General features: G+C 48.5%; 13 protein-coding genes, 2 non-coding genes and 4 pseudogenes across 61 annotated transcripts; 9 read left to right on the plus strand and 10 right to left on the minus strand.

Moving 5' to 3' along the window:
• Positions 1-11,190: 11,190 nt before the first annotated feature.
• On the minus strand, positions 11,191-18,485 carry LOC101032372 (cleavage and polyadenylation specificity factor subunit 5-like; annotated as a pseudogene).
• A 12,431-nt stretch (positions 18,486-30,916) lies between these two features.
• LOC101032045 (small ribosomal subunit protein uS5 pseudogene) lies at positions 30,917-31,632 on the minus strand (annotated as a pseudogene).
• Positions 31,633-52,245: 20,613 nt separating this feature from the next.
• PAFAH1B2 (platelet activating factor acetylhydrolase 1b catalytic subunit 2) lies at positions 52,246-80,232 on the plus strand. 2 transcript variants are annotated; one of them, XM_010334511.3, is made up of 7 exons: positions 52,246-52,385; positions 52,948-53,069; positions 60,127-60,214; positions 68,846-68,935; positions 70,382-70,498; positions 73,029-73,151; positions 76,629-80,232. In XM_010334511.3, exons 2-7 carry the CDS (start codon positions 53,038-53,040, stop codon positions 76,905-76,907), a joined length of 729 nt encoding a protein of 242 aa, XP_010332813.2. In that variant the 5' UTR covers positions 52,246-52,385; positions 52,948-53,037; the 3' UTR covers positions 76,908-80,232. The 2 variants fall into 2 exon arrangements, with proteins under 2 accessions (XP_010332813.2, XP_003923711.1); XM_003923662.4 differs by lacking the exon at positions 52,948-53,069 and having other exon boundaries at positions 52,247-52,385.
• A 7,352-nt stretch (positions 80,233-87,584) lies between these two features.
• On the plus strand, positions 87,585-106,273 carry SIDT2 (SID1 transmembrane family member 2). 2 transcript variants are annotated; one of them, XM_010334510.3, is made up of 27 exons: positions 87,585-88,300; positions 90,594-90,715; positions 91,275-91,439; positions 91,527-91,572; positions 91,984-92,085; positions 92,188-92,271; positions 93,315-93,414; positions 93,610-93,675; positions 95,157-95,250; positions 95,609-95,661; positions 96,007-96,018; positions 96,393-96,464; positions 96,640-96,711; positions 97,711-97,829; positions 98,166-98,239; positions 98,331-98,397; positions 98,947-99,020; positions 99,160-99,283; positions 99,619-99,736; positions 100,581-100,717; positions 100,954-101,062; positions 101,267-101,343; positions 101,525-101,571; positions 101,861-101,966; positions 102,561-102,671; positions 104,621-104,734; positions 104,825-106,273. In XM_010334510.3, exons 1-27 carry the CDS (start codon positions 88,118-88,120, stop codon positions 104,885-104,887), a joined length of 2,511 nt encoding a protein of 836 aa, XP_010332812.2. In that variant the 5' UTR covers positions 87,585-88,117; the 3' UTR covers positions 104,888-106,273. The 2 variants fall into 2 exon arrangements, with proteins under 2 accessions (XP_010332812.2, XP_003923708.2); XM_003923659.4 differs by lacking the exon at positions 96,007-96,018.
• A 2,018-nt stretch (positions 106,274-108,291) lies between these two features.
• TAGLN (transgelin) lies at positions 108,292-113,760 on the plus strand. 2 transcript variants are annotated; one of them, XM_074400663.1, is made up of 5 exons: positions 108,292-108,822; positions 111,964-112,155; positions 112,262-112,439; positions 112,738-112,840; positions 113,178-113,760. In XM_074400663.1, exons 2-5 carry the CDS (start codon positions 111,976-111,978, stop codon positions 113,320-113,322), a joined length of 606 nt encoding a protein of 201 aa, XP_074256764.1. In that variant the 5' UTR covers positions 108,292-108,822; positions 111,964-111,975; the 3' UTR covers positions 113,323-113,760. The 2 variants fall into 2 exon arrangements, with proteins under 2 accessions (XP_074256764.1, XP_039326524.1); XM_039470590.2 differs by having other exon boundaries at positions 108,367-108,429.
• Positions 113,761-114,027: 267 nt separating this feature from the next.
• PCSK7 (proprotein convertase subtilisin/kexin type 7) lies at positions 114,028-139,298 on the minus strand. Of its 5 annotated transcripts, XM_074400660.1 has the most exons (18): positions 139,186-139,296; positions 137,872-137,945; positions 137,498-137,617; positions 136,528-137,007; positions 135,690-135,824; positions 134,957-135,122; positions 133,754-133,844; positions 132,344-132,416; positions 131,754-131,892; positions 130,876-130,976; positions 126,687-126,854; positions 126,157-126,264; positions 125,569-125,671; positions 117,878-118,034; positions 116,934-117,028; positions 116,012-116,105; positions 115,628-115,745; positions 114,028-115,324 (listed from the first exon to the last, which is right to left on the minus strand). In XM_074400660.1, exons 4-18 carry the CDS (start codon positions 136,993-136,995, stop codon positions 114,965-114,967), a joined length of 2,376 nt encoding a protein of 791 aa, XP_074256761.1. In that variant the 5' UTR covers positions 136,996-137,007; positions 137,498-137,617; positions 137,872-137,945; positions 139,186-139,296; the 3' UTR covers positions 114,028-114,964. The 5 variants fall into 5 exon arrangements, with proteins under 5 accessions (XP_074256761.1, XP_074256759.1, XP_003923709.1 ...); XM_074400658.1 differs by lacking the exon at positions 137,872-137,945; XM_003923660.4 differs by lacking the exon at positions 137,872-137,945 and having other exon boundaries at positions 132,344-132,398; positions 139,186-139,294.
• Positions 139,299-139,791: 493 nt separating this feature from the next.
• Positions 139,792-196,136, plus strand: RNF214 (ring finger protein 214). 4 transcript variants are annotated; one of them, XM_039470588.2, is made up of 15 exons: positions 139,792-139,889; positions 141,402-141,514; positions 146,288-146,801; positions 147,490-147,549; positions 154,806-154,946; positions 156,838-156,977; positions 190,656-190,752; positions 190,920-191,008; positions 192,006-192,096; positions 192,295-192,393; positions 192,586-192,962; positions 193,096-193,228; positions 193,398-193,502; positions 193,766-193,861; positions 195,745-196,136. In XM_039470588.2, exons 2-15 carry the CDS (start codon positions 141,408-141,410, stop codon positions 195,808-195,810), a joined length of 2,115 nt encoding a protein of 704 aa, XP_039326522.2. In that variant the 5' UTR covers positions 139,792-139,889; positions 141,402-141,407; the 3' UTR covers positions 195,811-196,136. The 4 variants fall into 4 exon arrangements, with proteins under 4 accessions (XP_039326522.2, XP_074256757.1, XP_074256756.1 ...); XM_074400656.1 differs by having other exon boundaries at positions 139,796-139,889; positions 146,288-146,333; XM_074400655.1 differs by having other exon boundaries at positions 139,855-139,938.
• Positions 163,837-163,944, minus strand: LOC120364756 (U6 spliceosomal RNA). The gene has a single exon (XR_005579903.1). It is a non-coding gene; the product is annotated as a U6 spliceosomal RNA (small nuclear RNA).
• On the plus strand, positions 169,781-169,938 carry LOC120364829 (small Cajal body-specific RNA 11). Its single transcript, XR_005579968.1, has one exon.
• Positions 196,137-200,375: 4,239 nt separating the features above from the next.
• On the minus strand, positions 200,376-228,940 carry BACE1 (beta-secretase 1). The gene is made up of 9 exons (XM_003923653.4): positions 228,165-228,940; positions 208,164-208,252; positions 206,462-206,678; positions 204,603-204,740; positions 203,786-203,920; positions 202,518-202,619; positions 201,723-201,872; positions 201,306-201,477; positions 200,376-200,625 (listed from the first exon to the last, which is right to left on the minus strand). The coding sequence occupies exons 1-9, from the start codon at positions 228,423-228,425 to the stop codon at positions 200,384-200,386; spliced, it is 1,506 nt and encodes a 501-aa protein (XP_003923702.1). The 5' UTR covers positions 228,426-228,940; the 3' UTR covers positions 200,376-200,383.
• Positions 228,941-228,998: 58 nt separating this feature from the next.
• Positions 228,999-318,484, plus strand: CEP164 (centrosomal protein 164). 18 transcript variants are annotated; one of them, XM_074400639.1, is made up of 33 exons: positions 228,999-229,144; positions 241,972-242,127; positions 251,750-251,852; positions 255,013-255,124; positions 262,870-263,074; positions 273,094-273,252; positions 273,665-273,799; positions 274,702-274,779; positions 281,803-282,186; positions 284,137-284,217; positions 286,086-286,169; positions 291,267-291,364; positions 292,376-292,543; positions 293,438-293,584; positions 297,824-298,033; positions 301,278-301,409; positions 301,499-301,715; positions 302,728-302,805; positions 303,002-303,133; positions 303,508-303,630; positions 304,820-304,963; positions 305,381-305,464; positions 305,581-305,649; positions 306,000-306,175; positions 306,515-306,641; positions 307,010-307,071; positions 307,549-307,771; positions 312,859-312,966; positions 313,821-313,938; positions 314,541-314,888; positions 315,743-315,809; positions 316,659-316,781; positions 316,908-318,484. In XM_074400639.1, exons 3-33 carry the CDS (start codon positions 251,771-251,773, stop codon positions 317,002-317,004), a joined length of 4,371 nt encoding a protein of 1,456 aa, XP_074256740.1. In that variant the 5' UTR covers positions 228,999-229,144; positions 241,972-242,127; positions 251,750-251,770; the 3' UTR covers positions 317,005-318,484. The 18 variants fall into 18 exon arrangements, with proteins under 18 accessions (XP_074256740.1, XP_074256742.1, XP_074256741.1 ...); XM_074400641.1 differs by lacking the exon at positions 241,972-242,127; XM_074400640.1 differs by lacking the exon at positions 228,999-229,144 and having other exon boundaries at positions 241,438-242,131.
• Positions 318,485-333,077: 14,593 nt separating this feature from the next.
• DSCAML1 (DS cell adhesion molecule like 1) lies at positions 333,078-696,065 on the minus strand. Its single transcript, XM_039470605.2, has 33 exons — positions 695,877-696,065; positions 679,109-679,426; positions 675,683-675,829; positions 440,342-440,488; positions 432,373-432,651; positions 428,794-429,069; positions 425,984-426,280; positions 424,048-424,320; positions 412,957-413,235; positions 412,344-412,463; positions 411,259-411,435; positions 389,284-389,483; positions 388,602-388,698; positions 387,862-387,990; positions 378,924-379,091; positions 377,150-377,220; positions 371,841-372,081; positions 368,361-368,507; positions 365,696-365,851; positions 355,418-355,557; positions 348,818-348,971; positions 344,998-345,115; positions 344,450-344,613; positions 344,078-344,176; positions 343,127-343,315; positions 342,373-342,660; positions 340,872-341,027; positions 338,663-338,693; positions 338,359-338,477; positions 337,560-337,712; positions 336,763-336,957; positions 335,981-336,292; positions 333,078-334,113 (listed from the first exon to the last, which is right to left on the minus strand). The coding sequence occupies exons 1-33, from the start codon at positions 695,920-695,922 to the stop codon at positions 333,638-333,640; spliced, it is 6,162 nt and encodes a 2,053-aa protein (XP_039326539.2). The 5' UTR covers positions 695,923-696,065; the 3' UTR covers positions 333,078-333,637.
• Positions 632,354-632,728, plus strand: LOC120364615 (mitochondrial import receptor subunit TOM6 homolog pseudogene; annotated as a pseudogene).
• An 18,797-nt stretch (positions 696,066-714,862) lies between the features above and the next one.
• On the minus strand, positions 714,863-726,789 carry FXYD2 (FXYD domain containing ion transport regulator 2). Of its 13 annotated transcripts, XM_039470607.2 has the most exons (8): positions 722,930-726,716; positions 719,848-720,009; positions 719,375-719,433; positions 717,896-717,934; positions 717,624-717,698; positions 715,569-715,605; positions 715,372-715,402; positions 714,863-715,213 (listed from the first exon to the last, which is right to left on the minus strand). In XM_039470607.2, the coding sequence occupies exons 2-7, from the start codon at positions 719,976-719,978 to the stop codon at positions 715,378-715,380; spliced, it is 366 nt and encodes a 121-aa protein (XP_039326541.1). In that variant the 5' UTR covers positions 719,979-720,009; positions 722,930-726,716; the 3' UTR covers positions 714,863-715,213; positions 715,372-715,377. The 13 variants fall into 13 exon arrangements, with proteins under 13 accessions (XP_039326541.1, XP_010332798.1, XP_010332804.1 ...); XM_074400664.1 differs by lacking the exons at positions 714,863-715,213; positions 715,372-715,402; positions 715,569-715,605 and having other exon boundaries at positions 716,880-717,698; positions 722,930-723,580; positions 725,796-725,855; positions 726,419-726,789; XM_010334496.3 differs by lacking the exons at positions 719,375-719,433; positions 719,848-720,009 and having other exon boundaries at positions 722,930-726,710.
• A 4,964-nt stretch (positions 726,790-731,753) lies between these two features.
• On the minus strand, positions 731,754-771,622 carry FXYD6 (FXYD domain containing ion transport regulator 6). Of its 8 annotated transcripts, none has more exons than XM_074400667.1 (8): positions 771,490-771,622; positions 737,451-737,513; positions 736,731-736,769; positions 736,532-736,606; positions 735,906-735,942; positions 735,068-735,117; positions 734,527-734,576; positions 731,754-733,033 (listed from the first exon to the last, which is right to left on the minus strand). In XM_074400667.1, the coding sequence occupies exons 2-7, from the start codon at positions 737,506-737,508 to the stop codon at positions 734,548-734,550; spliced, it is 288 nt and encodes a 95-aa protein (XP_074256768.1). In that variant the 5' UTR covers positions 737,509-737,513; positions 771,490-771,622; the 3' UTR covers positions 731,754-733,033; positions 734,527-734,547. The 8 variants fall into 8 exon arrangements, with proteins under 8 accessions (XP_074256768.1, XP_074256771.1, XP_010332794.1 ...); XM_074400670.1 differs by lacking the exon at positions 771,490-771,622 and adding an exon at positions 770,772-771,219 and having other exon boundaries at positions 734,527-734,570; XM_010334492.3 differs by lacking the exon at positions 771,490-771,622 and adding an exon at positions 770,772-771,214 and having other exon boundaries at positions 736,731-736,766.
• A 23,992-nt stretch (positions 771,623-795,614) lies between these two features.
• TMPRSS13 (transmembrane serine protease 13) lies at positions 795,615-824,770 on the minus strand. Its single transcript, XM_039471523.2, has 13 exons — positions 824,544-824,770; positions 813,696-814,035; positions 812,455-812,559; positions 809,746-809,868; positions 809,213-809,342; positions 807,206-807,298; positions 806,225-806,268; positions 805,324-805,486; positions 804,139-804,311; positions 800,874-800,972; positions 799,249-799,391; positions 798,945-799,097; positions 795,615-797,284 (listed from the first exon to the last, which is right to left on the minus strand). Exons 1-13 carry the CDS (start codon positions 824,562-824,564, stop codon positions 797,258-797,260), a joined length of 1,614 nt encoding a protein of 537 aa, XP_039327457.1. The 5' UTR covers positions 824,565-824,770; the 3' UTR covers positions 795,615-797,257.
• Positions 824,771-875,331: 50,561 nt separating this feature from the next.
• On the plus strand, positions 875,332-875,475 carry LOC120364869 (U1 spliceosomal RNA; annotated as a pseudogene).
• A 4,945-nt stretch (positions 875,476-880,420) lies between these two features.
• IL10RA (interleukin 10 receptor subunit alpha) lies at positions 880,421-896,212 on the plus strand. The gene is made up of 7 exons (XM_003923645.4): positions 880,421-880,556; positions 882,348-882,468; positions 883,436-883,620; positions 887,157-887,326; positions 887,914-888,064; positions 889,536-889,654; positions 893,444-896,212. Exons 1-7 carry the CDS (start codon positions 880,490-880,492, stop codon positions 894,368-894,370), a joined length of 1,740 nt encoding a protein of 579 aa, XP_003923694.1. The 5' UTR covers positions 880,421-880,489; the 3' UTR covers positions 894,371-896,212.
• Positions 896,213-901,913: 5,701 nt separating this feature from the next.
• Positions 901,914-956,277, minus strand: SMIM35 (small integral membrane protein 35). Its single transcript, XM_074401918.1, has 9 exons — positions 956,029-956,277; positions 955,729-955,829; positions 954,208-954,334; positions 937,847-937,856; positions 930,685-930,740; positions 908,809-909,079; positions 907,820-907,853; positions 906,783-906,915; positions 901,914-902,201 (listed from the first exon to the last, which is right to left on the minus strand). Exons 1-8 carry the CDS (start codon positions 956,275-956,277, stop codon positions 906,816-906,818), a joined length of 948 nt encoding a protein of 315 aa, XP_074258019.1. The 3' UTR covers positions 901,914-902,201; positions 906,783-906,815.
• Between the last annotated feature and the right edge of the window lie 10,584 nt (positions 956,278-966,861).

Consider the following 966,861-nt stretch of genomic DNA (forward strand, 5'->3'; position numbering starts at 1 on the left):
CAGGAATAGCTACACTTTTTAAGCAACTGTAACCAAGTTGGTAACAACGCAAGGGAATTGTTCAGTAAAATTCCTTCCTCTTATAAAATCCAGCTCATCCTGTACAATCAACCTAATTGTCACCGAATATAGGAGAATGGGGAAAGGATTTGCGTGTTCAAGGGCGGAGAAGCCAGTCCAAACAGGCATTCCAGTCATTGGGTGGGTGACAGCCAGAGAAGGTACGTCATTTTCCTTCCTACCACCCCCGTCTCTGAACAATTCTGTAGGGATGTCTGTCAGAGTGCCTACATACGATTTCTGTTGCTTGTATAAGCCTGATGAAGCAGTGGTGCACATTGTCCAATGTCCAATGAACCATGTCGTGTTTAAAGAATTGTCAGTTAAGCAAAATAAATAAGTGAATAATAAAAATTCCATCCTTCCTAGTGACTCTCCAAAAGCATTAAGGGTCATCAAGTTAATAACTCCAGCAATTTCATATCCCTTTTTCTTCCCTTCTCTATTACCTGGCATCCTTCATAGTTCCCAGACTTCCTCCTCGTCTCTCTCCTTCCCTTTTTTTTTTTTTTACTTTTATTTTTTTAAAAGACGGGGTTTCACCATGTTGGTCAGGCTGGTCTTGCACTCCCAACCTCAGGTGATCCACCCGCCTTGGCCTCCAAAGTGCTTGGATTACAGGGGTGAGCCACCACACCCGGCGCTCCCCTTCCCTTTATTAAAGAGATTAACTTAGCTGCTTTAGGTGAGACTAGGAGGTAGGAAATCAGACTGTCAACAAAATAGTCTTTGGCAGGTTGGGTGGAAAGAAGAGAAGACTGTGAATATTCCAGTGTTAAAATGTATTCCTCGGACTTGTCCTGATTCATCCATATCTATGTCTCTCTCAGTGGTAGAACTGTATTGTCATGTCACTACATGCATAGTATTAAAAACTGACACCCGGGGCACTGTAAATGTGTGAGAAGGAGAACTTAGGTTTACTCTCTGACCAAAGAACATTTTCTGGTGCTTCGATTCCCTATCCAACCATGAGTAACAGCTGGGACTTAAGATGGGCCAGAGGGTTCATCCCACAATGGTCCTGGATCAATTCCCTGGTAGCTGTTCCAAATTGCCAACACAATTAACACTAATTGGCTCCCTTATTAGCAAAGAAGGATAAGAATGAAGTGGGCCTTGGCTTCTTGCATTGAGCTCATTCCATCCCAGATAAATGATGGGGTGGGTGTGACCTGCCTCTCCTATCACTTCATGGCCCTCACCTGCCTCTAGCAGGGACTATAACTTTGGTGCACAGCTCCAGGTTTTTTTGGTTTTTGCTCTGTTGCCCAGGCTGGAGTACAGTGACACAACCTAGGCTCACCACAACATCCACCTCCCAGGTTCAAGCAATTCTCCTGCTTCAGCCTCCAGAGTAGCTGGGACCACAGGAGCCAGCCACCCCGCCTAGCTAATTTTTGTATTTTTATAGAGACAGGGTTTCACTATGTTGGCATGGCTGGTTTTGAACTCCTGACCTCGTGATCTGCCCGCCTCAACCTCCCAAAGTGCTGGGATTACAGGTGTGAGCCACCACGCCCATTTACGGCTGCAGTTTTACCATCTCCCCGGGTGTCTCAACAGAAACCACAGCTGGCTGGTAAACCAAAGAAAAAAAAATACTTCACTGTGGAAGCTGCAGGAGCGTCACTGAAACCATTTCTCACTGGTGACTGTATGCTCACAGAGTGTCCTCCACTAATGGAGATAACTCGAACATCCAATATCACAACTTTTCCTTCTCTCTCTCGAGTTTCAAGAAGAAAAACAAAGCTGGGGAGGCCCTAGAAAATGGAGCATTGTTCTAATTTTCAAAGACAAGAAGCAGATGACTCGTCTCTCCAAAAGGACCAGAACATATGCTGTGTGCTGCGTCTTGTGTCACTTATGCTCCTTTCCTGTATAGATTGAAGTCAGCCGGGCCTGGTGGGGCATGCCTGTAGTCCCAGCTACTCAGGAGGCTGAGGTGGGAAGATCGCTTGAGCCCAGGAGTTCTGGGCTGTAATGCGCTATACTGACCGGGTGTCCGCACTAAGTTCGGCATCAATATGGTGACCTCCCAGGAGCGGGCGACCACCAGGCTGCCTAAGGAGGGGTGAACCGGCCCAGGTCAGAAACAGAGCAGGTCAAAACTCCTGTGCTGATCAGTAGTGGGATCGCGCCTGTGAATAGCCACTGCACTCCAGCCTGGGCAATATAGCGAGACCCTGTCTCTTATAAAAATTAAAATTAAAATAAAAAAATAGATCGAGGTCACTAGATGGTGTTTCTGATTGAGACTTCAGTAGACTTGCTGGAGATCTCCTTGAAGAGTAGCCTTCTTTAGCATGAAGAATACAGAATATTAGAGAAGGAAGTTATCAAAGGAGATCATCAGGCAAAAAGGAAAATAGTTTAGGTGTTTACGTTTAATAAGGATTTATTGAGTACCAAGAACTGAGTTCGGTTCTGAGAGAAACTCAGTAAATAGCAATAACAATTTGCCAGGCATTATGCTAAACAGTATACCTAAGTGAACTCTATCCTCACAACAACCTAATAAGATGGTTTGTAGTATATCCCTATTTTCCAGATAAGGAAAATGAGGCACGTAGGGTTTAAGGGAATTAGCCAAAGTCATAGAGCTAGTAAGTGATAGAACTGGGATTAAAACCTAGGATCTTCCCCATTGTATTATAATCCCTGCCAAGGTAGGAGCCAGTAGAAAAAGTGATCTCTCCATTATGTCCAGGGTGACTGGGGTCAATTCAGACCCAAGGAAGAAGAGTATTTTGAGAGGTCTTGAAAACAGGACAGAGCAGGCAGCAGAACCATAGGAATAAAGATAGACTGAATGAAGTACCTGTGATAGCTTCTCTTATCAACAGCACTAAGAAGAGAATCACGGCTTATTGTGTAGAAGTATTGCTGGCCCGTAATAATAATACAGGCCTGGCCAGGCATGGTGGCTCATGCCTGTAATCCCAGTACTTTGAGAGGCCAAGGCGGGCAGATACCGAGGTCAGGAGTTTAAGACCAGCCTGGCCAACATGTGAAACCCCGTCTCTACTTAAAATACAAAAATTAGCTGGGCATGGTGGTGTGTTCCTGTAATCCCAGGAATTGCTTGAACCAGGACCTGGGAGGCGGAGGTTGCAGTGAGCCAAGACTGTGTCACTGCACTCCAGTCTGGGCTACAGAGTGAGACCCCATCTCAAAATAAAAAGATACAGGTGTGGCCAGGCACCATGGCTCCTACCTGTAATCCCAGCACTTTGGGAAGATGAGGTGGGTGGATCACTTGAGGCCAGGAGTTAGGGACCAGGCTGGCCAACATGGCAGAACCCCATCTCTACTAAAAATATTTTTAAATTAGCCAGATTTGGTGGTACATGCCTGTAATCCCAGCTACTTGGGAGGCTGAGGCGCAAGAATTGCTTGAACCCAAGAGTCAAAGGTTGCAATGAGCCAAGATGGCACCACTGCCCTCCAGCCTGGGCAACACAGAGAAAACTCCAATCAAAAAAAAAAAAAAAAAAAAAAACAAGGCCAAGCACGATGGCTCATGCCTATAATCCCAGCACTTTGGGATCACCTGAGGTCAGGGGTTCGAAACCATCCTGGCCAACATGGCAAAACCCCATCTCAATTAAACACACACACACACACACAGACAGGCCTGTAAGCATTGTGTTCCTCTCCTGAAGCGGACTCAGAGGAGTAGCTGGGAGATGGAATTCTCAGAACCCCTGTACTGGAAGACAAAGACAGAGAGATATAGCCTTCACCCAGCTCCTAATCAGCCATCATGACCAACTCACTCTTTTGTGAAAAAGCAGAAGATAGATTCAAAGAGGAAAACGAGACGTTTTCCTATGTAATGTCATTGTGTCTTGTTTCCAGAATTTGAAAAGGGCAGACCGAGTTATTCTTGATGATAATGATAGGAACTTGGAAACTTTTAGAAGTGATACAGAACGTCTGAGGACATAAGGTCTGACCTGAAACTGATACAAACAGTAAGATGTCACACATAACTCTTCAATGATTTTTTAAAAACATTTAGCCTGCCTGCGGGGCAGTTTACCAGCAACCTGAAAGAAAATTGCAGCCTCACAATGTTGTTCCATAGACTCTCAGAGCCATGAGGACTTGAAATAAGCCAGGCTTTGCACTTTATATTGGTCCAACTCATTACTACTCTGGAAAAAAAAAAAAAAAAAGGGCTTTTTTTTTTTTTTTTCTAGACAGGATCTTGCTCTATCGCCCAGACTGGAGTGCAATGAAACAATCTCAGCTTACTGCAACCTCTGCCTCCTGGAATCAAGCAATTCTCTTGCCTTGACCTCCTGAATAGCTGGGATTACAGGCGTGCGCTACCACAACCAGCTAATTTTTGTATCTTTAGTAGAGACGGGGTTTCTCCATGTTCTTCTGGCTGGTCTCGAACTCCTGACCTCGTGATCCACCCGCCTCAGCCTCCGAAAGTGCTGGGATTACAAGCATGAGCCACCACACCTGGCAAAAAAAAAAGCTGAATTTATACACGCATTGTTGATACAGATGCATTATTCAGAAATTCTGTATGCCAAAAGACAACATCATTGTAAATTTACATGCCACGAATTCCCCAAATGAGGAAATCACTAGCTGATTATAAATTTTGCCATCACATAGGAATCAAGGCACTGTTGGACACACATTAAACACTCCAAATGCCCTGATTCTCTGGGTGAGCTGAATGCACACCTTCTCTCTGTTAAGATTGTGTTCTGGCTGGGCGCAGTGGCTCGCACCTAGCACTTTGGGAAGCTGAAGGGTGTGGATCATTTGAGGTCAGGAGTTCAAGACCAGCCTGGCTAACATGGTGAGACCCCGCCTCTATAAAAATACAAAAATTTGCTGGGTGTGGTGGCAGGTGCCTGTAGTCCCAGCTACTCGAGAGGCTGAGGCAGGCAGGAGAATGGCTCGAACCTGGGAGGCAGAGGTTGCAATGAGCTGAGATCGCACCACTACACTTCAGCCTGGGTGACTGAGTGAGACTCTATCTCAAAAAAGTATAATTTTTGAAAAGACTGTTTTCCACATCACCACCTCAGCTTTGTGGCTTTTGCTTTCTTCCTCCTCTATCCCAGACCCACCTGGTCACATCTCAGTTTCCCCTGGGCATCCGAAACAGGTCTGAGCAGTCAAGGATAACTACTTAGTCTCCTGCTAGAAAATATCTTGGGGGCCAGGAGTGGTGGCTCATGCCTGTAATCCCAGCACTTTGGAAGGCTGAGGTGGATGAATCACGAAGTCAGGAGTTCAAGACCAGCCTGGCCAGCTGGTGAAACCCCATCTCTACTAAAATACAAAAAAATTAGCCAAGTGTGGTGGTGGGCACCTGTAATCCCAGCCACTCAGGAGGCTGAGGCAGAGAATTGCTTGAACCCAGGAGGCAGAGGTTACAGTGAGCTGAGATTGTGCCACTGCACTCCAGCCTGGGGGAGAGTGAGACTCCATCTCAAAAAGAAAAGAAAAGAAAAGAAAAAGAAAAAAGAAAAGAAAGAAACAAAATATCTTGGGGAGGGGGTGTAAGGGAAGCTAACTAAGCTTTCAGCCAATGACTTTCTGTTCAGTCTGTCCACATTTTCTAATGTAGCCATTCAAGCTGAGATACAAAACATAAAAATTGCCCTTATTATTTTGCATATGTTCTAGGATATGGTTGAAACATTTTTAGATTATTGTTAATTACCCTTTGAATAATCCAAAACATCTTCGGGCTGGAGTGCAGTGGTGCTATCACAGCTCACTGCAGCCTCAACTTCTTGGGCTCAAGTGATCCTCCTGCCTCAGCCTCCTGAGTAGCTGGGAGTACATGTATACACCACCATACCTGGCTAATCTTTTAATTTCTTAGTGTAGACAAGGTCTTGCCATGTTGCCCAGGCCAGTCTCAAACTGCTGTCCTCAAACAATCCTCCTGCCTCAGCTTCCCAAAGTATTGGGATTACAGTTGTGAGCCACTGAACTGGCTAAGTATAATTTTTTTTTTTTTTTTGAGACAGAGTTTCGCTCTTGTTACCCAGGCTGGAGTGCAATGGCGTGATCTCGGCTCTCCGCAATCTCCGCCTCCTGGGTTCAGGCAATTCTTCTGCCTCATCCTCCTGAGCAGCTGGGATTACAGGCACGTGCCACCATGTCCAGCTAATTTTTTGTATTTTTAGTAGAGACGGGGTTTCACCATGTTGACCAGGATGGTCTCGATCTCTCCACCTCGTGATCCACCCGCCTCGGCCTCCCAAAGTGCTGGGATTACAAGCTTGAGCCACCGCACCTGGCCAGGACAGCATTTTTAATAAAAGTGTGCTTCTTAAGGTGGAGGATCCCTCATTACCCTGTGATCAACTCTCTATACTATTAATTTTTGTCTTATAATTTACTTCTTTCTCCTAAGTAAAAAGTATGATACTCAACAAATATTAAGATATTGGCATATTTAGATCCTTTTCTTTCTCTTGAAATCAAAGTGTACCTAAGATTCTAGAAAGTCACCATGTTTCACAGAAAATAAAGGCATACTTCAAAGGTCTACCTGGGTGAAAATTTTCCTTATTTCCCTGGCTCAATGCTTACAAAACTTTATTTTTCTTCTTTCCCTTCATCTTCACATCTCTTCTGACTGAAGAGCATCTCTTCTGAAGCACCTGCTTAGGAACTGCCTCTCAGCTTTCAAAGCTCAACTTCACACATCCTCTAGTGCAGGTGTCCCCAAACTTTTTACACAGGGGGCCAGTTCACTGTCCCTTAGACCGTTGGAGGGCCCCCACATACTGTGCTCCTCTCACTGACCACCAATGAAAGAGGTGCCCCTTCCTGAAGTGCGGCGGGGGACTGGATAAATGGCCTCAGGGGGCCACATGCGGCCCGCGGGCCTTAGTATGGGGACGCCTGCTCTAGTGTTTTAAGTGACAGGACAGATGCTCTGCTTTTAAAGAAGCTTCCTTGCACTAAGGGTGGGTTTGGGGCATGGCTCACTCCTGTAATCCCAACACTTTGTGAGACCGAGGTAAAAGGATTCCATGAGCCCAGGAGTTCAAGACCAGCCTGGGCAACATAGTGAGACCCCCATCTCTACAAAAAAATTTAAAAATTAGCCAGACATGGTGGTGCATGCCTGTGACCCAGCAACTTGGGAGGCTAAAGTGGGAGACTCACTTGACTCCAGGAGGTCAAAGCTGCTGTGAGCCATGATGGCACCACTGCACTCCAGCCTGGGCAACAGAGTGAAACCCTATCTCAAAAAAAAAAAAAAAAAAAAAAAAAAGTGAGTTTTGCTTAGGTTTTCTGCCAGCCTTTTCTGCTGTTGGCTAAGAATAATGTATACTGTTGGGATTGGTTTCTGTAGGAAGATGACCTACCTTTTGCTTCATTTCTGCCACAAGTTTTCTCAAACTAGAAAATCTAATCTGCTTCTTGATGCCAAACGGAATCGTAACCCTTGGCTGCAGAGACACCTTCTGGTTGAAGTCCTAAACTACATGATGCTCAACTAATACTCCCTTTTCTGTTCTGCTAAGGCTTTGTAGTCCTTTCTATTTCAGTCGAGCCAATTGTCACCAAAGCTGGATTGGAAACCAGAGTACCCTTACAGTTCATACCAACTTTAGTAACAGCTTTGAGTTCCCTAAGATTTTTTCTGATAACTTCCAAGCACCAGGTATTATGGTTACATTGTTTGGTAGAACCTAAACTCTCAGAGCAGGATATTCAAACTTTATTTGCAACCTAGCCTCAACTACTTTTTCAGCTTCTCACGTTTCATTTACTTTCCCACCCACCTTTCCCCACCCAGGACTACTGCAGGTTGTGTGTTTATGCCTTAACTTTTGTTATGTTTCATACTTACTCCTTAACTTCACTCCGCTTTTCCTTGTGTTTGGAATACCTTGGAAGCTCACCCATCTGTTACTTAAAATTCTGCTACTCCTGGATGGGCACCGTGGCTCGTGCCTATAATCCCAGCACTTTATCGCTTCTCGGCCTTTTTGCTAAGATCAAGTGTAATCCCAGCACTTTGGAAGGCTGAGGCAGGTGGATCACAAGGTCAGGAGATCAAGACCATCCTGGCTAAGACGTCAAACCCCGTCTCTAAAAATACAAAAAATTAGCTGAGTGTGGTGGTGCATGCCTATAATCCCAGCTACTCAGGAGGCTGAGGCAGGAGAATTGCCTGAACCCAGGAGGCAGAGGTTGCAGTAAGCCAAGATCAAGCCACTGCACTCCAGCCTGGATGACAGAGTGAGACGTCATCTCAAAAACATAAAATAAATTCCACTATTCCCTTAAGGTACAGCTAAACTCAAGATTTTTAATATCTGTAAAAATGTTTCTGGGGCTCCCAAACATTTTGCAATTCAGAACACAGGCTTTGGGACCAGGCACAGTGGCTGACACCTGTAATCCTAACACTTCGGGAAGCCAAGGCAGGAGAACTGCCTCAGGTCAGGAGTTCCAGACCAGCCTGGGAAATATGGTGAAACCCCGTATATACTAAAATGCAAACACACACACACACACACACACACACACACACACACACACACATACACACAAACTTAGCCAGGTGTGGTGTCACACCCCTGTAATCCCAGCTACCTGGGAGGCAGAGGTTGCAGTGAACCAAGATCGGGCCACTGCACTCCAGCCTGGATGACAGGGCAAGATTGGTCTAAAAAAAAAAAAAAAAAATGCTGGGCATAGTGGCTCACGCCTGTAATCCCAGCACTTTGGGAAGCCAAGGCAGGCAGATCATGAAGTCAGGAGTTTGAGGTCAGCCTGGCCAACATGATGAAACCCCATCTCTACTAAAAATACAAATATTAGCTAAGCATGGTGCCTATAATCCCACTTACTCAGGAGGCTGAGGCAGGAGAATCCCTTGAAACCGGAAGGCTGCGCTCCAGCTGTGCAAAAAAACCGCCACTGCACTCCAGCTGTGCAAAAGAGTGAAACTCTGTCTCAAAAAAAAAAAAAAAGAACACAGGCTTTGGAGAGGAAGTCCCTGCATTCAAATTCTGGCTCCACAACTTATTAGCTGTGTGACCTTGAGAACATTAGTTAACCACTCCAGGCCTCGGTTCTTCAACTGCAAAGTAGAGATGATAATAAAACTTGTGGGGCACAGTGGCTCATGCCTGTAATCCCAGCACTTAGGGAGGCAGAGGTGGCTGGATCAGTTGAAGTCAGTATTCCAAAACCAGCTTGGTCGACATGGTTGAAACCCTGTATCTACTAAAAATATAAAAATCAGCTGGATGTGATGACAGGCAGCTATAATCCCAGCTACTCAGGAGGCTGAGGCAGGAGAATCTCTTGAATCTGGGAGGCAGAGGTTGCAGTGAGCCAAGATTGTGCCATTGCACTCCAGCCTGGATAACAGAGCAAGACTCCATCTCAAAAATGATAATAATAATTAAACCTATATCTTAAGAATGTTGAAAGGATTAAATAAATTACCATATATGAAGTATTTATAATAGCACTTGGTACAAAATTGGTTCTCTGTAAAGTGACTGCTGAAATTATTATAATTATTAATCTACTGTAGCATTTTTAAGTTGAACTTACATTTCATGTATGGCTGTCAGTCTAACTAGACTGCAATCTCCAAAAAGTCAGAAACCATACGTGTTTAGTTCACAACTCTATATCCAGCATGTAACATTGTGCCTGAAAAAAAATTATGTAAATGTAAATATATTCTGGAGACAAATACAAAACATTACTGAAAAACCTAAAAGAAGACATATGTACATCAATGAACCTAATATTGAAAAAAACCTGCCTCAAAAAAAAAAAAAAGACAAACAGAAATGACCCTTAAGCTGCATAAGAGCTAAAAATAATATCCCCAGCTGGGCAAGGTGGCTCACACCTGTAATCCCAGCACATTGCGAGGCTTAGGCAGGTGGATCACCTGAGGTCAGGAGTTTGAGACCAGCCTGACCAATATGGTGAACCCCCATCTCTACTAAAAATACAAAAATTAGCTGGGCATGGTGGCATGAGCCTGTAATCCTAGCTACTCGGGAGGCTGAGACAGAATAGCTTGAACCAGGGAGGCGGAGGTTGCAGTGAGCCACGATAGTGCCACTGCACTCCAGCCTGGGTAACAGAGGGAGATTCCATCTCAAAATAATAATTTCCCCAAAAAGGTAGTTGAATCTCTTTCTGTCCCCAAGACAGGTAGGAAGATTTATTTATTTTTTCTCTACCATTATTTATTAGATTCTTTCTAACAGGTATCAGGTAAAATAAAGCCTTTTGTTCCTTTTCCTTTTTTTTTTTTTTTTTTTTGAGACAGCGTTTTGCTCTTGTTGCCCAGTCTGGCTCACTGCAACCTCTGCCTCCCGAGTTCAAGCGATTCTTCTGCCTCAGGCTCCTGAGTAGCTGGGATTACAGGCATATGCCACCAAGCCCAGCTAATTTTTGTATTTTAGGAATGTCAGGGTTTCTTCATGTTGGTCAGGCTAGTCTCAAACTCCTGACCTCAGGTGATTCATCCACCTCAGCCTCCCAAAGTGCTGGGATTACAGGTATGAGCCACTGTGCCCAGCCAATAAAGCCTTTTAAAAACTGCCTGCCTGCTCTTGCCAGTTCTATTCAATTTGGTCCTAGAGGCTCTAGATATGGCAATTAGACAAGAAAAATAGATAAAGTTGGCTGGGTGCAGTGGCTCTTGCCTGTAAACTCAGCACTTCGGGAGGACAAGGCAGGTGGATCGCTGGAGCCCAGGAGTTCAAGACCAGCCTGGGCAACATGGCAAAGCCCCATCTCCACCAAAAATACAAAAAAAAAAAATAGCCAGGCGTGGTGGCATATGCCTGTCATCCCAGCTACTCAGAAGGCGGAGGCAGGAGAATCACATGCGCGTGCGCACATGTGCGTGTGTGTGTGTGTGTGTGTGTATAGAGCAGAGTCTCACTTTGTTGCCCAGGCTGGTCTAGAACTCTCGAGCTCAAGCAGTTCTCCTGCCCCAGCCTCCCAAAGTACCGAGATTACAGGGGTGAGTCACCATGCCCAGTCTAACCCAAAAATCTTTTCTATCACATACATTCTTCTACACTGTGTATAGCTGTGCTCACAGAAATGGCTTCTTTTACTTCTCCAGTACACAGGAATTCAGTTGTATATAAATTTGAAACTGCTCAACAGCTGAGGGAGACTGGAAATGATAGGTCCATACCTAGTCCATTGTTACACAATTCAAACAATGGTGCAGCTATGACCTTGTAATTTTTAGAAATTGCAAACAAGGCTTTTTCTTGAAGTTGAGCCAGAAACAACTTCTTATGTTCCTTAGTCTTAGTAATATGTGCAGAAATATATGGATGCTGAGGAGCTTTAAAGTTTGTTCTCTACCAGTTACCAATGCAGTTGTCAGTGACTCAGTCTTGCATCTTGCAGAACTCCATCTTGATGACCCAGTATCCCAGTCATTAAGCATTTAGTCCTTCAACTTCATCTTCTCCTGGGTTAAGTTCGCCATCAGGTAATTTTTTCTTTTTTTTTTTTTCTTGAGACAGAGTCACCCAGGCTGTAGTGCAGTGGTTCAATCTCTGCTCACTGCAACCCCCCTCTGCCTCCCAGTTTCAAGCGATTCTCTGCCTCGGCCTCCCAAGTAGCTGGGATTACAGACACATGCCGCCATGCCTGGCTAATTTTGTATTTTTTTTTTTAAAGGCGGGGTTTCACCATGTTGGTCAGGCTGGTCTTGAACTCTCGACCTCAGGTGATCTGCCCGCCTTGGCCTCCAAAGTGTTTGGATTACAGGCGTGAGCCACCACACCTGGCCGGCTAATTTTGTATTTTTACTAGAGATTGGCTTTCCCCATGTTGACCATGCTGGTCTTGAACTCTTGACCTCAAGGTATCCACCTGCCTTGGCCTCCCAAAGTGCTGGGATTACAGGCATAAACCATGGCACCTGGCCTACCACCAGGACCTTCACCAATCTAGCTTTCACCTGCCTCCTGACCTTCACCAACTTGAGGAAAGTTGCTCCCAGCTGTCGCAGTAATACATAGAGTAGCCAGGCTGGTACTCATGAACAATCAGAATCTCCTACATTTCTCCATATTTCACGTTTATCCAATTCTTCCCTCATTTGCTGAAATCTGAACAGGGCTGTCTTTCTCATATAGGGGCTCTTTCATGCCAAAAGTATAATTGATAGCCAGGAGCAGTGGCTCACACCTATAATCCCAGCACTTTGGGAGGCTGAGGTGGGAAGGTCACCTGAGGTCAGGAGTTCAAGACCAGCCTGGTCAACATGGCAAAACCCCATCCCTACTAAAATACAAAAATTAGCTGGGTGTGGTGGCACACATCTATAATCCCAGCTACCTGGGATGCTGAAGCAGGAGAATTGCTTGAACCCAGGAGGCAGAGGTTGCAGTGAGCCAAGATTGTGCCACTGTATTCCAGCATGGGCAACAGAGCAAGACTCCTTAAAAAAAAAAAAAAAAAAAAAAAGCCTGGGCTCAGTGGCTCACGCCTATAATTCCAGCACTCTGGGAGGCTGAGGCAGGCGGATCACAAGGTCAAGAGATCGAGACCATTCGGGTCAACGCAGTGAAACCCAGTATCCACTAAAAATACAAAAAATTAGCTGGGCATGGTGATGCTCGCCTGTAGTCCCAGCTACTGGGGAGGCTGAGGCAGGAGAATTGCTTGAACCCAGGAGGCAGAGGTTGCAGTAAGCCGAGATCACGCCACTGTACTCCAGCCTGGCATCAAAGCAAGACTGTCTTAAAAAAAAAAAAAAAGGATAATTGATAATAGGATACAGGTTGATGGTGTGCTCCAGGGTGAGGGGCTTGGTCTGCTGGATGTACTTGTTCTTGAACTAATTGGGCTCCTCCTCTGTGGCCAGCTAGTCTTCCAGTGATTAGGCAGTAGGTACCACAGACATGCTGATGAGCAGAAAAGGGAAGCCAGGGGAGACTTTTTTCACGCAGGCAACAGTTTTCTGCAACACCCTCAGCTGCAACCATTGCCCATGCTTAATCTGTGTGATCTGATATGTGGAAAAACCCTAAGGAATACATTAAAAAAACACTTGAACTAATAAGTGAGTTCAGCAAAGTTGTAAGCTATAAGATCAATATACAAAAATTAACTATATTTTTACATACAAGTAGTGAAAATTTCTATATGCAATCAATGAAAATTCTGAGAATAAAAGAAAATAAGTCTATGTATTTTCTCAAGAAAAAATTATTTTAAAAAATAAATCTATGTATAATAACATCAAAAAATAAAATATGTAGATATACATTTAACAAAAGAAATATAAAACTTGTACACTGGGCTGGGCACAGTGGCTCACACCTGTTATCCCAGCACTCTGGAAAGCCTAGGTCAGGAGTTTGAGACCAGCCTGGCCAACGTGGCGAAACCCTGTCTCTACTAAAAATACGAAAAAATTACCCAGGCGTGGTGACTCATGCCAGTAATCACAGCTGAAGTTGGAGAATCGCTTGAACCCAGGAGGTGGAGGTTGCAGTAAACTGAGATTGCATCATTGCACTCCAGCCTGGACAACAAGAGCAAGATTCGGTCTCCAAAAAAAAAAAAAAAAAAAAACTCGTACACTGAAGAGAACAAAACATTGTTAAATAAATTAAAGAAGATCTAAATAAATGGAAAAACATCCTGTATTCATGGATTAAAAGACATAATATTAATATGGCAATACTACTCAAATTCATCTACAAATGCAATGCAATCCCTAGCTAGCAAAATTCTAATTGGCTTTTTTTGCAGAAATTCACCAGTTGATCCTAAAATTCATATGAAAACATAAAGGACCCACACTAGCTCAAACAACCTTTTTTTTTTTTTTTTTTTTTTTTTTTGAGACGGAGTTTCGCTCTTGTTACCCAGGCTGGAGTGCAATGGCGCGATCTCGGCTCACCGCAACCTCCGCCTCCTGGGTTCAGGCAATTCTCCTGCCTCAGCCTCCTGAGTAGCTGGGATTATAGGCACGCGCCACCATGCCCAGCTAATTTTTTGTATTTTTAGTAGAGACGGGGTTTCACCATGTTGACCAGGTTGGTCTCGATCTCTCGACCTTGTGATCCACCCGCCTCGGCCTCCCAAAGTGCTGGGATTACAGGCTTGAGCCACCGCACCCGGCCTCAAACAACCTTTAAAAAAGAAACAAAACAAAAAATAATAATTAGGCTGGGCACGGTGGCTCATGCCTGTACTCTCAGCACTTTGGGAGGCCGAGGTATGTGGATCACCTGAAGTCAGGAGTTGAGACCAGCCTGGCCAACCAGTGAAACCCCATCTCCACTAAACAAAAAATTAGCCAAGCATGGTGGCAGACGCCTATAATCCCAGCTACTCAGGAGGCTGATGCAGGAGAATCGCTTGAACACAGGAGGTGGAGGTTGCAGTGAGCCGAGCTCACACCACTACACTCCAGCCTGGGCAATAAGAGCAAAACTCCGTCTCGAAAAAAAAAATTTAAAAAGATTTAAGAAAAGAAGAACATAGGTCAGGTGTAGTGGCTTACTCCTATAATCCTAGTGCTGTGGGAAGCCAAGGCAGGAGGATTCCTTGAGGCCAGGAGTTTAAGACCAACCTGGACAGCAAAGTTGAATTCTATCTCTAATAAAAAAAATTTTTTTTAATCAGCTAGGCATGGTGGTACACACTTGTGATCCCAGCTACTCAGAAAGCTGAGGTGGGAGGATCGGGTGAGCCCAGGAGATCAAGGCTACAGTGAGCCATGACACTCCAAATTGAGTGATAGAGTGAGACCCTGTCTCTCAGAAGTAGAAATAAACCAGGTGCAGTGGTTTACACCTGTAATTCCAATACTTTGGGAGGCCAAGGCAGGCAGATCACTTAAAGTCAGGAGTTTGAGACCAGCCTGGCCAACATGGCAAAACCCTATCTCTACTAAAAACACATAAAACAATTAACCAGGCATGGTAGCACGTGCCTATAATCCCAGCTACTCGGGAGGCTGAAGCAGGAGGATCCCTTGAACCTGGGAGGCACCACTGCACTCCACCCTGGGTGGCAAAGGGAGACTCCATCTCAAAACTAGAATAAAAATAAAATAAGAATGAGGATGGAGAACTCATACTTCCCAATTTTAAAACTTACTATAATATTGCAGTAATTAAGAGAGTACAGTACTGGAAAAAATAATATAGATCAATGGAATAGAAGTAAGAGTCCAGACATAAAACCTTTTTATGGCCAACTAATTTTTGACAAGGATTCTAAGACAATTCAATGGGAAAAGAATCGTGTTTTCAACAAATGGTGCTGGGACAATGGCATAGCCACGTGCAAAATAAACAAAAAAATCCTGGACTTCCATTCCACACCATAGACAAAAATGAACTTAAAATGGATTTTAGACCTAAATATATGAACTAAATCTATAAAACTTTTAGAAGAAAATGTAAAAGTAAGTCTTTTTTTTTTTTTTTTTTTTTTGAGATGGAGTCGCTCGGTTGCCCAGGCTGGAGTGCAGTGGCACAATCTCGGCTCACTGCAACCTCTGCCTCCTGGGTTCAAATGATTCTCATGCCTCAGCCACCTGAGTAGCTGGAATTACAGGCGTGCATCAGCACGCTTGGCTAATTTTTGTGTTTTTAGTAGAGGTGGGATTTCACCATGTTGGTCAGGCTGGTCTTGAACTCCAGACCTCAAGTGATCTGCCCACCTCAGCCTCCCAAAGTGCTGGAATTACAGGCATGAGCCACAGTGCCCGGCCTGAGCAATGATTTTTTAGCTATGACATAAAAAGCACAATGGACAAAATAAATAATAGATAAATTGGACTACATCAAAATTAAAATATAAATAACAATTAGAATAATATTGGTAGTAACTTATTAAAATTTTGTGCTGCAAATGGTAACATTAAGAAAGTGAGAAAACAACGTACAGAATGGGAGCAAGTATTTGCAAAACATATAAATCACTCTATCAAAGAATTTACAACGTAATAATAAAAAGACAAATAATAAAAGACTTAAAAGTGAGCAGCCAAGCATGGAGGCTCATGCCTGTAATCCCAGCACTTTGGAGGCCCAAGTGGGAAGATCACTTGAGCTTAGGAGTTCAATATCAGCCTGGGCAACATAGGGAGACCATATCTCTACAAAAAATTTTAAAGACTAGCCAGGTGTGGTGACACATGCCTGGAGTCCTAGTTACTCAAGAGGCTGAGGCAGGAGGATTGCTTGAGACCAGGAGGTTGAGAGTGTAGTGAGCCATGGTCATGCCACTGCACTCCAGCCTGGGTGACAGAGCAAGACCTATCCCAGGAAAAAAAAAAAAAAAAAGATAGACAAATAGAAAATTAGGGCATGAAAAGACAGTCAACACCATTAATCATTAGGGAAATCAAAACCACTGTGAGATAACACTTCATACCCATTAGGATGGCTAAAATAAAAAGGACAATGACAAGTGTTGGTGACAATGTGAAGAAATTGGGACTCTCATACATTGCTGGTGGGAATGCAAAATGGTGCAGCCACTTTAGAAAAACACCTGGACAGCCGGGCGCGGTGGCTCAAGCCTGTAATCCCAGCACTTTGGGAGGCCGAGGCGGGTGGATCACAAGGTCAAGAGATCAAGACCATCCTGGTCAACATGGAGAAACCCCGTCTCCACTAAAAATACAAAAAATTAGCTGGGCATGGTGGCGCATGCCTGTAATCCCAGCTACTCAGGAGGCTGAGGCAGGAGAATTGCCTGAACCCAGGAGGCGGAGGTTGCGGTGAGCCGAGATCGCGCCATTGCACTCCAGCCTGGGTAACAAGAGCGAAACTCCGTCTCAAAAAAAAAAAAAAAAAGAAAAACACCTGGACAGTTCTTCAAAAAGTTAAACATGGAACTGCCATATGGCACAGCAATTCCACTCCTAGGTATATGCCCAAGAGAACCAAAAACATATGTTCACATAAAAATTTGCACACGAATATTCCTAGCAGTATTATTCATAATAGCCAAAAAGCAGAAACAACTCTATGTGCATCAACTGATGAATATATAATAAAATGTGGTATATTCATACACTAGACTATTATATAGCAATATAGAGAAATGAAGCTGGATATGGTGGCTCAAGCCTGTAAACCCAGCATTTTGGGAGGCCAAGGCAGGCGGATCACGAGGTTAAGAGATTGAGACCATCATGGCCAACATGGTGAAACCCCATCTTTACTAAAAATACAAAAATTAGCTAGGTGCCAGGCGCAGTGGCTCAAGCCTGTAATCCCAGCACTTTGGGAGGCCGAGGCGAGTGGATCACGAGGTCAAGAGATCGAGACCATCCTGGTCAACATGGTGAAACCCCATCTCTACTAAAAATACAAAAAATTAGCTGGGCATGGTGGCGCGTGCCTGTAATCCCAGCTACTCAGGAGGCTGAGGCAGGAGAATTGCTTGAACCCAGGAGGCGGAGGTTGCGGTGAGCCGAGATCGCGCCATTGCACTCCAGCCTGGGTAACAAGAGTGAAACTCCGTCTCAAAAAAAAAAAAAAAAAATTAGCTAGGTGTAGTGCCAGGCTCCTGTAGTCCCAGCTACTAGGGACGCTGAGGCAGGAGAATTGCTTGAACCCAGGAGGCGGAGGCTGTAGTGAGCCAAGACTGCCCCACTGTACTCCAGCCTGGGAGACAGAGTAAGACTCCATGTCAAAAAAGAGAAGAAAGAAAGGAAAGAAGGAAGGAAGGAAGGAAGGAAAAGAAAACAAAGAAGGGAGAGAAAGAGAGAAGGAGGGAAGGAGGGAAGGCAGGCAGGCAGGCAGGTGTGCGCAGTGACTCATGCCTGTAATCCCAGCACTTTGGTGGGAGTTTGAGACCAGTCTGGGTGATGAAACCCTGTCTTTACTAACATACAAAAAATTATCTGGGCGTGGTGGCATGTACCTGTAGTCCTAGCTACTTGGGAGGCTGAGGCAGGTAAATCACTTGAACCTGGGAGGCAGAGGTTGCAGTGAGCCAAAGTTGTGCCACTGTACTCCAGCCTGGGTGACCGAGCAAGACTCCATCTCCAAAAAAAAATAATAAATAAAAATAAATAAAGAAATGAATACCAATGCTGGGGGCTGGGTGCAGTGGCTCCCAGCACTTTGGGAGGTCAAGCCGGCTGGATCACTTGAGGTCAGGAGTTGGAGACCAGCCTGGCCAACATGGTGAAACCTTGTCTCTACTAAAAACACAAAAATTAGCCAGGTGTGGTGGTGCGTCCCTGTCATGCCAGCTACTCAGGAGGCTGAAGCAGGAGAATCGCCTGAACCCTGGCAGCAGAGGATGCAGTGAGCTGACATCGTGCTACTGCACTCCAGCTTGGGCAACAGAGTGAGACTGTGTCTCAAAAAAGAAAACAGCAACAACAACAGCAACAACAACAACAACAAAATGAATACCGATGCCATAACGTGGCGGAACCTTAAAAATGTTACCTTAAGTGAATGAAACCAGAAGAAAAAGTCATATTTTGTATGATTTTATTTATAAGACATGTCCAGAATAGACAAATCGATAAAAACAGAAGGTAGAATAGGGTTTGTCTAGGGCTGGAAGGATTGAAGGGGAGGGGGAGGATGGGGAATGATGACTAGTGGAGATCGCGTTTCATTTAGGGTGACGAAATGCTGGAAATTTAGGTCATGGTGATGATTACACAAGTATGGGAATATATTAAAACCATTACATTGTATACTTAAGTGGCTGAATTTTATGGTATGTGAATTCTATCTCAATAAAGGTATTAACATTTTTTACTTAAAAAATTCATCAGGAAGAAATTCTCTCCTTTAGGCCGGGCACCATGGCTCACGCCTATAATCCTAGCACTTTGGGAAACCCTGTCTCTACTAAAAATAAAAAATAAAAGATAAAAAGGACCCGGGTGTGGTGGCATGTGCCTGTAGTCCCAGCTACTCAGGAGACAGGTAGGAGAATCATTTGAACCCGGGAGGCAGAGGTTGCAGTGATCTGAGACAGCACCACTGCACTCCAACCTGGTGACAGAGCAAGATTCCATCTCAAGAAAAAGAAAAAGAAAAAAAGACTTTTCCTCCCTTACCTATGGAGACCCAGCTAAAGGGAGTTCAATAAAGCAGGAGCAAAAAGCCAGGCACAGTGGCGCACCTATAGTCCCAACTACTCGAAATGCTGAGGCAGGCAGATCGCTTGAAGCCACAGTGCACTACAATAGCATCTGTGAATAGTCACCACACTCCAGCCTAGGCAACATAAATGTATACATATAATCAAGCGTTTCATCCTAGCATCAAGAGACGCCAATAAGGAGAATTAAAATCTGCACGACTTTTTGACATGTAGAATCAGTTTCATTTAAAGAGCACAGAATACAGAGATGAAGGAGTGTATTAGAAACAATCTGAGGAAAGAGCCTTTCCCAGGAGAAGGGAAATTCCTTCCCATTTAGCAATTTTACTAAGCAAGAACACTGAAAGATACATGTCCACTCCATATCCAATACTTTATTTTATTTTTATTTTTTGATACAGAGTCTCACTCTGTCATCCAGACTGAAGCGCAGTGGTGTGATCTCAGCTCCCGGCACCATCCAACTCCTGGGTTCAAGTGATTCTCCTGCCTCAGCCTCCTGAGTAACTGGGACCACAGGACCGCACCAGCACGCCCAGCTAATTTTTTTGTATTTTTAGTAGAGATAGGGTTTTACCATGTTGACCAGGGTGGTCTTGAGCTCCTGACCTCAGGTGATCCATCCCCACCCCACACCAGCCTCCCAAAGTGCTCGGATTATGGGCATGAACCACCATGCCCAGTCCATATTCAGTACTTTAAGCAGCCCATACAGCTGATCCCACTTATTCCTGAGAAAACCTGCAGTCCTAGCCTGGAATCCCTGAAGAATCCCCAGTGGTTATAAACAGCTCAGCTGGTTCAGTGGCAGTAGCCATGTCTGCTTACTTCTTGTCTATCCCTTGTTGATAGACCTCAAGGGTTGTCTACTGCAGTCTCGTTTTGGAGGTGGTCTCATGGGCTGAGTTATTTTCAGCAACTGAGTGTTTACTTTGTACTCCGTTGACTTGGTGGGGGAGAGTTGAATATGTACACAGCTAAAGCTGCTGTTTCACAGTGTCAGAGATACAGCTACAAGATCACCTGTTCAGAGTATTTGACAGACCTAAGAGGAGGTGATTAATTATATCTTCTCCAGATGGGGTTTGAGTACGAGTTGGGGAAGAACCTAGAATGACACGCTTTTCCTTCCTTCCCACCACTGATGGAGGCAAGCTAAAATAATAATGGCAAATGGTTAGCAGTGTTCCCATAGAAGACAGACAGTACAGCATGGCTGTGCACAGTGCACCAAAAATAGTGGAATAAAGGAGAGACCTAAAATGAAACAAAACAGACTGCTTGACTTCAAGTTACATAGACCAACAAGCCATAACCTCCTACGCTGTGTAAATGAACTAAATTCACTGAAATAAACTCCGTCTTTGAGAAGTTCATCTTCAAAAACAACCACCAACACACAAAAAAAAAAAAAAAGAAAAGAAAACACCTTACAAAGACAATATTGTTCTGCAGCTGATTCTGTAGCAAAAATTCCCTTTCCCAGGGAGCTTTGGTGTATTTTAGGGTGCCTAGCTTTGTATCTGAGAATATGAAATACGCAATTAGGACTTAGGAAGACAGACAGACTGAATACGTGAATTGGTGACTGATAAGGAGGGATGCTAGGTAGCTAAGAGACTGAAAGCAAGAGAGGAGGAACCCAGGATGTCAACTGAAAACAACAAAATCATGGCTGGGCATGGTGGCTCATGCCTGTAATCTCAGCACTTTGGGAGGCCAAGGCAGGCAGATCACCTGAGGTCAGGAGTTTAAGACCAGCCTGGTCAATATGACGAAACCCTGGCTCTACCAAAAATACAAAAATTAGCTGGGTGTGGTGGTAGGCGCCTGTAATCCCAGCTACTCGGGAGGCTGAGGCAGGAGAATCGCGTGAACCCAGGAGGCACAGGTTGCAGTGAACTGAGATCACGCCACTGCACTCCAGCCTGGGCAGCAGAGTAAGACTCCATCCTAAAGATAAATAAATAAAAATGAATTGTTCTCAGTCCTCTTTCACATTTCCTGCTGAGATCTGGGAGATGAGGAGAGAAGAGAGGGAAGGTTGCAGCTAGCTTTAGAGTGTAAGTATTATAGCTGGTTCCTGAAGCTGACAGAGGTAGAGTAATAGAAAGAGACCTGAACACTGAGCGAGTTAATGGTGATTCGAGGCTCCACTAAATAGTTTGGTGACCTTGGACAGCTTGGATGATCTCATCTGCAAGATGAAGATATTAATAACCTAACTAATAAAGTTGTTGTAAAAACTAAATGAGACAATACTTACAAAAGTACTTTTTAAATTATAAAGAGTTAACTTAGGTTTGCTTTGCTTCACTGTAGGATAGCTCTGGAGCTACGCTAATGTTACAGATATAAAAGAAGCGGAAAAGGCCGGGTGCAGTGGCTCAAGCCTGTAATACCAGCACTTTGGGAGGCCGAGGCGGGTGGATCACGAGGTCAAGAGATCGAGACCGTCCTGGTCAACATGGTGAAACCCCGTCTCTACTAAAAATACAAAAAATTAGCTGGGCATGGTGGCGTGTGCCTGTAATCCCAGCTACTCAGGAGGCTGAGGCAGGAGAATTGCCTGAACCCAGGAGGCGGAGGTTGCGGTGAGCCGAGATCGCGCCATTGCACTCCAGCCTGGGTAACAAGAGTGAAACTCCGTCTCAAAAAATAAATAAATAAATAAATAAATAAATAAATAAATAAATAAATAAAAGAAGCGGAAAACATGACCTGTGATCTCAAGTGTCTTATGATCCTATAGGATAAATAAAGCTTACAAACATGGAAAACCTTTAGCATAGCACATGGTTGCCGAGGGTTGAATCAGAGCTCTCATCTTGTCCATTGAAGATGACTCAGGTATGGCTGGGTGTGTCTGGCTAACTGGTAGAATGGGTCTAAGGAGGTTGATTGGTAGGAAGGTTGGGCTCTTTGAGAGTCTTAACCAATGTCTTGGTCATCAGAATGAAGTGTGGTCACTGCTACTCAAACGCAACTCTATTTTAACCCCTTAGCTGAAGATCCTGGGCTCAGAGAAAAGACAAGTCTCATGTAGACATTGAAAGAGCTATTTCTTGGGCCAGGCGCAGTGGCTCATGCCTGTAATCCCAGCACTTTGGAAGGCCAAGGTGGGTGGATCTCTTGAGATCAGGAGTTCAAGACCAGCCTGGCCAACATGGTGAAATCTCATCTCTACTAAAAATACAAAAATCAGCTGGGCATGGTGGCATGCACCTGTGGTTCCAACTACTTGGGAGGCTGAGGCACGAGAATCACTTGAACCTGGGAGGTGGAGGTTGTAGTGAGCTGAGATCATGCCATTGCATTGCACTCCAGCCTGGGCAACAGAGTGAGACCCTGTCTCAAAAACAAACAAACAAAAAAACAGAAAGAAAGAGTTGTTTCTCTATTTCTGTAACACACTAGGGCTCAAATAACATGTTTTGGGACCTCTCGCTGAGTGTATATCCAAAAGAGCAAGGGAAATTATTCTGTGCTACAGCCCAGGTACTCCTTTAATATCCAGAAGGCTCTCAATGGAGCAGTGGAGAAGACTCAGTGCCCACGAGAGGGAATAGAGTCATGGCAGTGCCAGCCTACAGAGGTGTCAGTATCCAGCAAGGACCACAGCACAATTAACTGAATACAGCAGTGTGCATTGTCCCCATAAGAGCTGTGACAATCCCTAGCAGAAACTGCCACGCCAGCTAGTATGGTGGGAGGCGGTGTTAAGAGAACAGCTCAGAGCACCCGCAGCTCTTGACAGAGCACTGTGGATATTTTTGGACTGAAGGATGTTAGATATCCTATGGAGTTGCTAGAAACATCAAGAAAGGATGCTCCTATTAGAAGACGGACCCTAAGAAGCCAGCAAAGCCCAGGTGTCGTGGCTCACACCTATCATCCCAGCACTTCGGGAGGCCAAGGCAGGCAGATTACGAGTTCAGGAGTTTGAGACCAGCCTGACCAACATGGAGACATCTGTCTCTACTAAAAATATAAAATTAGCCAGGCATGTTGGCGAGCACCTGTAATCCCAGCTACTCAGGAGGCTGAGGCAGGAGAATCACTTGAACCCAGGAGGCAGAGGTAGCAGTGAGCCAAGACTGCACCACTGCACTCCAGTCTGGTGACAGAGCAAGACTCCCCCTGTCTCAAAATAAATAAGTAAGTAAATAAATAAATAAATAAAATGAAACAAAAATTAAAAGCCAGCAAAAATCCATGTAATAAACAGTTATTTCAGATAACAAAAATGTCAGTAGACAAATCACTGACATCACGGAGGAAGTAGTGACTGGATTATGAAGTTAATTTTTTGTTGCTTTCTGTGATGATTAATTTCATGTGTCACCTTGATTGGGCTAAGGGATGTCCAGATAGCTGGTAAAATATGATTTCTGGGTGTGTCTGTGAGAGTGTTTACAGATAGGATTAGCAATTGAATCAGTAAACCAAGCAAAGAGAATCCATCTTCACCAACGTGGGCAGGCATCATCCAACTGGTCTAGGGTGCAAATAGAACTAAAAAGGCAGAGGAAAGGCAAATTTGCTCTGCTTGAGCAAGAACATTCATCTTCTGCCCTCAGACATCAACGCTCCTGGTTCTCAGACCTTCAGGCTTAGACTGGAGCCACATCATCAACTTTCCTAGGCCTCCAGCTTGCAGATAGCAGATGGTTGACTTCTCAACCTTTATAATTTTATGAACCAATGCCTCACAATACATTTCTTTCTATGTATCTACATATATCCTATCGGTTCTGTTTTTCTGGAGAACCCTAATACATTTGCCATGTATGTCTAAATGTTGGAAGGTACTTCTTATTCCACAGATCTCAGAGAACATTCAACTATCAATTCTGTAATACCCAGAAGCACCAACAGAGCTTGAAAAGAGTCTTTTTAACACCACCGTGCCAGGCTACGAGCTGGACAGCAATTCCTGGCAAGTAGTTCTTGCAATTTGCCTATACCCAGAGCAGATGCTGCTTCTGCTTTTTCCAAAGAAAGCTTTCTCTGTATTCTGCCTTGCCCCAGAGACACACTGGAGACAGAGAACCTCTAACTCTTCCCCTGGTGAATAGGCTGTTCAGAGTCTCGAATGCCACACAGGAAAAGTCAGAAACAGGTGGTAGCTGGGGATGCAATAGAACTAGTTTATTCATAGCCTTTTCACACTGAAGATTACCTGTAAAGATGGTTTCCAGAGTTGCTTAGGGAATCTGAAGCAGTAAATCTCAGGTGGTCTGGTGGTTGCCATTGGCAACACTCTATCTTCCCTGAAAGCAAGGGACAGGTGTGCTTTTTGCATTTTTAATATATTGGGGATGAAGATGGGGGGAAGGGAGAAAGAATAATTGTTCCTTATTCTGAATTCATTTTAAAGATGTCTACTCAACGAACTGGGAGCTGAATCTCCCTGAATACTTCCTAAGGTGGCAAGCACTTCACTCTCCTGTTTTAAGACAGAGAGACATCACTAGCAATCTAGCTAAGTGACAAATAAATCAAGTAAAATTTAATGAAGACAAAAGTTTCTAGGTCTATAAGCTTGCTCTGTGCATGTAAACAAAGTATATTGGTATAAATCAGTTCTTAGACTTTAGTGTCCATAATCAGCATCTGGAGACATTGCCCCAGTCATTCTAATTTGGTAAGCCTGAGTTGAGGCATAGGCAATAGTAACCTTATTTACTCTTCTTTCCATTACTGTCAAGAGTCTGCAAGCGACTTACTGAACCTCACCTTCAGAGCCTACATCGGCCTGGCTGAAATGATTGAAAGAAAGCTTGGAAATTCACAAAAAGAAGGAGACTAAAGATGTGACTGTCCCCTTGAATGCCAGTTCTTTCACTGATAAGCTCCTTTCCTATTCCCAAGGTGTCATTCCCACCCACCACTTCTAAGATTGGGGGAAGTTTTGACTATAACTAGAGCAAGATAAAGTAGCAGCTATTGGCCAGGCGTGGTGGCTCACACCTGTAATCCTAGCACTTTGGGAGGCCAAGGCAGATAGATTACCTGAGGTCAGGAGTTCAAGACCAGCCTGGCCAACATGGCGAAACCCCACCTCTAATAAAAATACAAAAATTAGCCAGGCATGGCAGAGGGCACCTGTAATCCCAGATGCTTGGGAGACTGAGGCAAAAGAATCACTTGAACCTGGGAGGTGGAGGTTGCAGTGAGCCGAGATCATGCCAATGCACTCCAGGCTGGGCAACAAGAGCAAAACTCCATCTAAAAAAAAAAGCAGCTATTGGCAGTATTTTATCAGTGCATTCTACCTGTTGCTATGGTTTAGCTACACTCTGGGCTAGAGACTCTAGAAATAGTGAAGAGGGCAAAATCAGAGTCCCACCGGGGTTTCAAGTACCAACCCTCCTCTACACCTACAAAAGTGAATGACAGGCTTCTGGTGGCTATAGATACTGTCTTGATGCCCTTCAAATCATAAGGGCTTTGATCTAATTATAAGGCCTATTCCTTTTTTTTTTTTTTTTTTTTTTTGAGACGGAAGTCTCACTCTGTCACCCAGGCTAAAGCGCAGTGGCATGATCTCAACTCACTGCAACCTCTGCCTCCCGGGTGCAAATGATTCTTCTGCCTCAGCCTCCCGAGTAGTTGGGATTACAGGCACATGCCACCATGACCAGCTAATTTTTGTATTTTTAGTAGAGACAGGGTTTCACCACATTGACCAGGCTGATCTCAAACTCCTGACCTCGTGATCTGCCCACCTTGGCCTCTCAATGTGCTGGGATTACAGGTGTGAGCCACTGTGTCTAGTAGCCAATTCTTTTTTTTCATTGGGACACAATAATTGTACATATTGTGGGGTACATATGATATTTTGATACATGCATACAACATGTAATAATCAAATCAGGTTAATTCGAGTATCCATCACCACAAGTATTTATCATTTCTTTTTTTTTCTAGACGGAGTTTCACTCTTGTTACCCAGGCTGGAGTGCAATGGCACAATCTCGGCTCACCGCAACCTCCGCCTCCTGGGTTCAAGCAATTCTCCTGCCTCAGCCTCCTGAGTAGCTGGGATTACAGGCACGTGCCACCATGCCCAGCTAATGTTTTGTATTTTTAGTAGAGACGGGGTTTCACCATGTTGACCAGGATGGTCTCGATCTCTTGACCTCGTGATCCACCCGCCTCAGCCTCCCAAAGTGCTGGGATTACAGGCTTGAGCCACCACGCCCGGCGCTTGAGCCACCGCGTCCGGCTATCATTTCTTTGTGTTGGAAACATTCTAAATCTTCTAAATATTTCAAAATATGCACTAAGTTGTTTACTATAGTCACGGTACAAGGGCTACAACTTATTCTAACTGTATTTTTCTGTATTTTTGTATCCATTAACCAACATCTCTTTTTTTTCTTTATTCTTTTTATTATTATATTTCAGAGACAGAGTCCTGCTCTTTCACGCAAACTAGAGTGTGGTGGCAAGATTATAACTCACTGTAACCTTGAACTTCTGGGCTCAAGCAATTCTCCTGCTTCAGCCTCTTGATTAGCTGGGACTACAAGCTTACACCACCATGCCCGGCTAATTTTTGTTTGGTTGGTTTTTTTTAGAGATGGAGTCTTTCTATGTTGCCCAGGCTGGTGTCGAACTCCTGGCCTCAAGTGATCCTCCCACCAGAACCTTCCAAAGCACTGGGTTTACAGGCATGAGCTACCAAGCCCAGTAACAAACCTCTCTTCACTCCCCCTTACTCCCTACCCTTCTCAGCTTCTGATAACCGTGGAGGGAGCTCCATGAGATCAACTTATAAGGCCAGTTCCAACAACATTCTCTATTAGTTCCGGTTGCTGATGGAGCGCTTCATCTGTTTGTCCAAAATATCCTCAGAACCTCATTCTTCCCCGGACACTCTTCCCCCATTCTCTACCTTTTTACACTTTTTATCAGGAAATATTTATTTTTTCATTTATTTATTGAGACAAAGCCTTGCTCTGTTGCTCAGGCTGGAGTGCAGTGGCACGATCTCAGCTCACTGCAACCTCTGCCTCCTGGGTTCATGCTATTCTTCTGCCTCAGCCTCCCAAATGGCTGGGACTACAGGCATGCACCACCACGCCTGGCTAATTTTTGTATTTTTAGTAGAGACGGGGTTTCACCATTTGGCCAGGCTGGTCTTGAACTCTTTTTTTCTTTTTATTTATTTATTGTCTTGGTACCATTCCTTAGACAAAGGTTTGAATTCTTGACTTCATGATCCGCCTACCTCAGCCTCCCAAAGTGTTGAGATTACAGATGTGAGCCACTGTGCCCAGCTGAGAAATTTCTAACACAGAAATGTAAAGAGAACAGTACAATGATCCCCTATTTACCTATTACCCAGTTCAGTTATCAATTTTCTGCCACTATATAAGACAAGTCATTTCCATGAAGGCAGACACTGTTTGGTATCCCCAGAACCAAGTAAAATGCCTGGCTCATAGGCAATTAATAAATCGTTGCTGAATTAATCTGCTATGAGGATGACACTGGGCTACTGTGCTAAACATTGCAGGAGATTCCAAGATAAATTAGACCCAGCTCCTGTCTTCAGGGACCTTATAATAGAAAGAAGCTGATGAAGTCTACCTGACAATGGGCAAGAAACATTTGCCACACTCAAGGCCATGTTGACTGCTCTTACACAGAAAGTCTCCAGGTGTCCATTTACTGGGGCACCAACCAGAACTCTAACTTGGCAGATAGGTTACACTTCCTGCCAGAAGGGAAAGACTCTTACTCTCCTTATCACCACAAGACAAGTGCTGGAAGACAGTGGGCTCAGATAAGAGACAAGAACAGGAAGCTGAGGGTCAGACAAACGCAAAGACAGCCCATTCCTGGAAAAGTAGTCATTTCATAAGAAGTGCCGATGTGAGGGCCGGGTGTGGTGGCTTATGCCTGTAATCCCAGCACTTTGGGAGGCCAAAGCAGGCAGATCATTTGAGATCAGGAGTTTGAGACCAGCCTGACCAACATGGTGAAACCCCATCTCTACTAAAAATCCAAAAAATTAGCCAGGCATGGCGGCGCATGCCCGTAGTCCCAGCTACTCAGGAGGCTGAGGCAGGAGAATCGCTTGAACTCAGGAGGCGGAGATTACAGTGAGCCAAGATCTCGCCACTACACTCCAGCCTGGGCAACAGAGTGAGACTCCTTCACAAAAAAAAAAAAAAAAAAAAAAAAAAAAAAAGCTGGGCGTGGTGGCATGTGTCTGTACTCCCAGCTACTCCAGAGGCTGAGGAAAGAAAATCGCTTGAATCTGGGAGGCGGAGGTTGCAGTAAGCCAAGATTACACCATTGAACTCCAGCCTGAGCAATAAGAGTAAAACTCTGTCTCCGGAAAAAAAAAAAAAAAAAAAAAGAAGTGCCAGTGTGAGCAAATCTCTTCCAAAAGAAGACAGCTAGGCAGGGCATGATGGCTCAAGCCTGTAATCCCAGCACTTTGGAAGGCTGAGATGAGTAGACCACTTAAGATCAGGAGTTCAAGACCAGCCTGGCCAACACAGTGAAATGCCATCTCTACCAAAAATACAAAAATTAGGCCAGGCATGGTGGCATGGCACACACCTGTAATTCCAGCTATTCGGGAGACCAAGCCAGGAGAATTGCTTGAGCCCTGGAAGTGGAGGTTGCAGTGAGCTAAGATTGCACCAATGCACTCCAGCCTGAGTGACAGAGCAAGATTCCGTCTAAAAATAAAAATAAAAAAAAAAAAGATGGCTAGCAATTTAGTACTTAAAGAGAATGGTGAGCAATTGCAAATGAGATTAAGATGTGTCCACAAATAAAAAGGGTCTTAATGCCAGAAGTCAGATCATAACCTAGAATGGATGGGACAGGAATAGCAAGATCACAGAGGAAGCAAAGCTATGGAACCTAGAAGAGACAGAGAGAGGAGACCAGAAGTGTTTAGGCCACATCTGACTAAGAATTTTTAGAAAACCCCAGTAAGAAAAGAATTACAAGGCTGGGCATGGTGGCTCACGCGTGTAATCCCAACTCTTTAGGAGGCTGAGGTGGGAAGATTACTTGAGCCCAGGAATTCAAGATCAGTGTGGACAGCATAGAGAGACTCTCTTCTCTACAAAAGATTTTAAAAACTAGCTGGTCATGGTGGCACATGCCTTTTGTCTTGGCTACTCTGGAGGCGAAGGCAGGAGGATCACTTGAGACCAGAGGCTCAAGGTTATAACAAGCTGTGATTGCCGGGTGCGGTGGCTCACGCCTGTAATCCCAGCACTTTGGGAGGCCGAGGCGGGTGGATCACGAGGTCAAGAGATTCAGACCATCCTAGTCAACATGGTGAAACCCTGTCTCTACTAAAAATACAAAACATTAGCTGGGCATGGTGGCACGTGCCTGTAATCCCAGCTACTCGGGAGGCTGAGGCAGGAGAATTGCCTGAACCCAGGAGGCGGAGGTTGCGGTGAGCCAAGATCGCGCCATTGCACTCCAGCCTGGGTAACAAGAGCGAAACTCCGTCTCAAAAATAAAATAAAATAAAATAAAATAAGCTGTGATTTGTGATTGTATGATGGTACTGCAGCCTGGGAGATAGAGTGAGACCTTGTCTCTAAAACATAAAAGAAAAGAATTATAAATTACCATGAGAACCCCACCGTAAACCAGCTTTTAGCATGTTGAAAACAATTTTATTCAGGCTAACACTATGGTAAATTGTATGCTTTTCATACCAGGATATGTGTTTATTTCCAATAAATCTTTATCAAACGTGCCTTTAACAAGGCTTATTTCTGTCAGGGTGTGCCCCACAGAAGTACTGACATGACTACATGCAGATACAATGTAAGATGCCCACAGAAGATCCAGGAAAAGCATTATGGAAGCTCACAGGAAAGAGCACATTTTCTTTCAGCTGGCAGAATCAGGGAAGCTTCGTGGAACTGGACATTTCAAATGGGCCTTGAAAGATGTGCAAGATATGGACAGGTATGGGAGATTAGGACAGGACTTTTCTTTTCCTTTCTTTTCTTTTTTTGATACAGTCTCACTCTTTCACCCAGGCTGAAGTGCAGTGGTTATTATCTTGGCTCACTGCAACCTCTGCCTCCAGGGTCCAAGTCATTCCTATGCCTTGGCCTCCTGAGTAGCTGGGACTATAGGCGTGCACCACCACGCCCATAGTGGTGCTAATTTTTGTATTTTTAATAGGGACGGTGTTTTACTGTGTTGGCTAGGCTGGTCATGAACTCCTAGCCTCAAATGATCCACCAGCCTCAGCCTCTCAAAGTGCTGGGATTACAGCTGTGAGCTGCCACTTCTCCGCTGACATTTCTTTTCTTTTCTTTTCTTTTCTTTTCTTTTTTTTTTTTGAGACGGAGTTTCACTCTTTTTGCCCAGGCTAGAGTGCAATGGTGCCATCTTGGCTCACTGCAACCTCCATCTCCTGGGTTCAAGCGATTCTCCTGCCTCAGCCTCCCAAGCAGCTGGGATTACAGGTGTCCACCACCACGCCCAGTTAATTTTTTGTATTTTTAGTAGAGACAGGGTTTCACCATGTTGGCCAGGCTGGCCTCAAACTCCTGACCTCAGATGATCTGCCCGCCTCCACTTCCCAAAGTGCTGGGATTACAAGCATGAGCTACCACACCCTGCCTGACATTTCTTAATCATAGCCATTTTTGATTTGTCATGTGTGTGTTTGGGTTTTTTCTTTTTCAGGGTTAATTCACTTTATTTCTCTTGTATAAAACCCCTATGTTGTAGCCACAGCTGGAGCCTGGGTCCTCTGCACGGAGACTCTGGTGTGGGTCTTGAGGAGGTGGTCAGTGAACTCCTGATAGGGAGACTTGGTGAATACAGTCTCCTACCAGAGGTCAGGGTCAGATAGCTATAGGTCTTAGAGATGGCATCAAAGGTGGACTTCGGGAAGTTACCCAGGGTGGCAGTGCAGCCCCTGGCTGAGGTGTAGCAGTCATCAATATCAGCCAACATGAGCAGCTTCTTCGGCACAGGTTCCGAGACAGTGGGCGCGAAGATGAGGCACACCAGCGCAGAGCCAAAGCGGCCTGTCACCTTGCAAGGGAAGGTGTGGGGGTTGCCGCTCTTGTTCCCCCAGTAGCCTCTGCGCACGGGGACAATGGAGAGCTTGGCCAGGATGATGGCTCCACAAATGGCAGTGGCCACTTGCTTGGAGCACTTAACACCCAGACCAATATGGCCATTGTAGTCCCCAATGGCAACAAATGCCTTGAACCTGGTGCGCTGGCCGGTACGGGTCTGCTTCTGCACTGGCATAATCTTCAAAACCTTGTCCTTGAGAGAGGCCCCCAGGAAAAAGTCAATGGTCTCAGATTCCTTGATGGGCAGGGAGAAGAGATAGATATCCAGGGACTTGATCTTCATGTCCCTGACCAGGTGGCCCAGCTTGGTGACAAGCATCCACTCCTTATCCTTGGCCTTGCCTCCACGAGCTCCTGGCCTCTGCCCTGGCCCTGGCCCTGGCCCTGTTCACTTGAACCCAGGAGGCAGAGGTTGCAGTGAGCAGAGATCATCCCATTGCACTCCAACCTGGGCAAAAAGAGTGAAACTCCATCTCAAAAACTGCCAGGTGCAGTGGCTCATGCCTGTAATCCCAGCACTTTGGGAGGCCAAGGTGGGAGGCCAGGAGTTTAAGATGAGCTTGGGCAACATAATGAGACCTCATCTCTCAAGAGAAATAAATAATATCTAGCTTTTCAAAGCATACCAGAAGATGCAAGAAACTGACTTCCAGAATTAGGTTGGATTATGCATGCAAGGTTATCTCCTGAAATTCAACTTTCTAGCCTTTTAGGAATTCCTGTTGCTGATTCCTATTCTTATCTGTTATTCTAGTGTCTGCTCCCCTTACCTTCTCTAATCATCTTCTTGACACCTAAGCATTTTAAATTTTTTAGAGATGGGGTCTTGGTTGCCTGGGCTGGTCTCAAACTCCTGGGCTCAAGCAATCCTCCTGCCTCAGCCTCCCATGTAGACTATAGACACGTGCCACCATGCCTAGGTTGACACCTAAAAATTAATCTTGACTTTACTCACCCATTGAACATTTACGAAGAAATATTTGTTGTGCCAGGCATTCCCCTGGCACTGAGGCTATAAGGAGAAATAAGACAAGGCACTTGCCACAGAATAATTCACATTTAGTCAGGGAGACTTGTAATTAGTTCAAAGAGAGAAGTGTACATTATGATAGAAACACCAGTGGACTCTTGGAATTCAGAATTCAGGATTTTATCTTGAGAAAGACCTGAAAAGCCATAATATATGGATTTTTATGTTTAATGAGGTGAAAAATTGAATGAAACTACCTTCAAGGTTGTTGTACAATGAAAGCAAAGCACTTAACCAGTAAGAAAGACCCAGATACCTACATAGGCTGTATATTTTGTTTTTTGTTTTTGTTTTGATACAGAGACTTGCTCTGTCACCCAGGTTGGAGTGCAATGGTGTGATCTCGGCTCATGGCAACCTCCGCCTCCTGGGTTCAATAGATTCTCCTGTCTCAGCCTCCCAAGTAGCTGGGATTACAGGTGCATGCTACCACACAGCTAATTTTTTTGCATTTTTAGTAGAGATGGGGTTTCACCAAGTTGGCCAGGCTGGTCTGAAACTCCCGACCTCAAGTGATCCACCTGCCTTGGCCTCCCAAATGGCTGGGATTACAGGCATGAGCCACCATGCCCAGCCACAGAGTGTATATTTTGGCCTGGCACAGAATTCTTTACTCTTCCTTAAGCACTCTTTTGCACTCATTATAGATCTGAAGTGATGACTTAAAATACTTAGGTACATTTCATTGGAAAATTACGTGGTATAGTAGGGTTCTCAAAAACGAGGAGTTCTCAAAGACCTCAAGAAAATTTTCTTGGCTGAACATGGTAGCTCGTGCCTGTAATCCCAGCGTGTTGGGAGGCCAAGGCAGGTGGATCATCTGAGGTCAGGAGTTAAGAGTCCAGCTTGGCCAACATAGAAAAACTCTGTCTCTTCTAAAAATACAAAAATCAGTCAGCCGCAGTGGCAGGGCTTGTAATCCCAGCTACTCAGGAAGCTGATGCAAGAGAATCACTGGAACCTGGAAGGCAGAGGTTGCAATGAGCCAAGATGGTGCCATTGCACTCCAGCCTGGGCCATAGAGCAAGACTCTATCTCAAAAAAAGAAAAAAAAAAAAAAGAAAGAAAGAAAATTTTCTTGTGAATGTGAGGGATATATTATGTAGGTACTTATCAAATACGTAGACCTTTAAGCTATGAAATATTGCTGATGGTGTAAAAGCACATCAATTAAAAAAATAAATAAATATTGCTGAAAGAAATTAAAGATGTAAAATAACACAATAAACAATATTGATGAATTGGAAGACCCAGTGTTGTTCAGCTGCCAGTTCTCCGTCAACTGATTTATAGATTCAATACAATCGCAATCAAAATTTCAAAAGGTCTTTTTGTAGAAACTGACAAGTTTGTTCGGTGTGTGGAAATGCAAAGGACCTAGAATAGTCAAAACAATTTTGGTAAAGAAGATAGTTGGGCCGGGCGCGGTGGCTCAGCCTGTAATCCCAGCACTTTGGGAGGCCGAGGTGGGTGGATCACAAGGTCAAGAGATCGAGACCATCCTGGTCAACATGGTGAAACCCCGTCTCTACTAAAAAATACAAAAAAAATTAGCTGGGCGTGGTGGCGCGTGCCTATAATCCCAGCTACTCAGGAGGCTGAGGCAGGAGAATTGCCTGAACCCAGGAGGCGGAGGTTGCGGTGAGCCGAGATCGCGCCATTGCACTCCAGCCTGGGTAACAAGAGCGAAACTCCGTCTCAAAAAAAAAAAAAAAAAAAAAAGATAGTTGGAGGACTTAGACAATCTGATTTTAAGACTTTATATATAGTTGTAGTAATGAAGACAGTCTGGTATTAATGTAAAGATAGATAGAGATCAACACCACAGAATATAGAGTTCAAAACAAATCAACAAATATATGGTCAACTGTGTTTCAACAAAAGGGACAAAAGAATTCACTGGAGAAGAGAGAAGTCTGTTCAACAAAAGAGCTGGAACAATTAGTCATCCATATGCTAATAAATTAACTTTGTCTTTTACTTTACACCACACACAAAAGTTAGCTTTAAATGGATTATGAACTGAAATGTAAACGCTAAAGTTATAAAACTTCTAGAATAAAACATAGGAGAAATTCTTTGTAACAAATAGTAGGCAAAGATTTCTTACTATACAAAAAGCAAAAGCATAAATTTTAAAAAAGATAAATTGTACTTTATCAAAATTAAAAACTGGTCTTCAAAAGATACTGTTAAGAAAATTAAAAACTCAAGCCACTAATTGTGAGAAAAATGTTTGAAATACATATTTGACAAGGATTTTTTTTTTTTTTTTTTTTTTTTTTGAGACAGAGTTTTGCTCTTGTTACCCAGGCTGGAACGCAATGACATTATCTTGGCTCACTGCAACCTCCACCTCGCAGGTTCAAGCAATTCTCCTGCTTCAGCCTTCTGAGTAGCTGCAATTACAGGCATGCGCCACCGTGCCTGGCTAATTTTGTATTTTTAGTAGAGGCGGGGTTTCTCCAAATTGGTCAGGGTAGTCGAGAACCCCAGACCTCAGGTGATTCACCTGCCTCAGCCTCCCAAAGTGCTGAGATAACAGGCACGAGCCACCGAGCCCAGACAGGAATTCTTATTAGAATATAAAAATCGTGCTCGCTTCAGCAGCACATATTCTAAAATTAGAATATAAAAGCTTTTGTAACTTAGTAATAAGACAAACAACAATTTTTTTTTTAATGGACAACAAAATTGAACAGGCACTTCACAATAAAAGATATACAGGTCGATCCTTCCAGTAAGAGACAGTTTATGATGAAAAAAAAATTTTTTTTTTAAGATATACAGGACGGAAGTTGTGGCTCAAGCCTGTAAGTTCAACATTTTGGGTGGCCAAGGCAGGAGGATTGCTTGAGCCCAGGCATTCAAAATCAGCCTGGGCAACATAGTGAAACCTTCTCTCTACAAAACACTTTTGCTTTTTTTTTTTTTTTTTTTTTTTTTGAGACGGAGTTTCGCTCTTGTTACCCAGGCTGGAGTGCAATGGCACGATCTCGGCTCACCGAAACCTCCGCCTCCTGGGTTCAGGTAATTCTCCTGCCTCAGCCTCCTGAGTAGCTTGGATTACAGGCACGCGCCACCATGCCCAGCTAATGTTTTGTATTTTTAGTAGAGACGGGGTTTCACCATGTTGGCCAGGACGGTCTCGATCTCTTGACCTCGTGATCCACCCACCTCCTCCTCCGAAAGTGCTGGGATTACAGGCTTGAGCCACCGCGCCCGGCCTGAAAAGATGCTTAATGTTATTAAGCATCAGAGAAATGCAAAGTAAAACCACAATGAGATATCACTGTATACCCACTACAATGGCTACAATTGTAAAAGATGAACAATGCTATTGCTGTATGTTGGCGAGGATGCAGAGCACCTGGAATGGTCATATACTGCTGGTGGGGTGTAAAATGATAAATCACTTTGGAAAACAGTTGGACAATTTTTTACAATGTTAAATACTTGCCATATGACTTAGCAATTTATTGCCTAGGTATTTATCCAACAGAAATGAAAATACATATCTACACAAAGACTGCTGTAGGAACTTTCATCTTTAGTTTATTCATAATAGCCCAAATTAAACACAAAAGTCCATTGACAGTTGAATAGATAAACAAATTGTGAAATATCCACACAATGGAATACTACTCAGCAATAAAAAGAAATGAACCCCTGATACACATAACAACATGAATAATTATCAAAAATACCATGCTGGCCAGGTGCGGTGGCTCATGCCTGTAATTCCAGCACTTCCGGAGGCAGAGGTAGGTGGATAACTTGAGGTTAAGAGTTCAAGACCAGACTGGCCAACCTGGTGACACCCTGACTCTAATAAAAATACAGAAATTAGCCAGGCATGGTGGTGGGCACCTGTAATCCCAGCTACTCGGAGGCTAAGGCAGAACTGCTTGAACCTGGGAGACTGAGGTTGCAGTGAGCCAATATAGTGCCACTGCCCTCCAACCTGGGTGACAGATCAAAACTCCACTGCAAAAAAAAAAAAAAGCAAAAAACAAAAAATCATGCTGAGCAAAAGAAGCCAGAAACAAAAGAGTACCTACTAAATCATTCCATTTAGATGAATTGTGCAAAAGGCAAAAACTCAAATTGCAGAAAGCAGATCAATATTTTGTCACATCAAATGAATCAGGAGCCAACTTGAATAAGGTTCCACTAACCAAAGATGGCTCAGTCTGGCTTTCAATAAGCTTATTAATGGTAATGGATTAAAACACATTTAAGGCCAGGCAAGGTAGCTCACGCCTGCAATCCTAGCACTTTGGGAGGCCAAGACTGGCAGATCACCTGAGGTCAGGAGTTCAAGATCAGCTTGACCAACATGGAGAAACCCCGTCTCAACTAAAAACATAAAATTAGCCAGGTGTGATGGTGCATGCCTGTAATCCCAGCTACTCAGAGGATGAGGCAGGAGAATCACTTGAACCTAGAAGGCAGAGGTTGCAGTGAGCAGAGATTGCGACATTGCACTCCAGCTTGGGCAACAAGAGCAAAACTCTGTCTCAAAAACACAAAAAACAAAAAACACACATTTGATATGTCTCAATCCATGAATTCATAATGAAAACAAACATATACCCACATATACATTGTTTAATAATAAGAATATGACAAATTGCCGGGCGCGGTGGCTCAAGCCTGTAATCCCAGCACTTTGGGAGGCCGAGGCAGGTGGATCACGAGGTCGAGAGTTCGAGACCATCCTGGTCGACATGGTGAAACCCTGTCTCTACTAAAAATACAAAAAATCAGCTGGGCATGGTGGCATGTGCCTGTAATCCCAGCTACTCAGGAGGCTGAGGCAGGAGAATTGCCTGAACCCAGGAGGTGGAGGTTGCGGTGAGCCGAGATCGCGCCATTGCACTCCAGCCTGGGTAACAAGAGCGAAACTCCGTCTCAAAAAAAAAAAAAAAAAAAAAGAATATGACAAATTAACAATTGTTAGTTGTGAAAACAAGAGTTGCTGTAACATGTTTGTTTGTTTTTTTACTGTATTTCTAGCAGTGTGTCAGCCTGACCCCAAAGTTCTTTAAATTGAAAAGCGAAGTATTGATTACATGAATAAATGGTTACTTAGTGAAAGGAATTGAGGCAAATGAAAATTTACAAAGGCTGATTTGTAAGGAAGGATATGAGTGATATTGTTTCTGTTGAAAAATTTTTAGCGGTAGGGTCTCACTGCATTGCCCAGGCTGGAGTGCAATGGCAAGTGCCTATTCACGGATCCCACCATGGTACATTACAGCCTCAAACTCCTGGGTTCAAGCCATCCTCCTGCATTAGCCTCCTGAACAACTAGCACTAACTTACAGGCATGCACCACCCTGCCCAGGGAAACTTTTTTTTTTTTTTTTTTTTTTGAGACAGAGTTGCTCTGTAGCCCAGGCTGGAGTGCAGTGGTGCGGTCTTGGCTTACCATGACCTCCTCCCAAGTTCAAAAGATTTTCCTGCCTCAGCCTCCTGAGTAGCTGGGATTATAGGAGACTGCCACAAAGCCCAGCTAATTTTTGTGTTTTTAGTTAGAGACAGGGTTTCACCATGTTGGCCAGATGGGTCGAGAACACCTGACCTTAGGTGATCCGCCTGCCTCGGCTTCCCAAAGTGTTAGGATTACAGGTGTGAGTCACCGCACCCAGCCAGGGAAACATTTTTTAATGTTGTTTTAACAGTAAACAAAACTTTGAAATTATTTTTCTGGAAATCACCTGACTTTATGTTCTACCCACAGAAATTCTCTGAATTTACACTGTGTCCATTCTTGGCTTACATAGGTTTTATTTTCTTTCTTTTTTTTTTTCATATCTGACATGCTAGTTCCCCTGAAATCTTCCAGTTTAATTACAGTGCCAAGTAGTCTAATTTCCAGGCCCCATGGTTGCTATTTCAACACTTCTCATTCTCAAAGTCCCAAGTTTACATTGGATCATGTTTACTCTAGCCCATTTGAGCCCTCCAATCAGTCCACAGACATTTTGTCAGGGTTTTTATATTTTCTCCCTTTAAGTTGGTGCTATGGGTTGAATATTTGTGCCCTCCAAAAACTCATGTTAAAACTTAATCCCGGGGACAGGCACAGTGTCTCTCCTCTGTAATTCCAGCACTTTGGAAGGCAGAGGTGGGAGTTTAGCTTGAGCACAGGAGCTCAGAGTTATGGCTCATTCAGTTTTTCATATTTTGGCAAAATCTCAGCCTGGGCAATATAGTGAGTTCTCCTATCTCTCTCTCTCCTCTCTCTTTTTTTTATACGGAGTCTCACTGTGTCGCCCAGACTGGTATGCAGTGGCATGATCTCGGCTCACTGCAATCTCCGCCTCTGGGTTCAAGCAATTCTCCTGCCTCAGCCTCCTGAATAGCTGGGACTACAGGTGTGCACCACCACAGCTGGCTAATTTTTTATATTTTTAGTAGAGGTGGGGTTTCACCATATTGGCCAGGCATGTCTTGAACTCCTGACCTTGTGATCCACCTGCCTCAGCTTCCCAAAGTGCTGGGATTACAGGCATAAGCTACTGTGCCCGGCCCTTGTCTCTTTTTTTTTTAAATTAAAAAGAGGAAAAAAAGCATAAGAAACTTAATCCTCGGTCAGGCGCGGTAGCTTACACCTGTAATCCCAGCACTTTGGGAGCCCAAGGTGGGCAGATCCCCTGAGGTCGGGAGTTCAAGACCAGCCTGACCAACATGGAGAAACCCCATCTCTACTAAAAATACAAAAAAAAAAAAAAAAAAAAAATTAGTCAAGCATGGTGACACATGCCTACAATTCCAGCTACTTGGGAGGCTGAGGCAGTAGAATCACTTGAACCCAGGAGGCAGAGGTTGCAGTGAGCCGAGATCGTGCCATTGCACTCCAGCCTGGGCAACAAGAGTGAAACTCTGTCTCCAAAAAAAAAAAAAGAAAGAAAGAAAGAAAAGAAACTTAATCCTCCAACATGTCAGTATTGAGAGGTGGGGTCTTTTAAGAGGTGGTTGGACCATTAAGGGTCTGTCCTCAAAGATTGAATAATCCATGTATGAATTAGTGGGTTAATAGATTCATGGGTTTTCAAAGTGGTGGAATTGGTGGCTTTATAAGAAATGAAACAGCACATTAGCACACCCAGCCCCCTGTCATATCCTTCACTGCCTGGGGATGCTGAAGCGTCCCCATCAGCAAGAAGGCCCTCACCAGATACGTCTTCTTGTCGACTTTGAACTTCTCAGCCTCCATAACTCGAAGAAAAAAATTTTTTTTCTTTATAAATTATCCAGTTTCAACACAAGAACAGAAAAATCAAACACCACATGTTCTCACTCATAGGCGGGTATTGAACAATGAGAACACATGGACACAGGGAGGGGAGCATCACACACTGGGGTCTGTTGGGGGAGACTAGGGGAGGGACAGCGGTGGGTGGGGAGTTGGGTAGGGATAACATGGGGAGAAATGCCACATATAGGTGATGGGAATGGAGGCAGCAAACCTCATTGACATGTGTGCACGTATGCAACAATCCTGCATGTCTGCACGCTTACCCCAGAACCTAAAGTACAATAAAATATATAAAAATAAATAAATTAATTAATTAAATTATCCAGTTTCAGGCTGGGCGTGGTGGCTTATGCCTATAATCCCAGCACTTTGGGAGGCCAAGGCGGGTGGATCACTTGAGGTCAGGCATTCAAGACCAACCTGGCCAACATAGTAAAACCCTATCTCTACTAAAAGTTAGCTGGGCGTGATGGTGGGCTCATGTAATCCCAAGTACTTGGGAGGCTAAGGCAGGAGAATCACTTGAACCCAGTAGGCAGAGGTTGCGGTGAGCCGAGATCGTGTCACTGCACTTCAGCCTGGGCAACAAGAGTGAAACTCCATCTCAAAAACAAAATAATAAAATCATAAATTATCCAGTTTCGTGTATTCTGTTATAAGCAACAATAAACAGACTAGGACACTGGCATTACTACAGTTTGGATATTTGTCCTCTCCAAATCTCATGTTGAAATTTGATCCTCAATGTTGGAGGTAGAGTCCAGTGGGAAGTGCTTGGGTGGTGGTGGCTAGGGGCCAGGTCTCTACCGAACGGCTCAGTGTCCTCTCCATGGTAATGAGCGAGTTCTCGAGGAGACTTGGTTGTTTAAAAGAGGCTGGCACATCTTCCTCTCTCTTGCTCCTTGTCTTGCCATGTAACACGCCTATTCTCCCTTCGCCTTCTGCCATGAATGGAAGCTCCATAAAACCCTCTCTATCGGCTGGGCATAGTGGCTCATGCCGGTAATCCCAGGACTTTGGGAGGCCGAGGCGGGCGGATCACCTGAGGTCAACAGTTCGAGACCAGTCTGGCCGAAATGGCGAAACCTTGTCTCTACTAAAAATACAAAAAAATTAGCCGGGCACTGTGGCGTGTGCCTGTAATCCCAGCTACTAGAGAGGCTGAGGCAGGAGAATCGCTTGAACCCAAAAGGTAGAGGTTGCAGTGAGCCAAAATGTCGCCACTGCACTTCAGCTTGGGCGACAGAACAAGACTCTGTCTCAAAATATGTATACTGCACTCCAGCCTGGGAGACAGAGTGAGACTCCGTCTCAGGAAAAAGAAAAAGAAAAACAAAAACCTTCTCCAGAAACAGATACTGGCGTCATGCTTTTTGTAAAGCCTGCAGAACTGAGAGCCAAATAAACCTTTTGTTTTGTTTTTTGTTTTGTTTTGTTTTGTTTTGTTTTGTTTTTGAGGCGGAGTCTCGCTCTATCAATAAGGCTGGAGTACAGTAGTGTGATCTCAGCTCACTACAACCTCCCAGGTTTAAGCAATTCCCCACCTCAGCCTCCCGAGTAGCTGGGATTACAGGTGCATATCACCATGCCCAGCGAATTTTTTGTATTTTTAGTAGAGACAAGGTTTCATCATCTTGGCCAGGCTGGTCTTGAATTCCTGACCTTGTTATCCATCCACCTCGGACTTCCAAACTGCTGGGATTACAGGCATGAGCCACTGCGCCTGGACCCCTTTCGTTTTCTGGTTTTTTTTTTTTTTTTTTTTTTTTTTTTGAGACAGAATCTTGCTCTGTTGTCCAGGCTGGAATGCAGTTGCGCGATCTTAGCTCACTGCAACCTCCACCCACCAGGTTCAAGCGATTCTCCTGCTTCAGCCTGCCCAGTAGTTGGGAATACAGGTGTGCACCACCATGGCAGCTAATTTTTGTATTTTTGGTAGAGATGGGTTTCACTGTGTTGGCCAGACTGGTCTTGAGCTTCTGACCTCAAGTGATCCACATGCCTTGGTCTCCGAAAGTGCTGGGATTACCACCTGCATTTGTTTTTTAGATGGAGTCTAGCTCTGTCACCAAGGCTATAGTGTAATGGTGTGATCTTGGCTCACTGCAACCTCCACCTCCCGGGGTCAAGCGATTCTCCTGCCTTAGTCTCCCTAGTAGCTGGGATTACAGGTGCCTGCCACCATGCTCAGATAAATTTTGTATTTGTAGTTGAGACGGGCTTTCACTGTGTTGGCCAGGCTGGTCTTAAAATCCTGACCTCGTGATCTACCAGCTTCAGCCTCCCAAAGTGCTGGGATTACAAATGTGAGCCATCGCACCCTGCCATTTTTTTTTTTTTTTTTTTTTTTTTTGGACAGAGTGTCACTTTTGTAGCCCAGATTGGAGTGCAATGGCACCATCTTGGCTCACTACAATCTCTGCCTCCCAGGTTCAAGTGATTCTCTTGCCTCAGCCTCCCAAGTAGCTGGGATAACAGGCGCCTGCCACTATGCCCAGCTAATTTTTGTATTTTTAGTAGAGACGGAGTTTCACCATGTTTGCCAGGCTGGTCCTGAACTTCTGACCTCAGGTAATCTGCCTGCCTCGGCCTCCCAAAGCGCTGGGATTATAGGAGTGAGCCACTGTGCCTGGCCTGCATTTTTTTTTTTTTTTTTTTTTTTGAGACAGGGTCTCACTCTGTCGTCAGGCTGGAGTACAGTGGTACCATCTCAGCTCACTGCAACCTCCACCTCCCAGGTTCAAGTGATTCTTCTGTCTCAGCCTCCCCAGTAGTAGGGACTACAGGTGCACACCATCATGCACAGCTAATTTTTGTTATTTTTGGTTGAGACAGGGTTTCATCATGTTGGCCAGGAATGGTCTCGATCTCTTCACCTCGTGATTCACCCTCCTTGGCCTCCCAAAGAGCTGAGATTATAGGTGTGAGCCACTGCACCCGGCCAGCCTGCATACTTTTTAAAATAAATTATTTAGAAAGCTGAAACAGACAAACTCAACAGACAAAAAAATTCAATAGCATTGAGATTTTGCCAAAATATGAAAAACCACATAAGCCATAAAGATATTTAAATATTTGCAGCAGCTAGTTTAGTTCTAGTATTTCCTAGAGTTACAGCACAGCTCAACTGGTGCTTCTTGCCCACTGCCCAGAAAAGCCAATAGAATAAGAACAGCAGGGGGGCCGGTCAGGGAGGCTCAAGCCTGTAATCCCAGCACTTTGGGAGGCTGAGGCGGGTGGATCACGAGGTCAAGAGATCGAGACCATCCTGGTCAACATGGTGAAACCCCGTCTCTACTAAAAATACAAAACATTAGCTGGGCATGGTGGCGCGTGCCTGTAATCCCAGCTACTCAGGAGGCTGAGGCAGGAGAATTGCTTGAACCCAGGAGGCGGAGGTTGCGGTGAGCCGAGATCGCGCCATTGCACTCCCTCCAGCCTGGGTAACAAGAGCGAAACTCCGTCTCAAAAAAAAAAAAAAAAAAAAAAAAAGAATAAGAACAGTAGGAGTGTTGCAGCAGAGAAAGAGTTTAATTATTGCAAACCAGGCAGCCAAGCTAGAGGATGAGGGATAATTCTCAAATCTGCCTCCCTGAGAATTCAAAGCCTAGAGATTTTCAAAGATAGTTTGGCAAGTAGGGGCTCGGGAATGGAGAATGTTGACTAATTGGTTAGGGGATGAAATCATAGGTGTCAAAACTGTTTTCTATCACTGAGCCAGTTCCTGGGTGGGGGTCACAGGAGCTGTTGACTCCGTTTTTCGGTATGGTTTAGGGTGACACCAGCTGATCCATCAGAATGTAAGATCTGAAAGATACCTCAAACATCAGTCTTAGGTTTTGCAATAATGATGTTACCTACAGGAGAAACTGAGAGGTTACTAATTTTGTGACCTGCAGCTACATGACTCCTGGACCATAATTCTAACCTTGATAGTTTTACAAAGGCAGTCTCGATCCCTGTACAAAGAAGGGGTTAGTTTAGGGAAGAAATTATCATCTTTGTTTTATTTATTTATTTATTTATTTATTTTTGAGACAGAGTCTCACTCTGTTGTCCAGGCTGTAGTGCAGTGGTACAATCTCGGCTCATTGTAACCTCTACCTCCTGGGTTCAAGAGATTCTCCTGCCTCAGCCTCCTGAGTAGCTGGGATTACAGGAGTGCACCACCATAAACGGCTAAGCTTTTTGTTTGTTTGTTTGTTTGTTTGTTTTTGAGATGGAGTCCCACTCTGTTGCTCAGGCTGGAGTGCAGTGGTGTAATCTCAGCTCACTACAACCTCCACCTCCCAGGTTCAAACCATTCTCCTGCCTCAGCCCCCAAGTAGCTAGGATTACAAGCGTGCACCACCGCAAACAGCTAATTTTTGTATTTTTAGTAGAGATGGGGTTTCACCATATTGGACAGTCGGGTTTGGAGCTCCTGACATCAGGTGATCTGCCTGCCTCGGCCTCCCAAAGTGCTGGGATTACAGGCATAAGCCACCGTGCCTGGTCTCATCTTTGTTTTAAAGTTAAACTGTAAACTAAATACCTCCCATAGTTAGCTTGCCGTATGCCCAGGAATGAGCAAAGACAGCTTATGAAGTTAGCAGAAAGATGGAGTTAGTTATGTCGGGTTTCTCTCGCTGTCATAACTGCCTTTTTTGCAAAGGCAGCTCCACTAGAGGCACGGCTCCCTTGTTTATGTATCTTAATTTAGAAGTTGCAAACAAGAAAGTATAAAGTTAGGCCACGGGTTTCACACAGGCACAAATTCAAACCTTGTTCATTCATCCTTCATTCAGCAGTATTTAATGAATATTGACTATGGATCAGGAACCATAGCAAAGACTGAGAATAACAAGGTCGCTGCTCCCTCAGAGCTTATACTGCAGTGTAGGAGCCGAAAGAAAAACTTCTCCTTTGCCTTCTGAAGCTTCCCTGAAAAATCAACTCACAAAAGGCAGATTAACTGGAGGAAAAAAATTAATAATGTTTACATAGAAAGAATCACAGAATGATTACCCATCCCCTAAGAGGGTTCAGAAGCTTATATACCATCTTTTTTTCTTTTTAAAAAAATTTTTTTAGAAGTTTATATACTCTCTTGAAGTTACAGTAAGAATTGGGGCTCAGAGCACTGCCAAAAACAGTTTGTAATAGTAAATCAGGTTATGGAGGCAAGACAGGTCATGCAAGGGAGAGAACACTTCTAGCTAGCAAAGGTGGTCTTGCATGTAGATGAAACCTTACAGGTACCATCCGTCAGAGAGACTAGATGGTAAATGTTCATTTCAGACCTTTAAAGGTGCCAGACTCTCTGTTAATGTTTCCTAGATCTGGACAAGAGAAGGCCTGGCTGCATCAGTGCAGATTCTCTACAGATTTCCCCACAAAAGGCAGCTTTGCAGGGCCACATCTGTTTGCTGGCTCTCTGACAGTCAACTTGAAATATGTCAAATAAATATATTTTGGGGTAAAACGTTTTTATTTCTTTCAATAGGAGGAAGAAAGTGTTTAAAGTAGTTGTCAGGTCTCCATATGCAAGCCTGGAGCCTGAAACTCTGAAGTCCTGCTTGCCTCAGCAACATCCCCAACCCCAAAAATACTACCCAAACCTATAAAATCAATTCCTATCCCACTGGCCTTTGCTAATGCCCTTTTTAGCCTTAATCCACCTGCACCCAGGTGAATAAACAGCCATGCTGCCCACACAAAGCCTGTTTGAAAAGTCTCTTCATTCAAAGTGCACAGTTTCCGAAGCCAGGCGCGGTGGCTCAAGCCTGTAATCCCAGCACTTTGGGAGGCCGAGGCGGGTGGATCACGAGGTCGAGAGATCAAGACCATCCTGGTCAACATGGTGAAACCCCGTCTCTACTAAAAATACAAAAAATTAGCTGGGCATGGTGGCGCGTGCCTGTAATCCCAGCTACTCAGGAGGCTGAGGCAGGAGAATTGCCTGAGCCCAGGAGGCGGAGGTTGCGGTGAGCCGAGATCGCGCCATTGCACTCCAGCCTGGGTAACAAGAGCGAAACTCCGTCTCAAAAAAAAAACAAAAACAAAAACAAAAAAAAACAAAGTGCACAGTTTCCAACATTTGGTGCCAGAAACCAGGACAGGGGAACTCTTTCAGGAGACCAAACCCCCGTCCCTGTTCTTGTGCTCCCTCCATGAAGAGATCTACCTACCGACCTGGGGTCATCAGACCAGCCCACAGACGCACACCACCAGCTATTTTGTTAAGCAGTCTCTCTTTTTTGCTTCCCATCCTTTTGTCTTTTCCTTTCCACTTCCTTCCCCTTTCAGATTTTGTCCCTTTTTCCACCACGAAGACAAGGAAAATCAGGTAGACTAAGTTCTTCCGTGAGGTTCATGTCCGGAAAATCCTACGTACGTCATGGATCGAGGGACCCAGTTTCCCCAGGGGTTTGACTATTATGGAGACATTCACCCTAGTCGCTCTCCCACCAGGCTCATAGCTGATATTGGTGGCAGGTCAACGCAGAGGACGCTGTCTTTGACCACTCAAAAATGACGAAGTTCAACCCAGGCTCAACTAAGGACGCCTTTTGAGTGGCTGGATTGCATGCCTATTCTTGTCTCTGCTGACTTTCTAGAACCATGGGCAATCGTCCGTCCTCTATCCCTCCCTTCTCTCTGCTGGCCTGTGTTCTAAAAAACCTCAAGCCTCCTCAACTATCTCCTGACCTAAAACCCAAAAGTCTCATCTTCTGTAACACTGCATGGACACAATACAAGTTAAACAACGGCTCCAAAAGGGCCAAAAAAATGGCACTTTCAACCTCTCTATTTTACAAAATTTAGACAATTTTTGTTGCAACATGGGCAAATGATCTGAAATTCCCTATGTCCAGGCATTTTTTTTTACACACCAATCCCTCCGTAATCTCTACTCCTTCTATTCCCTTCCGTCTGCCCCTCCTTCCTCTGCAGGTAAGACAGAATCTTCCTTGTCCATCAGCCCTTCCAACCGTTCTCCTCCCTACCTGTCCGAACCAGGCCCTGATCCAGAACCTAACCCCACTCCCCAGAGCCTTTCTCCTCTTCCTCTGGCCACAACCCACCTCCTTATGCCCCTCCTGTCACCTCTCCACCTCATACTTGGCCCAGCTTACAGTTTAGTCCCATGGCTACCTCCTCTGCCCTCCCCAACAATTCCCCCTTCATGAGGTGGCTGGAGCCAAAGGCATAGTTACAGTGCACACTCCTTTCCCTTTATCCAGCCTTTCCAAATAGGCCACTAGTAAGGCTCCTTTTCATCAAATCCTCCAATAGTTAACCCAGTCCTATAATCTCACCTGGAGTAACTTAAATGTCATCCTTATTTCTACTCTCACCCCTAAAAAAGGCTTCATATACATTTTATCACCCAATCAACCCCAACATTACAAAAATTAAAATCTGGCCCTCAAACCCCGCAATAGGAATTAAGCAACCTCACCTTCAAGGAGTTCAATAATAGGGAAAAATCTGCCCAGCGGCAGTGCATCTCAGAACTACAGAGGCTTGCCTCTTCCGTAAGACAAACCCCAGCCACACCATCGGCTCACAGACACTTTGGAGCGCCCAGACTGTTGCTCGTCCAGCCGCCCCTCCTGGACCTTGCTTCATGTGTTGGAAGCCTGGCCACGGGGTCAAGAAATGCCCACAGCCCGGGATTTCCCCTAAGCACTGCCCCGTCTGTGCAGAGGGCCCACAGAAAGTCAACTGTCCGACTCACGTCGCTGCTCCCAGAGCTCCTGAGGCTCCAATTCTCAGCTTGGCAGGTAAAGACTAACGCTGCCCTAGCATCTCGGAAGCTCCCTGGACCATCATGGACACCAAACTTCGGGTAACTCTTACGGCGAAGGGTAAGTCCATCCCCTTCTTAATCAACACAGAGCCCACCCACTCCACACTGCCTTCTTTTCAAGGACCTGTCTCCTTGGCCTCTATAAACTGTTGTGGGAATTGACAGCAAGGTCTCCAGGCCTCTCACAACTCCCCAAGTCTGGTGTCAATTAGGCCAGCACTCCTTTCCACGTTCTTTCCTAATCATCTCCACTTGTCCAGTTCCCATTAGGCCAAAATATTCTAGCAAAATTGTCTGCCTCCTTAACTATTCCTGGGCTACAGCCACACCTCATTGCAGCCCTCCTCCCCAAACCCATTCCTCCCTCAGTAGCACCCCTTATGTTCCCCAACCTTAACCCTAGAGTGTGGAACACCGCCTTCCCATCTGTTGCTGCAAATCGCTCATCCCTCATCATCCCCTTAAAACCTAACCACCCTTACCCTGACCAGCCCCAGTACCCCATCCCACAACAGGCTTTAAAAGTAAAGCCTGTTGCCGGGCACAGTGGCTCATGCCTGTAATCCCAGCACTTTGGGAGGCCGAGGCGGGTGGATCACGAGGTCAAGAGATCGAGACCATCCTGGTCAACATGATGAAACCCCGTCTCTACTAAAAATACAAAAAATTAGCTGGGCATGGTGGCACGTGCCTGTAATCCCAGCTACTCAGGAGGCTGAGGCAGGAAAATTGTCTGAACCCAGGAGGCGGAGGTTGCAGTGAGCCAAAATCGCGACATTGCACTCCAGCCTGGGTAACAAGAGCGAAACTCCGTCTCAAAAAAAAAAAAAAAAAAGTAAAGCCCGTTATCACCTGTCTATTGCAACATGGCCTTTTAATTCACCCTCCTGCTTCTTCATCATCTATACTCAAAGGGATATCGTGTATCCCCTTCCAAAGCCCAAATTTCTTCCCCATCTGTTATACTCTTTCACCAGTATACACGTGCTCTCCCTGCCAACTGTATCTAGTTAATTTCCCAAACCCCAACCCCATCTACCAAACAACAGCTTGTCTCCTTCCAGGGTGTGGTTGCTACTTTCACTTCTACCAGGTTTTGCTATTCTAACTAAGCCATGGTCTAAACTCACTAACAAAAACGTATCCAACCCTATTAATCCTAAATCCTTTCCTCACTCCTCCTTTCACTCCTTAAAAAACAGCTCTAAAAACTGCTACCTCCGTAGCTCTCCCCAACCTGTCTCAACACTTTTTCATTATATACAGCTAAAATCCAGGGCTGTGCACTCGGGATTCTCACACAGGAGCCAGGCCTATGGCCTGTAGCCTTTTTATCCAGACAACTTAACCTAACAGTCCTGGACTGGCCCTCATGACAACACACAGCAGCAGCTGCCATCCTAGTATTCCTAAAATCCTTCAAAATCACAGGCTATGCCCCATTTACCCTCTACTATAGCTCTCACCACCTCCAAAGCTTTCTCTTTACACCTCACACACTTACTTTCAGCCCCTCGCCTTCTCCACCTTTATGCAGTCATCCCTACTACTTAAACCACACCTCAAAAAGTCTGTTCTATCATTTTCTGTCTAACTGTCCTCAAATTCACTGTTCTCATTTACTTTTACATGCCCTGCTTTTGTTTAAGTTGCCGGTTTACACGTTTCCTCCAGGCAATTACAGCTAATATTTCACTCTTAATGTGGCTCCCGTTCTCTGCTCAAACCCAATCTTGTTAATAAAAGTAACTGGTTGCTTTCATATACCACACACTTCCTCATACACCATGAAAACAAAAGCTCTCCCTCCACACGGCTAATCTTCTCTTATACTATCTTTCTCCTTTTCTTATTTAAACCCTGTGTTTTTCCAGTTAATCTCTCAATTCCCACAAAATCGTATATAAGCAATAACCAATCACTCAATATGACAAATGCTCCTTCTAACAACCGCCCAATATTACTCCTTTCCCCAAAATCTCCCAGCAGCATACCTTCTATCCCATTTTTAGGTTTCCACCCCGGCCCCAATCCCACTCGAAGAAGCCTGGAGAAACTTCACCTCTACCCCCTAAAACCTGTTATCACCCCCTCTTCTCTAATTCTTTCTCTCTATATAAAAAGACACATATGTCAGGTCTCCATATGCAAGCCTGGAGCCTGAAAGTCTGAAGTCCTGCTTGCCTCGGCTGATGTCTCCCACCCGCTGCCTGCATTCACCCTTGTCCCTGATTGCCCAGTGGAGCTTCCCCGGACAAACCCCTCACCCAACTCGGCCATCTTAACTGTTCTTGTGATAATGTAAATATCTCTCACCCAACCCTGCCATTGTAACTGAACTTGTGGTCATGTATACTCCTTGCCCCAACCCCCCACCACTGTAACTGAACTTACTCTGCAACATCCCCATCCCCCCAAAAACTACCCAAACCTATAAAACCGACTCCTATCCCACTGCCCTCTGCTAATGCCCTTTTCGGCCTTAGCCCACCTTTTTAACAGCCATGTTGCTCACACAAAGCCTGTTTGGAAGGTCTCTTCATTCAAAGTGTGTATTTTTCAACAGTAGTAATTTTACTGGAGTGAATGGGATGTTAAAATTGCTGAATTGCAGGATTCTGTGGATTTATCCACGGAGAATAATTAATTCAAGCCGATTTTCTTCTGTTATCAATATATTTCCGGGCTGCCTCTCTCTGTTTCTTTTTTTTGAGACGGAGTTTCGCTCTCCTTACCCAGGCTGGAGTGCAATGGCGCGATCTCAGCTCACCGCAACCTCCGCCTCCTGGGCTCAGGCAATTCTCCTGCCTCAGCCTCCTAAGTAGCTGGGATTACAGGCACGAACCACCATGCCCAGCTAGTTTTTTGTATTTTTTTAGTAGAGACGGGGTTTCACTCTGTTGACCAGGATGGTCTTGATCTCTCGACCTCGTGATCCACCCGCCTCGGCCTCCCAAAGTGCTGGGATTACAGGCTGAGCCACCGCGCCCAGCCTCTCTGTTTCTTTTTTGCCTTACACTATCCACCTAGATATGAGCTGCCTTTTTTTTTTTTTTTTGGGAGGGAGTTTCACTCTTGCTGCCCAGGCTGGAGTGCAACCGCGTAATCTCGGTTTACCACAACCTCTGCCTCGCAGGTTCAAGTAATTCTCCTGCCTCAGCCCCCTGAGTAGCTGGGATTATAGGCGTGTGCCACTATGCCCAGCTAATTTTGTATTTTTAGTAGGGACAGGATTTCACCATGTTGGTCAGGCTGGTCTCGAACTCCCAACCTCAGGTGATCCGCTGCCTCAGCCTCCCAAAGGGCTGGGATTACAGGCTGAGCTACTGCACTCGGCCAATCTTGAATTATGTATACCTAAAGCAATACACACTTAGTACCACTTGACAGCACAGGTTAGTTGAAAAATTATTTGACATCTCTTGACATTTTAGGGTCCCAGGATTTCACGGCATTTTTATTTTTTACTTTTTTATTTTTTGAGACAGAGTCTTATTGTGTCGCCAGGCGCCAGGCTGGAGTGCAGTGGTGCGATCTCGCTCACTGCAACCTCTGCCTCCCGGTTTCAAGCAACTCTCCTGCCTCAGCCTCCCCAGTAGCTGGGACTACAGGCGCACACCACCACACCCAGCTAATTTTTGTATATATATATATATATTTTTTTTTTTTTTTTTTTTTTTTTTTTTTTTTGAGATGGAGTCTTGCTCTGTGGCCAGGCTGGAGCACAGTGGCGCAATCTCGGCTCACTGCAACCTCCGCCTAGGTTCAAGTGATTCTTCCATCTCAGCCTCCCAAGTAGCTGGGACTACAGGCGCGTACCAAATGCCTGGCTAATTTTTGTATTTTTAGTAGAGATGGGGTTTCACCATGTTGGCCAGGATGGTCTCGATCTCTTGACCTCTTCATCTACTAGCCTCGGCCTCCCAAAGTCCTGGAATTACAGGCGTGAGCCACCGCGCCTGGTCTAATTTTTGTATTTCTTAGTAGAGACGGGCGTTTCACCATGTTGGCCAGGACGGTCCGGATCTCTTGACCTCGTGATCCTCCCGCTTCGGCCTCCCAAAGTGCTGGGATTACAGGCGTGAGCCACTGCGCCCGGCCTTCAAGGCATTCTGAACAGGTTTTGTCAGCAAAATCAACACCCCTGATCAGTTTAAGAGACCTGGAAGGCTCTGCCTATTCACCAGCATAGAACTGAGATCCTTCAAGGGCCAGCTCAGGGCACTGCTCCACCAATCATTGCCTTAGTATAAGGCCGAGCACAGCTCTTGTCTCCCCTCTCTACTTTTATAGATCCTGCATTTATTTAGCACATAATCTTTTCAATTTTGATTTGTACATGTATGTCTTCCCCTAAACTGGATGGATCTTTTAAGGAAAAGCTTGGGGTTTGTCATTCCCCTATGTATCACCTTAAGAGGCGGTCACCCAAAATCTCTACATTCATCATAGAAACAGAAATTCCACTAATAAATGTCAGGCTTAACCTTGGTCCGCTATTTCCCTCCCACTTCCAGCAGTCTGGTTTATTCCATGGGTGGAGGAGAAAGAGGCTGGCTGTGGGTGAAGGGAATGGCGTCAGTATGAGTTCACGCCACATTGCCCCAAATGCCAGCTCCACACTGCGGTGGCACGAACGCAGGATTGAGCGACGCAGCTGGAGTAAAGGGAGATGCCCACGTCGCTCAGACTCCACGTAAGAGGTGGGTAAGCGCAAGAACAAAGCAGAGGACCCGGCGGGGCGTGGCAGGACACCTGGGCGCACGCCTCCAGCGCCCTGGAGCGCGAGGGCGGGGAGAGAGGAACCACGCTGAGGCGCGGCGGGATGGGGCGGGACTTCCGGAATTCATGTGCCGGAGTGGCAGGGGAACCGGAAGTGGAGGCGCTGCTGCTGGTGCTGGGGCCGGAGGAGGGACGCGCCGGAGCGGGGCCGCCGGGATCGAGCGAGCGACAGACGTGCCACCCGCCGACGCCTCAGCTGCTTGGGGCCCGCACGGACCCTCTACTTCAGTGAGTGCATCCAGGGTCGCGGAGAACCGGTGGCTTAGAGGCGGGGGTCGGAAGGGGCTGCGAGGTGTTATTGTGAGAGGCCCGCGACCTCCCCTCCCCCACCCTTGCTGCCCCTCCCCCTCGTGCCACCCCAACCTCTCGGGGGGCCTCGCGCGCGCCTTCTCTGCTGGCCCGGCGTCTGCCTCCTTGCCGCCCGCGCAGCTCGTCTTTGCCCTGAGAGCCCTTTCCCGGCATCCCACCCCGAAAGCTGTCGACTCTCAGCCGCCGGCCGGCGCCTCTACCGCCTTTCCCGGGAGGGTAGCGCGGCGTGTGCCCCGCCCTGCCCAGCCCACCCGCGGTAGGCCTCGCGCACCCCAGCTCGTCCTGGGCGCCGCAGCTCCCGCCCGAGTCTCAGCTGCTGCCTTTTCCCTCCGTCCCGGTGGTCGAACTTCTCACCCTTCTCTCCCCTCGCTTCTGGTCGGAGGCCAAAGCCAGTTACTCCGTTGTGTTTTTACGATCACTTTTCCCTCCTCTTTTTGTTGGAAAATTTCAACTCTTTAGAAACTTCTCCGTTGCCTCTTAGGTTGTGTTTATTCAAAAGGTGCATAGACCGCCTCTTGCAAGGGAGTATTTCTTGGAAGGCTCTCCAGCCCGCATCTCATCTTAGACATGAATGTGCTCGGAGCGGCTGGTGACCTGCCCAAGGTCAGCCAGCTGGATAAACCTGTCAGCGGAGAGGTTTGGGGGGATGTTTTTTCCCTGGCTCACCGTGCGTTTGCCAGATCCGTGCCTGCTGGTCTACAGGTTTGCTTGACCCGTTGCATGGTGACTCATGCTTCTGCTTTTCATAGCTCGCAGGCCAGCGTTGCTTTTGAGAATTTATACACTAACTTCACGGAACACTAACACTCGGAGCTTTCGCCTCTTTGTAGAGCTTACCCGTAGAGAAAGGAAAGACCACCCGGATTCGTTCTAGGACCTCATTTTGTGCAGCTTGAAATGACGGGGAGGGTTTGGGCGAGGTGCAGAGAAAGTGGAAAGTGGGTAAGATTGTCTTTGCCTTGTCTGGGCACATTGTTCTGACATAAAGGTTGCCTCCTTGTGGGGAGGAGTAGGAAATCACTGTGCATTAGTTTGTTGACTTGGGCATTTGATCATAAATTATGGAGGTGCTGGACTGGAGAACCCACCCCCTTGCCCACGGAGGCAGGGTATTGAGGATGAGGGCCACCTTCCTCTTCAGAATTACCACACCCCATTCCCTCTGACACAAAGTGGAGAGTATTAGGTCTGAGTGGAAAGACTCTGAATCTAAAACCTCTAACTCAGCTTGAGAATTTATAATGGGTTGGAACTGGTTTCTCATTAGATACACTGCACTATGCTGGTATAAACACCTGGAAATTCTAGTGCTGTATTGTCATAGTAAGTAGAGAATATAGAAAAGGCAGGAAAATCGTGCAAGTCAGTTATTCATCATCTTCCCAGAGAACTCACTTTAATGGACAGCAAAGCTTCCCCTGGAGTACAGTTTGTTGTAGCAAATTAACAAAACTTGTTCTTCAGAGTTTTCATTTGCATTCTACTTGGTTTTTCTTTTTCTTTTCTTTCTTTTTTTTTTTTCTTTTGAGACGGAGTCTCACTCTGTCGCCCAGGCTTGAGTACAGTTGGACTGTCTCTACTCATTACAACCTCTGCTTCTCGGGTTCAAGCTTACAGGCATGTGCCACCACACCCAGCTAATTTTTGTACTTTTTAGTAGAGGTGGGGTTTCACCATATTGGCCAGGCAGGTCTTGAACTCCTGACCTCAAGTTATCTACCCGCCTAGGCCTCCCAAAGTGCTGGGATTACAGGTGTGAGCCACCGCACCTGGCCTCTGCTTGGTTTTTCTTACTGAGCTTGCTGTTGCCTCTTTTTGTGATCTTAAAGTTAATGACTTGACACATGAGATTATTATGAATCAGAAAGGTAAGACAGGAGTGGAATCCCTCCCTGTTGGTACTTTAAAAAAATAAAAGGCCGGGCGCGGTGGCTCAAGCCTGTAATCCCAGCACTTTGGGAGGCCGAGGCGGGTGGATCACGAGGTCGAGAGATCGAAACCATCCTGGTCAACATGGTGAAACCCCGTCTCTACTAAAAACACAAAAAAATTAGCTGGGCATGGTGGCACGTGCCTGTAATCCCAGCTACTCAGGAGGCTGAGGCAGGAGAATTGCCTGAACCCAGGAGGCGGAGGTTGCGGTGAGCCGAGATCGCGCCATTGCACTCCAGCCTGGGTAACAAGAGCGAAACTCCGTCTCAAAAAAAAAAAAGTTATTCGTGGCAGCTTCATGATTCTGAAGATGACTTTGTTACGTACAATATTACCCTGTACTTGAGGCAGGAAACCCAGAGTCACTCAGACGTTTGTGTCCTACCACAGGGTAGCTCTTAGTTCATTCTTACTTTATTTTTATGTGGCTGTAAGAACAGCTAATTCTTCATTTTGTTTATTGTATTATTTAATATTTATTTATTTTTGAGACGGAGTTTTGCTGTTGTTACCCAGGCTAGGGTGCAATGGCACGGTCTCGGCTCACCGCAACCTCTGCCTCCTGGGTTCAGGCAATTCTCCTGCCTCAGCCTCCTGAGTAGCTGGGATTACAGGCACGTGCCACCATGCCCAGCTAATTTTTTGTATTTTTAGTAGATACGGGGTTTCACCATGTTGACCAGGATGGTCTCGATCTCTTGACCTCATGATCCGCCCACCTTGGCCTCCCAAAGTGCTGGGATTACAGTGAGCCACCGCGCCCGGACTATTTTTTATTTTTTTGAGAGAGAGTCTCACTCTGTGGCCAGGCTGTAGTACAGTGGCATGATCTCGGCTTACTGCATACTCCGCCTCCCGGGTTCAAGCAATTCTCCTGCCTCAGCCTCCCGAGTCGTTCGGACTACAGGCTCGTGCCACCATGCCCAGCTAATTTTTGCATACTAGAAGGGGGGTTTTGCCATGTTGGCCAGGATGGTCTTGATCTCTTGACCTGTTCATCCGCCAGCCTTAGCCTCCCAGAGTGCTGGGATTACAGGCGTGAGCCAAATTCTTCATTTTAATTGGAAAGAATACAACAGTTGGAGCCTGAGCAACATGGCGAGACCTTGTCTCTATAAAACTTAAAAATTAGCCATGTGTGGTAGGGTGCACCTGTAGTCCCAGCTACTCTGGAAGGAAGAGATGGGAAGATCACTTGAGCCCAGGAGATCAGTGCTGCAGTGAGCTGTGTTCATGCCACTGTACTCCAGCTAATGACTGACTGAAACCCTGTTGGGGGCGGGGACAGGACAACAAAACACAGCTGGCTGGGTGCGATGACTCATGCCTGTAATTCCAGCACTTTGGGAGGCCAAGGCCGCAGGATCACTTGAGCCTAGGAGTTCGAGATCAGCCTGAGCAATATGGTGAGATCTCCATCTACAAAAAAAAAAGTCAGGCAGCTATTCAGGAGGATGGCTTGAGTGTGGGAGGTGGAAACTGCAGTGAGCATGATTTCTCCACTGTGCTCCAGCCTGGGCAACACAGTGAGGTCTATCTCAAAAAAAAAAAAAACCCAGTTTATTTTTTATTTTTGAGACGTGGTCTCGCTCTGTCGCTGAGGCTGGAGTGTAGTGGCACACCACACCCCCCAGCTAATTGTGTTTTTTTTTTTTTTTTTGAGACAGAGTTTCGCTCTTGTTACCCAGGCTGGAGTGCAATGGCGCGATCTCGGCTCACCGCAACCTCCGCCTCCTGGGCTCAGGCAATTCTCCTGCCTCAGCCTCCTGAGTAGCTGGGATTACAAGCACGCGCCACCATGTCCAGCTAATTTTTTGTATTTTTAGTAGAGACGGGGTTTCACCATGTTGACCAGGTTGGTCTCGATCTCTCGACCTAGTGATCCACCCGCCTCGGCCTCCCAAAGTGCTGGGATTACAGGCTTGAGCCACCGCACCCGGCTGCTAATTGTGTTTTTTGTAGACAGAGTTTCACCATTCACCATGCTACTCAGGCTGGTCTCAAACTTCCCGGCTCAGCAGTCCACCTGCTTTGGTTTCCCAAAGTGCTGGGATAACAGGCATGAGCCACTGTGCCCAGCCACAGCAGTTTAATTTCCAAAATATTTGAATTCTCTATTTGCATACTCTTCTAAGTTGTGCATTTCCAGCCTTGTTCTTAAAGATGAGATTGTATGAGTTTGTGGCTCAGTTTTTCTTTTCCTGGTGTTTAAAAATGTTACCAAGTCATGGGCATCAGTAAAAACTGAAAGCTACTTTGTAGTATAAGATTTTGATTGGCAAAATAATACAAAATCGGAGTCAGAAGGCACAAAGAAACAAAGTTTTGCTGAGATACTTTGCCATCGTAGGGGAAGAAGGATCACTTTATTCATAGCTAAAGAAGAAGAAAGATGGGCCAGGCAGGGTGGCTCACGCCTGTAATCCCAGCACTTTGAGAGGCCGAGGCAGGTGAATGATGAGGTCAGGAGATCGAGACCATCCTGGCTAACACAGTGAAACCCCATCTCTACTAAAAATATAAAAATTAGCTGGGCATGGTGTCATGTGCCTGTAGTCCCAGCTACTCGGGAGGCTGAGGAAGGAAGATCGCTTGTACCTGGGAGGTGGAGGTTGCAGTGAGCTGAAATCATGCCACTGCACTCCAGCCTGGGCAACAGAGTGAGACTCCGGGTGAGAGGTGGAGACTGCCCTCACCAACATGGAGAAACCCCATCTCTACTAAAAATACAAAATTAGCCAGGTGTGGTGGCGCATGCCTGTATCCCAGCTACTGGGAAGACTGAGGCAGGAGAATCGCTTGAACCCAGGAGGCGGAGGTTGTAGCGAGCTGAGATTGTACCGTTGCACTCCAGCCTGGGCAACAAGAGCAAAACTCGGTCTCAAAAAGAAAAAAAAAAACAATTAGGAATATTTTGTGACCTTCCATTTCTACCTGCTTTGTAGCTTCAGATAAGTGAAATTTGGTTCTTTGGTTTCTCTATCTATATGCCTCTGTATGCGTTTTTTATTTTCCCATGAAGAAATTTAGGCTTGAGTTGGAAGTGTTTTGCTTGGGTTGTCAGAATGACATTAAATTTGGATAGTAGTGGTGGAAAGTATAAATGAAACGACTTAGTAAATTAGAATTTATCTTCTTTTTTTCTTTGAGTTGGAGTCTCACTCTGTCACTCAGGGTGGAGTGCAGTGGTGTGATCTCTGCTCACTACAACCTCCACTTCCAGAATTCAAGCAATTCTCATGCCTCAGCCTCCTAAATAGCTGGGATTACAGGTATGTGCCACCTTGCCCGGCTAATTTAGTGGAGACAAGGTTTCACCATGTTGGCCAGGCTAGTCTCAAACTCATGATCTCAGTGATCCTCCCTCCTTGGCCTCCCAAAATGTGGGTTTATAGGCATGAGCCACCACGCACAGCGTATCATTGTTTCATATGGTCTTTTCTTTTTTTTCTTCACAGTCTCACTCTGTTGCCCAGGCTGGAGTGCAGTGGCACGACCTTGGCTCACTGCAACCTCCACCTCCCAGGTTCAAGCGATTGTCATTTCTCAGCCTCCTAGGTAGCTGAGATTACAGGCACGTGCCACCACAGCCAGCTAAGTTTTGTGTGTTTAGTAGAGATGGGGTTTCACCGTGTTGGCCAGGCTGGTCTTGGATTCCTGACCTCAGGTGAGCCACCGTGCCTGGCCCAAGTGATCCTCCTGACTCAGCTTCCTGAGTAGCTGAGACTATAGACACCACCATGCCAGGCTAATTTCTTCAATTTTTTGTAGAGATGGGGTCTCGTTATGTTGTCCAGGATAGTCTCAAACTCCTGGACTCAAGTGATCTTCCTGCCTTGGCCTCCCAAAGTGCTGAGATTAGAGGCATGAGCCACCATACCTGACTGAAGTGTTAGAACTTTTAAAAGAACTTAATAAAAAAAAAGTTTCCTTATCTATAAAAGGAAAAAATAGGCTTCACTATAATTTAACATTCACATGAATAGTAATTCACATGTTTATATATAAATGTGTACGTAATGGGGTGTATTTCAAAAAGACTCTAGGCTGGGCAGGATTCTAGGCTGAGCTCAAGAGTTCGAGACCAGCCTGGGCAACATGGCGAAACTTCGTCTGCACAAAAGAAAAATATAAAAATTAGCTGGACATTGCGGTGCATGCCTGGCTTCAGGCGGGGACTCCACCTCAAAAAAAAAACAAAAACAAAAACCAAACCCTGTCTCAAAACACTTTTATTAACTAACGTGTAAGTTTTAACTTGAATAGCCAGATTTAAGCCTAGAATTGAAGCTAGACAGATAAAGTTCTGTAGAAAGTATAGAATGTTGTATTGGTTTAAAAACAAAAGCAAACCTCCCACATTGTTTAAATTAATGTTGTTTTGTTGCTGTTGTTTGAGATGAAGTCTTGCTCCGTTGCCCATGCTGGAGTGCAGTGGCACAATCTTGGCTCATTGCAACTACCACCTCCCAGGTTCAAGCAATTCTCACTTACGGGTGTGCTCCACCACACCTGGCTAATTTTTGTATTTTTTGTAAAGATGGGTTTCACCATGTTGGCCAGGCTGGTCTTGAACTCCTGACCTCAAGCGATCCACCTGCCTTGGCCTTCCCAAGGTGCTGGGATTGGATTACAGGCATAAGCCACTGCACCTGGCCGATAATTTTTTTGATATCATGGTGATATTCTAGTATCATTTAGAACTGAGCTAATTTGTTTGCATAATTTGTATTATCATTATTTGCTTCTGTAATTTACTTTTCATAAGTGAAGAAGGTATGCTTTCATGTTTCAGACTTGATACTTTGTGAGTCTAAAAAACTACCTTGTATGTTTTGGGTACTCAGTTAATATGTATATTGAATGAATATAACTTAGTCTTTCTGAGAAAGCTTAGCTGTATGTGAGGATGGCAAGGGAAAGAAAAAGATTGCTTAAATAGAAGATGACCTCCTTTTCTATAAGCCACAAAACCCCAATTTTTTTCTTTTTCATAGGCCTTTGCATTTGGAACCTAATGTTTCTAGTATGTATTCTCCAGAATTTGTCGAAAGTAGTCTAGTTTGTCATTCTATTCCAATTTTGCTGAATTTTACTTGTTAGATGACATATTTGGACTCATCACTAAAATTTTCTTAGTGGAAACCTATCAAAAATAAAAATACCTAGTAAACATTTGTAATTTGCCAAGGTCTATGACTGCTTTTGTCATAATCTGTGCTACAGTCATCCATGTGAGGTTTAGTAACCAGTGGATTGTAATCATTGCCATAGTAATTCTTTTTTTTTTTTTTTTTTTTTTTTAAGTTTTTTGCCGGAGTAATTCTTAAGTGTGTAACTCCTAACAGCTGAAAAGCCTCCGATGTATGAAAAGCCTCCGATGTAGATTTTATTGTACTGTGTCTAACTCTTTGTGTCACTTAGAACTTACGGTAACATATAATCATGAAAAACTAATATAAAGTATAGACTTGGAGGAGATTTTTTAAATGTAATGCACTGCAACTAAGTCATACTCAAAGCTGTGTGGCAGTTTACTGATGTTATATAGAGAACTTAAGCTGGCATGTTCTGGAATTCGTCTCTACAGAAAGTAAACCCCAGTTGTTTGGTTTCTGGGCAAAAGCACAGTAAAACTTAAATTTAAAGCCTGATGTGTATAATAATATTTAAGTGGTAACAAACGTTCCTGTTAATAAATGAAACATGACATGACATTTTTTCTCAGGTGTAGAATGAGCCAAGGAGACTCAAACCCAGCAGCTATTCCTCATGCAGCAGAAGATATTCAAGGAGATGACCGATGGATGTCTCAGGTAAAAGGAAGTGCATGTGTATCATTCACATGAGTTGAGTCTCTCCAGTTTTTTGTCTGTTTTGTTTTGGTTTTTGAAACAGAGTCTCAGTGTGTTGCCTAGGCTGGCCTCAAACTGCAGAGCTCAGGTGATCCCCACATCAGCCTCCTATGTAGCTGAGACAAGTGACACATAAGTATGCCTGGCTTCTTCAATTTTTTTGAGGTTTTTTTGACCAAAGGGGCCGTTTAAAAAACAAACAAACAAACTTTAATCCTGTGACAGGTTGTACAACGGGGGATTTTAATAGTCAACAATAATTTGTTACTGTAAGTAAAAATGTAATGTTACAAATGTCCTGCCTGGTCACCAATCTGATGTTGGAACTAGGAAATATTTAAAGATTTTTTATTTTGTGGTAATTTCAAAACAACACAAACGTTACAAAATTTAGAAAGAAGTCTCCATCTTCTTTCTAAATTTCTAACAGTTTCTAGACTCCCCAGTTGTTAACATTTTACCACATCTGCCTGATTATTATTATTGTTTGTTTGTTTTTTGAGACAGCGTCTCGCTCTTGTCTCCCAGGCTGGAGTGCAGTGACATGATCTCAGCTTACTGCAACCTCCACCTCCTGGGTTTAGGCAATTCCCCTGCCTCAGCCTCCCAAGTAGCTGGGATTACAGGAACTCGCCAATGCGCCCAGCTAATTTTTGTATTTTTGGTAGATAAAGAGTTTCAACCATTTTGGTCAGGCTGGTCTCAAACTCCTGACCTTACAACCCACTTGCCTCGGCCTCCCAAAGTGCTGGTATTACAGGCGGGAACCACTAAGCCCGGTCCACATCTGCCTACTTATTGTGTCTGTATCTATTTTGTTTGTTTGTTTGTTTGGTTGGTTTTTTGAAACAGTCTCACTCTTGCCCAGGCTGGAGTGCAGTGGTGCAATCTTGGCTCACTGCAACTTTCATCCCCCTGCCACTTGGTTCAAGCTATTCTCGTGTCTCAGCCTCCCAAGCAGCCGGGATTCACCACGCCCAGCCAATTTTTGTATTTTTAGTAGCGACGGGGTTTCGCCGTGGTGGTCAGGGTGGTTTCAAACTTCTGACCTCAAGTGATCTGCCTCTCTTGGCTTCCCAAAGTACTGGGATTACAGGCATGAGCCCTCACACACCCCACTGTGTCTGTATCTATTTGTATATACTAACATAGTGTTTTTGTTTCTGAAGCATTTCCACTCATTTCCCTTTACTTCTGAATCTTTCAACATGTTTTCTTAAGAACAAGGACTTTTCTTGAATAACTATAGGATAGTTATTAAAATCAGGAAATGTAATGTTGATATAATGCTATTAATCTAGGGACCATATTTAGATTTCTCCTGTTGTCCCAATAATTTTTTTTTTAAAGATAGGGCAGTATGCAGTGCCTCATGCCTGTAATTACAGCACTTTGGGAGGCCAAGGCATGTTGGGAAGCCAAGGCAGGGAGGATCACTTGAGCTAAGGATATCAAGGCTGCAATGAACTGTGATTGTGCAACTGCACTACAGCCTGGGAGACGGACTGAGACCTTATCTCAAAAAAAAAAAAAAAAAAAAGTGTACCACAGTTGATTTGCCCATTTTCTTTTTGATGGGCATGTAGATCATTTATGCCTTTATGAAAAGTAGTAACTAGACCAGGAGTCGTGACTCACACCTGTAATCCCAGCACTTTGGGAAGCTGAGGCAGGTGAATCGTTTGAGCCCAGAAGTTCAAGACAAGCCTGAGAATCCTAGTGAGATCTCCTCTCTACTTCTATTTTTATTTTAAAAGGGGAGGGGTGGGGAGTAGTAACTAAATTAGATACCTTCATTATTCTTGTCTTAAGCTAATAGGCTTTAATGAGCACTGGCTGGAGAAAAATCAATCAAATGTAAGAAAAAACATAACGAAAATATCTTAAAAATATTTTGGAGACAGAATCTCGCTCTGTCAACCATGCTGAGTGCAGTGGTACCATTACGGCTTACTGCAGCTTTGGCTTCCCAGGCTTAAGTGATCCTTCCACCTCATCCTCTCAGGTAGCTAGAACCACAGGTACACGCCACCATGCCAAGCTAATTTTTTTTTTATTTTTTGTGGAGTCAGGGTCTCACTATATATTGTCCAGGCTGATGATCTTGAACTCGTGGCCCCAAGTGATCCTCCTGCCTCAGCCTCCCAAAGTGTTGGGATTACAGGCATAAGCCACCATGCCTGACTTTAAAAAATCTTTTAGGGGCCGGGCGCGGTGGCTCAAGCCTGTAATCCCAGCACTTTGGGAGGCCGAGGCGGGTGGATCACGAGGTCAAGAGATCGAGACCATTCTGGTCAACATGGTGAAACCCCGTCTCTACTAAAAATACAAAAAGTTAGCTGGGCATGGTGGTGCATGCCTGTAATCCCAGCTACTCAGGAGGCTGAGACAAGAGAATTACCTGAACCCAGGAGGCGGAGGTTGTGGTGAGCCGAGATCGCGCCATTGCACTCCAGCCTGGGTAACAAGAGCGAAACTCCATCTCAAAAAAAAAAAAAAATCTTTTAAGCATTGCATACTGAAATATTTATACTTGAAATGATATATCCTAAGTTTACTTCGAAATAATCTGGTGATGGAGTGGGGGGTATGACTGAAATAATACAGGCCATACATTAAGTGATTGCTATAGCTGGTTATGGATTCATGGGGTTTTGTTCTCTCTGAATGGAGGTATCATTCTCTCTGTTTTTGTGTACATTTGATATTTTCCATAATAAAAAGGAGTTTTTTGTTTTGTTTTGTTTTTGAGATGGAGTCTTAACTGTGTCACTCAGGCTGGAGTGCAGAGGCATGATCTTGGCTCACTGCAACCTCCACCTCCTGAATAACTGGGATTACAGGCACCCGCTTCGATGCCCAGCTAATTTTTCTATTTTTTTTTTTTAGTAGAGATGGGGTTTTGCCATGTTGGTCAAGCTGATCTTGAACTCCTGACCTCAGGTGATCCACCCACCTCGACCTCCCAAAGTGCTGGGATTAGAGGTGTCAGCCACCTTGTGCCCCGCCTAAAAGTTTTTTTTAAGGGTAATGTTGAAAGACTTGGCAAATATAATAGAAATCATATCATAACATATCAACCAGAAAAATAAGGCTCAGCAGCAGACTAAGGAAAATATACACAGTATATATTATAGATGAAACATAGATGTCTTTTGTTATCAATAAAAATACCCTAAAGGAACTAATAGGTATTTCAATAGACATGACAGAAAGTGTTTAACTTTGTTTCTAAGAAGTGCAAATTAGAAAAACATTAGAAGGAGAAAGAGGGGCCGGGCGCGGTGGCTCACGCCTGTAATCCCAGCACTTTGGGAGGCTGAGGTGGGTGGATCACGAGGTCAAGAGATCGAGACCATCCTGGTCAACATGGTGAAACCCCGTATCTACTAAAAATACAAAAAATTAGCTGGGCATGGTGGCGCGTGCCTGTAATCCCAGCTACTCAGGAGGCTGAGGCAGGAGAATTGCCTGAACCCAGGAGGTGGAGGTTGCAGTGAGCCGAGATCACGCCATTGCACTCCAGCCTGGCTAACAAGAGCGAAACTCCGTCTCAAAAAAAAAAAAAAGGAAGGAGAAAGAGAGATGTTAATATCTAATTCAGGTGCAAGTACAGTAAAACCAGTTCTAACATATTGCTGGAGTCCTTATAGATTGGTATATAGCCCTTTTGTTAAGAATTTGGGGCCCCGCGAGGTGGCTCACTCCTGTAATCCCAGCACTTTGGGAGGCCGAGGCAGGTGGATCACCCAAGGTCAGGAGTTTGAGACTAGCCTGGGCAACATGGTAAAACCCTGTCTCTACTAATAAAAAAATTAGCCAAGTGTGGTGGCACTTGCCTGTAATCCCAGCTACTTGGGAGGCTGAGGTAGGAGAATTGCTTGAACCTGGGAGTGGAGGCTAGAGGTCCAGCCTGGGTGACAGAAAGAGACATTCTGTCTCCAAAAAAAAAAAAAAGGAGTTTGGAAATATGTCCAAAAATCCATAAAAATTTCCTTTGACCTAAGAGTTTCCAACATAGGAAAAAGAAAATAGGTAAATATCCCTTTATCATACTAGATTCACAAAAAGTAGGAGGCCACTGGCAAGTCTGTCCACAGAAAGAAGAGCGTTACCCAGGAGGCTGAGGCATGAGGATTACTTAAGTCCAGGAGTTCAAGACCAGCCTGGGCAACACAGACCCTCATTCCCCTTACCTCTCAAAAAAGCAAATAAAAATGTGTCGTTGAGTACATTCAGTAGAGTATTACAGGTGCAGTGGCTCATACCTGTAGTCCCAGCACTTTGGGAGGCTGAGGCCAGTGGATTGTTTGAGGCCAGAAGTGCAGCCTAGGAAACACAAGACCTTGACTCTACAAAAGATACAGAGAAAAGAAAAATTGCTGGGCATGGTGATGTGTACCTGTAGTCCCAACTACTGGGGAGGCTGAAGCAGGAGAATCACTGGAGTTTGGGAATTTGAGGCTGTAGTAAGCTATGATCATACACAGCACTCCACTGTGGGTAACAGGGTGAGACCTTGTCTCAGAAAAAGAATATATGATCATTAAAAGTTAACTACTAAAAACTATGTTGGTACATAGAAGAAAGTTTCCTGGGCCAGGCGTGGTGGCTCACGCCTGTAATCTCAGCACTTTGGGAGGCCGAGGCAGGCAGATCACAAGCTCAAGAGATGGAGACCATCCTGGCCAACACGGTGAAATCCCAACTCTAAATATATATATATAAAATGTTTCTAGTATGATGTTTAAAGTGCACCTATAATGGCTGCATTTATCAGGTACCTAGTGCATGCCAGACGATAGCTGGGAAACTTTAACAGCTTTAAAATGGAGTTGCCAGCAGATGTTAAAACCAGGACTCAAATTATATACTTGCTTAAGATCACTGGACTAGAAAGTAGGTAAGTTAGAATTTGAATGTTGGTTTTTCTGGCCCCAGACATACTGAGCCAGAAAGAGGTGTACATAATGCTTAAACTGTGTAAAAGGGGTAACAGAGAACATGAAAAAGGATGAGAAAATACTCAAGTATGGTCATAGTTACTAGGTTAAGGTGGTAGAGTTATAGATGTGTTGTTTTGGTCCTTTCTATTTTTCCAAATTTATTACAACTATTATACTTCAGGATAAAAGTACAAGAACCTTTACCATAGCAGTCTTAAGCTCCATGACTATAAACCCGCGCTATTTTATTGGTGTCGAAAAGTAGTTGAGGCCAGGTGTGGTGACTCAGGCCTGTAATGTCAGCACTTTGGGAGGCAGAGGTGAGTGGATCGCTTGAGTTCAGACCAGCCTGGGCAACATTGCAATACCCATCTCTACAAAAAAATGCCAAAAAATAATTAGCCGGATGTGGTGAAATGCACCTGAGGCTGAGGCACAGAGGATCACCTAAGGCCTCTCCAGCCTGAGCCTGGGAGGTTGAGGCAGCAATTGAGCTGTCACTCACAGCTGCCACTGTACTCCAGCCTGAGTGACAGAGTGAAACCCTGTCTCAAAATCTCAAAAAAAAAGGTAGTGTGTACTATAGTACCTGCAATAGGGAGTTGATGTGATAGGAAAAAACACCTGTTCACTAAACTTTTGATTCTTGGTCATCATTCTTGCTTGAGCTCAGGAGTTCGAGACCAGCCTGGGAAACATGGTAAAACCCCCGTCTCTGTAAAATATAGAAACAATTGTATCATTGTATCTCCTCAGTTTAAAAATATTTACTGAAATAGTAATTTTTCAAAGGTGTTTGCACAAAATATGGAATCAAGGAAAAAGCTTTCCTTAATCTTGTCACCCTAAAAGAGGAAGTATTTTCTTTTTCTTTTTACATATATGTATGTATGTTTAATTAGAGATGGTGTTTTGCCATGTTGCCCAGGCTGGTCTTAAACTCCTGAGCTCATGTGATCTTCTCACTTTGGCCTCCCAAAGGCCTGGGATTATGTGCCTGAGCCACCACACCTGGCCAGAGGTGTTTTCATAATCTGTAAAATTACTTCCAGAAGTGTTTTTGTCACTGTACACTTTACTTGTGACCGAATATCTGAGTTTTACCACAGCCTCATCTGCATTGGTATTGTCAACAGAAATACTTAAATACTAACTCTTAATTCCTAAGGGAAACAAAGTTGAATGTAGAGTTTGTGAAAAAGAGACAGCATTGGAAAGCTAGGCATGATAGTGGACACCTGTAGTAGTCCTTGCCAATTGGGAGGCTAAGGCAGGAGGGTCACTTGAGTCTAGGAATTCAGTCCAGTCTGGGCAACATAGCAAGTCTCCATCTGTAGGGGGGGAAAAAGACAGTAGGCCTCTTCCTGGACCTTGATTGCAGACCTAGAGCATTGTGTAAATTTGTTTCAGGGATGAATATAAAAGTTTAAACTGGCTGGGCGTGGTAGCTCACACCTGATTACCCAGAACTTCGGCAGGCCGAGGCAGGTGGATCACCTGAGGTCATGAGTTCGAGACCAGCCTGACCAACATGGTGAAACCCCATCTCTACTAAAAATACAAAAATTATCTGGGGATGGTAGCAGGTAGCTGTAATGCCAGTTACTCGGGAGGCTGAGGCACAAGAATTGCTTGAACCTAGGAAGTGGAGGTTGCAGTGAGCTGAGATTGAGCCACTGCACTCCAACTTGAGTGACAGAGTGAGACTCCGTCTTCAAAAAGTAAAATAAAATAAAAATAAAAATTTAAACTGTGTCCTTTAGCATTGATGGGTTAAATGTATTTTGTTTTTTCTTTTTCTCTCTCCTTTCCTTTCCCTTTCCCCTTCCCCTTTCCCCTTTTTCCACTTTCCCCTTTGCCCCCTTTTTCCCTTTTCGCCCCTTTCCCCTCCCTCGGGTCTCAAGATGTTGTTCAGGCTGGTCTCAGATGCTTGGGCTCAAGCTATCCTCCCACCTTGGCCTCCTACAGTGTTAAGATTATGGGCCTGAGCCACCACACCTGGCCAAAATCCATTTTAAAAAGTGTCTCATTCCTTGAGAACAAGAAGAGGCATTCTGGGAGGAGATTACTGTTTATAAACTTGCATTTGACTGAAAAGGATGGAGTCCTAGTTTGCCAGTGTCTCACGTTTGGAAGTTACCAGATATTTTCAAAGTCTGCATGCAAATAAAATACATGTATCCTAATTGGATCATAGTTGAAAAAAATGATACAATACTTTATCCAAGTCTTGGAGCCATCTGAAAAATTGAATATGGACTGAATATTAGATGTTATGGGATTATTGTTTCTTTTCCTAGTTGTGATAATAGTTTGTGGTTTTCTTTTACTTTTTGTTGTTGTTGTTTGTGGTTTTATAAGAAGATGTCCTTACTCTTAGGAGATGCATGCTGATTAAGGGTGAAGAATCATGATTTTTGCATTTTACTTCACAAACAGTTCAGCAAACATGCACGCATACATAGAGATAAAGCAAATGGGAAAATACTATTAGTTGAACATAAAAGGCAGATGTATATATGTTCATTGTACTATGTCAACTTTTCTCTGTATCTGTAATTTTCTTAATAAAAGTTTGAGGAAAGATAAACTTTAAACAGCATGTTAAATGTATTTTTCTATTCTTGTTTCAGTATTCTAGGTTTCTTGGAAGTACTAAAATGATCAGTATGGTAAGGGTGAGAAGAAAGTTCAAACAGTTCATTTATAGAATGAGAGGAATAAGCTTTAAGGTTAGACGAATAAAATGTTTAACAACAGTAACTGGCTGGACAGCTGTTGTTTATAGGCCAAGAAGTCTCACAGGAAAATAAATAAGTTTCTGTTTTCATTTAAAAAAAAAAATTATTTTGGCTGGGTATGTGGCTTACACCTGTAGTCCCACCACTTTGGAAGACTGAGGTGGGCAGATTGCTTCAGCTTAGGAGTTCAAGACCAGCCTGGGCAACATGGTAAAACTCTGTCTCTAAAAAAAAAAAAAAAAATACAAAAAAATTAGCCAGGTGTGGTGGCATGAGCCTGTAGTCCCAGCTACTCAGGAGGCTGAGATGGGAGAAGGGCTTGAGCCCCAGAAGCAGAGGTTGCAGTGAGCCAAGATCGCACCACTGTACTCCAGCCTGAGTGACAGAGCCAGACCCTATCTCAGAAAAAAAAATTTTTTTTTTTTTGTTTGTTTGTTTTTTTTGAGACGGAGTTTCACTCTTGTTGCCCAGGCTGGAGTGCAATGGCGCGATCTCGGCTCACCGCAACCTCTGCCTCCTGGGTTCAGGCAATTCTCCTGCCTCAGCCTCCTGAGTAGCTGGGATTACAGGCACACGCCACCATGCCCAGCTAATTTTTAGTATTTTTAGTAGAGATGGGGTTTCACCATGTTGACCAGGATGGTCTCGATCTCTTGACCTCGTGATCCACCCGCCTCGGCCTCCCAAAGTGCTGGAATTACAGGCTTGAGCCACCGCGCCCGGCCTAAAAAAAAAATGGTTTTTGTAGAGATGGGATCTTGGTATATTACCTAGGCTGATCTCAAAACTCCTGACCTCAAGTGATCCTCCTGCCTTGGCCTCCCAAAATGCTGAGGTTAGAAGCATGGGCCACCACAGCCAGCCAGAAGTGCCAGTTACTAATTTTTCTTTCTTCTTCAAACCAGCACAACAGATTTGTTTTGGACTGTAAAGACAAAGAGCCTGATGTACTGTTTGTGGGAGACTCCATGGTGCAGTTGATGCAGCAATATGAGGTAAAGGTGAAAGGGGTGAAGGTGGTTTTTGGCTACTCACGTATATGCATTCATTACTAACAGACTTTCATTCTGAGCTGAACTTACAAACTTATTTGTGACTCCTAGAGAAGCTGTAATTGAGGGTATAAGAGAAATCCAAGCTACCTAATCTGATTTTCTTTTCTTTTAATTTGGATATGTTCTGATATGAAGCATTGTTTATAATGAAACTTCCTCTTTTACTCTAGTTTCTGAGAAGCTTATTTGGTCTAGTCAGATTTTCAGTTATTATTGTTTGTATCTTACTATTTCCTATTTGTATTTTCTGATATATATTTATCCTAGTTATTCTTATTTATATTTTGCCATTTTCTTATTTTATGTATTTTTGTAGTAATCTATTCCCAGTCTTTTAGGGTTAGGCATTCTTCCATAGGAAATTTATTATTTTATTTTATTTATTTTGAGACAGAGTCCCACTTTGTCGCCGAGGCTGGAATGATTGGCGTAATCTCAGCCCACTGCAACCTCTACCTCCCAGGCTCAAGAGATGCTCATACCTCAGCCTCCCAAGTAGTTGGGATTATATGCATGTGCCACTATGCCTGACTAATTTTTGTATTTTTAGTAGACATGGGGTTTCACCGTGTTGGCCAGGCTAGTCTCAAAGTCTTGGCCTCAAATGATCCACACCCCTCAGCCTCCCAAAGTGCTGGGATTACAGGCATGGGCCACTATGCCCAGCGCCAAGGGAAATTTAAAAGAAAAGATAACCTTATTTCTTTTTAGCTCTAGGACTCTAAATTTCTTCATCTCTTGTTTTTACTTCACCTTGTTTCTTTAGTTGAATAAGTGGAAAGGAGAGTTTGTTGAGTTGGCAGCTTAATTATAAATGTTGGTACCTCGCCGGGTGCTGTGGCTCACGCCTGTAATCCCAGCTCTTTGGGAGGCCAAGGCAGGTAGATCACCTGAGGTTAGGAGTTCGAGACCAGTCTGGCCAACATGGTGAAACCCCACCTCTACTAAAAACATAAAAAAAATTAGGCGTGGTGGCACATGCCTGTGTAGGGAGACTGAGGCAGGAGAATCACTGGAACCTGGGGAGGTGGAGGCTGCAGTGAGCTTAGATCACGCCACTGCATTTCAGTCTGGGCCACAGAGGGTGACTCCATCTCTAAATAAATGAATAAATGAATGAACGAATGAATGTTGGTACGTTTTAGGGGGTATCAGATTGAGTTGTGACTCATTTTTTGAGCTGAGACATAAGGCTACATTAAGAACTGAATTACACAGTGGCATCTTCAAAGCCTGTAGACAGTGAGTGTCACACTACTGCAGTATTACCTTTGAATACAGAAAATGGAAATTATTTCTAATGCCTTGCAACACTGAAAGATTAAACTTTCCACTAGTTTTAGCTAAACTAAATCAAGTTTTGTTTTGTTGTTTTTTTTTTTTAAGATATGGCGAGAGCTTTTTTCCCCACTTCATGCACTGAATTTTGGAATTGGGGGAGATACAACAAGACATGTTTTGTGGAGACTAAAGAATGGAGAACTGGAGAATATTAAGCCTAAGGTGAAGTGAAACTTATTAAAGAATCTCATCAATCTTAAGTCTTTTTCAGATAATTAAATTGTCTGAAACTGGTAGTTAAAAAAAAATTGCTTCTTTAAAGCCCTGTTTCACTATTTGTTTAATGCCTCTTTAAGTACAGTCATTGCTTAAGAATGTATCAAAATATATAATTAAGAAACTAGTGAATTGTCTGCCTATTGGGTTGTATTTGTAATTCTTACAATTATCTTCTTCAGTTGAAGGAAGAGATTTGATGCTAATGAGGTATGCTATTCTATGGAATGCATAGACCTTGGACAGTGTGAGGGGAAAACTGCTCAGAGGTGGGCCGTGGAAGCAGAGCCATGATAAACTTCAGGAAGTAATTTTGGATCTGTTTAAGCATATAAACAAATTGGCAATCAAGGCCTTCGAGTTCTTCTGAAGAAAATTAGAAGCAGATGTGAACAAATGAACACCTCTACCCAATACCTTATCACAACATAAATACTCTGAATTGGCACACTGTGTATAATTGTTTCAACTCCCAAAAAAGAACAAAAGCTGAGCCCTCACAAAACATGCTTTCATTGAAAGTTGTTTGTTTAAGACAGGTTCTCTCTGTTGCCCAAGCTAGAATACAGTGGCATGATTATAGCTAACTGTAACCGCAGACTCCTGGAGTCAGATGACCGTATGGCCTCAGCCCCTCGAATAGCTAGGACTGCAAGCATGTGACACCATGCTCAGCTAATTTTTAAATTTCTTTTTGTAGAGAGGATCTTGGTCTTGCCATGTTGCCCAGGCTGGTCTCAAACTCCTGGCCTCAGACAGTCCTCCCGCCCTAGCTTCCTAAAATACTGGGATTATAGGCTTGAGCTACTATGCCAGACTCTGATTTTTTTTTTTTTCTTTAAAGAGAAAAACTTGTTGGAAGGGTGTGGTGGCTTAGGCCTGTAATCCTAGCACTTTGGGACGCTGAGGCAGGCAGATCACTTGAGGCCAGGAGTTCAAGACCACCCTGGCCAAAATGGTGAAACCCTGTCTCTAGTAAAAAAAAAATAATAATAATAATACAAAAGTTAGCCAGGCATGGTGGCACACACCTGTAATCCCAACTACTCAGGAAGCTGAGGCAGGAGAATCACTTGAGCCCAGGAGATGGAGGTTGCAGTGAGCCAGGATCAACAAAGCAAGACTCTTGGTTCAAAAATAAATAAAGAGAAAAACTTGTTAAAATTGCATCCAGCCTCCACCTCTGTGACTCTTTTCCTTGAGTGTACCTGTGTATTTATACCATGACAGGGTCTTGCCACGTCATCCAGGCTGGAGTGCATTGGCAGAACCATGGCTCACTGTAGCCTTGGACTCCTGGGCTGAAACAGTCCTCCCATCTCAGTGTCCCAAAGCATTGAGATTATAGATGTGAGCCACTGTGCCAGGCCAGGTTTAATTTTTATGCAATTAAATTTATTAATCTTTTTTGTATAATGTTTTGGATTTTGAGAAATTGGCTTCCCTGCTGCATGATGATATAATTCTCTTGTGTCCTCCTAGTATAATTTTGCTACTTAAGTGTTATTGCACTTGGAATTTAACCTGGTATATGATATGAGGGGTAAATCAGTCCATTAAGATGTCTGTCCTGGCTGAGTATGGTGGCTCACACTTGGCCTCCCAAAGTGCTGAGATTACAAGGAGAGAAGGTGGCTTGAGCCCAGGAGTTTAAGACCAGCCTGGGCAATGTAGCATGCATGACACTGTCTCTCTTAAGAGAAAATTTAGCCGGGCGCGGTGGCTCAAGCCTGTAATCCCAGCACTTTGGGAGGCTGAGGCGGGTGGATCACGAGGTCGAGAGATCGAGACCATCCTGGTCAACATGGTGAAACCCCGTCTCTACTAAAGATACAAAAAATTAGCTGGGCATGGTGGCACGTGCCTGTAATCCGAGCTACTCAGGAGGCTGAGGCAGGAGAATTGCCTGAGCCCAGGAGGCGGAGGTTGCGGTGAGCCGAGATCACGCCATTGCACTCCAGCCTGGGTAACAAGACCGAAACTCCGTCTCAAAAAAAAAAAAAAAGAGAAAATTTAGTAAGATAGCTGCCCAGTTGAAGTTAGCCAACAACATTTGAAAAGTTTCTTTCCTTTCTTGCTTTTCGAAATAAGATGATTGGCCAGGTGTGGTGGCTCACACCTGTAATCCCAGCACTTTGGAAGGCCGAGGCGGATGGAACACCTGAGGTCAGGAGTTCAAAACCAGCCTGGGCAACCTGGTGAAACCCTGGTCTCTTCTAAAAATACAGGAATTAGCTGGGCGTAGCGGTGCATGCCTGTAGTCCCAGCTACTCGGTAGGCTAAGGCAGGAGAATCGCCTGAACCCAGGAGGTGAAGGTTGCAGTGAGCTGAGATCGTGCCACTCTACTCCAGCCTGGGTGATAGATTGAGACCCCATCCCAGAAAGAAAAAATAAGATTTTCATCTGAATGTTGGACATTCCTTTATTCCTGGGTATTTATCTCCTTTCCCCCTTTTTTTCTTTGTTCAATTACAGGTCATTGTTGTCTGGGTAGGAACAAACAACCACGAAAATACGGCAGAAGAGGTAGCTGGTGGGATTGAGGCCATCGTAAAACTTATCAACACAAGGCAGCCACAGGCCAAAATCATTGTATTGGTATGTAGTCTTTGGTGGGTAGAAAGTTTGATATCTTTAGGTCAGCTGAGGAATCTTTTTAGAAATGTGATTGCTCATGAATATACAGAATCTTGAGGTGGAAGCAGTTTATCGTAACTTCTATTGACCTTTTCTCTAATGTATCTTATTATCTTACTGGTTTTGTCATTCCCCATACCAGCTGTGGGGCCATCTTCTATCCATGCATCCTTGTTTAGAAGTATAGAAACCATTTGGTGCCTCAGTAACCCTTTTTTATTTCCTCCATAATTTTTGCACAATTGCACATGAAATTTGTTTTAATCCTGAGTCTTTTTATTAGACCTATAGTTGGATTACGTTAGAGGTGTCCGGTTCTGCTGCTAATATGTTAAAGGTGGTATATTAGAATAGGCATTCTAATCTTCTCTAAAACATTAAAAGTTTCATTAGCAAGAAAATTGATAATTTATAGTTGTACCCTGAACAGAAAGGTGCTGCCCTTTTGTAGAATTAAAGCATTAAATCTTCATGGTCTCAAAGGTGAATAGCTGTCTGTTTCAGTATAAAAGTCTAGCTGTAGATATTCTTAGTTCAATTTGAAGCATGTTTTTAGTAAAATCTGATACAAATTTAGTTCTTTAGTGAGATAGTATTAAGAAGATAGTCATTTATTCAGAAAACCTGAGAATCACCATGTACAAGGCACTATCCTAGTTCTCGAGCATACAAAAATGAGTAAGGCATAGTTCTTCTCTCAAGGAGCTCACAGTTTAGTGTATGGAGACTACAACATAGAGGATTATACTGTTTGGAGTAAGGTGAAAACGTGTTTAACACAAGTGGACATCTGCATTTAAAGAGTTGATTGGTTTCCAGACAAATAGGGAAAAGAAGGTATTACAGAAAAATAAAACGAGCAAAGGCTTGTACATGTATGTGTTTGGTGAGCAGAGGAGGCAGCATAAAGTTTGAGCCTGGGATGGTTAGGAGAAAGAGTCCACACAGGTCATGTAGGAATTTGTATGCTGTTGGGGTGTTTGGATTTTTTACACAGTTGCTGGGGAGCCAGACCTTTTTTATTACATGGCATTTCATTTACTTGTTGAGGTACTTGTTTATACCTGCCTTATTCTAGAAAGGATTGTGTTGTTAAGAGTCCACCTGTAGCAGCCGGGCGCAGTGGCTCAAGCCTGTAATCCCAGCACTTTGGGAGGCCGAGGCGGGTGGATCACGAGGTCGAGAGATTGAGACCATCCTGGTCAACATGGTGAAACCCCGTCTCTACTAAAAATACAAAAAATTAGCTGGGCATGGTGGCACATGCCTGTAATCCCAGCTACTCAGGAGGCTGAGGCAGGAGAATTGCCTGAACCCAGGAGGCGGAGGTTGCGGTGAGCCGAGATCGCGCCATTGCACTCCAGCCTGGGTAACAAGAGCGAAACTCCGTCTCAAAAAAAAAAAAAAAAAAGAGAGTCCACCTGTGAAGTACAGTAACTAGTACGTAGTAGTTGCTTAGGAAATACTTGTTGTATGAATGTTGCTGAGTAAGTCCTCCATATTCTTTGTTTTTAAATTGGATATACAGGCCAGATGCAGTGGCTCATGCCTATAATCCCAGCACTTTGGGAGGCTGAGGCGGGCGGATCACCTGAGGTTGGGAGTTCGAGGCCAGCCTGACCAACATGGAGAAACCCCATCTCTCCTAAAAATACAAAATGAGCTGGGCATGGTGGCACATGCCTGTAATCCCAGGCATGGGATTACTTGGGAAGCTGAGTCAGGAGAATCGCTTGAACTCAGGAGGCAGAGGTTGCAGTGAGCCGAGATTGCGCCATTGCACTCTAGCTTAGGCAACAAAAGTGAGACTCCATCACACACAAAAAAAATTGGATATACAGAAATGTTAATTATGGTGTTATCTATAATACTAAAACATTGGAAATAACCTAAATAGTAGTATCAAGAAAATGATTACATAAGGCATTGAATATGATAGCAGCAATCACATTACAATTACGAGGGCTATGTGAAAACAGACTTTATAGTGTATTTAAGTGAAAAGTTGGAATATTAATGTGTATGTTATATTTAGAGTTGCTTAGCTGGGCATGGTATCTCATGCCTAATCCTAGTATATATGCAATTGGAAAAGAGTTACAAGGAGACAAAATAAAACAGTTATTCCAGGGTTATTCCAGGGTGGAAGGATCAGTAGTATTTAACGTATTTAGTAGTATTTTAACTTAGAAGTTAAAAATGAATTTAAGACACATCTCTCTGTTTTAGGGCACAGATATTATATGGCTCTGATTAATCAAGACAGCATTCATTCCACCTGTCTTTCTCATGGTATATTATGGTTTAGGTTCCATGTGGCATTAATAGATGGCATGTATCTATGAGCTAGATTATTCTGACAGCCAAATAGAGAATGGATTGATGGCAGACAACATTGGATATGTGAATATAGAGAATCTTGAGGTGGAAGCAGTTTATCATACTTCTGTGGACCTCTTCTCTAATGTATCTTAGTATCTTACTGGTTTTGTCCTTCCCCATATCATCTTCTTTTTTTTGTTTGTTTGTTTGTTTTTTGAGACGGAGTTTCGCTCTTGTTACCCAGGCTGGAGTGCAATGGCGCGATCTCGGCTCACTGCAACCTCCGCCTCCTGGATTCAGACAATTCTCCTGCCTCAGCCTCCTGATTAGCTGGGATTATAGGCACGCGCCACCATGCCCAACTAATTTTTTGTATTTTTAGTAGATATGGGGTTTCACCATGTTGACCAGGTTGGTCTTGATCTCTTGACCTCTTGATCCACCTGCCTCGGCCCCCCAAAGTGCTGAGATTACAGGCTTGAGCCACCGTGCCCGGCCTCCCCATACCATCTTCTATCCACACATCCTTGTTTAGAAGTATTGAAGACCAATCAGGAGATTTCATATTGATTAGGATGATTGGAGATAAGTTCCTGAGCTATAGCAGTGTATACAGTCGGGATGGAGAAAAGAAAATGACATTTAGAATGCAACAGTTGAGTAATTTAATGATAAATAGATGAGATATATGGGATGAGAGACTTGCAGATGTTGGAATGACCAGTTGATAAAGAGGAAGAGCATAGTTCAGTGAATTGCTTTTGGATATGTTCAGTTGGCAGTGCCTCAGGAACGTTTCAATTTGGTTCTGTAGCTGAAAGTTCATTATGTAATTCTGAAGCTCTAGGAAGAGATCTGGCTAAAATATTTAGAGCGGTGGGCCAAAGGACAGGTACCTGAAGCATACCAACAATTAAGGGACAGGAGTAAGGGAACCCATGAAGAAACTAAAAAGAAATGGTCAGCTTTCATTCAAACCAGTATTTTCCAGTGTCTCACAAATCAAAAGTGTAGAAAGTACCAAATGGAGATGTTCCAGGAATATCTGAAGTTACAAATAATAAGTAAAGAAAAATAAGTGAATCTTCTAATTTAATGTTTTCTGCTCTGCACCAGGGTTTGTTACCTCGAGGTGAGAAACCCAATCCTTTGAGGCAAAAGAACGCCAAAGTGAACCAACTCCTTAAGGTTTCACTGCCGAAGCTTGCCAACGTGCAGCTCCTGGATGCCGACGGGGGTTTTGTGCACTCGGACGGTGCCATCTCCTGCCACGACATGTTTGATTTTCTGCATCTGACAGGAGGGGGCTACGCAAAGATCTGCAAACCCCTGCATGAACTGATCATGCAGTTGTTGGAGGAAACACCTGAGGAGAAACACACCACCATTGCTTGACTGGCTCCCATCAGTGTTAATAGCATCTCAGCCTCCTCAGATCAGTTCTGTCACTGGCACTACAGAATCCTTCTCTTTCTTAAGGCACTTTGCATTGTAGAATGTTCCTGGATGTTCATATCTAGTGTTTGAAGGGGAGGAGGGATTTAAACTGGTCCTGTATATAGAAGGTTTGTTTGACAAAGGAGAAAAATTAGCCAAGGAAGATTGTTGTTTAAATTCATTTGAAACCAGAAGGGGACTTTTTAGTTGTACGTGTAACACATTGAGTTATCACTGTTTTCCTAGGACAACATCAAGCTTAAATACTGAACAATATGAAGATTCTTTTCTTGGCCTTTATTTCTGTGGATTATGTCTTCTATAATAATCATCAGAATCATACCTACTTGGCTTTAAAAACATGTTTTTTCCAATTTTTTGAGGTTCATAATTTAGCCTTTTGTTTTTATGTTGCTTAGATTCATATGTATACTGAATATTTTCTTAACATGTAGCATCAGGTTGAAGATGCTAGTCATTCAAATATGGAAGATGCTAAAGTTGGAAGTGAATTTGTTCTGCTTTATTAATCTTTTCCATGCTTAGCAGTGAAAAACAGGTTTTGCCCCAGTAGGGGGACTCTTTGGAGGGTGTTATTTTTATGCTGCTGAATACCATGTCTATAATAGACCCGTGCATGCAGCCTTTCCTCTCTCTTCTCCCTCATCCCCCCCTTTTTTTTCTTTTTTTCTTTCTTGGTTCTTGTTGACATTACAAACTTTTAACACGTTTTTGACCTAGGAGCCCTATTGCTGGAAGTATAGTCTCCAGCCAGTTACTCTCATGATAGTACTGCTATAAAACTCATTCTTGTGTGGTGTTCTGTGATATAGAGTCTGTGTATTGCTGTTCATATTCAGAGTTCTGGGTTTTCCCTTAAAACCTGTTAACAGTTTTTTGGAGGGTGGGGGAATCAGAACTCTGTTTCCCATTCCATAGCACCTGACATTATTTCAAGTTTTATAATATCTTAAGATGTAGATTCATTTTTTTTTACTGGCTTAGTTGTTTTTTGTTTTGTTTTTTTGAGATGGAGTTTCACTGTTGTTGCCCAGGCTGGAGTGTGATGGCATGATCTCAGTGCACTGCAGCCTCCACCTCCTGGGTTCAAATGATTCTCCTGCCTTAGCCTCCCGCGTAGCTGGGATTACAGGCGCATGCCACCACACCCGGCTAATTTTTGTGTTTTTTAGTAGAGACGGTTTCACCATGTTGGTCAGGCTGCTTTCAAACTCCTGACCTCAGGTGATCCACTGGCCTCGGTCTCCCCAAGTGTTGGGATTATGGGCATGAGCTGCGCCTAGCCTTATTGGCTTAGTTTTTAAATTATCATCCAAAAATTTGGGGCCTTTTTCCATGGGGAAACAAGTGAAGCTGCTCTTCAGCATAGACACTACCTTTATCCCATTGTTTTAGTAAAAAAAGAACTAGGTTTGTTTCACTTTTAAGGTGTCTCATTAACGTACTTTATCTGCGAATTTGTTTCAAGGCGCTCTTTATGATCTTAATGTTTGCTTGAGCTGTAAGAACTGCCATTTAAAAAATAATGGGATAATGGTTTAATCAGTATACCTATGGAATATGTACAAACTGGATCTACAGATATTTTGAACTGGACCAGGTGGGTATTGAAGTAACCCATCAAAATACGCTTTGCAGTGATTCTGCTTAATGTTCAAATTCAGTGACATACTTAAAAGGCAAATTTCAGTGCTTTTGTGTGTTGGAAGAGGGCTTACTGATTTGCGCTAAGACCCATTTCTGATTGAGGGATAGAACTTGGGCTCATTTTTTTCTCGTGGAAGTCTCTTTCTAGAAAGTTTTTTGGCTTTGTTCTTTTTTTAAGAAACTACACTTTTCTGAATGTGTCATGTCTTCATTAACAGAAAATCCACATGGTGTTTACTAAACTTGTTTACGATATTAAAAAATTCCTTTTTAGTAGCCCAGGTTGAGTTTTTCACAAGAGATTTTTTCTTAGCTGAGGTTTAGTTGTATAGGAAGAAGAATTAAGCCAGATATTTGTGTGTGGAAAGACAGTTTTCTATCCAGGTCTTTTTCTGTTTGTCAGACGGTGGGAGTACAGTCCAAATAAATCCATTAGGTTACTCCTGCAGCATGCGCTTTTAGCTTCTCTCTTGACTGAAGATCAAATATCCCTTCACGAGCTGGTCTTCAGCTCCTCTGCTCATGTGTATAAACCTCAGATGTTACTATATTTTATATCTACCAGAGCTATTCAAGCAATAGTATTTGAACCACTAGCCTTTTAAATAAGATTCTGCCCCATTAGTGATGTGCAGATATTGAGTTCACTTTCATTTTTTTGCCAGATTTCTTTGCACTACTTTAGGCAAAAATAATCTATTTTTCTTTGATTGACATCCCAATTTGCTTCAGTGACAGAACTTAGTGCTTAGTCTTTGTACTTTTAAAAAATCTATTAATTTAATGCACTGTCCAAGTGAAATGTCCTAGTTGTTACTGTGATTAAGGGGCCAACTTTCCAGGCAGCTAGCAGAGATACTATTCTCTTCCTCTCCCAGCAAATTTTTATTCCTTTGCCCACGCATTCCTGCTACGATGGCAGCCAGTGATGGAACTCTAAAGATGTCTGTGGTCGTATCTCAGATGTGGCAGCTTGAAGATGTACTTACTGCCAAGGTTGATCTGGGGCAGGTTGTCTGCCAGCCCATGTATTTTCAATTGCCGTAGACCGTGTTCTGGCTACCACCCTGGGTCTACTTGGACTGTCAAGGGTATCTGCCTAAACCAGAATCTTTTTTCAGAAACCTTAACCCAACAAAACAAATCTTGAGTAGCTCATGCCCGGCTTTTAGGAATTTTGTCGTCTTTGTTTTAAAAAAAAAAAAAATTCCAATTTAACTTACTTTTTTTTTTTTTTTTTAATTTAACCTAGTCACTGTTTACAGTTGTATGCTAAAGCCTGAAATATTGTCTGTGCTGTGGTGTATGAGCATTGCCAACTTTATATTTATTGCAGTGAAGAAGAACTAAAAATATATGAAAATGAGGAGCATGTCCAAGCTCCTAAATCCGTGTGGGTGCATGTGGGAGAAGTGAGTTGGGGCCTCTTGAAAGGAGGCTTTTTGGAGAGGGACCCCCAGGCTTCTTGGTGTTCCTGCTTGGGGATCCCTGCTGCTAGCTGACAGGACCTCCCCAATGGAAGTTTGTGATTTTGCTTTGGCAAAGTTTCATTGACTAGTATAACTCATTCTGTTTTAGTGTATATTTCAATATAAATGTAAACATTTTGCTCAAAGTTGCTGATGTCTTTCCGTCTCCTTTATCTTAGTTTGGATTCTAATGGGAAAAAAAAAAAAAGACGATTTTTTTTTCCCTGCCTTATCATAAGGAAATTGGATACTTAGATCATCCTGCTTCTTTAGTGGAACTGAATGTACCAGGCTGACTCATTACTAATCTTCTCGGGCATGTAGGATGTTAGGGTGGGATGAGTAGGCTTAAGGACCCTTCAGAAAGCACAACTGCCATCCTTGAAGTCTACTCTTTTCCATTAGATTGGAATAGTTTTGCAGATTCGTCTGGATGTAGGCTGTGGACCACCTCATCTGAACTGGGTGAATGTCATCAGTCTTAGTATAGTACAATGGTACTTGCTGGGCGTGGCGGCTCATGCCTGTAATCCCAGCTACTCAGAGGTTACAGTGAGACCAGATTGCACCATTGCACTCCAGCCTGGGTGACAGAGTGAGACTCTGTCTTAGGGAAAAAAAAAAAAACTGTTAACTACAGCGTACAGGACGTGAACCTTGAGCACGGACTCATTTATCACCCTCACCTCCCCAGGGTAAAACAGCGACCTCCAAATACTCTTATTTAGAGCTCTAAGACTAGAACAAGGGTCAGTTAACTGGTCCATCAGGACCTTTCCTGATGACTAACACCAGCAACCACCAGGCCAGCAATAATTACAGTGAATTGGTATACCAGTATAATGTCCCTTGGCAGCTAAAATATCTGATCTTTTTATCATTCACTTTATCACTCTTCATCTCAGTGGTACACTATTGGATTAAAATGATTTGCTTCTCTAGGAGGAAAAATTTGGAGATAAATTGAGATACTTTGTTTTTCTAGTTGCCCTTTCCTCCTCCCTTATCACACCAAGTTCCTCTCCACCCACACCCCTAGAGGCCTTTGTCAGCTGCTTGCAGGTCACACAGCAGTAGTGAAAGCAGCCTGGATCTTGAAGCTTTGCTTTATTACTGTATCTGAATTACTCCATGTGAACCTCTTAAATGGCCCAGAACAAGTGGAAGAGGTAGTGATGTGGAAGAAAGAAAAAGCTCCTCACTAGCATCTATACTTGGGGGGGGTTGAAACTGGACAAACCAACATGAGAATCCATCCCCTACTTCATTTTCCTGCCATGGTAGAGATGAAATCTTAACCCAACATGTTTTTATAAGCAAAGATTTTCAGTGTTTTGCTAAACACATAAGCTTTGCCTGGATGCTATGCCTTTTGCCTGTTTGCTGGCTCATTCTAGCTTAATTCATATATACATGATAATTCATATATATAAATTTTACACCCTGGTCAAGCTTTGGCAGCACGCTTGTAGTGGATTCATAACGTATCAGTGTACTGCAGCTTGCTTGTTGTCAACCACTGACTTAAAAGATCAAGTCCAAGCTATGAAATGTAACATCTAACTCTCTGACCTGGCCTCTCTCTTATTCATAACCTCCCTGCCTTTACTTTGAACATTTATGCCAAGAGCACTGAACTTACCTATATGTCTTTGCCTATAGTTATGATACCCTGTCTGGAATATGCTCCTGCCCCTTTGCTCATCTAGCTCCTCATTCATTCTCTCTCTCTCTCTCTCTCTCTCTCTCTCTCTCTCTCTCTCTCTCCTCTCTGTCTCTCTCTCTCCTCTCTGTCTCTCTCCTCTCTCTCTCTTAGAGTCTTGCTCTGCTGCCCAAGCTGGAGTGCAGTGGTGCAATCCCGGCATACTGCAACCCCCGCTTCCTGGGTTCGTGCCTCAGCCTACTGAGTAGCTGGAATTATAGGCATGCACCACCACGCCTGGCTAATTTTTACATTTTTAGTAAAGACAGGGTTTCACTTTGTTGACCAGGTTGATCTCGAACTCCTGGCCTCAGGCAATCTGCCTGCCTTGGCTTCCCAAAGTTGTGGGATTACAGGCATGAGCCACCATGGGCCCAGCCGCCTGTCTTCTGATTTCTAAGCCGGAGACCCAAGCTTTCTTGAAATAAGAGAGCTGCCTCTTTTTTATCGCTGATCTTTGGAGGCAGAGATTTGAGATGTTCAATTATTTATCTGCTTGTTTTCTGCAACCTGATGACCAACGTTGTTTCCTGGAAAGCTCTGATGTTGGTTTCATCACATGGCCAGAGGGAACCAAATGCAGGGCCTGAGTGTATTGCAGATATTGCCCAGTGTGAATGGTGAAAGCCCAGTTTTAGGAAATGGGAAGTGACTATCTCTAGGAGATAGATGCTGCCCACTTGGTCAGAGCTTCTCTCCTATGTCTCCGTTCCTGTTCTTCAGACAATAGGATGGTGCATGCAGGGAAGCCTAGGTCCACTGTGAGTATTTAGGGCAGTAGAGACCAAGTCCAGACAAGGCTTTCAAAAGGCTCGGAAAGCTTAAGTAGTTTGCCTGAAGCACACAACGCAGGGATTTAACAGTTGAACTTTTTGACATCAACGTCTAGTTTTTCCATAACACCATGAAGCCATGTGGCAGGTTTGAGACCTTCCCCAGTATGGTAGATTAGATCCTGTGTCTTTAACTGATTCCCAATCTGACATGCATCCAGTCTTTTGCAGTCCTTGTAGGAAGAGAGAGAGAGACACACACAAGGGCAGTCCTGGGAAATAACGGAGCTTGTATGATGGAAAGAGGTGCTAAACTTTTGCTGCTGGAGTTGCTTATGTCTGGGACAATTTTTTTTTTTTTTTTTTTTTTGATATGGAGTCTTGCTCTGTCGCCCAGGTTGGAGTGCAGTAGCATAATCTCGGCTCACTTCAACCTCCGCCTCCTGGGCTCAAGCGATTCTCCTGTCTCAGCCTCCCGAGTAGCTGGGACTACAGGCACGCACCACCATACCTGGCTAATTTTTTGTATTTTTAGTAGATAAGGGTTTTCACTGTGTTAGCCAGGATGGTCTCCATCTCCTGCCCTTGTGATCTGCCTGCCTTGGCCTCCCAAAGTGCTGGGATTACAAGCATGAGCCACCGAACCCTGCTTTCGACAATTCTTTTTAAGCACCAAATAGAAAAACAGTCCTTTTTATAATCATAATGAAAACGGAAAGTTTCAGGTCCATTTCCTTCAGAGGGGTTGGTTTTGAATCCTTTTTTTCTGTGTTAAAGTTATACCATTACTTGATTCTAAAATCTGTTTTGATTCTGTCATCTGCCCAAAAGCATGGCTACTCCCTGCTTCCCAGGTTCCTGAATAACTTGATTGGATTCAGCTAATCCATTTACTGTGATTCTTACAGAATCCTGCTCTGAGTGCAGTCTTCAGGTCATTGTTTTGCCGGTTTGTTTGTTTGTTTGTTTTTGAGATGGAGCCTTGCTCTCTCGCTCAGGCTGGGGTGTAGTGGTACAATCTCGGCCCACCATAACCTCTGCCTTCCGGGTTCAAGTGATTCTCCTGCCTCAGCCTCCTGAGTAGCTGGGATTACAGGCATGTGCCACTATGCCTGACTAATCTTGTACTTTTAGTAGAGATGGGGCTTCTCCATGTTGGTCAGGCTGGTCCCAAACTCCTGACTTCAGGTGATCCGCCTACCTCGGCCTCCCAAAGTGCTAGGATTACAGGCATGAGCCACGGCACCCAGCCATCTTCGGGGCCTTTTAACAATACCCCTGAGCCAGCTGAAGCTTTTTTCCTGTCCTCTCACCCCAAACTTATAAATCCCCTGTGACTTAAAATAGAGCTGGACTCATGTCCAGCAACCTCCTCAGCTGTGTGTTGAATGGTCCCATTTCATTGGTCCATTCAGCACTCAGGCTCAGGAAGGGTGCTGAGCCTTCTGGCCCACTGTGAAATAGAAGTCATCTGAGCCTTATGACCCCACCCTGACTGCTTGAGGGCCAGGGTTAGGATTGAGCTCTTTGTGTATATTACAGCAGGGAATGTAGTAGCTGGACCTGTGCACAAGGCCAAGATCACATCCCTGAGGCCTCGACATCTCCCCTGCGCACTCACAAGCCTGACTTTGGGACCCACCATTGCCCTTTTTTGCTGACTTCTTGGCTGCAGCCAACAAAGAGGCATTCTCTCCCAGTGGACAGACCTCAGAAAGGATCTATTCATAAGTGGGTTGTGCTGTTCCCTCCCTGGCAGGGTGGGGCAGAGGAACTGAGGAAAGTTCTGCAGACCTAAGAACAGCAAGAAAATCTGCAGTTGCTACCCTCCCACTCTGTAGACCCAGAGTGCTGACAATCGAAAAGTTAAGTATTGAGACCTTGCAAAAGGGAAGGATCCCCTAAGAGTTTGCTTGGATAGATTTCTCTCCAGATATTGCCAGGGGAAATGGAGCAAACAGAAATAGTGATAGTCCACAGTTGCTTGGTTCCAGAGCAGTGGTTCTCAAACTCCATTGTGCATAGCCAGCTTCTGGAGTGCCCTGTTAAATTGCAGATTTCTGGGCTCCACCTCCCAAGATGAATTAAGTGTGAAGTATGACTCTGGATGTACATTTAAAATAGGCCTAGGGTCACGTCTTGCCTCAAAGTTAAGAGGCCAACTTGGAGTGATGGTGCCCACCTGTAGTCCCAGCTACTAGGGAGGCTGAGGCAGATCACTTGAAGCTAAGAGTTCAAGACCAGCCTGGACAATATATCAGGAGTGTTTCTTAGTGTTTCAGATTATTTACTGGCAAGATGAGCAGGATTACCATGAAATAAAATGAAGTCTAGATAGACTGTGGAAATCCTACACTGATTCTCCAAACTTGGCAGCTGACTGCATGGAGGGCTCATGATGAAGAAACCTCTTTTGTCATCCTGAGGATTCTCTGATCCATGTTCACCTAGATGTACTGGAAACAGTACTGGACCAAGGTGCAAACTTGAGTGTAGTGAGCTACTAATGGTCTGAAGTTTTTCTAAGCATTACTTTCCCCATCTTTATAATGAAGGGTTAGCCAAGGAAACCCTTGTTATCTTCCAGCTGACTTTCCAGGGTTCACCAATTGCTGCAGCCTGCTTCTAGTCTTCATCCTCAAGTATGCTATACTTGGACAGGGGCCAAAACTAATTCCCTCACTCACCATTTGCCCAGCATAACTACAACAGTACCTGGCACATAGTGAATGCCTATTAGATATTTACTGAATGTCTCTGAAAAAAAAAAAAAAAAAAAAAAAAATGCCGGGTGTGGTGGCTCATGCTTGTTAATTTCAGGACTTTGGGTGGCCAAGGCAGGCAGATCACGAAGTCAAAGAGATCAAGACCATCCTGGCCAACATGGTTAAATCCCGTTTCTACTAAAAATATACAAATTAGCTGGGCATGGTGGCATGCGCCTGTAGTCCCAGCTACTCAGGAGGCTGAGGCAGCAGAATTGCTTGAACCTGGGAGGCAGAGGTTGCAGGGAGCTGAGATCGTGCCACTGCACTCCTGCCTGGCACTGGCAACAGAGTGAGATTCCGTCTCAAAAAAAAAAAAGTCTAATTTGTCTTATAAATGCAATATATGCGGCCAGGCACAGTGGCTCATGCCTATAATACCAGCACTTTGGGAGGCCGAGGTGGGTGTATCACCCGAGATCAGGAGTTCAAGACCAGCCTGGCCAATATGGTGAAAAAAAAAAAAGTAATATATGCACATTGTAGAACACTTGTAAATTTTTAAAATATAAATAATAAAATTTAAGAACCACCCAAAATCCATTAGTTTTTATTTTTTGATACTATTCTATATTTTTAGAATTAGAGGAAAATAATACACAATGTGTGTTATTTTTTAAATTGCAATTGAAAGACAACTATTGCTAAATTTTATTTTATTTTTAAAATTTGCCTTGCTTCCTGAAGACACTGCTAAATTTTTAGTATGTTTTTTCTGCTTTTTTTTTTTTTTTTAATTGTACTATAAGTTCTGGGGTACATGTGCAGATCTTGCAGGATTATTGCATAGGTGCACACATGTCATAGGTTTGCTCTCTCCAGCCTCCCGTCACCTACATTGGGAGAAATGCCTCCCATCAGGCATTTCTACCAATGTTATCCCCCCAACCTCCCCACCCCTTGATGTCCCTCCTCTAGCCCTCCACCCCCCACAGACCCCAGTGTGTGATGTTCCCCTCCCTGTGACCATGTGTTCTCATTGTTCAACACCCACCATGAGTGAGAACATGGGGTGTTTGGTTTCCTGTTTTATGCATGTCTATATGTATTCGAAATATATAGTTTTATTTATTTATTTTTGAGACGGAGTCTCACTCTGTTGCAGCCCAGGCAGGAGTGCAGTGGCCTGATCTCAGCTCACTGCAACCTCCGCCTCCCAGATTTAAGCGATTCTCTTGCCTCAGCCTCCCCAGTAGCTGGGATTACAGGCACACGCCACCACGCCCCTTTAATTTTGTATTTTTGGTAGAGATGGGGTTCACCATGTTGGCAGCAGCTGGTCTTGAACTCCTGATCTCAAGTGATCTATCCGCCTTGACCTCCCAAAGTATTGGGATTACAGATGTGAGCCACCGTACCCAGCTCTGTATACCCTGTACTGTCTATTTAGTGTCACATCCTGAATTCTCTACTTACATGTCCTTTGAAGTCTTAGCATTATTTTTGATGTCTTCATGAAAGTGCATTTAACAATCCCTCATTATGGACATCCAAGTCGTTGCCTTTTTGCTTTATATTATAAATATCACAGTGATAAGCGTAGCTGCCCACATATTTTTATCTGTGCTTCCTATTTCCTTAGGATAGAGTCCAGAAGTGGAATTACTGAATCAAAGGGCATAAAGCTCTTTAAGTTTCTTGAAACAGTGCCAAAATATTTTGTACAAAAGTTTTCACCAATTTACACTGAAGTTCAGTATCTTTCGATGAGCTTTGTAACTGCCTCTGAGAGAAGAGGGGAAACAGCCCCGCAATTTTGAAAAGCTTGGAAGGCTGTGCCTGCAGCTTTGTGGCCCCTCCAGAGGGAGGTGGGAGAGGCATGGGGAGTTCCTCCTGCAGTGTTGCCTCCGTTTCCCCTCCGCCAGCAGGGCCACCGTCCTGTTTCCTAATCCTTTGACTTTTTCATTTTTTAAGATCCCCAGAGAAAAAATGGTCCGGCGATGGACGATGTTAGTTGTAAAGGTGGTGGGGGGGGGGTGAAATCCTTATGTTTGAGCAAAGGGAAGAGATGTTCAACAAAAACCCAACACTTGGAGATCCTTAACAGAATCCTTATTCCAACATGAGTTTCAGAGATGGTCAGAATAACGGGAGAGAGTTGGGTAGGATCTGAAGGAGGCATTGCAGGCTTTCCCCTCCAGCTACAAAGCTGCAGCCCCTTTAAGGGCAAATACGGGACCTGGTCCTTTAAATCTGTGTCAGTTTCCCCTGACGTCAGCGGGCGGGCCAGCAGCCCTGCTGTTTACCACCCCGCGGCGCAGCTCACTTTCCAGTGTTCTGTGCGTCTGGGCCCGCGCGTCCGCCCGCCCTTAAAGGGCCCGTACCCCGGAAAATTCGCCTCGCCGCAAGGCGTCGGGTCGCTACCACTTATCACACCCCTCACCCTGCGATTCGCTTCCCTCTGCCGCCAGCCCCAGCCGCCTGCTCTTCCTCCCTCCCCTTTCTCGGCGTCTCCCAGCTCCCGGCAACCAGCCGTCCTCGTTCTCACGGCCCTGGCCTGAAGCTCCAGGGTCTCAGGTCGTACTCTGCCCCTCGCGAGCTGGGACCCCTGCCCGGAGACCGCATCCCCTCCCTCCCCACCTCCCGGCCGCCCCCTTTCCTGCGGGGACCCTGGGAGCCTCTCCGCGGCTCTTGGGAGGGGACATTTTCTAATCTCAGGCCGGGGTTAAAGTTCTGGTCCTGGTGAGATGCTGGAAGCTGCGGCCGCAGCCGCAACCCGTCCCGGAGGTGTCCTGTCGCCTGTCGCCACCGCCGCCGCCGCCACCGCTGCCACTGCCGTCCTGCCGGGGCCATGTTCGCTCTGGGCTTGCCCTTCTTGGTGCTCTTGGTGGCCTCGGTCGAGAGCCATCTGGGGGTTCTGGGGCCCAAGAACGTCTCGCAGAAAGACGCCGAATTTGAGCGCATCTACGTGGATGAGGTCAACAGCGAGCTGGTCAACATCTACACCTTCAACCACACTGTGACCCGCAACCGGGTGAGGGCTGGGGCCTGGGGTCCGGGGGCGAGTGGGGGAGCCGACGAGGGCTAGGCGATTTTGCCACTCTGCTACCCTTTTGGGAGGCCCCACGAACGAGCCGCCCTGCCGGGTTCCCAGTTCCCAGAACCACACTGGAGCCTCTTGACCAGTACGCCTTCCTTTGCCACCAGTGTGTTTCTCTGAAGCTCCAACGGGGCAGTTTTTGAAGTTGGTTCGTTCCAAACTTCTCTTCCACTCCCATTCTTCCAACCACAGTTGTGGCTTGAGCACACCTGGCTTCTCTCTACCCTAAACCCCAGAATCTGACAGCTCTGTGGGGTCTGGGTGGGAAAGAAGCAGGCTTAATACTGGACTTGCCCAGAAAACCTCAGGGGAATGAGACTGGCCCAGAGCTGAAAGCCTCTGTCCTGGCAAGCTGCTGCTCAGACTCCCCAGGGAGATGAAGGCAGGGCTTCCCAGCCCTCTTCCTGCCGGTGAGAGCCAGCTGGCCTTTTAAGTTGAGGGTGACAGAGCTTTATAAGGCCAACTGCAAGTTGGGTGCGAAGAGAAGGGGAATTTGTCCACTGTGAAGAATCCACTTCACCCTGACTTCTCTTTGGTTTCTTCCTGAGCTGCGAGTGCCTGAGTTGAAATAGACACAGCTAGTGTGGGAAGCCTAGACCCCAGGTAGAACTGAGATTGGGAGAATTTTTGCAACCTGGCTGTGTGGTCTCATGCCTGGGTCTCTTGCTCCCGCTCCATGACTGCCGTTTACTGGGAAGCAATGCAGTTGAGAATGGGACATGTGATTTTTTTTCGGAACAGGGAATGGTTTGGTTGATATGGCAGGCCAGGATCTGCCCCTAGTGCCTGCTTCTCTGAAGTTTGATTTCCTTCCGCTTGGAGTCCTCTCTTCCTTTCTTCCTATATCTGAAGGCACTGGAGAGCTGTGGTTTTTACCTTTTGGGAAATGCTGCCCTAGGGCTTGGGTTTCAGAAGCCCAATAACAGGCATTCCAGGATCGATTGAGTTTTATTTTTTCCTTTAAGCTCCTCTTGTTCTATATATGTTCCTTCCTAGCTCCAGGGGTGTCAGTTTATCTTTTTATTTTATTTTTTATTTTTTTGTTTTTTGTTTTGTTTTGTTTTGTTTTTTTGAGACGGAGTTTCGCCCTTGTTGCCCAGGTTGGAGTGCAATGGCGCGATCTCGGCTCACCGCAACCTCCGCCTCCTGGGTTCAGGCAATTCTCCTGCCTCAGCCTCCTGAGTAGCTGGGATTACAGGCACACACCACCATGCCCAGCTAATTTTTTGTATTTTTAGTAGAGACGGGGTTTCACCATGTTGACCAGGATGGTCTCGATCTCTTGACCTCGTGATTCACCCGCCTCGGCCTCCCAAAGTGCTGGGATTACAGGCTTGAGCCACCACGCCCGGCTATTTTTTATTTTTTTGAGACTTAGTCTCACTCTCTTACCCAGGCTGGAGTGCAGTGGCCTGATCTCAACTCACGGCAAGCTCTGCCTCCCAGGTTCAAGCGATTCTTGTGCCTTGTCTCCCAAGTAGTTGGGATTACAGGCGCCTGCCACCACACCCGGGTAATTTTTGTATTTTTAGTAGAGATGGGGGTTCACCATGTTGACCAGGCTGGTCTCAAACCCCTGACCTCAGGTGATCTGCCTGTCTTGGCCGCCCAGAATGCTGGGATTACAAGGGTGAGCCATTGCACCCAACTGAGTGTCATTTTATAGAGGGAGAAGTTGAGGCTCAGAGAAGTAAAGCGACTTCTCCACAGCCCTGTCCCTTGGTGGGAGCTAGGGGTACAACATGGCCTTCAATACCTTCCCCTTCTCATCCCTTCTGGGCTCTGGCCCCCGGTTAGTTGTTAAATTAGAGCTTCCTGCTGGCTTCCTGGCTTACAAGGAAGAAGGTTGGGGAGCACTTCTTGCTCACCTGTGTCTTCATGTGGGCAGGCCTGTGCATCCTATGCACATGAACAGGAATGGGGTATCCTGGAGACTTCCAAGGCCTCCACTGTGTTTCCTGGCAGGGGGTGAGACCCTGTGGTTGCTTGGGTCCTGCTGCCCTGCACATGTCTACCGGCAAGGAGCCGTGCTCAGCACGGGTCCCTCCTTGAGTCCGGGGCTTGTAATGCCAGAGAACAGGACAGAGATGACTCCCTGGCCCGACCAAGATGGAGAAAGACCAAAGTGGCAGGCATGAGGGAGGGCAGGGCTCACAGTCTCTGGAGCTCTGGAGCCACGTGTCCCTGGTGGCAGAGGCTTGAGAGGCGTTTCCATGTCGTTCTGCAGACAGAGGGCGTGCGTGTGTCCGTGAACGTCCTGAACAAGCAGAAGGGGGCGCCTTTGCTGTTTGTGGTCCGCCAGAAGGAGGCTGTGGTGTCCTTCCAGGTGCCCCTAATCCTGCGAGGGATGTGAGTAGGATCTGGGTGTCAGGGAAGCGGGGCGGCCTAGGCTTAGGCCAGTCCTTGCCTGGAGCCTCAACCAGGAGCCACTCATTTCTCCTCCCCTTTCCCTGGGCTGGGAGGCTGGTCAGCAGCACCAGGGCCAAGTCTGCCAGCTGGGAGCTTGTGCACCTCGCAGGGAGGTGGCATCCACTGTGAAGAATCCACTTCACCCTGACTTCTCTTTGGTTTTTTCCCCAGCTGTGAGTCCTGAGTTGAAATAGACACAGCTAGTGTGGGAAGTCTAGACCCCAGGCAGAGCTGAGATTGGGAGAATTCTTGTAACCTGGCTGTGTGGTCTCATGCCCGGGTCTCTCGCTGTCTCTTTATGACTGCCGTTTCTTGGGAAGCAATGGAGTTGAGAATGGGGCATCTGATTTTTTTCAGAACGGGGAGTGGTTTGGTTGCTATGGCAGGCCAGGATCTGCCCCCAGTGCCTGGGTGGGGGGAATGCTGGGGCCTTGCGCCTCTGGAGGGGCAGGCCCGCTGGGACAGTGCTAACGTCCTGTCTTTCTGCTTCGGGCCACAGGTTTCAGCGCAAGTACCTCTACCAAAAAGTGGAACGAACCCTGTGCCAGCCCCCCACCAAGAATGAGTCTGAGATTCAGTTCTTCTACGTGGATGTGTCCACTCTATCACTGGTCAACACCACGTACCAGCTCCGGGTCAGCCGCATGGACGATTTTGTGCTCAGGTCTGTGGGGTAGAGCATGGGGACCATGAGGGCTGTTCTTCCCCAGGCTCTGGGAGTGACTGTGGGGGGCTCTTCTCTGCCCTGTAGGACCGGGGAGCAGTTCAGCTTCAACACCACAGCAGCTCAGCCCCAGGTAACATCTCCCTGTTGACTGCTCGAGAGGAGAAATGGGGGAAGCTTGACTATGAGAATCGGAGTGGTCAGCAGTCTTTGCTTGGACTTTTGAATTGGCTTGATTCTCCATGGAGGGCTCTCTGGAAACAGGGGCTCTGGCCCTGACATGGTGGAGGACAGACAGCATGGGACAGTGCAGAGACAGGGGATCTGGTTGCCTGTCAGGCATTCCCGAGTCCCCTGCTGAGGTTGAAGGGAATGGTATACAGAGAAGGGGGCTGCCACGATCAAAGGCCTGTCTCCCCAGAGAGTCTTCACTGCCCACTCCTCAGAGGATTCTGGGTCCTTGCTTATAGGGGACTACCCTTCTAGAGGGGCCAAGAGAGCATCCTCATGAGATGGGGCTCTCCCCTCCTTCCTGCACCCTCAGTACTTCAAGTATGAGTTCCCCGAAGGTGTGGACTCGGTGATTGTCAAGGTAACCTCCAACAAGGCCTTCCCCTGCTCGGTCATCTCTATCCAGGATGTGCTGGTGAGTTGCCTGCCCTTTTGCTCTTCCCCAGCAGGCAGCAGGGCTGCTAAAGAGAGGGGCCGGCCAGGTTCCCATCCATCTGCCTCTCCCGCCCCTCTGCAGTGCCCTGTCTATGACCTGGACAACAACGTAGCCTTCATCGGCATGTACCAGACGATGACCAAGAAGGCAGCCATCACTGTGCAGGTAGGAAATGCACGTGGCCACGTGGGAGGTGTGGCTGGGTGATGAGCCCTGTAACTTTCCAAATTCGAGCTCTTTTTCCTCTGCCCATTCCTAACTTACACAAGACTGAGTCTTTGGCCTTTCAGTTCCTGTGACTTTGAGTCCTCTGATTTATGAGAGTTGAACCATAATGCCAGTTGCTTTTGGGGATGGGAAAGAGTACAGTACCCACTTCTGGCTATCATGCCTACTTCATTCATTGTAACAATAAGAGGGCTGGGTGTGGTGGCTCATGCCTATAATCCTGGCACACTGGGAGGCTGAGGCAGGCAGATCACCTGAGGTCAGGACTTCAAAGCCAGCCAACATGGTGAAACCCCATCTCTACTAAAAAGACAAAAATTAGCTGAGCATGGCGGCACACGCCTGTAATCTTAGCTACTCGGGAGGCTGAGGCAGAAGAATCACTTGAACCTGGGAGGCAGAGGTTGCAGTGAGTGGAGATCACAACATTGCACTCCAGCCTGGGCAAAAAGAATGAAACTCTGTCTCAAAGAGAAAAAAAAAAAAAAAAAAAATCTTTGTGAGGATTGAGTAAAATGATGCCTATAAAGACTTTTAGCATGGTTGGGTGTGGTGGCTCACGCCTATAATCCCAGCACTTTGGGAGGCCAAGGCGGGTGGATCACGAGGTTAAGAGATCAAGACCATCCTGGTCAACATGGTGAAACCCCGTCTCTACTAAAAATACAAAAATTAGCTGGGCATGGTGGCGCGAGCCTGTAATCCAGCTACTTGGGACTCGTATCTGCTGAGGCAGCAGAATTGCTTGAACCCAGAAGGCGGAGGTTGCGGTGAACTGAGATTGCGTCATTGCACTCCAGCCTGGGTAACGAGAACGAAACTCCATGTCAAAAAAAAAAAAAAAGAGTTTTAGCATAATGTCTGGCACCAGAATAAGTATTCAGAAAAGAATGATGATGATGATGATGATGATGATGATGATGATGATGGTGGTGGTGATGGTGATGTGGATGATGACGATGACAAATATCATCCTGCAGCGCAAAGACTTTCCCAGCAACAGCTTTTATGTGGTGGTGGTGGTGAAGACCGAAGACCAAGCCTGTGGGGGCTCCTTGCCTTTCTACCCCTTTGTGGAAGGTACATTTTGTGCCCTGGGCCTGGCTAGGGATGAGGTGGGCTTGGTTGCTTTCTGGGAGCAAGAAGAGCCTGGGTGGCTGATTGGTAGACCTCACAGGACATGGGCTTTTGCCTCCAGTCTCTCTAAAGCCTGGTCCCACTGACTCTAGCCAAGCTCCAAGCAGCCATTTTGCCACTTTCACATTTTACTTCCAGATGAACCGGTTGATCAAGGGCACCGCCAGAAAACCCTGTCAGTGCTCGTATCTCAAGCAGTCACGTGTGAGTGTGGGTGGCTGAGTGGGGATGGACAAGCCTCTCTGGCTACTCCTTTCAGACCTGGGATGCAGGGTTTGCCCCGAAGCGGGTGAGGAGGATGCAGAAGTGCTGGCGGGTAGGAAGGGAGAGTGTTCTCTGCAGGCTTCTAGATGGGAAGGGCAGGGAGGTGAGTTCCAGTGTACTGTGGAACAAAGAGTTCATGATTAAAGGTGAAAGAACTGAGGTCCAGTTCACTCTACCACTTACCAGCAGTGTAACCTGCCTGAGTCTCAGTTTCCCTATCTCTGTAACAGAGGGAATAAAATTTGTCCAATTAATCTCACTAAGTTATGAGGGCTAGCACAAAATTAGCAGGAAAGTACCAGTACCGGGCCCCTACTCAGTGTTCAATAAATATTTACTATATGATTAAATAGAGCCCTACAGGACTGTGATGGGAGAGGAAAGAAGGTGCCTTTCTCTTTTTTTTTTTTTTTTTTTTTTTTTTTTTTTTTTCTGAAATGGAGTCTTACTCTGTCGCCCAGGCTGGAGTATAGTGGCAAGATCTTGACTTACTGCAACCTCTACTTCCTGGATTCAAGTGATTCTCCCGAGTAGCTGGGATTACAGGCACCCTCCACCACGCCCAGATAATTTTTGTATTTTTAGTAAAGATGGGATTTCACCATGTTGGCCAGGCTGGTCTCAAACTCTTGACCTCAGATGATCTGCCTGCCTCAGCCTCCCAAAGTGCTGGGATTACAGGTGTGAGCCACTGTGCCTGGCCAGAGGGTGCCTCACTTATATAAATTACTTATTCAGCAAATATTTATTGAGCACCTCCTATATGCCAGGTGGTGTGCTAGGGCGACAGTCCTTGGAGGGGTGGGGTCCTGTCTAGAGGGACAGGAGGCAGTTAAGAGCTGTGGTGAGCAAAGGACAGGTCACTGTGGAAATGTAGGACAGAGAAGGCTTCCTAAAAGACAGTCCCTGAGCTGTGGTTGGAGAGTGAAGTCAAGGTGGAGTTTTTGAGAGGCCAGGCATGGTGGCTCATGCCTCTAATCCCAGCACTTTGGAAGGCTGAGGCAGGGGAATTGTTTGAAGCCAGGAACTCAAGACCAGCCTGAGCAACCTAGCAAGATCCCACCTCTAAAAAAAAAAATTTAAAAATGAGCCAGGCGTGGTGGCACACATCTGTAGTCCCAGCTACTCAGGAGGCTGAGGTGGGAGGATGGAGCCCAAGAGTTCGAGGCTGCAGTGAGCTATAATCATGCCACTGCACTCCAGCATGGGTAACAGAGAGCAACATGAGCAAAACTAGGAGTATGTCAGAGTTTTGCATATTCGAGGAACTGCCAGTTGTTCATACTGACTGGGGAGAGCCTTCGATTCGAGGGGAGAGGGGTGAGAGGTTGGGCTAGGCAGAGGACGCAAGGGCCTTTGGGTGCCATGATGGGAGGTCGTGGAAGATTTTGACTCGTCACCTTCCTGTTTTCTCCTGGAAGCTGAGGCTTACGTCAGTGGGATGCTCTTTTGCCTGGGCATATTTCTCTCCTTTTACCTGCTGACCGTCCTCCTGGCCTGCTGGGAGAACTGGAGGTAAAGTAGAACTGCTGGGCCCGCCCGTGGTCTGGGTGGGCTGGGCAGGTGCGTGGGGGAGATCGCCTGGCAGGATCTGAGCCAGCCTAGGGTAATCTGCACCATCCGCAGCAGATGATGGTGGGCTGTGAGTCTGTGGCCCGTACGTCTCTCTAGAAACCATCCCCTCCCCTCAACCTTCTTCCCAAGCAGGGAGACCCTGTATTGCTCCCCAGCCTGTGAGGAACCCTGGGATCAAGGGTGGAGGACAGGGTCATAGGGATGAGAATGGGGTGGAGAGGTAGAAGGAAAGCCAGCCCTGCACAGAGGGATCTTTGTCCTGTCCCATCTGGGTGGCCTGTGGGTTCTGTCCCTGCAGGCAGAAGAAGAAGACCCTGCTGGTGGCCATTGACCGAGCCTGCCCAGAAAGCGGTACCTCCAGGGGGCCTGGGTGGGTGGGCACAGTGTGCTTTGTGTTTTGGGGGCAGTGGTAGAGGGCTCCCTAAGGTTTGGAGGAGGAAGGGGTGGGGGCTTCTGGATGTTCAGACTGGGGTAACACTCCACAGATGGGAGTGAGGCTGGAATATGATGTCCATGCAGCCCTAACAGGCCCGTCTCAGGCTGAGGCTGTCGCTTGGTTTATTCCACGTCTAGCGGTGCTGCCTGTCGGCCTTGGGCAGTGCGGCCCACAGTCTCTGGGATTATTAACCTTTCCTTCTCTCTCTCTTCCACCCTTCCCTCTCTTTCTTTCCTTCTGCGTGGGACCTTCTCTCTTAGCTTCTCTCCTTGGTAAGCTCTAGGCGCCGTGGGCAGAGGAGCTGGAGTCCAGAGCGGGGGAGGGAGGTGGAACACAGGGCTGTCTGGAGGGCAGGTGGGCGGGCCAGATGTTGTCCTTGCTGCTGGGACCTTAGAGGTGCCGGTTCTTGAGCGTCCTGTCTCTTGACGGGAGACAAAGGGTGGCGCTGTTTCCATGGGAGAGGCAGGCAGGGGACTGAGGTGGGTGGTAGGGGGTGGTAGTGGGGCGTGTTTGCCTGGAGAGGGGCTGCTTCTTGGCTGCTGGCATGGCCTCCCTGTGGCTGTCTTCTCTGGATCGTCCTTCGTTCTCCCTGGCTCTAGGCCTCCCTCTTCGTCCAGTGCTAACGGACTTTGACTTCTCTTTGCAGGTCACCCCCGAGTCCTGGCGGATTCTTTTCCTGGCAGCTCCCCTTATGAGGGTTACAACTATGGCTCCTTTGGTATGTGTCAGCCAGGGCCCGGCTTGCTGGGGTACAACCTGGTGTCCTTAGGCCACCACCTCCGAGGCAGTAAAGTGGGAGCCACCTCCTCCAGCCCCCACACCTTCTGCAGATGCTCAGAGCCCCTTTCCCTGCGGCCTCTCCTTCCTGCCTCACCACTGCTCATTCCTTGCAGAGAATGGTTCTGGATCCACCGATGGTCTCATTGACAGCACTGGCACCGGGGACCTCTCTTATGGTTACCAGGGTGAGTGGGCCAGGCTGGGAGGGGCTGTGTGGTGCAGGCTGGCGTTGGCTAGGTAAAACGTCATGGTGGGCGGTTGCCTCTTCTGCCAGGTGCTGGAACCCGGGAAGAGCCTGCTGTTTTCCTAAGCCCTCTCTTCCCTCATCCCCTCCTCCTTGGCCCCAGTTCCCTGGTAACTTTCCCTTTCCTTTAAAGGACACGACCAGTTCAAGCGGCGCCTCCCCTCTGGCCAGATGCGGCAGCTGTACATTGCCATGGGTAGATGTGGAGAGGGCTGCTTTGCCAATCAGTGCCTGCTGGCTCTGGTTGACTGCCAGCTCTGGGGCAGAAAGATTCTATATGCATGGCTTCCCCATGTAATTCCAGTAATTGCCTGCTCTTGTGTCTTCTGAGATAGCAGCAGGGCACAGGCTCCTTTGGCCTGGGGGGCTGGTGCCTCAGCTCCCCCGAGACCGGACGTTCTAGTTTACCGTCTGCCTTGACAGTGCCCTCACTCCCTGGCCTGCCAGGGGAGGGCTCACAGGCATGGGGGTCACATTCTGGCCTCTGGATAAAGGAGAGATGCCCTTTCTGCACCCCAGGCCCACTGGGTCTTTAACTCAGTGGCAGCCAAGGCAGTGTCTTCTCAGAACTCACAGGACCAGGCACCGCTGATCAACATGACTTGCAGAGTTCAATCCTGCTGCTTGGGTCTGGGGCCTGGGGTCTGCTCAGTGTCCTGGCCTGGGAAGCCCTAGCCTGTGAGGGGTGCCAGGAGCAGAGCACAGCTAGAGTGGCCCCTGTTTGCTGGCCTCTTCTAGAGTCTACCTTCCTTCTCCAGGACTTAGAAGTACCTGAGGTCTCCTCCTAGCTTCTGAGCCCACCTCCACCCCAACTCTGAGCCCCAACCCTCAATTTGCCTCTTCCCTAATGCCTAATAATTTTTATAATTGCCTCAGATGGGTGAGGGCCACTATGGGTTTTGTGGCCACCAGTGCAACCCCTCCGTCCCCCTCTTCCCAGGCCGTTCCTTTGAACCTGTGGGTACTCGGCCACGGGTGGACTCCATGAGCTCTGTGGAGGAGGATGACTATGACACACTGACAGACATCGACTCAGACAAGAACGTCATTCGCACCAAGGTCTGACCCGTGGGTCTGGCCCGGTCAGGCATTTCCCGAGGAAGGGACGTTCTGTGTTCCAGCCCCAGCATGTTCCCACTGATGTGGCATTTAGGGAAGCAGAAGGAAGGGGCTCAGTGGGCAGGGCAGATGCCAGGGAAACTTAACCTCCAATCCCTTCCGGCCTGATTGTCCAAACCCTCCTGGTCTAAGCGGCTGCAGCAGTGGGATGGCCTTGAACCCTGCCCACCTGAATTCAGCCCTGTCTGAGGGAGGCCCCTCTTGTCCACCTCTAATCTGGGGGAGGGGACTTCTCCTGAGCAGCAGTAAGTGGGGCTGATTGCAGCTTCTCCCCAGCAATACCTCTATGTGGCTGACCTGGCACGGAAGGACAAGCGTGTTCTGCGGAAGAAGTACCAGATCTACTTCTGGTGAGCGGGCCGAGCGGCTGGGGCTCTGCTCTTGGTGGGTGCGTGGCAGCCTGGGTGCTGCCCGCCTCACTGCTGCCCTCCTGCTCCGCAGGAACATCGCAACCATTGCCGTCTTCTATGCCCTTCCCGTGGTTCAGCTGGTGATCACCTACCAGACGGTGAGAGGGCAGGGCAGGCTCACCTTTGCCACAGCCTGGGACACTGCCCCAAAGTGCAGAGCCTCCCAGCCTGGGGCTCTGGTCTTAGGTCACAGGACCTGGGTTCAGATCCCAGCTCTGCCTTCCCAGCTAAGTGACTCGCCGCAAATCAGTTAACCGTCCCCACCCCAGTGTCAGTTTCTTCATCTGCAAAATGGGAGTGGCCCATGCTAAAGATAGTCCCTCCCTGGGTAGTTGTGGGGATTAGGAAACAAAAGCCCTGGTACTTTCTAAGTGTCAGTTTCCCTTCCCTTTTCTCTGTCCCGTGGGGTGAGAACTTCCATCACCGTCATGCCTCAGGGTTTTCAGCCACACCTAATGAGGGGGGATGGTGACTGTGCTACTTGGCATCCGTGTTCTCAGAAGGAGCACACGCCTGGGGTGCTGTGTGTTCACACCTGCTAGCTATGGTGGTGCTTGCCCTTTTTAGCCAAAGGGGCCCGGGTGGCGGGGCATGGGCTGAGTTGGGTGTGACAATAGGCCTGCTCCCTGCCTCGGCTCCTGCTACAGGTGGTGAATGTTACAGGGAATCAGGACATCTGCTACTACAACTTCCTCTGCGCCCACCCACTGGGCAACCTCAGGTGGGGGTCATGCGGGGAGGTCCCTTCTCCAGGCCAAGGGTGAACCGGGGCAGGAGCTGGGCTTTGCAACACCTGCCTGGGCTGGGGAAGAGGCCTGGATGTGAGGCCCAAGCAGTCTGCCTTGTGCCGCCCCTTCTAGCGCCTTCAACAACATCCTCAGCAACCTGGGGTACATCCTGCTGGGGCTGCTCTTCCTGCTCATCATCCTGCAGCGGGAGATCAACCACAACCGGGCCCTGCTGCGCAACGACCTCTATGCCCTGGTGAGGGAGCACCTGCCAGCCTGTGACCTCAGCTCCGCTCTGGCGCAGGCCCCAGGCCTTGGCTCCAGGACGCCCTATGGGGCAGGCTTGGCCCTGCCCTCCCCAGCCCTCCCCTCCCCACCCCTGTCTGGCCCACCCTATCCAGTCCAGCCCACCCCTTCCTGGCTGGCCCTTCCTTGCCTAGCCTGCCTAGGCCAGCCCACCCCTGCACACACACATTTGACACTCACCCCACCCCTTTTCCTCTTCCACTCCTCACAGGGTCCCTCTTTTGGGTCCCTTGTTCCTTCCTAGCTCACTTCCTCCCTCCCCTCCCTTCTCTGTCTCCCCAACAGGAATGTGGGATCCCCAAACACTTTGGGCTGTTCTACGCCATGGGGACAGCCCTGATGATGGAGGGGCTGCTCAGTGCTTGCTATCACGTGTGTCCTAACTATACCAATTTCCAGTTTGGTGAGTGGGGCCTTCTTCTTTTCTGGCTCAACCTGCAGCAGGGACCTGCCTGAGTGCTTTACCATCCCCAAGTCACCCATAGAGATCCCCAAGATAGCCCTGTAGGAAACTCCAAGGCTGGCGTGCCTGAGTATGCACATATTCTAGCCTATGGGAAGTGGGCACCTAGATGCTGCTTCATTCGTCTGTCAAGCTCTTCTCGTGTAAAGGCGTGTACAGCACTGAAGAAGACGGGATAATTAAGAAAGGGTCCCTGTGCCGGGCACGGGGCTCATGCCTGTAATCTCAGCACTTTGGGAGGCCGAGGCGGGGGGATCACCTGAGGTCAGTAGTTTAAGACCAGCCTGGCCAACATGGTGAAACCCCATCTGTACTAAAAATGCAAAAATTCGCTTGGTGTGGTGGTGCACGTCTGTAATCCCGGGTACTCGGGAAGCTGAGGCAAGAGAATTGGTTGAGCCCAGGAGGCAGAGGTTGCAGTGAGCCGAGATCACGCCTCTGCACTCCAGCCTAGGTGACAGAGTGAGACTCCATCTCAAAAAAAAAAAAAAAAAAAAAAGAAGGGGTCCCTGATTTCAGGGTACTCACAGACTAAGACACTCAGACCAAGTTGTCCCTGTCTTCAAGAGATATCAGATTCTGGGTGATGGCCAGTGGGGTGGCAGTGTGGTGTGGCAGGGACAACTACAGAGCTGGAATTCAAATGCCACCCTGCGACCGACTCGTTCCGTGACCATGGCAAGGCACCAGGGCCCTCTCTTCCTCTGGGATTGTTGGGGCCAGGAGTTCTCTGCTGGGGCTTGGTGGCCATTTCTGCAGCTCCCTTCCGTGCTCCCCACCCTAGACACATCATTCATGTACATGATCGCTGGACTCTGCATGCTGAAGCTCTACCAGAAGCGGCACCCGGACATCAACGCCAGTGCCTACAGTGCCTACGCCTGTCTGGCCATCGTCATCTTCTTCTCCGTGTTGGGCGTGGTGAGGGTCTGACCTGCTCTGCTCAGCCTGTAGGATAGGAAAGGTGCACGTGTGTTCACACACATGGTGGCTACCCTCCGCCACCTCCTGCAGGAGAGATTCCTGCTCCTCCCCTGAGATGCCTTCCTGGGCCCCCTCTCAGAATCCCAGCCTGGCTGAGCAGCTAGCCCCAGGGTGTGCTGTGCGAGCCACTTCCCTTTGCGCCCTCACTGCTGCCCTGGGTGGCCTCCCAACAGGTCTTTGGCAAAGGGAACACGGCGTTCTGGATCATCTTCTCCATCATCCACATCATCGCCACCCTGCTCCTCAGCACGCAGCTCTATTACATGGGCCGCTGGAAACTGGGTGAGGGCATGCTCCGGGCAGGGCCTGGGGCGCCTCGGGAACTTGGACACATGGAGACCGTCAGGTTCTGTCTTCTTGGGAGCCCTGGAGGAGTCACTGGGTGGGGAATTAGATCAGACCTGGGCTCCTCAGCTGCCACTGCCCAGGAGTCCAGCAAAGGAGGGTGCCCCGAGCCTTGTCACTGCCACTCCCTTCTCTCTGCAGACTCGGGGATCTTCCGTCGCATCCTCCACGTGCTCTACACAGACTGCATCCGGCAGTGCAGTGGGCCGCTCTACGTGGTACCTGCCTGGCTCCCCTGCCCGATTCTCCTCACCTTTCTTCCTTCTGACGAGAGAGGGGAGCTCGGCTGAGGACAGGGGTGGTGGCAGGGCTGGTGGGGGTGGGAACCAGCTGGCTGGGCCTTCTTCCACCTCCCTCCCTGCCCCTGCCCTTAGTCCCTGTGTCCCTGCTTCTCTCCAGGACCGCATGGTGCTGCTGGTCATGGGCAACGTCATCAACTGGTCACTGTGAGTCTGGTTGGAGGTGGTGACCTGGCTGGGTGAAGAGCTGGGGACTTGGCCAGCCTCTGGCGGCCTCAGGGGCTGAGGACAACTTCCAAATGTTGGGCATAAGACATGGGGGCTAAGAAGACAGGTCTCGGCCTCTCTTCTCTCTCTTGGCATCTGGGCATCTAGAATCTTCTGTGGGCCTCTGAATGCAGCCCAACATCTTAATAAAATAGGGCAGGGCAGGGCAGGAAGAGCACTTCCTTGCCCTTGGCCTTCCAGCTTCACTGCCCTTATTCCTTCTTGCCAGGGCTGCCTACGGGCTCATCATGCGCCCCAATGATTTCGCCTCCTACTTGTTGGCCATTGGCATCTGCAACCTGCTCCTTTACTTCGCCTTCTACATCATCATGAAGGTGGGCGGGGCTAGCTGGGCCCCCTCTGTCAGCTGCTCTGCTTTCTGGGGAGGGCGGTGGGCCTGGCAGCAGAGAGGGGCAGTGAGAAGTTTTCTGTCCCGTCTTTGCTGGTTGCAGAGGGGAGAGGCTAAAGCCTCTTGCATGGGTCCCTGGGAGCCAACTCCAGCCCAAAGGCCACTTACTTGAGCCCCTTCCAGGGGCCCTTGAAATGGGTGGTATTTCAGGCTGCAGTTGTAAGGGCCCCTATCCATTGGCGTGGATGGATATCCGTGCAGAAGGGGCTCAGGGGAGGTAGGGTGTGAGCCTCTCAGGATCAGGTGCTTCCCCAGGAACCATCCTGCCATACAGTCTGATTGGAGCCCCCCTGAGTGCCTCCCGGCCAGTGCACCGTCCCAACACAGGATTTTGGATGCATGGAGGCACAGCGGGCGGGGTCAGGTTAAGCTCTGTGGTTGTGTGGAATGGTATGAATCCAAGGAGCAGTCCCAAAGGCCCAGGAGGCCATGAGGAAAGGAAATCTGGGAAAGGCCGCTGGGACAGTGGGGTGGGCTGGGGTGAGCCCTCACACTGCTGCCCCTGCCTGGCCCCTCGCAGCTCCGGAGCGGGGAGAGGATCAAGCTCATCCCTCTGCTCTGCATCGTCTGCACCTCCGTGGTCTGGGGCTTCGCACTCTTCTTCTTCTTCCAGGGACTCAGCACCTGGCAGGTGAGCGCTCCCTCACGGGCTCCTCGTGAACCGACAAGTGGCCAGTCCTCTTTTTAAACATTGTTTTAAAGTGGGGCTGGGCATGGTGGTTAGTACCTGTAATCCCAGCACTTTGGGAACCTGAGGCAGGAGGATCGCTTGAGGCACTCAAGACTAGTCTGGGCAATATAGCAAGAAGCCATCTCTACAAAAAAAAAAAAAAAATACAAAACTTAGCCCGGCGTGGTGGCATGCACCAGTAGTCCTAGCTACCCCGGAAGCTGAGGCCGGGAGATAGCCTGTGCGGGAGTTCCAGGCTGCTCTGAGCCGAGGTCTCACCACTGTACTCTAGCCTGGACGACAGACCCTGTCTAAAAAAAAATTTTTAACAAACATCATTTGGGAACACCTACCATAGGCCAGCACTTTCTTTTTTTTATTTTTTTATTTTATTTTTGTGAGACGGAGTTTCGCTCTTGTTACCCAGGCTGGAGTGTAATGGTGCGATCTCGGCTCACCGCAACCTCCGCCTCCTGGGTTCAGGCAATTCTCCTGCCTCAGCCTCCTGAGTAGCTGGGATTACAGGCACACGCCACCATGCCCAGCTAATGTTCTGTATTTTTAGTAGAGACGGGGTTTCACCATGCTGACCAGGATGGTCTCGATCTCTTGACCTCGTGATCCACTCGCCTCGGCCTCCCAAAGTGCTGGGATTACAGGCGTGAGCCACCACGCCCAGCCAGCCAGCACTTTGATAGCTGCTTTCCCAGTTAATCCTCCTAGGATTCCAGCCTGGAGACAGCTCCATTTTACTTGTAAGCCAGCCGAGGCTCAGAGAGGCCAAGTGACTTTCCCAGGGCACATAGCCAGGGAGTGGCGCAGTTGACGCTTGAAGCCTGAGAGGCTAGGCTCTCTTCTCTGCCTCATAGGGCACCTACCACGTGTCAGGCTATAATTCAGGGAAACTAAGTCTGACAGGGTCTCTGAGAGACAAGCTAGCTGAAGAGGGCCAGGACTGTTAGTGCTGTTTACAGTGTGATGCAGGAAAGGAAGGGCACAGGGGCACAGGCAGGCCGAGGCAGGAGGAGAGGACAGAGGTCCCTCTGAGTTAGGAGTCCAGGAAAGCTTCCTGGGCTATAAAAGCCTTGGGTGATGGGGAAGAGCCCCAGGGCCCAGACTTGCTCTGACCTTAGTAATGATACAGGGGCAGATTTGGAGGTCAGTGAATGCACTCATTTGGGAGCCAGCTGACTGTGAGCTCCCTGAGGGCAGGGCAGGTCTTGGTTATGTGTGTGGCCTCAGCTTGTAGACGGAGCCTGGACGAGTTTATGGGATAGAGCTTATGGGTAGAGCAGGGAGGACTTTGAGTGCTACAAGTTATGGCTACTGTCCCAGAGCAGGGTTGTGACCTGACAGTGCTTTGGAAAAGCAATGAGCCTGCAGACTAGAGCAGGGGCGGAGTCCAAGGCCGGGAAGGGAGTGAGAAGGCCTTCAAGGCTGTCGCAACCCTGTGCTTTTAGGTCAAGGGAAGAGAATCAGAAGGAAGGAGGGTAAGAGTGAGGGAAAAGGGAAGAGAAGCCAGCGAACTCAGGGAGAAGTTTGTAACCAAAGGCCATTTATTGAGGGGAGTTACGCTTTTTTTTTTTTTTTTTTTTTTTTTTTTGTCTTTTTGTTTTTTTCCTTTTTTCCTTTTTGTGGGGTCTTGCTCTATTGCCCAGGCAGGTCTCAAACTCCTGGGCTCAAGCTATCCTCCTGCCTATGCCTCCCTAAGAGCTGGGATCACAGGCGTGAGCCACAGCGCCCGGTGGCCAAAGGCCATTTCTTAGATCAGGAGAGGGTGGGGACAAGGAGGAGGGACAGGGCTGGAGACAAGGGCTGGAGAGAGGGTGCCCAGGAGCAAGATGGCATATGGGTCTGGCCTGGCCCTGCCAGAGCAGGGTCATGGCAGTTTTTTCTTGTTGCTCCCCAAGAAAACCCCTGCGGAGTCGCGGGAGCACAACCGGGACTGCATCCTCCTCGACTTCTTCGACGACCACGACATCTGGCACTTCCTCTCCTCCATCGCCATGTTTGGATCCTTCCTGGTAGGCGGGTCTCCCAGCCAGGCCGGGCGGGTGGTGTGGAGGTGGCAGCTGCCTCCTCCTCTGCAGCTGATCTGGCGTTCACCCCCTCAGGTGTTGCTGACGCTGGATGATGACCTGGACACCGTGCGGCGGGACAAGATCTACGTCTTCTAGCAGGAGCTGGGCCCTTCGCTTCACCTCAAGGGGCCCTGAGCTCCTGTGTGGCACAGACTGGGCACTCTGTTGTGCTGTGAGAATGAGTCCCAGCACTGCTGCCCAGCACTGGATGGCAGCAGGATAGCCAGGTCTTGCCTAGGCTTGGCCTGCGACCATCATGGGGTAGCACGGAGCCTTGCAGCTGCTTTCTGCCAAGGAGGAGGCCTGCTCCCCCGGAACCTGAGACATTGGCCAAATTGCTGCTTTCTTCTCAGTGTTGGGGCCTTCCACGGGCCCCCGTCTTTTGTCTCTCCATTTGTCCCTCTGCAAGAAGAAGGATGGAAGGGACACCCTGCCCATTTCATGCCTTGCATTTTGCCCGTCCTCCTCCCCACAACGCCCCAGCCTGGGACCTAAGGCCCCTTTTTCCTCCCAGACTCCTGTTGCAGGGCCTAGTCTGGGGCCTGAATCTCTGTCCTGTATCAGGGCCCCAGTTCTCTTAGGGGCTGTCCCTGGCTGCCATCACTGCCCATTCCAGTCAGCCAGGATGGATGGGGTATGAGATTTTGGGTGTTGGCCAGCTGGTGCCAGACTTTTGGTGCTAAGGCCTGCAAAGGGGCCCGGGGCAGTGAGTACCCTCTTTTCTCTGACCTGTGCTCAGGCTGGCTCTTCAGTAATGCGGTCGGCCCAATTTGAGAACCGCCTTCTGATCCAAGAGGCTGAATTCAGAGGTCACCTCTTTGTCCCATCAGCCCCAGACGGATGCCAGCACCAGGACTGGAGGGAGAAGCAACTCACCCCTTCCCTTTCTTCTTTCCAGGCCCTTAGTTCTGCCAAGCCCCAGCTGGGGGCCTTTCAGTGCCATTGACACTGCCCAAGAATGTCCAGGGGCAAAGGGGGGATGACACAGAGTTCAGCCCATCCTGCCTCCTCCACAGCCGTGGGCGCCCCAGTGCCTACCTTAGAAAGGGGCTTCGGGAAGGGATGTGCTGTTTTCCTCTGCGTGCCCAGTCCTAGCCTTGCTCTAGGACCCAGGGCTGACTTCCGAGTTTCCGTCCAGTCTTCAGCCAAGTTCTGTGTTAGTCATGCACACACATACCTATGAAACCTTGGAGTTTACACTGAGTCGCCCCAGCTCTGGCCACCCTGGCCACCCTGGTCCTTGGAAGCCCTTGGTCCCAGCTGGTCCATTCCAGATGCCAAGGATGGGGGGAGCTCAGGTGGGGCCTCCGCCTTGGGGATGGGAACATGTTTTACTCTCCCAAACTTGTTTTTATAGCTCTGCTTGGGCTGGGTGAGGAGTGGGCCTGGATCTTTTCTCAGAACTCCGTTTTATGTCTCCATGCTGTGGTTGTATTTCTGTTTTCTATGAATGAGTTTGCATTCAATAAACAACCAGACTCAGTTCTTGGGTCCCTTGTTTGCACTCCCTCTGGGTGGAGTTGTTGGGGATGAGGGGAGAGGCGGGGCCCTCCATTTCCCCTGTCTGCAAACCCTGGCCCCACTGGGAATTGCAGATCATTGATTCTCCCACTTTTCCCGTCCCTCCAGCCACAGCACTCATTCAGTAACATTTACCAGGGGCACTGTGCTGGGCAGAGGCCGGTTACTGGAAAAGTCTTTCCCATGCCATCCCACCGTAGACATGGATCCTTAACTGCCCAGCAACAGCAGTCTCTGCCCACCTGGCCCCACCCACCAGACCGAGGCTCGATTCACCTCTGACCTGAGCGCCCCCCCAGCTCACCAGGCCACAATCCCAGGCAGTGCTTCCTGATGGGGCATTTATAATTGGCTGAGCATGCGGGCTGAGGCAGGAGGGTGAGGGAAGGTGGGCAGGCTCCAAAAAGAGGGAGTTTTGAAATTCCCTGAAAGATTCATTTAGGCTTCAGTTGGCTAAGGAGGACATGATGTGGGGGGGCCAAGGAATCTGGTGAATTCAGGACACAACCAGAGGTCTGCAGGGTCAGGGATGGAGTGGGCTTTCTTCTTGCTGGGCCCAGCTCCTCTTCCTACTCTTTCCCGAAGGTGCCACTGGGAGGTGCTATGGCTGTGCCTCTCCCGGGCTTTGGAGCGGCTGGCCACAGTGGGCAGAACTGCGGAGGCGGGCTCCTCCTCTGCCAGGCCTGGCAGCTGCCTCCTACAGCCTTGCTTGGCTTGGGGTGGTGTGGGGGTGTGGTATAGTGTGTGTGTAGTAGAGAGTGTTAGGTCCTCTTTACCAGGCTACCAGGTGCCCTTGCATGGGAGTGCCACAGCAGGCCGCCCAGGGACCCCACTGGTAGTCTCATCATTTTTTTTTTGGAGATGAGTCTTGCTCTGTCGTCCAGGCTGGAGAGAAGTGGTGTGATCTCGGCTTACTGCAACCTCTACTTCCCAGGTTCAAGCAATTCTCCTGCCTCAGCCTCCTGAGTAGCTTGGATTACAGGCATTCCCCACCACACCTGACTAGTCTCACCTTTTTAAACCCCCTATCTCTCCCCAAGATCTCTGAGGCCAGGTACAAGCAAGATGTGAATGGGTTGTCTCCATAGGGTGACAGAGGCTGGTCTGTTTTCCAGGGAGGTAGGGACTGTTCCTAAAGGGAGGAAGGGATGATAACCAACCTCCTGAGCTTCCTACCTCGTGTTAGCGCCTGGGGCTCTGCCAAGCCTGAGAGACCCTCTTACTGACACTGCCCACTAGATGGGGGCTGGGGTTGGCCTCCACTTCTGCCAAACCCCCAGCCCCCAACTAAAGCATGTAACTCAAGACCTACCTGAACTCAAAGCTCTCCTCAACCCGAGCAGGCTGGTACAATTGAAAGGGTGGGTCTGACCACCTCTCCAGCACCCACGGGTGTCAGCAGAGGTACACAGGACCTGCCACTCACCATTCACCATGTGGCCTTGGGGAAGCCGCTCTTGGAGCCTGTTTCCTCATCTGTAAAATGGGGATGTAATTACACCCTCACAGTGTAGTTGTGAGTATTCAATGAGAGCACTGCAAAGGCCTGGTGTGGAGTAGGTCCTCAGGAAAGGTTGGATCCCATGTCCCATCACAGCTAAAAGCCCCAGGAGAGGGTGTCTGGTTTGTCCTCACACACCCCTGGGATCCCCGGCTCCCTAGCCCCTTGCCCCGTTCTCCAGCCAGACTCTGTTGAACTCCCCCTCCTCTCAAACTCGGGGGCAGGAAGCAGTGAAGTAGGAGCAGCCTTAAGTCCGGGCAGGGTCCTGTCCATAAAAGGCTTTTCCCGGGCCGGCTCCCCGCCGGCAGCGCGCCCCGCCCCCGGCCCGCTCCATCTCCAAAGCACGCAGAGAATGTCTCGGCAGCCCCGGCAGACTGCTCCAACTTGGTGTCTTTCCCCAAATATGGAGCCTGTGTGGAGTCACTGGGGGAGCCGGGGGTGGGGAGCGGAGCTGGCTTCCTCCAGCAGGGAGGGGGCCAAGGGGCGAGCCAGCGGCGGAGGCTGACATCACCACGGCGGCAGCCCTTTAAACCCCTCACCCAGCCAGCGCCCCGTCCTATCTGTCCAAGCCCAGGCACAGGTCTTCATTCCTTCCTGCGAGCCCCGAGGAAGCCCTGTGAGTGCATTGGCTGGGGGCTTGGAGGGAAGTCGGGCTGGAGCTGGACAGGAGCAGTGGGTGCATTTCAGGCAGGCTCTCCTGAGGTCGCAGGCGCCAGCTCCCTGGCTGCGGAAACTCACCCGCTCAGTTGGCATGGAGGCCCAAGCTCCAGGCAGGGTGGGCTGGATTGCTAGCGTCCCGGATCTCTCTCAGACCGGGCAGCCCGGGCTCATTGAAATGCCCAGGATGACTAGGCTGGGGCAGAGGAGTTGATGGTGGTAGCCACCGGGGTCAGAGGGAGGCTCCCCATCTCAGCCAGCTGCATCCACAGGGTGTGCGCAAGGCTGCAGGCGCCGGGTGGTTAGGCCAGGGCTCTGCTGTCTGCCGCCCTCTAGGAGGACCTCCAAAGAGGTGAGGAGCGAATGCACCTGAGGTGCGAATGCACCTGTGTTGGAGCGCGGTGTCCCACTGGCGGGTTCCTAACGCCTGAGCAACAGGGATAGCCCTGCGACAACGCGAAGGGCCACAGAACTCTCGTATCCCACATTTCGGGGCGGCCTGTCCTGCCGACACACAGCCCCTTCCACTGTCTGAGAGCGGGAGTCCCCTCCACTGTAGCAGATGGGTGGGGACGGGTACTGCCAAGGACGAGCTTTGGAGTGATGGGCGGGGCAGGCCTGGGGCCCTTGGTTTTTCCCAAAGGGTGGTTCGCCTTCGAGTTTACTATTCCAAAGGTAGCAGTGAGGATGGCATGCGTTTATGTAGTCAGGCCACTCCTGTTTGTTCATGGGGTAGAGAGGAGCCACCCTCCTTTCCTCTCAGGGGTTAGGATGTGCTCACTCCTATTTGGGAAGTGAGAAGGGGTAGAGCAGCCCTGCAGGGACCCCTGGTTCCGCTCGTGTTTCTAGGCTTCAGCTGGTAGGGGGTGCCACCTGCCTGTTTGCCCCTGGACTTTGTTCTTTCTCCACTGCCCACCTTCACCCACTGGGCAGCTGGGGAGGGGCCCTGGCAGGAACCACAGGACAGGAGGATCCAAGCCCATCCATGCTGTCCTGGGAGTGTCTTGAGATGCCCCTGCGTGGGCCGCCCCAGAGTGATCCTCCTCTCTCCCTCCCTAAAAGCTCGAAGGCGGAACTGGGGAGGCTTCATCAGAGGACTCTAAGGGATTTCTGGGGACTGTCCACTTTTAGACTCTGACCCAGGAGGAAGAAGGGGAAGGATGGTAGTACCGGCCCGGAGTGGGGGTGGTGTGTGCTCCATCCTCCCTCTGCCTGAAATCCAAATCCTGCTTCTAGATCTGGGGGCTGCAGCGTTACGTACCTGTTACCCTCAGCCTCACCGCTTTGACCTGTTCTGTCTGTTCTGTCCCTCCTGAGACTGGAAGCTGGGGGTAGGGGACACATTCTCCTTCCATCCTGTTCCTCAGGAGCCCAGCAAGGGTGCAGGCGGGGAAGGCAGGCATGAGGGCCGGTGGAGTGGTGGTAGAAGCAGGGCCTGAGACAGAAGGTGGGTGCCTGTCTGGGATGGTGGTGCGAAGGCTGAGACAGAGGCTGGGGAGGATGGAGGCCAGGATACAGGGCTACCGAAATCACCTGGTCCCAGATGACTTGGGGGTTTGGACCACAGTTCTTTGTGCAGGAGTCCTTGGGCGGTTGGGGAGCGGGGGGTGGGACACACAGGGTGATGGGAGGGATTGGCTGTTCGTAGCTGAACAGCAGAATAGAGCACTTTGCCGTTGGGGTCTCCGGCATCACTGGCAGGGAGAGGGATGGCTGGGCCAGGAGCCCACCTCATCCCCAGTGCTCGAGAACTGGGTTGTCAGAGGTGGTCCCGCCCCCACTTTACACATAAGGAAACAGATGCCGGGAGGAGAGAGATGCCCAAAGGCGGGGATTTCAATGAGTCCACGTGAACGTTGTTGTGCGCTCAGGGAATGATTGTGAGAAGGGGTGGAGGCTGGAGCAGGCAGCAGAGAACTGACATTTTGAGGTCAGTTTTTCACTCCTTGGTTAAGGGCAGGCTCTCTCCCTGGTCATTACCAGGAGCCCGGCTCTGGGCAGCAAAGAACTGACATTTCAAGGAGCTCTGCTAAGGGCAGGGGCAGTATGTGGGGGAGTTCACAGACACCATCCCATTTTCACAGCCCTCTGAGGTTGATAACATAACCCCCACTTCCCAGACAGGGACTCGAGCACAGAAAGGCTGTCAACCCTGGGAAGGGAAGGGCAGGGCATCAGGCTAGGCACCTGGCCTGGGACCGGTGGGGTGTGATGGTGTTGGCTCTGCTTCCCACAGGGTGGGATGCCCATGGGGAGGGGAGGGGTCTCACCAGTGAGGAAGCCAGGGGCGCATGCTCCTGCCTCGGTCCTCAGACCTGTGCGTCTCTCCTAACCTCTGACCTCTCTGAGGCCCAGGGATGGTTCAGCTTTCTTTGATACTTCTTTGGGAAGTTTCTTCAGACCAACACTGGAGAGAAGGCACAGCACCCTAGGGTGACATCAGTGGCCAGGTCAGGTTCCTGTTCCCAGCCACCCCCCTCCGCCCAGGGACCTACCTGCCTGGCCTGCTCCTGCTGCCATCCCTCTTCATGAGTGGGACTCCTGAGCAGTGCCAGGCCCAGGCCCTTGGGGTAGTAGTTACTGGATGGGGCTGGGCTTCTCATTCCCTGGCAGGCCCTCTTGGCTCTGGAACATCCCTGGGGGACTCTGACTTCTTGGTTGCTCAGGCTCCTCCAGTTTCGAGAGCCTAAGGGCATGAGGGGGAAGTCGATGGGTAGACCAGGTGTCTCATCTGGTGCCTCTGAGGATATGCAGCTTCTTTGCCAAGAGCTCTTGGGCTTTGGTGGCTTCCTAGCCCTTGCCTGGAGTGGCAAGTTTTATTCTCTTCAGCTGCAGACCAGAAGCTGAGCTGACCTGGCAAAGAGCTGGAGTTCTGAAGTTCCAACTTCCAGGCCAGGGCCAGCTTCCGGGTGAGAGTGGGAAGTAATGGTTCCTTGAGGCGGAGGCAGTAAACCCCCACACCCGAAGCTGGACAAACGCACTGGCTGGCTGTGGGGGGAATGTGGCTTCTGGAAGATCTCTCCAGTAGCTCTGTGACTGGTCTTGGCAAAGAATGTTCTAGAACAAGGGTTGTCAAACTACAGCTCATGGGCCAAATCTAGCCTGCTGTCTGCTTTTGTAAATAAAGTTTTATTGGAACAGAGCCATGTTCATTTGTAACATATTGTCTATGGCTGCTTTCACATTGCAACAGCAGAGACCATATGGCCTACAAAGCCTACAATATGTTCTGTCTTGTCCTTTACAAAAACAGTTTACTGACCCCTGCTCTAGACCTCCAAAGATCCAGTATCCTGTTTCCTGGTGTTCAAGTTCAGAGAGGTGTCTGGACTAGGGGCTGAGCTTGGCCTGGATGGGCAGTGCTGTGGCAAGTGTCCAGGATGGCTGGGTACCCTGCACAGAGCTAGAAGGCTGCTTGGCACAGGTGAAAGCAGAGCTGCTCCCTGATCCTCTGCCCCTTTGCCCCTCCCTCCTCCACCCTGGCCTGCTTTAGCTCTCCCCAGACATGGCCAACAAGGGTCCTTCCTATGGCATGAGCCGCGAAGTGCAGTCCAAAATCGAGAAGAAATACGATGAGGAGCTGGAGGAGCGGCTGGTGGAGTGGATTATAGTGCAGTGTGGTCCTGATGTGGGCCGCCCAGACCGTGGGCGCCTGGGCTTCCAGGTCTGGCTGAAGAATGGTGTGGTGAGTGGCACCCTGGGATGGGGGGCTGGGGTATATCACCCTGTTAAGTCCCAGGCCAAGCCCTGGGCTGAGCGCTAAGCTGCATCCTATGCCCTATGCCTGGCAGATTCTGAGCAAGCTGGTGAATAGCCTGTACCCTGACGGCTCCAAGCCAGTGAAGGTGCCTGAGAACCCGCCTTCCATGGTCTTCAAGCAGATGGAACAGGTGGCCCAGTTCCTGAAGGCAGCTGAGGACTATGGGGTCACCAAGACTGACATGTTCCAGACTGTTGACCTCTTTGAAGGTAGACAGGAGGAAGGGGCTGGGGGAGGAGGAGGACAGGGGGACAGTGTGCTGGGCAGGGAGAGGGAACGACCAGAACGTGCCACAGCCAGGGGAGTGCCTGCCGGTGTACAGCCGGGATGGGATATGCTGAGAATAACATGCCTCGCTCACAAGGCCCACTGAGAGGCCTCCCTTGATTTGGGACAACTCTTGCCTCTGGTTTGGCCATTTTTCTGTGAGAGACGGAGGCCGGCCCTGGCTTGGAACCTTGTTTACACACTCCTGATGTTCGTCTCCTCTCCCCTTTCTTCTCACAGGCAAAGACATGGCAGCAGTGCAGAGGACCCTGATGGCTTTGGGCAGCTTGGCAGTGACCAAGAATGATGGGCACTACCGTGGAGATCCCAACTGGTTTATGAAGTATGTGGCCCACAGAGAGCTTGGGTCTCTCTCTGCATGGGGTGAAAGGCGGCTCATGCTCTGGGTTTTTGGGAAGGATTAGGGGAAGCAGAGAGCCAGGAAGGGATGAAGTGAGGGTCTGCGGTCGGGGAATAACAGGGCCTTAATACTCCTTGACCCCTCCCTTCCTTTCCACCCTCCTGTGCTCAGTCTCCCTAGCCTGAGGCAAGCTAGATTAGGGGGAAAAAAGTGAAACAGGAAGGCAATGAGATTGGGCTAGGACGTAACAGAGGGATCAGAAAATGGGTGGAAAACACACAGTTCTAGCAAGTCTTTATCCTGGTTCCTCCTCTTCTAGGAAAGCACAGGAGCATAAGAGAGAATTCACAGAGAGCCAGCTGCAGGAGGGAAAGCATGTCATTGGCCTTCAGATGGGCAGCAACAGAGGGGCCTCCCAGGCCGGCATGACAGGCTACGGACGACCTCGGCAGATCATCAGTTAGATCGGAGAGGGCCAGCCCTGAGCCCTGCCCTCCGCCAGCTCCTCGGCTGCAGCCATCCCGCTTAGCCTGCCTCACCCACACCCGTGTGGTACCTTCAGCCCTGGCCAAGCTTTGAGGCTCTGTCACTGAGCAATGGTAACTGCACATGGGCAGCTACTGCCCCTTCCCCCAGCTCAACTTCTTGTCCCAAAGCATCACTGCCCTGGCCCCTCCCTCCCAGCTGCCCCCACCACCCCTACTGTCTTGCCCCTGAGTAAAGCAGGGGAGAAGCGGTCTGGGGGTAGCCTGGATGTGGGTCGAGTCCACTGTCCTTGGCAGCAAAAGCCCATTGAAGAAGAACCAGCCCAGCCTCCCCCATCTTTTCCTGGAATATTTTTGGGGTTGGAACTCAAAAAGGAAAAAAGAAAAAATACATCAACCTTTTCTCAGGCCTGGCTAGCAGAGTTTGATTTTCCCTGGTCACTTGTGTTATGGTTCCAGATCTGAGCAGGGGACAGGCAGGCATCTCGGGCTTATGTGTGCTCCTGGCTGCTGTCCTCTGAAGGACCCTTCACTTGCCAAGATTCCAGGAGGGTCAGATTCTTTCAGAGGAAACAGGTTGTGGAACAGGAGAGTGTATCTTGGGGACCGAAGTGAAGAGGAGCCACTCAGCAGCTTGCAGTGGCTTTGGGGAGACAGAGGAAAGAGAGCTCACGAGTGGCAGAGTTGTTTGGAAGGTTTTTATTTTGGAAAAGCTGTGCAGAAAAAAATTCAAGAAAATGTTGCTGTGAAAAGAGAAAAACAAATCTTAAGCATTAAAAAAAAATTCCAATCAACCAACTAGCTCAGAAGAGGGGAGAAGGCCAAGATTGAGAGAAGAGTCACAGCCTGTCAGGCAGATAGCTGGCCTCTGGAGGGAAGGCCATTTCCCTGAGCACTTGCAGAGGAAGACAGGGTGGTGGCAGGACCGGAGTGGCAGTGGCTCCCAAGGCTGTCTTCTCCGACACGCACGTCTGCCACCTGCTCTGCAGTCCTGCCGCGGGATTCCCTAGTGAAGCAGCTCAGGCCCGGGGGAGCTGTGTGTATCCCAGCTGTGCCAGCAGCATCGGACCAGTCATGGTGGGGGGGAGGGGTGGTGGTGAAAGAGCCAGGGGTTCATTCAAGGTTGGCTTCTGATCAGGCATCTTGGGAATGGATAATGGAGGCGGCCACTTTCAGAACAGGCATGTCCAGGGGCTCTTCCCAGCCTCTACCCCAAAGTCTTCCTCCCAAGTGACCCCGGTCATGTTTCCATGGAGATGTGCTCCTGGCTATGGCAGGCACCTTCTCAACTCGTGTGGGTGGGGGGGCCCCCATGCATGGGGGACCTAGACAACAGGCTTGCCCAAGAGAGCTGAAGATGGAGGCCTACCCAAAGGGGGCGCCAATCCTCCCCAAGACCTTCTCCACAAAAGCTCCTGTTTGGCTGCAGGAAGACCCTGTGGCTCTCAACCAGACTTCTCTGGTACCAATCCTCTGCCATTTGTATCTTAAGAAGGCCCTCCCGCTCTGAGTGGAGTCACAGGATGCTGTTTAGGCCTCAGATTCCAGATGTAAGCATCAGGTCTCTCCGGAGCTCCCTAATTTTGGGAAAGAGCCTGTCCCACACCGTCAGGGCCTGAGGTCAGCAGATCTGCTCCTCCTTCCCGTGCAATAGGTCTAGGTGCTGATGAGGGCAGTCCAAGGCGCTCTTGTTCTGGGACAGGCTCCAGTCCCCTTGCTCCAGCAGGTCTGGGGCAAGGAGGTCAGAAGTGGTGGGAGGGCCCCTGCTCTCTGTTTCTACTTCGTCTGAATCCTTGCTGCTGCAAAGTGGCACTGATTCTAGCTCTGTCCCTTCCTCCTTGGCTTTCCGGCTTCGATGGGGCCAGTGGCAGGGTCCACTCCTACAAGCTTGGTTGGAAGCCACATTCCTCTGGCTCAAGTATACTTCCAGCATGTAGTAAACGGTCCAGAAGACAGTGAAACAGCCTACCAGCACCAGGGTCTGGGCCGAGGCAAGCACCTACATGAGGCACTGTTTCCCGAGGCCTACAGCCTTTCTCAGCCCAGGACAATGAGCTCAGAAAGTCTTTTTCCTTCTAGGGACTGTCCTTTTCACCCCCTCCCCTGACAAGGCCTATCCTGTAAGAGTTAGGCTAGCAGGGTAGCAGCAATGCTATGAAACCACTGCTGGAACCCAGGTCTTCCTGGTCCTTCAGCCCCAGGCCACCCTGAGAAGCACACTATGAACTCCATCCCCACACAGGACAGTCCTGTCTACCTGCAGCTTGAGTCTTGGCCCTAGTACCTTGAGGGTGTTGGGGGTGATGGTGTAACCATCTTCCTCAGGAATTTTCAGCCCAGGTGGGCAGGGCAGGACAAAGTCATCGCGCAGGTATTTTCCACTCATGGCACTTTCTAACAGCCTGCGGAGAAGAAAAGGAGTGAGGATGCCCCACTGACTGTGGTTCCTATACCATTTGCCCTCACCCATCTTCCCACCTTACAGCTGAAGACAGGGAAGCCCCACAGCAAAAAGGCGAGGCCCAGACTGTGAGTTCCCAGCCCGTGGCTCCGTCTACCGGCTGGAGGCTGGAGCTGGGAAGCACAGCTGGGGTTCGGAGGGAGATGGGCTCCCTAGGCGGCCCTTCCCGTGAGTGGCCTTCCCGCTGACACATGCAGCTATACCCACCTTTGTCTGTCCCTGATGTCTACTGGACTCCACACAGAGCCATATAGGGTCAGCTGCCATTGCCGGAGGATGCCGACCTGGAATGACTCATCCCCTAGGGCAGCAAGGGGCAGCTCGTGAGCCACGCCCCTCTGTCAGCCATGCCAAACAGCAGAGGCCCTGCCCTCCCCGCCACCCAAAGGGGCTCAGGCCACATGGTCTGCTCTAGGAGCTGCCTCACTGTGTCCCACTGACCCCGGGTTCTGCAGAAGGGCCTCACTGGGTACCCTTAGGGATGGAAAGGGTTGAAAGGCTGTATTCCAAAGCAGAATCTTGCTTTTCTCTCCCATATTTTGGGGGTTCAGCTGGGATTCTGCTTGGAAAAAAAAAGTATTTCTACCAAATTAAAGAAAGCTTTTAAAAGCACTGGTCTACTGAATACTGAACTTGACTGGAGGTTGGGAGGGTTGAGTTCAATTTCTAGTCTATATGCTGATACTAAAGATATTAAAAATTCAAGGATATCGTGGCCTTCATTGATGTGATGACCTTCCATAAATCACCTCAAATCTCTGGGCCAGTTTAAAAGGAAAAAAAAAACGGTGAAAATGAGTCCTGCCCTTACCTGCCTACCAGGGCTGGCCGAAGGATGGTTATATGTGAAAGGACTTGAAATGTGGTTTCAACAAGGAATTTTTGTTGCTATCCTGAGGAAAAATGGATTGGTCACTCCTCCAAGGAATACGAGAGGTCGTATAAACAAACAGTTTCAGGTAGCAATGCCCATTTTATGGATGGGGCACACTTCTTGGCATCAACCCTCTTGGTCCAATGGCAACACTATATATGGTACATGGGAAACTTTCTGTGGGGACTCTGAGATGCAGAGGGACCAGATTACAAGCAGGAAAGGCAGGGCGTGGCACAAGGGCAGGAGGCTCACCGACATCCCTGACAACAAGCCTGTAGGTCCCCCGGGCTCTCTCCCCCCAGCATCGCACAGTGGAGAAGGTCCAGTCATTGAAGCCGTTAGGATCCCTGGGGAAAGAAGACAGCAGAAACAGGTGGAAGGCGTGGGTCAGGGAGCTGACCTTTCCCCAGCAGCACTTTCTTACTGTAGTAGCCATGGAGACAACTAGGAAGGGTGTCACAAGAGGTTCTCAGGTGCCCCTTGCCCCTGGGGTCTCATGGAAGGAGGAACTTGTGTCAACATGGTGTGGTGGAAAAAGCAAGTATGGGGCGCACAGGCTTGGAGTCCCACGGATCTAGATTTATTCTTATTCTCTTGGGCACTTACTGGCTCCATGACTTGTTTCCTCATTTTTTTTTTTTTTTTTTTTGGAGACAGAGGCTCTGTTACCCAAGCTGGAATGCAGTGGCATGATCACAATTCACTGCAGACTTGACTTCCTGGTCTCAAGTGATCCTACCACTTCAGTCTCCTGAGTAGCTGGGACTACAGGCACGTATCACCATACTCAGCTAAGCTTTACTTTTTTTTTTTTTTTTTTTTTTTTATAAAGACAGGGTCTCACTTTGTTGCTTATGCTGGTCTTGAACTCCTGGCTTCAAATGATTCTCCTGCCTTGGCCTCTTAAAGTGCTGGAATTATAGGTGTGAGCCCCCATGCCCAGCCAGTTTCCTCATTTGTAAAAGTAAGTTACAAAGCCTAATCTATGGGGTTCTTCTAAGGATTAGAGAACATGTATGTGAAGTGCAGGGCCTCACACTGGAAGAAGGCATGTGACGAAAGGCTTCCAGCTGCCGGAGAGAGCCAGTGCCACAGTAGTTTAGGACAGGGCCAGGATCCACTTCTCCCGTTTCTTTTCCTTGGAAAGGCCCTGGCTGAAGCTCTAGAGAGCTCAGGCGTCGGGCAGGTGTACGTACGAGTCCATGCTGCGGGGGGTGCCGATGAGGGACATCATGCCACTGGGGCAGAACAGCTTCAGTTCCAAGCTGCCTCGCCGTGGGTGAGTGATGGAGACTGTCACTGCCACGTGCTCCAGGGTCTTCAGTCCCGACATCTCCAGGTCCGTCCTGCTGACTGTGGAAAGTCAGGCTGGGCAGCTGGGAAAGCAGCCCACAAACACGCCCTCACTTCACCCCCACGTACACAAAGACACACGCTCACTGAAGCCACAAACAAACATCTACGGCAACCCTAACTGGGACCTCTCCTAAACTAGTAAATGGAATGGAGTTGCTGCTTTCAAATTCACAATCTAGCTTAGAGTCTAATTGGGAAGACAACACATACCCAAGATACAATATAAGAACCCAGTAGAGCAACTTTAATCATTTATTCATCCAAAAAATTATTTACTGGATACCTCCCACATTTCAGGCATTGTACTAGATGCTGGGAATATAAAGATAAGATGGGCAGGGTCCCTGTCTTCTACCTGCAAGTGGAAAATGATATGGTATGAGAAATACACATAATTGATAAGGGAAGAGAAATAAGTCAGACGGGTTTAGGCACACAGCAGTGAGACACAGTGAAGGAAATGAATACAGATCGGCAGAGAGGGTTAGTAGAGGGCATTCTAGGCAGTGGAAACGGCATGAACAAAGATGAGTGAAAATGCACAGATCTCACTCAAAATAATACACAATTAATTTTTTTAAAATGCTGGTGGATAAACTTCAAGGAAATTATGTGAGTGAAAAAAACAATCTTGCCGGGCGCGGTGGCTCAAGCCTGTAATCCCAGCACTTTGGGAGGCTGAGGTGGGTGAATCACGAGGTCGAGAGATCGAGACCATCCTGGTCAACATGGTGAAACCCCGTCTCTACTAAAAATACAAAACATTAGCTGGGCATGGTGGCGCGTGCCTGTAATCCCAGCTACTCAGGAGGCTGAGGCAGGAGAATTGCCTGAACCCAGGAGGCGGAAGTTGCGGTGAGCCGAGATCGTGCCATTGCACTCCAGCCTGGGTAACAAGAGTGAAACTCCGTCTCAAAAAAAAACAAAAAAAACAAAAAAAAACCCACCAATTTCAAAAGAAGCATATAGCCAGGCGTGGTGGCGTGCAGCTGTGGTCCCAGCATCCTGGGAGGGTGGGTAGGAGGATGCTTGAGGCTGGGAGGTGGAGGTTGCAGTGAGCCATGCTCATGCCACTGCACTGCAGCCTGGGTGACAGAACAAGACTTTTGTCTCAAAGAAAAAAAAAGAAAAGAAAAGAAAAAGGAAGCGTAGCACACAATTCCATTTATCCGATGTTTGTTGAAATAACACACTTGTAGAGATAGATTATAGATAAATGGGCGCCAGGGGCCAGGGCCAGGGAAGGGGATGGGTGTGGCCAGAATGAGGTAAGACAAAGGAGTCTTGTGATAATGGAACAGTTCCAGATTTTGGTTGTGGTGGTAGTTATGCAAGGCTACATGTGATAAAATTGCATAGACACACACACACACACACACACACACACACACACACACACATTGAAAGCATGTATATCTGGTGAACTCTGAATAAGTTCTATGGATTGTACCAACATCAATTTCATCAATTGGTTTTGATATTATACTATAATTGTGTGAAACATTAAGATTGGGAGAAGGGTGCATAGGACTTCTCTTGTACATTTCTTTGCAAACTCCTGTAAAATCTACAATTACTAAAACAAACAAACAAACAAAAACCACTGAAGTGGAAGAGTCACTGGGGACTATTAAGAAATAGGTTGCCGGGCCAGGTGGCTCACGCCTGTAATCCCAGCACTTTGGGAGGCCGAGGAGGGCGGATCATGAGGTCAGGAGTTCGAGACCAGCCTGGCCAATATGGTGAAAACCCTGTCTCTACTAAAAATACAAAAATCACGGCCGGGCGCGGTGGCTCAAGCCTGTAATCCCAGCACTTTGGGAGGCCGAGGCGGGTGGATCACGAGGTCAAGAGATCGAGACCATCCTGGTCAACATGGTGAAACCCCGTCTCTACTAAAAATACAAAAATTAGCTGGGCATGGTGGCGCGTGCCTGTAATCCCAGCTACTCAGGAGGCTGAGGCAGGAGAATTGCCTGAACCCAGGAGGCGGAGGTTGCGGTGAGCCGAGATCGCGCCATTGCACTCCAGCCTGGGTAACAAGAGCGAAACTCCGTCTCAAAAAAAAAAAAAAAAAAAAATCAGCTGCATATCGTAGTGCACGCCTGTAGCCCCAGCTATTTGGGAGGCTAAGGCAGAAGACTCACTTGAACCCAGGAGGCAGAGGTTGTAGTGAGCCGAGATTGGGCCACGGACTCCAGCCTGGGGGACAGAGTGAGACTGTGTTTCAAAAAACAAAACAAAACAAAACAGAAATTAGGTTGCATTGAGAACAATTCTTTTTAAAGCACACTTTGTTCCATTAATTTATTCCAGGCCAGGCATGGTGGCTTACTCCTATGATCCCAGCACTTTGGTAGGCTGAGGCAGGAGGACTGCTTCAGCCTGGGAGACCTTGCCTCTACAAAAAATAAAAAAATTAGCTGGGTATAGTAGTGAACACCTGTGGTCCCAGCTACAGGTGCTTATAAGTTGGCACTAGAGTGCTTATAACAAAACACAATTCCCTATCCCATTCCTTACCACTTTTGCTATCTATTCCCCAGAAGCAAACATAAGTGTGTATGGATATTTCATGGCTTATCCATTTGAGACATTACATATTGACTTTTTATTATGGCAGATGAGAACTGAACAAATCATGCCCATGTCCATGCCTTCTCCCCAGTTATCTTCCCCACGATATTCACAAAATAATCACAGTTTTTGTTTTTGTTTTTTTAGACAGAGCCTTGCTTTGTCGCCAGGCTGGAGTGCAGTGGCACGATCTCAGCTCACTGCAACCTCAGCCTCCTGAGTTCAAGAGATTCTCCTGCCTCAGCCTCCCAAGTAACTGAGATTTCCGGCATGTACCACCACATCCAACTAACTTTTGTATTTTCAGTGGAGACAATGTTTTACCATGTTGGCCAGGCTAGTCTCGAACTCCTGACCTCACCTCAAGTGAGGCTGGCCTGCCTCAGTCACCCAAAGTGATGGGATTACAGACATGACCCACTGTGCCTGGCCTACATCACAATTTTTAGTTAGATCAATATTTAGTTTACCTTACAATGACCTTATAAATATTAGATTTAACTTAGCCAAGTGTGTACAACGATCATGTTTAGTTTCCTGAACAATGAGTTGTTTTTCCTTCTGGAGTTAATAATTGCCCTGTTTTTTGGTTTACCTAAATTCATGTCCCTATCACTAATTCTTTCCAAACTTCACAAAAGAACCATATAACTTCTCTGAATACTACTTTTTAAATGAAAAAATAGGTCAGGGGCTCCCTCAATGCCATCTGCCCCTGGAGATTCTCTCTGGAGCCTCTGCCCTATCCCTACCCGCTGCATTGCTGTTGGGCTAGGACCCTTCGTTACCCTTCTCCCAGGCTTTCATTTCCTCTTCCTCTTCTCCCCTCCCTTCTTCTCTCCCTTTCTTCCCTTGCTTTCTTTCCTTTTCTTCTCTTGGTTTAGCCTTCACTGTAGAGGAGTACATCTTCTAGTAGTTTTCAGACAAGTAGAGCATGCACAAGAGCCTCTGTCTGAAAATATCCTTAGTCTACCTTCCCATGTGATTATTAGTTAGGTGGGGTATAGTTTTATTGATTGAAGATAATTTTCCTCAGAATTCTGGAGGCATTCAGAGGATTTTTTTTCCTAATGGCAAGTGATGCCTATTATCTTCAAAAGCTAGTTGGAAGCTGAATTGTAGGAGAAGCCTTTCACCTGGCAGGGTTCCCTAAAGTTAAGTGGACTAGGATCTGGCCGTTTCACTGGAGGAGCCCCACATATCACTGTCTCTAAATCTTTTCATGAGGAGCCATTCCATTTCTCCAGAGAGGACTCCTCTCATCTGGCTGCCTGTGCCTCGAGAGGTAAGTCACTGGCTTGGGCGGAAGGGTCTTCTAGGCAGAGTCTTTGCCTCCCACTTTGTGCTACACCGGGGGCCCCTGGCTCTGGAGAAAAAACTTGCTAACTCTTGCTTGGATAAGGGAAGGCCAGGCCATCACTAGCCCTGGGGAGAGGCCAGGGATATAGAGGGATGGACAACTCCTGAGTTTCAAGTTTGGGTCCTAGGGAATAGTGATGGCACTGACGTAAATGGGAAAATCTTAGAAAGCAAGCCAGCTTTTGAGAGGTGATAGTGAGATAGAAAATTCTGTACATGTTGAGTGTAATGTACTGGTGGAATATCAACAGCACACAATGGCTTAGGAATAGAAAGATGATGGAAAATATTTAAGGCATAGTGGAGAAGAGTATTGACGTGGCAGAGAAGGGCCTTACAGGAGAGAAATGACATGTTACGGAACAGAACAGAATCCAAAAATGAAAAGAATCCCAAAAGCAGTGCCTGTCTGCATTCGCGGTGTACACAGTGGGATGCTACATCCATTTACTTCTTGGTGTGGATGGGGACTTGGGTGGCAGTGTGAATGACTACATTAGAGCTCATGCTACCAGAATTAAATGAACTAATACTTAGAACAGTGCTTGGCACATACAAAGTATCTTATTATTTGGCCTTTGGTAGATTGGGATGTTTTTCAATAGTCACTCGCTGTCCCAGAAGATGCCAGGACTCTATTTGCCCATAATCTTATGGAAGCTATGCTCTACTCTCAATCCTTTCCACTGGTAGAGGATCAGAATAAGAGATTTAGGTCAAAGATTCATTTGTAGAGAGGTGGTAGCTAAGGTCATAAACATAGCTGCATGGTTGAGGAAGAAGATGTGGAGTGAGGAAAATGTCAGGAAACAAGCCTTAGAAGACACTCACAGTTCAGGAGTATGAAGCAAGTACCTCAGGCAGGGAGGGCAGAGGAGGACTATGGAGCAACGGAGGTCACAGAAGCTAGAGGAGGACAGAGGTTGCAACGAATGCCCCATTAATAGGGTCAGAGCAACAAGAAGGTTAAAAAGGATGAACTCTGAACCAGCCCCTGAATCGGTAAGGAAAGGGGCACTGTGAGTAAGAAAGCAAGTCTTCAGTGGCAGAGGGAGCCTGTGACAAAGGTGAGAAATTGCTTCAGTTCATTCATTTGCAAAGTTTCCTGGGTGGAGGTGGCAGGGACTTGCATTTGGAGGCAGAAAGGAAGAATCAGCAGAGAGGGAAATGTTGGGTTAGAGGGAAGACCTGGAGAGGGGAAGGAACAGGGCTCACTGCATAGGCAAAGGCTTAGCCAGTGTCCTCAAGACTGTAAACAACAAAGGAGAGGTGCAAGTGGGTGATCAGGAACCTTCTAACCACAGACTCTCTCGTGGAAAATACACTCCTCCAGAGCCTCACTCTCCCTCCTAACCTCAGGCAGAGATTTCAGACCAGCGTCAGATCTAAAAAACCCCTTTTTTTAAGATTCCCTCTCCCTCATAACCTCCTATCAGTGGGAAGAAATAAAAATCTGTCTTGCTCTATTTTTTTTTTTTTGAGACAGAATCTTGCTCTGTCACCCAGGCTGGAGTGCAGTGGTGCGATCGTGGCTCACTGCAGCCTCAACCTCCTGGGTTCAAGTGATTCTCCCTGCCTCAGCCTCCCAAGTAGCTGGGATTACAGGGACCCACCACCATGCCCAGCTAATTTTTGTATTTTTAGTAGAGATGGGGTTTCGCCCTGTTAGCCAGGCTGGTCTCAAACTCCTGACCTCACGTAATCCACCCGCCTTGGCCTCCCAAAGTGCTGGGATTACAGGCGTGAGCCACCGTGCCTGGCCCAATTTTGTATTCTTAGTAGAGACGGGGTTTCATCATGCTGGTCAGACTGATCTTGAACTCCTGACCTCAGGTGATCTACCCACCTCAGTCTCCCAAATTATTGAGATTACAGGCATGAGCGATAGCACCCAGCTCAACTCTCATTTTAACTGGACTGACTTCCTTCAATCTCCAAGCAAGCCCCCAAGCTTATCCCTTCTGTTTTGTCTGCTCAGAGGAAAATGTTGGGAGAGAACAACTTCACTGGCTCTGAAAAGCCAACAAAGCAGAACTTTGCAAAAAGTAGTGAATAACTCTGCAAGTCAAAATTACTCAGGGAAAAAAAAAAAAATCCCCCAAGGAGCCGGGGGTAGGAAAAACTCTGGTAAAACTTTTGCTTGGTGCCCTTCCAACAGGTAAAGGGCTCCATTAGCCAACTTTCCTGAATCTTTCCCTCCCTTCTCTCAATCCTGCTTTCTCCACTAGACCACCTCCACTCTTCTCCACCCAGACAATTTATCTTTCTCTCTCTTACTTTTCAGTGACAAGCAAGCAGTTGCCAGATGCCTCAATGCCTAGGGTAGACATTCTCCAGCAATGTGCCCTGGTCAGCAGGAAGCAGAAGATGACGGAGCTGGGGAGAACACTATTTTCTTTTAAGTCAATGCCCTCATGTGACAGACGCAACAGGAAATAGCCCTGGATGGAAGGTAAAGTTGAAGGCACACTATCTCTAAGACATGCAAGTGCAAAGCCAGGGGGTTCCAAATGAACTGCATTCCTGGAAACGTTTCTAAACTTCTCTGACTTGGCTAATGCTTTATGCCCTTTCCAAGATAACATTCCTTTTACGGGAAATGCAATGACTGGCCCAGGCGTTTCATTCCACATTGAGGGAAATTTGGGCAAATGCTGGACGTGGTTAGGAGAGAGACAACTCAACTCTTCTCAGTGAAACCTCCACCCGAGGGAAGCTGCCCACCATCCTCCCTTCTAAGCAACCTTCTCTTGCCATTCCTTCTCCTGCCATCGCTCTGGATTGATCACTTTCTAGGAGGACAAAAAAAATGAACACAGTTCTGGTTTGGGCACTAAGCATTTGCAAAAAGTAGTGAATAACTCTGCATGTCAAAATGACTCAAGGAAAAAGAATCCCCCAAGGAGCTGAGGGTAGGAAAAACGCTGTAAATGTGTAGGGCATCCTCTAGCATAAGCATCCTGATTCAGCTGTACTCTCCTCTGGGAAGGGTGTTCACCTCTGTGCTCAGCATAAAACCAGGTCGCTGGCTTGGAGGACACACCCTCTTCAGACAATCCTGGTTCATGCTGGGCACCATGGAGGTGGGAGAAGAGAACGGGTCACTGAAGCCCAGGAGACTTCTACAAATCCTCTGTCCACTCTAGCAGACAGCATCTGACTCTTATTAGATATACCTGAGGCTCAAAAGAAGAAATGTCTAACTCCTTTACTTTATCCAGACACCAAAGGGCTGACCAGAGTTCTCTGGCAAGATCTTAGCTTGGAAGTCATCAGAGCTTCTCTGAGCTCTCGCCTGCTCCCACCTCACCTCCTCAAGCCCCAGTCCCACGCCTCCCACCCGCCTTCCTCCTCAGTTGCTCTCTGCTCCTCTTCACTCCTAGGAACCCAGGAGAAAGGTCTTGTTTAAGCAGCCGGGGCAGCCAACTCAGAAGCAGTAACATGTCCTAAAATGGTCAAAGAAAACTCCACAGGTTTGGCTGGAGCTCAGCTCCGAACGGGGGTAGAATCTGGCAGGGAGGATGAGTTTAACTTCCCTGTCACCCCGCCCCAAACCTCAGGACTAAGATTAACCCCCTTTGTGCTGATTACTTACCATTCCACAGGACCTCCAGGGAACGGGGGGACTGTGGAATTGCCTTGTTCTCTTTTAACACAGGACTGACGTAGGATGCTAAGTAAGGGACAGATGTCCAGATCTATGATATGAAAGGAGGGGACGAAAAATCAACAAACAAGAGTGATCACACCCACATTCTCACACACACCCTTGTCAATATGATCTTGAAGGGTTAGCTGACTTTATTTTTCCACTCCTTATCACCTTCTTTCAGCCCTAGGCTCCTGCTTGCTTGCTGGAATGTTCCTTACAGCCCCCGGTTGAGGAACCAGAAGAAACGGCTGTGTCCAGGGTGGAGGAGGGGAACCAGAGCATCCTGAGTCACACACATACTCAGGTCTCATTTACTCTATTAGTAGTTTGGAAACTTCAGTGACAGCATTGAGCCTGCTTTCTCATTTGTAAAATGGATATAAGCTGGGATGAAGGTTGAAGTGGTTAAATAAATGAACTGAATGAACATTTACGAGGCACCTATGATATCCCCAGACAACATTTTAGGCATTCAGCCCCGTCCCTGGGTCACTCCACACAGGGTACCCTGCCCTGCTAACACCTGTTCACCTTGGCTGCATTCACAAGCCTCCAAGCGTTGAGCAGTCCGAAACCGTGCTGGTGGCTATGGCTGAAGCCTGCCTCGTTGGTGACCCACTCTGCACGGTGATCCTCGTACTGAAAGGACAGAGGTCCTGGTTAGTCTCTTGCATTGCCAGTGTAGTCTCAACGACCTAACTCTGGTTTCCCTGCTTGCTCTGCTGGCTGATCCAGTCCATGCTCTCCTACTGTGGCTACTGGGAATGGATCCCCCAAGGGAAGCTGGGACAAAAGGTCAAAGCCCATGATGTCACCACCCCAGTGGCTTGCTTCTTGAGAGGGAGTCACGAGGCACAGCCAGAGCTATCTATCCTTTGCAGATTAAATGAGTTTAGGTCTGTGGTCTTTATAGAGTCCCCACACCTACTCTTTACATATGCAACTCTGAAAGGGACTCTGAAAGAGACTTGGTATCTAACATTTGGGACACTGAGACTTTAAAGCCACCTGATACCCGAACTCTGGAGCAGGCTGGGCCAGGGCACTTGCTGGTATCTCACCTGGATGGCTGTGAAGACAATGATATGCTGGACATCACGCCACGTGAGGCAGGGCCGCACCTGCAGCATTAAGGCTATCATGCCAGCTGCCAGAGGTGCTGCAGCTGAGGTCCCTGTGTGGCCCTCAGTGCAGCCAGTGCCCTTCTGAAGGTCCCAGTCAGTTGTCACCTGGAAGTGGAATGGGAGAAGGAAGTGGTTTAGAAACGACTTCAGCCGGGCGCGGTGGCAAAGCCTGTAATCCCAGCACTTTGGGAGGCTGAGGCGGGTGGATCATGAGGTCAGGAGATCGAGACCATCCTGGTCAACACGGTGAAACCCCGTCTCTACTAAAAATACAAAACATTAGCTGGACATGGTGGCGCGTGCCTCTAATCCCAGCTACTCAGGAGGCTGAGGCAGGAGAATTGCCTGAACCCAGGAGGCGGAAGTTGCGGTGAGCCGAGATCGCACCATTGCACTCCAGCCTGGGTAACCAGAGCGAAACTCCGTCTCAAAAAAAAAAAAAAAAAAAAAAAAGAAACGACTTCAAGCTGGGAACAGTGGTGAGCACCTATAGTCCCAGCCACTTGGGAGGCTCAGGGAGGAGGATTGCTTAAGCACAGGAGTTCAAGGTTACAGTGAGCTATGACTGTGTCACTGCACTCCAGCCTAAGTGACAGAGAACCCATCTTTAAAAAATAAAAAATAGCTCACACCTATAATTCCAGCACTTTGGGAGGCTGAGGCGGGCAGTCATGAGGTCAGGAGATCGAGACCATCCTGGCCAGCATTGTGAAACCCCGTCTCTATTAAAAATACAAAAATTAGCTGGGCATGGTTGTGCATGCCTGTAATCCCAGCTACTTAGGAGGCTGAGGCAGGAGAATCACTTGAACCAGAGAGTGGGAGGTTACAATGAGCTGAGATCGAGCCACTGTACTCCAGCCTGGAGACAGAGTGAGACTCTGTCTCAAATAATAATAATATTTTTTAAAAGAAACGAGACTGAGTTCAAAGTTGTTACGGGGGAAAGGCACAGGGATGGTCGTCAGAACAAGTCTCTCAGGTGGATCCTTCCTTTAGAGCTGAATCTTTGATCAGAGAGGGACCCACTAGCAGGGCAAGGCAAAGGAAATCCTAATCCTCCTGGCCTCCTAGCAGAATGTCTGGAGAACAGAGACAAGAATAAAAGTACTTCTGAGGGCTATGGCTGTTGGGAAAAGGAGTTAGAGATGGGAAAGGGCTCCCATCCAGTGCAGATAAGGGTTTCCCAACTTTTTTTCTTTTTTCTTGAGATAGGGTCTCCCTTTGTCACCCAGGCTAGAGTGCAGTGGTAAGATCATAGCTCACTGCAGCCTCGAACTCCTGGGTTCCAGTGTTCCTCCTGCTTCAGTTTCCCATGTAGCTGGGACTATGGGTGTGTACCGCTGCACCCCACTAATATTTTTATTTTTCATAGAGACAGCATCTTGCTATGTTGCCAGGCTATTCTTGAACTCTTGTCCTCAAGCGATCTTCCTGCCTTGGCCTCCCAAAGTACTGGGATGACAGGCATGAGCCACCATGGGGGGGCCTACTGATTTTTACTCCTAATATTCTTGCTACCATCCCTAAATTCTCTACCCCAACCCCCAACTCCAAACTCTTCAATCCTCACAGCCAAGCTAGACAGAGGAAGTGGCCACAGGAGCTACTGGGCCCAGTTGGAGCTGGGACAACAGTGATGGCACCATTCAAGGAAATCCAATTTGGCAGCTCCGTGACAGGGGCTGGAATGATGTCGGGGCAAACACAGGGAGTGTGTTCCCAGCAAGAGAGGACTGTGTCCTTGCCTACCCTCGAGCCCTGCATGGACTCAGTGTCTGTAAGGCCTGCCTGCCCAGCTCTACAGCTCTTAACAGGACAAGCTTCCTCACTGCTCTGGGCTGGGTGCCCTGAACCCCCTTCTCGCCATGTGGCTCTGAGGTTGGGGGTCAGAACGGGGCAGGGGGAGGCAATGTCTGCCTGGCATCAAGCTCTTTTTGGGCTCTTGTCAACCTTGGAGCCTGAGGGTTTAGCTGAGGAGGGCGCTGCCTAAATCTGCTCCACTCTATGGCACTTGGATCGTTGGCCCACGGTATCAATGCTAAGACCAGAAAATTTCTTTCTTCCAAACTTCTCATCTGGGTCAGATACCAGGCTGCCAACTTCTGCCAAGAGCTGCCCTTTCTCCACTGTACTCACTGCTTCCCTCCCAGCTGTTATAGCAGCTGCCAGGAGATGTAATTTTCACCCAGACATGGTGCAGTCCCAGAAAAAAAGGCAAAAACACTCTCCAAGTGGTAGACTCAATGAAGAGTGGGAAGCCTGGTTTACGCAAGGGAGAGGATTGATTTTTTTCCTGTTAAGGAAACAGCCTCGCAGTGCTAGTCTGAAGTGCAGCTGTGAAGCCCATGAACTTGCCTGTAGTGGCAGGAGCTGCAGGCAGACATTGAAAAGTCCAGAGAAGCTTCATTTCCCCAGGGAGCCAAATGGTGGGAAGCGTATGCCCCCAGCCTCTGCCCTCAGAAAGACAGCTCCACCCAGCTGCCCTGGTCATTGACTAGAAACTGGCAACAGGAAGTTTCCATGGCAAAGACATTCCAAAGATGGGAACTCTGCTAAACACACTCTCTTTTCATTTCTGGGCAAATTACAGTTCATATGGAAGAAGGTGGTGAGGGGGAGAAGATGAGGTGAGTTAAGAAGAGAAATTATGTTGTAGAACCTTCTTAGGTCCCTAGCCTGGGCAAGGTGAGCTGGGGTCCCTAGAGTTCTGCTAGAGGGTAAAATGTAGTATGCTCCTGTTCTTCCTAACCTAGCCTGGCCTGCAGTGGGTGCCCTCTGTGCACAAAGCCCAGCCTCTCTTGCCTGTCTACTTTATCCACTCCCTTTTCTCCTCTCTGGGTCTGGGGGAAGGGGGTAGTAGGGGTCAACTGGCACAGAGCCTTGGAACATTGTGTTGACCAGAAGTCATTTATTGGCATAACAAAATTTCAGTTTTGGAAAATAAATTTGACCCAGCAGGAAGACAAAGCAGCCTAATTCCCAACGGCCCCAGAGAGAGCTCTCGACTCAGCCACTGTAGAAATCTGACACCACTTGGCTCCAGCCCAGCTCCAGCCTAGAGCCTCCCATGCCCACATTACATGGCTATGGGCAACAGGGACAGGCAGGGAGCTCTAGGATGATGGTCTGGAGGCCTGGCTTAAATCTACTGGGATGGCACTAAGCCCAGCTGGGTGTAGGCAATTGCCTCAAATTCTTTAAATGGGTTCTACAGGTTAGAGAAGCTCTGCAGCCCTGCTCCACTCTCATTTGCTATGGCTCCAATTATAGCTCCAGAGAAAGAGCTCTCTCTGGTGTTGACATGACACATTCCCTAACTCCTCTTCCCACCCATGCCATAAAAACCACCACCAGACTAGCTTTACTCCTGAGGATGCACATGACCAGAACCCACAGTATCTACCTAAGACCTGAAGGGCAATGGAATGATGAGGTTTTGTAAGGCCACAGAAATTAGCAAAAGTCCAAATTTTACCAAAGGAAGACATTTCAAAGAAGTTGTCTGTGCATTTCCTTGAGTGTGAGAAAGTTGTTTAATACATGTGATACTTAGTTGCTTTCTTTCTTTTTTTTTTTTTTTTGAGGAGTCTTGTTCTGTAGCTCAGGCTGGAGCGCAGTGGCACAATCTTGGCTCACTGTAACCTCTGCCTCCCAGTTTCAAACAATTCTCCTGCCTCAGCCTCCCGAGTAGCTGGGATAACAGGTGCCCGCCACCACACCAGGCTAACTTTTGTATTTTTAGTAGAGATGGGATTTCACCATGTTGACTAGGCTGGTCTTGAACTCCTGACTTCAAGTGATCTATCTGCCTTGGCCTTCCAAAGTGCTGGGATTACGGGACTGAGCCACTGTGTCTGGCCCCATGTGACACTTAGTTTCTATAACAATATATATATTTGTCCTAAGTTCAAATTTCTAAGATAAAAGTATTCCCAAGATTCATTCAGAGTCCCTGGGTCTGCTCCTCCGAGGGTGGCATGGCTTAAGAGATCCAGCTCTGTGGGGGAAGAGGAGCCTGAGTGTTGGGACAGGGAAGCAGGGAATGGTGAGAAGTGCTGTGATGCCCAAGACGTGGAGTCTTGTGGGAAAGAGGCAGGGCATGGAGGGCCCAGGAAGCACTCACAATGCTCCGAAGCATCTTGTCCCCACCACTGAAGGTGACTGCCAGCATGGAGGCACATTCTTCTGCATAGAAAGGCATGTGTCCCTCCTCATCCACAGCTCCTGGGGACAGAGGAGGGAAATGAGAGCTGAGAGGAAGAGGGGGTCCTGTGGCAGGGGCTTGCTAATGTCAGTTATCTTGCAGTTATCATCCTGTGGGGCTGTCCTGAGTTTGAAACATGATCTGAGTGGCCCAAGTGGATTGTCTTCTGAACAGGCACTCTCAAGTGGCAGAAGGCATTCTGTGCTCCAATACCATTCTTTCAATAGGCTCCGGGGTACAACGGGCAGCCTTCTACCTTCATACCCACTTATTCATTCACAAGCTCACTTTTTTCAACATTCACTTCCTATCTACTGTGGGTCACACACTGTGCAGGCATCAGGGTCATATGGAAAAGGCCACACACAGTCCTGCCCTCAAGGAGCCTATAGTCAGATAAGTAAATAGATGAAGTTGGGGTGGCAAGTGCTAAGTGGGAGCACAGGCAAAGGGCACTTAATTTAGGACAGTGGAGAGTCAGGGGAGGCTTCTAACAGGTGGCAGCTGGCCCACAGAAAGAGGCCAGAGCAGAAGCCTAACCAGCTGTGGTGGGGTGGAGGCAGCTGGGTGATCCCCGGATGACGGTCTGAAGGTGTTCCCAGGGTATGTTGACATCTAAGGAAGTCCCAAGGTCCTTTGCAAGCAGGGGCTAGTCCTATCTGAGCCCAAAGAGATGACTGTGCTCACACATTTAGACACACAGAAGCTGGGACAAGACCCGCGACGCCCTCACCATTCGGTGACATACACACACATATACACAAAAATGTGCGAGCGTGGAACCGTCCGGTGACTACCTATGGTGACTGTGTAGATAGAGTTGGCGTAGCCATCGTAGTTGCAGTTGTCGTTGTGTTGGCCCCCATTGCCACTGGCTACCACAAAGATACTCCCAAAACCCTGGCGTCCAGCAATCACCCCATGTTGCAAGGCAGCCTGAGGAGCCAAAACATCAGGGTATCAGTTGAGGAACCCATAGACAGACCTCTGCCTACCACATCAGTCACCCTCTCCATCCCTTCTAAAAACAGAAGGAAAAAAGTTCAAAGGTTACTGGGCAGGGGGGAAAGACTGGAAGATGGACCCAGGATGTGGGGGAGCTGTGAGTTGAACGATGACAGATGGATGCACTGCTTATTGGACAGGGTGGGGCCAGGCAGGGGAGCTGAGGACAAGATGAAAGGGAAACGATCTCAAAGCACGGTTCCATTTCCCTCTCTAGGAACCAATGTCCCCCATGCTTCCTGCCCCGACGTTAGGTGTACTCTTCCTGAAAGGAGACTGCACATGGGGGTGGAGTGGGAAGACAGGTCAACTTGCAGCAGTTCCTCCAGGACTGAATGAAGAGGGCGCCCCGTCTCCTAGAGTCCTTGTGCAGGCCGGTTACCTTTCCAAGCTGATGGGGGCCATCCACTGTCTTCCCATCATCATCTGGTCCCCAGCTGTTGAGAAATAAATACCTAGAGGGAACAGCCAAGCCAGGCTGTGGCTACCCACCCAAGGCCTCCCAGTCTTAGCTGGCTACCCTTGGACCTGTAGCTCTTAACTCTTCCCAAGGGTTCCACTTAAAGGCTCCAATGATTAAAAGGCACAGGGTTCAAAGGTCCATCCCCTCTCCAAAGTAGAAAACAGAAGTGTTCTAAGGCTCTTCTTTTCCTTGTCAATGTTCCCATAGCCCATAGTGGCAGAGAGGGACAGGGGTCACTCATCTCCTGACCTAGGGATCAGAGACTTGTAGGCTTTTTTTTTTTTTTTTTTTTTTTTTTTTTTGAGACAGTCTCACTCTGTCACTTAGGCTAGAGTGCAGTGGCATGATCTAGGCTCACTGCAACCTCCGCCTCCCGGGTTCAAGTGATTCTCCTGCCTCAACCTCCCAAGTAGCTTGGATTACATGTGCCTGCCACCATGCCCAGCTAATTTTTGTATTTTTAGTAGAGGTGGGGTTTCACCATGTTGGTTAGGCTGGTCTTGAACTCCTGACCTCAAGCAATCCACCAGCCTCAGCCTCCTAAAGGGCTGGGATTACAGGTGTGAGCCATAGCACCTGGCCCGACTCATAGGCTTGAAGGCAGAGCACACAGGAACTTCAGTGGAAGTTCTTGGTTTTCAGGCTGAGGAGTTCTCTATTCTGTCTCTATCAGGAAGTGTACCTGGTGATGTCATAGATTTAAGGGAGGTATGTTGGGGAACAGGTGCCATCAATGCCATGGGGGCTCCCAACCCCATTTCCTTCTTGTCCAGCCCAGCACAGCCATGCCCTGAAGCTGCAGTACATTAAAGTAGGGTGGAGGATTGGTGTTGGGCATTCAGCTGGCCTGTGGTTGGAGAGGAAAGCCCACTTTCTTGAAGAGGCCTTAGAGCAGGCGTCCCCAAACTTTTTACACAGGGGGCCAGTTCACTGTCCCTCAGACTGTCGGAGGGCCGCCACATACTGTGCTCCTCTCACTGACCACCAATGAAAGAGGTGCCCCTTCCTGAAGTGCGGCAGGGGGCCGGATAAATGGCCTCAGGGGACTGCATGCGGCCCACGGGCTGTAGTTTGGAAACGCCTGCCTTAGAGCTTAGAAAACAAATAAATGTGCACAGAACAGAGCTTCTCATGTGGGAACCTGATTATAGGGGTGACAGGGCTTAAGGTTGAGAACCCAGTGACTCGGGATCTAGAGAAATGAAGGCAATGGACTCATTAGCTGAATCCAATGAAGAGACCCCTGCTCTGGCCTGCCTGAGTCAGCCCCCTTGGTTGGGCTTTTGTTGGCAGATTTGTCCCAGATGCTCCAACCTCTTACCCTCTCACCTGCAGCTGTAGATGTCATTGATCTGATAGTGCTTGTTGAACGCCACTGCCTCCATGCTGTCTGTGAGAGGTCCATCCAGTACCCGGATACCTAGGCAATGAAGGCCAGAGCAGCTCCTCACTAACGCTGGTCTCCTAGCCAGGGAACTGGGAGGTGGGGAGCCATATGTGGGAGACTTATTCTCTACATGCTCTTTGTACATTTTGCTTTTTTTTTGAGACAGAGTCTCATTCTATCACCTAGGCTGGAGTGCGATAGAGTGATCTTGGCTCACTGCAACCTCGGCCTCCCAGGTTCAAGCAATTCTCCTGTCTTAGCCTCCCAAGTAGCTGGGATTGCGGGTGCCCACCACCATGCCTGGCTAATTTTTGTATTTTTAGTAGGGACTGGGTTTCGCCATGTTGACCAGGCTGGTCTCAAACTCCTGACTTCAGGTGATCTGCCCGCCTTGGCCTCCCAAAGTGCTGGGATTACAGGTGTGAGCCACCCTGCCCGGCCCATTTTGCATTTTTATATGTATTACTTGTCCCCTCAGCAAAAATATATACATATATACAGAGACAGAGTCTTGCTCTGTCGCCCAGGCTGCAGTGCACTTTCAGACAAGGGACTTGGAGAGGTTACCCGCTACCCTCTGTAGTCTCATTTACAGAAGGTTACTGCCCTCTGCTGGAGTGTAAGAGGAATACAGTTAGTCTATTCAGTCTGTAGATTCCTAAGCACTTATTAGGAGTTAAGGTGAGGGCTTCACCCTTCATTCTCTATACCGTCTCCCCTGATGGACAGAGGTTGAGTGTGAAGGAATCACAGAACCACCTCCAGGGAGGAATAGGGCTGCTCAGCTTTCCCAAAAAGATGGAGAGCAGTCCATGACCATCAGTGGGACTCGGAGCTGGAGAGCTGGGACACGCAAGAGTTGCCCCCATAGACCTATCATCGAATCACTGAGGAAGAACTGACAAAAAGGCACTTTGTAAATTATGGAAATACAAATAGAAAAACACGTTTGAAACACCACTGCACCGAAAAATCCGTAAGCTGATTTGTCCTACAGACACCTATTATAAGCTTACCCTTGCTCTAGGCTACGTGTGTCAGCTGGGCTATGGGATAAAGGCGTTTCAGAGTAGGGAGGGGTGCAGGAAATGAAGACTGCAGTCCCAGGAGCAGCCTACCAACGCTAGGTTGGAAGCACAAGTTACCTGCGATGCGGCTCCCGTAGGCCACGCCCACCGCACAGAAGCTGTTGTTGGGCACAGCCGCGATCTCTCCTGCACATCGCGTGCCATGGTGGTTGCCATTCTCCACATCCGGGTGAGGCATGGGGTCAGGGTCATTAGAGTTGAGGTCATAGCTACCCTCAGGGCTCTGAAATATTTGGGGAGTGACATGTGATCATTCACTGGTTGGGAGGTCAGGTCCTGGGGTTCAGGGAGAGAAAGGAAATGGGGGTTTGGGACTCGAAGACAGGGCAATAAACCTTTCCATCTGCAACCGACACTGGCTAAAAGATATGAGCGAAGGACTCTGGGGCAAAACTGAGAAGTGCCACAGCTCCCAGCAAACTTCCCTTGCCTATTATGCGACTGTGCCTACTGCTTCACAGCTTGGGAAACCTGGAATAAAAGGCAGGTAGGGCTCAGCAGGGGCCACGCTTTAGACAGAGGAAGGCACTCAGATTTCCGTCAAGAAGGAAGCTGCCTACAGGGGCCATTCCTTACTCCTTAGAAAGGGACTAGAACAGGAAGCAGGACTGCTCTCCCTTGCCTTGACTGCCAGTCGGGAATGCTGGTGGGGAAAAGGAGGATGAACCCCATCCCACCTCCCAGGCTCTTTTGTTGGCCCAAACAGCTCTAGAAAAGGGGACAAGGCTAAGGCAACATCAAGAAGGAGGTAAGATGTGGGGGTTTGGGGAGTCGCTCTAGGGCCACTCACATAGTTAGGTGCAATGTCCTGGATGGTGTGTTCCACTCCGTCATCCACTACCACCACCGTCACCCCTCGCCCAGTCACATTGCGCTCCCACACACCTGTCACATTGATGTCCCTGCCTGGGATCCGTCGGTTATTCTGTAAGAGAGACAGGGTGGGGATCCAGTGACACACAGCCCAGCCCAGAGGGAGATGAAGTTGTAGCTGGCAGCTCCTTTTCACCCTTGGCCTCCACCAAAGAGCCAGACAGAGGTTGCAGACCTATAGTCAGGTGGGAACAGAGCCAAGGAGGGGCAGGTGAGAGCTCTGCCACAGCCTCGGAGTCCAGGAAAGCTCACCATCAGTCATGGGTGATTCCAGGTAAAATGGTGGCTAGGGTTCAGGGTTGGATGATACACTTCTTATGCCAATGTTAGTATCATGTCACTTATGTCACAGTGTTTACCACGTGTCGGGCACTGTTCTAAGTGCTGCACATGTACACGTTTACTTACCCTAACCATAACTCTATGAGGTAGGCACTATTACCATCTCCACTTTATAGATGGGGAAGCTGAGGCACAGAGCTTATGCAGCTTGCCCAAATGCACATACTAGAAAGTGGTGGAGCTGAACCATGAGCCCAGGCAGTCAGGGTGCACCATCTGTGCCCTGAGCACTGCAGAACACTGGCCTCTAGAAGACAGTAGAGGGGAGGGAGAGCCAAGAGAAGCACTACAGAAATGGGAAATGGTCCCTCAGGCAAAGGACGGAGGCGACTGAAGAGTGCTACAGTCAACAGCCCACTAAAGAACAGGCCGGAACCCACCCACCTGAAACTGAACTGCAGGGCTGGACTCACCAGGTGCCACTGCTGCGGGTACTTGGGGTCATTGAAGTGGACGCTGCGCTTGGCCCGCCTTAGCAGCCTCTGCTCTGAGTGCCAGCGCACAGCTTCGTGTCCAGCCAACACAGCCTCCACCTGCTGCCGGATGGCCTCCATCTCCAGGGCCGGCCTGTGCCCAGCAGGCTGGACAAAGAGGTAGTGCCCCTGAAGCTCTCCGATGCGTCCAGCATTCACCAGCCCTGCAGTCCGAGCCAAGGCATCCGCCTGCTGCTCCAGAGTCTCTTCCTCCCCCTCACCTTCCAGGCTTTCCAGGTGCACAGCCCAGCTTGGCCCCCCTGAACCATGGCCATCAGGCCCACCTGTCCCTGCCAGGCCCATGACCCAGGGAACCAGTAACAAGAGCCCGGCTAATTCCAGCCAGAGGCAGGTGGGCAGGCCCAGGGGGGCATCCAAGTGTGGCACTTTCTGCCTCCCCTTCGGCATCAGAGCAGTGGACTGCAGACAAAGAAAAAGGATGTGGAAGAGATTGAAGAGCTGGTAACTACAGGAATCTTGAGAGGGAGATGCTGAGCCATCCATGCATTCCCCCTGGAAGTCCCCAAGCCGTGTCTTTTAAATTATTCAACATTTGATCCCTCTGTTTGTTCACGCTGATCCCTGACCAACTGGGATAAGCCCCCAAGTAGAGTGTGGGCCAGCACTAACACCAGCAGACGGCCTCCCGCAGCAAGACAGCCAATCCTCACCACCCCAGCTCATCTAGCAGGAGGTCCAGTTGCTCATAGGCACTGCACCTGTCCCCTGTTGCCACCCATGGGACTCAAAGCACACATCACTCCCACAGACTACTGGCTGCATTGTGACTGCTTTAGGAGAGACAGCCCCTTTATCCTCGCCTTTAGAGGGGACATAAATCTTTCCCTAGCTGACTCCTCAGTCCAGCTGTCCTCAAGGCTAACACCCCATAACAGGGCCCCGTGCCCACCTGGACTCTACATGAGGTTGAGCTCCTGGTCTGGCTAACCACGTCACACTCATGTTGTGCAAATGGAGAAAAGGCATCACTCTCTCTGTGAGCAGTGTTGACTCAGCAAAGGCTACAGACCTGTGGAACCCAAGAACAAAGAAATAATGTCCCACCAATCCCAGTGCAATGAGCAGAAGTTAGATAAACTCCAGGACCAGGGACCAAAGAAACTTGATTACTCGTCATTTCCAAAGATCTAAAATAGGTCATAGACTGGCACAGAACTGGTACGGTGAGGCCAAATGAGTATAACACCCAGAAACCCTACTTCCTGTGCTATCATGCCACCCTCTTTTCCTGTTTTTCCCTTGAGGCCTTAGCGAAAAACTTACCAAAATGCCTCCTGATAAAGTAGGTAATAACGTCCTAGAAGTCCAGGTGGTAGCTAACTTCCTGATTTGTATATCTGAGAAAGATACCAGGGAAAGTAAGAGGAGGCAGGAGGCGGAGGTGAAACGGGAAGAAAGGCAGAAAGCGCAAACAAAACAGGACAGGCACCAAGGGCAAACGGGCAACCAGGAGAGAAGGAATGACGAGAGAACCTCACTAAGCAGCTACCCCTGTACCAAGCTCAGGAGGAGGCTTCAAGGTGAGGACTTGGGCTCCCTACTGGGACTCCCATTGCCTAGGTGTGGCAGAGCCAGGGAATTGGTCTTAGGAGCCCTCAAAGAAAAGAAGAACCAAGTTAGAAACTCAGGGACAGACAAATGGGGTGGCAGGACGTGTGTGCACCTATGGTGGCCAGGCTCCTTTAAAAGCCTTTGCTCTCCACTGAGTTACCCTGGGACAGGGCTTAATACTCAGACACAAACCCAAGCGGCTCTACCTCAACGCATTCCAGGAAAATGGGAATTTTACTGAAAGACTTCCTGGAAAGCGAGAGGAGAACTTATGCCACCTCTCATTTCCCTCTAAAAAAATCTTCATTCCACATTTCTTCCTCTCTTTTCCTTTTAGGTTTCCAGGTATATTTCCTCTCAATCCCTCCCTGCCCCCAGGAGCCTCAATTCTCCCAAGATATTTAAGTGTCTTTCCCCAGTCTGCACAGTCTACTAAGTAAACAAACACAAAAGGCCCTTGTTAGCCAGACAGTGACCCCTCTAGGCTAGCTCCTTGAGACTCCGTAGATTCCCACCACAGATTTCCGGAAGAAAGAGAAGCATGACCCCCTCCTTTCTCCCAGTGGCAGAGCAGCATTTTTATCCCCCAAGCTTCTGGGAAAGGAACCTTAAATGCCTTCTGAAGGCAGATGTCAACCTCTCCCAATGGCTAGGCCTCTCTTTACAGCTCTTAGTTGACACGGAAGAAGAGGAAGAAGAGAATGAGCAGCCCGGAGTCTAAGATCCCGCTCCCAAGCGACTGCCCTCGCTGCTCTGCACCCCTCTCCCAGAAGCCAGCGTGGGTACCGGGTCAATTTCCGGATTCTCCCTCCATCGACTTCGATCGCTCCGTGCGATGTGCCCCCTCCTCATTAGCACCCACACTACACTGGAATCCTGGACCCTGGGGCCCTATCTCCCTGGGGTCCCCCACGCCAGGACCTCAGGCACCCTCTGAGCAGCTCCCTCATCCTCAGACGCCGGCTCCCCCAACTTCTGGGCCCCCCCGACTCCCCAGGTCCAGCCCACACCTAGTTCCTAACTCACCTGCCCGGCCGCAGCTGCCGCCGCCTCCCTGCGGAAACTCGCGGCTTCCCGGGAGCCGGAGGAGCAGTGACAGCAGCATCACTTCCGCCCGCGGCGCAGCCAATCAGCGCGACGCCTGCGGCCCGGCGACCTCGCGGGCCCCAGCAACCGGCTCCCGGGGTCCGGCTCCCGCAGGCGGCCTCCGCGGGCAGGGCCCGTGCGGGCGCGGGGGCTGAACCCGCGGGCCCCGCCTCCCCGAGTCCTCGGGGCATCTTCCACACGGTCCCTCTTCAGAGGGTTCTTCTCCTTCATGGCGTCCTCTTTAAAGGGCATCTCGGTTCCGACCTTTAAAACCCCTCGTTGCTCTTCTCCCGTTGACCGCCATGGCCCCGACTGTCCCTGTAATCTTCCCAGAGGGGCTTCTGCCCCGCCAGGCCTCCTTCTTTCTCGGAGTCGGCTTTCCCTTCTTCCCTGCGCCCCGGGAGAGTCCACCTGTATGTATCTCAGGGGTCTCCCGCAGCATCCCAGTGCCCCGGCGGCGACAGCTCTGGCCGCCAGAGGGCGCCGTCGGGGGCGGTGCGGCGCCACCGCGGCCTCTCCTCTCGCGGCCGGAGCCTCGCCCCCTCCGCTCGTGCCGCCGGAAGTGGGAGGTGCCGTGCGCGGGCCGGCGCTCGACCCCTCCCCCCGTGGCTCGGCCGCCCCCTCCCCCCGCTCCGCCCGCTCAGGTGCGTCCCGTCCCTCCCCCACTTTTCTCTCGGGGGCGCGGCGCGGGAGGTGTGTGCGGGGCGGGCGTGGGAGGGGGCTGCGGGGCGAGGGCCGGGGGCGGGGGTCGAGTGGGGGGCGTGGAGGGTGCTGTGAGAACCGAGGCGGGGGGTCCCGGCCTAGAAGTGGGATGGGGGGCTGCCAGCGGGGTGGGGGCCCGAGGGGAAGGGGTGGAGGGGGGTCTTTTCCGAGCCAGCGGCCAGCCTAGCAGTCCCCTGTGGAGGGTGGCGGAGGCCACCCAGCGCCGCTTCCCCCCATTGTCCCCTTCCCGTCTGTCCCCTGTTTTCGTCCGAGGACCCGTGGCTCCGGCGCCGCCGCCTCGCTGGTGGTCGCCCGGGTTGCGGAGTTCTTGGCACACTCAACCCTCCAGCCGGCTGTTTCTCCCCGAGCCACGGGCTCTCTAGCCCCGGAGTTGCATGCGTGACCCTTGTCCTGGGGTTTCGTTCACCGGGTGCCGAGAACCCCGGGCCCTGGGCTCTGTTGGAGACGGCATGTTTGCACCTGAGGGAGAAGTAATGGCGATTTGGGGCCCATTTTCTCCCAGGAGCTTTGTATAATGAGGGAAACTGAGGCACAGAGGTTCTGCGGTCTGTGACTGAGGTGTTGACACAGCCCTTTCTCCGTATCTACCCCGTGCCCTCTTCAGTGTTCCTGGGGGAATACCTGTGATGCTGTTAAAATAAAAGCAAGAATGCAAACTAACCTTATATTCACCCCCACCTCCCAAGTATTTTGATTTTCTTTTCTCCTCATAAGGTCTTAAGTTTGCCCTGCAGCATAAAAGATGACCTTTGATTTTTAAAAAAGGCATCCATTCCAGTTCCCTTACTTGTGTTGCCATGTTTTTCAGCTTGTCATTTTCATGCTAGAGAACCCAGGTTTCTTTTTTGCACCGCTAGTCACTCTGGAGAGTCTGTACTTTGCTCAGTTAGTGGGTATTAGGCCTTTCCCATCTGCGGGACAGGAAAGATGCACCCTGGATTGCCCAGTATGGCATTACTTGTTCACTTACTGGCAAGCACCTCCAAAAACTTCACTTAAATTAATGGAGAATGCTTTGAATATAACAACCATAAAGTGATTTTAAAACATGAGGTCTGATTGATACTAGGCCAAAAGGTACATCTTTTATTATAAATGATAGCAGACAAGGTAGGCATGGGACCACTTGGAAGATCCTCACAAACTATAATCTGTTGATTTAAATGACTACATTTCTGCCAAAAGTGAAAATAAGATCTTTGCATAGACTCCTAGATAATTACGTACATACAGTGACTCCTGAGGATTATGCCCACTGGGACCTTGCATGCAATGTCTCTTTTCAATACTCTTAAGTATTTTCTCCTGGAGCCCGGGTTTTTGTGTTTCTTTACTGGAACAACTCAGTTGTGTGGACATTCTGAGGGGGGAGAGATAACATTTGTTTTAAACTTTGGAAACTTGTAGCCTGTAATTTGTTTCTGAATGTACAGAGCATAATGGCAGCGTCTGAGGTCGCTGGTGTTGTGGCCAATGCCCCCAGTCCTCCGGAATCTTCTAGTTTATGTGCTTCCAAGTCAGACGAAGGCCTCCCAGATGGTCTAAGGTAATGTGTGGACTCCTGACTGGGAAGATTCATTTGGGTAAAGGGTTTTTGAGATGGTCTTGTGTAGCTGGTCTTTCTTTTTGGCTCTGATGGCACTGCACTAGCTTTTTTTTTTTTTTTTTCTTGCCCTGTCCCCCTACACTAACTTTTTAAAGGTAGAGGACTATCTGATTTATCTTTGTATTTCTGGTATCCAGCACAGCAGCCAATACTTAGCAGTCATGCTAAATGTTTAGGGAATAAGTAGATTAGAATATATGGGGTCAAACTTGTTAAAAAATGCCAAAAATTTTCAACCACTTCCTACATGGACTGTATGTTTGTTTAACCATATATTTATATGTTACATATGAGAAATGAGAAATGTTATATAGGCGTGGATAGCTAAGTATATATACACATGGAAACACAGTTACCCAAAGTTGCATTTTACAGTAGCTAATATAATTACATTGCTGTGTACAATGTTGAACTAAATGAGCTATAGTCATCCCACAGTATATGTTAGCGATTGGTTCCAGGACCCCGACTGAGGATAATACCAAAATCTGTAGTTACCCAAGTCCCTTACGTAAAATGGTGTGGTATTTTATCTGGGACAGGCACACACCCACCTCTCTCAAAACAATTAAAAAGATAAAAAAATTAAAAACATGTAAAATTTGCATATAACCTACACATGTCCTCCTATATACTTTAAATAATCTCTAGGTTATTTACAACAACTAATAAAATGTCAATGCTATATAAATGGTTGTATTGTTTAGGGAATAATAACAAGGAAGGATGTTCGTACGTGTTCATTACAGATGTAACCATCCAGTTTTTTTCCGAATATATTTTTTTAATGGTTTCAAATGTATTTCACTTTTAAATGATTTATTTTTATATTTTAAAAATGGACACAATAATTGTACATGTTCATGGTAGTGGATAGGGATGTATATGTAATGTATAGTGATCAGATCAGGGTAATTAGCATATCCATCATCTCAAACATGTATTCTTTTGAATATTTTCAGTCCGTGGTTGGTGGAATCCATGTATGTGGAACCCACGTTCTACATAAAGAGGCCAACTGTGTATTTTCCTTCAGCTCTTTTTTTTTTTTTTTTTTTTTTTTTTTTTTTTTTTTTTTTTGAGACGGAGTTTCGCTCTTGTTACCCAGGCTGGAGTGCAATGGCGCGATCTCGGCTCACCGCAACCTCCGCCTCCTGGGTTCAGGCAATTCTCCTGCCTCGGCCTCCTGAGTAGCTGGGATTATAGGCACGTGCCACCATGCCCAGCTAATTTTTTGTATTTTTAGTAGAGACGGGGTTTCACCATGTTGACCAGGTTGGTCTCGATCTCTCGACCTTGTGATCCACCCGCCTCGGCCTCCCAAAGTGCTGGGATTACAGGCTTGAGCCACCGCGCCCGGCCCTTCAGCTCTTTTTTGTTTGAGTTGGAATCTTGCTCTGTCCCCCAGGCTGGAGTGCAGTGGTGCAATCTCAGCTCACTGCAACCTCTGCCTCCCGGGGTCAAGTGACACTCCTACCTCAGCCTCCTGACTAGCTGGGATTTTGGCGCCCGCCACCATGCTTGGCTAATTTTTTTTTTTTTTTTTTTTTTTTTTGGTATATATTTCCTTTTTTAAAAGTTTAAGTTCTGGGATACATGTGCAGAATGTGCAGGTTTGTTACATAGGTATACACATGCCACGGTGGTTTGCTGCACCCATCAACCCATCATCTACATTAGGTATTTCTCCTAATGCTATATCCCTCCCCTAACACCCCACCCCCAACAGACCCCAATATATGATAGTCCCCTCCCTGTGTCCATGTGTTCTCATTGTTCACCTCCCACTTATGAGTGAGAACATGCGGTATTTGGTTTTCTTTTCCTGTGTTAGTTTGCTGAGAATGATGGTTTACAGCTTCATCCATGTCCCTGCAAAGGACATGAACTCATCCTTTTTTAGGGCTGCAGCCTGGCTAATTTTTATATTTTTAGTAGAGACAGGGTGTCACCATGTTGACCAGGCTGGTCTCAAACTCCTGACCTCAAGTGATCTGCCCGCCTTGGCCTCCCAAAGTGCTGTGATTACAGGGGTGAGCCACTGCACCTGGCTCCCTCAGCTCTTTTCTAGAGTACCTGGGACATCTAATACTTAACTACAGCTAACACTTAACTACATCTCTCTATGTGTTAACACATTTAATCTTCACAACAGTCCCAGGAGGTAGGTGATAATATTATTCCCATTTATAGGTGAGGAAACTGAGACACAGAGAGGTTAGTAATTTGCCCAAGGTTTCCAAGCTATGTTGGAGTCAGAGTTTGGATAAAATCAGCTACATGCACTAGTAATAATAATGGCAGCTAAGGTTTATTGAATGTTTACTATGTGCCAGGCACTGTACTGAGTACTTTATGTACATTCTCTTACATAATCGTCACAGCAGTTTTACAAATGAAGTAACTTGCCCAGAGTCAAACAGCTTGTAAATGGGGTTGGGGGGGAGGTGGGTGTCAGGATTCAAACTCAGATACTGTATATCCCTGAATTTTTAATTAAGCACCCCCTCACAGTTAACTCCCAGCAAGAAGGAATCAGCTTTGAGTGTTTATGGTGGTTCAAGTGTTTGTATTATTGAGTCAGAGTCTCCCTCTATCACCCAGGCTGAAGTGCAGTGGTGCCATCATGGCTTACTACAGCCTCCACCACCTGGGCGTAAGCAGTCCCCTCACTTCAGCCTCCCAAGTAACTGGAGCTATAGGCACCGGCCACTACTCTCAGCTAATTTTTAAATTTTTTGTAGAGACGGGGTCTTGCTGTGTTTCCCAGGCTAGTCTTGAACTCCTGACCTCAAATGATCCTCCTGCCTTCACCTCCCAAAGTGTTGGGATTACAGGCATGAGCCATTGCTGCTGGCCGAGGTATTCTTTCAGTTGTTTTATTTTGAACAAGTACTATTGAGGAAAGAAAGATGCCTCAACCTGAATCCTTAGTCAGTGCTGGTGGGTATGCTTAAGAGTGTCAGTTATAGAATTAGTTTAAAAAAAGAGGGTGGGGTCAAAGAAATTAAACATAGACTTAATTCCTGTGTTTAATTCCTGGGTGAAAGATGTACAACGTGAATGCTGGATGTCACTGTAAATATGTTTTAAAGACCTCTTTAAAAAGCAATACCTCGACTGGGTGCGGTGGTTCATGCCTGTAATCCCAGCACTTTGGGAGGCTGAAGCGAGTGGATCACCTGAGGTCAGGAGTTCAAGACCAGCCTGGCTAACATGGTAAAACCCCATCTCTACTAAAAATACAAAAATTAGCCAGACTTGGTGGTGGGTGCCTATAATCCCAGCTACTTGGGAGGTTGAGACAGGAGAATGACTTGAGCCTGGGAGGCAGAGGTTGCAGTGAGCCGAGATTGTGCCGCTGCACTCCAGCCTGGGCGACTAAGCAGGAGACTGTCTGGAAAAAAAAAAAAAAGCAATACTACTCTTCACCCTGGGTGACAAAGTGAAACCCTGTCTCAATAAAATAAATAAATAAAGCAGTACCTTGAAAGGCTGTGACAAATGACAGAACATCCTAATGTTAAGCATATGCATACTTACTGTCTGGGATAAAATATCTATTGACAGCTTCAATTTTGGATTCAAAATTGTCTGTACTTGAAACAACTTAAAGTGTTTCAAGACAGCTCTACTCTGGAAAACTGTTGAAGAAAAAAAGTGGTTCTGGTCAAAGATCTGTATAATGAGTTTGAATGAAAATTATTGTTGTGAAAGGTGAGAGGAATAAAAACAATATTTCTAAGTTCATATTTTATTATAATAATATGTATAACTAAATTAGTACATGTAGGCTGGCTGTGGTGGCTCACACCTGTAATCCTAGCACTTTGGGAGGATCACCTGAGGTCAGGAGTTTGAGACCAGTCTGGCCAACATAGTGAAACCCCGTCTCTACTGAAAATACAAAACTTAGCCAGGCATGGTAGTGCACGCCTCTAATCCCAGCTACTTGGGAGGCTGAGGAAGGAGAATGGCTTAAACCCAGGAAGTGGAGGTTGCGGTGAGCCGAGATCGCGCCACTGCACTCCCGCCAGCGCAATGGGAGTAAGACTCCATCTCAAAAAAAAAAAAAAAAATTAGTGCATGTAACTAAATTAAATATTCTAACTAGCATTAGGTAGTTTCATCTGTATCCCCAAAAGTTAATCAAATTGACTCTCAAAAATTATTTGGATCTTCAGAGTCATTTATGTTTGGCGATTTACTGTAGACTGTCTTTAGAACCCAGGTTTTTGGCTGGCTGTGGTGGCTCACGCCTGTAATTCCAACACTTTGGGAGGCTGAGGTGGGCGGATGGATCCCTTGAACCCAGGAGTTCGAGACCAGCATGGGCAACATGGCAAAATCCTGCAAAAAATACAAAAAATTATCTGGGTGTGGTGGCATGTGCCTGTAGTCCTAGCTACTTGGGAGGCTCAGGTGGGAAGATCCCATGAGCTGAGGAGGTTGAGACTGCAGTGAGTCTTGATTGCGCCACTGTGCTCCAGCTTGGATGACAGAGTGAGATCTTCTCTAAAAAAAAAAAAAAATACAAAACTAGGTCTTAACCACTAAGTTATACTACCTGCACATGGCATGGACATCACTGGGTTTAAAGTAAGTTCTTCATTATGATAATGGGGAGTGTTTATATAGTCTAGTTTTGTTCTTCTAGTAGTTACATTGAAAGTATTACACTATACTTTTCTTATTATCTTATCTGTTTGCTAGCACCAGAGACTCTGCACAGAAGCAGAAGAACTCGCCTCTATCAAGTGTAAGTAGCCAAACGGTAACCAAGGAGAATAACAGAAATGTCCACTTGGAGCACTCGGAGCCGAATCCTGGTTCATCAGCAGGTGACACTTCTGCAGCGCACCAGGCGGTTTTAGGAGAAAACTTGGTAGCCACAGCCCTTTGTCTTTCTGGCAGTGGGTCTCAGTCTGATTTGAAGGACGTGGCCAGCATAGCAGGAGAGGAAGGAGGGGATACAAGCCTCCGGGAGAGCCTCCATCCAGTTGCTCGGTCTCTTAAGGCAGGGTGCCATACAAAGCAGCTTGCCTCCGGGAATTGCTCTGAAGAGAAATCCCCACAAGCCTCCATCCTAAAGGAAGGCAGCAGGGACACGGGCTTGGATTTCCGACCTGTAATGCCTCCAGCAAATGGGGTTGAAGGAGTCCGAGTGGATCAGGACGATGATCAAGATAGCTCTTCCCTGAAGCTTTCTCAGAACATTGCTGTACAGGTCATGTGTCGAGTTTCTGCTACTAAAATGGAATTGGCGGGGAAGGGTTCAGGGTAGGAGGTAGTTCTTCATATTTGGTGGCGAATTTGCTGTCTTTTTTTTTTTTTTTTTTTTTTTTTTTGCTAGCAACCATCATACTGCTTTCTTACAGTGCCATGCAATGACTTCATTCTGATCTTCAGTAAATAAGAAAGTCAGTAGCCCCTGTCTAATCTTACGGCAAGTAGGAATTTTATGGCCTCCGTATAGTCTCTTTCACTGAGTAACAGATGAATGCAGGATAATAGCATTCATATTTATCACCTTTGTCCTTGCAGGAAGAATCCTTGTTAATTCTCTGAGTCACATTTTAAGAAGTACAGTGTATCCTGCCGTCTAGTGATAGGTGGCTTTGTTGGAGGAGAAAGCATGGGCACAACAGACTGTAGAGGGCAGACTTCTCATCTCAGACTTGAGGCTTTCTCTCAATCGTTGGGTCTTGTTCAGGTTCTTTTGTGGAACCAATGATTAATGCAGTATAGATGTTGGTGTCCCTTTGCCAGAACTACATTGCTTAGCTTGCTTGGGAGCTGGTAAGGGAAAACAGCAAAAAGTTAGTTACCTCTGGCAGAATTCTAGGAGTTAGTGGTTCTGCCTGTTTTAAAGTATCTCTGAACAGTTCTAAATAAAACTGTTTTTTCCTTTATAGACTGATTTTAAGACGGCCGATTCAGAGGTAAACACAGATCAAGATATTGAAAAGAATTTGGTAAGTATTTAAACTGTCATTGTTGTTACATGAAACCATTCGGAGGATCTAGAGGCAATATCACCTCAGTTAGAAAAGGTGCAGGAGTCCCCTTCATAAAATTCCTGACAGATTATCAGTTAACTTTTCCCTGGTAACTTGCAGACATGGGAAGCTTACTACCTCACAAAGCAACCAGTTACATTTAAAAAAAAAAAAAAAAGGTAGCTCTGGCCAGGTGCGGTTTCTCACACCTTGTAATCCCCAGCACTTTGGGAGGCCAAGGCAGGTGGATCACAAGGTCAGGAGTTCGAGACGACCTTGACCAACATGGTGAAAAACCCCGTCTCTACTAAAAAAGTTACAGAAATTAGCTAGGTGTGATGGTACATGCCTATAGTGTTAGCTACTCAAGAGGCTGAGGTGGGAGGATCACCTGAGCTCAGGAGGAGGAGGCTGTGTGAGCTGTGATTGTGTGATTGTACTGTAGCCTGGGTGACAGTGAGACTGTCTGAAACAAAAATTAAAGAAAAGGCCAGGCATGTTGGGATTACAATCCCAACACTTAGGGAGGCCAAGGCTGGTGGATCACCTGAGGTCAGGAGTTCCAGACCAGCCTGACCAACATGGTGAATACCTGTTTCTACTAAAAATACAAAAATTTAGGCCAGGCGCGGTGTCTCACACCTGTAATCCTAGCACTTTGGGAGGTGGAGGCAGGCGCATTGCCTAAGCTCAGAGTTTGAGACCAGCCTTGGCAACATGGCGAAACTCTGTCTCTACTAAAAATCCAAAAAAATAGCCTGGCGTGATGGTGCTTGCCCGTAATCCCAACTACTCAAGAGGCTGAGGCACGAGAATAGCTTGAACCTGGGAGGCAGAGATTGCAGTGAGCCAAGATTGTACCACTGCACTCCAGCCTGCGTGATAGAGCTAGACTCTGTCTCAAAAAACAAACAAATGAACAACAACAAAAAAATTAGCTAAGGGTGGTGGTGCATGCCTATAATCACAGATACTTGGGAGGCTGAGGCAGGAGAATTGCTTGAACCCGGGAGGCCGAGGTAGCAGTGAGCTGAGATTGAGCCACTGCACTCTAGCCTGGGCAAGAGAATGAGACTTCATGTCAAAAAAAAAAAAAAAGTTCTGACTGGGCACAGTAGCTCACGTCTGTAATCCCAGTACTTTGGGAGGCCGAGGTGGGTAGATCTCTTGAGGTCAAGAGATCGAGACCATCCTGGCCAACGTGGTGAAACCTCGTCTCTACTAAAAATACAAAAATTAGCTTCTCATGGTGGTGCACACTGATAGTCTCAGCTACTCAGGAGACTGAGGCAGGAGAATCACTTGAACCCTGGAGATGGAGGTTGCAGTGAGCTGAGTTCGTGCCACTGCGCTCCAGCCTAGCAACAGAGCAAGACTCAGTCTCAAAAAAAGTTCTGATTATAGCTTTCTCTTGAGCTTTATGGAATAAATCCAGTTCCTTTTTTCCTTGTTAGCCTTGTGTATATTTAAAGTTTTTTTATGCCTCTTCCCCTTATTCTCTTATTCCCCAAGTTCAAACCTTTCCAGGTGAAACATCCCCAGATGTTTTTAATATTCTTTTTGATACTATTTTCCATTTCTGTATTATCATTCTGGTTACTTTCACCTAGACATGTTCCATTTTATCAATAATTTGTTTTAAAAAGCGATCTTGAGAACCATATGTAATAGTATAGAGGTAGTATAATTACTTTACAATACAGTGGGTCTCTTGGTATCTCTCATTCTAGGCAGTATTTCTTAAGCTTATATTGACTTATTTTGGCAACTCTGTCATACTGTTAAGCTTTTAGTCAAACTCCATCCAGTCTTTTTTCCATGTATTATTTGTCTTTCTAATTTTATCCCCAGATAGTTGGTTTTTGAAGCATGAGTAGAGAGCATCACACCTATCTTTGTTAAAATGTTCCCTTTGATCCATCCCAGGCTTTTTGTGGCTAAAACTTCCACCTTTAAATATATCGATATCTAAATGTACATTTTTTAAAGGGAAAGTAATGCTGGGAAAGGCACCTTAGGAAGAGGTCTTTAGGGTAAGATAGGTTAATTTGCCGGGCGCGGTGGCTCAAGCCTGTAATCCCAGCACTTTGGGAGGCCGAGGCGGGTGGATCACAAGGTCGAGAGATCGAGACCAACCTGGTCAACATGGTGAAACCCCGTCTCTACTAAAAATACAAAAAATTAGCTGGGCATGGTGGCGCGTGCCTGTAATCCCAGCTACTCAGGAGGCTGAGGCAGGAGAATTGCCTAAACCCAGGAGGCGGAGGTTGCGGTGAGCCGAGATCGCGCCATTGCACTCCAGCCTGGCTAACAAGAGCGAAACTCCGTCTCAAAAAAAAAAAAAAAAAAAAAGATACGTTAATTTATGAAGAGGGTATTAAAAAGAGAAAGTGCTTGTAGCAGCCAGATAGAGTGGATATTTGCTACAGATTGAAGAAATTGAAGGGCAGACGGAAAAAAGTTATTGGTGGATATTAACCAGATGAAGCCAATAAAAATTTTAAAATAGAGAGTAGCAACTTGGGACTTAATTGTAACAGTCAAGTTACAATTAGCAGGAATGAAAGGAAACCCAGCCAGTTACTGAGCCAAAAGAGGCCCAAGGTTGTGTTTTGTTTGGCTCTATTTATGAGTGGTAGTGAGGTCCATATGCTTTTAAAAAGGAAGTGAAGCCGGGTGCGGTGGCTCACGCCTGTAATCCCAACACTTTAGGAGACCAAGGCAGGCATATCACCTGAGGTCAGGAGTTCAAGACCAGCCTGGCCAACATGGTGAAACCCCCTTTCTACTAAAAAAACAAAAATTAGCCGGACATAGTGGCTGTTACCTGTAATCCCAGCTACTCTGGAAGCTGCTCCAGAGAATTGCTTGAACCTGGGAGGCAGAGGTTGCAGTGAGCCCAGGCTGGGTGACAGAACGAGACTCTGTCTCCAGAAACAAAACAGAACAAAAAGGCAGTGAAACTAAGCAGGTTGTTAAGCTTGGTGGCAGTACAAGAAACCTGACTCCTGTTTTCTACCCTTTTCATATATTTATGACCATTGCCCACTACCTACGTTTGAAATTGTTACTCCTAGTCCTAGGAACCAGCTAGCCACTGTTGAAGCAAAGTAACAGTGTATAAACCCTTCGGTTCATTAAGATAGACAAATTGGTTCAAGCATACCTTTAAGTTATCTCCTTGTGTGTTGTAATAGTATGTACCTTATGACTTTTTTCCATGATACTAGTTTTTCCCCTGATCCTGTGTCCTAAACATGCATCATAGGTGGGGTGCAGTGGCTTATGCCTGTAATCCCAGCACTTTGAGAGGCTGAGGTGGGTGGATTGCTTGAGTCTAGGAGTTCAAGACCAGCCTGGGCAACATAGTTTGACCTCATCTCTCTAATAATAATAATAATAATAATTTTGAAAAATATATTTTAGAAAAGGAAGTAAAAGGAAAGAGCTGCGGTTAAAAAAAAAAAAAAAAAAGGCAATGTGTGGTGGCTCATCCCTGTAATCCTAGCACTTCGGGAGTCCGAGTTGGGTGGATCACTTAAGGTCAAGAGTTTGAGACTAGCCTGGGCAACATGGTAAAACCCTGTCTCTACTAAAAATACAAAAAAAATTAGCTGGACATGATGTCGTGTGCCTGTAATCTCAGCTACTTGGGAGGCTGAGGTGGGAGAATCAGTTGAACCCAGGTGGCAGAGATTGCAGTGAGCCAAGATCGCTTGAACCCAGGAGGCAGAGATCGCAGTGAGCTGAGATCACACCACTGCACTCCAGCCTGGGAGACATAGCGAAACTCTGTCTCAAAAAAAAAAAAAAAAAAAAAAGAGTTGGGTGCAGTGGTTGACACCTGTAATCGCAGCACTATGGGAGGATTTTTTTTTTTTTTTTTTTTTTTTCAGTTCTTAGTTCTCAAGTTTATTATGAAAAACACTGCAGTGCTCTTGTGCAGTCACATCGTCTTACAGGAAGGGGAAAAAACAGTTCTGTTCAAAACAACTCACCAGGTTCTGACAACAACAAAGAACAACATAGGGCTGAGATTTGAGTAAGGAATAAACTGAGTGCAGACAAATCATATAATTAAATTAAATGGTATCCCTGAAAATAAAAAAAAAAACAACAATTTCAAAACTCACAAGTAGAGGGGAGGCCTTGGTACTTATTTTTAAAAATGTTCATTAAGCTCCAATGATTGTTTGCTGCTATCCTTATCTACAGTCATGCTAAGTAAAGCTATATCTAAATGGAAGTTAAATTGTATTCACGAGGTGTTAATGTTTACATCTTATCTGCAGTCTCTCAGAGAAAGCAAAAGTAACTACAAATAGCGCTATGCCAGAAACTGGTTTCTTGACCAACAATGTCGCTTCAGCATGCAATGAACTGGTTCATTCTAAAGTGGTCACGGCTGTTGATGACAAGAGGCTTTGTATATTTATATGGCACATCTTTTGGTCCGTGTGAAAACAAGTTTTTTGAATGTTAACTATTTTCTGACACTTTGGAGTTACTGTTGCTCTTCCCATTTCCATCCAGCACTATGGGTGGATTGCTTGAGGCCAGGAGTTTGAGACAGGCTTGGCCAACATGGCAAAACCCCTTGTTTACTAAAAATACAAAAATTAACTGAGCGTGTTGGTGCATGCCTTTAATCCCAGCTACTTGGGAGGCTGAGGCACAAGAACTGCTTGAACCCGGGAGACAGAGGTTGCAGTAAGCCGAGATTGTGCCCCCGCATTCTAGCCTGGGCAACAGAGTGAGACTATGTCTCAAAAAAAGAATAATCTGCTGGTTTCAACTTTTCTTTGGTTAAGATCCTCTTTCAGAATCTTTTGGAAACTGAATTCTCGTCTCAAAAGAATATAACATACACTAGTTGCAGAGAGTTCAAAGATTCCCTGAGGTTCACCTGTAGAATCCAGGTTCAGAATTGCTAGAAAGGCATGATGCTGAGGAGTCAGCTATTTGGGACGGCTTAGTCACATTTCAGTACATGAACTAAAGATTAGCTTATGCCAAAGCCAAAGTTCTATCTTGAGAGCCTTTTTTTTATTTTTTATTTTATTTTATTTATTTATTTTGAGACTGAGTCTTGCTCTGTCACCCAGGTTGGAGTGCAATGGTGTGCACTTCACTCACTGCAACCTCTGCCTCCCAGGTTCAAGCCATTCTCCTGCCTCAGCCTCCCAGCTAATTTTTGTATTTTTTCTTTTTTTTTTTTTTGAGACGGAGTTTCGCTCTTGTTACCCAGGCTGGAGTGCAATGGTGCAATCTCGGCTCACCACAACCTCCGCCTCCTGGGTTCAGGCAATTCTCCTGCCTCAGCCTCCCAAGTAGCTGGGATTACAGGCATGCGCCACCATGCCCAGCTATTTTTTGTATTTTTAGTAGAGACAGGGTTTCACCATGTTGACCAGGATGGTCTCGATCTCTTGACCTCGTGATCCACCTGCCTCGGCCTCCCAAAGTGCTGTGATTACAGGCTTGAGCCACCGCGCCCGGCCTAATTTTTGTATTTTTAGTAGAGATGGGAATTTCACCACGTTGGCCAGGCTGGTCTTGAACTCCTGACCTCAAGTGATCTGCCCGCCTTGGCTTCTCAAAGTGGTGGGATTACAGGCATCAGCCACCTCGCCCAGCCTTGAGAGCCTTTTATAAAAATTATTATAATATGATGTTTCCCCCATTCATTTCTAAAAATTTTTTAAATGGTTATTATTTAATGAAAAAATTCAGTTTACACCTCTCAGTTTAAATATTACACAGGCTACTTCATACCAAATGTGTTTTTTTTTTTTTTTTTTTTGAGACGGAGTTTCGCTCTTGTTGCCCAGGCTGGAGTGCAATGGCGCGATCTCGGCTCACCGCAACCTCCGCCTCCTGGGTTCAGGCAATTCTCCTGCCTCAGCCTCCTGAGTAGCTGGGATTACAGGCACACGCCACCATGCCCAGCTAATGTTCTGTATTTTTAGTAGAGACGGTGTTTCACCATGTTGACCAGGATGGTCTCGATCTCTTGACCTCTTGATCCACCCGCCTCGGCCTCCCAAAGTGCTGGGATTACAGGCTTGAGCCACCGTGCCCGGCCCCCAAATGTGTTTTAAGTCCACCCTCTTCAAATTTAATGGTCCCTTTGAAAAGTAACCATTGATTTTCTTGATTTACTGACATGGGGGTGGAAGAACTAAACTGTTTTCAGAAGCACTTCTATTTATTTATTTATTATTGTTATTTTTTGATAGAGGCCAGGTATTGTTGTGTTGCCCAGGCTGGTTATGAGCTTCTGGCCTCAAGCAGTCTTTGCACTTTGGCCCCTCAAAGTGCTGGGATTATAAGCAGGAGCCACTGTGCCTAGGCTAGAAGCTTTGCTTCTAATCCCTACTTTATATGAAAGCGTGCTGAATTGTTCAGTCTGAATACCAGGTTTTCAGACCTCTTGAGTAGATCCATCAGTTTTCAGTGTTATTATTAAGCAGTAAGGAATCATGTTCATGGATGCTTTTTTGAGACAGTCTTGCTTTGTTGCCTAGGCTGAAGTGCAGTGGCATGATCTCAGCTTACTGTAACCTCTGCCTCCCAGGCTCAAGTGATCATCCCACCTCAGCCTCCCAAGTAGCTGGGACTAGAGTTGAGTGCTGGCTGGCATACTCAGCTAAGTTTTAATTTTTTTTTTTTTTTGAGATGGAGTTTCGCTCTTGTTACCCAGGCTGGAGTGCAATGGCGCGATCTCGCCTCATCACAACCTCCGCCTTCTGAGTTCAGGCAATTCTCCTGCCTCAGCCTCCTGAGTAGCTGGGATTACAGGCACACGCCACCATGCCCAGCTAATTTTTTTTGTATTTTAGTGGAGACGGGGTTTCACCACGTTGACCAGGATGGTCTCGATCTCTTGACCTTGTGATCCACCCACCTCAGCCTCCCAAAGTGCTGGGAAGTTTTAAATTTTTTTAGAGGCAAGGTTTTGCCATGTTGCCCAAGCCTGTCTCTAATTTCTGAATGCAAGCAATCTGCCCACCTCAGCCTCCCAAAGTGCTTCGATTATAGGTGTTAACCACCATGCCCAGCCAATTTCATCATATTTTAATGAATTTAAATGAATATAGCCACATATGGCTAGTGGCTTCAATATTGGATAGTGTAATCATAGAGCTCTATACAATACCTTGGACAGGCACTAGTGAATGTTTCTTGTGATTAAATTAGGAAATAAACTTTTCTGGTCTTGTTCATAATAGGATAAAATGATGACAGAGAGAACCCTGTTGAAAGAGCGTTACCAGGAGGTCCTGGACAAACAGAGGCAAGTGGAGAATCAACTCCAAGTGCAGTTAAAGCAGCTTCAGCAAAGGAGAGAAGAAGAAATGAAGAATCACCAGGTATTCTGTTTATATTGTAATTGTCAATGAGTTAAGCAACAGTCCCTGATCAAATTTTAATTTTTTTTAAACTTTTTATTTATTTTTGAGACAGAGTCTCACTCTGTCACTCAGGCTGGAGTGTAGTAGCCCCGTCTTGGCTCACTGCAGCCTCTGCCTCCTGGTCTCAAGCGATCCTCCCACCTCAGCCTCCCAAGTGGCTGGAAACACAGGTGTGTGCCACTATGCTTGGCTCATTTTTTGTATTTTTGGTAGAGATGGGGTTTACCATGTGCCCAGGCTGGTCTTGAACTCCAGACTCAAAAAGTTCAACCGCTTTGGCCTCCCAAAGGAGGCCTTTTTATTTCAGTTAACTCGAAAATAAAGTTTGAGCTATCCATGCCAGGCTCAAACTTTGATTTTATTTTTGAGTTAATTGAAATAAAAAGGCAAGGTCGAGTATGGTGGCTCACATCTGTAATCCCAGCACTTTTAGAGGTCGAGGCAGGTGGATCACTTGAGTCTAGTAGTTCAAACCAGCCTGGGTGACATAGCAAAACCCTATCTCTACCAAAAATACAAAAAATGAGCTGGGCATGGTGGTGCACACAAGAAACATTCACTAGTGCCTGTCCAAGGCATTGTGGTCCCAGCTACATGGGAGGCTGAAGTGGGAGGATTGCTTAAGCCCAGGAGGCAGAGGTTGCAGTGAGCTGATATTGTGCCTCTGCACTCCAGCCTGAGTAACAGAATGATACCCTGTCTCAAAAAAAAAAGGTGTTAATACTCATAGACTTTCAGTAGAGAATGTCTGGATTAATTAGATACATCTGTGTTATATTATACAGCTATTTTTGAATTAGATCCATATTTATTGACTTAATACAATTCATGTCAAGTAAAAGAAATCAGGATATAAAATAATGTATGTAAAATGACTTCATTAAAAAAAAAAAGCAAAGAAATGCATACGTAAGTACACGTGCGTGTGAGCATAGAGAAAGATGTGAAAGTGTAATATAAAGCAGTTAACATATTGATTACTCTTATGGGTGGAAGTGGTATGAAGTGGGGGTGGGGGTGATTCTTCATCATCTTTGTATTGTTTTACTTTTTTTTGAAACTGGGTTTGTTCTGTTGCCCAGGCTGGAATACAGTGGGTATAATCAAGTCTCACTGTATCCTTGACCTTCTGGTGTTGAGCTATCCTTCCACCTCAGCTTCTCGAGTATCTGGACCACAGGCATGTGTCACCACGCCTGGCTAATTTTTTTATATTTTGTAGAGACAAGGTCTTTGTATGTTGCCTAGATTGGTCTCTAACTCCTGGACACAGTGATCTTCCTGCCTTGGGTTCCCAAAGTGCAAGGATTATAGGCATGAGCCACTGCTCCTGGCCTGGTTGACTCCTAATTGAAAAAATAAAAAAGACATATGTGTTTGTGTGTGTGTGTGTGTGTGTGTATTTGTTGTTAAATAATGAAACAAATAAAACCTATATATAATAAAGTAGACTCTTCACAAAACGAAACAAGACAATGTTTGTTGTTTGTACAGACTCCCACCTGGTACAAGAACTTTTTTCTCAGCATTCTTGACAGGTGTTCATGTTCATTCAGCCTTTATTTGAACACCAGTAATGGAGAGCTTACTGCTTCACAAGGCAGTGTATTCTGTTTTTGAACAATTGTGATTCCTAGAAATTATTTTTCCTGTTGAGTTGCAATCTGCATTACTGTAACCTTCTCCTTTAGGTCTGAATACTGGCTTTTGGAGCTACTCATCAACCATATTCTTTGAATTCACTAAAGTCAATATGTGAATTTGTGATAGTTGAAAATAACCTTCACATCAAAAGAGCTAACTTATTTTCTTTTTTATTTGTGTGTGACTGTAATTGTGTGGAACTCAGGAGATACTAAAGGCTATTCAGGATGTGACAATAAAACGAGAAGAAACAAAGAAGAAGATAGAGAAAGAAAAGAAGGAGTTTTTACAGAAGGAGCAGGATCTGAAAGCTGAAATTGAGAAGCTTTGTGAGAAGGGCAGAAGGTAACTGATGTTAAGAATAAAAACCTTGTGTGTATGTATATATGCACGAGGGGCCAGACCCATTTGTATTTGTAGTTTCTCTGCTTTCAATTTAATTTTTATTTGAAAAACAAGTGTAGAAGTAAAAACTCTCCAATGACTTTAGCTTTTTCAGTATCAAACATTAGACTTAATAGCAAAAAGTTCAGAGATTTATCAATACTTTGAAATAATAGCAGTTAATTGTTGAGTCCAAGTATGGTCAAGATTTTGATACAAGCTGGATGTAGTGGCTCACACCTATAATCCCAGGGCTTTGGGATGCCAAAGTGGGCGGATTGCTTGAGGCCAGGAGTTTGAGACCAGCCTGAGCAACATAGCAAGACCTCCTCTCTACAAAAAAATGAAAAAAAAAAAAAAAAATGAGGGCATGGTGGCATGTGGCTGTAGTCCTAGCTACTTGGGAGGCTTAGGTGGAAGGATTGCTTGAACCCAGGAGTTCCAGACTATATATAGTGAGCTACGATTACACTACTGCATTCTAGCTTGGGTGACAGAGCAAGACCTTGTCTCTTAAAAAAAAATTTTTTTTTGTTATGTATCTGACCCTGATTTCACTTTATAACCTGATATTTACAAGTTCAGACCATGGGCCAGGCCTGGTGGCTCACATCTGTCATCCCAGCACTTTGGGAGGCTGAAGAAGGCAAATCACAAGGTCAGGAGATCGAGACCATCCTGGCCAACATGGTGAAACCCTGTCTCCACTAAAATACAAAAAATTAGCCGGGCATGATGGCGCATGCCTGTAGTCCTAGCTACTCAGGAAGCTCAGGCAGGGGAGTTGCTTGAACCTGGGAGGTGGGAGTTGCAGTGAGCCAAGATCGCACCACTGCACTCCAGGCTGGTGACAGAGCAAGACTCTGTCTCAAAAAAAAAAAAACAGGTTTAGACCATGAGCATATTTTGAATGATTACACTCATGTTATTCAGCATCCAAAGTAAATTTCAAACAGTAATGTTGTCAGCTATTTGTGAAAGAATTCTGTAATACTAAGTTAGTGGATTTGTGTCCTTTTCTGGGTACTGCAGAAAAAGCAAAGTGTGCATAGAAGTTGGTCAAATTCTCTCAATTTTCTAAGTTTCTTGAAATGAGCTGTTCGGAAATTGGAATAGCTATGAATACTCTGGTTTTATTTAAATTCTACCAAAATGCATTTTATTTTATAAAAAAAATCTTGGCTTTTGCTATGGATTTGGTATCCTTCAAAAAAAAATCTTGGCTTTTGCTAATGCGTCAGACTGCTGAGTTAGCAAGCTCATAGCTGAATCATTTTCTGAGTCTCCAAGATGATAACTGTGAAGCTCAACATGAGGAAGAGTGTTTGAGAGAAAGCTTGTAGACCAATCAGTTGTTCTGTTGAGAACCTATGATACTGAATAATTAGAAGGTGGGTCAGTTGTCTATAATGATCATTTTCCAGCAATTATGAAGAGTGTACCTGGAGTAGAACACTATTCCAGCCACTGTTAGTGATCGAAGCAGTTGCTTCCACCCCATGACATGACCTCTGCCTTTGTCTTAACAATCTACATGGGGAAGATGAGCATAGAAATGTACATGTAGCAACTTAGCAGCAGGTAAAGTGTAGAAACTGGGAAGATGAGTCTGTAATGCTATTCTAAGCCCTGTAGAAAATTTCCTTTTGATGTGTGCTCTTTATTTATTTATTTATTCATTTATTTTGAGACAGAGTTGCGCTCTGTCACCCAGGCTGGAGTGCAGTGGTGCAAATCTCAGCTCACTTCACTCTCTGCCTCCTGGGTTCAAGTGATTCTTTCGCCTCAGCCACCTGAGTAGCTGGGATTACAGGTAAGTGCCATTATGCCTAGCTAATTTTTAAAATTTTTTATAGAGATGAGGATTTCACTCTGTTGAACAGACTGGTCTTAAACTTCTGGCTTCGAGCAGTCCACCTGCCTCAGCCTCTTAAAGTGCTGGGATTACAGATGTGAGCTACTGTGCCCAGCCTTTTTTTTTTTTTATTTTAATTTTTTTACCTACAACAAACTCACTTTTACTCTTTACATTCTTTTTTTTTTTTTGAGACGGAGTTTTGCTCTTGTTGCCCAGGCTAGAGTGCAGTGGACACTGTTGGCTTACCACAACCTCCACCTTCTGGGTTCAAGTGATTCTCCTGCGACAGCCTCCTGAGTAGCTGGGATTACAGGCATGCGCCACCACACCCTGCTAATTTTGTATTTTTAGTAGAGATGGGGTTTCTCCATGTTGGTCTGGCTGGTCTCGAACTTTTGGACCTCAGGTGATCCGCCCGCCTCGGCCTCCCAAAGTGCTGAGATTATAGGCGTGAGCTGCCATGCCCTAGGCTACTCTTTACATTCTTAATCTTTTCCATCTGATTGAATTGCTGCAGATGTTTATTTATACTAATAATTTTGGTGTTTGTATTCTTGAAGATGCATTTTCTTCGTTAAATTTATATGTCACAGAGTCAGAATAATGTTTTTTGCCATTCTTTCTGTTAAATATGGGGTTCGTTTTTCCGGAAGCAGGGGGGATGTCTTCTGTAGGTATCTTTGTTCTAGCAGTGGTGTAGGTTTTGCTTAGCATTCCGTCATTCATAGGAACCAGGATGCAGATTTTGTTCATTATATTGGTCACCTTGGCCTGCCATAACAGAATACCACTAACTAGGTGGCTTAAACAACAGAATATTTTACAGTTCTAGAGGCTGGAAGTTCAACATAAAGGTGCTGGCAGGTTTGGTTTCTGGTGAGACCTCTTTTCCTGGCTTGCTGACAGCTGCCTTCTGGTCTTACGTGGCTTTTGCGCTATGCGTGCACATTCCTGGTGTCTCTTCCTCTTCTTATAGGAACACCAATTCTATTGGATTAGGTTCTCATTTTATGAATTCATTTAACCATAATTGCCTCCTTCAGGGCCCTGTTTCCAAATGCAATTACATTGGGGTTAGGGCTTCAACATACGAGTTTTAAGGTACACAATTTAGTCCATAACAATTGTATTTCCTGTTTGTAATGCTTTCTTTCATTTATTCAGCCAGCATTTATTGAGTATCTATTATGAGCCAGACAGTAGGGCCTGGAGAGTAAAAAGTCTTCAAAGAGATTACTGTTTATTAGGGGAGACAGGTAGATAAACAGATGATTGCAAAATGGTGTAATGATACTGTGATAATGGTAGTATGAAAGCATCTGAATGAGGTATGTAACCCAAACTGGGTAGGGGGAGTCATAGTGGGCTTCCCGGGAGATATAATTCTGGAATTGAGTCCTGAAAAACAAGGGGCAAAAGATAACCACCAAAATGATCCTTGGTTTGATCCTGAATTAAACAAACTGTAATTATAGGACATTTTGGAATAATTGGGAAAATTTCAGTAGGGACTACATGATAGGTAATATTGTGTCAGTGTTATATATTTTGGGTGTACAAACCCATGTTGTTGAAAAAAGTTTTTTTAAGAAGTTAAAAAAGTGTTTTGGGTGTGATTATGATGTTTCATTATGTAGAAGGATGTTCCTGTTTATAAGAGATACTTGCTGAAGTTTTAGGAGTTAACCTGTCATGATGTACATGTGGCAAAAAAAAGTATCAACTGGTCTAGATGACAGGTAGATATTCATTTTATTATTTTCTTAACTTTTTGTTGGTTTGAAATTTTCAAAGAAAAAGTAACAGGGGTCAGGGTAGGAACAGGGAAGAATTAGCCAGGCAACAAATGAAGGAAAAGACATTGCTCAGAGATGAGAGAGAAAAGCAACCAAGATACGAAGTGGAGAAGTGAGGCCAGATCAGAAAAGGCTCTTATACTGTGTTACGGAGTTTGGGTTCTTCTATGATAGAGGTAGTGAAGGATTTTAAGGGAGGAGAGAATCAAATGACACAGTTTTTATTTTATTTTATTTTTTTAGATAGACTCTCACTCTGTTGCCCAGGCAGGAGTGCAGTGGCACGATCTTAACTCAGTACAATCTCCATCTCCTGGGTTTAAGTGATTCTCCTGTCTCAGCCTCCCAAGTAGCTGGGACTACAGGCCTGTGCACCATGCCTGGCTAATTTTTGCATTTTTAATAGAGATGGGAGTTTCACCATGTTGGCCAGGCTGGTCTTGAACTCCTGACCCATGATCCGCTGGCCTTAACCTCCCACAGTACTGGGATTGTAGGCATGAGCTACCATGCCTGGCTTACAATTTGCATTTTAAGTAGATCACTTGGGCACTTGGAAAATGGATTGGATTAGTGTATTTGACCATTTAGGAGATTTACCTTGTCAGAGCCTAGATTAGAATAATTATGGCTGAAACTAAAGCAGTGCCAGTGGGAATGAAGAGAAATGAGCATTATTTGTAAGACATTAGGGGCAGTACTAATCAATGTGGGTAGACAGAGTTGAGTTAGGGATAACTCCCATATTTCTGGCTTGGAAAGTTAGAGAAATAATGGGGTTCTTTGATAAGATGTCTTATCTGCCTTAAATGTTTTAACTTAAATTTTGCCTTCTTTGCAAAATCACCTTTGCCATTTCTTTATGAACTGAATCTGAAATTTTAAAAAAATATTTTATTCTTTTGTGTTCTCCTATACCACTTAATTTAGTGCCATATATCTGGTAATTATTTATTGGATCACTGGGTTGGAAATTAAGGGAATTTCACATTATATAAAGATGAATTTACTTAATAAAAATCTGCTAAGTGCTTTGTATTATTTGAAAGTTGTCACTATGTATTTCAATTTCATTATAATTTTTTTTATTTTTAGAAACAGGATCTCACTCTGTTTGTCAGGCTGGAGTGTAGTGGTACAATCCCAGCTCACTAAAGCCTGGAACTTCTGAACTCAAGCCATCCTCCTGCGTCAAGTCCCAAGTAGCTGGGACTACAGGTGTGCACCACCATGCCCATCTCTAAGGTTTTTTTTTTATTTTTGTAAAGACTGGATCTCAGTTTGTTGGCCAGGCTGATTTCAAACTCCTGGCCTTGACCTCCCAAAGTGTTAGGATTACAGGTGTGAGACACTGTTCCTGGTCTAATTATAATTTTTTGTTTGTTTGTTTTTTGAGGCAGAGTCTCGCTCTGTTGCCAGGCCAAAGTGCAGTGGCATGATTTTGGCTCATTTCAACCTCTGCCTCCCAGGTTTAAGCAGTTTTCCTACTTCAGCCAAGACAAACTGAATAGGCCAAAATTTAAAAGATCAAATATTTAGTTTAGTCATGTATTTGATTTTCTTTTCTCCTGGACACCTGGCTGTTTTGTCCTGCAAGTTGTCTTGCTTTTGCAGGGACAGTTTGTAGTTCCCAGCTTTTATCCTTCAGGTTATTGCTGGCATTAGAAAGGTAGTTTCCCTGTTTCTGCTCTTCCAGTGCAGAACCTCTTTTAAGCTCCCTACCTTTAACAGTAACTTATTGTGGCCAGGCATACTGGTTTACCTCTGTAATCCCAGCACTTTGAGAGGCTAAGGCAGGAGGATTGCTTGAGCTCAGCTTGAGACTAGCTTGGGCAACATAATGAGACCTTATCTCTACTAAAAAAATTTTAAAAACAACAACAATAACAAAACAACAGTGACTCATTGAGAATGGCAGTAAGTAGGGCTTGTGGTGACCTTGTGTTTTAAAAGACATAATTGATATATTTTCATAGATGTAGCTTGGGACAAGGAGCATAAAAGCTACAATATCAAGCAATATTTTAATTTTTTTAAAAAAATTCTCTGAACTTGCCTGATCAATTCATAGGATAGAATGACAGGTGAGTAGCAGATCAAAGGAGTTACTGTTCATTGGAAGCATTACTCTGGATGTAATATAAAAGTCTATCCTGGCTGGGTGCAGTGGCACTCTGGGAGGCCGACATGGGCAGACCACGTGAGGTAAGGAGTTGGAGACCAGCTTGGCCAACATGGCGAAAGCCCATCTGTACTAAAAATACAAAAATTAGCCAGGCATGATGGTGGCGGCCACCTGTAGTCCAACTACTCAGGAGGCTGAGACACGACAATCGCTGAAACCCAGGAGGTGGAGGTCGCAGTGAGCTTAGGATCCCACCTCTGAACTCCAGGTTGGGTGACAAAAAAAAAAAAAAAAAAAAAAGAGTCCATGCTAAATTAAAATTGAGGCCAGGCAAGGTGGCTCACACTAATCCTAGCATTTTTGGAAGGCTGACGCAAAGATCACTTGAGGTTAGGAGTTCAGGACCAGGCTAGGCAATATAGTGAGACCTCCTCTCTGCTAAAAGTAGAGAAAATTTGCTGGGCATGGTGGTCTTCTTATTGTGTTTTTTGTTTGTTTGTTTTTGAGATGGAATTTTACTCTGTCACCCAAGATGGAGTGCAATGGCACAATCTTGGCTTACTGCAACTTCTGCTTCCTGGGTTGGAGCAATTCTTACCTCAGCCTCTTGAGTAGCTGGGATTACAGATGTGTACCACCACGCCCAGCAAATTTTTGTATTTTTAGTAGAGATGGGGTTTTGCCATGTTGCCCAGGCTGGTCTCGAACTCCTGACCTCAAGTGATCTGCCCGCCTCAGCCTCCCGGCGCTGGGATTATAGGCCTGAGCCACCACACCCGGCTTTATTGTTGAATAGTATTCCTCTTACTGATGTATTGGAGTTTGTTTATTCATTCTCCTGTTGATGATCATGTAGTAGTTTCTAGATTTTGACTATTATGAACAGTTTTATAAGAAACTGCCAGATGTGCTTCCAAATTGGGTATACCATTTTACACTCTATCAGCCATATGTGAGAGTTCTGATTGCTTCACATCCTTGCTTTCAAGGGCTTGCATAGTGGTATTTCATTGTATGTGTGTGGTTTTTTTTCCTCTTTTTTAAAATATGGAACGGTTCACAAATTTGCATGTCATCCGTGTGTAGGTGCCATGCTAATCTTCTCTGTATCGTTCCAATTTTTAGTATATGTGCTGCTGAAGTGAGCACGTGTGTTTTTCATTTTCTAGAGATTTCAGATGGTTTGAATCATTGTGGTTTTAATATCCCTAATAACTAATGATGGTGTCTCTTTTTCTATTTGCTTATTGGCCATTTGTGTATTTTATTTTGGGAAGTGTCTAAATTTTTTATCCCTTTTTTCGGGGGTTGAATTTTTGACTTTTTATTACTGTGTAGTAGAAGTTCTTTTTACATTTTGAATTTGTCAGTTATATGTTACGTAAAAATTTTCTCCTGCCCTCTTACGTGACTGTTCACTTTTTTTGTTTTTTTGAGACGGAGTTTCGCTCTTGTTATCCAGGCTGGAGTGCAATGGTGCGATCTTGGCTCACCGCAACCTCCGCCTCCTGGGTTCAGGCAATTCTCCTGCCTCAGCCTCCTGAGTAGCTGGGATTACAGGCACGCGCCACCACGCCCAGCTAATTTTTTGTATTTTTAGTAGAGACAGGGTTTCACCATGTTGACCAGGATGGTCTCAATCTCTTGACCTCGTGATCCACCCGTCTCGGCCTCCCAAAGTGCTGGGATTACAGGCTTGAGCCACTGCGCCTGGCCTGACTGTTCACTTTTTAATTGCATTTTTGATGAAATAATGTCTATTTCATTAAACGTTTCCTTTATAGTTAATTGCTTCCTGGGTCCTCTCTAAGTTACCTTTGCCCACCCTGAAACAGCAAAGATTTTTTTTGTATATTTTGTTATGATGGAAGCTTTATCATTTTGCCATTTATATATATATATATATATATATATATATATATTTTTTTTTTTTTGAGACAGGGTTTCGCTCTTGTTACCCAGGCTGGAGTGCAATGGCGCAGTCTCAGCTCACCGCAACCTCCGCCTCCTGGGCTCAGGCAATTCTCCTGCCTCAGCCTCCTAAGTAGCTGGGATTACAGGCATGCGCCACCACGCCCAGCTAGTTTTTTGTATTTTTAGTAGAGACGGGGTTTCACCATGTTGACCAAGATGGTCTCGATCTCTCGACCTCGTGATCCACCCGCCTCGGCCTCCCAAAGTGCTGGGATTACAGGCTTGAGCCACTGCGCCCGGCCTGACTGTTCACTTTTTAATTGCATTTTTGATGAAATAATGTCTATTTCATTAAACGTTTCCTTTATAGTTAATTGCTTCCTGTGTCCTCTCTAAGTTACCTTTGCCCACCCTGAAACAGCAAAGATTTTTTTTGTATATTTTGTTATGATGGAAGCTTTATCATTTTGCCATTTATATTAATGTCTGATTCATCTCAAATTCCTTGATTTTTTTTCTTCTTCCCATGGGAGGCACAACATTGGAATGTATGTTTGTGTTTTTTTACAGACAGGGTCTTGCTCTGATGCCCAGGTTGGAGCGCAGTGGCTATTCATAGGTGTGGTCATAGCTCACTGTGGCCTCAAACTCCTGGCCTCAAGCAGTTGTCCCGTCTCAGCCTCCCAAGTAGCTGGGACTACAGGCGTGTACCACTATACCCTTCAGATTAATTCTTATGCATGGTGAGAAGTAAAGGTTGAGGTTCATTTTTTTCTGCATGGCTATCTAGTTGTTCCAGTACCATTTATTGAAAAGACTTTCCTTCCCTTATTTGAATGCTTGGCACTTTTGCCAAAAACCAAATGGCAGTATGAGTCACTTGTATGAATAGTAGGTCTATTTCTGCATACCATTTTATTGTGTTGATATACTTGTCTATATACTAAATTATACTGTCTGCTGGGCATGGTGGCTCATGCTTGTAAATCCCAGCATTCTGGGAGGCCAAGATGGGAGGATCACTTGAAACCAGGAGTTTGAGACCAACCTGGGCAACACAGTGAGACCTTGTCTCTATTTCTTTATTAAATTTTTTTGGTAAAATAATTTATATAAATAAATTCATGTTGTCATGATTATTATATCTTTATCATAAGTCATGAAATCAGATAATGCAAGGTCTTCATTTTTTCAAGACATTCTAGGTCCTTTGCATATTTTAGGTTCTCAGCATTTTCATGTATTTTTTATTTTTCTGAGACAGGGTCTCAAGGCTGGAGTGCAGTGGCATGATCACGGCTCACTGCAGCCTTGACCTGGGCTCAAGCAATTCTCTCATCTCAGCCTCCACAGTAGCTGGGAATACAGATGCTCACTACCACACCTGGCTAATTTTTTGTATGTTTTGTAGAGACAAGGTTTCGCCATATTGTCCAGGCTGGTCTCCAACTCCTAGACTCAAGCAGTCGGCCCACCTTAACCTCCCAAAATACTGGGATTATAGGCATGAGCCCTGAACCTGGCCTCATGTGTATTTAGAATCAGTTTACCAGTTTCTACAAAAAAAGATAAAACTGGTAGGAACATACATCAACTTGGGAAAAATTGACATCTTAACAATATTAAGTCTTCTAATTAATATATATGACACATTTTTATTTAGGTCTTTATCTCTGCAACATTTTATTGTTTTCAGTGTACAGATTTTGCACATTTTTCTTTAAACTTATTCCTAAATATTTTGTTCTTTGATGCTATTGTAAATGAAATTAAGAATTTTTTAGAAGTGTCAATTGCTGCTAAGTTCAACTTACTTTTGTTTTTGACCTTACACCTGCTGTTTTGTTAAATTTCTGTGTCAGTGTATTAGTTGTTTTGTAGATTCCTTAAGATTTTCTTTTTTTTCTTTTTTTTTTTTTTGAGACGGAGTTTCGCTCTTGTTACCCAGGCTGGAGTGCAATGGCACGATCTCGGCTCACCGCAACCTCCGCCTCCTGGGTTCAAGCAATTCTCCTGCCTCAGCCTCCTGAGTAGCTGGGATTACAGGCAAGCGCCACCATGCCCAGCTAATTTTTTGTATTTATAGTAGAGACGGGGTTTCACCATGTTGACCAGGATGGTCTCGATCTCTCGACCTCGTGATCCACCCGCCTCGGCCTCCCAAAGTGTTGGGATTACAGGCTTGAGCCACTGCGCCCGGCCCTTAAGATTTTCTACATAAACAATCATGGTATCTCTGAGTACACACAATTTTATTTCTTCCTTTCAAACCCTTAAGCCTTTTATTTCTTATAAATATTATTGCACTGGCTAGTACCTCCAGTACACTATTAAATAGAAGTGTTAACGTGAATATCATTGCCTTGTTCCTGCTCTTAGAGGATAAGTTTTTAATATTTTAACAATAAGTTTGATGCTGGCTATAGGTTTTTTGTGTATGCCTTTTTTTTCTTTCTTTTTTTTTTTTTTGTTGCGACAGAGTCTTGCTCTGTAGCCCAGGCTGGAGTGCAATGGCACGATCTCGGCTCACTGCAACGTCTGCCTTCCAGGTTCAAGTGATTCTCCTGTCTCAGCCTCCTGAGTAGCTGGGATTACAGGCACGCACCACCACACCCAGCTAACTTCGGTATTTTTAGTAGAGACAGGGTTTCACCATGTTGGTCAGGCTAGTCTCGAAATCCTGACCTCATGATCCGCCCGCCTCAACCTCCCAAAGTCCTGGGATTACAGGCGTGAGCCACCGTGCCTGGCCTTTCGTATGTGTGTTTTTTTTTTTTTTTTTTTTTGAGACGTAGTTTCACTTGTTACCCAGGCTGGAGTGCAATGGCGCGATCTTGGCTTACCGCAACCTCCGCCTCCTGGGTTCAGGCAACTCTGCTGCCTCAGCCTCCTGAGTAGCTGGGACTACAGGCACGCGCCACCATGCCCAGCTAATTTTTGAATTTTTAGTAGAGACGGGATTTCACCATGTTGACCAGGATGGTCTCGATCTCTTGACCTCATGATCCACCCACCTTGGCCTCCCAAAGTGCTGGGATTACAGGCATGAGCCACCACGCTCGGCCTCGTATGTGTTTTATCAAATAGAAGTTATGTTCTATTTCTGATTCTCTGAGAGTTATTAAAATGAATGGGTACTTCATTTGGTCAAATGCTTTTTCTGCATCTTTAAAAATTATTGGCTGGGTGATGCCTGTAATCCTAGCACTTTGGTAGGCCAAGGCAGGTGGATCACCTGATGTCAGGAGTTCAGAACCAGTATGGCCAACATGGTGAAATCCTGTCTCTACCAAAAATACAAAAATTAGCTGGACATGGTGGTGAGTACCTGTAAACCCAGCTAGTCGGGAGGCTGAGGCAGAAGAATCACTTGAACCTGGGAGGCTGAGGTTGCGGTGAGCTGAGATCACTCCACTGCACTGTAGCCTGGGTGACAGAGCAAGACTCTTGTCTAAATATATATATGAAATGGTTTTTCTCCTTTGTTCTGTTAATACAGTGTATTACATTGATTTATTTAATCACGTTTTGTGTGTGTATGAACAGAGTCTCCCTCTGTCGCCCAGGCTGGAGTGCAGTGGTACAATCTCGGCTCACTGCAACCTCTGCCTCCCAGGTTCAAGCAATTCTGCTGCCTCAGCCTCCCGAATAGCTGGGATTACTGGCGCTCACCACTATGCCCAGCCAATTTTTGTATTTTTAGTAGAGACAGAGTTTTGCCATGTTCGACAGGCTTTTCTCAAGCTCCTGACCTCAAGCTATCTGCCTGCGTCAGCCTCCCAAAGAAAGTGCTGGGGTTACAGGTGTGAGCCACTGCAACTGGCCCATTGATTTATTTTCAAATGTTCAACCAACCTTTCATTTGTGAGATAAACCAAACATGGACAACACATACTGTTTTTATATATTGCCAAATTCAATTTGCTAATGTTTTGTTAAGGACTTTTTGTTTGTTTTGCTTGTTTTTTGAGTGGAGCCTTGCTCTGTTGCCCAGGCTGGAATGTAATGATAATGATCCTAGCTCGTTGGAGCCTCAAACTTGTGGCCTCAAGTGATCCTCTTACCTCAGCCTCCTAAGCAACCAGGACTGTAAGCACGTGCCACCATGACTGACTAATTTAAAAAAAAAAAATTTGTGGATACAGGATCTTACTGTATTGTCTAGGTTGATCTTGAAATCCTGGCTACAAGTGATCTTCCTGCCTCAGCCTCCCTAAGTGCTGAGATTCCAAGCATGAGCCACCGTGCCCGGCCCTTTGTCTGTGTTTATTGAGGAACATTGTTGTGTGTTTTTTTGATTTTTAAAATTTAGTTATATCAGGTAACTTAGGCCAGAGGGATGTTAAAATCTCTGTGACTATAGCTCTTTTCTTTTTTGTTTTCAAGACAGGGTGTTGCTCTGCCACCGAGGCTGGAATATAGTGGCACAATTGTGGCTCTCTGCAGCCTCAACCTGGGTTCACACAATTCTCCTACCTCAGCCTCTTGAGAAGCTAGGACTACAGTTGTGCACTACCACACCTGGCTAATTTTTGTATTTTTTGTAGAGATGGAGTTTCACCATGTGGCCCAGGCTGGTCTCGAACTCCTGGGTTCAAGCAGTCTGCTTGCCTCAGCCTTCCAAAGTGCTTGGATTACAGTCGTGAGCCACTACGCCCAGCCACTTTTTTTTTTTTCTTTTAGTTCAGTCAATTTTTGTTTCTTATATTTTGATATTGTATTGTTAGATACACATACATTTATGATTGTTATTGTAGGGGAGGAAAAAATGGTTTCTTTTCACCCTTCTAAGTAATTTCTTTGGCTGGGTCATTAATTAAATTGACATGAGACAGATTAACAGGTGAAAAGAACGTTTTAATTGTGTGTCCATGCATGTATACATAGGGGTCCCACAAAAATATGAGGTTAAAGGGCCAGATGATTGACACTTATGTAGTAGCTTGAGCTACAGAAAGGAAGAGAGCCTTGGGATTTCTAGGGAGTGGTAGAAACAAACTAGGGGCGAGTGAGGGGAAGAAACATACAGTGAATAAAAATTGCCTTGCTATGTAGGTAAAAGTATCTGTGGTTGTCCTGGCCTCTGCTTTTTCTACTCCCCTCTGTTTTTTCAGCCCCTCCGGTGCTCAGTTCTAATAAGGTAGTATGGCAGGACACACAGCAGTCTCCTTCAGTTTAGGAGGGCTGTCTTTAGAATAGAGCTGTCTTTTAAAGGCACGAGAGTACAATTTTTAAAATGTTTTTCAGGTGAGAAGTGGTCTTGGTACAGCTCTCTTCTTGGGAGACTTACTTTTGTTGATGAAAATTCTTTTAGAGATGGCACATTTTCTTTCTTTTTTTCTTTGAGATGGAGTCTTGCTCTGTCGCCCAGGCTGGAGTGCAGTAGCACAATCTCAGCTCACTGCAACCTCTGCCCCCAAGTAGCTGGGATTATAGGTGCCTGCCACTACGCCTGGCTAATTTTTGTATTTTTTTAGTAGAGACTCAGTTTCACCTTGTTGGTCAGGTTGGTCTCGAACTCCTGACCTCAGGTTATCCACCCACTTCGGCCTCCCAAAGTACTGGGATTACAGGCATGAGCCACCTCACCCGGCGTTGAGATGGCAGATTTTCTTTATAGAGGGGAAAATTTTCAGAGCTACTCCTATGTCTACAGTTTCTCAAAGTATTTATCTTGAAATAATTAATATGTCAAAGGGGTGTATTTTGGAATGTCATATTCTGGTCTCCTAAAGTTGTATTTTGAATATACCTATTATGTACCCACAAAAATTAAAATTAAAAAAAAAATTGTTTTGTGTTTTGGGGTGGAGTGCCTTGAGCCTCAACATTAAACATTATATATTACTGATAAATGGACTATTTTGTCATTATGAAATGTCCTTCTTTATCTTAGTCATACTCTCTATATTACAGTTTACTTCATGTGATATTGCTATAGACATTGAAGTTGCCTTATACTTGGTTTTTACATGGTATATGTTTTTCAGTCCTTTCCCTTTCAGCCTATGTTTCTATATGTTTTGTACACAGCCTATAGTTGGGTCCTCTTCAGTGGCTTATGCCTGTAATCCCAGCTCTTTGGGAGGCCAAGGCAGGCAGATCACCTGGGGTCAAGAGTTCAAGACCAGGCCAGGCATGGTGGCTCACGCTTGTAATCCAAGCACTTTGGAGGCCAAGGCGGGCAGATCATCTGAGGTCAGGAGTTCAAGACCAGCCTGACCAACATGGTGAAACCTCATCTTTAAAAAAAAAAGAAAAAAGAAAAGAGTTCAAGACCAGTCTGGCCAACATGGTGAAACCTTGTCTCTACTAAAAATAAAATTTAAAAAAACTAGCTAGATGTAGTGACACACGCCTGTAGTCCCAGCTACTTGGGGAGGCTGAGGCAGGAGAAACACTTAAACCCAGGAGGCTGAGGTTGCAGTGAGCCGATACTGCACTACTGCACTCCAGCTTGGGCGACAGAAGGAGACTCTATTTAAAAAAAAAAAAAAAATTGGGCCTTCTTAATCTAGTCTGATAAACTGCCTTTTAATTAGAGCCTTTAGTCCGTTTACATTTAATGTAATTCTTGATTTGATTGGATTTAAGTGTATATGTTTACTACGTAAATTGAAAATTAATTGAGCCAGGCACAGTGGCTCACACCTGTAATCCCAGCACTTTGCGAGGCTGAGGCAGACGGATCACTTGAGTTCAGGAGTTTGTGATCAGCCTGGCCAACGTGGCAAAAACCTGTCTCTACTAAAAATACAAAAATTAGCCAGGTGTGGTGGTGGGTGCCAGTAATTCCAGCTACTTGGGAGGCTGAGGCAGGAGAATCGCTTGAACCTGGGAGGCAGAGGTTGCAGAGAGCTGATATTTTGTCATTGCACTCCAGCCTGGGGAACAAGAGCGAAACTCCATCTCAAAAAGAAAAAAAAAGAAAAGAATTAATTGGTTGTTCTTTAGAATTCCATTTTAGTTTGGTCATCATCTTCTTTCCCCATCTGCTTCTCTAATTTACTGGCAACGTACATCATAAAAAAAGACTACGTGCCAGCTGATTCAGAAAGACTTATAATTTTCTTGGATAATGTAGAATTTTTTTAGAGTTGTAATTGTAGAAAGTTAGAATTATCTCTTAGTTTTTTTTTTTTTTTTGAGACGGAGTTTCACTCTTATTTCCCAGGGTGGAGTACAATGGCATGATCTTGGCTCACTGCAACCTCAGCCTCCTGGGTTCAAGAGAATCTCCTGTCTCAGCCTCCTCAGTAGCTGTGATTCCAGGCACCCACCACTATGCCTGACTAATTGTTGGTATTTTCAGTAGAGATGGGTTTTCACCATGTTGGCCAGGCTGGTCTTGAACTCCTGACCTCAGGTGATCCACCTGCTTTGGCCTCCCAAAGTGCTGGGATTACAGGCATGAGCCACCGTGCCCAACCACCTCTTGGTATTTTTTTAAAAAATTAACTTCTTTGAGATGTAATTTGTATACAAAAGCATAAGTCTATATTTTGATGAGTTTTGACACATTAATCATGCATGTAAGCACACAATCAAGGACACATAGCTATTGCTCTACAATACTCCCTGTATTCATTTTTCAGTCACTGTTCTCTCATTCTGCCATTCCTAAGTAAACACTGAGCTGTGTCTATCACTATAGATTACACTTATCTTTTCTAAAGATTTTGGCTTCTAACTTTTCTAAAGATTTCTGGCTTCTTTTACTCAGTATATTTTTGAGATTCATCCATGAGGTGGTAGTTATCAATAGTTTATTCTTTTTTCCATTGTATTAATATTCCACAGTTCATTTACCCAGTTAAAGGTATAATATAATTATCACTACTGTTGTTTCTGATTAAGTCAGTGACAATTCATATTCTTGTTCCCTCTGTGTATTGTGTCATTTTTTTCTGTAGTTTATTTCAAGGTTTTCTACTTATCTTCGGTTTTCAGCAGTTTGACTTTGATTTACTCACTTGCTGTTTTCTTTGCGTTTTTCCTGTTTGGAGTTTTCTGAGTTTCTTGACCTGTGAAGTTACATCTTTCACCAAACTTGTGAAATTTTATTTGTTTTTTTAAAAATTTGAAATAAGGTCTCACTCTGTCACCCAGGCTGGAGTGCAGTGGCGCAATCTTGACTCACTGCAACCTCAGCCTTCCAGGCTTAAACGATCTTCCCACTTCAGCTTCCCAAGTAGCTGGGACCACAGGCATGCGCCACCATGTCTGGCTAATTTTTGTATTTTTTGCAGATACGAGGGTTCGACACATTGCCTAGGCTGGTCTCAAATTCCTGGGCTCAAGTGATTTGCCAATGTTGGCCTTCCAAAGTGCTGGGATTACAGGTGTGAGCCACCACACCTGGCCAAATTAGTGAAATTCTCTGACATAACTTTCAGATATTTTTTCTGCCTTATTCCCTCTTTTCCTTCTGGGACTCCACTCTCACATGAGTTAGACCTTTTGATATTGTCTGACAGCTCACTGAGGCTCTCTTCATTTCTCACTATTTCTCATATTAAGTAATTTCTTTTCTTTTCTTTGGTTTTTTTTTTTTAGAGACAGAGTCTTGTTTCTTTGCCCAACCTGGAGTGCAATAGCACTATCTTGGTTCGCTGCAAGTCTGCCTCCTGGGTTCAAGCAGTTCTCCTGCCTCAGCCTCCCAAGTAGCAGGGATTACAGGCATATGCCAACATGCCCAGCTAATTTTTGTATTTTTAGTAAAGACGGTTTCACCATGTTGGCCAGGCTGGTTTTGAACTCCTGACCTCAAGTGATCCACCCACCTCAGCCTCCCAAAGTGCTGGGATTATAGGCGTGAGCCACTGCCCCTGGCCATATTGGATAATTTCTATTGATGTATCTATTTAAGTTCACTTGCTGTTCTATATCATTTCCATTCTGCTATTAAGCCCATGCAGTGAATTTCATATTTTCAGTACTGTCATTTCAATTCTGTTTCTCTGCTATAATCCCAGCACTTTGGGAGGCTGAGGCAGGAGGGTCCCTTGAGCCAGGAATTCGAAACCAGCCTAGGCAACATAGTGAGACCCTGTCTCTACAAAAGGAAAAAGAAAATAATTAGGTGGGTGTCATGGCGCACACCTGTACTTCCACCTACCAGAAGGCTGAGGTGGGAGAATTACTTGAGTCCAGGAGTCTGAAGCTTCAGTGAGCTGTCATTGTGCCATTGCACTCCAGCCTGGGCAACAGAGCAAGACCCCACTCAAAACAAGAAAACAAAAAAACAAATAATAAACGAAGAAATAGAAATAATTAACATTTTCTAATGGTCAGATCCTCTCCAGTTTATTATTTGTCTGTTTGTTGTTTACTCTTTAGTGCTCCAGGTAGATATGTTTTTACTGTTTTATTTTTTGAGACAGAGTCTTGCTCTGTCTCCCAGGCTGGAGTACAGTATCATGATCTCGGCTCACTGCAGCCTCCACCTCCCAGGTTAAAGTGATTCTCCCACCTCAGCCTCCCGAGAAGCTGGACCTCAAGTGTGCAATCACACCTGGCTAACTTTTGTGTTTTTAGTAGAGACAGGGTTTCACCATGTTGGCCAGGCTGGTCTCAAACTCTTGATCTCAAGTGATATGTCCACCTTGGCCTCCCAAAGTGCTGATATTCCAGGCATGTGCCACTGTACCTGGCCCCTTTTCACTTTTGTTTAGAATTTAGATTTTATTTTATTTTTGAGTTTGGATCTCACTCTGTTGCCCAGTGTGGCATGCTATGGCTCAATCTCGGCTCACTGCAGCCTCCACCTCCCAGGCTCAAATGATCCTCCCACCACGTTCTCCCAACTCGCTGGGACTACAGGTATGCACCACCACACCTGACTAATTTTTGTATTTTTTGTAGAGACAAGGTTTCACCATGTTGCCCAAACTGGTCACCATCTTTTGGGCTCAAGCCATCTGCCTGCTCTTACCTCCCAAAGTGCTGGGATTACAGATATGTGCCACTGTGCCTGGGCAGAATTTAGATTTTTTTTAATCTGCAGGATGGTTGGTCTATTAGAAGTAACTTTGTGTTTATTAGAAGGAGATCTCTGGCTGCTTACATTAGATGGGCCAAAGAACAGATAAACTGGTGTCAGGGAGACTATTAGAGTACCAGTGAGATGAAGTGAGAGCCTTATTCACGTAGCAAAGGAACAGAAAGGAAAGGCTTTCTGAGGTAGGATTGATGAGATTTGTTAACTGCTTAGAGGTAGAAGCTGTGAGAGAAGTGGAATAATGGCAGTGAGACGTCTGGCATGACAGAATTGGTGAATACAGGAGGTGAAGCAGTTTAGGGCAGTGGCCTTGGGAGCAGAGATTATAAATTTGATTTTTTTTTTTTTTTTTTTTTTTTTTTTGAGACGGAGTTTCGCTCTTGTTACCCAGGCTGGAGTGCAATGGCGCGATCTCGGCTCACCACAACCTCCGCCTCCTGGGTTCAGGCAATTCTCCTGCCTCAGCCTCCTGAGTAGCTGGGATTACAGGCACGTGCCACCATGCCCAGCTAATTTTTTGTATTTTTAGTAGAGACGGGGTTTCACCATGTTGACCAGGATGGTCTCGATCTCTCGACCTCGTGATCCACCCGCCTCGGCCTCCCAAAGTGCTGGGATTACAGGCTTGAGCCACCGCGCCCGGCTTATAAATTTGATTTTTAACTCAGCTTTATGAAGGTATGCTTTATATATAATAAAATTCAAATAATAAGTTTGGACAAATGTATACAGTCATGTAAGCACTACTACAATCATGGTATAAAGTACTTCGATCACCCCAAAAAGTTCCTTTATGACTCTTTGGAGCCAGTCACCTCCTCTACCCTGAACCACTGGCAACCACTGATCTGTTTTCTCTATATATAGTTTTGCCTTTCCTAGAACTTCATGTAAATAGAATCATACAGCATCTGTTGTGTCTCTTTCCTGTGTAGGATAATGCTTTTGTGATTCATCCATTCATCTATGTTCTTAGGTATCTGTATTTTATTCTGCTTTATTGCTGAGTAGTATTACATTATAAGACTGTATCAAATTTCTTTATATATTCACTAGTTGATATTGGGTTGTTTCTATTTTTTAAAAGGTTTGTATATATATTTTTTACTGTACTTTTAAGTTCTGGGGCACGTGCAGAACGTGCAGATTTGTTACATAGGTATACATGTGCCATGGTGGTGCATCCATCTGCATCCGTCACCGCATCATCTACATTAGGTTATTTCTCCTAATGCTATCCCTCCCCTGGTTCCCCAGCCCCCTACGGGCCCCAGTGTGTGATGTTCCCCTCCCTGTGTCCATGTGTTCTCATTGTTCAACTTCCATTTATGAGTGTTTCTATTTTTTGTCTATTACTAATAAAGCTGTTCTGAGTATTCGAGTACAAGTCCTTATATTGAAATGTTTTCTCTTAGGTAAAAGGCTTTGAGTGGGATTTTTGGCCGTATGTTTGCTTAACTTTATAAGAAACTGCAAGCTGTTTTCCAAAGTTGCTTTACTATTTTACATTTCTGCCAGCAACATATAAGCTTTTCAGTTACTCCATATCCTCACCAACACTAGGTTTTATCAGTCTTTAAGCTGTTCTAATAAGTGTATAGTAGTATTTCATTGTAGTTTTAATTTGCATTTCCCTAATGACTATTAATGTTGACCATTTTTCATGCCCTTATTTGTTTTTGTCTTTCTTTTTTGGTGAAGCATCTATTCAAATATTTTGCGCATTTTAAAAAGCATGCTGTCTTCTTATCGAGTTGTAAGAATTATTTTTTATTTCTTGAATTCCTGGGGTCAAGCAGTCCTTCTGCCTCAGCCTCCAAAGTAGCTGAGACCACAGATGTGTGCCACCATGCCCAGCTAATTTTTTTTGGAGAGATGTGGTCTTTTCATGTTGCCCATGCAGATATGAAACTCCTGGCCTCAAGTGATCCTCCCACCTCAACCTCCCAAAGTGCTGTGTTTACATGCATGCACCACTGTGTTTGGCCTTTTTTTTTTTTTTGGCAGAGCCTTGCTCTGTTGCCCAGGCTGATCTCAAACTCCTGGGCTCAGACAGTCCTCTCATATCAGCCTGCAGAGTATTGAATTGTAGGTATTCTTTATTTATTCTCTTTATAAGTTATTTTGTCAGGTATATGTTTCACCAGTATTTTTTTCTGGTTTGTGGCTTGCTCTTGCATTTTTGTAACAGCATCTTTTGAAGCACAAAAGGTAGCATGTTGACAAAATCTAGCTTGACAGTTTTTGTTGTGGTTCATGTATTTTGTGGCCTAAGAAATCTTCGCCTAACGCAAGATCACCTTCTTCTAGGTTGGTAGTTTTAACCTTTACATTTAGACCTATGATCTCTTTTGAGTTAATTTTTCAGTCTGGTACCAAGTAAGGGTCAGGGTTCATTTTCTTGGCCAGGTGCAATGGCTCATACCTGTAATCCCAGCACTTTGGGAGGCCAAGGTAGGGTAGATTGCTTGACCTAAGGAGTTTGAGATCAGCCTGGGCAACATAGTGAAACCCCCATCTCTACAAAAAAAATACAAAAAAAACCCAAAAAACGGGAATGGTGGTTCATGCCTGTGGTCTCAGCTACTTGGGAGGCTGAGGTGGGAGGATTGCTTGTGACTAGGAAGTGGAGGTTGCACTGAGCTGAAATTGCACTACTGCATTCCAGCCGGGGCAACAGAGCAAGATCCTATCTCAAAAAAAAAAAAAAAAAAAAAAGGCTTATTTTCTTGGTTATAGACAGATGTACACATGTTCCAGCACCGTTTGTTGAAATGAGTATCCTTTCCCTAGTGAGTTACCTTGGCAGCTTTATAGAACACAAAATGACCACTGTTGGAGAAATACTCTTTTTTTTTTTTTTTTTTTTTTTTTTGAGACGGAGTTTCACTCTTGTTACCCAGGCTGGAGTGCAGTGGCGCAATCTCGGCTCACCGCAACCTCCGCCTCCTGGGTTCAGGCAATTTTCCTGCCTCAGCCTCCTGAGTAGCTGGGATTATAGGCACGCGCCACCATGCCCAGCTAATTTTTTTTTGTATTTTTAGTAGAGACGGGGTTTCACCATGTTGACCAGGTTGGTTTCAATCTCTCGACCTTGTGATCCACCTGCCTCGGCCTCCCAAAGTGCTGGGATTACAGGCTTGAGCCACTGCGCCCGGCCTCGATCTCTTGACCTCGTGATCCACCCGCCTCCGCCTCCCACAGTGCTGGGATTACAGGCTTGAGCCACCGCGCCCCGCCGAAATACTCTTTAAAAAACGGAAAATATTCTCTCATCCCAGAAAACTTCTCACTAAGGTAGTAGAGAAAGACAACAGTTTTATTATTGAATAAGCATTAAATCAGATGTGATGCATATCACACATCCACTGAGATACTGTAAAAACTGACGGAATGTCACCCCCTTATGTAGCCAAGCTGATGTAATGTAGCCCTTTACAATACATACTGGGTTTTTTAACTTTCTTCTTTTTTTTTAATTTAAAATATTATATTAAAAAATAGAAAACTTTTTTTTTTTTTTTTTTTTTAAAGATAGGGTTTCACCATGTTGGTCAGGCTGCTCTTGAACTCCTGACCTCAGGTGATCCGCCCGCCTCGGCCTCCAAAGTGCTTGGATTACAGATGTGAGCCACCATGCCCGGCCACATAACTGGTTTTTTTTTTTTTTTTTTTGAAATGGAGTCTTGTCTAGACATGATGGCTCACATCTGTATTCCCAGCCCTTTGGGAGGCCAAGGTTGGCAGATCACCTGAGGTCTGGAGTTCAAAACCAGCCTGACTAACGTGGAGAAACCCTGTCTCTACTAAAAATACAAAATTAGCTGGGTGTGGTGGTACGTGCCTATAATCCCAGCTACTCGGGAGGCTGAGTCACTTGAACCTGGGAGGTGGAGGTTGCAGTGAGCTGAGGTCGAGCCATTGCACTCTAGCCTGGGCAACAAGAGCGAAACAACATTTCAAAAGAAAAAGGAAATGGATTCGTACTCTGTTGCCCAGGCTGGAGTGCCAGTGGCTCGATCTTGGCTTACTGCAACGTCTGTCCCCCCTACCCTCCGGGTTCAAGTGATTCTCCTGCCTCAGCCTCCCTAGTAGTTGGGATTACAAGCGCCTGCCACCATACCTGGCTAATTTTGGTACAATGCATACTTTTAAGATAAACAATTGTTAGTCCTCAAGTAAGAGGACTTAACAGCACCGTTTGTCAAACACAGTTTGTCCTGTTTTATTATGGTAATTGGGGAAACCATCTGTATTGGCTTTGTCTGGAAGAGAAACAAGCTGTTTTTAGTCATATCATTATGATACAAGGTACTTCCATAAATTGGAGTAAGGTGCTTTTGAAAGTTAGAGTCTTACCTTCCTGCTGGGAACTGGGAGATAGGGAAGCTGTCTCCTTTGATGTTTGCATTTCAAAAAGGTGGCTCCCAGGTCCTTGAAACATTCCTCATTTGTGTGTCTATTTTTAGCCTTTAGAAAGATTTTCTTATGTTTGAAAAGGACAGTGAAAGAAAATTTGAAAGACAAGATTGGGAGATGGACGGGGTGGGGGGCGTCTTTTATCTGTTTCTTTACTGTCTATTCCATTACATTGATCTGTTTGTCTTTCCTTGTAACTGCATAGTAAATGTTGAAATCAGTGTGTCTTTCAACTTTGGTGTTTTTTCCAAAATTGTTTTTAATATTCTAGATACTTTTTATTTTCGTGTAAATTTTAGAGTCAAGTTACCAGCTTTCACAAAAAGCTTGCTTGGAATTTGAGTTTATGTTGAATCTGTAGATCAATTTGGGAATAATTGACATCTTAATATTGAGTCTTCTGGTTCATGAACATGGAAGAGTGCTCTTTTTCTTCTTTAGTTTCTCTTGGCAATTATTTATAAGTTTGAAAGGCTATAGGGTTGAGGAGGGAAAGCGTTCTTTTTGCCCTCTAAAGGTTCACTAAAGATTAACTGACAAAAGGCATATTAATAGGATAAAAAAGCATATAAAGTTTATTTCATGTACATAACAAGCACAGGGGAATTGCAGAGGAATGATAATCCTATAAAGTCCAGATGCTTAAATACCTACCCTTCTTTCTTTATTTAGTTTTTAAATTTTATTTATTTATTTATTTATTTATTTATTTATTTATTTTTGAGACAGGGTTTCACCACGTTGGTCAGGCTGATCTTGAACTCCCAACCTCAGGTGATCCGCCCGCCTTCACCTCCAAAGTGCTTGGATTACAGGCGTGAACCACCATGCCCAGCCTAATACCTACCCTTCTTTAAAAGGGAAGGGGAGATGAAGGTTGTCAGAGTAAATTATTTTCAGGATAATAATAATCATTCAGTGAAAGAATGAGCCCAGCCGGGCGCGGTGGCTCAAGCCTGTAATCCCAGCACTTTGGGAGGCCGAGGCGGGTGGATCACGAGGTCGAGGGATCGAGACCATCCTGGTCAACATGGTGAAACCCCGTCTCTACTAAAAATACAAAAAAATCAGCTGGGCATGGTGGCTCGTGCCTGTAATCCCAGCTACTCAGGAGGCTGAGGCAGGAGAATTGCCTGAGCCCAGGAGGCGGAGGTTGCGGTGAGCCGAGATCACGCCATTGCACTCCAGCCTGGGTAACAAGAGCAAAACTCCATCTCAAAAAAAAAAAAAAAAAAAAATAGAATGAGCCCAAACGCTCGGTGCAGTCACTCATGCCTATAATCCCAGCAGTTGGGAGTTTGGGGGAGGAGGATTGCTTGAGGCCAGCTTCCCAGAAGTTGCTGCTCTTAGTTAGATCAGTGAAGCTCCAAGAAGCCTTTTTTCTGTATTTGTTGAATCTCAAATGTCTTCACCATAAAAATAATCCTTATACCTTTTTTACAGAGTTACACAGGATTGATATAAGGATTATTTTTATGGTGAAGACATTTGAGATTCAACAAATAACTTTTGATTTGGTAACATGGTGGATTGATAATTTGGCAAAGTATCATGTCAGAGTTACACAGATCTTCCAAGTGTAGAAGTAGTTTATTATACACTATTTAAAGAATCGCATTTGTTTGTATCATGATTGAGCTCATCAGAATAGTCTAAGTAGTGAGAAGCCCTCAAGCTCACAGTGACAGGCACAGACTTTCCAAAATTCTAATTTTCCCTTGAGAGTTTGAATTTTGTTGTTGGCAATAAGCACTGTCAGTTGTTTTCTTTGAAGTAACAGAATTGCTTTATTCAAGAACACATATGACAAATAGTCAAGTTCCAGTAACCTTAGTTTGTCTTTTGGTTATTCTGTTAATTAAAAATGATGTTCCATGAAAATAGACTTGTTCAGTTCACAGTTCAGACAATTTCACAAGTGCTTTTCCTCAAGTACTTTGGCATGTAGGATTTTATCACGTGGAACATTAAAAAGATATGTGGCTGGGCGCAATGGCTCACGCCTGTAATCCCAGCACTTTGGGAGGCTGAGGTGGGTGGATCATGAGGTCAGGAGTTCAAGACCAGCCTGGCCAAGATGGTGAAACTTCATCTCTACTAAAAATACAAAAATTAGCCAGGCGTGGTGGCAGTGGTACATATGGTCCCAGCTACTCGGGAGGCTGAGGCAGAGAATTGCTTAAACCCGGAGAAGGAGGAGGTTGCGGTAAGCCAAGGTCACACCACTGCACTCCAGTCTGGGCGACAGAGTGAGACTCCATCTCCAAAAAAAAATAAGAAAAATGTTTGGAGACTTCCTGTGTGCTAGGCATTACGCAGGTTGAATATTCCTTATCAGAATGCTTAGGATCAAAAGCATTTTGGATTTCTGATTTTTTTCAGAGTTCATAATATAGGCATTATACCTACTAGTTCAGCATTTCTAATCTGAAATGCTCCAGTGAGCGTTTTTTTTTTTATTTTTGAGCATCATGTTGGTACTTAAACAATTTCAGATTTTGGGTCGGGTGTGGTGGCCCACATCTGTAATCCCAGCACTTTGGGAGGCTGAGACAGGCGGATCACGAGGTTGGGAGTTTGAGACCAGCCTGACCAACATAGTGAAATCCCATCTCTACTAAAAATACAAAAATTAGCTGGGCGTGGTGGCACATGCCTGTAATCCCAGCTACTCAGGAGGCTAAGGCAGGAGAATCACTTGAACCTGGGAGGTAGAGGTTGCAGTGAGCCAAGATCAAGCCACTGCACTCCAGCCTGGGTGACAGAGTGAGACTCCATCTCGGGAAAAAAAAAAAAAAAATTCAGATTTTGGAGCACTTTAGATTTTTAATTGTCAGCTTAGGGATACACAATTTATATTAATTTTTTTTTAAACTTCAATAGGTTTAGGGGTACAACTGGTTTTTGGTTACATGAATGAATTGTATAATGGTGAAGTCTGGGTTTTAGGGTCCCTGTCACCCAAATAGTGTACATTGTACCATATAGATAATTTTTCAACCCTTACCCCGCCTTCACTCTTCCTCCTCCTGGGTCTCCAGTGTCCATTATATCACTTCGTATGTCTCTGTGTACTCATAGCTTAGTTCCCACTTAAAAATGAGAATATGCATTCCTGAGTTACTTCACTTATGATAAACACCTCCAATTCCATCCAAGTTGCTTCAAAAGACATAATTTTGTTCTTTTTATGGCTGAATGGTATTTCATGGTATATGTGCATACTACATTTTCTTTATCCACTCTGGTTGGTGGGCCCTTAGGTTGATTCCATATCTCTCCAATTGCTTTCTTGTTTGTTTTTAGAAACACGGTCTTGCTCCCTCACCAAGTGGAGTGCAGTGGTATGATCGTAGCTCACTGCAGCCTTCAGCTCCTGGCCTCAAGTGATCCTCCTAACTCAGTTGCTTGAGTAGCTAGATCTATAGGTGCACTGCACCATCCCTGGCTAATCTTTAAATTTTTTGTATAGACAAGGTCTCACTATGTTCCTCAGGCTGGTCTCAAACTCCTGAGTTCAAGTGATCCTCCCACTTTGGCCTCTCAAAGCATTAGGATTACAGGCAGAAGCCACCATGCCTGGCCTTCTTTGCAGTTGTGAATTGTGCTTTGACACACATACAAGTACAGGTATCTTTTTGATATAATGACTTCTTCTCCTTTGGTGGATACTTAGTTCTTTGAGAAATCTCTATACTGTTTTCCCTAGAGGTTATACTAATTTACATTCCCAACAACAATATATAAGCATGATATTCTCACTGCGTCCCCTCCAATATCTGTTGTTCTTGTGTTACTTTTTAATAATAGCCATTCTGACTGTGGTAAGATGGTATTTCATTGTGGTTTTAATTTGCGTTTCCATGATGGTTAGTGATGTTTCACATTATTTCGTGTGTCTCAACCCTTGGTATATCTTCTTTTTAAAAATGTCTATTCATGTCATTTACCCACTTTTTTTTTTTTGAGACAGAGCCTCGCTCTGTCACGCAGACTGGGGTGCAGTGGCACAATTTCAGCTCACTGGACCTTTGCCTCCCTGGTTCAAGTGATTCTTCTGCCTCAGCCTCCCAAGTACCTGTGATTACAGATGTGTGCCACCATGCCCGGCTAATTTTATATATATATATATTTTTTAGTAGAGTCAGGGTTTCACCATGTTGGTCAGGCTGGTCTCGAACTCCTGGCCTCAAGTGATCCACCTGCTTCAGCCTCCCAAAATGCTGGGATTATAAATGTGAGCCACCACGCCTGGGCCAATTTGCCTACTTTTTAATGGAATGATTTGCTTTTCTCTTGCTGACTTATTTGAATACTTTGTAGATTCTGCATATTCTTTGTCAAATGCGTAGTTTGCAAATATTCTCTTTCACTCTGTAGGTTATGTACTTACTCTGTTGATTATTTCTTTTCAGGCCAGAAGCTTTTTAGTTTAATTAAGAGCCATGTACTTTTTTGTGTGTGGTTGTTGCATTTGCTTTTGGGATGTTAGTCATGAATTCTTTGCCTAGTCCAATGTTCAAAAGAGTTTTTTCCTAGGTTTTCTTATAGAATTTTTTTTTTCTTTCTCCCCCAACCCCCAACCAGAATTTTTATGCTTTAGGTCTTACATTTAAGTCTTAATCCATCTTGAGTTAATTTTTGTATATGATGAGAAAGATAGGGATCCAGTTTCATTCTTCTGCTTGAGGCCATCCAATTTTCCTGGCACAATTTATTGACTACTTTCCTTTTCCCAGTGTATGTTTTTGTCTGCTTTGTTTTTGTTTTTTTTGTTTTTTGTTTTTTGTTTTTTGAGATGGAGTTTCGCTTTTGTTACCCAGGCTGGAGTGCAATGGCGCGATCTCGGCTTACAGCAACCTCCGCCTCCTGGGTTCAGGCAATTCTCCTGCCTCAGCCTCCTGAGTAGCTGGGATTACAGGCACGCACCACCATGCCCAGCTAATTTTTTGTATTTTTAGTAGAGACGGGGTTTCACCATGTTGACCAGGATGGTCTCGATCTCTTGACCTCGTGATCCACCCGCCTTGGCCTCCCAAAGTGCTGGGATTACAGGCTTGAGCCACCACGCCCGGCCTGTCTGCTTTGTTGAAGATCAGTTGGTTATAGGTATTTGGCTTTATTTCAGGGTTCTCTATTCTGTCCCATTGGTCAGTATGTCTGTTTTTATACCAGTTTCATGCTGTTTTGGTTACTATAGCCTTGTAGTATAATTTGAAGTTGGATAATGCGAATACCTCTAGATTTGTTCTTTTTTTTTGAGATAGGGTCTCACTGTGTCACCCAGGCTGGACTGCAGTGGTACCATCTCGGCTCACTGCAACCTCTGCTTCCTGGGCTCAAGTGATTCTCCAGCCCCAGCCTCCCAAGCATCTGGGACTACAGGCTTGAGCCACCAATGTCTGGCTAATATTTTTCTGTTTTTGTAGAGGTGGGTTTTCGCCATGTTGCCCAGCCTGCTCTCAGACTCCTGGGCTTAAAGCAGTCCTCCCACCTTGGCCTCCCAAAGTGCTGGGATTATAGGTATGAGCCACTGCACCCGGCCAAGATTTGTTCTTTTTGCCTAATCCTGAATATGTATGCACATAACACTAGAGCTTCTGAATTCATAATATAAATACTACTAGACTTAAGAAAAGAGATAAACAGCAGTACAATAATAGTGGGGCACTTCAGCAGTCCACTGATAGTGCTAAACAGATCATCGATATAAAAAGCCAGCAAAGAAACTGGTCCTAAACTGAACTCTAACAGACATTTATATAACCTTCTACCTCAAAACTGTAGAATATACATTCTTGTCATCAGTACATGGATCACATTTTTTTTGTTTGTTTTGAGACGGAGTCTTCCTCTGTCGCTAAACTGAACTCTAACAGACATTTATATAACATTCTACCTCAAAACTGTAGAATATACATTCTTGTCATCAGTACATGGATCACGTTTTTTTGTTTGTTTGTTTTGAGATGGAGTCTTCCTCTGTCACCCAGCTGGAATGCAGTGGTGCGATCTGGGCTCATTGCAAACTCCGCTGCCTGGGTTCAAGCAATTCCCTTGCCTTAGCCTCCAGAGTACCTGGGACTATACGTGCATGCCACCACACCCAGCTAATTTTTTGTATTTTTAGAAGAGACAGGTTTTCATAATATTGGCCAGGATGTTCCCGATCTCCTGACCTTGTGATCCACCCGCCTTGGCCTCTCAAAATGCTGGGATTACAGGTGTGAGCCACCGTGCCCAGCATTTTTTTTTTTTTTTTTTTTTTTTTGAGACAGAGTTTTACTCTACCGCCCAGGCCAGAGTGTAATGGCATGATCTCGGCTCACTGCAACTGCCGCTTCCTGGGTTCAAGCAATTCTTCTGCCTTAGCTTCCCAAGTAGCTGTACCACAAGCATGTGCTATGATGTCTGGCTAGTTTTTGTATTTCTTTTTGGAGAGACGGGTTTTTGCCATGTTGGCCAGGCTGGTCTCGAACTCCTGACCTCAAGTAATCCACCCACCTCAGCCTCCAGAAGTGCTGGGATTATAGGTATGAGCCACTGCACCTGGCCTAGTGGCACGTTTTTTAAATAGGCCATATGATAGACTATGAAACAAGTCTTAATATATTTTTTAAGTTGAAATAATAGTAAGTATTTTCTCAGACCACAGCAGAATAAAACTAAAAATCAATTCGAAGAGGAACTCTCAAACCTATAAAAATTAGAAATTAACCCACTCCTGAATGATCTTTGAGTTAATGATGAAATCAGATAGAAAGTAAAAGATTTTTTGAAGTGAGTGATAACAATGAGAGAAGTTATCAAAATCTCAGATACAGCAAAAGCAATACTAAGAGGGACGTTTAGAGTGCCAAATGCCTGCATCACAAAGATCACAAATTGACAACCTAATATCATACCTCAAGGAATTAGATAAACAGGAAGAAACCAAACCCAAAGCTAGCAGAAGAAAAATAACAGAGAACAGAACTAAACACAGTTGAAACCAAAAAAATACAAAGGATCAATAAAATTAAAAGTTGTTTCTTTGAAGCAATAAACAAAAATGATAGACCACTAGCTGGATTAGTTGCAAGAGGATTCAAATAAACTTGAAACCCTGTCTCTAAAAAATAAGAAAATAACTTCTTAACCATTTTTGCTGTTGTTGCAAGTAGTTCTTTTTGTAAGGTCCCAGTCAAAAATGAAAGTGGAGATACCATAACTGATACCACAGAAATACAAAAGATCATCTGAGACTACTATGAACACTTAAATGTACACAAACTAGAAAACTTAGATGAAATGGATAACTTCCTGGAATCCCCAAGCTTGAACCAGGGAGAAATAGACCAATAGTAAGTAGTTTGATTGAATCAGTAATTTAATTGATTAAATCTTGAACAGACCAATAGCAAGTAATTTGATTGAATCAGTAATTTTTAAAATCTCCCAACCAAAAAGACCCATGTCCAGGTGGATTCACAGCCAAATTCAACCAGACATTCAAAAAACTGATACCAATCCTACTGAAACTATTCCAAAAGATCAGGAAGGAAGGAATCCTCTCTAACTCATTATACAAAATCAGTCTCACCCTGATACCGAAGCCAGGAAGGGACACAACAAAAAAAGAAAACTACAGACCAGTACCCCTGAAGAACATCAATGCAAATATCCTCAACAGAATACTAGCAAAACCAAATTGAACGGCATATCAAAAAGATAATTCACCACAATCAAGTGGGTTTCATCCTAGTAACGCAAAGATGGCTCAACATACACAAGTCAATAAATGTGATTCACCATGTAAACTAAATTAAAGACAAAAACCATATAATCATTTCAATAGATGCAGAAAAAGCATTTGATGAAATCCTGCATCCCTGTATGGTAAAAACCCTCAATAAACTAGGCGTAGAAGGAACATACCTCAAAATAATAAAAACCACGTATGACAAATCCACAGCCACCATCACACTCAAGAGAGAAAAGGTGAAAGCATTACCCCTCCAAACTGGAACAAGGCTGGGCACAGTGGCTCATGCCAATAATGCCAGAGCTTTGGGAGATCAATTCAGGAAGATTACTTGAGGCCAGGAGTTCCAGACCAGCCTGGGCAATGTAGTGAGACTCTATCTTTACAAAAAAAAATTAAAAATTTGCTGGGCATGATGATCCGTGCTTATAGTCCTAGTTACTCAGGAGGTTGAAGTGGGAGTTCCAGAGTTCAAGGTTATAGTGAGTTATGATCATGCCAATGCACTCCAGCCTGGACAATACAGTGAAACTCTCTAAAAAAAAGAAAATGAAAAAATAATTTCTTAACCATTTTCGCTATTGCTGCGAGTAGTTCCTTTTGTTAGATCCCAGTGAGGTAAATGTGGGCAAAAATATTTTCCTTTGGGCCTTTTGCCCACAGGAATATGTGAATATATGGAATGTCTCCATTGACATAAGAGGATTTTTCTAAGTTTATATTTGTAGTTGACAGTGTATTTAATGAAAGTTAGAGATGTTCAGTGAGTATTCATAATCTTCAAGGATAACACCAGTCACAGAAGGCAACTGTCCTGTTTTCTTACAATTATCCCATTGTCAGAGTGAATAGCAAGCTAGATGGATTGATTCTGTAATGTATTTTACATATTTTTATGGTAAGAGCATTCTGACTCTTCATGTATTTTGGAATGGAGGGAATATGTGTTGTAGCAGAAAACACAGCTACCTATAAAATCTTTGTCTAAAGAATTATTACGCTGGGTGTGATGGCTCACACTTGTAATTCTAGCACTTTGGGAGGCTGAAGCCAGTGGATCACTGAGGTCAGGAGTTTGAGACCAGCCTGGCCAACATGGCAAAACCCTGTCTCTACTAAACATAAAAAATAATTAGCCAGGTGTGCTGGTACGCACCTGTAGTCCTAGCTACTTCAGAGGCTGAGGCAGGAGAATTACTTGAACTTGGGAGGTGGAGGTTTCAGTGAGCCAGGATCCTGCCACTGCACTCCAGCTTGGGTGACAGTCTCAAAATAAAAACCAAAATTACTAGAGAATGTGTTCTCTGCTAGGAAGTTAATTGGGAGAAGACAATACCTGGAAATTAAGGCAGAAAATGCCCACCTCATTTCTATTAGATCACTAGACCTTGTCAATAGAGAGCCGGCAATATCAGAGTTTGAATGAATAAGTGTGAACACACAGACACATATACCCCTTCCCTCCCTATACATGAAATAGAGAATGAGGGATGTGTGGAGGATTGGGTCAAAAGCAAGAATATGTGAGAGGAAAGGGCCTCATATGCATCTGTTAAGCAAATTGCTCCCTTTCATATATGTAAGGTTACTACAGAAACAGAAGGGAAATGAAAGTTTCTCTCACTGAAGAAAAGTGGAGGCCAGGCACGGTGGCTCATGCCTGTAATCCCAGCACTTTGGGAGGACGAGGTGGGTGGATCATCTCAGGTTAGGAGTTCGAGACCACCCTGGCCAACATGGCAAAACCCCATCTCCACTAAAAATCCAAAAAAAAAAATTTAGCTGGGCATGGTGGCGGGCGCCTGTAATCCAGCTACTCGGGATGCTGAGGCAGGAGAATCGTTTGAACTCTAGAGGTGGAGACTGCAGTGAGCCCAAATCGCACCACTGCACTTCACCCTGGGTGACAGAGACTCCATCTCAAAAACAAAAACAAAAACAAAACAGAAAAATGGGAACCTTTTTCTTAAGATTTAGCTCTTGGCTGGGTGCAGTGGCTCACAAGCACTTTGGGAGGCTGAGGAGGGCAGATCATGAGGTCAGGAGATTGAGACCACCTGGCTAATATGGTAAAACCCTGTCTCTACTAAAAATACAAAAAATTAGCTGGACATGGTAACACATACCTGTAGTCCCAGCTACTCAGCAGGCTGAAGCAGGAGAATCTCTTGCAGTGAGCCTAGATCATGCCACTGCACTCCAGCGTGGGCAACAGAGCAAGACTCTGTCTCCAAAGAAAAAAAAAGATGTAAGTCTTCCCAAGCTTTTCTTCTTATTTTTACCTTTTTAAAATGTAGGAGAGATAATTTCAGTATTTTCATCGTATTCTGTCCACTGATCTTGGTAATCTGAGCTTCTAGCTATAAAACTTACCACAATCGAATATAATATAAGGAAATTCCTTTAATGGCTGTATTGCTTAATGATCTCTTCGGTTCTGAATAGGGTGATCACCCATCCCAGTTTTAGCACTGAAAGTCATCCATCCTGGGAAATCCCTCAGTACTGGGCAAACCAGGACAGTTGGTCACTCTAATGCTGAGTTGGGGGAAAGTATGTAAGAGTGAGGTAACCAAGGAAAATGAGAAGTCCTGAGGTATGAAGAGAACATTGTTTCCTTTTGGAGCTTAGTTACTATAGCTAGGAAAATTTGAAAATTAATAAGCTTGTATCAGTGTACTTAGTAGCAAATTAGTGAATCGCTCTATTAAGGATGAATATTAAGTAGGCCTCTGGCCAGGCCAAGTAGCCTGTCATCCCAGCACCATGGGAGGCTGAGGTGGGAGGATGGCTTGAGCCCAGGAGTTCGAGAACAGCCTGTAGAACAAAGTGAGACCCCTGTCTCTACAAAAAATAAACATTAGCCAGGCATGGGTGGTGGCATGCATCTGTAGTCCCAGCTACTTGGGAGGCTAAGGCAAGAAGATTGCTTGACCACGTGGGGTTGAGGCTGCAGTGAATCAAAGTCATAGCACTGTACTTTGGTCTGGGCAACTGAGTGAGACCTTGTCTATAAAAAAAAAAAAGTGGACCCCTGTATTTGGTCCCACATTTTTCAGGACCCATACTAAAAGACATGTTGGGAAATAAGACTGCAGAATGCCATAATGATTTTGAATTCTCTTGAGCATAGAAGCATGTTCTGCCTTCAATAGAAGGCTTTTGTTCTAAGATGCACTCTTTTTCCTGCTCTGAGTAACCTTATTTTAGCAAGTGGAGATATAAACATTTTTACTTTTTATTTTTGAGATGGAGTCTCACTTTGTAGCCCAAGCAGGAGTGCAGTGGCGCGATCTCGGCTCACAGCGACCTCCGACTCCCAGATTCAAGTGATTCTCTTGCCTTACCCTCTGAGTAGCTGGGATTTCAGGCGTGCACTACCATGCCCAGCTAACTTGTATATTTTTTGTAGAGATGGGGTTTCACTATGTTGGCCAGGCTAGTCTCAAACTCCTGATTATGCTGGGATTACATAATATGTCATGCTGGGATTACAGGCATGAGGTACCATGCCTGGCCACAACATTTTTACTTTCAAATACAGCGCCTTTATGCAATGGCAGACCACTTTAAACATTATTTGTCTGTATCTATATTTGATACTTTAACTCTCTTTTGATTAGCAAAAAATAAGAAGAAAGAAAAAGAAATACCGTTAATACTTAGAGTAAGACTTCCTGTAACATACTTGGCTGACCAATTTTGGGTTTTACTTTTGCTTTGGTGTCTCTCAACAAGCTTATCTTTCTTTCTTAGTCTTTTTCTTGGTTTCTTATCTTACAGAGAGGTGTGGGAAATGGAACTGGATAGACTCAAGAATCAGGATGGTGAAATAAATAGGAACATTATGGAAGAGACTGAACGTGCCTGGAAGGCAGAGGTGAGAAGAGCAGCTGATATCTTGAAAGCCTTAATTTCAGGCTTCCAAATGGTACCTACTTTTGGCATCTTAGTAGGAGAGCCAGTAAGCATTTGTTTTCACGGTTTCATTTGTAGCTTTGTGTATGTAAAATTAATAAAGTATTTATATGTGTGTGGCTTCCTTAGATCTTATCACTAGAAAGCCGGAAAGAGTTATTGGTACTGAAACTAGAAGAAGCAGAAAAAGAGGCAGAATTGCACCTTACTTACCTCAAGTAGGTACCTTTCCATTCTACAGCTTTAATTGTCTTTTAATAGTTTGTTTGTTTAGGTTTTTGAATTCCTAGGCCAGCAAGTCTGGCACTTATTCTGTCTTCATAGGAATTGTAAGGCTATCTCTGACTGCAATAGCAATTGCACAGTGATTTCTCTTCCCATATTAGGAACTTCTGTACTCTAACTCTTCCCTTCTGCAGTTTTATAGTTTCGTATTTTTTAATGCTTTAACACTCTCTGTTAAAGCCAGATGTAGTAGTATGCTCCTGTGATCTCAGCACTTTGGGAGGTCGAGGCAGGAGGATCACTTGTCTGCCCAGGAAGTCAAGGCCACAGTGAGCTTTGACTGCATTACTGCACCCCAGCCTAGGCGACAGTGAGACCCTGTCTCTAAAAAATAAAAAATGGCTAGAATCTGTTTCGTTTCCTATGTAGTCATTTCTTTTTCTTTCTGCCTTGGAACTTGGAGGACCCCTGTGGCATTTTCAGGCAGACAAGAATCCTCTCACTGTGCTTGGTTCTCTTTCTCAGAAACGTGGCTTAAAAGATACTGGAGTTAAAGTGAGGCAAAGGAATTAGAATCTTGGGCTTCTCCTACACCTGCTCCCACCTCTTTTCTCAAAGTCAATTAACCAGCTACCATTTTGCTATCTCAGAGAATTAGGAATTGGGCTTTTTTTTTTTGAGACTGGGTCTCCCTCTGTTGTGCAGTGGTGCCATCTTGGGTCACTGTAACCTCTGCCTCCTGGGCACAAGCTATCCTCCTGCCTCAGCCTCCCAAGTAGCTGGGACTATAGGTGAGAGCCACCACATCTGGCTAATTTTGCACTTTTTTTTAGAGATGGGGTTTTGCCACGTTGCCTAGGGTGGTCTTGAACTCCTGAGCTCAAGTGATCCCCTGCCTTGGTGTCTCAAAGTGCTGGGATTACAGGTGTGAGTCACTGTGTCCAGCAGGGCTTTCTTTAAGTCTGTAAATTCCTGTTGGTTTGTTGAAAGGTCAACTCCCCCAACACTGGAGACAGTTCGTTCCAAGCAGGAGTGGGAGACGAGACTGAATGGAGTTCGGATAATGAAAAAAAATGTTCGTGTAAGTGTATTTATGTGTGATCATTCAGTCAGTGTTAGTCTTTGCTTAACACTTCTTGCAATCCGGAGGTAGCCTTTTTTATCGCTATTTAGGGCCTATCCTACTATTCCTTTTGTTTTCCTAATAGTGGGTGGTGCTGTCTTTCTAGAGAGCCTCAGTCAGTTCAGCAGTAAAAATAATCCTTTTTTTTTTTTTTAGGACCAATTTAATAGTCATATCCAGTTAGTGAGGAATGGAGCCAAGCTGAGCAGCCTTCCTCAAATCCCTACTCCCACTTTGCCTCCACCCCCATCAGAGGTAAGAGAGCTGGCTTTGGGGGGAAGTTCGCCTTTCTGTGTTGGTAGTAGAAGCAGTCTTGTACTTGTTCTTTTTCTGAAGATATTATGACCATCCCTATTCAGCAAGAGTTGCTCATTGATTTCTTCTCCAGTTTCCTAAACTTTCTTTTTCTTCCTTTCTCTCTTGTCATCTACCTCTTCTTCTTTGCAGACAGACTTCATGCTTCAGGTGTTTCAACCCAGTCCCTCTCTGGCTCCTCGGATGCCCTTCTCCATTGGGCAGGTCACAATGCCTATGGTTATGCCCAGTGCAGATCCCCGCTCCTTGTCTTTCCCAATCCTGAACCCTGCCCTTTCCCAGCCCAGCCAGCCTTCCTCACCCCTTCCTGGCTCCCATGGCAGAAACAGCCCTGGCTTGGGTTCCCTTGTCAGCCCCCATGGTCCACACATGCCCCCGGCTGCCTCCATCCCGCCTCCCCCAGGCTTGGGTGGTGTTAAGGCTTCTGCTGAAACTCCCCGGCCACAACCAGTAGACAAACTGGAGAAGATCCTGGAGAAGCTGTTGACTCGGTTCCCACAGTGCAATAAGTAAGTATCTTCAAGGACTAATTCAAATGCCTTTATCAGAGAAATGCTTATGAGTTAAAATAGGGGATGTTACATGGGTGTTCCCCATGGGTATAATGTAGGCTTTCTCTCCCTCAACATTTTTCTTTCTCAGGGCCCAGATGACCAACATTCTTCAGCAGATCAAGACAGCACGTACCACCATGGCAGGCCTGACCATGGAGGAACTTATCCAGTTGGTTGCTGCACGTCTGGCAGAACATGAGCGGCTGGCAGCAAGCACTCAGGTGAGGAAAGCTACTCAGGAGAGAACTTAGGCCTACTGAGGGGTGGGAAGGAGGCAGATTTCAGAAAAACATGGGGCAGGAAGAAGCATTCCAGCCAGTGGTAGTTAGTCTGCTTTTTTCCTTTGCTGGACTAGGAAATAAGTGATTTTTGTGATATGCTCTGTTACAGCCACTTGGTCGCATCCGGGCCTTGTTCCCTGCTCCACTGGCCCAAATCAGTACCCCAATGTTCTTGCCTTCTGCCCAAGTTTCATATCCTGGAAGGTCTTCACATGTAAGATTCTTTTTCTTTGAACAGTGTGGTATGGAGAAGCTGGAGGTGAGGAAGTAGTGGGTTTACAGGTGGAGTGCAGGAAGAAACCATCAGTTGGGTTATTTGCAGCCCTACTGGGAAAATGCAAGTATTTTAGGCAAGAATCTGTATTTGGATTTTTATTTCTTTTGATAGAAATCATTTTGCTGCATGGAATTATGGTCATAAACGGCAAGGAGACCCAAGTTTCCTTACATTTTGACTATGTCTCCTCTGTTCTACAGGCTCCAGCCACCTGTAAGCTGTGTCTAATGTGCCAGAAACTCGTCCAGCCCAGTGAGCTGCATCCAATGGCGTGTACCCATGTATTGCACAAGGAGGTAGGTGTTACAGACCTTCCTCATTTTCTACTCTTTTTATTCTGACACGTAAAATAATTTTTCTTTCGCATTTTCTACTCTTTTTTTTTCCTGATAGCTAAAATAACTTTTACTGTGTTGGTGCTCATCATTAATATCTCTTTTTTTTTTTTTTTTTTTTTTTTTCTTTTTGAGATGGAGTCTCACTCTGTCACCAGGCTAGAATACAGTGGAGCAATCTTGGCTCACTGCAACCGCCACCTCCTGGGTTCAAGCAATTCTCCTGTCTCAGCCTCCCAAGTAGCTGGGACTACAGGTGACCACCACCACACTGGCTAATTTTTATATTTTTAGTAGAGACAGGGCTATCACCATATTGGCCAGGGTGGTCTGAAACTCCTGACCTTGTGATCTACCCGCCTTGACCTCTCAAAGTGCTGGAATTACAGGCATGAGCCACCAAGCCCAGCATTTCTTTTTCTTTTTTGAGACAGGGTTTCATTCTGTTGCTCAGACTGGAATGCAGCGGCACGAGTATAGCTCGCTGCAGCCTCAATCTCCTAGGCTCAAGATGTTTCCGTCTCAAGTAGCTGAGACTACAGGCGCATGCCATCATGCCCAGCTAATTTTTTTGTTTCTCTTTTTTAGCAGAGATGAGGTCTTGCTCTGTTGCCCAGGCTGGTCTCAAACTCCTAGGCTCAAGTGGTCCTCCTGCCTCAGCCTCCCAGAGTGCTGGGATTACGTGCGTGAGCCAACGCACCTGGTCTTTAATATCTAATCATAAAGTTTTCAGTAAACGGTGGCTTAAATATTAGCAGAATTTAGAATACTGTAGTTAGGATCTCTCAGCTTATTTTTACCCCATTCCCTTCGGGGGACTGGATAAGCAATTCATACTGAGCACTAAGTCCCTTGCTTGGAAAATTGACAGTGAGTGATAATCCCACATATCTAACTGTTGTTCCAAATGTAGCATCAAAAGACTTTGCCTAGATAAGAGGAATGGAATGGAGGACCTGAGTATGAGATTAGTAACTCCATTAACAAAATAGCTTGGAAGGCTTGCCTGTTAGAGATTATCTTCACAGACCAACAAGTCATTCCTGTTCTTTTATGTTGCCAGGGAAGAGTTAAGTCTCTTAGTAGCAGGGATGATTCCTTCTTAACCATTTTGTTTCATTCATTTTGCTTTTCCACGAGGTAGAAACTGAATTTACATCTACATCCTTGGTAAGAAAAATTTCTGAATAAGATTTGAGGGTGGCGAGTATTAGAACAAGAATGCTCATCTCAGGTAAAATGGATCCTAAGGGGGAGCAAGCCACACTAGACACTCAACAGAAAGCAGCACCATGAACACTTTCATCAGCTCATTGTTAATGTTCCTCGTAAAAAGGACAGGTTCACTTGCTCTGAGGATTCTTTTAGGGTAAGAGCCATTGAAATAGCCCTTCTTGGGGCCAAGCGCAGTGGTTCACACCTGTAATCCCAGCACTTTGGGAGGCCGAAGCAGGCAGATCACTTGAGGCCAGGAGTTTGAGACCAGCCTGGCCAACAAGGTGAAACCCCATTTTTACTAAAAATGTAAAAATTAGCTGGGCATAGTGGCGAATACCTGTAATCCCAGCTACTTCGGAGGCTGAGGCAGGAGAATTGCTTGAACCCAGGAAGCAGAGGTTCCAGTGAGCTGAGATTGCACCACTGCACCCCAGCCTGGGCAATAGAGTGAGACTATCCCCTCCCCCCCCAAAAAAAAGAGCCCTCTTGTACCTCACAGTAAGAACTTTTCTAACTTAGGCCTCACAGTAAGATCTTTTCTAACTTAGGCCTAACTTATTGGCACTCTATCCTTCTTCCCTTTGTCTTTCCAGATAAACCTGAGGTATGTCTTTCTTTCTTTCCAGTGTATCAAATTCTGGGCCCAGACCAACACAAATGACACTTGTCCCTTTTGTCCAACTCTTAAATGACGGACCTGACTGGGGAGGAAGAAGAGGAGAAACTGATGTGAACAGGAAGTGCGGGTTCAAGATTTCTAAAACTCTATATTTATATAGTGACATATACTCATGCCATGTACATTTTTATTATATAGGTAATGTGTGTATAGAAAGTCTGTATTCCAATGTTCGTAAATGAAAGTATGTATATTATGCAGAAACAGTCTGTTCCCCCGCATCTTGCAATTCCTTTGGGGGATGCAGATTGTAGGGAAGATGATGCTTAGTTTGGCCTTGAAATTATGATATCCCTGCCCAGAGCTGTTTTCAAATACAATATACAAACCACCTAGGAAGCTGCTGTTGCTCTAAGGCCATCCTGCTTTGGTTTGGCTCAGCCTCTAGTCCATTTTCTTAAGGCTCATGTATGCAGATTTGAAGCCTGGTGCTCACCCACTGTCCAACCAGATGCCTTGCTTACCGAAAGCCTACAGAAGCCTCAGTATTGTTTTAGCCACTCTACTCCAAATGGATAAAATGAGACTCCGATTGGGGGAAAAAAGTAACCCTGGTAGTTTGACTTCTTACCGAATATTTTACTGTGTTAACACTCATTATTTATACAGACATTGGTTTACAGAATATTCTGTTTTACATCACCAAAATTCACAGTCCGAGAATAACAACATAACTAGGTTCCAGTCCCTTCATGCACCCCAGAAGCTTCTGTCCACCGTATTTTCTGGATAGAAATTAGCATGACCCACAGGTTTTTCCTGGGCCAAGCTTTCTTTTGCTGCCCCTGGCTTGGCTTCTAATCAAGCTCTGACAGGCCAACATTGTGGAGTCCTAACCCTTTCCCATTCACTTCTGGTCTCCTTGTCTAGCTAACTCCCTCCCCCCGAAGGTTAAGGCAGTTGGTTCACAACCAAGTTGTTTGGTGACCTTGGGTGAGCTCCAGACAGGCACTGGGGTGAGGAGATGTCTGTGCAGAATTACTTATGGAATGATCTTGGGATGCTGGATTTTAATTTTTGAAGCAAGAAAGTTATGGGGGACATATTTCCTCTCCTGGGAAAAATGGAGACCAAAGTGATATTAAGAAAGTAGTTTGGATTTCAAGTATATAAATCACTTGCTCTGTGGGAAGCTATCAGGAACTAGATAATTTTCCACCTCTGCTTATTGTACTTCTTAATTTTAGGTTTTATACCTGGGAAATCTGTGACTCTATTAGAGCTTTGAATCTTTTCCTGTCCTTTTAGCTTTACTCCTACAGGGAATGGCTTCAGCTCCCTTCTCTTTTAGAATTAAACAAGTAAAAACTAAGAGTTTTTTTATTTTATTTTATTTTTTTTTAATAACTGGCTCCAGGGAAAGGACATTATTATATTACCAACAGCCGAATTTTTTTTTTTCCATTCTGGGACCTACTAGCAATACATGTCGGGGTAGCAAAGACTTTTCCTTTCAGACCCAACTAAATGACCTCTCTGCTTTTGATACTCTTTTCCTTCTTGGTCTTTCATCCTTATCTGTCCACTCACAGATGGATTCTTTCTCAGTTCTCTTGCTTCACTTGCCCAGGTTTATTGACTAGCATCAGTTTAAGGAGCTGGACTTCCTGGGACCTCGTTGGCATCTTGTAGGGTGATTGGAGTGGCCCGAGTACTCAGCTCTTCAGAGGTCAGGTGACCCACTTTCTTTGGTTAATGAAATGTTACTGTCTCCAGGTTAGTAGCTGTCATGAACAGGAAAGATGGCAAAATGGAAGACCAGTTCCATTGTTCTTTTCGTTTAGGGGATTCATTTTTTATCCTGTAATCTTTTTTTTTTTTTTTTTTTTTAAAGATGGGGGTTTCTCCATGTTGGTCAGGCTGGTCTTGAACTCCTGACCTCAGGTGATCCACCCACTTCAGCTTCCCAAAGTGCTGGGATTACAGGCGTGAGCCACCACACCCAGCCTTTTATCTTGTAATCTTAAGATTTCCTCTCCCCTCAACTTTACAGCAGCCTTGGGCCACCTGCCGTATTTTTCAGTATCCCCTGAAAATTTAGAAATTAGAAATGTGTAAAGCATATTGTTTATTTTCCAAAAACCTTTGAAGCCAAAGGAGTAAAAAGAGACAAAAGGAAGGGGTGAGGAGGGGGCTTAACTGCTTCCCAGTAAAAACCCTGGAAAGCCCACTCTAGCAGGAGGATAAGTGTTTTGGAGAGTTGTGCATGGGAGCGAGGGCCTCAGTGTTACTCTTTTTCTTGTTCAAGATCAGTCAGAAAACAACACAAGTGTTGGCCACCCCTGCTCTCTCTTCTCCCTCTGTCTACTGGCCTGCAGTAATAAAAGCCATGCAGACCAATGGGAAAGGCCACAAATGCAGTGAGTGGAGAATGGGACAGTCATTTTTCAGGAGTAGAGTTTAAAAATAGAGGTGTATAATACATATTTTAATAAGCAAGAAGCTGTTGGTAAGACTTTTTTTTTTTTACATTTAGAGTTTCTAGTTTTGGGGTAGGAAGGAAGTAACTGTAAAAAGAAAACAAAGTGCAAGTTTTCTTTAAAAAAATAATAGGCTGATGGGACTTGCAATTGAAGGGGTTGAGTTTTATGCCCTGCAAAGGGCTGGGAAAAAGCCGGTTTTTCCCAGCATAGGTAGAAATTACTAAGCAGAATGTGGCATTTCACTTCATGGTAACAGTTCTGGAAGTTTATTTACACAGTAAGTTCCAAGCTAGAAGCAGACAGTCTCCAGTCTTCCTGTCAGGTTCTGTAGTTACGGGGTGTTCCCAGTCAGCCAAAGCAGCACCAAGTGCAGTGGGAATGAAGAGAACCCAGATAAAAAACTGACTCAGTATTCTTGTTTTATTGGTTTATGGCTTGCGGGCAGCTGGCTGAGGCCAGGAACTCCAGAGGCCCTCGTTGTATTTCCCTCTCCCTTATCAGGTAATTCCACACTTGGCAGGTCCCATACCTGGAAGCAGTGTGTTGACCAGATAGGAGTAGGATGCAGTGGGTATACCAGGAAAACCCAGCTCTTCCCACTAACACTTGATACTGTAGTTTACTATGCTAGAACTGATAAGGAGGTAATGAACTTGGTCCCCACTACCTAGCCCAAGAACCAGCCTGGGTACCCACGTACCGTTAGAAGTGGGGAGGGGAGAGCAGGATAGGGGAAAAAGAAGGCCTTCATCAAGGAGCTCTTGTGGCGAAGGACATAAGGAAGCCCTGAGGCTGCCATCCTTTCTCCAGGCAGCCTTGATACTGAAGGCAATGATGTTAGAGCCAGAAAGCACTGTACTTCTCATACTCCTGGTATGATACTAGTGCCACCGTGTGATGCTTTAGTCAAATAAATGGAAGGGCCGTTAGAGAGGGTAGGAAGGCAGTGAAACCACTCTGTATTATGTAAAGATCTTGCCACTTCTTACAGCATAATAGGAAAAAATCCAGGCAGGAATTATAGGGCAACAGCTGTTGAATAAATCTTCAACATTATGCTTTTAAGGATTAGGTAGAAGAGGTCTCCTACCTATTCCTTTTAGCACCTCATCTGCAAAGCTCTAGAGGAAGATTTGGGGGAAAGAGTGAACCTGTGACCAGGAAGACAGAGCCCAGCCCTGCTATATTCCAGTTGCTCTCCCCTAGGGCACCTGGAGCTTAGGGGGTTAGGATTTTTCAGTGCTACCTATCATATGTAGAATAAAGGGTTCAGGTCGAGACAAGTGAATTGAATATGGTAGAAATTCATGTGTTAAGTGCAACTTCTTAGTGGGCACTTCATTTAAGAGAGCTAAAAAAGAGCTCTTTCGCTAGAGAAGCCCTTCCCATCTCACTTTTGGTCAGGCTGCAACCACAGAAAATAAAACATTGAAAACAACACCCATCTTATGAGATGGGATGCTATCTATCTTGGAGATGAGGTCTAAAACTGGGACTGGTGAGTGGTTATGTTTCTGCCTTCCCTAGTTTTGATCCCACTATTCCCTGTCTTTGTGCTCCCTCTCCTTCTCCTTTTTCCAACCACCCCCATTTGTATAAATACTCAATCTAGTTTTTCTTTAATTCAAGAGGCAGTCTTTGCACCAATGTTAGGCTTGTTTATATAGTCCCTGTCTCTAAAGCAAACAGCAAACTGTGCATCCTGTCCTACTGACTTTGGCCAGCAGGGAAACAAGATTGGTCTCTTCTCTGCCAGGGTACCACAGGGACACCTGCCAGGGTAGCCTGGGTGTGATGCCAGTACTCCTGAAACTAAGAAAAGAAGAATATTTTGGGTTGGAGAATTTAAAGGAATGGTGGACAAAGGTTCAGGGCTGAAGTTTCAAGCAGCAGAATTTCCCAACTTAAATTTGAGGTGACCAAGAGTATTCCCGCCACCAGAGAGTGCTTCTTCCTTCTCTTTTCTGTTTCCTACAGGTACAGTCCCTGGAACCCACCTTGCCAGCCTTTCCTTCTTCTCCATCAAGGCAGAGGCATTTGGTGGGTGGGGAGGGTCCTGAGGTGCTCTGGCCACAGGTGCCATCTGTGTCTCCTACTTGTGACCAAAGTGAACCACGGAGGTGTGGTCCAGGGGAATCTCTTATCTTCTGCCCATAGGCCTCTTCACTTCAGCAGGGAGATGTCATCAGCAAAGTCATCATGCTGCTGGCGCAGGCAGCGGAGGCAGCGCCACTGACACACCATGAGGCAGAGTGGCAGCATGAAGAGGGCGCAGATGGCAGCCATGACATAGGCTATGGTCATGAGGGTTGACTCATCTGTCTGTGGAATGTTGTAGCCACAGTCTTCCATGTCTGGGGTGACAAAAGGGCCTTCCACCGCTGCCGTCCTGAACTCATCGTGCACTGGGGAGAGGGCAAATGTGAATGGACAGCTCTCATGGTCATAGACTAGTTTGGGTTATATAACAAAAAGAACTTCCTGATAGACCCTGAAATTAGCCCCTGCAGAATCTATTCAATATCCTTCCTAGGAGATATTTAGGAGCAGGCCGGGAAGCCAGCACCAGGTAGAAGCCTGTCTTCCCTCCCAAGTCACTGAGACCAGCAGCCCTTACTTGTATACCCAGCTGGTAGGAGTGATAACTAAAAGTCAGTAGTTCTGAGTTGATCAAAAGCCAGTCCCTTGACCAAAAGCCACACCTAGTAAACTTACTTTCTGCTGCTGAAATCCAACTGCAAAATCCTGCCACCTTTCTGAAGCAGCATTCAACCTTGCCGTGTGGCAGCTGACAGGGTCACTGTAGGCTCAGCCTGCTACCCTTGCATCAAGAGCTTCCCAAGGTACCAGGCAGCTCTTGATGCTCGGTTTCCAGCAGAGGTTACCAATCCAGGCATTGGTCATTACGGCAGGCAGTATAAAAAAGGACAAGCATTGACACTAGCTTTTGCAGAATTGTTGACTTGGGTTTAAGGCAACTGTTAACTACCCTCCCCTAAACTGACAGGGACTCATGTATACTAACTGTTGGCTGACAAGGAAAATACAGAGACTGATCCCAAACCCTCAACCCTGGCACTCTCACCATGGCAAGCGCTGACAGCAAAGCCAATTCGTTTTCGGGCCCGATCAAAGACAACATAGAAGCCCTCCATGATAACAGCTCCCATAACAGTGCCAGTGGATGACTGTGAGATGGCAAACTTGTAACAGTCGTCTTGGGATGTAGCCACATCTTCCACTGGCCGTAGGTATTGCTAGGGGTAAGCAATCACAGGTTGAGTGTCTTCCTCACTCTCCTTCACCCCATCTCTGCCTTCTAGGCATCTGTGCCCTTCCCTTTGCCATCCCTGAGCTCTGACGCATTGGGTTTTCTAAGACCCCTTTACCAGTGGACACTATTCATCTGCCTTCCAAGTTCTGGCAAGCCATACCTGCTCACTGTCTCCCAGTATGTACTTCGCCCCTTCCTGAGATCCCACTGACTCAGGCTGGGACTTACCTGTGGAAGGATGGTGATGCGGAAGGACTGATTGGTAACCTCACCCATTAGGTAGAGTGAGATGACTGGGAAAATGTTCCAAGGGGTGGTGCCTGCTTGCCAACACACCAGCTGCTCTCCTAGCCAGAAACCATCGGGGAATTTCTCCGTCTGTGTTGGCAAGAAGGGGATAACAATGAAGAAAAGCCTCTATCATCTTGCCCCTCCCATGTTCAGATACATTAACTGGGCCCTTCATTTGCTTTTCCAGTGAAATATTCAAAGTGGAGAGGGGTCAACCAAAGGATTAGAGGAAGAGAGTGGGAGTGTGATGTCAGACTTTTGTACCAGGGTCATGTGATAAGCAAAGTGACACCCATAAAAGGGTTTTGTTTTTTTTTTTAAAACAGTCTCATTCTGTTGCCCAGGCTGGAGTACAGTGTCCTAAACTCAGCTCACTGCACCCTCCACCTCCAGTGTTCAAGTGATTCTCCTGTCTCCGCAACCACCAACCCAGTAGCCAGGATTACAGGTGTGCACCACCACGCTTGGTCAATTTTTGTACTTTTAGTGGGGACAGGGTTCCACCATGTTAGGCTGGTCTTGGAACTCCTGACCTCGTGATCCATCCGCCTCAATCTCCCAAAGTGCTGGGATTACAGGTGTGAAGCACTGCACCCCACCAAGGGAAGAGTAAGAGCTCTGACTAGAAGGGTCTAAGTGCAGACATCTTGGCTCTTGCTGAAGAACGTGACTCTCGCTGTCTTCTCTCAGACACTGTACCATTTCTTTTACCCCCATCCTTAGTCCACTCACTGAGGAGGCTGCCTTGATGGATTTGACTGCAGCTTCAAACACTTTCTTGGGCAAACGAAGGTTGGTGGTGCCACTGTCCACTATGCTCTTGTCATAGTTGTACTAAGAGGGAGAAGAGAGAGAGTCAAAAGGTTTTTGATGATGGGCTCTGGGCAGTAGGGGGTTACTGCTGGGACCCTGGCTGGGCTGGCATCTTGGCTTTGGCACCTCCTAAGTCTACCTCCTTAGACAAGTTAACCTCTGTGCCTCAGTTTCTTCATCTCTAAAGTGAGGATAAAAATAGTGCCTACCTCAGATGGTTATTGTAAGGGTTAAATAAATCAACAATTGAAAGCACTTAGAACTGTGCCCAACAGATGGAAGGCACACGGTTTTTTTTTTGTTTTGTTTTGTTTGTTTTTTTTTTTTTTTTTGAGACATAGCTCTGTCACCCAGGCTGGAGTGCAGTGGTGCAGTCTTAGCTCACTGCAGCCTCTGCCTCCTGGGTTCAAACCATTGTCCTGCCTCAGTCTCCCAAGTAGCTGGGACTACAGATGCCTGCCACCACATATGGTTAATTTTTTTGTATTTTCAGTAGAGATGGGGTTTCACCATGTTGGCCAGGCTAGTCTCAAACTCCTGACCTCAAATGATCTGCCCGACTCAGCCTCCTAAAGTGCTGGGATTATTACAGGCATGAGCCACCTCACCTGACCGCCTTTAACTTTTCTTAGTACATTTGTATCTCCTCTAATTTAACATACATAAGCATCTAGGGAAGGAAGACATAAATGGTTTAGTTACCTTTTATTGAGTACTGCCAAGCACAGAGATAAACACTATACATTATCTCTGATATTCTGGGAAAGTTATTTTTACCTGTTTTGCAGATAAGGAAACTGAAACACAGTAACTGGCCTAAGGGTACATAGGTAGTAGACGTCAGAGCCAGATTCAGATCTAGTTCTCCCTGACTCCAAAGACAGGCTCTTCATTCTATCACCGTGACTTGCAAAAGACTTGCCCAAGGCTACGAAGCAAAGCAGTGACTAAAGTCCAGACGTCAGAACTAGTTCCATGGTTTTTTTTTCCACTACCAGTCCATAGGCCCCAAAACTTAGGTCCTGCTTTGTGACCATTAAGCCCCTGACTATTCTGGGCTCAACTTCGAACGCTTTTGGCAGGTCCTGTTACCTCTGCCTCATCCTCCCAACATCGTAACTAGAGTCTTCCTTCACACTGTATTACCTACCCGCTCACGTTGCCTGGGTCCCCCTTGGTTGTATTACCTCCTTGCAGTCCATTTTCAGATCCTGTCCATTGATCTCCACCCGCACAATGATCACCTCATAATACCACTCCCGCCGGATGGGTGTATACCAGAGACTGCCTGTGTACAGTGAGTGGTCGATACCTCCAATGATCTAGGGAAAAAAAGAGGCAGGTGCCCGTGTCCTGGCACAGAAGGAGAGTGAGTCCCTCAAGGACCAAGCAGTAAGATCAGTGATTTCTTGGGGTGGCAAGGTCTTCTACAGGTTACCCTTTTCATCTTCCTGCTTCTAATCAAATCATGCCCAAAGTGATTTCTAGTTTGTTAAATGTGTTCAGGAAAAAAGACTTTCCAGGATTTTTAATTATTTGTTTCAGAATCATACAGCCCTTTATATAAAGTTAATTTAAATCTAAACTGCCACAATAAATGTTGAATGAATGGTTATTTGTTTCTATTACGAGTTATATTTTCTCTGCTTATTGGAGAACAATTTACCATGTTCTAATTAATTAATAAATAGACAAACTCCTTATATCTCTGCCTTCTGACTGTCAAAATGAATAATTTTCATTCAACAGGTCTTATTTTCATTTCCTTTGAAATTTTCCTAATTGCCTTCCTTTCCAAGTTTACCATAGATGCCTTGATTCCTTTCTGGAATAATGCAAAGAAGAAAAGAATAGAAAAATAAAGTGAGGGTAAGGAATATAAAGAGGTTCCTCTTGATTCTAAGTACTGGAGGCAAAACTGTGGTGTAGCTTTCAGGGAGGGGGGCAGATGACACCCATCTGTCTCCCAGTGCCAGGACTTCCCCTCTCTGAGAACCTACTCACCATGCTCCCTCCAACCGAGGCCAGCACTTCAGACTGGTTGAGGGGGAAGCCAGCACCACAGAGCTGCAGGGAGAAGAGGTTGGGAACGTGGGTCTGCTTTACCAGGGAGTCGAAGAAAGGCTCCAGGGTGTCGTCAGGCTTTGGCAGAAAGAGACAAGGAGTGAGTTATATGGCCCTAAAGGACAGAGGCCAGCTGTCTAAACTGGAAGGCAAATTTGAAAGCTTGGGGGATGCTCTGTGGGAAAGACCATCTTAACGCACTGAGATTTGACAGAGGGAGGATTAGCAAGAGCCTTGGCAATGCAAACAGGACAGTATTAACAGGTTCACAGATTTATAGATCTTTTTTTTTTTTTTTTTTTTTTTGAGACGGAGTTTCGCTCTTGTTACCCAGGCTGGAGTGCAATGGCGCGATCTCGGCTCACCGCAACCTCCGCCTCCTGGGCTCAGGCAATTCTCCTGCCTCAGCCTCCTGAGTAGCTGGGATTACAGGCACGCGCCACCACGCCCAGTGTTTTGTATTTTTAGTAGAGACGGGGTTTCACCATGTTGACCAGGATGGTCTCGATCTCTCGACCTCGTGATCCACTCGCCTCGGCCTCCCAAAGTGCTGGGATTACAGGCTTGAGCCACCGCGCCCGGCATATAGATCTTTTTTTTTTACTTTTTTAAGACAGACTATCACTCTTGTTGCCCAGGCTGGAGTGCAATGGCGTGATCTTGACTCACTGCAACCTCCACCTCCCAGGTGCAGGTGATTCTCATGCCTCAGGCTCCCGAATAGCTGGGATTACAGATATGTGCTAACACGCCTGGCTAATTTTTGTGTTTTTAGTAGAGATGGGATTTCACCATGTTGGTCAGGCTGGTTTTGAACTCCTGACCTCAGGTGATCCTCCTGCCTTGGCCTCCCATAGCACTGGGATTACAGACGTGAACTACCACACACAGCCAGATTCATATATCTTTCATCCCCATATCCCTAACCTGCTTTAGATTTATGGGGGCCTTTATTAAAGATCTTAGAGTGGCCAGGTGCAGTGGCTCACGCCTGTAATCCCAGCACTTTGGGAGATGGAGGTGGGCGGATCACCTGAGGTCAGGAGTTCAAGACCAGCCTGGCTAACATGGTAAAACCCCATTTCTACTAAAAATACAAAAAAATTAGCGAGGCCTTGTGGTGGGCGCCTGTAATCCCAGCTACTTGGGAGGCTGAGGCAGGAGAGTCGCTTGAACCTGGGAGGCACAGGTTCTGCAGTGACCCAAGATCATGCCATTGCACTCCAGCTTGGGCAACAAGAGGGAAACTCCACCTCAAAAAAAAAAAAAAAAAAAAAGCCGGGCATGGTGGCTCAAGCCTGTAATCCCAGCACTTTGGGAGGCCGAGGCGGGTGGATCAAGAGGTCGAGAGATCGAGACCATCCTGGTCAACATAGTGAAACCCCATCTCTACTGAAAATACAAAACATCAGCTGGGCATGGTGGCGTGTGCCTGTAATCCCAGCTACTCAGGAGGCTGAGGCAGGAGAATTGCCTGAACCCAGGAGGCGGAGGTTGCGGTGAGCCGAGATCGCGCCATTGCACTCCAGCCTGGGTAACGAGAGCGAAACTCCGTCTCAAAAAAAAAAAATCTGAGAGTACATAGAAACTGCAGCTTATTCTTGTACCTATCACAGCTTCTCTCACTCTAGTTCTGCCCTCTATAGGGCTAAAATTTAGACTCCCATCCTATACCCCTGTTAAATAATCCTTTAAATTGATTGTTTCCCTCCTTTGGCTAATTCCTCTTCTCTGAATTCCTTCTCTGTGTAGTGTGCAGTGTGCAGACAGTGTGTAGGGCCAAGCCCTGTTCCTCTCACCCTGGCAATTTCAGCATAGGCTAGCCCTAGGATGCCTTCCCAGTTGGAGCCGTTGATGAAGAACTTGTCTGATTCAGTGATGGCAGCAATGTTGGCACGCACAGTGACGTTGGGGCCATGGGGGATGCTTACCAGGTCAGTGCCCAGCTCCCCTTCCCACTTGCCCTGGGTGTAGGGCACATACACACCCTTCCGGAGGTCCCGGTATGTGCTGGACCTGTGGAAAGAAGGCAGAGATCTGTGGATGCCTAACCACAACTGGTACAGGGTCTAAGTTAAACCTACTCCCAAATGCCACCTTATTTAATCTCAGGGGAATCCTAGAGTCTGCTTTCAGACTGCTCAGCAAAACATCCCTAGACTCATCGCCCATAACAGAGTTACAAAGTGGCCTTGTAAATAGATGAAGGGAACTATTGCTGAGGCTCACTCTGCTGTCCCCATAGCTCATATTCCTAGATCTTGAGCTCAGGCTCTGTGAAGGACAATCCTGGGCTTTGTGCATTGTGCCTGCTGCTGCTGCTATAGGGACAGCTAGCGGGCATCTCTTCTGCCCTCTGGTTCTGTCAAGCTCCCAGAGAAAAGGAACCATTGACTCTCTTCCTGCCTTGGGACCTAGTGGTACCATCTGAGTGGTAGAGAAAGTGCCAGGCAGGGTGAATGTGAAACCTCTACAGCAAGTTCTAGAGAAGGGGTTTGCACAAGCATCTCAGCAGAGCAGGTTGGTATTACACACTACTTCTGAAAGGTGCTCAACATGTGGCAGCCCCACCTGTGTTTAATGACACCGCTAACTGGGGCTCCTGTGTGTGGTGGGGGCAGTGATGGAACTGGGATGAGGACCGGGGATGCATGCCCTTTCATCGATCCTACCTGCACCCTCCTCCCTGACTGCTTCTTTTAGATAGGGACATTAAAGGAGGAAACAGGGCAGGTGGGTTTTGCCAGCTGCCTAGAAGCCCAAGGATAGGATTTAAGCCTCTACTCAGGTTTGCACACACAGCGATGTCTCAGACATTTGCTGTCCTTTCATGCCTTCCTCTTCCTGCTTTTATGCTAAGGAGGGTTCTAGATCATCCCTCACTGCCTCTTACCTTAAAGCCCACTTCAACCCCCCTTTCACCAGTAAGTGGAATCCAACTGGTGGCACTCTGGGTGGTGCACGGAGGACATCCTTAGCTTTCAGTTCCCTGATACTGGTCTAGGCAGAGGGGTTTATGGAGGATCCTTTCCTTCATGTCCTTGGACTATGCAAAGCCACCTGGAGTGGCCCCTAGGTAAGAACACAGCAAGGGGAGCTATCACTGAGGCCTGTTCAGCTGGTGTTGTCAGAGAACTGAGACAGAGCAGATGTAGGTTCTTCGTCTCCCCATTTAGGCAGAGAAAATGAGCCCCCTAAGATTGTTCTGTGAGCTCTGGGGCTGCTCTCCCTCCTTTCCCTCCCACAGGAGGCTGCCCTATCTCAGTACTGGAGCACTTCCTGGCTGCCTCTCAATTCCCCTCTTCCCATTGTGTAGCTTCTCCAACCACTCCCTTCACCCTGTCCCTCCTGGTCAGTCTTTTTTTTTTTTTTTTTTTTTTGCCCTTCCCCTTTCCCTTGCCTAGTAAGAAAAAAGGATCTGAAGATCAAGTCTTTCTCTCTGTACCCCTCCCTGACCCTTCTTGGCCTTGGAACCTCCCCGGGGTTCTTCCCAGGACTCACAGCTGCCTTTGGTAGTAGCGATGCAGGAAGGGGTGGGGGGCAGCGCCAACTGCAAAGTTACTGCTGCCTGTGTCCACCAGGATGTTGAGCTGTCAGAGAAAGGGGAGAGAAAAGATGGTATAGACAGGAGACTTCAGGCATACCACCTTTATTATCCTTCAGCCCCCAGCCGCAGCCTGCTCTTTGGAATGTCCAGGGTGAAGCTCCATGATGCAGGACTGATCCAGGCTGGCACCCGTTACCACCATGACCACAGACAAGACCTGGGGTCCTGTGGTGCTGCAGGGGCCAAAGGAACACTTCCCCCTGCACCCTCCGAAGGTTTGCTGAAAAATCAACTGAAAAAAGGCAGATTAGTAGAACTAACATGCATGGGAGTCATACAAAATATAAGACTCAAAGAAATAGCCATATGCTTGATGATTTTATACCATCTTGAGGTTACAGAAAGAATGGGGGCTTGGGCCAGGTATGGTGGCTCACACCTGTAATCCCAGCACTTTGGGAGACTGAGGCAGGTGGATCACTTGAGGTCAGGAGATTGAGACCATCCTGGCCAACATGGTGAAACCTCATCTTTACTAAAAATACAAAAATTAGCCAGGCGTGGTTGCATGCACCTGTAATCCCAGCTACTCGGGAGGCTGAGGCAGGAGAATTGCTTGAACCAGGAAGTTGTAGGTTGCAGCGAGCTGAGATCTCGCCATTGCACTTCAGCCTGGTGACAGAGCAAGATTCCGTCTCAAAAAAAAAAAAAGAAAAAAAAGAAAAGAAAGAAAAGAAATGCTGTATCTGCTTCAGTCTATGGAGTCATAACATTTTGCATATCATCTCAGAGCCAAGTTGTGTGTTCTCTGTTCCCATGTCTCTCTACCGTCACATCGCCCCTGCTCACTGTGAACCTGACTGATTCTGTCTTCAGATCCCCACTGCTCCTTTTCTGTTCTCCCAGGAAGCAGTCTGGCTTATCCCCTCCAGCTCAGAGAAGACCTATTCTAGGAACTGCGCTGGTGAGGGGAGCTGTGAGGACCAAGATGGCACATCAGTGTCCATATGTGTGGTTCTGTCCCTGTCACCAGAATGTGGTTTGCCTTCTGCCTCAGAGGTGACACAGACCTAGAAGTCCTACCGTCCAAAATAGTGGGGAGTCAGGAGCCCCAGAAAATGTCCTGGTGAAAACCTATCTTGTCAGGGCCCTGGATTTGGCTAAGTGAAGACAGACAGGTGTCTTCTTGGTGTTCCCTGCTGTCCAGCTCTTTCTAGCATCACTTCTTTTTTTTTGAGATGGAGTTTTGCTCCTGTCACCCAGGCTGGAGTGCAATGGCACAATCTTGGTTCACTGCAACCTCCGCCTCCCGGGTTCAAGTGATTCTCCTGCCTCAGCCTCCTAAGTAGCTGGACTACAGGTACCCACCATCACACTTAGCTAATTTTTGTGTTTTTAATAGAGATGGAGTTTCACCAGGTCAGGCTGGTCTTGAACCCCTGACCTCAGGTGATCCACCTGCCTTGGCCTCCCAAAGTGCTGGGATTACAGATGTGAGCCACTGTGCCTGGCCTCTAGCATCACTTCTACTTGGCCCCTTCCTCCTCCTTTGATGGCCTGATCCTACCCTCAGTCAGACCAGAGCCATTTTTTAATGTCTACTATATCCTCACAGGTAAAAAAAAAAAAAGGCCCTGTCCTCAGAAATATGGTAATTTGTAAACTGCATCTCCTCTTTTGCACACTTTCCATCGCCTCAGCTTCTCCCCAACCCCGGGGGCCTTCATTTCTTCATTTCTTCTCTCCTCAGTCCAGTAAAATCAACTGACCTTGGCCGGGCGTGGTGGCTCACGCCTGTAATCCTAGCACTTTGGGAGACTGAGGTGGGTGGATCACGAGGTCAAGAGATTGAGACCATCCTGGCCAACACGATGAAACCCCATCTCTACTAAAAATACAAAAATTAGCTGGGTGTGGTGGCGCGTGCCTGTAGTTCCAGCTACTCGGGAGGCTGAGGCAGGAGAATTGCTTGAACCGGGGAGGCGGAGGTTGCAGTGAGCTGAGATTGTGCCACTGCACTCCAGCCTAGCGAGAGAGCGAGACTCCATCTCAAAAAAAAAAAAAAAAAAAAAAAATCAACCAACCTCAGTTATGGTGCAGGCTCTGACCTTGTCATCTTGCGCAGGTCACTGTGCTTCTCCGGCCTTCAGTTTTGTCCTCTCTGCCAGATCCTTCCGGCTCCTTCCTGCTCTCAGTGGTGCCTCTGTGGCTATGCTGGCTACGCCCTCCCCCAGTGCCTGATTAGACTTCCTGGCCTCCTCGCATCCCCAAAGACTCCTCTGACAGTCTTCCAGCCCTCAGACCCTGTCTCCTCCCTCCTTCCCAGTCCCCTACTCCTGGCCTGGTTTCCATTCCCCTCCCTGCCCCTCTTCCCCTACCTCTACCCACGGTCTCTCTCCCAGTCTCTGGGCAACCACCAGCTCCAGATGCTGTGCTTTCAGAGAAAATCAATAGAGCCGGGAGCCTCAGCAGTTCAGATAAAATCAACCAGGTTAATGATTAAAAAGGCTTTTCACCCACCCTCTCCCCAGGAACCCTCTTCTCCATTCCCAGGACCCAGCTCCCAGTATGGGGACTGGCCACATATTACAGGGCTCCCTGCTGTCACTGGACCCCAAAGAAAGAGGACCTCCTCCACCACACAGTCCCTGTGGTCTGTGCAAGGGAGGGACCACCCGGCTAGTTCTAGGAAAATATGGCTACTGCTTTACACTAGAGTGGTGCTTTGACCTGGGGGCTCCTGCTGTCCCTGGCTTTCCCTACCTCCCCACTCCTCCCTGCAGGATGAGGTGGGGCAGGAGGGAGCTCTCTGCAGGGTTCTCCTGCCCCAGCCTGGAGGCCCTGGGCACTCTTGCTGTCCTTCCAGCCCCAGGCTTTCCCTCTTCCACCTCAAAGGGGCCCAGGCCTAGCCCAGGAAGTATTGACACCCTCCACTCCCATCCCTCTCACCCACCCCAGTACCAGGATTTCAGGTCCCACTGCTCTCTGCCTCCCCTCTCCACCTTCCACGAAAAAAGAAAACCAGAATAAACGTTGGGCTTCTCTCCTGAGCAAATGTCGGGCTGTCTGCCCTCTGTGGTGTGCTCCTACCCCTGAGAAATAATTTCTGGTCCTGTCTTTCAGCGCCTCTAATCCAAGCCCTTGCCAGTTGTGGGAGCCTTTCCTCATTCCTGCTCCGTTCCAAGGCTGGGGGTGCTCTTACGGGGCAGGGGCCTGAGGCCCTGCTCACTCGTTATGAAACAGGGTAGTTCAGGGCTGCCGGAGCAGAGGCAGCCATGGAGGGGCTGCAGCCGCTGAGCCCAGCAGCCGGCTCTCCTCTCGAGTCACAGGGGCCAGGGCATGGGGCTGCCCTCATCTCCCACAACCAACCATACCAACCTGCCAGCGGCTGTCCCTCCCAGGCTCTGCACGAGCTGCCACCTGGGCTAGGGAGCCAACTCCCTCCTCCCGTCTCAGGCACCCATCTCTTCATTAGCCCTACTCCTTCACATAGATAGAGCCACACCACCCTGCCCCATCTCCACCAAATTTGAATTCTTCCTGTTGACATTTACAGACGCTCCTCTCTTCATTTAAAAAAACAAAAACAAAAAACTTCCTTAATCTCACATCCGCCTCCAGCTCCCTCCTCTCCCTTCACAACCAAAGCTCTCAGCCAGGCTGTCTCCATTTCTTCACCTCCCACGTATTCCTCAACCCATTCTAAAATTCGGTTTCACCTCCATTCCTTCACTATAAAACAGCCCTTACTACAGTTACTGGTGATTTCATGTCACCAAACACTGAAGGTATTTTTCAAGTCAGCCTTCATCTTACTTGACTTCTCAGGTCTGATCTCTGTCTCCTTGGCAGGCTCCTTTCTCAAGGCTTGGCCTTTGGCCTTCTTCCTAACAATCCTCTCCTGCTAAGCCATCTCACCTAGATCCTGTTGACTCCTAAGCTCCTAACTCTAGCTCTTTCCTCTCCTTTGAGCTCCCGATGCATACGTCCAAGTACCTCAAAGATACCTCAAGGGCTGGGCGCAGGGGCTGACACCTGTAATCCCAGCACTTTGGGGGCCAAGGCAAGAGGATCACTTGAAGTCAGGAGTTCAAGACCAACCTCAGCAACATAACAAGACCCCCTCTACCCCCATGTCTACAAAAAATTTTTAAAAATTAGCCAGGCATGGTGGCAGGCACCAGTGTCCCCAGGTTCTCGGGAGGCTGAGGTGGAAGGATCGCTTGAGCCTGGGAGTTTGAGGTTGGAGTGAAGCATGATTGTGCCACTGCCTTCCAGCCTGGGTGATAGAACAAGACCAACTAAACAAACAACAAACAAACAAACAAACAAAACGGTCAAATTCAGGAATTCAGGAAGTCCAAAGCTGACCCAATGCAGTCCTGCCCATCTGGTGGCCACCTTCCAGTGCTCCTTATACTAGTGGATGGCATCATCACCCATCTGTTCTGTAGGTCAGCAGTATCGGGCATATCCTAACACCTTCCTCTTCTTCACCTCTCTGTCCAGTGCATCCACAAGTCCTGTCCAATTAAGCTCTTTACAAATCTCCTGAATGTATTCATTCCTTATTTCCTTTGCTGCCCCTAGGCCAAGCTATCATCAGCTCACCCTGGAATACCGCAATAGTTTCCCAGCTGCTTTTGGCACATACACTCTTGACCTGTCCAACCTGACCTGTTTTCTGCATTGCAGCCAGAGTGATCTTTTCAAAGTGCAAATCTGCCTGATGCCCTCCTATGTAAACAGTTTTCCTTTGCTATTAAAAATGCAAAGCTGGCCAGGTGTGGTAGCTCACACCTGTAACCCCAGCACTTTGGGAGTCCAAGGCAGGCAGATCACTTGTGGTGAGGAGTTCGAGACCAGCCTGGGCAACATGATGAAACCCCACTTCTACTAAAAATACAAAAATTACTCGGGCATGGTGGCAGGCACTGTAATCCCAGCAACTCAGGAGGCTGAGGCAGGAGAATCATTTGAACCTGAAAGGTGGAGGTTGCAGTGAGCCGAGACGGCACCATTGCACTCCAGCCTGGGTGACAGAGTGAGACTCCGTCTCAAAAACAAACAAACAAACAAACAACAAAACAAAACCAAAACCAACCAAACAAAAAAACAGTAAAGCTTTAACATTTCCTACATGGTCCTTCGTGGTCCAGCCCTGCCTACATATCCAGTCCCTGTTCCATACTGTCCCAGGCCCTCGGCTGCCAGCCACACTGACCTCATCTCAGTTCCCCATACCAGCCATGGTCCCTCTGGCAAAGGCTTGTTGCATCGGCCTCACTCTGCCTGGACCATCCTCCTCTCCACTTGCAGGTTTATCTACTTTATTCCCTATGCATCCTGTCATCAGAGCTCAGGGGCTTCCTTAGGGAGACAGATCAGGTTATATTATCTTATTTAAATGCTTCCAGGCCAGGTGCAGTGGCTCATGCCTGTAATCCCAGCATTTTTGGAGGCCAAAGTGGGCAGATCATTTGAGGTCAAGAGTTCAAGACCAGCTGGCCAACATGGTGAAACCCTGTCTCTACTAAAAACACACAAAAATGGTCCGGGTGTGGCAGCACACCCCTGTAATCCCAGCTACTCGGGAGGCTGACACACGAGAATCGCTTCAATCTGTAAGGCGAAGGCTGCAGTGAGCTGAGATTGCACCACTGCAACAGAGTGAGACCCTGTCTCAAAATCAAATAGAATTAAATAAATGCTTCCATAGAACTTGTCAGTCTGTAATTACACACTGAATCTCACCTCTCCTCATACCGAATTAAAGAAAAATTACTAAAGTGTTATTAGTATTCTACTAAGGTATCACAGTGCCTGGCAATAATATTTCTTGAATGAAATATTATTGCTTCACTGACTCCCAAACCATGGGTGTTTTAGGTTAGAGGTGTGGTTCTAGCTCAGACCTGCCTTCCTCTCACCTGGCCCCGGCATGACACCTGCCTGCATTTAGGCAGCCTGTGATCCTGGAGTCATCATCTTTGTTCCCTGGGGTCATGGAGACCCAGGAGTCAGATGCCCAGGGAGCTTCAGACTGGGGTCAGAACTAGGTCAATGTCAGTCATTTAACAAACAAACGTGCCCCTGAGGGCCTCAGAGGGCAGGCAGCTTCTTGAGAAGTGCTAACAAGCCCCACAGGGAAAGGCACACCTGCCCAGGTTTCACTCCACGTTCCCCTGCAGTTCTCAGCAGTAGATCTTGGGCAGTGAGGCAGGTATGGCACTGGCAAGTTTAGGTAAGCTATTTATTCCCCAAATCCCACCTGTCTTGGCCTCAGCTCTCAGCAGCAGACAGTGATAGCACAGATTCTTCTGGATGAAAAACGCCTTAGCGGGGGCATTGGTTCAGTGGCCAGAGAGATGGGGACTCTTTCCAATTCAGAACCATCTCTCATTATTAAGAATTCACACCCTTTCTTGGTACTACTCCAAGGTCATAGCACTTTTACAAAAGCCTCTGGAGTGGGGGCTTTAGCTCCAATTCTTCCTATTCAATAGGAAGTCTATTTTCTTCTGCGTAGGTATCACAGTTAAAGAGGGAAGACATGGGTGTGCTAATACCTATCCTTTGTAATTAAAGCAGAATAAAAAACATAAACTTTAATAAACTATATTGTGTTTCATGGCTGGGCGCGGTGGCTCACACCTGTAATCCCAGCACTTCGGGAGGTAGAGGTGGGCGGCTCATGAGGTCAGGACTTCCAGACCAGCCTGGCCAACATGGTGAAGCCCCGTCTCTGCTAAAAATACAAAAATTAGCCAGGCGTGGTGGTGGGTGCCTGTAATCCCAGCTACTTGGGAGGCTGAGACAGGAGAATCGCTTGAACCTGGTAGGCAGAGGTTGCAGTGAGCCGAGAGCACGCCATTGTATTCCAGTCTGGGTGACAGAGCGATACTTCTTCTAAAAAAAAATAATAAAAAGAGGGAAGATACTTAAATTCTTGCAAAACAAGTTTCAGCTGAAGTTGAGATTTAGAAGCCTTCCATTTTACAGAGGAGGAAATTGAGACCTAGAGTGAGTAAGCAACTTCACCCATCTTACACAAGCCACAAAGCTAGGACAAGAATCCAATGGTTCTGACCAAGCCTCAAGTGTGATCTTTCATCTCCTTGACCTTCCCGTCTTACATTTGGAGAATTATGTGGCAGATTGTTATACTATGTCAGAGGGGATCCCACCCCCCACCCATGTCCTCTTGGGATCCCCTTTGACAGTGACTCTGGGCTTAGCCATGTGACTTACTGTGGCCAATGGGCTATCAGCAAATAATGCAAGGAGAGGCTTGATAAGCTCTTGTGCATTGGGGATTGCCCTCTTGGAAGCTTCTGTGTGAAGTAGCTCAGTCTTGCCTCCTTCAGAATGAAAGACTTCACAGAGCCAGAGGCCCAACAGGCGTGGATTAGTCCAGCCCCGCAGCTGACTACTAGCTGAATGCAGCCACATGGGTGAGCCCAGGTGGGATTTGTAGAAAAATCACAAGCCAACACACAGAATCCTGAAAAATAAAAATGACTCTTGTTTGAGCCACTAAAATTTGGAGTAGTCTGTTACCCAGCGTTAGATAACTGACACCAACTATCTGAATTAAATCCTGGGATCCTTGACCTTGAGGGCACCAACCATAGGTCAACCCTGTGAACATCTCTTGCCAGTTCCCTTTCTTCACCATGCTTCTTGTTAAGTTTCCCAAAAGCACGATGATTTCTCACTTGTGCATCTTTGCAGATGCTTGTCTGCAACGTTCTTTCCCTGTTCTAATGTTCACATCACACTTTAAACGTCCTTTCTCTCAAAGATCTTGTCCTGATGCCCAGATGAGATTAGGTTCTTCCTCTTGCAGATCTGCAGTAGCACCTGTGCTTCTTTGTCTGCCACTCACACTTTTAATCATTTATTTAATGTCTACCTATCCCACAGACTATGAGCTCCACAGGGGCAGGGAGCGTTTGTATGCTTATTACTTGTCACCCAGCCCTGGGTTGATACTCCATAATGATTTTTTTAAATTGACAGCAACTGCCTCATTCCCTGCAGTTAATTCCCATGACCCTGCAGACTCCTGCTATTCTTTTTTTTCCTTTTGAGACAGGGTCTAGCTCTGTCACCCAGGCTGGAGTGCAGTGGCGCGATCGTGGCTCACTGCAACCTCCGCCTCCTGGGTTCAAGCAATTCTCCCACCTCAGCCTCCTGAGTAGTTGGGGCCACAGGCGCCTGCCACCACTCCTGTCTAATTTTTGCATTTTCAGTAGACGGGGTTTCACCACGTTGGCCAGGCTGGTCTCGAACTCCTAACCTCAGGTGATGCACCTGCCTCGGCCTCCCAAGGTGCTCGGATTACAGGCATGAGCCACCACTGCTATTAATTCTCAGCCCCAGAGTACTTGCAGGGATGATTTTCAACCAGTTACTGTGTATGACCACTGGGCATAGCGACACCCACCATACCCATGTACCTTGACTGAATATCCACCCGGGGTCCTGTGATTCTTAGAGCAGCTATAGTGACACCAGAGCTCCTTGGTCCCAGAACCTTCTGAGTCAGCTTCATCTGCTTTTCCTAAGTGATTTCCAGACCTGAGCTTACCCAAGGCTGAGAAAAGGGGGCAAGGAAGGACAAGAGAAGCCTTAAGTCAGCAGCTGGGAGGGGCTTATGTTCAACAGAGTGCACAGCTCCTGCTTCAGAGTCCAGCGATTGGATCCTGTCCAGGTTCCTCCCACCTTGAACAAATCAGCGAACCCTGTGCAAATAGACTCCCTTTCCCAGATATTTCCTCTGTCTTCCACTTGGCTCTCCTGGCTGTAGCTGGCCACTGGTACCTGGGAGCAAGCAGGCTACCTGGCGCCACTTATCCCACCTCTGGCTGGTTTTTCAAGGAGTCCCAATGTGGCTGGGTCACTCTAAACCTTATCTAGTGTACCTTTCCCCCTTTGGATGGGATACTCCATTTCTCTGGAGCCTCTAACCCAGCTCAACTAATATTTATCAGTGCCTCCTACTCAAATAAAATGATGGATGTCGACAATCAAAAAATTTATGATAATAATTTTACAATTTTTTTTTTTTCTAAAGCAGCAGAACTGGGTGTGGTGGCGCAGGCCTGTAATCCCAGCACTTCGGGAGGCTGAGGCGGGTGGATCACAAGGTCAGGAGTTCAAGACCAGCCTGGTCAACATGGTGAAATCCTGTCTCTATTAAAAAAATAATAATAATAAAGCAGCAGAACCTTTTCCCTCTTTTCCAATCATACGCAGGATCCTAGTGTACAAAAGAGAAAAAGGCAGAGATGTTCTGTTTGAAGGAGAGGTCTGACTTCCTCTGTTTCCCTCGCCTGCCCGTGCTGGCTCTCGAAGCATCTCTTCAGCACCTCTAGCCTCTGCGGAACCCACCTGGAAAACCCATGCTCCACAAGGTAACGCGGCAGCTATTCACCACCTGCTTTTCGGCTCACCGCAACCTCTGCCTCCTGGGTTCAGGCAATTCTCCTGCCTCAGCCTCCCGAGTAGCTGGGATTACAGGCACGTGCCACCATGCCCAGCTATACCACCTGCTTTTCATTATCAGATGGTAAGTCCTTCCTGTTATCTAACCTTGTCCCACCCACATGTTACAGTGGCTTAAATCTTCTCTTGCTCTGTCCTCAGTTGAAAATGAAGTTGACCTCTGGCATCTCCCCCCATGGCACCTGCATCGTCCTGCTCAGCACATGGGCTTGTTTGTTCAAGCCACTGGGAGATGCAGCTCACTCCTTGTGCTACCTATCAAAACCTCCACAGGCCTTGGAAAAGAATAAGTAGTGGGGCTGGGCACAGTGGCTCACACCTGTAATCCCAGCATTTTGGGACGTTGAGGTGGGTAGATCACTTGAGGTCAGATGTTCAAGATCACCCTGGCCAACATGGTGAAACCCTGTCTCAAACAAAACAAAACAAAACAAAAATTAGCCGGGCATGGTGGCACGTGCCTGTAGTCCTAGCTACTTGGCAGGCCAAGGCAGGAGAATTGCTTGAACCCAGGAGACGGAGGTTGCAGGGAGCCAAGTTTGTACCACTGCACTCCAGCCTGGGCAACAGAGTAAGACTCTGTCTCAAGGTTAAAAAAAAAAAAAAAAAAAAAGGCACAATGGCTCATACCTATAATTCCAGCACTTTGGGAGGCCGAGGTAGGCAGTTCATGAGGTCAGGAGTTCGAGACCAGCCTGGCCAACATGGTGAAACACTGTCTCTACTAAAAATACAAAGATCGGCTGGGTGTGGTGGTACGCACCTATAGTCGCAGCTACTTTGGAGGCTAAAGCAGGAGAATGGCTTGGACCTGGGAGGCGGAGATTGCAGTGAGCTGAGATTGCACTGCTGCACTCCAGCCTGGTGCTCCAGGTGACAGAGCGAGAGTCCGTCTCAAAAAAAAGCCAAAAAGAATAATCCACTGACCTTGAAAGACCAAGCAAGATGACATCCAGCCTACAGTGGGGTTACTGTGGGCAGCAGAGTGGGTAGCCCCAGGGTGACAGCAGCTTGGGAGATATGGTGACAGAGGATAGGTTGGCAAGGGAGGAGACAGAGCGTGGCCAGCTTGCTCTGTGAGGACGAGGACCTAGGAGTCCCAGCTCCCCCATGTCAGAACCCCCCAGTACTGCTGACTCCCCCTTCTCCCCAGCACAGCACAGCTCTCCTATTTTGGCTATAGTACCCGAGGCTGCAGTACTGAGGAGGTACTCAGGTGCTGTCACATCCTGCCAGAAGAATCTCAGGGCAGCTCCAGAACTCGGAAAATGTTCTGGCTCCTTCCCAGAACAATCCCCTGCCCAGGCACCTGAAAGAAATGGCTCCTGGGAGAGAGAGAAATTAGTCACCAGGTATGGGGGATTCCCTGGGAGGTGTTTCTCTTCCTGGATTTTCTTTTTTTGAGATGGAGTTTTCACCCTGTCACCCAGCCTAGAGTGCAGTGGCATGATCTCGGCTCACGGCAACCTCCGCCTCCTGGGTTCAAGCCATTCTCCTGCCTCAGCCTGCCGATGAGCTGGGATTACAGGCACGTGCCACCATGCCTGGTTAATTTTTGTATTTTTAGTAGAGATGGGTATTTACCACGTTGGCCAGGCTGGTCTCAAACTCCTGACCTCAGGTGATCCGCCTGCTTCAGCCTCCTAAAGCGCTGGGATTATGGTCATGAGCCACCATGCCCAGCCTCTTCCTGGACTTTCAACTGGAATTTTCTGCTTAGCCCTTTATTGGAGATGTCCAAGAAGGGTTCCTGATCTACCACCTTAGTGAGAGGGCACAGTCTTTCTCAGCGCCCCCTTACTCCAGCTAAACTCTTCTTTACTGGTCTGGGGAGTAGAGGAGAAGAGGTGTGGAATGACAGGATGAGGGCTCCAGCAAGGGCTTGTGAGCAACCCGAGGCCCAACTCAGAAAAAACCAGTTGTGATTGCAGAGACTGGGTAGGCAACTTACGGAGCTGGGGTCTTGCTGGCTTTGTCTAATTTGGAGGGTGGTTCTTTGAGCTGGATGGTTTTCAGCCTTCTTATTACAAAAGATCTTTTTTAGCTAGGCACAGTGGTTCACGCCTGTAATCTCAGCAACATGGGAGCCTGAGGCAGGTGGATCACGAGGACAGGAGATTGAGACCATACTGCCCAACATGGTGAAACCCCATCTCTACTAAAATACAAAAAATTAGCCAGACGTGGTGGTGCACGCCTATAATTTCAACTACTCGAGAGGCTGAGGCAGGGGAATTGCTTGTACCTGAGAGGCGGAGATTGCAGTGAGCCGAGATGGTGCCACTGTACTCCAGCATAATGACAGGGCAAGACTCTGTCTCAAAAAACACACACATACACACACACAAACCCCAACTTTAAATACATGCATATATATATATATATATATATATATATATACATATATATGTCCCAGAAGTCCACTGTATAAAAACAATAAAAACAGACTGGGCGCCAGGCGCGGTGGCTCAAGCCTGTAATCCCAGCACTTTGGGAGGCCGAGGCGGGTGGATCACGAGGTCGAGAGTTCGAGACCATCCTGGTCGACATGGTGAAACCCCGTCTCTACTAAAAATACAAAAAATCAGCTGGGCATGGTGGCGTGTGCCTGTAATCCCAGCTACTCAGGAGGCTGAAGCAGGAGAATTGCCTGAACCCAGGAGGCGGAGGTTGCGGTGAGCCGAGATCGCGCCATTGCACTCCAGCCTGCAGCCTGGGTAACGAGAGCGAAACTCCGCCTAAAAACAAACAAACAAACAAAAAAAAAAACAACAAAAAAAAAACAGACTGGGTGCAGAGGCTCACACCTGTAACTCCAGCACTTTGGGAGGCCAAGGTGGGTGGATCACCTGAGGTCAGGAGTTCGAGACCAGCCTGACCAACATGGTGAAACCCCATCTCAAAAAAAAAACCAAAAACAAACAAACAAACAAAAAACGAATAAATAAAAACAAAGTTATCTGGGGAGCTCAGAAGATTGGGGCGGGTGGGTGGGGACGGCTTGGTGACAGGAAGGGTGGGGGTCTAGAGTGCTGACTACTTATCTGTCTCCCAGTCTTCTCCCTCAGGAAAGAGGTCCCTTTACAGAACTCTGCCAAATACAGTTCAGAAACCATTATGGGGGAAGGAGAGGAAAAAAGAAAAACCACCTGGCCCTTCTTGGTTTCTGAGGCCCTGAATCCTCAGTTTCTACTGCTCTGATCATTTTCTCTTGCTTCATTGTTTACACCTAATATTCCTTCCCTAATCATTTTTCTCCTTTCCCTCTCTGTTCCCGCAAAGAACAGGTCTATTTGCTAACTTGACTTTAACAACCTCTCTGTGGGTGACTCCCAACTCTGCCTGTCCAGTTCTAACGTCTCTCCAGATTCCCACTGTCAGCTGGTGGCTGAATACATCCACGTGGATGACGCACTAGCATCTCAAAGACAACCAACAGGTCCCAGATCGTAGAACACAGTGAGGAAGGGACCCAGTATTTGGACCGAGAATCCAAAGACCTAGAATTGAACCTCGACTCTGTTCTTACTAATAGAATCACTTTGGGCAAGACACTTAGTCTCTCTGGCCCTCAGTTTCCTCATCCCCAAAATGGGTATGCTAATACCAATCCCTTGTAATTAAAGCAGAATAAAAAACATGAACTTTAATAAACTATACTGTCCTTCATGGCTGGGCGCAGTGGCTTACACCTGTAATCCCAGCACTTTGGGAGGCTGAGGCAGGCGGATCACTTGAGGTCAGGAGTTTGAAACCAGCCTGGCCAACATGGTGAAACCCCCATCTCTACTAAAAATGCAAAAAAATTAGCTGGGCATGGTGGCAGGCTCCTACAATCCCAGCTACTTCGGAAACTGAGGCAGGAGAATCACTTGAACCCAGGAGGCGGAGGTTGTAGTGAGCTGCGATTGTGCCATTGTCCTCCAGCCTGGGCGACAGAGTGAGACTCCATCTCAAAACAAACAAAAACTATATTGTGTTTCTAAAGCTTGCCCCTGTTACTTTGTTCCCTGTCAGAGAGGTTAAATGAGGTCAGAGAGGTTAAATAAAGCCATCATCTCCTCTTCCCTCTCTCTCACCCCATACATCTCATCAAGCGCAGAGAATAACTGCTCGAACAATATATGAATGTCGATTCTGCCTTCCTACTCTCACTGCCACCACCTTGTCAGGCCCCCGTATCCTGAGATCCTTGTTTCCATGTCTAGAGTCATGACACTAGACTCTCCAAGTCATCCTGCACAAGGAAGCTGTTTTCCTAGAACTGAAGTTAGACGATACTATCCCTCTTCTCATATACCTATGAGGATTCCTTACTGCTTGCAGAGTAAAACCCAAAGTCCTGTCAGCCCCACAGCATCCCCACCATGCCTCCTGGCTCCTCACCACAGTTCACGCTGCTCTTCATGAAGCGGTACTCCCCACTACTCTCCATATTGCAAAGCTTTCTCATCTTTTGAGGCCTTATTCAAATACCTTCTTTTCCAGCAAGTCATCCCTAATCCCCATCAGAAGTAGCCGCTTCTCTCTGTGCACTTCCAAGACCTACTGTACTATTTGTACCCAATGCATTTGGTCTTGTGTGATATTTAGGTGTTGTATCTGTGTCTCACATCAGATTGTGAGCTGTCCTAGGGCTAGGACTATGGCATTATTTTTCTCTTTTACACATAGTAGGTGCTCAGTAAATATTTGTTAAACTGAATTGACATCACAAATTTCACTCCTAACAGTTACCTTATTTTTCTGCATTTGGTCAGTGATGCTCATAATCTCAAAATGAGATGACATCCTTTTACTTCTTTATTTTGAGACGGGGTCTTATTCTGTCACCCAGGCTGGGGTGCAGTGGTACGATCTTGGATCACTGCAACCTCTGCCTCTCAGGCTTAAGCAATTCTCCTGCCTCAGCCTCCTGAGCAGCTGGGTTTACAGGCATGCGCCACCACGCCTGGCTAATTTTTGTATTTTCAGTAGAGATAGGGTTTCACCATGTTGGCCAGGCTGGTCTCAAATTCTGACCTCAGGCGATCTGCCCTCCTCGACCTCACGTGAGTGCTGGGATTATAGGCATGAGCCTCCGTGCCCGGCCCCTTGGTTTAGAAAAATAAAAATACTTTCTCCAAGAGCTATAGTTCTGCATTTACGACTGCCCATCAACAGTTCTCTTTAGATGCTTGCAGCTGATGTCTTCATTCACTCGATGTTTCTTAGGTGTTTGTTCTGAGCTTGGCATTGTTATAGGTTATTATAATACAAAGACTGCAAAATAAGTAAATAAAATTTAAAAGACATCGTCCTTAGGAGCTTGAAGTTTTGTTGGTTTGTCTGAGACAGAGCCTCACTCTGGAGTGCAGTGGCGTGATCGCAGCTGACTGCAACCTCCGCCTCCTGGGTTCAAGCAATTCTCCTGTCTCTGCCTCCCAAGTAGCTGGGATTACAGGTGCCCACCACCACACTGGGCTAATTTTGGTATTTTTAGTAAAGATGGGGTTTCACCATACTGATCAGGCTGGTCTTGAACTCCTGGTCTCAGGTGATTTACCCACCTTGACCTCCCAAAGTGCTGGGATTACAGGAATGAGTCACTGTGCCTGAGCTTGAAGTTTTATGAGGGAAACAAACAGAAAAACAGTTGTAATACATTCCAGGTATAGTAAGGGAGGTATCCGCAGGTGTAATGGGAGAATGGAATAAGGATGCCTATGATCAACTCTTCTTCTCCAAGACAAATGGCACAGTAGGAAGAACAAGGACAAAATAGGTCTTAACTTACTAGCCTTCTACCTAGCCAGTGTGTTAACCTTTCAGCCCATGTCTTCTGCTAGACACTGTGAGTGATAAAGATCTTTTTTTTTTTTTTCTTTTCTAGAGACAGGGTATCTGTCACCCTCTGACAGGCTGGAGACTGCAGTAGCGCAGTCACAGCTCACTGAAGTAGAGGCCTTTCATATAATGCAGGAATTGCTATAAGGACAAGCTAATGGGAGGCTAAGGTGGAAGTGTCACTTGAGTCCAGAAGTTGGAGACCAGCCTGGGCAACATAGCGAGACTCCGCCCCTACAAACAATTTGAAAAAAATCAGCTGGGTCTGTGGCATGCGCCCGTACTCCCAGTTACTCGGGAGGCTGAGGCGGGAAGAGCACTTGGGCCCAGGAGCTATGATGACGCTCCTGCACTGCAGCCTAGGCAACAGAGACCCTGTAATTAATAAACAAACAAACAAATAAATTTGTATACCAGGGCCGGGCGCGGTGGCTCAAGCCTGTAATCCCAGCACTTTGGGAGGCCGAGGCGGGTGGATCATGAGGTCAAGAGATCGAGACCATCCTGGTCAACATGGTGAAACCCCGTCTCTACTAAAAATACAAAAAAAAATTAGCTGGGCGTGGTGGCGCGTGCCTGTAATCCCAGCTACTCGGGAGGCTGAGGCAGGAGAATTGCCTGAACCCAGGAGGCGGAGGTTGCGGTGAGCCGAGATCGCGCCATTGCACTCCAGCCTGGGTAACAAGAGCAAAACTCCGTCTCAAAAAAAAAAATAATTTGTATACCAGTACTATAAGCCATCCCTTCCTGCCGCTTTTCCTATTCCCATAGTCTTGTTATCCTCTAGTTCACCCCAGATGAGAATCTCAAAACTATCCTTGATGTCTTCTTCCTTTCCCTTCACACCAGTGTCACCAAATACTGCCCGCCTGCCTTGGCATGTTCTCTGCATCCTGCCCTTCCTTTCTCTTTCCATCCTGTCATAGCCTCATGCCCTCCTTGCCATAGAGGGCCTCACACCTAGACTGTTGTGACAGTCCCTGCTGCCTGTGTCTTTCAGTCTCATTCTTTTTTTTTTTTTTTTTTTTGAGATGGAGTTTCGCTCTTGTTACCCAGCCTGGAGTGCAATGGCGCGGTTTCGGCTCACCGCAACCTCCGCCTCCTGGGTTCAGGCAATTCTCCTGCCTCAGCCTCCTGAGTAGCTGGGATTACAGGCATGCACCACCATGCCCAGCTCATTTTTTGTATTTTTAGTAGAGACGGGGTTTCACCATGTTGACCAGGAAGGTCTCGATCTCTTGACCTCGTGATCCATGCGCCTCGGCCTCCCAAAGTGCTGGGATTACAGGCTTGAGCCACCACGCCCAGCCCAAGTCCCATTCTTTTTAAGATTCAGATATCTCTTCCTAAAGATCGCTGAATTTATGTCATTCCCCTGCCCCAATAAATTCAAATTTTCCCTTATATATCTTTTTTATTTTTATTTTTGAGACAAGAGTTTCACTCTTGTTGCCCAGGCTGGAGTACAGTGGCGTGTTCTCAGCTCACTGCAACCTCTGCCTCCTAGGTTCAAGCGATTCTCCTGCCTCAGCCTCCTGAGTAGCTGGGATGACAGGCACGAGCCACCATGCCCGGCTAATTATGTATTTTTAGTAGAGACGGGGTTTTTCCACATTGGTCAGACTGGTGTGGAACGCCCGACCTCAGGTGATCCGGCTGCCTCGGCCTCCCAAAGTGCTGAGAATACAGGCGTCAGCCACTGCGCCCAGCCTTATATCCGAACACCAAAGTCCAAACCTAATAGTCTCACACTTAAGCTTTTTGGCAATTTGGCTCTATTTTATTTACCCGCACTTATCTGGTCTCAGCATAAACCTGTAATATTAACAGGACTGGCTCTCTCTTGTCTCCTAAGCAACCATGCCGAAGCCCCGACATCCATAACTCGTCCTCTCATTCACTGTGGCCTCTCCCAGTTTGAGGGGGTAGGGTGAGAAGGAGCAGACATGGACATACGAGTAAGGTGCAATTACAGTGCAATGGGATGGTACGGTGCCATCTGCCCCCTGGGAATAGCCTCTGACTCCTGTCCATCCTTCAAGACCACGCTCAGTGCACATGTCCCTGGTGAAGCTTTCCTGGATGAGTTTATCACCTTCTGAACACCTGTGGCACTCACTCTTTGCACTCCTATAAATAAGTGCTTCTCAAATTTGAGGCACAAACTACGGGGCCCCACTGTCAGAGATACTGACTCTAGAGGTCCAGGATGGGGCCAGGGAATTTACATTTTTAGCAGGCTCCAGTGAGGGTTTGCAGACCTCACTTTGCGTATCTCTGCACGGATGACCTTGTACTTCTTTCACTTCCACTCTAACTCTATGTGGGCAGAAAACGTGTTTTCGTGGCTCTTTGTGGATCAGCTCCCAAACACCAGCAATTAATTGCCTAGCACAGAGAACGTGCTCCCCAAATTTTACTTTTACTTGCTCAGTATACAATGCCATCCAAGTTTTCATTTGGCACTTATGACAGCCGTGGCAGGTAGGGAGAAAGGGCATCCTTCTTACAGACAGATGGGGACAGAGTCCAAGCCACCAGAGGGCAGAGATTGGCTGATGCAGGCTTAGTTAGAAACTGGAGTGCAAGCCACCCAGTTGCTTTAGTTGTGGGCTCCTTGGCACTAGCTTCTAGGCTGGTGCGGAACTTTAAAGCCCACTTTCCTCTTCTAGAAAGGTGCAAGGAAGGAACTGACATTTATTGAACAATTATTCTCTGCTAAGACTAGACTGCAGGATGCATGCATTCTTTCAGGAGATTGGGGAAGTACAGTAATGGATACCTCAGTTTTAAACATGTAAAACGTGGAGGCTGAGGACATCCAAGTGTTTGTGTCTCATTGCATAGCATGGAAGAGGCAGAACAGGCCAGACAAGGAGAAAGTGACTTCATATTTGTTGGAGGTCAGTTTTGTATGCAGGTGTGTTGTTCTGGGTGAAAGCAGAACAACTGAGAGAGAACAATTAAGCCTCACAATTTAGTCCTCACAATTACCTTGCAAAGGAGATCTCATTTCACTCATTTTAAAGGCGTGGCAGTAGCTTCAGAGAGGTTATGCAATTTGCCCAAGGCTACACAGCTGAGAAGAGGAAAAGCTGTGGTGGGTAGAGCTGCGATTCCTGGACTGTCTGATCTCAAAGTTCACGCAGGTTCTGCAGCCCCGTCCTGCGTCATGCCATGGGGTCTGTGCACAGTTTGCACAGCACATCAGTAGCAGAAACAGAAGTGGGTCCCAGGTCTCCACACATCCCCTGCTCCCTGACAGTACCTTCTAGCATTCTGTTTACTCAGGGCCTAGATTTGGGCTCTGTCCTGCCTCTCTGCTTCCCATTGGAGGCTACTTCTGGGGGAAGTTACGGTGCACAGGAAAGGGGAGAAAGCAGGGGAGACCAGGCCTTCGGCTAGCTGAGAGTAGGGATGGGGAGCATGCACCTAGGAAGGATGGCTTCTGCAAGGTAATTGGGAGGTGGGGGTTTGTGTTTCTCCCAGATCCAGTTGTCTGAGAAGTTCAGGGAAGTGTGGCTGTCCCCTGCACCCACCCCAAACACACTCCCACCTTCACAGACCCTCCCAAGGACAGGCTTCCCAGACACAGATCCGGGGGTGGCTCACAGAGATGGGCAGGATCAGATTCAAGGTGACACGCACCAGCAGACACAGAACCATAGGGCCGCCGGGGCCTGGATTCCCCAACAGAGGCGGCAGATGCACATAGAGGTTAGCCACAGCAGCCCACGTGGAGGGCTGCTCACCCACAGAGGTGCAGAGGGCACCACCTTCACCAGCCACCTTGAAGGTACCTTGGAGATTGTCAGGAAGGATGGGGAGGGCAGGCAGTGCTTTCTGTCACTGCCATGCCTCCCCTCTCCCCTGCCATGGAAGGAGTCCCACCATGGAAGGAGTCCCACTCTTCGAAGGGAGCTCTGGCTCCTTTCCTACCATTCGCGCTTTCCCCAGGCTCAGTTCAGTTCCCCTCTAGCCTGGGGAGGTGTGGGCTGGGGGAGGGGCTGCAGTATAGATCGCCATAGGGGGAAGGGGAGGAGGGGACAGCGGGAGCCTGTTCAGGTCTTCCGGGCTGAGTGCAGTCACGGGGGCCTCAGCAACCTCACTTTGGGGGTCCCTGTGTCAGCCCAGACGGTGGGAGCAAGGGGCTGATCCAACTGCTGCCAGGATTCCTTGGTCCCAGAGGTGCTGGGAACAATGGTGGGAACATCAGAGGAGGGGACGAGGTTGGGTGGCCAACCTCCAGAGTGGTGGGATTTGGGACACTCAGTCCGGGCCGCCACTGTCAGAGGGGGCTGACACCTGTTATAGTGCCCCTGTGGCGGACCCTTCACCCAGGTCAGCCTCCCAGCTGATGTGTCTCTCTTGCCCCAAATCCTTCCTGAGGGCATATGTGTCAGATGAGGAGCAAGGGGAACTAGGCAGCCAGTGAGGGGAGAAGGGGAGGGAAACGGGAGCTTGGGAACACTTCTGCCAACAACCACGTGACCCCCGGGAAATGGTTGGGGAGGGGTCCTTCCTGCTGTCCCTACCAGCCCTTTTGAGCAGGGGCCAGCCTGCGGCATCCCCATCCTGCATGAGCAGGGGGAGGGCTAGGGCTGGCCTGACCACCTTACCGTCTGCGGGGGGCTGCCCACGGTCATCTCCACGTAGTAGCCCTGCCCCGACTTGCCCCTCAGGTTGTCCACCATCTCCACAAAGCTGCCCCTCCGGCCGGGCTCCTCGGGCTCCTCGTCGGTCTCCCGGGGCAGCCGCAGCCCCAGGGGGGCGCCCCCCAGGCCACTGCGCAGGGGCAGCCGGATGCCGTGCTGGGTGCCGTGGGCAGGCAGCATTCCCGCGCCCATCCACAGCAGGAGCCAGGGCAGGGCTTGGGCCATGGTGGGCCCCGGCTTTCGGGCCCTCTGGGCTCGCACTGGTCCACGTTCGTCCCTGGCGCCTGCCCCCAAGTCTGGGTGGTGCTGCTGGTGGTGGTGGCTTCTCAGGAGAGGGAGCTTGGGGGCATCAGGACGCCAGAGCCTGCAGGGCCCTGGGCCAGCCCCCGGGGCCGGGAGGTGGAGAGCGGGCAGGGGAGATCCGCAGAGCACGGGAGAAGGGGAGAGGCTGGGATCCGGAGCCCACTACGTCGGCACGGCGGCCGCCAGCCTCGGCAGCGGGCACGGGCTCCCGGCGGGGCTGGGAGGGGCGGGCATGGCGGGCCGGCGGCGGCTTCCCGGGTCCCCCCGGCGGGCGGCGGCGCGGGCAGGGGCAGGGACTCCGGGCTCCTGCGGCTGCGTTGGCTGCTCAGGCCACCATAATCCAGCTCACGGCTCGCAGCTCCCGGGCGGGCTGGGGAGGCGGAAAGACTTGTGGCGGCGGCTGTCAAAGCCAAAGGGTTTTCGCTTTTCCCTGGGATCGCTGGGAAGTGTAGTCTTCCCATGGCAGGCAGTCCGGCTTCCGGGGCTCTAGAGGGGTCTGGGATGCCCTCTGCCGAGGTGGAGTCCGCCCTGCAGGGCCCTGGCGGGAAGGGCCAGATGGATGGAGGGGAGCACACCTCTCTTCTGTCAGTCTTTCTTTCAGCATGGAAGGAGCACCCACTTTATGCCAGGCACACTTGCAGGTACTGGGGCTGCAGAGAGAAACGCACATGCACCAAAGGTGGTTGTACAAGGGACAGTTAAGTGATTCCTGCCACGGTGGGTTTTCATATTAAACGACGTGGCATTAAGGAGTAGGGATTTGGGGGGAGATCTAGGGGATCTGGGAAGACTCAGTGGGAGAAGGTGGTATTTAATTTGAGTGTTTAAAAATGGGTAGGATTTTCAAGAGCAGAGACTGAGGGAGCAAGATTAAAAGGGATGGAAGAGTTTTTCCAGGCTGCAAACCACCGGAGCAGGGTCCAAAAGGGGAAAGTGCAGTTGTCTTATTTTCTCGTGAGCCTCCGATCTGCTCGCAGGTAAGAAACAGCCTCAAAGGGTTGAGGCTCTACTTGCCTTGAATTCTTATGACCCGTCTGATTTTCTGCATCATCAGCCAGACTGAGGAGAAACAGCTGTTGACAGCTTTAAAGTGTTAACACTCCAAGAAGTATCTGTATATTAACTGGTAAGAGCTTAAAGCCTTCAAAAGCGTTAGAGTTCTAATAGCTTAAAGGGGAAAAGCCGGTATGGTTTTAGCAATATAGTGTTTATCAAATGTGGAAAGCCATTGATAAAATTCAGTAGTTACTCTGATTTATTATTATTTTTTGAGACGGAGTTTCATTCTTGTCACCCAGGCTGGAGTGCAATAGGGTGATCTTGGCTCGCCACAACCTCTGCCTCCTGGGTTCAAGTGATTCTCCTGCCTCAGGTTCCTGAGTAGCTGGGATTACAGGCATGTGCCACCACACCCAGCTGATTTTGTATTTTTAATAGAGGCAGAGTTTCTCCATGTTGGTCAGGCTGGTCTCGAACTCCTGAACTCAGGTGATTGGCCCGCCTCATCCTCCCAAAGTGCTGGAATTACAAGTGTGAGCCACTGCACCGGGCAGACAATCTGATTAAAAAATGAAGGGAAGGCCAGGTTTGGTGGCTCATGCCTGTAATCCCAGCACTTTGGGAGGCCAAGGTGGGCGGATCACGAGGTCAGGAGATGGAGACCATCCTGACTAACATGGTGAAACCCCATCTCTACTAAAATACAAAAAAATTAGCTGGGCAAGGTGGCAGGCACCTGTAGTCCCAGCTACTGAGGAGGCCCAGGCAGGGGTAGTCCCAGCTACTCAGGAGGCTGAGGCAGAGGAATTGCTTGAATCCGGGAGGGAGAGGTTGCAATGAGCCAAGATCGTGCCACTGCACTCCAGCCTGGTGACAGAGCAAGACCCTGTCTCAAAAAAAAAAAAAGGGAAAATTTCTTTTCTCTTTTGAAAGGGAGTCTTGCTTTGTCAACCAGGCTGGAGTGCAGTGGCATGGTCTCGAATCTGCAACCTCTGCCTCCCGGGTTCAAGCAATTCTCATGCCTCAGGCTCTGAGTAGCTGGGACTACCGGTGCATGCTACCACACCTGACTAATTTTTCTATTTTTAGTAGAGATGGGGTTTCACCATGTTGGCCAGGCTGGCTTGAACTCCTGGCCTCAAGGGATCTGCCCACTTGGCCTTCCAAAGTGCTGGGATTATAGGCATGAGCCATTGCACCCAGCTAGGAAACTTTTTAAACAAGGTAACAACAAACAAAAAAATTATACAAAATGTAGTAGTAATGTGCTAAGTTACTCCCATTAAAGGCAGGCTTTGGAAAGGAAAGATCATTATCTCTACTCTTATCCCACGCAGTTCAGAACAGTCTGACTGACTCAAAAGACAAGAAAATGGAAAAAGTGTTAGACGTGTTGGAAAGCAAAGGAATCAGTAGTTGCAGATTGTATGACATGGATAGAAATCCTAACCAATGAAGTAATTAGACACAAGTTAAAAATATAAAAATCAAAATAGAGAAATGTATGAGAATTGTATATATGATAGAGATGGCATTCGTATCAGAGGAAAATGGATGCATTATTCAGAAACTGTTGTTGGGACGTCTGGCAACCCATTTGGAAGGAAAGAAAACCAAATGTCTGTTTCATTCATCTGAAAATAAACTCCAGATAGATTAAAGAATTTAACATTAAAATAAAACTACAGGAAAAATAGAATATTTTTATCATCTTATATTGAAGACTATCTCCCTAATGAAACCCAGAAGGTAAAGAAACCCAAAAACTGGATGGGTTTGATAACTTAAATATTTAAAACTTCTGTAGAATCAGAAGTATTCCAATACTGCCAGTGTTCTAATTCTGGTTCAGCTAGTAAGCGGGAGACCCCACCCTGGTTACTTAACCTTTTTGAGTCTTTTTTTTCTTTTTTTTTTTTTTGAGACAGAGTCTCATTTTATTGCCCAGGCTTGAGTGAGTGCAGTGGCTTAATCTCAGCTCACTGCAACTTCCTCCTCCTGGGTTCAAGCGATTCTTGTGCTTCAACCTCCTGAGTAGTTGGGATTACAAGAGCCCACCACCATGCCTGGCTAATATTTTTTTTAGACAAAGTCTCCCTCTGTCACCCAGGCTGGAGTGCAGTGGTGTGATCTCGGCTCACTGAAACCTCCACCTCCTGGTCTCAAGCGATTCTCCTACCTCAGCCTCCCCAGTAGCTGGGACTACAGATATGTGCCACCACACCTGGCTATTTTTTTTGTTTGTTTGTTTGTTTGTTTTTTGTTTTTTGTTTTTCTTTTTTTGAGACGGAGTTTCGCTCTTTCCAGGCTGGAGTGCAATGGCGCGGTCTCGGCTCACCGCAACCTCCGCCTCCTGGGTTCAGGCAATTCTCCTGCCTCAGCCTCCTGAATAGCTGGGATTACAGGCACGCGCCACCACGCCCAGCTAGTTTTTTGTGTTTTTAGTAGAGACGGGGTTTCACCATGTTGACCAGGATGGTCTCGATCTCTCGACCTTGTGATCCACCCGCCTCGGCCTCCCAAATTGCTGGGATTACAGGCTTGAGCCATCGTGCCCGGCCTTTTTTTTTCTTTTGAGACGGAGTTTCGCTCTTGTTACCCAGGCTGGAGTGCAATGGCGCGATCTCGGCTCACTGCAACCTCCGCCTCCTGGGTTCAGGCAATTCTCCTGCCTCAGCCTCCTGAGTAGCTGGGATTACAGGCATGCGCCACAATGCCCAGCTAATTTTTTGTATTTTTTTTTTTTTTTTTTTTTTTGGTAGAGACGGGGTTTCACCATGTTAACCAGGATGGTCTCGATCTCTTGACCTCTTGATCCACCCGCCTCAGCCTCCCAAAGTGCTGGGATTACAGGTGTGAGCCACCGCACCCGGCCCATTTTTTAAAATTTTTATTAGAGATGGGGTTTCTCCATGTTGGCCAGGCTGCTCTCGAACTCCTGACCTCAAATGATCCGCCTGCCTTGGCCTCTCAAAGTGCTGGGATTACAGGCATAAGCCACTTTGCCTGGCCCCTAATGGAGATAATGATATTAATAGTTCAAACCTTATAAGGTAAGAATTTGATGAGGCAATCCTCGTGAAGCTTTTAGAATGGTGTCCAGCATGTTGTAAGTGCTCAGTAAAGGTCAGCTATTAGTATTATTACTGTTGCAATTGCTGAGAAAGGTGACATTTGCAGAGTTAAAAGATTAGCCACAGATTAAGAAACAATATTTGCCACACAACAGAGAGACAAAGGGCTACTGTTATAATGTTCAAAGAGCTTCTACAAATCAATATAAATTCCAAACAATCTGATAGAAAAATGAACAAAGGGTAAGGGGAAAGAGTGAGGAAAAACAAAAACAACAACAAAAACCAAACAAAAAAGAAGAGAAAAAGAAAACTGAACAAAGAATGTGAACAGGGAATTCACAGAAGAAATTCAAATGGATGATAAACATGAAAAAAAGCATATGAAGAAAGCTTAACTTCATTAACAGTTGAAGGAACCAAAGTAAAACAGTAGATTCTTTGTTCCTTTCTCTTTCTTTTGTTCTCTCTTAGATTTGTAACATTTGGTATTGATGAAGGTATGTTTGGACTGCAAATTATTCCATTTTTCCAGAGTAATTTGCAATGCCTATTAATATGTAAAAAATGCAAACTCTTTGGGCAATGTCACTTTTAGGACCCTATCCAACAAAAACAACAATGCTTCAGCAGTGTGTACTATAGCAAAACCTCGGGTTCAAAACAAAGCTGGGTGTAGTGGGCTCATGCATGCAATCCAAGCTACTTGGGAAGCTGAGGTGTGACGATCGCTTGTGGCTAGGAGTTCAAGACCAGCCTGGAGACAGAGCAAGATCCCATCTCTTTAAACAAAACCAAAAAAAAAAAAATCATCAGGCCGGGTGTGGTGGCTCACTCCTGTAATCCCAGCACTTTGAGAGGCTGAGGTGGGTGGATCATTGAGGCCAGGAGTTCAAGACCAGTCTGACCAACATGGTGAAACCCTGTTTCTGCTGAAAATAGAAAAAAAAAAAAAAAAGGCCAAGAGCAGTGGCTCATGCTTGTAATCCCAGCACTTTGGGAGGCCGTGGAGGCAGAACATGTGAGGTCAGAAGTTTGAGACCAGCCTGGCCAACATGGTGAAACCCTGTCTCTACTAAAAATACAAAAAAATTAGCCAGGCACGGTGGCAGGCACCCATAATCCCAGCTATTCAGGAGGCTGAGGCAGGAGAATCTCTTAAATCCAGGAGGCACAGGTTGCAGTGAGCCGAGATTGTGTCACTGCACTCCAGCTTGGGCAACAAAGTGAGACTCTGTCTCAAAAAAAAAAAAAACCAAAAAAGAAACAACAACAACAACAACAAAAATTAGCTTGGTGTGGTGGCACATGCCTGTAATCTCAGCTACTTGGGAGGCTGAGGCAGGAGAATCACTTGAACCTGGGAGATGGAGGTTGCAGTGAGCCAAGATCATACCACTGCCCTCCAGCCTGGGCAATAGAGTAAGACTCTGTTTCCAAAAAAAAAAAAAAAAAAAATTCAATAGGGAAGAAGACATCTGTTCAATGAAATCCTAATTAACTATTAAAAACAGTGGCACAGCTTTTTATGAACTGGCCTTGGAAGATGTTTATGACATGTTAAAGAAAGCACATGTGGCCAGGCATGGTGGCTCCTGCCTGTAATCCCAGCACTTTGGGAGGCCAAGGCGGGTGGATCACAAGGTCAGGACTTCAAGACCAGCCTGGACAATATGGTGAAACCTTGTCTCTACTAAAAACACAAAAATTAGCTGGTGCATGCCTGTAGTCCCAGCTGCTTGGGAGGCTGAGGCAGGAGAATCACTTGAACTCCAGAGGCGGAAGTTGCAGTGAGCCAAGATCATGTCACTGCACTCCAGCCTGGGCGACAGAGCAAGACTCTGTCTCAAAAAAAAAAAAAAAAAAAAAAGGAAGAAAGTATGTTAGAACAATAACATTATGATCTCATTTCTGTAAAAATTAAGAAGAATGTGCTTGTGCATACAGTATATGTATATTATATATAAAAATGTATATGTATATAAATTTACATTGGTATAAGCAACAAAAAATCTGGAAGATAGCACCCACAATGTCAACAGTGGTTTCCTTTGAAGTGTAGGGTTTAATTTCTTCCTTAGTTTATTCATTCATTCAGCAAATGTACATTGAGTGCCTACTACATGCTAAGCACTATTTTAGGTACTGGGGATACAATGGTATGTGAAATCCCTGTCCTCATGGAGCTTATACTCTAATGCAGGAAGACAGACAGTAAAGAAATAAAATCATAGTATCTCAGATAGTAATATATGCCATAGGGAAAAATAAAGCAGAGAAAGGAGACGGGAGGGCAATTTACAGTTTCTTTTTTTTTTTCTTTTTTTCTCCCCCTCCTCGCAGTTTCAAATAAAGTGGATTGAAAGTGCAGAGGGAACATTTTATAACTTTATATCCTTAAAATTTGGTAAGATTATGAAATGTTTTTCTTTCTTATCATGTGAGTCGTTTTCTGTATAGCCCAAATAAGCAGTATAAAAAGAGAATAAAAAGTTATTTTTTCCGAGAATTAAAACACTTCTTATTTATTTATTTATTTATTTTTTTTTTTTTTTTTTTTTGAGACGGAGTTTCGCTCTTGTTACCCAGGCTGGAGTGCAATGGCGCGATCTCGGCTCACCGCAACCTCCGCCTCCTGGGTTCAGGCAATTCTCCTGCCTCAGCCTCCTGAGTAGCTGGGATTACAGGCACGTGCCGCCAGGCCCAGCTAATTTTTTGTATTTTTAGTAGAGACGGGGTTTCACCATGTTGACCAGGATGGTCTCGATCTCTCGACCTCGTGATCCACCCACCTCGGCCTCCCAAAGTGCTGGGATTACAGGCTTGAGCCACCACTCCCGGCCTACTTCTTCTTTATTTATTTAGAGATGGGATCTTGCTCTGGCACCCAGGCTGGAGTGCAGTGGCATGATCATGGCTCACTACGGCCTTGACCTCCTGCACTCAAGTGATCCTCCCACTTCAGCCTCCATAGATGAGCCTACAGTCACATGCCAACATGCCTGGTTAACTTTTTGAGTATTTTTTAGAGGTTGGGTCTCACTATATTGCCCAGGCTGGTCTTGAACTCCAGGCCTCAAAGGATCTTCCTGCCACAGACTTTCAAAGTGTTAAGAATACAGATGTGAGCCACTGCTCTTGGCTATTACTGTTTTTTAACTGACATATTGTAATTGTACATGTTCATGAAGTATAATTTGATATTTTGATACATATATATGTTGCATAATGATCAAATCAGGATATTTAGCATGACTACTACTTTATGCACTTATAATTTCTTTGTGGTATGACATTCGAAAACCTCTTTTCTAGTTATTTTGAAATATACCATATCAGTGTTACTGTTAACCATTGTCACCCTACTGTGCAATAGAATACCAGAATTTATACCTCTTTTTTCTTTTTCTTATTTACTTATATTTATTTATTTGTTGTTTGTTTGTTTTTATAGAAACAGGGTTTCACCATGTTGGCCAGGCTGGTCTAGATCTCCTGATCTCAGGTGATCCGCCCTCCTTGGCCTCCCAAAGTGTTGGGATTACAGGTGTGAGCCATTGTGCCCAGCCTTTTTCTTGTTTTTTGAGATAGAGTTCCACTCTTGTTGCCCAGGCTGGAGTGCAATGGTGTGATCTCGGCTCACTGCAACCTCTTCCTCCCTGGTTCAAGCAATGATCCTGCCTCAGCTTCCCAAGTAGCTGGGATTACAGGAGTGTGCCACCATGCCTGGCTAAATGTGTGTGTGTGTGTGTGTGTGTGTCTGTGTGTGTGTGTGTGTTTGTGTGTCTGTATACCTCCTGGTTCAAGCAATTCTCTGCCTCAGTTTCCCAAGAACTGGGACTACAGGCACATGATGCCATGCCTGGCTAATTATTTGTATTTTAGTAGAGACAGGGGTTTCACCCTGTTGCCCAGGCTGGTCTTGAACTCCTGATCTCAGACAATCTGCCCACTTCACCTTCTAAAGTGCTAGGATTACAGGTGTGAACCATGGTGCCTGGCCTAATTTTGTGTTTTTAGTAGAGACAGGGTTTCTCCATGTTGGCCAGGCTGGTCTTGAACTCCTGACCTCAAGTGATCCGCCCACCTTGTCCTCCCAAAGTGCTGGGATTGCAGGCATGAGCCACTGTGCCTGGTCTATTCCTCCTAATAGTAACTTTATACTCATTGACCAACGTTTTCCCCACGCTCCCCTCTCTTTTCCTCCTCAGTCTGGTAGCCACTGTTCTACTCTCTGCTTCTGTGAGATTGACTTTTTTTTTTTTTTTAATTCTACATGACTGAGATCATGCAGTCTTTGTCTTTCTGTGCCTAGCTTATTTCACTTAACATCATGTCCTCCAGGTTCATTCATGGTTGTTGCAAAAGGCAGGATTTCATTATTTTTTATGGCTAAATAGTATGTCATTGTATGTATGTATGTATATATATATATATATATATATCACATTTTATTTATCCTTTCATCTGTCGTTGGACACCTGGGTTCACTGCATATCTTGAGTAGTGTAAATAATGCTGCAATTAACATGGGAGTGCTGAGATCTTTTTAACATACTAATGTCATTTCCTTTGGATATACATCGAGAATTGGGATTGCTGGATAGTGCGGTAGTTCTAATTTTAATTTTTTGAGGAGCCACCATACAGTTTCCATAGTGACTGTACTAATTTACAATCCCACCAACATGGTAAGTATATCCTCTTCTCCACATCCTCACCAACCCTTGTTTTCCTTTGTTTTATTGTAGCCATTTTAACCGGAATGGTGGTATCTCATTGTGGTTTTGGTTTGCATTTCCCTCACGGTTAGTGATGTTGAACATTTTTTCCATGTACTGGCCATTTGTATATCTTCTTTTGAGAAATGTCTTTTAAGGCAGTTTGCCCGTTTTAAAATCCAGTTATTTGGGGTTTTGTTTGTTTGTTTGTTTTTTGGCTGTTAAGTTATAAGAAAAAGTTCTAGGCTGGATACAGTGGCTCACACCTGTAATCCCAGCACTTTAGGAGATCGAGGTGGGCAGATCACAAGGTCAGGAGATCAAGACTAGCCCTGCCAATATGGTGAAACCCTGTCTCTACTAAAAATACAAAAATTAGCTGGGCGTGGTGGCGCATGCCTGTAATCCCAGCTATGCAGGAGGCTGAGGCAGGAGACTTGCTTGAACCCAGGAAGTGGAGATTACAGTGAGCGGAGACCGCACCATTTCACTCCAACCTGGGCGACAGAGCAAGACTCTGCCTCAAAAAAAAAGAAAAAGAGGCCGGGCGCGGTGGCTCAAGCCTGTAATCCCAGCACTTTGGGAGGCCGAGGCGGGTGGATCACGAGGTCAAGAGATCGAGACCATCCTGGTCAACATAGTGAAACCCCGTCTCTACTAAAAATACAAAAAATTAGCTGGGCATGGTGGCGCGTGCCTGTAATCCCAGCTACTCAGGAGGCCGAGACAGGAGAATTGCCTGAGCCCAGGAGGCGGAGGTTGCGGTGAGCCGAGATCGCGCCATTGCACTCCAGCCTGGGTAACAAGAGCGAAACTCCGTCTCAAAAAAAAAAAAAAAAAAAAGAAAAAAAAGAAAAAGAAAAAAGAAAAAGTTCTAATAGTGGAGTTTCTGACCTAGGAGTAGGGAAAAAATTTGTCATCAATTCTTTCCTGTCTTTGAAATATGACCCCTAAATGTTCATTCTTACTGTAGAAGATAAACTATAATGAATGATGTCCTATCTCTCTTCCTCATTAATTGAGTATATTATTGGTATCTCAGTGTGTCAGGCTGGGTGTGGTGGCTCACGCTTGTAATCTCAGCACTTTGGGAGGCCAAGGCCGGCAGATCACCTGAGATCAGGAGTTCAAGAGCAGTCTGGCCAACATGGCGACACCCCATTTCTACTAAAAATTACAAAACTTAGCCAGGCATGGTGGTGCATGCCTGTAGTCCCAGCTTCTTGGGAGGCTGAGGCAGGAGAATCACTTGAACCTGGGAGGCAGAGGTTATAGTGAGCGGAGATTGCACCACTGCACTCCATCCTGGGTGACAGAGAAACTCCCTCACAAAAAAAAAAAAAAAAAAAAAAAATGTGTCATTTTTGTTATTTTCCCCCCATAGATTACTTTCTTAATTATGTTTGCCTTGGGGCATTTTATAAATTGGCTTGCATTTCTAAGTACAAACCTATGGGGAAACCTGATAAAATGCAAATTGTTGATCTGAGTGAAGGTAATCCTGTTAATCCCATAGTATCTCTTATTTTATTAGCTCTTCCCGAGAGAGAGAAAGGAACCCATGCTAAGGCACAGGAGTTAAGCATTTGGATGGCAATTAAAATCAACAGGGCTGGGCACAGTGGCTCATGCCTGTAATCCCAGCACTTTGGAAGGCTGAGGCTGGTGGATTGCCTGAGGTTAGGAATTCAAGACCAGCCTGGCCAACATGGTAAAACCCTGTCTCTAATAAAAATACAAAAATTAGCCTGGCATGGTGGCGACAGAGTAAGACTGCGTCTCAAAAAAAAAAAATAGAAATAAAATAAAATAAAATAAACCAGATTGATTGCAAAGATTGCAAATTCTTAGATATAGGACCAAGTCTACAGATGTTTTTTTGAATCCCTGTTTTGTACAGGCTTGTAGTAGATGAGCTGGTGAGCCTTAGAGTTCCTTTCCAGTCTGGTCGCCTTGGCCCCTCAGTGAGACTTTTATTTATTTTTCAATTATTTATTTATTTATTTATTTTTGAGACAGAGTCTTACTCTGTCACCCAGGCTGGAGTGCAGTGGTGTGATCTTGGCTTTCTGCAACCCCTGCCTCCTGGGTTCAAATGATTCTCCTGCCTCAGCCTCCTGAGTAGCTGAGATTACAGGTGCCTGCCACCACACCCAGCTAATTTGTGGATCTAAATTGTGTAGTAGAGACAGGGTTTCACTATGTTGGCCAGGCTGGTCTCAAACTCCTGACCTCAGGCGATCTGCCTGCCTCAGCCTCCCAAAGTGCTGGGATTACAGGTGTGAACCACATGCTTGGCTTAGACTTTTAAAGAAGGTGGAGAGGAAGGGGGATCAATGATTTGTCATCTGCAGTAAGAATAAAGGAAGTATAGGTATGACTGCTGCAGAAAAACTTAAACATGAGGAACATCAATCTAAATAACAGAGAGGGAAACTCCAACAGAGAATGATATTTATTCAGAAGTAGCATTGCAATGAGAATAGACATGCCATAGAGGCTGGGCAAGTAGGAATTTTTAAAGGCAAAATGAATATGATTACATAAACAGTTTTGAAACAATAATCCTTGACTACAAGTCTCAATAACAGAGGCAGCATCAGTCCAAGGCTGGACAGGCAATTGCTGCACAGATGGTCTTGCAGAGGGTTTTTTTTTTTTTTTTCTGAGACGGAGTTTCACTCTTGTTACCCAGGCTGGAGTGCAATGGCGCGATCTCGGCTCACCGCAACCTCCGCCTCCTGAGTTCAGGCAATTCTCCTGCCTCAGCCTCCTGAGCAGCTGGGATTACAGGCACGCACCACCATGCCCAACTAATTTTTTTGTATTTTTAGTAGAGACGGGGTTTCACCATGTTGACCAGGATGGTCTTGATCTCTTGACCTCATGATCCACCCGCCTCGGTCTCCCAAAGTGCTGGGATTACAGGCTTGAGCCACCGCGCCCGGCCTTTTGTGTGTGTGTGTGTGTGTGTGTGTGTGTGTGTGTGTGTAAGTTCATGATAGCCTTTGTGCAAGGCTGTGGTTTTTGCATTCTTTTGTGATAGTTCCTGGCTTTTTTTTTTTTTTTTTTTTGAGACAGGGTCTCACTCTGTTGCCCAGGCCAGAGTGCAGTGGCTCGTTTTCTGCTCACTGCAGCCTTAACTTCCCAGGCTCAAGTGATCCTCCCACCCCAGCCTCCTGAGTAGCTAGGATCACAGGCACGTGCCACCACGCCTGGCTAACATATCTATATATCTATATATCTATATATATATACACACACACACACGTATATACATACATATATATATGTATATATATATATATATATATATATATATATATATATATACTTTTTTTTTTTAAAAATAGAGACAGGGTCTTGTCATGTTGCCCAGGTTGGTCTTGAATTCTTGGGCTTAAGTGATCCTCCCACCTCAGCCTCCCAAAGTGCTAGAATTACAGGTATGAGCCACCAGGCCCGGTCGATGGTTCTTGTTATCAGGCATTCGTGCCTGAGAACTCTCTCTTTATGGCCTTCCCTGGCTCTATTTGTCAGGGTTTTAACACAAATGACTCCTGATTTTGACAGCTTTCACAAGGAATATGCTCTGCATATTCTGTATATTCCAATAATCAGAGTTTTTCATTCTGGAATCAGCCTCTGAGTGGCGCTGGGACTAGTCTGAGTCGGATACATATCTAGAACCTGTCAGAAGCAGCTTTAGGAGCTCGGTCTCACCATTTTCCTCTTCAACTAGCAGCGTCTGTATTTGTCTGTTTTTCAGTTTTCCCACTGATGTTATGGCCAGAACTGTCTTTGCCCCTCTTAACTTCTCTTGGAGGTTGGCGACATACGAGAGAAAGGAAGATCTGCCCTTGTTCAAGCAAAACCAAAACTCTTTGAAATTATATTAGTAGCAACGTTTCTGCCAGACAGGATGTGTGGAGGAGATACATACTGTGTCACTTTGTTTTTCTTCTTCAACAGACTCTTTAAAATAGTTATGACAGGCCGGGCGCGGTGGCTCACGCCTGTAATCCCAGCACTTTGGGAGGCCGAGGCGGGTGGATCAAGAAGTCAAGAGATCGAGACTATCCTGGTCAACATGGTGAAACCCCGTCTCTACTAAAAATACAAAAAATTAGCTGGGCATGGTGGCACGTGCCTGTAATCCCAGCTACTCAGGAGGCTGAGGCAGAATTGCCTGAACCCAGGAGGCGGAGGTGAGCTGAGATTGCGCCATTGCACTCCAGCCTGGGTAACGAGAGCGAAACTCCGTCTCAAAAAAAAAAAAAATAGTTATGACAGACATTACTATCCCCATCATGCAGGCATATTCAAACTGAACCCTGGACTTTGGTGAAAAGATGGATAACAGAAAATAGGTCTAACTCCTGGTCAGGTGCTCATTGGTTTAATCGAAGCACAGGAGAGCCATTTTTTTGCGGGGAGAGATGGGGCGTAGGGGCGTCTTCATTACCTTACATTCACATTTCTTTTGTTATTAAAGGGCCAATGAGTTGATTATTGATGACCACTGTATTATTCACCCGATGATCATACTCCTAACAAATCATCAATAAACTGCCTTAGATAATTCACGTTACTATAAATACTCTGCATAGTCCTTTTCTGTCCTGGCAGAAATCCTCACGTCTAAATTCGGGGTTCTCTTTTAACCTCATGCAGATTTCCGTTACCTATCCTAAACTACACTCCCATCGTGCAACGGAAAACTGGCAGAGCTCAACGCGTGCACCGACGGAAGCTTGAGCCAATCCAGTGTCAGAGCTCTCACCCGGCGACCTATTGGCTCCGGCTGGAGGCGGGACTCTCAGTTGCTAGGCCGGTACCTTTTCCGGAAGTGTTTGTTGGGCGCTGCAGGGCAACACCCTGGCGTCCCTGGAAGCGGGGAGGGTGGGTTTTGGGTGGCGTTGGGGGAGCTGCGCCTAGCCCGGAGCCTCGCCTGCAGCCTTCCGGGGTGGGGGATAGGTGAGGACCTCCTGAAGGGAGAGGGGCGGCGGGGAAGGGAGCGTGGCGGGGGAGCTGCGGCACGCTCGCGAGCCAGCGAGCGGGTAGCGCCCCAGTGTGGGCGGGGACTGAGGGAAGACGTGAAAACGGCCGACTGGGCGAGGGTGCCTCAGTTTGAAATCTCGGCGGCTCCTGAGCGGGCGGTCGGGCCGGGCTGGGGTCCGGCGGGTGAGTGAGCACCGGGTCGGGACGCGGGAGAGGGGCTCTGGGCACCTGGCGCTGGTTTGCTGTTCTGTTCCTCGTAGGCGAGTGAGGCCAGGCCTTCCGAAGCTTGCTGGCATACTTCTGTGGCAGGCTCCCCAGGGTCCAGATCCGGGGCTAGCCCAACCTTATGCCATCTTTTGGGAAAGTTGGAAAGCTTGTTTTTTCCTTTGCTTGCATTGATTTAACAATCTCCCTCTACCTCTGGCACCGCTCTCCTCACTGGGCTTCCGCGACTCCCTGTCGGTCGGTTCTCCTAACTCAGTCCTTTGCAGGAGAAAGCCCTCCTCCATCTCTTGCGTTATCAGCTTTTCAGCACTGACTCCCCAAACTACTCATCAGCCAGACCGCTTTCCTGAACTCAGACCTGCTTACTGTCATCGTTAGCCTTCCTTGGTCCCTCGGATCTGTGCCTCCTCTTGTATTATCTCAGTGGAAGGCTTCACTCACTCAGCCAAGTCTGCCCCTGGAATTTATTCATCTAATACAGACAGCAGATATTTGTCGGAAATGTCCTGTCTTCTAGGCAGTGTGGTAGGTGGGGCTGCCTATAGGACGAGGCCTAGAAATGAACAGATCATCATAGTGTTCTGGCTTTAGTGCTCTGATTTCCCTCCTCTCTCCTGAAGTTCAAGTCCTGTATTCTGCCTCTTAATTCCCCCAGAATCTGGCCCTTCCTTTCCATCCTCACAGCCACTGACCTAGTTCATAGTTTCTTGCTTGTGCTTTCAGGATAACTTCCTAAGTGGTCTCTCCGCCTCAATCCTTGTCCTCCTGTAATTAGTTCTTATGCAGCTATCAGAATAATTTATTTATTTTAGAGACAGGGTCTTGCTATGTTGCCCAGGCTGGAGTGCAGTTGCTATTCACGGGTTTGACCCTAGCACACTGCAAACTCAAACTCTTGCTCTCAAGCCATTCTCCCACCCCAGTCTCCTGAGTAGCTGGGACTACAGGCATACACCACCATGCCTGGTTAGAATCATCTGTCTGACCTACAGATCTGATCATGCCAGTCTCCTTTGTGAAATTCTGTGATGGCCCGTCATCATTTACAGGATAGAGCCTCAGTTCTTCCATGCCCTTTATAATATGCTCTTGCCTTTCCTTTTTCTTTTTCAAAGATAGGGTTTCAATATGATGGCCAGGCTGGTCTTGAACTCCTGACCTCAGGTGATCCACCACCTCGGCCTCCCAAAGTGTTAGGATTACAGGCGTGAGCCACCGTGCCCAGCTTGCCTTTCATTCTAGAGCTCTCTCTTGCCACTCTTCCCACTGTACTTTGCACTCTAGTCATGTCAGAGTGATTAAGAGTTTAGGATTTGGAGTCAGACATGGATACCTACATATTCTACCATTTATTAGCTGTTAAACCTTTTGCAAGTTTTTTTTTTTTTTTTTGGGACGGAGTTTCACTCTTGTTGCCCAGGCTGGAGTGCCATGGTGCGATCTTGGCTCACTGCAACCTCTGCCTCTCCGTTTCAAACGATTCTCCTGCTTCAGCCTCCTGAGTACCTGGGATTACAGGCATGTGCCGCCACACTTGGTTAATTTTTGTATTATTAGTAGAGCGATACTCCATCTAAAAAAAAAAAAGTCATTAATGTCTGAATGGCCTTACTTATATTCCCTGGTGCTGGATATGTCCTTTGGAGAAATGTAGAATAAGCCCTTTAAATATGTGAATAGCAATAATAATAATGTAATGTCTAACACTTATTGAGATCTTAGTATATTTTAAGCGCTTTACATGTGTTGAATCATGTAAGCCTTACAACACATTGCGATGGGCAGTGTTATTACTCTCATTTTATAGATGAGAAAACTGAGGCTGCCCATCTAGTAAGAGGCAGAGCTGGGATTCAAAGCCAAGAATGTTCTAAAACGTTTGCTCATTACCACTTCGTAATCAATTCTCACATCTTCCACCTTCTCCCCAGTTCCTTCTCCAGTCATTCTTTTCTGTGGTCAACCTTCTTTATAATTGTTGGAGCAGGGTGGAAGACATAAATATGCAGGGAACCCTTATTATGCCTATGAGTGTATATTCTCTGTTAGTGTGCAGATGTGCAAAACTCTAGCTTTGCTGACAAAGTACAGAGCAAGGTAGCCACAATACTGAGGGACCGGGAAACAATGATGTGTGTTGAATGGAAGGGAACTGGGCATACTTAGCTTACCTTAGCTGGAGAATCCTGGGGTGCCCCCCAGTTGAGCAGAAGGCAGAACCTGAGCTATCAGGGAACATTTCTTAGCAACGGATTCTTGGCTTACTATTAGAAAGACCTTCTAATAGTTAAGAATTATCTAACTATGGAATTGGCAATAGAATCAGTAATACTAGCTAAATGTATGTAACATTTTCTGTATACAGGGATTGTGCTAGGCACTTTATAAGTGTTGTTTCATTTTACCCTCAGACTTTTGACATAGATTATCATGGTTGAATTATACACATGAGGTTATTGAGGCTGAGAGAGGTGAAGCACCTTGCCTAAGGTCATACAGCTGGTAAGTGAGAGAGCTGGGATTTGAATCCAGGTCTTCTGTCCCCAAAGCCTGTGCTTTGACCGCTATGCTGTCTGTCACTTAAAGCACATAGAGGAAAATTTTAGCATGGGAAGGAAGGTGGACCAAAACTACTGAGGGCCTTCCCAGCTCCTGAGATTGCTTGTTTTTTTTGTTTTTTTTTTTTTTCTCAGATAGGGTCTCACTCTGTTGCCCAGGCTGGAGTATGGTGGTGTGATCATAGCTCACTGTAGCTTTGAACTCCTAGACTCAGGTGATCCTCCCGCCTAAGCCTCCCAACTTTATACTCTTTATGTAACTCTGTTTTCTTTTCCATTTGGTCAGATAACTCCTGTCTCAGCCCTCTGAGTGGCTGGGACCACAGGTGCACACCACCATGCCTATTTTTGTGTATGTGGAGATAGGGTCTCACTATATTGCCCAGGTTGGTCTTGATCTTCTAGGCTCAAGTGATCTTAGGCCTCTGTCCCCTTAATAGTTGGGATTACAGTTATGAGCTACCACACCCGGCCTGTTCCTTGGTTTTATGTTTGCAGTTTACAGCAGTAACAGCTCCAACATCTTACATAGGCTTATTTTAGGCTTTGTTGGAAAATTCCAGAGGAGGAGGGATGGCCCTCAGAAGTTTGTGGTTTAACAGGAGAGGTAGAACACATTTTCATGAAAAAAGTGATATTGAGAGAAATCTGCCTGTGAATATTTGAGAATTAGGAGCTTAGTGCTAAGGTAGTTCTGGGTTGACTGGAGAGGATGAGGTTGGCTGGGAAGGCTTCCTGGAGGAAATGTGTGAGCCACTGCTTTTTTGTCTGATTCAGAGACTGGTAAGAGATGCAAGAGTGCAGTTGGATGACCCCTCCCAACTCTGTGGCTCACAGAAGGTCTCAGGCTAGGCAGCAAGTAGATCTCACTGGGTTTCATCTGATCTGTTGGTAACTGCTATGTAGCAAACAATGTTTAGGGTTCTGAGGTCATGTTTAGGGGGCCATGATTGACTAGTGATGTCCCTCACAATTTTAGGCCTAGAGGAAAATATTAGGACATGTTCCATTTATTTGGCATGGCAGATCTAAGGGCTGTATTCTTATTTATTTATTTTAGAGACAGGGTCTCAGTCTGCCACCCAGGCTGAAGTGCAGTGGTGTTATCAAAGCCCACTGTAGCCTTGAACTCCTAGGCTCAAGGGATCCTCCCATCGGAGCCCCTGCAAGTAACTGGGACTACGGGTGTGTGTTTTAAATTTTTTGGGTAAACAGGGTCTCACTGTGTTCACCAAGCTAGTCCCAAACTCCTGGCTTTAAGTGGTCCTCCTGCCTCAGCCTCCCAAAGCCCTGTTATTACAGGTCTGAGTCATGGTGCCTAGACCAAGGACTGCATTCTTAGACTTATCCTCTCTGTTACCACTCCAACTCAGGTTACCATTACCTGTCACCTAACCTAGGTTGTGTTTTTTTACCTTGTCTCTCTCACAGACCTGATTTTCTTCTTTCCAATCTGGTCTTCGCTTTAGGGTACTCCTAGTAGCTTCTGGAGTAATTTTTCAAAATATGTATCTGGAAAAACCATTTCCTGGCTTTCACTTCTCTTTTTTTGAGACAGGGTCTTTTTCTGTCACTGAGTCTGGAGTACAGTGGTACAATCAAGGCCCACTGTAGCCTTGACCACCTGAACTCAAGCGATCCTCCAACCTCAATCTTCCATGTAGCTGGGACTGCAGTTATACACTACCACCCCTAGCTAATTTTTTTTTTTTTTTTTTTTTTTTTTTTTTTTTTGAGACGGAGTTTCGCTCTTGTTACCCAGGCTGGAGTGCAATGGTGCGATCTCGGCTCACCGCAACCTCCGCCTCCTGGGTTCAGGCAATTCTCCTGCCTCAGCCTCCTGAGTAGCTGGTATTACAGGCACGCACCACCATGCCCAGCTATTTTTTTTGTATTTTTAGTAGAGACGGGGTTTCACCATGTTGACCAAGATGGTCTCGATCTCTTGACCTTGTGATCCACCCGCCTCGGCCTCCCAAAGTGCTGGGATTACAGGCTTGAGCCACCGTGCCCGGCCACCCCTAGCTAATTTAAAAAATTTTTTTGTGCAGGGTGAGACAGGGTCTTACTATGTTGCTCAGGGTGATCTTGAACTCCTGGACTCAAGTGATCCTCCCACCTTGGCCTCCCAAAGTGCTGAGATTACTGGCGTGAGCCACTGTGCCCAGCCCTAGTTCTCTTATGATAAAGGCCAACTCTGCATGGCCTGGCTCCCACTGGCCTCCCCAGGATCATCTCCAACTGTCCTTCTTCTTGCCTAGTGTTGCCTTCTGCTGAAGGACTTTTGCGTATGTCTGTAAGAACACGCTTTCCTTTGCTCTTTGTCTAGTGAATACCTACTCATTTTTCAGTTCTCAGTGTAGGCATCATCTAAATCAGGCTTATTTTCTTCAGAGCACTTCCCTTGGTTCTAATTATACATTTCTCTGTGACCGATTGGTTTGTCTTCCTCCCTTCCCAGACTGTAGCTCAACAGTAGCAGCAGCTGAATCTGTTTTTAATCACGATTGCATCTCTAGCACCTAGAAATAAATGCGTGTGGTAGGTGTCCAATAAATATTCCTCGAATGAGTAGATGATCTTTAGTAGCCATCCTGCTACTACGTACAGACAAATAGATATGACTTCTCTTCCCACGTTCCATTTTTCTGCAACTCCTTGCTGTTTTAGACCTGTCCTTCCCAAAAATTTTTCCAGAGCCAGGTAAGGCAAGGAAAGAAGGTAGAGTACAACCCACCTATATTTTAATTCTTTTATGGAAGAACATTTATTTAAATTTGATGATCCATGAATTCAGATTTTCCAGAGTTTTCCTGATGTTTTAATAGTTAAATATATCACATGGCATGGTGGCTCGTGCCTGTAATTCTAGCATTTTGGGAGGCCAAGGCCAGCAGATCACCTGAGGTCAGGAGTTCGAGACCAGCCTAGCCAACGTGGTGAAATCCCATTTCTACTAAAAATCCAAAAATTAGCCAGACATGGTGGTGAGTGCCGGTAATCCCAACAACTAGGAAGGCTGAGGCAGGAGAATAGCTTGAACCCAGGAAACAGGTTGCAGTGAGCCTCTCTCTGCACTCCAGCCTGGGTGACAGAGTGACACTCTTTAAAAAAAAAAAAAAAGGTAAATATAGATGATTTTATATATAGCAAATTAGTCTTTTTGCCATGCAGACAGAGACTATCTGTCCTGTGCTTTCTAGAGATGGGATGTATGGGATAACATTTCTCAAATGCAGAATTTCTGAGGTAGTTAAGATAGTCCCTTGTATAGAGCACATGCTTGAGACGTGCCTGTTCACTCTAATGTTCAGGCCATTGTCAGGCCCTACCTGCCCGTGGATCCTTTCCTTTTCTCTTCTCCTTCTCTCCTAAGAGGATTAAAGATTCAGGTGACTCTATAAGCCACCAGGCAGTGGGCCCCATCTCCCGCCCTGGTTCTTGGTCCTTTCCTGCTCAGCTTTTTAGAGTCAACAGTGATCAGGCCTCCGTTGTCTCTGGCTGTGCGTGGAGCTCAGTTGGCCATCATGTCTGCAGGACGTTGCCGGTTCTTCTGAGGGTTGGGAGCACATTCTCACTTCAGCTTTTGTACTGCCAAAAGAAGGCCTTTTCCTTCGGTGTTTTCTTCCTGCTAGGAGGTGGCATGGTGGGAATGAGAGGGGCAGAAGCTGGCTCCCTTTTTGTTCAGTGCACTGACAAGGGGAACCCTGTCTTGTGAGTCCTAAGGCAGGACTCCTCTGTTGCCCACCTCTCAGCTGTCACGGTACAGAGAGGGGTCCCCAGTAAACAGTCCCTGATGGATCCTTTGTTGCTTGTCAGGAGTCTCTAGGAACCTTGGAATAGATGCACAGTCTCCAGATCCAGCCATTTCCTGAACACTCTTTCCAGGCCAGATCATGACCTTTTTAATGGCTGGGTCTTTCTACGTGAAGAGGGCTGTTTCATCCTTGCGGCCCCAGGAGGAACAGTGGCAGCTTCTGAGGAAGTGGGGACTGGAGAGGTCAGGACTTGTGGCTCCAGACTCCTGTTGGTGACATCTAGTGTGGCCAACTCCTCTGTAGGTTGGGGAGGTGCTCTGAGCAGGGCTGTGCGCAGCAGCAGTTTTCCAGGTGGCCTACCTCATCAGGTTGCAGCGTGGGAGCCTCCATGGGGAGAGTTGGTGGGAACTGGGGTCTTGAGGCAGGGGTGGGAAGAGCGGAGTAATTCTAGAAGTGCACCAGCTTGTCAGTGAAGAATTTGGCACTGCCCCGTCCCTGGAGCTAGAAACCTTGGATTCTAGCTGGACTCCTGTCTTAGCTTGGGCTGCCATAACACAATACCTTAGACTCGGGGGCTCAAACAACAGACATTTCTTTTCTTATAGTTCTGGAAGCTAGAAGGCCCAGTTCAAGGTCCGTTCCTGGTTCCTGCCTTGAAGACAGCTGCCTTCTTGCTGTGTCCTCAGATGGTAGAGAGAGAGCTCTAAGCTGGCCGTGGTGGCTCACGCTTGTAATCCCAGCACTTTGGGAGGCCGAGCTGGGTGAATCACAAGGTCAGGAGTTCGAGACCAGCCTGGCCAATATGGTGAAACCCTGTCTCTATTAAAAATACAAAAATTAGCCAGGCGCAATGGCTCACGCCTGTAATCCCAGCACTTTGGGAGGCTGAGGAGGGTGGATCATGAGGTCAAGAGATTGAGACCATCCTGGTCAACATGGTGAAACCCCGTCTCTACTAAAAATACAAAACATTAGCTGGGCATGGTGGCACGTGCCTGTAATCCCAGCTACTCAGGAGGCTGAGGCAGGAGAATTGCCTGAACCCAGGAGGCGGAGGTTGCGGTGAGCCGAGATCGCGCCATTGCACTCCAGCCTGGGTAACAAGAGCGAAACTCCGTCTCAAAAAAAAAAATACAAAAATTGGCTGGGCATGGTGGTACATGCCTGTAGTCCCAGCTACTCAGGAGGCTGAGGCAGGACAATTGCTTGAACCCAGGAGGTGAAGGTTGCAGTGAGCCAAGATTGCGCCAGTGCACTTCAGCCTGGGTGACAGAGTGAGACGCCGTCTTAAAAAAAAAAAAGAGCAAGAACTCTTAAGCCGCCAGGCAGTGGGCCCCATCTGCCGCCCTGGTTCCTGGTCCTTTCTCTCCATCTCCTTTTAATCCTATCAGGCCATTTAGCCTTAATGACCTCGTTTAACCTTAATTACCTCCTAAAGATCCGGTCACATTGTAGATCAGGGCTTCAATATGTGATTTTTTTCCACTTTGAGAGGCTGACACAGGAGGATAGCTTGCACACAGGAGTTTAAGACCAGCCTGGGCAACATAATGAGATACCATCTCTGTAGAAAAAAAAAAAAGTAAAGTATTTGCATACGTAAATTTTGGAGGGACATAGCTCCTTTCCACTCTTTCCCCCATATCCAGGTCCTGTTAAGCTTAACGTCACTGGGTCCATTCTGTCTGTGCATCTCCATTTCCTTGCTTCTTCCCTAGTTAAAGCCCTCATCATCTTTCCCCTGGGTGGCAGCCTTCTCAGGTGGTTTTCTTGACGCCAGTCTGATTTCCCTAATCCAACCGTGCCAGTCCTGCCAAAGTTCTTGTCCTAAAAAGAGGCCACCCTGTGATAGTTTGTTTCACCAGAGCCCTCAGTGACTCCCCTCTGCTGTAGGACAGGGTGGAGGCTCTTTAGCACAGTCTGCAAGGCTCTCTCTGATCAGCCCGTCACACATGGTGGTATCTGCACTCTGGAACACCTGTCTGCACATGATGCTCCCTTTGTCTAGAATGCCTTGTCAGCCTTCCTTCGTTTCTTTGGGGAAATTTTTTGCTCTTTTTCTTTTTTTTTTTTTTTTGAGACGGAGTTTTCCTCTTGTTACCCAGGCTGGAGTGCAATGGTGCGATCTCGGCCCAGCGCAGCCTCCGCCTCCTGGGTTCAGGCAATTCTCCTGCCTCAGCCTCCTGAGTAGCTGGGATTACAGGCACGTGCCACCATGCCCAGCCAATTTTTTGTATTTTTAGTAAAGACGGGGTTTCACTATGTTGACCAGGATGGTCTCGATCTCTTGACCTCGTGATCCATCAGCCTTGGCCTCCCAAAGTGCTGGGATTACAGGCGTGAGCCACTGCGCCTGGCTTTTTTTTTTTAATTCTTTTTCTTAGTACTCCCAGAACAGGAAGTTTTTTTTTTCCTTCTGCCTTCCACTACTCTTGAGGTTGTTCCCTCTGCTGGATTGTAAGCTTCCTAAAGGCATTTTGGATTTGAATCAGGACATCCAGATAGGGATACGTGTTGAGACGGGGGTATGCCACGGAGGTGTGCTGGTATATGGGGGGTCTGGGTGCTGCTGGTTATTACGGTGTCCCTAGGATTTTCTACTTGGTGGTTCTGTATTGTAATTGCTTCTTCTAATCTGGGGGAGATATAAAGTCAAACTCTTGACAGAGCCAGGCTTGAAGGTCTTTTGTGGTTCACCAGTGTTCATCAAGCCTTTAGGAGAACATGTGCAAAGGCTGTGAGCCTTGAGTTGTTGGTTTCACCCTTGACTATACCTGGTGCCTGGAAAGGCTCTGGCCGAATTGGTGTGCAGGGTCTGGTTTGACCCAGATGCTCCATGACCCAGTGCCAACTTTTCCCTGATAAGCTTGGTCACTAACTTCTCTTTTGGTGGGGGTCTCTGGGATCTAGGTGTTCGAGCCCAGATGAGTCATGGGTGGACAACCCCTCTTCATAGGAGATCAGCTGGTTCTGGAGGAAGATTATGATGAGACCTACATTCCTAGTGAGCAAGGTAACAGGTTTGGGAAGAGACCTGTGGTGTATTGTGTTTGTTTTTTGAGGACAGGGATTATGTTTGATTTATTTTTGTTCTTTCAGTGCAAAGTATGGAACATGTACAGAGTTGTTTAGTATATTTGGGTTAGATCAGATGTGGGCCTACCTTGGCCTCTTGCCTGTTTTTTTATTTATTTTTTGAGTTGGAGTCTTGCTCTGTCACTTGACCTCTTGATCCGCCCACCTTGGCCTCCCAAAGTGCTGGGATTCAGGCATGAGTCACTGCACCTGGCTTTTTTTTTTTTATGATTTTTTAAAAAATAGTTTCACTCTATTGTCCAGGCTGGAATGCAGTGGCATGATCTCGGCTCACTGCAGCCTCTGGGTTCAAGTGATACATCTGTCTCAGACTTCTGAGTAGCTGGGACTACAGGTGCACGCAACCATGTCCAGCTAAGTTTTGTATTTTTAGCAGCAACAGGGTTTCACCATATTGGTCAGGCTGGTCTTGAACTCCTGACCTTAGGTTATCTGCCTGCCTCAGCCTCTCAAAGTGCTGGGATTACAGGCATAGGCCACTTGCCCAGCCATGACTGATCTATTTCTTAAATTTGTATACATTTGGTTGCTGTTGTAAATGGAGTAAAGGCTTTTCTGAGGATGTCTGTAAAAACTGTCTTCTGCTCAGTCCAGGTGTGGGCATTCTAACCTCAAGCCACTGTTTTCCCTTCCTGGGCTATCTCAGTAGCTTCCTCATTATCCTTACTGCTTATAAAGCGGATCATGTCAGTGCTGTGCTTTTAGTCCCCCCACCCCCAATATCCTCAACACCTTTGATAGGATTGTAGGGCTCTGTGACCTGGCTCTCTCTACCAGTCACACTGGCCTGTTTTTTTTTGTTTTTTTTTTTTGAGGCCAGTTTTCACTCTCAGACTGGAGTCTGGAGTGCAGTGGCATGAACTTGGCTCACTGAAGCCTTGACCTCCTGGGCTCAAATGATTCTCCCACTTCAGCCTCCCAAGTAGCTGGGACCACAGGTGCATCAGGCCTGGCTAATTTTTGTAGTTTGTTTGTAGAGATGGGGTCTTCCCATGTTGCCCAGGGTGGTCTTGAACTCCTGGGCTCAAGCAGTCCACCTCAGTCTCCCAAGATGCTGGGATTACAGGTGTACAACCCTATGCCTGGCTGCACTGACTTTCTGAGAGTCGCTAGAGCTGCTGGTTGTCACAGATCTTTTGCACCTGGTCTTCTTCTGCCTGAATGCTCTTTCTTCAGTGCTCTGCATGGCTGGCTCCTTTAGCTTTCACAGGTTTCAGTTAACTGTCAACATTGTTGAGAGGCATTCCTTGACCATCCTTTCTAAAGGAGTGCACTTCTACCCTGACGTTCTCTAGCTCATACCTCATTTACTTCCCTCATTGCATTTATCAGAAGCTTTAATTTTTTTGTATATTTATCTGTTTACTTCATTGCTGGCTGTCTCTTCTACTAGAATGTAAGCTCCATAATGGCAGTGACTAGTTTTTTTCTTATGGCTCATAGTGACTGGTACATAGGAGGCACTCAAAAATATTTGTGAAAAATGAATAAATTAGTCTCTGACCAATCAAGTTCCAACCAGTCCTTTGATAAAATATTTTTTATTTCCTAGTTCCCAGTTATGTCAGCCTTCAAATTCTACGCTGCAGTGGTGATGCCCTTCTGGCCTAGGCTATTACCAGCTTAAGCATTGATGTCATTTGAGTATTTAATAATTTCTGGGGGTTCTAGTGACATGTTCCAATGGTTATCTTTTTTTTTTTTTCCTGTACATGGGATAACTTTTTTTTTTTTTTGGACAGGCTTTCATTCTTGTCGCCCAGGCTGGAGTGCGGTGGCGGAATCTCAGCTCACAGCAATGACTACTTCCTGGGCTCAAGCGATTCTCCTGCCTCAGCCTCCCTAGTAGCTGAGACTATAGGCACATGCCACCATGTGTTGCTAATTTTTTTATTTTTTATAAAGACAAGGTTTCTCCATGTTGCCCAAGCTGATCTTAAAATCCAGAGCTCAAGTAATCTCTGCCCGCCTCGGCCTCCCAAGGTGCTGGGATTACAGGCATGAACCACCACTCCTGGCTTGAGATAGCTCTTAAGTCAGTACATATATCTCCCCTGTTCCTTTAGTTCTGTGGCAAAAGAGCTTTTCTAAATGCTTGATTTCCAGAGTATAGCAAAAGTTATTTTTTGTTTGTTTGAGATGAAGTCTTGTTTTGTCCCCGAGGCTGGAGTGCAGCCTTGACCTCCCCAGGCTCAGGTGATCCTCCCACCTCAGCTTCCTGGGTAGCTGCGCTACATGCGCCCACCACCATGCCCAGCTAATTTTTGTATTTTTTATAGAGACAGGGTCTCATCATGTTGCCCAGGCTGATCTTGATCTGGACTCAGGCGATCCTCCCACCTTGGCCTCCCAAAGTGGTGGGGTTACAGTCATGCCACCATACCCAGCCAGAACAAAAGTATTACAGTCCATATATACAGCAAAATTGAAAAAGAGGCAACTCCCTTCATGGAAGAGAGGGTTCAGTGAGTCAGCGTTCAGCCTGCTTGAGTATCATTCACTTTCTCAGCTCAGATAGCTCGCTGCCCCTAGGCAGAATCAATCACTGCCTTCTCTCTGCTCTTACAGCATACAGGACATGTCTTCTTCCTCACAGCACATGTCACCTGGATTGTACTTTTATTTGTGTGTTGGTAATGTCTTCAAGGAGCTTAGTCACTTATAGTTTTTCAGTACATGCTTGTTGATTGAGTGATGAGTGCTTTTGCAAATCTTGGGAGAGCTTACTACCTTCTGGTAAGGCTGTACTCATCCTGGATGGTTCTGGCTATGGCTTTTGGGGTTCTTCCCTCTGAGGCCCCTGCTGCAATGAAGTCTTGGTTTTATATTATTTTGTTTTTTGCCTTTTTAATGCTTGGCTTCAGGTTATGTCATTGCAGTGTGGAGATAGCATGCTTGGATTCAAGTGTACCATTTATACATTGTAAGGAAACAATTATGTATGTTTATTGTTGATAATTTAGAAAAATAAGATTTCCTCATTGATGGAAAGAAAAGGCAAAGTAGAAAAAAGTTTGTGATTTTTTTTTTTCTTCTATTAATCTCTTTTACTTTTCCACCTCTGCCTCTTCTTGCAGAAATTCTTGAATTTGCCCGGGAGATTGGTATTGATCCCATCAAGGAACCAGAACTGATGTGGCTGGCACGGGAGGGCATTGTGGCCCCACTGCCTGTGGAGTGGAAACCATGGTAAATCAGCAGGGGATGCAGCCCACTGACTTGGCCTAGCAGAGGCAGAGGGAAGCTAACATTGGGGATCAGTTTGAACTGGCCCGCTTTTCCAAGCCTGTCCTCCACAGTCAGGGACAGCACTGTTCCATTCCTCTGCTAGGCTGCCTGCTGTTTCAGGCCTGAGTGTAGGCTGACTAGATGGTGCCTAGGATGGGATTTGGCGCTTATATATCCAAGGCCACAGGAGCTACTGCTCTGGGTCCGGTCCTCTAGCACCAGCGTCTGTTGAGGATGTGCTGAGGGACTGTTGTTACACCTTGCAGACTGATATTGGAAGTGACAGTTGTACCTCCTTAGCATGTCTAAGATGGATGCTGGTCTTGCCATGTGTGATGGCTCTCATGCTTATAATCCCAGCACTTTGGGAGGCCGAGGCAGGTGGATTGCTTGAGGTCAGGAGTTCGAGACCAACCTGGCCAACATGATGAAACCCTGTCTCTACTAAAATTATAAAAAATTAGTGGAGTGTGGTGGTGGGCGCTTGTAGTCTTAACTACTCAGGAGGCTGAGGCAGAATTGCTTGAACCTGGGAGTGGAGGTTGCAGTGAGCCACAACTGTGCCACTGTACTCCAGCCTGGTGACAGAGTGAGATTCCGCCTCAAAAAAACCCCAAAATAAATAAATAAAACTACTACATAAAAAATTAAAAATAAAGTGGATGCTGGTGTTAAAGAGGTTTGTAGTGAGGCCATACATACCGGCAAAGGGTTTCTGTGTCCCTTGGGAACACCTGGCTCTGCCATATCTGAATTCATGTAACATATTCATTAATAGGTTCACATTCATGGATTCATTCATATTTTTAGTTTTGGCTAGAGCTCTTTGGGATGGAAGGAGCAGTGATTCACTAAGTGGGTCTCAGGGAAACAGGTTTGTGGAGAGGAAAGACAGAGTGGCCAAGACTGGGGAGCTAGAAGGAGCCATGGTCACTGCTGCTGTCTCCCTCCTCCTGACGACTGCAGTGATCCCTGCTCATGGTGACACAGCTCTGTGTTCTCCGTGTCTACTCTGCCCTCCTGTCTTGCATTTCGTTTTCCTAATCACATGCATAGAGCTCTCTCCAGCCTGTTTCCCTAAAGTGAGTGCCATAAATTTACTTGCTACCTTAGATTGGGATTTCCCTCTGCTTATCCCAAACTTGTCCTCGGGTATCCTAGGGGTCCCCTCTTCTGCTGGTTTTGTGCAATTTTGTAGACAAGGCGTAATCATCCTGTTCTTGCTCATAGCAGTCACTGTGTTGGCCATAGCTCAAAGTGATTACAGTTGTCACCTTACTCTTCTCAGCTGAAGAATCACAGTCCTTCTATCTTTTCCTCATGTGGCAGGCTCCTTGTTGTCTTGATTTTTTTTTTTTGAGTTGGAATTTTGCTTTCGTTGCCCAGGCTGGAGTGCAGTGGCGTGATCTCAGCTCACTGCACCTTTCACCTTCTGGGTTCAAGCGATTCTCCTGCCTCAGCCTCCCGAGTAGCTGGAATTACAGGTGTGTGCTGCCATTCCTGGCTAATTTTGTATTTTTAGTAGAGATGGGATTTCACCCTGTTGGTCAGGCTGGTCTCAAACTCCTGACCTCAGGTGATCTAACTGCGTTAGCCTCCGAAAGTGGTGAGATTACAGGCCTGGCCTGTTCTCTTGATCTTTTTAACCACCTTTCCTTTAACTTACTCCAGTTTTATGACACCTCTATTGAAGTAAATTCATCAGCACTTTACAACGTGTTCCAGGTGCTGAAGTCTCCTGGTCATGTTTGTAGGCTAAGTTTATAGGAGTGGATTCTGTTTCCAGTACTTACGTTGATGGATGGAAAGAAACTGTTGTTGGTTATGGGCCAGCTGCATGCCAGCTTTTATGCCAGCTGCCTTTATATACCTGCCAGTGGTGGGTACCACTCTTTTGTCCTGTAAGGAGAGTGAGTTATTTTTCAGTTTTTAAAATAAGTTGGCGAGGCATGGTGGCCCACACCTGTAATCCCAGAACTTTGAGAGGCTGAGTTTGGAGGATTGCTTGAGCTCAGGAGTTTGAGACCACCCTTGGGTAATATGGCGAAACCCTGTCTGTTCAGAAAATTCAAAAGTTAGCCGGGCGCGGTGGCTCAAGCCTGTAATCCCAGCACTTTGGGAGGCCGAGGCGGGTGGATCACCAGGTCAAGAGATCAAGACCGTCCTGGTCAATATGGTGAAACCCCGTCTCTACTAAAAATACAAAAAAAAGTAGCTGGGCATGGTGGCACATGCCTGTAATCTGAGCTACTCAGGAGGCTGAGGCAGGAGAATTGCCTGAACCCAGGAGGCGGAGGTTGCGGTGAGCCGAGATCGCGCCATTGCACTCCAGCCTGGGTAACAAGAGCGAAACTCCGTCTCAAAAAAAAAAAAAAAAAAAAAAAAAAAAAGTTGGTTGGCAGTGGTGACATGCATCTTTAGTCCCAGCTACTTGGGAAACTGAGGAGGATTGCTTTAGCCTGAATGGTCTGGAGGCTGCAGTGAGCCGGGATTGCATCACGCACTTCAGCCTGTTTTGAAACAGCGAGAACCTGTCTCAGAAACAAACAAAATGAATCATTAAAATGTATATATACATATCATCTTTTACCCTTCTTCTTTTCCTAAGGGTAATTACTATTAATTGGTAAATTCTCTCTGGACTCTTAATACACATGCATGTATTCCCTCCCCACAATGGTTTGGTTTCTAAACCTAAGTGCTTTATTATACACACCATTCTTTTATGTCTATTTGTGTGGGTCTACACACGAATTCTTGCGTCAGCTGCATACTTTCCCATGTAGAGAGGTACCACAATTTTCAAAAATCTTGAATTACTTGACTGTTCTTATATTGAAGGACATTTCGATATTTTTCTAATTGGCTATGAAGTGAAGGCTGTTTCTGGATTGTCTCCTCTATTCCATTCATCTGTTTGTCTGTCTTCACACCAATACCATTCTGTCTTGATTACTGTAGTTTTATAACAAATCTTGAAATCATTTAAGGCAAATCCTCCAACTTCTGTTGCCCAGGCTGGAATGCAGTGGTGTGATCTCGGCTCACTGAAACATCTGCCTCCTGGGTTCAAGCGGTTCTCCTGCCTCAGCCTTCTGAATAGCTGGGATTACAGGTGCCTGCCACTATGCCCGGCTAATTTTTTTATTTTTTAGTAGAGACGGGGTTTCACTGTGTTGGTCAGGCTGGTCTAGAACTCCTGACCTCAAGTGATCCACCTGCCTTGGCCTTCAAAGTGCTGGGATTATAGGCGTGAGCCACTGTGCCTGGCCAAAGACAGTGTTTTTATTCCATTTTCAATATTTAAGTTTTAAAAATGATTTTCTTGTATTATTATATTGGCTAGTCATTCTCTATCATACTTCTAAGAAAATAAATGACAGAAGGCATCTGTTTCTTTTCTTTTTTCTTTTCTTTCTTCCTCTTTTTTTTGGAGACAGAATCTTGCTCTCTTGCCTGGGCTGGAGTACACTGATGCTATCATGATTCACTGCATCCTCTACCTCCCAGGCTCAAGCAATCTTCCCACTTCAGCTTCTCGAGTAGCTAGGCCTACAGGTGTGTGTCACCACACCTGGCTAATTTTTCTTTTTCTTTCTTTTTTTTTTTTTTTGTGGAGATGGAGTTATGCCATGCTGCCCAGGGTGGTCTTGAACTACTAGGCTCAAGCAATTTGCTTGCTTTGGCCTCCCAGGGCATTGGGGTTATAGGCAGCCACAGCACCCAGCCTAGAAATATTATCAATTAAAAAATTGTCAATAAAAAAATAGTCAATCCAGGGGCAAGATATAACAATGGGTCATTTTAAATTGCATTTCCTAAGTTGTTTGTAGAGTTGAATTGGCCATCTGTTGATCTTTCGTGATTTGCCTGTTTATGTCCCTTGCCTTTTTGTCTAGTAGATTGCTTATCTTTTTATTTTTGTTAAGGTGCAGAACTCTGATTATTCTGGGTGTTCTGCATAATAATCGTGGTATCTTAGCACTATTATTTCCACTATTTTCTCCCAGTCACATGTCTTTTAATTTAGTTTATGCTTTCTTTTGTCATACTGAAGTCAATAGATTTGTATGTGATTTTTTTCTTAATTGTGGTAAAATATACGTAACATGAAATTTGCCATTTTAACCATTTTTGAGAGAACAGTTCTGCAGCATTAAGTACATTGACAGTGTTGCATAGCTATCACTACCATCCATCTCCAGAATTTTTTCATCCCCAAACTGAAACTCTATAGCCATTAAATGTTAATTCCCTATTTTTCCCTCTCCTTAATCTCTGGCCGTCACCACCCAGCTTTCTGGCTTTATGAATTTGCCTATTCTAGATACTTCATATAAGTGGAATTATTCAATATTTGTCTTTTTGTGTCTGAGTTCCTTTACTTAGCATAATATCCTCAAGGTGCATCTATGTTGTAGCATGCAAGAGAATTCATTCTTAAGGCTGAATAAAATAATATTCTGTTGCATGTATATACAACATTCTATTTATCTGTTTCTCAGTTTTTTTTTTTTTTCTTTTTTTTTTTTTTAGAGCCAGTCTCACTCTGTCACCCAGGCTTGAGTGCAGTGGTGCTATCTTGGCTCACTGCAACCTCTGCTTCCTGGGTTCAAGTGATTCTCCTGCCTCCACCTCCCGAGTAGCTGGGATGACAGGCACGCACCACCATGCCTGGGGTAATTTTTGTATTTTTAGTAGAGACGGTTTCACCATGTTGGTCTCGAACTCCTGATCTCAAGTGATCTATCTGCCTTGGCCACCCAAAGGGTTGGGATTACAGGCGTGAGCCACTGTGCCTGGCCCTGTTTATCAATTTATCTGTCAATGGACATTTGGTTTTCTTTTCATCTTTTGTGAATAATGCTGCTGTGATCATTGGAGTACAAATATCTGTTTGAATCCCTGCTTTCAGTTCTTTTGGGTATATGCCCAGAAATGGAATTGCTGGGTTACATGGTAATTCTATTTTAAATTAAATTAATTTTTTTTAGAGATGGGATATTGCTGTATCACCCAGGCTGGAGTACAGTGGTGTAATCATAGTTCACTGCAGCCTCAAACAGCTGGGTTCAAGGGATCCTCCTGCCTTAGCCTCCTAAGTGGCTAGGACTACAGGTGTGCACCACAGTGCCCAGCAATTTTTTTTTTTTTTTGAGATGAAGTCTCGGTCTATAGTCCAGGCCAGGCTGGATTGCAGTGGCATGATCTTAGCTCACTGCAACCTCTGCCTCCTGGGTTAAAGCGATTATCCTGTCTCAGCCTCCCCAGTAGCTGGGATTACAGGTGTGCCATTATGTCTAGCTAATTTTTTTGTATTTTCGTAGAGGCGGAGTTTCACCATGTTGGCCAGGCTGGTCTTGAACTCCTGACCTCAAGTGATCCGCCTGCTTCGGCCTCCCAAAGTGCTGGGATTACAGGCGTAAGCCACTATGCCTGGCCTACCCAGCTATTTTAAAATTGTTTAATTTATTGTGAAATCTATTTTATATTTAAGTTAAATTCTATTTCATATTAAATTTGATTTAATTTTTTTGAGGAACCCCCATGCTATTTACTGAAGCACCGTTTTACATTCCTACCAGCAGTATACAATTGTTCTCTATCATCCAGTTTGTAGTGCAATGGCACAATCTCGGCTTACTGCAACTTTCACTTCCTGGGTTCAAGCGATTCTCCTGCCTCAACCTCCCAAGTAGCTAGGTGAACGACACCATGCCCAGCTAATTTTTGTGTTTTTTAGTAGAGACAGGATTTCACCATGTTGATCAGGCTGGTCTCGAACTCCTGACCTCAGGTGATCCACCTACCTTGACCTCCTAGAGTACTGGGATTATAGGCGTGAGCCACTGCACCCGGCCTTTTATTTTTATTTTTATTTTTTGAGACAGGGTCTGGCTCTGTCACTCAGACTGAAGTTCGGTGGTGTGATCATAGCCCACTGGAGCCTTGAACTCCTGGGCTCAAGTGATTCTCCCACCTCAAGTCTTCTGGGTAGCTGGGACTACAGATGTGTGTCACTGTGCCTGGCTAATTAAAAAAAAATTTTTTTTTTGTGGAGACAAGGTCTCACTATGTTATCCAGGCTTTTATTTTTGGGGTTTTTGATAATAGCCATGCTTATGGTGTGAAGTGGCATTTCATTATGGTTTGCTTTTTTAGATGGAGTCTTGCTGTTGCTCTGTTGCCCAGGCTGGAGTGCAATGACATGATCTCTGCTCACTGCAACCTCCGCCTTCCAGGTTCAAGCGATTCTCCTGCCTCAGCCTCCCAAGTAGCTGGGGTTACAGGCATGCACCACCATGCCTGGCTGTTTTGTAATTTTAGTAGAGATGGGGTTTCACCATATTGGTGAGATTGGTCTTGAACTCCTGACCTTGTGATCCTCTTGCTTTGGCCTTCCAAAGTGCTGGTAGTACTGGCATGAGCCACTGTGCTCGACTCGTTATCGTTTTGATTTGCACTTTCCTAATGTTTACTGATGTTGGACATTTTTTCATGTGCTTATTGGTCATTTGAATATCTTCTATCACTGTCCTTATTTACCTGATTTTTTTTAAATTTCTGCTCATTTTCTCATCTATTTTTCATTTCTTTGTTTGAATTGAGATTTATTTTGTCAAATTTCATAAGGAGCTTTATGAGAATTGGATTGGATTTATATATTAATTTTAGGATTATTGGCATCTTTACCAACTTGAGTCTTTGTATTCTGGAATACCAAATGCCTCTCCAGTGGTTTTTTCTTTTTTTTTTTCCTGACTTTTCAGTAAAACTCTAAAGATTTTGCACATTTTAGGTTTATGCGTGAGTATAAAATACTTTGCATTATTGTTGTGAGTGGACTTCTTTTTTCCAGTTAGCTGTCCTAATACATTGTTGTTGATGGTGGATGAGATGAATGGTTTATTTTGGACTTACCCATGTTGAAACACTTCTTGAAATATACCTCCTACATTATTTTATTTTACCATCGGTCCACACTAGCTTGGATGATTACTTCTTATGAGTTTAGAGTCTTCTGTAAAACCAGAGCTCTCACAATGCATTGTTCTTCCTCAGACTGTTTATTAAAATATTAAGATGGCCAGGCATGGTGGCTCATGCCTGTAATCCCAGCACTTTGGGAGGCCAAGGCAGGCAGATCATGAGGGCAGGAGATCGAGACCATCCTAGCTAACAAAGTGAAATGCTGTCTCTACTAAAAATACAAAAAATTAGCTGGGCATGGTGGCATGCACCTGTAATCTCAGCTACTTGGGAGGCTGAGGCAGGAGAATCACTTGAACCTAGGAGGTGGAGAGAGACTCCATCTCTTAAAAAAAAAAAATTAAAATTTATCCTAGCACTTATGTTCAGTGTATCATAGTGTTTATAGTTCTCCATCTAAATAAAACCAAGTTCCTTCCTACACTAGTCCAGCATGCATTCTTAAAAACTCCAGTGATTATAAATTACCATTTAGAGAAGTCCTGAGGTATGCCAATCCTTTCTTCCTGTACCTAAGCTAACTCCTTCTTAGCCAAATGGTACCCTTTGATTTTGTGTTAATCCTTTCTTTCCCTCTGCTCTTAACCCCGCTCATTCTATCTTTTCTCTCCTTTTTCCACCCCCTTCTCTTCCTCCTCTTTCACCTCATCTCCCTTTTTCTTTTTCTTCTATTGTACCTGAGCAGCGACTAACTTTTGAACTCTGCCCATCCCTAGCCAGCACACCACAGGTGACATTTATTATTTCAACTTCGCCAATGGGCAGTCTATGTGGGACCATCCATGTGACGAACACTATCGGAACTTGGTGATCCAAGAGCGGGCAAAGCTGTCAACTTCTGGGGTCATTAAGAAGAAAGAGAAGAAAAAGAAAAAGGAAAAGAAAGACAAGAAGGACAAAGAGACCCCTAAAAGTTCCCTGGTGAGTCAGTGGATGCCTCCTCCCAGAGAGGCCAGGGCTGAAATCTGGAGGGATGTTGGGAACCGCTAGTTGTCTGCAGCTGGGAGGTTGAAGACAACAGTCAGAATATAGTAAATTCTTGATAGTACATTATCTAAACTTTGCCTGTCTTCTGGTAGATTTTCCTTTCAGCTTCTGGAAATTGTTGCCATCTCTACACATTTCCTTTTTTCCCCATCTAATAGGATTGATGAGAGAGAGTGCTCTGCTGAGAGTGGATTTTTGCAGTAGTAGTAGAAGTGATGGCATCTGCTGCTCTGGAGAGTGTGGACTGAAAGCAGTTGGCAGAGGCCAGTGAGCTGAGTGAAGTGTCCTTTCTTTTTATTCAGAGTCAGGTCTCCCTAGTGTGCGTTCTTTATTTATCTTAAAGTGGTGCAAATTCCTAGATGTCAGATGAGCCAAATTGAGTTGTCAAAATACCAGTGCCTTCAAGATTCGAAAGAAAAGCCTTGGACGTTATCTCCTCATCTAGATTGCCTTTGTTGCCAGTGTCCTCAGCGAGTGGTGGATAACTGAAGTTTAATTGCAATGTGATTTCCTTGTTTTTTTTTGGAGACGGAGTCTCGTTCTGTCACCCAGGCTGGAGTGCAGTGGTGCGATCTCGGCTCACTGTAACCTCTGCCTTTCAGGCTCCAGTGATTCTCATGTCTCAGCCTCCTGAGTAGTTGGGATTACAGGTGTCCGCTACACTGCCTGGCTAATTTTTATATTTTTAGTTGCGATAGGGTTTCACCATGTTGACCAGGCTGATCTGGAACTCCTGACCTCAGGTGATCCACCCGCCTCTTTGGCCTCCCGAAGTGCTGGGATTACAGGCATGAGCCGCCAGGCTCGGCCTGATTTTCTTGGTTATAAGTAGCTTTTGTATTTGAGTTCAAAGTGTTCATATTAATTATCATTTTATTTGTCCCTTCAGTATATCTGAACCTAGGAGGTTGGAGTTATTGCCCACGTGATTCAGGTGGAGCAACTAAGACCTGGAGCCATGCCAAAGTGAGGCCCAGGCTCTCCCAGAATGCTGTGGTCGTCCTTTTACCCAGGCCTGGGGCAGGTGGGGCATGCTGAAGAGAGGGAGGGACACAGGAACTTAGTTCAGTCAGTGAGGAGCACTAGGAACATCGTTTCAGCTCTCTTCGGTGGTCTGATTGTTTGCTCTTTAGTTTATAGTTTTTGTTTCCCTCCAGAGCTTCCTCTTGTCCAAGCGCCACAGACGCTTCTGTCTTCCTTCCCCTCCCTGACATATTACTTATGGTTCTGAGAAATATGGTAACAAGCCCATTCCTCCAGATGGAGAAAATAGGGTACGTAATTTCCAGCTAGGCCAGGTTTTTTAATACCGTGTTTGAACAGCAAAAGGTGGCTATGGAGCTTTTCACGGACCCAGAATTATTTGAAATGGAAGTTAGGCATCTGGGCAGACTCTGGCTTGATGAAAGGTGGGAAGAGGAATGAAGTGAGGGTTCTGGGGTGGAGAGTTGGGTGAAGGAATGAGATGTAGGTGTGTGATTGGGTTCTTAGAGCCTTCTGTTAAAGAGTTCCTTCTATGGTTTCAGAAGGGAAACCATAGCCCTGGGCTGTCAGTGTAGTTCTTAGGGCTCAGGACAGGTGCCTCAAATTTGATTTTGTCCAGGGGACAGTTCTGAGCCAGGTGGGCAGCCTGGACGCAGGTGGTTTGGACTCCCTGGAGGTGTGCACTGACACACAGCCAGGTGGGGTTCAGTGTGCATGTTTGTAGAGGGGTGGTTGATGTTTTAGAATTTTTCCTAGCCCAGAGAGTTGGTGACCATGTGGAAGTCTTTCATGCAATACCAACTTGTTGCTTTGGTAGACAGCACTGGAGTGAGTTTTCAAGTCTCAGGTCATTTGTTATGCTTCTCTTCTCTCCCTGTTAAAAAAAAAATTTCTGGAGTCCTTGATAAGGTTGGTGGAATTTTTTATTTTTTTATTTATTTTTTATTTTTATTTTTTTTTAAGACAGAGTCTTGCTCTGTTGCCCAGGCTGGAGTACAGTGGCATGATCTTGGCTCACTGTAACCTCCACCCCCTGGGTTCAAGCAATCCTCATGCCTCAGCTTCCTGAGGAGCAGGACTACAGGCACACTCCACCACACCTGGCTAATTTTTTTGTATTTTTAGTAGAGAGGGGTTTCACCATGTTGACCAGGCTGGTCTTGAACTTCTGACCTCAAGTAATCCGCCTGCCTCAGCCTCCTAAAGTGCTGGGATTACAGGTGTGAGCCACCACACATGCCCCAAGGTTGGTGCATTTTATAAAACTAACCAATCACAGAATCTGAGAGCTGGATAGTACCTTAGGGATAATCTGGTTGTTGCTTTTCAGACTTTAGTTTGTCCTCTATAGAGGTCTAGCTTATAAAAAAAGAAATGGAGCTGCTTTGGTTGAACTTGGCAGTGTGGGTCTTTGTGACGCCTCTTCTCTGTCATGTGTACACTACTGTGGACCCCAAGGTACTGAACTTCCCAGGTTCCAGGGAGCAAGGTTTGCAAACCATTGATCTAGTTCAGCCTCCTCTTTGTAGATACGGAAACTAGATCCTAGAAAACAACTTATTTTCAGCCCAAGGGAGTTTTTATGTTTTCCTCCCTCTTCAGTTTATATTTTACTTTAAATAGAGGCTGGGTTTCTGCTAAGGGCTTGCCAAGGGCGGAGGTGGCAAGTGTAAATCAGAAGTGCTTTGTCTTCGTTTTCTCTGCATGTTTATATACCCATCTAGGAAACACAGCCTGAGGAGGGACTTCTGCCTCCTTCCTCCTTTCTCTGCAGCCCATCCCCTCTGTCAGCACCTGGGCTTACTGATCTGGACCTAGATCAAGATACTCAGACTAGAAGCGAGGGGTCCTGTAACAAAGGAAAGAGCCCGGGCATGGTGGGCGACACCCCCTGGCCTCTCATGGGTGCCTGTCCCAGAAGGCTGCAGTCACTCTCCAAAGGCCAAGCTTCCCGAACCCACCAGGTCTTTGCCGACGTGGAGAAAATCTTAGGCAGGGCCCCAGCCCAGTGCAGGAGAGAATTAGGTGATCAGCAGGGTCTGGAGAAACTCCAGAAGTCGACAGAGAAAATCTACCTGGGGTTTTCAGACCCCGAAACTGAAGAGCTGGAAATGAGGAGCAGAGAGCAGAAACTGGACACTCCAGCCTCTCAGAACACTGGGCCTCTCCAGAATGGGCAGGATGTGGTAGAAAGCAGGAGCCAAGCCCCTGTCCACTCAGAGCTTTCTGAAGCCATCAAGGGCCTGCCACTGCAAGGGGAGCAGCACAGCCACAGCTTAGCCAAACTGAGCTCCACTGGCCCTGGAGGCGACAAGGGCCAAAGCCCCATTCCCATGTCATCCCCTGAGGAGGAGCCCTCCCAGTCATCTGGTTCTTCTGAACACATGTTGCCTGCCAGGAAGAGCAAGTTGTTGTTAGATAGCAGCCCTGCTGAAGACCTGAGCTGGCAGGGAGTTTCTGGGGAAGGTGGGAACATAGGCAGTGGGAGGAGGAGAAGAGAACCTCCTGGACTGTGGCTGGGACAGGTCTCCAAGCTTGTGAAAAAGGACATCCCAGGAAGCTGCAAGGAAACAGAGCCCGGTGACCCTGAGGCTCTAGGGGTCTTAGCTGAAGATCTACCTCAGGGGCTCTTGCTAATACCACCTGAGACCCTGGCATCAGAACCAGCTCAGAATGCCTTTTCAGGGAGGGCCCCTGGGGAGCCTCCTGCTGGTGAGAAGAGACAGCCCCCAGGGTCTGCAGAGCTCCCTTGTAAAGATCAGAAGCCTAGCGTGTCTGGGCCTGACTTGGAGAATAGCAACAGCAGCAGCAGTAGCAACCTGGTCTCACACCTGGGCTCTCCCATCCTGGATGAGGTGAACAACTTCCCTTGGGACCGGCAGAGCTCACGGGGATCTGAGGAGGGTATGGGTCAGTCAGACTCGGGACTCAGAGATCAACACTTCAGCCCCTTCTTAGTTCCTCACATGTCCCACATTCAGAGCTCTGTCGAGGAGCAGTCAGAAAGTGAAGACTATTCTGAGGACCAGAGGTTCTATCAGCATATCCTGCAGATGGTCAAGCTCTCCAGGCGGCTGGAGGGCCTGGGGCTGCCTGAGAGCATGCAGGACATGCCGTACAGACACAGCGCCAGCACAGTCTGTTGCATGGCAGCTGAGTCTTCTAGGATTCCTAGTGAGGGTGAGCACGAGGGCATCAGAGCCATGGAGAGGTTTCTGTCACGGGGGCCAGAGCTGCTGGAACATCCTCAGGAGGTGGCCCTTGCCCCTGCTGGGCAGGAGGCCTCTCAGCAAGCCCATTTCCAGCCAAGCAGCAGCCCCCTCAAGCAGGGGCTAGTCCAGCAGAGCTCCAGCGGAGGGCTTGCTACAGAGCCAGGCAAGATGCAGCGTCTCAACCAGGTAGGCTTCTCAGTGAGCATGGCCTAAAGGCCTAAACTTGGCAGGGAGGGAGCAGGTGGAGTTGATGTCTTACTACAGCCAGCAGGCCTGCATTCCTGTTTCCACCCTACCTTGATAAGTGTTAGTCCTTTAAGTACCCAAATGGCCATTTAATGGGATGACACATATTTCAAGTTTCTTCTACCCCATCACCTGCAAGATAAGGCCGAGGGTATCTGTGATTTCCCTTCTCTGGCTTTTAACTGTAATTCATGGGTGGTTCACGTGCTTTGAACATGATCGGTTTTGAGGGTCAGCAGGATGTCATTAATCCTGGTATTCGTGTGAGATATAGACACCTTCCTGGGATTTGGGAAGCTTTTCCTATCAGCTGATTCTAGAGAGAAGTCCTTCCAAATAGGTAGCCTACCCCAAAGCTCTGAACTTTATCCCTTCTTGAAATCACACAGAACTAGAGAGTTAATTTTATTTTTTATTTTAATTTTATTTTTTAGATAGGGCCTTGTTCAGTCTCCCAGGCTGAAGAATAGTGGATCTTGGCTCACTGCATCCTGTACCTCCATTGCTTGAATCCCAAGTTCAAGTGATTTTCGTGTCTCAGCCTCTCGAGTAACTGGGATTACAGGTGCTTGCCACCATGCCCAGCTAATTTTTTTGTGCTTTTAGTAGAAATGGGGTTTCGCTGCATTGGCCAGGCTGGTCTTGAACTCCTGGCCTCAAGTGATCCACCTGTCTTGGCCTCCCCAAGTGCTGGGATTATAGATATGAGCCACTGTACCTGATTAGAGAGTTAATATTCTTTTTTTTTTTTTTTTTTTTTTTTGAGACTATCTTGCTCTGTTGCCCAGGCTGGAGTGCAGTGGCACTATCTTGGCTCATTGCAACCTCCACCTTCCGGCTTCAGGTGATTCTTGTGACTCAGCCTGCTGAGTAGCTGGGACTACAGGTGTGTGTCAGCACACCTGGCTAACTTTTGTCTTTTTGGTAGAGATGGAGTTTGCCATGTTGGCCAGGCTGGTCTCAAACTCCTGGCCTCAAGTGATCTGCCTATTTCAGTCTCCCAAAATGTTGGGATTACAGGTGTGAGCTGCTGTGCCTGGCCTGAGAGCTAACTTTTTTTTTTTTTTTTTTTTGAGATGGAGTCTTGCTCTTTCACCAGGCTGGAAGTGCAGTGGTGTGATCTCTGCTCACTGCAAGCTCCACCTCCCGGGTGTTCTAGCGATTCCCTTGACTCAGCCTCCCGAGTGGCTGGGACTACAGGCGAGCACCACTGTGACTGGCTAATTTTTTTTGTGTTTTAGTAGAGATGGGGTTTCACCATGTTAGCCAGGATGGTCTTGATGTCTTAACCTTGTGATCTGCCCACCTCAGCTTCCCAAAGTGCTGGGATTACAGGCGTGAGCCACTGCACCCAAGTGAGAGCTAATATTCTTTTGAGAGATGGAGGCCAGAAACTCTCTCTGTCATCCAGTGAGCTGCTTCTGCTCTTTGCCTCCTAGGGTCCCCAGAAAACCACATGGATAACCTGTGTCAGGGTTGTGCAGACCATATTTGTGACTTCACTCTTGGCTTCCACTTCCTCTCCTACTGGGATTTATCAAATGGCTGGCCTTGCCCTATCATTCTACCTTTGGCCCTTTAAAGAGTCACCATATTCTTCATTCAGAAGTCAAGTTAGATCAGAGACCATGGGGATCAGTCTGAATTTCTCCAGCTATTCTTTTGCTGTTGCCCAGCTGTGGCTTTACCCAGTTGTTCCCAGTTGTTCCCTCTGCTTCCTAATTGCTGGCTTGCACTGGTTCTCTGTTAGCTTTAATAAGTACTGTAGAACTATAAATATCAGATAAGCTGCAGATTATCCTGAAAGTTTTAATTAGCCCAATGGCAGTAAGTGTATCGGCTCTGAAGGACAACTGCACGCATAGCCCCATACTCAGAGTTAATGGCCATCTATAGAAGATGATCAGCGAGGAGCCAGGAATGTATAATTTCCCTGCTAACCACTGATTTGGTAAAGGCCTGGGAGAACAAAGCCCTCAGCATGCTTGTCTCCCTCCCTCAAGCCCCCAGCATGTTAGCAAATTAGCCGTGTTAGGAGTCTGTAATTTTCCATAAATACAGTGTGGGGAGAATTTTGCTTGCTGATACATGGGCTGGCTGGAAGGGCTGAAATCAGGAGGAGCATGCCTGCTTTGTTCAGTTTACCTTGAAGAAGCTTTCCTGGGCCTTTTTCCCCTGACTTTTTTTCTTTTCTTTTTTTTTCCTTTTTTTTTAAATAAGAGACCAGAGTTTTGCTCTGTTATCCATGCTGGAGTCAGTGGTGTGATAGTAGCTCCCTGCAGCCTTGAGCTCCTGGGCTCAAGCCATCCTCCCGAATTGCTGGAATTATAGGTGTCTACAATTATACCCAGCTAGTTAAAAATTTTTTTTTTTTTTGTAGACATGGGGTTTCACTATGTTGCCCAGGCCATTCTTGAATTCCTGGCCTAAAGTGATCCTTTTGCCTCGGCTTCCCAGAGTACTGGGGTTATAGGTGTGAGCCACCATGTCCTAGGCTCTTTATTCTGCCACAACCAGAGCTGGTATAAAATACTGTCTTAGTGATAGCCTTCGGTTCCAATCCCATCTCTACCTCTCACTGTCTCTGTGACTTTGGGCAGGGTGTTTTTTTTTTTTTTTTTTTTGAGACAGGGTCTTACTCTATAACCCAGGCTGGAGTGCAGTGGCATGATCTCACCTCACTGCAACCTCCGTCTCCTGGGTTCAAGTGATTCTCCTGCCTCAGTCTCCTCAGTAGTTGGGATTACAGGCACTCATCACCATGTCTGGCTCATTTTTGTATTTTTTTCTTTAGAGACAGGGTTTTACCATATTGACCAGGCTGGTCTTGAACTCCTGACCTTAGGTAATCTGCCTGCCTCAGCCTCGCAAAGTGTTGGGATTGCAGGGGTGGGCTACCATGCCCACCCTGGGCAGGGTTCTTGACTTCCTCCGTTTGCTCATATGGGGACTAGATAATGGCAGAGCCATTCTCAGGGGCTGTGAGAATAAAATGAGACATCGCATGGAAAGTGTTTAACCAGTGCACTGCTGGCCAGGTTATGGTTATTATCAGTTCCTTTTCTCCTTAACAAAGATATTCTACAACAGGCGAGATGATTGTGGACCTGCAGAAGCTCAGGAGTGGTTCTCACCTTGCTTTCCTGGTGAGCATCTGATGCAGAAATGGGCCCTGCTGGGAACCCACCAGCTGGTCTGGCCCCTAGACTGAGGCTATAGGCAAGAAGATGGATCTAGTCAATCTCAGCATGACCGTCTCTGGGTTTCCTTTTCTCTCTTCAGTCCTTGTGGGATTAGGGAGGATTGGAATTTTCATGTCATCTGAGACATTTTAAGTTTGAGAAATGAATTTTGAAGAGCTCTTTGTAAATTATCACCAGATTGCTTCTGATAAGCCTAGATTATAGTAATGTGAATCCCTGTGACGATAGCAATTTTATAATGTTGGTGCAGCCTTGGGTCACTCATAAAGGCCCCTAACACTTATCTCCTTGAGCTTCTCGGCACACCTAGTCAGGTGGCAAGGCACATATCATCTCCATCTTGCAGATGAATAAACTGAGAATCGGAGAGTCTGTGAGTAGCTGGAAGTCTCACAAATTCTGATTCGCAGCCTGATTTCTTTCCTCAGCCCTTGCTTGCAGGAAGGAGAACAGAGAAAAGAAGGGACCTGGTCAGTCCCACTACTGCCCTTTGGCAAGGCTCCTTTCAGCCACCTTATCAGTGGAGAGGGAAGAGAGTCCTTCTTTTGTTGCTCATGTGTAACTTTTTGTAGTTAGTGTTGACTTTTTTTTTTTTTTCCAGACAGGGTTGCTTTTAGTTTATAGAGACAGGGTCTTCTTGCTCTGTCTCCCAGGCTGGAGTGCAGTGGTTATTATCTCCCAGTGGTTATATTGCACTGTAACCTTGAAGTCCTGGGCTTAACTGAGCTTGCTGCCTTAGTCTCCCAAGTAGCTAGGACCACAGGCATGTGTTGCCACATCCAGCTAATTTTTTAATTTTTTATAGAGACAGGGTCTCACTGTGTTGCCTAGGCTGGCCTGAGATAGGATCTTGCTCTGTTACCCAGACTGGAGTGCAGTGGTGCCATCATAGCTCACTGTAGCCTTCAGCTCCTGGGATCAAGCAATCCTTCCTCCTCGGCCTCCTAAGTAGCTGGGACTACAAGTGCTAGCTATCACATCTGGCTAGTCTTTAAAATATTTTTGTAGAAATGGGGTCTTGCTGTGTTGCCCAGGCTGATCTTGAACCCCTGGCCTTAAGTGATCTTCCCACATTGGCTTCCCAAAGTGCTGGGATTACAGATGTGAGCCACTATGCCTTGACCTTAGATTTAAACAGAGCAAATCGTACAGGCATGCCCATAGTTTTTTAAAAAAAAAAAAAGTCAAATAGTACTAAAAGGCATATACGAAAGTATAGCACTTCACTATACAGAGCCCTCCTCCAAGGCGGTGACTCTGTTGTGTTTACTTCCATCTTTGTAAAGAATACACTTAGACCACTTTTTCTTGATTCATAAATTTTAAACTACATCTTTAATTGAGACTTCTCTTTCTGGTAGATGCAGATTTGTCTCTGCTTTCCACTCCTGCATCCTTCCTATATGGGTTTTATTTTTATTTTTAGAAAATAAAAATCTTTCTCTGTCACCCAGGCTGGAGTGCAGTGGCATGATCTCAGCTCACTGCAACCTCCGCCTCCTGATTCAAGTGATTCTCTTGCCTCAGCCTCCCGAGTAGCTGGGATTACAGGTGTGTGCCACCATGCCTGGCTAATTTATATATATATATATTTTGAGACTGAGTCTTGCTCTGTCCCCTAGGCTGAAGTGCAGTGGTGCAATCTTGGCTTACTACAGCCTCCGCCTCCTGAGTTCAAGCGATTCTCCTGCCTCAGCATCCTGAGTAGCTGGAACTACAGGCGTGTACTACCATGCTCGGCTAATTTTTTGTATTTTTTAGTAGAGAATGGGTAGCACCGTGTTGGGCAGGATGGTTTCGATCTCCTGACCTCGTGATCTGCCCACTTTGGCCTCCCAAAGTGCTGGAATTACAGGTGTAAGCCACTGTGCCCAGCCCTAATTTTTGTATTTTTTGGTAGAAATGGAATTTCACTATATTGGCCAGGCTGGTCTTGAATTCCTGACCTCGTGATCTGCTTGCCTTGGCCTCCCAAAGTGCTGGGATTACAGGTGTGAGCCACCACGCCCAGCCTCCTATTTGGCTTCTGAAAGGAGAGCAGAACCCCATGCTGCATCTGCCAGATGTAAAAGAACTGTTTACTGTGAGACAGCATGAGAGTTATGAGAATCAGGAAACCAGGCTGTGATTTCTCACATAGTTGGCACAATGGTAATTTCTGGATGTTGTGTTTCATTAGCAGCCTCTGAGCGGAGGTGGTTTAAATTTGAGTGTGCAGGATTTAGGTGTTTTATTTTTATGTCTGTCTCTAACACACTCAGAGTCACACGGTTTCTTGGGTTGTAACAAGATGTTTTCTGTTGCCCAGGCCCTGGGTTCCTCGTTAGCCCCAGTTCATGTTCCTCTTGGGGGACTGGCTCCGTTGCGAGGCCTTGTGGATACCCCACCCTCTGCTCTTCGTGGATCTCAAAGCGTGAGCCTGGGGAGCTCAGTGGAGTCTGGACGTCAGCTTGGAGAACTTGTGCTGGTCAGTACTTTCTCTTGTGTTCAGTGTATTTAGTTCCTATGAGTGCCCCCCGATGTGCCATACTAGGAACCATGGCCTAGGGGTGAGAAATAGAGGGAATTGGTGGAGTCCTCAGGGTTCATAATCTAGTTGGGAAAATGTAATTCACACCGGTATGAATGCAGACTCTGGGCTGTGGAGGATAGACCCATGCTGTAGGGACATCAGTGCTGATTTCCCAGTCTATGCAGCCAAGGCAGTAGGAGTGGCCCAAGGGAGTCATTGGTGTGAACTGGAGTTGCCAGGTCAGCTTCATGGATGTGTTGGGGCTTGATCTAGGAGACACGGACATAGAGAATGGGAAGGAGCATTCTAAAAGTCATTCCAAAGGTCTTCCAAGTGAGTCCTTTGACTGTCCGTCTCTATTTTGAAGCCTTCACAGGGTCTCAAGACCTCTGCTTCTGCAAAGGGTCTCTTGGGCTCCATAAGTGAAGACAAGAATGCTCTTAGCCTCTTGGCTTTAGGAGAAGAAACCAATGAGGAGGATGAGGAGGAAAGTGACAACCAGGTAATGATGAAGTCCTCTCCCTGGCCTGGAAACCCTCCATGCAATATTTTTTCCTTTTGAAATTTTTTTTACTGTGATTAAAAAAATATGTAGCATAAAATTTACCCTTTTAACCTTGTGAAAGGTAAAATTCAGTGGTATTAATTCACAATGTTGTGCACCCATCACCACTATCCATTTCTTTTCTTTTTTTTTTTTTTTGGCATTCCCCCTCTTCCCACTATTCATTTCTAGAACTTGTTCATCATCCCAAATAACAGTTCTGTACCTATTGAGCAATAACTTCCTATTCCCTTTCCCTCCAGCCCCTGGAAACCTAATCTGCTTTCTGTGTCTATGAATTTACCTATTCTAGGTACCTCCTGTAAGTGGAATTATACACTATTTGTCTTATTGTATCTGGCTTATTTCACTTAGCATAATGTTTCAAGGGTCATCTATGTATCTAATACAAGCATGTATTAGAACTTTGGTCCTTTTTAAGGCTGAATAATATTCCATGGTATGGATATGCTACATTTTGTTTATTTACTCATCTGTTGATGAATATATGAGTTGTTTCCACCTTCGGCAGTCTCTGTGCTACTTTTTAAAAAAGCAAGAATGGTTTTTTTGGCCCACAGCTTCATTTCTCAAGCAGTCTATTATCCTTCTAGATCTGATCCAGAAAGTACAGCCAGCAGAGAGCACCTTGGCTACTTGCTTGGTGCACAGCATAGTTTGTGCTGGATGGAAAACCATTTAGTGAGGCAGCCTCGGTGGTGGTCCTGCTCTCAGTCGTCTGAAGCCCTGCCTGGGCCCACCTGCAGCTTAGCAGTGCCCTATTTTTCCCTCTGCAAACCTCTCACCCTGGGTTGACCAGTTTCCTTATACTTACCACATGTCATCATTTTTGTTTCTAGAGTGTCCACAGCTCAAGTGAGCCTCTTAAGAACCTACACCTGGACATTGGGGCACTGGGGGGTGACTTTGAATATGAGGTAAGAGCTCTAATCCCTACAGGCAAATGTGTCAGCCTGGCATATCCCTTCTTTTTTTTTTTTTTTTTTTTTTTTTTAATTAAGGCCCCCTACTATGTGGGATGGATATTTGGAAAAATAACCATTTTGTCCCAGTCCTGTCCAGATGGGATATCCGGAGTTTGGGGGAAGGACAAGAATAAATGCATAGATTCCTGTCCCTTCTAGACCCTGCCTCTAAACAAACGAACGTCAACACTCATTATATTATCGTAATACCTAAAACCTTGAACTCCTGGGTTCAAGTGGTCCTCTGCCTCAGCCTCCTGAGTAGTTAGGACTTACAGGCATGTGCCCCCATGCCTGGCTACTTTTTAAATTTTTGCAAATACAAGGTCTCTCTATTGACCAGACTGGTCTCAAACTTCGGCCTCAAGCAGTCCTTCCATCTTGATCTTTCAAAATGCTGGAATTACAGGTGTGAGCCATTGTGCCCAGCAATGTGTTTTATACTTAGAAAGGAGCTTTGTCTACCATGTATCCTTTGTTTAGTGTCCAATTTGTTAATTTAAATATAACATTTCTCTAAATATTCCCAAAGTATTTATACAACTAATTAATCATGAACTCACCAATTAGATTTCTCCAAACACTTAAATATTGGTTGCAGGCTCAATAAGTTAAACTTTTTACAAGTCTAATATACCAAGTTCTTTTAAATACTTTGAATACTTTAACATCAAACAAGTCACTGACACTTTATTAGAATGATCACAGAACTGGCCAGTAAAACAGAATTGCTTATATCCTGGATTTAAATTTGTTTTCTCATTATCTCTTATTATTTCTGACTTGTTTCTTAGAAATCACCTTGCCTTAAGAGCCAGGATTAATGTCTCGGGCCACCTGAGGTTTCCGATGCTGGCCAAAAGCTCCTGATTTGGTTCTTGAGACCTGAGTTGTGGGTGACCCAAGTCTAGCCCTTGGACAGGGATTTTTTTTTTTTTTTTTCTTTTTTTGAGACTGGATCTCATCCTGTTGCACAGGCTGGAGTGCATGTCAGCCTCCCAAGTAGTTGTGACCACAGGTGCCTGCCACCACACCAGCTATTATTTGTATTTTTTGTAGAGACAGGGTTTTGCTGTGTTGTCCTTGCTAGTCTCGAACTCCTGGGCTTAAGTGATCCATCTGCCTTGGCCTCCCAAAGGATTACAGGGATTACAGGTGTGAGCCACTGTGCCCAGCCTAGCATTCTTTTTGTAGTTAGACTTTACCTGTTATCTCAGAAACCGTTCAGCATTTTGGCTGTGCGCAGTCAGATATGTTTTGATTATGACTTCACTATTTCTTGTCAAATGTGACCTTTTTTCCTAAGTGTCCTATCTTTATTATCAAGCTAATATATGTCTGCTTTGAAACTGTTCCTTCTGAGTGGGGCCTGGTCTGGAAGGATTAAGTCTAAAGCCTTCAGACTATTTGGTTCCCTGAAATGACAATTTTCTTTTCTTCACCACCAGTAAGACCTATATTGATGGAATCAAAGGAGATGCTCAGGCTTTATGCCTAGAAGGTTGACCATGTATAGGACTAGGGGTGTCAGGAGGACTTACTTGCTTGATAATCTCTATGAGAATGAGCATATTGAGGCTGGAGATTCTGCCCTATTCATTTCTGTATGCCCAGGCAGCAGCTATCCCACTCCCTCTGAAACATAGGAAGCACTGGGTGTGTTTCGTTCAACAGTCCAGAGAATGAATTTGTGAATAAGTGAATGAGCCATGCCGGCACAGAGAGAGTGTCTGGGCAGGTTGTGTCGTATTTTTTCTTCTCTTGGCTTTCCCAGGTTTTGGGTAGAGTGGGTACTTGGTCCCTGCTGTCAGCTGGTGGATTGAAGAACCTGATATGGGTTGATCATGATTTACTTTGACCTTGGGCAAGTTAACATTTAACTTCATAATGGATTGTAAATGTCAACAAAAAAGGCTTTTTCTTCTTTGAAAGGTGGATTTCTAGAAGCTTTTCTTCTGATGACTGTGTGCTTCTTTGCGGGGGGTGGGGACTTTTGAACACTTTTATACCCTCTTTAATATAAATAGGCACCCCAGTGTGATGAGGGGAAATGTCTAGAGTGGGTGGTGTTAAGTACACCTCCTACCCCTGTCTCTAGCATCCCCGCAGATTTAGTTCTTTTTGTCACATGGAGTGTTGGATTCTATGTTCTAACTTAAGGCAGGAATCAGGCTTTTCTTGTTGGGAGTATTAGTGGTAGGGGTGAATGGGGGGTTTCAGGAAAGTCAATGCTGCCTCTGCTTGGGCCCTACTCTTTGAAAATGGCTTTTGTCCCAGTTTACAGTCTTTGGATTCTCTGAACTACCCACTTTTCCCCACTCCTGAGTGTCCCAGACAGCCTAGGATGAAAGTGGACTTCTGAGGTTAGTTCTACCCTGTCTCACTGGGAAGTCACTTTGCTCATGATTCCATGAGAGGGCAGTAGGATGGCAAGAATGCATCTGTTGTCTCCTTCCTCTCCTGCTTTCCAACTTAAGCCGACTTTGAGTCTGTTACAGACTGAAGAGAGAGAGGCTTATGGAACTGACACTGAACAGGGTGAGCAAAACCCAGCAGGCTGTAGGGTAGGTGAGCAGACTTTATGTGGCCATGTGGTGCTGGTGAAAAGCCCATCAGTGGATCAAAGGAGCGGGAGGGAGGTTGGGCTTAGAAATCACAGGATGATGTCAGTGCGATTAGAAAGTGCTAACAACACTGGGGAGCTGTGCAAAGAAGTGAGACCAACTGGGCAGGAATGAAGTCTGAAAAATAAATTGGACTCATGATCAGCTTGGTGGGGGTCTCTGCACAACAGGGTCAGTGCACAGACATGGGTTCAGCTCCTCCTTCATGCCCTGTCCCCCGTGCTTGTGGATTACAGGGGTCCTTGTCTTGTGGTCTGGGCAGAAGGAGGGGAACCTCATGGCTTTTGGGGGGCATGCTACATATTCATGAGATGATTCTTACAAGCTCTCTCCTGCTCTCTCCTCATGCAGATGGTAAAGTCTTTTTTGAAAAAGCAGCAGAAATATGCCTTGCGATTCTCAAGGACCTGGGGCTGTGGAAGGAGGAGACAGAAGGAGTGTGTGCAGGGATGAGCTGAGGGCAAAGCTCTGCTGAGACTGAGGCCCCACCTCTGCCTTCACTTCCCACAGAGCCCAGGGCAGGAGACGCACTTGGGTGCCCAGAGTGTGTATCCTGCTTGGAGCTTCAGGCCTTGGGCCCGGAGACAAGGGTCAGGGGCTAGGTGAAAGGAGATACTCATGGAGTTGGATGGCTTCTCCAGACACTCAGCTCTTGTGCATTCATTTGTGGGTAATCTACAACACATGCTTTGCCTCCCTTTGCCTTCCCCACCCTCGAGGTGCTGTCCTGTGGTTGTAGTTAGTCAACATGGTGCAGAGAATGCAAAGTCATTTATTTTAATATTACCCATGTTTTACTGTTTTAGGTAAGGCAGACTAGAATGAGCCCCATCATATGAAAATTTTCTTTTGAAGAATTTAAGCATAAGAGTTGGGCCTAAGATTATTACAATTTGGCTATGTCCTCTCATGTGTAAAAATGGGAATCTCTCTCTTTTTAATTTTTATTTTAAGTTCCGGATGTACATGCAGGTTTGTTATCTAGGTGAACTTGTGTCTTGGGGGTTTGTTATACAGATTATTTCATCACCCAGGCATTAAGCCCAGTACCCATTAGTTATTTTTCCTGTTCTTCTCAAGGATGGGGAATCTCTACCTGTATCTTGTATTCTCTGAACTTTTGATAGGTTGCTTGTTTTTCCATCATCTTGAATAGTTAATTAATAGCTAACATTTGCTTAGCTATTTTTCGTTTAATAAGTACTATAATAAATATAGTCTAATCCCTATGTAACCTTATAAAATAAATATCACGTCTCCTTTTTGCAGGCTGGGAAGGGAAACCTCAACTCCTAGCTTTGCATGACCCACTTATTCATGTTTAACAATTCGTTCAACAAACCTTTACTAAGCATTTATTATGTGCCGGAAACTAGGTATGGAGGACAATGAGGAGCTAATTTGGTGACAAAAACAGATAAGGAAATCAGCAAATACAATAGCTATTAAGACAGATGATAGGAAGGCTTATCTCAGGTCAGCTGACCCAGGGATTAAGGAAGGCATCCTGTAAGAGGTGATGCGGTGAGGACCAGTGGGAGTGTGTCGGGGTATTGTGTGTGTATGTGTGCTTTAGGAATTGCATGGCAAAGTAGTGAACTAGTGTGATGTTTATCCACAGGTGGGGGGAGAGAGTGTCTGAGGGTTTGGCTGGAGGTGAGCCATGAGAGGCAGGCAGGAGCTGGGCCTTAAGGGCTGTGGGCCAAGTAGGAGTATACACTTTATCCTGAAGGCCATAGGGACTGTTTATCTGATACCTCCTTTGTCCTCACATCTAAGGTGTACTGGTAGGCAGTCTTCTTAGGACCAGGTTGCACTTGCAACTTCAAGCTGTGGGGAGCCTTTCCTTAATCTTGGGATGAGCCTGGCCAGGGAGGGTTGGCCCTGCTTGCTGAGTAAGGGGGTGTGGTTGTCCTGACACCCTTAGCCCAACCCAGGCAACTCTCACCTCATTCTTGGAGTCCTCAGAAACCCACAGACATTTGGTGGTATAGAGACAAAAAAGGCCATTAGGCTCAGCCTGAAGCTGCTTCACTTGAAGAGAAGTTTTTCTTCCTTCTCTAAGCCCAGTGTTCCTGGCAGCTTTATTCCATGCTGGAGGTTAGGGATGCTGGGAGGGGCAGCACTGGTGGCTACCTGCATGCATGCTGCCAAGACATGAGCTTCCTTCATGCCTTCTTTACTTCCCTTTCTGCTCTTCTTTCAGGGACAGGCTTGGGCCTGGTGACAGTATCACCACTGTGTCTAGTGGCCTCTTTGCTTTGGGCAGTCAAGGCTCATAACCAAAACCTTTGGGAACATTTCACTTTTCTCAATATTAGCTCAGTTCGTCAAGGGCAGGATCTATGTCTTGGCCGTATTTGGATTCCCAAGGCAGTGTTTGGCACATAGAATGTGCTCAGTGAATGAATGTGTAAGTCTCATTACATAACATAAGTTAACATTCATGGGACATTGGCAGTGTGCCATTCACAATTCTGAGTTCCTTAACTCAGTTGATGAGTGCTAACTCACTTAGTCTTCCCAACAACACTCCCTATGAGGTAGGCACTACTACATCCCAGTATTTTATTGAAAGAAACTGAGGCACATTCATAGACATAAGTAATTTGCTTAAGGTCACACATCTGTTAAGCGTGGAACCGAAATTTGAGCCCGGGCAGCCTCTGTCTCCAAAGCTGAGCTCTGAGTGACTCTGCTTTACTGACCTGCTTAATCATCCATAGGAAGCCTGGGTTAGCTTCTCAGTAGACTGTCAGGCTTGCAGGCAGAGGGTAATTTCTGTGGGCACAGCAGACACCGTAACAAAGCATCAATAAATGCCATGCTTAGGGCTTGTTGTTGGACCTCTCCACTCTCTAGTCATCATGGTCCTTGAGTCTTCAGAACAGGGAATCAGGAAGCCTTAAAAATTTCTCATCAGAAGTTATTCAGTCTGGCAGCCCAAGTATCAGCATAGATGCTTTCTGAGAGGAAGGCTTCTCAGCCCAAGCCCAGTAGAGATCACTGGCTGTATTTCCAAGGGAGGGTTTTCTTTTTCTCTTTTGACTGACTCTAAGGAATTTAGTGGAAGCAGCCTTAGGTTTTTACTGGTCTTTAAAGTGAGGTTTGTGTGTAAGAAGCAGGGCGTGGCCACTGTAGGGATGCACTGCTCAGATCTCCTTTCCAGAGACCCTGCCAAGGGGAGGTTAGTAGAGATTGACAGCCTCCAGTCACCCTTTCTATCCTCCTTGCTTCATGGAAGGCTGTGTTTTCTACTGGTGATGGGGAACAACAGGGGTCTGAAAGCAGAGCCATTTCTGCAGATATGGGACGCCTGATTGGTGACTCTGCTGGGCTGGCCAAGACTTTCTCAGAGCTGGAGAAAGTCTGGAGGCTCTGCCTACTTCCTTTATCCTTTATAGACATCTGCCGTAAATCTCTCACGCATCTAACCCTACCTTGTCATCTGCTTCTCAGAGGACCCAAGTCAGCAGTGCTTGGTGAGGCTGCTATCTCTGAGGCTGATCTGTGTGTACCTGGGAGGCTTTAGGGACGAAGAGCACTGTCCTGTTAGTTTTTCCCCTGCTGTCTATTAAACATGAAAAATAGAAATTTGAGAATTTGCTGCCTTTCTCTCATGTGATGATCCATCATCATCTTAAATAAATATTGGCTTTTGAGTTGCAGTCTTATGATGTGGCTAATAGGGCTGGAGCGAGACAGATTTATTACTTGAGGAGATGATAGGTGGTGACAGAGTTGTATCATCCGGTGCAGTGACTTCCAGGCCCTCCAGTGGATGGGGATCAGTGTGGGTCCAAATCACTATATAAATTCCAATTCTGTAGATCTAGGTTGGAGTCAGGAATCTGTGTTTTAAAGAGCAGAGTGGGCTGGGCATGGTGGCTTACGCCTGTAATCCCAGCATTTTTGGAGGCTGAGGCACGTGAATTGCTTGAGGCCAGGAGTTTGAGGCCAGCCTGGCAAAACCAAGCATGGCAAAACCCTGTCTCTACTAAAAATACAAAAAATAGCCAGGTGTGGTGGTACACACCTATAGTCCTAGCTGCTCAGGAGGCGGAGGCACGAGAATCACTTGACCCTGGAGGCAGAGGTTGCAGTGAACTGAGATTGTGCCACTGCACTCCAGCCTGGGCAACAGAGTGAGACTCTGTCTCAAAAAAATAAATAAATAAATAAAAATAAAAAAAAAATAAATTTAAAAACTGGGCGTTGGACAATTACTGGGTAAGAACTCAAGCTCAGGCCTGTGGGAATCACGGAATAGCATTTCCGTCTGGTACCGCGTCTCAACTCCTTTTGCACGTTCCTTATGTCTTCCTTTCTAACATGGTCTGTTGTTTCCTAGGAGTCTCTGAGAACAAGCCAGCCAGAGAAGAGAGATGTTTCTCTGGATTCAGATGCTGCTGGTCCCCCTACTCCCTGCAAGCCCTCCAGCCCAGGTGCAGATAGCAGTCTGAGCAGTGCTGATGGCAAAGGGCGACAGGGAAGTGGGGCAAGACCTGGAATTCCAGAAAAAGAGGAAAATGAGAAGAGTGAACCTGAGGCTTCCAGGAATCTGGTGACCCCTAAGGTGGACCCTACAGGTGATGAGCCTGCCAAAGCCTCTGAAAAGGAGGCACCAGAGGAGACAGTAGATGCAGGAGAGGAGGGTTGCAGGAGGGAAGAGGCAGCCAAGGAGCCAAAGAAGACAGCTTCTGCTCTGGAAGAGGGCAGTTCAGACGCCAGCCAAGTAAGTCACCGTGTCCCATAGGCAGGGGCCGGCTGTGGCCCTCTGCTGCTCTGTTCAGCCTTGGGCAGGGTCCTATCCCCACATCTTTATTACTGAGTCAGGAGCTTCATTTGCAGTCCCTTCACTGGGCTGTCAGCATCAGCCAGAGCCCTTAATTGTGACAAATATGCCGAGACCCAGCAGGCAGTAAAATCCTGAATAAAGCTGCAAACCTGCTGGCACTCCAAATTGAGAGCAGAAATTTGCTTTTCCATTGGCACCCTCCTGGAATGTTCATTTTCTTTTCTCCTACTTCCTTCCTCTCGTGCTTCTTACCTCCCTCTTGTACATATTTTTTTCTGTTTTATTTTTGAGACAGGGTCTCACTCTGTAGCCCAGGCTTGGAGTGCAGTGGTGTGATCTTGGCTCACTGCAGCCTTGACCTCCAGGACTCAAACAGTCCTCCTGCTTCATCATAGTTCAGGGTGCTTTTTGGCAGAGCATTACCTCAGCCTCTCGGGTTGCTGAGACCACAGACGTGTCACCACGCTCGGCTAATTTTTGTATTTTTTGTAGAGACAGGGTTTTGCCATGTTGCCCAGGCTGATCTCTAACTCCTGAGCTCAAGTGATCTGGCCACCTCATCATAGTTTGGGTGTCTTTTCTGTTTTTTTTTTTTTGAGACAGAGTGTCGGTCCTTTACCCCAGCTTGGTACAGTGGTGCAGTCTTGGCTCACTGCAACCTCTGCCTCCCAGGTTCAAGCGATTCTTGTGCTTACCCTCCCGAGTAGCTGGGACCACAGGCATGCACCACCACACCTGGCTAATTTGTTTATTTTTGGTAGAGATGGGGTTTTGTCATGTTGCCCAGGTTGATCTTGAACTCCTGAGCTCACCTTCTATCCGTCTGCCTCAGCCTCCCAAACTGCTGGGATTACAGGCATGAGCCACTGATCCTGGCTCCCCTTGGACTTCTTGACAAGTACAAGAAGTTTGGGGCAGTCATGGATGCAGCAGTTGGAGTTCCTATAGAGAGAGAACGTTGTATGTTGTAGTGAGGTCGGGGGGCGGTGGTGGTCGGGGGGCGATAGGTACATTTGGGAGTGTTCTACCCCAGCACAGGTAGATTAGGTGACAAGAAGACTCTTCTCGTCCATTTTTGTGGCTCTTCCTGAACTATCCCAAGACATGGGAGTGGTTGTTTTGGCAAGACCAGGCCAATGACCAAAATGGACAGAAGCAAGTCTGAATGGGGAGATCCTTTGGCATTTTAGACTTTTCAACCCTTAGTCCTGTTCCTCCTCCAGGTAGATAGTGAGGGAATTCATTTAAAGAGCTTTTATTGACTGGGCATGGTGGCTCATGCCTGTAATCCCAGCACTTTGGGAGGCCCAGGTAGGTGGATGACTTGAGGTCAGGCGTTTGAGACCACTGGCCAACATGGTGAAACCCCGTCTCTACTAAAAATATAAAAATTAGCTGGGCATGGTGATGCGTACCTATAATCCCAGCTACTTGGGAGGCTGAGGCAGGAGAACCACTTGAACCTAGGAGGTGGAGGCTGCAGTGAGCTGAGATGACGCCACTGCACCCCACCCTGAGGGACAAAGTGAGACTGTCTTGGGAAAAAAAAAGCTTTAATCTATTTTCTGGGAAACATGCTCTCCTTCTGATTTTTAGGATAGCATCAGACTTTCATACTGCCACCTTTCTAACTATCTCCACTACTCTTGGCTCTTCTTACTTGTGTAAATCCTTCTGATCTGATTCAGAGTGTGGTTGTCTCTAGGCTGTGCGCATGTCCAGAGAGAATGGCAGGATCCACAGGCCTCCTTTAGGTTTTCCAGAAGAGTGGATTTCAGTTTGGCCTGAGCCCTATATTGTCACCACGGCCTGAACAGAATGCCCTGGGTAGAGACGAGGACCCTTTATGCTCTGCTGAGGGATTTCTCTGTGTGTCTCTCTCTCCAGGAATTGGAAATTAGTGAACATATGAAGGAACCACAGCTCTCAGAATCCATAGCTTCCGACCCCGAGTCCTTCTGTGGGCTGGTGAGTTTTGAGATGAGGCAGTAGAGTGGTGGTGAAGAGCATGGATTTGTGTCTCCAGGGTTAAGTAATTTGCCTCGGATCACAAAGCTTGTAAGGGGACAATTTTGAACTCATGCTCGAGTCTTATCTAGCTCCAGTTTCTCAACACATTAACTAAGGGTAATACTACCTATTTTATAGGTTTGTTGTGAGAAGAAAGTGAGGCAGAGAATGTAAAATGTTAGCATAGAAACATTAATAATAATGTTATATATAAAATAACATAACATGTTAACTGTTTTTACTATTACTATTCTGTGAATTGCTTGTGTGATCATGTGAGTCACCTCTAGCAGGAGCATTATATGAGCCTAGGAGGTTAGAGACTGGTGTGTTTGTGTTTATGGGATCACTGAGCTGTGGCGAGGACCAGTCCTCAACTTCTGGCCAGGAGGGATGCTGCGGCTTCATTTCTAAAATTAAGGCTTTGTCTTGGAATGCCAGCATCCGTGGTTTCTTTGTCCCAGACCTTCTACCCAGCCTGCTGTGTCCTGCTTTCATTTGCCAGGTCTGTACTTCAGGGGAATAGTTCAGGGTGCTTTTTGGCAGAGCATTACCTCTAGAAGCCATCCTCCATCTGTTTGGAGGAGGCAGATTAAAGGGAAGGGATTAGTGGGAGAGGGTCAGGGATGAACAGTAATGATATGAGGGGGTGCAGAGGAATTAGGAGGCTGTGTGTGCTTGTGCCTCACTGAGCCATGGGCTTAGGAAACAGATGGCAGCTGCATTCAGTGAAGTAGAACTCCAACTGAAAGGAAAATGTCACCAAAAAAAGAAGAAAAACCCACAAGCTAGAAAGGGAAGGCAAAAAGTCGTTGGCAAAAACTGTCCATGAAGAATCGCCATGTCACAGATCTCTTGGAAGCAAGGGGGCTGGCTCTTCTAAAGCAGTCACCCATGTGGAGAAATGTGCCCATCAGCATTTTTCTTCTCTATGGAAGTGGATGGAGGAGGCTGTGGACAGCGGGACCAGACTTTGTCTGAGCGTCCCACTATTAATCAGGGCTGATGTGACAGAACTGTCCCTATTAGCATGCCGTTGGGTAGCAGTCCTTCACTTAGCCCAGCCGGGATCTTAGGCTTAGAGAGGGTGGGACTGTGGGTCTGTGGCAGCCAAAGGACAGCAACAAACTGGCACCAGTGTGGGCACTTGCTGCCTGTCCCAGAGAAGCCAGTGCAGGAAGCACCACTAATTAACCCTCATTGTCTAGATGGGCACCTATATGGAATGGGGGATGGAATGAGCTGGAAAGAGCCAAACTGCTCACGGGTTTTCTGGGGATGTTGGCCTCTCTTCTCATGCCTGGTTGGGCACCACAGATGGGGAGAGATGCTGGAGAGCGACATCCTTCGCAGCATGTGTCATGGAAAGAGCTTGGGCTTTGGAGTCAGTACAGGGCCCCATCTGACCCTCAGGCCCCTGCTTTTCAGCTGTGTGACCTTGGGCGAGTTACATGTGCTCTCCAACCTGCTTATCTGTGAGATGAGGGTAAGAATTTTAGTCTCACAGGGTTATTTTTTCCCCATAGTTTTTATTACGAAAAATTTCAAACATATGGAACAATAAAAAAATTGTACAGTGAATATCCACATATACACCACGTATAGGCCACAATTAACATTTTACCATACTTGCTTTATCACGTATCTTTCTGTCTAGTCATGGTGTTATTTTGAAGATGAAATTAGTAGATGTTGAAATGTTTGGCACAGAGCTGGGCACAGAGTAGACATCTTTCTGGAAAGTGGAGTTAGGAGTAGTGAAGAGGCCTGGTGGGTGTTGACCGTGACAGAGGCAGCGTTGACCTTTGCATCTCCACTGTCTCCAGGACTTTGGTTTTCGCACCCGGATCTTGGAGCACTTGCTGGATGTTGATGTGCTTTCCCCCGTCCTGGATGGAGCCCTTTGGCAGGTGAGTCTCTCTGGGTGGCGGGCTGAGTTGGGGCCTCATTTCCCCTCACAACCACTTTTTTGGATAACCCAGAGCCAGGCCCTGCCCACCACAGGGTGTATTTCTGGAAGTTCTCTCCCTTCTAATTCATTAAGGCATGGCTCTGCTGCCTTTCATGGGGCTTCTGACCATTCCTGCATTGTTGCTATAAATTAAAGCCCTTTTCCCCCATTTATTTTTCCATTTATCCACTCATTCAGCAGCTGAGAGGGAATGTCTGCTCATGTCCAAAACACTGTGTAGACTGTAGATTTCAAGACACTTCCCAACCTGGCCCATCCATCCTCTTTACGTGCCCAGCCCACCTGCCACTCACCAGCTGGGTCTGCCGCTCACCATCGCTGGGTCACATCTCCACCTCCACCATCCCTCTGCCTGCCACTCTACTTTCCCATTTTTCCCCGGCAAGCTCTTTGTTGGTCCTGGAGGTTCACCTCTGACACCACCTCCTCAGGTGGGATCCATTGTTCCTCTCTTTGCTCCGCTTAGTCCCTCTTGTTTTGTTTGATGGTTGTCTGTCTCCCCTGCCAGATGTAAGGTCTGTGTGTGCGTGGATGACAGCTGACCCAACCCACGTCGGGTACAAAGATGACTCAAACATAGATCCTGTCCTCAAGGAGCTTCAAGCCAAGACCTTTTTTGTTTGTTTGTTTTTCCTTTGTGGATTGGTTAGAAGAGCAGTTCTTGCACATGGTCTCTGCAAGTTGCAAGGTTAAGGGAACATTTGGTTTGGGCAAAATGGAAATTATTGGGTGAAACAAACAAGATGTTTCATATGAACCCAGCCTGGGAGACTTTAGTGAAATGTGTGCTAGAGACAGGATAGAGTTTTCAGACCAACTGCATTTGAGCCCCACATGTTCCTCTCAGGTCTGGCTGATAAAACCTTTCTGGGCCACTGTCCAGCTACCTGGTCCCTGCTGGACCTTGGTTATCCTATTTGCAGTGCTAAAGAGATGTGAGGGCACAGACAAGGGAAGATGGGATTAGTCAGGAAAGGTTTGGAGCAGGTGAATTGTGAGGCGCCTTTGGCAGTAGGTGAGCGGGAAAGTTATTGAGTCAGTGGGGTCGGGGTGAATTCCATTGCTTGGAGTCTAACACCTGGCCAGTATCAGAATTACTTGGGAGCTTGAAAAAAAGATTTCTGGGTTTACTTAAGACCTGATGTGGACAGCAGCCTCTTTTCGTGCCATGCCACTTGCTGTAACGCAGTAGCAGGACCTGACTTGGTTTTGGTTCTCATGAGGTTGAGCCTCCTGAGGTGGCCATCCCTGGCAGAGGAAGCCCTAAGCCAGCAGTCCCCAACCTTTTTGGCATCAGTGACCAGTTTCCTGGAAGACAGTTTTTCCACAGATGGGGACAGGGGTTGGGGCATTAGATTCTCACAAGGAGCACGCAATCTAGATCCCTCACATGCACAGATCACAATAGGATGCGTGCTCCTGTCAGAACTCAATGCCACTGCTGATCTGACAGGAGGTGTAGCTCAGGTGATAATGCTTGCTTACCCACTGTTCACCCCCTGCTCTGCAGCCCAGGGGTTGGGGACCCTCATCCCTTAAACTATATCTTGTGACCTGCCTGTCATGATGTGGGTAACTGGGTGCTCAGCATAGCTGACCAAGTAGCCGAGACTTTGCAGGGCTCAGCCTCCAGGTGTCTGCCATCTCTGGAGATGGAGGGCTCGAGTAGGAAGGTGGAGCTGGAGGAAAGAGCAGCAGCGCCTTCATGGGACAGAACTGTAGCTGCCATCCTCTGTCCTTCCTGTGTGCTCTTGCCCAATTTGCCATGTTCTCCATGTCTCTCTCAAGGGCAGGAGAGAGGGCTTAGAACTGAGCTATACTAGTTTTTGTTCATTTTAAATATTTTTAATGCAGCTGTATTGAGATATAATTGATATACAATAAACTGCACATTTATTTGATAAGTTTTACCATATTATGTACCTTCTCAACTATCACCACAAAAAAAGATCATAATGAATTAGACATAATACATTTCATAATGAATTAGAAAAGTGATTATAAAATTATTTCAAATAATACAGAAGGTCCAAGTTCTCTACTTCCTCTAACCTTACTCACACAGGCAGGGACTATGGACAGCTTCCATTCACGTTTTTCATGTGCCTTTTCAGAATTTTTTCTCTGTACATATAAGCATGTATCTATTTTCTACTTGCTTATCATTTTTCTTCCCATAAAAATTGGGATTGTGCTACCTAAACTGCTGGGTGATGTGCTCTTTAAATTTGGGAATAGGCTCTTGACTTATTTCTGAGTTATTTTATATAGATCTACCATGTTTATTTTGTTGCCTGCACCGTCTTCTGCTGTATGAATACACCATTGTTTATTTAACTAAGGACTGAATCCTTAATGAAAAAAAAGACCCTAGAGCTCAGTTAAGGAGAGGGAAATGATATCTTAGGCCAGAGGCTTAGGATGTGCGATTGTTTCCCCTTTCTTCCCCCCATCCCCAGACAAAGTCTTGCTCTGTTGCCCAGGCTAGGGTGCAGTGGCGTGATCTCTGCTCATTGCAGCCTCCACCTCCTGAGTTCAAATGAGTCTCCTGCCTCAGCCTCCCAAGTATTTGGGATTACACGTATGCACCACCATGCCTGGCTATATTCTTATTAGAGATGGAGTTTCACCATGTTAGAACTGTTGACCTTGTGATCCAGCTGCCTCAGCCTCCCAAAGTGCTGAGATGATAGGCGTGAGCCACTGTGTCCAGCTCGATTGTCTCTGCTTTCTGAAGAATGCTGACCTTGGCTGCTTTCCTCTTCTGGTCCCTTTGCTTCTTTTTCTGGAGCAAAAAGTTCAAGGGAGGCAACCCTCTCTACCAGGAGGATTGTCTGTCTGGGTATTTCCCCAGAGGATCCCCTTTTCTCTGTCAGTGGGGCTAGTTCAATTTCTCACAGAAATGTAAGTGAAACAAGAAGGGAGAGGCCAGAAAGCCATGGTCTGTAGCCAGCCCTCCTATCTGCTGCCTTTTTCTTTATGGTGTGTGGCGGATAGCCCTGGAGTTCTTTCTGACTCAGGGTGCAGTCCCTCTATTTTTATTACTATCACCCCACTTTATTACTCATCTTATATTTCAGTTTGTTAAATGGAGTTGGCCTGTGTGATTTTCTTTCTTGACAGGTGAGAGAGGGAGATATTTGATGAGCATGGTGTGGTCTGTAGGGGAAGACAAGTTGTGAGTTGCACGACGGAAGGGGAGAGAGGTGGGGTTGGAAAGGCTGCATGCCCTGCCATTGTCTGCAGGCTCTGCCCAGGCTGATGCGATGAGGAGTGGCAGCCCTGGCAGGGAGCCCTTCTGCTGCAGGCACTGGGAGGTACTCACAGGCAGCATTTCTATTTTTAATGTAATTTGGGGGAGCTGGGTTTTAGTTCAGGCCCTGCCCTTCCTTACCCATCCAGATGGCAGGGTTGGCCACAGCTGCTGGGGCTTAGGCTGCCAATGGAGAGGTGTGGGGGCTGTGGGCACAGGGCTGGGGACCCCACTGGGGAAGACGGAGTGAGCTGTCTCCCGCCCCACCTCTCCTGTTCACCCTGTGTCCCAGAACAGACGGGGCTCCTGTTGGCATGACAGAAGAAGTGCAGGTCCTAGGATGGGGACTGGCACCGGCAGAGTCTTTTGTTTTTTACCTTAGGCTGGGGGAGAGGGAGAGGAATGTGAGAAGAGGAACTAACATTGATGGCATGGCATTTGGGTCGGGAGTTGGGCCTTACGCATATGAGCTGATTTAATCCTCACCAGAAGCCCTGTGAGTTGCAGTTTACTATCCCATTTTATACAGTGGAGGAGACAGACTTCCCAGGCAGGAAGAGCTAGAACAAAGTGTTGACCCCAGGCTGACTACACTACTATATCTCTGTGGAAAATATTTGAAATGATCAATAATATTTCTCCCCTCCAGGCTGGGTGACAGAGTGAGACCCTGTCTCAAAAAAGGAAAAAAAAAAAAAAGAATAGTTCTCCCTGCTTCCTTTTTTACCCCACCAACTTGCTAAATTTCACTAATCACCCAAGCTTTAAAATGAGATTTTTGTTCTGTTTTTTTTTTTTTTTTTTTTTTTTTTTTTTTGAGACGGAGTCTCCCTCTGGCACCCAAGCTGGAGTGCAGTAGTGCGATCTCCACTCACTGCAACCTCTGCCTCTCGGGTTCAAGTGATTCTTCTACCTTGGCCTCCTGAATAGCTGGGATTACAGGCATGTGCCATCATGCCTGGCTAATTTTTGTATTTTTAGTAGAGATGGAGTTCACCATGTTGGTCAGGCTGGTCTCGAACTCCTGAGCTTGTGATCCACCCTCCTCAGCTTCCCAAAGTGCTGGGATTACAGGCGTGAGCCACCATGCCTGGCCTTGTTTTGTTTTTGATGGGTAATATAATTGTTGATGGGAAGGGGGCATCATTGTCTGCTGATGGGGCCTGGGTGCTTGGGGGGGGTGCCCTGAATGTAGTGAAGGAGCACTGTCTTCCTTCCTACAAGTGCCAGGTGGTGCCCTTTTTGTCTCGGGTACAGCTCTGTCTCTCATTCTACCAGGACTCTATCTCTCCAGCACTTACCCTTTCTCATGTGCTTGCCTGTGGCCCCCGATTCTGCCCTTTTCATTTTAGCACCTCTGTAATTCACTGACACTGCTGATTTGGGCCTCTGTGGATTTGGGGTACTCACGGATTTCTCTGCTTTCTCTGTGAAGCTCGCAGTGCAGGCTACCAGTAGCAGGAGACAGGATTTTCTTTTTCTTGTGTGTTGTCCTTCGGCCTGTGGCTCCTGACTCTGTGTGTAGTGACTGTGGTCTTTTGCCTCATCCTCCCCAGGCCTCAAGAGTTGACTCAGGGAGCAGCTGTGAGCCTGGGGGCTTAGCCAAAGCTTGGGAAGCTTCACTGTGCAGTAGACCAGCCTTCTGTTCTATGTCCCACATGGCCCCATCCTCTAGAGAGTAGCTTCTCAGTGCTTTATCCCAAGCTTGAGAGCCAGCAGGAGGATGGAGTGACCCAGATGCAGTCCCTACAACACAAACTTTTTATTGCTTCTCTCCTACAGGCCCAGCAACCACTGGGAATAGAAAACAAAGATGATAGCCAGTCTAGCCAAGATGAGCTGCAGAGCAAGCAGTCCAAAGGCTTGGAGAGGTACCACAGGTGGGAGGATATCCCCACAGACATGAGATATGGTGTGCCTTCAGGGTGGTGTGGACTTGGGCAGAATTCTTGGCTTTGGTGGCTGGCCTGGCTCAGTGTACACTTGCTTGACGGCAGGTGGTGAGCTGGCTGGATGGCCTTGCAAGGTTTCTGCGTGCGCATGCATGTGTATATGTTTGTGCATGTGTGTGTACCTGCAATGTGTATATGTGTGTGTATATGTTTGTATACATGAGTGGACCCTCTGATTCTGCACCAAGATGGGAATGTGAAGTGCCACTGGGTGCATTTGGCAGGACTCTGGGCACCATTGTGGGGCCAGGGCTAATTAAGCTGTGTGTGGTCCAGGGCTGGTTATGGGCCAGGGCTGAAGAAACTTTCTGGAAGTCTGGAGGAGTCACATTGGAGGGTTGGTGCTGCAACTCAGAGCTCTGAGCCAGGGCCCTGCCACATCAGAAATGGCTGCAGCTATTTGTGTGTGTACAACTGTGTGTGATATGACAGGGGCTCTCAGCTTCTCAGGCCTGAGCCTCGTGATAAGGGGGGCCACCCTGGAAGGGGAAGGATAATGGTCATTTCACTTTTGGACCTGCAAAAACTGTCCATGAGAGCTTCATGCATTTTCTGGTCTGATCTCTTGAGTCTGGCTTCTCTTTTTCTCCCCACTCAGTTCTTCTACCCCTCCCTGGCCCCAGTGATGGTGAGCTTTGGGGATGGGTACACTTGTGAGTATGTCCAGCTTTTACTGCTGAACCAAGCAGAGGTAGCACAGGGACCCCTGGGAAGCCTGACTCCAGTCTAGGCAAAAGGAGGGCTCAGGAGGGACTCTCTTATTCCTGCATGTCTGGTTGCCTGGCCCCACTGCAGCTCTCCACGGATGGATGTGGGGGTGGGGCTGGGACATAACCTAGGAAGAGGGATTGACCTAGGTCCACACACTGCACTCCCCAGTTCTATTCCCGCTCTTCATATGGTGGCTCCTAACTCTGCTGCTCTGACTGGCCTGACCAGGTTATCTCCTCCACTTCTGCATGAGGAGCGGGCCCAGAGTCCCCCTCTCAGCCTGGCCACCCAAGAAGAGTCCCCCCAGGGCCCCAAGGGGCAGCCCGAGTGGAAGGAGGCAGAGGAGCCTGGGGAGGACTCTGTAGCCAGCCTCAGCCCGCCACTCTCCCTCCAGAGGTAAGGATGAGGGGAAGCGCCCCCGGTGGCTGCTCTGCATGTAGCGGGTTTATGTGCTAGTTGTGAGAGAGATGGGGGTGGGGTTGGCTTGGGGAGCGAGCTTGGGTGGGTTTGTATCCTCAGCAGCAGCAGTGGAGGGTCTGCTTAGTGTCCCGTGGGAGCTGGATATGAGGAAATGTGCCTCTTCCTACACAATGTGCCTCAATCTACAGCTGAAATTAGAGTATGTGGTCTGATTAGAGGAACTTAGAGACTCTTGAATAAGGAGATATCTCTTTTGTCCCAGCTGCCTCCCTGCCAGGGGCTGAGCAGAAACTGTTGTTACTCTGGCTGCTCCACTGCTGCCAGGGAAGCCCTTTCTCTAGTCCCCTCCCTGCCAGCGCCCCTGTTTCTAGTCATTCAGCAACCCCAGCTGGAGCCCTGTTAATGTGCTTGGCCCAGGGAGAGGGAAGTCCAGATCACTCTGAATCCAGCTGAGAGAACCTTTGAATCCTAGCTTAGTTCAGAGCCTGGTGGACATTTACTAGTTCTTTGTTCCCCTAGCAAGAGAAGGATGCTGGTCTTAGAATTCATTGGGTTAGAATGAGTCACTAGGGAACCTGAGCAACATCGATGTGCAATCAACAGCATCCACTGAACACCTGCTGTGTACAGAGCTCCTGGGGTACCCATAACCTTCCTGCTTCCATTGTGAGGCAGGAATCTCTGGTCTTTGATGCAGATAATTCAGGGAGAGGAAGGGAGGGGAGAGGGAGGTTTAATACCCAAGGCCGGGAAACTACTGGGGCTGTCTCTCTTATCTCTGTCATAGCTTTTTGACCACAAATGGCATGCATCTTAAGCCTCTTGGTTTCTTACTGGCTTTAACACAGTTGTTTTCTTACTGACATCAAGGGAGCAAGCTCCAAGCCCACCTGCTGCCCACGAGAAGGGCAAGGAGCAACACTCCCAGGCTGAGGAACTGGCCCCTGGACAGGAAGAGGCAGAGGAGCCTGAGGAGAAGGTGGTGGTCGGCCCCACCCTGCCAGTCTCTCCAGAGGTGTAAGGGCCAGTTCTATGTGTCTGTCCCTGTCCTCCACTGTATGTGGGCTGCTTCCATGCCTATTCACTCTTGGGTGGTAGAAATCGGGGCACTGGCTCTGGCCAGGGGTTAGAGTGTAGGGGAGATTGAGCACATTCTTGGTGCTGTGTGTGTGGCCTTAAGAGCCCCACACAGGTGTGACTGATCCTTACGTGGGGTTAGCTTCTGCCTCTGGGGCTCTTGGTCAGGACTTGGGATACAAAGACGGATGGTTGGTACCTCCTAGCTCATTTGCTGAACTTGCTAAATCATGTTTCCTGTCTACCAAGTGCTGTTTTTCTCTTTACAAATGTTGTTAAGGTATGTATATACACCTCAGTACACAGACCTGAAGTGTACAATTCAGTGGAGATTTGCATCTGTGCACACTGTATAACAGCCACTCAGACATGGAATGTCTCCAGCCCTTGAAGACGTTTCCTCATGCCCCTCTCAACCCACCCATCCCAGGTCTTTCTTCACTGTTCTGGCCTCTGAGTTCCAAGTTTTGACCAAAGAGTCATTTTTCCAGTTCTCCACTTCACATAAATGGAATTATACAGTATACAGGATTGATCTTTGGTGCTTGTACTCAAAGCTCAACGTGTTTTTGCGATTCACCTATATTGTTGCACCAAGTGCTTCTAAAATTTAGAAATCATTTAGGTTTTTTCCTTCCATTCTCACCTTTCCCCTTCCTACCCATTTTTTTAGATGAGGAAACTGAGGCTCAGAAGTGAAGGAATTTGTCTAAGGCCACATTGCTAGTCAGCAGCAGAATTAGAACTAGATTCTAAGCAGGGCATGGTGGCTCATATCTGTAATCCCAGCACTTTGGGAGGCCAAGGCAGGTGGATCACCTGAGGTCAGGAGTTCGAGACCAGCCTGGCCAACATGGCAAAACCCTGTCTCTACTACTAATAAAAAAATTAGCTTGGGTATGGTGGCAGGCACCTATAATCCTGGCTACTTGGGAGGCAGAGGCAGGAGAATCACTTGAACCTGGGAGGCGGAGATTGCGGTGAGCTTAGATTGTGCCACTGCACTCCAACCTCGGTAATGAGCAAAACTCTGTCTCAAAAAACAAACAAACAAACAAACAAACAAACAAACAAAAACAAAACTAGATTCTAGTCACTAGAGCCCTAGACTTCTGACTTTAGTCTGCAGCCACTGTTCCTTTTCTCTGCATGGAGAAAGATAAGGGTCAGGACTTAAACACGTTCTCTTCTGTGAACTGAGCAGGTCTAAAGGATTGGGACTGACTAAAAGCAGAGACAGGTTCATGCACACATTACTCACAGGAAGTTCATGCACACTTGACTCACTGAGAGCTGATGAGCTCAGGATCTCGTGTTGTCACCATAACATTGCAGGAGTGGTGTAGGGAAGGGGTGGTCACGTTTTTCAGATGCTGATATATCCTGCAATGAAAACTGTGACCTGGAGGAATTATACGGCTTTCCTATCTCCTTGGTGGCTGTGGTCAGCCAGTTCAGGATGCTTTCTTTGAGGACAGGAGGTGGGTGTAGTTCAGAGAGAGGAAGATTGGACAGAGGTCAGCGGGGTGTCTCCCCAGGACCTTCAGAGGCAGTAGGGCTCAGTTGGGGCCTCGGCTTCCCTGTCTCCTCCCTGGCTGCCTTGGCTAATTCATTCCCTTCCCTTGTGTTTCTCCTGCTATCCCAGTGAGGCTGCCTCTGCTAGGGTCTCGGAGATGCTTGACCACGGAGGCTCAGTTTACACCATCCCCTTAGGAAATGCCTTCTGTTCTTTCCTGAGTCTCTTCAAGCACCATCACGTCCTTGTTATTAATCTTTACGGCTACATTGGGAATGGATGGGTTATCTAGGTTTTGTGGGAGTGGTTCTGTGTCTCCCAGCTTGCAAACGTTTAGTCAAGCTGGATCTGAAGGAATAGGAGAAGAGGGCAGGCTAGAGGGAGCAGGTAGGGCCAGGAAGCAGCACGTGTCACTCACTGAATGCTTTCTGGCCAAGGCCAGGACTAGGAAACAGGAAGATCCTCCCCTTGTCATGCCAGCATCCTTCCTGAGGGTTTGCAGAGAAGAGGATAAAAGAATCAGAACACCAAGTTGAGTATGAGAGGAGACATTCTTTTGTGGTAGTACCATGAAAACCATTTCACAGTGTTCCTGGGTGCTGTTTCCCAGCCCTCCGCTCTCTCACTTCCCCCTCTCTCCCTGGCTTCCCTTCTTGTTTCTCTCAGGTAAATTTGAGCTACTTGGTGGCCAGCCTGGAATGATTATGTTCCTGCAGAGCCTCCCCTTTGTCACTCACTGTAGGAAACTAGGTCCCACTGATTCTGATACATGAGGAGTTGGCCTAGAAGTCGGAGCTGTTTTTTCCCTTGGAGTCCTCAACTTCCCAGTCACGTCACAGGTCTTTCAGGCACTGTTTACTGCCTTGGACCTAAGCTAGGAGTTTGAACGACTAGATCTTTAAAACTGGGTGAGGGAGAAGAGGTCCACTGACAGACAGCCCAGCTTGCCTCTGTGCAAGCTCACTGGTGCGCATAGCCTGGGTACACGCCCCACGCGGTCTGATGCTCCATCTTTCTACAGCATCTGTCCCTAGGGCTCCACATAGCTGTGCAGCCTGCAGGAGAGAGACATTAAAAGGTACCATCTAAGGGAAAAAAGATGTTTTCAGCTAAGGTTGGAAATGAGTTGGAGGGTTGATGAGGCGGAGAGCTGTTGGGGAAGGCTCTTTCTGAGGGCAGGATTCTCAGAGGAGGTGGCAGCCACATCTCTTACATCTGCCACAGTTGGGCTATGTCAGGGGACTGAGAGGAAGCCAGGCTTTGGAAGGAGGGAGGAGATGGAGTTGGGAGCACAAAAGAATTGCAGGCATAGCTCAAGATTGTTTCTGGTCTGAGTTACGATTTTAGGAAAGGGGAAAGGAAAGGTCTTTATGGTAATTTAGAGATGACAGTAGCCTGTCCTGTCTTCCTTCTCTCTCTAGTCTCAAGGTGCTGCAGTGGGATTCGTAAGTCCTTGTTTTCCTCTGCTGTTCTAATCTGATCCTTCCTGCTGCTTTCCATCTTCAGTGGGGCTCGAGCTGGAGGGGGCAGGGGTTCTGAGTCCCCAGCAGGGAGGCTCCCCTGTGTGACTCTTGCTCAGCCCTCTTTGTTTTGGGTTATGCCCACACTTTTTGCTTAGGTTGACTGAGCCACTGTGCTGGGCCTGCATCAGCCTGAGTGCTGTGCGAGGAGGGTGTTTGGCGAGACCAATTTCCAACATGAGATTGAGGGACCTGGAAGTGCAGACACATTCTGGCCTTTAGGAAAGTCACTCTAGGAGGCATAATGTTTTATCCTGCCCATGCTTTCACTGCTCAGAATATTGTCGGATTCCTCTTTGAGCATTTCCTTCAAGAACCAGAAAACAAGCAAAATAACTGTCCTTATTACTTCATACACATCTTTTTAATGGATACCATTATTCCTGATTTCACCACCTCCTGTGCATCCAGGTTAGCTCTGAATTTCTTTTACTCATTTCTAAACATTTAATTAACTTGAAGCAGGTGGAAACATGCCCCCATGGGGAGACGGGGAACATGGCACTCATGTGTACGCTTGCTACATTTTTTTGGCTTAGGGAAGCATCTCCTTCTGGCCCCCTTGGTGGTATGATAGGGGAGTTTCCTATTCCTGGGCCTTCCTGGACTGTTGTAGTTCTCAGAGCTAGGAGACCTACTGCTGCTTCTCTTGTGGGCCCATATACATTGGCCACTACTCAGTTTGGGAGGCAGAAAGCAGTCTCTGGGGACCGTTCCCAAATTGCTGGCATGAGCCTTAAGCAGCAGGCAGAGCTCTAGTGGGGAGGTGGTAATGGGGCTGTGAGCCATACTGGAAGGAATCCATTAGGGACAGAGCTTTACTCTCTCCCTGCTGCTGCCAGATGTTGAGCTGAAACTTCATATTTTTGATCTTGGGCCACAACCTCCTAAGTCTGCTGAGAGCCTGCTGTGGGCCACCCTTCTCCCTAGGCTCTTAGAGCCTTAAATAGCCACAGTGGGGCTTGTCTTATGGAACAAGTGTTCACAGTATCTCTTGCCTGCCCTTGGGTGACCTGACTGACTCCTGATTGTGGGCCCTCCATTATTATTCCATATGTGATGTTTTATGTCCTTTCAAACCTTGACGCCAGAGGTGGGTGGATGTTAACACTGTGACGATGTACCATTCTCCTCTCATGATAGGCGATCCACAGAGCCTGTGGCACCCCCAGAGCAGCTCTCAGAGGCTGCACTAAAGGCTATGGAAAAGGCAATGGCCCAAGTACTCGAGCAAGACCAGAGGCACCTGCTGGAATTGAAGCAAGAGAAGATGGAGCAACTGCAGGAGAAGCTATGCCAAGAAGAGGAAGAGGAGATCCTCCGGCTTCACCAGCAGAAAGAGAAATCTCTCAGGTCCTGCCCTTCCGCTTAGGCACACTCCCTGGGGCCTTCAGGGATATAGGAGCTAGGGATACCCTCTCAGTCTGGGGACCACTGGGGTGCCCATTGTTCTACCAAGACCAACTAAAGTTGGGAAATTTTACCCAACAATTTTTGCTCATATCTCACTGGTTACACCTAGATGCAGAGAACACTGGGAAATATAGTCCTTTAGCTGACCTCTTTACCCAGTGGAATAAAAACAGGGTTCTGTTTGTAAGGAAGAAAGGGAGAATGGCTGTTAAGCTGTTAATGAGCCATCTGTCACAGTCCCAGGATGAGAAAGGCACTACAAAAAGGTGTTAACATATTTCATTTTCTTGGCAATTTAACTAAAGGCTAAGTCTTGTCCTCTTGTACAGAACATCCAAAAGTGGTGGAAAATTGTTATTTTTAGATGATACCTAGCAAAGTACATATAAAATGTTTATGCTTAATTTAGAGAAAATGAAACAGAAAACCAAAATACAAGTACTGGGAGGGTCGGAGCAATCTCTCATGAGCCCAGCACAGGAACCACTGACCCAGGGTCTGTCCTCGTATCACTTCCTTGTGGGTCTTCCACCAGGGAGCATCCCAAAGAACAGACACCTCTGCCGCCTTAGCCTCCTCCTCTTCCAGCCAACTGAGAATTGGGGCAGGGGACCACCCAAGCAGGATGTGACTTACCTTAAGGTGCAGCGCCTTGGAGGAAATCCTGGCGGTGTGTTCCCATCATCCCACCAGTCTCCTCCCCTCTTCCTGGTTTCCCTGAGCTTGGCTGACTGTGCTTTCCATCCCTCTCCTAAGACCCCTGACTCCAGAGGCCCTCTTAGGTTGTAGGGAAGACTGGCATGCCAAAAGTGTCTTGATTCACAGCCTGGAACACAGTAGTTGCTGAACAAATGGTAGCAATTGCTTTTATTTTCAGTCGAAATCAATGCGTACTCAGGCAGTCTTAACTAAGTGATTTCTCTGTGGACAGTGCCTTGCCTGGCTTTCTTCAAAATAGTTTATCACCAGAACCTGTTTCTGTTTATGCCAAGCCTTTCTGAGGAATGGGCTCTCTTTCCCTCTGCCGGGAACTTCCATGTGGTAGAAATTTCTAGAATCCACAGCTGATCTTGTAACAAATATTTCTGGAATGAGAAGGCAGGCAGGCTGGCCCTTAGTTTCTTTCACTGTAAAATGAAGGGATTGGACTTAAAACCTCTAAAGTCCGTGCCAGCTCTAACATTGTGTTGCTGTGTATAAAATTTAGTCATAGGGCAAAGAGAAAGGGTTTCTGGGGAATCTAGAAGGAAGGATTTTTACTTAATTCAAATTTCCTCTCTTAATGGAAGAAAGTCATGGTGTTGGTATCTTGAAATAGGAAAGAATTTTAAATCTTTTTTTGGCTTTAGAATTTGGTGCAGAAGCTTTTCAAAGGATTTGTTTTCCAAATCATGATTTCCTGGGCTATAATTCTCTGAGTTAACAGCATACATCCCCTGGTCATGTGGGGCTGTGAGAGGAGTTACCTGAAAAGGATGTGGTTTATGTCAAGAGGGGGATGTCTGCTTAGGTTGAAGTGGCCACTGTTGTTGGTCTGTGAATAAGATAACCTTTCGTAGATATCACGGCTTGCTTATAGTTTGGGGCTGGGTGATGCTGTTCAGATTCAGTTAATTTTTTAAGCACCTACTTTATGTCACCTACTGTGTGTGGTACCTGGGATAGAACAGATTTTAAGAGAAGATTCTTTCTCTTGAGAAATCCAGACTTGCAAGGAAAACAGAGATACAGAAGATGAATCATGATGCCATGTGATGCACGGTGCAGAGTAGCATGGGATAAGAAAGGTCCACATGTAAACTGGGCTGGGCTCAGTGGCTCATGCCTGTAGTTCCAGCTACTCGGGAGGCTGAGGCAGGGGAATCACTTGAACCCAGGAGGCGGAGGTTGTAGTGAGCCGAGATTGTGCCACTACACTTCAGCCTGGTGACAGAATCAGACTCTGTCTCAAAAAAAAAGAAAAGAAAAACAGGACCACATGTAAATGATGAGAACAGAGTTGATGAGCTTGGAGGGAGTTGGAAAGACTTCCCAGAGAGGGAGCTGGGAGTTGAGCAATGAATATTGGTTTGCCAGATAGAAAAGGGAATTCTTGGCAGAGGAACTAGCAAGAACAAAGGCGAAGAGGCAAGGAAGAGTGTGGTAGAATGGAGGGATGTGATTCAGCTGATGTGCCCAGAACAGAGTCTTGTCAGAGTAAAAGAACGTGGAATCAAGTTGGCATCTATAGCTATCCTTGAGTGAGTGCCATGCGGAGGTGAAGGTGTTGACAGAGGGGAGCCTTTGGAAGAAGTGCCGTACTGAAACACAGACGCCCTGTAGTTTGATCCTTTTTTTTTTCTTTTTTGGAGACATAGTGTTGCTCTGTTGCCCAGGTTGGAGTGCGATGCAGTGGTGTGATCTTTGCTCACTGCAACCTCTGCCTCCCAGGTTCCAGCAATTCTCCTGTCTCAGCCTCCCAAGTAGCTGGGACTACAGCTGTGTGCCACCGCATCTGGCTAATTTTTGTATTTTTGGTAGAGATGGGGTTTTGCCGTTATGGCCAGGCTGGTCTCAAACTCCTGACCTCAGGTGATCCGCTTGCCTCAGCCTCCTAAAGTTCTGGGATTACAGGCATGAGCCACTGCACCCAGCTAGTAGATTGCTTCTTGAAGCAAAGGGGAGTTCATGATCTCCTTGTGATCCTGGAGGTATTATGAGAGACAGCCATGGATCCAGAGGCTGAGGTAAGACTCATCTTTAAGATTTAGGAAGCTTTGACTGGGTGCAGTGGCTCATGACTCTAATCTCAGTGTTTTGGGAGGCCTCGGCCGAAGGATCATTTGAGCTCAGGAGTTCGAGATCAGCCTGGGCAACACAGCAAGACTCCATCTCAACAATTAGCTGGGTTTGGTGCTGCATGCTTTGGTGGGTCCTAACAACATGGGAGGCTGAGGTGAGAGGCTTGCTTAAGCCCAGGAGTTTAAGGCTGCAGTAAGCCGTGATCCCACCACTGCATTCCAGCCTGGACAACAGAGCAGGAACCTGTCTTCAAAAAGGAAAAAAAAAAAAAAAAAAAAAAAAAAGATATAGGAAATTTCTTAGGCAGGCAGCAGGGCTATTGGAGGTTAAGAGCCAGAGATTATGAATAGAAGAAAGACCTTTGTGGTTTCTCTGACAACCTAGCCTTTCCTTTCCATCTCAGTTCCTTGAAGGAGCAGCTGCAGAAAGCCACTGAGGAGGAGGAGGCCCGGATGAGAGAGAAGGAAAGCCAGAGGCTATTCCGGCTCCGAGCCCAGGTCCAGTCCAGTGCACAAGCAGATGAGGACCGCATCAGGTAAGTGTGCGCTTACCTGTGAGCTGCCCAGTCCCACGGAGGGGACCCAGGATGCCCAGGCCCATCCCTATTCCACTCTTTCCACCCAGGGCTGAGCCAGAGGCTTCCCTGCAGAAGCTGAGAGAAGAGTTGGAGTCTCAACAGCAGGCTGAGAGGGCCAGCTTGGAAGAGAAAAACAGGCAAATGCTGGAGCGGCTCAAGGAAGAGATGGAGGCTTTGGAGAAGAGTGAGCAGGCTGCTCTGAACACTGTAAAGGAGAAGGCTCTGCAGCAGCTGAGGGAGCAGCTGGAAGGAGAGAGGAAAGAAGTGAGCCAGTCAAGTGGGGACCTCACCCTCTGACATGTGTCTGGGCTGCCTGAAGAGGGACCAAGTGCACAGGGAGGAAGGGCAAGCCTCGGGTGGGCGTGCAAGTTGGGGAGCCGGGCAGAGAGTAGGTCTCTCATAGACAGGCATGGGAAATGACGAGCTGGGCCCATTACTCCATATAGACTGAATCAGCTCAGGGGAGGAGCTTGCCCTGCTCTCCGTGGCAGGGCAAAGGATGCAGCAGGTGTCCTGAGGCCCCTCCAGGGTCAGGCTGGATGGCAGTGGTGGCTCGAGGTTGTCAAGCAGGGAGCCATCAGAGACTTGAGGGGGAGTGTCGTGTGGATTTGAGGAAGTTCACCACTGAAAGAGCCTCAGACAGACCAGAGGTTTTGAGACAAGAGCACTCTCTCCCTCCCTGTCTCTGAGGGGCAGTTGCAAGGGCCTCACTCCCCACTTCCCTCTCCTTTCTCAGGATCAGAGGCTGGCAACATAGCAGGGATTTTCTCTTTGTCCGTACTCCCTCTACTCCAGTCACATGGAGCCTCTGAAAGTTTTAGCACAGTCTTTCTGAGCGCTTGCAGTACAATGGAGTTCCCCACTCTTGCTGTAGTTTTTCCCATGTCTAATAGCTGAAGCTTTGCACCTCACCAAAAAGAAAGTTCTACATGGCCTGACTTAGTGACAGCATCTAACTTGGCTCCCTGGCTTTGATATTATTTAGCAGCATGAGTGCCATCTGTGGATCTGTGGCCTAGTCCAGAGGCAGAGGGTGGGAGCAGAGAGCCGAGACTTACTAAAATGCCCCTCTCCTCTGGCCTTCATGTTCCGTTCATTTGCCAGTTGTAGACTTCAGGGGCTGAGTTGTTTCGGAGGAGCAAAGATGTGCTCTGCTTCCTTGTGCTTCCCCTTGGCCCTGATCTTGAGGGGTTGGGGGTCAGTAGTCTTCCTGGCTCTGCCTCTTGTCATGGTCAGTACCTGGCCAGCTTCCCTCAGTCCCTTTGCTCCTCTCCAGGCAGTGGCAAGGTTGGAGAAGGAGCACAGTGCTGAGCTGGAGCGGCTCTGCTCCTCGTTGGAGGCCAAGCACCGGGAGGTGAGATGCAGCATCCTGGGCCCCCTTTGTGGCTGGTTAGCAGAACTCAGCCCCATCCCTAGCCACTAGGCAGTGAGCCTCTCTCTCCCTCTAGCCCCTGGGGATGGATGCCAGATCCTCAGCATGCATCCCAGCACAGCAGCTGTACAGTCTCTCTGAGGGTCACACTCCCCTATGTGTGCTGGGGCCTCTTTAGGTGGTCTGCAGCCTCCAGAAGAAGATAGAGGAAGCTCAACAGAAAGAGGAGACCCAGCTGCAGAAGTGCCTTGCGCAGGCGGAGCACAGAGTTCACCAGAAGGCTTATCACATGATTGAGTATGAGCAAGAGGTGAGTGCTGCTCTTTGTCTTCCACATTTGTGTGCACCTGTTGTGGACTCTCTTACGGTCTACTGAGCCGTCCTAGCCTCAGTGGCCTCTAGTTTGCTTTGGGTGGCTCAGCTGGGGTTAGCACTTCTGGTTCCATTTTTATGCTTTGGTTCCCTTGAAGCCAGGTACTCCTCTAGTCTGATGCCCCTATATAATGTGGGGAGGGGGTGTTGGGGGTATGGCTGTGTGCTGACCATGGTGTCATGGCTGTGTGATGTCCATGTGTTATGTATGTTGGGAGAGTTTGGGGAAATGTGTGTATGACCTTCAGCACCAGCCTTGAGTGCTGGTTCACCTCGGTTCTGCATGCTACATCCCTGCCGTCTCCCCTGCAGCTCAGCAGTCTTCTGCGAGAGAAGCGCCAAGAAGTGGAGGGGGAGCACGAGAGGAGGCTGGACAAGATGAAGGAGGAGCACCGCCAAGTGATGGCCAAGGCCAGAGAGCGGTATGAAGCTGAGGTAGCTTGGCCACATCCCCTGTGCGCCTGCACACACGTATGCACGCATACACATGCATGCACACGCACACACACCTTGGGGTCCTTCCCACCTGGCTGTGGGGGAGAGGAAGGGGATGAACTATGGTCAGGGATTGTGGGAGCTTTTCTTCCCTGGTACCCTGTCACAATGAGGTTTTCTGCCTTTTTTATTAAAGCATGAGAAAAACCTCTAGCTAATGAGGGGCAATTCCTCTTTTATCAGGCAGGCTGCTCTTTCTACTGATACTAAAAAGAACCCCCATACACGGAGCTTGTACCGTGTGCCAGGAACTGTTCTGAGCTCTTTATCTGTTTCAACTCATTTAGTCCTCACACCATCCTTAGGAAGGATCTATCATTATCTCCCTTTTAAAGATGAGGACACTGAGACTTGGAGAGTTTAAGTAGCTTCCCAAGATCACAACCAGCTAATAAGTAGAAGAGCTAGGATTCAAGCCCAGGCCATTCGACTCCAAAGCCTTCAGTTTCCTCCCTGCAACATCACATCACCAGGGTTCCTCAGCGTCTCAGGATACCAAGAAATAGACTGGCAAGAGCCAAATCATACTGAAATTCTCCCCATTTTAAGCCTTTGGCCTTAAGGTAGGAAAGTTCGGCGACTTGAGTGGACCCAAGCTGTCCTGGCTTGCTCACATTGGGGGTGAACAGTAGGTGGGTAGAGGGTGGCTAACTGTAGCCCACAGCTGGGCCCTTGAAGGGCATGAACGCTACTGCTCCAGTAACTGGAAGCAATATCCCAGACTCTTTCTAGGATCTTTCCCAGGGCAGAAATAGCTGTCTTGTGATGAAATTTACCACATCCCTTTCCCAACCAGTTATGACCTTGCTGAAGTTATATTGATAATTTATCAGTGACCTCTCGTTCCTTAAGAAGGAAAAGTTGTATATAGTGGAGCCATAGGAGAGCCAGAGAGGGATTCCGTCGTGGTGTCTGGCCAGCCTCTACTTCAGCTGTAGAGGGCTGCAGGCTTCCTGGGGCCAGGGCCGGAGATGTGCTTGTAGCCCTCCTCTTCTCCAAGAGCTGGCTTTAGGGAGCTGATGGTGTCCCTGATCTTACTGATTCAAGGCTGCAGGGCTGGGGGAGCTGTGATTTTTGTGGTGGAAGGGGCTGCTGCAGTTTCCCACCGGTGGGCCCACCCTCCTTGCAGGAGAGAAAGCAGCGGGCTGAGCTCCTGGGGCACCTAACAGGAGAGCTGGAGCGCCTGCAGAGGGCCCATGAGCGAGAATTGGAGACCGTGAGGCAGGAGCAACACAAGCGTCTTGAGGACTTGCGGCGCCGGCACAGGGAGCAGGTGAGGGGCTTGGGGCAGGGCGAGCCCACTGTGACCCCTCCATGCACAGCAGGAGGGTGCTGGGAGCAGGCGCCGTCGCCCTAGTAGGATGGAGTCTGACGGCTTCTGGAGTGGGAGTCTCTCACTGGCCATCCTCAAGCTGGGGCATCCTTGCTCCTTTGTTCTCTGGTCCAGGGAACATGGAACTAGAGGTGAGCCCCTGTAAGGCATTGTGGTTGGCACCTTCGTGTCTCCTTGCCCCAGCAGGAAATAAACAAGGTGTGATGCCTTCCTGAGAGGCTGCAGGGGCACACAGGGAGGAAGCCTGAGCCCAGAGTCGAGGTTGCGGTGTGGCATGGTGGATTCTGGAAACCCCTCTTGCTCCTCAGCTAATGCCTTACGCTCTTTCTATGCTTATGTCTTTCTCTTTCTGGGCAGGAAAGGAAGCTCCAAGATTTAGAGATGGAACTTGAAACCAGAGCTAAAGATGTCAAGGCCAGATTGGCTCAGCTGGATGTCCAGGTGAGGGCTCCGCAGGGTCCTTGACCTGAGGCATAGCTCTTCTAGCAGAGGACAGGCCCTGCCCCTCAGACCTGGAATCTATAGTCAGACAGAAAATTCTGTCTCTTTCCTGTAAGGAGGAGACCGCCCGGAGGGAGAAGCAGCAGCTGCTTGATGTACAGAGGCAGGTTGCTCTCAAGAGTGAGGTTTGTCTTTCTCTTTTGTCTTCCCTCTTGTTTTTCCTCCATTCCCTGTCTTTATTCTCCCTGTTCCTCACACTTTGTTCATCTGATCTGTCCAAACTCTGTTGAGCACTGGTTCCAAACTCTGTTGGCCAGTATTCCACAAATAGTGCCACTCTGTGGATCCCACTTGAGAACCTCAGGGGAGTGGGCTGCGGTGGGACAGGAGCCTGCAGAACTCCTGACCTCAGAGGTAGTGACTTCAGTGACTCTGAGTTCATCCCCAGCCCATCCCTTTCTGTCTTCCCTACCCTCTAGTGCTGCCTGCTCCCTGTGCTGTCTCTGGGTGCCTCTATCTTTCCTTCTGTCCCTAGGAAGCCACAGCCACCCATCAGCACCTGGAGGAGGCACAGAAGGAGCACACCCACCTGTTGCAGTCAAACCAGCAGCTCCGGAAAATTCTTGATGAGCTGCAGGCCCACAAGTTGGAGCTGGAGTCCCAAGTAGATCTGCTGCAGGCCGAGCGCCAGCAACTGCAGAAACACATCAGGTGGCGTGGGCACCCTGTGCTTAGCCCTGCTGGCTGCCTCCTGCCCACCCTCTGACCTCTGCTGCTTGTGTCATGGCCCAGTTAATAGGGAGAGGTAGAGTCCCAGCTTGGGAGCTAGGCAGAAGAGCCTGTGGCTACTTTTTGTTAAGAGAGTTGGGATTAAGATGCTGTGAAAAGCAGGGGATCCCTGGTGCTATTGTTTGTGCCTCAGCCCTTCCTTAGGGACTTTGACAGATGGGAGTGAGGGGATGGCGATGGTTCTGGCTCACTTCATCAGAACCCATCTTCACCACCACCCCCCACGGCCCCGCTGCCTCTCACTCCCCTTTCCCTCCACAGCAGCCTGGAGGCTGAAACTCAGAAGAAGCAGCACCTGTTGAGAGAGGTGACAGTTGAGGAAAGTAACGCTGCCCCGCAGTTTGAGCCAGATCTCCACATTGAGGACCTGAGGAAGTCCCTTGGGACAGTGAGCTGGGAGCTGGGGGCTGGGGGCTGGGGCACCAGGAGTGGGTGGGGCATTGAGAGGGGCTAGGCATCAGGGGAGTACTTCCAGAGGGGATGGGTCATCAAGAGGAGTGGAGCCCCAGGAGGGGAGGAGTATAAGGTGGGCCAAGGCATCAGGAGGGGCTGGCTCTGCTCTCTTTGGGTCTGTTCTTATCATCCCCAGCTTCCAGTCATGTCTACCAGTAAGATGATATCTATAAGTAAACAGTGCCTGGCAGCTGGAGAGCCATTTTCTTATCTAGGCCACTGGGAGGGGCTTCGGGGTCTCTCAAGCTTGCAGGGTGTCTGCTTTTGCTATACTCAGTGAACTTTTTTACCATGTGTCCCTAGAACCAGGCCAAAGAGGTGTCGTCTTCTCTCTCCCAGAGCAAGGAGGACTTATACTTAGACAGGTGAGTTCCCATAGCCTGTCTTATTTCAGGTTAGGGTACCATGAAGGGGTAAGTGAGTACCTGCATCCTAGAGCTGGGGTGAGCTGAAGTGAGGAGACAGAGATCACCAGTGGGGCTTGGTTCATGGGGAAGGCTATGGAGGATTAAGGAATCTTCTCTGGAAAGCCAAGAAACTGCCTACTGTGATCTTTGACATGGCATTCTCCTGTAGTGGAGAAGCAGATTGCTGGAAGTGTCTGGTCATCTATCTGGAGGCCCTAGGCACAGCCCCTCTCAGAGTCAGGGTGGGAGCACTGTGAGTCCCAGGCATTGCACACTGTGGGTATTGAACAGTGGCATCCGGGCACACACACTGTCCAGCCCCAGCCCAGCAGCTCCGGTTTGTGCTTAGGGTGGGCATCTGCTGGGGAAGTGGCTATGTGACCCAGAGCCGAGTTCTTAGAGGCTTCTGTTTTCCTTCTTTAACTCCTGTCCCAGCCTGTCCTCCCACAATGTCTGGCACTACCTCTCTGCTGAGGGGGTAGCCCTCCGTAGTGCCAAGGAATTCCTGGTGCAACAGACACGCTCCATGCGGAGGCGGCAGACAGCTCTGAAAGCTGCCCAGCAGCATTGGCGCCGTGAGCTGGCCAATGTGCAGGAGGTGGCCAAAGACCCACCAGACATCAAGGCCTTGGAAGATATGCACAAGAACCTGGAGAAGGTCAGGAGCTTCGGGAAGAGCCTACCAGCCCTGTGTGGGAGCGGGTGGGGGAGTCAGCAAAACATTCCTGTGTTTCTCATCCCTTCAGTTTCTCATTCTCAGGACTCCATGAGAGTGACCACCTTGGTCCTGGGTCACTTATGTTTACATGGTAATGCATAGCGTGCAAACACCTTTTCTAGTAGTAAATCATTTGAACCTCGCGATAACTATATTAGTCTTGTTTTCACGCTGCTGATAAAGACATGCCTGAGACTGGGAAGAAAAAGAGGTTTAATTGGACTTACAGTTTCTCATGTCTGGGGAGGCCTCAGAATCATGGCAGGAGGCGAAAGGCACTTCTTACATGGTGGTGGCATGAGAAAGAAGCAAATGCAGAAACCCGTGATAAACCTATCAGAATTTGGTGAGACTTATTCACTATCATGAGAACAGTATGAGGGAAATGGCCCCCATAATTCAGATTATCTCCCACCAGGTCCCTCCTAGAACATGTGGGAATTATGGGATTACAAGATGAAATTTGAATAGAGACACAGAGCCAAACCATATCATCCCACCCCTGGCCCCTCCAAATCTCACATCCTCACATTTCAAAACCAATCATGCCTTCCCAACAGTCCCCCAAAGTTTTAACTCATTTCAGCATTAGCCCATAAGTCCACAGTCCAAAGTCTGTGTCTTTTAATTGGGGCATTTAGCTTGTTTACATTTAAGATTAATATTGCTATGAGTGAATTTGATCCTGTCATTATGATGCTAGCTGGTTATTTTGCCCATTAGTTGGTACAGTTTCTTCATAGTGTCAATGGTCTTTATAATTTGGTATGTTTTTGCAGTGGCTGGTACCGGTTTTTCCTTTCCATGTTTAGTACTTCCTTCAGGAGCTCTTGTAAGATAGGCCTGGTGGTGACAAACTCTCTCAGCATTTGTTTGTAGAGAATTTTATTTCTCCTTCGCTTGTGAAGTGTAGTTTGGCTGGATATGAAATTCTGGGTTGAAAATTCTTTTCTTTAAGAATGTCAAATATTGGCTCTCACCTCTTCTGGCTTGTAGGGTTTTCTGCAGAGAGATGTACTGTTAGTCTGATGGGCTTCCCTATTTGGGTAACCTGACCTTTCTTCTGGCTGCCCTTAACATTTTTTTCCTTCCTTTCGACCTTGGTGAATCTGACGATTATGTGTCTTGGGGTTGCTCTTCTTGAGGAGTATCTGGGTGGCATTCTCTGTATGTTCTGAATTTGAATGTTGGCCTGTCTTGCTAGGTTGGGGAAGTTCTCCTGGATAATATCCTGAAGAGTGTTTTTCAACTTGGTTCCATTCTTCCCATCACTTTCAGGTACACCAATCAAACATAGGTTTGGTCTTTTCACGTAGTCCCCTATTTCTTGGAGGCTTTGTTTATTCTCTTTCATTCTTTTTTCTCTCATCTTGTCTTCACACTTTATTTCATTAAGTTGATCTTCATTTCTAATACGCTTTCTTCTGTTTGATTGATTTGGCTGTTGATCCTTGTATATGCATCATGAAGTCTCGTGCTGTGTTTTTCAGCTCCATCAGGTCATTTATATTCTTCTTCAAACTGGTTATTCTAGTTAGCAATTCCTCTAGCCTTTTCTCAAGGTTCTTAGCTTCCTTGCATTGGGTTAGAACATGCCCCTGTAGCTCGGAGGAGTTTGTTATTACCCACCTTCTGAAGCCAACTTCTGTCAGTTCATCAAACTCATTCTCAGCTCAGTTTTGTTCCCTTGTGGGTAAGGAGTTGTGATCCTTTGGAGGAGAAGAGGCATTCTAGTTTTTGGAATTTTCGCCTTTTTGTGCTAGTTTTTCCTCATCTTTGTGGTTTTTGATATTGGTGACCTTCAGGTGGGGTTTCTGTGTGGATGTCCTTTTTGTTGATGATGTTGGTCCTATTCCTTTCTGTTTGTTAGTTTTCATCCTAACAGGTCGCTCTGCTGCAGGTCTGTTGGAGTTTGCTGGAGGTCCACTCCAGACCCTGTTTGCCTGGGTATCAGCAGCAGAGGCTGCAGAATAGCAAAGATTACTGCTTATTCCTTCCTCTGGAAGCTTCACCCCAGAGGGGCACCTGCCAGAGGCCAGCCGGAGCTTTCCTATTTGAGGTGTCTTGTTGACCCCTGCTGAGAGGTGTCTCCAGTCAAGAGGCACGGGGTTCAGGGACCCACTTGAGGAAGCAGTCTGCTCCTTAGCAGAGCTCAAGTGTTGTGCTGGGAGATCCTGAGCTCTCTTCAGAATCGGCCGGCAGGAACATTTACGTCTGCTGAAGCTGTGCCCACAGCCGCCCCTTCCCCCAGGTGCTCTGTCCCAGGGAGATGGGAGTTTTATCTATAAGCCCCTGACTGGGGCTGCTGCCTTTCTTTCAGAGATGCCCTGCCCAGAGAGGAGGAATCTAGAGAGGCAGTCTGGCTACAGTGGCCTTGTGGCACTGCAGTAGGCTCTGCCCAGTTTGAACTTTGAGGGCAGCTTTGTTTACACTACGAGGGGAAAACTGCCTATTCAAGCCTCAGTAATGACAGATGCTCCTCCTCCTACCAAGCTCCAGTGTCCCAGGTCAATTTCAGACTGCTCTGCTGGTAGTGAGAATTTCAAGCCAGTAGATCTTAACTTGCTGGGCTCCATGGGGGTGGGATCTGCTGAGCAAGACCACTTGACTTCCTGACTTTAGCCCCCTTTCCAGGGGGGTGAATGGTTCTGTCTTTTTGGCATTCCAGGTGCCACTGGGGAGTGAAAAAAAACTCCTGCTGTTAGTTCGGTGTCTGCCCAAGTGGCTGCTCAGTTTTGTGCTTAAAACCCAGGGCCCTGGTGGCATAGGCATCCGAGGGAATCTTCTGGTCTGTGGGTTGCGAAGACTGTGGGAAAAGCATGGTGTTTGGGCCAGAATGCACTTCCCCTCATGGCATGGTCCCTCATGGCTTCCCTTGGCTAGGGGAGGGAATTCCCTGACCCCTTGTGCTTCCCAGGTGAAGCAACACCCCACCCTGCTTCAGCTCACCCTCCATGGACTGCACCCACTGTCTACCAGTCCCAGTGAGATGAGCTGGGTACCTTAGTTGGAAATGCAGAAATCACCTGCTTTCTGCATTGATCTCGCTGGGAGCTGCAGACCAGAGCTGTTTCTATTTGGCCATCTTGCCAGCCACTCCAGGGTTTTTCTTTTCTACTGCATCATCAGGCTAAACATTTTCTGAACTTTTATACTCTTTCTCTTTTAAAACAGAATGCTTTTAACTGCATCGAAGTCACCTTTTGAGTACTTTGCTGCTTAGAAGTTTCTTCTGCCAGGTACCCTAAATCATCTCAAGCAAGTTGAAAGATCCACAGATCTCTAGGGCAGTGGCAAAATGCTGCCAGTCTGTTTGCTAAAATATAACAAGAGTCACTTTTGCTCTAGTTCCCAACAAGGTCCTCATCTCCATCTCAGACCATCTCCACCTGGACCTTATTGTTCATATCACTGTCAGCATTTTTGTCAAAGCCATGCAACAAGTCTCTTGGAGGTTCCAAACTTTCCCACATTTTCCTGTCTTCCTCTGAACCCACCAAACTGTTCCAGCCTCTACCTGTTACCCAGTTCCAAAGTTGCTTCCACATTTTTGGGTATCTTTCAGTAACACCCCACTCCTGGTACCAGTTTACTGTATTAGTCCCTTTTTATGCTGTGGATAAAGGCATGCCTGACAATGGGAAGAAAAAGAGGTTTAATTTGACTTACAGTTCCACTGGGGAACTGATTCTGGGGAAGCCTCAGAATTATGGCAGGAGGCAAAAGACACTTCTTACATGCTGGTAGCAAGTAAAAATGAGGAAGAAGCAAAGTGGAAACCCCTGATAAACCCATCAGATCTTGTGAGACTTATTAACTATATGAGAACAGTATGGGGGAAATGGTCCCCATGATTCAATTTATCTCCCACTAGGTCCCTCCCACAACACATGGGAATTATGGGAGTACAAGTCAAGATGAGATTTGGGTGGGGACACAGAGCCAAACCATTCAATAACTGTTTATAATGTACAAGGCAGTAGTAATAGTCCCATTTTCCTGGTGAAGAGTATGACTTAGGTTTAGTGCTTTGAAATCCAGTGCTTTGCCTTTCCCTCCTGTCACACTAAAGACTTCATTCATGCATGGAAGTCTTTTGAACACACTTGGCCAAAGGCTTTGAGTTACTTACCTGCCCCTGCTTCTCTGATAGCCTAATTTGCAGTGAGAAGGCAGATACTTCATTATTATTATTAGTTGGGATTAGAGATCTTTGACCAGTTGAGGGTCCTGGCAGAGTGAGCTCTCTTGGATCACCTGGGCCCTTAGAAATCTGATGGTGTTCAGAACTGGTAAGGGGCTTAGGCCCCGATGTCCCCCATGCCTCGCTTGGGGTCAGGAGAGAGCAAGGGGCTGGAACAGATGAGGGGCAGCTTCCCAGGGTTGTATACATGCTGCCCCAGGCTCTGTCATTGCTCTGCTTAACTCCTGTCCACCATGGTGGTGGTGATGACGAGAGTAATGATAATTGGAGCAGTGATAATAATAACCATTTGTGGCTGATGGGGTGGCTCACACCGGTAATCCCAGTGCTTTGGGAGGCTGAGGCTGGAGGATCACTTGAGTTTGAGGCCAGCCTTGCCAGCATAGCAAGACTCTGTCTCTACAAAAAAAAGGAAAATAATAATAATAACTAGCTAGGTGTGGTGGCACACACCTGTAGGGTCCCAGCTACTGGGAGGCTGAGGTGGGAGGATTGCTTGAGCCCAGGCAGTTGAGGCTGCATTGAGCTGTGATCACGCCACTGCACTCTAGCCTGGGTGACAGTGAGACTTCATCTGTAAAAACAATAATCATAATAATAACCATTTAGTTAACAGTAACCATTAGAGAGTTTTTAAGGTGTGGGCATGGTGCTAAGCATGTAACATACTGTCTCTCATGTAATTCTCATGACTGTGAAAAGTCACAGTTCTCTTTTCCAGACTATAGTAATTTGTTCAAGATCACCCAGTCAGCAAATGGCAGGGTTGGAACTCCAGTGTCTGTGTGGATAGTCATGTCTCCTGTTTTCTCCTTGGCTGCAGGAGACCAGGCGCCTGGATGAGATGAAGTCGGCCATGCGGAAAGGCCACAACCTACTGAAGAAGAAAGAGGAGAAGCTGAATCAACTGGAGTCTTCTCTTTGGGAAGAGGTGCAGCCCCATTGCCACATAGCCCAGTGTGACCCTGGGCTTCCTCTTCTGTTCTTGGGATTGGGTTGGGTTCTTTGGTCCTACATCGGGGGAGTTGGGCTTCTAGGGCCCAGGGTTGGGCAGTAGGTTTGTCTGCTGACTGATGAAAGTGGCAGTGGCTTCAGTTCTGAGTTTATTGAAGACATCTGTGGGTTTGGATACCTGTGCTAAACGGTCCTGAGTATATCTGGAACCTCTTGCTAAAGGTGCCTGAGAAGAGGGCCTAGCCCTTACCCTGTCCTGGTCACTAAGGAGAGGTATGACTAGGGTGTCAGGAATGGACACACATGAGAGGTTTTCCTACCTGCCCTGGGACCTTGTGCACTTTCTCCTGGATGTCTGAGGCTTAGATGTAGCAAGGGGAGGCTTAGCTGGAGTCACACTGCAGGGAGAGCTTACTGGGAAGGGAGGTGGGGGTCTGTATGGTCCTGATGGCACTGTTGCCTATGTCTCAGGCATTTGGGACATATGCTTAGCCTTGTCTCTCTCCTACCCTGCTGTGAGGCAGCCTGTGTGATTTGCCTCCCCCAGGGTGCCTGGTGGAACTCTGGGCCCCAGAAGAGTCTACTCACCAAGTCCTCAGTCCCCACACATCACAAGGGTAACAGCCTATATGCCCTCTTGAATTCATAGCAAAAATGTTGCTAGGAGAACAAGTGGAGATGGCTATGTTTCACAGGTTTGCATAAGAAAAGCAGCTTAGAGAGAGAACATACAGAGGAACCTAGCTCAGTGTCCTAGCCACTTCTAGGAAGGAAAGAGGAAGGGTAGAAAGCACGTGGTAGGGGTTGGTCATAACTGCTGCCTCTACCCAGCAGGCCTCAGATGAGGGCAGTCTGGGAGGAGCCCCCACCAAGAAGACGGTAACCTTCAACCTCAGTGACATGGACAGCCTGAGCAGTGAAAGTTCCGAATCTTGTTCCCTGCCTCACAGTGAGTGGTGGTCACAGCAGAGGAGTGAGTCAGGGAGACATGCAGTGAGGACCATGGTATCCATGGAATGGGAGGAACTTTGCGAAATGGAAGAAAGAGCCTCCTTCCCTCAGCCCTGCAGAGACAGGCCTCTGTGAGCTGGTGTCCGGACTAGATGCTCAGTCAGTGCTGGGAAGGAGCCAGGACATCTAGGTTTGCCAGCACATGGGGCTGAAAGGTCTGGAAAGCCTTCTGAATGCTGCAGAGTACTCTGCAGTGTGGCCCCTGGCCCTGCCCAGGGCCTCCTGGGGAGGGTGTTCTCCCTCAGCTGCTCTGGCCTGCATGTGACAGAAGGGCCCTCTCCCCATCCTTCTCTCTGGGGTCCTGGGCCCCTCACCCAGGGCCTTGCCCTGGAAACCTGTTTCTCATGGCCAGCTTCTCGCCTGCACTATCTGAAACGCAGAAGCCGTGCCATTCCCTGACCCACTCATAAGCCTGAGGGGCTGTTGTCTGGAGAAGCAGGGAGGGGTGGCCAGTAGGGTGCTGCCCTGCCAGCTATGTCTGGAGATAGTCCAGGGTCCTGAGCTTGAGTCCTTTGCCACCATCCACCTCTTTTCTTTCAGTCACCTCAACTCCGAGTCACACCTTCCGCAATATCTATGGGTTGAGCCACTCCCTCCGGCAGATCAGCAGCCAGTTGAGCAGCGTCATTAGCATCCTGGACAGCCTCAACTCTCAGTCGCCGCCACTGCTCCTCAACTCCAAGCCAGCCCACCTCCCTCCCCGGGCCTCCAAGAGCACCCCCACCCCCACCTGCTACAGCTCCCTGGCCAGGTTCTCAGCCTCAACATCCGCTATGCCCATGTCCACCCAATGGGCCTGGGATTCAGGGCAGGGTCCCAGGATCCCCTCCTCTGTGGCTCAAACAGTGGATGACTTCCTGTTGGAGAAGTGGCGCAAGTATTTTCCATGTAAGCCCCACTCTGGGCGGAGCCTTCCCACGTGCTGCCTCCTCCCCTTCCTTCTTTTCTTCTACCCTCTTCCTTCTGCTCCTTTTTTCCTCTTCCTCTTTTGCATCCCTTTGCCCCACCTCTCCGCCTCCAACATTGCTGTAGTCCATTGCTCCATTGACTCCACCTGTGGGTCCCTGGGGAAGGAGACATTTCGGGTGGCCCTGCAGCCAGAAGTTCTATAGGTCAGGATGGTTTAGGTGGAGCCTGGCTGACTGGGGGCCTTTATTATGGATTCTGGAGTTCAGCAGAACCTAAAGGATCATGTTGTCATTATCTTAATAGCTACCATCTTGTACAATACATCATGGGCCAAGCAGTTTACATGTATTTTTTCATTTAGTTCTTGTAATAATTCTCTGAGGTAGTAATTACTTATCCCGATTTTACAGATGGGAAACTGAGTTTCAGAGAGGTTAAGTAGTATGTTCCAGAGTACCCAGTAAGTGAGTAACAACCTCAGTTGTGACTCCATGTCTTTATGACTCCAGGATTCTGCTTGGAACCTCTTGGCTGTGTGGCCAATTCTTGCTTCTGAGCCAGGTGGCGTCCGCTGGTCTCAGCCCTGCTGAGGATTGTGAAAAGCCATAAAACACAGGCATTTGAGGGAAAACAAAGTATCTTCTTTCTGCCCTAACCCAAATTAAAAAGTAGATTAAGTTTTAAAAATGAGTAGGACCATTCCTTTGTCTCATCTTTCTCTGGCCTCCAGCCACCGAACCCTTTCCTTTGTTTATTCTGGGGAGGCAAGAGGTGCTGGTGAGCAGGGTGGTGGCCGCAGCCCATTTCTGAGCCCTGTCCCCACGCTCTTCCAGCTGGCATCCCGCTGCTCAGCAACAGCCCTGGCCCGCTGGAGAACAGGCTGGGTTACGTGTCTGCCAGGTGAGCCTCCCTGAGAGTGGTTGGGGTGGAACCTCAGTTGAGCTGCTCACTGCGCTTCCCTGGGCCAGTGGACCTCTTAAGGGGAGCAGACCTCCTGATGTTACCTCAAGAAATCAGGGCTCTAGTTCACAGAGCTGTCTCCACTTGCCTGGGTCTGAGGCACCCTTTGCAGCCAAGGTCCCAGTGGGGAAGGGCTGGCCTTACCCAGCCAACTCCCTGTGGGGAGGAGACAGCCCCTGGTCGGACCCTGCCCCCATCCTTGCCTCTAGCCCCACCAGCCCTGGAGGTCTGGTCTTTGGCTTTGCCCTTGAGCTCTTGTTTGCTTCCTGTGGCTCCCTTCTTCCCCAAGTCCTGCTGAGCAACATCTGGACTGAGAGGGACACCCTGTGGAGGAGACAGACGGGCAGTTATTTAAACTGATTATTAATTTTCCATTCATTTTATTCCTTGCCAAATGTATCCCCCTCCTTAGGCCCCTAACTGTGAAGTACCCCCCCGACCATTCCTTTGGCCAGCTTGAGAGCTGACACCGGCCAAGGATTGAGTTGACAGAGGGGAGTGCTTTGTTGAAGAGATTGGCGGGAGCAGGCAGATGTGGGGTCCCAGAGCCTTGTATCTGTAGCACCCAGCAAGGGGGCAGAGGGCATCCACCGCCTTTCCTTTTGGGAACTGTTCTGGAGGGGCAGCTGTTTTGAAGCTTTGAATTGCTAGAGACCTTGGAAAAAACTGCCCTGGTAGCTGAGAGGAAGAGGGAGGAGGCTGTAGATGTGATGGCCTCTGCGCAGCCTCTGGCACTTCCATCCCCCATGCCTCCTGTCTCCCCGCCCATGCTGTCTTCTTCCTTCCCAGTGAGCAGCTCCGGCTCCTACAGCACTCCCATTCCCAAGTCCCTGAGGTGGGCAGCACCACCTTTCAGGGCATAATTGAGGCCAACCGGAGGTGGCTGGACCATGTCAAGAATGACCCCAAATTGTATCCTTTTACCTGGTTCCCTGTGCTTGTGCCCTGAGGGGCTGAGGATGCTCCTGTTCAGCCTTTGACCCTTTATGGCCCCTGGCCATGCCCAGTGACTGCAGTTTTCCTTCACCATGTGGCCAGACATCTCTTCTCTTCAGCGCCCAAGCCAACAACTACTTTGAGCCTCCTGCAGCTGGGCCTGGATGAACACAACAGAGTGAAGGTGTTCCGATGCTGAGGCCCTGAGCAGGAGCTTGGGGCAGCCTGGCCTCTCCTCCACCCAGACCAAGTGCCTGAGGAGCTGCCTGTGTTCTTCCATCTGAGAAAGCACTCTCCTGCCCCCTTTGCTACTTGCCCCACTCGGGACTTACAGGCGCCACCAGGGACCAGGGGGTTGAGTGGAACAGTAAAACCACACACTCTATGACCACATAACCTATCTTGGGCTGAAATGTATGGACTCGTACGAGCTCCTGTATTGACATGGGAATCTGATGGTGTGTGGTGGCTGTGGGGCATTAGGGCCGGGAGCCCTTTGGGAGGAAGGGAGGTGTTAGAAGAGCTGCCTTCGAGGCTCAGGGAGTCCCTTTGGAGCTGGTTGGTTCCTTGGCCCTGCAGTGTACTGCTCGTGACTCCCAGGAAGGTTGTGTGTACGGTTCTTAGTTCATCAGGACAAAACCGCCCAGCATGTGTGTACCCTGGGACCCGGTTTCTCTGGGCCCACATCTATCTATAATACCTCAGCCTCAGAGCAGACCCTTTCTTTTTTTCTTTCGTTTCTTTCTTAATTTTTAAATGCCTCCTTTCTTGATCATTCCATCTCTCTTCTTGACTCTCTCAGGATTGGGCTCTGCTGTCTAGAGCCCTGCTGGAGGGTGCTGGGGGCTGTCCCTCTGCAGGCACTATGCTTTCCTCAGGGCCTATCTTCAGGAGCACCCCTCCTGCTCCCCGGAGCCATCCCTGCTCGAGTCTCGGGTCTCAAACACAGCTTCTCCAGGAGGCCACAAAAGACCGGGATGGCTTCTGGTCCTCATGACGGTTTTTATCTCCCTAGGATACGCTGAATATATTCATGGGTATTGTTTCCATCGTCTTTTCTACCTGTGCCACCCCTGCCCTGATTCCATGGCTGCCTCTTCTCAGGCAAGCAGGCAGGCGAGGGGCTAGGTCGGTGCCTGGCCCTGGCAGTGAGGGGTTTTGTGCGGTTGGAGATGGTGCTGTTGGAGCAGAGCGTCCTGCAGCCCCGCTTCCCGTCAGTGGGCTCTTGGGTGGGGGATTTGCAGGGGATGTTCTCTGACGTTTGTCCCATTGTTTAAATAAAATGCACCTATTTCTGTTTTTTTTTTTTTAAAGCTGTGGGGTAGCCTTTGCCCCTCTAACAGACAGAAACTAACTCCCGCTGTCCTCCAACTTGTTTCTTGGTCATGGAATACGAAACTAAGATCCAGCTTGCTGTTTATCTCCTCAGATGCTTTTTAGGCATCGGCCCACCACACAGAAAACTTCCTTTCATCATGTGGCTCATTCTGTGTGCTTTGGGAATAGCTCATGTGATGCAGCCAACTCTAGTGATAATGCTGGTTTTTTTCTGCATCAGTTAAATCTCTGCAGGTCCATTTTCTAAAAGGCAGTCATGTAAATATGTCTCCTCCTCTTTGGAGGCCTTTGTCTCCTTCCTGAAAAGGGAGGAAGGAAAAATGAATATTCATGGAACACTGCCCTATGTAGTACCTGATTTAATCATCACAACAACGTAGATATTGATGTAGATGTTTTCTGCTCCGTTTTTATGGTTGAAGAAACCAAAGCTCAGAGACCTTTACATGCCTGGGGTCCCCAGTAATGTAGCTGAGCTCCCTACATGTGCAGTGCCCCCACACTCCATCCCTGCACCCCCAGAGCACTATCTTCCCCTCTACCAGTCCTTGGGAAATGCTGAATTTGCCGTCTCTCCCTTTGCCCCCTTCACTGTTCTCCCACCTACCAGCTGGAGACCCATTGTGCCATTTCCCAAAGGCTAATTGGTGTTTTCTCCCCTGCTGACAAATGCAAGATGAGTACCCCAAAGTCCCTAAGCTGGCCAAGTTAGCAGGGTTTTTCCTGCTTCAGTGGTGTGAGCAGCCTAAATAGAGTCGGATTTGTAGTGACAGAATTGGTAGGAGAGCAAACCAAGATGGCCGCATCACATGGATTTGTGTAAGAAAACCAACCTGAGGACAGAACATGCAAGACACCCCAGTTCTGTGCCCTAGCCACTTTCTGGGGGGAAGGAGAAGGCAAGCTAACATTGGTTGAGTGCTTGCGTTGTGCCAGGTGCTTTTCATATGTTATTGTTTGTCAACTTAACCTTATGACGTCAGTGTTCTTATTTCTTCCATGAGGCAACAGGGTCAGAGAGGTGAAATCACTATAGCCTGAGGTCATACAGCTCATGACCCAGTATTTGAACCCAGATCTCTGAAAGTTGAGATCTGTTTACCAGGCTCTGCTGTGCGAGCATCTCCTATCCTCCTCCTGGCATGCAGAACAGTCCTGGCCAACTTGGTCTGAAGACCTGGGTTGCAGGAAGGGGTTGGTTTCTAGCTGGGGAAAACCTTCTTGAGTTAGGGTTTACAAAGGGACTTTTGAAAAAGATGCCAAAATTGTCCCATACCTCCTCCCATGGATTTTAGAATCTAGCTGGGGAAGACTAGAATCATAGATGTTTGGAGCTGAAAGGGGCCGTTTAGTCCGTTTAGACTGCAGTGACAGAATACCATCAACCAGGTAGCTCTTAAACAATTTCTCACAATTCTAGAGGCTGAAAATCCAAGATCAAGGTGTTGACAAATTTGGTGTCTGGTGAGGGGTTTCTAGTTCATAGAGGGCATCTTCTGCATCCTCACCTAGTAGAAGTGTAGGATTCTTGGCTTCTTCAGCCCCTTCTAAGGCCACTAATCCCAGTCATGAGGGCTATACCTTCACATCCCAATCACCTCCCCAAAGGCGCCACCTCCTCATGTCATCACATTGGGGATTGGGTTTCATCATAGGGATTGGGGTCCATAGCGGGGCTTTTTGGATTACTCATTCAGTCCACTCGGGTTTTGCAGTAGAGGAAACCACCTAGAGAGGGTACATGAGGTGCCCCAAGTTGCAGTCACAGTGGCAGAGATGGGAATAGAACCAGTGTCCTACCTTCCTGGCCTGGGGCTTCAGAAAAGAGTTTTTTTTTGTTCTTTGTTTTTTTTGTTTTTTTTTAAAGGATATTCTTAGTAGACTGTGTGTTCACATGACTCAATATTCAAATGGTGCAAAAGTCACTCCATCCATGAGTTATCTTGTGCTCTCCCTTGAAGGTAAGAAATACTACCAGTTCTTTCTGGAGATTTTATGCAAATAAAAAGGCGGGACACTTAGGATTTCTTTCCCTTTACTGGTGGAGTATGGGTCACTCCTGATGTAGGATCAGATGATGGTCCAAAGCTCTCTCGTGAGTGGTTGATTGATTTTTTCTTAAGGGAACGATGCTGGGAATGATGATAGTCTCCCCCCACTGACCCCTCCCACCTTCTTGACCCTCTAATGAATGCCCACACGAAATAGCAGTATGAGGTGTGGGGAAATAATCTTGGCCTTAGTCCTGGGTTTACTTTTCACTCTGCCACCTACAAGCTGTCACCTGAACAAGGCTTTTCCCATCCTGTGTCTTCGCTGGTGACAAACTCTAAGCCTGAACCCACACTCTGGGAACGAAGCAGGGTAGCGGCCTCTGCTTCAGCAACTCTAAGGGTCTGGCTTGGGAGGGGAGTTGGCCTCATCCAGAGGGCTGCTACAGGGCCAAGACAGGGCTCAGGTGGTGAGGGGTGCTGAGAGGGGACTGCTGAATTCCACCACCAGCTTTTTGCGGTGAGGTGGGGAAGTGATGGGTAAAAAATGCAGTCCCTGCTGTCTTGATGAGTTAGAAAGTCCCCTTCTTTCCCCTTTCCTCTTGCATCTCCTGCCTGCTTCCCCGCCTGCCCTTCCATGGCGCATGCCCTCTCTAGCAGGTATGTCATACAGCACACCGAGAGAAGGGGGGTGTCACACTCTTCCAGGATGGACTATCAGCCAAAGAAAGGCTTTAAAGAAAATTTGTTTGTTTGTTTATTTATGACAGAGTCCTGCTCTGCCGCCCAGGCAGGAGTGCAGTGGCTTGCTCACTGCAACCTCTGCCTGCCGGGTTCAGCGATTCTCCTGCCTCAGCCTCCCGAGTAGCTGGGATTATAGGTGTGTGCCACTACGGCCAACTAATTTTTTTGTATTTTTGGTAGAGATGGAGTTTCATCATGTTGGCCAGGCTGGCTTGAAATCCTGACCTTGTGATCCGCCCACCTCGGCCTCCCAAAGTGCTGGAATCACAGGTGTGAGCCACTGCGCGCAGCCTCTAGTTCTTTTTAGATTGAAAACAATTCTTGCACTCTTATTTTCCCCTTCCAAGAAGCTGTTGGTTCACATGGGCCAGCACATGCATTATCAAATACCTAGTTTGTTTCTAGTAAGTGAATTCATTGAAATGGGACCCTTAATTTATTTGAGACATAGCACAGCCACTCTCAAAGGAGAGAGGTGCTGGTGCCCTGCTGTGATAAGCACTCCTCACATCACAGTAGGGTTGAGGAGATGGCAGACATTTGTAAATATGAGTCTTTGTAATTTAGAATCTACCAACATTTTCTGTCAGGTGAGAGGAGAGGAAATGGCCACACACACACACCCCCACCCACCCACCCCATAGTGTGCTTAGCTCCATTGTGGGTCAGAAAGTCCATGTCTTAACATCTAGTAGAACCCCCGCTCATATTACACTGTCCCCATCAAACTTACCATCCTGATTGTTGTCAATGCTTTTAGAAGATGTAGTGGCATTTCTTCTAGAGATGGTGGAGGAGTCTCCTTGCCCAGCAGCTCTCAAAGTCCTGGTCCTCCTTCCCTATGAGGCCCTACAAGGGCTCACTCTTGGAGAGTTCAGTAGTTCCTTCTCTCCCTTTCCAGAGTCTGAGGCTAGTGTGACTGTTGAGAGGCTCCCAGCCATGCTCTCTGACTCTCAGGCTTGGGTTGGGATCCCAGCGCGCCTTGAAATCAAGCAGAGGGTGATGGGTTGCAGAGTATCTGTGGAGGTGCTGGTGCCTGAGAGCATAACAATAGAACAGGCTCCTGCACATAACCTTTGGGGTGGACCAGTGGCCCCACTTTGGAGGTGAGGGTTAGGACAATATGGCCCTACAGGAAGGATCGCCACCCATCTTCCTTAGTTGGGTCAGGTCAACTGGTTAGTGTCCTCTCCCTTTTGATTTTTCTTGAAAGAACCATATCACTTTCTTTCTTTCTTTCTTTCTTTTTTTTTTTTTTTTTTTTTTTGATGGAGTTTCGCTCATGTTACCCAGGCTGGAGTGCAATGGCGCGATCTCGGCTCACCGCAACCTCCGCCTCCTGGGTTCAGGCAATTCTCCTGCCTCAGCCTCCTGAGTAGCTGGGATTACAGGCACACGCCACCATGCCCAGCTAATGTTTTGTATTTTTAGTAGAGACGGGGTTTCACCATGTTGACCAGGACGGTCTCGATCTCTTGACCTCGTGATCCACCCGCCTTGGCCTCCCTAGAGTGCTGGGATTACAGGCTTGAGCCACCGCGCCCGGCCCCATATCACTTTCATCTATATCTCAATTGTTTCCCCCAGGCCCTGAACGCTGATCAGATAGGGGGACTGGATCTGGATAATTGGGATGATTGATCTGAAGCTGGGAGAGAGCTGCTGTTTAAGTCAGCTCAGCCATAGCCCTCCCCCTGGAAGCCTTACTGTCTCTCCAGCAGCCTTCTCACTATTCAGGGAGGGCTTTTTGGTCTGTGATGGAATGGTTTGTGGATGGGCAGCACAGCCTGGGAGGGGGCTGCCCCCATTTCCAGGAAGCACAGATCCTCTCCCTGCTCTGGCAGGATGGGGCGCAGGTAGTGCTCTAGTTTTAAATATTCTAGGTTGGGAGAGGTCAGTCTGCTTCATGGCTTTTGCTCTGTGGGTAGAGCAGAGGGTATTGGAGACATTTCTGATTGCTCCTGCTGAAGAGAGATACCTGTTCTTGGGAGGTCAGAAGCAGAGGGACAGTTTGGTGAGCCTCACTCTCGGGGTTAAAAGCAGGGAGACTAAGAATCAAACAAGGATTTCCACATTATCCTTTATAAGGAGGTTGTGAAGGTGAAAGACGTTCTTAGAGCAGTGTTCGACACATAGTGAGGCCTCAGTAGATGTGAGCTGTTGTCATTGCCCTGGCAGGGAAGCCGGGAACCATGATGGAGATTCTGCAACCTGTATGACTTCACATGAGTAACAGCGAAAGTCTTGGACACAGGACATGACAGATGGCAAGGAAAATGCTGGCCGGGGCATTGTTTCTCTTCATGGCCAGTTGTGTGTGACAGGGAGAGAGGGAAGTGGAAAGTTTAGGCCCTGGGGCTGGCAGGCAGGAGGCAGAGGAGAGCCTGGCAGGCTGGAGACGGTGTCCTCGGTTGGAGCACAAAATGGTCTCCTGGGGTTCCCCACGAAGAGCCAACGCCTACCCAATGGGCCTTGGAGACTGAGAACATAGGCTCCACTGCTCTCTCTCCTAGTGACCCATCCCCCTGTAGGGCCACTGCTGGCGCAGCTTAGGCACCTAGGCCTGGAAAGTGGCAAAGGTCAGGAGTGGAGCTGGGGCTCTTGTGGATTACCTGTTATGTTAGGCTGGCTTCAAGACTTTATATCATGCCTCCAAAAGACCTGGGCTCAAGTTCTGAGTCCAGGCACTAGTGGAGTATCTTTGGGAAATGATCCTCTCCCTAGGCCTCAGTTTCCTTATTTGTATAATGGAGCAGAAAATACCACACACTGAGGGGGTGAATGAAATAACCTAGGACAAGTACTGTGGGTGAAGCACCTTGTGAACTCCAGAGCATTGTGGAAATGCAAGTATTTATTGAACCTCTGCTTGAATGCCTCCAAGGACAAGGTGTTCATCACCCCCTGAGGCAGCCAGTCCTGCTGTTGTGCAGCGCTGAGCTGGATGCTGGGAGTCTTCTCTTATAGTTCTGCTCTGGACGCACACGGAAAAAAATGTTCCTCTACTTGTTCCACGTGATAGAATGAAATAGAGTCACAGATCCCGCTCCTACCTGCTGCTTGTCCCCCTTATGAACACACACAAGCATGTGCACACGCAGGACTTAAAGTGTAGTGCTTGCACATTCACATTCTCACAGGCCTCTTACTACTAAAGTAGCTTCTGTTTACTTACTGCCAGCCAGGGCTAAGTGCTTTACCTACCTACAGATCTCACTGATCCTCACAGCAATTCTATAAGGTAGACAATGATCTCCTTACAAGACAAAAAAAAAAAAAAAAAAAAAATGGTGAGAGAGCCTTGGAAGGTTAAGCTAGTAGGCCACAGAATGAGAATGCGTACCAATGGTCTGTAGCATGGTTGCACAGGTAGGCACTTGTGTGGACAGTGCACACCTTTGTGAGTGTACGCCCTCCCTCCTGGCACAAGGATTGGAAGGCGAGGTTGGGGGCTGAGAAGGAGGTTCGGGGCAACCTCTTTCTTCATGTGAGGAGGGAAGGTCTTCCCAGGGAAGGTCTCTGCCCTGCCCTTTCTCCTCTTCCTACCTGCTCTCTCCTGCTTCAGAGGCTGGCAGAATCTGACTAAAGGCAAAACAGCGTTGGTGCCTTCAAATAATAGCTGTTGTCTCTTCCTCATCCCCATTTCCTCTTGGAGGAAGTTGGCAGGCTCTGGGGCCACAGCAGCATCTACTCTGCTGTAGCCACAAAGAGAGGATGGTAAGGGCAGTGCCTGAGTGCTCCCCTCCTCAGAAACCTCCTCCTGGGGGCAGTCAGACAGATCTGTGGCTCTGCCATTGACCACCTCTGTGCTCTGGAGAAGCGACTCCAGCAGCTCAGCCTCAGTGTCTTTATCCGAGAATGAGCTTATTCCGTGCGCCCAGTGACTGGGAAGTGCCAAGCACACAGTGGGCCTCCCTGAGCAATAGGTATTCCTGCACCCAAGGCCCACGATGAATTCCCTTCCACTCTCTGGCATTGTGGACCCTACTCTTTGCTTAAGCTTTGCCCAGGACACCCTGAAGCCCTACAAAGGCCCTACCTCCTGCAAGGAATCCCTGCCTGGCTCGAGGGCAATCTGACCCAGGCAGATCAGGCAAATCCTGGCTTCCCTGGGATCTGACCTTCTTCTGGTCTGATGGTTTGTATCTTGTCTAATTCCCATTTCATAGTTAAAAGCTCTTTATTTTTATTTTTTTCTCACCCATGTAGAAAGTTTGTTTTATTGTACTGTAAGTTCTGGGGTACATGTGCAGATCTTGCAGGACTGTTGCATAGGTGCATACATGCCATGGTTGTTTGCTGTCTCCATCCCCCGCCACCACATCACCTACATCAGGCATTTCTCCCAGTGTTGTGTTAAAAGCTCTTCAACTTCATCATTTCCTTTCAGTCTTATCAACCTGGCAGCGAGGGAATTATTCTCCTATTTCATAGAAGAGGAAATTGAGGCCCATGAGGGTGAAGTCGCTTTCACAGAGCTGGCAAGGGAGCAGTGGGACTGACTCCACAGCCCCTGTGTTTCCATCACAGTGCCCGCCACACAGTAGGAGTTCTACACGTGCCGCCTTCCAGGTGCTGCCTGGCTTTCTGGAAGGGATCCCAAGTGGTTTGGTGAGCAGTAGCTTTGGAATTCAAGCCCTAGCTGATGCCTCTTGCTGGCTGAGTGGCCTTGTACAAGTCACCTGACTTCTTTGACTTCTTTCTTAGGCAATAAAATGGAGATCATGACTCTTCAGGGCAAAAATTACAAACAAATTAATTTCCCGTCCGTAGCTCCTTCCCACGAATCACCAAAGAGGAGGCCTGTCTTGCCTGCAGTTTCTTCCACCTCTGCTTCCCCTGTGCTCAACTGTTCCTGTTCCTAATGCAAAAGAGGGGAAACAAATGCTAGAGAACATTCCCCAGAGGACAGGAGGGTGGAGCTGGGCAGAGCTGGAGAAGAGCAGGCAGTATTGGGGGGATGCGGGAGGCACAGGCCCCGTAGGGTGTTAGTGCATGTCACTTTCATCTGCTCATTTGGACCCCTTCAGGGTTACAAAAACAAAGCAGATAACTTGAGTTATTTAAAACATTCCTTTTGGTGGCTGGATTGAGGTTCTTTGACTGGCGCTGTGGCGCTGAGACAGAACCACCTGGGTTTTGTGCTCCTAAGAGTTACTCTTTCTTTCTGTCTGTCTCTTTTTTTTTTTTTTTTTTTTGAGACAGAGTTTCACTCTTGTTGCCCAGGCTGGAGTGCAATGGCACAATCTAAGCTCACTGCAATGTCCGCCTCCTGGGTTCAAGCAATTCTCCTGCCTCAGCCTCCTCAGTAGGTGAGATTACAGGCATGAGCCACTATGCCCAGCTAATTTTGAATTTTTGTAGAGATGGGGTTTCTCCATGTTGGTCAGGCTGGTCTCAAACTCCCGACCTTAGGTGATCCGCCCACCTTGGCCTCCCAAAGTGCTCGGATTACAGGTGTGAGCCACCACGCCTGGCTGGGAGTTACTCTTTCTTACTGGGTAGTGATAAAGGTAGGAGATATCCGTGCTAAGTGGTTAGCAGGGTGCTTGACACAGGTGGACTCTCAGCGACCGGCAGCATTGTTCCTCTTGTGTCCTGTTTGTATTGTATTGTACAGGATTGTATCCTGTTGTGTTTTCTTGTACCTTGGGGTAATTGTGCAGAGAGAACCAGTGTTTCAGGAGATCTTGGCCTTCACTGGTCTACTTGCTCGTTTCTCCCACCGTTCACCCTTTTTTCACTTATCTGTCACATATGTTGTGCTCCTATGAAGTCATGCACTGTCCCTTCTCTGGGAGGGACAGTGGAACCCTTTTCTACCCTTGGGGAGCCTGTCTGCTGAGGACAATGTTCAAACACCCTCCATGGAGGGCTGCTGCATTGGGAAGGGATGAGACTTGTTTCGCGAGGCCACCAGCAGTGGCAGTACCGAGCCCTGTGAGTAGAAGTTGGAGGGGCCCCCCAGGCTTAATGTGAGGGAGATTCTGCTGGTAGAGCTGTCCACAGGTGATATGTGCTGGCTGGGGAAGTGGTGGGTTCTTCAGCAGGTGGTGAACACGGGAAGGCTAGACCGCCCTTGCTGATTGCAGAAGGAATTCACAATTTGGGTGGAAGTGTGGAGTAGGTGGCTTTGAAGGTCTCTCTGAGTCCTGAGATTGTGGGATTTTTAGAGACACTAAAACCAAGCATGGGCTGGGCGTGGTGGCTCACACCTGTAATTCCAGCACTTTGGGAGGCCGAGGCGGGCGGATCACAAGGTCAGGAGATCGAGACCAGCCTGGCTAACATGGTGAAACTCCATCTCTACTAAAAATACAAAAAATTAGCCAGCCATGGTGGAACATACCTGTAGTCCCAGCCACTCGGGAGACTGAGGCGGAGAATCGCTTGAACCCGGGAGGCAGAGGTTGCAGTGAGCCAAGATCATGCCACTGCACTCCAGCCTGGGTGACAGTGAGACTCTGTCTAAAACAAAACAAAAAAACAAGCATGGATCACCTCCAGGGTAATCCTTCTAGCTGGCATCTGTTCCTCCTTTGGCCTAGAATGTTGTTGTCATTGCCCAGAAGAGGACATGGATTCTGGGAGGAAGGACAGAGCCCCGACTCAGGGTTAGTGCTCAGCCTGATTCTCCCACAGATGCCCTCCTCTCTGAGCTCAGCAGAGGCTCCCTTTGCCTTTGCCTGCGTAGGAATCCAATATGTAGGGGAAGAGGAGGTGACATGGTACATGGGGTGGGTGGGTGGGTGGCTGGGAAGATGCCCTGGACCTGAGCTATCAGAGGAGAATTTCTATGGGGAGCCAAGTTCGCCGTCATCTGCATAAATTAAGATGATGTCAGATGTTATAAAAATAAACTCCAAAATATCAGTGCTTCATACAGGTTTATTTCTTGCTCACATAAAGTCCAGTTGGCATTGGAGAGGATAGAGGGGCCTCTGCTCTATCCTCTGCTCTATCTTATACATAGATGTATAAGGCAGGCTGATAGAGGATCTGTCATCTTCAATTAATGGCTTCCAAGTTCACCTTGGGCGTTGACTTCCAGTTGGAGAGAGCAGATGGTGGCCAGGGAAGTTTTTATGAGCTGGGCCTGAAAGTAGCATGTATCACTTACACCACATTCCACTGGTTAGAGCTCAGTCTCATGGCCTTCTCTGGGAATCAGGGGCCTGGAACTGTAGTTACAGGATGGGCAGTGACTTCCCAGCAGCAACCGTGCACTGTGGAGGGAATAATGAAGCTTTGGCAGATAGCTAAGCATCCCTGCTGCTCCCTGATGCAGGCTTCCCTCCTCCCGCCTCTGTCAGGTTGCACACACTCCAGGGAGTGAGCCTTTGAGTGCAGAAAGAGACCCAGAAGACCTTTGCATCTCCAGTGCCCGGCTCAGTGTCAGATCATTGGAAGTGCTTCGGGGTATCTGGTGAATGAACAAATGCTTGGGTGTCATTTCGCGTGTTAAAAATACAGATGCAGCCAGGCATGGTGGCTTATGCTTGTAATCCCAGCAGTTTGGGCGGCTGAGGCAGGCAGATCGCAAGGTTAGGAGTTTGAGAACAGCCTGGCCAACATAGTGAAACCCCGTCTCTACCAAAAATACAAAAAAATTAGCTGGGCCTAGTGACGCATGCCTATAATCCTAGCTACTTGGGAGGCTGAGGCAGGAGAATCGCAGAACTTGGGAGGCAGAGGTTGCCGTGAGCTGAGATCAGGCCACTGCACTCCAACCTGGGCAGCAAAGCAAGACTCCATCTAGAAACAAAACAAAACAAAACAAAACAAAACAAAACAAAACAAAACAAATGCATGGTGAAAAACAATTTGTTGGTTCCTCAAAACGTTAAGACATAGAATAAGCATGTGATTCAGCAATTTCAGTCCTGGGTACAGTGCCAAAAGAATTGAAAAGAGGAGCTCAAACATCCTTGTACACCCGTGTTCACAGCAGCATTATTCACAACAGCTGAAAGGTAGAAGCATCCCAGGTGTCTACCAGGAGATGAATGGAGAAGCAAAATGTGGTAAATAATGAAATATCCTCAAGCAGGAATGGAATTCTGACACATGCTACAACATGGATGGAACTTGGACATGATGCTAAGTGAAATAAGCCCGAACCTAAAGGACACATACTGTATTATTCCACTTATCTGAGCTACCCAGCATGGGCAGATTTATAGAGACAGACAGTAGAACGGTGGTTGCCAGGTGCAGAGAAAGGAAAATGGGGAGTTACTGATTGATGGGTACAAAATTTCTTTTTGGAATGATGAGAAAGTTCTGGAAATGGATAGTGGTGATTGCACAACAAGGTAAATGTACTTAATGCTGCTGAATTGTATATTTCAAAATGGTTACAGTGGCGAATTTTGTATTATGTATCTTTAACCACCATAAAAATGTTGGTCAGGTGCAATGGCTCATGCCTGTAATCCCAGCACTTTGGGAGGCTGAGACGGTGATTGCTTGAGCTCAGGAGTTCAAGACCAACCTGGGCAACATGGAGAAACCCCATCTCTACTAAAAATATAAAAACTAGCCAGGTGTGGTGGCAAGCGCCGATAGTTCCAGTTGCTCCAGAGGCTGAAGTGGGAGGATCACCTGAGTCAGGGAGGTTGAGGCTGCAGTGAGCTGTGATACCATCACTGCACTCTAACCTGGGCTATAGGGTAAGACCCTGTCTCAAACAAAAACAAAAACAAAAACAAAATTGCCTAGGCCACATACCAGCAAATTCCTATTCTGTCAGGAAAGGCGAGAGCTGGGCTTCTGTATTGTTGAACGAGCTCCTCAGGTGAATCTGATGTGCACCTAGGTTTAAGACCCGCTAGTCTAGCTCTGGTTGTTGGAATGGGGGAACAAGGGGTGATCTCTCTGAAGGTCTTCTTGAGGAGGGCTTCTTAAACTTTAATTGTGCATATGAGTCCCCTGAGGATTTTGCTGAAGTACAGAGTCTGATTCAGCGGTCTGATTCCCAGGGTGAGGCCTGATATTTTGCATTTGTAACAAGCTCCTAGGTGATGGTGATGCTGGTGCCACTGGCCTGTGAACCACACGTGGAGTATTAAGGCTCTTGAGGGCAGGTGGTTGTCTTGTCCATGGTAGATAAAGTGGAGGTCTGGAAAGGAGCAAGTGAATGTGTAAGATGACGGCTCCAGATTTAGAGTTCAATGAGGATGATCTGGGGATAAATGAGAAGGAGCAGGAGTTCCACTGATTTGTGAATTAGCTTCTGGGTATGGATCAAACAGGCAGGCTTGTGGTTTAGCTGAAAAACGTATCAAGGGCCTGGCATGGTGTTTCACCCCTGTAATCCCAGTGCTTTGGGAAGCTGAGGCGGGAGGATTGCTTGAGTCCAGGAGTTTGAGACCAGCCTGGCTGGGCAACATAGTGAAATCCTATCGCTACAAAAAAAAAAAAAAAAAAAAAAAAAAAAGGTACAAAAATTGGCTGACTATGGTGGCATGTGCCTGTAGTCCCTGCTACTTGAGGGGCTGAGGCAGAAGGATCATGTGAGCCAGGGATATCGAGGCTGCAGTGAGCCATCGTCACACCACTGCCCCCCAGCCTGGGTGACAGAGTGTGATGCTGTCTCAAAAACAAACAAACAAACAAAACCCAAATCCCCCCAAATTTGCAAAACTTATTGAAGTTAGAGATTATTAGCAAATAGAATCGTGTGGATTTTGCTCAAGTCTGTCCGAATTTCTAGACTTTGTGCTTTATAATAAAGGGCCTAGTCCAGTGGAATAAAAGCTAAACTGGCCCATGTCTTACTTTTCTGTTGCTTTTCCAAATCCTTCTCATCTGACATAGTCCAGCTCAGGTCCCAGGCCTCCCATGGCTCCCCAGAGCTGAATTCCACTTTCTCTACCACTGCCCTCACCAGGGTAAAGTACTGCATAGCACTTGAGCCATCCTGCATGGCATATTGGATCACCTGCCTGAACTTTTTTTTTTTTTTTTTTTTTTTTTGAGACAGAGTTTTGCTCTGCCTCTCAGGTTCAAGTGATTCTTCTGCCTCAGCCTCCCAAGTAGCTGGGATTACAGGCACGCGCCACCACGCCTGGCTAATTTTGTATTTTTAGTAGAGATGGGGTTTCACCATGTTGGTCAGGTTGGTCTTGAACTCCCGACCTCAGGTGATCCACCCTCCTTGGCCTTCCAAAGTGCTGGGATTGCAGGCATGAGCCACCGGGCGGGCCCTGATGTGTTTACTGATAGCTTCACATCAACTGTTTTTCTGCCAGTACGTCCAGCTTGCTCCCTAGACCTGGCGGACTCTTTCCTTGGCAACATCCTCAGGGAAGAACGGAAACTGTCTTTGAACAGTGGAACAGCAGGTAATATGGCTCAGTAGTTAAGGAATTGGACACTCATGAGTTAAAATCTCATTCCCATCTCTTCTTGTTCCTCTAACCTCAGATAGTTACAGAACTGAAAACCCCAGCCTTCTCACCTGTCAAGTGGAGATCGTGATACCTTTCTCTCAAATCTGCAATGGGGTTACAAGAGCCAATCAATGCGAGGCATGTGTTTTGCTCAGCACCTGGCGCTTGGTATTGGGATCCATAATGTGTTTTCACGACAGCGTTCCCCTTCGCAGCCCTTGGGCTGGCTCCATCTTCTGCGCTCGTAGCTTCTGAGGATTTGTTCATTCCTTCCTGCAGGCTGGAGCTGGCTCTGATTCGTGTTTGTGTGCCCAGCGACTGGTGTGCAGGGAAGGTGGGGTTGGGAGGCATTCTATGCAGACCGTTCAGGTTTGATCGTCGTGCTTGCAGTTCTGGAGGTGAACTGCAGATGGCGTGCGCATCCTTGGGAGGCGTCCCGTCCTCCCAGAGATGGAACGAAGCTGAGCTGTCACCAGGTGTCTGGAATGCAGAGTTCTGGTTTTCACTGATGCTGTTAGCTGCTTTTCCAGGCTGGGTCCTGGGTGTGGGGGCTGAGATAAGCATTTCTTCGTAAGCCTAGGAATACCAAGGCGTACAGAATCTCTGCCCCTCCCCTCTCACAGTGCCGACCTGGGAATCTAGTTATTCACAGGAGGGACTCCTCTGCACCCCCCTACCCACTCCACTCTAGGTGCTCAGAGAGTGTTTGTGGGATGAGTTGCTATTCGGAAGATGCTTCTATGAAAGGTCATGCATCCCAGGTGGGGCCTGACTGGGCCCAGGCTGATAGGTGCTGCCCACATGCACAAGCTCCTTGCTCTGTCTCCAGCCCTTCCCAGTTCCTCCTCTCAGCTGCTGGGGAGCAGTGGGTCCCAGACTCACCTTCCTTCCAGATTCCTGGTCCACACTCAGCCTCAATTGCAGTGCTCAACTCAGGAGCCTCTGCACACTGCTTAGTGTACTTCCTTTTCACCCCAGGGCCAGTCACCTGCTTCTGCCTCTCCAAACCTTCGAGTCCCTGGAGGTCCATCTCACCTGCCACCTGCTGTGATGCCCTCTGGACCCTCTCATCAGAAGCCGGGCCTCTGCACACCCATGGCATTTTACCTGCTCCTCCGTGGGGACGCCTTTTCTTCTGCTTGGCAATCAGCTAGTTGCTGACTCTTTGGAAGCCTGGTGAGGCACCTGGTGTGCTGACCTGGTTCTCTTTGGCTGAGCTCCATTCCCTCTCCTCCGTGAGCTTCTCTTGCCCCTCTGACCTCTGACGACTTCTCTCCTCCCTTTGCCCTCACCTGGCCCTAACAGTCCAGAATGTTAGGCCCTGGCCTGGTACCCCAGCTATAATTTCTTCTTCCCCGCTCCCAATACATAGGCACTTTGCCCACAACTGTTGGCTAGTGGTTTTGGATAGTCCTGGCCCCCTGGCCACTCTGCACTCTCTTGGAAGATAGAAGCTAGTAGGTAGCCCCACTGCTGTCCCAGGCTCTCCCCAGCGCTTGGCGAGCCAAGGCTGCCCCACTCCATCTGTTAAAAGTTTCCCTCTGTTTACAGGGAAGGACACTGTGGCTCAGAGGGGTTTAGGAGTTTGTACGAAGCCACCACACTGGTTCCCCTTGAGGGCCCAGTACAGCCCTGAGAACAGAAGAGGAGACACCTCAGCTAATTGCAAGCCTTTAAAAATCTTAAAGCCCTGAGCCAAAGCTCAGGCTGCTCACAAAGTCTCTCTATGAGCAACAGACAGCCTGGGACAGGGGTCTCTCCTATCTCCCCGCTGGCCCTCGCCAGATGGGAAAAAAGCCACCACATAGAAACATAACCTTTATTGCACACGGCGCTGGGTCTTTTTTCATAGAAAAAGGTATTAACACATAAGCATCTGCAAATTGAAGCAACTCCTGGTTTTCTTGGAACAGTAAAATCGCATGCAGTGTCTCTGAGCTGGGATTTTGGCCTTTGTCAAAACCACCTAGTTTGAGGGGGAGGGTGAGGAGGAGGGGAAAAAAAATTGCTGAGTCTTTGTGCCTCTGTCTCAAAATAGGGTGAGAGAAATATATAGATATATAGCTTGTCGACGTGTTCCTATCTGTCTATATATGTATATATATCTCCACACATATTTTGTGGGGTGGGGGATTTGACTTGTACTGTCAAATTCTTTGTGCCCTGGCTTCATGGAGAAGAAGAAGAAAATAGTTTTATTTGTACAAAAGAGTTCTATGTACAGGCGTTCATGATTGGGGGTTTGTGTTTTGTCGTTGGTTGCTTTTTGTCTGTCAGTTGAATATAAATAATGCAGAAAAACAGCCGAGCTGGTGTGTGGGGCTGCGGCGCGAGGTCCAGGCGTGGGCTGCTCTTCCTGCCGGCCCTACACCAGGGTGTAGGATTTGGAGTAGGCCCCGGCCCCCTGCTTCTGAGACCTCCCTACCCCCGACGTGCTCATCTCGAGAAGCGAGTCTCTGGAGCCCCCCATTTTGGTGTGTGGGCCCCCGCCTCGTGGAGGCTCGGTGCTGGGGGCTGGAGGGGCGGCGCTGGGGGCGGTGGGGGGCTCGGCAGGGGTGGGGCCGGGGGCTGGGGGGGCTGTGCCGGCTGGGGGGGCTGGCATGGCCAGAGTCCTCTGAGGTAAGGTGGCTGTGGAGGCGGCAGCGGGGGCCCCTGGGTGTGGTAGGCCCAAGGGCTTGCTGGCAGGGTCCAGGGTCAGGTGGCGAGCCTGGGTGTGGTAGGTTCGGCCCAGGTTCCGGATGGAGGCCTCTCGGGGTGGGACCACAGGGCAGGGCTCACGTCCATCTGCCTTTCGAAAGAAGGCCTCCGACTTGGCATACAGCGGCAGGTTACAGTAGTCACCTGGAATCACAGAGGCAGAGGATGTGAGAGGCAGAGGCCTCTGGAAGCAGCCCATTCAGCCCCCCATCCCATCGCCTGCCCCAAGTCTTCTCTCTGATGTGGCATGGGGCCGCGCCACTGGAGGGGCAATAAAGAGGAGAGGAAAGGTCGGGTACTCCACGTTTTTGAGCCTTCATTTCCGTATCTGTGTAATGGGGATGACCTTATTCCCCACTGGATTATCGTGAGGCACAAATGAGATGCAGTAGGTAAAGTGCTTCGCTACAGTGGCTGGTGCAGGTAATAGTTGCCTAATACATGCAGCTTGCTGTTCAGCGTCCCTACAGGCTGCTCAGCTTCTGCTAATGGAGAGCTCACTGCTAAGCACAAGGACATCCTAACAGCTCGGGCTGGTGGAAAGCTTTTCTTTACCCTGAGGAGGAAATGGATATCATTCCCTGTTGCCTCCTCGCCATGGAGCCTGGTTCTGTCCTCTGAGTCTCACAGCGAAAGGCCTCCCCCTCTTTTTCATGGCAGCCTTCCAGATGTTCGAAGTCAGCTACATGTCCTCCTCTCTCCTTCCCTTGGTCCCCTCTTCTCCAGGTAGAAAGTTCCCAATTTCTTTCCTTCTTTTTTTTTGATTTGGAGTCTCTCTCACCCAGGCTGGAGTGCGGTGGCATAATCTCATCTCACTGCAATCTCCACCTCCCGGGTTCAAGTGATTCCCCTGCCTCAGCCTCCTGAGTAGCTGGAATTATAGGCATGCGCCACCATGCCCGGCTAATTTCTGTATTTTTAAGTAGAGACGGGATTTTGCCATGTTGACCAGGCTGGTCTCAAACCCCTGACCTCAGGTGATCTGCCAGCCTTGGCTTCTCAAAGCGCCGAGATTATAGGAGTGAGCCACTGTGCCCAGCTGAGTTCCTAATTTCTTAAACTGCCTCTGTGTGACATGCTTCTAAGACCTCCGCCTCCTGACCCCCGTGCTCTGTGGGGACCCCACCTGCAAATGAGCCTCTTTCCCTGGGGAGCTTGCCCAGGCACTTTCCTTAGATTTTCTTATTGAATCTGGATGACAGCCCCCAGTACTTTACAAGTGAGGAAACTAAGGTTCAGAGAGATTAAATCATTTGTCTAAATTTGCACAGGTAGAAGGGATGGGGGTGTCATTCAGGGCCACAGTCTCCAAAGACTCTTCTCTCAATGACCCAGAAAATCTGCCCCCTGCCTCAGTTGGCATGGCCAGTGCTAAGCAGACCAGACCGCATGGTTTGACAGTTTGGGCTTTGCATGCTGTGACCTCAGCATCTGCTGATGGGCTCCCCCTGGTGATCTTAGCCCTGCCCTGCCAGCCTCTAAGGACATATCCTCTGGCCAGGCCGCTGGGGTCAGGTAATTCCCAGCTAGGCCAGGTCACTGCCTACCAAGAGGTATGACTGTGGTGGGCAGAGCTGCCAGGACTGTTTGTTTGGGTCCAGATTAAATTCAAACAGCATTGAGACCAGAGGACAACTGACCCTGAAGGGATCTGTTTACGTCCTAGCACAGTTTCAGATTAGGGAGATGATCACTACTTAATAATGAACCCTATGACAAGCTGGCCGTGTATATAATTTCTAATGCCCATTATGACAACGCAAAGTTGGTACTATCATTGGCATCTTACAAATGAGAAGCTTAAGGCCACAGACATATGAAGAGTTTGAACCAGGATGTGGGCCCGGATCTGCCTGCTCCCAAGTCCTTGCTGTTGGTACCACCCTGCACTGCCAAGGAGCCAAGCTGGGCTGGCAGGATCCCAGTGCTGTAGGACTAGATCTAGCCAGGGCTCATGGGGTTGGGGGCTGGGGGCGGGGGGCATAGCCTGGGAGGTGGTCTGAGCACTCACTCTTGTTGGCCCGGTGAGGGATGGGCACAGCCACGTTTTTGCCCCGGTCAGCATCCTGGGGCTTGGGTGGTGAGGCGGTGAAGCGGCAGATGCCAGGCTCTGAGGGTGTGCTCATGGATGTCATGCTGTCGGCGTTCTCATTGGTGCCTGTGGTCATCTGGTCGGAGGAACTGTCAGAGATGAAGCACTCGGTGATCTCGAACTTGGCGTGCTGCAGCTGCTCCTCCAGCTTGGCATGCTCGTAGGCCCGGGCCAGCTCCTCATAGGTGGAAGAGGCACTCTCCGTGGACACCATGCTGTTCCTTCCTTTGTCTGGGGAGTTAAGAACGAAGGAGTGGGTTATGGGGAGAAGGGTGTAAGTGAGACTGACTGAGCACTTTCCCTGCTGTAACCCCATCAGCCATCTGGAATTCTGGCCATGGAGGGGACCAGGCTGAGAAGATCCTGTGAAGGTGGCAGTGGTGGCAGAAGTAGGATCTTTGGCTCATGAAGGGCAGAACTTTGATTCTTGAAAATAAGCAACCATCTCCTGGAATATTCAGCCCTTTCTCCAACGAGCATCATGTATCCATTTTCGCTGACAATTTTTGGGAAAGCAAAAATTAACTCCTTGACCAAGTAGAGTCAGTGAGGTCAAGTGTTTTTGTTCCAGCCACACAGTGGGTCACTGACCAGCTAGACATGAAACTGACTTGTGCCTTGGGTCCCCTGAGCTGATGGGTAGAAGTTGGGAAGAATAGAAGGTGAAGGTGTTCAGGATGCCAGCAGGACCCTAGGCACACCTGTGTCCTGGGACAGGCTGGCGCTGTAGCTGTCACTCTCAGTGACAGTGACACCATGCTGGGAGCCCACAGTGCGCCAGTCGGAGGTGAGGGTGCGGGCGGGTGTGGAGGCCTGGCACTTGGTCAGGGTCCACTGGCTTGAGTACCGATTCCGGGTACTGTGTGCTGACTTCACATTCTTCCTGGACACTGGATCTGCACAGAGAGAAGCAAGAAATTGCACCCTCCAAACAAAGGCACCCAGGCTTAGGCAACTGGCACTTACCAGAAAGGGCAGTGGGGTGGAAGGGAAGAGGCAGATGTAGCCACAGAAGCTCCCTTGGGAATGCTGCCTTTCCTAACCACATCACTGTCCCCAGAGAAGAGCAGACGAGTCAAGTGTGGGGGCGGTAGAGGACATTCTCCTCGCCCACCCTGGCTTTTCCTTCCCCTGCAGGAGAATGTGATGTCCTCTCCTGTTGCCTCCTGACTGCCCCTTCATTCCCCACAGTCCTTGATGCGTTCTATCCTGTCCAGATACACAGTGCTAGAGATAGAAAAGCCCTTGGAATACTCAATACTCTCAAAATTTCTAGGGAAGGAAACAGGCCCAGAGAGATAAAGCGAGTGATATGCCCAAGATCACAAGTTAGCAAATCTGCAATCAAGGCTTCCAGACGCTAATTCCAGTGCTTTCCGCTTTTCCATTCTATCCCATGATGCTTCCTCCTCCCTCTTAGAAAACACCACCTCTGTGTCTTGCTATGCCCAGACCACCCTGGGTGAGAAGAGGGCTGATTCCTGGGGATAATGCATACTGGTTCCTGGCCGGATGTCAGACATGTCGATGAGGGGTCCTGTGCTCTGGATGAGGGCTGGGTGGTGCAAGGAGACGCCGGTACAGAAGCTCTGTGGGTTGACAGCTTGGCTGAACTCAGCATCTGTCACAGGAATGGTGGCCTTGTCATCTCCTGGGGAAAGAAGGACGATTACCAGGAGTCCTTTACAATTTTTTTTTAAAGCTCTGTTGGACGTGACTGCATTTCTCTTTGTATTTATCCGATGGGTTTTTTGTTTGTTTGTGGATTTGTTTGTTAGTTTTCTTGAGACAGGGTCTCGCTCTGTTGCCCAGGCTTAATTGTGATCTTGCTCACTGCAGCCTCAATTTCCTGGGCTCAAGCTATCCTCCTACGGCAACCTCCTGAATAGCTGGGACTACAGGTGTGCATCACCATGCCTGGCTAATTTTTTTTTTTTTTTTTTTTTTTTTTTTTAGAAATGGGGTCTCACTATGTTGCCCAGGCAGGTCTTGAACTTCTGGCCTCAAGTGGTCCTCCCTCTTTGGCCTCCCAAAGTGCTGGGATAACAGACATAACCCCTCATACCCAGGCTTTATCCAACATTGAGTCACAGAAAGGCCAGCAATTCCCTCCGTTGAACAGAGGAGGAAACTTAGCCCTTGAACGAAGCCACAGTGAGTTCTAAGGTTGTTGTGGTTGATGGGACTCCTGCCAGAACCCTGGGCACTGCTATGAGGGCTGGTGTTTGACTTCCGTGGGTTGTAGCCTGGGGAAGCACACCCAGCAGGACAGGGAGCTCATGGCACCTGTCACTCACCCAGCTGCTTGATGCCCTCTTTGTCCTCAATGAGCAGCTGGACCCTGGGGATGTCAATGTGTAGTCGTGGGCCCTGGGGTGGCCCTTTCACAGGGGTGTCAAAGCTTCGATTGTTCTTGCTGTGGGGAGAAAGACTGGAGGTGGGTGGCTCAGCAGCCATTAGGGGTTGGGGGAGGGGCCTTTGCAGGACAGTGGGATCTTAGAAGCCCGTCTCCTATTCTGGGAACTCAGAGGGAGGCTTCTCAGTCCTTTGCAGGGGAGAAGGGAGAAGGGAGGAGAAAGGAAGCAGCTTGGTGATACCCACCTTATCAACATTTCTGCCAAACTCTTTGCATCTGCAAAACAGTAGAGGAAGAGGAGGGCTGGGTGAGAATGAAGTTTGAACAGGAGGATAATGGGAGAGGCATGGGAAACAAAGTGGAGAATTCCTTAAAATGGGGCCAGGGCTGGTCTCCTAAGAAGCAGAAGGAGAAACGTAAAGACCTAGAAAACAGCCCAAAACATGATGCAGTTTCACTGCTCCCAATTCAGGATTTGGCTCAAGTCTGTTTTCTTTTCCTCAGATTTTATGTAATAGGGAGATTCTTCCCAAAGCACAGGGGGCATAGCAAGTGCCCCATCTGCTTCATGAATTGGCTCTACTTAAACACGACACCATAACAGGCTGGAAATGGACATCAGTGGAGGGTCTCTCCTCAGCTATATCTTGGGGAGAGGTGAGAGTGGAGGATGGAGTAGAGGTGGTCAATGGGAAGCCCCAGATGATTAAACTCTCACATCAACCAAGAGGCTTCACTTTCTCCTCTGGGGCATCTGTCCCAAAAAAGTCCATGGATAGATTTTGGGGCCCCTGCTTTGTCTCAGAGGAGCCTTGAATAGGATCAGAACTCTCAGGTTAGGAATTTGGAAGACAGAAAAGAATTAAAGAGCCTAGTTAATCCGTTAGACACCTGATACCTGAGAATGAGCTGTCAGAATGAATCCCAAGATCGGTGGATGAATGAATCTCAGGATGGATGCTGTATGCATGCATCCAGCCATCCAACTGTCTAGCTATCCATTCATCCATCCATTGATCATCCATCCATCCATCCATCCATCCATCCATTCATTGATCTAGCCATCCATCCATCTAACCATGTACCATCCATTATCCATTCACCCATTCAACCAACCATTAATTCATCATCCACCTATTCAACCATCCATCTGTCCATCCATCCACCCATTGATTCAATCAGTAAACCATTCAACCATCCACCCATGCATTCAACATCAATTCAATCATTCTTATATTTATATATTAAACCTTCCATCCAACCACTCCTTTAGCCATTCACCCAATCATTCCACAATTCCAACTATTTTTCCATCCAGCCACCTATCCATCTTGTCATCCATCAGTCTATCAAAGTATTCATCCATCCAAGCTCCATTCAATCATCTACCCATCTATTCAACTCTTCATATAATCATCCATTATGTAGCATTCAACAATTCATCCATTTATCCATCCATCCACCCATCTGTTCATTCAACCTTTTATTCAACCATCCTTACACCCAGCCATCTATTCAGCCATCCAACCATCCTTCCATCTATACATCCTTCCATCCAACCATTTATTCAGTGATCCATTCAACCATCCAACCATGTAACTACTTACCCATCCGGTCATTCAACCATCCACCCAATCCATCCATCCATCCATCCATCCATCCATCCATCCAATCATCAACCATCCATGGAACCATCTATTCATCCATTTACCCAATTCCTGAATATGAAGGGAGCATTAGTTATTCTCTCTTCTGTGCTACTATTGTCTCCTGGCTTCTCACATTAGATGATAAATTCTGTAAGAGTATGACTTGGCCCTTCTTTATTGATGTCTGTAGTCTGACAGTATCTATGAGGAAGCCAACTCAATAAAAATTTTCCAAATAAATGAATGTACATTTATGAAGCAACTAGTAGGCTCCAGACACTTTATGAGGCTGTGGGAAAATTCAGGCAAATCAGACCCATTCACAGTAGACTGTGGCATCAGGTAATGGAAAAAGGGGATAATATTCAAAATATTTAACACCTGACATGGAACTGAGCATGTTCTTAGAGACTACCTGCAGGCCTATTCTTTAGTGGATGGGTCCTAGGAAAGTTGCAGGGATCCTGTGAGAGGGGATGGAGCACCCAGTGTGATAGGAGCAACATCTGTTTACCAGCCAACATGGAAATGTTCAAGTATTTAACAACCAACATGACTTTACCAGTGTACCTCTAAACATTAGTCCCGATTGGGGCGGGCACAAAGTCTTGGGGGCATAGAGGAGGAAGTGGTGAATGAAACATTCTGAACTAAGGAGGTTTCAGAAAGTTTGAGTGGCTGCTCCTCCTTCAAGGGGACACAGGCACTCTCCATTATCCAGATGGTGCTGTGAGCCAATGAAGTGGAGCCAGTGTGGCCAAGAGCCAACACCCACTCCTGGAAGGCCCATAGGAAGCTCCCCCACCTCGGAGTCGCTTCAGCCGCTTCTCCTTCCTCTTCTTTCGTACGATGAAGAGCAATGCCACCCCCAGTGTGGCCAGGATGACGGGGCAGCCGATGGTGAACAGCTTCTTGACGTCATCCCCTTCACCTTGAGCAGACTTGATGGGTGGAATGGTGCCTGAACGAGGGCAAATAGAGTTAGATGTCCCTTATGTACCAGGTGCTGTGCAGACCATCTCATGGGTTGGGTAGACCTCTGACCCTCTCTTATTGCCCTTGGGCTGACTTCTACCTCCTGGCACAGAGCTCTGGCCTTCCCTCTGCTCCCCAAATTCTGGTCCTATCAGGACAGCCATGAACAGTTGTGTGGTTTTTTTTATTGCGTTATATTAATGACTTCCTGGTACTGCTGTAGAATTAGCCTGAAGTCTCCTGGAGTTAGTCTCTTGCCTGTTGGAGTTCAGTGCTCATTCCTAGAGAGTGGATCGATGGGCTTAAATTCTCATATCCAGCTGGGGTCGGGGGAAACAAAGGATGAAGCACGGCAGAGAGAAGTCAGGGCTGTGGACTCTGGGTTCTCTTCCCCAGATGTGGACAAAAACCACTACAAACCCTACGTTCTCTCCCTGCCCATCCCTCCCGTGGGCCATATCTGCTAACCTGGGACTCCTGCAGGGAAGCATGACAAGCTGTCCTGCTGACATAACCCTCTGCCAAGCCCTGACCCTTGCCTATTTCAGAGCTTTGCTTAAATGTCACTTCCTTCATGAAGCCTTCCTTGTTTGAGTCCATCCCCTTCTGATACTGTTTTTATTCTGTTTCCTTAACACATAGGTAGACTTGTGACCCTGAGCTTCTATGAATTCAGCCTTCCATGTTCCTTCAGTGGATGTGTGTGTGTATGTGTATGTGTGCATGTGTATGTGTATATGTATCCCTATGTGGCACACGCCACCTGCTGGCCAAGGCAGTGAGGAACTGCTTAGTAGGCCTTTTCTATGGATCCTGGAGGCTCCATGTTCAAGATGGCGCAGCTGAAAGATGGTGGCCACTCAACCTTCGCAGGACTCCAAGAGAGCAAGAAACAAATCAGTACTGGGTTAAGCCACCAGGTTTTGGTATTTGTGACTGCAGCATACGTTGTCCCCTTCTGGCTAATATTCCATATCAGCAGTAAGTTCTTAGAGGGCAGGACCTCAACCACACTGGTACCTCCCTCTTTACCTCCCTGAAACAATACACAGTGACTGAGGACTGCAGCTTCAGACTCTCCATCTTTGGTGTTGCTGACCTATGTGTCTGTCCATCTGTAGTGGCCACTGGTGCATTTGCCCACTTACCTGGCTGCAACCAGCCTGCTGTTCCCTCTGCCAGCTCCTTCACCTGCGGCCTGCATTTCCCCCGCCTGCATTCCTGCCTATTTTTCTATTAGTCTGTCGCTTGATGTGTCTGCCACTCTGCCCACTTCCTTGGCACCACCCTGCTTCAGCCTCTGTACCATCCCTCCCATCCTTGTGACTCACTGCCATCGTAGTCCAGGGTGGCGAACTGGGCCGTCTCGTTGCCGCAGCCAGCACTGTTGCAAGCTCTCATGCGCAGCTCGTACCACGTGGCCTCTCGCAGTTCGGTCAGAAACACCTCCCCGGAGCTGTTGGCGCGGAGGCCCTGCCAGGCCCAGGTCCCCTTGGGCCGGTACTCCAGCACGATGGCTGTGATAGGACAGCCCCCGTTGTTCCAGCCCTGCAGGTTAAGCCGAGCATGCGTGGAGTTGATGTGGGTGAAGAGGTGTTGGTCTCTGCTGAAGGAGGGCTCTGGCGGGCCGGAGGGAGAGAGAAAGGTTAGAGAGACTGGCGGGGAGGCAGGACTGGGCTGGGCTGGAAAAGGTTTCTCTGGGGAGCTGGGATGGCAGGAGAATACATGTTTGTCACAGATGGGGTGGGGAAGCCCCAGGGAGCAGAGGAGGAAGAGGAGGGGTGGGAGGAGAGGGAAGTAAGGGCAGGGCCTAGAGAGAGGCCACAGCAGAGGAGGAAGGGAGACGGGAAGAGGCAGAGGCGTGCCACCCTCGGTCACCTGGTGAGGAAGTGGGACTAGTTTTTCCTAATGGGATCCATCAGGACACTGTGGTGGTGGGAAGGAGGCCGAGGCTCCTCCCTTCGGTCTCCCTGCATCCCTGGGCTCCTCCTTCCTCACCCAGCCACCTCCCACCCCATACCTGGCCCCTCTATCCACCCTCCCCGGGCCCATCGCTCCTTCCCTGCCCTGGCGGCTGAGCCTCACCCCGCCCGTGGGTCTTGGCCTCGATGATCTCGCTGATGCGCCCAGAGCCCACGCTGTTCTTGGCTGCCAGCTTCACCTTGTACCACGTGCCACACTTGAGGCTGTCCAGCTTGAAGGAGCGCTCACTGGAGCTGATGAACAGGTCTTTCCACTCCTCGCTGTTGTCCACCGAGTACTGCAGCACGAAGCCTGCAGAGGGTAGGCCTGGTTCAGGTGGGGGCAGGGCAGGGCAGCAGAAGCCCAGCCTCCAGGCAGGGGGAAGAGTGAGGTGTTTGCTCATTGGAAGGGGCATATGCTCCTCAGATGCAAAATTGGAAGGACCGGCCCAGTCAACTCTCAATCTTAAACCAATCAATCAACAAAATGCTATAAGGGCTTTGGGTCCAGTCGCCGAGTGGGTTTAACTGCTGTCACTTTGGCTCTAGTGTTAGGGGTTAGTGGCCCAGGTGGAGAGGGATGAAAACCAGAGTTGTGAGGCTCACAGGGGGTCCCGTCTGGACCCTCACTACTCCACACGTGGTCCCCTGAGCAGCAGCCCAGCAGCACTTGGAGTACGTTAGAAAGGCAGGTCCTCAGCCCAGCCCAGAGCGCTGAGTCAGAACTGCGTGGTTACAAGGCCCCTCGGTGACACAGACGCACACTCACGCTTGGGAAGCACTGATCTAGTCCATTTGTCTACTTGGACAGATTGGGAGACCAGAATCAGAGAGGGAAACAGGCTACTCCAGGGTCACACAGTCACGAGTGGCAATGGGGGGCGGGCGTACTAAATCCCAGATGCCGGGGCCACCGTAGCTCCCTCGGCCCTTGAGTCACTTCTTGTGGGTCACTCGGCCCCCATATCATTTCTGCCATTTGGAGACAAATGGCATAAGTGGGTGAAGCCCCTTCCCCACCCTGGGCCCAGAATTCCTTCCCCTGTCTCCCCGCCTCATCCAGACCCCTCCTCACCTCGGATGGAGCTGCCCCCATTGTCACCTGGAATCCAGGTCAGGGTGATGGACGAAGCTGAGGTTTTGGAGACAGTGAGGCGGGGCTGGTCCGGGGGAACTGTGAGGGGAAAGCCACCACTCCTCAGCACAAGGGCGGACCCCGATGATGGCATATGGGGCCCCCCCATGGCGGGAGGGTGCTGGCTCTCCCACATCCTCACTGTCACTCCCCAGCTGTCCTGCCTCCCCTTCCACGTGCACCTCTGTTCCACCAAAGGTCTCTCTCTCTCGGTTTATCTTCTTCCATTTGACAACCCTCTCACATGATGGAATTCCTACCCTTTCTCCATCCCTGTCCCCACCTGGGACCGCCTGCATCACAGAGCCTCACCTTGCACCAGAAGGTTGACAATGATGGTGTCGAAGCCCCCGGTGTTAGTGGCCGTGCAGGTGTAGTAGCCGGAGTCCTCAGCCTTCACTGCGCGCAGTAGCAGCGTGCCGTTGGTGTGGATGAGCCGGTGTCCATCCATGGACACTGGGATGGCCGAGTCTTCACTGCCAGGGTGAGCATGGGGCAGGTGGGTCATGGCAAGCACCCCCTTGTCCTGAGGCCCTCCCCCCATGTGTGACAAAGGCAGCTGGGCATGGAAGGCGGCTCGCCAGGGGATGCTGGGTTCTTGGGGCTTGGCTCAGCACTCCCTGGGGGTATCAGGTAACCCGGCCTCTTTAACCACCCAGGGAAGGGAGGTCCTTCGCTTCCAAGAGGGGAGCTGGGAGGCCAGGCCTGCTTGAGAGAGCAGTAGTAGTATATCCTGCCAGGTCTCCACAGGACCCGGAGGCAATGGGTCAGCAGGAAGGAGGCCCCAGACTCCACCTCACGGCTCTTCTACTACATTCCTGTCTGGGGCCACCCCCTCCCTCCAAGGTCCCGACACACACCTGTCCTTGGTCCACTTCACAGCGGGAGCTGGATCTCCCACCGAATTGCAAGGCAGCCGAACATCTTTCATCCAAGGTGTTGTCACGGTGCCCCCAAAAGAGATGATCTTTGCTGGGGCTACAGGGAGGAGAGAGTGAGGGCCATGCCTCTTCCAGCCCTGCGCAATGTCCCGGCCCCCTTCCTCAGGGCCCCCTGGATTTACAGTTCAATTCTCCCTCCCCAATCTAACCTCCACCTTGGGCTTTCGGTGAGGGATGGGTGTCAGGGGTTATTACCGTGGGGACGCTGACTCAAGAAACACTGATGAAATATCAGCTAGGGTCAGGTATTGCATGAGGCTCTGAGGTTTCAAAAGGTGACTATGATTTCTTCCCTGTCCTCAAGTGGATCACCATTCAAGAGGGAGACAGATGTTTAAGGATCAATTATAACAGGGGCAAAATGCTATGGGAGGTGCAGGCACGAAGAAGCTTAGCGGCGCGAGGCAGGGGGAGTGCATGCTGCTCCATAGGTGGGCGGTAAAGGCGATGGCCGGAAAAGCATCTGGAATTGGAGGCTCTGACTTGAAGGCTAAGAAAGACTTTATAAGCGGGGAAAGAAACGCATGTCAGGAAGAGGGACCAGCATTGAGCAGGAACATGGAGATCTGAAATTCATGACAGGTGTGAGGGTTTGCAGGTACTATTGGGGTAACCAAAGCTTGAGTCCAGGGGGACAGGCAGGAATAAAATCTTGGGGGCTTTTTTGGCAGGGCCAGGAGGTTGAACTTCCTCTTTGGAAGCCTCTGCCAGAGGCTTATAAGAAGTGGTGTTGGCTGGGCGCGGTGGCTCACGCCTGTAATCCCAGCACTTTGGGTGGCCGAGGTGGGTGGATCATGAGGTCAGGAGTTCAACACCAGCCTGGTCAACATGGTGAAACACTGTCTCTATTAAAAATACAAAAATGATCTGGGCATGACGGTAGGTGCCTGTAATCCCAGCTACTTGGGAGGATGAGGTGGGAGAATCGCTGGAACCCAAGATATTAGCGGGGGGACACTGAATCAAGAAGCACTGATGAAATATCAGCTAGGGTCAGGTATTGCATGAGGCTCTGAGGATTCAAAAAGTGACTATGAGCCAAAATCATGCCACTGCACTCCAGGCTGTGTGAGAGTGAGATTCTGTCTAAAAAAAAAAAAAAAAAGGTGTCCTCATCAATTTCAGATGCATCCTGGCTACTTGCAGAGGATAGTTTGGTGGAAGGGGTCCTGGAGGACACAGACTGTGACGGGATGGTGGCCAGAATGCAGGCTGGAGGTGATGTGTGGTCGTGGGCAGGTGAGGGGCTCAGGACAAGAGCTGACAAAACTTGGGGTCTGTCTGGTTTGCAGGAGGAGGGGGGAAGGGGAGGATGGCTCCCAGGATTCTGGCTGGGCCACTGAGGTGAGTGATGGCACCCTCATGGGGACAGGGCACATGGAGGAGGGGCAGGCTTGGCAGGAAGGGCTGCATGGCTTCATCTCATGCTGAGTCCACATGCAGCCACAGCTGTGGCTAGACCACAGGTGGTGCGTGTTCTGGAGCACCAGAGAGCAGTCCGGGCCAAAGACACAGGTCTGGGAGTCAGCAGGCATGATGAGGCCACAGGAGGGAATGCAGACTGACAGGGTGGTGACCAACTCCAGGGTCAACAGGCACAGGCACAGAGGAGAGGACAGAGTGTCCCAAGGGTGGCAGTGGAGGACCGGGTCAGCAGCATCACAGAAGGCACAGGCCACAGGTGCCCAGGGTATGCTGGGCGGGCAGATGCATCTGGTGCCTGAGAGATCGCCAGGCTCAGATTTAAAGGAACCAAGTGCCCAAGTGCCTTGAAGGGTAGGGCAGGCCCATGGAGCCAGGGCCCTTCTTGGGTGGAGGGAGGGTGGGTGAGGGAGCATCGAAGAGGTTTGGGTGCAGGGCGTGGGGGCTGGCTCCTGTGCTGATAGTGCCGGGTGCCCAGGGGCTCGAAGACGAGGGGAGTTCTGGGGGCTGCTTGGGGCAGTGGGGGCACTAGACAGGCCTGGGAGAGGGGCCCACATGAAGACAGCCTCCATGGGGGGCAGTGAGAAGCCTGGGGTCTTTGCAGAGGGTTCAAGGTTCTCCAGAGATCAGTTTCCAGACCTGGTTTTGCCACAGGCTGGGTTTGGCTCTCTGTGTGTCTCGGTGTGTGTGTGTGTGTGTGTGTGTGTGTGTGCATATGTGTGTGTATGTGTGTTTGTGTGTATGTACATATGCACGAGTGTGTTAGTATGTGTATATGTGTATGCATATGCATGTGTTTGTGCGTCTGTACATGTGTGTGTTCATGTGTGCATATATGTACATGTGTGCATGTGTATGCATGTATTCATGTATACGTGTGTGTATGTGCATAAGTGTGCAAGTGCAGGTCTGTGTGCATGTGTGTGCATATGCATGTGAGTGTGCATGTGTGTGTGAGAGTGTGCGTGTGTGTGTGTGTGTGTGTGTGTGTATGGGGGAAGGGGGCAGCAGTACATGTCTTCCCACCTTGCAGGGCAGCTGTGGGAGACACTGTGTGAATGTGTTCTATGAAGCCCACAGCTCTCTAGGACTGTGTTATGTCTAATGCCCCCAGGAGAAGAGGCCGGCCTTCTTCGAAGATGCCCAGCCCTCACTCTCCTGCCTCTGGGCCAGTGCCAGCTGTCCTGGAAGGGTGATAGGCTCTAGGCCCCTTCTTTTCCTGAAGGAAAAGAGGTTGGCGGTACCAGGAAGAAGGGGGTGGTAGGAGGCTCTGAGCCCTGTGGAAAGAGCCCTGACTTGGAGCTCAAGAGCTGGCTCACTCCTTCCCGGCTGTCTGCAGGCCATGCCGCTCCTGCCTCAGGTTGCTCAGCTGTGAGGGACAAGCCCTGCTGGCAGGGCAGGTGGAAGCCCCCGGCTCACCGTAGGCCTTCGGTCAGATGCTGGCTGGCTCAGCCCACGGCAGGGTAGGGCTGGGGCTCTTGTGTCTGGGCCAAGGGGAGCTTGAGTCACCCTGTAGGGTGGCTGGGTTGTGCAGGCACCACCCTCTCTCATCTGGATTGTGGTGGGTGAGAGAGTGGGGGAGCAAGGTGGGGCCCAGGGAGGCCCAGCAGCAAGTAGCGGGCCTGCGGTTAGTTGTGGCCAGTTCCTGCGCCCCAGGGACGGGGCAGACGCTCAGCCTCACAGCCCTCCCTGTGCGGCTGCTGAAGCTTGCCCTTGGGATGAGGCCTTAGAAGTGTCATTCCTCTGAAAAGTGGCGGTGCAACCCCCATGCCACACTCATGTCCTGGTCAGAGATTCACTGGGTCTGATTCCAGCCCACAGCCTCCTTCACAGCACGCGCTCTGTAAAGGTCTGCGGATGGAAGGAATCTGCCATCGCTGGAACCACCTGTGCCCCGTATCTAGTTCAGCACTGGGGCCTCCCCTTTGAGGCTCAGCTGCTCTGTGGAAGGAGCACGCCCTGCCATAGTCCCTTCTGGAGGAGCTGAGCACTGGGACAAAGTCCGGGCTTTGCACTGGGGATGGAGGCAACTCCCCTTTTTTAAGTTAGGAGTAGGATTTGGAGTGGGGGCACCAAGCGCACCCTGTCCCCCCGCCCCAAGCAGGAGCTGGCTGTAGCCTGTTGTGAAGCTTTGCTGGAGTCAGGGGGCAGCAGAGGCCCAGTCTTGGTGAATGCAGGAGGCAGGCGCGTGGCCAGCTCCTCACGCTGGGTCACAGACAGAGCGGAGCTAGCAGAGCCCCTGTCTGCGGAGAACCAGGATTCCAGAAGGGAGCTTTTGGAAGCGTTTGCCCTTTCGCCCCAGCCTCAGGCTTCTCACCCTTGCCAGCAGGCTCGATGGTCACCTTCTCGCTGCTGTTGCCCCGGCCGGCGGAGGTGACGGCGGCCACCCACAGCAGATACTGCTGACCGCGGTTTAGGTGGGCGATCCGGTAGAAGAGCTGCTCTGGACTAGTCTCGTATTCACTGGGAGCCTGCAGGGCAGAGGTGAAAGGCGCTGAGAAGTAGAACCGGGGCCCTCCAGCCTCCATGTCTTCCTCAGTGCCCAGGGCTCGGAGGAGAGGATGGTGGGGTCAGGTGGGAGGGAGGATTCTGTCCTATTTGGCTTTGCCAAGTTTTGGAGATGCAGCAGACAGAGTGTGCCCTGGGCTTGGCCCCTAGGAGCTGATGGGCCGGCCTTGTGGTGTGGCTGGGTCAGCCTCAGTTTACCTCTTTAACTGATCCAGACTCTGGCAACTGTGGCTCAGGCCAGGGGATGTGAGTACTTTAGGTGAGAGATGGGGTAGTCGGGAGAAGGGAGAATGGGGGACAGGGGTCCCAGGAAGGCCCCGAGGAAAGAGTCTTCAGAAAGAAGCCAACTGACTACCTCTGCCTGATGAGGGCCGGGGACAGGCTCCTGCAGCCTGCTCTGGCTCCCAGTCACCTCCTAGCCCTGCCGTCTAATTACCACTCCTGCATTTTGCAGGCAGCACGCCTGCCGGCCTGGGGAGGAGGGGGCTGCAGAAGGAACTGTGAAAGCTTTGCTGGGCAGCACTTTATTAATGATTATTAGTGGTAGAGATCGGCACATATATTTGTAGGTTATATAAATCTATAAATTTTTTTTTTTTTAAAAAATGACAGTTTTGACAAGTTGCCAACAAAACAATATCGGATCCCAGTGGTTTTACCAGTTGCTTTGATGAAAAGATTATGTTGCCTTGGAAACCAGAGGCTCAGATATTGAAATGAATTTGAGAAGGAGCTTTTGATAAGCGCTAGTTTGCAGACCTCCTGTCAGCCTCTTCCCTGGCACAGGCGGGATGGGACTGACTTTCATTTTATTTTATTTTCTGGTCAGCCGCGGGGAAGGGAGAGGAGGACAGCACCAGGGCCCCTTTGAAATCAGAGCGGAAGTCCAGGGAGGGGGGAGCAGCCCCAGAACAGATTGGGGGGCCTGAGGCCAGAAGGAGCTAATAATTAGTTATCTCTGCAGTCACGGGACCTTGCACACACGCTCACAGGCGCACACACATGTAGATGCGTGCACACACGTGCTGAGGAGCAAACCTCCAGGCAGGTGTGGGGCACAGAGGGACATTCTTCATGCCCCACGGGAGGGCTGAGAGGCCCAATGACTTATAACAGGAGGAGACATCCTTTTGGCCCCAGACCATCCATCTGTAGGGAAATGTTAGGGGAAAAGGCACAGGCATCTCTGCAACACACACAGAGCTCCCTGGCATACTCTTGCCTCCCTGGTGGGGGTCTGGCCTTGAATCCAGGAGGTCCGGGGGTGGGCATGTACAGAGCTATGCTTGAGGTGGTTGGGAAGCCCTTTCAGGCCACAGCACTCTAGACTGGTGTGCATATCTGTAGTTGATATGTGCGTGATGCGTGGGGTAGTGTAGTGGCTTCAGCACCCGCCTGCCCTTCTTCCTGGGTGTACAACCCGTAAGGTTGCCCAGAGTTTCTGGACACTCAGTTTTCTCTCCTGAAAACTAGGGAAGCCATACAGCTCTGCCCAACCTGTGTGTGACTGAGGCGCAAGGAAGCAGGGACGTGCACGTCCTTTGTAAACTAGGACATGTTCTTCTCCGGGCTCATTTTTGGTGAAGTACAGGAATGTGTGTGTTTGTATGTATGTGCTCATGTGCACCAGTGTATACCTGAGTGTGTATTTGTGCCTACACAGACAGGGCAAGAAAGTTTGGCTTCTCCTTATAGGTATTAGCATCCAACCCAGATCCTGGGTGCTTTCCTTTTAATCTGGACACCCCATGTGTCTCCTGAAATTGTGTTCGAAAGCACACAGCCATATCCCCAAATAAAGTTTCAGTGGGTTAAAGGTTTTTGAAAAAAAGGCAACCTATGAAAAAAGAAACCATGTAGGTAAATATTTACCCATTTTTCTAATCCTAAAAATAATGGCAAAATCATAAATGGAAATGATTGATAAGTTCAGCTTCTGTAAAAAGAAATATTGTACATCAAAAAACAGAATCAAAGGCCAGGTGTGGTGGCTCACACCTGTAATCCCAACACTGTGAGAGGCCAAGGCAGGCGGATCACCTGAGATCAGGAGTTCAAGAGCAGCCTGACTAACATGGTGAAATCCTGTCTCTACTAAAATGCAAAATTAGCCAGGTGTGGTGGCTCATGCCTGTCATCCCAGCTACTTGGGAGGCTGAGGCAGGAGAATCGCTTGAACCTGTGAGGTGGAGTTTGCAGTGATCTGAGATCGTGCCACTGCACTCCAGCCTGGGCAATAAGAGTGAAACTGTCTCAAAAAACAAAACAAAACAAAACAAAAACTGAAAACAAAACAAAAAATCAAAATCCAGAATCAAGAGGCAAGCAATGAATTGACAGATACTTGCAACTTACATGACAGAAAATGGCTATTATCCTTAATACGTAAAGAACACTTATAAATCAATAAGAAAAACATGAGAAACCCAAATAGAAAACTGGATGAAGGACGTAAATTGACAATTACCCAAAGAAAAAAAATGTAGCGAATAAACATAAAACCTTTAAAATAAGGCACATGTATAAAAAAATCCATCTAACAAAAATAAAGCAGAACAAAACAGAAAACAAATGTGGGATCAGCACAGGTGCAGAGGACAATGCTGCTGGGCATTCCCCATGCTGGTGGAAGCATACATGGGTGCAAACACTCTGAAGGGCAGTTTGTAAATCTGTATGCAGAACTTTAAGAATATTTACACTCTTTGTGACCTAGGAATTTCTATAATTTATCCTAAGAAACTATTAAAATAAGTACATAAAGACTTCTGTGAAGGATGTTCATTGAAGCATAATTTATAATGGGGAAAATTTGAAAGACACGTTAAATATAGAATACTGGGAGACTGGTTAAATAGATTCTGTATCAGCAGCAATTCAAGATTGTATTTTAGACCAGGTGTGGGGGCTCATGCCTATAGTCCCAGCACTTTGGGAGGCTGAGGCAGGTGGATTACTGGAAGTCAGGAGTTCGAGACCAGCCTGGCCAACAGGGTGCAACCCTGTCTCTACAAAAATACAAAAATTAGCTGGGCGTGGTGATGCGTGCCTGTAATCTCAGCTGCTTGGGGGGCTGTGGCAGGAAAATCACTTGAACCTGGGAGGTGGAGGTTACAGTGAGCTGAGATGGTGCCACTGCACTCCAGCCTGGGTGACAGAGTAGGGCTCTGTCACACACACCTGAAAAAATGTTTTAGAAGAATATCTGATGGTGTGGGAAAGCACCAACAGGTATTACATGAAGAAAGCAGATTACATAACATTATGTATAATATTATTTTAATTTAGTTTAATAAAATCCCTCAAAACCTGTACTATATGCACAGGTCAAAGATTGAAAGATTTATATACCAAAACATCACCAGTCTTTATCTGTAGGAAGTAAGAGTACAAGTAATTTTTACTTTCCTCTTTATTCTTTTATATATTTTATAGATTTTCTATGATAAAATTGCATTATTTTTATAATCAGTGAAAATGTATTACATTTCACTGATTAGTAATATTTCTGTCAGGGTTCAATGCAGTCCCCAGGGTGTAACTGACCTGTAGCCAAGGCCATACACACTCTTTCCCGAGGCTTCCACATGTACTGGGTCATCCGCTCTCACTAGCATGTGTGAGCACACACAGTCTCAGGCACCTCCCTGTAACTCCAGGGTCATGCCACGGTTTTGCACTGTCACTGATACACGAGGGTGCCCTCACCCCTAGCACCCTCTCCTGGAGCTGTCTTTCATAAATGAGTTTGTACTGAAATTGTTTGGAATTTGGGATATATTTGTGCAAACTGATAATGTCACACACAGTGGTTAGGTCCCCAGGTGCCCAGATCCCTCACTAAGTTCAGTTCCCCCCCAACTTTTGACCCCAGTCCCCCTACAGGAATGAAGTTCTCATCACAGCAGCAGACCTTGTGTGATACTGTCTGATGGGAAATCGCAAGATATGAAGAGGGTGGAGGGAGGCTCCCAATGTCTCCAGCAGCAGGAGGAGGGGATGGGGACCAGGGGCTCTGTTCTGGAGCCCAGGAGAAGATCCCTGAAGCCTGAGTTAGTGAGGAGGCGAGGCTCCCAGACACCAAGCCCTTGGAAAAACTTCATTATCAGAGGAGAAAATAAATGCTAAAGTCCAAGCTACAGAATGACTACCCTCTTCCATCAATTAAGGAAAGGAAGCTTGCCCAATATCAGAGGCTACAGCATTGCCAGGCCGCTACTGATTCATTCATCAAACAGGTATTCCCAGACCTGGACGGTCCAGGCACAGTGCTCAGCCACTGGGGACCCAAAGATGAAAAGATGCTGCCCCTGTCCTCCTGGGGGCCTCAGAGGCCACAGGGAGGGAGACAGATAGGTGAACAGTGAACTGCCTTCAAATGCATTCAGTGTCTGACGGGAGTGAGGAGCATGCCATGGGAGGAATCCATAGGGCAAGGGTGCGGAGGTGGGAAGACGTGCAGTGGTGCCCAGAATCGTGACTAGCTCAGTGTCCTGAGAACCTAGAATGTGTGCGTGTGTGTGCTAGGGGCAGAGCCGGGGGGAGAGGAGAAAACAGAGCAGAACACATGGCTGAAAGCTTGCCTGAAATACACCAAGTGTCTGTGCTGATGTGGAGTCACTGGCACTCTTATCCCCCATGAGTGGGGGTGTGATTGGCGTGAGCACCCAACAATGGCGGGCTGTTCTCAGCGAACACATGCAGACCCTGTGACCTAGTGATTCCTTTCCTAGGTGCACACCTGACAGAGATCCACGCCCATGAGCACCCAGAGACACATACAGGAATGTTCACAGTAGCACCATTGGAAGAATTCCAAACTGAAAACTGCCCCAAAGCCTTCCTTCCATCAATAGATACTAGTGGCTAGCACAATGGTTTAATAATTGTTAACATATGCACTCAAAAACTATACAGAAGAATGAATGAGCTATAACCACACACGACAATGTGAATGAAATTCAGAATAATGTTGGGTAGAAGCTGGACAAGTGGTATGACTCCATTTGTACAAAGTGCAAAAAGCAGCAGCACTGATCTATGCTATTGAAGTCAGGATGATTGTTACGCAGGAGGAGGGGCAGGTGGGGGCTGGAAGGGGGCTTAGGGGTTCAGGGTGTTGTAATGTCCTGTTCTGTGCTCTGGGTGCTGCTGCTTGGACGGGTTGTGAAAATTCGCGGAGGTGTAAGGTGATGACGTGTGTGCACTTTGCTGCATGTGAGGTAGTGGCCGTGAGGATGGAGAGGAGGGGCCGCAATCACTGGGCTTCCCCTTTGGTACTAGAACTCTGGCCTCACTGGCGGGGAGCTGGGCCAGCTACCACTCAGAGGGTAATTCAGAAAGACCACAAGAAAGCGGAGAGTATAGGAGGAGATGATGACACCATTACTGAGCAATTTCAGGGCAGCTTTCCTGGCAGCCAAAAGCTCATGTGCAGATGCTCAGGCTGATGCCCAGTTGTTCATGGAGGGAGGAGCGGGCCTCCTACTCCTGCTTCTGCTCCTTGCTCCCCCAGCCCTGAGCACATCTTCCTGACAGTACTCCTGGCCCTCTAGTGTGCTCCCCTCTGCCACCCACCTCCACTAGACTGGAAGCCCCTTGAGGGCAGGTATCTGCTCCTGCTCTCATACCTAGAACAGGCACACTCTAGTCACTCAGCAGAACTTCGTGGTTGACTGGCTGGAGATGATGAAAGAGGCAGGGGGAAGGATGCCTATGATGGGATGTGGTGCCTATCCCACTGCTCCCATCTCCATCCTCCCTTCCCTGTCTGTGGGGCCCCTCTGAGCTTCAGTGGAGGGGCCGTGCTAGCCTCCTGCCTTATGTCTGGCCTGGGGGCTGCCCCCCGGCTCCCAGGGTCAGGGCAGATGTTGCAGTCTCTCAGTCCTCTCCTCTTGCCTGAGACCAAGGCCCTGCTCCAGAGATGCCTGTGTCTTCTCTTAGCTTTCCCCCGTCTTTCCTCTCCCTCAGCTTGCTCCTTGTAGAGGCACTCATGCAGGCAGAGCTCCGACAGCGCCTCCAAGCCCAGACCCACTGTGTGGAAATGCGATTCACTCCCAGAGGCCACAGACCAGCCTGGGGACCTGCTCTGAGCCTCCTCTGCGAGCCGGAGCAGGAGAGCTGAGGTTGGCCTCCCTGCACCCTGCCTGCTTGGGGATGACCCACCTGACTCAAAGGACCCTCCAGTGCTTGCGACACTCTTATGGCCTCTGGAACAGAGGACTGACCCAAGATGGACACTGAGGAAGGCTTCGGCCAGTTTGGGTGACCAGTCCCTATTCCTATCTATGAATCCAGGCAGAAGCTCAGATACAGGCAGCCTCAGGGTTTGGCCTGGAAGCCAGCTGATCTACAAGGTCCCTTTTCCTTTCTTCCATCCCCTTCATCATTTGGCCCTGAACTCACTTACCGGCTGACCAGACCCGGGGCTGGAGCAGAAGATGGTGTACTTGCGGATCACCCCGTTGGGCTTGGTAGGGGGGAGCCAAGACACAACCACACTGCTAGCTGATGAAGGGACAGCTTTGATGCCGGCAGGGGGACCTGGAACTGAGCGGGGAGAAGGCCTCGTTAGTTGAGAGAAAGCAGGAGCACAGCCTTTGGGAAAAATGCAGTTGGGAGAGGGTGGCGGGTCAATCTGGGAGAGCTTCCTGGAGGTGGCACCCTTGAGCTGTGGTTTAGAGGGGGAGGGTCCGTCCTGCATGGTAAACAGGTGGGAGGAGAAAATGATCATTTTGGAATTGCAATAAAGTCTCTGAAATGGAGGTCCTTGGAGAGCCAGCTTCATAACTTTCGCCAGAACAAGGACGTAGCATAGGCAAAAGAGAAACAGAACCCATGAGGAATTCATCTTGATTCCTCTGACCTTAACCCCTGACCCCCATCCCCTTACTAACTATAAGCCTGTATTTAGGGGGAAACACCACTGCACCTGGCACTTTCCCTTTCTTGGCCTATGAGTTTCTTGAAGCTGGGACCACAACTTGTTTACTGGTATGATCCTGGGGCACAGGCCTTGGAGTGCTGGCTGGGTACTTTCTGGAAGAAAATCTACCTTAGAGGTGACTAGGAAATCCATCCTAGGTGGATTCTAACTTTTTTTTTTGAGACAGAGTCTCGCTCTGTCACCCAGGCTGGAGTGCAGTGGCACGATCTTGGCTCACTGCAACCTCTGCCTCCTTTTGCCTCCTGGGGTTCAAGCGATTCTCGTGCTTCAGCCTCCCAAGTAGCTGGGACTACAGGCACTGGCCACCACTCCCAGCTGATTAATTTCTTCATTTTTTTTATTTTTAGTAGAGATGGGGTTTCACTATGTTGGCCAGGCTGGTCTCGAACTCCTGACCTGAAGTGATCTGCCCACCTCGGCCTCCCAAAGTGCTTGGATTACAGGTGTGAGCCGTGGCGCCCAGCCAAATTCTAACTCTTACGGACTATAAACTCCCCTTGCCCTCCTCTCAGGGCCTGTCTCACCTAGCTGGGACCCCAGGGCTCTGCCTGGGAGACTGGAAGCTTCCTGTTCTCAGCTCATATGCCCTATCCTCATCTCTCCATTATATGATTGTGTACTTGTTTTCCCTTCTAGAAACTTTTATGATCTTTTGAGGACAGTGATAGCATCCTATTCAACTTATTTTACCTCTCTGAGCCTCCATTTCCCTATCTATACAATGGAGATAAGAGCTGCATTAAAAGATTGTAGTGAGAATTAGTGCTAAAGTACTGGCCAGGTGGCTTACACCTGTAATCCCAGCACTTTGGGAGGCCTAGGCAGGCGGATCCCCTGAAGTCAGGAGTTCAAGACTAGCCTGGAGAAACACTGTCTCTACAAAAAATACAAAAATTATCTGGGCATGGTGGCGTGTGTATGTAATCTCAGCTACTAGGGAGGCTGAGGCAGGAGAATTGCTTTAACGTGGGAGGCGGAGATTGTAGTAAGCTGAGATCACGCCACTGCACTCCAGCCTGGACAACAGAGCAAGACTCTGTCTTAAAATAAAATAAAATAAAATAAAATAAAATAAAATAAAATAAAGCACTTAGCACAGTGCCTATCACATAAGACACTCAATAAATTATAACAAAATTTTTGCATTGTGTTTCTCAACTCTCAGCTGATGGCACCTCCCTCAGTGTTTTCTTTCCTAGCAAGTAGTGAATCATTTGGGGCTGAATAAAAGAACTAGTTACAGCATCATCATCTTTCTGGGGGCCCAAGTCCAGAACCTGGAGTTAGCCTTGACTCCACCTGTCCTCCCTGCTACACAGCCCTGTGTGTCACTTCTGCTGGATATCTCTGCAGCTGTGGGGTAAAGGGGTCTACGGATGGCCACTGGGGTAAGTGTGCTAAGTGGAGTGTTCAAATGTCTATCCTTGCACATTTTTTCCCCTAAGAAGTGTGTTAAACTCTTCCACTGTGGTTGTGAATTTGTCTATTTCTCCTTGCAGTTCATCAGGTTTTGTTTTCATATATTTTGAGGTTATACTATTGGCTACATTCAAATTTAGAATTATTTTATTTGCCTAGTAAATTGAGTCTTTTTTTTTTTTTTTTTTTTGAGACGGAGTTTCGCTCTTGTTACCCAGGCTGGAGTGCAATGGCGCGATCTCGGCTCACCGCAACCTCCGCCTCCTGGGTTCAGGCGATTCTCCTGCCTCAGCCTCCTGAGTAGCTGGGATTACAGGCACGCGCCACCATGCCCAGCTGATTTTTTGTATTTTTTAGTAGAGGCGGGGTTTCACCATGTTGACCAGGATGGTCTCGATCTCTCGACCTCGTGATCCACCCGCCTCGGCCTCCCAAAGTGCTGGGATTACAGGCTTGAGCCACCGCGCCCGGCCCAATTGAGTCTTTTATCATAACAAAGTATCCTTCCTTATCTCTAATGATTCCTTTTGCCTTAAAGTATACTATGTCTGACACTAATCTTCCAGTTTTCTGTTAGACAGTTTGCATGGTATGTCTTTTATTTTTTCCATTCACTCATGTTGGACCTTTCTATACCCTTATGTTTTAGACATCTCCTGTAAACAGCATATATTTGGGTTTTATTTTTCACTTACTATTCTGACAGTCTTTAAGGATTTAGTTAATTTATCTTTAATGAAATTGTTATTATATTTGGATTTAAATATATCTCTTGTAGTGGGGAGATCCCATAAGCACTGAGGCTGGAGCAAAAGGCCTCAGCCTATTTCCACATAAATAATGAAGAAGAAAGTAACTAGAAATATAACTAGTAGTTATCAGTTATTCATATGTGATCTTAGTTATCCATAGGTGATCTTAATTTTTTTACTAATGCCTCTCAGGTTGGAAGTGTGAACCTGGGGTGACATTGTGAAATGAATGACAATAACGCAAGATGCTCTAAGCCCTCTGCAACGCTCGCATAAGGGTTGCTGTAGGGAGCCTCGGCTGTGTGGCAATGCCAGCGCTGGGGAAGTGCCCGCTGTTTAGCCAGCTAGGGAAGGAGGCATCCAAAATGGCTGAGACATCTCCTTCCTGGGGAAGTTAGGAGAAAACTCCGCTTCTCCAAGCTCTTGTGGTAAGGCCTGACGGCTGTCAGGAGGCCCGCAGACATCCAGGGGCTTAACTGTCTCTATGCGACGCTGTGCTTCAGCGGTCACATTCCATGTCTACTCTCATGCTCTGCTTCTGCACCTGCTTCCTTTTCTCTTAGAAAAGATAATCAGTAATAGTAACATAAATCTTAATGTTTTCGTTCCTTCTTGGTAAGTATGGAAAAGGTGCTGATGCATTATGCTCCTTACCTCACTTTGGGTGCCGGAAATTCCTGAGCCCCTACCTGAATGACACTTGATATACTTGACCCTATCACTGCCACGTCCTACCTACCCTGCCCCCAGATTTGCAACTCAATAAAAGTGAGAGCATCCCGACATTTGACATTGGGGCCACTGCTGGTCTTCGTGATTTGGGTGGCAGTGGACCGCTGGGCCCAAATTCTCTTTTGTCTATCTCTGTGTCTTGTGTCTTTTATTTTTACAATTTCTATTCTCTGCACCAGCAGAGAGGGGCTCACAGAACCCTGTAGGGCTGGACCCTACATCATCTTACTAAATACTTTCTATTTGTCTTATCTATCCTATCCCCATTTCTCTTTTTCTTTCTTTTTGTGGCTTCTTTTTAATTAAGTATTAAAGAACATTCTATTTTCCTCCCTCTCGTAGCTTGACTATTATGCAATCCTTCACTGCTTTTGGTGGTTACTCAATAAATTACAACATGAATTTTTTTTTTTTTTTTGAGATGGAGTTTTGCTCTTGTTGCCCATGCTGGAGTGCAATGGCCTGGTCTTGGCTCACTGCAACCTCCAACTCCTGGGTTCAAGTGATTTTCCTGTCTCAGCCTCCTAAGTAGCTGGGATTACAGATGCCTGCCACCAGCCTGGCTAATTTTTTTGTATTTTTAATAGAGACGAGGTTTCACCATGTTGGTCAGGCTGGTCTCAAACTCCTGACCTCAGGCATTCCTCCCAATTCAGCCTCCCAAAATGCTGGATTTAGCATAAGCCACCACACCCAGCTTACAGCATGAATTTTCAGCTTACCAAAGTTTAATATCAATGGGCACTTTTCTTTTCAGACAATGCAATGACATTAGAACTTCCATTTGCCCTGTCCCAACCTATATGCCATTGTTGTGTGTTTTATTTCATTTTATTTTTATTTTTTTGAGATGGACTCTCACTCTGTCACCCAGACTGGAGTGCAGTGGCATCATGATCTTGGCTCACTCACTGCAACCTCTGCTTCCCCGGTTCCAGTGATTCTCCTGCCTCAGCCTCCTGAGTAACTGGGACTATGGGCTATGGGCTATGGGCACTTGCCACAATGCCAGGTTAATTTTTGTATTTTTAGTAGAGATTGGGTTTCACCATGTTGGCCAGGCTGGTCTTGAATTCTTGACCTCAGGTGATCCACCTGCCTTGACCTCCCAAAGTGCTGGGATTTCAGGCATGAACCACCATGCCTGACCCCATTGTTGTTTATTTTAATTCTGTATATACATCATCATCATCATTACTATTTTATGCAGTCAATATTAATTTAGATTTATCCATATAGTCACCACTTAATTGCTCTGCCTTTACTTGCTGCGTCACTGAGCTTCCTCCTAGGATCATTTTCCTTCTGGTTAAAGAATATCCTCTGATATTCTCTAAGGCAGGCATGTTGATGATAAATTCTCTCAGTTTTTATTTGTCTGGAAATGTCTTAATTTCATCTTAATCATGAAGAATAGTTTTGCTAGGTATAATATCATAGGTTGGTAACTGTTTCCCTTACATATTTTACATATATGCAAATATATCATTATCTTTTTTTCTGATTTCCATTGTCTCTGACAAGTTAGCCACAATCTTATTGCTTCTTCTTTGGAGGTAATCGGTCTTTTTTACTCTGGTTGCTTTTAAGATGACTCTCTTTTCTTTATCAGCTTTAATGTGATGTGCTTAGGTGCAGATTTCTTTCTTTTCTTTCTTTCTTTCTTTCTTTCTTTCTTTCTTTCTCTTTCTTTCTTTCTTTCTTTCTTTTTTTGAGGCAGAGTCTCATTCTGTTGCCCAGGCTGGAGTGCAGTGGTGCAATCTCAGCTCACTGCAACCTCTGCCTCCTGGGTTCAAGCAATTCTCTGCCTCAGCCCCCTGAGTAGCTGGGATTACAGACGCCTGCCACCATGCCTGGCTAACTTTTTGTATTTTTAGCAGAGATGGGGTTTCACCGTCTTGGCCAGGCTGGTCTTGAACTCCTGACCTCATGATCCACCTGCCTTGGCCTCCCAAAGAGCAGATTTCTTTAATGTGTGACAACAGAGTTTGTAAAGCTTCTTGAATTTGTGGCTTAATATAGTTCATTAGTGTGAAACATTTTCAGACATTTTATCTTTCGCCTCATTCTCTTTCTCCTGTTTTTGGGATTTCTTCTCACTGCATCCTCTATGTCCTTGATACTCAGAATGCAGTCTGTGGATCATTACCAGCATCACCTGCGAGCATGTTAGAAATGCAAAATCTCAGGTTCCACCTGAGACCTGCTAAAGCAGGATCTGAATTTTAACATGATTCCAAAATGATCTGTATACACACTGAAGTTTAATGTTTCTTGCCTGCTCCTTTAATTTTCTACCCATTTGTCTTTCTGTGCTTCATCTGGATATTTTCTTCTGCCTATATTCCAACTGACAAGTTATATCTTCAACTGCGTTTAATGTGTTATTAAATCCATCAACTGAGTTCAAATTTCATGTATTAGGGTTTTTTTTTCTTCCTAGATTTTCCATTTGATAGTTTCCAATTCTCTGAAGTTTTCAGTTTTGTCAAGCATAATTATCTTAAAGTCCATGTTTTATAAAACCCAAGTTTGAAAACTTTGTGGGTCTGTTTCTCTTTTTTTCCCCTGAGGGCTTTTGGTCAAGTTGTCCCATTTTTTTTTTATTGTATGCCAGACACAACATTTGCAAAATAGTTTGTAGAAATAATTTGTGGCATCTGCTGATGTTATCTTCCTAAAGACAGGATTCATGTTTGTTTCTGATAGGCACCTGCAATCTGGGCACTAGCAATTTGGGGTCACTTCAATTCAATTTCCAGTATGGAGATGATTTGAAGGTGAGCTGTCTGCTTTTGGTTCACTTTTGCCCTTAGAGCGGCATCCTTTATGGTCTCAACTCTAAGTCAGGTGGATTCACCAAACAGACCCCCACAACCCGGCAAGCCCTGACCTGACCTCCAGTTCATGTCTTTCTAGTGCTGGCCCAGTGATTCTTCACTCTCTTGCTAGCTTTCTGATGCCTTCAACAGGTGTTCTAAAAAGGAGTTTGTCCATATTTCCTAGCTGTCCTCAGCAAGAAGAATGGGTATAAGTTACCCAATCCACCCTTGCTGGAGGTGGAACTCCTCTGATATGTTTTTCTCAACTCGTCACTGCCCTTCATCCTCAGTGCTGTAGCCCTCATCTCTGCCCACACAGGTTCTAGCTGGTCTCTCTGACACTAGTCCTGGGATTAGTGTCACCTTTTGCCTGTGATCAACAAGAATTACCTTCCTAAAACATGGGTCTAGTCATGCCTCTTCCTCAGTTAAAGGTCTTTAAAGTGGTCTAAAATTCAAGTCAATTTCGCACCTGGAGGTCATATTGCCAGGTTTGATATTCACAGGGGAGGCTGAGGAGTCATAACTAGAGCTCGTGAACTGGGTCCAGCTAAACCAGCCTGAAACCATGCTCAGACTAAGGGGTCTGGACTCAGCAAATAACCCTGAATTTATGTTTGCATTTTGTTCTTCTAAATTTCTTTTGCTTTTTTCTAAATTTCCTGATAATTTTTTTTTCTTTGAAAAAATGCAGAATCCTGAGGGTGGGGTCACAGTGTCTTCACATGAAGGTATTTGCCTAATACTCCACAGTGGGGCTGGAATTGGATCACAGACCTGTCTGCTTTCCCAGGCCAACTGAGCAGCAATTGTAATAACTTCTACCTATGACTGGGAGAGCCTGGTGGAGCTGGGGTGGCTGCCACCCCACGTTATTACAACTACTACTCAGTTAGCATCGGACTGAATAGTAATTCTAATAACCGATTCTATGAGTAATTATGTAATTACTGAGTAGTAACTGGAATAACAAATTACTAATTGTAATAACGAATATGCTATATGACTCTCCCATTCATAGGTAGAAGTTATTACAATTACTACTCAGTTGGTATGGGACTGAATAGTAATTGTAACAGCAGGTAGTTGACTGCTGCCCTCTGCCATTCCCTCCTAGACCTTGCAGAGAGAACCTCACTTTTGCTTAAGTACCTGTATTCCTCCACACTTCAGAGACAGCTGTTTCTACAGCCTACACTAGAGGGTATGTCATGTTTGGGGTAAATAGACCATGATAATTCCGTTTCCTGTTTGGTGACTGGCTTAGCAAGAGGCATGTGGCCCCACTCTGACAAATAGGAAATGATAATAAGTCTGTTGAGGGGGTTTCTGGGAAAGTTACTTCGACCCCCTAGAGAGGCATGCCCACTCCCTCTTCTCAGTCTGAACTCTGTCTTGCCTGGTGTGATGCCTAGGGCTGCAGCCATCTTGAAATCACAGTGGGGCAGCTGATATTCAGAGGGTGGCAGAGCAGAAGGCTGGGAACCACTGACTTAACCAACCTTGGAGCTGTCCTACTCAGGACTTCTTGCTACGTGTGATAATTAATATGCTTATTGCTGAAATCTGTTTTCACTGACTTTCACAACAAAAAGCTTCCTAACAGACACAAGTAGTTTGATGGAAAGCATAAAGTATATGGAGACAAGAAAGGCCGGATTTGCCTCCTGTTAGCTGAGTGGCATTTGGAAAGTAGCTTTCACTGTGGAGGCCTCAGTTTTCTTGCCTGTAACATGGGAATAATGCCTACCTCACAGGGTTCTTGGGTGGGTTAAGTCATGTTATGACTGCCATTCTGGATAAGATCTCATCTGACACTGGGTTCTTTGTGGCCTGGGCTTCTCCTTGGAGACCCTGATGCCCTTACCTGAAGCAGTCATTTATATATATGTATTATATATATATATATATATATATATATATATTTTTTTTTTTTTTTTTTTTTTTGAGATAGAGTCTTGCCCTGTCGCACAGTGGCATGACATCGTCTCATTGCAACCTCCGCCTCCCAGGTTCAAGTGATTCTTGTGTCTCAGCCTCCTGAGTAGCTGGGGTTACAGGCACCTTCCACCACGCCTGGCTAATTTTTGTATTTTCAGTAGAGATGGGGTTTTCCCATGTTGGCCAGGCTGGTCTTGAACTTCTGACCTCAGGTAATCCACCCACCTCGACCTCCCAAAGTTATAGGCGTGAGCTGGGGTTAGAGGCATGAGCTGCCGCGCTTGGCCTGAAGCAGTCATTTCATTGCCAGCACCTTGGTAACCATAAAGCAACTGCTATTTGCTAGTACCTGACATTTTAGATGTTGTACCAGTCATTGATGAGGTATCACTCTCCCCACGTTGTCATGAGGAAACTGGGTTTCAGGAGGGTTAAGTGACTTTCCCATGAAAACCAGCTTGGGGCATGCACTTCCGCTGTATTTACCAGCGCCCTTTCCATGCTGCGGTGCCGCCCCCCAAAGGGAAGGGGCAGGGCTTCTTTGGGGCTGGGCTCCTGCTGCGTATAACCGTGCGTGGCTCTGGGGCAGAGGGCTGAAGGCTCCTTGCAGGTGAGGGTGTGCTTCTAGACCTCTGGGTTCCTCATAGGGCCTTGCCTTGATCAGTTTACAGGTGGAGGCACTTATGGCTCAGGCCGTGCATCAGAATAGAGGCAAGAAGCAGCGTGGGACCCCAGGGGCTCATTTCTGGAGGCCAAAAGGTGCCTAAGTGTGGCCCTGAGGCCTTGAATGGGACCAGTCTCTAGATGCCATCTCAGCTCAGTCTCCACACGAGAGCAGGTGGCTCTGCCCGGAGCTGTCCCAGGAGGCCTTGATGGGAGGATTAATGACAGGAGAAGTAGGGCAGGCAGGTTGGTAAATATTGAATTTCTCAGAGCTTAAGGGGAGAGGGGGCCTACTGGAGGGGAGAGGGAGGGAGAGCCAGGAGATTAAGATGAGCTGGGAGCTGGTCCAGTCACTGGGCACTGGGCAACACAGCGGCTTGTCCACCACCACTACCAGCTCGAGTCGCTCCTTTTCAACGTGTCAAACCCTTCCAGCGTCTTTGAGCAAATTGTTTAGGTAGGACCTAGACTCTGGGTCTCCATATCCCTTGAAAAAACTGAGGGCGGGTGGGGAGGAAGCCATCATGGCAAGGGTGTGTATGGCTTCTGTGCCTGCTGCGTGCCAGTTGCTTGTCACACCTCTTCTTGTAATGGGGCACCTGGCCTGGAGTGCTCACCTATTAGATAACTAAGTGATGGAGCTGGGACCCGGAGGGGAAGAAAGTGGTGGGGCTGCGGGCAGGAGTCCAGAGCTGTGTGCCGTTCACACATGCACCTCCTGGACGTGGCGTTCCATAGGAATGGTGGCCCCTGGGGTCCTGCAGCTCCAGGCCTGGGTGAAAGCCTGGTCCCTCTGACCTGTTTCCTCCTGGGCTAACTTCACCCCAGCCTCCCCTTTCCCCTGACCTTACTGTGTCACTCTGTCCTTGAGTCTGGCTCCCTGCCTCTGGCTTTCCTCTAGTCCTGCCCCATGAGGGAGGGCTTTGAGATCACTCAGCTCCAAATGGAGACATACCCTCATCCCTGCCTTGACGGTCCAGGGCCGGGACCATGCTGTGGCCTCTGTGGGTGACTGTGAAGTCCTAACCCAGGATGTGCTGAGCAGGGCTCCTCCTCCCCCATCCCCCACATCTGTATCCAGAGGAAAGCAGGCTGAACCTCGCAGGGGAGCCATTGCCACAGAAAGAATGCTATGGGGCGGGAGGAGAGGGTTCCTCCGGCCTCTGACTCAATGCTGCAGAGAGCAGATATGTGTAGGGCGGTGCGCAGGGAGGTGTGGGGAGGGTCACAGTAGCTTCCCCGCTCATGCATGAATCCCAGAGCATTTCCCCAGAGTCCTCAAGGCCACCCTCCAGTGACTCGAAGGGCAGGAGAAAGGACAGTACCCTGCTCTCACCCTGCCTCCTGGGGTGGGGTTGGGGTGAGCAGTGGGCGGCAGGGCCAGCCCGTCCCGAGGAGAGGGCTGGACTCACCGTCCTCCTTGGTCTGGATGTAGAGCACGCTGCTGCGCACGCCGTCCCCCGCCTGGGTGTAGGCCAGCACCTGGACGCTGTAGTTGGTGAACTTCTCCATGCCCCGCAGCTCCACCCGCTCCCGCGTGGTGGTGATGTTCTGCATCTCGCCCCACTCTGCAGGAGACCAGCAAACTCCGAGGGCCTGGCTCTGCCAGGCTATGGCCCCTGCCGCCACCCCTGCTGCAAATTCTGCTCACACCTACGGCACCGGCTCAGCCCTCCACTCCATGGTGGCGAGGACTGGAGGGTCTTTCACCTCGAGGTACCCAGGAGCAGATGCGGGCCACTGCCCCCAGGCCACGTCTTTCTATGGGGCCCAGTGAGGGTGAGCCACAGATGCTGGCCTGGCCCCGGCCTCAGTTGACCTTGCACCAGCTTCACCTTGCTACACTCTGTAAAACGCCTCTCTCTCCATCTCTCCAAACAACGTTTCTCCCTCCTGCCACCCGACTCCCTTCCCACGGGAGAGCCTGGTATGGCTCGGACCTGGCTGGAGGAAGTCCTGTCCAGGAGGGGCAGCTCAGCAGCCACTCTTCCTGCTGCCCGGCCACCTTGGGCTGCCAGACCGCCCTGGAAACTTATCGACCCAGGGATGACGTGTGACAGGCTGAGGCTGCCTCTCCTGCCTCTGACCGCTCCTGGGCCAGCACCCTGGACTCTCAGTTGGGGTAAGGGACTGAGTGACCTGTCTGCCTTCTCCTCACCATTGGAGACACCCAGCCATTCCCTGCACAGAAAGCCGGGGTGAGGCTGGTGGAGCCGACACCCTCAGCCAGGAAGGGTGGGGAGACTCCTCAGACTCAGGGAGGATGCACCATCCCGGCCCTGCACAGACCTTCTCATAGACTAAAGAGGAGCTTAGGGAGAGGGTCCCTGGGGGCCAGAGGTATAGAAGGAGGAAAAGGGACAGACTCTGGAGCCTTCTGCTAGGACTGCTGGGCTTTCAGAAAGACAGGTCCAGCAACGGGCTGGAGACCAGCCTTGTAGAGATGAGTGCCTGGAGACCCCTTCCCAGCACCTCCCTGATGGTCCAGGACAGGCAAAAGGCCACGGCGGAGGGCCTGGCCAGGGAAGGCAGCAGCTGCTGGGATCCAGAGGGTGAGAAGGCCGTGCCCAGCATGAGGAGACTCCAGGTGAGTGCAGGAGGATCCCCAGGGGCTGCAGCAATAAGGCCTTCTTCTCCTGGAGTCAGAAACCAGGCGGGCCTGTCCGTGACTGGAGCCAGAGAAAGACTCAGCAAGAGGGCAGCGTGGCCAAGAGTTCAGCTGGTCTTTGGGGATTACCGAGGCCAATACATTCTTTAGGGGCTGAGCTGGGGAAGCCCGCGGGCTTGGAAAGGAGGAAGTGAGTTCTGGAAAACAGGGAACCACCTTTTACTTGGCTCCACACAGATAGATGTAGTGAGGCCACGTTGTGAGCAGTGGGGCCGGCACCGCACAGCGAAAGAACTAGGGAGGCCTTCAGGAGCCTCTGCTTTCTGTGGGAGAGAGTGGGGGTGGGGGTGGGGGTGGGGAGAGACGCTTCCTGCTGGCAGGTCTGGGCAGAGCAGAATCGGGATGGGAGAGGGGACACTGAGTGCTGGACAAAGGACTGTGAGCTGGGTTCCAAGGTCCCCCGGGAAAGAAGAGAGGGCCCAGGGGGCTGGGAGGCAGGAAGTGCAGGAGCCGGGTGGGAGGCAAACTCATTTTAGTCCTCTGTGACCTACTGAGGTGACTAAGGCCTTCGGTGGAATATTTGCATAGTCTGGGAAGCTGCTCCTCTGGCCTGTGTGAGCTGTAAGTCTCCAGGTCACGTGAAGGTTCGTGTAACCAGTGGGCAGGAGCTTGGCGTGCCTCCGGGATGCTACTCAAATGTGTTGCACATTCCAGGGCGAGGAAGCCATTCTAAAGTTTGGGCCGTCTTACTGGTTTTTCTCCATTTGCCATTCCTACCCCCAGCTCCACTGTGCACACCTCTCTGCCCTTCTCTGGGTCCCGGGCGGCTTGTCTGCACGGAAAACACACCTTGCCGCCTGCCTGGCTCCAGCTGGGTTTGGCCAAGGGAGGTTGTCCCTGGGTTCCGGTAGCCCTGCTTCCTCCCTTCCCTCTTGGCCTTAGGTGCTGATGGCTTCCTGCTGGTGCTGGTCCCAGGTGCTCACCCTCCCTCCTCAGTCCCTTCATTAAACTCTTCGATCGCCCCATTTGAGCGTACTGACCGCTCCCCGCAGGACACTGACTCACACAGCCATAAAGGCCTCATATCAACACATTAAATTAGGAAAGCCAGTATGCCCCTATCATGCCCCCAATACTTCCCCAAACACACACTGTTGTCTGGGAGTAGCTGGGTGTCTGTCTCCTTTCCTCACCAGAGATGCCACCCTGTGTACCACCACCCCCTTGCCCCTGGCTCTGACCCCAGGTGAATACGGAGGTGTGCCAGTGAATCCTGAGCCTCTTCCTCACTGTCCCCTGACCCCATGGCCATTATTGCCCCTTGTGGCCTCCCCATGTGGAGAAGAGGGGGCTGCCCTTCCTCTTGCCATGCCGTGGGAGGATGCTCAGCTCTAACTACGCCCGGAGGCAGACCCCACTGACTCTGCGCTTCTCCCATGAGGCCCAGCCATCAGTCCCAGCAGACTCACCCCCATCAACGTAGAGGGACCAGAAGATGACCCGATAGCCTTTGAGGACGCCATTGAGGGTGCTGCGTGGGGGCTCAGACCAAGAGATGACGGCCACATCAGAAGTGATGGACAGGGCCCGGACGTTCTCGGGGGGCTGGCTGGGCACTGCAGGGGTTGGGGGAGAACCAAGGGTCCAGTCAGTCTTGGGTGTGAATGGCAGCATGGCATATGTGTCCCAGGCCAGGCCCAGCAGTCCAACCAGAGGAGCGTCCAGTTAGACAAGTGGAGGGACCTCCTGCCTCAAGGATCCTGGGGGTTGGGGCAGGGAGGCTGGGAAGTGAACCAAGTCTCCTTGCCTGGAGATTGAGGCAGACAGAGATCTTTACAGACTGGTTCCTTGCTCTCTGAGTAGCACATTCCTGCTTCTGGCTAAATCTGGGGGAAGAAGGTGATGAACTCTAAGCATGAGTCCCTGGAAATTCCTCAGTGGGCTACCACAGCCCAGGGGGATCCTGCTTTGATGAATGTGACGGACCTGGAAGGCCGCCAAGCCAGCCCGTCATGTCATCTAATGGCTGCCAGCCCCTCTGTGTCATCTGACTGGGGGTCTGGGCCAAGGCCTGGTTCTCGGGACTCTTGTGTCCTTGTGCCAAGCTAAAGGGAAGGCAAAGAAGGAAAGAGGGCCTCAGCTAACCCTGGTGCAGGAGAGAAGCTTCCACTGGGACCTCTGGGGTCTCTGGGACCATTAAAACTTCGCCCTTGCCCTTGTACTCCAAAAGGCCTGGAGTGATGGGAAAACACTCTCTGGGACCAGCTTAGGTGCGCCACCCTCTCCCTCTGAGTTGAAGCTGAGGCCCACCCTCCTGGGTGTGCTGCAGTGCAGCCTGCCCCTTCTGAGATGACAGGTCATAGGAATCCCACACCTCGGGATCCATCTCAGCTCAGGGGAACTCTGGTGGCACTTCCTGCTGGCATCCGAGGGCCAGGGACAAAGCACAAGACGGAGTCTGCTTCGCTCCGGCTGGGAGAAAGGAGGCGCAGGCTGGCTGGAAGGTAATTAGATCCTGTTGCCCCACAAGAGGCAACTCTAATTTTTATGAGCATTTAAATGATAATACATCATCCTAACGATCCTCTTTGAGAATGATTATTGTTTCATATTACTTAGGTGTAAAAATATAAGCACCATGTAATTAGGGACCCAGTGTAATAAACTAATACAGATCGCCCGTTCGAACAAAATGAAGGTAATATAATTATGGAAAAGACACTATTGCTAAAGCAGGGGCCCTTGAATACCCCAGGAGGAGTGCTAATATTGCCAGGAAACGATCAGGATCTGACAGGCTAACGAGGGCCTTAATTAAGTATGAAAAACTGCTGAGCAAATGCTGCTGGAAACTTTCTTCTCCCCTCTCCTCCTTTGTTTTGAAAATGACTCCATGGCCCATGCTGATCTCTCCCTGTTGGAAATTCCAGGGGCCCCCCACGAGGCAAGGGAGGTGGTGTTTTGACAGAGGCCAGAGGTGGGCCTGGCTTGCCTCTGCCCTGGCGTGGCCCAGGGGATGCATGGTAGCTTAGTGTGAGGAGGGGCAGGCTGGCCTCCGCTCGGCTGAGCTGGGGCAGCTGTTCCCGGACACGCCTTCCTAACGCCTCCTGCGCCTGCATCCCTTGTTCCTGTATCCAGTCTTGCTTCCAAGGCAAAGGGAGGCACAAGGTGAAGCTGGAAGGGTATGGGATTTAGGGATTTTGATCCAGACCTGTTATTTTCTGGATAGATGGTTCTGGATGGGTTAACCTTCCTGAGCCTTGGTTTCCCTTCCTGGATAATGGTGCAACTCTTGGTGCTATGATTCCCAAAGGTGCTCCTTGAACAAGCAGCATGACCTGGGAACTTATTAGAAATAAAACCTCCTTTATTTATTTATGTATTTATTTAAGAGATGGGGTCTTGCTGTCTTGCCCAGGCTGGACTCGTGGCCTAGAAATGAACATTCTTGGCCCGCATCTCAGAACTGCTGAAGCAGAAGCGAGGCGTTGGAGCCCAGCAACCTGTGCTTCCCAGACCTCCGGGAGGTTCTGCTTTGTGCTCAGGGCTGAGAACCACGTGTTGGGGACGCTGTTCGAATGGACGTTCCCGGCACTAAGAGGAGACAAGCTGATCTTCCTCAATGCAGCCAGGCCCGAGGCCAGCATCTCAGGGTGGGAGGTGTGGAGAGGGGGAGCGGGGTCCGCGGGCTGAGGGCTTGGTTGCGGCGCCGCTCTCGTCTGCCCCGTACCTCTCTCCTTCTTTCGGTTCTCCCCGTTTCTCAGGTGCTTGGTGCTCTGGGGCTACTGAAGTTGGCCCCATCTCAAAGCCTAGCTTCCGCCTCACAGTCGTGAAATGAGAATCTCTGGGGTTGGAGCCTGGCATCAGTATTTTGAAAGTTCCCCAGACAATGCCAGCTGGTAGCCAACATTAGGAACCATTGGAAGGAGTGAATCTACTCTCAGGTGTTTCTGGTCGAATGTGTCCCTGTTCCCAGGGTGCTGCATTTTCAGAGAGGACGAGGGGGGGGGGGACATTGCTTGCTCTGAAGGAATGGCTCTGGAATGGTGAAATGCTTGGTCTCCTGATGGGAGCGGGGCACTGGCATTCTGCTCTCTGAACCATTGGGAGGGGGTGGGCAGGCTCAGACTCGGGGGCCTTTAGTCTCAGACCCTAGTTTTGGGTTGGGGCATCAAGAAGAAAGCTTGGGAGAATGCTCTGCTGCTTCTTTTTTCTGCTCTTTAGGGGTCAGAGGTCATCCTGGCCCTTTCTCTGAGAGCAGCAGGGGCCACGTCCTTTCTCTGAACCTCGTGCAGGCTCAGGTACCAGCTGGCATCTTTTCTGTGCTTGGAGAGCTGGCATGTTCCTGCTCCCTCCTAACCCTCTCCTCCTGGGGAGACGGGCCCTTTCATATACTAATCAGAGTGTGGGGGTTCTCTCCAGTCATGGACGAATGAAGACTTAAAAAACTGGGCTCTAAAGCCTCTGCCGCATGCATGTTAGGATTTCTTAACTCCTCAACCTCATCTCAGCTCTTAAAACAGAGGGTGGCCAGGTTCCAGACTAGAACACAAAGTCAATTTGGTTCCTGCCCTCTTCCCAAGAAGTTGTAAAGGAGGAGAAACAGGATCCAGGGGAGAGAAAAGAGAGAGGGGTTCGGGTGCCAGGAAGAAGGAGGAAGGCAGAGGGAGAAGTGTGGATGGGGAGACAGGTGGACTGACACGTGCTCAGACGGGCCAACAGAGCATCGGCCAGAAGGATGAAGCCTGGGCTGCTGCACGGACCATGCGCCCCTCGAGGAGCCAATGGACACGAGGAGATGGTGGGGATGCAGGGAGCCTGTGTGGACCACAGGACCAAGATGGAGCCCAGGAGAAAGCGGAGGGACCCACAAGCCCTCTCTGGCAACCCTGGCTCTGCCCTTGGGATCTGTGGGATCTGTGCCCACTCCCCTCTGCTGGGGCCCTCACCATCCTCCAGAGTGGTGGCATTGATCTCGCTGGATGAGGGCCCCGTGCCAGCCCGATTGAAGGCCTGGACCACCACACCATACTGGGCGAACTTCTTGAGGTTGTCCAAGGTGTAGACCTCGCTGTCCCCCGTGGCCTTCATCTCCACGATGCTGTACTGCCCGTTGCTGCCGGGGCTGTTCTCTCTGTAGCCGATCTGGTAGCCCCGGATGACACCATTCTGCAGCTCCTTCCTGGGTGCCTGTGAGCATGGGGAAGGGGCAGGGACAAAGACACAGCGACACTCTGAGATGATGCTTAAAACCAAAGTCAGATCATGTCACGCCTCTGCCCCCAGCCCTTAGAAGACTCCCGTCTCATTCAGAGGGAAAGTCAAAGTCCAAATTGCTACACGGCCCTGTGTGACCTGACCTCCCATTACTTCTCGGATCCTCTCCTGTGCCCTCCAGCACTTTGGGCTCTTTAGACACATCCTCATCTCAGGGGAAACGCTCCTTTGAAAGTGCACACCCTCCCTTCCACTGCGTCCTTGCAGAAATGCCTCTTCTGAATGCAGCCGTCCTTAGCTCCTTATGTAAGACTGCTCCCTGCCTCTCTCCGGCACTCGTAAGTTTTCTTACCGGTTTATTTTCCTCCACAGCACTTAGCATCATCTGACAGTCTATAAATTTCACTTATGCATTTGCCTGTCTGCCTGCATTAGAATGGAAGCACCTTGAGGACGAGGAGGAAGGAGCCTGCTTTGTTACTGTCGCACTGTCCGTGTCTAGAATGGTGCCTGGCACACAATGGGCCCTCAATACATATTGTACAAATGAATGAATGAATAGGGATATCATTTGGCCTGGGTTCAGGGACCTGGGAAAAATGGAACAGCAGACAAACAATAATCAGATGGAGAGGGGGGTGAGCAATTAGTTTGAATAAAGAGAAAGAGCCCCAAGATACCACTTCACATCCATTAGGATGGCTTTTACGACAACAATGGCAAGTATGTGGTAGTGAGGATGGAGCAATGGGAACCTTGTGCATTGTTGGCGGGAACGGAAAGAGGTGTAGCTACTGTGGAAAAGAGTTTGGCAGTTCCTCAAAAGGCTAAGCATCGAATTACCACACCATCCAGCAATTCCATTCCTAGGGTTTATGCCCAAAATAATTGCAAACAGGGATTCACAGAGATACTTGTACACCCATGTTCATAGCAGCATTATTCAGAATAGCCAGAAGGTGGAAGAACTCAAGTGTCCACCCGGAGGTGAGTGGAGAAGCAGAATGCGATATAGAAATATAAGGGAATAGTATGCAGCCGTGAAAGGGAGAAATCTCTGACATCCGTCACAACATGGATGAACCTCGATTGAGAATTAGGCCAGACACAAAAAGACAAAAACTATTGTCTGAGTCCACTTAGGAGGTACCTAGAATAGTCAAAATCAGAGAGAAGAAAATAGAGGGGCCGGACGTGGTGGCTTATACCTGCAATCCCAGCAGTTTGTCAGGCTGAGGTGGGTGGATCACTTGAGGTCAGGAGTTTGAGACCAGCCTGGCCAACATGGAGAAACCTTGTCTCTACCAAAAATACAAAAAATTAGCTGGGTATGGTGGTACACGCCTTTAGTTCCAACTACTCAGGAGGCTCAGGCAGGAGAATTGCTTGAACTTGGGAGGCGGAGTTTGCAGTGAGCCAAAATAGACAGAGCGAGACTCTGTCTCAAAAAAAAAAAAAATGTGTTGGGGAATAGAGCTTTCACGGGGAGTTCATGTTCCACAGGTACAGAATTTCAGTGTGAGAGGATGAAAAGGTTCTGGAGGTGGCTAGTGGTGATGGCGGCACCTCGCTGTGAATGTGCTTACTGCTGTTGAGCTGCACACTAGAACACGGTTAAAATGGTAAATTTTAAGTTATATGTATTTCATTAAAACTAAAAAAAAAAAAAAAAAGAAAGAAACTTTGGGAGGCTGAGGCAGACAGATCACGAGGTCAGAAGATTGAGACCATCCTGGCTAACAGGCTGAAACCCTATCTCTACTAAAAATACAAAAAATTAGCCAGGCGTGGTGGCAGGTGCCTGTAATCCCAGCTATTCAGGAGGCCGAGGCAGGAGAATTGCTTGAACCAGGGAGGTTGCAGTGAGCCGAGATCATGCCACTGCACTCCAGCCTGGGCAACAGAACAAGACTTTGTCTCAAAAACAAACAAACAAACAAACAAACAAACAAACAAACAAAAAACCTAAAGAAAAAAAGATCCCTGACTTTCACCTGGATGGGTGTGGCCCTTCTGGGAATGCTAAAGACTGCACTGCCCCAGACACGGATGGCCAGGGACTAGGGAGTGGAAAGGGCTGAGGCCCGAATGAGCCCTGGATGGAGGCACAGAGATGGCAAGGACTTGGAAGTTAAAAGGGGCTGGTGGGAATGAAGACTGACCCCAGTCAGCCAGGCGAGTGGAGAAACTCCACTGGCATCAGTCTGGGGCTGGAAAACCCTCTCACCCCAGGTTCAAACCCTGATACACACGCAGCTAGATGCGCGCACGTGCGCGCGCGCACACACACATGCACACAGGCATCCCAATATATCCATTCACACCCAGAACCAAGAACACGTATCCAGACCCATCAAAGCAAACATCTTAATCCACACCCCACTCCCGACCAGATACATTTAGATCCGCAAATAGAAACTGGCTCCTTTAATGACCAGGCCTGCCCATCTATAAATTGAGACAGAACACCTACCCCAGTGCATTTCAAAACAGCTTGAATCAGGGTTTTAAAGACAATGAAGTTAATTTAAAAGCCCACCTTTTATTGTATTAAAAAATAGTGAGATCAAAAACAATTAAGTTGGTAAAACAGCCCTACTGCTTTTTTTAGTTAATGAATGTTTTAAATGAACTGCATTTTGAAGCTCACTGTTAACTCAATAAAATGAAGTTTTTAATTTAACATAATTGTTCTGAACTCACTAAATAGGGGTGTGTGTGTGTGTGTGTGTGTGTGTGTGCGCGTTTAATTGATGTGACTTTTTGTTGCTGCTTGAATGTTGCTCTCTGCACTTGGGTGGTCCTGCTTGCTGGTCTGTAAGTGGACACATTTTAATATTTGGGTCTTGTATTTACACATGTATGTCTTTGCACACACACACACGCACACACACACACACACACACCCCTTATTATAGATATAAATGTGTCTTCAAGAGCCTGAGACCTTCTTCTTCACACTGACACCTATTCTCACGTTTCATGTACGTATATCTATACTGACACACACTGAATATCATTGTACTATGCCACAGATGCCTACATGCCCAGAGCTATGTATACTATGATATACATTTGGCACAAAATCAAATCTACTTCCAACCACGTCAACATACACTGACAGGCCTCAGACAGGCACGCAGGCATGCCCCAATCCATCTATCCAAATAGATTCACATATTTATACAAACCTTCATAGATCCGTCCTCTCTCTTTTCTCCTCTCCTCCTCTGTCTCCCTCTCTTTCTCCTCTTCTGTCCCCCTCCCTAAACAGCCACACTCAAGATTTAAATCAATCTTAACAATATTTCTCTGAAGCATTAAGAAATCGATAGGACTGATTGCAAATTTATGTCATAAAGCAGGGGCAATCCATCTCGCGGGAAGAGTCTTAAAATGAAGTGACTTATCTTCAAGTGAATCTTTATTTTTCATTAATCTGTTTCTCAATGTTAAAAAAAAAAGTCCCCTGAGAAGTCAGCCCAAAATTTATTGACCAGCTGGTTCATTCTGAAGTTCTAACTTTCTAATCAATTTTATTTTTCATTATGAGACTTTGGAGAAATAAATCTGATTCTAAATTTTTATTGACCTCTGGGTCAGAGCTTTGTAGCCCGATGTCTCAGTATTTTACATATTTATTCATCCCCGCCCCCACCTCCTGGCTAGGATACAGGTCCATAGCGAGGATGCAGCCGAGAGTTTGGGATTGGATGTTGGGCCTCACCCCAATTTCTGAGGCAAGCCCTGGAACCCAGATCTGAATCAGGAGAGGAAGGTTGGCTCCAGGTATCCACTAGGCAGGCGGCCCCCAGGAAGAATCAAACTGCCCAGCCCCACCTCACTTTCCTCTCGGTCATGCCTCTGGGAGGAAGCAGCCAGGCTGCCGCTATGTGTGTGAGTGTGCGTGCACATGGTCTTACGAAAAATATCACTAGGGCCTTCTGAATCTCTCTCTTTCTCAAGTCTACCTTTTTAAAGAGCCCAGAAGAGGGACCCAAGCATATGGGCTTTTCCTATCAGGAGGAGAGTCAGACAGTCACCTAGGACAATTGGTCCCTGATGGAGATGGGCAGCCCCCAAGCCCCACTGTTGAGGTGGGAAAGCTCCAGGAAGAACACAGACTGCCCTGAGAATGCTCTCTGATTTAGAGCCCTGTGCAGTGGCTGTGGAGGGAAGACTGGCTGGGGCTGCAGGCTCTGTGTTGAAGTCTGAGCCCCGTCTCTGCTAGGCAAGCCACCTCACTTCTCGTCTCCACAGCCTCCTCTGGTGGAAGGGGATAAAAGTGACTTCTCTGGCTGCTTCCCAGGAAAGAGGAGAGGATCGGGTAAGTTGGTAAAGAGAAAGCACTCGGAGACCGGAGGATGCAGTGAGACAGGAAACCCCAGGACTGCCGGTCCTTCGGTACCCAAGGAGGGATTTGGTGGTAGGGCCAGAGCTGACCAGGGACGCATTTCTGGGTCCTGCTCAAGGTCCTTCTGTTCTGTTTCTCTGCCCAGCTGTGGAATCTCCCCAAAGATTTTTCTTAAGTAACAGATGCTTCAGTCACCCCCTATAGTTTACAGGTCTTTGTCCTTAGAAATGGCTGTTGCACATACTCGTCTTTTTTCTCCACAGTTCCTCCACCCTCAGAGGTAGGGAGGGCAGTTATTTTCATCTGATGTTAGAGAGGAGGAATTTGGTACAAAATCGAATCTACTTCCAACCTTATTACAACACGTGGGGTTTGGAGGATGGGCCAGCACGGTGGAGGAACCATTTTCCCCCCTTGGCACTGCAAGTTTTCATCTCAGCCCAGGCAGAACCTCCATCAGAGAACCAGGGAGGAGAGGCAAGCGGGGATTACTGGGCGGGCGTGTGGGGGACATGCCATTTGCCTCCTTCTCTGTCCACTCCTCAAATCTTGCTAGGTTTAGTGATAAAACAGGCATGGGCATCATATAAGACCAGAGACTAGCAAGCCTGCTGGGAGCGTCTGTCCTGGATTGAGGAGAGAGGAGGTAAGGACGCATTCCGGGGGAGATGCCTTAGACACACCTACCTTCCAGGTCACCTGGATGCTCTGTGAGGTCACTGGCTGCAAGGTAACATCCATGGGTGGCCCATCAGGAGCTGAGCAGCGTATCGGGAGAAGAGACATTGCAAGTCAAGACTTGGAAGAGGAAGGAGTTCTATGTTCCCACTCCCATCCTCCCGAGCTGGAGGGCTTCTAGGCAGAAGACAAAGCTCAGATACAAAGAGCAGAGAAATTTTGTTTGAGTTCCCCTGAAAGTATTATAGGTTTTCAATTTCCTCTTTATTCTACATAATTTGCTGAAAATGTAGCAAACAATGATACTAAGATACTACTGTACATCCAGTAGGATGGCAAAAGTTTTTAAAAGTTGAAGAGTATGGAGTATCTACTTCATACAAGAATGTCTAACGGCAGGAGCTCTTATCCTCTGATTATGGGAGAGAAAATTGGTATGATACTTTAGAAAACATCCCGGTATTTTTTTGTGAAAGATAGAAGTATTTGCCTGTTTGATGACTCTGTAATTCTACAACTGCTTCTAGCCCCTAGAGAAGCTCATGAACTCATACACTAGCATAGAAGAATGCTTATAGAAGTATTTTTGTAATAGCTCCAAGCTACAAACAACCTAAATGCCCATCTACAGTAGAATGGACAAACCCACGGTGGTATAGTCATATAATGGAATACTATACAGCACAGAAAAAGCATAAACTATATAGCTATGCTAATGACATGAATGACACTTGCAAAAGTAATATGGATGAAAACAAGCAAGACACAGAAGAATATATGAAGTATGATGTTATGAATGCATTCTGCTGGAAAACAGGCAAAACTAAACTATACAGTTTATTGCACATACACATGGTGGTGGCAGCACAAAAAAGAAAAGCATGAAAATTAGTATCACGAAAGTCAGGATACTGATTACTTCAAGGTGACGGGTGGTGTTATGAGCAGAAAGGGCTACATGGGGACCTCTGGCATGCTGGCTAATTGATAATGGATGCTGGTTATATTCATTGTTTACCTTATGCTTGCTTATAAAACTGCATATAAATATCATGCGTATTTTTCTGCATTTTTTTTTGAGACAGAATCTTGCTCTGTTGCCAGGCTGGAGTGCAGTGGTGCAGTCTCAGCTCACTGCAACCTCTGCCTCCCAGGATCAAGCCATTCTCCTGCATCAGCCTCCCGAGCTGCTGGGACTACAGGCATGCAGCAGCTCGGGAGGCTGACGCAGGCATGGGCCTGGCGAATTTTTGTATTTTTAGTAGAGACAGGGGTTCGTCATGTTGGCCAGGCTGGTTTTGCACTCCTGACCTCAGATGATCCATCCGCTTTAGCCTCCCAAATTGCTGGGATTACAGACATAAGCCTCTGTTCCCGGCCTTTTCTGCATTATTTTATGTTACATGATAACAAAAGAAAATAGCAAGAGAAATCTTGTTTAAACTTTCAAGAAAATTCCATGACGAGGGTCATAGAAAATGATCCAACCCCAGTACCCCATCTTTTGCAGATAGATCTTTCCAGATGCTGGGGAGAAGGGAGTGGGGCAGAACCACAGAGAGCTCCCCCAAACCCAGTATCTGGAGCCCCACCTGGAAAAGGGTCAAACGGAAGAGCCTTCAAAGATCCAGAGGTGGACACAAATGTCTGTTAGAATGCTTTTCCCCACCCCACCCCCTCTAACTGCAAGCTCATTGCCAATGAACAGGATTGATGTAGGCCCCTGGTGTCCCTGACCCCTGAGACCAGGGGCGGGGCAGGGGAGGCTGGGTGAGGAGCTCACCGGCCTCCTCAGTGCTGACGGTGAGCTCCTTGCTCGGTTCACTGCGGCCAATCTTGTTGAAGGAGTACATGCGGATGCTGTACACGGATGCCGGGTGCAAGTCCACGATGTTGGCCTGGTTGATGGTGGGGGAGATGTTACGTGTGGACTGCTTAAAGTCCCAGGAATCTGGAGAGAAGACACCTACGTCAAAGCACAGCCAGACAAACTCCAGGACCCTGTCCCCGCCTGAAGCACCAGCAAAGCCCAGTCTTAAGTTGGATGCTCCAAGGGGTCCAGCTCACACAGACTGCAGAGAGAGAGCACAGGCTTGAACAACTTCATGGAGGTGAAAAGGGTCTGTCCCATGCAGCTCCAGCTTGGGAGCAGCCTGACTCTTCTCTGCCACTGGCCAGCATATGAGCTCAAACTTCAGGCAGAGGTCAGATGAGATGTTCCCCAAGGTCCCTGCCAAGATCACCATCTGCTTACTCTCCCTGAGGGTCTGACCGGCCAGTGTCCTTCTTCCTGGGTCTCTCCTCACTTCAGTGAACTGGTCTAATGATGGGACACCCCATCTACCCAGTAGACACCAGGCAAAGCGGTAGGCTAAGTCTCCTCTCCCTTTTCCTTCTCTTGTGTGTGCTTCTGTATTTCTTTTTCTTCTGCACTTGTGAGGTAATGAACTTGAGTGTTTTTTTCTTTTTTTGAGATGGAGTCTTGCTCTTTCACCAGGCTGGAGTGCCGTGACATGATCTTGGCTCACTGCAACTCATCTCCCGGGTTCAAGTGATTCCCCTGCCTCAGCCTCCTGAGTAGCTTGGGCTACAGGTGCACACCACCATGCCTGGCTAAATTTTTTGTATTTTAGTAGAGACAGGGTTTCACCGTGACCAGGATGGTCTCGATCTCTTGACCTCATGATCTGTCCGCCTTGGCCTCCCAAAGTGCTGGGATGGTAGGTGTGAGCCACCGCGTCCGGCCAAACTTGAGTGTTATATGTCAGGGTTGAGGGGGACAGACCAAGTACCAGAGTCCCCAGCCCAAACCCTACCCTCTTTCCTTCACCAGCAGGGGGACAGTTTCTGAGTCATTAGGGTTAGAGATCACCAAAGAGATGGTCATGTCCACAATTTATCCAGAGAGACTGGCAGTCCATCTCAGGGCTGGCTGATGTTTAGCAAAATTGTGGGAGGTGGCAAATACCAGATTAATGCCATTCAGGTGTCACTAAACAGTGCCTATGCCCATACTGTGACTAGGAGCACCCTGCATCTCCAGAGGAATCCAGTCATCTGTTCAACATATTTTTGCCACGCGCCTACTAGGGGACTCCAGAGGAAATGGGAAGGGGTTGCAATTAACAATGCCTGAGCCTATAATTCCAGAACTTTGGGACGCCAAGGTGGGTGGATCACCTGAGGTCTGGAGTTCAAGACCAGCTGGCCAACATGGTGAAAACCGTCTCTACTAAAAATACAAAAATTAGCCAGGCATGGTGGCATGTCTGTAGTCCCAGCTACTCAGGAGGCTGAGGCAGGAGAATCGCTTGAACCCGGGAGGCGGAGGTTACAGTAAGCTTAGATTGCACCACTGCACTGCAATCGGGGCTAGAGAGTAGAACTCCATCTCCAAAAAAAAAAAAAAAAAAAAAAAAAAAGCCTTAGCTAGAACCTTCCACAACCCGGATTCTTAACCAAATAACTGTTTTGGCACCTTACTTTGAAAAGAAAAAAAGACAAAGCACAAGGAAACAAACGGATAGCAGGGCTGAAAAACGTTCCCAGGGCAAGTCTGGATGCCACTGTGCCAGGTAATTTTCTATGCCTTTAAATCCACAGTACAGTATCATGAAAAAGTCTCCGCAGAAAAGATTAACTTATGTTCACCATAGTTTAAATCCTAAATCAGGAAAGGAGGCTAGCACATTCTAGAAAGATTAAAAAAATTTTTTTGGTTAAAGCTAATGCTTGATAGGCTAGGCACAGTGGCTCATGCCTGTAATCCCAGCACTTTGGGAGGCCGAGGTGGGTGGATCATTTGAGGTCAGGAGTTTGAGACCACCTGGGCCAATATGGTGAACGCTGTCTACTAAAAATACAAAAATTAGCCAGGCATGGTGGTGGGTGCCTGTAGTCACAGCTACTCGGGAGGCTGAGACAGGAGAATTGCTTGAATCCCGGAGGCGGAGGTTGCAGTGAGCCAAGATCGTGCCACTGCACTCTAGCCTGGGCAACAGAGCGAGACTCAGTCTCAAAAATGAAAAAACAAACAAACAGCAACCCCCCCCCCAACCCTAATGCCTGATAAATCAGGAGAACTGGTTCACCAGAAGGCACTGTCCCAGGCCCCCCATTTCTGGTTAGTTGAGATCTTGACGTTTGCAAAACACTGCTTATAGCTGCTCACACAGCATCTGTGAAGGGCACTGGCCCAGCTTCCCATCTGTAGTTTTGCATTTACTTCTTTGGTCTCATGAGCCAAAGGAACAAAATGGCAGGCTGCTGGTGCTCAAAAACACATTATTTTCTCCTTGTATTTTAAAACACCCTAACCATGGGAGGATCACTTTGTGGCTGGCAGGGGAAGCTGGAATTGCAAATACACAGGCTCCTACCTGCTGTGGGCACTGATTTGTGGGTTTGGGACAGAACAGGCTAGCAACGTGGAGGCAGATGCTCCCTTCTCTCTGTGACATCCTAGGAGCTGGCGCCAGCTCCTAAGTCACATCTGATGTGCCCATGTTTATAGGAAAGGGAGAGGGAGCGCAAGTCAGTGCATTCGTTTTTGATGAGTGCAGGCAGAGGGAGGAGACTTGGTCGGTGTGTCTGGAGAAGAGGCGCTAATATTTACCAAGCACCTGTGGTGTGCCAGGTGCAGCACTGGGCAATTTAAGCTCTCACCATTTACTCCTCACATCTTCCTGCGACATCAGCGCTGCATCTCTATAGCAGAGGTGACCTTCACGGCACCAAACCCAATTTCCCACCTGGCTTCTTGGGTGTGTCCAACACTTGGCCCTCTCTTCCTTCGTCAGGAAACACTCTCCCCTTGGCTCCCTAATTAAACACTCTCTGGCCTTCTGCTTATCTCTTGGGTCAGTTTCTCTCCATCTCTGTGCAGGTGATTCCTCCTCTACTCTGCCAGGAATGGCTCCGGTTCTTCAAGGCTCCACCGAGGCTTCCTTCTCTCTCGCCATGCACTTTCCCCAACCACGCATTCTATTTTCATTGATGCACTGATACCTCCCAGATTAATATCCAGCCTGGGCCTCTCCTTCCAACTCCAGACCGTATAGCCAACTTTTTAGTTGATGGCTCATCTTGGATATTTCACAGATACCTCAAGCTCAACCTGTCCAAGACAGAACTCTCAACCACACACCCTATTTACCCAGCAACTTCCTGACTTCCATCTTGATGGCACCACCACGATCAATTTCTTCACTCTTCCTTCTCTCCCCTCCCTATCAAGTGTGATAGCTTTTATGTTCTGTGTCATTCTTGAATCCCCCCACTTCCCTCCCTCTGCATCCCTACCTCAGGCCCCGCCACTGTCATCCCTACTTAAACCAGGGACATGCCCTCTTCCCCAGCCCTCTGCATGCTCAGCATGCCCTGCTGCTTTCAGCGGTTCTCCACACTGCAGTCATCCTCCACTCTACAAATACAGTCGAGCCCCTCTTACAGGTGAGCATTCCGTCTTGGCCCTGAGAGTGGTCTTCTCAAAACACAAATCTGATACTGCCATTCCCTTGCATAAGATTCTTCAATAGTTCTTCCTCTCTCTCAGGATAAAGGTAAAATTTCACAACCTGACCTAGACTCCGCAACAAGAATTGCTTGAACCCAGGAGGTGGAGGTTGCAGTAAGCCAAGTTTGCGCAGCAACGTGTTTTTGAGGACCAACAGCCTGCCCTTTTGTTCCTTTGGCTCCTGCTCCCCTCCCCAGCCTTATCTTTCTCCATTCTTTTCCTCTGAAATCTGCCAGCATTTAGAGGGCCCCCCCACTGCCTCAGTCCACAGTATTCTCTCCCAAGGGTTCACTGTTCAGTGGTAACTGCCCAAGCAGATGCCAAACTCCCTGAACTCAGGACCCCTGTCTGAAACTCTGGTCCTCTCCCCAATTTCACATGTGTTGGGCACTTACAATGTGCTATTGATTTTAAAGCAGAGCTACTGTTTTTCCCCTTTACTTGGGACTTGGAGTTCCTCTGCACTCTGTGGCCACAATGTCCTCTCCGCCAATCCCTTTCCTGCCTCACTCAGCTGTAAGTCACAGGAAGGTTGGGCTGGGGAGTGTCCCAGAGAACAACTCCTTTTCTCCCGCTTTTGCCGCCAGTGGTTTGCAGGTGGATTTGACCTTGTGTTCCCAAATCATCTTTGGTGTTAGCACAAAATAGCTCTCTCTCCACAACCTTTCCAGGCTAATGGATCAGAGTCAATCTGGAAGCCTCTAGCTGATTTTCTAAACTTGATCACTGCCATCCCCTGCCCCTGAATAGCTGAGATCAGGGGCCCTATTTTCTTCCTTTTCCTTTTCAGTTCTCAGAGTACTGAGCTGGCTTTCGTGAATATTGTCTCTTTTAATATTCCTTTTCATGTGAGCCTGGCTTACCCAGATTAACATATTTCATTAAGGGCTCTCTCTCTCTCTTTCTTCATCAAAGGGTTTATGATGCAAAATATTCTTCTTAAAAATAAGGAAGTGGCTGGGGAGATGTCAGTGCCTTCTGCTCTGTGGGCTGCTTGCTGAGAGGGGACTGGGAATCTCTGCTTTTTCAGGAGATGCATTCACCATAGAGGGGACGCAGCTTGGAGAAAAGCCACATCTGGAGCGTTTAGCTGCCTGGGCTCAGGAAGCAAATCCATTCTGCATCTCTAATTTTCTCCTTGGATTACGCCTTTGAGACCCCCATGGCAATCTCTTCCCGGCATGGAGGAGAGGCTCCCTTCGTCACAACAACAGCACACGATATCCCAACACCAGTCCCTCTGACAGCCACACTCCAGTTCCCACAGAACACCATGCCACACCAGGCCAGCTCACCCCATGGCGGCCAGCACAGCTCCTGCACCAGTTTGCACTATGAGGCTGGTGTAGGGGAGGGCCATCCTCAAAGAACCCACCTGTGCTCGGTGCTTGGTGAACACGGGCGAAATGTGGTGTCTGCATTTTTAAATCTGCACAGTGCCATCTGATAGATTTGTGTGGACGGTGCTATTTATCATTCGGCATTCACGTATTATTTCTCTGCTGCCTGGGGCCAGGAGAAGTCAGCATGAGTGGGATGGCTTAGAAAGGGCAGACTCGGTAATTTCCCTTGGAAAATTAGCATGATGAGCAACATGGCAGAAATCCTGGCAAAGGCATGGTTGGGGCAAAGAATGTCAGAAACCCATGGTAAGGACCCAGGATGGGTGTGGCCTGGGGCAGGGGGAAGGGGAGAGGGGACACAGAGACTCAGGACGGGAATCTGTGGGAGGGTACCATGTGCCAGGCTGGGTGCTAGGTACCTCCATGTACGTCATCACACTCCCCTAATCCTCACGGCCTCCCTGGGAATGAAATGTTCCTGCCTCCATCTTATAGATAAGGAGATGCCCAAAGACGTTAAGTAGTCGCTAAAGATCACACAGCTCTGACACTTGGTCAGCCCAAGACCTCGGCTTTGCCAGTGGTTCTCGTTCCACTATCGCACAGGTGCGGGAAGCTGCCCTTAGACACACCACATACGCTTGTGCACACCCCCTCCTTCGAGTCATCCTCTGTTCCCTTGGATACCTTTTTCCGTTCTCACATAATACAGTTTGTGGCGTATTACACTTGATTGGGTAGTTCTTTGTAATGGTTCTGAAAGAGTGTGTGTCTGTGTATGTGTGTGTGCGTGTATGTGTATGTTCTCACTCCAACTGCATTGTAAGCTCCAAGGGCACCATTCTGTCTGCTATTTCTTTTTCTTTTTCTACCACATGGCTGGTGCATGATTCTGCAAAAAAAATATTGGCACTCAGTACATGTGGTTGACTGACAGACACATATATCTCAGCCTGCAAGTCCCATAAGACTATAAATTGCTGCACAAGGTATTTGAGTTAGAAGAGGCAGAGAAATTCACATTTATTAAAAGTTTACTCTAGCCTCATGCTGTAATAGATGCTTTCTCTCTAATCCTCTAAACAGTCCCATGAGGTAGGCATCACCGCTCCCACGTCACTGATGGGGAAGCTGTGCGGTGCCCAGGGTCTCTGTCTGCCTCCAGTGATAGCACACTGCAGTTCTCATGGCAGACCAGTTCCTAAATGCCAGGATGTGACAGATGCTCGGCTGGGTGGGCTCTGCTGGAGCCATCCCACCCGAAGGAATGGAAAGAACCGGCTGTCTTCTCAGTGCTCTGGGTCCCGTGACTTATTTTGTTAAGGGTGCAAAGCCCTTGTGGTAGGCAGTCTGAGGTTGAGCTTTCATCATCCCTCCCTCCACCCTCCCTACCCTCCCTGGCGTGCCCAGCTGGGGTGGTTGACTGAAGTTCCTCATCTTGCGGGGAGCCAGAAGGGGAAGACGTGGATGTGGTCTAAGAAGAGCTTCTTCCCTGCCACCTTGCCTTCTGCCTTGCTCTCCAGATGTGTGATGTTCTCCACGTCGCTCCTGCTGAGTGGTGCCCCAGGAGGGGCTCCCACACATTAGAGAGTGGTCAGTGGAGGGGCAGTGGGCATCAGAGCAGCATGGGGGAAGGAGGAGGGCGGAGGGGAGCGAGTGACAGCCCAGGCATCCACCTCCCACCCCAGATGTGCGCTGGCAGGGGGGTGGTGTGTGCAATGTCATGTTGGGATGTCACCCTCCGGAGCCAGCCCTTCCTGTTTACTCTTGGATGGCCTGTGTCCAACCTCAGGGAGCCCTGAGATGTGACATGGACATGGTCAGCCCTTCTGTCCCCTCTTCCCCTCTGTCCCCTTTGCCTCACCACATTTCCCCAGCTGCAGGGCTGCAACAGCCTCCTTGCTTTTCTCCTGGATACCAATTTCTTCTACTCACATTCATTCTTCTAAGGCACCGTGTTGCTCAAGTCTCCCCCTGGGAGCTCAGACGTTGTTAGTGGCTCTCAGTGACCTTCCCCAGCAAAATGAAAGCTCAGCCCAGAGGCCTCCCTTCCAACCTGGCCCCAAAGCACCTTTGTAGACTTACTGCCCATGAATTGCATCTCTGAGCCCCTGTGCTTGATCATAGGCTGCTCCCTGGAGTGCACTGCACCCTCCCTTCGTCTCTGTCCTTCGCTCTCTCAAGATCTTGGCCTGTTGCCTTTCTGTACCCAAGATCCAGCTCAATGCGGCACCTACAGGGGGCCAGAAAGATGCCTTCTCAGATAACCCCTGTTGGCTGAAGGCCCTCCTTGGATCTGTGACCCTCCTGCACTCAGGTTGAACTCCTGGGTGGCTGACTGCAACTAGACCAGAAGCTTCTGAGAATAGGATTTGTCTCTGTCGACATGTGTATCAAAGATGACTGACCCAGAGCCCTGGACAGAGTGATTTCTCAAGAGGGGGACACAGCCTGGAGATTCGCTTTCACATGTCTCACTTCAACTCACTCGCCAACACTTGCTGAGCATCTACTGTGTGGCTGGGTCCTGTGCCAGGTGCTGGAAATGCAAAGGGAATAGGAATTGGCCAATCAAGAGGAGAGGACAGCTGGCTGGCCAATGGCCACTGCCGTGCTAAGTGGGAATGGAAGAGTCTGGAAGGCTTTAGGAGAAAATGAAACCTCCCATCTAAGCAAAGATCCATAAGAGGAGTTGAGCTCGTGGGGGAAGGAGACTGAGGAAGATTGAATAATCCAGACTCTACTCTTTTCTATGCTTTATTTGTAATTAACTTAATTTGTAATTATTTTGAGGAGTGAATACAGGCTTATGCTATTGAATTCAGAAAGAACAAAAGAGACGTCTGTTTTCTTCTGACCTCGGCTGTGAAGCCACCCAGGTGCCCTCTATTCCCCTCCAAGGCCCCCTTCTTGCCATTCCTGCCACCCAACCATGGGACCCACGGCAGTCTCCCCAGATGCCAGGTACCCATGGTGCCCCACGGTGCCTCATAGTGGTGGGGCGGCCCCACAGCAGCCAGCTCGAGTCAGAGGAGGGCTCCAGGAAGGGATTTTTAAATTTATTTTTATTTTTTCAAGATGGAGTCTCACTCTGCCACCAGGCTGGAGTGCAGTAGTGCAATCTTGGCTCACTGCAACTTCGGCCTCCCAGGTTCAACAAATTCTCCTGCCTTAGCCTCCTGAGTAGCTGGGATTACAGGCATCCACCACCATGCCTGGCTAATTTTTGTATTTTTAGTAGAGACAGAGTTTCACCATGTTGACCAGGCTGGTCTTGAACTCCTGACCTCAGGTGATCTGCCTGCCTTGGCCTCTCAAAGTGTTGGGATTACAAATGTGAGCCACCACACCCAGGCGGGAGGGGTTTTTAGAGGAAACTGAGGACCAAGTTTTTCCAGGGCCTCCTATTCCTCAATGACCCACTCGTAGGGACCATTCTTAGGACCAGCTCTCTGATCTCCAGTCATCCTCCTCATCCCAGACCAAGACCATCCAAATGACCTGGCCAAACCCGTGATGCCTCTGATGCCAGAGGCAGCCCACAGCCCTGGGTTTACATGAAGCCTTTACATGGCTTCAAATCGGACCACCCTTGGTGATCCTGGCCCAGGGACAGTTCTGGAAAGGAGCTGACATCACTAACCATCAACTAGGGGCCTCCATCTTCCACCTGGACTCCTGGCTCAGCCAGTGTCCCTCCCTTCAGAAGCCACAGCTGCTTATGCACTGGTGGGTGTTCATGTGTCTGCCTTGGTTGGGCAGCCCTTGACCTAGGGGCTGTCCCTCCAGAGGGGCACAGGCAGGACATATGGCACAAGGGGCCATGGCAGGCCAAGCCGTCGCCCTCCTGGCCCAGCGCCTACCTGATTTGTTCTTGTATTCAATGTCGAAGCCCGTGATGATGCTGTTCCCGTCAAATCGCTGGGTCCAGCGCAGGTTCATGCTCCGGGCCTTCACCTCCCGGATCTCCAGCTCTGGGGGGTCCGGAGGCTCTGGGGTGCAGCAGGGGAGGAGAAGGGAGGGGAGGGAAGTGAGGAGGGCAGCAGGGAGCTTGGCCTCCTGCTTAGCCTTGGGGATTGGCGTCATCTGGGTCTAGCCAAGGACTCTGACACCCTGGGGTTTGAGCAGTGTGGGGGCTGGGGGAGGCCAGCAGCCGGGCTGGGAGGCTGAGGAGGCCTGGCTTGCTCTACTGTCTTGCTGCCATCTTGTTCTTTGTCTGGGAGAGGGCTGGCTTTTCTGCAGGGATTCTTGTGAGCTGACGGCACCTTCCCCCTTCCAACGCTCCCAGCTCTTGACTTTCCCTTCCCACACCTCCTGCAGGGGTCTGGACCCAGGAACCTGAACTCCTCCACCCCTCCCCAGAACTGGCGGTGGAATCTCTGGCCACTGCAGCCATCGCAAACTTTTGCTTTCTACGTTCCTGGAAAGGTCCTATCTCCCTACTCTGGGCAGGAGGGCAGGTGGTGGGAGGCTTTTCCCCAGAAGGCTGCTTCCTGTCTTCCTCCACCATGGCGTAGGCTGTGGCCCCTGCTCTTTGAGGTGGAGTTAGTGCACCCCTGGGCCCTGGGAGGTGGGATGGGAAGGGAGAGGCAGGTGACTGTACCTTGCACAGTAAGTTGAATCAAGCCCCGGTCCTCCCCATACGAGTTGATGGCATGGCAGCTGAAGAACACAGAGTCCCCACGGTCGGCTGGCTTGAGCTAGAGACCACCAGCAGGAGAAGGAGAGGGAGGAGACATGGAGAGTCTTTTAGAGCTGGTCAGCCGAAGGGGCCACCCCAGGGCTATTAGCAAGGCCCTCTTGTTCTGGGAGGGGGACCCACAGGGGCTTTGTCAAGGCTTTCTCTTCCCAGGGACTTCTGAAGATGAAGTATGGAGGGCTTCATGGGGAAGGGGGAGCTGGGGGACACGGGAGGGAAGTGGGGAGGGAGGGAGGGGCTGAGGAGTCCTAGCGGAGTGAGAGAAGCTGTGGGGGTCCCAGGGGAGTAAGAGGGGCTGAGAGATCCCAAAAGGGAGAACGGAGCCTCCGGGGTTCCAGAAAAGAAGGCAGGACTGAGGAAACCACATTTAACTGCTGTGGGATTGTCAGAAAGGAGTTACAGTGAAGTTCTGAGACAGAGAGTCCTGGATGGAGAGGGGAATAGATGGGAAAGGGGAGGTACATTTTTGGGGTGTGGGGAGGGGGTTCCAGACTCCCCATTTGCCTCCTGGATGTAGATGTAATAGTTGCAGGCTCCCCACTCTCTGAGAGTCGGGGTCCCCCAGGACTGGGGTGGGGGCGCTCACCTTCAGCGTGGAGATGACCTCGTCGCCATTGTCTTTGGTGGCAATGGCGTACCTCATGACGCGGTCAGGGTCGATGACCGTGTCCCCCTTCTCCCAGCGGATGATGATGGGCCTCTCACCCCGTGCGGTGCAGTTCAGCTCTTTCGCATGGCCCTTGATGGCGATGGTGGTGTTGGGGTGGGAAGTGATCATGGCCGGGACTGCAGGGTGGAGGCGGAGGAGGCCCAATGAGGGTCGAGAGGCCAGCCTGGAGGAGGCACGCCTGCCCTACATAGAAGCCCCCGCCCAGCCACCCCTTCCTGAGGAGAGGCTCCAATAAAGGAGTACAGGGAACCCCACTGGCCTGTCCCTTCTCCCCTGCCCCATCCATGACTGGGGCAGCCTCCCTCTTCACCAGGGGTTCCCACATTTCTCCTCCGGGGAGGCAGTGGACTGGATTCAGAATGCCTTTACATGTATGCCATACGTAGAACTACAAAGGAAACCAGTTATATTGAAATATGGTTGCGTAAATATTAAAAACATGAACAAGCAAACCTTTGATATTGTATATCACATATCAGTATGTGTTCTTTACTACTCTTTATAAAATAGAATCCAGTGGTAGCTTGTGTAATTGCTGTCTTATATCACTATGATCCTGTAATAGTGCTGCATGTAAAGTGATATTTTGAGATATCTGCAATCACTGTGATGTGATGGGAGCATATCTGAGGATTTCTGCTGGCCACAGTCACAGGGGCTGCTATTGCTGTGCTTTGCTGCTTATGTTAAAATGGAAGGAAATACTGAATTTCAGTTAGCTGTTAGTGAAAAAATGTGATTTTCCCTCTACCCACATTCATGGATCCCCCGAATCAGATCTATAGAGCTTCTGGAGGCCTGTGGACCCCATGTTAAGAACCCTTCTTAAAAGCACCAAGGCTCTGCTTTTTCTCTATAGCTAAGGCTTGTTTATCTCCCTCCTGTTCTTTCAAACGAGATACAAAGGAATACCCTGGGCACCACTACCGCAATTAAGACCCACAGTGGTGTTAATGGGACTGGACTAAAAAAATCACCACCAAACAACCAGGGCCCAGGCTGGTCATCAGAAGCCCCGTCCCTACTGTCCAGACAAGAAGGCTGTCAGTCACCGGCCCCTCCTCTGGGCTTGAGCACCTTCTGCAGCAGGAGCAGGAGGGGAAGGACAGGGAAAGATGGTCTCAGCTGCAGCAAAACCCTGTCCCTCTTTCTCTTCCAGCCAACTCAATGAAACACATGGGGTACTTATGCCACCATGAGACCTTGTGCCAGGCTAGGGGCGTACCATGACAATGAGACAGGGTCCTTGCCTCCATAGGGAGGGGGAGAAATACTTGCATGGGCCACATGAACTGGAGGAAAATCTGATGAGTGTTTCACTGAAGGGTTAGGAGACATTAACTTTGACTGAGGGGCATTGGGGAAGGCACAGTCCAGCCATTCAGCAAGGATTTATTGAGACCTACTATGTGCCAGGTCTTGTCCTGGGTTCTGGAGCTGACAGTGAACAGGATAGACATGGCCTGATCTCGTTTGAAACTCCGATGATCTCAGGGAGTTTCACTCTAGTGGTGAGAACAGACAAGACTAGCAATTTCGTGAAGAGTGGTGAGTCCTACGCTGGGGGAAATGCATAGTTCCTGACCCGGCAGGACGTAAATGGGGAGAACAGAGTGAAGGGTGCCCAGGCAGGGGAATCTGCTTGAGCCGAGGCTCCAAGGCAGATACAGCAGGGCAGGTCCCAGGAAAGTGAGTGATTTGGTGCTGCTGGAGACTATCCTCACCCTTTTCTTCTCTGGGAAAGTTTACCTTCCATTGGCTCTTGTCTTAGGTGGGCTGCCCAGGAGCCATCTTGGAGTATATAAATGGGGAGGGGCTGTCCTTGGGTGTAAGAATCAGAAACCCCTCACCCTGACCCCATTCAGAAGAAGACCTCTTGTCACAGCAGAGACCAGCTCACCCTATTCTGGTCACTGGCCTGCTTTGGGCAATTGTGCAAAAAAGGGCTTTGTCTTCTCTCTCCTCAAAACCCAGTCCTCTGCCCACCCCCTCTCCTCGTCCCCCCACCCTCTGCTCCATTTTGACAGCTGGCCCTTTCTCCTCCTTCCTTCCAGGTATTCTCAGGGTTTCTTTCTTCCCCCATTTTTAAAGGCCTGCTCAAAGTTCTTCCCAGCAAACTCTCCAGGGACATCTGACTTTTGTGGACAAATAAGCCTTTGAAGAAATGAGGGGAGCCACAGAGCTGCACAGTGCCATCTGACACCAGTCCGTGGGCAAGGAGATGTCTGGGACAGGTGTGGGGGGATGAAGGGAGGTTTCTGGCTCCCTGAAGTCACACCACACAGCAAGCCACCTCCTCTGCTGCCTTGTCATGCAGGACTTGATGCTGACGACAGCCCTGGCCCCCAGGCCCCTGCACCAGCCTCTCAGCACAATCCCCAGCCCCAGCTCATCAAATAATGAAGCAGATAAATTTTATAATGCATGGCATTACGCTAGGATATACAATAAAATGCGAAAGACAAATAACGAGGTGCAAGTTATAATGAAGAAAAAGCCTGCAGTCAGAGACATCCGAGTATGAATTATTGACTAAGGTTTTACACTCTCAAGGATGTGCGGAGGAATATTTTTCCATCAAAGATTTGCATAATTCACTCGTATAAACCTGGGTGGAATATAGAGTAAGATTTTACATCAACAAGTCGGGCCTTGCATTGCAGATGCCTCCATTTTTTATTGGCGGATTGAGATGCTCGGGTGTGGGGGAGGCTCATAAGGGGACTGTGGCCTGTGACCCCGTGGGTCAGGCCCTGAGGCCTCCTTCCTGGGGAGGAATCCTGTTCCTGAGAGGTTGCTGCTGAAGCCACAGAGGTGCAGGGGAACAGTGTGTGTGTGTGTGTGTGTGTGTGTGTGTGTGTGTGTGTGTGTAAGTGGGGCTGGGAGGGTCTTTCTTTGGTAGGAAGACGTCACAGCTCCGCAGCACATCTCTGTTCTGTTCCCCAGGCAGGCCTGCACTAGCCCGCCCAGGGCTTGGGTGTGAATTACAAAGGCACCCTCACCATGCCTCTGACTGGATGCTACCTGGTGCCAGGAGCCACAGCTAAGCCAGTGGGAGCAGGGACCACGTTTCAGACCCCATCCACCCCTGAGGCTATGCACCTTTGAGCAGTGCACGACCTGTGTGTCCATACATGCCATTCTCACTTCAGGGAACTTGTCTTTCTAGTCAGGTTTGTTCAGCGCTGTGGGCAGCCAGGGACAGCAGGGTCCCCAGGGATCCTTGGCCCCTCAGCCCTTCTGGGGCCTGAGACAGAGTCCCTTCACCCTCCTACCAGCTTAGGATGGCACAGCCTAATGCTCTCCTCACAGTCCCCTAGTTCAGGGCCAGTTCAGGGGAGCCCGTTTACGGGAGGAAGAGAGAAGCTTGAGGGGCTTGGGGACCAGCCCAGCCCGGGATCTGCTTCTGTGGCTGTGAGCTATGTGGCCTTCCATCCCTTAAAGCCAACTTCTTTGAGCCCCACAGAGCATTGTGAGGACAAAGTGAACCCACATAAAGTGAACTCACATAGGTAAACTGCCTGCCACACAGCAGCTGCTGAGAAACCTGGGTTCTATTTCTATCCTTAAGGGCTTCCATCAAGGCAGGAGCTCTTTTTTATAGAAACATGTAACTTGCAACATAGACGAATGTCTTTCAGTTTATGTGGCAGCAGAAGGGTCTTTTGGGTAGGGGAAAAAAGCCTAGGTCTGTGGCCTGAAGGTAGACTGTGGTACTGAAAGCAAATGTCAGAGAATGTGGTACCCAGGCAATAGATGACCCGGCCAGAGTCAACCTCCATTGAAGTGCTCAAAGTGGCTCTTTTTGGCCTGGCCAATGGTTCCTTGTGCCATAGGCTATACCCACTGCAGCCGGCTCTGGCCGGTTGTAGTTTGATAGCCAGAACCCCACTGGGCTGGTATAATGAGACCTTGAATTCAAGACACCTGGGTAATAGGTAATAAGGACTAGTTTACACAGACAAGTGGCAAGAAAAAGGCTGTGTGGCTTGATAGGCATTACCAGACTCCACAGAAAAGACCCGAAGAGAAAACTAGGTCAGAAGTCATTTCCTTTTCCATCCGTGCCAGTGCAGGTGAATGCAATCAGCCAGTTAGCAAAACTGGGTTTGCTGAACAATGAAGTTACGTCCAAAATGGCGGATGTGCAAATGGCGGACGTGAAAGGCGCGTGCCTCATGCGAGAAGGAAAACAGAACCCTGGTGTGGTAAGATGGGCGTATATCCTTTCATGGGAGTACTACCAGCTTCCTTCCAGGCCTTGCCCCTAAAAGTGAATCTGGGAAGTAGAAGGCTGTATAAGACCCATGTCTATTACTCCTACAAGTTCAGAAAATACATGTGTACAAGTTACTGGCTTCAGGTGTCACTTGCGAGGCGATTCCACAGAATCCTAGCATTCTAGCATTGCAGAGCCCAGATGAAGCCCTGCTCTGCTGAATGTGTAGCAGCTGCCGGCCACATGGGGCCAATGGGCACTTGAAATACAGCCAGCCCAAATTGGGGTGTGTGATAAGTGTAAAACATACACTGGATTTCAAAAATGTAGAAAGAAAAAAACGAATGTAAAATATCTATGTATTTTTTGAGGTGGAATCTCACTCTTGTTGCCTAGGTTGGAGTGCAGTGGTGCAATCTCAGCTCACTGCAACCTCCACCTCCTGAGTTCAAGTGATTCTCCTGCCTCAGCCTCCCAAGCAGCTGGGATTACAAGTGTGCGCCACCACGCCCGGTCAATTTTTGTATTTTTAGTAGAGATGGGGTTTCACCATGTTGGTCAGACTGGTCTGGAACTCCTGACCTCAGGTGATCTACCAGCTTCGGCCTTCCAAAGTGCTGGGATTACAGGCGTGAGCCACTGGGCCTGGTCGTCATTAAGTTTTATATTGACCACATGTTACTATTTTAGATGTATGGAGTTAAATAGAACATACTATTACAATTAATGTCACCTCTTTCTTTAAAAAAATTTTTTTTTGGAACATGTGACAGAGAGGATTTTAAATTACATATTATTTGGCTCACGTTATGGTTCTACTAAATGGCACTGGTATAGATCAGCTACACAGACCCTTCCTTTGGCAAATGAAGAAACTGAGGCTGTGCAAGGAAGCAATTTGCCCAAGGTCACATTGCTGGTAAGCAGAAGAGCATCTTAAAAGAGGATGGATTGCAGGGGGCAGTACTGAATACACAGCGATGCTGGGAAAGGTGGGCGGCCAGGCATCACTGGGAAAGCCATTTCTCAGCTCTCTAGGACTCATAATTACAAGCTCGGGGTACCTGTTCCTAACATTACCCATGAAATATCAGGTCTTGTTCTGGGGACCCTATTTGACAAAGGACAATGACAGTCTGGATTGCGACCAGGAAGATGGGCCGACTTCAAAGCATGCTGAGAACTGGGAATTGGTAACCCAGGGGGCAAGGGAGAGACACTGCAAAGGAGGAAGGGAAGGCCTCCTACTTGGCCTAAGAAGGAATGTTCTAGTATTTTCTGCTGTTTGGGGAAAGGGCTACAATGGGAGGCAGCGAGTTCCCTGCCCTGGAAGCAGACAACCTATGGCCTCACAGAGAGGCATCAAGTAAGGCCTGGATCTGGGCCCCTTGTCTTTGGGCCCTTGGGGGTGCCTGGGTCTCAGGTGAGGGTAAGATGATCTGGGAATGTGGCTCATGGTCTGGCGAAGTGATTTTCTATGAATCAGAGTACTCGTTGTCCTTGCAGATAGGAGTGTTCAGCCTGCCCTCTTCTCCCTGCCCTACAGTCCTTCTGCCAACTAACCAGAATAGAGAACTCTGCCACTGTGCCCCTCCATCAGGCCCTGCACCCAGCTTCCAAGGACCACGGTGTCCTCCTGTGTCCATAAATAGGAGCTTCAGCTCTCCTAGCTCTGTACTGCTGGGCTTAACAAGGCAGCCCCCTAATAGTGGCAAGTTTAGGGTACAGGTGCCTGCCCCATCAATCCTTTGCCTCCTTCCACCTCCCCCTTACTTCTTGCTCTGGACTATAAGGTCTCTCTGCTCCACTGAGTTGCAGTAATAAACAATATTGAACCCTCTCTATATGGAGACCAGTTGTACCCCATCGGGCTTTCTGGGTGAATGAAGGCAGCCACCATGAAATTCCCTAGGGAGATGGTCATATGCAATCACCAGGAGTACAAATCCTGACCCACAGGCTCACACACACAGACACACACACACACCACACACACAGGGGTAGTGTCAGAAACACACCTCAACACACAGTCACCCTCACAGCCCATGCTCTGACGCCCTTACCATAAACCCACTCACGGCATGACACACATATAACCTGATGCGATGATCTGTTGCATGCCAATGCCCTAATGTGCGTGTTTAACACACATCCATCCACATTGCTGCAGTTCATAAGTGCACGTACTTTCTCCACTCGCACACTTTATAGTTCCCTTTTATTGGGTGCTTACAATGTCCTGACAGGATTCTAAGAACTTTCCATGAATAAACTCATCTGAGGTAGGCACTGCTATTATGTCAGGCTCCAAAGCCTGTGTCTTGATGTATTTCTTGACGAAGCTCCGTGGCCACCCATGTGCCCGAGTTCCCCTGACAAAGCAGGTCCTGGGCGGGATGCTTTTGCCTTTTGGCCTATTGTTCAGTGGCTCCTCTCAACAGCAACCACCAAAGCAAGTCTTATCACCTCCACTTTTCTTTTTTTTTTTTTAGATGAAGTCTTGCTCTGTCACCCAGGCTGGAGTGAAGTGGCACCATCTCAGCTCATTGCAACCTCTGCTTCCCAGGTTCAAGTGATTCTTCTGCCTCAGCCTCCCAAGTAGCTGAGACTACAGGTGCGTGCCACCACACCTGGCTAATTATTGTATTTTTAGTAGAGATGGGGTGTCACCATATTGGCCAGGCTGGTCTTGAACTCTGGACTTCGTGATCCACCTGCCTCAGACTCCCAAAGTGCTGGGATTACAGGTGTGAGCCACTGTACCTGGCCATCATCTCCACTTTTCAAATGAGGAAACTGGTCTTCTGGAAAGTGATTCTTCCACTTCTACGGGGGCTGGCCACCTCTACTCATCTGTTTGTCTGCCACCCTTGCACACAGTCTCTGGCTTTGAGAAATGGAATTTGGCTGTTACCAAAAACCTGTGGCCTCTGTGGCGGGGCAGCTGCAGCAGGTCCTCCTGGGGCAGGCAGCAGGGACCGCAGCTTCAGGGGTGCAGGCAGGAGAGCCAGGGGTGGCGACTGGACCATATGTGCAGGGCTGGGTCCTGGGTGACAAATGCTAATGACAGCCACAAAGGCACCTCACTGTTCCGTAAGGCACAGAGGCTCTAATGAAATACAACTTCTCTGCTTTCCTGCAATCTAATTGAATTAACAGCCAGGGAAATCTGATTTCTCTTTACAAACAGGGGTGCAGGGGAGAATTTCTGGGGACTGGGAGAAGGGATGGGCTAGGGTTAGGCACAGGGCTGTGGGTGAGCTCCTTCTATACACAGCTCCCTCCCATACAGCAGCTTTAGGTGGGGTAGGGCCTTCTCTTTTGGACCCTGGGGGGAGTGAAGAACCTGGTGTGAAAGCTGGCCCATCTCATTCAAGCCCCAGTTGCAGTCCCAGCGCCAGCTACAAGTGCCGGGCACTGTGATGGCCAAATTGGGGCCAACTCCTGTGGAGCCCACAGAGGCTTCCTGGGGACTTCCAGGGCCCTTCCCTGACACCCACATTGCACGCAGTCCTCTCCTGTGGGGCGTCCCCTGCGTGGTACGTGTCCTGCTGCGGTGTCCCCGCCTCCTGGTGGCTGACTGTGAGACTCCAGGGCAGAAGCATCTCTATTCCAGGACTTGGCTTATATTTGTGGAAAGGAAAGCTTTACCAGGTGCCTTTGCCATCCTCCTCCAGTGCCCCATGGCAGCCTGCCCCGGTCCACCCTTAGGCTCACTCAGGGGAGCACCAAGCCTTGCTGGGTCACAGGGGCTCCGGAAGCTGCCTTACAATAAACACGTGGAAACTCCAGACTTCCTTCTGCTGGTTCCGATGGGGCCTTATTGGCAGGCACCATGGAGAGGAGAAAGACACCAGAGCCGCAGAGGAATCGCCCCTTCCCCTTGCTCCAGGGCCCTTTCAGGGCAGCAAGCCGAAGGGGGGAGGAAATCAATTTCAGAAACAAGACAGTTGTCAGAATCCGATGTAACTGGTTCCCGTCTGTGAAATTACTCGCAGGCCAGCTCCTGTCACCCCTGAGGTCCTGCTCGGACCAGCTGCTATTTACATTTTAATTTGATGTGAGAGGCTGATAGATTTTTAAAACACCACGAGACAGCTCTGCTGCCTTGCTCACTCCCGGCATGCACACACTTTCTGACCAACCTCCAGGCTTGGAGGTGGAGTTCTAGGGTCCCCAGACCCTGCTACGGGGATTGCAAACTCTTCTCCTCCTTGGTCCCTACTTAGCTCCCCAGATTCCCCTTTTCACTGGGGTCCCACTTAATAAGCTGGGGCGGACCCGCTCCTTGCAGTTTACAAAGCAGTGGTGCATCCTTTGCCTCCAGCTTCATTCTTACTAAGGAGGCGGCCTGGATCTTTTACCCCTTATAGAACCAGTGAGGAAATGGAAGCTCAGAGAGGTTCAGTGATTTGTGTAAGGTCACACAGCTGGTGAGTGGCAGGAAAAAGACTGAGCCCCAAGTCCTCTGACCACTGGCTGGCACCTTTCTTTTGGTTCATTTAGCCTTCTCCTGTCTAGGTTTTTCTTCCCTGCATGGAGAGATTCTGGGGAGAGTGAAGGTGAGTGGGGGGTTCTGAAAGAGGGTGAACACTGAAGGAGGGCTGGGCTGGCAGGGCCAGGAGGCCAGTCCAGGGCAGGCTGGGGCTAGAGGCAGGAGCTGGGGAGAATGGTGAGTCGGGCCTCCCCTATCTGTGTCTCCTGGCCTCTTTTCCTCTGGTGATTGGAGCTCAGCTGGTGTTTCTGACAAGTCCTCGAGTCACCAGGGAGTGAAGCTTCATTTATGAATACCCAAAGGAGAGGTGCAAACAGTGTGTGCGGGAAGGAGGATGTGGAAGGACAGGATGAGAATGCCGTGGGCTGTTGGGAGAGGCTGATAAAAGGCAGCAGAGGCATGGAATGTTGCTCTCCAAAAGGAATCCTGGGCACACCTTCACCCCATTCATGGGCATAACGATGATAATCATAATCACAGTGTGTTTTATTGAGAGCTTACTATGTGCCAGGTACTGTTCTGAGTTCTGTTACATGCATTAACTCATGGAATCCTCACACAACCCCATTTTTATTTCCACTTTACAGAGGGGGAAACTGAGGCTGAGATAAGTAAGTTGCCTCAGGTCACACAGCTAGTAAGTTCCAGAGTCAGGACCCAGCCCAGGTCATTTGTGGTCTCATCCACGATGTGAATAAGAACGTGAATGTTGGCTGGGTGCGGTGGCTCATGCCTGTACTCCCAGCACTGTAGGAGGCCGAGGCAGGTGGATCACTTGAGCTGAGGGGTTCAAGACCAGCCGTGGCCAACATGGTGAAACCCTGTCTCTACTGAAAATACAAAAATTAGCCAGGCATGGTGGTGTGTGCCTGTAATCCCAGCTACTCGGGAGGCTGCAGTGGGGGGATGGCATCACTGCACTTCAGCTGGGGCAACAGAGTGAGACTCTGCCTCAGACAGACAAACAAACAAAAAAACCCCAAAACAACAAAAACAAAAAAAACCCATGAATGTCAGAGAAGGCCAGTAGACACTGAAGTAGAATTAGGGGCCCAAGAATGGGGGTGTCAAGCCAAGCTTCTCTGAAGAGAAATGCATGTGAATTTGGGGGAAAGAAGATTGGTCTGGGTACCAGGCAACCAAGGGGTTAGGCTAGTCTGCGCTTCCAAGGGGGTGGTCTGGGGGAGGGTCTCGAGGAGGTCCTCGGGCCTGGCTATACCTGAGAGTCACCTTGAAAGCTTTAAAAAATATTGTTATGCAGATTCCACCCCGCGCCCCCGTCTCTGGCTTAATTGTTCCATAGTGGGCCTGAGCACCTGCATTTCCCACCCTTATCCCGAGGTAATTCTCACGTGGTATGGAGAACCCCAGGGCTGGATGAGCCCTCCTCCTCCTCCTATGACAGCAGCTGCCTCTGGCAGGACAACCTGAGTCAATAGGATTGGAAGAAGGTCAGCAAACTTTGGGTGTTCTTCATCGTCCCTCAGGAAGGGACTTGAGTTTTTTGGGAAGTGCTTCTCAAAGTGTAATTGAAATCTCTCTGGGACTCTCATAGAGCTTGTCGCTAAAAAGGATGCTTTGGGGACAATAAAATGCCTTCTCGGATGTCCTCTCCTTTGCCTTCTGGGAGAGGTTTTTCCAAGGGACAGCAGGTGCCCTGAAACCTCTCGAGGGCTCTGTGAACCCACCTTGTCAGGGAGCAGGGAGCTCTCATCTCTGAAAGGATTACATGCACCCCCGAGAGGTAAGGGGGGGCCCCTCCTTTTCCGCAACCCACCCCACTCCCCTTCTCCTTGCAAAGCCTTGTGTCACTGCTCCTTGTTAACAAGCTCCTGACAAGAGCTACAGCGCTGTTTGGCGGTGTGAGATAAGCCGCCACAAAGGGGCATTGTTGGCGCGCGGGGTGGTCCGAGGGGCGGGTGGGAGCAGCGCTTCACTCCACCTCCATGGCAGCGGCATCTCCAGGCCTCCCCTGGGAAAGGCTGGGGTGGAGCGGGGAGGGGGTGCCTTCTGGTGCCTGCTTTGTTTTTCCCTTCTCAAAGAGCCAGGGCCCTGGCTTTGTTAATTTGATTGCACCCACTTCGGCTTCTTGTCTCCCCTGATTAGCCAAGCTCCACCTGAAGTATGAGATTAATTCAGATTGCATGGAAGCAATCAGCCTCAGTGCCGAGAGCCAGTGGGGAGGTGCCGGGGGAGCTGGGGCCCGTGGGACCCTGGCTGTCCACTGCTCCAGCACACAGGAAGCAGAACTGGCAGGAACGGTGTGTGTGCAAGGGATGGGGGCTAGGGTCACAGAGAATGGTTGGGAACATGAACTGCAGAGCTGTTTCTGCTGCGCTAGGGGCCCAGTTGAGACCCTCAAACTCACCAGGCCTTACTTTATCCAGCTTTAAAATGGGGCCAGTCATCTCTTCTCTTGGCTGCTTGCTAAGGAGTAGAAGCACAAGAGGGGGTGTTCCCAGATGAAGACGGGGACCTAGTTGTCCCCCTGCCTCTGGTCCTCTATTTTTTATTTATTTTTTTTGAGATAGGGTTTCACTTTGTCACCAAGGCTGGTGTGCAGTGGCATGATGATGGCTCACTGCAGCCTTAATCTCCCAGGCTCAAGCAATCCTCGGCCTGCCTCAGCCTGCCTCAGCCTCCCCCATAGCTGGGACTCTAGGTGTGTCCCACCATGCCCGGTTTTTGTATATATATATATATATATATATGTATTTTTTTTTTGTAGAGATAGGGTTTCGCCAGGTTGGCCAGGCTAGTCTTGAACTTTTGGGCTCAAGCAATTTGCTGGCCTCAGTGTAGTGGGCTTACAGGTGTGAGTCACTGTGCCTGGCCTGGTCCTCTACTTTCCTGAGAATGTTGGAAAAATGATAGTAATAATAACTGCTAACATTTATTGAAAGCTTATTATGTGCACGCACCATGGCTAATACTCTACATGAATTATTTCCTTAACCCTCCCTTCTCCGAACAGCCCTAAGATGTGGGTAGCATTTTTTGTTTCCATTTTAGACATGAGAGAAATGACTCTGAACATCAGAATCCTTTCAGAAACAGAAGGAGATACCATCTTTCTTGGATCTCTTGGAAGGTACTCCTGGGTCATTGCTATGAATACCCTAGAGCTGTAAAGGGCCTGAAGTAAGTATTTTAGGCTTTGTGGGCCATAGTTCTCTGTTGCAAGGACTCAGCTCTGCTGTTGTACCCAGAGGCAGCCACAGACAACACAACATGAAGAATGGGTGTGGCTGGCTTCCAGTTACATAGGCCACTGGCCAGATCTGAGACCCAGTTCACTGGCTCCTGCTCTGAGATTCTGTGCGCAGGAGATGTTGGGCTTTTAGACTTGATCTAGAGGCATTTTTTTTGGCTAGGAGACTATTTTGCATTCAGACGGCAGTTGTAGGATGCAGGGAAGGAGAGCATGTCAGTTTCCAGATGCTGGAAAGCATGGAGTTATCAATAACAGATCATTGGCTGGGCATGGGATTGCTGTGGGTTGAATTGTGTCCCCAAAAGATATGTTAAAGTCCTCACCCCCGGTACCTGTGAATGGGAGCTTACTTGGAAATAGATCTTTGCAGATGCAACCAAGATGTGAGTTAAGATGAGGGCACACTGGAGTAAGGTGAGCCCTTAATCCAATATGACTGGTGTCCTCATAAAAAAAGAAGAGACCCACACAGAGGGAAGACGCTGCGAAGCCACAGGAAGAGAAGGCCATGTGGTGACGGAGGCAGAGATGGGAGTGATGTGTCTACAGTGCAAGGAACATCAAGGACGGCTGGGAACCTCCAGAAGAGCAAAGAAGCCTCCTTGCCTGTCAAGAGCACATGAGCCTGCTGACACCTTGATGCCAGCCTCCCAGCCTCCCAGAACCGTGAGAGAAAAGTTCCTGTTGTTTCAGGCTATGCAGTTGGTGACAGCAGCCACTGGAAACTCATACAGGGATCCAGTGCATGATGAGAGGTTCTCAGTGCAGAGTGCCCAGGGATGGGAGCCAAGCCTCTGCCCCATGGAGCTGGGCCAGGGCGGGGGGGGGGGGGTGCTTCCTAGGTGCCAGGTTGTATGGGCTTTGCATTGCCTGCTCTATGGGGAGTGTATCCCCTGTTATGCTCCCAGCCCCAGAGGCCCCAGCTGGCGGTAGGCAGGCAGGTGCAGGAGTGTGCAACGATCATGCCCACCTTGCCCCTGATATCCTCCCAGCACCTGGCTCAAGTTCTTTGCTGTGTAATGGAGGAACAGTGCCAGGGCTGGATGTGAACAAACACAGACAGGAGAAGATGTTCCTTAGAATTGAATTCTGCCATATCTCGAGTCTCTGTGGACTTGAGAGGCCCAGAGGGCTAGGCAGGGAGGGGCGGGCAGGGGCTCAGGCTTCTAGATGAAGCTGCACTCAGCCCCGTCTCATTGCTTTCTGGCTCAGGACAGGACACCTGCCAGTCACACAAGTCATGAGTCACTTTAGCGGGGTGGGAGCCTTAGGCTCATCTGGTCTAGCACACAGCTCTAGGGAGGATCCTGGCAGAGTGTCAGCCAGCGTCAGGCTGCTCAGGGCACCTCCTGTCACCTTCACTTTGGCACGGTCACAGTGAATATGCCACCCCTCCATTCCCATCTACTCCATTTCTATTGGTGGGGCCCATCATCCTCGTCTCTCAGCCTGGAGCCCTAGCCTCTCCCAGCTCCTCTGTCCCATTCATCAAGGCCTGGTATTTGTTCCTTCAGAATGATTCTTAGAGTTGCATTTTCTCTCCATTCCATGCTGAAGATCTGAATACCATTCCTGTCATCTAGTGCATCCTGTCCAGACTTCAGAATGATACTGCTCATTCCTCTAGTTTCCCCTAGCCACTCTGGTCAGGCGTGTGCCTCACTGCCTGCCTGGGCTTCCTGCCCCAGGGTCTTTGCTCATGCTCCTCCTTCTACTTGGATGCCTCCTGTCTTCCTTTGCCCTTCCAAACCCCACCTATTCTTCCAGGCTCAACTCAGCCCATCCCTCCAGGAAGCTGCACCTGACCACGTCTGTCCACCTCAGGTTTTTCCTTCTCTAACCTCACATCACACTTCTAGTGCCAAACGTTTTAGCACATGATCTTGCCTTGTTTCCTGAAGGTCAGTTCCAGCTTCCTAACCAGTCTATATGTTCCTGGAGGGCAGGGAGGGTGCTTCAATCTTGTCTTTTTCTCTGTCAGTCTTTGTCACCATGCTGAATCCCCGGGGGTGACTTCGGAAGCACCTGCTGATCCAACAATTTATTCTGGCCCCACCATTCAAAGGGGCTTTGACTGTAATTGGGGGAGCGATTCTGGGCTCCCCACTTAGGGCAGAGTCTGGAGGTCCTGCTCAGCTCTGTGCCTGCCCGCATTTTCTTATCTATTAAATGGAGCCACCCCATGATAACCTCGACTCTCTTTCATCTCGGAGTGTTTGCTGGTACCTCCACCTTGACTGACACATAGGATGCACACAATTTGTGATTCCTCTGGTCTGCCGTTTATGATACCTTGGAGCTCAGATCCATCTGGAAACTCTTCAGTGCTATGGTCATAGGGACTGCAGGGATCAGAGTGACGTGGTGGTGATGTGCTTTTTGCCACCACTGGCTAAGGCCTCTAAAGAAGGAGGCAAGAGCCCAGATGAGACCCTTAGGGACAAGCACTTTTAAATTGGAATCGGGCCGGGCGTGGTGGCTCACTCCTGTAATCCCAGCACTTTGGGAGGCCGAGGCAGGCGGATCACAATGTCAGGAGATCAAGACCAGCCTGGCCAACATGGTGAAACCCTGTCTCTATTAAAAATACAAAAATTAGCCAGGCATGGTGGCGGGTACCTGTAATCCTAGCTACCCAGGAGGCTGAAGCAGGAGAATCACTTGAACCTGGGAGGAGGAGTTTGCAGTGAGTGGAAATCATGCCATAGCACTCTAGCCTGGATGACAGAGTGAGACTCTGTCTCAAAAATCAATCAATCCATCAATTGGAACTGGAAGTTTATTCCTCCTACCCCGTTAATAAAACCTCCCTGCTTCTCAGGGGACCAGGGCAAGGATGGAGATTGTTCCACATGGAGACTGCTCTTTTCTACCTTGAAATTTGTACAAACATCTGCTTTGGGGCTAGGTTTGGGGTGTGATGTGATTGCTCCAGTGACACTGTTGGCATTGGGAGGTCAGTAAGATCTCCTACATTTCATTGGTTCAGGCTTCTCTTCATCTTTCCTGTAACTCCCCAAAGCACAAAAGGCTACAACTTCCGAATGCCAGGGCCTGGAAGTGATGACATATGCCCTGAGTCTCCACTGGCACTACTGAATGCAACCCACTTGCTGAGCTCTATTCATGCATTGGTGGGTGAGGGAAAGGGAGAGGAAGGTGGTGACCCCTCTGAACAGGGAGCAAACTGAGTCCCTGGGGGAAGAAGTGATGGGCCCCAATTTACCCAGGGCATAGTGAGGAACACTGGGACATGAACCAGGGTCAGGACTTTTCTATCCCCTAAATGAACCACTTGCTTTGGCCTCCCTGGGCTCTGCAGAGGGTGGGGAGAGCCTCCAGCTGGCTCAGAGCTGCAGACCTCCTGGCAAGGACTCCCTGTTCCTTTGAGAGGAGGGGCTGTGGTGGGAGCCTGGCCTGGTGAGAGGACTTGTCCAGCCTCTCTCCTCGCCTCTGTTTGATGAAGCAGGAATCAAAGTGTTGCTGCTTATTCTGCGAAGTCTCAGAATCAATGAGGCCAAAGAGCCAGTGGATGATCATCGCCATGGAAGTCATCGCAATGGCTCATTCTCTCTTCCCTCCCTCTTTCCCTCCCTCCCTCCAGCTGCTGTGAATGGAGATGGGGGCAGGCACTGGGCCCCAGGTCTCCAGAGGAGAGTCCCTGGCTTGGCATGGGCCAGGGTGGGGCCCTTTCTGCCGCCTGGAGGCTGAGCAGGTGAGGCCAACTATGATCATTACCTGGCTAGGGAGAGCAGGTGATGGCTCCCAAATCCCACAGCCATGGTGGGGCCAAGCCCCAGGACCAGGCTAGCTTAACTCAGTACCTAGGCCTCAGCCCTTGAGTGCTGCTCCGCCTCCTCCCCCTGCTGCTTGCAGATCCAGCAGAGTCTATCCCAGGCGTCCCCAGACTTTTTACACAGGGGGCCAGTTCACTGTCCCTCAGACCGTTGGAGGGCCGCCACCTACTGTGCTCCTCTCACTGACCACCAATGAAAGAGGTGCCCCCTCCTCAAGTGCAGCAGGGGGCCAGATAAATGGCCTCAGGAGGCTGCATGTGGCCCGCAGGCTATAGTCTGGGGACGCCTGGTCTATCCCATCCTCCCCTCGCCCAATCGGGGGGCTCATAAGGGCAGAGGGGGTGGCCTGTGAGCCCAGATGGGATTGGACCAGACCAGTGGGCTGGAGATCAGTCAGCGGGTCAGTCCCCAGGGCAGACTGCAGAGTGGGCAGAGGCCTGTGCTAAGCTGGGTGCCAGGAGTGAGAGTTCCCACCCCAGGAGGGGAAGACCAGGCCCAATGCCCAAGGAGCTTCAGTCTGTGACGAGACAGGACCCGCCACCAGGGGACACACAGGAATATCTTGGGCTGGTCGTTTGCCCTCTCTGGGGCCTCAGTTTGTCATCTGTGCTGAAAGGGGCCTTGTGAGTGTAGTGTGTGCACATCCAATCCGTGTGCCAGGCTCCATTTATGCCCTACCAACAGCTGTCCCTCACTTCTAGGGGTCAGGGTGGTGGGAGGCCCATCCGAGGGAGGACAGTCTGTGGAGGAGGCCTCAGGAGGTCGTGGAAGCAGGCGGGTGGCATGCGGGCAGGGAATTCCCTAGGTACCTGGACTGTGGTCTAGAAAGGGTTTTGTGGGCTCTGAGCAGCCATTTTTTTGGGCTCTAGACTCCTTGCCCTGTGGAAGGGGGGCCCCAGTCCCCCAGGTCTAAGGGAGGTGCTCTGACAAGAAGGAGTTTCCTTTGGGCAAATTTGAAAAGAGGACGATCTTGGATCGCCAGACGCACTTTTCCCAAGTTTTGCATCCTGACCTCAGTCCCAGTGGCCAACCACGGCAGGCGATCCCGTCCACGGAGGCTCGAGGGCTTCTGTTGCTAAGCCCACCCCTTCATTTCTCCAGTTCCCACGAGTCTGGCCCAAGCTCCCCACTCCTGATGTTGTGGCTGCACAGCTGGGTGTGTGCTCGCTGAGGGCACTTGGACCTCACTTTAATTGGTCTGACATTTTGCTAAACAAATAAATCAAAACTCAAACCAAACAAAGAGCCCTTATGGGTTTAATTGGCCATGGGCTTTGTTGGGACCCAATCACTGGTGCCTTCACAGAGTGGAGGAGAGTCTGGGAGGTGTAACAAGACCTGTCTAATAAGGTCTCGTGCTGGACAAGGGGATGGCCGAGCCCTGGGGGGGCACTGCCATGCGATGCCTGTGCTTTGACTGCCTCAAAGCACAGCCAGCCTCCCTCAGCCTGGGACTAGGCAGCTTGACTTTGTGCCTGCCTCTGGTTGAAGAACTCTCTTTGAAGATGCTTTATTTTTTTCCCCACATATCAGCTGAAGGGGATTACCTCCTCCTCCTTTTGGTCATTATCTCTCTCTCTCTCTTTAAATACATTTTAAAAGGGAAACAAAAGGCAGCTCTGTGGATGTGGCATTTTCTTTTGTTAATTACATTTATTTTCAACCAAGTTCTAGGAGGTGGCCTGGCACCTTGAAAAGATTACCCATGCTGCTAGAGTCACAGCTAGTCTGCGCTGGAAGGAAACGGGGGTCATCTAGTGACTAGATCTTAGTTCAGGCCTCTCACTGTATGGATGAGGAAACAGGCCCAGAGAAAAGGAAGGGACAACTCAAGGATGTAGAGCCCATGGGTCTGAGCCAGGACTAGCACCCAGCCTTTTCCCTCTGTCTGTGTTCCTTCTACCAAACCATCAGTCCATATACGCAAGTTCTGGCCTCAGCTGGGACTATACTTAACCCAGTGGCCTTCATCTAATCTCTAACGTCTTCTGAGAAGGAGCTATTGCCTACCAACCTCACAAGCAAGGTATGGGAACAGCTTTGTTAACTGTAAAGTGCTGTATATGCAGGCGGCAATGCTGGACTGTATACTCAGGCACTCGAGAGTTCAACGCGTGCTAAGACTCAGGGAGGAGTGGGGAACACTTGGGCCTGTTGGTTGCCATCAAAGATGTCCAAGGACTTGGAAAACCACTTGCCTGCTCTAATAAACCCTTAGCTTCCTGGGATCCTGAAAAGTGTAATATATAGCAGTTTTCTAAGAACTAGCTCGGGAATTCCGATCCCCAACCAGACCCTCAGACTCCTGGAACTCTGGTTTGGAGCTGAGTATCAAGAGTCAACTCTATGTAGAAAGAAAACTTTCAGCTTCCAAAGGCCATAGCATCTCACATTTCATTCTCCCCATCACCCTCTGCCAGACACCCTGAGTTCCCTCCTCACCACAGGACATTCATAGGCTTTTCTGCCTCCACACTGTGCTGATTCTACATCTCCGAAAGGGCATGACCTCATTCCTACTGGTCCTTGTCCAAATCTTTCTCAGCCTTCAAGCCCTAGTTAGAGACTATTGCTTTTGTGAAGCTTTTCTTGACACCTGTTTCTTCACCTCCACAGTTAAAATTGATGACTCTATCGCAGATTCTTTCTGTATCACCTTGTTCATAGCTTTTTAGGGCATTTATAATTTTGTATACTATAGTTGTTTTGGGTATCCGTCTATTTCATCTTCAAGATTCCGAATTCCCTGAGAATGGTAGCTCTTACTCATTACCGGGTTTCTAGCACCTAAAACTAATGACTGCTAATTATTGAATGCGTATTTTGCGCCAAAAACTGTATTAATTGCCGTGCATGGTCTCATTTAGACCTTACCAATGCACAAAGGCCTACACAGTAATTCCAAACTTACAGGGGAGGACATTGGGGCTTACAGAGATTATTGTCCTGGACTTCACTGTCCAGTGGCCGAGCTGGGCTTTGAACCCAGGAATGTCTGGTTCTAAAGTCCATGCTTTTAATCACCACATTTTATTGATCTATTTAGTGAGTGCTCAGGGAGCACCATTAAGTGAGTGCTGGGTTATCACTGGAAGCTGCAGGGATTAGCGGTATAGACACTCCCCGGTAGAAGCCAACCACAAACGCCCAGTCTGACACTTAGAGTCTTTCTCTTCTGTTATATTCCCTTTGATAGATTTATTTTCTTTCTTCTGCTCTGGCAAAGTGGGGATTAAGGTCAGTTTGCTCCCTGAGAGCTCATAAAAGTGTGAGGTCTAGAAAGGTAAAGTTATTTTGGGTCAAAACATTCCCGAGTGTGTCAGGGGCATTGAGGCAAACCTTGAAATTGGCTTTGCAAATGGTAGATGTTTGTGTGGCTGGCTCTGTAAGTGGGCCATGGTGTGGGCTTTTGAGATGGACTGAGGGATGATGAGGAATGGTTTTCCCTGGTGAGGCCATGGGTGACCAGGTCCTGAAGGCCCCACCTACCTGTGCCCTTTAAACGGAAATCAGAATGGGGGACTGGAAGAACTGCTGTCAAGTTGAGGAAAAGTGAAAGGGAAAGAAAAGGGCAGGCAAGGGTACAGGGCAGTAGCTGGGGCAGGTTACCTGGAACAGGTACCTGTCTGGCAGCGGCAGAAGGCAGAACAAATGTTCCCAAGAAGGCCAGGCACACCACGGGCTACCCAGTGCCCACTTCCACCCCCCCAACTGTGTTGCATTGTCGCAGGAGTGTCCTCTGGCAGCCAGATACAGTGCAGAATCACGCAGGCTGCTACATGAAGACAGTCAGCCCTCCAACCGCAGACGGAGGCCCTGCTCCTGCCAGCCTCCACCGCCGCTGCCCTCCAATGTCCCTGGCCCCGCCTCTTCCCCTCCTGCTGAGTTCTGGGTGGCGTGAGGGCCTCTAGGATGGCTGGGGCAGGTCGCTGGGGAGAGTGGGGCCAGAATGGGCGTTTGTGACAGGAAGAGGGCCAGGAACGGAGGGTGTGTGAGATCGGGTGTGTGTGTGGCAAGGCTGGAGAGCAGCCCATCTGAAGGCCACTCGGGAGCCGTGAGTGGGTGTTGGGGGGTGCCGCGGGTGATCGGAGGTCCCCTGAGCAGGATGATGTGACCCTGAAGTGTGGAGAGACAGCAGCTGTAAGAAAGGTGTGTCACCAGCCCTACCAGGTGAGAAGCGATGAAACATGCCAAGGCCCGCAGTTGAGGACCAGGGAGAGGAAAGGAAGGAGGAATCCAGGTCCAGGTTCTGCCTGGAGTGACTGGCATGGTAAGAAACTCCTGCCGTTCCCTCGGGAAGATAGGGCTTCAGAGGGAAACCCCAGTGTGTGTGTGGTGCGTGAGGTTTTGTGCAGCATGTGTCCAGGAGGTTTTGTGCAGTATGTGTCTTGGATTTAGCAAATATGCTCTTTCTGAACCCCTCAGAGCTCTTTGCAGCTGCTGCTGGGTTGCAAAGTGAGGGTGGCATAGAAAAAGTGCAGGCCCGCCAGGTGAAGCGGTTTGCTCCGTGGCCCAGGGCATCGGCAACAGCCTGAGGCATGCGGGGTCTCTGAGCACAGCCCAGCTCCTGACCGCTGTGTCTTGCGGCACCTGTGACCCTGCATCTCCATGGAGCTATCACCTGCCACAGAGCCAGCAGCTCAGTGGAATTCCCCAACTTAAAGGAAAAGGCAAACAGCAACAACAGCAAAAAAAGCACGGGCGAGTTTGGGAGATGAGGAGGGTTGCGGAGGTGCCTGCTCTTCCCCCGCCTTGCGCAGCCAGAATTAGCCAAGCTCTCCCAGGCTGAGGGATGTAGATTGATTGCCTGGTTTTATTAAGGACAAAGTGCTTTTTGATAGTGTGAGGGAAGCTGCTCCCCAGGGCGGGGATTCCGGCTCGGAGCTCCCTGAGCATCGATCGCTGGGGCTTCCCTGTCTTGTGCTGAGCTGAATGCGGGCTTTGGCAAGTGATGAAGAAGCTATGATTCTTAAAGGCGGGAACTCTGAGGGGAGGCTGGGCTCTGCCGCCAGCAGGCTTTCCCGCCTGCACCTGGGAGGGACTGCCACTACAAATAGCAAGGCAGGCCAGGCCGTAAAATCTTTGCCGGCCACTCACCATCCCGGTTGCTTCACCTACACCATCTGACTGGCTCTTGACACGAAATGTACCAGGTAAGGCCTTATTACGACACGCGCCACCCCGCCACCCCGCCCATAGTGTAGATCAGGAAACTGAAGTAGCACGAGGCCAAGTATGCTCATCAAGGTCCCGTCATTAAGTCCTGGCCCCCAGATTCACACTTGGCCAGGTCAGATGCTAACACTCAGGCCCTTACAGCCATGTCTTGACACAGGACTAGATGGATGTGGCCCTTCTGGTGCGATTCCCAGGGACCCATTATACAGACCCCTGCAGTGTAAAGGGAGAGGCCCAGACAGTAGGGATGTTTATATGGGAATTAAGAAAATCCTGGGATAGCAAATAAGCAATGTGCTTCTAAGGCTGTTGAGGCCGGGTCCGGGTGGGGGGATTTCGAAGCCCTGGGTGCAGCACCCAGTCGTAATGAGTGGCATTGCTCCGTGGGCTTTTCTGAAGCATCTTCCTCTTTCCATGATCAGTTCTGGCCTGACTCACTACAATTTCGTGAGATTGGTGGGCTGGGAAGGGAGCCCTTGCACAGAGAGGGGAAGTGACCTTGACTCGCCCAAGGCCACTCAGCTCACTAGGCTGATCTGTAATTGGAGGCCAGGTTTTCTGACTGTAGGCCCTTCTTCTACATTTCACATATGGTATTTTCCTTTCTAAGCTGCAAACGGGTTGTACACGAGCAGGTGTATAGGAAGTGGCAAAAATACATTGTTTGAGAGGATTATTCAGATTGCATCGCCACCCTACAGACCAAAGTAAATGAGATGCCACATGACGTTGCAGCAGAGCAAATGATGAGCTCATCGTGGCCAGGGTGGGGTGAGTTGGGCCCTTTCAGGGCGAGGCCCCTGTTTTGGATGACAGTGCTTTGGAACGCCGCGGCCGAGGGTCCCAAGCCCACCTCTGACTAGGAAGCCTTCCTGCCTCCCCTTCATAGATGAAACCATGGAAACCAAGCAGGTAGGCAGGGAGAGTGCAGAGCTGGGCTTGGCTGTGATGAGAGGGTGCTGGGGGGCCGTGCGGGGGCAGGACTCACTCTTGACTGTGAGGAACATGGACTTGCTGATGTCGGTGCCTACGCCGTTGCTGGCCTGGCAGAGGTAGTAGCCGATGTCCTCTTCCAGGACGTGGCGGATCAGCAGCGAGCTGTTGGGCAGGATCTGGATACGGCCAGTGAGGGGCACAGGGTGGTACTGCTGGGGGTTCCCGCTCCCTGGAAGAAGGCAGCTGTTAGGAGGGCTGAGCTGGCACTGGGCATAAGCTGAGCGTGCTCCAGGAATGGCCCTGACGCCTTGTTCTTGCCGATCTAGGGCCATTTTGTAGCAGAGCTGCACCATCCCCAAAGTGCTGAGGCCACGCAGCTCCTGGTGGGCAACAGGAAAGACCACCCCCAAGCTCCAGAGGCCTGGCCTTGCCCCAGCTCTGAGGCAGGGAGAAGGGGTTGGGAGCCTCAGCTCAATGCCCACTTTGACACTGGCATGGAGCTTCTTTGGGGTGAATTCCTTGGAGAGGAAGAAAGAGCTGTCTTTGGGCCAGTTGGTTGCAGGTAGAGAGAAGACTGAGCCATTCAGTGGCCGTTTCCTGGCCTTAGGCAACCAGGCTGGGGAGAGAGGCTGGCATCCTCTAAGGGGGGCTTGTGGGCACCCCCGCCCCTCCATTCCCCAGTGTCGGTCACAAACACAGTCTAGGATTGGGCCTTGATCAGAAAACAAAGGCATCCTTGGGATGAAATTGGGCTCCAAGAAGGATCCTAACCCTGGAAAAGGTTGACAGGTGAGAAGCACGGGGCTTCAAGGCTCTGGGACCCCAGGGCAGGGTGGGGCAGGGAAAGCAGGTATACACTGAGTTCTGGGGCTGGAGGTGGGAGGGGAGCGATTGTGTCTGGGAGGACAAGAGGAAATACGGAGTCAGCATGATGGCTGTTCCCAGTCCACAGACCCCCAGGGGTGGCTGAGGATGACTTCAGGTCAGGTGCAGCCTGGGGTCCACTGAGGTGCAGATCCGAGGACTCCCACCTAGGGGTAGGAGTTGCATGCAGGGAACAGGTTCAAATTCCACCAGAGCATCCTCCCTTTCCCGTCCCTGCCCTTCTTGGAGATTCCGGCTGGGCCAGGGGCTTACCCTTGGCGTGCTTCCACATGACCTTGGGCGGGGGGTAGCCGTCCACTGAGCAGTTGAGCACACCAGCTTTGCCGTAGATGCCATCTTGGTTGTTGGGTTGCACCACAAATCGAGGGGGCACTGCGGAAAGATTGAAGGGAGGGAAACAGACCATTTCAGTCTCTGCTGGGTCTCCTAGGGCAACAGAGCACCTTCCATTTGAGGGTAGCCCTTTCTGGGCCATGACAAAGTTGGAAGCAGGCAAATTCTGAAACCCAAGATGCTGAGAGCTTTTGTCGAGTACTGGGTTGGGCGTTGGGAGTTCTGAGTTCCAACCCTGCCCTTGCCACTGACTAACTGAGCAAGTGTCTCTCTGCTCAGGGTTTTGGTTTCCTGCCCTGGAAAATAAGAGGTTTGGGCTCCAGCAAGGTCCTTCAGAATCATCTTTGAAAGCCCCAAATATGCTCGCACAAGAGACGAGAGATCATTTTTTTTCCCCAAGATCCTCTTGAAGGGCCCTACTGGCGCCAACCTTCCACGAGCCTGTGATTTGAACTGGAAACCTAGAGAGACTGTAGTGGCAACAGGCAGAGCCGGCTCCTCCCTCCCCCGAGGCTGGCCTGTCCCTGCTCACCGCGCACGATGAGCTGGCGCTCCCTGCTCACGGTGGCTGCCGCGTTGCTGGCGATGCACGTGTAGTTGCCGTTGTGCTTGAGGGAGACGCTGGAGATCTGCAGGGAACTCATGAATTCCTTGCTCTCGATGGTCACGCCCGAGCCTGAGATGATCACCTGTCCGTCCTTTCTCCAGGTGATGCGGATGGGCATGTCCCCCGAGGACACCACACAGGGAATGTAGAGCAGCTGGCCGATGGAGGCGGGTGGGAACTCGAAGGGCTGGATCAGAGGGGGCACTGGGAAGGCAAGGGGTGCTGCCGTCAGACCCTCGCCTGGCCAGCACCACCTCACCTGCCTTACCTGGGGCTCTGGGTTGGGCCTTGGACAGAGCTCCCCTGGGGCACTAGGGCCTTATTCTCCTATACACTCAGGGTCACCTAATAGTGCCTGGCTCCTGTCCCTCTTCCCACCCAGGTCAGGACCTACTGTCTCTGTTCAGGGCCTCGGCTGGCCTGCATTAACTCTGACCTTCCTATGTGTCTTGGAATTTGATTCATGCCTACTGACCTCTGCTCACCTTTCCCTCCGGCTTCCCTGCTGCTCCTTGGCACCCCTATACCCACATTCTCATCCCAGTGATGCATCCCACAGCTCTCTGAGGGCCTGGGATAGAGGTGGGGTGCCCGGTGGCAACAGAGGAAGGGTGGTGCTGGGACTGTCCCCCACGCATGTCCTACGGCTGCCCATCTGAAACCAGAGTGCTCCAGTCTGGGTCCTCCCACAGTGCCCTCAGCCACTTCGCCCCACTCCATTATCATCGAGCATAGGACAGGCGTGTGGAAGCTCACATCACTGTTCAGCTGCTTTATACACACGATCTCACCGGATCCTCCTTCCAATAAAGTCCCCATTTTACAGATGAGAAAACTCAGGTTTAGAGCAGAGAAGAAACAGCCCTAGGTTGCCCTGCTCATAAGATATGACCATGGGATTTGAAACCTGGTCTGTTCTCCAAGTCCAAGTCTTGTTAACATGTGGCTCGGTTGCTCCTCCCAGAAAGCCCCAAATATGCCCAGACAAGAGACAAGAGATCACTTTTTTTTTTTTTTTAAAGACAGGGTCTTGCTCTGTCAGCCAGGTTGGAGTACAGTGGCCTGAACACGGCCGACTGTAGCCTCAACCTTCTGAGATTCAGCGATCCTCCTGTCTCAGCCTCCCAAGTAGCTGGGACTGCAGGTGCACACCACTGTGCCTGGCTAATTAAACAAAAATTTTAAAATAAGAGACAGGTCTCATTATGCTTGCCAGGCTTGTCTCAAACTCCCGGTCTCAAGTGATCCTCCCACCTCGACATCCCAAAGTGCTGGGTTTACAGGCAGGAGCCACCACACCTGGTCCAGAGATCTTTTTGTCTTGTAGGTGACCTCCCTTGGGTGGCAGGAAAGAGCAGAGAGGAAGCCCTATCCTCTGCAGGACAGCATCCGGGCAAAGCACCATCCACCTAGCCTTCTCCCCTGCTAGAAATGCAGCCTGCAGCCCCCTACCAACACTGCCTACAACTCAGCCCCTAGGGGGCCTGTCTGGAGCCTGAGTTGCTGTGAGATGGATCCTCCTTTCTCGGCTCTGGCTAGAGCATCAGCCATTATCTTTATGATAACTCAATTAGGCTGCAGCGACTTCCCCAGCAAGTGGGGGAGAAGAGAGTGAAGGAGATAGACAATTAGCTTGCCAAGGATGAGCACCAACAGATGAGCTCTCCTTCCTGCAGTTGAATAATTAAATTACAAGGCTGTGCACAGTCCTCTGGCCTTCTCCCAGGCACCAGCCCCACCCCTCCCTGGAAGCCTGCTACTCTCTACCCTGGGCCCATCCAGAGTGGCCACAGTGGAGGATGGGCTCTGGGGGGAAGGACATCAGATGCATGGCTCTCAGCCCTCAGGGCACCCCTGCACTTTCAGGGCTCAGAAGGGAGCTGCCTGCAGGGAGCAGCCAGGTATGGACATAGGAAAACTCAGGCAGCCCTTTGCATCCTGGGAGAGTTCTTCATCAGGAGCTCTAGGTCCAGAGGAAGTGATATTTAGGAGGGATGTGGCCTCTATGACCTTCAGTAGGGCCCTCAGCTGTTCTTTCCAATGTCATCTTCCACCCCCTGCTCGCTCCGCTCCAGCCTGGGCTTCTCCAGCATGCGGTGAACGCCTCAGCCCCATGCCTCAGTCTGCCTGGGCGGGCACCGCTGGGCGTGTGTCCTTCTCATCCCCCACCACATGGGCTCCTCACCCACCAGTTGGCTTTGATCCACCTTATTCCAGACCCACCTGGAACCTCAATCCCAGCCAGCTTTTCTGGGGTTCTGGTCATGGCCCAGACCACCTCATCCCAGTCTCTGAGTGCCTCTTTTTCCGGGGTGGGACGCTGCCCTCAGTATTCTGAGTGGTTTCTTGGGCCTTGGACATCTTGACATCTTCAGATAGATTTCTCGGGAGCCCTGACTCTAGCAATGGCCCAGTGCCCATTCCTGAGACCTCCTGTTGGGGCTTTGCTGACCCCCTCCTAGTGTGTGTATGTGTGTGTGTGTGTGTGTGTGTGTGTGTGTGTGTGTGTGTGTGTGTAGGACTGATCTAGGCCTCCCAGCCCCCTTGGGCTTTCTGATGGATTGTAGCGGACACCCAGAGGTGGTGCCCAGCTTGTTTACTTAGGCCTAGAAGAACCAATGCTGGCCAAGTCCTCCTGCCCACAAAGACCTCCTGGGAAACTGCCCCATATCCTTTCAAATCTTGCTCAAATGCCACCTCTTCCGTGAAGCCCACCTTCCTTCCACACAGCCCTGTAGCCTTCGGTCCACACCTGGATTAGGGCAGGTATTGCATGGTCGTCGGGGTAACTGCATTACCCCCTCCCTGGGGGTCTTGTATACTAGGGCTTATTCATGTGGCAAACTGTAGGTACCTAATGAATGCTTGCTGGGTGAGGAAATGAATGAATGTATGTCTGAATATCATTTCCTTGGGTGACCTCAGAAGTTCACCTGCGAGGTGGGTAGGGGGTACAGCAAGCAAAGGATGGGGGCTCAGCCAGAATGAGAGGAGGCTCTGTGCTGTTCCTTGAGATGCTTTGGGATTCTGGAGGCTTGGTCCCTTGGTCCTTCCTAGGGGCCAGGTCCTTGCTGTCAAAGCACCAAACCAGCTTCTGTGATTTGAGAGCCCTGTGGATGCTTGAACACGAGTGAGGGGACAGTGGAGGCAAGGATGAGGGGCTGGAGAACAGGATGGGTGGGCAAAGCAAGGAGGTTGAAGGTTCTGCAGAGCAGGGAGAAAGCTAAGGTAGGGGAGGGCCAAGCCCAGACACAGAGGGCCAGAATATCACATTTCCATCGAGGACAGAGCCAGTGGATAGGGACAGTGAAATCAGGCGAGAACGTTCAGGCAAGGGGAAGACTGTCTCTCTCAGTAAGGAGGAATTTAGATAATGGAGCAAGTTACTAAGGCAGGTTAATTCATTAATTAACTAATTCATCTAAGATTTATGAAATACTGCTCTGTGAAGGCGTTATGCTCCGTGTGGGCTGGAGAAAGTAGAAACATGCTTCAGCTACAGACAGAGCCTCGGGGAGCTTCTCACTGACTAGGGAAGGCAAGATGCTTCCCCAAAGATGACTGGACAAGGACAGCCTGGATATGCAGACACTGAGCTCGAGCAGAAGGCAATGTCATCCAGCGGGGATGGATGGAGGAGGTGGAATTTGAACTGAGAGTTAAAGGACACACATGCTTTCAAACAATATATGGGGTGAGGGAGAGGGCAAAGGCTGAGCCAAGGGGTAGAGGCCAACTAGGAGCTGTCGTTCCTTCTGGTCTTCTGAATAACATCGACAGCTCTGAGAGGCCGCTGAAGAAGAAAGTAGCCAGCATCCATCCTGGGGAGTTAGATGTGCAGCTGGGCTGGCCCTGTGCTCCCAGAGGGCGGTTGGGAGGCAGATGACCAGATGACCTCCCAGAGGCCCAAGGCAGGCTCCTCACTCCCCTCTACTCCTGCTTCTGGGGCATGGGCAGGCAGATGCATGGCTGGTGCTCCAGGCTAGCCTCTCACATCCCGTCAGTACACGCACTGGGCAGCCTGGGGGAAGAAACCCAGGGATCCTGGCTCTTCCACCAGCCTATTCAGTCCTAGGAGTACTGTGAGTGGGGTCTCCAAAGCAGAGTGTGGGGATTCCTCCATATGTGTACATGGCCAGTGTCCAAATGGGAATGCCTTCTGACCGTGAGTCAGCGGCACCCTTTCCAGTGCTCAAGGATAGTAGCTGGATGTGTGTGTGGCCATTCCCTCCTCCGGGAAAGCTGTTCTCCTGGAGCAGGGTCTGACCACCTGCACCCCGGTGATGACCTGGGCCCTCTTTACTGTGGAGTCCAGCCTATAGACCTGCCCCCGAGTCCCAGCATGTCCCTAGCAGGCAGCTGGATGCAGGGGGCATGAATGCTTCACAACCTGGGGATTTCTCTCCAGAAGCCCTGCTCTGGCCACAGTCATCTTTAGCAAGGTGCTGCAATGGCAAAGAAGCAGAGGCTCGAGTGGCTGAGAAGACACAGTGGTCGAGGCAGGCCGTTCACTGTCCTGTCATCGTAAAGCTTTTATGGCCACTTGTTTGGGAGTGGCACACGGAGGAAGGCGTGCTGACCACCAGCCCAGCTCATAAACATTTTACGGTGTCTCTCATCATCTCTCTTTGAGATGGAGCCTTTTATTTACTGCACCTGCTAGCAGAGTGTGTGCCATGGGAAGTCGGAGCTTCTCTGCCCTTGCAGCATGGAGACGGGGCACTAGCCATGTCTGGGCCCCATAACACCCAGTTCCAGACTCTGCTACCCATTCAAGTGACTGCGGGCAAGGCACCTCCTTGTTACCGTCCAGTCTCTGTGCCTGAAACTCAGTTTTCTCAGACGCAAAATGGAGCAGTTGGACCAACTAATCTCTAAAGCCAGATAGTGATTTTCTAGTTAAAACAAGTCCCATATTTTAGGAATAATGACAACTGACTTAAGTTTTTTTACACGACCCTCTCTTCTCAGGAAGCCCTTCCCAGATCGCCTTATTTGAAATTGCAAACTCCCCTCTCCTTGGCACTCTCAGCACCTCTCCTTTGTGCAGGAGACATCTCTCGGGTATTTGCCACAGGTTTCCTTTCCTGACTAAAATGTAAACTCCCTGATGGCAGGGATTTTTGTCTATTTTGAGCATAGCTGTATTCATAGAACTTAACACGGTGACTGGAATCTAGTGGCGGCACAGTAGATGTCACCGAATGAATGACATCCGCAGTCATTATCCTCGTCACGAGCCCTGTCTGTCCCACGGGTGATTGCTTGCTCTTCTGTCTCTGGCTCCCTTGGCTGAGGAAATGAAGTTGTTGGGAGCGGCTTCCTTGGGGTTCCTCCCCCAAATGCAAGGAGGCCGTCTCCTCCTAGGGAGCCTGTTGTCCCCCCTTCCTGTGGATTCCAGTGAGATTCCTTCCAAACCTTCACCTTCACCAGTAGCAGGCACTTGGCCAGGTGGCTGACTCTCCCTTAAGCTTATGATCATAGAAACCCCCAACCCACTCACTAGGGTGGGAGAGGGTTTCTGGCAGATGCTCTCAGGCATAACGCAGAGGCTGGGTGGAGCAGTGCGGAAGCTCAGCATTGAGCGGCTAGGGAAAAATGAGGGAGGGAGGGAGGGAGCATGGGCATTTGGGAGAGAGGGTGTTTGTGAGTGTGTGTGGGTATGTCCCTCTTCCACTTGCCCTCCACGGGAGCTTGACACCACCTGCCTGTCCTGGTCCTGCTGAGTTGGGCAGAAAGCACCTCCTGCCCTCATTTTGGCTCCAGAAGCCCTCGGAGACTCAGATGCAGGAATGGAGATGTTTCTTCACAGAGCCAACATACAGGGACCCCAGTTGCAGCCCTGCCTTCCTAGTTAATTAAACATTCAGTCTGCATGCCCAGAGATGCTTTTATGTTACATTATTTTTCAGCTCCAGGGGGCCCTAAAGCCACCAAATCTAGGTTTGATCTGTGTGCACTCCTCTTAGCATCCTGCCAAGGATCTCTCCGATGACCAGAGACAGACACCACCTCCCCCGCAGCCTGGCTCTCCACTGCCAGCCAGGTTACATAGGCCAAGGCACACACAGCCTCAAAGCATCCCCCAGCCTCTCTCCTCTCTGCTCCTCCCACCTTGCTGGGCCACAGCAGGCTCTCTTGGGCAATATTTCATATGGTCCCACCTGCAGCCAGCCACCTTTTGTGGCTCAGGACCGTTGCCTTATGGGAGGGCACCGGTGGACAAAACGCTCGTGTATGTGTAACTGCTGGCGTGCATGTATATGTGTGTGTGCTCAGGTGTGAACGGGTGAATGTGTTAATTTGCTGCATGTGCATGCAATAGGTACCAGGGTGCATCTGCACAAGTGCTCGCACACAGGTCTCTGCACACGCGTGTTGCGTATGTGCTGCTGTTCTCAGCTTAGTGTTTGAAAAATTCATTAGAAGACAAGCAGTCCTGGAAGGAATGGAGTCAGCAGTTGTTTTTCCAGCTCACAGCACAGCGTGGTTCAGCCCCACCCTGCCCACTGACCCTTGCCCCCACAGAGGGCTGGGATGGGAGACTTCCAGTTTTATCTCAGGCTTCCAGGGCTCCGTTCCCCCGTCCCTGCCCCCTCACTTGCTCTTTTCTACTTTCAAGTTCTGCTCTGAACCTTGGGTGGGATGCACTTCCTAGTCGGGCAGCAGCAGTGGGGCTTGAAGAGCTGCCCCCAGACCCACCCCCTTTTCCCCCTGCAAGTCAGGGCCCCTGCCATGCCCACGGGCAGCTCCTCCACCCCCCCTCCTCGGGTAGTTCTTGGAACAGCGCATCCGCTAATCAAGCAGCGTGATCATAATCAGCTCTGATGGCTCTTCTGCAAAAGTGCATTCTAATGAGGTGGGAGAGGGAGTCGGGGAAAGGATGGGGACGAGGGGGGCTGAGCTTTTGGAGTGGTGGGGGCAGGGGGTCCCAGAGCCCCTCACACCAATGCTGCTTCTTGGTCTAGAGAGAAAACAGGTGACTACATCCGTCTCCGGGCTGGATTTCTGGGATTTTTTGACCCGGAGGATGGGGAAGGGGGAACTTGTGCATGCAAGCCTGCGTACACACACACACACGTACACGCACATGCACAACCCGTACACACAATACACACAATGCACGCACACACACACACAATGTGCAGGCACACACACATGTGCAGGCACATATGCACACACACATGTGCAGACACATGCACACACACACATGCACATGCACACACACAACCCCCTCACACAATACACACACACGCACACACACATGCATGTACAGGCATGCACACATGCACACTCACACACATGCAGACACACACATGCAGACACACACATGCACAGGCACACATGTACACACATACACATATGCCTGCTTTATGCACAGCTTATGCTGGGTGCTGGAGGTTCACGCGTGGCCAAGGCATGGGCTCTGTCCTCTAGGATCACACACGCACACACACACGCACACACACACACACACACACACACCCCTTCCCTCCGCTTCCCTTCCTCTCTCTGGGCTGCAGAGACACTGTCGCTCAGCACCATCACAACAGGCCCAGCGAGTCGCTGAGACGGAATGCATCAGATTCAATTCATTAGGACTGATCGCTCCCTGAATGGGGCTGAATAATTGATGAGCAGAAGCAGCTTTCAGGATGCTCCGAGTCCTCTGAGGCCCACGGCAGCCCTGTTATTATTTTATTTTTAAGCCAACAAACCCGACCAAATGCTCACCAGTGAGGGCGGGTGAAGGGAGTGGAGCAAAGGTTAGACGTTTTAATATGTGATGTTTACACTGTAAACTCTTGGTCCACTGCTTGTAAGGGAAATGGATCTAGGCTGCCTGGCCGGTGATGTTGTGTGAAGGAGGCAGGCTGCACTGTATCCACAGTCACCAAGCTGATTTGTTACAGATGACAGGGGCGGGGACGTGTCCTGGGGGTTGTGAGGTCCCTGGCGGCACGGCAAGGCCCCTGGGCTGGGCAGAGACAGTGGCCAGGATGCCCTTCCACATGGCTTGGTTACAACAGCAGGGAAATGGGGGTTTGTCTGTGAGGGTTTCCTCTCTCCTCCCAGGCCTCAGATGGCCACAATGAGGTTTCCTAGTAACTCCTCAAAACAGACTATAAGAATCCACTTATAAGAATCCACTATAAGAATCCGCTGGAGGTGGTGGCTCACACCTGTATTTCCAGCACTTTGGGAGGCCAAGGTGGGTGGATTACCTGAGGTCAGGAGTTCGAAAACAGCTTTACCAATATGGTGAAACCCCGTCTCTACTAAAAATGCAAAAATTATCTGCACCTGTAATCCCAGCTACTCAGGAGGCTGAGGCAGGAGAATCGCTTGAACCCGGGAGGCAGAGGTTGCAGTGAGCTGAGATTGCGCCACTGCACTCCAACCTGGGTGACAGAGTGAGACGCCATCTCAAAAACAAAAAAAAGGGAGTCCATTATTTTGGGTTCACAGTAAGGTTTCCTAGTAAGTGACTCCAACCTAGCCTAATGTCTCAGTTTCAGTTCAAAGCACACACTGTCTGGCACTGTGACGGGTGTTGGGCACAAAGGAGGCGTGTGACTCAGCTTCCGTGTGCTGATGGCAGGAGCGCGGGGAGAAGTCCTGACCCAGTCTTCCACTGCCACTGTTCAGTCCTTCCAGCTGGCCGCTAGGCCCTTCCATTGGATGCCCAGTGTTATCACATGCTTCAGGGTTCCCCCACAAATGCTTCGCTTCCTATATGTCCCCCTTGCTGCTGGCAGTGCGTGTGTTCCATGTTGCTTCCAGTCTTGAGGCAAAGCAGCAGCCAGGGGGTTCCCAGGGCCGTCCCTCTGTGCCAGGGCCCCTTCCCGGGCGTGGACTCCTCTTCTCTTTTTCTTCCTTCCATGGGCCTGTAGCTAGCTTTCCTCCCCTGGTCAATGCTATTCCTCCCTCTCTTCCCTTGGGGATACGGAAGGGGTGCTACCTAGCTTTCCCTCCCCTCTGCCCTGGTGCAACACAGATGCCCAGGAGAGGGGAGCCCCCGGGTGACAGGAGCCCTCAGAGTTCTCAAGGACTCTTGTCTCTTCCACTCCCTCCCCGGGCCATTCTTGGTAGGAGCCCAGGTTCTGGAGTTATGCAGACCTGGGACAGATTCTGACGGTAGGTGGCAATTTATTCAACTTTTTTTCTTTTTTTTTTTGAGACAGAGTCTCACTCTGTCACCAGGCTGTAGTGTAGTTGTGCAATTTTGGCTCACTGCAAACTCTGCCTCCCGGGTTCAAGCGATTCTCCTGCCTCAGCCTCCGGAGCAGCTGGGATTACATGCGTGGGCCACCGTGCCCAGCTATTTTTTGTATTTTTAGTAGAGACGAGGTTTCACCATGTTGTCCAGGATGGTCTTGATCTCTTGACCTCATGATCTGCCTGCTTTGGCCTCCCAAAGGGCTGGGATTATAGGCATGAGCCACGGTGCCCAGCCTACTTAACTTTTCTATGCCTCAACTTTCTGCTCTGAAAACTGGAGAGGAAATGGTACCTGCCTTAGGTGAGCGGGCAGTTGTGGGGTGGAAGATGGCAGTGCACGTGGAGCATGGAGCACCGTGAGGGGTGCTAGTGGGCCCGCCCCAGTGACAGCAGCAGATCATTGTAACCATCACAGCCTGCTGCGAGAGCCCAGGATGGTGGCTGGAGACCCCCAGACCTCCCTTCCTCCCAGGTGGAGACCTAAGCTGAGGTCTTCATGCTTCTGGAGCCTCTGGCTGCAGAGGACAACCCATCCGTTTATCCTCCCCAGGCCTGAGTCCACCCTGGCTCTTCATGAAGAGACATAGCTCTTCTGCCATCACAGCCGTGGCTGACTCAGGACCCCACCCCTTCGGCCTGGTTTTTACTGGCCTCTCCTTAGTCACGCCTGGGGGATCCACCTCCCCAGCCTGGCCCTAGGGCAACCAGGCCACCCTCCTCTCATACATCATCCAGACAGTCTCCTGGCCTGTCAGTCCCAAAGACAGGCCTGAAACACTGGGGGCTTCGAACACTTGCACAGCCCCAGAACCAAGGAGACATCGTCATTGACTCACACCCTCACGTGTTTGCTCATTTATATTCACTCATTCATTTGATCCAGATCCGGGCATGAAATACAGACCTCACTCAGGTGCATGCGAAGGGCCCAGGAAGGAGGAGGCATTTTTTTTTTTTTTTTTTTTTTTTGAGATGGAGTTTTCGCTTTTGTTGCCCTGACTGGAGTACAATGGCCTAATCTTGGCTTACTGCAACATCTGCCTCCTGGGTTCAAGCAATTCTGCCTCAGCCTCCCGAGTAGCTGGGATTATAGGCATGCGCCACCACACCCAGATAATTTTGTATTTTTAGTAGAGACTGGGTTTCTCCATGTTGATCAGGCTGATATCCAACTCCCAACCTCAGGTGATCCACCCATCTTGGCCTCCCAAGGTGCTGGGGTTACAGGCGTGAGTCACCGTGCCGGGCCAGGGAGGAGGCCTTTAAGCACCACGCAGCACTTTCCAGGCCTCGAGCAGTACTAGCAGGTGGAAGGGCGCTCCCAGTCCTGTAGATGCAGCCTGGCTGGGCACTGTGTGTCCCACAGGAAGTCAGGACTCCCAGGATGCTCCCTCCAGCCTGGCCTCCTGTTGCTGGTCTCTTGTGTGGCCCCGCTGAGTTCCTGGGCGCTCCATCCTGATGGCAGAGGCCCCACGCAGCCCATCTCTGACCTGGCCTCTCTCCCAGAGGCGGCCTACCTCCTCTGTCTGCAACTGACCCCTCCTGCACCTGCAGTGCATGCTGTCTTGTCCTGTAGCTTGAGGAGGAAGCCGGATGTAGAGGAACTCAAGGCCTGTGTTCACCCACAGTCTTCTGCCCTGCTCCCTTTTTTCTGAATGCCAACCTGGGGCCTCTCTTGCTCAGCCTTCCGCTCACTCAGGATTGCCTACTGCTGCCTGACCCCCAGCTGGGGAAGGGCCCGTGCATCCTGGGTGGCCAGGCGGACAGGGGCCCTGGCTGGGGAGGGAGGCCTACCTTTGACAGCCACGTGGACGCTCTGGCTGATGGAGAGCTGGGGCTGGATGAGGACGCTGCACAGGTACTCCCCCTCGTCCATGCCCTTCTGCACGTCGGTCAGCTTGAGGGTCCCGTTCTCAAACACCACCTGGCGGTGGTTGTCCGGCAGCAGCAGGGCGTCCTTGTACCACTTGATGGAGTAGTAGGGATAGCCGATGACCCTGCAGTTGATAAGGGTGTCCCGCCCGGCGACTGCTGTGATGTTCCTCATGGCCCGGATGCTGGGGGGGCCTGCGCAGGGGTCAGGAGAGAGGAGGAGGAGAGGAGGGGCACGTGCTGCCGTCAGCCAGGGACAGCCGGGCACCACCCTGCGGTCCTCTTCTCAGACGTTTGGCCCCTGAGACTTTCAGGGGGTGGATGTTGGGTGGGGGCACGGGGATACCTTTTTACAAAGCTACAGATGGGCTGGAATTAGGGGGTGACCAGGACTCACTCCTACTGGCTTCAAAGAATTGCCAACAGATGCAGTATATACATGCCTGGGGCAGAAGCCATTCCCCTTGTGGGACCGGGATAGGACCAGACTGCCCCACCAAGAAGTGACTGGGATTTGGGAGGGCAAGTACTCATTTATGGGGAGATTAAGATTTTGGAATTAACGTGGAAAGATGGAGATTTTGTTGTTTCTATTCTCCTTGCTTATTTTGATCTTGTCCCCAAAAGGATTTTACGTTGACTACTTAAAGACGACAGGAAGGCCTTCGCCAGCTGAGCTGATGACTTTCCTTCAGTAAGTAAATGTGTGTTGTGAGAGCTGTGAAAGGGGCTCTGATAGTGCTGGCTGGGGAGAGAGAGTGTCTTGGGCTGGGCCTGCTGGGGAGATGGCAATCTGGGGGTTGGAAAGGGGGGCTCGGAAGCTACCAAGCAAGACAGTACTCCACGGGGTACAAGGTACTCTCCGGGCCTCAGGTCCCCATCCAGAACCTGAGGGGCCCAACTGGGAAATCTTGCAGAGCCCTGTGTCTCTGTCCCCCTTGCAATTCAGAGGAGAGAGCAGGAGGGTGGCCAAATGGGAAACGCACACTTCTGCGGGGGGTCCAAGACCTGGCACAGGCAAATTTAGCAAAAACTCCACCTTTACTCCCTTTCCTGCCCCCATGGTAGCCAGGAGTGCCCCTGGATCAGTGCCCCTTCCCTTCCTGCTGTCTCCCAGCTCCGCTGTCCTTGGGTCAGGGGTCAGATGAAGACCAGTCAGACCCCATGGGGCTACAAAGAGCTTCAGAGGAGATTGTGTTCGAACAACAGTGGTTTGGAGAGCTAAGATGTGGGAATGCTGCCCTTTAGGCCTCTCTTCTCCGCTCTTGGAGGCTGCCTGCCTTGGGACACCCCCACCCCACCTCAGCCTCTCACTCTTGATGGTGTGAGCCTTGCGGGAGAAGATGCTGCCCTGGCTCCTGGCTGCTTACATCTCCTGGAGCATTTTGGGGGCTGGCTCAGTGGGAAGACACAGGGAGCACAGCTTGGGTGAGCATCCATGTGAAAGGCCAAGCCTGGCCCCCAGCCCCTTCCCTGTGTTGGCCTTACAAGGCCCTGGTGGGGCTGGCAGATACCAGCAGGTGCTTAGCATACTTGGGCCTCAGAGAGATTTGATGGGGGGGAAATGGGCTAGAGGGTAGGAGGAAGGCTGGACTGGTTGGATTTCTGGAGAGGAGGAAGGGGCGGGGGGATGGGGAGGTGAAGGAGGGTGAACTGTACCAGACGCACACACTCGCACAAAAATGGATGATGGCACTTGAGGAGGGCGGGGAAAGGGGGTGAGAGAGGGGAGAGAGACCTCTACTAAAATCAAAATGACAATTAATAATAAGCACTAATCAGCACAAGAATAATGGTAACCACAGAGATGGCAAAGGAACTCAAAAACCTATTCTGATATTTAAATGTAGACAGGCACCTCTTACGTTTATTCGCGCCTGATATTCAGCACTGCCCACCGAGTTCCGCGCCGTGCACCGGTACACGCCCCCATCACGGATCTGGGGGCCTGTGACGTTCATGTGGCTGATGGTGGTGCCATCCGACATGGTGTACTGGTTGGTACGGTGGCTGCCATCCCGAACGATGTGCTCGTCATCCAGGGCCCAGGTGACTGTGGGGGGCGGGGCACCCTTGGCTGCACACATCAGTGAGAACTGCTCCCCGGGGTTGACGACCTTCTCACTGAAGGACGAGACGATGCGGGGCGTGCCATCTGCAGGGAGCGAGGACCCCCCCGCTTCAGGGTCAGCAAGCCATGGAGAGACCGTCCCCCCAGCCACCCCACCTCAGCAGGGGCAGAGGCAAAAAGCAATCGCAATAAGAAAAAGAACTTTCATGTACATCAGTTCCTCTGCTATCCACAGCCCCAAGAGGTGCCAGTTACTGCTGGACATGGATTCAGGCTGTAGGGTTTGCATCCTCCCTCAATCACTTATTAGCTCTGGGTCTTCGGGTAAGTTGCTTAATCTCTCTGTCTTGTTATCTCTTATGGATGGAAGATGGGGATAACAGTGATCGTGATTATACCCACCTCATGGATATTCTGAGGATGAAACAAATTAATGCATTTCAGAGGTTTCGCAGAGCGCTTTGTAAGTTCTTAATAAATGTTAGCTCCTCTCAACTCTTCCTCTGTTAATAAAGACACAACGTGGTGGCATGTGCCTGTAGTTCCAGCTACTCAGGAGGCTGAGGCGGGAGAATCACTTGAACCCTGGAGGCGGAGGCTGCAGTGAGCTGAGATCGTGCCACTGCACTCTAGCCTGGGTGACAGAGTGAGACTCCTTCTCAAATAAATAAATAAATAAACATAAAAACCAAAGACACCAGCTCAGAAGTTAACTGCCTAGAACTACATATGGAACCGCCTGGGCCTGTGGAGTCTGATTCCAGTTTCCTCTGCATGGGACCTCAGGAGAGGGTGGTGGTGCCGCAGCCCCCTTAGCACAAGGCCTTGAGTCTGAGGCTGAAATTGCAGAGGCAGTGGCAGTGAGGAGTGTTGGTCGGGGCTTAAGTCTTGGCTAACAGAATAACCTTGGACAAGACAATTAACCTCTGTGCCCTGGCTTCCTCACGTGGAACGCGGGAATGTAATTATTAACCCTGGCCATCCTTCCGCGCAGGATTGTTAGAAAGGATTAAAATAGGCATTAAGTCCTTTAAAAGTGGGCCGGGCACAGTTGCTCATGCCTGTGATCTCAGCACTCTGGGAGGCTGCGATGGGAGGATCGCTTGAGCCAAGGAGTTTGAGACCAGTCTGGGCAATGCAGAGAGACCATATCTCTATAAAAAATGTAAAAAAAATAGCCAGGTGTGGTGGCATGTGCCTGTAGTCCTGGCTACTCAGGAGGCTGAGGCAGGAGGACTGCTTGAGCCCAGGAGTTTGAGGCTGCAGTGAGCTATGATTGCATCACTGCACTCCAGCCTGGGCAACAGAGCAATGAGACACTGTCTCTAAGAAACAGAAACAAGAAGCAAAAAGAAAGACAAATGTTTGTCTGGTTGGGGTGAAGAATGAGGGCTTAGGTGCCTGGGTACCTCACACCTCCAAGGAGTGTGGACCCACAGGCTGTGATGGGGAGACCTGGGGATGATCCCGTCCCTGTGGTGTTTTCTTGGGTTTGGCTGGCATCTTTGTCACAATAGATCCTTGGAAGGAACAGAATAGCATTGGGTTTGTTCTGGCAGCAATGAAGGAGCTGGGGGAACATTCAACTTGTTGGTGAGGGCGGGGTTTCTGCCAGCCCCCACTGCACCTCTGTACAAATGAGGAAGCGGTGCCTCCTCTGTGTGAATGCAGCCCAGTGTCAGGGCTCATGGCTTGGCAAATGAGGTGCAGGCTGGATTTCAGTCCTCACCTACCCTCTTGGCTGGGCAATGTGTGCAGCGAACACCCTGAACAACCATACTCAGAGGTGCTGGGTAAGAAACACTGAGTGGTGGCAGCTTTAAAGGAGGAGAGAGAAACAAACATGTAAAACCCAGGATGCTGGTGAGACACAGCCTGTCTTGAAGAGGTCTCAGGCAGGAGGAGGAAATGCAAGTCCAGAGGTTACTGGCCTCTGAAGACTCCTGTAATACTGAAGTTCTAGAAATGTCCGAGGGCAGAGACAGTATGGTATGATGGTTAAGAGACCTGAGCTCAAATCTCCGCTCTGTCCTTTCAGCAGAGCTATGTGGCCTTGGGAAAGTGACCAAAGCCACAGTTTCCTCAATGGCAAAATGGGTAACATCATTAAAAAAATAAAAGGTCTCGGCCCAGGCAAGAGGATTGCTTCACCCCAGTTCAAGACCAGCCTGAGCAACATAGTGAGACTGTCTCTAAAAAAAAAAAAAAAAAAAAAAAAATAGCCAGGTGAACAGAATAATCTTGGATATTAGCATGCTGCAGGATGCTCCCTGCCTGTAGTCCTAGCTACTTGGGAGGCTGAGGTGGGAGGATTGCTTGAGCCATGGATGTTGAGGCTGCAGTGAGCTGTGATCACATCACTGTACTCCCACCTGAGAGACCTGAGAGTGGGACCCTGTCTCAAAAAAGAAAAGAAAATTTAAATATAAAAGAAAGGCCTCCACACAGGGCCCTTGGGATGAGATGGTGTACTGGCCTGGTGTGTAGTGAGCGCTGGTTCAATGCCTCCTGGTACTGTTCCCACCTCAGCAGGAGGGAGGGCATGAGCTTGGCAGCCCTGAACCTGCCCCCCACCTTGTCCTGGCTCCCCAGCTCACCCTCGAGTGCAATGATGGCGAAGTCCTGGGCGGTCTGGGCCTTGCGGGTGGCAAAGCACTGGTAGGCCCCGGAATGGCTCTTCTGGGCCGAGGTGATGAGCAGTGTCTCGTTGCTGAGCCCGCGGATGGAGATGGCCTCGTCGGGCAGCACCAGCTCTGTGTTGCGATACCAGCGGATGGTGAACTCCGGGGAGCCCGTCAGGGCACAGGAGAGGATGACGGTGCTGCCGATGCCGGTCTTCAGCTTCTTTGGTGTCAGGGTCACATGAAGGGGATCTGGGTCGGGGAGACATGAGGGGAAATGGGAGCGAGGAAAGAAGAGAAAAAGGGCTTACTGTGGGTGGAGTGCGGCTGGGGGTAGTCAGGAGTCACAAAAGGCCGGGGTCCTGCCTCCAGACCCCTTGCGTGGACGGCGACTGCGGAATTCCTCACGCTAGGCCCTAGTTTACTCTTTGTTAAATGGCGGGCTCAGGCTGAGGGATCTCTCAGTACTTGTTGTTCTGATGGTCTGTGCTCCCCTGAAGTGTGTCCCTGGGCCTGGTGAGAATGTGACGCTCCCTCTGGCTCTTGAGGAGGATGGAGACTTGACTGGCTTATTATCCTCCTCACCACCCACCCCACAGACTCGGGAGGCACCCTTGGCCCAGCAGGCTGTCTCCCGAACCCACAGAGATAACCCATTGCTACATGCTGCTGGTCTGGTTTCCTCTCGATGGATCTGTGGAGCCCCTGCTCGGCACCGCCCCCCACCGCCCCACTGCAGGCCTAGAGCTCCCGACCTGGACCCATGCGGCACACCTCCCTGCCTTCCCCCAGCTGACCCCCATCTGCTCAGAACTTCCATGACTCCAAACAATTCAGCATGGCTTCTGAGGCCCTCAAGGCCCCAGGGACCTGACTCTAGGGGTCTAAAGGAGTTCCGTTGTCACCAAAGCCATACAATCTTCAGAACACCAGCAAGCTGCCTGTGATTTCTGCATACCCTGTGCTGCTTCTGGGCCCAGGGCCTCACCTAGAGCATTCTTTGCCTAATTCTTACTCATCCTTCACATGGTGTCACCTCTTCTAGGAAGCCTTCCTGGACACCACTCCCCTTTCCAGGTTGGGCTAAGGATCCTTTCTTGAGCCTCCCTGTGTATAACTCACACCACAATGAGCATTTTGTCTCTTCATCACCTCTTCTGTGTCTGTCTCTTTTTCCCTCTGGCCTGTGGGCCGCTTGAGAACAGGTTGGGATCTCTCAGCTTCATCGGCCTACCAAGACCTGAGTCATTATTGATGGTCTAACTGGCTTAGCAAGCCATTTACAAGCTCCAAAATGACCTCTCCTTGATCTCTATGGGTTAGGTGTTCTGTATGAGGGCTGAGGCTCCCTATATAGCTTGGTATCCTAAGTGAGAAAGCCTGCAGGAGAGGGAAAGATTGCAAGCCTGTGTGGGCCAGATGCAGCCAAATCAGACATGACTGCATGCGTGGTCCTCCCTGCTCATTTCCCAGAGCCTTCCCCCGATGTCCAGGAGCTGTCAGTGCACACTGAGGCAGGTGGCCTCCTGCTCATCCCAGGCACCAGGTGGAGCTCCCGGTGCTCTGCCAGCCGCTGTCTCCTCACTGCCTCTGCGTGGGCTTGGTGCAGGTTGCGTGGGGGGCTTCATGGAGGAGTTGAGGGGTATGGAAAGCATTGCATTTCTCTCCATGAAGCTGGCAGAGAGAGGCTGTAGAGAGGCTGGAAGATGCAGAAAAGTCATGTCGATTCCCCTTGAATCTTGGTGGTCCAAACAAGCCTGCTGTGTGGAGGGGTGGGACTGGGCATCAGAGAAGATGCATTCAGGGTCAGTGTGGGCGTGTTCACCTCTGGAGGTGGTGACTCGCTGTACATGTGCGAGTGTGCTCGGATATGGGCATGTTGCTGTGAAGGGATTGTGTAGCTGTGCGGGCACCATATACGCGTGCATGTGTGCATGGGGAGGTGAGCGGGTGTATTTTCAACATGTGTGCCTGTGGTTGTGTGTCTCTGCTTGCCTGCATGTACTGGTGCAGGAGCTGTGAACACTGCATTTACCTACAGAAAAGCTTGCTAATTTTCCAAGGATTTCAGGGTGTGTTGCCCTTCTGACCTATTTTGAGAGAGAGAGAGACACTGTGTGTGTGTGTGTGTGTGTGTGTGTGTGTGTGTGTGTGTGTGTGTGTAGAACAGGAGGGTGGGAAGGAGGTGAAGGTAATACTGGAATAAACTTTTTCGGATAGTACTTAGGGCAAGAAGGGGGTACCAGTCCTGATCCTCTGTCTGCTCTGCTGTCCAGGGCTTGTTTGTTCGAGAGGAACCCCCAGGCCCCTGAAGTGGGGCTTGCAGCATCTTCACCTACGCGTTTGTACTGTGCACTGCCGTCCCAGAGCATTTCTTGGGGCTCTTTCTGTTCTTCTACCTTGACAGTGAGTTTGTGTTGTGAGGGCGCTCTTCCGGGCACTGCAGATAAACACTCTCCAACTCTCAAAACTCTCTTCACGGTTGGGAAGGAGACTCAGCCCTTAACTGGGCTGAGGGAGTCAGACACTAGGCCCAGGAGTGGGCTGCGCTGTGGTTCTCTGGTCAGCCTGCTGTCCCGTGCTCACAGTGGGTGGGAGATGGGAGGAGAGCTTCTTTGGTCAACTCCCTTGGTCAAAGGAGTGCACCTTTCTCAGGATGGGGGGTGGCATCACCTCCGGATAGTCTCTTTCCACTGTTCATGTTAAATGACCCTCAAGATGCTGTCAGGAATGACAGCTTCATTCCTTTCCCATGAGGCACGGCATTTCCTCCAGGATCTCCAGATCCCAGCCCCACTACAGCCTAGAGAGGAGGGAACTCAGAGAGTCAGATGCTTGGTGCCGGAGCTAGAAGGAACCCTTTCATTTCACAGATGGAGACCCTGAGGCTGGGTCACACAGTGTGGGCAGAGGTGGGGTCGTGGGTCGGGGGGAAAGGGTGAGCTGGGTCTCATGAATCCTCATCCGGAGTGCTTTCTGGGGCATTTGTCCATCTGCTTCTACCCTCTCTGCCTGCCTGGGGGACCCCTCAGCAACAGAGGTCTGCTAAGGCCGCCTGCTCTCCACACCAGCTCCTTGGACCCCTAGAAGGAGCAGGAGGAGGAATAGGAAGGGACCAGGGTGACATCCAGCTGGAAGGTCCTGGCAGAGATGACTTGCTTGTTTACGGCCAGTGTCTGCCTTCCTACAAGCCCAGAAGCCCTGCCCTCATGGCTAGCACGTCACTATCATTCTCCTCATCCCACTGGAGCCTCATGACCTCTGGGAGGTAGGAAGGCTGGGACCATGTTTCCATTTTACATAGAAGGGCACTGAGCTGATGATCGTGATTATGTGATTTGCCCAAGTCCAGTTACTATCTGCCAGAACCAAAAGGCAGGCTTCTTGATTTCAAGCCAAGGGCTTTTCCAGGACACCAGACTGCCCTCCCCAGCCAGCTTGGGTTATTCCCAGGACCTGTCAGAGACAGGTGCAGCTGTCACCCACACTCCTTCCCCAACCCCTGTGGTGCTCTCATAGGTTACTGGGGCTGCAGAAGGGGCTTCCCTGACTCACCAATGACTGTGAGGGTGCCTGTGACCTCTGCCGAGCCGAAGGTGTTGGTGACCTCACAAATGTAGGTGCCGCTGTCCTCGGTCCGCAAGTCGCTGATGGTCAGCCCCGTGATGCGCTTGGTCCAGCGGCTGTCAGCTGGGAGGGGCCGGCCATCCTTAAGCCAGCGGATGGAGGGGATAGGGTAGCCCGAGGCTGTGCAGGGCAGCTCCACAGTGTGGCCGGCCCACACTTCCTGGGAGTGGAAGCCGTCCAGGATGGTAGGGATCGACTCAGCAGGGTCTGGAAGGCAGAAAGGGTCGGCAGCCCTGGCCAGCCCCGGGTGGGATGCATCGGGGCTGGGGGAGGGAAGGCAAACACCCAGACAGGAGCCTGCTGCCCATTGGCACCCATAGCGAGCAGTTTCCAGGGCGGCTCCAGAGGGACATTTCAGGGAGGGTGCATTTTGTCTTCTGTGCTCAGACCAGACTGAACCCCAGGCAACCTCGACTGAGATTCCCAGCAGGGGCTTGGAAGAGGAGAGAATATGATGGAGTTCAGGGCTAGAGTGACAGACAAAGAGACAGATGGAAGAAGGCGGAAGAGAGCGAGTGGTGCAGGGAGGGAGAGGGCGTGTGTGAGAACTCCTTCCCCATGCAGAGCCCCTGGATTCTTTTTCCTTTTTTCAGGACGGAGTCTTGATGACCCAGGCTGGAGGGCTGTGGTGTGATCTCACTGCAACCTCTACCTCCCAGGTTCAAGTGATTTCTCCTGCCTCAGCCTCCCAAGTAGCTGGCCTACAGGCATACACCACCACACCCAGCTAATTTTTGTACTTTTAGTAGAGACAGGGTTTCACCATGTTGGCCAGGCTAGTCTCAAACTCCTGACTTTAGGTGATCTACCTGCCTTGGCTTCCCAAAGTGCTAGGATTACAGACATGAGCCGTGCCCAGCTGTGTCCCTGGATTCTGGCCCAGGCTCTAAAGTAGTACATGTCATGATGTCTCAAGTTTGCAATTTATGGTATCTCTCTGGGCCTACTGGGAAATGGGAGGACGATCTATCTATTCCTGCTCTATCTTCTGCCTGAACTCTGGACAGACTCGGAAATGACCAGTGCATTTCCACCAGAGCCTAGAAGGATCCAGAAGCCCCACTGGTCACCCTCGATGATCCTCTATTTTGCATTCTGAAACCAAGAGAGACCAGCAACTGTGAGACCTGCGGCCTGAAGCCACAGAAAACCATGGCCCCTGCAGGCAGAATTCTGTGTGCAATGCCTAGGCCATTTCTGAGTGGTGTCCCATGTGCCCTCTAGGGCTAGTTCCCACCCTCCAAGGCCTCCCTAGGTTTTCTGCCCATGGGGGACCTCCTCCTGCTTTAAACCTCACCAGGATTCCCCTCACCTACATAGCACACCTCCACTGCTTATCCTGAATGCTGAGGCCGTCTATGATCTGGCCCAATGAGTCTGGGCCTGGCTTGCTTACACTGGCCCCCGTCTCCATGGAACCCTCCAATGGTGTGCTGGGTCACTGGGTCACCTGGATGCCCAGCCAGCCTGTCCTTCTTGGCAGCCCCAACTCATCTCTCAAAAACCAGCTTAAATGTCACCTCTTCTGGATGCCTCCCCCAGGCCACCATCAATGACCCCCACATATTTTTCTTAGAACTCCCCTTTATTTTAAAAGAAATGTTTTATTAATAGGTCAGGCATGGTAGCTCATGCCTATAATCCCAGTACTTTGGGAGGCTGAGGTGGGAGGATCACTTGAGCCCAGGAGTTGGAGACCAGCCTGAGCAACATAGTGAGATCCCAGCTCTATCAAAAAGCAAGCAAACAAACAAACAAGACTAGCCAGGTGTGGTGGCGCAAGCCTGTGGTCCCAGCTACTCAGGAGGCTGAAGCAGGTGGATCAACTGAGCCGGAGATGTGAGGCTGCAGTGAGCTGTGACGCCATGATTGTGCTACTGTACTCCACCCTGGGCAACAGAGCAAGATCTTGTCTCAAAAATAGTGGTAATAATAGCAGTAGTAATAATAAAAGCTTTAATTTTTTTTTTAAGATGGAGTTTTGCTCTTGTTGCCCAGGCTGGAGTGCAATGGCATGATCTCAGCTCACTGCAACCGCTGCCTCCTGGGATCAAGCAATTCTCCTGCCTCAGCCTCCAGAGTAGCTGGGACTACAGGCGCATGCCACCACGCCCAGCTAATTTTTGTATTTTTAGTAGAGACGGTGTTTCACCACGGTGACCAGGATGGTCTTGATCTCCTGACCTTGTGATCTGCCCGCCTCAACCTCCCAAAGTCCTAGGATTACAGGCGTGAGCCACCACACCCAGCTAAAAGTGTTTTAACAGATAAAATAGATAATATATGCACTTGGCAAAACTTCAGAAAGTATAGAAGAGTTTGTCATGATGGGAGTCTCCCTATCCCCTGACCCTCCTGCCCTCTGCCACCCCACCTGCCTCTCCAGAGGCAGCCCCCATTAGTACTGCCCCTTCTGCCCCTTCCAAGGCCAGAAGACCCTGAACTCCTCAAGGCAGTGTTAAACTACTGCTGTTATCTTCCCAGGCTGCTGAACCATAAACGTCTAGGGAGGATGAATGGGACACACAGGCATGGGCAGGCCAGTGGTCTGATTTTTCTGGATGGAAATCCACATTGCAGAACTATATAGACTTGTGGAATTATAGAGCTGGCTTAGGGAGCTTGAGGCATGAAGAGATGAGGATGCTGAGACCAGAGATATACAGGGACCAGCCAGATCAGAAGCCAGGACCCCCCACCCTTGTTTGGTAAATGGCATCTGAGATGGAATAATCTAAAATCCTAAATTTTGCTTAGGAGTAGATGGTGGTCCCTTCACTAATGGGAGCTTTCCTCTGCCCTCAGCAATTGCCCCAGAGAGGGGCTAGGGTGAGAATTGTCCTCTCTAGGGGGAAGAATCTCTGCTCTCTTCCCACCTACTAGTGCTCAGGGGCTGCCTGTGGGCTAGACAAAGAGTCCGGGCTGGGAATCAGGGTCTCCAGGGGCAAGTTCTGCCTGGGTCACTGGGAATCCCTGCGACTCTGTGACCTTGGGCAAGTTTTGTGATCTCTTAGAGCCTGGGTTTCCCCACCTGCACGGTAGAGGTAGAGGTGATAACATTCTCCAGACCTCACAAGGCCGTTGCAGGCAACCAATGGTATAGGTGTGCAGAAGCGCTTTAGACGCTCAATCCAGTTGCAGACGCGTGGGACAATTACTATCTAGAGCCCGTGCGCCCTGCCTGCCAGATTCTGCGGCCTCTTCTCCCACCCCCATCCTGGTGGGAATGGCTGGGATAAACAAACCCGGTGCCAGGGAAGAATTACTCAGTGTGACACTTAATTGATGCAAAATACACAAATTCCGTGGCACACCGCAGAATTTACAAGCAGAGGGGCCATCAGGGCGGTGGAGGAAAGGGCGGGGGGGGGGGGAGGGAATTAATCACCGAGGCTCAGGCGTGAAATTAAATTCTGAGGGAAAGAAACCTCTTTCATTACTCCAGAGCAGAAGTAAAATGCTGTGGCGTGTACACGGCGACAGCCCCGGGGGGACCGGGCGCTGCTGGCACTGAAGCAGGGCTGGGGGAGACAGATGGTCCGGCCTGAGAAACTGCTGGGGGTGCACTGGAGCTGGGCTGGCTGGCTGGGGGTCTGAGCTGCCCTGGGGAGGCAGCTGAACAGCACTGCTGTGGTGTTTAGGTGGTTAGGGCCCCGCCAGGAGCATGGCTTCAGCACCTGGCTCTGTCCTTCCTGAGCTGGGGGATCAGATCCCAGTCCCTCACAGACTCTCTGGCCACTGGTTTCCTCTTTTATAACTGCAGATGACAGTGCTCATCCCACTGAGTTGCTGTGGGGACGAAGTGAGTTAATACACCTGAAAGCACTTGGTAAGCTCTAAAAAAGCACTTAGAGGTATAGAATGATTATGATTAGGTTGTACTTTGTGGAGGCGCAGACTGTTCTTGCAACTGCCTCGGCAACTTGGAAAATACAGAAAAATGAAAGTTGTGCTCCTTCCCTATCCTGGAGCCTTGGGATTATAGTAGGAATAACAATGTAGCAACAACAGAACGACAGTCACTGACAATAACAGTAGCAGCTACCGCCTGTCCAGTGCTTCCGCCTGTCAGGCACAAGCTACGCTTTTTATAGGTGTGCTTTATTATTTATTTATATATTTATGTGAGACAGAGTCTCACTTTGTCACCCGGGCTGGAGTGCAGTGGGGCGATCTTGGCTCCCTGCAACCTCTGCCACCTGGGTTCAAGTGATTCTTCGCCTCCGCCTCCCAAGTAGCTGAGATTACAGGTGTGTGCCGTCATGCCCGGCTAATGTTTGTATTTTTAGCGAAGACGGGGTTTTGCCATGCTGGCAAGGCTGGTCTTGAACTCCTAGCCTCAAGTGATCCATCTGCTTCGGCTTCCCAAAGTGCTGGAATTGCAGGCTGGAATCACCACGCCTGGCCTTTCTTTTTTTTTTGGGATGGAGTTTCGCTCTTGTTACCCAGGCTGGAGTGCAATGGCGCGATCTCGGCTCACCGCAACCTCCGCCTCCTGGGTTCAGGCAATTCTCCTGCCTCAGCCTCCTGAGTAGCTGGGATTACAGGCACACGCCACCATGCCCAGCTAATTTTTTGTATTTTTAGTAGAGACGGGGTTTCACCATGTTGACCAGGATGGTCTCGATCTCTAGACCTCGTGATCCACCCGCCTCGGCCTCCCAAAGTGCTGGGATTACAGGCTTGAGCCACCGCGCCCGGCAACGCGTGGCCTTTCTTAACAGGAGATATTCTATTTCATTCTCACCACAACCCAGTGGGATTATGTCTTGTTACTCCCATTTTCCAGATGAGGAAGCTGAGATTTGGAACATTGTTTTATGCCAGGCTGCAAAACTAGTGAGTGTTGAGGCAGAGATGGAAACTTTGGCCTCATAACTTTGGCCTTCATAACTGCCGTCTTAATAACACACCTCGTTATCTCTCCTCACCCCCAGCAACTTTAGCACTGAGTGCTGAAGAGACCACACATGTGCTTTCTGTTCTCATGAACTGACCATTCTCACCTGCAACAAGCCCCAGGCGCTCTCGGGGCCCTGGCCTCTAGAGACTGAAACATCTCAGCTGATACTCGTGCCCTGCCTCTCTCGGGGCACTGATCCCCACCCTCAGTTCTGAGGAGTGGATTGGAAGTGCATTGGGGAGGGGTGGGTGAGCCCGAGGCGGGCTCTGGGCTCCCCAGTGCCACCGCCCCCCCCCAGCCCCGCATTGCTTGCTCTAGTATCAGTTGCATTTTTGCCGAGACAAGCAGCTTGCAGATCGCCTTGTTACATCCCATCACATCAGGGTCCACGTCACTGCACAGGCCCCCTCCCCATAGGCCCCCTCTCTCCCTTCCTTTGTCTCTGTGCATGTCTCTCCATTCTGCTTTTCCCCTGCCCTATGCCATCACTCTCTGTGCTGGGGCCTCCCTCTTCTGTCTGGGTACCATCCCATCTTCATGCCCACTTTTCTATTTGGGCTTTATCTGTGAGTCTCCTCCCCCTCGCCCCTTCTCCTGAAAGCTGGTGGTGAAAGAGGAGGGGCAGAAGGGCTGGCATGGCCTCCAGTTCAATGTCTCTTTTTGAGGGACTCCTGCCTAGTGCTTCCAAAGCTCTTAGAGGTCCAACCAGGAGACTAGAGGATGAAGGGGCCAGATATTCATGGAGGGGAAGGGCGCAGGCCTGCAGGAGGGGGATTTCTGTGCCTTTCCTACAGCACAGAAAAAACATGCAAATGAGATGCAAAACACCATGCAAACAAGTCCCTGTAATTTTGAGGCAAGCCCTTTGGAAACTGGGCTTTGGATTTCAAAGTCAAGCCACAAAGATGGGCAGCATGGAGCAGCCCTGTCCCCTACCCATATGACAGCACAGTTTCCCTTGGCACTGATTAATGCCACAAATATTTACTTGGCACCTACTCTGTGTTAGGCACAGGGCCAGGTGTTGAAGACACAGGGGTGAATCAGCAGCCTGGTTGTTGCCCTCCTAGCTCCTGATCTCCTGGCCTTGCCCCACGTGTGATAGACAAGTGGGAGGGGTCCTGGAGAGAGTCATCTGTGGGTCAGAGCAGAGCTCATCACCAACCACCAAACTCAGGCCACAGCTCTGAGCGCCAGAGGCAGACAGAGTCAGAGCAGCCACCTAGTCTGGTTCCTTTTCTAGAGGCCTGGAGAGGCTGCGTGACTTCATGAGTCTAATCCCAAAAGCCAGGTGTTCTGACCTAGTGTTCATCCCCATTCCAGAAACTCCAGTCTCAAGACAGAGATTTTCAACTCACAACCCACAAACTGTTAGGAGGTTGTGAAATCCATTTGGAGAGTTGTGGCCAGCATTTATAGAAATCAGGAAAAGATAGAATAGAGTAGAAAATTTCAGGCTGGGCACGGTGGCTCATGACTGTAATTCCAGCACTTTGGGAGGCCGAGGTGAGTAGATCACGAGGTCAGGAGTTCGAGACTAGCCTGACCAACATGGTGAAACCCCTGTCTCTACTAAAAATACAAAATTAGCCTGGCGTGGTGGCACATGCCTGTAATCCCAGCTACTCGGGAGGCTGAGACAGGAGAATCATCTGAACCCAGGAGGCAGAGGTTACAGTGAGCCAAGATTGCACCATTGCACTTCAGCCTGGGTGACAGAGCAAGACTCCATCTTAAAAAATAAAAAAAAAAAAAAACCAAACAGAAAGAAAGAACATTTCATAGCACCTTGCCATAAGCGTGGTAGAAAATGCCAGTGCGCATTGTGCAGGCTCCGATAAGAACATCGGTCTTGGCATTACGGTTGAAGATTTTGGAAACCACTGTTCAGAAAGCCTTCCTTGAGGATCTCCTCTCTGTGCCTGTAGCGTGGACGTGGGCATTCAACTGATCCATTCTATGGGGTCCTGTAGCTGGAAGGACCCCGAGGCCAGGGGCCTAGAGTTTGAATTCTGGCTGTGCCTCCCACTGGTTAAACAGCTCTGGCAAGTCACTGGGCTCCCCTAAGATTTGGGGAGCCTGTAAAAATAGGGGGAACCGCACACACCTCACAGGGCTATGACAGTATCTGACAGAAAGCAAATGAGAGCATCCCAGATACACAGGGGGATTCAATAAATACGGGCTTCTGTCCCTCCCGAGAAGCTATAATCACCCCCAGAACAGGAATCCTTCATTCCACTTAGAAATATTTTGTTTATAAATTATGTTCTGCTTGTTTTCAAACATTGCAAGGTGGCCTACCACAAAAGATACATGTGTACTCATTGATAAGATAGAGTCCTCAGGCCGGGCGTGGTGGCTCACGCCTGTAATCCGAGCACCTTGAGAGGCTGAGGTGGGTGGATCACCTGAAGTTAGGAGTTTGAGATCAACCTGGCCAACATGGTGAAACCCTGTCTCTACTAAAAAACATAAAAATCAGGAATGGTGGCACATGCCTGTAATCCCAGCTACTCAGAATGCTGAGGCAGGAGAATCACTTGAACCCGGGAGGCAGAGGTTGCACTGCGCTAAGATCATGCCATTGCACTCCAGCTTGGGCAACAAGAGAGAAACTCCATCTCAAAAAAAAAAAAAAAAAAAAAAAAATTCAAAAACGCTTAGAAGCAAGGAAATGCAAACCGTCCCGCCCCCACAAATCGTCGCTAATAGTTACTATGAGTATCAGATTTTATCTATGAGCTTCCTATCAGGGAAGGCAAAAAAGGAAAAAGAGGGTGGGTCTCATAGTCCTCATTATTTGAAAATGAAAACATAGCAAAGAGGTCTTCCTCGGTGGTTTCGGTACCTGTTTTCTTTAATCTCTTTCTCTGATTTCCCTGAGTACACAGGGAGCTCCTTCATCTGTGGTGGGACATGTTCCAGTTCCAGGGATGGCCTGCTGTCCTCCCTCCCCAGCCGGCCCCATTCTGCCCAGGCCCTCTCCCCTACCTGTCACGGAGAGGCGTGCCCCATTGCTCTGCCGGGTCTCCCCACTGTACTTGTGCTTGGTGATGCAACGATAGGTAGAGAGGGCGTCCTCCTTCTGTACGTCAGATATGTACAGCCCGCCATGGTAGGTAATAAAAAACCTGTTTTCTGGAGACACAATAAGGACATAGTTCATTACTCTACTGTCTGGTGCAGCCTCAGAGGCAGGGTAGCGTCTCTGATAAATAAGGATTTTCACACACAAACAAGATGACAAACAGAAATTACAGTAATTGTTCCTTTCAGTACAGATGCTCCAGAGTTTAACAGAAAGAAGTTGGGCTTTAGAGTCAGACTGAGATCGGTGTCCTGATCCAGCTTTTCTACTTATGAGCTGTGTGACCTTGGGAAAGTTACTTAACCACTCTGAGCCTTATCTGTATAACAGCTGACTAAATAGCTCTGGCAAGTCTCTGGGCTTCCAGGGAAGCCAGTACAAATAACAGTGTGTATATACAGATTTATAAAATGGGGCCAGGTGCAGTGGATCGCATCTGTAATCCCAATGCTTTGGGAGGCTGAGGCAGGAGGACCACTTGAGTCCAGGAGTTTAAGACTAGCCTGGGCAATATAGTGAGACACTGTCTCTACAAAAAAAAATTAAACAAGTAGCTGGCATTGGTAGCACACGCCTGTAGTCCCAGATACTCAGGAGGCCAAGGCAGGATTGCTTGAGCCCAAAAGGTCAAGGCTTCAGTGAGCCGTGATCACGCCACCGTATTTCAGCGTGGGTGACAGAGTGAGACTCTTGTCTCTAAAAAAAGTAAAAACAAAAAGAAGTTATTCTTTGTGGCTGGTGCAGAATAAGCAGTCACTAAGTGAATATTAGTTCTCATCTTTCCTACCTCTTTGAAAGAGTTTGCAAAGCTCATTCATATTCCTTGCTCTTTGGCTTTTACCACTGTTTGAGGAGCTAACTTCATTTTGCAAAGAAGGCAACTGAGGCTTGTAGTAAAGTGACTGGCCCAGGTAACACGCCAGGAAGTGGGCTGGAACTTCTGACTCCCAGTCCTTCCTCTGCATGGAGCTAAACATAAGCCTCAATCCTCTTCTCTCAATTTAAATCATTTAATCACTCAACAATTATTGAAGCAAAGCTATACCAGCATGGGGACAAGGAGGGGCAGAGACACAAGATACACAATAATCATTCAAACAGTTCTCGAACACCCATTGTGTGCAAGGCAGAGAAGGGGACAGGCACTATGCTCTCTGCCTCCTGCCACTGCTATAACCATCTCCTCCCCGATTGTCGGGACCTGGCAGGGGAGCAGGAGGCACAGGCGGCAGTGTGCCCACTTTGCAGACTGTGACACAAGACCCCCTCCCATCCCAGAGGGCAAGGGAATTTCCTTGTCTAAGGTCCTGAGGCTCACCTTGACCTTGAGCCGATAAAGGCTGATTTAAAGGAGAAAACTGGACTTGAGGGTTGGGGAAGGGTTTGCACTGGACTGCCTAAGCTCGTGGCTGTGTCTTCCCACTGAGGCCAGACTGAGATGGAGAAGCAAACTCTGGGGTCCTCTGCCTCTGCTTTGGGGGTTTCCCAGGCAGACCTGGAGGGTCCGGGCTGCCATTTCCATTGAGAAAGGGCCTTGGGATCAGGACAGTGATAGTGATTTCAGAGCCGCAGGGGAGAGGGTCATGCTGAGCCCATGGGAACGATCTGATAGCACCACGTGTCAGGCCGGCAGATGGAAACATTTTGGGCAGCCCCATGCCCTTCTAACCCTATGATTTAGAGGTCTGCTTCCTTGTACCTGGGGGCTGACCTCCCTCTGCCAAGACGAGAGCTCTGCTCCTGTGAAGAATATTCTGTGGTATTCCACCCACCCCCTCCACCATCCCAAGCACAAGTCCAAGATTCTCAGCACCCAGGGGTGGAGACCTCACCGAAGGACACCTCTGACACTGGAGGCTGTAGAACTGCAGGGCTGAAAAGCTGAGTGTGTGACGCTATCGTTCACCAACATTCTCCAGCCTTCATCTGAATATCTCTGGGGCTGGGGAGCTCCCTCCCTCCCTTTGCAGCCCATTGCAAAGATGATTTTTGGAGCAGTCTTCCTTGGTGACCACTGATCTCCTTGGCACTCCCTCCCTGGGTCCTGCTTTGACTCACTGGTACCCCGCAGAACTAGCCGAAACCCATGTTCCTGATATACTCCCTCGCATGCTGGAAGGCAGCTGTGATGCCCTTTGAATTTTCTTTAGGCTTAACAGGCTTAGGATTTTATTTTCATTTTATTTATTTTTGAGACAGGGTACTACTCTGTTACCCAGCCTGAGTGCAGTGGTGTGATCACAGCTCGTCGCAGCTTGACATCCTGGGCTCAAGCGATCCTCCCACCTCAGCCTCCCTAGTAACTGGGACCCCAGGCAGGCACACCATGCCTGGCTAATAAAAATTTTTTTTTTGTAGAGATGAGGTCTCACTATGTTGCCCAGGTTGGTCTCAAACTCCTGGATGCAAGGGATCCTTCTGCCTCGGCTCTCCAAAGTGCTGGGATAATGGGGATTTTATGTTTTAATAATTATTTGTTTAATATAGTTTCAAATAACTTCATCAGTCTGGTCTCGCTTCTGAGTGAACTTTGGTTTATCTACAATTCCAATTACCCCTCTTTCCTCCCTTCCTCCCTCTCACACATCTCTGTGTAGGACTGGACCTGCCACATGCCAGACACTGTGCCCTACTTTGTGGGCTCCTAAGATCAGACTTAGCCCATCAGGGTAGAGCAGAACAAGACTACCAATGCCCAGCGCCAGGCTGCATCCCCTTGTCACGGAGATGGGGTGGGAGGAGGGAGGCACTCCCATTATACTACTCTCCTTGCCGTCAACTAAAGACCCTGGCCCTGTCTCTGTCCGCCTCGGCTACGCCACTTTTCCTCTCTCTGTCCTTGGTCAGTGGTTATATGGGCCAGAGCCTGGGACTTCCCACTGATCCTTGTTGAGCTACGTCTTGTTGGGGATCCTGCCAGATGAGCACTCGGCCATCTGGCAGCCTGCCCATCTTCTGGAACCTGGAGTTTGTGGACACCCTGCTCTGCCCCGCTCCAGCACACAGACCACAGACGCGCAGACCCCTCGACTAGGCAGACCCCCGCTCAGGGCAGTGGCTGAGGATGAGAAGGAAGGTGGAGGGCGTCAAGCTCTGCCGGTGGCTGTCAGAGAGGAAGCGGGTAAGCGCAGAGAAAGCCGACTCCCCAATGGACTCTGCATGTGCCATTTTGTCTCCATGTTGTGACATCCCAAAGTCAAATGCGGAAGCTCTCCTGTAATTTATTATGTAACTGGGACTGGAATGAGAACTACTGGAGGGTGTTGCTGCCAATCAGAAGTACCAGTGTCGGGAGGTGGTGGTGGCGGTGCTGGTGGTGGTGGTGGTGGGGTGAGGAAAAACAGGAAAGACACAGAAATCATCGTTCACAGATGACAGGTGCTCCAGCCCTGGACAGCTAGGACCCTGTGATCTTGTATCTCCCACCACTTCAAGACAAACAGAGCACTTGGCCCTACGAGGATTTTAAAGCAGGGGTGGGGGGTGGAGGGTGGGGGGCTGATGCTGCCTTGATGGTGGTGGGGAGCTGGGGTTTCTATAGCAACAAGCAGCTGCTGCATCTGATGTTTCACATCCTTCATTGTCCTCATTTTCCCCTCTCCCCCTCCTTCTTGTGCATATTTAATTGCAGTAACATTTTCAGACACAGTGTTTTGCTCCTCTTGAAACAAAGGCAGGCTGCAGCCAGGGGGATGCACAGCTCGAGAGGGGAAGGAGAAATCAGGGGTGTGATGTTGGTCCCCTCGGGGGGGCCTTGTGCAACAGCAGTTCTGTATGTTAGATGAGCAGCGGATGGTGGGCCCTGCTGGGGAAGGAAGGAGCAAGAGGCCTGTGGAGTGAGCCTCGTTCGGTGTGGAGAGCGGAGGGAGACTCAGCCCGCTGTTGGGGGTTGCAGACAGGCTGGGGCTGGACAACATGGCTGGCCTCCCGAGATGGCAGCCCATGCTCTGTGCCCAGATGTGACCAGCCACCCCTGGGAAGGGAGTGGAGTAGCTGGCCCACATCCTTGGCTTCCCGGCTTTGAGGCAGGCTGGGTCCCACTGGAGAAGGAGAAAATGGCAGCCAGTACCTCCGGGTCCAGCACAATTCCTGAAGCCACTTGGAAGTGGGGGAGGTGGGACCATTTTGGGTTGACACCATAATTTGGGCTTGCTAAGGGCATTTAGTGGTTAGGGGCCAAGGGAGCTTGAGTAACAAAGAACTGTTCCACCCCAAATGCTGACAGTGTCCCTGTGGGTTTAGGCTGGAGGGTGCCATTCTTTCAGGCTCTAAGACCAAGACACAGAGCTATGCTTAAATGCTGATGGTGCCCTTGACATTGCTTGATCGACATATTTCAAAGGCTGTGGTGTCATCTGTCTATATGCTCATGTGTAGGGGAGTGGTTGGTTTCTGCTTTTCTTCTTTTTCTTATCACCACAAAGACCCTGACCTATTTTGACATTCCCTTTGCTCTGTGATCTGGAGCAGGACTCTATTTTTTTTAAAGCTAAATATTTATTGGGTGGCAATTACAAGTTAGGCCAGTGGCTTTATGTACATTATCTCATTTAATCCCCACAACCTTTTGAAATGGAAACTATTACTATTATCAACTGAAGCAGAGAGAAGTTATGTAATCCATCCAAGGTCACAGCTAGAAGGTGGTAGAGCCTGGATCATTGGTCTACTTCCTATGCTCTTCCAAGCTCTATGCTGGACTGAGTCTCCTGGAATGACGGCACCACTCATAGGGACATATGGTCAGCCAGCCTCTGCCTGGTCGCTTCTGTCAGTGAGGTCCTCACCGCCTCCCGGAGGAGCACTCACCCACCTAGCTCAGTTTGGCTGTCCGTCGCGTCTCTCTGGAGTGTCTCCAGGTCCCAGGTCCTGGTCTGGGCACCATGGAGAAATACTGAACTTGGTCTCTCCCTTCTGAAATTCCACAGTTAGAAGACAATGTCCTTCCATCATGGAAAGCGTGGCCGTCAGTGCTGGGGCACTGGGGAAGGCTGTGGAAGGTCTCGTGGAAGCTACTAGCGAGAGGAGGTATACAAAGAGGGGTCGGGCGGCCAGGGGACGGGGGGCAAGCCCAGGGCGGGGATGTCGGAGGCCAGGTTGGAGTCCAGGCTCTGTCACTCATGTTGGGGTGTATACTGGTTTAAACGGTGTCCCCCCCACCGAATTAATGCCCCCTAGGATCTGTGAATGTGACCTGACTGGAAATACGGTCTTTGCAAATGTAATCAAGTTTAAGATGGGGTCCCTCCTCGGTTAGATTGAGCCCTGAGTTCAAATATGAGTAGTGTTCTTTTAAGAAGAGGGTGATCTGGACACAGACACGCACCCATGGAGAGTGCCATGCAGAGGTGGAAGCAGAGGCAGGAGGACGCAGGGATTGCCAGCAGCCACCAGAAGCTAGGAGAGGCCAGGAAGGACCCTCCCTGTAGAGAGACACTGTAGAGAGACACTGGCCCTGCCGGCACCTCTGTCTTGGACTTCCAGTCTCCAGAATTGAGACAGTCAGTCTCTGTTGTTTAAAGCCACCCAGTTTGCAGTGATCTGTCATGGCAGCTCTAGGCAGCTCACCCAGGGTGCCTTTAGGGAGGTCCAGTCTTCTCTCAGATCCTCAGTTTCCCATCCATAAAAAGAGGGGAAGTTGGATTCGGTGAGCATTTTCAACCATGTTTGTACATTAGAATCACCTAAGGAGCTTTTCAAATGAAACTCTGAATCTCCGAGGGGTGGTAGTCTGGGAATGGATATCTTTAATGAGTTGGTAGGGAGTGTCTAATGTGCAGGGCAGAGAACCCCTGGATGCGATCAACTTGCAAAGACCCTTCACATGCATTGACAATTTGATGTTTCCATGATCTCACTATACCACTGCAAGTCCTGTTTCTTCAGGAAAATGGAGAAAAGAAATAGAACTGATGTCACAGGGTTGTTGGGAGAATTAAGTTAAATACTGCATATAAAAGTCCCTGGTACATGGGTGGCTGGTTCAATGTCATCTCAGGAAGATGAAGGGCTGGAGTAGCTGAGGGTGGGGCTGCCCCTGTCCTCAGCTCCTCCTGAGGTCAGGCCTCCTTCAGGTAGACTCCCTCCTTCCTCCTCGGGAGCTGGGTTGGAGAGTAGAGAGCTTGGAGATGAAGAAGCCCCTCCTTGGCAATTCTGAGGCCCTGCACACAGGTGCTAAGTGAGCTGACAGCATCTTTTCTGTCTTTTTCTAAAAGGTCAGAGAGCTGAGCTTTGGAGACTCCCCAGAGCTGCAGGAGCCACGGAGAGATAATTGATAGAAACCTCTGGGCTTCTGGCAGCCCTAGTGGGATGGACAGAGAGAAGCCACCCTCCGCAAAGGTGGGGCCTTGGCTGCTCTGCTCTCAGGGAGGGGTGGGGGTGAGTGTGGTGGGAGAGGGTGACAGACTGGGGAGCAGGGGAAAGCTGAGGGTTTAGGGGAGCATATGAACTGGACAGATCCCACTGCAGCCTCTAGAGCAGGCATCCCCAAACTTTTTACACAGGGGGCCAGTTCACTGTCCCTCAGACTGTTGGAGGGCCGCCACATGCTGTGCTCCTCTCACTGACCACCAATGAAAGAGGTGCCCCTTCCTGAAGTGCGGCGGGGGGCCGGATAAACAGCCTCAGGGGGCCGCATGCGGCCCGCGCCGTAGTTTGGGGACCCCTGCTCTAGAGCAAAGGAAGGGAAAGGACTGAATGAGGCAGGGGCCGGCAGCCTCCTGACTGGCCACCGTGCGCCCACCCCTGCCCCCAGCATGCAGCCAGAGCAATGCTTTCAACCCAAGCCAGATCATGCGGCTCGTCTGCTCAAAATCCTCCATTGCATTCCCATTTCAATCTGGTCATGAAACAGGCACTCAATACATGTTTCCGGAGTGAATGCGTGAATGAAACTTGCCAAAACTCCACGGTAGTTTTGTGCCCATTTTATTCACAAGGAAACTGCAACTCAGAAAAGTCTGATCCCAGCTGGAAATTTATCTTCTTCAGGAAGCCTTCCCAGATTAAACCCACTCCCATTTCTGCATGTTTCTGTACCTGGCAAACCTCTTGTCACTGCTAATCACTATTTCTACTACATCCAATTAGACCTTTAAGACTAAAGGTCTAGGCCAGGCATGGTGGCTCACCCCTGTAATCCCAGAACTTTGAGAGGCTGAGGTGGATGGATCACCAGCAGTCAGGAGTTTGAGACCAGCATGGCCAATGTGGTGAAACCTCGTTTCTACGAAAAATGCAAAAATTAGCTGGGTGTAGTGGTGGGCACCTGTAATCCTAGCTACTCAGGAGGCTGAGGCAGGAGAATTGCTTGAACCCAGGAGGCAGAGGTTGCAGTGAGCCGAGATTGCACCACTATACTCCAGCCTGGGCAACAGAGTGAGACTCCATCTCAAAAAAAAAAAAAAAAAAAAAAAAAAAAAAAGAGAATAAAGAATAAAGATCTAATTAACAGTGGCAAGGTTCACCAGATGCTCACAAAAATGAGCATTTAAAAGTCAAGATTGAATAGTATGATGGTTCCCCCCCAAAATAAAAAACAGAATTACTATAGGATCCAGGGATTCCACTTGTGGGTATATATGCCAAAGAATTGAAAGCAGGGTGAGAGATATTTGTAAATCCATGTTCCTAGCAGTGTCATTCACAATAGCCAGAAAAGTGGAATCGACCAAAGTGTCCATCAACAGACAAAGGGACACACAAAATGTGACATATACATACAATGGAATATTATTCAGCCTTGAAAAGAACAGAAATTTGGGCACATGCTTCAACATGGATGGCTCTTGAGAATATTATCCTAAGTGAAATAAGCCAACTGCAGAAAGGCAAATACGGCATGATTCTACTTTACTTACAGAAATTACTGGAGTTGTCAAGCTCATAGAGACAGAAAGTAGAAAGGTGGTCGCTAGGGGCTAAAGGAAGGGAAAAGGGGAGTTCTTTAATGTAGGCGTTCCCAACCCTGGGGCTGTGGACTGGTACCTGTCTGTGGCCTGTTAGTATCTGGGCCCCAGAGCAGGAGGTGAGCGGCAGGTGAGCGAGCCTGACCACCTGAGCCCCACCTTCTGCTAGATTAGCAGCAGCATTAGATTCTCACAGGAGTGCGGACCCGACTGTGAACTGCGCATGCAAGGGATCTAGGTCGTGTACTCCTTATGGGAATCTAATACCTGACGATCTAAAATGGAACACCCCCCAACCCCCGTCCTGTGGAAAAATTGTCTTCCATGAAACCGGGTGGGGACTGCTGGTTTAATGGGAATGGAGCTTCAGTTTTGCAGAAGGAAACTGACCTTAAACGTGACTGAACTTAACCCTTAAAAATGATTAAGACGATAAATTTTATGTTATGTATATTTCACCACAATTAACTTTGAAAACAGTTTAAGTCAAGGCTATAAAAAGTTGGAATGAGTGTCTTTGTTAGGTAGTGAGTCTTCTGTCACCGAGGGTATTTAAAGTGATGCTGAAGAAACCCTTGGCTGAGATATTGCATAGGGGATTTCAGTCTTGAGTAGAATAAATTAACTGGACCATCCTTAAGATCCTTTCTCTACCAGTGCTTTAGAAGTTCACAGCTTAAAGAATGTCAGAGCCGCAATGACCCTTGGGGATCATCTACTGCGGGGATTTAAAAATGCCTGTGTCTGCATGTGCATGTGCGCACTCCACCCCAACACCTTTGCTGTCACGATTACTTCTAGGCCTGAAATCCTCTTTCTTTGACTTACTTCTGGCCTCATTCAGGTCTCTGCTTAGCAGACAGCTCCTTTGAGAAGTCTTGTCTGACCACTCTATAGAAATTAGACTGTGTCCCTCATGCCTGCCCAACTCCTTACTCTGTCGTATTTGTCCTCGGAGCACATGGTGTTTCTGTTTGAGAGCAAGAAGTGATTTTGGTTCACCCTGTATGCCGGCTCCAGAACACATCTTGCACACACCAGATGCTCAGTGGACAAACACGTGTTAAATGAATGAATCCTGGCAGTGGAGGAAACATCTCCACATGAGGTGAGACAGCTGAACCTCCAACCTGGACGCTGTCCCCAAGCTGCCCTGTGCCCTGGGGGTGGTCTCTCTCCCTCCAGTCACTGCTGCTACATTGCAATAGTTTGGGCCACTATTTTCCCTTTGGGTCAGTTTGATCCTTTCTCTGTTTCCCCAGCTTGGGACATAAAGCAAGACGGATGGTTTGGAGCTAAGAAAAGAGTAAAGCACAGACAAGACCACAGCCCAGGTTATCTGGATTCTAAGCCATGATGGGCTCTTCTTAGTGAGGTCCCTGCAGGGCCTCCCAGCTGAGCCCATGTGGGCAGTGGGACCTCATACTTCCCACGGCAGGGCCTGGGGGAAGGTGGAAAGCAGACACTTCCTCAGTGGCATCCCAGCTTCTGTGTCCCTCCCTGACTAAAGACGTATGTACCTCTTAGTTAGGTGAGTAGATCGGAAATGGTACCCCCACTTGGAAGAGAGACTACTAGTGACACAGGACTGCTGGTTTCAGGATGGAACCGTGTTCAAGTCCAGGACCCAACATTCAGGGCAGAGGTATGTGATGTAGAAGACGTAATGAGGCTGGGCGCTGTGGCTCATTCCTGTAATCCCAGCACTTTGGGAGGTCAAGTAGGGTGGATCACTTGAGGTCAGGAGTTCGAAACCAGCCGGGGGAACATGGTGAAACCCTGTCTCTACTAAAATACAAAATTTAGTGGGGCATGGTAGCAGGTGCCTGTAATCTTGGCTACTTAGGAGGCTGAGGCAGGAGAATCACTTGGAGCTGGGAGGTGGAGGTTGTAGTGAGCCGAGATCAAACCATAGCACTTTAGCTGGGGGACAGAATTAGACTCCCTCTCAAACAAAAAACAAAAAATAAAAAACAAAGAAAGAAAGAAAGAAAAGTGAAGGCGAGGTAGTGCTGTTTTCTGAGGAAAGAGAAGCCCTGGAGTCAAGCTGCGTTGGGTGGCTGCATCTCTGCCTGCCTTAAGGCGAGCTCAATCTCTTGGATGTAAAAGGTTTCCACAGCTAGAGCCCTTGTGGAAGAAGCCCTGTGTCCAGGGACCAGCAGCTGTAAACTTCGCCTCCCCAGCTCTTTTAAGTACCCCTCTCCAAGCACTGTACCTTGGGTTTGATTTAGGAGATGAAATATCTTAAATTGTGTCATAAACTCTGCAAGAAAAACACCCTGAGGTGCACGAATCAGTGAGCATCCATGTACTGAAATGCCTACCAAGTACCAGGCACTGTGCTGGGCACATCTTCCCTCTCTTGAGCATTGGCACACACCCAGGAAAGCCATCCCTCTCTTGCTTTACAGATGAGAAAATTATGGCTGGGGCTAAGAGACTTGTTCAGGACACACATCTAGTGAGTAGAAGAGCCTGGGCTCACAGCTGGGGTTCCTGAACACAAATTTGGAGCTGTTTTCCCAACCCTGCTGCCAGGAAAGTGTGTGCTGCCTGCTGGGTGTGCTTTGGCTAACGCTTCCCCATGAGGTGGACTTCTCTCTCCTTTCTGGGCATAGGTCGGTCCCCTGGCCTCTTGCTTCTTCTGGTGGAGGCTTCCCTCTCACTAGCCAGGGCCAGAGTAGGTGGGTGGGCAAATGGCAAGATGAGACCAGTTTTGGAAGACATTACTGTTACTGAATGAAAGGGTGGATGAGTGATCTAACAGGTAGTGCTGAGTGAAGGAAGAAGTTAGGGGGACTCAGAAGCTGAGGCTTAGGGAGCCAAGAAACCCTGCCATGACCAGGTGCCATGTGTTAGTGGTGAGTGTGATCTTGGGCAGGTGGCTGAATGTGCCTGCAAGGGGGCACGGTGCATGCGCTGACATGTTGTGTACCTGCACCAGCGTGTGTACCTGTGCTGGCGTGTGTACCTGTGCTGGCGTGTGTACCTGTGCTGATGTGTGTACCTGCGCTGGCGTGTGTACCTGTGCTGATGTGTGTACCTGCGCTGGCGTGTGTACCTGTGCTGATGTGTGTACCTGCGCTGGCGTGTGTACCTGTGCTGATGTGTGTACCTGCGCTGGCGTGTGTACCTGCGCTGGCATGTGTACCTGTGCTGATGTGTGTACCTGCGCTGGTGTGTGTACCCGCGCTGGCGTGCGTACCTGCGCTGATGTGTGTACCTGTGCTGATGTGTGTACCTGTGCTGGTGTGTGTACCTGCACTGGCGTGTGTACCTGTGCTGATGTGTGTACCTGTGCTGGCATGTGTACCTGTGCTGGTGTGTGTACCCGTGCTGGTGTGTGTACCCGTGCTGGCGTGTGTACCTGTGCTGGCATATATACCTGTTGGGTACACTTGCACAGGCTGATGGGGCATCACGGGGACAAGGAAGGGGCTGGCAGCTTAGGGAGGCATAGATCTCAATGGGTGCTATACAGAGCTCTGTATTTGGAGGTTTGAGACCTGCCACCTGCCAGCTGTGTGGCTTCAGGAACACTCCTTAACCTTTCTGGGCATATTTGGGCACCTCCAAATTGGGGATTCTAAACCCCAGTTTTCTCTTCTAGTGGAGTTCTGTGAACAGTATTTATGAAAGGATGTTGTGATGTATATGCACTGTAGGCTTATAGGACAGATTTTTTTTTTTTTAAAAAAGATTGTAATGCTAAATATGTAACAGCCCAAGGAGGAATGTCTATGATGCATATACAGAGCATAGGTATTCACGTGGGGTGGGAGCTGCTTTTCCACTACTGGAGCCAGATGCCTTCCTGAAGCGCAGGAAACCCAGAAGCTGAGGAAGGAGTTTCCTGCTCTGCCCACCCACTCTCCTCTGCGAGAAATGTTCCGGTAGGCAATGGGAGATACTGAGTAAGAGGGAGGAGGGAAGGAATGGGCTGAGGCCTTGCAGTGAGACCAGGCTTTGGCTAGCGCCAGAAAAAGTCGTTGTCTCTCTTGGAAGAAAAAAGCTACTTAGTCTGTCACAGCTAAAATCTGTTTCCTGGGGCAGCTTCAGGATGCCAGGGCCTCCAAGTACCTCAATTGGCCCCCAGGGGCCTCCTAATTCCAAAAGAGAAATCGCAATCAATACAGGTTACCAGTTGCTGCTCCATGCAATACAGATTTATCAAAACACTGTCGTCAGCCAGCAGTGTGGAGCTTGCAGATAGTTCATAGGACTAATGAGATAACCTGCCCTGCAATCAGCGCTGTCCTTTCCTCCCAAGCTATTAGTGCTGTGGGGCAGGGCAGCTGGGGGTGATCGATACTTCCTGGCTGGAAGGAATTAGCTCCTGTCTGGGGACCCTGGCACCAGGGCAGCCTGCAGGGAGCAAGTCGAGGTAGACTGTAGGGCAGCTTCCACCTGCTGATGGTGAGCATCCTGGGAGTTCCTGCCAGCTTGGGTTTGAAAAGACCAAGGGAAGCCAGGCCCATCCTTCTTCCTCTCCTTTCCATGGACTCTGAACTCCTAGGATGATAAACCCTCACCCCAGTACCCCAGAGGGAAATTTGTAGCGGAGTGAAGAGCACACGGGATGCGAGTCAGGATCTGGGATACAAGTCCCAGCTCAGGCCAGGCTGGCTCTAGGTTTTACCTTCTCCTTGTTTTGGACGAATCATGTCCCCCCAACATTTTATGTTGAAGTCTTAACTCCTAACGTGACTGTATCTGGAGATAGAACCTTTAAAGAGGTGGTTAAGGCGAGATGAAGTCACGAGGGTGGGGCCCTGACTCATGCCCTCGTAAGAAGAGAGAGAGAGACACCGGGATGTGCACGCACAGGAGAAAGGCCACGTGAGGACCCGGCGAGGAGGCGGCCGTCTGCAAGCCAGGGAGAGAAGCCTCACCAGAAACCACACCTGATGTGACCTGGATCTTAGACGTCCAGCCTCCAGAACTGTAAGAAATAAATTTGTTTAGGCTACCTAGTCTGTGGTATTGTGTTATGGAAGCCAGAGCAGACAAATACACTCCTCATCTGGACAGGCTCTTCCCTAGGACACTTCTAGCACCAGCATTCTAAAACCAGGTCCTGCTCTGCAAAGACATGAAGATAGGGAGGGGAGAAGGGCAGAAGGGAGCCAGTTCTGAAGGCCCCCAGGCTTCAGGCTGTACTGGACAGGCTGGGTTCAGAGAATGTGATGGGAAAGACCGAGCCTGAGACCCTGGGGGGCATCAGAGGCCAGGAGCTGAGGGGAGGCAGGGAGGAAGCTGAAGGCATCATCCAGGGATGACGTGGGCAGGGAACTGGCCCTGGGAATGGATCATTAACACAGGCTGGACCTCAACTGCACCCTCAATCAAAGACTCAGATCTCATTCCCCATGGAGGGAACTGAGGCACAGCAGCACACAGCACGTTTGGGTCAGAGTGCAGATGGCAAGAGCAGCCTCCTGTCTCCTGGCCCATTGCTATTTCCTCACGCAGCTGAAGTCAGGCAGGGTAGACATGCCTGGGTCAGGAGAAGAGTGGATGGATGGGAGGTGGGACCTCAGCTATGCGAACTCGTACAAGGCACACAGAGCCAGAAGCTTTGGCATTGACCGTCAGTGCTGAAGTGGCTAGAGGAGGGCTTCAGAACTGAAGAGTCTCATGTACAGTGACTGGGCTTATCTACCTGTTTATTGGCATGGGAGGCCCTGGGGACTTGGCTAGACACCATGGTATCATATTCATCTTCTAACTACAATGCCAGGCTGAGCTGGGGCTCTGCGGGCCAGGCTCCCGATGGGTGACGCAAAGTGTATATCATGTGTACCCAAGAGCCCAGGGGGAGGGCTAATTCCCTTGCTCCTCCACTGCCACCTCTGTAGGTGGCAAGAAGACATGGGGTTCTGGAGCCATGCCATAAAACTCTGTCCTCATGGGGTTGACTCGGACTCCGTTTCTCCTGCAAGGTCATTACCTGGACCCTCGGGGGTTGCGTTGTCCTCAGTTAAATCCAGCCCTTGGGTCAGGCTTAGCTCTAGAACTTGATTGATCTTGAACTAAGTGCATTAAGGCAGCCTCCCCACACCCCCACCCAACCATGGACTTGTAAGAAGGCTTGAGAGTTGGCTGGAATCAGTACCATGGGTGAGAGATGTCACCTATGGGAATCCCTTCTCTAGAAACGCTTATGCAAAGGCAGGCATGGTGGAGTTGAGAGCACTGGGTTGAGATGAGAAATCTGGCTTCTAATTTGCTGTGCGACCTTTGACAAGTTTCAGTAACCCTCTGGGCCTCAGTTTCTGTGAATGATAAATGGGGGGATTGAACCACTGGATCTTGAAGGTGCTTTCCAAGCCTCACTTCCTTTGTGACTCTACGGTTTCCCTCCAGTTGGGCAAGGGTGGGGGTCTCCTCCCCTTTTAACCCTATCTCCATTGCAAGTCTAAGGTGGTGCTGAGCACAGGAGCCTGTATTGACTCAAACTCCCTGGGCCAGCCAGAGCAGTCTTCCACGTGGATGTGACGTAACAGCCAAACCCTGCCCCTACCTGCGCTGTTCGACCTGCCCTGCAAATTTCAGATTGATTCTTGGTTTCATTCATTATCCTAATGACGCTGAGATGTCACCACCCCCAAGACCCCCTTTTCTGCACTGTAAAGGGGATCAGTCAGGTCCCATCATCCTTATCTCTGCCTTTGGGCTCTAGAGGAGATGGCATTACTGGAGAGATGGGTGCTGGAAACACTCAGGAAGACGCAGGAAGTTGATAGCATGGCAGAGCAGACAGAACCCAGCTCTGCCGTCAGAAGGCTTGGGTTGGACTTGGGTTGTCCCATCTAGCTGGATGATGCTGGGTGAGCCACTGAATCTCTCCGAACCTGTTTCCTGTGATCATTAAGAGTCAATGAATGCACCCAACGCAGTGCCTGGTACATAACAGGTGATCAGTAAGTGTTGAACAACTGAATGAATAAATGAATGCACAGCTCTCCTAAGTGGGGGACTCAGAACTTGATCTGGGTCTCAGTCTCCAAGTCCAGGGCTCTGCCAGCCATTCCCACCAACTCCTAACTGCCCACAGACTGGTCTTTTAAGTAAGTGGGAAGGGTGTGGAGTTACCAGAAAGGACCCTACTCAGCTCCCGTGAGTGACCACTTGGGGCAGCTGAGATCTAGAAGAGCCCCTTCCTGCCTCTGTGCAGCACTCAGGAGTCCTAGGGGTGCAGAACGTGGGGACCAGCAGACAAACCTTCCGGTTGAGGGGGTGCAGAGACATGGTGGCTAGTTCTCTCTCTCCCCTAATCCTTTCCTCTAAATACAGCTCTATCTTTCTCTAGCCAGGATTAGCACACATCTCTCATTCTCATATTGCAACAAGATTTTATTTCTAATTATGCTGTAATAAAACTGGAGCGCTCCCAGGCTTCCTTTCAAATGACTTGTACACACACTGCAGATTGGGCCCTCCTCAGCCCCATTGTAATAGCATTTCCCTGACATTCATTAGACATGCATGAGAGGGACGCTTTAAGAATAGAATTGCATTTAAATGGATTTGCTGAGAGAGGAAGATGAAAAAAAGAGAAGCGAGGACGGGGGAGAGGGAGAGGGAGAGAGGTTTGTTGAACAAACTATGAAAACAAGATGCCATAATAACAGGGTTCTGAAATAAGCCTCTTTATTCCCGGCCCTCGTCCGCTGCACATGGCAGAGCCCAGCCGGGGGCGACAGCCTCCAACCCTCCCCAGAGCCCCCACCCCCACTTTTATGTTTCCCACTGGGGGGGCTTTGTAGCTCTCGCTCCATGTGTCAGATGCTCACGGTGTAATAGAAATCACTGTTATTACAATTCGGGAAAGCTGCCTCATTGCAACAGAACCCCAATAGCCGCGTGGTGGCAGGGAAGGGGACCCTGGTGTGCTTGGGCCTTGGGGAGCAGGATGACAGCTGCCCGCCCTTTGCTCGCCTCTAAGGCGTGGTCCCACCCTTCTGCTCCTGCACTGAAGGACCATCCTATACCCGCCCACCACCGTTAACCACTGAGCATTTGGGATTGTTCTTTTACCCTGGGTGGCTCTGCAGCTAGGAGGTGACAGGAAGAGTAGGGATGCTTTCTGACCCCAGGGTCTGGTCCTCATGGACCCCTGCTGCCTGCTCGACCTTCCCTCCGCCAACTCCGCATGTGCTACCAAGGCCACTCGGCTGCCGTTTAGCAAGGGCCTACTTTGTGTCTGTAAGACTTGTGGTCTCATCTGATTCACTCTCACTACAGCCACACAGACTCCCTTGAAATCGAGATCTGATCGTGCTGAAAACATCTCCTCTGCTTCCTAGTTTTCTTAGATAAAGACCAAAATCCTTAACAGGGCAGCCCAAGCCCACCATCACACCCCTGACCTCCAGCCAGGCCGGTCGTCCTCCCGCAAGCCTTGCTGCTGCTCACGACACTCTCCCACCCCTTCCCAGGGTTTGTCCTGACCCACCCCTCAGAGTCAGCTCAGATCCCCTTCTTGGAGGAGACCCTCCCATCGGTCTTTCTGCCTCACATTGCAGCTTCATTGCCTCTACTGGGACAAAGTGTGGACTGAGTCACTCAAGGCCCTAGAGAGTAAGCCCTTGAGGGCAGGTGTGGGTCCCAGCCGCTGCTGTCACCCCAGCCCTGCCTCAGTGGCAAAGGCTCGATACCGTGGAATGGACTCCAGGCTCTAAGCCAGCCCTCTTCCCACCATCTACTTTAATTCTTGCAACAGCCTTCTTGGGCCAAGGGTTTTCTTCTTCCCCTCTAATAGACAAGGAAGCTGAGGATCAGAGAGGTCAAAGCAATGTGCCCCAAATCCCAAAGCTGGGCTGTCCAAATCCAGAGCCACACTTTTGCTAAGTATTTCCCGGTACACTGCATGGCCATGGGCAGTCCCGCCAGCTCCTTCTCATAGAGGTGCACCCTTCCCTGCACCCCAGCAAGGCCCCTCTTAGACCCTCTCTGAAAGTCCAGCTAACCAGTGCCTCCTCTCCCTTTCCAGACAGTTCACGGCTCCCACTGTTGGGCCACAATCTGGGACCCAGAAGGGCCTCAGGTTCCACATTTGGATGGGGTCATCCTCGTCTTCCCAGGCAGCATGCAGTCTTCTTAAAGAGTGATACATCAGTTTCACTCCTCTGAATCCACCCCACCCTCCAAACACCTGGGCCAAGGCTGGGAATTCCCGAGTACATCGTCAGTTCTGGTTGGATCACGTTACAGATGGAGCATTAGACGTGGAGCTGGAAGACTGGGGCAGCGTCACCACTGTGAGACCTGGATGCAAGTCCCAGAGAAGAAACCCTCTGACCCTCAGTCTCCAAATCTATAAAGTGGTCCTGATCACATTCCCTTAGAGAGTTACCGGGAGGAGTGGCTGGGCTGCTGCGGAACTGTGCTTCACATGGGCTCATTTCTGTGTCTGCTTCATTTCATGCCTTTGGTAACAATGGGGTGCTTATGAGAAAACTGGTTTTGCTGGTTCTCAGAAGGGGATGTGGCTAAAAGGGACATGGAGCTGTGACCTCTTGCAGCCATCTGGCATCTGCCGCTGTGCTCCTTGTGTGGCTGCAAGGTCACTGGGTGGCAGTGGGGACCGTCCCTCTGTCCTTTGTACGTGTGCTTCCCCATCACCACCTTCCCACCCCAGGGGCCCACCTGCCTCAGGTCTCCACTGACCTTTTCCTGCAGACAGAAGCCCCACAATGAGTGGCTTCAGCCTCCAAAGACTAGGAGCAGCAGGTGGGCTCATTCTCCTGCCTCTCAATCCTTAGCACAGTCCCAGCCTGGCACCTGGCAAAGGCTTGGTGCATGTCGGTCGCTGCTCTGGGATCAGTTTCAGTTACAATGCCTTTGAGATGGTGCTCAAAAAATATTCCTTGAATGAATGGATGGATGATTGAATGAGTGCATGAATCTTGGCTACTCTGCCTCAGTGGCAAGTACGTGGCTCTGAAGTCAGATAGACTTTGGTTCTATCAGTGTGACCTTGCACAGGTTACTTAGCGTCTCTAACTCAGTTTCCTCATCTATAAAATTGTGCTAATAACAGTACCAATCACACAGAGTCATACTGGACACATGAATGAAAGCACAAGTTCCGGCATCTGTGCAGGGATTGTTTGATAAACCGTCACTCTCAAGGTTATGACTTACAGCTTCCCAGGAAGGGAGAATCCATCCAGCGTCTGCCTCAATACACTCCGGAGCTTGGAGTGACTGCTGTGCCAGTGATTCTAGATCATGCTTGACTCCCATTTTCCGCTTCTTAGAACTGTTAAAAATCCTCTGCTCCTGCTCAAATAGCAGAGGCAATTCAGCTATTCAGAACCTCTGCTTTTTAAACTTATAGGCTAATCGGCATGACTGTCTGTACATCTGCCATGCCAGCCAGGGAGCTTATCAGCAAAGGTAGAAATGTTCCGAGTCCCGTCAACATTTGTGTCTTATCAGGTCTCAAAGTGAGTCTGTGAAGACATGAACATATGAGTGTTCTGCTCCAACTGTCCTGATCCACACACCAACCTCTCCACACCGGGACATCTCAGCACCTCTTCCCCTGGCCCCTGCCAGCCCTCAGCCATTTCTTGCTCCCCTAGATCACAGTGGTGTCTGTACCTCTTCTCCAGCTTTCATCATATACTGACCTTTTACTGTTAATTTGTAAAATCCACTGATGGCTTGTCATTCGTGGTACGATGGACAGGAAGAAGAGAAGGGTGGGTGAGGGAACATACCTCTTAACTGTCAATTTCCACTATGTTCCAGGAATAGTGCTAGATGCTATACATGCATTGCCTCAATTTTATTCTGAGAGGTAGGCAGTATAATCCCCATTTTATAGACAGGGGAACTGGGCTCATGGAGATTCAGAAGCTTGCCTAAGGTCACAGAATTAGAGAACAATACATTTGGGATTTGAATTCAGATTGTGTGGCTCCATATTCCTTCAGGACAGAGGTCTCACATCGCCCTGCCAGTATCTGGCCTGGAAGCCCTGTGTCTGTTTATTGACATCAGCTGCTACCTATGGCCAGCTTTCAGGGTGTTACAAACATTACCTGAGAAATGCAGGTCATAGTTTCACCCTGGGCTATGCATACAGTAAAGGTATAATAGGTGATTTCTGCTGTGCTTTTTGCGCACTTATCTTCTGAGCAGGGAGACGGGCCCCACTAGCTCCCTGGGCATGCACTGCCTCTCAACCTTGGCATTGCCCAGCATGGCACCAGCTTCCCAGCCTCCCCAGCACACTTGGAATTTGAGCTCATTCACCAGACAGGTACCATTTCCCACCTCTCATTCGCTGACACTCTTTGCACAATCGATCACAAAACTGTTTCCAAATTAACTTAGATTTAGCTCCAGCCACACCTCCTCTGACTCTGGCAATTTCCTCTCTACCTCTGTTAGTTCCTCCAGGCACTGGCCTGCCTGTATCTCTATCTCTTCCTGAAAATGCCCGGCTGACCCCGAGTCAGGGTTTCTATTTGCCCTTGGCCCCAGACTATGTGGCACGTGGCCTTTCTCAGGATGCCTCTTTTCTCTGTCCTCAGCCATAGGCTTGGGGCAGGGGACAGGCAATTCTCTTTTTTTCCTGCCCCTCTTCTCAGGATTCGCCCTCTACATTGCATTTTTCTCTAATTAACATTTTGGGTTGAAGGGCCATAAAGGTTCCTCTGCATCAATCCCTAAAAAATGTGTACGGAAAAAGATATTTGGAAGGACAAAGCTCAGAGAGAATTGGTGCAAAGAGTTTGGGGATATACCTCAGGGTTGAAAAAGCATTTCTGGGTAAATTCCAAGAGTGGGACTGGCGGGTAAATTCCCCAGTCCCACTAAACTCCAGCCAGGCACCTGCTGTGTCAGGTCCTGAACTCTGGGCATTACCACAATCCTGCCAGATGCGTATTGTCATCCCCAAACTACAGAAGAGAAAGTTGAGGCTCAGAGAGGTTGGATAAATCATTAGGTTGTCTATGTCACAGACCTAAGAGGAGAACCCAGGTCCAGAACTCAGCCCTCTCCCCCACTGTGCCAGGCTCTCCCTGCCTGCACCCTGCCTAGAGTCTTCTGAGGGACACATTGAGGGACAGGGCAGAAAGGGAAGGGAAGAACTGGATTAGGGGCATGCATGTGTCATCCCTCTGCCACCTGAGCGCCAGGTTTAGACCTGCCTCCTTGGGCTATAAGATAGGAGTAGTTGCTGCCCCCAGAACTGGGAGATGGGGCAGTTGGGGAAAGGGGGGATGGAGGGGACAGCGGCTGACTTTGGAGGGAGAGAGCCTCTGAGGACCTCATGTAATTTACCCACAGGGCCTCGGTGGCCTGGCAGCTGTGGGGGGACATCTCAGCATATCAGCAGTCACACCACGAAAGAGCGAGGAGAAATTAATATCACCGAGGTGGTCCAGAGCTTCTGATACCAGCAGAAAATTACAGGACACGAGATGAGGAGTATTACAGAATGAGTGGGAGGGGACAAGAGACCTCCGTGGCTAATCCTGTTAACGAGACAATGTCTTATCAGACTCATTATGCTTTTGAAAGGAGGGAGCATGGAGGGGGAAGAGAAGGCGGGGGGAGAATGTGATGGGGTGTGGGCAGCCATGGGGAAGGGAGAGAGGCGAGGAGCTGCGGTAACAGAGTCTGCAGGTCCATTGGGGTGGGCATGCACCTGGAGGGTAAAGGTGTCTGACTTGTAGGGTAAAAACCCTCCTTGGGAGCCATGTCCCTACTGGGCTGTGGGGAATGTCCCCCAGTGGAGCAGCCCTCCCGCCTTGACAATTGTCTCAACAGGTGCCTGGGAGAAAAGCAGGTGCCTTGCCTCTCCTGCTTTGACCTAATCTTCATCTTGTCCCATCTCCTATGGAGCAAATAGGACCATCCGCAATCTACACAGACACTGAAAAGCCAAAACACCCATTTTTCTGCAAAGTACTTTCCCGTCCAGGCCCTCATTTGATACCCACAATCCACCCTCCTCTCCCTTGCCCCCAAAATGAGCAGGAAGGGGATCTCACGGCCTGGGAAGTTAGAGGGCCCGTTCTGGCACTCAGCTGAGCCTCCTTGGGCAAACCACTTAACCTCTCTGGGCAATCATGTCCTCACCTTGAAAACAGAGATTAAGGAAATCCTACCCCATCTACTTCACAGGGTCCTTGTGGGGATGAAAAAGGATGATATATGCAAAAGGGTCTCTGCCTCTGCTCATGCTGGGCCCCCGGCATGGCCCTTCTTCCTTCTGAGCTGCTTCCTTTTTTTGGCCAGACAGCTTCTTCCATGGCCTTTGCACTTAGGTGGGGCATTGCCCTGGATGGGTTACCCCATGTCTGGGCTCCCCTAGCAACCCATGGCCACCTCTCTTGTACTATTTATCACTCTCAGGCCAGAGAGCAATGGTGCGATCTTAGTTCACTGCAACTTCCGCCTCCCGGTTCAAGTGATTCTCCTGCCTCAGCTTCCCTAGTAGCTGGGATTCCAGGTGTCCACCACCACAGCGTAATCTGTGAAAGACGGATACGAAGGAAAGTGATCGCTGTCATTATTTTGAGGTTGAGACAACAGGTTCAGCTAGGTTAAGTGTCTCGCAGGAGGCAACAAGGCTGGGAGCGGTGGGCCAGGGCTTGCCCCTTTAGTGTCAAATCCAGGGTCATTTCTGCTCCACGAAGTCACTCCACTGGCCTGCCCCTGACTGGCCATTCACCAGGGAATTCAACAGGCACAGATCTGAGTGTCTGCTTACTGCAGGCTCATGATGTGCTCAGTACTGTCCCAGGCTGGCCCGGGGAAGTGCATGGTGGGGAAGACACAGCTTGCTGTCTATACGATATCTCTTTTCCCTTTCTTACAGGTTTGTTTGCGTTGGTGGCCTGTTCTGGGTAATGAGATCAAATTTCTTGAGGACTGGGGGATAGGGAAGGGCTTTCAAGAAAGCATTTCTTCTTCAAACAGAAAGGACAGACATTCACAATGGATCAAAGACCTGAATGCAAGAGCCTAAAACGATAAAACTCAGAAGAACACATAAGGGAAAACCTTCATTACACTGAATTTGGCAACAATTTCTTCGATATGACACCAAAAGCACAGCTAACATAAAAAAACTAGATAAATTGGACGTCATCAAAATGTCAAACTTCTATGCATCAGAGTGAAAAGGCAACCCATGGAATGGGAGAAAATATTTGCCAGTCATATCTCTGACAAGGGGTTAATATCCAGAATATACAAAGAATGCTTACAACTCAACAACCAAACCAAACAACCCAGTTAAAAACGGGCAAAAGACTTGAATAGACTTTCCCCCAAAGGAGATGTACAGATGGCTAATAAGCATAGGAAAAGATGCTTAACGCTAGGGAAATGAAAATCAAAACCACATTGAGATATACCTTACTCCCATGAGGATAGCTGTTATTAGAAAACAAACCCAAACCCAAACTCAGAAAATAACAAGTGTTGGCAAGGACATGGCAAAATTGAAATCCTCGTGCACTGCTGGTGGGAATAGAAAACGGCGCAGCAGCTATGAAAAACGGTGGACAGGTCCTCAAAAAAATGAAACCTAGAATTACCATGTGACCCAGCAATTTGGGTATATATCTAGAAGTGTCTGGGTATATGCCCAAAAGAACTGAAGCAGGGACGGGAAGAGATATTCATACACCCATGCTCGTAGCAGCATTACTCACAATAGCCAAAAGGTGGAAGCAACTCCGGTGTCCACTGACAAATGAATAGCTAACTAGAACATGGCATGTACATGCAATGGAATATTATTCAGCTTTCAAAAGGAAGGAAATTCTGACGTATGTTATAACATGGATGAACCTTGAGGACATTATCTTTAGTAAAATAAGGCAGACACGAAGGCACAAATACGGTATGATGCCACTTATGTGAGGCCTCCCAAAGTGCTAGGATTACAGGCGTGAGCCACTGTGCTGGCATGGGCCACTGTGCCGGTGTGGCACTAACATTTTCAACATTATCCTGCCTCCTGTTTTCCTGCTGAGGCTCAGAAGTGCAGCTGTCTTGCAATCATGAGGATGGCGGAGCAGAAAACGAACAGGAGCCTGATCTCCTGAGCAACTGGGTCAGCCCTGAAGTGCCAGCTCCCAGACTCCTCATTAGAAGAAAAACAAGTCTCTAATTTGACCACACCGTTGCGGAAGATTTTCGTTACATGCAGCCAAGCGCAGTTCTAATGGAGACAGCATCTAAACTCATCAGCTCTGACTGCTTCCATGCCCCTGCCTCTTGTGTACCATCTTCTGAGGTGATGACACCTTGCCATGCTCTGTGCTTCTGCTCGTGACCCCTCTTCCTTCTGAGATGCTTCCTGTTCTTGCTTTTTTTTTTTTTTTTTTTGTCTAGACAGCTTCTTCCACAGCCTTTGCACTCGGGTGGGGCATTGCCCTGGATGGGTTTGTTATCCCATGTCTGGGCTCCCCTAGCAACCCATGGCCACTTTTCTCATACTATTTACCACTTTTCTTAAGACTAGCTATTTCATGCCAGCTTTCTTCTAGACAGAAGCTCCTTGAAGGTCAAGATCGTGTTCAGACCTGGACCCCTGGTGCCTGCGTATCAGGCACATGGCAGTGTGCAGTGATGATGGGTTGATCAGAACTCTTCTGACCTCCAGGGGCTCAGGATCTGATGAGGTGGATACAGACCCAGAAACAAACTCCCTGACAGGAGCAGCTCAAGGTGTGCAGGGGGCCCAGAGGATCGAGTGACCGCTGTCTCTGGGAGAGTCAGGGAAGACGTCACAGAGGAGGTCGCAGTTGAGCTGGGTCCTGAAGGACACGTGTGTGTCTTCTCTCCCAGTTTGGGGGGGAGGTGAGGTATTGGAAGTGAAGGCCACACCGCATGTAAAGGTGTTAAGCCAGAACAGGGCATGGAGCCTCTGGGAAGCAGTTGTGCCTAGGGTGGGGAGGGCAGGGGCTTGGTGGGTGATGAATTAGACACCATGGGGCCAGAGTGTGAAGAGTTGAGTGACCTGAGAGGAGCCTACCTTTTAGCCTGTGCATAGGTCATGGCTGAGGTCTTGCAGCAGAGGGAGAGAGGGTCATGCTGGGCCCTACAGACATGGCAGCTTACCTATGGTAATCAGCTCTGATTCATGGAAAGGCCTCTCTTGCAGAGTGTGGACGGGGCTCTGAATGGAGTGAGGTTGGCAGCAGGAAGCCGGGAGAGCCTATTGCAGGGGGTCCTGGAGGAGGGGGAGGAGGAGGAGGAAGAGTAGTTGGGGGAGGAGGAGGGTGCAGCAGACTCTGCAGCTACACTGTCTGGGGCCAAGGCCTGGCTCTGCCGCTCAAGATGTCAGTTTCCAGTTCCTCTGTGCCCCAGTTTCCACAGTTGTAAAAGGAGGTTAATCCCAGCACAATCTCAGAGGCGCGTTATGAGAATTACAGGAGACGGAGCCTTATGCGGTGATCAGCATGGGGCCTGGCACACAGAAGGAGCTCAGTGACCCGGCGGGAAGATGGAGAGAGGGGACACCCTCAGTTCTGGCTGAAGCTGAGGGGTCAGTTGGGGGCTACAGGAGGTCCAGCAGGTGGAGACTGTGGGCTGCATGATGCAGGCTTTGAATGCCGGGGCAAGGGGCTCCAGCTCACCTGATGGGCCACAGAGGGCCACGGAAGGTTTCCCAAGAAGAGAAGGGCTTTAGGAGGATGAACTGGGTGATGTTTATATATCTATAGAGAGAAAGAAACTGGAGACCCTTTTCTTTCTCGATTCACGGGTGTCAGTCTAAATCTTGTCCAGTTTCTCTTACCCTGCTAGGGGGCCCGAGGGAAGCAAGCAGAGGGGTGGTGGGAAAAGGTGGAGACAAAGACGCATCCCATGGACCTACCCGATGTGAGATCTTGCCTGACCCCGGGGCCCTGGAGGTGGGGACTTGGTCTGATGGCACAGCTGTGCCCCATCACGGTCCCGTCAATGCTGACGGATGGGTGTAACCACGCCCTTGGCCTCCCAGTGAGGTCAAGGGCCCAGAGAAGTCACCTTGTCCAGTGGGACTTCATGTGCACGAGGGAAGGGCTGGTGGCCTTACGTAGCCATCCATCTAAATTCTGGAGGCTTCACCGCCGACATGCCTACGTCTTCTTAGCTGCAGTTCGAATCTCTTTTGGTTGGATTAAATTGGTCTGATGGGGCAGAGGATGCTAGTAAAGAGGTGACATGTTAGCATCTCAAGGGAGCAATGCCCTTTCCTGGAGACGGACGCAGGGAAGGGGCAGTGCACACAGAACCAGGCAGGACGGACGCCGGACTAGACCTTGGGTGGGGAATCTTTCCAATATCCATGAGAGTTTCTTCTGAGCACTTCGTGGTGATGCTGAAGGAATTTAAGATGCCCCTAGTTGGCCTATGAGAGTCAGGTGTCATGAGTGGTAGGGGACTCATTAGCAGATGGGGACTTGCGGGAAGAAGGTGCAGAGCAGTGTGGCCAGGGAGGCTCTGACTTAGAGACAGAAGGTGACCTCCCAGGATTAGGCTGAAAGCGCTTAATGCCGGTCTGTGCCGCTTCCCTGGAAGAGACATGGGCCTCCAAAGCCCTAGAGTACAGGAGAGAGGGCTCTGCCTTGCTCTCCACCTCCTTCTGTACCTTTGAAGAGCGTGGTGCTTTTCCAGCCCCCCTCCTGACCACCGTCCCTGGAGGGGGTTGGGTACAGTGGGAGCTGGAGAGAAAGTGAGCTGCAGCTTCCCAGGAGCCCCTGCCCGCCTCACTCAAGCCCCTCTTCCTGCCTTTCATCTGAGCAGAAAACAAGGGAGAGGCCCCAGGCGTCAGCAAAGCATTTCACCGTGTACAATTTGCATTTTCTGTCTCCATCTTGAGCAGCTCTGGCTTTGGGTAGCTGGAAGAAAGAGCAGCTCTTCCAGCCGCGAAGGTGCTTAGTCCAGTGTGGGCTGCAAAGTGGTGCTTGGCTGTGGTGCCGGGGGTGGGGTGATCAGGAGGGAAGCAGTGAGAAGGAACAAAGCATAGGGAGGGGGAACGGGGTGGGGAGAAAGCGGGGTGATGTGTTAGGGGTGGAGATCTATCTAGGGTGGAGATCTAGGGCCACAGTTCTCAGCAAGGGGTGATTTTCACCCCCCAGGAGACACGTGGCAATGTCTGGAGGAATTTTTGGTTGTCATGACTGGGCGTGAGGAGGGAGCAGTTGCTTCTGGCGTCTTGTGGGTAAAGGCCAGAGACACCACTAAACATCCTACAAGTCTGGGATAGCGACCACAGCAGAGAATGATCAGGTCCAAAATGGCAATGGTGCCAGGACTGGGAACCCTGGTGGTGGGACCAGAGGAGAGGGACAAGAAGCAGAAAAGAGGGGGATGGGCGGTGAGGTTTGGCCAGTGTCTCCCAGGCACAGGGCAGTGCCAGGTGCCATAGAGGTACAAATGAAGCAGTGGGCATCTAGCTGTAGGCAAGCTGAGAAGCTGCTACCAGCACCTATGGGCACCACAGATCAGTGAACTTTCACAAAACACGGGCAAATGAGGTGGAGTAGGGGCCCCTCTTAAGGGCTGCTAGGGCCCCCACTCCAACATGGAAGTAAAGGTAAATCTTGAGTTCCTTCTAGGGAAATTCCAAGCACCTTCCTAGCCATGAGAAGTAAATGAGCAACCAGAGAAGCAAAAAGATAATCAAACAATAATCACTCAAGGAAGTTGGATCCAGGAGATGTTCGGTTACCTATAGAAACCAAAGATAATGGCTGGGCATGGTGGCTCATGCTTGTAATTCCAGCACTTTCGGAGCTGAGGAGGGCGGATTGCTTGAGCTCAGGAGCTCAACACCAGCCTGGGCAACATGGCAAAACCTCATCTCTATGAAGAAAGAAAGAAAGAAAGAAAAAAAGAGAGAGAGAGGAAGGAAGCAGAGATAACATCTTAATATAAGTTCCTGAGTCGGTTTTCAGAAACCCAGACCCACACCAGATGGAAAATCTGACCTCCATCATGTATAGCTCAGATAAGGGGGACACTGAGGACTGAACTCTGACCAGTCTTCCTGAGTCCCTTCCTGAGGGGACTGGGGAGAGTCACATCCTCAGGCCAAACCTTCACATTCCTTTCACTGACCAGGAGTTTTTAGACAAAGCCTCACTTTCATAACCAATTGCAAATTTAAAAATCTCTAAATCTACCTGTGACCTCGAAGTCCCACCCTTCAATATATCTCACCTTTTTGGGCCAAACCAATGCATAACCTTGCTCCATGTATGGATTTCTGATTTCGCCGGTAACGTCTGTGTTCCTGAATGTACCCTCCCTTTAAAAGCCCTTGCTTGTAAGTCATCGGGGAGTTTGTTCGATTTTTGCTTGGTGCCCTGCAACCCGTGCCTTTTTTCCCCCTCTCGCTGCAAATCTCAGCATCAGTGTTTGGCTTTGCTGAGCTGCGCAGGCAGACTCAAGTCGGTAGCATGAGGAGGAGCTCTTCAGACCACAGGTGTCCCTGGGCTGAAGAAGGGGCGGAGAGCTCCCATTGGATAAGGAGGGGAGAAGGTCCATAGACAGACGCTCGCCCAGGGCATGGAAGTCACAGTGGGGCTTGCCGCTCAGGTGTCGGGGTGTCAGGCTGGCTGGGGTGAGAGGGAAGGTGGGATACAGGAAGGAAAGGCCTAGAGTTGGAAAGAGGGGCAAAGGGCTAGGTAGGAAGACGCCGGAGGGAAAAGGCCTGCCCCAAGCCCAGAGAGGCTCCACCCGCCTCCACCCAGATCTCCTTGGGTGAGTTTCCCAGGTGAATATAGACAGACCTGGCAGCTGGGAGGGGTGGGGTCAGGATGAGGGTGAGGTGGGGCACTGAGGTGGGCTTCTCCCTTGGAAGAAAGAGGGGCCACTCTGACCAGGGACACAGTGAGGAATTTGAGAGCTGAAAGGACTGCATTTTATCCGTGATGGTGACGATGGGAATAATGATATCCTCAATCCAGACACCGTTTGTTGAATGCCTACTTTGTGCAGGTACAATGATAAGCTTTTGAATACAGTATCTCATTTAATCAGCACAGCAACTTCAGAAGGTGTACAACTAAGCCCAGAGGGGTGAACTGGTGTCCCAAACTGTCCAGAAACAGCCCTGTAACCACTGAAGTCCCCTTCTTTACTGCCATACCTTCATTGTACCTTACACTGGTGCTTTCAAACCCACCTTCTCATTTGATTTTGCATATTGCCCCATTCAAGTAGACTGGGCAAGAGTTCATAATCCTATTTTACATGTGAGAAACTGAGGACAGACAGTTCATTCATAGGAAAGCCAGAACCAGAACTCAGCCTTTCAATCCTAGCCAAGGCTCTCTCTGGAACCTTCTTAGGACCTGGGGCAGGCAAATTTCATGGCTTTGTTTCTGCCCCTGCCTCTTGCTGGGGTGGCAGGAATCTAGCTCCTGTGCAACTTTCCTGAGTCTCTGAGGGAGGCCCCTGGGGCTCAGAGTGTCGGAGAAAATTGGCATCACATCCTGCCTGGCTAGCTGTGTTTTAGGGGCAATGGCTTTCATCCCAAGCCCCACACACCCCTTCTCCCTCACTGCCCATTCCTTCCAACAGCTTTACTTCTTACTGTAAGATTGATCATCACTGTATTATATAATTCATGAGGCAGTAACAGGAAATGTCTAACCAAGTTTAACTCCCTACCCCAGCGGGGCCTGGACCAAGAGCTGTGCTGAGGATGGGGCTCCAGGGCTGCGGGATGGGTTCAGGGATAGAGATGGAGGGCGGTTGCTGGGGTCCCTGGCCACACTATTGGCTGGTGAGCCAGAGAGCTCAGGCTGCAGGGGCAGACCCCTCCCCAGGCTTCTGGGGACACAGGTTCATTCATGTCTGTGCCCCTGTGTCAGACTGGAGTACCTGGTGAGGAAGGCGGGCTCTGCCCTCTTCTCAGCAGGGCAGTGGGAGGAGGATCTGTGCCTGCTCCTCCTGCATCTTCACATCCCTCCCTAATGGGAGCTCAGGCTGTAGCCCAGGGCAGTGAGCACTGGATAATGAGTCTGGAGACCTGGATTCTAACCAGTTCCACAGAGTGATGTGGGACAAGCTGCTTCCTCTGAGTTTTGGTCTTTTTGTGCAAAATGAGAAGTTGTGCCAGATGACTCTTCAGATCTCCCTCTGAATTCTGCCACTCCTGCCCTTAAAACCCGGCGGCAGCTCTGTGTGCTGTGGGGTTGAAATCCACACTTGCCACAGTTCTGTAGGGCTGCTCCAGTCACATCTCCAAGCATCCTCCTGTCCCTGGCCTTGCTCCAGCCACCCAGACCCTCTTACTGTAGTGCTCCCTTATTCTCTCCTCTCCTCTGGGCCTTTGCACGTGCGGTTCCCGCTGCCTGTGATGGTCTGGGTGTGTTTCCCACCCTACCTGGCCCCTTGGTTAATGACATATCTTCATGTTCTAGCTCAGCTTTGCTTCCGCTGAAAAGCCCTTGGAGGCCGCTCAGGAAGGGCAGGATGCCCCTTGTACTTGCCCCAGAACGCCCTGGGCTTACTGCACAACACGGCACTGCAATAGCCACTTATGTGTGTATCTCCTCATTAAGGCACATGCTCCCGGAACACAACGTCAGCTCTGCTTTGACCCCAGCTGTTTCCTGGCACCTTCCACAGTGCCTGGCACCAATAGTCACAATAGATGTGGCATGAATAAATGATTGCATACAGAGATTCTATGGGCATAGAAGTCCAGGAGGAACATGCTGCAGGAGTGGGGACAGTGGGAAGTAGGGGGAGGGAGGAGATGTAACCTCAGCCTCTGATGCAGAGACAGTGTTGAGAGGGAACGGGGCATCACAGACCCCTGAGGACAGGAGTCTTTCAGCCTGCAGCCTTGGTTCAGAGGGGTAGGCTTTCTGGGGCTTTGGGTCTGACCCAGCACTGAGGGCCAACTGCCAGGGACATGGAAGTGGCCCTCTAAGATGCTGTCCTGCCATATGGAGCCTGAGGAACTCAAGCTCCCATTACTGATGCACTGTGTGTCCCAAGGGAGCCCCCCAAGCCTCTCATATGCCTGCCTCCCAGGATGAGCTGTTCCCACATATACCACGACACCTCTCCTCCCCTGGGACTGCACTCCAGGGCTCCTCACCAGGGTGTGTGTGCCAGCCCCGTGCAAATGCCATGTCTTCTGTGTGCCTTCCCAGATCCCTTTGGAATCATTTCTTGCTCCCAGCTCCCACAGCATGTGACACGTGACTTGCATCAGATGTGTTTAACCCCATTTTGTGAGTTGCACCAAAATGACATGTTGGTTTCCTTGGCTGGAGGGCAAGTTTTCTGAGGCCCAAGGTTAAAGAAGCATGAGTTAGTGGAAACTGGTGGGATCTAATCAGTTTTCAGCCAGTAGTTAACAGAATAGGCACCTTGTGAATGAATGAATGAATGAACAAATGAATGACTGAATGAAGGTGCTTAACTTTTCTGAATCTCAGTTCCTTCTTTCTTTCTTTTTTTTGAGATAGACTCCGTCACCCAGGCTAGAGTGCAGTGGTGGCATCTTGGTTCACTGCAACCTCTACCTCCTGGGTTCAAGTTATTCTCCTACCTCAGCTTCCCAAGTAGCTGGGATTACAGGTTTGCACCACCATGCTCGGCTATCAGTTCCTGCTTTCTAAAGTGGAGGCAATCAAATCTATTTTGTATGGATGTTGGAAGACTAGCTGACACTGTATGGAACGATCTGATGCAGAAAATCCAAGATTATTATTACTATGAGGCATCGATGTGCCCCACTCTGGCCTCCCGTCCTAGTCCACTGCTTGCTGACGTATAGTGAACACCAAGACCAGTCACTGAAGCACCAAGGCCATTTCCTGGTGGTGCCTCACTCACCCAACAGCTGGTCCTGGACTGGAGGCTGCTGGTAGCTGACTTTGGGGCAGGTTGTCTTTTTAGTTAATGTGTTTATTTTTTGCATATAGGAAGAAAGTGGGGATATTCAGAAAAGGGGCGGATAAAAGAAAGAGAGAGGGGAAAACAGCCCAAAGAACTGCCCAGAAACAGATGAAATGGTAACATAGCAGCACCCACGGTGCTGGGACAGCTCAGCTTGGCCTCCAGTTCCCCAGCTCTCCAGGCTTGTTTAAATATGGAACCTGAGCAGAGGCTAGGAAGAAATGGGATGGAAAAGTCAGGGGCCAGCTGCATTTTAAAAACAGCTGGCAAAAGCCCCTCTGCTCACGGACGTTCTCCTCCCATGGCAAGGGGAATCACACCTCACCCTTGTTCCCCATGTGGTATGTCCATCATGTGTTTGCTGAGTTTGTGCTTAGTTTGCGGTGCAAGTTTGACCCTTGCATTCACCCTTTTGTGTTTGGAAAATGTAAACGTAGTCGGTGTTGTCAGTGGTGGGGAGACGAGGAGAACTACTGCAATGGATCCCAAAGTGGAGATGACTGGGAAAAGGGACCCATGTTATACTGCTTCTGTAGGGGACAAGGCGTGTGACAGTGACGACCATGCTGAGGGCAGATTTGCACAACATGTGATGTGTGAAAAGGGCTGGGCTAGGCCTGTGCACCCTGGCAATGGAAGGAAGACATGAGAAGTGATGGATGAATGGAAGACGCATTCTGTGGGCTTCTTTGCATCTGTGGTAGGTGCCATTCTAACTAGGAGATCAGAGCCTGAGCAAGGGGAGGTGGTGCAAGTGCCAATGGCGTAGCGGCCCAGAAGTTCCCAGGACCCACTAGTGGGATTCACCGAGGCAGAAGGTTACCTGCCACATAGTGTCGCATGTCGCCAAGCAGTTCTATTTTGGGGAAAGATGCCTGTTTAACACCGTATCTGCAAGAGGGAAAAGTGTAAGCTTGTTAGAAAGCTTCCGAGGACTGACTCACACTCCTGTTTCATAGAGACATACCTGGGGATGGTGACTTAAAACCTCTGCTAGTCTCTTTGGACTGATGAGGAGTGTCTGGGCCCGCTCATTGCCTTCCCAAATGGAGCCCACTTCTCTACTTTGTGCAGAGACACTGTTCTTTGAACACTTTGGGAAGGCAGTCACTAACCTTTGTTACTGTTTTTATTCACCAGAGAACACACAGCTCTTAAGAGGCTGAAGGGACATTTCTCTGCTCTAGAACAATCAGCCTCAGTAAATAGGCTTTGCAGGCCCTGACCATTCTCCTGCTGTAGCTGCTCTAGCCTTTCTGCTGCCCCTGAACATGCAAAGCACTCTCCTGCCTCAGGCCTCTGCTCTGGCTGGTCCCTCTGCTGGAAAGCTCTGCTTGGGTCCCCGCTGCTCACTCCTTGCCTCCTTCAAGGCTCTGCTCAAACCTTACTTTTTGTTGTTGTTTGACATGGAGTCTTGCTCTGTCACCCAGGCTTGAGTGCAGTGGTGCAATCCCAGCTCACTGCAAACTCCACCTCCTGGGTTCAAGTGACTCTCCTGCCTCAGCCTCCCGAGTAGCTGGGATTAGAGGCGTCTGCCACCATGCCTGGCTACTTTTTGTATTTTTAGTAGAGAAGGGGTTTCACCATGTTGGTCAGGCTGGTCTTGAACTCCTGACTTCAGGTGATATGCCCACCTTGGCCTCCCAAAGTGCTGGGATTACAGGTGTGAGCCACTGTGCCTGGCCAAACCTTACTTTCAGTGATGCCCTGACCACCTGTTCAGTGCTGCATCCCGCCCCTCCCAGCCCCTCTCACCTGCCTTTTTCTGCTCTGCTTTCTTATTAGCATTTCCTCTGTTTAACAATCAATGTATACTAAAGTACATCATTTTCAGGGTACATGTGATGATTTAATACAGTCATAAAATTTGTAAAGATCAGATCAGTGAATTTGGGATGTTCATTACCTTGAATATTTGTCTTTATGGCAGAAACAGTTGAATTTTTCTCTTCTAGCTGAAATATACAATAGATGACTGTATACTCTAGTCACCTTACTGATCTATTTCTAGCACTATGTCTTCTTCTCTCAAACTGTGTATTTCTCCCCATGCCCCTTAGCATTTCTGACTGTGGCGTTGATACACAAACACAGTATCTAATTTACTTGTTTATTATGGTTGACCGTCTGTCTCTTCCTGCTGGATCATAAGCCCCATGAGGACAAAAGGGGGTCTTTGTTATTCCACGGCTCTATCCTAAGCTCCTGGATGAGTGTCTGCCATGCAGAAGGGGCTCCGTGTGGGTGGCAGGAAATGGCTTCATCGTGCTCCCCTCCCCTGTGCTTAGGTCTACTGTCTTACAGTTTGGTGGTTTTTCTTCCCGCTCTCCCTCAGCACTCAGCTGGCTATGGGCTGTTTTTGTCTCTGGCCCAGGCTACCGTCTGGGTATGACAGATGCATGGTCAGACCCACTCAGAGCTTGGCGGCGGAAGACTGAGTCGGGGTGTGACCAGATCAGGTACAGTGCAGACCCCATCCTCTGCGCGCCAAAGCTCAAAGCCGCACAGCAGGCTCATTCTGAGATGGGCAGACATCTCTTGGAGAACTATTTCCCCCTCTCCTCCTCTGTCACCTTCATGACAAAGTGGGGGCTGAGGACTGGTGGCCTGAGCCAGGTTCTCAGAGCTCATGCTAATCACAGATAACATTTGTAAGCACTGGCCATGGGTTGGGTGCTTCATGTGCATGATGTCATTTTATCCTCCGGCAATCCTCCTAGGTAATTTTTATCATCATCACCATCATGATCTCTGTTTAGTAGATGAGGGGACTGAGACCTATCGAGTGACTTGTACAAATTTAGAGAGCTGGTCCAGTGATAGAAGTCAGGATACCCTCCACCCCCACAAGTAAATATAGAGACAAAACAAAAGCTCAGGTCTGTTGATTTCAAATCCTTTCTTTTCTTTTCTTTTCCTTCCTTCCTTCCTTCCTTCCTTCCTTCCTTCCTTCCTTTCTTTCTTTCTTTCTTTCTTTCTTTCTTTCTTTCTTTCTTTCTTTCTTTCTTTCTTTCTTTCTTTCTTCTTTCTTTCTTTTTCTTTTTCTTTCTCTCACTCTTTCTTTTTCTTTCTCTTTCTCTTTTTCTTTCTCTTTCTTTCTGTCTCTTTCTTTCTTTATTTCTTTCTTTTTCTCTCTCTCCTTCTTCTTTTTTTTGGACAAGGTCTTGCTCTGTTACCAGGCTGGAGTGCAGTGGTGCAATCATGGCTTGCTGCAACCTCTGCCTCCTGGGCTCAATCGATCCTCTCAACTCAGCCTCGTGAGTAGCTGGGACCACAGGTGTCAACCACCATGACCAGCTAATTTTTGTGTGTGTGTTTTTTTTTTTTCGTATAGACAGGATTTCACCTTGTTTTTGTAGAGATGGGATTTTTGTATTTTGCAGAGATGGGATTTTTGTATTTTGTAGAGACAGGACTTTTGTATTTTGTGAAGAGACGGGATTTTGTCTTGTTGCCCAGGTCTCAAACTTTTGATCCTCCCACTTTGGCCTCCCAAAGTGCTGGGGTTATAGGCATGAGCCACTGTGCCAAGCCCTGCCTACCTCCTTTCTATTAGACCAAGCCACTGCCCTCACTCCGTACTACCTTGGCTAAGGTGGTGACACATGAACTGAGATAATGCTACTGGCCACCTTTCCTCTTCCTGTAGGCTGACTGACATTAGGTTTCCCATCCCCTCCACAGCCAGGTGGGCTTTGCAGCTCAGTTTGACCAATGGATGCAGCTGAAATGATGCACTCACTCCAGACCTGTCTCTTAAGGTCTCCTGCATGTTCCTCCACACTTATTCTCTTCTCCCTTTGCTGGCCACACACAGGGACTCCACTGGAAGCCTCTGAGACCCCAGGAGGAAGAAGGAAGTGTGAAGAACAGAGCGGTTCCTGACTCTCTGGCATGGGATGTGAGTGAGAAATAAACTTGTATAAGATTAAGCCATTGAGATATTGGATCACCTACCCTTGTCTAATACAGCCTTGAAGGAGGAGGGCATGTTTGCCAGGCAAAGAAGGCAGGGGAGGCTTTCTGGGAAGCAGGAACATGTCGAGCATGTGGGAATGTGGGAATGTGGGAATGTGTTGGGGGACATTCAGTCTGGCTCAGCTTTCTAGAGGGGTTGGGGGAAGTGAGCTGGAATGGCGGGGTTGGCTGGAGCATCTCAAATGTTATCCTGGAGATGATGGGGAGTCTGGGGGGGTATCTCATGCCAAGGAGAGATGCTTTAGATTTGAGTGTTAGGACTGTTCTAGAGCATTTGTCAATATCTTTCCAAGGAATTGCAGTTCTGAGACTTGCGCATGGAACATGTGGTCTGCTTCTCCTTAGACATTCACAATGCATATTAACACATCAGTCCCCCTCTATCTCTTTACTGGTTTGCTTTCTTCACCGCACTCACCATTTGAAGTTCTCTTATTTACTTGCAAATTTATTTTCTCCCTCCCTCTGCATTGAAATATAAGTGCCATGAGAGCATAAAACTCGTCTGTCTTATTCACCACTTATTCTGAACAGCTAGATGAGTACTTGGCACCTAGTAGGTGCTCAATACATTTTTGGTGACTGAACAATTTAAGGTCCTGAGAAGTCCTGCAGCAAAGGACTACCAATCCCTTTACAGTATCTCTTGTGTGTGTATGCAAGACCTATTACTATTTCCCTTGACTACCACACCTGGTACATGCTGCCCTGGTGGCCAGTGGCAGATGGCATGGGCCTCTGCTAACTGAGTGTCTACCACTCAGGGGCCACTGAGGGTCATGCCCCTTCACAGAGGTGGGAGTGAAAGTTTCAGCTAAGACACTAAGCAGCCACTAGCCATGGTGGCTGGAACCTGGTGCTGAGACTGAAGCTTTGTTCCTTGGAGGAGCTCAAAGAGGAATCAGGATCCAGCTCCCCACCAGCCTGGCCCCACGCCAGCTGCAAGGCCAGCTTCCCACACATGGCAACTGAGGGTAGATGCTAAGCCTTAAGGATTAGTCTCAGCCTCTTGCAGAACCTGTGACTATGTCAAATGATCCTTAGCTGGGCACCAGGAGCCTCAGACAAATGAGATAATAAAAACCAAACCTCATTATGGAGACTAGCAGAGCCATGGTGGGAAGACATCGGGAGACGAGAGCTCCAGAGGGATTACGGCTGTGCCCAGGGCCTTCTGCCTCTAAACAAATGATTGTGGGGGCTTGAGAACTATACCTGGCCTGGGAGCAGAGGATTTGAGAGCAGCAAAGGGCTTTGGAGATCATCCTTATCATTGCAGTTATTGCTACAATTTACTGAGTGGCTGTCACTCATACCTGTCCTAGAGGTGGGTGTTACCGTGTACATTTCACAGAGGAGGACACTGAAGTTCAGAGAGAGGAACAATGTTCCCAAAATTGTGGACTGGGTGAGCGAGTGAGGGGCCACACTGGGAGGAGGAGCCCACTCTCTGGACTCTGTCCAGCACTCGTTCATCTGGCCTCTCTGGCCTCCTGGAGCACTAGCCTTCATCACACTGTTCTGCTGAAATTCTGGGTATTCCCAGGGGAAGACCTGCCCTGGAGCCCAGGTGAGTTCTGTGCTGTCCTGCTGGGACCAGCTATTTAAGAGGAAGGTGAATGAGGAAGAGTGGATGCAGATAGAGGCCCTGGGTCTGGGTCCTCAGCCCATCCTCCCCCCGCCTACAGGTCTGCTCCTGTCAGAAGGGTTTGAACCAGAGCAACTCCATCTTGAATAGGGGCTGGGTAAAATGAGGCTGACACCTATGGGGCTGCATTCCCAGATGGTTGAGGCATTCTAAGTCACAGGATAAGCTAGGTCAGCACAAGATACAGGTCATAAAGACCTTGCTGATAAAACAGGTTGCAGTAAAGGAGCCGGCCAAACTCACCAAAACCAACATGGCAATGAGAATGATCTCTGTTCATCCTCACTGCTACACTCCCACCAGTGCCATGATAATTTCCAATGCCATGGCAACATCAGGAAGGTACTCTATATGTTTAGAAAGGGGAGGCATGAATAATCCACCCCTTGTTTAGCATATTATCGAGAAATAGCCATAAAAATGGGCAACCAGCCGCCCTCAGGGCTACTCTGTCTATGGAGTCGCCATTCTTTCATTCCTTTACTTTCCTAGCAAACTTGCTGTCACTTTATGGACTCGCCCTGAATTATTTCTTTCTTTTTTTTTTTTTTTTGAGGCGGAGTTTCGCTCTTGTTACCCAGGCTGGAGTGCAATGGCGCGATCTCGGCTCACCGCAACCTCCGCCTCCTGGGTTCAGGCAATTCTCCTGCCTCAGCCTCCTGAGTAGCTGGGATTACAGGCACGAGCCACCATGCCCAGCTAAATTTTTTTTAGTATTTTTAGTAGAGACGGGGTTTCACCATGTTGACCAGGATGGTCTCGATCTCTCGACCTCGTGATCCACCCGCCTCGGCCTCCCAAAGTGCTGGGATTACAGGCTTGAGCCCCCACACCCGGCGTGCCCTGAATTATTTCTTGTGCAAGATCCAAGAACCCTCTCTTGGGGTCTGGATCAGGACCTTTTTCTGGTAACACTCTTGGCTTCCTCTTCTAAAGAGTAAACATTTCTCACAGGGCAGAAGCCCTTTATAATTTTCACAAGGGCTCGCTCAGCTGTGGCCTCTTTGGGTTTCCAGCCTAGGCCTGGGAGGTGAGGAAATGTCACTCAGCTGGCTGGTGAGGAGGCCTGGAGCAAGTCAGGGTTCCTGGTGTCGGACCTGACATTTCATCGCCGTGATAATGAACATGGATTACTCACTGTGAAACCGGCCTGTGGCATTAGCCTCCCCTGCCGATCTCATTCTTCTGCCAGAGGGACTCCTTGCGCTACCCACTTTAGTCAAGCAGTGTATTCTCTGGTCACACCAGCTCTGTTTCTAAGCTAGAACCCAACATGGGCACTAAGTACTTAATAAGTACTTGCAGGTGAATTACTAGGAAGGCCAACATCTGGAGGGATGTGTCGTGTAAAGACCTGGTTCCCACAAACCAGTTGAGTGAAGGCAAATGAGTCCCCACCCTTCATTAGATAAGTGACGGTTGATCAGGTTCTCCTCTGCCTGTTCAAGTGCAGATAGATGATGAAATCTGCTTCTCTCAGGCTCTGGCCACCCTCCCGCCCTGGAGACCTCAGAGGGCCAGAGAGCCCTGCTCTCTCAAAGTGTGGGGTCCATCAGGTATAGCCCGGGGCAGAGGGAGAGGAGAAGTGACCTGTAGACTGATCCCCATCAGCCTGAGTATTCATAATGGTCGTAATGGTGATAACAGCACCTTCACAGCTGCTATCTTAGCCCTTCTTCGTAATGGCCCTGTGTGAGAGCTGTTGTTTTACTTTCCCCTTCTCCAAATGGGGAAAGTGGAGCTCAAGTTCACACTGCTTCTGCATGGCACCAGCCAGCACTCCAAGCTCATGCATGTCCTGTTACGCAATCAAAAGGTGATCTGAACTCTCCAAACCCAATCTGCTACTGCTGCAGATCATGCCCAGAGTCTGCTGGCCACACGACTTCTGCAAGCTTGGACCCAGCTTTCTAGAGCCTAGAGGGGCTTGCATTTACGGTATTGATGCCTAGACATGGGTGCTTATCAATTAGATTCCAGTCTGGAGGAATCTTTCAATCCCCCCTCTCAGGTGGGCTACTGGGGCTGGCTGGGCAGGGCTGCCTGTGACAGCCCCTGAAGCTGCAGGATGCAGAGGAGCCCATGTCCCCTCCCATTTAGAGGCTTCCACTGGATCATTCAGCCCCAGGCCTAGCCAGAGGTAATTCTGGTGCTCCTCCCTACCCTCTGCTCCAGCCACAGCCAGGCGATCCCCTGAGCAGGGATCCCTGAGTCACAACATCCAGAGGTGGGCAGGATCCTGCCGTGAGGACAGCTCTCTGGCGAAGCCAGCAGCATCCTCTGCCCTGTAGCCTCCTGCTGCGCATCACTGCAGGGCCCTGTTGCAAAGCAAAGATGCTTCAGCCACCCGTGGAGCAGTAAGTCCCAAATGTTAAGTACTCCCTTATGCTTCCAGAAGACAGACAAAGGGTGGCATTCCAAGGAGAGTGTTGAAGGATGCAGGCACCCTGCCCTGGTGAAGGAGAACCTTGCTCCCTCCTGCTCTGCTCCACCACATCCTTCAGGGCCCTCGGCATAGCTGGAGGAGAATGCCCAGCGTCTGCCAGCTGCTGCCGCCTCCGTCTGCTGCTGTGGGTCCTGCACACTCCACAGGATTTTCAAGAGGCCAAGGCTGGTCTCTGCTTCCTCCTGAGCTCCCTCCAGTGCTACCGTTCCACAGCTCTCTGGAGCTGGGAGGAGGAAGTGCTGGGTCCCTCATTCTAGGAGCTGGATGGGAGGGAAGGGGGGCTCCGGGTGTCCACCCACCCTTCCAGCTTGACTCCTGGGCCACTCCGGCAGCTGCGCTTTCCAGTTCTTGGTCTCACTTTCTCCCCTGGGAGATCTGAATCTCCAGAAGAACAAATGGGTGCCCTATTTATGGGCAAAACCTACCCATTTAGAGGCAGGGGAAGAAGCAGCGGACTCCTGAATCACCGGGTGGTTCTCGAGAGGTCTGCTACTGAGGGTATCTTCCCTGCTCTGGAAAGAGGCTCTAGTCTCTACTACTGTGGGGAGATTAGATGAGGGTTTCTTGGGGTGGGCTCCGAAGTAAGCACCTGCTGGTATTATTGGGGAGCTGAGCCGTCATGGTCTGGACTGCCTCCGAGGCCCCATTCTTTCTGCAAATCACCTACTCTCTGCTGTTGGGCCTCTGCCAGAGAGTCATGGGTTGGCCTGTCCTCTAGACCCAGAGGCCCTTTAGCACTCACCAGAGGACATGAACTTGGTGACCCTGCACTGTCTCTGTGTCACCTCCCCTTATCATCTCCCCTCTGAGAGCAGCTGCAGGTGTGTGGGCCCCTGAGCCTGGAGCTCCCTACCTCTCAATCAATGAGGACTGGCCTCTGGGCATAGCTCCTCCCCTGCTGTGGGCCTGCTACGGAACCTCCCTGGGCTCCAGCACCAGCCAGACTTCATAGAAAGCAGTATGTGCAAAGAGCAGTACTTAGAGGGAAAAAGTCCACTGCATGGCCCAGGAAGGAAGGGGAGGCCTGGCCACATGCTACAATCCCAGGGGTGAGAGGACACGGTTACTAGAACAGAAGTCCTGCCAGGTATGGTGCTTCTTGCCTGTAATCCTAGCAATTTGGGAGGCCAAGGTGGGTGGATCAGCTGAGGTCAGGAGTTCGAGACCAGCCTGGCCAACATGGTGAAACCTGTCTCTGCTAAAAACACAAAAATTAACTGGGCATGGTTGTAGGCAACTGTAATCCCAGCTACTCGGGAGTCTGAGGCAGGAGAATTGCTTGAACCCAGGAGGTGGAGGTTGCAGTTAACCAATATCGTACCATTGCACTCCAACTGGGGCAACAAGAGTGAAACTCTGTCTCAAAAATTAAAAAAAGAACAGAAGTCCTGTGTCCTGAGAGCAAGATGTGCTGGGACCACATCTGGAGGACTGGGCTCTGTTGGGAGAAACCAGAGCAAAGCACCCAGGATGACACACGGTTTGAGATTCACCGCAGGCACTAGAAGAAATGGTGTGAGGTAGGGAATTGCTTAGAAGAGGAAAGGCTTGCAGGGGACCTGATAAGTTCCAACTGGTGGTTCTCAGGCTTTGATGCATATTAGGGTTACTTTTCAAAGTTAGAGACCCAAGATCCACCCTTGAGACTTCTGATTAGGTAAGCTGGGGTAAGGTCCTGTTTTGATAAGGCTTCTTCTGGTGATCTGCTGTATGGCTGGGGTTGAGACCCCCCACATGAGAAGGGCTCAAAGTTTGACCTCCAACTACGACGTTGTAAGTTAGGGTCTTTCAAACAGGCAGAGCTTTGTTCTCCACACATAGTAGTTACGAGCACTAAAAAAAGCACAAAAGCTTGGGGATGGTGGCACACACCTGTGGTCCCAGCTGCTCTGGAGGCTGAGATGGGAGGATTGCTCAAGTCCAGGAGTTGGAGGCTGCAGTGAGCCGTGATTATGCCACTGCACTCCAGTTTGGCTGACATAGGAAGATCCTGTCTACACACACAAAAATAAAAATAAAAAAAGGAAAGAAAAAGAGCAAGTGAGCAAGCAAAGGCTTGTGCCCACACCGCTGGCATGACACCTCTGTCTGCACTACAGAATAGAGAAGGTGCAGAGGGTCCTGGGTGCTTGTTGTCTGGGCTCAGAATAGGATGCCGGAGCCTGAGTGCCCAGCCCTTCCACGTACACAAAGGGCACTTTTTCTACCCGTGAGGCTTCTGCCCTAGGTCAACAGAGCCTGGGTTCTGAAGAATCCTACCAGTTCCCTGTGATGGGTGTGTGCTGAGGCTGCTGTACCCTCACCTGGACCTTCCAGGACCAACTGACCCCCTTACAACCAGGGTCTGTGAAAAAGTTGCCTTGAGAGGGGTGATAGGGTTTGGGGTCTCAGTCTTGGTTTCACTGACTCCATGTGCATGGATGAGGGGTTCCTGTCCAGCATGGAGGAAGATCAACTCCCCTTCCCAGAGGTTAGGGGTGAGGGTTGAGGCGGCTGCCACAGGGCATGAGGACCCACTTGGCTCATGCTCTTGGGTCCGGTCTTGCTCCTCCCCATTCCCTGGGGCACGAGGCCACTTTCCCAACAGTGGACTCTCCCAACATTTGCTTGATTGCTTTCTGCTCCCAGTCCCCTTCACTTTACCAACATGTTAATTGCCTTCTAGCTTTCAGTATGAATTTCAGTCCATAGAAATGAATAAAAGAATGAAGATATTGAGCTTGTTAAGGGACCTCTAGCACCGTGCCTGGCACACAATACCAGCTCAAGAAATGGACATGTCTCCGGCCCCGCCACCCCTTCCTGAATGCCTCGTACAGCAGTCAAGGCTGAGTGTTCCCACTTCCCACAAACTCTTTCCTATCTCTACCTAAAACCCTTTTAGCTTTTGCCTCCTGAGCATGCTTTGCTGCTGGAGCAACGTGGCCCAGCTGTGCCCTGAGAGTCAGGGAACGATCAGCTACAGAGTCAACATTTTCATAAATGAAAGTGGATAATCCAAATGCAGATAATTGAGAACCAGGCTGGAGTCACAGACCTGGTGGCCTTTGAAGGCTTATTACCATTGATTTGCATATTCTACGCATCTTATGAGAGGCATCACCCTTTTCACATGGCTTGGGCTTACTTTGAAATTTGAATTCTTGACTGAGAATTTAATTTCTTCTTCTACATGGCAAATCATACCCACCCCCAATGCCCCAACCAGAATGGCAATTAAATGTAATGGACAGAGCCCCACATTAGGTAACAGGAGCATGTGGTCTAAGTCTCAGGTACCCCGGTACTGGTGTCACCTCCCGAGGTCACTGAATCTCTCTGGTCTCTGGCCCAGGGGCTGGACAAGAGATTAGTGGTTCTCAGATCCCTGTCCATGGCATGGTTGTACCGGAATCACATGGGACATATTTTAGAAAGTACAGATGCCCTGGCCCTGCCCTCAGAGTGTCCAATTCAACAGGACCTGGGCACCTATATTTTTAACAAGCTCCACGGTGGTTTTAATGCATGGCCACATTTAGGAGCTATGTAGCAAGATTTTCTTTCTCTCTCTCTCTTTTTTTTTTTTTTTTTTTTTGAGACAGAGCCTTGCTCTGTTGCCCAGGCTGAAGTGCAGTGGTGAAATCTCGGCTCACTGCAACCTCCGCCGGGCTCAACCAATTCTCCTGCCTCAGCCTTTTGAGTAGCAGGGATTACAGGCATGTGCCACTATGCCTGGCTAATTTTTATATTTTTAATAGAGAAGGGATTTCACCATGTTGGTCAGGCTGGTCATGAACTACTGACCTCAAGTGATCCGCCTGCCTGATTACAGACGTGAGCTACCTTGCCTGGCCCCAAGTAAGATTTTCTTATCCTATCTGGCCCACCAGAGGCATTCCCCCAGTTGACCCCTCTTGCCTATTAAAAATCTGACCTTCTCTTGGCTTCCATGATACCAGTCTATCCCAATCCCCCTTCTCCCTCACTGCCATACCTTCTCAATCTCATTTCCTGCTTCCTTCCACATCTAAATGTTGATGTGGGCTGAGTGCAGGGGCTCGTACCTATAATTTCAGCACTTTGGGAGTCCAAGGCAGGAGAATCACTTGAGGCCAGGAATTTAAGATCAGCCTGGCCAACAGAGCAAGACCCCATCTCTATAAAAAATTTTAAAAATGTGCCAGGCTCAGTGGTGTGTCCCTGTAGTCCTAGCTACTCGGGAGGCTGAGGTGGGAGGATAGCCTGAGTCCAGGAGTTCAAGGCTACAGTAAGTTATGATGGCACCACTGTGCTCCTGCCTAGGCAACAGAACAATATCTGGCCTCAAAAATCAGTAAAAATTATAAATATAAAATAAACACTGGTATGTCCCAAGGTCTTAAGCTCTCTCTGCCATCTGGACGCTCTCCCTTGGGTTTTGCATCTACTCCTAAGTCCATGAGTCCCTCCAATATGCCAATGGCTTCCCAGGTCTGAATCTGTAGCCCTGATCTTTCTCCAGAACTGCCTACTCTTTGCCTCTTCCTGGATGTCTAATAGTCATTGCAAAGTGATCATCTTCAGCACAGAAAACTTAGCCTTACCTCAGCCCCCCAGCCTGTTGCTCCCCAATCTTCCCATTCTCCACGAAATGCATCCCAACCCATCCAGATACTTAATCCAATAATATAGCAGTTATCCTTGATTCCTCTGTTTTCCTTTCTGCCGTCACCCAATTATCAGCAAATCTTGTTGGCTCTATCTCCAAATACATCACAGACTCATCTAATTCCTCTCTAAGTACATTGCCATGGCCGGGCCAACATCTGCCTCCTCCGCCACCCAGGCTCTGTAGCCCCATGTGCTGTCTGCTTCCACTCTGTCCTCTTGTAATCCATTCTCCACTTGACAACTCAAGTGGTCCTTTGAAAAGCGTGTCATCCCCTCCATAGCTTGCCATAACACTTACAAGCAAATTCAAACTCTTCACTGTGACCTAGAGCCTTCTACGATCTGGCCCTGCTCACTTCTTCGACCCCCTCTCTATGGCTCGCCTGCCCTTGTTGATGCCACTCTGCCTACTCCAGCTCTCTGCCCACTCCTTGGGCACAACCAGATTATTTTCACTTTGAGCCTTTGCTTGGGCTGTTCCTTCTGCTCAGAAGCTCTTCCCCAATCTGCCCATAGCTGGCTCCTTCCTGCAATTTAGGTCTCAGCTAAATATCACCTCTGCACACAGGCCTTCCCTGACCACCTGATGTGAAGTAGATATTGAGCACTCTCTTTTCATTTCTTCTGTTTTCATTCTCTGCACAGCGTGTGCCACTGTTTGATGTTTCCTAGTTCATGACGATGTTTTTCTGGCTTGTCTGTTGACTGTCTCACTCCTCTAGAATATAAAATCTATGAGGTCAGTGACTTCATTTGTTTTGTTTGCCACTGTATTCCTAGTGCTTAGAACACTGCTTGGCACATTGTAGATACTCAATAAATATTTATTAAATAAATAAGTAAATGTAAGTTCCCTTCGAGTTCTAGAGGTACGTGATATATTTAGAATCTTTAATAATTAATTTTGTTATCCCATGTAAAGATTTTGTGGAGTCCAGAGTATGATTTAGAATGCAGAATAATTGGGAAGAGTTTCAGTTTTTTGTAGCTAGTTAGCTGTCTAGCTGTTTCCGTCATCAGAGCTTTGCTTCCCGGAGACATGGCAAATTCCACGAAGACTGGGATTATGCCTTACTCATCTTCAAGTGGCTCGCAGCTCAAGGTTATACTGAGCTCCATAAGTGTTTGTATAGCAAATGAATAGATGGTCCTCTTGTGGAACAAGGACAGAAACTGAGGCAGAGAGTCGGGAGGAAATGTACTCAGGAGATTGTGTTGTTCGTGGCTATGTGTTGGGTTCTGTGACTCATACTTCCTGGGCTAGCTGCTTCCAAAGATCCTTTCATTCCTTCTTCGTACATGGTGAGAACAAGGCAAAGTTACCAGCCGATTTCTCACCTAGGTGCTGGCTTCAGGGACTCAGTGCAAGCTTTAGCTCTAATGGGCAATCTGGTAGAGCGAGGTTTGGAAGAGGTTTAATCTGGACTGTGAGTTGGCTGTGTGACCTCAGGTAGGTACATAATCTCTCTGTGCCTCCCTTTCTGTATTGGTAAAAACCAGGGAATCATAGCACATAGGTACTCTCAGGAATTTCGTGACATTTGAATGAAAATGCATGAAAGACTCTTTGTGGTGCCTTGCACATGGTAATTGCTAAATAAATGTTGGTCATTTAAATGATCATTAGTAGTCCTGGCCTTGAGCTGGAATCTGAGGTACTTCAGTGTTCCCTTCTTGGGATTTCCTTCTCTCTCGCTCTCTTCTTTGAAGCCATGGGCAAATCACCTGAAGCCTTCTTCTTCCCTGCTTTTTTTGCAACCAAGATAATGATAGCTCTACTTCCTTCTAGCGCTGCTGTGTGGATTAATTAGTGTTAATTAATGGGCTTTGAAAATGAAAAGCACCTAGGTAAGGGCTGATCATGATTATTAATGGGAACCTTGAACGTGGAGAAGGTGCTGAACAAGGTCCTAAAATTACACAGATTAAAGAACAATGGGGGCAGGTGAGAAAGTGGCTATTAAGCGCTGAGGCTGGGACCCAGGTCTGCCAGCCTGCCAAGGTGTTCAAGCCAGAACAAAACCTCACGGTAATGCTTATGCAAAGATGACTTGGTGAGCCACGGCGGTAGAATGTTTTCAACAAATGTCACAGGCTGGAAGGGACCGCTGCAGGTCACTGAGCCAAAGCCTCCTCCTTTGAGGAGGACCGTGGCCCTTTTTGCTCCTTTGAAGCATGTGCCGTGCCTGTGCACTTTGAGGCAGGAAGGGGCTCCCCACAATAATGATAATAATATAAGTTACCATGGATCACCTGCTCACTATCAAAGTGTAATTATCTAGTAAACACCATGCGATAAGGCTTTTACATGAATGCGCGATGTCTTTTTTTTATGGAGGGGTCAGATTTATTGAGGTAGAATTTGCATATAGTAAATCTCACCCATTTTAGCGTACAATTCTGAAAGTTCGGACATACCACCACCACAATCAACCCACAGAACAGTTCCATCCCCGGCCAAACCCCTTCGTGTCCCTGCTGTTGGCCCCGCTCCCCAGCCCCAGCTCCTGGCAAGCACTGATCTGTTTTCTTTGCCTTCAGTTTTGCCTTTTCTGGAACACCGTATATATCAAATGATACAGTGAGTAGCCCTTCAAGACTGGCTTCTTTCACTTAGTATAGTGCATCTGAGCATTAAGCATTGTGATGAATGCAGGTAAGATCAATGGGTTAATTTTACATGCGTATGTTATCTCTTTTCATTCTCAAGACACCTCTGAGTCAGGGACTATTATTATCCCTGTTTTATAGATGAAGCAACTGAGGTTTAGAAATGTCAACTTGATTAAGGTCACACGGCTAGTAAGTCATGCAGCCAGGATTTAAGCTCAGAATTTCTGACCCAAAACCCATGCATACCCTTCTAGAAACCAACATCAGCAAATTTAGTTAATTTTTCACACTGAGTCTACCTGCATTTTCAGAAATCCTTCTTGTCCCTGATCTCAACCTATCTCCTCAAAATTCACTTCTCTTGTATTTAAAGACTCATGTGGGGTCCCTAGGCACCGGTTCCCACAAGGAGCGCACTACAGTTCTCACAGGGTCAGAGATCCCCTGATCACGGGATGTGGGTTCTCTGAATGTAAGGGACATCCGAGTAGGCAGGAATGAGTTCAGGAGAGAAGAAGGGTATCTGGGACTTGTGAAAAAGAAATGTTAAGTTTCATTTATTGTGAGAATCAGCCTGGTTTCTTCTGGACTCGGCGTCTGATTTTATTTCGGCTGCTGCTTTGTGGATGTTGGGCTCTGTATCCATCTACAAGTCCATTGAGACCTGGGGTGTGATATGGTTTGAACCCACAAAACTGTTCTCTATTCCTTTGGAGAAATGCTGAGCTGTGGCTGGGGAAGGCAGCCTTAGATACCAACTCAGCAATTAGCACGCCGAAAAGGCACTTTCCCCTTACTGGATCTCCAAGGACTTTGGCTGGTAGAGAGAAGGAGAAGTGGGTTTCTCCAGCCCACATGGCCCTCTTCTTCCCCTCACGGTATCAATAATTATTAAAATGTGCATAAAAGTGCATTGACCTAGTTGGAGGTTTCATGAATATAAATAAATGAAATGCTCATGCCCAAGGATGCCTGGGTAAGCGTGGGGGAGAAAGACAGAGAGTTACTCATGCTTGGGCGGACAGTGAGGGGGACCCTCAGGCCTGCCAAGTGCAAACCAGAGAGTGCCAGGCTGTAAGGGAGAGGGAAATCCCCGCAGGGCCCTGCCAGGAAGCTGGGCCCCTCCAGCTCCGGGGAAGGCTGGGCCTGAGTGCTCCTACTGTGTGTCCTGGCCCATGGGCTGTGGTGTCTGTGCAGGGGTATTGACCCCTCAGTTCTCAACTGTGCCCTGAAGTAAATAAAGTTGTAGGCAAAGAAGCCTGAGGGGGAGAAATATAGAATGATTTCAGTATTGATTTCCAAGAGAGAAAAAGGACGAAAGAGTGCTAACAGCGCTTCATGCTTTCAAAGTGTTTCCATATCATGATCCCATTTTATTCTCACACATGGTGTAGGAGACACGGATGTCATTATCGTTATTGTTGTTGTTAGCACCAGCATTCCCATTTCAGAGATGAGAACATTGAGGCCCAGAGAGGACAAGAGAGTTATGCAATGTCAGCCAGTAACCAGGTAGCTGTCAGTTCAAGAAATCTTGGCCTTTCCCCTCTGTATGCTGCTGTGCGGGGCCTGGGCAGGCCTGGGACCCTCTTCCCTCAAGTCTTTTTCCCCACCCACTGGCAATGCAACTTCCCTCACCAGTCACCCGCACTGAAGTCCCCTTGCCTCTGGTGTTTCCCCTTCCAAGTCCTCCTGCACACCCCTCTGCCAGGCAGGTCTTAAACACGGCTTCTACCCTTCCTCTCAAGATCCTTCCTCAGCTCCCCTTCACCTGTAGGACCCTAGCCAATGTCTAAATCTGACAGTTTAGCCTTCGTGGTCTGACCTCATCTCGCCCCACGAGAATCCCCTGCCCGTCCAAATCTGAACGCCTGCCAGCCTTCCAGGCTCAGCTGCAGCCCCACCTCCTTGAGGATGCCTTCCCTGATTAGCCCGGCCCACGTGGCTCTCTCTCCTCCAGTCCCTGCCACAAGCACCATTACCCTCCGTTCTGCATTGCTAGCCACCCCGCTCCCTGTGCAGGTCTGCCCTCTCCCCATTAACCCCGGAGCCCTTGGGGAGCGGGAGCATCTGTCATGCAGGGCCAGATTAGGCCTGGACAGAGCCCGACTCCATCCCTGCCTGGCCTGTGACCTGGGTCATTGTCTTGCCCTCTCTGCATCTTCATCCACAAAATAGGAGGTGGTTGAATCTACAAATCTCAGAAGTCCTTTCCAAGTCCCAGATTCCCTGCTCTCATGGACCCCATCACACCCTGGTGTAGAAGACTGATTCACTTGAAAGTTGTTCTTCTCCAGAAATTTGCATTTTAACAGGCACAATGCTTTCAGCCAAAGAAAAGAAGCTCTGACAGTTGGAGTTGTGGGGGCAGGCTTCCTGGAACCCCAGTAGACACCCTGCAGGGGGTCATCTCCTCATGGCCAAAGGCCAAGTCTGCTTTGTGGAGATTTTCCTACTCCCCACCCCCTCCTCTCCCACCCCTCTGTGCAACATTAAGGGATCCTCCTGGAACTAAGAAAATAGAAACAGATTTAAATTCTTTTCCGCTTCTGTCCTCCTGCATCCAGATAACTGACTCATGCTTGCCTCATCTCCCCGTGTCTAACTTTGGGCTGTAGCCCCAAGGGGCAGGGACGATGTCTTTGTTCTAGCTGAGTTTTCATTTTCATGCCAGATCCTCAGACACTGGGATTCTTGGTCTGATTCACCATCTGCCTCCGCCCAGCCCCACCACCGGGTTAGAGTCCTTCCTATCAGCTTCTCAGGAGCCAGTGTCTACCCAGGAGGGGATGTTTAGGAGGAAAAAAACAGTCCCAAGGGAAAACTCAAAGCCGGCTTGTTTGTCTACATTCAGGCCTGTATCAAGGAGCTCCATGGGACCAGGTTTGCCCATATCCAGAGTCCTCCAAGGATGCCTGGCATCAACACTTGCTCAGCACAAAACTGGACCATGACTGCCTTGACTTTTGAGTCCTCAGAGCAAAGTTCTCAGCACCTGGGTAGCTGCTGGCAGCTTTGCCTATTATTCTGTGTTCCAAGTCAGGAAAGTAATCAGACACGTGCATCACCGTAAGTGTACGACCACTTTGGTTAGTTTTATTTTTTTAAGCTGCTGAGTTGAAGTGGACACTTGGTTTTTATTTTTATTTTTTCTTCCCTGAGAAGGATTCTTGCTCTGTCACCCAGGCTGGAGTGCGGTGGCGTGATCTTGGCTCACTGCAGCTTCCACCTTCCGGGTTCAAGTGATTCTCCTGCCTCAGCCTCTCAAGTAGCTGAGATTACAGGCATGTGCCACCATGCCCAGCTAATCGTTTTTGCATTTTTAGTAGAGATGGGGTTTTGCCATGTTGGCCGGACTGGTCTTGAACTCTTGACCTCGTGATCTGCCCACTTTGGTCTCCCAAGGGGCTGGGATTACAGGTGTGAGCCACCGCGCCCAGCCCTCTGGGTTGGTTTTGAAGGGCTCTGAACGGTGCTTGCTACGTTTGAACAGAGATGATGTGGCATATTCAACTGCAATATAGTGGCATAGAGCATGGGCTCTGGGCAAGTGACTCAGTTTCCTCTTCTATAAAATGGCTTAACAGAAGTACTCACCTAATTCACAGAGTTGTTGGGAAGGTTATTAAGATCATACAAGGAAAGTGCGCAGAATGGTGCTTGGCACGGGACAAGTGTTCAATACATATTAGCGCTTATGATTTTGACATGGCTTGAAGCGATCGAAAATATTCCCAGTTAGTAATAGATAGCCTCAGTCTTTGCTGCAGTCTGATTTTGATGATCTCTGTCCAGATTTTCTTTGTAAATATTCTCTCGCAGGATTATTCAGGACCTCCTCTCTTCACAGTCATTCGATCCTTCCATGTGATTCACCTCATTTTGATGCTCAGCAAAATGGTATTAGGAATTTATATTTTCTGCCCCCCAAAGTGAACTTCAAATCAAATGGAAAGGATTTTGGGGAGGTTATTTTTTTTTTTCTTGAGACAGAGTCTTGCTCTGTTGTCAGGCTGGAGTGCAGTGGCATGATCTTGGCTCACTGCAACCTCCACCTCCTGGGTTCAAGTCTCAGCCTCCCAAGTAGCTGGGATTACAGGCATGCCCTACCATGCTCAGCTAACTTTTGTATTTTTCTTAGATACGGGGTTTCACCATGTTGGCCAGGATGGTCTTGATCTCTTGACCTTCCACCCACCTCAGCCTCCCAAAGTGCAGGGATTATAGGCGTGAGCCACAACACCTGGCCTAGCTGCTATTTTAAATGAGCAGTTTCAGTTCCTACAAATATATCTGTAAGCATGCATAAATAAGAATAGCACTGGTATTTAAGGGATGCCATCAGGGTGATGGGGTGTGACCCAGTTGCTTGCTAATGGATCCCCTGTTGATCCTCACTCATTGCAATGCAGGAGGCAGCTGGCTCAGGAGGGTGGGAGAACTGGCGGCTCTGGGAGCGCAGAGAGGAGGAGTCGCCAGGGCCGGGGACCCACTCACTCCTGGAGGCTCCGTTGAAATGTCATGGAGACCTTCTTGGCCATTTTCCTGTCAGAACGAATCACACCTTTTCATGCTCTCACAGTATTTTTGTTGATACCATATGCCTTGCACTGACTGTCCTGCCGAGGACCCTGAGGGCAGCATGGTTTCTGCTTTGCCTGGGATCTGCAGCATCCAGCACCATGCCAGGTGCAGGGGGCACTCCATAAATGCTTGCTGCTAAAGGCATGAAGGCCCTTGATGGGACCTGCCACTTCCAGGACCCTAGAATGAGGGAATCTGAGGATACCCAGGACCAACCCTTCCTTTTGCAGATCCAGAAAATAGGCCAGCGAGCAGAAGTGACTTCCCAAGATCACCAGTTGGGGGCGGAGCTGCGACTAGAATGCAAGTCTCTTGACTCTGGTTCCAGGGTTGTATTCTCTGTATCTGCTTTCCATCTTAACCCCCTCCTCTAGCTTCGAGCAACAGGACATGGCTTGCACTCTGTGGGAACGTAGAAGGGGAGGCTGGGGACACTGCCTCCGAGGTGCGGGAAACTGCTGATTCTTCCACATCTTGCAGTGTGACACCCACAAGGAAGCCATCCTGGTGTGGGAGGATCCAGTTTCCCACTGGAAAGACCAATCTGCTTCTTAACTTCATGCTCCTACGTTTAGGACAGCCTGTCCTTTGACACCAAGAAGCTGCCTAAGGTCACAGAGCTGAGACCTTGTTCTCTCTGTTCTCAGTTCTCCAGTTATCCAGTTCCTCCTGTTCGACTGGGCTGGCAGGATCAGGTCTATACAGGAAGCAGGAAGCAGCAGACAGCAGGAGGATGACAGCGGGCCCAGCAGTGAGGGGCTGGGGAAGTGCAAGGCAGGCTTGGAGAGTTGATGCCTGCTTCCACGATGGGTTTATAAGGGCAGGCTTCAGGACTCAGCCCTTCCATGAACTAGTCAATACACAGATTCCTTAAGCTCTGGGGACATTGCCTGAGGCAGATCCCTGGGGGAAGAACCATTTCTCCAACCAAGGTTGACGTGTCTCAGGGTTTTAGTGATTGCTGAGTCCAGCATGCTAGCTTTCAAAGACCAAGCCTAGATCTGGCTTTCTCGGCACAGCGCTGAGGCCAAGTTGGTCTTTCTGGCGTGGAGCGGTGCTCAGAGGGTGAGGCTCCTCAGGATGCCCCTCCATCACCTCCCACAGTCCCATCTGATCCTGCCCTCGAGGACAGACATACAGACATGCCAGCCTTTCTGTGGACAAGTTTTTTGGGCAGGTGGCCACATCCTGCAGCCCCCCCAGGGAGAAGGCTCTCTACTTTTGCCAAGGATTACTCCTATTGCTGCTGCCCTCACAGTGCTCAGGTCAGGCTTGTCACCCTCACCCTCACTCTTCCTGGTAACTCAAATAGCTGATACACGGGCAACGAACAGGGTGTTATGACTATGAGCTCATTCGATTCTTTCCAAAACCCCCCAGGATGTGGATACTATTATTATTTCTATATTGTAGTAGAAGACACAGAAGGTGGGAAAAGGTGAGTGACCTGTGCAAGGTCAACCAGTTAGAAGGTGGCAGCCCAGGGCTCCCATGCTGCAGTCTGCCCTGCTCCTACGCTCCCCATCACGCTGTCCCCGACCCCCTGAGCCCATGGTGGGTGTGGGACAACAGTGCTCCCTGTCATCGTGGTCCAGGCTGTGAGAGCAGGTAACATTCCCCACTCCCCTATCTCCTGCAGGGAGCCCAAGACTCCAGATGCAGACACTGCCCAGAAGAGATGAGTCGGAGATGTTGTCCATGACTCCTCTGCTGCCTGGAGTTCCCGCTGCCCCGCAGAGTTATCACTGAGATGATAGATAAGCTAAGGAGCAGGGGATGGGCTCAGCACGGTTACCCTCTACGAGTGGAACACAAAAGGGAGGGAAAATGTGACTTACAAATGTTTACAAATCCCTTGGTTTTCAGGATCCAAGCTGTTCTCTGCTCTCCACGCCTCCTCTTTGTCCGTCATCCCCACCCTGATGGAACATCAGCTGCAGAGTGAGCCCCCTCCCGGGGCTGTGGGGAGAGCTGTGTTCTGAGATTTCCTGTGGTTCTGAGTGAATTGCAGCCCCTCTCTGCTCAGCACTGGAGGATCTCCAGGACTAACATCTAGGGATTTGGTGACACCATCATTTTAAACCTCAGCATAACCCACTATCACTGGTGAAAAACAGTACATGGTATTTCTTTGGCAAAGCCTGATGTGGCATTTCCATGTGCCAGGTGCCGTTCTAAGCATGTTAGTGATATCAGTTCATGGAATCCTCTGACAATTCCCTGGGTTAGGTTCCACTGTCACCCCCATTTTAGAGTCAGGGAGGCACTGAGGTCATATAGCTAATATGGGGCAGAGCCCAAAGGACACCCAGGCGTCTGGCACCAGGGTCCATTTATTTAATCACCCCAGCTTGGGGGTGGGGGGGCTGCGTCTCTGCCAGTTGTGGGTGCCGTGACTCCTCCATCACTCAGTAGTGCTGCAGCCTTGCCTTTCGTTCTGGGATCGAGGAGTTCCCCCCCTCCCCCACTCCTTGAGCACCCAGTGCCCATTCCAATCACTTTTGGTTTTCCATCTGGCCTTAGGTAGCCTGTGCACCCTGTAGGGGCAAATTAATCAGGGATAACACGGGTAGTGCTCCCAAACAAAGCCGTGTTGACAAAGTCCCCCTCCCCTGCAGGCCCCTGTGCTGGTGCTTGGAGGGGTGTGAAGCATTTTGTAGGTTATCATGCAAACACATATGCATTCTGGATGCAAGGGAGCCCAGCCTGAGCCTTCACGGCCCATAGCCTTGCCGGACCACCACCACGCTTCCTGCTGCTGAGGAGAGCTCTTGAGTGCGTTGTCATCAGGGACTGTGAAGTGCTAAATATGTGAGATGCTTGTACCCAAACAAGCAAGAGGGATTCAATGGGGCCAGTGGAGCAGACTGAGTTCCCAAAACTGACGTTGATAACTAGGATGGAAGGCTGAGGCGTGGCCAGGGGCGGGTGTGGGGTTCTGGTTCCTGTCCCCCTTCCTTGAGGTCGCCCCCTCCTTGCCTTCTTGTCCTTTTCTCTTCCCTTCTTCCCCTTTCCCTCTCCCTCTGACAAGAAGGAGCATTAGTCTGATTTCAGCTCCTGAGACCAGGGGACCCCGCTGCCATCTGCAGAGGGGAAAACGAGCCTCATCGACCCAAATACAATAAGGACGTGCAGGGGAAGAGGCTGCTTACAAAGAAAAGCAAGATGTGGGTTTCGGAGGCTGTTGGCAGAAAAAAGTTGAGGTCAAAAGGCATAGAGGTCCCCATGTTAGCTTACTCCAAGCCTCAGATGGGACTGGTGGCCTCTTCCTCCACCATGATCAAATGCAAGCCTGAGAGGGGGCCTGTAAATAGAGAGAAGCGGATGACAGATGTCACTGCATATTAAAATGCAAGCGACCGGAGCGGGCTCCTGCAGGCTCTGCAGTGCACCTTGGAGATGACTGCTAGACCCAGTTGGATTCGATGCACGGGCAGCCCGTCCTCCTGTCACCCAGCTATTTATTTATTCAAAACAAACACACGCTCAAACTCTCTTTTTATCCTAGGTGAACAAAGCAAACACACTCTGCAGGCGGAACACCCCCCCTCCACTCACCTCCCCCAACTCAATGTGTTTTCATTAATATAAATTGTTTGCAGTAGGCAAATTAATTCTAGAAATGGTTCTTAGACACGGCAAATCATTCTTGTAAAGGAAATGATGCAAGAGAGCTCTTTGCGTCTTCGTATGCACCGGGGATCTTAGGTAAATATAATAATGTTGATAATGATAATCGATGCTTATTACAATGGCCAGGCTTAATAACCTGCAGCATTGAGAACTAACCAGAGCAACTATATCCAGGTTGTGAGTTGCAAAGAGCCCCTGGCATGGGGCAAAGAATTCGAGGTCCTGAAAGCTTTCAAATGGGGAAGTTCTTAGTGTATCTTAAAACTAGTCACTCTTGAGGGTTTCTCAGTTTCAAAACACTTTCTTGCTCCTTTGGGTTTGACGTCAATGAGGTAAGGTCGGCAAGGTAGACAGGCATAGCCCCATGGTACAGAAGAAAATGTGAGGCCCTAAGAGGTTAAGTGATTACCTAGCTGGGAATTAACAGGGCTTGGGTTGAAATTCAGATGACCTTGTTTCAAATATTCTGTTCCCGCCATCACATCAGAGCTCCTAAACTTCAGGGTTTGGGGGTCTTGCTAGGTTTTTTTTTTTTTTTTTTGTCTTATCCAAATGCTATCTGCATTGCTATTTATTTAATGTTTTTCAAAATCTACCTTACATCACCAAAATTTTTTGGCTGCCCTCACCTGCAGCGATGCTGTCTGTGAACTCACGGGCTTGATATGCTAGTTCAATTTTTTTTAAATGGAGATTTAATGCATTATGCTATTTGATTTCTTAAAAGATGGTCTCGCTCTGTTGCCCATGTTGGAATGCAGTGGTGCGACCATGACTCACTTCAGCTTTGACTTCCTGGGCTCAAATCATCCTCCCACCTCAGCATCCTGAGTAGGTAGGACTACAGATATGTGCCACTATGCCTGGCTTAAAAACATAATTAAAAACAACAACAAAAAAAAACTTGTGCCACCTAGAATTGCCTGGCATACGATGAGGGATGCATACCACATTTTAGGACACACTGGTCTGCACCAGAAAGCAGCAGCAAGACACCTCTAAGTTATTTTTTGTCATTTCTGGCTGCTACCCCTAGTGCCTGCCAGAACTGCCTGTTCCTCCCACACTGACCTTCCAGGGGTCTGTAATACATTCCTGCTCAGAGACAGGTCCCTGCTCTCTGCTAGAGATGGAGCGCAAGACTAAGGCCAGAATAGTACCTGAGCTCTGGGCAGGGTCTGGGGACCAGGACTCAAGAACTGTGGCAGGACGGACCACCGGTCACGCTTTGTTGGGACCTTGCAGTGGGGTGTGTCCCAGGGTGATGTCTAGGAAGGGGTCATCAGCCGCAGAGACCGTCAGATACAGACTGAGAATGGGATGGTGACAAGGAAGTATTGTCAGCTTTTTAAGCAGTGACGATAATCACGCAGTTATATGGGAAAATGGACACATTTCTCCTGAAGATTCAAACTGAGTTTATGTAGGAGTGAAATCACCAGAGGCCTAGGATCACTTTAAACACTTCAGCCCAAAATAGGGGGAGTGATGAAGCCATCGTGGACACATCTTGATGGCTGAGTGATGGGTATATGAGGTTTGTTGTTCTACACAATTTGAAATAATTTGTAATAATTATTTTGAAAGTGGAAAGCAATGATCCCAGTTCGGCTAGTGTAGAAAAGGGGGTATTTAAAACTTTTAACGAATCATTTATTTATTTATTTTCATACAGAGAGCAGCACAGTTAAGGGTATTAAGACCTATAGGAGGTGGTGGGGTGAGGGGGGTGATATGAGGTCTCTGGGGAGAGGAGCAGGTTCCAACACCCCCATAACCCAGTGGGCACCCTGGCACCCTCAAAGTTTGCCTTCTGCTCCTTGGTCTGGCTGGGTTTCTCACTTAGCCCCCGCATTCCATCCAGAGCGCCTGCGTCTGTAATGAGGAGTGATGTATAATTGATGAAAGCACAATGTGATACAGTCACAGAAATCTCGTCTGCTAGGAGACATCTGTTCAGCACATAGAATCCACTCAGCTACTGTCACAATGCATTTACTGTATTGTATCAGAGCTGCAGGAATCTCCAAGTGCCAGGCGAGCCACGATCTGTAATATTCTCCATCTGGGGACGAGGAGAAGTAGGAACCAGTGCTTCTGCCTCAGAGATTTATGCACCTGGGCGGCATTCTCTGCACCTCCCTCACTTTGCATTCCCTCAGAGTCCTCTTCATAAATTATCCCGGTGCTCTGATGTGGTTTTAACGGGCTGCAGTGCCAGCATCTACATCCCTCCTTCCCATGCTTCTGTCACAGATGCCCCGGGGTCCCTATGTACTACCCCTTCTGGAATGAGGGAGGAGCCCTTGTCAGGGAGGCAGCTCCAGGGATCCCCTCTTTGCTTGGGTCTCTCTGCCCCGGGTCCATCCTGGCCCCTCATCGGGTAGGCCCAGACTCTGCAGGCACGTGGGCTTCTGTGCTTGGTGCCAAGTGGGTTTCCTGCAAGTTCTAAACAAAGGGAGGCAGGGCTGGGAAAAGGGGGCATCTTGAAAGGACCACAGGCCCTGGCAGGTACACCCTGGGCCAGGCTGGGTGACAGGCCCCTGATCTGAGTTGGTCACCTCTATGAGGAGGAGGGTGAAGAGCAGGGGGATCTGGGGCTAGGGTGGAAAGCCATGCTCATCAGGTAGGGCAGGGGCCCTAGGACACTTGTCACTGGGGCCCCAGTGGTCAGAGTCTGGGTTCTCCACAGCTCTGGGCTCCTGGTTTTGTCATCTTAGGCCTCCCTGCTCAGTCCTAGTCCATGATCCCTCCAGTCCGTAACTCACAGTGCCCCTCCTGGAGGCTAGCTCGGCAAGGACTGCCTAGGAGCTTGGATGGAGCCACTGCAGTGTCCCCAGTCTGCTTCACATTGCACTCACACTGTCTTCACTCGGCATCTTAAGCATTCTCCATATATGTGTCCGTGTGTGTGTGTGTGTGTGTGTGTGTGTGTGTGCATGTGCGTGCATGCACGTGTGCATATCCAGGCTCTTCCACTTGCCTGAAAGCCCCCTGAGGGCTGGCTCTGTTTCTTTTCTTTCTTTAGGGTCTCCCGTAGGGTCTTGCTCAGGGCTACAAAGACCCCACAACCTCTGATAGCTAACTGTGAAGACCTCTCACTCTGGAAGCAGAGGCATCGCTGGGCTCACTGACAGTCCATAGTCATAGTATTGGGCTAATAGTTACACAGCCTTCATTACATGCTGGGCAATGTTCTATGTGCTTTGCACATATTCAATAACATAATCCCTTAAATAACCCATGTGGTAGGTACTATCATTGGTCTCATTTTTCAGATGGGGGACCCTGAGGCATACAGAGGTGATTCCATGCTGCAAGGTCACCCAGCCCATAAATGGTGGGTGCAGACTTGGCACCCAGGCAGTCTGCTTCCAGATACCAGGCTCTGGGCTGCTGCACCGAACGCTGCTCCAGTGGGGCTCAGGAGGAAGGGCTCTGACCTCAGGCAGCATGGGGTGTGAATTCCGACACCACTGCCATGTGTAAGTCACCTTCCCCAGGCTCAGTGTCCTCTTCCACAAATGGGGCTCATGAAACTCACCCCAGAGGGCAGCTGTGAAGATTAAGCAAAAGACATCCCAAGCGTCTGGCACAGTTCCTGGCACTTACGGGGCACTAAACAAAATGCTGTCCCTGTTCCTCACTACTGAAGAAAGGGGACAGTCAGGGGCACAGGCTCAGCACCTCCATCCCCGGAGTCCACGTGTCCTGCCCTCAGCAGTGCCCACACAGAGCAATGCATCAGGGTCACACACTCCAGGCTCAGTGCAGAAGAAAATGGAATGCCTTCTGCCCTGCAGCACAATCTCTGCTTTCTCCCCTACTCCTGCCTGTCCTGACCTCTTGCACATCTTCTCCAAAAGGCAGATTTCCCAAAGCAACCACAGAGCTGCCTCTGCATGTGCCTCAATGGGGTCTGGGGGCCTGGGTCAGGCGGTACCTCAGGGTTGCTGTGCGGCCTCCTTCATTAGAGCCTGACAAATGAAATGTGAGCACCCAGGCTGCTCCCATGCTACCTGGAAAGAAGATGACAGGCTGCCTGTCTGCCACTGGGGCCTGCATACAGCGTTCTACAAACCCTAGGTCCAGAAGCTTGGACAGCACTGCAATTTCATTTATTCGGAAAGACTGGGCTGGGCAGGGCTTGCGGCCCTTGCAGAAGGCAAGGAACAGAGCCGCCTGTTTCTGCCTGGCACAGGGATGTGGGGTTCCCCCTTTCTGTGAACCATAATACTGAACTCGCTGCATTTCCAAGTGGTCTTTCTCATGAAGAAAGGCCATGGAGTGGGGTCTTACCTGGCGTGGTCATCTAGGGAAGTGAACACTAGCCTTTCTGAATCTTGCTAAAGGACAGAGAAAGGAATGAGGGGCGCTCAAGATAAACCTCAAGGAATTCCAAGGGAGGTGCATGGATGTTGGGTCCTTTGTTCAGGCTCCACGTCAGAGAGAGTCTATCCTGGAAAAAAATCTCCTGTTTCTCAATGGGGGTGCTTTGACATTTTGGGCACGCACATACCTGTGGGTCTATCCCAGGCGAAGAAGGACATTTAGTATCCCTAGTTTTTGTGAACTAAATGCCAGTAGATCCCTCAGTTACTCTGACACCCAAATATTTCCCCCACTTGCATTTTCAAACACCCTTGAGAAAATGACAGGGAAGCTTGTCAGATCTGCTGATGCTCTCAGCAATGCACACACAACTGTTTGAGTCTCCCTAAAACTCCAGGAACAGTCAGGTTTGCCCTCAGGGTGTCAGCTTCTGTGAATTTGGAGATGGTGTCCTGGCTTTGACATCTGTGGTCTGGGTGTCCCCAGAGGGCTGGGTTAGACTGCCTCCACCTGACACCCCGCAGCTCCCCGACAGCCCCCGCTCCTCCTCTGGCTTTGGCTATCTGGTCCTCTCTCCGTGGCCGAGCTCCTCAGGCCCCTCCCTGGTGTGGGGCAGCCTCATTCCCCTACTGTGACTCTGGTCTTCAGTCCTATGTGGTTGGAGCCTAAGGAAGACAGGAGGCCAGGGAGGGATGAAGGAGGTGTCCCTCCTCCTTACCCTGCCCTGCCCCATGGAGACTTTATTATTCACTTCTCCTGTCATCCTTTGCCCTTTGACAGTTTCTGTGGGGGAATTTTAATTCTTCATTGTTGCCTCTGTCAAGAAGGACTCCTTAATAAATAGTTCACCATTGCCATTCCCTCCAACTGTTCCGTTTTGCATTTCTGTGGTGGGTTGGTGGGTTTCCTCCTTCCTGATATAATGATTACTCTGTCTTTCTCCTACACACACACACACACACACACACACAAACACACACTCTTTGATATTTCCTTAAGACGCGTCTCTGAGGAGATGAGGGTGAGGGAAGGCTACAGAGTCACTTTAATGAGGAAGGCTTTCTTCGTTGTGGATGGGGAGGGTTGGGAAGTGAGTCATTAGAATAGTGATCAAGGAAGTCAGTGGAGCCACTGTCTCTGGATGGCTTCAAAAAGATGTCTAATTTTTCCTGATTAAAATATAATACCAATTTGTTGTAAGAAATTTGGAAAATGTAGAAAAGCCAAAATAAGACAACAAAAATTACTGCAACCCCACCAGCAAGAGATAGAAAATATTTTGTTGCATTGCCTTTTAGTCTTTTTTTTTTGGAAGGGTGGTGGAGATCAGGTTGCATATGAAGTTTCACATGCGTTTCTCATTTTATACTGCAATAAGGGCTTTTATTTTGCATCCTCGAGTCATCTTCAAAAGCATGATTTAAGAACTACATAGCATTCTCCTCTATGGATAGGCTGTGACAGATCTGGCAGGGATTACAGAACACAAAGGTGGTAGGGCTGGCCTTGCCCAATTACCATTGAAATCTCTCGAGGCAGAAGATGAGCACCTCTCTCTCCCTGGTGATGCATTTCAGAACCTTAGGTCACAGTCAGGAAGAGTTTATCAATGTTGGTCCCCATCTCTATCTCCACCCTTGTATGGGTCACCCTGAGATGGATTTTTGTGAGATCCATGCATGGTTAAAAAAAAAAAAAAGTGGGCTGGGTGCGGTGGCTCACACCTGTAATCCCAGCACTTTGGGAGGCTGAGGCGGGCGGATCACAAGGTCAGGAGTTCAATACCAGACCGGGCAACATGGTGAAACCCCGTCTCTACTAAAAAATACAAAAATTAGCTGGGCACGGTGGCTCATGCCTGTAATCCCAGCTATTTGGGAGGCTGAGGTAGGAGAATTGCTTGAACTGGGACCCTGGAGAGGTGGTTACAGTGAGCCGAGATCACGCCACTGCACTCCAACCTGGGCTACAGAGTGAGACTCTGTCTCAAAAAAATGAAACAAGCGATCTTTCAAGTTCTCATTCCTTTGCAACCAACCTAAGACCATCTCCCTTCAACAAACCCCCCAGAGTAGAGAGAAAGAAGGAGGCAGGTGTGGAAATATGCAAATAGAAGTGGTGAAGGAACAAAATGTCATGTTGTAAGCTCCAAGACAAAATTGTGTGGGAGCAGGAAACATATTAATAAATTCTTTTTTGTTCTCTATTGTCCATGATAAATGGCCACACTCAGCATCAATAACTGCAAACATCCCTGGGAAAGAGATACACGGGCAAGCCCATCACTCCTGCAGAAAGCAGCGAGTTGAATTCAATTTTGGGTTTGAAGGCAAATTTCGTAGCCCTAAACAAAATTATCTGAGAAAGCTGCCACAACCACACATGTAATAAAAGTAAGACCATTGCGGCTAAACTGGGGGAATGACTCCCCAGAGTCATAAAAGATCACAAGGCACTGGATGGTGAAGAATTGCTACTCTGAGGTCCAGACCTTTTGAAACTACAAGACTCTGCTCTTACTGGGATTTCTACAAGGTAACACAACCTCTCTGGGAGTTCAGGGCATTTTCTGATCAGCCAGAGCATACCATGTTTCTCAGGAAAAAAATTCCCAGCAGGACATGCCAAAGGGGTAGACACATATGTATCCAGTTGGTGAGTCCATTTCTAATGGAAATCACATAAGTCCCTGTTTGGGTGAAGTTCAATCAGAGAGGACATTTTGGAAACAGATGCAAGATGATGCATAATCAGCATGTCTCTTAGCTACTGCTCATGAAACCTGTATTACTATGTTCACAGAAAGCAATGAAAGCATGTATTCTATGGGAAAAGAAGATGAGGTATGGGAGGTGGAAGACAGAGATATAGGGGAAAAGTAGTGAAAAGGAGCAATGCAAATGTTTTGTTCAAAAATCTAATCCTTGTGAACAAACATCAGTCAAAGCTGATGCATAAAAAGGAAACTTCTTTTAATTGTTTTCAATACAGAGGCAAACCTGGACACCCAGGCTGTTACTATAAAGGTTTCATAGAAAAAAGAGGAGGAAACCTAGTAGCTAGCTTTGGGATCAACTAGTTTGGCATTTACAAGGTTTCCATGTTTGTGAATTTGTCCCGGTAGTGGGCTTTCTTTTCCCTTGGCATAGAACAGTTACTGTGATGAGCAGTCCCATAAAGCACGATATAAATTTTTATTATTATTGGACGGTGCTGTGGCTGGCACAGCACTGTTCTGCATGAAGGTTTTCCGACATATGATAATTACATTCTGTAGGTTTGCAAATAATGACATAACCCAGTCACCTTACTGTGGGTATGATTTATTACAAATAACAAAATGTTATTATATGGAAATTAGTTTCCACACAACAGCTGACTAGAGGGGAGCACTCGAGAGCCATTTTAATCACTAAGACAGAAACTGGTGGCATTTCAGGACCGGGGACAGCACCAGAATGGTCTCAGTCACCTTACTTGCCAGAAACACCTCTGCAAGAAGCAAACTGGAGGGCAGCTGCGTGGGAGCAGGGCCATCAGCAGCTAAGACTCAACCTGAGTTAGAGACCAAGGTTCTTGCCAGATTGCAAGAACAACTTAGAAATTCTTTTTTTTTTCTTCCCTAGATGAAGTTTCACTCTGTTACCCAGGCTGGAGTGCAGTGGCACCATCTTGGCTCACTGCAACCTCCACCCCACCCCCACAGCCGGTTCAAGCAATTCTTCTACCTCAGCCTCCTGAGTAGCTGGGACTACGGGTGTGCACCACCACACCTAGCTAATTTTTTTGTGTTTTTAGTAGGGATGGGGTTTCATCATGTTGGACGGGCTGGTCTCCAACTCCTGACCTCAAGTAAGCCTCTGCCTTGGACTCCCAAAGTGCTGGAATTACAGGCGTGAACTACTGCACACAGCTTAATTCTGATTTTTCATTTGGGTGCTACCTTCTCCTGACTTGGAAAGAGAATTAATTTTTTTTTTGCCCCTTAATTCTCCTTCTCTAACTTGGAAAGAAAATTGTCAATGTCACAATAATCCAACACTCAAGTCCTTCTTTACACCTTTGGGAGTATTGTCTTTACTTAAAGAAAAAATGCAACCAAAGACATATTGAGCCTAGGCATACAGAGCATATATACATAAAAGAACCAAATATTTATTGGTCATTTAATTGTTTAACATTTTCCTCCAACATGTGGATGTTCATAGCTTATAAAAGAAAGCAGAATATGAAACCTTCAAACATTCTCTTTAGCTCTCCCCCTGCCCTTCTCCCCCATTGCCTCGTAATAAGAGATCTGGAATGCCAGCCTAAAAGATCTCCCTATCCTGGTCATTTCCTGAAATTTTCCAAGGGGATTACTTTTTGGCATAATGAATTTGTACAAGATAAAAATAAAAAAGATAGTAGTTTTCATAGAACCTTGACGTTTTTGTCCTATTTTATGAAGTAGAACTTATTATCCCACTTAACTAAAGAGCAGAATTAGTTTATTAACTTGCCCAAGATTGAAGGGCAAAGGAAGCTTTAGAACTCAGATTTTTCTGACGTCCCCATCTAAGCTATGCCCGGCTGTACCATAGACATCTAGGGTGACTTAGGAGATTGCAGCAGTGGAAGCTGGGTTGAAAGAGGTCTGGGCTCTATTACGGACCCCCACGCCCTACTGGGAATCTTCATCTTTGCCTTCATTCAGAGCCTGATCCAATTGATCTCTTATTCCCCAAACATAAAGTCCAAACATGTATTTGTTCTTGTCTATATAATTTCAGGGTTTGGGGTGGGTGAAGGAAGGGGTTGAAGGAGGGATAAAAGGGAGTAGGTAGGTATTCTGTGTGGCAAGGAGGGGCAGTGGCAACTTTCATCCTTTCCTGGGCACAAAGCAAGTTTGTCATGATCTCAACATCAGGGCTGAATGGCTTTGGTTTAAACTGATTAGGAGTTCTGGGAATTTTATAGAAGCATTCCAACTATTCCACTTTGGAGAAGGATTTTTGGTGGTATCTTTTGGTGGGGGGTTGGTACCTAAAGTTTTGAAAGGATAAATGCACTAAGAATTTAAACACTGGCACAGCAATCACTCAGTGGCATTTAATAACACTAATGCAGTGGAATTACAGAATTATCACAGTGATACGGATCTCAACACCAGTTTCCTTTCAGTGATTAGATAATTCCTGATCAATTAACAATGAAACATTCTGTGGCAGCTTGGGGTAAATTTCAGGGCAGTAGCTGCAAAACCAGAAACCTTTTTTTAGTACCTCACAGGTGACTGTCACCTCTTGTTCCTCGATTTCCTAGGATGACTCTCAGGAGGGCACGTTGGATCCAGTCCTGTGTTTTGGCTGCTGCCAGGGCAATGTGCAGCTACCTCCTCTTCACTAGCTAGCCCTCTTGGCCCCTGGATAGCCACATTTAGTTCTAGTCCATATACCTTCTTATTCACTGGGAAACTTGTGACTGGAAGAGGATTTCCAAATGGTTTTCCTAATCAAAGTTTTCAGTGGCTCCTTATTACCCAGTCTCATAGCACTATGGAATGGACACTTCAAAATCTTCTAATGATGGACACTTCTTTGGAGTATGAATGCCTTTCTCCAAACGAAATCTCATAAATCCAGAGTTGTAAATGGGTGAAAAGGTGATGGTTGGGATGGGTTCAGAGCCCTCTCTGCTCAGCAGCACCGTTGCCCCTCTCTACACCTGGTGAACATATTCACTGAGTTCTTCTTCAGCTTTCTCTTCCTCCACACAAGACATCTGCCACCACCCTGTGCTTTCTCTGTTAACATGGACTCCACTCCAGAATTCAACTCAGTAAAGGGCTGCAGGACCCTGGTTCTGTTTAGACCAGAGGATGTCCAGCTGGGTCAGAAGATGGGCATACAATCACAGAGATGTATAAACACCACATCAATTGTGATGTGTGTTTACTCACTCAGAGACAGGCACTAAAGCCCAGTTTAGCATCCAGGACTCATCCGGCAGGGGGGTGCTGCCCTGACTCCAAGAGTGCACTGGGTAAGTGGTGCATTACCCAAGGGAGGTGGAAGAGCACAATGGAAGGTCTATGGCCAGGCTCTGCATTTGAATCTGGGCTCTGCCAAAAAGTGTAATCTGGAGCAAGTTCCTTAATACCTCTGTGCTTCCCTTTCCTTTTGTGCAAACACGGGGCATAATAACCACGGAGCCTACACGGTAGAGCTACGGCCAGAAGGGAATGAGTTTTCATACGTGTCATGTAAACACATGTAAAAAAGCATCTGAAATGAAGGAAGCCTTCCATAGGCGTGGGCTCTCTCTACTCCTGACCACCCTCACATCTTCCTTGCCAGGTCTCCATGCCCAGCTCTGCCTGGGTTGCCAGCAGGAGTTCCTGGGGGCAGACTGGGGCAGCGCTTCCTGCAGCGCACAGGGAGGATCCTCATTGCCTTGCTCTCTGCAACCCCTCCTTTCTCTGCCCGGGCCTGGCTGGCCAAGCGGTAGCATCTTGCAGGCACGTGACTGCCTCTCGCGGCTGAGCTGCGATGCATAAAGGGATTTACGGTTGTAGAGCCGAATCTCACTCTGGATCACGTCGGGGAGCAAATCCCCATTCTCGCCACAGCTGTGCACTAGCAAGCCCAGCCCGCAGAGGGGAAATGCCAGCTTCCCCTCTCCCTTGGGCTCAAGTGCCCAGGGGCCATTTGAGTCCATCCCTTCGCCGACGACGCCACAGGATCCCCTTTGCTCCCTGCTCCATTTCCTCCCCCCAAGGGGAGGGAGGAGGAGGTGGTCTGAGCCACCACATCAGGCGGTGACAATTAGGCCCATTCAGAATGGAGTCATTTGCATGCAAGTCCTCACTCAGCAGAGACAACTCAACCTGTCATTATCTCTTGGCATTGCTGGTAGCCGTGCCACGTGGCTGTGGAGATGGCAGCTTCCTTTCTCTGGGTGTTTCCAGGCAGGAAGAAGGTGATTGACGAAGGGCCCAGAACCTTTCTTCCTGCCCTGGCAGGCCACTGGAGGAGGCCAGGAGGCCAGAGCTGGAAGAGGAGGAGGGGTAGGGAGGAAGTGAAGGGATTCCACATACCCAACTGTGCTTGGGCACTGGGAAGGGTCTCGGGAGTGCCCTGCAGGAAGATGGGTGGGAGGGCAAGAATCATCAGAGGGTAGTTCCCACCTCCTCAGCGGGATTTATCGAGAGAGATTATCCCTTGAAAGGTATTAAAAGCCACCATTTTGCAGTACACCCACAGAGCAGCCTCTGTGGCAGCTGCTCCCTCAAAGGCCCTCCAGCTGTTCCCAGCCCCCATCCGCACCAACTTCTGCTCCTCTGTCCCCACCCCCACCTCCAGCTCCAAATAAACCACAGTAAGCTACAAATGCTACCGTGCCTTTTTGGGCTGGTTCAGCATTTCTGTCCTCAGAAAGAGAGAGACAAAGAAAAAGACCCAGAGGCAACTCCTCCACCCTGGATCATGAACCCTTTGGGGGCCTATCACAAAACCAGGGTTCAAAGACTGCTGGGGTGTGTTGAAGAGGGGACAGAAACTCTTTAGCAGAGAGACAGACATTCACCTTCTGAGACCGAGAGGACCCAGTTAAGATGTCCAGGATCAGGACCAGCCTACATTTAGTGAGAACAGGTGGTCCTAATTGTGGAAGCTCCAGAAGCACTACATCCAAAACAGTGTTCTGTATCTCCAGGATCTTAAATTCCACTATCCATGTTTCATTCCTTTCACTTAAACTATAGATTCTGGTTTAAGTGCAAATGCCCCTGAGAGAGGCAACACTATAGAATGTGGTCAGTTATTTATCCCTTAATAAAAATATGTTCTGCAGCCTTTCTGAGAATAAGCACTGATTGTAAAGGAAGGGAATGAGAGATGTGAGTATGTCACACCCTTGATGGGAACTGGTTTCTCCAGCAGGAGGAAAAATGTAGGGTGAGAAATCTGCATTTGGGATCCTGACCTTTCTCATATTTTCCCTAGGGCTGGTTTTGATTCACCGGTTTCTAGGATGGAGCCACCTGGAGACCCCAGGGGTCTAGGTCAACCCAGCTGAGTGTCATCTATCCTGGGCTTAGGTCCACCAGGACAGCAAAGCCCTGTGTCCAATCCCCAAATAGGGGCTGGAAGAATTACCTTTTAGTCTCGCTCCATTCCCTACTACTGCAATGAGGCCATGAACCCGCAAAGCCCAAGCTAATTTCTCTTGGCAATGCATGTCTCCTGACTCTCTCTCTGTTCCCACCTCACAATCAGCAGCCTCAGCTGGGCACGGCCCAGAGGTGCTGCCTTCTCGAGACCTCTAAAAACAGGAAGTTCAATTTATCAAGTAGGTTTGAGTACCTGCTTTGTGCTCCCAGATATGGGAGTTGTCTGACTTGGTGCCAGCCAAGAACACGCCCTCTGCTCCACAGCAGGCCCTGGGCACACATGGTCTGGAGTGGCCGGTTGTCTTGGCACAAGTGTGTGTCTCTGCCCTCCAAATTCATGTGACTCCTGGCAGGGTGGAGGTCCTTCTCTTTATTTATTTATGTGAGACTGGGTCTCACTGTGTCACCCAGGCTGGAGTGCAGTGGCACAATCTTGGCTCACTGCAACCTCCACTTCCTGGGTTCAAGAGATCCTTTCACCTCAGCTTCCCAAGTAGCTGGGACCACAGGAGCACAAGACCACGCTCAGCTAATTTTTGTATTTTTGGTAGAGATGAGGTTTCATCATGTTGCCCAGGCTGGTCTTGAACTCCTGAGCTCATGCGATCTGCCTGTCTCAACCAAAGTGCTGGGATTACAGGTATGAGCCACCGCATTTGGCCCAAGGGTCCCTCTCTTTCGACTCTGCAACCCCCAGCACAAGGTGAGGTATACAGCAGGTGCCCTATAAGTAGTGTTGATTGGTTGCCAGCTCCTCCCATTGAATAACTCATAGTCTAGTTTGGGATGAGAATTTATACACAGGTAACAATCAGAGGCCAGGTGGGGTGGATCATGCTTGTAAGCCCAGCACTTTGGGAGGCTGAGGCAGGTGGACCATTTGAACTCAGGAGTTCAAGACCAGCCTAGGCAACATGGCAAAACCCCATCTCTACAAAAAAAAAAAAATACAACCAGGTATGGTGGCATGTACCTCTAGTCCCAGCCACTTGGGAGGCTGAGGTGGGAGGATCACTTGAGCCTGGAAGGCAGAGGTTGCAGTGAGCCATGACTGCAGCACTGCACTCCAGCCCAAGTGACCCTCTCTCACAAAGCAAACAACAGCTAGACCCTGTCTCACAACTAGACCCTGTCTCACAAAGCAAACAACAACAGCAACAAAACCAAAAACCACTTGGAGCCCAGTGCAAGGTCCCACATAAGGAGCTGACACAGAGTCTACCAAATCAGAGTCTACCAATCTGGTTATGTTGGGAAATTAGAATCTACTGGTCTCAAAATTCTGTGTACTGCAATCTTCATTCTAAAACAGGTGCTGCACTTGGTACCAATTTTGCCCATCTATGGCCTTGCCATCTTGAATCAAATGGCAGTGTGCACAGCTTCCAAGATAAAAAAAGTCCCATGTGTAAATCACATGGTGGTTAAGAGCTCTGGGTCAGGCTTATTTGGATCTTTGCTCCATCACCTGCTGTGTGATTGTGGGCAAGTTAACCTCTCTAGGCCTCGGCTTCTTCATCCGTAAAATGGCGATAGTGAACTACTTATATCAAAGTTTGCTATGAAGACTAAAGGAGACAGTGGATATATTACTTGATATTATTATTTCCTAAAGCATAAGGCTAACGTCATAAAGGTAATATAGCAAAATTCATTCTGAAGGAAGATGTTTAAATTCAAAAAGGGGAGACAAATTCCTCCTCTCTTCCAGCAAGGCAATAGTGGAATCATTCTGGCTAAGGAAGACTACTCTAAGAGTTACTAAGAAATGCCAAAATTGACTGGGCACCGTAGCTCACGCCTGTGATCCCAGCACTTTGGGAGGCCAAGGTGGGCAGATTACGAGGTTAAGAGATCGAGACCATCCTGGCCAACATGGTGAAACCCCATTTCTACTAAAAATACAAAAAAAAATTTAACTAGGCATGGTAGTGGATGCCCACAGTCCCAGCTACTCGGGAGGCTGAGGCAGGAGAATCGCTTGAACCCAGGAGACGGAGGTTGCAGTGAGCCAAGATCATGCCATTGCACTCCAGCCTGGTGACAGAGTGAGGCTCTGTCTTAAAAAAAAAAAAGAAAGAAAGAAAGAAAAAGAAATGCCCAAATTTGTATGAGGGTCAAATACTATCACTACCACCAGCAGCTTGAACTTACTGAGCAGCTACCAAGTTCCAGGAACTGGGCCCGTTATCTTATTTGTAATTACTAAAAAAATGACACTTCAGGGAAGGTATTATTGGCTCCATTTAATCAATGAGGGAGCTCAGCTGGACAGATGACTTGGCCAGGGCCCTCTGGCTAGGTGCTGGCAGAGCTGGTATTCAAACCTCAGCCTGTCTGACTCAAAGTGGTCTTTCTCCCAAGCAGACTGCCTCTTGCACCCAGATATTCTGGATCCTGGATTCTTACCAATAACGTGGGCATCTCATTCATCTTCATGAGTCCTGACATACCTGCACAGCGTCTGACCCATGGCAGGTGTTCTCTATATGCTCACTGAATTGAACATTTGGTGGCATCCATCAATTTCATGGATCAGGGTATGGAGAGGTGTCATTTATGAGAAGTGGTGCAACATGGCTGCCACATCCAGACCTTTGTTACCAAGGGAGGGGTTGAGCATGTTTCTGAGATGATTGCTATGAATTTGACCTCTTACTGCTTTTGGCTGCCGCACAGAGAGCTCCCTCCTTCCCAGTACCTGCTCCTCCCTCCCTCTCCACCGAGGCCTGTGTTAAATTGCAACAAACAAGAGAGGCCCCACCTTGGTGGGCCCTGCTCATAAATAATGAACTGGCACCAGGTTCCACTCTTTTGAAGGAATTCTCTCTCGGCCGGCAGAGCTGTGTGGCAAGGCGGCCAGCTCGTCATTGCAGTTGTTTATTTATTTATGCTCGGATGGGGCGGGCTAAGCCCGTTTGTTCACAGACATCTTTACCTTCATTGAATCCTGCTCTCTGCCTGCCTTTCCTACTAGTTCTAGCTTCTCTGTGAGGGCTCCAGTGGCAGATGAGATGGGAAGCCAAGTGGCTTGATTGTCCCAGAGTCCGGGATGGGGGAGCCGGAGACTAGAAAAGGAAAAACATCTCTCTGATGCCAGTCTGTCTGTCCTTGCCTCCTTGGCAACGGGGCCTGTCTGGGATCCAGGGCTCCCTGCCATGAGGATGTGAGGCAGGTGCTCTGGGGACGGCCACTGCCTGGCCTACGGCACACAGGCTGTCTGTCGGCTATGGGTTTGGGGAGGAACCTGACCAGAGGGGCTTTTCTTGATGGGGCCCATGGCAGTCAAAGAAGAACATAGCTCTTTTTTCTACTCTGCCTCTCCCTCCTCCCTGGTCTGGTTCTGTCTCCCAGGCTGGAGTGCAGTGGCGCAGTCATAGCTCACTGCAGCCTCGAACTCCTGGGTTCAAGCAATCTTCCCTCCTCGGCCTCTGGAGTAGCTGGGACTACAGAGGCACACCACCATGTCCGGCTCCTCCGGGTTTTAGATCAGTACCACTTTTCTCCTTGATTCTCCCCACTACCCCCACCCCACAGCGGGGCTGGTCTGACAAACATTTCCCAGAGTCATTGATGAGGCTGGAAAGATGGGGTTGACCGTGCCCACACCTCCTGAGCTCGACTCCAGCCTCCCCATCCTAGAATCAATCCTGGATCTCCAAGCTCTGGGAGCTGCCTTCTGCCACAAGCACAGAGCCCTCGCCGCACACAGTCACACACAAACCCAACAGAGCCCAGAATGCAAAGACAGGCAGAATGGAGAGCATTTAAATGGAGGCCTTCAGCCAACTTTCATTTACTCTGCCACCTGGCTTCTTTTAGTCCTGGGCTCCTCCTAGAGTCTGTTGTTGTTGGACTAGATTTCTTTATTTAGGTCAGGAGAGCCTGTGATGGGAGGAAGAGGTGTCTGAGGAGGGGGTGGATGAACCAGTAACAGGGACGTTTGGGGCAAATGGAAGAGGTGAGAACATGGGGAAAGGGATTCCGTCTTAAGTTTACGCTGTCTGGGTGAACACCTCCTGACCCAGGGGAGTTGTAGATAACTTGCTGGAGCCAGGTGATCTGGACTTGAAACCTGGCTTGGGAACTTTCCAGCCATGCTGTGTGGGCGGGCAGAGTCGCTAAATCTCCCTGAGCCTCAATTTCCTTATCTATCAATGGAGGCCAACCGTATTCTCCAGTCCTGGTTAGAGATCAGGTGTACATCACCTCGTCCAGGGCCTGGAAGTGCTGAGAACACAGCAACAGTGTCGTTACTGTCCTCTCCTCTCTCTAGCCTCAGGTTTACATTCTGTATAATGACAGCAAAGTTAAACCCCACTTCTTTTCCTTTCACCCACTGATCATAGTTATACACTTAATTATTTTTTATTTATGTATTTATTTTTTTTGAGACAAGAGTTTTGCTCTTTCACCGAGGCTGCTGGAGTGCAATGGGGCGATCTTGGCTCACTGCAACCTCTGCCTGCTGGTTTCAAGCTATTTTCCTGCCTCAGTCTCCACACTAGATGGGACTACAGGCATGCACCACCATGCCCAGCTAATTTTTGTATTTTTAGTAGAGACGGGGTTTTATCATGTTGGCCAGGCTGGTCCTGAACTCCTGACCTCAGGTGATCCGCCCACCTTGGCCTTCCAAAGTGCTAGGATTACAGGTGTGAGCCACTGCACCCGGCCTGTAGTTATAACCTTAAATAAATGCACTCAGTTTTTCATACAATGCCACTATTTGAGATAGTTATAAAACTCTCCAGAATATTCTCTCTTCTCTTAGATATATCTTCTATTTAGATATATCTATTTTTCAAGAAGGCATTCTTCGTCTGACCTGGGTTCCATCCATCCTTCCACCCCCGCACCCAGACTCGCTCTGGTTCCACAGATGATCAGTAAGTCAGAGTCCCCCTTTTCCTCTTGGACAGGAGATTTTAGGCATGCCAATGACCTCTACTTCACCACAAAGCTTGCAGAAGTTGGCTCATCCCTGCAGCCCGAGGAGGCCAATTTGGATTCTGTTTCTGATGTTTGTTTTCTTCAAAATCGCTAATTAGGAATTTCAGCTCTTCTTCATTCAGGAAGGGCTTTGTGTGGACGGTGCCTGTTCAGTAGGCCACGGAAGGAGGCTGACATTTGTGTAGGAAACTAGACAAGGGGAAGAGTGTTGACTGGTTGAGTCGGCCGGTACTTAGCCAGGCAGAGTGCTAAGCAGTGAGAATGAGGAACTGACAAAAATCACATCCCTGCCCTCGGGAGACTCACCATCTACTGGGACCAGACAGTGTTCTGGGCACTAGCAAAATGCTCAGCTGAGAGGGTCTCCTTCATAAAGGGGCACAGCAGCCTGACAAGGGCAGCAGGGCAGGGGACTGACTCTCTTCTGGGACCTGCATGGGGCTGTCCTCGACCCCAGCAGTTGTAAGTCCCTGTTGCCTTGACTCCTGATACCAACACGGCCTCCAGATACCAACAGGGCTCTGTGGCTGAGTCTATCCACCTTGGAGACTGGGCTGGACATGCTTCACAGAAGCGGGAGGAGAGAGGCAAATGGGGTAGCAGTCTACCGACCTAGAGCGGGAGGTCAGGCCTGCCAGTCTCAGAGAACAGGACTACGTGTAGGTATAGTGCTCTGGTCTGGGTTTCTGCCGCTGACACCCCTAACAGATGCTGCCCACCAGGGAGCCACCATCCACAGCAGAGACTGCCATGCACTGTGGTATCGGCCAGGGGCCCAGCAGAGAACAGAATTCAACTCAGATGGTTCAGAAGTAGAGGCTTTGGTGAAGGCACTAGCTACAGAGCTGCAGGCAGGATGTCGAGGAACCCACAGACCAGTAGCCAGTCGCAGGCGGATCCACAGCTCCCCAGTGAAGGCTGAGGCAGGGGTCTAGGCAGCAGGTGGAAGGGCCTGGTTCCCAGAGAGCAGCCCCCACACCTTATCTGTGCTGAAACTTTGAGTCACACCAGATCGTAGCTCTACAGATGGTGAGGGCAGGATCCCACAACAGGAGGGCATCATAGGAACCAGAGGGGCCTGTTCCCAATGCCATGGAGATGGATAAGTTTCCCTGCATTCAGCAGCCATCTTGGGTGGGAAGAATCAAGAGTCCTTGTCAGTGGGAAAAAAGAGTCTTAATAAAGAACATGAAACCCACAAGAGCATGTATGCATGAAATCCCACTACAGCGTTTAAACTGGAAGACAGTTTAAACTGTCTCTATGTGATGAGCTTGAGACATGCTCTCTCCACCTGCACCAGAGGAAATGTGGGCTGAAAGACGTTTCATCTACATTGCAGTGGGTAAATTCTGACCCATGACATGTGTCTTGAGACCCACTGTGTAAGGATACTGAGCCAAGCACTGTGGAGACAGCCGGATGGTGGCGCCGAGTGGGGATATCTAGGGGGATATAGAGACGAACAAATGTAAAGTGTGGTAGCGATACAATTGCCGAATATAACAATTACACAATGGAGAGACAGAGCCAGTATTTAATGATCTGATACGGTGAACACAGCCTTGCAAAAGATGTAACTTTTATTGGATTTTTTTTCTGATCATAAAAATGAAGCACACTTATTGAAAAATGGAAACATACTGAAAATTATAAAAGAAAGAATTGAAATCCACAATCCAACTCTTTCTATTAACATTTTGGTGTATTTTCTTAATACCATTTTCTTTTTATGTGTGTATATATAAACACACACATATTTCAATATGGTTGAGACTATCTTGTACATGGTTATATTTCCTGCTTACTTCCTTAACATTATATGAGAACATTTTAACATCTTTGAGCATTCTTCATAAACCAGCACATAGAATGTCCATGAGATAGTCCACTGCGTGGATGTCCTACAATGTATTTAAATAACTCCCCATTGTTGGGTATTTTGACTATGTCTTATTTTTTCACTAGCATAAGGCTTTATTTGTATTTCTGATTATTTCTTTAGGACACATTCATAGAAATAAAATGATCAGGTCTACAGGAAACAATATTCTTAAGGCTCTTTGTTGACACACATCACCGTAAATTGGTGCCACTTTTCACTATCACCAGCAGCGTACTGAAGTGTCCTTCTCACCTTTGCCAACATTGAGTATTATGCATTTTAAAATATGTGCCAAATTGGCTGGGCACAGTGGCTCACACCTGCAATCCTAGCACCTGGGAAGCTGAGGTGGTCAGATCACTTGAGGTCAGGAGTGGTGGTGGGTGCCTGTAATCCCAGTTACTCGGGAGGCTGAGGCAGGACAATTGCTTGAACCCAGGAGGCAGAGGTTGTAGTAAGTCAAGACCGTGGCACTGCACTCTAGCCTGGGCAACAGAGCCAGACCCTGTCTCAAAAAAAAAAAAAAAAAAAAAAAGCCAAATTGAAAGAGCAAAAATAGCAGCCTGCCTTAATTTGCATTTTTGATTACTGGAGATGTTGATTTTCTTTTCCTTTTCTTTTCTTTTTTTTTTTTTTTTTCTTTTTGAGACAGGGTCTCACTTTGTTGCCCAGGCTGGAGTACAGAGGTGTGATCACAACTCACTGCAGCCTTTATCTCCTGGGCTCATGCAATTCTCCGGTCTCAGCCTTCGAAGCAGTTGGGACCACAGGCATGCACCACCAGACCTCGCTAATTAAAAAAAAAAAAAAACATTGTAGAGACCAGGTCTCCCTGTGTTGCCCAGGCTGGTCTTGAACTCCTGAGCTCAAGCAATCCTCCTACCCCGACCTCCCAAAGTGCTGAGATTACAGGCATGAGTCACCATCCCCAACCATGCTGATTTTTTTCCTCCATGTTCTTATCAACACTTTTTATTTATTCTGCGAATTCTCTTGTCATGTTCCTGCCCATTTTTGTTTTGGGGTTGTTAGTGTTTTCTTAATGATCTAGAAGATTACTATATTTTAAGGATTTTTATTTTTATCCATTGCCATATTTGTTTCAAATGATTTTTTTTCCCCTTGGTTTGTAGTTTGCCTTTTAGCTTTAGACGCAGTATTTATTTTATAGCATAAAGTGGTGAATGGAATGTGGATCAGTCTGACAGACTGGCTTTGCACTCTGGCCTCCTCCCATGGCCATCACGGTCAAAGCTGAGAGAGTCTGCAGAACTGGTCTTGCCTCTGTGCTTATCGGAACTTACATTGCTGTTTGACAAGGACTGATGAGGCCATCCCAGCAATCAATCATTCTTTAACTGACAACCTTTCCATCCCCATCTGTCCTCAGACAACCCCAAAAAAAGCAACCTGCCCCCTCGAGGAGGCACCAATACTCTCTGCATCTGGGCTTTCAAGCTGTTCCCAACCAAAGCCTTGTTGGGGCGAGAAATTGTGACTGCTTCCAATGGATTGTTTATGCACATTCTTAATGCCAACAAGACACTCCTGACTGCTCTGCTCTTTTCCTGTTGAGTCAATGGGGAATTCCGGAGACCAGTTCCTCCCACCCCTATTTACTGCTACAACTGCATTTTTCTGGTCACATATTCTTCAACAACTACGCCCACTGCCCCATTGCAACTCCACACTGCACTCACACCTCCAGTCCTACAAACAGGTAGAGGGGTGCTGCAGACTCTTACCTGGTCTTCTGACAAAAGAGTTGCTAAGTCCATCAGAGACACTGATGAGGATGGCTCTTTACAACTGGAATCTAGTGAGTCTCTAGGAGCAACCTCCCCTCACCCCCAAATGTAGCAAGGGCTCCTGGAGGCTGTGAGGACAGACGGTGGGGACGAAGAGATAATGGAGGTGTGGGCTCTTCAGCACGGACCTCCCAGAGCCAGACACCCTGCACTCTTGTCCCTTCTTCCCTGCTTGTCTTTTTCTACTTAAAATATCTTGGAGGGTATTTGTTATTGGTACACACAAAGCCACCCCATCCTTTATAATGGTTGTCCTCTATTCAATTACACACAGTCATATTCATTTATTTAACCAGTCCTCTATGCCTGAGCATTTAAGTTGCTTCTGGGTTTTAGCCGTTTCAAGTAACACTGCCCAAACCCCCAAACCAAACCGAAACACCCTCCCCCACCGCTAAAATGTGTACGTAGGCTTCTTTACATTGTAGGAAGAGGCCCCTTCCACCCTGTAGGGTAAATTCCTAGAAGTAGCATTGCTGAGTCAAAGGGTATGTACATTCCCAGCATTTCTATATCCTGCCAATTTTCCCTCTGCTAAGCATGGACCTGTTTACACCCCCACCAGCAGCACGGGAGGGTGCTTCTTCCCACGCTGTGGCCGGCACAATTAGAAAAGACAGAACTCCCTGCATGGCCAAAAAAAACAAAGCTCTGTGTGTTCTGGCCCAGCCTCCCTCACGTCAGCCTCCTCAGGGAGCTCATTCTCCCCGCGCTCCTTCCTTGCTGGGCCCGGGCTTTGCGTGGGCCATTCCCTTACCCAGGATGTTCTCCAACTTCTCTCCTGCTTATCCTGCTGATCCCAGCCCATGCGCAGCTACTTTGGGGAAGGGAAGCCATGCCTGAACTCCCAGGCCACTCTCAGTCCCTTGGCCAAGGGTGAGTATGATTCTTGCCATGGAGTATCTTGCCAGTGGCTTGTGGGGTCATCTGATAAATATCTGTCTCTCCACTGGACTCTTAGCTCCATGATGCTCAGAGTCATGAGACCCATGACTGTTTCTGGATCACTACGGTCTTCCCATGAGCAGTGTCTGGCCTACAGAAGGCACTCAACATTTTTACTGAATGACTGAACAAAAGTAAAACCAGCTCTGAACTTCTTGCCCTGTGCTCACTGTCTGGGTGAAAGCTATCAGTGCCCTTCTAGTACCGTAGCAGGAAACCCAACTCTCTCTTTAACTGCTTTCTCTTCTCTCTGCACATCCGGTGGTTGTCAAATCACTTTACACCACAGGAAAAATTTCTCTGCCCTCTCTGGGCCTTCAAGTCATTTCCTTACCTTCAGTACCTTCTCCCTCCCTAAGTTGCCTGATGATGTCTCCCTTTAAGATACATTGTATCTTTTCTAAGAAACTATCTAGCTCTCCAAGTCCAATTTAACCTTGTTTACTGTTCCATACTCTCTATCTCCAGAGAACCCTTTCCTTGGCTGAATATTGAGGTGTCTATGGATTTTTCTGTGCTGCCATCCCCCCAACATACACAGACACACACAGACACACACACACACACACAAGCACACACAGACACACACACACACACACACACACACACACAGAGAGAGAGAGAGAGAGAGAGAGAGAGAGAGGATGTAAGGTGTTGGAGACTGGAGAGCAGGGAGCCGACCTTGTTCATCTCTGTATGCCCCCTAGCCCTGAGAACAGTGCTCTGTATACAGCAAGTGTTCAGTAAACTCTGAATAAGATCAAACCAGAAGACGCTCAAGTTCAAAGAGCCACTTGGCTTCTTAGACTTTCAGAGAGGCTTTCCAGAAAGAGCTCCACTGGGCAAGCAAAGCAGAGAGAACCTCTTTCCTCCTCACTGCCTCTCTGTAGCCGGCCAACTTTCAGACTGCATTATCCCCGTCCCAGAACCCAGGCAATATCATCAGACAAGGCAGATGTTTCCCATCAGACTGGAAGGTTTCCATTTTCATTTTCCACATCAGCATCATGCTATCAATCTACTCCCCAGCCTGCTTCCTTCTCTGTCTGCCTCCTCCTCCCCCCGCCCCTAACACACCACTAGTCCCTGCTGTGGATCAATTCGTGTGTTGCAGATACAAAGGTAGTTTTGCTTGACAAATGAAGCTGCTCTTCCAGGAGGCGATAAAGAGATCAATACTGGTTATATGGAAGTGCTCAGGAGCAAGCGGGCCGGTGACATCCCTGCATCTCACTGCCAGTGCCACTCTGAGTACCCCTCCCTAGCCCTCTAGCCCTGCCCCCTTCTTTCCACACCCTTGCACCTGCAGAAGCCTGGTGTGCCCGGGGCCAAGCCAGCGTATCTCTCCTGGTGGGATGGTCATCATCAAGGGGTACGTATCCTTTGGCTGCAGAGCACCCTGCCCTGGACTCTGTGGCTTGGTGGCCCGGATGGTGGGTGAGGAGCCTATGAAGAGATAGTGCTCATGGAAGTCACCTGGGTGGCTTAAGGGAGGCAGAGAGCAGGCCAGGGTTTGAGTTCCAGTTCTGCCACTCACTGGCTTTGTGACCTTAGGCAAGTCACTTTTCATCTCTGATCGAGCCACTGATTCTGCACCTGAAAGCCACGGAGGTCAGACTGGATAACCTAGGATCCGTGTACCTCTGAAATTGTCTTCCAATTTTGTGTATATGTATATTTCTTTCCTGGGTAGAGGGTCCATGCTCCTCCCACTCCAATCTCTTAATATCAGATTCTTAAAGGGATCCTTGACTTCCTCATGGTCAACTCAGACCTAGCATTCTGTGACTCTAAACAGGAGATAAATGTTCTTGCAGGGCTGCTGATGTTGCTGGGGACAAACAGCAGGCACCCCAGAAAAACACACAAGGGTGCTTTTGGAGTGATAGTAAAGAGATGGTAGGAGGCAGGTTGGATAAATCTGGGAAGACTCCCTGGAGGAGGTGAATTCTGATAAGAAAGGAAATGCAGCAGCTTAAAGGGGCAAGGTGAAGGGGACCTTGAGGAATAGTAGGGTGCACTCTCCTCTTCCCCATGCTCAAAAACAGTACACTTTGTAAGAGGAGACCCCTAATTAGCTGAGGCTGCTCACAGTCCTCTACCAAGAACAAGAAATCAAAAAGTCAACACCAGCTCATTAAATACTCGGGGCTGGCTAGCTATTAAAAGAATTTCCATTTCAGAACAGGATGCCTACCAGGGAATGCCAGACCTAAATATAAGCCAGCCCCCTCCCTGCCAGGAGACTTTACCGCGTTAGGCAGGCGGGAGGGAGGATTTTGAGGAGATGTGTCATTACTTTTAACATCCAAATATAACTGGCCCCAGGGGGTCAGAGGCTGAGGCTGCTCTTCCCAGCTACCTCCTGCCAGAGCCAGGGGAGAGTATGCAGGGTTGGGGCTGTGGGAGCAGATGCTTGCTGAGCTCAGAGGTCTTGGCTGCAAGCAGCCTCCCAGCCAGCCTTCCCCTTCCCTAAATGTGGGATCTGGAGGGAGGGCCACCGAAGTCTAGCGGCTGTATCCTGATCTGGCTGCTGGGGGGTGGTGGGGGGCAGGGGTGTAGGGAAGTTTAGGGGCTCTCTGGGTGAAGGAAGAGCTACTTTTAAATATTTATAGTTACTTTTCCTTTCCTGGAAAGGTGGAAGGAAAGAGGCTACAGGGAAGAAAAGCCGCTAAGCTGCCCTGGAGAGAGAGATATATGCACCCCGCTTCTCTTTCTCCCTGCATTTCTTTCCTTCAGAGCAGGGTCTTAATTTATGGTTCCTCATTCACGCCTGCCTTCCCCATCGACTAAGCTCCTTGAGAACATGGGCTTTGCATCTGCGCACATTTCTATTCCCAGTGTCCACCAGCCCAGTGCTCTTGGGAGTGAATCAGTAGATGAAATGATGATGGTGCAACAGCCCTCATGTAGGTAGAGTGCCATACACCACTGGTTCTTAACTTGGCTGCCCAGTGGAGCCCCCTGACTGCCAGGATCCTGATTTCATTGTACGGGGGTGCACTGTGGCCATCTGGATTTTTAAAAGCTCCCAGGCGATGATTGTAACAGAAAGCCACATTATCTAATCAAAAAGCTTTGAGTTGTCCCTGTTCTCTTTTCTCTTCCTCCACCTTCTCCTTTTCCTCCTCCTTGAATCCCTTGTTGTTGATTCTTTAAGACATCCTTAGGAGGATGATATGGCAGGGGCCATTATCTCCCGTGGTCCCCCGTGGGACTTACGAAACCAAGGCTCAAAGTAGTTAAACGACTTGCTCAAGGTCATGCAGCCCATCAGCAGTTGAGTTGGGATGGTCCAGTCTTCACAGTGCCCAACCCAGTATAGCCTCCCTGCTTCAGTGGGAAGTCTGGGGTAGGGTCTTGACATTTAGGGAAGCTGACCTGCAGCAATGTAGCTCATTTCTTGAATAGAGAGAGGAGAAGTCATGGTCACTATGCAAGACCCAGCATCTGCCCCCCTCACAGTGTGGCCAGCCCTGCTCCTGCGGGTAGCCCCATCCGAGGCTGAGTTAGGCTGGAGGTAAGCCCAGGGCAGGGCAGGGGCCTCGGATGCCAACAGACAAACAGAGGGCACAGTTTGCCATCAGATAATTATGCACAGAAAAAATCCAGTAAAGAATCTAGCAGTGGAATTGTCTATCTCAGGCTGCCTCTGGACCACATGTCCTTCTAAAAGTAGTAGACTTGGAACTGAAGAGTTGTTGATCCTGAGAGGGCCACTTGAGTCCCTGGTGGTTCAGTGTTCCCATCTAGAGAATGAAGATAATAGTGTCCTACTCACTGTCTGCCGGTGAAATGAGCAAATGAAGGTGATAATGTTGAAAATAAAAGAAAACACTCCTTGTGTGCCCTCCTATCTGGGGAAGAGTGAAGAGCAGTTAGCCTGAGCTGTCTTTTTTTGCACTCCTGAGCCTCTATCACATCTTGAGGTCCTGGATGCTGGGCCTGCCAGGGGAGCTAGCTTCTGGCTGCGGATCCAACTTGTGACCCTCCTGCATGAACTTCTGACCAGAACCAGTTTGTTTTCTTGAAGCTGGGGAAGATTTCATGGAAGCAGACATGACTATAGTGAGCAAGCGGGGGAAGGGAGTCCCAGAGACCTGAGCCTGTCGGTCTTCAGGGGCAGTTTTAGGGAGAGGTGCCGGCAGATCGCTCACACCTCAGGTGTTGCTGGTCGCCAGCAGTTCCTCATTCTCACTGAAACAACATGGCCGGTTGTAGCAGGTTGTAGAAGGAAGTGTGTCTGGACAGTGGACCTAATTAAGCCCAAAGCAGGGGCTTTGGGTGGGCAAAAAAGAGCATCACCCTTACCCTGGGAAGGAAACCCTTCCCAACAGCTACTTGCTAGCCTGGCCCAGTCACGTGTGGGGAAGTGCATTTCCCACACGTGACTGGGCCAGGCTAGCAAGTAGCTGTTGGCTAGGGTTCCCATCAATGACCCTTGGGCCATTGGAGAGTGTTCACTTGGTGAGTGTCACTTCCATGACCAAGGATGGGAGTTGCACAGGGAGTTCCAGCAGAACAGGCCCATGAGGCTTCTTGCTGAAAAGCTTTTGCTTGCTTAGATGGAGCTGGGATCAGCAGTCAGCTCACAATCACCATTGTTTTTCTAATGTAGGCAGCCCCGAGATTGTCCCACTGCTGGGCTTTGTGGCTGTAGCCACTCGGGGTTTCAAACACAGTCATCCTATAATTGACAGAGTCACAAAGAAGGAAAAGATCTTGGGGTCATTGTCAGTCCAGCTTGCCATTTGATGCCTGAGTCTTCTTTGCAAGCAGGATTCCAGGGTCAACCAGTGATGCCTCCAGTGATGGGGTTTTCACTGTCTCCTAAGGTTTCCGCTCAAATGTACTACCTATTGTTTTATTGGATTGGGCTGTGGGCCACCTATGGGAGAGTCAGCACTGGAGAAAATGATCCCACTGCTGGAGCCAGCACAGGGGATTAGGAGGGTGGCCACAGTTTGTGGTTCAAGAATTATAGTAATCCCTGGTCTAATCCCTGACAAACTGTCCTCAGCCTCTCCGTGGGAAGACTGCGCTGCTGCTGATGTATACAGGTCGTTCCTTTCCATTGTTGTATAATGTTTCGTCACATGAATATAGCACGATGTGTTCTTCTACTGCTGGTGGACACTTGAGTTTGTTCCAGTTTTGAATGAATGAATCTCCCATGAATGAATCTCACGAACATAAGGTTGAGCAAAAGAAGCCAGACTCCCAAAAAAGTATACTTTGCATAATTAGATTTGATGCTTTTCTTGGCTGGGGAGGAGGGAGTTAGTGACTAGAAGGGGAACACAAGGGGACTCCTGGGGTGCTGGTGATGTTCTAGTTCTTGAGCCAAGTGACAATTATACAGACATGTTTACTTTATGAAAAGCCAATAAGCTGTATATGATCTGTGTCCTTTGACATGTATATTAAAACATTTGTTAAACATTAAAAATGTTTATTTAAGAAATTGTGGCCCAACTATGATTGACTTTAAAATAGTAATACTATAATGACTTGTGTTTTGGAACTTTATAATTTCTTACTGACGTGCAGTAGACAGGAGGAAACGTCAGGGGAAATACTGACGTTTTCAGGGAGTTACAGTCAAAAGTCTTGCAATAATAAAGATATCATTCACCGAAATTTGTTGACTATCACTACACATCATTTACTGTTCCCAATGTTTCCTGTGTGTCAATTTATTGAATCCTCACAACACCAGAGGTTAGTATTCTGATTTTTTTCAGAGAAGAAAATGGAGGCCCAGAGAGGTTAAGCAGGCACCGAAAAGTCACACAGCTGGTAAGGGGTGGGGGAGCTGAAGTTTCAGACTGTCCTAAGGAACTGGGGACATCTTCTGAGCTCCTGGGATGCCTCAATTAAAGGCACCTCTGGGCTCATTCTGAGGGAAGCTGGGTCAAGCTGGGAAGCCCTCCAGGCTCAGCCACTGGCCCAGGAGTTTCTGGCCAACTGAGAGAAAACCCGCCCCCGCCTCAGTGTGGATGTTGTGGTATTTTTAAAAAGAAGTAAATAAGTCTCCTCATTTGCATGATATTTCACGCTGACTCGGCCTCTCAAACTGTTATTCCATCTACACATGGCACTGTGGGATGCCTGCGATATTTTATAAAGTTAATAACTTTCTCTTAATTGGATGAGTTTATAGAATAGTCTGCGCAATTAACAATAATTACGCCAAAGACACTTTGATTCCAAGGATGCTCCACAAACATTGGCGTATTAAGCCATTTAGGAAAAAAAACAACAACCCACAACACACTGCCACAAGATAACACACAGGTACACACCACACACACACACACACACACACACACACACACACACACACACACTCGCTGCAGAACTCCCTGAAGCTCCGTGACCCAGAACGGGTCCTTGTTTCCAGGCCACAGGATGGTGGAGCTAGAAAAGAAATGCCTCATGTCACATTTCACTGCACTCCTGTGCCTCCCCTCCCCACACCCACCCCCCAGGTAGGAGGAGGGGTCTGCCGGACCAGGTCCTGCCATTACTTGTTGAAGGACACACTGTCTGTCTGTGCCCAGGTAACCATGCAGGACAATACCGCCTGAGCACTTGGCAAAGACTCCTAATAAACTAGATCTATAATAATGTCTCTCTCTCTCTCAACTGTGCTCCCTTTGATCTCAACAATACCTATTTCAGGATGACTTCTCATTCAAAAAAGGACAATTGCCTAGGGACATAGAATTCAGAGTTACTTGAATGAAAATTTTAAGCTATTCAATACAGCTCCTTTCATAAAGTTATAGACACGCAGGGTTGGAAAGGGCCTAACGTCATTCAGTGGTTGAGTGGCTTCTCCAACATTCTGCCAGATGCTTGTTCAGTCTTTGCTGGAACACCTCCATTGGTGGGGAGCTCGCTACCATCTAAAGGCATCCGTTCCATTTTAAGATAGCGTTCATTATGAGAAAAGTCTTCCATATAATAGAGCTTAAATTTATCTCCCTGGAACTTCCACCTGCTGGTTCTACCCTTTGGAGATTAAGTGAATTCCTTCTTTCATATGACAGCTCTTCAGTTTTCAACACCTGTCTATGACTCATAATCTCCTCAGCCACCCCAAGCCTTCTCTTCTGCAGGCTGACAATGCCCACTTCCTACAACCTTTTCTACCATTCCAAGCCAGCTTCAGAAACCCACCCATCTGAATAGCACTGCAAACAAATTCTAGCCCTACCACAAAATGTCCCTAAAGTATCCATGTGACTTTCATCATCTCTTTATAGTGCCTTTAGATTTGGTTTAAAAAAAATCAGTCTTTGCAGGAAAATAGATGCTTCTATTTGAGCTGGGAAAACAAGGAGCAGGGAGAGAGGGAGGCTTTTCAGTGGGCCAAGGAGAGCACAGGGTTGAGGAATGGGATCTCTTGCTACGGAGGCTGTGTTAAGTGCCCCAAGACCAGTACTTGCGGGCCTGTCACTCAACGCCCCTTAGGATAGCCTTAAGTGCCACTACCACTCACTGGGGGTGCCCTCAGGAGACAGGGCCCTTCCAGACAGGGCTGCTGAATACTGCGGAAGCTGAACTCTTTTGTCTGCACGATCCCAGGATTAAGGCTTCCTCAGAGAGCCCAGCACCAGCCCAGCTCTGTGAGCCAATTTCTGACCTGGCTTCTTTGCCTTTCTCTCGTTCACTCCCCAGCTCCACTTCTGCCTTTATGGTTCTAGCTCAGGGCGCCTGTGCCCAGCCCATCTGTTCAGTCCCATATGCTTCCCGCAAGGACTGCCAAGTCGGCCCAGTGCTCAGTGACTCTACTCCAGCCCCTGGTGGCTGGTCTCAGGCTTTCTCTGTCCAACCTGGTCGCTAGGAAACAGCCTTGCTGCTGCATAAGGCCAGGCCTCTATGCGGTCATGGTGTGGCAGAGGTGTGGCTATTGACCTGGCACACCTGATGGGCACCCAAGACCAATCTTCCTTGGGGACTGCCCCTGGCCTCAGGAGGCTTGCCCTCAGGGTCCACATCCCTGGAAAGGTGCTGGTGAACAAGAGCCTCCCAGGCTAGAGGGTCTACGCTTGGTAACTCTATAGAACACAGAGTGAAGAGATATTTCAGAAAAATTAAGATTTGGAGGAAAATGGAAAATATGTTTAATCTCTTCTTTGCAAATCTGTAGTTCCTTTTCAGCTAGAGAACTTAAAAGTGAATTATGGATAACATATTTTGATTCAAAATGTTCGTGTTGGTACACTTAAAGGGGTATAAATGAAGATTTGAAAAAAAAAATGGTTACATTTTGGGAAAGTAAGGTTTTTCTCGTTTTATCTCATCTTTTCTTGTTGGTGGAGTAGTAGATTATAGATGCATCTTTCTACGCTTTCACACACTTAGGGCAGGTCACAGGGCACCTTAGTTATTGCCCCTTTCCACAGCAAATTCTTGTGGCAGGTCACTAAGAGGTACGAAGCAGGGGAAATCGTGGACTTGGGAGCAAAATACCTCAGTTCCAATTCTGACTCTTCTGTGTATTAGCTTTGTGACCCTGGGCAGCTTTATTGAGCCTAAGTGGGGAAATAATTTCAATCCCATAAATTGGTGAGAAAATTAGCTACAACAGATTTGGGGAAACATCTTAGCACACTGCTTGGGACACTGGAGACGCTAAGTCATGTCCTGAGTAAACGCCGCCCGGTAGATTACAGCCCGGTGACTTTGAGGTCCCACATGCGAACGATCCCTGAACAGTGCCACCTTTTCCAGAATGGCAGATAAAGCCCTGGCTGACGCTCTTAAAGTAGACGAGGAAGCAGCTCCAGCCGGCCACGATCCAGCTTCCCCGCACAAAACAGAACCAGGTCTGAATTTCATCAGCCACCAACAGTGGAGAGCTAACAAATGACTCTCTTTACCTCACTAGTACCTGCACACCAGCTCTCTCTCCCTCTCCCTTCTCCCTCTCCTCTCTTTCTCTCTCCTCCACCCCTCCCCTAAGATTAGATTGGATTCCAGTTTTATAAGGCCATTCTGACACCTACAGCCAGCCAACTGCTCCGCTTAATAGGAAAGACACTGTGACTGAAATTAACTCCAGAGGGGAGATTTCCAAGCCATTGCTCACACAGGCTTGTCTGTTTGCCACCTGTTTGGACTGGGGCCCCGTACTTTGCCGCACCTTCTCCCGTGGCCTTCCTCTCCTCCCACATATCACAGAGAAAACATCCTTGCTCCTGCAAACCCATTTTAGGCCTGAACAGGCAGCATGGGATGCCAACTCCACAGAGACAAGTGCAGATCAAACACACAGGATGAAGAGTCTGTGTGGAATGCTAGAAAGAGTGGACTCGGGAGTCACATGGATGAATTCCAATTCCATTTCCATCACTTATTAGCTGTGTGACCTTGGGCAAGTTACTAAACCTCTCTGGGTCTCAGTTTCCACAGGGGCAAAATGGGTACAATAATAACTACTGTGTAGAAGAATTGTGAGAATTAAGGAAGGAAATGCAGTAAAAGTGTTTCATGTAGTGCCAGATATACAAAGTAGGTACTTAATACACAATAGTCCAGTTAAAGTCCCAACTTCAGCTTTGAGCAGAGATACGAGAATCTCCTGGGTCACAAGAATGTCTTCATTTCAGATAAATGGTTTACTGTCTATGAACATGGCATTTGGGATGATTAAGCTGAAGATGGGAAATACCTGTGCTCCATTCAAAGCCCAGCTCCAACGGTCTAATGTTTCTCCATGTAGAAATCTTTGATAAAAGAAGGCTTCTACCACTTAGCAGCTGCATGCTCATGCATGTTATTGAACATCTTTTAAAAAGTTTTGTTGTTCTTTTTATTGGCTGTCCTTTAGCAGTTATGAACATATTTAAGACCATACAGAAAACTCAATTCTAAGTAAACATGATAGGCGGACCCTTAATTTATACACTGCTAGGAATAAATTTATTTGCTGACGTCTGAAACGCTAGAGTCAAGTGATTTTCAGGTGACTCAGTGGTGACACCCACCTGTGAAGTGTGGTGTGCCAGATCAGCTCTATGAGACATGCAACACCTTAACCCAGGCGTCCCCAAACTACGGCCCGCGGGCCACATGCGGTCCTCTGAGGCCATTTATCCGGCCCCCTGCCGCACTTCAGGAAGGGGCACCTCTTTCATTGGTGGTCAGTGAGAGGAGCACAGTATGTGGCGGCCCTCCAACGGTCTAAGGGACAGTGAACTGGCCCCCTGTGTAAAAAATTTCGGGACGCCTGCGTTAACCAAAGGGGAAGGCAGGGAGGATGAGTGGTGTTTTGAGAATGAAGTCAGGGGATTCTGAGTCTCAGGAAAAGAAAAAGCAGGTCCATTTTCTTTAAAAAATGTTAAAGTATTTGCATCTTGTTATTCAACTGGACTCTAACATTCCAAGAATATGGCTATATATCTTTTTTTTGGTGGTGGTGGTGGTGGGGGAAGAACTTAGCTATGGAATTAGAAGCTGGGTTCTGCCACAAATTGGCTGTGTCATTTTTTGCAAGTTTTACAACATCGCAAAACCTTATGACCTCATCTATATGCAAGAGACAATATTTACCTCACAGGATTATTTTAATGGTGAAACGAGATAAAGTGTGGAAGTATCTGCCATGTATTAGCTAGGCGTTGCAAGTAAGGTATGTAGCCTCCTTGGGCCTCAGTTTTCTGATTGAAAAGTGGGATCGTCAAGAGGTTACCAGAGGATCAATGAAAGGATATGTTTCATAAAATGTTTTCTACAATTAAAACATTATTTTAATATCTACTTGTTATGATAGCAAGCACACTACAAGGCCTGAAACCTAGACGACCCTCAGTCCGTGTTTGCTGAATGAACAAATGGAAGGAGAGATCATTTGCCTAGACCAGGCTTGGATGTTTGCCAAAATGAGGACCCCTTTAAAGGGAGAAGAGGACTGATGATATTAACACCAGATTATTTTTTTCCAGCAGATCCATATTTAGCTTTTTCCATTCCAAAGGGCCAGTGGCCTGGAAGCTCTGCAGACGCAAATGAGGCAGCTCTGTTCTGTACCCCTGCTTCACCATGGAGACACACACCCTCTGTGGTGTGAGATGATGAAGCTGAGACGCCGCCATCTGTAAGATGTAAATTTTTATTTGTCTTCCAGGAGCAGGGGCAGGTTGTACCAAGTTGCCCTCCCTTGCTTCCCCCTGTGATTGATGGCATGGAGTTAGGAGGGAGCTGGCTGGCAATGGTGGTGAGCTTGTAAAGCTAACAGCCATATGCGTATCCTGCACATGGGCCTCTGAAAGCACCGGTGTCCCCAGTGAGCCTGACTGCTCTCCACGGGCTCACATGGACGATCCTTTACACGTGCATTCTGGGGCTCCCACTCCACTGCAAAGTCCTGGAGGAAGGAGGGCGTTGTTCCTGAGTTATGTCTGGTTTCTCCTGGTATATTCAGTTCTGAAGGACCAGAGCCCTGATCCACTAGGGATGACGGGAGCAAAGACTCAGGCTCTTTAGCAAAACTGTGAAGCAGGTCAAGTTCAAGTTCATCTCTACTACCTACATTTTGGCGCTCCTCATTCTCCCCCAACCTCAAGGCACCCAGCATGCAGACATTTCCGATGCTGCACCTCTACAGGATCCTATGGGTAACAGATTCAATAAGTACTACAGATTATATATAAATAATTGTGTATACTAGTCCATTCTGTGTATTAAATGCTGCAAAGGTGTACTCTTCTACTGGGCAGGCTAGGGTAGCCATTATGAGTGCTGACCTTACACTAGGCAGGTCTGAGCTCAAATCCTGCTTCTACTGCTTACTGGCTGTGCAGCCTCAGGCAGGTTTTTAAATATCTCAAAGTCCTATGCCTACCCCTCCTCTCTTCTATGAGACATAAGAACCCTGGTTCTCATCAGCTGGCATCAACTGAAACCTCCTGCCATGTTTAAGTGCATCTGTGTCTAACATGTTAAACTCTTTTTTGTTGTTATTGTTTTGTTTTTGAGACAGAGTCTTGCTCTGTTACCCGGGCTGGAGTGCAGTGGTGTGATCTCAGCTCACTGCAACCTCCGCCTCTCAGGTTCAAGTGATTCTCCTGCCTCAGCCTCCCGAGTAGCTGGGATTACAGGCGTGCACCAAGATGCCTGGCAAATTTTTGTATTTTTAGTAGAGATGGGGTTTTGCCATGTTGGCCAGGTGGGTCTCAAACTCCTGACCTCAAGTGATTCATCCATCTTAGCCTCCCAAAATGCTGGGTTTACAGGTGTGAGCCACTGCTCCCAGCCTCACATGCTAAACTCTTGCTGCAGAGGGCCCCTGAGCTTGGGATCTAAGATTATACAGTCTTAGCTCTATCACTCACCAGTTGTGGAAACTTGGGAAAGTGAACTAAAGTGAGAGCCAGTTTCCTAGTCTCTAAAGCTCTAAAGTGGGGATAATATGAATACCTACACCTCATTCTATGGTTGTAAAGATTAAATTAATCAATGCCTCTGAAAGACTTAGCTTAGGCCCTGCTATATGGCAAATGTTAGGTAAATTTTGGTTATTATTGTTAACCTAATCTCTCAACAGACAAGGTAGCCTAAGATTACACACTTGGGCCTTGAACTCAGGTCTTCTAACACTGAGACCAGTTAGATACTTCCATCACAGAATGCTGACTCATCTGAATCATATGTGCTAAGACACTGTTGGAGGGTAACTAAAAACATAGTTACAATTTCACAGACGCTGTCAAGGCCTTTCGGCAAAGAGAATAATGTTGGGCACCCAGGTACCATAAAGGACAGGTGGGAGGGAGAGCTCTCTGTGCGGGGGGAGCAGTGGAAAAATGGAACAGGTTACCTTCTCTAAATGATTAACTTTCTCTTTACCATTTGTTGGTTTCAAATGAAAGTAAGTCTAGCCAACTTGCAAAGCCACCCACCAGCTTCAACTTGATTGAAATCAGCTGAATTGGAATGACAGCATCACAGGCGTTCAGAGATGGGGGGAAGGATGGGGAGTAAAGCCAGGAGGGGCTGCCTCAGCGAGGCCTGCAATGGCAGGTGTTTATTCTTTAGGCCCCTAAGAAGGACTGGAGCTATTCCTGACCTTGTGGTTCTTAATAGAGCAGTGAATGGAAAGGCAATATGAATCTGCAAATAGAAGGGGGCTCAGGAGTTCAAAACCTGTCTGTAAATAAGCATTGAGGGGGAGAGGTTGGAAAGTCAGTGCATTGCAAGTTTACAGCATCAGGTGCCTTTGGATTAGGCCCTTTTTTGTTTTGTGTTTTAGCCTTTTTTTTATGGCTTAAGTATGGATGAGATAGTCTTTTATCACGATAGGCCCTCGCATGCACACTGGTGGCCCCAGATAAGAGCCTGGAAGTCATTGCCTGGCCCTTTAACTAGTTCACTCCTCAGCCTGGCCCCAGGAGCCCTCTTCTCCCTCCTAGATGTTACTCTCCTTCAAAAGCTCCATCCTCACCCCCGTGGAGAGACTGGGTAAGTCCCGGGGTCAAATGCAATCCCCAGCTGGAATCGTAGCTTCAGGAGCCAGCCTGTCGGGAAGAGAAGCCATCTAGCAAAGATTTCTCTGGCAGGGGCACAGATTAATTTGTGGCTTGGCAGAAGAGAGACAGAATGAGAGTTGGGGAGGCAGGGTTGGCTTTTGGGTCTCGGTTGGTGATGTCTGAATGTGTGTGCACTTTGAAATCACCCAAGGAGCTTCAAAACCCACCCATACCTGGCCTCACCCAACATATGTAATTTAATTGGTCTGGAGTGTGTCCCGGGCTTTGCATGGTTTAAAAGACTCCCAGGTGATTCTAATGTGTGGTCAGGTCTGGGAATCACTGGTCTGGGACTCCTACAGTGAAGGAGTTCTGCTGCACCCCTTGTTGCCACTTCTCCCACCCCAGACACATGTATTCTCTGTGGGGGCCTCACAGCTTGCTGGGGTGAGGAGTCCAGTTGAGCACAACCGCTGAGTAAAGGGATTTCAGGCCGGGGGGGGGGGGGAGGTACCCTCTGGCTTTCAAAACACCTGTCCCAGCTACTTCCTAACACCTGCAGCTCCTTCACTGGGACAAAGCTCTTTATTCCACAGTGAGAGAGATAAGGCTTAAAACAGCAATGCCCTTGGGAGGAGAAAAGAGTGACTCACATTCATACTAAGCTATAAATGACTGATGAGCAGGGGGAGAGAACACTGAGCCATGTTGACAGCCTGACGCAGGGGAGAAGTGTGAACGCACTCAAGCTAGAGGGGACCCCCTCATTTTAGAAAGGAAGAAACCGGGTCCCAGCTGTGTGACCCAACCTGGTCAAGGCCGTCTGTTCAGCAGGTCAGCAGTAGCGTCCGGGGCAGAGAGGATGCTCTTCATACTTGACACAGCTTGGGGTAGGGCTGGCCTTGACTGTCAACAATGAAGATGCCTCCTGCGGGCGTCCATGGTGGATCTCTGTACCAGACTTTGCACTGCCCCAAAATGCTGCTGGAAAACGTGTCAGGCCTTTTATTACTAACAATGCCTGTGGGTGCTACTGGCATTTAGTGGGTAGGGTCCAGGGACACGAAATAGCCTTGAGGTATGGGACAATCCTGCCCAGGGAAAACTGGTACAGCTCCAAATGCCATCAATGTCCCCTTTGAGAAACACTATTAATCCTGGGGCTGTGGCAGTCTATGACGCCCATCTTCCCCTAAAGCCCATGACAGGAGCACTGGTCCCATGCCTACTGGCATGGCCTGGACATCGGCAGAAGAGGCAATTGCCTCCAGGTGGGCTCTACAGACATTTTGAGGCTAAGGCCTGGGCAGCTGGGTTTCCCACAGGCCTCTGGGACGTTGCTCCGTATCTGGAGCTCAGCCCTGGCTACAGGGATGCTGAAGACCCCCATACCAAAGCTCCAGGTCAGAGGGTAAAAATACCTGGTGGCTAGTGTTTAGCACAGCACACTCTTGGGGGAACTCTCCCCTCTTCTGGCATGAGACCTGGCCAAAGAATCAGCCCAAGTTACCACCCGCCCCTGCTCAGTCTTGGTCCCTGGGGATACTATGCAAAGTAAAGGGCTTGGAGAACTACTTCTTATGCAGAAAGGACCCTGTGCCATGTTGCCAAGGCCCTGAGTGGCAAATGTGAGCATTCTTGCTGCTGCCTGATTGCTTTCAGGGGTGCTCCACTCCTCTTAATCCAAAGATTTCTACTTTCTTGATCTGAGAGGGGGGCAAGGTTAGATGGGTGGGCCATTATCAGGTAGTTAAAGAGTCCAGGCTATTTGCCTCATGGAGGCAGTCTTATCTCCTCTCTGAGCCTCTGGTTCTTCATCTACAAAGGGTGCTGGTCATGCTGCCTGCCTTCTCATGGAACAAGCATAGCACGTCAGAGCAGGTGGCAGATTCTCAAGCTGTACCCAAACAAGCGCTCTCCATGCAGGGGGCACTTACTTTCTCATCATCATTGCAGGCAGCCACTGTCCCTGTGTCTCTAGAGCCCCACACCCTGGGACAGACAGACTACTAGCCCTGGGGACCATCCTGACATTGTTTCCACCTGGGACAAGACTCGGAGGGCCCGGCCATGAGTGGCAGGTGCAGAGCAGGGCAAATCTCATTCTATGTGCCACGGTGCCTGCCACCTGCTGACCACCAGCACCCCAACCCTCCAGGATGGAAAAGAGAGAGTGGAAACCTGCAAAAGAAATCAGCCAGGCCTGACGTCTCCAGGCGGTGGTGCCTGTGAGACTTTACATTCAGGAAGCTTAGCTGACATTTATGGTGGAAAGTTTTATTTCTGTGGTAAATAACCTCGAATGGTGTAGGTCATTAGACTAATTACAGCAGATAATTAATTTTCTAACTCTTTTTTGAGCTGGCCACATATTACAAGAGAAACATAATTTATTCCTTTTCTTCCTGGGTGGATGTGACAGTGCCCATCCCATTGTCCTGCCCACCAGAACGGAGATGGCAGGAGAGTCTTCCTCTTCCACCCCGGGTCTGCTAGACACGATCAGAGGTTACAAGTAACTTCCCCACTTCTTCTTCCTCCTAAACATTATTCTCCTTCAGCAGCTCCTTCCTCACCACCATCTGAGTGGGTCTTCATTCTCCCTGCTCCGTTTCCCATGGGTCTTGGGCACGTGGGCTGGTGCTGATTTCCAGGGCTTTGCCTGAAGGCCTCCATGTCATCCCTGGGCTGACTGCAGTACCAGGAGAGGCGCCCAGTTGCACTGCTCCCAGCCCCACATCACCACACTTGTGCCTGCCTCTGAGCCGCTGCACTCACTGTCCCCTACCACCCAGTGGCCGGGGCCCTGGCTCTCCATGCACAGCCTGCCCGCTGCCCATGGCTGGGTTCAGCTCACAGCTCCATAACTGAGCTCATACTTACAGTGTCCAGGAGGGAGCTTCGGGAACTCCTGTGCCAGGCATTTTGTCTATTTGAGCTCACAGAACTTTTGAAGGAGGTTCCAACACCTGCATTTTGGAGTTGAGGAGACTGAGGTTGAATGCAGCTGAGCTGGGATGGGCGTCTAGCTCAAAGTGGGGTCCCTCAGGCCCTGCTGCCCACATGCCTCTATTTTTATTGACCATTAGGCTCCTCGCATTCCCCTCAGCCTTCATGAGTGTTGTGTTTTCCAAATCCCTGGAGCTCTAATCAAGATGACTCTTCTTCCCCATGGGGACCATGGGCACCTATGCACCCTCCACTTCCCTGTATTTCCCACAGAGCCCATCATGGTCCTGGGCACGTCTCAGTAATATCTGTATATTTTAAAGGGTATATGTTGCATAAAGCCCTTTCATCACACATTGCATTTGAACCTGACAGTCTTTCTGTGAGGGACACATCAGCATGTCATTATTCCAGCTTCACAGATGACACACCGAGGTGTTCAAGGTGGTACTGCTAGCTGGGTGTGAAGAGGGCACTGGAATCAGATGTGTCCCCTTCATCCAAGGGTTTCACTGCTGCCACACCAGCTTATGGAACTGAGTCAAGGATGGAGCGAATCTTTCCCCTTGCTCCCTCCAACCCAGCCAGGGCATCCTCTGTTCAGGCAGGGCATCCCAGGGTGCAGAGCGGCCGCTCGTTATGGTTGACCTTGGGGCTGAGGAGAGAATCGCAGGCAGCTGAGGCCCCGGGACACTCCGCCTTCCCTCCCCGGCCTCCTCATACAGGGAGAAGCAGCACTTTCAGGTGTTTTCACCTGCAAAATGTAAAATCCTTTTCTAACCCCCAAGTCTAGAACCTCAAAAGTGACTTTCAGCCCAGCCCATTCCTATCTTCTGGCTCCTGGTACACAATTCCTGTTCATCCTTCGAGACCCCTCTTCACGCCGGCTCCTCCACGAAGCGTCTCCTCCTTGGACTTACACTGTCTTTGTTCTTAAATGGGAGCCACTCTCACTTGCACTGTGGTGAAGGGTATACTTGGGGCACAGTCCTCTGGGATGGACACTCCATGGGAAGGGGCAGTTATGTGTGGACTTATGTCCTTCTGTACTCTTATCTAGAACCATCCATCCAGAGGGAGGAGTTGTTTCTTTTTGAAACCAGCTGTCCCAATCTGCCCATTTTACAGGTGAAGGCAGTGAGGCCTAGAGAGATAAAGCATCTTGTCCAAGGTCACAGAGCCAGACCTAGACTCCAGGCTGCCTGGCTCCCAGTTCAGGGCTCATCTCATCCCAGTGGGCTGCCGGCTGGGCAGAATCTACTCATCCTGGCCCAGACTCTCTGGTGGAAGTCAGGGATGCAGTGGGCAGGGTGGGCATCAGAGCCAGCAGGCCCTGAGCACGGCTAACCCAAGTGGAATATGCACTTTCTAAACTCGGGTGGAAATTAGAAATGGCAGATTGATCAGTAGTAATAAGGCTTAAAAATTCCAGGGATTACAAAAAGATGAAGCAGCTCTACGTCAAGTGTAAATCTGTTCAGTAGAAAGGAGACCTGGTTACACTTCTACGACATGTCAGTATCTGGAGGCTGAGGCAGGGGGTACATATGGAGTGTGAGGTCTGGCTTTGGCAAGGTGGCATCCCTGATGCTGAGACCTGAGTGTCCCCCTTTACCTCCTGGGGACAGAAAAGCTCCAAGATGCTGTTCCCTAAGCTGGGATGCCACAGAAGCTGATGGCTACCCATGCTGAACGCTGCAGGGCTCGGGGTGCTGGGAGCTGGGTGGCACATGGGGAGCCCTGGGGACAAAGGACAGTGCTCTCCCGCCACAGGAAACAGAAGACAAGGGGAGTTGGCCAGACTGGGCAGGAGTGATGAGAAACAACTACTAAGACAACCAGGCAGAGAGAGCCACAGAAACTGTAAGTGGCAGACCCACGCCACGGGAGAGATGGACAGAGACAGGGAGACTCAGAGACAATCAGGGAGACTCAGAGAAGGTGTGGAAAAGTTGGGAGGGAGGAAGAGACAGAGAAAGACACAGAAAAAAGAGCGCCGAGAAGGCATGGTGGCTCACTCCTATAATCCCAGAACTTTAAGAGGCCAAGGTAGAAGAAGTACAGAAGACCAGAGGTTTGAGACCAGACTGGGCAATAGAGCAAGATCCCATTGCCACAAAAAATAAAAATAAAATTAGCTGGGCATGGTGGCATATGCCTATAGCCACAGCTACTTGGGAGACTGAGGCAGGAGGACTGCTTGAGCCCTGGAGTTCAGGGTTACTGTCAGCTAGGATTGTGCCACTTCACTCTAGCTTGGGCAGCCCTGTCTCCAAAAAAGAGAGATGGAGGGAGAAGATTGCCTCTTGAATCCCCACAGGAACCTGAGAGACGAAACAGTGAGGCAAGGGAGCAGCAGCCTACAGAGACCCACAGGGCCCCCACGGAGACAGCGCTAGATGTCACCCTTCCTGCCCTCCTGTCCCCTGTAGGGTACAGGAATGCCATCTCTCACTCCAGTGCCCCTTCCTCTTCTTTCTTACAATTCCCTCACCTGCTGGAAGGAGGAGTGGGGAGTGGGGAGTGGGGAAGAGGCAGCAAGACAGACCCGAGTGGGCCCGATTGCCCTGTCTGAACAGGCATCGAATGCACACCACGTGCCTGCTTGCTGCTGATGGGCCCAACAAACACAGCACGTAACTGCTCAGCTCAGTGGCCTTGGAGACACACAAATCTCCACTCCCAAACCTGGCAGTGAGTTCTGCCATTCCAGGGAAAGGGACAAGAGAGAGGCGGCAGAGGGAGACAGCCTACCCTGCTGAGGGAGCACCTGGCGGGCCTGTCTCTCTATGGCCCCTGCCTTGTACCAAGCACGTGCTCCCCCAGGTCTTGCTGGAGCTCTGCGGCCCCATGGCCTTGAGGGTCATGGCGGCCCTGTGAAGTCAGAACAGGTGTAGACCCGCCTTACAGATGTGGAAACTGAGGCATAGAGTGGCAAAAAAAGGCGTAGAGTGGCGGAAGGCAGGGCCAGTGTCTGAAAATGGGAAGCCAAAAGCTAGAGTGACGCCAGATCTAGGAGTGAGAATGAGCCTTTCCTGAAAAGCTTCCCTGTTGGACCATTTTAGGTGGTGGCAAGAGCCCAGCGGGAGGAAGAGGGCCTGGGTTCAAAGCCTAGCTCTGACACTCTTCCTAAATGTGTGACCTCAGCAGATCACGAGAACTCTCTGTGCCTTTGTTTCCTCATCTGTAAAACTGGGATCACAGCATTTAGTTCAAAGTGTTGTGAAGACGAAATGAATTAGACGCATAAGTGCTTGGAGTGTTGCCTGGTACATAGTAGGCACTCAATAAACATAAACATGACCTACTAGTATTTTATAGGAAGGAGAATGGCGGGGACAAAGGTGGAGGAGGGGCTGAGTGAAAGGGAAGAAAGTGACCCTCAGGATACAGAAAGCGGCCTCCGGAGAAATAGCTCCATGGGACTCAGAGCCCTGTAGCCTAAGGACACAGTCTTGGGGAGCTCCACATCTGAGCTCCCTGGGGGCCTCCTGCTGCTGTCTACTGCTGGTGGTACTATCGCTGCTCAGCAGATACGATGAGAGTTTTCCTAGCACTCTAGACAGGCTCTCCTGCAGGCACAGGGCCTGCTGGACCCAGGCAGAGGGAAAGAGGCAGCCCACCAATGTTCCTGGCTACGTCCGCTATTTCCCAGGGAGCCTGAGAGGAGTGCTGTGGGCTGCAGGCCTCAGCCAGTGTCGCCTGGCACACCCCAAACAGTCTTCTTAGTATCCCCCTCCATGGGACCCTAGAACTTTCTGGGGCCTGGCTCTCAGGGGAGAGGAGAAAAATTAGTTCAGCTCCACCTAAAGGGCAGTGTCTTCAGGGACGGTTGCATTTTGAAAAAAGCCCAAAGGGAGAGAACAATGCTTATTATCAAAGAATACATTAGAATACCAGACACAGAGGGTAGGCAGATATTTCCGTGAGCTTGTGTTTGTGTACACACGCGTGCGATTGTGCCTGTGTGTGTGTACTCATGTCCCATGACTCCTCAAATCAATCATCCACTCACCTAACCAGCCAGCCACCCCTACTTTTGAGCCTTCTTCCTGGGCCAGGCCCTGAGTTATGCTCTGAAGTGACAGAGGCCAGTGACCTGGTGCCTGTCCTTGAGGGGAAAGTCCCTAAGTGAAGGAGAGAAGGTCTATGGACAGGAGGTCCCTGGCAGAGTCACAGGCCCCTACCAGGCCAGAGAAGGAGCGAAGTGTTAGAGGAGCGGCAAAGCCTCTGTCTTGTAGGTGAGAATGTTGCAGCCCGGAGTTGGAAGGACACACACCACCCACCTGGCCCAGCCCTTTCCCGAGTGACCATACAGCCTAATGGTTAGGACGTCTGCCTGCTGCTAGCGGTCCTATCCCTGCTCAGCAGACACGATCAGAGGCTTTTCTCTGTAACTGGCCCCAGGTCATCACAGACTATTAGAGTTAGGAGGGACATGAGCAGTAAACTTGCCGTAGCCTTTTCCCTATAAGGAAATGTCTTCTAAAGCCTCCTTATCAGAGGATATCCACATGCTGTCTTGGATGCTCCTGGGAATGGGAAGCTCACCACTCCTCGAGAGAGGCCACTTCATTTTCAGGCCACTCTTGCTGCTGGTTTTGGTTAGCAAAAATCAGCTCCCTCTGACCCTCACCCCGACACCAGCTCAGCTTTCCCCTAAGCCTGTAGGCACCTGAAGACAGGAACTACGCAGCTTTCTTGAAGCCTTCTCATTTAAACTTTGCTCGTATGATGAGTTTCCTGCCCCTCCCATCAGCCTGGCCACCCTCATCCTGGGGTGCAGCAGGCCATAAAAGGGATTGGTCCTGGGAACAGAGATGCCACCAGCCAATCTGGTCAAAACTCAAGTGCTTTTAAGTAGGAGCCATGGTGGACTTGCTTTGAGTTTTATGGCATGGCCCTGTTAACTGGTGAGGTCTGAAATGGGGTTTTGTTGAGGAGAGTGGGCCCAAGAATTTTCTCTATTCAAAAAGTTCAGGTTTGAATGGGTCACTTTTCCTGGAAGGGCTTTGATTTCTCTGTATCTAACAGTAATACTAATTAATTCATAAAAATAGTAACTGCCATTTTTTACGCACCGGGCATCATGCAAATGGCCCTATGTGTATCATTTAATTCTCCCAATAAAACTAAGAGGAGGACATTATTTAAGAAAAGAAAACGGAGGCTCCCAGGAGTTACCCGAATCCTAAGTTTATGCAGGTAGTGAGTAGTAAGTTCAAAGCTGGCCTTCCAACCATTAGGTCATATAGCTGCTCGGGAGAGCGTGGGCCCGGCGGGCTCCATATCCTTCCAGCACTGGAATGCTGCCACCTGCCCTTCAGCTTTCTGGTCAGGAAATACAGTGCAAAGCCAGGTCTCCTTCTCTGTCCTCTGGAATTTGGGGATGACAACTCCACTGAGAAGGGTGGCTGGCTGGGGACAGCGTGTGTGTCTCTCTGTGGCTTGTGGGGACCTGGGTGACATTTGCCTGAGAAGTCAGGCCTTCCTGCCCGGCTACACCTTGGCCAGCCCAGGTCTGGCCACCCTTCAGTGAAAGAGATTTCTCCTCCCAGCTGCGAGAGCTGGAGGGGTAGGGAGGGGACAGCCACGGCTAAATCCAGCCTTCGCTCCCTGTCGATGCAGAAAGAGGGCTCTGAGTGCTCTGAAAACTGGGTTAAAAATGGCTTGGCTGTACCTATCTTATCTGCTTTACGCTGAAAGCCTTCAGCGCGTGGCAGGTTTTCACGCAGAATTTTCCTTGCTAATCCCCTTTGTTAGCTCTGATACTGACATTGCAATACCAGCCTCGTCTGGGCGATTTGAGAGGGATTACAGACCCTCAATCCTTCAGCATGTGGGAGAAGAATGTTTTCTCAAATCAAATTTTTCACAAACCTGTTTTCAAAAATAATCAAAGTGCAAATCCCTCCTTGGGATTGAAGGGCGGGGGGAAGAAACTTGTCTGTTGGAAATGCAACATGGCAGACAGAACGAGGCAGACAGGGCGAGGCAGAGGTGCAGCTCCACCTGGTTGATTAGCGGCACCCGCCCTTCCAGTCCTCCAGACTTTGACGCCTGCTAAATGGGGTCTTTGAGGGGAGGGAGGGTGGGCAGGTGTAAGAGATTCCTCCTCCCAGGAATGGAATTCGTGGTCACTGAATGGGACGCCGTTCTCTGAATGGTACCATGTGCATGCCTGAGGGGTCTGATTCAAGTTCAATTTCAACAACTGTGTATTGATAACCTATTACATGCCCTGTATCGTGCTAGGGATTGTGGGGGACACAGTGATAAATCCAGTTTTACTCTTTTTTGTTTTTGAGATAGAGTCTCACTCTGTCACCAGGTTGGAGTGCAGTGGTGCCATTTTGGCTCACTGCAACCTCTGCCTCCCGGGTTTAGAGCATTCTCCTGCCTCAGCCTCCCAAGTAGCTGGGACTACAGACAAGCACCACCACACCCAACTAATTTTTATATTTTTAGTAGAGATGGGATTTCACCATATTGGCCAGGTCGATCTCAAACTCCTGACCTTGTGATTCTCCCACCTTGGCCTCCCAAAGTGCTGGGATTATAGGTGTGAGCCACCACACCCAGCTGAATCCGGTTTTACTCTTGCCTTGAGGAAATCAGTCTAGAAGGCCAGCAGCTACATATCCGGAGACTCCCGACCCAGAACAGAGTGGGACTGAACTATCCCAGAACATCAAGGTCAGGGAGGGAGATAATTCAGCTCCCTCACACGGTTTCCTGGAGACGTGGGAGAGTATAGACGGGAACTGTGCTTTCGTGGGTTGGAACCTTGGATACCTCAAAGGTTATCCTGCTCTGAGCAGAAGGAGAGCCAATGGGCATCAGGAAGCCCATTGAGTTCTGGGCTGGCTGTCACTGCCACCAGCTGTGTGACCTCTAGTCACAACCACACCCTTTCCAGCCTCCACTTCATATTGTGGCATCAAACTGTGACTGCGTCCCCGCTTCTGCCTGGCTTTCCTCGATGAAGCTTTAGAGGCACAGGCAAAGGTAATGCATGCTGCAAGATGTTGCAGGCCTGGGCATTTAATTCCAGTTGCCCAGGGCCCTGGAGTAAGCCTGGAGCCTGTGCTGCCTGGAATTTGCATTAGTGATTTTGCCTTAATACTCTGGTGACAGTAGCTGATCTACAGGGCCCCAAAGCCACATCCACTTGCAAATCCTCTTCCCTCCTGCCAACTCCTCCCATCCCCTCCAGCCCTGCCAACAAAACCAGGCATCTAGGCCCCCCCAGCTGCAAGGTGCCCCCCACCCCCACCCCTGAGGCTGCGGTTGCGATGGTGGGTTGCAGATTGGAGCTTGGACGTTCTGAGTTTCATCTTGTTTCAGGACCTCAGCCTTTCTTTTCCTGATCCCAGAAGGAGCTGAAGTCTGGTGCCTTTCAAGAGCCAAAGCCTCTGGCAATAAATGGGTCTTGACATCAGATCTTGTCTCTGACGAGGTGCTGTGGCGAGGCACAGGGTGCGAGTGTAGCCAGGCCATAAGCCCTCTCCTCCCTCAGCTGGCATCACCATGCCTGCTGCCCACCACGCCCACAACAGACTGCTCAACAGTCAGCAAATCACCCTTTTGGGGGCTGATTAAAGATGGATGCGCAGCCCCCGAGGTGGTTGAAAGTGCCGGCTGCTCTCAAATGCATAACCCCAATATTTTCTTCTTTAAGCAATTTTCCTGCTCTTTGATGTTCTGCAACGGCACACAATCACATTCGGTTTGATGCACAGAATGGGGAGGAGGAGCGGACGGGGAGGGAGACAGAGAGCCCCAGCTCTGTTCGCCCATTCTTTCCGGGCAAATTCAGTTTCACCATTTCATCCCTGGCTGCTCAGGCATTTAGTGAGCTGTGGGTTGCCTTTTCACAGCACCAGAGTCCCGAATATCCAAGGGATGTGGTGCCAGTGGTTGAGTTTTATGGCTTTAAATGCAGAATGTCCGCGTGTGTTTGTGGTTTAATTCTGTGACTCACTGGTGAATTCTCCATTTCCCAGGGTGCACCAGGGGCTCAGAGGAAGGAAGGGACGAGGCTCAGAATAATTTTCGTTGAGGAGGGGAGAGAAGAAAAGGAAATGAAGAAGGAGAACGGAAGAAGGGAGATCGGGGGATCAAAACAGAAGAGATGGGAAGGAAAAGAGAAAGGGGAAAGGAGATCGAAGGCAAAGGGCAAAGAAGACGGAGCCGAAGAGGGAGAAGGCAAAAAGAAGGGCAGAGTTTATGAGAAAAGAGAAGAAATGAGGGAAGAGAGGGCATCACCCTCGACGGCATACGAAGGAGGAGGTGGACATGCAGCGAAGTCAGAACGCTGGCTGGGAAACACTGCTTTAGTCAAAAGTGGGTTACAATCGTGGACATTACAGCTGGGATACAGAGGGAGTCTTTCAGGTCCAGGTCACTGAAAGGACTTGCCCAGGAGTGAATCCCATTCCCGCACCCCTCAGTCCTTCATTTCTTTCATCCCTACTCCATCCCTACAAAGAGCATGCCACCGAGCTGTGTTCAGAGGCAGACGTGTTAGTCATTTCCCTTCTATGTATGCCCGGATCACAACTGGTCCCCGATCACCCTGCTCTCCTCCTTGAAGCCAGGGACCTTGCCCTGGCCGGTGAGAGGGGGTTAGAAATAGGGAAGGTTCATAAGATAAATGGTGGGAGTTCTTATCTGAATGAGGAAAAACGGAGCCTTTCATCTGCGTGATGGCTACATTGCATCGAATTACATCCGTATTTCTCCTGGCCAGAACGTTTGGGGAATAGGTGAGTATTTCAAGCGTTCCTTTTTAAGAGGGAAGCAGCAAGTTTCATTATCATATTTTAATTAAAAGGAAAAAATCCTATTAAACAATTCCCAATGTATTGGGATTAGCAAAGACCAGCACCTGGGACCCAGTAACTCAGCATGTAGGAGCACACGAACAAGACGTTATATGTATTCTTTAGAAATTATCCCTACACCTGCCCGTCCACTCCAGCCAAGTAATGGCTTCCTGTGGGCTCTGTCCTAGGCAGGCCAGCATGGGAGGCCCATGCCCCACAGGTACCACCTGCCTCACTCCCTGAAGGAGAGGGAGAAGGGGAGGGAGAGAGCAGGGAGCCATACTTCCCCCTGCCTCATTGGAACCCCCAGCCCTTTAACTCAACGCACTGCTGGCAAGAAACCTGGCTTTAGAATCAGTCCTGGGCCTAAAACCCAGGTTCACTAATTACTAATTGTGCAGCCTTAGGCAATTCTTGGTTTTTCTGAGCTTCCATTTCCTAATTTGTAAATTGTGAATTTTACATCTACTTTGTAGGGTCGTCGTAAGGTTTAGAACTTATGCATGGAGAGAACCTGGTGCAGTGGCTAAGCAGTAGTCAGTAAATAAGTGGGCGTCATTGTTGTTATTATTAATATTATTATTTAGTAGATAAGATAGAGGAACTACTTCCAGAAGTTCCAGATAACATACACCCTGTTCATGAACACCTTACTCAATGCCGGTTTGTCCCTTAGCTGTGTCACAGCTGGTGGGGTCATGGTTTCTCTTGTTCCTGGCCTTTTGCACATGCTGTTCCCTGAGCAGGAGCCCCCTTTCCAGCCCTATATCCCTCCCCACTTGGCCTGTTCATCCTTCAGTCCTTGGGCCCTTGCCTCTGAGGAGCCTTCCCCGACACCCAAGATGGGGATTGAAGGTTATTCCCTATGCTCACTGCAATTCTAGCATCTCTCTCAGAGCATCCTCATTGCCTGTGTAAGGCTCTAGCGTCCTCAGTGAGACTTGAGTGTCTTAAGAGCAGAGGCAAGGCCCTGTCCATGGTGGTATCCCACGTCACTGCATATAGTAGGTACTCAATAAATATTTTAAAAAGAAATGAATGAAGCAGAGAGAAAATGAAATAGAACCAGATCAAAATCACTAGGGAAAAGTGGCAAAGGAAATGCGACGTTCACATGCAAACAATTTAGAGGTCTTACTAGGACTGCATGCCAAGATATGTCTTCCCCCCGAAAGCCAGTGCGCTGTGGTTGCATTAATGGAGAAATAGTCTCCAGTCAAAGGGTGATGACCCTGCTCCCCTTGCATGGGTAAACACTGCTGGGTACTGGATTCTGTTCCAAGTCCCTCCTTCAAACACCTACCTACAAAGCAGAGCCCATTCTGTAGAGGTCCCCAGAATGGTGTGAGGGGACCCCACTCCTCATATATGTAGATATGGTGAGGGGCAGTGGACATTAGCTCTGTGGAGGTGGATCAGGCCTTTTCCTGTGGCTCTCTTCAAGCTGGGCTGTCCTGGGGCAGAGGTAGGGCCTGGATGTGCTCTGGATGGCTCCGGGGGAGGCCTGAAACCAGTTAGTAAACATTATGAAGAGGCAGATTTGGGTGCCACAGAGTGTGACCAACCATCCCAGTTTCTCAGGTCTGTCTTCATTTTAGCACTAAAAGTCCCTTGCCGTGTGTGTGTGTGCGTGTGTGTGTGTGTGTGTTTGCAACCGCTCTGTTGAGATATAATTAACATAACATACAATTCACCTGTACAAAATGTACAATTCAGTGGTTTTTAGTATATTCACAAAGTTGTGTAGCCATCACCACAGTCAATTTTAAAACTATTTTCATCATCTTAAAAGAAATCCCGGGGCCGGGCGCGGTGGCTCAAGCCTGTAATCCCAGCACTTTGGGAGGCCGAGGCGGGTGGATCACGAGGTCAAGAGATCGAGACCATCCTGGTCAACATGGTGAAACCCCGTCTCTACGAAAAATACAAAAAATTAGCTGGGCATGGTGGCGTGTGCCTGTAATCCCAGCTACTCAGGAGGCTGAGACAGGAGAATTGCCTGAACCCAGGAGGCGGAGGTTGCGGTGAGCCGAGATCGCGCCATTGCACTCCAGCCTGGGTAACAAGAGTGAAACTCCGTCTCAAAAAAAAAAAAAAAAAAGGAAATCCCACACCCTTTAGCTTTCACTGCAACAGCCTACCCTATTCCCCCAGCACTCACCTATTTTCTGTCTCAATAGAGTTGTCAATTCTAGATACTTTATCTAAAGGGAATCATACAATGTGTGGTCTTTTTTGACTGGCTTCTTTCACTTAGTAATATTTTCAAGCCACATCCGTATCACAGCATTAATCTGTACTTCATTCCTTTTCATGGCTAAATAATATTCCATTGTCTGGATATACCACTTATCTGTCCATTTGTTTGGTTCATTAGTGGACATTTGTGTTGTTTCTGCTTTTTGGCTATTAAGAAAAATGCTGCTGTGAGAACATTTCATGTATAAGTTTTTGTGTGGATGTGTGTCTTCCTTTTTCTTGAGCAGATACCTGGGCATGAAATTGCTGGTAATTCTGTGTTTAACCTTTTGAGGAATTGTACCGTTTTCCAAAGTGGCTGCCCCATTTTAGATTCCCACCAGCGATGAATGAGAGTTGATTTCTGCATTGTGGACCGCAATTGTTATTATCTGTCTTTTTAATTTTAACTGTCCTAGTGGGTGTGGCAGGCATGTTTTCACAACTAGGGTCCAGAGGAAATGAACGGGGATGCTTGCCATAATGGTGAGACTTTTGTCATTCCAAGTGTGCAAACAGAGCTGGCTACACCTGGAGAAAGGCCCCTGGTTGGGAGGCTGGATGGGTGGGCGGCTGGAGGAAAAGAGACCTAAGAGTCTTTGGCTTTGCCTTGGGCCTGGGTGGATTGGGGGAAGCCTTGAGGATGGGGTGACACCCTGAAAGTGTCCCCACCCCTGAAGCGAAGAGGAACCGAGGGGAGAGGAAGGAGGGTGCAGACAGTAGCTGTCTCCACTGCTCTTCTGCTGTGGGCTTGTGTGGGCAGCAGCACAGGCTCAGGGCTGTTGGCTGGGCCCACGCTGCTGCCCAGTGTGGGAGAACCGGCAGTGGCTGCAGAGGCCCTGGGAACTCTGGTGGCCTCCCTGCCCTGCTCTGTCCACCCCATGCTTCCCACTCCCTTCCTGCAGGGCTCACTGCCCATGTGCTCCCCCACCCTGTGACACTGATGCCTGGCCTTTATGTTTCTGTCTTGCCATCTAAGCCCCACAGGAGGGACTTTTCAGCTCCCCAGGAATGTTCTCTCATGGTGGAGAAGTGAGCAGACTTGCGTGGGTGCTGTGATTCGGATGGCTGGGCTCGTGGAATGGTCCTCTGGAGCTTGGGGACCATGTCTGAGGCTTCTTCAGATGCAGCAGCCCCGTCTTGTTCTGCAGTGACAGTTCCCAAATCCACAGCAAAGCCCCAGCTCAGGTCTCAGTGCCTGGGCTGTGGAAGGGTGCTCTCCTTCCTCATCCCACTTGCCACTTCCACGTGGCAAACCCGCACCACAGCCCTCTCGTGGACGTTCTCTGTGCCTGCTCAGCTGCCCCTCCATGGTCATCCTCGTGGCATGCCGGGAGGACCCTGACACCTGACCTGTGTGAACGTCGTTCATCCTCAGGAAAACCTGGGGAAGGCGGGAGTGGGGAGATTGTTGCTCTTACTTGAGAGATGGGGTAAAGTTTACTTAGATGGCTGGTGCTGAGTCATACAGGGGCATGTGTCATAGTCAGGACAGAAAGCCAGCCTCTGGGTTCTGGTCCAGTCATTTACTAACCAGTTGCTCAAGCCAAAAACTGGGGCATCATCCCTGACTCCTCTTTCTCACATCCCCATGCAAACCATCAAAAACTCCCACTGATCCTTTCTTCAAAACATGTCTTTAACCTCCTCACTTCTCATCCCCGCCACCATGGCCCAGATCACCACTTTCTTTCACATGGTGCTTGCAAACGCCTCTTCCCCATGTTGATCCCAGGCCCTCGCTGGCCTCCACACACAGGTCACTGTCCAGGCTCTTCCTTTGTAGGGTCTGGCTGTGTTTTAGGTTCTTTCTCCAGCCTCAGCTTCCCCTGGCACTGTGTAGGTCACAGAGTTGCAACTCACTGAGATGTGTCATGTCACAGAACTGGGATGAGATTTGTTTCCTGCTGTGTGTGTACGTGTGTGTGTGTGTGTGCACATATATGTTCATAAACACATACGTCTGTACTCAACCAAAATAACACAAAGGTCAGGCACATAGCCATAACTCTTGAAAAAAGCTTATTCAGCCTGTACTATTTTATTTTGGTAGAGGGGAATACACACATTGCATTTTGCAGCAAATCAGGTCAAGAACCACTCCATCTGGCAGGACAAGTTTGCCTGTTTCCAGTAGGGGCAGGCCACATCTCAATTCCCCAGCCATCCGGCCAAGTATGCTGGGTCTGATCAGATGCCAGGACTGGGGACTAGTTGACCCCAGGATCCTGGAGAGGGATCACTCGTGACGCAGATGGCTGGGGGCCACCTACTCCCCACCCTTAATGACGGAGCCTGATCACTCGCAAGGCTGCAGGCGCTGCTGAGGAGGGGGCAGCCCTAGTCTTAGCTCTTTATCTTTCAAGTCTGATTTCAGCATCCTCTGCGATCACATTAGCGAGAGGGTGTCTCTTATGGTTAGTTGCCTGCATCCAAGATGAGGGTATAATGACTTCCCCAGTGTCTCGCACACGCACACACCCAGCCCCATGGAGCAGACGCACACGCTGCCTGCACACAAAGCTGCCATGTGACTGTGGCAGCCTTCCCATGTGACCTGGCCAGTGGGTACTGACTGTGGAGGCTTTTAAATTGCCTGGGAAGGGGATGGAGGGACTTGGACAGCACGGGCCACGGAGCGACAGATCAGAACCTCCTTAACCTCCAATACAAGAGGGACCTGACTCAGAAGAGGGAGACAGACTCGGGCTGGGGTGCACTCATAGCCACACCCCCACCATCTCCGATTATTCCTGCCCTGCAATGCAGAGGAACTGAGGCCTGCAACCTGCTCTATGTCCCATTCAAGGTCCCGTCTCGGGGCCTGCCTCCCTAATGGAACAAAGGGAGAAAACACGCATCTATGGTGCACCTACTGCATACACACCCAGCCAGGCCCTTTGCTGTGCTGAGAAGAGGTACTGTTGAGTCCATCTTACCCAAGAGGGAAACTGAGGCTCAGGGACCTAATGGTACACATCTGGTAAGTGGTCGAGCTGGGATCCCAAGTTATGTCTTTTGCCACCAAGCTAGCAGTCTCCCGCTACCCCACCCTGCCTCTCCCCATTCCAACAGCCCCTAGTGACTGCTTCCTTCTCTGAACGTTGAGGGCAGTCATCTCTACCTTCCCACCTGCACTTACCATTGAACTTGAACTGTTTCTGGCTTGTAATCCCCACAGTGGATCATAAAGCCTAAAAGGCAGAAGGAATGACTTAGGCTCCTGTGGTATCTGGGTCTCTAGCCCACTTTTGGACAGCAGAGTGCCAGCCACTGCAAAGAATGCTTTAATCCTATCTGGGACTGTAAGCCACTCTTCTTCCTGTCCCACTCCTGCCGTCCCCTTTTTTTGTCTTGCTTGAGCTCTGGTCCTATGTGTACAAAAATCTGCCTTTCTAGATGGGTCTGTGCATAAGCCTGACCCCCAGAGGGCACCTTGGCACAGTCTGGAGGACAAATAAGGGGGACCATCAGGCCCCACTGCCAACATGCTCAGTAAGACACCAGGCCAGCAAAGCCACAAAGGTGGCTGCTGGGAGAGCAGGGGCACCAGGTGTCTGGGAGGGGCTGGAAGGAGCAGTGCTGAGGCAGAGTGGGGCTGCATCCCTGTGGATGGGCAGGATGCCTGAGGGAGCCCTTCTGTTCCTGCGCACAGCTGCAGTGACCCAGAGTAGGATTGCGGTTCCTGGCTGCTGCTTGGGCCAGTGGATTGCCACGATCCCGGTTCAGAAGAAGATGTCAGCCAGGCAGGGCTGAGAAACGCCGGTGGTGATTCCCATCTCACTCTTGGATTCCTTCATCCCCTTTCTACCTCCAGCCCTTTGTCTAGGACACCCTCCTGGCCCACATTGCCAAAGCTGTCTTGTGTTCAGGGAGCTTGGGAGATGTTGCCTCCCCCAGGAAGGCCTCGAGGAGTAAAAGGAAGAGACACCAGGACAGTTTTCCCCAACCTTCCTCACCAGAAACGCAAAACTCCTTTGATTTGCCCGTACTGAAATCTCCACTAAAACCTCCGCCTGCAGGGATTTCAGACTTTGCCTCTGGTGTACTTGTTACCTAGGTCCGAGTCTGAATTTATCTACCCTGTGTTCTCTTTATGTCTTCTTGTTTCCATGTAGTTCTCTTTGAAGCTTTTATGGGGCTAGTTTAAGATCCAGAAGAAGAAGCGCAACTTCACACGGAAGCTTGTAAACTTACGGACCATCTAAACTCAAGAGGTGGGACGGGAGAAAATATAAATAGCTTCTGAAAGGGTCCAACTCAATTCACGGATGTCAGGACTGGGATGGAGAACTGAAGAAAACCAAAGTGACTGTGCGTGCATGTCTGATTGTTTGTGTGTATGTGGTGGTGGAAGGATGTACTATCCCCCGTAAATACTCCTGTGTCTTTTTTCTTATCTCCCCCCACTCTGAAGTTAGCATGGAGGAGGAAAATGTAACCCTGCCCTGTGAGGCTGACCCTTGGAAGAATTCTGCAAATTCTGCAAATTTGAATTTTCTGGAGAGAGAAGGTATCTTTCTGAATGTCTTTCACTCATTTCTGCAGCTCATCGAAGGCAAGCTGCCACATTGTTTTTATATGACGGATCCTTTGGAGGCCGAGGCAGGGGGATCACGAGGTCAGGAGTTTGAGACCATCCTGGCTAACACTGTGAAACCTCATCTCTACTAAAAATACAAAAATTAGCTGGATGTGGTGGCGTGCGCATGTAGTCCCAGCTACTCGGGAGGCTGAGGCAGGAGAATCGCTTGAACTGGGAGGTGGAAGTTGCAGTGAGCCAAGATCACACGACCGCACTTCAGCCTGGGAGACAGAACAAAACTCCATCTCAAAAAAGAAAAAAAGATGAATCCTACCCAATTTAGGCCTGCGCAGTCTTGGGTGAATGGGGCGATCCACTCTGAGCCTCACATACCAGCCCAGACCCTCATCTACTGCAGGGGAGGACTCGGGGGGTGCCCCCACTCCCCAGAAACAGTGCTGGGATGATCACGCATGCCCCATCCCTCTTCCACCAGCACAGTCACCACTACCAGGCTCCAGTGTCCTCACACCTCCTGTCACAGGACCCTTGTCACCCTGTAGGGTGAGCTGGCCAGGCGTTATTTGCATTCCACAGGGAAGAAAGGAGAGTTGAAAAAACACCATGCCCCATTCTCAGACAGAAGCTGGAACATTCGGCCCAAGCCTGTTGAACTTGGGGGGCATGGAGAGGCCCCCTCAGACCACGAAACTACTGTCGGGGAAGAGGCTGGCGGGTCATCTGCCTGCTTTCCCAGTTCCGACTCCAAGAGCCAGCCTTCTCTGTGGGACAGACTCCTTGCAGGAAAGGGCCATGATGAAGTCCTGGGCTCGGGGCCACCCGGTCAGCCTGCCCTTCGACTCGGATGCTTCCTCTCTCTCCAGAGAAACCTGCTCCACAGCCCCCCCGCCCGACTAAATCCTGAAAGCCTCCAGGAACAAGGTCCAAAGCCTCCTCCCAGGAAACAAGCGGGTATTTTAGAATCCCAAAGTGCAAGAGGTCACCGACTATAGCCCTCATTTTAAAGGCTGGAGTGCCAATGGGATTTCTGGGCATGGCACCCGGTTTTCCGAGCTGTGCCCACTTTTCCTGAGAGCTGAGGTGGGCAATGTGTCTGTCCTGCCCACAGGCCCCAAAAGATGCCAGTGTGGCCATGCACATCCAGACACGTGAGCTGGCACCCAAAACATGCCCTCCACACTGCTCTCCTGCCCTAAACTGAGCCCATTTAGAAAGTGTTCTTTCCTCCCTCTCAGAGACAACATCCATCACTTTCCCCAGCAGAGGCGAGGCGGCCACAACGCCTTCCCAGGGTTTATTAAATACGTTCAAGAGCCTATTTGTAGCTGTCAGGGAGAAGCTGAGGGGGAGCTGCGGAGTCGGCTCAGCCATGCAGCCCCCCTCTCAACCTCCAGGGCAGGGACCCCCCTCTAGAAACGTTCCTCTACACCAGGCAGAGCTGAAGGCGTACCCCCAGCCTCTGTGAGGTAGATTCCACTCTCAGATAGCTACCAGGGACTATGGTTGGGGTGGCCAAGGATCTCAGCAGGGCTGGCTGGTAGACTGAGCCTGCACCTCACCCACACTGACCCCGCCTCAGACAGCTCGGGGAAGAGCAAGCACACTCATGCTCTGTCCCGGACCCCACAGGCCACCTCAGAGTCACAGACAGGGCCTGGAAACCCCCGGTGTGGGGCCGACACTCCCTGACATGGGATGGCTAGGCTCAGTAAGGCTTTGGCTTCACAGATAAGGATGTGGCTTGAGAGAGACCCCACAATAGTGGTTCATGTCTGAGCTCAGAAGGAAAATGTTTCCCACGAGGCCTGCAGGACTTCCCTGGTCCAGGCAAGGATGTGTGGAGATGGCCGCAGTCCGGAAGGATCTCAGGAGCCCTGGAAATTCCCTCCCAGTTTGATGGATAAGAACAATGGCCAGGTGCAGTGGCTCACATCTGTAATCCTAGCACTTTGGGAGGCCCAGGTGGGCGGATCACAAGGTCAGAAGTTTGAGACCATCCTGGCCAACGTGGTGAAACCCCATCTCTACTAAAAATACAAAAATTAGCTGGGGGTGGTGGCATGCGTCTGTAGTCCCAGCTACTCGGGAAGCTGAGGCAAGAGAATCACTTGAACCTGAGAGGTGGAGGTTGTAGTGAGAAGCCTGGTGACAGAGCAAGACTCCATCTCCGAAAAAAAAAAAAAAAAACAAACGAGTTCCAGAGAAAGGATCCAGGACAATGGAGGCTGATTTTCTCTCCTGCCTGGGATTAAAAGGGGTGAGGACAGAAATTCCAGGGAAGGCCAGGACTGGAACCAAGAAAGCCCAACTTCCTGATTCCTTGAGCCATTTCTTCTTTTCTTTTCTTTTTCTTTATTATGAAATATTTCAAATGTCCAGACCAGCATAAATAATTATATACCCAGCATCTGTGTACCCACTACCCAGTATGAACAAATCCTCATAACTTGAGTGATTTCTATTTTCAAATGTGGTATTAGCTGCGATACGGTTAGCTGAATTTTTACAGCTCTTTTCAAATGTAAAATAATTTTATTCTTTTCAATAAAGGCATTTCATTAAATGTATAACCAGGATTTAATTTTTAGACCTTGGAAGACTTCATTTAAATACATTCAAAGTCAGAAAAAAAGTCCTCTGTCAGACCACAGGTCCTGATTTTTTTATTGCAAAGACAGAGTCTGCAGCCATGGCCTGACCAGATGGGAAGGGAGGGAGATGATCAAGAACAAGCAAATGGTGCCACTCCAGGCTGAGGACTGACAAGGAAGAAGCTTACATGAAAGCAAAGGGCTGGGGAGAGAGGCTTGGGGAGCAGGGCTGAAAGAAGGCAGGAGGCAAATGGAGAAAGAGAAGGGGGATGAGGAGGGAGATCCACTCTGATTTAGCAGAGAGCAAAAGGGAAGCAGGATATCTAAAGGGAACACCACAAAGAGAAGATATAGTGGAGGAGACAGAGTGAGAAAGACCAAGAGGGAGTTAGGAAAGAGAAGGATGGGGAGCAAGGAGACTCATCCCCAGGGAACCTTTCTTGCCTTGGCCTTTTCTCAGACCTTAGCACAGGTGACCCTGTGCCCTGTGGTCTTGTCACGTCCCACTGGCAAGATGGGGCTTCTGGTCCAACAGTAAAAGAGCAAACTCGGAGCAGTGTCCCACAACAGGCACCGCGCTCAGAAGCAGTCCGGGAGGTGGGCGTGCCAGCCAGCCCTGCACAGGGGCTCTGCCCGGCCACACCCGCAAGTGGCCAGCACCACTCTGTCCCAAATCCCCTTGATCTCCCTCTCTCCGCCAGCACCATCTGTGCCCGTCTCTATGCACTCATTCCCCCATCACAGAGGGGGGCCTCAGTGACCTGGAAAGCAGGCCTGGTTTTTCTGCCCGGCTGTGTGTCCGTGGGGTGAATTACTTCCACTCTGGAAACCCAGGGGAAGGGTGAGGGCAGTGTCCAGGGTGCTCCTGGGTCTCCCCAGCAGGGGCAGGCTCCAGGTTGAGTTGCAGCCGTTTCCTAAGCATCAAAGCCCTTTATGAAGGGGACTGAAAGCAACGCAGGACCTGCGTCCACGCAGTTCATCTCTGCCCTGCTTGGATCACACAGTGGCCAAGTTCAATTCCTTGTATGTCAGAGGAAATAAAATGGGAGCAAAGAAAAGGAGAAAGGATTCTGGAGCATGGAAGCAGTGGGCCCTGTAAGGGGAAGAGCACAGGCTTTGGGGTCAGACAGACCCTGGTTTGTGGCTGCCTCAGCCCCTTCATCATGGGTCACAGAGTGACTCAGGTGATTCACTGCCTCTGCAAGATGGGGAGAGTGGTAACACGTCACCCCTTGGTTGTGCAGAGTTAGAAATAACACAGCCAGACGCCTGGTGCAGACTCTGCCTCCTGGTAGCTGCTCCATAAATGTTTATTCTCTTCCTCTCCAGCACCTCCCCCCAGGCTTCAGCAATCCAGGTGGCCCAGACTCTAACGCGGGACCTCCTCCAGAGACAGGAGGTGAAATCTCTGCAAAGCCAAATGCTTAGTGCTTCCTGGGAAGGCAAGCGCCTACCACAGAGAATCAGACCAACGATGGGGAATGTGGCATTCCCACCAGCTCAGGCCTAATTTGTCTATAGAACAGCAAATAACAACTAAATCTTGAGCATCTATTTGACCAGGATTGTTCTGAATGCTTTACTTAACTCTCTCTCTCTCTCTCTCTCTCTCTCTCTCTCTCTCTCTCTATATATATATATATATATATATATATATATATATATATATATATTTTTTTTTTTTTTCCAGACAGAGTTCCACTCTTGTTGCCTAGACTGGAGTGCAGTGGCATCATTCAGCTCACTTCAACCTCCACCTCCCAGGTTAAAGCAATTCTCCTGCCTCAGCCTACCAAGTACCTGGGATTACAGGTGCACGACACCACATCCGGCTAATTTTTGTATTTTTAGTAAAGATGAGGTTTCACCATGTTGGCCAGGCTGGTCTTGAATGCCTGACCTCAGGTGATCCACCCGCCTTGGCCTCCCAAAGTGCTGGGAATACCGGCATGCACCACCGCACCTGGCCAAACTATCTCAATTTTTGCAGGCCCAAAGAGAAAGCCTTTCCCTTGAAATGGGTCTCTCCAGCCCTGATAAGTTCCCCATCTCTATCAGCCATATGCCTGTTCTTGCAGGTACCGAAGTTCAAAATGTTGGCATCTTTGACTCAGCATCTCCCTGGCGACTTCCGTGGTCACCAGGGCTTGGCTCTGTATCTCTGCTGTCCTTCTGGGCCCCACTGTGACCTACCATACACACTGGAAAGGCGTGGACTGGCTCCCGGAAGAGATGTCCCTCACCTCCCTGCTCTGGGATCCTCCCTATCCAATCCCCGCAAACTAACAGCCACTTTTTTGTAAGTGTAATTGTCTTAAAGTAGCACTGGCTAAGAAACTTTCCCCAATGGCTGTTGAATAATGTGGAAATTCCTTGGTCCCAAATCTGTTCTTAATCTACCTTTCTGGACCTATCCATAGGTCCCCTCTCCCCGAACAGGCCCAGACAGTTCTCACTGGGAGATGTTTGCTCCTTCTGTGCCTCCGCCCCAGCCTGCCAAGCGCTTCCTCCTTTCTCCACTCATCAGAACTCCGGCCTCCCCAGGAGCTGCCTCTTGATGTTCTGCCTCGACCCTTCCTCATTGGAGCTCCTTGCTTAGCTCAACCTGTCCACCCTTTGGCTGCCAGGGCATTCTGGGGCACTGAGCAGCAGTTGGCACCAGGCTACGCCACTAACTGGGTCTCGGTTTCCTCTTTTTAGAAACCAGGGAATGGACTAGAGCTGTGGCCCCCAGTTATGGCTCCTTGTTTGCATTATCGAGGAAATTCCAAAAATCACAGGTTTCCAGGCCCTACTCTGTGCCTTATCAGTCTGGGTCTCCAGAGGGGGGCACAGAAATTTGTGTCTGCCCACTCCCCACGTGATTCTGAAGTGCTGCCAGGTTTGGCAGGACCTCAGCTAGAGTGCTCCACATTTGGATTGCCTCGTGTCAGTGGCTGTGCAGACCCTCAGGCTGAAGAGGATAAGGGCCCAGGTTTCCTCTCTGTGTTCTCAGGATCCAGTCGTGGGATTCGGAAGATACTCCACGGATCTTAGTCGAAGAAACGAATGAATGAATGAATGAATGAATGCCCTGAAGAGATGCAGCTGCAGTTCTCTAAGAAACTGTCCTCTCCAGCTCTTTTTCAGGACAATTAAGAAGTCCAGAAGAGATCACACGTAGCCTCGTGCAGAGAGGCTGTGAGAGCCTCTGCCAGTCTGAAGACACACCTGGTAGAAAGTCACAGTACCAAGCTGGTGATCCGAGACTGTCCTTAGAGTCCGTCTGAGTCATTCTGTTTAAAGTGTGTGTGTGTGTGTGTGTGTGTGTGTGTGTGTGTGTGTGTGTGTGAGATGGGGACTGGGGTTCCCAGTGGGTGGCTTGCTAGGATGATCCAGATGATCACGGGTGGCTGAGGGCTGCTCAGGACTCAGTAGCTAATTGCCCAGCTTTTTACCGTGGTGATATCTGGGGCTGAGCCCAGTGGGAACTCTGCAGCACCTGGACTGACTGGCTTCTCCAGAATAGCCCAAACAGCCCTCAGGCCCTGCCAGTTGGTCAGCCTGGGGGAGCAGAGGTAGTAAGGATTCCCAGGGAAACCTCCGGAGAGAGGACAATGACGTTCCCTGTGTGACCTGTTGTGTCTTCCATGCAACCTGGAAAGCAACCCTGGGTGGGACCTTGGAGGTTGTGCCTGTGACCACAGGGGACATGGACATGGCCTAATTTGTGGGCCCACATTTGGACTGAAGCCTCAGTCCAAGACACTTTGCTTTTACAGCTCAAAATGGCTGCTACCTCTGTCCACAGCTGCTGGACCAGCTTCTGCTGCCCCGGCCTCAGCCCAGGGATGGGACAAGGAACAGAAATGGATGATAAGGCCACAGAAATAGCACCCCGGCAAGGGCTGCAGTGGCAGCACTTTGTCCCATGGCCCCAGCCACGCACTCCAACAGGCTGAGCTCTATAGCGCGCTGAGGGGCTCTGCTCAGCGCCTGCGCCCTGGCTGCATCTCCAGCGAATGGAAGAATGATTGCACCCCTAAACATTTGTTGTCCTTCAGAGTTTCAAACTACTCTCTTGACATTATCTGTTTTTATAGTCCCTGCATCCCTTTGGGACAAATGTCATGCCCGATGTCTCTCTGAGCCTCTGCAGAAAGAGGCCCAGGGCACTGCCTTTTCTGCAAGCAGTCACTTACCAACTATTGTCTCTGATGACTGGCGTTGGTCCAGTCTCCTAGGGCAGCCCAGGCTCACCTCTGGCTCTGAGCCAGGGTTCCCACTAAGCCAGCAAGGCCTGGTGCTCTGGGTCTTGCCTTCTCCTTGCACCATCTTCCTTCTCAGGGTTCTGAGACTGCAAGGCTGACAGCAAACCCTTGGGCCGCACTGGACTCATCAAGATCCAGCTGTCCTGGATGCCCCCTAGCAGGAGAAGCCCCAGCTTCAAAACTGCTTCTCAGCCTCCCCAGTGTCTTAGCCTTTCTGGAGACAAGGCATTGGCAGAATGAGCCCCCAGCTCTTCCTCTCCGCAAGGAGAGTTCACCTGGGCTATTGGATGTGATGCTGCCGTGGATGTTATCCCATGGGAAAGAACCAGGAGACGGAGCAGGCGACACTGCTCACTCCTTCAAGGCTAGAGGATGGCGCAGCTCCTGTCCCACCACTGCCATGCCCTTGAATTGGGTAAGTCACTTACCCTTCCCAGTCACATCCCCATCTGTGACTGCAGAGATGGGTGGAAGACCTGCTCCAGCTCCAATACGCCACCATTTAAAAGGTCACACACTCACACTGAGGCAGCCACAGCTCTAGTCTACCCAGACTGGGAAGAAGAAGTTTGGGGGGAGATGGTGACCCACAGATGTCTGAACCCTGGAGATGCTTAGTGTCAAAATCCCACAAGACTCTTGCCTGGGCCCCTGAAGCATGTGGATAAGCAGAAAGAATACTGGGACTGATCATAAGGTGTCCAGTGACAATGATAACTGTGCATGTATTGGTAAGGGCTGTGGGAAGCAAGGTATCCTCCCATTGCCATCCCCTCAGCCCCATAAAAGGCATTCCCTAGCTTGGCATAGGCTTTCACAGGCACAGAAAGCTTGGGGCCAGCTTCTCCCTCCATGGGATTCTTCCTCTTTCTCCATGTTCTCAGTAGGAAATGCTTTTGCCTTCTCTCTCCAATGCTAGCCTATCACCAGGTTTTCTTAGAGTCTAAGTAAGATCCAGTCTTGCTTAACTTTGGGAGATGCATTCAAATGGTGACGGAAGAAGGTGTGAGTGGAATTGGTGCCACAGGCCCCCTCCCCAGCTTAGAACAACCATCACACTCCCTGGCTTTGCCAAGAAGTTTTGAGTTACCCAAAATGATAAGGAGGGTCCTCAGAGAGGCTTGTCCTTGGGGGAAATGGCCAGCACACAAACAAGGTGACTGCCAGCTGCAGGCCCCTTTCTGATGATTTTCCCCAGCCATGAAGTGGATCTAGTATTCTGGCTTCAACACTTCAGATGATCTCCCATGGAGGCCAGCTCTAGTCTTCAGTCAGGCTTGATACCAGGATGAGTATCCTGGAGGGGAATCCTGGGGCATCCCAGAAGGCTGGGGATGGTGTCCCAGAGAGACTTACCCTTCCCCCAACTCATTCGTCACTTGGCCTCCATTAAGCCTTGTCTGTCTTCACCCTCCCTTGCTTGTAGATCCCTGGGTTAGCCCATGAGCTAGGTGACGATTTAAGAAGGGACCAATGTGGGAGAGGACGTCGAGAATCTGGAACCCTCCTACCCTGCTGGTGGGAGTGTACAGTGGTGCAGTCACTTTGGAAAACAGTCTGGCAGCTCCTCAAAAGGTTCAACATGGAGTCACCATATGGTCTGGCTATTCCACTCCTAGGCATATATCCAAGAGAAATAAAAACATACGTCCAAGCAAAAACGTGCACAAGAATGTTTATAGCAGGATTATTCATAATAGGCAAAAGGTAGAAACAGCCAAAATGTCCATCAACTGGTGAATGTGGTTCAGCCGGTATATTATTTGGCCATAAGAAGTAAAAAAGTACTGATAAAGCCAGGTGCGGTGGTTTGAGCCTATAGCGCTGGCTACTCAGGAGGCTGAGGTGGGAGGATCACTTCAGCCCAGGAGGTTGAGGCTTCAGTGAGCTAGGATTATGCCACCGCACTCCAGCTTGGGTGAGAGAATGAGACCTTGGTTTCTTAAAAAAAAAGAAAGTACTGATATAGATAACCCTTAAAAACATTATGCTAAGTGAAAGAAGTCAGACACGGAAGACCACCTATTCTATTCTTTTCTCCTATTCTATTCTATTCTGATATGAAATATTGAAAATAGGCAAATCTATACAGACAGATTGGTGGTTGCTCAGGGACAGAGGTGGGGTTGGGAATAGGGGGATATTGGCTAGAGGGTGGGGGGTTTATTTCTGAGGTGAGAAAAGCATTCTAACATTGACTGTAGTGATGTTTGCACATATCTGTGGTACGCTAAAGCTCACTGAACTGTACCTTTTAAATTGGTCAATTGTATGGTATATGAATTCTATCTCAATTAAACTGTTAGGAAAAATGAAGAGAGAACATCGGACTGTTCCCGGAATTGGGAGATGTGCACTCACATTCTGGGTACACTATCAGTCTGCTCTATGACCCTGGAAAAGTCACTTACTTCTCTGAACCCCTGTTGGCTCATCCATGAGACAGGGCACGAATAATTCCTGGCTCTGAGGAGTGCGACAAGAAACCAGGAGCCAGAAGGTACACGAGCACACAGAATCGGAACAGAGGCATTATTTAAATGGGCAAGATTTACTGCCGAGATGTCACTGCTCTGGGAAGCTGCGGCTTCCTTGAGTTATGGGCTCAGAGTCCTGCAGAATGTTGAATTGGAAGGGACCTAAGAGATCAATCCAGAACACAGCTAGGATGGCCTTGTTCTCACCCAGGCACATGCACACCCGCCCCTGTCCTCCCCATCGAGAACCATTCATCTGTGACGTGGAGGGCACTGAGCGGGTGGAGGAAACAGCAGGTAGGAATGGCAATGCTTTATTCCGGGTACCCTGGTGGGGCCACCTGCAATGGCCTTTCTCCTCATCTCTACCCCAGGATGTAAAATATAGAATCAGACACAACAGTCTCCTGAAACAGAAAACCCTCTGCCCACGCTTGCCTCCCAGCCCTGATGCCAGGTGTCCAGATGTTGTGGCAGCTGCCAGCACATCCCCTCTCTCCAAACCCTAAGTGCACAGCCCAAAGCTGAGCCATGAGTGAGCCTTGCAGCCGCCCCCGGGCATGGTGCCAGCTCACACTCAGGTCTGCAGCCTCAGCTGCCATCTCCATGCCCTGGTATTGGGGGCTGTTTGCAAGGGGAGCCACACCGGCAGGCAGAGGGGTCCAGGGGTGCCCCAGTTTAGGACAGGGGAGGGCTCAATGTGCAGACCGAAGAGGGCTGGCTATTTTGGGGCTTTGAATTCTGAGGCAGCAGGCTATAATAATGACAATGGTCATCATCATAAAATCAACCATAATAAATAACTTCCACCTTCCTTTGCAGCAGGCATAGACTTTACAGGTACTTAAAACAGGCTTATAGGGTTCATAGTATCATCTTCATTGACAGATGAGGAAACAGAGACTCAGAGAGGGTAAGCATCTTGCCCAAGGTCACACAGCTAGTGAACACAGAGACAGGATTTAAAATGAGGCTTGTGTGGTGTAGTCAGTGCAAAAGAGCAATCCATATTTCAGCCCCTTCAGGCTTTCCATCAGGAGCTCTGCAGTGCCAAAAATCCCAGGGAGACCCAGCCATCCTGAAAATCATTGTTTTGTGGAAGGGCCATCTAGGGCAACTGCCCTAGCCTCCGTGGAATTTGGGGCCAGCCCCAAACCACGTTTGTGTCAGGTGCCATGAGGATTTTGTTTAATCTCAGGATGGAGATGCTGGGGAGAAGAGGCATATTTGAGGACTCGGACTAGAAGGCAAACCTGGTTGTTGGAGAAGCCTGGTCACAGCTGCCAAAACTGGCTTGCCTTTTACCCACTCTACAGAAAGCCACAGAAAGCACTGCTAGTGCTGAGCCGGGAGCATGCCGCGTGGCTGTCTCAGAAAGTGGGACAAGGGGAGGTGAAGGCGCACACTCTTCAGTACTGGTGTTCAAGGCAGCAAGGTACAGTAAAGAGAGCGCTGGCACTTTGGGAGGCTGAGGCAGGTGGATCACAAGGTCAGGAATTCGAGACCAGCCTGGCCAACATGGTAAAATCCCGTCTACTAAAAATACAAAAATCAGCTGGGTGTGGTGGCACATGCCTATAATCTTAGCCACTCCAGAGGCTGAGACAGAAGAATCACTTTAACCTGGGAGAGGAGGTTGCAGTGAGCTGAGATTGTGCCATTGCACTCCAGCTTGGGCAACAGAGCAGAACTCCGTCTTGGGACAAAATGAAAAAAAAGCGCTTGGATCAGGAGTCAGGCGAGCCAGCTCCAAATCCTGGCTCCACCATGTAACCCTGCTGTCACCTTCGACTAGGGACCGAGCTCCTCTGAGCCTCAATTTCATAATCTGTGAAACAGCAATAATAATACCTACATCATGGAAAGTTTCCCAGGATAAGGGTGATGATGGAAAGGCTTATAGAACATTTACTATGCACTAAGGGTGACTGTTCTAAACATTTACCTAAATCGTCTATCTATCCATCCATATAAATTTAATTTTCTCAACTGCCTACTAAGGTAGATATTACTACGATTTTCTTTTATAGATAAAAAACATTGAGGCTTAGTAGGGTTAAGAAACTGGCCCCAGGACACAAAACCGAGTTAGTAGGGGTGCTGGGATTTGAACGTCAACTCCAGACCTTTGGTCTTAATCAATATACTAAACAACCCCTGAAGAATACACATGAAGGGTCTAGCAACAGTGTCCAGCCTATGCCCAGGCCAGGGCCTGCTGGGAGGTAGGAACACATACATGCTATCTGTGGTCCTCAAATGCCCAGGCACCCCTGAGGAACTGGAAGCTTACTAAGAGGTGGCAGTGCTACGCCATCTGGGTTGGCCATTGACTACTTAAATAGAAAACTAGAAATGGACCTATTGCTCTAAGGGAGATAAAAATAAAAATAAAGAGCTTACATGTTGAGTTATATAAGGGGTCTTCACACCCGCTCCTGGAGGCTGGTAAAACCCATCTGCTCTAAGATGGTCTATGTGGGCTGCAGGGCGCTCCACGGGTGGCAGAGATGCCACACTCCCAGGCCGACAGCAGCCAGTCCTGGAAGGCGACGCCTCTTCCCTGCCCGTCAACATCCTCATCCCATCTGGTGCTTTCCTTCTAGATTCTCAAAGGCCCTTGAAATTTCAAAAGGGGCCCCATCTCCCTAGGACTTGAGGCCAAAACCACAACCCAGTGGGCTCCTGAGAAAGCAACAAAGAACAACGAGCCAGTCAGAGAGAGCCTTGAATACATAAGACATAGACCCTCGGAAGAGAGGAGCATCGGAGTAAGAACAGGGAAACAAATCCGCATCCTCCAGGGTCACCTTCCCCAGCCAGTAAATGAATGTGGCTTGCTTCAAAATTTAGAATCAGGAAAAAGCATGTCTCTCCTGCCACAAGTCCTTTTGTCAGACACCCATGTAACAATCATATTTCCATTTCTGCGTTTGCTGCCAAAAAGCTCAGAGTTGAATTTAATGCTCCATGTCAGTGACCATCTAATCCTAGGTCCCTGGCCAAACCTTCTCCTCTCCACCCCCATACTTTCACCTATGCGGGGATCTGCTTTTCTGACTTTATTTGTAACTATCAACAGCCCCAATTCTCCCTTTTGGAAGCTGGTAGGACACACGTTAGAGATGGTTGCTGGATTACAGAGGGAGATTTTATTACAGCATTAAGAGAGACTGGGATTAGTGACCTTTGAAGGCCCCCTTTTAGCCCTGAGATTCGGAACTGTGATCAGTGAATAGTCTGCTATGCTCTTCTTCCACAAGGAAGCGGAGCCTCTCCCTGGCCCGCCGGAAAAGGGTGTTCTGCTCCTAGAATGTCAAGGAGTGATTGACTCTGGTGTGTGCGCTGGCCCAGCACAATGAGCACAGACTGCTCACTGCTTCTTGCCAGCATCACCTTACGGCGCTGGAGCTGGGCTTGGTCACTGGATGCCAGCTGGCACCAAGGCACAATGAGATGACTACTCGAGAACAATGGCCTTTCTACCGTGCAACTGCCTGCTAATTGACAACAAAGCCTTCACGGTGACTGGAGTCACGAGGCTGTCTTTACCAGCACAGGACGGAATACAAGCCTCTTTTAGGACCCATTTTTAAGCATAAACAGGAGCCGTCGTGATGTCCCTTCTGCACCCCTGGAGTCTCTGGAGCTCATGCTACACATTCATCAGAGGCACAGTAGCAGATTCTCTGAACTCGAACGGTTTGCCAGCGCTATGCCCACGTTGTGGGTTGTCCCTTCTAGCTCACGATCTGATGTAGAGGAGACTTTCCTGATCCATTTCTTCAGGACGATGGAGTTCAACTCCTTTGTACTTTATTGATTGGGAAACTGAAGCCCTGGAAAGCTGTGGCTTGCCCAAAGTCACAGTCCAGTAAGCAGCAGAGCAAGAACTAAAATCAGTGTCTGCAGAGAGAGAGATCTGAGATTGGCTGAGGTCTGACACTAGGCATCGTCAGGGCATTATATTTACAAAGAAGGTGTAGTTTATGCCACAATATGTGGATCCAGGGCTCATGAGAGGCTGGATTCCATCCAAAGGCTCAAGTCAACAGCTGAGCTGAACCAACAAAGGGTTAACGTCTCAGAAGAGTGTAATATAAGCACTAGGAAGAGGCAATAAACAGCTCAGACTTAGGATAAGCACATTTTCGAGTGGCAAAGATTCTCCGTAGCTAAAAACTTAGCCACAAGCTAACCCTGTAAACAGAAGTGTCAAGGAAACAAGCTGTGCCTTTCTCTAGCATCCCAATATCCAGATCCTCCTTCCTTATGCCGCTCGAGCAAGTATTGGTTAACTGGGTGCCCCCAGGTCATGCGCTGAAGATTGGTTCTTAGCTTCTAGTCAGCCTGCCTGTCCCTACCTTCAGCCTGGGTGTAGTTCTGACTTCCAGAAGCACCAGCCTATTATTATTGGACTTGTAACAGAGAGGGCCCCCTCTCCTCTGACCCACAATTCCTTGCTGGCTCCTAGGTAGTCTCCCTTCCAGCTCCTGGTAAGCACTGTTGCTATTTTCAACAGAGTTCCTAGGAGCAAGAACGGGATTTAAGGTAAGCCAAGTGCAGCGTAGCTCTGTAGTAACAAGGGGCTAGTTTCTGGAAGACTATTTTTCTTTTGTGCTGTTTACTTTCCCCTTGCGCCCAGTGGTAAATGGAACAGAAGAGGCTCCCTGGCTGTGATAATCACACTCAGAGCTTAGATATTATTATAAGGTTTTCTAGTTGATGGAATATTTTCACATATAGCTAATATAAATCTGACCACAGACCATGAAGCCACTAGCAATGTTCTTGTTTAACAATGTTCTTGATCAGTGCCCTGATCAAGGGCGTATAGGTAATGGTAAAGTCAGAACAGCAGTTGTATTCTCTGCCTCTTTAGTGAAGTGAGACTATCTTTCAAAGCAGCTTGGCTGATCTAGACCTTGCCAAGGCATTTTTATTGTTTAAGCACAGGTCTTATTGAGGTCCGAAGGGCATGAGTTTGTGCAGTGAGTTAGCACCCGTCGGGGAGCAGAGGAAACCACTGAGCTTGGCTCTGTGGGATGATTCAGGATTTACTGCTCTGGGCCAGTGCATCTTAGCATCTAAGCTCCCTGATTTGCCTGGCACATGTCTTCTGCCTCTTTTTTTTTTTTTTTTTTTTCTTTTGAGACGGAGTCTCTCTCTGTTGCCCAGGCTGGAGTGCAGTGATTCAATATCAGCTCATTGCAACCTCCATCTCCTGGGTTCAAGCGATTCTCCTCCCTCAGCCTCCTGAGTAGCTGGGAATACAGGCAGGCACCACCATGCCCGGCTACATTTTTTTGTGTTTTTAGTACTCTCTATTTCACCATGTTGGCCAAGCTGGTCTTGAACTCCTGATCTCAGCCCACCTCAGCCTCCCAAAGTGCTGGGATTACAGGCATGAGCCACTGAACCCGGCCTCTGCCTCACAGTTTTGTCCTAAGCTTACCTAGAGCCACTTCTCTCTTTTCGTATCATCCTTTCCTGTTTCTTCCTCCCTCTCCTGTTTCTTCTCCCCAACATGGGCTGTAGGAAGCTGTCCAAATACATAAGCACGGTGTCCTCCTTTCCAGTCCCCTCCTAGGGCCTGAGTCCCATAGAGCAAGCTCAGTGCTCCAGGTGGGGAGAAGAAAACCAGCAGAGGCCCGCCCCTTCCCAGTTCCTCCCTTTTGGGAAGGTGCTGGTGTTATGTCTAACGTTAAAACCGCCATTGAGGAGCCAGACCTCAACTGAGGGCTTGGTTCTGCCATAGACCATATGTCTTTGGGCAAATGGCTTTTCCCATCTGGGCCCCAGTTTCCTCATCTGAAAAATGACAGGTTGGATTCTGTAAGCTCTGAATTCCTTCCTTGCTCTTCGGTTCTCCATGTGGACTCATTTGGTAGGCAGCAAGGGCAAAGTCTTTGTAAGGATCTTAATCCTCCAAAATGACTTTGCCATAACAGGGGAGGCTGTAGCCAGGGCTAATAGATTCATGAAAACTCAGGAGAGTCCAAAAAGGATTTTAATGAAAATGTAAATGTAATCATCCTAAGTTCCTCCACCCTGGGGGCTGCAGCCCAGCTGCCGAGAGGGGTCAGGGCACCATTGACCATTATTAGCATTAACAGGTGCCCTGTATATGTTACCAATGCAAAATTTTGCTAGGGGAGCTCATTCACATGGAACATCCATGCAGGAAGGAATGGTGTCCTCTAGCTTAGCTCAGGCATAGAGCTGCATCTACAGGTGATTTTGTGTCCTGAATTTGTGAAAGACCCTCTGCCCCTTGGTATCTTCCCATCACGTTATGTACACTGCTGATGCCTAAAATCCCATCATTAAGGGTTCTTTTGAATTGGGGATTATGCTACTATTGATAGGCAAATAGTGCAGAAGAGGTCATTTTGTTTCATTATTGCTCACTTCCTAGCTGTGCAATCTTGAGCACCAGTCCTTTGCTTTCTTAGAAATAGTGACAAAAATGCCTAGGCCACTGTTCCAGGATAAGGGGCCCTTCAATGGCCTGGTCCAGGACTCCTTTCTCGGAAAACTCAGAATCCTAGGGTTGTGCTCAGCCTTCTCCGGGTTGATGATCCAGGGACTCAAATTTGGAGGATTATTTCTCCAAACAGCAGGAAGAAACTCAAGGCCTGGTAACCAAACAGAGGCACCTCAGAGGACTACAGACCTTGGCCAAGAAACAACAGAGCAGCCGAGGAGGTCGCCATGATAATGCAAGACCTTGCCTGGGGCTTGTGCCGCAAGGGAAGAGGAAAGTGGAAATACAACAGGTACACCGAATAGTGAATATACAGTGTACCATCACTGGTTGGGTTTTGCATTCACTCTTCTCACTGTAACTTTTGGTGATTATCTAATTATGGCTCATTACCAACATCAAGTTACATTTGCAAGGTCGTAACTACAGGGGAAGGATACAATTATTATAATGAAGCCCCCCCCCAGCCCCAGATTCTCTCCCCTCCAATCAGTCCCAAATGCCACTGCTTAAATCATCTTCCTCGCCTGCCACCTGGTCCTCCTGGGTCTCCTCTCCTGCATCCCTCCCTAAGGCCAGTGCGAGAAAGTATGACTCAGGGCACAGTCCCCTTGGTGGCTTGTCCCCATCAAAGAGTACTTCTCTCTAATTTTCTTTCCTTACTAATGAGCAGTTTTTTTCCGGTGCTGCCTGGATGGAGGGGAAGAGCTGAGGATGTCAGGTGGTGAGTAACAGAGTTGCAGAGACTGAGCCCATGTAAAAGAGTGGCTGGATGGAAGGCATAGTTGGCACCTTCTAGCATAGGCTAGGGTTGGGGCCCGCCTGCCGGCTGATGCCCGGCAAATAGTTCCTTGAAGGCCAGACAGCAGTACACAAACTCTAGGTCAGTGAGACTTCAGCATTAAGGAGTATGAAGGGTTTGGAATGGCCTGGAGGCAACTTGTTTCTTGCTTTCTCAGAAAGGCTTCGGCCACCAAATGCTGTCCCAGAGGATTCACCCTCTCTCCTCCAAAGGCAGCTTCCCAAGGCAAAGACTGGTCTGTATCCAGAAAAGGGGAGGAGAGGGTTTGCCTCAGTCCTTCACTTCTGTTAATCATACCTCAGGGGCAAATGTTAATCACACCCCAGGGGCAAATGCCTTTTTTTTTTTTTTTTTTTAAGGATGGTCACTAACCCAAGTATCCAGAGAACAGAAGGCTGAAACAGGTGAGGAGGAAGCTGAGAAGTCTAGGCAAACGCTCCCTTTCATGGAACTGGTAGTTTTCAGTCTGGAAAAGAGATTTCAAGGGAAGATGACAGACGACTTCGAAATCTGATGGGCTGTCACGTATGGGCGGGAGCACACTTGGCCCAAGTGTCCAGAGGCAGAATCAGGACCTGCAATCCAGCCAACTGCAGACCTGGCTGTCTCACAGAGTTGTGAGTTCATGGATGACCACTCATCAAGGATGCCAGAGAAAAGGCTCTCTCACTGGGTGGCAGATGCTCCCTGAGATCCCTTCCATCTAAAGACTGTCTTTGGCTCCAGGCAACAACCTAGCACAGCACCCTGCACATAGTAGGTACTTAATTGATGTTTCTAGATTGTAAAATGGACAGTATTCAATTACACAGGGAAGTGGGTTTTCAGGTAGGTAGGAGAGACTTTCTCCAGCAAATCCTTTCAAACCAAAGATATACAGAATGCAGCTCTTAAATAGGGGTTATCAAAATTCATGCAAATTAGTCACCCAGTGTGCTTACTTAAAATGCAGATTCTTGGGCCCCACTCAAAATTTGAATTCAGTAGGCCTGGAATGGGGACAAGAAATCTGCAATTTTTAACAAGCTCCCCAGATGATTCCCAAGCATGTGATTGCCAGGCGGCATTTAAAGAAATGTAGACTCAGAAAAAAATCCACGGGTTCTTCTGATTCTCAGATATAAGCCCCACGGAGTTGTCATTGCCTTTGCCTTACCACATCCACTTGCCCCTGGACTTGCGGAGGGCCTCCATCTGATGCTGGCTGAACCCTAGGTGACGCTGAGGCCCAGAGCAGCAGGAGGAAGATGAAGGCATCTTTCAGCATGAGACCCACTTTCAGACCCAGGGCATTTCATGCTACTGAAAAGCCAGCCTCCGATATCCTTGCTATATTGCAGACTCAGTCCTGAGATCCTGCCAACCTTCCACGATGCTTCTGATCTTGCGGTTTGCCTTGCTGTCATGGTTCCACTTGGCCCTCCTACCCGAGTTCTGTCTTTGCTCCTGCCTTTCCCCCAAATTGGGCTCTGCTTCTGCTCCCTCTACCTTTGGTTTCCCAGCCTGGCTTCCAGGACTCTGAGGCCAACCCCCACCAGTGGCTCCAGTCCTGCAAGCAGAAGCCAGCCAGCATCCCTCCGGGAGCTTTTCCACTTGCTGGGCTGAGAAAGTGGAAGGGCTAGAACCCATCCTGACCCTCCTGTATTTCCACAGTATTTCCTGCCCCTCTCCCATGGCCATTGGAAGGAATGAACCCAGCCTCTTCCAGGAGGCTCTCTCACTGTGCCCACATCGCTGCCAAGTGCCCGGCCAAGCCAGACCTTTCCCTTCCCCTGCCCTTTCCCTACAGGGATTGATTTGTTTAGTTTCAACAGTTTAATCTTCTCCTTCCCCTGGAGCAGAGCTGTTTCCCTCTGATCCCTGGTGGGAGGCATTCCGTATCGGACTGAGTATAGGGGGGCTGGGGGAGGAAGGTAAAAGAAAAAAAAGAAAGAAGGAAGGAAAACATACCTCCTGGCAAAACCCAGAGCACCACTTACACAACATCTTTCCCCGCTACATTATTTATAGCGTGACTGAAACATTTATTCCTCCCCTGCTCTTCCAAAGAGCACCGGTGTTTCCGCTGAGCTGTAACAAGTACAGCAAGGCCGGCTGCGAGGCTGTATCGCTCAGCGCCATCACCAAGCATTTGATACACGACAGTGCACCGCAGAAAATGGGCCTAGGAAGAGAGAGGGTATAGTTCCAGGATGCTGGGAGAGGAGGCCAGGGGAGGGGATCAGGACTCGGGGGCCAGAGAGGATTGGTGGCAGCGTTCCAGGCAAACAGCTCAGGGCCCCACACTCAGCCAGACTTGCAGAGAACCCGAGGCCTAGACCCGCGAGGGGCCGTGGTAGGTGAGTAGCCAAATCAACAATGACGCTCTAAGGAGCGCTGGGTGCTGAAAGGCTTTCTGAGCAGGTGTTTTTAGTTATTCAACAATTTATATAAAGAAGTACATTTGTGAATTGCATTGGGGTGAAGATGGTAGGGACTTTGAATCCACTCAGATCTACCTCCCAGGACCCCTCTGACACTTCCTTTCATGTGACAGAGAGTAAGTCACGTAATCTCAGTGAGGCTCAGTTCCCCTTTCTGCAAAATAGGGATGACAGCTCCTGCCTTACATTGCTATTTTGAGATGTTACATTTGTATATGAGAAGTACCTAGCACTGTTTGTGAATTTCGCCTCAGTTTGAAAGAAGGTAGGAGCACTTAGCACAGTGCCTAGCCCCTCACGGATACTCCACAAAGGGAGAGCCTCACGTTTTGTTCTGAGTCTTCATGGATTTCTGCGGACCTGTTTCCTGATGGCCTGGTTTACAGACTAATGAGAATACATGGCGCACTGAGGGAGGCCTGGCATTCTCAGAGGCCGCTAGCTCTCTTTGAAAGTATGAGCCCACACCCATGATGGCGGAGTTCCTCACCGCCACTCCTCCTGGCTTGGTCTTAGCTGAACAAGCAGCTACTTTGTCTTTTTCACGCCGTGTGTCTGCTGGGCACCTTCAGAGCCACATCCATCAACAGACACTGTGGTCTGCCTGCTGACCTCAGCAGCCCCAGGCCTAGCATCCTTTCTGCCTTTCCTCCTCATTTCTCTCACTTTGCGATGCTTGTTGGTAGCCAGGCCAAGCCCTGCCCGTCTCAGTGGAAGTCCTGTTTCCCGCCGAGGTCTGTGCTGACAACTCCCGCCCTCACAACCCTCCCTGAGCCCTCGGGCTGCTCCCGGGCTGGCCTCTGACCTATGGCTGTTCACAGCCATGATGCCTTGTTCGTGTGGGCCTGGTCCCCCTGACTGCACAATCAGCCCCTTGAAGTCCAGGACCAGCTCATCTTCTTTTCTGGTGTCCCCAAGGGGACAGGAAGTTGGCTCTTAACCAGCTGGGCAGTTATAGACAAGTCAAAGAACATTTCTAAGATTTGGTTTCTTTTCCGTAAAATGAGGCTACCTCAATGGAATAACAGCAATGACAGCCACAGGTACAGCTAACCCTTCCTGCGGGCACAGAGGGAGCCAGCGTGGTCTGAGAGCTGGGTGCGTGCTCGGGAACGCTCAGGTAGGCAGGAGTGGCTCTAGGATCTGGGATGTGAAGCGTGTATGATTTTGGCAGTTTACCTAAAAAAACAGGGCCTCAGATTGGGTCAGTGCAAATAAGGGGCTCCGAAGCTTCAGCTACAATGGCTTCCTGGTAAATCTATCTCAGTAGGCAGGTATCGTCATTGTCCCTATTAAACAGATGAGGAGACTGGGCCGAGAGACAATAACTAGCCTACTGTCACACAGCCAGCATGCGTGGAACTGGGATTCACACCAGGCAGTGTGGTACCTGAGCCCACAATTCCAGCTGCCCCAGTCCCTGCCTAGGACAGAGGGGTACTAAGGTGCGAGGCAATGCCAGACAGCCCTAAGACACTGCCGATGTATAGGTTGGTCAAGAGTCAGAGAAGAAAAGGAACAGGATCTATAGTCAGCCCAGGCTCCTCATTTCACAGATGAGGAATTCCTTGCTCTAGGAGGTCAGAGACTTTTGCAAAGGCATACACAGCACCAAAGGCAATCCAGGACTCTCCCTATTGCCTTCTTGAGGATTGATGGAGGACTTTTGGGAGGTCAATGGCTGGTTCTCCTCCATCACTGTGGTCAAGCTCAGGGCTGCTGCTGAGACCCCTGTAATGCTCCGAGGGGCTGCTTGTTGGCCTCCCTGGGCCCCAGGAAGTAGAAGAGTATGGTGAGAGAGGCATGGACCTCAGAAGGCCCTGAGGTCATGGCCAGCCTCTGGTGCTGCCTACTCATGGGCCCTCGAGCCAGCCTCTTCAGCATCAATTCCACATCTGTAAAATGGGAGTGTTAATCTCCACTGCAAGCATGCTGCCATCAAACAAGATCACACATGTAAAGAACTGGCACAGTGGCTAGCATTTTCCATCGTGGATTTTAGAAGTTGCGTAATCCATTGTTAGCACCCCTCCCTCCATCTAACAGATGCCTACATTATAACAGAGTACCCCCTAGGACTTCAGGCCTTTGGACTTGTCTTACCCCTGGTTTGACTTTCTGTCTGTTTCCTGACCTGGCCCCTCAGCTGCTGCCAAATGCCCCTGAGGACAAAGCTGCTGCTGGGGCCTCTCTCTCTGGGTCCTATCCCAACTTCCCACGCCCATCCCTCCCCCACTGAGCCTCTGTCCCACTCACAGCTCTGCAGAACTATCTCAAACCTCAGGTGGTGGAGAGTGTGAGGCCCGAGCCACGGGCAAAAGACCCCTCTGAAGGCTGGTCTCGGGAGGAGTGCATTGTCTAAAGGAAGGTGGCAACCTTCAGGCTTGGTTTTAGATGTGGCTACCTTGGAGGGTTAGAAGTCTTGATATCTTCTTCTGTAAAGCGAAGAAGAGATCAAGGCCTCTGCCTCTCTCAGGGTGGCTGGAAGGATGAAACGCAGTGACGGATGTGGGGTGCCTAGCAGATGCGTGGCACGTGGTGAATTCTCCACAACGCCGGCAATTACTGTCTGTGTCAATGTCTTCACCATCTTGCATTTTTGGGGGTGGGGCTGTCAGGTGGGTAGTCAGCAGGTATTAGTGGCCTGGTCTGGGTGGTTGGTTCATCCAGCAATCTGGACAAGAGCTGGGGGTCCGAGGAGCAGCACCCACCTTTCCCTACATGGCTGGCAGGAGCAGGTAGGACCAGGAGCCTGTTCTCCTGACAAAGTCAATGTTGGTGGCCGGGCATGATGGCTCACGCCTGTCATCTCAGCACTTCTGGAGGCTGAGGTGGGTGAATCACTTGAGGTCAGGAGTTTGAGACCAACCTGCTCAACATGGTGAAACCCTGTCTCTTCTAAAAATACAAAAATTAGCCGGGCATGGTGGTGCATGCCTATAGTCCCAGCTACTTGGAAGCTTGAGGCACAAGAATGGCTTGAACTCGGGAGGCGGAGGTTTTAGTGAGGTGAGATTGTGCCACTACACTCCAGCCTGGGCGACAGAGACCCTGTCTCATAAAAAATAAATAGATAAGCCAACATTGGTAATGGTTCTGCCCCAGGTCCACGTAACCCCTCACTCTCTAATGGGCGGGCTTTCCGGGGTGGGCGGGGATGGGGGCAGTGCTCATCTCCTTGGGCACTGAAGAGCCGGCCCAGACACTGAGACCAGTTCCAGTTAGTTAACTCCTCTCTGCTTATTCCCAACTCTTCCTTCCTCTTTGCATCCAGGACTCAGTTTCTCACTAGCCCCTCAGCCTGACTTTCTCCTCTGCTTTAAATGCCCTCAAAAGCCACCTCCTGACCTGACACAGAATCCAACCATCAGAGTTGATGATAGCACCCAGAAACAGGTGGTCGGAGGCTTGACAGCATCCTTACTCCCAGGAGGAAATGGCGCTTCCCATTCAGTATCCAGTACTTCTTCCTGCCCCACGAGCCACCCTGCATCCGAACACATTGAAGGCAGATTTATGTTTGTAATTCTTGCAGTGGACAAGAAGCGGGGGATATGGAATCTAGTGCCAGACAATCTACTGCTAATTAGGGGCCTGACGTCAGAGCAAGCAAGTTGACCTGACTCTGAGAACAATATAACAGCTAAACCCCACTCATATTATTATGCACTGAGGGTTTTATACACACGGTCTCCTTTGTTCCTACCACAACCCTGAGAGGTGGATACTACTATCCCAATTTTCTTCCATTTTTCATTGATTCAGTCTTTTAAAAATATTTTGAAATGTCTACCTTATGCCAGGTAAGGCAGCAGGAATACAGTGAGGAAGAAGACAGATGCGGTCTCTGTCCTCCTAGGTGCTTACAATCCAGATGAGGAAACTGAGACTCAGAGAGGTTGGCTAAGGCCACAGAATATCTGCCCTAGATAGTGATGTCATGCCTCCTACCTCTCTGCAGGGTGCTTTGCAGTCTACAGATCCCACGGGATCAGTTCATTCCAGAGCAGCCCCCAGCCAGCTGCTGAGTGTCTCAGGAGTCTGCTGCAAGCTCTCAGCAAAAACTGGCTTCGGCGTGAGGATATGTAAAGGCACCTTGTAATCTGCAGAGCACAGTGTGCCCATTGGTTGTTTTTGTGCCTCATTATGCTATAGCCCAGTGGGTACCTGGGAGGCTGGCCAGGTCCGTCTCTAATTGTGGGATGCTGGCAAGTGAGCCCAGGCAGACACCTGTGTCATTCTCTGAACAGTACTGGATTCCAGGCAGAGAGAGGTCCTACCAATGCTCCAGCTCTAGCTTCCATCTGACTGCAAAGCAACCTGGTCTCACACCAGCCACTTCTGCTGCTCAATGCCATCTCCTTCCGGCTGTTCCTGCTGTTTCAAAGCGTGGGGAGTAGAGAGAAGAAGAGCGAGGTGCGAACAATAGCCAACTTGCCTAAAACCCTGATGCTGGAGTTAATAAAAAGAAATGAACCCATTCAGGCTAGCACCCAAATTGCAGTCTCAGTTTCACTGTAGTGATAGAAGGCGGGTACTTTGGCAGGGAGCTTGGAGTCGGTCTGGGGGGCGGCAGTGAGGGGGAAACAGGTCTTCTGCTGCAGAATGGTAAGCATGGCAATTGGATTTGTTTTCTCCCTCCCTTTCCAGCCACCTCTCCTCTCCAGATCCCACTCCTTTGAATATATTTGTTTGTTTATTCCTATTGATTTCCAAAGGCCTAGGTGCCCCCAGGGCCTCTTGCTGCAGGTGTACCAAATGCAAATCCGACAATTACAGTCAATCCAGCAGCAAAACTTCCCCATAAAAGGAGAAAGCCAAAGGGCTTCCTGCTGGGGAGTGCAGCCCTCAAAGACAAGTCGTCCATTGAAGGGCAGCTTCAATGGGCCTGGCAGTGCTGGCACAGGTGGGCACCAGGGTGGGCAGATGGCCTGGGGGACGGGCCCTCAGGCTGGCTCTGAGAAAGCTCTGCCTCATGTTGCCGGCAGTGGCATCTTGCCCTGGAGACCTTCAAGGTTCCCATCTGCCTGAGCTGGGTGAGTGGTGAGGGATGGCGGCACGACTTTCTCTAGCCCAAGCCTTCCATGCCGGATCCTTCATCCATTCAACAACCATCTAGTGAATCTTCTTTTATTTTGAGACGGAGTCTCCCTTTGTCACCCAGGCTGGAGTGCAGTGGTATGATCTCAGCTCACTGCAACCTCTGCCTCCCGGGTTCAAGCGATTCTCCTGCCTCAGCCTCAGCCTCTTGAATAGCTGGGACTACAGGCACGTGCCACCACGCCTGACTAATTTTTGTGTTTTTTTCTGGTAGAGATGGGGTTTCACCATATTGGCCAGGCTGGTCTTGAACTCCTGACCTTGTGATCTGCCCGCCTCAGCCTCCCAAAGTGCTGGGACTACAGGCATGAGTCACTGCGTCCGGCCTAGTGGACCTTCTTAGAGCCAAGTGCTGTGCCAAGCCCTGGGCATATACCAGTGAATGAGACAGACACGGCCCTAGTGCTGATGGGGCTTACAATCTAGTTAGGAAGACCAGATTAAAAACCACAAATATGGGAGTGTTAGGGTAGAAACCAGAAAGAATGTGAGATGGACAAAGGGTACTTTAGGTAGGTCAGGAAAGAGACATTTCCTGAGAAACATGACATTTACCCTGACACCTGAAGGATGAGATGGAGCCAAATGTGAAGTATGAGGGGAGGGCTTTCCAGACAAAAGAACATGTGCAAAGGCCCTGAGGCAGAGGTGGATGGAACACCCTGGTTCATGTGAGAAACAGATCCATGTGGCTATACCTCAATGAGCAAGGGGGTCTGCGGCATGAGATGGGCTCACCCGGGGGCCTCAAGGGTCCATGAAAATGTCAAGCGAGAGCTGATGGCCTGGCCACGCCTGTGATTCTAGATCCTTTTTAAAGGAAGGAAACTGTCTGTGACCTTTGTCTGCCTTTCAGTGGGAAAAGGAAAGGGATTAAGCCCCGCAATGCTCGGCTCCTCCTCATAATTTAAAGCACACGGTATGTACCTCAACCTCTCTTTATCATTCAGAACCAAACATACTCATTCATTGATTCACGCATTAAATACCGATACCTATTATGTGCAAGACAGGAGGCAGGCAGGAGGCGAGCAGCAAGTTAGGCTGGACCCAGATGGACCAGGTATGTCATAATAGGGAGGTCAGACTTGATTCGGAAGAATGGAGACACGTAGAAGGTTTTGAAACCAGGGAATGACAGACTCAGATTCAAACTGCACAAGGAGGTTCCAGCTGCTGTGTAGAGGCTGACAGGGAGGGTCAACCGAGGCTATGGTCAGAGGCCACTGTGATTGTCCACTGAGCAGTGGAACTCTTCCTGGAGGTATCCGGCCACTCCCCAGGACAGAATGAAAGGGCTGTGCCTCTGTGCTTGGGTAATGTTTTATCTTAACTTCTACTGTACTGCCCTTGACTGGAGAATCCATTAAGACTTTGGGCAAAGACATGGGGAAGGCAGGAGCGAACGTGTCCCCGAGGGTCATTTTGCTGATGTTGACAGTGAAATGAATTCGTCTTCCTGGGCACGCAATAACTCGACAGAAGGGAAGGCGCCCAGAGGGCCCAGGTGACAGAGGAAGTCGGACCGGAATTCCTTTCTCCACGCACTTGGCCACGTGGATAACTGAGACTGGCTGCACGTTGAAAGAGGTGCACATTTGGAAACCAGGAGGCCAATTCCCTCTAGCCTGTGCCTGGCATAAGGAATGCACTTGACGTTAACACTTCAAAGCACCAGCCCAGTCCACAGCTCCCTGAGAGAGACACAGCCTGCAGTAGTGTTTGATATGCAAATGTTCTGCCTCTTTAAGCTAGACTGTTTGTGAAATGGAGAGTTAGATTCAGAGTTAAGGAATCTGAGCCCTTAGAGATCATGGAGCCCCAAACCCTCGCTTTATAGAGCAGCTTCCAGAGGCACACTCAGGTGAAATGACTTATCCTGGTATCCTCAGTTAAAGGACCTGAATCTCTTGCATGGATTTCAGTGGCCACGTGGAGTTCATGTTTACATCTCAGGGCTTACCTGCTAAACCCAGCACACACATAAAATGTCTCCTAACAGCAGTCCTGGGATCTGAGAAATAAATACTTAGATAAAAGGCCATTTACCAAGACCCAAATGCCTTTTAACAGAGGCTGTGTGCCCGGCAGCATAAGCCAATTACCAAAGGATTGTGTTCCAAATGCAGCCTGTCTCAGAGCCACATCAGGGGGAATCAATAAGTAGTTAATCAATGCATTGATTGATCAGTTACTGCTAGTAATTAAATTTTGAGAAGGTACAAATTCTATTACACCTACAGGCGGTCAAAAGCAATGCTCAGATCCTGGAACATGGAAGCAAATAAAAATAGAAACCTCATGGCCACAGTATCAGAAAGGCAGAGTGGGTAGGGGAGAAGGAGACTTTATCTCATAGCATTGCAGGTGTTTAGGGTAAAAAAAAAAAAAAAAAAAAACAACCTTGGGCTTCATCCAGTCTGATTCCCTTATTTCGAAGGTGAGGAAACCAGGGCTCAGGAGGTTGGACTCTTTCAAGGGAGCTAGCAGGTTACTGTGGAAGCAGGGATTACACTCAGGCCTCCTGCCTCCCAGCCCAGGGCGCTTCAACAGAGGGGCAGGCAGTCCCTGCTGTATAATTTGGGGTTGGTATTGACCTCATCGGTGCTTTGCTAGTGGCTTTTTCTTTAGGGGCACTCACTAGATCTCTAACTGGTCATTTCTCCCTCTCCCCAAACACGTGGCTTTCCCATTAACAAAGATTCGCAAAGATGCTTATGGCTTTGTAGATCAGTGCCCTTCTTCTGACAAAGTCGAAAAGAAAAATGCTCCAAGGATAAGGATTTGCCATCACTCAGGGAATTCAACATGAGGATCTGTACATAAAATACTTCCCAGAGACGCAATCACAGCAACTTTAGAATAAGCCCATGGGCGTCCAGGGCTGGCACATGAGTGGGCAATGCACATGGCATACATATCCTGCTGTCTGTCCAAGGTGTTCCATTTTCTTACTCAATACACGTCTTTATCGTTCTGGGTTCTGTTTGATTCCTCTCCTATAGTCCTTAAACTGGGTATCGCCATGAGCCCAGCATACTTGTTGAACTGATTCAAAGACTCGAGGTATCATACAACACACTTAACAACAGTTCATGCAGGCTGAGCGCCTTTTATGCCAGGTAAAGGGACAAATGTCACTTGATTTACTTACATCTGGAAGTAGGAAGTGGAGGAAGAAAACCATTTGGGTGCATTGTCTTAATGCATTTCTGTACTTGTCAAAGTCAAGTGGAAACTCCTCCAGGAAGCCTCCCCAGACCACCTGCCTGGATCTGGGCTCTAAGACATCTGTGCACCCCTGTGCTTGCTCATCTCCTTGGGCAATCGGTTTTCATGGCCTGTTTTTGTGGCTCTCTGCGGACAAGTTGTAAACCCAGAGTACCTTCCTCCAGCCAGCCAGCACGACTCTCGGCCTCTTGTCCCTTGCCACCAGTCTAACTGTGACCAAGAAAGGCAAACACGTTTTTATTACTTGCTTAAGCCAAGCAGAATTAGCTAGGTAAATCTGGGAAGAAAATCAATACATTCCAAAGCCAAATAGCAATGATTTCTGAATTATCCTCTGCTTTTCTAAGATCTGTGCTGGTGTTTCTGTTTATGTTAAGCACCTTCATGAGCCAGCACCTCAGTGGACTTCTCCAACCAGAAGACAGTCAGCTCCCCGAGCAGGGAATCCTGTCTCCTGCCCATTTCTTCCCATCATGGTTGAGAGAGTGCTTTTCATGGTGGCCTATCCCCAGTGCAGATGCTCTGATGCTCTGCTTCCCTCGAGTCTGGCTCTGGCCGGGCGCGGTGGCTCACTCCTGTAATCCCAGCACTTTGGAAGGCGGAGGCCCACAGATCACCTGAGGTGGGGAGATTGAGTTCACCCTGACTAACATGGAGAAACCCTGCTTCTACTAAAAATACAAAATTAGTCAGGTGGGGTGGCACATGCCTGTAATCCCAGCTACTTGCAGGCTGAGGCAGGAGAATCGCTTGAACCTGGGAGGCGGAGGTTGTGGTGAGTCAAGATCGCACCATTGCACTCCAGCCTGGGCAACAAGAGCAAAACTCCATCTCAGAAAAAGAGAGTCTAGCCCTATGCTCATTTTCCCATCCTCTACCCCACACCAAACTCCCCATGCCAGGGAAAGCAAATCAGAAAGATTACAAATTGCATAACATGTCCTGTGCAGCCACAGGTAATGCCCAAGCTTCCTGGTCCCCGTCTAATTGGACTCACTGCCCAGAAGTCTGATTCAATCAGCCTGTGATCACCACTGGGGTGGGGGGTGGGGGTGGCTCAGGAAGAGGACGAGGCTCCCAGGCCTAGGTTGCGCTGGTGGTTGGCCCCAGCTGTGTGTGTGCACAATTAGCCTTTATTAACTATTACACTTCATTCCGGACAGCTGCCTGGGGAGAACATCGATTCATTCCCCAACCTTTTAGGCTGCCCTGGAACTCAGTGTTTCCATTTATTTATCTTCTTATTTCTGTGCACACGTGCGGGTTGGAGCTGGCCTGGGAAGATGGTGCTAAGAAATGGATTCAATTAGAAGCTCATGTCTTGCATTCTTTCCTCTAGGCTCATTCATGTGGTGGATTTCCCTAGATCCCCCCACCTTGCATGCCTTCAGTAGATTCTCCACTGGAGGAAGCAAGTGCAGCACTTATATCCAAAGCAATTTCTGTTGCCAGTACTAGTCGAGGTCCTCCCTGCTGTATCTTAACCCATTTTCATAGGAAGCCTGGTTCTGTCCCATTTCCTCATGCCACGGCCCTGGTGTGTGCTTGGCAGGTGCTGTGGTTAGCACCTGGGAGATAGCTGTGCTCCTTTCTGGCTTTGCAGCCAGGTGTGTCTCCAGACTGGGGGATCCTAGGTTGACACTGGAGTGGAGTCACTACTGAAGGCAGGAAGTTTTGGGTTCTTTGGAGTCGGGAAGCTGAAGCAGTGCCCACGTTCTACAACAAGGTAAGGGAGGTGTTTCTGATGGGCTAGATGGAAGTGCCATGATCCTCTCAGCGGATGGGGTCATCCCAAATGGCTTGGGTACCACGTCCTCATGATTTGGGCTATGCATGCCAGGTGCCAGGCCCTCTCGCTGGATATTAATGGGATATTCACCACGGTAGCATCCCAGCAAGGTACCCCACCCAGATATCCCACTGCAGATTCAGGATCCCAATCTTCTATGAGGCACCTGGCCAAGCACCCATTTCTTCTGTTTGGACTGAAGAGAGGCAATTCCATGTGGAAGGGCTGAGTAGTCCAAGAGGAGGAATATCCCCAAAAAGCCCTCAGAGAGATGGCCCTTTACATCTCTGCTTGTGTGTTCAGAGTCCCTCTGCTGCTACCAGCTGGGTGACTTCGGGCAAATCAGATGATGTCTCTGAGTCTGTATTTCTGCATTTGTAAAATGGGGCAAATCTGCCCTAGATGCTTGTCCTATAGGGATCCTGAGAACCACATAGGATGATCTGGGTGGGGTATTGATTTGTGAAATATAAGTGTCTTATCGGGCAGAGACTGGAGTGCTTGAGAGAATAGACGCCTGGGCTCAAATCCTGGCTGTGCTGCTGCCTAGCTGTGTGACCTTGGGCAAGTTATTGCCCATTCTGTTTCCCATTTGTAAAAAGAAGGTAGTAATAGCCACTCCCTCACAAGCATGTCATGAAGATGTAATGAGTTAACATATGTGAAGCACTTAGAACAGTGTGTGCTGGCGTTTATAATTCTACTCAGGGACAGTCTCTTTCATTAATGTGGTCTTTTAAAAACACACACACAGACAATATCATGGCTCAGAACATTTTCAAACTACCACAAAACATCAGGGTTATGCTCCCCAGCTGGCTAGCCAGGACCTTGCTCTGTTGCTCAGCCTGCAAGGCCATGGCATGATCATGGCTCACTGCAGCCTCAAACTTCTGGGCTCAAGCCATCTTCCCGCCTCAGCCTCCCAGGTAGCTGGGACTACAGGCATGTGTTGCTACGCCTGGCTAGTAGATTTTTTTTTTTTTTTTTTTTTTTTAAAGAGACAGGCTCTCACCTTGTTTCCCAGGTTGATGTTAAACTTCTGGCCTCAAGCAATACTCCCACCTCAGCCTTGGGGCCTCCTTTCCTTCAGACCTCGGTCCCATTCTACACTTGGGCATGTGAGAAGAAACCTGCAATCACTATAAGGACGGGCCTGGCTGCGAGGTTGGTTTTCTAAGTGCGGGTCCCCCCTTGCCCCCAGCAGAGGCAAAAACTGGAGCATCTTGGAGATCGTTTCTTGGCATAAAGGTGGGCTATTGACACCTGCTCTCATCCCTCACCCACCAGCAGCTCCCAAAGTAATCTGCAGACTCTCAGCTGGCCACTTCAGCGCCGGTGTTATCAATAATTCCTCCTGGTGAAATGCAAACCGCATCGAACGGCTCCTACTCCTGATTAGGATGCTCTCTCCATACTCAGTGGTCCCCACTCCAGGGCTAGCTTTTTATGAGTTGGGGGCTGGGGATGTGAAGGGGAGCTGGGAAGTAGAGGAGGAAATAGCGCTTTTGAGCTGCAGTGCTGCTAATGGGTTCCAAACCCACCAGATTCTCTCATAAAAAGTTTATCATGATTGAAACAGTAAAATAGAGCAGAGAGCCAATGAAAGGGCTGGCAATATTATCACAAATTGGCAGAAAAAAAACCATTGCTAGTTTTGATTACAAAAAAAAAAAAAAAAAAAAAAAAAAGCAATCATGAGAGAGGAAGAAGAAAGCCACGGTATCAGAGAGCAGAGTTTTTACAATCCAAAGGCAGGGAATGAGGCAGAGATATTGGACATGATTCTGACACGTTCCAGACCTCTCCTTTATCTTTACACAAGTGGTAAGGAAAGAGTCTGGACAAAGGCTAGGAAGATTCTTCTGCCAATCAACATCTTAACCATCCTTCAAATGCAAGTAAGTACCTCTGGACGCCTATGGGGCACGGGAGTGAGGTCTGGGAGCTGTCTGGTTTCTCTTCCAGTCACCTTTCCCTTGTTACCAGAGCAGGCTCCAACCCTGCCTCTCCAACCTATGCCCTCCTTTCCCCAAAGGGCGTAGAGGGTTCAATTTCCACAACCGTACAGACGGCGTGTTCCTGGGACCAGCCCTTCCTAATCCTTTGGGAGCTGCTGCACCTCTAGTCCAGTTGGCCTCCATCCTAGGCGGCCAGGGAGGGCCTAGAGCTGTCTGGATGGACCAGCAGCTGCTCAGTAGATGTTTCCCCCAGCAAGCAGTGTGGGTGGGAGCTTCACTTCACAGGCCCTGGTGGCAGGGCTGCACTCTGCTACCCCAGGGCATAGTACTGGGTACTGCAGGCCCCCAGCGGGCCCAGAGTTATACCTCTGGGAAACAGGCTTGTGGGTGGGCTGGGAGCACCGCCCAGGCTGCTGTCAGTAGCCCCACCACGTGTTCATCTCGGAGGGCTGTGGATGAGCTATGAGACGGCTAACTGAAGGAGGTCCCACAGGGGTAGGAGAGGCCGGGGGGAGAGCACTGGGAGGGGAGCCAGGAGGCCCGGAGAGCCCTGGCCAGCAACAGACTTGGCTCAATCATTTCTTCTTGCTGGGTGTTGGTTTCTTCACATTTTCCACAAAGGCTTGAATCAGGCGATCTCCGAGTCTCCTTTGGGCTCTGATATCCTCCATTTGTGATGATAGCATGTAAACCAGGACATTTCCCTGGTCTCAGAATTTCTTCTGGAGCCTAAAGCTGAGAATCATACAACACAAGGAACTCTATATGCTAAGAAGGGGTGCTAGACCTCTGAGAAGGGCTTGCCAAGGAGCGGGATGGGGGGCTGGCCCCGAACCCCTGAGCCCATCGCAACTCCAGTCTGGGTAAAGAAGCACAGGCATCGGATAAGGTGGTGGAGTCAGGTTCTCTTTGAACAGAGTGGGTCATTCTATGGGTTCCTTGTGTGCATCTGAAGAGTGGGTCCCATCTGTGGTCCAAGTGAGGGGCTCTGTGAGCCCAGGGAAGCCATGGAACGGGGGCAGGAAGAGGGGAGGATGCTGAGGAAGTCCTGAGCGCCTTGCCATATCCTCAGGGCCCAAAAGAGTTCCTGCACATTTTAGATGCCCAATAAATATTCACCGGTGGGCTGGGAGAATGAGGCATGGGTTCTGGGGCTACAGGGCAGGGGCTGGTGAGGATCCTGGCTCGTGGGCAGAGGAAGCAGAGAAGGTTCTGGAGGGCTGCAGTGAGGAGACCACGGGGGGCTTCTGCTTACCAAGGAGAAGGCAGACACGGTGCAGGGCGGAAGGGACCACACCCGTGGCTAACTTTCACTGAGCACTTTCTATGGGCCGGGCTATTTGAAGGACACGATACGCTAACAAAACACGTTTATTAACCCCATTTTACAGATAAGGTGACTGAGGCACAGACAGGCAAACTCTAGGCTTGGCGTTACTGAGCAGTAGAGGAGAGACTTGACCCCTGCAGTCTTGCTCCAGAGCCCTTATCTTCACCGTTGTGCTGCACCGCGCCTCTGACAGCTGTCTCAAAGGACTCTACTCACAAGAACTGCCTGCTGCAGAAAGAGGCTGTGTGGTGTGTCCTAGCACAGAGCTAAGGGGGACTCCAGAGACCAAGCAAAAAGGTCATTTCCTGCATGGGGAACAGTGCGGTGTTAAAGACAGCTGCCTCCAAATAACACAAAATCTTCCATGCGAGAGAGGGTGACTGACCAGCCTTCTCTACCAGCTGCAGCCGCTAAGTACAATGACCCTTTTACCCTCTTCCTCTCATCCCTCCTCCCAGCCAGGAGTCAGCTGGGGGATGGTGAAGTCGGGAGAGATCACCCCCATTTTTCTCCTGGCAGGTTACCTAGCCTAAGTGAGCCCCAGGCTGCAGGGTGGGGTAGAAAGAGAGAAGCCTTGATAGATGTAGTTTGCAGTTTTGATTTAGATTCGTCAACAAATATTTATTGAGCATCTACTACGTGCAGGAAATGTTGTAGGCCCTGAGGACGTGGCAAAGAATAAAATGGACAAAATCTTTGCCCTCTTGGAGTTTATGATGAAGGGGTAAAGTAAACAAACAAGAAAACACCTTGTAGGTCCAATGGTGTTAAGTATCATGGAGGGGGTGTCGAGCAGGGAAAGTCAGGGGGCAGCTGTATTTGATAGAGGGTCAGGGAAAGCATTTCTGAAAAGGTGACATTCCTGGTAGTCCTTAAGGTAGTGAGTGAGTGTGCCACATGCGTACCTGGTGGAAGAACACTCCAGGACACAGAACGGGGACAGCAAGTTCCAAGACCAGGGGCCAGCACGGGTTGGCATGTTTCAGGACAAATGGCATGCACCAGAAGGTGGATGGGACATGGCAGGAGAAGAGGAGCAGGGTGTAGGGCCCGGCTGAGCAGGGCCTTGTGGGTGAGGACTTCGGCGTCTGCTCAGACAGGGGTGGCAGCCATGAGAGGGTTTGGAACAGGGTTGGAGCGAGCTTTCAATACTAGAGAGCGGGACAGCAAAAATGCGACTGGATTGTCTGCAAATGAGTGCCAGAGGCAGGTTCAAGCCGAGAACATCTGCAAAGAAAGTGATGGGGACACATATGGGGGAGGGGCTCCTTCCAGGCTCAGTGGCCCCATTGCCTTCTGCTGAATGGAAGGCCACTTCAGGTCTGCCTGGGCCAGAGCACAGACCATGGCTCACTGCCACTCCAGAGGCTGCCTTTGCGTCTAGCCACGCTACAGCAATGCAAGTTAGGCACGGAGCAGAGGGAAAGCAACAGGTGGTCTTAGACCACCAGGGGTCCATCAGGCTTGTGGCTAACCACAGAGCCTCTTTGCACCAGAGGCCCAGGCAGAGACCTACCAGACACCAGGATTCATGAACCAGGCAGCAGGGTGCAGTGGTCGGAACTGCAGGGGTGTGGTCAGCAGCCCTTCCTCCCCAGAGAGTGTCAGGGGACCTTCCAGGAGGAGAGGTACTCGGAAGGCCTGGCAGGCTGGATTGCATTCAAAGGAGGCTCCACCAATGGCTATTTTGAAACCTGGCTTCGATTGCTGGGTGATGGGTGCTTTCTCCAGCCCTTGGTCAGCAGTAATTTCTTTGACGACCTTGGCCTTACCCCATACCCCAGCATAGCCTGCTCATATTCCTAAAACCGCCAGCTGCTCCACCCTTTCTAGGATAGTTTCTGGCTCTCCTCCTGGAGGCCCAGGGCCTCTGCCCTATCTCACCTTCACCTTCCCTGCTGTCTGGGCTCAAAGCCTATTCTAATGTAATCCACAAATGGCTGCCTGAGTTCTCCTGGATTCCCAGGGAGGCCAGACCAACAGCAGCAGCCTACAGACCCAGCAGGCCAATTTGTTTCAGCTCATTCTTCAAAGGCGGAAACTAAGCTTAGCAAACTTTTCCTGTTAGAATGTACATCGTGTGCCCACCAGGAAGGGCAGTCCCTCCACAATGATGATAAAGAACTCAGAAGTCAGATATGAGACCCTCCTCTCCATGACACAGACGTCCAGGGAGCAGCAAGACTCTTGCATCATGTCCTGTGATGCCTGGACTTTGCTGGGTCTTCGCCTGGCCTGAGTTCTAGCTGTCTGGATTCCCATTTCCTGCCACTCCTGGCACCTTTCGTCACCTCTCTGGGGTTCCCTCAGTTGCTCAGCCATCAGTGAAGGTAATAGCTTCGCTAAGCTGAAGAAAGGGCCTGACTATGAGATCTCTAGAGGTCCGGCCTAGCTCTGCCATCCAGCTTTCTGTCTCTTGCTGTCCTCCTGAGCTAAAATGTGGCAAAGATTTTTTTCCCATTATGCAAATGAGATCCTCAAGCCAGAAAAATCCAGGTGACTTGTCCCGGTCCATACTGGGAGCAGGAATCAGAACCTGTGCCTTCCAGACCACAAGCCTGATGGCCCTGCTGTGGCCCCTGAGCCTCCTGTGGGTGCGGAGCCCCGCAGCCCTGAGGGTCAGGACACGGAGAGTCCCCCTTGCCTGCACAAGCTCCCCTCAGATCCTAGCCAGGCCACAGAGCAGAAAGTGTAGGAGTCTTCCAAGAGCGGGGCATGTAGGCTGTGAGGGCTTCTCAGAGATCTGGAAAGCTCTCTAGATGAAGACATGGAGGTGCACGTCCAGGGCTGGAAGGGACTTCTGCAGGTGAGAACTGGCCCAGGCTGGAGTCCATAATGAGGCAACCAATGGAGCAGGCTTCCCATCATCACTGTGCCCTGCGCTGGCCAGGCTGCCACGGTGGCTGCCTGCTCTTATTCCACAGTGGGGTCACCAGGTCATCAGGGCTTGCAAGGATAGCCTCCACAGGGCCGGGCTTCCCCAACCCTTCTGCTTTGCCAATGAAAGATCAAACAGGGTACCCTGGGGGTTTCTGACAGCTGCAGCAGGCTCCTACCTCCTGCCAGACAGGCTCCTTTGCGATCCCCTCTCCTCCAAAGGGGCTGGACCTGCAGCAGTGACAACCCAAGGGAAGAAGATCTGGCCAGCTCTTGAAGCACAGAGCCTGAGGAGGTGAAGCCCAAGGGTGGCAAGTTATTCAGAGAGCATGGGGAAGGGGAACTGTCCCAGAGCTGACCACTCAAGAGGGGCCTCTGCTCCCCACATTCCCTCACCCCCTCATTCGGACCCTGCTTTCTCATCTTGCATTTTCCAGGCTAAATATCCACCAGTTGTCTGGGCCCCAGGAACACAAAACACAAATCTGCAAACCCACCCTTCTCTCTCCCACCCACACCCTCCAGGCTCTGTTGACTCTCAGCAAACCCCTTGTGAACACATGGACCTGGCAGGATCCAACAGGGCTTTTGGGGCTGGCTGCCCTGTTCTAGTCTCCCTCTCCACGCCCCAACTTGGGCACCACGGTGAACTTCCTAAAACACACATTTGAACTTGTCACTCCTGATTCATTCTTTAGTGTCCTCATATCACCTACAGAGTGGTTTTTAATGGGAGTGAGGCCCTACCCCCTTTAGGGAGTTGGGGGTGTTTATAGTTGTCACAAAGATGCCTGTGTGCCAGGCGTCTTAGTGTGGTCCCTGGGCCAGCCGCACTGGCATCACCTGAACCCTCTATAGAAATGCAGAATCTCCAGCCCCTCCTGGGCCCACAGACTCAAAAAATCTGCACTTTAACAAGTGCCCTGGGTGATTCTTCCATGCATTCATAAGCATTCTTATGTGCTTTGGGGACATGGGCTGCCCCCTCCATGAAGGCCCCCCGGCTTGACCACAGGGCAGTGCAGTCCTATGCAACAGGGCAAGCCTTCACTTTTGCAGGCTAAGGCCCCCCTGGACAAGCTGCAGGATTTCAAGTTGGAAAAACAGTCTCTTGACACTCCAGGGCTTTATTGAATTTCCATTTTTAATCTGCAAAGTGGAGATGGCTGCTTGGAGACTGCTTTCTCTTCCATGGCTACCCTGCCTCTCTTTCCCGGTCCCAGCATCCTCCCTTCTCTCCATTTGAAAAGGAAACAGAAAGCCCACAAGAGAATGGCATCAGTGAATACTGTTTCTTTAATTAATTTAATAAATTAATCCTTGGACTTTTTTCTCCGCTATCTCCTTGGGAGTCCCTCCTAAGGCGCTGGGCAGGATCACAAACACCCACGTAAAATCCTCCAGCCCCCGGAGTCTCTTTCATTAATATCACCAGAAATTAATAGAATTATTGACGCTCCTAACTGGCTGCCCTGTCCCAGTCTCTCTCTCCACGTCTCCACTTGGACATCACAGTGAACTTCCTAAAACACACATTTGATCTTGTCACTCCTGATTCATTCTTTAGTGTCCTCTTATCACGTACAGAGTGGTTCTTGATGGGAGTGAGACCCTACCCCCTTTGGGAAGTTGGGGGGTGTTTATGGTTGTCACAAAGATGCCTGGGTGCCAGGGATCCTCAACACCCTGCTGTGTACAGGGTCCAACACCCCACAGGACAAGGAATTGTCCTCCTCAAATGGCAACAGCGCTCTGTTCAGAAATGTGTGACATGCTGCTCGCCTTCCTTGGGGAGGTGGACGAGGCCACCCCGTCTGCTCTTTGCTGCCTGGCCAGCCCTGTCCAGAGACCTCTTCATCATCGCTGCCTTCTTTCCTTTCCACCTGCTCCAGCTATGAACCTGAACCCAAAGGCGCCTCCTCTCATGAGCCACTCATTCCCCGATGCCTGACCATGCCTCTGTGCTTCTTCCCCTGCCTCATCTCGAAGAGTTCCTGCCCATCCTTCTTCCAGATGCCACCTCTCCTGTGCCCCATCCAGGAGAGGCAAATGAGGCTTTTCTGTATGTCTCCGAATTTCAGTTGAAGCCAAATTCTTGAGGACGAGTGAAAAGAACTCCTACATTCTACTGAGAGGTGCTGGCTCCAGCTACACCTGGACACCCTGCTGCCCTGACCTGACACCACCTCCAGCCCATGCATAAAGGCTGGAAAAGGATTCTTCCAGGGGACGGACAGCTGGCAGGTGAAAGTACCCCGCACTCCCAGCCAAGTCTGGAGAGAATATGATCCGTGTCCCCAAGTCTGGAGGTGACAGAGGCAGGTACATGACTCTCTTGGGAAAAACTGCGAAGGCCAGAGGCTGGCTGGAGGGAGGAGGGAAGGGAGAGAACTGCCCTGAGCCCACTGTCTCCTGGCTCCCATTCTACTGATGAGGAAACGGAGGCCCGAAGAGACAAGGTGACTTGTCCAAGACCACATTGTTGTTAAACAGCTGAAAGAGAATCAGACCCAGATCTGCCCCACTTCACACCACACCAATGTCCCTCTGCCCCTCCTCAGAGGACTTGCCCCTTTCCTGGCCAGTTTCACTCATTCATCCGTTCATTCATTCCCCTTAGTTATCCCTTCCTTTCATCAACCAGGAAGTATTTATTGAACAACTACTGTTACTTATCTGTTTGACTAATTTGTATCTTACCCTGCTCCAACAGGAATTAGAGGCAGCTTTATAAAGATACCTGCAGTGTCCTAAAATGTGATGAGATGAGGGAAGAGGTCTGAAATGAGGGAGTGCCCACAACTGAGCGATGAGGAAAATAGCACAGAGCATAGAACACGGTGGGTCCCAGGGCGTCCTGGCCTGCATCCTTTCTCTAGTTCCATGGTAAGCTGGACTGCATGCCTCTAAGTTGAAAAGGCTAGGAAGACAAGACCTACTGTGTGTAAAGTGCTTTACTAGTCTCTTTGGAACATGGAGAGGAGAGCTGAGGTCAATCATCTGTGAATTTCTCAACATCGCTTCAAAGTTTGCAAAGCTCATTGACATGCAGCTCCGTATTCGAGTCTCCTGATCACCATGTAGGATATGGAAGCTCAGAGAGTGAGTAACCAGCCCAAGGTCACACAGCTGACAGACAAAAGAGGGCTTCTGCTGCCAGGCTCTTTCCTGTACTGCAGAGGGGTCAAGCTTGTAGCTTCTGGGGCCAACTGCCTGGGCTCATATAATGATTCACTACTTACTTTAAGGATGTGTGACTTCGGGCAAGGGACTCAACCTCTCTAAGCCTCGGTTTCCTCATATGCAATGTGAGAGAAATATAGTACACATTTTTATAAATGAGCACTGTCCATAAAACTGGCTTGTAGGTGGTACGGAATAAATGTTAGCCGCCATGATTTCATCACACAGCTGGCTGTCTCCTATGCATCACCCCCAGCCTAGGTCCCAATACCTGCTCTCAAGGACACAGAAGGGTGGCACACATACACAGGTGTGTGCACAAATGCAGTCAGATATGTGTGTGCTGTGCATTCTCAAGCCAGGCCATAGTGATTTTCTTTCTTTTTTTTTTTTTTTTTTTTGGAGACGAAGTCTCACACTGTCTCCAGGGCTGTAGTGCAGTGGCACGATCTCAGCTCACTGTAACCTCTGCCTCCTGGGTTCAAGCGATTCTCCTGCCTCAGCCTCCCAAGTAGCTGGGATTACATTTACCCACGACCACGTTCAGCTAATTTTTGTTACTTTTAGTAGAGACGGAGTTTCACCATGTTGGCCGGGCTGGTCTTAAACTCCTGACCTCGTGATCCATCCGCCAGGGTCTCCCAAAGTGCTGGGAGGTGTGAGCCACTGTGCCCGGCTGGAAATAGTGATTTTTCTTATCAGTACCTTGTCTTCCTTTCTCCCTGGAGATGGGTAATAAGGAATAAACTCTTAGGCAGATTCTATATCCCATTACCTCCATTCCAAGCATCAGTCCCTTTCTCCTGACCCACGGATGTACTGACTCACTTCCCAAAGGGTGAAGCCTTCCCAAGTCCCTGTGCCTATGTGCCAATCACAGGGACCCCAGCAGGGTTTGTGCATGGGGAGAGCAAAAGAGGGACAGATCACACATGCTGTTTTGTACGAATCTTTCCCTTTTCCTTCTTTCTTCCCACCTCACCTCCCACCAGCGGCCTCTCCCACTACCAGCCAGTGCCTTGTTCAGAAGCTACCTCTCCCTCCTACACAGAAAGGTATGAAACTCATCAGTGCTTGTTTTTAGCTGGGAACAAACTGTTCACACATTTCATTAACCAAAGGAAAAAAAAAAAAGAGGAAGAGGGTGTTTGGGGTGAGGATGCTAGGATATCAAAACCATTTAACTCAATAATATACAGAGAAGCAGAGTTAGCAAGGGGGGGAGAGAGAGGGAGGGAGAAAGAGAGAGAGAGAGAAAGGGGGGAGAGAGAGGGAGGGAGGGAGAGAGAGAGAGAGAAAAGGGGGGAGAGAGAGGGATGACAGAGTTTCATTAAAAAAAGAGAAGACAGATATGGAAGGAGGTGGCCCCTCCTGTCTTTGTGCTAGTTTCTTCTGTGCTGATAAGATGTGTCTGTCTAACGTAAAATGTATTGCTGAATGTTAAACACTTTTAAGTCAAGAATGTAAAATTGAAAGGTGTTTGTGTCTGCATGAGAACAAATAAAACATGAGCTGTTGAGTAGAGTCTGACCCATTTCTTCATATATCGCTGGGGCTTCGCCCAGTGCAGAAATCTTTAGCCAAAGGGAGAGACTGGAGTTTGCCTGATTAATTGCTCCACAGGGGGAAGAAAGCTCCAAAGTTCTCTCTTGAAGAAGACAAAGTGGGCCCAATGGAGATGCCAGGGCCCATCCAGCCAGTGCTCTGAGCCTGTCATGGGAAAACTTGGCAGTAGAAGAGGTCCCCAATCGAGATCCCTGCCCCAGGAGACCTGAGACCCAAGGGCAGAGCTGGGCCAGGCCTGGAGAGTCACCAAGGCCTTCCATGGCATGGAGGCACCTAGGGATCTCCATGGGGCTTCCTTCAGGCCTCCCAGCATTCACTGGCATTGGATCATACAGCGGGCAATAGAATTGCGAGGGAAGCTCTAGGAGTCAGGATTTCAGAGCTGGAAGAAATCTTAAAGGTCATTTCATCAGACTCTTTCCTTGCATAAGATGAAGCTCAGACAGGCTGTGTGGTTTATCCAAGGTCACACAGAATATGAAGAGTCAGAGGTGGAATCCAGGCCTCCTGATTCCCAGAAAGTGACTACATTCATCTCTCCACTCCCTCTCAATTCCTTATCTCCTCTCCCTACCTCCCCTGGTCAGGTTAGCAGAAAACAAGGTCAGGATGGAGGCCCAACCAGGCTCATGGGCAGGGCATGTGCAGTTGGGCCTAGGTAGAGTGATGGGGCAAATCTGCCCCCAGGGGCAGACCTGAGGTCCCAGTACCCCTAGGTAAGAGGCTCTGTGGTAGGATTCAGAGGGGATGGGGTTCCAGCACAGGTGCCTACATACTCTCTGGAGCTCTGAGCTCTGAGCTCCCCGGAAGGAGACGGAAAGCATGCGTACCTCTGGGTGACTTCCACCGGTAGCTCAACCTCTCTGGGCCTTTCTTTATCTGCATACTTACCCTGCCTGGTCCCAAGGGTGCAGCTAGGTAAGCTGCAGGTTGAAAACGTCTGGAAACTTGTAGAGTCCTGTCATTCCTGAAGGGAGAGGATGACTGCTGGCAGTGGTGTGATGACTGTCTAGGGGCCATGAGAACAGACATTAGCACCTGCGGCCGTTGAGGCTCATTTTTGGAAAGTAGGACCTGGAAAGAGCTTGGGCCCCTGAGGATTGCTATGATCTACAGCCTTGAGGGTGGAAGGGAGGGTTCCACTGTTGCATCTATGCGACCGGACCCAAAGGCAGTAAGTGTTGGGACAGGGCTGCAGGGAAGAGAAGCTGGGATCCAGAATTGAGGCACCAGGTTCCCTCCCTGCCAGAGAAGCCCCAGTTCCTGCCAAAGATCTCCATGAGCTGACAGGGTTGAGCCTGACCTTGAACCATGTGGAAGGATGGAGCTGGGACGGAGTGAGGGCTCTGGGTGGATCAGCCTTAGCTTAGAGTTTAGTAAATCCAGGATGTCCTGGTGCTGGCCTGTTCTCAGCATGTGGGCAGAGGTACAGTCAAGTGCTCATATCACCCTCTGTTGAGTCTCAGGTGGGGGTAGTTCCCAGAGCATAGCACAGCGCATGGTTGGGTCTGACCCTTCCTTTTGCACAAGCGGTAACTGGGTCTGATCCCAGCAGTGGCAGAGTCAAGAGCAGAAGCCTTTTCACTGCAGGTCTACAGCTGCCATTGCTCCCTCAGCCTCCCCAGCCTGGGTCCCTGCCCTACACTGCAGAGTCCTGGGCATGTGCTCCCTGGAACCTGGTGCCTCCTCTCCTTGCAAAGTCCTCTTGGCCTGGTTGTGGCCAATTCAGTCATACTCAGGTGTAAGTGACTATGGCACCTTCAAATGTCCTTTCCGGGGGGGGGGGCACTTGCATATAAAGGGAATGCAGAATTTTAAGAGAGAGGCAGGTACATGCCTGGGGGTGGGAGAAAGAGGCAGAGGGGTCCTCAGGACCCTCAGGGCCTCAGAAATCTGGCCACAGAGGCAAGGACCACCCAGGCTACAAGGTGAAGCTCAGCTACCATACCTTCTACAAGCCTGATGATGATGACGACAGTGATGATGATGGTAACTCACATTTATTTAGCTCGATCTTTACACCTTGGGTCTAAGAACTGGTGACTCAGGCACTGAGTGGGAAAGTGGATTATGACACATTGAATGTGTCTTTCCTCTTTAGGATTCTGAGTCTGTGACCGTGAGGGTTTGCTGGCTGCAGATAGGCTCTTATTAACCCCATCTCTGCAGAGCTGCAGACACAGGGGTACCCCAGATATCCACGTGCAGAATATGGATGCCGGCAGGGATAGAGCCAAGGAGTGGGGGAGGATTTACAAGAGGAGAGAGAGGAGGAAAAGGAGGAGAGGCCAGAGGGGGAAGAGGCAAGCAAAAGAGATCACAGGTAAAGGAGTTTAGGGAGGAGGGAGAAGTCGGGGATATTTGGACTTGGGAGCCACTCTGCATTTATTTTTCTATATTACATTTTTTTTAGAGACAAGATCTGGCTCTGTCATTCAGGCTGGAGTGCAGTAGTGTGATCATGGCTGACTGCATCTTTGAATTCCTGGGCTCAAGTGATACTCCCACCTCAGCCTCCCAAGTTGCTAGGACTACAGGTATGCTCCACCATGCCTGGCTATTTAATTTTTTTTTTTTTTTTTTTTTTTTAAGATTTAGGGTCTTGCTATTTTGCCCAGGCTGGTCTCAAACTCCTGGGCTCAAGCAATTCTCCTGCTTCAGTCTCTGAAAGTTTTGGGATTACAGGTATGAGCCACCACACCCAGCCTAATCTGCTAATTCTTTGCAATATTTTGTTTCAATAATTTTAAATCCCTAATTATTTGCAATATTTTGTTTCAATAATTACTTTTTTGAGCATCTACTATGTACCTAACAGTGTACGGCACGCTGAACACTCTTCTAAGGTTAATATTAGCATTCGGTTTGAAAAGTGAGGAAATCAGAGCTTAGAAGTGTAGCCTTTCTAGGCAGTAAGAGAAGAAATTCAGATTTTGAATAGTTAACACAACTGATAAGGGCAGATTAATAGATGACACATGTCCTGCATTCCCACATAAAGGTCCCAGAGAGCTTAGGGGAAAGAGGGCTGGGTGGTCTGGACCTTGGATTTGACCACACTTGTCCTCATGGCCATATGGGCCATGTGGTCCAAGTAACAAGGATATCTACAGGCCAGGAACCCAGGCAGCTTCTCCTGCAGACCCGGGATGAGCATGGGCCAAGCCCTTCCCCTGCTCTATGACAGCAGTCGGAAGAAGGAGGGAGGAAGAAGCATTTATTCAGGTGATTGGGCAGGGAGAGAACGCCAGAACTGGCAGAAGGGGAGGGAAGAATGGAGTTCTCAGTAGCAGCAGCAACACAGGAAAAAGAATGGTGTCTGGGATGATAATGACTTAGAAAATTTGGAGCGTAAAACTGCTATAGAGGTGCCAACCCCGAGGGGCAGAACAGGCAGGGACAGGGCTGGCTATGCCCATGAACCATCAAGGATGGTGCCAGCCCACCGATCCCCTCCCGTCTCCAAGCAGTGGGGAGAGGGAGCATTCTGTTCTCCAGGCCAGGCCTGCTATTTGCTGGCAATGGCCTTAGTCCCAGCAGGACAAGAGTTGGGAAGGATGGGGGAGAGAAGCAGCTCCCTTCTCACCTCCTCAGCTCAACATCAGCCAGGCAGGGAGAAGAGCCTCCTGTCCCTGCCTCCTCCCCATACAGGCCTGCAGCTCCCATTTTTAAGGGCAGTGGGAAGAACCCAGGATCAGGAGGCAGGGAGTGGGGTTCTGGGCTGGGCTCCACCAACAACATGCTGTGTGACCTTGGGCAGGTCCCCCAGCCTCTCTGTGTCTTGTATCCAATGGGAACATGCATGCCCACCTTACCGGCCTTAAAGAGCCACGAAGAAAGGCTGCGGGATACTTCTTAGGGGCTGAAGGCCCTAGATGAATGTACAATCTAATCACCAGCATCTTCAAAATGCTTCCACTAAGTGCTGAATGCTATCCCGAGTTACACAAATAGCCTTCTTTTCCCTTTTTAACCAAGGTCATCCTAACCAGGCCAGGGATTGGCTCTGCCCTGCTGGCAACCTCCATACTTCTGATGGAAAGTGAGTAACCCTTTCAGCTCTCGCCTACCAGGTATCATTGAGGACACCAGCCCTATGAAGGGGCAGGTTCTGGAGCAGCAGAGACCCCTTCCCTGCCTCATTGCTCCAGGGAAGCAGCGCAACCAGCATCCTCCCCCATCCTCCCAGGGGTTTCTGTTTCCACCAGGTACCCTTACAACAGCTGCTAGACAGAGGCCTCATCACCAAAGTTTTTACTGATGAGGAAACCGAGACTCACAGAGGCCAGGGAATTTGCAGGCAGAGACAGAGTGGTTCTAGACAGAAATGTTGAAGGGACCCATACAAAGAAGCTGAAAGAAGCAGGGCTGTTTGTGTGTTGTTTTTATGTTTGCTTTGCCTTCTCTGTGTTTTCTAAGCCTCGCTACTTGAAGTGTGCTGTGCAGGACAGCATCACCCGGGAGCTGATCAGAAATGCAGACTCTCAGGCCCTGCCCTAAGAAATCAGAGTCTGTCTGTTAACACAATCCTTTGGGGATTTGTAGGCAAGCTGAAATGTGAAAAGGATAGTAATACATAGCAAGAAAGATTGGGTTAGCTATAAAGACAAACTTCCTGCCAGCAGGGTATGCAATATGTTTCTGGAAACTCCTTCCCTGTGGAAGGAAGGGATGAGGTCAGGGCAGAGATCCTCAGCTTCTGGGGTGCTTGGATAAGATACATGGCAGGGGGTGAAGGAGATGACTGCTCTGGGACCCACGTCATGGGCTACTTGGGAGCCTCCCAAGGAGAAAGCCAAGCAGGTCCCACACCCTCCTGGAGCTTCCCTGACTGCTGGAGACCTGGATTCAAATGCAGCTGCCTCTGTCAAGCTGAGACCAGCAGGCTTAATTCACATTCTCCTTGAGGATAGGTATTTGCATCAGAAATTACCCTGGAACTTAATTCTGCATAATGTTGCTCAGACAAACGGCACCCCTGAAACTCTTTGCCAAGGCCAATAATAACATAACTGCAGAGAGAAATAATGAATAGGAGCAGGGGGAAAGGGAAAGTCAAGGAGGTGGGGACGGGGGAAGAGAGGAGACAGGCTTCTAGCCGGAGGTGTTCTTGTCTTCTCATCAAGCCGCCAGCATGCTGCCAGCACCTAGTAGGCACTCCAGAAATAGTGTTCAAAAGCCAGAGACTATACTGAGAAAAACAAAACCAAACAACACAATGAAGTAAAGCTGAAGACAGAGCTGCTCCAGTTCATTAACTAACAAAACTGTTAAGCAATTCATTAATCCAACCATTTATTTGTTCAACAGCTTCTACCGAGTACCCATTAAGAACTGGGCACTGCGCTGAGCACTGTGATCCCTGCCGTCCTGGCCAGTTCCAGTCCTGAGCTCTGAGCTCAGTATGCCCAAACCCAGCACGGGGAAGTCCCCAGCAAGGTTCCTGCCCCAGGAAGCTTAAAGCCCCAAACCAGCACCCAGGTAGGCTTGGTAAGTGACTACAGACCTCCCAACAGATGGAGGCATCCACAGGTCTCCAGGCTGCCCTCGCGGGCCTTTCAATATCAATTGCATTGGATATGGAGTGGCCATGGGATTTCCTTGAGGCCTGTACACCTCTGAGATTTCAGAGCTGGAAGGAGGACTAGGGATCACCTAGCCATCTCCATTTATTTTACAGACAGGATATGAGGTTCAGGGAGGTATCGAGAATGTCCAAGGCTCCCAGCCAGTTGATGGCAGAGCTGGAGGAAGTACCCACCCACCCCTGGACCATGCTGTACCCCTTCCCGGAAGGCAGGGGACCTGGGATCTAGTTCCTGGGGGAGGCAGGTTACACTTACTCTCATGTTATCATCTGGAAACAGAAAAAGGGAACTTTTCAGTAGTTCTCACTCTGCTTCACAAAGGTACCTCAGGGAACCCTGGGAGGGAAGAGGGTGTGAAAGAGTAGAGGGGCAGAGCAGTGGGCTCCGGGCTCCATCAGAGCAGCTGCCTTCTTCACTGGACACCCATGAGACTGCTGGCTTGAAGCAAGGGTTCCACAGCTAAAGCCTCAAACCAAAACAACTAGCCAAAAAACCCTCCCAGGCTCCCATGACACGCGTTTGGTTTTCGAGATTACAAAGGACAGGATCTCTGTCCTCCAGATGTGTACACTACATTTTACGAGGGAGGAAATGCACACATGTGAATAGACTTGAAAATCCCCAGGAAATTGCCTTTGGGGCAACAATGAATGGGCTGTCTCAGGAGTAAGTCCAAAGTGACCAGGGCCAACGATGACGTGTGGAAGCAGATGGGCAGCTTCCGTGCACATGGGGGTCCTAGAGAGATGGACCTCTTTGAAAACATAAGGGGTAGGGAGAGGTAAGTCAGAGAAACAGGGACCCTGGAGCTTCCCACTTTCTGCCTTTAGGGACCCATCCAGGCTGTAAGTACCACCCCACCCGCTGCCACCAGCCTCCCCCCTCCCACCGACTCAACCCAATTATGCGTGTTTACATTATGGTTACGTATAATTCTGCCATTTACATTCAGTTGCAGGCTTCTCTGTGTGCTCATAAAATATTAACATTGGAGGGCCGCTTGTTGCAGAAATGTTTATAATTTCTCTTCCCCATTATGGGCTTATTAATGATAATAATGCCGTTTCCCTGCTTAGGAGCCAGGGCTACCGAAAGGCAATCACTCACCATAGCTGAAATATGACAGTGGGAAGTCGGATTCATTCCCTGCTCGGCGTTTAATCTTAATAACATTTTATCTTGGACGACAAGTGTGTGTAATGTTGTTTAAAAGCCATGACTACATTGACACTACACGTTCAGAAAAAGAAACAGGGGAGGGGCTGGGAGAGGCTGTTTCTCCTCTCTTCTCCTCTACCTCCTCTCCCCAGGGTGGTTTTGCTCACAGCCTTCATTTCCACAAGCTCTGGCTTTCAGAGATGGGAGTGGAATCCCACCCAAGGGTGAGCAAGGTTGCAGGGGGCCTTACTGAAGGAGGATACCACCCTCCACCCAGCCCGAGTTCAACATTTCCACTCCAAAATGACGTTTCTTTCTTTTTTTTTTTTTTTTAAGCTGTGAAAATGAAAAGGACTTGGGAGTATATCAGCCTTTGAAAACACAACTACCTCAAATGGGCTCTATTAAAAATAAATCCGTCCATTTCACGGAGAGCTGGGCCAGGAGGGGTGTGAAATCTTTATGTCTTGGTGCAGAGGGACACGCAAGGTGTCCTTTTCCTAAGGCAAGGTTCCTAACCTTGGGTGCGGGACCGTCCTCGCTCCTCGCCTCAGCCTCGCCTCTGCTTGCCTCCCCACTGCTTGGTTGTCTCCTCCTCTGCTTTTCCAGACTTCTTTGCACTTTGCTAAATCAACCCCTTTTGTCTCTTTGTTGCTTACGGTGACTGAGAGCAGGGGAGACCCCCACCTTTTGCCTGTCACTTCCTCCACCCCCACAGTCTCACTTGGAGCCGTTCTGAGTGGGTTTTGTCTGAGATACGAAAAGGTAAAGGGCTTGTCTGTTCTACTCTCTCTCCCATACCTCTCCAAAACGCACTCAGGTTAGGGCTCTGTCCATGGTAGGTACTCGATAACTGGATGTTTGTTGGGATTTTAAACTACAGCAATCACTTAGCTTGAATCATGGGCTGAGAAAGGGGAGATCTGGTTTTAAAAATGTATGCAGGCACATACAGTCATAACAGCTATGGTTCTGTAATTAGAATAATAATCACAATCATAATAAAAATCTGAAGCTGGTCACTAGAAGGGACCTTCAAGAGCACCTCAATCATTTCCCCTTTGCTTCCCTGTCTGAGGGGCATCCAGGCCCTGCTCGCACACCTTCAGTGATGGGAAGCTCATGACTTGCACGGATGTATTTATTGCTGGATGGGGAGGCTCCGTTGAAATGACTCCCCTGCATGGAATAGAACTAAAATTGGCTGTGCCACAGCTCCCAAGTTCTGCCCTCTGGAGTCTGTGAAGCTGGTCTACTTCCCCCACGCACACGAAGACTACCCTTTCATTTTCCTGTGTTTCTCATTAGACGGTATTTCCAGACCCCTCACCATCTTGAGTGCCTGCTTCCAACATGTACAGTTTGTCAAACCCCCCCAAAAAAACGTGATGCTTAGAACTGGAACCTGGGCTCTGATGTGGTCTGACCAGCACAGAGTGTGGGAAGCATTCCGTCCTCTGCTTCGAAATATAACATTAATTCAGCTCAAGAAAGATCTTCAAGCATCTTGCTGTGGCATTTTAGCAGCCAGCCAAGATGCCCTAAGATCCTCTTGTTATCAACTCTAACCTTTACTATCTGAACCTACATCCAGTCAAGTGTTCCCCAGCCTGTACTTAAAGAATCGATTTTTTGGAAACCTCAGTGCAAGACTTTCCATTTGTTTCTATTAAGATCCTTCTCCTTACTTTCATCCCGTCATTCCAGTCTGAAAGATGTTTCGGATCTCAATTCTGGAGTCCCGCACATCGGCTCTCCCTTCTGCATTCTGTGTCATCCACTTATTTGAAAAACATGCCTTCTGGTTTTTACTCCAAAGCTTGATAAATGACTGAATGGGCAGGATCAAGGATCAAGCCCTGTGCCCCCCTCCGTTTGACATCTCTCTCCAGAAACACATCAGCTTGTTAGACTACATTCTTTGGACATGATTGTTCAGCCATTGACAAACCAACGGACTCTGGGAAAACCCTGTGTCAGCACGGGCTCCAGAGCCGGAAGAATAAATTCTGGGCCCCGTGATGTTAATAAGCTGCATTTTTAAAAAGGAAAACAAGCTCTTGGGGCCTCAGTTTCTTACCTCTTCTAGCTGAAGAAGCTTAGGGGCCATCCAATCTAAGCCTCTTATATTACAGGTGAAGAAACTGAGACCCCAAAGGCTCATTTTAATGGGTCAATGACTATCTTCCAACCATATTTCTCAGCCTAGCCCACAAGGACATAGAGACTGTCGAAAGCCTCATTCAAATCAAGACATCCTGTGGTCATTATGTTCTCTTCTTGCTCACTCCAGTGTCCTTATACAAACAGGAGATGCCATTTTTGACATGACTTGTTTTGAATGCACAAACAAGTTCTTTTCTCAGTGAAGTGTGGCTTTGTGTAGCGGATAATGGTTTCTCTCCCTCTGTCATTTTAGGTTCTAAGTATAGCACTTTAGGAGGCCAAGGTGGGTGGATCACTTGAGGTCAGGAGTTCAAGACCATCCTGGCCAAAATGGCTAAACCCCATCTCTACTGAAAATACAAAAATTGGCCCAACATGGTGGAATGTGCCTATAATCCCAGCTAGTTGGGAGGCTGAGACAGGAGAAGAATCACTTGTACTGGGGAAGTGGAGGTTGCGGTGAGCTGAGATAGGGCCATTGCACTCCAGCCTGGACAACAGTAAGATTCCATCTAAAAAAAAAAAAAAAAAAAAAAAAAAGTACTCTCCTGAAACCTGGTCTGTTTATGTCTCCAAATGAAGGGAAACTAGCATTTATAGAGTGCCTAACAAGATGCTACGCCCCCAGACCATCTCCTTTCACATGAATGCTGGGCTCTGGAGATCCACAGCTGAGAAAGGCAAAGTTTCTGCCCGTCTAGCCAAGGAGGTATACACTTAAACAATTAACCATAATATGGTGTGCTGAGTGCCATGCTGGTGACTTGAACTAACTTAGATGAGAACCCATGGGAGGGAGCCATCCTGGTTGGGGGTTGAGGAAAGCATCGTGGAACAGATAGATCTTGAACTGTCTGCTGTGTGGTGCAGATATGAATGTATGATTCCCTTCCAGGGACTTGTAAATAGTTAACATGAATGAAGCCCAGGGTGCAGGTGGGTGGCAGGTGAAGTATGTAATCAAAGATGAGGCCGGAGGTGCACTGGAGCCAGGCTGTGCTGGCCTTGGGTGCCTGCTAAGGACTTGACCTTCAGCCTTTAGGTGATTGAAAGATAGGGAATGTACACAGCATGATAGACAGGACTTTAGAAAGATGCTTGGCAGCTGTGTCGTGGATGGATTAGAGGGAAAACAACAGAAGCAATACAATAAGAGCTCAAGGGAGATATTACAAGGTCCTAAACAAAAGCAGTAACAGCAGGAAAAAAGAGAGAGAGAGAGAGTCTGCAGCTACTGAGAGGGTAGACTCAAGAGAACTTGGTTATCCATGAGGCTTAGGGATGTGAGAAAGACAAAAACATCACAGATGATGTTTTCCACGATCTCTGTCTTAAACAAAAGGGCAGATCATTTTTCTTTTCTAACCAACCTGGAAGAATAGATTTGAAAGGAAAAAGGTGGCCATGAACACATTTCAGGACATGCTGAGCATGGTAGGAACTGCGAATGTGTGTGTTGGGTCATCAGTGTTCCGAGGGTGGTTAGAATCAGAGCAGGTAAACTTGTCCAGAGAACACACGTAGAACAAGACAAGAGGGTTTGGGCCAGAACCAGGGAGAAGCCAGAATGCAGGGGGTAGACACAAGGAATAGCTCACGAAGACAATCTGAGGAAGGGTTAGAGGGGAGCCAGTGGAGTGGTACCATGAAACCCCGAAAAGCAAATTCCAAATGCCACAGCTTTGAGGGTGTACAGAGAGATTCAGAGGATGAGCAGCCTAAGAAGTGGCATTGGGGGAGTCAGTGGGAACAACAGAGACACTTCTTTCCTGCTTGGAAGACTGGGTGGTTGCAATGAGCCTGGGTTTACATTCTGGCACCCCCACTTAAAGCCATGTGATGCTGGGTAAGTTATTAATTCAAGCAGCCTCAGTTTCTTCAACTATAAAATAAAGATAACAGCAAGACCTACCTTGTAGGTTGTTGTTAGGATTAAATATGATGAGTAAAGCATTTAGAATGTGTAATAGATGCTCAACAAATGTCAGCAAAAACAAATTTGGAGGTTTAGTGAAAAGGCCATTGGAGAAGTGGAGGGATCGCTGGAGAAGAGCTTGAAAAACAAGAAATCATAAGTAGAATTATGAGCAGATTTATACATGGCAAAAGCTGAAGAAAAAGGGAGAGTAGATGAGGAAGGAAAGGTTAGCAAGTACTCCTTAACGATGAAGGAAAATCCTGGATGACACAGGGAGACAGGAGCAAGCAGCTGAGTACGCAGCATGGCTGCTTGGAGTTTTCAAACAGGAGGCTACTTCAGGGAGACAGACGGGAAAGTTGAGCTGGTCCCCACCTGGTGCCTTGATCTCTTCAGTGGTGGGGTGGACGTCTCACCCGTGAGTGGGATGTGAGCTGGTTTGCGGTATTGACAGGGGAAGAGACTTGGAATAGCTGTTAAGGAAAACGAAGTGGCGATTGAAGAAAAGCATTTGCAAGGAGAACTAGGGATATCTCTCAGGGCAGAAATCATAAAGGTATAAAGTCCTCTGTGAAGATTACTTACTAAAGAAAAACAGGGGTTAGTGTTTCGCCTGTTTCAGTTTGGTCGCTGGCTAATGTAAAACTGCCTTCCTGGGGAGGCTGCGCTTCTCCTCCCTGCAGGCCCCCGAGGGTGGGTGTAGAGCCCAGGGACACTCATCTCGCTGCCTGGCCTGGGAGCAGCAGCTGGCCAGGACTGTTCCCCCTCGTCTGTGCTTCCCCAGTGCTTAGCAGTGTGCCTGGTAGAGCAGAGAGGTTCCCAAGCATCTATTTAATTGCTCTCCTGTTTGTTATCTGGCTTCACATGGGGGCTGGAAATGCTAATCACCCAGTTATAACCACGAGCTTAGTGCTCACTATTCAGCTCACTTCCAGTGCGTTCAGTCCCTGCCCAACACCTTGGAAAAGGACATCTCCCTTGCTCGCCCATTAATAGTACAACCTCCCTTGTCATCTGAGGCAGCTGCTGGCATTTAAGCAGCCTGAAAGCCCCACCTCCTCCACAGAGTCTTCAGGGACTAATATGGGAGCTAACATTTAACAAGGGCCTTCTATTTGCTAGGAACTTCCTTAGGCACATCGCAGATTGCTTTTAGCTTTGTAACAGCTCTGGTAGTGTTTGTATTGTCATCTCATTTTATCAGTAAGGAAACCATGGCTCAGAGAGGTTAGATCATTTGTCCAACATCACACAGCATTGAGTCAGCAGCACTGGGATCGAACTGAAATTTGGCTGACTCCTGTTCTGTGCTGTCTTCTGCACCAGGCCACTTGCCTCACATAGCTCCTTTTCTTGTAAGGGTTCCTTTTGGCAGTTTTCTGGTTTCTAACTTCTGCGTTCCAGATGTTGGTCCTGCCCTGTTGCATACACTGATGGGAAGAGCCAACATAAAGACTCTCAGGCAAACCTGGAATGGATCTATGTGTCTCTCTCTCCTCTTATGGTAGTCCCTGACTCCCCCACCCCACTTTTTTATTATGGCAAAATATGCATAACATAACATTTACCATCCGAACTGTTTTTAAGTGTACCTACCATTCGGTAGTGTTAAGTACATTTATATTGTTGTGTAATCACTACCGTCACCCATTTCCAGAACTCTTCATCTTGCAGATGAAACTCTGTACCCATTTAACACTTACTCCCCATTCCTCGCTGCCCCAGCCCCTGGCAACCGTCCTTGTACTATCTGTCTCTAGGAATCTGAGTATTCTAGGCACCTTGCATAAGTGGGATCATACAGTATTTGTCCTTTTGTGACTGGCTCGTTTCGCTTAGCATAATGTCCTCAAGTTTTTCAATTTCTTCTTTCTTTCTTTCTTTCTTTCTTTTTTTTTTTTTTTTTTTTTGATGGAGTCTTACTCTGTTGCCAGGCAGGAGTGCAATGACAAGATCTTGGCTCACTGAACCTTCCGGGTTCAAGTGATTCTCCTGCCTCAGCCTCCCAAGTAGCTGGAACTACAGGTGTGCACCACCATGCCCAGCTAAATTGTGTATTTTTAGTAGAGCCGGGGTTTCACCATGTTGGCCAGGATGGTCTCCATCTCTTGACCTCATGACCCGCCCTCCTCAACCTCCCAAAGTGCTGGGATTACAGGCGTGAGCCATCGCACCCGGCCAGAATTTCCTTCTTTTTAGAGGCTGAATGGCATTCCACGGGGTGGCTGTACCACATTTTGTTCAGCTGCTCACACTTCCACGGACCCTTGGGTTGCTTCCACCTTTAGCTATGGCGAAGACTGCTGCTGTGGGCATGGGTGTGGAATTGACTCTGCGTTCAATTCTTTTGGGAATCTACCCAGAACTGGAATTGCTGGATTGTATGGGAATTTTATGTTTACTATTTTGATGAGGGATGACAAATCTCATAATGGGTACAATGTATACTCTTCAGGCAATAATGCCACTGACTGAAGGCCCAGCCTTCACTGCCATGTAACAGATATATGTAAAAAGGAACGCACTGCACCTGTACATCCTCAATCTATAAATATTAAAAAAATATTTTTTAGGAACTATCATATTGTTTTCCAGAGAGGCTACACAATTTTACATTCCCATCAATAGCACACAGGGTCCCAATTTCTCCACGTCCTTACCAACACTTATTATTTTCTGTTTTTTAAAAAATAGCAGTCATTTTAATGGGTGTGAAGTGGCACCTCACTGTAATTTTGATCTTAATTTAATCATCACCTGACGACTGATGTTGAGCATCTTTTCATGTGCTTATTGGCTACCTGTATGTCTTTTTGGAGAAATGTGTACTCAATCCATTTGTGAATCTGGTTGTTTTAAACCTTGATGTTTTTGGAAACCCTGCCCCTCTGCCCTGTATACCACAGCCCCACACATATTCCCAGGACAGTTCACTGGCAGCCTAGACGGTGGGGTGCTCTGAGGGAAAAGAAGGTATTCCATTGTTCTGCCCCATCTACCTAGTTTTGCCAAGCACATAACACTAGGCACAATGCCACGTTCTAGGGCTAAGTTACCGTGAACCTCTGTAAACCTGTAAATATTACCTGAAGATGTAATTCATCAAGTCAGTGTGACTCATAGAACTTTAGCTTGAATTCCTAAATCTGTGTAGCTGCCTAGGATACACCCCTCCAGAAAAGGGGCACAGGACAGGCAGGTCCTGGTGAGGGAGCAGCAGGCCCTGGTGACACCCAGCAATGAAGGGAGGAGAAGAGACCAGACAGCAAGTGTACGGATTGACCAACAGGGTCTGAGCAGACAAAGGCAGGGGCTACCGAAGGTGGCAGTGAAGCAGAACCTGTGGGGGACAGCTCTGGCCTTGGTGGATGCCCCCAGGAGGAATTATTACACAGGGAGGTGGCTGCAGCACACGGCTCTGTCTCGAATGGGACGAGGAGTTAGGTCCAGGCGAGTGGCTCAGACATGAGAATGTAAATAGGAACTTTGGGCTTAATGAGGCCACCCCAGAACAGAGGGCAGGGTGGGAGTTGCAAGGAAAGGACAGATACCCAAGTCCGAAGGGAGATGACACAGGAAAACAGGAGGCGGCAGTCATGGGAGAGTGCTGTGCAGAACTTCCTTCCAGGGAGAAGAGCTGGGAGGAGTCTGGTGGACAGCCCATCTCCCACATCCACATGCACCGCAGCTTCACACCAAGACCCGGAGCTCTCAGCCTGCTCCCTGCTGACTAGTGAGCACCCAAAGGCATGGAGCCCGGCCATCCCCACCAGTACCCACACGGGATCTGAAATCTCCCCCATCCACTTCTGCTCCGTCCCCACTTTATGTTCCACAGAACTTTCTCCCAATCAGTCAGCTGCGCGTTTAATTGCGTCAGACATCTACTTGTTAGAGAACCCAAATGGACACAAAAGATAGCCAAAGAGACACCGACATACGCATACACTCTACGCAGCCCTCTTCCCTCCTAGGTTCAATCTCACCATCACTTCCTGAGGCTGAGTGATCACCAAAATGGGGCAGCCTAAACTGGCAGAGGGTAGAGAGTTAGTAACAAAAAGCATGGCGCAAGGGTGGGCAGGGACCAGTATTCAGTTTTGGGTGGGTAGGAGGTCACTTAATAATGAGACCTGGTGCCTTGTGTGGGGTCTTTCATCTTTTGGGAGCTCACAAGTTGGAAGGATGGCCAGATTCAACTCTGAATCCAAGGGGCCTTGATTGGTGCCTGGTGACTGCCCAATGGGTGTTTGTAGAATGAATGAGTTTATTAATCATAACAGTGCTCTACGATGTTCCCAAATCTTTTCAAGTCTATCTGCAGCCCCAGGAAGTAGGATGGGCAGAGAGGGTCTCAAAGATGCTAAACTGAGGTTCAGAGAAGTCTACCACAGGAGGCCACTGCAGCCCTGGGGCTCCTTCCGGAAGGTCAGACCACACCGCACCACAGCCTATTCCTCCTTCATGCCAAGAAAGGCCTCCGCCCAGAGTCCCTGGGACATGGCCCTTGCTCCCCAGCACGTTTGTGACCACTGGGACAGCACAGCCAGTTCCAACCCACATCCAGAGAAGCAGCGGCTCCCAGCCAGCAAAAGACCAGTGTTGGGCCAGAAGCAGCACACGTGAGGCCAGCTAGCTAGAGACTGACCTACCTTGCACCATCAATAACTAACACCTTGATCGTGACAAGCCGCGCTCCTAGGATGGCTCTTGGGAGCATTAATCAGTGTGGGGAAGCAAGAAGTTGACTCCCTGGCTGGAGCGGCAACTTCTCCAGTGATGGAGACAGGTCCGTGCGAGATTCTCTCCCCCACACACTGGACCACTGCCAGGAGTAGAAGCTCTAACATGAACTGAGGGCTTCCCCTCCACCCAGCCAGAAGCAGAGCAGGCCCTTCTGTAATATTTTAACAATACTGCAAGCCACAGACCACTACCATGACGGAGTTGGTCAGGGCTCACCGGGCACACTTAAACAAAGCATTTCAGGTCCTGCCTCCTGAGACAGCTCAGATTTCACTTTACTTTCTCTTATTTTTAAATTTGGCAAAACTGAAGGAGAGGCAATGGCGGGGGAGGGTGGGGTGGGGGGCGCAGGGAGGCCTGTGCCTTGCTGAACAATGATACCGCCCTGGGCAGGATCATCCATGAGAGAATAGACAACCACCAGAGACAAACAAGCTTTGAGAACCCGCTTATGGTCAATTAAAAATCCCAATTAACACTTCTGAAAAATAGTTCAATATTTGCCACTGAGCTCAGGATGGGATGCATCTGGAGGTACACAGGCAGTCCTCTTCGGAGGAGGAAGAGCTGGCTGCGGCTGGGGAGGAGCCACAGGGGCTGCTGGGCAGAGATCCCCCTCCGAAAGCCAGTGGGGGGTGGGGGAGGCCTGCGTCTCCATCCCATTGTCACTTCCCTGTGGCTATTCCCGCATGCTCAAGCAAAAATGCCATGTGATGAGCACACCCTGCTGCTGGGCACAGACCTTCTCGCCCACTCCTTCTTGTCTGTCACCTACGGATCCTCAGTGGTGCTGTTTTGGTGCCTGGTTCTAAGTACTCATCCTGCTGCCCTCAGGCCTGGTGACCTGGATGTCCTGGGGATATCACCCCTGCATTCAGCCTCATAAGCCCCAGACCTCACGCCCACAGCAGATGTACGCAGGGCACACGGTGCTGGTGCCAGGTGCGGGGCAGCCGTGGTTGCTGTGGTGCTTCCCACGCCTCCAGTCACACAGTCCCGTGGATCTAGCCCCTGGCCTGGGACGAAGCCGGCTTCTCCACCCCTCCTCCCAACACCTCTGTCGGGCCCTGGCCACTTCCTGTGCGGCTGCCTCTTTCCTGCCTGGCTCCCCAGTCCACCCTCCTTCGTGCTGCCAGAATGATCTCTCTCAAATGCAAATACGATCCTGTGGGTCTCCCTGCTGAACACAATTCAATGGCCCGAATTGCTTTTAGGAAAAGTTCAATCGCTTTGATGAGGTGCAGAAAACCCTTTGTGACCCTGGTTGGCCTCTGTCCTCCTTCTTATCCTTGTCACCCCCATACTCCCACACCTCCATCCACTGCCCCTGGGGGTCCTAGAACATGATGCCTTCCTATGGCATGTTCCTTCTGCTGGGATGGTCCTTCCTCTCTCTCTCTCTCTCTCTCTCTCTCTCTCTCTCTCTCTCTCTCTCTTTTATTTATTTATTTTTTTTTGAGACAGAGTCTTGCTCTGTTGTCCAGGCTGGAGTGCAATGGTGCAATCTTGGCTCACTGTAACCTCCGCTTCCCGGGTTCAAGTAATTCTCTGCCTCAGCCTCCCAAGTAGCTGAGATTACAGGTGCTCGCCACCACGCCCAGCTAATATTTGTATTTTTAGTAGAGAAGGGGTTTCACCATCTTGGCCAGGCTGGTCTCAATCTCCTGACCTCGTGATTCACCCACCTCAGCCTCCCAAAGTGCTGGGATTACAAGCATGAGCCACCGTGCCTGGCCAGCCCTTCCCCTCTTCTTTAGCTGGCACATACCTACTCTTTTTCCAGACCCTGGCTTAAGCTTCACCTCCTCCAGGAAGCCTTCCCTGACTGCTCTTCCTTCAGTTTGATCTAGACCCTCCTCGATGAGTCCAGTGTGTTTGCCGCTTACCCTTCTCACAGCAATTGCCATTCTACACTGTCACTGTTGGTTTACTGCTCCTTGAAAATGAGGACTATGTCTTATATCCCATCGCCTGGCACATAGTAGGTATTCAGGACGTGTTCGTTGCATGAAGGAATGAAAGAATATTTAATACAATTTTTAAGTAATGGTGTAATGATCGAGTTTTTGTGAATCAAACAGTATTTGCCACTGAGTCTCATCATAATTCTAGGTGTTTTGCTTCAATTTCAACTGTTGAAGACATCAACAGTAGGCCTAATTCTTCATGTCTTCCCTCAAAGCCTCTGTGAGGTATAAATAAACCCCAAAATGATCTAGAAGAAGCTGATAGTTAAAGGATTCTTGTGGCTCAACCCTATTGTAAAATAGAAGACATTCTGGGATGCAAATAACCACCTCCTAATTTATCTGCTTGGTAAGTTTGAATTTGGAGGGTTCTTAAATTAGCAGAGCAAACTTGCAGTTTTTCTGAAAATGTGACTGCAGTTGGGGTTGATGCTGTAAAGATGCAGATAAAAGGGCTTAGGACCTGGTGCAACAGCCAGTGGTGAACGTGTGAGCCGAGGGGGAGCGGAAGCCGGAGCCTGCCGAGAATTTCAGGGCTGCCTGGCAACTCCATTATGCAAACCAGTGATTTTGAAGGAATATTGCTCGGAGCTCCAGCCTCCAACTCTCAATTACTCCAGGGCTATTTCATCTGGAGATTATCTGGGCTGCCTTTACCACCCATCTAACACTCCAAGGGGGAGCTGGGAAGATAATTCTTCTTCTTTTTCCCTTTGGAATTCTTTTGTCTGCTCTGCAGAGAGCTGCCTGGTCTATACCAGGGCCCCTGCTGGACACCATCTCCCCTTCCCAGACAGCTGGCTTCTGACCTGGGAGACTTCATTTACTCACCATGTGTGGCAAATATTGACACAGAAACCAACTGTGCTTCTGCCGTTGCTAGTTTCCCGGTCCCAGGAAACCTCAGTTCTCAAGTGACAAATGGATTTTTTAGGCCCATTAGCCCATCCTATCACCAAAACTCAAAATACAAAACCACTGCCCGCTCCTGACCTTCCCCAGCACCTGGCAATCAGTATTCCCTTTGCTCAGGCCCGCTTCACTCACACTCTTACAGCCTTTAAAAGGCAGCCAAGTGGATGTGAAGCAAGACAGTTACCCCACAAGACTGTGGGTGCCCCAAGGGCAGGGACTTTGACCAAAATGTCTATCTCCAGAGCCTGGCCCAGAACCTGATACCCAGGGGTAACCCAAGAAGCCCTGGGAGGAAAGAGAAATCATGACGGTGATGATGATGATCGTTGTAACAGCCATCACCACCCATCACAGAGCGCGTGCTCTGCGCCAGGCCCTGTGCCGAACTCCCCTCTTCTATTATTCAGATTAATCCCCACAAGTAACATTACCTCCATTTTACAGATGAGGGAAATGGGAGTTTGGAGGTTAAGCAACTTGTCTAGGATCACCTATGAGAATCTAAAGTTCATGCTTCTGATCCCAACGAAGAAAGGAGAAAATGAGAGGTAAAAGGAGAAAGTATGAGAAAAAGAATTGCAACCCAATAGGGTGAGTCAAAGTATCTCCTGCTCTCTTTGTGGCTCTCACCCTCCCCCGACTGCACCCCACATTTACGCTCTCCCATACGTCATGTGCATACTCTCTCTCTCTCTCTCTCTCTCTCTCTCAAAGAAAAATTTTTTTACACAGATGGCAAAATTAAATTGAAGTCTGGGAAAATCTTGTGGTTGACACTCAGACATTCAGCTTCCCAGCCCGGACCGTCATGGCCCAAGCCTGGCTGATTGGCAGGGAGGATCAGGAGCTGCGGGGAGAAGGGGCTGCCCGGCCTTGCACTCAGCATTCCTCCCGGTGATGGGGTGACTCAGCTGGGAGCCCCGGCGATGAGAACATATGTTCCCTTGTTTCGCTCCAGCCAAAGGGAAAGGTAGGTGTCATGCACACCCACAGCCAGGAACAATGCAAGTATTAATAACTGTTTTAATTGTATGCGTGTCTCGGCATATTTCCCCGTGGTACCTCAAAAGCCATTTATTTTGGTACCTCATAGCAGGGATGGTACTATCCAACAGGGGCCCAGCCAGGCTGGTGGTGACTAATAGAGAACTCTTCATTCAGAGGAACACTGGAAAAGCGTTTCCATTTCCCTTGTACGCATTAGGTAAGTGGCAAAGGCAGTGAGCTAAGTGGAGCGCTATCAAGGTACTAGTGTGCGCCCCGGATGTGTGTGCAGTGCAAAGACTCTGTGTACCCACGCCGAGTGGGGGACGTCTGTGGGCTGGGGAGGGGCGGGGAATGCAGATAACCCCCGACAACGCAGAGTCTAAAAATAGTGTGTGCATTTGCCTTTGACTTGCATTATATGATTTTTCCCCCTAGTAGACTCACCTTGCTAATTTTATTTTGCTTCAGCTGTTACTAAAATGAGTTTGCAATCCCAGAGAAGCCTCCAATGGTTACAGAGGCCGGGTAGGGCTGGGTGGCAGGTAAAGCCAGCCCGGGAGTCTAAATTTGTCTTGGACAAACCTAACTGAAAGTCAGTGTGCTCTAACTATGAATATTGTTTTTCTTTTAAGTTAATATTATTATTATGTTTTTTGCTTTTGTGAAGCAAGATACGTTCTACTCCCCAGCAACACAGAGGAGAAAGATTTTGTTTTTTTCTAAAAATCTTTCTCACCTCCATCATCTCCATGATTAACACATATGTAGAGTAGATAGATAATCTCTTGATAAACAAGGAGATTTCTTCAAGGTTCAAAACCTCTGTGGGCATGGCCTGGAATTATCTCTGGCTATGAGTGGGAAAATTGAGGCTCAGAAAGAGAGACCAGTAAGGGTCTCTGTCACCTCACCCATGTGTCCTGTCTAACCTTTTGCCTCTAAGCAGAACTCTATTCTCAAACAGGTGAGTATCTTCTCCTTCTTACGGCCACCCGCCTCCCAGAGCCTCGTCATGCTTGATCTCTGTAGCGCTGAAGTTTGGGATTCTAAATTCTCAAGTGTCCCACAGTGGGGAAGGCGGGAAGTGCGGTAGGGTGGAAAGTGTCACCTTGGGCTGGTACTTCATCTCCGAGCCTCGATTTTCTCATTTATAAAAATGGGGATCAAATATATACCTCGCAAGATGAAGTGCCTTGTCCAGTGCCCTGGGCAGAATAGTGCTCATTAGTGGGATTTGTTGTCAACTTTCGGCAGTGAACTTGGGTAGGCAGAGGGACTTCAGAATATAAGCCCACTCCTCTGTCTGAGACAGCTGAAAAGGTGCAGGTGGCTTGACCTAATGAGCTTTATTTTGAAGGACCACAGGGAATAAAGGGGCCTTGATTAACCATTGAATAGCTCATCTCTTCACGCAAATCTGGATTTCTGCCCAGCACTAAAATCCCCTCTCAGGAGCCCTCTCCTCTCCAGTAGGCGCCTCTTTTCCCTCCCAATTGACACGAGCTGTCTGCTAGTGCAAGGTCTGTCCTAGTTAGTTTTTGTTTTTGTTTTCCCCAAGTTTTTATTTGTTTGTTGGTTTGTTTGTTTCCAGTTGGCCTCTCCTGTTCTATGCTTAGAGAAACAGAAGCCCACAGGCGTATAGAGATCGTAGTTCAGATCACTTCTAACTTTCCCATGACTCGGTGCCGGCCTATTCCCAAGGAGAAAAGCAATCAGAATTCAGTGTTTAGTTTAGATAATCCTGCAGGATTAAGGGCTGAGAAGGAAGAGGTGTAAATGGGAAGGCCTTCTGTACAGTGAATCCCTTTATCACAGGCGTTCTGGGCTGCATTGACTTTTCCTGGCGAACTGCAAGCCCTTCGCAGAGGGAGACACAGCTGTGCAAATGCCATGTGTGCCAGCCAATGCCCTCACCTGCACACAGGTGTGCAGCATGGGGGAGGCAGGAGGCCTAGCATCGAGCCCTTCTTCTGCCATGGATATCTTGTGCAAGTCCTTTAGATCATTGCTCCTGAGCTTGCCCAATTATCAAAACCACCAGGGGCCTTTCTTTTAAAGTGCAGACTCTTAGAAGGCTTCCACAGAACTACTGACCTGAAAGGTTAAATCATATATAATCTTGAGGAGTTCACAAACCACAGGTTAACAGCCCTGGCTTTCGAACTTCATCTACTCTGCAAAGCGAAGGGAGGCAACCACACACCTTCCAAAGCAGAATCATGTGGCCAGCATTCCGGCTCTAAGGACACGTGCCCCTGCGCCCAGACACGCAAGCACCCAGGAGCAGCAGCATCTAGTTCCCTTCTTGCTCTGGGATATGGTCTTACTTGACTTTGGCTGAGCTTCTGATGGCAAATAGCAGGTTTTAAGTACCTACAAAGCCTCAAGTTCCTGACATGAATGCCCCCATCCCAGAAGGTGGGTGGTGGTGGCCAATGGACACCTGTAGGGGAGCGCACTATTGAGGAATGGTCACTCTCTGCCCTGAGCATCGGCTTGAACTTAAGTGATTAAGTAAGCACCACCTTCTGGAAGCCAGAAATATGGCAGCAACTAATGGAATCAGTTTCTTGACTCCGAAAGATAAAGAAAAAAGGACAAAGTGAATGGTTGCGAAGGTCCTTTCAGGTATCTCTCCTCGCTATTCCTCCATCCTCCTCCCACAGGGGCTGCCTCGGCAGTCTGAACATCTCCCAGGTCAGCCCATGTAGCCCACCAGGCACTCCATAATGCTGGCGGAAGCAGACCCCTGCTTAACCCAAGGAAGCTTTTCAACAGTACAGTTGCTTGATGGCAAGTAGCCCAGATGCCTTCTAAAGCAATCTCATAAGGTCCTTGCTCTTATCGTAGAGAAGTGAGTGTCCTCACTATCCCTTGGAAGATGAAGCAGATACTGGACACCCGTTCTAGACTTACCAAGGCATGAAGACTGCATTAGGTCAACGGCAAAGTGGACAGCACAATGTCTTCAACTAGCTTCCACCAGCTGCTCAGGACAACGCCATATCTTCAATACCACCTGCCTCCCTCTCTGTGCCCTACACTTCCTGTACTTCCAATAGGACAGGGTGATCCTCTGTCTTCTCACATTATTTCTTCTGTGGAGTCAAGGAGACTGGGATTGAAAAGGATTTTAAACCTGTCTAGTTGAACCCTGCCATCTGAATCTACAGCTCTGTTACAGCATCCTCATCCCCATCAAGAGAGTAGCCCTCTCTGCTGGACCACCCACAGTGACTAGAAACTCATTCCCTCCAAAGATACCAAATCTGTCTTTGCATAGCGCTAATGTCAATGTCAAGTGTTCCCTGATGAGTAGTCTCAAACGATCTTAGGCACCTAAGCTCTTCCTGGCTTCTCAAACCAATTAAATTGTTTGACTTTGGGTAAGTTTCTTAACCTAAGCTTCTTTCTGTAAAGTAGAAATAACAATGATAATACCCATCTCAAAGGTCTGTTGTGAGGGTCACAGGAAACACTAAATACACAGTACTCGTCACACACAAGAAATGGTAGTGGCTAATATTTTGTGTTTTGAGGAATGGATAACTTGCTTCATACCTAAGGCATTCCTGGCATTTTCGTTTTCAGGACACACACTGTCCTGAGAGAGGGTGTTCCCAAGAGCTCTGGAGACACGGGCAGGGCTTTTATGTAAGAGTTGGTACATTCCATGCAAGTGGGGCGATACCATTGCATGGACCTATGGCCAAATGTTCTCTCTTTCTCACTCCAGAGAGCCAGACATGTGGCAGAGTACAAAGTGGGGGGTGAGATGTCAGCTGTAGGCTCCCATTACATACTGCCCGGTAAATCGTCCCGATTTCTTTCAAGGCCAAGTCCTGCCCCAGAATCAGAGCCTGTCAGAGCTGGAGAACCTGCCTCCAAGTGCACTCACTGGCTTTTTAACTTGGGCAAGAAGTTTAAACTCTGAGCTTCATTTTCCTCAGCTGTAAAACGGGATATTGATAATATTCATCTCATGGATTTTTCATTCTGGAACAAACCAGATAAGGTGACTGACTCCTGCCAAACTTGGTATGAAACTAAAGGCCCCTCAGATACTGCCTAGTTTCAGTGTGTGACCCGCCCCCCTCCATTGACCATTAGCTATCATGAAACAAGTGTGCACGGGCTGCCATGATGAAATACCACAGGCTCAGTGGCTTAAGCAAAAGAAATCCATTTTCTCACAGTTCTGGAGACTGCAAGTCTAAGCTCAAGGTGCCAGCAGGGTCAGAGCCTGGGCAGGACTCTCCCCGTGGGTTGCAGAAGGCCGCCTTCTTGCTGTGTCCTCACATGGCAGATGGAGAGCGAGTGAGCTCTATGGTATCTCTTCCCGTAAGAAAACTAATCCTATTGGATTAGGGCTCCACCCTTACAACCTCACTTAACCTTAGGTACTTCCTTAGAAGCCCCAAGTACAGTCACATGGGGTTCCTGGGCTTTAACATAACAATTGCAGGGGTAAGGCGGAGTGCACAAACATTCAGTCCATAACAGTAGCCAAAAAGGATTTTTAAAAAGTGGCTATTTATTTCACTACATTGTGTGGGGCAGGTGGAGGGTTACACACCATAATCCCACCCCCCAACTCCCACCTCCAGCCTCTTTCCCATTTTACTGGCTTTGGGTTAAGGCTTCATCAGGGGAAGCCAATAAAAGCAACATCTTCAGGGCACTGGAAAGTAAGTCTCTCACCCATCATCCTAAGGAGTGGCTGTGAGAAACAATGGACCCCAGGGAGTTGGCCCTAGCCTGGGGAATCGAGGCAGCCAAGGACCCCTGAAGATGAGACTGGCCGTGGGACAGATCCAGACAGAAGGAGCAGGGGCCTGGTTCAGAGCCCTGCCTCCAGCCAGGACCTTCTTGGAGACATATACACACAAAGAATGAATCCAGGCCCTGGCCTCAGCGCAGTCCTGCTGTTGGGACAAGGATGGCTGTCCCCTCTGCAAGAGACAGTCTTGGAAGGCCTTGTCCTGATGACAGATGACTGTTCTGATGCTCTGGGATTTTTATTTTACTTTACTTCCCCCAACACTACTTTGTTTATGGGGTGGATGTTATATCTCCCAGATTCATTTTGAGATCATCATTAAAGATTCCTTCTCTGCTCGCTGAGATGTCCCTGCTAATCATAAAAATCTATGTTGTAATTTCAGATTAATTAAAGCTGTAAATTGGGGAAGTTAGTGACTGTAACTCATATTCCCCACTTCTCTGCACCTTCTAAAAATCATATTATTTTATAATACTTTATTCCTCAGAGTAATTTTAACCCCTAAAACCCTCCTTTGGCCAGCAGGCAGCCTTCCATGGTCTGGGCTGTCCTCCAGATGTGGCGTCCTGGCTGTGGGCGGTGGGAAGGACCTGATATGTGTCCTGGAGAAAGGGACCCTCTCTGCAACTTCAGCAACACACACATATATACAGCTTGAGCCTTCGGGACTAGCACTGAGGAAGCGGGCTTGTTTTCTGGTTTCAAGTCCAGCTCTGCACCTTACGACCTGTGTTTCTGTGTGACTTAACCTCCCTGTGACTCAGTTTCCCCATCTGTACAATTAGGATAATTACTGTGCCTACCTGTGAGGTCGTTAGTGTTAAATGAAATGAGCTATGTAAAGCACTTAGGCAGTGTTTGCAAACGAGCAAAGCTTGATGAATGGAAGCTGTTAGGCAATGTCAGCTGAGCCCAGCACCTGGATGGGTCCTGTGGACAATACCATAAATATAGCAATGTCTCTGCTCTCTACAAGTTGTCAGTCTAATTGGGGAGATGGAACATACTCAAAAAGAAAGCACATCGAGCCCTAAGCCACATGGTACCTGTTACCAATACAACTGGAGTTGGATCACTTCAAGGTCACAAGCTGTATCCAATGGGGGCTATTGTCCTCCTATGCCTATCCCAGCTCCCAAGATGGGCAGATTCTTGGAGAAGCAGTGTCAGTAACTCAGACTTCGCTGCTCCTGTCTTCTCTAGAGAAAACCAAGAAAATCAAGCGTACTCCTGAATGACCCCAGAGGAGCCTCCCAGGACAGCGTTCTTCAACAGGCTTTTTCCTTTATGAATCAGGGTCATGGTTATGATTCTGCCTCACGGGACAGGCTGAGCTCAGCCCGGGGCAAAGCAAATGAGGTTGACAGAGGTTGTTGTGGCCCAGCTTTTTGCCACCCTCCTTTCTTCCGAGGAGTTAAGATGTGAGTGCCACCACTCTTGAAAATGTGCTGACCGTGAGAACTCCCTGCTGCTCCCATTTTACAGAAGAGAAAACTGAGGGGCCAAATAGCTTGCAGAAGTCCCTGAAGGGAGCCAGTTGTGTGGCTTGATAAAATAACTTGGGGGCCTAGAGAGCAACTCAGCTTAGGTGAAGGTTCAGGGGAGTTTTCCTCCCTCAAGTCCCCTGTCCTCTTACACCAGCTGCTCCTAGAATCAGGTTTAGGGGTTCGTACCAGGGACAGGTCTGGCAGTCAGTGCAAGGGACATGTCTCCAATTCCTGACACAGATAACTCCAGGGACAACACTCATGGCTAATTTTTGTATTTTTAGTAGAGACAAGGTTTCACCATGTTGGACAGGCTGGTCTTGAACTCTTGAACTCAGGGGATCCACCCATCTCAGCCTCCCAAAGTGCTAGGATTACAGGCATGAGCCACCATACCTGGCCACCAATGCCCTCTTGATAGCTTCCCATCTTATCCCTAATCAGTCCCTGTGGAACCCATGTTGGCCTTTTCCCTACCCTCTACCCGGTTCCAAAGACTTACTCCATAGAATGACCACCATTTCCCAAGGAGTCATGCAAAATGACACCGTCCCCCTCCCAGAGCCATTTGCTGAGGCTTCTTTACTCAAATATCTATAATTCCAGGCTCAAGAAAGAAGATTCAATTCTGCAGGTCCTTTTTTTTTCCTCCAATTTTATCCTGGTCACCTTAATCATTGCATCTCTGGATTGTTTAATTCCACAATGAAGCCACTTTTCCTTACAACTGGCCCATCATCAGCTAGGATTGAGATTCATTTCAAATAAGAGGGTTTTCCCCCCATTCCCCCCTTCTTTTATTCCCAAACTGAATTTGCATTACAAAAAAATTAAACAAAAGCAGCTTTTTGAATCTCCATTCATGACTCCCATTACATTTGTTAACATCATTATCCTCGGCTGAAGATGGCAACTATTATCAAATGTTGCAGTGCATTTGTGGACCTCTTGCTGTATTCGTTTAGAAAATTACTTTAATGCATATGCTTTTAGAAGTTTAAAATCTACCATGGCATTATGAGCTATATAATGCTGTACATTTTTTAATCTAATAGTGCATTTATTTTGTTTTTTGTTTTTTTTTTTTTAAAACACGTTGCACCGAAATAAAAAATGCATGCCTGTGGTAAGGAAGAATACAAATGCAATGGGGAAAATGCAGAACTAGGCTCCTGACTGGCAGGCCCTCTCTACTCCCTTCTTCCCCTGGAGAAGAAATCACTCTTCCTGAAACCCAAACCCTGAGGTCCTAAATGGGCCTAATGGGTATGGATGGTGGGGGAGGGAGGCGTTCTCTTCCACACAGTGGTGGGGAAGAAAACTGTACCATTTGGGGCTGTAAGCAAAAGCAAGCTCCTTCTATTCATTAATACAGAAAAGCACGGTTTCAGGGGCAATTACCAAATTTCTATATTCATAGAAATCCAGTTTCCCTGGAGAGAAAGGCTAGGGCTGGAAAATTTATGAAGTGCTGGTTTCTTATGGAAATAAGAATTTTTGGTAATTACACAGAAACTGCTCTTTATCTGCTTCTGCATTTTAATGATGGGGAATGGTATTTTGTTAGTTTCTTTATTATTATTATTATTAAGGCACGTGCATGCCGACAGCATCCTCACTAGTGTCCCCGGATCCATTCATCCTAATAGCTGAGAATGAGCGGCTGCAACCCTGCTCAATCACACTCCATCACCCTACTCACCAAGCCAGAGACAGCAGAGATGGAAAAGCGACGGCTTCCCTCGCCAGCTCCATACTCTGGGCCTGTGGCTTTGCGCCTTCCCTTCCTCCTCCGGTACCTTATGGCTTCCCCCTCTCTCTCCCCCAGCCGTGTGCCTGGCTCCCTTGCTGGGGCTGAGTGTGTTCATTCCTCTGGAAGCCATTTTTAGGAAAAGAGATTAAGGTATGGAAGATTCTGCTGTTTTCTCCTTCCCAGCTCCCCATTTTGCAGCAACCCCTTACCCCCTCAACACCCAGGACCTATAAAATGTGAATAATTGTCACTAGAGTCAGAGTCACATAACAAGGCTTCCTTCCTCAGTTTCCCCATGAGTTTTTCTCCTCCATTCCCCCCCTCCTTTTTTTTTTTTTTTGAGATGGAGTCTCACTCTCTCTCCCATGCTCCAGTGTAATGGCATAATCTCAGTTCACAGCAATCTCCGCCTCCTGGGTTCAAGTGATTCTCCTGCCTTCAAGCAATTCTCCTGCCTCAGCCTCCTGAGTAGCTGGGATTACAAGTGCCTGCCACCACGCCTGGTTAATTTTTGTATTTTCAGTAGAGCCAAGGTTTCACCATGTTGGCCAGGCTGGTCTTGAACTCTTGAACTCAGGTGATCCACCCACCTCAGCCTCCCAAAGTGCTAGGATTACAGGCATGAGTCACCATGCCCGGCCACCCATACCCTCTTGATAGCTTCCCATCTTATCCCTAATCAGTCCCTGTGGAACCCATGTTGGCCTTTTCCCTACCCTCTCCCCAGTTCCAAAGACTTACTCCGTGGAATGACCATCATTTCCCAGGGAAGCATGCAAAATAACACTCACCGTCCCCCTCCTAGAGCCGTTTGAGCTGATTTATAATGGTTATAAAAGAGGTCAGACCTTGATTGAGCTTAATAGATTCATTAATTACACCAAACAAAACAAACATAATGAATATAAAAATTTATGACCTCCGTCACCAGTTCAGATGTGTCCCCTTGTCGGGCCTTGACAGGTTCTGTGGAGCCCACTCATCTTGACACTTGTGGGATCAGCAGCCTGTGGCTGTGTGGAGGTGGTGGCGGGTGGTGGGCAGTGGTGGTGGAACTACCCCAGCATCCCAGACACTACTGCTGAGGGAAGTCCCAGGAACCACCTGCCAGCCACTCGTCTTTGGACCCTTCTCTCCAGCAGTCCACCAAGCAGCATGGCACTGGTTGGCACCATGGTTAGAGCACTGTGGTTAGAGCACAGACCCTGGAAGCTGACGACCTGGTCCAAATCCTGGCTTTGTGTGTGGCACTGGGCAAATTAGTCCATCTTCCTGGGTCCCCATTTCTGCATCTGTGCAATGGGGATGATAATTAGTTAACCCTGATCGTAGAGCTGTTGTCGGGATTAACTGAGTTAATGCATCTAAGTTGCTTAGCCGAGTACTTGGCACGTGGTAAGTGTGCTGCTTTACCTGTGTTTATTTTGGCCTTACTGTTATTATGCTTTGGATGAAAACAACAGACCATCTATAGCTTTGGCATTTCTTGGGAAACTTTTCTTTCTCCCTCTTCTGAGAGACAGCGAAATCTGCCCTAAAGCAACCTGTCACCAAATATTTATTAGAGTCCACTAAGTGCCTAACTCTTGATCAGGGGCTGAAAGAGCATCTCAGCATCTGCAGGTGGTGCCTGCTCAGAAATGATTTAAAGTAGCAACAAGAGCCTAGAAGGAATAGAAGGGCCCCAGAGGTCATCAAATTCAACACATCTCATCTTGCCATTGCCCACACCAAGAAAAGAAGAACAAGAAAGTTTCCACTGGCCAGGCACAGTGGCTAATGCCTGTAATCCCAGCATCTTGGGAGACTGAGGCAAGTGAATCACCTGAGGTCAGGAGTTCGGGACAAGCCTGGCCAATGTGGTGAAACCCCATCTCTACTAAAAATACAAAAATTAGCTGGATGTGGCAGCAGATGCCTGTAATCTCACATACTTTGGAGGCTGGGGCAGGAGGATTGCTTGAACCTGGGAAGTGGAGATTGCAGTGAACCGAGATCATACCATTGCACGCCAGCCTGGGTGACGTGTGAAAACTCATCTCAAAAAAAAAAAAAAAAAAAGAAAGAAAAGAAAGAAAGGTTCCACACTTGCCCAAAGCCATAGAGACACATGATGATGCAGCCAGAAGGAGGTCCCGGATCCCCAGCCAGTTCACATGTCCTTCAATTCCACCATTCTGTGCCTGCTGTGGTGCCCACCCTGCCCTCCACATGGGCCATCACAGACCCAAAGAAACCATGCCAGGAGAAAGAGAAAGTACAACGCAGGAAAATACAAATTGAAGATGGAAACTATAACATGTAGGTGGCTAAGTCTATACAATTTTGTCAGTAAAAAATGCGTCATTAAAAAAAACAAGAGAGAGAAAATGGAAACTCTAACCCACTGGCTTGGCTCCCATCACTTTTCTTCATGGCTTTTTGGTTTCAGAAGCAGCAGCACTGCCTTCTCCGGGTCTGAGCGTGCACTGCTCCCTCTTTCCCTCCTTGTTCCCTTGGCCAAAACTACGCCTGTCTCAAGACTTGGCCCAGGTTTCACCTCTTCTTCAGTGCTCCCTGCCTGTCTTGAGATCTTGCAGGAAAAACTGAGCCTCCTGGCTTCTCCTCAACTCCCTTTGCACCCTGGCCGCAGCCCAGTCTCAGCCCAGTATAGAAGTTAATGCACTTAGCTGAGACTCTTTTTTTGGTTTGACCATTCTCTTTTTCAACAAAAAGTATATTGAATGCCTACCACATGCCAGGCACTGCACTCGGCACTGGGGATGTGGTGGTGAACTGGACAGCGATGGCTCTTGCCTGCATGGAATTTAGAGTCTGGTGATGCTGATTTTGTCTTGTGTGTGTTTGAATCCTCTGCGCCTGGCACAGGGCCTCACAGAAACAGCCCCTCCACGAAGTGTGATGAGTATGGGGTTGGGATGCCTGGAGGAGGGGCAGAGGCTGTCCAAAGGTGGGTTGGCTGGGGAAGGCAGGTAAATGTGGATGACTGGGACCTCTTCACAGAGCAGGGGCAGGAATCACAGTTCTGGCTGGAGCTCACTCACAGGGCTTGCAACAAGCCTGGCCGAGTGCAGAGCTACCCAGCCGGCGTGACTTAACCATATATAACCCTCCTCTATCCATTATTCCATCCTCAGCTATCAATTCCTGGTCGGTCACTCAGCCCACAAGACCCTGAAAATAGATTTAAATTATTGCTTTATTTCCCATCCAGCTCAGGGTGTTGATTTATGCTGCCCAAACAATCAAGGCTTTATCTCAGTCACCCAGCAGCATTAGCAGCAATTTATCATGTTTTACTTCTCCCTTTACTACCCCAGGCTGACGCCTGTTGGTCGTGTCCTTCTCAGGAAGATGCAGCAGCAGGTGGGCACAAGCAGTAAGGGAAGCAAAGGCCAGGGTCGATTCCGACAGCCTGGAGCGAGGAGCCAAGAAGGTGCTTAACCTGGAGGCCCTTTGATTTCATGATACAGTGAAAGGATCTATCCCTCGATGGCTGGGGTTCTGGTCTCAGCTATGCTGTGAACCAGCTGAACAAGCTTAAACAAGTCACGTCCCCTCTCTGGGTCTTGATTTCCTCATCTTTGACCCTCTCTGACCACTGATTCCCAGGAGGTCTGCAGGAGACAGTAAAGGCAGCTTGAAGCAGGTCGCCAAACAGGAGCTTTGGGTTTTGTTCTTTAAAAGTTAATCTGACCAACTTTACCCCCAGCCCCTGTACTGTCCCTGAGACACACTATAGCCATGAGCGTGGCAAAACCAGCCCACCCCATCAGAACAGGTGGGCATGCCTAGTCAGAGAGAAGAGGGCAGTTTAGGGGAGATTGAAGAAGTCAAAAGTGCCAACCAAGTCTGAGACCTCATGATTCAGCCAGGGTAGGAATCCAGATCCAGCCTCCTTCCTGTTTGTGACAGCCCGAGAGCTAAGAATGGCTTTTATATGGCTGAAATGGTTGGGGAAAAAGAAAACACCAAAAGGAGATTACTTCATGACACATTAACGTTACATGAAATTCAAATTTCAGTGCCCATTAATAGAGTGTTTTTGGAACATAGCCACGCCCGCTCGCCCATGTATTGTCCACAGCTGCTTGTGCGCTGCCATGGCAGAGCCCAGGTGGTTGTCACAGAGACCCTGTGGCTTGCGTGGTTTGAAATATTTACTCTCTGGTCCCTTACAGAAAGCCTGGCGACCCTTGGGCTAGATGGCTGATGATGCTGGAAATTCCCATCCTAGATGCCCCCAGCACACCAGGTTGTGTCGTTTGCTTTCTGTTTTGTTTGGGAGGGTACAGGCCTTTCTAGAGGCTTCTAGGGGTAAGAAAGATCTGAGGATTTTATCAGCTATAGAAACCACTGTGGGACAGAGCCAAAGAGGTATTCCAGTGCCATGCTGAAGATGGCCGATCAGGCTGGCTCCGGCCACATGGTAGGTCCCGAAAGTGGCCAAGGACACTGCCTGGAGCCCCTGTGCCTGCCCTGCCGGCCCCCACCCTGCATCTGCACTGCCCTGTCCTACTCAAGTATTCCGTCCTACCCACCCTCAAAGGCCATCTCCTTCATGAGCCTCACCTCTCCCCGCCCCTGCCTCAAAGGGTGCCCTCTCCCCTTGAAGCTCCCTCAGCTCTTCATCAGAACTCCTCCTGTATCACTCATCATTTCCTCTACCAGGGACAACAAATTGGTTTCATCTCAGGCTGGTTCCAATTGACTGGCGGTGGCTTCCTGTGTGGATAAGGATTGTGAGGCTGCACAGGAGCTCAGAAAAAAAAAAAAAAAAAGGAGATCTTCACAATCAACCAGTAGTGGCTGCACCAGGCATGGGACAGGGTAAACCCTGGGTATCCTGCCTTCCTGGCTCCATGCCGTGTTCTAGGCTGGTGAATGGCAATGATGCCCTGGTGAGCTGTAAGCTTCTGGTAGGCAGTGGCCACATCCACCCCGTGCTCACACTCCCACAGTGCCAAACCCAGTGCCTGGCACAGAGCCATCTTTGAGGCACGTCCAGGGGTTGCTATAATTGATGATGCCCTGAAACCAGCCCCTTTGAAAGGCCCCTAGCAACTGGCACTATCACATACCCGTTCGGCCAATGAGGCAATGCTGGGATGGGCACAAACTGCCCCACTAATCCAGTCCCAGGAGGGAATGAGGGGTGAGGAGAGGAGTGCGGGTTCCAGCTTCAGGGAGAAATCCTTGGCATTTACATAGCTAACAACACCCAGGTGAGGCGGTGTGTCAACAAGGCCCAGCTCAACAGCTCCCAAGTCTCAGCATATTTTAAATGTTTGCCACATGCCAGACATTAATATTTTAACGGCTGCACGTCCATGGCAGGCGGAGCAGCGTCCGGAACACAGCGTAAAAATTGAGTGATAATAGCCTGCCTGTATGCGAGGTCAGTGGGGCATTGCCGCGCCGGCTCCAGCCTCTCCGGAAGCCACTCACACACCCCGCCGCCCCCCCCCCCCACTTCCCGAGGCTGACATAGCTTGAGGATGGCAGAGCTGTCTGCCAAAGTGCTGGGAACCCGCAGGGCTCTCCTGGCTGCAGTGACTCCAGGCAGCTCCTAGGACCCTTCATAAGCCCCCAAGTTGGGGGTGAAATGGGGTTATGGGTGGTATGTGCCAGGGACAAAGTCAGTTCCAGCATAGATGCCGTATCTTTGGCCAGTAATTCAGGTAGCTTTGGCTGTTTGAAATCCAGCAAGAGTTTTCTGGGGGTGAAGGGAGTGTGCAGCAGTGGGGAATGAAAGATTCCTCCTTCGTAGAATTAATCAGTGGAACTGGGAGATTCCTGATATCCCTTAAGACAGAAAATACGTGACTCAGGGAGGTGTATGACCCTGCCAAATATCATTCCCAGTTTTTCTTTCTAAAAATACACACATACAAGATGAACGCTCACAAAACTCCCCCCATCACATGAGACTTTTAAAAAAATCCTCTCTGGCTAATAGGTCTTAGAAGCTACTCATTACTGTGAGCTCGGCCTCCAAACTCCTCAGTGAAGCAGTGTGGAAATTACAATGATGATGACCTGTTAATAGCAACCAGTGTTTCATGAGCACGTAACCATGTTCAGCTGGGGTCAGCAAACTTTTTCTGCAAAGGACCAGGCAGCAAATGTTTTTGGCTTTGTGGGCCATCCTCAACTCAGCTGCTAGGTCTAGAAAGCAGTGTAGACAAGTCTTAAAGGGAAGAGAGAAGCTGTGTTCAAATCAAAGTTTGCAAAAAGAGGCTGTGGCCCTGACTTGGCCCATGGGCGGTAGTTCGCCAGTTCTGTCCTAGGCGGTGTGCTGAGTGTTTTGGTGCATAATCTCCTTCAATCCTCATAAAAACCTATGGGAAGGTGCTGTTATATATTCATTTTTAGAAATAAAGGAACTGGCCAGGCGTGGTGGCTCATGCCTGTAATATCAGCACTTTGGGAGGCAGAGGTGGACAGATCACTGGAGGTCAGGAGTTCGAGATCAGCCTGGCCAACATGGTGAAATTCCATCTCTTCCAAAAGAAAGAAAAGCCGGACATGATGGTGCAGACCTACTCAGGAGGCTGAGGCAGGAGAATCACTTGAACCCAGGAGGCAGAGGTTGCAGTGAGATGAGATCGCGCCACTGCATTCCAACCTAGACAACAGAGCAAGACTCTGTCAAAGGAAGGAAGGAAAGGAATCAAGCTCAGAGTCAGGCTTAGGTACCTGGCCCAAGATCATAAGGTTAATATGCAGTCTAATTGCAATTCAAACACTTAACTGTAATTCTCTAGTGAAGAGTCTTGTAGCTGACATTTACAGTCAGCCACTGTTACTACGGATCAGGTACTGTTGTCTTTACAACTCTATTATTATCCCCATTTTATAGACGACAAAACTAAGTCCAGAGAGGAGAACCGACTAGCCCAAGGTTCACAGCTCAAAAGTGGCAGAGCAGAAGTCTGAACCTGAGTGGTCTCTAATTCCACAATCTTGTGTCTTAACTGCTTAACGCTCAGACTTTCTTTGGAGGTAGGTCACTGGGCAGAGGGTCCAGGTGGGCAGACCTCTGCTATATCATTCCCTCATCATTGGAAAAATATGAGATCCAGCCCCACTCTGACTATGCCCATGTGTCCCCAAAGTAGGTCACGGGAAAAAGAGCTGAGTGTGCTTTGTGGCCCCCTGACGCTGAACATATGTGGAGTTTCAAAGGCAAAAGGACTTGAAATCTGGATATGAAAGCCCCAGCCAGCTGCCCTGATCAAGTCTCAATCAATTAGTCCCTCCCGGCCCAGGCAGTGGATCTCTCAGTGAACCCTGGAGGGACAGAGCCCCCACCCTGTGCCGAGTCAGCACTGGCATGCCCAGAATAGGAGCACTCAGCCCAGCGCCCCCCGCCAGCACAGGCCGCTCATAATGACACCCAGGCATCCAGGTATGGAGCAGATAGCAATTTTCCTTTTTACTTATTGGTGCAAGGCGAGTCAGAGAGCCTGACAGGGCCCCAAACAAGCTGTCAGGAACTTCTAATTAAGGCTGAACGGCATAAAGAGTGCACACGCCCTCCCAGCCTCAGAATTAGCAGGACAAAGTACCGAGATGGAGTCAGACAGGCTGAAAGAGAAAAGCCTGAAGCGGGGCTGGGAGGGAGGGAAAGCTGAGAGCTGAATCACGAGAGGCGAGCCCCAGCCTCCCGGCCTTCAGAGCAGGCTCAGAGAGCTTGTCCTCCCTCCCAGGGCTCCAACAGAACACCTGAGAGAAAAAACCCATACTACATCCCTTACACTTGCAAACTCTGTGCTTCCTCCTTCTTCTCACTTCCCAAAGAATTTGCTGACTCTCAGAGAGGTACTGGGACAGTGTCTGAGTCTTGGACTTGAGTCAGCCAGACCTGGATTCAATCCCTGGCTCTCCTGCCATTCGAATTCCAGTTTCCTCATCTGTAAAATGGTGCAAAGCAATAATGGTTCTTGGCTTGAGCAGGGTTTGTGAGGATTAAATAAGAGAATTTCTGCAAAGTGCTTGGCTTAGTACCTGACACATAATAAGTGCTTACTAAATAAACGGCAGCTTTTATGGTTATCATCACCATTACCAGGTAACCATCATTAACTTGAGGTCACGCTGAGTCCTGCATTGGGGACAGGCACAGACTTTGTCCTCTAAGGAGTGTTCTGCGGAAATATTTGCTGGCCCTCTCCTAAGCAATCGCATTACATTTTCATCCTTAACAGTTGTCCAAAGGCAGATGTTCCAATCCCCATTGTACAGATGAGAAAACTGAGATGCAGAGAGGTGAACTGACGTGCTCAGAACCTCATACTTAACAAGTGGCAGATTCCGGATTCAGATGCTGAAGTTAATCATCATCATCACAGTAACAACTGCCATGTTCTGCACGCTTGGAATGCACCAAGCACCATGCTAAACAAGTCATGTGCTATTTCCTCCGGTTACTGGCCCACTTTTATACAGCCTGGAGAGCTACAAAGAACTACTCAACTGATCCAAAATGTGCTGCAATGTCTGCCCACGTGTTCTGAGTCTTCCCTTCGGAGATCCGTAGTTGACGTCCAAATCCGTAGTTTACGTCCAACCCTGTTCGCGTGTCAGCTCTCCAGGTGCCAAGGATAGTAGTCACCCCCTCCCCCAACCTGGAATTACTCCAGTTACTCCAACCATCCCTCAACAGCTGACATATTAGTTAGTTATACTCAGAGGTTCCTGACCCTACCCTCCTGACCCCTTTCTTTGGCCTGGGCCTGCTCCATTTTGTCCATGTATTTTCTGACTTGAGTATCTAAACCTGTGTTCCTAAATTGTTTAAAACTCATCATGTTCCTCTTATGTGTACATATACATATATATAATATATAAATATATGATCACATATATTTATATATAATATATGATCTATTATATATCATATATGAACATACATAAATTATATATAATATAAAATAAAGCATATATAATCAATGATGTATTATGTATAATCTAGGATATATGATTATATATAATATATATCATAATCTATGATATATATTATATGTCATATATAAACATATGATACCTAAATAATATACAATATATAAACATATATTATGTGTTTTTTAAACTCACACCAACTGTGATGTTTAAAATGTAAGTCATTTGTTCTTTACCAAGTAATTTCTGAAGAGAATTTTGTTTTGATCTTGAAAGGGCCGCTGTTTCTGGTTTGGTTGCGTTTTTGCAGTATTCTCAGGGTGACTATTAATTCTCCTTGCAGGTGGAGAATAGCACAATGGGTTACTTTCAACATCAGCTTCTTCTCTGCTTTGTAATTCGGGACATCCTTCCTCCTAGATTCTGCTAACCAGCCCCAGCTCCTGGGAAGGATCATGGCTCTACAGGAAAAACTAGAGGGTAGAAGCCAGAGCTTATGTCCAGTGCTCCGAATGAAATGCATTTCTCTAAGTCAGGCACAGAAAGATAAATACCATGTGCTCTCACTCATATGAAGGAGCTAAAAAAAAAAAAAAAAAAAAAAAGTTGAACTCACAGAAGTAGAGAGTAAAACTGTGGTTCTTAGAGGCTGGGAGAGATAAGTGGGAGGGGAGCCAGGGAGAGGTTGGTTAACAGATCCAAAGTTACGGCTAGATAGGAGGAAAGAGTTTTGCTGCACTAAAGCTCTGCAGGGTGAATATAGTTAACAGTAGTTTATTGTATGTTTTACAGAAGCTAGAAGAGAGGATTCTGAACGTTCCCAACACACAGCAATGATAAATGTTTGAGGTGATGGATATGCTCATTATCCTGATTTGATCATGACATATTGTTACATGTATCACAATATTACTCTATATCCCATAAATATGTACAATTGTATGTCAACTAAAAAGAAAAAGAAACAATAAATGCATAAATAGAAGCATGGAGCCTGGAGTTCAGGCTGTGGACGGGCTGGCCTTGCCACCCTGTGGGTTCAGGCCGAGGTGTAGCTGACCAAACTCCTCTGAGTGTTTCAGGTATGTTGCTGACAAATCTCACCCCTCATCCTGTCACAAAGCTTTCTGATTCTAGAAACAGTAGTTTCCATGTATTCCTATTGAATTTCATCTCGTGTTGCGCTCATAACTCTAGTCTATTGAAATAGCTTTGTATCATGTTTCTTTCATAGCAGGGGGTTAAGAGTATAGGCTTTGGAGCCAGATGGCCTGAGGTTGGTGAATCTTAGTTCTGCAACTGGTTATGTCAACCTCTTCTCTTAGTCGTCAGTTTCCTCATCTGTAAGATGAGAATAACGATATGTACTACCTCACTGGGATGCTACAAAAATTAAATGTCAACGCATGTGACGTGTAAGGGGCCAAGCACGTGATAAGCAGTGCGGTGTGTTAGCTGTTAGCTATTTTTAAAATCACTATTATACTTGGCATTTATTACCCCATGTAGCTTTAGGTCATTCACAAATTTTGTTAGCATATCCTCTATATCTGCACCAAAGTCACTGATAACACATTTTGGAAAAAAGAGGGGATCCCCACATCCTGACATATGTCCCTCCAGTTCGATCTCAGTCTGTTAAGCATTCATTCCCTTGGCCTGTTCCAAATATTCCTTACTGGATGCCATCCAGGTTACAAATATCCAGCTTGTGTACAAGGATTGCCATGAAAGATTACGGCAAATGCCGCACTAAAATCCTGTATCCAGAACATTCCTTTAACCTACGAGTATTTTACAAACAAAAGAGAGGTTTGCTTGTCTGGCATGACTAGTTTACAGTGAACCCATCCTGATTTCTGGTGATTGCCCCTTACTTCCCTTTGTGTTCAAAATGGCCCATTCCGTGGGTGTTCTAGAAGCCTGCCCAGGATTGGCGTTGAGTTCATCTGTGGATCTATTACGGCAGTTCCCTGCTTCTCCATCTTGGAAAGCAAAATGACATTTGTCTTTCTCCCACTTAGAGCCCTCTCTTCAGTTGCGTGCAGTTCCCCAGAGAGACCGCAGGTGATTTAGCAACCTCATCTGCAGCGTCTCCTCCCAGCACCCTGGGAGAGAGGAAATGATGGAGGCAGAAGACATACCTGTGTGGCTCAACCACATTATCACCTCCCACCTCTGTACCACCTGGGGCTCAGGGCATTTGCTCAAGTCTGTGTTACTGTTCCTGGACTAACAACCCTATTCACAGACAGAGAGGAAGGGAGGAAAAACAGAGCTTGGCTATGGCTGGTCCTTTATCTCCAATTAACATTACACCAGCTGTGCTTAGCAGCAACCCTGCACTTTCTTCCCCTTGCTGTAAGAGCAACTTTCAAAGCCCTCTTTAAAGGCCATCACCACATATTTCCCCCTCCCATCTCACCTCATCTGGAGTTTAGCCTTTCTGACCCTAGCCTTATAGAGAGCAGTAAGCTGACCCCAAAGGCCTTCCAGTGTGTTGAGAATGTCAATTCCTCAGGGGCAGGATGCACATTGCTGAGGCCACAGGGCAAGTCACTGGGTCCCCTGTTCTGGCTGGGTCCTGGTCCACAGGCAGCACCGCCAGGCACCACATGAGACAAGCGATGGAGTTCTGGACCGGAGAGGGAAAGAAGAATGAGGAAGACATGCCAGGAAGAGGGCGCTGGGCTGTGGACGGTGAGGGTGGGTGGCAGGAGGCACCCTGCCTGGAGCTGGCACACTGGCCCGTCCACTGGGATGTACAGCAGCCCCCAGATCCCCAGCCCTATTGCTACTCTTTATTCATTAAAATGCTCAGATGCCGACTAACTTTATTTGCTCAGTATTTATTTCACCAGCCTTGAAGTGGGAACAACAGGCAGCTTGATTGAAAGGTTGTCTGGTTTCATTGTGGCTCCTGTAAGTAATTCTACAACCTCAGTGGAAATGGTATTTTATAACTTGCCAGAGCGGATAACCCTTAGTGAATTGGAATAGATATTCCTGGATCACCGAAGCTGTCTTCTCCCTAATGTCAGGCCTCTGAGAATCATTGCCCTTCTCCACACCCCCATGACACTCTACACTTGAGCCTCGCTCACAGAAACAAGGAGCCTGGAATATGTCAACCATCATCCACCACTCCACAAGAGGCACAGGGGAAAGGCCTAGCAGTGTGGCAGGAGGACCCCAGTTTAAACCTGAACTCATTCCAAGGGGCAAAACATGAGAATGAACTGGGTGGGCAGAGGGAAGGCATAACTTCTCTGGATATCCCCAAAGGCTGGACTGGCAGAGGTGGGCCCAGTTCTAACGGGAAAAAGGAAATGGCTAAGGTGCTTTCCGGAAAGCATTAAAAACAGGAGGGATTCGCTTCCCCCAAGCACTTCCCTTGCCTCCCTGCCAACCCTAACTGCCTCTGAGAAACTCCGTAAGCAGAGCTCCTTCCCCAGGCATGGCTGGGCAGGTCTCCGTGGGTAGGAGGCAGATTGGATCAGGACCCTTCACACCACTGTATTCCCTTTGCCCACTGCCCTTGGAGGGCAGAGGTTTGCCAGGCAGTGCAGGACTCTGTGCCTCGGGGATCCTAGCAAGCTCAGAGCACACCATCCATGTTCACCTGCCACCCTTCCCTTTTCCAGAGTGACTCCATCCACAGGAGCTTTCAGAAGGCTGGTGCGGGGCAGAGGGAGCTCCAGCTTCTGCCCCCACAACCCTCCTGCCCAGACTCTGATCGAGGCGCGGATCGCAGCTCCACAATCTCCCTCTCCTTACTATTATGACTAAATCAAGTTGGGTGATTTATTTCCCACTTATCCTTCCCGTTTCCGTTCCCTGTCCGATCCGCACTGTTGAACACACCAGAGTGAAATCATATCATCCGTTCCGATCAGCTGCTGCTCAGCCCTAAAGCGCACCCCTCCTGCTGCCTTACTGGGCAGAGAGGTCTGCAGGAGAGGGGAGGCCCTCCCAGGGCCTAGACACAGGGCTGGCACCTGACCCCAGCTTCCAGGGGTTAGGGGGAATTGTTCAGAGGCTTTGGGAGCCTCTACAGAGGGAACAGGCCATGGTTATGCTATACACACACAAACAAAACAAAACAAAGTAAAACAAAAAAGATAGGGAGGCAGCAGACAGCAGGTCCCAGCAGAGGCAGCCACATTCCCCACCTGTTCCAGTTGAGCCACTGCAGCCTCTCCAGCTGAAACCCACCCACAGGTCCCATGCACACTCCACCATATTGAGTGAGAGAAGTTCACCCGTGCCTGACATCCTCAGCCCAGGTCAGGCAGCCATGGTTGGCCACCCTCCCTGATGGATCATCCCCAGAGGCACTGCGGCCTTAGGACACCACCCACGAGAAACAGGACAATCCAGGAGTCAGGAGTACTAGTTCTAGGCCTGAAACGCTTGGGCAGATTGCTCGACTTCTTTGAGCCTCAGTTTCTTTATCTAGAAAAAGGGTAATAATCCCTACTGTTGTAAAGATTAAATGAGGTTTTGTGTGTGTGTGTGTGTGTGTGTGTGTGTGTGTGTGAGAGAGAGAGAGAGAGAGAGAGAGAGAGAGAGAGACAGAGAGAGAGACAGAGAGTGAGAGAGAGAGAGACTGGGTGCTTTAGGAAGTGGCATTTAAACTATGAAGCCAGATATTCTGTGTGGGGGAAGGGAGAGGAGGGACATCACCTTGGAGCAATTTGTTGTTGTTAGTATAGCAAAAATCCCTTAGATAACATTTATATTTATTTCATAGTAAACTTCAATGTTTATTTATATAAATATAAGGTCAGTGGTAACTCCTGACCCAAGCAAAGGGCCCTTCAGGATGCTGTCTCTGTGTTTGGAGAGGCTGCCCTATCCCAGGTGTGTGTGACCATGAGGGAGATGGCGCCACGCATCTGAGAAACTCAAGAGGCTTCTGGAAGGACAAAGACCAAGCAAGATGTCCACTCTTTCTTCACAAGGTCTGATGTTAAAGTCATCTGCTGAGTAAGTCAGGGTAACACTGCAGCAGATCTGAGGGTGGTAAAGGACCCCACAATCCCCAAAGAGGGACTTACAGTGAGAGCTGGTGACCCGCTAAACCCCCAGCATGGAGGTGTGCTTTGGTAGTGACTGTGAGAGAATGAACTTGGATCTGTGATGTGGAGGTCTCTGGGGACAGCAAGAGAGCTGGGCCAACACAAACAGCTCTATAGGGACAGGAGACTTTAGGGTCACAGGCAAAGCAACAGCAGGACAAATATAGACCCCAGGCAGCACATAGCCTATCAGGGACATAGCATGCCACAAATGTTGGCTCCTATTAATAATGGTGACAGCTGACACTCTTGAGTGTGTACTATGTGTCAGGTAGTACATTATACTATCCACACCTTGTACATTCATTGACTAATTTAATTCTAGCTAAACTTTATTAAGTAGGTACTATTCTTATCCCACATTTACAAATGAAGGATGGAGGTAGAGAAAGGTTAAATAATTGACTCAAGGTCACCAGCTGATAAGTAGAAAAGCTGGGATTTGAACCCTAGTTTGAGGTTGATAATAAAAGTTCTGCATCTCTTTTCATTCTAACCAACAAGACCTTATTAATTAGCACCGTGAAACATCGTGGGATTAAGAGGACCCACAGACTATAGATAAGTTTCAGGAAAACAGTAGTTACAGCCCGGGGGCTGACAGTGACCCCAGAATCTTCTCTCTCTTTCCCTCTTCAGCACCCCACTTTCCTCCTTCCTGAGCAAAACCTTCTCTCCAGAAAGGATGGATTCACTCACTCATCCTAAGTTGGGTGTGACTGCTGAGGGCAGAATATTACCTCTTTTGATCTATTGCTTTTTAACCTGGGACAAATTCTTAGGTCAAAGGAATGAAATTCCAATTATAAAACACCAGAACCCAGCAATCCAAGGGACTACATCCAGGTTGAATGTCAGCAGGGATCAGGAGTCTCCCCCACATGAATGTCTTCAAGGAGCCAACATTCTAGCAGGGGAGACAAAGTTGAATAACCAACCACAGGAGAATGCAGCTGGTGTTGCCGGAAGTTACAGGCCAAGAATGGGAGCACAGGTGAGGTGAAGGGACTGTCAGTGCTCCTGGGTGGACAGAGGGGAGCTACTGGGGAGCTGGTAGGAAGAGCTTTCTACCCATGATGATATCTGAGCCAAGCCTAAAAGACAGGGGGCTCAGAAGTGACCATTCTCTTTGTCATCAGCTCACAGTTCGTGGGCTAACATGGGAAAGATGGAGCCAAGGGAAGTAAGAAAGAGTCTTACAGATGAATTTATAGAATATTTTAGGAGGAGACAGCAGTGATTTTCTGTCCCTAAGGAACGCTTACATCAGAATGGTTGCTTAATACTAGCAAATTGAATCCAGAAGCATATAAAAAAGATTATATACTCTGGCCAAGTGGGATTTATTCCAGGAATGCAAAGCTGGTTTAACATCAGAAAATCAACTAATGTCATACACCACATCCATAGAATAAAGGACAAAACCCACTTGATCATTCAGTAGACACATAAAAAAGCATTTGACAAATTCAATCCTCCAGGATAAAAACACTCAACATAATAGAGGGAAACTTCCTTAACCCCATAAAGGGACTACGTGAGAAACCGCTAGCTAACATCATGCGTAATGATGAAAGAATGGATACATTCTCCCTAAGATCAGGAACAAAATGGGGATGTCCATTCTCACCACACCACTTCTGTCAACATTGTACTGGAGGTTCTGACCGAGGCCATTAGGCAAGACAAAGAAATAAAAGGTATCCAGATAGAAAAGGAAGAAGTAAAACTATCTTCTTTCTATTCATAGATTATATAATCCTGTATGTAAAAAACCCTTAGGAATCCAGTAATAATTAATATAACAAATAAATGAGTTCAGCAAGGTTGCAGAATATAAGATCGATACACAAACCGTATTGCATTTCTATATGCTAGCAATCAACAATACAAAAGTGAAGTTAAGAAATGATTCTATTTCACAGCTCCTCCAACGAGGTTCGTGCGAAGCTTCCTATTATGGCTTCCAGCCAGGTCCCGGTGAGCACTGCCGGCTCGGCTAATGAAACCCCCGAAATACCGGACAATGTGGGAGACTGGCTTCGGGGAGTCTACCGCTTTGCCACTGTTAGGAATGACTTTTGGAGGAACTCGATCCTCAATTTGGGACTCTTTGTTGTGGGAGCTTGGCTGGCCAGGAACTTGAGTGACATTGACCTCATGGCACCTCAGCCAGGGATGTGGCCAAATAGACAAATGGAATCCTGTGCTGAACCTGAACCTTCCAAAAACCAGCCTACAATCTGTGAGCATCACAAGATGTGCCCTGATGGCAGCTGCAGTTTGATTCAGATGGGCACTTTCCTCGTCCTCATCCCCGTCTAGTTTCCTTTTGTTCCTTGAGTCCATGCAGAATTCCATTCTCTGCTCAGCAGACAAGTTTAAGCTAAAGTATTGCCTCTGTTCTGTAAAAGTTATACAACTCTATGAATATACTAAAAACAATTCAATCATATACATTACTAAAAACATATACTAAAAACAATTCAATCATATACATGGGCGAATTGCATGGTGTGTGAATTATATCTCAATAAAGCTTCTACTAAAAAAAGTTGCCTGCCCTGTTGTGCCCAGAGGACGTGGTCAATCACAGATTAACGAGGGGCCCCTCAGCTCTGTCTTGCCTTAGCCAGCCAAGTGCGGTAGAACGAACTGCGGCCCCTCAGTTCACCTGAGGAGTTAAGACTCCGGAGCAGGGCAGCCGCTGCTTTCCCACACCCTGAGGTCCTCATCATGGGTGTTGGAAAGCCATCTACGAAGACTTCTGCCCACCTCTCTGGCCTCGTATCTCACTGTTCCAGCCTCACAGTGCAGAAGCTGACATTCTGAACTACTGAGGTCATCCTCACACGGAACTGCCACCTCCCAGCCACAGACCACACTGCCTCTTTTCCCTGTAAACTGCCTTGGCCCAATTCCTGCATGTCTTTTAAGACCTGTGGCTTCCCCAGGTGGCCCCCTGGATTTCCCCAGAAGCCGGGCAATCTGCTCCTCTCCATCCTTCCTCGGGGTCCCATAGCCCATAGATCCTTGCAGGTGGCTCTGCCCTGTCATTTAATATCACAACACATGCAGCTGTTAAATGTCTCTTTCACCATAATCTTTAAGTTCCTTTAGAGCAGAAAACATCACTTATTTGTCTTCGCAGTTTTAGTATCTAGCATTTTCTGGCACATAGTAGGTGCTCAATAAATGCAGAAGAAACAGCCCAACAGGCCATTTTTCCAGGCTGAACCTGGGCAGGCCCAGTTGGGACCCACAGCGGAGAGAGAGAAAAACCAGCAGGACTGGGGAGGAAAAGGCATCTTAGCATGGCCCGTGCAAGACCAGGCTGGACAGAGGGCTGGGGGGATGTCGTCTTCCTCTTCCTTCTCCTCCCTCTCCATAGGTACCTTCCAAGTTCAAGGACCTTACTACTATCCTCCAGGAGTCATTCAGCCCAGAGTCCAAGGCACTGCCTGACTCAGGGACATTTGCATGTAAACAGCAGACTCCTAAAGATTGCAGAGCTTTGGAAAGAACAGGTAAATGCTGATGAGCCTCCACGGTGCACAGGTGCTGTGCTGGAAGCTTCTGCATATATATTCCGTTCTTGATTTCTCCTGATAAACAACTATTATTTTTTCTAGTTTATTTTCCGGAACAAGAAACAGGAACAAAGAGACCAAGAAATGGGCCCAGGATTGCACCAACAGTGACGTAGCAAGAGAGGCGGCTGGACCCAAGTCTTCTGGTTCCAAGGACCCTGCTCACCTATTTCACATGCCGGGTCCTCTTTATGGTTCTATTACTAATATGCTTTGAAACCTGAGGCTAAGATTACTTCTCGGGGCCTGGCTGCCTCCATTATAAAAAGACGAGTTCCAAGGCCCTATCCGGCTCTCACGCTGTCTCTGAATGAAGAGTGGAATTGTAGACATGGTGTGAGGTCCAAGCGGGGAACCTCTCAGAACTTAGAGCACACACATGCAAGGTCAGCTCTGTGCCCACCTAAAACCCAGCCCCTGACAGAAGGGCCAGGCTGCTGTCACTTCTAAAAGGTCTGCAGAGAGACAGCTGGGGCAGCTCTTACCTCTCTCCTTCCGGAAAGAGCACGGTGACGACTGCCCAGCTTCCTTGGGAGCCAAGCATGAATCTGAGTAAAGCCAGGAATTATTATTATTATCGTCATTATTGTTATTATTGCATGTAAATTGTGCATGACTAACTCGGGAGGAGGGGCACACTTTCTTTTTCCAGACCCTACGAACCTCGGTATGATAATAATAAAAAAAATTATATGCTTGGAAACATGCACCCAGCACTGCCCTACGTTTTCTTCTAATTGTTCCCAGAGCCTCCAAGAGCCACATTTAAATAAAATGAAGCAATTATTTAGTCTTCAATTAAAGATCGCAGTGATTTATTTTTAAATAGGAGTATCATCGGGGGTGAACTGGCAAGAGAGGAGGACAGAGGGGTCCTGGGGCTCCAGGCAGAGACAGGGAGAAGCCTCAGGAGGATATGCAGGGGGAAGGGACTAGAAAGAGTTGGTGGCCCTGCACAGCCCAGAAGACCAGAGCAGCCAGCCCTGATCTGCTCTGTTTTGTGAACCTCCTGCTGCTCTCCCCATTTAGGTTCTGTGCAGTGCTCAGCACGTAGTAGCCTCTCTACAAATCCAGAATGAATGTTAAGGAAGCATGGTCTGGTCGTGCACTGCCTCCCATAAAGTCCCTGGTGCAGAGTAGGGCTCGGTGAGTTGGACTGAGTGATGCGGCTCCATCTGCATGGGTTTTTGGCCCTGTGAACAGCTGCTTTGTCCCTACATACTTGGAGGTAGTGGACTCGAGGTGGTGGCAGGCCAGTCTGCTGGCTACTAAAGGATTACAGATGAAATCTGCCTGCGACTATTGCCCAAAGCCACATCACACCCTCCTGCAGGAGAGTGCAGTCAGGCCCATGGTCCCTCGACACGCTGGGGAAGAAAGCATTCGCTGGGGTGAGAGGCATTTGAGGGTATTGGAAGAGAGCCCCTCTAGGCCTCAGGTCTCAGGGACTGACTGCATGCAGATATGTGAACATCTTGTCTTTTGGGGGATCGTCTGAAGAAGTCATTTTTCACTGGGCCTTGAATCTCAGGGACCAATTGCATGCATGTAAGCATGCGTCTTGTCTTTTGGGAAACTGTCTGGAGAAGTCACTTCTTTGGTCACTCCTCTTCTCTCGCTCTCCAAGTCACTGCCCGGTGACCTCACTGCTGGGACACTCCCAAAGGCATGGGCTTTCACTCTGATTTACCTGGCCCTGGGGAGGTCTTTCTCTAGGAAGCAAGAGCACTTAAGGGGTGGGGGAACCCAGTGATGGAAAAGGTGGGGAGAGATAGGCCTGATAGAGCCACCTTCAGTCTCTGAAAACCTTGTGGGGAGACTAGAAAATCCTTGCTGGTCCCTTGGGTCCCCACATTCTCAGCTTCCCTGACACTGGCTTGCCCATTCCTGGAAAGCACCAACTCTCAGCAGACTTGGGCTACCTTGGGCTCTCCTCCGGCTCTGCCGGGTCAGTGCCTGCTCTTATTTTAAACCTTGAATTGTTGGCTCCTCTGAAAACCCTTCTCAGAGCCCTATCCCTGCAGCCCCATTCTCTCCCCGATCCCTTCCATAGCTTTTGTGATTGCTTGGCATCTGTTTGCTGTTCTCTTCTGTAAGCTCCAGAGGGGGCAGGGACTATGCCTGTTTTGTTCCCACCATATCTGTAGGGCCTGGTGCATAGCTAGTGTTCCATAAATATTTGCAGAGTACACGATTAGTGGGAGGAAAGATGAGACAGGTGAGAAAGGTGGTTTAGGACCAAGGCCGGGACTGGGAATGGGAGGATAAGGACAGACATGTACCACAGCAAAAGAGGGGGCCCAGGGAAAGCCAGGGGAGGAACTGCTGCTGTTTGCCTCTGCCTGCTGGTCAGGGCTGTGGGTGGCTGAAGTCACCTTTCCTGCAAGAAAGCTGGGGACTTGCGGCAGTGGGTATTTAATGGGGATTCAGGTCAGGCTGTGGAGAGGCCCTCACAGCCCTCAATTACTGCACACAGCCAGCCTCCCCTCTGGGGACCAGACCATATCTTTAGCCTTCCAGGGTGGAGAGGGCAGATGGACTGTCTTATCCCGTAGAATCCCCCTTCCCAAAAGCTCACAGCTGGCTCCCAGTCCCCACTGGAAGGTCAGATGGGCTTTCATTAGGTGGAGGAAGGAAAGCAGACAGGGAGAATCTGAAGCCCAGGGATGCCAAGGAACATGTCTATGGCCACAGAAAGCCCTGGCAGCGGAGCCACCGGGCCGGTTTACAAGGTACTTTCATGTTCAGGATCTTAGTCCAAATCTCACAGTGCACGTATTACTATCCTCATTTTACAGATGAGAAAACTAAAACATGAAGAAGATGCGGCATTGGCTCAAGGTCACACAAGTTAAAAAGAACAGATCCAAGACACCTGCCCGTGAAGAGAGTAGAGGCTGTGAGGGGCAGGGGTGGGCAGGGCTGTCTACAAGAGGAGGACAATCACGCCTTTAAAAAGCCCATGAAAAAATAAAGCAAGAAGAAGGCTGGCCCTCCATAGAAAGAGAGGGAAACCCAAAATATCTTTTTCTTTCCCAGAACGGCAGCCTGTGTGAGCCTGCGAGTCCCTCACATCTGTCTGCTCATACAAAATGAAAGAGGTTTTGAAAAACAAGAGAGGCTGTAATAAAGGATAGACTGTGATGGGTCCGGAGCTGCGCCCAGCGGGTCCTGTCACTGTCACTATCAGGAGACAGTGGCCAGGCTGTTCCTGCAGCCTGGCTTCCCCCCAGGGCTCCTGGAGAGGGGCAGACTCACAGGGCCAAGGGAGGAGCCGGGGGCCCAGCGTCCAGCTATGGGGCAGCCATGTGGAGCCACAGTTCCTAGCACACACTCCTATAGCGATCCCAGCACTGCTTCTCAAAACCCAACTGCTATCTATAGAGCTCCCCAGAGAGCTCCAGAAATCACAGACTGACAGTGTCTCTTATTGAGGCTGTATTGGTTATCTACTGGTACAAAACAAATCACCTCAAGACTCAGAAGCTTAAAGTGACATAACCCCACTGTTTCTGAGGGTCTGGAATCCCAAAGTGGCTGAGCTAGGTGACTCTGGTTTAGAGTCTCTCATGAGACTGCGCAGCTATGGGCCAGGCTGCAGTCACCATGAGGCTCGGCTGGGGCTGGAGAATTTGCATCCAGCTTATTCAGGTGTCTGTATCAGGCCTCGATCTCTTCTGGCTGTTGGCTGGAGGCTTCAGTTCCTCACCATGTGGGCATCTCCACATAGCTGCTTGCAACCTGATGGCAGCTTTCTCCAAAGCCAGCCACCCAAGGGTGAGAGCCCAAGGTGAAAGCCACAGTCCTCTACAACCAAATCTTGGAAATGACATCATCACTTTCATCACATGCTATTGGTCATGCAAACCAACCCCAGTACAATATGAGAGAGGACTACACAAGGTGTGGATTCAAGAGGCGAGGATGGTTAGAGTCATGCTGAAAGCTGGCTGCCACAGGGGTACTACAGCCTTTTGGGTGGGACTATTCTCCTCTGTGTTTGGCATCCCTGGTGCTGCCCTCTGAATACCGTAGCTCCCACCAGTCATTCTAGTGAACAGCTCCTCCCTAAACCCCGCTCCCCGACACATACACATTTCCAAAACTACTTAGGGCTGCTTCTTATCACAGAACGATTGGCCCCATCTCCTCATTTTATTGACAAGAAAGCGGTTTTGGCAATAGGGCAAAGACATCAGTAACACCGTAGAACAGAACAAATGTGAAGTGTAGGTACCCCCGTGCGGGATTCACAGCCCATTTCTCACTAGCTGTTGCAATGTGGGCAAGTTCTTTCTCATCCTTGTTTCCAGTTTCTGCTCTGTGAAATGGGGGTAATGAGACCTAGATTGCAGAGCCACTGCAAGGGGTAAAGGGGACCACCTGTGTCAAGCACCAGCACAGAGCAAGAGCTCAGCAAGCTGCTATACACAGTGTGGGTATCAGGCTCCAGGTGAGAGATCTGCTGTTTCTTTAGGATCCATTGTTTAAGGAGGCAATGCCGTCCAGCTGAAAGAACATGTCCTGTGAATGGGGAAGCTTGAACTCCATTCTTGGCTGTGGGTGAGTTGCTTTAAACCTTCCTGGGTTTCAACTCCCCTAATTATAAGTTAGAAAAGATCATTTTCAGTTCTTTCATCCTTTCCAATTATTATATGATGAAAAAGGAAGAACAGCTGTAAAAGCCCTGTCGGGATTTGAAGTTTGAGTGTTGTGAACAAGGGCCAAGTTCCGTGTTTGGTCCATCTGACGTTCCCGGTGGACTTCAGGCAGGCAGTTCAATCAGCAAGCACACAGTGAGTAGGGGAATGCCAGGTGCCACCAGCTCCCGGGGAGCACAACTCAGAGATCAGGGGCCAGTGCACCCAAAGGGGATAGTGGCATAATACCATCCGAGACCGGGACAGCAGACTGGGGGCCTACAGAGAGCCAACATGCTGCCCCACATGGCCACGTTCCTGAATATGGAACATATCGTACCACTGATGTATATGTCTAAGATGGTGTTTATGATTACCAAAATGATGGTACGTCTTCCATCAATAATCTAGCTTAGAATCAATGACATCCTACAATCCAGGACCTGTAAAGGGTTCACTTGCTGGGCCTTGGGAAGGCTTCACCAAAGAGACACATCTGAGGAGGGGTTTACGAAGAGAGGCAGGCTTCCCTGTCAAGAAGGGTGGTCCCGGCAATGAGAGCAACCAGAGGGAAGCCATAGAAGCATGAGATGGCATGGCAGGCTCTGGGGACTGGGAGCAGTCCAGTGCGGCTGTGACAGCGAGTGTAGATATTTATTACATGCACAGTGAGGAGTCATGAGAGGTTTAAAGTCAGGCTGTGATATGATCAGATCTCTATTTTAGATAGAGGTGGAAAGAAATTGGAGGCACCGAAATCAGTTAGGAAGCAATTGCAGGTTGCATGGGTGAAAGATGATGACCGCCTGAAACTGGCAGAATGTAGGTTACTCAATAGATGCTTACTGCTGAATGATTGTGTGTGTGTGTACATCTATATAGGGATACCTATTCTGCATTGTTCTAGAATGGGACAGTTTCAAATGGCACCTATTCATTTCCTCTCCGCCCACACACTGTGAACTCTTTTCTCCCCTTCTGCCAGCACTCCAGCGATTCCAACATGCTCAGGACCTTTCTTGCCAGAATCCACCCAGTTTTCCACACAAAATGAAAGCTATTTTGCATTCTAGGTCATTCCCTCCCTACGAAGAATTGTGTGGGTCTAGCAGTAATTAGCTCACTGTTTCTCAAGTCTTCCCCTAGATGCTGACATCAGCCAGACCCCTCTGGCTGACTTCAGCGTTAGTCATACAACGTCAATGTCAACCATGCTTCATCCTCACCAGCTATCGTGTGTCTGTGCACACAGGTAATGCACATTTGTTCCCAGGAAGACTGCTTGTGTGTCCATATGAAATGTACCTACAAGCATATTCATAAAAATCTGGATGACCAGACTCATGCTCATTTCACTGGGTCTCCAGGCTCAAAGCTTTAGCTTGCCCGGGAATTTCTTCCAGTCTGAAAGGATTTTCATGGTGCCCAGGGAAGAGGTTTCGCATGAGCCTCTCTGAGAGTAACCCACTGTGTGGTCTGGAGCCACAACACAGGTTTGCAGTGGTATAACCATTATCTCTGTTTTGGAAGCGCTGACTTTGACAGGCTGCTTACTGGTTGCAGCTCCCAGTCTTTTTGCAGCAGTTTCTTTCCCTGCATCTGGGTACTTTCCATGGAAGAGATGAAGAGATGTATTGTCACATCCTAAAAGGAGAAGACTAGAGCAGTCCACCAGAAGGCAGAGGGAAAATACCTCTACTCCAGAGAAGAAATTACCAGCTTCAAACAACACTACGTAGCTATGAAACAACTTGTAGGGCTTGAACACATACTGTCTAATCTGATCCTCCAAACAATACCTCGGGGTGATAAAAGGAAAGGTTTCCATTGCCAGTTGATAAAGAAAGAAAACTAAGCCTCAGAGAGGTGAAGTGATATGCTTATATTAATGTCACTAATAAGAGGCAGGGAAGGGACCTGACCCTGGTCTCCTGACTCCCACTGCACAAGCTACCAAGAAAGATGTCCTAGGACGGTGGTTCTTGAAGGAGGACCTGGCCCAGTAACATCACCTGAGATATTGTTAGAAATGCAACTTCTTGGACTCCTTCTCAAACCTACTCACTCGAAACCTCTGGGGTTGGGCCCCAGCAATTCGTGCTTCAGTAAGCCCTCCAGCCGATTCTGTTGTGCACACATGTCTGAGAACAGTGACCTAGGACATGGGAATGGATAATGAGATAAAACAGATAAAAGGACTTTAATCCCACAAAGCCTACGTATCAACAGAGAATGCCTGGGAGCAGGTGGTGGCTGCTTACTTCAACTGTAGACAGCATGAGCCACACGGTGCCCTCAAACTGAAGTCAAGCTATTTACCCACTAGAACCCCACAGTGGATACTGGACTCTGTGCATATGGTTACTCAGGGTGTGTACTGCACAACTCAAAGGCAACAGTGCCCCTGAGGATGGGCTCCACGGCCATTAGGTGTGGCTGGGAAAGTCCTGGGCAAACCAGGATGATTTCATCACCCCAATGCCTAATGTCTCACATGGTAGCTGCAATAGGCAAAACTGAGATTGATCAGAAACAGGAGGAGGAGGTGGGAGCCGGCATTGTCATGTATCTACTGCCATTTGGTTCTAATTCTAGAGCCCCTGGTCTCACAATAGACCCAGCTGCACCCCCTCTGACATAAAACATTGCTACCTCTGCTCAGATCCATCTGCTCAGAGAGTTGGGCACATGACCATTATTTTTAGAGTTCGGGGCCGTGATGTGTGCAAGTCCAGAAGAGGAACCAATGGGTGGAGATTCCCAAAAGGGATGTTTCCAACAACCAGATGTAGACAACAAGAGAATGGGTACCTTCAAGAGAGAGGGGCTCCTTGGTCACTGGGAAGAGTCAGGCAGGGGCTAGACAACCATCTACAGGAAGGGAGGACCAGGGCCCTTACATATATTATTTGACCTAATCATGGAAATGGATCCCTGTGGGAAAGAAAAAGTGCTCCATTAGCCCCGTTTTACTGATGAGAAAACAGGCTTAGAGAGGATGCAGTACTTGCCACACGTGTACAGCTGGTAATTGGACTTTGGTCTGACTCTGACGTCAAAATTCACATTCTTTCCCCGTTAATGTCCTATCTATATCTAACACTAAGCTGACCAGCCGTCCCAGTATGCTCAAGACTGGGGTGGAGAGAGGTTCCTGGGAGATGGGACTTTCAGTGCTAAAAACCTGAGTCCTGGGAGAACTGGGACAAGTTGGTCACTCTGTCCCACACTGAAAGCCTTCATCTGTAGGGCTTACAAAACTCCATTTCCAGTCCCTTCCTATTCTCCAACCCCAGCCCCAGTCAGCACACCTCATTACTGATGCTGTCAACCCGTGGCAAGGCACCCCACTGCCCAGGTATCCTTCAAAAGCTCATTCCTGCCACACTCTTGACTCCAGACACCTAGCAAATGTTGAAAAGGGACAAACCTGGTCTTAGCAAGGGGCAAGCCCCAGCCATGGCCATCCCAACTCCAAGGTTACATATTTATTGTTCAAGAAATGAGGATAGCCAATAACTATGGTCACAGATTTGCTGCTGCACACTCACACTTCCAGAAGGGGTACAGCTGGGCTCAACCAGGAACAGCTGCCCCGCTGGGGTTGGCTAAACCAGACCAAGACGGAGCACGCACCGGCAATCAGTGCATGGGAACAGCAGCCTCCAGCCAGCCAGGGCTTCAGATCCAAATGGAAATGTCAGGCAAGCTGGAGGGGAGGGGTTCCTTGTTTGAGAAGAAAAGGTGAAATGTACATTACCCGGCAACTACCAATGTAGGGTACCTTTGTTTTCTTATGTATAAACATCCCTAGCAATCCTAGAGGCAGGGATCCTTAGCAATCCCTGCTTTTAGCAGAGATGGTATCCACCAGAGTGCGGAGTTGTTGGAGAGCAGCTGCCCAGCCAGGGACTCTGCTTTCCCCAAATTCCTTACATCTAAGTGGGGCACCTACTGATTCCTGGCCAGTGGGATGTGGGTGGAAGTGACGAATGCCATGCCTGGGCCTGGTCTGCAAAAACCTCCCACTTCATTCTCCACATTTGCTCTCTTCTGTCATCTCTCTCTGAATGGTAATCATAAGTGCAACCTTGAGAGCCAGAGGTTAAAGACAATGGATTCTTAGCCTGGATCCCTAGATGACTGCATGGAGCAGATTCTCACTGCCTATTGGATTCTATGTGAGCAAGAAATATATTTTATTGTGGTAAGCCACTGAGATTTAGGGTTTCTCTGTTACAACAGCTTGCATCACCTAAATGAAAACGCAGTGTTTTTCCCATTGACGAATGAGGAAACTAAGGCTCAAAGATGTGTGGGAACTTTCGTTAAGAACACGCAGTAATTAGGGAAGGTGAAGCCTTCGAATGCTCCTGTTCTTTCCCCTTTTCCAGGCTGTGTCCACACAACACAGTGCTCTTTGTGTTCAAGCATGTCCAGCTTCCCTTCCTCTGAAGCTGCAGGTCTCTGGACTCTGGTCCTGGGCCTCTGCCAACGCATCCTTCAGTATTGGTTCTGGGCCCCAACCCCTGCATCCCTCAGCATCACTAGGAGGTCTTAAGTGCCTCCTGCAGCCTGAGGAATGCTGTATGGAGGCCACAAGCTGCATGCCACAGGCAAAGTCCAGGCTGGCTTAGTATCATGGTGGGAAGGCGGGACAAGAGGGAAAAGCAAACTGGACCCTGGTGGCCAGCAGGGTTTTGTCCCTACTGGGTGGTCATGACCCCTGAGAAAGGTTACCCTGGGCAAATGCTCTCAGGGAGGAAAAGAATGAGAAATCTCTCCTCGGCTCCAGCCACCTGACCTTGAGTCTTCGGAGGATGGCTGGCCCATTACTAGGTGACAGATGGCACATCATCTCACAGGGACTCACCTATAGAAACGGGGTCTAGGAAAGTCTCAGGGATGCATGGATAAGGAATCGTAAAATCCAGTCCTGAAGAATTAGAGTTCAGGCCCTCACTTCACAGACTAAGACACTGAAGGAGGCTCATAGCAGTGAAATGACTTAACCCATGACTATAGATGGTGTTACCTTAGAGAAAAGCCTGAGGTCAAACCCAGAGCTCCTAACTCCCATTCTAGTGATGATGGGACAAACATGGAGCTGATTTACAGACAGAGCTAAATCTCCAGGTTGAGCCCGAGGCCCATTTTGGGACACTGGTGGTACTGGATCTGTCCTGGGGCTCCACTCCAAGCCTGACTGTGCGACCCTCCTGTTGACTAACAGAGGAATCTCGAACGCTTTGAAAAATAATAGGATCAAGTCCATCTGGTAACAGCCAGAGCTTGGAGGGAGTGGAGGTGACTGGGTGGCAAGGAGCGTGCCCAGGGCAGAGACAAAGCAGGGCAGCTTATCTACCCATCCATCCATCCACCCATCCATCCATCCACCCACCCATCCATCCATCCATCTATCCAGCAGGTATGGAGAATCTGCTTTGTGCCAAGCTCTGTGCCAGGAGAGAGAATACAGAGAAAATAAGACATGCTTTCTTACCCTCGAGGCACTTCTAGTCCACAGGGGAGACAGGCAAGTCAATGAGCAATGTCAGTGTGGTCTTACACAGCCCAGACAAGGAGCACAGGCCAGGGAGAAAGTGGTGAGAGAGAGGAGTGGAGGCCCTGGGAGGAGGGAGAGCAGGGTGTCCTGCAGGAAACCAGGTTCCTGGGTCGGGGCCAATCCCGGGAGGGTCACAGTATCCACGTGGCTACACACACATGAGCAAGAGGGGTCACAGATTCCAGTTGTGACCGACATAAGCTCCAACTTCCTGACATCCCTCAGTTCTGGACCCCACTGTCCTTTCTACGCCTGTGCGCACAGGCCCTCTGTTCCCCCAAGCTCCGCAGGGAGCCATCTGCCCACCAGTTCCCTGACATACAGGATGCTGAGTGGCGTCTGACACCTTGGGGCCACCTCAGCTCCTGCTGTCTGGCATAACCACCCTCTTGGCTCCGGGCCCGGTTCCCTGGGAAGCAGGTCTTCCCCAAGTCCCAGATCCTTCTGAACACTCTCTCACTCAGCATCCCAGGCCGCTGCCGCCCCTGCTTCAAACTCTTTCTCATTTAATTGAGAGCTGGCTGGGAGCCAGACAAACACCTTGTGTTTATCCCTAACAATTAATCCTTACCGATTAACCCCACAAACACACCCGCAACCTGCCTGTGACCTGCAGGCATCACATCCCCGACCGACCGTTGTGGGGAGAAGGTGGTGCTGTCCACCCTACACCGAGGAAAACTCATCTATAAACTCTGCCTCCTCTATCGCCAGGGACATGTTCACTCATTGGCCTCAGCTGAAAAATGACTTCCTTGATCTGGACAACATGCTTGAACACTTCTACCCACCTCCAGGTTATTGCAGAGCTGGATGGGGTGAGGCAGGAACAGCACTGTGCACGGTGCCTGGCGCCGAGTAATAAATCATAATCAATATTGATTGTTCGCCATGTGCTAGGTACTGCTCAAAGCATTTCACGTGGGTTATGTCATTTAAATCTCACGACAATAGTGCGAGGCAAGTACTGTTATTATCCTTATTTTACAGATGACACTCAGAGAGGTTAAGTAACTTGCTTAAGGTCACACATTAAATGGCTGAGCCAGGATGCGAACCTGGGCGGTCTGGCCTGCGTCCAGCTCTTGATCACTTCAGTGTATTCCCTAAAGCGGGGACTCTAAAACCTTAGTGCCTTCATGAGGTGTCTTGTTAAATGCAGATTCCAGTCCTGCAGGGTGGGGTGGGGCCTGAGACCCTGCCTTGCTCACAAGCCCCAGTTGATGCCAGGTGAAGCCTTAAAGATATGCCTCAGCCTTTCTCCCTTTCACCTCTCACAGTGAGTGAGACCTTTACAAGAAGCCTGGATTCCTGGAGCTTCCCAGTCTGAAGAGACTTTTAGCAGTCCCTAGCTTCCTCCTCCACGTCCTGCCAGGTCTGTGGCTGGGGGGTGTTCCCTCAACTCTCCAACCAGCCCCAGCCACAGTAACCAGAGTCCTGGGGGGCAAAGTCCACACTGACCCTGCCCTCGGCCTGGGTCTGTGCAGCTTATTCTGGCCTGAGCCAGAGAACAGGCACGGGACTTTCCATCCAGTGTACCTGGCTTTGATTCTAGACCTGGAGGTGGACAGGAGACCACAGGGGGCACAGAAGGTTCTCAAAACTATAGGCAAACGGGAAGGAAGTCACAAAAAGGAGTATGCCAGCTCTGAGCTATCCAGGGGCTCCAACCTTCCCCCTGCATGCCAAGGCCTGTCTCACCCCAGCGGGGAGGGCAAGCCAACCCAGAGGATGTGCTGCCCAGAGGGCAGGTGGCCAGGACCAGGGTCTACTTGTCAGCCACAGTGATTACCAGGACAACCAGCCCAACCTCCTGAGCAATCTGCACAGATACGACACTGAGTGGGAGAAGCCAGGCATAAGAGAACATGCTGTACGCTTCCACTTTGTATGAAGTTCAAAGCCAGGCAGCACTAATCCATGGTGACAGGCCTCAGGAGAATGGTCACCTGGGTCGGGGGGATAACAGCTGGGAGGGGTGTGTGGGAGGCTCACAGAGGACTGGCGAGGCTACCTGGGGGTGGGGCTTGGCTACATGGACATGTTCATTTCATAAACATTCTCTTAAGATCAGTGTACTTTTCTGTATGTAAATTAAACTTCATTAAAAAGTCTATTAAGTAAAAGCAATACCTGGCTGAACAACAAAAACAAAACCAGGGCAGGCTACTGAGGGTATGACGCCGTTCCACGCCAAGGGAGCTTTTCTCCCCGTGAGGCCAAGGCAGGGTGGGGTGGAGGACAGGGATGGGCAGCACATGACCCCTGGCCCTCTGCCCTTCCCATGCAGGTGGCCAGCACTGGGGTTCTTCCTGGCCCTCCTACCCTCACTGACCTACAGCATCCCCTGTTCACTGGGGCCCAGGGCTATGGGACGTCAGTACCCAGAGACTCGTGTCACTCCATGTGAGACAGTGTCCTGGCATGACCACCCTCTTCCGGAATGGCTCCCTCCCTTCACAGGCCAGTCCTTGAACAGCTCGTCTGCCTGCCTCGTTATCTGAGCTATTCTGCTTGGGTTCAAATCCCAGCTATGTCCTTGACATCTCTGTGCCTCAATGTCTTTGTCTGTGACATGGGGATAATAATAGCATCTTCCTCATAGGATTCGTTTGAGGATTAAGTGAATTAATTAACATAGGTAAGGTGCTTAGAACAGTGCCTGGCACCTAGTAAGTGATCAGTGAATTTTTATTATTATAATCCAGCATTCTGCAAATGTGTTAGGCGTCTTGCATATGGGCATTTGGAAGCAGACAGGATTAGGAGACTGGGACATGAGACCTGATGGTAGAGCTGTCCCCAGCTGCTAGTGTGGTTGAGGGACAGTGCCTTGGCTTCTCTGTGGCTTCCTCTCTGCCTCTCGCTCCATCACAGGGACCCAGGAGGCCAAAGGAAGTCCAGTGGTACCGAGAAACGTGCTTGGAGCCCTCAGGAGAGGGGGCAGTAGCCTCAGATCCAAGCCACCCTTCCTGCAGCCCTTGGGGCATCTTTCTGAAGTACACGCCTGCCCACGTGGCCTCCTCCTTAGACCCCTAGCAACTGCCGACACTCCCAGCTTCGAGTGTGCTATTAGCAGCCTGGGACAACCCTTCCTGCCACCCCCGACCTGGGAACCACAGGGTGCTCCCCAAACACACAGGGCTCTGTGACTCCTCCAGGCCTTTGCAACACACTGTTCCCATGGCTCTCCCATCCCACTCTTCGCCTGACAAACTCTTAGGCTTCAGGACTTGGCCGAAATCTCAGGTCTTCCATGGAACCTCCCTGGGAGGCCTGGGCTCCCTTAGAGCTTTGGACAGACCTCTAACACAGCACAAAACAACACTGGGTTAGAACGTGTGGGTCAGCAAGGCTTGTCCTCCCTGAGAGCTCTCCATAAGTGGTGGATGAATAGATAATGAATGAATCCAATCTACCTGCATCAACCCAATCCATCTCACTGCCACCGCTGGGCCCAGCGGCCAGACTCTTTGCCACCCTCTGGCCTTCACTGCCCCTCCCCCCCTTGCCCTTCCTGAGTTCTGCACCACCCAGTCTCTCTGCCTCTACTGATGCTTCCTCCTGTGGCCTCTGCCTGCAGACCCTGACCTTTCTTCTAAATGGTGTTCTCTCCACAACAAGTCAAGCACAGCAGATCTTTTCTTTTCTCTCTTCTCTTTTCTTTCCTTTCCAGCAGCCCCAAACCCTAAGCCTTGGGAGTGGGTTTCTTCACATTCAAGGAACTATCCTTTCTTTTTTTTTTTTTTTTTTTTTTTTGAGACAGAGTCTTGAACTGTTGCCCAGGCTAGAGTGCAGTGGGGAGATCTGGCTCACTGCAACCTCCACCTCCCTGGTTCAAGCGATTCTCCTGCCTCCGCCTCCCGGGTTCAAGCAATTCTCCTGCCTCCGCCTCCCGGGTTCAAGCGATTCTCCTGCCTCCGCCTCCAGGGTTCAAGCCATTCTCCTGCCTCCGCCTCCCGGGTTCAAGCGATTTCTCCTGCCTCAGCCTCCCGAGTAGCACAATACTGAATGCAAGGCAGGGAGTTACACGTGACTCCATGAACATGCCTCCTATTTAGAAATAAATGCAGGAATGCATAAGACAGCAAGTCCTCCTGAGTGTCACAAAGGAGGGAGGGTCTGGCACACCATGGCAGCCAGAAGAGCAAGCTGGCTTCAGGAGGAAGGCGCTACCTGAGTCAGAGACCTTGCAGCTTCTTAACCTCAGAGAGACCACCTATGTCCTCTGATCTCAGGTCCCTCCTTAACAGGAGAAGGATGACACCCAACCCCACAATTATGCTGCATGCGGGGTGCAGTGCTGTGAGGGACAGTTTTATAAGCTGCAGGAGCCTTGCCCTGAGGGTCCAGGGGAGCCTAAGTGCTGAGGTCAGACTGAAATCCAAGGTGCTCAGAGGCGAGTTAAGCAAGGATGACTTTACCAGGAAGGGAATCCTCTAATCTTTAGTAAGGAGAAGGATCTTGGAGATCATCTGGGTTCTCCCCAACACAATAAATTTCCCCTCCACAAGCCCCATAAATTGCCAAGAAGGGCACAGGCTTCCTTGGGGACACAGACCTGCTCTGCTATTTACAAGCTATGTGACCTTGGGCTAACGACTTAATCTCTCTGAGCTTATTGCCTCCAACACAATATGGAGACAATGATACCAAAATTGTAGACTATTGTGAGAAAGTGAAGACAGAGCAAGATCACCTGGCACTTAGTAGGTACTGAATAAACGGTAACTAATTATTCTCTCTCCCTGCCCTGGACACACTCCAGGATGGTGAGCTCACTACTTCATGAGGGAATTCAAGCCACTGATGACCATGAGAAAAGTCACATTGACCCCGAGCCAGCTGTATTCCTCGTCATTTTCACCCACTGGTCCTTGTCCTGCCTCTTGGAGCCTCATACAATAAGCCTGATCCTTTTCCATCCGATGGCACCTTAGACACTGGGAGAAGGCAGGAATCGTGTCTCCCACATCTTCCCATCCTCAGCCACACAGCCCAGTTCCATCAGCGTTTGCATCAGCCCTGGCTCTCCTGGGTCGTGTACTGTGAATGCACCATCATGAGGGCCCATCAGGCATGGACCACAAGTTCCAGCAGGTGTGGAAGGCAAGCCTCCAGTCCTCTTGCCTGCAATCCACTTTGAGATGAGGATTGAGGAGGGGAGGGCTGGGACTCCAGGCTGCTAATGTTTCGTGTAGCCAGCCCGGCCAATGTGTGCAGGAGCCTGGGAGACTGAGAGAGACCTGTGTTACCTACTCCTTCTCTGCACAGGTCCATCAGGACTGGCTGACTCCCAGGGAGGGAGCAGGAGAGGCAGGGCTGCTAGGAGCAAGACAGAGAGGCCCCACTGGCCAGGCCCAGTTGCTGGGCTGAGCTGGCTGAGCAGCCTCCCAGAGCTTGGCGGATAAGGCTCCAGTCGGCTCTGCGGTCCCATGGCCCCCAGCACATTTAACACACACGCCTTGCCTGGCCTGGTAGGCTCCCAGGGAGAGGCTCTGAGGTTGTCCTTGACCTTCTCCTGTGCAGGTGGAACACCTTCATTTCCAGAGAGGATGCAGAGGACCAAAGGATTCAGCCCAGAACCACTAGCTCCTCCTCCAGCCCCTTCTGCCCTGGTTCCTGGGTCTCATGCCAGCCAGATGGGGCTTGAGCCGGGACAAGGGTTTGGAAACATGCTGGAAACCAGATGCTGTGGCGGAGCTGTGCCTTCCCAGGTAAATAAATTACACACCATACATAAACAGTCTGCTGCCTGCCTCTCCCCATTCAGAGGGCAGCATGTACAGGGGAATGAGCTTTCCTCCCAGAAGCAGCTTTCTTTCCTCATGGGAGGTGAAGGCCAACGCTATTGACACGGAAGGCAGGGCTAGGGCCAGGGTGAGAGGCCATGACCTGCTCCGTGCCTCTAGCATTCCCTGTCTGTTAGCACAGAGATCTCAGGTAAATGATTGCAAAAGGAGCTTTACGAGTGCGCTGCTGAGAAGGCAGCAGACAACAGCACCGGGTGACCAGCAGACCTGAGTCTTCGGAACCAGCCCATCTGCTGGGAAGTGGGCAGCAGGTGATCTGGATCCTTGGCAAGATGCTGAGGCCCAGAGCACAGATGAGCCCAGCCTGGCAGGCAGGGGCAGCGGAGGTTTCCTAATGGGCCAGAACAACAGAGTCGTACTGAGCTGCATCGCAGGCGGTGCTCTGCCTGGGCATCCTGGCACGAGACCCAAAGCACAGGAAGGCGGGAACGGGACCTCCATTACAACAGATAACTGCAGGGCTGGGCGGACTTGAGCTCTCGTTCTTAAAAATACCAGAAGCCCAATCTGCCAGTGGAGACTGTGACCAGTGAACATGGAAACGTAAGGGTGACAAGTCTTGGTTCAAGCACTATTTCACACATTAGGATTTGATCTGGGTGACAGAAGGCACTGAGGAGGGCACTCGAGAAGTTGGATGGCCCACGTTCTTGTTCTTGATTGGTCCTCCCAGGCTGTGTAGCCTTTCTGGGTTGCAGCTCTCACTCGGGAAATGTCGAGTCAAGGGGCATGCGTGCTGGAAGAGAGAGAATGAGGGATATCTCACCCTCTAGCAAGGAGTTGAGGGCAGCCCTGAAGTCCTTGTGCTCAGGGGCTCTGTCCCCAGCCTGCATGCTACATGACCTGGCATTGCCCCTCCTCCTGACCGAGTGGGGATGTGCAGGTAAAGACACCTGTGTCTTTGTCGGACCCAGGTTAGGGAGACTGTTGCCCCTTTAGCAGAATGGGAGAAATTGAGAGCACACACCAGAGACAGTCAGTTGTGAAGGCGATCACATCTAGAAGAACTTCCAAAGGCTTGAGAGCAAGGGACCTGGAAAGCGTATCCGCTCCTCAAAGGCTGTACCTGCAGGCACATGTGTTGGGCAGAGAAGGATAAACGACACCCAATGAACACGGATGGAATGGCTCCCGGGCACGTCTGCTCCCTGCCAAGCACATGGGCTGCTGTGCGCATGCCAGCCTTCCCTGGACACCCAAGGCAGGGATATAAGAAACAGAGTGCAGGCCTCTGTGCTTATTCGAATCCCAAAGTGAAGCCTCTAGTGGAATGACCTCCGGCTTGGGAGTCAGAAGACTGATTCAGATCAGAAGGTGCCGTTAATTGCTGTGTGACCTTGAGCAAACAGGCAGAATCACATAGTTTAAGAAAATAACTGAATTATCACTCAGGTTGGACAGAGACTGTACACCAGGACCATCCAGCCCTAGCCCCTGCCTTCCAAGGGCTTATGCTCTACAAATCAAAGTAGGTTTCCATGGGTGGGATGGCAGAGGGAGGGAGTCCCGCCACCCTGCCCCAGCTGTGAAGTCTGAGCTGTCTCCATCTTGCCCTCGGGTCGTAGTCTTCCCAGTCTCTTTCCCCAGGCCTCATGCTTTTTTGCGGAGGGGGTGGGGGCTGGCTTTCTGAGGTTGCCATTGGGGGGCAGCCAGAGGCAGAGGGCGGGGGCTGGGGCTGCCTATGCATGCGTGTTTGTGTGTGTTTGTGTGTGCGCAGGCGTGTTGTTGGCACAGACGTGACTCTGCATTATCCGGGCCCGTAATGAGTCCTCATTGCAATGGGTTTGATGGAATAATTATATTCTGGAAAAACTGCAGGAAACTGCGTTCCACTTCTTAAAGGGCAGGATCATCAAACATTTGTGCTACATTATTTGCAGTCACACCTTCTGCTGCATCTGCTCCCTTAAAAAAAAAATCTCCAACTCCAATCTGATCTGAATATATAAATCTGAATTATCACAGCAAAGGCGATACGCTCACACCTTTTTTCTTTTTTCTTTTTTTTATCTGTTGCCATGGTGATTAGATAAAATTCACGCCAAGTCTCCAGGGAAGGATGGAATTATTTCAGACAGTTTCTCACCCCTCTCATGCTACTTCTCTCTGTAACATGCCTGGGCACCATCTCGGGGCTTGGGCAGGAAAGCAGGCAAGAGAAGGCACCAGCTCTTTGGGAAGCCTTGGGCAAGCAGAGGAAAGTGCTCATCTTTCAGTGATGCTCTTACTGCCAAGCTGTGCCTGCAGCCACGGAGCCAGCTACATGTCCTGAAACCCACAGCCTCCTCAGTAACCCAGGAAGCCACCTGGGGACAGAAATGGAGGCTCAGGGGGCAAAAGGCAAGGTGTCCTTGGTCAAGGTCATGGCAACAGGAGTTGCAGATATTGACCCAAAGCCTTGGTTCTGCCCTCTCCTAAGTGGAGTTGAGCAGGGAAAGAGATTTTCCTGGAAAAGTGAGAGACTCAGCTCCCCACACCAGGTCTGTGTCTGGATCCAGTTTTCATCAGGGCTTTCCCAGGCTGAGATTCTCATAGGGCCTAATTACCAATGGATGTAATTTGTTAAAAGGTTTTCCATAAAGGGCATTATTGACCTAATTGTTATTTAACACCACCAATTCACAAACCTCAGCTCTGTGTGTGTGTGTGTCACTTCTATGTTTCAGAGTATACTGCGGAAGGCAGGATCTCTTTCCCTAGAACAAGCCTTCTCATTTCTGTTAAAAGTCCCAATTCTCGGGTAGGGGAGATAGGAGCCCTGATTCCAGGAGACTTCTTTCACGGAAGCCTCAGGGAACTGAACTCAACGCCTGTAAAAGCTGAGAGTGGCTCAATATTAAAGCCATAGCTGAACAAGGAGAGGAGAGCTTTGTCAGCCAAAGCCTGCAGGGTGGAACGACAATTTGTGTTTATTTACTCTGGTGACTCATGTTGGGGTCTCATTAATAATCCCACCAATAAAGAGGGAGGGGGTTGGGGAACATACGATTTTAAGTGTATCTCACAGCACATCATTTTACTCAAAAGCGAGTTAAGAGAGAGCCCTGGAGGGCAGGAGAGGTTGCTAGATCCCCTAAGAAGCTTAATCCAGAACTCCTCCAGGCCAGCGCACTTTGCAGAATGGGGTATTAGCAGGTCGCTGGACAAAGATGTCTTTCAGGCAGCATCAGCCAAGAATGTCTTTTTTGGTGGTTGGTTGGAACCTGGATCTGCTCAGCAGGGTGCCCTGGGGAAATGATGGGTCTGGAGCCGGGATGCTGCCCTTTACTAAAGGCTCTGTGGGATTCTGCTGAGACCTGTTTCCTCTCTGGACCTCAGTTTTCCAGTCTGAAAATGAGAGAAAAGAAGCCTATTTCTGTCACCATTGGGAAACCTCTTAAATTCTAACATCACAGCTGAGATTGCAGCACGAGGGCCCTGTGGTGAAGCAAGGACACCCAGGACCACGGAGCAGGCTCTCCCAGGCCCAGCACAGAGCCTGGGCACAGGAGTGCCCAGTGAGCCAGCAGGAACCAGTCTCTACATCTGTCCTATCACTTTGCTCCTGGCTGTCCCAGGGGAGCTGTGGCCCCAGGATGGTGGCAGGGGTGAGAGCACAGGAGTGGTGGAGACAAGGGCTTGCAGGGTAGACAGACCTGGCTGCCAGTCCTGCCTAAGCTGCTTATTAGCTCTCGACCTTAGGGAATGTAACCTCTCTAAGCCTCTGTTTCCTTGAATGGTAAATGGAAATACATTTAAAATGCACGTCCCAGGGTTGTTGTTGGGATGAGACGTTGTGAAGCCTACAGAGTACTTAGCATCATGCATAAAGAAAGTGCATTGAGTAAAGGCTCAATAAATGATGGCCGCGAAGGAGAGGAATACGGGCAGCATCGTTTTAGTAAGAGGTGGTGTGAACGCAGCAGGGCCTGGGGCTGAGACCTGCCTTCCTCTTCTCCCTTTGCTCTTTGTTCCTGCTGTGTTTGGGGCATGTCACTTAATCTCAGAGCCTTATGCTTCACTTATGAAATAAGAGTCTGCTCTGTTATCAACCTGGGCTAGAAGTGTTATTATTCTCAATTTTTAAATGAGAAAAGGAGATTCGAGAAATTAAGCACCAAAAGTTTTACAAGGTCACATATTTGTGGCTGAGCAGGAATAGCAACCTCAGGGTAATAATATCTCTGTGGCCTTTAAACACTGAGCATGACATGAGCTGATGTAGGCGCACTTTAGTTGATTGTCAGGTGTGATGCGTGGCTAAGTTGCCACGATTCAGTCATGGTAATGAGAATCGCCTTGAATTGGCAGCTGAGACCTGTGACTTAGAAGGGCTTGTCCCCAGTACCCAGACTGCAGGCCTTAGACACGGCTGTCACTCACCCTGCATGCTGCCAGAACCTCCACAGGAGGCCAGAGAGATTGTTCTAGAGGCCCTGGTTCTCGTTCTCATGCGGCTACTACTATGCAACTCTGGACTAGGCAGTCACTAAGGTCTCCTCCTAATTCTAAGCCTCTGTGATTCTAGGATTCAATCCCGGGGACAAGGTGAAGCAGGCATTGCTTGCAAAGGAGAGGCTTGGGCCTTACCTGAGGTCAAGTAAGGAAGGAGGGAGCAAATAGGGCCACCAGGGACATGCAGAGGCAGCTAAAAAAGGGTCCTTTCCCTTTAAGAGGAGCAGAGATCCCTGACTTTTGGATCAGGGCTGAGCAAGCCTGGAGTGGGGAGGGGGGTAGAAAGCCCCCACAGTCTAGAGATTCAAAGACACCCTGCCCCTGTGAGATGCAGAAACTCTTAATTGGAGCTGTGCGTGCATCCAGCACCAATCACTCCATGATGTGCCTTTCTGAGGCAGCACAGAAGGCAGCCCTTCATTAAATCCGACACCAGGGAATTAATTCAACTCACTGCTGTCACTCTGTCTCCCTCACCCTTTCCCTCAACAGCCATTGCTCCTTGATCTTCCACACCTTTATGTCGAAAGTTCTCCTTGAGAGAGGAAGCTTCTCCTGACTGTCACCTGAGCTATGACTATATCGTGGGGCAGGACTCAGGGCTCAGATTGGGAGGGTGCAGTGGGGAAGCACAGGGGTGACGGGGGGTTGGGTGGGAGAAAGGAGAGATGAATCGGCACATGCACTGTCAGAGAGCAGGCGAGGGAAGGACCTCAGGCCGTGAGGGGTCCTCCTCCACCACCAGCAGAAGAAGCAAGGATTTGAAAGCTAAAGGTGACAGCTAACTGGCTCACCCCATTTTAGCTATTCTTGAAACAGTGACTTTATAATTAAAATCCCTTTAGGAGGGAGTCATATGGGGAAGGGGGAGGGGAAACACAAAAGAGGCTGTCGGGAAGTTGCTGGGACCTTCTGCAGTGCCAAGCTGCCTCCTTGGCCATAGAAAATCACAGCTTCCATACGGATCCCCTCACCTACTTATGGGTGCTTCCCTCCCCACCCTGCCTACCTGCCTTCTGTGTGACCCACGGTCTTCTAACTTCACCCATGTGCTGAGATCCCCAGCCTGGGACGAGCCAGGGCAGGACCTGGGGCAGGCAGATCCCTCCCAATCCATGGGAAACTGGTTACCCCGGCCACAGACAACTTTCTCCTTTCACCCCAGTGCTATGAGTCAATATCATTTTTATCCTACTTGTGCTCATAGGTGAAAACATTTGGGAAGCACTGCCCCAAGGCACGCAACTCTGGCATCTGTAGTCTGGGGAAACAGTTCTTCACCTTTCAGTGATTTCTACTGGAAGTCACTGGACAGCACTTGGATTTAATTCCTCCTTTTCTATGGATCCCCTAAAGATTTGTCCAGGACTTGCAAGAAAATAGAAACACTCCTAAGACCAGGGACAGGGAACCTGAATTACGTGAATGTGAGTTTATGATGGAAGACAGTGTTTAAGGAACTTCCCCTAAGGAAGGCCATGGCTCTGTCAGGGAAATGTTAGAAGCTCATCCATGCTCCTGGCTGAGGCGACGCCAAGGAGATAACACTTGTGAAATAATTTTTTATCGACATCTGCATTTTCTAGATGGAGTTCTGAGAGCTAAGTCACCTGCACAAGGAGAGACCCAGCCAAGACTCCGTCCCTGTCCCCTGTCTCCTTGGTCTTGTACCTGCTTTCTACCCCAGAGCCTTCCTTGGGAAGATTCTCACTTGCTCAGGAATTCTATGCAGACAACATCTCCTCTTGACTACAATCAAATTACAGAGTCAAGTCAGAAATGCAAAAAGGAACCACTTTAAAGGATTCTTGGTTTTGTTTGTTCACCTTTGTGAGGAAGTCTGACCTTTCCTTTCGATGGAGTCACAAAATCAGATGATCAGTTTTCTCCAACCACAGCGGATCTCTGAGTGTTGGGGCTGACACCATGAAAACAAAGAAGCACCTGGCTGTGGACAGAGGAGGGTGTGTTCCCCCCCACCACCACCACTTCACGGAGATGAGACTTTGCTCCTGCACCCCTCCCACTGAGACTACAGCCACCCGCTCCTCTGGAGTTCCTGCCACGCCCACTACCATCAGCAGCAAAGGTCCTTTGTCCTGGGAGAAAGAAGGTCCTGCTCTCGGGTAACCCCAAAAGAAGAAAAGAGGCAGAAGCTTACTGCCATGCGTTTTCTTATGATTAAATGTGAAACACACATCAACACACGCCCTGAAATTGTGTGTGAAAGATCTGAAAGACGCTCTGAATTCTCTCTGGTAGGAAGATTAACTTGGGATGTGGAAAAGGGAAAAGTGGCTCAGGGCCCTTTTCTGTGGGGCGCAGAGGCCACACTGGCACCCCCAGTTCAGATTTGGGGACAGGGAGGAAGGTCACTCAACATGGCAGGTGCCCAATGGACTCTTAGGGACAGGGATGCCTTTCTGTGATCCACATTGTCAGGCCTCCCAAAAAAACTTCAGGAAGGTCTGCATGATATGTCTTTGTGAGGGTGGGATTTGGGGGAAAATCAGGAAGGAGGCTGAGGGCACATTTGGTCAGCACCAGGTTAGACACAGAGAAGCATCTGTGAAACACAGAACAAGGAAGCAGAATTCGGCTTCCTTGGAAGCCAGAGTTGGGAGCCAAAGCCAGCGACTACTGTGGGAACACAAATCTTCCTGCGAACTTGCAGACATCTTGGGAAGCACATGGGATATTTCCAGGACTTAATTGAGACTAGAGACAATTTTTGTAGCTCTTAGGAGGCAGAGGCCATTCTATTGCTCTCTGGATTGTAGAAAATTATTATGCTTCTTATTTTAGAAATGAGAAAGTTGAGATATTTAGGTAAAGGGCCCAGAGCTACTAAAAGCCAGTGATCAGAAGCAGCCAACACCAGGAGGTGGCTGACAAAATCCTGGTCCCAGATGGTGCTGGTGGAAACAGCACGTTCAGACCAAGGAGGGGGCGATGGGCTCACTGTTCCCTCTGTTCACAGCACTGTGGTGTAGGGCACTCACTCTGGGAAAGACCTCGACACAACAGGGCATGCCCAAAGGTGGCTCCCTGGATGAACTCAGATCTGATGAATCCTAGGTGGGATTACTGCAGAAATGGGGTTGCTTTGGCCTGAAGGATGGGAAGCTGGGGTGCAGTGTGGAGGACAGAAGAGGATGAGCAGTGTCCTCAAGAACTGAAGGTGCAGAGGGACAGAAGGAGACTTCTGTGGAAGCTCAGGCTGGGGAATTGGCAGGAGGAGCACCTATGGGTAGAATCTCAGAAAAGCAGATTTTAGTTCCATATAAGAAGGAACTTCAGAGGACTCTCATAAAAAGCAAAAAGGCAGAAGTAGCAGCTACTTTGCTGAGTTACCTGTACTTAAATATGACTTTTTGGTGTTCAAAACTACTTCATATGTAATCTTCTTAACACATATTTGGCAATTTAGAAAAATATGGAGAAGACGCCAGAAATCATCTCTAATACTACTGTCTAGAAATAATCATGACAATCACTAATAGCCTTCAAGTATTTCTTTCAAGATATCCATCTAGGATCCCAACACAATAGAAATGATAGACCCTCAGGTGGTGATGGATATTCCCAACACCCTGCCTTGACCATGACACATTCTATGTGTCATGCAACGTAATATCACATGTACTTCATACATACATAAAATAGTATATACCAATGAAAAAGATAGCCTTCTATAAGATGTATATAGCATATGCATTTTAAACTAATTAGGAGCCTACTACTACTACTACTACTACTACTACTACTACTACTACTACTACTACACACACACACACACACACACAGTTATTTTTCCACCTAACATCATATTAGGATCTTTTTCTCTGTAGGTTAAAAATGCATTAAAAATATTTCCTTGTATTACTGTACCCTAAGTTATTTAATCACTCCCCTGTTTATTGGACAGTTTTGAATTTTCAGGGTTGTGAATAACATTGCAGTTAGCAGAACTCTTTATTACCATCTTTGGTTATCTGTTAGGGAGAGAGCCCTATGGACATGGACATCTGAGACTTCAGATACATATTGCCAAATGCTTTCCAGAAAAGGTGTGCTGGGACCTACTTTCACGAGTAGCGTGTGAGCATCCCCGACTGTACGTTGGCTTGCCAAAATCTCCTCAAGGTCTCCCTACAAACAGTCTCCTCTATGGAAGAGGAAACCTGATACATTGCTCGTCTGTTACATCCTACCCATGACAAACAAGGTAGCAACTCCATCTTGCAAACACACACACTGATATGCACATTAAGCAATTCTGTCATCTATGTAAACTCTGGCGATACTTCCAGACCTTAGAGGATCCCAGTACATATCTACCCTGTTGAGAATGAGACAGACTCCCTCACCCTGCAGCAGGATGCTTCTTGAGACCCAGGTTCCTGGTCCCATCAAGGCTACAAGTAGCATCTGTAAGAAATACCCAGGGCATTAGGCTCCATGATTTCTAAGGTCCGTTGTAGCCCTGACAAACCAATTCTACCACCTGCATGTGCCACCTGGGAACTTGGGTGTGTAAGAGGGAAGGGGAAATAGAGGAGGGGCAGGACAGGGGAGATCATTGTTTCAGGGTACTTCGGAACAAAACTAGGTGCTTCTAAGAGTCAAAGCAGGAAGGCAGCAGCTGGCGACCCCTCCCTGCCCTCTGCCCAGGACACCCTCTGTTCTCCAGGCCCCAAGGGGGGCCCCCATCCCCAGGGCTGGCAGGCAAGTAGGGGATCACCTTTCTCACTCAGGTTTCCCTGTTCACTATGACCTCGGCTTCCAACTTTCTCTTGTAATGTGAGCTGGAGCTAGAAGTAGGCCTCTCCACGGGGGCGATCATCTGGCCCTCTCGAGGCCACCCATCCCCAAATCACTTTTCCCTGCTCGGTGGGACCACTCTCTTGTCTACCGGCTGCAGATGCTGACTGACTATGCCTCTGGGTGGAAGGACCGAGGTCTGCCGGAACACTCCTGCACCCACAGCTACAGGGAGCAGCAGAACAAGAAGGCCTCGCAGCCCCATAAATACTCCCAGTATTCTTAATTTTCAGTGGCCTCATGCTGAGTCTCCAGGCCCTCATTAAACTGGGAAACAGATTACAACAGGATCCCGTAGCAGACACATTTCTTCTCCTCCTGTATTTATACCACTTTTAATTGTTATTTTACAACAGTTGAGAGCAATACGCCCTGCCCAAAGTGGCCCTGGAAGAGGTGGCAGGAGATGAATAGGACACAGAGGGCATCGCTGAGCACCCGACCCCTCCCATCTCCATCAACAATCACTCCAGAATCAGCCCCCAGACCTCACTGTCACCAACAACCTCCTCTCTCCGCACTCCCAGCTCCCATGCCCTAGACTATCATAGCTGGATGCAAAGCCCACCTCTGCCCTCCTAGAACTTTGCACGTGGTATGGAAATGGTCTGTTTTCTGATTAAACATATCATGCATACAGAAAAGCATAAAAATAATGGAGAGAGACTCATGTTTCTTTTGGCGTATTCTCTTCGGATCGTTTTTAGAAGAAACATTTTAAGAAAGAAGACATTCTGAAAACAGTTGTATTTCCCTCCACCAGACCATTGCCTCCTCCTTAGAGGTAAGCGCTACCCTGAATATGGTGTTTATCATTTCCATGCATGTTTTTATACTCTTGCTACATATGTATGCATCCAGAAACAATACAGAGGACTGTTTCGCATGTTTTCAAACTTTGTGCAAATGGTACCATAATGTATGGTATCCTTCTGCAATTTGCTTTTTTCTATTCAGCATTTTCTTCATGAGGTGTCCACGCTGATTTGTAAAGCTCTGGTTCATGCGTTTCTCCTGAAGCATACTATTTCATTGTGTGACTGTAACACATTAAATTTATCAATATTGGTTTCCAATTTTTTTTGCTATCACAAACGTGGCTACGGTGACTATTCCTGTCCACGTCTCTTTGTGCTCATGTGTGAGTTTCTTTAAGGAATTTCCATTTTGGAGCTCTTTCTTATCTCTCTCCCCTGAAGGGCACAGGACACATGGGCTCAGTACAGTTTGTTAAACTGAGTCAATCTGGAAGGGACCTAAAGGATCATCTATTCCAGCTCCTTCACTTACAGATGAGGAAACTGATATCCAGAGAGAGGTTGTGACACTATTTAGGGACAGAGCTGGAGCTGGAGCCACGCCCTTTCCCATTTTTCTAGCTCTCTCCCTACCACACTCTAGGATAGCCAGGGACTATTAGAAAAATGACCCAAAGGAGAGAGGGGCATAAAGAGGTCATACCTGGATACCTGGCCTCTACGGGGGGATCTCATGCCTGGACACTCATCCAATGAAATGAAGCCTCACACTTGGACACACAGCCCACCAAGGAGACCTCACACCTGGACAACCAGCCCCCAGATGAGGCCTCACACCTGGACTCACCTTCCAGAGGAGGAGGCACACCTGGACGACCAGCCCCCAGATGAGGCCTCACACCAGGACATGCTCAGACCAAGGCCTCAGCTCTGGATACCCGGCCCCAAGACTGAGGCTTGCCTTTTGTGTCCTGCCCTTCCTCCTCCTACAAAGAGTTCAGTCCAGTGGAACCAAAAACCAGGAAGCCCCAGATGTGATGGTCTAGAGACAGACAGTGGGCTCTGATGCCACATGGCTTGGGACTGGGTCCCCATTTTAGTCTTACTAGCTGTGTGACCTTCGGCAAGGTACTGCACCTCTCTGTGCTTCATTTTTTTCAGCTGTACAATGGGAATGATAGCTGGGCATGGTGGCTTATGCCTGTAATCTCAGTGCTTTGGAAGGCCGAGGTGGGAGGATCACTGTAGCTGAGAAGTTTGAGACCAGCCTGAGCAACATAGTGAGATCCAGTCCCTACAAAAAATTAAAAACATAGCTGAGTGTGGTGGTGTGTGCCTACAGTCCCAGCTACTAGGGATGCTGAGGCAGGAGGATCACGGAGCATGGGAGATGGAGGCTGCAGTGAGCTGAGACTATGCCACCGCACTCCAGCCTGGGCGATGGAGCCAGACCCTGTCTATAAAAGAGAAAACACAAAAAAGTGGGGATGATAACAATTCACATAATGATACTGGGAAGACTAAAAGAGTCAGTTATATCAAGCTATGCATACAATGCCTATACACGGCGAGTGTTGTCTTATTCTCCCTGCAAATTCCGCACAACGACTAGTACGGCATCGATTCAGTCCATGCGGCAGGACCTCACCTCCACTCACATTCTGCTACTAGGCCTTGGACAAGACATTTCTCTGACCCCCAGTTTCCTCATCTGAACATAGTGATGGCATCACCTGTCACAAGTATGAAATGATATCAAACAACTCAAAGGGCTCTGACAAGGTAAGTCCATATAGCAGACACGGAGTGACTGTTTTATTTATCTGGTTCTGGTCTGCCGGTCAGACCAAGTGTTTTCCCACTCATCATGGGCTACGGACCACGAGGAAACAGATAAAACACTCTGTCTTTAAAATGTGAGGTTACTTCTGTGACAGTGCCTGGCATAGTGTCTAGTCCGCAGTCCGGAAGCTGATTAAATGCTGCCCCTGGTGCCTGCTTCCTGCTGTCAATATGTTTTTTTTTTTTTTTCCTTTCCTGAATCTGGAAGTAATTGCAGAGGTAAAATCATTGCCTCTGGCCTTTGTTTGCTCATCTGTAAATGGGGGTAATTGTTCCCATGTGACACAGAATCATGATGACAATCAAATTTAATATATTTGGGCAGGGTGTGGCTTGTGGCTCACGCCTGTCATCCCAGGACTTTGGGAGGCGGAGGTGGGTGGATCACTTGAGGTTAGGAGTTTGAGAGCAGCCTGGGCAACATGGTGAAACTCTATCTCTACTAAAATTACAAAAATTAGTCAGGTGTGGTGGCGGGCACCTGTAATCCCAGCTACTCCGAAGGCTGAGGCAGGAAAATTGCTTGAACCCAGGAAGGGGAGGTTGCAGTGAGCTGAGATTGCACCACTGCACTCCAGCCTGGGTGACAGAGTGAGACTCGGTCTCAAAAATAATAATGATAATAATAATAATTTGATATATATGAAAGTGTGCTGTAAACATAAAAGCATGATACAAATTTGACTTACTGTTATTTTATAAAACGTGAGAGGCTACTTAGTTTGCCTTAGATCCCCACATTGCTTAAACTCTGGGTATGTCATGTGAGGGTCCTTCTTCCCACAGGCCTCTCTGGTGAGCTCCCACATTCGCCTTGCCGGTGCCCAGAGTTAGGGCCAGTAGCCTGAGGAGGGGCACAGGAGTAAGACGGGAGTGTGGGGTGTGTGACAGAGGCAGCTCTGGGTCTACCCACCTGAGGGATGCCCAGTGATAAATCCTGGCAAATTCAAGGACAAACATGGACTCCAAGAGGCTGAAGCCAGAGATGACCTCTACTTTTCTGGAAACATCCTTGATTATTGAAGACCAACCCCTAAGATTTCTTCCAAACCATGCCCCACTCAAAATCTTCACTGGCTCCCCATGGCCCTTTGATTACATACAACTCAAGCAGCATCAATTATATCCCACCCTTGATGTATCCTGAGCCCAGCCAGGCTGCTTTTCCCCCAAGAGCAGCCCATTGTTTTCAGCTCTCCAGGAGTTCACTGGCATGGCCTCCCTCACTGCCCGCTGGGATCTCACAGGGAGCTTTCACAAATGCAGATGCCTGTGTTTCACTGCCAAGGATCCTGATCTAATTGTTCTGGGATTGGACCTGGACACTGGTGGTTTTTGAAAGCTCCCCCAGGAGACGCTCAAGTTGAGAGCTGGCAGGTCTAGAACACTCTCTCCTGCAGAAGCTCAGCCTGCCAAAACAGACCCCTTCTCCAGGACCCAGGGGGAGGTGCCATTTCCTACAGAGCACCTTTTCTAATAACAAAAGATGGGTGTCCCCCACCTCTCAGCCCCCTGAGAATTTAATTCCTTTCCTGCACCCTCATCACACTCTTGTGCGTTGTGTTATTGCCTTGTGGTGGGGGTCACCTGTGTCCCACACGCATCTTGCCTGTTAGACCCTGAAGGCTGGCACAGTGCCCTCAAATGTTTCCACACCTCTGCTGACCCTTCTTACCTCTAACAGGGCTCATTAAATGGTGGTTCATCCAAGGCTGTCCCTAAAATTCAAAACACCAACATGTCTTTCTTAGGTCCCTGCTCTGGGATGCTGCTGGAGTCGTCTACACTGGTAAGCCTCCCTCCCCTTTCCACGGGTAAAAAAAGATGAGTGTGTGCATGAGTGTGTGAATACAAATATGTACCTATTCGATATGTACAAATTACATCATGCATGCTATTTATACGCATGCATGCATATATATTTTAATTAAAATTAGTTCCTTTGCTGCGTGGGAAGAGGAATTTCTCCAAATCCCTTGAGATCCTTAAGCAAAGACCCCTGGGAATCACTGTCTACATAACACAACATCCATCATGCACACAGGAAGCACTCAGAAAACATTTGCTAAATTAAATAATGAACCAAAAAATTCAATCAACGGATTGTTGCTTATGCCAACATAGGCGTTTAGATAGATTTAGGGGATGACATCGATGTCAGCTATGGCTGGCCCAGCTACAGGCTAACAGAGCCAGAAGCTGCAGTTCTGTGTCCTTTCCTGGGTGCAGTCCTTGAGGGTACAATCACGTTCTATCAGGCTTTGCAAAATGGTTTTCCTAGGCTTGGGCAGTAGCGAGAGGTTCTGGAACATTCTCAATGCAAGTCTTTTCCCTTTCTGTGTCCCGCTAAGAGGGGTGGTGAAGAGGGCCCCCAGCCACACACTCTTAGAAGGGATTTCTTCATTACAAAGTCTCAGAGAAGCCCCCAGACTCCCACATAAAATGAAGCTCACTCCACACCTGGCAGAGCCCCAGACTCCACCCACACCCATGACCACCCACTTCCACAGGCCCTTCTCCCACTCATCTGTCTGCTTCTCAGCAGTCTCTTCAGGATTCTGGCAGATCCTGTGGCCCTAAAGCCTTGGGCATTCAGACATACTTTGAGCCCCAACTACTCTGAGCCGGAAGTGAAGAGGAGAAGTCTCTAGGGCTGAGAGGAAACACTTCAATCTTAGAAGCTTTCGTGGAGGCCCAGGACCCCTCCTGCCCGCTATATTGGGATGCAGAAGATCTGTGCCTGGTTCCAACCAGCTTGGCACTCCACTCTGAAAGTCGAGCTTGGCAGCCATAGAGACCCATGTTTAAATTCCAGAGGCTTCTGCACACAGCAAGATGGCAGGTGGACCACAAAAGCCAAGAGCAGAAGGGGAGGCTTGAGCTTTGGCCTTGTGGGGTGACACTAAGGGCATCCCTGCCTCTCTGGCCCACTGCGAGGGTCGGGCTCCCCCGCATCGTGCTCTCAGGCCCCCAGCCCTAAAGGCCGCATAAGCCCATGACCCTCTCTGTAAGGACAGCAGTGTCTCCTAAATGCTCAAACCTACGATCACACCTGTGATCTCACTCCTCACAGAGACCTGGGGCAGCTTGTGGACATGCGTCTGTCTGGCCCAAGGCAATATTAAAAACCCACACATAGAGAAGCTGTATGTAGAAAACAGATCTGTACAGAAAAATACATTCTATCTATGGAAAATTACATTTTCTCTCCGCAGAAAAATAAAGTACCTGATTCTGAATCCTCACAACTGAAAGAAGTGAAGCTTAGAAAGGTAAAGGCCTTGCCCAGGGTCAGAAGACAAGTTGGGAGCAGGGTCAGAGTTGGAACCCAGGTCCCTCTGAGGCCAGAGCCCACATGCTTTTGCTTCTCTATGCAGCTTCGGCTCCATCATAAAAGAGACTCCAAGCCAGCCCTGCTTCTTCAGGGCAGAAGAGGAGCAAATGGTGGCTTTTTTCCAGCAGCCACGGAAACAGGTACAACCGCGCCTGCCCCTTCATTCTCATCCATCCCATTTACAACTTAATCTAAAGGATCAGTCACCCTCCTGGCTATACCTTCCTCTAGACATCTGATGAACATTGTCTGGGTGCCTACTATGTGCTCGTAGGCAGTGAGGCTTCAGACATTGCAGACGCAAACCACCCCTCCCACTGCTACCCAGCACAGGCCCCCACTCAGAACCACAGCACCATCTCCGCCAGCTCTGGCTCTCACTGATACACAACAGAGTTCAAAATCACAGGCTTGGCAGGAAGTGCCATCTATACATAGCTCTACCATTCTGTAAGCACCGTTGGCTTCTTCTGAATAAATGCTACCCCACATTAAATGCCAGAATTCGGCGAGCAATACTGCATGTTTGCAATGAGATTGAGAACTAAAGGCAAGATTGATTCTGATGTGAACACCAGCAAAGCAAATGGGTTTTTGAAAACCCTATAATTTCCCCGCAACCCCTGACTTCACTAAACACACATTTTTAGACTACAGCACAGTTAGGTAGGCATTAAACAAAAATGAGGTAGTCTAACGATGATTTATGTGTAGGATAACCTTCTATAAAGAATTCTGCTCTGATTTCACGGTAACTTTCAGCGGTGCCAACTTAACCAAACAATGCTGCTTGCTCTGTGTCCACCGCCATGGTGTGATCCCGGGCCAGAGCGTTTGCCTGCAATTGTCTTAAATCTGCTGAAATTCACCCAGAGGGTGCTCTGGAAATGCAGCGCCTGCCATGAACTAAATGGAAAAGCAAAACATGACACATGCACACGCCGCCAGAGGCACCTGTGAACACGAGACATTTCTGCTTGACTGAGGAGTGCGGCTGATGGTTCTGGAACCAACCAACTGGCGTGCAAGCGCAGAGCAGCCCGCCTGCTGGGATATTGGAAGGAGTTCTAGAGGGCTGCGGGCATGCTCTCCAGGAGCAGGGGCTTTGAGAGCTCCTGGGGTATAGGCATCAAAACCAGAGTTCCGGTGTATCCCTCCCTGGCTGTGTGACCTTGGGCAGGTCCTTCCATCTCCCCAAGCCTTGATTTCCTTGTCTTTAAATGAGTCTGTTAAACCTGTGTCTCCCACAGATGTGTTTGGGAGGATTCTATAAGATGATGTCGGCGAATGGGCTTTATAAAGCAGAGAGCACCGCACAAACTAAAGGGGATGCCGGCTCCCAGGCACGGATGGAGAAGTGGCCCAAGCCATCTCCAAGAGGCGAAATCTAACTGCCCTGGGCTCAGATCCTGCCTCATCATTTCCTCAGGCTATGGCCCTGGGAAGCCTGACCTCTCTGTGCCTCAACCACACCTGCAAAATGGGAATAACAGTAACACCGACCACAGAGGGCACCTGTGAAGATGAAATAAAATGATGGGGAAAAGCTCTTGTCATAGACGAGCTCAATAACTTATCACTTATTTTCCTACCAACCATTCTTGCCACTATGATTATCATTTCAGTTTTGGGAGAGAACCCCATGGCTGCCTCTGAGTGCTCTCTTATAATCACTAACCTGAAAAGTTGTGTGCTTAAGAGCTTTGGAAGGTAGGATTTTCTCCACACTTCAAGGAAGAATACAAGATGTTTGAGTCTGAGGCTCCCTTTCTCACTAAAGCCAACAATAAACAAACAACAGTAAAATTAAGGGTCAGCTGCCTTTTCTGCTCTGTGACTGCCTTGATGAGGGAAACAGTGATTGTGGGAGTCCCCAGGACAGCCGTCTGCCTGGAGTAACTGTTAACAAAGAGGAAGCTTGGACTCTGGGGACAGAAGCTCTGGTCCCTGCCCAGGCCTTGCCACTTGGAAGCTGTGTGACATGGAGCAAATCACTCGGCCTCTCTGAATCTCATTTTCTTTACACCTAAGAATGGGAGTAGCCGTTTCCCTCCGAGGGTTCCAAGCATCATTAAATGAGATGACATGCAGGAGCCTGCTGCGGGGCCCTACACACACCTATGGACTAACACATGTCTATTATCTCCCCTCTCACTCCTCTTCTACCTGCACAAGTCACTAAGCCACACTGCATCTCGGTCCTCACCTGTAAAAGGGATGAGATAATGAGGACTATTGTGAGAAGCCCGTGACATCATCTGAAAGCACTCTATGAACTGTGTTGTTTGAGAGACAATAGTTATTACTGAACCAGGGCTTGAGCACTTGGAGCAAGTTAGACCACAGCAGTTTGTGGAGTTGATCTTTACTATGTTGGTACCAAAATGCACCTCCGTTCCTTCCCACAACAGAAAATGTTTACCAGCTACCCTGCAAGGTGCTAGTGGATACAGAGATTAATATGACATCCCAGGCACTTTGCTCTCTCCTTCTACTCAGTTATTATCAAGGAATCTTTGTGATAAAAACATGATGGTGGTGATCCATCTTGCCCAGTCCTTTGCAGTTTTCTCAAGATCATCTTTAGGTGGATTCACTCTCCATCTGTGACTTCAGGACCACCACCCCTAGGGTGGCCGCAGCCCCTAGCTTACCTCCTCTAGGCCAGCACCCAGAAAGGGTAGCACAGGTGGTAGTGGCAAGAGATGATGCCAGATAAAGAAGACAGGGTGAGGCAGATAAGGTCTAAGGTTGGACAACCGCACGAAGCTAGATGGACAATTTCTCTGATGCATTTAGGCGACTCCTTTCCCATCTAGGAATTTGGGTCTCCTCAGAGTCCCAATTTTCATTTCAGGGATTCTATGTGCAACAGGTTTCATCATTCCCATTGATGGATGCATAAACTGAGACTTTGAAAATAATTTGCTCGAGGTCACCAATTAAGATTAGCAGACTCCACAGCCTGCCTTCTTTCCACCACGTCCTACTACATCTTCTGTGAACTGTCTGCTCATAACTGTTACCCAACTTTCTGTTGGGTTGTCTTTTTCTTTTTGATTTGTAGGAGTTTTAAAACCCTGTCTCTACTAAAAATACAAAAATTAGCCAGAATGGTGGTGTGTGTCTATGTGTCTGTATATATATATATATATATATATATATATATATATATATATATACATACACATATATATATATATATATACATACACATATATATATATATATATAAAGAGAGAGAGAGAGAGAGACAGAGAGAGAGAGAGACAGAGAGACAGAGAGAAACAGAGAGAGAGGGATACTGTATGTTAATTCATACAGATAATATAGCACAGCACTTAGGAGCACAGATGATGGAATCTGAATGCGTAAATTTAAGTTGTGGCTCCACCACTTACTAACTTTAAACAATTTACTTAGCATCTTTGTGCCTCAGCATGCCCATCTGTAAAATGATGGAATAAAACTCCCCTTGTCTTCAGATTGTTGAGAAGGTGAAACATGCTAAATAGGTCAAATGCTTAGAACAGAGCTTGGCAACTTAGTAAGTGCTCAATAAATATTAGTCATTATTTCATGTTGTCCGTTATTCTTTTTCCCTAGAACCAGGCAGTACCTGCATGAGTTAAATGGCTCGGTGACCTCTCAGGTTTCTCTCCACTTCCTACCCTCTAGCCACATTCCCAGATCATACCACCCTCTCAACTGCCCACTTCCCTGTGGCTACACTGTCACCTCCACCCAAAGTGCTTTCTCAGCACAGACTCCAGGGCCTGACTTGAGGCCCCATCTCCTTCAGCATGCCTGACTATGCAACCATCAACAGAAGGAATCCTGGCGCCTGTGGTATCCTCCTCATTGTGGGAAGATACTATAGTCCCAAGAGAGAAGCCAGGAAAGGAACAAATCATGGCCAACCTAGACTCCTCTGCAAGACTTGGCACTGTGCCTGGCACCCAGCAGGGGTCCAGGCCCCTTTTGTTGAATTGCCTTGGATCTGTCGTCTATTTCCTATTAGCACAGAGTGACAATCCCAGCCACTTTTCTCCAGATTCATAAGGAATTGAGAGCTTAGGTCCCCAATTCTCCATCTGAACAGCAGAGAATCACAAGAGGAACCCAAAGAAGCAACTTGGCGTTATGGAGGTGAAGGACCACCAGGCTTAGACCCTGGTAATGCCATTGATTTGCCACGTGACCTTAGGCAAGGCAGGTCTCCTGGTGTCCTCCATTCTACAGGATGGTTCAGTAGGGGAGAGGCTGTCATTCTGCCATCACCATTAATCACTGGAGAGAAGAGAGGTCTGAATTAAATATGCATCCTGTCCCTGATAATTATACATTCCTGTAATACCATAAAAAGTCTGTGTTATCAGACTTCTAAAAAAAAAATTACAGGACAAAATATGATTAGTGTCTTGAGCAAGAAACCGATAAAGTTCGGAGGGAGTTCAGAAAAGGAGCCCCTTAGAGTGGGTTAATCTGAGTGACTTTTAAATCCATTCTTAGCAGAAATAGAGGAAAGACATCATGGAAAAAGTAGTATTTGAACCAGAATTTGAAAGATGCGTAGGCTTCAGACAGACAAAGGAAGAAAAAAATATCTGGTAGCTGTAGTGAAATACAAAGGTGCCCCATGAGTAGTTAAAATCATGTGCCCTGAGAGCGAGCAGCAGAGAGGAGAGAAGATGGCAGGAGAGAGCATTGGTCTAGGCCTGGGTTTCTTTGTCCATAAATGCAAAGGCTGAATGACACGGTCTCCAGGGCCCTTTCCAGCTCTCCCAGTCGGTGAGTCCACATGCTCATAGCCCACATGTGGTCCAAACCGGTTTCCAGTACCACCTCTTCGCTCTGTGCTCATCTTCCCTTCAAGTTGGTGTAGATTCATGGGAGCCAAAGAAGTGACCTTCGTGTCAGCCTGAGTGAAATGTAATTAATACATTGAATCTGCATTCCAAAGCCAAACCAAGATCACATTTGTTTGCTGTGTTGAGATTATCCATCCCTGTCCATCAGAGCCGACAACCTGAGCTGAATCCTAAATTCCCAGTTTAGGACAGTCTTTGTGTCTCCTACAGAGCCAAAAACAGAGCCAGCACCCAGCAAGGCGTTCTTGTTAGGATGGCTGTTTTGTTCACTGGTCTTTAAGCTGGAGATCTGTTGCCCTTCAGAGAAGCCCAAGCCTCTGATCACTACACACACAGCCAGAGGTCAGCACAAGGGTTGGTGACAGGTTTCTGTTCTCAGGCAAGTTCAGGGGGCAGGGATAGGCCCTCTTCCTATGTGGAAACCTGAGGACACCCAATTCCCAGTGATCCTAGCCTGCACCAGAGAGGCGGCAGGAAGTAGAGGAACCCAGAAAACCCACTTACATCCAGGCCACATCTCTTATTAGCTGTGTGGCCTTGGGTAACATGCTGAACTTCCCTGGGCCTCAATATCTTCATTTATAAAATTAGGAAAACAAAACAAAACATTAAAAAATTATCTTTCTTAAAGCGTTATTGTGAGGATTAGCGATAATATATGTAAAATGCCTAACCCAAAAGAGGTCTCTGTCTATGACAGTATTATCATTAACATTATTATTATTATCTCTCTGTGACAGTCCTATGCTGGTTCTGGGGATAAAATGATGAAAGAGATACAGTTGTACACCCTCCTGCAGCAGACAGACAGAAATAACGGCCTATGAGGCAAGACAGAATGAAGGCAGAGCTCCAGGAATGAGACCGGGTAGTAATGTCTGCCCGGCAGGCCTATGTCTGGCCTCGTGGAAGACAGCATGTGAACAAAGCATAAGGGACAGAAGCAGGGCAGGGTGTCAACAGAGAGAGGAGGGGGCCACCGTACCCCAGGCAGAAGATATCACTGAATCTAATGAGAGCTATGAAAGCCCACTTGGTACCCTGGCTCTCTGGAGTCTATTACTCTAGAGGGGCTGGTGGTTCATTTTGCTCTCTTAGCCAAAGGTGGGGTGCAGGGAGGAAGCACTGCCTGATAGGAATCCTTACACAACACCAGAGGACCTTTCCTCATGTTACAGGACCCCTCTGGCCAGATGGCTCCTTTCCCCTGTCTCTCCCTACCCCCAACACACAGTGTCTCCAGCACACTTGCAGCCTGGCCAAGGCATAGTGACAACCCAGTATCCCCATTCGCATGGACAAGGGGGCTGATGCAGGCTTGTCTTCCCGAGCAGCAGCAGGCACATCTGGACCGCATCTGAGCTGTGTCCTAAACTCCCCGCTGGGGCCGAGACAGCCAGTCAGGATGCTGAGGAAGAGCATGCTGGGAAACTCCCACAAGGGGCCTGCATTGATATAATCAGGTCTGGTGGAAATTAAAAGCTATTAGGAACAGGGCTGGATTTATCTTTATATCCAATAACATGCATTGTAATGGTGATCATGCAGATGGGAAATTAAACCACATCTCAGCTTCACTGGAGGCCTTAATTTTAATTTATGTTTGTGCACAGCCCTTGGCCTTCTTACCCCCACCCTGCCAGCCTTGGAGAGCCAGTTCACATGAGGACCAAATCCCTGGGGAGAGAAGTCAAGGGTGGGAGTCTGCCAGATACAAGGTGAGAGACTCTGTGCTTTACACACACCTCTTTAAATAGCGGGATGGAAAGATGACCAGCTCTAGGGAGTGGAGGGGGTTATGGTAGGTGCCTCTGGGGAAAGGCAGTATTTTGGTCTGTCTCTCCAGCCTCTCCTTGCCCTGGGCAAAGCGCAGCCAAAATGCCAGTGAGAGCGTCCATCGCCCACTCCAGGACAGCCAGAGACAGCCAGGAAGGCTAAGCTGTGAGCAAACACCCAACTCATGAGCTCATTTAGGCCCAAGCCTTCAATTCTTCCCAGGCTTCCTCTGAAAGAGGCGTAGGAAAGCCAGCTCCCATCCACAGGGGCTGCACTCACATGAGAGGCCCCTCCTCCCAGGGCACCTGCATCCCCAAGGAGATGCCTCCTGGGGCTCAGATTGGCTCACACCAGTCTCCCTGCTTCTCCTTCTGTGTTCAGCTCTTACTGGCCTGGTGGTTTGTGGAGAAGCTAAGCCTAGCCCTGCAGATCCAGAGATCAGAGACAACATAGCTCCTCCGGTTCTGGAAGCTGATTCTAAAGTGTCAGAAGGAAGTATCCCCAGCTCCTCCATCCCCCATTAACCTTCAGGGCAACTTTCCATGTAATCTTCCCCTATCATGAGAAGCTCCCATCCAGCTTCCCCACCTCAAAATACACACACACACACACACACACACACACACACACACACACAGAGCACACACACTAAGCATAAGGTGAATACGGTTAGCAGAAAAAAAATCCTATTTTTATAAAAAATCAAACTATTTGCATATGACAAAATTAAAGCATATGGCATGTGGGCCCAAGTTCTGGTCTCCTCACCTGCAGAGCCTGGACGAGACAAAACTCCACTCTCTCTGGCTCTCATGGAGTCCTCCATGATCTTGTTAGTTGGATTCCTGTGCTTGGGGAAGACTGGCCCTGTATCTAACATGTAACTGTAGAATGATCTAGAATGATTACGGATGGGGCTGAAGGGTTGGGCAGGAGAGGAAAATTCTCTAAGGCCAAACTAAAGAAAGGGGTTCTGCAGAACCAAAGTTTAACACAGCCCCGCAGATTAGCATCAAGGCCACTTTCCTGATAATTATGCCCTTTGGAGCCACCAGCCCAGTCTTGACATCAAAGACAGCCCTGAAGCACCAGCTACAAGGGCCGCCTGGGGGAAGCTCCCTGCCTCCAGCTCCTAAGCCCAGAAGCCAGTTAGTCTTCCTTCTCTCCTTTCTGATCTGGTCTTCTCCCTGAGCCGCACCCAGCCTAAAGTCCTCCTTCCATGCCTCTGTCCTTGCCGTTCCCCAGATTCCTCTAGAATTCTTCCAGCCATCCATTCATCTACTCTCTGATAATTTAATGAGCTTTTATTTACCCTGAGTGCAGAAAGTGGGGACGTGTGGATGAGAACAATCCAGTTCTGGCCCGTGGGAACTGCAGTCGTGTGGGGAACACAGACTCCATTCCACACCAGAAACACGCACCACCGCAGCCAACAGGAAGCGCTAATGCTCTCTTCCACCTGATAATCGCTATCACTTGTCGTCAGCAAGGGCTGGGCAGTGTCCTAGACATTGTTCACATATTGATTCATTCAATTCTTACTTGAACCCTATTAGCCCATTTTACAGGTGAGGAAACTGAAGGCGTAAATGACTCTCCCAGATAGTAAGCAACCCATCGAGTCTTAAACCCAGATAGTCTGGTCCTAGACTCTAGGCTCTTAATCACCACACGGCACTTGTTTCCATGAAGCTTTCCCTACATCAACTTGTCCTTCTTCCTAACGTCAAAGCCCTCATTGCCTACAGCACACATTTAAAGCCCCCGCTGCAGCCAGAGGAACGCTTTATTGGATACATTTGTATGGTAGGGGAGGCACTTCTGTGTGGAGTTAAGCACACAGGTTGAAAAAACGGACTCTGATTCCAGTCCCACCTCCTGCTTAGTGTGATCCAGAAGGTACTTTACTTCTTTGAGCCTCAGTTTTCTCTTCCGTAAAGTGGAGAAGAGGAAACACATTTATGGACTTTTTATGATGATTAAACAAGACTCTGTATGGAAGTTTCTGAACCCAGTGCCTGGGATATAGTAAGTACCCCTCAAATTTTAATGCAATAAATATTGTTACTTAATGGATGTAATGCTTAGTCCATAAACTCAAGTATATAAGAAATACCACATTTCTTTATGTTCGTTAAGTCACCTTAAATCTGACTCTGCTAGATAGGCAGGAGACCGTCCCCTTCATTACTGGGGCTTCTCCCTGGGTATGCCACGGTCCAGAGTCCCTCTGGTCCTCACCAGCCCATGGCTCCTGCCTGAATAATTGCTGCACCTCTTGGGCTGTGCACCTTGTGATTCATTTGATCACAAGAACCCTGGCCTGAGTCCCAGACCCCACAGGGCCCCACACAGCCACCCCTGTGGGGTCCGACCGCTTCTTCTGGCTGCATCCACGGGGCAGCCTTCAGCACTATACTCATCCCCAGCATCCTTTCGTCTCCTCTTTGTTCTTTGCCCTCAGAGGCTCTCCTCCCCAGACAAAACACCCATCCTAACCTTTGCTATTAGCCTATGGTTTTACAAAAGACAGGAGGAGCAGCTGTCTTCCAGGAGCTTCAAATTCCCATCCTGCTACAAGCTCTGAAGTCAGGGGAAATAATGGCCTGGCCATCTGCTTGGAACTGAGAGAAGCAAAAAGTACTGAGAGTAAAAGGCAAATTAGTGTCTCAAAGAAAGTCTCCTGCTGCATCAGCTGTCAACACGCCAAAGCATGGTTCTCGTCCTAGGTACACATCAGAACCACCTCGCGAGCATTGAAAAAGCTGATGCCCGGGCTCTACTCCTGGGAGACTCTGACTCAGTTGATTTGGGGCTAAGCATTGGTGTTTCTAAAAGAGCTCCTTAGGGATTTAAATGGAGAGCAGGCTTAAAAACCCCTGCTTTAAAGGTTCCGTGAATAGAAGTCTTATCTTCCCCAACTAAACTGTCAACCTTGAGGAACAAGAACCATTTCATACAATCAGTTATGGAACCTTACTGCTGAAAGGGCACTCAGAGATCACCTGGTCAAGTTCCTCCAATTTACGGCAAGGAAAACAAAAATCCTCAGTAGAGAGGAAGAAAAAGCAGCAGAAGCCCTGCAATGTGCGGAGATGAAGAAATGGGTGGTGGAAAAATCCCACAGTTTTGTAAACGGAGGCCTAGAGGTATTTTAAGGAGCTGAGGTACTCTCTTGGGGCTTCCAGACCTACTTTCCTGTGGGAGACACAACCCCACAGAGGTAAAAGGAACCACTAATGAGGGATTTGCAATCACAGCAGCTGCAATGAGATGAACTGCAACATGGTATGAACCCTGCCTCCCAACATCAGCCTCAAAGCGAGGCCATCTAGAATTCTGATGGAGTCTTTAGCCAACTCATGCAAGAAGGAAAAAAGTCCCCATACACATACTTCCTGAAGTCGGGTCTCCAAGGATGCAGTGCTTACTGTTTTAGTCACACGACGCAGGAACACAGACCACAAACCCGCCTCTCATCCCTCCTCCCCTCACCACCTTTCACAGGGAAGGTGCTTCCAGCCTTGCCTCCCATTCCTCAGGGCTGGGCCAAGCAAAACCCCAGCAGTCAGGAGGGATGGGGCCTCCACTGCACCCGGTGTCTCAGCCAAGGCCACCAGCATGTGGGTCTTCAACACCCCAGGCAGAGACGTGCCAGACCAAGACCAAAGACATTTTTTTGCTGAAGCATCATCAGAACAATAACAAATCGCTCCCCAGAGCCAATCTCGAGATCTTGTTGAGCTCAACATCCAACTTAGGCACCTCTACTTTCCCTGCTCCCCAAAGAGGCAGCACCCCTGTCTGCCACAGCCCCAGGATACTTCTTACCTGGGATGATGGAGACTGTGTCTTTCTCCCAAGACACAACGCTAACGTATTCCTGCACTGAAGAGGGGATGAGGCACTTGAAGACAGCCACGTTGCCACGCATTGACCTTTGATCCTCCACCCGGACGGTGTAGGGTTCCCTGAAAACTGCAGAGAGATTGGCAGAGGGAAGAGAAGAGTGTCACAAGGATGTGGTGGGAGTCCCCTGAAAGGAACGGGGGGCCAGTTCAACTCCCTCTGCTCCTTCATCCTCACCTTCCTCACTTCTTCCTTCCCTCCTCCCGCTTAGCCAGCCTGGAAGCTCCTGCCATGATCTTGTTCCTGTCTGCACAGCTCCTCCATCAGCCTCCTCCCTATCCTACTGGGCAGCCTCTTCTCCCTCAAAAACATCTGGCCTCTCTCTCTGCAAGACTATCCATCCAAATTCCAAACTTTCCCATTTCAGAATTAGTAAATCGTATTAGATTTTAAGAGCCTTGAAGGCAGCATTTAAGCCTTTCAATGTTATATTCACCAAGGGGATGTGCAGGTAATAAGGAAATATGCTAGAATTCCCCTAAGAAAACCAAACCAGATTTTCTGCATCTTTCCTGGACCCAGGGTGGAGATTATTTTGGACACAGTGACCATAATGCACCTAAACAAAACCGGTGTCACATGCTCTAACAACTGAGGTTTGGGCTCCTTCAACATGAACGGCAGCCTGGGAAATGTAGTTCAGATCCTGAGCTTACAAAGACAAAAGGAGAGAATGTTCAGAACTGTGATTGTCTCTGAGCACGCAGAACCCCAGAGACATGGACACAGTCGCCAAGCTCCTCCAAAACAGAGCATCCTTGCTGCTTTCTCCCCGCATCTGACCTGGCTGCAGCCTCCCTGACCCCCAGCCTTGCCCCTGCTTTCAGAACCACCCCTTCCCCCACAGCGCCCACCTCCTCCTTCGGCTGGTTTCTGGAGCGCTGCCATCTGAAGCCGCTGTACGTGTCTGGCCCTACAGGCAGGCGGACCTAGCCTTAGGAATGGGACCTCTGCCTTGTCCTCCTCTGCTTGGGCTCTCCCAGGCCTCACTTATTCCTTCCACCCCCTTCTCTGCCAAGCAAACCTGGAACATCCAGCGCCCTGCTGCCTCCCGACCTTGTCCGTCAGCAGGCACCTGGGCAGCATGCCCTCCTTCTCTCCCTGCCATTGTTGCCAAGGTGACACTTAGGGCCCTGGCAGCCCATCCCCACCCCCCGGCTGTGCACCTGCAGCCCCTCTGGCATCATCAAGAGTCTCTTAATTGATTGTGTTTCCAGTCAGTCTGGCCCTCCCTGGTCCTCCCTTAGCCTTTATTCTTTCCCCTTTTCCAAGTTGTGGCTGTGATGGGAAGGAGGTGTGGTTGAGGTGGAAGGAAGGAAGAGAGGAGAGGCACTGGTGGCTCTGTGGGTCTGTGGTCCAGCCTTTCCATGGGCTTGGGTAAGGCGCTGCCTCCAGATATGGGAGAGCACAGAGGAAAACAAGGGGAACGAGCCCTGTAGGGAAGCGGGGTGGTGGAGTAGAAAGGGTGGGCTGGGGTGCTCGCCGCCCATGATGCCCCCAGGAAGTCAGCAGAGGTTAATGGTTAACAGCATCTAACAAGCGGGCCCTGCCTCCTCCACTGGCCAGCTGTGTGGTCCTGGACAAGGTTTGGCTAAGCTTCTGGAGCCTCGGTTTCCTCATTTGTAAAAGGAAATCGTCATAAGAGCTGCATATGAAAGGTCCACTAAAAGGAAAGCACTTTGACAATGTCACTTTTCACGATAGCTGCAACTCTGTGATTAACTGGCTATGTGCCCTTGGACAAGTGACTTCACCTCTCTTTGTCTTAATCTCTTCATTTGTAAAAAGACATTTATAGATTTACTGTGAAAACTGCATCCTAACCTAATGAGGGGCAGGTGACCTGAAACATGGTTCCTTCTGCTTAGCCCAATCCTCCATAGGAGGCCAGAGCTGGGCCCCTAACCCAGGCCTCAGGGCTCTTAGCCCAGTACTTGGTGTTGCATGGGGGGCTGAGCAGTGGGAAGGATCTGCTCCTACAAAGAGTCCATGGGGAGCCCAGGGAGAAACTCTGACCATATCTCTGGGTTCTAAGAGCTCATCGTCTAGCCCCAAACAAATGGATGGAATGAAGCAGAGCTCTCACCCACCTCACTCCTACACACTCCCATTCCCAGCTACTTTAAACCTTGCTTTTATGAGAGTTGTCCCTAAGACAAAAGAACCCAAGAAGTCAGAGCGGGTCTGTCACCACATGCTGGTTGGGACGCCTTTCCCAGAACCACCTTCCCTGGTTGGCCCAACACAGTCCCTGCAAAGGAAGGTGTGCCCTAGGCCTGGCACCCTTGCAGCAGGCTGGCTCTCTACGTTGAAAAGCTCTTTTAAGTTGAAAACCGTTCCCAAAACTTCACTGCTTTATAATGAATCTGAGACCCACCTTACCACTGATTATAACACACCAATGTACCCTGGTGTCCTAGTGAAGAATGGCTGATCTAAGCTGTCCCCTTGGCCTCCTGACCTAATCCAGAGAAATAGGACTTCTTTCTTAAAATAGACCACCTGAGAAGGTGTTCCTTGCCCCCATCTACTCTTCTGAAGACCAAAATCTTTCACTGCTAAAAGTCTTCCATCATGAATTTTACCAGAATGCTTTTTTACACAAGATATGTTATACTCAGACATTCTCTCAGCAGTACAATGGACAAAGAAAGTGTGGTCTCATTGCATGATAGAACACTAGACAGCTGTGAGAACAAATGACCTCCCACCACACACAACAGTAGGCATAAATCCCACAAGCAGAATAGTGAGCAAAAGGGTCTAGACAATACATTCCGCCGGGCTCCATTTGTATACAGTTCATACATAAGCAAAATGTCTATATCTATATTGTTAGAGATCAGGATAGTGGTCACTCTTAGGGGAGCAGTCTATGAAAAGAAGCTTGAGGAAGGCTTCTAAGGTGCTGAGGTATTTCTCAATCTGAAGGTTAGTTGAATTTTGTAATATTTCATCAAGCTGTGTACTTATAATGTGTGCACCTTCCTTTATATATTATATTACAATGAAAGGCTTCAAGGAAACTTCACTGCAGGCTTTCTATAAGTCAAGGGCTGACATGAGCAGCTCATTTAAATGAGCATCATCTCATAACCGTCTCGTGTAGTGATACAGAGAGGTACTTGTGCCCACTTTGATGATGAGAAAACTGAGGTTTAGAAAGTTGTCTCTTATGCCTATGGACACACAGCAAGTGGTACAACTAAGATTCAGAAGAGAACAACACAACTGTTCTTAAGTGAATGACTTCTTGCAAGCCCCCCTGAGCATGCCCCACACATATCCACAGAATGACGGCACAGTCTCCCCCTGTCCCACCGGGGCAGCAGGCGTCTCATCCCTTACCTGCTTTGACGCGGATGTTGGGGCTCCGGATCTTGCCGGCAGCGTTCTCCGCGGTGCAGAAGTAGTCATTGTCGTGGATAAAGCTATTGAAGGCGGAGGGGGAGAAGGGGTAGAGCTGCAGCGTCCCGTTGGCGTGGACGTGCCGGATGTGCGGCACGTCGTAGATGTCGTCCCCTGTGGCCAGGTACCATCGAAGGGCCGCGCTGGGGGAGCCTGCAGCCGGGCAGGGCACCACCACCCCCACGGAGCTGGAAAAGGTCACCTGCTGCAAGGAGTCATTTACAAAGTAGAGGCTGGTGCCGACATCTTCAGGGCGGGCTGCGGAGGAGGCAAGGGGAGAGACTTGGTTAGCATGGGCTCCAACAATACCCACATAAGCCACCAAGGCTTGCGACAGCCCAGGCACTCATTTGCCAGACCTTCAAGCATCAGTCATTCAATAAGCACTTACTGAGCATTAACTATGTACCAGGCACCGGCAAAGGTGAATCAGAGACAGTTCCCCGTCTATAGAAAATTCCAGCCTTCTGGCGTGGTGGCTTACAGCCTGTAATCCCAGCACTTTGGGAGGCGAAAGTTGGTGGATCACCTGAGGTCCTGAGCAGCTGGCACAAGTCTCGCTAATTTTTGTATTAGCCAGGCTTGCGCACCTGTAGTACCAGCTGCTCAGGAGGCTGAGGCAGGAGAATCACTTGAACCTGGAAGTCTGAGGTTGCAGTGAGCAGAGATCTTGCCAATGCCCTCCAGCTTGGGCAACAGAGCAAGACTGTCTCAAAACAAAGAGAGAGAGAGAGAGAGAGAAAGAGAGAGAAGGAAGGAAGGAAGGAAGGAAGGAAGGAAGGAAAGAAAGAAAGAAAGAAAGAAAGAAAGAAAGAAAGAAAGAAAGAAAGAAAGAAAGAAAGAAAGAAAATCCCAGCCTTGCACAGGAATGACAAACGTTACAAGTTGCATCCTCCTTGCCAAGCCAAGCATCTCCACTTGGAGAGGCTGCCACTCACTCCGTGTTGAAGGGTCCAAAGTCATGATCATGACATCCACACATTGGAAGAAACATTGAAATGCTTAAGTTAAAAGAAATAGTTACTGAGTACCTACTATATGCAGGCAAGTTTATACTCATGACCTCTGTTCATTTGCACAACTCTTTGAAGAGATGGTATCACCCCCTTTATAAATCACCCATGTTATAAACTGAGAATAGATATGGAATTTGTTCAGAATCACACAGCTAAGTTACAGAACTAAAATGTGAACCCACTGCTCCTAAAGAGGACTTTAGTGTTCTTTCTACCATTCCACAGATGAAAGTTGTAAAAGGTCTCAAAACCATGCTTGAGATAAATGGCCACAGGAGCTCTCCTGGAAGATGGAAGACTTCAGGAAGGAGACCTTGAGAGCTGATCTGGGAAATGCGTTGCCACAGAGGACTGAATGAGGACCAGCAGTAGAGTGGGTGGATAAGATTCAGACTCAGGGCAAAAGATCCAGCTTCTAAACCCAGGCCTGACACCACGCGATTGTGCAATTCCCTTTCCCACTCAGATCGTCTGCTCCTTCACTTGGAAAGTGGAGGGAGAGGATGGGCAAGACTGCAAAGACTCCTTCCATCTCTGACATGGTGCCATTCCAACCCTCATCCACAAGGGAGAATGTTCTTATGGTTACAGCTGGCAGTGGTAGGGCCACCGGACTGGGAGGACTGGCCATCTGTTCCTCTTAGCCCATCATCAGGCCTAGACATTTCCTGCTTTTATCCCAGCAGCCCTGAATGTTGGGATCAAGAGGTGCTCCCTCCTGAGGAGCCTGCCCCTTTAAAAAATCCACCTCCCAGCAACTGGACACCAACTCAGAGGAAGAGAGGGCTTGGTCCCAGGTCTCCAGCTGGAAGCCACTCCCTCTCCACCAGGAAGATCAAGGAGCAAACAAACCACTCCGCTGCTTGTTTAAAGACTGTTGCAGGGGACCCAACTTGACCTCAATTTCCACAACTTTATAGGATGGGGGAGGGCCCACATCCGGCGGTATTAATATTCTTGGCTTAACTCTGAGCCGAGCCTCTGGGGAAAATATACCAGGCAGCTCGTTGAGGAAGGCCATTAAGCCTCATTGGTCAGAGCAATTCACATCGTCTCATAAAAAGCGGTGATGAAGCCATTAGCAGACGTGCTGGAAAACACATTCGTGGACTTCTTGCTGCGGTGTCAGAAGCGTCCTCTTAGCAGCAAATGCATTTGCTGTCCCCACCGGGCACTGCGCTCATAGCAGCTGAAAGGCATTTTCTTGGAGAGGGGAGCCACACGGCCTTGCCATCCTCCTCCTCATGCTGCCTCCTTTGTGACAATCACAAAGTTGTTGTCAGAGCAAGTCTTCTCTGCACAGGACCCTCAGAAGCTCTGGAAGCATACCCAACTTGCCATGGCAAGGGTGTTTCCCAAGAACATGAAATCATGCCATTTCACCAGGCAGCAAACTGAGGCTCAGGAGGTTTCTCGTAGAATACACACTCAGCAGGTCCCACTTTCAAGACTCTGCTCACTTTCTCAAAGGCTTCCTTACTGACAGCCATTCAGCAAATATTTGTTAAGCATCTTCTATGTGCCACGCACTGTGGTTGTGGCTTCTTTTAATTCTCCCAACAACACTAAGAGAGATACTATTAGTATCCCAGTGTACAGATGAGGAAACTAAGACACTGAGAGATCAAAGCAACTTACCCAAGACCACATAACCAGTAAGTGAGGGCACTGGGGTGCAGACTTGGGCAGTCTGACCTAGAGTCTCTGCCTTAACCATTCCGTGATGTATGAGCACAGTGTAACCACTGCGGTAATGAAGAGGGGATCTTCACCTCCCTCAGACACAACCTGGCCACCAATTTCCATTTTCAACTGGCCAAGAACACACACGGGCACACACCCATACATGCACATCCACAACACACACACTCCTCCTGGGAGCGGTGTCTGTTGGATTCTGGGCATTCCAGACACTACTTAGCTTCTGGGAGCAGGGACATTGCTCCGGGGCCCTGGGTGTTTCCTGAGATAACCTCATTAATCAGGCACTCTCACCCTGGCAGCTTCATGGATTTGGGAGCCAAAATCCATCACGGTACAAAAAGACTCTATATTGTGCCTGCAAATGGATTTAGGAAGCCGAGAGAATCCATGACAGGGAGGAATTCAGGAATCGATTCATGGGTGAAGGTAAGTAAATTCTTAAGGTCAAGTACGATGTAGCCCTCTGTGATGATAATACCTCCAGCAATAATAATAGCCACCATTGGCTTCATTGTCAACTACAGGCCAGGCTCTGTGCCAGGTTCATTCTAGATACTGTGTTTATATTATACAGATATTAGATTTAACCTTCATAACTCCCTCGGGGGTGTTATTATTATTATTTCCATTTTACAGATAAGGAAATTAGGACTCCAAGAAGTTCACTAGGTTTCCCAAAGTGATACAATGTGCAGTGCTGTAGCTGAGGCTAGAACTCAGCTTTGCCTCACCTTAGAGCTGGGGGATGCACCTGCCGCTCTCCTGCAGAAACACCATGGAAGACAAGTCGAACCACAGACTATGGTTTTTCAGGCCGGGTACCCTTCCCACCCCTTCCTCCACCCCAACCCCATTCCAAACACACATTCCCACTCTCCTTCTCTCCTGGCTGGAAATCCATTCCACTGTCCCTCCTCCTGAGACCAGCCCCTTCCCCAAGCCCCCTTTGCTCCCTCCAGGAGCAGCAAGCACAAGGACAACAGCCTTCCTGCATTCCGGGGCTTCAGATCTTGCTGGAGCCAAGGACACAAGGTTCCCAGCAACTACAAATGGGTAGATTTAATTGATGAATTGACTGGGATTGTCCAGCCACCTGTCAGGGCTGATGAAAAGGCAGATTTATAGCAAAAGGCAAGGAGCCTCATATTTCTCCACCCTAAGATGTGAGCTTCTGTCTTCTGAGTCTGGGGGAGCAAGGGAGGATTAGACACACCATTCATTCTGCGTACGGCTCTGACAGTGCATTGCCATTATGAAACATCACCCTCAGATGTAAAACAATAGCATTTTGCACTTACGTTGGGTTCATATTTTACCATCACAAGGCACCTGTCAGCTCAGAATGCAGAAACCCTTAAATAAACATTAATTTAGCCTCACCCTACTTGCCGAGAGAAGGGAGCGAGCAAATACATAAAGAGGAAACTGAGGCACTGACCAGCAAATATCTCAAATCTCTGCTATGTACCACATTGAAGGCTGGCCAAAAGGGCAGCAGGCGAGTGGCCGTAGAAGCAATGGGTGTGCTCAGAACTCCAGGGACAGAACGGGGAGTGGTAGAGCCTGATGTCCTCACTCTGGCCCCATAGAGTCTGGTATGGTCTCTACAGCAGGGGCTTCCCCAACCCTCTCAGATTTATTTGAATCTTCAGAGCAGTGACAAAGCCCCAGCAAGCTCCCAGAGGAGCTCCCCTTCTCCCCTCCCCTCCCCTCCCTTCCCTTCCCCATTCTTTCCCTTCCCCTCCCCAACTTCCCTCCCGTCCCCTCCCCTCCCCTGCTGAAATCTGATGGTCCATGTGTTCACCCTTACCTGCTGTGTGACCTCAGGCAAGCCACTTAGCCCTTCTGAGCCTCCTTTATAAAAGGGCAGGATGTAATTGGACCATCTTAGCTGCCTCCCAGCGCTGCCAAGAGGGTGGAATGGAATGGGGCAGTTCTTGATTCCCCATAAGGATATACTAATATGAGAGACGGGGATTGTTCACTCTCCCCATGGAGTCGAGGGTGCCTAAGGTTACTGCAGGGATGAAAGGGCACAGCTCCACCCTGCAGCCCTGCAGAATTCCAAGCCCTCTCCAAACCCGACTTCCTCTTGGCTGACTGCTTCACCCTTCAGTATCCTCCTTCCCAGTCATTTCTCATCCAGGGACCAGGGAAGACGTTCATGGCCTCAGCAGATATTTACCAAGCACCAGCCACGCGCTGCACCGCAATATCCCAGGTATGGTGGGAGGCATCAAAGACAAGGAGAATGGCTCCACCTTCCAGGAGCTTGTAAAGGAGATGGAGAACAGGAAAGGGGGTTAAACAATAGCACCAGGCCATGTGTGAGGTGGGCCAAAAGCCAAGAGCCATGGGGAGGGAAGGGGAAAGCTATTCAACAGCCAGAGAAAAAGCACCGGGAAGAGGTAGAAGCTGAGCTGAACTGGATAGATGGGACGACAAGAGGAGGCACTCCCAGGAAAGACAGCCCAATAACTGTGGGTGAGGCATGCATGTTGGGGGACCCTGTGGGAACCTTGCAGGCCGGAGCACTGGGTGGGCTCAGGGAGAACAGGCGAAACCAGCTGGATTGAGGAGTTTGGCCCTCAGAGGTCAAACAGCGGGGCATCGAAGGCAGTGGGGATATGGGGAGGTTTGCAAGCTTGGGGAAGCCAGATTTGGGGTGTCCAGCAGTCCCTGAGAGTGGTACCTGAGGTTACCCAAGTCCTTGTAGTCCTTATGTCTAACTTCAGTGGCATCGTGGCTGGACATCCACTTCCCTAAAGTCTTATGGGCCTAATGCTGCAGAGTCCTTAAAAGAAAGGAGACTAACATTTATGGAGCACCTTCTCTGTGCCAGGCACCAGTCTGGGGCATGTAATCCTCACACAAAGGTATGAGGTGGAGGGCTCATTTGTCTCATTTCATGGGTGAGGAAAAGGAGGCCGAAGGAGTTGATAACTTCTCTAAGATCCTACAACCAGGAAGAGATGGAGTCAAAATTCAGCTCCAAACCTGAGCTTTTCCCATCACATCATCCAGTTAAAAGTGTGGGCCCTGATGAAATTTCTCCCTCTGTCTTCCCTCCAGGCTGGTCCCAATTTGGAAAGCAAATCCCCTGACAGAGACTCCTCCTTTCCCCTCCAATCCCAGCCACTCCCCGCAGCTCTTTCTTCCCTCTGCAGACGGAACCAGGCATGTTTACCGAGAGAAAGAAGAGGAGGGGAATACTTCATAAATAAAGAGAGAGACACTCAGATCAACAGCAAAGCCTCTTCTGGTCAAAGGGGGAAATGGATTTTTAATGGAAAATGGAAGTTATGGGCTTGGTTGTCATGTGACAGACGCCCAGACTTAAACCCATTTAATCTTCTCTGCCGTTTAACATTGAGCGCCACCCCGACGCTGTGTTTCATAAAACAGGCTCCAAATTGCTAGGAGATTAGAAGTGTGGAAATAGCACAGCAATATTTTTAAACCAGAAATCGCCCCCAGGCATTTGGGCTGCCTGCCCCCAGGGTCACTGCTGAAACCTAAGTATCCATTGCATTGAGTCACTCCTTCGCCCTCCACCACTTGGGCATCAGGATTAGTTTGGCAAAGGGAACTCGAGCCCCGTGTATGTGACCCCGGGGGCTCCTACCCCACCTGCCTGTGTGGGCTAGCGGTGTCTGGCTGTAGTTGGAGGAGTGGGCTGACTGGGGTTGCTCTGAGGTGACATTGAATGACCCCCATGTCATCATCTGTAATCAGCTTTACAACCAGAGGGACTGAAATATTAACGCCTTGCCACCTCCACAGGGAGATGAGTCATTTTGTTCTCTTCCCTTACAATATTTACTCTTCTCATTCACTGGACTTTTCATCGAGGAGTATCTGCCAGCACAGGGCCCCTGCAACACTCCCTCAGAGACAGGCAAGATCCCTCAGAGGCAGCCTCACCCGGGCATGGCAAACATTTGTAGGAGACGGTGGTAGATCTTCAGGGAAGCAGGGGGCAGGGGACAGGAGGAATGATCAGGGCCCAGGGGGCAGTAGGTATCCTCTCCCCTGAAGGACCATTAGCTCCCAGAGGCAGCGACTGTCTCGGTCACCACTCTGTCTCCTGGGCACATACTGGGCACTCAGTACAGTGGTGAAAAGCCCACCCTCTGGTGCCAGGATCCTTGGGTTTAAATCCCTACTCTGTCACTTACAAGCAGTGTTTGTAACCCCAGGCAAGATTGCCTTGCCTTTCTGTGCCTTGGTTTTCCCATCTATACAAAGGGGGTGACAAAATCTACCTCAAGGGTTGTTATGGTTGGATGAGTTTATATATATATATATGAAGAGCTTGGGACAGTTTCTGGTGTATGTAAATGCCTGGTATCACCTAAGTATTTGTGGCTGTTGTTGCAAGCATTATCATTATAGCAGGCAAGCGGTATTTGCGGGAAAAGTGAATCCTTCTGCAACAAATACTTACTGCCCGGCTATGATGATAATAATAATAACTTAAAACTGTGGTTCTCAAACATCAATATGCATGAGAAGCTTGTTAAAAATGCAGAGCCTTAGATAACAGAGTCACCAAGTCTGTCATGAGACCGGTGTCCTCTGTCCATACTCAGAGTAACAGTCCTTTGGAAAAGTCGATTTGCCATCCTGGATTTCTATATTTCCTTTCCCAACGACAGACAGTTGTCATCTGCTTGGCTGACAAGACCTTACTACCACATTAATTAACTTAATTTGGCCATCAAGTTAATAAAACAATCGTGGTAGAATCAATAGCAGAGCATTGCAATAGCCACACAGCTTTTACTAACTCCCAAGCCTTATGCAGAGCTCTTCATGCAGATGTGAGCCGGAGAGGTTTCTCGGATTGATTTGCAAGGTTGATTACTTCACTGTATTTCCACACAAAGGTTTTCACGGGAGATGTATTATGTGCCTTCGCTCTACTTGTTCTCATCCCAGAGCCGGGAGAATTGGATCCAGAGAGGATCAACCAGTGGAGTGATCCTCCGAACAGCTCACCCACCAAGTCCACTCAAAACCCTGAGTAGGACCAGCCAGACGGTGTCTTGCTGTTTCACCAAAAACCCTTTATGTTACATTTGCATCTTGGAAATAGTCTGAGCCCCAACCCTGGGAAGGAGAGCGTTGAGTCTCCCAGACAGCGCCAGAGCATGTACCAGGCAGCCTGAGCTGGTATGGTCCTTGGACAAGAGGGAGCCTGGGTCAAGTCCCATGCTCTCTGCATTTCTTTCTTTCTTTCCTTCCTTCCTTCCTTCCTTCCTTCCTTCCTTCCTTCCTTCCTTCCTTCCTTCCTTCCTCCCTTCCTTTTTGAGTGGAGTCTCTCTCTGTCACCCAGGCTGGAGTGCAGTGGCACCATCTTGGCTCACTGCAACCTCCACCTCCTGGGTTCAAATGATTCTCCTGCCTCAGCCTCCTGAGTAGCTGAGATTACAGGTGCCTGCCACCACGCATGGCTAATTTTTTGTATTTTTAGTAGAGACGGGGTTTTGCCATGTTGGGCAGGCTGGTCTCAAACTCCGGACCTCAAGTGACCTGCCTGCCTTGGCCTCCCGAAGTGCTGGGATTACAGGCATGAGCCACTGCACCTGTTCCCATCATTTCTTTTAAGCATTTATTTTGTACCAGGCATGGTGGGAGCCTTTTTCTTGTATTATTGCACATTTAATTCTTACAACAGCCCTTGGATGTAGCTACTGCTCAAGACCCCATTTTACAGATAAGAAGACAGGATCTTAGGTCAAATAATTTCCTGGTGTTCCACAGCTCATAGTGGCAGAGTTGCATTTCACATCTTTCTGCCTGGATGTGCTGCTCAGCTGGCACAGGACAGGCTAGACTCAGACCGTCCCCTCCATGGTGTGAGCACGCTGTAGGGGGATTTTTCTGACAAAAGAGAGCAATTGGGGTATGACAATTCTGAATTATTTGGAACTCTCCCTGTCATTAGACATTCCATCCTTGCTCCAACTAAGCGCCAGCAGCTTCCCACCCTAGTCATTGAGATGGCCCAAGAGCACCCCCCATTTCCAATCCCCAGGCAAGGCAGAGCTCAAGTATCCTCCCTGTGTCCATCAGAAACATGGTGGTTTTGGTGTTTGTTTTTAAGATTCTTAGCACAAACATGGTTTCTGTGACCAGCAACCAGAAACCTGCGAGGTTCCGTGAAGACGCAGCTATCCTTCAACCTCCAAGGCCCTGCCCCATCAGCTCCAGGAGAAGTTATGAGCAACAGCTGACTGTTGGACAGACTCTTTAATCTTCCAGCCCTTTCTAGACAGGACCTGTCAAAGGAAGGTCCCTTATGGCCAAAAGTTCTTTCCAGGGAGTCGGCTCAGACAGCACAGTTGTCCCTGGAGAATCCTAGATTTAGATTGTTAATGCTTGAGGGACTTAAGAGATTATTTTGTCCAATCTCCTCCATTCACGAGGCCTAGAGAGGTGGAGTCACTTACCCCAGGGACACAGCTCACCAGCATCCCGGCTGGGGCTACAGTGCTGTCTCCACTGTTCTCTCAATTCTGGCCAGAAAACTGCTGTCAGAAAACTGGCCATTGCGGAACTCGGGAGCACCACGAAGCACCGAAACAATGTCATACGAGGGTGCATCAGAGCAACTAGGAATGCTGCGTGTCCAGGGGAGGGGCCTCAGATGGGCAGGACATCTGCCTACCATAGTCACAGGGCTGCCAAGCAGAAGGGGGGCTTTGCCTTGCTCTGTGTGGTGGCATCAGGACCAGTGAGTAGAAGTTCCAAGACCACCACAGGGTTTGACCTGTTCTAAGGATGAACTCAGTAATAGTCAGAGCTGTGTGGCAGGGAATGGGCTGCCTTACATGGAAGGAGTCCCTGCTGCTGGAAGTGCTAGTGCAGAGAGAAAAAGATGCTAGGGCGGAAAGCTGCAGAGGGAATCAGCCTCTGATTAGGGGACAGATTCTACATCCTTAAAGATGCCTTCCAACCCTGCAAGACTTTTACCCATGGTGATCACCTGAATATCCCTCTCCCACCCCCAAAGCAGGGGGTCCCATCCTCTCTCATACCCCACGACTGCTGGAGGGCCCCCCTAGAAGCAGAGTGTCCACCAGCCTTGACTCAGCAGAGTTCTCAGGGATTCCAATGAGTGCAGTGACCTTAAATGAGGTCACACAAGATGGGACTGTGCCTACTGCTCTTCTCACAAAAGACTGAATTCCCTGCAAGGAGAATGTCCTTTTGGGGGATTTGGTCCAGAGGACTATGGACCACACTTGCTTCTAAGATACCTTGGAGGGGAATGAGAGGAGGGAGCAGAGGTAGGCTTCTTCCCACTCCCGCCACCACTGGGGCCACAGGGGATCTGCCAAGTTTGCTCCAGGAAGACTGTTGCCAGCCTGACTGTGCCTCATCAGCTGTTGCCCATGATGCTGAAAAGCAAAGCTAGGAAAATTCTCCATATGTTGGGGCCCATGGAGGGAGAGACAGCCACAAACAGCTGCGAGACCTTCATCGTTCCTGTATGATGAAATGACAGTAATTATGCCTCACACTTCAGCAGAGCATTTATAAGGCTAAAACGGGTTTGCTGTGGTTTTTACATGTGTGTGTTTATATGTCGCCTCGTTCCATACACAAAGCACTGTCACGTGATGCACATTCTTATGCCCCTCACTCTCATATATGCACATACACAGTAACAACTGCTCTGTAGGAGAGCCAGGATGGGGGAATTTTGTCCGTTTTACAGATTGCGAAATAAAGCCACATGAACCATTAGGCAACTTGCCCAGGTAAGACAGGCGGAACTTTGGTTTTCAGGTCCATGGACAATGCTCTTTTCAAGACACACACACATAGTCTCATCTCTTTAGAATCAGTTTAATGGATATGCAACTAACTAGTATTTGAATAATTGTTGTTAATGAAGATGGTGACCTTGGAAACTGTCAGTGCAAGTATCCTGTAGAGCCAGGGCTCGGGGAGTCGTGCTGGGCAGCTGAGTACACGAGGGGAGTAGCAGCTGGAGTGGCCTGGGTGTTCCCCAAGGCTAATGCCGTTCGTGCTAAAGCAGCACCGGACAAACATCTGTTTAACAAGGCACGCAGGCTGTTGAGCCCACAGCCTCCCCAACATGTAGGAGCCCACAGGCCACGGCCTGCCATAGGCAGCACTTGACCTCTGGGTCACATGCTGCTTCCCCGTGACAGACTGGGTCATGGAGGGAGGAGCAGTTCCAAGGTCACAGGCCGCAAGAGTATTCTCTATATGCAAAACGGCCTGAAAAACAGAGGTTCATCTCAGCAGGGAGGGACACAGAAATACATCCAGTGACGGTTATGACGGCTGGCTTTGTGAGGAGAGCTTCTACAAAGCTTTCTGGCATGAACTCCAGGATAGTTCTTACTCTGACCAACATGGTAGGGATTTAACAACCAATCCCAGCCTTCCTTTGGCAGATATGAGACCAGCCTTTGCCTCACCTCAAATCCAAATCTGGAGCCAGCCTCTGCCGTCTTCATTTCCACTGATGACCAGGAGAAGGGAGTGTGCTGGGCACCCAAGGGACACCCAGGTGCCCACACGGTCTCGGCTATCTTACTGAAAGAGTCCTGCGTGCCACCCAGCAAGGTGATACATGGGAGGAGTTGACGCCCCGTCTTGGTCACTACTCAGTCTTTCTTATTGTTAAAAAGTCTAAGCCAGTTGGCTTGGCCAAAAATGTGGCTGATTAATTCAACTGCTTAGGGAAGAATCTGATGATGCATTCTGGAGAAGGAGCAGGGAGAAAAAGGTAGAGGCAATGCAGAAAAAAAGCAGAAGTCTAATGTTTATTGAGCACCAGCTATGTTCTGGCTACTCGATATGCATTATCTTCTTTAGTCCCATTTCATACCTGGAGAAAGTGAGCCTCAGAGAGGCCCAGAGTCACATGGCCAGTAGGTGCAGAGCCAGGATGTGAACAAAAGATTTGCCTTGACTCCAAATTTCTACCACACTAGTGGGTTACAACCTTTTTTATTTTTCATTCTACTCCAATATATGAAATTAGGTAATGAATAAAAGCTCTAGTTGAAAGAATGGCAGTGGGCAGGGAGTGAGTGGTGCTTGAAGCTCTGCCCTCTGACCCTCCTTCTCTCTGCCTCCATCCATCCCCTGAGGCTCCACCTCACCCCTTAGACCTCCACACCACATCCTCAGGAAACCTCTGTGGGCTCCGGCGGACCAGGCCCCTCCTGGATCAGTAGATGTGCAGAAAAATATCTGGGAAGTCCCATGGTAGCATCCTCTCAGGGCCCTAGAAATGCAGACAAAACCATCCCTGAGGCCACACTCCCACTGCAGCATCCTAGCTGGCTCCCTGGGAGGGGCACTCAGCTCTCACGAAGCTCGTGCTCCTCAAGCATCACTCCAGGCTCTTGACACACCCTTCCTCAGTGACTGCACTGCCTGTCCTCCCTCTGCCCCGCCAGAACCAACCCACATACCTGAAGCTGCCCTAAGGGAGGTGGAATGAGAAGCCAGTGCTATTCCTCTAACCTCTCTGAAGCCACAACCACCTCCCAGGCTAGGTGTCGACAAACCAGGAGAGTGAAAGAGCATTTCGCCTCACTTCATACCCTCACCCCATCAGGCACCACCTCACCACCTGCTGATGGCAGCCCTAAGCACCCAGCTTCCTGCATTCTAGGGGTGCACCCACCAAGAAGCTAATGTGGGCCCTGAATTTCTATAGCTAGTTCACCCCTCTCTTCACCCTCTTCTTCCTACAGCATAAGAGGAGCAACCCACACCCCAAGTTTGGTCTACCTTAGGCTGTCTCAGTCCATTGCTACCCATCCTGCTCCAATATCCCCAGGGCCACTGTCTGCTCTTGGATATGGGCGGTAGGAGCTCTGGGGCTGCCTTGCCAGATGGCGAAGCCAGTGCTGAGCCCCTGTAGGCCAAACTCTAGGAGACAGAAGCATTACCAGCACCAGTTCTTCTCCCAGCTCCTGCCCCACCCTCTTCCATGCAAAGGGGAAGCCACTGCCTGGCTGCTACGGAGGCTGAGATCAAAATGCTGCTCACAGAGGGCACGGCTTTTGGCTTGGCTAGGTGAGCATGCAAATACATATGCAGATTATATGGAAATCTGGGGCATGCCCTTGGGTTCCTGGCACCTTGCCATCGCTGCTGCCTGTAGCTCACCCTATTCAGGCACCTGAGTACTCGCTAGAATCAATGGGGCTGGGAGCTGAGAAAGCACTTCAAGAACTGGGGGATCTTCTCTTGACTACTTCTAAGGTCCCCCAGAAAACACCTCCTCCAAGATCATGGAATGGGGAAAAACCTCCCAGCCTGGGCCTCGTATCGCTGCAGAAAAGCTCTCTGAGCATCTGCCCTCCCGTGTCTTCATCTACAATTAAATCATCCTTCACCAGCCGGAGCAGGGTACCAAGCAAGTTGCAAGGATGGAATTCTAAGGCACAGAGAAGGTCAGGAAGGCTTGAGGTCTGCACCCCTCTGTCATAGGCTAACAGCCCATGGGATGCTCTGGGCAGACCTTGGCGCTGTGTCTGGGGGCTCTCAGCCAGCCTGTCTGGGGCCTGCTCCCTGGGCCAAACACCTATCTGCTTGCCCACCTCCTCTCCGATCCTCATTCTAAGAAAACCAAGCCTCTCCAGCCAGTCGCCTGGGATCTGGTCAACTTAAGCACTGCCTTTGGGTCCACTGCTTACTTGCTTTTTGTTTCTAATTGAGCTCCCCATTCTACTGCAGAAATATATTAAAAGCAGCTGCCTTTGATGCCCAGAAAAACGAAGCATCGGAAAGCCTTGCTGGGCATCGTGGCAATGCCAATCTCCTTCATGTTATTCTAGCAACCGGGGCCTCTCTGCCACTCACCCCCTCCTCCGTATTCACTGGCCCTTCGCCTGCCTCCCCTAAGTTGTGCTTGCAATTTCAAGATTTTAAAAACACATTTCCCCCTCGCCCTCCCTCTTTTAAATTAGACACTGAACAGAATGTGGGAGATTTTCTTAATGGCCTGAAGAAGGCTTTTAATTTGGTCTTCTCAAGAGAGAAGAACCATGAGTCCCCACTGGAGAAGTTGGGGTGGGAAATGAAAAAAATCAATGCAATCCATTATTTTGGCTTTTAGAAAACAGGAATTTTAGTGCCGGGGAAGCTTGTTCTTTTACACAGTAAAAATGCAAATGCAGGCAACACAGATGCTGGCACGCTGGATGGAACAACGGAGAGCCTCACCGGGGTTCATCCGGCTGCCTAAACCTGCATTTGTTTTGGCAATAATAAGGCAGTTATTGGAGACTCGATAACCGATGATTAAAACACCTTCCCAGTTTAGTTCTGGGGCATCGGTCTGAGCTCAGGCTTCATTTTTTTTTTTTTTAAAAGGTATTTTGAGAGGAATGGAAATAACAGAAGCTTAAAACACATTCAATAACTGCTTAATTCCATCCAGAGGATGCTCCATCTCATCCTGTTTTCTTCTCTCTCTCTCCCTGCCTCCTCCCGCTCCTCACAGATGGACGTACAAATTATTGCAAGAGGATATTGTTTTCTGTAACAGGCTCGAACATTCACATTTACATTTTCCTTGGTGCCGCGGGGGTGACTGGCAACGGGAGAGAAAATACACCAAACCCCATCCTTCTTTCTGTCTCCGCATCACATCTTCCCCAAGCTGCCTCTGCCACCCCCTACCATGCCACCCCAAGCAGAACAGGCCCCGGGGACCAGCCTGGCACCTAAGACCCAATTAAAGCACTAAGGAAAAGAAAGGCCTGTCTGGCGAGGCACCCTGGCGCCCAACAGACGCTGGAGCCTCTGAATCGCAGGGGCACCAGGCTCTGCAGACCCAAAGGCCACCAAGGGGCCGCCACACCTGGCACCTCCAGCCCGCCCACCCGCCCAAGGCCACTGGCAACTTCCTTCTTGAGTTGGACAGGATTTTGCCCCTTGGCTGTCCTGTTGCCTTCTGGGGCTTTCTCCACCCCCACCCCCATCTGCTCCTGCCCTATCAAATAGCTCGGCTTCATTTATTAATGCCAGACTCCTGGAAGGGGGAGGGGAGCGTCCTTCAGGTATTTGCTGAGGGGCCTCCTGCACTCCCGAGAAATGGGCTGTCCTGGAAGAGGTCTCCAGGGAGTGTTGGGGGGGGCACGGGGTAGGGGCGGGGGTGCGGGGGGACTGGGGACAAAGCAGGGCTAGAGTGTAGCAGTGGCTCCTGCCTGTGCTTTCTCGACTGACAAATTGGGAAAGGGGATGGGGGTTGGAGAGAGAGCTATCAAGAGAGAAAGCCGCTCCTCACCTTATGTATTTTTAATATTAATGTAATTAAAGCTGCGAACGGAGCCAGCCTGCGGGGGCGGAGGGAGGCAGAAAGAACCTGGGGAGAGGGAGCCTGGGGTTCAGGGGTGGGGCTTGAACAGGAGGCAGGCTTCTTGCTCTGCTAAGGTGGGATGAAGGAGCGCGATGCGGGGGGCAAGGGGTTAAACAGCAGAGACCAGCCTTGGTGTGTTATGGGGGGGGAACCCCTCTGAGCCTGAGAAACTCAGCTACTTTGTCCACGATTTTTGAGGCCACCCCTTCCTTGTCCCGCTTCCCGACCTAGCCCAGTAAACGCCAGGAGTATCTTAGCCTTGAGTCTGGCTTTGACCCGGCGGTATCTACAACTAAGGGTTATCCTCCTTTTCCCAACCTAAGGTGTATCGCAGTGGGCTCTCGCAGGCTGCAGGCTCCAGACCCCGGAGCACCGGCAGCGCAGGGCTGGACCCCTCCCCGGGCGCCAACCCTCCTCTGGAGTGCCCTTCCTCGCCGCCTGGGGGTCAAGAGTTGCCGCCTGGCCAGGGCAACAGCGGGGCAAAGGGAGAGAGAAGCCGCCCCGGGGCGCGAAGGAGAAAAGTTAGAGGGCTGAACAGGTAACGCTGAGCTTGTTGGAGCGTGTATGCTCCACCGCGCAAGGGCGCGGAGTTCGGCCGCCTCATCTCCCGCCATCTGCTAGCCCGGGGGCACGTCCTCCGAGATAGCCTGGAAGCCCGACTACCTGCGACTACCTGGTCCTGACTCGGTGCCCAGGTGGCTTCGGTGGGAAATGTCTGCCCTCTTCCAACCTCCCAGTCCCGGCTACCTCGCAGATCAGGTACGCAGCGCCTCAGCCGCAGGTCTGGACACGCTGGACACCTGGACCCACTCCTAGCAACCCCCTTTCTCCGGGAAGAGGGACACGCCCCCCAGCCTGAAGTCTTCTCCCCAGATCCAACCGGCCAGGCGCGGAAGCTGAGAATCTCGCACCTTGGGGCGCGCTGCCCGAGGTGGCCACGGTGGCGCAGCGAAGCCGAAGCGATAGCCGGGGCTAGCGCCCGGGCAGAGGGGTGGGGTGGGGTCGGGCAAGGGTGACCTCTGGGTTTGGAGAACAAACTTGCTATCTGAGGGACCTCCAGCTTTTGGGACCCCCACCGTCCCCACCCTCCCTCCAGCCAATGCTCGGATAAGCGCCATGCGGTGCGCCAACATTCGCGCCAGGGCTGGGGTCAGCAGCGGGCGAGGGGCGCACGGACGCAGTGGAGGAGTCAGCCGCTGAGTCTTAGGCCCGAACAAGCGAGGACTCTCAGGTCAAGAGTCACGGCCTGAGGACCCCTCGACTCGGAGGGCACTCCGGGGTCCCAGCGCCACCAAGCCGCAGGAAGCGGGCAAGGGGCTGGGGGAGGGGTCCAGGGCAGAACTGCAGCCGACGAGGAGCAGGGAGATGAGGGGCTCCTTCGCCACCACCCCTACGGGCGCGCCCCAAAACGGCAGACACGGGAGGCTGGCGGAGCGGTCGGGGGCTGACTCTCACTCGGCCCTTGTCAAGGTGCCTGCCCCGCCCAGCTAAGCCCCACTCGGGGCCGTGAACCCAGGTCGGTCCCCCCAGGCACCTGGAGCCCGCCGGGCACCCCGCCTCGCAGCCAGCCGCGCCACCCCGGCCCCGCCGCCTCCGCCGCCTCCGCCGCCCGCGCAGGTCTCACCTTTGTGTAAAGAGTCCAGGAGCAGGAGGAAAGTTACCAGCCACATGCCATAAAGAGGCCCTATTCTCCGGGGAGGTGGTCCTGTGGCCGGCCGTGCGGCAGCGCCTCTCCCCCGCTCAGCGCGCTCCCAGCCGCCCGCACTCCGCGCCCCGCTCTCTCTGCTCCTCAGCCCAGCGCTCGGCTGCGGCGGCGGCTCCTCCCTCCTCGGCTCCCCGGCTCCTGTCATCCGCGGGGCTGGGCTAGGCGGCCGATCTCCCCGCCCCCCCGCAGCACCCCGGGTGGTGAGCGCCGCGTGAGCCCTGAGCCTAGACGGACCCCAACCCCACGAACCCAGGGACAGGGGCGGGGGCCCGGGCCAGACGGCGCCGACCCGGCTCCGCTGTCTGAGAGGCGAGGGGTCCCTGTCACCCACCGGCTTGGAGCCTGTGGTCGCACACAGGCATGTATCATTCATGTGCCAAGAGCCTGCCATGCTTCGGCCAAGGACGCCCGGTTTCTACCGGCCCAGTCACCTGGGACACAAGCTTCCTGCCTCTTTTGGACTCAGCTTACCCCCCTGGGAGCAGCACGGACGCTCTGGGTAGAATCCCAGGCTCTCCAGTGCTACCTGGTGCTACTCTCCACTCTAAAGTTCGTAGCTGCCCTTCCAACCCCTCCTGCCCTCCAGAGAACCACAGCTGACTCCAGCCACCCTCTGGCACTCCGTTCGATTTTTCCTCAGCACTTGTTGCATTGTGACTATTTAAACAATTATTTGCAATGAACGGTTTAATGTCTACCTGTTCTATCTTCCTCCTTTATCTTCACCTACCCACCCCTATCGTTTTCTTGCCTGGCAGAAATTGGCTTATTCCTTATACTCATCTTTATGAAGTTGACGTAGAATAGGACTGGTGTGACCACATCTTCTTAGTGACCAAATGAATGTTGAACATCTGCTATGTTAGGCACCAGCTCAGGCACTGGGGACGCAGGCATGGCTGAGCCAGGTCTGCAGTAAAAGGTCGATACAGTTGGCAAGCCCTCCATTTGTCTTAATTTCAAAATAAGGGGTCACAGAACCCAGTGAAGGGATCCAGGTACCTCTGAGAACGGCCTATGAGCCAGGACTGGACCTCCCTTTGCAGGGTCAGGGAAGCTGCTTCGAATGTGCCCTGGCAACTTGGCTGTACCTGGACACATTCTAAGGTGTGGTGTGTGAGGGTTGGAGGGAGAGGAGGGGGGCACCAGTTAGCTGCATTTGCCAGAGGAAGAAAATTTGCTTCTCTGAAATGTGTGGCCTAAGTTCACACAGGAGAATTGGGACTCCTCACTCCCAGGTTTTGTCAAAATATCCCTAGAAATTTTAACAAAATTTTGAAAAGTGTGTTTTTGTATGTTAAAATACACACAACATAAAATTTACCATTTAAACCACTTGAAGTGTATTATTCTGTGGCGTTAAATACATTCACGATGTGCAACCATCACCACTTACCATTTCCAAAATTTTTCCTCATCCCAAATAGAACCCTGCACCCATTAAATAATAACTTCCCCCTCCTGGCAACCACCCCAGTTCCTGGCAACCACCATCCCACTTTCCATTGCTATGAAGTTGCTTATTCTAGGTACCTCACAAGTGGAGTCATAAAGTACGCATCCTTTCCTTTTATGCTTGGCTTATTTCACTCAGCATAATGTTTTCAAGGTTCATCCTTTAAACAGGTGAGAAAATCGGGGCTTCGCTTGTTCGAGGCCACCAAGTTTGTATCAGAAGCAAGACTAGAACCCAGGCTCTAGTCTTGACTGCAGGGCAGAGCTTGCTCTGCAAGCCGCGGCTTCCCTCGGCAGCTCAGCTCCTTCATGTGAAATCACCACCCTGAAACAATTTGCAGGAGGGGTTTTGTCATCTGGAAACACAGGCATAGAACAGAGATTGGGGGGCAGACTGCAAGAGATGTTTGAGATGATGCAGACCAATCTTCTGCTTTACAGATGAGGAAACTGAGGCCCAGAGTGGGGAAGCCATAAGCCTGCCCCAGGTCACACAGGGAGCAACAGAGCCCACCGTGTTTCCAGTCTTCTGTCTTAGCTCCCGTCTCTTACTGCCCCCAGCCTCCTGACTCATTCTTCTACCATGCCCCTTCCCTTCTAAAGGGGACGGTCACTGAGAGGAATCCAGTTATTTAAAACTAAGCCTATTGACCCAGAGCACCTGGTCAGGCCATGCCTAAAATAAACCACTGGGGCAGACAGGATAAAAGGGGCTGCTGTCTGCTGGGAGGAGATCCGAATGGGCCTGGGGGTATCAGCACAGCTGCTCTGTGCCCCACTCGCTGGAAGTAGAGGAGGACCCTCCTTTTTGCATCCACCCCAAATACCCCCTGCAACCTGAGTGTAGGAGGTTTTATGCTAGTTACACTCGGGGGCCTTTAAAGAACTACAGCCTACGTGTCATCTGAAGGGCCAGGTCATTGTGCTGGTGACTGCAGTCTGGCTCTCCCCAGAGAAGACATCTACATCAGGTGGGGAGAGCGGACCTGGGGCCCCCCTCTGGCAAAAGGAAGCTTTCTAATGTCATGATCAAGAGCCTGGTTTTGGAAACTGCAAGAGATGAGTTCTCAGCCCATCTCTGCCACTTACTAGCTGTGTGCCTTGGGAAATTTATGTGTGCCAAGCTGCAGTTTCCTTACCAATGGAATGGAGACATCCCCAGTATCTTCCTGGAAAAGTCATAGTGAGGATTAAATAAGACAAGCCTCACGGCTGGCACCTAGTGAGCACAGGTAACTATCATGAATGGGCGGGGCTTTGCTCACAAGGTCCTTGACCTGTGGGAGCTCCACGGGGGGAATGCTGGGATGATATTGTGCATTCCATGATGTGACAAGGCCAGAGCCAAGGAGCTGGGAATCCAGGCAAGAGGCTGCAGAAACACGGAAGGTGCACGTTGAGGCTGGGAGAGCCTGGAGAGATGGCTAACAAAAGAAGGACCAGAAAAACAGGCAGGTCAGCCCGTATGCTTTTTGTGTTTCCCATTGATTCTGTTCCTCCTTAGTATCTAGCAAAATATCTTTGAAAATGACAGGTTGGTTCAGATGTATTCAGAAGTCTTCTCTTCAATAGGAGTTGTATTAGGGGTGGGTGAGCTGGCACGCCAGGAAATCCCAAGAGAAAAATGAAACTCTAGGAAAGAGTCAGGTGGCATGTTCCACCCCATGGCCACTTTAAACCATGACAGCCCCCTCTCCAGCTGACATTTTGGAGGGGATATGTTTTATTTTTATAGAAGGAACCATTCCCAAAATTAGATGGAAATCTTACACACACACACACACACACACACACACACACACACACACACAAATATATGCATGCCATAGTGAGAGAATAAACACATTTGCCCAGGCAAACATTCATGTGTGCAGGTAAACATAAACACTTAATGACAGGCACACCTGTGCTTAAATGTGATTTGAACACAATCCAGAAACTCTGCGTTGGCCCCTATGCATATGCTCCATTTTTTTTAAGCCTCAAATGTGTGGGATTCATTTCTAGTAGGGACACCCTGTCCATTTAAAACCAGTGATTAGTTTCAATATTTTCCTGCATTCAGAACGCTGGGTGATGATCTGTCTATATTTTTGCTTTCATGCTTTTGTTTTTGTTTTTTTTTTTAACCAATGCCAGTTGAAGCAGCTCCGCGAAGTCACTGGGAGGTGGGCCCTCTCCAATTCAGGTTAATCATGGATATTTAGGGGTATTATTTTGCCATGTTATATTAAGACTAGAGGCTTCATGAGAAACAACAGATGTTTTTATTGTTTAACTCAAACAATAAGCTTATATATTTTGGATACTTTTCTTCAAAAACAAAGGCATATAATTATTTTAACAAAGGCTTCAAATGCCCTCTGGAATTCTTTGACAACTTGAGTATAAATAGGGTTTTCATAAAATGAATCAATACTGAACCAGGTCAGTGTGAAAAACTTAACTTTTGCTATTCTACAGCTAATTCAAGATTGAGCTTCTTAGTACTTATGTATCGACTGGGGGAGGGAAAAAAACGGATCTCCCTCTTTCCCTCCCCCAGGTTTATAATTGATTTTAAAATTACAGAAAGGGTCCTCATCTACAAATTGAAATCCTAGGTTCTGTCTCCATAGCTGGCCATGTGACCTGTGACAAGTCACCTTGCCTTTCTGGACTTCAGTTTCTTCACCAGTGAGGTGAAAGAGTTGGGCTAGGATGATCACCAAGATCCCTTCCTAAGACCAAAGCAAGGTAAATGCAAACAAATACACACATGACCCCATCCCACCCCGCATAGGTGTATATGTGCATATCCAAGAATGTATATTCTTTTATACACAGATATTTTATACAAGCTTTTATACGCAGATATTCAGAAACTAATAGACACAAAAAACTTACAGAAAATAAACAGTTTTGTCTTCAATATATACACATATATCTAAAATACCTCCATCTTCTTGAGATAGGATGAATTGTTACAGTTCATAGACTATGACGCCTATATAGAAAAAGTAGCATGTGTCATTAAACTACCCAGGAGCTCCTTAAACCAAAATTCTGTCTGCTGGGCTCAGAAGATGTCTAGGTGTGCTTGCCACTCACTATCTCATCATTTTGGATTATCATATTATGGCTCTAAGCTCACTGGAGCAAAGGGTTTAAAGCCCTGGGGCTCCGACCGTACAGATGCAGTCTCTGGGGTCTCTTTGCCCTTGTTCACGGTGCTGTCTCAGCAGTGACCCCAGGATGGTTAGTCAGGAGCCGTGGAAGCCCCCAGCAAGACAGGAGTCTCCTGAATAACTGTGGCCTCTCTCCTGTTTGTTTGTTTGTTTTTTTTTTTTTCAGTTCGCAGCTTTGAAATTGATTGAGAAGCCAACCCAGAGAGGTTCCATGAAGTCTGGGTTCTACGGAGCTAAAGCTCTTGTCACGTTTCTCTCTGGGGAGTGGTGGGGTGGGAGGTATGGAAACTATGAGAGACAGAAAAAAAAAAAAACGAAAGTGCGATGAGTGGAGCTGAATTTGCTGGCTTCCCGTCTTCCTGCCTTTCTTTTGACTCATGGGTCACTCACAAATGTGCTTATCAAATTTATGGAAGTGTTTTCTACACTGGAAAACCTTCACCTTTCTCAAGTATCCAGTGTCCCCTTTTTCACTTGTTTGAGACTTCCCATTCAGCAGGGCCTGGTCAGACACCCCCAGTTATCCCTGGCCAGGCCTTCTCTGGGCTCCCCCTGCCTCAGACATGTACTTGGCCCATGGGTCTTAGCCCTTTGTCTTGAATTGTGGCTATTTATGCATGTGTCTGACTTTTCTCCTCTTCTAGATACTGGGCTCTGACCCTTTCCATTTGTACCTACAACCCCGAGCCTTGAGCCTCCTGGCACTAGGGGAGCACTCAGTAAATGCTGATTTAATGACCAGATGGGCTCATTCTCACAAGGTAGTACATACCTGATTACAGCCTCACGTGCCATGCCTTCCAGAGAGATGTCATTTAACTGGGATCAAAGCCTTAAGCTTGGAACGTCTCATATTAGAGTTTCTGGTCTCTAAGGGCAAGCTTTTGGCAGGACATTAGACCCCATAGGAGTGCTGACCCCTAAAACCAAAGAAGTCTAGGGAGTTCCTGCACAGCTCATGTCACTGTGATCTTCAGGGTCATTATCGTGACCCTGTAGGCAGCATTTTTAGGTTCCAGAAGCTTTATATCTTCATCCATTTCTGATTCTTATTAAAAAAAAAAAGTCTGGTTACGTATGTTAGAATTGTTTTAATCATTGTATAGATGAAAAGACTGAAAGAGGGGCCCCAGAGGTACATTGGGAATGCTTATACCATGACACACAGCTCAAGCTTCAGGGTCCTTTAGGGCCCTAGTAATGTGTTCACATGGTCAGATATTGAAACATTTGTGGCTGGGCTCGGTGGCTCATGCCTGTAATCCCAGCACTTTGGGAGGCTGAGGTGGGCGGATCACCTGAGGTCAGGAGTTCAAGACCAGCCTGGCCAAAATGGGGAAACCCCGTTTCTACTAAAAATACAAAAATTAACCAGGTGTGGTGGTGGGCACCCGTAGTCCCAGCTACTTCGGAGGCTGCGGCTGGAGAATTGCTTGAACCCGGGAGGTAGAGGTTACAGTGAGCCGAGATGGAGCCACTGTATTCCAGCCTGGGTGACCAAGTGAGACTCTGTCTCAAAAAAAAAAAAAAAAAAACTGTAGAATAATATAATTGAACTGCAGTCAATCACAGCTGCTACCCTTTTCCGCTCTGGCTTCTCAGTGGGTCTGGTGAACATCTTGGGCGGATCTGACTCTGGCTTGGGATTGGTGGAATGTATTGATATGGTTCACAGGCCATGTGTGTACTCCCAGGGTAGGGAACGGCTTGCAGGAATATTCTTACCACCAACTGGGCCCACTCACCACGCTTTGCAACGTGAAGCTGCAGAGCCAGAAGTTGTATCACAGTATAACTGTGGCCTCAGATGCCTGCACCAGAGGTGTGTGTAGCACAGGAGAGACAGGTGTGAAATGCATGGAGCCAGAAGCCAGCCTGTGTTAAGCTGTGAGCAGAAGTAATGTTAAAAAAAAAATTTTTTTTTATTTGGAAAGCATTTTCAAGTTGTGTCAGGCATTTAGTTAATACAAATATTATGTTATCTGTCAGGATTTCATGAAGGCATTTGTCAGTTTTTTCAAGATTTGTAACTTGTTGCAATTTCTTTTTATCATTCTAAATTAATAATCATATCTGTACCTAATTTGGTAATCATAATTGTGTATTGTTTACCTTAGAGGGGTTCTCCTCAATGATCTAAGCTTCCAGCCCTGCAAAACCCGAATCCATCCCAGGAACTTTCCTTGGGTCACACTGTGGCTGGGGACCAGGTTCTCTGGATTCTGACCAGGGATCCCCACTTGCCTCAGAGGTCTTGAGTCTGCATGTCAATCGCATATTTATTTGTACAGTGCTGTTCACACAGAAGTTACTTAAAAGTGCCAGCTCCCTCGAAGAGACTCTGCTCCCCAGAAACCAGAAAGTCAAGGCCCAGGCCCATGGGAGTGACCTTGCCTTAGATGATGACAGTTGAACTTATATTTGAAAGTCCTCTTCCGAGAAAGTCTGGCCATTTCACCATGGGCTGGACTTGCCAGTCCGTGCACAGGAGGACCTCAGGATGGGAGACAACCCAGTGCCGCCCTAATGCCTTCTGCGGTCGCTCTGCGTGGCAGCATCCCTGTTATCCCTGTGACTGGCCACTACGAGGAGAACCGAGACCCTCCTCAAAGTCCAGGAGTCGCTACAAAATGCCAGTAAGCCCTCCAGCCACTCTGAGCAGGAGAAATTCCACCTGCCAGGCCTGGTGGTGCATGCCAGTCGTCCCAGCTACTTGGAAGGCTGAGGTGGGAGGATCGCTGGAGCCTGGGGGGTCAAGGATGTAGTGAGCTGTGATTGCACCACTATACTCCAGACTGGGAGACAGAGTCTGTCTCAAAAAAGAAAAAAAATGTTTCTTAAAACAGAATAGACTTATGAACCCAGACGAGGTGTTAGCAGCTCCAGTCCAGGCACCTGATCTTCTCTTACTGTTGCACAGAGTTCGTCGGCTTTCCTGGACTGGCATGCCAATCAGTTTGGGCCAGTTTCCCAAGAACTTCTACTGAACTGGCCTCCTTGGCCTCTAATCCTGATGTGGAGTATTTGAGAGAAAACATGATCTCACTCATCATTTGGCAAATGTTGGGAAAGGAGGTGTTGCCTGGGTCAAATGGCACTTACAGAATGGGTGGCTCAGAATGTCTTCTAAGGTCCTAGCCCAGCCCCAGGGAGGGTGGCAGAGCTCAGCTAAGAATGCAGTAATGAGGTTTCCATTTCAGGCCATGGTGACATTGAAACCTAGCATCTTTACCAAACTTGACTTTGTTTTTAATAAACTTGACTGAAAATGCAAAAAGATCTAATATAACATTTCACAAGTGTTTCATGATAAGGTAATAAGTAAGGTGCAAAAACTGATTTATGGTCAAATAGGTTTGGAAAACACTGGAATAATCAAAGGTAAATAGATTTTTGTGGGAGTTGCTTTTGCTTTTGTTTTTTACTGCAGGCTTTAACTTGCTGGTGGTCATCATCAATCTCCCAGTGGTACAGTATGAGATTTTGGGGGGATCCATTTCCTACCTCTCCTGGTTAAAAACTCTGTTCTTTCACTGTTTCTGGCCCACACTCGGCCTGGAGGAAGTGTATTTTGTTGTTATATTCATTCTTTTGGCAAGTCTGTACCCAGCTCCCATGCAAGGAGCTCCCGGATCCCTAGAAAGTCTAGCACAGAGTTCCTGCCCTGGGGAAGCTTGCACTCCAGTGAGGAAGACGTTTAAAGAGCAACACAGGGAGACCTACATGCTCAGAGTCAGCAGAGGGTGAAGAGACCTGGGGAGCATCTCTTGCAAGTGCCTTTTCCCATCCAGAAGGAAACAGTGGCCAGCAGGTGAAGGGCATCCCAGGTCACATGGCAAAGTCAGGGCTTAGGTCCAGGGCTCCTGACCTCCTGGCCTGCACTCAGCTAAGTGGTGTTTACCTCCCTCCCAGTCCGTATTGGCCTCAATCACTTGCCCACCTTGCTCACCACTCCATCTACCCAAGGCAGGTCTTTGATGACTGTCGAATGAAGCTATGATGATGTGACTGGGTTTGATGACCTTTACAATCTCACGTAGGGCAGAAGTTCGATGCATCTGTGAAGAGAGCTGCTTAAACTCGGACAAAGGAGTGGTCAGCAAAAACCAAGTGGATGTGAGTTAGGCTTGAGCAATGGGAAGGATATGCAGAGAGGCAGGGAGAAGGCCTCCCTACAGGGTCTATGGAAAGCCTGACTCTGTGGTGTGTGTCTACCCATCTGAGACACCCATACGCCCGGCACATGGCAATTCAGGGCTGTGTCCTCAAAGACTCCTCAGTCTGAACTCTGAGCTGGGCTGATGAATTGTTTGTCTGCATCAGCTAAAGTAGCTGCTTCTTTTGGCAAATAATAGCCAGAGCCCTGGACTCCTACTAATAACAATGATTAGAATTCAGAGCTTGCTGTGGGGCCAGCACTGTGCTAATTACTCTAGAGGCAGAATCTCAAAACAACCGTGTAAGACTGGTATGATTATTACCATTGCCATTTTAAAGACAATGAAACTGAGGCATAGAGAAATTAACTAACTTGTCCAATTCATACCACATCAGATGCTCAAGGCAGTCTAATTTCGAGTCATCATTCTTTGTATTGACTTTGGTGGTGGTGGTAGTTTTTCTGCTGTTACATTTTTTAGAAAGTTTGAACATGGAGAATCTCAAGCATATACAAAAGTAGTGAGAATAATATAACTAATCGCTATGCCCTTACTTCCCAGATGATACAATAGTTGACTTGCAGCCAGTTTTGATTCATCCGTGCCCCCCGCTCCCATCACCATGAATTTTTCGGAAGCAAGTTTCAGGTGTTATATAATTTCATCCATTGATCAGTCTGTGGACATCTCTCAAGGATGAGGCCAAATTCTCATTCTCAATCACAATACGTTTCACCTCCTGACTGAGCAGTTCCTTGGCCAGGTGCAGCCACTCTCCCCGGGCCACGCACGGGATTTCAGGCTGCCACGGCACCACACAGTGGGCACGGAGGCAACAGCTTCAGGGGGCAGCGCGTCCCCAGCTCCTCACCACACAGCCTGGCCAAATGGCATCTCTCTGCCTCCTTAGAGTGAATTTGTATTACTGAAGCCCCGGGCATCTGTCTGGTTGTTCTGCAGACGGGGAACAACTGGATGTGGTGGGCTGCCTGGTGGGGCTGTTGACACAGGGTCAACCTGATCTGTCCTGGCTTCAACCTTGACCTTGCCCCTAATCCCAGTGCCTACTTCAGGATGATTTGGGGGGTGGGGAGTTGTCCTCCTCCCAGGCAGAGGACTCCCCAATCAGTCCAGCCTAAGAGCAAGAAGTAGGGATAAGATGGAGCCAAGAACCCGGAGTGAGAGATTCACTGCACCTCTCATGAGCTGGGAGGACCAAGTCTCACCTTTGTGATCTGTAGAAGTGGGACTAGAACACTGACCTGCAGCGTGGCTGCGAATGTCTAAGGAGATGGGTAAGCGTCCTCCGCAGAGCTGTTTAGCTACGGGAGGACACAGTACCTGGTACGGCCAGCAGGTGTCGCCCAAAGACTGAGTATGAGAAACCTCTGGGCGGGATGGGGGTTCCTCCATGGAGATCATCTTTCAATATGAGACACAGTTGGACTTGGAAGTAGTGGAAGAAAATTCAGCCTGAAGGGTTTCTCCTTTGAAAAGTCAGTCTGGTTCTGGCTTTTATCTGGGTTAAAAAGTGGAGCTTTGCAGTTTTCTTTTTTTTTTTGACAGAGTCTCACTCTGGTGCCCAGGCTGGAGTGTAAAGGTGTGGGATTGGCTCACTGCAACCTCCGTCTCTGGGTCCAAGCAGTTCTTCCACCTCTGCCTCCCAAGTAGCTGGGACTACAGGCGACTGCCACCATGCCCTGCTAATTTTTGCATTTTTAGTAAAATAGGGTTTCACTACATCGATCAGGCTGGCCTCAAACTCCTGACCTTGTGATCCATCTGCCTCAGCCTCCCAAAGTGCTGGCATTACAGGTGTGAGCCACCGTGCCTAGCCTGCAGTTTTCAAAGTATGCTCACATGAAGATTCCACAGCAAGAAAGGCATCAATATCCCCATTTTACAGATGAGGAAATTGAGGCTTCAGAAAGCAAATGACTTGCTGAAAATTACGCTGCCACTAAATGACAGAGCCACTAAGTGACAGAATATGAAATTAGAAGGCCTTCTGACTCCATATTCTGGGCACTCTGCTGACACATTCCTATAGGTCAAACCTTCAAGAGGAGACCTGAGACCGAGGCTGTCCCTGCCCCTCTGGAAAAGTTAATAGGTGCATGCCTGAAGCCCTTGGCAGGGGACATGCTATCTGCTGAGAGCATTTGCCATCTCTGGGTCTCAGTGGCTCCCAAACCACACAGCCACACATGCTCGCAGGTACAGGTGAGGAGAAGGGAGAGAGAGGTCCCACGCTACAGAATCTGCGATCTCTATTTTCTATTCCCCAGTATTTGGATGTAAGAAGCTTAGCATAGGTCTTGGGGCTGGCTTTTGGGAAATCCTGGACTAGAAGATAAACTAGAAGTTTTATGTTCTGTAGTTTCATAAACACTGTTCACTTAAGCTTGTCAAAAACACGAATACAGTGTCTGACACATACCTGAACGTCAACAAAAGTTTGCTGAATAATAAATGACTGAAACACATGCAATCGCCCAACCGAGCAGAAGCCTTGGTGAACGCTGCCTCATCCCACACCCATTCTACACATCCATAATAATTCGTGGCGTACGTAGGGCTCATTTACACACATGATCCCGTTTAATCTCTTTAATGAGTTCGATATAACAAGCCCCATCTCGCAGATGAGAAAACTGAGGCTCCGAGACACTGGAGGACTTGCCCAGGGTTGCCCAGCTGGTCGGTGACCCAGCCAAGCTCACACCCACGTCTGTCTAGCCTGCTCCAGCAGCTCTGCCACTGTCCCGCCCCCCTTCATATCGTTTCCACGGCAAAGCCTGTGAGGAGGAAAAATCCATCCAGAGAGACGAGTCTTCAGATCTGTTGGGGATGCCTCAGAGTCGGGAGAGGCGATCTCAAGGAGTTTGCCCTGAGACCCCTGGTTTAGGAGAAGTCTTGCCTCATTTGGAGAAGAGCTCAGTGCCAAGCTCCAGGGTGGGGTCCTGGGAGGTCAGCTGCCGCGTCTGCACTAGAGGTAAGTGCAGTGTGGGAAGGGTGGAAGCTGTGGGAAGTGGGGAGCCCTGGTCCCCGCTGTGCCTGGCTCCTTGGGCGTGGCTCTGACAGCTGGAGAGGACATCCCTCCTCCCTAGTCCGCTGCTGGGTAAGTCTCTGCTGTCCTCTGCGGAAGGAACCAGGCCTCCGCACAGGGCACCTGGTGTCTGCCTCCCCCTAGTGCCACATGATGGGATGGTGGTGCCGCTGGCTGCTGTGCAGTCCACGTAGATGACGGCCACTCAAATTCTCCACTATGCAGGCCCTGCGCTTCACCCCTGTCACGCCTCGCAGTTGACACCGGAGTCTGGGCTCACTCCCTGCCCCAGCCTGTGTCCTTGCCAGCCTCTAGGAAATGCTGGAGGGGACAAATGGTGTCCTCCAAAACGGACCCCTCATTCTCAGCTGAGGAGGCTGAATCGCTGCACAGGGTCCAGATACCAGGTCCACCCACTCACCCCCCTGTGTCTTTGCTCCTCCTCAGTTCCAGCACAACTAGCAACTCACAACACACACACACGTTCACAAACACACACACTCACACACACATTCACACATACATTCACACACACTCATTCTCACACAGTCACATACACACACATTCACACACAGTCACACTCACACACTCCTGCTCACACACAATCATATACACATTCACTCACACACATTCTGCAACACACATTGCGCACACACAATCACACAAGTCACACATTCACATTCACACATACTCATATACACATGTCCACACATGCACACACAATCTCACACACGCACACACACAATTTCAAACACTCATGTACACACGAACACACTCACACTCACATTCACATACACACACATTCACTCACATTCACATGTGCACACACAATCTCACACACATGCACACACAACCTCACTCATTCACTCCTCCAGTCAACCAGTCACGTGTGCACTCAATAAACATGTATTAAAGGTGCCCTAAGCGCTCTAAGGGAGGCCAGGCGCTGGCAGTGAAGCCCCGGGTCTCAGGCAAACTCCTGAGGTCACCTCTCCCGACTCTGAGGCATCCCCAACAGATCTGAAGACTCGTCTCTCTGGATGGATTTTTCCTCCTCACAGGCTTTGCCGTGGAAACGATATGAAGGGGGGCGGGACAGTGGCAGAGCTGCTGGAGCAGGCTAGACAGACGTGGGTGTGAGCTTGGCTGGGTCACCGACCAGCTGGGCAACCCTGGGCAAGTCCTCCAGTGTCTAGGAGCCTCAGTTTTCTCATCTGCAAAATGGGGCTTATGATACCCAACTCATTAAAGAGATTGAACAGGATCATGTGTGTAAACGAGCTACATACGCCACAAAGTACTACGGACGTGTAGAATGGGTGAGGGATGAGGCAGCGTTCACCAAGGCTCCTGCTGGGTTGGTTAATTGCGTGTGTTTCAGTCATTTATTATTCGGCAAACTTTGTTGACAATCAAGTATGTGCCAGACACTGTATTAGTGTTTTTGACAAGCTTCAGTGAACAGTGTTTATGAAACTACAGAACATAAAACTTCTAGTTTATCTTCTAGTCCAGGATTTCCCAAATGCCAGCCCCAAGTAGGATCGGTGGGTGAACTTGCAGACGCAATCCCTGCCTTCATGTAGCTTGTAAGCAGTGGGGCCTCAGATGCGAAGGCAAGCTCAGAATTCAGGGTGATTCAGGGTCCCCTACCAGGTGCCCAGGGTGCTAGAGAGGGCAGGTCAGGAGCACTCTTGGAACAACAGAGGCCCAGCCTGGCCCGTCCCACTCCTGCCCCCTGGGGTGGCTGTCTGCAGGCTCCAGGCTACTCCTGGATGATTTTATTAGCTGTGTTGGGAGCATATGGACCTCGGACACGAGACCTGAAGTAGTATTTACTGCAGAGCAGAGGACACCGGGTTCCCGTGTGGGCTGGGTTTGGCACGCACACAGTTACTGATTGATAGGCCTTTCAGGAAACAAAGACCGCAAGAGAATTCAACATGCTCCTGGCTCGGGGCCAAGCCAGCCTCATCTCCTTTGCTTTGTCAAGTGAGTCTTTTTGTCTGCCTTCATCACTTGCTGGGCACCTCTGTGTTCACTCCAGGAGTAGGCAAGTGTGTGTTTGCAGGGGCTGTGGGGGTGCAGCCAGCTTTGCTCTAAGAACAGCTATCCAAGGGGCGGGAGGGAGCAGGGGTCAGCCACAGCTCTCTCTTTACCTCGTCCCCTAAAAAGTCACAGCTCCTTGACGTGTGAGCTGAAGCTTGGGACATTTATCTTGTGTCTGTTTTTTCCAAAGCCAAGTCCAGAGACAGACCAGGGCCTTCCCAAGATCACACAGCAGGCCAAGGGCAGAGCTGGCAGTGAAGCCGATTTTCCACCTTCTGTGGTGTGGTATGCGCTGAGCTGCAGCCATGGCTTCCGGGGCCACAAATGGCTGCCCCAGCTCAGAATGTTCCCCTCCTCTACCCTCCCTGCTGCCCTGCTTACCGGGGGAATTCCTCTCAGTGACACCAAAGAAACCCTTTGAGGAAGTGACAGTGAGCACTTCTTGAAAAGGGAACCAAGTTTAGAGATCTAGTGACACTAGCAGCCGCGGTGACTGGAGGCCTCCTGGGGCTGAGGAACTTTGGGGAGTCACTCAGGGTGACAGCAGGCAGCCCAGCAAACCCACAGGAGTGGGACAGGCCAGGCTGGGCCCCCACCGTTCCCAGAGTGCTCCTGACCTGCTCTCACCTGCACCCTGTTAAGGGAAGCTCCGAATTCAGGGAGATTCGCGGTCCCCTGGCAGGTGCTGTTGGGACGGGCACCACCAGTCCCGGTGCCTTGCCCCTCTTGGGGCACCTGCTAGGGGACCTTGAATTCTGACTTTCCCTTCACATCTGAGGCCCCACTGACTACAAACTGAAAATGAAATCTGCCAAAACAGCGCTTGGGGAGCCGCTACTCCTGAATACAGCTCGTCCCAGCCCCTTCCAGGCAGGAGGTCCATCCACGCCTGGGGGAGACTCTCCCCATGATCTCCTGATGCCACCTTCTTTGCCCCTCCAGTGTCTGGTTGAAGCTCTGGGAATGGAGGTTCGAAGTTCTAAGCAGGATTTCCTCCCAAGTCCTCAGTCCCTCAGCGGGAAACAATGAAGTGTCCACAGCCTGCGAGCCTCCTCCTGCAGCCAGAGCTGGGAGGGGCACTGAGTCTGAGCCCCAGATTTCTTCCAAGGCTGAGACACTCGGGCCCCTCCTCGGCTCTCCCAGTGCAGCCCTGGCTCAGCTCTGCCTTCCCAATGCCCAGAACAGAGGCTGCTGTGGCCCTGGCTTTGAGGCCCAGGACAGATCCATCTTCCCAGCCAGTGACTCGCTCTGACAACAGGGCCGAACTGCCATGGCACTTGCCTCTCACCTCCGCTGGCCAGGCATTTGTTAGGCAGCCTGCGAGGAATGAAGAATGGGCGCGTGGCGAGGCACGGATTACCCGCCCCAGAGGCCCCTGCTGAATTGCAGTTCAGAGCTCAGCTGCCTGGGGCCTCAAATCAACAGGGAGGCGACTCATCTTCCCTGCAGCAGCCCTGCCGTGCGGAGCAGAGCAAAGCTGGAGTGGGTGAGCCTGGGAGGAGATTCTGCACCACCCCTGCCCTGGGCCTGTCTTCAGCACAAACCCCCCGCGTGCCCTCCACTCCCACCCCTCTCTACTCAGGGAGCCCGCTTCCTTCACTAGAAGCAGCGCCAGTGGAGACGCTCAGTTCTTGGGGGCACCCTTTCCTTCCTCCGGTACCAGAGAGAGTTCAGAGCTGCTGGGGCGGGTTGGAGATTTCTCCCGATGTCCCGAAGCATTTGGAAAAACTGGAGGCCCGTGCCAGGGGCACCCTCACCCTGGGTGGGAGATGAGCCTGTGGGAGCTGGAGATCAGCCTGTGCAAGGCTCTAGTTCCTTTGATGGGGGAGTCCAGGCCACCCAGCCAGGGAGTGCCTGCCAGAACCTGGCAGAAGCCCTCTTGCTCCCATGCCCACAGGGCTCTTTTTCTGGAGCTGTGCAGAAGCTGGAAGGGTTTGGGCACTGGACCTGTTAGCAAGGGGTAGGGGCGGGACTGGCTGCTGGCTCACAGGCTAATTCTCCTGGCCCTCCCTGGGCTTCCTGCCCAGCTCTTCCTGTTCATGGGTGCTGTGAGGAAGGTCAGGACTCAGCATACTCATTAGAGACCCTGCAACCCTGCTGACCAAGGCCAGCAGCTCTGGGCCTGGGGGCTCTGGAAGTGCTCTCCCAGGGGCTGAGTGAGGCTGCTGGCGGGACAGAGCTATCTGCCCTCTCCCCAGACAGTGACACAGTCCAGTTTCCTTTGGGCCCTCATCTGTTCCTCCTGCCTGCATTACCCTCACCCTCACCTGGCCATGCCCACCTACTAGGCTGTGACTTTCACCTTCTGCTCCACGTGGAGTTCACCTGGGGAGGTGGAACAGCCACCCATCCCCCACCAGTTGCAGAAGACACTCTGCAGCTAGGGTTGGGAACAGATACTCAGGCAAAGCCTCTTTCCCCTCCCACCCCACAAACGTCCCTGCTTGACATCTCTGCCCCTCCCCATGTCCTATTATCATTGATTTATTCTGACTGCGGGATTAGAGAGGTGTCCTTGTTCCCCGGGTTTTGGGGAAGATGTGTAGATCACACGTGGTCTCTGCTTCTGGGAAAGGATGAGCACTTAAGACCCCACAGCCAAGAATTACCCCGGAGTGGGGCAAGTGCTGTACCTGGTGGCAGGGTAGGGGGCAGGGGGCTGTGAAAAAGCAGAATGAGAAGAGCTGAAGGTTTTCCTAGGAAATCAGGGCCCAGGGCTGACCATTCGGGAGCCAGGAGCCCCTCCTCCCCTGCAAAGGCCCTCAGAAAGGCTGAGTCGAAAACATGCAATTGGAGGGGATTCGGCGTAAGCCACATGCTCTCTCTCGTGGTCAAAAAGGGAATTGCACTCCCAGACAGAGGCTGTCATAGTAGGCGTTGTGTGATTAATTCACCCAATCACTTCCCAGGCTTGGTAGTTTCTGTGACTCAGTGCAGGTCTGAATTGTGGAAAATTCCAAAGTGAAGTGAGAGTTCAGGAACTGGCAGTCCAGGTGACCTTTCTGGAGAGGGAAGGGAAATGTTCACAAGAGCCCTGGCTAGGAAGCAGGTCCCAGGCCTCCAAATGCCACCTTGGGCCATGGGGCTTGTTAAGCCTCAGCCTGCATGGGCCACCCCTCAAGCCTCACATTCAACTGGGCTGGGGGAATCTGGGTACGTGGTGGTTTGAAAAGCCTCCCAGGTTCAGACCTGATAAAGCCTTACATTTCACAAGGAGGGAGGCCTTTGAAGAAGGTTCAGTGAGGGGAAGTGACTCATCCAGAGCAGTTGGAATTTCCCTCTGAGGGTGGCAGGCTGGATGGTCCTCTGTATGGAACATTCTAGAACATTCTAGAAACGTGACCTTTCTCCAGTGCTCTTGCTTCTCCTGGGGTGAGCCACTGGTCTGGAATACCCTCTCTTCCTGTTTGCCTTGCTGCCACATCCAAGAGGCTTTGGGAGCCCCACTCCTCCTGAAAGCCCCCGTGGCTGGACCTGCCCCATTTATGTTCATTTCTCCCACCCTCGAGGGGGAGCTCAAGTGTGTGCCCCTATCTCCTGTGTGGAAAAACTGAATTCCGTTTAAGGGTTTGGCCAACACATTTTCCCTGTCACCAGTGAGTCCCCATTTGGAGCGGAGTATCACAAGGACTTGGTGCTGGGTTGTAAGTCACCAGACCTTCCCCTGTGTGGCTCCTGTCCTCCTCCCACTTCTGGGCCTTCCCTCTCTCCCCTTAGCTCTCCAAACCCACAGGTGGTCAGCGGGGAGTCCACCCCTGCCCCACACTCCCCATCCTTTGGATGTCCATGTGGTGGGAAGAGCCCTGGAAGGGGAGCTGGAGCCCTGAATTTGGTCTGGCTCTGACGCAATCTGGCCATGTCACTCCAGACAAGCCACGGCCTTTCTTAGAGCCTCAGTTTCCCCTTCTGTGGATTGAAGATGATCTGTTTCGCTCTCTAAGGACCCTTCCCTGCCCAAGCTTTCTGTGTAGGCAGGTTGGTGGTTTTCAGGGAGTGAGGGCAGTGGATTAAGACAAAGAGCTTAATTCCCAAGTGAAGCGGGGTCCATGCTGTCTCTGGCCCCCAAACACGCCCTGTTCATTTCCTGCTCCGGTAGCTTGGTTCTCATGCCGGTTTTCCCCTCCTCTCCCTCAACAGCTTGCAGGCCAGTTGAGAAAGCCTGACACTAGGTGGTGCCAGAATCCCACCATCCCTCCAGCCTTAGCGGCCTCTGAGTGAAGAGAGGGAAAGGAAAGGCGGGCTTCTTCCTGAATTCAGAAACTCCCGGAGGCCGTCCCTGCACGGCCTTGACCTTGGACTCACAGCAAAGATCACATTAGGAGTCCGGCACTGGTAGGAGGAGCGACCTGGCAGCATCTCAGGCTGAGGGTCCCTGCCTGCATGGACGCCGGCTGGAGCAAGCTTAACAACGGTCTCACTCTCACTGTCTGTTCCCTGGCCCCCGGCCCTGGGATTAACCAAGTCTCTAAATAGGTGGCTCCAAGAGTGGAAAGATGTGGCCTGAGCTTAGTACCAGGAGGGGGCTGGGAAGAGGGCTGGCTCCTTCAGGACACGTGCAGAGGCCCAGCACCAGGCCCCCAGACCCACCCACCCTGGCCCAGGGTGTCCATGTGGAAAATGGCAGAGCACACGAATGTGGCCACGTACAGGCCTGTCTGGGTAGCCTGGGACCTCTCCGAAGCAACTTCCAGGCAGGGTCACCGGGATCCCAACAGCAGCGCCTAGTGCCTGGGGCAGAGGCCTCATGGATATCCAATAGGCCCATGGCTTTGACCCTGGGAGCCTTTCACACTTCCCAGACATATAAAAGACAGGCTCAGTCCTCTGTCCACAGGGCTCCTGCCAGTTCAGGGGGTGTGAGGAGTGGCTTGCAGATGACAACACTGAACTTCTTGCTTTTACAGGCAGACAGGTGCCTGAACAATTAATAGAAAAACAAGTGAGACCCAGCTGTATTTGTACTTGAACGTGGAGAGGTGGGTGGTTAAAAGAGGAGGGAGACAGGCAGGCAGGCGAGGGAAGCAGTGATCTCTGACGCTGGCTTTATTATGAGCATGAGCTGGCACGGGACAGGAGGTGGTGATGCCCACCTGGGGGTCACATTGAGCCTGGAGCTTCCTTCAGCCCAAGCGCTGGCAGTGATGGTGACAAAGGTCTACAGCCCAGGGAAGATGGGAAGACGCCAAAGGCAGGGGCATGCCCGGCTTTCCAGCTGACCCCAGGGCAGCGGATGGCATAGCCGGGACTGAGAAGACAAAGGCGGAATGGGGCTGGGTGGGTGGCACCAGGGGTCGGGGTTTTACGTCCTCCTTGTCCATCTCACTTTTCTCCAGGGCTCCTCTGTGATCTCCTGTAGCACACACTCCATGCCAGGCCCTTGGCAATCATTTTAAACACACCATGGGTGACAGACCACTTGGCTGATGTGTGGACGACCCTAAAATTCTTCCCTACCCACTCCAGGAGCCAGAACCCCTCCCCATTGCTCCCAAGCCTGCCCTGCCCGCCCCTTCCCCCAGGCTCTCCTAGGGTACCTGATGTCACAGCTCATCATCAGTGATTTGCCTTGGGTGGGGAAGGAAAAGCCACAGGTGAGAGGGCGGGGGGAGGGGGGAAGGTCTAGGGATCCCTGAGGCTGGGGACCCTTCCACAGCCTCAGAGACAAAATCCTCAGCCCGCCCCTCCTTTCCCGGGCCCAACCCCCTCATCGGCCACCCCAGGCAGCGCTCACCTACGCTTCTTGTTGCCCCCACAGCGGAATCTTTTGCCTTGAAAAGAAAAAGGGAGATTTGTTTCCATGAACTCATTTCCCAAAGAGACCTTGGAAGACTCTAACTCCTTCCAGTCTCTCCTACCTCCCTCCTGCCAGCACCACCACAGGGCCAGCCACATTTGACTGTCACATTTTATTTTATTTTATTTTATTTTTTGAGACAGGGTCATACTCTGTCACCCAGGCTGGAGTGCAGTGGTGCGATCATAGCTCACGGCAGCCTCAAGCTCCTGGGCTCAAGCAATCCTCCTGCCTCAGCCTCCCAAGTAACTGGGACTACAGGCACACACCGTTATGCCCAGCTGATTTTAAAAAATGTTTTTGGCTCCTGCCTGTAATCCCAGCACTTTGGGAGGCCAAGGCGGGTGGATCGCCTGAGGTCAGTAGTTCGAAACCAGCCTGGACAACATGATGAAACCCCATCTCTACTAGAAAAAATACAAAAATTAGCTGGGCATGGTGGCAGGTAATCCCAGCTACTCCAGTGACTGAGACAGGAGAATCACCTGAACCCCAGAGGCGGAGGTTGCGGTGAGCCGAGATAGTGCCATTGCACTCCAGCCTGGGTGACAGAGAGAGACTCTGTCTCAAAAAAAACCCAAAAAATTTTGTATAGATAGGATCTCACCATATTGACCAGGCTGGTCTTAAACTACTGGTGTCAAGAGATCCTCCTGCCTTGGCCTCCTAATATGCCTGCATTACAGGCAGGAGCCACCATGCCCAGCCATCTCTCTCTTTATATAAGGCTGGACCACAGGCTTTCAAGAGCCTCAGTCAGTCAGTCAGCAAACATTTATTGGGGCAGATCCATGGTGGGCTATTGGCATATCAAGAGCAGCAGCAGAGACTGGGCCATCATGGTGTGCCCGTCACAACACTGGGCACAGAGTAGCTGCCCGATGAACAGCTCTCCAGAGAAGGATGGCAGCAAGTCCAAAGCAGAGCCCCTTGCTCAGGCCACCTGCCTCCTGTGCCTGTGTGCTCAGCTGCCAACCGGCTCTGCCCTCCGGGAGTTGCCACGGGCAACATGGGAAAATGGGCAGACCTGCCGGACTGCGCCCCAGCCTTGGAATTTCAGAGTCCACAGCTGTGCTTGCTGTAGCTGTTTATCATGGGTTGTGTTTGTGTTTTCTGTGTATTTTTCTTTGGGTTAAACCAAAACAAGTCAATGTGCAGATATTAAACTCTTGCTGTGTGCCCCTCAGGAGCCTGGAGATATATAAACTCCTTGTCTCTCCCAGAGCACTCCAAGTCTGCACTAAACTATTCTTTTTTTTTTTTTTTTTTTTTTTTTTTTTTTTTTTTGAGACAGTCTTGCGCTGTTGCCCAGGCTGGAGTGTGGAGGTACGATCTCGGCTCACTGCAAGCTCCACCTCCCTGGTTCAAGCAATTCCCCTGACTCAGCCTCCTGAGTAGCTGGGATTACAGGGGTGCACTATGCCTGACTAATTTTTTTTTTTTTTTTTTTTTTTTGTATTTTTAGTAGAGACAGGATTTCACCATGTTGGCCAAGCTGGTCTTGAACTCCTGGCCTCAGGCAATCTGCCCACCTCCTCCTCCCAAAGTGCTGGGATTACAGGCATGAGTCACCGCACTCGGCCTGCACTGGACCATCTTAAAGTACTGTTCTGACTGCCGTGTCTCTGGAGGCTAGCTCTAATCTTGTGGGGCAGGTGGGATCATCCCTATTGAACGGGTGAGTTTGGGACCCATGGTTAGCAGTGGCCGGTGCAGTCCCCGAGCCTGGCCCTCGGGTTACCCTGCAGCTTCGCTCCCGCATCCGCAGCTCCTCCTGGGCCCACTGGAAGGTGCACTTGAGCAAACAGGAACCTCACATTGTGCTTGAGAGCCTGGCATCCCACCCAGCATGGGTTCCCCCATCCTGCAGGGGCGGAAGTGGTGGGGAGGCTCACCCCTCCCTTGGGGACTCTGGAAAGCCAGCCTGCTCAGCAGCCTTAAGAAGAGATGTGCCCTGGCCAGCACCCCTTCCCTGGAGGCCACCCCACTTACTGAGGATGATGAGGAGCCCCACGATGAAGGCCAGCCCAGCGAAGATCAGGCCCCCTTTGCGGACAGTCTCATAGTCTCAGGAAAGAGAGGGCAAGAGGGGCGGCATGAGTGCTCTTTCCCAGCAGTGGTTTCTCCCTGCAGCCCGCCCCCGGTAGCCCATGGCAACCATGGAAGTAAGGGGCACAGAGTGTGGACCCGGGGCTGGGAGAGGCCGCTGCTTGGTGGGAGGGGTCCTGAGTGCTTGGGAAGGGTGCACGCGGGCCCAGGCTTACCGTAGTAGAACGGGTCCACGTCCGCATTGGGGCTGCTGCCTAGGAGAGAGCCAGAGGCGGGAGGAGAGGAGTCACCAACAGTGGGCCTGCACTGGAGCGGCTGGAATTCCCTGTCCTTCCCTTCCCAGAGGATCCCTGAGGGTCCAAGCGGTGAGGGGAGGCTGGGCTGGGGGTGTTGCTTAAACCTTTGCCTGCAGGCTTCTGCCCTAGGCGGCTTCAGACACAGTCAACTGGGGACCAAACGCCCAGTGTCCGAGGGGGATCTGTGCTGTCTGGGGGGCCTCTGACACTTGAGAGGGCTGGCTCTCTCCTGCTCCTTGCTTTCTACCATGGTAGAAAAGTCCAGGAGAGGCCTCTCCTGTTAGACTCCCAGCGGCCTCTCTCCACAGAACCAACTGGCTATGAGGTGCTTAGGAGGTATTTGTGAAATGCATGAATAAATAAAACAAAACCTTAAACTTATCAGACAGAAGGTGGAAGCCAAGCCCACCGTGGAGATTTATCCAAAGTCCCACTGAAAGCTGAGACAGACCTGCTCTCCTACGTTACCATCCTCAGGGGACGCAGGTCTAGTTAAGAAACATTAATATATGGTGCTGGTCAGGCATGGGCAAAAGCTAGCAAAACCCTAACTCCTCTAACCATGACAGCAACCTTATGAGGCATCAATGCCATTTCAGTGGAATCCATGTGAGAATGGAAGCACAGAGAAGTTAAGTAATTCCCCCACAGTTGCACAGCAAGTCAGGAGTAGAGCTGGGGTTTGAACCCGGGCAGCAGGGGGCTGAGAATGCTGGTGTGTAAACTCTTAGCTCTGCAGCCTCTCAATGGCAGGAAGGAAGGAGCCCATTTGAGGCAAGGTTCTGCCCCTGCCTCCCGTGGTCTCCCCCAGATTTGGAGCTGCTCAGCAGGTGGGTCTCACAGTGGTGCCCTGCAGCTGAAGACACTTGACCCAGACAGCTAGCCTATGGCCTGGCCGGGACACTTCCACCACCACTGAGGGCTGCCCCTCTTTCCTTCTCTGCTGGAGCCCCTTCTTGCACCAGGGAAGTAGAGCCCGAGGAGGAAGGAATGAGCAAGTCAGCCTCTCCCAGGCTGTGCCGAACTGTGCCCTGGGCCGTGGTGAGCTTCGGGGCCTGGCAAGCCCCGCCATCCCCAGTGACCAGTCCCTCCGCCAGGAGAGAACAGGCGGGAGGAGTCGGGGCCCATCCTGGCAGGCCTGAGGTGCTGGGTGCTCAGGGAGGCCATGAGGGCACAGGTCCGGTACAGAAGGCCTTCAGGGCCATCTTCCCAGATTTGGTTCCGGCCTTGTTCAAGGTCATACAGGATTTAAATGTCAGAGCAACAGCTAGATGCAAGCCAGGGCTTCCCCTCACACCCCAGGAAACCCCCTCCTCCATGGCCACCTTGCCCTGGGCCGCTTGCTGAGACCCTCCCTGCCCAGCACCCTTCCCTTTCAGCATCCGGCTCAAAACCCACCTCTGTCAGCAGGCGCCCCTCTTGGGTCCAGGCCTGAGTCAGTTCCTGTCACAGGAAGCCTTTGGGGAGTGTGACTTGAACTTGGGGGCCGCGCATACCAAATCCAGCCTAGGGAGGCTGCCCAAAGGGGCCTGCTCCCTTCCCGGCCAGATGGACCGCGTCTGCCTCCTGCCTGAGTTCAGAGGGTCTAGCAAGATGCATTGAACTCAGCCGGGGGGTGTGTCAGGAGGCCGAGGAGGGACGCTCAGCTCTCCAGCAAATCTGCTCAAGCTATCTTTCTAACGTGTTCAAGCAGCGTCCTCTTTTAAGTTGCAAATTTTCTTAGAGAGGAGCCTGATCGGAAGAGGGGCTGAGTACTCTGGAAGGCTAAGGTGGCAGGAGAGGGAAGAGGGGGGTCCAGCTGTCCCCACCAAGGCAGGCCAAGCAGAGCCACCCAGCCTCGCACACGCCGGGGCACACAGCAGCACACTCACCATCGCCCGTAGACAGCCCGGTCATTTCCCCAGAAGAATGGACTGCCTCCCCTCCCCTCTTCCTGCTGTCTCTGCTTTTCCGACAGTGTCTGGTAGCCTCCGCGGGGTGGCCCGAGACGAGGTGGGGGCATTAAACATTAACAGTGCCAGGTAATATTTACCCTGGTTACAAGAAAATCTCAGTGTGGATGGAGGGGGCTCCTGCCACAGGGTGAGGAGGCGCGTGGGGAGGCAGGGGAGGGAAGGAGCTGGCTTCCAAAGGAAATTTCCGAAGAGAAGGGCTGGGATGGGGGAGCCGTGGTGCTCTTCCGCCAGCTGGAGAAGCCACAGCTGGGGTGGTGGGAAGAGGGAAGTGGGAGTTGCACAATTTGTACAGTGTATACCGTACTTGGGAGCTTCCAGGGGCCAGCGTCATGGGTCCCACAGTGGTCCCCAGCCCCAGCAGGGCCTACTGCACCGGCCACCGTGGATGCCACCACTGCAGCTGGTGTTGCTTATGTGGCACTGGAGGCTTTTCTGCAGTGGTCCCTAGGAACCTGGCCCACTGCTCCCCCACCATAGCCCCAGAGCACCCCCAAACCCACCAGCAGTTGATCCCCCAGAAAAGCCCTTCATCTGTCATCCTCTTCACCCATCAGTGTGCACCCCACAGCTTACACCTCAGTTGGAAGGGCCTCAGTCACCCCCAACGAATCTCTCCCTCTCTGCCGCCCCCGCCCCCCGGGCACTTCCTCCTACCACCATTTGGCCTGGCTCTCGGGCTGTTTCCTTGCCAGTTTACCATGGCACATGCAGGCTTTTTAAGGACGGGGCAAGGCTTTCATCACAGGCAGAACCCCCTGCTTTTATGGTTTACCAAGCACTTTCCCCACTCTTATCTCTTAAGTTTGACATCTCCCATTTTACTGATGAGGCAGGTGTGTAAGCCCAGAGAGGTGGGGGCCTTGCCCAAGGTCACAGTGATGAGACAGGTGTGTAAGGCACAGAGAGGTAGAGGCCTTGCCCAAGGTCACACAGCCAGTATGGGGCAAGTGGAGGCTGACAGGCCTCCTGCTGCAGGAGGCAGGTGCTTTCCACACCTTGCAGGCAGCCTTCCCACTCACCTGTGAGCACCCTCTCTCCAGGATTCCTGAGCCGGGTAGTTGTGCGTGTTGCGGAATTCTGGTTGAGTTCTAGTCCACTGAATTGGCCTCCAAAAGAGGCTGAAGTCCAATGGCCGCCAAACAGCCAAGGTCAGTGGCCAGGGGCCACCAGGGGTGCTTGAGCCCTTCTGAAGGGAGTCACTCTATTTGTGAATCCTCCCCAAGCACGGAGAGGGCTCGGCACTTGGGTTCACACCCTGAACCTCTCACTTGCTAATTGTATGGTCTCAGTCAATTACTTCACCTCTCTGTGCCTCAGTCTCTTTATCTGTAAAATGGGCACAGTACCCAGCTCCTGGGGTGGTTGTGAGGGGAAGTGAGATCAGGCATGCCAAGAGCGTAGCCCCGGCCCTGGCACACAGTGAGTGGCATCATTGTTACTGTTATATGTGTGCTGGCTGAAGAAATAACAGGCATTAGCCTTTGTTAAATGTTTGCTGTTGGACACGGAAAAGCCAGTTGCTGTCCAATGAAAATGAGCACGAATGAGTGAGATGGAGGGAATGTCAGAACCCTGCAGATGAGGCGCTTCAACACCCTTTCAGCTCCCTCTGCTTTCAGAGCCAAGAAATGCATATGTGTGCAAACATCACGGCAGAGCCAGCATTTGGTGAAGACGGACCACATGGCAGGCTCTTCGCAAGTACTGCACTACTTAATTCCTGATAGTGCCTTTTTACAGATAAAGAAACTGAGGCTGCTCATTTGCTCCACAATAGCCTCTAGAGGTGGCCAGGGCAGTGCTGTGATCCCCCCTGGGGACACCAGAAAAACCGAGGGCAGGAAGGTGAAGGGACTTGCCTGAAACACACAGTCAATGGCAAACCAGAGGTGGAAAGCCCAGACCCTCCAAGATGTGCTACCAAAGCTACTGCCGACTCCACAGCAGACAAGGGTGCTCCCTTTATTATACGGGATCGCGTTCTCTTACTGTGTTGTCAATATTTGTAAGCCAACGTGGAGTGTTTCAGGAATAATAGGAGATGTAAAAATAGGTAGGAAGTTAAATAAATTCATTTCTCTCTCTCTCTCTCTCTCTCTCTCTCTCTCTCTCTCTCTCTCCATCTATCTATGTATCTGTTGACAACCCAGTCATTTCCATAGCCGAATGGATTGCCTCCCCTCCCCTCTTCCTGCTGTCTCTGCTTCTGGGAGTGTCTGGCCTCCTCAGTGGGGTGGCCGGGGACAAGTTGGGGGCATTAAACATTAACGGTGCCAGGTAATATTTACCCTGATCACAAGAAAAGCTGCAGTGTGGATGGAGGTCTCCCGCTGCAGGGTGAAGAGGCACCTATAGATCAGTAGATTAGATAGATAGATGATAGATAGATAGATGATAGATAAATAGATGATAGATAGATAGATGATAGATAAATAGATGATAGATAGATGATAGATATGGATGATAGCTTGATCAATAGATAGATGAATAGGAAGCAATAGGAAAAGCTAATTGATGGCTGCATTTTAAAACTCTGTGTACAAGGCACTGTTTCAAGCAGTTTACAGAAATCAATTTAGTCATCACAATGACTCTATAAGGTAAGGAAGGCATTATTGTCACCCCATTTCATAGAGGAAGAAACTGAGGCCCAGATAAGTTAAATAACTTGCCAGAGGTCAGACAGCTAGAAAGTAGGGGAACCAAGATTTGCAGCCAGAAGTCCGGCTTCTGAGCTCCTGCATCTCTGAAGGACGGATGGACAGACAAGCGAATGAGGTGGTTGGACAAGCTGCCCTCCCAGCCCTCACAGCTCCAGAGATGCTCGGCACACATGTCACAGCAGGCCCACCACTCTGTGTGGAGATGCTGTTTGTTGGAAATTTCTGCCTGTCCTCCTTTCTGCTTTTCCTGCACTTCTGGGGAGCTTGAAAGAGACGGGGTGCACACCTGTGTCAGAGCCTGAGCAGGGAGGAGGAATGGGGCTCAGAGGACTCACCTGGGTACCACCTGTCCATGGCAGGAGCTGCTGGCTGTGTCCAGGGTGCAGGAGAGCAGGCAGGTGCCACTTGCCCGGGACCTGGATGGAAAGAGTGGCACTCCCTCCCCTCACACCTCAGGGGAGCCCACAAACAGGAAGAGACAAGGGCAGGGAGGAGGGCTGGCAAGGGAGCCCTTACCTCGTGCCCGCCTGCTGGTGGGGGTTGGGGCGAGGGATCCACGTGAAAGCCAGGAGAGATTCTCTGACCTCCACCTGGCACCTGAGGAAGGGGAAGCTGTCAGATGCAGCAGAGCAAACTGCCGCCCCTGCCCCGGCCCTCTCCCTTGAGGGGCTCCATGCTGTAGCCAGCTCAGGGTGCCCGAAAAGGGTACAGGAGCCAGGAGAAATCAAGGACCCCACTCTTCCCCAGGCCCCTGGGCTGGTGGAGGCTGAGGGAGACCTTCAGGGGTATATGTGAGTCCCCTGAGCGTCACTCAGCTGTCCCTCTATCCTCCAGCCCAGCTGCGCCTTCGCTTGGAGTCATCCGGCACCAGGCCCCGCTCCGTAGCTAGGTGTCCCCTGAGACCGGGCGGCACAGCTGCAGCCTCTCGGGGGAGCAGGAATGGTTTCCAGGGTCCTGTCCTGGAGGTCCCAGCTTCCTGTGTTGTCCTGGTAGTTGGCAGAGAGATGGGGGGCAGCTGCGGGCTGGGAGCCAGAGCTGTGATGGGGCCTCTCTTGTGCCTGTCCTTTTCCTCAGCTGGGACCTCCTCACTCGGCCCGCAGGTGTCAGGCCCGCCTGCCACACCTCGGAGGGCTCAGCCGGAGACACCAGCAGCCTAATGAGGCCTCTGGGGGCTGCTGGTTGGTACCAGAGGGGAATGGCCAGAAGACAACCATGGAGCCAGGAGCCAGCAGGGAGCCACGGGAAGGCCCACACACCACACTGCCCAGTCAGCATCCCTGTTCCCCGGCCACCAAGGCTGGCCCACAGCAAAGCCACGGTGAGCAGTCTCCATGTGACAGTCTTGGAGCCACAGGGTCTCTCTCAGGTTCCTGTGGCCACCCTGGCATGGCCACTCTGACCCAGACACTGAGAAACACAGCTGGGAGGTGCTGGCTCTGGCCCCGGCCTCTGACCCTGAGCTCTGGTTACTCTGACTCCCACCTCTATGTTCTTTCTTTGCAATACTCCCTGTCCCGAGGGGAGGACTCTTGAGACCCCAGGGAGCCCCCTTATGGCTGAAACACTCTGGACATGGAGACCAGGAGGCCTGGAGAGGTGCTGTTTGTTATCAGGATGGGCTGAGATCTGCACCGGGGCCGCTGACCGCAGGCCTGACTCCAGGCTCCCTGCACCTTTCCTTCCGGACCACCCCAAAGGCAGGGCCAGACCTGCCCACGGGTGGGCAAGAGCTCAGCTGGCAGGCTTGTCCCATGCTCCCACGTGAAAACCTGCCACTCAGCCCAGAGCCACCAGGTGGAAATTCCCCAAGCTGGGGATAGAGACGTTTACAAAACTCGGGCCTAGGTGAGATGTAGCGGTATCTGATCTAAACATAATCTAAATGGTGCAGAAAAGTGGAAATCCCAGCTACCCCCAACCCGGTACACACACTCTGTTCCCTTCCCACCACCAGTGCTGCGAAGGAAGGCATCTCCATCCCAGACATCCAGAGCCCTGTGTGACCGATGGTCCGACCACAAAGGTCACCGAGGCCACCCTATCCAAACCCCTCCCTTTACAAATGGCTCCCTCTCCTGCTCAAAATCCTCAGAGAGAGGGTTCGGATGATATCCAAAATCTTTTCTGTGACCCAGAAAGAAGCCCCTCTTAATCTGGCTCCAGGCACTTCTGAACTGGTCCCCAACCTCCCCACCCTGCTCTCTGCTCCAGTCACCCTCGAAGACCTCCGCCCGGACTATTCCTGCTTCCTAAATGCTCTGCCTCTGCAGGGCTTCCAGCTCAGCTCACGCTGCCTGCAGGGCTTTCTTCAAAGCCCCGATTCTGGGCATCCCGGCAGAAAATGTTCACCCACCGCCTCAGCCCGGCTTTTCCTCTGTGGCACTTACTCTGATCTAAAGTGTGTGTTTCCTTGATCTTGTTTGTCCCTCTCCCCAAAAATGTGAGCACCAGGACAGCCAGGATTTCTGTTTGTTTGTTCATTCCCCAGTGCCCGAAACAGCTCATCGTGCCCCCCAGTGGAATCATTTCTCCCATGCTGCAGGCAGACCCAGGACCTGCCTCAGGCAGTCCCGTTCCCTGCTGTCATCTGCTCTGTGAGGGGTCACAAGACCCAGTTTGCCCTCACAGAGGCAGCAGGTAGCCAGCAACCCCACCTTGCTGAAAGCTCCCCGAGAGTCCCTCTCAAGAGAAGGGGGTTCTCTCTCACTCCTCTGGCATCCCATCCCTCCCCATCTCCTCTCTCCTCCCCTCCCCTCCCCTTCCTTCTCCAGCCTTGCAGCAATTTTCAGAAATTGTCCCATTTGGTCTTGGGGGAAGCGCAGGCATTTGTTAAGTCAAGGTGGTCCTCTCCTCTCGCTTCACTCAAGCCTAAGTCTTTCCTCAGACTTATTCCCTGTCCTCCCCCAGCCGGCTCAGGTCATGGGTCCTAGCTGGCACTGGAGGCAGGGAGCCCCTCTCTGAGACACCTGCTCCCCTGCAGGGAGGTCCCGGCCCTTCCCTCTGTGGCCCGTGATCCTGAGAGCAGCTCAGCTCAGGAGGGTCCCTCCTCCTAGAAGTCTCCATGCAGGGCACTCTGAGGACCAGACACACCCATGCATAAATCCCTTTTCATCCTGAGCCTTTGCTGAGGACTGCCTGAGCCTGGGGAAGGGCACCCCTCTGGGTCTCCCTGCATCTGTAAAATGGGGCAGTAACACCTACCTTGCAGGATTGTTGTGGGAACAGAGACGAGGTAAGTCAAGCATTTGGCCAGAGAAGGTCCTAAAAAATGATGGCTGCATTTTCCTTACTCTGAACTGCCCCCCACCCCCACCCCAGGAGACAAGAACACTCTCAGCAATCCCTTCCCTTGGCTCAGTCCCCAGCTGAGGTGATCTCCAAAGCAGGCTCCTGAGAGCACCCTCCGTGCCCCGGCATGATCCCTGCTGGCCACCACCCACCCTGCATCTCCAGCCTCCCTTTCTTCTCCACACAAACCCAAGAAACCTCCTTTGTCTGATGGTTCCAGGCTAGAGAGAAAGAAGCATCCAGCTGTGCTCTCCCGTTCTCTTCAAGGCCCAGAGCTCTGGGAGGCGCTGGGAGGGAGGGAGAAGCAGCAGCTTCTCCTGGATGCTTCAGCACCGTCACAGCTGATGCCCTCAGTGGCGAGGCCTCCATCTCCCCTGTCTCCCCCAAGCAGGCCTCCCTATTGTCTCCTGACTCCTAAGTCTCAGGGCAGTCATTTAGGGTGGTCAATGCTGGGTTGGTGGGACAGGGAGGAAATAGGCTGGAATCCCACTGGAATCACTTCTGTCTCCCTGATGATCAGAGACAGAGGCTCTCACCACCAGCTTCCCAAAACGGGGCTCTCCAGTTCTGCCGGCCCTGGCCTTTTTGGGAGTTCACAGCCTTGAACTCCAGGTCCCCAGGTCAGTTCCTCCTGGTATTAGCTTGCAGCTGGAAAGGGGCTCCAATGAGGCAGAAACCAGAAGCGCCTAGAAAGCCATGACCCCTGGCCCAAGGCAGTCCTCAGCTGCCCTACCCATATGGCCACTGGGCAGGGAAAGTGGCAGTTCCCAGGCTCCATCTCTCCTGACCCTGAGGAGCTCTGGCTCCCGTCTCCTGCTATGGTTGCAGGTGCCAGGTCACTGGGGTCTTATAAAGCAGAGCTGGAAGGAGGTGGGCCCCAGAGGGTCCATTCCTTAAGTGTTGGCTTCAAGATGGCCTGAGCCATGGTGCACAGAGGTTCTGAGAACTGCCAAGGGGCAATGTACTCTAAGAGTCAAGGTCACCAGCTGGTGACAAGGGCAAACCCATTTGATCACCTCTCCCACAGTGAATACCCTGGAGAGAAATACATTCTTGACTGTTCTCAGAACTCACATCCTTGAACTACAACAGCGGCCGTTTCTCTCCAGCTGTGGTTTTCTCCTCCCAGTAACCAAACTCCCCCCGACCTCTGAAAACAGCTGGAGGCTTGCTGCCTCCAGGAAGACCTCGTGGAGCAAGTTCACCCCTGGCTACTCTTTCCTTCCCTCCACGACCTTCTGGATGCCACTGACATGGCCTGAATGGCTGGCATGTGGCCGTGTGATCATTCTCTTCATTTATAGCCCAGATTGCCAAGTTCCTGGACTTCCTGAGGCCTCAGGTCGGGTAAGCTGTTAAATGTTTGTATCTGCACTGAGCCTGGTACCCACTCTCCACACTTGGCAGCAATTCCACCTCTTCTGTGGTCTCAGTGGTTCCAAAGAGCTGCTTAGAGCCTCCCAACAACTTAGGCAGGCTGTGTGATGCCCATCTTACAGAGGACACTGCAGGTGGTCTGCGAACCAGTCAGAACGTGAACCCAGGTCTAACAGAGACAAGGGAAACCTGACCACCAGAGAATGAGGAGATAAGGAAACAGTAACGCCAACATGACTAGCATAATAGCTACATGGAGAATTTTCATGGTGCTTTAATGTCCAGTGTATCACTTTGACCCTGTGAGATAACAGAAAAGATTTGGATGCATTTATTTGATAGGTGATGAAGCTGAGGCTTAGGTGGCTTTTCCAGGGTTACACAGCTAGCAGAAGGCCCAGCTGACCCCAGAGTGAGAAAGGACTCGATTATCCAGAAAAGGAAACTGATAGAGAGGCTGGGGTCTGCCCAAGCTCACACAGTTAGAGAGCAGAGGGCGACCTCGGGAATGTTCTGGACCTAAGGCTCCACCAGACTGCCTCCAAGCCTGGCTCAGAGGCAGGAACCCCCTCTTCTGGATGGTGTGGGGGGCCCACCCCCAGCAGTCCCTGCCACCTAGGTCCTTCAGGACATGTGACCACAACATCACCTGCTCTGCCATCATTGCCTTGGCAGGCGCCCCACTGTTGTGCAACCAGGCCCGGGGCTGGGCTGGCCCCATCAAATCAGCAGCTGATTGGCTTGAGCCGGCTGAGTCTGCCCCCCTGGAGCTCAGCCGTGACAGCAATGAATCACACTAATGGAGAGAAGTGGCCATTCCTTCTCTCTGTAGCCTGGAGACAGGTTTTTCCAAAGCTCCTCCCCTGGCTCAGGCAAACACACCTGACCTCTCTCTCTCGCTGGGCCCAGGGTGAGGCAGAGTAGCCAGGGACAAGGTGGGGTGAACCAGACAAAGCTGGAGCACTCTCCCACCCCTGCTTTGCCCAGCTACCTGGCCAAACCCATGATTGCAGGCAACGTAAAGCCCTCCTCCCAGAGGAAGGGGCCAACAGCCCAGTGACCTTGGGGTGTGCTTCCCCTGGCACTTCCCCCACATCGCTCCCTGCAGCTTGCACTCTGCCTCTGACTCTCTTCCAAAAACAATTTGGCAAGTTCTAATCTACATCTTGAAAAAAAATTTAAAAACACCAGAGAGGTAGGCGGGCCACAGCACCTGGGGACTCAGAAGGCAGATTGACCTATTCTTACCCCATGGCGGGAAGTAACAAAAAGTACCTCCATGCAAACAGACATGAAGATCTTTGGAATGGAGTGGGGAGCAGGGGGAGTCATTGGGAAGCAAAACGTGCAGGACACCTGAGGTCACTGCGAACCAGGGGACTCGGTTTTACCTTCTGGGAAATGACATAGCATGTCAGTTTTTCTATTCAGTCAAGCTACGTTTGCCTCATTCAACCAAATCACAGCTGCAAACCAATGCCACATGCCTGGAGGCTGAGCAGACACACTGGTCCTCCTTATGGAGATTCATAGCCCTAAGAGCTCTGGTGCAGTTGATCTGCGTGAAGTCCTCAGCCAAGCACATATTAAGCGCTCCATAAATGTCAGCTGCTTTTGTTTTTTAATGATTACGATGTTGACCGTCATTTCTTCGATTGTTCTTTATGTGTCTTGTTTCCAGACCATTCGACTCCCACAGGAGACTCCCTGGAGCACAGTCCAGCTAATTTATCTCCTGAAGGGACCAGCCATGCTCCAGGTGCGGTCTTGGGAGCCATCCGATCACTGTCCCTTCATCTGAGCATCTGCCTTCTGAAGGAGGTGACGCCATGTGCTGTCAAGCGCTGTGGACAGACAGCCCGGGGTCAAGTCCTAGCTCCTTCCCCGCTCCCACCCAAACTGTGTAACCTGGACCAGCCACGAATGCATCAGAAAGAATCCATAAAATGGGAATCTCTGACTGATCTCAGAATACAGCTGGATTACTAGGAGGAAAACTAAGCAGGTACTTAGAGGCTGGCAAAGTAAGGATACCCATTTGTAGATGTGCTAGACATGCTGACCATCATTCCTTACTCTTAACAGAATTATGATGAGCAAAGTGAGAACCTCCCCACTGGACTTCCTTATTCCTATGCTGAAGTTTAATGTTCTGTTTTTAACGATGTATGTATGTGAGGGGCGGTACACACAATGCTTTGCATGCCTGGGGCCTCTAAGGGTCTCAGTCTAGCCTTGCTCTGAAATTGCAGCAAGACCTGCTGATTCCCTGATGCATCACGAGTGTTCCCGAACAATGAGCTCATTTACCAGGGCTAGCTGTGACCAGATGTTTTAATCACCATGATCACTGGGTTGACAGCTTGAGCTTGATCTCCAGCCTGAGTCTTTTTTTTTTTTTTTTTGAAATGGCGTCTTGCTTTGTCACCAGGCTGGAGTGCAATGGCGCGATCTCAGCTCACTGCAACCTCTGCCTCCTGGGTTCAAGCAATTCTCCTGCCTCAGCCTCCCGAGTAGCTGGGACTACAGGTGTGCACCACCACACCCAGCTAATTTTGGTATTTTTAGTAGAGATAGGATTTCACCATGTTGGCCAGGATGGTCTCAATCTCTTGACCTTATGATCTGTCCTCCTCAGCCTCCCAAAGTGCTGGGATTACAGGCATGAGTCACCGCGCCTGGCCAAAGCCTGAATCTCTCCAGTGGCCTAGGGGACTGAAGGCAGAAGCAAGAGCACACAAAGAGAAGGTACCCAGCAAGTGGATCCGTGCAGTTCTTCGGTTCGAAACAACTTGTGGAATCCAGGCAGACTCAGGGCCTGCATGGCCACTGGGCAGGGAAGGTGGTGGTTCCCAGGCCCCATCTGAACCCCAGGGAGCACTGGCTTCTGTCTCCTGCTATAGCTTCAGGTGCCAGGTCACTGGGGTCTTAGAAGGTGACGCTGAAAGGAGATGGGCCCAGAGGGTCCCGCTCCTTAAGGGCTGGCTTCAAGATGGAAGACATGAAGGTGTTCCAGGGGTTGATTCTTTTTTTGAGACCCTAAGATGTTCCAGGCTTCTGTAGAGCAGACACACTCCTTGACCTCCAGGAATTACATAAATAAAAACACTTAACACCAGAGGCAGAAGCTGCACACAGGCAACCTCCATGTAGAAGCTGCCCACATCTGTGTTTGTTTGGCCAACAGTGCTTTTCAGAAAGCTGAATCAGAATGTTTTTGGGAGGATGCTGTAGGTGACTGCAGGCCCCACGCCCCATCGTCACTACAGCGGATTCACATATTGGCATTACCTGCCTGGGCGCCACAGTCTGGATGCCAAGTATGAAGTGTGAATATAAACGCAGCAAACAAGTGTGACTGGAGCACAAGAAAGAAGGGATTCGGCGGGGTGCGGTGGCTCACACCTGTAATCCCAACACTATGGGAGGCCGAGGTGGGTGAACCACTTGAGGCCAGGAGTTTAAGACCGCCCTGGCCAACATGATGAAACCCCGTTTCTACTAAAAATGAAATTAGCCGGGCATGGTAGAGGGCACCTGTAATCCCAGCTGCTTGAGAGGTTGAGGCAGGAGAATCGCTTGAACCCAGAAGGTAGAGGTTGCAGTGAGCCAAGATCACGCCACTGCACTCCAGCTTGAACGACAAGAGCAAAACTCCATCTTAAAAAAAAAAAAAAAGGAAGGGACTCAATTCTACCTAACACCTAAGAAGGCTCCACAGAGGAGCAGGTATTTCGTAACCCACGTCACCCACCCTGTCACTCCCTTGATCCCATCTTTCTTTTTAGAGACAAGGTCTCATTCTGTTGCCCAGGCTGGAGTGCAGCGGTACAATCATGGTTCACTGTAGCCTGGAACTCCAGGGCTCAAGCAATCCTCCTGCCTCAGCCTGCTGAGTAGCTGCGACCACAGGTGCTCGCCACCATGCCAAGATTTCACCATGTTGCCTAGCTGGTCTTGAACTCCTGGCCTCAAGCAATTCTCCTGCTTCGGCCTCCCAGTGCTGGAATTATAGGTAGGAGACACCACCCGGGGCTCTCTTTTCAAGTCCTTAGGTAGTGGCCCCAGAACTGACCAAAGAGGAATGTTAGGACGGTTTATTCCAGGCCAGTGCACACTTGGAGAAGCCATTGTGACTCCCTGTTGTGCTCCAAGACGGTGTGCAATGAACAGATCCTCTGCGGGATGGGGCCTGAGCCCAGTGCTCAGGTGGGAGAGAAGGAGGGAGGAAGAGAAATGGTGGGGAGGTGGGGGAGGAAGGGTTGAGCAGGAGGGGAGGAGGGTAAAGGAGGAAAAGGAAAGGGAGGGAAGATAAGTGGGGAGGAGGTGACAGTGACAGCAACTGAAGTGGTCCTATGTCTACATGGCTGGCTCTCCAGTCCTTCCTTTCTCCCTCTGACCATGGATGGACTCCCTCTGGCCCTGTGGGTTCCACAAGAACTACCAACACTCAAGCTCTTTCACAGAAAGGAAAGGAAAGCACCTCTGAGCCACTAGGAAACAAAGGATGTTTTATTCCTTTTTCCTGTCATTGTTGAGAGGATAGATCACGACACAGAAAACAGCAATGGATCACAGCGCACGGTTTGGCTGGTTTCCACGGGAACACAGAGGACAGGAGGGGTGGGATCTGGGTTGAGTTCCCACTCTCGTTATGACCTTCAACCTCTCACCATTCCCAGGGGCTGCACAGAGCCTGCCGAGTCTCTAACCCACCTCGCTCACCGCTCTGACCACCAACAGGCAGAGCGAAGGAGGCAGGAGTTCCTCTGCTGCCCATCCAAGGAGACGTGAGCAGAGAAGCAAAGGCTTCTTCTGTCCCTCCACCCATCCCAGTGTGCTGGCCCCAACGGAATGGAAATCCCTCAGCTACTGCCTGACAGAGACCCAATTGCAGGGACTGGAGTCTGCATCTGGATGAGCTGGGCTGTAGATTGAAATCTCAGAAGCAGGGAAGGTTGGGAGGGGTAGAGTCTCAGAGGCCATGGGGTTATTGCTGAGAAGATATGCAGGGGACATATTCCCCAGGGGCAGAGTAGAAGCCCTGGGTCTGGAATCCCGGGTATTCTGTGAAGGGGCAGATGGGGACTATTCGTGGAAGCCCCCAGGAAGAAATTAACCATGGAAGGGCAGAGCTTGCCTGAAGTCAACGCTGGGCTCACCAGCAACTTGCTTTGTATCTTCAATTGCTAAAAGACCTTCAGACCGGGGTCAGGGTGCGATAAGGAAGTGAGGTTCTTGCTGAAGGCATGAAGGAAGTCCATGAAGAATGATGACAAGGTGCTGCAAACCTTCCCAGGTCCCAGGATGACTGAAGACTCCTGCCCGTGCTCTTACCCTATGCATCCCTCCATCAGGAGAGGGGGCTGGTCTCGGGGAACAAGCAGCCTCCTAGGAGCAGGAGGTGATGGAGGGCCACGGGGGCAGGGAGGAGCAGATGGCCATGTGGCTCAGCCCCTGCCTGGGAAAGCGAGTCCACAGTTCACTAACAAACACAATACCATCCACGAACGAGTAGCCACGAAGACCACAGTCAGCAAACACACACACTCACACACAGACGCATCACAGGAGGTGGGCGGGGCCGCAGGCTGCGTGGGGAGGCCAGTGTTAGTTGCATTATCAGGTAGAGGAATGGCGTTAGAGGGGAGAGGAAGGCAGGGACACAGAAGTTCTTGGCTTCTCCTGGGGAAAGAGCTGTTGCTGAAGTGACCGGCTTTCTTAAGCGTCATTTGCATCCAAAGGTTCAAGCAGTGGCCTTCAGGTTCTGGAGGCTGAGGAGGAGGAGAACTTCAATTAAAAACACTTTAGCTCTCCTCTGGTACCCTTATCTGCCTCTCTCCCTGCCTTGAGCACTTGCCCACTGAACTGCCTGGAAGGACAGCCCTTCTGAGCCCCACATTCCCAGTGAAGTGAGAGAGGTAGAGAAAGGAGAGGAAAGCAAGGGGTGGGGGCGGATCAGAGGAAGGCTCTCCCAGCAGGGCTGGAGCCTGACAGACACAGAAAGGGAGTTGTTAAACTCAGGACCTCCCCAATGGCTGCTCACAGTCCTGAGCCTTAGGAGAAAAGGCTTCTGAGAAAGAACGAGTTTGAAAACAAATGAGAAGACATTTCATGTCCAGGCTGCCTCCTCTGAGCCTTCCCATAGACTCCCAGTCTGTGGCGAAATAGAACACCAAGCTACCAGGAAGGGCATCTGCCTCCTACATTGGGATCTTCCTCCATTCACACTTGGGTGATCACTTGCCTTTGAGAGCCCCATCCAGAAGACGGGTGTAATGAGCCCTGCTCTGCCCATCACGGGCTGCCAGGAGGATGCAAAAGCACTTAGGAAAAAATTTAAATGCTATACAGGCATGCAGTATTGTTACAACCACAGTAGAAGCTGGTGTGTCGGGTACCATCATCCAGAAATCTCTTTTAACTTACAATCTAAGATACACTAATATACCTTTCTGTGAGGCCTTATTCATATGGGGAAACAAAAAAAGCAGAAGTGAACTGACAAAAGACAAACCTTTTCCCTTAGGATATTCCAGGGCATGTCATAAAGTAAGATACACAGGAGGGAGGGAGCAGCAGTGGGGCTGACCCACAGCCACAGAGGCCTGAGTTCAGTCCAGGCTGTCACTCTCCACAGGACTAGCCCCCCTCACCTTGGTTTCATCTATAAATGGGCTAAAGCCCCACCTGTCCCATCCACTTTTTCTGGCAGACTTGAGTGAGTCTGTGTGTGTGGCTGCACTCTAAAAACTGTACAGCATTTGTCAGTTACTACTCTCCTGTGTCCCTACAATGAACAATGGAAAGAGACACTAAAATCAGTGTCCCTAAATGTAGAGGGAGGGATCATATACTATTTGCTCTATTTTTGGGTAGGGTTGGAAAGTTTCATAATAAGGTGTTTAAAACAGAAGTGGCCCTAAAGCACTTTCTAAATCACCACGGAAAGCCATTATCTTTATGCTACTTAGAGATTAGGAGCATTTCACTAACTAATTCTCTGCATGTGGCAGCTGGGATGGCGCCCTGTGAACTGGACCACTGGGCTGTGTGGAAGCCCCATGCGCATGTGTGGGGCATCTCGGGTGTTTCTGGTCCTGATCTCTGTCATTGCCTCTTTCGGATTCCTGAAGGCTCCTCACGGCAGGGCCCATAATAAAGGCTGTGTCCACTGCAAAAGCTATCCCCATCCTTCCTGCCTGAAAACCCTGCCCAGGCTCCGATGCATGCGGTGATGGCATCAGGGGCACAGTGAGCAGCTCACCTTCCACCTGAGGCCGGCACTTCAGTTCTCTGCTTTCTGGGGCTCTGTTGCTGGAAAGAAAACCAGAATGGATTACAGTGCATAGACTCCTCACCCCAATGGGCCACCCCCAACAGCAGCTGTGTCTATGCCTGACTCTGGGAGAGCAAAGAGGTGACATGCAGAGGATTTGAGTCAGAATGATCTGGGTTCAATCCTGGCCCTGCTACTTGCTGCTTACAGGAACCTGGTAACCTCTCTGAGACCCTCAGTTATAAAATGCGGACAGTGATGCCTACCCATGGGGCTGTGTGCCCATTCAATGATATGGGGTCTGTGCCTGGCACAAGCAGGTACTCTGTAAATGCCAGGTGCCACTAGTAGTAGCTATCTTGTTTGGTGGCAATGCCACAGAGGCCCTGGAGACTCCCCTCCTGGCACTGCTGGAGCACGTCTGGCTGGCGATAGCAGGCCATGCACCTGGCAACAGTCCCTTCCTGAGCCACAGAGGGTTCTCTCTGTTCCCTCTTTTCCATCTGGGCAGGTGGTCGCAGACAGTTACCGTTTGCGGTGATGAGGTTCTCCACCTGGGCTTCCTCATCTCCTGGGGCCCTGCGGGAGAAAGAGAGGCACAGCCCCGTCAGAGATCTCCAGGGCAGACCCAGAGAGCAGTGCTCTGCTCCTTGCTGGGGCATAGCCTCTTGGGGCCAGGCTCCTCCCAGTGCTCTGAGGGCTGGAGCTCCCTCTTCTGTGGGGTGCATGGGGCAGAGGGAGAGGTCTGGACTGAAGGGTCAGACTCAGAGTGAACTTACAGGCACCCTTCAATGCCAGCCCTCGACTTCTACCGAGTCCTGGGAAGCGGGGAGCTAGGGCCACTTGGGAGCTTGGGTGTGTCCTGCCACAGGTTTTGGACTGCTCGAGTCCAAGTTACCCTTGGCTATTGTAGTAAATGAATGGGGCATGGCCTCTACGTGGGAGCAGAAAGAAGGTCCATGTGTCTGTTCAGCTCAAAGAGCCTCATGAACAGGTGACAAGCGGGGGCCGTGTTGCAGGCCCTGTCGAGAGGACCTGGCCATCAAGAGAGGCCGGGAAGCCCTGTTTCCTTTCTCCCAGGCGCAACTGTCCCAAGGGCCTCCAGAAAAGCTTCCAGAACTTTCTCGTGCACTTCCCGTCCCCTGCGTATATCAGAAGAGACAGGATGGGCTGACCCGCAATGTTCTGACCTCTCCTTTGCCCCAGAGTCTACGTGGCAGTCCTCAAGCTTCCACCCCTACTCCCCAACACATGTTCTGCCTCTGAGAGAAGAATCCAGGAGAATGCCCATTTAGGGGTCACACACCAGGGGTCCCTCCAGTCCCACCTAATATCACCCCCAATGTCCCCTGCCACGGCATCCTTACCGGGGCTTCTGATTGAAACTGCACTTGCACCTGCGACCTGAAAAGCAAAGAAACCATCCAAGGTCATGCTTCTGGCTGGGCCACAGCAGGTCGTGGGACTGACAATGGCACCGCCTAGACCCGGGCAGTGCACAGCTTGCATGGCTGCATGCAGTGGCCCTCGGATGGGGTAGCTTCTTCTGGGGCAAAGGAAATACATCCCACAGCTGGAATGGTTACACCTACACCCCCCAGCCCTCTTCATGATGTGAGTAAAGGGAGATCTGTGCAGATCAGGCTTACGTGGAAAAAATGAACTTGGGGGGCACATCCCTCACACACTAGGGCAGCAGCTGTCTCCTTCTTCCATGACTGCCCCATTCATGCCCTACACCCAGCACTGGGAAGCTGCCCTGCCCATCCCTATCTATGCTCATTGTCACACCACATTTTCTCTGTTCCTGCATCACTGTTTTACTGAGCACTTACTACATGCCCAGCACTCTATTGGGTCATGAAGATGACATGGAGGACAGGCACTCTCCTTTCCTCTCCAAGAAAGAGACCAACCAGGCTCTCACACTGTCCCCACCTGCTCAGCAGCCTCAGTCATTGCTCTTACAGAGTGAGCAAAAGAACAAACTTACTTAGGATAAGGAGGATCCCAACCGAGAAGAGGACCACAGCGAACACCAGTCCCCCAATCCTCAGGGTCTGGTAGTCTGCCAAAGGAACCAAGGGTGAGAGAGGAAGAGGCCAGGGAGAGGGTGTCTGTTCCCTCCATCCCCCCTGCCAGGCAGGGCTGCACTCCCCCTGACCTCCGCACCCCGGGTCACCGTCACTCACCATAATGAAAAGGGTCTATTTCCTTCTCCTTCTCAGCTGCTGCAAAAACAAACAGGTGGTCAAGAGAAAGAAAGCTTCACAACCGGGTTCCCAAATGCCCAACCCTGACTCACAGACCTCAGTCCCCGCGAGGGGATTCCGGAGGAGCAGCACCCATTAAGCAGAGATGCCCAGACGTGCGCAGTAGGGCAGACCTGCCAGTTAGGGGGTTAGGGACACCCTGAGAGCAGACGGCAGGGAAGGCATTGAGGCTCTGAATCATGCAACATCCACGTTCATTGCCCCTTTTCATTCTTACATCATCCCCAGAAGGCAGGGCCAGTTTTCCTCTTGTGACATACAGAGAAACCGAGACCAAGGAAGGACGTGTGACTTGCATGAGGTCAGCGCTGGCTAATCACGGTCTAGAGGCTGATGTGGAGGTCTGGCTCCCAGGGTTCAGGCCACAGGTCCACAGAGGCCCGGTGAGCTTGTGGGGCTTAAAAACCACGCCCTGCTGGACCCTTGCAGGGAGAGGGGGCAGGCTGCGTTGAGGTCTGTGAATAAATGGCTGCTGCCTCCACGACTTTCTCTGCTGACTGAAGGGAGGGGCCCCTGACCAGACATGAAGAACCTTAGAGTCCCCCAGCCCTAAAGTCCCAAGGGGCCCAGAACCTTCCAGCAGAGAGGGCTTGACAGCATTGTCATCTTGTCACAGCCAGGTCCCAGGGGGGTACTTACCACTGGCCAGGACCGTGGGGGCCAGCAGGCTGCAGAGGAAGACCAGCACCAACTCCATGGCGTCTGGGGACAGAGGGAGGAAAATGATTCTCTGGCTAAGAAGCCTCCATCCATCAGCTCCAAGCATCAGCCTGACCAGGGGCCAAGTCAAATCCCCATCTGGGTGAGGGTTCAGATAACATAAGCACAAGCAGTTGACTTTTTTTTTTTTTTGAGACAGAGGAGTCTCACTACGTTGCCCAGGCTGGAATGCAGTCACACGATCTCGGCTCACTGCAACCTCTACCTCCCGGGTTCAAGCAATTCTCCAGCCTCAGCCTACTGAGTAGTTGGCATTAGAGGTGTGTGCCACCACACCCGGCTAATTTTTTATATTTTTTTAGTAGAAATGGGATTTCATCATGTTGGCCAGGCTGTTCTCGAACTCCCGACCTCAAGCGGTCCACTCACCTTGGCCTCCCAAAGTGCTGGGATTACAAGTGTGAGCCACGGTGCCCAGCCAGAAGTGTCTCTTAATATCAGATTAAATGGGGCCAGTAAACCAATGTCCCTCTCTTCTAGCCAGCTTGGTGGGGAGGAGGCTTGTGGTTTCCTGCGCCCTGATGCACTGACAGCCCTCCTTCAGGTACCCCTCACATCCCACCTCAAAAGTCCCTAAGTCAACTCTTCCCACAGGCTTTGCTTCAGAATCCTCCAGAAAGGTGGTTTGATTCAACAAAAGGAGTTTGAAGGTTGGTTCCCTGAGCCTCAGCACCCCGGCCTCTGCTTCCTCAGAGGATGCAGAGGTCTCAGCTCAGGAGCTCATCAGTCCTGGTTTCTGGCTGGATGGCCCCAGGTGAGCTATCCTCGTGGAGGGAGGAGGCAGGGGCTGGAGGTCGCACCCAGGAATAGATTTCAATTGCTAGACACGCACCTCACTCCTGGGCTTAAAGGAGCACAGTCAAGAGCCAGAGAGGAGACAGCAAAGGAACCTGAACCAGGAAAGCCCAAGGCTGGGTGCTGTTTTCCATGTGGGTTGAAAGCGGCAGTGGCCTGAATCCCTGGACATCCGCCTAGTCCAGGACCTTGATTGCCCTCAGCACCGTCATTACTGTCCCCTAGCCTTGAGCAAGCAACCACCACTGCACTTCACCTCTCGGCCACCAAGGGTCAGAATGACTGCATCTACAGCACGTTAAGGCCCAAACCTTGATTCAGAAAGCCTTTATCAGAAGGCAGGCAATTTGCTTTTAAAACTTTCTCATTTCACACTTGTATTTCCTTTGAATGCTACACAGTATTTTATATGTATAAAAATATATGTAACATACACATTTAATGAGGCATAGTAATAATATAAACATCCATAAACCATCAGCTTAGGAACGGGAGCTTTACAGAGACTGTGGCACTGACCTCTGTTTTCCTCCACCTCATCCCCCTGCCTCTCTCCCAGAGGTAGGCAGTACCCCGAAAATATATTTTTTAATTTCTTTATTTATTTGGAGACTGAGTCTCACTCTGTCACCCAGGCAAGAATACAATGGTGCAATCTCAGCTCACTGCAACTTCTGCCTCCCAGGTTCAAATGATTCTCCTGCCTCTGCCTCCCAAGTAGTTGGGATTGCAGGCACACACTACCACACCCAGCTAATTTTGTGTATTTTTAGTAGAGGCAGGGTTTCACCATGTTGGCCAGCCTTGAACCTCAGGTGTGGACCTCAGGTGATCCACTCACCTCGGCCCCCCAAAGTGCTGGGATTACAGGCATGAGCCACTGTGCCTCGCCGAAAATATGTATTTTTAATCATTCCCTTGCACCTCTTTCAAAAAGTTGCCAATCAACAGATAACAAAATTTCAGTTAACGCAAAATGAGTAAGTGCTAGAGATCTGCTATATAACATTGTACGGCATAATTAACAATACTGAATTGCACACTTCAGGATACCTTAAGAGGTATCTCGAAGTGGTCAGTGTTCTTTAAAGAAATACAATGAACGCACCAGAAAGTTTGCCATTTTAAAGTGTACAACTCAATGGTTTTTAGAACATTCACAAGGCTGTGCATCTGTCACCACTCTCAGACATTTCCCCATCCCAAAAAGAAACTAGTATCCATTGGCAGTCACTCCCCACTCCTCTTCCCTTTGACCCTGAAAACATTCATCTACTTTTTGTCTCAGGAGGTTTGCCCATTCTGGACATTTCACATAAATGAAATAATTAAATACATGAACTTCTGTGTCTGACTTTCAAATCAGCATAATGTCTTCAGGGCTCACGTATTCGTACTTTATTTCTTTTTATGGCTGAATAATATTCCACCATATGGATATTCACCTTGCTCTTTGTTTAAAAGATATATTTAACACATACATATATCTAAATATTATGTTATTTAGCGTAGCAGCTTTTTTGAACTTTATGATATGTTTATAGTTTTTGGAAACTTGCTTTTTCTGTTCAACATTATGCTTCTGTGGTTCACTGACATTATTACATTTAGCTATAGTGCATTCATTTTCAGTGCTGTGTAATATTCCATTATGCAGGAAAATGATCTTGTATTGTTCTAGTCTCCTGCCAATAAACGTCTGGTTTCTTCCCCCTCAATTTTATGATAATACAAACAATGGAGTTGTGGACATCTTTGAGTATACTGCTCAGGGCACACATGCAAGAATTCTAAGGGCACAGTTTTTTTACTCTTTGCTTACCACTCTCATAAAAAATATATTTTACATTGCAACGCAGCACTAACACATATTCATGTACACCAGAAACAACTATTACAAAATAACACTTACTACAAATGAGATACTTCATTTTCTATTCGGTTTGTTTCTTTACAAAAAACATGTCCAGACTACTTAATGGGTCACACTCAGCAGTTTGAATAGTTATGTTCCAGACTTAAGCCTAGGACTGATGTCATTCACTGGGTCGTAGAGTATACAAACTGTACACTTCACAGTGTGATTTAAAATTGTTTTCTACAGTGGTCATCTCTGTGATGATATCCCACCAGCTGCATATGACTGTCCCCATTACTCTACAACCTGTTGTAGATATTTTCTGTTGTCAGATATTTTCGTTTTTGCCAATCTAGAGGTAAAAGATGGTTTTAATGTGATTACGCTGTAATGGAGCTGGGCATTTTTCTCCATGTATATTTGCCATTCCTGTTTCTTTGTCAATGGCATGTTTTTCATGTAATTTACCCATTTTTCAAATGAGTTGTCATTAGTATTGTTATTTCTTATTCTGTTATCTCTTATTCTTTGTCATTAAGTATGGCAAATATCTCCGTCCAGTTCATGGCTTATTTTTTCACTTTTAAAAATTGTCAGCCGGGCGCAGTGGCTCACGCCTGTAATCCCAGCACTTTGGGAGGCCAAGGTGGGTGGATCACAAGGTCAGGAGTTCAAGACCAGCCTGACCAATATGGTGAAACCCCGTCTCTGCTAAAAATACAAAAATTAGCCAGGCATGGTGGCATGTACCTCTAGTCCCAGCTACTAGGAAGGTTGAAGCAAGAGAATCACTTGAACCCACGGGGTGGAGGTTGCAATGAGCCAAGATCGTGCCACTGCACTCCAGCCTGGGTGACAGAACAAGACTCCGTCTCAAAATAAATAAATAAATAAATAAATAAATAAATAAATAAATAAAAATTGTCTTCTGATGAACAGAATTTCTTAATTCTAACATAATTGAATGCCATGATTTTTGTGTCTTGAGACATCCTCTCTCACCTTGAGATCAGAGTTTTCTTCTAAAAACCTTAAAGCTTTGTCTGTTATATTTAAATCTTTCTGACATCCAAAACTGATGTTTGTGTATGGTGTGAGGTAGGAGTCTAGTTTTACTTTTTCCCATACTGATAACCGCTACTGTAACCTGGTACCAGTGGTGGACGGCCTCCCACTTTCCTTATGATATACCATGCCACCTTCATCACATAATCTGGTTTCCATTTGGTGTGCATTTGTTCCTGGGCTTTCTCTTTGGATCTATTGGTCAATTTGTCTGAACTGCATTAAAACCACTGTCTTTCAATTATGATAGCTTTGTAGCAATTTTGTTGCGTGGTAAGGAATCACTTCCATCTTTTTTTCTCCTCTTCCCTCTCCTTCCCTCAGGAATGTCTTTATTATTCTTGGTTGTTTTTGCCCTCAAATTTCAGAATCAGCTTTTCAAATGCATCTAAGGCCGTTGGGATTTTCATGGGAACTGCAATGGTCCTATGAATAGAACAACCTGGAGAGAAATGACATATTTCTGATCTTGAGTCTCCTCTCCATAAATATATCTTTTGTTTAGGTCCTTTTCAATAAAGTTCCATAAATGCTTTCATATAGGTCTTGAACACTTTCTGTTAGATTTATTCCTAAGTGCCTTATAATTTCTAATTGCTGCTTTAAATGTCATCTTCTAATTTTTGCTGGTAGAGAGAAAAGCAATGGATTTTTACATATTGATCCTAAATCCAATAATCTTGTTAAACTCTCAAATTATTTGTAATGATTTATATAGAGATGCCTTTGGGTTTTCTCGGTAGATATATCATCTTTAAATGATGTTGTTCCTTCTTCCTAATTCTCACACTGTTTATTTCTATTTCTTGTCTTAGTGTACCAGGTAGGAATTCCAGTGAATTGTAGAATAAAAACAATAGCAAACACACAGACACACAACACATACACACTCACAGTCTTATTACTGATTTTAAATGGAGTTTTTCTAATGCTTTGAAAGTTCCTCTCTAATCCTGGTTTCCAAGATGTTTCTGTTTTATGTTAATTGTGAATGAGTGTTCTATTTCCCTGGTTTTTGTCCTTAAATCTACCAATGAAGTGAATTATATGTATAGATTATCAAGTGTTAAATCATCCCTGCATTTCTAGGATGAAACCAAGGTAATTTTTAAAAATAAACAGATGGGTTTGCCTTACTGAGATTGTGTTTAGGATTTTTGCATCTATGTGCATGAGTAAGATTGGTCTGGAGTTTTTATTTCATTGTGTTAACCTTGCCTAGTTGGGGATGGTGGTACTGGCCTCACAGAACAAGTATCTGCTCTCTTGCTAGTTCCCTGGAAGAGTCTGCAGAAGATTCAAATAATCTGTTCTTCGAGTGTGTGGTGGAACTAACCTGTAAAATCATCTGGGCTTGAGACTTTCTTTGTGGGAAGATCTTAAATGGCCCATTCAATTAATTAATTAATGGTTATGGCACTCTCCAGATCTATTTCTTCTTGAATACATTTAGAGAGTTATAATTTTTAAAGGAATTTGCCCTCTTCTGCTTTCAAATTTATTGCCATAAAATTATGCCCATTTTTTCATTCCTAATGTTACTTGTGACAATGCCCTTTCTTCTTGATCAGTTTCACCAGAGGTTTAACGATGCTATTAGTCTTTTAGAAAAAAAACAACTCTTGGTTTTATTAATCCTTTTTATTATTATGTTTTCAAATTTTCTTAGTTCTGCCCTTATACATTCTTTGGGCTTCTTCTATTGTTCTTTTTTATGTTTATCTTGTTAAGTTGGGCACCTAGTTCATTAATATTTATTTAGCTTTATTTTCCAGTATAAGCATTTAAGACTGTAATGTTCCTTCTAAGTGCTTTTAAAGTCTAATACTAAGAACTAAACAAAAATCAAAACCCACACTTCAAAGCTTCTATGATCAAGTGAAAGTACTCCATCATAGTTGAATTATTGTTTAGCTCTCAGTATTCTACTTTAAATTTTCATTACAACTTCACCTTTACCTATTCATTCAGAAGTATGTGTTTTAAATGTCCATCTATATAGTGATTTTTATTTGCTTTTGTTATTGACTTCTAACTAAAGTGCACCAAGGTCGGAAAACATGGTCTGTATGATGTACAGATGCCTTGAAACTTATTGAGAGACTTGCTTTACGACCTAGTAGATGGTCAGTTCTTAAAAGAATTATATTCCATGCATGCTTAGAAAATTGCGAATTCCTGCACGGTTAGGAATAAAGTTCTATATGCCTACAAATTAAGATTATCAACTGTGTTTAAATTTATTTTTTATTTTTTATTTTTTTTTGACTGTTTAACCTACCAAAAATCAAGACAGTCACTTTAAAATCTACCACTACATGGAAGGATTTATAACTGTATCCCCATGTTTGAAACCAGGGGTTAATCTGATCAAGTCTACCTCCTCTGCCTGCTTTTGGTCACTTGCCTTTTTTTTTTTTTTCCTCCTTTTTCCATGAAGCTGAAGGCCATAGTAGCTGAAGGCCTCACCACTGAATGATGAAACTTAACCTTCACTGGCTACTTTACAGATAACATACATAGGTCACCATGGTAATAGTTACTTCAGTTGTTTTTCAGGAATTTGGGCTAGCTCCTGTGGAGTTCAAACAGGATGAGACCACCCTCCCTTCAACTGGGTGTATGCAAGTGCCCAGAAGGGTAGCCTTTTGACATCCGGGGGCTAAACATGCCACCCTCAGGTAACACTAACGCCACCATTCCTGTACATGTCCTGTGGAAAGCCATGAGCCCTGACTACGCTTGCTCAGAATCAACCTGCTATTTCATTTTTCCTCACTGCCAATCACCTTTTCCTATGCCTCCGACAACCCCATTTCCCTTACCCGTAAATCTCCCTAAGCCTTATCTTTGGGGAGGCAGATTTGAGAGCTGTTCTCCTGCCTCCTTGCTTGGTAGCCTTCTGAATAAATCTTTTCTCTTTTGCAAAATCTGTGTCACAGTGATTTACTGAGCGCAGGCAGAACAGACCTGAAGCTGGCTGATAACATGTCTCTTAGAATATTCTAACAGAAAGTTTAAAACTGTTATTGTCCTATGAGTTGGGTCTTTTAGAATTATACAGTGATCCTCCCTGTCTCAAATTCTATGTTACTGTCTACCTTTCTGTGTCTTTATGGGTTGTCTATACATCTTACAAACAGCAAGGAGATGGATTTTTGAAAAATTCTGTATTAACTGTCAGGTTTTCTGTATTAATTGTGAAGCTTACCCCATTTAATTTACTTACTGTGACTACTGATATATTTGCTCTGCTTTCTGCCATCTGTTTTTTCCCTACAAGAATGTGCTTTTCTTTTCTTGCCTTTTTTTTTTTTTGGAATTAGTTTTTGGTTTTTTGGGTTTTTTGTTTTGTTTTGTTTTGTTTTTTTGTTTTTTTTTTTTTTTTGAGACGGAGTTTCGCTCGTTACCCAGGCTGGAGTGCAATGGCACGATCTCGGCTCACTGCAACCTCCGCCTCCTGGTTCAGGCAATTCTCCTGCCTCAGCCTCCTGAGTAGCTGGGATTACAAGCACGCGCCACCATGCCCAGCTAATTTTTTTATTTTTTATTTTTAGTAGAGACGGGGTTTCACCATGTTGACCAGGATGGTCTCGATCTCTTGACCTCGTGATCCACCCGCCTCGGCCTCCCAAAGTGCTGGGATTACGGGCTTGAGCCACCGCGCCCGGCCGAGTTATTTTTATTTTTATTTTAGAAGGGGGGTCTCACTGTGTCGGGGGGAGTCTCACTAGGCTGGTCTTGAACTCCTGGGCTCACGTGATCTGCCCACCTTGGCCTTCCAAAGTGCTTTGATTACAGGCATGAGCCACTGTCTCCAGCCTAGTTATTCTTTTTCCCCTTCTTCCTTTTCTCCTTCTGCTGGTTTAGAAATTATAGAAACTGTTTCTAATCTCTTAGTGGTTATCCTTGTGATTGTTCCACGTGTATTCAATGTAAAAAAGACTAAAAAAAATTCAGAGTTAATACCTATAGTAGTTATTAGGCCAAATACCCTCCTTGAAAATACAAAAATACTAATTACCCCCTTCCTGAAACATATGCTATTACTGGACAATATTTCAGTTCTGTCTTTTTAAAATTCTATAAAATAGATAGTACTATTTGTATTTTGTTTGGATTCACCCATGTGTGTGGCAGCGAGCCTGCAAGATAGCTCCCAGTATCTCCTGGTATTCAGATCCTTGTACAGTCCCCTCCCACACTGCGCCAGGGTTGGTCTGTATGACCAGCAAAATATGGCAGAAGTAACGCTACGTCACTTCCAATACTAGGTGATAAAAGGTACCACAGCCTCTCTCTCTGTGTCTGTCTCTCTCTGTCTCTCTCTGTCTCTCTGTCTCTCTGTCTCTCTCTCTGTCTCTCTCTCTCTCTCTCTCTCTCTCTCTCTCTCTCTCTCTCTCTCTCTCTGCCTCTCGCTCTCTGATTGCTTCTTCTGAGTCAAGGTAGCTGCCATGTCTTAAGGATACTCAGGCACCCATGTGGAGAGGCCCGTCTAGGGGGCTCACTCCAAAAGCCTGCTAGGAAATACGTCCTGCCATGAACCATGTAAGTGAACTTGGAAAGAGATCTTTCGGTTTCATGAAAGATCTCGAGCCAGAACCACCCAGTGAAGATTCTCCCTGATTCCAGACCCTCAGAAACTGTGTGAAATATCAAACGTTTGCTGTTTCAGGCTGCTGAGTTTGGAAGTAATTTACCATGCAGCAATAGATAACAAATTTACAACATATGTGCTGATTTGCTCACCATTGTTTTTGAATGTTAGTCATCCTTCAAGCCATTTTCTTTATTCCTGAAGAATAGCTTTCAAATTTTTCTTTAATGAAGATCTGTTAGATAGAAACTCCGTTTTTGTTTATTTGGAAATGTTTTCATTTCACCTTTGTGGCAAGAGACCCTAAGGTGAGCCCCAATCATTCCAACCTTCTAGTGTTCAAGGCTTTGAGTAATCTCTTTCAATACCGGCAGGAGCTGCAACGTGCTTCTAACCAGCAGAATGTGGCAAAAGTGATGGGACAGCTCTCAAATGATGGTGTTATAGCATATAAAACTCAAACTTGCAGGCTGGAGCTAGAGAATTTTCTCCCTTGCCAGCTTGAGAAAGCAAGCTGCTATGTCATGAGACAGACTACGGAGAGAAGCACAGGATAGGGAATTGTGAGAAGCCTCTAGCAGCTGACAGCCGCCCCAGCCAGAAGCCAGCAAGATGGGAACCTCAGTTCTTCTGCCACAAGGAGATGAATTCTGCCAGCAACCTGAAGGAGTCTGGAGGCAGACCTTTCCCTAGTCAGTTCCCGTATCAGACCACAACCTTAGCCAGCACCTAGACTGTAGCTTGGTGTGACGCTGAAGCAAAGCATTGAGCTAAGCTGCGCCAGACCTCTGACCCGAAGAAATCATGACCTAATAAATGCGTGTTGCTTTAAGCTGCTGGGTCTGTGATCATTTGTAACACAGCAATAGAACACTAATACAATCCTATCCTTGAAAGGCAATTTGGCTATGTACACTATTCTAGGCTGATAATTATTTTTGCTTTGCCCTTTTAAGATGTTATTCCACTGCTATCTGGCTTCTATGGCTGCTGTTGAGAAGTCTGCTGCTTATATCATCATTCCTTTATAGATATCCTATCTTTCTTCTCTTTTTTTATTTTCTTCTTTCTGTGTTTGCTGTTGCGGTTTTCATCACAAGTCTAAAACACAACATAGAACTGATTGGTGTGGGTTTCATCAGACTTGAAAGTCCTTTACATACATGTTCATCCTTTTCATTGTTAGGAAAAACTCTAAGCCATTCTCTCTTCAAATATGGCCTGTTATCTATTCTCCCCATTTTCTCGTTCTGAGACTGTGACTAGAAGCAAGTTAGACATCCTCATTCTATTCTTCATATCACTTAACTGCTCTTTCATATTTTCCATTTCCTTGTTTCTCTGTGCCACGTTCCAGGTAATTGTTTCAGATTCGTTTTCCATTTGCTGACTTCCTTTTTAACTGTGTTTATTTGCTGCTTACTCCATTCATTTACTTTTGTGTTTCAACGGTTATATTATTAATTTCTAAAGGTTCTATCTGGTTCTTTTTGAAGTTGCTGGGTAATTTGTATTAGTCTCTGTTGTTTGCTCATTTTGTGTCCTCATCTCTCATTTCCTTCAACATTTCTTACAGTTATTTTATATTCTGTATCTGATTATTCCAAACTCTTAAATCTCTGGGGGTCAAAATCTACTTTTTGTTTCTGTGCCTCTCAATCACAGGGACTAGTTTTTTTCCTGTGTTTGGTAATGTATTTGATTGTGAGCTCATATTTGCTAGATTTTAATCTGGGAAATAGGCAGTCCGAAAATGGGACACTTACTTTCAGAGAGGATTTATTTTGCTTTTTCATGGAGGCTGGGGGGCAGCAGATGCCAACCTGAGATCACTTTAGCCCCTCTCAAGCATTCTTGGCTTCATGCAGGTAGTCTCAGGTTTGGTTTCCCAACCTTGCTGGGCCCAATGCTGATTAGTCTACAGAATGCAGTAATGTCAAGTGTTCATTCTAAGAGCAACTACGGCTTAAATTCTGGCTGTGCTTCACTCCAGTGCCAGTTTTTGTTTTGTTTTGCTTTGTTTTGTTTGTTTCATTTTGTTTGAGATACAGTCTCACTGTGTCACTCAGACTGGAGTACAGTGGCAGGATCCCAGTTCATTGCAACCTCTGTCTCCTGGGTTCAAGTGATCCTACCACCTCAGCCTCCTGAGTAGCTGGGACTATAAGCATGCACCACCATGCCAGGTTAATTTTTGTATTTTCAGTAGAGACAGGGTTTCACCATGTTGGCCAGGCTGGGTCTTAAACTCCTGACCTCAAGTGATCCCCCGGCCTCAGCCTCCTGAGGTGTTGGGATTACAGGCATGAACCACCACAACTGGTCCAGTGCTAGTTTTATCTCATGGGTTTTTTTGTTTTGTTTTGTCTTTTTGATAGTATTTGGCATGGGGAGAGTAATGGTGACTGATGATTGGATGATTTTCATTCCTTCTTTAAACCAAGTCATGTAAACAACAAACCTGGGACTAATTATTTCAAAGTGGAAAGTCCCCTTGTGATTCAGACAGTCATACGGTCCTAAACATCTTCAATCAAAGAATGAAATAAAGTAAGTTTTGAGCACCTGCTATTTATAAAACACCTCCCTCCTTCTCTCCTTTCTTTCTCCAGTTTACTGCCACTTCCGAGCCCAAGCCACACCTACAAATTATACCTGCTCCTCGCTCAGCCAGTGGGGAGACTGGACTCAAAATGTGGAAGGAAGATGAAACTACACAATAAAGCCTTCAAATCTTAGGGGCCATGGTGTGAATATCCATGTGAGGTGACAGAGGGAAGGGCAAATGGACCAGGCTTCCCACAGTGGCCCCTTGACAGCTCTAGCTGGAAGAGAACTGCAGTACTGGCAATACGGCTCCTCCTGCCCCTGGGAATAGGAAAAGCAAAAGCCAAAGGCTCCTAGCCACCAGACACAATGGGCTGCAGTTCAGATCACTGCTGCGCCTTCCCTCAAGTCCCAACAGTCACCTCCATAGGTGCTCAGGTTCAAATCTATGCCACAAGCAAAAGCCGAACTCGTAAAAAGGCCCATACTACTCTGGGTTCTGCAAAGGATAAGTAAGTGAACAAGACACAGCCTCAGCTACCAAGGAGAGGTAAGGTTTGGTGGCAAAGGGCTCTGATCCATCAGTAAATATGAAGAGAACTTCCCAAGAGGTAGAGATGCCATATACAACGATAGTCCAGAAAGACAGAAAGAAGGGGAGTAGAGAGCTCACTCAACAGGGAACCAGGGAAGTTTCCATGGAGGAACTGACATTCCAGCTGAACCCTGAGAGCAGGGTAGGATTTTCATAGACAGGGGGAGGGAGAGAGAAGAGGAAAGGCATTCTGGCAGAGAAGACAGCATGAGCAAAAGCAGTGAGAGGGGAAACAGAAAGTAGGAATAACAAATGGGATTCAGTTCAAGTTCAAGATCAGTTCAAGTTGAGCCTTAAGGCATTTCATTCAGTAGTAGCTATCTACAGTGGCTTTCCCAAATGAGGTCCAGCAGGAGATGGCCTTCATCCACCAGTAATATCTGCAAGGCCTAGGAGGGAGCTGTGACAGCCACCTACCAAGTATCTGCCATTTCTAGGGTAAGATACCTTCCAAAACAGTGAACAACCCAGTTGGAGTAAAGCATGATGGGGTGGGTGGTGAGAATTCAGAGAAGATGGTTGGAATCAGATTGCAGAGGCTCTTGCGTGCCAAGCTCAAGAGTTAAGACCTGTCTTTGTATTCTAAAGAAAACATTTCTGATCAAGTTACAGTGTGAAAAGAAATACTGTTCACAAATTTGAAAAGTGACCAATTCTCTACTCCTCCAAGCTGCTGTCCTAACCTGGGCCACACCAGCCACACCTCAGCATGGGCCCCCTCTGAGTAGGCTGGGGGGGGGGTCTTAAATCCATTTTTAAAAATTTCATCAGTTGGCGCTGCTATGTACGGCTAAGTACATACACTGAACCTTTGAAGGGACACAGAATCCCTTTGTCTCACTGCTGCTCCCAGCTTGGCTTCCCTTCCGTCTCATGTACCAACCCTCCACACCTCCCATCCACCCAGTGACCACACATTCCTTTCTCCCTCCTTCCAGGGAGGAAGCTGGGTTGCTGCGGGCTGACTGGGGTGGGAGGTTAAGAGGCTTGGCAGTAATAAATCTCATTTCCGGGTGAGAGAGTCTAAAGAGTAGATGGAAGAGACAGGAGGGGTCACTGGGGGAGGGAGATGCGAGGCTGAAGTGAGTGGGGCGTGGAGAGGGCACAGGAACAAGGCGTGCACCGCCACGTGTGCACTGGGCGCTGGACCTTGGCCTGGGGGCCTGAGGACCTGGCTTGCTGGCACAGGGCACCTGAGAAATCATCACTGCTGGCGTGGGGGGCTCCCTGGCTGCCTCACCCTCCTTACCCCCAGCTCTTCCCCTCTAGACCGTTTGGACCACTCTCCCCATCTGGAGCATGGAACCAATCACATGCTGCTGCCTCCTCTGGAGTGTATAATGAGAACGAACTTCATTTCTGCTCCTTTTTCCTCTCCTTTTCATGCCCTCGTTTATCTCCACATTGGCAAGCAGCTGAGGTTTTGGGTAGCAGCAGCACTTCCATGTTAATTTTCCTCTCTGTTCCTCCTGCTCGGTTGCTGGCTGCATGTGCAGGAGAAAGCAATCAGAAGAGTTTCTCAGGCAATTATCTTCCCATACTGAGTCACATAATTTCACTTAATTGCTGGGTAAAAACTGTTCAGAAAGAGAAGCCACTAGTTGATGATATAGCAACATGCTCTATTATTTTTTATTCCACGCAGCAGTGAGGTAGATCAGAATACCCAGTTCCATTGTGAAAATAACTCAGAAACAACCTCCCTTGAAAATGCAGAGGCTCCAAATTACAGTGAAACTTCATTATCTCACCCTCATCCTTCCCTCCCCCTGCTCCCGAAGCTTCCCTCGCCTCCCCTGGCATCCCACCTGCTTCCCTTCCTGCAGGCTCAGCCCATGGGTGACAAGCCCTGAGGGATCACCAAGCCTGGATCTTAGCAGGATGCCCCAGAGAAAGATGAGGTGTCACTTCAGACAGGACGTCCCAAAATGTGGCCTTTTAGGTGGTTGCAGAATGCCTGGGCTTCACCGTTTAGTCTAACTGGTTACCCTAGACTATTATTATATGCCAAGGGATATGATTTAGCCTATGACGTATCTAGATCTTTGCAACCAAGAAGTCTATGAAAAAAAAAGATTCAACTGTGTGTATATTGAGTATATCCAAAATGTGAGGTCTACCAGATGGAGTTAGCATCACAGAATTCATTACAGTGGGTTACCATAATTGGGCTCCTGCTTTTTATTTGTGAAGATTGGGGCCCAGAGAGAGATGATGTACCTGATTCATCCAGTTATTCAGGGGCAGGGCAGGGCTCAGAACACACACCTCCCACTCCTGACTGCTGTTTTGATGTGCTGGGATTGGGGGGTGGGCAGGACAGGCCTGGCAAAGCGGCAGCCAGCAGGAACAGAGGCAAGGAAGGCTGAGCAATGCCAAAGGGAAGTGGGACAGCCCGGCTGGAGCCAGGGAAGAAGGCGAGGCCCTGCGGGAATGGGGTGGCCAGGGAAATGAGAAGGCAAGAGGGAAGCCACTGACAGCCGCCTTGGATCGAAAGACAACCTTGGACTGGAGATGGGAGGGGACAGCGCTGGCTTCAGGGAAGGTGAGGGATGGAATCCTGTTTAGAATGGACCTTCCAGAGGCATGGGGTCCAACTGCTCACTCTCTCACACAGGGGAGCAGACAGGTGTTGAGAACAGGCCTTTGCCGTTATCCCCCAGTGATGTGGTGAGTTTGGTGCAGGTGGCTATTGCTGCAGCATGGATCTGCGTTGCGTTAAGGTCAGGCTAAGAATGAAAGCAGGGAAGCCCTGGACTGAAAATCATCACAGACAAACTGGTCAGAAGTACTAGGAGAGAGGTGGAATCTTTATATTCCTAAGACCTTAAGAAGTCTTACCGTCTGAGAGGAAAATAGGGGGAGAGTTTTCTGATCTATTTGTGCTGAGACCTTTTGGACACAAGGGAGGCGCCCCCAAGGTTTTAAGGGCTCCTTAGCCCTCTGTTTCCGTGATGTACACTATCAGCCTTACCACCAGTTCTCTATTCTCTGTGCTCATGAAAGAGACTTGGGGGAGTGGCCAGTACAAACCAGTAGAGAATGACCAAACCCTGGGCTTGGCTTTGGAATGTGTTTTGCTTTGAAGGGAATTTAAGCCTCACGATGCTTAATGAGACAAATGATGAAGACTCCCAGAGAGGCCTCAGTGCTAGAGAGGCTGATGTTCTTCTCCCTGATCTTCCTTGGCGCCTCACCCCAGCCCCACACCAGTACCTCCCTGCTTCCCATCCATGCTGGGGCATCTGGGTGCCCTCGGCATCCAACCAAACTACCTCCCCACTCACACACAGCTGTGCTTTTCCTCTCCAGACTGCCTATCCTTCTGCTTCCCGTCTCAGATGCTTTGGCTGAACTTCTCTTGCAGGATTAAAAAGAAAATGAAGGACAAAAGGACAGTCATCATCCACTTGGGGGATGTATGTCTAGCAGAGCTCCAGGGGGGCTTTCCCAGGGTCCCTCCTGGCTGAGCCCGGGACCCCTCACTCCCTCTCCATATCAGGATTGCTTTCTCCCCTCACCTTGGGTCCCATGTGACCACCGGCTTGGAAACAGGGGTAAGGACCACATTCAGCCTCACACCCCCAACTTTGTGACCTAAATATTCTCTGTCAAAGCTTCCAAGCCACAGGGCCCCTGTGCCATGGACCAGGTTCATCCTCTGTTTCTGTAAGTCTCACTCTGTTGCCAGGCTGGAGTGCAGTGGCACAGTGGTGTCATCTCAGCTCACTGCAACCTCTGCCTCCTGGGTTCAAGTGATTCTCTTGCCTCATCCTCCCAAGTAGCTGGGACTACAGATGCGAGCCACCATGCCCAGATAATTTTTGTATTTTTAGTAGAGGCAGGGTTTCACCGTATTGGCCAGGGTGGTCTTGAACTCCTGACCTCAGGTGATCCGCCTGCCTCAGCCTCCCAAAGTGCTGGAATTACAGGCATGAGCTACCACACCCAACTGATTCTGCTTCATTTTCAACCCCTTCTGGGAGGCTGCTCAAAAGCCCATTTACTCATGTAGCTATGAGATACAGCTCCCGTCTCCTAGATACTGTGTAAGACTCTCGCCCCAAGCCAGTGTGTCCCAACCCTGGGTCCAGCCACACCCAGTTTGGCAGGACACTGTGGAGCCACTGGCTGGGGACATGAATCTCCTGGGGAGAGAGGTCCAGGGTTGGAGCTCCTTGTGCCTTTACAAAGCCCACTCTGACTCACACTGCACACTTCCTAGGTAGCGGCCTTGAACCAGAAGGCTGGGCACGGAGGGCAGCCTACATCATAGGAGCTCTTCTACAGATGCCACAGAAGAAACTAAGAGGAATTAAACATTCCGAGATGAAGACCCCCACTGAGGCCCAGCCTGGGGGTCTGTATTGGATACAACAGGTAATAATTACAATCATGGCCAACGATACAGGCCAGGCACTATTCTTAGTGCTTTAAATATTTATTCTCACTTAATCCTTAATGGTAACTCTGACAAGGTGCACATATGGCCCTTTCATGAAATCCGAGACCTAACGAGGCCTTAAAAGCCTTCAGCGCTGGTCCCTTGTCTCCAAAAGCTCTTCCTCAGCACAGATAAATCAGACGGCCCTCCCTCTATTTTCCTCCCAACAGTAAGACTTGCTAAGGTCTTAGGAATATAAAGATTCCACCTCTCTCCCAATACATCTGACCAATTTGTGATAATTTTTAGTCCACGTTTCCCTGTTTTCATCGTTAGTCTGGTCGTATGCTACTCAGATCCATGCTACAGCAATAGCTACCTGCTGTACCTACTGCACCAAACTCACCCTCGCTGTGCAGCTGGGGTCACGGGAAAGGCCTGTTCTCATCACCTGTTTGCTCCCCTGTGTGAGAGAGTGAAGAGTTGAGCTTCATGTCTGCAGAAGGCGTTTTGTTATCATCAAACCCATTTTACAGGGAAAGAAACTGAGGCAGGGAAAGAGAGGTGCCCTGGTGAATGAGTGCAGGATTCCGGGCTTCAGCCCTGCTCTGTGTGCCTGGCTGTTGGTGGAGGGCGGGGTTGGCCTCCATCCCAGAGCCAGACCCAAACTCCAGCCCTCGGGCTCCACCTCACAGGGAGGGATGACATCCACTTGGGGGCAGAGACCCATGGTGGTCCATCTGCACTGTGGCTCTTTGAAGGACCCACCTTCCTTAGGTAGCTGCCACCCTGTTTTCTCATTCCCATCCCAGTCCAGCAGGCTGAGGCTGCAAGACACAGCTACCTGGGAACGTCTAACGAGCTCTGTGCAGAGAGCCGCAAACTAGGGGCTCCTCCCTCTAGATGAACATTTATCAACCAAGTTCCCAGCACCTCTGGCTTCGTACATATTCACACACAAGAGAGAGAGCAGAATGTACAACTGCCAACTCGCCCCTGAGAGAGAATCAATATTCCCTTGTTGGACAGAGAGTTGTTTACTTGGGGGCAACAGGGGGTGGGTTTAAAAACAGACTACAGAACCCTGCATCTGATCAGGCTGAGGGTGAGAGCAGGCAGTGCAGAATCAGTGCAGAATCAGCCAGTCCATTCCCCTGTCCACTTTCCAAGGCTATGATCAAGGTCAAGTAAGATAATACACGTGAAGGTTCTTTGTAAACTGTAAAACACCCTGATAACAATATGTAACATTCACAAGGCGCTCATGCCATGCCAAGCGTTGTTCTAAATGGTTTACGTATTTAACTCACTCTACCCTTACAACAGTTCTAGGAAGCAGCTATTATTGTGATCATTTCCATTACACAGATGGGCAGACTTAGGCCAGAAAGGTTAAGCAACCTGCCCCACATCCCAGAGCTAGAAAGTAACAGAGCCCAGATTCAATCCCAAGCGACCTGGCTCCAGGTCCTTGCTCTGAGCACTCAGCTCTCCCTCCTCTCTGCCACTAGTGGCTTTGTGGCCTCAGGAGCGTCACTTGGCTTCTCAGAGTCTTGGCTTCTGCAACTGCAAAATGGGAATCATAGCATGCATCTCGGCAGCAGTGAGGGTCAGGTGAGGTTGCCTCTGTGCCCACATTAGTCCCTTCTTCTGTGGGTGGCATCTCCTTTTGGAAGGTAGCCTGCCCCACCCCACTCTAACCCTGCTGGTCTATGGGAGCCGGCCAATCGCAGTTCCTCCATTGTAGCTAAAAGACCTGGTAGGAAAGACTTTATCTGCCAGATGCGGGGAGGAGTCTGTCTGGGAAGAAGTCGGCCAGCAGCTGACAGGTACAGAGCTGGCAGGGGAGAGAGGCAGGGAGGAGGAGCCAGGAGAGCTTCCTAGCTATGCCTCAAGCCCCTGTGTTCCCAAACCAGAGGACCCCACCCTTCCTGAGGTTGGCTCTGTGAACTGATGCCCCTGCTTCACCTAAACTAGATGGGGTTCTATTGCTGTCATTTGCAATGAAAAGAGACAGCCTGTGTGCGGAGCTGAGCACAGTGCCTGGCGAATAGTAACTGCTGGTTAAGCATCACCTGTTAGTATCATTACTGTATCACTCCCCAACTCTGTCCTTGGCTTCCGCCTTCATTTTTACCTTTTCCAGCAAAATGGGAAGAGAAACAGAGATGGGGCTGGGAGAGGACCCCAGTTACCTCCTCCCCCTTTCCTTCCCTTGCTTCCTCCTAGCATTGTCCTCTAACCACTGGAAGGCTCCAGGGTCCTCAATGCGGTCACAGGGTATGGTGGGGCCTCGGCCCACAGCTGACACCGGCTCCCAGCCACTGCCTTTTTCTGCCTCAAGACAAACAGTGTGTGTCATCCAGAGCTGCAGATGGGTAGCCCAAGGAGGGCACATCTGGCTGGGACAGCTAGAGCACGGGACACATATTCCCAGGCCCAAACTGAGGGTGCCCCCACAACAGACACAGAAGTAAGACAGAGGACATGAGGTAGCAGAAGAGTAGAGAAAGCCCAGAGGAAGAGAAACTGAAAAGGGGATGCCCCAGAAGAAGTGGGAGAGGCAGGCAAAGGAAACAGAAAGCAAAAGGCTTCAAGATGGGAGAGGCTGGCCCAGGGACCAAGTCCCCGCAGGAACTGAGCTTCCAGAAAATGGGAAGGAGGGGCACAGGTGGTGAAGCCAGGAGAGGTGGAGGCTGCTCAGAGAAGAGAATAAGCTTTGGAGAAAACATCGAGCAAGCCCTCACGTCATCCTCCACCCTGTGAGGCCTCCACCATGCCCTGCATGCCACACTCACAGAGATGCACCAAAAAACAGACAGGAAAATGCACCAGGGCAGGGTCTAAGAAGGAAAAGCCAACAGACAGCTGCTGTTCCTGGGAGCAAACATCTCACGCCCTTCCCTGGCTGTGGGGCCACTTCCCAGAAGACACAGTGTCTCTGCTGGACAGAGGCCAGGAGCCTGCAGCTAGCCCAGCCCACAGGGTCCTCAGCCTGCTCCTCTGGTCACCATGCCCAATCTTCTTCCTTCACCAAGGTCATTCAAGGAGAAGCCACTGCCTCCCACAAAGGGACCCTTCAGGGTATCACTCTAGAAGGGTTGGGCCCCAAGGAACACAGGCAGGGCCCCATGTACTTCTGCAAAACCGAAGTGCTGTTCCTAAGATGACCCTGTTCCTCCTGCCTCCTTGGGTTAAGGAGGTCAGGGCAAGATGTATCAACACAGGGACTCTTGTCCCTCAGCCCTGGGCCCTTCAGTGTATCTGTGATGGTAAAGAGAGAAAGAGGAGCTGCTGCATCATCCCCCTGAGAAAGGGGATGATGATGATGATGATGATGATGATGATGATGATGATGATGATGATGGTGATGATGGTGTGATGGTGTTAATAACACCAAACACTGATAAGACACCTTATTCACCAGACAACATAACAAGCGTTAGCTCAAAGAAACATTACAGCTCCATGAGATGTTGGTTATTACTGTCATTTTATACATTAGAAAAGAAGAAGTTCAGGCTTATGCTATTGCCCAAGACCCAACAGCTAACAAAAGCATGTCTGGAACTGTCACTAATTCTGCTGATTCTATGCTCCTTCCACTCTTTCTTGCTACCTCCCTGGCACGTGTGGAAATAGACAGGGACTGAGGGAAATACAACTGGAGGCCCCAGTTTATTCCTAAAATGCAAAGATGGTTCAACATATGAAAATCAATCAATATAATATACCACATTAACAAAACAGAGGAAAAAACCACGTGATCATCTCAACTGATGCATAAAAAGCATTTGACAGCAACATCCTCCCGTGAGGAAAACATTCAACAAATTAGGAATAGAAGGAAACTACCTCAACATCATACAAGCCTTATGTTAAAAAAAACAAACAAACCCACAGCAAACATCATACTCAGTGGTGAAAGACTTAAATCTTTTCCTCTAACATGAGGAACAAGTCAAGGCTATCCACTTTCATCATTCCTATTTAACATAGTACTGGAAGTCCTAGCCAGAGCAATTATGCAAAATAAACAAATCAGTAAAAGGCATCCAAATTGGAAAGAAAGAGGTAAAATGATCTCTGTTCACAGATGGTATCATCTTATATGTAGAAAACCCTAAAGATTACACGTAAAAACTATTAAGAACTAGTAAATTCTGCAATGTCGCAGGATACAAGGTTGACACACAAAATACAATTGCATTTCTATACATGAACAATAAAAAATCTGAAGAGGAAACTGAAAAACAACTCCATATCATAATATCAAAAGGAATAAAATATTTAGAAATTAACCAAGAAAGAAAGAAACTCATACAATAGAAACATTTCTCAAAGAAATTAAAGAAGATATAAACAAATGGAAAAAATAGTCCATGTTTGTAGATTGAAAGACCAAATTTTGAAAGAAATTAATACTACCCAAAATTATATACAGATTTAATGCAATCCCTATCAAAATCTCAATGACATTTTTTGTAGAAATAGAAAAATTTATGCTAAAATTCATATGAAATCTCAAGGGACCTTGGATAGCCAAATATATCCTGAAAAAGAACGAAGCGGAAAGACTCATGCTTCCTGATTTCAAATTTTACTACAAGACTGAAGTATCAAAACAGTGTGTGACATAAGAACAGAGATATATTCACCAATAGAGTAGGGTGAAGTCCAGAAATAACCCTCACATACATGGCCAAAAGGTTTCTGACTTGGGTGCCAAGACCATTCAATGGGGGAAAGACAGTCTTTTCTACAAATAGTGCCAGGGTAACCAGATGTATACATGCCAAAGAATAAAGGTAGACCCTTACTTAACACCATACACAAAATTTAACCAAACTGGATCCATGACCTACATGTAAGACCTAAAACTTAAAACTCTTACAAGAAAACACAGCAAAAGCTTTATGACATTGGATCTGGCCATGATTTCTTAAATAAAGGCACAAGCAACAAAAGAAAAAAAAATAGACAAACTGGACTTTACAAAAATTTAAAACTGTTGTGCATTAAAAGACACTATCAACAGAGTACAAATACCACAGAATGGGAGCAAATATTTTCAACGCATATATCTGATAAGGATTTAATAGAGCCCTCCTAAAACTCAACAACAACAAAAAAGCAAACAATCCAGTTCAAAAATGAGCAAATAACTTAAACTAACATTTCTCCAAAGAAGACACACAAATGGCCAATAAGCACATGAAAAGACGCACAACCTCACCAATAATTAGGGAAATGCAAATCAAAACTACCATGAGATACCACCTCACATCCACTAGGATGGCTACCATTTCAAAAAAAAAAAAAGAAAGGAAATAACAAATGCTGGTGAGGATGTGGAGAAACTGGAAGCACTGTTCACTGTTAACAGGAATAAAAATGGCACAGCTGCTGTGGAAAACAGTAGAGTGGGTCCTTAAAAGAGTAAGAGTAGAATTCCCATATGATCCAGCAATTCCATCTCTGGGTATATACCCAAAAGAATTGGAAATAGAACCTTGAAGAGTTATTTGTAAACCCATGTTCATAGCAGCATTATTCACAATAGCTAAAATACAGAAGGAACCCAGGTATTCATCAGCAGATTAATAGATAAGCAAACTGTGGTATATACACATAATAGAATATTATTCAACCTTAAAAAGGAAGGAAATTCCAACACATGGATGAACCTTGTGCCCAGCAGCTGTGAGATGGATAAAGGCTGAGGAGGAACAAAAGAGTGTCTGTGGTGAGGTGGAGCATCCTGGCCAGGAGTTGTGGGTCACACCTGTAATCCCAGCACTTTGGGAGGTCGAGGCAGGTGGATCTCCTGAGGTCAGGAGTTCGAGACCAGCCTGGCCAACATGGTGAAACCCTATCTCTATTAAAATACAAAAATTCAGCTGGGCGTGGTGTTACGTGCCTGTGATCCCGGCTACCCAGGAGGCTGAGGCAGAAGAATCGCTTGAACCCAGGAGGTGGAGGTTGCAGTGAGCCGAGATCGTGCCATTGCACTCCAGCCTAGGCAACAAGCAAGACTCCATCTCAAATAAAAAAAGAGTGCCTGTGGTGAGGCTGAGCATGTTTCCATGTCCTTATTGCTTCCAGCTACAACATGGACAAACCTTAAGGACATGATGCTAAGCGAAATAAGCCAGTCACAAAAGGACAAATACCATCTGATTCCACTTACATGAGGCACACAGAGTAGTCAAAATCAGAGACAAAAAGGAGAATGGTGGTTGCCAGGGGCTCCGGGAAGGGGGAAATGGGGAGTGACTGTTTAATGGGTATGGAGTTTTAAGAGAAGGGAGCTCTGGAGACGGATGATGGTGGTGATGATAGAACAGTATGGATATACTTCCCTTGCCACTGAAATGTACACTTAAAAATGATAGTAAATTTTATGTTATGTGTATTTTACCACACTAAAAATATTGGGGGGAAATGGGTTTAAGTGACTGGAAAAAAATGTTGACCCTAACTCCTGACCAAGCTGGGCTTACTTGATGAAGGTGCTTTTACCCAGACCAGAGGAGAATAACCCAGAATACAGCTTTTAAAACTTGGGCACGCATCATCTCCTTTCCCCCCTTTCACATTTTCTTGCCCAACTCTGTTCTGCTGACTCTGAGTGAGACTGGGTAAGGCTGGGACCCTGGGCCTGTTAGGAGCAGGGGTCCTGGCGTGTCTGTTAAGCACTGTCAGAGCCCAGCTGTTCGGAGCAATGCCCCATCAATCCCAGCTGAGCTCTGGCATCAGCACAGGCACACTCCCTCCTGAGCCTCTGTTCATCTCACAGCTGCTGGGCACTCTGCTGCCCTTTGCCCAGCAGAATACCAGTGCATTTGTGCTGAGCGCTGGATGGAGTCCCAGACCAGCTGCAGGTTACCCTGCCCACTGGAGCTCGGCTCACGGGGGATGCCAACAGAACTACTAGCCGGCAGCCTTTCAGTATTGGGCTGCAAAGCTGCAGATCATCTATTTTTCTGGTATGGCTCAGAATCAGATGAGGGTGTAGAACCAAAATAAAGACCACCCCTACCCAAAAATGTATCTGCCTCCACAATTCTTCCCAAGGAGAGACGTTTAAATGTCACGACATCACTACAAGAGAAATACTCCCAATCATAACAGTCATTTATATCTTGGCCTGAGTTATTTAATCAGATTGTTTTCCACGGCAGAGAAATTTGCCTGCATTTAGGTGGAGAAATTGGTGGAGAAAGAGAGTAATTTTGGAACAAGGTGTAATTTTGGAAACGATGGCACCCTTATCCTTCCAGTAACCAAATTCACAAATATGTACTGATGGACTTCTGTTTTCCAGGCACTTCACTCATCACTGAGGGCACTGCAGTGGGCACAACACAGCCCGGGCCTCCCTGCCTGACGGAGCTTACAGCCCCACCAAGTTTCCAGGGGTTCCTCTCTCCTTCCCCATGTCCACACTGCATCCGTGGCAATGTCCTAGCCATGCTCGCACATGCAGTGTCTCTCTAACCGGAACCTCCTTTCCATCACTCCTCTGGGTAACTTACCTAACAGTGCAGTAGTTGGACCCATCTTTAACCTCTTCATTCTTCTCTGTCCTGGACAATGATGGCTGCATGACTAACCTTTCTAAAGTGTATTCTGAATATCTCCCTCCCAAACTCAAAGGCTTTCAGTGGTGCCTCTATGTCCTATTCCGTTTTTTAAAATCCAAACTTTTGGCCGGGCGTGGTGGCTCAAGCCTGTAATCCCAGCACTTTGGGAGGCCGAGGCGGGTGGATCACGAGGTCGAGAGATCGAGACCATCCTGGTCAAAATGGTGAAACCCCGACTCTACTAAAATACAAAAAATTAGCTGGGCATGGTGGCACGTGCCTGTAATCCCAGCTACTCAGGAGGCTGAGGCAGGAGAATTGCCTGAACCCAGGAGGCGGAGGTTGCCGTGAGCCGAGATCGCGCCATTGCACTCCAGCCTGGGTAACAAGAGCGAAACTCCGTCTCAAAAAAAAAAAAAAAAAAAAAAAATCCAAACTTTTTGTGGCATACGAAAACCTCTAAGTGTACCCCTTTTCTACCCCTCCAGTTTCTTCTCATTATTTTCAGCTAAGATGGTCTACTTTCTGTCTTCCTCCACGTGTGTATCTATCTGCGTGCCTTTGTAGATTCTGTTCCTTCTACTTACAACGTCCTTCCCCCCTTCCTTGTTTATTCCAGTTCTCAACCCTGGTTGTACCTTAGGATCACATGGAAAGCTTCAGAAAAAAAAGAAAAGAAAAGAAAAGAAAAAAGATGCCTGGAAATCAACTAAGCCACATTCAGTTCTAAACTCAGAGGGTGTAGCCAAGGCATCGGTAATTCTGAGAATCTCCCCCACTAACTCCAATGTGCAGCCAAGGTTAAGAAATGCTATCCTGGTGCAGCTACCACTCCATGGAGACCCCTTTCTCCAGACTCCAAGGGCGCCTGTTACCTGTCGTTGGCACTGATTTGGACACAGCACATTCTGTTTCATGCTTACTTCATTAAGATTCTCCTATTGGAAAAGTCTCTGTGCTACCCCACGACCTGTCCTCACCTGAAAGTCCTGGCGGATGGATTTATATGCTTGTCTTGAGGAGCGGAGAGAACATAGCTCCAAACACCAGGCCTTGACACTGTGCTGCATGGGGGGCATCAAAGGGATGGAAAACCCAGTCCCGTCAATGTCAACAGCAATGAATCATGATGATTGTATCCTCTGATGCGATGGGACGAAATCGGCACTTGCCTCTGTGATCTTTCTCCCTAAAACCTATCACTCCAGTCTAAGCGTGAGGAGAATGTCAGACAAATCCCAACAGAGCCTCGTCCTACAATGCACTTGACCAGTGACCCTCAGAACTGTCTGTCATCAAAAGTAAGGGAAGCCTGAGAAATGGTCACAGCCCAGAGGAAACTAAAGAGAAATGACTCAATGTAGTGTGGCATCCTGGATGGGATCCTAGAACAGAAAAAGGACATAAGGTACCAATGAAGGACATTTTAATAAAGTGTCAATGTTAGTCAATACTGTTGTACCAATACTGGTTCATTAATTGTAACAAATGTATCACCCCAACGTAAGAACTTAATAATAGCAGAAACTACATGCCAGGGGAGAAAATTGGAAATCATATGATCTGACTAAGTTTTCTGTAAATCTAGCTGTTCTAAAAAGATAGTCTAAGGCTGGGCAAAGTGCCTCACGCTTGTAATCCCAGCACTTTGGGAGGCTGAGGTGGGCAGATCACCTGAGGTCAGGAGTTCAAGACCAGCCTGACCAACATGGAGAAACCCCATCTCTACCAAAAACACAGAATTAGCTGGGCATGGTGGTGCATGCCTGTAGTCCTAGCCATTCCGAAGGCTGAGGCAGGAGAATCACCTTGAACTGGGGAGGTGGAGTTTGTGGTGAGCCAAGATCGTACCATTGCACTCCAGCCTAGGCAACAAGAGCAAAACTCCGTCTCAAAAATAAAAAGATAGTCTATTCATAGAAAAATAATAAAAATTCAAAAACTCAGTGAAAAACAAAAGCACTCCTCAACTCCATCCCAACACTCTGCTCACCTTCCTGCATTTGATGAATCCATCACAGGAGCTGAGCTTCTCTAGTTCAGCCACAGAGCAAACAGCCATCAAGGGCTTTTAAAGCCGCCTTTTGAAACAAGTTCTTTGGGTCGACCAGAGGCTACAGATCCATCAGTGGAAAATGCATCATGTTCCCTCAATTTGCATTTTATATGCCCATCAAATAAACAATTAAGCATCAATTATTGTTAAATTGCCTAACTTGACATGATTGCCCCTCCCCCCGCAACAATATTCCAGAGAGGAGCCGGTGAGGAGACTGGACTCAGGCCCTGGCAGAAGAACGGAGAGAGCAGAGGGTGGTGAAACTCCAGCAGTCCAGGGCTCAAGGCGCCTGCAGATACTGCTGAATTCCCCAAGCTGCCAGGAAGGCAGCCGGACAGCCTCAGAGCAGGAGTGGGCACCTCCGCCCAGTACATCGCTACTGCCCATGCCTCCCAGGGTGGCCTTTCCCGCTCCTGTCAGGTGCCTTCAGTAGCCCAGTGGCTGGAATGCTGCCCCTCCATCCCTCAGTCAGAAGGGCAATCCCCGGAGGTGGGTCGTCAGGTCCCCTGGACCTGCATTTAGGGTGAGAACCAACCCAGCCTGGCTATACAGGGTGTGAAGGGAGAGGCAAAACTCTCTTGTCATACAGCAGGGGACTTGTTTTAACCTGCAGGCACCTTTATCTTTAACATGAAGTTCCTTCTAGGGAAGAGAAATTTGGACAGAGGAAGGAAAAAGAGAGAGAGAGAAAATAACTGTCTGAAAAGAAATAGGCCTCTTCCTTAGAAACAGAAACAGCATTCACAAATCACAAACCCAGGCCTGATTTCTGGAAGTCTCCCTGGAGAGACCCCGAACTGTACCACAGGCGGAGGCGTGGTGGAGAGACCTTAGCTTCTGGTCTCTCAGTGTGGGCCTGGCTTTGTCCTCCAGCTGCGTGGGGGTCACTGTCTTGCCAACAACATCCCCTTCTCCTTGGTCCTCTCTGCCCACATTGGATGTTCCGAGCTGCGGCAGCCCAACTCCCATAGTCTCACCCCCCTTCCCAGGACTTGCCGTCACCTCACTGTCACTGACAACCGTGACACTGGGGCATTCCAGCCATCATCCACGGACTTCTCACTACAGCCCTCAGAAGTAGGCACACAGAACAGTACTGCGAGGCCAGCTCAGGCACAGGCCAATGCTGAGTCTGCCCGGAGTGAGTCAGAGAGTGGGATTCAGGCCTTCTGCCAGCCAGCACAGGGGCTGCAGCCCCTCCTCCCAGCCAGAACATCTCAGTCTGGCTCCAGCAAGTCTGAATAGTGAGTGGCATTGCATAGAAGTCACAGGCTGGAGCCCAGCAGGCTGCACAGGCGTGATCGAGTCAGGCCAGGATGGGATCACCTCCCCCACACACCTGCTGACAAAGGCCCATTCAAGACAGGACAGACAGCAGTTCCAGCAGCAGACACAGAAACCCAGAGCAGCTACCAGGGCCAGGAACCCAGAATCCAGGCCCACGCCACCCTGCCCACAGCCAGGCCACAGTACCAGGAAGCCCCCTTTGCTCTCTCTGCCTACCTCTTTAGAAGGACAGTTCTGGCCTGCATGTTTCAGCCTACAGGGAACTTTGCACAATTTCATATTGTCTCCATTACGGGTGGAAGTGGCGTGAGGACGAACCCTGACCCATGGGCCTGGATACCCAGAAATGTGCCCTACCTTTGGAAGAGGGGACTGTTGACCCGACTCCATCTCTGTTTCAGGAAACACGTTGTCCCCTCCCTTCCCCCAGTGCATCCTCATCCTCACAGAGCCAAGGCCCACACCCCTTCCCACGTAGGGCTGTCACCAATGTGTGTCCCCATGACACTACAGCTCCCTGGGACAGTACAGGCACACCCTGGCCATCTCTGGATCCCCAGCACTGAGCACAGCAGAAGCTCAATAAATGTTGATGTGTCAATGAAAGGACACTTCAGCATCATTACCCCAGATGGGTAAAATAGAGTGGGCTGAGAGGCTGGAGGTTCAGAGGCCACCGCCATGGTCTGAGACACTGCAGCCCTTCAGGCGAGGTGAGAGGGCGCACGACAACGTGTGAGCCCTCCATCCTCCACTGCCTCCTTTCTGCTCTCTGGGTTTCTGTCAAATCCCAACTACCAAAATGCTGAGAGGAATCAGCCTCTCTCCTTTGACTTCAGCTTTTAAGTATCGCTCAGTCAGACCTCAGATGGGGTCAAAATCTTAGTTTCTAGACTCGACCAAAGCAACTGGGCAGACTGAGACGACGCATGGTAATAAAGGGATGTGCATCTTGGGAGTGTGAGGTGTGCACTGGCGTATGGGAGACAGGCGGGAAGGACAACCGGGTGTCCACACCTCCTGGTGGTGACGACTCTTCCCCAGGCGCGTCACAGCACACGTGGTGCTCACTGGGTTTTCTCCACCGTCTGACACCGTGCCAGGCACTATGAGGAGAACAGACCTGCCATTGGGAGGGGAGGGTGTGGTGGAGGGGAGGTGTGTCCATCCGCAGCTAAAATGCAGGTGTGTGCTCTCAGGGAACAACCCCCAGGACATTCATGGTACAGGAGAAGTATGTTTATTGGGGATGTTAATGCCTGTTTATTGGGAATGTGGAAGAATTACTTGAAAGAATGAACACTTGGGAAGAGCCTGGAAGGATTACATAACAATAAGAATGCCATTCTAATCATCACAATAATGTGTCATTACTATCATTACTACAGCAGCCGATATCTACTGAGTGTTTACTCCATGCTGAGCCCTTTACACAGCTCAGCTTGTACAGACCTCACACTCATTTGACAGGTAAGGAAAATGAGGCTTAGAAAAGGGAAGAAATCTAGGACGTATCAGAATTCAGGTTAGAATCCAAGTTTGTGTGCCTACAAAGACTGCCACCATCTACGTGGCACATTCTAGCAGGGCCTGAGCTCAGGCAGAGGGTGGGACAGTACCAGGCTTTGGATGACCATCTGGAGAAGGTGCCTGCAGAGGTAGCTGCAGGCAGGTCACCCTGAGCCTGGAGTGCCCACACCAGGTACCTGTGCTTATGAATAGGCACTGTTGGCTGGGCACGGGGGCTCATGCCTGTAATCCCAGCACTTTGGGAGGCTGAGACGGGTGGATGATCTGAGGTCTGGAGTTCAAGACCAGCCTGATCAACAAGGAGAAACCCTGCCTCTACTAAAAATATAAAATAATCTGAGAGTAGCTGTAATCCCAGCTACTCGGAGGGCTGAGGCAGGAGAATTGCTTGAACCTGGGAGGCGGAGGTGGCGGTGAGCCAAGATGGGGCCATTGCAGTGCAGCCTGGGTAACAAAATCGAAACTCCATTTCAAAAAAAAAAAAAAACAGGCACTGTCAAGCCTGCAGAGGAGTGGCAAAACTGAGCCTAAGCTATAGCACCAGTGGGTAAAATGCAGTGGGCTGAGAGGGTGGAGATTCAGAGGTCTTCACCATGGTCTGAGAGACTGCAGCTCTTCAGGCAAGGTGAGAGGGCACGTGAGAACCTGTGAGCCCCAGCCTCCCTGTCGGGTGTGGAAGATTATGCTCATGTGTGGAAGGGAAGGTGTGTGCGAGCGTGAGTGCACATGTGATTGCATGGAGAGGCTCTTCCTACGGAGGACGAAGGTCGCAGAGCCCCCTAGAAGGAGGTGGACGTGAGGTGGGCAGTGGGGGAGGGGAAGGAACAGGACAAGCCCATTGCTGTGCCTCAGCAGGAGGGCTTCAGTGAACGAGAAACCTCAGAAGCCCACAGGGCCTGCCTGCCCTATGGGGGAACATTTATTAAAAGGGTAAAAGGGGGAGTTTGAAACCTTGGCCTCTGGTATCTCAACCGGGGCCTGGCTAGGTCCTCCAACTACGTGGGGGTTACTGTCATTCCAACTATGTCCCTTCATCGTTGGCCCTCTCTGCCCATATCAGATTTTCTGAGCGGGACAGCCCCACTCCCACGGCCCCAGGCCCCTTCCCAGGCTGCGTGCTCCCACCCACATCTTTGTAACAAACATGTTCCTGTGCAGCCTCCAAGCCGGCTTCATCCCCTCCCAGATCAGGGCCTCTCCCTCCTCCACTATTCTGGAGCAGAGACGATGCTGCCAAATTGGTGGCATGCTTTTGTTTCGGCCAGAGATGTCCTGCCTCTCATCAGGGACTGTGTCAGGGCACTGTGTTCCCCACCAGCCCCTCTTGTTGCAACTCTCCAGCTGGCCAGGGGTTCTCCCTGTAGAAGAGTTCATGGACCTCCAAAATGATGGCCCTGGGTCTCACCCTCTCCAGAGGGCAACTCTTTAAAGACACCACCCAGTGTGCAGCCTGGTAGAAAAGACCAGGTAGACCGCAGTGTCCAGGAGGAGCCGGCTCCTTCGGCCCTAAAGAAAATAGCTTGGTTTCAGCTTCTTGGGCACTTTCTGCCACACTGGGTGAAAAGGAGGCTTTCTCCAGGGTAACCAGAGTCCAGCCCCTTCCTGCTCAGCTCAGCTGCAGCCCTGTATTGTGAAATAACGAGCAGTATTTGGTATCTGGAGAGAAAAGGGATCTCTTTCAAGATTTTATAATCCACACAAATTTAGAGGAAGACATGCCTTGGAAATCATGAATCTAAACCCCACTATTAACAGATGCGAAAACAGAGGTCTAAAATCTGCAAGGCTTTCCGTCGCCGAAGAGCAGTCTAAGCCATTTCTGGATTTCACCAGAAGCCCAGTTTGCCTCCAAAGGGGTATTTACACAGTGAATGCATTTGCCTTTGGGTAGAATGGCAGCTCAGGGGCAGAGCTGGGACTAGAACCCGGCCTTTCCACTCCAGGCTCCCTGCCTCCTTGAGGCTGTGCCTTTTGTGACTGGTTTGCTTCCTCCAGGGTGCTCAGAAGGTGATTTGTTCAAAGGTGAGTCTTGGGGGCTGCCTGGCACAGTCTGCCATCCAGATGGCAGCCGACTAAGTCCAACAGGGCTGGGAAGAAGAGAGGAGGTGCTCTTATTTAGGGGAAGCCTCAGTGGGCTGACTCCCCTGAGGCTGTCAGGGAGTTTCCAGGGTCTAGTAAATTGCTCCTTCCCCCTCTCCCTCCTTGCCACACCTTCCAGACTTGCCTTCCAAGAAAACATTGTAAAGCAGGCTCCTCAGGTGTTCCCACCCACTAGGGGACCCTCACTTTGGAAGGGCATCCCAGTCACCAGCTGACCAAAGGCTCTCCCTCCAAAGGCTTCCATCGACCCACTATCTCTGACGGTGACTGAGAAAAGAAGGCAGGAGATGCAGGACTGGCAGTGTGAAGGCCAAAATCCTGGCCGAGGAGTCAGAAGGCCTCAGCTACTACTGGCCATGCGACTGCTGAGCCTCAGTTTCCCAACTATGTCCCGACTGGGTGCTCCTTCAAGGCCTTTTTCAGCTCTGAGAAACATAGGATTCCAATGTCAGGGACTATGTCTCCCTCCTCACCTTCATGTCCCCAGCAATTAATACACAGTAGACACTTAAAACAGTTTCTTGAATGATTGAATGAAATGGGTCCTCAGGTCAGTCCAAAGATTCAGTGGAAGCCAGGAAGGAAATTCTTCCCCCAGGTGCCTACCGTCCGAGAACTGTAGAAGCCACAGGTCTTGGGAGAAGCCTGGCAAGCCTGGAGCCCTTTACACACCTGCTTCCTCTTCTAGATACACAGATCTGGTTAGAGGAGCCAAGCAAGAAGCGGGAAAATGTGTTGGGAGAGAGGCTGGCTTGACCCCCAGGCAACGGTGGGTAGCCCTAACTTTCACTTTCTTGGCTCCTGTGGCCCCTCTCCTTCCCTCTCTTCATTTCCTTCTTCCTGTCTCTCTGGCCTGCCCTCCTCGGCTTTCCTGGAACAGTAACCGCTTTTCCTTTTCTCCTTTGTGGGGGCTCAGAGCCTCCCATGGTCCCAGAGCCTGCCTTGACACTCTGCTGGTGAGGATGACTCCCAGAGCCTTGGGCTTTCTCCGGGTCAGGGCAGAGAGCAGCAGCAGTAGAGAGATTGAAATTCTAGTCCGTGCCCAGCCTCTGGAGCGCAGCACCTGGGAAAGGCTCTTGTTAACACCTGGAGCTCAGGACTAGGGCTTTTAGGAGGATGGAAAAGGGCTGTGCCCACCCTTTATCCAGGCAGGGTTTAGGGAGGGGGTCCCCTTCTGAGGGAATCTGGCAGTGCTTTTTTCTCCACCTTCTTCTGCAGGGTTCCCAGGAAGATGTTAGGGTTTTCCTTGCGGGCTTCCTGAGCCTCCACATCTTCCCCTCTACACCCCTAGGGAGATGCTGGATGAGGAAGGAAACTGCCCTCTCTCTCCCCTGCCTCAGCCCAGCCTGAGGCTTATTTAGATGTACACGGTGTGTGTGTGTGTGTGTGTGTGTGTGTGTGTGCGCGCGCGCGCATGCATAGTGTGAGTGTAGGGTGTCAGTGTAGCATTGTAGGTGGTGTGTGGTGGTGTGGTATATATGCAGTATGTTTGATGTGTATGTGTGTATACGTGGTATGATGTATGTGTGGTGTGAGTGTGAGGGTGTGTTGATTGAGTAGTGTGGTATGTGTCTATATGTGTCTATGGCGTGGTGATGTGCAGTGTGTGTGAAGGGGTGGTGTGAGTAAGGGGCCACTCCAATTGGGTGTAGGAGCCACATATGTAGGTCTCCTAGCCAGGGATAACTAGTATCTAGGCAACCATACTGGGGGGAAGGGAGGAGATATGGAGGTGAGGAATGGGCAGAAAAAAAAGGGAGGCTGAGAAATGGAGGGGTTTCCATGGCAACGACCAGGCAGGTCACGTGCAAAAGGCTAAGTTGCGGACACAGACATATACATCCATAATATGAGGACGGCTGGATCCCCAGAGGGGGCTCCTTCTAGGGAGGGCCTGGGATGCCCACTGATCCATCTTCAAAGCTGGAAATCCCAGCCCAGCCAGAGAGCACGAAGCCACAGAGACAAAGGAAGTGAAGGCAGAGGCCACACTGATGGGGAAGAAGCCCCAGTAGCTACAACGCCCGGAGCGTGCAGGCTTGCAGCAAGGGACCGGGCAGGTCCATGTTTCCAGCGAGGCTGCTCCCAGCTCCCACCCTCTGGTGCCTCCTCTACCAGCCACCACTTGCAAGAGCCAGAAGCCAGAGCTAGGAGCCCCAGGCTGCACACCCAACTCTCCACGGAAGCCCGGGAGACACAATAGGGGAAGCTCTACCAGGGCCAGCTCTGCTGGGGAAAGGGGGAAATGGGGCACCCCCAGGGAGCCCAGGAAAGGAAACAGGATTGGATGGATAGACGAGGAGGGGGAAATGATGCACTCTCCAGAATCCCCAAGCTCTAGAATCCTTCTTTCCCTGCGCCCCCAACCTGTGCCCACTGCCCAGCCCCACCTTCCCGAAGCACCAAACCAGCAAGTTCCATTTTGTGTCGCTCATGTGTCCACACTCACATCCAGCCACACGCCCTCGTCCGCAATTCCCCACGCTCCACCAAGTGTCCACAGCTTCCAAGTAACAAAGGGAAAACTCACGGATAAAGGGTGGGCGCAGCCCTTTCCCCTTCTCCCGAAAACCCTGGCCGCAAGCTCACGGCAGCAGCGAGAGCAATTCCCAGCCACCAGCGTCACCCCCAGCGCCAGAGCCTGCCTCCCCCAGAAGCCCCCCTCTTCCGACGCCGGTCTCCTTGTTTACATCCCCAGCCCGCTTTCCCGCTGCCTGCGGAGGACCGCACACACCCACTGAACAAATAAAACCCGGCGCTCCCGAGATCCGTCCCCACCGAGCCTCGCCCCGCCTCGGAAAGAGGAGCCAACTTTGCCCACCTCTCCAGCCGCCTACCTGCACAGCCGGTCCCCTCCGAGACTCCCAAGAGGACCCGCCGAGTCCCGAGGAGCCTGGGAGTGGCGGGGCTGGGGGCAGGGCGGTGGGTGAGGCTCGAGCTGCTTTCCCGCCTCCCCTCCTCCTAGGAGTCGGGCCGGCTGGGAGGCGCGTCCTGCGGGAGCGGGGGCGGGGGCGAGGGCGGGGGCTCGCTCCGGGCTGGGCGCGGGGACCCCCCGGCTCGTGCCGCCGTCAGCTGGCTTCTGGGTAGCGGCGGCGCGCAGACCCCCTCTCCTCTCCCTGCCCGTCCTCCCGCTCCGTGCTCGCGCGCGTCCTCTGCTCCCTTCTCTCGCGGGGGAGCGGGGAGATTTTTCCAAAGGGCAGTCAGGCTCCGAGAAGCAACAGGAGACGGCCGCCGAGGGGGCGTGCTAGCGCCGGAGCGAATTTGCCATCAGCTGTTGCTTTTCGGTTTCCCTCCGGTTAGGGTGGGAAGGGAGCAGGGCAGACGCAATGACAGAGCTGGTGTCTCTCGCAATAGTAAACTCCGAGGAACGGAAAAATAAGAGAAAATAACCCAGCACCAGACACACCAGCCCACGTTAATTGGGAGCCTTGGTAATTAAGGGGAATAGGAACCAAAAGCATGAATGGCTGTGTCGTGGGCGCAGGAGCCAGCTCCAGTTGTAGTTGTCATTTAACAGCTAGAGCCAGGTGGGGAGCTGGGGGGGATGGCCCTCACCTGAACCATAGACGTAGATCTGCTGGAACCCTCTTTTCAAGCTCCTTCCAACTCTGGCCCTGCCACGCAGTACCACCCCCTCCTCAGTCCAGTCCCCACGAGTCGAAATTCAAGATGACGAATTTTGAATGTGAAGATGTAAATCCTAGCTCGGCAACCTTGCCTGTGAGGCGACGTGGAGCACATCTCTGCTGTCAGCTTCTGAGTCTGCTTCCTCCCGTAGGAAAACCGTGATTAGTAGAAGACTGACCCCATGGGAATCATAGTGAATGCTCAAGAAATTGGCTCTTACTATTAGGGGCCAGAGCTTGTAGGAAGGGACAGGGACCAGGCACTGGTAGAAACCAAAGAAACACAAGTGTCAGTAGCCAGGAGCCATGCTGAGATGGAGGCTGTCCAGCCTCAGTCAAGGTGTGTGTAGGGCCGGGCTGCGTGGAGAGAGTGGCTACTGAGAAAGGCTGTCATTATCCAAGCCTGGGCAGGGCCATGGAGACTGCCTTACAAACCCCAAGCTGGGCACGATGGGTACTGCTGGGAAGAAACCTGGCCCTGCCTCTGCTACCCCCGGTTCTGCACCTGTTTTCTCATTTGTGAAATTAGGGAGATGGACTAGATGATCCTGACGTCTCTTCCAGCTCTGCCCTAGATGATTGAATCACTTTAAATGGTCAGGTCTCAAAAGGCAGGAAATATACATGAACTCAAGAAGGATTTGGAACCAGTAGAGGAACCATAAATAGCTACTGAGGAAGAGTAGCCGAAGAGCCTCCCCTCACAGGTCTGACCCCTTAATCATGGGACTTGGCTGAATGGACGCCACTCTGGCCCAGTCCTGAAGTCCCTGGGGTTTCTCTGAATGCTAAAACTCCTTCTCCAAAGCCAGGCTCAAATCTTGCCCATCTGTGTGCCTAACCCTTCCGTTCCTGTCTTTTCCTCTATAAACGGAGGACTGCATTACAATCGCCCTTTCCTTTCCATGTGTTCTAGGCGGAAGATTGAAAACCACACCCCTTTCTAGGCCCATGTCCTTGGGCAGGGACATTCATCCCTCCAAATGCCCTTGAATCCTGCCTTCTGGCCACCTCTCCATGTTGCTTTTTAGAGCACCTACTGGTCATGACACGTCAAGGCCAAGTTTTGCAAGCCTGTTTGGGAAAGGATAGTTCAGAACTCCAAAGCCAAGCCACCTTTTGGTTCAGCCCCGTTTCCAACCAGAGAGTTCCGAAGTGTTCGACCCAGTGACTCCCCAGGTCTCCCTCCCTAATGCTGACCGGCCCAGGCTGCAGAGGGATACCAAGAGCTAAATTTGCAAGAGGAACGGCCATGGCTTGGCTCTCAAATAGTACGTCTTCACTTTCCATCCAGGGGTACTGCTGGAAGAATTTGGGGTGTTACAGCTACAAAGCAGCACACAAGCTTGTTCTAGGGTGAGTCACATCTCCCTTCTAGCAGGAAAAGAAACACATCTACTCCCTGTAGATGTGGGCATTCGTAAAAAGAGGTCACCAGCTGCTCCATTCTTTCAACCATTTGTGGGCAGGAGGAGCCACTCTTCACTGAGACCTGGGCCAAGATATGTGGAGGGGAAAGATGTGGTCCTTGGCTGAGATAGAGATTCAGCAGATGTTCCCATGAATAAATGTGTAATTCAAACACAGTTCAGAGCCCTGAAGAGATAGCACTTGAGAAAGGTCAGGAGATGTTCAGAAGATGAGGTAAAGGAGCCAAGAATTGGGGTGTCACAGTGGGAAAATGATTCTGCATCTGGAACAGAAGCAGTGTGTGCAGAGGCCCTGGGGCAGGAGGGGCATTGTGTGAAAGGCACCAGTGCAGGACTGGCCCAATAATTCCTGGTGATTCCAGCTTTTATCCTCAGGGCAATGGGAAGCCGCTGATAGGCATCAAGAAAAGTGTTCTGAGCAAGAATTGGTGAGAGGCCGGCTTGGGATGTTCCTGGCAGACTCTGCAAGTCAGGATTCAGGGGGCTGTGCAGGGCAGCACTAACATGAAGCTGAGAAATGAGCCTGATCCCTACTAAAGAGCCTGCCTTCTTTACAAGCCCAAGGCGCAAAGAGAGCTGGGGCAGGGCTGCGCATCCGTGGAGAAAGTTGGATAAGAAAGGATGGAAACCATTCCTGAAACTCTCCCTACCCCCTGGAACTGGAACCATGGGAAGACCCGGAGCTGGAGAGGACAGTACAACTAACTGCTGGGAGCGTAAGGGGCTGCTCTATGCTTTGAAGCTTGTTCTGGGCTAAGTAACTCACAACTGTGTGGCTAGACTCCCATCTGGATAGCACTTGCCCCAGTTCCCTTACATTGCAGCAAAATAGCCCTTCTGCATGTCAGTGTCCTGGTCACACAGCCACAGACAGGTCATAGAGTGACCTCCTGTGTCCTGGTCACACAGGACAGGGAGGCCCCAAAGGGGAAATTAAAGGGGAGAGACCAGGAGTCTTAGAAGAGATGCTCTCCCCTCCTAGCAGGTATCCCTTCTAGATAGACACAGAAGGCAGTTGAGGTGCCACTTAATCCTGGGGTGAGGCTGCAGAAGGGAGCCGATCTTGCCCACTGACTGCTGCTTTGTGTCCATGGATACCCACTTAGCTTTGCACAGGTATGAATGTGTATCCTCCCCGCTCAGCCAAATGCCAAGCCCTCAACCCCTAGGACAGAACTGCTTCCTAGCTCCCTGGCTGAAACAGCTCTGCTCACTTCCAAATCACTCCTTGATCCTGGGTGTCCCTTCCTGTCTCCCCAACCTTTCATTGTCAGACTCTTCCAGCTTCTCCCTCGAGCAGCTGTGTTGAGCCCTTGGACACTTCATATAATTTCTGGACAATCTAAATCTACAACCAGGGTTTTACCACCCACTTAGGCTGGATGAGTCCACAATCTCCAGTCCAGTCACCTCCCCAGGAGACTCAGAAAAGTAATCCCAGGGAGTCAGCACCATCTACTGCCAATCCATCCTCCAAATCCACTCTATCCATCTTCCCAATCCATCCTCCCAATCCACGCCCTATCCATCCTCCAGTCCACTCCCAATCCATCCTCCCAATCCACTCCCAATCCACTCCCTATCCATCCTCCCAACCCACTCCCAATCCATCCTCCCAATCCACTCCGTATCCATCCTCCCAACCCACTCGCAATCCATCCTCCCAATCCACTCCGTATGCATCCTCCCAATCCACTCCCAATCCATCCTCCAATCCACTCCCAATCCATCCTCCCAACCCACTCCTTATCCATCCTCCCAATCCACTCCCAATCCACTCCCTATCCATCCTCCCAACCCACTCCCAATCCATCCTCCCAATCCACTCCGTATCCATCCTCCCAACCCACTCGCAATCCATCCTCCCAATCCACTCCGTATGCATCCTCCCAATCCACTCCCAATCCATCCTCCAATCCACTCCCAATCCATCCTCCCAACCCACTCCTTATCCATCCTCCCAATCCACTCCCAATCCACTCCCTATCCATCTTCCCAACCCACTCCCAATCCATCCTCCCAATCCACTCCGTATCCATCCTCCCAACCCACTCGCAATCCATCCTCCCAATCCACTCCGTATGCATCCTCCCAATCCACTCCCAATCCATCCTCCAATCCACTCCCAATCCATCCTCCCAATCCACTCCCAATCCATCCTCCAATCCACTCCCAATCCATCCTCCCAACCCACTCCCAATCAATCCCCTCAACCCACTCCCTATCCATCCTCCCAACCCACTGCCTATCCATCCTCCCAACCTACTCCCAACCCACTCCCTATCCATCCTCCCAACCCACTCCCAACCCACTCCCGACCCATCCTCCCAACCCACTCCCTATCCATCCTCCCAGTCCACTGCCTATCCATACTCCCATGCCTTGAAGCCACTCCCTCTTATGTCTTCCTTGAATTCATGAATTGCACTGCCCCCAACCCAGTTACCTTGCAAAACACATGCCACGCTCTGGTCTATCCCCCAGTGCCTCCTTTCCTGCCCAACACTCCTGTTCTAGATCAGGCCTCTGGCACCAGACTCCCACTGATGACTCTGCCATGGTCCCCCTACCTCTAGGTAGAGTTATCTTCCACAACACAAATGTGATTCAAAACGTCAATGGCTCACTATTTTCTAGAAGTTAAAGTCCAAATTCTTAACATGACATTTAGTCTTTACCACCTGACATCCACCTGCCTCTCCTGCTTCATCTCCTGACCCACTCCATGCCCTATTTCCCCGTCACTTTGTCACCCCAATCCTTGTAAATGCCATGTCCCAAACCAAAAGAGCAATGCACAGTTATCCAAATATGCTGCCTGCTCCCTACCCCCAAATACTTGTTTACATAGTTTTCTTTGCTTGAAATATCCTCTGCCTCTTTTCTCTACTTACAAGAATTCTACCTATCCTGCAGAGCTAAATTCAAATATTACCTTATTAAAATGAAAGCTGTCTTATCCATGTTGTAACTAACAGCATTGTGTCTTTTCATTTATAATTGCACTTATCGGAGCTTGAACTTTGCTGTTTAATTGCATGTGTCTGCTGCCCGAATAGAATGGGAACTCCTTAAGGTCAGACCTGATATCTCACTCCACTTACAGACCCCGCTATCATGCGTGGTGATCCACTTATAACTTGGTGAATTTAAGTGAATTGTAGTCGTTGACTTGAAGGACCCTGCATGGTCTTGCGCCAACCAGCTTCTCCACATTCATTCTGATCTCCAGCCAGCAACTTCCCATATTAATCAGAGGTCTTAGCCATAAGTCTTCAGAGAGTCTTCAGAACTGGTTCCCTGAGCACTGATACCCTGGGCCAAGAACACACCTGTGAAATTCACTAGCTTTGCTTTCTCTTGCCAAGATGAAGGGAGGAAGCAATTGGTGCTACTGAAGCCACAGGCAGAGGAGAGATGGATAGTGAGCCTCACAGAGCTCTGATCATTTCTAGATGAAGGCCTTCTTCTAAATGGTGAGTCCTGGGGACCTCCCGGGCCAGGCTGCTTCCAGAGGAAGAGCAGGTAACCCTCACACTGACCTGGAGAATGAAAAGCAGGTCTTCTCTGACTGCGCAAGGAGCTGTCAGGAGAGGGTGGCAGATGCTGCTTGGTCCCTGGTCAGCTTTAATTATCTTCTTTTTCTTTTCTATCAGAACATTTTTCTAGCTGAGCAGCAACGTGTTCAGTGTAAACGCCTCACTTTCCCAGACACTTTGGCAACTACGGGTGTCCATATGACCCAGTTCTGGCCAAGGAGATTGGAACAGAATTGCTCCAAGAAAAACACAGGGGTATGTCCCTTTCCCCCTCCTCGCCTTGTTCTTTCCTGTCTTCCTCATCATCATTCTTCCTTGTCAGAAACATGGATGTGATGCCTGGAGGTGAAGCAGCCATTTTGCAACCATGAAGAAAATAAGTATTTGAATAAGGATGGCAGGACAAGAAGCTGAAAGAGCCATCAACAACATCCGAATGGCTTCACCCCAGATTTCTTGTTAGGTGAGCAAATTCAACTCCTATTACATAAAGCGACTGTAGCTGGTTCTCTGTTCCATACAGCCAATACAAGCCTAACTGTGATGTGGGTTAACTAAGCTGGGGAGGACAGGCTTTCTTATGAGAAAGCAGAAATTCAGCACAAGTCCTTCTCCCCCAAAAGATCTTGACCCACCACTTGCAGCCCAGTAGCACACACCTGACACATGCCAGCACATCAGAAGCATAAACACCAGCATCTCTCTTTGGAGCACGGGTCCTGCACGGCCCGTTTCCTTACGTAGATACCTTTCTATCAGGATCTTGATTTTTGGGAAAGGGAGAAAGCAAAGGCCGTCAGAGTGAGGGAAGTCTGAAATGAAATTTCACTCTGTCTTCCTGCAGGAAAACCATAACATACGTAAGGAAAAAGCATTATTTAAGGCACGCCAAGACCTGGATGAGATCTGTTTCTAAGTGAAAAATCCACCCCAATCCAATTAGTCTAGAGAACCAATTGCTGCCTGGTTAACTTAAGCTTGTCTTGTAAGTGTGAAATGTCACCTCGAGGTGCTGATCTCTAATTACGAACATGCATCTTCCGGAAGCTGTTGGTGATCCAAATCAGAACACATGACCGCTCCTCCCCCAGGCCCCTCCTGTCTGCAAATATGCGCCCATTTGTCTTTTCCCACTGAATGCAAACGGGAGAAAAAACGGGAGCAATGTTGCCCTTTGGAGATAATGACATTGGAAATTCAAGACATAATGGATCCCCTAGACAAGACCAGAATAGCTTCGTATTTCTGCTTTCCTGGTACACAGAGAAGCTGACAGACTGTTAGCATAAGCAGGCGCCTGAACTCCCCGCCCCTCTCTGAGTGCTTGGAGCCAGCATTCGTGGGGAGAGGCACCTGTTTATCATCATATACTTTCTTCCAGCCCACTGACTCCAGGCTCAGAACAGAGGCTGTAGCTGAGTTTTGAGCAAGGAAAAATTGTAGGACCCAGTGGGCACCTCCATTCAGTCTGGAGAACAGCTTTGCAACTAGACAATAACCCACTAGCCCAGTCATGTTTCCTGGGCAAATAAGACTAATTGGAATCCACTTATTCTCTTTGGCATCTCCCACTCCCACCCCCACCCCAAAACCTGAGCTGGAGTTTAGGAAAATCATAAAAATGATTTGGAGGCTTGTAGATCATTGAACTTGTTTGTAAGGAAGCCACATGAAGCCTTCAGTCTAACTGCCAGGAGGGTAGAAAGGACTTTTCTTCCTGTCAGGCAAATTCAGTGCCTGTAGACAAACTTGCGTTTCTTCCAAGGAAGGTGTAACAGTGGCCAGAGGCCTGGCATCCCAGGGCTGTTCCTTGCCTGTCATGGGGAAGCAGCTCATCTCTGATGACACTGGGTGCCAAGAGGAGTGCTGGGCAGGTCGGCAGACCACTGTGGCCACAGAGGCACTGCCTCTCTTGTCTGTTTCTAATGGACTCCTAGGTCCATTGATTTCTCCACTCTTCCAGGTCTCCTGTAATGTAATGATCCCTTTGATGATGCTGTTGGTATAATTGTTCCTCAGACCAGAGGCATGTTTAATGTCCACCATTTAAAACATTATCTCTATTGATTTTTACTTTTCAGACCTTGTAAGGACCTTAGATGTGGCCAGTGGGAGGTGATGTCTGTAAAACACTCACTATTGTGGTCACTTATTACTAAACATTTATAGAGCCCGAACACACACCTTCCACATCTTCCTGGCACATTGTTCAAAAGAGAATGCACAGCTATCTTCTTAAGTTTAGCTTGGAACTTTCTGATTAGGAATCAGGAGAAGGGATGTGATGACTCAGCCCCAAGAGCTGGCTAAGTTGTTTACTTTTAGATGGTAAGTAACCTGAGGATGGGAAATGTGGTAAGTAAAAAAGTTCTTCAAAGTTTCCTTTCTTCTTAAAGAATAAATCATGAGTGTGCTGATAACTCTTTTTTAAGCTGTTAAACATGCCATGCTTATAGGCATGTAGTATATTCTATGTCCTTTTACTTTAACCAAGACTTCTGTGCTGGACCTGCTCACAGCCATGTCCTAGCTCCCAGCCTGTGCCCCTTACCTGTTTAGAAAAGTTTTAAGTTGTTAGCCAATCAGGTTTTAGTTTAGACTGCGAGGTCTGGCTTCAGCCAACAGAGATCAGACACAGCAGTAAGGACAACCCCAAATGCGTAAGGGATAAATATGCCTGCTTTTCCTTTATTTGTTGTATAGCAAGATGGCTAGTGAGGATACCCTTCCTACAGTGCAGGAAGTAAAAACTGCTTTGCTGAGAGATCCTTTGTCTCAGTGCTGATTTTTCTTTGCAGCACTGAGCATCTGTTACCAACAGGAAAGGTGTCTGGTTGTTGTTTTTAGCCCTCTCCCTCCCCTACTCCAGTGTCAATATAATGGGTATATGATAAATATTTGTTGAATGCAAAAGATAGGAATGATATAGACAGAGAAAACCAAGATCATCAATAATTAGTCCCCCATCAGCCTGTGGGGCAGCCTGGTGCTGCTCATCATCTGACAGGAGGGAGAATGGGGGAGGTGGGACCAGACTCCCTGGGACGTGGTTCACAGACCTTGAGTGCATCAGACTAATCGGGAAAGTGTTTTTAAAGTTGTGGTCAATTATATTTACAAAGATGGCCTCAGCAATAGATCCCTTGTGCTCTTCTGCCATGAAGCTTTGCCACTGCTTCCACTGAGAGTGGGGTCTGTTTCCTTTCTCTTTCAATTTGGGCTGGCTCTGTGACTTAGTCTGAGCAACAGAAAGAGGCAGGCCTACCATTGTGTAACTTTTGACTACACCTTAAGAAATCTGCAGCTTCTGCCTTCACTGAATGCTGCCTCCTAAGAAGTCAGACTAGCCGGTCTTGGAGGCTCATGCCTGTAATCCTATCACTTTGGGAAGCCATGGCAGGCAGATTGCCTGGGCTCAGGAGTTCGGGACCAGCCTGGGCAACACTGTGAAACACCATCTCTACTAAAATAGAAAAAAATTAGTTGGCTGTGGCAGTGTGCTCCTTTAGTCCCAGCTACTCGGGAGGCTGAGGCAGGAGAATTGCTTGAACCCAAGAGGCAGAGGTTGCAGTGAGCCAAGATTGTGTCACTGCACTCCAGCCTGGGTGACAGAGTGAGACCTCATCTCCAGAAAAACAAACCAACCAACAAATGAGAAGCCAGACTACCCTACTGAGGAGAGAGAGCATGTGGGCAGAGACCTGAAGTCTACTGAGACATTCCCCTCCCAGCTCTCAGCTGAAGGCAGCCCCTCCAGCTACCTTGACCAGAAACTACACAGCTGGGCCTTGCCTAATTCCCAATCCTTAGAAATGAGCAAATTCATTGGTTGTTTTTTTAAATGCAACGGCAGGGGGCATTTTGCTGTGCAGCAGCAGATGACTAAAGCAAGGTGATAGGGCCCCACCCGAAGCCCGTGATTCTCCAGGGTTGTGACCTGGGCATCTGTATTTTAGCAGGCCCTCCCTGGGATCACGAGTTGAGGCTTCCCACTGAATTCTGCCTTGGGCTGCTTCATGCATGACTCACAGACAACACAGTGAGTTTTAGTTTTGGAACAGGCAGTGAGCTTGAGCCACCGCAGCCTGGGCCAGGGATGTGAGGTAAGAGAGACCAGGCAGCCTCAGAAAAGCAGAGCTTGGAAGATGTGGGGCCTAAGAGATTTCTGTGTGCAGAGCCCTGAACCAGACACGGAGAGGTGAGTCAAAGGAAGCAGAGCTGTGGACTATATGAGCTGGACGAGACCTTTGAGAATGTTTTACAAACTCGGAGTCCAGGGCCCAGAGAGCGGAACTGACTTGCTCAGAGTCACACAGAGCTTGTCAGCGGCTGGGTCGGGACCAGAGCAAGATCTCCTGAGTAACGGTTCAGTCATCCTTCCCTTGCCCCATTCATCTCTTGTGATTTCTGCATCCTAGCCAAGAAGGGAGAAAACACAGAATTTCCTAAATGCTCAAAACGTGGTCAGGGCCATCTTCCTGAAGAGCCATCCATGAAGGAGGAGGAAGAGAAGGGTCTGCGGTCGGGGCAGCCAAGCGGAGGCACAGAGGTAGGAATGACTTGTGTGGGACCTGTAGGCTGGTTACTTGGCACGTTCGGAAAGTTCTCCTGGGAAGGAACAGGGGTTTGAAAGTTTCCATCTGGTCCATTTATCTTATTTGGTTCCTCCGCCAGCAGAGTGGGGAGAGGACTGGCTGGTGCCCAAGTGGGAGGATCTTTAACACAGACATCCTGGGCCCCACTGTGCTGAGAAGAAATCTCACTCACCAGGGCCTTGAAAAGGACCAGATCCAGAAACTAAGTCAGTGAGGTGGAGGGCTTCTAAACCTGGTGTCCAGATTCTGCTCTCTGCCTTCCCATCCCCTCCAAGTCCAGCCTCTCTTTGTCATTGGAAGAGACCTCACAGACACCACACAACAGAGTATATTTTTAGTTTTCCATTCTCCTAAGAACCTCTGGTCATGGCGCAAGCTGCTTAAATCTTTCCAGCTGCCCTGCTGAGGACTGAACAAGAGAGAAGGGATTTTGCTTGTAGTAGGTGGGGTCAAGGTCAGGTAGCAAGAAGAACTCTCTCTATGGTCAGAGAGGGCAAAATGAGCCAGGTCAGTAAATGAAATGTATTTCCTTGGCAAATAATTCTTGCTCAACAGATCAATAATGTTGTCTGCAGTTTCCATGCCAAAGAATGAGATTCTTTTGGAAGGCAGTAGGGTGGTAGCAAAATGAGCACAAATAATCATTACTTGAATTCCAGGACTTGCCATTTAATTACTATTGGTCTTGGCCAAGTTACTTAACTTCTCTGAGCATCCTCATCTCTTAAGATCATATTGGTGATATTCATCACCTCTTTCATAGGATAATCAGGCAGATTTGTTAAGATAACATAGGTAAAATACCTGCAGTGTCTGGCAGTGGTAATTGCTCAGTAACTATTCATCTCTTGACTTTCCTATACTAACTCAGTCCACTTTGACACATCCCAACATAGAACTTAATTGTTAACAACCTATTATGTACCTACTATGTGCCAGGCACAGAGCCAGGCACGTTGTACATCTTACCCCTAGACAACGTAGCAGGCTGGGTATATTTACCCCCATTTCACCCATAACTCTCTTCATGGTGAACTTCACCTCATAGCAGACCATTACAGTGTATCATGGTGGATGCAGAGATGAAAGGCATCAGAAACTGTGGGGCATAGAATGTGCCCACTGCTTCAGATCTTTACAGAGCGCCCGGAAACTAAGTGCTCCAAGAGGAAAGAAGAGCCGTTGACCCCATCCCTGTGTCTGTGGGACCCAATTTAACTCACGGAGCTGGGTCAGGGAGTGGAGCAATATGTCCAAATGTAGCTGTCTTGTCAGGAGAGGCCTCAAGAAAGCAATGCAAACACAGCAGCCAACTTTGACTGAGCATTTACTATATGCCTGGCATGGTAATGATCAGTTCACACTTGTCATCTCATTTAATCTGTACAACAGCCCTGGGCTGTGGATTTTATTGTTATCCCCACTTCAGAGACAAGGAGACTGAGCCTGAAAGAGCTGAAGCAACTTTCCCAAAGTTGGTAAGTGGCGGGGCCAGGACTGGAATCTGGGTACAAAGCAGGTACTTGCTTGGGATTTTGTTTGGAGAAGATGTGACCTTGGCTCACAGCTTTCAGGCATTCTGCACTCCTGGTGCCTTATTCCCTTGAGGAGATCCTGCTCCACAGGGAGCCCCCCATGTCTGGTCCTGTGACACGGGGACTCTCTCCGTCAGTCACCCGCCATCTCTGACCCCTGCCCCATGTGAGACTGAGATCTGAATGCCCACCCCTGGCCTCTCTGTCTCTCTGCACATCCAGAGACATCAGCCAGGAGTGGGCGGAAATGGTTTCCTTTGTCCCAGCAATCTGTTTAGGGGAAGTATGGGATGTTTTCCCACTAAGCCATTTCTCTTCCTCTCCCCAGTGTGAACCTCCTGCTTTCTGCACAGTTGAGATTAGATTTCTATGTGTGATAAAATGAGGGCGGCTTGTGGCTGCTCTACCCAGGGACTGGTAAAAAATGGGGGCTCAGCCGGAGACGTGTCTGGCTGCCAACATTTAATATGTGCTAAGTGCCCCAGAGTGCCTGCCCCTAGTCTCAGGAGTGCTCTGAGAGGATGAGGTCAAGTGAGATAGAGTGGGCTCTCTGCCTCAAGGATGCCTAGATGCAAATCTCCACCTGCAAGTCAAATATCCCCAAGCCTCGTGCACACAGGTGCAATCAGACAAACACACCCTCCAGGCCAGCGGTTCTCAAATTTGGGCTTGCTTCACAGACCTTGGGAGGCTTGTTAAAACACAGATCACTGGGCCCAGACCAAGGGAATGCTTATATCCCTGGTCCGGGGACCATATCTTAATAGCCCACTTGACCAGTACATCTACCAGCAGCACTTAGGTGCGCACACAGGCACCACTGCGTGTACGCGCTCAGACACGCAAGATCAGGCACATCTTCAGTACCCGCTGGCCTCACTGCCCCCCTCTCTCTTCGGGCTCCAGCTTCTCCAGGCTTCTTTGCATTTTTTGAGTCATAGGCCTCCTGCTTTGGGAGGAAAAAGAGTTGGGAGAACAACAAACCGAGGTGGAAAGGCAGAAGTGCTCATGTGTGTGGAATGGCAGCAGATTTACTTGGCAAGATATTCCCACTGAGGGTGGAACAAGAGATAAAAATTTTCTCTCTGCTTGGAACACAGTTCCTCCTACTCTTCATCTAGTCAATGTCTTCTTATGCTTCGTAGCTCAGCTCTAATATTCCCTTTTCAAGGAAGCCTTCCTTGATCTCCCCTGCATCATTGCCAGATCAGGGCAGACCCTCAGTACAGGCAGTCATATGTTTATATCATTTTTCTTCATGCACTGATAGCAGCTGTTTTACTTTAATAACACATATGTTTGACTCCGTCAGAGCTGGAGTCATGTTGAATTTCTCACAGTTGAATCCCTGACTCTCTGTCTTGTGGTAGATGCTTGAAAATGTTAAATGAATAAATGAACCCTCATGCATGTGTGGAAAGCTCACATATACACACAGGTATCCATAGAAAAACACACTCACATACACTTTTAGGTCAGCCTTGAGCATCCTCTGAAGCTAAAGTAGACACCATTGGAGGAATAAAAGTTAATTCAGCTCTTCTAAAAAACAGTTTAGCATTTGGGATAGAAATGTAAACAATCATATTTATAGGAATTTATCTTTTGGAGATCATTGTTTCAGAATGCACAAAGAAATGTATTGCAGTATTGTTTATATTACTACAATTAGCAACTAGAAACTACCCTACTTAGAGGTCCACTTACGGATTAAGTAAACTGATACATCCATACCATAGAATATTCTGAAAACATTAAAAAAGAAAGTACAACAGTTCCTGCTGAACCGTGATTTCCTTTTTTTTTTTTAGAAACGAAGTCTCACTATGTTGCCTAGACTGGTCTCGAACTCCTAGGCTCAAGTGATCCTTCCACTTCGGCCTCCCAGAGTGCTAGTATTGTAGGCGTGAGCCACTGCACCCGGCCAGTGATTTCATTTTTCATGGTTTCAGTTATCTGTGTTCAACCAAGATCTGAAAATACTAAATGAAAAATTCCAGAAATAAACAATTCCTTAGTTGTGAATGGCACACTGTTCTAAGTAAAGTGATGACACCTTGTGCCGTCATGCTCTGTCCCTTCTTCATCACACCAAGAAGGGTGAACAAAGTTTAATAAGATATTCTGAGAGAGACCACACTCACATAACTTTTATGTTATGCATATTTTAAAATTGTTCTATTTTATTATTATTGTTGTTAATTTCTTACTGTGCCTAATTTACAAATTAAACTTTTTCATAGGTATATATGTATAGGAAAAAACATAGCGTGTGTATATACATATAGAGAGTGTGTGTGTGTGGGTTTGCATATATATGGAGGGAGTGTGTGTGTAGACAGGCATATAGATAGATGATAGGTTGATCGATAGATAGCTAGCTAGATAGAAGTAAAGAGAGAGAGGGTTTGGTACTAGTCACAGTTTCAGGTATCTACTGAGGAGCTTGAAACATACTCCCCTCAGATGAAGGAGGACTACCTGTAATATCTAACCTTATGGGCAAGGTGTTCATCTCAAATAGCTGAGAAAAGAAATCAAGATACAAAACAACCCGTATAATATTATCCCATTGATATAAAACTGTAGGCATCTATCTATGGATGTATAGAAAATGTTCCTGAAAGATTTTACTAAAATGCTAACAATATTTGCCTCTAGATAGTGAGATTGATTGCTTTCTTTTTTGTAATAGTACCTACTTCATAATGCTTGGAGAGATTGAGATAAGGTATGTGACAATGTGATGAGTTTATAGCACCATACATAAATGGTACATTTTATATTAATTTCATAATTTTCAGGATTGTTTGGTTGTTTGGTTTTGGTTCTGGTTTTGGTTTAGAGACAGGACCTCTATCGCCGAGATTGGAGGGCAGTGGTTAGATCACAGGTCAGTGCAATCTTGAACTCCCGGGCTCAAGAGATCTTCCTGCTCACCCTTCCAAGTAGCTAGGAGGCACCACCATGCCTGGCTGTTTTTTAATTTTTCTGCAGAGATGAGATCTCAATATGTTGTCCAGGCTGGTCTCAAACTCCTGACCTAAAGTGATTCTCCTGCCTCGGCCTTCCAAAGTGTTGAGATTACAGGCATGCGCCACTGTGCTCAGCCACTTTGGCTTATTTTAAATGCTCCTATAATGAGAACTAAATTACAAAATTACAAACACAATCAAGCTTTAAAAAAAAAAAAAAAAGACCAGAGTAGGGCCATCAAGGTGAATACTGTGATGCATTACCAATAGGTGTGTGTCCTCTAACCCAATCTCAGCGTTTCAGACAGTCCTTGGTACTAGTAAGTGCCTGTGACAATTTATTGAATTCAACTGAATTTGGGTCATCTCTTAGTCTAGTTAGAGGGATTATCAGAGGGGAACTGATGGATTCTGATCTCTAGTCCCAGTCACAAAACTGACCCCATCCAGACTTCATGACTGACATTGACTCTATCAGGTATGCTTCCTGAAACCCAGAGAGAATTACTGAAGTGTTTCTAACTAGAATTTGAGTGCTCACCTGGGATGCATCAAGCCCAGGAAGTTAAGCAAATTCAAATTCCCAACCACTCTTCTTTCCCCCACCCACTGTGCTCTTTATTAAACTGTAGTTAAATTTTCATCGATCTTCTTCAACAAGACCCAACATCACAGCATAAAGCTGACTAGACTTAGACCTCTTCAGATGACAAGATTGTTCACTTTTCCCTGAGAGAAGGAAAAAGTAGTGAGGGTGAGATAAAGATATGATTCCAATAGAATTTCCAGGAAGTACGGTTCGAATCAATATTGCTAGATTTTGCTTTTTTGTCTTGTATGCTCTAATGCAACAGTCCTCAAAATAGGGTCTGAGGACCCCTGGAGAAGCCAGAGACATTTTCAGGGAGTCAACAGGGTCAAACCTATTTTCATAATGAGGCTCTGATGTCATTTGTCTTTTTCACTGTGTTGACGTCTGCACCAGTAGCACAGAAGCAAGGGTGAGTGTCCTCAGCAGGAACCACACAGCGGCACCAAACTGCGCAGCACTTGTAGTCTCTGTTCTTCACCGCCACGCACTTGCCGGTTTCGCTTAAGAACATCCTTGAAGAAGCCACAAAAATTATTAAAACTTATTAATATGGTTAAATTTCAACTCTGAGCATGTCTTTTTAATATTCAGCATGACAAAATGGGAAGCATGCATAGAGGGTCTCGGCTGCATACCGAAGTGCTAAGTTTGTCTCAATGAAAAAGACTTGTATTTTTGAGCTACATGCTAAGCTAGCTGCTTTTTTTCAAGAAACACCATTTTTACTTGAATGAAGATCAACAAATTATAATTACACAGACTTGAGAATTGGCAATTATTCTTTAGAAATTAGTAGAATGAGCTTATCGCCTCAAGGAAAATGATCGACAATATTTGTTACTAATGATAGAATTTAAGCTTTCAATTAAAAATTTGAATTTTCAGGCCGGATGTAGTGGCTCACACCTGTAATCCTAGCATTTTGGGAGGCCCGGGCAGGCAGATCACCTGATGTCAGGAGTTCGAGACTAGCCTGGACAACACAGTGAAACCTCATCTCTACTAAAAATACAAAAGTCACCCAGACACGTGGTGGTACATATCTGTAATCCCAACTACTCCGGAGGCTGAGGCACAAGAATCATTTGAACCCAGGAGGCGGAGATTGCAGTGAGCTGAGATCTTGCCACTGCTCTCCAGCCCGGGTGACAAGAATGAGATTCCATCTCAATAAATATATAAATAAATAAATAAACAAATAATCTGAATTTTAAAGAATTTACATCCTTTACCAAGAGCTTGACAGCTTCCCAATTTGTAAAAACTTTTCTGATGTGAGCAGTGATTTTTTTTTTTGTTAAGCATGATCAATGTTTTATTTATTTTTATATAATTTTTTTCTAATTTCAACTTTTCTTTTAGATTCAGGGGTACATGTACAGGTTTGTTATATGCGTATGTTGTGTAATGCTGAGGTCTGGGGTACAACTGATCCTGCCACCCAGGTACTAAGCATAGGTTAGTTTTTCAAGCCTTGCCCCCCTCCATCTCCCTCTTTAGCAGTTCCCAATGTCTATTGTTGCCATCTTTATTCCTGAGTACTCAGTGTTTAACTCCCACTTATAAGTGAGAACATGCGGTATTTGGTTTTCTGTTTCTGCATTGATTTTCTAAGGATAATGGCCTCCAGCTGCATCCATGTTGCTGCAAAGGACATGATTTTGTTGCTTTTCATGGCTGTGCAGTATTCTATGGTGCAGATAGACCACATTTTCTTTATCCAATCCACGGTTGTTGGGCACCTAGGTTGATTTTATGTCTTTGCTGTTGCTGGTAGTGCTGTGATGAACATAAGTGTGCATACGTCTTTTGGTAGAACTATTTAGTTTCTTTGGCATATATTCCCAGTAATGGTAGTTCTGTTTTTAAGTTCTTTGAGAAATCTCTAAACTTCTTTACACAGTAGCTGAACTAATTTACATTCCCACTAACAGTGTGCAAGTGTTCCCTTTTCTCCACTGCCTCCCCAGCATCTGCTGATTTTTGACTTTTTAATAATAGCCATTCTGACTGGTGTAAGACGGTGTCTTGTTGTGGTTTTGATTTGCATTTCCCTGATGATTAGTGATGTGGAGCATTTTTTCATGGTGGTTGGTTGCTTGTATGTCTTCTTCTGAGATGTGTCTGCTTATGCCTTTTGTTCATTTTTTAATAGGGATGTTTGTTTTTCGTTTGTTCAATTGTTTAAGTCTGTTATTGATTCTGGATACTAGAACTTTGTCAGATGTACAATCTGTGAATGTTTTCTCCCATTCTGTAAGTTGTCTGTTTACTTTATTGATGGTTTCTTCGGCTGCACAGAAGCTCTTTAGTTAGATCAGTCCCACCTGTCAATCTTTGCTTTTGTTGCAGTTGGTTTTGAGGACTTAGTCAGAAATTCTTTCCCAGGGCTGATGTCCCAAATGGTGTTTCCTGGGTTTTCTTCTAGGATTGTTATACTGTGAGGTCTTACATTTAAACCTTTACTCTATTTTGAGTTAATTTTTGTCTATGGTGAAAGGTGGGTGTCCACTTACATTCTTTGGAACCATGGCTAGCCAACTATCCCAGAACCATTTATTGATCAGGAGTCCTTTCCCCATTGTTTATTTTTTTGGTCAGAGTTCAGATACCTGTAGGTGTGTGGCTTTATTTCTGGGTTCTCTATTCTGTTTCATTGTTTTGTGTGATTACCAGCATCATGCTGTTTTGATTACTATATCCTTATAGTGGAGTTTGAAGTCCAGTAATATGATGTCTGTGACTTTGTTGTTTTGCTTAGGATTGCTTTAGCTGTTTAGACTCTTTTTTTTTTTTTTTGGTTCCATATGAATTTTAGAATAGTTTTTCTAGTTCTGTGAAAAATGTCATTGGCACTTTGATAGGAATAGCATTGAATCTGTAGATTGCTTCGGGTTATATGGCCATTTTAACAATATTGATTCTTCTAATTCATGAGCATGTAATGTTTTTTCATTTGTTTGTGTCATCTATGATTTCGTTCAAAAGTGTTTTTTACTTCCTGTAGAGGTCTTTCACCTCCTTGGTAGATGTACACCTAGATTTTGTGTCTATGTGTGGTTATTGTGGATGGGATTGTGTTCTTGATTTGGCTTTCAGCTTGAAGGTTATTGGCATATAGAAATCTACTAATTTTTGCGCATTGATTTTGTATCTTGAAACTTTACTGAAGTTGTTTATCAGTTCCAGGAGCCTTTTGGCAGAGTTTTCAGGGTCTTCTAGATATAGAATCATATCATCAGTGAAGAGAGATAGTTGGACTTCTTCTTTTCCCATTTGAATATCTTTTATTTCATTCTCTTGCCTGTTTGCCCTGGCTAGGGCCTCCAGTGGTGATATTAATGCATGTAGTTTTTGACATTGTACAGTGAAATGTGTTAACATTTGAAGGTCATTTATAACTTACAGAGCCAATATTTTGCAAATGATCAATGAATCATGCTATAAAATTAGGCATGGGTAAAAGACTCATTTTGAAGTGCAAGATAGACCAACGTCTAATTAGATTTTAAATTAACCCAGTACAAAAAGTTAATTAATATAGTTTCTGATTCCTCATTGCAACTAATCTTCAAGAAGTTACCACTTCTCAAGATCAAGTATAATACTTAAAAAAGGATCCAGAATTATCTGAAAAGGCCATTTAAATACCCTTCCACTTTCCAACTCTATATCTATATGAGATTGGATTTTCTACACGTATTTCAACCAAACTAACGTAACACAACAGATTGAATATAGAACCAAGTATGAGAATTCAATTATCTTTTATTAATCCAGACATTAAAGAGATTTGCAAAAATGCAAAGCGATGTAAACAATGTAAAATTCTTTGTTTTGATTTGAAAAAAACATAATAAATGTTATGTTAACACGTAAATACTTAGCTGTAAGTCTCACAAAATAGGTACAGGATTTGTATGCTGAAAACTGTAGAACCTAGATGAAACAAATCAAAGCTCTATATAAATGAAGCAACATGCTCAATATAAGTAACATGTTCATTCTCTCCAAATTGATCTATAGATTTAACACAATCCCAACAAAAATTCCAACAGGTTTCTTTGTAAATATAGGCAACCTAGTTCTGAAACTTACATGAAACTATAAAAGCACTAGAATGGCTAAAACAATTTTGGACAAGGATGAATTTGGAGGATTCACTCTACTCAATTTTGTCATACTATAAAGCTACAGTCATTAAAACAGCATGGTATAATTGAGAGAACAGATATGTAGATCAATGGAACAGAACAGTCAAGAAATACACCCACACAAATATGTTCAACTGGTTTTTGACAAATGCAAAGGCAGTTGGATGGAAAAAGTACAGTCTTTTCAACAGGTGGTGCTGGAACAACCTAACGTCCTTTTGCAAACAGACAAATAAAAATAAACCTTAATCTGGCCCTCAAAAGCATTCAAAGATTAGCTCAAAGTGGATCACAGACCCAAATGTAAAACACAAAACAATAAAATTCTTAAGGAAAAGTATCAAAGAAAATTTTCATGAGCTTGGATTTGGCAAAGAGTTCTTAGATGTAACAGCAAAAGCACAATCTAAAAAGAAAAATTTGGTAAGTTGGATTTTACCAAATGAAAAATGTCTGTTCTGTTAAGGACACAATTAAGAGAATGAAAAGACAAGCCACACAGTGAGAAAATATTTGTGAATCACATCTCCAGCAAAGACTTGATATGTGATTTATACAGCCAGAATATATGAAGAACTCTAAAAACTTAGCAGTAAGAAACAACCCAATAAAGAAGTGGGTAAAATATTTGAACAGCCACAACACCAAAGAGGATATGCAGATGGCAAACAAATACATAAAAAGATCCTCAACTTTATTGATTATCAGGAAATTCAAATGAAAACCACAAAGAGATAGCATTGTATCTTGTTGCATCTATTAGAATGGCTACAAAAAGAAATACTGGCAATACTGGGGGGATTGCGGAACAGACAAAATGCTTATATTGTTGGTAGGAATGAAAAATTGTACAACCACTCTAGAAAAAGCCTGGCAGGTTTGTTTCTACAAAGTTAAACATACAATTACCAGAGGATCCAATAATCCCACCTATAGTAATTTAGCCTAGAGGAATGAAAACTTACCTTCACATGGAAATGTGTACACAATTACTGAATTCTATACTCATTCTGATTTCTGTCATGATCTTATCAGGAAGGAATGGATTTGATCCCATAGAGAATTTACAAGCCTTTGTGCACTGTTTGTAAAAGAGACAGGCCTGAACTACCTGCTAGGGGAAAAAGATTTGAGGGTTGAAGATAGGGGAGCAGCCTTAGTCTGACTCAGTAACAGTGAGGTCCCGGAGAGTGAGGGCATCGAGAACTATGCCCTTTACCTGTACAGTACTCTGAGGGGTACCCACGAGGTTTGCGGAGACAGTATCCAGCCTGGAGAGCGACAAGCAAGAAGCTCTCCTGGAGAAGAAGATGACAAGGGATGTTTTTTCAGCCAGGCTGCAGCAGATGAAAGTCAGATTTTAAAAAGAAAGTTGATATTTTTTACTCCTTAGTAACATGGAGCAAATTCCTGCTGGCTCCACAGATGTATGTTGGAACCCCTGGGAACAGATGAGATGGCCCAGGGTAAGCATTTACCATTTACCAAGAGAAAAGAAGAGAGCTGGGGGTGTCTCCTGGGAACACCATTTCGGAACCTGTGGAAGACTGGGAAAGAGCAGCCAGAGGGCAGGAAGGGGACCTGGGAGAAGTCCATATCTCAGAAGTCATGGCAATGTCATAAAGTAGGGTGCATTCGATGGTTAGATGCTGCAAGAGTTTCAGGAAGATGAAGACTAAGAAGTGTCTCCCAGACCCTGGTATGATGGGGCAGGAGATGGCTGTGGACTGAGGAGTCATGGGGGCTGAAGATGAATGCCCTTCGCAGCCCTGAGTTGCCTGACTCCATTGGCTGAGAAGTCAGAGGTTGCCAGGGCAGGACATTACCATCTCCCAGAGGAGAATTCGTCCAGGGATGGGCAGCTTTCCTGGCCCCATCAGTGATAAGAGAGAGTGGGGTGAGCTCCTTTAAGTCATGGCGCTCCGTGACTTAGAAGAACCACCAGCTGGGAATGTCCACCTGGCGTGGCCTTGGTGGCAGCGTCACCTCTGTGGAGAATCAACTCATTGCTAAAAGCCTAGGAACAAAGTTTATGGAGAGACATGGCAAATTTCCTAGGACCTGAAGATTTATCCAAAATTCTCTCTCCTATGTCATATGTTTGATGAAGGATTTGGGGGTGAAGGATCTGACCCTTTTGCTGCGAATTCAACATCTGCAGAGAGGTCACAATGTGCCAATCACTTTGCCCTGCATGTTTACATGGATAGTCCCCTTTAATCTCACAACAAATGTAGGCTAGATACACTCATTTTGCATATGAAGAAACAGAGAAGACGGTTTGTCTAAGACCACACAGCTAAGTAAGTAGAGCTGGAATTTGCACCTCCAGGTACTTCGATTCCAACTCCAGAGCTCCCTCCACTACAGCACAGTGTAATTAGAAGGAATTATTCAAAGCAGATTCCCAGCTCCTTCCTTGTATGAAAAGTAAAGAACCTTTTCTGGGGCTCAGGGCTTGGACAGAGAAGGCCGCCTGTTATGTCTGGCTCCCATGTCCCATGGGAAGGAGTGAGCTGTAAAGGACCATAGACCAGGCCATGCCCTCACCTTTCTCAGAGAGAGGTCTCATCTAACAAGGCCTCCTGCCCCAGAAGGCCCAGGGCTGTTTATCTCCTGAGCACAGTCCTCCCTGTTCTCTGGGAGGACCCATTGTAAGAGAGGTACAGCGTTTACTTCCTGGACTGAGTGGCAGCCTTCCCAGAGACAGGAAGCCTGGGCCAGTGCGCAGGAGATGGAGAATGAATGGCATGTTCCTCTCAGAGCCATCCATCTACATCTGGGAGAGACTTGGAGGTGTCCAGGGTGACAGCTTGTTGTGACTTGACAGGGCCTCCTAGAAACCATCCACTTGGAACGGGGGTGGGGAGGGCATCCTCCTACTCATCCAATGTTCGCATAGTCTAAGCCTCTGATCATGTGGCACTCTGATGGGTGTGCCCAGCCTTCTCTGGGGAGTTGTCTCACCCTGTCACTCTTGGAAAGATATGCAGAGCCAAATGGCAGAGCCTATGAGGTTCCAGCTGGGAGGACTCCACCTGACTCTGGAAAGCAGCACTGGGCAAAGTGTAAAAAAGCAGCTGAATGTCAGAGCCTGGATTCAAATCCACCTCTGCCATGCAGCTGTCCTGTAGTTTGGGATGCTTATTTCACTTCTCTTGGCCTTTGTTTCCTCGCCTATAAAATAGGGATAATGACAATGCCCACTTCATGGGATTCTTGTGCTCACAGGAGATAATATACATCAGGTGTCCAGCATAGCATGTGGCACATAGCAAACGTTCAGCAAATGCTGGCTATTATTATCGTTATCCTCATCATGACCATCGTAGGGAATTCACATGTGCGTCCCCATGTCCACTCAATTGCATCAGGACCTCAGCTAAGTGATTATGGGGAACAATGGCCCCTTGGAATCTAACCAAAGCCCAGAGGCAGCTGGAGCACCTGCTAGGCTGTAAGTGGCTCCTTCTGCAAAGAGCCATCATCACTCCCAACAGTCTCCCCCTCCTCCCTCCCAGCACACTCACTTGGTGCTCCTTTCCCAGGAAAATTCTATGGAAATTCAGCAGTCAAGAGTTGACAAAGACAGAAGGTGTGGCTGGTACTTGGAGGTCTCTGGGCTCCAGGGACATAGGACAATGTCACTGCAACCCCCTGCCTGCCCAAAACACACGTAGCTCCCTGGAGATTCTGGGCCAGTTTAGAATAACCCATCACCCCCCTCCATCCATAATTTTGGCAGCCTCTATAGATATCCTGAGCCAAAGAAATGTATTTTTCTTTTCCCATATAGATCCTGCTTTTCCTCTACCTTATTTCCCTGTCCCCCTCCCATACCCCTACAACCCTGCCAAGCAATTTATGTCCTAAGAAGAATCCCCTGAGAGAGAAGGGAAAGTGTCTGCTTTCTAAGGGGAAAGGAACAGAAATGGCCTAAGCCCTAACTCTCTGCCCAGGCTGGGCTTCTGGGGATGCAGCCAGCTCCTACGGTGAATGGAGATGACTGGTCATCCTCTGAAATGGGCACTGGCTCTTGCAGGGGAATCAGCCAAAGACTGCCTTTCCCAGCCCAACTTTGTCTAGGTGGTGCCACACGGCACGTAGGACATGTTTGCACCAAGAAAACGTGAGTGAAAATGGCTTCTGGGCCACAACGCTTAAGGAGTGAATGAGCCTTTTTTTATGTTTTCTTTCTGGTTAGAAGTAGATAACAATGTGGATGATGACAAGCTTCCAAGATGGAAAAAGCATGTGGAGGAAAACCGCCCTCTGATCAGAACACCCTTACTGGACTGTTAATGTGGATGTGAAATAAATTTCAATTGGGTTCAGATGAAATTGTGAGAAACTGTGGGATCTATTAAAGTCAGTGTCACCCCTCCTAGGAATATGGCACCTGCCATCTCCCCCATTCTTTCTTGCATAGATGAAGCAAGAAAGGAATCAAAAGAAGAGCTTTCCCTGGCATTGACATGAAAGACTAAAGCAATCAAGTTCTAGGTGTCCAGAGGCTGGATGCACGTGGGGAAATCTGGAGAATTCTGTGCTTGTGGCTGGCATGCTGGGGATTATGAGCCCACTGGTTACTTGGGGTTCCAGGATGGAGCTGGGGATCCACCAGTGGGCTAGTAATGGTTAAGGTCAATATAGTCAATGCAGGAAAAGTGCAGCTCAAGAAGGGGTAGATCATTCAGAGGCCAGTGGGACCACCATTTTCCATTTTCTTGGAAATAGCTGAGTAAGCTTTGGGGCTTCCTTGTCAATATACCTGTTGGTGAGCTAGCAAAGGCAGAAGTGGAAGAAGAGGAAGAGGGTGGGAACATGCCCTGGAGTGCCCTTCCTCTGACCCCACCTGCTTTGCGAAGGTTCATTCCAAACCTGACCTCCTCTGTAAAGCTTCCCTGACGTCTCTAGGTGTGGCTCGTGGTTGTTTTGTGCATGTTCCGAGCATGGTGTCCACATTCAATCACAGTTTCCATCACACTGGGTCATGACCCGGTTCCTTGAGAATGCTGTCATGCCCTCTGTAACTTCTGGGCCTAGTATGAGTACCCGGCACAGAGTGGGCACGGATGTGGTTGGTGAATGGATGAATACATGAATGTATGGCTAAAAGAGCAGAACCCAAAGACGAGGAACCAAAACTAAGAACCAAAACTGAGAATGTCTGGGCATCAGGGTAGGCAACCTCAATTTGTACCAGTAAAACATCCAAAGACAGATGCCTCAGGTCACACAACTTTTATTGCTGCAGACCATCACTAGGGACTGCTGCAGACAGGAATGTGGCCTCCTTCCCAGCCTTGGTAACATTCCCCAGTGTACGCAGCCCCATCAGCCCCTGTCCGGCTCTCCAGCCTGCTCTTCTGCGGCAGTCTTTCCCCTGAGCGGCCACGGCCTGCCTGAGCTGGGCTGGGCTGGGCTGATCTGCTTGGATCCCACGTCTGAGAAGCACAGCACCACAAAAGCCCCCGATGGGCCCCAGGAAGGTGAGAGGAGCAGGGTTGGTGGAGGAATAGGTGCCTCAGAGAAAAGGCTGGGGAAGGCCCGCTCTTTTAGCTGGTGAGTCCGGGCACATAGATGATTTGCAGGAGCAGGGCCAATTGGATCCTTCAGAAGGCTGTCTGGGGACCATGTTAGCTTTCTCTCCATGGCAGTTTTTATATCAGTGCTAACTTTCTGGAACAACTGGGAAACAGAAAGGTGGAGAATGCTGAGAAGAAAGCTCTTGTCTCCAGGTAATTTCCAGCCTGGGATTTGGAGAAGAGTTGACAGCTCTGCTGGTTTCTGCAAAGTCCCAGGACAGCCCCTGGGAACAAGAGATGCTGTCCCCCCGGACCTCTCCGGGGCCCCTGGGAGCCTGCACAGGACCAGCATCCATTTCTTCATGTCTTCGTCAGAACCCGTGGATGCAGTAACAGTGGACCTCGTCATGTTGGATTTGCTCACCAGCCCAAATGAGGATTTGTTTCCCTGAGTATCTCCCAGGGGCTCCAGATGCTGTAGTGATTTGGGACATGTCCATCCTGAGGACTTTGTCCAGTTTCTTCATCCAGTGCCTTGAGGTCAGAAATATTCTGTAGGACTCTAAAATACGACATTTCCCATGAGTCCCCTGGGGGTCTTGGGCTGATTGATGCTGTCAAGGCTCTGGACTTTTTCGCAAATCTTTCAAAATACCTGTATTTTCATTTCTTAAATATAAAAATAAATTAAAATAAAACCCGACCCAGCAGCTTGTGATCAAATGAGTACAGTGAATCCTCTTCTCAGATGTCAGCCGGGTTAGCCATAGCACAGCCCAACTGGTGACATCCAGGGCACCAGCAGCAGGTCTGGATGAGGGCTCAATGCTCGTAACGCCCATGGGAGCGACTTTCCACCCAAGACGGTCCAGGCGCTGGGAAGCTACATCCACCAAAACCTGCGCTCCATCTTGGGACAGCAATGGTGTCACCTGGGCCACTGGCATCTGCCCGCACTGGGCTAGTCTGTAAGTGAGGGTCAAAGAAGCCAGAATTTCAGGCCCTTCCTTGGGCTCTGGGCTTCACCTCCTCCATCCATCTATGGACACCCCTGTAGGAACGTCTGCGGTGCTCAAGCTCTTGTCTCCAGGTAATTTCCAGCCTGGAATTTCTAGAAGAGTTGACAGCTCTGCTGGTTTCTGAAAAACTTGGGAGAGTAGCAATGCACACATATGCACAAACACACACACACACACACACACACACACACACACAGAGGCAGCTGACAGTGAAGGAGGGAGTCCAACGGTGCCTGGTGACCATTAGCTCAGATGATGTCACGCATGGCCAGTCACTGTGGCCAGAGTCTTCACAGCCGCCAGTGCTGTGTGGAGCAGCAGGCCAGCTGGTTAGGATTTTCCAAAGCGTACCTCGTTCTGAGAAAGAGAACAGGAGAAGAGGGTGAGGGTGGGCCAGCTGGGCAGGGAGCTCAGAAGCCCAAGGTTGGGATTCAGAGCCTGTCATTTTGCCCAGCTGTCACCTGGCACTGCCTGTCTGTGGAAGGACAGCAGAGGGAAAGGATGGGGGCAAGCTCAGAGGGCCTCTCTGCCCTGGATTTCTGAAGTCTTCCCTGCTCCCCCATCCGAGGTCTCCCTGGTGCCCCTGGCAGAGAATGGGAAGACTGCAGAGGACCCCCTGTTTTACAGCTAAAGGCTGAAGGCCCAGAGAAGGCAGGGTCTCAACTGGGTCAGCAGAGTTGCAGGCAGATCCCTGTTTTCTGACACCCAAATTCCTGCCATGGAGGGAGGCCTCCTGTCACTCCACCACCAACGGCCTGTGTGAGCTCACACCTCGGCCATCCTTGGGGACAGGAGAGTAGCACTGGGGCCGGCACGGAGGTGAGGTCACCTTTTATTCTTTGCATTTGTTTATTCATTCATCCTCCATTTATAACAATAAACAGTAAATGCCAAGTATATTCCAGGCATTGTAAATGGCTGATTTTGAGAGATTAGTCAGAGTTCTTCGGTAAGAAAAATGGCAGATGAGAGGGTAGGAGTGGGAGAGGGGACTCTGTAGGGTGGATAAAGGATTTCAAAGGCCAAGGGCAAGGCAAGGCACAAACTGAAGAGTTGGTGGTTCAGTTTGACCTGAGCAATGACTTCTGAGGCTGGATACCAGTTAAAGCTAGTCAAACAATACAAAATAACTTTTTATTTTATTACTTGATACTCTTTTATGATAGCAGTGAGGTGCTGTAGAAATATTTTAAGTGGGAAAGGGGAAGAATTGTAGTTCTTGGGGAGCATTCTGGTGACAGCTGTGAAACTTGTCAGTCAAAATGGAGTCACTTGTGTTTTTAAAAAATGACAACGACAACAACAACAAAACCCCAAAAGACTCCAACAAATAGAGCTGGGAAAGCCCATGAAGAGCGAGTTCTCATGCATACGTGCTTGATAGCAACAACTATCGCAAAATCCCCTGCAGACACTGAAACTTTTTCAACATCCATTGCAAACTTACACACACAAAAAGTACTTCTGGGCCGGGCGTGGTGGCTCAAGCCTATAATCCCAGCACTTTGGGAGGCCGAGGTGGGTGGATCACGAGGTCAAGAGATCGAGACCATCCTGGTCAACATGGTGAAACCCCGTCTCTACTAAAAATACAAAAAATTAGCTGGGCATGGTGGCGCGTGCCTGTAATCCCAGCTACTCAGGAGGCTGAGGCAGGAGAATTGCCTGAACCCAGGAGGCGGAGGTTGCGGTGAGCCGAGATCGCACCATTGCACTCCAGCCTGGGTAACGAGAGTGAAACTCCGTCTCAAAAAAAAAAAGTACTTCTGGGAGAACATCTGCTCAGCAACTGCCTGCCCGACCTGCAGGCCCACCCTTTGCCACCCTCGGAAGAGAAGCACAGGCAGCTGGGATTGACCCCAGGCGTCACATCTGCCCCTGCCCCGAACAGCCCTAAGTGTGGGATGCTGAGCGGACCTTTGCCTACACCCCAGGGAAAGCCTGAGTGCTCTTCCAGAGTCCCCCGTTAGAAAGTCCCCAGGCTGCTGGGGGCAGTGTCCTGGTGCAGGGCTCTTACCTCCATCTTGCTGTAAATCCAGGGAAGAACTTCTGTCACTTTGGTGTACACACCAGGTTTGTTTCTCTGGCCACAGCCTGTGCCCCAGCTGGTGACACCTGCCAGATACCAGCGGTTGTTCTGCTCGCAGACAAGAGGTCCCCCGCTGTCTCCCTACAGGGGAGAGGGGACCCATGCGCAGGATGGGACACGTGGTCTGTGAGAAGGAAAGGCTGGGGTCCGAACTCCCACCCCAGCCCCAACACCTCAGCCTCCTCCATCTCCAGGGTCCTGCGTCATGAGCCCCACCCACAGGCACCCTCACCTGGCAGGAGTCTCTGCCCCCACGAAGGTCCCCAGCACACATCATCCTTGGGGTAAGGTAACTGTCATAGACCAAGTAGTCATTGCATCTCTTGAAGTCAATGAGGTTGACCTGCACCTCCCGGAGAAAGGGGGATGTCTTGTCTTCAGGAAAGTGGGGGTGGAGGAGACAGAGGATGAGAAGCCAGTGAGATTCTGGATAGCTTCCTGGCCTTCCAGCTGCCACCCCAAGACCCAGATTCACAGCCTCCTGGGAATGGAGGGTGTCATGCCTGTGTCTGGCTCTGACCCAAAGGAAGTCCTCTGTGGTTGGACACCCAGGGCATATGGGCACACATGCCCTCACACAAGACACAGCTCACTGCATGTGAGACAGAGACATCCATGTACACAGACAAACTCACAAGCCTATCAGGCTTCCTGACATTGCCCAGCACTTGCCTACATTCAAAGCACCCTCAGACATATCGCTTTGTTTATTTTTGGAAGTTATGTGCCCTAAATAGAGCAGGTGACATTAATCCATTTACAGGTGGGGAAGCCTGGGGCTGGAGATGTGACCTGTCCACAGTCACACAGGTAGTCAGGTATGGAGTCAAGACGAGAAGGCTGTGCCCAGATCAGTATCACTCTGCCTCATGGAGGGAGGGAAAAGCAGTCCTGATGTGTGGACGTGGCCTGAGTCTAACAGCGGGGTCATCCTTCTCAAAGTAAGCAATCTCACAGGACAAGGCGCTCTGTGATTGGGATAACTTGAAAACAAGACCACTTCATGTTTAAGGCCAGACAAAACCAAGGTCACTGTGCAAAACCACAACACTACCAAACAGCCCCCTCTCCTGGCCAATATGAGTAACTGCTGCTTCCTTACCTCTTAGAGCTTCTAGATAAGAATTTTTTTAATTGAGATAGGGTTCACTCTGTCGCCCAGGCTAGAGTATAGTGGCACGATCATGGCTCACTGTAGCCTCGACCTCCCTAGGCTCAGATGATCCTCCTGCATCAGCCACTCTCGTGGCTGGGACTACAGGCGCACACCACCATGCCCACCTAATTTTTCTATTTTTTGTAGAGATGGGATTTCGTCATGTTGCCCAGGCTAGTCTTGAACTCCTAGGCTCAAGCGATCTGCCCACCTCGGCCTCCCAAAGTGCTGGGACTACAGGTGTGAGCCACCGGACCCTAGATAAGATTATTAAGGTTCCCAATCATAGAGTAACCCCTGCTTCCTGACACCATCCAATTTAGACAAAAGTCCTGCATCTTTGAGCCCTCCCCAAGCCACCCAAATCCTATGAGCAGGCCCCTCTGACACCCTCTTGTGGAGAGGCTCCATGACTCTCCATGGTGTGTTCTCTCTCTCTCATTGCAATGAGTGGTGAATTCAACTACAACAGTTTTCCAGGTGGTCTTGATGGAGGGCAGTGTCACAGTGATTGCACTGGCATACACACCGGTGTCTATATGCACACACATTCACACCCAAGCCCATGAATCTGTATACCCAAACTCATCCACATAGGCCCTCATCTGTACACCCAGACACATTGCTTACACACATACACACATGTATACATGCACTTGCACATGAACACACACATGCAACCAAACAGCTTTGCCTCTTACCATCTGTCTCCCTGGTCTTTCCAAAGCCTGTGATCCAGCAGGTCTCATTGAGACTAAAGGTCTGTCCATGCATGGGGAGGCAGGCAGGGTGGATGTGAGCTGCAACAAGACCTCCAGATGTCACTCAAGGAACAAGGCTGAGACTTTCAGTGGGGGAAGGAAGCAGGGGCAGAACCACTCTGGGGCCAAGGAGGGGGCTCCTAGAACATGAATCCTTGCCTCTGGAGTGGTTCCAAATCCTCCAGAGCCTTAGACTGACCAGACACAAAACTTGATCAATTTATCATAACCCACCAGCCTTCGGAGGCTACCAGAGTCCTCAAAGCCATTCTCATTTCAGTGGTTTCCCTGTGGGCAGATGCGGAAGCTTTGCAAGTTCCCTTGTACAAGCTGCTACTGGGCAGCTGAGGGTCTCTCTCCACCGAGAGTCTCTCCTGATGGAGCCTCTTCCATGTCTTTCCATTAGAGCAAGGAATAGCAGCAGGCTAAGGCGCACATATTATGACTGTGGCATCTCAGTGGTCTGTCCAGCCTGGTCTGGCGAGGGTACCCACGGGTTGCCCAGGGCCTGTGGCTCTCCCTCCAAATATTTGCCCAGGACAAGGTAAGAAATCTCACCAAACAGGAAACACATTCCTAGAGACACAGACCACAAAATCCCTGCTAACTTGGTCCCATACTCAGAAATATTATGTTCAGAAGTTGCCATTACGTATCACTTCATAAGCTCTGAGGACTGGTGTCCCTAGGTGGACCAGGGCATTGACAAAAAAACCCAGTTTGCAAGGGGAAAATATCAGTTGATAGGATGTTTGCAGTATTCTCAACCATTTATTATATTCACTGCAGTATTCTGCACCTAAGACAACGTCTCTCACATATTAAGTGCTCAATAAATGTTTAAAGAGAGAGAGAGAAGGCAGGAAGCGTAGATGGGAAAGATGATTTTAAATTCTTCTCTCATACATTGGAATTAGGCTTTAAACATTGGTGTCTACCCCACTTTTTGGTCTGCTACAGAGTACACAAAAAATAGATGAAGGGATAGCATGCATTATTAACAAAAATGCAAAATAGGATTTCTTTCCTACGTCCCTTTTTGAGATGTAAAGTTTTAAAAACAGGTTAACACTGTTTTATGATCCATTGTTACGTGTTGTCACTGTTTTCTATGGGGGAATTAAATTTATCAGTGAATTTTCACAAGCGAAAGTACTGTGACTTCTAAGTGCTCCACCTGCCAAATGAGTTTAAGAAAATCTGTCCTGATTTCTAAACGAAAAATCAAGACACATATTCTGGCCACAGGACTACATATATCTGAGCTGTGATTCTCAGACTAAGGACCTGCTTCCTGCCCAAAAGCCTATCAGTCAGGAGAGAGACTACTACATTTGAAAAGCATATGCAATGTGCGAATAGCCTTCATTTGGTTTTAGGAATTACGTAATTTGTTTTGGAATTCCAAATAACATTAAGGGGTGGGGGGTGGGGGAGAAGTAAGATGTGGATGTTTAGCCAAATGCAGCCTGGGTTTGACAAGGTGAGAAGGCCTGCTCTGGTCCTGCAGGCTGTGCCCTTCTTGCATGCTGAGCGGCAGGGCAGGAAGCAGCGGGCAGCCCTCACCTCAGCCCTGGGCTCCACAGACAAGGCTGGAGTTGCCGAAGGGCTGGTAGGCATGTCGTGTGGGGGCGTGGCTGCGAGTGGGTGCGACGCTGCGTGGGCATGGTTCTTGGCCCGCGCTGTCCATCCGAGCTCTTCCCAGGGATCCTCCTCCTCACTCCACTCTGATGATCTAACTCCTCTGCCTCATGATAGACACCGCCTCCATAATTAATGGGCAAGGAAACACCAGCTCACAGGCTCAGAGCTCGAGAATGGCTGGGCTAACCAAAGTCCTCCAAGGCTTCCGGAAATCCCGGCATTCCTTTTCCCTTTCCCACCTATATGACCGCTTATGCCAGAGAGCTCTGGCTCCATTCTTCAGGGTCCTGCCTGAGCCCCCTTTCCTTGTCTCCTCCAGTCCTCTCGGGACCCACCTTGGCTATCTGCTGAGCTTCCCCTAGTCTGCCAGGATGATTAGCTGCTCCCGCCTATGCCACCATAGCTCCAGCTCCCCCAAAACATCGCATAATTGGCCTCTACTGGTCGTCTTGGTGTATGTCACCTGTTTTATTTCTATTTGCCACTGTGCTATAGGGCTGACCATATAGTAGGCACATAGTATTTGATAAGTGAACAAATGAGTGAATGGATGAATGAATGAATGAATGAATGAAATCTTGACATCCCCTGGTCGCAGTGATCTTTTGAGAACCTCTGCAGCATTCCCTTTGTGTAGCCTCATTTGGTCCTTAGCAGCAACATCGTAGCAATTAGTTGTTTGAAAGTGTACTCAGTGGCTGGGCGCGGCGGCTCACGCCTATAATCCCAGCACTTTGGGAGGCTGAGGCAGGTGGATCGCGAGGTCAAGAGATCGAGACCATCCTGGTCAACATGGTGAAACCCCGTCTCTACTAAAAATACAAAAAGTAGCTGGGCATGGTGGTGCACACCTGTAGTCCCAGCTACTCAGGAGGCTGAGGCGGGAGAATTGCCTGAACCCAGGAGGCAGAGGTTGCGGTGAGCCAAGATCACGCAATTGTACTCCAGCCTGGGTAATGAGCGAAACTCAGTCTCCAAAAAAAAAAGTGTACTCAGCTTATGTTCTCGACTGCAGGGTGAGCAATTTGCCAGCCCAGAGCTGGCTTGGGAGAGCATTGCTTGAGAATCAGATGGACCTAGTTCTAATCCTGGAGCTACCACCTATCACTTGTGGCCTTGGGTAATTATCTCTCCGTAAAGCTCCATTTCCTCACATGTCAAATGAAGATAATAACATTTACCTGCTCCACAGGGTTGGTTGTGAAGAGTAAATGAAATCACATGTGTAAAATGCCTCCCACAGTGTTTGGCCCCTAGGTGCTCAGTTAATACCAGTGAAAGAATTCGATCTATTGATTAAGATCAGTATCTAAGCCCTGGCTCTGTCATCGATTTGTAATGTGAGACGTGTCATTTGGAGCAAACTTATTTATAACCCTTGGGTGTCAGTTTCCCCAATTATAAAACAGAAGTGCTCCAGATAGAGATCTTTAAGAGTCTTTGACTTCTGCCATGCTGAAGCTTTGGGGGCCGGATGTGAGTTAACAGATGCTGACAAGATCAAGGGCTGCAGAGGGTGCTGGGGCTGGGGCAGAGGTGGGGGGAGTGCAGATTTGCTCACCGGACAGGGGCAGGGGCTTGGATAGCCGCATCAGGGCAATGTCATAGTCGTCCTGCTCATCGGTGTAGTTGCTGTTGATGATGATCTCGGCTATGGAGGCTGCCTTAGGCAGCTGGTGCAGGTTGCTGGTGCCCGCGTACACCTTCCAGCCCTCTAGGATCTTCTCCCGGGTCCTGCAAGAGCCACCAAGGAGTGTGGTCCAGGACCTGCCTGGCAGCATTCACTGGCAGCCTCTGCTGCCTATAAGAGCCATTGCCAGAGGACCAGCTTGGAGGCAGGAGCATGGATAAAATGACCTCTGGAGGACTCCCTCCATCTTATCCCTGGAGTCCAAAGCAATCGCCCAAGCCCTCCAAAACTTATGAGCTTGCAACTCTGCACCTTAGAGTAATAAAGAGGAAAGGATGGGTAAGACCTCTGTGTGGCACTCACCCCCCACTATCTCCTCTGCAAGCCACCAAGGATCAAACAAGAGCCTTTGACTTCTGTCATGCTGAAGCTCTGGGGCCTCGATAGGAACTGACATGCTGACAAGCCTGAGTGCTGCAGAGGGTGCTGGAGCTGGGGGTAGGAGGCACAGATTCACTCACCCAACAGGGTCAAGGGCTTGTACTGATAAGATCTCAGTATTATTATCCTCAGCAAATTCAGACGGGACAAAGTGACACACTGAAGATTCATTACTAGGGAGGCCAGTGCCCCTGAGGCCTGGTCTCAGAGCTGTTTGCTGCCCACCAGCCTGGGCTGTGGGTCCGCAAAGACACTAAGCCAACTGGTGACTATTAGAAGCGGATACAGTACACTCCTTGCAATCCCTAGCCCCCAGTTTCTGGGATAACTTGGCCTCCCCTGCTATGAGTTTCAGTTGCAGGAAGCAGCAGCAAACCCACAGTCTTTTTTCATTTCACCCTGTTCTTCAGGGGCAGGCCCTCAGTCCCTCTTCCTGCCTGCCTCTCTCTCTCTCTCTCTCTCGGGGCCGTCAGTGGGACTTTCTCATCCTTGGGCCTAGCTCAGAACAAACGCCCACAACCCACACACTCAGGACCAAGTGAACGCCCAAACCACACAGTGTCAACTGTCCCATGGGGGCTGGATTCACACCCAGAGACATCAGCCAGCAGTCTGCCCTTCCTCGCGGTCCCCAACCCTGGGCAGTGTCAAATCACCTGCTTCTCAGGCACTTACACAAAGAAGCAGTGGGCGGCAGTGAGCACCCACTGGGCGTCAATGAGCGTGCCTCCACAGATGTGGGTGGTGCCGAAGTGCAGACTCACTTGCCAAGGCCACTTGCTCTCCGAGGCCAGCGCCCCTCCCACGATCCGCCCGGTCATGGCCCTCAGTCCACAGTCTGTGGGAAAGAAGTAGATGTACCACGAACCCTGCTTCTCCCAGGGTTCTTCCCGAGTTCCTGATCAGGATGCCTCTGCCATGCTCCCAGGGCCAGGACAGGCTCAGGCAGCCCCTTCCTGAAAGGCACCCACCCTCCCCTGGATGGACTTTGCTCCCTCATCTGCTACGCTGCAGCAGTTCCTGTGACAGCAGAGCCACCACATGGTGGGGTGGCTTTCTGGGATCATTCAGTGGGAAGTTTGACCCCAGGCAGGTTCCTCTTTCTTCCCCTTCATTCATTCTTTCATTGATTTGGCAAATGCTTTCTCATTGTCCCAAGCTTTGGGCACTGTGCCAGGCACTGGGGTTACGATGGTAAGTGTCAGGACTGCCATTAGGAGCACAGGAATGCAGACCAGTTCTAACATAACCCTGAATTGACAAGCATTGTAATAGGGGTCTCTATTCTTTCTAAACTTAGGAGGAATACACTTCCCCTGTTGCACGGGAGACTCAGGCAGCTTCCTTGGAATAAGAGGTTGCTGGGCTGAGCCCTTACCAGTCAGAAGTAGGGGAAATGTTATCCTGGGCTGCACCAGTGCCTTACAGGGACTCCAGCCCTGAAGCAGGCCTGCTGGCTAAGACACTGCTCCTGACTTGAACCCCACTGCCAAATATCTCCCTTGGAGGGGTCCTGCCCCTCTGCCCTTTACTCCTACATGACACTGGCCACAATCCAAGAAGAAGAGCATCTTACGGGAACACTGGAGAGAGATATACCGCTGGGAAGGGCATTCCGACCTGCAGGGGGAGACACAGAAAGCAGGAAAAGGGCACATTAGCCACCTCCTCCAGAAAGCCTTCCTGATTGACTCCTGCTCAGTTCCCATCCGTTTCCAAGGAAGCTACCCTTTTTACAGGAAGAAGGAGATTCTAAGCTTCTCCTTCCCAGTAGGACATTCTCCCTTCTAGTGCTTTCTCCGAATGGGAGTGGCTTAGCGCGAATCATCTCCACTCTCATCCCCACTACTAGCTTTCTTGTGACAGATTGCAGGCATTGGCCCAGATCCACGTTCTTTGAACTTAGGACTTCATTGTCCCAGCATCTTTTCACAACTGAGCAGATGGCCTGGTGCTCCTCTGACATAGTTCCTCAGTGCAGATGCAGAAACCACCCAGCAGAGCAGGCCTCCAGGGGCAGCGAATTCACGTCCCTTCCCTCATCATGACTCCTTTTGGAGACTGGCCTCTCTCCCCTCTGCAGGGTAAACAGTGCTAGCTGGCAGGACACCCCCAAACCTCCAGTGCTTCCCACATGGCCCTCCCCATCCCTGATGCCTACACCTGGCAGTCCCCTACTGCTGCCCCTCTACCCTGTCCCCAACCCCAGTGACGCTTCTCCCTCCCCAGTCCAGGTGCACTCCTTGCGGCTCTCAGTCCAAACACCTGGCCAACTGGCGGTCCCAAGGTTCATGAATTGCCTCTGATGACCAGGTGAACTCCCAGGGGCGCCCCTGGTCTCTAGTTGCTCTCAGCACTGAGCTTCAGATAAGAATGTTTAAGTCAGGAGGCAGTTTGGTGAATAAGGACTATTTCTGAGATGTCCCTGAACACCCACAGTGGACTCCTGGGGGCTGGATCCTAGAAAAGACAGTGAAGGGGGTTCCCTAACTCAAAGACCCCCTCCCACCCACTCCTTCCCCTGCTCACAAACCGACAGCCTGCCTGCCCACCATACCTGTGGAGGCTTTCCTGGATGGTGGAGTTGTATCTTGAGATTGAGAAGCTGTTGGCAAAATCCCTGTGGGCAACCTCCATTGTCCGGTAAGCACTACGAAGGAGGAGAACGGAGAAGAGTCAGCCCCCTGGAGAAGAGTCAGCCCCCTGGAGACAGACTCACCCCAAGCCCTCCAGCAGGCCTAGAGCCCCACCAGCTCTGCTGACAGAGGCCAGACGGTGATGGTCCGAATGGTGGCCAACTCCAGGCAGCAGTCCAGGCCCAACAAAATGCAGCCCCTCCCACATATTCCACTACTGCCCCCATTGCCCCCAACTACCCCCCAAGACTCCCAGCCCTATGCACTACCCAGCATTTCTCACAGTGTAGACTGCTAGCATTAGCATTACCTGGGCAGTTACTAAGATTAGCAATGCTCCTGAATCAGAAGCTTGGGTGTGGGTCAGCGATCGTTGTTTGAACAGGTTCTCTAGTGATACAGGTGCACGCTCAAGTTTGAGAAACACCAATCTAGCCCTTTTCTATCCAAACTGCGATCTGTGAACAAGCAGCAGCGGCATTGCCCCTGGCCTATTGAATCTGAATCTGCGTTTTAAAAGAATCCCAGATTACTGATCTGTACATTACAGCGTGGGCAGCTCTGGGCAAGCCCACTGGATCTCAGACCACGGTGTGCCTAAGAATCACCTTGGGCAGTTTGCTGAGCAGGTTCATAAGTCCTAATCCCAGAGATTCTGATTCCGAGGTGCATTTTCGTAAGCATGGCAGGTGATTCTAATGTGTTCTACTCTCTGCATGGAATTTACGTATATTTCCAGAACATGGTACACCCCCGCGTGACAGTCTGGCCTGACGCTTTGCTCTGCTGCTCCTCTACCCAGAGGGCCCATCCCTCCGTGATCCGCTCTCTCCTCCAGTGCAGTCAGGAGCCCTCTCCATTATGTACCGTTAGTGCTTCACACAGGTTCTCATCGTACACCTCACATCGTGCTGTGGTTACTGGTTCAAGCCTCTCTCACTGAGCCACACTAGAGGTGCTTCAAGGCGGGGGTTCCTGTCTTATTCCTTTGTGTCCAGGTATTACACAGTTTCTGGCACATAATAAAAGCTCAATGAATGCTCTTTGAGTAAATGACATTCAAACACCTGAATGCCCAAGGGAAGTTCAGGCTTGCATAAGGCCACACAACTCATGGATAAAAGATGTCCATGGTCTTTCATTTGAATCGCTCTGATCTCGCATTCTTGGGTCTGGATAGGCTGAGGCGGGGTAGAGAACTAGTTCTAAAGCCTAACCCCCCATCCCAGGTGTTTTCAGTGCTGCTTCTGTAGAGAACCCACAGTGAGATCTTAAACTCTTCTAGTCACAACCTCGCACACACCGACAAACTGCACCACGACCTAGCTTGAAAACTCAGTGCAAGAGGAAGGATGGAGATGCGTGCCTGGGCTGAAAAACAGACATTCCTTCAAGCGGAAGGTCAATGCTCACCTACTACCATTGCCTGATTGGTTTAAAATCTTTAAAGCCAAAGATCCTTCGGATTTTGCCTGGCCTCACCTGCCCCATTTCATTCTCCATTTGATGAGGTCTGGCTCAAGCCACAATAGCTATAGCTCAATGTCCATTGAAGGGCTTTGCACAACCTGAGCTTCTAGTCCCAGAGATAAGAAGAAAAGACCTGCCCACATGCCTCCCCAAGTCGAAAGACCACAACCACGATCACCGGATGTGATCATGGAAGTGAGGGTGCTTTGATGCGAAGAACCATCTGGGAATCTGATACTATTGTAGATCTATACATCGGTATTTTGGCCTCATGAAAACAATTTGCTCTGGACCCATAGGATCTCAGGGACCCTGACTCTGAATACCTGGAGGGTGTCCGAGGCTAGTGAGATCAGCCCCAGTCCCCACGAGTCTTTTTAACATGACGTTTCTGCAACATGCTGAGACACCTTGCCAAGAACCTGAAGCCTAGACCCTGGGGCAGATTTAGGGGTTACCTCTCAAAGCCCAGCTGCTGGCAGGTCTTCTCTGAGTAGGAGTCATTCCAGTTGCTGCTACAGATGGGAAGCCACTGATGGGAGGACCCAGAGTAGATTTTAAGCAGAGACTTGTCCCAGTCAAACCTCACTGCGGGGCGAAAAAAAAGGCAGAGCAGGTCCTCAGTAGCTAGAAAGCATCAAGCCCCTGGGGGATGAGCTGAGTCAGGCTCTGAGAAGCTCCTGTCCTGACAGCACTCCTTGCTGAGGTCTGGGCAGAGTGCAGGACCGTGGCCTGAGCCCTGGTGGTCAACCAGTACTCAGAAGCCCAGGACACCCACCATGGAGAGAGCCGAGGCAAAGTCACCGGAGTGCTACAGACGGGTACAAACTGTGTATCAGCTCAAATGGGAGCCAATGGACAGGGAATTGATGGGTCTGGATTGCATACACGCACACACACGCAAACACACACACACACACAGATACACACATGCACACACACACGCACACACACGCACATGCACGTGCTCCCCCGTGCCCAGCCCCCTTACCGCAGCCCAGCTCATCACTCTTCAGCTTGCAGTCCACTACCCCGTCACAGCGAACAGCATGCTTGGGACAGCTCTCCCTCTGCTCCTTATACCTGATCCCTGTGTGGCCCCGCCAGAAGCGGACTGGAGAAGAAGAAGCAGACAGTTGGGTCACAGCCAGCCCCACGGGGATGAGACACAGAGCAGCCCAAGGCCCTGGGGGTTCTGAGACACCGACCTGCAATCCCTCTTGAACTCTGGGGCTCTTGTCCCCCATCTGTATGGAGAGAAAGGCTGCTTAGGAATGCTCCGGAATGCTCCAGAAAGCTCCTTCAAGCAGGCAGCACCGGACAGACTAGAGCAGCCAGCGACCCAGAGACAGAGAAAGAGGGAGAGAGAGTGCTGTGGAGATGCGGATTACCTTGGGAACTCCCCTTCCTGCGTGCTGGCCAACGTAGTGGCCAAAGAAACCAATTCCTCCAGTATCCCAGAGCCTCCCTCTCAGAACCCCTCTGCCATCCCATGTTCTCTGTGCTCCGCAGGGGCACAGCAGATAAATTTCTGTCCTCACGGTCACACATGCAACCACTGTCTGTCTGCTCTCAAAGGCGACCATCCTTCCAGCCTCAGAAGCTTCTGGGTTTTTTTCTTCTCTCTCTCCCCTGCACGAGGGACACCCCTGTGCTCAGTTCTTTCCCCATGACTTGTCTTGACGCCTTTAAATGTCTTCTCATTCAATGAGCAATTCGAGGTGGCCGATTCCCACATAGACAAGTTGGGGCTAAAAGAAACAGCTTTACAAGCCATATGTGCAAATCTGCTTCACGATTTCCTCCCTCTCCAGCAGCAATCTCTTTCCAAACCAGGGGCTGTGGGCCCTCCTGCCTGGAGGCACCTCTCCTTGGCTGCCTCACAGTCTCGGGTGCCCCTCCTCCTCCACCAGCTCCTCAGCCCCATGCTTTGCTTTTCCTCCAGGGCCTACTGTGCTCTCCGTCACCCAGAATAAAGGCTGCCTGTGTGTGACTGCTCCTTCCAGGCCCAGACACAAATCCTTCCTAATCTCTTGGGCTGGTCCCTCCTCCCACACCCTGGGCTCTGAACCCCTGGGGAACCCTGGGCAGTCCCCCTTGGAGTGCTCTCGGGGCCCCACGTGGATGTGTAGTGGAGAGGGCACTGGGCTGGGTGGGAAGTCGGGAGGCCTGGGCTATGTGGCTGCTCAGTGACTAGCACGAGTCAAGCCACCTCCCTAGCCCTGGAAGTCTAGAGGCCTCCCTGGCAGAGCTGTTGGGGACTTCAGGAAATGCTGTGAAACTACGCCAAGAGCTTTAGTTCTATTCTGTGAGCCCACCGGTATGTGCCATCTCACCCCTCCATGGGTCATTCCCATGGCTTTCATGGAGCAGTGTGCCCTGTGGTGGGAAAGGGAGGGGTGGCAGGGCAGCAAGTCACAGCAGGCACAGTGCTGAGGCCTTTATGTGCATTGTGACAGTGACCACACCATCTGGTCAGATAGGTGGGAAACTGAGGCTCAGAATGTTAATGGACTTGTCGAATTACCACCACTGGTTGGTGGCAGAGCCGGGGTCTGCGTGGCACTGATTCCTGCTCTGCCAGCACACTGCCCCTCCCTCAGAATCCCCTTCAACAGCCCTGCCTGCAGGCCTTGCCACGTGCTGGTCCACTCCACCCTCCACCACTGGTGCTGCCTCTTTAGCAGAATCCCTACTCTTTGGCCTGGGGTTTAAAGCTCTCGACACCATGGCCCAGCCTTGCTGAACCAGATGGCCCCAGGTCCCTGATTGTGCTTTCTCCACTCTGGTTAGACAGGTCCCTTCCTCTCCCCCATGCTGTCCTTGCCACCTGGCTTCCCACATTTTCTGTGGCTGCTCATCCGTGTGGATGCCCTGCTGGGCATAATTGCTGTCCTACCTTCCAGGTCTTCATCTGGTCCCACAGCCACAGGGAGCTATCCCCTGCATCCACCCACACAGCTGTCACCCCCTCCTCACAGTCACACTCAAATGCATTTGCCCTTCATAATTTCCAGCTATTCCCCCAGGAGACTGTAATCTTCCTGAGGACAGGACCGAATAATGTACATGCACATTTGTGATGCCTAAAGTTTCCCACTGTGCTGGGCTCACCTGGGCAGAGAGCTCTGGGACATGTCCTGGGCATCTTTGCTGAAGACAGCAGGGAGATTGAGGGGGCCTGAACCCCTGAACTCTGAGCATATCATCCCACTGACTGAATACCCTTGACAGGTTTTTTTCCATCAGTGTTTTCATGTGTGTTTTTAAATAGCTAGTATTTTTTAGATTTTATTCCAGGAATTGTGCTGTTGTCTTATTTATTCCTTATGATCTAGTGAAGTTGGAATGAGATCTTAGGGGGCACATTGTCAATGGAAGGAATGAATGAACTTGGCCTCATCAGAAGGTGCAGAAACTGAGCTCAGGGTGGTTAACTACCTTGCCTAAGTACGCTGCGTAGTAAGTGGCACAGATGAGACCCAAGCCCAGACCCTGACTTCCACCCTCTTAACCTGGACACTCCAAAGGGGCCCAGAGGCAGCACAGTCCAAGGCCATTTGCAAGAGTGTCCCTCTCTGGACACAGTAGCCAGGTGAGTGGGTGGTCCCCACACCTGTCCCCCCCACCTGCCCCCATCCCTGGGTCCCCTCTGCCGGTGGTGCCTAGAACCCACCCCTGCACCCTCCATTCAACTCACAGAGGATGATGAGCGACACCACCAGGGCGATGAGGAGGAGCACGCACCCGATGAGCGGCAGCCGCTTCTGGCCCTCCCGCCAGGTGAACTTGGGCAGGCTGGTACCTGGTAGCAGGGTGGCAGCAGGGGAAGGTGAGGCTGAAGAGGAGTCCGACCAGGTGGAGAGGGGAGGGGAAACAAGGCTGGCCCAGGAGGGCCCTGTGAGGACCACTCCGCCCCAGAAGTTGGAATGAGATTTTATGGGGCACATAATCAACAGAATGATTTAATGAATTTTGTCCCATCTGAAAATGTGGAAACTGAGCTCACCCTGCCTGGTACCAGCAGCCGGCTTTTACTGTTCTTTCCTGGGCCAGCCAGGCACTTTGCCTGTGTTCTCTCACTTAATTCTCACGGCAACTTCATGAGCAGCGTCTTATTAGGCTCATTTTATAGATGGGGAAACTGAGGGTCATGGAAGTGAAATCACTTGCCCAGGGTTACTTGGTGAGTTAGTGGCAGAGTAGGAATTCCAAGCACCTCACCCGCCCCAGAGAGGGCAGGACTGTGGGATGGGCCCCAAACTTCACATGATCCTCCAAAGCCAGGTATCATCCTGGATGATACTGGCCTGTGTGTACTGTGGTGGTGGAGACAGTCTGAATTCTGGGATGGGAGCAGGGCAGCGTTGGGGTGGGCAGGAACACTGATTCCTTAAGGACGGACCCAGTCCCCGAGGCCTATTCGACCTCTCTGACTCCCTAGTAGCCGAACCATGCAACCCACAATTTGGAAGAGTGGGGATGGATGTATGCGCCTGGTCAGAATCTCTCCTTTTCCTCCGCCACCCACAGATGGGCCCGCTGATCATGACCTTGCCCCACCGCAGACCCCAGCTTCTTAGGCAGACACGCAGGACGGTGTAAGGAGAGAATGCTATGACTAACCGCAGGACCTTGCTATTGAAATCAGCGCTCTGATCTGGGTTGTGCAGACTCCAAGGTGACATGCTTTCGTTGGTCCTGGCTTCTTTTGCTCCTAATTTTCACCTACCCCTTTTGCTCCTAATTTTCCACTGTCTCCGGTTTTCATATGTTTCCTTTTTCCCTCACCCCCCAGGTCCCTCACTGCCCACCCCTGCTACCTCCCCTCCCACGAATTGTTATCTGCTATGAGGAGCAGATCACATCGGCTCTGACAGTTACTCCCTGCCCGTGGGCTGCTTCCCATCTCTCTTGCCTTCCCTGCAGCGTCCCCCTTACCTGGGCTCTCCCTGGTGGCCCTGGTGGCTGGTGCTGACCTGGCAGGAGATGTTCGGATGGGTACAGCCCCCACTGGTGTTGCTCTAACAAGGTACACTCTGGATGGGGAGGTTGTCACAGAGGCTGACCTGGCGGATGAGGACCTGCTGGATGAGGATCTGGAAGCTGATGCCTGAGCTGGAGATGCCCGAGCTGGAGGTGCTCGGGCTGGAGATGCTCGGGCTGGAGGTGTCCCCGCTGGAGATGCCTGGCCTGGAGATGCCTGGCCCGGAGGTGTCCCCGCTGGAGGTGCCTGGGCTGGAGACACCCGGGCTGAAGATGTCCTTGCCGGAGATGCATTCTGAAAGCAGATGGAAGAGCATCCCTCAGGCTGCTCCCCTGCCAACCCACCCCAGCCCTCAGCTGTGCTGCACTAGGAGATGAATGCTCTGGGGCAGCAGCTAGAGGTTGAGCAAAGCCCCCCGTTCAAGGAAGCATCTGAGAGAAGGACTGTGTCCAAGGATAGAATGAAAGCTCAAAGACCCTGCTGTCTCCCAGCTCCCCTAGGGGCTCCCCTGCCACATAGGACTCACAGAGCTGGGTGGAGGGCAATGGGCCATGAGCCCGGGGATTGGGGGTCACCCGCTTAGGCTACGCACGTGTAGGAAGGGTCAAAGGAAGAGGTTGCTGGGCTGGTCACTCACTCGGAGACCTCAGATCAAGGGAATGTGGTCCGTTATGGGGAAAGTAAAGACCCCTCTGCCCCATTCCCTTCCACCTCCTGCATCCTCATCCTTTTCTTTCATGTATGTGTGTTAGATAATAAAATACTGTTCTTACTATGAGCTGTAATCAAAAAGTGTGAAAAGCACTAGCTAAGAAAATCCCTGACCTGCCACCGGAAGGGGCTGAGAGTCAGCATGAGCTCATCAGAGGGAGAAAAAGAATGCTGGACAAAGGCCAGACTAAGATCCTTCCGTAACATGGACAAGCCTCAGCTGCCGAAGACCCTGCCCTTCCCTCTGGTGGTGGCCTGGGCCTCAGCCCCTGCCAGGGATGCTGGCATTGTGGCATTTCCACCGGCCTGCCTGATCTCCCTCCCTATTTTGTGCACACTCTGAGTCTTCCCCAACTTCAGAGGGAATTCCCATAAGCTGGGACAATAAAATACTAATCACTCATGTGCATATAGCACTTTAGAGTTTATAATAAACTTTCACGTCTGTGGCCTCACGAGGTGCTCACCACACCCCTGGGAGGTTGGTACTCTTGGAAGCCCATTTTACAGATAGGGAAGCCAAGCCTCAGATCTCAGCTTGCAGAATCACAGAGTCAGTGTTCTACCCCCATGCCTATTTGCCTCTGAGTCCCCTGCCCGTCTTAAGTCAGAAGAGCTTCCTGGCACAGTCCTCGTGAGCCACACATACAGAGTGCTCATTCTGCCTTTGTGAGATTGGTTAAGAATGGGGCCCCGGGGCCTGCAGGGCCTGGAACATCTTGGGATCCCGGGAATAGGGCCTGGCGTTACTGTAGGGGTCTTGGTCTTGTAGTACTTTCCCGTGTGACCCATAGTTGGGCCCTATGACCTGCCAATACCAGGAGGTGCCTAGTGGTCCGGAGCAGCGGGGTCAGGTGGGTCTTCTGGTGCTCCGGCTTGGAGAGACCAGGTTGGAATTTGGCCTGCCTCTAAGGTGGCTGGATGCCCCAGGCAAGTGACTTCACTCTTTACATCTCAGTTTCCTATCTGTAAGCTAGAGAGAAGCACCTTGCTTCCTGGTACTGGAGCCACAAATCTTACCTGTAAAATGCCCCACACACAGTGAGGGTGTGGTGAGCAGCAGCTGTGATGATGGGGTTTTGTCTGATTTTTGAGTCTTGCTCTGTCACCCGGGCTGGAGTGCAGTGGCATGATCTTGGCTCACTGCAACCTCCGTCTCCCGGGTTCAAAGCTATTCTCCTGCCTCAGGCTCCCAAGTAGCTGAGACTACAGGTGTGCTCCACCGTGCCTGGCTAATTTTTCTTTACTTTTTTCTTTCTTTCTTTCTTCTTTCCTTCTTTCTTCTTTCTTTCCTTCCTTCCTTCTTTCTTCTTTCTTTCTTTCCTTTTTTTTTTTTTTTGAGATGGAATTTCGCTCTTGTTGCCCAGGTTGGAGTGCAGTGGCACGATCTTGGCTCACTGCAACTTCTACCTCCTGGGTTCAAGCAATTCTTCCGCCTCAGCCTCCAGAGTAGCTGGGATTACAGGCATGCACCACCACACCCAATATGGAATGTGTATTGAAACAGAGATCCAGGCAGGTTAAGAACATGCACCACTACACCCAACATGGAGTTTCTCCATGTTGGTCAGGCTGGTCTCCAACTCCAGGGCTCAGGTCATCCACCCGCCTCGGCCTCCCAAAGTGTTAGTATTACAGGCATGAGCCAGCTCCAGCTAATTCTTCTACTGGAATCTCCCCCTATTGCTCAGGCTGGAGTGCAATGCCATGATCTTGGCTCACTGCAACCTCTGCTGGGTTCAAGGGATTCTCCTGCCTCAGCCTCCCGAGTAGCTGGGATTACAGGCACCCACTACCACACCTGGTTAGTTTTTGTATTTTTAGTAAAGATGGGGTTTCATCATGTTGGTCTGGCTGGTCTCAAACTCCTGACCTCAAATGATCCACCTGCCTCAGCCTCCCAAAGTGCTAGGGTTACAGGCATGAGACACCATACCCAGCTGATAGTGGAGTTTTGTTTGTTTGTAAGAGTGTTGGGCTTACTATGGAAAAATCTGTTTGAATATGATTGCCTCCACTCCCAGCTGCACTTCCTGGGCAAGTGACATAATCCTTCAGAGCCTGATTCCACACGTGTAAAACGGGCAGATCTTACCTCCTTCACCCCCCTAAATAGGTGATACACATGAAAGAGCCTGGTCTATAAATGTGTGTCAAAACATGATAAAGATAACAGCCCACTAGCACTTTACCAGATCCCATTCCAACCTCTTAAAAGCTCTTTGTAGTTGGTACAGATAGCCTCATTTTATAGGTATTGAAACAGAGGTCCAGGCAGGTTAAGAACATGCCCAAATTCACACACCAGGTAAGTGACAGCTCAGATTCTAACCAGGCCTGCTAGGAGCAAGGAGGGTCTTGGCCTACAGTATCACAAATGTCCACGGGACCTACCTGTGTCTCTTCGGGGCATGCACGTGCAGTTTTGCACCATTATGTGGTTTGATTCTCACAAGTCCCTCGGTTAGCAAGCTGGGCAGGAATGAGGACCTGGGGCTCAGAGAGACTCAAGAGCCCACCTCACCCCCGAATGAGCTGGTGGTCTTTAGGAACTCTAGCACACTCTTCTGATTCTCAGGCAGCTCACGCTGAACAGGACCCTGCCATCCAGCCCCGGCTGCCTCCTTATGAAGAGACCCAGAGGAAAATGGGTGGGCAGGTGTGGGGAGGGAGCTGGGGAAAGCTGCAAAGCTAGAGCAGTGGAAGCGAGTCAGACCAGAGAGGGAACTGGCGGGGAGGGGACACGGTGGAAAGCCAGGAGCTGCAGAAGGGGTGATACAACCAAAAATGGGATGGGGGCCCTGCATGCCCTGAGTCTGGGGGCATCTAGCCCTGGTCTTGGTGGAGGTGAGTACTCTGCTGTCAAAGCCTGGGAGGCAGGTGGAAAGTGGCTGGCCCCCCAGACCAGGGCAAGAGGAGAGTCCTGGAACCTCAAGACCTGAAAGAGAACTGCCCATGAAGAGAACTGAGTCCCAACAGGGACATCAGGGTGGAAGGGCAGCCCCAGACCAGAGAGCAGCATCCAGAGTGAGGCCCCTGCTCCACCCTCTGACCCTGACCCTCACCCCAAACCCTCCCAGACATCAAGAAGACGTCTCATCTTTGGGGATCATCAGAATAAGAGATTCCACACCAACCTTCTTTAGGCACTTCATAGCCTGCTGCCCCATGCTACTGGAAGTTCTTCCTGATGTCTAACCTATTAATAGCACTAACTCATTTCCTTTCCCCAATTCTTGGAGAACAAGTGCTGAGACTGTAGCCTCCCACCAGAGGTCTGACTTCCCCCTCAGAGTAGAGGCCTTGAGCAGATGGGGGATGGGGAGGGGAGGAGAGGGTTTTTTTCCTTTGAAACGGAGTCTCACTCTGTCACCAGGCTAGAATGCAGTGGCGCAATCTTGGCTCACTGCAAACTCCGACACCCAGGTTCAAAGTGATTCTCCTGCCTCAGCCTCTCGAGTAGCTGGGACTATAGGCACTTGCCACCTCACCCAGCTAATTTTTGTATTTTTAATAGAGACAGGTTTTCACCACGTTGACCGGGATGGTCTCGGTCTCTTGATCTAGTGATCCACCTGCCTTGGCCTCCCAAAGTGCTGGGATTACAGGCGTGAGCCACCGCTCATAGCCGAGACTTCTTATCCAAGGTTCCAAGCTACAAGGAACAGAACCATGACCAGAGCCCAAGCTTCCCAAATCCTGGCCTTTGGCAGTGGACCAAAGACTGGGGAGTGGAAGTGAAATGACTTGACGTGTCCCGGCGTTTCCACGACCTGCCTGCAGACCAAAGGCTTCTCGGCCTGCTCAGGGGCAGATGCACAGGGTGGAGCAGGGAAGTACGCTCAACTCTGAGCCACATCCCTGGCCTAACCTTGCCAACCATTCTTTCCTGGCCCTGCCTCTCCTCCCCACCTACCCCTGGGGAGGTCTCTGAGGTTACCCGCTGCAGTAGCACAGCTGTAAGCCCTTACCAGGCCATGGAACCGGCCCACACCCCAGGCAATCACCGCTACCACCTGGCTGTGCCTCTGCAGCTCACCCAAGGCTTGTTCAGGACCCTCCAGACATTCTGGGGCAGGAGGCAGCATGGCAGGAAGGCAGGGCAGGGGTCCACAGGAAGGTGGTGAGGGACAAGTCAGGGAGGGCTAACAGAGCAGCCCCTGGCTCTGGGAGTCTTTCCAAAGCCTGTCCCTGGACAGACGTCTATAAGAATTATTACTCCCACTTTACAGACTGAGAAGTAGAGGCCCAAAACATTTGCGTGCTTTGCCCAAAGTTGTTCAGGCCCGTCTTAAGGCAGAGGAGGGACTAAGACCCAAGGCCCTCTGCTTCCAGCCCAGTGTTCTCAATACCACCTCTCCCAGGGGTAGATCCCCCCTACTCTGAGAGGTGAATGCGACATTTTTCGGGTTTTCAGGTGCAGACTCTGCCCCTTAGGTTGTTACCTGGTGGGGACGGTAGTAAGTTAGCCAGCCCCCGAGTATGTCCGACCCCTGGCCTCTCCTGGACCTTTTGGGGGTCCAGCCAGTGATGCCAGGGAGAGGGCGTCTGTCTTTGCTGAGTGATCTGGGCTCATGGCTGCTTCATGTCAGTGGTTATGGGGCTGCCGCTGTGGATTGAGCCCCAGGCTCTGCATAATGAGGGTTCTCCAGCCATAAGCAGCAGCCTGAACTTGGGGAATATGCATCTCAGGTCCCACAGAGCCTGGGCTTGCAATGTGAATGACCCTATAAAAAGCTCACCCGCTAGTCCCGAAGAACATCCAGCAGGCAGCAGCGGTAATGACGAGATGACATATCTTCATGGCCTGAGGGCAGGGGCCTTAGGGTCCCTTTAAGTCCAGTTTAAGCCGACTGCCCCTGGGCCATCCCTTTGTAAAGCTACCACCGGGGCTGGATATATCACAGGCTGGCAGAACTGGAAGGTCTCCTGTAGTCCCAGCTACTTGGGAGGCTGAGGTGGGAGAATGGCTTGAGGCCAGGAGCTTAAGACCAACCTAAGCAACATAGCAAGACCCATCTCAAAGACAAATAAGGAAAAGAAAACCTACCCAAACCCTTTATGCTATCGATGAGGCAATGAAGGCCCAGAAACGCTGTGTGACTTGCTCACGGTCACACAGCCAGCTGGCGACAGTGCCAATTCTAGAACCCTGATCTTCTGGCTCCCATCCTTGGGCTGTTGCACAACACTCTGCTCTCCCCAATCTGTCCCTTCCCAGCCCCCATGAGCAAGGATGTCCCTTCCCAGACAGAGGCCCTCATGGCAGTGTCTCCTTCCCAGTGACACTGGGCATCATAGGGTGGGCACAAGGAGACCATGGGCCAACAACCCAGCACTCTGGGCTAGACAGGAAGAAACCCCCCTCCCTAATCCCTTCTGGAAGCACTGGGGGCACTAGGAAAGATCAGGAGCTCTCTTTGACAGAGCCTAAAAATCCTCCTCGCCTGCTGGGAACCTGGGAGTCCTTGGGCTGTGGCAGGGGAGGCCTGACCCCTTCCCAGCGAGGGCTGGGCAGGACTGGGTGACTTCTTTCCCTTCCTCACTGCTAGACCCAGGCTTCACTGTACCTCCAGGTACCCAGCGCCTTTCCTACCCTCCCCCTCCCTGAACCCAGAGAAACTCCACAAATATAGGCTCCTCTCAGAACACAGGCATCTTCCCTACTCGCTCCTCACCCACCACCACCAGCATCCCCAGCACACACGAAGTGCACCCCTTAGGGACTCGGGTCAGCCCTTGAGGCAGACAGAGCTCCAGAAGGGGCCAGAGCCACAGGGCCGGCCTTGTCCTGGGGGTGGGAGGCACGGGGAACCTCACTTCTGTTCCTAGCCAGCCCTGTGACCTTGGGGACTGTCATGTCCTCCTGTGGGTCTCAGCTCCCTTATCTACGAAATAAGGGTGTTGGACAATTTCAGCAATTTTCAAACGGGGTTCCACAGAGCATTTCGGTTTCCATGGAGGTAGCTTGGAGACCAGCTCCTGGGGACTGTGGTGGGCTCTGAGCCCTCACCCTGCATCAACAGAGAAGATTGACCTTCCAGTTTCACACAGTGGACTCCACATAACGTTCATTGGAACAAAAGCGGCAGCTGCTACAAAGAACTTGAAAGTCACCGGCCAGGGTAAGTGTTGACATCCATCTAGGTGATGATGCCTCCTGTGCACATGAAAAAAGTCTGGGGGAGCCCTGTTAGACCAGAGTCAAGACGCCTTCTTGTTCATTCGTTCATTCATTCATTCTTTCGTTCATCAAATGCTGTAAAGAACACGGAGTGCCCACTATCGCCAAACAAATATTTGATTGCCCAGAAACTTGCTGCCTCAGTTTTTCCCTGTCCGTGCCTTCTCTTGCTGCCAGTCCTAGGGTAGGGACACGCTCAGTGCTGGTACATAATGGGGGCCCCTCTAAAGCTTGGGTGATGCTTCCCTACTAGAGGAACCAGCCCCCATCTGGTGCTGTCAAGGCCTCCACTTGACTGCTGAGGCCGGAGTTCCCTGTGGTGGCTTCCCCTGTGCCTGCACCACCAGTGCCCTGCCCACTTGGCCAGGCGCATCCATCCTCATCATTGCTATACCAAGAGGAAGCTGTTTTGCCAAAACAAGACACTTAAGCTAAGTGGCCATTGTTACATCAGTCGTCCTTCCCACCCAGCTCCTCAGCCCAGGGCCTAGTACACACACTCCCACACACTTCCACTCACATTTGCCAAGGCTCAGGGGACAATGCAGGGGAAGGCAGGGTGGCTGTGCCAAGGGAGGTCTGCTCTGCACCCATGACAACATGAAATAGAGGACAAGGCGAGGGCCACATACCTGCAGCGGCAAAGGACAGGCGCCAGAGTCCTTGGGGTGCCTGGGGCTGGGAGATGGCAGAGTGACTGGAGCCTGCGAGGGAGCTATCTCAGGAACCGCCCAGCCCCCTCTGGAAAGGGTGCCTCATCCTGGACCAGCACTGGGCCCCCGGGTGGTTCTCACCAGTCCCTAGCACCTGTGGCCTTGAGCTGATTTGGAACCTGTTCCACTTGAAGAAGGCCCAACGTAAGAAAATCCACTCCACAAAGGAATATTGCTTCATCAATGGGTCTACTTCAGTCTTTCTTTAATCAACATCACACTTGTCTAAGAATTTAAAACGTGACCCACTTTGAAAAAGCACAAAATATGCACTGTCAAGAACAAATGGACATATCTGGTGTGGCGTACCTGTCGTCCCATTCTGTCATTCCGGACGATCAGGGAACCAGAAAGGAGCCTTGGGGCAGCAGGGGCGGGGGGGATCTGTCTAACCCTCTTCTTTGGTAGGTAGGAAGCTGATACATGGGGGAAGAAGATATTTGTTGAAATTTATAGGAACCAGCACCAAATTCTACACAGTGGTGATAAATCTCAACATTCTGTGACTCTCTCTCTCTCCCTCTCTCTCTCTCCCTCTCTCTCTCTATCTATCTCTATGCCAGATGCTATTCTAAATCAGCCTTACTATGGGAAAGACGCTATTTTGAGATTCCTTGAGGTAGGTATTATTAAAGTAAGATTAGCCTAAATCTGCCTCCTTACATATTTTAAGTTCGGATCAAAAGGTTTCTCTGTACATAGTAAACTATAACTCAACTGGATGTGTAAACAGACTGTAACCTACTCTTGTTAATAATCGCCAAGTTTTACCCAATCAAAGGCAACTGACTATTCAAAATGTGTTCAAATAAGGCTGTTTCTGTATCTTACTTCCGTTTTCCACCCTTGCCTTTTTCTGTCCGTAAATCCTCTCCAACCACGCAGCTGTGTGGGAATCTCTCTGAATCTATTCTTCAGTGGACTGCTCCATTTGAGAATCATTCTTTGCTCAGTTAAACTTTGTTCAATTTAGTTTGTCCAATGTTTTTCTTTTGATGGTAGTATTATTATTCCATTTTACAGATGAAGTAACTAAGGTACAAAAAGGCGAAGTGGCTTGCCCAAAGCTGATGGGGAATGTGGTCAGTTCTCTGTCCAACACAACATGAAACTTTCTTTGAATATCAGAAGCTGAGCTCCTTCTCCGCCTCTTTTCCAAGATCTTTCTGAAGATCCAGCAGCTGCTAGAGGAGTGCCATCAGGCTCCAGCCCACTGGCCACCATTTTCCTGATGACATTTTGGAGTTGAGGGACAGAAATCACAATGCATCTCTCTGCAATAAAGCCCTCAGGGAGAAGGCACAAGCTCAGGTGGCCAGCTTCTCCCAGCCCACTCCTATTTAATCATTTTTTTTTTTTTTTTTTTTGAGATGGAGTCTCATTTGTTGCCCAGGCTGGAGTGCAATGATGTGATCTCAGCTCACCGCAACCTCTGACTCCCAGGTTCAAGCAATTCTCCTGCCTCAGCCTCCTAAGTAGTTGAGATTACAGTCATGTGCCACCACGCCTGGCTAATTTTGTATTGTTAGTAGAGACGGGGTTTCTCCATGTTGGTCAGGCTGGTCTCGAACTCCCGACCTCAGCTTGCCTCGGCCTCAAAGTGCTAGGATTACAGGCGTGAGCCACTGCGCCCGGCCCTAGTTAATCAGTCTCAAGAAATCTGCTGCAGATGAGATTACAAGCCCCAGCTATAGGCTCACTCACTTGGGGCTTCCATCTTAAATATGGGGGTAAAGTTGAGAACCTTAAATAAGGATGTAGTGATTCCATTCTTCCATTCCAAGATAAGTTTGGACAATCCTTTTTCAGAATAAACATGGCACCTGTCATAATATTTGACACTTACTTCATAGATTAATTCAGAGTTCCCCAGTGAAGTCTATTCTCTGTCCTGTCCCCCTCCAGCAACCTTCCCTGACTCTGAAGAGATGAGCTTCCTGGGAAGATATCGCCCCATCACCCTGTCTCAGGGACGGACCCTACTATCCATCTCCAGTGTGAGCATAGCCACCCTTCAGATAGTTCAGCCCTTCTCCCTCTTGAGTTTAGGGACCATCTAGTTTAGACTCCCAGCAAATTGCCAAGGAGGATGGAAGGTTCACCTTCCGCATGCCCCTGTGTACCACCCTTACTGTTCAACAATGAGAGGCTCTGACCCCCTAAGGCCTAGAGCCAAGTGACTTTGGTGAGGTAGAGATGTAAACCAAGGAGCCCAGAACAGAGGGTAAGGGAGGTATCCTGGGAAAGAAAAGCCAAGAGAGGGCTGGAAGAATGGTGGGAAAAATGATGGGTAATTTTGCAGAAACACACTGGGGCTTCAGAATCGACCACAATCCAACTATAAGCCAGAACATAGGATGAGCTGATCTTTCCCAAACCCAGTGCTAGCCCATTTTCCCCAGAGTCCCAGGCTCTAAGCGAGGCACAAAGAATTTGGAGAGGGGCATAAAACAAGACCTAAAGGAAAAATGAGAGCACGAAAGGGATTTCCTGGAAGAAAAGAAAGTGGAGGCACAGAAGAACAAAATCTTTGGAAGCCTTCACGTGTGTGTGACTGGCGTTCCCACAGTGGTCGGGCTGGCTGCTCTCTCCCACTCCCAAGGGCAGCTGAGGAAAGGAACTTGAGGGCAGCGGGGCTTGTGGTTAAATATCAGGAAGCACTTCCCAAGCATGAAAGTTATGAAGCCCAAAAAGAAGTGACAAAGGGAAGTTGAAACATCTCCTTGAAAACCTTAAATGCACCCAGAAAGTCAGTTTTCTGGGAAGGTTTGGAGTATAGTGAGGGGTTTAGACAAGGTGACCCTGAATTCCAGTTAGAATGCTTTTGATTTTACAACCGGCAAAAATGAGATGAAAGTAGATTAGCCTGGATTCCCAACCAGCCAAGCTGATGCTGTAACAGCATGGATGCTTGGTAGGAACGCTCACAAGCCACAGAGCAGGAATCTATGAACTCAGCCACACAGCCCTGGGGTGCTCCCCAGCCAGACCCCAAATCTCAGCAGCTTCTCCTCCCAGGAGCTCCTTTTAGAGCCATGTTAAAAGGAGACCAAAAGATCTTGATCCTAAATAGCTTCAAACTAGTAAAAGCACAGCAGTTTCCCCCAAATCTGAAGCACAGAGGTGGCCGTCTCACCTGTCTCTCAGCCCCAGCCCTGCTTCCTCCACGCTGGGAGGCTTGAGGTCACACTCACCCCGTGGCTGTCCCTCTCCATGGTCTCCGAGGGAAGAGTCTTCCAGGCTTAGCTGATGTCCAAGAGAAGATCCATGTTGGCCCCCGGCTTCCCAGGCATGTGGGGTAAAGGGGTTGGAGGGCTGAGGGCCAGCCCCTACCAAATGGGGCGGGGAAGCCAGTTGGGATGTGTGAAGTAATTCCCAGTATAAACAACACAGAACTTGCCAGACCTGTTCCTCCACCCCTCATCGAGGCCATCCCAGTTACTCAGCGAATACTGAATACCTGAATATGGGAACATGAAGCTACCTTTACTCCTGAAACTGCCCCCACAGAAGCAGGGAGTGTTCTGAGCTGCTTCTTCAGAGGGGCCCTGAGAGAAAGGGCAGAGCCCCATGAGGATGGTCTTGGTCCTGTTGACTTGAGCCCCTGAAACAGATGTTCCCGAGCCCTCTGAGAGATGACCCTATCCCCATAGGGGATGTTCCAGGCCAGGGACAGAGCCCCACCTATGGCTGGACAGTGGGAACCTTCATCCCCAAGAACCAGGTGTCCAAATCCCAAATCAGGGCACATGGTCTCTGGGCACATGGTCTGGCAGTTGTTTTTTTTCCTGAACTCTGTTTATTTTTATGAAACTCCTGACAAAGAAATGAAAATCAAATGACCTTCAATTATGCAATCATGAATTGCCCTCTATTGAAAACACTAAGTGCTAGACACCACACATCAAAGTCAATGGAATAAAACATAAATATCTGAATGGAAACTGTTCCAAGAAATAGTGGACTGACTCGTGGTCCCAAACCTATACCCCATTCTGATCCTCAGAGTCAAAAGAAGTAGAGGAAGGGCTTTTACAAAAGGAGTGCTTCGGGCCTCCGAGCCCAGCTGAGCTGCTGCTGAGAACTGCAAAAAGAAAAAGGAGGTCCTGGTGGGGTCTGGGAAGAACTTTCCTGAGCATTCGGAGCCACCAAGATTTTAGAGTCTGAAGGAAGCTCATAGATCTTTAGTGGTTCAATCTTCTCATTTTACAGATGGAGAGACAGAGGGCCAGAGAGACTAAGGAATGTGCTCAAGTCACACAGCAAACAACACAGCAGTAGCAATAATCTTAAGACGCCAGGAATCCTGTGAAACACGCATCCTTCACGCATTCATTCAACAAACATGTACAGAGTGCCTGGCATTGCTTTAGGTGCTGGGGTCACAGGAATAAAATAGGCAAAGGCCCCTGCCCTGTGGCTCTAGTACTTGGGGATTGGGAGGAAAAGCAGACACAAATCAATAAATCAGTTATGAGGCCTCCTAGAAAGTGAGAAGTGCTGTTCAGAAAAATAAGACAGCCAAAGGATCGAGAAGGCAGGGGAGGCGGAGTCCTGGCAGTTGGGAACAGGATGGTCAGAGAGGGCTCTCTGCAGTGACGTTTGAGCAAAAACGAAAAGGAAGAGACTACTATCCTCCCCATTTACACTCAAGAAAACAGAAACTTCTAGCTTACAGTGGAAACTGTGCCCCAGCTTAGGGTGTTGATGGAAATCTAACCCAGAGGCAGGAGGCTAGGGGACAGAACCCCTGGAGGCCCCGGCAGGGACCCTAGAGTTCTCTAATCTTGGCTTATTATTGGAGCCACTTCCCTGGCTTGCGAAGAGAGCAGAATTCAACCACAGGCCACATCCCCTTCCTGCCGCATCCAGCATCCACTAGCCCACCGTGACAAAGAGACCCCTCCCATCCATCCTCCAGAGGACAGGCTGGCCTCATGTCCTCAGTTCCTCCTCCTCCCTCTCTCCTAGAGAGGAGCCCCGCCCCTCTCTGGCTGCTGCTGAGCCCTGGCACGCCCAGGCCGGATCTGAGGACCTCGACGTCATCCCCCACCCAGGCCACTGGCCTCCAAAGGGCAACCTCAGCCTCCTTTTCTGAAGGTCCCACCAACATAGGGAAAGAGCTCAGGCTCAGGGCCCTGGGCCAGTCAGGAGGAATGAGAACCCTAACTCCGAGGGGAACTTGCAAGGTCTCACGGGTTCACCATCGGAAAACGAGAACATGTAGAACCGGAGGAAGTGCCTGGCCTGCGGCACTAGACAGGCTGCAAAGGAATGTCAGTTTCACCTCTTGCTCTTTTCCTTGGTTTCCATCAGAGACACAAGTTGGTTGGTCCCAGAGTCCTCGCTGATCAAGCCGTCTGACCCATGTGAAATCCCTGCCAACAGCATTTCAGCTCAGCAAGCATTGACTGCTCAGCACCAGGCACACAGTGGCTGCTGGGGAGTGAGGGCGGTGGGCAAGGGACAGAAAGGCAGGGGCCCTGCCCTAGGAGAACACACAATTAATGTGTTGGGGTGGGGGGTAGGGGGGACTCTGAAGCATGAAATCCCTTGCTGGTGGTTTTCCTATTTCCAGAGTGAAGGCCAGCACTGGGGCAGCGCCACGATCTGGATGCCGCCCCCAACAGAGCTGGCTTCGGAAGCCTGCACCGATTTGTACTTCCACACCTGACCTTGGCCTGGCCCTTCCCTTGCTCCCTCCTCCCGGCCTCCTTTGCTGTCCTCCTGACTGTACAATCTCAGGCTCTCTCTGACTCCCATCCTTTCCTTTGCCTCCCTCTCTCTGGCCTTGGTCCCTAGCTTTCTCCCTCCAGCTCCCCAGTTGCCTTCTGAAAAGACACCTGCCAGGCCCGCCTTTGGCTACTCCGCATCCAGAGGTTGGAAGCAGCACCTGGGACCTACCTTCCACTCCCTCAACCCCCAAGGGAGAGTGTAGGCCAGCCATCAGGCCCATTAGTGCCCTGGTCATTTCCTACCAGGGAATGATTTCCATGTGGAGTGGAGGGAGTTTTACAGAAAAAAATGTCAGCATGCAACCAAGCACACATCTCCCGGCAGCTGGCCAGGAGATTGAGTGCGAGAAAATCTCACTACTGTTTTGAGACTAAACTCTCCACTTCCATAGCTGCTCTAACCACCACTACCCCAGTGCCTTGGGAGGTCCTTCCTGGGGCTCCAGCCTGGGAAACAGAGCTCTGGGACCTCTATTTCCAGCCTTATCTTCCTTGGAGTTCCCACCTCGGGCAGCACTCCTCCCTCCTGGGTCTATCAGAAGCTTCACCCAGAATCACCTCCCAACTCCCTACTTGGAGCCCTTGCCTACCCTTCCCCACTTTGCACCCCACTTCTGAGCTTCTCCGCTATTTTTGGCACAATAGATGGATTTCCCTCCAGGCCTGAGGGCAGCCGGGAAACAGACGACATACTTAGAGGCCCAGCAGGCCAAGGGGAGACACTGGGGCCACCCTCAAGGGAGTGAGTCATCAGGAGCCACTCCTGGGCCCAGCACACCTAATGCTCCCATGGTCTGTCATGCCCCCGCCCCCCCAAGCCCAGCAGTCTTCCCAGCTGCAGCCCCAGGCAGGTCTCTCCGGCCCCTCTCCGCCTTCCAGGGCAGTCCCGGGTCCCTCCCAGCTGTGGTCCTAGCCACATCTCTCCCCACTCCAGGCCTGCAGATGGTTGATCGGTGCTGAGTTCTCTAGACTAGAGGTTGGTTCTCTCTTCCTGCTTTTCCCTTGGCGCTGGACGTCAGTGATGAAGTGAGGCACTTGCTCAAGCTGCACAGTTGAAGAGAGTGCCCAGATAAATCAGGCGTCCCCAGACTTTTTCACAGGGGGCCAGTTCACTGTCCCTCAGACCGTTGGAGGGCCGCCACAGACTGTGCTCCTCTCACTGACCACCAATGAAAGAGGTGCCCCTTCCTGAAGTGCAGCGGGGGGCCGGATAAATGGCCTCAGGGGGCCGCATGTGGACCGCAGGCTGTAGTTTGGGGACGCCTGAGATAAATCATGTTTTAATGAGATATTTTTAAAACTGTCATTCATGGAAAAAGTCCAAGGTGAATAAAATATCAGCATTTTAAGTAGAGACAGGATCAGCTTTCCATCTGGATTCGGTAGCCCCTTTTCATTACTTACATGTTAGCAGGGCCCCATTTTCCCCCGGACTATTCCTTCTACTTTCTGCAGGATATTATCCCAGCTGCTCAAAACATCCGGGCCAACCAAGAGCAAGGGAGGTCTTTTCCCAGGGGGTGAGCCCTCTCTCTGCACAGAGCTCTAGAGAGCTGCTGTCTTCACCGTGAATCTCTATCTGAGCTCCTCCTTTTTTGTGCAGTATTACTTCATTTTCAGTCTTCCACGCATCTGCATGGTCTATATATTCTTTGTTGTGGCTGAACAGGAGACCACAGAATTAAGCAAACCGATGCCTATCTAACCATTTGCTGGACATGGACACGTGCTACAATCTGTTCTAAGATTTGGTTTTTAAATTAACAATGCATCAATAATGTTAACAATTGGATGCTGACAAACGTGCACACCCATGTAACCACTGTGACCATCAAGATCTAGAACAACCCCGTCACCCCAAAAGGTTTCCTCCCGCCTCTTGCAGTCAGTTCTCCACCTCCCTCCCAGCTCCAGACAATCACTGAGTGCTTCCTGTCACTAGAGGTTAATTTTCCCTTTTCTGGAATCTCATCCAAATCTGCCCTAAGATTTAATGCTCAGGGTTCACCCTGAGCACAGCCCAGCAGAGCCACGGCCCCAGGACTCACATCAGGTGCTAGGTCCTCTGAATACTGTAAGAGGAGGCCAGATCACATGGAGAGATTTTTTTATTCAAGCCAAGAGAAAACAGCCCATACCGGGAGTCCATACGAAGTCCCTGGTCCCCAACTAGCCTCTCAGCAACTCTAAGGGAGGCTCACCGGGGACTCTGCTGGCAGGGCAACTCTAAGGTTCCCTATCTCCAGCAGATACTGGGCCTCTCCCCTGGATAAAGAGGAAAGGGGAGGGAGAAAGGGCTGGCACACCCAGAAGGGAACCCAGGAAACAAGTGTGGGCAGGAAACCAAAAGACCACCAGATGACTCCCAGCAGGTCTGTGGTTCAGAGAGGGGCCACACTGTTTCTCTTAGTCATGGAATTTACTGCCCCCTTGTGTTTTGTTCAGGGCCACACGGGACAGAGAGTGACAAATCCCTGCTCTTCTTCTGATAATCGGCATTCCTCTCATTGCATGATCAAAAATCTATGATTAAAGGCTGGGTGCAGTGGCTCATGGCTATAATCCCATTACTTTGGGAGGTTGAGGCAGGAGGATCTCTTGAAGCCAAGAATTTGAGACCAGCCTGGACAAAGCGAGATACTGTCTCTACAATCAATCAATCAGTCAGTCAATCAATCAATCCAATTAGCTGGAGGCAGTGTTACATGCCTGTAGTCCCAGCTGCTAAGGAGGCTAAAGTGGGAGAATCCCTTGAGCCCAGGAGTTTGAGGCTGCAATGAGCTATGATTACACCACTGCACTCCAGCCTCAGCAACAAAGCCAGACCCCGTCTCTAAAAATAAAACAAAATAACAAAATAATAAAATAAAATAAATCCATGATTACATGGGATAAACTAGATAAGAAGCCTCTGGCAGGACCCTGGCAGCCTCAGCCAAGTTGGCCCCTATCCTCTGGAAGAGTATGCAATGGACAGTGGAGGAGGCTGCCCCTGCCCTCCAGGACCTCCCAGGCAAGAGCAGCTGAGCCCTCTCGGGTGGACCCTCTGCATCACCCCTGTCTGGTGGCTGCTCGGCCTGTGCCCAGATCGCTCCATCTGGGGACAGTTCTGACTGAGTAGGCACCACCTGTTTCCAAAGACAGATCTGACCCAGCTGCTCTTCCTTGTAATTCACCCTGACTGTGTGTCTGTAGCTCCCTGTTCCCCTCTGTGGAGACCCACAGCAGAAGTCAAATCCTGCTTCCCCAAGACAGCCCTTTCCACACTCGAGGGTGACAGCTCTGTGACCTGTTCCTCTGCTTGCTCCTGCTGTGAGGTGGTTCCAACCCCTCCCTGCACGGATTTCTGCAAAACAAGGCCCATGGGCCACAGCCCTCCTGTAGTGTGGGCCGCAGCCATGTTTACACATGCTTACTCTGACTCTTTACATAAAACCCACCTTTGCTCACTGGAAATACCCAGTGGGCTGCTGCTAATTTTTCCACAGAAATGAGGCAGCTGCCAAAAGACCCGTGATGCTGACAGGGCTTAAGCCAGGCAGGGACAAGCATGGGTCCACCTGTACACATTGGAGTCAAACATTCACAGAGCAGGTAAGGGTGAGAGTCGCTTACTACTGTGACTGTGAGAATCCCACCTTCAGACAGGACCATCTTGAACTCCCTTCAAACCATCTGAGAAGGCTTTCTCCAGTAGGAGGTGAGATTCCAGAGGCTACAAGAAAGACAGTGAGACAGCCTGGTGTTCGAGGCTGCCAGGGGCACTTGACAGGCCCCAGGAGGGAACATTCAGAGCGGTGAGTGTGGAGTGGTTTATAGAAGGGACTTTAAGGTCAGACAGCTGCCATATACTGCCTCTATGTTCCTTGAGCAAGCTAATGGCCATCTCAGAACCTCACTTTCCTCATCCATAAAATGGGGATAGTGGTTCCTCTTAGAGTATTTCTGTCCATTCAGTGAAATCACTTGTATGACACATTTGGCCCAGGACCTAGTACCTAGTGCCCTCATATGATCACACACACACACACACACACACACACACCACTATATATGTAAATATATGTACGTATACATATGCGTGTGTGTATATACATATATATATACATATATACTATACTTGGTCATGGTTTCAACAACAAATAGGACTCTGAACAGAAGAGGAGAGTATTATGATGTGTGCTTTTTTTTTTTTTTTTTTTTTTTGACAGTCTTACTCTGTGACCCAGGCTGGAGTATAGTGGCACAATCACAGGTCACTACAACCTCAACCTCCTAGGCTCAAACCATCCTCCTACCTCAGCCTCCCAAGTAGCTGTAACTACAGGTATGTGCCACCATGCCCAGCTAATTAAAAAAAAAAAAAATTTCTGTAGAGCTAGGATCTGACTTTGTTACCCAGGCTGGTCTCCAACTCCTGGCCTCAAATGATCCTCCACCTTGGCCTCCGAAAGTGCTGGGATACAGGTGTGAGTCACCTTGTCTGGCCAAGATACGTGTTTTGGATCTGAAGTCCAAAGAGAAGGGTCCTTTGCTAGAGATTTGGTGAAGAAAGATTTGGCCAAAGACTTCAGGCCTGGGCTTTTGTTGAGACTGTTACTTCTAAACAGGGCAGTTTCCTCCCAGGTGACCCCTGGACCTCAGCTTTCTCATCTTAAAAAGTCCTGGCCAGGCATGGTGGCTCACAATCCCAGCACCTTGGGAGGCTGAGGTGGGCAGATCACCTGAGGTCAGGAGTTTGAGACCAGCCTGACCAACATGGTGAAACCTCGTCTCTGCTAAAAATACAAAAATTAGCCGGACACGGTAGCAGATGCCTGTAATCCCAGCTACTCGGGAGGCTGAGGCAGGAGAATCACTTGAACCTGGGAGGCAGAGGTTGCAGTGAGCCGAGACTGTGCATTGCACTCCAGCCTGGGCAATAAAAGCAAAACTCTTTTCTCAAAAAAAAAAAAAAAGAAAAAGAAAAAGAAAAAGTGAGGTCCTTTTCAACTCTGGAGAGACTAGAGTCTCTAAGTAGAGAGATTTGGCACAAAAGAAGGAAGTTGACAACGGTAATCAGGTGATCTGGAGCTCCTTGCCAAAGAACCTGAAGCAGATAATCTGAGGAGGGACACAGAGTCACAGTTTGAGGAAGAAGAAAATGTCCCTAAATACTGCCCAGAAAGACAGGCACAGAAGGATGGTCAGAACCAGAGGGAAAGCAAAAACAGGTGTAAGATGCAATAAACAAGAATTATAAGGAGAAACTACATGTATTTTTTTTAATGGATAAAAATACAAAGAACATCAGAAAATAATAACTCACATTTGCAAAGTGCTAGCACATATATTATTTCATTTTGTCCTCTGAGCACAGTTGAATACAGTTGTTACTACCCTCTTCATTTTGCAACAAGGAAGCAAAGTCTCAAAGAAATACGCTTCCCAGTGTCAACAGTTTAAGAAGGAGGGAGCTAATTCTCACATTCATTACATTGATAGATTCCAAAGCTATGCTTTCTGTCTCCACATCTATGTTCTTACCATAACCGTGTCAGCTGATACGGAGCTGTATAATAAGTCATTGTATTTTTTAATTTTCTTAATGTCAATCTACTGTTTTGATAATAAAATTCAAAATGTTAAACTCGTACATTCTTGTAAGAACCTTTATCTATCCTCTTTATAACTCACAGGATTTGAAAAGAAATACTTGATTTTGATGCCATTCCTTTCCCAGTTTCATTTCTCAGCTGCTTCAGACAGATGTGTTTTTATCCAAGCAGGTGATGAGTGTGAAGTCACTGAAGGTGAACTCCTGCAGGTCCTCATATTAATCATGCTAGGTTTTGTCAACTGTCACCCAAAGACAGACACTTATATTGTTTGCTCAGTGAAAGGGAAATTTAACGCATTTTGATTTTTTTGCTTTCCAAATGTGAATCATTTAAAAAGCACACAAAGTTACCCAGACTTCAAGCCTAGTTAACGTAATAAATTTCAGATCTTTGGGCATGCAGCTACACGATTTAATTTCTTATAGTTTTTTAGAGTTTGGAAAGAAAACATGAGCCTTTCTGCTTTTTCAGCTCTCAAAGGACTTTTCTGCTTAGAACAAATTAATCTAAAGGAATATGATTTTTTTTTCTGTGCACATAGAAAAGTGGAACAAAATCCAAGGTCATTTACTAACCCGAGTGTTACATTCCTGCTCTAGCTCTCAGGAGGAGCCTGTGTACTCTGCATCCTTTAACCCAACTTAATCTGACTTGTCCCTGGGTAGAGAAGCTTATACACACGGAGTCAGGCCCACAGGCAAACAGGACCGGGAGGCTGTCTTCAGCAGAGGTACCAATGGACCTTTAGTGATATCTTCCAGTGTGATATTAAGATTTGTAATATCACATTATTTTCCTTTACCTCATCTGTCCTCAGGACGATCCTCCAAGATACATAGGACAGGTAACATTCTTGCTAAAGCCCAGAGAGGCTTGACAACCTGCTCAAAGCCACAGGACTGTTGGCTTAGCTAAGACTAGCAGCGAAGTGCCTCCAAAGCTATGCCCTTCGCAACATTAACAGTATATTCCAGACAGCCTCACAGTCCCTTCACAGCTACGATAGACACAACATTCATGAAAATGTGAACACGGGCTGAGCGCTGTGACTCGCGCCTATAATCCCAGCACTTTGGGAGGCCAAGGCAGGTGGATTACCTGAAGTCAGGAGTTCAAGACCAGCCTGGCCAACATGGTGAAACCCCATCTCTACTAAAAAGTTCAAAATAATTAGCCAGGTGTGGTGGTAAGCACCTGTAATTCCACCTACTCGGGAGGCTGAGGCAGAAGAATCACTTGAACCCGGGAGGTAGAAGTTGCAGTGAGCCGAGATCGTGTTACTGCACTCCAGCCTGGGCAACAAGAGCGAAACTCCATCTCAAGAAAAAGAGATATGAACTTCCCTGGAACCTGTCTTTACTTCCAACCTGTAGCACTTCTGAGAGGCAACACATCATGGCCTAGGTCCAGCCCTGGCTTGGCTACTCCCCAGAAGTGGAACCCTGGTCAATCACTTCACTTTAGTTCTCTCAACTGTGATCCAGCAAGGATATGTCTGCTCTGCCTGTCCCCTAAAGATCAAGTGATTTGTGAAACAGAGCATAGGGATCTCTGAGGTACTATGAGGACATTAGACATTCTTACTGTAAGTTTAAAACTCTCTGCAAACAGATCTTCCTACAAGTTATCTTCACACAATACTTGTGGGTTCTAAGATGCTCCTCTTCTAACCTGTCCAAATTCAGTTCAGCCTTGGAGGGTTTAGATTTCTATTATTTTCCTTCTCAGCCTTAGTTTTCCCAAATAGAGGAGTCAGGATGTTTCTGGCAGCTCCTGATAGAGTCCCTGCAACCATGAAAGCACTGAGTGAGGGGCGCAACACAAGGAGAGGAAAAGGTTTTCAGCTGAATTCCAAAATCCTCCCCGAAAACATCCAGATTCCATTGGTCCTTCTGGCTGTGACCACCTTGGACGGCCCATAAGTAGGCTCCATTCAAAATTGTCTATTATAACTGCCTGGACTGCTTCCTTGAGTCAAAATATGTGGCTCGGGGCCTGTGGCCCTAAGGTGAGAGTCATGAAGCATTTTGCAGAGATTTCTCCCTTCCACTTTAGCAAATCAAAACCTACTCACTCAGCCCCTGAATCTTGCTTAGTTTTTACACATTCCATAAACAATTCCTTCTGGTATACCTGTCATGGTCCAAATACTGCTCGGGCCACTAAAACACAGCAGGAACAGCCTGACTCTGTACCCGTCCCTCAGGAACTTTGCCTTCAGTGAGGAGGCTCATGCCCCTTTATCCTTGCCCTCCTCACCTTGGAGCCTTGCTGCTAGAAAAACAATAGCTAATGTTTATTGAAGCTCTTTATGTGCAGTGTCTTCATAGCAACCTTATACATAGATACTTTTATTCCTATTTTACAGACGAAGAAGCAACCGAGCCTCCAAAAGGGTCCGTAGCTCATGCCTGTAATCCCAGCAATTTAGGAGACCTGAGATCAGGAGTTCCAAGACCAGCCTGCCCAACATGGCGAAACCCATCTCTACTAAAAAAAAAGAACAAAAATCAGCCAGGCATGGTGGTATACACCTGTAATCCCAGCTACTCAGAAGGCTGAGGCACAAGAATTGCTTGAACCCAAGAGGCAAGCATTGCAGTGAGCTGAGATGGTGCTACACACTCCAGCCTGGGTGACAGAGTGAGACTTCATCTCAAAACATAAAATAAAATAAAATAAAATAAAATAAAATAAAATAAAATAAAATGGGGATAATTTGCCCAAGACCACATAGCTGACAAGTGCTAGAAACGGGGTTTGCGTCCAAGTCCATCTGACTTCTGAAACTGCTTTTCATGTTGCCCTGTGCTCTCTGTCCAGTCTCCCAATTCAGTATCACCATCAGACATGGAAACGTTTTCGTCATCCCTTCATCCAGAGAATTCATGAAGCTTTCAATAAGGTCTGTCCACACAGAGATTCTTGGGGAGTGTTACTTGAAAATGCTTTGTGTAGACAAGCTTCCAATTTTCTCTATGGTTGGTTTTCTATTCGTAACAGCTCCCTATCTGCAAGGCAATATAACATAATGGTTCAGAATGTAGACCAGATTACGGCTTTTTAAAACGCTGTAGGGTGCACAATTTCCTCCACCTTCTGTTGGAATTCTGAGTACACTCCTGACAAGCTTACTATCTAAATCTCAGTTTCTTCATCCACAAAACAGGGAGAATGACATCTATCTCGGGTTGTAAAGATTAAATGAGACAACATCAGTGAAAATGGTAGTGTATGGTATTGTACAACTTTATTATACAATTTTTCTCTTAATCATAAGTTTTTCAATAGCCTTGGGTGCTGGGCCTCTCTAAACATGTTAAGAAAGTCTAAAGCAAATGTTACAAACTTGCTGTTGTCAAGCTGGATTCACAGATGTATTTCATTCCATTTGGACAGTATTATTATCTGAATTAACTGCCAAAAAATTAAAAAATCCAAAGAATTAAAAAATCCAAAGAAGTCTGGTCTGCTTGTTAACATTGACCAGTACTTTGCCCATACCATGCACTCCATAAATACTTACTAGTTGATTGATGTAATTCATTTGCATCTTCTCAGAAGGTCTAACACAAATCTAAGCAATCAGTTAGTCAATCAATAAGTCTTTATTGAATCTCTACTATGTGTCAAACAAATAGTTGCTTAATAACTTAATTGCTTCCTCTGGTCTTCTCATCACAAAGAAAAATTACTGTGTCCTATAAAATAACCCTGATTGAATGAATCATAGCTCTACCTTCATGAGATGGTTTTTACATCACATATACTTTCTTCAAAGTAACCAGAAGGAGAGTCTAGGTTTCTAGAACTACAGATTTAAGGAGTATGGGCAATGGATGGTTGAGACCTTGGTCTCTGAGTCAGGCAGACCTGGATTTGAATACAGGAACCACCACGTGGAAGGTCTGTGACCGGGAGCAAATAATCGACTTCTCAAGCCTCTCTGTCCTCCTCTGTAACCCAGGCAGGAGAACAGGATCTACTATATAGGAATGTGGGTATGAAATGAGATCATGTGGGTAGAGCCACCGCATAGACTAAGTGTGCAGCGGCTATTAACAATCAGATGCGCAGAACGTGGGGACTAGAAGGAACATCAGAGATCCTCTCTTCTAAGCAGCTGTTCCCTTAAACTTCTGATTCCAGAGCAGCCCTCTTTGTAGCACAGCATTTCAGAGGTCAGGATTCTAAAGACCCAGTTCCTGTGCTTGCTCTATCCTCCAAGACCTCAGTCCATACCTCAGAGTCTGAGGCTGCACCAGGCTCCTTTGGTTCAACACCGAACCACAGGCTCTGGCATAGGAGTGAGTTCAGGGCCTCAAGGCTAACCCCAAGGTTAACCAGCCAACCATCTTCAGCCCTGTCTGGACCCACCTGGGTCCCAACTGCTCTGGGTTCCAGTTTTGGGGTGAGGAGTGAGGAAGCCAGAGAGTCCTCGTGGGCCACCACGTTATCCTCCTCTCAGCACCGGGTGTCCTGGCTGTCCACTCACCCCAAGTGCCTGGCAGAGCCAGTTCTCCCAGTCTGCACTGGGCCAGGGCTGGTGTGAGGCAGAGCAGCTGAGTCACTGCCCCTGGTTCAGTTTAATTACCCACGTGTTCAGATGACACACACGGAGGGGCTAACCAGGGGTAATTACCCCGGGCGGGGTGAGCCCAGCTGACTAAGAATGCTTTGTTCTAGATGCAGAGAGATGGGAGAACATGGCCAGGAGTGTTTCCTGAACGTGGACCTTGTCTGGCCCTCCAAGACCCCCTTCCCATCATCTCCCAGCACTTCCAAAGGCCATCGGGCTGAGGTCCTAGACAGGGAGGGTGCATGTTCACAAATAGTATGAGTTGCCACCTGCCAATTGTATGTTTCTAGGTCCAGAGACCAGCTCATGGGACATGGGCCCCCTGTTGTGTCTCCTCCAAAGCCAGGAGGTGATCAGAAGGGGCAGACCCGTTCACTCATTTCATAATACAATTTTAACAGCTTTATTGAGATAGAATTTACATACCTTACCATTCACCCATTTAAAGTACAAAATTAGATGGGTTTTGGTATATTCAGCATTGTGTAAGATCAACCATCACCACAATACATTTTAGAACAATTTCGTCACTCCTAAAAGAAACACGCTGCTCTTTAGCAGTCACTCCCCCTTTCTCCCCAGCTTCCCTCCCCCAGCCCTAGGCAACCACAAATCTATTTTCCATGTCTGGTCTGTCAATTTGTCTATTCTGGACATTTCCTATACGTGGTCTTCTGTGGCTGGCTCCTTTCATGCATCATGATGTTTTCAAGGTCCATCCGCGCTGTGGCTTATGTTGGGACTCAGAAAACAACACCTTAAAATGAAAACCTCAGAAGCAAAAGTTTTTCTCTGACCTGCTCCTGCCCTCCTGTTTCTTAGTCCCATTCTCCCCCAAGGCCTAGTGTGGAGACTGGAGTCCCTCTTTTCCAAGGCAGGTCATAGAAACTGCTTTTCTCCAAAGCTAGCCATAAAACCTAAAAGTATGACTCTTCCCTGCTCCATACCACTAGTGTAAAAACTGGCCATAAAACATGATCTGACCTACCTTGTCTGACTGCAGGTCATTAGACCCCCATGCCCAGAAAGAAGGAATACATGCTCAAGAGGCCAAGAAGAATCTAGATGAACAACCTTGCTGAATTTCCATACTCAGTCCATTAGCATTACGTCAACCTTTTTTGTCCAATCATATTTCTACACAGCTGTCCGTACTTTGTTGAACCTAAGCATAAAAATGGACAACTTCCCCTGTATCTTTGGGTCTTCATTCTGAAGGCTCCTGTATTACCTAAAACTATGATTAAATAAATGTATATGCCTTTTCTCCTATAAATCTGCCTCACATGAGTGATTTTCCACAAAACTTCAGAGGGTAAAGGGGAAGTTTTCCCTTGGCATTGACTCTTCTATCAGTAGTATTTCATTTCTTTTTATTGTGAATAACTGTGGGTAATACTCCATTGTGTGGATATGCCACATTTAGTTATCCATTCATTAGGTGATGGCTGTTTGAATTGTTTCCCCTTTTAGGGTATCATAAATAATAGCGCTATCAACATGAATGCACAAGTTTTTGTGTGAGCACCTATTTTCAGTTCTTCTGGGGATATTCTTGGGAGTGGAATTGCTGGGTCATATGGTAGCTCTGTTAACCTTCGGAAGCAATTTTCAATAAGTAATAATTTTCAACAAATAATTTTGAGGGCCTCCTATATGCAAGATTTGGGCTGTTGGGGGTTCTGAACAAATCTTGTGAAAAAGTAGGAACAGGGCCGGGCATGGTGGCTCAAGCCTGTAATCCCAGCACTTTGGGAGGCCGAGGCGGGTGGATCACAAGGTCGAGAGATCGAGACCATCCTGGTCAACATGGTGAAACCCCGTCTCTACTAAAAATACAAAAAATTAGCTGGGCGTGGTGGCGCGTGCCTGTAATCCCAGCTACTCAGGAGGCTGAGGCAAGAGAATTGCTTGAACCCAGGAGGCGGAGGTTGCGGTGAGCCGAGATCGCGCCATTGCACTCCAGCCTGGGTAACAAGAGCGAAACTCCATCTCAAAAAAAAAAGAAAAAGAAAAAGTAGGAACAAATTCTGATGAACAAAACATGAGGATTCTAATAAGGAATCCACATTTTAGCAAGTGCTAAGGATTACAGAAATTAGCCATCAAGCTAGATGAGCTTGTTAATGTCTACAAAAAAAATGACAGATAGAATTTTGATTAGGATTGCAAAAAATATTTGGATCAATATGGAGAGAAATAAACAACATTGAGTCTCATGATCCATGACCATGGGCTATCTCTCTATTTTTTTAGGTCTTCTTTAATTTCTCTCAGAAATATTTTTTAGTTTGCAGTGTATAGCTCTTACATACATTCTATTAAATTTATCCCTAAAAATGTTATGTTTTTAGGGATAAATTTAAAACAGGTATTTTTAAAAATACCTATCTTCAATTGCTCATTGCTGGACATGCAGTTGATTTTTTCATATTGACTTTGGACACTTTGGCCTTGCTAAAATTACTTATGAGATATTTTGTCAATTCTTCGAGTTTTATTTTACTGCAGATGTTGTTTGTGAGTAGAACAGTTTTACCTGTTTCTTTCCTATATATATACTTTTATTTGTTTTTTGTACTTTGCTTTTCTAATACAATGTTGAATTGAAATGTAATTATGTCTTGCTAGGGGTTTTAGTACAATATTGAATAAAAGTGTGAGAACAGGCATCTTTGCCTTGCTCCTGATTTTTGGGATAAATCATTCAGTCTTTCACCATTTAAAAATATGTTAGACATTGATATAAATGTCCTTCATCAAGTTGAGGATGTTCATAGTTTCTCAAAAGTTTTTAATCATAAATAAAAGTTAAAATATGTCAAATGCTTTCTCTGCATCTATTGAGATGGTTTGTTTCTTTAGTATATTGATACAGTAAATTACATTGATGGCACTACCTGATTTATGTTTTTAAAAGATAACTCTCAGAGGTAAACCAGAAAAAGGCAGGGAGAGCAGTCCAGAGGTTCCTGTTATTATCTAGGTGAGAGATGATGGGGGCTTGAGCCAGGCTGGTAGAAGTTTTACAAGTAGAGCTGAGCTGCTGCAAGACCACATGAGGGAAATGAAGTTAAGATCGCTCCGAAGGTTTAATTTAGATAGCTGGTTGAATGAAAGTGACATTTCTGTCTCATATAAAGGAATAGGCCCTTTTTTGGTGAAGGTCTTGGAGCACTGCAGTTCTTGAAATGTTCTTCTACATACCGAGCCCCTTTGCCATCAGCACGGAGGAGATTTCAAGGCTGGATCCCAGAATATTAGGTAGACTAGGGGCCTGGCATGGCCTGTGCCAGTCCCCAACATTAGTGTGTGAAGGAGGGTCAGCCTCTGACCCCTAAATAGAACCCACTTGGGAAGACGCATAACTGGAAGTGGTCTTCATGGAAAGGAGGACAAGGAAGCGACTCTCTGGGACAGCACCTGGCTCTTTCCTCAGAGATCTCTTTCAGCTTCTCTAGTGAGGGTCAGAGAGGCTGGGGGAGAGGAAGGCCAGGACAGAGGTGAGACACAGGAAATGACATCACCAAATGATCCTGATCTCGTGATCACAGTGGATAAAAGCAGCCTTAGAAACTCAGGCAATCAGAGATAGGGAGAAGAAAGCGGCAAAGAAGATAAGGAAGGAAAGAGAGAAATACATTATGTCATCAATAGGAACAACAATGGCAACTCTGGCCAGTGCTGGAAGCTTGGGGTTAAATGAATTAATGGGTGCACATACAACGAACTCACCCTAGGTGAGAATCAGAGTGCCACAAAAACACTTTAGCTTAACTAGAGCAATGGTTTTAATTCCTAACCTCATATCAAAATCATCAATGGGAAGCTTTTACAAATCACTGATACCTGAGTCTCATCCCAATCAAATCTCTTGAGCATTCGTATTTTTTTTAAGAGACTCCTTGCCTATTCTAACTAGCAGCCAGAACCAAGAACCCTTGTTCTAGTCTAACTTCTTCATCTTACAGAAGAGGAAGCTGAGAAGTAGCATTGGACAGAGACTGGAGTTAGGATGACCAATGTCCTGGTTTGCCCAGGACTGAGGGGGTTTCCCGGTTGCAGAACTTGCAGTTCTAAAACCAGAACAGTCCCAGAATGTGGGACTTTTAGTGCTAAAACTGGGAAAGCCCTGGGAAAACCTGGATGCGTTGGTCATCTTAAAACTCTCACCTCTCTATTTTCTCATCTCCCTGAAATGAGGGAGAATTTCTTTCCACTTGAAATTATAGAATAGGTGATTAGGGAGTCCTGGACAGTCCATTGGGCCATTGGGCATCTTGCTATTTGATCAAACCCCTAATGTGGTACAGCTTGTGTTTCTAGCTGCCCTTCAGGTCATGACAGCTCCCAAATCCAAATAAAAACAGTCAGTTAAACTCCAGGTCTAATTAACTTCCGGCCCCCTAAGCCAGAAGTCAATATAGAAGCAGAAGGTCTCAGTTGAGAGTATATGCAGCTCTGCCTGGACATCTGTTTCCATACTGGTTTTCTGGTTTCCTTCCATACTGGTAAAGGAGGGGCTTGTTTCCTGCCTAAATCCTCCTGTGACATGCTTTCATGTCACCATGCGCCTCTCTGTAGCACTAATCACAGACAAAATTTTATATTTGTATAATAATGTGATGGATGTCTGCTAAGCTGTTAAGCTCAGTGAAGACAGGCCATGTCTGTTTCTGCTCATTATTGCATCTATGTGTAGTAGGGATTCAATAAATGAATAAATGAAGGAATAAATAATGAATATCATTACCTATTCTTGTGCCCAGGGAATAATATTGTCTTGTATCCTTCTATCAACAGAAGATTTCAAACCAGTAGGAGATGTGTGTTAAGTCTTTGTCTAGTGGGGCCCACACTGCTATAATAAATGTAATCCATGTTAATCTGCAATGTAGAGGCACAGGAATAAAAATGTGCCTCTACAAAAATGGGTGGTGATGGCTTTGCTGGGAGGCCTCTCTGTGCCAGTGGCTGCCTGAGACAAGGCTCCTTCCAAAAGGAGAGCTGCCGGCTACTCTCATGTCCAGGCCCATGTACCTCCCTGCCTCAGTGACCTTTGCCATCTTTAGTAATATTCGTGACATTCAGACCTTGCCAGGCAGGGCCTCTCACATTCCTACTACCTCCTTGTGGATGGCCCATGGATTTATCATCATTATCATCACATCGTCACTAAACATCCTAATGTTCAAGGTACTGTGCTAAATCCTGGGGAAGTAGGGCTGGGTGGGAGCTGGTAAGATAGTGATGAATGAGTTATAACCCAGCCTGTTTTACCATTCAGCTAGTGGGGAAGATAAGATACATGCTTAGAAAAAGCTTAGGCCAGGTGTAGTGGCTCACACCTGTAATCCCAGCAGCCTGGGAGGCTGAGGCAAGAGGATCGCTTAAGCCCAGGAATTCAAGACCAGTCTGGGTAGCACAGTGAGACCTCATCTCTACAAAAAATAAAACAAAATTAGCCAGTGTGGTGGGGGTCAACTTTATTCCCAGCTACTTGGGAGGCTGAGATGGGAGGATCACTTGAGCCTGGGAGGGTGAGGTTGCAGTGAGTCATAATTGTACCACAGCACTCCAGCCTGGGTGCAGACCAAGAAGTTGTCTCAGCTGTCTCAAAAGAAAAAAAAGAAAAAGAAACAGCTTATCAGACTATGGGGCAGTCTGTAATAAATCCCAGAAAGGTGATATACCTGATAAGTGGTACTCAATTTCAGAGGAGGGAGAGTTTGAGATAGAACTGTGGGTTGGGCTGAGCTAGGGTGTTCCCCATTGCATCATCTGCACTCCCCATTTTCCATGCTCAGATACCAGTTTTTGGACCTCACCCCCATCCTCTCACTACACTGCCCAAACTCAGGGAGTCTCTTGGAGGAAACGCTTGCCGTGTCGCTCCAGAACAGGAGCAACGTCTTGTACCTTGCAGTAACTCGTTAGAATGCTGACAAACGTAGAATGAGAGAAAGAATGAATGAGTCAAGAGACCACCCCCAAAGGCACTCATCACCCTGAGAACAGCTCAGTTCTAATGGGGTGATGCAGTACTCCTGGGTCTCACCCCACTGATCCCGGTTAGGAAGATTCCACGATGAAGTCATCCCCGCTGAGTCATTTCCTGGGAAGTGGCTTGGAGAACAAGCTCCCCTTTTGGCTTGCTTCCGGGACTTGGCTTAGGGCGCCACCTGGTGGCAGCCCTAGGAAAGGTTCTCCTGCTCACTTCACTCACTCCACCATGCTGGCCCGCCTGAGTCCCCCAGGCTAGAACAACGGGAAACCAGGGCCCCACATAGCGCAGTCAACCCTCTTCCAAGTCCTCCTCCCCCATGACTATATTCCCACTGTGTGGCTTTGGTCCTGAGCATCCTCTTGAGGAAAGATGTCACCATATGTAAGCTTCTTAGAAGTCCGTCCTTAAGGCATCCTGCTCTCAGGGTTACCCAGTCCATGTATGGGCGGAACTAGGGGAACTCTCCAAACCTTAAGAATTCTAGAGGGGTCTTAAAATTTCCCAGTGTTACCTCTTTATCTGCATCCTATTCATGCCGCTCCTTCTGTACACCATGTACCCCAGAGACAACATCCCAGCCTCCACTCCCGAGTGAAGAGCACACTTTACTGAATGTCTAGAGTAAGGGGCAGGTATCAAGTGGTCGGGGGCAGGGTGGGGGGGTAGGGGGTGCAGACACTGGTAAATCATGTAAAGCTGAGTGTCAGATATCCCTGTTCAATCCTGCGCAGGGTATGAGTACAGGGATCAGGTCAACATGACACCATGTGCAGACCTAACCTTATAGTGGGAAAACTGGCCCCAGGGTAGCTGGGGTCTGCTCTGGATTCGAGAGTACTGTGCTGTGCAGACAGACAAGACAAGAGCCCTGCTCTCAAGAAACTTACATTCTAGTAAGGAACGGGAGACAGGCAACAGACAACTGAACAAGTAAGGAAACTGATGATTTCTGTAGTATGAAGTGTCATCAAGAAAAGAAAATGACATGAAATGATAGGAAGTGGCCAGTAGGGTCAGGCGCATTGGCTCATGCCTGTAATCCCAGCCATTTGCGAGGTCCGGGCAGGTGGATCGCTTGAGCTCAGGAGTTTGAGGCCAACCTGGGAAATATGGTAAAACCCTGTCTCTACAAAAAATACAAAAACTAGCCAGGAGTATGCCTGTAGTCCAAGGTACTTGGGAGGCTGAGGAGGGAGGATCACTTGACCCCGGGAAGTTGAGGCTGCAGTGAGCTGAGATCTAGCTCTGTGCTAGATCTGTCTCCAGCCTGGGTGACAGAGCCAGATCCCCCCCAAAATAAATAAATTCATTAATTAAAAAATATTTTTGGCCAGGTGCGGTGGCTCATGCCTGTAATTCCAGCACTTTGGGAGACCAAGGCGAGCAGATCAGCTGAGGTCAGGAGTTCGAAAGCAGCCTGGACAACATGGCAAAACCCTGTCTCTACTAAAAATACAAAAAAAATAGATGGGCATGGTGGCACGCACCTGTAGCCCCAGCTACTTGGGAGACTGAGGCAGGAGAATTGCTTAAACCCAGGAGGAGGAGGTTGCAGTGAGCCAAGGTCATGCCACTGCACTCCAGCATGGGCAATCAAGTGAGACTCTGTCTTAAAAAAAAAAAAGAAAGAAAAGGAAGTGACTGGTGGGAAAGAAGAGAGTCACCTCTAAAAATGAGGTCAGTGATCTATCTAAGAAGGTGATGTAAGATGACATCTGAATGGTGAGAAGGAGACAGAGAGAGAGGGAGGAGAAGATTGAACAGTGAGGAAGACATGGAAAGAGGAGAAATGGCATTTCACTTTAGGGTGATGCCTCAACAACAGACTCCCATGGCAAGACACCCAACGTGATTCTCAAGCCAGGAAGATCAATGTGCGTATTCAATCGTGTGTCCAATCGGCACAATGTGGCCTCTCCTCTGAGCCCTTCATTTTCACGAAATCGATCATACTCACAGATGGTTTTATGCAAGGGAATTTCTACTTTTTAATTTGGTTTCTGTCTTGGTTTTGGTGGAAATCAGGGAAGAACTGAGATTGCTACCCATGAAGCAGAACAGAAAACACACGTTTGAAAACAGAAGCCCGGGGTAAAGGCAGCGTGGCTCACACATCCCCCTGGAAATTCCTCTTGAGCAGGGCTCCAGACCACACCAGGTCTGGGGCTTTAGGTTCGAGCTTGTCTTACCTAAATCTCGGGGAGCCGGGAGACCTTGGTTGATTTTTAGCCCCCATGTGTACTGAGCACTTAAAAGCATTTTCCTTTCTTTTTTTCTTTTTCTTTTTCTTTTTTTTTTCCAGACAGAGTCTCGATCTGTCACCAGGCTGGAGTGTAGTGGCACAATCTCAGCTCACTACAACCTCTTCCCCCCAGGTGCAAGTGATTCTCCTGCCTCAGCCTCCCGAGTAGCTGGGACTACCGGCATGTGCCACCATGCCCGGTTAATTCTTGTATTTTTAGTAGATACAAGGTTTCACCATGTTGGCCAGGAGGGTCTTGATCTCTTGACCTCCTTATCTGCCTGCCTCAGCCTCCCAAGGTGCTGGGATTACAGGTGTGAGCCATCACGTCTGGCCAAACACTTTCCTTTCAATATCTCATTTCATCTTTGCATCTAGGTACCGCTGTTATTCCCACTTTATAGATGAGGAAACGAAGGTCAGGAGATGTTAAGTAACTTGCTGAAGATCACATAACTAATAAGTAAGTGAAGTAGGATTTACATTCAGGTCTGATTCCATCCCTGCGCCTTGAACCACGCTCTACATATGAAATACGTGAATGAATTTTAAAATGAATGCTTCTTTTGCCTGCCTGCCCCAACATTCAGATGAAAGCACTTTCTCTCTTTTGAACTTCCATAGGAGTTTCTCTGGGTTGGAATGTGAAAGAAACTTTGAATACAGAGGGCAGCAGGTCTCAATCAGGGCACATGGGCAATGTCTAGACATTTTTAGTTGTCACAACTAGTGGTGAGGAATGCTGCTGGCATCAAGTGGATTGAGGCCAGGACACAGCTAACAACCCCCAAATCCAGGCAGGAGCCCTGCACAAGAAGTATCCAGATAAAAATGTCACAAATGCTGAGGCTGAGAAACCCTCAGTAGAGGTTGTCATCAAGGAAAGCAGCTGGCTGGCTCGTGTGATGTTATCTCGATGGGCTAACCTTAGCCTGGGGTTTGTTTCTCAGCGTGGTAAGCCCAGAACCTCGATTTTGTGAATTCCCTGAAGAAATGATTCACATCAAACCAAAAAGCATAAGAAACTGACTTAATTTTTTAGAAAACACAGATATCCCCCTCCAACCCAAAAGAAGCAAGAATTCTCCCCATTATTAACCTCCCACCCCTCCACCGCCAACACACACACAGACACAGACACAAATACCCACTGGAATCCACCCAGGGAATTGGGCAGTAAACCTGGGGTGGTCACCTGCAGCTCAGCGCCACTTCTGACTCTACCAGTCGAGGGCTACTGTGGTGGCACCTGGGGAACAGGCAAATGGAAGCAACCTTTCTAGAAAGATCCAGACCTGGAGATAGTCTGAGATCTGCAGAGACAAAGCCAAAGGGAGAGAGCCCAGGACAAAGGCCAGCGAATTCTCCAAAGCCACATGCATGTATTTGCCATAAGAAACCCGAGGGCCACAGAGTCCAGAATGTTCTTGTCAGCAGAGCAATGAATTCTGACCCCAGAGAGAGGCACACTTCAGGCTCCAGACAGATTCAGCTTCAGACTCCTGAAGCAAACCCTCAGGAAGGCAGCTGCCCATCCAGTGGGCAACGAACCCTCACAACAGAGGTGTGTGAACTTCACAGGCTCTTCAGCCTTCCAGAGGACCGTCCTCGTCCCAGGACTGACCACTCCAGACCCTTCCAGAAGGATTCTAGTGCCAAACGCACTCGACCTTCAAGCTCTGCCTCTCAGTCCCAGGGAGACCTGTATTGTGCCGTGGAGGCCCTCTCCGTCACAGATGCTCTTGCTGGCACTTAGACCAGGTTGTGGTTGAGTCTCTCTGCAGCCTGAAGTCAGCTGATCTCTGGATTTAATCTGGGATGCGATGCGCTGACTTTCTAGTTTAGCTCTCTTGCGTCTGTTTCTCAGTGCTGCTGGTCCAGGGGGCGCCTGTCTGCTTCACTGCAGCCCTGTGCTAGATCACCGGTCACTTTCCCCACTGTGTTAGCATCACCTGAGCATGAATGTCACCCTCCCCACTAAGTCTAGGGTTGGCAGTTCGGGCAAAATTGGAATTACATCCTGGCTGTACCAATTACTGTCCGTGTAACCCTGGGCAATGGATTTCCTCTCTCCAAGTCTCAGCTGCCTCATCTGTAAACCAGGACTACTGCCTGCAGCTGGATGAGGCCAGTGTGAGGATCGGATCCGGTTAGACACTCGCAGGGCCTCGAGCTGTGCCTGGCGGGTGGTGAGCGCTTAGTGCATGTGGGCTCTGCACAGAGCTGGGAGCAGGAGGAAGTGCCTCACACCACCCTTCCCGCAAGGCAGGCGCTGTGTATGTCTCACTCAGGGGATTGGAGTAGACACCTTGTTCACGACTTATTTCAAGCACATACGCTCGTCTGACTAGTGTGGATTCAAGACTTTAGTAGGACAGGAGGAACAGCAGTAGGGCGAGGTGGGGTCACAGGCCTGATGCCAACTCTGCCTCCACCCCTTGCTGCTGTGGGACCCTGGCTTAATGACTTGGTGTTCTCATTGAAAAGTGCGGCAGAGGGCCACCCTTCCCTTCCAGGCCAGCACTGCCCGTTAGAAATGGAACACAAGCCACAAACACAAGGCACATATGTCATTTTTACAAACATAGTACCTACATGTCAGAATTTTTTAAATGAAATTAGCCTTAGTCATATCTTTTCTCAAACCCAGGATACCCAAAATATTATCATTTTGATACGTGATCAATTAAAGAATGAATGGGATATATATAGATATAGATAGAGACTCTGAAATCCAGTGTATTTTATACACACCACACATCTCAGGTCACACTAGCCAGTTTTAGAGGAGAGGTCACATTGTGCCCTGATTAGACCCACAACTGAATGCGCACATTGATCTTCCTGGCTTGAGAATCACGTTGGGGGCCTTGCCAAGGGAGTGGGTGCCCAGCAGCCACATGGGAAGCAGCTACCACTCAGGACCATAGCTTCAAATGAGCTAATGGAGGTAAATTAGCTGGTCCCAAGAAGGCACATGGCAAATATGGGCATTATTACCTTCCCACTTCAAACAGACAGTGCACAGGTGACTGAGTGGTTGCATAATGCGGTTTTCCTAAATATTCATGTTTTCACATTATACACATAGTTTGAAATCGTGTAAACAGGCTAAGCACATAGGCTCTGATCCAAACCTCTGCCACTGACTAGGTAGCCAGGGTAAATGACTTAACATTTCTGTACCTCAGTGTGCTGATCTGTAAAAAGGGGTTAAAATAGTGTGATCATGAGGATGAAATGAGTTAATACATATAAAGTGCTTAGAACAGTGTCTGACACATAGTAAGTGCACAATAAATGTTAGGTATTACTGTTTCATGTTTGTTGAAGAAAATCTGAAAAGACAGAAGAGTTAGAAGAAACACTAGTATTTTGACCTCAGAGTCTTTTCTACCCAAAACAACCACAGCTGACATTTTTCTCTAGTGGTTTTTTTGATAAAACGTGAGGCCCCACCTACTTCCTCTCTTGCTAAGTTATTAAGTGCCTCTCCCTCCCTCCCTCCTTTACTTCCCACCCCACCCTACTTTTCTGCCCTTGCAATCTCTGGCCCCAGGGCATGACCCAGAAGCCAGGTGGAGATGAAGTAATATTTCTATAAGCAGGAAGAACAAGTAAACAATTGAACTTGTTGCTTTGAACCCGGCACCACTTCTCTGGTCTGTTTTCCAGTGACAATGTTATTGGCAATTAGCATATGACATCTTGCTTCCAACAAATGTCAGTTGTGATGGGAGTGTTGATTTGCTCATATCACAGCATGGAACAGCTCTATATGTCAGAGATGTGACTCATTACATGTGATAGGCCCAGGGCCCTCTCTCAGTAACACTGGGCAGTCCTTGTATGCCTCGGTGACCCAAATGTGAGCAGGGAACACCTGTCCCTGATTATGAGCACTTCTATGGGCCTTCAGCTCTGATCAGGGACTCTTTCTTCTAAGGAAATGGTTCTCAAACTTGAGTGTGCTCATAAGAGTCACTTGGTGAAATTGTTAAAATGCAGATTCTGAGTTCAACACTTAAAAAATATTATTTAATAGCTCTAGGGACACCCAGGAATGTACATTTTTTATACATGCTGCAGGGGATTCTGACGCAGGTGGTCTCAGGCCCATTCTCTGAGAAGCTCCAGAATGTAAAGGCTGTAATTCTCTTTGTACCTCACTGGCTTCTACAACAAAGACTAAGACAGAGATAGCAATAGGGCCAGGCGCAGTGGCTCACACCTGTAAGCCCAGCACTTTGGGAGGCTGAGGCAGGCAGATCACAAGGTCAAGAGATTGAGGCCATCCTGGCCATCATGGTGAAACCCCATGTCTACCAAAAATACAAAAATTAGCTGGGCATGGTGATGTATGCCTGTAGTCCCAGCTACTAAGGAGGCTGAGGCAGGAGAATCACTTGAACCCAGAAGGCGGAGGTTGCAGTGAACTGAGATTGCACCACTGCATTCCATCCTGGAGACAGAGCAAGACCCCGTACTAAAAAATAAAAAATAAAAACTCTTAAAAAAAAAAAAAAAAAAAGGCTATGTGCAGTGGCTCACACATGTAATCCCAGTACTTTGGGAGGCTGAGGCAGGCCAATCACCTGAGGTCAGGAGTGTGAGACCAGCCCCACCAACATGGAGAAATTTCATCTCTACTAAAAATAGAAAATTAGCCAGGTGTGGTGGCTGCATGCCTATAATTCCAACTACTTAGGAGGCTGAGGCAGGAGAATTGCTTGAACCTGGAAGGTGGAGGTTGCAGTGAGCTGAGACTGCGCCATTGCACTTCAGACTGGGCAACAAGAGTGAAACTCCATCTCAAAAAAAAAATAAAAGAGAGATAGCAATAGCACCAGAACAAAAAGGAGGAGAGCCTTGTCTCCCTTCCCTGGATGTTTGACCCATAGTCCTTGCCTTGGAAACTCAATGTCTGCTTTCAGTCCTAGCACGGACAGCCCCAGTCACTGATTTTGAAAATGGTTTGACTTTCATGTCACATGATACTATGGTCTTAAGCATTCCAATGATAGCAGAAAGAAATATTGTATCTGGAGTCAAATCTTGACTTCACAGTTTATTAGCTATGTGGCTTCAGGTAAATTTCTTCCCTCTTTGAGTCTTAATTTACTCATCTGTGAAAAGGGAGATAATGAAGCCAACCTCTTGTGATATCTATGGCTTTTAAATAGGATACTGTATGTGAGCAAACTTAAATCAGTGCCTTCTGCAGAGTCTATAGGAGGTACTCGTTTTGTTTATTCAACAACTATTTATTAGGTTCCTGTATGTGCCAGGCTATGCTAGCTTTTAAGATGCAAAGATGAATGGGAGGCACTGCTGATCTGTAAGGCAACCTCTGTGTGCTGGAAGAGGCATCTGATGTCTCCATTGTGAGATAGAAGGAAAAGCAAGCAGTCAGGGGTGGCTTCCTAGAAATATGACCCTTGCTTCCAACAAATGTCAATTGAGATGGGAGTGTTGATTTGGTCATATCACAGCATGGAGCAGCTCTATGTGTCAGAGATGTGACTCATCACATGTGATAGGCCCAGGGCCCTCTCTCAATCATGCTGGACAGTCCTTGTATGCCTTGGTGATGATAATTTCCCCAGATGGTAATTTCCTACTTATACAGGTGTTTACTTTTTAGTTACCAAACTGTGGGAAGGTTTTAGGGAGCGATGTTCAGGGCAGCCTGGAGTGGAGCACAGATTGGGTGCTGCATGGATGGTTCTTCTCTTATTTACTAAGTGAAAATCTAAGCAATGGCCTGGCACTGTAGCTCACGACTGTAATCCCAGCACTTTGGGAGGCTAAGGCGGTTGGATCACGAGGTCAGGAGTTCAGGACCAGTCTGGCCAACATGGCAAAACACTGTCTCTATTAAAAGTATAAAAATTAGCCAGGTTTGGTGGCCCGTGCCTGTAATTCTAGCTTCTCAGGAGGCTGAGGCACAAAAGTTGCTTGAACTTGCGAGGTGGAGATTGCAGCGAGCCAAGGTAGTGCCACTACACTCCAGCCTAGGTAACAGAGTGAGATTCTGTCAAAAAAAAGACTCAGAGAAGAATTATGCAAACAGTAAAATTGGTTGTGTGGTACATACATTTGTCAAGACTCACCAAATTATACACTTAGGATCTGTGGATTGTACTGTATGTAATTATGTCACTTTTTTACAAATTACTGTGGCATAGAATGTGGTCAAAGCCTGTATTCTGAACTCAAATAGATCTGGGTTGGAAATACCAGCCCTGTAAATTTCTAGACAAGTTGCTTACCCTGTCTAAGCCTCAACTTTCTGCCTGTAAAGTAAGGATAATGATAGTTTCTATTTCATAAGATAGTTGTCAGGATTAAGTAAGACAACTAATAAAAAATGCACTGACACAATGGTCAACTTTTAGTTTTTAATAATTATGAGCCACCCCTTGATAATATAGAAAAATACAATGATAGAATGTGAAATATAAAAGGCAAATACAAAATTATACCTGTGGCATGAATAAAACTGTATTTTAAAAGACTGCTTAATCTACGTCTAAAACAAAGACAAGGAGAAAACACATCAATATACTAGCAGCAGAGCATGTCTATAATTCCAGCTACTTGGGAGGCTGAGGCAGAAGGATCACTTGAGCTCAGGAGTTCAAGTCCAACCTGGGCAACATAGATAGACCCTATCTCAAAAAACAAAAAACTAGCGGCAGTGGTTATGTCATGGGATTAAGATGGATTTATTTATCCTTCTTTGTAAACTCTTTGCACTTCCAAATTGTCTTTAATAACATGTACTCCTTTTTTAATGAAGAAAAGTACATTTTATTTTAAATAAGAAATCATTACAAAATCCCATTGATTAGGAGATGGGACTACTTCCAAATGCTAGGGTTTATTAGTGTTGCCTGTCCGTAGGGTACTTAAGAGGAGATGAACCTCCAAAGTGGGAGAGTCAAGGAGCCAGCTGTAGGGAACCAGAGCATGCAAAATCTAAGGAATGGGGCGCAAACAAAGCTGCCACTGAACACAAGAAAACTCCAAACATTGATGAGTGACTGAGCACAATTCCTAAGAAGGTTAACACAATCCGAGCAGGATAAATGCAAAGAGAAACACACCTAAGCACATCATAGTAAAACTGCTGAAGAGAAAGTCAAATATAAAATCTTTAAAAAAAAAAAAAAAAAAAAGGCCACGAAAAAAAAGATAAATAATCTTACAAGGAACAAAAATAAGATGACTGACTTTTTGTTATGGGTTGAACTGTGTATCTCCCAACCCTTGCTAAATTCATATGTTGAAATCCTAACCCTTGTACTTCAGAATGTGACTGTATTTAGAAACTGTGTTTCATCAGAGGTAATTAAGTTAAAATGAGGCCATTAAATGGGCCCCAATTCAATATGACCAGTGTCCTTATAAGAAGAGGAGATTTAGACACAAACGTGGACAGAGGGAAGACCATGTGAAGATAGAGGGAGAAGATAGTCATCTACAGCCAAAGAGAGAAGTCTCAGAAGAAACCAATCCTGCCAACACCTTGATCTTGAAGTTTAGCCTCCAGAATATGAAAAAATGTTGTTTAAGCCACCAAATCTGTGGCACTTTGTTATAAAAGCCCTGGAAATTTAATATATGTTTTAACAGAAACAAGAGGAGCCAGCAGACAGTGGAATGATATCTTTAAAGTGCTGGCAGACATATGTAACAGACCCACAGCCAATATCATACTAAATAGGAAACAAGTGAAAGCCTTTCTTCTAAGATCTGGAACATGACAAGGATGCCCACTTTGCCCACTGTTATTCGACACAGTGCTGGAAGCCCTAGCTAGAGCAATCAGACAAGGGAAAGAAATGAAGGGCATCCAAATCAGAAAGAATGAAGTCAAAATATTCTTGTTTTCACATTATATGATCTTATATTTGGAAAAACCGAAGGATTCCACCAAAACTATTAGAATGGATAAATAAATTCAGTAAAGTTGCAGGATACAAAATCAACAGACAAAAATCAGTAGCATTTCTATATGTCAAAGGTAAGCGATCTGAAAAAGACACTCAGAAAGCAATCCCATTTACGATAGCTACAAATAAAATAAAATACCTAGGAATTAAAGAAGTGAAAATTCTCTATAATGAAAACTATAAAATACTGATGCAAAAAAATTGAAGAGAACACCAAAAGAGGGAAAAGATATTCCATGTTTATGGATTGGAAACATCAGTATTGTTAAAATGTCCATATTACCCAAAGCAATCTACAGATTAAATGCAATCACTGTCAAAATACCAATGATATTCTTCACATAAATAGAAAAACAATCCTAAAATTTATAAGGAACCACAAAAGACCTAGAAAAGCCAAAGCCATCCTGAGCAAAAAGAACAAAACTGGAGGAATCATATTACCAGACTTCAAGTTATACTACAGAGCTATAATAACCGAAACAGCATGATACTGGCATAAAAGCAGACACATAAACCAATGGAACAGAATAGAGAAGACAGAAAGAAAAATCAATACATATACAAAGAACTCATTTCCAAAGAAGATGTTAAGAATGTATGTATTAGCCAGGGTTTCCTAGGGGAACAGAACTAATAGGATAGATGTATATATGAAAGGGAGTTGATTAAGGAGCATTGACTCACATAATCACAAGGTAAAGTCCCACAATAGGCCGTCTGCAAGTTGAGGAACAAGAAAACCAGTTTGAGTCCCAAAACCTCAAAAGTGGGGAAGCCTATAGTGCAGTCCAGTCTGTGGCCAAAGGCCCAAGAGCCCCTGGCAAACCACAGGTGTAGGTCCAGGAGTCCAAAATCTGAAGAACTTGGAGTCTGATGCTCAAGGGCAGGAAGCACCCAGCACAGGAAAAAGATGGAAACTGGAAGACTCAGCAAGTCTGCTCTTCCATCTTCTCCTGCCTGCTTTATTCTAGCCACACTGGCAGCTGATAACAGGTGTCCACCCAGATTGAGGGCGGGTCTGCCTCTCCCAGTCCATTGACTCAAGTGTTAACCTCCTTTGGCAACATGCTCACAGACACACTCAGGAACAATACTTTGCATCCTTCAGTCCAATCAGGTGGATACTCAATATTAATCATCACAATATACATTGGGGAACAGACAGTCTTTTCAATAAATGGTCCTGGAAAAACTGGATACCCATATGCAGAAGAATGATACCAGATACCTACCTCTTATCATATACAAACATCAAATCAAAATGAATTAAAGACTTAAATCTAAGACCTCAAACTATGAAACAACTAAAAGAAACCATTGGCGAAACTCTCCAGGACATTTGAGTAGGCAAAGGTATCTTGAGTTACACCTCACAAGCACAGACAGCCAAAGCAAAACTGAACAAATGGGATCACATCAAGTTAGAAAGCTTCTGCACAGCAAAGGAAACAATCAACAAAATGAAGAGACAACTAATAGAATGGAAGAAAATGTTTGCAAACTGTCCATCTGACAAGGGATTAATAACTAGAATACATCAGAAACTCAAACAACGCTATAAGAAAAAAATCTAATAATCTAATTTTAAAATAGGCAAAAGTTCTGAATAGACATTTCTCAAAAGGAGACATACAAATGGAAAACAGGCATATGAAAAGGTGCTCAACATCATTGTTCATCGGAGAAACGCAAATCAGTACTACAGTGAGCTATCATCTCACTCTGGTTAAAATGGCTTTTATCCAAAGACAGGCAATAACAGATGCTGGTGAGGGTGTGGAGAAAGGGAACTTTTGTACACTGCTGGTGTTGGATGACTGTTGGAGAATAGTTTGGAGGTTCCTCAAAAACTAAAAATAGATTTGACATGCAATTCAGCAATCTCACTGTGGGGTATATACCCAACAGAAGGGAAATCAGTATTTCAAAGAGGTATCTGCAGTCCCATATTTACTGTAGCACTATTCACAATAGTCAAGATTTAGAGGCAACTTAAGTGTCCATCAATAGATGAATGGATAAAGAAAATATGGTACATATACACAACAGGGTCCTATTCAGCCATAAAAATGAATGTGATCCTGTTATTTACAACAACATAGATAGAACTAGAAGTCATTAAAGGTGAAATAAGTCAGGCACAAAAAAAGACAAATTTTGCCTGTTCTCACTTACTTGTGGGAGCCAAGAATTAAAACTATTAAACTCATGAAGACAGAGTAGAAAGAAGGATGGTTACCAGAGGCTAGGAAAGGAAGTGGGGGTGGAGTTGGGAAGGAGAATAGTTGGCTAATGGGTACAAAAAATAGAAAGAACGAATAAGACTTAGTATTTGCTAGCACAACAGGGTAACTATAGTCAATAATAATTTAATTGTACATTTTATAAAAGAGTGTGATCAAATTTTTTGTAACACAAAGGATAAAGGCTTGAGGTGATGAATACACCATTTACCCTGATGTGATTATTACATATTGCATGCTATATCACAATATCTCAGGTATCCCATAAATATATGTACCTTCTATGTACCCACAAAAATAAAAAATAAAAATAAAGTGCTGATAGAAAGTAACTTCCAACCTTGAATTCTATTATCAGCAAAAATACCTTTCAAAAATGAAAGTAAGGGCTTCCCCTTCTGACCAAAATGAAGTTACAGGAACTGCATTTAAACTCCCACCAGAAACACACCCTCCCCAAATGGAAAAAATGTATGAAACCATAGTTTTTGACACTTTAAACATTAGGCAAAAAAGTTAGGGACCCTGAGAGACAGAAAACAAGTAAGTAGAGCCATGTGATGGCTCCTAACAAATTGCCTTGAGAGAATTTCCAGCCATAGCATGGGTGGGGGTTGAGGTCGGTGGGGGGACTTCAATCCCTATGTGGGTGGGGTTCACAAGACAGAATGCCAGAGGAGAGAGCTGAACACAAAGAGAACTTTGGAGATATAAAGAAGGCTTCCTTCAAGTGTTCAGCAGAATACTGATGATTGTACCTGTAAGAAAAATCTATCTGAGGCCAGGCAAAGAAGCTCCTGAAAGAATGAGAGAGAAGAGTACCTGGTATGCATACAGAACTGGGAATAGTGCCTGTTCCCACTCACTATCCAGACTTTATAAGAGAAACTTATAATTCACAGGAATTAGTGGAGTATTCAGGATGATCTTTCCTCAGTAGGGGGAGTAACTAGCCCTAGACTAAATAGTACTTCAAATTTACCTAACAAATCACAAAGGCAGGACACAAAGGATCAAGCTGTTTCCAAGATATTTAACTGCATCCCAGAGCATAGCTCAAGCATAATTACAGGAAACCCGCAATATTAAGCCTCCAACAAGGTAAAATTTACCCGCAATATCAAGCCCCCAACAAGGTAAAATGTTTAACATATAACCAAAGATTACCAGGCATACAAAGAAAGAGGAAAACAAGACCTAAATGACAAAATAATCAACCAGTTGAAACCACCCAGAGCTGACACAGATATTAGAATTAGCAGAGAGGAATGTTAAAACAGCTATTATAACTGTATTTCATATGTTCAAAAAGATAAGTAGGGACATGGAAGAATATTTTTAAAAACATAATTCTAATTTACAGATGAAAACTACAATGCCAACAATGAAAAATACACCAGATGGGATTAAGAGCAGAGTAGACAATGCAGAAGAAAGATAAGTGAACTTGAAATCTTAGCTATAGAAACTGCTCAGTAGTTCAGAAAATGAAACACAGGGGAAAAAATCATCAAAAAGGAAAAGGAAAAAGAAAACAGCATCAGTGAGCTGTGAGTGAACTTCGAGCAGCCTAATATTGGATTCCCTAAAAGAGTCCCCAAAGCAAATGAGAAGGGAAGCAGATAAACATGAAAAGATAATAGCCAAAAAGTTTTCAAATTTAATGAAAATTATAAACCCACGGGTCCAAGAAACCAACCAACCAAACAAACAAATAAGCAAATAACAAAACAAAACAAAACCGAAGCACAAAAATATACAGAAAACTATAGTGAGGCATATTATAATAAATTTGCTTAAACCCAATGTTAAAGAGAAAATCTTAAAAGCAGCTAGAGAAAGATATGTTACATACAGAGGAAGAATTAAGATAAGGATTTCTTATCAGAAATAATGGAAGCAAGAAGACTGAAGCAACATTTTTAAAGCACTGAAAGGAAAAAAAAATCCACCTAGAATTCTATGCCCATCAAAAATATCTCTCAAAAATAAAAGACATCTTCAGACAGACAAAAGTTGAGAGAATTTCCACCAACAGAACCACACTATGAGAAATGTCAAAGGAAATTCTTCAGGCAGAAGGAAAAGAATACCAGATGGGAATCCAGGTTGGCACAAAGAAATAAAGCATACTGGAAATGGTAGTAACTACACTGGTAAATATGTGGATTTTTAAAAATTATTTAAATCTCTTTGAAAGATAACAGACTGTTAAACCAAAAACAGTGACAATATATTGTGGAGTTTAGAATATTTGTAATAGCAAAATGCATGATAAAAACAGCACAGGCCGGGCATGGTGGCTCACACCTGTAATCCCAGCACTTTGGGATGCCGAGGTGGGCGGGTCACCTGGGATCAGAAATTCGAGACCAGCCTGCCCAACATGGTGAAACCCCATCTCTACTAAACATACAAAAAATTAGCCGGGCATGGTGGCACGCACCTGTAATCCCCGCTACTCGGGAGGCTGAGGCAGGAGAATCGCTTGAACCCGGGAGGCGGAGCTTGCAATGAGCCAAGATCACGCCACTGCACTCCATCCTGGGCCACAAGAGCAAAGCTGTCAAAAAAAAAAAAAAAAAGCAGAAAAGCTAAAAAGAATAAAAATAAAAGTATGCTATCGTAGAGTTCTACCAGGCATAAACTGTAATATCAGTTGAAGTAGGCTGTGATAACTTAAAGATGTATATCATAAACCCAAAAGCAACTACTAAAAAAAAAAATCCCCAACAGCCAAGAGTTACAGCTAATAAGCCAACAAAGGAAAATTTAAAATACTCACTCCAAGGAAGGCAGAAAAAAAAGGGAAAGGAAGACATAGAACAGATGAGACAAAGAGAAAAGAAATAGCAAAATGATAGACCTAAATCCAACCCCAAAAGCAAGATGCAACTATATGCTGCCAACAAGAAATTCATTTTTAGGGCCAGGTGTGGTGGCTCATCCCTGTAATCCCAGCACTTTGGGAGGCTGAGGTGGGTGGATCACGTGGGGTCAGGAGTTTTGAGAGCAGCCTGGCCAACATGGTGAAACCCTTCTCTACCAAAAATACAAAAATCAGTCAGGTGTAGTAGTAGCTAAGTAGTTCCAGCTTATTGGAAAGTAGAGATGGGAGAATCACTGAAGCCCAGAAAGCAGGGGGTGTAGTGAGCCAAAATGGTGCTGGGTGACAGAGTGAGAAGAAAGAAGAAAGAAAAGAAAGAAAAGAAAGAAAGGAAGGAAGGAAGGAAGGAAGGAAGGAAAAGAAAGAGAAAGAGAGAGAAAGAAAGGAAAGAAAAAGAAAGAAAGGAAAGAAAAAAAGAGAGAAAGAGAGTGAAAGGAGGGAGAGAGTGGAAGGAAGGAAGAGAGAGAGAAAAAAGAGAAAGAGAGAAAGGAAGGAAGGGAAGGGAAGGAATAAACTTATTTTACATATAAAGGTACATATAGGTTAAAAGTAAAAGGATGGGATAGTGTAGATCATGCTAACACTAGTCAAGAGAAAACTGAAGTACCTATGTTAATATCAACAAGGTGGGTTTTAGAGCAAAGGTGGGTTTCAGAGCTAGAGAATGTCATTTTATAATTATAAAGGGATCAATTAATCAAGAGGACATAATTCTAAAATGTTTATGCACCTTTAAAATATAGAAAGTAAAAACTGATAGAACTGCAAGGACAGACAAATTGACAATTACAGTCAGAGATTTCAGTATACTTTCATTAAGTGGTAGAATTTCAATATACTTCTCTCAATAAGTAGAAAATCAGTGAAAATGTAGTACATTTGAATAGTACTATCAATCAATTTGACCAGAGTGACATCAATAGAACATTCCATCTAACAACAGCAGAATAGACCTTCTTTTCAAGTGTATGCAAAGCATTTACCAATACCGACCATATTCTGGGTCATAAAATGAATCTAAATAAGTTCCAAAGGATTTAAGTCATATAAAATATGTTCTCTGACCACAATAGAATTAAATTAGAAATTAATACCAGAAAGACACCTGGAAAATCCCAAAATGTCTTGTAACTGAGTCCCATACTTTTAAATGACCCATGATCATGACCCAAGAAGAAACTAAAAGGGAAGTTACATAGTATTTTGAAATAAATGAAAATGAAAACAAAACATAGAATTTGTGGGATGTTGCTGACGAGGACTTATGGGGAAACTCAGAGTACTAAATGCTCACACTTGTAAAGAAATATTAAGTAAATACGCTTATATTCCATCTCAAGAAACTAAGAAAATTAAGAGAAAGTTAAACCCCAAAGAAGCAGAAAAAGAAAGTAACAACAATCAATGGGGAAATTAATAAAACAGAAAACAAAATAAAACAAAACACATAGAGAAAGCCAATGACACCAAAAGTTGGTTCTGTGAGATTAATAAAATGGATAAACCTATAGCTATAATGATTAGGGTAAAAAGAGAGATGACACAAGTTGCCAGCATTGGAAATGAGTGAGGTAGTATTATTTGGCAGATTTTACAGATACAGAAAGGATAATAAAGCAATATTATGAGCAACTGTATGTCAAAAAATTGAAAACTTGCATGAAATAGATTAATTCCCTTGAAAAACACAAATGACCATGGCTCATTCAAAAAGAAAGATAACCTAAACAGCCCTATATGTATTCAATAACCTGAAATTGTAGTTAAAAATCTTCCCGCAAAGAAAACTTCAGGCCCCAGTGGCTTCAGTGGTGAATTTCACCAAATGTTTAAGAAAGAAATAATACTAATTCTACACAAACATTTCCAAAAAATAGAAGCAAAGGGAATAAATCTCAACTCATTTTATCAGGCTGGCATTATCCTGATGCTAAAACCAAAGACATTTACAGGAAAACAAACAAAAAACTAAAGGCCAAAATCAAGAACATAAAGCAAAAATGTTAAACAATACTTTGGCACATTGAATCTAGCAATATACCGAAAGGATAATACATCATGACCAAACAAGATTTATCTCAAGGCTTCAGGGTTGAATGAATATTTGAAAATCTCTCAGTGTAATTCACCATGTTAACAACTAAAAAAAGAAAACCATGTAATCATTTCACCATATCAACAACTAAAAAAGGAAAACCATGTAATCATTTCAAGAAAAAGCACTTGACAAAATTTACCATCCATTTTATCCATTCCTAACTTTTAAAACTCTCAGCAAACTAGGAATAGAAGGGAACTTCTTCAACCTGATTTTTTTAAATCCACAAAAAGCCTATAGCTATGATCATTCTTAATGGCCGAAGACTGAATGCTTCCCCCTAAGATCAGGAACAGGACAGGTTATCCTATTCTCTTCCACCAATTCTATTCAACATTTTACCAGAGGTGCCAGACAGAACAATCAGGCCAGAAGAAGAAATAGAAAATACCGAGGCTGGGTAGGAAGGAGTAAAACTGACTTTATTCTCAGGTCACATGATCATCTAGGTAGGAAACCTGATGGAATCTACCAAAAAAGCTACTGAAAGTTATAACTGATAACAGACAAGATAGTAGGTTGCAGGATCCATATTTAAAAACAATTGTATTTTTATATACTAACAACAAATCACTGGAAATTGAAATTTATAAAGCGATGTCATTTATAATAGCATCAAAAAGTATCAAATACCAAAATTAACCATATGTCAGGATGTAAATCGAGCCTTAATGAATTTCAAAAAATAGATCATTTAGAGGGTATTCTAAAAATCAATAAAAAAGAGATAATTGGAAAATATTCAGCTGACTGGGAAACAAATAATGTACTTCTAAATAATCCAAGGGCCACATGAAATTATAATGAAATTTTAAACTATATTATTTATTTATTTATTTTTGAGGCAAGGTCTCCCTCTGTCACCCAGGCTGGAGTACAATGGCACAGTCATAGCTCACTGCAACCTTGAACTTCTGGGCTCAAGTAATCCCCCCATCTTATCTCCCCAAGTAACTGGGACTACAGGCCCAAGCCACCATACACAGCTAATTCTTAATTTTTTTGTAGCAACAGGGTCCCGCCTAGGCTGGTCTCAAACTGCTTGGCTCAAGTGATCTTCCTGCCTCAGCCTCTCAAAGTGCTAGGGTTACAGGTCTGAGCCACGTTGCCTGGCACAATTTTAAATATAGCATTAATAAAACTTCTGAGATATGACTAAAACAGTGCCCAAAGGGAAAGTCAGAACTTTCAATAACAAATTAGAGATGAAGAAAAGTTGAAAATCAATGATCTCCGCTGCCATCTCAAGATGATGAAAAAGCACCTCAAACCTAAAAAAAGTAGAAGGATATGATAAAGAGCAGAAGTTTATGAATAGAAAACAAATTTAAAAATTTAAAAAGCCAATATGTGTGTGTGTGTGTGTGTGTGTGTGTGTGTGTGTGTGTGTGTGTGTTTAAAGATTAATACATTTGAAAAAAAATTAGCAAAACTGATTTTGAAAAAGGAAGAGGCCGGGCACGGTGGCTCATGCCTGTATCCCAGCACTTTGGAAAGCCGAGGCAGGCAGATCACCTGAAGTCAGGAGTTCAAGACCAGCCTGGGCAACATGGCAAAACTCCATCTCTACTAGAAATACAAAAATTAGCTGGATGTGGTGGCAGGCATCTGTAATTCCAGCTACTCTGGAGGCCGAGGCAGGAGAATCTCTTCAGCAATTCGGGAGTCAGAGTTTGCAGTGAGCTGAGATTGCACCACTGCACTCCAGCCTCAGCAACAGAGGGAGACTCCATCCAAAAAAAAAAAAAAAAAAAAGTGAATTACTAATATTGGGAATGAATAAAAAAGGCAACATGACTCCAGATCCTAGACAATACATTTTGAACAACATTCTTCCAATTTGGATGAAATGGACAAATTATTCAAAAAGCCAAGTTCACAAATATAAAAGAAGAGATAGAGTTCTGGGAGATTCTGACATCCATTAAGGAAACTGAATCTTTGCCTCCCAGTTCCCTGCCGGCTTCTTGGAGGCTCATCCTACATGAGTGAATGCACAGTATTCAATTCAGTTAAAGATTTAAGGGGAATCTGCAGGTAGATTGGGGGCTCCCTACTCTGCCACTCCCTTCTTCCTGAGATCTTTCCATCTCAATTTCCGGCTGCTCTCACAGCTCCAAACCCTTACCTGTGACTCAGTTTTCAGCCCAGCAGCACTCACCCTCATGCGGAATCTGGTCTCCCAGGCGCCACCCATAACTGGAGTGAGCTCTCAGGGAATTCACCCAGTTTGCTCTACTCCTTCTACTTAACATGACCCTCTCAGTGCTGTTGACTTTTGCTTGTGCTCTATTGCCTTCAGAATAGTTGGATTTGTTTGTTTTTGCAGATTATACATCTTTTTTTGAAACAATTTCAAACTTTCAGAAGGGTTGCAAGAATAATACAAAGAATTCCTGTATACACTTTACACAGATTCATCAGTTTTTCGCACATTTCCATGATTGATTTTCCTGATTGATAGACAGAAATAGAGATATGTGTATATATATGTATATGCATACTTTCAAATAGACTTTATTTTTTAGAACAGTTTTAGATTTACAAAAATAAAAACAGCTGGGTGTGGTGATGCACATCTGTAGTTCCAGCTACTGGGGAGGCTGAAGCAGGAGGATTGCCTGAGTCTAGGAGTTTCAGCCCAGCCTGTGCAGCATAGTGAGATCTGTCTCAAAAAAAAAAAAAAAAAATTGAGGGGAGCCGGGCGCAGTGGCTCACGTCTGTAACCCTCGCACTTTGGGAGGCCGAAGCAGGTGGATCACCTAAGGTCAGGAGTTCGAGACCAGCCTGGCCAACACAGCAAAACCCCATCTCTACTGAAAATACAAAAATTAGCTGGGCGTGGTGGCACCTGCCTGTAATCTCAGCTACTTGGGAGGCTGAGGCAGGAGAACTGCTTGAACCTGGGAGGCAGAGGTTTCAGTAAGCCTAGATCATACCACTGAACTCCAGCCTGGGAGACAGAGTGAGACTTTGTCTCAAAAAAAAAAAAAAAAAAAGAGAGAGAGAGAGAACATACTACAGAGGTTTCTCATATACCCCACATCCAGTTTCCCCTATTATTAATATCTTACATTAGTGTGATACCTTTGTTACAATTAATGAACTTAATATTGGTATATATATATTGATATATTGTCACTGACTATAAAGTCCATATTCTATTCACGTTTCCATAGTTTTTACCTAATGTCTTTTTTCTTTCTTTCTTTTTTTTTTTTTTTTTTGAGATGGAGTCTTGCTCTGTTGCCCAGGCTGGAGCGCAGTGGTGCAATCTCGACTCACCTTTGCCTCCCAGGTTCAAGCAATTCTCCATGCCTCAGCCTCCCGAGTGTTGGGGAAGCAGCAATGGAGGAAGGGTTTACAGTGAGCCTACATAAACTGGTTAGAAGTAATGTATAAAAGAAATCAGGAACAATAAACTGCAGAAGGCCGCAGTAGGCCTCTGGGGAGGAAGGCCTCTCTATGCCACCATGTTCCCAGGAACAGAATGACCTAAGCTATAATATTTTAAACATAGTGCCCAAGGACATAACACTCCCTCGAGGCACTGGAATGTAACCAGACATGTAGGCTCCTTGCTAAGCCTGCTCCTACCAGTTGCATTATCTATAGATAAGCATATGCTTTTAGCTCTTGAGAAACTCCCATAAACTGCCACTGCTATCAATCTTCTGTTTTATGCATAGCCTCCCTTTTACTGATTCACCCCATCATCTGTACTACAGATTAAAGTGATTGTATTCAATAAATACTATGGAAAACCAGAGCTTGGGGCCTTTGCACCTTTGGGGTACCCACGGGTGGAGTGTGGGGGTTAGCACCCTATATTCCGGCACCCAACACTGAGTAGCTGGGATTACAGGTGCCTGCCACCACTCCTGGCTAATTTTTGTATTTTTTAGTAGAGATGGGGTTTCACCATGTTGGCCAGGCTGGTCTTGAACTCCTGACCTCAGGTGATCCATCCGCCTCGGCCTCCCAAAGAGCTGGGATTACAGGCATGAGCCACCACACCCTGTCCTAATGTCCTTGTTCTATTCCAGCATCTGACCCAGGGTATCACAATTAGTTGCCATGTCTCCGTAGGCACCACTTGGCTGTGATAGTCTCTGGTTTTGGTGCCCTTGACAGTTCTGGTGCATACTGGTCAGGTACTGTGTAGGAGACCCCACTATCGGAGTTCATTTGATGGTTTCCTCATGGTTATCTGGGCTGTGTGTTTGGGGAGGAAGACTAGAAGACTACAGAGGTTAAATGCCACTCTTGTCACATCACATGAAGGGTGTATACTATTAACATGACTTCTCTTGATTTTCATCGTAATCAGTTGGCTGATGTTGTCTGTCAGCTTCTCCACTATCAAGTTATTTTTTCTGCACTTTCTGCACTGTATTCTTTGGAAGGAAGTCACTAAGTGCAGCCTACACTTAAAGTGTGAGAAGGTTTTCTTCCTCTACCACCATTGAAGGCAGATTATCTATGTAAGTGATACGAAATTCTTGTATATGGGAGATCTGTCTCTTCTAATAGCTGAAGTTTTAAATATTTTATTCAGAAGTTATAACTGCTATCAGCCAAAGGGTGTTTGGAAATAGCTTGTACTGGAATAACCCTTTGGCGGATAATAGTTACAGACTCTGGGTGGTATCTTCTCATATCTAACATTAGTTGGATGTGAGAGCCCTGCTCTCACTGGTCTTCATGCATGTCTGGTTCCACATCCTCCCTTCCCTGCTGGGCCTGGTTGTGTAGTAACTGGGTGCCCTCCTCAGCGTGCTCCAGAGCCAACCCCAGAATTCAGTTCTGTGATTTCTGATGGGTGCCTGAACTCTCAGACACAGACTATGAGACCCTGGCCACCATAACAGTCCCAGGGAATGAGGGGCCATAGCCTGACACCTCCACTCACACATAAAATACCCTTGCCACCCAAGGGCAAAAACAGCACCTCACACCTACGAGGACCTGAGAGAGCTAGAAGTCTGTTTCACACTCTGAGCAAAATCCCCCACCCAGATGTTAAAAGGCAAGAGGACAGGGAGGGAGTTGAAGACTCAAAAGCCACTATGGTTGGAAAAGAAAACCAAACAAAACAATCTGTGGACGGTTAACCCACCTGCCCACAAAACAGCCCCTAAAGGAGGACCCATGAGGTATGGTGGGGCTCAGCCAGTTTTCACAAGTTCAACCATTCAACTCTCAAGGTTTTGCCCCTCCTTCCTACCACCCCTCGAGCTTCGCGCTAGGCACTACAATCAGGTGAAAAGACAGTTTGGGTGCAGAATCTCATCTGATTTTTACAAAAACCTTAGGAGGATGCAGGGCAGGGATTCATATCCTCACTTTATCATAGAAATGGAGGCTTAAGGGGTCAAGTGATTTGCCAAAGATGGTCCAGTAAGTGAGCATGCTGTCCAACTCCATCTTGGGCTTTATATTAAATGGCTCAATAGAAAAGACTGGAATCCCTCCGGTTAAAACACATCGAGTAGCAGCTTCTAATAATAGTGGCCGATCAACAAAGATGTAGGTGAAACTGTTGGTCAAAACAGTACGTTCTTCCTAAAGCTGGAGCACTTAGGCAGATTAGAATGTCTAGTGTTAACCAAGGGGGGCTCTCCATAAGCAGTGCTGAGTATTCTGCAGAAGGGGGAAGAGAAGGCACAAAGAAGGCCAAATAACTCCACATTCCCAGGACTGTGTCCCCACTCTCTAACTGCCATCTCCTGGAGAGCTGTGCCTGGCTGGGATCCCCATACAGAAATCACCTGTTGGCCTGTGTGAGGAAACAGCCTACCTCAGACATGTCTCTGTGGATTGACAGCACATGGCCTAGTGCCTAGCACACAGTGGGTGCACACTAAATTTTTGTTGACTGGAGTTAGCTGTTAAATGTTTGCTGACTGAGGCACAGACAGGTGAAGTCACTCTTCCAAGATTACACAGCCAGTAAGTGGCAGAAGTGAGATTCAACCCAAGTCAACATTGAGCACTTAACCCTCTCTGTTTTCCCCTCCACCATACAGCCTCTTGCCTCAAGGACCAGAATAATGTTGTTTTCCCATCCTATTCCTTGTAACTCCCAACACAATGTGTGCCACACAGTAGGCTCATAAGAAAGTTTTGTTGACTGAAACTTAGCAGTCTGCCCCCAACACTGAGCCTGGGGAGTTTCCTTACTAAACCACATGCCATGGTGGCCAAGAAGTGGAGGGATGGGCCAGAGTCAGGAATAGGGAGGAAGGGGCCCTGGACACAGAGCAGTGGCCAAGGCTGAGGATTGGGGTAGAGGGTGGGGAGGAGGCATACCACATTGGTCCCCACACGATCCCTGAAACCCCAACCCCCACCCCAGGCCACCCCAAGCCCTGCACAACCTGACAGAGGCAGCCATACCTCTGTTCTGCCATCTGTCCCCTCCACCTGGAAGTCTCTTCTCTCCCTCTTTACCTGGTTACCACCCCAAATCATGCAGATTTCAGCACACCTCCTCCTGGAAGCTTTCTTGGCCTTCCTTACCAGGTAAAGCTCCCAATAAAGGCTTTCATGGCACTTGTCACAGTTGCAACTCTGCATTTTATTTGAGTGACTATTTAATTCCCATTCATCTCCCTTTCTAAGCTGCAAGCTCCTGGTAGGGGTAGAGGGGGCTCTCCTTTGCTTACTGTGTTTTCCCAGAATCCTGAACACTGTCTGGCACTGAGGAAATGCCCAGTGATGCTGTGCTGAATAAGGGAATGACTGAATGAATAGAGACGAATGTTGACACTAGAGCACCCTCTGTGGGAGGATGAAAATGGCCCCCCAAAAGATATCCAGACCTAGTCCCTTGAACCTGTGAGTGTTACTTTATATGGAAACAGTGTCTTTCTATCTTGTGATTAAATTATGGGTCTTGAGATGGGGAGGTGAAGTCAGCCTAGATAATTAAAGTGAGCCCTAAATGAAATCACATTGGAATTCTTAATAAATGTTTGGTATAAGAAGGAGGCAGGGAGAGATTTCATACACACACACAAACACACACACACACACACACACACACACACACACACACACACGAGAAGGCAGGCCACCAGGAACCAAAAGAGGCAAGGAACACATTCCTTCCCAGAGCACATTTCAGCCCTGCCAGGAGCTTGATTGCAGCCCAGGGAAACTGATTTCAGACCCTCCAGAACCAGGAAAGAATCCATTCTGTCATCTTAAGCCACCCAGTGTGTGATAATTTTTTACAGCCATGGGAAATAAATATACCTGAGCTCCAAAACCCTCCTAACCCTGACCCCCAAAACCCTCCTGCCTTCTCCGTGTCTAAGCATCTCAGGTTTGGGCAGAAGGAATAATCTAAAATAATCTGAAATAATTTTAAAAGGAAAAAAGAAAGGAGGATCAAGAAGAAAGAGATGAGAGGGTGCATGTAAGGAGGGCTAGAGTCCGAGTGCAGGGGGTGGTAATTTACTCAGAAGCTGCAGGAAAAGAGCCCTATGTCCATGGCTCCCTCACCTCTTCTCCAGGGAATATTCTCCAGAAGTGGGGGAGGCTGAGAGTTCTCAAGTCCCCTGTCTGTCTGTTGTCTGTCTATCTGTCAGCCACTAGCCATGATCCCCATGAAGGAGCCAGCCCTCACCCAGGTGGGCCTCACTGACCAGCCAGGCACGCCCCTGCCTGGAGGCCTGACACTTGCTGTTCCCTTTGCCCATAACACCCTTCGTCCAGATAGCCACATAGCTCATTCCTCACCTCCCTCGGGTCCTCCTTCTAATCTCACCTCCTGGGGGAGGCCTGCTGCCCACTCTATGTAAAATGGAGGTGGAGGCCAGGCGTGGTGACTGTAATCTCAGCACTTTGGGAGGCTGAGGCAGGTGGATTGCTTGAGCCCAGGAGTTCAAGCCCAGCTCAGGCAACATAGGGAGACCCTGTCTCTATAAATAAATCTAAAGAAAAAAAGGAAACAAATGGAGGTGGGGGAGGGAAAGGGAAAAAAGGTACCCCCCCCACCCATTCCCTAAACCCCTCGCTTACTTTATTGTTCTCAGTGGCACTTATCACTGTCTGACATACTATGTATTTCTCTCATTTATTGACTCTTGGCATCTGTCTCCTGCTGCTACAACGAACATTCCATGTGGCTGAGTTTTGTTTGCTTTGTCTGCCTTGAACGAAGCCTGGTATGTGGCAGGAAATCAACAGTTATTGAAGAATAAACACTCTCACAGGGCCTGTATCCAGGAAAATGGAAGCGCTGGGGTGAGCACTGTCAGATGGGAGCAGGATGATAAAGTCTGTGCTTCAGAAGCCACCAGCCCAGCCACATCTTCTGCAGGTTCTCTGTGCCAAATGCAAACCCTGTCAGGTCACAGCATTACTTACACTTTCTAGTAATTTTCATTCCCACAGATCCCACCCCTGGCTTCCTTGGGCTATGGGCCTCCCATAGGGGGAACTGGCAGCACCCGAACACCTGCCAGTAGTCCCCCCCAAAGTTGGTTCTTTGCCTGCCAGCCTTGCAACTGGCCTACTGCCGAAAATGTCCCACTTGCTGCTCTTTGTCTGTGGCTGGTGTGCATGGGGCTGGCAGGAGCAGTCAACATGGAGGAGTTAGAATCAGACCTGGGCTTATGAGCCAGCTGCACCACTTATGGAGTTACCTTGGAAAAAGCACATAACCTAAGACTCAGTTTCCTCCCCTGTAAAATGGGAAGAGAAGACCCAATTCAAGCAAATTCTTGCTTGAATTCATAGAATTCTATCTCACATAGAATCAGAGGAAGTACCTTAGGTTTCCTCTCCCCAACTCTTTCTAACTAAACATCCTCTAAGACAAATGTATCTTTTCTGTTTTTGTCCCCAGGCGCTTAGCACAGTGCCTGATACAGGGACTACTCAATGAATGTCTGCAGATTTGAGCTACTGACTCAAGAAGAAAATGTGGCAGTTATGAACTTTGTCACCAAACTGGGATCTCAAAAGAGCTGTGCAACTGACTTATGCTTTAATATGTGGTGACCACAGTTGGCCTAGGGAGAAGACTTAAGTGGAGAGGAGGAAGTCATCTTGAGTCTGCAACTAAAGAAAGTGGCATAATGGCCACAGGCTGGGACCAAGCACCAGAAATATCTCACTTTGTGAGTGGACAGGAAGCCTCTCCTGGGACCAGTGGATGGGTGAGTACCCAGTAATCATGTGGAAACCCTTCTGTTAATTTATAAATGCAGACACATGTAGTGAGCCCTTACCAGAATTTCACGATACTCAGCATCTATCCACTTCAGCTTTCCAAAGTTAGGCTGAAAATTTCTGCAGTACGCAACAGTAAACATGAGTCACCTCTTTGAAGCTTCTATTGTGCATCAAGTGTTGATCAAAACTGTATATTTCTGTATACGTTTGTATGGGTTTTGAACACATTTAATAATTAAAGTTTAATTTTTTGGGGGGGGGGGGCGGACAGAGTTTCACTCTTGTTGCCCTAGCTTGAGTGCAATAGCACAATCTTGGCTCACTGCAGTTTCCACCTCTTGGGTTCAAGCGATTCTCCTGCCTCAGGCTCCCAAGTAGCTGCAATTACAGGCATTTGCCACCATGCCTGGCTAATTTTTTTTTTTCTTTTGTATTTAGTAAAGACAGGGTTTCACCATGTTGGTCAGGCTGGTCTTGAACTCCTGACCTCAGGTGATCCACCCACCTCGGTCTCCCAAAGTGCTAGAATTACAGGCGTGAGCCACTGCACCCAGCTAGTTTAAAATTTGTTTGTATATAAAAACAACCTCACCGTACACAAGAACTAGAACAATGCTCAGAAGGAATGCTAATTTTTTCCATGGTCCTGGTAATTTTCCACTGGAATTTTGGGGTGTTATGAAGAAGAGAGGCCAGGGGAGGAGAGAGGGACAGGTTAGTGAAGACAGAAAGGAGGTTGGCTACGGACTATCAGAGTTGTCAGCAGGACCTCCCCCATCAAAATCACCTAAATGTTGGCCTGTTTAAGAGTTGGGAAAAGGAGGTGAGAAGAACATCGCCTGTCTTGTTCTTTTGTCCTGAAAGGTCAGATAGCCACAGAATGAATCTGGGGGTAAGGTGTGAACCTGCTATGCTCTTGAGATAGCTCTTCCTCGCTGACTTTCGTTTTCTTATAAATTATAAAACTTCCACTACCCTCAGGACTACAGAGCTTCCCTCTCCATGCCCTCCTCCCACACATCCTCTGCTGGGCACTTGTACACCCTCGCCAGCCGCCATTGCTGGCTGGCCTCCAGTTAGCATTTCTTGTACTCATCATCAATTCTGTGAAACAGGAAAGACTGTACTTCTACCATGTCCTGGGAAGAGTGCTGGAAGGGAAGCATGTAAGTAGAATGGGGGGAGCTCCCTTAAAAGATTCTAGAGTTCCACTGGGGGCAGAGAGACCTCCTGGAATCTGGGGGACAGGGAGAAGCAGCTTCCCACTGTGAGCTGCTGTAGACACGCTTGGCCCAGCAGTGAACAGAAAGGAAACCCAATTTATAGAAAAAATGATAAGCATATAACACCTTAGAGTTTATAAAACACGTTAGATCCAAGCTGTTTCTTCTCATATCATAATGAAGTTACCTACTGAAGTCTAAATACCCTAAAAGTGCATGAGCCCGATAAGGCCACTGTCTTACTAATTTTTAGATCCTGCCATGCCTAGGCAAGAGTACTTAACAAATTCTTGCTTGAATTCACCCTCTCAACAATGCTGATAGGTTGGAAGAAGTGGTATTATCCTCCTTTTGTAGCTAAGAAATCTGGGACCTGGGGAATTCGTGACTTGCCCAAAGTCACAGATGGCAACTGACAGACCTGGGGCTTGAACCTCAGGACTAGGTCTTCCCACTGAGCACTCTGGCTGCTGCCAGAGACACGGGAGAATATAGAGCTTTAAATCCTTGAAGCTGAGAAGCTGTAATTCAAGGGTTTACAAGACATTTCTGCATGACAGAGTAGTGATCAGGATTTGTCTTTCATGGGAGCCTCTTCCCTGTATTGGGTGAACCTTCTTAGTCTTGTCAATATAAAGTACATGTATGCCCATTGTTCTGAAAGACATCCCAGACATCTGTGATGGGTCCAAGACAGAGGCCTCAGACTGAAGTGTTACCAGTTTCATTTAAATATGCCAGTGGAGTATGTCCTTAGCAGAATCATGCCCCTGAGGAGCCACAGAAATGGTTTCCCTAAGTCTCAATTTAGGCTGTCCCAGCCTAAATATCATTGTCCTCTGTCCAGGTATTGTCTGGGCAAGAGGAGCAGGCAGACCTAGTCTCTTCCCTGCTGGGGAGGAAGGACTGAGTGTGGACAAAGACCCTGGATTGGGCCTGACTTGTCACTATCTGGGCCGCACAGCTGCTGGCCCACCTGCAGTGTTATTTAAGGCCAAGGCAGGCTTAAGGCAACTAGCCCTATGTTAACCATTGGAGCCAGATTATACCTTCAGAATGGGGCTAGGAATTTCTCTTGAAAGACATTGATGCTCTTGTGAATCATCTTGAAGCAAAAAGTTAAAAACAAAACAAGGTGGTCTTTGGACAGGAAGACGAAGACCTCTCCTCTTTTTTTTTATGTGCAAGAAGGGTGTTCAGAGAGGTCTAGATACTTCTAAAGGCAGGAAGTTCACTGGCCTCTCCCTGCCACTAACACCGCCAGAAGCTTAAGGAGGGTTTGCAAAATGCGGCTGAACTGGGGGGGTGCCCTGAAACTGCTGCTTTGAGTAGTTATAACCAACTATCTCTTTGGTACTTTTGGTATTTGAGAGCTTCTGACAGTATATTTTTACTTTTTTTTTTTTTTTTTTTTAAAGACAGGGTTTCACCATGTTGGCCAGGGTGGTCTTGAACTCCCGACCTCAGGTGATTCACCTGCCTTGGCCTCCAAAGTGCTTGGATTACAGGCGTGAGCCACCACGCCCAGCCCGACAGCATTTTTCAAATGTGCTAGGCCTGTGTCCACACTTCAAACAGCTGCAGCTCAGAGGCCGCCACCATGAGGCACTCAGAGGTGAGCTGCAAGCCCTGTAGGATGGCTCTGGAATTGGAAACCCAAGAGCAGATGGACTTCCTGCATTTGTGGGATGGGAGTTCAAACTGTTGTTATTTTAGAATTAAGGGGAAATGACACCCTTAAAAACTAGAGAAGTCAAGGCCATCTGGGCTGCAGAAGGAAGGAAGACACGAGTGTCTCTTGAAATGATACGAGATATTTCTGTTAATGTTCTGTTCCTACTTCTTGCATCCCGAGTTCACAAAGCAATGACAATGGACTAAGTTCATGACCAGTGACAATGGACCAGGTCCACAGCCTTCCTGACAAGGTGATTTTCTTAAAATCATTCTGGGGGAGGGAGGTGTTCCAGTACAGCTAAAGGCCCCAGTTGTCCCAAGATGGTGCAGTGGGCCTCTCAGCACACCGTACCCAGAGTGAGGCCAAACACATGCAGGCCATGAAAGAAACGGGCTAGATCCCCCTAGTCAGCATGCTTTTTGCTGAATGTTTCTACAAGACTGCACTCCCTCTTACTTGAGAAACCATTATCAGTTATCAGACCACTTTGTTGCCTGGCTTTACAACAGCTCAGATTCCAATCTTGCCAACAGCTAACACAGGCAAAGGGCCTGGTCCCAGGGCGCATGGCTGGTAGTGACGAACTGCGGCTAGAAGTAGATCTGTTGGTTTTGAGGTACACAGCCTCCTCCCACCTTGGGTAATGACCAAGAACAGTGTCCCAGACAGATGATAGGAATGAGAAGGCTCCAGCTCTGCTGATTCAAAGGAATTAGCAGGGACATTCCCGCACCTGGGAGATCAGTACTTCTTCCCCTTCCTCCTAAACTGATAGGCATGACCTCAAGCAGTCTTCACAGTTCCACAAACTTAGCTGCTGTGGTTTGATAGCCAGAGTTGAACTCCGATCTGGAGACCATAGTTTTCATTCTGTCACTAACTAGTGAGGTGCCCTTGCTAGTCACCTTCATGCTGTAGACTTCCTCTTCTATTTAAAATGCAAATCTGCCATGTCCCTCTCCTGCCTAAAACTCTTCACTGAAGCCTTTCACCCAGCTAAAGTTCCAGGAACTCCCCATCCAAGCCTGAGCCACCACACAGAGTCAAGGGGGATGTTGAGAATGGGGTTTTGTCCCTTCTGAGCTCTTTGGTGCTCCTCCAGGAGGGAGCCAGGCAGAAGTGAAGGAATGTGGACACTAATTAGGTTCGGCAGCGGGAGACTCCTCCCAGGGCTGTTGCTGGAGCTGGGCGAGCCCCTCACTGTCCATCTGCAATTCTCCTTGACCCAACGACTACGAAGTTTCCTACCCACAGTTTCCTTCTCTCTGTCTCCTTCTCATGGCCGGTAACCTCTGTGTCTCTGTCCCTGTTATGTGCAGCTGTGACACAGTGATCACAAGTCCTGGAACTTCCCTACTTGCCAGTCCAGGGACCGAAACTGCAAGTTGTGCTTGTTAGCACACTCAAGCATACTTCCTACCCGCTCAGACGCCTGCCTGACTCCCCAAGGATGCCCATTTAACAGCATCATCCTGAAGACCAAGATGAAGTAAAATGAAAATAAGACAGTGGAACCACCCAGAGCCCAAAATCTGCCCTAGAAATTTCCCAGGGTAGCCACAAGGGCAAGACATTCACCCAGCTCTACCCACAGGTTCCCTGGGTGTGCCACATCCCTCTACCCTCTACGACACTCTCAGCCCTCAGCTGTTCCTCCTCCCGTGGCCCCCGCTTTCTCTCAGCCTCCATTCTCTCTCTCTCTCAATCACTTGATGTTTGCCTCTTGCAAAAACTCTTCTAAGATTCAGAAGCGCACTCTTCACATGGTAGTAAAAGCATGAGTTCTGGAGTCAAACAGGCTCCTAGCTCTGCTACTTACTGACTAAATGACATGGGCAAGTGACTTAGTCTCTGACCTCATTTTTCCATCTGCAAAATACTGATAATGATGCTCATCTTACTGAGCGGTTGTAAGGATTAAATGAAATAAGGTTTGCAGATTATTCAGGGTGGTTCACACTAGCTGCTATGAAAAAAAAAATTCACAATCTCAGTGGCTTGATAAGATAAGGGTTTACTCCTCACCCAATCAATAGGCTGATGCAAACTGGATGTCTTTTCTACACAGCTCTCCTCCAAGAGGTGATTCAGGGACCCAAGCTCCCTCCATTCCCTTAGAGTCCTCCACTGGACACCTCCAGCTGACTGGCAGAATAGCAAAGACAGAGTTAGCACCCAGGCCTGCAAGTGGCACCCATCAACTCAACTTTACATTCATTAAAAGCCAGTCACATATTCTACTTAACTGCAAGGGGGACCAGGAAATACAGTTGCCCTATGTGACCAGGAAGAGAAACTGGGATTGCTAAGCATCTGGCCATTCTCTGCCACAACATGTAAAATATTTCACACAGTGCCTGATAGGTCATAAAAACTATAAATATTAATAGAAGATATGGCCAGGTGTGGTGGCTTACGCCTGCAATCCTAGCACTTTGGGAGGCTGAGGCAAGAGGATCGTTTGAACCTAGGAGTTCCAGACCAGCCTGGGTAACATGGGGAAACCTCATCTCTACCAAAAAAAATTTAAAAGTTAGCTGGGCATACTTACCTGGCGGGGGAGAAAACCACCACAAAGGTGGTTTTCTCAGGGCGAGGCTTATCTATTGCACTCCAGATGTGCTGACTCCTGCGATTTCCCAAAATGTGGCAAACTCAACTGCATAATTTGTGGTAGTGGGCGACTGCAAAAAAGAAAACAATAATAAAAATAAAACAATAAAAAAAAAATTAGCCAGGCATGGTGGCCTGCAGCTGTAGTCCCAGCTACTCAAGAGGCTGAGGTGGGAGGATCACTTGAGGCTGAGAGGTGGAGGCTGCAGTGAGCCAAGATCATGCCACTGCACTCCAGCCTGGGTGATAGAGTAAAACCTTGTCTCAATCAATCAATCAATAAATAAAAATCAAAAAAAAATTTTTTAAAGAGCAGATGCTATAAAAATTGCTTCCTAAGTCTCTCTACTGGCATGAATACTAGAATTCACAGAACCTTAGTGTGGACTTTCCAGAACAGTGTACACAACAAAATAGACCTGTGAATTCTGTGTTTATTTTTCTTCCTTTTAAAGTATAGTAATCACATACCTAACATTACTCCTATTCTGGGTGCTCTCCATGAGGCAGCAGGATACACTAGAATAGCCTGCATTCCAATCCTGGCTCTGCCCTGAGCAAGGTATTAACCTGTTAGCCATTGTGGTTTTCTCGTCTTAAAACAAGAATTCCAGTTTACCCACATTCCAGGGTTCTTAAAAAATGTCATATTCCCTCATTTCCAAGTATCCATTTCCTTCTGTCTGGAAAACCCTCCCTATCCACTCTTCATTAGCTACCTCCTACTCCTCCCTCAAGTCTTGACTTAGCTGTCACCTCCTTCAGGAAGCTTTCCTTCTCCTCTACCCCAAGTGTGGTTGAATGCCCATGTCTTTTGTCCTCACATTGGCCTGTACTTGCCTTCCCAGAGCACTTACCATGGCATGTTAAAATTTCTGTTCACTTTCTGTCTCTAGCTAGATTGCTTCCTGGGGGAAGGGACATGGTTTTGATCACCATTTTGTTCCTAGCATCAGCACAGCATCTGGCCCACAACGAGTGTGCAGTAAATATTGTCATATGAATGAATTAAAATTTTGATCCTCCTTCAAAATGGTAACGTGTAAGACTTTAAAACTCTTTTACATCAAAAAAAAAAATAAAATAAAAAAGACAGGTTCAGGAACTGACCATGCACAGTGGCTCATGCCTGTAATTCCAACACTTTGGGAGGCCAAGGCAGGCAGATTACTTGAGGTCAGGCGTTCAAGACCAGCCTGGACAACACAGCAAAACCCTGTATCTCCTAAAAATACAAATATTTCACCATGTGTGGTGGTGGGCACTTGCAATCCTAGCTACTTGGAAGGTTGATGCAGAGTATCACTTGAATCTGAGAGGTGGAGGTTGCAGTGAGCCGAGATTGTGCCACTGCACTCCAGCCTGGGCAATAGTGTGAGACTCCGTTTCAAAAAAAAAAAAAAAAAAGACAAGTTCAGGAAGAAACATCACACTGTCTCTTTTAAAAGGTCAGGGGGAACTAAGCAGTTGTTTCAGAAGGCAGCCATACCCCTTGGGTCATGTCAGCAATTTACCATCTTAATTTCTCACTTGAGCAACAGAGAGTATATGAAACATCTTCACATACTAAAAAAGCCTGGGGCTTGCCCTCCCCATTTGTCTGGGGGTGTGGCAACAGAAGCTGTTCTCTGAGGGTGACCCTGGCTGATCAGGTGTCCTGGTAGGCCTGCAGATACCACTCTCCCCTACCCATGTAGCTGGGGTACCCCTGCCTTCACTAACTATCAACAGTGAGGTCTTTCTAGTCCCAATGAGGAATCTTAGATACAGGATGGGATCTCCCAACTCCCACCTCCAGCCAACCTGGCACACTCTCGGGCCAGGCAACTGGGAAGAGAGATTTCTACTCTGAAAATATTGAAATAGAGCTTATATCTCTACAAACTATGGGAATAATGCCTCACTAACTCGTAGACTACACACAGTTCTGAAGTCACACACAGATTAGGAGCCCTTTCTCAAAAGCTGCTGTGAATAAGCCCCTCCATGTGGGCATTGGGCACTGCCAGAGAAACCTCCCAGGAGCAGGTGATAGTTATAGGAGGCAGTCAAATGCCTAGACAGATAGGGCATGTCCCTGGTGAAAGTCCATCTCCAAGGTGAATACAATTTAAAACCTAAAAATTGAGCTACAAGTTAAATCCTCAGACTAGATTGAGAACCTGTCTTCTTATTTGGCATGCTTTCCTCTGATTGATCCCTACTCTTCATCTATTTTACATACACCTACTCTTTCCTAATAGGTTTTCTACACTGTCATGCCTACCTTTGACTGGTGTCTTTGCTTTAACCTTTTTTGCACACTCACAAACCAATAAGCACGCACTCTCCATACTGAGTCCATAAAAAGCCCTGGACCCAGCCATACTGAGAAAAAAAACCAACCAACTGCAGGGGTGGGGGACCAGTCCCCTCCCCATCCCCTCTCTGCTTAGAGCTGTTCCGTCATTCAATTCTCCACCCATCCTCACCCTTCAACTGTCAGCGAATCCTCATTCTTCTTGAACACTGGACAAGAGCACAGGAACAGGAACCACCAAATGAAAGTACAAACTACAATACAGACAGGGTGGGGTGTGGCCGGGTGGATTGGGTAGCAGGCCTGGAGGGGGGTGTTGCCCGCCAGAAATGTCGTGAGCGCCTCTTCTTTGGTTTCTCCAAGAACAAGGACAAGGCTCCAGGGATGCCCACACCGTCCCAAGCACACATAGGCACCTGGCAAACAGACTCACAGACACATGCTCAACAGCACAATGAAATCCAAATCCACAGACTGGCCACTGCAAATCATATGTGACTGCAAGTGCACACACACAGACACACACACTTTGAAGCAGGTGTCCGTCTCCAAGAAAAAGCGATGGACAGTCTGTTTCCCATATCCTCTCATCTTTGCTCCACCTGGAAATGGCCTCAGATGAGCCAAGTGACACAGAGGTGTGAGAGATTGAGGATGTGCTGAGGTGTTACCCAGTACTCTGGTAGTGCTATTACCCAATACAAAAATTGGTCTGAACATCAGATTTCAAGCAAGCGAGGGGCCCCAAAAGAGGCTAGGAGAAGTCCTTGTGGAGGCTAAAGCAACTCCATGTTGGATGCAAATCCACCGTTTCAGCTATGTTGGCTTCTGAGCCTCCCGGAAGGCCCCTGAGATTCCCAAGTTATCTATTGCTCCTTGTGTGAGAGCAAGCACTTACTGTAAATCTGGCCCTTAGGTCAAACAACCTTGATGTTATCATACTTCAACTGCCCTGCACACCCCTTCTGAATGACCCTCCCCTATGGTCTGTAAGCTCTGGGCCTGAGGGAGAAGCATGGGAAACCACTGGGAGACACAGATGTGGTTTCTGTTTGTAAGCCCTTATTAAATGTTTTTTTCTAAGGAACTGGATGTGTCAGCCTGTAACCTGCAAAAGCATCTGGCTGCTTGTGGCTTGTAGAAAGAACAGATAATAAAGAAAGATCTGCTCGCTCCCATGCTAGCAGGGGAAGGGCAGCAAACAATTCCACTCTTCAATTCGTAGGGGGAACCCAGGGAGTTTTAAGGAAAGGATCTGAAATGCAGAAAAGGCAAGGGGGAGGTTAGGAGGTGCCAGGTGGAGTGACTTGCTCTGGTGGTCCTCTTGAATTATTGTCTTATTTGGTGGAGGGGCTGGTGCAATCGTGGATCCTGCCAGGTTATAAATTAGTCTTCAGCTGGGTATAGGTTCAATTCCTCAAGTAAGCTTTTATCAGAGAGAGAATTCCAGTGGTGTCTGGTCCCTATCAGGATGCAGCTCCTGAGGCATCTAAGGAAATACATGACCAGATAAGAGCACAGCGTGTGCTTAACAAGCACATAAGTAAATAAACATGCATAAGGCACGGGAGTACAGTACGGGAAAGGAAAGAGAGAGGAGGTTCACAGCACATCCTGAGGCTGTAGTTTAAGATGAGAGATTATAAACAGGCAGTTTGTTTCAAAGTTTTATCTTGACATCCAGAGCGGGGAGAGGAAAAAGAAAAGAAGAAAAAATAAATTTAAAACACAGTTTGAGGCCGGCCGCACCCCTGTAATCCCAGCACTTTGGGAGGCCAAGGCAGGCGGATCACCTGAGGTCAGGAGTTCGAGACCAGCCTGAACCACATAGTGAAACCCAGTCTCTACTAAAAAGACAAAAATTAGCCGGGCGTGGGGGCGTACGCCTGTAGTCCCAGCTACTCGGGAGGCTGAGGCAGGAGAATCACTTGAACCCGGGAGGCTGAGGGTGCACTGAGCTGAGATTGCGCCACTGCACTCCAGCCTGGGCAATAAGCGAGACTCAGTCGTCAAAAAAATAAAAATTAAAATTAAAAGTCGCGGTTTGGGGCTCAGCTGCTAAGCTGCTGGTTACAAGCCTGTTTCTTGGGCCTCAGCTTCCTGGGACTTTGGGGGCAGGTCTGCATAAACTGCTTAGTCGTGGACCCCCCTCCAACAATTAGGAGGGACTACTCCGTATTCAACCATCGGTGTCCTCAGACCCCCGACGCCGAGGCCCTGGGTCAACGCCAAGCAATACTCAGACCTGCGTCCTCGGGCCCTGCCCTCAAGCGTCTGCAACGACCTCCTGAGCGGCCGCGGCCACATCTTCAACGCCAAGCCGGCACGCCAGGCAAAAGCGGCCCGGATGCCCTCACCTCACCTTCCACACTCAGGGGCGAGGGTGTGCCTGGCCACCCGTGCTCCCCAGCACATGCACACGCGCGCGCACGCACACACACACGGCCGGAACGGCTGGCCGGACCTTCCGCCTGAGGGCACTGGCGCTCGAGGGGGAAGGGAGGGAGGGAGGGAGGGAAGGAGGGAGGGAGGGAGGGAAGGAGGGAGGGATGGCCGTAGCCCGCTTCCGCCTCGGGACACTTGCGCGTTCGTCGCAGGAGGGTGCTCTGCGCTAAAAGAGTTCCAAGTTTCGCGGCCTCGGGGGCGGGACGTCTGTAGGCCCCGCCCCGCTGACGTCAGCCCCGGGGCGCTGGCGGAACGAGCGGCGAAGCTGTCAGTCCCCGCCCAGGGGTCGCTGGAGGCGCGCAGGCCGGCTCCGCTCCGTCCCCGGACGATGCCGCGCGCCTAGGATGCTGCCGCGCCTCGCTGTGCTGCTGGCGGCGCTCCTCAGCCTCCGCCCAGGCTCGGACGCTCACGGTAAGGCTCCGGGACGCGACCCTGCCCTGCCCTGCCCTCTCCGCGCCCGCTCCGTTAAAATTCTCCATTCAGTGGAGAACCCTGGCCGGCTGGCCCTATGGGGAGAGAGGTGCCCGACACTCTGGGGAGAGGGGTGCCCGGCACTCTGGGGAGAGGGGTGCCCGGCCGGGCTCCCTTACTCTGGCAAGACTGAATCTCAGGCTCACCTGTTGTGGAAGTGGGAGAGGCTGAGACTGACGGGAGCTGACGGAGATGGGAAGGATAGAGAAGTATGTGCAAGGCCAAACCCCCACCCCGCAAACCTCACCATCCTCCCACTTCTCGATGAGCCATAAGTTTAGCCCTAGATTTTTTGCTAGTTAGGTTCAAATGATGGGACTTCTTGTCCCGTTGGGGAAAAGTTTTGATCTCCCGACTCTCCCTTCTCTTGGCCTTTCAACTAACCTCTTTCTGTCCTTTTCCCATCTCACTTTCATCCCTCACTGATCACCCCCATCCGATCCCCCCTGCTCCACCTGTAGCCCCCAGCTCAGCATGCACTCCCCATACTGTGCCCATAAAAGTTCAGGCTCCTAATGCAGCCAGTTCTCCGGCAAAGTTTCTGCAACTAAGAAAAGTAAACCCCAGAGAGAGAATGAAAGAGCCCGGAGTTGGAGGGACCAAGAGCAGAGACAGAGAGAGCAAGGACCGAAACTGCTTCTTCATGACATCAAAATACAAAGTAAAACATGCAGTCAGCCATTCACGTGATCGAGAGCTAAGCTCAAACGCCACAAAGTCTTGCTGCATTTTTCACTTTCCGTCTGAAGTTTTGAAATCAAGGCACTGACGGCAAGATCAAAGACAGCATAAGAAAGCAAGCAAGAGATAGATGACAGAGTCAGAAAAAAAAGAACAGGTTCATGATTAGAGGGATGAAGAGAAGTTAGAAAACTAGGGAGCAGGAGCAGAGTCGCTGTCAAATGGAGAGACCTTATGGAATCAGGGAAGAGAGAAGGGGGACCAATCAGCCATTGGCCCTGCTCATACTTTAGTCTGCTTGATCAGCAAGACTCAAAGTAGAAATATTTGTTGCATTCTTACAAAGAAGACAATAGGTTCAACAGTGTTTCCCATGGTGAATGGTGTGTACTGGGGGTAAAGGGAGAGTGAAGCTAGGAATTGGTATTGAGTATCTTGCCTTGGAGCCATGGGTGCCAGCTCTTGTGGGGATGTCCTCAGCCATGTCTAGAACCAGAGGTGATTTATTCTCTCTTGCCCAGCCAGAGGTTGAGCATCTGCTATAGGCAAAACCCTTTTAGAAACTAGGAAATGAGGCAAGCACTTAGCTTGGGGAACCCAGAACTATGAAAAGAAGCAGACAGATATCAGCAAGCCAGCTGTCTGTGTACTTAGCGAGGTAGCTTTGAGCCGGAGCCTGGGCCAAGCCGGGGTGGGGACCAGGCGTGGAGATGGGGCCAAGCCTAGGAATAGTGCTAGAGCAGGGACGGATCGGGCAGAGCCAGGGACTAACACATCTGAGAGCTCATTGCCGACTTGCTTAGCCCTCCGCCCCTGCCTTCTTCCCTGGGAGGCATCAGGCTCAGCTTGGCTCTTCTCAGCCACCACTGCAGCTTCTGATCACAGACAGCACAGGGCAATGCTTTAGGGACACATGCTAGCTCTAGAATCAGACACATCTGAATTCATGTTTTTACTCTGCCCCTTACTGGCTCCACTGGCCTCATGCAACTCATAGCCACTCTGAGGGGTGGGCCCTCCCAGCTGTGGAACTGACACTCTTCTCCCCAGGGACAGAACTGCCCAGCCCTCCGTCTGTGTGGTTTGAAGCAGAATTTTTCCACCACATCCTCCACTGGACTCCCATCCCAAATCAGTCCGAAAGTACCTTCTATGAAGTGGAACTCCTGAGGTGAGGAAAAGGGAGGAGGGAGGGGGAGCAAGGAGTGAATTCCCACCTTATCCCCTACTTCTCTAGCATGGGAAAATACCTGCCTTGTTAATGAAGTGAGTGCCTCAGAACTCACTAAGTGAGTGCCTGAGGGCCCCTAACACATAGCCGGCAGTTGATAAGTACTGATTAAGACTCCTGTACTGAGCAATGTGCCCGGAGTTCTGGGTGAGAAGGTCGGAGACTTTGATCACTCCAGAGTAAAAAAAAAAGCCTTTGCTCCAAGGCTTTTCTTTTTTGTTGTTTTGTTTGTTTGTTTGTTTGTTTTGTTTGAGACAGCTTCTCGCTCTGTCTCCCAGGCTGGAGCGCAGTGGTGCGACCTCAGCTCACTGCAGCCTCTTCCTCCTGGGTTCAAGCAATTCTCCCACCTTAGCCTCCCAAGTAGTTGAGATTACAGGGGCCCACCACCACTCCCGACTATATGTTTGCATTTTTAGTAGAGACGGGGTTTCACCATGTTGGCCAAACTAGTCTCAAACTCCTGACCTCAAGTGATCCGCCCGCCTCAGCCTCCCAAAGTGCTGGGATTACAGGTGTGAGCCACCGCCTCCAGCCCCCAAGGCTTTCCATCTTGGCAGGAGAAGCATCCATAGTATAGCCAGAACAGGGGAACCCTAATGACTGCAAACACAGCGGGGAGAAGGCAGAGACTGGGCTGTGCTGCAGGAGCTAGCAAGGCTTTCTGAAAGAGCTGGGACTACTCATATTCCCATCTAAGAATCTTCTAGACCACACGGAAATTGGCACAGGGTGCCAGGGCCAAGGGAGACCCCTCACAATGAGCTGCTGTGGACTAGAGGATATACCCTGAGCGCTGTCCCAGTTTCTCCCGCTGTGGGCGCTCTCTTCCTGGCCTCTTGCATCTCCCTTAAAGGAGGTAGGATTGAGTACAAGCTCCTCTCCAGTGCCTACCCTGGTATCTCCTCAGGTATGGAATAGAGCACTGGAAGCTCATCCCCACTTGCGGACAGACCCTGATGCTGTCCTGTGACCTCACCGCGGTGACCCTGGACCTGTACCACAGCAGTGGCTACCGGGCCAGAGTGCGGGCTGTGAACAGCACCCAGCACTCCAACTGGACCGTGACCAACACCCGCTTCTCCGTGGATGAAGGTGCTTTTCCTCCCTTGACCTAGACCTAGAACATGGCACTGGGGTCTCTTCCAGCCAGGAACTCTAGTCTAGAGCTTTTCTGTCTATTCCCATAGCTTACCATGGCAGCCAGGCTCCCTGGCCAGAGAACTAGTTGCCCAAACAGGGTGGAACTTTGGAGGAGGTTAGATAAAATTAGCCCAAGTTGTTGGAGATTTAAAAGGGAACTGGAGTTGTTTATCCTACAGAGAGAGGTCTTGGGGTGGGTTGGGGCAGCTGAGTCACGAGAGCCAGGCCTGTGAACTTGTTTTTTTCAGGGAGGGTTCAGGGAGAGGAAGCAAATCCATGAACACTCAGCATAGGGCAGCAAGCAGTAGGCAGAATTTGGGTGAGGTCCCCGCTTCTTTAGGAGTGATCACCTAGGGGGTCATCCCTTTGAAATGGGAAGTGCTAGTAAAGAGAAGTTAGGTATTCCTCTCTGGAGAGGTCAGAGGAAAGGATAAGCCCCCAGCTCAATGGGATTTTTCATTCCAACAGTTGGGATTGAGAAAGTTTCGTGTGCTTGGAGATCTTGCTCTGTAGATTCAGAGTTAGAGCCAATGGTCTAGGAGGTTGTTGGCTTCCAAATGCCTGCCCACAGGCCACTGCTGAGCTGGTATGGAAACACTTCCCAGCAAGTGTGTTTAAAATATCTATTTCCAAGGCCCAGCCTCAGAAATTCAGACTGTGTCTTGAGTGGGTCCAAGGCATCTGTATTTTTTTTTTAAAAGTTTGTTTCTTCTTTGTATTTTGATTTGAGCAAGACAATTACAAAAAGACATTATTGAGGAAATCACCATATTTGTATATGAAATCATGTTTTGGACATATTTCTAGGTATTTGTTTGTTACATGTGATAATAGCATGGTAGTTATGTTTACAAAGTTGTGATATGTGAGAGGTACATACTTAAGTAATCAAGAATTAAGTAATACAGTGCTTAGATTTTCTTTAAAATGCTAAAGTAAATTCATGGGGGGATATTGATGACCCTCCCCTACCACCAATTACTTTAAAATTGGCCTAGTGTTTACAATTACCAAAACTGGGGCTTTGGAAATCATTATATTTTCTTCTACTTTTGTGTCTATTGGAAATTTCTATATAAAAATATTATCAATGCAATTTATCATATAACTATGTAAAAAAGAAATCTTCATTTAAAAAGAAACTAAGTTAAAATAGAAAGAAAACATCCTAACATACAGAAAGTTATCTATCTACACATACCTACCATAAATGCTATGCTTAACAATAAAGTGTTGAGCCGGGTGCGGTGGCTCACTCCTATAATCCCAGCACTTTGGGAGGCCAAGGCAGACGGATCACCTGAGGTCAGGAGTTCGAGACCAGCCTGGCTGACAAGGTGAAACCACATCTCTACTAAAAATACAAAAATTAGCCAGGCATGGTGGAGTGCATCTGTATTCCCAGCTACTCAGGGCGGCTGAAGTGGGAGAATCATTTGAACCCGGGAGGCAGAGGTTGCAGTGAGCCAAGATCAAGCCACTACATTCCAGTCTGGGCAACAGGGCAAGACTCCATCTCAAAAAAACAACAACAAAACAGTAAAGTTTTATAAAATGTTGAAAACATTTTATAACAAAATGTTTTGATAATTCTTCATGTTTATGTGGCACAATGTGATGTTGCAATACGTGTACACATTGTGGAATGATCAAATCAGGGTAATTAGAATATCTGTCACCTCGAATATTTAGCATTTCTTTGTGGCAAAAATATTTAAAATACTATCTTTTAGCTATTTTGAAATACACAGTCCATCTGTTGTTACTATAGTCACCTTGCTGTGCAATAGGCAGCAGAACTGATTCCTCCTGTCTCACTGTAACTTGGTACTCGTCTCCTTGTTCCCTACCCACTGCTCCCGCCTGCCTCCTCCAGCCTCTGGTAACCCCTTCTACTTTCCACTTCTATGAATTGAATTCTAAAAGAATTCTATTTAGAGTCTACACTTAAGTGAGATCTTATGGTATTTATCTCTCTGCACTTATTTCACTCATGATCTCGCCCAGGCTGGAGTCCAATGGCATGATCTTGGCTCACTGCAACCTCTACCTCCCAAGTTCGAGCTTCTTCTGCCTCAGCTCCCCCCCCCCCAAGTAATCCCCAAGCTGGGATTACAGGCATGCACCAGGATACACAGCTGACTTTTGTATTTTTAATGGAGATGGGGTTTTACCATGTGGCCAGGCTGGTCTCAGACTCCTGACCGCAAATGATCCACCTGCCTCAGCCTCCCAAAGTGTTGGGATTACAGGCATGAGCCACCACTCCTGGCCTCAGTTTCCTATTTTGTAAGACTGAATGGGATTCTGTGGTATATACATATACCACCTTTTAAAAACCCATTCATCTGTTGGTGGGCATTTCCATATCTTGGCTGTTGTGAATAATGCTGCAGTGAATGGGGGATGCAGATATCTCTTCAATATACTAATTTCAAAATCTTTCGATATATGCCCAGTAGTGGGAATTGCTGGATCACATGGTAGTTCCATTTTTAGATTTTTAAGGAACATCCATACTGTTTTCCATATGGCTGAGAAATTCACCACCAGCCGTATGTAGGGTTTCCCTTTTCACCACATCCTTGCCAACGCTTGTCACTTCTATCTTTTTGATAATAGCCAACTAACAGGTGTGAAGTGGTATCTCATTGTGGTTCTAGTTTACACTTCTCTGATAATTAGAGATGTTGACCATTTTTTCATATATCTGTTGGTCATTTGTATGTCTTCTTTTAAATGTCTATTCAAGTCATTTGCCCATTTTAAAAACAGGTTTATTTGTTTTCTTGTTACTGAGTAGGATGAGTTCCTTGCATATATTTGAATACAGGCTATTAACCTCTTAGTCAATGTACGATTTGTAAATATTTTTCTACCCATTCCTAGATTGTCTCTTCACTCTAGTAACTGTTTTCTTTGCTGTGCAGAAGCAGCTTTTTATTGTGATGCAATTCCATTTGTCTATTTTTGCTCTTGTTGCCTGTGCTTTAGGAATCATATCCAAGAAATCTTAGCCCAGACCGATGTCTTAGAACTTTGCCTAGGTTTTCTTCTAACGGTTTTTATAGTTTCAGGTGTTACATTTGTTTTTAGTCCATTTTGAGTTGATTCTTGTGTCAGGGGTGAGACAAAAATTTATTTTCATTGTTCTGTTTGTGAATATACAGTTTTCCCAATGCCGTTTATTGAAGAGACTGCCCTTTTCCCATTGTGTGTTCTTGGCCCCTTTGTTGAAAATCAACTGTGGGTTTATTTCTGGGCTTTCTATCATAGTCCATTGGTTGACGCATCTGATTTTAGGGTATATGTATTTTTAATGTGCTCCCCAAGAAGTCCTTACATTCTGCTACATTGGCAAACCTGTGGCCTGGGTTTTAGGCCTAGGTTTTAATTAAGCGCAATTCTGGAGGGAAGGTCTTGGGGGACACCAAGGCCCTCCTCAGCCCTCAGGCCTCATGGTTTTTCCCCACCTCCACCCTACTTAGTGACTCTGACAGTTGGCAGTGTGAAGCTAGAGATCCACAATGGCCTCATCCTTGGGAGGATTCAGCCCCCGAGGCCCAAGATGGCCCCTGCAGGTGTCACATATGAAAGCATCTTCAGTCACTTCCGAGAGTATGAGATTGCCATTCGCAAGGTGCCGGAAAACTTTACGGTATGGGGTTCCCCAAGGCCCCAGGACCAGAGACCCCTTGGCTTCCCTGTCCCCGGGGCTGGAAGCACCCTCGTGTGCCATTGGGAGCTTTGCTTATGGACTAGAGGGAGGGTCTGGGATGGTGGGTGAGCAGAGGAGGGAGTAGAAATGTCCTCGGCCCTCAGAGCTATGCTCCTGTAAGATGCTCCTCAAAGGAATTGCCTACTAGGTCTTGGGCACCCCAGAGCCTTTCTAGATGAAGCCATAAGGCTCTGAGAGGCTATGTAACCCACCAGAGGATGCCCCTGTTACGGGAGAGCTTGGCGTCTGCAAAATCCACTCTCTGTCCTCTCCACCAGAGTTGATTCCAGCCCCTTCTGGGAAGATCTTCAGCATCTATAAAACACCCCATTTACTTTTAAAATGCAAAATAAAATCATGGTAATTACAGAGATCATGTGCTGCATTCGTAAAGGTGGGGGTTGTTATCTTAGACAAAGGCTGCTGAAGGAGGTTGGCTGAAATCACCTCTGAAGGCCCAACAGCTCTCAGTGTCTGCGTGCCATGAAATAAGAGAATTTTGTTCATTGCTATCATTTTTGTTTCAGTTCACACACGAGAAATTAAAACATGAAAACTTCAGCCTCCAAACCTCTGGAGAGGTGGGAGAGTTCTGCATCAAGGTGAAACCATCTATCAGTTCCCGAACTAACAAGGGGATGTGGTCTAAAGAGGAGTGCATCTCCCTCACCAGGCAGTGTGAGTCCGTCGGGCTGCTCTCAGCATGGGGAGGGAGACTGGGAGGGCCTGGTACAATCCAAAATGCATGCATCTGGGGTGCTGGTGCCAGCCACTGGGTTAGGTACTGCCTCACATAGCTCTCCATCCTTAATAGAAGAGGGGTCCTACTGTCCTCATTTTAGAGATGAGGGAACTGAGGCTCAGTATTAGCAACTTACTAGGGTTGCACAGCCAGGACTTGGTGGCAGAACCAGGTCTCTCGGATCTAGGGTCCTCCTACTGGAGCACAGCGATGTTTCCCGGCAACATTCCTCTCCTGCGTCTTTAGTCCGCTGTGCTAGTTCCTGTTGTTACGGTCTTCCTAACAACTGTTGTTCTTCCTGAGAGCCAGGGACACAAAGGGTTTCTCCTTACTTCCCCATGCCGCTCCTCGCCAGAGCTGCTGAAGTCAGCAAATACTGCTCCAGGCTGCCAGCCAGGTGCCAGGGATATAGGGGGAGAGAGAGGATAGAGGATATGGAGGCCACGGTCCTGCTTATGAGGATCTGGCATCCTGGCTGGGGAGATAGAGTGCACAGAGGAGACTACCATGCAGCTCTCACTGGAGTGCAGATGAGATGTCACGTGCCCAGTGAATCATGCCAACAGTAAGTGCTCTGGGAGGGCCCAGTCCAGTGTGGGCAGGGTCTGGCAAAGATAAAAGTGACTCCTGCTAGATCTGCAACAATTTCAGTTTATGAAGGACACTCAACAGCTCAGTGTCATGTAAGTGTCAATGCAGAGTAAGGCACTAAGTGTGTGTCAGGCAAGCTTAAGAGCTTTTCATACATTCATTCACTGATATATGAAATAGTCCTCTTCAAATCTCAGCTTTACCACTTTTGAGGTGTATGACTTTGGCCAAATTACTTAACTTTTATGTGCTTCAGGATCCTAATCTGTAAAAATGGAGCTGATGATAGTATTTACCTCCTATAAGTATAAACGTTAAAAGAATCTGATGGTGTTGGTACGTGGTAAGTGCTGTGTACTTCACAACCATCCTGTGAGGTCAGCCATCTTCCTCCGAGAGAGGAAGTGATTTGTCCACAGTCACACAGCTAATAAGTGGTGAAGCCGGGACTAGAACCCACATCTAGCAGCCCTCAGAGGCTTGATTCTTACCCGCTGCACCATCCTGCGTCATTGTTGTATTTGCCGTGATGGGAGTCGTGAGCAGAGAGCTGGAAGCAGTCAGCAAATCTCCTAAGGGCATCCTTCAGGGCAGGGTTTGGAAAGCCAGGAGAGGATTCTCAGAAACCTAGACACATCTAGAGCTGTGGCCTGTAGGTCACCTGGGACCACTCACTGAATGGTTCCTGACAGTGGCCAATGGATTTCATGGGACCAGAGTCCCGTGGCCAACCGATTTCATGGGACCAGAGTCCCATGACCAGAATCACCATGTCCCGTGGTGCCAGGCCACAAACACATCTCTCTGGGCCTACAGATTTCACCGTGACCAACATCATCATCATCTTTGCCTTTGTCCTGCTCTCCGGAGCCCTGGCCTGCTGCCTGGCCCTCCAGCTGTATGTGCGGCACCGAAGGAAGCTGCCCAGTGTCCTGGTGAGTCTTGCAGGAAGGTCACTGCCCCGCCCTTCCCAGCCACACTAGAGCTCCCTGGGAGGACAGGGAGCTCTTTTCCTCCCAGACAGTCCATTCCCTCAGCTCGCCTCTGCTCTCAGCCCTGATGTGGTTGGGAGATACCATCATCAAGCACTGTGGGGACAGAGGGAGGAAGTGAGCATGAAGCCCAGTGCCGAGAACGTTGCCCTCCAGTGGCACAAATAAGACACATGGAACCATAGACCTCAGTGACCACAAGCCATTTTGGTATGATCTACTAGTAGTTCATCTCTGATAATGAGACACAGTTGTTATCCTCATTTCATAAGTGAGGAAACTGAGGCACGGAGTGATTGTTACACACACAGGGCCACACAGCCAGGAAGAGTCAGGGATGGAGCCCACTTTCCCACCACTAGTGGCCATGGGTGCTCCACAAGAGAAAAAGAAGGAAAGGCCAGAAGTGCTGGCCCTTGGGCTGCTGTCAGAGTGGATCAGAGAAGAGAGGATGCTGGGGGTAGTGAGGATGCTGGACCAGTGGTGAGGGGATGCTGGGGGGTAGGGCAGGGAAGGGCTCATGGAGGAGACCAAGCCCTCCTTCCTCCCCTCCCAGAGTATATCCTCTTGCTATGTTGTATTGACAAATGGTACACTTGTGGCAAGCCAGCCTCCAAACCCCACTTGCAAAGACTGGGCAGCATTTTCCAAACCTCACCCTGTCTCTGGCCTGGAGTTCAGGCCACATCGAAGGTTGCCCACCGTAGCCCCCGTAGCTGACACTATTGGCATGATGGCCAAGGGCTCAGCTGGGAAGGACCCAGCTCCATCTGCAAGGCAGGGGTCCCACAACTGGAAGGGGAATCACCAGAAGGATCCTGGGATCTCTAGGGGAAACAAGGTGAAAGACGAAGACTCTCTGAAATTATTTTGAATAAGAATTCTAGGAAGTGGGAGTGTGCGATGCTGATGGGGAAGGGGGATGGGACTCCCTGGCCTAACTGGGGTATTTCTCCATGTGAAAAAAAGAACCATGTTCCTAGCTCCAGTACCCTGGTGGAAGAGTATGATGATGACACCGGGGACAGGCAGCCCCTACATCTTTAGGGGATTGTAACGTTCTTCCTCGTGTCTAGCTGAAGTGTGCGACTCACTGGCCTTTCTCTGGGCTTCTCAGTGACTGTGTTCCATAAACACGTATTCCTTGGCCTGTTTAACAAGCACTTTAAGCATATACTGTGTGTGGGGCCTGGAGCTGGGATGGATTTAGAGGCAAATGTAGCCTGGAGCCTGTCCTCAGGGATGGGAGACCAGGCCATGAGAACTGAAAAGCAGAGGGAATGGAGAAGGGTGACCCTGGTTTACTGGCTGGGAAGATGCTTAGTTGGGGATCAGGAGAGGCATCAAGAAAGAAGGAGGGGGCAGGTGAACTACAGTCACTCAAGACCCACTACCTATAAATGCAGAAAGTTGTTCAGCAAGAAGCTGATTAATGTGGTGCCTAGTCCCAGGGAGCTTGATTACAGCCAGTATGTAAATGATTAACTAACGCAAAGCAGTGAAATAGACGTAGATGCAAAAATGCCAGTGCCAAACGAGAAGGCAAGTGCTTCTGATTTGTTTGTTTTTTCTTCCTTCTATAACTTCATTGTTTTTTGGTTTTGGGGTGTTTTTTTTTTTTTTTTTTTTTTTTTTTTTTTTTTTTTTTTTTGAGATGGAGTCTTGTTCTGTCACCCAGGCTAGAGTGCGGTGGCTCAATCTCAGCTCACTTGCAGCCTCCACCTCCTAGGTTCCAATGATTCTCCTGCCTCAGCCTCCCAAGTAGCTGATATTACAGGTGCTCACCACCATGCCCAGCTAATTTTTATATTTTTAGTAGAGACAGGGTTTCACCATGTTGACCAGGCTGGTCTCGAACTCCTGACCTCAGGTAATACGCCCACCTTGGCCTTCCAAAATGCTAGGATTGTTAGCATGAGCCACCATGCCTGGCCCCTTCTGGATCACAGAATTGACTTGTCCTTGAGGATTTTTTCTCTTCAGGATACATATAGCCCAATTCCCTGCATCTGATCATCACAGTCATTACCACATGAGTAAATTATAATGCACAGAGCACTGGCACATTCATTAGTTTGTTCTCATTCATTAGCTTGTTTGATCTTATCTTTCAACAGTTCCTCAAGGTAAGTATTATTGGACAAGCAAGAGATTTCAAATCAAGACAGTTGAGGATGAATTCCAGATGTGTTCTTTACTATTGAGTCACTTTGTGCAAGTCACTTAACTTCTCTGAGCTTCAGTTTTCTCCTCTAGGAAATAGAGGTAATAATACTTCTCTTACATAATTACTGGAGGGCAAAGTTCAATTCAACATATATTTATTGAACATCTTCCATGCCCCACACTTGGTTCTAAGCACTGCAGATACATTAACTGCAACATAAGGAGGCAGGTACTGTCGTTATTTCCACGTTACAGATGAGGAACTAAAGCACAGAGAGGGTAAGTCATTTGCTTAGAGTGACAAAGCTGGTAAGAGTCAGAGCTGGGATTTGAACCCATGGAATCTGGCTCTGGAGGACACATCCTAAATCACCAAGCAATGTGATAGTAATAGGGACTCCACCAATAGGAGCTGTATGTGAGTCATCATGTACCAAGGAGCTGAGGGCAGATGTGCATCAGTGAGTCAGTCGGTCGGCAGACCTTAGGAGGGCCTGCTGTGCACCAGCTCAGTTTAGACTCTGGAGACAGGGCGGTAAACAACAGTAGACACTTCCTGCCCTCAAGGAGTTTGTGTTCGTTTGGGAATGTGGAATAAGTGAGTGTGTGTATGGTGAGAGGCAGGAAATAAATAAGTAAAATAAGTCTAGGAACCAAGTACTAGGAAGAAGTAACAGGGTGAATGTGGAGAGAGTGGCTGGAGTACTGCTCTGGGCAAGGTATTCAGGAAGGCCTTGTTGAAGAAGAGACATCTGAGCTTCAAAACCATCTGAGACCTAAACCGTGAAGGGGACACAGTCATATAAAGTGCCGAGAGCATTCCAAGCAGGAGGGAGAGCATGTGCAAAGGCCCTGAGACAGCACGGTGCTTGATGTGTTCTGGGACAGAAAGGATACCAGTCTGGCTACGGCAGAGGGGTGATACGGCTTCCTCAAAACCCTTGGCAGTTAACAGAGAGCAGCCCCTGCCCCACACTACAGCCACCCTGTTCTTGTGAGTCATGACTCAGGGAATAGAGAAATTAATTTGGTGTCTCACATCCAGAATTTACAAAAATGAAATGGGCAGATGGCATAGACTAGGACACAATAGAATAAGAACTGCAAAAAGATCGTGGCACAGGTCATAATGATAAGTAATATTTTGTGAACCTGGTTTCAGTTATTTACATATGTGTTATATATATAAGTCATTATGCAACTTATTTCTGATTTTGAGTCATAGTCAAAAAAGTTTGAAATGCGCTTATAGATGGGTCTAGCCTGCTTTCAGGTTTGCAAAGCACTGCGGATGGAGCCACCTAAGAGTTTCACCATGCTTGGCAGACCCCAGTTCTGCCTGTTACTCCATCTAGGCCCAAGAATACAAGCTTCTTATGAGCCAAACTGGGAATTGCATTAGGAGGAAAGCTGGATTTGAAAACAAAACAGAATACGTTGCAGTGTAATTAGGACTGTAGTCCCCTCTGTTGAGCTCTTCCTCGTGGGCCTGGCCTTCCCCAGCAGCACTGGGATGGGTGCTGGAAGGTGACTCCTGCCTCTCTCACTCTGCCCTCTCTTCCCCAGCTCTTCAAGAAGCCCAGCCCCTTCATCCTCGGCAGCCAGCCACCCTGTCCAGAGACCCAGGACACCATCCACCCACTTGACGAGGAGGCCTTCCTGAAGGTGTCCCCAGAGCTGAGGAACTTGGATCTGCATGGCAGCACGGACAGTGGCTTTGGCAGTAACAAGCCATCCCTGCAGACTGAAGAGCCGCAGTTCCTCCTCTCTGACCCCCACCCCCAGGCCAACAGAACGCTGGGTAGTGGGGAGCCCCCTGAGCTGGGGGACAGCTGCGGTAGTGACAGCAGCAACAGCACAGACAGTGGGATCTGCCTGCAGGAGCGCAGCCTGAGCCCTGGCACACGGCCTGTCTGGGAGCAGCAGGTGGGGAGTGACAGCAGGGACCAGGATGACAGTGGAATTGGCCTAGTTCAAAACTCTGAGGGACAGGCTGGGGACACACAGGGTGGCCCAGCCTTGGACCACAGCAGTCCGCCAGAGACTGAGGTGCCTGGGGAAGAAGATCCAGCTGCTGTGGCATTCCGGGGCTACCTGAGGCAGACCAGATGCACTGAGGAGAAGGCAACCAAGACAGGCTGCCTGGAGGAAGAATCCCCCTTGACAGATGGCCTTGGCCCCAAATTCAGGGCATGCCTGGATGATGAGGAAGGCTGGCATCCACCAGCCCTGGCCAAGGGCTATTTGAAACAGGATCCCCTAGAAATGACGCTGGCTTCCTCAGGGGCCCCAACTGGACAGTGGAACCAGCCCACTGAGGAATGGTCACTCCTGGCCTTGAGCAACTGTGGTGACCTGGGAACATCTGACTGGAGTTTCGCCCATAACCTTGCCTCTCTAGGCTGTCTGGCAGCCCAAGGTGGTCTCCTGGGCAGCTTTAACTCAGACCTGGTCACCTTGCCCCTCATCTCCAGCCTGCACTCAAATGAGTGACTCAGGCTGAGAAGCTGCTTTTGATTTTAGCCACGCCTGCTCCTCTACCTGGACCAGGAAGAGGAGCCCCCTGGGCAGAAGTAAGGCACAAGGCAGTCTGGGCACTTTTCTGCAAGCCCACTGGGGCCAGCCCTGCAGGGCTGGTCAGGGTGCCTGGGGCAGAAGGAGGTTGACTCGCTGAACTAATGCAGGGTGTGTGGGGGACACTGACCCGTTCTGCTGACTGGGCCCTGCAGACTCTGGCAGAGCTGAGAAGGGAAGGGACCTTCTCCCTGCTTGGGACTCTTTCCTGTATCATAACGGATTATTTGCTCAGGGGAACCATGGGGCTTTCTGGAGTTGTGGTGAAGCCGCCAGGCCAAAGTCAGCTCAGACCCAGAACTCCCTGCTTAGGCCACCCAAGCATCAGGACCTCCAGCAGGAGGAAGGGCTGAGGAAATGGAAGCTTCAGGACCTCACCGCTGGTGTCATTTCTAAGGGAAAAAGGAGGAAATGGAGGCTGAGTTTGACCTCTGGGATCATCACATGGGGAACCTCCCCACACTGGGCCTCTGAGGCAGGAAGCTTATCACTAAAAGGTCTTAAGGTAAATACTCTCTGGACAGTCAAACGCCTCATGATGGAGTCACCGAGGGGAGACAAACGGAGCTGAGACCCTGGACGGAGCTTCCAGCTCAGAACCCGTCCCTCTAGTGGGTATCTTTGGTGCCCATCTGCAAATATCTCCCTCTCTCCAGCAAATGGAGTAGCATCCCCTTGGAGCACTGGCTGTGGCCAAGCCACTCACATCCCACCCGCTGCCCCACCATTTTGCTAGCAAGTTCTAGAGAAGCCATGGTTTTGTATTGGTCATAACTCAACCCTTTGGGCGACCTCTGGGCTTGGGCACCAGCTCAAGCCAGCCCCAGAGAATCAGGGTTGAGGGCCTGTGCTTGTGGCTGCTAATGTCCAGCTACAGACCCAGAGGATAAGGCACTGGACACTGGGCTGGGGTCCCTGCCCTCTTTGTGTTCAGCTATGTGACTGTGGACCAGCTACTTGTCAGAAGGCCTCAATTTCCCCATCTGTGAAATAAGGACTCCACCTTTAGGGGGCCCTCCATGTTTGCTGGGTATTAGCTAAGCTGGCCCTAGGAGACAGTAAATACTGTCCATGGACTCCCAAGCCAGCTTGTTTCTTATGCCAGGGGCTAACAAATCCAGTGGAAGTCCATGGTATCATGCCAAGACAGCATCAGGCAGGCCCAGGAAGGGGAATGTATGGGCCCTGCTTCCCACAGCCATTTGGAATCTGTCTTCAAACAAAGGAATTTCAGTCGATAGACGTGGAAGCTGGGAGGAGACAGGCCTATGCGTGCCCTCCAGGGTCATCTCTGCCCTGCCTTTCTCTGGAGCATTCTGAAAACAGACATTCTGGCCCAAGGAATCCAGCCATGACCACTGCCCCCTGCCAAGGTGCCTTTAGGTGCCAGTCTGGTAACTGAACTCCTTCTGGAAACAGGCTTGAGGGACGATTCCTGAGGTTTCCCTTGAAAGCTTTTTTATTTATTTTGTTGATTTATTTATTGGAGAGGCAGCATTGCACAGTGAAAGAATTCTGGGTATCTCAGAAACCCCAAAGTTCTAGCTCTGACTCTACTGTTTCCAGCAGTGTGACCTGGGGGAAGTCACTTATCCTCTTGGAACCTTAGTTTCTTCATCTGGAAAACAATGACTGACTCGTCTAATTCATAGGGATGTGAGGTTCTACTGAGGAAATGGATATGAATGTGCCTTGAACACAAAGCTCTGTGAATTAGTGATACATGTTTTTTATTCCAATAAATTGTCAGGACCACAGGAATCATGTGAAACCAGTCAGCTTGCTGATGGCACAGTGGCTGGTGGAGGACTCGGTTGTTGGTAATGAGGAGGGTAATAATGGGTGGGATGTGTCATGTCACTAAGGAAACAGGCCTGAGGACTCAGCCTCAAATCCAGCAGACCTAGGCAGTCCTCGCGACCTTGGGCCCATTACTTATCCTCTCCAGGTTTTCATTTCCCCACCTAGCACATGGAGTTGACAGCTCCCCGTGGGAATGTTGTGAGGTTTCAACGAGATCACACAAAAAGTTTAACACAGTGCCAGGCGTGTGGTGGTCCCCATGTGCAAATAGCTGTTGAGGCTGTAAAGAGAAATGGACAGCTTTTCTTGGAAGCAGCTGAAAATGAAAGAGAAGGAATGCACAGCAGGCTCTTTCAGAAGGTGGAAAACAAATGGTGGAAAGTACAATGGAATGTTTTGGATGTGAGTTCTGACGGTGTGGAGAGAAGAACCTGGAAACCCCTCTCTTCCAGGAAGACAGCAAACCTCGCCTCCCCAGAGCCCAGTCCCGGCTCCCCTACCCCCGGAGGCGTGTCCCAGCAGTGGTTCTCCTAAGTGTGGAAGCCATCTGCACTTTATTCTAGAAGCAGCCTGCTCCCTCCACGAAAAGCCCTATGCAGGTTTGACTCTCTCCCTGGGCTCAGCCCAGCAGGTTGAACAAACCCAGGCCTACGGCCTGAGCTTCCTGCACGTGCTCTTTGTCTCACCTGGATTTCCTAGAAGCTCACTGGGGACACCTCACCTCTTTTCCCCTGTGTCATCTCCAACCTTGCCTTACCCCGTTCATTCTGAGAAAATAACTAGTTCTGAGGAAGTGCTGATTCTGTCATCTTCACAGAACTTGACTAATATCCCACCATTTCAGACCTACTCAGACTTTTGCCCTAGAGCCCTCGTCAAGATGGAAAGAAAAATAGGGTTGGTCACTTTCTCCTAGAAATGAGGTATTAGCGATAGCTTCTTCCCCATGGAAAAGGCCTCTGAGGTCTGAATATGAAAATGTAGAGAATAAGAGGACTTATGTTGGAGGAACTGCAGCCCGTTTGGTTGGCTGTGAGCTATGACAGATCAAGAAGCAGCTTGCAGGACAGAAGGAAGTCAGAAGGCACAGCCCTTGGTGCAGACCCTGCCTGCTCCGTTTCTGTGGAATGAGTGGGAGTCTGCACTGGCTCACCTTTGGTTTGAGGCTGCTCTCTAACCACTCACTACAGCCAGGGCCTTGGGAGAAATTAAGCGAGTTCTTCCAAGCAGCCGGGGCTAATGAGACACTTGCAGATTTCTTGGGAATTTGGATTAAAGTCCCCAACAGAAGGCCCCGGATGTTTTTCGACTGAACAGTCTCCTTCAAGGGCTTTTCCAGGCCAAGGAATGTGTGATGCTGTCTTTCTGTGAGCTAATGGAACTTCCTCTTAGTAAGGAGATGGGGGAAATGGGCCACCATTGACAGAAGAGGAAATTCAATTGAACTGTGTTTTCCCAACTTTCTAAATAGCTGTAGTCAGAGTCTGCCTTGTCTACCCAACATACACCCATTCCCCCTGCCTCGGTGCCAACACTGTCACAAAAGGCACACAGTCCCTAGGAGGCTGGGTCCTACCCCTAGAACCCATGCTGCTCTACTGGCTGGAAGGTCTCAGCCCCCCTGTGAACAGCACAGCAAGGGAAGCTGTAGGCTGTGACTGCCTGGGACCACTGACAGGTCTCCTGCCTAAGTGGCAGCAGCTGATCTGATCAAGCCTCAACCTAGAGGACCCTAGTTGCTCGAAAACTTGACTCATTCATTTCCTGTAGTTCTCATGGGTTTAAAAAAGCAAACCCACAATTTAAAATTAAATGAATCATTATTAATGACCCACAGCACCTTTCCCCACTATCATCTTGATCCTAACTTCACTTAATTTCCCATAAACCTCCAAAAGGGGTATGGGACCCAATAAACACTCTTCCAAGGAAGGGTTGGGTAGGATGAAACTCGTGTTTTAAGAATAGGGCCCTGGCCAAAGCATCAGACATGAATCAGAGAGGATGAGGCAGGAGGCAGAGAAACTTGCTGGAGGCTTTTATTGTAGTCAGCACTTCATTTTGTCAGGAAACATTATGAAGCATCTATTATGTATTAGATATGGTGTTCAGCCCTGGGTACAGAGTGGTGAAGCAAAGAAACATGGTTTCATGGAGTGTGTCATCTGGTTATGAAGATAAACACCAAGCAAATAAACACAACAAATGTATGACTACAATCAGGGATAAGCGGTGTGAAAGAAACTAATATTCCACATGAAGAATGAGGCAAGAAGCAGAGAAACAGGATAGGAGGCTGTCTTAGGCTGGGCTACTGTAACAAAATGCCATGGACCGGGTGGCTTAAACAACAGATACTGATTTCTCACAGTTCTGGAGGTGGGGAAGCGCTGGATCAAGGTGCCAGCTAAGTGAGTTCCCAGGGAGGGCTCTCTTCCTGGCTGACAGACAGCATCCTTGCTGTGTCCTTACACGGTGGAGATAAAGAGCTCTGGTCTCTCTTCCACTTTCTTACAAGGGTGTTAATCCCATCACGGAGGCCCCATTCTCATGACTTCATCTAAACCAATTACCTCCCAGAGGCCCCACCTCCAAATGCTATCACATTGGGAGTGAGAGCTTCAACATGCATTTGGGGAAAACGAAAATATTTGGTTCATAACAGAGGCTTACACTATAGTCTAATGACAGTATTGAGCAGGGGCAGTGGGAATGGAGAGAAGAGGACAGACTCAAAAGACATTTTAAAGGAAGAGTTATCAAGATGGGGTGACAGGCTGGAGTGAAAGAAGAAGGCCTCGGTGCTGATCACACTTGAACTCGATGGTGAGAGAAGCAAAATACGGACATGGAAGGGAGACACAGGTGTAGAGGGAGAGGGAATATGGTGAGTTCTGGTTTAATAATGACAAGTTATCCAAGAAAAGGTCTTTCAGCATATGGCAAGGCTGGCCTGGCTCTGTGAGGCTCAGGGCTAGGGATTTCCATATCAGTGTGAATGAGCCCATACCCCTTAGTGTGAAGGTAAGGACACCAGCTTGGAGAATATCCCTAACCCCCCTGTAGCCAATATGCAGCTAGAACATTCAACCAATGACTTCCTGCCTTGAGAAAAAGCAGGCTGCCATCCCTTCAGCTCATCGAGTCACAGGAACCATGGCTGAGTTTGGCGTCTGTCTTGCAGAGCCCAGCCAGGAGCCTCACTGGGGTTCCTTGGTCAATTGCAGCCCATCATCAAGGGTGTAACTGAGGTACAACCTTTTGTAAGTTGTCCAGTCTGCAGAGCTGAGAGGCTCAGGGAGGGGTCCAGACTAGTACGTGATCAGCAAAGTCCTGGGTGTAGGATACCACACCTGTCTACCTCTACCCACGTGGGGCAGGAGGGCATGGTAGAGATTAAGTCCTCACAGTGACCCTGGAGAGAACGGGAACATTCTTTAGGATCCTACTATCGGATCACCCCAGCCCTGGAAGTATCCCTTGCCCTCCACTTCCCCACACCCCCTCTACCGTCCGTAAGGCAGAGTTTCTTAGAAGATCGCCCTGGCCGGGCATGGTGGCTCAAGCCTGTAATCCCAGCACTTTGGGAGGCCGAGGCGGGTGGATCACGAGGTCAAGAGATCGAGACCATCCTGGTCAGCATGGTGAAACCCCGTCTCTACTAAAAATACAAAAAATTAGCTAGGCATGGTGGCGTGTGCCTGTAATCCCAGCTACTCAGGAGGCTGAGGCAGGAGAATTGCCTGAACCCAGGAGGCGGAGGTTGCGGTGAGCCGAGATCGTGCCATTGCACTCCAGCCTGGGTAACAAGAGCAAAACTCCGTCTCAAAAAAAAAAAAGATCGCCTCTATCGGAATTACCTGTGGGTGTCTTCCTAAACTGCTTCCCGAGGCCCAGAATTTCTGAATGCCGATTCTCAAGGACCTGCTAGGGAAACAACTTACCATGACCACACTGCCGGTGTTTCCAGCCCACACTCAAGTTGGAGAGTCGCCCCTTTAGGGAACAAGCTGATGATTCGCTGCTTGTTCTATTAAAATCAGTCCTTTTCTCCCCACTGCCCCCTACTTGGTATCACCTGGTCCACACCTTTATGTGGCAACTGGATGCTGGTGGCTTCCAAATGTCCAACAGGTTTTCTCTCCCAAACTCTATTCAGCTGCCTCATCAGTAGCTGTATGTGGATGTCTACCATGCATCTCAAAATTATAGTGTCTGTAACAGAGCTCACGACTCCCCCCGCAGGTCTTCCTCCCCAGTCATCCCCACCTGATAAATGGCACCATCGTTCTCCTAGTTCAGGTCAAAAACCCAGGAGTCATCCCTTTCTGCCCTATCAGACTCCTCAACAGGTCCTATCAGCTCTACCTTCCAGATAGATGGTGAATCCAGTCATTTGTCACCATCCCCCACTGTCATCTGGTCAAATTCATTGTGACCTCTCCCCTGGACCACCATGAGGCTCTGTCCTCCTCCTCTGCATCCACTCGTGTTCCCTCGGTCTAATCTCCATACCGCGGTCCTCCTGAAATGGCGCACGGGCTGCATGGGCTCCTCCAGAAGTGGAGGAGCCGGGCAGTAAGCAGATGGCAGGCAGTGGGCACTGCAGACGAGACTTGTCAGGCTGGGAGGACGGGAAGCATCGACTGTCTGGGCTGTCATGGGGATAGGCACAGGGATCGATGGCATGTGGAGAGCAGGCATCTGGCCCAGCTGATACATTCTGGAGGCCTCATGGGGAAGACAAGCCAAGGATTCTGAAAACTTCCCGGCCAGCACCACCTTCTTTCCCATTCTTCACAATCAGCCTTTGGAATAAGCAGTCTCTATTCACCAACTCTTCTTCCAACTGCTTCTGCAACACGAACAGCTCCAGGGACACCCCGCACATGGTATGCTATAATATGTGAATGACCCTGCACGTGGTATGCTATAATATGTGAATGGCCGGATAGGTGGCCATAGCAAGCTCGTTGGTCTGGAAATGCTCCAAGGGCAAACGGGAAGCGGCAACAGCCCCAGGGAATAGAAAGAATGCTCAGCTACTATCTGTTCTCTGGACATGAACCTGTCATGTCAGTTCTGGGCCTCAGTCTTCTCATCTGTCAAATGGACAGAGGACTCCTGAAGCTGACTTCTCACATTAGTGCCCTGGACACACTACACCAAGAGTGCTACATGCAGCACTGATTGTGGGCTCCTGGAGAGCAGAAACCACTCTGATTTCTCTCTGTGTCCTTTGTATTTAGCCAATGCCTAACACATCGCAATGGGTGCTCATTTTGATGAATAAATGAATGCATGAATGAATGAATTTCCTCCATTCGTGGGAAGGAACTTGAAGAAGCATAGTGTCCAGACATGAGAAGGCAACAGTGGTGATGGGAGCTTGTGGCTGAACAGATACTTGGGAGACACCAGACTGAGCCTAAAGAAAAGCAGGCTGTACGTAACTATGATTTTAAACTTTATCTCAGGTTTCTCATCTTCTTAGCTGAGTCACATTATACCCTGCTGATTCCCTTCCCTGCTATTTTCACCCTACAACTCTGGATGTTGTAGGAACTCAGGGCTACAGACCAAACAGGAAGACCAAGGCAAGTGGATGTGGTCAGGAGACAAGGCAAAGGACCATGAAAACATTCAACATGCATTCACTCTTCGGGCAAAACATTTATTGAGCCTCTGTCATGAGGAGGCCCTCTGGAAATACAACAGGCAATCTGATGTGATCCTTCTCCTTCTTGGCTCAGCTGTGCAGTACACACGCACGCACGCACACACGCGTGCGCGCACACACACACACACACACACGGATGTCTCCACCTACGTCCTCTTCTACTTCCTTCACCCCCCAGCACTGTGGAACTGTTTAGAGACCATCTGGAGGGAGAAGTATGTTCTTGGGGGCCAAGGTTGTCAGGGTAGCTGCCAGCTAGGACTGAGGCTAGAAGTGATGACAAAGGATTATTCAGAGTTAGCTGAGCCTCTCAGCTGGAAGGGACCCCAGGGTCCTCAGGACCAATGGCAGCCTTATACAAACGCAGCAGCAGGGGCTCAGAGAGCTTGCACTCACCAGCCACATGGGGAGGAACTTGGACTAGAATAGATGTGACTTCTTATACTGCCCACCATCACTCCCCCAGTGGTTCTCTGCTTATCATGAGACACCTCATCCTCCTGACTGGGGAAGGGAAGACCAGACCCATAGCTCTGCAGGTAAAAACCCACTTCCAGCAAAGCCCAACCTGGTTTTTCGTTTGTTTGGTTTTTTGTCTCACTCTGTCACCCAGGCTGGAGTGCAGTGGTGTGATCTCGGCTCACTGCAACCTCTGCCTCCTGGGTTCAAGTAATTCCCTTGCCTCAGCCTCCCGAGTAGCTGGGACTGCAGGCAGAAGCCACCACACTTGGCTAGTTTTTGTATTTTTAGCAGAGACAGGGCTTTCACCATGTTGGCCAGGCTAGTCTTGAACTCCTGACCTCAAGTGATCTGCCCACCTTAACCTCCAAAAGCACTAGGATTACAGGCATGAGCCACCACGCCTGGCCCCACCTGTTGTTTTGCTGACCTGCTGCTACTCTGGGCAGGCAGAACATTTTCACTTCTGGTCTCCAAGTGTGAGAATTGGCCAGGCCACTGGCTTCCTGTTTTGTACCAGATCTGTTTAAATATCACGGCTTCTAGATGGTTTTTGATCACTAAGCAGTTTTTAAAAATATAATAATGATCCTCCCATCTGCTCCCGCTTTGAGTTTCTCAGACCCCTGGTGCAGAGAGTGGGGCACTGTTGACTCTGGCCCTCCTAACTCCTGGCACCAGGCCCCTCCAATGCCACTGGCATGAGACAAGACCATTAAGACTTGAAGAAGAACCTACAGGAGAGAAAAGCTCCCTCTTCACCTGCCAGCCTCATCATGGCTTTGATCATTCCTTGGGTTATACTTTAATATAGAAAAACCGCTGTCTGTGTGCTCTGTCTCAGAAATGTAAGTGATCATGAGCACAGGGTTGAATGGAGTCAAGGATGCAAAGAGATCAAAACTTTTGGTTTTCGGAACACCTAGGATTACACCAGGGATGAAGCAATGCCCGACATGTTCCGAAGAAAGATTGATTTCAACACAATTTTCTGAGAAGTTCCTGGCTATGGCCAGAGCCATGCAAAGTACCGTGGAGAACCCAGAAGAGGTTTAAAACCTGATTCTGCCTCCAAGAAATTCCTGTCAAATAGGAGAAAGCAAGGTTAATTTCTGGGAGACTGGATGCCCCCGCAGTGCGTAGCATAGTTCCTGGCATATTATGGAAGCAGCATAAATAAATAAATGCAAAGAAATAATCAACAATAAAGCTATAGGAGCCTGAGATTATCTGTATTTAAAATCAGCAGAGAGCAACATCCATGAGTCTTACAGAGGCTCCCTGAAGAAGGGAAATTTGAGCTGGTATTAAGAATAAGCAGAATTTGGTGATTTTGGAGGTCAAGGAAGGTATAAAAAGATAAAAGGAAAAAAGAGGAGAGGGTCCGTGGGAAGCTCAGAGCTGAGGATGGGGCCCTTGAGCTCCTGGCCCTCTGACTGCCTCTGGGCTCTTAGGGCCAGTGGAAAGAAGAACCATAAAAAGGCAGTGGGGAGGTGCTGGGAGAGGCCCTGGCACAGCCATGGTCTGGATGCCCAGCCAATGCCCAGTGCAACAAAACCTATGGCTGGATTTCCAGGCATCTGCTCCCGAATCATTTCTAAACGAGTTGGAATCTGCACTTCAGAACCCTCAACAGAAACACGCAGAGCCCAGGGGTGGGGCCCGGGCCCCACGGGTGAAGAAAGCTGTGCTCGCCAGTGGCCTGAGGAAGTAAGGAAAAGAGGGGGAGGCTGAGGGTACAGAGGATGCGTCAGAGGGCCCTAAAAGAGGAAGCAGCCCAGTATCAGTTCTGCTCCCAGGGATGGGAAATACCCTCCGTGCTCCCAGCCCCAGGCAGCTGTCCCCGTCTCCTCACCTGAAGCCACAGACCTGGGACCAAGGCCACCTGGGTCTTGGGAGCCATCCTCCCTGTCAAGTTTCTCCAAGGCTGCTGAGTTCTAAGCACTTCCAGGGGCCTAGAGCGGCTGGACACAGACTGCAGACCCGGGATTCCTGCTGAGCAGGGTATGGTTGAGAGTTTTATTGGGGCTGGGCCAGGTGCAGCAGCTCATACCTGTAATCCCAGCTCTTTGGGAAGCCGAGGTGGGTGGGTCACTTAAGGTAAGGAGTTCGGAACCAGCCCGGCCAATATGGTGAAACCCCATCTCTACTAAAACTATAAAAGTTAGCCAGGCATGGAGGCACGCACTTGTCATCCCAGCTACTTGGGAGGCTGAGGGGGAGGATCCCTTGAACCTGGGAGGTGGAGGTTGCAGTGAGCCGAGGTCCCACCACTGCATTCCAGCCTGGGCAACAGGGTGAGACTCCATCTCAAAAAAAAAAAGGAAAGAAAAGGAAAAGAAAGAAAGTTTTACTGGGGCCAGATACTCCAGGGGTTAGGGAAGGGGCCCCAGTCCTCAGCAATGAAATCCAAGGAAGGAAGCCAAAATCAACCCATCTCCCCTCCCGGCTACTCCAAGAGACCTTCAGAGAAGGGAGGGGGGTCACACAGCCACGAAGGGGCCTTCCCCATTCCCACTTACTTGGGGGCAGAAGACTCGGTTGAAGACCTCCAAATCCAGAGACTTGGAAATTAAGTCAAAGCCTGGCTATGCTGGGACAATGGCCCCCAGACCCTGACAGAAAATGGGGTAAGGGCTGGTAAGGCTCCTCGCCTGCCTTCTTCTACAATCTACTAGAACCCAAAACAAGAAAGAAATGAGGCTTCAGGAAAGGGAGGCTAGGAAGAAGACTCACACAGCTTCCCTCCTCCCCCTCCTGCATCTGTTGCTGGACTGCTAGCAGAGGGCCTGGCTGCTGGCTGTTCTCACTGCAGGTTTCAGCAGTGACGGGGCCCCTTCTCTTGCCCTGCTCCATCCACAGCAGCCCCGAGGACTCTGCCTCTCTGGATCGAACAACTCTGCACGAAGCACCTTCTGAGCTGATATCTCTATGCACGCTTTGCCTCCAGTCCAGCAGGGCACAGAAGGGAGGAAGGAGTGATGACTCATGAGGTGAACTGCCCCGCTGTCCACCAAACTGCAGTGGATTCCTGGTTTCCCTGGTATATTATCTGGTTTGTTCGGCCTCGCCTGGGTTCCTCTTCCTACTCCCACCATTTCCGGCCCACTTTTGCCACAGGGCAGCCTTTGCATAAGAAATGCAGAACACTGTGAGATAGCGCTCACCCACTTCTCCGTGCCTACCCCGTCCCAGGAGCTAAGGCAACGAGAACATGTCTCTAGACTGTTCTCAGCACTGCACATCAGAACTGGGAGCTGGCCATGTTTGGGATGCACTGAGGCCTTCAGCAGTGAGAGAACAGGCCCAGATGGGGCATGGGGCAGGGGGAGGGTTCAAAGTGCCGGAACCAAGCAGACGGCGGGGCAGGGCAGTCAGGGCCCAGCTTGGCTTCAGGGAAGTCGGCCTCAGGCGGGAAGGTTAAAACCATGTCTGGAATCACATGTTTCCACATAACTTTGCCTATTAAATCTATGACTAGCTTTCTGGCCCTGGTCTACCCCTACAAGGGGAGGTGACTGGAGACACCCCATAAAGAAGCTCCCCGCTGGTGTCTGGAGGCCTCGCCCACACTGGACTGCACTGGGCAGGGCTGGTTCTCCAGGACTTCTGTGACCCCTCCTCCAGGCTCAGGGGCTTCCCAGAACCCAGCTCCCTCCTGAGGAATGGCCGCCTCCTTTAGTTCTGTGAGAAAGCCGCTGCTCCCCAGCCAGACTCCATCCCTAGATGCCTGACCCTCCAGGACTCCCATGCAGCAGACTGGTGTGTATCCAGAGGAGACCCCCCTCATTCTCCACAGGGAGGGGCCAGGCCGGGCCTTGAAGATCCAAGGGGATGAGGGCAGCCCAGGTGAGCCTAGAAGGGGAAGGAACTGCTGCAGGGAGGAAAGGTTTGGATGGGAAAAAGCAACTTGAGATGTGGGGAAGGGCGGGGCTGGAAGGCAGGCGAGGGGAAGTGTGGCCAAAGGGTTAGCGGGCCATGAAGCAGGGGCGGCTCCTGGGCTCAGAAAGCTCAGAACTGAAGTGCTAGAGTGATGCTTCAAGAGAGACTGGTCATCTGGAAACTTCATCTTAGAGCAAGAGTTGAGATTTAAAAAAAAAAAAGCTGTGCTCTGGAAGCTTCCACCTTGAATACAAACAGAATCTTCCCAGGAAGGAAAGGCCGGGCATGGATTGGGTGGACAGGAGAAAACAGGGCCGGCCCAGTGCCAGAAGCGGGTGGGGGAAAACGTGACCCCAAGCCTGAGATGAGCCCCAGAAGACAGGGGATGGACCAGATAATCTCTTTGAGTTCCGAGTGATCCTTGGTGCGAGGCTTGGGTGCCTGGACCCTCTTAGGACCTTACTTGGATATCAGGCTGACACGGGAGCTCCCCCACCTCCAACTCACCTCTCCAAGGCTCCACAAGCTGCTGCCCCTGCATCAGACTAGCCCGTTGGAGAATTTCATGTAGCCACCATCTGGGCTGCTGATGTGACCACTGATGGTGAAGGGTGGACCCATCTCCAGATCCTTCAGGTTCCTGAGAAAGATAATCCAATTAGGTTACTGGAGCTGACAACCTAGCCTCTCCCTTGGACCCCATCTCCCTTGACTCCAGGGCACCGACTCGCTGACTTGTCTTCCGGAAAAGGAAGTGGGTCACCTACCATAATCATCTCTCAGGGCCAAAGGAGGTACAGCCCTGCCTATGGCAAGTAGATGAGATGACCAACGCCAAGAGGACTTCCAGCTCCCACTCCCTAAATCCCTGACTTTCTCATATGTGTCTCTTTTTGATACCATCTTGTGCCTGAGATTACATTATTTGTAATCAGACCTGTCTCCAGCATAGACATGAAATGCTTGAAGGCAGAGACTATGCCCAGTCATCTTTGTACTCTTAGAAACATACCACTGCAGTGGTGGTTATGATAGAATCTTTCTGAATAAATGATGGAAGGTGGAAAAAAGGAAAGATGGATGGAGGAAAGAAAGGAAGGAATGATGAATGATGGACGATTAACGGATGAATGAATGGATGGATAGATGGAAAAGAGGAAGGGAAGAAAGAAGGGAGGGAGGGAGGAAAAGGCAGGAAGGAAGGAAGGAAGGGAGGAAGGAAGGGAGGGAGGAAGGAACGCTGGCTCTGCCTGCTTGGAGGAGAGATGGATGGATGGATGGATGGATGGATGGATGGATGGATGGATGAATATTCCCTGTCTAAGGGTGAATATTAAAAAGATCATTGTCATCAGGGTTTCACATAGTCCTACATTCAAGTTTTTATTCATGAGACTTTTCTAAATTGATTCTCGTGCCTCTTTTTTTTTTCTTAGGGTCATGAACAGAAGACAGGAAAAGGAAGCAGTCAGTTCTTATTCTATCTTTGATTCTTTTTCTACCTCCATGCCCACCTCACCCAGATCTTCCCTGGATTTACTCACCGGATTTGATATAAGTTGAAGACAAAATTAGGCCCTAAGAAGACAATACAAAAAGAGAGGGTTAACACTTCCAGGGAAGGCAGTCCATCACCCTTCTAAGAACGTCTGGTGCCCCCTCACCCCTGTCTGGAGGAGGCGGGTGGCTGGGCTGAGCCTCAGGATGGTGTGGGAGCATCCCAGCCTCCTTCAGGGCCTCCATTAAGGGTCTTGATTACCCTGGGATGAAGGCAGTCCTAGGCTGGACCCCAAAAGAACCAGACCTGGGCTTGAATTCAGACTCCACCTCATTCTAACTCCACAACTTCAGCCTCATGTCCCCATCTATAAAAATGAAGGCTATAATAACATCTTTCTCACATGGAATTTTAAAGAAAATCATATTAGGCAAAAGTGTATTGGCACAGAGTAGGTGCTCAACAAACATCCATGGACTCTGTTAAAGTTAACTGCAGATCTGTGAAATAGTCTCTGCCCCTTGGTATTCCAGCATACCCTTGCAGCTTTCCCAGAGTCCTATGAAAAGAGCAGCCATGTCTCAGAGTTGAGAACATCACAGAAAATTCCAGGAGACTCCCAGTGAAGCCGACACTTCCACAAGCTTAGGAGAGGGTCCCAAGACCCACAGGCAGGGGCAGGGGCAAAGACACACAAGGAGCCAGACTGAGACCACTTGGAGCATGCCCTGTCTAGCCCATTGCTCTCTTATCTAGCCCACAGAGGCCCCTGGCATGGCCTCCTATGGGATCTGAGGGAGGAGGAAGCTGGCTACTTGCTGGGGTGGGAGGAGTCCCCATTCCCTCGATAAAGGTGCCATTGCCTCACCTCACCACCTCAACTGCTCAGCCACCCACTCAAGTCTTCAACCACTGCAACCACCACAGGAAATACTTTTGCATCCCACCATGCTGAGGAGTTTGCAGCCCTTCCAGGCATTGCCAACTGCTACGAGAGAGGACGAGCTGGGGCAACAGGGCCCAGTGCACACTCACCCTCCCAGCAGTACCCACGCTGGTACCATTTGGCCAGGCTGTAGCCGAGGATGGACACAAGCAGCAGCAATAGCCCCACGCCAAGGATCAAGCCCAAGGTGTTGATGGAGTCCTCACCTGCAGAGACATGCAGCTGTGCACCCTCCCACAGCTCCCTGCACCAACCCACCTGTACCACGTTCCAAAGTTCCTCCTCTCCCTTCCCACTGCCCACCAACGTAACTGTCCCCTGGGAGCCTTGCTCTGAGCCAGATGATTCAGCCCAGCTATACTAAGGTGAAAATGTCTGATACCTGAATTTTTAGAGTGAGCCTATCTGGTATTTGGAGCTTCTTAATCCAAAGGAATAGTCCTCTGATAATCGAGATTGTTTGAACTCTTTCTGAAGTCACGGGCATTCTACCTGGAAAAGGCTCTGCCTATCTGGGGGAGAGACTGGGAGGTCCAGCCTCAGCATGAGCCAGATGGTCAGGAGGGGCCACCTGGAGGGCCCAAGAACACAGACCTAGGAGCCTCGGCCCACGCCCCTTTGCAAAACCCACAGACCCAGTGGCAGCAGGGTGTTAACACTTGGGCTCTGTTTGCTGCCTGTACTTACCACTTCTTCCCTTTTTGTGGTATGAGCTCTTAGCTAAATTTATATTTTATTTGTAAAGCCCAACCATGAAAGAGAGAGAGAGGTTGGAAACCTGCAGGGAGATGAGATAAGCCACAGCAGAAACAGAGAGGGCAACCAGGTTCTGAGAAAGAGGCTGGCAGTGGGAGCACCCTAGGGACAACCCACCTCTTCTGGGCAGGGAATCAGGAAGGCCAGCCCCACTCCTGCCTGATAAGGAGTGTGAAAGAATAGAATGATTCCCCATTTGGTGTCCTGAGGCTCCAGGGATATTGCCAAGAGGCCAGGAGCTGCAGTGGTTGAGCCTAGACTTTAGGTGCAGGCTAGCCTCTGAGGCCCAGATCCATTGTTTGCAAACTGTGAGACCCTGACACACTTAAGTCCCTTTACCTTGCTGAACTTCGACTGCTCTGATAGAAAATACGACTAATATTAAATACACATAGATTTGTTGTGACAATTAATAGAGATACTGTATGTACAGAGCACTTAGGAGAGGATCTGGCATGCACTAAATGCTCAATAGATGTAAATTACATCATTATTGTTGTCATTAGTATTATCAAATGGTAAAATTGTGATTTTTAAATATTTCACAATTCTCCCATTTTTGATGGGAGACCATTGATAATAAAAGCCATTTCCTCCCCCATGCGATGCCCCTTGGTCATTCCTCTCACTAGTGACCATGTTATTCTCTACTCAGTGAAGAGAATGTGACAGTCAAATGCAGAGGAAAGGGGCCTCTCCTTTCAGTTTTAAGTTCCCAAGACCCAGGCCCTCAGAGAAAGAGAAAGAATTCACAGTGTAGATAAGAAGTGAGCCAGAGCAAGAATTACCCTCCTGTCGTACTAGGAAAAAATCTCCATCCTGGAGAGATGAAAGAGATAAAGAAAAAGGCCAGGTTACGAAAATGCTGATGGGTCCCAAAGAGAGCAACCTTGTTTCCTGCTGCAAAGTTGAGCCCCGGGAAGGCAATAGAATTCCCAGATGGAGTTGTGGGATCCAAGAGCTGGACTGAGAGCTCCAAGAAAAGCTAGAGCCCAGGTAAGAATAGTTGCATGGGATGCCTTGCCAAATGTAGCCTCACACACCCTTGAAGAGTTGCTGTCATGGCATGAGAGCAACCTAATGATTCCTGTATCCACAAGAGAGACAGAGAAGTCATAGAGAGCCACTCCAGGCCTGGAAGAGCCATACAGCTGGGATCTAGGGACACTTCTGCAGCATCCTGATGCTCAAAGCCTACTCCAGATGATAGCCATCTCTATGGGTAGTGGTGTGAGCAGATGACATCAGGAACTATGCACTTCTCCCTACACTACTCTTAAACTCCCTCCCCAGGAAAAGCGGGGAACAGGGATGTTTAAAGTGACTAAAATTAAAATTCTGCCATCTTAACAGGCTGAGACTGAAAATAGAAGTTAGATTTTAGAAAAAACAAAGTTACATTTCTTGCATACATGAGTTTATCAACTGAGACATATGCCTCCTACTAAGACCATAATGATGAAGATGATAAATATTATTACTGTGTGGAGGCAACTATTTGTCCACCAAAATCCATTCTCCTCAGCCTCCTTTGCAGTTATGTGACAACTGGAATGACGATAGCTGGACAAATGTAGAGGTCACATGCTGAAGATGGCAAGGCTGCTATCAAACTGGATCCCTGAGTCACCACATGGAGGAGAGCCATCTGCAGACATGAACACCTACTTAGACTAGAGGTCTAAGTAAGCTACTGTTATGTTTCAGCCATAATTAGTTTGGATCTGCTTGTTATAGCAATTTAGCCTGCTTGACCAATGTAATTACTAATCTTATTTCACTCTCTGAAATGCATTTTAACTAGACAGCCAGGAGAAAGGAAGAATCAGAGATGACACACTCCTGTGCTATGGAAAGAAAGGCTTATTGATGACCCCAACCTGGAGTCCAGTTATTGTCCCAGGACCCCAGAACACAAGAACAGCTTAGATACTGGCAGAAATCATGTGTGGGCAGTGGCCATGGGAACTGGAAGATGCTTCAAGGGAGGTAGCCACAGATGGTTGAAGAGGGGAGGGGGACAGTGGAATAGCCTCTAGCAAGTCCAAGTCTTTCTGCAAGTATTTAATTGCATCTTTATAGGGTGCTAGCCTGACACACTACCCATGGGTACCCCGAGTTCAGTGTTGACAAAGCAATGAGACAAAGACGGGTTAAGAGTGTGTAAAGTGGGACCAGGGCGCCATTGCAAAATGGAGGCTGCAAAGGCCCCGAGCTCTGGTTTTCCACAGTATTTATTAAATACAATCACTTTGATCTATAGTGCAGATGTTAGGGTGAACCGGTGAAAGGAAAGCTGTGCATCAAACATAAGATTATAATAGCAGTGACAGTTTATGTGAGTTTTCTAAGAGCTAAAAGCAGGTAATTCTCTACAGCTGGTGGGAAAAGACTTAACAAGGAGCCAACATGTCTGGCTACATTCCAGCCCTTCAAAGGAGTGTTACGTCCTTGAGCGTTATGTTTAAAATGTAAGAGCTTGAGTCACTGTACATGGGAACATGCTGGCATAGAGAGGCCTTCATCCCCAGAGGCCTCCTGCTGCCTTCCACAGTTTATTGTTCCTGATTTCTTTAATACATTACTTCTAACCAGTTTATGTAGGCTCACTGTAAACCCTTCCTCCATTGCTATTTCCCCCAACAATCTTCTCTGTGAGAGGCACTGTTCCAGGCACTTGTATTAAAGCAATAAAACATATGAAAACCCCTGTCCTAATGGAGATTACATTCCAGTGAAGGGAGACAGGCTATAAACAAAATAAAGAAATTAATTACATAGCATATTAGAGGGTGGTACATACTAGAGAAAAAAATAAGCTGAAAGAGAGATAGAAAGCATTGTGTATGGGGAGAGCAGTTTTAAATAAAGTGGTCAAGGAAGACCTCATGACAAATGTGACAACTGGAGAGCAAAGACCTAAAGGAGGTATGTTAGTTCATTCTCACACTCCTAATAAAGACATACCTGAGACTAGGCAATTTATTTAAAAAAAAAAAAAAAAAAGGTTTCATTAACTCACAGTTCAGCATGGCTGGGGAGGCCTCAGGAAACTTACAATCAGGGTGGAGGGGGAGGGAAAAATATCCTTCTTCACATGATGGCAGGAAGGAGAAGAGTGTCAAGCAAAACTAGGGAAAGCCCCTTATAAAACCATCAAATCTCATGAGAACTCGCTCACTATCAGGAGAACAGCATGAGGGTAACCACCCCCATGATTAAATTACTTCCCACCTGTTCCCTCCTACGACACATGGGGATTATGGGTACTACAATTCAGGGTAAGATTTGGGTGAGGACACAGCCAAACCATATCAGGAGGTGAGAGAAGAAACAAGCCACAGAGATATCTAGAGTGAAAAGGTCTAGGCAGAGGGAGCAGTAGGTACAAATTAGGCAGGAGCATGCCTAGCAGGTTCCAGGAGCATCCAGGAACCCAAAGTGCTGAGCAGGAAGGCAGCAGGAGAGGAGATACCAGGAGCCAAATAATGTAGTGCTTTGAAGGCAATGAGGGTAGCTTGGCTTTTCCACTGAGTGGGAGTCACTTGGGGACTTGGAGCAGAGAGGGGACATGACCCAATGTTTTAAAAGGATGTCTCTGGCTGGCTACTGTTAAGAATTGATGAGGTAGGGAATGATGCCAGAGAAGGGGGACCAGTCAGGAGGCTACTGCAATATCCAAGCAAGATACAGTCATTGGAGGAAAGAAGTGCAAGGAAAGAGACCAGGGTCAAAGAAGACCATCTCTGTGGATGACAGAGAGAGGGGCAGTGACCTAAGAGCTCAAATCTTCAATAACAAGGGGGTAGTGACCCACAGGTGGACGGACAGATGACAACACAGCATCATAGCGATACTGGTGGTTTTTGTGGAAGATGGGGTTTGAAGGATTTCATCAAAGAAAAGTCTGTCCAAGAGCAGGAAATACCCATAGGAAAGCCCCAGCAGGGAAATCACAGGCCTTCCAGAGACTGGGAGGTGAGGGGAAGAGATGCTATGTCTCTGTTGTTACCTTTTTGTCCCCTGTACACAGTGCCTTTCATACTTAGGCAGCTTGCAGAAAGAATTACTCTATTTTACCTCTCGATTTTTCTAGGATGCTCCTTTAACTAATATTCTTTAGACTTCTTTTTAATACTTTTACATTTTTATTATAAAATATTTTGTGCATACAAAAAGTATATAAAATAGCATGAAGAACAGCCATGCTGAAAAATCAGCCTACTACTGATTTTTCAAAGAATTCTAAAATCCTGCCACTCTTACTTACAAAGTAGTTCCATTTCAGGGAAGTCTTCTCCTATCTCTCCCTCCAAGTAAATACTCTCCCAAATTTGGTGTTTCTCTCTCCTATACACTATTTTTAGCCATTACTTCATATTTTTAATAAATTACATATATCTATGTAGATATAGAGATATACAGCAATTTTTTAAATTATACTTTAAGTTCTGGGGTACATGTGCAGCTCATGTAGGATTATTACATAGGTATACACATGCCATGGTGGTTTGCTGCATTGATCCCCCAATCATTTATATTAGGTATTTCTCCTAATATTATCCCTCCCCAATCCCCTCATTCCCTCCTATCCCTCCTCTATCCCCTGGTGTGTGATGTTCCCCTGGTGTGTGGTGTTCCCCTCCCTGTGTCCATGTGTTCTCATTGTACAACACCCACTTATGAGTGAGAACATGTGGTGTTTGGTTTTCTGTTCTTGTGTCAGTTTGCTAAGAATGGATGATGGTTTCCAGCTTCATCCATGTCCCTGCAAAGGGCGTGAACTCATCCTTTTACAGCTACATAGTATTCCATGATGTATATGTGCCACATATTCTTTATCCAATCTACCACTGATGGACATTTGGATTGGTTCCAAGCCTTGCTATTGTGTGCAGTGCCGAGATGACAAACTTGCTCTAATTAGGTAGCACAACCAATTAGCTGTCAGTATGATCCAATGTCAACTAGGTCACAGGGTCAATAGAGTTGAATCCCTGCCTGCGGTTACCCTATCCTGCAGCCAGGTATCAAATTATAGGCTTGGATGAACTGGAGACGGATGTCATTGTTTATTTTGAACAATGTCTGTTTGTGTTTCATTCCACAAAAATTGCGTCTCGGCATCACCGAGCTCAGCCTCCGGTCATCCTCCGGTCCTGCACTGCCATCCCTACCATCCTTCCCACCCTCGTGCCTGAATGCCACCTGCTTTCTGCCTCATAAAGAATCCCAGCTGCCAACCCCTCCGATTTCTCTCACTTCATCAGCCCCTTCCTGGCTTTGCTTTCAGCCCCCAAGGTGAATCCTCTCAACATACCACTCACTTGCAAATATAATACCTTCATCCTTGTTCTTCTGCCACACCCAGCCAGCACCACTGCAGCCCTAGAGCAGGCCAGACATCCACCCACACCACCCTGCACCTGGGTGCTGAAAAGTCCTTCAGCCACAGGGTGGTGACCACAGCAACATCACTGCCTCCAGCACCCAGCAGAAATTCCACCCACAGCAGTGTGTCACCTGTGTGCTCACGGTCAGCTCTCTCACCACGGTGGCTCTGTTCATGTTTCAGAGTGCTCTGCAAGGTGCCCATCGTGCCTCCCCTCCCCCAATGCTGTCATCAGATGCTCTGACCTCCTACTCCACAGAGGAAGCGGGAGGTCTGCAGACAGGAAGGCATCATGTCTTGCCTCTCCTTATCCCTCCCACTTCCATTCTCACATCTATATCCAGACCCTTCCTGAGTGCCCTTCAGTTTCCAGGAAGGTTTATCCCTATCCCTTCAAAGCCTTCTGAACTCAAGACAGAGTGCCAACTGGCAGTTCCTTCTGCGCCTTCAGTGCCGCCCTTTCTCCAGCAGGTAGCTATGCCCACGTCTCCCTTCCTCCAACACAACACTCTCCCTTGAGGCTACTGCGGCTCTAGTTGTGGCCAGACCTCTGTCCTTCCCCTCACCACTCAGCTTGGGGAGCGAGTGGCCAACGCTTGTCATCTCCAGTTCTCACGGAAATGTGCGGCCTGGCTCTTTTTCTCCTTTCTTCACCACCTCCTTGCATCTCCGTCCACACTACACCCCTCGGTGGCCTGGCCTCTGCCCCCTTTATTCCTCTGGAGCTGTGTTTGCAGAGGCCACCGATGACCTCCGTTGTGACTTCTGCAAATGGTGTTCAATGACATGGCTTGCCTCTGCTGCAGAGTTGGCCTGTCTTCCTGGAGCCTGTCTCACACCGTGATTGTCCTTCTGCCTGGATCTTCTCCGTCATCTCCACTTTGTATGTCAGCGTTCCGAGGGTTCCTCTGTGCCCTCTCTTTTTCTTGCTTTTATTCTCTCCCTGGGGATGTCATCTTCTGTGCTTGCACCTATCACCTGGGTGCTGATCTCTCCCAGATTCAGCTTTCTGGTCCAGAGGACCCTCCTGAGCTCTTATCCATTGCCCAGTGAACATCTCCTCGTGAGGTCTGGCAGGTACCTTGAACCCAACAGGACGATGGCACTGCCTTCCTGCATGTCCCCATTTTGAGCAGTGGCACTGCCATCTACTCTGTTGCCTAATCGATACCCAGGAGTCACCAGGCCTCCCCTCTCTCCCTAACTTACTACCTCCAATTGATTGCTCAGTTCTGCTGACCTTCTCTTCCTGATGTCCTATCCACCTCTCCCCTGTCCCTTGCCCAGGGTCAGGCTCCCACTGTCTCTCCAAGATGACTCTCCTGGCTGCCTGGAAGGCCGCCTGGGCTCACTCCTCCTGGTATCTCTCAACCCTGGCCAAAGTGAGCCTCTCAGGGGCCAATAGAATCCCACCTCTCCTTGAGCAGCAATGCCTCCATGACCTGCCGCATCCACCACTTGATCCTCAGCCACTATCTGACCACATGGAGCCTTCAAAGAACCATGATCTCTCCTGCTTCTCCACATTCAGCCTAGAGCCTCTTCTTCCTTCACCACCTCCTCTGCTTGGCAACTGACCGATCATCCTTCACAATTCATCACAGATCTCACATAGCCCAGGGATGCTTCCTTGACACCACCCTCAAATCTAGATTCTGGGCTGTCCCCCAGTGCTCTCCAAACCCCCATGTTTACCTCTTCTAGCACAGATTATCTGTCACTGTGGTGCTATCTCAGCTCCTCTTTCTCTCCACCAGAGGTCTGCGGCTGTTTCTCCCATTTCCAGATGACTTGCTTATGTGGCAAAACAATAGTATATGATTATTGAATCAATAATCAGGGAGGACTTCCTAGAAGAAGCAGCTATTAGGTGGTGTTTTGTAGGCAGACACAAACTGGTGTGAAGAGGAGGATGAGAATGAATTGCATAGAGTAGAGTCTGACTCAGGGTCCTTCAAGAGCCAGGGGAAACTGAGGGAAATGATAGTTCACGGCTTCATCCATGTCCCTGCAAAGGACGTGAACTCATCCATTTTATGGCTGCATAGTATTCCATGGTGTATATGTGCCACATTTTCTTTATCCAGTCTATCATTGTTGGGCATTTGGGTTGGTTCCAAGTCTTTGCTATGGTAAACAGTGCCACAATGAACATAATAGAATGATTTATAACACTTTGGGTATATACCCAGTAATGGGATTGCTGAGTCAAAAGGTATTTCTATTTCTAGATCCTTGAGGAATCTCCACACTGTCTTCCACAATTGTTGAACTAATTCACACTCCCACCAACAGTGTAAAAACGTTCCTATTTCTGCACATCCTCTCCAGCATCTGTTGTCTCCAGATTTTTTAATGATTGCCATTCTAACTGGGGTGAGATGGTATCTCAATGTGGTTTTGATTTGCATTTCTCTAATGACCGGTGATGATGAGCTTTTTTTCATATGTTTGTTGGCTGCATAAATGTCTTCTTTTGAGAAGTGTCTGTTTATAGACTTCACCTGTTTTTTGATGGTTTTGTTTGTTTCTTGTAAGTTTGTTTAAGTTCTTTGTAGATTCTGGATATTAGCCCTTTGTCAGACAGGCAGATTGCAAAAATTTTTTCCCATTCTGTTGGTTGCTGGTTCACTCTAATGATAGTTACGTCATTTGCTATGCAGAAACTCTTAAGTTTAATTAGATCCCATTTGTCTATTTTGGCTTTTGTTGCCATTGCTTTTGGTGTTTTAGTCATGAAGTCCTTGTCTAATTGCCTAGGTTTTCTTCTAGGGTTTTTACGGTGTTAGGTCTTATGTTTAAATCTTTAATCCATCTGGAGTTAATTTTTACATAAGGTGTAAGGAAGGGGTCCAGTTTCAGCTTTCTGAATATGGCTATCCAGTTTTCGCAACACCATTTATTAAATAGGGAATCCTTTCCCGATTGCTTGTTTTTATCAGGTGTATCAAAGATCAGATGGTTGTAGATGTGTGATGTTACTTCCGAGGCCTCTGTTCTGTTCCATTGGTCTACATCTCTGATATATAGCATTGTGTCACATGCTTGCAAACTTTATGAAAATTATATTAGGACCATTTCCACTTCTGGCCATGGTGGAATGATAGGGACCAGATTTACTCTCCTACTTTAATAACTAGAAAACCAACAAATTATGTAAAAAAAAAAAAAAAAAAAGTGGGTAAAGGTGGTGCAGAACAGTGATCCCTGAAGGAAGGAAGTGAAATAAAGAGGACTCTAAGATTGCCTGGCTTATTGACTGGGTGAGTTCCCCAAGTTCCAGCACAGGAGAGAGAACCCAGAAAGAGCCCAGCAGACAAATTGAGGAGTCAGAATTGAGAGTTCAGGGAAGCCCAGGCAGCTAGAATTTACAGGACAAAACACCAGAGAGGAGGGAGCTGGACAGAGACAAGGATTCCCAGAGATCTGCAAAGGGGTCCCCCAAAGTCTTTGTTGTGGCTTGCCTTTTAATTTTGCTTGTAATGTCTTTTTTGAGCAGAATTTTAACTTATATTTTAATCAATTTTATCTATATTTGTACTTTTTTAAAATCTTATTTAAGACATTCACCTCTACTATAAGACATACTTCTTAATTTTTTTCTAAAAGTTGTAACATTTTGTTTTTTACAGTTTAGGACTTTAATCAACCTGGAATTCATTTTTATACATTATCTTCATAATTTTTGTATAGAAATTAATTTTCCACTGTTCTCTCCTTCATCGCTGGTGCTTTCATATATCAAGTTCTACAGATGTGCCTGCTTCTTTTTCTGGGCTTTCAACTGTCTTCTATTGGTCTATATGTCTGTTACTGGACAGTAGACATGTAATGACAAGCACTGTTACATTATCTTAATTACTATGGCTTCATAATGAATCTTGGCTGGGTGCAGTGACTCATACCTGTAATCTCAGCACTTTGGGAGTCTGAGGCAGGCGGATCACCTGAGGTCAGGAGCTCAAGACCAGCCTAACCAACATGGCAAAAAAAATCTCTATTAAAAATACAAAAAGCAGCTGGGTGGGGCGGCAGGCGCCTGTGACCTCAGCTACTTGGGAGGCTGAGGCAGGAGAATTGCTTGAACCCAGGAGGCAGAGTTTGCAATGAGCTGAGATCACACTAGTGCACTTTAGCCTGGGCAACAGAATGAGACTCCATCTCAAAAATAAAAAAGAATAAATAAATAAATAAACACTCCACTCTATCCTTCCTCATAAACATGTTAGTTATTCTGAGTACTTGGCTCTTTCTTGTGAATTTGGGAATTCATTTTTCAAGGTCAGTGAAATTCTATTAGAAGTTGATTGAGGTAGCAGCAAATTTATAGGTTTATTTGGATGAAACTTGTATTTTGTGATCCTGAGTCTTCAAACTTACAAGTAGGGCAAATGTTTTCATTTATTTAGAGTCATCTTTTATAGACCATAATATGTTTTATAATTTGTTCATTAAAGGTTTGGCATTCTTCTTGCTACATTTATTCCTCAGTACTTTACAATGTTGTAAATATGAAGGGAGCTCGTTTTATGTACATTGGTCTTCCATGTAATAGTGTTGCTGAATTCTCTCATTGTAGTCATTTTCTTCTGGTCTCCCTTGGATATGTAGACTATTATATTGTCCACAAGTAAAAGCAATTCAGTTTCTTACTTTCTGTTCTTATATGTCTCAATTTGTATTTCTTGTCTAATTGTATTGATTAGAACTTCCAGCATAATGTACTTTGAAATATGTATTTGATGCTCTAAATTTACCCCTAAACATCACTTTAACTTCATTTCTAAGACTTGACATGTAATATTTTTACCTTCGTCTGATCTAAATGTTTTGTAATTTCCACTGAGACTTTCTCTTTAACCTTTGAGGTTTGACAGTGCCTTTTTAGTTTCCAAATGCACAGGGTAAGGTTTTATTTGTTTGTTTGTTTTGCTTTTGTTTTGTTTTTTGTTTTTACTATTTATTAAGATGAACATCAGTTATAGATTATGGCTGGTATAAGAAAAAAGAGTAACAGTTGATTTGATTTTAATACTAGCTCAATGTTTTCATCTAACTCATGAAGTCAAAGTCAAGATTTTAGAAACTTACTCTATAGGAGGTAAAACATTCAGTTTAAAAGTTTGGCCAGGCACGGTGGCTCATGCCTGTAGTCCCAGCACTTTGGGAGGCCGAGGCGGGTGGATCACGAGGTCAAGAGATCGAGACCATCCTGGTCAACATGGTGAAACCCCGTCTCTACTAAAAATACAAAAAATCAGCTGGGCATGGTGGCACGTGTCTGTAATCCCAGCTACTCAAGAGGCTGAGGCAGGAGAATTGCCTGAACCCAGGAGGCGGAGGTTGCGGTGAGCCAAGATCGTGCCATTGCACTCCAGCCTGGGTAACAAGAGCAAAACTCCGTCTCAAAAAAAAAAAAAAAAAAGTTTGACAATAACAATAGAATTGTTTTTTCATTTTTCTTACTTTTGTCACTCTCAACTTCAATCTTAGATATCTTTTTCTGACCTATCTTCTTGTTGACGAATTCTCTCTTCAGCTGTGTCTAATCGGCTCTTAATAATCCTTAGTGTTTTAATTTGCTATTGTTGGGTTTTTTATTTCCATAATTTTAACTTAATTCCTTTTACAATTTCCAATTATTTGTTAAAATTTTCCATTATATATAATTTTATATCATTTGCTACACATCTTTCCTATACTTTTTATTGGTTGTTCTAGGGTTTATAAAATGTATCTTTAACTTATCACAGTCACATATAAAAAGAAAATAAAGATATGCCATATAAAAACTAATCAAAAGAAAGCTGAAGTGGCTATACTGATATCAGACAAAATATATTTTAAAATAAGAAATATTACCAAGGTTAAAGAAGGACATTTCACAATGGTAAGAGAGACAATTCATTCATCAAGAGGACATTTCATTATATAGCTTTAAAATATAAAAAGAAAAAATGAATATCACTGAAAGACAAACTTTAAAAATTTATAATAATTATTAGAGAATTCAACTTTTCTCTCTCAGCAATTGATAGAACAGGAAATCAGGTAAGGTTCTAAAAGATACAACACTGCCGGCCAACTTAAGCTAGTAGACATTTACAGAATGCTACATCCAACATCTTAGGAAGACACATTGTTTTCAAGTACATATGGAGCATTCATCAAAACAGATTATATGCTAAACCATAAAACAATAAGTCTTAATAAGTAAATCTCAATAAATTTTTAAAAGTTAAAATCATATACTTCCTAATCACCAAGTAAAAAAGAAGAAAAAGTAAAATAAAATTATATAGAATATGTTCCCTGACCACAGAATTATATTGGAAAATAAAAACAAAAAGATATCTGGAAAACATCCCAATATTTGGAAATTAAACAACATACTTCTAAAAACATCCTGGGTAAAAGAGGATATCACAAGGGAAATTAGAAATTACTTAGATCTGAATGATATTGAAAACACAGTATATCAAAAATGTAAGTTGAGGAGACAGTCCAAGGCAGCTAAAGTTCACAAGATACAAGTGAGAGCAGCATTGGGTAAAAAAATCCAGAGATATGCAGAAGGACCCCCTCAAGAATTTAATAAGTAATGGATCACTGCCTGTGTATAAAGAAGCTACCTGAGGCCACAGAATCATTTGAAAGAATTCATGGGAAACAGTGTCTAGCATTTAAATATGGCTAGAAGCAGTGCCAAACTAGAACAACTCTTAATTCACAGGGCATTGGATAGGGAACTCAGGAAATTCTTGCCTTAGTAGTGAGAATAATTAGCCATAGACTGTTTAGCCTAAACCTTGTTATTTCCACCACTTTGGGTCTTGGTTTAATGTTTTGTCTACTGCTTTGAACCTATCTAACAAATCATAAAACCAAGACCCAAAGAGGTCAAACTGCTTCCAAGTAACTTAACAGCTTCCCAATATATTTATAGGAAAACAAAAATATCTAGCACTCAGAAAAGTAAAATTCACGACATCTGCATTTGATCAAATATTATCAGGCACTCAGAGAGGCACAGCAAAATGACCCATAATGAACAGAATAATCAGCAGAGCACAGGCCTTGGAATCCTGCAGCCTACATCTGAATCCTATTCACACATCAGCCTGAGGCCTTTAGCAAGCTTTTTAACCACCAAGGACCCCAATTTCACATGTGTGAAAAAGAGGAAGAGGGAGAAAGAGGGATTCAGTAAGTCTTAAATTATAAAAGACCCAAATTTTATAAGACTCAAATTATTCCCAGGGATGAAAACTACAGCATCTGAGATGCAAATTACATTGAATGGAATTAACAGCAGATTAGGCATTACAGAAGAAAAAAGTAGTGCACTTGAAAACATGGCAATAGAAACTATCCAAGATGAGACATAGAGGAAAAAAAAGTAATAAAACAAATGAAAAAGCTGGATGTCGTGGCTCATGCCTGTAATCCCAGTGCTTTGGGAGGCTGAGGTGAGTGGATCGCTTGAGGTCAGGAGTTTGAGATCAGCCTGGCCAAAATAGTGAAACATCTTTTGTCTCTACCAAAAATGGTTTTTAAATTAGCCAGGTGTGATGGTGTGCACCTGTAATACCAGCAATTTGGGAGGCCGAGGCAGGAGAATTACGTGAACCTGGGAGGCGGAGGTTGCACTCATTCCAGCCTGGGTGACAGAGTGAGACACCATCTTCAAAAAAAGAAAAGAGCATCAGTGAGGTGCAGGACAACTTCAAACCACCTAATATATGTGTTACTAGATTCCCTGAAGGAGAAAAGGAGGGAAAACAGAAGAAAAAATATTTGATGAGATATGGCCGATTTTCCACATTTGAAGAACCTGTTAAGTTATTTGTTCAAACAATACATTTATTTTCCTATGAAGAATTCTGGTGCCCATGGTTGATATCATAACTCTTTTTTAAATTATTATTACATCAAGGAAGGCCTGAACTATCCTTAGGAAGAAATAGACTACATTTCTTTTCAACTAACCCTCCATAAGAATCATTCTTTTTTCTTCTTTTTTTCTTTTCTTTTTTTTTTTTTTTTTTTTTTTTTTTTGAGACAGAGTTTCACTCTGTCACCCAGGCTGGAGTGGGACTGCAGTGGTGCAGTCTCAGCTCACTGCAACCTCCGCCTCCTGGGTTCAAGAAATTCTCCTGCCTCAGCCTCCTGAGCAGCTGGGACTACAGACACATGCCACCACATTGAGCTAATTTTTTGTATTTTTGGTAGAGACTGTGTTTCACCATATTGGCCAGGCTGGTCTCAAACTCCTGACTTTATGATCCACCCGCCTCAGCCTCCCATGGTGCCAGGATTAAAGGCGTGAGCCACTGCACCTGGCCCAAGAATCATTTTTTTTAACTAAAGCATATGTATAGGTTAGAAAATACACAGTTCGAGGGTATGATCTCTGGTAAGATCCTGGGCTACATGTTTTCTGTATTGCTTATAAAGGGTAAGGCCAATTATTTTTATTTTTATTTTTATTTTTTAGACAGGGTCTCACTCTGTAGCCCAGGCTAGAGTGCAGTGGCACGATCTCGGCTCACTGCAACCTCCACCTCCTCCTGGATTTAAGCAATTCTCCTGCCTCAGCCTCCCAAGTAGCTGGGGTTACAGGTGCCCACCACCATGCCCAGCTAATTTTTGTATTTTTAGTAGAGATGGGGTTTCACTATGTCGACCAGGCTGGTCTTGAACTCCTGACCATAGGTGATCCACCTGCCTCAGCCTCTCAAAGTGCTGGGATTACAGGCATGAGCCACCTCACCCAGCCTCAACTTCTATTTTAGATTCAGGGAGTAGATGTACAGGTTTGTTACATGAGTATATTGAATGATGCTGAGGTTTGGGGTACAAATGATCCCATCACCCAGGTAGTGAGCATAGTACCCAATAGTTAGTTCTTCAACCCTTGCTCCTCTCCCTCTCTCCCCGCTCTCCAGGGTCTATTTTTGCCTGTCCATATGTACCCAATGTTAAGCTATCACTTACAAGGGAAAACATGGTATTTGGTTTTCTGTTCCAGTGTTAATTTGCTTAAGATAATGACCTCTGGCTGCACCCATGTTGTTGTAAAGGACAATATTTTGTTCTTTCTTATGGCTGTGTAGTATTTCCTAGTATATATGTACCACATTTTCTTCATCCAGTCCACTGTTGATGATGGACACTTCAGTTGATTCTATGTCTTTGCTGTTGTGAATAGTGCTGCAATGAACATATGAGTGCCCGTGACTTTTTGGTAGAACTGCTTATTTTCTTTTGGGTATATACCCAGTAATAAGATTGCAGAGTCAAATAGTAGTTCTGTTTCGAGTTCTTTGAAATATCTCCAAACTGCTTTCCGCAGTGGCTGAACTAATTTACATTTCCATCAACAGTGTATAAATGTTCCCTTTTCTCTGCAGTTCTGCCAACAGCTGTTATTTTTTGACTTTTTAATAGTAGCTAGTCTTGCTGGGATGAGATGGTATCTCACTGTGGTTTTGATTTGCATTTCTCTGATGATTAGAGATGTTGAGCATTTTTTCATGTTTGTCGGCCGCTTGTATGTCTTCCTTTGAGAACTGTCTGTTCGTGTCCTTTGCCCACTTTTTAATGGAGTCATTTGGTTTTTGCTTGTCAAATTGCCCAAGTTCCTTATAGATTCTGGATATTAGACCCTTGTTGGATGCATAGTCTGTGAATATTTTCTCCCATTCTATAGATTGCCTGTTTGTTCTGTTGATAGTTACTTTTGCTGTGCAGAAGCTCTTTAGTTTAATTGGGTTCCATTTGTCAGTTTTTGTTTTGTCGTAACTGCTTTTGGGGACTTAGTCATAAATTATTTGCCAAGGCCAATGTCCAGAATGGTATTTTCTAACTTTTCTTCTAGGATTTTCACAGTTTTAGGTCCTACATTTCACTCTTTAATTCATCCTGAGTTAATTTTTGTATATGGTGAAAGTTAGGGGTCCAGTTTCAAACTTCTGCATATGGCTAGCCAGCTATCTCAGCACCATTTTTTTGAATAGGGAGTCCTTTCCCCATTGCTTATTATTGTAGCCTTTGTCAAAGATCCAGTGGTTGTAGGTGTGCAGATTTATTTCTGGGTTCTCTATTCTGTTCCATTGGTCTATGTGTCTCTTTGTACCAGTACCATGCTGTTTTGGTTGCTGTAGCCTTTTAGTATAGTTTGAAGTTGGGTAATGTGATGCCTGTGGTAAAGGCAAATATTTTAGAACTAAACATAGAGGTGAAAAAGTTGAGGGTGAGGGGATATTTTTTCAATAGAAATGGAGAAGCCTGGCCCTTTTCCTCTCCTGAGCAATACCTATACTGAGGTGGGCCAATCTTTAGGCACAGCCAGAGTTTTTCTCAGAAATAGGTCCAGGATGTCTCTATTGTAGGAATAATTAAAGATTATTTCTTTGTGGTGAATATATTCCAAACAGGTGTGTTATCATAGGACTCCCACTAGAACATCTGGCTTTAGGAAAATCACTCTTGGTGATCTTGCCAGAATAAATTTCTTGCATGATTAATTAATATAGTCTAATTACTGGCCAAAATAATTGAGACATCAGATGGGCACATGAATCCTTACCTAGGATTTTACAGAGGGAAAGAATATATCTACCAACTCTGCATTCATTAAAATGCAGGTCTTAGGCTGAGTGTGGGGGCTCATGCCTGCAATCCCCAGCACTTTGGGAGACGGGGGCAGGAGGATTGCTTGAGCCCAGGAATTTGAGACCAGCCTGGGCAACACAGTGAGACCCTGTCTCTTTTTTAAAAAAATAAAATGCAGGTCTTATATAAGCCTTGGTAGCCATGAATATATGGTGGACTGATATTCCTCTTCACAAAATCCAGATTTAAGAAAGGGTCAATAAAACTTTTGTCTAAGATGTTGCCAAAGGTGAAAATTCTCAGATGTTTTTCCAACAGGCTGTCAGCTATGTGAATTTTTTAAAAATTCACCACCAGGTCGGGCGCGGTGGCTCATGCCTGTAATCCCAGCTCTTTGGGAGGCTCAGGCAGGCGGATCACAAGGTCAGGAGTTCAAGATCAGCCTGACCAACATAGTGAAACCCCGTCTCTATTTAAAAAAAAAAAAAAAAAATTAAAATCGCCACCACTTTTTTTTTTGGCTTGGTAGTTTTTAGTTTTTAGACTACACTATTATTGACCATTGTTTTACAGTTAAGGAAACTGTAAATAGAGCCCCTAGTAGTTAAGTAATTGCCCAGTTCACAGAGCTGTATATGCCAAAGCCACAGCAAGAACTTAGTTCTTTCTGGCACCAAAACCCATATCCTTTCCATTATCCTTTATTGCTTAAAATTACTTGTTATATAAAGTAATTTGGCAGAAATCAAATAAATTTGAGAAGACATCTCCAGAACTATGCTGTGACTTTTAGAGCAGACTATGTGAAGCTTCTTTATGTTAGCAGTTAGGTAACCGTACCAATTGTTACTGAAGATGCCCCTCATCCAATCAATCCACCCATTGCCATCAGCCGACAAAAAGACTCACACTTCCAACATCTGTAACAGGGAGGCACACATCCACATCATCCAAAAGCAGCTTCAGACCACAAAGGTGTTTGAGACAATGAGGTTCTTCAAAACGGAGTCCTGCTTTGTGTCACTCACAGTAGTATTTGGCCTCGGGGAGCCATTTCTCCCAGTCTCCACTCTTATCATTAAGATGCAAGTGTTGCATGTGGATCCGTAACCATGTAGTCAAAGGCTCATGAAGAGTCAATATAATTGTGATGTTCTATGAGCCCTGCTTCCACAAAGCAGCGCAGGGCTCTAGGAAAAGAGATTCATCCAAGATGACCCTTACTTCCCCTTTCCCTCCCTGCTTCACTGTCTCTCTTGAGTCATGCCAATTGGGCCAAGTTCACTGATGGCCAGGATCAACATGTGTCCATAGGTCATAACTACGGCCTTTCTATTCCATTGCCTCCTTCCATATGAGTGGAGCAGTAGGGAGCCATGTAGACATCATCGTCTCCCCGCATTTACATGCAGGCATGCTCATCATGACAGTTCCCTGTCCCTGCAGACCAAAGTGTGGTAAGACCCAGGACTTGGGTTTGGGCTAAGGAGGAGAAAAACATGCCGTAGGGCTCTTTTAGCCTTGGTCATTGCTCCAGTCAAGTTTACAAGACGAGCCTGTGGGGACTTGGGATACAAGTCCTGTGATGTGTTATTTTTTTCTTTGACATTTATTTCCTGTTTCTTTATGTGTCTCTCTCTTAGAGATTTTCTGTAGTCAATGACAGGATTTCAGTATTCCTGGATCTGGCCAAGATACTATCTTAATTCTATCAAACCCCTTTTAAAAATTTACAAATTGATTTTACAAACAAAGCTATGCTTATAAAATGTTGACATGGGAAATGTGGGTTTTCAGATTGTAAAGAAGGAAATTGACTTAAAAGTTATTTAGAATGATGAGGAAGAAAGAAGAGAAGGCGAAAGAGGAAAAAAGTCTAAAACAAAGTGAGGTCAAGGGATAAATTAGGAAGTTGGAGGAGGAGAGTGAAGAAGAGAAACTGAGAAGCAGAAGGAGGAGGAGGAAGAGAAAAAACAAGGAGGAACAAGAGGAGAAGTATAAGGGGAAGAGGAGAAGAAAGAAAAAGAGAAAGAAAAAGAAGGGGGAAGAAGGAGGAGGGGAAGGAAGACAGTAGAAGGAGGAAGAAGGAAGAGGGGAAGCATAGAAGAGGAGGAGGAGGAGAAATGCGTAGCTATGTTGTTTGGGGTAAAGATAGTAATTTCTCTTTTTGAAAATAGAATCAAGACACAGGAGAATAGTCTGTCATCAATGTCAGACAAATAGAATGTCTGGACTTAGTCACTCAAATAAAGGACATAGCAACGACGCACTTGAAGTATAGCATAAATAAATAAAACCCAATGCAAAAGAGGGACAAAGCATCTGATCTAGAATAAAATATTACTCAAGAGGCCGGGGCAGTGACTCACACCTATGATTCAAGCACTTTGGGAGGCTGAGGCAGGTGGATCACTTGAGGTGGATCACTTGAGGTCAGGAGTTCAAGATCAGCCTGGCCAGGGAAACCTCATCTCTATAAAAATACAAAAAGTAGCTAGGCATGATGGCACACCCATGTAACCCCAGCTACTCAGGAGGCTGAGGTGAGAGGATAGCTTAATACTCAAGACCAAGATATAGTTCAGTTAAAGTGTTGTTCCAGTCAAGCTATTGTTTCTCAATTTCAAACCCACTTTCCGTAGTTGGCTTTGTGCTGTTATGACAGGGACTCTGCAAATGTTTCTTATTGCCAGCTGGGGGAAGTTCTGCCAATAGGAGGCAATAGAGAGAGGCGGCAAGGCTGAAGCGAGGACTTACCCCCTCTGTCTGCTTCCTATTGTCATATTACTGTTAGCATCACCCAGTGCTGCTTCTTTTTCAAGAATTTTCTTCTCATATCACTTGGGTCTAGTTTGCAGTTTTTCCAAATTCATAGAACCAGTCTCATTACGCCCTACCTTCTGCTCTGGAAACACCAGCACCAGACTGCCAAAGCCCCCTTTCCCAGAGGTCTGAGGTCCTCCCTCAGGCTCTATGTTTTGATACTTCCAAGTTTTTCCCTTTGTTTCCCCAATCTTAATGCTAGCAACTCCCACCTCAGCCTCCCGAATAGCTGGGATTACACGGATGCATCAGCACACCCAGCTTATTTTTCTATTTTTAGTAGAGATGGAGTTTCACCATGTTGGCCAGGCTGGTCTCAAACCCCTGACCGCTAGTCATACACCCACCTCAGCCTCTCAAAGTGTTGGGATTACAGGCGAGAGCCACTGCTCCCACCTTGCAACATAATTTATGTTGGGCTCAGTCTTCTTCCGAGAAACATAACGCTGGGAGACAATGGAGCACAATCTACAAGTTTCTAAGAGAAAAAAAGTGAAATCCAAAAATATTTTAACAAGTCAAGATGTTCAAATATAAAGACAATAGCCAGACATTTTCAAATATAAAAGAACTTAAAGAATACAACATCTACATGTTTTTCCTGGGCCCAGCCGCCATTGGTGGTGGAATGGGACCATGGTGGTCCTGAGCAGTGTGAGGCAGGGTCCGTGGAGGACAGCTGCTCAGGGAAGGTGCCTGATCCCAAGCTGAGGGAAGAAGGTGTCCATGAAGATGGGAAGCCTGGTGTGGGGATTCAGGGCTGAACAGGAAGAGGAAGGCATAGGGATTGAAGTAGTCTAACCTAGGGCATCAAAGACTATATATTTCATCATATGCATATATATATATATATATATATATATATATATATATACACGCACACACCTTATTTTTCTGGAGAGATGCAGAAGAAAAGTAATGTGATGATCTAGAAGAGGAACTTGATAGTGGTAGGAAAGAGCTTCTGTTTTTCATTTTCTATCTTCCTGCACAGTTCATTTTTTACTAGTTACATGTATTACTCTAATAAAAACAAATACAGGAGGCTGGGCACGGTGGCTCACAACTGTAATCCCAGCACTTCAGGAGGCCGAGGTGCGGGGATCACTTGAGGTCAGGAGTTTGAGATCAGCCTGGCCAACATGGTGAAATCCCGTCTCTATTAAAAAATACAAAAATAAGCCATTTGTGGTGGTGCATGCCTGTAGTCCCAACTACTTGGGAGGCTGAGGCACGAGAATCACCTGAACCCAGGAGGCGGAGGTTGCAGTGAATCAAGATCGTGCCACTGCACTCCACCCTGAGCAACAGAATGAGACTGTCTCAAAACATAACAACAATAACCAAAAAAAAGCTAATACATAATAAATAATGTTAAAAATTTTTATTTTTCTCTCTATAGTTAAGGCAAAAAGTGAATATGGATCAGCGTCATCAATTAAGTCAAGTAACAATTTGGAGAGCAGAAAGTCTTTACCTGATGTTTATTTACTTTAGGCTTTTTAATTTAAAGATCTGTGTGAGGGATTGTTCTTGGTTATCAATTAACCAGGATTCTAGAACACAGACTTTAAAGCAGTTTTATCAGGACCTTGTAGCTGACAAAAGCCTCTTATTTAATTTAGTCTCTGTTTCAACGACTTTTTTCTCACCCAGACTTTACCCTGTGGAATACTTTTTAAAACTGACCCTTCTGTTTGGGTCAAAGTCCTTTGACAAGCATCAGACTTAGAGCCTTTGAATGTAATCAGTTTAAATAGAATTTAAAGTTGATAAATTCCTGTGTATTTTCTTTCCTATTTCTTTAAAAACTGCCTTCTCTATATAGTCAAGGGGATTTTTCTGTTTTTATTGTTGCTTTGGCTTCCTGCAAACATCCTTGTAAAATCAGGAAAGGCTAGGGCAACGTCTGCACTTACTCAAACATGGAAAGGTGAACACAGATTTTGGGTTTCGGTGATCTCCTGATATGGACAGAAAAGTGCCTCCCACCCTCAGGGCACTTCAAAATGACAGTTTCAAAAGGCACTTCATGTGAAAGTGTAAATGAAGTTTCAAAAGACCATCAGACAGCAAGAAATCATTTATAAAATTCTCCAGTCCTTTGGCAATGCAGAACAGAAGTTAAGTGTTTGGGTGCTTGTGGCAGACAGACATGAATTTGAATCTCAACTTTACCACCTACTTATAATGTGTCCACGAGCACATATTGTAATTCTAATTCTAACCTAATTCTAACTCTAATCTAATTTCTCCAAAACCCAGTTCATTTATCTATGAAATTGAAATAATAAAAGTACCTAACACCTGGAATTACCATAGATTTATTTAAAATAGGCCAGGCACAGTGGCTCATGTCTATAATCCCAACACTTTGGGAGACCGAGGTGGGTGGATCACCTGAGGTCAGGAGGCCAAGACCAGCCTGGCCAACGTGGTGAAACCCCATCTCTACTAAAAGTACAAAAATTAGCCCAGGTATGGTGATGGGTGCCTGTTATCCCTGCTATTCAGGAGGCTGGAGCAGGAGAGTCACTTGAATCCAGGAGGTGGAGGTTCCAGCCATCTGAGATCGTGCCATTTCACCCCAGGCTAGGCAACAACAGCAAGACTTCATCTCAAAAAATTAATTAATTAATTAATTAAATAATACATGTCTGCTACAAAGAAAGCACTTAATAAATATTAGTTGTTTATTACTTTTTAAAAATAATTGTCGCTGTCTCAATTTATATTCCCAAGCTCACCATTCCAATTATGGGTTATAATAGGCTCAGGGGGCTGAGCACAGTGGCTTACGCCTATAATCTCAGCACTTTGTGAGGCCAAGTCAGGCAGACTGCTTGAGCTCAGGAGTTCAAGACCAACCTGGGCAACATGGTAAGACCCCTGTCTCTACAAAAAAAAATACAAAAATTAGCCGGACGTGGTGGTTCACACCTGTAGTCCCAGCAACTTGCAAGCTGAGATTGGAGAATCTCCTGGGAGGCAGAGGTTTCAGTGAGCTAAGATTGAGCCACTGCACTGCAGCATGGGTGACAGAGCGAGACCCTGTCTCAAAACAAACAAACAGGCTCAGTGTCCACAATGTGAAGGGTAAAAGTAGGAGGGCAATGGCTACTTTCTATATGCGCCAAGCTATTCATCCAAAGAACGACAAGAGGGACAAGGAGTCAACCACCTTATTATAACACTAGCCCAGGATGGAACTCTGTCAGGGAAGCTCCCCTTGGAATATGTGCCCATTAGACTTACCAGTTAGTAAGTCCAGATTGCAGTTATGAATACAAGTGGTGAGAAGTTTCCTTCTGAATTTTTTTTCTTTTGAGATAGAGTTTTGCTCCGTCACCCGGGCTAGAATGCAGTGGCACAATCTAGACTCACTGCCACCTCCAACTCCTGGGTTCAAGCGATTCTGGTGCCTCAGCCTCCCCGGTAGCTGAGACCATAGGCACATGCCATCACGCCCAGCTAATTTTTGTATTTTCAGTAGAGACAGGGTTTCACCATGTTAACCAGCCCAGTCTTGAACTCCTGACCATGAGGATCCGCCCACCTCAGCCTCCCAAAGTGCCCTTCTGAATTTAAACTTTTCCTCCAGTTCCACATTAGCTCTAAGTAGAGCTCCAGGACCTTCTCCTTGCCCACCTCCCATGCCAGCCCTGGAATTCAGTGTTCCAAAGAGCATTAATTCCCACACTCATCAAGGGTTTATGGAGTTATTACTATGTGCCAGGCCCTGTGCTAGACACCGGGCATAGAGTGATCAAGGCACACAGGAGCCCTGCCTTCATGCAGCTCATGCTCTGTGAGGAGGTATGTTCAACAGATCATCACCCTAATAATCAGTTGCTCAAAAACATACGTTCTCTGAGAGAGGACAGGGGATCCTGGTACCATCAGAACAGGAGGACCTGTGTGAGTGGGACATGCCTGCCCCCTGCCAGCCTCCAGAGGCCTGGCCAGGTTCTCCCCAGACTGCCTGCCCTCCTCAGGAGTGGAGGAGTCTCTGGGCCCCAGGAGGATTCCCTCCCAGAGACTCACACAGTGCTCCTTGCTCATGCGTTGTCACAGCCCTGAAATGACTGAAAGCAGGCATTCTCCGGTACCTCAGTGTCAGGGAGCTTCCAGGCAGGCTCTGAGTGTGGAGCGTGGGGTGGTCAGTGCTTTCTGCTAGCACTTCTGGATGGATATAGGGACTATCATTATTATCCTAATACTTGGTGATTTTTTTTTTCTTTTTTGAGATGGAGTCTCACTCTGTTGCCCAGGCTAGAGTGCAGTGGCATCATTTTAGCTCACTGCAACCTCCTCCTCCTGGGTTCCAGCAATTCTCCTGTCTCAGCCTCCCGAGCAGCTGGGATTACACCTGGCTAATTTTTGTATTTTAGTAGAAATGGGGTTTCACCATGTTGGCCAGGCTGGTCTCAAACTCCTGACCTCAGGTGATCCACCCGCCTTGGCCTCCGAAAGTTCTGGGATTACAGGTGTGAGCCACCGTGCCCGGCCAATACATGGTGTGTGTGTGGTGGGGGGAACCCAAACATAAAATTGATGCAGAGTCCACTGACCCTTACAGATCTAGATATACCCTTACTGGAGAGAGAACTCTGATGAGAAAATGCTGGCAAATTACCATTTTTCTAATTGCTAGTTAGTCTGGCACTTGGTGAGTTTTCAGCCAGTTTGTTAAACTCTTAAGTAAGTTTTGTTTATAATAAAAATATAAATGAGTTTGAAAGTTTCCATTTTTTAAAGTTACCCTTGTTTTTCAAAGGTATTTTCTGAACAGATCTTTAAAGGGCAATTTAAGCTGAATGTAAGGAATTCACACATGACCGGCGACAGGTCTTCATGCAGGCTGATTGGTAACGTGCTGCCAGCACACGGCTGGGTGATGCCTACCCCCTAAGCTGGGGATGTAGTCGAAGGGCAGTGAGGTGCCGCCTGTGTGAGCCATCAGAGGTACGCGGCTGGCTGCGGCGGCAGCATGGCAGGAGCATCTGGGCTGGTTCTCTGCGGTGGTTCTCAACTCCCCTCCTTTCATCTAGAAAGAAGCCGCTGACCCTGACAGCCCACCTGGGGCACATTGAGTGGCTGCATGGGCGCTGTCACATTTTTAAGGCTTTCTGTCCAGACTTCCACACTGATTTCTCTTCAGAGTTTCGGAAGACTGATGACTTCCTCAACGCCCCTGACATCGGGCCGAGGGTGATGGCCATGTCCATTTCTTAGGTATTAGAAGTCAGAGGTGATTCAATCAGATTGTCCCACTGCGGAGACCTGTAGGGCAGCTTCTGACAAGCTTTTTTCAAGGGGAAAGGAGCAGTGACAAGTCGTGTGTGGGAAATGGATTTGAGAATGCTCTGAGTGACCCCTGGAGGCCGAGGGGGCAGGCTTCGGGCATGAACTGAACTCCAGACCCCGCTTTGTGCTAGTCAGTGTCATCTTGCTTACAAACTGTAAGACATGTTTTCTTTTGTGTTTGTTTTCGTTCTTTTGCAGCACTCACACCTTTGACACCCTTTTGGGAAAGAATAACACCCACATAAAGGATTTGTCACATCCAGTATAGCGCTGTTCTTTAACACTGGCATAACGCTTCCAGGAAGTTTTCCTTTTTTATATTTAAAATGTTACTTTTCTATATGATGTGCATGCAAGCTTACCATAACTCTTCTTAAACTTTTTAGCACCATTTCTAGTATATTCCTGTAAATGTCAATTACTGCAAATGAGTCCAATGTAAGTAGTTTTAGCTTGTTTATTGCAATACTGGCCTCAACACAAAATAAAAATGGTAGGAAGTACTCTTTGATGTTTCTGGTAATCATGGACCCTTCTCCTGGGGCATTTGTTTTGTCTTCATAATAAAAAGCAAAAAACAAACCAAACAAACAAACAAACAAACAAACAAAAACGGGGACCTCAACTACTCTGGGAGGTTAGGAAAGCCTAACCTGGAAACAGGGTAGAGCATGATACTTGGACAATAAAAATGTGAAAGATTTGTGTAGATGCAAGATGTGGAGTGAGGACAGGGGGTGGAGCAGAGAGTGGGGCACAGAGAGAAAAGGGTATGAGACGAAGTGGGAGAGATAAACAGGGTCTTATCATCCATTTTAGGGATGTGGGGCTTTATTATAAGGAAAATGGAAGACCACTCAAGTATTTAAGCAGTATAATGTCACGGCCAAATGTGCCCTTTCTACAACAACTCTGGCTGCTCCGTGTAGAACAAATCAGAGCAGAGCAAAAATGAAGGAAGACCAATTGGGAGGCAAGAGAAGGTGGCGACTTAACCTCGAGTAATTACTGTCTCTGCCATGGAGTACATGGAATAAGTACCAAATACCCAGATAACTGAACAAGTAGCTTTGGTGGGAGACATATAACTGTAAGGCTTATATTCAGCTAACTAGGAAACTGGATCATGCCAACACAGAATTTTATTGCCTTAGTCCAGGAGCTCTGTAACAGTCTCTTTAAGGCTGTACAGGAATGAACAGAGGAGCTAGTGGCTGGGCCTGGTGGCTCACTTCTGTAATCCCAGCACTTTTGAGCTGGGTAGATAGCTTGAGCCCAGGAGTTTGAGACCAGCCTAGGAAACATGGCAAAACTCCATCTCTACAAAAAAATACAAAAATTAGCCAGGCGTAGTGGCACACACGTGTGGTTCCAGCTACTTAAGAGGCTGAGACAGGAGGATTACTTGAGCGAGGAGGTCAAGGCTGCAGTGAGCCACGATTCCAGCCTGCGTGGCAGAGTGAGAACCTGTCTCAAAATGATAATAATAATGGCAGAAAATGTATCAAATTTATTGAAAAAGAATAACCTGGCCAGGCACAGTGACTCATGTCTGTAATCCCAGCAAATTTGGGAGGCCAGGGCAAGTGGATTACTTGAGATCAGGAGTTTGAGACCAGTCTAGCCAACATAGTGAAACCCGGTTTCTATTAAAAATACAAAAATTGGCCTGGCGTGGTGGCACATGCTTGTAGTCCTAGCTATTAGGGAGGCTGAAGTGGGAGGATCACTTGAACCCGGGAGGTGGAGGTTTCAGTGAACTGAGATTACACCACTGCACTCCACCCTGGGCAACAAAGCGATACTTTGTCTCAAAAAAAAAAAAAATCATCTGGCATGGTGGTGTACACCTATAATCCCAGCTACTCAGAAGGCCAAAGCATGAGAATTGCTTGAACCTGGTTGGTGGAGGTTGCAGTAAGCTGAGATCATGCCACTGTACTTCAACCTGGGCAAGGGAGCAAGACTCTGTCTCAGAAAAAAATCAAAGACAAAAACAAAACGATAACCTACACATCCAGAAGCTGAATAATCTCCAAGTAAGATAAACGAAAAGAGATTTGTAGACAGACACAAAATAGTGAAAAATGCTGAAAGTAAAAGACAAGCAGAATGTCTCGAGGGCAGCAAGAGAAAAACAACTCATTGGGAACTTGCAAGAGAAGCCTCATAAGATTAGCAGTTGGCTTTTCAGCAAAAACATCACAGGTCAGAGACAGTGGTGCGCAAAGAAAAGAAATTGTCAACCAAAAGTCCTGTGTTTAGCAAAGCTATCTTTCAAAAATGGAGGCAAACAAAAGACTTTCCCAGATAAACAAAAGCTGAGAGAATTTGTTGCTAGCAGACCCACCTTACAAAAAATACCCACGGACATCCATCAGGCTAATAGCAGATGATCTCACATTAATTTGAATACACACACACAAAAAAACAAAGGGGACTAGTTACAATTTTTTTTAATGTATAAGTGCATACTTCTCTCCTCATAACTGATTTAAAAAGCAATCATACAAAAATATATATATAATATATAATGTAATGTTAGGCCTATAACCTATAAAAGGTAATGTTTTTGTCAATTATAACACAAAGGGGTGGATGGGAGCAAAGCAGTATAGACCAAAGGACATGACTACAGTTGATAAAGTAATAGTTATAACAATATATTGCTGAGTTTGTAACATTAATAGGTGTGACATAGGTAACAATAATATATTGTATAATATAATAAGATATAATACATGTAATAGTACACAAAAGAGAAGAGACTAGAGCTATATGGCAGTAATACGTCTATGCATCACTGGTAATCAGCTATCTGTAGTGAGCTCTGGTAAGCTAAGATGTATATGGTAAATCCTAGAGTAACCACTTAAAAATAGTGAAAAAGCATTAAAACATTAAAGCAATTAAAGTGCTACATTAGAAAATATCCACTTCATGCAAAAGAAAGGAGTAAAACAGGAACAGGAAAACAAAAAAGGTGTAAGACATACAGAAAACAAAAAGTAAAATGACATGTAACTCCAACTATATCAATAATAAACTAAATAGGAATGAATTAAACAATCCAATCAAAAGACGGAGATTGTTAGACTTGCTGTTATAAAAATTAACATTATCCAACTATGCGCTATCTACAGGAAATACAATTTAGTTTCAAACATACAAATAGATTGAATAGAAAAGGACGGGAAAATATGTATTGGGCAAATAGCTACCACAAGAAAGCTATAGTGGCTATCCTAATATCAGAAAAACATAGACTTTATTTATTTATTTATTTTGAGACAGAGTCTCGCTCTGTCACCCAAGCTGAAGTGCAGTGGTATAATCTCAGCTCACCGCAGCCTCTGCCTCCCAGGTTCACGCAATTCTTGTGCCTCAGCCTCCTGAGTAGCTGGGATTATCGATGTGTACCACCATGCCTGGCTAATTTTTTGTATTTTTACTAGACACAGGGTTTCACCATGTTGCCTAGGCTGGTCTTGAACCTCTGGCATCAGGTGATCCACCTGCCTCAGCCTCCCAAAGTGCTGGGTTTACAGGTGTGTGCCACCATGCCTATCCCCCACATAGACTTTTTAAAAGTTATTAGAGTTAAAGAGGGACATTTCATAATTATAAAATGCTCAATCTATTTGGAAAGTATAATTATAAGCATGTATGTATGTACCTACAGAGCATCAAAATATGTGAAGCAAAAACTGGCAGAAATGGAGGGAGAAATAGAAAACTCAACAATGATAAGCGAAAGCTTCAAAATTCCACTTTTAATATTGGATTGAATAACTCAGTAGAAAATAAAGGAAATAGAATGTTTGAACAAAGCTACATACCAACTACAACTAACAGACATCTGCAGAACACTCCACTCAACAACAAAATATACATTCTTTTCAAGTGCGCGTAAAACATCCCCTGGAGAGACCATATGCCAAGCCATAAAACAAACCTCAATAAAATTTAAAGAATAAAAATAATGTAAAGTATATTCTGTGACCACAGTGAAATAAAATTAGAAGTCAATAGCAAAATAAATGTGAATAACTCTATAAATACGTGGAAATTAAACAGCATACTCCTAAATATGACCTATAACCAATGGATCAAGGAATAAATAAAAAGGGAAATTGGGCCGGGCGCGGTGGCTCAAGCCTGTAATCCCAGCACTTTGGGAGGCCGAGGCGGGTGGATCACGAGGTCAAGAGATTGAGACCATCCTGGTCAACATGGTGAAATCCCGTCTCTACTAAAAATACAAAAAAAAACTAGCTGGGCGTGGTGGCGCGTGCCTGTAATCCCAGCTACTTAGGAGGCTGAGGCAAGAGAATTGCCTGAGCCCAGGAGGCGGAGGTTGCGGTGAGCCGAGATCGCGCCATTGCACTCCAGCCTGGGTAACAAGAGCGAAACTCCGTCTCAAATAAATAAATAAATAAATAAATAAAAATTTTAAAAAAATAAAAATAAAAAGGGAAATTTTAAAAACTTGGAGATGAGTGAAAACAAAGATCCCGTATGCCAAAACTTGTGGGGTGCAATGATCAGGGAAAAATTCGTATTTGTAAACCCCTACTTAAGGAATGAAGGAAGATCTCAAGTCAATAGCCTAATCTTCCACCTAATCTAAGACACTAGAAAAAGAAAGACAAGGCTGCCTGCAATCCCAGCACTTTGGGAGGCCAAAGTGGGCAGATCACCTGAGGTTGGGAGTTTGAGATCAGCCTAACCAACATGGAGAAATTCTGTCTCTACTTAAAAAAAAAAAAAAAAGGCCAGGTGTGTTGGCACATGCCTATAATTCCAGCTACTCAGGAGGCTGAGGCAAGAGAATCGCTTGAACCCAGGAGGCAAAGGTCAGGGTGAGCCAAGATCACGCCATTGCACTCCAGCCCGGGCAACAAAAGTGAAACTCCATCTCAAAAAAAAAAAAAGAAGGAGGAAGGGAGAGGAAGGAAGGAAAGAAAGAAAGAGAGAGAGAGAGAAAGAAGGAAAAGAAAGACTCACCTAGAGCAAGCAGAAGAAAAAGGAAATAATAAAGCTTAGAGTGGAAAATAGTGAAATAGAAAATAAACAATAGAGAACACCACAAAAAATTGGCATGAGATCAACAAAACTGACAAACCTTTAGCTAAGTTAACCAAGAAAAAAAGAAGATTCAAATTACTAGAATCAGAAATCAAAGAGGGAATGTTATTATCAACCTTACAAAAACAAAAATAATAAGGAAATACAATGAACAATTGTACATCAACAAAATAGTTAACATAGATGAAATGAACAGATTCTTAGAAACCCACAAACTACCAAAACTGACTCCAGAAGAAACAGACGATTTGAACCAGCAATAAAAAGAAATACCCACAAAGAAAAACCCAAGCCCAATTAGCTTTCCCACTGATTCTGCCAAACAGTTAAAGAAGAATTAATCTCAGTTATTCACAAACTCTTCCAAAAAGTAGCAGAGGCTAAACACTTCCCAATTCATTTTATAAGGCCAATATCACCCTGATGCCAAAACCAGACAAGGACACAGCAAGAAAAGAAAACCAGAGAAAAAATATCTTATGAATATGGATGCGAAAATCCTCAACAATTGGAAATGATTGTATGTGGAAAAAGGAAAAAGAATCCTCAACAAAATACTAGCAAACCAATTCCAGCAGCATCTAAAAATAAGTATACACCATAACCAAGCTGGATTTCTCCCTCGAGCAAAAGATTAGTTCAGCATCTGAAAATCAATTATTGTGGTACATCATACCAGTAGAATTTTTTAAATCACACGATTATCTCAATAGATGCAGAAGAAGCATTTGACAAAATCAAACACTCTTTCATGAAAAAAACACTCAACAAACTAGGAAGAGAACTTCCTCAACCTGACAAAGGGCCTTCATGAGAAACCCACAACTATCACACTAAATGGTAAAAGACAGACGTTTTCTTTCTAGGATCGGGAAAACAACAAAGATGTCTGGTCTCATCACTTCTGTTCAACATTGTACTGGAGGTCCTAGCCAGGGAAATAGTCAAAAGAAAAAGAAATGGAAGGTATCCAGATTGGAAAGGAAGAAATGAAAATATCTCTTCACAGATGACACAGTCTTATATATGGAAAATCTTTCTCCTTGAAGTCTGGATATTTGGTAAAAGATTTTTTTTAAAAAAAGAAAATCCTAAGGAATCCACAGACAAATGTATAAACAGAATGTTGTATATCCATATTACAGAATATTTGGTCATTTAAAGAAATGAAGTATTAATACATGCTACTTGAATGAACCTCAAAAACATTATGCTAAGTGAAAAAAGCCAGTCACGAAAGTCCAGATATTATATGATTCTAATTTTATGAAATACCCAGAAAATCTATAGAGAAAGAGAGGTCGGGCATGGTGGCACACACCTGTAATCCCAGCACTTTGGGAGCCTGAGGCAGGCGGATCACTAGATCAGGAGATCGAGACCATCCTGGCTAATGAGGTGAAACCTCCTCTCTACTAAAAATACAAAAACTTAGCCAGATGTAGAGACACGTGCCTGTAGTTCCAGCTACTCGGGAGGCTGAGGCAGGAGAATCACTTGAACCCGGGAGGCAGAGGTTGCAGTGAGCCGAGATCACACCACTGCACTCCAGCCTGGGTGACAGAGCAAGACTCCATCTCAAAAAAAAAAAAAAAAAAAAAAAAAGAACAAAAGGAAGTAAATTAGCAGGGGGGCCAAGGGAGGTGAGGAGAAAAGAAAGGAGGGGGTTATCTTAGCTAAAGGGTATGGCTTTTTTTTTTTTTTAGGTGATGAAAATGTTTTAAACTTGCAATGATGGCTGCAGATATGTGTGAGTATATTAAAAACATTAAATTATATACTTCTAATTGTGAGTTGTATATTATGTGAATTATATCTGAGCAAAGCTGTCAAAAAAGCAATAAAATGCCAGCCTATATTTTTACCTCTGTCTAAACTATCCCTTGGAGAGGAGTTCCTAAATTCTTAAACTTGAAGATGTGCATTGAAATGCATTTTCTATAATCCAGGTTTCCTGTAGATATGTAACATCCAAAACCCATGCAAAAGGCAGATCTATCAAGATCCTTACACTTAGGGTAAGAACTTACCCTAATTGTACTCATCAATCCATCTCACATTCCAGAAAACAAATCTTAGTCCCTGAGAAGTCTGGCAGAATTGAAAAAAAACTATGCAGCCATAGCCGCCAAGCAGCACAGAGGTAATGGTGGCGCTATGCACCTATTTACCAAGCCATTTGGAGGAACCGACCCAAAGCCAAGAGAGCTTGCAAATGGTCATCCCAGCACCCATTTAGATTATGATTTTTCTCCAGATGCCCCTCCGATTCCCATTTAAAGTTCATTCTAGGATGGGGGCGATGGCTCACGCCTGTAATCCCAGCACTTTAGGAGGCTGAGGGCAGGCAGATCACTTGAGGTCAGGAGTTCAAGACCAAACTGGCCAACATGGTGAAACCCTATCTCTACTAAAAATACAAAAATTAGCCAGACCTGGTGGCAGGTGCCTGTGAACCCAGCTGCTCAGGAGGCTGAGGCAGGAGAATTGCTGGAACCCGGGAAGCAGAGATTGCAGTGAGCCAAGATCATACCACTGCACTCTAGCCTTCTAGCTTGGATGAGAGTGAGATTCTGTCTCAAAAAAAGAAAAAAAAATCCTACTTTGATCATTAGAAGAAACCTCCAGTAGGTGATTGGATCTCTCTAGCTTTTAGATTCATACTGACAAGGAACTTTAAAATGAAAAGCAAACAAGTGAGCAACACAACCCCCTGCAAGATTAGCAATACATCAAACAAAATCAGAAGGAAGTTCTAAAACCCCAAACCTGAGTCCAGCAGCCCCTAGTGGGAGGCCCTAGGCTTCCTTGTGAGGATCAATGATGGAAGCAGATGTGGAGATGATATTGCCCAAGGTCCAGGTTTGGCACATTTTCATCTCCATCAACTTCTAGGTCCCCTACCCTCAATACATCAGGTTTCATGGTGCCTACGCTTTTCTTTAGCTGGAATCAAGAATCCCTCCTTTGTTGCTCATTTTGCTCAAATAATGCAAATCTCTGGTTTGGAACGCCTGGGCTCAAGCGGTCCTCCCACCTCAGCCTCCTTAGTAGCTAGTATTACAGGCATGAACTATGGTGCCCAGCTTGTTTTACTTCTTCTTCCTCGTCTTTTTTTTTTTTTTTTGCTTCAATAAACTCCTAATTATACATCAAATTCAAAATATGATCAATTCCATATTTTAAAGATCAGTTCAAGTTGCAGAAGAATAGATATCATATTATTCTGGTTATGGTATACACACATGCACACACTCACACATACACAGAGAAAGGCTGTCACCAAGTTGTGGTTCTCCCTGTGATTAAGGCAAGCCAGGGCAGATATAGAGCAGGTGACAGTAGGGTTTATGAAGAACCAGTGGAATGGGGCAGGGAGTCGAAGCCAAAACAGCCTTTCAAGTTTTGCCTTAGTATTAGCTTGAACCATATAAAACAGTCATTTCTTTTTTTTTTTTTTTTTTTTTTTTTGAGACGAAGTCTTGCACTGTCACCCAGTTTATAGTGCAGTGGCACAATCTCAGCTCACTGCAATCTCCGCCTCCTGGGTTCAAGTGATTCTCCTGCCTCAGCCTCCGAGTAGCTGGGACTACAGGTGTGCACCGCCATGCCCAGCCAATTTTTTTGTATTTTGTGTTTTAGTAGAGATGGGGTTTCACCATGTTAGCCCAGAGGTCTTGATCTCCAGACCTCATGATCTGCCTGTCTCGGCCTCCCAAAGTGCTGGGATTACAGGCATGAGCCACCGCACCTGGCCAAAACTGCCATTCTTAAAGGTCAAAAACAGGTATCATCAATTTCATATCATTTTTGTCTTTTGCAATAGAAATATCCATGTGATGGAAAATACTGCTGAAGAAAACGGACCAATCACATAATAACAATACAAAATCAAGTATCTTCTGTTTGAAACTAGACCCACTGGTTTGTTTACTGCTCACTAAACTTTACCCTCACTCTCTGATAATGTATAGCTCTGAGTCTTTCAATTCAGTATTTTCAGGCAGATCTTTTTAACTCTTGACCATCAGAATATTTGCTTTAGCAGCATGGGATGATGGAAAAAGACTTGGAGCCAGGCCATCTGGAAGCTAAAATATCATGACTCTGGGCAAGATTGAGTTTTAATCTTCTCTTATGGTGAAATGGAGATTAAAATATTAACTTCACAATGTTAAAGATTAAGTAAGATGTGTAGTGAAAGGAGAGTTTGGTGGTTTTTGGCACATGGTAGATATTCAATAAGTTACTTTCCTTCACTTAGAGTTAAATTTTCTAGAACAGCACAAGAGTATTGGCAGCTCTTCACTGATTTATCAGTAGCCTTTGTCCTCCTTTGGACAGAGACTAGTTAGGCACCAAGTTACATAAGCACACAGAGAGCTGCACCTACTGATGACCCAAAGTCGGCCCTAATGCAAGAATGAGGGCAGACAGAAACAGCCCCTGACAAACCAAATTTCCTGTAACATAAAACAAGCCTCTGAGTCAGGCCCCTTTCTCTTTAAGTGATGATGCTACATTGGTCTGATACCACATTAGATTAGATGGATGTGTGATCTCCTTCCAAGCACACAGGAAGATAAACATCAACCTTTACACTGATGATGGGGTTTATGAAGAACCAGGAGGAAGCCTCAAGAAACTGTAAGTCCTAGTGCTTGGCTGTAATTTTTTTTTTTTTTTTTTGGAGGGGTCTCACTCTGTTGCCCAGGCTAGAGTACAGTGGCTCAATCTTGGCTCACCACAACCTCCACCTCCTGGGTTCAAGAGATTCTCCTGCCTCAGCCTCCCAAGTAGCTGGAACCATCCATGCCCAGCTAATTTTTGTATTTTTAGTAGAGATAGGGTTTCACTATGTTGGCCAGACTGGTCATGAACTCCTGACCTTGTGATCTGCCCACCTCCACCTCTCAAAGTGCTGGGATTACATGTGTGAGCCACCACGTCCAGTCAGAAATGCAACCTTAACATCAGGTAGTTCCCTGCCTGCTCATCCCTCAACCTCAATAGACCCCCTACAATTAAGGTGAGTCAGGGCAGGCGTAGAGCAGCTGTTCCCAAATTCTTCAGAGTTCCCTAAGGACCTTTCAAAGAATGGAGTACCTGGGACCCACTCCAGACCTATCCAAGGAAACTCTTCAGAGGTGAGCCCAGGAGTCTGTAATTTTCAATAAGCTCCCCAGGGCATTCTTTCACAACCAGACTGACACCATTTGTGGGTGGAGGACAGAGGAATAGGGTCCATCAAAATCCATTCATACAAGATTCAGTATAGGGAGTTTCCCAAAGTAATTAGTTCGGGTTATCTCACATTGAGGAGGAAGGTGAGAGTCATAATGAATATACTTTTAAGTTTAGAGAGAAGGATGTTTATATTTGAAAATGTATTGCTTTGAGTAAAGGAGTTTAAGACAAATAAATATTTTAAATTTCTTTGTAAATGTCAGTCCCAAGAACACTTAGTTTTATTACTTCCCTAAGCAAGAGAAAGGCAATGAATAGACGTGAGTCTCCCTTCCACTGAGTGAGCTTTAGGAGTAAGATGGTTGCTGAAAGTCAGCCACCATCCCTAATGCAGTGACCTTGGGGGAAATGACACACACTTGGTCCCTGTGTCAGTGGCCCACATGCTGTGTGCCTGTGTGCATCTGCCAGGGTCTGAGGGGGCTAGCATACTGTGACATGTTTACACGTGGTCTGTGAAGGTGATTTATAGGTGATATCATCTCGGTTTCCCCCCCCCCTTTTGGGATGAAGTCTCGCTCTGTCACCCAGGCTGGAGTGCAATGGTGTGATCTTAACTCACTGCAACCTCCACCTCCCAGATTCAAGTGATTCTCTTGCCTCAGCCTCCCGAGTAGCTGGGACTACAGGCGCACACCACCGTGCCCAGCGAATTTTTGTATTTTTAGTAGAGATCGGGTTTCACCATGTTGGTCAGTCTGGTCTTGAACTCCTAACCTCATGAGCTGCCTGCCTCGGCCTCCCAAAGTGCTGGGATTACAAGCACGAGCCACTGTGCCTGGCCAGTGATCTCATCTGCTTTTAATTAAATTAACCAATTACACAAGGATTCTAGAATACATACACTTGTTGTGTGTCTGACAACAGAGAGAAAGGGAGAGAGACAGAGACAGAGAAAATATGCAAATGAATGAGTCCTGGTCCCAGTCGGGGCCTCAGAGTTGGCATTCTGGGGCCTTCTTGACAGATGACACCCTGAAGCTCAGCACTTCTGCCCTGGCTCTTCCTGAACAGAGTCTTGGTGGCAGTTCAGGACAGCTGAGATGTCATCTAGGAGCAGACATGGGCAATACACCCAGAGCCAGCCACAGCCATCTCAGAAGACCCCAGACCTTAGACAGTCCTGTCCAGAGACTGAAGGCTGGGAGAGCTGGAGAAGACATGCTTCTATTTGAAGGATTTAGTGAATGGAGAAGCCCCATGGACAGAGAAGCAAGTAAGTTGTCTCAGCAGCCAAAATGAGACTTTGAGTATAAGCGGTGGCCCCTCACTTTGGGGGAATCAAGGCAAAGCTTCCTTTACAGCAGCCTAAGCAAATGCTTCTGTGGGCTGGGGAGCTCTGCGACCCTCCACGTTTGCCCCAGGGTACTGGCTTGAGTGCCTAAGCTTTGCTAGGCAGGGTCTGTGTCTTGGGAAGAAGGAGATGCAGACAGCAGCCCAGAGTGTTTCAAATGCCTTGCTGACAGTTTCTTAGAAGGTGCCTCTGGGGCTCAGATGGGACCTCACCAAGGCCAATCTCTGCATGCCTCCCATCACTGCCCCCAGAGTGGGGGCACAGCCACTGGTAACACAGGATGTGATCGTAGTGTACCCCGGAGCCATTTCTTGTTTTAACAGCTATGCATTTATTTTAATACATTTAAGAAGAGACAACTAGCATATCAAATCTTGATTTTGTGGATTTTACTTTTTAGAACAAGGTTAAAGGAAGTAATTAATTTTAAAAAGTGAGTCAGATTCAAGAAAAATATTAGGTCTGCCACAGTGACTCACATCTGTAATTCCAGCACTTGGGGAAGCTGAGGCGGGTGGATCACCTGAGGTCAGGAGTTTGAGACCAGCCTGGCCAACATGGCAAAACCCAGTCTCTACTAAAAATACCAAAAAAATTAGCTGAGGGTGGTGGTGTGCTCTTGTAGCCCCAGCTACTTGGGAAGCTGAGGCACGAGAGTCACTTGAACCCAGGCAGTGGAGGTTGCAGTGAGCCGAGATTCCACCACTGCACTCCAGCCTGGGTGACAGAGCAAGACTCTGTCTGAATTTAAAAAAAGAAGAAAAGAAAAAATAGAAGAAAAGAGGTTAAGTGAATAATGGTACAAAGGGTTCAGGAATGAGGCAAAAATCATAAAGCTCGGGGGAAAAAAAAAAAAAAAAAAAAAAAAACAGGCTCTAGATTAAACACATGAGTAATAGCCAAACAGCAGGCCATCCTGGAAAAGATGGAGGCGACTTCTGGAAAGGACATGACCTAAAGGAGTGAAGTGTCACAGGTCCTGGGCCAGGACAGGGAAGGAGAAAACCTGCCTTTCAGCCTTCCTCCCTTCTGCAGCCTCATGCCTATGAACCAGGCTAAAGAGCTTAAAACAAACAACAAAAACAAAACAAACAAAAAAGAGCAAGTGAAAACGATGACGATTTTGCCAATAATCATAATGTACTACTTTTTAAGACGGAGTCTTGCTCTGTCGCCAGGCTGGAGTGCAGTGGCACAGTCTCAGCTCACTGCAACCTCCGCCTGTCTGGTTCCAGCGATTCTCCTGCCTCAGCCTCCCAAATAACTGGGATTACAGATGTGTGCCGCCACGCCTGGCTAATTTTGTACTTTTAGTAGTAAGAGTGCTATTTCGCTAAAACTCCCAGGGACGTTGCCAGTGTCAGCTTAAGCAGCCACATCAGGTGTGAGCGAGGGTCAGGGCTCTTTTCCAGTCATCCACGGGGTAAGCCATTTCCCTGGCACCAGGGGCCACAGGAGACAATGCCACATGGAGCCAGAGAAGGGGAATGGCCTGCCAAGGGTGGCAGGAGGCTGGTCCAAACATTGAATCTGAGACACTGGTGGGGGATCCCAGAACCGCCTGGGAGTGATTTGAAGGGAAGCTGCAATTCTCGCATGTTCATTCCATCCTTAATGCTTTTAATTTATTTTTTGCATGCATGCTTTATAACAGTCATACATAGTCTATTACAAGTCCAAATATACTTTATAAATACATAAATATCAGAGTGCAAGCACAAAATTGTTTATTGATGGAAGGCATGATAGAGAGAGTTTGGCCAGAGTAAGTCCACGTTCCTCATTCACCACACCTGCCTTGGATTGCTGTCAATGCGTCCGCTGTGCAAACTGTGCCTCCCACACTAGACACGGAGGGAGAATAGTCAGGGACCTGTGCCACTGAGTTCAAACCACCCCATGCTGCAGTGGAGTCACTGGGGCCTAGAGGGCACCAAGGGGTCCAGGTTCCTGGTGGGGAGCGGATCTAGAGAGGCGCTGTGACTTCCCCCACAGTACTGGAAGGAGCACAGGGCTCGCCTTCAGAGGAGCCTGTGCTGGAGCCCCCTCCCTAGCACACACCAGCTGCACAATCTCAGGTGAGCCACTCTGACCTTCCACGTTGTCTTCCATAAAATGAAGAGGCTGGTGAGTGATGTATATCTCATGCGATGGCTGTGGGAGTCCCACGAAGTAATGGAAGAGGGAAGGGGCTTTGGGGAATCACGGAACATCTTCCTTCACCCAGGCAAGTATCCCAGCTTGTCCCACAGGCTCATGGGCTCCTAGGCCTGCAAAGACGGGATGCCAGCTGGGGAATCTAAGCCAAAGTCCCAGCCCAGACAAAGCGAGGCCTCTGCTCAAGTGGGCCAGCGTCAGGCACAGCCCAGGTGAGCTGGGTACCAGTGCCCAGCCACCCACACCAGCCATCAGCTGCTCCTGCCATCTGCAGACCCTGCAGCTGCTGGAGAGTTCAAAGACAAGGTGGCTTTCGCTCTGTGACTCTCTGTTTATCCCCGCCAGGCCTTGGGGAGGAAGGTGGGGAGCAGAAACAACTGACGCATACAAGGTGGCAGGCACCCATCCTGAGTGGGGTCCTCCTGCCTCAGAGCCTCCATGTACCCGCTCTTCTAGCTCCCACCCTTGCTTCCTCACCATGAGTGCAGGCCGACGCATGCATGGTGCAGAAAATAGGATGAATCAGGAATGCTTTGATTGGTTGCAAGTTCAGAGTCTTGGGGATTTTGTAGATCTGGCCGAAGCACTGAAACACCTAAATACTTGGATGCTTCCTCTCTCCATTGTGTCCCCCCTGCCACCTGGATGCATCTTGAATTCCAGACCAACGATTTCCAAACCTTCTTTGTAGAAAATGGCTCCAGTGACCTCCCCTCATCCATCCCCACTCCATTTGGGGAAGAGCTTCTCCAGAGGCAGGGAAGACGCTTTGACTCATTCCATTCCCCTACTTCTGATTCTCATCCTTCAGTGAAGCAGGAGAGGCAGAAGGGATTGCTCTGGGCTTTTGTGAAGACGTGTGAGGGAGGTAGAGGCAGGTTCATGTTTGCCTGGATGCAGAGCCAAGAAAGGACCAGTGAACATCAGAGGCATGGTCTTTCATTCTAATCGGTGGCACAAGATGCAGAGAAAGTATCCTATCCAATTTTGTACAGATGATGCTATGCCTTGTGCTGTTCCCTGTGGATTTATAACAAAGGCTCACATCCTGAAACAGATGGGAGCTTCTCACAGTCAGGCACACAGCTTACTCACCCACCCCTGGGTCTCCCACAGGCCAGCTCACTGCCTGGCACAAGGAGCCATTCATGGATGCTGAAGTGAGCCAAGAGGACGAGGCCATGCCTGACTGTGTGCTCTCCTCCCGGAGCTGGCACCGTGTCTAACACAGGCGGACGCTCAGTTCTCTTTACTTGATTAAAGGCTGCTGAAATTAGTGACCACCTCTCTCCTCTCGCTGCCCTGGATGAGACCCTCAAATTGAACACCCAGCAGATCGTGCAATCAGTGCTGAGCCTCAGCGATCCATTGCACAGGTGACAGCCTGAACTTTAAGGTAAACCCAGGCGAGAGCTCTCCCAACAGCCCAAGAAGCGGGTAAAGGTGAGAACTCTCACTACAGTGCAGACAGACAGTGCAACAAAGACTGCCAGCTCCACCCCACCTGTGCACACCCTTACCATCAAAACACCCCGCAGGAAGGGGAGAATAACAAAGCCAGCCACGTCATCTGTGGTTTCACTTCTGTGGTGACTCATTGTCCCTCGCTGCTACCCCAGCAGGACAATCTCAGGTTGAAATACTGTTGGGTTGACTGTGAACCAGAGACACAAGTGATGAGGGGCGGGTGCTGGGTGTGAGGTCCCAACTGCCAGGTGGGACCTTCTGTGGAGGGAGCAGTGCTGCCTGCCTCCCTAGAACATGGTGCAGATGACATGAGAGGTGTGAAAGCGCCTGGCAAAGTGGGAGAACTCCTCCACACTGTGTGTTGTTTAAAGCGGGCATAAGAGTTGCTGGCCAGATTCAAAGGCAGCTCTTGGAACAATGGGGGTGGGGTGCTATTTGCATAGACACCGTAGAAAAGGTCGTCACCACCCACCTCCTCCAACAGCTGTGCACCTCTGCCTCCCTTTCCCCAGAAGAAACCCTAAACTCCAGCTTCCTGTGTCCGGCCTTCTAAGGCGGCTGCTCGGGACTTCAGGGGACCCAAGAAGGGTGAGAGGCAGGAGTGAGAGGGAAGTGGTTTGCTGCCAGCGGGGAGCTGCTGAGGGCAGGCCAGGGCTCTGCAGGGAAGCAGGGAGATTGCGGCAGACGTGTCTCCCATGCACAGGAGGATTCACCAGGAGGCCAATAAGCTAAGCCTCAGGACTCTCACTTGCACAGACCCTTCCAAGCACCTCTTCCTACTTTTGTACTTACAATTTTGTATTCTTCATCTAAGAAAGCCTCAAAACTATATAAGCTTCAGGCCCCAAAAAACCTGAGTCTGCCCTGGCTCCCACATAGAATGCTTCTCTCCTCGGAGGTAAGCCCCCAGCTCTTCCCTAATCTGATCGCCTAAGCCCCCACCTTCCAGCCGCATGCCACAACTCCCACCTGGGCATTTTCCTGTCCAGCCAAACTTACATGCATTGGCTTATGATGTTCCCCTGCCTCTCCCCAAACCTTTCAGCCTGGTGCACTCCTCCCCACCCTTTGAGACCCACGACAAATAATTCCAACAATAGGAAACCATCTCCCAGGTCCCAGACAGAATCAACCCTTCCACCTGAGCACAGCCACCACGCTCAGTATGTCCCTCTGTCATGCACAAATACCCTGCAGGGGACTGCAGTGACAAAGGCCCACCTCCCAGTACAGTTTATGGCCTCTCTAGCGTCCAGACAGGCTTTTCTGATTCTGTGTCTCCAAAGCCTATTAGCTCACAGCAGGCGCAGTGGCTCTCTCCTGTAATCCCAGCACTTAGGGAGGCCAAGATGGATGGATGGATCACTTGAGATCAGGAGGTTGAGACCAGCTGACCAACATGGTGAAACCTTGCCTCTACTAAAAATACAAAAATCAGCCTGGCATGGTGGCGGGTGCCTGTAATCCCAGCTACTCAGGAGGCTGAGGCAGGAGAATCACTTGAGCCCCAGGAGGTGGAGGTTGCCGTGAGCTGAGATCCTGCCATTGCACTCTAGGCTGGGAGACAAAGCGAGACTCTCTCAAAAAAAAAAAAAAAAAAAAAAAAAAAAAAAAAAGACTTACTAGGTCAGGGCTGGCCCCTTCGAGGTACAGGACAAATGTTCCTTGCATAAACGAATTAATAAATGGCCTTAGCTGGGGACAATGGCAGAGTGATTGAAAAGGTCTGACTTCAGTCTTGGAGTTCCACCTGCATGGCTCCCATGCTCAGGTCACCCTCCCTCAGATTCCATAGTCAACTCCTCCAAGCAGCAATCCTGAGAAACCATTCCTGGAACCTGAGCGCCCTCTGGTGGCTGAAATGGTGCCTTCCCCAAGAACTAGAGGCAACAGGTGGGGCATTCCTTGGACGTGGTCCAGCATAGCTGTTTACCCGCCTAAAGCAACGTGTTTACAGAGGCTTTTATTCACTTGGAGGCTCAAGTCCTATAATTTGTGTTACTCTTTAGCCTGGAAGGAATTTTGAGGACTCATCTCATTCAAGGTCCCAAAGACCGCCACCCAGCCCTTGCTCCCCTGACAGTGATAGGGTCTCCACACCTGCCTACAAGGTCCCAGAGAGGAAAACGAGGAGTTGGAGCAAGACACAGTCCCAAACACGGTAATCTCAAATGTTAAAATCCTAAAGCATTGTAATCTCTAAAGTCTAAATCCCCAACATCTAAAGTCCCAAAAATCACAATCACAGGATCGTTTTTTGTTGTTTTTTTCTTTTTCGCTATTTTAAATTGTCAGCATTATTTTTTATAATTCCCTATTCTAGGTATTTCATCTTTGCATCATTTGCAAGACTGGAGGTATAAGTTGTACAGAGTTTATTAGAGAGTTCTAATTTGTTTTATGCAGCCTTTTTTTTTTTTTTTTTTTTCAAATTTAGATCTCTGAAAGTGCATTATCACAATGTCAACTTTGTGTGGACGCATTGCGCGTGTACATAAAAACACTGAAATTTTCCCAATGGATGAAGAGATGTCCTTTCTGTACACCTGCCTTTGTGAAGTTAAAATTTCTTGGAATCTCAGCTCTTTGGACCTCTGTACATCTGCCTTTGTGAAGTTAAAGTGTCTTGAAATCTCAGTTATTTAGACAACTGCATCTTTGGTGGTGATCCATTGAAGTTTTTGATCAAATTCTTGGAAAGACTTTCTTTGCTCATCCTGTTATTTCAGTGAACACAGTCCTAAACCTGGGTGCACATAAGTACCAACCATAGTGACATGCATTTATTTCTTGCCCTTTTTGACCTATTTCTGAAAATGGTTCATCTGCTCATAACTCTTATATCCATGCAACTGTCAGTACCTGAGTGTTTATGCTTGCAAAAATATGTATGTTATCACTGCCTATTTTATTGTGTAACATGGATATAGTGTTCTGTTGACCTAGCGTGGTGGCTCACGCCTATAATCCCAGCACTTTTGGAGGCGAAGGCAGGCGGATCACGAGGTCAAGAGATTGAGACCATCCTGGCCAACATGGTGAAACTCTGTCTCTACTAAAAATACAAAAATTAGCTGGGCATGGTGGCACATGCCTTTAGTCCCGGCTACTCAGGCGACTGAGGCAGAAGAATCACTTGAACCCAGAAGGCAGAGGTTGCAGTAAGCCGAGATCATACCACTGCACTCCAGCCTGGTGACAGCAAGACTCTGTCTCAAAAAAAAAAAAAAAAAAAAAAAAGCGTTCTGTTGTGTTTTTATGTTTCCAATATAAATCCCCTTTGAAATGTAAATAATTATGTTTTTGTTTTTGTTTTTTTGAGACGGAGTTTCGCTCTTGTTACCCAGGCTGGAGTGCAATGGCGTGATCTCAGCTCACCGCAACCTCCGCCTCCTGGGTTCAGGCAATTCTCCTGCCTCAGCCTCCTGAGTAGCTGGGATTACAGGCACGCGCCACCATGCCCAGCTAATTTTTTGTATTTTTAGTAGAGACGGGGTTTCATCATGTTTGACCAGGATGGTCTCGATCTCTTGACCTAGTGATCCACCCGCCTCGGCCTCCCAAAGTGCTGGGATTACAGGCGTGAGCCACCGCACCCGGCCAATAATTATGTTTTAATGAATGTTTCTATGGTTTTTTTCCATAATTTGATTTTCAGGATTTTTATTTTATTTTATTTTATTTTATTTTATTTTTTGAGACAGGATCTCTGTTGCCCAGGCTGGAGTGTAGTAGTATGATCTCAGCTCACTGCAACCTCCACCTCCTGGGTTCAAGCAGATTTCCCACCTCAGCCTCCTGAGAAGCTGGGACTACAGGTGCCCACCACCACATCTGGATAATTTTTATATTTTTTGACAGAAGCAGGATTTCATCCTGTTGACCAGGCTAGACTCAAATTCCTGACCTCAAGTGATACACCTGCCTCAGCCTCCCAAAGTGCTGATTACAGGCGTGAGCCACTGTGCCAGGCCTATTTTGGGGGATTTTGAACATTCGGGATTTCAACATTCAGGATTGTGTCTTTTGGAATTATCATCAGTTCCAAGTATGGAAGGCCATCCCTGCCTCCTGTGTCTCTGGTATGACACTCCTGTTTGCGGCTGCCAAGGTTGGTTTGCCAGTTTCTGAGTGGATCTCTCAAATTCCAGGGCCCCCAAGATGCCTGCATTTTCTGCCAGGGCCAGCTGAAGTATAGAGACCCCATCTTGCAGGAAGTCAGCATAGCCCTATTCTCGGTTTCCTAAGGACCCCACCAGCTGTTCCATTTCAACAGCCTTACCCACTCCGTGTCACACCTGCCACCACCATCCCGGCCCTGCCACCTCCACCCAAGACAGGCTTTGTTTGTGCTTTTTTTTGACCCATGCAGTGCTGAATTCATGCCTGAATGTGACGTCTTTCAGTGAGGCATGCGTTCTGCGAGTGTCCCCCACTCCTTGTTAAATATGTCTAGTCATTTCCTTCAGTTTCCCCTGGCTCTTGAAGGACTCTGAGTCAGAGACTCTATGCAATTCATTCTCAGCCTCCTCTTCACAGGGGAGAGGTGGATAGGACATCAGGAAGAGAAGGTCAGCAGAACTGAGCGATCAATTGGAGGTAGTAAGTTAGGGAGAGAGGGGAGGCCTGGTGACTCCTGGGTATCGATTAGGCAACAGAGTAGATGGCAGTGCCACTGCTCAAAATGGGGACATGCAGGAAGGCAGTGCCATCGTCCTGTTGGGTTCAAGGTACCTGCCAGACCTCACGAGGAGATGTTCACTGGGCAATGGATAAGAGCTCAGGAGGATCCTCTGGACCAGAAAGCTGAATCTGGGAGAGATCAGCACCCAGGTGATAGGTGCAAGCACAGAAGATGACATCCCCAGGGAGAGAATAAAAGCAAGAAAAAGAGAGGGCACAGAGGAACCCTCGGAACGCTGACATACAAAGTGGAGATGACGGAGAAGATCCAGGCAGAAGGACAATCACGGTGTGAGACAGGCTCCAGGAAGACAGGCCAACTCTGCAGCAGAGGCAAGCCATGTCATTGAACACCATTTGCAGAAGTCACAACGGAGGTCATCGGTGGCCTCTGCAAACACAGCTCCAGAGGAATAAAGGGGGCAGAGGCCAGGCCACCGAGGGATGTAGCGTGGACGGAGATGCAAGGAGGTGGTGAAGAAAGGAGAAAAAGAGCCAGGCCGCACATTTCCGTGAGAACTGGAGATGACAAGCGTTGGCCACTCGCTCCCCAAGCTGAGTGGTGAGGGGAAGGACAGAGGTCTGGCCACAACTAGAGCCGCAGTAGCCTCAAGGGAGAGTGTTGTGTTGGAGGAAGGGAGACGTGGGCATAGCTACCTGCTGGAGAAAGGGCGGCACTGAAGGCGCAGAAGGAACTGCCAGTTGGCACTCTGTCTTGAGTTCAGAAGGCTTTGAAGGGATAGGGATAAACCTTCCTGGAAACTGAAGGGCACTCAGGAAGGGTCTGGATATAGATGTGAGAATGGGAGTGGGAGGGATAAGGAGAGGCAAGACATGATGCCTTCCTGTCTGCAGACCTCCCGCTTCCTCTGTGGAGTAGGAGGTCAGAGCATCTGATGACAGCATTGGGGGAGGGGAGGCACGATGGGCACCTTGCAGAGCACTCTGAAACATGAACAGAGCCACCGTGGTGAGAGAGCTGACCGTGAGCACACAGGTGACACACTGCTGTGGGTGGAATTTCTGCTGGGTGCTGGAGGCAGTGATGTTGCTGTGGTCACCACCCTGTGGCTGAAGGACTTTTCAGCACCCAGGTGCAGGGTGGTGTGGGTGGATGTCTGGCCTGCTCTAGGGCTGCAGTGGTGCTGGCTGGGTGTGGCAGAAGAACAAGGATGAAGGTATTATATTTGCAAGTGAGTGGTGTGTTGAGAGGATTCACCTTGGGGGCTGAAAGCAAAGCCAGGAAGGGGCTGATGAAGTGAGAGAAATCGGAGGGGTTGGCAGCTGGGATTCTTTATGAGGCAGAAAGCAGGTGGCATTCAGGCACGAGGGTGGGAAGGATGGTAGGGATGGCAGTGCAGGACCGGAGGATGACCGGAGGCTGAGCTCGGTGATGCCGAGACGCAATTTTTGTGGAATGAAACACAAACAGACATTGTTCAAAATAAACAATGACATCCGTCTCCAGTTCATCCAAGCCTATAATTTGATACCTGGCTGCAGGATAGGGTAACCGCAGGCAGGGATTCAACTCTATTGACCCTGTGACCTAGTTGACATCAGGTCATAGTGATAGCTAATTAGTTGTCCTGCTTAATTAGAGAACGTTTTGTCACTCACTTAAAAATGTGTCTCAGGCCCCTGTGGCCTGGGGGGCCAGTCACCCTGTTGTGACACTGTTCTGCTGGGCCAGGAGAGCAGGGTCCCTGCAGCAGAGCGTGCATTGGCTGCCACGCACCTAGTAGGACCAGCCTGCAGCCCCCACGGTGATCCACTGTCTCCTCTTCCCGGGCCCGCCCCTCCTTGCACTGAGGTTTCTCTCCTCTTATCCCAGTCTCAGCTTCAGTATTCACCGCAAGGCCAGGAGTGTGGGGAAGGGGCGAGAGCTGCATATGGACCCAGGGCAGGAGAGGCACAGGCCTGGGCAGGTGGGCAGCTGTGGACAAGGGACCAGCAAGCAGCTGTAGCCTGGGCACAAGAAGAAATGACAGGGCACAGAATGGGGGTACGAAACCACAGGGTAAGAGGTGCCTGCCAGGGACCAGGCTTGGAGTAGAAGCGAAACTAGAAATCTACCTGGAAGCACAAGAGAAAAATCAGAACCTCAGGGAACTGGAGGCGGGGACCTCTCTATCAAAGCAGGGCCAGTGCAGGCTGGAAACCAAAAACCCAGGACACCCATCTGGGTCCACCCGGAACCCAAGGCCTGCAGCGCTGAGTACATCCCGCTTCCAGGCCAGACTGCTCTGAGAGGTGACCAACAGCCCAGCTTGGGGGACCTGGGGAAGAAATGAGGTGGGAGTCACCCTTCTGCAGAAGAGGTGGCCGCAGCTTCGGAACCTCTCCCCACCTTCCTATCCCTAAAGCAGCGAGTGCTTCTGAGACTTTGCTGGTAACTACAGAGAAGCAGGAGAGAGGTCAAAAGAGGCAAATGGAACAGAAACGTCCCCAGAGTGTGGTGGCAGAGCTGAGGGAGACCTCCCGCCAGGCCAGGGTCTTGTCCAGAGACAGGGGCCTTCCCAGGTCCTCCATACTTGGGTTTGTCCGAGGCTGCTGTCTCTGCAGAGCCTCAGTCCAAGTCACTAGGCACTTCCGGCACCTACCCCATCCAGCATTAGAGTCTGCAGAAGCCAGAGTATGTGGCAGAAGATCTTCAAGCCCCCTGCCATCCTGTAGAGGGGTTATAACCCGGGGGGCGTGGGATCTCTTATTCATAGTAAATATCATCCCACACCACTGCTCCAATGTGAGAAGTCTCTAAAAGAGGTGAGGTCACGTGAAGTACGCTGTCATCTGTGATGCCCAGGCATGGGAGCCTGGGGGTGGGGAGTTCTCAGAATGGGAGGGGAGTGGTGCCCCTCACCCCTCACACAGGTGCTGAGAGGAGGGGAGAGCGCCCAGCGTGGAGCCCACAGTCCTGCAGGGGTCTGGGCTCTGACACTCGCCGAGGGCTCACCTCTTGCTTGGAACATGAGCAGCCTCATAAACACAACTCAGAGTGCAGAATGTGTGAAAGGGCTTTGCCAACTGTGAAGCATGACACACAAGTTGGCTGCTGTCGTTAAAAACTCAATCTCAGCACTTTGGGAGGCCAAGGAGGGTGGATCATGAGGTCGAGGGATCAAGATCATCCTGACCAACATTGTGAAACCCCGTCTCTACTAAAAAAAAATAAATAAATTAGCCAGGCGTGGTAGTGTGTGCCTGCAGTCCCAGCTACTCGGGAGGCTGAGGCAGAATTACTTGAACCCAGGAGGTGGAGGTTGCAGTGAGCCGAGATCACGCCACTGCACGCCAGCCTGGGCGACAGAGCAAAATTCCATCTCAAAACAAGACAAAACCCAAGAGCACAGAACAGGGGCTTTGGGGCCCAGGCAAGCAACTGATGGGCCTTTGGGAGCCCTGGGGTCCATCAGGATCCTTCCGTCTCGGCAGGTCTTCCCGCGTGGCTCTGCCTCCATTCCTTTGCCGCCTCACCTGGAAAAGCAGCCTGGATTCCCAGAGCCCTGCCTCGCTCTGAGCCCAGATGAAACCCTGGACTGCTGTTACAAATCCCCACATCTGAGACGCCGGGTGAGGTACTCAGTCCTACTGTATAAACTTGTCTAGAATCCAGGCTCCCACGCAGGCTTAGGGATCAGACCTCCCACTCCCTCCGTGACAGGGAAGATAAGTACTGAAGCAAGCTAGCAACTACAGGCAGGGAATGATTAGCATTTTCTCTCATAGCCCTGAGCCTGGGAGTGAGTAGAGGCTGCACTGCCCTGGCAGACACACCTGCAGACCCACCTGTGAGGGCCCAGGAGGAGAGGAGTCAGGGTGGGGCACTAGGAGGCAGCCAGTGCTGTGCCCTAGCCCAGGCCCCTTATCGCCAACCCAATGCCCACGCTCTGGGGGCTCCCTCAAACCATATCCACTCACATGCCTCTCCACCAGGTCCCTCACCCATGTGGCCTGCCTGGAGTCTCTGCCCAGAGCTCAGACCATGCCCCATCCCACCACCTCTCAGGTGAACAGGGATGGGGTGGGAGGCTGACGTCCTTCTCCCAGGACAGGAGTCTCAGCCCCACTTCACATGCTGTGAGTATGAGCAACCACTTTCTCTTCCCCTACACATCTCTTGCAACGATAATAGCTCTTGGTGCTAAGGAAAGAGCTGGGAAATACAAAATGAAGTCTATTGGCATTGGAAGGCATGAGTCAGGGCTTTGCTGCAGTCTATTTTGATTCAGCCAATGTCATCAGCAGTTTTCTCCTCAGGTCAGAGTGGAGGGCAGGACAGAGGCCAGGCAGCTACAGAAGCCTTAGTGGTGGCAACCAGGGCTGGTCGCCAAGCTCACCTGGGGATTGTCCTTGGCAGTCTTTCCCTTCTAGGCTTAGCATCCTGTGTTCCTCTGGGCCCTCTGGGGATCTGGGCTAGCCACTGCCACTGGCTGTCTGGAACTTCCTTCTACAGAGTCCAGGGGGTCCCTCTGGCTGTTTCCCTCCGCACCCCTTCCTCTAATGCCCTGCCAGCTCCAGGTCCCCTGGAATGCTGGTTCCAATCTGGCTTCCAAGTCTCTCTTAGCCAGCCAGCTGTCCTGTCAGCCTTCCCACATGGCCACCCTCTTCCTTTGGATCCCCAGGCAGACCCGACCCCGGCCCTCTGTTAATTTTCCTTTTTTGATCTATGAGTAAAAGACGGACAGAGAAAGCACTTCCATGCTGCCTCTCTCCAGCCCTGTGGCCTCACGTCACTGTGTCCTGGTTGCAGTTTGAGGAACTCCAGTGAGAGGCATCCAGGCCAGCAGAGCCTCACAGAGGCACTGCTTCTGCTGCGTCACCCGATCTAGCATATGTTCGTGGCCCTGTTGTTTGGAGACAGGACACCTTGCACTGCCATTCAGTGACAGACATGTGACACCCACAGTGGGGATGACTGAGCGGCTAGAGACAGGCCAAGGCACAAACCCAGCATCGCCTTCAACCCCACCTCCTCCAAGAAGGGAGGTGAAGAGCCCAGGCTTCAGCTGCAGAGAGATCCAGCTTCAAACCCCAGATCTGAACGTGTTTCCCTGCAGGTGAAATGGAAAAAATAATGCCCACCTCACGAGATGGGAAAGACTGGATGACGGATTCCCAGAGAGCATTTAGCAAGTGCTTCCTCAACGAGTGGCATTTCTAGCTGCTTCTATGCCAATGTATTGCGTGTTTTAACCAGTAAATCATTTCAGAGACTAGAGTGGCAGGTCCCCAACTGGAGCTACCTTCTTCTTGGCATCAGTGCTCCAGGGAAGCAGAATCAGTAACTAGGTTAAGAGATGAACACAGTCAGATCAAAGGAAGTGGGAGGGGCGGGGAATACTTCACCTGAGCCCTGGGAAAACCCCACAGAGGACACTGCTGTTAGCAGAACCTGCTCTTGTTCCCGACAGCCCTTCCTGTGACCTGGGCTGCTGGACACAGATTAGCTTGGATCCATGAGGCCCATTTCCTCTGCACCCATGACCACCCCCCACCATGGCACTTTCTTTCTCTAGATACGTGGGTGTCACTGACTAAGCCTCCATCCCCATTATGAGTTGACTTCACAAAACCAACCCTCCCTGCTCAAGGGATTCCCACTTTTGCAGCTCATAGCAAAAGCATTGGCATGTAAGTAACAATGCCACTAACCACGTGGGGCAGGACCCCAGCAACTGCCTCGATCCATGCTTATTACAATGCAGTCTCCCCCTTGGAATTGGGAGGTCCTTGACCTTCCACTAACTAAGCTTCTGATTTTGTTTCATCAAAAATGAAAGAGGGGCCAGGAGCGGTGGCTCACCCCTGTAATCCCAGGACTTTGCGAAGCCAAGGCGGGTGGATCACCTGAGGTCAGGAGTTCAAGACCAGCCTGGCCAACATGGTGAAATCTTGTCTCTACTAAAAATACAAAAATTAGCTGAGCGTGGTGGTGGGTGCGTGTAATTCCAGCTACTCGGTAGGCCAAGGCAGGAGAATCACGAGATAGCGCTATTGCACTCTGCCTAGGCAACAGAGCGAGACTCCATCTCAAAAACAAACAAAAGAGGGTCAAGAGGGGCACCCCCAAGCTAATACATCAAGTCAGGCCTCCCTTCAGTCCAGCCCAGCTCCTCTGCAGAGCCCACTGGAGGGCCAAAGCAAAGAAGACAGCTGCCTCTGACACTTCCCGCAGCCCAGCTGGGTGTCAGCAATGAAGACAGGTGCTTCACTTGGGCTCCGGCTCCTTCCATTTGCAACGGAGAACAAGGCATTTGGGTGGGGAAAGAAGGAACCCAGGACAAGGGCTTCGTCCCTCCCAACTCTCTCCCGGGCCTCCCTCCACACCCCTGCACCCTTGGCCTCTTTGCGTCTCTGAATTTCTGCCTTTTCATGGACTTCCATCTGTTTTTCTGTGGTCTCTTTCGTTTTCTCTCTCTTAATTCTGTCAGAGGTGTGTGAATCACAGCAACTCCATCTTGAAGAGGAGCTGACATGAAACATGAGGCTGACACCCAGATGGTTGAGGCATTCCAAGTCACAGGATAAGATAGGTCAGCACAAGATGCTGGTCGTAAAGACCTTGCTGATAAAACAGATTGCAGTCAAGGAGCCGGCCAAAACCCACCAAAACCAAGATGGCAATGAGAGTGACTTCTGGTCATCCTCACTGCTACACTCCCACCAGTGCCATGACAGTTTCCAACGCCATGGCAACATCAGGAAGGTACCCTATATGGTCTAGAAAGGGGAGGCCTAGATAACCCAACTCTTTTTAGCAGATCATCAAGAAATAACCATAAAAATGGGCAACCAGCTGCCCTCGGGGCTGCTCTGTCCATGGAGTCGCCATTCTTATATTCTTTTACTTTCCTAATAAACTTGCTTTCACTTTGTACTGCAGACTCCCTCTGAATTCTTTCTTGTGTGAGATCCAAGAACCCTCTCTTGAGATCTGGTTGGGGACCCCTTTCCTGTAACAATTCCACTCTTCTTTCTGCTTCAGTTAATCATTTTCTACTTACCTTTCTACTCTTTCTGTTTACTGTCACTCTCACCTCCATCTTTCTGTCTTTATTTCTAAATCTTCTTTACCTTCTTATGTTGAATCTTTTTGCCTATTGTGATAAATATATTTGGTCTTCAACCCCATTTCCTGGCATACAGCTCCTAAAGTCCTTAGAAACTCCAAAGGTTGTCTTTTTGTGTGCTAATGAGCTGACTGAGGCCTGGCAGCACCTAGATAGCTTCAGGTAGATCAAGGGTTGATCACCAAAAAGACCAAGGCAGGATTAGAGGGTTGGGTTTTCAGCCCCACCCCCAACCTTAGGAGAAGGGAGAGGGGCTGGAGGGTAAGCTGATCACCAGTGGCTTAATCAATCACCCTTATGTAATGCAGCCTCCAATGAAGCCTCCATTAAAGCCCAGAAAGGACAGATAGCTGAATAGGTGGAGGTTCCAGGAGGGAGTGTGACCAGGAAGGGTATGAAAGCCCTGTGTCCCTTACCCCATATCTCACCCTACGTATCTCTTCATCTGTATTGTTTGTAATATCTTTCATAATAAACCTGCAAACCTAAGTGTTCTCGTAAGTTCTATGAGTCATTCCAGCAAATGAGGGAGTCGTGGGAGCCCCAACTGAAAGCCAGTTGGGTAGAAGTTCCAGAGGCCTGGATTTGTAACTGGTAGGAAGGGAGTTGTGGTCTTGTGAGACTGAGCCCTCATTAAACATAGGATCTGTTGCCATCTCCTAGCAGATGATGTTGGAATTGAATTGACTCGAAGGACACCCAGCCAGTGTCTGCTGCAGAAATGATTGCTTACTTGTGTGTGGGGAGAACCCCCAGGCATTTGGTCACAGAAGTCTTCTGCATTGATGATTGTGGCGTGAGAGCCAAGGAGAAAATTGAGTTTGAGTTTTTTCCTAACACACCAATCCATATCACTCTTATCTTCCAAAGAAAAATTTTAAGTGGGAGATCAGATAGGCGCCAACCTGCCATTGATTTCATACACCTGCTCCCCATGCACACGGACCCCAGGGTCCCGCCGGAGGTTCAGGCTGGTGGTTCTGGGTGTCATCCTCAGAGTCATCACTAATGTTAGTGGGTTTTGTTTGTTTTCTTTTTAAGAGAAGAAATCTCCCTACGTTGCCCAGGTTAGCCTCAAATTCCTGGGTTCAGGAGATCCTCTTGCCTCAGCCTCCTGAGTAAGTGGGACTATAGGCATGTGCCTTCATTCCCGGTTTTTGTTGTTGTTTGTTTGTTTGGAGGTGGAAATTTATTATTATTATTATTAGAGATAGGGTCTTGCTCTGTCGCCTAGGTTGGAGTGCAGTGGCAAGATCCGGGCTCTCTGCAACCTCTACTTCCCAGATTCAAGCCATTCTCCCACCTCAGCCTCCCAAGTAGCCGGGCCTACAGGCACGTGCCACCATGCCTGGCTAATTTTTGTAATTTTTAGTAGAGATGAAGTTTCGTTATGTCACCCAAGCTGGTCTCAGACTCTTAGACTCAAGCAACATGCCCACCTCACAGGACTGTGCTGGGATTACAGGCATGAGCCGCCATGTCCAGGCTTCATCATTGATATTAAATGCTAGCCTTCTCTGGGTCAATTCCTGAGTGGTCTCTCACTCAAGCACACCTTGCCCTGGGGTGATCCAGATACACCAACCCAGAAATAACCAAATCAGGCCAGAATGCATATTCCTGTCCTAAAGCGTGGCCATGTAGAGCCCTTGTGGTCAAATAGCTGTCCCTCCCCAGCCTAGGCAGCTACACAGCACCCAACCCACCCTGCCCCACCCGCTTCTCCACTGCAGGTCACTTTGCTTATCTCAGCACCGGATGACAACAAGGACAGGCTCAGCCTAATCCGGCTTTCCCAGTGCGTAGCTTAGAAGTGGTCTTTTCATGCCCAAGATGGCTCAGAGGAGGAGGAAGACAGGTGGCTTCGGAGAAGTGAAATACAGAGAGCGATCGTGAGGCAGGAGAATAGGGCCTGGAGGCAGGGAACCAGTCAATTCATGCTGACTTCCTAGAACTCAGTCAAAAGGAAAACCCCAACTTTCACACTCAAGTAACCAAAGAACCAGAGGCTACTCCCTTTGCAACCACACCCCACCCTACCTTTTCTGTGGCAGATGAAAAACTGAAAGTATCTCTGATTGGTCCCCTCGTGCAACCAGTTAGGCTGATCGCTGGCCTCAGCACCAAGCTGCCACAGAAGGGATGCTCAGTATCTGTGGGTCAGTCACTGTTTCCCCAACGCACACAGCCTCCTCTCTGGACTGGATTCTCTTCCTCTCACTGTGCCCCCAGTTTTCCACCTGACAAAGGCCCGCTCCTCCCCATAAGCTAAATCCAAATGCTCCCTCCTGGGGGACGCTGCCCTGACCCTCTGGCTCTGTGTGCTCTTTCCTCTTAGAGTTTCCCAACAAGAGTCTTCCTCCCAGCCTCTGAAATTGCTGCGGACAGCACCTTATTCATCTTTGTGTCCTCAGTGTCCAGCACACTATAGGTGCTGGTAAATGTTGGATGAATAAGAGGCCTTCACAGTCAACGGAGTGAGGCCAAGGGACAGTCTGGGCCCAAGGATTTCCGTTTCAAGAACTTTCACTCTCAGCCTGAACCCACCCCTCTGCGGGCAGCCTGGGGAATGAGCCGGGGCGAGGATGAAGGAGGGAGGCCGAGGGAGGGTCAGCCAGGATGGTACCTGCATGCGGAACCTCAGAGCGCCGTTCCCTGCTGGCCTTTCAGGCTGCAGATGAAGTCTACTGGGAAAAGCGAGAAACCCGGGGTTGGGGAAAGACCTTCCACCACGTGGCGGCGCTGTGTCTGCATGCTCAGCCACCCAACGGACGCCCAGCGACATCCAGGAGCAGCAGCCTCTCCTCAAGCATCACTCCACGGCCAAAAGCACTCAGTCAAGCCAGAGGCACCGGCATTATCAATGCATTATCGTCCGTGGGATTTGGCAAGGCCCAGCCACAACAGTCTAAAAGCATTCTCTCTTCTATCAGGGTCAACCCAAAGAACTCATTTGTTAATGGACCACCATTAACTCATCACCCTCATGGAAAACTGACTCCCCGGGTCCTCCAAGCGCCCGTCCTCCCGATTCTGCAGCGGCAGCATCTCTGAATGCCAGCACCCCAGCATCCCACACCACACCTGTGCTCTGCGTCTGTCTGCCAAGTGCAGACTGCGAGGTATCGGGCCACCCCCTCAGTTCCCTCATCTGTAAGGTGGGAACATTAAGACTTTGTTTGCAAGGTTATTAGATGTCTTATATATGCACAACAGAGTAGAATGTCAGTACATGATATTCATCTTCCTTTTCTTCATCTTCATCCCGGTGGACCAGGCCTTCATTAAGATCTTCTCCATCTCGCCCCTGAACTATTGGCACTGTCTCTAACCCGCTCTCCCTGCCTCGCCCCCGCACTACTGCCAGAATTATCTTCCTCTGTGGCAGGAGTTATGTTTCAAACCAAATTCATTCTATCAACAATTACGAACCTTTTGTTTGCCAGGCACTGTGCTGGTGCCACAGCTATAAATAAAGGAGAGGTCTCCCATGGAGCTCAGCTCAGAGTGTTGTAGTAGAAGACTGCCGTGGTTTCAGTGTGTCTCCCCAAAAGCATGTGCTGGAAACTTAATCACCAATGCAACAGTGTTGGGAGGTAGGGCCTAAGGAGAGGGGACTCGGCCAGGAGGGCACCGTGAATGGGTTAATGCTATTATCTTGGCAGCTGGTTCCCTATAAAAGGATAGAAAGAAGTTCATATGAGGCCAGGCACGGTGGCTTATGCCTGTAATCCCAACACTTTGAAAGGCCAAGATGGGTGGATCACCTGAGGTCAGAAGTTCGAGACCAGCCCGGCCAACATGGCAAACCCTGTCTCTACTAAAAACACAAAATTAACTGGGTGTGATGGCATGCACTTGTAATCCCAGCTACTTGGGAGGCTGAGACAGGAGAATTGCACAAACCCTAAGGCAGAGGTTACAGTGAGCCAAGATCATGCCGCTCGCCAAGGCAATACAGCGGGGAGGTGGTAGAGCTAAGATTTAAAGCTATGCATGGAGGTCATTCCATGTATGTGTTGTTCATTATCCAGATCCTGAGAAAATAAATGGGATAAAGTAAATCTATACTATTTACTTTATAGCCAGATCCTTTTCTTTGAGATGGAGGTCACCCAGGCTGGAGTGCAGTGGTGACCTCCATCTCAAAAAGGATGGAGGTCTCACTGCTGCCTCCACCTCCCGGGTTCAAGCAATTCTTCTGCCCCAGCCTCCCGGGTGGCTGGGACTACAGTCGTGCACCACCCGCCCATCAAATTTTTGTATTTTTAGTAGAGATGGGAGTTTCACCATGTAGACCAGGTTGGTCTCAAACTCCTGACCTCAGATAATTCAGCCACCTCGGCCTTCCAAAGTGCTGGGATTACAGGCATGAGCCACCGTGCCCGGCCTCTAGCAGATTCATATTAAAAATACTGTCAAAGTCCTGTATGTTCGTGGTCTGGAGTTTGTAGCGCATGCAGGATGGAAAGCAGAATGTCCCGGCTCCACTGTCCTTCCTGTGTCTTCTAACCCTTGGCCTGCCCCAGGGCAAAATTAAGAGCATCCTGGAGAGACAGATGAAAAGAAACAGGATGGACTAGCACATAATCTGAAATTGGTTCCTTGCCTAATTAAAGGGAACAGGGCTGAGTGAACAGGATGTTCACCAAGACTGCTAGCAAATCACACTGGCGGCATGGAAACCTCCCCTGGAACAGAGGAAAACCCAGGCTGGCCTCTGGTGCTACAGGAACCTGAGTGCTTTTCAGAGGCGCCTGGCAGGCTGCAGAAGCCACTGCAAGCCCTCTTGAGGATCTGTGCAGGGCAAAAGGCCCAGGCGTCCTGGGTTACACCTACCTGGATCTCAACCCTGACTGAGCCTCAGTTTACTCCCTTGTGAAATGGAGGTAACAGCGGCACCCACATTATAGAATGGCTGCAAAGACGGAACGAGACAGTGAGACTTCTTTCCACTGGCGGAAGGGCCTGGCACATGGTAGCTATTTCCTTACCGCGTGTGGCTTATTTGAAGCCAGCATGTCCTGCTATTCTGTCAGCTCATACCTGTCTTCACCTCACCCCTACCCTCAGCCTTAAGTCACGCCTGTGGAAGGGAACACCTGGTCATCCCGGCAGGGGCCAGAGGAAGGTCAGCTCCCACCGAACAGAGGCGACTAGGGCTCAGGGTCGGGATCAAGGTTTGAGATTCTCAATCTCCTCAATTATTTGGTACAGATGTTTGAGGCTCAATTTGACCTCCTCTGAGCCTAAACGATGTCTTAGCAGAAGGATTGCTGAGCAGTAAAAATCCTTTCTAGAAAGCTAGCGAATCAACAGGGAGCCTGCTTGCATCCCCACACAGTGAGCCAAGGTGCCCCGTGTTGGCCTCTGTGGAAGAGACGCTGCTTGGCATGAGCAAGCCTGGGCTGTTGCCAGCCCACACCCACCCACTGCACCTTTCTCTACCTAATTTCTTGAGGTGTGAACAAACGAGACAGTCACTGATCTCAATTTACTTGGGTTCAAAGGGAAGAACCAAGGCTCTGCTGGCTGGAAGGAACCTCAGGGGTTCATCTATGTCAACTCCAGTCTCTGAATTCAGCTCACTTCAGAAATAACAGCCTCTACCCACTCCTGAGCGTGGGAAGAGACCTAGAACAGCATTGTTCAAACTTTAAGGTGAATTCAAATCACCTGGGGACCTTGAAATGCAGATTCTAATTGAATAAGAGCAGAGTGTGCTGAGATTCTGCATTTCTCACGAGCTCTCAGCACCTGCGGCACTGCTGGGTCCATGGGCACACACACCTTGAACAGGAAGGATCTACAGGGCTTGCTGCCCTCAGAAGCTCCTGCTTTAAGAGGGAAGTGCAGTATGTGGGCAGACTGAGCTCTTGAAGGCAGGAGATAGTTGATTTTCTTTACCCGCAGTGTCTAACCACATTGTCTGATACCATCATAGACAATATTTGCTGGCTGGGTGGCTGACTGACTGGCTAGATGGATGGATGGCCAGAAACATTTAGAGGGATGAGTGAGTGACTGCGGATACTGAGATCAAATGCACAATTAGAAACAACTGGCGGCAGGGCACCATGGCTCACACCTGTAATCCCAGCACTTTGGGAGGCCAAGATGGGCAGATCACCTGAGGTCAGGAGTTCAAGACTAGCCTGGCCAACATGGTAAAACCCTATCTCTATAAAAATACAAAAATAAGCTGGGTATGGTGGTGGGCACCTGTAGTCCCAGCTAC

The sequence above is a fragment of the Saimiri boliviensis genome, chromosome 6 (assembly GCF_048565385.1).
Source record: "Saimiri boliviensis isolate mSaiBol1 chromosome 6, mSaiBol1.pri, whole genome shotgun sequence".
NCBI classification, from domain to species: Eukaryota; Metazoa; Chordata; class Mammalia; order Primates; family Cebidae; genus Saimiri; species Saimiri boliviensis.

Bases quoted from the DNA above. Each gene is read 5' to 3' on its own strand.
- PAFAH1B2 (XM_010334511.3), top strand. From the start codon at position 53,038: ATGTGCTCGGAGCGGCTGGTGACCTGCCCAAG. The intron at 53,070-60,126 runs GTCAGCCAGCTG...ATTTTTTCTCAG, and splicing joins CGGCTGGTGACCTGCCCAAG to GTGTAGAATGAGCCAAGGAG. The intron at 60,215-68,845 runs GTAAAAGGAAGT...TCTTCAAACCAG, and splicing joins ATGACCGATGGATGTCTCAG to CACAACAGATTTGTTTTGGA.
- SIDT2 (XM_010334510.3), top strand. From the start codon at position 88,118: ATGTTCGCTCTGGGCTTGCCCTTCTTGGTGCTCTTGGTGGCCTCGGTC. The intron at 97,830-98,165 runs GTCTGACCCGTG...GCTTCTCCCCAG, and splicing joins AGAACGTCATTCGCACCAAG to CAATACCTCTATGTGGCTGA. The intron at 101,572-101,860 runs GTGAGTCTGGTT...CCTTCTTGCCAG, and splicing joins AACGTCATCAACTGGTCACT to GGCTGCCTACGGGCTCATCA.
- TAGLN (XM_074400663.1), top strand. From the start codon at position 111,976: ATGGCCAACAAGGGTCCTTCCTATGGCATGAGCCGCGAAGTGCAGTCC. The intron at 112,156-112,261 runs GTGAGTGGCACC...TATGCCTGGCAG, and splicing joins TCTGGCTGAAGAATGGTGTG to ATTCTGAGCAAGCTGGTGAA. The intron at 112,440-112,737 runs GTAGACAGGAGG...TTCTTCTCACAG, and splicing joins GACTGTTGACCTCTTTGAAG to GCAAAGACATGGCAGCAGTG.
- PCSK7 (XM_074400658.1), bottom strand. From the start codon at position 136,995: ATGCCGAAGGGGAGGCAGAAAGTGCCACACTTGGATGCCCCCCTGGGC. The intron at 126,265-126,686 runs GTGAGATACCAG...CTGTCCTTTCAG, and splicing joins TTGTCTTCACAGCCATCCAG to TACGAGGATCACCGTGCAGA. The intron at 115,325-115,627 runs GTACTAGGGCCA...GCCTCGGCCCAG, and splicing joins TCACCCCCAACACCCTCAAG to ACCCTGGTGCTGGTAGGCTG.
- RNF214 (XM_039470588.2), top strand. From the start codon at position 141,408: ATGGCAGCGTCTGAGGTCGCTGGTGTTGTGGCCAATGCCCCCAGTCCT. The intron at 147,550-154,805 runs GTAAGTATTTAA...TGTTCATAATAG, and splicing joins AAGATATTGAAAAGAATTTG to GATAAAATGATGACAGAGAG. The intron at 190,753-190,919 runs GTGAGAAGAGCA...TGGCTTCCTTAG, and splicing joins AACGTGCCTGGAAGGCAGAG to ATCTTATCACTAGAAAGCCG.
- BACE1 (XM_003923653.4), bottom strand. From the start codon at position 228,425: ATGGCCCAAGCCCTGCCCTGGCTCCTGCTGTGGATGGGCGCGGGAATG. The intron at 202,620-203,785 runs GTAATACAACCA...TCTCCCTCTTAG, and splicing joins TGAAAATGGACTGCAAGGAG to TACAACTATGACAAGAGCAT. The intron at 200,626-201,305 runs GTGAGAGTGCCA...CCCTCTCCCCAG, and splicing joins TGCTGTCAGCGCTTGCCATG to TGCACGATGAGTTCAGGACG.
- CEP164 (XM_074400639.1), top strand. From the start codon at position 251,771: ATGGGTGGACAACCCCTCTTCATAGGAGATCAGCTGGTTCTGGAGGAA. The intron at 293,585-297,823 runs GTAAGGGCCAGT...CTCTCATGATAG, and splicing joins CTGCCAGTCTCTCCAGAGGT to GCGATCCACAGAGCCTGTGG. The intron at 313,939-314,540 runs GTGAGTGGTGGT...CTTTTCTTTCAG, and splicing joins ATCTTGTTCCCTGCCTCACA to TCACCTCAACTCCGAGTCAC.
- DSCAML1 (XM_039470605.2), bottom strand. From the start codon at position 695,922: ATGTGGCTGGTAACTTTCCTCCTGCTCCTGGACTCTTTACACAAAG. The intron at 675,830-679,108 runs GTAAGGGATGAG...ATCTCTCTGCAG, and splicing joins CAACATCCGCGTCAAAGCAG to TTTTCAGGGAACCCTACACC. The intron at 348,972-355,417 runs GTAAGTGAGTTC...TCTGCCCTGCAG, and splicing joins GCCCCGGGTCTGGTCAGCCG to GCTCCCAGTGAATACGAGAC.
- FXYD2 (XM_074400665.1), bottom strand. From the start codon at position 719,978: ATGCCCCCACCTCGTCTCGGGCCACCCCGCGGAGGCTACCAGACACTG. The intron at 719,434-719,847 runs GTGAGTGTGCTG...CACTCCCCAAAG, and splicing joins CGGGCTGTCTACGGGCGATG to GCTTCCTGTGACAGGAACTG. The intron at 717,935-719,374 runs GTGGGTTTTGAG...GCTCTCTCCTAG, and splicing joins AGGGGCGCCTGCTGACAGAG to GCAGCAGCCCCAATGCGGAC.
- FXYD6 (XM_074400667.1), bottom strand. From the start codon at position 737,508: ATGGAGTTGGTGCTGGTCTTCCTCTGCAGCCTGCTGGCCCCCACGGTC. The intron at 736,607-736,730 runs GTGAGTGACGGT...TTCCTTTGGCAG, and splicing joins AATAGACCCTTTTCATTATG to ACTACCAGACCCTGAGGATT. The intron at 735,943-736,531 runs GTAAGTTTGTTC...TTTGCTTTTCAG, and splicing joins TGGGATCCTCCTTATCCTAA to GTCGCAGGTGCAAGTGCAGT.
- TMPRSS13 (XM_039471523.2), bottom strand. From the start codon at position 824,564: ATGGAGAGGGACAGCCACGGG. The intron at 812,560-813,695 runs GTAAGGGGGACG...CCCTGCTACCAG, and splicing joins GGCCACCAGGGAGAGCCCAG to GTACCAGCCTGCCCAAGTTC. The intron at 799,098-799,248 runs GTGAGGGTGCCT...TCTCCCCTGTAG, and splicing joins GGGGCAGAGACTCCTGCCAG to GGAGACAGCGGGGGACCTCT.
- IL10RA (XM_003923645.4), top strand. From the start codon at position 880,490: ATGCTGCCGCGCCTCGCTGTGCTGCTGGCGGCGCTCCTCAGCCTCCGC. The intron at 883,621-887,156 runs GTGCTTTTCCTC...CACCCTACTTAG, and splicing joins CCGCTTCTCCGTGGATGAAG to TGACTCTGACAGTTGGCAGT. The intron at 887,327-887,913 runs GTATGGGGTTCC...TTTTTGTTTCAG, and splicing joins AGGTGCCGGAAAACTTTACG to TTCACACACGAGAAATTAAA.
- SMIM35 (XM_074401918.1), bottom strand. From the start codon at position 956,277: ATGATATTTACTATGAATAAGAGATCCCACGCCCCCCGGGTTATAACC. The intron at 954,335-955,728 runs GTGTCCTGGGTT...ATCTATATCCAG, and splicing joins TTCCGGGTGGACCCAGATGG to ACCCTTCCTGAGTGCCCTTC. The intron at 909,080-930,684 runs CAAAGTGTTGGG...TTTTCACCTTAG, and splicing joins ATCCACCCACCTCGGTCTCC to TATAGCTGGGCTGAATCATC.